The sequence below is a fragment of the Puma concolor genome, chromosome A2, assembly GCF_028749965.1.
Source record: "Puma concolor isolate L17-30 chromosome A2, mPumCon1.1.hap2, whole genome shotgun sequence".
Classification (NCBI taxonomy): Eukaryota; Metazoa; Chordata; class Mammalia; order Carnivora; family Felidae; genus Puma; species Puma concolor.
Window position 1 is genome coordinate 90,012,844 of NC_141668.1, and position 1,130,511 is coordinate 91,143,354.

Below are 1,130,511 nucleotides of genomic sequence, written 5' to 3' on the forward strand. Positions count from 1 at the left end.
ATACTTGAATAAAGAGGTTGCCGGGGCACTTGGGTGGCTCGGTCAGTTGGACATCCAACTCTTAATTTTGACTCAGGTCATGACCCCAGGATTGTGATATCGAACCTCATGTCAGGCTCTGTGCTGAGTGTGGAACCTGCTTAAGATTCTTTCTCTCTATCTCTCTCTCTCTCTCTCCCTCTGTCCCTTCACTCATTCTCTCTCTCTAAAAACAAAAGAAAAATTTTAAAAAAGAAAAGAAAGAAGAGGTTGCCATCAGTGACTTCTCAAGGACTTGATTTATTGAAACTATGTGTCAATTGTTAGCAAAGAAAGACTATTTCCCTCCCAAAACACCAGTAATCAACATTTTAATGAATTTCTTTTTGTTTATGTATTATTTTCTTCTGACTTTTTTTTTTAAATCAGAATGTGTGTCATTTAGGAATCACTTCAACTGTATATAACAACTAAACCAAATCAGCAACATATCTACTTTTTAAAAATCCATAAAAGTAGTTTAAACAAGTTAGGAGTATTTATCTTTGTACTTCCTTCTCTCATAAAGGAAGTCTGAAGGTAAGACCAGGGTTGGTATGGTAGCTTCTGGGTTGTCAGCCATCTTGGCTTTTTCTGTTTTGCCACTGTATTACACTTAGTGTGCTACTTCACAGTCCGGGATAGCTGTCGAAGTTCCAGCTATTATAAATGCACTTCAAGGAGCAGGAAGAAAGAAGGGAGACAGAAAGAAAGATCCCCCTATCTTTTAAGGATACTTGGTAAAGTTCTGTAGATAATTCAGCTTAGGTCTCATTGCCAGAACTAAGTCTCAAAACGTGTCAAGGGAGGCTGGGAAATGTAGTCTTTCAGCAAGCTGACAATGTGTCAAACAAAAAATTGATCTTATTAGTAAGAAGAAAGGGTGAGTGGATATTTGGAGGCAAGCAGCAGTATCTGTCACAGATTGCCAACCCACCCGGACTTGAACACGGAGTTCCTGAGGACAACATCTACTACCACATCTCCTACTGCCTCAGAGTGGCAGCCTAACAGAGCAAGGCCAAAGGAGTAAAACTTACATGAAAAGTGGGTATTGTGTAAAATAAGTTTGGGAAAATCTGTGTTACAAAGGTAGACAGATTTCCTTATTGTAAGTTTTGTCAGAATCCTTTATTTGCTAATGTCCATTACAAATTTGTAAAAGATCCCAGGAGTCTATGACAAATTTCCCATGTGTATTTAACAAGTAAGTAATTTATTAAAAAGTCTTTTTTTCCCCAAGAGATTTTAATGGGCTTAGAGTTCCACTGAACATATTTTGAGAAATGCTGATCTAGTGAAAAGACGATGGGCTTTGCAACCAAACTAAGATATATTAATCCCTGCTTTTACTTACTAGTAGTGTATCTCTTGCATTTTCTATTCCAGGGTCCAACCCAGAATGCAAAATTACATTTAGTTATCATGTCTCCTTAGGCTTCTGTCAGCTATGACAGTTTCTCCTTTCTTTTTTAAAAATGTTTATTTATTTATTTATTTTGAGAGACAGAGAGCAGGGGAAAGGCAGAGAGAGGGGGAGAGAGACGGGGAAAGAGAATCCCAAGCAGATTCTGCACCAACATCTCAAGAGTTCAACACAGGGCTCAACCCCATGAACTGTGGGATCATGACCTGAGCCAAAACCAAGAGTCAGATGGTTAACCAACTGAGCCACCCAGGTGCCCCAGCTCTGACAGTTTCTAAGATGTCTTCGTAAAAACACTGAGTTTTGAGGAGTTCTAGTCAGGTATATTATAGGATACCCTGCTATTGGATTTGGTCTAATATTTTTCTCATGATTAAACAAGAGTTATGGGGGTTTTTTTTCTTAATTTTTTTATTATTCATTTTTAAGAGAGAGAGAGAGAGAGAGCATATGCAGGGGAGGAACAAAGAGAAGGAGACAGAGAATCTGAAGCAGTCTCCATGCTGACAGCAGAGAGCCCAGTGGGGCTTAAACCCACGAATCATGAGATTATGACCTGAGATGAAGTTGGACACCCAACCAACTGAACCACCCAGGCACCCCTAAGCCAGAGTTATGAGTTTTAAGAGGAAGATCACAGAGGTAAAATTCCATTTTCATCATACCATATGAAGGGTACATACTCTCATGATTTGTGACTATTAATATTGACCCTGACTGTCTGACTGAAGTAGTGTTTGTCAGGTTTCTCCATTGCAGTTACCCTTTCCTTCCACTTTCCATACTTTAGCTTTTAGAAGGAATGTCACTACATGAGCCCACACTTAAAGAGGGGAATTATGCTCCCCCTCCTTTACCGTGAAGTATCTACAAAACTGATTTGGACTTATTCTGATTCGGAGATTTGTCTTTTCTCACCAATTTGTTAATTTATTCAATCATTTGTCTATATCGGTGGGGATGCATGGATACCTATTTAAATTTGGGGTTATAATCCAATACTACTTTATTTTGCTGCTTAGATTGGTCCTGCCTTGGTCATTGGGAGCTCTTTTAGTTGGATCCCATGTCCCTTTGACATAACCCCATTGATGTGGGTTGTTTTGTTTTGCTTTGAGTGTTTCCTTCCTTTCTGGCACTATGAGATGCTCCAGCCTCCTTTTATATATTTCCTTCCCCAGTCCTAGAATCAGCCATTTCTTCTAAGATCCCTGTTCTTTTTTATTGGAAAATGGTTCTAGAAACCTATACTACATGCTAGGTGTGCATGTTCATTGCTATTGGAGTGTCATTTTGTAAAGGCTCTGTCGGCTTTTGCTCTGACAGATCTAAGAAATATGTACGTGTCTACTAACCTATGTGTACGCACATATCTGTAATTATTTCTATATGTAAACGTCTTATCTATATGAAGTTAAACATGAGTTCTTACTGATTTTTCCAACTCTAATGCTTTACCACAAAGATCCTTCTAGCTTTCTCTCCTTGCTGATCTGTCAATTTCCACTCCAACAGTAAGATATCTGGCTCCCACCATCAAGCATCTATTTAACATATAGAGCAACCTCTGAATTGCTAACCACACTCCTGTGACAAACAACTTTATAGAATAGAGTACATTATTTATGTTCCATTCCTTTTGCCTTTCATGTAACATTCATTTCCAGAGTTACTTAGGTCATTGCCTTTTCCCCACCGCCTTCAGGGAGGTTGTTTCATACATGTGTAATACAATTAGATTCTCTTTTCACAGATTGCATTTTTCCTGGGATCTACAAACCTCCTGAATGATTTTTTTAAATATGTTTACACCAAGTCACTCTTTGTGTTGTAGAATTCTATGGGTTTTGAGTAATGTATAATGTCATGTATCTACCATTACAGGACTATACAGAATAGTTTCACCTATTTGTTCCTTTTGCTCTCCCATGACCTCTGGCAACTACTAATCTTTTTTTTTTTTTTTTTTTTTTTGAGAGAGAGAGAGTGCATGAGCAAGGGAGAGGAGCAGAGGGAGAGACAGAGCATCTTAAGCAGGCTCCGTGCTCAGTGTGGAGTCTATGCAGGGTATGATCTCACAACTGTGAGATCATGACTTGAGCCACAATCAAGAGTCAGATGATTAACCGACTGAGTCACCCAGGTGCTCCCAACCATGAATTTTTTTGTTGTCTCTATACTTTTACCTTTTCCAGTATATTATATAATTAGAATATAATTCCAGAATATCATATAATTGGAATCATACACTGTTTCCAGATTGACTTCTTTCACTTGGCAATATGCATTTAAAGTTCCTCCATATCTTTCTATGACTTGATAGCCCATTCATTTTTATTGTTGAATAATATTATATTGTATGGATATACCACAGTTTGCTTATTCATTGCCTATTGAAAGGCGTATGAATTGCTTCCAGGCTTTGGCAATTATCAATAAAGCTGCTATAAACATTCTTGAGCAGGTCTTTGTATAGACATATTTTCAACTTAATTGGGTAAATTACCTAGGAGCACAATTGCTGAATCATATGCCAGGTCTGTGTTTAGCTTTGTAAGAAACTGCCAAACTGTCTTCCAGAACTGTTATACCGTTTTGCATTCCCACCGACAATGAATGAATATTCTGTTGCCTCACATCTGGGCCAGGTTAGTGTCTGTTGTTTAATATCATTTATACATTTTTGTTTTTGTTTTTGTTTTTTGTATTTTAGCCATTGTAGTAGAGGTGTAGTGGTATCTCATTATTGTTTGAATTTGCAATTCCCTAATGACAAATGGTGTTGAGCATTTTTTCATTTAATTATGTGCCATCTGTATATACTCTTAGGCAAAGTGTTCACATCTTTTGCCCAATTTTTTCTTGGGTTGTTGGTTTTCTTATTGTTGAGTTTTAAGAGTCTTAAAACTTTTTGGCTTGAATTTTTTAAGTTTTTATTTAAATTCCAGTTAGTTAACATACAGTGTAATGTTAATTTTAGGTGTACAATTTAGTGATTCAACACTTCCATACAACCTGGTGCTCATCACAAGTGCCCTCCTTAATTCCCATCCCCCATTTAACCCATCCTGCCACCCACCTCCCCTCTGGTAGCCACCAGTTTTTTTCTCTATTGTTAAGAGTCTATTTCTTGGTTTGCCTCCCTTACTCTCTCTTTTTTTCCCTATGCTCATTTGTTTCTTAAATTCCACATATGAGTGAAATCATTTGGTATTTGGACAAAAAGAATATAGTAATAGTTGGGATATATTATTTTTATATACAGCAATACTGTAAAGAGTTTTCCCTAAATATTATTGACTAGGTCTTATTCAAGGAGATAGTACATAGCCATTGATTTTATTTTATTCTGAAACTTACTTGATTTTCCAGACTTTTTCTGATTAATTTATTTTACCCACTCAAGTTGTTTCTTAAAATTTTTCTTCCTTTAGAACAACTAGAAAATAATCTGTTTTATGGGTACAGATAAGGACTAGCTGAAATTGTATGAGTAGTAGAAGGGTAAAATCAGACTACCAACTCCAAAATAATCTACTTCTACAATATTCATTCAAAAACAGAAAGATAGAATTAGAGTAATCCAAAAGATTTTTAAAAGACATTTTAAAATATTGCTTTGCACAGATAATAATAAGTAGATTTCATTATAGAGCCTTCACCGTAAAGCCAAAGGAATAGAAAATAAATGGTAGCAGTCCAGGAACAGTTGATAGTGGCAATTAATATTCATAACAGCCATCATATAGCTATAAAATATTACTGATTGTTATAGCTAGTATATAAAATCCAATTGACTTTCTCAGGATTAGCACAGTAATGTCATTATAGTCTGAAATCATGTTATAAAACTGTAATCATGCTGGCCTAAATAAAATGAGAGTTTGCACCCGAAAAAAATTAATCCATTTACTTACATTTTGTATTTGACTTAACTCAAATGCCTCATATCTAAATTGTACATCACATAGTCCTATTAGAATTGTACAAACTTAGTAGAAAATGAAAGCACTAACCAAGGTGCCATCTACAGGGTATCATAGAAAATGCAAAGGTTATCTACTGCTGGAATATCTAGTTAACAGGAAACAAACCTATAGGCTACTGTCTGGGATGGAGGACATGTAGGAGCAAAGTCTCAAAAGGCAAAGCAAAATATAGAATCAAAGGAGCTAATTAATTACTACGTTTGAGTTCAATGAATAGAGTATACTTCAAGTTCCTGCCCTCATTTGTACATGGCTTTATAGTTTTCTATGCACCAAATCAATGAAGAAAAAGTTTGCAAGAAGTTCTTTCCCTATGTCTAAATTGTCTAGGGAGGCAATTGATGAAACCAAAACTCAAAAAAAAAAAAAAAAAAAAAATTAAGAGAACTGGTTCAGTTGCCACTTACCAGTTGTGAAATCTTGGATTATAATGTTGAAAAGTGTGGGCGCTGGACGCTGGCTTCTGAATTTGAATCTTCACCACTTCCTCCTCCCCCATTTCTCCCTTCCTCACGATCTCCTACTATCTTTCCGGCTTCTTTCCCCAACATGTTCTTAACTTCTTCCCTCTCCTTCCTACTTCTCTCTTCCATTTCTTCCCTCTGGGTTTCCTCCTTTTATTTCCCCTAGTCATTGTTCTCCTGTGTCTTTCCCCTTCTATTTCTGAAAGATGCAAAACTTGCTCTTTTTAACCATTCACCTAATGTTCATAAAATAGCCAAGTATACACAGTGTCAGGTCTTTTCATTAATGTTATTTTGTTTTCATTTTTGTGATGGGTCTGTCATGTGTTCTGACTGCCCAAGGTATATATATTTTTATAAATAAATGTTTATTCATTTTTGAGAGAGAGGGGGACAGAAGATTTGAAGCAGGCTCTACACTGACAGCAGTGAACTGATATGGGGCTCAAAGTCATGAACCGTGAGATCATGACCTGGGCTGAAGTCTGATGCTCGACTGATTGAGCCCCTCAGGTGCTCATGCCTAAGATATCTTTTAACACCCTTGTTGCATTTGAGGAGTTAGCAACTTATGAATTCAGTGCCTCCCTTGCCAGGCTTCTTTGCAGCTAAAGCACAGGCATATAACTTAGTTAGATTCCACCTCCAACTATAGGGGGCATCATTGATCATGGGCCCCAGCTGCTGCCCTCTGAAAGCCATTACAACATTTGCATTGAGTTCACTCTTTCCACATGGCTGCTCATTGAGGAACACAGAAACAGGAAGGCCCGTTCCTGTCTTCTGATGACCAACTTCAGTTGGAGGACTCCCTGAAGGACCTTCTAGAAACCTCCGTAGACTGCAGCAGTCTGGCACACACTTCTGTACTCACCTTCCCTCCCTTTTCCCTTCACTCAGGTTCAGACTTGGTTGGAGATGTGATAGCTCTCCCCTTCTATTCTAAAACCCTTCCATTTTCTCTCACGTAGGTATTTCCCCTAATAAAACCCTTGCATGTTTAATTCTGTTTTGCTGTCTGTCTCTAGGAGGACCTGGAGTAACAAAAAGGGCTTTTAGCTTGGAGGGAAGGCAGCGGCTGCATGGTTGAGTTCCTGGCACTGAAGTAACAATGGTTGCAGAATAAAGTCCCGGTGCCCGTCCTTGATGAGGGGTATGATGGATGTTTCCTTAACAGTGCAGTTCTAAAGGATGTTTTGAGGCAACTTTCCCTTCAAGATTAGCCTCAAACCTCATTCTCTAGCTATCTCTGCAATTCCATGAGCTTCTTAATATTCTAAGTTTATGCTTAATCAGCCAAAGTGACTTTTTTTCCTTACAATTAAGAACTCACACTACAGAAATCAATTCCAAAAGTGGCTACAGGCAGTAGAACCTCAGAGAAATGGAGAAAATCTGGAATGGGTGATCTAACCTCATTGGGCCTGGTGGCTCCTAATATCCAGCTAATGATAAGAGACCATAGCATTGCATGACACGCACCATGGCAAAAGAGGTGATGAAGTCAGGTAATACAGATAACACCTACAGCCTCATGGAATGAAGTGCCCATTGAAGGCAAGACTTTGAGTGACCAAGTGGCTGCTTCCTGTTTTTGCCATAAAAAACAGGGAAGTTGTGAGGAACTTAAGGGCTATAGGATAAAGTGGTCACTTCTACTTGAATTGGATAGCTTAAAGAAAGAGAATAAGGGCGCCTGCGTGACTCAGTTAGGTAAGCGTCCAACTCTTGGTTTCGGCTCAGGTCATGATCTCACAGTTTCGTGGGTTCAAGCCTCGTATCAGGCTCCATGCTGGCAGAACAGAGCCTGCTTGGGATTCTCTCTTTCCCTCTCTCTCAGCCCCTCCCCCACTTGTGCTGTCTCTGTCCATCTCAAAATAAATAAATAAACTTAAAAAGAGAGAATAAAAGTCTCAACCTATTAAATTCTCACCTCACAGAAAACCATGCAATGTCTATGATTAAGATATAAGAACCTTTTACAAAAAGTGGTTGCAGGAAAACATAACAGAAAATCAAACTCAAAATTTGATTCTCTGGGTTGTTTCATCATATCAGTTGAATTCACAGCCAAGCCTATTCTCTTGTAAGAAAGTTAAGGGAGAAAAAATGAAACAGCTCAGAGCCTGCTTGGGATTCTCTCCCTCTCTCTCTCTCTCTCTCTGCCTCTCCCCTGTTCACGGTCTGTCTCTGTCTCTGTCTCTCTCTCTCAAAAATAAATAACCATTAAAAAAATGTTTTTAAGAGAAAAAAAATAAAATGTTGAATTTAAATGCTACAGATTTCCCTACCACTCACTTTTTAAAATTGCTTGTTCTGATGATTAATTGTTAGAATAGGAGGGCACCGGTCTATCGTGCTTTCTCTCAATTCTTTTTTCTCAGTCAATATGCTTTATTCAGAGAGTCCACTCAAGCAAACTTGGTATTCATGGCACATCTCTAAATAGAAACCTGTGAAAGATAATGGGTAAACATTAAGACTCCAAAGTTCTGATCCATGGGGTCATCAAGCTATTGATCTTGCTTATGTTTGTCTTGCCAGTGGAAATCCTAAGATATGTCTCCTTAATGTGCATTATAGACAGTAACAGCAAAATCACAAGCTAGATCATCCACTCCAGTGAAGGAGAGGCAAACAGATAAAAATGATTGAGATTTAGAGAACATTTTTTCCCCTAGACAAATGGAGACTTAACATTGAAAGCATATTCTTTTTATTTAATTCAGTCAAGGTTACTTTTTCATGATGTTAGGGTGATAGAGGCCCTACAGATAATATTCTCGTAAGAATTTCTCTGCCAAATATATGCACTCAAATGAGAGATATGAAAAGAATCAGTGAATTTTTCTGTTGAAAGCAACTTTTTAAATAATAAAATCTGCATAAAAAGATGAATTAACTTTATGCATTATGATATAATTATTTGACCTCCCTTGAACTGAGAACGTCAAGGACTCTGAGAGCCAGACAAAAAGCTATTGAGTCTCACTGAAGTCTATATAAGTCTCCCCCTTTAAACCACGTTTGGATTCAAAGTTCAAACTGATGATTACTTAGTGACTCACAGCAGGATTCTTGGCCACTAACAGAAGTGGTACGTTGAACACACTTGTTTCACATCGGGCTTCCCTTGTCAGAACCCACAAGTGCTCTCCAATACCGTCTCTGAACAAGCCTGACTGTTCTCAAAAGTGTCATAGCAGTGCATAAAAAAACTTACCATTCACAGTATAACACTTAAGAAGAATGATGACCAGAGGCGCCTGGGTGGCTCAGTTGAGCGTCAGACTTCGGTTCAGGTCATGAACTCACAGTTCATGAGTTCGAGCCTTGCACTGGGCTCTGTGCTGACAGCTCAGGGTCTATGCTGACAGATTCTGTGTCTCCTCTCTCTCTCTCTCTCTGCCCCACCCCGACTCACGCTCTGTCTCTCTCTCTCAAAACTAAATAAACATTAAAAAAAAAAGTAACAATTATTATTTCAAATCATCTTCAACAGTTTAGTGCTATAGCTGGGTATGACATGGTAAAATATTTTCTTATGTCTCAGTTCATAAAATGCCTATGCAATTTGTGGCTATTGCAGTAGATGGCAGTGTTTTAAAACTTCCTCCATTTGCAATCAGGACGATTGGATGATTATCTTTAATCAGACTATTTATGTTTTATATAGATGAGTCCATACAAAACAATCATGGTTTGATTCTCACATTTATTACCTCTTGGACAAATGCTAAACAGCAATAAAACTTGAATTAACAAACGTTATGGGGCACCTGGGTGACTCAGTTGGTTAAGTGTCAGGCTCTTGGCTTCCGCTTAGGTCATGATCTCACAGTACGTGAGTTCAAGGCCCACATTGGGCTCTGCACTGGCAGTGAGGAACCTGCTTAGGATTCTTTCTCTCTCCCTCTCTCTCTGCTTCTCCCGCTTTCACACACACACACTCAAATAAGTAACCTTAAAACAAAGGTTTTTCTCAAAATAAATAACCTTAAAAACAAAACAAAACGAAAAAACACATCATCTGTGTACTTGAGAGTTTCCAGGTGTTACTTGGGGAGTACATGGATTTCCTGAGCCCTGGGAGCAGGAAAAGTCAGGGTTAAATTGTGCTAATGATGGTCATCAGCAGAGACTAATAGAGCCCAGACAACATTAAAATGTGTTTTTAAAAGAACCATTACTGAAATAGGGGTTTGCATTTTATATAATGGGCATTTAGTAACCCAGGAGAGGTGAAATTATTTTCTCCATTGAAAAATATTCTGACACTCAGATTTGCATTGGAAATCTTTAGAAAATGCTTTTGGCTGAGTATTGTGCAGCATTAGAAATAGGTTATTTATTTTCACTGGCTATTATAGACCTGTATGTCCGGCTTCACCAACTTCACCTAGAAGTAGTTATTTAAGTTTTGCTTTGTGATGGGTGGGTAGGGGGCAATGCGTGTCACTGTGTCTTTTTACCATATGGCTACAAAGAAAATAATTTTTTTTTTCATTATCCCTGGAAACAGGTAGTTGTTCCTGTAATTGGAGGAAAATAATTTCTGGAAAGCCAGTAGTCAACCAACATAGCTCCTGATTAATTAAGCATTTTGTGGAATCCACTCTTTTCCACCCTGACACTTTATTTTCTTCCAACACTTTGTGAATGCAGAATATTAAACACTTCAATAACCAATTATGAGTAATGATTCTGGAAACTCTGCTTCATATGCACCCAGCACATGTTCTTCCTATTTTAGATCAATCCCCAGGTCATACTCTTGGTCCCACTTCCTACTGCTTCCTTTGTAGTTTTGTTCCACTGATTGTCCATCCTGTCTATTGTCTCCCCAATTTTTCCTTTTTCATTGACTTCTTCCTCTTAGCCCAGAAATGTGCTCAATTTTGTCCATCCTAAAAACATTAAAAGCCATTTCCTTGATCCAGAACTTTATTTTGATTATTGTCTATATTAGTCAGCTCAGGCTACCATGACAAAATACCATGACTTAAGCAGCTTAAACAATAGAAATTGATTTTCTCCCAGTTAGGAGGCTGGAAGTCTAAGATCAGGGTGCCTGCACAGTCATGTTCTGGTGAGAGCTCTTTTCCTGGCTTGCAGATGTGTCTTCACATGGCAGAGAGAGGCGTCTCTCTCTCTTCCTCCTCTTATGAGGACACTAATCCCAGCATGACAGGCCTGTCGTGATCTTATCTAAGCCCAATTACCTCCATCTCCCCATCTCCAAATATTATCACATTATCAGTTAGGGCTTCAACGTGTGAATCTGACAGGGAGGAACACCAACAGGCAATCCATAACTTTCACCCCATTTTCCTTCCTCAGGAGCTTCTCAGATGTCACTTGGGAAAGCGTAGGTCTCCCTCCCTGCTCCTCTACCTCACCTCTCCTTTTCCTACAACTTTCCCCACTTTGGCTTCTCTCCTCATGACATGACTGGCATCACTCAGATAACCAGCAACCTTTTGTTTGTGAAGTTCAAAGACTGCTTTTCACTTCTTGACTAACTTGATCTCTCTTCCTTGATTGTCCAATGCTGTTGGCCATTTTGTTTATTTGTGGCTTCCTCCTCTGCCTTCCAAGAAATGATACTGTTTTCTGCCTCCTCCTGGCTCTGGCGTTTCTCATTCTCAATATCTTTTGCCTTGCCTTCCTCAGAGACCCCAGTATCAGGGTTCCATCCTTGGTGCCCTTCTCTTTGTAATCTATATCCTTTCCTTCTCCTTACTCCCATGTCTACCTGTCCTCTGTGCTGTGGTAGATGTCCCATGGGCCTCTCTGTCCACAATGCAAAGGGAGCTTCCTGCCACACCAGGCTATCTGTTTCTCTGTCCTAGTTATTTAAATAAGTATTTTCTCGGGGGTGCCTTTGTGGCTCAGTCAGTTAAGTCTCCCACTTCAGCTCAGGTCATGATCTCACCTCCATCAGTTTGACCCCCGTGTTGGGCTCTGTGCTGACAGCTCAGAGCCTGGAGCCTGCTTCAGATTCTGTGTCTCCTTCTCTCTCTGCCCCTCTCCTACTCATGCTCCATCTCTCTCTGTCTCTCAAAAAATGAATAAACATTAAAAAAAAATTAAATAAGTATTTTCTCAGATAGAATCTGCCTCCTCACTGACTATGGTTTTTTTCCTTTGTGGCAATATAAAACAAATTTATCCCCTCTCTTCTGTAGCAAAGCTCTTAAAGTTTATATTTTAAAATATTTATTATTGACTTTCTTTAAGTAGCTGGTTACCTTCCATTTCTCCTCACTAGGTATGGTCTCGAGGCTAATCCAATCACCTTTGGATACTTCACTATTTCTCAATGTTTTTCTTAAAATGTGCCATGAAGAAAATCACATACAATACTCCAAAAGTGAAAGAATTATTAGTTTCAAGATGTGAACTCTATTTTTTTTAAGATAAAATGATATTATGTTCCCAATCCACACTTCCAAAGCACATTTGGGTTTTTTTGAACTGAAAAACACATGAGTTATAGTTTATTTTTATTAAATTTCACTCTCCAGATTTAAAAAAAAAAATTTTAACGTTTATTTATTATTGAGAGACAGAGAGAGACAGAGCATGAGCAGGGGAGGGGCCAAGAGATGGGGAAACACAGAATGTGAAGTAGGCTCCAGGCTCTGAGCTGTCAGCACAGAGCCTGACGTGGGGCTCAAACTCACGGACGGTGAGATCATGACACGAGCTGAAGTCAGACGCTTAACCGACTGAGCCACCCAGGTGCCCCTCACTCTCCAGATTTTTAATCCAGTATTCTAGCTCATAGAAATAATAAATTCTAATCATGTAATCTATTGTATAGTTTCATTCTACTGAATAAATCATTATTCTTAATTTTATCTTCTGAAATTTGGATAATCTTGTTTTCTGGGATTTTATCCAAGTTACAGATATTATTAAACAGGATGCAATCAAGGAAGAGCCTGTAACACTTTTTTTTAATTTTTTTAATGTTTTTATTTATTTTTGAGATAGAGAGAGACAGAGCATGAGCAGGGGAGGGACAGAGAGAGGGGAAGACACAGAATCTGAAGCGGTCTCCAGGCTCTGAGCTGTCAGCACAGAGCCCGACACGAGGCTTGAACTCACGGAGTTTGAGATCATGACCTGAGCTGAAGTCAGACGCTCAACTGACTGAGACACCCAGACACGCCCCCCTTTTTTTTGTAACACTTGTTTGAAGACACCGTTTCACCCAGGATTTGCTCTGGAAGTTGGCTGACCCACACAATATCATTCATTAGTATCAACTCATTAATGATAATGTCATGTCAACAACCTATCCATAAGGCTGTCATGGAAGTCTTCATCAAATAGTTATTAAATATCAGAATGTATAAAATGTCTGTGATGTTCCCCTGTTCCACCAAACCCTAAGTCTTACCCCAAAAGGAAAAGATTAGTTTAATATGCTGTTCTTACTGAATGCACTTTTGGAGGCAATGGAGTACTACACTTTCCATTAATTACTCTGTTTTATCACATGTCCAAAACTTTTCAATTTATCTTGATTTTTATTTCAGTTTTCATACAAATTATAGTTTGCCTTTATCTTTCCTTTCTTATTTGCCTTTCTCAAGGCAAGATATTTAGTCCACGTACTGGCCACAGAGAACTCTTTGTTTAGAATTGTTTCCCTGTTCTAGGACGTTTTGCTGACACATTTCTGCAGTATGGTTTGTTACAGTGATGAGAAACTCTATAACCTAAATAATATGAATTCCCCCTTTTGAGTAAGTCTTCCCATTGTGTCACACCCGAGTCCCCCCAAATATAAAAACAATGCTTTTATTGTCCCTTATGGGAGTCAGGGTTCCATCCTTGAAAGTCAGAGACTCCCCCATATGTCAGGAGATTCAAAGTGGGCTTTTTCTTCAGTATTTTAAAACATAAGTATAATTCAGCAAACTCTGATTGTTCATATCATGGATTCATTTCACACTCTGTTACAAACATTCCAAACATTCCAAACACTTTGATTGGAGTATAAATTCTTAGACTCAAGATTCTTGCACATTCCAAAATATTGCTTCAAAAATTATGGTTTAGGATCCTTTCTTCCCATTTTCACAACTTTCCAGAAACATCTTGGCCAAGCACATACCCAAGTATAAATGCCACCACCTTTCCGTTTTGCCTCTTCTAGACTTCCTCTGATCTATTTGTCCATTTATCATTAGAGAGGTGCCCAATAGCACATAATAACTGTAGCTCTGTCAGCCTCCCGAGCACCTATTGCCAGGCCACATTTCCCCCTGGAACCTGTCTTTTACTGTCTCTTTTCCATCACTGACAACCCCCAATCCTCTCAGTTATTGGTCCATCTTTTATCTTTTCAAGCCTCTACAATCAACCCCCATTAGCAGCATTTGCAGTTAGATGGAATCTCATCTACACTGAAGCTTAATTCTTCCAGGTGTTTGCCCTTGATTTGTAGCTGTGAAATGAGACACTTTGATTCCTGTGAAAAGAATTTCAGGCCACAGCCAGCAGGTAGAAGAAAGTTCTGCTTTCGGTGGGGGAGTTATTTTCTTCTTGCTCCTGAACCAGATATACCTGAGGCTGGCTCTGAAAGGAAAGCTCCCTTAGTTGTTTACTTAAGGTGCCTGAGGTAAAGGGAAACTTGGTCAGAATGGGCAGTGAATAGTCTGGACCAGTCCATTAAGACAACTGTTTCAAGAAAACTATAGGGCAAAAGTTTGGGGAAGAAAAAGAAACATATTATCCCTCCTCCCCAAATTTGGTCATATGTAGCCATTAATTTGACTAAGTATGTAATTCTTAAATCGATAGTTACCCTAATACAGAGAGATGTCCAACACAAGGAATCATAAAAGATCTCTAGGGCAGAGTAAAAACTAAGGTTACCATTTAACCTCTAGAATAACCAAAAGGGAATCAAACAATAGAAAACTCGTTCATAATTTTCAAGCCTGTAATTAAGTCTTTTAAGAATTCAAGAACTACAGTTGAATTGTATTTTTGTTTCCCAAACCCCATGGGCTATAATGAGTTATTGAATAGCAGAGTGAGAAGCTCTTGACTAAAGTTGATTTCATGTGTCTGTTGAAAGAACAAGTCCCACATGAGATCAACTGTAATTTCTGATAAAAGTGATTAAGTCATGGTTCTGAGAACCTCTGACAAGTACCATGTTGGAGAACAAAAGATGGCTTTTCCAACCAAAAATTAGGTTCTACTAATTTAGCAGTCTACAAAATGACAAACCATTGGTGATTCCCCATAAATGACCGATCTTATCGAGAAAAGAGAAAGCCCAGGAAATATGAAAGTAATCTTTCTTTCATAAAAAAAATAAAAAATTAGTCGGCCCCTCAAGTTGACTCAAGTCATGAAAGAGGCAGTATTTCATCTGGAAAAACCAAATTTGAACTTCTAATATTCGACATTTTGAAGAAGTGGTACATCAGTAAGGCTGACATTAGTGGAAGCAGAATTAGTTGGTTGCTCAGATATAAACACTTTATATTTAAATCTATACTAATAAAGTATAAAGTATTAGTATAGATTTTTACAGGCACAGTGAGGATCCACAGTTATTACATATAATGTACGAGGAAGGCTAGCAACTTGAAATACACTACACTCTCATGATACAGAAATAACTTGGAACTTTATATTTGTTTGGTTGATTCATTTTTGGAAAATGAAATAAAACCTAGATTGCTGAAATTTCTGTGAAACGCCCCAAATTTTTCTGCTTAGACATTCTGAGCAAATATTTTTGGAAAAAGCCTTCCCCAGAATGGTACAGAGGAACTGCATACATAGATATATTTATCTTCATTCATTTATATTGGCATATATTCAAGGAAATGCAATCAGACAAAGGTATGAAATCCATTATGTAAATACATGAGCCCAGTTTCAGTGAAATTGGTATTATTTCAGAAGATCAGAAATTGTCTACTGACCAAATGTGAGTAAATGAATGACTTGATGGTATATCTAATTCCACTTACACAAAGCAGACAGTCATCTCTGATCCCTCACTATTCCTGTCACCTTCCTCCTTCCTGACTATGATTAACATCCTTCGATTTAAAAAGATGGTGGCCTTAAACAGTTTCTGTTGCTCTACAATGAGCTTTTGCACTTTCTCTCTCTCTCTTTTTTTTTTAACATGGCTCATAGAAACCAGTCAGAAATCAATCCAGCTTCAGGAATGGTTTATCTATTCTCATAAGGGTGAATAGGTGTAGCCAAGTAGAGAGTCACAAGTGTCCTATGCAACATTGAAGAACTCTCTACCAACAAAAGCAAGTGGTCTAGGAGTTGGACTCTGGAAGTTCTTTAGTCCTAAACCTCATGAGAACTTCTGGGTAAGTGGCTGCATGTTTGGCATCTCCAGAACAGCACCAAGATCAGATACTGCTGGGGGCACCTGGCTGGCTCAGTCGGAGGTGTGTGCAACTCTAAATCTCAGGGTTGTAAGTTTGAGCCCCACATTGGATATAGGGATTACTTTAAAATAAAATTAAAAAAAAAAAAGAAAAGAAAAAGGCTGATCACAAATAAACATTCCAGCCTTGCACTCTGGAAGTAGCAACAGCAGAAGCAGAAGGGGCAGCAGTGGTATGAAGGTGTAGATTTGGATGGTGGTAGTATGTTACTTAAACTTGCTGAAGGAATACGTCTCCAGTTGTGTGTGAAGTTTGTTCATTTAAGAAAGTGACATTACAGGAGTATTTTATCTCTCAATAATCTGTGTTCTCCTCTGATTTAAAAATAATCCGGCATTCTCAGTAAAGACCTGTGTTTGCATGAGAAAAAGCCAAATTTGCATTGGGAGAGTTAAAATATGGAATTGCACAGAAGGTGAATGAGCAAAAGAATAGACTGAGTTGATCCATAATTCCCAAAGGAAATCAACATTTTCACCACTTAAAAGGATAAAAGGAAAAGGAAAAAAAATATATTCAGTAATGTCCTGGCATTTGCCATTAATTGTAACATAACCCAGTTGCATATTGAAGAGCAGTTACAGTCCTTCAAGATTTATGTAACACTTATAACAGTATGATTTATTTACAAAGAGTTGCTTTGATGTGCTCTTTGAGGCAGCCCAGCAAAGTGATATCTCTTCCATCCAAATAATGTTTGATTTGAATTCCAAATTCAGTCCTAGAAAGGAATGCAGGCAGTCAAGTGCATTTGCTTTGGACATGAGCCATGTGAGGATCCCAGGCCTCTCAGAATCCATGCCAGCTACTCTGTTCCCTCTGGGCCCAGTAAGGTCTCCTGGGGCTGCCTTCTTTATCAACACAGTACCCTGAAGACATGGATGCTGGACACTGAATTTTCCCCTGAGCAGTGTCTGATCCCTATTTTGTCATTGTGTCCCAGGTTTTCTTGGGAGAATTAGCCCTTCCTCCTTCACTGGATATAGACTTGATGGGTGTAACCATCAAAATGTCCTACCATCCCCTGGTCAGGGAGTAAGAATATGACCCAAGGTAGGTCAAGTAAAGGATTTCTTCTGGGAATTTGACTCTTTTTATTTTTAATATTTACTTATTTTGAAAGAAAGAGAGTGTGAGCAGGGGAGAGACAGAGAGAGAGGGGAAGAGAAAATCCCAAGCAGGCTCTGTGCTGTCTGCACAAAGCCTGAATGTGGGGTTTGATCATAACCTGAGGTGAGATCATAACCTGAGGTGAAATAATAGTTGGATGCTCAACCAACTGAGCTGCCCCGTGTCTTGAACTGAGTCTGATACAAGGAGCTGGCCCATTCCAATAATGGCACTATGACATGAGATTGTCCACTGGTTTTTGTTATCGATGTCTCAGGCTGCTCTGGACATTGTCCTTACTGCACACTTGCTGCTTTGAGCTTGTAAGTAACTTCAATGACACTCTTTCTTTCTGCCACTTTTTTGTTTGTTTGCTTAAATTAGCTATTTTTTCTCTTGCTTGCATAGAATCTTAACCACTGAGTTATGCCTCTCAGCCTGTAAAACCTCTCTGTCTGGAATACCTGTCCCCAAGGCCAATCTTCTGCATTCACTCCTCTCTCCTCAAAATCCCTAATTGATTCTTGGTGAGTGGCCTGAGGACTGCTATGTTGAGATTCTTCAAGAGAATATAGTAATGATAGGAAAAGAAATGAATAAGGATTTTAGTAACAAATATTTAGTGTTTTGGATGTAAGATGTCTTTTTTTCCCTAAGATTGGAGGTACTTCCTTATACATCTGAACCCCTGATCTACCAAAACTGGCTCCTACTTCATCAGCAATTCAAATAAAGATGTTCATCAATTATCAGCAATTCAAATAAGTTCCTGGCACACTGCCAGAGAACTCTGCACATCCTACTCTTGTCAGGAATGCCTCTTGTTCGTTTCTCTCTAGTAAAATTGTATACCAGGCAGGCTTAGGTGGGAGATTTCCCTTCAGGGATTTCCTGGAAACCACCTTGGTGAGAGCCAACTGTGTCCCCTCAGAACTTTCTTTTTTCCCACTTTTTCTCCTGTAATTTCTTGTCCTTCAGAGCCTTCCAGCTGCAATTCCATATTCACTTTCCTTAACATCTAGACTTCTGGTATGAAGTACAGAGGGCTGATATAAGGCTCTTTATACAGACACATTATTTTTCATTAATTTCTTTTTTTTTAATTTTTTAATGTTTATTTATTTTTGAGACAGAGAGAGACAGAGCATGAATGGGGGAGGATCAGAGAGAGGGAGACACAGAATCTGAAGCAGGCTCCAGGCTTCGAGATGTCAGCACAGAGCCTGACGTGGGGCTCGAACTCACGGACTGTGAGATCATGACCTGAGCCGAAGTTGGATGCTTAACCGACTGAGCCACCCAGGTGCCCCTTGTTTTTCATTAATTTCTAAGTACACTTCTTCTTCTCTGTCTTTCTCATCAGCCTCTGACATTCTAATAGGTTTTCCAATAGTAGTAGAACAAAGTAAGACTTCTCCATCATACTGAAAAAACAGAATGTAGAAGTCCTCATTACAAATCCTAAAGCAATGTTCTTCAAACTATGGATCAAAACTCATTTGTAGATTGTGAAGTCAATTTAGCAGATTGTGTCCAGGATTTTTTAAAAATAAAATTGCAATAGAACAGAGAACTGAATAGAAAATATTGGAGTACCTCACTCAGAAACTTAAACATTTTTTGAACAAATTTTTGTCAATGTGATATGTAATTCATAGTCTGGACTCTTTGGACTGCTTTAGCACCCGACTGGGATGCCTGATTCATACAGTCTCCTTTTCCACCCTTTAAGAAGGGCAGTGGCAGGGGGCACCTGGGTGGTTCAGTCGGTTGAGCATTTGACTTTGGCTCAGGTCAGGATCTCACAGTTTGTGAGCTTGAGCCCCACATCGGGCTCTGTGCTGACAGCTTGGAGCCGGGAGCCTGCTTCGGATTCTGTGTCTCCCTCTCTCTCTGCCCCTCCCCCACTTGTGCTCTGTCTCTCTCTATCAAAAACAAATTTTAAAAAAATAAAAAAAAAAGGGCAGTGGCTCTGAACATCCTCTACTTTGCCTTCTGAACTACTTGGAAGATGTAGTATGTCACTTACAAGGTAGTGTGACACTACCAACTTTGTCCTCCAAGCTCAGTAGTACATTTGCCAAAGTGGGGAATGAGGGGATTAGGAAATCCCCTTTTAAGATGAAAATCTGCTTAGCAAAATTATTGTCTTGTTGCCTGATCCCATTTTGCATGTCAGAAGCTGTATCTCGCAATGTTACCTTGTTTTCACTCTGCATCTCCTCTGTAAAGTTCTTAATTCCTAAGAGAGACTACTCTTTCACTCTTGCTCAGTGGAGTTCCCAGGAAAGCAAAAGAGAAAAACACACTCACTTAAGAACTATTTTTAGACTGTACATATAAATGATTCATGCAGTACCAAGCTCTCTGTTAAGTGTCACCATGCTTCTCTGAATGAGAGTTTTGACTTGATGGCCTCTAAATTCTTGTTCAACTCAACATTCCATCATTCTAAAAACATCTGTACCATTTCCTTTTTGAAATCCCTACCTATCACCCTCTCCACCTTCCTAAGGGCCCTTTGGTGTTTCTATTGAGGTTTCTTTCTTTGGCCAATGTCCCACCTGCTGTTCTCTGGATTTTTCCTCTTCCCCAAGAAAATTGTTCTAAGTCAATTTCCCCCTGAACATTGATCTCTGCTTACAAAGGTTCCACTACTGAACACACACTGGTGCAGCTGCTCTGGAAAACAGTATGGAGGTTCCTCAAAAAATTAAAAATAGAACTACCCTGTGACCCAGCAATTGCACTACTAGGTATTTATTCAAAGGATATAAAAATGCTGATTCGGGGCGCCTGGGCGGCTCAGTCGGTTAAGCGTCCGACTTCAGCTCAGGTCATGATCTCGCAGTCCGTGAGTTCGAGCCCCGCATCGGGCTCTGGGCTGACAGCTCAGAGCCTGGAGCCTGTTTCCGATTCTGTGTCTCTCTGACCCTCCCCCGTTCATACTCTGTCTCTGTCTCAAAAATAAATAAACGTTAAAAAAAATTTTTAAAAAAATGCTGATTTGAAGGGGCCCATCCACACCCCAATGTTTATGGCAGCACTATCAACAATAGCCAAAGTATGGAAAGAGCCCAAATGTCCATCAACTGATGAATGGATGAAGATGATGTGACATAAGATAAATAGAGATAGGGATAGAGATAGAGACAGAGATAGAGATAGAGAGAGAGAGAGAGAGAGATACATACATACAATGGAATACTACTCTGTGATGACAAGGAATGAAATCTTGCTATTTGCAACAAATTGGATAGAACTAGAGTGTATTATGCTAATTGAAATAAGTCAGTGAGAGAAAGATAGATATTGTATGATTTCACTCATATGTGGAATTTGAGAAACACAACAGATAGCATAGCGGAAGGAAAGGAAAAATAAGATAAAAACAGAGAGGGAGGCAAACCATAAGACACTCTTAAATACAAAGAACAAAGTGAAGGCTGATGGAGAAGGGAGGAGGTTGGGGGGATGGGCTAAACAGGTGATGGGCATTGAGGAGGGCACTTGTTGGGATGAGCACTGGGTGTTCTATAGAAGAGATAAATCACTGGGTTCTACTGCTGAAGCCAAAACTACACTGTATGTTAACTAACTGGAATTTAAATAAAAATAAATAAATAAAAATTAAAATAAATTTTTTTATTTTTTTTATTTTTTTTTTAATTTTTATTTATTTTTGAGACAGGGAGAGACAGCATGAATGGGGGAGGGTCAGAGAGAGAGGGAGACACAGAATCTGAAACAGGCTCCAGGCTCTGAGCTGTCAGCACAGAGCCCGACGCGGGGCTGGAACTCACGGACCGCGAGATCATGACCTGAGCCGAAGTCGGACGCTTAACCGACTGAGCCACCCAGGCGCCCCTAAAATAAAATTTTTTAAAAAGGTACACATTAGAGAAAAAAAAAGGCCCCACTACCTAATGCGATACACTAATCTATGCTAAAATCACCTTAGTTTTCTTGCTTTGTTGATTCCCCTTAGCTATCTTCTTCACTCTCTTTACCTACCTCTAACTCAACCTCCAATTACGCTAAATTCATCAGACTGCCTTTCATCCTACTGCGGCAAGGTCCCTGTCTTTCACCTCAAAACAATGAAAATAGCCAAGGAATTTCTGGCTCCTTCTGCCTCTCTACTCCCTAAAGGCTGAGCCCTCTACCTGCACTCAGCCTCCTGCTCCCATTCTCTTCTGCATGTTCACACTCTTCCTCTCTAATCATGTCCTTCTCTCTCTGCAGACATACTAATAGTGACTCTCCCAGGAAACTCTTCTGCAACTACCCTCTTACTCCGCTTCCAAATTTCTTGGCATTCTACAGTATATGCTTTCTTCTCCATCAATTCCTCCTAGATTTATCTATCTTTAATTTTAAATAAAAATTGTATATATTTAAGGTGTACAACATGACTATTTGATGTACAAATACATAATGAAAGGATTAGTACAGTTGAGCTGATTAACATACAATTTCCTCATACAGTTACCATTTTTATGAGAGCACTTGAAATCTACTCTCTTAATAAATTCCCAGTATTCAATATAGTATTATTAACAATAGTCATTATGTTATACATCAGATTCCTAGACTTATTCATCCTGCATAACTGCAACTTTGTACCCTTTGATAAATATCTCCCATTTCCCCCACCAACCACCCTTAGCAACCACTGGTGTACTCTTTGCTTCTATATATTTGATTATTTTTGATTCCACATATTTTTTCTTTCTGTGTATGGTTTATTTCACTTAGCATAATGTCCTCCAGTTTCATCCATGGTATTGCAAATGGCAGGACCTCCTCTTTTAAGGCCAAATAATATTCCATTCTGTGTGCCACAATTTATCCACTTATCTGTCATTGGATACTTTGGTCGTTTCCGTATCTTGACTTTTGTGAATCATGGATTTCTGGATTATAGGGTAGTTTTGTTTTTAGTTGTTGTTTTTTTTAAGTTCTTTCATACTGTTTTCCATTTAGAATATAACCCGCTGAAATATGAACCCTGTATTCTGAAAGGTCTCAAATGACTTTTCAATTAGTGACCTTTTCAGTTCTCATTCTACCTGGTAGCCTCTTAGAGCATTTGATGCTGTTGACTAATCTTTCTTCAAACCTCCTTGTTCTCTATTATGTTAATTACCATTTATTTACTCAGTGAGTTTATTGAGCACCTACCAATGTGCCAGGCACTGTCCCAGAAGCTGAGACAAATATCAGTGAAATATGGCAACAACAAAAATCTCTGCCCTCCCAGAACCTAATTCTTAGCGGTGGGGGAAATTTTTGTGTTCTCTTGGCTTCCTGTGCAAGTCTCCTCCAAGTTTGATGACAGTTCCTCAGACTTTTTCAGCTTCACACTCTCTGCTCATTCTTTAAGTATTTATGCTCTCCCATGGTTCCTCCAAAGGGCCTCCTCTCTTAGCACTTTATCTGCTCTCCCAGAGTAATTTTGCCCGATCTTGTGACTTCAACTTCCACCTACATAACATTAACACTCGTGTTAATACCTCTACCCTGAGCATTAGGTCAAACTTCTACTCATCTACTGGATATGGTTACTCTTATGTCCCACAAGCTCATTAAATTCTATTATGTAAAGTAAGATTAATAATCCTTGCCTCTCAAACATTTTTACTTTCTTAAAGTGATTAGCAGCAGCGCCATTTACGTATATACCCATTAATTAAAAATCTCAAGTCACCTTTAATTTATATAAGTCAAAAATTTCTACTGAATTTCATTAATGAGTGTCCCTTTTCCATCTCTACTTTCACTGTCTAGGTTTTGGGTCTTGAAACTTGTCAACTGTCCTATTGCAACATTTTCCTAACTGACCTCCTTGTCACTCTTATATCCAATTTTCCCACTGACACCAGTTATTTTGAGACAGAAATCTGTTCGTGGTGTTCTTCTGCTTACAAATGGCTGATGGCTCCTGACTTCCTCTAGGATAAAACACAAACTCCTTGCAGAACACTTAACCCCTTTCAGAATCTGTATAAACCTTGTCTCTAACTGTATTCTTTCTACCCTTTTTCTATCAGAACCAAACCAAATTTCTGTCTCTCACATTAATCAACCTTTGCAAATGTTACTCTCTCTGCCTGAGAAAGGAGAGGGTGACCAGTTACCATTGAATGTCTACTACGTACCAGGCCATTGTGCTATCCATTCCTCCACCAATACTTCTAGAAGTTAGTTCTTTGTACCATTTTGAAAAGGAGGGGGAAAAATCATGCTTAGAAAAATTTAAAAACCTTACTCAAATTCACAGAATGATAAAGGACTAAAGCTAGGATTCCAACTTTAGTCTTCTTGATTCTAAGGCTCAGGTACTTTTCAGAAAATCAGACTGTGCTCTGAAACTCATCCTTTCTTTGTCCTTCAAGACCCAGTCTAACATGCCACGTCCTCCATAAAACTTTTTCTGACTACCAAGGCAGAATTAATTACTCCCTCCCTCCAGTGCTGGTGCCACAGTGCACACCTCTCTGTGGTAGTTCTTGTCACATTGTATTGTAGTTAGTTACGTGTCTGTATTCCCCACAGCATGTGGGACAAAGGCCACATCTAATTCATCAGCAAGAAGGCCAGATGGGGAGGTGGAAACAGCAACAGCTTGCCAAGAGTTGAATCCCCTTTCTAGTATTTATGAACCACACAACCCTGGCCAATTTACTGAACTTCAGGACATTTCCTCACCTGCCCAATATGGATGATACCATAGGCAAGTTTTCTAGTACCTAGAAGGCTCTCAGTATATGTTGAAAGAAAAACTTGCAAGACTATCCCACAGTTTTGTAGTCCTTTCAAGACATAAATTTGCATTTCAAGGGATCTTACACAGAACTATAACAGTAGGATTTTTTTTAGGTTTATTTATTTATTTTTGCAAGACAGAGTGTGGGTGAGCAGGGGAGGGGCAGGGAGAAAGAGAGAGAGAAGGAGAAGGAGAAGAAGAAGGAGAATCCCAAGCAGGCTCCATTCTCAGGGCAGAGTCCGACTCAGGGCTTAATCCCACAAACCATGAAATCATGATCTGAGCCGAAATCAAGAGTCAGATGCTTAACCGACTAAGCAACCCAGGCACTCCAATAGTGGGATTTTTGATATTTGTGAGAGAATGGAGGGAGGGGTGATTTGAGGCAGGCAGAAAATCCAGTACTCTCTCCACCCACAGTATTTGTGTATTCCCCAATGCTTGGCTTAGTGGGATAGGCCAGACCTCTAGAAGAAAAAACTTATTCTTAGATCTGTTCAGCACCTCTTTACAAGAGTCAAAGCCCAGCTCTGTGCTAGGCAGGTGTGGGGAACATGCTCACTGATTCACTGATTTGCTACTTGAAAACTCTTAGCTTTGTAAAGAAAAATGATACGCATTTTATTGTACATTTATGGAAAACACTCAGTAATGGACTTTGTTTCACAAAATATATTTTTAAGAAAATTGTACCCCCAAAATATCTTTTATAAAGCTAATCATTGTGTTTTAATATTTATGTGAATCTTTCCACTTAAATAGACTCAAAAGCATTTTGCCAACAGATTTATTACCTATGTAGTGTGTTCAAGTCAATTAAAGTAAAATTCAATTAAAATGCAACCACCTCCGAAGTGGGGCGCAGCAGATGTTCAACAGCTCACAGTGACACCTCACAGCGGTGCCACTTAAACAGCAGTTGACGAACAAAAATGAAGAATTCCATTTTCTATTTAAGCTACGGGAGCAACAGAGAGAAGCAGAATGTAATTATCCAAATTAGAAATTTTCTGTGACACTGAGGTCACCATCTCTGCTATTCACAGAAGGGCCAAGGGATATTTATTGATCACACGCAGCCAAGAACACTGCTTTATGTCTCTGCGGATGGACAGCCCCTCAGGCACACGGGCTCCAAGCACTCCAGCAATGAAAATTTATGGCAGAATCAGGAATGCTGATCAGCACCTCAGAAAGGCCGGCCCTTCTCCTCATTCTTCTACCCCTGGGCTGAAAACGAGGTTGACCACGAGACTGTCTACTGAGGGACACAAGTAGAATACAATGTGAGACAGCCACAGTGTCTCTTTTTGCCCAGTGCAGTAGGGATGTTACTGGTATTCAGCTCGGTCCTGGGTCTGGATAGAGTGGAAAACGTTCTGACAATTTCATTCTGTGACTTCCACGTTCACTGCTGCTGAAGACTAAGGGATACTGAGGTACGTTGGGGTTTCGTCTCCATGTAGAGATACGATTTGAAGAAAGTCACTGCACAATATCAGAGCAACCTTACACAGAATTTTAAAAATCAACCGCTATATGAAAAATACCTAGATGGAGAACTGGATGTGTGTCCCCTTCTTCTGGAAGTGAGCTCTTCTACACCTATAAGCCAGCTTGATCATCCTGTACTTATCAACCATATGCCCATTGTGGTATATTTAACTTAAATGCTGGATAGAATAGGCTTCCAGATAGAAAGAGAACAGCCTCTTGTCTTCAGTTTATGTTGAACTGAATGATAATTTGACTCAGTTTTGCTTTCATCTGATAGAATTCTGAAATTAGAAGCAAGCAGAAACATGTTAATGATTTGTCTCTGGGTCAAATTTCTACATCAACTCACCGTCGTAATGCTATTATTTAATTAACTCATTTTGGTAATGGCCACTTGCAAACAACTTACTGATACATATAGAATTAACAATTATTCTGTCCCTGCATGCTGAGGAAAGGACATCTCCACAGTGTGAAGGAGAGGGAGGCCAGCAGTTTCTGTTAGGGGCACTATTTACTACTAAATCACAGTCAATATAGATGTTGTCACGACAGTTTTACCTAATAAGAGATACGACAAAGGCTGCTTAGACAGTATGATATGACCTCACCTCTAGCTTATGAATTGCAGGGATTAAATACCGAGGTAGATATTTTCCTCTCATGCAAGAAAAATGGAAGTCTTCCTTAAGAGGTTCATACAGTCTTAATTCTCTCAGGATCAAGGCAGATGCAAATAAACATATTTATCACACATACACTGTGTGTATAAAGTTGTGCTGAGTGCTAGGCAGATATAAAGATGAACACAACGATCTCTTGAATCCTTACAATATTTCAGGGATCTAAGGAGATAAGGAACAAAAACTAAGAAACAAGGACCACACAGAACGTTTGTGGTAGAGCCAAAAATCTTATTAGAACTTTTTTTTTTTTTTTTGTACTCTGGGGCTGCCCTTCAGAAGCAGAATTTTGAATTAGGCCTTAGAGATTTCAAATGGTTTTCAAGAGCATACATAAAAGGTAATGGAACCAAGCAGGTCACCTTCAAGAGAGCAGAGGAAGAATCACTCCTGGTCACACAGAGAGGAGACTAAATTTGGAGACCAAGGTGGAGGTTGTCATTTCTTTCCAGATTGAGATTTCTCCTGTCATCTGAAAAATGTTATCCCATCAGTAATTTTCCTTTCCTGGATCTGCCACACCTCTCTCTGACCACTGTACCTCTCAGAGCAGAATTTGATAAACTCCTGGGACACCTGAGTGGCTCATTCAGTTAAGCATCCTACTCTTGGTTTTGGCTCAGGTCATGATCTCACAGTTATCATGAGTTCATGCCCCGCGGCAGGCTTTGGGGTTCTCTCTCTCAATGCCCCTTCTCCATTTTGCTGTCTCTGTGTCTCTCAAAATAAAGAAATAAACTTAAAAAAAAGAATTTGATAAACTCCCTTATGTCTAAACCAATTATATAAACAAGCAAAATCTTACCTAAACCCTGAGTACCCTCTACATGTCTCTTGGTTTTTCTCCTTCCATCCACAGCCAGACTCAGGAAAGGAGGAGTTATCTGCAACTATGGCCCCTGCTAATTTATCTAAATCTCACCCTAGGCACCAGCAATGGGACACCACACTATGGAGATTGCTCTCCTGCGATCACTAGCAACCACTTTGCTGCTGTTCATCTTAGAGCAGTAATGATCCTGCTGAGAGTTTTTCCATATTGAATCTCTCCCTTACTGTTGCCTTTATGATACCACCCCTTCCAATCCCTCCTCTCATTCAGACTCCTCTTGCCTCAGTCACCTCTTCAATTCTTGGTCCTCTCCCTTTGTCAATCTCCCAGAGCACCATGGAAAGTGGAAGTAACACGGTTCTTAAAAATGTTGGTTGGAATGTTGATTCTTCTACTTGTTGGCTATGTGATTTTGAGCAAATTATTGACCCTTATGAACCTGTTTCCTTGTTCTCAGTAAGATGGGGCTAATTGTGCATGTCACCAGGTCCCTGTAAGAAATAAACATGAAACTATAAGGGTCACAGAGATGATCTTGGGTCTGCCACATGGTATGTGCTCATTAAATGTTCGTTCTCTGGGAATGCAAGCTGGTGCAGCCACTCTGGAAAACAGTATGTAGTTTCCTCAAAAAACTAAAAATAGAACTACCCCATGACCCAGCAATTGCACTACTAGGTATTTATCCAAGGGATACAGGTGTGCTGTTTTGAAGGGACATATGCACCCCAATGTTTATAGCAGCACTATCAGCAATAGCCAAAGTATGGAAAGAGCCCAAATGTCTATCGATGGGTGAATGGATAAAGATGTGGGGGGATACACACACACACACACACACACACACACACACACACACTGCAATATACAATATACTATATATACACAATATATATACAATATATATATTTATATACAATGGAGTATGTCCATCAATGGATGAATGGATAAAGAAGATGTGGTGTGTGTGTGTGTGTGTGTGTGTGTGTGTATATACACACACAATGCAATATACAATATATATAATATATATACAATATATGTAGACAATATATATGCTATACACACACACACACACACAATGGAGTATTACTCGGCAATCAAAAGGAATGAAATCTTGCCATTTGCAACTACGTGGATAGAACTGGAGGGTATTATGCTAAGTGAAATTAGTCAGAGAAAGACAAATATCATATAACTTCACTTGTATGAGAACTTTAAAAGACAAAACAGATGAACATAAGGGAAGGGAACCAAAAATAATATAAAAACAGGGAGGGGGACAAAACATAAGAGACTCATAAATATGGAGAACAAACTGAGGGTTATTAGAGGGGTTGTGGGAGGGGGGATGGGCTAAATGGGTGAGGGGCACTAAGGAATCTACTCCTGAAATCATTGTTGCACTATCTGCTAACTAATTTGGATGTAAATTATTTAAAAAATTAAAATAAAAGAAAAAGATTAAATTAAATTTTAAAAAATGTTTGTTCTCCTTCACTGACCATCTCTGTGTTAATAATGCCTTAACTGATTTCTCTAGTTTAGACCTTACCCTCTCACAGTGAAGGAATAACATCAAATCAGGGCCTATAAGTCACCTTAGATTCTCTACCTCATTCTCACAGAATTCCATATTCCACAGAATATTTAATACAGCAACCCTCTAACTATCCATTATCCTGTCATTTTCCTACTTCGACTCATGTCTCACTTTGGGGTATCTTCATCCTCTACCTGGACTGTTGGAGTAGTCTTAGTTGGTCTCCCTCTAGTCATTCCCACTACCATTCCCATCTCTTCACCCTCCATAACTCCCATGTAAGGCATGTTCTCTACTTGAAAGTCTTCACTGGCTCTCCATCGCCAAGAGAACAAAGTTTACATCCTTTGCATGGCAAGCAAAGCCTCTCCACCTTATTATAACTCTCCACCTTTATCTGCAGCACAGATATCTTTATCCTTTGCACAGCGGTCCTGTCCTCCATTCTGACCAACCTACTGGTAAGCTTCCTAACGGACATGTCCTTACTTTCTCTCTGCCTCTTACATCCTGATTCCTCTATTAAAAGGGAAATATGAAGTGTCCTAACACTATATGGTGTGATGTGTGTGTTTTTGTAAGTGTAAACTCCTAACACTTTGTTCCCTATGGTGGGATAAAATGACCCGAGATGGAGAATGAGAAAGAAAGAACACCACAAGCCAAGAAGGAAAGGGAAAAATAGACTCTTGGAATCTTGAATAATGTTTTACCAAAGAAATTAATAAAATAAGAAACATTTCCAATGTAGACCATTTAGATAAATTTCTCCAAACTGAACCCACATGTTAGGAATTTAAACTACTAAGTATGTTAGAAGCATTACCGCTAGGTTAAAATACAGGTGGTTTTTTGAGTTGATATCTTAGTATATTAATAGCTCCCAATTTTCAGGGACCACTTCTTTTCGGAAAATCACAAATATGGGAAGCTTATTCACTTTAACCACCAGGCTGCCTAAAAACTACTGGTTTTCTTAAACTGCCATTAATAGCAATTGTAGACAAGAACTGTGACACATTCCATTCTGCTACCCAACCTGGAATGGCAAAGTGACTTCCGGTTTGCCATGCATTTATTTACTTAGTGCAAGCCACCTTCAATTCAATTGAACTGAAAATCGGGAATCACTTATTTAAAGATAAAAGAATAACTCTCATTATTTATAAAGGACATGATCACAGGCTCATGTTGCTTCTTACACTTTTCTTTCTCTGATTTTATTACTCAAAAAGAGAAAGCATTAGTTAACCAATTTAAATTTGGTGGTGGTGGAATTGGGAATGACATTGAATGAAAGCTAGAAACATGTATTATTTATGACAAAACAAAGTTGATCTCTGAGCACAGACATCGAAGGAAATCAGTTTGGTTATTTTCGTACTTTCCTAGTGGGGTACATTCCAACTTGGGGTAGAGATTACAGGTTTGCTACTCCTAGTCACAAAGGAGGGTCCTTTTCATTTCACCTGGGAAACACTTCCTACAGGACATAAAATTTCTGAATAATAAGGAGGAAAGTAGTCAGCATATTTCCATGCCAAGGTGTAAAGCTAGGGCACTGGAACCTGACTGCCTGGCAGCAAATCCAGATGTGCTACTTGCTGATTATCTTCATTGCATCTGTTCCCTTCTCTGTAAAGTGGGGGCAACAATAGTAATAATAATAGAACATGTGTCATAGGATCATGATGGGTTTTAAACTCATTGATTAATATAAAGTACCCAGAGGGTACCTGGGTGGCTCAGTTAAGCATCCAACTCTTGATCTCAGCTCAGGTCTTGATCGCAGGGTTGTGAGTTCAAGCCCCAAGTCAGGCTCTGCACTGGGCATGAAGCCTACTTAAAAATACATACATACATACATACATACATACATACATACATACAGTACCTAGAAGAAGTCCTGATCTGCAGTAGGCTTGTAATAAATGTTAGCCCTTATGATGATCTGTGGCTACTCTGAATGATATAGTGATTACTTACAGAACATCTGTATGATTTATTTCATCAAATCATGGAATGTTTGTGGTAGAAAGGAAAATCTTAAAAATCACCTGGTTTTATTTAATTAATTAGTTAATTAATTTTTAAATTTACATCCAAGTTAGTTAGCATATAGTGCAGCAATGATTTCAGGAGTAGATTCCTTAATGCCCCTTACCCTTTTAGCCCATCCCTCCTCCCACAATCCCTCCAGTAACCCTCTGTTTGTTCTCTATATTTAAGAGTGTCTTATGTTTTGTCCCCCTAAAAAATCACCCGGTTTTAAATTAAGCAGAGACTGCTTCTCCCCTTCAAGCCCTGTCCCCTCTCTCCAATCATTTTTTTCACACAGTAGTCAGAGTGATCTCTCTAAAAAGCAGATGCAGGTTAATGGGGGGTGGGAGGGAGTGGAGGGGAGGGGAGGTGATGGGTATTGAAGAGGGCATCTTTTGGGATGAGCACTGAGTGTTGTATGGAAACCAATTTGACAATAAATTTCATATATTAAAAAAATAAATAAATAAAATTTTAATAAAAATAAATAAAAATAAACATAAAAAGCAGATGCAATCAATGACTCACCATCCTCAACACAAAGACCAAACCATTTCACCTGGTACTAATACTCTAGCTGCTTCCTCCCCCATCACGTATCAAATACAGCAAAACCTAGGCTTGGGAGCATAATTCGTTCTGGAAACATGCTTGTATTCCAAAGCACTTGTATATCAAAGCAAATTTCAAGAACCATTGGCTCAGCTGTGATCATGTGACATTTGGCCTCATGTACTACTCTTTTTGTAAGACCTTGCTCTTTTAGCAAGTTAAAATTTACTAAAATGTTTGCTCGTCCTGTGGAACACTTGCAGAACAAGTTACTCACAATCCACGGTTTCACCGTATTTAATTCTGTTTTGCCGAGATATCCCCTACATTCTCAGGAGGTGTTGCTCCTGCCTCATACCCCCTTCTACTCATCTTACCATCTAATTCCTATTTACCTTAAGGTAGGACCCCTCCTGTGTGCTTACGGAGAACTCTGGTGCTTTCTCCGATAGCACTCATCACGCTGAATTATAGTTACCTCTTTGTTTGTATCTGGCTACATACCCCCAGCTCTATGAAGGGACAGAGCGTGTCCATCTCCTCCATAGTTTTATGTTCAAGACTAAGTTCAGTGGCTGGAGCACAGTAGGTGCAAAACAAATATTTGTTTTGTGAATGAATCAATACATCAATGATTTTTCCCCCAGGTTGTTCAGGGCACAGATTGGCTTAGAATTAAGGTCTTTCCTCCATAAGTATTTGATCAGTTCTTTGGACAGAAAGGAAAGGCTTTGTTCAACAGTCACTGAAGTTGTCAGAAGAAATGTTTTTCCAAATAACGAATGTAAACACTTTTATGGAAGAAAGCTCTAGGATTATATTTTGAATTTACTCCTTATTTTTTCCTAGGTCTATTCCTCACCTCAGCTTCTTATAAATAGGAACATATTTTCGTTTCTTAATGATTTTATTATTTGCACTTGGCAGATAACCATTTTTTCATTTGTGCATGTATGTTTAATGGAGCTGAGATTAACATGGATATTTTTGCTTGACAACTTCAATTTTTGAAATTTCTTCTTATAACCAAACATCTTTAATTTGATGCTATATCAGCAATTAGAAAAGTAATGGTTTTTGTGATGAGGAGTAAATGTCTCAGTTACTGATTGTTGTAGTTATGAGAAAGAATAAAATCATTCACCTGATCTCATAAATGTGCTGCAAGCTTTAATTTAAGCAAACACTGCTTCTCCCCTGTGCAGAATTGAAGAAAGAGCTTCCAAGTGTCTACTGCTCAATAGAAGCCACTCCATCCCAGCCTTCAGATCAGGTGGGAGGAAACGGGACCCCAATGCTCTGTATTCCTGCCCACGCCCTCACCTTTCCTCCCCACCCACAGGCATACGCTCTCAGACCTGCTCTGCTCTGACAACCCCAGGGCTAATTTCATTCTGTTCTTTACCTCTGCTTACTTTAGTTACAGGAGAAGTCCAGGATGTCAGGTGGTCTTCTCTCCCAACTGCTCCCCAAGCAATTCGGCATATCCTCCTTTTAGATTTCATCTCACTCCTCTTTCCACTGGTTCTCTGAAACTCATGCACCATCATGGGGAAATCTCAATCTCCTCTGAACATTTCTCTCACCAAAAAGTGGTGCTCCCTTTGGGACTCTGCTTCTACTTTGGTGCTTTCCAATGAAGCTGGTTTCTCGCCCACAATCTGCACAGCTAGGCTTTCAGGTGGTTCTTGCTTCCCGTTGCCCCTTGTAGACAATTCTTTCTCTTTCCTCCCTCCCACAAAACATCAGCTCAGAACTTTGAGTTGTCAGTATCTGCTGCCCTGAACCTCTCTGGTGCTATTACCTGCTGACTCTCCCTCCTTATTTGAGGATTTTACCTTAGGCTTTATCTTAGGTGTGGGTCCCCATGAAACAGACTCTGGAATGTTTGCACTCAGGAGGTTTATTGCAAAGTGCACTATGAAACAACACTTGTGAGGCAGTGAAGGAAGAAGGGTTAGACTGAGGAGAAATTGATCAGAGATGAACCTGCAAGAGAGGCCTCAGCTCACTCCACAGGTAGCAGTGGAGTTGAGCTGTTTCTTCAGAGTCATCCCCAGTTTAATGGAAGGGAGCCAAAACTTTGTACTTTATCATCAAACTCTTACTCTCTGGAGTGTGTATGTTTTTTTGTTGTTGTTGTTTTGTTTTATTTGTTTGTTTTGGAGTGTGTACATCTTACAAGGCCTCCAGTATACTTACCATTTCTTGCTCAGCCAGTCTAACATGATCTCACTGCTATAGTGGACCAATGTGATATTCTGCAGAATGTCCAGATGCTCTGTGTCCTTCAGACTATAACAGAGAATAAGAGAGTTAATATAACCCTGGACATAAATGTGTACCGTGGTCCATGCCACATTAGTGTAAGCTACTCCTGATAGTGATGAAGAAAAATAAATGCACTTACCAGATCAAGGACTGCATACCACATCCTTAGGCTGCATTAATTTGCTCTGGGAAAAACACCACATTTGACCTGCAGCTCTTCCTTGGTTGAGTTTGCAGTGGTCCATATCCATCCATCTGATTTTGTAGGTCCCGAACTGCTAAATGGCATAAAAATATAGTAGGAACCACCAGCCCTGCATCCTTTATGTATTTCAAGGTGGGAGTAATCTTTGCCATTCCCTCTGGGAGGGGATAGTGTTTTTTATTTATTCTCTCGTCTTGAATAGGGGGACTCTTGACAGCACAGTGCTACAGTATTTGATACTTGCACCCCTGGAATACTCACACCTGGTCTCTGTGTGGAAGACTCACTGACAAATCTCTGTCTCAGAGAAGCAGGCACCCTGCTGCAGTGTCAGGAGTTGTAGTCCCAGATCAATAACAAACCATCTGCATCATCACCTCCAGAAATGACCATGGTAGGTATTGGTAATGGGTAGGTCACAGCTTGGCTGATAGCAGATTTATGGCTTTAGAGAGCATAGAGACGTGAAAGAGCCAACTTATGGAAGACTTGGAGGCAACACAGAGGAGTTTGGAATTGATCCAACTCACAGCGGGGAATTTCTTAAGCAGAACAATGAGCTGGCAAAAGTAGGGCTTAATGATTTTAATATCCTGGCCAAAGAATAGATGGAACATGGCAATCAACTCAGCCAAGTATGATAGAAAATATTAGAGTGATGTAGGCACGAGGTGATAGGGTCATGAACTAAGGTGGTAGCTATACGAATTGGAAAAATGGGGTAGGAATAAGGCACATCTTAAAGAACAAGGAGTCTTGGGGCATGTGGATGGCTCTGTCTGGTAAGCATCTGGCTCAGGTCATGACCTTACAGTTTGTAAGTTCAAGCCCTGCATTGGGCTCTGCACTGGTGGCATGGATCCTGCTTTGGATTTTCTCTCTCCCTTTCTCTCTGCCCTTCCCTTACTCATGCTGTCTCTCTCTCTCTCAAAATAAATAAATAAACTTAAAAAAAAAATAGATCTGGATAATGCAATAGAATCGGCAGATGAAGGACTGATATTTATCAAAAGTGATTCTACCTTTTCACCCTAGAGTGATGGCAGATGGCTATTTTCTTTAAGATAATTCAGAAATGAAGGAGGAGGTGGAGAAGAAAAGGAGGACATTGAAAATGGAGGATGATGAATTTTCTTTGGAAATGTGAAGTGTGAATTGATGGCAGAATAGCGTGTAGAAATTGTCCCTTAACAATTGTAAAAGTGAAATTATAGACTTGGATAAACATTTGGCAAAACTGTAAAATATAAACCTATAAGGAACCCTTTTATATATAACTTTTTTTAAGATTTTATTTTTAGTGATCTCTACACTCAACATAGGGCTCGAACCCACAACACTGAGATCAAGTGTCATATGCTGTACCGACTGAGCCAGCCAGTTGCCCCAAAGGAACCCTTTAAAAGAGACCAATTAGAATTCATTCAGGTGCTTCTGTGGAGGATGATGGTGGTTTTTAAGAAATTGTAGAATGTTTATGAAGTATATGCCTGGGTAATATTTGGAAACATTAATTCATATTCTGCATACTTCCCCAGCCTTTTCCATTCATTGTCTTCCATTAATTCAGTAGTAGACTCTATGCTTTATTGACTAAGGGAGAGTAAGGGGAATGCAGAAATTCCAAAAGTAGTCTATAGGACCTAGCGTCTCTAAAAGTATAAATCCATTGGAAAAGGCTTAAGCATGACACGGTGGACTGAACAAAGTAGAAAGGAGAGAAAGTTTTCCTCAGCTTAAAAAATACCTTCTTGGGATGAAGAAGAACCAAGAGTTCTACTGGATCCTGAGACAGTTCAACCATAATTGCACATCAGGTCTTACGGAAAGAATGTTTGTTTTTTTATTTCTTTCTTTTTGGTTTTTTTTTTCTTGTTTGTTTTTTGTTTTTTAATAACAATATCCAACTTAATCTCCAAAGATTCTGATTTAAATATTCTGGTTTGGGCCCAGGAATAGGGACTTTTGAGAAGTTCTCCAGGTGATTTATATGAGTAGTCAGATTCATTGGTCTAGGGCAGAATTTCTCACTCTCATTACTATTAATATTTTTGGTGGATAATTCTTTGGTGGCTGAGGAGGTTGTGCTATCCTTGCATTGTAGGATATTTAGCAGCATCTCTGGCCTTTACTCACTAGATTCCAGTAGCACCCAACCACTCCAAGTTGTGACAATCAAAAATGTTTCCAGATATTGCCAAATGTTCCTAGGGACAAAATTGCCCCTGTTGGGAACCATTGGTCTAGGACATCCATAAAATTTGAGGTTCTCAGCCTCATCCATGAGTTACATGACAGCTACTGGGAGCTTGCAAACCTGGAGGAAACACTGGAAAACTCAGAGGAGATATCTGGAGACTATAACCTGCATAAAGCAATGGCTGATGATCAGAGTATCCTCCCCACTCCCCTCCACTTCTCACATCTAGTGCTGTTCACTGTGAAAGTGTTCAAGGTCTTGGCATAACTTGAAGACGAGAGCAAAGGATGGGGAACTGAGAGGAGAGCTCCCAAGTAACTAAGGTGGAATTTCCTGCTGCCCTAGTGGAATGGGGGCTTAGAGTTAAAAATGAAATATTAAAGAGGGGCACCTGGGTGGCTCAGTTGGTTAAGTGTCCAACTCTTGATTTTGGCTCAGGTTATAACCTCACATTTTGTGAGAATGAGCCCTGTGACAGGCTCTGCGCTGACAGTGCAGAGCCTGCTTGGGGCTCTCTCTCTCCTCTCTCTGCTCCTCCTCTGCTCATGCTCTCTCTCTCTTCCTCAAAATAAATAAATTTAAAAATGAAATATGAAAGAGAAAAAAATGGAAGAGTGATATTTCTTGAATACCTGGTTTGTGGCCCAATTTCCATGCATTATACAAATTCATGTCATATTGCCCTGTTAGTTATCAGAAATACATCACACAAAGCTCTGCTATGCATGCATGTCCATGACAATTCTGCAGTAGACTGGAGGGCCAAAAAAGTTGACTAAAACGGAAGCAGAGCTGCTACAGTGATAGGCTAAAAAGTCTTTAAGAGACATCTGAGCTTATCCAGGCAGTAAATGAAATAGCATTGAAAAGAAAGTGCTATAAAGCAGACTTTTGGGGGTCTCTTCAGCAGCTAAAGCAACCTACCATGTCTTACCCTCCAAGCTTCCCTGATATCTGGGAGCTCAGATATATCTGGTGGACAGCTGGGAACTCAGGTAGACAACTGAATGAGGAGGGAGGACATCTTTGCCCTAGGGGAATTCATATCTCCAAACTAAAATGCCCACCACAAATGACAAATGTCCATCCATTCACTTCTTGAATTTATAAGTAGGTTTGTCATCCCAAATGCATTGAGAACCAACACATTCTTAATACCTTTCAGTTGAATCCCACCATCCAAGAAATAAGAATCCTGAAGTCCATAGGTACTAAATGCTACTCACCTAAGGTTTTACACCTACTAAGTAACAGCACCAGGACTAGAGCTTGGGTCTGAGGACAACCAGACTGGTAAGTTTTTCACTCATCAGGATGTCTCAAAATACAGATTTTCAAAAGATGTGTCTAATTACACTAGAGAGTAACAGAAAAGGAAAGGCAATATAATGTAAATGCATAGAGATTCTTAATTGTGGTGTTATTTCAGGCAGTGGCCCAGATTCCAATAAGTCCTCAGCAATAAGGACAAGGAGATAGCTCATATATTTCAGCAAGATGGTAAATACCAGAAGTTTGCCATGGCAGCTTTGGCTTATGATAGATTATGAAGAAGGAAAGTTTGTCTTTGCTCCCAGCATAGTTGTGGTCTATGTGCAAAAGAGTTGGCTCTCAGGTTTATATATATTCCCCACAAAAAGTTACTGTTATCATCTTATATCCCTCTTTGCTCTACATTACCATTTTCCTCAAAGGCTCATGGGAAGGACCTCCAGAAAGGGTTTGAGACTAATGGTCATGTTCCTCACTTTCAGAGTAAAATACATTCAAAAGGAAGTGGTGATGGGGCTCTAAGGAAATTTCTGAGGGAGGAGGGGGCCTCAATAATGCAAGAAATTAATCTGACCCAGATAGCCTGTGCTTTCCTTCAAAATACATAGTGGTTACCAGGATGGTCTACTATACCCATGGCACCAGGTGATGACTCTTCAAGTAGTATTGCCTGAATCCCTTCAAGCACCTACTTCTTTTGTAGTGAATTGTCTTAGGTTCAAAGGCTGGGTGCCCTCCTGGTTTCCAGAGGCTAATGAACCATGCTGCACTAGAGATGGAAGGTGTGCTGCTGGTTGGCAGCGCTGGGACTGGAGAAGACATGGAACCAGAAGTAGGGTCGGCAGGTGGTATCAGAGACTAAAGGTATGTTGCAGTTGAAACTGACATGATGTATGTAGGTCATGGGAGAGCAGCAACACCTACTGCTTCTGCCCATAGAAGTTGGAGCTGGTGCAGCATGTGACTAAGAGTCATTTCCATGGTCTGACTTCCTTACTAGGGCCACAGCTTTATATCTTTCTTCACCTTTGTCCGATCCGTCCTATCTAGCTCAGTTCTGGAACATAGCAGGGACACAATGAACTCAAATGAATTGATCAGGTATTCAAAGAGTCTACCCCTCCTCCCAAGCACATTTGCATTTAAAGAGGACTCTTTATGGAATTAAACATTTATTCAGATACCTTCCTCAGACTTGAAAACAAATAAAAATGCAGACCTGAAAACAAATAAAACACAAATTAAGAATATTAAAAGTGTACCTTTAAACATTGTAGAACTGACACAATCATGGGGAACTGTCAGACAAATTCTAATTTGTCTAATCCCAAAGAGGCAAAGGAAGTCATTGAGCCCCAATGCTGACTGAGAGCATCTGCCAATGGTAGGAAACACACCAGGAAACCTAATCTTGCATTTATCAACCTCATGGGTAGGAAGACAGAAATCAAGTCCTTTACCAACAAATTCTACCAAATATTCAACAATGAAGTATCTCAGTGATGAAATCGATCTGGTATAAATTCTTACAGGGAAGAGAAAGAAGGAACATTTCCCAACTCCTTTTTTTTTTGAGGTTAGCGTATCCTATATTCCAAAACTCAATAAGAATAGTATGCAAAAAGAAACATAAGCTAATTTCAACATATGAATGGTGAATGTGAGACTCAACAAGAATGTGAGATTGGATTAATGTTAAAAATCGATCAATTAATTCATCACAATAAAAGATTGAACTAGAAAGATCATAGGATCAACTCAAAAGATGAAGAAAATATAGCCCAAATGTTTGTCACCAATAGTGTACAATGGAATACTATACACCTGTGATGAGACAGAGCAGGGACTGGACTTTGGTCCCCTCAATCCTAACCACCAAGTTCAACATTCCTTGATAGCTAAAACTCCATGCCCTCGGGTAGCATATCTTGCAGGAATGGAGGCAGGATGATTACTGAAAGGAGGGACTCAACTATAAAGACTGGCAAGGATCAGACCAAACCATTCTGCACCAAGATGGACCCCAGTGTTGAACTTTCACCGACTTTCTCCCTCATTAAAGTACTAACAATCATGTCCAGGGATCGAGACTGAACATGTTAATTAGACACTCGATGTATGAAGAAGCGTGACTTTTACGTGCATAGATGCTAATAAATCCCTACCTCTACATGCTTAGATGTTATCCTTTTCCCACCTAAGTTTTTTAAGAAACTCTCCCTGACCTCTCCTTGCAAAGTCAGCCTGAGGATTCTTTCTTTTGTGCTGTCTTTCTTATGCTTGAGCATAAACCCCAATAAAGCCCTGCCTGAAACTCCAGTTTGGCCTTTTGTCAATTTCTGTTGCTTAGAGAGCCCAAAGGCCCTGGGAACAATGGTTGTGAGTTAACTGTAGCTAAATGCCACAACCCAATGAATCTTATATATGATCTTAGGAAAAGAAACAAGACATTAAAGAATGCATATAGCATAATTCCAGTTATATAGTTTTTAGAAATAGGCAAAATGTAATTACACTCTTTAGGAATGCATACATAAAGGGTAAGAGTATAAAGAAAAGAAATTATTCCTGTAAATATAAGAAAAGCATTACCTCTAGGAAAGAACAAAGGGCTATGAATTAATGGGATGCATGGAGGGCTTATGGGAGTGCTGTCAATATTTTATACTTTGATGTAAGTGGTGGTTACTCAGGTGTGTTCATTTAATAATTACTGTAATCATTAAACTTCATTTATGGTTTATGCACTTCTAAATATGTATCTTATCTTTCACACCAAAAAAATCTTTTTTTTTTAATGAGAGAGAGAGAGAGTTTGTGAGTGAGGGATAAGGGCAGAGGGAGAGAGAGAGAATCTTAAGCAGGCTCCACACTCAGCGCAGAGCTCTACTTGTGGCTTGACCCACAATCCTGGGATCATGACCTGAGCCAAAATTAAGAGTCGGACACTCAACCGACTAAACCACCAGGTGCCCCCCAAAAAAATCTTTTTTAAGCAATCCTTTTGAGACTCACAGAAATAAAGCTCCAATGGTGGCATTTCAGGCACCATGTCTGACAAGTAACAGGAAAGATGTTTTTGGGTAAGGTGGGCCAACCCACAGTCCTTTCGGGCACATTACATACCCCACAGTTTACTCTGCTACTCACATAGACAACCTCCCTCTCTACAGTCCAGCTCACTAGACTGTAAAGACTGGTTCTGTCATTTATGCAATGGTCTATTGATTATGCCATAATCTTTCAGAACCAACCAAACCAACATTATGTTTACTTCAACCATAACACATCTTAAATTTAAATTGAAAGCACAATAATTATTTTATGTTTTTTTTTAGAATTTTTGAATTACACAAACTGATGAACGTGATCCCCAAGCAACTAAGATGATTATCCATGGTTTATAGTCTGTCTGGTCATGGGTCATAAGAAATAAGAAATAAAACATACTGAAGAAGTCAATGATACAAAATAAAAATGCAAAACTTAGTATTTTTTTGAATGATAACAACAGCTCATCAGAGAGGAGCCTAGAAGTTGTCATGGCAACAGTAATACAGGGAAAGTAAGCCTCATGCCTCTGAGTCTCCTTTTTCTCTCTTTCCTAGTACTAACACTAAATAGTAAAGAATGGTCCCAGATGATGTGTAAAACCCATAATGTTTATAAATTAGTCTCAGTTAACTCATACAACAACCTTGAGTTTCTAAACAAATAACATGCTGATGAATGTTAAGAGAGTTGAGACATCTTTGATGAATGTACAATGCATCTAGGTCCTATAAAATAAAATAATATGGCATATGGTGGGGTTTACTGATGGTCTGTCCATATCAAACCTGATTAGCATCATGTGTAGTTTGAATTTTGCTCCATCTTTATAAAACTTTACTATAACACTCATTTCAGCCCTCACATCTAGGCTCTCATCCCTGATCTCCAATCAGTATATGCTTATCTATTGTACAATAAATAGGTAGTAGGGTATAGTGGTTAAGATAGTGAAGTTTGGAGGGACATGGTTATAAATAAATGGTATTTTAAATATTTATTTTTATTTTATTTTTGAGAGAGAGAGAGAGAGAGAGAGCACAAGCAGGGGAGGGACAGAGAGAGAGGGAGACATAGAGTCTGAAGCAGGCTCCAGGCTCTGAGCTGTCAGTGCAGAACCCAACACAGGGTTCGAACCCACGAACTGTGAGCTCATGACCGAGCTGAAGTCAGATGCTTAACTGACTGAGCCACCCAGGCACCCCAATAAACGGTATTTTAAATCTCTCTCTCTCTCTCTCTCTCTCTCTCTCTCTCTCACACACACACACACACACACACACACACAAAGATAGTGAGGTTTGAGACCAGAGAGACCTAAGTTCAAATTCAAACACTGCCATGTATTTGCCGGGCAATCTTGGGTGAATTACTTAATATTTCCAAATTTCAAATTCCTAATCTGTAAAATGCAAATAAGTATAATTAGGATGGCTATGAATGTTAAAGGAGATCATATATAAAGCACTTAGCAGAGCACCAGGCACATACTAAATTTTCCAAATATTAATTTACTATAATTATACATAAAATATTATCCATGGCCTATACTTAATATATACTTCAAGCAATATTTGAAAGTCATAGAAATTGTAATTCTCAGCCACTTTATTCTACTTCTGTTTCCATCCCCGATTTGGGTGTTTTTTTCTCAGTTAATGCTTGGAAGCACTATTCAGAAATCACTCTGCCAGCCTTTCCCTGTATCTTTCATTGCCTTGTTATGTTTCTGTTTGATTCCCGGTCTCAATCACAATTAAGAGTGGCAAGTTCTAGGCTCAGTCACTTGAGTCTCTGACTTTTGATTTTGGCTCAGGTCATGATCCCAAGATAATGAGATCGAGCCCTGCAGCAGGCTCTGAGCTGAATGTGGAGCCTGCTTGAGATTGTCTCTCTCCCTCTGTCCCTCCCCTGCTCATGATGGTGATATGCCCCGATTCGAGAGACCCCCTGAAAACAAACCACCAGAGTCCAGAGTCAAAGCCAAGCGCAAGGATCGTTTATTGCAGGTTCGAACCCGGTCCTCCGCGCACTCGTTGCCGGTGACGCTAAGAGGCCCCGAGCAAGGATCTTACAGCTTCTTTTATAGACAGGCACAAACAAGTTAGGGATTTTTTGAGGTTACAGAGCTGTTATTGGTTGACATTTAAATTTGAACGCTCAGCAGAACTTGTTTGGTTCCCGCCTTTATTTCAAACCACTCAGCAGAACTTGATGGGTTCCCGCCTTTAGGTCAGACCACAACCGGGCGCGCCCTGGCTGGTTTCAGGAACAGCGGGGGGAGGGGAAAGAGATTTTGTTTGCAGTTGTGAGTACACCTGGTAATTTTTCTCTTAGTCTCTCAAAAAAAGGGGGGAGCTGGGTGTGGTACCTTCTGGGGAGCTCTTGGCTGGTTCCATGGGTAGAACATGCAACTTTTGATCTTGGGGTTGTGAGTTGGGCATAGAGCTTACTTAAAAATAAATACATAGGGGCATCTGGGTAGCTGAGTTGGTTAAGCCTCAGACAGCCTCTTGATTTCAGCTCAGGTCATGATCTCACAGTTGCTAGTTCGAGCCCCATGTCAGGCTCCACCATGACAGTGCAGAGCCTGCTTGAGATTCTTAATATTCTCTCCTCCCTCTCTCTCTCTCTCTCTGCCCTTTCCCTGCTTGTGTGCACACTCTCTCTCTCAAAATAAATAAACACACACACACACACACACACATAAATATGAGGATATTAAAAAGAGTGACAAATTCTAAAAGACAAGGCTCAGTTTAATTCCTATTTTGACTATAGTTTGATAAGTGAGATAGAGTATAAATATGTCATGCCTACGAGTATAAAAAAATGGGAGTTTGGACGACTTGTAAATCTATTTTATTTACCATCAGCTAACAGCTATGATTCAAGAGCATATGAATCAAGTATGAATGAAGTATGAATCAAGACTTGAGCCAGACTCCTTGCCCTTTTTTTCCCATTGATGTATAACATACATACAGAAGTACAAATATTTTGTGTACAGCTTGATGAATTTCTACACTCGTGTGCCCATTACCCAGATAAAGAAATAGAACATTATCAGCACGATAGAAGCCTTCCTTAGGCCCCTTCCCAGTCATTACTGCCTTCTAGGATAGCCACTTTTCTATCACTGTCAATTAGTTTTGCCTATATTTTAATTCTGTATATAGAATCATACAATATATACTCCTGTGTTTGGTTTCCTTTCATTAACAATATTCTTGTGAGGCTGATACTGTGGTTTCTAATAAGAAATATGTATTTGGTCTTTGATGCCATTCCTGGGACAGAACTCCTAAAACCCTTGGAATTTCCTGTGATCAGAGTGGTAAATGTGTCTCTTGTTATGTTAATGAGGAGACTTTTGGAGAGCCTTTAGGTAACCTAACAATGGAGGCTCGTTGTTGGGGACCCATTCACTTGATTACAGGGTCAGAACTTTCGATCCCATCCCCCCAACCTAGGGAAGAAGTAAGAGGGGCTGGAGGTTAAATCAATCACCAAAGACCAATGCTTTAATCAACTGTGGCTGTAATGAAGCTTCCAGAAAAACCCGAAAAGGACAGGGTTCAGAGAACTTTCTATTGGAGATCATGTGAAGATTCAGGGACATTGTTGCACCTGGAGAAGGCATGGAACTTCTTTCCATCCACATTTCTTCTACCTGGCTGTTCCTGAGCTATATCTGATGAGGAGAACAAAGGCAAAAGAAATGTAGATAAAATTAAATTTCTTACTATTTGCAGCCCATTGATAAATACCTGATACTGGCAGAGTATGACATTCCTTTAGGAGTTCACAACTCCCTTAATGCTAATGCTTTGCTAGAGGAAAAAAGCAACCTTAGCTTGACAGTAGCCAGACCTCCAGGATCCTGTAAATCCTTTCTTTAACATATGAAAATCCTTTTGAAACTTCCTTTATCTCTACCCTCCCCCACCCCCCCCCCACCCCCCGCACCCCAACTTGGAAGTATATACTCAATTGCTCCTCACAGTCCTAGTGCAACTCTTCCTGCCCATGGGCCCTGTCCATGTGCTTTAATAAAAACACCTTTTTGCACTGAAAACATCTCAAGAATTCTTTCCTGACACATCATATCATGCCCATTTATAATAAACTGGTGATCTAGTAAGTAAAATGTTTCTCTGATTTCTGTAAGCTGCTTTTGCAAATTAATTGAACCCAAGGAAGGGGTTGTTGGAACTTCCAATCTTTACCTGCTCAGTCAGAGTGCAGGTGACAATCTGGATTTGCAACTGGCAGTCCGGTAGGACTGAACTCATAACCTGTGGGAGTTGACACTGTCTCGGGATAGATAGTGTCAGAATTGAATGAAATTATAGGATACCCAGCTGATGTTGAAGAATTTCTTATTAGTATGAGAAACACAATCCTTGCCCCCATCCCCGCACCTTCCTGCCCACACACATAGATGTGCACATGCACACACACACACACACACACACACACACACACATTGGTATTAGTAATTGATGTGGGAAGCAAAGACAGAAGGAAATGGTAGATAAAATTAAATACCTTTGCAACCTGCAGCCCATTGACAAATACTTGAGGCAAACAGCATACAGTAAAATCTTGATTGTAACTTGTTCCGCAAGTGTTCTGCAAGACGAGCAAACATCTCTAATAAATTTTAATTTGATAAATGAGTGATATCTTGCAATATGAGTCGTACATGATGCCCAATGTCACATGATCACAACTAAGCCGATGGTTCTCCTTCTCTCTCTCTGTTTCTGTCACTGTGGGATTATGGGTGATCATCTCCATGCTCCAATGCTTGGCCTCAGGTCATGGTGTTTGGCAGAAATCAATGATTTTTCGGAACATTGGGAGGTGCCCACAATTGGTACTAGTGTATTTTTTGTCACTTCAAAGCACCTATGGACAGTCCTTTGCTTTTCCGTACAGGAGTAAGCTTAGGAATGCTTTGCTTCATTCTAGGTCAGGCTGCCTGCAGATACAGAACATGTCTTCTGCTGTCTTATTGCCAGTTACATTAAATAGAGTATATGACAAGAGTTTATTAATACCGTACTGTAGTCAACATCCGTACAAGTGTATACAATGCCCCCATGCAGAAAAAGATTCCATGGAGCAACAGATAGCAGTGATTCCATTAGTGATAGTGAAAATCATCCTACACAGTAACCCTCCTCTCTCTTATTTCCCTCACACCAGCCACGGAGGTTTTCAAAGGTAAGTGCAAGTTACTTTGTTTATTTTTCTTTATATTTTGTACTTTCCTTATTATTCTGTATTATATTACAGTGTTGTAATCATTTTTATATGAATATTTTTAGGTTGTGAACAAATCACCTGAGTTTCCATTACTTCTTACGGGGAAATTCGCTTTGATATACAATTGCTTTGGATTACAAGCATGTTTTCAGAACGAATTATGCTCACAAACCAAGGTTTTCCTGTATAACATTTCTCCAGGAAATCCCAACTGTTTTAATGTTAATGCCTTGCTAGAGGGAAAAACAATCTTAGCTTGACATTAGGTAGGCCTGCAGGATCCTATGAGTCTTCTTTAGCATATGAAAGTCCTTTCGGAAACTTCCCCTGTCTTTACCTCCCCCAATTACTCTTCACAATCCCAGGGCAGCTCTTTCTGCCCAGGGGTCCTGCCTGTCCCCACACTTTAATATAACCACCTTTTTGCACCTAAGACTTCTGGAGAATTCTTTCTTGGCCATTGGCTCTGAACCCCAACATTTCCCACCTCAGTAACCAGAGGCTTTAGATGCTCACACATGTTGAACGGGGTTGTGGTTTGTTTATTCTCATCACTAGATAGTATTCCATTGTATAAATATGACAGAATTTTAAAAATCCACTTACTGTTGATGGATATTTGGATTGTTTACATTTTGGGAGTTTTACAAATGGTGGTACAATAAACTTTCTCGTACCTGTCCTTTGGTATACATTTATACAGAATCCCCTGCACTTCTGTTAGGGACAAGAGTGAAAATGCTGGATCATAGAGTAGGCAAATGTTTAGCTCTACTAGATCCTGGTTTGTCCCTCCACCAAAGTGGTTTTGCCAAAGTGCACTCTTACCAGCAGTATAGGAAACTTCCAGATGCTTCTCATTTTCACTGACACTTGGTATGTCTGTTTTTTTTTTTAATGTTTATTTATTTTGGAGGGGCGTAGGGGCAGAGAGAGAGGGAGACAGAGGATCTGAAGCAGCCTCTAGGCTGTCAGCTCAGAGCACAATGCAGGGCTCAGACTCATGAACTGTGAGATCATGCCCTGAGCTGAACTGAAGTCAGAGGCTTAACTGACTGAGCCACCCAGGCACCCCAGTATGTCTGTCTTTTTAACTTTTGCCTTACTGGTGGGTATGAAGAGGTATCTTACTATGGTTTGGATTCTCGTTTTCTTCAGGAATACTAAGGTTGAGCATATTTTCATATGTCTGCTGACTGGTTACCCTCTCTTATGAAGTGCCTTCGCCAAAGCTTTTGCATATTTTAATTTCTATTTATTTATTTATTTTCAAGTTTTTATTTAAATTCCAGTTAGTTAACATGTAGTGTAATATTAGTTTCAGTAAAACTTATTGATTTATCACTTACATACAACAGCCAGTTGCACATTTTTCAATTGTATTAGCTCTTTCTTATTGGTTGGTAAGAATTACACACACACACACACACAAACACACACACACACACACACACAAACACACACACAAACACACACAAATTATTCTGGATATGATTCCTTAGGTATAAATACTGCAAATCATTTCTCTCAAAAGTTTATTTTTCTTTTTACTTTCTTACAAATGTCTTTTGAAGGATAGAAATTCTTGAATTTAATGCATTCCAGCTTATCCAACACATAGTGGTTAAGAAAAGCTCCGAAGTTGGAGATACATATATTAAAATCCTACTTTTGCAAATCGTTTCACTTCTCTAAGCTTGAGTTTTCTCATCTATAAAATGGGAAGAGTAATCTCATCTCCCACAAGGTAGTTCCATGAAGATTTAACAGGACCATTTGCGTGAAGCATCTAGAATAGTACTATGTATGCAGACTTTATTATACCCTACTCATTATCAATGTAATACTCATTATTTTGTTCCCATGTTAAAATATACACATAGTATAGCAAAACCACAATTTTAATAAGTTCACATCATGGGTAAACATAATTAATTTGTTCATGTTAACTTTAATACACACACATATATATGCACACACACATATAAACATATATATATATATATACATATATATACATATACATATATATGTGTGTGTATATATATATACATATATATATATATATATATATATATATATATATATAATTTTCTGACACTTATATTGTATTGCAAGTCTGGATCAGGCAGTGGAGTTGAAGAGAATTTCCTCCTTGTCTAGACTCTATTTGATTTGCCAGCATAGTTGATTTTGAGCCTTTAGTTGTCTTAATCTGTTTTTATATTTTAGCATATGAGTTATGCTTTAATATAGTGAAATTCCACAGCACTATGTAGATAAAGCCTTTGAAAAAAGAAACATACTGCATTATCCTTCCTTTAACCTCACTGGGAAAACATTCTTATGATAACATTTAAACACTTATTCATCTAGATTTACTTGGAACTTTATTAAACAATTCCCTGGAAGTAATGTAGGCATTTCTGGGAATTTGCTGAAAACACTATAGTATCATTCAGGGTACTGTGGTCTTAATTTTATAAATGATATTCTGGTTCCCCAAGTTACTAGAGCAAACTGAGAGCCAGGGTTGCTCTTTGCCTGGTGAAGTTGAAATACATTTGCAACAAATGTGAAGATAATGATTTGATATGATGGGAGGTAGTCTTAAAAATTGTAAACTGACTCCTTTCTAAAGGTCACGTAGAGACTGGCCGGCTAGAATGAAACTGGAAGCAATGAGTCATGATAGATACAATGTAAGAGTTGATATTTCCTGAGCACTTTTTATGGCCAGGCATCTCCTCAGTGCTTCATGCTGATTATTTCTTTTAAACCCTCTTGGCAATCCTACGGAAGGGGTACCATTTTTTATCCATTGTACAGCTAAAGAAACTGAGCCTTGGAAAGAATAAGTAACATAGTTAACAATTAACAAATGATAAGCCAGGAGTCAAACCCAGGCAGCTAGATTCAAGATCTGGCATTCTTTACTCACAGTTACACCATGCTTTTTTTGCATCCTGTGAGTAGACACTTAACTTTTTGGGGAAGACCAGAGCAGCACTTCTCAAGGTGTACTCCAGAGAGAGATTAGTTATACATCCCCCATCACAACCATGATAACCTTACCAGCTTAATCAGCAGCAATCTTGCAGTGGACCCACAAGATCCAATTTGTACATATCCAGTAAGACACATGCCACAAAAAATACAAAAGTAAAATGAAGAACCTAAACCATTCCAGACACTCTTGTTCAGAAGAGATATCAATGAAAATTCCTTTGATAGAGTATTTCCATTATTCTTATAATAGCCTTTTACACTGCTTTTTTATCAATCCCCAAATTATCATCTGCTTGAACCCTGTATCACAAAGATGAGAATAGGGTGATTTAGTAGTTTTGAATGGTGTAAAAATAAGAAATGAAGATAGGAAATGAGAGACTAAAGAATAATAATGGAGTAGACAGAAACAAAGTGTATGGTTGGGATCTAGACTGGGTGAAAGGCATAAACCTTTTATATTAATGTGATTTCTTTGTGACTCTTTGATATGTTGTGTTGATGGTTGCTTCTGTTCTTTCAATTATTAAAATGGTTGATTGCATAGCATTTTGAGAGTGACCAAATATCCAAGATTTATTTCGTGATCTTGACAACCTAATCTGGGTATTTTGCCAATTACATACATATCTTTTTCTATATATTCCAGTTATCTCTTGCTGTGTAACAAACCATCTCAACTTCGTGGCTTAAAACAGTAGCAATAGTCTGTGGACAGGGCTTTGCAGAGGTGGTTTACCCCTGCTCTACATTGTGCTAGTGGGGCAGCTCAACCGGGGGCTGGAGGATCCATTTTCAAGATGGCTTACACACATTGCTGCAAGATGGTGCTGGCTGTCAGCTGGGAGTTCAGCCAGGGCTGAGGAATGGGGGGCTCAGTTCTTCATCTTGTGGGCTTTCTCCATAGACTGTTTGCACTTTCTCATGGGTTGGTAGCTGAGTTCCAAGAACAAAAGTCTCAGAAGAACTGGGCACAAGGTATTGCCTTTAATGGCCCAATGTCAGAAGTCATAAATCATCACTTCTGCTATAATCACAGCCTGCCTAGACTCAAGAAGAGGGAACATAGTTCCCCCTCTCAGCAGGACGTGCCTGAAGCCACCACACATTAGAAAGCTTGTGGGATGTCAGATACTGTGGCCATTTTTGGAAAGCGCAACCTGTCACACCATATGTGTTCATTCATTCATTCATTCATTCATCCAATAAATATTTATTGAGCACTGAATTAGGAGCTGTTTTCAGTAGTAAGGAAAAATATGCACTTACTCTGTGGTGAGAGAAATAGGCCTTATTCAAACAGTCACATAAATAGATAGATATATGAATATATAATGGTGATAAGTGGTACAAAGAGATAATGAGGGAGTGTAAGGACATCAAAGACATCAGTAAAGGCTTCTTTACAGAAAAAGAAATGTGAGTTGAACTGAGATTTTAAGGCTGAGGAAGAGTGAATTTCTCAAACTACATTCCATGCGCAGGGAACACCATGCATGGAATAGCATGGGAAAGGCCATACACCAGAAGGGAAGAACATAGTGAGAACAAGGACACAAATAAGGCCTGTGTGGCTGGATAAGGGAGTGGAGAAAAAATAGAAGAAGTTGAGGCTGGAGAGGCTGGTAGAAGAGTCCAGGCCAGGCGGGGACATGCTAAGGCATTTTGCCTTTAGTCTCAAAGCAGTGAGAAGCTATTAAAGTGTTTGAAGCAGAGGCAATGGCATAATCAGATTTGCATTTCAAAAAGTACACTGTCCTCAGTGTGAAGGATAGATAGGAGAGGGTAAAAGCAAGGAGAACATTGATGTGGCTATTGTCGTCATAGTTCAGGCAAGAGGTGATTAATAACGGAGACTAGCCTGTTGGTAGAGATGATGAAAATTGAAGAGATTTGAGAAATGGATAGGAGGTCCTGCATTTATTTGGATCTCTCCTCAACCACTGGATTCTGGTTCTCTAGAGCAATAGGGGCTAAATCTTAATAATGTTTGAATCTATACCACTTAGTCCAGCCTCTGGAATGTGAGATATAATTAATGAGCATTTGTTAGATGGATGGATGAATGGATGGATGGATGGATGGGTGGATGGATGGAATTCCAAGCTCCCAAGTTCTCTCTTGCCATCGTACTTTTACTCAGATTGCTCTCTTCTTGCAACATCTGCCCTCTTATTCTCATTTCTCTCCATCCCCTGGTCAACCCATTCTTCATCAAGGGAGCATTCTTGGATCTTGAGCTAGTCTAATGTTTCTCCACTGTCCTTCAGAAGGCATCTCTATCACATATTAGAACTAACCACACTGCATCAAGATACTCAATTTATCTCTTTAAATTTTTTTTTCAACGTTTATTTATTTTTGGGACAGAGAGAGACAGAGCATGAACGGGCGAGGGGCAGAGAGAGAGGGAGACACAGAATTGGAAACAGGCTCCAGGCTCTGAGCCATCAGCCCAGAGCCCAATGCGGGGCTCGAACTCACGGACCGTGAGATCGTGACCTGGCTGAAGTCGGATGGTTAACCGACTGCGCCACCCAGGCGCCCCTCAATTTATCTCTTTTACCTGATTGTGTGAGCTCCCTCATGCAAGGACTATGCCTTGTTCACATCTGTAACCCCAGCACCTAGTACAGCGCACAACCTACAGTAGACACTAGTTAGTATTTGCTTATATCAAGGAATGGAGGACATGAATTCTATGTGTGTAAGACCCCAGATACAAAGGTGTCAGAGCTGACATTCTGTGGGGGGAAATTGGGAGTCTTCTCAAGGTAGTCTTCTTTCCCAAAGGGTTGCCATTGCCATTACCTGGGATAAGTCCAGAAAATTGCTGGTGAACTCTCTTTATGGAAGTAAAGTTAATTTCTTATTTTGTGACTATGTTACTATCATTTAAAAATGTACAGTGTGTCAGGGGTGCCTGGGTGGCCTAGTTGGCTAAGTGTCTGACTCTTGGTTTCCATTTAGGTCATGGGTTGAAGCCCTGCATTAGGCTCTGAGCTGACAGCTCAGATTCTTAGGATTCTCTCTCTCTCCCTCTCTCTCTGACCCTGCCCTGCTTGTGCTCACTTTCTCTCTCTTGCTCTCTCTCTTAAAATAAATAAATAAACTTTAAACATGAATGTTTAAACATGGTTTCCTTTTATTCTCATTTTTATGTATTTATTTACTTTTATTGAAAGAGAGAGTGCAAGTGGGAGAGGGGCAGAGGGAGACAGAGAGAGAGAGAGAGAGAGAGAGAGAGAGGATCTCAAGCAGACTCCACACTTAGTGAGGAGCCCAACTCGGGGCTCATCCCACAACCCTGGATTCATGACCTGAGCTGAAATCAAGAGTCACTCAACTGAGTGAGCCACCCGGGCACCCCACCTCTCATTTTAAACATTATTTTAAATAGCTGCTTTGAAGTTTTTTTGTCTGCTAAAACCAACATCGGGGGCCACTCAATGTTGGTTTCCACTGACTAATTTTTTTCCTGTGTAAGGATTAGACTTCCTATTTCTTTACATGTCTCAATTATTTTGCTTTGAAAACTGAACATTTTAGATAATAAGTAACAGCAACTTTAGATTCTGATTTTTCCCTCCTGAGGAATTTTTTTCAGGAACTTGCATGAACTTAACTTATAGGATCTATCTCCCTTATAGTCTGCAACTGCTGATATCTCCGCTCAGGTTAAAAAAAAATCTGTATTTAGTTTTTAGTCTGATTTCCTAGAGGTTTCCCCTGAGTCTTCATAGCTTAGTGGGCAGGCGATGATTTCAGTAGAGGTTATGCTCAAATTCATCAAACCTGTAAAACTTCTATCTTCTAACAACTGATTCAGGCATTTATTTCTCAAGTCTTCCTCGGCATTTTTTTTAAAGAATTTAAAATTTTTTTTAATGTTTATTTTAATGTTTATTTTTTATTTTTGAGAGAGAGAGTGAGCGAACACGCATGAGCTGGGGTGGGCAGAGAGAGGGAGACAGAGGATCCAAAGTGGGCTCTGTGCTGACAGCAGCGAGCCCAATGTGGGGCTCGAACTCACAAACTGAGAAAGCATGACCTGAGCTGAACTTGGACACTTAACTGACTAAGCTACACAGCTCCCCCCACCTTTTTAAGTAGGCTCCAGGCCCAACAGGGGGTTTGAACTCACTACCCTGAGATTGAGTCACATGCTCTACTGACTGAGCCAGCCAGGCATGCCCCAAGTCTTCCTCAAGCTTTTACTTTCACCAAATTGTCTTTTGTCTCCCCTGAATGTGTATGCCATTCTTCAGTTGTCCAGGAATATGTGGAAAGCTTATGTAGTTTGTCTATGGCTCTCTTATTTCCAGACTGTCTGCATTGTTTCTGACTGCTTGCCCCAAGAGGGACCTCAGGCTAGTAGAGCCATGAGTTTTCCACACTCATTGCCTACTGAGCTTGCTAAATTTAGTAATAATGTTGTCTGGCATGGACTTTTGTCCTCCTCTCCAAATGAAGTCTTCTCCTTCTGGCAGAAGATGATGGTGTTCATTGCCAGCCCTGTACTGCTAAAATAATATGTTGATTGAATCAGGGGGTAAGTAGGAAGAAAGATACCTCAGGCAAAAAGACCACAGACTCACAATTTTCTTACTATATTTCTTACTAGGGGCAGCTGGGTGGCTCAGTTGGTTGGGCGTCCGACTTCGGCTCAGGTCATGATCTCACAGTCCGTGAGTTCAAGCCCCACGTCAGGCTCTGTGCTGACAGCTCAGAGCCTGGAGCCGGTTTCAGATTCTGTGTCTCCCTCTCTCTCTGCCCCTGCCCTGCTTGTGTTCTGTCTCTCTCTGTCTCAAAAATAAATAAAAACATTAAAAAAATTGTTTTTAAATCTTAAAAAAATAAATTTCTTACTAAATTTTCTTACTAAAATTCATCATGAATAAACACTTCTCAGTTTGCTTTTGCGTTTGGTCAACCTTCAGAGCCTTAAAATGGCTGTTTTGACACTTTCATTCTGTTTTATGTTTGCTTTTGGGGAGAGGATGCACTGCCTTCTTCATGCTGCTATGATTGAAAGTTAATTAAGGTTTATGCTTTTAATATTAACTCTGTACGTTTAAGTAACATTATTATAATAATTATAAGTCATTCCTGGGGGTGTACCTTTTTTTTATTGGTGTTGTTTTAATTTTTTTAAAGGATTTATACAGTTTGGAGAACACTGTAGACTTGTGAGAATTCACAATGCACATGTTTTTTTTTTCCCACTTTGAAACTAAATGCCATTTCTGAGCAAACACACCTCAACAGGCAGAATCACATATTGTATCTGAATATTGTAAAGTGAAGAAATTCATTATGAATTTAACTTCTCATGAGATTATTTTCAGTTTATTAAGTTTCCATGAAATAAAAAGTAGTGGAGGATTCTTGAAGAAAAAAAAAAAAGAGTTAATGAGATGAAGTGTTTATCTAAAATGAAATACTCTATAACTTTCAAGCAAAAATCATATGCACATATAGTCTTTCCAGGAAACATTTGAAAAGTAAGTTGGATTAAAGTCCTATCAGAGGTTGAATGTGGTACATTTGATTAAATGCCTTTTCACTCATTTGTTTCCTGCAAGAGCATTTTATATCCCTAGCATATTGACTTTTGGTTTCTGCATATGATATGCTTTGGCCAATGGAATATGTGGTGACATGCTATATGCCAAAGTTGAGCAGAAGTTTTAGATACAGTTTTACAATTTGATGTATCCTTTTATACTTCTGTCCTTATGCCAACAACATATCCCAGATAAGGGCTGCTCCTTCAACTTGGATCTCAGAATGAGAATACAAGCAGACCTGCAGTTATGTCCACTGCCTGGAGCAGAACCTGAGCCAACCAGTAACCATCATGTGGTCTGGGTTAGAAGTAAATGTTTGTGGTTATAAGCCTGTGAGTCTGGATTGCTTCTGCAGCAAAAGCTGACTAATGTAGGCATAAAAAAGTGTCTCTTCAACAAAAGCACTGAATTATCAAAAGTAATATTTTTGTATTACTGTAGCGGTAAAAGGAAGTTGCCTTTACAGTTAGAGGGGTATTTGGGGCTATAGACTTTAAATATATGCTGTGTGGGTTGGGGAGATTCTCAGAAAGACCTAAACTGAGGTTTGAGAGACTCAAGTGATTGCCAAATGGGAGAGACAAGCTTTGTGAATAAAGATGTGTTCAGCAGAGAATCCAAGCAGTGGTTCCAAATATGAGCCCTATATTGAAAGTACAAGGGTAGGTATTCCAAATGGAGGTATTGATTTTCAAACAAGGTGCACGTTGGGTGGGAAACTCCATGAAGCAGTTTCAGAATTACCAGTAGATAGACTTATTTTTTTAAAAAAAATTAGGAAGATCCAATGAGTGCTACATTGAAAGAGAATAGAACGTATATACTGAACCAAAAACTTTAATATAATAATTTCTCCATTACAAACTTAAAAAAAATCATACCTCAAATGACGATTATGCTTCTATGGTATTTTATTCAATATAGGTCACTACTTACCCTCAGAAAGAATTGTTCTGAAAACATCAAGGGTTCACAAAGGTTCACAGAGAGATGGTTCTTCTAGCACAGGGTGTAGAGCACAGCCTATGAGAAAACAACTTATATTCTAAGCTGGGTTCTGGCAAAGTGAAAAGAATTTATAAAAGGAGTGATTCTTACACAGAATCCAATTCAAAGTAGCGGAAAAAGGGGGAGGGGTTGGGGTGGGAAAAAGGAAAAAGGGAAAGTAGGAGAATGACTGATGTTCCTGTTTCCCATTGCTTTCCTTATGTGGAGCTCACATCTCTTTACAACTGTGTGGACTAAGGTGCGACGAAATCAGAGCCTTGTGATCAATGTGATCTTGATTTGCAGGGGGCATTGAAACACTCAATGCATTTGATTGCCACGGCAGACCTGGTGACTAAGAGGTGTTTCCTGATGTTTGAAAAGCCCTAAAAGAGAACTAAGGGGGGCAGGGGCAGAGGGAAATCCTTGGTCATTGAAAAGAGATTCATTACTAGAATCTTTATATTCTGGAGTGGGATCTGATACTGACCTTGGTAATAGCCCTAGAATGTGATTAAATAACAGATTTTAGAAATCATCGCTTTCTCCATTTTCCAAGGTCGTAGCAATGACTTACCTGAAAACACTAAGTACCGATTACCTGAAAAAATTATAACAGTTGGATTTCAGAAGGGATTTTCAATTTCAAATAAAATATCTCCATCATGAATCTGATATCTCTTGTTAGGTCTTGCCTCATTTTTTTCTGCAAGTACTAGGTTTTATCTTTTTTTGCAAAGTCATCCTAGAATAGTCTTTGTAGAACAGAATAGAATTCTACTGTAGAAAGGGACTTTGGAATTCATCTTATATCCTCCCTCCCTCATCATAATTTTAGAGATGAGAAAATGAGGCCCCAAAAGCCTCAGGCTCTCCCAGGTAGGCAGAGGTGGTACTGCCTCTGGAACCTGTCTTTTGCCCCCCAAGGCGTTTACACTTTCTCAAGTCATCACAGATAAATTTGGGATCAAAACAGTTCATCCTTTAACTTACCCAGGATCCTTTTAGTTGTATTACACAGTCTAACTATTCTTCTTTTGTTGTTTTCTCTTTTCTGGTCCTAACATTCATTAAGACACATTTGGGAAAAGAGTGGGTCTCACTACTGACTCTTTGTGGCAGTAAGAGAAAAACATTTTTAACAATGAAGTTTGAGATTGTTCAGTATGTCTAATTTGAAGCTGTCAGTGACACTGACTTCTACTAGTTATTTAGCACAAATGAATCATGTTATAGTTTCAAAATAGTCTTCTATCAATAGTAACTTCTTAGCATGAATCAGGCTAGTTTTATTATTTCCTCTTCCCCCAAACAGCTTTCCTGGTCACATCCTATTTGATGAATGTAATGAGCTGCCCAGGTGCTTAGCTGTCTGAACTCTAAAGTCTGCATGGTGTCAGACAAAAGTTTAGATTCAGCTTCGGGACAATCTTACATCTGGGGTTTCTGGTTGCAAAGGGCAAGAGCCAGGTTGGGATGAGCAATGGAAGGATTTAGGAAGATGTAGAAGAATAATCTGAATTCACTGATGGCAACTAAGGTGTTTACAGCAGTTCTAGTTCATCCCTAGTTCTGAGAGTCTTGGGAGACCCTGCTCATCCTGGAAATCTGCTGTGGTGCAGGGCAGGATAAAGGTAGGGGAAGGGCCATTGGCAGCATTCGGTTCATCCCTGACTGACCCCTCACCTCAAGGAGCAACAAGTCAGGTTCTCAGGGGAATCCATGGGAGCACTTTAATTCTGCAATACACCAACACCCGTCTCTTCCTAGTTGCTGTTGACAAAGTGGACACCTTGAGTGTGCTTTTTTGGTGTAGTGATTCTGAGCACGAACCTAGAGGCAATTCCAAACCTGGAATAAGAATAGGGCTCTCCTTGGGTATGACTCAAATAGAAAAGCTCTTTGAATCACAACATTTGAATCTGAGTCACTCGCCAGTCTTTTCTCTGTCCTATAAAGGCAATTTAAACACAGGTCTAAACCAGGCTTTTTGATTCTCAGACTTTTCCCTCTCAGCAACCTTCCATCTCAACTACCCCATGGGAGCAGTAAGATCTCTTTTAGGCATTGATTTTAAAGAAAGACCACTTCATACAAGCAGGTTTAGGGGGATTTGAGGGCTTGGGAGAATCACTAGAAATTACTGTCAGTTCATGCTGTAAAGCTATCTCTGCCTCTGGGACACATGGCCTGCCAGATGGCCCCATAAATCTGATTACCCTCACCTTCCCTCTTCTTCTTCCATGCTAAAACTCTTCTGATTTTCTGATTTACCAGCAACTTCAGGGGTGTTAAGACAAATGAAACCTAACAGAAGTTCTGACCCTCCACTGCCACCAATGCACTGATGATGCATCATCATGAATTATATTTTTAGAGGCTTGCAAGTGTTATATTGGGCTGGCTCATATTTAGGTCATCGTCCCCACCTCCCCCAAATGCCTCTGATTTCTTAAAGACCTTCTGAGAATCTACAATCATCCTTGCAAAAAATTCTTAGTCACCTAAACCTACTTGCCTTATACTCCTGTTTTAATTCTGACTGCTTGATTTCCAAAGATCTGTCTAAAGGACCTGGAACTGTAACACTGGAATTTCATGCTTATAGGACAAATTGAATGTAACATTCCAACACTAACCCTTTAGATTCTTTCCCAGTTTCTTTTTTTTTTTTTAATGTTTATTTATTTTTGAGACAGAGAGAGACAGAGCATGAACAGGGGAGGGGCAGAGAGAGAGGGAGACACAGAATCTGAAACGGGCTCCAGGCTCTGAGCTGTCAGCACAGAGCCCGACGCGGGGCTCGAACTCACGCACCATGAGATCATGACCTGAGCTGAAGTCGGCCGCTTAACCGACTGAGCCACCCAGGCGCCCCTTTCCCAGTTTCAACAATAGCCCCTTCATCATCTTGTGGATCTTGTATTCCTATTTCTACTCTCTCCCTCTCTCTCTCCACACAATTTCCAATCTTCGGGTTATCAGATGATGGGAATGGTTGGTCTTCATCACTTAGGGTCTGATGTGAATCCTCTTCCAAGTCATAGGTATTTATGTAGCAGAATGCCTTTTGGAGCTTTTCTTCCTTCCTCCCCAACACCCTCTGCCCCCAGTGAACCATTCTAAACTTTCCTATACATTCCTGGTAGTTTTGTATTCCACCTGGTACCCCGTTTCTCATGTTCTTGTAAGGTGGGGATTTTGAGCATAATGGCAAGATACTATCAAGGAGCCTCTATGTTTTTCATCATGGTTAAGTGTGGAAGTGAGTGTAGACTTAAGGGTCAAATTCTAACAGAATTCTCTTCTTTCTGCGCAGAGAATTCAATGGTCACATGGGCCAAAATGGTTTATTACCAATATTGTCAGCTGCTATTGAGCATTCTGGTTTCGTTGCTTTGAGGGGGGTGGGGTGGTGGTGGTGTTTACATGTTTCTTTACATCAGAATCAGCAGAAACCAAGAGTGGCCAATGGAAAAGAAGGAAATGGAGATTGAAAGGCAGGGACTGTTAAAAGAGCAACGGAACGACTGTAAAGGGAAAAAATTAAACTAAGGAAACAGTACAAAGTACAGTTTGTAAAACAGCAATGCTACATGAAAATGTAAGGAATTACACAGTGGATAGTTCACAGGAAAATTACTCTGAAAACAACTCTCTGGCTAGCTGGAGCTTTGGGTTGTGAGAGATACCTGGACAATGAAAACAATCGTCCGCTGTCTTCACTGTATCCTTAGCACTCAGCGCAGTGCCTAGACACAGAAGAGTTGCCAACGAATATTTGCCTAAGAAATACAACACTAGCCAAAGAACCCAGTGTTTTCAGACAATCTACACGTTTCTGTGACCCAGTCACTTCCATGCCCCGCAGGCTCCATCGATGGCAGGATTTGTGGGGAAAATGACCTGACTTAATGACCTGACTTAAAGGAAAGTACAGGGCATCCACTGGCTACAGTTCGGTTGGCTGCATGCTGGGGGGTAACGCGAAGAGGAAACAAGCTCAGTAGAGCAGCTATGAGACCACCCCTGAATTGTGCCTTTTACATGATTGTCTGCGAGACTCCTGTCCAACTTCTGTCTCCACCTCGTGGAACACCTGGCAACGGAGGAGTTAGCCAGGGGGCAGTTCTGTGGTTGTAACAGAGAGGCTCTGGGGGGCAGTACGTCTCCTCTTCCTGGCGTCTCTTGCCTGCACCTGCCGCGCGGCCCCTCGCGCCTCCGCAAAGATGCAGAGGTCGAAGCACGTTGCTGTGCGGTGCAGAAATGCTCCCAGAATCAGCCTCCCACGCCCGCTCCCTAACACCAACCGGGATCCTGGGATCGCCTCTAGGATCCCTATGGGTGCTCCCGCTGGCTCCTTAGATTCTCACCCCACGCCCCCCAACTCCAGTCCCGCTTCTGTGGCACACGCCCACCACTCGAGGGGCGTCCTAGAGTGGTGGCGGTCCTCCGCGCCCCGGGGCGGCCGGCGGGGGGAGGGGGCATGGGGCGGAAGGCGGGAAGCGGAGTGGGGGGCGCCCGAGCTCGCGCGCCACACTGCCCCGCGCGGGATTTGCCGCCTTCAGCTGCAGCAGCTGCAGCGGCGGCGGCGGGTAGAGGGGTGGAGGGCGGTGAGGAGGGCTGGAGCCCGGGCCAGGAGGGAGGGAGGGAGGGGGGCCGGGAGGCTGTGCCAGGCGAGCCGGAGGGGTGCTCAGCGCTCCCCCGCCCTCCTTCCGGGAGCGAGGATGCAGACTCTGAAACTGGCGCTGCTGGGCTGAGGCAGAGGCAGGGGAGTTGCAGCGCGCGCGGCTCGGTGAGTGTGTCTCCTGAGCGCGGAGAGGCGGGGGGAGGCGGAGGACGAGGAGGAGGAGGAGGAGGAGGAGGAGGAGGGGGAGAATGCCCGGAGCCGCCGTCGCTGCCGCCGCCGCCGCCGCGATGCTCCCGGCTCAGGAGGCTGCCAAGCTGTACCACACCAACTATGTGCGGAACTCGCGGGCCATCGGCGTGCTGTGGGCCATCTTCACCATCTGCTTTGCCATCGTCAACGTGGTGTGCTTCATCCAGCCCTACTGGATTGGCGACGGCGTGGACACCCCGCAAGCCGGCTATTTCGGGCTCTTCCACTACTGCATCGGCAACGGCTTCTCCCGGGAGCTGACCTGCAGGGGCAGCTTCACGGACTTCTCCACGCTGCCCTCGGGCGCCTTCAAAGCCGCCTCCTTCTTCATCGGCCTCTCCATGATGCTCATCATCGCCTGCATCGTTTGCTTCACCCTCTTCTTCTTCTGCAACACGGCTACGGTGTACAAGATCTGTGCCTGGATGCAGCTCACCTCCGGTGAGTGCGCGCTCACCTCCGCGGAGGCGGGGGGTACCGCGGGGCGCCCGAGCCCAGAGGGGCGGGAGTAGGAGGGGCGGGGGCCGTGCGCGCCGCGGGGTTCCGAGCAACTTAATCCGCCAGGGCGTGGGGGGTGGGGTGAGGGCGGGAGCCCTGGGCGGCCGGAACCCCCGGGGTTCCCCAGCCCGGCACCCGCGCGTTGTCCCGGGCTTTCCAGAACCTCCCCAGCGCGGGGGACGCCGCCCAGGGGGACGCGCCGGAGGAAGGGCGGTTGCTGGGCCGAGTCCGCTCGTAAATGGAGGTGGGGAGAAGGGGCCGGCCGCTTAGGGCGCGAGCTGAGGGACTAAGGAGGGGACTGACCCAGCCTGGCGAAAAGCGGATTTGGAGAGGTTGTAGTGGAAGGAGAGTCAGCCTGCCCTGTCCCTCTGTGGGACTGTTTCTGTCATTGCTTCAGGAGGGGGTGGTGCTGGAGTGAAACTGTTTCACTCTGTCCCGGGCAGTTACAAAAATTTTATCATCCATCTGGAAATGAGTAGATGCTAATCCTGTTGTGGTTTTCAGCCTTTTAAGAAAAATGTAGCTTAGCATGCTCCTTTTAGCAATTCCCCAAATGTTAATGTCAAGTCTTCCGTTTGCTTCCTTGTTGGCAAAGGTCCTTACGTTAAATCCTTAAGCAGAGATCTTGAGGGAATCAAGATTTCTCGAGATCTCATTTTGGGGAAGTGGCTTTAGGGAGATGGGCTGAGAGGAAAACCTGTTCCATTATTATTTCTGATCGCTTTTGCCTGTGGTTGATAGAATGTTTCTAGCTAGAAGACATGGAAGTACTTTTTCTGGGCATTAAAGTTACTTTTAACCCAGAAAGGATAGGGGTGCGTTTCCCGGTGGCTTTGGAGAATCGTGAAACAAAACTGACTCCTTTCTCTCCTTCCTGTAATGCGGATTCCCACTCTGGTAGCCACCTTGGATGCCCTGCCTTATAAAGGCAGCCTCCAACACTTGACACCCTCCTGTTCCAACATGGTTGGGTCCTTTTAATTTTATGGGTGATCTGGTTGTGCAAGCATATAGGATATTTCAGGCAGTCAAATGGTTTCATTTGTTTGGTCTTATTGTTTTCATTCTTTAAGGCTCATGTTACCTTTAGGATTTTGTACTTACTCTTACGTTTGGGGAGGTTTTTTGGGGAGTAGGGGCTTGATCCCCGAGTTTACCAGGATGATGAAGCCCTTAGAGGTGCTGGACAAGAACATGAAGGTTCATGACCTTGTATTGCTGGTTGGCATAAGAGAAACTTGTGGGAGCCTAAACTTGTGTTATGGAAGTATTTGCTATGTATGAAGTGCGTGTCTCAGCTGATTTTGATTTGCCACGTTATGGGAACATGTGCAGGTGAAAGGCAAGAAAAGAGCCTTGGGAGGGAACCACCGCCCCCAAACCACTATCCTCCTGAAATGCTCCAAGCACCCCACAGACGCTCTCTGTTTTTATATATAATGTTAACTTTTGTGGCCATTTCAAGAGCAGACTAACTTTGAGATTTGGAATAAAGTCATGTATTATAGTTGTTCTTGACATTTGGCTCTGGTTTGACTTTGACGACAAGAGGACACTGAGGATGCAGCTGTTTTTTAGAAAAGGAATTGACCCTGCACAGCTAATTTTAATTTTTCTAAGTTAAATGACCTATTTAGACTGGTGATTCAAAGTAGATTGTTTTTCGAAGGTCTCAAAGTAATTTGCGGGTGATTTCTCAGCAACGTATTCTTAAATATTTTATTTTTATGAGTTTCCATACTCTGAACCCAAGCTGTTCTGTTTTTGTCTTATTTTAAAAAGGAAAGAAAACATCTTTGGGAAAGAATTGCCAGCTTTGAAGTTAATACGACTGCAACTATTATGGTGTTTTTTTTCTTTCCTTTTCCTGGAATAGAGCAGAGAGGAATCATTCTGGAGTAGTAAAATATGATGTCATGTTTTCAGAAATTTGACATAAATACACGATCCTGTTTCCAATACTTCACCATAAAATGTGATGATGGCCTTTGTGCTAATGAAGATATTTGGGCATTTACTTCATTTTTGAAGGAGTCCAGGACTTTAGCTTGTAGGCATACTTTTTAAAACCTTTCTTCGCAATTTATTTGGTATTCCTAGATAAACCACAGAAAGACGTAATTTTGTTTATTAATGAAATATATTAATTAAGGGAGAATGGATTATGACGATGGGGTAGTTAAGAATAAAAGTCAATTATGTTCACAAATTTTTAAGGAGTGGGATATAGAAGATACTTTTGAAGAATGTCACATTTAGGAGCCCCTGACTGGCTCAGTCGGTAGAGCATGCAGCTCTTGACCTCTGGGGTGTGAGTTCGAGCCCTACGTTGGGCGTAGAGCCTACTTAATAATTAATTAAAGAAGCATTTTAAAAAAGATGTCACATGTAGTGGTTTTCTTTTTTGAAGTCTCACGACACTAACAAGAAATTTAGCATAACGTAAGTTTGCTAAAGTTTAGGTTCTAACCTTTAGACCATTCCCCTCTCATGTTCCGCCTTCTCATGCTTATAATTTAACTGTACCTAGGCTAATCTCAAGTGTAATTTGCAAGCTATGACAGATGAGACTTAATGTGCTATTTGCTTATTAGAGACTGTTTAACCCTCATTGGAAGTCAAGTGACTAACTTGTGTTTTCAGGTATCTAAGCATTTTCACGTAGTAACACCATAAATCAGAGCCAAGTAGAACATAAAATCCCATATGAAATGATAAGAAGATGAGGAAGCAGGAGACTTTCTTGGGGGCAATACAACATCAAGAGTTATCCTTATTATGATTCTGAGCAAGGAACTAGAAAAAGTACTTAATTTATTGGACCTGAAAATGATGTTGGTCTTCTATCTAGATATGCGAAGCACATATAATTAATGGTGCTATTATGAACTCCTTGCTCTGTCCCTCTTGCTCTCCCCTGTAAATCATTATTAACCTCAGTAGAGTGAAGTTGCCGAATTAGGAGCTAGTTATGTCACACTACTTCTGGATGTAATCCTATACTTATGGACTATGTCTAATATAAAGACTGAAGACATAAAAATAATACATAGAATAAGTAACAGCAATCAGAGATGCAACGTTTTCCTAATTTACAGAGAGACAACTTCTTGGGAAGAAAAGAGACTTTTATTCTTTCTGTATGATTTCTCTCACACTAACTGGTCAAGTAGGTAATAAAGTCCAGATTTTTTTTTTTTTTTAATCAGGATGGAAAGAGAATTTTGTTGCTCTGGGAACTTGATTCTCTGCTTCCATGTTCTTGCTCTTTAAAATCAGTGTGTCTGTCTGTTTCCAAGTCTATTAATAGCCAAGTCTCATAAGGGTGTTGTTTTGTTTATTTGTTTTATTGACTGTAAGCCATGTCTGGAATTGTTTCCAGAAGCCCAAGTGTTAACTGTTATAGGCCAAAGAAATCTTTTCTTTTTCTAATAAGCTAAAGCGTTAAGGGGTGCCTGGCTGGCTTAGTCAGTTGAGCACATGCCTCTTGATCTTGAGGTTGTAAGTTCAAGTCCCACATTGGATGTAGAAATTAGTTAAAAATAAAAAATAAGCTAGGGGTGCCTGGGTGGTTCAGCTGGTTGAGGGTCAGACTTTGGCTCAGGTCATGATCTCACGGTTTGTGAGTTTAAGCCCCACATCAGGCTCTGTGCTGACAATGTGGAGCCTGTTTGGGATTCTCTCCCTCTCCTCTCTCTCTCTGCCCCTTCCCGGCTTGTGCTTTCTCTCTCTCTCTCTCTCAAAACAAATGAATAAACTTAAAAAAATATGCTAAAGCATTAAAGTAAAATTTATGGTTTTTTAGACATCCACCATGGACTTCTCGGGGACAAGCAGCAGATGAAGGGAATTGCTTTCATCTATGAAGTAGGGCCCCAGCTCCAGGTTGGATTTCTTTATTCAGGAGAGATCAGTTTGGGAGAAGGGATCGCATTTGCCACATCCTCACCTCTTGTCGTTTGGAGTGTACCAACAAGAAGCGCCACCAAGATGGCGAGGCTGTATGGCAAGGGTTACGGGCTGAATTGCTTAGTCACTTTCCCCTGCTTCCCTGCCTTAGTTTTTCTCAGCTCTTTTTAGCCAACTTCCTTTCTTAAATTTTATAACTTTGTTGTTTAGGTGAGAAGAGAATCATCAGAGGTAATCACTGCATTTCTTAGCCTGTAAGAAGAGCTTTTGCAATATTGTATGGTACTGTCTCAGGGCACCTTGCTCTTATCTATCTTATCAACATTTGAGATGATAGAGGTGTTTGTGCATTTGTTTAACGTCTGTCTTCTCCAGTACATGGAAATTTCCATAAAGCCGCGTCTGTTTTTCTTCATATTGCATAAAGGTCAAGATCTGGACACTGGAGTGAAAAGATGTGGGTTTCAAACCTGGCTCTGACACTCACTGACTGTATGACCGAGGGAATGAATTTCTCTGTATTTCAGTTGCTCATCTGCAAAGTGGGCATGTACTTGTGCTTACCTCAGGCGATTGGTGCAAGGATTAAAGAGCTAATGTGTACCCTGGGAACAGTGCCTGGTGCACAGGATGCAAGTGCTCTATGAGTGTTAGGTATGGTTACTGTTCTTGTGTTCTTACTGCTGTGCCTTGACACACAGTAGTATGTGCATGTCATGTGCTGAATAGTAGATATTCAATAAATTGTTCGTGAATAGAAAAATGAATGATTAATGGGGTAAAGAATGAAAAGGGGAGATTTAAAATTTCCCACATGCCCTGTTGAGAAGCGAATGTCATATATTCTTTGAAGCCACGATGCTCATCTTTCTCATTGGTTTGTAGCAGTAATTGCACTAAGGGATCTCTTCCGCCATTCTTTGACAGCAGTGATTATGACTTGCAGCCTAATTCATGATGAACTTACGCCCAAATGGGGGTCTTTTCTGATGCAAGGGTCATGATCTTTATTACAACCATAGGACATCGTCAATTATATCTTAGGGTTCAGCAAGTTTTTCCTTTTCGTCATTTGATTTCTCATGGAAAAAATCATTCAAAAGGAGGTTCTATGGAAGAATCACAAGATCAGGCTTTCATAGGAGCAGGGACCCTGTTCTATATTGAATTTGCTTCCATACCTTCAGGAGCAATCCAGACAGGAGAGGATGTGTCTTTGCAGACTTTCCCTTTATCTGTCTGGGCATCATTGCAGATGTGTTCTTGGACCTGCCAGGGATCCTGCCAGATCTGCTCAGACGGGTGGCAGAGCTGTGATGCAGGTCTTGGAAGAGGAGACAAGGCTAGGACTGACAGGCCCTCAGGACCTTCACCAATTCTTACCCTTGGGCTGGTGCTGGGCCTATGAGGAAGTGACGTCCTGCCTCAAAGAGCTGTTAATCCATCCTAAGTTCAGAGTTACGGAATGACCTAAAGAGGGGTTTTTCTTCTTCCAGGGCATTCCACACACTTGCTCAGATGCAGAGGGAAGGGGGTGTACAACTGGTGACGGCAGTTTTCATTTTCTAACACTATGCTCCACCTATAAGAATTTTCTATTTGCCAAGTCACACTTATAAGAAAGTGATTTAAAATGAGAATTCAGAAACTGTTTTCTTTCTTTCTTTCTTTTTTTTTTTTTGCTTTTATGCAGCATGACAAGGGATGTGACAGTTGAAGAGATGTTGAAAAATATATTAATGTGAATGTCAAAACAAATGATTTTTATAACAGTGGGATTTTAAGTGAACATCTGTGAAAAATAACAGACCCCATATAGCCCATGCAGTATATTGTTAGGTGTTTTTTGTCTTGGTGCAAGGCTGCACATTTAACAGCTTTTTTTTTTCCATTGTAAAAATGCTAACAAGGTGCTTATATACTTCTATTCAGCAATCGATAAATAAATATATACTTAACCAGAATGTGGTATCAGATGCTTACCCATGAAAACAATTATTTAGTGATAAGTGCTTATGTTTGGTATGATATTGTGATAAGAGAATCCAGATGGCCAGGCCGGTATATTGCATTTTATGTACATACCTTAGGAATCTTTCAAAGTGAATAAAATTTTAAATGAGGAAAAGCAGAGGAGCGCCTGGATCGTTCAGTCGGTTAACCATCCAAGTTCGGCTCAGGTCATGATCTCACTGTTCACGAGTTCGAGCCCCACTTTGGGCTCTGGTGACAGCTCGGAGCCTGGAGCCTGCTTCGGATTCTGTGTCTCCCTCTCTCTCTGCCCCTCCCCCGCTCACACTCTGTGTCTCTCTTTCTCTCTCAAAAATAAATAAACATTAAAAGAATTAAGAAAAGAAGCGAGCAGAACACATAACTGTAGGTGGAGTGTGTGGCTCAGTGCACCTCTGTGTATGGTGTGAGGCTATAGGGTGAGGAGGAGACAGAACCTCAGGTCACACTGGCGAGAAGCAAAGAGCAGACTCCCTGAGAGAATTCTAATTTGGGGGGCTTAATGACATGACAACTGGGAGAGTTTTAAAGTGTAATTTCCAGGGGCGCCTGGGTGGCGCAGTCGGTTAAGCGTCCGACTTCAGCCAGGTCACGATCTCGCGGTCCGGGAGTTCGAGCCCCGCGTCAGGCTCTGGGCTGATGGCTCAGAGCCTGGAGCCTGTTTCCGATTCTGTGTCTCCCTCTCTCTCTGCCCCTCCCCCGTTCATGCTCTGTCTCTCTCTGTCCCAAAAATAAATAAACGTTGAAAAAAAAAAAATTTTAAAGTGTAATTTCCATAATGTAGTTGAACTTTGGGGGTCAGCACCAGCTTTAATTAATGTGATTTTTTCTTATAATGAGTCAACTGGAATTTTTATTTGATATGAGGAAAGACCAAGGAGCTGACCTTTATTCTTAATAATAACAAGAAGATATTAATAATGACAGAAAGTAAGAGGCTGGTTCATATAGCCAGTAGTAGGTAAGTTATTTGATGGCTTAAACATAAAACTGTTATGAAAAGTCATTGGGGCATTTCAAAAAAGAAATAAAATGACCTCTGCCAGCATTCTTAATGTCCACATAATTGATATTATGCATCTCTCAAATGATGGTTATGATTCTATGATGTGCTTATTGCACAGGGTCAGAGTGTCATTTCTTAGTTTACCCTGTCCTAACTGTAATCTTGAACACATTTCTCATGTCCTCTGCGAAAATGAAACAGACAAATGAGTGGTTTGCAAGAGAAAGATCATTTTTTGACCACCATAGACGTGAACCCTACCTAACTACTACTGGACAGAATGAACGAAGAAAGTAACCCTTTCTGAAATAGTGTTGCTGACACGAGATCGCCATAATGGGTCTCGCATACCGGGATTCTGACATCTTTCCAACACTCATGCAACCAGATGTGCAGTGCGGCAGGGGCTGTGTCTGCTGAATAGGTGAAAGGATCCTAAGTGATAGGCTGAGTGAAATTAGTCTAACTGCATGAAATTTTGAGATTATGACTCATCAATGGAAGGGCTAGTGGCAGAGTAGTGAAAGTTAGTGAAAGGAGTGGTAAGTGATTGCAGATCAGAAAAGAGGCCTTAGCTCAGAAATGGACAGACAGAACTTAACTAATCGAAGAGAGTTGTCCTCATTCTTTGTCCGATTAGAAAACAATGGCACACAGGAGTGTGAAGGGAACTCAGCCCTAGCTTTGGTATGGCATGCATCATAGACCCATTTCCTTAAGTGTCTGGAGACACGTTGTGGAAATAGTCTCGGGGGCAGGGTGCTCTACACCTCCCCTCCATTTTTAATGTTTATTTATTTTGAGACAGAAGGAGAATGCATGCGTGTGTGGGTGCACACATGCAAGTAGGGGAGGGGCAGAGAGACAGGAGAGAGAATTCCAAGCAGTTTCTGCGTGGTTGGTGCAGAGCCTGCCATGGGGTTCAGTCCCCCAAACTGTGAGATCATGACTGGAACTGAAATCAAGAACTGGATGCTTACGTGTCTGAGCCACCCGGTTGCCCCCATTTTTTGGTTTTAATGAAGATCAAGAGTGAGATTGCAAAAAATCAAAATGAGAAGTATTATCCTTGACAGAAGGCTCAGTATTTTAAAAAATAGGCAAATAGATCCAGCTGTGGAGAATGACAGGGACATTGAAGAGTGACACCGATAAATGAAATATGAATAGAAAAGACGAGAAGAAATTCAAGGTTGCAAAGCCTGTGGAATTTCAGAACATCAAAAGCCTGTTGGAGTTGATATCATCAATGCTTAAAAATATATTGGCATAGGAAGAGCAGAAGGCTGGAATATGCATTACCTTGCAAAGCTGTGTGCCAATCTCAGTTCCCAAGAAGGAAAGATTAAGGCTCTGTTGTACACCCCCCTACTACTCAGGGGTTATAATAGATTCTAATATCAATCTATTCAAAGAGAGAGATGATCAAACTTCCTGTATGGCAGATGAAAATATAGAGGACTAAAATAAGCCAACCAAAGAAAGAAAAAGTCATTGTGAAATTTGATAAATAGAATTCCTGTAGTTTCTCTTTGAAAATCTAGTTACAGATTGTGAAGCTAAACTGATTTCTATAATGTTTTTTTTTAATTTTTAATTTTTTTTAACGTTTAATCATTTTTTGATAGAGAGAGACAGTGTGAGTGGGGAGGGTCAGAGAGAAAGGGAGACAGAAAATCTGAAGCAGGCTCCAGGCTCTGAACTGACAGCACAAAGCCTGACACGGGGCTCGAACTCATGGACCGTGAGATGATGACCTGAGCCGAAGTCGGACACTTAACCGACTGAGCCACCCAGGCGCCCCGACTTTTTATTTAAAAAATTTTTAACGTATGCTCCACACCCAGCGTGGAGCCAGTGTGGGGCTTGAACTCATGTCCCTGATATCAAGACCTGAGCTGAGATCAAAAGTCAGAAGCTTAACTGACTGAGCCACCCAGGTGCCCCTCTATAATGCCTTTCATAGGGAAAGGGAACCTATCCTAACTATGGAGTATTTAGGATAAATATATTTACAGAACACATTAGGAATGGGTAGTTAGTGCACGCTAGATTAATTAAATTTAAGATACAGATGATTAAAAACCATCAATATTGTAGATCTATGATGCCAAATATTAGTTAACTGAATATCTACCTTTTAACCAGTTACCTGGAAAAGATGTAGCACTGAATAGTTGGCATTTCTTAGAAACCTTCATAGAGAAAGGCTGTACTGTAGTGTTTTACAAACTATGGTTGGTGACCCTTTGATGGGTCATGACATCAATTGAGCAGATCATGATCAGCATTAAAGCTTGGATTAAAACCACAGGAAATATGAATATAATGCAGATAGTAAGGGTTTCATGAAACCTTTATTTCTTAAAATATTTATATATGTATATGTGGACTAGATTACAACATATAATGTATTGCTTACTGTGGGGTGTACTCACTATTCTAGAGAAAAGATGAAAGTGTGAATTTAGAAAAAAGAATTACCTCTTCTTTGGAAAATTGTGAAAGTTTTGTGCCAATTCATAGGTAATTTTGTATTACAGTAGATGTAGATTTGATAAAACATACTTATCCTAAGTATATTTGAGACTTTTATTTCTTTCTTTCTTCCATTAATGACTTTGATCGCTAATGTCTCCTTATTAACTTGTGGGTGGATTGAAAATAAGAATTATTTTTCCAGCTGTGATTTGATCTCATTCATGCGATGCAAAATGACATGGTCCACCTCTGAGCAACAATCTCTCTAAGCAAACATTTAAACAAATGTACTTAACCCAGGGCCAAATGGATATAGACTCAAAGGCTTTTAACAGTTGGAAGGATATTAATAACTATTTAGCAGTCTCTTCATTTTCTAGGTAAAGAAACAGTAATGGAAAACACTAAACTATTGAGCAGCTACCATTTTCAAAAATCTTCAGTGTATAGTTCACAGCAATTCTACAAGGTTAGTGGTATTATACCCATTTTGCGGATGAAGAAATTGAGGCTTAAAAAGTTGTTCGAGGTCTCATGCCAGTAAGTGGTTTGAGCCAAAAATCAGACTTTCCCCCTTCCCTGAAGAATGTTGCCTCTGAGTCTGAGAGAAATTAAGAGTCTTCCCAAAATTACACGGTGGTGGAATTGAGAGTAACACATATGATTCCCAGGGCAGTTCTGTTTCTACTTTCTCTTGCCTCCCAACTTGATGTGCATTTGCTTCAGTGTGCATTTTCACCATGCTGTATCAAGGGAAGGAGCTGGTATTTACAAGGAAAATCATTGCCAAATGTTTACCAGACTTCTCCCTTCAAGCCTGCTTAGGAGTGGGAGGTATTCCTCATTCCGTCCTTTTTGTTTCCCTAACCTAGAGCTGGGGTGGTCCTTTGCCGGTTGTACCTCTGATCTCATTGCTACTATTCTTAGACTGAATTCCTATAGTCCAAGGGCAAATGCTACCTCTAAAATGTTTCTGTTATATGATGTTACTAAAGATCAAGAATATTCGATGTTGCTTTTGATAACTGTGAAGAGAAAATAATTTGAGTAATATCTGATAATATTTCCCTATCATCTGAGAAGAACTTAATAAGAATGCCTAAGTACTTTGGTCTTGACATAATCCAAAGGTTGTCTGGTCCACATTGCCTTCAAAACATAGCTGCTGCTTCTTCTTTTTTCTTTTTTTATAAGTTTGTAAGTGATTGAACAGTTCAAAATTATCTCCAAAATACATTTTTGTTACTTTGAGTCATCACTCTAGACAAATAAAATGGAAGAGCTACACCCTGTTAAAACGAACTTAAACTCTTTTTTTTTAAGAATCTTTTTTTAATATTTATTTATTTATTTTGAGAGAGAGACACACACACACACACACACACTTGTGTGTGCAAGTGAGTTGAGGAGGATCAGAGAGAGAATCCCAGGCAGGCTCCACACTATCAGTGCAGAACCCGATGTGGGGCTTGAACTCAGGAACCACGAGATCATAACCTGAGCCAAAATTGAGTCGGATGCTCAACCAACTGAGCCACCCTGGTGCCCCAGTCACCTTGTATTTCTTTAGCTCTCCTGAAAAAGGTAAGAAAAACAAACTCAACATGGCCTCGTTAATATTTTCATTTCAGGTGTAAAGTCATTAGCTTATTGTAAAAGGAGAATATCAGTTTGTTAAGGCTACGTCTATGACTATAACCCAAACCACTGAACGGATTAATGAACACATGAACATTCTCTGCCTACATCCCTTTTGGAGTAAATATCCAGAGTTGAGGTGGACTGAAGAACTTGGTAAATAGGGATGCTCGGTCAGACTCCGCTTTTAGACTCGCTGGTAAAGAGATGCTTGGTGAGCACTGCCAGGCAGTGTCCCAGCTGTGTCCTGGAGGTCAGAGTGGTTAGCTCTGCTCTTCTTGACCTCTCAGTCTGCTGGAAAGGGCTCCCCGGCAAGATGAACTCAGATGGGGAAATGGGCCAGGATCTCCCTAGCCCCACTTCACTTTACTGAGACCCCTCCATCGAGTGCAGGATGGGCTCTAGAGGGAGCTCCAGCCCTGTCATCTTGTGTTTGTCAGGACTTTCCCTTTTGTAAGGTCAGGTCCACAGTCCTTTTCCCCCTGACACTACTTGCAAGATAACACGTTAGAGGGTAGAGAGTGAAGGGTTAAATATGAAGGGTGAAAAAGAATAAGAAAAGGGATTTGTTCAGAATATGTGCAGTAGAGGGGAAACCTCCTTTATCTACAAGGAAAAAGCCAACTCCTCCTGGACTTCTCTGAAGTCCTTTGTCTTTATATAAATTCTTTGAAATGACTCTTTATAACTTATTTGACCTTTTAAGAAGCAGATTGTGACGCTCCAGTGGACTACTTCTGCAGAGGACTCATTGGGATGGTCTTTCCCCATCGGAACATTTTGGCTGTTTTTTTCTTAGCCTGCAGAGGCACACTTTGGAATAACTTGGACATCACTGGAGAATCAGCAGGTCCCTGGAGACCTGGTATAGTAGTTACTAGAGAATTCAAAAGAAGTAGAGGAATTCAGCACTGCGGAATTTGAAATGGCTCTTTGATCTTGGTGGTCATGAACTATGCATTATGGTTGCATCTCTGCAGCAGCCTGAGCAATGAAAAAAAGTAGAATTGGAAATTACCTTCCTTGGGAAACTTTAGGAGCTTTCCAGAATTTAAAAATAATGTTTACAGTAACTCAGAACATGGACCCCAGCCATAGGCAAATAATGCTTCTATGTTCAGAATGAAAAACTGGACACCTGATTTCATAACTAGCTCCACCTACATATCCTAGTCTCTATTTCCTTAAATACAAGATAAAAAGAGAAGGAGTGAATGCCTGCTAGACTCACACATAGTTTTCTCCCCTGGAAGCCACTCAAAGAACACACAAGTTCCTTTCTTCTTTTCTTTTACTTTTTATTTTTTTCTAAGTGGGACCTGAACTCAATCTATTTTATTTTATCTCGTTTCTATTTTATCTCTTTGGGAACCTGAAGTGCAGAAAGTTCTTTAGAGGAAAATTCAAAAACCACACTCCCCTTCAACATCAAGCCTTTTTTTTTACCCCCATCTCATACTCAAAAAGAATTTTTTAGGGGCGCCTGGGTGATGCAGTCTGTTAAGTGTCCGACGTTGGCTCAGGTCATGATCTCACGGTTCTGAGTTCAAGTCCTGCATCAGGCTGTCTTATGTCATCATCGTGGAGTCTGCTTCAGATCCTCTGTTTGCCTGGAGCTCTGCCCCTCCCTCACTCATGCTTGCTTTCTCTCCCTCTCTCAAAAATGAATAAACATTAAAACAAAACTAAACAAAAAACAATTTTAAGAGAAGAATTTTTAAAAATTCTCTTTGGTATTCTCCCTCATTAGCCCCTATGCTTCCCCTCTGGCCGGCCCCCGTGTCCACTAAGGTTTCTGCCTGAACAGGCCAAGCAGAAAATCTGGAACGGTACTGGTACCCCAGTTCAGTAGAGCACACTGGCATTGCTGTGGGACTTCGTTAGAATTGGGGGGCTGAGTTTGATGTGCGTAGAGCAAAGAGGAAAAGTTCTGCAATCAATAGGAGTTCATTTGACGAGGGCTGTTCCCCTCCACTGTGTACTATTAAAGAATTGATTTTTTTTTTTTTTTACAAAAGGTTTCTAAAAAAACCCAGCCTAATGATTGTGAGAGGTGGTCCCTAAACACTAAAGTTTTAATTGTTATAGATTTATTTAGGACATAGTATGAGTCCAGCATACAGCTCTTCCACATTAAGTCTCCTGGGGACACGAACAATTTATTTGGAATTTATTTCCAAATGTGTTAAAGCACTATCTGAGTTTAGTATAGAAATATGGCTTATATGAAGGCAAGCTTGAACTTGTCCAATGAAAGAGAAGGTGATTTAAATTTCTGTTGTAGTTACGATGTTACTTAGCCTCGCCATCATGCTGGCTTTGCTTAACGTTGGCAGAATGAATCATTGTTTCAGTTCGTCTGTGAACACACTATGAATAATGTATTTTACATTTGTGTGTGCAGTGGCTGTGTGTGTTCGTGTGTACAGTTTAAAAAATAATAATAAAATGACCACTTGTGTAGCCACTACCCACTTTGCTGATAATATCTGCCCAGAGGTAGCCACTTCCTTGAGTTTTGTGTTATTACCCTATATTTCTTATGGTTTTATCACTAATGTACATATTCTCGAGTAACACATTAGTTTTTTTTACTGTTTCTGTTTTTAAAGGAGATGTTTTCAATATTTTACTGTTTAGTATGACATGCTGTAGATGCAAGTACTATTTATTAGGTTAAGAAAGTTCACTTATATTCCTATATTGGTAAGAAGTTTTTAGATTTTGAATGTATGTTGAATTTTATTTTTTTCTTTTGATTTATTTGTTTTTAAAAACATCTTGGTTTTAAGGATGCCACTTTTTTTTTTCTTTAAAGTTTATTTATTTTGAGAGAGAGAGTGCATGCATGCATGTAGGGGAGAGGCAGAAAGAGAGGGGGAGGGAGAGAATACCAAGCAGGCTCTGAGCTGTCAGCCTGGAGCCCATGAGATCAAGACCTGAGCTGAAATCAAGGGTTGGATGCTTAACCAGCTGAGCCATGTAGGTGCCCCATGTTGAATTTTATCAAATGCATTTTCTGCATCTACTGAAATGATCAAATGACTTTACTGCATTAATCTGTATTGATGAAGTGAGTTATAAAACTGGATTTTCTACTGTTGACACATTTTAAAAACAAAGCCAACTTTTATATATATTGTGAGACTCAGTCTCTAATATTTTATTTATTACTTTTTAAAATAATTTCATGAGTAAGTTTGGTCTTTATTTATTTATTTTTTTTGCATTGTCATATGTCTTTATCTAGTTTAGGTATCAGGGTTTTGTAAGATCTATAAAAGTAGTTGAGAAATCTCTTTTTCTATTCTTTGAAAGAATTTGTGTACAATTGGAATTATCTGGTCCTCGAATGTTTAATAGAATTATCTTATAAAACTGTCTGGGCCTGGTATTTCTCTGTAGGAAAGTTTGAAACTATTGATTATATTTCTTTGTGTTAGAATCAGTCAGGTTTTTATTTTATCTTCAGTCAGTTTATAAAGATGTATTTCCTAAGAGTTTCATCTACATTGTCAAATATATTGACATAAAGCTGTTGATACTATTATAATTGTATAAGAGCTATTTGTTTGTGTTTCTGTTTTCTTTAGATTGATTTTGCCAAAAGTTTGTTCAATTTATTAGTTTTTTAAAAAAAAAATTTTTTTTTCAACATTTATTTATTTTTGCGACAGAGAGAGACAGAGCATGAACGGGGGAGGGGCAGAGAGAGAGGGAGACACAGAATCGGAAACAGGCTCCAGGCTCTGAGCCATCAGCCCAGAGCCTGACGCAGGGCTCGAACTCACGGACTGCGAGATCGTGACCTGGTTGAAGTCGGATGCTTAACCGACTGTGCCACCCAGGCGCCCCTTATTAGTTTTTTTAAAAAAGAACCAGTTTATCTTTGTTGTTCTTTTGCATTGCATTTTTCTGTTCAATAGCAATAATTTTTGCTTTTATTTTTTACTTTTTTTCCCGTCCTATTTTTTTTTTTTTAACGCTTATTTATTTTTGAGACAGAGACAGAGCATGAATGGGGGAGGGTTGGAGAGAGGGAGACACGGAATCTGAAACAGGCTCCAGGCTCTGAGCTGTCAGCACAGAGCCCGACGCGGGGTTGGAACTCATGGACTGCAAGATCATGACCTGAGCCAAAGTCGGCCACTTAACTGACTGAGCCACCCTGGCGCCCCTTCCCTCCTATTTTCTTTGGGTTTATTTTCTTGTTCTTTTTCTAACTTCTTGATTGATTACCAAGCTCATTAATTTTTTTTAAAATTTTTTTTTATGTTTATTTTTGAGACAGAGAGAGACAGAGCATGAACGAGGGAGGGTCAGAGAGAGGGAGATACAGAATCCGAAGCAGGCTCCAGGCTCTGAGCTGTCAGCACAGAGCCCGATGCGGGGCTCGAACTCACAGACCGCGAGATCATGACCTGAGCCGAAGCCGGCGGCTTAACCGACTGAGCCACCCAGGCGCCCCATCATTAATTTTTATCTGCTACAAACTTATGGAAAAAACTGCTTATCTATAGTGAGACTTAAAAAAAATTTTTTTTTAACATTTACTCATTTTTGAAAGTGAGAGAGACAGAGCATGAGTTGGGGAGAGGCAGAGAGAGAGGGAGACACAGAACCTGAAGCAGGCTTCAGGCTCCGAGCTGTCAGCACAGGGCCCAAAGTGGGGCTTGAACTCATGGACTGCAGGATCATGACCTGAGCTGAAGTTGGACGCTTAACCAACTGAACCACCCAGGCGCCCCTATGGTGAGACTTTTGAAGAGACCATCATTAAACATTTTGATTAGGAGGGGCGTCTGGGTGGCTCAGTCAGTTAAGCGGCCAACCTCTGCTCAGGTCATGATCTCGCCGTTAGTGGGCTTGAGCCCCCGCATCAGGCTCTGTGCTGACAGCTCAGAGCCTGGAGACTTCTTCAGATTCTGTGTCTCCCTCTCTCTCTCCCCCTCCCCTGCTTGCTCTGTCTCTCTCTCTCAAAATTAAATAAACATTAACAATTAAAAAAACAAAAACAAACACATTTTGATCAGGAATTGCATGTAGCCATCTTAGGCATGACACAAAATGAAAAATATATATGTTCTTCATGAAAGAAAACTCAAATTATGTAATTATATTTAATATTGGATATATATTCAATATATTTGATATTTACTACTTTAGTTTCTGTCTTATATGAAATAAACATGAGTGTTTCTGCAAAATCACATATAGATGCTTCCATTTATTCTAGCAATTGCTATTGTAATATCATTTTCCATGTGTATCATGAGATGAAAAAGATGAGGGGGCACCTGGGTGGGTCATTCGGTTGAGCGTCCGACTTCGGCTCAGGTCATGATCTCACAGTCTGTAAGTTCCAGCCTTGCGTCGGGCTCTGTGCTGACAGCTCAGCCTGGAGCCTGCTTTGGCTTCTGTGTCTCCCTCCCTCTCTGCCCCTCCCCCACGCATGCTCTGTCTCTCTCTCTGAAAAATAAATAAACATTAAAAAAAATTAAAACAAAAAAAGAAAAAGATGAGAAAAAATCAAGATCTATAATGATCAGTTGATGCCACCAAGATCATTATCGGCTTAAAATTATTTTTTTTACATTAATTTATTTTTGAGAGACAGAGTGAAATAGCACACGAGTGGGGGAGGGCAGAGAGTGAAGGAAACACAGAATCCAAAGCAGGCTTCAGGCTCTGAGCTGTCAGCACAGAGCCTGATGCAGGACTGGAACCCACGAACCATGAGATCATGACCGAAGCCGAGGTCGGACACTCAACCAACTGACAGAGCCCCCCAGGCACTCCATGGTCATTATCAGCTTTACTATTCAGTTTTTCCTCTGGATTTCTGCTTTGTCTTTTTTCTTATTCCTAAGGATTTGTCTTACTGTACTGTTGCTCAGCCATGCATGTTAAAAAAAGTTTTGAATTTTTATCCAGCATTTTTAGGTATTCTGTTGGGGAGTGTTGTTTGGGTCATCTAAGTTGCCATGTTGCCCAAAAGGTAGATCCTATGGATAATATGCATTTGGCTTTGCTTAGTTCTATGGCTACATGGACTCTAAACTTAAAAGTACCAATTTATGCCATTGCTGAAAAGGGGACAGGATGGGGGAGTGTGGATTGATGCGTAGAAACTAATTATACTTTCTGAATCTATTACTCAAAGCTCTTGAATGTCCCATAGGGAGTTAGTGTCATATTTTTCTAAGATGAACTACGTATTAGGAGCAAAAGAGCAAAGGTTGCCACTTCCAATGACATATGCATTTAATGTAGATTCCCCTTAGTTTTAATATAAAAATACCAAATTAAATGACAAAAATATTGCCATTGGGTTCTCAGTCCTTTTATTCTTTCATTCATTCATTTACCTTTTCCTATTGCATGCCTATTATGTGTATTAGAGAAAGTATCAAGCCTAAAACACTTCTAATATTAAAGATCTCTTCATGATTGGTTTTCTTCTTAAGTTTTGAAAGAATTTTGAATTCCTAAGAAAAATTTGGAGGCAGCTATAACATACCAGAGAAGTGCATAAACTCTGAAACCAAAACACCTGGGTTTGTGTGGTGCCTGCTTCATTTCCAAGGTCATTGTATGACCTTGGACCAGTTCCTTAGCCTATGTATGCCTCAGTTTCCTCATCTGTAAGGTGAGGATAAATGTAGAACCTATCTCATGTCTGGAACACAGAAGACACTCATAAATGTGAGGAATGAGTATCATCACCATCATCATCATTGCTAGAAAGACAGTGCTGGAAGGAACAAAAAGAAGTATAAAGCACATTGCTATTCTACAAAAAAAAAAAATATGACCTCAAATTATCTCTCTTTTTAAATTTTTTTTAATGTTTATTTTTATTTTTTGAGAGACAGAGGGCAAGTGGGGGAGGGGGAGACTGAGAGAGTGAGAGAGAGAGAGAGAGACACACACACACACACACACACAAAATCAGAAGTAGGCTTCATGCTCTGAGCTATCAGCACAGAGCCTGACGCGGGGCTCGAACCCATGAACGTGAACTGAGCTGAAGTCAGACACTCAACCAAGTGAACCACCCAGGCACCCCTCAGATTATTTCTCTTTTAATCTAGAAAAGAAATCATGTACATTTTCAAGGTGTAAATTCATTGCAATTCCATTTTGTTGGGTGAGGTTAGCCCTTAACATTCTCGGCCTTCATGGGGATTTTATAACAGTGAGAGAACAAAGGAAGGCTATGGATCTTTGCTGAAGTGGATGCCCTTTCAGCCCTCCTTTTGGGTTGGAGATTAGGGATCTGAAGAAAGATAATCACTAGAGCTCAGAGAAGTGTAGTAGTTAGTGATTGCTGGTCCTTTTGCCCTGCCTGCTGGAAGCTTCCTGAGGGCAGAGATCATGGCAGTTTATTTACCATTGTATGTTTATTGCTTTGGATGCTTTTGCAATTTGCCTAATCTTCCAATGCCTTAAAGTGATACCACAACTCAAAGCTCTATCCTAGGAACTGATATAAAGACAATTTCTCAAGTCTTTTTCGAGAAGGAGTTAACAGTGATTTTCCCACAGGGTCAGAACAACTGGAGATCGTATCATTTCTTTTTTTAAAAATTTATTTATTTATTTATTTATTTATTTATTTATTTATTTATTTATTTTTTAATTTTTTTTTCAACGTTTTTTTATTTATTTTTGGGACAGAGAGAGACAGAGCATGAACGGGGGAGGGGCAGAGAGAGAGGGAGACACAGAATCGGAAACAGGCTCCAGGCTCGGAGCCATCAGCCCAGAGCCCGACACGGGGCTTGAACTCACGGACCGCGAGATCGTGACCTGGCTGAAGTCGGACGCTTAACCGACTGCGCCACCCAGGCGCCCCTAAAAATTTATTTAAATTCAAGTTAGTTAACATGCAGTGTAGTATTGGTTTCAGGAGTAGAACCCAGTGATTCATCACTGACATATAACACCCAGTGCTCATCCCAACAAGTGCCCTCCTTAATGCCCATCGCCCATTTAGCCCATCCCCCCACCCCCAACCCCTCCAGCAACCCTCAGTTTGTTCTCTGTATTTAAGAGTCTCCTATGGTTCTCTTTCCTCTCTGTTTCTATCTTAATTTTCCTTTCCTTTTCTTCCCCTGTATTCATCTGTTGTGTTTCTTAAATTCCACATGAGTGAAATCCTGATATTTGTTTTTCTCTGACTGATTTCATTTAGCATGATATACTCTAGTTCCATCTTTGTTGTTGCAAATGGCAAGATTTCATTTTTTTGATTGCTGAATAATATTCCATCTTCTTTATCCATTCATCAGTCAATGGACATTTGGGCTTTTTCCATAATTTGGCTGTTGTTGATAGCACTGCTATAAACATGGAGGTGCATGTGCCCCTTTGAATCAGAATTTTTGTATCCTTTGGATAAATACCTAGTAGTGCAATTGCTGGGTTGTAGGGAGTTCTATTTTTAATTTTTTGAGGAACCTTCATATGGTTTTCCAGAGTGGCGGCACCAGTTTGCATTCCCACCAACAATGTAGAAGGGTTCCTCTTTCTCTGCATCCTTGCCAACATCTGTTGTTTCCTGAGTTGTTAATCTTAGCCATTCTGACAGGTGAGGTGGTATCTCATTGTGATTTTGATTTGTATTTCTCTGATGATGAGTGATGTTGAGCATCTTTTCATGTGTCTGTTAGCCATCTGGATGTCTTGTTTGGAAAAATGTCTATTCATGTCTTCTGCTCGTTTATTCACTGGATTATTTGTTTTTTGGGTGTTGAGTTTGATAAGTTCTTTACAGATTTTGGATACTAACCCTTTATCTGATGCCATTTGCAAATGTCTTCTCCCATTCTAACCGACAGAATGAGATTTTATCATTTCTGTACGATTTGAGCTCTACTTAAGAAAACAGGTCCTGGGGCACCTGGGTGGGTCAGTTGGTTAGCGTCTGACTCTTGGTTTCTGCTCAGGTCATGATCTTGGGGTACATGGGTTCAAGCTGCACTGACAGAGCCTGCCAACACAGAGCCTGCTTGGGATCCTCTCTCTCCCTTTGTCGCTGCCCCTCTTCCCCCAGCTTGTGCTCTCTCTCTCTGTCTCTCTCTCTCTCTCTTAAAATAAGTAAACATTAAAAAAAAAAAAAAGAAAACAGTCCCATATTTTAAATGTTTATTTATTTTTGAAGGAGAGAGACAGAGTGTGAACAGGGGAGGGGAACAGAGAGAGGGAGACACAGAATCCGAAGCAGGCTCCATGCTCTGAGCTGTCAGCACAGAACCCAATGCAGGGCTCAAACTCATGAGCCATGAGATCACGACCTGAGCTGAAATCAGACACTTAACTGACTGAGCCACCCAGGTGCCCACCCCCCAAAAGAAAACAGTCCTATTTTTATTTCAAATTTCAAAATCCTGAACCACTAACCAAACTTGATTATCCTTTAATACCTTATGTATATGAATATGGAATGATACATTCTAGACGGCTCACCTTGACTAAAGAAATCTGGCTTTGAAAAGCAGATGTTTTGTTAAAACCAGATAAGTGGGTCCTATGGTTTATAATTTCCCACCCTAACACAAAGAATAAAAAATATTATAGAACCAAAGAAACACTGAGACATTTGAATATAAACCTTGTTTTTAGACATTATTTTTCAAAATGAGTTCTTTTAGTTCTCTACCTTCAATGGGACTACCATAAAATCTGAAAGTTGAGCAAGGTGGAAAGATTGAGAGAACAGACGAAAAAGGCAAAAAGACACAGAGCAATGCAGGCCACTGCATTGGGGCCACTGTTAGGGTCCTCACTTCGGGTTGGCCTAGCTCTAGGAGATACCTACTGAAAGACAATTATTTATGAATGTGATGTAAGTATGTTAGATGGCAAAGATGTGCTAGGCACTCTATATGTGTGACATGATTTTTTCTAATAGTTTTGTACAGTATATGTTATATCATAAAACTAAGAAAGGTAACTTGCTCAGCTCCACATAGACAGTAAATGACAACAGTATGATCCTCAACGCTGTCACTTTTCGTTGAACCATGCTAAACTAACAAGGATTTTCAGAACTTTTAGCCACAAAGCTGATGCTGGGGCTCGTACTGGCTACTGTAACAAAATACCACAGACTGAGTTGCTTATAATCAACTGTAATTTATTACTCACAGTTCTGGACTCTGGAAATCTGAAATCAGGATGCCAGCATGTTTGGGTGGGAGCTCTCTTTGGGGTCACAGACTTCTCCTTGTGTCGTCACATGGAAGAATGGGCAAGCAAGCTCTCTGGGGCCTCTTTCACAAAGACACTAATCCTATACATGAGGGTTCCTTATGACTTAAGTTCCTTGCAAAGGCTCCACCTCCTAATATCATCACCTTTGTGGATTAGGATTTCAACATATGAATTTTAGGGGGGTGAAAATGTTCAGACCATAGCAGCTAGTCACCAGGATACAGCCTGTAGGGTTTTTTTTATTTTTATTTAAAAAAAATTTTTTTTAACATCTATTTATTTTTGAGACAGAGAGAGACAGAGCATGAACGGGGGAGGGAGACACAGAATCTGAAACAGGTTCCAGGCTCGGAGCTGTCAGCACAGAGCCCGACTCGGGGCTCGAACTCACAGACTGTGAGATCATGACCTGAGCTGAAGTCGGCCGCTTAACCGACTGAGCCACCCAGGCGCCCCGGGCAATTACAGTTTTAAAGGAGAGAGGGCAATCGAAGGTAGTTTCCTGATAAGATCTGGGCAATGGCAAGTAATTCACTTAAAGAGCCTCTGGTCTCTTAGAAAACACAGCTGTAGGGGCGCCTGGGTGGCGCAGTCAGTTAAGCGTCCGACTTCAGCCAGGTCACGATCTCGCGGTCCGTGGGTTCGAGCCCCGCGTCAGGCTCTGGGCTGATGGCTCAGAACCTGGAGCCTGTTTCCGATTCTGTGTCTCCCTCTCTCTCTGCCCCTCCCCCGTTCATGCTCTGTCTCTCTCTGTCCCAAAAATAAATAATAAACGTTGAAAAAAAAAAAAAGAAAACACAGCTGAAGCATAACCCCCCATCAGAGCCTTTGTTCCCACATATCATGTTCCATAGTTAACCTTCTCTTCTGTGCTTGCTGTACACCTGCCTGTATGTCTGTGCTCACACTTGTCATACTGTATTGTGCCTGGCACAGAACCTGGTATACAGTGACATCTTAATCAGTGCTGATTGAATTAATCAGGTAAAGGCATCCAGGCACATCTCAGTGAATGGGACAACCAGAGGGAGACTGGACAGGTGAAGTGGGAGACCAAGGATGAGCTAATTGGACTTGATGACGAACTGCCCTTGACTGTGTTTGCCTGAGAATGGATCACCTGACACCTGAAATAAATACGGCAACAGACATGGTGATAAAGTCAGGAGTTCTAGTCCTTGTATTTTCAGCTTCAGGGAGGTTGATTCCACAGCAGATTGTTTTTAAGTAAGTGCTTTCTCTTTGTGTGTGTGTGTGTGTGTGTGTGTGTGCTCATGCATTCACATGCATTCTTGCCCAAGATGAAAACAAAGAAAGAATGCGGAGAAGGATTCAAGGGAGAGTGGAAATGGAGAGATCAACTGCTGTGAAGACACAAAACCCCATTTTGGCCTCCAAGCTAAGGGTTGGGAAACTCTAACCTCTAGACCAAGTCCCTCTTGCTGTCTGTTTTTATAGTCCTACAGAAACCAAACTCAGAATGATTTTTTATATTTTTAGTGGTTGAAAAAAATCAAAAGAAGACTATTTCGTGATGTGCGAAAATTACCTGAAATTCAAACGTCCGTGTTCGTCAGTCAAGTTTTATTGGAACCCAGTGACACCCATTCATTTGTGTATTATTTATGGCTGCTTGTGTGCTACAACAGCAGAGCTGAGTACTTGCAACAGAGACCATATGGCCCACAAAAAGCCTAAAATATTTACTGTCTGCTTCTTTGCAGAAGTTTGCCAACCTCTGCTGTAAACCGTAGTAGTGTCCTCCGTGTTGAAGGCCGGTGGGAAAACAGAATAACATTGTTTCCATTGTTTCCAGAGCCTTCCAGAGGAGCTAATTGATTTTATTTATAGATTTCTATCGATTTTTGGTGTTACTTTAATCTGTGCTGGCACAAAGGGCCTGGAATAATTGTTGTGCGTGGTGAAGGTACGTTCTAAATTGCATCTGGAAAATCTCTCATGATTGATTTTGGTGAAGAAGTTTTAATTTTTAAATTGCTTTTGAACCATTCCATCTGAAAGTGGGCGCTGAAGGGGAAGGGTGGGATGAAAGTGGCAGCTCCTGGCCCCGCGCCCCCTCACGGCTGCCGTGAGGATTAATGAGATAATGTATAGGCAGCATTTTGCGCTTCCTGAGGAGAGGTGCTACGTAGGACATTACTATTAATAACACACAGAGGACATGGAGGTAATGATCTTCATCTCTGCTTACAGAATAATAGATTTCTACTAACAGTTTGGATTTGATAATTAAGCGCAAGTTTGTAACGGGGCGAAGTAGCAAGGGCATCTTGGAGCAGTGAGAGAGGCCATTGTGATTGCAAGATGTATAAATCTGTCCTGAGATTTTAAAATGTTTATTTCTGAGAAAGAGAGAGAGAGAGAGAGAGAGAGGAATGGGGGAGGGTCAGAGAGAGGGAGACACAGAATCCGAAACAGGCTTCAGGCTCTGAGCTGTCAGCACAGAGCCCGATTCAGGGCTCCAACTCACAAACCGTGAGATCATGACCTGAGCTGAAGTCAGATGCTTAACCCACTGAGCCACCCAGGTGCCCCAGTCCCAGTTTTTAAAAAGGCAATTTTGGGGACGTGCTCCTGAGAAATAAAAGGGAGGAGGGAGAGAGGAGAAGGAAGAGGAAAAGCCAGTAGAGGGTGTATTCATTGGATGGTTAACTTATGGGCAAACTAAGGCTCCATCGATGAGGACACTCTGAGCCACTGTGCAAAATAACCCTCCAACTGTCCTTTCTAAGGAGGCTGGGACTAGTCAACTTATTATATAAGAAAAATGACCATTGCCAGGTTTTGAGGTCATACATTGTGCCAAGAGCTTTGTCTAAGTCGTTTTAATTCTGGAAAAAAATCTGGAAAGGCATCTTTAGTCACCTTTCACAATGAGAACCTGAGGAGTTAGTATAAATTACATAAAGTCACTTAGCTAGGTAGTGTCAGGGCTGGGATACAGACCCAGGTATGCCTAACTGCCCTGCTCTTGCTCTTTCCTCTACATTATGTAAGAATGTAATTGCCTCCTACTAGAATTTATGTTGTTTCTAATTTGTAATGTTGGGAGGATGGGTGTATGTTGGGGGGTTATGCTGCAGTAACAGATAACTCCCAAATCTCAGTGATTTAACCACGACTTATTTCTCCTACTATATATCCATGTGTGTGGCAGGGTGGCTAAATATGGATAACATCTTCAGTTGAGGATCCAGACTGATGGGATGGCCACTGTCTGGAGGTGATGGCCCTAGGGTGGGACAGGAGAGGCACCCCCTGCATTCATGCTCAGGGTCATGCAATTCATGCTGCATTCACAAGACCTTGGGAAAGAGTGCCTCCTAAAGTTTGCACCATACGTGCCTTGCTTCCTTTACCCTAGTCCAGTCCATGTGGTGGAGGGAAGAGGGCCTGGTGAAACACGTGTAGCCTCCTAAAACTTTCACCTAGGGTGACATGCTGTTTCGGTTCCCATTTCATTGAAAAAGCAGGAAGGACACTGGATATTGGTGAACAATAATAGAGTCCCCCTGAGTAGGTTTCATTTTATTCATTTTTATAAGCCTTCTCCTTTTCTTGCTAATAGGTTAACAGGTTTAAGATATTAAGCAGATCATCATGACTCAGAACATATTTAATTCAAATGTTGAGTTTCCTATGTAGTCTCATGAAAATTCAGAGTACCAAGTCTGGAGCTGAGACTTTTTGTATTTGAGTATTGGAAATAGAGTAACAAGGAGGGTGCTGTAAAAGTTTCTACTTCCAAAATAGCAATCGAAAGCTTATTTTGGGATTTAGCCATTTCCTAGAGGCCTAGGAGGTAGAGGAGACAGACAGGCAATTATTATGCAAAGATTTTGTCTTTAAAAAAAAATTTTTTTTGTTTATTTATTTTTGACAGAGAGAGAGACAGAGCATGAGTCCGGGAGGGGCAGAGAGAGAGAGGGAAACACAGAATCTGAAGCAGGCTCCAGGCTCTGAGCTGTCAGCATAGGGCCCGACGTGGGGCTTGAATTCACGAACTTCGGGATCATGACCTGAGCCGAAGTCAGGTGCTTAACCAACTGAGCCACCCAGGCGCCCCTCAAAGGTTTTGTCTTGAACGTGTAATAACAGCCTTTGGCAGTAGCAGTACTTTGGTAATACAGCTCTTGATAGAGGTGGGGGCTCATTAAAAAGTTGTCCTTTTCAGCATGTGGTCCAGCAACTTCTTTTGTTGTGGGCTGCATTTTCTCTGTGAGCTGGACACACAGCCAGTGTAAATGTAGAAGGAACGTTAACCACACACACACACACACACACACACACACACACACACACACACGGGCATTTCAAAGAGGTATTGCAATGAGAAAGAATGAAATCTGGCCATTTGTAGCAATGTGGATGGAACTGGAGAGTGTTATGCTAAGTGAAATAAATTAGGCAGAGAAAGACAGATACCATATGTTTTCACTCATATGTGGATCCTAAGAAGCTTAACAGAAGAGCAGGGGGGAGGGGAGGGGGGAAAAAGTTACAGAGAAGGAAGGAGGCAAACCATAAGAGACTCTTAAATACTGAGAACAAACTGAGGGTTGATGGGGGTGGAGAAGAGGGGAAAGTGGGTGATGGGCATTGAGGAGGGCACCTGTTGGGATGAGCACTGGGTGTTGTATGGAACCAATTTGACAATAAATGATATAAAAAAATAAAAAAACCATTGATAATAAAAAAAGGTATTGCAAGAATAAAAATGGCTTTGAAGAAATAATAGTAAAGCCGATAATAGGTATTAGATTTTTATGTTTGCTCCTCTCTATTCAAAAGTCCAGATCTTCTACCAAAATTCTACTCTTTTCTTGGGGGCAAGTTCTGGTGGTAGAAAATGGTGTGGTTCAGTCAGGATTAGAATTTAGGTGGTGGCCATAACCCAAATAATCTGATTAAAAATGAGCAGAGGACCCGAATAGACATTTTTTCAAAAAAGACATACAAATGGCCAACAGACATATGAAAAGATGCTCAACATCACTAATCAGGAGAGAAATACAAATCAAAATCCAATGAGATATCACCTTACACCAGTCAGGTATGACTGGTATCAAAAAGACATGAACAGGGGTATTTGGGTTGCTTAGTTGGTTAAGCGTCCGGCTTATGCTCAGGTTGTGATCTCACAGCTCATGAGTTCCAGCTCCGCGTCAGGCTCTGTGCTGACAGCTCGGAGCCTGAAGTCTGATTCAGATTCTGTGTCTTCCTCTCTCTCTGCCCTTCCCAGCCCTTGCTCTGTCTCTCTCAAAAATCAATAAACATTTAAAAAGACAAGGAGTAACAAGTTTTGGCAAATATTTGGAGAAAAAGGAACCTTTGTGCACTGTTGGTGGGAATGCAAGCTGGTGCAGCCATTGTGGAAAACAGTATGGAGTCTCCTCAAGAAATTAAAAATGGAACTATCATATGATTCAGTAATTGCACTACCGGGTATTTGCCCAAAGAAAATGAAAACACTAATACGAAAAGATATATGTACCTCTGTGTTAATAGCAGCATTGTTTACAATAGTCAAGATACAGAAGCAACCCAAGTACCCATTGATAGATGAATGGATAAAGAATATGTGTTTTATTTATGTATATGTGTGTATATGTTAAATGCACATATGTATATGTATATGTATATACATACAATGGAATATTCCCTAGCTAAAAAAGAATGAAATCTTGCCGTTTGTGACAAAATGGATGGACCTAGAGGGTGTTAGGGTAAGTAAAATGAGTCAGAAAAAGACAAATACCATATGACATCACTTATATGTGGAATCCCAAAAGCAAAACAAATGAACAAAACCCCCACAGAAACAGAGTTATAAATACAGATAATAAACTAGTGATTGCCAGAGGAAAGGGGGTTTGGAGGTGGGCAAAATAAGTGAAGGGGATTAAGAGGTACAAACTCCCAGTTATAAAATAAATAAGTCATGGGGAAGAAAAGTAAAGTGTAGGGAATACAGTCAATAATATTGCAGTAACATTGTATGATGGCAGATGGTGACTACACTTATCATGGTGAACATGGTGTAATGTATAGAATTGTTGAATCATTATATTGTACACCTGAAACTAATATAACATGTCAACTATACTTCAATTAAAAAAATAACTTAGATGTTGAGGGAGAGGGCAGGGTGTTAGGAGGAAGGGAATCATACCATGGTGAAAAAGTTTTGCACCCTTGCATTTTTGTTCACTCTTGCATGCATACTTGTGTAACCGTGGGCGAGCCTTTCTCGCCCTTGCAATGAAACTGGAGGAGAAGACTGTAGCTCTGAATTTGGTGATAAAAACAAAGGAAGAGGTTGTCAGTTTAGAAGGATGGCAGGACTGATAAATTTCTTTATTATTATTATTTTTTTGTTTATTTATTTATTTTGAGAGAGAGAGAGAGCATGAGCGGGGGGGCAGAGAGAGAGGGAGAGGGAGAAAATCCCAAGCAGGCTCTGCACTGTCAGCTTGGAGCCCGATGTGTGGCTCGAACTCACAAACTGAGAGATTATGACCTGAGTTGAAGTCAGATGCTCAAGCAACAGCCACCGAGGTGCCCCTAGAAATTTCTTTCTTAGGTTAGAGGAGATTTTAGTAAGTTTGTAGAAAGGCTGAGTGAAGGTGTTGGTTGAGAGAGTTTCTGAAGGTGCAGGGAAGGAAAATTTCTTCTGTAGTGAGGTTGAAGGAGGCGGGAGAGAGGGTTGCATCAGGAGACCGGCATGGAAGATTCCTGAATGGTGGGGATGCTCCTCCTTCTAAGACAGGCTGGAGTGAGGACACAGTGAGTGGGGATACGGGTGGTGAAGAAGACTAGGTAGCATCAGTGAGATAAGAAGCCTCATGCCAGCCTAGTCATCTGCCTAGGATGTGTTGGGAGGGAGGAGAGAGGGACATATTAAGGAGTAAAGAAAAAGTTTGGAGCAACTGTGTAGAGAGTGACTGAGACAGTTACTAAGAGGGGAATAGAAATACTGGGGAACACAGCAAGGTCTCAAATAGGAATTGTGGTGGACCTGGTTGCCTTATTTTTCATAATTTCACCCACCAGGACAAGGGGTGGGGGAGTCAAGACAGGGACGCCTTGGAATGAGTGCCCTTGGCAACTTGACTTGGGAGGAAAACAAGAGTCTGGGGTTTACTGTGGTCTGTCTGAGGGAGTAGAGAAGGCTCAGTAGGCACAAGAGTGTGGGCAAGATGGAAGGAAAGAACGTACAGGTGACACTGGATGCAAAATAATACTCCGCAAATAGGTACTAAGACCTGTGAGTGATGGTAATGGAGTGGGAATTACATTCTCGTTTTGAGAAGGTTGAGGAAGAGGGGGGCTGTGAGGCTTTGAGCCCAACAAGGCCAGGGCCAAAGAAACCTTTATTTAGGCATCCCAGCCCTTAGCATATCATCAGGCGCATGGTGGATGCTCAGTCAATCTTTGCAGAAGTAAATTAAGCTAAATGTTATCCAGGGTGATGGCAAAAGATGCAGTCAGGGAGAAAGTTCTGCAGTGACAGGGCTGTAGACAAGGTTGGCATGTGTGGGTTTCGTCTCTTTCAGAGGAGGTGACCTAGTTTCTCTTGTCAAGCACCCCATCGAGGGTTTTCCTTAACAATTGTAATTGACCCACAATCAGTTCTTTAACCATGCCATATTCCTGCGAACACAAAATTATATCCTCCTGTTTGCCTGGATGAGTACATTTTATGGTCATGGCTGTGACGATATTCTTTATTTGTGAAGGTTCCATAAATATAGTACCAGGAAGATGAAACAAAAATGAGAACCCAGCTAATTTTTTTTTTAATTTATATCCAAGTTAGTTAGCAGATGGTGCAACAATGATTTCAGGAGTAGATTCCTTAATGCCCCTTACCCACTTAGCCCATCCCCCCTCCCACAATCCCTCCAGTAACTGTTCTCCATATTTAAATCTCTCTTATGTTTTGTCCCCCTCCCTGTTTTTATATTATTTTTGGTTCCCTTCCCTTATGTTCATCTGTTCTGTGTCTTAAAGTCCTCATATGAGTGAAGTCACATGTTATTTTTCTTTCTCTGACTAATTTCGCTTAGCATAATACCCTCTACTTGCATCCATGTAGTTGCAAATGGCAAGATTTCATTCTTTTTGATTGCCAAGCAATACGCCATTGCATATATATACCATGAGATGGAGAATTTTTTTAAGTTTACTAATTTATTTTGAGAGAGTGGGGGGAGGGTGGGGCAGAGAGAGAGACAGAGAGAGAGAGAGAGAGAGAGAATCCCCCTCACTGATAATGTGGAGCCCGACATGAGATCATGACCTGAGCCAAAACCAAGAGTCAGATGCTTAACTGACTGAGCCACCCAGGTGCCTCTGATGAAGGAATTTTGAAGTGAGGATGGTTGCTTACATTTGGAGTTCATATCCACAGAAGCCTAAATGAGATATAGAATTAAAGCAGCCAGTATCAAGTGAGGACTGGTTTGACAAATCAAGGTGATATGTGACTCTTTGTTGGGTGACAAGGCCAGAAAACCATTTGAGTCTAACAAATGATTTAGGGCCTTGTCATCTATTTTTAATTTTTATTTTTGTTAATGTTTTTATGTATTTTTGAGACACAGAGAGACAGAGCATGAGCGGGGAAGGAGCAGAGAGAGAGGGAGACACAGAATCCGAAGCAGGCTCCAGGCTCTGAGTTGTCAGCACAGAGCCCAAGGCGGGGCTTGAACTCACAGATCATGAAATCATGACCTGAGCCGAAGTGGGACCCCTAACCGACTGAGCCACCCAGGCGCCCCAGGGCCTTGTCATCTATTACTTTGTATTGTTCAAGATTATTCTGTCTATTGTTAGGCTTGTCCCTACAACAGTCAGGCTTCTTTAAGATTCTGAGTGTCTCTGGGGAAATTCTGAGCTAGAATAGATTTGGGGTAGATTTTTCATCAGTTTATGGAGGGCAGCTGAAGTTCTGACCATGGATGAAATCCTGCAGAGAGGAACGGTGAAAAGAAAGGAAGACCAAGGTAGACACCAGAGAAATTTGGGTCATGGATGCCAGTGAGAATGTCACCCAGAAGAAGTATAAACTCTGTAAAGATTGAAAAGCGGTGAAGGGCAGATGACGGTGACTTGCAGGGTACATCCCAGACAAAGGACCCCATTGATGTGCCTTCCTGAGACACCCATGAATGCTGCTTCTGATGGCTCTTTCCTCCTAGGCAACACGCCTGGTGGTGGCTTCCCTCACTCCACACAGGGGTACAGAGCATGTGGGTCAGGCACCGTGCTGGGTCTGGAGAAGCAGCAGCAAATAAGACAGACTCAGACTCAGACGAGGCTCGCACGGCAGCAGGAAGGAGGGCTGCTGGATGGGCAATACTGGTGAACTGACCGGGGATGGCCTGGGACTTGTTGACCGCACATGAAGTCTGTGAGAGCCTGCAGGCAGTGCTGAGGGAGGGGGGGGGGGGGGTCCCAGCCCCTCTTTGGGAAGCAGCCTGCTCCCTAGCACCACTGCCTCTGCCCAGGCAATAGGGAAATAATTCTGGGTTTGTCACTGTATTAAATACAAACTTTCCTCCTCAAGTGTAGACTTTCCTTAAACAATGTCTTCCTCCCTTTGGGCCAAACCCTGACCTCAGTGGTAGTAGGGTGGGACGTAACCTCCGACGCTGTGGAGACATTTGAAAGGACCTGGAAGGTTATATTAGCAGACACACCTTGTTGCTGAAAGGGCATTGAGGGATTTCAAAGGAGTATTCCTTTTTTTTTTTTTTAAATATATGAAATTTATTGTCAAATTGGTTTCCGTACAACACCCAGTGCTCATCCCAAAAGATGCCCTCTTCAATACCCATCACCTACCCACCCCCCTCCCACCCCCCATCAACCCTCAGTTTGTTCTCAGTTTTGTTTTTTTTTTTAATTTTTTTTCAACGTTTTTATTTATTTTTGGGACAGAGAGAGACAGAGCATGAACGGGGGAGGGGCAGAAAGAGAGGGAGACACAGAATCGGAAACAGGCTCCAGGCTCTGAGCCATCAGCCCAGAGCCTGACGCGGGGCTCGAACTCCCGGACCGCGAGATCGTGACCTGGCTGAAGTCGGACGCTTAACCGACTGCGCCACCCAGGCGCCCCTGTTCTCAGTTTTTAAGAGTCTCTTATGCTTTGACTCTCTCCCACTCTAACCTCTTTTTTTTTCCCTCCCCTCCCCCATGGGTTCCTGTTAAGTTTCTCAGGATCCACATAAGAGTGAAAACATATGGTATCTGTCTTTCTTTGTATGGCTTATTTCACTTAGCATCACACTCTCCAGTTCCATCCACATTGCTACAAAGGGCCATATTTCATTCTTTCTCATTGCCACGTAGTACTCCATTGTGTATATAAACCACAATTTCTTTATCCATTCATCAGTTGATGGACATTTAGGCTCTTTCCATAATTTGGCTATTGTTGAGAGTGCTGCTATAAACATTGGGGTACAAGTGCCCCTATGCATCAGTACTCCTGTATCCCTTGGGTATATTCCTAGCAGTGCTATTGCTGGGTCATAGGGTAGGTCTATTTTTAATTTTTTGAGGAACCTCCACACTGTTTTCCAGAGTGACTGCACCAGTTTGCATTCCCACCAACAGTGCAAGAGGGTTCTGTTTCTCCACATCCTCTCCAGCATCTATAGTCTCCTGATTTGTTCATTTTGGCCACTCTGACTGGCGTGAGGTGATATCTGAGTGTGGTTTTGATTTGTATTTCCCTGATGAGGAGCGACGTTGAGCATCTTTTCATGTGCCTGTTGGCCATCCGGGTGTCTTCTTTAGAGAAGTGTCTATTCATGTTTTCTGCCCATTTCTTCACTGGATTATTTGTTTTTCGGGTGTGGAGTTTGGTGAGCTCTTTATAGATTTTGGATACTAGTCAAAGGAGTATTCCTTAAGGCTGCCCAGGTGCTCACCTGCCCTGGAGGGAGAGGCCCCTGACAGCTGAAGAGCAGACAGGATGTATGAGTTTCCCATTGTGGCTCTAACAAATCACCACAAATGTAGGAGCTTAAAACAGCACAGATCTACAGTTCTGGAGGTAAGAAGTCCAAAATGGGTCTCACTGGGCTCCAGTTTATGTGTTGGCCAGCATGAGATCCTCCTGGAAAGTCTTGGAGAGAATTTGTTTCCTTGCCTTTTACAGGTTCTAGAAGCCACCTGCATTCATTCCTTACTCTGCCGCCTTCCTTTGTCTTCAGAGCTGGTGGCGTGGCATCTTCAAATCCCTCCCTGACTCTGACCTCCTCTTTGGTCATCTCCTTCTCCTTCTCCTGCCTGCCCGATCCCTCAGGAGAACCTTTGTGATCATGTTGGGCTCACCCAGATAATCCAGGACAGTTTCCCCATCTCAAGTTTCGTAACGATATCTGCAAAGGCGCATCGGCCATGTAAGGCAGCATATACACAGGTTTTGGTAAACAGGATGTGGACATCTTTGGAGGGTTATTATGCCTCTCACACAAGGACTCTCACCTTTGTTAAGGGAGAAAAGGAGCTAGATTCCTATACACAGATGTTCATCACATACCCACCTGGGCTTGGTGCTGAGCGGGGTATACACAAGGAGGGAGATCCCAGCCTTGCCTGCTCAGAGGTCCATGTAGCAAGGGGGACAGGACCAGGATGCACACCCCATGTCATGTCCTGACCAACGAAAGTGCTGAGGGGTTTGGGAGAAGGGAGGGTTCAACATTGACTCAGAGGCTCAGGGGAGGCCTCCTTCCACCTGGCTGGGGTAAGTGCGGGGATAGAGGTGCACAGGGCAGAGGAGTGGGGAGGCGATTGATCCAGTTGGACAAACTGGAGACCGTTCGGTGTGTAGGGACAGCACATGGGGGAGGCACCAGCATGTGGCCTGGGCATTGAAAAATGGGTAAGATTTTAAGGGGAGAACGTGGAAGCCAAGCCTGGAAGCAAGGAATGCTTTCTTCTTCAAAAAGACTGGGGGAGAGGTCTGGTTGACAGGGGAGCCTCACCTAACAGGGATGACACTATTCTTGGTTAATAAACAATTGTTGTGAGATGCTTTTGACCACTGCTTTGAAGATATGGTACCATGTCTTTTTTAAAATGTTATATTCATTTTTTTTTTGAGAGAGAGGGAGAGAAGAGCACAAGAGGGGGTGGGCAGAGAGGGGGACACAGAATTTGAAGTAGACTCCAGGTTCTGAGCTGTCAGCACAGAGGCTGACATGGGGCTCGAACTCACAAACTGTGAGATCATGACCTGAGCTGAAGTTCAATGCTTAACCTAGTGAGCCATCCAGGTGCCCCTACGATATCATTTCTTTTATTTTTTATTTTTTGCTTTTATTTTAATTTCATTTATTTTTAAAAAATTTACATCCATATTAGTTAGCATATACTGCAACAATGATTTCAGGAGTAGATTTCTTAGTGCCCCTTACCCATTTAGCCCATCCCCCCTCTCACAACCCTTCCAGTAACCTTCATTTTGTTCTCCATATTTATGAATCTCTTCTGTTTTGTCCCCCTCCCTGTTTTTATATCATTTTTGTTTCCCTTCCCTCATGTTCATCTGTTTTGTCTCTTAAAGTCCTCATATGAGTGAGGTCGTATGATATTTGTCTTTCTCTGACTGTTTTCACTTAGCATAATACCCTCCAGTTCCATCCATGTAGTTGCAAATGGCAAGATTTCATTCTTTTTGATTGCCAAGTAATACCTTATTGTATATATATATACCACATCTTTATCCATCAATAGACGTTTGGGCTCTTTCCATACTTTGGCTATTGTTGATAGTGCAGCTATAAACATTGGGGTGCATGTGTCCCTTCGAAACAGCACACCTGTATCCCTTGGATAAATACCTAGTAGTGCAATTGCTGGGTCATAGGGTACTTCTATTTTTAGTTTTTTTGAGGAACCTCCATACTGTTTTCCAGAGTGGCAGCACCAGTTTGCATTCCCACCAGCGGTGCAAAAGAGTTCCCCTTTTTTCACATCCTTGCCAACATCTGTTGTTGCCTGTGTTGTTAATTTTAGTCATTCTGACCTGTGTGAGGTGGTATCTCATTGTGGTTTTGATTTGTATTTCCCTGATTATCAGTAATGTTGAACATTTTTTCATGTGCGTGTTAGCGATGTGGATGTCTTCTTTGGAGAAGTGTCCATTAATGTCTTTTGCCCATTTCTTAACTGGATTATTTGTTCTTTGATAAGTTCTTTGATAAGTTTGATAACTTCTTTATAGATTTTGGATACTAACCCTTTATCTGATATGTCGTTTGCAAATATATTCTCCCTTTCTGTCGGTTGCCTTTTAGTTTTGCTGATTGTTTCCTTCGCTGCGCAGAAGCTTTTTATTTTGATGAGGTCCCAGTAGTTTATTTTTGCTTTTTGTTTCCCTTGTGTCCGGAGACGTGTTGAGTAAGAAGTTCCTGCAGCCAAGATCAAAGAGTTTTTTGCCTGCTTTCTTCCCTGAGGATTTTGATGGCTTCCTGTCTTACATTGAGGTCTTTCATCCATTTTGAGTTTATTTTTGTGTCTGGTGTAAGAAAGTGGTTCAGGTTCATTCTTCTGCATGTCGCTGTCCAGTTTTCCCAGCACCACTTGCTGAAGAGACTATCTTCATTCCATTGGATATTCTTTCCTGCTTGTCAAAGATTAGTTGGCCATACGTTTGTGGGCCCATTTCTGGGTTCTCTGTTCTGTTCCATTGATCTGAATGTCTGTTCTTGTGCCAGTACCATACTGTCTTGATGATTACAACTTTGTAGTATAGCTTGAAGTCCGGGATTGTGATGCCTCCTGCTTTGGTTTTCTTTTGCAAAATTGCTTTGGCTATTTGGGGTCTTTTCTGGTTCCATACAAATTTTAGGATTATGTGTTCTAGCTCTGCGAAGAATGCTGGTATTATTTTGATAGGGATTGCATTGAATATGTAGATTTCTTTGGGTAGTATCGACATTTTAACAATATTTGTTCTTCATATCCAGGAGCATGGAATCTTTTTCCATTTTTTTTCTTCTTAAATTTCTTTCATAAGCTTTCTGTAGATTTCAGTGTATAGATTTTTCACCTCTTTGGTTAGATTTATTCCTAGGTATCTTATGGTTTTTGGTGCAATTGTAAATGGGATCGATTCCTTGATTTCTCTTTTTGTTGGTTCATTGTTGGTGAATAGGAATGCAACCGATTTTTGCGCATTGATTTTATATCCTGCAACTTTGCTGAGTTCATGAATAAGTTCTAGCAGTTTTTTTGAGGAATCTCTTGGCTTTTCCATATAGAGTATCATGTCATCTATGAAGAGTGAAAGTTTGACCTCCTCCTGGCTGATTTGGATGACTTTTGTCTTTGCGTTGTCTGATTGCAGAGGCTAAGACTTCCAATACTATGTTGAATAACAGTGGTGAGAGTGGAGGTCCCTGTCTTGTTCCTGACCTTAGGGGGAAAGCTCTCAGTTTTTCCCCATTGAGGATGAAATTAGCGTTGGGTCGTTCATATATGGCTTTTATGATCTTGAGGTACGATCCTTCTATCCCTACTTTCTTGAGGGTTTTTATCAAGAAAGGATGCTGTATTTTCTCTGCATCTATTGAGAGGATCGTATGGTTCTTGTCCTTTCTTTTATTGGTGTGATGAATCACATGAATTGTTTTGTCAATATTGAACCAGCCCTGCATTCCAGGTATAATCCCACTTACTTGTGGTGAATAATTTTTTCATGTATTGTTGGATCCGGTTGGCTAATATCTTGTTGAGGATTTCTGCATCCATGTTCATCAGGGAAACTGGTCTGTAGTTCTCCGTTTTAGTGGGGTCTCTGTCTGGTTTTGGAATCAAGGTAATGCTGGCCTCATAGAAAGAGTTTGGAAGTTTTCCTTCCATTTCTATTTTTTGGGACAGTTTCAAGAGAATAGGTGTTAACTCTTCCTTAAATGTTTGGTACAGTTCCTCTGGAAAGCCATATGGCCCTGGACTGTTGTTTTTTGGGAGATTTTTGATTACTAATTCGATTTCCTTACTGGTTATGGGTCTGTTCAAATTTTCTATTTCTTCCTGTTTCAGTTTTTGTAGTGTATATGTTTCTAGGAATTTGTCCATTTCTTCCATATTGCCCATTTTATTGTCATATAATTGCTCATAATATTCTCTTATTATTGTTTTTATTTCAGCTGTGTTGGTTGTGATCTCTCCTCTTTCATTCTTGATTTTATTTATTTGGGTCCTTTCCTTTTTCTTTTTGATCAAACAGGCTAGTGGTTTATCAATTTTATTAATTCTTTCAAAGAACAGCTTCTGGTTTCATTGATCTGTTCTGGTTTTTTTTTTTTTTTCAATAGCATTAATTTCTGCTCTAATCTTTATTATTTCCTGTCTTCTGCTGGTTTTGGGTTTTATTTCCTGTTCTTTTTCCAGCTCCTTAAGGTGTAAGGTTAGGTTGTGTATCTGAGATCTTTCTTCCTTCTTTAGGAATGCCTGGATTGCTATATACTTTCCTCTTATGACTGCCTTTGCCACGTCCCAGAGGTTTTGCGTTGTAATGTTATCATTTTCACTGGCTTCCATATACTTTTTAATCTCCTCTGTAACTTCTTGGTTAGCCCATTCATTTTTTAGTAGGATTTTCTTTAGTCTCCAAGTATTTGTTACCTTTCCAAATTTTTTCTTGTGGTTGATTTCGAGTTTCATAGCATTGTGGTCTGAAAATATGCACAGTATGATCTCGATCTTTTTGTACTTGCTGAGGGCTGATTTGTGTCCCAGTATGTGGTCTATGTGTAGAACATTCCATGTGCAGTGGAGGAGAATGTATATTCCGCTGCTTTAGGATGAAATGTTCTGAATATATCTATCTGTTAAGTCCATCTGGTCCAGTGTGTCATTCAAAGCCATTGTTTCCTTGTTGATTTTTTGATTAGATGATCTGTCCATTGCTGTGAGTGGGATGTTGAAGTCTCCTAGTATTATGGTATTACTATCAATGAGTTTCTTTATGTTCGTGATTAATTGATTTATATATTTGGGTGCCCTCACATTTGGCGCCATAAATGTTTACAATTGTTAGGTCTTCTTGGTGGATAGACCCCTTGATTATGATATATTGCCCTTCTGCATCTCTTGATACAGTCTTTATTTTAATGTCTGGATTGTCAGATAGAAGTGTGGTATTCCGGCTTTCTTTTGCTGACCATTAGCATGATAGATGGTTCTCCATCCCCTTACTTTCAATCTGAAGGTCTTTAGGTCTAAAATGGATCTCTTGAAACAGCATATAGATGGATCTTGTTTTCTTATCCATTCTGTTACCCTGTGTCTTTTGATTGGAGCATTTAGTCCATTAATGTTTACAGTGACTACTGAAAGATATGAATTTATTGCCATTATGTTGCTTGTAACGTTGAAGTTTCTGGTGGTGTTCTCTGGTCCTTTCTAATCTTTGTTGCTTTTGGTATGTATGTATGTATGTATGTATGCATGTATGTATGCATTTATTTATTTATTTATTTATTTATTTATTTATTTATTTATATTTTCATCTTTTCTCCCCTCAGAGAATTCCCCTTAAAATTTCTTGCAGGGCTGGTTTGGTGGTCACAAACTCCTTTAATTTTTGTTTATCTGGAAAACTTTTTATCTATCCTTCTATTTTGAATGACAGCCTTGCATGATAAAGAATTCTTGGCTGCATATTTTTCTGATTCAGCACATTGAATATACCCTTCCACTCCTTTCTGGCCTGCCAAGTTTCTGTAGATTGATCTGCTGCAAACATGATTTGTTTTCCCTTGTAGGTTAAGGACTTTTTTCCCTTTGCTGCTTTCATGATTCTCTCGTTGCCTGACTATTTTGTGAATTTGACTATGATATGCCTAGTTGATGGTCAGATTTTGTTGAATCTAAGGTGAGTCCTCTGTGCTTCCTGGATTTTGAAATCTGTGTCTTTCCCCAGTTTAAGAAAGTTTTTTGCTATGATTTGCTCACATAACCCTTCTGCCCCTATTTCTCTCTCTTCCTCTTCTGAGACCCCTATGAGTCTGATGTTGTTCCTTTTTAATGAGTCACTGATTTCTCTAATTCTTAAATCGTGCTGTTTTGTCTTAATCTCCCTCTTTTTTTCTGCTTCATTATTCTCCATAAGTTTTTCCTCTATATCGCTGATTCTCTGTTCTGCCTCATCCATCCTTGCTGCTGCAGCATCCGTTCGAGATTGCAGCTCAGGTATAGTATTTTTTATTTCATCCTGACTAGCTTTTACTTCTTGTATCTCCACAGAAAGGGATTCTAATCCTTTTCCGACTCCAGCTAGTATTCTTATTATCATGATTTTAAATTCTGTTTCAGTCATCCTGCTTGTATCTCTCTTGGTTAGGTCCCTGGCTATGGTTTCTTCCTGCTCTTTCTTTTGGGGTGAATTCCTTTGTTTCGTCATTTTGAATGGAAAAAAGGAATTAATAAGGTAAAAAATTTAAATTAAAAAATGTTAAAGTTAAAAAATGAAACACACACACACACACACACAAAATCAAATAAATGATGCTAGATCTTAGGTGTGTTTTGGTCCAGGTGTTGAAAGTGGCTTGATAGGTTAGAGAAAAAAGGGGAAGGAAAAAAAACGAAAAAAAAAGGAAATCGTTTGAAAAAATGAATACACTGAAGTAGACTAAAATGAAATGATGGAAGTAAAATAGAATTTGAAAAAATTCACACAAAAGAAAAAATATCGTAGAAAAAATGAAAGAAAACTATTTTTTTTTTAATTTTTTTTTTCAACATTTATTTATTTTTGGGACAGAGAGAGACAGAGCATGAACGGGGGAGGGGCAGAGAGGGAGGGAGACACAGAATCAGAAACAGGCTCCAGGCTCCGAGCCATCAGCCCAGAGCCTGACGCGGGGCTCGAACTCACAGACCGCGAGATCGTGACCTGGCTGAAGTCGGACGCTTAACCGACTGCGCCACCCAGGCGCCCCAGAAACTATTTTTAATAAAAGTTGAAAATAAAAATGATTTTTTCTCTTTCTGTATTCAAGAAAAAGAAAAGAAATGAAAAAGAGAGAAGAGAAAAAAAAGAAAGAGAATTGAATAGATGTGGCAGCTAACAGACTGAAATACGACTGAAATTACTTCGTTTTACCCTAGAAGTATGAAGCACTCTAGAGTCCATTAAACTAACAGGTGGTGAGACTTGTGTTCTTGAAGAGTGAGGTTAGCCCAGTTGGGCAGGGCTTAGGTTGACGGCTCTGTTCTGCACTAGATGGCGCTGCTAGCCCACTGGGGTGGATTGTTGTGGTGCTCTTTGGTGCATATGCACATGCCCTGGGGTGGTGATAATAGCACCACCCAGCTACCCAGTCTCTAGAATTGGAACTCTGTTCTCCCTGATCAGCAATTGCGTACCCACCATTTGTCTTTGGCTTCTGTCCACTCCCCGCTTTTACACTGCTCATGACCAAGCCCCAGGCCGAACCTCCCTCCCGAGTTTTGTCTCAGATTCGGTGTTTTCCCCAGCCCCTTACTTCTGAGGGACTGTGGGTTTGACCCGTTCTGCCCCTCTGCATAGGGTCTCACCGAGCCATGGCTGCACCCAGGGATGTTTATGGGACTGCCCTGCTGCTGATGCCCAGAGACTGCGGCCAGGTGCCAGCCTGCACCAGAAAAAGTTCACGAGATAGTGTAGCAGCAGCATTTCAGGCATTATGGAAAATGACAACACACATGTGGCACCAGGCTTCACCCTAATGACCTTGTTCCAGCACCAGCGAATGTAGCCGTTCTCTGGGGTGTTCTGAGTCCACGTGGCCTCACAGCCTCTACCAAATACTCTTCTAACATTGGAACCTCTTTTCCCTGTGTGGCCCGAGAACCTCCCGGATCCCACTCTGCTCCTGGGGATTTGCCGTTCCCACCAGAGCGCAGCCAGGTATTGAGCTGCGGAGTTGCAGACTCTGCACTCCCCCTGTTTACAGTCTGAATGGAATTTAAACCCATCCTTTCTCCTTTCTCCTTTCTCCCTTTTTAGTTCATTCCCTGTGGCTGTTTCCAGTTTTCCACTTTCTCTCAGGCTGCTTTTGGGGAGGGGTGCTTTTCCCCTAACTCCCCCCCACCCCCCATCTCCGTCCTCTCTCAGCACACAAGAGCAGCTCCTTGCCCTCCTTGGCTTCTCTGTCCCCAAGTTCACCTCTCCACATCATGTACCTGCTGAGTTCTGTGGTTCAGGTTGTACAGATTGTTGTGTTAATCCTCAGATGAGGTTTCTAGGTGTGCAGGATGGTTTAGTGTTGGTCTGGCTGTATTTCATGGACACATGAGACACAAAAAACTTCCATGCTGTTCCACCATCTTGGTTCCTCCCCCCCACCCGAGCAGATTTGTGTTAGAGATGGGTGAGTCCATTTGTGGATTGCTGATTTTTGAAAAATAGCCAAGAAAGAGAAAACAAATAAACCAAACAGCACTGCCGAATGTAGGGCTTTTTTTTTTTTTCATTTATTTTGCTAAGTGTGGATGGCTGTTAATTACATATTTATGATAAGATTTCATAGCTTGGCTGTGAATGTCCTGAAGCATGTTTTCTTTTTCCTTTTTTAAATTGTTTTATTTTGAGGGAGAGAGAGTATGAGCACATGTGCACAGCAGGGGAGGGAGCACAGGGAGAGGGAGAGAGAGCATTTTAAGCAGGCTCCATCTCATGACTGTGACATCATGGCCTGAGCCGAAATCAAAAGTCGGGTGCTTAACTGAGTGAGCCACCCACATGTCCCTGAAGCATGTTTTCTAAACGTGATAAAGTCTGGACTGCATCGGCCCTCTTGCTCCATTATTCTGCTATTAAATTTGATCTTGGAAGTGGCTTAAGTTTTCTGTTGCCTTTGTGGATTAATTATATTGGGGTGGGGTTAGGTGGGATCTGATCAAACTAAAATACCAGAGAGACATTCTCAATTTTTGAGAAGTTCTATGAAGTTTCTACCTTTACCGCACAGGCATAATACATTTAATCATCAGAGAGAACTGTTTCAGTGTTGAGTTCTGAGGGCCTTATGGGCTATAAATGTACAGGCAACCCTTTTATTACCTGCTTGGCAAGGAAATGCCCTGTGTTTAACTCGTAATCTGAGTGAACATCTTTCTTATTCTCCTATTTCCAGATTAGAGAACTGATATGTTGTTATAGTCAAGCTTCTGTGTCTGAAGATGGGATTCAACTTTTACCCCTTCCTAGTATTGATGTTGGGCCAAGTACAGTGGGCTGCTAATGGCTTTGGGATATAGACTGTCAGATTGTAGGTAGGCAGAAGAAGGAGACTGCTGCTTTATTGATGACAGTAGCCCAAAGTAGTGGATTTGGCAATATCAGCATAATGGATGTGTGTGTATTTGGTTTATTTGTTTATTTTTGGTTTTGGCTGCCCAGACAAATAAAATGGCATTGTCGTGACTTGCAGATGAAAGTAGGTGCTGCTGGGAGAGTTCTAGGACTTGGGGTTGGGGACTATCCCACAGTAAACATACTTTTTTAATTTCATCCAAAGACGCAAGAGAAAGATTCTTTCTCTGTAACGGTCCATTTACTGTAAGAAGCTGTGTCACCAAGGCTTTCTTTCCTCTCATACTTCTGAACTTTGAGCCTTCAGCTCAGAAGCACTTAGAAATTTGTCATTGTAATTCTTTGGCTATCATTTCTTGCCTATGAGCCCAGCTTTCCTCTGTTGGGTATTCAGTGCTCTTGCTGGGTTGTCTATCCACTGAGAGCAGTACTGAGCAAGGCTGTCAGCTCATTAGTAGTGGGGTGTGGATTAAGGTGTAGTTGGAATTCAGGAGGGCTGAATTAGGAGGCCTTTCCAGGCAACCGTTGCTGTGGGTCCTGCACTTTATTTTCCCCAGCAGGACAATTTGGGTTTGAATAACATTTTCCTTGTGGTGAAAACCCCTATCCAGAATCTTTTGAAAGGAAGCATGAGGGAGAAAGGATGGAAGGTACCTGAATGATTCAAGTTTGGGACTTTTAAGACTAATTTTAGCTTAGCACGAAGCTTCAGGACGCTGGCCAAGACAAGATGCTTATAGACACCCCAACTACCTGAATGGGGTGGAGGAGGTGGGGACCCACGTGTCTGGCTTATTATCATCTGTTCCTTTATGCCCACCAGCACTTCCTGACTTTTATTTATTTCTTTGTTCCTACCTCTGCCTGAGGCTTTCCTTTTCTGTTCCTGATTCTCAGCTGCAGCATCTTTGTCCTTTTTCCAAACATGGTGTGTGTGTGTGTGTGTGCGCGCGCACGCGCGTGTGTGTTTGTGTGTGTTGTTTTGCTTTGTTTTGTTTTTCTTCACATAGCATTCCCACAGACCAACAGTTCTATCATTTCCAAAGGGATATCTCCTTTTGGATACCTCTGTACGGGCCTCCTGGAAGGGCATGGCCAGTTTGTTCGGCACTGATACTAATATTAATTAAGCACCTAGTATGTTCCAAGCATTGTGCCAAATGCTACCTACATAGAATATTAATTTGTGATAGACAAAGTAATAATAATGTAAGAGTTAAGATGTAACACTATGTGCCAGACACTTTTGTACACTCCTTCTGCGTATTTACTTGTTTTATATTCACAGCAATCCCATGAGAGTTATAGCAGTCAGATTGTCTCCAGGAGACAGAACCCACACCATTTTTAAAATAGGTTTATTGTGTATAATTTGTATACCATAAAATTTACCCATGGTAAGTGTGCACATCAATGAGTTTTAGTAAATCTGTAGGTTGTGAAATCATTACCATAAGCCAGTTTTAGAGCCTTTCCATCACTCTCTGGAAATCCCTTGAGCCTGTTTGCAGTCAGTACCTGCCCCCATTCCCAGCTTCATGAAACCACTGGTTTGTTTTAGATCTCTATTGATTTACCTTTCCTGGACATTTCATACAAATGGATCCTACAGTGTATAGTATTTTGTGTCTGGGCTCTTTCACTTGCGTAATGCTTTTGAACATTATACTTGTTGTGGGTATCAGACGTTTGTTCCTTTTCATAACTAAGCAGGATTTTATTGTATGGATACACCATATTTTGTTTATGAATCCCCAATTGATGGACATTTACATTTCTTCCAGTTCTGACTGTTATGAAAAAAATGTTTGGGCATATGCTTTCTTTTCTTTTGGATAGATTCCTAGGACTAGAATTACTTGGTTGTATGATAAGTTTAAAAGTTTATTTATTTATTTTGAGACAGAGACAGAGAGAGCAGGGGAGGGACAGAGGGAGAAGAAGAGAGAGAATACCATGCCAGCTCCATACTGTCAGCGCAGAGCTCGACGCGGGGCTTGAACCCACAAACTGTGAGATCATGATCTGAGCCAAAACCGAGAGTCGGAGGCTTAACCTACTGTACCACCCAGGCACCCCTGTATGATAAGTTTACGTACAAGTTTTTAAGAAACTAACAAGCTGTTTTTCCAGAGTGGATGTGACCTTTCACATTCTCATGAGCAGTGCATGAGAGTTCCAGTTTCTCCACATCCTTGCTCACTCTTGGTCTTTTCTGTCCTTTGGATGATAGCCATATGAATAGATGTCCAATGGTATTTCATTGTGGTTTTAATTTGCATTTCCTAAATGAATAATGATTTTGAGCACTGTTTTCATGCACCCGTTAGCCATTCATATGTCTTACTTGGTAAATTGTCCGTTGTTTGTTTTCTTATTTTCGAGTTGTAAGACTGCTCTGTCTCTCTCTAATATTCTGGATACAAATTTGTTATCACATATGTAGCTTTCAAATGTTTTCTCCCTACCTGTAGCTGTTTTTTCCCCCCACACACCAATTGTTTTGGTAGAGAGAATTGCGTATGAAGAATTATTAACCATGTGAACATACATGTCAACCATGTACTGAAGAACTGAAGAGGCAAAAGGAAACACAAAGTTTCATGGAGGCAACCACTGTAAGAGGCAGCTAACACCTCTAAGGATGGGAGGAATACAGGGAAGAGGTTGGAATGACGGGACTTGGGAGCGTGGAGAAGGAGCTGAAACTTAATCCTTTGAGGAGAGGATGCTGCCCGGGTTGGTGCTGGTGTCTTTGAGGGGTACGATGAGCTGGTTCTCGGGGTGCTGGGGAAACTGCAGACCAGAGTCAACAGGTGCCCCTGGAACTAACTGCCACTGATGGGAAGAACAGGGGGCAACTGTCTGGAAGGTCAGGAAGGCCCTTTTTTAAATGTTTATTTATTTTTTGAGAAAGAGAGAGAGTGAGCGAGCAAGTGCAAGTGGGGTAGGGGCAGAGAGAGATGGTGACACAGAATCTGAAGCAGGCTCTAGGCTCTGAGCTGTCAGCACAGAGCCCCATGCGGGGCTCGAACTCATGAACCGTGATATCGTGACCTGAGCTGAAGTCAGATGGCCAACCAATCGAGCCACCCAGTTGCCCCAAGAAGTCCCTTTTCCCCCTTCCAACCTCCCTGTCTCCATCCAGCACCCCCAATTGGCACATCCTAACAAGGAACAAGGTGGCAAAAGCAGAAATGTGGCTTGCAGAACCAGCATCAGGGCGTAGAGTACAGAAGGGTGGGATTGAAGTTGATAGATTGTAGCTTACTGACTGAGATGGGTAGGTGCTGCCATTATTCCTATTTTACACGTGAGAGCACTGAGGAAGAAAGAAATTGTATAACTTTCCCAACATATTCAAGCTGATAAATAATAGCTGGGATCTGAACTCATGTGTCTGGCTCCAGAGCTCCTTGTCTTGTCTGCTACTTAGTCTGCCTTTCTGATCCAGCCATAGGTTGTAATAAAAAAAATAGTTAGCAAACAGTGCACCTGCCTGTTGTGAATTCTTGGATTTTCTGTGGTCTTATTAGTTGAGAAAAGCCATAGTTCTTCTGGATTCTTGGAAGTGTAGGAGAGTTAGAGAGTTCTAGACCCTACTTAGACCCCAGACAGTGAGCCTCTACATGGTTTATGCCACTTCTCCTTTCATAACACAGTCTCCCACTTTCTTTTTATTAAAAAAATATTTTTTTATTCTTTATTTTTGAGAGAGAGACAGAGTGCAAGCAGGGGAGGAACGAGAGAGAGACAGAATTCGAAGCAGGATCCAGGCTCTGAGCTGTCAGCACAGAGTCCAACGCGGGGCTCGAGCTCACGAACCACGAGATCATGACCTGAGCCAAAGTTGGATGCTCAGCCGAAGTCTGAGCCACCCAGACACCTCAGTCTCCCACTTTCAGTTCTTTACTTTCTACAATATTTAAATGGTTTATTAACAAGGGCACATGGTTTTTCTCCCTAGTGTTACCTGTGGGGAGTGGGGATAATTGGCTTTAGACGATAATCATTTAGGGTACGGTTCTCTCTTAAGAGTCCAATTCATTTGACTCTGCCTTTCTCCAGTTGATGATACCTTTCTCTCCTATTTTTTAGTTGTTTTCTAGTTCTCTGAGTTTCAGAATATAGTTCACTGTTTTAACTTTGGACATGAACTTGATGCTTTCATTGATTAGCTTGCAAATTCTGGAATAGTGATACTACCGTGATTTCCCCCAACTGAGAAATTAAGCACATTTTCTTTTTTTCCAAATGAGTCACAATATGGATGTTACACATGTATAATCAGTTCCATAGGCTGTGTGGTACTCCTTTGCTTAGAATTTGAAAGTGATGTTTCAGATACTTGTATACGAGTACAGGCACATAATTTTCATTAGATAAATAATGTTGCAACAAAATAGAGTAAGCTGCCTGGGATACGCACATAACATATGAGTGTTTTCCCATTTTAAGGATATCCATGTAGGAAATATATATTTTCCCTTACAGATGTATCTAGACCAGAAGTCTGGACCACAATTATCTAAGTGCACATTGAGAACATCAGAGAAGATAACACATTTTTGTGGGTGGATTGTTTCAAACAGCCACTAAAAACAGTGTGAATTCATCCAGAGTGGTCAGGACTTACGCGCAACTTGAGTATTGTGGCTGGAGGCACTCGTGGGTCCACCCACAACATAAAAATCCAGCCTCTAATGGTCTGGGAGGTTGTAGGGAGGCTAATTTCTCACATATACTTTGTCTTTTAGGCTCTTGTTCTTTTCTGATCCCGGGGCCTGTGAAATGGAAATTCAAGGTCGCAGTTCTAAATGTATGATGTTGCTGTGGGACCAACAGGAACAGTAAATCTGATACTTGCATTTAAGTATTAGTATAGTTCTTGATTCATCTGTGACTTCAATGTTTCCAGGATGCTGTTTACATTGTTATTTCGAAGATCAGCTGTTTGTAATTCTATTATACATTATCCAGTGAGTGGTCGAATAATGAATTAATCAAAATAAAACACTCCGTGCCTGTCATTGATATACTTCTGAGTAAAGAAAAATGTCTATGATTTAAACATGCATTTCCCAAAGATTTCCCAAGAGATGCTTTAAAAAAAAAACAAACAGTTCCATGGTCAAATAAGTTTGTGAACTGCCGCACGCCCTAGTCATAAAGCATATTAACATGTTAAAGATTCTGAGAAGTCCCACAATAAACAATGCTGTTGAACTTCGTTAATCCATCATGTTCTGCTTACGTGACTACTAGTTCTTCTTTTCCATGTAACATCTAATGGAACAGTGTATCCATTTGGTATATACTGCTTTAAGTAAATGTTTCAAGACAAGGAGGTGCTCGAATTTTACCTGCAAGTAACACCAAGTGAAAAAGTCTTTCTGTACCTGTTTGTGCAATAGCAGCCCCATTTCAGGAAAAATTGTGAAATAAATGAAATGGACTTTTGATTGGATAAATCTAGGAAACGGTTCAGAAGTATTATATAAGTGTTTAATATTCGTGAAGATCTTTTTGCTTTCTAGCTATTGATGGTATGTTATAACCTGCCATCCCTTTACTCCCCATGCTGGAAGAAACATGTCTTGAATATTTGTTGGGTTGGAGGGTAATTCTCTTATCTGGGAATGGATATTAAAGTTTCTTTGCAGACTAGGGTTGGGGGAGTGAAAGACACATATTAAAAATGGACATTAAGACACAGCATGAGAAGTACTATGTGGGAGTTGCCTGGGATGTTAGAAACACACAGAGCCCTGTCTTCACCTAATGGGATGGTTTTGGTAACAAACTCCTGTGAACTGCATCACGGGCACTAATGTTATTGCAAATAATTGCAAACATATTGCAAATGTTATTGCAAATTGAATTTTACTTGGAAGTAACACCAAGTACTGGTGGACTTTATGTGTTTTTGTATTCTTAGGTCCTATGCACATGGTAAACATGAAATTATTTTTTTGAATCTTCAGTGAACTAGTAGAATTGGAAGCAGAATGTTTTGACCCCATATGTCACTCGGGTCATATTTCTTTGCCTTGCTACTGTTATTTGCATCAAGCGATAAATACAAACTATTAGTGTATTTTAAGTGTAATTCATAATAAATTTTATCTGTAGAAATGATAATGCAAAGTAAGAATGCAGATGATAAACACTGTGTATTGTAGTATTTCGTATGTTTGGAAGACTGGTTTTTTTTTTTAAACATTTATTTATTTTTGAGACAGAGAGCATGAACAGGGGAGGGTCAGAGAAAGAGGGAGACACAGAATCTGAAACAGGCTCCAGGCTCTGAGCTGTCAGCACAGGGCCCGACGCAAGGCTCGAACCCACGGACCGCGAGATCATGACCTGAGCCGAAGTCGGACGCTTAACCGACTGAGCCACCCAGGTGCCCCTGGAAGACTGGTTTTAAAACCAAATATGTTTAGGTAAAATAGAATCTGTAAAAATTGACCTGGGAAAAATTGGACTTGATCAAAAGTAATGAAAGTAATATGAAATGAACAAGACTCAAAATTATACATGGTTAAATTTATTATTGGCTAAGGGTTCATATGACAACATTTAGATTTGCAAGATTTGACCCCAGGAAAATAATTAAATTTGGTAGAAACAATGGGGGTAAAGTAAATCTCACAGACACTATCCTGGACCCTTCACTTCTTAATGGGTTTCTGGAGGCAAACCTGCAAAGGCTGGTATTTCTCTCGCCTTCTTTTCCAGGAATTGCAATATTGCAGTTCTCTAGTATCCTGCATTAACTTACCATTATTGTAGCTGCCACCTTCATTTTCTTTATTAAACCATTTGCCATCACCTTTTCCCTAGCTCTGTTCCTCAGGGTGCTTCAGCATCACTTGGAAAACCTGCTGAAAATCCAGATTGTTGGCTGCTCCCCCTAAACTACTAAATCGAACCTATAGACTTTGGCTTAGGACTCTGCTGCTGCTGCTGCTGCTGCTGCTGCTGCTTCTTCTTTAATGTTTATTTATTTTTGAGAGAGACAGAGAGACAGAGCACGGGCAGGGGAGGGGCTGAGAGAGAGGGAGACACAGAATCCGAAGCAGGCTCCAGGCTCTGAGCTGTCAGCACAGAGCCTGACGCAGGGCTCGAACCCATGAACTGCGAAATCATGACCTGAGCTGAAGTCGGATGCTCAACCGACTAAGCCACCCAGGTGCCCCAGGACTCTGCTTCTTTACAGCATATTGGGTGATCCTTGTGCAGATTAAAGTTTGGGAACTGCTGGTAAATATGTGGGATTCGTGATATTGGACGTGGGAAAGGACAGCAGCGGCACCATGGGCGGCAACAGGATGTGAGGACAACACAGAGTCATCCATTTATTGATTTACTCATTCAGTCATTCAGCACATAGTTGTAGACACTTTTATGTGGCAGGTTCTGTCCTAGGTTCCAGGGGTGTGGAAGATATTCTGTAAGATCAAGAACCTGCTCTCATTAAATTTACACTTTAGGGGCGTCTGGGTGGCTCAGTTGGTTGAGCGTCCGACTCCGGCTCAGGTCATGATCTCTCGGTTCGTGAGTTCGAGTCCCGCGTCAGGCTCTGTGCTGACAGCTCAGAGCCTGGAACCTGCTTCGAAGTCTGTGTCTCGCTCTCTCTCTGCCCCCCCCCCCATTCACTCTCTGTCTCTCTCAAAAATAAATAAACATTAAAAAATTTTAAAAAATTACATTTTGATGCGAAAGACTGTACACAAGTAAAAAGTATATATTTTCAGGTAGTTTTTATTGCAGTGAATGTGTAAGGAAGTTTTCATATAGAACTTTTCAGTGTCTCCTCAGGTGCCAGGAACCCCTAGCGAGGGAGATGGTGGGTGGGATCCCTGATGTCATTTATCTCCCCGACAGGGGCCAGGGTAACAATGGAAGTTTTCTCTTTTCCTTTCTCCTCCTAATATCTCTGCGACTTTGCTGGGAAGGTAGACTGTCATGGTGATTACATGGGGCTGAACTGGCAGGGGGTTGTGAAGAGTCACATCCTGAGAAAGAATTTCTGCCCTGCAAAAGCTTTTGTCAACATATACTTCTCAGTATCAAGAAGGTAATAAGGTTGGTGAAGCATCTGCTCTGGGCTGGCAAGGAAGCTGTGTGCCAGACTCCTCCTCCTCGTTGCTAGAATATATTGATAAATTGTGTCATTTTCGTCATTTTACCCGTGATATTTATACATCTACGATTCAGAAGATACTGGTTTTCCTTCAAAGTTCTAGGAGTCCTGCAAAGCCACTGAGCCCTGTTACTGGTATGTACTATACCTGGGTTATGCCTTTAAAATTTTGATATTTGATGCGGTGTAAAGTTTAATTTTCATGTTGGTGATTTTGCTTGGTAAGGACAAAAAGGAAACATCACACATTGGCTACATTTTCCCAAATATCTGGACGTTTTCCAGTTCCCCACTAACTCTATTAGGACTGCAGGAAGGTCAAAAATAGCCCAGTTGTGGGTGGCAGGGGACTGGATGCATTGTGACACCTTGTAAAGTTCCATGCCTTGTGAAATCACAGGATACGAGGAAAGAATTTGCTGACTCACCTGTCATCTTCACAGGTGCGTGATGTAAACCACCCCCGTGAAAGGTGACTGGGAGAGGGTTTGCTGGAGAACCTCTTTTATTTCCCTGCTTATTTGTTACTTGGAAGGAGACATAATTCCATTCCTTTCTTTCTTTTTAACGTATATTTATTTCTCAGAGAGGGAGCAAGCAGGAGAGGGGCAGAGAGAGAGAGAGAGAGAGAGAGGGAGACAGAGGATCCGAAGCAGGCTCTGTGCTGACAGCAGAGAGCCTGATGTCAGGCTCGAAATCATCAAGGAGCTCATGACCTAGGCTGAAGTCAAGAAGCTTAACTGACTGAGCCAGCCAGACTCAGGAAAAGGTGGAAAATCAGGAAAATCAGGTTTTGATGTCTCAAAAAGGCACACACAGGTAGAAAAAAGAAGGGTTTAAGGAAAGGGGGCACTTCAAACTCATTGCCTGGAAAAGAATCTTTTCATCATAATATTTTCTTATGCTTATTTTTTAAGACAGAGAGAGAGAGAGACAGAGTGTGAGTGGGGGAGGTACAGAGAGAGAGAGAGGGGGAGACACAGAATCTGAAGCAGGATCCAGGCTCTGAGTTGTCAGTGCAGAGCCGGAACCCGGGCTCGAACCCACAAACTGTGAGGTCATGACTTGAGCTGAAGTCAGGCACTTAACCGACTGAGCCACCCAGGCGCCCCTCTTCTTGCTCTTTAGATTCAGTTTTTAAAGAAATGACAGAAGCCTGATTGCTTCAAATACTTAAAACCATCTATTGACTTCTCTGAAGAATCAACTTGCACCTGTGAGGAACTGGGTCAATTAACATAAGTTGACTCTTTCACTGTTTTCAGTGACAGTTGGTAAAACAGAGACTGCTCCACATTTCACACCCATCCCCACCCCCAAATCATTGCAATGTCTTCTCATCACTCCATAACCTCTGGGAAGGACAAATCTGCGTATTAAAAAAGCTAATAATGCTTCCAATGTATCCCTGTGTCTTCTCAATAATAATAGATATATTTTTATTTGTCTTAAACTTAAAGACCTAGAGTTTACTTGCCTGTGGCTTCTTCAAATCTTGTAAAAATTCCATGTGGTGAAAATACAACGGATGCAGCATTGCACCAGAATCTTGAACTTTCCCAAATAAAATTTATCTTCAGCCTAATCTTTTTAAAAATACCAACTCTTTGGGGAGTATAATTTTCATATAACGAAGTATACTCACTGCACGTGTACAGTTGGGAGTTTTGACCAACTATACACCTAAGTAACACTATTAGGAGGTAGAACCCAGAACGTTCCTCCTGACCCTTTGCTGTCATTCCCTTCACCCTTGACCCAGGCAACCACTGATGTACTTTTTTGCCATTATTGATTAGTTGGCATTTTCTTTTCAGAGAGTTGGAGTATGCAATGTGGGGTTGTATGCTTCTTTTGCAGAGCATGTTTTTTCAGCTTCATCAAAATTGTTATTTATCATTAGTTCATTTCTTTTCATTGCTGAATAGTATTCTGTTATATGGATGTATTGTATTTGTTCCCCTGTCGACGAGAATTTATGTGTTTCCAGGCTTTAGCTGTTTTGAATGAAGCTTCTATTACATTCACCATTCAGGTATAAGTCTTCGTGTTGACACATGTTTTCTTGGGTAAATATGTAGGAATGGAATTTCTTGGACATAGGGTAAGTTCATGTTTAACTTCTAAGAAATTGCTGAACTATTTTCCATACTGGCTGTATCATTTTACATTCTTACCAGCAATGTACCAGAGTTCCACTTTCTCCATGTTTTTGTTCACATCACTATTGCCTGTCTTCTGATTGTAGCTATTCAGTGGATGTAATGGTGGCATCTCATTGTCTTAATTTGCATTTCTCTGATGACTAGTGATGATGTTAAGCATCTTCTCATGTGCTTATTCGCCGCTAGCATATCTTCTTCAGTGAAGGGTCGTTTCAAATCTTTTGTAAGATTTTGGTGTGAGAGTTCTTCATATATCCCTGATACTGGTCCTTTGATATATATGTAGATCTTGAATATTTCCCCCAGTCTGTGAGTTGCCTTTTCAGTTTCCTTGTGCCTTTTTTTAAAAGTAGGCTCCATGCCCAGCTGTGCAGCCCAGCATGGGGCTTGAACTCACAATACTGAAATCAAGATCTGAGCTGAGGATCAAGAGTTGGATGCTTAGGGGCGCCTGGGTGGCGCAGTCGGTTAAGCGTCCGACTTCAGCCAGGTCACGATCTCGCGGTCCGTGGGTTCGAGCCCCGCGTCAGGCTCTGGGCTGATGGCTCAGAGCCTGGAGCCTGTTTCCGATTCTGTGTCTCCCTCTCTCTCTGCCCCTCCCCCGTTCATGCTCTGTCTCTCTCTGTCCCAAAAATAAATAAAAAACGTTGAAAAAAAAAAAAAAAGAGTTGGATGCTTAACCGACTGAGCTACCCAGGTGCCCCCCCTTTTCATTTTTTTTAATAGAATCTTTCAAAGTGTTCAGTTTGTCAATAGTTTTCTTTATCCTTTGGGTTCTTTTTTTTTTTTTTTACTTTTCTTTGAAATGAAAAGACAAAGCTGAATTCATTGTTTTCTAGAGACATTACTGTGCTGTTTAGGCACAGGCTTTGAGCAGATCCGACTATTAATCTTGTATTGGATTTTGAGACGGTGGTGAGTTCAGGGATTGGCGAACTTTCAGACTTATAAGTGTGTTGACATCATCTAGAGAAGTGATAATGTGTGTGAGACTGTTACTGATTTGTTGGCACTCAGTGGTGTTTATTGAAGTGAATCTTTTCTTGGTTGGCTGATTTTCAGAATCAAGGGCTTGTCTTGATGGCTTAGCAAAAGCTCGTCCACTGGTTTGAGTTATCATTGATCCCCTGAACTTAAAACTGGCTCTGATTTCTAGTTATTACCATGGGAATGTGGGAACTTATATTTTTAAGTCTCCCAATACATCATACATTGTATTGCTCCTAAATCTGAAACCAGGAACCAATCATATCAGGGGAGAGTACTGACTTTTATTTTATAAACTTTGCACAGAAGTTTTGAAAGAAATGGTACCAGATGGCCTGGAGATACAGACCTTGCTGTTTCTTGCCTGTCTTCCTTCAGTCCATCCGGGTCCACTTCGAGGGCAAACTTGGAAATCTAGAATGATTGGCAGATCCCTGATGCCGCTCCAGGACTGAGCCAGGTCTCCAAATTGGTCTCTCAGGGAATTTGAAGTAATTTAAAGGAATAGTCCATACTTCCTGGGCATTCCTCAGTGCAGACTAGCTTGAATCAGACGAAACTAACTGCTGACATTGGGGAATTTCCCTGGTAAGTTTGTTAGCGTGCCTGTCCATTATTGATGCTTTCTTGAACATGAGAGTGGAGTTCCTTCCTTATTCCAAGAGGCTAGTAGTGGGGTTTTTTAAGGATCAGGAAGCATCTGAGAGAAGTACCATATATAAAATAATAAAGTGCTTGTTTTTTCAAATCTTGGATAAGTCAACTATTTTAATTTTCCAAGCTGGCACTAAGGAAGCAGGACATCTGAGGAAGAGGGTGGTATAACAAACACATTAAACTAATAGACTTTTCTGTAGGTGCACCAGTTAATGCTTCTAGGACATGATCTAATAGCGCAAAAGCTACCGAACTCTCTGGGAGGAAGTCACAAAGTTTCATGTAAATGTGTAGATCCATTTGGAACTTCAGGGGAAATAGAAATGGGGGAAAAGGGCTTCTTAGCATGGTTGCTGCTCTGCTTTGTAGAGGAAGCAATGGATGTGGGTGGAGCCATAGTCTGGGGTTCTCAGTCCTAGCGCTGTCCCAGATTTTACCAAATCTTAGGCTTGCCTTGATGGGAAATGCCATATTTGAGTATTTACTGGACTGGTTATATGAAAATTCTCTAACTAGAGCGGACAATTTGAATTCTGTCCATGGTATAGATTAAATGAGAAAAAATAAACTTCCTATTTGTTGGTATTATAAAGTCTTATCTGTTTCATTATGACACACAGCATATTCTTATTAGTAAGCCTGGTGGTTAAGAGCATAGCATCGAATGTCAGAATGATCGTCTTACTGTCACAATTCTGTCGCTTAACAGCTGTGTGACCTTGAATACATAATTGTATCTTCTCTGAGCCTGCAAAATGGGGATATAAAGAATCCATCATATAGAATTTTCTTTTTTTTTTTTTTTATTTTTTTTTAACGTTTATTTATTTTTGAGACAGAGAGAGACAGAGCATGAACGGGGGAGGGTCAGAGAGAGAGGGAGACACAGAATCTGAAACAGGCTCCAGGCTCTGGGCCATCAGCACAGAGCCCGACGCGGGGCTCGAACTCACAGACCGCGAGATCGTGACCTGAGCCGAAGTCGGCCGCTTAACCGACTGAGCCACCCAGGCGCCCCTCATATAGAATTTTCTTATGAAGTTTCATTCAGGTAATCCATGTGCTGGGCGCATGGTGAGTCCTTAATAAATACTATGATTTTATTTAAAATAACATACTTGCAGGGATATATATGTATATATATTGAGAGATGAAAATTAAGAGATGTTAGATGTTGAGATCAGAAACAATAATCCAGCACATGGTAATGGATGTTTCTAACAGAAGTTTCAAGAAGAAATGGAACATAAACAGAATTTTTAGTATAAGTAGAAGAAAACATTCCAGGGCTCAAGGAAGACCTGAATCTGCAGATTGAGTTTGCCATGTTTCAGGAAAAATTAATGAAAATAGCTGTAATTGAAACAAAATCTGTGTGGTATTTTTAAATTTCAAGAGTAAAGAAAAATTCTGACAAGCATTCAGTAAGGGACAAAGGTTTCCTACAATGGAATAAAAAGTCAAGTTAATCTTAGACATCTCCCTAAGATGAAGACCATGTGTCAACAGAATTTTAGGAGAAACATTTGTGACCGAGGAATTCTAAACCATATATGCCTGAAGGAATCAGAAAGACATTCTCAGATTTGGAAGGGCTTAGAAAATATGTCATTTATATATAACCTTGAAAATTTTACTTATAGGCATTCTCTAGCCAAGAAAGAATGAATAAAAACAAAGAAAGCCAGAAACTTGAGGAATTCATGTCATGAAAGGCATCATTGTGAACACTGAAATCGGTTGTGTAGATTTAATTCTTAATTATTGCAGATTTGTTTATTGAGTAGAATGTAACAATTATTATGAGAGAAAATAAATACTAGCTTAGAATTTATAAACTTGGTTAGAAAATCTTAAATTATTTTTTAAAATAGCAAGTGTTCTGAAAAAGTATGGAAAAATAGGGGCGCCTGGGTGGCTTAGTTGGTTAAGTGTCCGACTTCAGCTCAGGTCATGATCTACGGTCTGTGAGTTTGAGCCCCGTGTCTGCTGTGCCAACAGCTCGGAGCCTGGAGCCTGCTTTGGATTCTGTGTCTCCCTCTCTCACTGCCCTTACCCCACTTGCACTCTATCTCTCTCTCAAAAATAAATAAAAACATTAAAAAAGGTATGAAAAAATAAAATATAATCCATGTTGTAAATGATAGACTGCAAAGGAAGGAACAAGGTACTATGCAAACAAAAACAAAAACAAAACCAAAAAAAACAGCACAAACATGACAAGGTTAAAACATAGTGATCACCGATGACTACATTAAGTTATGACTGTAAGTTAAAGTGGGTGCTCCTCCTCTACGCATTAACCAAGATTTACAGATCAAGTCCATTAAGAAGAGAGTTCCATAGAATGTCGTATGCATGAGCAGATGTTAAATTGGGTGATTCCAAAAACTCTACTACAATTGAGCTTGTAGGATTTCTGCCTTATACTCTTAAAAGCTTATCTTTTCCATGTTTCCATGTGATGCCATTCAATACATAAAGATTGATGACTATTATCTCTTTATTGTCGACCTTACCCGCTTAACCCCCTTTGCCTTGCATTGTGTTATGGATGATTTCTTTCTCCCTCTTCGCTTCCTTCCCTCTTCACCTTTCTTCATCCCTTCCTTTGTTCAACATGCAGTTATTGAATGTTTACTAGATATCAGGCACTGCACTTATTCTTCTAAAGTTGCAAGTAAAACAGCTATGATCCCTGCTCTCATGGAACTTAAAACCTACTGACAAATTAGGATTGTGACTCCTGTTTCCATTATTGGCCTGTTGAAGCTGTGCTCCTCCATTTACCATAAAATATGAAAAATGAATAATGGGAAATGGATTTTGACTTAAAAATCTAAATCTCATTGCTTCAACTGGAACAGACACAGTGGAATGATGAAAGATGTTAATTTGATTAAAAATGCCAGACGGGCGCCTGGGTGGCTCAGTGGGCTCAGCGTCTGACTCTTCCTTTCAGTCCAGGTGATGATCCCTGGGTTGTGGGATCAAGCCCTGCATCCAGCTCTGTGCTGACCTTGGAGACTGATAAAGATTCTCTTTCTCTTCCTCTGCCCCTCTCCCCAGCTCACTCTCGTGCTCCATTGCTCTTTCAAATTAAAAAAGAAAAAAAAAGCCAAAGCTAGGCATAAAAATGCAAACGCTTGTTTATCATCTGAGCTAGCCTTTGGAAAGAAATTGTGAGGTACACAGAAGTATGTTTTGTTCCCCATTGCGTTTCCTGGTCTCCATTCTGGGATACTTTGCTTTCCTTATCTCTCCATATAGTTCCCTTCCTAAAACATTTTGGCTCCTCAGACTCCTCCAGGTGCCTGGATGCAGAAGGAATTCTTCATTGTCTAGGGCAGTGGATCTTCAAGGGTTTTCCCTGGACCAGCAACATGAGCATCACGGGGGAATTTTGTTAAAAATGCAAATTTTCAAGCCTTCTCCTATCCCTACTGAATTAATCAGAAACCCTGGGAGGTGGGGCTCAGAAGTTTGGATTTGAAAAAAAATTTTTAAGTTTATCTATTTTGAGGAGGGGGGGATGGGGTGGGGCAGAGACAGAGAAAAAGAAAATCCCAAGTAGGCTCTGCACTGTCAGTGCAGAGCCCAATGCAGGGCTTGAACTCACTAACCCTGAGATCCTGACCTGAGCTGAAACCAAGAATCCGACACTTAACCGATTGAGCCTCCAGAAATTTGTATTTAACAAATTCTCCAGGTGGTTCTGATCTGGCGGGCTTCAAGCTGGCTGCACGTTGAAATCACCTGGGCAGTTTTGCTAACTACTGGTGATTGAGTCCCACCTCCAAACATGTTGGATTTAATTGTTCTTGGATGTGGTCTGAGCATCCAGAGCTTTGAACTTGTACAGACAAGGTTGAGTACTGTTGGCCTTGATCTTTATAGACTGTCATTCTCTTTCTATCCCATTTCTGGTCACAGTTTGTGTATCTTATGTCCCACTTCCACAACAAAATCTGAAAAACAAAATAGCCAGTTTCATTAAGATCTTACTGTGGTGAGACGGTATGCAAAGTGCATGCCTGGGCATTGAGACAGATGGCCCTGATTACTGTTGAGGGCTCTGGCACTTACTTGCTATGACTGTCAGCAGGTTACCTCATTTCCTTATGGCTGCGTTTTCTCATCTGAAAACCACTAATCAAAATACCTGTTATATCCTTACCACGTGCCAGCCACTCTTAAAGGCAGCCCTATCTGCAGTAATCTGTTCAAAGCAGATCTTTGAGATAAGTACACCATTTGCTCCCTTTCACAGATGAAAAAACTGAGGCACAGTAAGGCACTAGTGCATAACAGAGTCAGGCTTCAAGTTAGTGAGTTTCATTCTACACCCGATGCTCCGTAGTGCCATGCCTTACGCCTCCATGGTCATGACTGTGACAATTAGACCTCGTGAGGTTTTTGTGAGGATCATATGTAGTAACAGATGTGGGGAGCCCTAATAGTACTGAAATATCTGTGCTTTTCCTCTCCTTCCTTTCCTCCTGTGAATAGTGCATGATTTGGTGTTAGTTCTTACGGAGGCTCCTGCCTAACACAGTGACAACGATGTCGGGGTTTCTGGTGCCAAGACAAATTGTAGGTGGGGTCTCGGGAAATGACTGTCATGTCAGTGCCTGTCACAAAGTAGAGGCTTCCTAATCTGTTTAGACAGAGGCTGGCCTTGTCAATCATCGTTAATGTTTTTAATGTACATGCTAATTGGCCCCTGTGAGTGTTCTTCCTTTAACCAGATATACAGATGAACCAGCATTTTAAGATCTTCTGTTTAACAGTTTTTGCCCTCAGATCTTAGCATTTCATTAGCATTTGCTGATTGAATACACAGCACCTGGCTTCTCTTTCAAAGTGTTGCTATAAAGGAACTGTTTCTTTTCTCCTAAGGAGCTACATTTTAACTTCATTTGATTTCTGGATGGAAAGATGTTGCTCTGGGTAAGCCTGGACCTTGTTGTGAGTTTGCTGCTCTTTTTGACAGTATTTAAAGGCTGAAGGTAAGATTATAGGAATTGCTCGTTTTGCTTAAAAAGAAAGCTTTGAACATGCAAGAAAAGGTGGTGGCACTTTTCTTTGTCTTGTTATCAGCGGGAGTTGAGGAGGTCTAATGGCTCTGCATTAAAGGCTAATTTTGAATCTTCAGTATCAGTAAGGCTTGTTTCTGTGGGCTTTGTAGAATTATTTTTAAGCACATCATCTGTTGTCTGACCTGTAGCAATAGCCATTCAGCTCTCAAAAGAACATTTTCCCCTTCTTCCGAGCTTGACTCCTCCTCGCAGGGCTGAACCTACCACAGAAAGGCGGAGGGTGGCCCCAAGAAGCATCAAGAAGGCATTTATTCCCACCCTTTCCTTCTCTAGGTAAGAGGAGCCTTAGATCCTCCATGGTGAAATGCTCTTTTCATTATTTCCAGTCTCCTAAAGCAACAGAAACAAGGCAGAAGTTAAGATTTTAATAGATTCTTAGGCCTCAGTAGCCCAATTATCATTACACACTTGAATTTTATAATATTTCTCATTGTCCTTTTCTCATTGTGCTAGCCTGACAGGCTACTCAAAAGGATCTGTGTTCCCATATAGATCCACGTACAGGGGGAAAAGGCACTAGACCAACTGATATTGTGGTCCCCATGGTATTTAGCGTTCTTACTGTAAATTAATACGTTAGCATTCCAATCTCACTGAGCTGGGTTAATGAGAAGCTGTCCGGGAGATGTGGCCCCACTTATGTGCTGACAGACTGGCTTTCAGCTGAGTCTGCAAAGCTGAAGGCCAGACTTGGCACCAGAGTAAAATCACCAAGATAATGATTGTCTCTCTAGAAGGCATTTTGGTAGGCAGCCAGCCTGCCTCTCCTGATGACACTTGAGGTCCCTGGGAGGATGGACATTCATCATTTACGCATGTGTTCAGTCCCTCATTCATTCTGCCACTCATGTACCAATTCACTTATTCATTCAAGAACATCGAGTGAGTTTTACTTTACTGCCAGGATGAGCTACTTCCTTACCTACGTTATAATACCATGAACTAGCAGTGCTTCTAAGGTGAAGATTAATGCATGCAATGTCACATTCTGTTCTTTTGTTCTTTTAGTGTAGAAGTAAGTTGGAAATACTTATTTTTAAAAGTTTGAGAGGAGGAAGCACTTCTGGAATGGACCTCTGAAAATTGCACTTCCATAAAAGCAATGAAAGCACTGATAAAAGTAATCAAAATCAACTTTTTCAGCACTCTGGAAATTAACCAAAGGCTCGCAAAAAATCTGAGAAGCATCTATTAAAAAAAAAAAAGTTGAGGGGCGCCTGGGTGGCGCAGTCGGTTAAGCGTCCGACTTCAGCCAGGTCACGATCTCGCGGTCCGTGAGTTCGAGCCCCGCGTCGGGCTCTGGGCTGATGGCTCGGAGCCTGGAGCCTGTTTCTGATTCTGTGTCTCCCTCTCTCTCTGCCCCTCCCCCGTTCATGCTCTGTCTCTCTCTGTCCCAAAAATAAATAAAAACGTTGAAAAAAAAATTAAAAAAAAAAAAAAGTTGAATCTCAGTAAAAACAGTGAGCTTTATTGCATTTTTACTTGTCCTATACCCATCATCCTGTCCCCAGCTCGTGGTGGCCTTGAATACTAGCAGCGTCACAAACACGATAGTTGTGAAAATCAGCAGCCTAGCAGTCACTGTAGTGGGCATGATAGGTTTCGAACTCTTCAAAAACTTGCATCTCCAGAGCATTGTCATTATTTGATCGGTCTTAAGGTTCCTTAGAAAAGCTTTATTCATAGGGCATTGTCATTATTTGACCTGATTTGGAGCTCATCCTGCAGGTAAGAAATAATCACTGGCAGTTGTTTAATGTCACAGCTTCCTGGGGTGCCTGGGTGGCTCAATTGGTTAAGTGACTTCGGCTCAGGTCATAATCTCAGGTTCTTGGGTTCTAGCCCCGTGTCGGGCTCTGTGCTGACAGCTCAGAACCTGGAGCCTGCTTCAGATTCTGTGTCTCCCTCTCTTTCTGCCCCTCCCCCACTCATGCTCTGTCTCTCTCTCAAAAATAAACAAATAGTGGGGTGCTGGGTGGCTCAGTCGGTTGAGCATCCGACTTCGGCTCAGGTCATGATCTCACAGTCCGTTGAGTTCCAGCCCCGTGTCGGGCTCTGTGCTGACAGCTCAGAGCCTGGAGCCTGTTTTGGATTGTGTGTCTCCCTCTCTCTCTGACCCTCCCCCGTTCATGCTCTGTCTCTCTCTGTCTCAAAAAAATAAATAAACGTTAAAAAAAATAAAAAAAATAAATAGTAAAAAAAATTTTTTTGAAAAATCACAGCTTCCTAAGGCTGCAATCCCAACTGGGGTAAATAAGAGCCTGGCCAAAAATTTAAAGGGAAGTTGTGAGGGGCGCCTGGGTGGCTCACTTGGTTGAGCATCTGACTTTTGATTTCTGCTCAGGTCATGATCTCACAGTTAATGAGTTCCAGCCCCACATTGGGCTGTGCGCAGAGAGCATGGAACCTGCTTGGGATTCTGTTCTGTCTCTCCCTCTGTCTCTGCCCTTCCCCAACTCTTTCTCTCTCCCCTCCCCCACTCTTTCTCTCTGCCTCTCCTGTCTCAAAAATAAACTTTAAAAAAAATTAAAAAAGAGGAAGATGTGAGAAGCAAGAGGCTTTTTTGGAAAAGTTCTGCCATAGTCAATGGGATCTAGTTGTCATGTCAAGAAAGACCAGAGAATCTCCTAATATCTAACATCCCGCTGACCCTGAGGCTCTGTACAAGCAGGAAGTGAAGGCACTAAGGCAGAGTTATAAACTTTCAGAGCATTATAAGTGTGCCCCAGTATACACCTAGAGCCCCTCGGCAAAGGCAGGGAGACTGTTGGTTCAAGGCAATTAAAATCTCTGTCCAATCCTTGGCTGACCATTAAGATCAAGAACAAGAGAAGAACATCCACTCCCACAACTGCTATTCAGCATCCTACTGGAATTTCTAGCCAGGGTAATTAGGCAAGAAAAAGAAATAAAAGGCATCAGGATCAGAAAAGAAGAGGTAAAACTATCTGTTTGCAGATGACATAATCTTGTATATAGAAAATCCTAAGGAATCCAACAACAACAAAAAGGATTAGAGCTAATAAATGAGTTGATCAAGGTTGCAGGATAAAAAGCTAATATACAATTAGTTGTATATTATTTGTGTTTCTGTACATTACCAATGAATAATATGAAAATTAAGAAATCAATTCCACTTATAATTGTATCAAAAAGAAACAATACTTTAGGAATAAATTTAACAAAAGAAATGTAAGTCTTGTATGCTGAAAACTACAACACATTGTGGAAAAAAGTTAAAAAGCTAAATAAAAGGAAAGACATCCTATAATTCATGGAGTAGAAGGCATAATATTATTAAGATGGCAATAGTCCCCAAATTAATCTACAGACTCAGTGCAACCCCTATTAAAATCTCAGTTTACTTCTTTGCAGAAATTAACACATTGCCTAAAATGCCTGTGGACGTGTAAGGGACCCAGAATAACAAAAAGTCTTGAAAATTAAGAACAGAGTTGGAGGACTCACATTTACCAGTTACAAAATTTAACTGCAAAGCTGTATTATTTAAAACAATGGGGGAGTGGGATAAGAATTGATAGACCAGCAAATAGGGCTGAGAATCCACAAATACACATTTTTAAATTAATTATCTTTAATTTTTTTTGTTAACTGCCTTTTATTTTCTTATTATCTTATTTTTTAAATTTTAATTCCAGTATAGTTAACATCCAGTGTTATATTAGTTTCAAGTGTACAATATAGTAACTCAACAATTCTATACATTACTCCATGCCCATCATGGTATTTGTACTCTTAATCCCCTTCACCTATTTCACCCCCCCCCCCCCCCCCAATCTGGTAACCTTCTGTTTCTTCTCTATAGTTAAGAGTCTGGGTTTTTTTGTTTGTCTCTCTTTTTTTCTTCACTCATTTTTGTTATTTAAATTCCACATGTGAGTGTAATCATGGTATTTGTCTTTCTCTGACTTATTTCACTTTGCATTATACCCTCTAGATTCATCCATATAGTTGCATATGGTCCACTGATTTTTTTTTTCAACGTTTATTTATTTTTGGGACAGAGAGAGACAGAGCATGAACGGGGGAGGGGCAGAGAGAGAGGGAGACACAGAATCGGAAACAGGCTCCAGGCTCTGAGCCATCAGCCCAGAGTCCAACGCGGGGCTCGAACTCCCGGACCGCGAGATCGTGACCTGGCTGAAGTCGGACGCTTAACCGACTGCGCCACCCAGGCGCCCCGGTCCACTGATTTTTTAACAAAGATGTTAAGACCATTCAGTGGGGGAAATAATCGTATTTTCAACAAATAGTAAAGGAATAATTGGATATCTACATGCAAAAGAATGAAATTGGGCCCCCTATCTCACACTATATACAATAATTAACTCACAATAGATATAGACCTAAATGTTAGAATTAAAACCATAAAGTTCTTAGAAGAAAATAGTGCTGTAAATCTTCCTGACTTGGGTAATGATTTCTTAGTTATGGCACCAAAAACACAAACAACAAGAGAAAAAATATAGATAAATTAGATTTCACCAAAGTTAAAACCTTTTGGGGGATGGCTGGGTGGCTCAGTCAGTTAAGCATCTGACTTCAGGTCATAACCTCACAGTTTGTGAGTTTGAGCCCCACATCAGGCTCTCTGCTGTCAGTGTGGAGCCTGCTTCATATCCTCTGTCTTCCTCTCTCTCTGCCCCTCCCATTTATGCGCACACTCTCTCTCAAATAAATAAACATTAAAAAAAAAGATTGTCTTAAAAAAAATGAAAGAAGAATTAAATGGGCTTCAAAGGACATCAATAAGAAAGTAAAAATACAACCTGCAGAATGAGCGAAAAACCTATCTGTTAATGGTCTAGTATGCAGGATATATAAAGAACTCTTATAACTCAGCAAAGAAAGGCAGCCCAATTTAAGAATAGGTGAAGAATCAGAAGAGACATTTCTCTAAGAAAGATATACAAATGGCCAATGAACAAATGAAAAGATACTCAGCATCATTAGCCATCAGTGACATGCAAATCAAATCCACAATGAGATACCACTTCACATCCAGTAGGATGACTAGAATCAAAGAGTCAGATAATAACAAGTGTTGTGGAGGAAATGAAGAAATGAAAACTCTCATATGCTGCTGGTGGGAATGTAAGATGGTGGCACCACTTGGAAAAAAAGTCTGGCAGGCCTTCAAACAATTAAACATAAAGTTATCGTATGACCCAGCAGTTCCATTCCTAGCTATGTACCAAAGAGAAATGAAAATACATGTCCACGGATGTCAAAATCAATCAATCAATCAATCTTTGCAGTTGCAAAAAAAACAACAACCCCAAAAAACCAAACAACAACAGAAAACATGTACATGGATGTCATAATAGCCAAAAGTGAAAAAATAAAGTTCATCAACTGATGAATGGATACACAAAATGTTGTATATGCATACAATGGAATATTATTTAGCCATAAGAGGAAATGAAGTACTGATAGATCTGAGATATGCTGCAGCATGATGAATATTGAAAACATTATGCTAAGTGAAAGAAGCCAGCCACAAAAGACCCCATTTGAGATGATTCCATTTATATAAAATTTCTAAAATAGGCAAATCCTAGAGACAGGAAATAGATTAATGGTTTCTGGGGACTTGAGGGAATCAGGAGTGAGCAGTGGCTCTCAATCGTTAGGCTGTTTGGGAGGAGGATGACAGTGTTCTAGAACCAGATAGTAGTGATGGTTATGCCACTCTCTGAATATACTAAAAACTGATCTGTGTACTTTAAATGAGTGAATTGTAGAGTATGTGAATTATATATCTCAATAAAACTGTTACAAAAAAATCTGGCTCAACATTTTGGCAAAGCAAAGTAAAAGTCTGCCTCAACTCAAGTGGTTCTCAACTAGAGTGTCTATCAGATAACCTAGAGGGTCTTATTAAAATGCATATTCTGGGGGCACCCGGGTGGCTCAGTCGGTTAAGTGTCCGACTTTGGCTCGGGTCATGATCTCACGGTTTGTGAGTTCGAGCCCCACGTCAGGCTCTGTGCTGACAGCTCAGAGCCTGGAGCCTGCTTCGGATTCTGTGTCTCCCTCTCTCTCTGCCCCTCCTCCACTTGTGCTCTGTCTCTCTAGGTCTCTCAAAAAATAAATAAATGTAAAAAAGTTAAAAAAAATGCATATTCTGATTCAGTAGAGCTGAGGTGGGGCCTGATAATCAACATATTTTTTAAGTTTATTTATTTATTTTGAGAGAGACAGAGTGTGAGTGGTGGGAGGGGCAGAGAGAGAGGGAGAATCTTAAGCAGGCTCTCTGTGGTCAATGCAGTCTCATGTGGGGCTTGAACTCATGAAACGGTGAGATCATGACCTGAGCTGAAATCAAGAGTTGGATGCTTAACCAACTGAGCCACACAGGTGCCTGCAGAGTCAACATTTCTAATGAGTTCCCAGGTAGCGTAGATACTTCTGGTCCTCAAACTAAAAGATTTGCAAAAAGAAAAAAAAAAAAGTCTGGAGGGAAAACTTCTGAGATATTATCAGTTAATGGGCATGGTGATATAGTTTCAGTCATTTTAGTTTTTTTTTAATGTTTATTTATTTTGAGAAGAAGAGAGAAAACACGAGTGGGAGAGGGGCATAGAGAGGGGGAGAGAGAGAATACCATGCAGGCTCTCTACTGTTGGTGCAGAGCAGATGGGGGCTATAATTCACGAACCATGAGGTCATGTCCTGAGCTGAAGTTGAATGCTTAACTGAATGAGCCAGCCAGGTGCTCCCCAAAATAAAGTCTTTAAAAAGAAAAATCAGAGGGGCGCCTGGCTGGCTCAGTCAGGAGAGCTTGCAACTCAATCTTGTGGTCATGAGTTCAAGCCCCATGTTGGGCAGAGAGCTTACTTAAAAAAATCAGAATAGCCATTTCTAACAAAGGAAAAGAAATCCTTTGCAAGCATGTTATATTTGTTGTAGGTTGTATTTTTTTTAGGTTAGGGTTAGTTTTCTATCCTACATTTCTGTTAGGAGACTTAATTTTGTAAAGCAATTACAGATGAAAATCTAAATATATACATTCATATTATTACTGATTTCATATACTTCCTTCTTAAACATTCTAGTTAGCTTTAGTAAGGCAATTGAGTTAGTTATAATTACTGCCATTATTTGCTAAGGATCATCATTGCCATATGCAATGGTTCTTGCCCAGAGAACTAAAAAATTAGTTAAAATCTGTCGCAGTTACCCAACATCTACTGTATGCCTCACTGCCATGAAAGACACCAAGGAGGAAGGGATTCTAAGGATTTGATTTATGAGAAACTTATTGTATTAACTACTGGATAACATATTAAATAACAAGGCTTATTTTAACATGATTAACAAACCTGGAGGTTTTTAGATTAAATCTAATTTGTCCTGAATGCGTGCATCCATAGTCCTTTAAAAAAAAAGCTGACCTATGGTTTGTCACTTCAGAGCAGTTCAGTCACTGCTGCAGTAGTTGAACCCTCCTGCCTGTTGCCGTGCGTGCATCCTTCTGGACGTTCTGTGACTTACCTGCGTGTTCCAGCCAGTCTGCCCCTTGTGTCACTTGTATCATTACAGGGAATAATCTGTTCTGGAACGGGAGGCCAATTTCTTTGCCACCTACTCTCAGACTTTCTCCTCTACTCTTACCCCAGAGACACTCTCCACAGTTTTAATTCGTGATCAGAAGGGCCCACTGACTGGCGGGAGAAGCAGTGGTCAGGAGAGGTGGGAGTAATTGTGTAACAGGTGGAAGAAACAAATTGTCTGCCATGGAGATACTGACTTTCTTCCGCATTTTTCTGTCTTAATTTCTGCTGGGTCCCAAGCATACTTTATGAGAATAGATTTCAGTACTTGATGAGAGTAGATTTCCTCGGCCTGAAGTTTTCTAGGATGCCTGGTTATTTCACATATTGGAATAAATCATGGTGACAATTTACTCTTTATTTCCTAATGTTTATGGTCTTCATCTAGCTTAAGATTTTATAATACCCTCAAAAATAAAACCTTGATTTTTATGGATCTGTGTTTACTAACAAAGGCTCTTTCCGGCTGAAAGTGCCAGAAATAGGCAAGTGAATCAAAAGCCCAGGTTGTCTTACTGGCTTCAAGACCAAGAAGGCAGGTGGGCCTATAGGAGGGACTTTTGGAAGACCACCAAGACTCCTCTTCCTCATTCTTCTCTGTCAGCACCTTTCCCCACACTTGGATCTACATGGTAGAAAACTTGGCCACTCCATCACCTCTGAATTTGTGTTCATAAGCCTATATGTTCAGCCACACCAAGAGGGACCAACTTTCTCTTGGACCTATTCCAGAATCTTAGGAAAAGGAATTGGGCCATTTGTTTTCAGTTGCCCACCTTATGTTAGGTTTGTACAAAATGGCGTCACCAAGCCCACTGCTATAGGGGGCCATGGAGGAGATCAAATGCAGGGAAATGGAGATGGCACAAAATGACATGAAATAGCATTGACCTAAGAGAAATAACAGCCCAGGAATGAAGGACTCCCAAGGAATGGATGTGCTAGGGTACCAGGGAAAGTTGATAAGAGATTGACAGACTGTGCAGCCAGCAATGGTCGAGTCATGGTGCTTTACTCTGAGTTCCTCAACAGGAGTGACAGGGCTGTAATACTCAATCTAGGGACATCAGGGCATCCTCTTTTCTCCAACCCATACTTTTCATTAGATCTCCTGTGTTTTTACTATGAAATATGGTATAACAACACAAATATGAAGAATTAAGAAAGGTAAAAGCAGGCAAAAAATGTGCAGAGATTTTCTTCACTCTTTAGCTGTAGTTTTTAGTTGCTTGGCTGGGTTGAAAAGCATCAGATTAATATATTAGAAGAGTCCTAATAAAAAGCTGATATCAGAGAAGACTGAAGATAAAATCAAACGTGATAACAATATTAGAGCATAAATAACATTCTTATAGCGTTCAGGATGCACTTAATTTAAAGTGATTAGTAACAAGTGAGTTTTCCAATAAAGTTATACAAATTCCTTTAAAGTAAAATTAGGGGCTATAATTTTACACCATTTAACATTCTAAGAAATACTCTGTAGCTGCAACACCAAGAGTGGAGAATCTTCTTGTTTTTTCAGTTTCATCACCCAACAGACCACTTCAGCAGGTTGATTTTGACTTTCATAGTTATTGAAAATTTATATGAATTGAGATTAAGTTGTACCTGATTTTTGACCTTCTCTGCCCACCACCTAAGAAAACCCAAGACCCTTGAGACATTCCTCGGAATTCTTGGGAGGTGGTGACCATGTTTGCAGTGGCAGCATGGGACAAAAATGAAACTATTGGTCAAGAAATTCTTCACCTACTTTCTCACACCTCCTCATTTTCCCCAAGTGATAGCACCTTCCTTTACCCCTTCTCTGGGAGCAGTCTGTTAAGTGTCCGACTTCGGCTCAGGTCATGATCTCACGGTTCATCACTTTGAGCCCCACGTTGGGCTTTGCGCTGACAGCTCAGAGCTGGAGCCTGCTTTGGATTCTGTGTCTCCCTCTCTCTCTGCCCCTCCCCCACTACCTCTCTCTCTCAAAAATAAACAAACATTAAAAATTTTGTTCTTCATGTTTTTTAATTTATTTTTGAGACAGAGAGAGACAGAGCATGAACAGGGGAGGAGCAGAGAGAGAGGGAGACACAGAATCTGAAATGGGCACCAGGCTCTGAGCTGTCAGCGCAGAGCCCGACGCGGAGCTTGAACTCATGGACCGTGAGATTATGACCTGAGCCAAAGTCGGACGTTTAACCGACTGAGCCACCCAGGCGCCCCTAAGAAATTTTTTTAAAAAGAAGGTAGATTTGGGCTTCAAAGGGAGGTGGGCATATGACAGTGAGCAGAGAAAAGGCGTTCTGTGTTAAGCAAACAGCACAAGTAAAGGCTTCTGTGGGTAAACAATTTATCTTGAGCTCCATGGAGATAGCAAACACCAGAACCACTTCAACATACGGTTCCTCGTAATAGAAAGGACGAACGTTTATTTTAAATTTATCTCTTTCAGGATGAGAAACCAACCCCTTTTAATTTTTAGCATGGGTACTATTTTCTATTCATTGAACTGGTTTTTGTTTTGTTTTGGTTTTGGGTTTTGGTAGGTCTCTTCAGCTTTTTTTTTTTTTAACATAAATATCACAACTACACGAGATCCTCCTGTGAAGGTCTTATCAGTCACTGGTTCCAGGATGAACCACATGAGTGAGTCGCCGCCAGTTTGTAAGAAGTTCACAGTATTCTTTCCACTTGTTCAGAGTTCATTCCATTCCCATGGGAAGTGACTGTATCATCTCTAATGTGAAAAGCATGAGGAAAGACAGAGCTTTGGGGATCACTCTCTGTGTTGGAATATTTCCTCAACAGAGGAAACACAGATACCGCACATGCAAAGGTAATTTTGGTCAGAGTTAGCAATCTATTGCTGTTCCACCTGGATCATTTTTTCGTATTATTTTCACATGTCTTTTTTCCTGTTTTGTGGCAAAATTAGGACAAAGTGAGGAGGCAGTGAAAAACTGTCCCAGTGAAAGCAGTAACTAACATTTTTGGTGCTTTTTGGTTTATGAAGCATTTCTGTAAATTTGCAGCTTACAAAGTATTACCTCATTTAATTCTCATAAGGCAACTTCTTAGTGTCTTCCAGCCCTTAGCAAGGAGTTCAAGCCCAGTCTTCCTGCCTTTCACACCTTATTATAGTCTAGTGGGCAGCTGCCACGTACCATTTTTCACTGTTACTCTTCTGTTCCTCACTGGCAAGCTTCTGTTTTCCCTCCTTCAGGACACTTTCTCTGACAAAAAGAGCGTCCCCTGTGTGCTGTCATAGAAGCTGCGTGTCCCTATATCACAGCTCCTATCACACTGTCTTACTATGATTTGTTTGCCAGGTTTTCTCCCTTGTTGGCCTTAGCATCTTGAGAGCAGGGAATAAGTCATACTGGTTTTGATATTCCTGACCTACCACACGGTTTGACATATAGTAGATACTTAAAAAGTGGTCAATTCCTTTCCTGTCGCCTGGATAACAGCCATGGTTGGAGCAAAAACACTGGTTTCCAGGCGCTTCTGTGTGCAGCTGAAAGGTGGCAAAGTTGGAAGCATAGATGTCGTTTCCTGTGGGGTTTTCGGAGGGACAGTTTCAGTGAGCTGGTCCAGTGCTGCTGCCCCCAAATCCTCTCCCTTCCTTGGACATCCGGAGTCCTCAGGATGCTAGAGTGAATATGTAGGCACTCAAATTGGTTGGTATTAGAGCAAATGCTGGTATTTTGTGCAATTTTACTTTTGCTGAGTAATTTAAGATGATTATTTATCATTTATTATTGCTCTGATGGTTTTTTCACATCTGTTCTATAACTTGGTGAAATCAGAGTCAATTGTCTGGGAATCCCATTATGTTCTTCTGTTCTTAAGGCAATTATGTTACCCTGGAGAGTGGTTTGGGGTACCCCAGGTATCCTAGGGAATGTATTCAGGGCTGTATAAAGACTCTATGAGAGAGTTGGAACTTGACCTGCCATGTGTTTTTTCAGATTAATATCTTTGAGCAGCCTTTCACAGGGTTGAGTTAGTTATTGAAGTTCAAAGAAGACATGCGTTTTCAGCTGTGATGATGAGACACAAGAAGTGTCTGAACCTGCTAATTAACTTGTTAGAAAGAATGGTTTGGCATGAATTAAACTGCAACTAAAGTTGTATTTGGGAGATTTTGTCCAATGTTTAATGGAGAATGTAATTTACCCTATCTGGTAGGTCCATTCTCTCAGCTACCTAGGGGCCTATTCTTAAAGTTACTCGCGGTAAGCCATTTGATTGCCATTTTAATAAAGAAAATGACATACTCGGGGCACCTGGGTGGATCAGTTGGTTGAGCGTCCAACTTGGGCTGAGGTCATGATCTCGCGGTCCGTGAGTTTGAGCCCCGCCTTGGGCTCTGTGCTGACAGCTCAGAGCCTGGAGCCTGTTTCAGATTCTGTGTCTCCCTCTCTCTGACCCTCCCCCGTTTATGCTCTCTCTCTTTCTCAAAAATAAACGTTAAAAAAAAATTAAAAAAAAAAAAGAAAAAGAAAATGACATACTCTACATAGATCCTTCTAAGGTTCTTCAGTTTATGAGTAATGCTTGTCCAGCAATGTCAGTCTTCTATTATCTGTCATCTGATTTTTACCACATTGCATAAGTAATAAATTAAAAACTCTAGAGATCTGACCCTGAAGACCATACCCTTTTCACTCAGCCAAACTAACAAACTTAAATACCCTTTAACACTATCTAAATGGTCCAGCCTCTGTACTTCCTGTGGAAAACGCAGGCATTTAAAAACGTTTCTCAATATTGTCATCTAAACATTTTCAACCTGCTTCTCCAAACCTTTCACAACAACTGTTTATGATTCTTCCATCATACATCATCTGGAGTTATTTTGTAAATACTCCCCAGTGGTGGGGACAGCCGCCATCTGTAAAGATTTATTGAGCTCTCAGTGTGCCTTATTACCTTGTTGGAATTTAGAGCTATGACTTTTATATATTGACATCTACACGGGACTCCTACAGAAGTACATTTTCTTGTTAAAGAGGAAGCTCCAGAACCAGTTTGAGTCTGGGCTGGTCTAGCCTAGTCCTGGGCTTGGCAGTTGGGTCACTTCACCTCTCCCCTGTCAGTAGCAAGGGTTCTCACTCCCTACATGGTAATCTGAAGTAGCACAACTAATGAATTATGTGTGGAGAAAATCAGTATTCTCAGCCATAGACTCTAAACACAATAGAAACTGGCTATTCTAGGCCCATTCCTAGTATTTACCCCAAATTGTTTTTTTTCTCCTTAGTTTGCTTGTTTGTTTGTTTATAGCATGCACATGCAAGTGGAGGAGGGGGAGAGAGAGAGAGAGAGAGAGAGAGAGAGAGAGAGAGAGAGAGAGAGAGGGAGAATCCTCAGCAGGCTCTGTGCCCAATGTGGTGGGGTGGGGGAGAGGGCATCAGTGGAGGGGGGGGGGGCCCTCTATCTCAGGAATCGTGAGATCATGACCTGAGCAGAAATCAAGAATCTCACACTTAACTGACTGAGACACCCAGGCTCTCCAGTTGGTTTATAAAAGTCCTTGAGATTCTTGGAGGAAAAGAAGACTATTTTTGTGAGCATAAGTAAATGTTTTTGTGCCTTTTTTCAAAGGCTGTAGGATGAAATTTTTAAAAAATGTGTTTGGCATAACATTTAAGCTAACATTTTAATTAAATAGAAACAGCCAAATCAATTTCAGCAGTGCTCAGAAGACCAGAAAATAATTTGTATTTACCAAACAGAAAAGGACAGAGACCAATGGAGAAGGAAAAAAAAAAAAAAAAAAGTGTAGCCTTTTGGATGACTTAGAATTAAAAAAAAAAAAAAGCAGCAGAAAGTCTAAACTCAAACGAATGTTATTTAAGGAAAAAGAAGATACTCACTACCAGATATTTTTTAGAAATTCCATTTGGGAAAGAGAATATTTAGAAAATGTAAGTCCAGGCAAACTAGATTTATAAAAACAGCCATAATTAAACTTACACATTCTCTGTTTTTGTTATTAATATAAGTGGCTCAGCTGTGGACCTTTCATTCGGAGAAAGATTTAGAAAATTAAAAACAGAATCCGGTGAGGAGAAAACAAACAATACAAATTATTAAGGGAACAATGGAATTAATTTACGAGGAAAGATTAAAGTAGCAAAGAATGTCTAGCTTTGTTTACAAGTGACTCAGGGGAGTGATAATAGCATTCTACAAACGTTTAAAAGGTGTAGAACACCAAGAAGAAAGAGGAATTATATAGCATGATGCCACATGAGTATAATAAAAAATAACAGGATAAACTCCAAAAGGTTATCAAAAGGCTTCCAACCAGTGAATACTTGGGGCGGCTAAATATTTACTCCCGCTGGAAATAGTGCTGGTTTTAAACGCCGGGCTTTCTGAGCAAAAAAAACATAAAAGACCTCTTTATTATTACTTATTAGTCTCCTCACTTACTCCAGGAACATTCCAGATCCAAATTCCAGGGAGGCGGATCCTGCAACCTAATTAAAGTCAATTTATAGAAACAAAAGTTTAAATTAGGAAACGGTGTTACGCTTACTTAGCCAAGGGCTTTTGCCAGTGGTCTTCACGCGTGCTGTTCTAGCTCACCTTAGCCGTCACACTCTACTCTTTCAGACTCAGTACAGATATTCTGGAGAAAACTTTGCCACCAGGCAAGGGTTGGGCATTTGAGCTGGGTCCTCCCAGGGCGGAATGAGGATGCCTGTACTCTAGGACAGCGCAGTGTGATGAAATCCCAACTTCTGTCTCTCCTGCTAGACTCTGGGCTCTGGTAGGGCAAGGATTGGGTCTTACTTATCTCTGCAGCCCCAGCACTTCTCAAGGCACTGTGCACAGAGCAGGCACTCTATAAAAGTCTCTTACACAAATGAATGAATAAATGGGAAAAAGATACAATTAATGATAGTGCTATTCTGTTCTCTTTTTGAATGCATTGCTTTGGTCTTTGGATAAATTTTGATTATCAGATTCTTCATCCCATTGCTTATTTTATTTTATTTTTCTAAAGTTTATTTATTTGAGAGAGAGAGAGAGAGGGAGCATGTGCACAAGCACGGCAGAGAGAGAGAGAGAGAGAGAGGGAGGGAGGGAGAGAGAGAGAGAATCCTAAGCAGGATCCACGCTGTCAGCATAGAGCCTGACACAGGGCTTGATCTCATGACCCGGGGCTCAATCTCATGAACAGTGAGATCATGACCCTAGCAGAAATCAATAGTCCCATGCTTAACAGACTGAGCCACCCAGGTGCCCCTATACCATTTTTTAAAATGTGGTTAAAGATAGCTTTGGAAGGGGTGGGGGGAGAGTATAAGGTGACCCTCCAGGATTTTGCTAGAATTTGTGGTTTTGGTGCCACTGGGGTCAAAGCATGTCCTCAGTGAGGCTTTCTCTCTTTCTGTGACAGACCTTCTAGAGTGGAGGTGCTATTCCTGTGCTACAGCAGGGATTGGGTAGAGCAAGAATTGGCTAGAGCAAGGATTGACTAGACCTGGGATTGGCTAGAACAGGCATTGGCTAGAGCAGGGATTGGCTAGAGCAGGGGTTGGGCCTGCCACCTGGTTTTATATGGCTTATTATCTAAGAATGATTTTCATATGAAAAAAAAATTTAACGCTTATTTATTTTTGAGAGAGAGAGAGAGAGAGAGACTGACTGACTTGGTGGCTCAGTCCGTTATGTGTCTGACTTTGACTCAGGTCATGATCTCATGGTCTGTAGGTTTGACCCCCATATCAGGCTCTGTGTTGACATCTCAGAGCCTGGAGCCTGCCTCAGATTCTGTGTCTCCCTGTCTCTCTGCCTCTCCCTCCCCCCCCCCCCCCCCCGCTCTCTCTCTCTCAAAAAATGAATAAACATTAAAATTTTTTTTTAATTAAAATAAGAATCTCTTTAATTTTTACTCTTAGCCAAGTGAAGCAAAGATTTTATTTAGTTAGTTATTAATTAAATGTTTAGTTTATTTTTGAGAGAGAGAGAGAGAGAGAGAGGAAGTGAGAAAGGGGGAGAGAGAGAGAGAGAGAGAGAGACACAGGGGATCCCAAGCAGGCTCCGTGCTGACAGCAGAGAGCCCGATGAGCGGCTCAAACTCATGAACCGTGAGATCATAACCTGAGCTGAAGTGGGACACTTAACTGCCTGAACCACCTACTTTTTAAAAAAATGCTTATGTGATTCATTAAAGATCAATAATGATTTGATCATAGGTCCATTTTTTACTGACATAAAACTGTTTGGGAAATGCCTGCTATACTTTGGAGACAGTGTTTTGAGAGACAAAGTCTGGCTTGAGAATCAAGGTTGCTGACTTTTGACTCTGGTTAGTAGCAATAAATCACAGTAGTCACTTCTCCTGTCATAAAAAGAATCCGAATTGAGCCATAAAAGTGCAAGACAAACTGTACTAGTTCAAACTAGCAGTTCTGTCTCCTTGATGATCCGCCTCTGCCTGTGTCTGAGAGGAGCCTTTTTAAAGAGGCAAAGTAGCTGAGCTCCATGGTTCTGACCTGAAAAACTCCAGTGAGTAGGTGGTACCTTTCTTGCCAGTAACAAGCTACCTAGGAACCCTAGTTAAATATTTACTGAACCTTTTTGTATTTTCATCCTATGCTACCTTGTAGGGACTATACATGCCTTGATTTCAGAGCTTGTTATCCAGGTAGTTTAAACAAAAATAATCAATGAAACGTCTGTGGAACTACCTAGATAAAGGACAAGCAAGTTAAGGTGCTCTCAAATTTATTGTGTCATCCTGGTATGTTGCTGATAGTTGGCAATTAACTGATCAGGTCCATACAACCTCCTGAACAAGGTGTTCCATCTACTTTAGTTATTTATGTTTTTCAGGAAGAGGTGTATGAGTGTGTGTGTGTGTGTGTGTGTGTGTGTGTGCACATGTGTATACATGCATATGTGTCTCAATGATTTGCTTCTAATAAATTCAAATGGGTAGTTTTCAAAATAGTATTGATTCTATTTGTGAGATATTGCTTTTTACTCACAAATAGAATCAATACTATTTTGAAAATCATGATGGGATTTGTCAGTCTGTTTTTCTAATGATTAGATTTTTGAGCCTAGAAAGACAGTTTCAGTCTGACAGAAATATAGACTGAAGGAAGAACTGACATTTGAGATACTATTTTCTCATAATTAATATTTTATGGTATAAAACTATTATTTCTCCTCTCTGTCTCCCTGTACTTTTACTTATCAATAATGTAGAATTGGCTGGGAATAAAATGTTTTTTTATCACTGATTTCAGTAGTACAATTAATACTTAATTTATCAGATGAAAAATAAAATTCAGACGTTCCCAGATAACGATAGCTGACATTTACTGGGGAATTGTTATGTGCCTGGCATCCTCTAAGTGTTTTTCGTGAGCATTTCTCTCTTCATCCCGTCAATAGTTGAATGAAGTAGGTGTTATGATTATCCTCATTCTATAAACTGGGGCAAAGAGAAGGTAAGTTGTTTAAAGTAACTCTGGATTCAGTATTCAAATTTAGACTGTTTGAATTAGAAGTCTGTGATTTTAACCACTTTGCTATATTGCCTCCCAATCATTATCTTTATGGCAACTTTTTTTTTTTTTTTTTAGTAAACTCTACCCCCAGCATGGGGCTCGAACTCACAACCTTGAGATCCAGGTTTGCATGCTGTACCGACTGAGCCAGCAAGCTGGCTTGTTCTTTTGAGCCCTCTCCTTGTACACGATGGTCTAGGAAAACCAGAAATTCCTTGCTTTACATGATTGGACCATCTGCTTGGCTTAACTAACCCAGAGACCTATTTGTGAGCCTTTTCTTACCCAATTTTGTTATCCAGTGGTTTGCAATGATTCAGACCATTATTTTGATATTTGAACCTTCTTTTCTGGCTGTAATGACATTTCTAATCTATATAAGAGCAGTGTGTTTGAAATATATGGTTTCTCGTTTCTGTCATTTTATGTATTTATTTACTTTATTTATTTAAAAATGTTTTTTATTTATTGTTGAGAGAGGGAGGCACAGAACCTGAAGCAGGTTCCAGGCTCCAAGCTATAAGCACAGAGCCTGACGCTGGCCTCAGACTGACGAATTGTGAGATCATGACCTGAGCTGAAGTCAGACGTTCACCTGACCTAGCTACCCAGGCGCCCCATCGTTTCTGTTATTTTAGATTCCTCCCTTTGTTAATCAATTTTAACCAATAACAAGGGTTAATTTTTGAGCTCCCTGGTTCTTGTGGAACAGTTTCCGCCAGATTGGATTTAACTTTCACATGTGAATTTGTAGTATTTATACATACCAGCTGGTAATTTGCTCACCAGATCTTAAATTATCTGGAATAAATTTGATGTAGTCTTCTGCATCTCTAAACTATTGATCAGTGTTGGGCAATATGATACAAGCCTGGAGTTCCACCATGGTGTCGTGTGAATTGAGCAGATTACTTCTATGAGCAGTATCTTTGGAGATAAGCCCTTAAACCAAAGAGGCTGCTATCTGGCAAAATTAATTTTATCACCTCAAATTAATATTGTTGATCAATAGAGTCGAGTCTGTCTCAGAAGTAGCAAAAAGGTTGCAATACAAATGCCAGTTCTGATCAACTGGGTAGGAGCTCTCTGCATGCTTGAGGCAGAATGTCTGAAACATGTCCAATGAATGAGTGATGATTGGGATGAGTGAAACGTTTCAATGAATGAGTGATGAGACAGACTGGTGATATCTGCCTTTCATGCTGTGAGGGTGGGGAGGGAGGAACAGAGAATGAGTGGCATCTCTGGTTGGGTAATCCTCTAGCCCTGTTGAAAGGGAGGAAAATACCTCCCAAACGCTACTGTTTGTTTGGAAAACCAGAAAAGTGGCCTTCCTGCATTTTGCTTTCATAAAATCTATCAAAAAGTTTGGAACCTACGTGTGTGTGTGTGTGGTGTGTGTGTGTGTGTCTGAAAGTTCCTGTCTTACACAAATGAAAGAATATTGGGTGAGACTTTGGCATTGATCTGATTCTCAGAGGATATGTTTCTGTTGAAGAATACAGTTTTTTTTTAATGGAAAATGCTGGAAAGCTAAGAAAAATTAAAAATCGTTCATAATTTCACTACCCAGGGATAAGCACTGTTGGCACATGTTATCCTGCGAGCAGACTGTGAACATTTTCTTGTTTTTCTCCCCCTGCTGTTCAGTAGTCTTGAAAATAAAATGAATGCATACAATTTCACTGTATTTAATTAGTTAAAACATTTAACTATCACCTTCTTTTTGGATGTCTAGGTGATTTTCAATTATTTGCTGTTGCAAATAATGCAACAAATATCTTTAAACATAAATCGTTGCTGGTATGCCTGACAATTTTCTTTGACTCCTAGAAATGGAATTAGTGGGTATTATAAATGAACAGGCTCTTATTACAAATCAACCGATTTATTTTTAGAAAGGTTGTATCAATTTGCTCTCTTGCCAAGTTCTTTAGGACTTACACTCTCAGAAAGCAATGCACTGCCTTTCTCTTGCCCATCCTCCCCCTTTCCTGGTTCCTATACTTTTCTGGGTGTAAGAATTCCAGAATGAATATAGAGGGGGAGGTACCCAAAGAGAAGATGGAGCCAACACTTGGTAACCATACACAGCAAGTACATGGCAGAGAGACAGTGCAGAAAGTTTGGAGTGGTGCACGTGCTGGATTATTGAAGCCAGGTGCCAAGGGGGTAATAGGGGCAGGAAGTGAGTGGTAGAGACATCTTTCTTGTCTTCTCAAAGTTGTTGGTATTATTTCAGTGGAGGTATATGATAGGCTCCATTTCAGATTCTGACTTAAATTCCAGTGGTCCTGTGGGGTGCCTGCCTCTGTCTTCCTCTCCCTCTCCCTCTCCCTCTCCCTTTCCTTCTCCCCACCCCCCCCATCTGTGTGTGTGTGTGTGTGTGTGTGTGTGTAGATATGTTAGAGGAATGCAGAAAGAGGCTCAGTCAGGGATTGATAACCAGATGTTGTTTCTTATTTTACTTATTTTTTAAAAAAATTTTTTAACGTTTATTTTTGAGACAGAGTCAGAGCACGAGCAGGGGAGGGGCAGAGAGAGAGGGAGACAGAATCAGAAGAAGCAGGCTCCAGGCTCTGAGCTGTCCGCATAGAGCCCGATGTGGTGCTTGAACCCATCCATGGACCAGGAGATCATGACTAGAGCCAAAGTCTGACTCTTAATTAATTGAGCTACCCAGGTGCCCCTTATTTTACTTATTTTTTTAGAGAGAGAGAGACAGTGCAAGCAGGAGAGGGGGCAGAGGGAGAGAATCTTAATCAGGCTCTATCCATATTCAGCACAGAGCCCCACTTGTGTCTCGAACCCACAGCTCTGGGATCATGACCTGAACTGAAATCAAAAGTCAGATAGATGCTCAACTGAGTCACCTAGGTGCCCTATATGCTGTTTTGAACAAAATATTGGTGTCTGCCTGCCTGCCTTCCTTCCTTCCTTCCTTCCCTCCCTCCCTCCTTCCTTTTTTACAGTGTTGAGGGGGAACATTGTTCCATGTAGAGGTACCTCTTTTTTTTTCCTTCCAATATCCATTTTCTTTAGTGACTATTCATTAAGTTTGATTCCCACCCCCATACCCAGCTTTACTGAGATATGATTGGCAAATAACATAGTGTAAGTTTAAGGTGTACACATGATGATACATTTATATATTTTGAACTGATTACCATAGTAAGGTCAGTTAACTCTTCCATAACATCACATAATTACCTTTTCTTTTTGTGGTGATAACACCTAAGAGCTACTATCTTAGCAAATATCAAGTAATATATATATGATGAAGTATTGTTAACTACAGTAACCATACTGTGCATTAGATCCCCAGAGTTGACTCATTTTGTAACTGGAAGTTTGTACTCTTCGGCCAACCTGTCTCCACTTCCTCCACCTCTCATCCCCTGACAACTGCCATTCTACTCCTTTAAAAAAATTTTTTTTTATATTAACGTTTATTTATTTATTATTTAAAAAAATTTTTTTTAACGTTTTTTATTTTATTTTTGAGACAGAGAGAGGCAGAGCATGAACGGGGGAAGGTCAGAGAGAGGGAGACACAGAATCTGAAACAGGCTCCAGGCTCTGAGCTGTCAGCACAGAGCCCGACGCGGGGCTCGAACTCACGGACCGCGAGATCATGACCTGAGCCGAAGTCGGCTGCTTAACTGACTGAGCCACCCAGGTGCCCCTAACGTTTATTTATTTTTGAGAAACAGAGCATGAGTGGGAGAGGGGCAGAGAGAGAGAGAGGAAGACACAGAATCTGAAGCAGGCTCCAGGCTCTGAGCTGTCAGCAGAGAGCCCATCATGGGGCTCAAACCCACAAACCATGAGATCAGGTGCTTAACCGACTGAGCCACCCAGGCGACCCTATTCCTTTTTTTTTTCTTTTTGAGTTTGGCTTTTTGGATTTCACATGAGTGGGATGGTGTAATATTTGCTTTTCTCTGACTTATTTCATTTAGCATTATGCATTCAAGGTCCATTCATGTTCTCCCAAATGGCAGGATTTCCTTCTCTTTTTTTTTATGGCTGATTAATATTCCATTGTGTCTATATACTACAACTTTTTTTTAAGTTTATTTTTTTATTTTGACAGAGAGCCAGAGAGTGAGCAGGGGAGGGGCAGAGAGAGGGAGAAAGCGAGAATCCCAAGCAGGCTCCACATTGTCAGCACAGAGCCCAACATGGGGCTCAATCTCACGAATCATGAGATCATGACCTGAGCCAAAATCAAGAGTCAAAATCAAACTTAACTGATGGAGCCACCCAGATGCTTCTTTATCTGTTTATCTGTCAATGAGCACTTAGATTGTTACCACGTCTTGACTATTATGAATAATGCTGCATAATGAATAAATAATAGGATGCAGATATCTCTTTGACATAATGATTTTATTTCATTTGGATTTATAAATCTACAAGTGGGATTGTTGGATGGTATGGGAGCTCTATTAATTTTTCGAGGGACCTCTGGACTGTTTTCCATAGTGGCTTCACCAATTTACATTTTCACCAACAGTACACGAGGGTTCCCTTTCATGTCCACCTCACCAGTACTTGTTATCTCTTGTCTTTTTGATAATAGCCATTCTAACAGATGTGAGGTGCTATGTCCTAATTTTTAGGAAGAGCATTTGGACCCAAACCAGGAGACCTGGTCTAGCTTGCTTCACTAACCAGCTGCATGCCTTGAACAAATTATGTAGCCTCTCTATGTGTCTGTATTATTCATTGAAAAACCTATCTTACTTATCCACAGGGTTGCTGTGAAAATCAATTGGATGCCGTAAAATAATGAATGTGAAAGCAAGTTAAAAGTTAACGTAAATATAGGTCTGTTGGTGACAAAAGGGAGTAATAATCCACAAACTGAAATATTTTACCATTAAACTGACCCACTAAGTCATTCATGGGTTATAACCGGTCTTGTTAAAGATTCAAACAAGGTCATGCAAAGGACATAAATCGTGCATTATTTTACAGGGAGGAAAATATTAAGATATGTTGATTAATACGGATCATACGAAGATAATCACCAAATGATCTTAATAACTCAATAAGGAAGCAGCTAAGAAGAATATTAGTAAACATGTAAATTAAAACACTTGAAATATGGATTGGCAAAGCAAATTGTCTAATGCCGATAAAGCTTGAGTGTCTCAATATGATTCTGAATGATTTTTCAGAAATGGGATTCATTTTTTCAACCATGCAGGCAAAATAGGACCCAAGCAGGAATTATTTTAATGGGAAATACCTCCTCCTGTGATTTAAACACTGCGGAAGAGAGAGGCATATTGAGCATGCCCTCGTAAAAGTAGATTCTTTCTAAGTGGATTAATTTCAGTGAGGGTATTTTAATTAAAAGGTAATATGGGCTTAGTTATGTGGAACATGTTATAACTGTGTTCTCATGCTTGCTGGCGATCAGTTGGTTTTGAATGTGTTAACCTTTTGGCTTACAACCTACAGGTTCAGTTCCAGGTGCCAGTAGTTTTCTCTTTTTTAATTGATAATAGTGTTAATTACTTACCTCTGTATGTGAGAGGATTAACAAGATGGCAGATAGCTTTGGTGCCAATGGCTGCTTTATGAACACCTTGAAGTCATTGCTCGGTATGGTTGCCCTGATATGTTTCTTGCAGTAGACCAAGCAGAAAGTATACTATTTTGACTAGAGATGGTAGGAGGGGAAAGATAGCTTCTACAGTTTGTGCATATTTTTGGAGTTCGGTAGTCTTCCTTCTTTGAGACATGCAGGGAACGTGTATGTCCTTCGAGGACCTTCCCTACTTTCCTCCTAAAATCACCCATCACAGATCTAATTGGGACTTAGAATAACAGTTTCAGAAAAGCAGAAATAAGCTACCCAGAAGTACTCAGACAACACAGTTTGCTCTTTCCAGCTCCTTTAATGGTTGTGGGTCTGTTCTAATGTCATTTGAGGCTATCAGAAATCAGTAGACCAAATAGCACACACATGAAAAGAAGTTCAGACAAGGGCAGTATTGAAAATAAACCAAAGGAATATTTGCCTTTTCAAAGTAATACTGCAAGACAGCACTTCAGCTGTTAAAAAGTAAAAAACCAAAACCATTTATTTAAACTGGTGGTAGTCAGTAGAACTGGATTTACTAACTCCAAAAAACACACACAAAGCAAGAAGCACTATTTTCAACTGTTTTCTTAAAATGTATTGCAGAAGATGTGGCTGAAGTTCTATATGCAAATCTCTTTCAGATTGTTCAGATCAGAATAAGGAGAACATTGGCAAAAACTTAAGACAAAGGAAACAAGATCTCTGTCATTTTACTGCCTCTCTCCCCTCTCTTACCTGCCAGCAAAAGGCACTGATCTAATATCCAGTAAGATCTCCCCATAATTTCAAAAAGAGATGTGATTTAGCCAGTGTTCACTATGGTTTTAAGCACTGTATTAAACTCTTTCAGTATACTTATTGTTCATTTAACCCGCACAGCAATTCCTGAGGGGGCATGCTTCTCCCCATTTGATAAATGAGAAAACTCAAGTGAAGACAGGTTAAATAACTTGCCCACAGCTTTGCAAACAGTAAGTGATGGTGTCACACCCAAGTCCCCGCTTTTTACCAGTCCTCTCACTCCCCTGCCTCCTGTGCAAAGAGTGTCACAGAGAGAGGGCAAATGACACTAGAATTGCTAATTATTCATTCAGAATAAGCATAGATAATGCAAAGCATCAGTTAGTGAGATCATACTCACACATTTTATTTATTTATTTTTTGCCTATTTAATGTTTATTTATTTATTTATTTTGAGAGAGAGAGAGAGAAAGAGAAGGGTGAAGAGAGAGGGAGAGAGATCTCATGAATCTTGAGATTATGACCTGAGCCGAAATCAAAAGTTGAACACCCAACCAGCTGAGCCACCCAGGTGCCCTTATTTTTTTTTCTTAGTTAAAAATGTTTGGGGAGCATTTGGGTGGCTCAGTTGGTTAAGCGTCTGACTTCAGCTCAGGTCACCATCTCATGGTTCGTGGGTTCAGGCCCCGCATCGGGCTCTGCACTGACAGCTCAGAACCTGGAGCCTGCTTTGGATTCTGTGTCTCCCTCTCTGTCTCTCTGCTCCTCCCCAACTTGTGCTCGCTCTCTCTCTCAAATATAAATAAATATTTTTAAAAAGTTTTTTTCGGGGCACCTGGGTGGCGCAGTCGGTTAAGCGTCCGACTTCAGCCAGGTCACAATCTCGCGGTCCGTGGGTTCGAGCCCCGTGTCAGGCTCTGGGCTGATGGCTCAGAGCCTGGAGCCTGTTTCCGATTCTGTGTCTCCTCTCTCTCTGCCCTTCCCCCGTTCATGCTCTGTCTCTCTCTGTCCCACAAATAAATAAACATTGAAAAAAAAATTAAAAAAAAAAAAAAGTTTTTTTCAAGTAATCTTTGTGCCCAAAGTGGGGCTTGAACTCATGACCCCAAGATCAAGAGTCTCATGCTCTACTGACTGAGCCAGCCAGGTGCCCCATACTCACACATTTTGAAGATCTTATCCAGTGACAAGCTTCACTAGTAATTTCAAGGATACATAATTGCAGGGCACAGGCAGAGTGGGGAGTGATGTAGGACTTCCAATGTGGTGCCCCAGGTCATTTCTTGCTACACCAGGACATATGCTGGGCCAGGATCAACACAAGAGGTGTATATGTGATATGTGAAGTTCATATCACTTACACAGGAGAAGGATCTCCATTTTATACTAGATGAGTTTCATAGCTTGTGTGGTATTTTCGGTTCCATGTCCCATAAATCTATAGATTGCAGGTAGTTGCTGGTCTCTTTTCAAAATCAACTGGCTTAGAAACATGCCAGCTTGGGGCGCCTGGGTGACTTGGTCGGTTAAGCATCCAACTTCGGCTCAGGTCATGATCTCATGGTCCGTGAGTTCGAGCCCCGCGTCGGGCTCTGTGCTGACAGCTCAGAGCCTGGAGCCTGTTTCGGATTCTGTGTCTCCCTCTCTCTCTGCTCCTCCCCTGCTCATGCTCTCTCTCTGTCTCAAAAAAATAAATAAACGTTAAAAAAAAAAAAAAAAAAAAAGAAACATGCCAGGCAAAGGGAAGGAAAGAGGGCCTGGTTTATTTCTACCAGCAGATTCCTTCCCCACCAGACCAGTCAGCTTGGTAGCCGACATCAGCCAACACAGTGAGACCCCAGGTGGTATTGACCTCCTTCTTCCCTCAAATGAAGTCAATATTGTTAAACCAACATTGACATAAATGTTATGATATATAGGTATCACCTTCCCACCTTGTTTGTCTCCGCCCAGTTTGTACCTGTTCCCCAGTGGGCCCTCATCCACTGACGTTTCTGTTTCTCTGAACGTCACCATCTACAAACACTTATACTGATTAAAACTTAGAATGTTACAGGGCACCTGGGTGCCTCAGTCAGTTAAGCGTCTGACTTCGGCTCAGGTCGATGATCTCACAGTTCGTGAGTTCTAGCCCCACATCAGGCTCTCTGCTGTCAGCACAGAGCCCACTTGAGATCCTCTGTCTGTCTCTCTCTGCACCTCCCCTGCTCATGCTCTTTCTCCTTCCAAAAAAAAAAAAAAAAAAAAAGACTTAGAAAGTTACTTATTTATCAGGTACTCTTCCAAGGTCTTTTTATATTAGCTCATTTAATCGTCAGATGCACTCTATCATGTCCGTTTTGTAGTTGAGGAAACTGAGGTACAAGCAGCCAAATAACTTGCTGAAGGTCACATAGCCTGCCAGAAGTAGAGTAGGAATGGGAACCCAGTTGATTTAGTTCCAGAGTCCATGCTTCTTGTCCAGTCCTCTTGACCACTAAGAGAACTCTGTCCCATGTCCCAGAGCTCCAATGAAACCTTCCTGGGATGCTTCAAACAATAGTGTGTTCTGGATGGCAGACTTCAGCGTGTACTCATAGAAATACCATCTCACATTGTTTTTAGTATCCCAAGGTCATTGTTTATGGCCCCTCTTGTACAGTCAAACACCAGGCAAAGCTTCCAGTATATGCGATCACCTATTTTTTTTTTTTTTTTTTTTTAGGAGCACGGTCTTTACTTTCCGTTTGATCCCCTGGGGAGATTCATTTCTTTTCTGCAGAAAAGTGATTTAAAATATAAGACTCTCTCATTCATTAGAAAAGGCAGGCTTTTAAAAGTATACTATTACAGTATAAATGAATACTTAAGTGAATTCTTTCATCTCTTCTAAATGTGGTACTATATTTCATTATTGCAGTGAAAAAGAACTGTATCACACAAACGTTTATATTTTCTTTAGAACCTGCTCATTGGCATTTAGTATGAATAGTAGATGGAGAATGAAAGTTATACCGAAAATGATTAACCATCAGTCACAGCGGCTTTTATATTTTATCCACGTAAAAAATATGTGCTTAATTAGAATTTTCCCTTTTGCTTTTTAAGAAAAATACAAGAGCTTCAGGAATAAGGAGAGGAAATTGCTGCTGATGAGTTTTTCAGGATCCCTGGCAGAGGAGTTTCTGTGTTGATTTTTAAAAGAGTCCTGCAGAAGGAGAACATTGTTAGGCATTTCATAGAGTTCTTGGGAGCCTCTATAGTCTGAGCAACATGTGATTGTGCCCAGATCTGAGGACAGGGAACTCTGAAAAATGAAACACAGCTGTCCTGATATTTTTAAGAAAATTGTAAGGGAGACACTATATGCAATCAATTAAATTGTTCTTTTCTCCTTTTCAGAAGACAGAAACAATTTGTAAATGCAGAGTTGCTGTTAAGACTGTAAATTGGCTAGAGTATCTGTTTATGCTGTTAGATTTATGCATAACCTGTAGATGGCACAAACAAGGTCTTATTGACCTTAGCAGCTAAGCAGTGATCCAGAACAGGCTCATCACATTCAATTTCATGCTACCAACCAGCAGTCTTAACTTCTCACCATTGAGGGTTGAATTCTCTTACTGATTTAAAAAGAACTTTGACAAATTCAGAAAATTTGTCAATTCGAAAAATTGTATCCACCATTTCAAATGGGTGTGTTGCCAGTATTTAATAATGGCATCACTTAGGATGTATTTGGATTTAATGATAGCATTCATTCATTGGTCATCCTGAGAAGAAAACAAATTGCCCCATATAGTTAGACTACCAGTAAATGTTAACTCTGGCTAACACATAATTGAGGCCATGCTGAAAAACAATAAATTCAGAAATTGACTTAAGAGCATAGCTTTTTAAAATTATCAATTAGTATCAGTGTGAGCTGAGCCAAGAAAATGCAAATAGGAACAGAGACATAGGAGAATAAATTCTTAATCCTACATCAAGGATGCTTGTTTACTCATGCATTGTCAATAATTGAACCATTTAGCAACAAATGTTTGTTGAGCGTGGTCCTGTTTGTGATGTCTGTACTAGGTGCTAACAACCAAATAGTTAAAATATAATCTTTGACTTGAGAGCATGGTTGAGTGGCTGTCATTCTGAACTATTCTGTGAATGATGTTTGATATTTTGTTTCTCAGTACTAAAGGTTTGGTGTTCCCTATCCCCAAACACAACTATGAAATTCCTACCAAGAAAATGATAAATTATAATATCAGATTGAAGGTTGACTTTGGGTCATTTGTTCTTCCCTTACTACCGCTTCTGGAATTTTTGAAAATTAAGAGAATCATATAATAATATGAAAGACAGTTGTGAAAAATTAATAAACCACAGCTATTCCCACCCCCCAACCCAATGCAATACGATATTTTTCTAATGTTACTTTCCTGTTCTTGGCTACCTAAGTACCTATTTTCACATGCCTACAACCTAGTCTGTCTTTTTCATGTAATGTGAATCATAAATACATTTTTAAATAGTGGATTTGGGGGGAACGGTTTTAGGTTTACAGAAGAACTGGACAGAAAATACAAGGAATTCCCATGTTACTCCCCAACCCCTGCATACGGTTTCCTCTAATAATATGCTGCATTGGCGTGACATGCTTGTTAGGATTGATGAGTCAATATAGACATGTTGGTATTAACTAAAGTTTACAGTACACATTGGGGCTCACTCTTTGTGGTGTACGTTTGTCCTTCAATAAATGAGTAAACTGTGGTACATCCTGATAATAGAGTGATATTCAATGATGAAAAGAAATGAGCTATCAAGCTGAGAAAAGACGTGGAGGAACCTTAAAGGCATATCGGTAAGTGAAAGAAGTCGGTCTGAAAAGGCTACATAGTGTGTATGATTCCAACTGTATGACATTCTGACAAAGGCAAAACTATGGAGACGGTATAAAAGGTCAGTGGTTACCAGGGGTTAGTGGGGAAGGAAAGATGAATAAGTGGAACACAGGGATTTTTAAGGAAGTGAAATCGCTCTTTATGGTACTGTAAGAATAGATACATATCATCATACAGTTGTCAAAACCCAAAGGTACCTAAGTACTTTTATACTTATGAATAGTTGTATAACATTCTTTTGTTGAAAGCCACAGAAATTTAGCCAATTCAAGTAGAAAAAGGTTTATAAAGGACACTAGATAGCTTCTAGAATTTCCAGGATGGCTATAATTTGGCTAGAGATTCCAAAACAATGTTCTAGTCAGGTTATGACCATTAGGAGTAAGGATGCCCACTACTGTCACTAAGCACTAGACATTACAGTTTGCACTAGAGACGCACTGGCGTGGGTCAGTAGATACCCCCTGGAGTTGCATTGTGTCCCCCTAAGAAGACAGGTTGACGTCCTAACCTCCAATACTTCAAATTTTTTAATGTTTTGTTTGTTTTTGAGAGAGAGAGACTGAACGCAAGTGGCGGAGGGGCAGAAAGAGAGGGAGACACAGAATCTGAAGCAGGCGTCAGGTTCTGAGCTGTCAGCACAGAGCCCGACATGGGGCTCGAACTCACGAACCATGAGATCACGACCTGAGTTGAAGTTGGACTCTTAACTGACAGAGCCACCCGGGCACCCCATAACCTCCAGTACTTCAGAGTGTGACCTCATTTGGACATAGTTGCGGATTTAACTGGTTAAGATGAAGTCACACTGGAGTAGTGCAGGTCCTTAATCCAACATGACCAGTATCCTTCTAAGAGGGGAAAGACACACAAGGAGGAGCTAGCCATGTGATACGGCTCCAAGCGAAGGAATGCCAACCACTGCCAGCAAACATCAGAAGCTAGAAGAGTCAAGGAATGATCCTCCCCTGAAGATTTCAGAGGGAGTGTGGCTCTGCTGACACTTTGATTTTGGACTTCTAGCCTCCAGAACCACAGGTTAATACATTTCTGTTGTTTTGAGCCACCTCGTTTGTGATACTTTGTTATAGCAGCCCTAGCAATCTACTAAATTACCCAGCACCATATCACCTACTCACTGCCCACCCTTTTACTCCCCTCAACCCCTGCAAGCTCCAGAGAGAAACCTTCCATGGTCCCTCTTTCTAGATCCTCCCCTCCCCTCTAAAGTACGGCAGGAGCATCTGAGCAGTGAATCCAGGGCATACACCCATGCCCTAGTTATGGGGAAGTCTAAATGAGGACCTGGCATTTTCTACTTCTTCAGCATTTCACTGAAACTCATAAGGTATGAAATTCCTTCAGCACAGAAGGGACTCAGATGCCAGGCAACCAAAAAGAGTGACAAATGTCCAATGTAATTGACTTTATTTATTTATTTTTTTTAATTTTTTTTTTTTAACGTTTATTTATTTTTGAGACAGAGAGAGACAGAGCATGAATGGGGAGGGGCAGAGAGGGAGACACAGAACCGGAAGCAGGCTCCAGGCTCTGAGCCATCAGCCCAGAGCCCGATGCGGGGCTCGAACTCACAGACTGCGAGATCGTGACCTGAGCTGAAGTCGGCGCTTAACCAACTGAGCCACCCAGGCGCCCCTGTAATTGACTTTATAGTTATGAATTTTAAGGGGCCACGTAATATTCCATTATGTTGATGCCATTACTAAAAAGCTTTTTCCATGTTAATTGGGAAGTTAGAGTAACTTTCAGATTGCTGTTTTTTTTACATGGTGACATTTGTGTATCTGTAAGTTTTTTGCTTCTATGGAGCCCTGTCTTGAGTGGAATATTATAGCCTCCTTGACTGCAACTACATATTCATAGATTTCTTTTCAAAAGCATTTTCTCAGTCTACAACTTCATAGATAGTATGCAGTGTGCCTGTTTCACCATAATTTCAGTATTAAGTAATTTTTAGTTTCTTTGTATGTAATTGGTCAAATAGGTATAAAGTGGTACTTTAATGTTGACTTCATTTACATTTAGTTGATCTTTAGAAACAATAAATATTTTTCCACATACAGTTTACACTTTGCCCTTATGCATAGCAGACCGTGCGCTAACTCTGCACGGCACATGCATTACCTGTTTCAATTCTGTAAGACAAATACTGGCGCGCCTGGGTGGCTCAGTTGGCTGGGTGTCCGACTTTGGCTCAGGTCATGATCTCACGGTCCGTGGGTTCGAGCACGTGGGTTGACAGCCCAGAGCCTGGAGCCTGCTTCGGATTCTGTGTCTCCCTCTCTCTCTGCCTCTCCCCCACTTGTGCTCTGTCTCTCTCTGTCTCAAAAATAAATAGAAAAATAAAAAAATGTTTATAAGACAAATACCGTTGTTGTTTTGGTTTTATTGATGAGAAAACTGTATCTCAGACAGGTTATGGAATTTACCCAAGGTCACACAGGCAGAAGTGGCAGCGTTTATATCTTGAATCCTCTGTTTTTCCGACTCTAGAGCCCAAGCTGTTTGAGGGACTTATCTGAGGAAATTGTCTCACACAGTAAAACTAGCAGATCCAATCTAGTTGCAGTTCAGAATGCAAGCTGGAAATGATGAGAGGCAGACCAGAAGGAGAGAGGTATATTGACGAAAAACTATGGAGGGTGCTTAAGGGTCTGGTGAAGAGTTGTGAACTTCATTTAGTAGTGACTAAAGTGCCCCTGGTTTCCTGAGCAGCACAATGAGAGACTCGAAGTGTTGTTCTGGAAGGATAGTCTGGTGACATTGTATAGGATTTATTGGAAAGAGAGGTAACTGGAGTTAAGGAGATCATTTAAAAATAAATAATCCTTGATTAGTAAGGTAACAAGAGCTTGGATATAGTCAAGAGATTAATGTAGGACAACTGTGAATTTGAAAGACATTCCTAAGATGAGTGAACAGCATTTAGTGACCCGTGGAAAATGGGGAAAAGGAAATAAAAAGAAGTCAGAGATGTATCTGTGTTTCATATCTGGGTCACTGGAGGATTATGATACCACTAAAAACACATATATAGATGTTAGAGGGAGAGTGGATTTTAGGGGGAAGAGTATAAACTTGACTTTAGACATATTGATTTTGAGGTAGATATCTTTATGAAAAAGTTCAAGAATTCAGAACTAGAACTTCGGGGAAGGACGAAGCCGACGCTGCAGATTTGGGGGTCCTCTGAGTAGAAATATTAGTTGACAGCAGTGGACATAAGCATTGGCTGAAGGTGAAGCAGAAGGGGATGAGATAGAGGCTGAAAGCTGGGAAATATACCGAATGGGAGGGAGGAAGAAAACAGGGCGGGGAGGCACACAGGGAAGAATACCTAAAAATACCCCAGTCATACCCTTGACAAGTTTACTCTCATCTTCAGACTCCAAGTGGAAAAAAACAAGCTCAGAAAAGGCAAAGGCAGAGGAGCTCTTGCTCGCAGAGGGCTTTGGCTCCAACCCCAGGAAGAATACCAGGGGCCCAGACTCGGCCATGCGGAGGACCCCATCTGCCTAGGCTGGATAAGCCTTAGGAGCCCTGAGGCAAAGCAGGACGGAAAGCACTTTTCCAGGCTTTCTTCCAGGAGTTACAGCCAGGCCTTCTCACTGCTTTTGCTACACAGAAGGGAGAAAACCAGAGGACCACACTAGTAGCCATCCCACTGGCACTGTGGTTGACCATGTGTCTGTGGCAGCTCTGGGCTTAGAACAGCTAAGACTACACTCTGCCTTATATTTAACAAAAGGACCAGACAGGTAGACGGGTGGGTAACCAAGAAGAATAGAGGAGCTGAGAGATGGAGAGGTGGTGTCAGATTCCACGTAAGGATGGAGGACCTTGAACGTTGAAGAAAGGTTACATTTAAGTTTTAGACGCTTACTGGGGGACTTCCAAAGGGTGGATGTAGTAGACTAGTAGATTTAAGTCAAATTTACAGAATTGAAGAATAGGCAGGTGGGAGGCATGGAAAAGAATCAATGTGAACTACACTTTGGGGTAATTTGAGTTGAAAGGAAGGAGATGAGCTTATGACCCCAGGGGATAGCCAGACTGAGACTTTGTAGTTGTTATTGTATATTGTTTAAAAGGCAAGGGAGGCTGGTAGTGAGAAGAAACACAGAGTAGAGTAAGGTTATGCAAAAGAGAAGTGCATACTTCATGACATAAGATCCTGGAAGACCCGAGAAAAGGTAGAATTAGAAAAGGGCTTAATGTTGAGATTTTTCAGAAAAGTAAAGTGCTTGGATTTAAAAATTTTTTTTTAACCTTTATTCATTTTTGAGACAGAGAGAGACAGATCATGAATGGGGGAAGGTCAGAGAGAGAGAGGGAGACACAGAATCCGAAGCAGGCTCCAGGCTCTGAGCTGTCAGCACAGAGCCCGACGCGGGGCCCGAACTCACGGACCGCGAGATCATGACCTGAGCTGAAGTCGGACGCCCAACCGACTGAGCCACCCAGACACCCCTGGATTTTTAAATTCAAGTGTAGTCTGTAAGGACTGGTGAGCAAGGGCCACCTTGCTCCTATAGATTTAGGTTAGAAGGACAAGACGTAGGCAGAATGAGGGTGAAGGTAGAGGAGAGAACGCATGGAAGTGAGTCCAGACCTTGTGGCAAGAGAAAAGGGGACAAGGTGCAAAGGTGCACCTGTTAGCAGCTGATTGTTATGGAAAAGACCTAAAGGAGCACAGTGGGGAGGTGGAAATGGGCTGAACCTGTCAGCTGCAGTAGAGGAACTTTGCATTTGATGGGGGAAAGTCACGTAAAAGTCTTCTTGGGGAGAGGCTATAAAGATGTTTTTTTTTTTTTTTTTCTTTTTTTTTCCTGGGCATCTTGAACTAGAGGAAATGAAGTCTTCACTGAGAGTTAAGTGGCTTGGTCAGGGAAGCCAGAGAGAAGATGATAGCTGTCAACACTGGAGAGAAGTTAAAGCACTAGAAGAGAAAAAAACTCTGCAGGAAAATAAACCTACGTTGCCAAGGCACAGAGGAGGAAGAAATGGATTTGGAAATTGTTCAGATGTGGAACGTAAAATTGCCATAGTCTTCCTAATGATGGTCTCTCTAATTTCCAGCTACCCCCAAAATAAATTAGGTTGGGTTATGTGGCTTCTCTTCAACTGACTTTTATTGCAAAATGGTTAAGCAAGAGTTCTAGAGTTGAACTGCCTGAGCTTGGATCCCACCTCCATGTTGTACTGTCTATGCCACTTGGGCAAGTTACTCTCTGTCTCTCTCTCTAAGTCTGTTTCCTCACCTATACAAAAGAGATCATAATATAATAGCTACCTCATGGGGAAGATTAAATATGGTGTGACACCAAAAAAGGGTCACAGAAATGGCAGCTAGTGCACATTTGTTATTATTCCCTATTACCATGATGATGGTGGTAGTAATGGTGATATAAACTACTCTGGGAATTCAGAGATGAATAAAACAGCCCGTGTCCTCCAGGACTCACAGGCTATTGAGAAATATCTTCAAAGCTCTGAGTGACCCAGCGATTCTAAGAAAATTAACTAATTCATCGAGCAAAGAGTTATTGAGCCCCTTAGAGTGTTCCAGGTGCTGGGGATATGTTGGTGAATGAAACCTACCAAGGTTCCCTGCCGTCATGGAATTTGGGTTCTAGTGAGGGGAGACAAGAAATAAACACTAGAGCAAATAAGTGCAGTGTATTAGGAGGTGATATGTATTAATTATAGTGGAAATGGAATGGCAATGGAAGCCAATGGTAATGGTAATCAGTATGGGGAGCAGTGGTGGGATTGCCAATGAAATGGTGCGGTGCAGGGGGTTGTGATGTACATTTATAATGAAGTCATCAAATGGGTTAGTGCTTATGGAGGTATAGAGGTGGGCCATCCAACTTGCCCTGGACAGGAGAGAAATGAAAGGCTTCCCATCTAGGGGATGTGTGAACTAGAAAGGGCCAGAGGCAATCAGAAAGGCTAAAAGAACCATGTATGACATGTATTAAAAATAGAGATACCGTATGATCTGATGACGTTTTTGGGGTGACAGTAGGGTTCTTGGGGTCTGGAGCCAACAACCAGGAAAGAATTCTTGAAGATGCCTTTGGTGCAAAAAGGTGATTTCATTAAAGTGAGGGGACAGGACCCGTGGCCGGAAGAGCTGCCTGGGGACCATGAGGAGATACTAGTTATATACTGTGGAGTTGGGGGAGGTAAAGTCCAGGGGAAGTTTCCAGTGAGATTTTCATATGCTAAATTAGACTCACAGGATCCTGGAGGCCTAGCTATTGTCAAGCTAAGGCTGTTTTTCCCTCTAGCAAATCATTAGCATTAAGGCAGTGGGGAGTTCCTGAAACGTTTTACTCTGACTGCCTCAAGTAGTTGTCAGTGGGCTGCAGGTTATAAGGAAATTGAATTCCAGCTGCCATTTCCTTCTGCCTTTGTTTCCCACCTCACTATGGAGGGGTGATGTTGGGGCTCCAGGAAACGGTCTGTAGGTTTCTGGAGATAAGGCTACTGATAAGATTGCCTTTTTCTTGTGATTTACTAAGATATTTGTCAATAGATGGAGACTCATGTCCTGCAGGACTATGAGCTCTGTCCGTTAACCCTTTGTTTTCCCAAACCTTTCCTTTGTTCTTGGGCAGCCAGGAGTGCCCAGGGATGTCACACATATCCCACCTGGGGGTGGGGGAGGGGTTTGCGACTGGCCTGTCTGCTTCCCTTATGCTCCCTTATCTTAATCCATCAATTCCACTTCTGGCTGTGTACCAAAAGGAATGAAGTCACTATCTCAGAGAGATATCCACACCCCAATGTTCATTGCAGCTTTGTTGTATTAGCCAAGACATGGAAAAACATACATGTATGTAGACAGATGCATGGATGAAGAGAATGTAGTGTATACACGCAACAGAGTATTATTCAGCCATAAAAAGAAGAAATCCTCTGTCATTTGCAGCATTGTGTTTGGACCTTGAAGACATTATGCTAAGTGAGGGAATTATGCTAAGTGAGGGAAGTCAGAGAAAGACAAATACCATATGATCTCACTTATGGGGCTCCTGGAGGTGTCTCAGTCTTTTGAGCATTCAACTCTTGATTTTGGCTCAGTTTGTGAGATCTAGCCCTGCATCAGGCTCTGCCCTAAGAGTGCAGAGCCTGCTTCAGATTTTCTCTCTTCCTCTCTGTCTGTGTCTCCTCCACTTTGTGCGTGCATTCTCTCTCTCAAAATAAATAAAGATTAAAAAAAGATATCTCACTTATATGTGGGACCTGAAAAAAGCAAACTCATACAAAAAGAGAATAGATTGTTGGTTGTCAGAAGTGGAGATGGGTGGGAAAAGATTGGTCCAAGGGTACAGATTTCTAGTTAGAAGACGAATAAGTTCTGGGGATCTAACATACAGCATGGTGACGGTAGTTAATGATTTCGTGTTATATGTTTGAAAGTTGCTAAGAGTAGATTTTAAAAGTTCTCAACCTACACACATATGCACACGCACACACACATATTGTAAATCTGTGAGGTGATAGATGTGTTAACAAAACTGATTGTAATGATCATTTTGCAATACATACATATATAAAATCACTTGTTTGTACACTTGAAACTTACATGGTGTTGTGTGTCAATTACATCTCAATAAATCTCGGGGTGAAAAAAAGAAAAGTCAGCAGAGAACTGTCCTGTGAAGAGGCAATGGCCTGGGAGGGCTTTAGTTTTGTTATTAAAGGAGGTAATATGATGCTCCCTAATGTGCTTTCCGAAAACAGAACATGGTAAAAAAAAAAAAAAATCACTCAACTAGTACTTTAGACAAGAAATGATCCTGTAAATGCTTCTCTCCCTTAGAAAAAAGGAGGGGGGTGGGTGGCTATAGTTTGTAGTGTTTTTCACACTAAGTTTCTTAAAACTATGACTACCTTACCAAGTGTGTGATTTACTGGTATTATTATAGAGAAATTGGTTTTGTGATTTAGCTCTCCTTGATAGGCACTTGCTGTACAAGAGGTGGCAGGGCCCCACTTGGCTTGAGGTACTTTTGCTGGGGAATCTGAGAACTGTCTGTTGTAATTCACAGACACGCTGCCGAATGAAGGCACTGAAAGAAGAAAGGCCTTCCACTGAGGCACAGAAGAGCTCTTACAGGATCTGCCCCAGGACTAGACAGCCTTTGAATTCACTTCAGAATGCTCCCAGTTGTCACTTACAGAGGTTATGTAAGGCCAAAGAAAGATACATAATAAAAGGCTAGACTAGCTGAATAAATACATTGTAGCCACCCCCCAACCAGCAAATCCAAGTATTGCTTAATCTGAAAGGTCAGTCAGCCAGGTCTAGAGACAGTTTTGGTTGTCACAACTGGCCAGGGGAGAAGGTGCTGACATTTGGTAGGTAGAGGCTAACCCTGGTGGGCAGAGGTCAGGGATGCTGCTGGACTTCCTGCAATGCACAGGGCAGCTCCCTACCACAAAGAATTGTCCCAGCCTCCAATGTCAGTACTACCAAGGTGGAGTAACCTTGGAATTTAAGCTGGGAAAGAGGTGACCAAGACGTGGAGTACACAAAGGGCAGTGGAAAGTGGGACAGTCACTAGGTTGTAGGGTCCAGTAAGGGGAGAGGTGTACTGGAATTGGGGTAGTGGAGAAGATGAGATGGGAAGCAGATATGGGGATGGAGAGTGGCAGTGCTTCAAATGGATTACAGACAGTGGTGTTCCAGTTACTGATACCGACAAAGGATGTTTATATGTCACATATACATAAGACATGAACTTGAACAGTGATTCCGACATGTAGTAAACTTTCTGATCTTTGTTAACTTCTCTGAGCCTGTTTTCTTATCTGCAAAAACTGGACATTTTCTTCTTTTGCCTCCTAGAAATATTGAGTGAGATAGTATATATAAGCTTTTTTATTTTGGGTCTAGGTGCTAAGTATCAGGTGTTTAAAGTGACTTTGACAGAGCACAAAGAAAGGAAAAGCATGGCAATCTTTTAGAGGCACTGATGCATTCTGACTCAGAGGTTTCTTTTTTTTTTATTTTTAAAAAAAAATTTTTTTTTTCAACGTTTATTTATTTTTGGGACAGAGAGAGACAGAGCATGAACGGGGGAGGGGCAGAGAGAGAGGGAGACAGAATCGGAAACAGGCTCCAGACTCTGAGCCATCAGCCCAGAGCCTGACGCGGGGCTCGAACTCACGGACCGCGAGATCGTGACCTGGCTGAAGTCAGACGCTTAACCGACTGCGCCACCCAGGCGCCCCATTCTGACTCAGAGGTTTCTACTCGTTGACACGTTAAGAATGCTGGAGCACTGTGGATCTCCCAGGCACTCACACACTTCTTAGATCCAGTTGGGTTTATTAAGTACAAGAGATGATGGCCATAAATGCGTGAAGGAGACAACCCTTTCAAACTGGCCTGCTCACCAGCATTAACTGTTTCTGCCAAACATGAGTTGTGCAAGCTGGGTTTCTTTTGTTTTACCACCTATATTTTTTGTGCAGCAGGGACAATATGGTGTTTACTGCTTGCAATTAAATTGCTTGTTGCATGAGACATAACATTCTTTGATAAAGAATACATGTATTGTGTGGTACCATACATTAGCAATTCACTTTATTTTTAAACATAGGATTAAGTTACCATGCTACATTTCTTTTAATTGAAGTATAATTGATAGACAATATCAATTGTTGATATTGTTAGTTTCATGCGTACAGCATAGTGATTCCACATTTGTATACATTGCAAACTGATAATTACAGTAATTCTAGTTACCATCTGTCACCATACAAAGCTAGTACAATATTATTGACTGTATTACCTGTGCTGTACATTACACTCCCATTACTTACTTATTGTATAACTGGAAGTTTGCACTTCCTGATCCCCTTTGCCCATTTCATGTCCCCCAAGCCCCTTCCCCTCTGGCAACCACCATTCGGTTCTCTGTATCTGTGAGTCTGAATTTTGTTGAGTTTTGTTTTTTGGATTCTACTTATAAGTGAAATCATGTGGTATTTGCCTTTCTCTGTCTGGCTTATTTCACTTAGCATTATACCCTCTGGACCCATCGATGTTATTGCAAGAGGCAAAAAAAATATCTTTTTTTTTTTATGACTGCATAGTATTCTATATGGATATAGATACCTCACATCTCCTTTATCCATTCATCTATTGATGGACTCTTAGCTTGTTTCCATATCTTGGCTGTTGTAAATAATGCTGCATATAGTGGTGCATGTATGTTTTCAAATTAGTGTTTCATTTTCTTTGGATAGATACTCAGAACTGGAATTGCTGGGTCATATATGGTTTTTGAGAAACCTCCATAATGTTTTCCATATTGGTTGTACCAATATACATTCCCACTAACAGTATATAGAGGTTCCCTTTTCTCTACATCCTCTCCAACACTTGTTATTTCTTGTCTTTTAGATAATAGCCATTCTGACACATGTGAGGGGATATCTCATTGTGGTTTTGATTTGCATTTCCCTAATGATTATTGTTGTTGAGCATATTTTCATTGTCCATCTGTATGTCTTCTCTGGAAAAATGTCTATTCAGTTCATCTGCCTATTTTATACTTGAACTGGTGGGGTTTTCTTGTTGTTATTAAGTTATATAAGTTCTTTATATATTTTGAATATTAACCCCTTATCAGATATATGATTTGCAAATATCTTTTCCCATTACATAGGTTGATTTTCATTTGTTGATGGTTTCCTTAACTGAGCAGAAGCCTTTTTAGTTTGAATGGGTACCTTTTGTTGCCCTTGCCTTTGCAGTCAGATTCAAAAACTTAGCTAAGACCTATGTCAAGGAGCTTACTGTCTGTATTTTCTTCTAGGAGTTTTATGGTTTCAGGTCTTACATTCAAATCTGTAAATCATTTTGCATTAATTTCTGTATATGGTAAAAGATAGTGGTCCAGTTTCATTCTTTTGCATGTAGCTGTCCATTTGTCCCAACACCATTTATTGGAGACTGCCCTTTCCCCATTGTATACTCTTGCCTCCTTTGTCATAAGTTAATTGACCTTATATGTGTAAGTTTATTTCTAGGCTTTCTATTCTATTCCATTGGTTTATATACTTGTTTTTATGTCAGTACCATACTGTTTTGATTACTATAGCTTTGTAATATACTTTGAAATCAGGGAATGTGATACCTCTGGCTTTGTTCTTCTTCCTCAAGATTGTTTTGGTTCTTTAGGGTGTTTTGTGGTTACATATACGTTTTGTGATTATTTGTTCTAGACCTGTGAAAAATGGTATTGGAATTGTGGTAGAGATTACATTGAATGTGTAGATTTTTTTTGGATACTATGGACATTTTAGAAATATTCATTCTTCTAATTCACAAGCATGGAATATATTTCCATTTATATGTACCATCTTCGATTTCTTTCATCAATGTCATACAGTTCTCAGTATGTGGTTCTTTCACCTTCTTGGTTAAATTTATTCCTAGATATTTTATTCTTTATGATGCATGTAAATGAGATTGTTTTCTTGGTTTCTCTGATAGTTATTAGTGTATAGAAATGCAGTGAATTTTTGTATATTAATTTTGTATCCTGCTACTTTACGGAATTCATTATTAGTTCCAACAGTTTTTTTCATGGGGTTTTTAGGATTTTCCATATAAAGGATCATGTCTTCTGTAAATCATGGTAGTTTCACTTCTTCCTTTCCAATTTGTATGCCTTTTATTTTTTTCTCTTGCCTAATTGCCCTGGCTAGGATTTCCAATACTATGTTGAATAAAGTGCCAAGAGTAGGCATCATTGTCCTGTGCCTGTTCTTAGAGGAAAAGCTTTCAGCTTTTTACCACTGAATATATTAGCTGTGAAGTTTTCATATATCACCTTTATTATGTCCCTCTGTATGCACTTATTGAGAGTTTTTTTTTATCATGAACAAATGTTGAATTTTATTTGATGCTTTTTCTTCATCTGTTGAGATGATCATATGATTTTTATTCTTCATTTTGTTAACGTGTTGTATCACATTGATTGATTTGCTGATGTTAAGCCATCCTTGCATCCCTGGAAGAAATCTTACTTGATCATGGTTGTATGGTCTTTTTAACGTTTTGTTGAATTTGACTTGGTAATATTTTGTTGAGGATTTTTGCATCTATATGCATCACAGATATTGGCCTATAATTTAATTTTCTTTTTTCTTTTCTTTAATTTTTTCTCTCTTTCTTTCTTTCTTTCTTTCTTTCTTTCTTTCTTTCTTTCTTTCTTTCTTTCTTTCTTTCGTGGTATTCTGTCTGGCTTTGGTATTAGGGTAATGCTAGCCTTATAAAATGACTTTAGAAGTGTTCCCTTTTTTCAATTTTTGGGAAGATTTTGAGAAGGATAGGTATTAAATCTTAGAATATTTAGTAGAATTCACCAGTGAAGGCATCTGGTCTTGCACTTTTGTTTGTTGGGTGGCTTTTGATTACTGATTAAATCTTCTTACTAGTATTGGTCTATTCAGATTTTCTGTTCATGAATAATCATGGAAGATTGTATGTTTCTTAGAATTTATTTCTTCTAGGTTGTCTAATTTGTTTGGTATATAATTGTTCATCATTGTCTTATATCCTTTATATTTCTGTGTTATGAGTTATAACTTCTCTTCCATTTCTGATTTTATTTATTTGGGTCCTCTCCCTTTCTTCTTCTTCTTCTTCTTCTTCTTCTTCTTCTTCTTCTTCTTCTTATTTTTTAAGTTATTTGAGAGAGAGTGAGAGCAAGAGAGAGAGAGAGAGAGCGCACACATGAGCAGGGGAGAGGGACAGAGGGGGAGAGAAAGAATCTTAAGCAGGCTCCATACTCAGTGCAGAGTCCAACTCAGGGCTTGATCCCACAACCCTGGGATCATGACCTGAGCCGAAATCAAGAATTGGCTGCCTAGCCAACTGAGCCACCCAGAGGCCCTTCCCTTTCCTCTTTGTTTTTTCTTTTTTTCGTTGCTTTCCAGCTAAAGTTTTGTCAATTTTATCTTCTCAAAGAACTGTTCTTAATTTCATTGGTCTTAATTTTCCATTGTATTTATTTATTTCTGTGCTCGTCTTTATTTTTTCCTTCCTTCTACTAACTTTGGGTTTCATTTGCTCTTCTTTTTACAGTTCCTTTGGGAGTAGAGTTAGATTTAGTTTATATTTTTCTTCTTTATTGAGGTAAGTGTATTTTGCAGTGGATTTCTCTCTTATAACTGCTTTTGCTGTATGCCATAGAGTTTGGCATGTTATATTTCTGTTTTCATTTGTCTCTACCTATTTTTTGATTTCTCCTTTGATTTGACGACTTACTGGTTGTTGAGTAGCATGTGTTTAATCTCCACATTTAAAAAATGTTTTTAAAGTTTTATTTTTGTAAGTGATTTCTAGTTTGATACTATTGTGGGCAGAAAAGATCCTTGATCTGATTTCAGCCTTGTTGGATTTATTCAGACTCGTTTTGTGGCCTGACATATCATCTGTCCTGGAGAATGTTCCATATGCACTTGAGAAGAATATGTACTCTGAAGCTTTTGGGTGAGATGTTCTGTTAGATATCTATTAAGCCCATTGGTCTATGTGTTGTTTAAGGCCGATATATCTTTATTGACTTTCTGTCTGGATGTAAATGGGGTGTAAGTAGGGTGTTAAAGTCCCCTACTATTAGGGTACTGTGCTGTGAATTTCTCCCTCCAGGTCTGTTATTATGGCTTTACATATTTTGGTGCTTCTATTTTGAGTGCATATATATTTATAATAACTGTTTATCATTAGGAAATGCCTTTGTCTTTTATTGCTCTTTGTTTTAAAGTGTTTTCTTGTCTGATATGAGTATAACCACATCAGCTTTTTTTTCATTACCATTTGCATAGATTATTTTTTTCTATCCCTTTACCTTCAGTCTGTGTATATCCGTACTTCTGGAGTGAACTTCTGGAGTTACACTCAAAGTAATTATTGTGGCTATTGCCATTTTTTTTAGTTGTTTTCTGGCTGTTTTGTAAGTTCTCTCATCCTGTTGTCTTCTCTTTCTCTCTTCTGGTTTGATGAATTTCTTTAGTGTTATATTTAGGTTCTTTTCTCATTTCCTTTGGTGTATTCCCTATAACTTTTTGCTTGTCATTACTGTGGGGTTCACATATATTGTCCTATGTATGTAACAGTCTATTTTAAGTAACTTGGCAACTTAAATTTGAACATATTCCAAATCTCTACGTTTTTACCTAACTTCCAGCACATTTTGTGTTTTTACATCTTTTTATTTTATATTTCCATTGACAAATTGTAATTTTTGTAATTTTATTACTTTTGTATTTTTGACCTTCATAGTAGCTTTATAAGTGGTTAATCCACTACTTTTACTATATATTTACCTTTTCCAGTGAGATTTTTATTTTCATATGTTCTCTGGTTATTAATGAGTGCCATTTCTTTTCAGCTTAATGAAGTCCCTTTAAGTTTTCTTGTAAGGCCAGTTTAGTGGTGATTAACTTCTTTAGCTTTTGCTTATCTTGAAAACTTTTTATTTCTCCTCTGTTCTAAGTGATAACCTTGCTGGGTAGGGTATTCTTGGTTGGAAGTTTTTCTTTTCAGCACTTTGAATATCTCTTGCCCCTCCCTTCTGAGTTGCAAAGTTTCTGTTGAAAAATTTGCTAATGGCTTTATGAGGTCTTCTTGTACATAACAAGTTGTTTTTCTCTTGCAGCTCTTGACATTCTCTCTTTAACTTTTTGACATTTTAATTATGTGTTTTGATATGGATCTCTTTGAATTCATTTTATTTGGAACTCTCTGTGCTTCTAGGACCTGGAAGTGTTTCCTTTCTCAGGTTAGGGAAATTTTCAGCCATTATTTCTCCTAAAACCTTCTCTACTTCTTTCTCTTTCTTCTCTTTCTTCTTCTTCTTCTTCTTCTTCTTCTTCTTCTTCTTCTTCTTCTTCCTCTTCCTCTTCCTCTTCTTCTTCTTCCTCTTCCTCTTCCTCTTCCTCTTCCTCTTCCTTTTCTTCTTCCTCTCCTCCTCCTCTCCCTGTAATACAGATATTATTTCACTTCATGTCCCATAGGCCTCTTCATGTATCTTCACTTTCAAAAAAAGTTTTTTCTTATTGCTGCTTTCTTTATCTTTATGAGTTCCATTGCTTTGTCTTCCAGCTCTCTGATCCATTATTTCTCTTTATCCAGTTTGCTATTGAAACCCTCTAGTGTATTTTTTTCAGTTCAAATACTGTATTCTTCAGTTCTGTGACTTCTATTTGGTACTTTCTTATATTTTCTATCTCTTTGTTCAAGTTCTCACCATGTTCATCCATTCTTCTCCTGAGTTTGCGACTGTTACTTTGAATTCTTTATCACATAGATTACTTATATCTATTTTATCAATGTCTTTCCTGAGGTTTTGTCTCGTTCTTTTGTTTGGAACGTATTTCTCACTCTTCTCATTTTGCCTGACTCTCTGTGTTTGATTTTATGTGTGAGGTGAAACAGCTATTTCTTCCAGTCTTAACGGAGTAGCTTTGTATAGGAGATGATTCATGAGGCCCAGAAGTACAGCCAGGTGCTCAGGGGGCATCCCTTCTGTGGGGTGCATTTGCTCACCAGCCAGCTGTGTCTCAGGGAGGTATGGAGCATTCATCCAGCAGCTATGGTGCAGGTGCAGCACAGGGTGGGGTGGGAGGGGTGTGGCCAGGTGCTAACCCTGTTGACTCTGATACAACTCTGGCATGGGGATGGAGGTGCTTGCTTGACTGGCTATGGTGTGGCTGGAGGATCAGTGTGGGGTATGCAGGTTAGAAGGAGATTGCCAAGATGGCGCCCAACCCCACTAGCATTAGCAGGTTAGAATGAGATCACAGAAACCGTGCCTGCCTGTGCTTCTGTCCTCGAGAGTGTCCCATCGAGTACCTTCCTGTCCCACAGCCACTTTAATTTTAATAAGTGCATCTTCTTGGGGTGCCTGGGTGGCTCAGTTGGTTGAGCATCCTACTCTTGATTGATTTCAGCTCAGGTCATGATACTAGGTTGTGGGATCAAACGTGCTGAGCATGGAGTCTGCTTAAGATTTTCTCTCTCTCTCTCTCTCTCTCTCTCTCTCTCTCTCTCTCTCCTCTCCTCCTCCTCCTCCTCCTCCTCCTCCTCCTCCTCCTCCTTTTGCATGCTCTCTCTAAAGTAAAATTTTAAAAAATTAAAAAAAAAAAATAAGTTCATGTCCTTCACGTATGGTGTAGGTGCTTTTCAAATTGCTGCTCTTGTGTTGGCCCCGGGGTGCATAAGTGAGTCTGCACACAAGGCCTTTAAAGGTAGATTCTCTATTCCCTATAGTTTTGGGTTCTCCTGAATGTACTCCCCATTAGTTTTCAAAGCCAAATATTTTGGGGGCTTGTCTCTGCAGTGCAGGACTCAAGCATTGGAGTACATGATATGGAGGTCAAACCCCTCACTCTTCAGGGAAAAATTCCATACTTTTGAGATCCCTCTGACTGTGGGTTGTCATGCCTCGGGCAAAGGTTTTGGCAAGAGCACTTCTCTGCTTCTCTTACCCAGTGCGGCCCTTTTATCCTTTGTTGTGGAGGCCACTACACATCTCATTTTCAGGACTTTTTCAGAGGATATTATTCCACATGTATTTGTAGATTCGTTGTGTCTGTGGGAGGGTGTAAGTTCAAGGATCCTCCTAAGAGGCCATCTTGAATCGCTTCCTATGTAAGCTCTTAATATAGTGCACATATTAGGTGCACCATGAATGTTATCACTATTATGATGATGGTTATGTCATTTGAGGGGAAAAGGAGGCACAAGAAATGAAAAAGGAAAAGAGTTTAGCTGAAATGCTTTTCTTGAAGATTCAGCTTCCCTCTTAGCTCTAATGTTACATCTGTAGGTGATTAATTATATTACTAATTTATATTTTTTGTGATGAAATTGTATTTATATTTTCACAGTTGGGAATGCCTGAGGGATTGTCTTAACTCTAGGAGAAAATTATTTGGTGAAATTATTTTCTACGAGGTTTTTTGGGAAGTTTTTTATGTAGAAGACCAAATTAAGTATTTCTTTCATTTTCTCATTTTTAACTTTTTAACCTACAAAATAGATAGACTCTTATCTTTTTCTGGCTCTCCTTAATATTGGGCTAAATACTCTAAAAGTAATTTATTATACATAGAAGATAAATTTCAGGGAAGCTTCTGTGTCCTTTGACTGTTGTTCTGTCAACAATGCCTATTACTTCTGTTCACAATGGCAAAATTGTAGCTGAATATCCATATCATAGTGTAAAATGTATCACTCTTCCCCAGGTGGTGCAGTGTGATATTAGAATATCTTCTAGTTTATTGATATGGCATTTTCTGCACTGTCCATTAAGCAATTTATTTGAGTGTATGTTGGGATTTAAATTTTATTTTATTTTATTTATTTATTTTGCTTGTTAAGGATTGGAATTTTTTACAGTGACTTATTCATGATATTTTTATTCCTGTGTTCTATACTATGTTTCAAAACGTACTGAAGGTCTTATAAAAATAAAGTCGGTGTTTATGAAATGAACCAAATTAAGACCAGATCAAAGAATTTAAAAATAGGTACACCTATTTTTAAACTGTACTTACAGTTTTTGCCTGATATATATTTTGTGAATAATTTTCTTTCCCCGAGACATCCTTTATTCTTTGTACCAACCTCATCGTTTCATTTACATTAGTGGTTAAAAAATACTTTTTGATGAATGTCTTAGCATTGAACTTCCTCAATGTTTATAATTATCTGCTATGGTCTTTTCTCTTTACTAATTGTGGTTCCTTGAGAGAGGAGAAATTGTGTATTATTCATTATTCTCACTGTTGTCCAGCTACCCCTAGCCCAATGCATGACACGTAATAAGCATTAAAAAATGTTTATTGAGGGGTGCCTGGGTGGCTCAGTCGGTTAAACGTCTGACTTCGGCTAGGTCATGATCTCACGGTCCGTGAGTTCGAGCCCCGCATCGGGCTCTGTGCTGACAGTTCAGAGCCTGCAGCCTGCTTCGGATTCTGGGTCTCCCTCTCTCTCTCTGCCCCTCCCCCACTCATGCTCTGTCTCTGTCTCTGTCTCTCTCTCTCTCTCTCTCTCTCTCAAAAATAAATAAACATTAAAAAAATGTTTGTTGAATAGAATTGAATTAATGATGAATAATTAGTAAACATTTATAGAGTAACTACTGTGTTCCAAGTAATTTGCTAAATTCTGTGGTTTCAAAGATATTATATCTTAAGATGTTCAGAATCTATCTAGTCAAATCCAAACTGTTGTTCATTGTGAATAGTCAGTGATGTTTATGGAGAGATGGAAGGCAATGTGGAAGAAGAGAAGACAAGGGGGAAAAACATACAGTGCCCTTGATATCTTCAAGGAGACCAGTTTAGTTCTCAGTTGAAACTTCTGTAAACTTGAAAAGCTGGGTCTGTGGATGAGTGAAATATCTTTATTCCTAAATCAATTCCAGCCTACACTAAACTAAGTAGAGGGTCTGCTTAAGAATTAATCACCGAAATCAATTAATTAATCACGTTGATTAGTTAATTAAGAAATTAACAGGTGAAGCAATGTAGAGTTTCTCTTCTACTTCCTACAAGAAGCAAATTAGTGTTTTTAATCTGTTAATTGTATAAAAACAGATGGTGCTAGTGTCAGATCATTCTTTAACACAGGCTTGGCAGGGTCTTTACTTGAAAATATTTTGTCAATCTGTAGTTGGAATTACTGTGTAAATTTGAAAGAAGTAAACCACATATCTGAAAAAATATTCTACATTCATGCTTCGTACTGACACCACCTGGGTTGTTGCCTGGCTGATTTGATCCACATTAGGGCACTCTTTGCTGTAAGTTGAAATGATTTGAGCTCTCTCTATCTGGGGTTATAAGCAGACCAGTGGTTTATGTGGAATCAGAAGTTCTGAACCCTATTTTAAATTCAAATCATCTAGTTCTTCAGGTACTTGACATTCTTATACTCAGGGTCATGAACAAAGTAGCTTGGATTGTTCAATTCAAGCAATCACAACTCGAAACACCTCATGCATCAGTTTTTGCTGTGATGAGCATCATGAATGAGAACTATCACCAGCAGTCATAACTGCTTCAAATATGAAAGGAGAGATTATATAGCACACACCAGGATAGAACTTGTCTAATTAAAATAGATGGAAACTGCTATACCAATAAAGCAGATAATACATCAGTGTCACAGTGCATCAGGTAGGTGATGGTAACATTTCACCTTGCTCAGGTAGTTTTTAAATGGTCATTTAATGAACAGACATTTCTCCAAAGAAGACATCCGATTGGCCAACAGACACATGAAAAGATGCTCATCATCACTTATCATCAAGGAAATGCAAATCAAAACTACAATGAGATATCACGTCAGAATGGCTAAAATCAACAACATAAGAGACAACAGGTGGGGCGCCTGGGTGGCTCAGTCACTTAAGTGTCCGACTTCGGCTCAGGTCACGATCTCGCGGTCTGTGAGTTCGAGCCCAGCGTCGGACTGTGTGCTGACAGCTCAGAGCCTGGAGCCTGTTTTGGATTCTGTGTCTCCCGCTCTCTCTGCCCCTCCCCTACTTGCGTGCTCTCTCTCTCTCTCTCTCAAAAATAAACATTAAAAAATTAAAAAAAAAGAAATAACAGGTATTGGTGTGGATGTGGAGAAAAAGGAACACTTGTATGCTGTTGATGGGAATGCAAACTGGTGCAGCCACTATGGAAAACAGTATGGAGGTTCCTCAAAGTTTAAAAATAGAAATACCTTTTGATCCAGCAAAGTCACTACTGGGTATTTACCAAAAGAATACAAGAACATAAATTCAAAGGGATATATGTATCCCTATGTTTATAGCAGCATTTTTTACTATAGCAAAGATATTGAAGCAGCCCATGTGTCCATTGATAGATGAATAGATAAAGTAGATGTGGTGTGTGTGTATATATATATGTGCATATATATACACATACACACATATACATATGTGTATACATATATATGTAAATATATATACATATATGTATATATATGGAGCTAGAGAGTATTATGCTAAGTGAAATCAGTCAGTCAGAGAAAGACAAATACCATATGATCTCACTCATGTGGAATTTAAGAAACAAAACAAACAAGTAAAGGGGGAAGAAAAGAGAGAGAAAGACAAACCAAGAAACAGACTCTTAGTTATAAAGAACAAACTTGATGGTTACTGGAGGAGAGATGGGTGGGGGGATGGGTTAGATAGGTGATGGAGATTAAGGAGTCCACTTGTGATGAGCACTGGGTGATGTATGAAAGCATTGAATTACTGTATTGTATATCTGAAACTAATATAATGCTATATCTTAACTGGACTAAAATTTAAAAAATCAAAGATGGTCATTTAGCCACTTAGACACTACAGTCATATTATACTGTCTTTGCCTAATAGCATCCTAAGTGACAGCCATTTTATAGATGTCTGTCTACAGTTATGTTAAAATCTACATATATAATGTGTTAGTGTGGTCCCATAATTCCAAGTTTTCCCCACTTAGGAAGAAATTATAAAACAATTCATGTATGTAAACAGGATCCTATACGATAGTAATTAATTGCTTCACCATATTCAAGCATGCATGATCTTGTCTAAGTAACTTCTCTTGCAGTTAATATCCTGCTTTTCAGAGATGAGAACAGTTGAATCTTTTTGGTGACTTAGGAGGTAACAAAAGAAGGCATTTTCTTTTCAGGTTGGACAATTTAGTACATTTTCTAATATCTGCCTCTGTGTAGTTACCACAAAAACCATTGCTATCCTGATTATATTGTCTGGTTAATGTTGAATCTAGAATTTTTACTTAATCAAATCTTCCCAGAGCTTCAGTAGTACTAAAATGTTTACCTCAAGCCCAAGCCCTGGCTTTCGCTTTGTTACCTATGACCTGTCTTTGTGGAACTATTGGAATCAACCACTTAGGATTTATAAAATAATTTTGCAACTCTAGAAACTTTCATTTTGTAATTCTTTTCATACTTCTGTTTTTTTCATTGTTTAGAAATGAATGCCAAAATACGTTTTCCCCATCCAAAAGACTAGCTTTAATATGATATCAATATGGTTGTCTGGGAGACTAATAGATTTTAATTTTAAACAACTCAGTTGTTAAGAAGGCATCTTTGGAAGCTTTCCTGTGTACATATACTGGCCTCTCAGAATTACATACTAGTGTCAGGGCTGGGTTCAGAATGTGACCAAAAATAAACAAAATCATGCTGACTTCCAAATGCTTGCACGAAAAGAAGAATCCCTCTGAGAAACTTAAAAACACAAAACAACAACATAAAAACAGATTCATAATAAAATCACTAATTGCCAGTGACATTATCTGTTGTTTTTCTCAGTCATAAGTATATCTCATTTTATGCAGAGATGTATGTTTTTGATGATGAAATTGCTGATGTACAAGGCATTTAAAAATTAACCCCCCAAAAGATAACTGGGGTCATTCATTGCTCTATTTAAGAACAGCAGCCTTGATTTTGTTTTATACAGGGGTATGTATTAAAATACTTCATGTTCCATCTTCCACAAGAGTGGGACAAGTTTTTACTTTCTCCTATAGAAATAGTTGTCAGCACCTGTTTATGTGCTCCTGGAGTCTTCCCTCAGCTTTCTGAAGGAAACAAGTCCCCTCTGAAACAGCCAAAGGATGAAAGTTTTCCCTGCATATCCTTGCTAGGCACTCTGAAATAGATGTACACTTCTAGCTTGAAGTTTATATGTAAATCACTTCTGATGTTACCTAAACCAAAAAACAAAACAAAACAAAACAAAAAACAAACCTAGACAAACAAACTAGCATAGAAAATACCAGAGCAGAGCAACAGCCATTTAAAGATTCAGGGATGGGGCGCCTGGGTGGCTCAGTCGGTTAAGCATCTGACTTCGGCTCAGGTCATGATCTCACAGTTCGTGGGTTTGAGCCCCGCATCAGGCTCTGTGCTGACAGCTCAGAGCCTGGAGCCTGCTTCTGATTCTGTCTCTCTCTGTCTCTGCCTCTCCCTTACTCACGCTCTGTCTCTGTCTCTCAAAAATAAATAAATGTAAACAAAAAAAATTTAAAAAAAATAAAAAATAAAGATTCAGGGAAGAGAGGCACCTAGGTGGCTCAGTTGGTTAAGCGTCCAACTCTTGGTTTCAGCTCAGGTCAGGTTCTCCGGGTTCGTGGGTTCAAACCCCATGTAGGGCTCTGTGCTAACAGTAAAGAACCTGCTTGGAATTCTCTCTCTCTCTCTGCCCCTCCTCTAGTGCACTCACTTTCTCTGTCTTCAAAATAAATAAATAAACATTAAAAAAACACAAAGATTTAGGGAAGGATCAAGGGACACACATTTATGGGTCTGTCTGTGACATTTTTAGATTCTTTTTTTATTATTTTTTTAAATCTTTATATTTGGGAGAGAGACAGAGAGACTGTGAGTGGGGGAGGAACAGAGAAAGAGGGAGACAGAATCTGAAGCAGGCTCTAGGCTCTGAGCTCTCAGCACAGAGCCCAACATGGGACTCAAACCCATGAACCGTTGAGTTCATGACCTGAGCCGAAGTCGGATACTGAACTGACTGAGCCACTCAGGCCCCCTTTAAATTATTTCTTTCATAAGAAAAGGTTGGAATCTCAGCACCACCACTTGGGCTACAAGCTGTGCAATTCAGACAAGTTACTTTGACTTTATTTTCCTTATCTATAAAGGTAGGGTAGTAATACATAACACAGTTGTTTGGAAGCCTAAATGAAATTATGTATTTACATGAATTTGAAACCCGACTGAGGCACATCAACAAAGAGCAGTGCAGGGAGACTTTGAAGTCTACCAATCCAGGAAAAGAAAGAAAAAGAGCGACTGAAGTGGACAAGTGGTTTATGAAAAGCAAGGTGTCTGTTGCTGTTTGAACTGTTCTTTCTTTCTTTAATGTTTTATTTATTTATTTGCTTTTGAGAGAAAGCGCATGTGGGGGACGGGTGGGTGGGTGGGTGGCATTGGACAGAGGGTCCCAAGCAGGCTCCAGTGAGAGCAGTGAGCCCGTTCTGGGGCTCAAACTCACAAACTTTGAGATCGTGCCCCGAGCTGAAGTCGGACGCTCAACCGACTGAGCCACCCAGGCGCCCTGAACTGTTCTTTCAAGACAAGTCACTTATTCTACTTGAGATACAGAAGGACAAAAGCCAAGAGAAATGGCTCAGTGGCTCCCCAGGCCGCTCTGGCCTTTACTCCTGGCAGGGCTTCAGGATCAACCGAATGTGGCAGTGAGAGTCATTTAGAAAAAACGAAGGAATAAATGAGACAATGGAAACAATGAAAAAAGCATTCTTTAAAAAAATCTGGTTTGCAGAAAACATCCATTCAATCTCTGTCCTGTCTGCTTTCAAGTTGGAGTAATTGATCCTTTATCCAGGAGACATCTGTTCTCTGTGGAAGATAATGAGGACATTAGAGTAGAAAGATGATGGACCAAGGCAAGGATTTAGCCAGCTCTCCAGAGCCTGTGGCAGCATCCTACGTGAATGCAGATCGCTGTTCTAGTTAAAATTTGATTTTTAAGCCAAGTGTTCTCCGTCTTTGAGTTGGCTTCTAGGAAGCCCAGCACCCGCCTCTGCCCCATCTTTGCAAGTGTATAACGTGTGCGTTTGGTGCATTGGTGGCTTGATTTTCCCCGTGTTCACTTCCCCTTTATCCTAACTTGCTCATCTGCTTTGGATGTATTTCAAAACCACCTCAGATTTATTTTATGATGATAAATAAAATGAATACAAATGGTAAATTCCTTCTTATCTGAGAAACTCTCCCACAACCTGGTATTTCACCTGTCTGGGGTTTCCCCTCTTTTCCTTTAGAGACCATTTAGAAGGATTTTTCTATAGTTGCTGTTTCTGTTTCTTTACCTCTCACTTCTAAATCCACAGCCGTCTGGCTTTAGTCCCCACTGCCTTTTTAAAATTGATTGTTGGGGCGCCTAGGTGGCTCAGTAGGTTAAGTGTCCGACTTCAGCTCAGGTCACGATCTCACGGTCCGTGAGTTCGAGCCCCGCGTCAGGCTCTGGGCTGATGGCTCAGAGCCTGGAGCCTGCTTCCGATTCTGTGTCTCCCTCTCTCTCTGCCCCTCCCCAGTTCATGCTCTGTCTCTCTCTGTCCCAAAAATAAATAAACGTTAAAAAAAATTTATAAAATTGATTGTTGTGATCGTTAAGAATGAGCCCCTTCGGTAGACACTTCTTAGGGCTTCTCTTGGTCTCTCTGCCATAACTGTGCCATCGTTATTTTATCCATTGTTATCAGATTCTTAATTTAGCATCATCTACATGTTTCCCCAATGATATCTCCCCATCCTTTTATCCCCACACCATCTTGCTCATTCCTATTTATTTGCAACGAATTTGTTGGGGCCCTATTTTTTCTTCAGTCCTTGCCTTTTTAGAGGATAGTACATTTTCCTAATTTATTTGATCATTCTTATTTCCTGTATCTCTGGCTGGATTCTCCTGAATTTATGTCTTGTATTAAAAAAATTTGTTTTTTTGGGGTGCTCAGTCGGTTGGGCGGCCGACTTCGGCTCAGGTCATGATCTCACGGTCTGTGAGTTTGAGCCCCGCGTCGGGCTCTGTGCTGACAGCTCAGAGTCTGGAGCCTGTTTCGGATTCTGTGTCTCCCTCTCTCTGACCCTCCCCCATTCATGCTCTGTCTCTCTGTCTCAAAAATAAATAAACGTTTAAAAAAAAATTTGTTTTTAAGTTTATTCATTCTGGGATGGAGAGAGCATGAACAGGGGAGGGACAGAGAGCGAGGGAGACAGAGTCCCAAGCAGGCTCTGCACTGACTGCATAGCCCTATGATGGGGGGCTCAAAGTCATGAACCCATGAGATCATGACCTGAGCTGAGATAAAAAATCAGACGCTAAACCAACTGAACCATTCAGGTGCCCCTAATTTTTGTATATTTTTAAGCATTTCTTCTAAGAATGTTTCCAAAGTGGGCTTTTGTGTGGCAAACTTTCTAAGACCTTATAAGTCTGAGAGTGTATTTATTTTACTATCACATGTATATAATAATTTGTTGGACATAAAGTTGTAGGTTCAAAAATTTTTTTTTCTTCAGCATTTTAAAATACTAATTTATTATATTTTGGCATCCAAGTTTTGTATTGAGATATAGGATTTCCTTCAAACTTGCATTCCTCTGGAGATGATAAGCACCTTTCGCCAAGGTTTTTAGAGTTTTCTCTTGTCTCATGTTTCGCTCTCCTGCTGGTCTCCTTGGCTTGTGGTCTTTTGGTCCTGGAAGTTTGGAGGGGAGGAGAGGTGAGGGAATAAATGTCCCGGGGGTCAGTCAGCCTCACTGGTATATTCTGGCCCCTTGCCCCACTGGGCTTTGGGCTGCCTGATCTGCACTATAGGAAAGGATACTGCTGCTGGTTTCTGGCATCTTTCATGGCTGTGCGTTGTGGAGACCAGAGCAGAATTTCCAAGCTCCCCCTGTCTTTTTCTCCCTTTGCACCAGGCTGTATTTGACCTTGCTGATTCACAACAGCCTTGGGCTTTACCCAGGATTTTCTCAGTTTTTATGTTGCTGGTACTTTCTGTCTCTCTTCTGTTGTTTCTCCAGGATGGATTCTGGGGAAGGAAGTCAGCATCCAGGTTTGGTTTGCCATCTTGTCAGGAAGTGGAAGACCACCCCCCTCAGTGTTTTTACATAGTTGACTCATGGCTTTTCCTAAACTACTATTGCCTTACCTTCCTGAGAGTGCATTTATGGGGGTACTTCTTTTTTGTTCTCCTAAGATTCCTTGTCTTCTGCCCATGCCCGTTCTCTTCCAAATCCTGTTTTCTTGTCACACTCCACATTCTCTGGAGATGATCTCATTTCCTTTAAAGACCTCAATTGCCACCTGCATTCTGAAGATACCTAAATGTCTGTTTCCAGCTTTAGATTCTGCTGTGCTGTGGTCTCATGCAACCAGCTCGCCGTTCATCATGACCAAGTAGATACAGAACTCGTCCACAGCTAAACTCGTTCTACTCCGCACAGCTCTCCCTGGGTTCCCTCTCTCTGTGAGGCCTCTAGTTAACTTTCAAAGCCAGAATCTGAGTGTCCTTCTTGACCTTTCCCTGATACCTCAAATCTAAAACATTACCAAATTCTGTTGACTCTACCTTCTCAACATATCTTAGACTCATTCCCTTTTCTCTACTTTTACGTTACGCTTTAAACCAGGCCGCCATCATCATTCACCTGTAACAAAAATGACTCTCTTCACTGTTCCAGCATTGCCCTCTCTCCCTCCCTGCTCCATGTAGCACCATTGAAGTGAAACCTTTAATTCAATGGTTCTCAAACTTTTTGGTCTCTGGCAACCTTTGCATTCTTTTTTTTTTTTTAATTTATTTTTGAGAGAGAGAAAGAGAGCCTGTGTGAGACAGGGGAGGGATAGAGAGAGATGGGACAGAGGATCTGAAGCAGGCTCTGCGCTGACAGCAGAGAGCCCGATGCAGGGTTTGAACTCACGAACCATGAGATCATGACCTGAGCCAAATATTTACTAACTGAGCTACCCAGACACCCCTCGACAACCTCTGCATTCTTAAAATTTGTTGAGGACCAAGAAGCTTCGTGTATGTGTTATACATAGATATACAAACACAGACATAGATATATTTATAGATCTAGACGTTGTAGCTACGTACATTTATTAGAAATTAAAGCAGGAGCACCTGGGTGGTCCAGTTGATTAAGTGTCTGACTTTTGGTTTTGGCTCAGGTCATGATCTCATGGTTCATGAGATCGAGCCCCACTGCACTGACAATGAGGAGCCTGCTTGGGATTCTCTCCCTCCCTCCCTCTATCTCTCTTTCCCGCCCCTGCTTGTGTGTGCGCTCACTCACTCTCTCTCAAAAATAAAATAGAGGAAATTAAAACAGAATTTAAAATATAAGAAAAACACCAACGCCTATTCTAAGAGGCATCAAAACAATTGTGTCATTTCTCAATATGTAGCCTCTGGAGACACTCTTCACAGAGTGAGAGTGAAAAAGGCAAACAACACCTTACTATTATTATGAAAATGTTTACAACCTCACGCACCTCCTGAAGGTTTGGGGAGCTCCCCACCCCCACCCAGAGCATTTTGGACCACACTTTGGGAACCACTGCTTAATTTGTCCATCTTACCCCTTTGCTTCCCAGTTTAAATCACTTAAAAAAAGTTGCATAAGTGGTTTGCATTATATTATTTATTATATAGAGTTATATAATATCAATTGTCATAATTATAATGTAATAATATAATGCAATATCATTGCACAATATTATTTTTTTTAATTTTTTAATGTTTATTTATTTTTGAGAGAGACACAGACAGAGTGTGAGCAGGGGAGGGACAGAGAGAGAGGGAGAACAGAATCTGAAGAAGGCTCCAGGCTCTGAGCTGTCAGAACAGAGCCTGATGCGAGGCTCGCACCCACAAACCATGAGATCATGACCTGAGCCAAAATCCGATGCTTAAAAGGACTGAGCCACCCAGGTGCCCCTCATTGGCACAGTATTATTATATAAAGTTACATAAGCAGCTAGCACGGGGGGTAGGCACTTTGTATGCATTTTAATTTCATTTAATCCTTGCAACAATCTTATGAGTCATGTTTCTTTACTATTCTCCTATTTCATAAAAACTGATAATCAGAGAGATTAAATAGCTATCCCAAGGTGATTCATGGTAAAGCCAGTACTCAAATGCAGTTTATGTTCTTACCCAGTAGTCTCTAGCCTTTCTGATAGCATACCTGTCAGTTCTTTTTTGCCACCAGTGGCAGCAATGCAATTGAATATGCTTCTTTATTTTTTAAAATGTTGGTTTCTTTGTGACAAAGCAATTTGGAGGTCCCATTCATTTTTTTGAATGCATGCATTTAATGATCTGATGGCTGAAATACATACCCTAGAACAATATGTGTATCATATAAGGAAAGGCCTCATTGACTGCATGTATTAAATCATGATAACCAGTCTTTTTATCCTCTCATTATTTATTCAAAGGCTTTTATTGAAATTCAGCTAGTAGATTTCTATTTTGCTGAATGTCATTAAGTTCTTGCAAACTAATTGCATGATGTTGCATTTTTATGTTATCAAATGGCTCCTGCTAAAACTCTTCGTTTGAAAGATTTTAAGCAGGCTTAAAATGATGGGAGACTTTTTTAGAGCCAATTTTTTTGAAGAATGAAATGGAAACATTTCCATATGTTTATCTTTAAAATTCCATATGTTTAAACATATCCATATGTTTATCTTTTAAATCTTTCTGTTCTTTTTTTAAAGATTTATTTTATTTTGAGAGAGAGAGAGAGAGAGAGAGAGAGCGCAAGTAGGGACAGGAAAAAAGAAAGGAAGATAAGCCTTTTTAGTTGCATGAACTGTGATTGCATTTTGACTGGATTAGAATGCTATGTACAGAGGTCAGGAGAGATCATCAATCCAGACACCTTCTGGTTACTTTAAGACATATGGACTATGGGACTCTCTTTCTAAGGAATTGTGTGATTGCATAGATTAACCATCAATCTTAAGGAAGACTCTAGATCTACTTGTAGGATATCTACATATACACTAATATCTGATTTGTGACCTCAGTCATGTGAGTGGTTTGTTTCAATTTTTTAAAAATTTTTTACACAGCTTTATTGAGTTTTCGTTGATATACAAAAAACTGCACATACTTAGATGAGTTTGTATGTACACAATACATATATATGTACATAATACATATATATACACATATATATATATGTGTATATATATATATATACACATATATATATGTGTGTGTATATATATATATATATATATATATATATATATGCAATCAGGGTAAGACGTATCCATCACCTACAAAAGTTGCTTTATGCCTCTCCTTCCTTCTCCTTTCCTTCCTTCCTTCCTCCTTCCCTCCTTCTTCCCTTCTCTTCTCTTTCTCTCTCTCTCTTTCCCCTCTCTCTTTCCTTTCTCTCCTCTCTTTGTGTGGCAAGAGCAATCAGTTTGAGATATACCCTCTTAACAAAATTTTTAAGTGCACAATCCAGTGCTAACTACAGGTACTGTGTTGTACATCAGATCTGTGCAAGTTATTCATCTTGCATAACTGAAACTTTATATCCATTGAACAACACCCCTCCATTTCCCCCTCCTCCAACCCTTGGGAACCACCATTCCATTCTTTGGTTCTATGCATTTGATATTAGAGACCTCATATAAGTGGAATCATGCAATATTTGTCCTTCATTGACTGGCTTATTTCACTTGACACAATGTCCTCCAGGTTCATCTAGGTAATCACATATGGCAGGATTTTCTTGTGTTGAAGGCTAAGTAATATTCCAATATATATGTATACCACATTTTCTTTATCCACTTGTCCTATGATGGACATTGAGGCTGTTTCCATATCTTGGCTTATGTGAGTAACACTGCAGTGAACATGGGAGTACCGACATCTCTTTGAGATCTTAGTTTCAGTTTTTTTGAATATATACCCAGAATTAGAATTGGTGGATCATATGGTATTTCTATTTTTAATTTTTTGAGGAACCTCCATACTGTTTTCCACAGTAGCTGCACCAGTTAGCATTCCCACTAGCAGTGCTCGAGGGTTACAATTTCTCCCCATTCTTGTTTTTTTTTTTTTAATTTTTTAAAGTTTATTTGTTTATTTTTGAGAGAGAGAGAGCATGAGCAGGGGAGGGGCAGAGAGAGACTCCAAAAGCAGGCTCCTCACTGTCAGCACGGAGCCCAATGCAGGGCTCAAACTCATGAATCATGAGATCGTGATCTGAGCTGAAATCAAGAGTCAGACGCTTAACTGACTGAGCCACCCAGGCGCCCCTCCACATTCTCAGCAACACTTAGGTTTTTTGTTTTTGTTTTTTTTATAATAGCTATGCTAACAGGTGTGAGAAAATACATCACTGAGGTTATGATTTGCATTTTTCTGATTAGTGATGTTGAAAATCTTTTTATACACCTACTGGTCATTTGTTTGTCTTCTTTGGAGAAATGTCTCCTCAAGCCCTTAGCCCATTTTTCAATAAGGTTATTTGTACTTTTTGCTATGGAGTTGTTGGAGTCCCTTAAATGTTTGGATATTAACCCTTTATCTGCTTCATTTCTTTTTACAAAATCCTATCCTTACTATAATTCTCCTCCATTTCCCAGCCTATGTATGTGGACATTGATATGAGTCTTTGATACAGGGATTCTTGCTTTTTAAAAGATAAAAGGAATGACCCATTATATACTGAATTGAAGTAAATGAGAAGCTTATGGAGGCTAAAGAAATAAAGCATACAAAATCTAGAAGAAAATATCTAAAAAAGCAGGTTGCTAAGCTTTTGTAATATCTTTTCATGAAGCAACTTATATCTAGGAACCTGGATTTGTGACCTACCAGGTAGAATCTGGGTTTTTAGGTTGATGATTCTCTGAATATTTCTTTAGCCAGATGGTTCTGCAGGCTGGGTGCCATCTGACCAGGCAGTGTTTAGTTAGATTATTTAATTGTGTGTTTATTACAGCTTGCTCTTTCTGGCAACATATTGTACCTTTTTAGTGTCTCCTTGGCAAACTGCTGAGTTTGGGGTGGTGATTGTTTTTTTTACATATATCACTGGGGCTGCCAGAGATCACTACTTGCTCTTCTATGCTCTAGAATGCCAAAGAACACGGCTTCCTTGCCTTTGGACTTCACTGTATTCCTGCAATCATCGCCTTTGATTTTTAAGCCTTAATTTTTCCAATATTCGGAGTTGTCCTTAGGAGTGACCATTATAGATGATCTGGTGATTGGTGATTGAACCCTGAATCCCCCTCATTGATTTGAGTTATCTTCTAGAGTACCAATAGTTGATGCCTGATAGTTGGTAATCATGTCAGGACCCCATTTTCAAAAAGTGTGGTTTCTTTATTTTAAAGAAATTGTGGTTTATATACACAATGGAATACTACTTGGCAATGAGAAAGAATGAAATATGGCTTTTTGTAGCAACGTGGATGGAACTGGAGAGTGTTATGCTAAGTGAAATAAGTCATACAGAGAAAGACAGATACCATGTTTTCACTCTTATGTGGATCCTGAGAAACTTAACAGAAGACCATGGGGGAATGGAAGGGGGAAAAAAAGTTACAGAGAGGGAAGGAGGCAAACCATGAGAAACTCTTAAAAACTGAGAATAAACTGAGGGTTGATGGGGGGTGGGAGGGAGGTGTGGGTGGGTAATGGGCATTGAGGGGGGCACCTGTTGGGGTGAGCACTGGGTGTTGTATGGAAACCAATTTGACAATAATTTTCATATTAAAAAATAAAATAAATTAAAAAAAGGAATAAAGGTAAAATAAAACCTTTTTAAAAAAGTGTGGTTGGGGTAACCTAAGAAGACAAAGATCAATGTGGCTGGTAGAAGCTTGAAAGATTTGATAGTGTGGTCCTTTGTAGCCACTGAGGATGGAAGACAGGTAAATGTAGCCCTAAGCCTGTCCCCAAAGTGAACAGCACAGTATCACACAGTACTAGCTTCCTCCAATCCCATGCACATACTAGTACAACACCCACACTGGATGGCACAGTTTGGGGTGAATGGATTATCAGAGGAGACAGGAGGAGTCCATGACCATTATCAGCCTGTACATCTGTGTTCTCCTATGAGTTCTGATCATTTTGTGACTGGTCGTTAGCACTGATGGATGCAAGCGCTTTTAGGTATCTTGGCATGAACCCCTCTACTCACCAGGTCCACCACTCAGAGATCAGGCATGTGGCTCAGAAATGTCTAAAATTTCAAGGGACACTTTATATCAGCCAAGAGAAGATTCAGGAAGATTCAAGACAAAAGGAATGGAGGCTGACCCCGGCTGTGGCTGTTTAACCAATAAAAGCATATAATTATAGAATTCCTTAATCCCAGAGCAGCTCTGACTCCTGATCCCCTGGTAAGTGGTTTAAGTGAGGAATCTGGAACCCCATCCCCATTTCAGACGAAGGTTGCCTTAACAGTATTCTGCTGATATTGGTGGCCTACATGAAAGTAATTACAGAGATGTTCTTCAGTGGTCAGGAAAAGTAGAATAGGTGTGTTTCTTTGGGCAGTGGAAAGAGAGTAATTGAGGAGCAGACAGAAAGCACAAGAGAAATTATAGTCATAAAAAGATGATTTATCAAAGTCTGGCATCTTGATGGATTTATTGAACTAAAATATAGATTCATGCAGTATTCATCCCTCAAAAGCCAACTCATCGTTACTGCATAATATGAGTTGTTGGCAAATTAACACAACCTTTGGGCATTATTTTATAGAGGGTAGGAAAACTGAAATTCCACATGTAGCTGAATACTTACTGTGAAACTGGAATCCTTTGGTGAATTTCCCTTCTCAGGCCTGGCTCAGTATAGAAAGAGAGAGACAGAGACCATCCAGGGCCTCTTGTGACCAGCAGGGCTTCAGGAAAGGAAATCCATGCATGGTGACTCTGGCCGGGTGCATATCCCTATAGAAAGCAAACAATAAAGAGCCCAGTGTGTGTACATGTGTGTGTGTGTGTGTGTGTGTGTGTGTGTGTGTGTGTGAACAAATATGTGTGTCAGCTCAACACTAGGTTGTGATTGCCCTGAAATCCCTTGAACTGAGTGTTAGTTTAATTGACACCTACTTTGTGCATGTGTTAGAAGCCACTCCTCTCACTATTTTTAGAGATTGGTTGTATATGGATTATGTTTAAAGGAATGTTCACACTCCACTGAAGGCTCTGGACACCTCTACTCTGTTGGTTATGGAATACCTTCTGTTAGCCTAACATGGATGATTGATTTTTTTAAATTAATTTAATGTTAATTATTGGTCCTTCTCCAACAATTCTTAACCATGATTTCTAAGTTGCAATCACCATGTTCATTGAATCATAAACATAGATTGGCAGGATCTAACTGCAAGGATCCTGATTTGGGTAGCTTGGTCATTTTTTTTTAATTTGTATTTATGTATTTTCAAATGTTTATTATTATATTTGAGAGAGAGAGAGAGAGAGAGAGAGAGAGAGAGAGAATGCGAGTGGGGGAGGGGCAGAGAGAGAGAGGAAGCCAGAGGAAACAGGCTTCCATATGTCTACAGCAAAGAGCCTGATGCACGGCTCGACCTCACAAACCACAAGATGATGACCTGAGCCGAAATCAAGAGCTGGACATTTAACCAACTGTGCCACCCAGGCAACCAGTTCTTTCTTTCTTCCTTCCTTTCTTCCTTTCTTTCTTTTCTTTTTTCTTTCTTTCTTTCTTTCTTTCTTTCTTTCTTTCTTTCTTTCTTTCTTTCTTAAAGGAATGTTATAGATGTGGGAACCTTTCTGGTTCTTAATTTGTTTTTTTTTTAAGTTTATTTATTTTGAGAGAGAGAGAGAACACAAGCAGGGGAGGGGCAGAGACAGAGAGGTAGAGAGAGAAGCCCAAGCAGGTTCAGTACTGTCAACACAGAGCCTGATGTGGGGCTCAAACTTATGAACCATGAGATCATGACATGAGCTGAAACTTAAGAGTCAGACACTTAACCCACCAAACCACCCAGGCACCCCTGACTCTATTTGTTAACTTGAACATGCTCTATAGTTGCTCTGAAGTTTTGTGTTGCCTGGGAAGTTTTTGTTTTGTTTGTTTATGGTAGCTGTTGTTTTTGTTTTTATACTATATTGGTCATCTGGCCAAGATGTGGTGGTTTTGTGTATCTGTTCTTAGCAAATCTTAAACACCTTACGTTATTAAAACACAGATTGATGTTTTATGGAACTGAAAAATCAATTTCACAAGCTTTACTGTATAGGGAAATAGTGTAACATAATGGTTAAGAGCATTGGTTCTTGAATCAGAGTTTTTGTGTTTAGCTCCTGCTTTTCCTCTTACCAGGTGTGTCTGTGGGCAAGCTACTTAATCTTTGTAATCTTTGGTTTCCTCATTGTTAAATGCGGCTGTTGAATACATACCTTATAGGGTTGTTGTAAGATTAAATGAAGCAATCCACTTAACACAGGGCCTGGCACAGAGTAAATGTTCAGTAGTTTTATCATCTCATCTGTTAACGTTCTCACGGTCTTGAGAAACGGCGCCTGCCCCTGGAGTTAATTCTTCCTTGCCTGCTTACTGCATTTATTTTAAGGAAGTGACACAAAATGGCCAGACTTCTAGCCCACTGCTCCTATTTTATATATATACTTCTTTTTCATCTATAACAATTAGACTTGTATCCAGGAGAAGACATAAGGAGATATAAGACTTAGAAAAAGTTAATTTCATTCTTTTGTACATAGTTTAAAAGAGGATTTTGCTCATTTTAAGAGTTCACCAATTTTTGGATCCCACCTCTCTTAATATCTCTCCTGCAGGTTAATAGTAGCAAAGCAAGGAGAGAACCAAGACCAATTTTCTGTCCTCTGATTTAATCAGAGCCTTGACCCTCATCCATAAAGCAGTATCTTTCATCTTCTACAGGAGCTACTAATGAAAGTCAAGTGTTATAAGACACTGTTCTCATCACCAGGAAGGCTTATTAGACAGTATCTTCACAGAGGTACATGGCATAATTGGACAAAGCTGGATATTTATTTGATAAAATGCCTCATAGGCCAGTTTCTATGATTTTTCCTCAAGAGTCCTGGGAATTGTCCCAAAAATGAATTAAAAAAAATCTTTGGACTTAAGAGATAATTTTCAGTAGAAATTGACTTAAGAGAAATTCAATTCTGTTTGTGTTTTCTGCTCTATGATCATTTGGAATGGCCTTCTGAGTTACAAGAGAGGAGGAGAGGTGGAAAAACAGCGATAAAAGCAATCACTGAAGATGTGGCCAACAGAAGACGAGGCCGAACTGTATATGTTTTTTTCTGTGTCTATAACGTTTTGGGTAGGATGTTTCTTCATCAGAGCTATTTAGAGGAAACAGTTTTATTTACCACTCTTATCACATCTAGATCTTAGCAATTTTAGAGTCTTTAAAAATTTTTTTTCAGGGGAGCCTAGGTGGCTCAGTCGGATAAGCATCCAACTCTTGATTTTGTCTCAGGGCTTGATCCCAGGGTCATGGGATTGAATTCTGCACCAGGCTTCACCCTGCACATGGAGCCTGCTCAAGATTCTCTCTCTCTCTCTCTCTCTCTCTCTCTCTCTCAAAAAATTTTTGTTTCAGATTTTATCACCTGTTTTTTCTTTTAATTATTAGTTACCAAATAATGCTTGCTCTGATTAACTCATGCTAATAGATAAGTAAATTCTTGTTTATTTAATCTTTTTTTATTTTAGAGAGAGAGCAAGTGAGAGTGGAGGAGAGGGGCAGAGAGAGAGAAAGAGAGAGAGAGAGGGAGAGAGAGAAAGAGACTCTCAAGCAGGCTCCTGACACTAGGCTTGATCCCACAACCCCGGGATTATGACCTGAGCCAAAATCAAGTCTGCTGCTCAACTGACTGAGCCACCCAGGTGCCCTGATAAGTAAATTCTTAATTTAGGAAAATTTTCACTTTCAGAAACACAGATAGGAAAACCCTGTCATGCTAGGGGCAGTATGGAAATCTGTAGTTGTTATTTTGCATTTAGGTCTTGACTGCAGTTTTCTAATGTATTTTGTCCTTATTGCAACTCTTTTTCTAGCATATCATATCTACCGTTGAGTATCAAATTGCATTGAACTGGGGTCTCAGACTGCAGAGTGTGGGACTTGCCCATATTGCTGGGGGCACACTAGGAAGAAGGTGGTTTCTTTCCCTAAAACCTCCAATGATAACTTTCATCTGCAGCAAAAGAAAGCTTGCAAATTTCCCTCCCTGGTGGTCTTTGGGATTCACTTTCTAAATCCAGAATTAAAAAAAAAAAACAATACTGTCTCTAATTGGGCAATCAAAGCACTTAATGGATGCAAACTTTCAAACTATGAGTGATTCAACGAATTGCAAGTTTCTTGCCTTCAATAAATTTCTCATCTACTGGTGGTCCAAGTCAAAAAGTCAGTCAGGTTCCTTGTAAATCAAGGCCACTAATGGTCTCTAAATGTTGATGTCCCCTGAGATTTTCTTAGTGCTGTTTTCTGTAGCTCCGGTAGCATTTAGTGCCAATGTCTGCCCCTCATTCTGGGAACCCTAGGCTGGTACTCTGCTTACCTTTTGACTTCTGTGTGCCCTAAATAGAGATTTCATCAAGGTTCAGATCGTAGGCATTTTCTCTTCTCTCTGAAACATTCTTTTTTATAAAAATGCTTTTAGAATATTACTTATATATATTTTTTACCTATCCGTTTAAATGAATGAAAAGATCCACTTACCTGAAAGTAAATGTTCAGGACTCATGTATAATATTAAGTTGGACCATATGAAATTACTAATTTCGTAGGTCAAAAATGGTCAAGTATTTTCCATTTCCTCTTTTCCTCTTCTATTTTATTTGCTTTCTCTACTATGTAGGAAATCCATCTTCTGCTTTATAAATTGAGATACGATTTACCTTTAGGCTTTCCAATATATTTTAATGAAAAAATTCTCATTTTCAACTAAATTGATTTATTTTGATGTTGTATTTTCCTCCTCAAGTCATGTGGGTAACTTCAACTATCATTAATATGGTACAAATAGTGCAAAGAAAAATGGCATCCTTGAGTTCTTTCTCAATAAAATAATTTATTGGACTCACAGATTTAACTAGTAGACTTTTTTTTTTTTTGGTCTTCTCCTGAGTAGTATTGAATGGTGAAAGAGACAGGGAGGCCTTTCCCTTCCTTTGCTTGTCTTCACTGTGTAGTTTATTCATTCTTGTCTGCAGTGCCAGGGTTAGAAATAACCATAGCCAAATTTCGAGGTCTCACCCCATAGCAGGTTCATCTCGTTCCTTGGCAGGCTCAGACGGTGCTTATATGATGACTCTGTAATTACCCAGTTTTGGTAAACACACATTATTTAGCCAATACAGCAAAATGGCTCCTTCAGAGCCATCACATTGCAGTTCATCAAGTAAATAGTGATTTAGCCATTTTCACAAAAAATGTGTGTTATTTTGTTGATAGCCTGTCAATCCACAGCATTCAGCTAATTCCCTATCACCCTTTATGAATATTTGGAACCTCTTTGTGAAACCATTACTGTACTATACGAAAACTGTACAATGCTCTATTTCAATGTGGAAATCACTTAGTGTGATTGATTTTATAGATATTTCTATTATGAACAGTCTCTCCGTGTTAGAGATAGCAGGACACAGCGCCCAGGCTATTAACGTGAATTGCTCTGGTAGAAAAGAAAACGGCTTGATTGCTTTTAAATAATGAAAAGAACTGATGTTATAGTGTTGGGGCCCTGGCAGAATTTTTACTTGATCATTTAAATCTGGAGTAATTTGGTGACAGAATGATCAAACCCATTTAGGAAAGTATGCTGAAGCGGCTATTGTCGCTGTCTCAGAACGTGGGCACTGGTGAGGCTATTAATGCTAATAGAGTCAGTTTAACAAAGATGCCTTTCAGATCAAAATTAAGATGATGTCTTTACATATCTTTTGAAAGGATTTCTTTCCTTCAGGATAAAATGATGATGTGGGATTTTTGGTATATCTTCCTGAGGGACAAACACCGACAAGTAGACTTCAGACCTCTAAGACGGAATTCTGTGGTAGCGAACCTGTGCTCATTTGTTTCTGTAGTGTTGCATCATTCAAGAGTTTCTAACAAAGCAATACATTAGGATGTAGACAGAGTTCCTACCCACTGTAATGATTTTTTTTTTCCTGAAAGACAAAAATAGCTGCTTTGCCACATGGTGCTGCTGGGCCTTGATGGAAAATGTCATGCTGTTTCTTCTTTCCCTGATGGCATGATACATATATTGAGTACAGGTGTGACAATCTAAGTATATTTAGCAAATGTCTGCGGGGCACAGAAGTGGGAAATTAGAATGGAATCACATAAAGATTTCGAATTGGAATACCACAAACCACATCAGGCTTTGCTGCATTCGATAATTCTATGAGGACAGGGCAAAGAATAAAATTTTGATTCCTCCTCACATATGAATTAGCAATGGTTTGTATTTCAATGTGTCCTTTTAGGCCTCGGTTCAAGAGTTTGCCTTAATCCATTTACGTTCCTGGGAAAAGTCTTTCAGTCCATCTTGCTAATCCATGCATGATTTAATCTGGGCAGAAAACTGAGTTTGAGGACAAAAGGCACTTCTTCTCCCTGGTGCTCTCCCATCATCCCCCGCGGGGTATACCTTCTCTCTCCAGCTAGCAACACTAGGCTGTCTTTCCTAAGAACGGCGAAATGGTAGTAACGATTTCCATCTTGTATGACCACTTGTTTGATAATCAGAAGTTTCTTCCTGTGTTCTCTTGGTTGGTGACACATGAGGAGGACTGTTCCTTCACACACCACCTGCTTCCCTCAGCTCATACAACTTTCTGGTTTTGTTTTTACATTTTCATCCCTCCTTTGAATGGATAGATTCAGGGAAAAGGGTTAAAAGAAAACCCCTTTATGATGGTTACTATATGGCAATTTGCTTTCTGGGTCCCTCCCCTCCCCCCCTGCTGAAACATCTGTGGTCTGTGAGTTTTCCTGAGGACTCTTCAGGAAGAAAAATCTCCTGAACCTATCAGAGAGGTCTAGTGAGGAAGGAAGGGGGTGGGGGGAGAAAAAAGAAAAGAAAAACTTCTCTATGGAGCTCTGCTTCCAAAGTGCCATCCTTTACATTAAAAGACCCTTCTCTCCTTACTTCTGAATTTTAAATAGTGCCATTTAAAAAGCGGTGTTGGGAGATGAAGTTACCCTTCTAAATAGGGACAAAAAAGATAAAGAATGGTGGTCTGTGCTCTGTGCCTGCCATCATGACTTGACCTTTGAATGTCCTTTTCCTATTCTTCCAGTGACCTGTATCTCTCTCTCTCTCTCTCTCTTTCTCTCTCTCTCCAAAAAGCCTTCACTGAAGAGAAAAAGCGGAGTGGAAATGAATGGATAAGGCACCTATAAACCCTTCTCTAATTCTTCCCTCTACTGTTCCATCCAGGGGGCTCCTCAGAGGTGAGAGGCTGAGAGATGGACCAGAGCCCTGAGCAAGGAGCTCATAGCTCTTTCCACAAATCCAGTGGGACTAGGGCCAGAGGGAACTGAAATTGGAATTGGAATGATGACCAAGATTTTGCTTTTCTGGATATCATATGCACGTAATGGCTAATTTGTTTTTTCATGGAGAGTGTTGACAGAAAAGGGGACACCCCTCATACAGATTGTTGCTTTTAAAATGTCTTCCTGGTGATAAGATGGCAAGGCTAGAAAGTGAACTTGGCTGCCATGCTCAAAGTTAAGACAACTGAAGGAATTGGAATCAGTAAGGCAAGCCAATCAATTATAAATTGATTAAGTGAATGTAAGCTGAAAACTAGTGGGGTATTAAGGAAGGAACAATGCCATGATGCTGATGATGCAGGGTTTTTTTTGTTTTTTGGTTTTTTTTTTTTTGCTGTTTGTTTTCTGGTGCAGTAGCTTTTTCTGATTTTATTTTTTTTTCAACGTTTTTTTTTTTTTAATTTATTTTTTTTGGGACAGAGAGAGACAGAGCATGAACGGGGGAGGGGCAGAGAGAGAGGGAGACACAGAATCCGAAACAGGCTCCAGGCTCTGAGCCATCAGCCCAGAGCCCGACGCGGGGCTCGAACTCACGGACCGCGAGATCGTGACCTGGCTGAAGTCGGACGCTCAACCGACTGCGCCACCCAGGCGCCCCATGATTTTAAAAGTAATATATATGAAAACAATACAGAAAAATTATGCAGAAAGTAAAAATTGTACATGTAGGTAATTAGCTGTCAACATTTTGGTCACAACATCTTCCTGGGCCTAAATATATATGATAAAATTGGTTTTAGAGTGTGTATTTTATGTTTAAACTATTTTTATTGTTTTGGTAAAAATGACACGTTCATTGTTTAATATTTTCAAATAATACAGTCAAGTAGGAAAAAAAAATCTCCCTCCAGATTATCACCTAGTAATAGCTACTGCAACATTTTGGTGTTCTTTCCTTAGAGTCATGTCTCTGTGCGTGCATAAGTGTACATGGATTTATGTGACTTTTATATGAAGGGCATCTGCTTATTTATTCAAAATATGGCATGGCTGCTTTTCAAATCAGACATCAATTTTAATGGCTACGTTGTATCTCGTCCTATGGATGAATTTTATCTTACCATTGTTTTATTGATGGACATTGAAGTTGTTTACAGTTTTCACACACTGGTACAGTGACATCCTTATAGGCTGAACTTTTGTTCACTTGTTCAAATTATTTCCTTAGTGTGAATTCCTAGAAGTGCAGTTTCTAGGTCAAAGGGTACACCTATTTTGAAGACATTTTGTAGCTGGGGCACCTGGGTGGCTCAGTCGGTCAAGCATCTGACTTTGGTTCAGGTCATGATTTCATGGCTCATGAGTTCAAGTCCCATATCAGGCTCTGTGCTGACAGCGTGCAGCCTGCTTCAGACCCTCTGTCTCCTTCTCTCTCTGCCCCTCCCCAGCTTATGCTGTCTTTCTCTCTCAGAAATAAACATTAAAAAAAATTAAAGACATTTCATAGCTAATGACAAACTGGTATTCTATAGTTTCAGGTTACATTTCTTTGTTTACTAGATGGACTTAACATTTTCATCTATTATCCATTTGCATGTTTTTCTTTTTTTATATTTTATTGATGTTTAGTTTATCCTTTTATTTGTATCTTTTTTGTGAATTGCCTTTGGTTTGTAAAAGATCTTTATATAGTAGATATTAATCCTGTGTATGTATTTCAAATACTTTTTCAGTTTGCAATCTGTCTTAAAACCTTACGTAATAATGCCTTTAGAATTGGCTGGTTCTTGATCTGAGACTTGCTTGTGTACCAGAAAAATGCCACTGGATTGGTTAGAGAGGCAAGGAAGCCTTTATTCAAGACTGTTGCAATAGGGCAGAGACTGAATTCACTAAAACAGAAGGTCGTGTTTTTAAGCGCTAGAATGAGCTAGTGGAAAAGTACTGGAGGACTTGTAGCCTGGGGGAGCTTAGTCAATGCAATTTAGGCTATCTGTGTGTGCTAATCAGTAATTATTGAAGTTAGGCTCCTACCCTCCCACAGAGAATGGGAGATAGGGGTGCTACTTTGAAATGATTACATTTCAAAGGGATGGCTCCCAAGTCCTTGAGAAAGACAGTAACAGAATCACAGAAGACTTAGATCTCAAATGGGCAGAGAAAGAATTTACAAGTTTTCTAAAGTAAATGTTCTAAGAAGAGGGAGGATTAAGGGCGTTTGGTCAGAAAGAAATCTGTCTATTCGGTCAAACTGAGGGGAATGTTAACACTGTCTTGCTCACTGGGGAATGGGAATATCCTTCTCAGGAACAGGGAAGGTAATCAAAAGAAGAGGTGGGGGAGGGATGAAGAGGTCCGACTTTTCCATGTACTAGTTGAAGTATTTCTCAGGTAGAAGCTAGGACTGGAATTCATGTCCTGTATGTGCAAAAAGTAAAAGGAAGTGGTGGGGGCATCAATCAGACCATAAGTGACTTCTTATAAGTCACTTATAATCACTATAAGTGATTTCTCTCTGAAATCCTCCCTCAAGGTCAAGTTGTGGTAACTTAAGCAGGCAGTCAAAATGCGTGTTGTAAGATTGGTCTTCACCTGTGAGAAATGGGAGTGATTACTGGGCACTCAGATCTGGGATTCTGCTGTTTCCTACTTGAAGTTACTGCATCCCCGTCTGCCACAGATTATAGTTGTAAAGGGTATCTTGAGGTCATGTCCATAGCCTAAGGAAGAGCAAGAGCAGAGCCTTTGGACATCCAGGCCTGAGTTCTAATCGCAGCTCTATTATTTACCGGTACCCTGTAGCAAGAAATTTAGCCTCTGTGAGGCTCGGTGTCCTTCCCTGTAAGATGAGGATAATAACTCTCTTCAAGGTCATTGGGATAGTATATTGAGATCACGTATGCAGAATACCTGGCCCACACCTTTCCCATAGAAGCTCAGTTCATTTTTGTTTCCTTTTCTACCGTATGGCCTCCCCAACCTGTAAATGCCACTCCCATTTTGATTAAAAGACACGAAGAACATAATTGCCTAACTGTCCGATTCTTTAATTCCTGTGTCGCCCATCTATAACCTTATAAACCACCTGGAAAGCCTATCCTTTGATTTCTTGGTCCAGTCTATAGCGTATGAATGCTGAGTGGGACACAAACGAGCTGTCACCTGCTTCTTCCGTGTTGTCTCATTAGCTGTGACCAGTTAGCTGATGTCCTCATCCTGTATCTGTCATTTTACCTCAGAGCCTCCTCAGTGTTTTTCCTTTGTAGTTTCGTTCAATCTTGATGTGCGAACTAGGTGTGGATTGCAACTTTTCACTTCATCACCAATATCAACATGGACTTACAAGCAGCCCGATTTGCCAAAAATGGATCTCGTGATTTTAAAATGCACATGAATTAGCATTTTGCATGTAATGAGTTTTTGGTGATGAGGCAAATTTATCTAGTCACAAAAAGCTTATCCCAGGTCTGGAATGTGCAAATTAGCTGATTCACAGCTAATTGAAAAATATCTGATCTTAAAATTTGGACAATGCGTGGCAAACACTTCAGAAGACAGAATTTAAAACTTGAATCATAAAAAAAAAAGAGAGGCTTAGACTTTGAATTCTATATATTTAACAGTTACTTCTCAAACTGCTTAAGACAAAAGTATATTCCTTATAAGATTGTACCAATATTTTATAAGAAAAATATTCAAAAAGTCAGAGCAATCTCCAGTTCCGTAAATCATTGCATGTGATTATCCAGTGGTAATTATTTTATATTCTAAGCCAATTTAGTTAGTTGATTATGAAGTTTTTGTTGTTTGTTTTTTTCCTGTTGTCTAACACAGCATGGAGCGCCTAAGTGCCAGGAAGACTCTTGTTATCTGTACTTATTAATCTGATCATGGAGTCGATTTTCAAGGAGTTGGCTACTAGACTTGTGCATTTATAGATGTAAAGTGTCTTTTGCAGTTTTACGTATTCCATGAATACGAAAAGAATAATACATATGCCTATGCATATACATTTCACTTCTAAAGTTTTATTTATACAGTCTGATGCTTTATGTTTTTGAAGCTCAAAAATTATGATGAAATACTTAACTCAAGATGGAGCTATTAAGAAGCTCTCAGAAGAGCTTTGATTTGCCTGAAGGATTGACAGGTGGACGGGGGAAATGCATAGGTAGAAGACTAATGTTGGACACCTTTAAAAAAATGATATTTAAGAAATTGAAACAATGAAGAGACATTACAAAAGTGTATTCAGACTGTAATTTCAAAAAAAAAAAAAAAATCCCAGTATGTAAAAACTAAGTTAGAAGATGTTGCCAGTGTAAGAAATGTACAGCGGTTTCACACTATGGCTTTGAATAGTTTAAAACTGTTACCAGCTTATGTCTCTAACTCAGTTTTGAAAGGGTCTCTCTTCTATTTTCTTTTTCAAGCCCTGTGCCCTGCTGTTGCCTGTTTGCCCTCAGCGGTCCTGTGCTCCTCTGGATCCCCATGCCCTTAGACTGTATTTCTCACATTCTGTTGTCAGTGGTCTTGTCACCCGAGTCTGCCGATCAAAGTCACTGGTTGGAGGAGGGGCGGGTCAGGAGATGGGAGCATTCTGGTTGTGGAGCATTTCCAGCAGTACAACAGGGGTGACAGCATTGTCGGCCCTGGCCCTGGTTTTAGGGGTGGGGTGGGGGTGGGGCGGGAGGGGCGGTGTGTGGGCAGCAGAAAGTTCACAAGCAGGTGCACACACTGGGCAGCGACAGACAGCCACGGCCTCACGTTTCTCTTCCTCCAGCCTCCAGTCACAGTGGTTTCCTACAGTTATTAATCTTTGAGTAACTTGACCTTGTTATCTTTGGCTTCTTAAATGCTTCCAATACCTCTGTAACCAATTCCTCTATTAAATTTCTCCTTTTTGGGGTATCTAGAACGGTTCCTGTTTTCCATTCAGTTCCAAAGGCACTGTGTTCAATCCTACCTTTAAGTACCACTTGTTACTTGTTAGTGTGTCCAAATCCTAGTGCTATAATGCACTCTGAGTTTTACCCGAAGTAACAGATTTAAATGGAAATGATTGGGCTGCAATCTGAGTATTCTTCAAAGAAGCCAATATAACAAGAGGGGGTGGACAGGAATATTGGTCTGAGGAGATGAAAATTCATGGTGCAAACTGCCAGCACTGACCACCCCAAAGAATACTTTATTTAATGTTTTCCTATGGGAAATGTGGAAGGCAGGAAGTTATAGGGACCCAAGTACTTTTACAGCTGTCTCTATACCCATTTTGTTCATAGCTGCATCACACCCGCTCCAACCTATAGCCTTGAAAACCGGCAGAAGGAGAAGGGTCTCATTTGTGACTGGTGCTGGAGAGGAAATAAGTAGGTAAGGGGCTATATACTTGCCTTTTGTTCCAGGATTGATAGTGAGATCTAACATTTGAGCAAGGTATCTCCCTTTTTCCATACGATTTTCCAGGAGAATGTTAACCTCAATTTAAAAAATCCATCTTTATCGCTTACACAGATTCACAGGAAAAAGACTGTCACCAACACTTTTACTCAGCAACAGTTTACATATCTGAAAATTTACATCTCTTTATTGCTATTAAGAGTGTGCAAAAAAACAGATAAAACCCTAATATTGTTGAAACATGTAGGTGTGTTTCTGATTGCAGTCTTCTAAAAGTGTGTGTTTTAAAATATTTGTTTATTTTAGGGTGAGTGTGTGTGTGTGAGTGGGGAAGGTGCAGAGGGAGAAAGAGAGAGAGATAGAGAGAGGGAGAAACTTCAGCAGTCTCCACGCTCAGCACAGAGCCCGATGGCGGGGGTCAGTCCCACGACCTTGGGATCATGACCTGAGCCAGAAATCAAGAGTCAGATGCTTAATCGACTGAGCCACCGAGACACCCCTAAAAATGTCATTTTTGAAGACCCGCTAGAGGTTGGGGAAATATTTGAGTTGATAGGATGAGCGGGGGAAGCTGACTACATACATGTGGTTTTAAGACCATACTTCACATCTTCGCCCCTCCCCAGTAGAGCAGAAAAATGCCAACATTGGAAACAAGAGAGATAGGTAGACTGTGTTACTATGCTTCAGACAGCTGTGTATATTGGAGTCCGTTCAGACTTTCATCACAACACACCATAGACTGGGTGGTTTGTAAAGAACAGGAATCCCTTCTCAGAGTTCTATCTTCTATCGCCAGGAAGACAAGACCAAGGCACTGGTAGAGTTTGAGTTTGGAGAGGACTGGCTTCCTGGTTCACAGATAACATCTTCTCATCTTCATATGGCAGAAGGTTTGGGGGAGCTCTATGGTGGCTTTTTTATAAGAGCGCTCATCCCATTCATGAGAGGTTAGCCTTCAGAATCCAATCACCTCCCCAAAGCCCCGCCTCCTAATACATCACGTTGGGGGTGAGAGTCTCCACATACCACTTATCCTATAGCATTATACTGATGCTACTACTAAAAATATCTAGGGAATTTGGGGATAATCTGCTTTTCCACTGCTAAAATGTGACCTTTTTTTCCTCAATTTCATCATATCTGGTGAAGTCCTCATGTTGTTGTCAGTCCTTCACACAGGACTCTGCCGGTATTTTTTATCAGTTCTCCCTGGCTGAAGCAAACTAGCTTTAAGTCCATTGTTTTTTGCTGGGCCAAGACTTTATGGAAAAGTGGAACTGTGTGGTTGACCGAGCTGTAATCCCTGTCGATGGATTAAAAGGGATTTTAACTGGAATTAAAATCTGGTGACAGACGATACCATGTTGTTGGACCCCACAGCACAGCCTATGCCTGGAATCAGCAACTGAGTTTGATTCCTGTTTCCTTTTTTTTTTTTTTTTTTTAACTTTATTCATTTTGAGAGAGACAGAGACAGAGAGAGTGTGTGAGCAGGGGAGGGACAGAGAGAAAGGGAGAGAGAGAATCCCAAGCAGGCTCTGTGCCAACAGCCCTACGTGGGGCTCGAACTCTCCAACCACAAGATCATGACCTGAGCTGAGATGAGGAGTCAGACAGTTAACTGACTGAGCCACCCAGGCACCCCCGGTTCTTGCTTTCATTGTTTCCTTTCTCGAGAACCATATTTCTGATGCTTTCCTTTAATTCTTTCTCCCTCCCTCTAAAGTGCTCATCACTACTAGGAATAAACTCATCGTAATGATTTTCTAGTGTCAGCTCCTTTGTTAATATCAGTTTCCTCTCTGGCTTGACCTTGGTGCTCTTTTCCCCCCGAATTCTCTCTAGAACAAATGATTTTTAATTTTGTCTTTGTGTCTGTGAAGTCCAGTAGTGCCTAAAGTTAAGGCAAGGGCCATGACTTTGAGCTTATTATTCTTTGATGATGTCCTACGATTCATGGCAGAAGTGGGAGATGAGGTGTTCTTTGCCCTACTCTGTCATGTGGCTGGTGTGGCAGTCAGACAAGAGTCATAGGGTGTGTATGTGGGGGAGTGTGGGTAACAAGAAGGACCTAGGACTGGGGGAGGGGCAGAAAACTGCAGCTTAACTCACATCTCTGCAATTTAGTCACATAGGGTCTTCTTGGGTATCAGTCTTTTTACACTGTAAAACAGGACTAATAATAATTCCTACCTGCCCATTTCATGAAAGTGTGTCAGGAGCAAATGAGATACAATTTGTAAATATAGCTTGTACACTATAAAGTGCAAGAGTGTAGGTTATACAGGCTTATCTCTGTTTAAGAAGAAAGTGGCAAATTGACTATGGGGGATTAATCTGTTTCATTATCCCTGCATTAGATAGTGCTGCATGACAAACAGGCTGTCTTCTGTGATTTGGCAAACTGTGTGTAGATGCATAGCCAATTTAATAACATTTCTTGGGTTGGTTTCTCCTCACCCAATCAAGAAATTAGATACGTTTGGATAAGACCATATTTGAGAAGGGAAAGATTGAAAATATGAATTTGCTTTGAGCAAATTATCAATTTGAACATCAAGTCATTAGGTTTTTTTTCTTTATTCCTCCCCCTCATTCTGCTCTGCCTTCTTTTCCTCCTTTTTTCTCTCTTTCTCCCTCTCTCCTTCTCTCGCTCTCCCTCCCCTCCCCCACCTCTCTTCTCCATATTGTTTACTATGTCTTTTACCTATAGGCTGATTTTCCTTACTGCTCAGTGTTTTTCCTTCCCATAACATTAGCAGTAGGGGCAGGTCTTTCTCTAATTCTCACCCTGGAGAGATGGACCTGCCAGCTTTCAGTGCACTCAAGGTATTTTAAACCAAAAGATTTGATAGAATTAGATGTTCCGAAATTATTGAAAGGGCTGGAGGAGCAGAAATCATCTGGACTATTGATGTCAAGGTTAAACTACCATAACGGCAACCCATGGGTCAAGAAGCTGCTAGTGTCCTCCCTTCCCCCCTGCCCCCGCCGACCTTGACCTTAATTGGCTTGTACCTTTGCAGTTGGTGACTGGACACTGGAATATGGAATCCAGCTATTGAGGTCGTAACTACCTATCTTGCCAGCCAAAACTCACATGACGACATCTCATTGGCAGAATGTGTATTACCTCCAGAACCCCAGCTGCTGTGGAATCTAGAAATGAAGTTTTTGAGTTCTACAAGAACGGGGTGAGAATGAAAACTACTGCCAATAGCTTCAGCTTGAGAAACTGGCTGGCTTACATCTCCAGGTCATCCTAAAGTTTTCAGGAACAAAACTTTCAGAAACAAATAATGGCTTTGAGTTATAGAAAACCAATAAAATGGATGTATCGTTTGCCCCTGTGTAAGAGCAAAGACATGGGGATCTGCCATCAGACTACGTCATATATGCATGTTTCAGCATGGAACAGTTTCTACAGAGAATGACAAATTCCCCAAAGTAGGAAGGACTTGAGATAACCTCTCCTACCTTTAACCATCGAGGTGCTTCCCAGGGAAGAGAACTTTGATTCACTCACCTCTCGTGTGATTCATTCTGTGGGGACTCCCAATTTAACAAGCTCACATCAAACCTTTGCCCTGTGGACATATGGATAGTTTGATCCAGTCTCTGGTCACTGGAATAAATAAAGTGAGTGCCAACAGTTTTTGAGCTGATGGATTTACTTCTGAAATGTCTGTGTGGATCATTACAAGCCTGGTCTAGAAAGAGAAGCATTGTCATGCAGGGTTAAAAGCAGACGTCCATTCTTTTCCCAGCTCATCAGCGGTGTGTTTCATGGCAGTAGGAAAAGGGCAGGGTCTTTTTAAACCCCTGCCAACCTTTTGTGGCAGGACCCAGTGATCAGCATATCTGATGGTGGAGACCTGTGCAGTGGTACTCATTTCGTGAATACTTCCTGGGAAGCATTAATTGGGAGTGGTGCCAGACTGGATTTGATTTGTGTCTGTTTTTCCTTAGTGAAAGTTTCCTTCTCAAATAAATAGCCTATTAATTATCCTTTATATTATTTACCAGGTTTAGCTAACTCCTAAAACTTGGCATAAATCTTCTCCAAAGAATGGCCCTATGACTGAGATAGCTAATAAATGAAAATTTGCATCCCATCAGTCTTCCTGCCTACCCTAATTGAACTTGGCTCTTGGAGATCTCCAGGATTACACGATGGTTCCCCCTTCTAAATTACCTTTAACAATGGTAGAACTCTGTTCCTTAAAAGTAAACATTAAGTGTTGTTTCTTGTTTCCTAGCAGTCTATGAAAAATGGTTATTATCAGAGAAACTTTAATCAACTTGAATCAAAGTAGCATTTTGTTGTTGTTGGTTAGACAAGGTGACATTTCTTAACTTTCACAGCATGAATGAAATACAGTTACCATTCTAAATGTGAGACAAATTATGCATTAATATCTATCCCTATTCCACCATTCCCTCTGAGCATAATTATAGCATAATTGTAGAAAAGTGTAGGGAAGTAGGTGGCTGTATTTAAAATGCCACATTCTGAGAATGCCCGGATCCCAGGTGTGGGTGCCGTGTGGTGTTCAGATGTTAGATTAGAACATGCATTACCTTGTGCTTCCTTCTCAGGAAAGAGCAGTAATGAGAGGTTGAAGAATGAACCAGCTGGGTGGTTTTGGGAGAAGAAAATGAATATTGTTTGGAATTTTCCCCCTCTGTTCTTAGTACCTGGCCCCATATTTTCAAAAGCAAGAAAAGGAAAAATAATGATTTCGGCGGCTTTAGCCAGAATTGTCTTTTATTGATAATTCCATTTCACTTCTCTCTTATGGGATAATTCTGAATTTGAGGCAATGAACTATTTCACAAACAGGGGTTAATCCGTAGTCATCCTCATATTTTTAAATAACTACTCATCTTTGTGAACCTCTGTTTCCCACACGGTCCCATACAGGTAACAAAGTATGTATGAGGCGGGATTTTAAGGCCTTTGTAATGTCTCAGCTGAAACTAACCTTGGCTCAGATAGAGCAGTTCATCTTTGTGGGCACCTTCACACCTGCCCAGGAAAAGGACCAGGGGGGCTATACGTATCCAGCACTTTCTGTGGTTGCTCTGTGTAACCACGGACGGCTCTACAAATATGAACTCTCTGAACTCTCATGACAACCCTATTGTTTCCTGCTGTACAGGTGAGGAAAATGAGGGCCAGAGAGGATAAGGGAACTGGCCAAGGTCACGTAGCTAGTGAGTCCTAAAGCGAAAGCTGCACCCAGGTCCACTGGCCCCAGAGCCTGTGTTCTGAACCAGCCTGCCTCTGCGACACAATCACACGTACAAACGCTTGTACATGGAGGCTTTCTCTTCACAGCAACTCCTCTGGCCTTTCCCACCTCTTCCCTCTCACTCCAACTGTCATTTCCATCATCTTGTTTCTGGTGGGATCTTTTCTGTGCAGCTTACATGTTCCATCCAGGCCACTGCCTTCCCAGCAGTTTCCAGCACAGCTCACAATGTAGGTATTTGTACCCTTTGGCTTGCTGACACTTCCTTAGATCCCAGTGAATCCAAGAGAACTCAGCTTTTCTCCAAAGACATCCCTGAGCAATAAGAAGACAATTTCTCTTTATAAACATGGAATTCCCATCATTTTCTCGTTCATCATATTCCTGATGCATGATCGTTATGCTGTATACAGTAGGCAATTAAATATTTTCCATAAGGTGTGTTTATTTGCTTTTGGTAGATTTTCTGTGTGTTTGTATTAATGGTCTCTGAGGCTCTAGAAGTCAGGAATGGTACTTGTAATTCAGTTCAAAGCATCCCATGGAGTGTTCTTAATATATTTGATGGCAGTGGTAATAATTATTGACAATGGCAATACTTGGTTGCCACATGGGAAGATGATGTTTTGATGTCACTGTTGCAACCAAGGGAGGTGGCCTCTTTGGTGTCTTCTCTTCCTCCCCCTCCTCCATCATTGTGATCATGTGCTTACAGTGTGCCAGCCACCGTTCTGATACACTTACTTCATCTAAGCCTTATCACCAGTACAAGGTGGATATCCTTACTCTTAGGTTGCACTTGAGGAAACAGATTTAGGTAACGTGGCCTAATTCATAAATGGCAATGCCAGGAATGAAAACCAAGACAATGACTGCAAAATCTGTGGTCTTGATAACTACTGTTTATAGCTTATGGAAGCCTTGATGAGCCTCAGATACAAGGTTCTCTACTGTGTGACTTGGGGGAAATTACATAACCACTCTGTGCCCCATTTTTCCTGGATACATTTTATTTTAAGTAGTGGAATCAGAAAGCTGCCTAATGCAATTTCACACTCAGTACTTTCCATTTGGATTCATCCCTTGAAACTGAAATCTTACACTGAAGTTGGATCATTTATGCTTGGATCAAATGTTTTACTCCATGTAAAATTTTCATTACTCAAGGTTAGTGAATGTATGCTCTAAGTTAGTCACTATAATTGAGCAAAACACTCATGAACACTGATGAATTTTATATGCTTTTAGGAAGGAAAGATAGGAAGTGGAGAGAAGAAGCCGCATTTTTAAGAAGCTGGCCTCACTTTCCATCAGATGGGTCATATGAAGTCCTGCCATCAAAAGTTCTTCTATTTTTAAATTTTACATTTAAGGTAGTTAACATACAGCGTAGTATTGATTTCAGGAGTAGAGCCCAGTGATTGATCACTTACATGTAACACCCAGTGCTCATCCCAACAAGAGCCCTCCTTAATGCCCATCCCCCATTTAGCCCATCCCCCCACCGAACACCCTGCCAGCAACCCTCAGTTTGTTCTCTGTATTTAAGAGTCTCTTATGGTTTGCCTCCCACTCTGTTTTTTTCTCATTTTTCCTTCCAGTCCCCTATGTTCATCTATTTTGTTTCTTAAATCCCACATGTGAGTGAAATCATATATTTGTCTTTTTCTGGCTGACTTACTTCATTCAGCAAAATACCCTCTAGTTCCATCCACATTGTTGCAAATGGCAAGATTTCATTCTTTTTGATCGCTGAATGATATTCCATATTTCTTTATCCATTCATCAGTCAATGGACATTTGGGCCCTTTTCATAATTTGGCTATTGTTGATAGTGCTGCTGTAAACATTAGGGTGCATGTGCCCCTTTGAATCAGCATTTTTATTAATAATCTTTAAATACTACTTGTGCTTTATAGAGTATTAGAAAATACAGGCAAGCAAAACAGTAAGTCATAAGAATAAAATAAGTCATTAGGTTCTTACTACTCAAGAGATCATGACTGTAGCATTCTGTGGATATCTTTCCATATGCCTTGTGTGCATATATGGATATGCATATTTGTGAATATGCATTTCTAATTAATCAAAATGTTATACTGTTATACCCACTATCATGTAATCTGTTTTTTTTCAACCAACGATTTCCTTTCCATTTAGGTAAAATTTCATGTCATCTGAATCAAGTTCATATTCATATTTCCCCAAATGACCCAGGACTTTTCTGTACATTTGGTTTTTTCAAACCAGTATCAATTATATTTGGTTATTATCCCTTAAGTCTATTTTAATTTAACACAGTCCCTTTTTTATGACACTGGCTTGTTAAAAAATGCAATTTCATTTTAAAATGTCACAATCCAATCCTTGATTGAGGATTTCAAACTGATCAAAATAAAATTTTGATGAAGCATTACAGGAACTTCTTTTGTTAGGCCCTCTGGAAGACTGATAACAAATATTAATGATATTAATAAAAGATATTCCTAATTTCAAACAGCTATAATTTTAATGAAATTAAGATTTTATTCTTTGTGGAACTAGAGGCAATGAAATGGAAAACTATTTTCAAACAAATGATTCCGAATTATATTCACATATTTATATGAATGAAATATATACTATAAAATTGTGGAATATAAATCCTACTAACATATTGTCTATGGTGAGAACAACTGCCAGAACTCTGTAGGGAATAGATGCTTCTGTCAGACCTCAGTTTTACCGCCTGGTAAAATGTTTCCCTGTGCATTTTGTGATTGGCCTTTCTATAGTTTTCTCTTAATGACAATAAAGATTTTCTTTGTGTAGATTCTTCCCAGTTGGACTTCTCTGGGGAACACCTGTATACCCTACATTTTTTTTTCACTTCTCTCCACTACACAATGAATAGCAAATGACAGGAAAGTCAACTAACATCATCAAGGCTTTAATACAATTATACTTAGTTCTTATAATCTTCCTATATCATCAGTTGCTTCCGCCATTTGCCAAGAAAACAGCTCTTTATTTGAATGCTGACTTTATTGAATGCTATCTATCCACGTACTGTGGTGGCGAAATTGAGTTTTGGAGTCAGAACATCCTGTTTCTAAATCCGTTCTCTACAGGATAACCTTGGGCAAATTACATAACCACTTTGTACCTAATTTTTCCTGATTGTAAAATTAGAATAAAATATTCTGTATCTCATGGGGTTGTTGTGGGGATTAGGTGAGATACCCATGTCAACCATGTAGAATAGTGCCTAGCACATAGCAAGCACTAAATAAATCTTAGACTAAATTTGTTTTAAAAATTGAGTTTGACCGATAGCATCTGAAAGCATTGCACTGAAAAACGTTCCTTGATGTTCACCCTTGACTAAGAGAAAACAGAAAAGTAAAACATTTATTTTTGGGAAAAGTATTTATATAAGCTGGATGATGCATATATTCTCCTTATACCACTTACACACACACACACACACACACACACACACACACACACACACACGTACGTGTCCTTTTTGCCCACAGCTCACCATTCTGCCCTCAAACCTACCACTATCAGGGAACAGGAAAACGACCCAAGCCAGGAGGCACATGTGAATTACTTAGCAGAGAGTCAGGTAAAATAAATCCAAAGACCTTTCACTTCTTCCAAATTCACCACAGTACAAGAAAATCATTCCAGGCCAGTTTAGCTTATCCCATGCCTTCTGGAAGGTGCAGATATAAGTCTTCCTTAAACAATTAGAATTTGGTCTGCTTCTAAAGGACTTTTTTTTGACAGTCTGTTTTGAGATTCAGTTCAATTCAGTTGAATGTTTATTATGAAAAGACACCTTGCTAGGTCTAAGGTGGATGGAATAAATTAAGAAAGTATCCTTGACCTCAAAGATCCTGGGGTGTAGAATAGGGATGCAGATAGCAGACATATATGCTGAAAAGACACAATGCCCATCCCCCATTTAGGTTTTATTTTCTGGTGCAGAGAGAGAAGGTGGGTTCTTAGTGGAAAGCATGGAGGAAGCACATTCCAAGATAAAATCATAAAGGAGATAAAGGCACAGGAGTTGAAAAATAGCATACAGTGTGTGTGTGTTGGGGGGGGGGGTGGATAATGGTATATCTGTAGCACTGGGTATTGAGAAAAAGACTAGAAATATAAACTGGGACCAAATCATAAAAGGTACAGTATCCTTTCAAAGAAACCCGAACTTTTTGTTTTAGACCATGAGAGCCACCATAGGTTAAGATGAGAAGTGTCATGATATTATCAACTTAACTATTCAGGCATACCTACCTCAGAGATGTTGCAGGTTCGGTTCAAGACCCCCACAATAGAGAAATATCACAATAAAGTGAGTCAAGTGAAGTTTTTGGTTTCTAGTGTATATAAAAGTTATATTGACACTGTACTGTGACCTATTAAATGTGCAATAGCATTATGTCTAAAATCATGTATATGCCTTAATTAAAAGATAATACTAAAAAGTGCTATCATCTGAGGTTTCGTCGAGTTTCATCGAGGTTTCATCTTTTTGCTGGTGGAGGGTCTTGCCTCAATGTTGATGGCTGCTGACTCATCAGGGCTGTTGAAGGTCAGAGTGGTTGTGACAATTACTTAAAATAAGATAACAGTGACATTTGCCATATTGATTGACTCTTCACAAAAGATGTCTCTGTAGCATGCGATGCTGTTTGATAGCACTTTACATATTCCATATATTTTGGATTTTATATATTTTAATAACTATATATTATGTATTTTGTACATTAACCCCTTATTGGATATATTCTTTGTAAACATTTTCTCCCATTCCCTTTTTGCTTTTTTTTATGGTCTCCTTCACTGTGCAAAAGCTTTAGTTTGATGTAGTCCCAGTTATTGATTTTTGCTTTTGTTTCTCTTGCCTGAGGAGACAGATCCAAAAAAATATTGCTGAGAACAATGTCCAAGAGTTTACTGCCCATATTTTCTACCAGGAGTTTTATGGTTTCAGGTCTTACAGTTAGCTTTTTAATCCATTTTGATTTTTTTTTTTTTTTTTTTTGTAAAAAAGTGATCCAATTCCATTCTTTTGTATATAGCTGTTTTCCCAATACTATTTATTGGAGAGACCCTCTTTTCCCCATTGTATATTCTTGCCTCCTTTGTCATAGATTAATTGACCATATAAGCATTGGTTTATTTCTGGGCTCTCTATTCTGTTCCATTGATCTGTGTGTCTGTTTTTGTGCCAGTATCATACTGTTTTAATGACTATAGCTTTGTAATAGAGTTTGAAATCTGGGATTGTAATACCTCCAGTTTTGTTCTTCTTTTTCAAGATTATTTCAGGGTCTTTAATGATTCCATACACATTTTACGGTTATTTGTTTTAGTTCTGTGCAAAATGCTGCTGGTATTTTGATAGGGATTACATTAAATCTGTAGATTGCTTTGGATAGCATGGAAAATTTCACAATATCAGTTCTTCCAGTCCATAAGCATGGCATATCTTTCAATATATTTGTGTCAACTTCTATTTCTTTTATCAATGTCTTACAGATTTCAGAATACAGGTCTTTTACCTCCTTAGTTAAATTTATACTTAGGTGTTTTATTCTTTTTGATGCACTGTGATTGGAAATGGGATTGTTTTCTGAATTTCTCTTTCTGTTAGTTTGTTACTTTTGTATATTAACACAATGGATTTTTGTATATAGATTTTGTTTCCTGCAAATTTACTGAATTTATTTACTAGTTGTAATAGTTTTTTGGTGGAGTCTTTAGGGTTTTTCCATATATAGTATCATGTCATCTAAAAGTAGTCAGTTATACTTTTTTCTTAACCAATTTGGATGCCTTTAATTCTCTTTCTTGTCTGATTACTATGGCTAGGACTTCTAGTACTATATTGAATAAAAGTGGAGAGTGTGGGCATCCTTGTCTTATTCCTGATCTTAGAGGGAAAGTTTTCAGCTTTTTACTATTGAGTATGATATTAACTGGCAGTTTGTCATATATGGCCTTTATTATGTTGAGATATGCTTCCTCTGTACCCACTTTGTTAGAAGTTCTTATCATGAATGGATGAAAAATTTTGTCCAATGCTTTTGAACTACACACTTCAAAATGTTTAAGATGGTAAATCTTATGCTATATGTTTTTAACCCAATTAAAATTTTTTAATTAAAAAAAAATTTATAGAAAGGACTCTGGTCAGATATGCTTTTGAAACATGCATACTTATGATTTCATTTTGGTGACTTAACTGTTCACAAAAACTCTGAGAAGTCTTGCAGTAAAGGAACCCATTTAATTTTGTTTAGAGGTAAATTTCTAAACATAGTACCACAGACTAGTTTTTCTCAGAACAATCTTTGGAAATGCTTGTCTAGACTATGTGACTAGAAAATGGTGGATAATTTGTCTTCTACTTCTTTTTTTTATTTAAAAAAATTTTTTTTAACATTTATTTATTTTTGAGACAGAGAGAGACAGAGCATGAACAGGGGAGGGGCAGAGAGAGAGGGAGACACAGAATCTGAAACAGGCTCCAGGCTCTGAGCGGTCAGCACAGAGCCCGACGTGGGGCTCAAACTCACGGACCGTGAGATCATGACCTGAGCCGAAGTTGGACACTTAACCGACCGAGCCACCCAGGCACCCCTGTCTTCTACTTCTTAATGGAATAACATGAAATTCATAAAACGATGGTTTTTTGGTATAAATTTTTAGCCTCTTGTTTTTGACAAAAACCTTTAACAGGTACTGTCACTGATGTTAGTGTATTTCGGAAGTAATTCTTCTTTTTGCCTGAGTGTAGCATGTCCGGAACCTATGCTAACTGAGTTTACAGAAATTGGAGTGATAACACATGTTTATTTTTTTTAACACATGTTTATTAAAAACACTTACTACATGGTCTTCCAAGCATTTTTATTAACAAATGTCTAGCTGCTTTCATCTAAAATGGGTATGCCTAAGGGAGCCTCTTTGTCAATGATTATCATAGAAAAATTAAACAAATGCACAATCCCTTCAAAGATTTTGCAACTTGCAGATATCACACAAGAGATGTAAAAATAGCAACATAATGTGACAGATCTGTCCAGGTGAAAGGATTGGGAAACTAGATTTCAGATGATGTCGACTGTTGATACCATTCCCAATTTTTGTCATCTACCAGGTATTAGAAGACCTAAATGTTGGAGTAAATGGGAATATGACTTCTCCTGAAAGCCTGATGTGACTCCTTAGCCTCCTTGTTCTTTTGGTGTTTGCTTTTTTGGTCCTTTCTCCTCCTTTCTCCACTGATCCACTCCCTTGGACCCAGAAGGTCTTAATGAGGCATGGAGTCCTCCAGAGGGAAAATAGCAGCAGGGTGGAGGTGGGGAACAGTCAAGGCACTTCTGCTCATCTTGATCCATTGCTGGCCAGTGGTTTACCTTTTCCCTTGTTTTTTTTTTTAAATTAAATAGTTTTTTAAATATTTATTTGAGAGAGAGAGCAAGAGAGGGAGAGAGAGAATCCCAAGCAGGTTCTGTGCTGTGAGCACAGAGCCCAACTCAGAGCTCAATCTCATGAACCATGAAATCACGACCTGAACAGAAATCCAGAGTTGGATGCTAACCCGACTAAGCCACCCAAGCACCGCCCCCCCCCCCCCATTTCCTTGTTCTTGTATCATGCATGTCCCTGGTGTGAGACTCCCATGCAACAGGGATATATGGTGTCTTCTGTTTACTATTGACAAGTGTGTCTGTCCATGAGTTCTGTCTCTGCATCTTAAATCTCTCTCTTAAGAAAACTCGGATAAATACTTAAAGGCTACTAGTAAAAGAGCCTTACCAAGTTTCAGGCACCCCTTGGTGTGTTGCTGCAGTCAGTTCTCACCTATCAGTTTTACCTCTAATGAATAAATAAAGTGCCCCCTGGGTGTAGTAAGAATGTCCTGTGGAGATAGTGAGTGCTAACTGAAGGCAGGTAGTAACAGAACATCACTGTTCCAGAACCAAATTAGGGGGCAATAATCTGGCCAAGATAGCCTATTGAGAGCTGTGCAGAGCAACCGGTGAAGCCACATGCTGGTGCCGTAATGGGAAATTCCCTTCACTGTGGAGGAGAACCACTCCCAAGGAAAGCTGCCTGGCCTAGAGTCTGCAGTGTGCTGGGGTTGGTGAGGCTGGGGTTGGCTGTTGGGTCCAGCTCACAAGGTGAAAGGACTTCATGCTTGAAGAAATCCCAAACCCATAGGATCCTTATATGAAAGTGAAGAAAAGACTGAGGTTTATTTTTTATTTTTTTTTTAATTTTTTTTTTTCAACGTTTATTTATTTTTGGGACAGAGAGAGACAGAGCATGAACGGGGGAGGGGCAGAGAGAGAGGGAGACACAGAATCGGAAACAGGCTCCAGGCTCTGAGCCGTCAGCCCAGAGCCTGATGCGGGGCTCGAACTCACGGACCGCGAGATCGTGACCTGTCTGAAGTCGGACGCTTAACCGACTGCGCCACCCAGGCGCCCCTATTTTTTATTTTTTTATTTAAAAAATTTTTAGTGTTTATTTTGGAGGGAGGCAGGCAGGGAGGGAGGGAGAGAGAGAGAGAGAGAGAGAGATGGAGGAGGGGCAGAGAGATATGCAGGAGAGGGGCAGAGAGAGAGAAGGATACATACACAAAATCCGAAGCAGGCTCCAGGCTCTGAGCTGTCAGCACAAAGCCTGACGCGGGGCTCAAAAGCCATAAACTGCAAGATCATGACCTAAGCTGAAGTTGGACACTTAACTGACTGAGCCACCCAGGCTCCCCTAGTGGGCTTTCTTTACCTAAGTCTAGTCACTGTGTGTCCTTCACAGTAAGCACTAACATATAAGCACTAACAGTTTTCATTAAGGAATTATTATTTTCCTCAGGCACTTAACTCTCTCTAATGGCCACTCTGAGAATCCTGTAGGGATTCTTAGGTCTGCTAGTTCTACAGCACCCTAGAACTACCAGGAGATGTTGAGGGGACACACAGGGCACTTCTTCCACTTATACCAACATTAAACAGCCCCAAGAAGGAAATGTGTTCAGTTCCCAGACTGCTGTGTCTTCCAAACCTGCAAGATTTTTGAGCTCTCTGCCCCAGCATCTGTTTTCTACCCCAAACCCCACAGTCGTGCCTATTATACACCACACATATAATAATACTTTCTGTTTTTGTAGCAGTTTATTATTTTCTAGAACTTTCTTGTTGATCATCTCATTTGTTCCTCATGGTTAATCTGTAAGGTTGGGGAAATAGGTTTCATAGTCTTCACATGCAGAACAGAAAATGGACACTTTAGGATGAAGTTTATTGTTTACTGGTATTCAGTTATCACAGTTTTACACCAAACAACATCTTGAAACATTCTGTCATGGATACAAGTATGGAGAGAAGAAAGCATTACTTTGTAGGTGCATCTAGGTCCTTGAAGAGGACAGACCCCAATGTGAGTTGCGGGGCCGATCATTTAACCTCTCTCCATAACTATAAAATGGGAATAATGATTCCACCTCACATAATTGTTGTGAAGATTTAAATGAAATCACACATGCAAGCCATTTAGTTCAGTACCTGACGCATAGCAGGTGCTCAACAAATGTCACCCTCCCCGCCCCCCCCCCCCCCCCCCCGCCTCCTGATTACCAAAAGGCACACAGTGGAACCTTACTCAGATTAACACCTTACTGTGAGTAGCCTACTGGTGAGACAGGCCTGCCAGCTGCAGATGAAAAAATCACAAAGAAAATGCCATTCCATGACATGGAAAATATATTTGGAATAGAAAGGAAAAGAAAGAAATTTGCTTGGACAGTTGGAGAGGACTGCTCTCAGAATATTTCAAGGATGTGTGATTTTAAGGCTTGGACATTAGTTATTTATGCTCACTTGCCACGTTGAGAGTTGCCTCTTTGTATAGCTTTCCATAGTAAGCTGTTTTTAAACACTTCATTAGAAAGTTAAGTGTCTGAAAAAAAAATTATGGAACATATCCTACTGTTGTTCTGCACGTAGAGCATTCCAGAGCTGAAATTATGGCCAGAACAAGGCCATGCATGAAGCAAGTATTCGGTATGCAGATAAGCCAACAGGAATGAAATCTTGAATAACCTGTGGACAAAATCAGGAATTTATATAGGGAGGTATTCATGCTGTCATTTAAAGTAGAGTGGCTGAGGGTCGGGTGGTCAGAATTCTTTTTTATTTAGAGAAGTGTGAGACTTAATACAGCACCGCGTCTGGCCTTTTAAGGAACCACTTGTTGGAGAATGCTGGATGAAGCAGGGAAACCATCTTCTAATCTCATTTCTGCCACTGGTCAGTCACGTCACTTAGTCTTACTGGGTAACATGATTCTCATCTCTTAAATGCTGGTTTATGCTAGCACAAACATTCTGCATGTCCACGAATAAGGCCTTGAATAAGGACGTACAAGGCTATCCATGATCAGGCTCTCTACTTTTCATTCCTGCCTCACCTCCTACTTTCCCTCACGTAGGCTCTGGCCACACAAAATTACCTGCAGGGCCTCAACACACCTGGATCCATAAAAATGGCAATTTGGAATCCTGAAACAAAATTCAGTTAATTTTGTAGAGATCACTGGTATAGAAAGGAGAATCCTTGTTCTCTGTGGGAGAAGTTCTGACTGGTCACTTGTGCTTTCTTTTGTAAAGCATAGATGCCGTCAGTCTGGAGCAAGTGGAGACAGGACCTGAGAAGTCTTTTTAAAAATTTTTTAATGTTTATTTATGTGTGTGTGTGTGTGTGTGAGAGAGAGAGAGAGAGAGAGAGAGGATCCCAAGTAGACTCCATACTCAGTGTGGAGCCTGTCACGGGGCTCAATCCCATCACCCTGGGATCACGACTTTTGCAGAAATCAAGAGTCTGATGCTCAACCTACTGAGCCAACCAGGCGCCCTGGGAAGTTGAAATTTTTAAATGTTTCCTAAATACAAGAAATATGGCACCCAACTTCAGGCATTTGTTTAGTATAATAAGAGCCATTGCTTATGAATATATATATAGCTCTTTTAGAAAGGAAATAGGCTTAATCACTAAGTGGTTGCATCTTGTAGTCTAGGCTACACCACTGTGTCATAGCAGCTGTTATGCCCTGTCCACAGGTGCCACGGTGCACCCACCTACCCCTCCCACTCCATGAACATGGGCTGCTGCGGGCTTACACGTGTACCTTTCACTGGACCACCGCCCTTATTAGAGGGTCATTGTCCTGTCTGAAGTTACACACTTCCCTCCCTCCAGAGATGGCCTGCAACCGATGAGTTGTACCTAGAGTACAAAAGCCCTGCTTCTTTTCCTCAAGGTGAATGAATTCTGTTGTGCATGCTGTTTTCACTCTAGAGCCCTCCAGGGGATCACACTGAGGTTGGATTTCAAGAGAAGCATATCCTTGCTTTATCCTTCCCCTGGCATCTCCCTCTTCCCTCACTTCCTGACATGTTTGTCTCTTGAGAGCACTGCCTCATAAATCATTTGCAAGATTACTTGGCTCGGACTCTGCTTCCAGGGATCTAGTCTAAGCTACATTGGTGGTCTAGAGTCCTATCATGGAGCCAGATTGTCCTGATTAAGGGGTTCCTGAGGGTTGCTGCAAATCGTGTATTTGCCCAGATGGAGCCTTTTTCAAGCCACTCTTCTCTCCCTGCATAGATGTCCCATCATTGGGATAGTTAGCAAAACTCTTTGTTAAGTTGGGTCTGTGCATTTAGATTCTCATGTGTTTACACACCTGTGACTCTCTTCCTCCTTTACTGTGCGTAGTAGGCATAGTGAGTCAGTCATTTGACGTATACGGGCCTAAAAGAAGATATTGCCTTTCTGAGATTTGCTTTTCTTTTTGTCCCTTCTCCCTGCCACCTCCTTGAACCCTAAAACAGCAATTGCTTGCATCCCATGAACATTCAACAGATCATAAACCCAGTAGGCACATGGCAGTCCAGGTGTTCTCCCTCTTGACTGGCAGCTCAGAGGCTGGCTGTGGTCCAGTCTGAAGAGGATATCTGGGAAAATACACTCAGCATAATTCTTTAAAAGCCAAGTCTCCATCTGGATTTTAGTTCTTTGGATGGTGTTTCGTGTCTACCCATATGGAAATGAACGCGGGATTACAGGAGCATGTTGGATGTACTTTGTGCCCTGATGATATGGACACATATGGAACCACATGGATGCCCTCAACCTTGGTTTTGTAGAGAGTTGGGAGTGATTGCAGAATTGAGGTATAGACTCCAAAATAGGTGGAAGTCATTAAATTCTGGAAAAATATGCCCACTGTGATCACAACAAAAGTTTGGGACCACTCTACTAACGGATCAAAGGACAGGAACAAGTCATTTTGTTCTCAGTCTTACTCCTGATTTGTTTTGCAAGATTGATTCTATTCCCATAGATGCCCTTCTTGTCCTAAAGTAGGATAGAAAACAATCTCCGGGTAGTGGTGATGCTTAATTAGGTCTTGATAAACTGGTTTTGGGTGCTGAGATTGAACAGGGAAGATATAAATCACTATGACTACCAGTGTAATTTACCATTTTATAAATTTCATGTTGAGTTGTGATTTCCTTTCTTTGCTTTAACCAAAGATCAAGGTTTTAAAATTGATAGTCCAGAGACTTTTAAAATTACACAGTAATTTTACTGTTTGTCTCAAGAAAAAAAAGGTATATTATGCAAAGGAGAAGTGAAAGTAAACGTGGGTGAGAGACTCTTGCCACATTTTGAAATACTTGTAATTCTTCCAAGTAACTTAATAAAAATCTTTCTTAAACTTGTATTTTAGATGTGGAGTCATCTTATATAAGATATTGATTTAAGTAAATGAGCAGTGTTGGCTTATGTCACAACTGATAGGTTTTTATAGTATCCTTGAGGTTTTCAATTCTTAATAATCAGACTAGTCCTAGAGATTAGAATTTTTAATACCTTTTCCTTCCTTTTCTTCACCGCTTTGGGGCTCTTTAAGCTCTTATGTACCTTCTCTAAGAAGATAATTCATCTGGCCGTGCTGTGGCCATGTTCCGCTTCTTCCTCAGCAGATTTAAATGGTACCTCTGACTCTGAAAGACTGAAGGAAGTGGGACTGAGTGGACACGTACTGAGTGGACAGGCACACCCCAGCCCACAGGAAGCCTCAAAGCACACTCCCTACCTTACTTACTCTGCCTTCACATAGAAACACCTTCCATCTCCTTCCCTCCTTCACTGTATCTCTCAGAGCATGGAAATTCCTTGACCAATGTGCTGGGGATGAAGTGTCATGGGGAGAGGGGCAGGGAGGAAGACTAAAAACTCTAAGGCCCAAAGGGAGGGAGTCCTATTGATCTCATTGGCTTCTTGATTTTTTTTTTTAACTAACTTTTTGAAGTCTCTCCCCACTCTGGAGGCAGGGGAGGCAAAGGATTTAAGGTACCTTGCGCATAGTAGGAGGGGTTCTCCACAGATGAAAATGAGGTGATGGGCTAAGGAATGAAGGCCTGATGAGGTCTTTCCTTTCTAATGTATTATTCATAGTTTTTAATAGGTTATTTATTCATGTGATTTGCACATCATGAAATACATAAGAAATACACAGTGAAAAGTCTTTCTTCCATATTTGGTTCTCATTGTCTCAGTTCCTAGGCATGATGTTGATGTTTGCACTAAGGAAAATATATTTTAGCATGCAAAGGCAGTTGGGTGTCTCAGTCATTTAAACGTCTGACTCTTGATTTCAAAGGCTCAGGTCATGATCTCACAGTTTATGAGTTTGAGCCCTGCATTGGGCTCTCCGCTGATAGTGTGGAGCCTGCTTGGGATTCTCTCTCTCCCTCTCCTTCTGCCCCTCCCCCAGTCATTCCCTCTCTCCCTCTCTCTTTCTCTCGCTCTCTCTCTCTCTCTCTCTCAAAAAATAAACTTAAAAAAAGGCAGTATCTCTTAATTCTCATTTTATGGTGTATTCTTCAAAAAAATTTTTTTAATGGTGATGATCATATGTTTTTATTTTCTTAGAACTACTGGTAGTGTATTATATTAATATGATTCTAAATATTGGACCATCCCTTTGGTCATTATTCCTTAATGTAGTGTCGGATTCCACTTATTAGTATTTTTTTTTGGATTTTTACATTGATACCCATGAGTGATATTGACCTGTAGTTTGGGATTTTTTGTGTGTGTGTGCACTCTATACCATCTTTTTGTATTAATATTATGATTACATAAAAAGAATTTGTACATGTTTCTTTTAATTGTTTTTATCCCTGGAACAGTTTAAAATAACAACACAATGATATTCCTTTTTAAAGACTTGATGAAATTTCCCTGTGGAAGTAATGCTTTTTAAGATTTGGGGAGATCCCTTGTATTTCCTGTATTTTGTTTCTGGAAATTAGACGCTTTAGATTTTCTATCACTTTTTGTCTTTAATTGAAGGCAGGAAGGGGCAGGGGTAATGTTGCATGCAGCTGGGATTCCCAAACCTGAGACTCACTTCTTTTTGGCTGCCATCAAGACAGGCTGCTTCCTGCAAATATGGCTTGTCTTTGTGATTCATCATGTAATTCATTCTCCTTTGCTTCTCTGGACCGAACCAGGTCATCAGACCCCCACTTCCATCCCCACTGTTGCAGGCAAGGCCCCCTTGGAATGGATCTCTTGACTTCAGAGAGTGTATTATTGCCATTACTGTCTGAGACCTCCCACAGCTGTTCTTGCCATAGAAATCTCTGTTGGCTCCTCTCCAGTATTCTCCATGCAGCTCCTGAGTGAACTTGATTGCTTTTGGCAACCCTTAACAAATACTTTAGAGTTTCTTCTAGTTTTGCCAAAAATTGAGTGTGGTTTTGGATGATTTTCAAGAGGAGAAAGAGAGAATGCTGAATTATGCAGCTATGCACTACCAAAATTCCTTGTTGATCTTCTTAAAGAAAATTTTTTTAAATGTTTATTTTTGAGAAAGAGACAGAGCATGTTTATGCAGGGAGTGAGGGAGACATAGAACCTGAAGCAGGCTCCAGGCTCTGAGCTCTCAGCACAGAGCCCAACATGGTGCTTGAACTCATGAACCACGAGATCATGACCCGAGCTGAAGTCAGACACTTAACTGACTGAGCTACCCAGGTGCTCCCCTTGTTGGTCTTTAGGGAGCAAAGCTCTTCCCTCTGGCTCATTCTTCCTTGGAGAGTGGTAAGATCTTTGATATAAAAGGGCCAGGAAAGCAGTCACACTGCTTTTCATCTGGTCCACTGAGTTTGGGATCCTGGGACATTTCTTCTCACCATAGGCTTATGACTTCACAATCTCTCTCTCATACTTTCAGAGCCAGACTAAGAATTTGGAAGGTCCAGGATCTGAATTTCACCTAAACTTTCAGCCCCTGAGGGGGATGTCAGATGGTCAAGGGGTAAGAGGAAGTCCAGCTGACTGTAAATGGAGGTCCAGTTGATCAGGCAACATAGGGCATCTAGACATATGGCAATGAACTGCAGGCATATTTCAGGTAGAGATGTGATGTCACAAACCCCCGCTGCAATGACACAGCGTGTTGAGAGTCCACAGTCTAGGCAGTCAGCAAAGTCTGTCAGCACTTCGTAGGATCCGCCACTGAGAATGAGTGGAAAGTGGTAAATGGCAGGTTCCAAGTTCTTGGGAGTCTGGAGTTTTAGGCAAAGAAATCAAGGTTGTGTAACCACGACTGGCTTCGTGAGCATGCAACTGATGGCAGTCACACAGTGTTGCCTGCTCAGAAGGGACCCCTGTGTGACTTACTGCTCTACTGCCCCTGTCCTGAAATTCTTAATGCTATTTGAACAAGGACCTAAGGATTTTATGCCAATTCTATAGCGGGTGTTCTGTGTAAGTCAGGATAGAGCCCAGGGAATTCCTGTTTATTCTTTACATTTCAGCTCAAACACTCAAATATTATCCTCTCTTACCCTTGGGTCCTCTGACTTGTCATCTAGTGTGCCTCTGTAAATATTTAATTAGTGTAATGGTCACCAAATTGGGAGCCCAAGGTCCAAATAATTGACCTTGAGGTCTTTTAGTTCCCCTTTGTCAGGAATAAGATGGAACTCAGAACCTAAGGTGGGAATAAAAGCACAGGTTATTTCAACTCCAAGCATGGGGAAGTGTGCAGATTGGGAGCTGGGCCACTGAAGACTCTAGGTGGGTGATGTAGTGTAGTAGTGTGTATGTGGTACCATAGTACCATGACTGCGCCCCTCCCACCTCAATATTCAAGTAGGTATGACCTTGCAGTTCACTGGAATAATTTAGAGACAAGAATTTTTGTGGAGGGTCAGTTCACTGTTATATACTTTGTGGCTGGGTGCAAACAGCTGTGCACTTTGCAACCTCCTTAGTGCTGTCACCCTAGGCTTTTTGGGTTCCTCCCACCCGTCCCACTGTGGTCCACTGCAGGCTTACTATGTGCTTATCAGGAGAGTCCTTTGTACATGCCAGCTACCCCGCAGGCAGGCGTAGGGACTGAAGAGGGGCTTGCACCAGGAGCTGTGTGTCTACCTCATCATCAAGCCATTTTGTGGCTAATTTTCAGACAGTTTGTATAGTTTTATCATCAGTCCTGCTTTTAACCTTCCTAGAGTTCACATTTTTTCTTTAGAAACTAGACTTTCTGGATTTAACCCTCTTTACCTAATTACCTTACTAAGTGAGATGAAAAGAATCCACAGATGAGTGACCAGCATTCCCTCATCCTTCTACGTCCTTCCCTCTTGTTCCTATACTACCAAGTGACTTTTACATAGAAGCAGCCCATACCACTCCCTGGTAGAGTGATATCTTTTCCTCATTCATAGGAGATGTACACATGGATAATGTTCCCTTTCCAGAGAAATCAGAGGGTGTAGCAAACACATGGGACATTAATTCTTCTTGACCTGTGGGATAATATCTGAAAGCCAACCTCTGGGCACTTAGATCCAAGAGCTGGTCACATTAGGCAGCCGTAAGGAAAGCACACACACACACACACACACACACACACACACACACACACACATACCCATATACATACACACTGAGCTCTCCACTCTCCACTGGGTACACAGAAAACCACAAAAGGCTCTAAAGGTCTAAGCCTACTAAAAAAAATAAGACCCTTAAATCCCCATATGTTTAAGACATAATAATAAGGACTAGAAAAATGAGCAGAAAAAGATGGATTTGTTTTGCCAAAACTCTCACTCTAATTCTTTTTCCAGATAGAACAGTGTATAATATAAAAACTGAGCCTCCTCTATCTAAATAGTACTTTCTGGAATTCACTCCTTTCTCCTCCCATGCTTTCTTTTCGGGTGCCACCTCCTATTTTTTAGGACCTTTTTATGGAGCTGCATTTAAAATAGCCACAGCCCCCCACACTTAGTTTTCTTCCTGCCTTGTCATAGGACTAGGTGTTGATGACCCCTCCAGGGTCTCTGTGGCATTTACATAAGAGTTCATTTACATATTAAGTTCAATTGAAACTCAGTGAAAGTTTGTATAAGGATTGATCACTAGATTCCGGAAGCCCAGGATTTACCCTTAGAAATGTTCACATCCAGAAGAGCAGATCCCATAGAACAGGAGCCCACAGCTCAGAGCCTGGATCCTGCTTCAGATTCTGTCTTATTCTCTCTCTCTGCCCCTCTCTTGCTCCCACTCTGTTTCTCTCTCTCTTAAAAATAAATAAACATTAAAAAAATGATTTCTACTGTAGTGGGTGTTTAAATCATCCAAAGTAAATATTATCATGTATCACAAAATAAAGTTTTCCCGTCCAAATTAAAATGACCAATAGAGAACACAAAGTACAAATGTTCTAATCAGAAACTTCTTTATACTTACTAATTTACAATCCTCAATTTCATTCCCCTCACATTTTTTAAATGTTTATTTATTTTTCAGAGAGAGAGAGAGAGACAGACAGACAGACAGGGGGCAGAAGAGGGAGACAGAGGATCCGACATGGGCTCTATGCTGAGAGCAGAGAGCTTGATGTTGGGCTTGAACTCATGAATCTTGAGATCATGACCTGAGCTGAAGTCAGGCGCTTAACTGACAGCCACCTAGGGGCCCCTCCGCTCACATTTTTAACAGACATATTCTCATTCAAAAATCACACATAGGTCTATGTTCTAAGGAAACATGTATGTGTGTGTGTGTACTATTGTTGGAGTATTTGTGGGGAAATGTTAATTGGGTTTGAATGTTTCTTTGTTTTAGTATGTGCTGACTCACCAGGAGTTAACTTATTTTAAAATTGTTAAAGAGGGGCGCCTGGGTGGCGCAGTCGGTTAAGCGTCCGACTTCAGCAGGTCACGATCTCGCGGTCCGTGAGTTCGAGCCCCGCGTCGGGCTCTGGGCTGATGGCTCAGAGCCTGGAGCCTGTTTCCGATTCTGTGTCTCCCTCTCTCTCTGCCCCTCCCCCGTTCATGCTCTGTCTCTCTCTGTCCCAAATATAAATAAACGTTGAAAAAAAAAATTAAAAAAAAAAATAAATAAAAAAAATAAAATTGTTAAAGATTTTTTTCTGTTCTACCATACATTCTCAACCAGTAGATTAAAAACTACAGAATTGTTTGGGGTGCCTGGATGGCTTAGTCGGTTGCGCGTCTGACTCTAGCCCAGGTCATGATCTCGTGGTTTACCGATTCAAGCCCCACGTTGGGCTTTGTGCTGACAGCTCAGAACCTGGAGTCTGCTTTGGATCCTGTGTCTCCCTCTGTTTCTGTCCCTCCCACCCTTGCACTCTGTCTCTCTCAAAAATAAACATCTTTAAAAAAAAAACTACAGGATTGTTTGAATAACAATGCTATTATGAATTGGATTTTATTTTAAATGTTGGTTTTGCATTTTATGTTTCATTAAATGATTATTCCCCTTTTCTTATTTACAAGTAGTCAACAGGAAACCGAATTAAAATTTCTGTAATTGAAACAGGATAGTAATGCTTTTGAAACACTTGCTCTTCCAGGCAGAGAAGAGATTGATTTGTTCCAAATTGCTCATATTAGGAAGAATGTTTCAAACTGGGTGTCTCTGAGATGGATCCATTTAGAGCATGCCTGACACTAGGGTCAGACCCTAGATCGTACTGAATTCACCAAAGAAGGCTACCTGGAGAGACGCATTGGGCAATAGCTCTGTATTCAGGCTTTGCCTGGTACATTCTGTTTTGTTGGCTGTGTTTTGGAACCGTGAACAGTAAGCCCAGAAGAGCTTAATAAATATTGTATATTTATAAATATTCAAGACATATGTTTCTGATTCTTATGTAAATTGTATGAAAATCTATTCTGCTCACATTCATTTATAACTACTATGTCCACTAATTTGAAAGATACTTGACTTATGAGAGTCTCAAATTCCTCGCTTTCCAATTTAAAATGCGTACTTTACTTCACCCTCCGTCCTTTCCTTTCTGGCTTAGGGGAGGATGTGGGTGCTCACCTTGTTCCCTCATGCCTCCTTGGGAGGGGGCTTCATCCATCTATCATCACTCCCTACTTTCAGCCCTCTTTCCCACCAGCCCCTTCTCCCGAGTCTGTCAACAGGGACAAGTCTCACTGATCTGGAAGACAACACATCAAAAACTTCACTTTCTCCTTCAAGCAGTTCTCCTTTATTTCTCATTTATTTATCCTTCAAGTTTGTTTGTTTGTTTGTTTAATGTTTTATTGTTATTTTTGAGAGAGAGAGACAGAGCATGAGCAGGGGAGGGGGAGAGAGAGAGGTGGACACAGAATCTGAAGCAGGCTCCAGGCTCCCAGCTGTCAGCACAGAGCCCGATGCAGGGCCAGAACAAATTTATTAAAATAAAAATATTTGCACTGTTCCCCTTCATTTTCTACATGTTCTTTTTTTTAATTTTTTTTTAAACGTTTATTCATTTTTGAGACAGAGAGACAGAGCATGAATGGGGGAAGGTCAGAGAGAGAGGGAGACACAGAATCTGAAACAGGCTCCAGGCTCTGAGCTGTCAGCACAGAGCCCGACACGGGGCTTGAACTCACGGACCGCGAGATCATGACCTGAGCCGAAGTCGGACACCCAACCGACTGAGCCACCCAGGCGCCCCATTTTCTACATGTTCTTTAGCTCCATGTAATTAGCTACTGTTCCCACTGTGCCCCCAATCTGGAAGGTTTGCAACAGTCATATCATTAAAACTCCTCTGAGGTGCTCATCTTCCTCACCGTCTGTGCAGAACCTGACCCCTTCTTTTCTTGAAGTGCCCGTCACCTTACATATAGAGCTTTCCCAGTTCTCCTGTGACATTTTTGATTACTCCTTCTCCACCTCCTCTTCCTCTCCCTCTGCTCCCCCTTCACATGTAGGTGGGATTTTTAGTCTTTGGGTCCTTTCTCCCTCCCCTGAAGCTCCCCACCTCTGAGAGGTCACCCAGAATCAGAGTTTCAGGGTCTCCTTTGTGTGATGACCTCCTGATCCAACTTTCAGTGCCCAGCCTCTCTCTAGACCCCTTGTATCTCGAGAGCCTGCTGAACTTTTTCACTGACCTGTCCTCCAGACACATTCAAAAGGGAACCCGCCAACTGACTCCCCTTGCAAGCCAGCGGACCTGTTGGGTTCCTGGTCCTGCTGATGCCCCAACCATCCCAGGCTTGGAGTCACTAGGATCAACGTTGGCTCCTCCCTTTCCCTTGACCCCATCGTCAAGGTGATTTGCAGGTGCTCTTTTATTTCGGCAGCCAATTCTTGCAGCTGCCCTTTCCGTTGTCGGCTCGTCTCGTTCTCCCCACCGTTGTGCAAATCCAGGCCCTCATTACTCCTGAGCTCCTACAGTCCCCTCCTGACCACTCTCCTCTCCTGGTCTCTTACTTCTCTACACCATCCGAGAGGCCATGCTACCAGTAGCGAACCACTGGTCACAAGTGCTGTTGAGCCCTTGAAATGTGGGGAGTCCCAAATGAGATATTCAGGAGGTATGAAACCCATACCTGATATTGAGTATCTAATCCTGAAAGAATAGTGTGAACTCTCTCCTTAATAATTTTTATTGATTATGTGTTGAAATGGTAATATATTTATAGTAATTAGTAATTATACATAATTAAATATATAATATATAAATATATTAATGTCTTAAAATTAATTTCTTTTTTTGGTGGGTGACTAGAAAATACTAAATTTCCTGTATGGCTTTAAATCTATTAGGTAGCATCACCATAGCACATAGCAAAGTTAGTGTTGTTTTTTCCCCTCAACAACTTCTAGCAGGTTCTCATTACCATGAAATAATATTGGTAGTAGGAGGAACATATTATTTTACAAAATGCTTTCACATAAGTGTCTACTTTAGCATCTCAAAAAAAATTTTAAATTTGCTTATTTATTTTGAGAGACAGAGAGAGAGTATGTGAGCAGGGAGCAGCAGCAGAGAGAGAGAGAGAGAGAGAGAGAGAGAGAGAGAATCCCAGGCAGGCTCTGCACTGTTAGCACAGATTCCAACACAGAGCTCAAACCCACAAACTGTGAGATCATGACCTGAGCCGAAGCCAAGAGTCAGATGCTCAACCAACTGAGCCACCCAGGTGCCCCATGTCTCCTTTGGTATCTAATCCCAATCTTTTAGTTCAACCACTGCATGCCCTGAACCATCTGGTCCCAAACTATACTTCCCATTCATTCATTTATTCATTCACTCATTCATCCACTCATGCAACAGATATGCATTAGCCCCACTATTCTTTGTTTGCACCCTCCCTGGTCAGTCAGCACCTTGTCTGCCAAACGCTTCCCATCCGTGTCCCTTGCATTCCTAGCCCTCTTTGCTTATAATGTTTCCTTTGCCTTAGAACTTTCTTCTCATTTTCACATGTCTGTATCCTCACTTCCTTTGCTATCAGTAATAAAATCTTCTCTGCCAGAAGAATATTCCCCACCACGCCCACCACCTCCTTTCACACTCTCTGGAGTATGTACAAGTTGCTCCATAATCCTGACAAAGATCACACTTGCTTGATCCCCTTTCTCTTTTATTTTTTTATAATTTTTTTTAACATTTATTTATTTTTGAGACAGAGACAGAGCATGAATGGGGGAGGGGCAGAGAGAGAGGGAGACACAGAATCGGAAGCAGGCTCCAGGCTCTGAGCCATCAGCCCAGAGCCCGACGCGGGGCTTGAACTCACCGGGCTGCGAGATCATGACCTGAGCCGAAGTCGGACGCTTAACCGACTGAGCCACCCAGGCGCCTCCCCCTTTCTCTTCTAAAATCCATAGTAAGAGGTGGAAGCCAGTATTACAGTTAGTCCCCCAATGCGTCACCCTGTTTCCTGTATACTTTTAGCTAATCCTAAGGCATTTCTGTGGTTCACACATCTTCTCAGGGAAGACTCAACCCCTTCCTCACCAGCCAGACAGGCACTACCTTCTTTGGATTTTCACGGCACCTTTATTTGAGCAGTGTTTCATTTCACTGTGTCATCACTACACGCCAGACACTCTGTGTACATTATCTCTTTTAATCCTCATCTATTACTTCACCCTGAGACAGTAAGGGAATGGTCTGAAATTGCATGGCTAGTAAACAGAGGAACCAGGATTTTTAACAAAGTCTCACCGGTTCCAAAGTCTCTATTTGGCCATTAACCTGTACTACTTCAGCTTAAATGTAATTGAATCCATGCCCTTGAATATGTATCTCGTCATCACTGCTAGATGCTAAGCCCACCGAGGGCAGAGCAGTGCTCATTCTCTGTGCCCTCATCCTCTGTGCCCTGAGTAGCACGGTGCAGGTAAGATGTGAGTACAAAACATTCCTGAAAAGGGATGGAGGGGAAACTTAGAAAGATTGTAGCATAAGTTCTTATAAACTTGTCAGTTCTTATGAGCTTTTCCAAATCATTTCCCAGATGTCATTTCTACCTCTTTATAATATAAAATTCAAGGCTTACATGAAGAACAAGGTCTCTTTTGCCCAATCTATCATTCCTGCCCTAAACATCTCCTGGTCTCCCTAGAACCAGATGAAATCATCCCTCAGCCTATTTTGTGGTTAGAGACCCTGGTTGTTAGAGGTGATTTACTGGGGAGCTGAGGTGCCAGGAGAGAGAGTGGAAGAGACTGGGTTATCTGATTACCACTATTATGGTCAAGTATGATTGACAAAGCCAACGACAAAAGCATTTTTCCCAGAGCATGTTTTATGCATTTACAGTGTTTATTTATGTGTCAGAACAAAGCATTGCTAATTGACTAGATAAAGAATGTTCTTCGGTTTCAAACCCCAACAGTAAAATTTCTTGTTGAATATTATTAATTAAAAAAATATATACACACATAATATGAGGGTGTCTATATTTAAAAAGCTTTGCTCGTTTATCTGATAAAAAAGATTCTTAATTTTTAACCTCAGAAAGTAAAATTTCCTTTTGAACATTATTAAAAAAACACACACACATAAATAATGTGAAGATACATATATTAAAGGTGGAATGATATTAAAGCCAACTGGAAGTCACATTAGAAGCCTTTGTCTTCATCTGTAAGAGCTGGCAGATATACTACATTCAGTAAATAGCCTAGGATATGCATTTTTGGGGTGAAATCTCATTTCTCTTACTCTGTTACTATGGTTACCATCCTACAGAATCCCTGCGCAAGCCAATAAAAAAGGGAGGAAAAGGAAGCACAAACATATATCTCAATATTGACATCCTTCCTTAACTATGCAAAACTGGATACAGGATATGCTGGGGGCATGGAAAGAGCTGGCCATTCCTCCCTCCAGAGGAACCCTCTGCTTGGGAACCTTCCTGGAGCCTGGTCAGAGATCCCTTGGCACAGATGTCCCAATGTTGTCCACCGATCCCATCTCCAGTGCCACTTTGGAAGGCAGTGGACATCTCAAGGGGTGGTGGGGCTGAGCCAGAGCCCTGCGTGGATAATAGAAGCTGGACACTTAAGTCACAGAGTCCTAACCTGTCCTAGCCTGGCACAGATGACATGAGAGAAGCCAGAATCCAAAGACCTGGGTGTTACAGAAGTCAGAAAAACTAGGCATGGGCGTGGCCAAGGCACAGATGCCTGAGACCTGAATGATTTTTGTTGTTGTTGTTGTTAAGTCGGATTTATCTTTGATCCTCCCTTTCCTAATAATCTCTAACATCAGGACAAAAACAAGTTACTGTGAAGATTAAATGAGCTAACCTCAGCAGATGTATTTTTTGAACTCATAGCGCTGGAAAATGCCGTATTTAAACATTGTGGTCATGGTTATTACTATGATGACACAATCAACCATGACCACCATGACTGAAAAAAAAAAATCCCTGTGCATTCTGTCAAACCATCTGAGGCTTTGATGGAAAAGCCTGAGGTTTCCCTTGTCACTCACTCCTGCCCTGTTCTCTAGATGTCTTCCCTTTGCACGAGAAGACAGTTGGGCCAAGAGCTTTTCCTCTGAAATGAATTTTCATCTTCATTTGTTGCATTCCCTGTGCTTCAACTGTCCGTACAAGGAAAACATTTTTAATAAAATTTTCTTTTCCCTTGGCAATAAGAACATTTGCAATCCCTTGGCAATAAGAATATGCCAGCTGTTAGGATGAAAATGGGTCCACAATCAATTCTATGCTAAAAATAGGACATTTAAGTAAATTTTTAAATGGAAAGATGCATTCATCTGTTTCTCCTTTGAGCAACAATTCCAAAAATGTTCAGTGAATTTCCTTCCATGATGACAGGGGGTCTAAGGTTTGGACATGGACATTTCCGGGCACAGTAACTCATGGAAGCTTAAACTGAGTGAAGCATGATTGAAAGTAATTTTTACTCCAAAAGTGATGGCAGAGGACATGGTTTTAGTAAGGCTTTTTACCCCCTTTACTCCAGAGGGAAGTAGTGTCATTTTAACTACTTTGTGAGGAAAAGGAGAACATGGGGATAAGAATCAGGAGCCATGGCACCCAGTCTCCACTTTGCCATCAACATGATGGGTGATCTTAGCAAAACCATTTAACCCTTTGTGTACCTGTTTTCTCTTTTGCAAAATGAATCGCACCTCCTCTCCTCGTCTTAGCAGAGTTCTTACTGTAAGAGGAAGTGATTGGTGTCAATGGGCTTTGAAAAAAACTTTTTTTTAGTGCTAGCCCAAACTTGCATTGCTTACATTTTTGTTAGTATTTGCTCTGAAGGGAAGAAAACTGTAAAGGTTACAATGAAGCACGACTCCGTTCTCATCCTGTAAGTGACTACCTTAGTATTATGTTGTACAGGCCCTATTGGAAAGTTACACCCCCAGCCAGTCTGGTTGGCTCCCATGCCTTTGGAGAAAGGCCTTCATGAAATTGAGGGAATTCTTTGTGTCAGCTTTCGGTGCACCAGTATTATATCATTAACTACAGAGGGTTTTCCCTCCCCAAAGAGTCCTGGTGACTAGTAATAAGATAAATTTGCTCAATCTGTTACGTTAATTTCTTTTTATTGGGAGGTTTAAATCATTAAACTAATGATCTCATCCATATCTTGAAGCAAGATAATAAAACACATGCAGTTATAATTACATTTAACCCCGAAAGTGTACTGAATTTGGTAAATTGCTTTAAAAGTTTCCATTATATTTTTAATAATGCTTTCTTAACAGTAGAAGCAAAAATATTGCCAGAAATAAAATAACAAAATGAACCAACAGATTAGAAAGATGTTTTACAACTTATTTTTCCAAATGCAGTAAATGTGTTATTCTCTGGAAGAATTCTTAAACAGAATAATACATTTAAACAGATTATTAGTCCTTTTAACAGAGGATTGAATCATAAAGATGAGTATGGTACTTGGCTGGGTAAATAATTATATTGGTTATGCATCATCCCTGATTGGGTGGATGTTTCCAGGACTGATTTTTAGTCCAAGAGGTGGGGAATATAGGTGAATATTGGTGTCTCAGAGCTTCTACAGGCAATCATATACCTCTAGTTTTAATGGTGATATAGTTCTTTTGAGATTTGTTCTTCTCAGAGTTGGGTGAGGGGGTTAGACAGCTTCTAGAAATCTATTTCAGCAGCCTGCTGGTTTTATCAGTATCTTTGTGACCCTCCTAATCAACTGGGGGTCCATGGTAAATATTTTGAAAAACAAAATAGAACTTGCTATAGCCTAGTCTGTGATTTCACAAAGTATTGCTTACTGAATTTTGCTTTGCAAGGTTGAAAATATGTTAACGTTTCAACTTCATGAAGATAAAATATATATAATCTCCAAAATTTCATTATTGAGCATTTTGTGTGTTGACAAAGGATAAGGTCTCTGTGGTTTTTGTGCTGTCTCCTAAATCCACCCTCTGTGTCTCTTTCCTCATTACTTTCGGGCCTCTTGAGACTCATCCTGTCTCTCCTGGACCATTGTAAATGAACCCCTTTGGTCCTCCTGCCGTGTATCTTTCCTTCTTCCACACTCTTTTCTCCTCACAGAAGATTGTGAACCTTCTTTATATATATATATATATATATATATATATATATATATATACACACACACACACACACACACACACACACACACACATATACATGTGGGGAGGGGCAGAGAGGGAGGGAGACACACAATCCAAAGCAGGCTCCAGGCTCTGAGCTGTCAGCACAGAGCCCAATGCGGGGCTCGAACCCACCAACTATGAGATTATGACCTGAGCCGAAGTCGGATACTTAACCAACTGAGCCACCCAGGCACCCCAAGACTGTGAATTTTCTAAACACAAATCAGATTATTCACCAGCCTGAAATTCCTGTGCAAATCCCTGCCCATAGAACAAAATGTCTCTTCTGTTCCTTTGTGACTGTGTGGGGTTCCTTGAATGCTCCATGTTCCTTCATGTCTTCCAGCCTCCTCTCCCAGGAATATCCCTACTAACTTTTAAATGTGCTGTCGTCCTTCAAGTGTCATAGGTCCCCAAGATGCCTTCTCAGACCTGCCCCATCTTTCCTATGCTTCCAGGCAGCTTTACGCATTAGCTTACCTGGCGTGTAGTTATCTTGGTATGTACCCTCATCGTTTTGTATTGCAACTCTGTGTTTACCTCTTGCCTCCTCATCTTTCTCATTAACACATCCCCAAGGTTTATCACAGTGTCTGGTGGAAATAGTCAATAAATGGTTATTGATTAAAGGAGGAAAAGAATGAAAAAGGAAGGAATAAACAACTTTCGAATTCCAAATACCATTCCTTGCTTAATCGGAAGTATATTTTCAGGCTCTTTATGACATAATAAGCCAATACTGTTTACCAGTTTAATGCTGCTTTTCTTTCAACAATATTCATTCCATTAATTTACAAGCTATTATGCAAGATGAAGCCTTCAAAACCAGTCAACTAAACAGCTCCAGTCAGTTGGGATCGGTTAGTGCTCCATACAATTGCTAATGTGATTTAAACAGAAGGCAACAGTTTTAGATTGGAAGTAAGAGCAAATAAGATGTTTATGAAATTTGGACTCCATCTAAATAGAATATTTTGCATGTGGTTTTCTTGTGAACTGTAGACCCAAGATTACTCCTGTCCCCTAAATGTAATGGTGAATCATATCGACAAGGCACTTACCCTTCTCTTCTGGGACTTGGGGACTATGGGACCATTTCCCAGGCCCTGCTCTTCTTTGGTGTCCAACGTAAAGTACCCTGAGTTCAGAGGTTCTGGACCAGTTGACCTGATGATGCCTAAGGCTCAGGTATTTTAAGAGAAATGAAAGGGAGTTCTAGAAATAAGTTTCCATTTGAAATACGAGAAAAAGAGAATGTTGTAACTCAAGAAAAATCTCAAAGAAAACCAAATATACTCTGCAGCTGTCTAGACTTGCTATTGAATTAGCTGCAGCATAGTTGATTTGATGGTTATTGTCCTTTTTCTTTTCTTTTTCTTTTTCTGGCTCTAATAACTGGATTTCTGAACAGTAAATTAGATCAATTGTACTGTGCTAGGAATCAGATTAACTGAATGGAATTTCAAAATAATCAGATTGTGGTGTACTTATTGTAAATGCATTTGATCAAAGGAGCAGAAATTAGATTCCTAAAGATACCTATAAGGAAAATGATTCAGTGAAAATGGACATGAATGATCAAACCTTCATGTGTTGTTATTGAAATTTTATGGATATTGAAACAGTTAATTCAGAATGGTCCATGTCCACAAGGATTGTAGACCTGGTATCCTAACTGTATAGCACGTCACTTTCTGTGTTATACATGAAACATAATAGTGCAAAACACAATTTATTTGCTAACATTTGACCTAGTTAAAATTTGTTGTCTTTGTCTCATGGTTTGGAATTTGAAAATACATTCCACTTTTACCTTAAGAGTATGAAAGAAGTCACTATTTAGTGCTTCAGTTCTTAAAAGATATAATAATGCTTATCACCAAATTCAGAAAAGAATAGTTTTATACTCTTCTTTAAAAAAATTTTTTTTAAATGTATTTATTTTTGAGACAGAGAGAGACAGAGCATGAGCAGGGGAGAGGGAGACACAGAATCTGAAGCAGGCTCCAGGCTCTGAGCTGTCAGCACGGAGCCCGACACGGGGCTCGAACTCACAAGCTGTGAGATCATGACCTGAGCCAAAGTCGAACACTTAACTGGCTGAGCCACCCAGGCGCCCCAAAATTTCATACTCTTCTTATTTAGAGTCAAAAATATATGCAGGAAAAGACCACAAAAAAGAGTATCCACCTGTTGACTAAGCCATCTAGCTTAGTCATCTAGCCAGTAGGTACCTACAGAGCTCTTGACTCTGGCAGCATGAATTAGTACTGCTCCACATTAGATTACAGAAGATTATACCTGTTGTCCGGGGTAGATCTAGGATACTATGTTCTGCCTGCCCCATTAGACACATCACCTCCTGAGGAATTTGGGCATCCTATTTGTAAAGAAGGTGAAATGCACTCATGTAGTGTGACTTGCCCAAAGTGCTTTTCCAGTCCTTACAGCCCAAAGGGTTTCTAATAACATTTGTTTTTCCAATGTCAGTATTGTTGGGCCATAAATAGTATTTATTGTTTATTCAACTCTGTTACCTTCTAACTGAGTTATGGGATGGTTCTTGTCAGGTCTAGCTTTAAAATGCTGTCTTGTGTTCATTATGTTTTAAAATGGTTATACTCGATTATATCTGAGTCCTTAGAAAAGGGCATTCTCTTGCACTGCCAGTGATAGTATAAATCGTTTCAAGTTTTCTCGAACATAATTAAGAAACAGTTACTGATAGTTTAGAATTCTGCAAGCCCTTGATCCAATGATTTGCTTCTAGAAATTTATAGTAAAAATATAATTTTTAAGTTTAATGAAATAAATGTGCATCACATGTTTGTAAAAAGAAAAACTAGAAACAGTTTAAATACCCCAGATAAGGAATTGGTTAAATAAATTAAGCTTTATAGGACAGTAGAATACCATGAAGTTATGACAACATGATCACATGTAATTTTAAGTGGAAAGATCAGGTTAAAAAATAGAATGAACAAAGCTATCCCATTTTGGTAAAATAAACACATATATGCACGCACACATTTGTGTGAAGAAAAGACCAGAAGAACTTAGCTCTTTCTGGCTTGTGGAGTCATAGGTGCTTTGCATATTCTTCTCTTTGCTCACGCATTAGTTCCTAGATTTTTATAATGAATGTTTGTCTTATTAGGAACAATAAAATCATTTTTATGTGCTCAAAGCAATGATTTCCAAGTTGCTTTCAAGTATTCTACTTAATAGTGTGATAGTGTCCATATTTAAGGCCTTTTTTTCCTAAGTCCAGCCAACCTTTCCCTAGCATTCCTTAGGCTGTTGTTTTCCAGGCTTTGTTTTGTTTTGAGTTGACTGATAAATGGAGAATAACGGTTCCGCATACTTGACTACCCATCCTGTACTTGAAGATAGCAATCAAGTCACCTGCTACTCATCTCTCTCCCCAGGCCTGCAGAGTCTCTGTTCCTTTCACTTTCCTTCATGAACGAATTTTCTATTCCTTTAATCTATATCTGTTGTTCATCTCTGAACCTTCTCTACTTTGCTCATGTAGAATTTAAAATGCAGTGACCAAACTAGAGACAATCACAGAAAAATGTAGCTAAGGCAGACTAGACTGGAAGGGGTTGTTCTTAACCCTTCGCTATTCAAGAACAGGATATGGGTTTTTTTCTGCATAGTCATAGTTAATTGGGTATTCACTTTACACTCATTAATGGTTAATATTTCCCAAGGTTTTTAAAAAATTTTTTTGCTATATTTTTATCTTAGTGTACTTTATTCCAGTTTTTAATTTCTGCCGGCTTAAGTGCCTTCTCATTTATATGTTTACCCTAAGGCATTAAGTTGCATTCTTTTGATACTGAAATATCTCAAAAATGTCAAGGTCATTTTGAATGCTGTCAGTGGTGTTAAGAGCAATAACAACCCTTCTGATTGAGGATTCTCCACAGATCTGATAAATGCATTCCTGATTCTGGGCCATGAATATTGAATACAAATACAGTGGCCTCAGGGCTGATTCCAATACACGCCACATCACCTTTTCCTCTGGGTTGCATCCTTGATCCAACCATCTACCCATGTTACAACAACTTCCCATGTGGGAAGTAATATCTACCCATATTACTTCCTGCCATGTTGATGAGACATGGTGTACAATGGTGTTAAAGCCTTTGCCGTATTTCGAGATAAACTGCTTGAGTCCCTATCCCTTTGTTTCTGCTGTGTGGCAATATCATAAAAAGAAATAACGACTCATTCAGCATGCTTTGTTCTCCATAGAGTGACTGTGACAGTTTTTGGCAGCTGATCATTAGCAATGGAAGAGTTAGTCTGATGAAATGTTCCTAGTCTTCAAGGATTGCAAAGTCACACTGCTTATATGTAGGAGGTAGTGCATCAAAGCAAATCTCAACATTTGCAGCTGTATCAGAGTGGCACTGGCTCCCAAAATCAATATTCAGAAAGGTGAGCATTAAAGAAAATATATATTACTTTTCTGTCCTGTGGGACATAAATCATATGACCAATGGGATTTTTTTGTCTTCTAACTCCATGATTACATTCAATCGTGAATAGGAGAAAACACTTTACCTGGGCTGCGTTTATTTTTAAAGCCATCATGTTGAAATGAGATATGGAAATGAAAAGCTTTCACACCGCTGATGTTGAAGAGCGAATTAGAAGCAAATGATGATAATTACAAAGCACAACCTTGTGTTCTCCTGGATATGCCTAAAGGTAATGAGGAAGCAGAGGGTACAAAGTTGGAGCTGGTAAAGGTGGAGAATGGTGAGCTGTCAGTGAGTTCCAGATGAAAAAAGCAGAACAACGTTGATCTTGATGGATGTCAAGGGGAAAACTGCTGAGCATGGATGACTGAGTTATTTTGTTGGAGAGGAAAAAACTTAAACTCTTTGGGAATATGGCAATTGGTTAATTATCATATATATAAAATATATTTATCTATCAAAAAAAGAGATAAGCACAAGGTGATGAATGTATGACTCTAGGAGAAGAATCCAATCAAGTATTCAAATATGAATAAATGCAATTAATGGAATTAGTCACCGTTACAATTATCAGAGCATGTCATTGTAATATAAAAACTCATCTCTCTCAAGTAGATTAATGACAAGTCTTCAAAAAGCTACTCTTCTCCATTTTCAAAGATCACAGTTCTAGACCAGAAGTTACATAGTGAAAAGACATCTTGTACAGGTCTCTTTCTCCAACTGAAAATGGACTTGATTACATATAATATGTACATATTTCCTTGAAATTGAGCTTCACTTTCAATTCACTGGAAAAGCATGAAGATTGAAAATATTTTTATACGGAAAATAGGCTTTTTTCTCCTAATACCTCATGCAGAGCGCATCTCATACCTTTCCACCGGTAGTGAACTCCTATTCATACCTCAGGACTCAGCCTAGATGTATCTCCTCTGGGAAGCCTTGCCTGAACCCTCAAGGCTCCTAAATATTCCCATGGCAGTTGCTGTGCATATCATATTCCTTCCCACTTCCCCTATGCACGTTCACTTCCCTCTGTCTCTTTTTTTTTAATTTTTTAATGTTCATTTTTGAGAGAGAGACAGAGACAGAGTGTGAGCAGGGGAGGGGCAGAGAGAGAGGGAGACACAGAATCCGAAGCAGGCTCCAGGCTCTGAGCTGTCAGCACAGAGCCCAACGTGGGGCTCCAACTCACAAACTGTGAGAGAGATCATGACCTGAGCTGGAGTCGGACGTTCAACCGACTGAGCCACCCAGGCGCCCCTACTTCTCTATCTCCTATGTGTCAAACCCATGGGGCTGTATTATACTCACTGTATGTATATCCTACCATAAAGTCTGACATGAATTGGTACTCATTAAATACATACAGTATCATTTGGGCCTCAATTTGGCCCTAAAAGGTAGAAGTCAGGAGTATAATCCCCATTTCACAATGAAGAAAATGACTCTAAGAGCTTCTGTGATTTGTACAAGCTCATACAGACAGTTAGTGAAAGAGCTGGGATTCAAACATTTGGCCATAGGAACCTAGGAAGATAGGTTCCTAACAGGAGTGCCCCAACAGTTAGATGCAGCAGACCTTTGGATTTCAATAGTGTGGGGTAACGTAATCTTTGAGAGCAGTCTCAGCAGAAGCCCAAGGAATGGAAGCACAAATGCAGGAAATTGAGAGAAAACAAGCTGTAATAAAAGGGAAGTAATAGAAATAGCTGGCTAATTCCCAGAGTTTTTCATTGAAGTCCACCAAAACGTGGCAGTCACTAAGACGGTGTATTAAGAAAACTCTTTTTCAGAAGGAGAGACCTGATGCACATTTAAAGCATGGAGCCAAGTTCCAGCTCTGGGAAAATGGAGTAGATGAACTTTCCTCTATTCTTCCTGCTAGGTACAACTAAAATCTTTGGACATTATGGACAAGACAAACATAAGGAGACTCTGAACAGTGCAGAGAAGAAGGCAGATGGGCTGGGGACCCTCAGGCCTCAAAGAATATGGAAGTGAGTTCCCTGGGTTTTCCTAGACTTGGAACTGAAGAAACCAGGGACACATACATGCCAGTGGGCTCTGACGAAAAAGAAGTCCTAAGAAGAGCCTGCCTTTTCTAGCCAAATCACTAGGAAAGGGGCAGCCTAGCAAAGTAGTAAACCCTTAGATTATAACCAGTCTACTCCAACCAAATATTATAGATGAAAATGTGGCCCCACCAACATTCATGCCAACAACTGCCAAATGAGGAGCTTAGACCTCCACTTTCTGCCACTCTCTCCATGCTGTAATGAGTTCCTCCCCTCCACCTTCTTTGTGTCAGTGGCAACCACATGGGAAGCCCAGACTTCCATTTTCACCTGGAAGGAACCAGATGCTCCTCCCTTCCCCACTGGGTTAGTGTCAGAAGAGGTGTAGTGTAGAGTCAGGACTTCCTTCGTCATCCAGTAACAATGAGACCACCCCCACTACAGTGTCACTGGGGGCTACACAGGGACCAGAACTTACATTCCCCACCCAGGAGTAACAAAAAGCCCACACCCTTGGGTGTCAACAGATCCCACATACGGAACATGGAGTTCTACCTGCACCTAGAAGTAATAACACAGTCTACCTCCCCCTTCCTCTACCAGAGTGATGTCAGAGAAAACCAGCTAAAACAGGAAGTTTTAAAATAATACTCGGAGTCTCATAACATACCATGAAAATGTTTAGGTTTCAGTCAAAAATCACTTGGTGTACCAAGAACCAGGAAGATCTCAAGCCAAAGAAAAAAAGATAGTCAATAGATGCCAATACCAAGATGAAACAGATGTTAGAATTATCTGACAAGGGTTTTAAAGCAACTATGATAAAATACTTCAGTGAGTAAGCACGAATAAGCTTGAAACAAATGAAATAAAACAGCTTCAGGAAAGACATACAAAGTCCCAGCAAATCAGTAGAGAATATAGAGAAAAAAACACATGGAAATTTAGAACTGAAAAAGACACTGAAATTAAAAACTCAGTGGATGGGGTCAATAGCAAATGTAGAAGTTAGGGGAATCAGTGAGCTGAGAGAGAACAATAGAAATTACTGAATCTAAGAAATAGAAAGAGGCAGAAAAAAAGTGAATAGAACCTCAGGAACCTATGGAACTAAAACAAAAGATCTAGCCTTCGTGTTATCACAGCTTCAGAAGAAGAGGAGAAAGAGGATGGGGCTGAAAAAGTACTTGAAAAAATATTGGCTAAAACCTTCTCGAATCTGGGAAGAGACCTAAATCTACTGCTCCAGGAAGCTGAGCAGAATAAACAGGGCAAACCCAATGATATCCACACCAAGACTTTTCATAATTAAACTTCTGAAAACAGACCCCCCCCAAAAAAAATCTCTAAAGGAGTCAGAATAAAATGGCAAGTTACCTCTACAGGAAAAAAAATTCACATGATGTTGGATTTCCCATGAGAAGCCATGGAGGAAAAGAGGAAGTGGGACACTAGTTTTCAAGTGCTGCAATAAAAGACTGTCCACTCCAAATTCTATACCCTGCAAAAAAATTTTTCAGGAATGAGAAAGAAATCAAGGCCTCAGGTAATGGGAAACTAAGGAATTTGTTACCATTAGTCTTATTCTGAAAGAATGATGGAAGGAAATTCTCAGAACAGAAAGGAAACAATGAGAAAAGAAACATTGGAATATTAAGAAGGAAGAAAGAAGGTGCCTGGGTGGCACAGTTGGTTAATGATCCAACTTCAGCTCAGGTCATGATCTCACTGTTTATGAGCTTGAGCCCCTCATCAGGTGAGCTGGAGCCCTGCTTCTCTCTCCCTTTCACTCTTTTTGTCTCTCTCTCTGTCCCTCACTCACTCATGCTCTCTCTCTCTCCCCAAAAAAAAAAATTGTTAAAAAAAAAAAGAAGGAAGGCAATAAGGAAAAATATGGGTAAATACAATAAGCTTTCTTTCTTCTCTTGAGTTTTCTAAATTATGTTTGTTGAAGCAAAAATTACCGCATGGAATTCATTCTAAATAAATACAGAGGAATTATATTTAATATTATTATGTAAATATTTAATATTTAAATCAAATTAAATATTTAATATTTAAATCAAACATTAAATATTTAATATTCTTTCCCTATAAATAAGGGAGAGAAAAGGGATGAGAAGGAAGAAAAGTCTCTATAGTTAAATTGGTTAAGTCATGACCCTGATAGACTGTTGTAAGTTACGTATAAATAATAGACTACCTGGAGCAGCCACCAAAAAAGTCTATACTAAAAGATACACTATAAAACACAACAGATAAATCAAAATGGAATTATAAAGAGATGTTCAAGTAACCATGGATGGCAGGATAAAGAAAACAGAGAAACAAAAACAAAAGAACAAATGAAACAAAAAATTAAAATGACAGACTTAAGCTCTAACATATTAATAATTACTTTAAATGTAAATGGTCTAGGGGCGCCTGGGTGGCTCAGTCGGTTAAGCATCTGACTTCATCTCAGGTCCTGATCTGGCAGTCCGTGAGTTCGAGCCCCACGTCGGGCTCTGTGCTGACAGCTCAGAGCCTGGAGCCTGCTTCAGATTCTGTGTCTCCCTTTCTCTCTGTCCCTTCCTCGCTCCCACTCTGTCTCTCTCTCAAACAACAACAACAACAACAACAACAACAACAAAACATTAAACACATTTTTAATATAAATGGTCTAAACACAGCAAATAAAAGACAGACTGGCAGAGTGGTATTAGCAGGGACACATAGATCAGCGGGACAAAGTTAGGAACCGCCAAATGGGCAAAGGTGCAAAAACATTTCAATGAAGGAAAGACAGCCTTTTCAACAAATGGTGCTGGAGCAATTGGCCATCCATAGGTGTAAAAATGAATCTTGACCTAAGTCTCACACCTTATACAGAAATTATTTCAAAACAGTTTATGGGTTTAAATGTCAAACTATAAAACCTTTAGAGAAAAACCATAGAAAATGTTTGTGAGCTAAGGCTAAGGATGCTTGACATCAAAATGCAATCCACAAAAGGAAAAATTGACAAATTGGATTTTGTTAAAATGTAAAGAAAGTGAAAGCGTGAGCTATAGAATGGGAAAACACATTTTGCAAGCCACGTATTTGACTAGTATATACAGAATGTGAAGAACTCGCAAGATTCAGCAGGAAAAATACAGCAGTCCAATTAGAAAACAGATAAAAGACATGAAAAGACATTCCATTGAAGAGGGTATACAAATGGCCAATAAACACCTGAGAAGATAGTCTACATCATTAGCCATTAACGAGGAATGGTGCAGTAAAAAAAAATAGTGACACCACCAAATTCTGACAAGGATGTGGACAAAATGGATCACTCATACATCACTCATACATTTCCCATTGGTGGGAACATAACCTGGTGCAACCACTCTGAATAGAGTTGGGCAATTTCTAAGAAAACTAACTGTGTAACTACCATAAGACCCAACACTCATGCTCCTGGACATTTATCCCAGAGAAATGAAGACCAGCGTTCACAAGAAAGCTGTACCCAAGTATTCATAGCAGCGTCATTTATAACAGCCAATAATTGTAAACAACTCAGGTGTCCTTTAATAGATGAATGGTTTAGGGGCACCTGGGTGGGTCAGTCAGTTAAGTGTCTGACTCTTGGTTTCTGCTCAGGCCATGATCTCATGGTTTTGTGCGTTTGAGCCCCATGTCGGGCTCTGTGCTGACAGTGTGGAGCCTGCCTGGGATTCTCTCTCCCTCTCTCTCTGCCCCTCCCCCACTCTCGCTGTCTCTGTCTCTCTCAAAAATAAATAAATAAACTTAAAAAACAATGGATGGTTCAAACAAATAGTGGTACATTCATACCAGGGAATACTGTTCAGCAGTTAAGAGGAACAAACTATTGACACATGAATCAACCTGGTTGAATCTCTGGGAAATTATGCTGAGTGAAAAATGCCAGTGCCGGGAAGTTATATACTTTCTGGTATGGTCTTATTTACATAACATTTACGTAACATTTAAGTATGGTCTTATTTACATAACATTCTTTTTTTTTTAATGTTTATTTATTTTGAGAGAGATAGAGTGGGGGGAAGGGGCAGAGAGAGAGAGAGAGGGAGAGAGAGAATCCCGAGCAGGCTTCATGCTGTTGGTGCAGAGCCCAACTCAGGGCTCGATTTCACGAACCATGAAATCATGACCTGAGCTGAAATCACAAGTCAGATGCTTAACGGACTGAGCCACCCAGGCACGCCTACATAACCTTATTTAAATGACAAAATTGTAGAAATAAAGAACAGATTAATGGTTGCCAGGGTAAAAAAGTACGTGAGGGTGTGGGAGGGACTGTCGCTTTAAAGGACAGAATGAGGGAACCTTGTCATGATAAGTCATGTTCTGTCACTTGAATGTATCAATGTCAATATCCTGGTTGTAATATCATACTGTAGTTTTGCAAGATGTTACCTTTGGGGGAAATTGCATAAACAGTATATATTTCTTACAACTGCATGGAAATCTACAGTGATGTCAAAATTTTTTTAAACAATATGCACATAACCAGTAGAAAAGAAAAGATTGAAGATGAGAAGAGAGAATGTGAAGAAGAAATGGGAAGGGGGAGCTTTACTTTTCATTTAGGAGCTCTCCCTGGTGTTCCTGTAGTTTTAATTCCAATCCAGCTGTTTATTAAGAAGTTATAACACAGAGGAGATCTCCATTACATGGTGAGTCCTAATGTGTTGAGTGGAGGCAATAACTAAAGATGGGAAGTGGCAAATACAAACACAATTTATCTCTTTCCTCCTTGTAGTCTCCCCGATCACATCTTCAATCTAGAGCAGTGGTTCTTAGTCTTGGCTGCATAGTGAGGTCATCAAGGGAGCTTTAAAAAAAAATTCCAATGCCTGGATTCCCTCCCCCCACCACCACTCCAGATATTCTGATTAAATTATCTAAAGTATCTCTTGAGCATTAGCATTTTTAAAGGTCTCAAAACGATTGCAAAGTGTAGCCAGGGTTGAGAACCACTGGCCAAGTGGAAGTCCATAGCCCGGTTGAATCTTCTAGGTACACGTTATGTGTTTGTTTTATTTTTTGAAGTTTTATTTACTTAATCTCTGCACCTCACATGGGGCTCGAGCTCACGACCCAAGATCAAGAGTCACATGTTCTTCTGACTGAACCAGCCAGGTACCTCCATGTGTTTGTTTTAAATTGAACGTGAAGGTTCAGGGTTGTGATGTGTATAAATTGTTTCATTGTGCCTGTAGTGACAAGGTTAAGTACATATATTAAGGTAGAGGTTATATTTATAAACGATATAAATTAACATGGCTATTAGCTCCCCCACAACTTCACTGCGTGCCTCATTGGCCCTCTTTCAGCTCCTAGGACATTCCATATTTTCTTTTGCTACCGGTATTCAAAAATACAATTGTCCTACCCAGATCAAGAATTTGCTTCCTCTTTCTCTCTCTTACATAATCCCATTCTTCTTTCCTTCCTTTGCCTAATTAATCTCCTTCAGCTCCCATTTCCTTTTTTTTTTTTTTTTTAGGTTTATTTATTTTTTTAGTCATCTGTACACCCAACATGGGGCTCGAACTTACAATCCTGAGATCAGGGGTCGCATGCCCTTCTAACTGAGCTTGCCAGATGCCCCAGTTCTCGCTCACTTTTTACGTCCACAGAGAAGTCAGCCTCATATGCTACCATGAACCTCTCCTTCCCAGCACTCATCACAGTTACAATTTTCAATTATTTTATAATTATTCCATTAATGTCTGTCTCTCCCACTAGACTGGAACCTCTTTGAGGGCAGAAATCTCACCTTCAGAAAGCTCACTATTTTCTCCCCAGCCACCAGCCTAGTGCCTGATACAGCATAGATGTTCTATAAATAATTTGTTGCCTGAGTGAACCAACCAGTCTCTATTTAGAAACCTGGAAGTATTCACCAGAGATAAGGATGTCTTAAAAGCAGTTAGCTAGTAATGGTTCAGCTGAAAACTAGTTAACATGACCTTGAACAGGTGACTAATTCTCCCTGGGGCTCAGTGTACGTATTTGTGAAATAGGGATGGTTCTGGAACTTAGCTGCACTTGTTAAAACCATTGGGTAAACTTAAAATACCAATGTCTGGGACTCAACACAGATGTTCTTGTTTCACTGGTTTGAGGTAGAGCCCAGTTATTGGACATTTATAAAGGCTCCAGAGTGATGGAATATGTAGTCAAAGTTGAGAACCACTAGCTGGGCTTAATGATGTCTAAAATCTGGCACAATTAAAAATTTTTAAGGTCACATAAAACAACTCACCTCCTTTCGAAATGACCTTCCTTTTCTGTTGAGATAATCTGCATTGAAGTAAACCAAGCCCAAACTCAGGGACAGACAAAAGTGAAAGGTGTCTGTTACCTACCACCTTAATTTTTTTCTTGCTTCTTTTATTTTCAATCATGGTGTTGATTTCCATAGACTTGGCCTGCTGGCACCCTATGAAGTGAGATTGTGGAGTGGTGCTGTATGAGGCACAAGGAAATTGGGAATTAATTATTGACATAAAAACAGAGCAAATGAAAATTTGCTCCTTTGATTGTTAACTTTCTGATTTTCAAAATAGCAGTTTAAAAACATGTCTTTCCATCTAAATGCCCAGAGGGATTAATCTGCATTGAAGATTAATTCCCTGAGATGTTTCACTCCTTAACAGTCTCCTGGTTTGGTTTTTAATATTTGGCACTAAAAATAAAGTCTGATGCCAAATTTCATTTGTTGTCACTCTTTAGCTGTAATTGACTCTAAGATCTAAAAGGACTCATCGGGTTCCATGACTTTTATCCATAACAGAGCAGTGCCCTTGTTCAAAGAACTGGGATCACAAAATGCAAATAGGGAGAGAGCTTGTTACCCAGGCGTCCGAGAGGCTGCTCCAGAAATAAACAGCCAGGGTTGCATCCTCCAGCTTTCTCCAGGTTTTTTTTTTTTTTTTTTTTTTTTGCTGTTGTTTACTGGAGTCGTGACATAAACCTTAGCTGCTTAGTAGAATGACTGGAAGTCGAAAGACATCGTGCTTTGAAGTAGTATGATTGTGTTCTAATTAGAAAAATTCATGGGTGTAAGAAAAGCGATATGGAGAGGAAGAATTATTTACATCTCTTCCCAACCCTTGAGATGTGGTGCACTTCTGTGGTGGTCCATCCACAGGATATGTGAGAGCCATGTGTGGAAAACACCAGGACTGTTTAAGATGTTGGGTGACAATCTGAAAGAAATGCCCTCTTCATCCTTGAGCAGTGTAGACAAATATACCTCCTTCTCGGCCTGAGTCACTCTGATACTCAGGCAAGTGTGCCTGGGAAGCCTGTTCACTTTGGGAAACCAGAGAGGTGCTACTTGGGCCCATTCTTTAGTGGTTCAGTTACATATATGGTGCCCCCCTGAGTACATAACGTACCACTAAAAGAAAGAGGCCTAAATGGACTTGCAGTGGGTTGGGCATAGAAAGACCTTTTATCTGAGGAGTTGGGGGAGGCAAACAAAATGGCTGACTTTGTATTTTTCTGTACTGGGGACAGGAGAGTAAAAGAGAGAAACTCCCCTTTCTTTACATCCACCCCTCAAACAAAATGGCTCTGGCTGTAATCCAATAACTCCTCTTTTAGAGTGGAGGCAATCTGAGGAAGAATTAAGTCTTTTGACCAGTCACACCTTAGTATGAATTATATAAATTAGAAAATCAGGTCACTTTCATCCTCAGGAGATGAGTGAGGTTAATTTCAGAGCATAAGGAAAGAAGGTTTGACTGGGGCCCCGGGGCAGGGGATTTTGTATGGTTCGAAGCAATCTGAGACCTCCTGATATCTGAGCATAGAAATGAGGTCCCAGGAGTCAGAAGTGTCACAGACAGGGCAGACTAGAGGCTATTTAAAATAAGGTTTTTCTACTTTTTATATTTGCCTAAATTTAGCAATTAAACTATGTAGCAGCGAAAAATTAACTTCCTGTTACATCAGGTGTGTACATTGCTGTAGACAAATAAAAGATTTGGTTCTCTTAACCTAAAAATTAGGAAGTCTGACCTCCTTAGGAGAACTTGCACAGTTGGCCAGAGGGTAGCCAGTTGCCTTCGTAATCTCTCCACCTGGAGACTCAGACACTGAAGATAGCTCTGCCTCCCACCCTCCCCTTGGTTCTTGAAGGCCAGAGAACTGTGCAGTCGGGTTCAAGTGCTCCCGGACTCACAGAGAGTGTCTTGGGAGGCATGCACCGAGAGTAGAATGGGAATCCATTTCTAGATCCTCTGTGCATATGGACTCTTTCCTAAAACTGATGTGTCACAGATGGTACTTGCAGTCAAGATGTTGGGATTCAGCTCCTTCCCACCTCCTGTTCATGCTCACCCTCTTCTTGCTTTTCAAAAGGTCTCTTTCACCCTTCCACATTCTTACTACAGTAACCTCCAGAATGTCAAACAGAGGGACAACTGGAGATACTGAAGCTGGGTAAGCAGCCCTTAATCTTAGGCAAGCCATGCGTCTTCCCTGTCTTAGATACATTTCTGTTACAGGTCAAACATGGTCCTAAAGAGCAAGTAGGCTGGTCCTTATTGAGATATTCCTAAGTCTCATAGCGACGGCAATTTTTCTTTAACGACCTCATTTTTCCCATTCCCCAACTATTTATCAAAGAATGCGTCACTCCTGAGGGAGAGTTTTCTGAGAGTGAAGCAAACAGACCATAAAAAGAAATATTGAAGATGACAGCAGTTTATCTGATCCTTGCAACAAACTCTTGGCAGAACTTCATGCCCTATCTACTTTTCTATTTGAGAATTAAAACTCCAAAGTAAGGTAGCTGTCCTGAAGATGCGTATTAACACATTGGTTAGAAGGCAAACAGGAAGCCAAACTCTTTCTCATGAAATGTGAGGTTGTCAAGCCAATCGTTTGACAAGAAGGATTTGCTTTGCCAATTACATTTCATCAAAGAGATCTTCCATAGATTGAACGAGCTAGATCTATAAGCTCCAAAGCTTTGGCAAAAATTTGTCATGTTATAAAAAAGTTTGTTTTGGCAAATGAGTATTGAAATTAACAATATTTTTATTTCTCCAACTATTTCTGAGTACATGGAATTAAGTAAGATGCTTTAAGTGAAAGAAAAACTGTTATAATGGATAGTCATTTGGAAAATGTTCATGAAATCTTTTTGGTACACTTCCCAGACCTGATAAAGTTAATGACTCTAATGAATAAGTATCAAATGCTTTTGCTAGACAGGTTTGTATTTTCCAAAATGAATTAAAAGTTGCCAGAGGTGGGGGGTTGGGAGGTGGGCAAAATGGGTGAAGGGCGTCAAAAGGTACAAACTTCCAGCTATAAAACAAATAAATCATGAGGCTATGATGTACAGCATGACAGTTATGGTAAATAATACTGTATTACATATTTGAAAGTTCCTAAGAGAGTAGATCTTACAAGTTCTCATCACAAGAAAAAAATTTTTTATAACTGTATGGTGATGGATGTTAACTAGGCTTACTATGGTGATTATTTTGCAATATGGAATTACTGTGTTCTACACCTGACACATATATGTCAATATATGTCAATTATACCTCAGTTTAAAAAAATGATTTAAAAGATCTAAACATTAAACTTAACTTCCATAATTATATTACTGTAATAAAACTTTGACAAAATAACTGTAAGTGAGTTAAATGTTATTTATTAAATTATTTTCTAATTTTTATAATAGATTACCCTGCCATTTTTGGCACATAACTCAAAATTTATTTCAGTCATTTGTCGGCATTATTATTAAAAATGGAAAATAGGAATCAAATTGATTATGAGCCCTGTTTCATCCCAATAAATAATTAATCTAGGAATAGATGAACTAGATTAACAATAACAACAAACCATTAAGAGCTTCATTTTCAGTAACATTTTACTTTTTTTTTTTTAATTTGAGACAGAGAGAGAGCACAAGTGTGAGCAGGGGGAGGGGCAGAGAGAGAGAGGAGAGAGAGAGAGAGAGAAAATCCCAAGCAAGCTCCACGCTCAGCACCGAGCCTGACGTGGGCTCTATCCCATGACCCCTAGGATCATGACCTGAGCCAAAAGCAAGAGTTGGACGCCCAACCAACTGAGCCACCCAGGCACAATATTTTGATAACTTATCAAAATTTATAATTTACATACATTGTTTTGGTCACTTGTACAACCACTAATATTTATGTTACTAATAATGATCGATGCTTCATCTGAAAGAAAAATGTTAAACTGTTTGCAACCTATGGTAAAAGGGCATGTTTTAAAAACTCTATGTACTTCTTTGTGTCAGATAACTAGGATAGGATGATCCATGAAAGATTTTCAAGGATGAAAATATATCATGTTGAATAATAATTAGTGGTGAAAGTGGAAGGCAAATACAAATTAAAGGAGCAAAGAATGGTATAAAAATTCCTGCTAAGAAGAGCTTAGGCCTTCTTGGTTTTTTAAAATGAATGATGATGGGTATCTGATCTCCATGGTTTTAAATTCCATTAGATATGTTTAAAAGAGTAACATAAGAGTTTTACTTTAGAATATTGGTATACTTCCTTCATAATGCCTTAATTTTACAATAAAGAATTCTAGATGTTAACTCAAAAAATGTACCAAGGCGGTACATAGTTTCTCCAAATTTAAGTGGGGACTGAAATATATGAACAGAAGTGTTTTGGGGACCCTTGTCTTAGAGCTTTTCCTTCTCTTGCAACAAAACACTCCTCCTCTTTCCCTCAGGACCCTCACTGAACCCTTCCAATGGGCATGCTAATGCTCACTTTGGTGTGGGTGACTGTTCATCACTTTTTCTTCTCAAAAGGTGTGTGTGTTGTACAAACTTTGTCTAGAAACAGTAATGCAACTGTATCCATCTTGTAAAAGATGAATGTTAGAACAAGACTTTTCAGCCAGAGACAAAGGCATATGAGGGAAGGGGAAAGGTTCCCAGAACTCACATGGGTGTTTTGGGATTTGCTGGACCTTCTCTGATTTGAGGTAATTCTGTATCATCAGGAGCAGTGGCATTGACAACTTCATGGCTCAAGGAGAATTTAGGGGTGAAGCTCATGACTAAGAAAATTAAACTCACTAGATATGTATTGCTTTTTGTATTTTAATGATTTAGTGTTGATATTTCTCACATTTCCCACTCCAACATTTTGAAAAAGCTGATGACTTGCATTCTTGGGTTTGGCTTCTTTTTTTTTTTTTTTTTTATGTTACATTGACTCAGTTTTCTCCCAATACAGTTCTGTGTCAAGAAAACTTCTTTGATTTTTTTTTCCTTTACAAAAACTCTGCTAAGTGGGCCAAGGTCATGGCTTTGATGACTGTGTTGACTATTTTATGTTGCCCAGGAGCCATAGACAATAATTGATACGGGGAACACAAGCCCGCTGTGCACAAATACCTCCATGGGAAACCAACAGTAGCTATCGTACTGGGGGATGGTCAGGAGCATCATTTTTACAAATGAACAATTATAAGTTATAAAATGGACTTCCCTTAGGGCTAGTGGGATTCATCCTGCCTATTTATTTGGACTTCTACAACTCTCAGGGTCTTGCTGAATGTTAAGCTCAGTGAAAAAAAAAATTAGTGAGTGCCAACTGTAGATACAGATAGGTATATGTGAGCTTACTTTCTAATTGTTCACTCACAACTTTGTATAAAATATGCTTAGAGTGATCCTTGTTGATAGCACCTTCCTGAGTAATAGTAATCCACTACTTCTGAGCCCCTAGAATGTGCCAGACACTGCAGTGGACCCTTTGAGTAAATATGTTATTACTAAATTGAATAATTTCATGTGGCAAATTTGTCTCTGGCCTATATGAAACACACAAACACTGGAAAATCTAAAAATAGTATTTTCCCCAGCTTGTGTCTATTGATGGATGAATGGATAAAGAAGTTGTTACACACACACACACACACACACACACACACACACACACACACAGTGGAATGTTACTCAGACATCAAGAGAATGAGGTACTACCATTTGTGATAACTTGGATGAACCTTGAAGGCATTATGATAAATGAAATAAGTCAGACAAAGACAAATACTGTATGATCTCACTTGCATATGGAATTTAATTTTAAAAAACCAACTTACCAAACTCATAGAAAAAGGGATAAGATTTGTGGTTACTAGAGGCAGAGGGTGGGGTGAGGGAGAAGTGGAGGAAGGTGGTTAAATGGTACAAACTTCCAGTTATAAAATAAATAAGAACTAGGGATATAGTGTGACATAGCATGATGACTATAGTTCTCATTGCTGTACAGTATGTAAAAGTTGTTAAGAGAGGAGATCCTATAGTTCTCATCACAAGGAGAAATGTTTTCCTTTTCTTTTTACTGTATCTCTACGAGAAGATAGATATTAGCTAAACCTATTGGGGTCATCATTTCACAATGTATGTAAATCACACCATCATGCTGTATGCCTTAAATTTACACAGTGATGTGTGTCAATTATTTCTCAATAAAAGTGGAAAAAAGGAAATAAATTAAAAGTATTTTCCAACCCTTTTTACAATGAAATAAGACATTTTCTAGGACTAGGGAGGAAAAGTTAGTGATTTGGCTTTCCCTTACATGTGCATCGTTTGTGTTAATAGTGGGACGTGTATGAAGTGAAGTACAATTTCCCTCACGACTGACCCATTAACCAAATCTGATCAGGAAACACCTAGATGTTCCCTCTGATTCCTTCTCCTTCCTTATCCATACTCCAGGCATCTTTGCTGTCTTCCCCATAGAGTTCCTTTCTAATGAATATTCAGCATACACATGGCCTCTTAGATATGTGATGCACGCACATGCTTCACCAGCCACGTTGGCATACGTGCAAGCTTGGACATAGATGATCGTTCTCCAGTGAATAACTGCAACCACAACACAAGTCCAAGGAGTTCCAGGACCTTGCTGTCTGCCTTCCGGTTTGGCAATAAAGTAACAGAGCCTCTGAAGTAGTAATCCTCCACCCTGGCCACTCTCCCAGTGAGAGTTTGAAACATTCAGATTCATGGTTCTCATCTAGAACTTGTTAAGGAAGAGTCTTCCAGATCCATCTCAAGAATTAATGACTTAAATTATTTTTTTTCAAATGATTCCATCACAGTCAGTCAAGCCACAGATAAGTGCTTAGGAACCATTACTGTCCATGAATATAACAGAATGCTGATGAACTTAACAGGACTGCTTTTCTCCTTTGCCTTACACTCCAGTGGTATCATGTTTGTCTTTAGTTAAATGACAGTTATAGAATATGTAGTAATCAAGTCCAGCCAGATTATAGCACAGAGCTAGAGGATAGGAAAACCAGAGGAGGAGGACAAGGCAGGTTGGATCATAAGTCAAGAAGCAGGATTTATGGCAAAGAAAGAGGCAGGGAGACTTACTATGCAGATAGACCTTGGAGCTGAGTCACGAGGAGTCAAGTTTACAGGAGGATGGCTAAGGAAGTCCAGGCAAAAGACCCAGAGTAAGGGAGGTCTTGATCTCAAGAACCTGAGGCTTATACCCTGTACCTCATAGGAAGCCAGTTTCCTTACTGATTTTATGGGAGGCCAGCAAGTGGCCCTCTGGTCCTAACATCAATGAGATGATCTGCATATGACTCTGTCTTCCACCTTTCTATCCTCAGGCCTGGCCCAGTGCTTGTCAGTTTATTGATCTGAATTAAACTCAGTCAACAACTCCTGATAGACTCAGACCCTCAGGATTGCTCAAGAATCTTATAAAATCTTATCCCCGAGGAAGAAAGTATGTTTTAATTTTGGAACACTAATTATAATGCTCCTTTGAATAAAGACTGAGGGTAATGGGGACACTTTAATACGAGTTGTATTTGGCCCATAATCCTTCTTCCAAAATTTGTAAGATCTGGGCCTCCCATAAAGTATTCTTTCAACCCCTGTTCATCTCAATCTGTTTGTTCGTTTTAACTCTCAGCAGTTTGCTTGAAAAAACAAAACAAAACACAAGGTTTTCATTCATCTATACATGGTTTGTCTTCTGCAGTGCCTCAACCACTGACAAATTACATACACCTAGTTTTTCTGCTGTAATGTTGGCTTCCTAGAGAAGCAGAATGTGCTGTGGCCATGTGTATCGTAGTGGAAATATGAGAAGGTGGTGCTGATTTAACAGCTCCTTCAGCTTCTGTTGGAGTAACAGTTCCCCTTAAAGTAGGAGTGGGTGTGTTTATTTCCTATTCAAGAGTTGAGCTCCTCGGTATGCATCACACGTCTTAAATCTCAATATGCTGCTCCCTGTTTTAGCTCCAAAACCACCAAATTCAGATCGTCCCAAGAGAAGCAACTCCCCTCCTGTTCAAATGGCTCACGTCACCACTTCTATATGTACTTATTCCACTCATAATGGAACATACCAACATCAACATTGGAACTCTGAAGACGAACAACATTAGTTTAAACATAGATGATAAATATCGAAGGAGCCTTCTAGAGCATGATTTTCATGGGCATTATTTTACTCTAGGGTAAGGAGGATACTTTGAGAAGTGACAGAAATCCAAGTCAGTGAATTTAAGCAAAAGGAGAAAATGTTGGCTCATGCAGCAGAGAAAGCTGCTCAGGTAGTTCACAAGATTGAAAGAATTGCTTAGGGAGTGAGGTCTTAGGGATGAGTTCAGAGGAATTGCCTTCAGATCTCTGTCTTCATCTCCTCTTGACTCTGCTTGTCTCTCCTTGGTTTGAGGATTGGTCCTACATGAGTCCTACTCCTACCCCTTTGATCAGGGTTTCTCAACTTTTGAATATTCAGGTTCCTATATACCACCAGCAGATGTCAATTCACTAGTTAGGAAAACCTCATGAAATGGGGAAGAGGTGCTTTTCCAAAGCAAAGGGACATTAGCCAAATAAAAACATACATCCATAAAAGAGCTTCATTTAGGATTTGTGATTCCATGAAAGTGTCCACAAGCATCTGTGGGGTACAACAGTGATGCCATGGAAACACAGAGGTGGGCAAAAAAGATTTAGCCTTTTGTATGAAAATAGAGCAGTCCCAGCCCTCCAGTTACAAATGACAAGTTCATAGCTACTTACTTAATATAAGTAAATAATGGCCAGTGTCAACTTGAAAATGTGGCACGCCCCCTTAGTGATGTTAGTTAAGTATTTCCTTAAAATACTATGTGCTATCTTCTGAATATTTTTGTGTCCCCCCCCCCCCCCCCGGCACCAGCCAAATTCATATGTTGATGTATGACTTGATGGTATTAGGGGCTGATACTTTTGGGAGGTGCTTAGGTCACAAGTGTGGAGCTCTCATGAATGGGATTAGTGCCTTTATGGAAGAGACACCATAGAGTTACCTTGCCCTTTGCCACCATGTGAGGACACAGCAAAAAGGCACTAGCCATGAACCAGAAAGAGGGCATTCACCTGACTGTGCTAGTACCTTGATCTGGACTTCCCAGCCTCAGAATTATAAGAAGTAAGCTACCCAATGTAAGACACTAATAAGTGAGGCTGTTGACCCACTTGAGAAATGTTATTCAGACTTTTGTTGACATTGCGATTAAGATTTTTTGGTGCAATGACAGCAGAGCCCAGGAAGCAATTTTAGGATTTAGAAATTACTTCTGCTTCTGTGGACCCAGTATTAATAACATGCAATTCTTATCAGGAAAGACAAAGAAACACTCATTCAGTGGTTGTATTGAATACCTCTTGAGTGAAAGGTGCTATTCCAGTGAAGAGGAAGACTCAAAATTCCTATCCTCATGGAGCTTACACTCGATTGGGAAGACAGTAACTAAATACACTCTAAGTAATAAAATTCCAAATAGTGATAAGTGTGATGAGGAAAAATAAAGCTGGGTATAAAGTGTAGCAGGGGGTCAGGGAGACTACCTTAGCTGACAGGTCAGGGCAGATGACATTGAAATGAAGTGAGAGTACCAGGCATGTGTCGATCTAGGGGAAAGGCACAAAGACTAAAGTCTTGAGGTGAGCATAAACTTGGTGTGTTCGCACCAGTGCAGCTAGAGCAGCTAGTGGGGGGAATGAGATTGGACAGGTGGGCAGGGAGCAGATATGGTAGGGCCTTGTAGTCCATGTCAAGGAGTTGCGCTTATAGTCCAAATGTGGTGGGGATCCACTGGAGGATTCAGGGGGTGGCAGTGGTCAGATCCAGTGTTTGTTTAATAAGATCTTCTTGATTTCTGTGTTGGACATAGATTGAATGGCCAAAGTAGAATCTGAATGATTGGGTAGGAGTTCATGAAAACTTGTCCCCCAGTGGTAGCAGTGGAGATGGTGTGAGACACGGATTTAGGATATATTTTGAAGGGTAATGCACTGGAGACCTAGGGGAAGAGAGTTTCAGTAAGAAGAGGATAGGAACTAATGTTAAGAATGCCCCCCAAATAGGGAGAGTGATGGCTAAGGAAAAGGCCTTGAATTGGACAATAGGCCAGTTATTATTTTTAAGTAGAAAGAAGGATATTAGGGGAGTGCCTGGGTGGCTCAGTCAGCTGAACATCCAACTTTTCATTTTAGCCCAGATCATGATCCTAGGGTCATGGGTTCAAGCCCCACATTGGGCTCTGCACTGAGCATGGAGCCTTCTTGGTATTCTCTTTCTCTCTCTCTCTCTCTCTCTCTCTCTCTCTCTCCCCCTCCCTCCCCCCCTCTCGCCCCCCCCGCCTCCACTCATTTGCTCTCTCTCTCTTTAAAATAAAAATAAAAATAAAATAAAATAAAATAAAATAATAAAATAGAAGGATATTAGCAGTGATTTTTGAGAGGTGCAGGCAGAGTATTGGCGAGGAAGCTGGACAGCAGAGGAGTAAGGGTGGGAGTGGATGATGAGAAAGGTCAGGCAACGGTCCCACAATGTCCCCTTTGAAAGTCTGGCCTCCCTATGGCCATGCAGCTCACTTCACTCTCATTTATAGGTCTGATTATAGAAGGAAAATCACTTCTCTATTTCTGAACTCTTTAGGCAATGTCCATTTACCTGTGCCTCTCCACCTGACACAGGACAGCCTGGAACTCAAAAAGCTGTGAAAAGGGTAGAACCTGTGCTTTTAATATTCAAAGCTGGTGATCATGTTTATTTAAATGTAAATCACCAATCAAAGTTTATACGTGGTTATCTTTGGGGACATTGATCTCTATCCTTCTCCATCTCTTGGAAATGTCTGTTCCAAATTAATTAAACTCTCGAGAGAGCAGAGGATTCATGTAGAAGGCTGATAATTAAATTAAAGCTCTTTAGACCTTGTGATACATTTTTCACAAAGGAAACCGAAATAAGTTGCTTTTACATCAGGAACTCTGTTGGTTTGATAATTTCAAAGGGATTGGTGTTTTCCTTTGGGATTTGGCAGCCACCAGGGGATTGATCAACATATTTCAAAGCAATTGGGTGAGTTGCTGTGATTGGTAGAAACATACACAGGAGCAAGAGGACTTTGCAGCTATGTAAATAGAGTTATTTAGCTTCCTCTTGGAGAATAAGTGACATTGTAACATGGGGACTGAAGCTAAATTTGGTGAGAAACGTTCACAGTCTCCAGTAAAAGGATTTTGCCTTCCTTTTCTCATTCTTTTTACTCCAGGAATATAAGCAATTTAAAAACGCCTACTGAATGTTCAGGACTATGTGGTTCACATAGAATCACAGCCCCTGGCATCAGAAAGGGAAGAGAAAGTGAATAGACGAACACATAAGAATCAATGATAAACAATCTAAGGTAATGTATAATTGAAGGGCTAAACCATGGCAACAAAATAATGTTAAAGAATGTTCCAATCCCATAGAGTTATTTATTGTTGCTTGAGAATACCAGGCTGTTTTCAGGATTATGGAAGGCCAATTATGATTCTCATATTCATGAAGATAGTCATAATTAATGTAGATTCCATGCCCTCATACCCTATCTTTTCATGTTCTACAGAATTAAGTACAGATACTTTGGTGTGGCATCTGAGATGTACAGCTGAAGTTTTTTAGGGGTGTAAGGGATAGGAAAACCAAGTCAAATTGGCTCTGGCAGAAAAGGAAATTCACCAGCTCATATAAGCAGTCTAGAGGTGGGTTTATTTTCATGCATGGTTGATCTAGGAGCTCAGTACTGCTTTCCATCCACACATGCTCCTGTGCTTGTTTTCATCCTCTTGGTCTAAATGGTCCTTACAGCTCCTGCTGGAATGTAAAAAGTAGTGTAACCTCAGAAGGGAGACAGATACACAGAAAGGAAAGGTAATACGATTGAATAATCATCTTTATGACTGCAACTCAGAGTTTGAGACTTGGCCCTTAGTTGTAGATCTAAGCCATTTTTACATCCCACAGGAATGAAAACAAGTTAATTCCCATAGACTTGCAGAAGATGAGATAGTGGTTCTATTTTCCGGTGACTCAAATATAGCCCAAATTAGTTTTCATTGGAGGCCATGTGGCTCTTTATGACCACAAACAGCAAGCATATGGCCCAGAAAGTGCTTCTTTCCCCAACCCCCAAGCAGTTACATTTCCAGCACACCCAGGCCTCAGTGCAGCCACAGGTGAAATCGGCACACAGCTACGGCTGGTTGTTTGCTTGTCCTTGTAAAACTGAGCATGACAAGCCAATGAGGGGTGGAGCCTTGCCTGTTGTAAACACATTGAAAATTCAAGAAAAGCCAAGTTGTAGATTTGAGAGTTTGATTTGTGAAGCTCATAACTATTCATTCATTTCTTAACCATAGTTCGTTAAATTTAACAGTTGTGTGACTCTGAATTCACAGATGACAACCGCAACATATTTGGGGCAATAAATTACTAGCTGCTTTAAGAAATGGGACTGATTGAACAGCGTACTGTGGAGCAGTAATAGAAGCACTAAAATCTATCTTTCTACCTCGGAGGGGTTTGTTTTAAAGGTTTCGATTGCAACAATAAACATTCTTTTAATCCTGCGCCAAGCAAGCAAGTCCACTTGCAGAGGCAAATCATTTACTCGTCTTGTAATAAAAAGTAATTTATGATACACGATATTGATGTACATTTATACTTTCTCTCTATGGCAGGGGCATAAGGCTGCCGGCTGGCTCCGGTGGAAAGTGCTTTACAATTATCTAATGTGTGAAACAAAAACACTGCCTGTATTTACAAACTAAATAAAGGTTCTGAAAGTGGGAGCAGGGCCTGAATGGGTCTGAGTTGGAAAGCTTAAACTGCACCGAAGGATACGCACTTAACGTTTGCTTTATGTGCGAAATCACTGATGTACGATTTTTATGACAATTATTGCATCTTTTCATTTGATTTTATTTCTGTCAGCATTGAGTACTCTTTTCTTTCCCTCTACAGCCTTTTCCTCTCCCCAGAGGTGTCCAGACAGATCAGCTCACCTTGTCAGTTAAGAACTTCAAAGAGCTGTAGGGCTCCAGTGAAGATAGCGGTTACCGCAAGCTAACAACCACAACATCTGTTAACCACTAGATAAATTAAGAGTTGGCAAGGGCCACTGGGTCTGAATGGATTATTTTCCTAGTAGGAGGGTTATACTTCCGCTTATTAACACCCTCACAACCCCAATTAACTTCGGGCATGGGGTTTACAGAATTATGTCACTGGCCTTGAATTGAGAATCTTACTTGCAGAGATGCCTCCAAGTCAGTTGTTTTACTTTTCCCTGGAACCTGAGACCCTCACAAAGACAGCCTGGCCCACCTGTTGTCTGCAAACAACAGGATCCTCCCAAGGATCATATCCAGGTGTGTAATGAAGAGATCTATATGGGAAATCATTTATGTTGTGGGTATGAATGAGAAGGACACAAACTCTCAAGAGTCCAGGAAATACCGTATTTCTTTATTTCTCAGTTAACAATTTCATTCTAACTTTGGGGCACATCATATCTTGGCTGGGCTATAACCTCAGCTCTCTGTGGGGCTCTCCCAACTGTGGTTTTGCTAAGGTTCTAGGAGTCATGATTCCCCCTAGTCATCAGGCATCTGTCCCTACATTATTCCAGCCTGTGTTGTGTCATCAGTACATTGACCAGTGGCTTTGTTTTGACACTGGGCACACAAGAGGCTGTCAAGGCTGTGAATCATGGGTCTTGACTTTTCCTAGGTTTTGCTACTTGCTCTTGGAAGTGCCAGGGACTAACATGTAGATTCTAATGCCTGAGGAACCACACACCCCTCTCCTCCCTCCAGCCTAGATAATTTGTTTTTGGCTTTGGAAAAGTTTCCCTTTCTCCCTATTTCCATCAAAAGCATACACAGAGTCTTCTCTTTCCTCTTTCTTTGACCCTGGGGAATCTATTTTTATCCTGGGAAATCCTCTCTTTTCATGTTTTCCCCACAAATGGGCTTTTGCTTCTGGAAACAGAAGTCAAGAAGGGAGGTTTCTATAGGTAGTCTGTGTTTCTTTCCCTGAAAAAGAAAAGAACATGGAGAAATATATGGTGAAAATTATAAATTACTATTACAAGAAATTACCCTAGCATCGACACATGCATGCATTCTCAAAAGCAGATGCCTGTTTGATTCATTTTTGCCCTGGAAACATACAAAAACAAAAACACCTAGACAAAAGGACCTGCACATCTTAGGTACTGAGTAACTTATGAAGTTGTCAACAGTTTCCACGGTGGAAGTGTGACTGAATTTAGTTTAATATGTCAATGAGGAGAGAGTGAAGAGTAGGTCAGCTTCCCAGAACACCCCCATCTGAATGTTCCATAGCACCACAAACTCAACATTTCCGAAGCAGAATGCCTCAACTTCTATCCCACTAACCTGTATCCTCTTTATGGTTCTCCTTATTATCCACAGTTGGAATTTCCTCCCTGCTCCCAAGTCTTGACCAGCCCACCCAGGCACACAAAATCAGTAGCTAAGCTGAGTGGTTGTTACAGCTGCTCCAGATTTATTGCCAGACTCCTTGTTATTGCTCTCATCTAGCTGGACTTGGGACTTCAGGCTTGATGTCACTCTGCTTGACCCTGCCAGTTTGGTCATCTTTAGCCTTCCTTTTGGCTTCTTGGACTTCAACTTGCCTTTTAATACTTGACTGTTCTTTTTTTTATTTATTCATTTTAATGTTTATTTTTGAGAGAGAGACAGAGAGACAGAGTGCGAGCAGGTTAGGGGCGGAGAGAGAGGGAGACAGAATCTGAAGCAGGCTCCAGGCTCCGTGCTGACAGCCCGAACTCATGAACCGCAAGATCATGACCTGAGCCAAAGTCGGATGCCTAATGGACTGAGCCACCCAGGTGCCCCAATACTGGACTGTTCTGTCTCTTTAATGCTGGACTTCTCTTGTCCCATGCAATCTTGGAAGAAAACTCCCTCAACCAGTTAGGCTAACTTTCTAAGCTGCCCTCCCCTGATGAAGGATGAGCCAGACTTCTGGCTTTCAGGCTCTGCTTGAGTCCTCGATTTTCTTCACCTCTTTACGTTGAGTTAACCTCTAAGCCCTCGTCGAACCTGTTGTACACTCTCCTCTACCCTGCAGACACTGCTTTAATTTAAGCCCTCATCCACTTTTCCCTGGAATAGTCAAACAACTTCCACATTGTCTCCTGTTTTGTTCCCCGAATGGCAGCCAGAATGATTTTTCTAAAATGCAGTACTGATCATTCCTTTGCTTAAGACTCATCAGCAAATATTTGCAATCCCGGTATCTCATCAGAAAAAAATTCATGAAACATTTCAAATGTATTGATTTTGGCTTCAACACCAGAGAGGATAATTCAGGGGATCTCAGCTAGGGCTATGGCCTCAGTGTGCTGCAAGAGCTCCTTGAGTAACTTTGACGTGCAACGTCTTAGCATGGCCCTGCTAAGGCCGCCATCGCCTGCCTCTACCCACATTTCTATCCTGCCTCCTGCTCTGGGATTGCTGGTGGGTACCTCTTACCTTTCTCTCTCCCGGGGTCTATTGCAATCTTGATGTTCATTGACATTACCTGGACCACTGCAAGATGCCAGCAAGTATTATCAAAGAGCAAGAGCTGTTTTTTTTTTATTTATTTTTATTTTTTTAAGGTCATTAAGGACCCTGGAGCTACAGTTTAAATAATTCTTTTGCAATTGTTCACACTCTATTCAATGTATTCCTTTTCTAATTCCACCCTCAGTGCTATTTCTGTAGAGTACTAGACGAAATAATTCCTCACCCTAGTTGGTATTTACACCTTTAAAGTATTTATAGACTGCTTTTATGTCCCCACTTAGTCATCACTAAGCCATACGCATTTTGCTTCCACACTATTAATTTAGAAATCTATTCCTCTGTAAGGTGATAACTTTTCCTGAATTATTCCATTCTCTTATGTGGTTCTTAAATTGTGGTTTTTCTCCTTTGAATAACTAAAGTGTAAGCCCCTTGAGGATAGCGATTATGACTTACAATTATGACTTCAGCCTCATTGACATCTCTCATGCTTGACCCAGAACTGGACATACGATATAGGGAAGAGACAAAAGGGTGGATTTATCATGACTGTTTAGGCACAGTAAGTTCTGATTCCCCTTTCAGTCATCTTTTGTCATGTTAAGATGCTCCTACCGTTGGGTGTTTTAGACATCAGTGTTTCTCTGATTGGACTGCGAATAAGCCTATTCAAGATCGATTATTCTTTGGTATGAATGAAAACCTAGGAGAAAATGGAATACTTTGCATTGTTTTTATCTCTGGAAAAGGATTGATCACATCTTATAACTTGATGAGAATTTGCCAAAAATCCAAATGATGCTTCTATCAAGCAGTGCAAATTGTCATTCTGGATCTGTGTTACAAGAAGTTGTATTTGGCTATAATCCAATGAAATGTACCAAAATGCAATTTCCAAGGCATTCATTCAGCACTATACCCTTCCTTTGATTCTGTGCATGTCCATGTAGTAGCTGGAAAATATTCATTAAGTTTCCGTTACTGAGTGAAATAAGTCAGGGCAGACTTCGATACAGTTTTGCTAATTGATAGACGTTCACCCTACTGACATCCCCCCACAAGCATCCAGTTCTGTTCTAATGACAGGTGTAAATGGAAAAGCAGAGGGGTAACCCTTGAGCCCAGCAACAGTGAAAGCCACAAACACCTAAATTTAGAAAGAGAACACGGTGATTAGTTGTTAGGCATATAATAAAGGAAAAAGTCCTGTCCCAGCGGAGGAGTGCATCAAGACTAGGCTACAGTTTGAGAGCTAAGGAACATGGGTGAAGCATGGGCATCCAAAGAAATAAGAAAGAAGGAATGCAGAGAGAAGAGCATGTTAAAGAATGGTAAAAGCAGCAGGGATAACAAGCTGTGGAAATCATAAGCCTGTTATAGATGCTGAGATATAAGCCATGGAAAGACAGGAAAGAGAATATGTCATTGGAAAGTGGGAAGCAAACTAGCATCAACACTACCTTAGTGACCCTCAGAGCCAGCTGTGTGTGCTCATTAGCACAGTTAGTGTAGCTCTGCCATCTGGAGGGGCCATCACTGTGTCTATGGGATCATTGTAACAAGCTACCTCATCTTCCTGTAGCCCACACCATTTTTGCCTTTATCTGTAGCCATAGCTGCATGGAGTGCAGAGTAAATAGTTTATAATCATAAAGAGGACCCAAACTCAAATCCAGATAAAATGGCCATTTCATTTTCTCTATTTAGAAAGCCATAGTTGTATAGAGCACATTTTTAGAGTTTTATCTATCTATCTATCTATCTATCTATCTATCTATCTATCTATTTATTTATTTTGAGGGAGAGCAAGCAAGAGTGGGGGAGGGACAGAAAGAGAGAAGGAGAGGGGGAGAGGATCCCAAGCAGGCTCCAATCTGTCAGTGCAGAGCCCCACGTGGGGCTCGAACTCACAAACTGTGAGATCATGATCTGAGCCAAAATCAAGAGCCAGATGTTCAACCGACTGAACCACCCAAGCTCCCCTAGAGTACATTTTTAAAGATTTTTAATTTAAAAATAGTTAGTATGGACTCTCAAACACGGAACACAAAATAGAAAAGTACAACATCTCTAATGAAGCCAGGAGATACCTGCAACCCCAGGCTGCAATAAATGAAGATGAGAGGCAGAGGGATGTAAAAGGACAGGGAAGTTAAATTTTGACCAGTTCCCACCTCATTTCATGGTTAACACAGCCCTTGTGCCTGGGAATACTTGGGATTTCATCTGCAGGCCAATTTGAAAATTTTTTCCCCACGTAAAATTTCCCAGACCATTATATCAAGTCTTCTCCTAAAGTAGGAATAAATAATTGGCCCTTTCTCAATATCAATTAAAGTCGTTTTGTCAGAGGAACTATTGATCCAAACTTCTGTGATCTGATTCAGCTCAGGAAACATCACTTCTGACTTCTGGCTTCTCACATGTTTCCCTTTGAGTGTCAGCCTTAAGTTTTCTATTTAATTTAATCCTTTTGCACTGCTGATGAGATGCCCCTATCATTTACTTCCCCTATACAGCTTGTACCATTTACTTAAGAATGGTAACAGATTAAGCTTGCATTGACACGAAAGCTCTTCTGCTGTCTCCTTTCAAGTCAACACATGGGTAATAGAACACATCGAAAAGTACCAAAGAACGTCAATGATGGGCAATAGCAATAGCATTAATGGCTTAAGTGACCATTAATTTCACCCTTTTTCTTCTGTATTCTTTCCTGTAGTCCTTGGTATCAGTATTTTGGGCTATTTAATCCCCCTACTCCAGATAGCCTTTTTTTTTTTAGGGTGCAAAAGATACTTATGCCACTCAACATGTGAGGCAAAAAGGAATTTTAACTGTTGAACTCTTGCAGCTTCTTTAATGAGCCTGGCTGATCTTTAACCCAAGAAATTGGTGGTCCATCTGTTCAAGAGGAGCTTGACTACTGTAATTGTTTGGCTCACATCACAGAAGGCGTTTTAGCACACAGCCTCCATCTGGTCACTGCTGCTTGCTAATCTAAAAAGAGACTTGGGGATGTGGGGGAGAGTGACATTTCCAGTTAATAGTAATTATATCTAAAAGCTCTCAGCTTCTTTTCACGTTTCCTCCTCCTCTGAATGCTTCCATTTCCCACAGAGGACTTTTAGAAAATGAGGTTATCAGTAGAATATAAGAAAGAAATTCTTGCGCTACATGTCCTCAGTTGGGCAGCCTTGGTTTTGTGTTTTGGTTGGTTGTTTGTTCCCCTCCTGCTCAGTTGGTGTGGGTTCCAACCCTGATTGTTTGATTTTCCGAGGTACATTGCCCATATCTGAAGCCTGTGTGAGGAAGCAGGGTGATCTCACTAAATGTGCACCTGAACCATCACCAACCATCATATATAGATCCATATATAGATGGATTGTCATAAATGACACGCCTTTTGCTAACCTAAATCCAGACAGCGCTCTCAAAATGTGGTATATGTTTATAATGGAATATTATTCTTCCTTAAAAAAGGACACCCCACTGTTTACAAAAACATGGATGAACCTGGAGGACCTTATGCTAAGTGAAATAAGCTGAACACAGAAGACAAATACTGCATGATCTCACTTACACATGCAATCTAAACCAGTCAGACTCCTAGAGGCAGAGAGTAGAGAGTGGTGGTTGCCAGGGACTGAGGTGGGGGGAGGGGGGGAATGGAGAGGTATTGGTCAAAGAGTGTAAAGTTTCATTTATGCAAGAAGAATAAGTTCTGGAGATCTAATGTACATAGCTAACAATACCGTATTATGTACTTGAAATCACTAAGAAGGTAGATCTTAAGTTCTTACACACACACACACACACACACACACACACACACTACAGAAAGAAAACGGTAGCTATGTGATGTGATGGATATGTTAACTAGTTTAATTGTGCTGATCATTTCATAGTGTATACATGTATCAAAACATCAAACTGTACACCTTAAATCTATGCAATTTCCATTTGTAAATTATACCTCAGTAGAGCTGAACAAAAAAGAAAGCGCATTCTTTCCCTGTTGGTCTCTAATGCAAATGGATGCAGGAGGTTGAACAGAGCTATCTAGGATAACTTATATACAGTCTTGTGCATAAGCAGATTTCTTTAGATTCCTTACCACCAAGGTCTTCCTTGGGTAGGCAAGGGCTGTTCTGAAGCCAGAGGCAGTTTTGGGCATTGTCAAAGCACCTCAACAGATGGTAGGTCATAGTGAATAGAAATCAAGGCAAGGTTTCTTCTGCAAGGAAGTATCTCCTGAGCCCTCCTAGGGAAAATAAAACTGAACTCTGGGTTTCATTTCAGTGGTAATTAGTGATGAATTCTGCCACAAAGACCTTACTTACCATGCACTATTATATTAATTAAGACTTGAAGTGCCCAAGCTGTGAATCACCACTGCATAATCAATGCTAAGTTTTAAAATAAAAATAGTCCTTTCTACCCTACAAAGGCCTTGCAAATTTGAACAATGTGACAGATAAAGGGGTGCTTGAGAGAAATGTGTTCTTAGATCAAAGCTCAGGAAGCCTAACTGTGTAAGGCTAAAAATATCCTGACACCTAGGAATGAGTGTCGCCTGACCGCACAGAGCCGAGTTACAAAAGCTGGAGCCCAATTTAGAAGATTATCTTTCAGATGTCTTGTGTGGCCATGAACGTTTGTCTTTGAACACAAAACCGTACATATACTAAGTATTGGAGGAAAGCATCAGTGCATTTTCAAATGCCATCTTAAAGATGTCTCAGAAGAAAACATTTTCATGGCCTCATCATCCACTGCACATGGCAGCCATCTACTACATTGGACAGATGTTTTGCAATTTCTATATCACAAAGGCATTGGAAGGAGTTTGTATCCAGCATAGACTGGGGTTCAAATCCTGATTTTGTCATTTTTTTAAAATGTTTATCTATTTTGAGAGAGAGAACATGTATGCGCAAGAGAGCAGGGGAGAGGCAGAGAGGGAGGGAGAAAGAGAATCCCCAGCAGCCTCCATGCTGTTAGCTCGGATCCTGTCACGGGGCTCAATCTCACAAACCATGAGATCATGACCTGACCCGAAACCGAGAGTCAGAAGCTCAACCGACTGAGCCATCCAGGTGCCCCTGTCATTTGTTATTTTTGTGATATTGAGTAAGTTTCTGACCATGAATGAAGAGTAAGGAATGTGGATTGATAAAGTAAAGTGAGAGTTGGTGTGTTAGGCAGTATAATGGCCCCAAAGGTATCCATAGCCTAATCCTCAGAATCTGCGATTATGTTAGTATATGCACATATGATTAAAATAAGGACCTGGAGATGGAGAGATTATCTTGGAGTATCCAAGTGGGCTTATTCTTATCCCGTGGGCCTCAAAATCAGAGAAGCTGTTCTGACTCAGGTCAGAGAGAGTCAGAGAGAAATGTGACAATGGGAGTATGGTCAGAGAGATGCAACATTGCTGGCTTTGTAGGTGGAGGAAATGGGCTTTGAGCCAAGAAAATCAGGTGGCCTGGACAAGCTGGAAACAGAATCTCCCTTAGAGCCTCCAAAAAGGAATGTAACGCTGCCTGGTGAGACTTGGATCAGACTTCTGACCTATAGAACTGGAAGATTGTAAATTTGTATTGTTTTCAACTAGTGCATTTGTAATAATTTGTTTTGGCAGCATAACAATAGGTATTCCTGGTGGAGGGGATGGACTTAATACAGCATGCACTTATTGGGTGCCTACTATTTACTTGCAAGGCCCTTTTCCACAAAATTGAGGAAATGCTGCTGGTTGTGACTTCTGTAAAGACAACTCTAGTAGGTAGAATACAGGAAGTACCTCTCAAGAAGTAAGCTAAGCAAGGAGAAAGACTGCCTCTGGTTTGGGGTACAGCTTAATGTTTGAATGCTAATTTTGAAGAAGGAGTAGATTTCCAGGAGTAGAAGGTTTCCAGGCTGGAAGAGTGTATTGAAATGGGGGCATACCCAAGCCCATAGGCCAAGAGGTTCAGGTCAATAAAGAACCTGGCCAGTGGTTTGCAAATGCTGGTCCATGATGAAATCTGCACCAGTGTTTTCTCAGAAATGAGGAAAACAAAAAATGTAGTGAGTTCTTTCATAAAGCTTAATTCGTTCCATTTAAGTTCCTTTCTTTAACCCTGAGTTTATGTTCCTATCTATCTTTTTGGTATTAACATTTCCTTTAACAAAAGGATGGTGGGTGGTTGTTGCTATTATTGTTGTTGAAATTCTCTTATCTGGAAAAATTAAAAATTGGCAAGCCTACTGTTGGTTTTCTTTATGAGGGTGTGTTGGGGTGGAGAGGGGTCTCTGGTCCAGAAAACACAGAAGTCTGAAAGCCATCCTTTGTTAGGGCAAAGGATGGATTGAGGTGAATAAAAGGAGATGAGACTCAGCTGTAGAGATGAGGGGGCTGTATTTCTGTAGTGTTGACTGCCATACTAGGAGTTTGGGCTTTAATCTCTTAATAATAGAGAGCTAATGAATATATCATTCAGTGACAGTCAATGCAGTATTTTAGGCACTGTTTAAGGTGTAGGAAAATTACATGGTGTGAGATGAGAGTGAGATTGTAACATTTCTTACCTGGCTGGAGTGGTAGTCCATGCAAGAAAGCAATCAAAAAGCTGTATTTTTGAAGATAGGAGGTGGAATTGAAATTATAGTTGGCAGGGGATCAGAAAGTTCTAAAGCAATAGTTCTAAACCATTTCTGATTTTCCTTCCAGGTTACAGGGATGTTGGGCAATGTCTGGAGATACGTTTGATGCCTCCTGCTTTGGTTTTCTTATTCAATATTATTGTGGCTCTTCGGGGTCTTTTGTGGTTCCATACAAATTTTAAGATTGTTTGTTCTAGCTTCAAGAACAACGCTGATTCAATTTTGATTGGGATTGCATTGAATGTGTAGATTGCTTTGGGTAGTATAGACATTTTAACAATATTTATTCTTCCAATCCATGAGCATGGAATGTTTTTCCATTTCTTTGTGTCTTCTTCAGTTTCCTTCATAAGCTTTCTATAGTTTTTGGCAGACAGATCTTTTACATCTTTGGTTAGGTTTATTTCTAGGTATTTTATGGTTCTTGGTGCAATTGTGAATGGGATCAGTTTCTTTTTTTTTAATTTTTTAAAATGTTTTTTATTTATTTTTGAGACAGGGAGAGACAGACCATGAGCAGGGGAGGGGCAGAGAGAGAGGGAGACACAGAATCCAAAGCAGGCTCCAGGCTCTGAGCTGTCAGTACAGAGCCCAACACAGGACTCAAACTCGTAGACCGTGAGATCATGACCTGAGCTGAAGTTGAATGCTCAACTAACTGAGCCACCCAGGTGCCCCGGGATCAGTTTCTTTATTTCTCTTTCTGTTGCTTCATTATTGGTGTATAAATGTGCAACTGATTTCTGTACATTGATTTTGCACCCTGCGACTTTGCTGAATTCATGTATCAGTTTTAGCGACTTTTGGTGGAGTCTGTAGGGTTTTCCATGTAGAGTATCGTGTCATCTGCAAAAAAGTGAAAGTTTGACTTCATCTTTACCACACCAGACAGAGACCCAGCAAAAAAAAAGAGAACTACAGGCCAATATCCCTGATGAATATGGAGGCAAAAATTCTCAACAGGATACTAGCAAATCAAATTTAACAGCATATAAAAAGAATTATTTACCATGATCAAGTGGGATTCATTCCTGGGCCGCAGGTCTGGTCCAATATTTGCAAATCAATCAATGTGATACATCACATTAATATAAGAAAAGATAAGAACCATATGATCCTGTCAATAGATGCAGAAAAAGCATTTGACCAAACACAGCGTCCTTTCTTAATAAAAGCCCTCAAGAAAGTCAGGATAGAAGGAACATACTTAAACATCATAAGAGACACTTTTGATCGTCATCACTGGGGTTAGGGTACTACTGGCATCTAGTGGGGAGAGGCCACAATGCACAGGACAGCCCTCCACTCCACCCACAAAGAATTATCGGTCCCCAGATGTCAATAGTGCCAGGGCTGAGAAACACTGCTCTATAGGAAGTTAGTTTCAATGTGATGAAATAACAGGGAACTGCTGTGCATTCTGGGGTAGGGTATTACAAAGTGGGATCAATACAATGTTTGAGGAAGGAAAGAAAGGAAAATGTATTGACAACTTTGTGTAAATCCTGTTTTACCATCAGAGTGATCCTGGGTGTTAGTTATTATTCTCTCCCTCTTACAAATGAAGAAACTGCAGCTAGGGAGTGTAGTGATCGGCCTGCAGTCAGTTTAATGACCAAGATCAGATTTGACCTGAACCTGTCCAGTTTAATCCCTCACCAAGGCCAGTCGGTTATTGATTATTCCACTTCTGTCCATCCTCACTGCCACTGTCTTAGTTCAAAGCTACCATTGTCTGTTGCCTGGGTTACCGAATGCAGCAAACCCCAACCAGCTTTCCTCATCCCTCCTCCTGACTATAGTCAGAGGGAGCTTTCTAAAGGGTGCTTCTGATCCTATCACTTTGTTTAAAACTCTGTAGCGAGGAGGCAGTGGCAATTTCTCTACCTCGCTATGCTTGGGCTTCTTTCCCTCATATCCACATCCTCTCCACAACACACACACACACACACACACACACACACACACACACACACACACCTCTACACCTCTGGCTAGCTCTTGCTCCAGTTCCTTCAGGACTCACTTTCAGAAGGAGAGCTTCTCTGATCCCCGAGACTGAGGAAGGTGCTCTCAGAGTACCTGTGCATATACCATCATTGCCTTTGCCACCGTTTGTGTTAGTGGTGCACCTGTCTGTCTCTTCCGCTAACGTGTGAACAGCTTGAGAACAAGGACAGTGTAATTCCAATATATACTGCCAGCACTAGGCACATAGTAGACACCAAACAATAGGTATTGAATGAAGGACCTCCGTCATCACTGTGTATGAATATTGAGTTGGCTTCAGTATTCTCCACAGAGGAAGACCAGATAAAAGACTTTCTCCCCCTAGACACAAGGCATTAAGGATATTGAATAAGGTTTGACTGTGGGGAAGGAAAGGAAAGATGTGAAATACACCAAGGAAACAAGTCTGTAAGACTTGTTGACAGATGGGTAGTGTGGGAGGTTGGAGGGAGATCACTGAAACGGAAGGATTCTTAAGTGAACAAGTGTGTAGGACTGGGATGGTAAGGTTGTCATAAATGATAACATAGAAGCGTGCTCCTCTATTGCAAATTCTCAGTAAATGTTGAGAAAAGAAACTTCACTTCTTTAAATTTGAGAACCATCTAAATAAAGCCTGGGTGGTATTTAAAGCCTCAGGAATAAATGGGATCCCCTAGGGGGAAAGCCTAGCAAGGAAGAAAAGGAGTCTAAGACAAAGCCTAGGGAATACCAAAAAGTATAGAACTCTAAAGGAGGAGCCTGGGAAGAGAATGAAAAAGCAGATGCCAAAAGTAGCAGGAAACCAGAAGAGTGAGAGTTTGCTGTGAGAGCCAGGAGAGTGAGGAAAGAAGTGGTCATCTGAGAGCCGTGCTCCTGCGAGACGGGAAGGGGCCATTTTCCAGAGCTTTCCTCCCTGGTAGTGCAAGTCCAGCAGTGCTAGCAGACACTGAGTGGAGCACGGATGACTGCTAAAGGGGACGGCAGCTTGGTTTTTTGAGGCCCCCTTCCAGAACGTGGTCATTGGAGAACTGGTCTAGAAGTATTTTCATTCCTTATATGACTTTGTTTTCCCCAACAAGATAAGACAGTTCAACTAATGAAGATGAAAGCCCTCCACTAGTGTGAGAGGCCCTACGGAGCCACTGCACAGCTTATTTGATAACTGTAATGGCTGAGCCCATGAGCAGTGGCCCCCTTTTTAATGGACTGCCATTAAAAACCTGAGACCTGCTCGCAGACCTGAGCTGCTCTTTGAGACTTCCCAAATTCGTCCTGTACAGAACATGCTCTGATACCCCATTCTGTTGCTCTACCTTCCCTGAAATGGAATCTCAGCCAAGACAAATAAGGCATTACTCTCTCCTCCTTTCCAGGCACACCTGTCCCAGGTGGGAAATGGCTGGGTTCAGCCCTCTCATGGTGGGCTGAAGAGAGCATTGATGCTGCTTCCTTTTTCATCGACTTTCCTCAGCACAAGAACTCCTTAAAAATACCTACTATTAGGAGTTTTCATTTCATTCAACCCATAAAAGTGGGTGAGGAAGAACAGAATTGTTGGATTTTAATTTTTCTAGGTAATCTGGGATGTCTAGGTGCCATCCAGAGCAAATGGGACTAATTAGCACATTATAATTCAAAATGCTGTTGGTCATAAAACATCGCTAATAACTTTCCAGCGAATTCTATGATTCCATTTTTAGAGAAATGAAAGTAACTCCAACAGTAAAACTCAAATTCACATTTGTGGGTTTGGAGGGGAAATTTGTGTGGCTCCAAGGTCATCTCAGGGTACAAGCTAACCACGTACACAAGTCACTTTGTGTAGCTAGTGGCGATTAGGCAAGCAACCACAAGATTATAATTTGCCCTCACAAAGACAAAAATTTGGAGCATTATAGGTCAGATGCATTTTGATGGGACATCTGTTGTCCTCTCCCTCAGAAATATAACATTTTCTTTTCCCATTAACCCCAAGCCCTGAAGTCATTTCTCTCTCGGCTCTTTCTAGGACAAGCAGGAGTTTTAGCTGAGAAACGATGGAGTGACAGCAGTTCAGCCTCAGAGAGGAGGGCTCTTGACAAAGACAAAAATAGCTCACCCCTCAGATCATTTCCCCTCCACTCCACCCTTCATACTGCATCGCTACTTATCTGCAAGCATGATTTCTGAAGAAAAGAGGTGTGTTTTCATGTGCTAAGTGGGAAATGATTTGGGGGAGAGGAGTATGCAATTGTGGAATGCTTTGAAATGACACGTCCTCTTCCTGCCCCTCGCCAAAAGTGGAGCTGTTTTCACAAAGCAGCCTCTGGAGAATCAGAGAAGTATTTTGGGCCTTTTGAAAAAGGTATCTGGCTTAATTGAGGGCAGCATCAGTTAAGCCTTAAGTTTAGGGTTTCTGGATTAGGTACTTTACATAAACTCTGAAGGTTTGTCCTTTGAGGTTTACACCAACATGGACACTGCCTCGTCTCGTCTTGAATTCAAGGCTCTGTGTCCTTCCCCCACCTCCTCACTAGGCTCTCAAATCATCATTACCTTTGAAAATTGTCCAATTTCTTCCTTTTTTTAGGGCCAACTGAACAAGAAAATCATTCCCACTTACACCATTCCTCTTAAAAATACATGCTTCTCCCCATATTTATCCTCATCTTTCCATCGCTTTGTTATATGTCGCTGAAGATTGACTACCACACAAGTCTCCCCAAATGGCATCAGAACAGCTCTAGGCTTTTTACCTCTGAATGGCCTGCCCCGGTCTCCTCTCTATTTTTAACCCTTGCCAATTCCCATCACCTCCTAGATTCTTGTACTTCTGTAGTACTGACCTTTGGAGAATCTCCAGATCTGTCACCAGTCAACTCATTTTTGTCTTCTCATTTTGAGTAGAGTGTGAGGAGAGGTTCTGATCTTTTAAAAGCTTTCCTTAGAGTGAGTTTGATCTGGTTGGCTCTGGTAGAATAGTATATGAGCCACCACCTCCCCTCCAATGGTAGGGATGGCCCTAAGAGATGCTCCTGTTCCAAGGGGACTTCGTTTAGCCATTGGCATCCTTCCACCCGTGCTCCTTCCTGTCAGCTTGGAAAGTCTGAGAGCAAGGAAATGACTCTGTCAGTCTTTCTGGGTCAGCCTCCTGCCTCCACCAGGCCTATTTCCAATGGAGCACTGCAAACTGGAGTGTGCACAGCAGCCCAGCACCTCTGTTCCACCTGGAACAGGCAGGCATTTTCTGCTCTTTCTCCACTTCTGTGAAAACCTCCAGACATTTAATATTTAAAGGATTGTTGGCTGCTTATGAGCCCACGGTGAGCTAAAAATCTTACAAAGGATAGTTGACACACACATACACACACACACACACACACACACACACACACACAAATCACAAAGGAGAAAATGTTGGCCTGGTATTACCAAACTAAATTTTTGTTTCCAGGACTGGTTCTGAGCTGCTGAGGCATGTTTTGTTATGACATAAGTGTTTTCACTAACTTTCTGAACCAGAATGTACTTAATGGGTCTTTAGTGGGTGCATGCTGTTTGCAGCCTGCCTTTGAAAGAAATATCCCAGGGAAAGGACCATGGAATTTGATTTAACACCTCATTTGTAGTTTCTATTTAATTGTATGTTTCTAGTGGAAATACATGAACCCACAACAAAATATTTAATTTCGCACCTTTCGATCAGTAAACTAATTTATCTTTGAAATTCTCTTGATGTGTAGCCAAGACTCATTGCCAACTATTATTATTCACACATTGTATATGTGAAGATTCATGAGGCACTAGATAATGTAGTTTCGGGGGAAGAAAAGACAAAAAAGTTAAATAATGAAACTAGTAATTGACTTAAAGACTGCTCTCTTAATGAATAATGTGTCAATGTAGATTTCTTTCATTATAGTACAAATTTTTACTATAGCCAATGTTCTTAATACCACGTTGAATTAAAGATTCACTATAGCGGTGCCTGGGTGGCTTAGTCAGTTATGTGTCCGACTTCAGCTCAGATCATGATCTCGTGGTTCGTGGGCTCGAGCCCCGCATCAGGCTCTGTACTGACAGTGTGGAGCCAGCTTGGGATTCTCTCTCTCACCCTCTGTCTCTCTGCTTCTCCCCGACTTATGCTTTCTCTCTCTCAGAATAAATAAATAAACCTAAAAATATGTATAAAGATTCACTGTAGCTATAGAGGATCACATAGAGAGCTACTCACCTACAATAAATTCTTGGATCCTCCAGAGGCAGCACAACCAAGTTATGAACACTCTTGCTTTGGATTTCGAGACCTGGGTTCAGGTTCTGACTCCACAGCCTGCTCTCAGAAAACTATGTAACCTTGGTTATTACTCTGAGTCTCAATATTCTCTTCTGGACAATGAGGGTCATAATCTGTACCTACCTCACAGTGTTGTTAAGAGGATTAAAGGAGAAAATGTAAGGTTTCTGGCACATATGTTAGAGCTCAGCAAATGGTGGCTTTAAATAAATATAATTTATGTCAGTACATTTCCCCTGCTTCCAGGTGGAACTAATGTATTCACCTGTCAGTGTAGATGGTCCCATTGGTTACTTCAATTGGCCTTCATGCAGTTCGTTTCCAATAGTATATTCCAAGGGTTGGAGTCTGGGCCGGGGAGTGTGAGAACTAGAACAGGTGTGAATAATCCATAGTGATGTGGATCTGGGGTGATCCTTCAAGGTTGCCCCTGAATATAAACACAGTTTGTGTGCTTACATATCCTACATAAGTTAGTCACGATTCCTTATGACAGTCAGTGTAGACAGGGTTCTGCAGCTGCCTGGGGGCCAGTATCCACGTGGTATTTAGGAAACTTCCAGACAGCACATTGACTACCAGTTCACTGGCCTTTCTCATAGCATAGGACATGAGGGAAGTTAGGATTTACACCCTTCCAAGTTCTGGGGGCCAGGAAAGCTTGCAGAAGGAATATTTGGGCCATTCGTTTTCAATTGTCATTTATATCAAATGCATCTAATGAAAGTTAATATAACAACCAGCTGGAGTTACAAAATTTTAGAAAATAATCTTTTCATTTGCTCTTACAGTAAACATCAGCAAATACAAGTTAAATCCCAGCTATTCCAAGTCTGGGAAAAAATAGTATAATATAACATGATTTTTCAGAAATATAAAATACATCTAGGCAACTATGACAATGTACAAATAAGTAATTATTACTTACAGTGGGAAACTCACTACCTCTTTAGAGTGTTATTTTATCTAAGTAGTATTTTTATACTGTGTTTTAAGTTAAAGAAGAACCAGAATGTTGAAACTCCTATTCCTTTATAAAATTCTTTTTTTTTTTAATAATTAATGACATTTTCCTCTCAGACTTGATTGCTTGTTTTGTTTTGCTTAAACATTTGTTTTCCAGTTGCATGTGTGTGTGTGTGTGTGTGTGTGTGAACACAAAAATAGTTCTGTGGTCAATAAAATGAAGGAAGGGGAAGAAAAAGAGCAAATGGAGTGCTCAAGGAGCACCTGAATCACTCAGTTGGTTAAGCCTTTGACTCTTGATTTCAGCTCAGGTCATGATCTCCTGGTTTGTGGGATAGAGCCCTGCATCTAGCTCTGCAGTGACAGCGCAGAGCCTGCTTAGGATTTTCTCTCTCCCTCTCTCCTCTGCCCCTCCCCTGCTCATGTCCTCTCTCTCTCTCTCTCTCTCTCTCTCTCTCTCTCTCTCAATATAAGTAAAAAAATTTCAAAAGAAATGGAGAGCTCAAGTAAATATAAACATGTATAATCTACCTACATCCCCAAGCTGCTTTTAAAAAAACTGGTGATTTTTAAAAATTAAGCTTTCTATTTGTAACTGCTGGAGAAAAATCCCTATTTATGTGCTCCAGAAGGAATCTCTGCCAAGGAGAGACATGGCTTGGCCAAGCTGGAACTGGTTAGCCACCCCAGGGAAGTGGTAGGAAGAATGAGGTGCCCACACCCCTTTTCTGTGCCTTCCTGTGAGAGAGAGACAAAACAGCCATTGGTTCTCTGCCAGTTAGCACCCGAGAACTACCAGCAGACTGTGAGCCAGCCCCTGGAGGACTTGAGGCAGCCGCCATTGTTCTTGCCTTCTAGGACCCTGCAGTCTAGTTGCCTACACAAAACAGCGAGACAGTAGCTCAGTACATTTATTTTAAGTGTTTGATACAGTTGTACAGTCCTTAAGGGATTCTTAAAGCAGAATTTTAGAGTCAGGAAATGTTCAGAAGAACTGGACTTCACATAACTATAAAGGAACCAATAGTTGGACTTGTGGAAAAAAGAAACCTTTGTAAGTTGAAATGGGAGCTAATAAGATCTGTGCAAGGAGAAATGGGAGAACCTGGTGCATCGGTAGAGAAAGAAGTGAATAGCAAAGACGATTTTTAAAGTTACGTGAAAGTCCAGACTTGATGTAGTAATTAAGATGAGCTGCTGAAGATTCTGGATTAAGAATTTTACACATATATATAATTTAACCTTTGCCAGCAAACCCTATGAAGTGGATGTTGTTAATCTGCAATTAACAGATACTGACATTCAGGCACTAAGAGGTTAAGTAACCACCATAGGTTCACAGCCAACCTTTCATGGAGTTAGGATTTGAGCCCAGGCAGTCAGTTCCAGACAGTACTTTGAATCACTACCTTATAGTGCTCTTGAAGGGAAGTGCTGGAAGAACATTACCTGTGATTTTCTGTCATTGAGCTCAGCTTAGTGTAAGGGAAGAAGAAAGAAATTGGTTCGGGAGACCTGAAGAGTCTTGGTAAATTCAAATGAGGTCTCTGTCTCCTGCCGTGTAAAATGAACATAGAATTGTTTTAACATTCTTTAATGCTAGATACATGGTAACTACCATTGCTTGGCACAGATAATCAAAATTGATTAAAAGAGAGCTAGAGGAGTGAGTAGCTTAGTACTTTTTCAAGGTACACTCTTTTTGGCACCACACACACACACACACACACACACACACACACACACACACACATTTGGTATGCACTACCTCTACCCAAATGTGTGTTGGGGGTGGTGGGAAATCACAAAGGACATTGCATTTGGGTTTTGCTTTTATAATTGGCAGATAATGAGGAGTAAGAGATGAATTAGAAAAGAAAAATTATAATCTGAGGATGTCTTTATACAACGGAGAAAAATTTGCTTGAATTCTGTATTTCTGTACCTCTCTGGAGACCTTGATTATTTGTAATTCAGCTTATTATGTACCAGCCACTGTGCTACATGGGCACTGCCTTCCTGGAATTTACAGCCAAGGGGTGGACAGAGATATTAACTAATAAATATAATAAACATGCTGGTGTTGTATCATAGGCTTGTAAAACATACAAAGGAGGCCAAAGAGAAGAGACCATCATTTTTACCCTGGGGGAGAGGGATAGAGGGTGGGACAGGGCAGTCAGGCAGTGGTGTGGTGAGGAAGAGCCTGCAGACAATGAGGGAAAGGACATTCCGTCCAAAGGCAAACAGTTACATCATGGGTCATTTGAAGGACCCCAGAATGAGTGGGAGGAATATAGTGTAAGAGGCAGCTGGGAATGTAGTTATTGGCCAGAAAACCAAAGCCTTGATTGCATGGCAAAAGGTTTTTGGACTTTCTCCCATAGGCCATGAGGAGTCATTGGGGTTTTAAGCAGCAAACTATCTCTACCAGCTGTGTGTCTTAGGAAGGTCACATTGACCTCTTCTCTCACAAAAGCAGGAAGATTACCAGCTCTATTTAAACCTGTGAAAATTATTTAAGTTTCTTAGAGAAAGATAGACTAGAGGAACAAAGCATTATTTTTATGATTTTTAAACAGTGAAAAAATTATTCTAGATTTCTCTTTAAAGCTATTTGTATAAGAAGTTACATTCGTCCTTGATACCTCTTTTTTTCAATCACACACTTCATAAAAAGAATGAAATCCTTTAAAAAAAAAAGTGTTCTTATCTTCCAAACAGTATGAAAGCCTCTCAAAATTTTCCAGAGCTCTCCTAGCTCTCTCTCACCAGGTTATATTTAGCTCAGCTATAGACCTTGACCTTTTGAATAGACTGCACAACACCATGCACTAATCGGAACATTTCTTAATAGACTAGAATGAAGTTAGTGGCCACAACCCCAGCCTTGTCCACACGCACACACACACGCACACGCACGCACACATTCATGTTTTAGAGTATTTTGGAAAGCAACTACCAAGTTGGTCCAGGGGAAGACACATGTTTTGTAATTTTGCTAACAATATAGGTTTTAAATAGGCTTTTTTTTTTGAGCTTAAGGAAAGCATAGAGTTGTATGTCTTCCTTTCTTAGGAAATTTTTCTTTCTGTTTAGATAATGTTGGCATGTCTTCAGTGGCTATAAATCTCACCTTGACTAGCTCTCCCTTGGTTTCTATTTCTCAGGTAGGGTTTGATTTGCAGGCAGGAGCTGTATGCAAATACTGACCTGTAGGGGGTAGTGGTTTACCTGGGAGCATAACCATCCTCTTCTCTCTGCTGCACCCCACCCCTCCCCCAAACCTTACTGGCCTTGTTCTTATGGATTGATTTTGCTCAGGGAGCCCTCTGTCGTGGTATCCAGATATTTTACTGCAGAATCAAGTGTGTTCACAAATGCCTCCACTATATTATTTATTATTGTAGTATTGATAATAATACTAGTTATAGTGTTGACGACAAAATGGGAAACCAAGCTTGCTCTCCTGACCCTTTGTCCACACAACTACTCAAAAATTAACCTAAACTTGGCAATCCTATTTAAAATAAAGGTATTCTCAGAAATAAAAATAGAGGAAAATGAAATAAGCAGGGGAAATGCTGGATAGTTCTCCCATGGAGAATGTGAGAACAGGAAGAGTGTTTTTGAAGCACATCAGTCTCCAAGAGGAGATTTTTTTTCTCTATGGCAACTTCACCAGCTGGTCATTTGTTCATTTCATGGTGTGCCGTGCTCATCAGCCACCTTCTCCTCTCCAGGACTCTCAGTTTCATGGCCTGTCACCTCCGGCCTGCTTCTGTGGAGTACTACTTTAAACCATATTGGCCTTTATTCAGGGAAGTTGTTGTATGTGGAGGTTAAGGGGGTGGTTTCTGGCACTGGCTTGGCTGGGTTTGAATCCCAGCTTCACTAATTATTAGCTACATGCTTTAGGCAGGTTACTTAACCTTCTTGTGCCTCTGTTTCCTAGTCTGTAAAACGCTGCCTAGATAGACCACAGGGCTTAAAGTAGTCTACAGCAACGTGAGAGAGGTCTTAGACAGCAACCAAAGGAGCAAGACATGAACCAGGTAATCAAGATAAGGGGGAATAAAAACCCTGGCAAAACCATGGCCCGGCAGTCAGGTTCAGAGATCAGCACCACTGACAGCTCCACAGAAGCCAGACAGTGTCCTTTCCAATTAGGAACACTTACTGCTATAGCAGTTCCCTCCTAACTGATTAGGCCTCACTGGATTTTAAAGAGGACCAGAGTGTCACCCTGTCCATGGTTAGGCTATTTGAGATCTTCTAACCTAACAGAGATACCACTGGGAGTCTTCTGTGAGGAGAATTTTAGGTTTCCTAGGGGTGGAATAGGAATCAGAAGACATCTTTCTCCCCTTAGAAGAATTATCTTTGGGACTCACTGTTGCTTTTGAGTTAAGCAACAGAGGCATGAATTAGGGTTGGAGCCTTAAAAGGAGCAAATTCAGTTTGTGGCCATTTCTAAGAAGGTGCATATATTACCTGTAATCTGTTATGAAATTTATATATATGTAGATTTTATAATTGGAATATCTTTAAATGTGGCAGGTTTTTAAGCTTGCTGATTATAATCTAATGAATTCAATGAAGAAAATTGCTCTCTCCTAATTTTCCTCTTTTATTAGTCTACATTTTTATCATCTGGAAATATGAAGTAGGAATTAAGTTCATGAGTTCAGATCCTGGTTCTGTCTTTTATTAGCTACATGCCCTGGCATGTGCTACTTAGCTTTTTTATTTTTCGGTTTTCCCTGTTTAAGTGAAGATATGAGTGGTACATATTTTGTGTGCTATTTTGATGATTGAGTGGGTTAATACCCATAAATATATCCATAAATATCCGCATAGACTGATGCCTTATTACATGTTACTCTGTGTTATGATTGTGGCTATTTATATATTAGATTTCTTAATTGTCAAATACCTTTCCATACCTCCAGCTCAGTGTGCAGCTTTCTACCATGTGATTTCAATCCTGAGTCTCAAATAAGAATCCAGGTCTTGTTTTATAGATGTTTTGCAATATCCTTGCCCAAAGAAACAACATTTCACGTTCTTAGAGTTCACACCTTTTGAATTGGAGCTAGAGTTTGGTCTTCAGATTAATAACTCGGGGCAGAAGACAGCCCACAGAAATCGTGCTGTAAGACACAAAAATATGCTCTCCTCTGCTGCTTTGCCACCTTTCTGTTTATTTTGATAATAGGTTATAAAGGAACCAGCATCCTCAACCTAGATAGACTTAGGCCCTTTTCTTGTTCCTAACATGGGGGAAAGGATGATTTGAGACCACTTGCCACTTCCCTTACCTCTGAGCATGTTCCAGAAAAAAAAATTTTTTTTTATGTTTATTTACTATTTCTGAGAGAGGGAGAGAGAGAGAGAGAAAGAGAAAGAACATAAGCAGGGAGGGTCAGAGAGAGAAGGAAACACGGAATGTGAGGCAGGCTCCAGGCTCTGAGCTGTCAGCACAGAGCCCTCACGGGGCCCAAATGAACTGCAAGATCATGACCTGAGCGGATGCTTAACCAACTGAGCCACCCAGTCGTCCCAACATTCCAGGAAATTTTTAACCCTAACTGTCCTGATTGGCGATGAAACTGCCTCTAGGCCCAGTAAATTTAGGAATATGAATCTAAAATGCAAGTGATTTAAAGTCACCTTCTTCCCAGATCTCTTTTCAGTTTAACTTTTCTTTTGCCATGCCTTACTGCTCTGCATCACACTCCTTTCGAGCCTTAAGGCAATTTACAAATTAAAACCACAGAATATTGAGATCATTTCATACCTTACAAATTAGCAAGTCCCTTCTGTTACCATATTCACATCCCAGTTGTTATTGACATTTCATGCTGAGAAGTAAACACTGGAACTTAATCAGTCCAAGCCTGAAGGAATCTTCCTTTTCCAATAAGTAGTGTCTGGCCAGACTAAAGGCTCAGCTGTTGACTAAGTGAATGTGAATTATTATGAATTGTGGATTCATTCTGATTTATTCTGTCTGCAAGTATTTGCTCACGATGTCTCTGTCCAGTCCTTTCCATATGACACTCAAGATTCTTCATGATTGTGACTTTCTGGCTGATGACAATTCATCAGTAAGGAATCTCTGATGGGGTGGTGGTCCAAGATGGCAGCATAGAAAGATCCCGAACTCAGCTATTCCCAGGAACACACCAAATCTACAACTATATCTGGAGCAACTCCTTCTGGAAAAAACCTGGAAACTAATTAAACTGCTCCTCCACAACAAAAGATAAAAGAACTACATTGAGCAGATAGGAGAGGCAGGGGCAGGGTCACCAAAAACTCCACCCCAGCCTGGTGAGACACAATAGGGAGGGATCTCACAGGTCCAGGGTTTCCACCAAAAGAGTGAGTGATTTATGCTTTTACCCCAACCCATGGGACCTGCACTGGAGAGATGTGCCCCCAAAATATCTGGCTTAGAAAACCAAAAGGGCTTATATCCAAGGAATCCAAAGGACTGTATGGAACTGCAACAATCCTTTTAAAGGACTCACTTGCAGGCTCACTCATCCTGGGACCCAAAATAAAAGCAGCAGTTTGTAAAGTATCCAGACTGTATGTGAAGGAGATTTATTTGCTAATCTTAAAGCTTCTGCTGGAGGGACAGGGAGCAACTGGGACTTTCTCCAGATACAGAGGCACTGGTGAGCACCATTTTTGCAGTCTTCCTGTACCCTGTTCTTTCAGGTAGGCATGCATAGATGCTGCATTCTTCCACTGTCTTTTAAGGCTGGTGGGCATGTGTGGTTACACCATACTCCCACTGCCTTGCTGGAGCTGGTGGGCATGAACAGACCCAGCACATTCCTGCTGTGTCACTGAACCTGGCAGGTGTATACAGCCAAGGCACCTCCCCCACACTCTCCAGCTGCATCATTAAAGCCAGAGGGTGCACTCAGTCCACACTGGGGGCACCCTTTGATAACCTGATCCTGGTGGACAGGGGGACTCAATCCTGGGCTGCACACGACTGAAACAATTAGAAAGATAGTTCTTGGCAGACTGCCACCCTCGGGCCACTGCACAGATAGTAGATTGGCACACTCCCAGTCTTCCTATGAAAAAGGCCTATTTATTTGTCCTGGAGCTTCAGCCAGTGGAATAGGCTTCAGGTTTGCCACACATCTAGATACTAGTGTATCTAGTGTAGGTGTAGGCAGGGAGACACCATCCTCATACTCTTTCCTGGCCTCACTAGAGCTTACTGATATACCCATCTGGAGCTGATGGGGCTAACACACCCATCTGCATCCCAATTTTTGCAACTGTTGCCCAGGGACACCTTAAGATCTCCTGGTCTAGAGGCCAGCAGGGTTTATAATTAAGACCACACAGGACTGTATGTATTTGCATACTTTAAAGATTGCTTCCTGAAGGTCTGGCTTCAAATCTGCTGAAAACGAGGTGCTGCTATCCTTTACCTTGGAACAGTGATGAGTATTGGCACAACTTCAACAACTGGGACCTGTCGAGAATAAATCAGTCTGCTTATACAATCTCAAAGGTTCAAGAGACAACCAGGAGTTAGGACAAGGTCGAAGGATAGGGTTTATCACCTACACAAGGCAACTTCTTCAAGACTAGGAGAGATAGCTGTTTTATTTAATACATAGAAACAAACACAGAGGGGCACCTGGGTGGCTCGGTCAGTTAGGCATCCGACTCTTGATTTCAGCTCAGGTCTTGATCTCATGGTTGTGAAATCCAGTCCTACACTGGGCTTGTGCTGGGGATGGAGCCTGCTTGGTATTCTTTCTCTCCCTCTCTTCCCCTCCTCCCCCTTGGAAAAAAAAAAGAAAAAAGAAAAGAAAGAAAAAAGTAACACAGAGAGTCAAGCAAAATGAGGAAACAGAGGAATATGTTCCAATGAAGAACAAGATAAAACCACAGAAAAGACTTTAATGAAATAAAGATAAGTAAACTACCTAATAAAGAAGATGCTCACTGAACCTAGAAAAAGAATTCATGCATACAATGATAACTTCAATAAAGAGATAAAAGAAGAGAAAACCAAACGGAAAACCAGCTTCAGAAAGCTGAAGAATACAATAACTGAACTGGAAAATACACTAGAGGGTTCAACCACAGGCTGAAGCAGAAAAATGGATCAGTGAGCTGGAGGACAAAGCAACAGAACCAATTCATACAGAGCAGCACAAAGAGAAAATATTTTAAAAAGTGAAGATACCTTAAAAGACCTATAGGATAATATCAAGCAGAATAACATCTACATTATAGGAGTCCTAGAAGGAGAAGAGAAAGAAAGAAGCAGAAAGTTATTTGAAGTAATAATAGCTGAAAACTTCCCTAACCTGGGGGAGTAAACAAACATCCAGGCCCAGGAAGTGCAGAGAGTTCCAAATAAGATGAACCCAAATAGATCTATACCAAGACACGTTATAATTAAAATGTCAAAAGTTAAATATAAGGAAAGATCTTAAAAGCAACAAGAGAAAAACAACTTTTTACATACAGGCAGCCCTCATAAGGGTATCAGCAAATTTTCAGCAGAAACATTGCAGGCCAGAAGAGAGTGAAATTATATATTCAAAGTGCTAAAAGGAAAGAAACTTCCAACCAAAAGTACTCTACCTGACAGGTAATCATTCAAAATAGGAGATAGGAAGAGATTTTCACATAAGCAAAAGTAAAGTTGATCACCACTATACTAGCCTTACAAGAAATGTTGAAGAGACTTCTTTAAGCTGAAAAGAAAAGGCACTAATAGTAACAAAAAAAGCATGTAAAAGTAGAAATCTCAATGGTAAAGGTAAATGTATAGTAAAGGTAGTGAATTAATTACTTATAAAGGTAACATAAATATGAAAAGACGGAAGTAGTAAAATTAACTGTAATTGTGATAATTCATTCAGAGATACACAAGATTAAAACATGTAAAGTGAGACATCAGAAACATAAAATGTGGGGGTGGGAGGGAGTAAAAAGGTAGAATTTTAGAATGCATTCAAACTCAAGTTGCTATCAACTTAAAAGAGACGTGTGTGTGTGTGTGTGTGTGTGTGTGTGTGTGTGTGTGTGTGTGTCTAATAGTAGGGGAGTTTACAATGATAGTAGGGGATTTTAACACCCCATCCAGACAGAAAATCAATAAGGAAACATAAGCATTAAATGATACATTAGACCAGAACGATTTAATAGATACACACAGAACACCCACCCAAAAGCAGCAGAATGCACATTCTTCTCAAGTGCACATAAAATGTTGAAATGCTCTCCAGGACAGATCACATATGAAGCCACAAAACAAGTCTCAATAAATTTAAGAAGAGTGAGATCATATCAAGCATCTTTTCCAACCATAGTGATATGGAACTAGAAATCAAGTACAAGAAGGAAACTGGAAAAAAAATCACAAAAATGTGGAGATTAAACAACATGCTACTGAATAACTATTGTATCAATGAATAAATCAAGGAGATACTTGAAAAATAACTTGAGAAAAATGAAAATATAAATACAACATTTCCAAATCTATGAGATGCAGGAAAGGTGTTCTAACAGGGAAGTACATAGTGATATAGTCTTTCCTGAAGAAACAAGAAAATTGCAAATAAAAAATCTAACTTTATAACTAAAGGAACTTGAAAAAAAAAGAACAAATGAAGCCCAAAGATAATAGAATGAAGGAAATATAAAGATCAGAGCAGAAATAAATGAGATCAACACTTAAAAAAAAAAAAATAGAAAAGATCAATGAAACTGAAAGTTGGTTCTTTGAAAAGATTAACAAAATTGACAAATCTTTAGCTAGACTGGCCAAGTAAAAAAGAGAGAAGACTCAAATAAAATCTGAAATGAAAGAGAAGTTACAAATGATACCACAGAAATACAAAGGAATCATAGGGGACTACTGTGAACAATTATACTCCAACAAATTGGACAACCTAGAAGAAATGGATAAAGTCTTAGAGACATGCAATCATCTAAGAGTGAATCATGAAGAAATAAAAAAACTGAACATACCAATTACTAGTAAGGAGTTTGAATCAGTAATCAAAAACCTCCCAACAAAGAAAAGCCTAGGACCAGATGGCTTCTCTGATAAATTCAAACATTCAAAGAGTTAATACCTATTTTTCTATAAATTCTTCCAAAAAATTGAAGAGGAGGGAACATTTTACAAACTTATTTTACAAAGCCAGCATTACTCTGATACCAAGACTGGACAAGGACATCACAAGAAAAGAAAATTACAGGCCAATATCCCTGATAAACATAGATACAGCAACAACAAAAATTAGCAAACTGATTCAACAATAAATTAAAAGCATCACACACCATGATCAAGTGGGATCTGTTTCAGGGATGCAAGGATTGTTCAATATCTGCAAATCAATATGATACACCATATTAACAAAATGAAGGTTAAAAATCACATGATCATCTTAGTAGATGCACATAGAACATTTAACAAAATTCAACATCCATTTATGGTAATACCTCTCAAGAAACTAGGTATAGAGGAATTGTGCCTCAACATAATAAACCATATACAGTATACCCACAGCTATTATTATACTCAGTGGTGAAAAACTGAAAGCTTTCCCTCTAAGATCAGGAACATGACAAGAATGGCTACTTGCGTAACTTTCATTCAACATAATATTGGAAGTGTGAGCCAAAGCAATAAGTCAAGGGAAAGAGAAGATATCCCTTGGAAGGATATGGGAAGTGGGGAAGAAGTAAACTGTCAGTATTTGTGAATGACATGATTTTATATATAGAAAACCCTAAAAATTCCACAAAAAAACCTTTTAGAACTAATAAATGAATTCAATAAAATTCAATTCAGTTGCATTTTTACACACTAACAAAGAGCTGTCAGAAAGAGAAATTAAGAAAACAATCCCAGTGGCTCCTGGGTGACTCAGTTGGTAGAGTATCTGACTCTAAATTTCAGCTGAGGCCATGATCATATGGTTTGTGAGTTTGAGCCCTACATTGGGCTCTAGTGCAGATCCTGCTTGGGATTCTCTCTCTCTCTCTCTCTCTCTCTCTCTCTCTCTCTCTCTCTGTGTGTGTGTGTGTGTGTGTGTGTGTGTGTGTGTGTGTGTGTCTGTCTCTCTGCCCCTCTCTGCTAGTGCTCACTTGCTCTCTCTCAAAATAAATAAACTTGAATAAAAGAAAACAATCCCATTTACAATAGCATCAAAAAGAATAAAATCATTTAGGAATATATTTAAGGAGGTGAAAGACTTGTACACCCAAAACTATAAGTCATTGATGTAAGAGACTGAAGAAGACACAAAGAAATGGAAGATACTTTGTGTTCATGTATTGGAAGAATTAATATTATTAAAATGTTCATATTACTCAAAGAAATCTGCAGATCCAATGTAATTCCTATCTAAATTCCAATAGCATTTTTCACAGAAGTATAACAAACCTAAGTTTTTTATGGAATCACAAAAGACTCTGACCAGTCAAAGCAATCTTGAGAAAGAAGAACAAATCTGGGGACATCACATGTCCTGATTTTAAACAATATTACAAAGCTTATAGTAATCAAACAGTGTAATATTAGCATAAAAACAGACACACAGATCAGTGGAACAGAATAGAAAGCCCAGAAATAAATTCAGCCATATACAAAGAAGACAAAAATATACAATGGGAAAAGGACAGTCTGTTTAATAAATGGTATTGGGAAAACTGTGTCCAGTTTTCTTTTACATGTGCAAAAGAATGAAACTAGACCTCTGTCTTACAACATACACAAAAATGAACTCAAAATGGATTAAACACTTAAATATAGGACCTGAAATAAAACCTAGAATAAAACCTAGGTGGTATGCTATTTGACATTAGTCTTGGTGATAAATTTTTAGATGTGACTCAAAAAACAAAGACAACAAAAACAAAAACAAGTGGGACTACATCAAACTGGAAAACTTCCACACAGCAAAGGAAACCGTCAGCAAAATGAATAGACAACTATTGAATGAGAAAAGCCACTTGCAAATCATACATCAAATAAGAGTTAATATTTAAGATGTATAAAAAACCCATGCAATTCAGTAGTAAAAACAAACAATCCAATTTAAAAATTGGCCAGATGATCTGAATAGACATTTTCCCAAAGAAGACATGCAGATGGCCAACAGACACATGAAAAAACACTCAACTTCACTGATCATCAGGGAAATGCAAATCAAAACCACAACGAGATATCACCTCACACCTGTTAGAATGGCTAGTGTCAAAAAGACAAGAAATAACAAGTGTTGATATGGATGAGGAGAAAATGGAACCCGCACGTACTGTTGATGGGAATCTGAATTGGTGCAGTTACTATGGAAAACAGTAGAGGTTCCTCAAAAAATTACAAATAAAACTCAGGTAATGTTGTCAACTATACTTCAATTAAAAAAAAAATCCAAATAGGGGTGCCTGGGTGGCTCAGTCGGTTGGGCGGCCAACTTCAGCTCAGGTCATGATCTCACCATCCGTGAGTTCAAGCCCCGCATCGGGCTCTGTGCTGACAGCTTGGAGCCTGGACCCTGCTTCAGATTCTGTTTCCCTCTCTCTCTGTCCGCCCCCCCACCCCCGACTCATGCTCTGTCTCAAAAATAAATAAAAACATTTTAAAAAATCCAAATAAAACTACCATATTCTCCAGCAATTCCACTTCTGGATATTTATCTGAAGAAAACAAAAGCACTAATTTGAAAAGATATCCCCATGTTCATCACAGTATTATTTACAATAGCCAAGCTATGGAAACAACATAAGTGTCCATGGATGGATAAATGTATAAAGAAGAAGTGGTATATATATGCAGTGGAAAATTACTCAGCCATTTGTGACAATATGGGTGGACTTTGAGGGAATTATGCTAAGTGAAATAAGTCAGACAGGAAGAAGTATCATACGATTTCACATATGTGTGGAATCTAGAACAAAACAGACAAACTGAAACAAAACTCAAAAGTACAGAGAAGAGATTGGTGGTTGCCAGAGGGGAGAAGGTTTTGGGGGTGGGCGAAATGACTGAAGGCAGTTAATAAGTACAAACTCCAGAAGCTCCTGGGTGGCTTCTGGGTGGCTCAGTTGGTTAAGGGTCTGAATTCAGCTCCAGTCATGATCTCCCCATTCATGGGTTCGAGCCCCGCATCAGGCTCTGTGCTGACACCTCAGAGCCTGGATGGAGCCTGCTTCAGATTCTGTGTCTCCCTCTGTCTCTGCCTCTCTTCTACTCGCACTTGGTCTCTCTTTCTCTCTCAAAAATAAATTAACATTAAAAATATTTTTAAAAAAAAGTACAAACTTCAAGTTAAAAAATAAGTCACAGGATGTAATATACAACATGGTGACTGTGTCAACAATTTTGTAATGCATACTTGAAAGTTACCAAGAGACTAAATCCAAAAGGTTAACTTTGGGGATGGATGGTAACTAGATTTGTTGTGGTGACCACTTCATAATGTATATCAATATTGAATTATTATTATGGTGTACACTTGAAATCAATATAGTTATCTGTCAATTATACCTCATAAAGTTTTTTTTTTAAAAGGAAACCTTAAAAAAGAAGAATCTCTGATCTTTTGTACCATGCTTTATATTGTCCATCAATCTTACAGTGGTCATTCTTATTTATTTCACTGTGATAAACAGCTCAATATTTTTGGTGGCAAGTATGGTTTCTGGTTTTGTTTTTGTTTTTAAGTTTATTTTTTTTAGTAATCTCTACACCTAGTATGAGGCTCGAACCCATAACCCTGAAGTCAAGAGTCACATGCTCAGGGACATCTGGGTGGCTCAGTCAGTTAAGTGTCGAACTCTTGGTTTCATGTTTCCTGATCTCATGTTTCATGGGTTTGAGCCCCACTTCAGGCTCTGCACTGACGGTGTGGAGCCTGGTTGAGATTTTCTCTCTTTTCTTTGTTCTTTGCTCTTCCCCTGCTCATGCTCTCTCTCTCTCTCTCTCTCTCTCTCTCTCTCTCTCTCTCTCTCTCTTAAAATAAATAAATAAGCATAAAAAACAAAAGAGTCCCACGCTCCTCTGACCATGCTAGTGAGGCTCCTCCTGTTTTTGTTTTTCTTGTTTTTCTAATACTCTTGCCAATCTTAATTGATTTAGCTTTCTTATCTTCATCTAGGGAAAGGGTTATAATAATATATTTTCATTAATATTAATTTTTCTTATGCATTCCAGATGATTTACAAATCTTGTCACCAAGTTCCACATCTTGCAGGGCAGCTAACCAAACTGCAAAGCCACAACCTGGTTGGAAGACCATTGGGATATGTTTTATCCTTTTCAAGTAACTCAACAAATATAAATTAAGAAATCAGCTGACTAGGCAGAAATATTAAAATTGTCATTCAACAAAGGACTTAATGACTTGAGTGTTAGGTAAATGGAATTGTGATATTTGATCCTCCTGCTATAGAAAATTTCTAGTAACAATAGTAATAGCTACCATTTATAATCTATAATTTACTATTAATAAGCATTGTGTGCTTGTTATGTGTGAGGCCTTATGCTAAACACTTCACATGTAATAATCCACTTGATTCTTGCAACAGTCCTATGGTGTGGCTACTGTAATTTCATACAAAAGAAAATAGAGAGATGAAGTAACCTGACCAAAGTTACACACCAGATAGAGTTAGGATTTACACCTATGTTTGTCTGACTTGTGTCCATAACCTCTATGTGATTGCCTCTACTTTTACAGATTGATGTTCAGAGGTCTGAGGTATAGTCACGGCTTCCCTTGTCATATCCAAGACTCTGTGGTTCTTTTTTTTTTTTAAGTTTATTTATTTATTTTGAGAGAGCAAGAAAGCACAAGTGAGGGAAGGACAGAGATAAAGGGAGTGAGAGAATCCCAAGCCGGCACCACACTGTCAGTGTAGAGCCTGATGCCAGGCTCAAACTCACGAACTGTGAGACCATGACCTGAGCGGAAATCAAGAGTCAGATGCTTAACTGACTGAGTCACCCAGGTGCCCCCAAGACTCGGTAATTCTTGATGTAGTGATACCACTTTCAGAAAAATTTTGCCCCTCATTTTAAAATACATCTCTAAGATAGGTAAAACAGCCAGCAGTAGGAAGTGATGACATTCAGTTCTGTTTCATCCAATCCACATATTTACTGAGGGCCTGTAGTGTGTCAGATATAGAACTGGTTATTGAAAGGATACAAGTATATTTGAACAATACAAGGAACTCATCTAGATACCTCATAGAATCGGGTCATCTAAATAAAAATTACGTTTGAGTGCCTGTGTGGCTCAGTTGGTTAAGCATCCAACTTGGGCTCAGGTCATGATCTCAACGGTTCCTGAGTTTTGAGCCCTGTATCAGGCTCTCTGCTGTCATCATGGAGCTCGCTTCAGATTCTCTGTCTCCCTCTCCCTCTGACCCTCCCCTGCTTACTCGCTCTCCCTCTCTCTCTCTCAAAAAATAATTAAATAAATAAGTAAAATAAAAATTACGTTTTCACGTGAGAAGCAAAACAGACAAAATTGGACATAAAAAAACCATTTTCTCCTGAAAGCCTCATCTATAGGCTTTCGAGAATGCCTTACCCAGGCAATCAGTAAGTGTGCACCTAGTCCAGTTCAGAGGCTTTGGGAAGGTTGGCCTTGAAATCACACATTGCTGGGCTCTCTAGTCCTGAAGCCTGTAAAGGGCTACCCCATGACACCCATCTTGTCTCTGTGTAGGAGGAAAGTGTGCCTGGGTTCCCAGGGCGTATAGAAGACTGGGGAAGAAAGTGCCATCCTTTTTTCAGTGCTGGTGTAAAGGTTCAGAATCTGGCTGTGTGAACATGAATTACTCTTGCTCATTGCTCCCATGACAGCAACTCTCCACTGGTGATAATGAAATATAAGCTGATGGACATCAGTGATGGAATCTTGTGAACCTGGGAAATTAAATAACAATGTGTGGCCGGTATTGATCTGGAAAGTCATTTTGCAAATGGCTTAATTTATAATCAATTGAAAATACTAGTAATTAGAGATAAAATTATAGATGACCAGTAGTCTTTAGAAAAGTACAAATAAGTCTTGGAAATTACCTAAGCATTCAAACATAAGAGTCAGATTTACTGAAATCCGTGAAGTCCTATGGAGATAACCTTATTCAGTGTTGTGGCTCATAGATATTTTGAAAGAAACGAAAGCCCTTCAGAAAATTATAAATTTAAGTCTACCTCCTGTTCAGAAAGCTCTGTGCTTTAAATAATATGTTTAATAGGCTAAAGCATAAGAAGAAATGTTGCTATTTACTGTGAACACTCTTTAAAAAGCTGCATTAAGAATTGCGACTCAGGGCGTGTGGGTGGCTCAGTCAAGTGTCTCACTTCGTCTCAGGTCATGATCTCACGGTTTGTGGGTTAAAGCCCCGTGTCGGGCTCTGTGCTGACAGCTCAGAGCCTGGAGCCTGCTTCGGATTCTGTGTCTCATTCTCTTTCTGCCCCTCCCCCACTTATGCTCCATCTTTTTCTGTCTCTCAAAAATAAATCAATGTAAAAAACTATTTTTTTAATTAAAAAAAAAAGAAGAATCGGGACTAAACTGGCCTGTTGGTTAAATTGATCCAGTTTATCTGAAGCAGGTTTGTTCAGTAGATATGGGGAGAAGTTCTGTTGAGGAAGGAGAGAAGAGAAAGGATTGAAAGGAAATGGAAGAGGAGAGATGAAGGCCATCTGAATGTTTATGTCCAGGGAAAAGAGTAATTTAAAATACAGATCACTTGGGGTGCCTGGGTGGCTCAGTCGGTTGAGTGTCCCATTTCGGCTCAGGTCATGATCTCATGGTTCATGGGTTCAATCCCCACATCGGGCTCTGTGCTGACAGCTCAGAGCCTGGAGCCTGCTTCAGATTCTGTGTCTCCCTTTCTCTCTGCCTCTCCCTGTCTCTTTCTGTCTCTCAAAAATGAATACAAACGTTTAAAAAGTTTATAAAATATTGGGGCGCCTGGGTGGCGCAGTCGGTTGGGCGTCCGACTTCAGCCAGGTCACGATCTTGCGGTCCGGGAGTTCGAGCCCCGCATCGGGCTCTGGGCTGATGGCTCAGAGCCTGGAGCCTATTTCCGATTCTGTGTCTCCCTCTCTCTCTGCCCCTCCCCCGTTCATGCTCTGTCTCTCTCTGTCCCAAAAATAAATAAATGTTGAAAAAAAAAAATTAAAAAAAAAAAAAGTTTATAAAATATGATCACTTACTGCTTGGCACTTTAATGAGTGTCATTGAGCAAATACACGCACTTCATCTGCTTGGATAACAGTTATTTTCCTTGCATTAATGGCACCGTGGTTTATCTTCCTGGCTATCTATAATTCCTAATCATCTTGCCAGATGACGTGTCTCTCCAAAGGATCATTTCTGGGGCAAGTGTAGTTATGGATATGTCTCAGGTTGTATCCTGATTTATTGGAAAATATGATAATAAGTGGCTTCTATACAAAAACTGGATCTGTGAAGGTACAGACTACTTTTTGTTAATCCTTCCCTTTTATAGCCTTTATATTATCAGTGAACAGATAGTCTGGGATCCCTTTCTGGGGCAACTACTGATGAGTGATGACTGTTTGTGACCCTATGTGACATGGCCAGCAAGCATTGTACACTGTTAATGCCCATAACCATGCATTCATCAAAGGGAAATGGCATTTCAACTAGAAGAGCCAAACAGAGACAGGCATTAGGGGGTAAGCTCTAATCACTTTTGTGGCTCCGAACCCACCTATTCCCTACACTTATTGGCTACCCTCAGCTTCTACATCTGGAATAAAATATCCTGACTTTTCATGAGGAGACTTTCGATGCACATGTAGAAATTGAGTTGTAAATAATAAATATTTATATAAGGACTTTCAATGTTTCTTTTCAATATTACAGAGGAAAAATGATGGGGTTTTGAGTAAGATCCCAAGATTGCTCATATTTTTAAAACAGAGAGAAATATTAAAAGGAGTATATGATCTCTTACCCACTAGTCAATCCACAACCCTGGAACTCTTGCCTTTCTTCCCCAGTGATGACACCATGGCAGTTGTGCACCCTGTTTGGTGAGAATTAAGTAGTATTTTTTAACATGAAAAGTTTTAAGGACGTCCCCTCTGTGCTGTTTATTTGTTTACCTAGACACCAAAGGAAAGCATTTTTTATTTCTTAAATGCAATTCTTCACTTCATGACTACATTGCATAAGGTACGTCCTAAGGAGAAAATGTTGGAATCTTTCAAACAAAACAAAAAATTCTCCTTCTATCCCTCACACTCTTTCGTGCCAGAATTCCCTAATGACTGTTGTCATTTCAGGCAAGTTTGGTTTTATTTGCATAGCCTTTTCCCAGACAGCTTTATATTTTACATGTGTTATATATAAAATAGAATCAGCTTTATATCATACTAAGTTTTTAGGTGATACAGTCTTTGCATTCAAGCGGTATTTTCCAAAGTGATTTCTAGTGATTGAGATTACATGCATGTTTTAGAAGATTGTATTTCCTTTACTAGTGAGTTCAATTGCCTTCCCAAAACTTACATCCAAAGGAACACATGTGCAATGGAGCAGTGTTTCATCGGAGCAACGTTTTGGGCCCACTAAATAAATCAGTCATTCTCAGACAATGCCACTGATTTGATGAGCCTCCTTCAGCAGGAGCCAGTGCAGTTCTCATTCGCCTTGGTTATACCCCCACCATGTCAGGAGACGTGGGCATTTTGTATTTTTCTCATTGAATGTTCTGGCATCCCCAAAGCTGGTGTGTCAGTCCATCTGTGGCATCAGATGAAAACCTGCATGAGATTTAGGGTCCAGACAACTAGGACAAAAGTCTTCCTCCAGGCACAAAGGTATGTTTGTTTATTCATCTTTGTTGGGAGGTTCTAGTATTTTCTTTTTAGACAGTATAAGAAAGCTGTTTTGTTAGAGACCAGCCCATGATGAAGAAAGTGAGTGGAGCTGGCGGCAAAGTGAGCAGGCTTCTTTACTTTTGGGAATGAAGATAGCCCAAGGGACCCAGTGCAGCTTTCCACATGCTGCATGGGTCTCCACCTCCTGTTATAGAGGATACACCTTCAGTACAGACAGACAAACCCTGCTGTTGAACTAATGGTCATGCCAGCTGCACTGTCCTGTGGACCCTCAAACCTCTTCCAGACCTGAGATGCTTTTCCTCCCATCTCCCTGAGCCCTGGTCCCAGATCCGTGTCTGCTGCCCTCTCAGTCAGGTCTCTGGGTACCAACAATGGCTCCCCCAGGAGCTGTGCTTTGCTGTTCTGTAGGTTCAAAAATGTCAGGATGGAAGGAGCCTGAATCTAAAACCCTTACTTAAATTACCCTCCTTTTTAGTCCCCTACCACCACCAACACCATTGGCCTTCAAGGAGCCCTGGAGACAAAGAGATTCTAGTAAAATCCTTAATGTATATACCTGAGATACACCTGGGGAGAATTTTCAAATTTAGACCACTGACAGCAACAGACTTGCTAGATGCAGGGACCTCCCAAAGTGATTCTGCTATGTAGCCCTAGTTAAGCATCTAATACTATGCGGCAATCTTTTTCTTGGGCTAAAGGTACTTTTGTTTTACCCATCTGCCTCAAGCTGTGAGCTCCTTAAAGACAGGGATCAGGTCCTATTCTTTGAATCTTACTACCTATCTTAGGGTAGGTACCTAATATTTGTAGAAGCGGTGGGAAGTTCTTTAGCTCGGAAAGCCAAGGCTGGCGAATGTTAAATGAATTAGCCAAGGTGACATAATGAATTTGTTGCACGGATCATCTCACTTCATTGTTCTTTCTATTATTCCAGTACTCTCGTCTGAACTTTACCCTCTAACTTTATAATATCTACACATCCTCTCTCTGGTGGGACCTAACCCCTGATTGCAGCTGATACGATGTGCTAAAAACCATACTGCCCATCTGACAGCTTTCCTTTTCTCTTCTCGTTGTCTCTGGCTTCTTATCACCCATGACATAGTGTAGATTCTTATCTCCCAAGAAACACACTGGTGGTGCCCTCCCAGAGGTTAGGGGAACCAGAATTGGTCTCCTAAATCATTATAAATCAATAACTAAACTTTACAATCGGCTCCTCAGATTCCTGTTAAACTTCCCATGATTCTGTTCCTTGGGATGTAAAGCAGCATAATGTTACCAAAAATCTAGTGGGCTCTCTTTGAGTTATGTCAATTAATCAGAAAAAAAACTGTGTTGACTGAATATTGACACATGTACTGAGTATATGTGAAAGTGAAAGGCTAACAAATGTATTTTAACAACAACAACAACAAAAGATCTCCCTAAGAATCAGTAGATTTGGTGATTAGTCTTCATTAGAGGATTCACAGCCTCTAATGCCATATTTTTATTAAATTAGGCTTTTCGACTCATTAAATTTTTTTAATGTTTATTTTTGAGAGAGAGAGAGGAGAGGGAGAACAGGTGGGGGAGGGGCAGAGAGAGACAGAGAATCTGAAGTGGGGTCTGCACTGACAGCAAACTCACGAACCATGAGAGCATGACCTGAGACAAAGTCAGATGCCTAACCAAATGAGCCACCCACATGCCCCAACTCATTTTTTATACTGCAGCCCTGGATAGATGATCAACTATAGACAATATAGTGATGGAAGTACAGAGAATCTGAGAATGAAGTCTTCATGTGTCCTTAGTTTCCCTCCTTGGGCCATTGTATCTCTTCTATTTATTTCTAGCGTAGCACCCATGACATCGTACTACAAGTATTTGTTTTTGTGATCATTTTCTCTCCTAGATTCCAGGCAACGTAAGGGCAGAGAAATGCCTTGTCCGTCTTTGTATCACCAGCATATACTCAATAAACACATTTAAATGAATGGATAACATTTGACTCGCAAAGTAAAGATAAATATTCTTACTTACATGGTGAAGGTGGAGAGAATTGCGCATGACTATCCACACTATCATACAGTGATCTCTTAATAGCAACAATTATAAATACAGTATTCATAATGATGGCTAACATTTATTGAGAGTTTATTATGTGCTGAGTACAATACTTAGCTCTGAGTATTAGGTCATCTAATTCTGACAACAAGCCCTATAAGGTAGATTCTATTGTTTCCCCTGTGTGTACGAGATACAAAATAGATTTAGAAAAGTTGAGTAACTTGCCCCAAGTCACATAATCTGTAAGTAATGGAAATAAGATTTAAACCCAACTCTGTTTGACATTAGAAACTATCTTCTCAACCACTGTACTATACTGCCTTCCCTGCCCTGCTGTTGCCCAATTTCCTGATTGTATTCAAGGATAATCTTAAGACAAACTCATGAGAACCATAAATATTTGCTCTGGCAAAGTCAGGACTCATTATGTTTTGGAGCATCAGAGTCTTATATGAAAATGTTAATTTCTCCAAAATATGTTTGCTCTTAAATGTTTAAAGTGCTGACTTACATTACATTGCTTCTGTGTTATGAAAGCTGTACTTTCCACCGGGCATTGGAAAATTGTGAGATGGATGGAATTTATCATTACAGAGCAAATACCAAATCAATTTTGACTGATTGATTGAAGCCTTCCCATTTCCACCTTTTGCCTGCCCTTGTCAGTTCTCATATCTCAGCACTGTTTATATGCCTCATGATGGCACCATGTGTCAGCTAAGAAGGGCTCATGCATCACACTTTCCTGGTGACTTATGAGAATGCTTTACCCAAAAGAACGGCTTTTTGCAGTGGAATTTCAGGAGCTCAGCTAGCTATGCCTTTAGTGACCCCACTGTTTAGTCAGCCAGTGTGTTAGGTAGACCAGGATTCAAATCAGAACTTGGCCCTAATGGTATGACTTTGCACTTTTTATTATGTCACAAGCCAAGACTTGGAGCAATTTTCTTGAACTTCAGTCTCCTTGATAAATGGACCGGTGCTCTATCAGAAGGAAACTTCTTTCCAGTGTCTGTCCCTGTTTATCTTAGAATGGATGCCTCACAACTATGTTGTCTCTATTATCATGTTTTTCCAAACAGTAAAGGTGTTCCTACCAAACTGTGTGCTGCTTTCTGATGGGCTCATATACGTCAATATACACCCTATCTAAATAATGCTGCTTTTCCTTCTAATAATCATTCCTGAAGATTGACTGTTCTGATCTTGTAAATAATCAGACAGTTTTACATTATTCAGACATCCTGCCCCTAGAGCTTACCTGTAAACAGAGCTCTTTTGAAGAATCCAGCAAATATTAATAAGAGTAGCATCTGAACTAAAATGTTAATTTGGTTATATTTCACATTCTGTTTAAATTCATCTTGCCTCAGTGTTAAAAACCTCACCTAAACTCCTTCAGCAACTTCACCTTAAATGGTTTGTCAGTAATTCATCCTTCTCACTTTTACTTGATGCCCTGAAGTGACCATTTCAGACTAATGGAAAGCCCATGAAAAAGTTAGGAATTTATCATTACAATCAGTCAAAAGACCATAAATGATTCTCCATTAAATCAGACTCTCCTTTGTTTTGTTTTTTCTTTCAGTCTTCAGTCAATGGCAAAAGATGAGGTACAGAATGAAGAAGTTCTGTGTTTCAGCATAAATCAGGGAATCTTTCACTTGGAAGGAGCCTCGAAGTTTCTCCATTCTCTACCCTTTGCTTCCTTCCAGGGTGGCCATCCTGTCTCTGAAGTTCCTGGCAAGTGGTTCCCAAGCCTTTTCTTGAACACAGTTAGTGAAAAGGAGCTTACTCCTTTGAAGGAAGCCAAATCCAATGATGGGTGGCTCGGGTTATAAGAAAAATGCTCCTTGAATAGAAAGAAAAATCTACTTCCCTATTATTTCTACCAATTAATCCGAATCCTGCCTTCGGAAGAAACCCTGCATAGATTTCATTCCTCCCCCGCCCGGGGAACCCTGAAGGTATTTTCAGATAACCAGGTTTTCTCACACTCCCTCCCTCCCTCAGAGGCCTGGTGTTCAGTATATTTATCATCCTGAGGATTCTCTAGATGCACTCTATTTTGGTAAAAAAAAAAAAAATCTTTTTTAGAATTATACTTTTTCTTAGTTTTAAAAAATCTGAAATTATGCAATGCACAAGGTAGGTTATAAAAACCTAAAATCTTAACATCTCCTCCCCTCCCCAAGGGGTAACCATTCTGAGCAATTTGTTGTGTATTCCTCTGGCTGTCAATCTGTCTTATAATACAGATTTAACTGAGTAATTCTGTTCCCTTCATAAGATGTACCACAAATTCGTCGAATCAAAAAAATCAAGTATTTTCCTCACAGATTTGAATCTATATTTTATTATTTTTAAAAAGTGTTTAAGGGGCGCCTGGGTGGCTCGGTCGGTTAAGCGTCCGACTTCAGCCAGGTCACGATCTCACGGTCCGTGAGTTCGAGCCCCGTGTCGGGCTCTGTGCTGCCAGCTCAGAGCCTGGAGCCTGTTTCAGATTCTGTGTCTCCCTCTCTCTCTGCTCCTCCCCTGTTCATGCTCTGTCTCTCTCTGTCTCAAAAATAAATAAACGTTAAAAAAAGGTGCTTAAAATAACATACAACTGTAATTTTGGCTCATCTTTGCCTTTTGGAGATGTGGCTTTGGAAGCAAGAAAGAAATGTGGGTTTCCACTTGGCAGATGATTAAATCTGTTTATACAAATCATACATGTGATAAGGGATCAATATCCAAAACATATAAAGAACATGACTTAATACTAAATAAAATCTGAGAAAAAATTGGCAGAGGACTTGAGTAGACATTTTTTTAATTATTTGGGTTTTTTTAATGTTTATTTATTTTTGAGAGAGAGAGAGAAACAGAGTGTGAGTGCGGGGGGCAGGGGGCAGAGGGAGGCACAGAATCCGAAGCAGGCTCCAGGCTCCCAGCTGTCAGCACAGAGCCCAATGCGTGACCCAAAGTCACAAACCATGAGATCATGATCTGAGCTGAAGTCCTACGCTCAACCAACTGAGCCACCAAGGTTCCCGAATAGACATTTTTTCAAAGACATGTAGATGGCCATTAGACACATGAGAAGTTGCTTAACATCACTAATCATTAGGGAAATGCAAATCAAAACTGCAATGTGCTGTCACCTCACACAGGTCAGGTTGGCTATTATCAAAAAGTTGAAAATAACACAAGTATTAGAATGTGGAGAAAAGGGAGCCCTCATACACTGTTGGTGGGAATATAAATTGGCACAACTACTGTGGAAAATAGTATGGAAGTTCCTCAAAAAATTAAAAATAGAAACACCATTTGGTCAAGCAATTCCACTTCTGGTATTTATTCAAAGAAAACAAAAACAACAATTTGAAGAGATATATGTACCCTTATGTTTATTGCAGCGTTATTTACAATAGCCAAGGTATGGAAGCAACTTAAGTGTCTATCGATAGATGAATGGATACAGAAGATGTGGTTTGCTGTAAACACAATGGAATATTACTCAGCCGTAAAAAAAAAAAAGGAATAGGATCATGCTATTTGCAAATCATAGTGGGCCTAGAGGGTATTATGCTAAGTGAAATAAGTCACATAGAGAAAGGCAAATAGCATATGGTTTGACATATATATATATATATATATATATATATATATATATGGAATCTAACAAACAAAACAAACAAAACAAAATAGAAACAGACTTATAGATACAAGAAACAAACTATTAATTACCAGAGTGGGAAGAAGATGGGGCGGGGCGGGGCGGGGCAGGGGGTAGTGAAATAGGTAAAGATAATTAAGAGGTACTAACTTCCAGTTATAAAATAAATAATTCTTGGGGATATAAAGTACAGCATAGAGAATTTAGTCAGTAATATTGTAATAACTTTGTATGGTAACAGATGGTAACCAGACTTATGGGGATCATTTTGTAATGTAAAGCAGTATCAAGTCACTATATTGCACACCTGAAACTAATAAGATACTGTGTGTCAATTATACTTCAATTAAAAAAAAAGAATATTCTTCTTGAGAAGAGGACGAATTTTGTAGCTTCATGGACTTCAAGCCTTTTGCAGAGATTCATTTTTCTTCAAACACTGGGAACATTCATAATGATGTCCAACAACTTTTTTATAAACCAACCATAGAATTATGGTTTTTCTCTTTGAAAAATGTGGTCTACCATGTTGTACTTCTGCTTGGTAATTTTACAAAAGAGCGAAAAGGTTCTTACTACTTCATAATAGCGCATATGTCCTAATAGAGCTCTGTTTCTTAGGTTAATCTTGTATAGGGATTAAAGTAGGTCAGTGTTTTCCTAAGTGTGGAACTTCTTCACTGGTATTACAGCAGATGATTTTTAGGCATTTTAGGGATCATAGTGAATACCTTGAATCATAAGTGAGAAAAGGATTTCTTCAATTATCTTTCAATTTTGTTAATTAAAAGAAGAACACAATCACATGTTGGTTTCTTTTTTTTTTTTTTTTTTTTTTTTCAACGTTTATTTATTTTTGGGACAGAGAGAGACAGAGCATGAATGGGGGAGGGGCAGAGAGAGAGGGAGACACGGAATCGGAAACAGGCTCCAGGCTCCGAGCCATCAGCCCAGAGCCTGGCGCGGGGCTCGAACTCACAGACCGCGAGATCGTGACCTGGCTGAAGTCGGACGCTTAACCGACTGCGCCACCCAGGCGCCCCTGTTGGTTTCTAACATTAACCAGTTTCCTTTTAAGTAGAAAGAGCAGGTCTTTGTGGGCACAGTCTTTGGCTGACCGCAAGATTTAGCTAGAATTAGAATTGTTTTATTTTCACTTTATTTACATTAACAATTACCTTATATTTATGGAGATTGATATTGGTTTTCTATTAAATCTAGTATAGGAAGTTGCCTTTAAATCAATTCATTTAGGAAGAAAAATATGTTGCTTGAAGAAAAATAATAAATAATGTACAGGTGGTGTTTGGCTATTAAACCACATATGGATGAATTTAGGAAACCAAGATGTAAATGATATACAACGTAGTACGAGATCATATTCTCATTTAGGTGTTGGCTCCATTTGGATTTTTTTTCCTCTCTCTCCTGGTCTCAGTTACAGTCACACACCAGTCACTGAATGAATGACCCCTACTTCCTAACAGTGAGAATCCTGGGTGTAGGGTGGGGAAATCCTGTAACTGTTTTGGTCTTCCTTCAACAAGCTCATCTCAGTGGCCCTTCCTGGTAGAAAGGTGATTCCTGGAGGACATCCTCCTTCTCTTTCAATACTGTCACTGTTGTAGCCACTGCACTTTGCACTGCACAGGTGTGTGTCGCGTGTTCCTCTCCCCCCGAGAGTGCCCCATCTAAGCTTTCTCCTTTGTCTTCGTTACAAAAGAGTAGTATTCTACTTTAATTTTGGTGTCACTGAGAATGACATCCATCCACAAAAGAACTTGAATTGGAAGAGGCAGAGAATGGAATGATGGACATTTGTAATAAAAGATTGTCGTGTCCCTGCTTAAAAATATTTACTAATTCCAATCTCATGATTGGCCAAATCAATACAAGTGGACTCAAAAATAGGTAACTATTTAAAAAAACCTATTAAAAAACTATTTAAAAAATTAAGAAACTGTAGACGTTCTCAAAGTGTCGTATCAGGATGGTTTAATTGTCTAGTCAGTACACCATTGCCTCAGCTGAAAAGAAACGTACCACATCGGTTCACCAGCATGCATTCTCATGCATGGAGTTCCATTAAAGGACAGGGACAATCTGTCCTGGATAAGGAACATAAGAGTCCTACAATATGATTAATGAATTAGTAATTCTTAGAGAATTAGAGTAAAATACACTTAACATAAAATTTTAATGAAAACGTAACTAGCACCTTTTTATTCAGAAAATCCCTTAAAGGACTTCACATTTTTAAAGGACATTTTGGTAAATGCTAAATCTATGAAAGATTGCTCAAAGCAAATAATAGATCACAGAGTTCCCAATTCTATTGGAGCCTTTTTTTTAAGGGGGAGTAACTAGCAAGATGCCTTCTAGAAATAAAATTTTAATAATGCCATAAGAATTTGGTGGTGGTAAACATAGATGTTGTCAAAAATCCACCTATTTTTAAGTTTCCTTGACCAATAGAAACCTACCTACCTACTCTGAGTGATAGATGATAACAGATCTTTTCTGATTTTGTGAAGCTTACTTTATTTGTTTATTTAGGATTTTTCCCCAGTCTTGCCCACTTTTAGGGTTTTGCCACTAGTAATGTTTTGTATATGTTGCTGTTTTGTAAAAGAGAAGACAGTATGGGAGCTGAGAGGGAGGAGCAGTAGGATGACAGATGGAAACTATGACGTTTTGTGCATGTAGGTCCTGAGAAAAGGGTGAGAAAGGGTGCCCTGTATATTTTAACCACAAGATAATCGAGGAGAAGATGGCCACTGCTTTCGATGAATAAATATTAACTCTTTAAGCATCATTAATGTTTAACGGAAGTAACAAATTACTTACACATTTTTTTCTGAGGGAAAGGAAATGGAACACATAAATGGAAGACTTCTTTTTAAAAGAGGATAAGGTTATTTTGCATTTTACTCATTCTTTAAAATTGAGCATGGGGAGTAGTCTTAGAGAGAATCCAGTTTCCCCAGTTTGGCAAATCGGAAAACTGAAGCCCAGGGAAACTGTACCTGACTCAATCAACCACCAAACCAGAGCTAGATATGAAGACTCCTGCTTCTCAAACTATCCCTCCTTTCCAGGGCAACATTATCCTTCTCTTTTGCTTTTAAGAATTCTCTTTAAAGGGTGCCTGGGTGACTCAGTCAGTTGAGTGTCTGACTCTTAATTCTGGCTGAGGTCAGTATTTCAGGGTCATGGGATCGAGCCCCTTGTCAGGCTCTGTGTGAGCACGGAGCTGCTTAAGATTCATCCTCTCTCTCTTCCATCCTGCCCCCTCCATTCTTTCTCTTTCTCTCTCCTAAAAAAAAAAAGCTCTTTAAGGGTTTGCATGAAATCTATGATATGCCCCTAATTACTCAGAAAAGGATCAACCTTGAGAAGAAATTTGGAGGTTAGTTTATTTAAAGACTTTAACAATAGAAAGTAAGTATGACTGAAATTCACTGACTGTAAAATTGATGAAAAAAAATATACATATATATATCCAACTGGAAGTATTATGTGTGTTTTTAATATATTATTGACAAATAAACATCCAAGTTAGTTAGCATATAGCACAATAATGATCTCAGGAGTAGAATCCAGTGATTCATCCCCTATGTATAACACCCAGTGCTCATCCCAACAAGTGTCTTCCTTAATGCCCCTTGCCCATTTAGCTCATCTCCCCACCCTCAACCCCTCCAACAACCCTCAGTTTGTTCTCTATATTTAAGAGTCTCTTATGTTCTGTCCCCCTCCCTGTTTTTATTTTTGCTTCCTTCCCTTATGTTCATCTGTTTGATATCTTAAATTCCACATATGAGTGAAGTCAAATGGTATTTGTCTTTCTCTGACTAACTAATTTCACTTAGCATAATACACTCTGGTTCCATCCACATTGTTGCAGATGGCAAGATTTCATCCTTTTTGATTGCTGAGTAATACTCCATTGTGTGTGTGTGTGTGTGTGTGTGTGTGTGTGTGTGTGTGTGTGCGCACGCACGTGTGTACACACACCACATCTTCTTTATCCATTCATCTGTCAGTGGACTTTTGGCTCTTTCCATACTTTGACTATTGTCAATAGTGCGGCTATAAACATTGGGGTACATGTGCCCCTTCAAAACAGCATACCTGTACCCTTGGATAAATACCTAATAGTGCAATTGCTGGGTCATAGGGTAGTTTTATTTTTAGTCTTTTGAGGAACCTCCATACTGTTTTCCGGAATGGCTGCACCTGTTTTCATTCCCACTATCAGTCCAAAAGGGTTCCTCTTTCTCTGCATCCTTGCTAACATCTGTTGTTGCCTGAGTTGTTAATTTTAGCCATTCTGACTGTTGCGAGGTGGTATCTCATTGTGGTTTTGATTTGTATTTCCCTGATGATAAGTGATGTTCAGCATATTTTCATGTGTCTGTGCACCATCTAGATGTCTTCTTTGGAAAAGTGTTTATCCATGTCTTTTGCCCATTTCTTCACTGGAGTATTTGTTTTTGGGTGTTGAGTTTGATAAGTTCTTTATAGGTTTTGAATACTAACCCTTTATTTGATATGTCGTTTACAAATATCTTCTCCCATTCTATCGGTTGCCTTTTAGTTTTGCTGATTGTTTCCTGTGACAAATAAGCCTATTTTTAACATGCAGGAAGTGGGTGAGAAAACAGCAGATAGTACCCTTAAGAGCAAAACAGAAGCAAGCAACCTGCCAGAAAGTCCTCATCATAGGCAGTTGGCTTCTTCACTTTACCCTTAAAAATGAAGAGGAAACCTGCTTCCCCCTACTCTGAACCAGTGATCTTAAAAGCAGTGTCTCTAGAACTTGCATATAGAAAGGATTTAAAAGAGGCAATCTTTTTGGAATGGGTGGCTAAGGAATTTGTATTGTAGCCATGATTGCAAACATGGTATTTATATTTAGGCTGTCTGTTTGCTTTGAGTAGTTTGGGGAAGGGAATTAATGGAAATTATAGATAGGCTCAAGTGCCCCCAATATCTCTCCAATGCAAGGCATTGCTGTAAGTACTAGACTGCTTTCCTGTCTAAACAAAGGATAGATTTGCCTACCCCACTACCATAGTGAACATAGGTCTTCCTCCAAGGGCAGACCTACTGATTCTCTGTTTTGTTGGAGAGAGTTGTTCTGTTCTGTTGGAGAGTTTGCCATGACACACAGTGTTTCATGGACCATTCGCCCCCAGGGCTCTTCAGTCAGCAGTGTTATACCTTGACCTCCAGTTCCCTCCAGAAATAAGTTGGCTATAATCACATCATTTCTAAGGCTTAAACAGGAGAATGATTAGTGCCAAATTTCCGAAAGCCATCAGTCTCGTCTGCCATCACTTCCTGAGATCTTCACTGCGTGTAAGTACTAATTTCTCTGACAGTCTCTCGTTGGATCCTTCTCTACAATGAATCTTTCTCCAAAGTTCTTTTCTTACCTTCCTTGGGCCCTGGGCTCTAGCTCAATCCTCTCTTTAATTGGTTACCTTCTGATGACTCTTACCCTCATGAAGCAACTCAAAACCAGCATTCCTATATTCCTGAAAAGGGTCCAGCATTTCATCCATTTATTCATTTAGTACACATTTACTGAACATCAAACATGAATCAGAAACTATAATTCTAAAGATATAAGCACTCAGTTCTTATGCCTGGGTGGCTCAGTCAGTTGAGTACCTCACTCTTGGTTTCTGCTCAGGTTATGATCTCATGGTTATGGGATTAAGCCCCACTTTGGGCTCTGCACTGAGTGTGGAGCCTGTTTGGGATTCTCTCTCTCCCTCTCTCTTGTCCCCTCCCCTTCTCTCAAAATAAATAAACATTAAAAAGTAAATAAACACTCATCCCTTGCTCAGAGGACATATATTGAGGGCCAGACATGTTAAATAAATAATCAAAGACAGTGTGCTTTAGGAGAAGCTATGGGAGTGTGTAGAGAAGCAGGTGGGAGCATACAGATGTCAGGGAGAGCTTCCTGGAAGAAGTCACCCCTAACTTGAATCTTAAAGGATAAGTAGGCATGAAATAATGATTAGAGAGAGAAAGGTATCCAGGCAGAAAGAACAGCATGAACAAAGGCCTGGAAATAAGAATCAGCACAGGGAATATGGAGAATTTCAAATAGCTCAGTATTGAGGAACATAAAGTATCAGGAAGAAGTGAGTGGCAAGGTAGTCACTGGAGAGTTTTAAGCATGGGAGTAATGTCAAACTTACAGTCTAGAAAGATTGCTCTCACTAAAGAATAGAGAACTAATTGAGATGTGCAAAGCTGAAAGTAGAGACATAAGTGAGGGAACTATGGCTATAATCCAAAGAAAAAAGTATAAGGGCCTAACCTAGACCAGGGAGCAGACAAATGTGAGAGCTATATAAGAATCAAAATAAGAAAGACTATTTTATTCTTGAGAAAAAAGCAACAAATTAGGGCCCAGCTCCTAGCTTAAGGATTGGATAGATGGTGACCTCTCCATTTGTCTGTGGGACAGAAATAAAGGGGAAAAGCCAATTTAGAAAACTTGGTTTTGACTATGTGGGTTTGAGGGGACCATCAGACATTCAAATATGGAAGTTTAGCACACAATTAGCAATATAGCAACAATAAATACTAGGTAGAAACATTTAGGTAGATGAGACCACCCAGGGAGATTCTGTAGAATGATTGGAAGAGTAAGATGAAAGTGGAACTCTGGAAAAATGCACATTTCAAGAGCAAGCAGAGGAAGAAAATCAAGGAAAAAAGATACAGCAAAAAAAATGGTTAGAAGAAAATGAGGAGAATCAGGAGACCATGATATCACCAAAGCCAAGAAAGTAGAGACTTTCAGAAAGGAAAATATCATCACTGGTTTGAGGTTCAGCAGGGACTTATTTTAAGGATGGAAGAGTGCCCATTCAATTTTGCAAGCTAATGCAGGAGAATTTTTAGTAGGGTGGGGAGGAGGGCAATGAAAGCCGGATTGCAATGGGTGTTTATATGAATGGGTGGGAAGAAGTAAGGGTATCTTTGGGAGTTTGGATGAGAAGGGAAGAGAAAGCTGAGTCAGTAACTACAGGGATATCATCAATGGAAAAAAGTCATCAGAAGAATGATAGTAATTGAAGATATGGGGATGAGATGAGGGATTGGTGAATACATATGGTTCTAGAGTTCACTGGAGAAGTTGTGGTCAAGAGCATAGACAGAGTATTGGACTTGCCGGAGTCACCTTCTGAAGTTTGGGTATGCTTCTGAAGATGGATTGGATATAGGTAAATTTGGGGGAATATTAGGGGAGCCTGAAACAGGAAGTTGCATGAGGTCATACCCAATAACCTCTTGTGGGACCAGTCTAAGATTCCATTGGAGAGGAAAGGGAGAAGGACAAGGATCCAATTGGAGACTGTCAGAGAAATTAGTACTTACACACAGTAAAGACCCTCAGGAAATGATGGCAGACAAGACTGATGGCTTTTGGAAATTTGGCACTAATCGCTCTCCTCTTTAAGCCTTAGAAATTATGTGATTATAGCCAACTTGTTTTTGGAGGGAACTGGAGGTCAAGGTATAAGACTGTTGACTGAAGACATAAAGAGATTGATGGGAGACACTTCTCTGGGCATTTCTGGGCACTTGGGAGGCCCTGGCATTGATGCTGGGCCCAATTAGCAAATAAAGGGCCTGAGTGGTTGTCTTAGTTTCAACCCCATCCCAGTAGGTGGTGGTAGCAGAAAGCCATGATGGGGGCAGGGAGGTGGGGGTTGTTGCTGGGATGTAAAAGAGAGAATCACTCTCCCTCTTCTCTGAAAGTACTAATGTTTCAGGAGAGGATAATTTAGTTGAAACTGACAGTGGGCAAATCAGACCAATTTGCATTGTGATGTTTCAGAGACTTGCTTTCCATGGTCAGTGGGGTGTGTGTGTGTATGTGTGGTCTGTATTCATGAAGAGCCAACAGTTTAATGTTGTAGCCTTCTTGTTCTCCTCTGTTATTCTGACCCTTCTCTCTCCTGGATCTAAATTTGTTCTGTGATTCTTAATTCCCAGCAATGGGAAAGTAAGAGCTTAAACCTTTTTTTGTTCTAGCACCAACTGTATTTTAACTGATGTCAGAGAAAAGTATTTGATGTCAAAGAAGGTGTTTGAACTCTGACAGTTAAAATTCAGGCATCGACTTCAGATGGCTGCTGACTTGGAGCGGCACAGGATTTTTGCCTCATCTGTGAACTGGCCCATCCTTCACCATGGAATAGCTAGCGTATCAGAGACCCTTCTACTTAGTGGGTCAGATTCCATCACAGAGAGAACACTGAGACTGTTTGACTTAAACAGTTATCCCTTCTGAGAATATTTGAAAAATCTGGAATCATGAGTCCTGTTAATTATGTATTAGTCGGGATCCAAGATCAGGGGTAACCATCATGGTAGAGAAGGTTTACTCAAGTCAGAGCTAAAATGTTTTTACCAGCCATCTTTGCTCATATTGAAAATTTCTGGGAATAAGAAAAATGAGTAGGGATTTCATCCAAGTTTTTGGGAGAGTGTTGCCCCTTTGGGAATCATGATCTGGAAAATTTGCACACATTTAGACTGTATTTCTTTTGGTTAATTAGCTCAACTTCTTGAAACGTCCTGTTTGAAAAATGTATTGGTTCCATTTAGGAACCATTTAGGAATGTTTCTAACATTCCTAACATTCCTAAATGTTAACATTTAGGAACACCTAGCATGTGCCAGGCTGCTCTGGGTGCAAGGGATACAAATGTGAGACATACAGCATGTCTTCATGGAGACAAAGAGGTGCCTCCCTCATTGTCACTATGATATCACAGCCATGACAGCAGGACATGACGGTGCCAGGTTTCTGTTTTAGAAAGTTCATTCTTGCTTGGGGATTTAAATGGTCTAGAGCCAAGACTCATAAGCACTTGGCTGATGTGGTCAGCAGTCCAGAAAGAGAGTAATGAAAAATTAAGGAAAATCCAATGAAATGAAATGAGGAAAAAGTAAAGAAATGAAGAAGTGAGGAAAAATTCAAGATTCCAAGACCCCCTTGCCATTTAATGAGAGAACTGCTTATATGAGCTAGATTTTCTCTGACTATGTCACCTGATGGGATACCTGCAGAACAGGAAATTAGAGCTAAATCTTATCATCAGCACACCACTGACTGAAGCTTTCAGATCAATCCTATAATCTCCCCCTATGTGCCTCAGTTTCTCTATCATGTAAACCTGAAGCAGCAGTAGGACTTCTGTTCTCATGTCTCACAAAATCCTCTCCTGTCCTTCTCTTCCGTGGCATTGGGTTACACGTGACCAGCCTATCCATGAGAAACTCCCTTAATCGTGTCTCATAATTCAGTTGCCTGTGTTAATCACTTATTGCTGCCATTCTTTGAATTCATGCCAAGTTTTTTACCTCCTTTGACATTGAAAGTTCTGTATTCTTTTCTTTTTGCTTTTTAAAAATTTTGTTAGAGAGAGAGAGCGTGTGACAGCAGGAGAGTGGGGGAGAGGGGGAGAGAGAGAGAGAGAGAGAGAGAGAGAGAGAGAGAGAGAGAGAGAATCTCAAGCAGGTTACATACTCAGCACAGAGCCCAACATGGAGCTTAATCCCAGAAACCATGAGATCATGACCTTAGCCAAAATCAAGAGCCAAACGCTCAACCAGCTGAGCCACCAAGGCACCCCAAAAGCTCTGTATTCTTAGAATTCTCTTGCCATATGTAAGGGGAAAAAAATCGCATCCTTCTACTGTGTACTGTAACTTTTGTGTTTCCAGAGTCTTAAACTTTTCGTCACTGTGTTTCATTATAGGACCACCTATAATTTCTTTTCTATCAATGCTCTCAAATACTTCAACCCTTTCTAAGGTTTTTCTTCCTGTTCAGTGACTGCAATTTGAATTATCTAGTCCCTCCTACTTTATAAGCTAGTACTTTCTGAGTGTCATTTAGCTCCTATTGGATGATAAACTATCAACAATTTAAATTAAGGGGTTTTGTTCCCTTTTGGCTGTGTCAGAAAAATTTATTTTTGCATTCCTAAACTACATTGTCTTATTAGTGTGAATCTACTCTCCACGCTTACTAGACTGTGACTAGTAATAGGCAATTAAGGTATTTTCCACGTGAATGTATCCTTATGAAGTGCTTAAAAGAGTGGAAAAATAGGCTGTCATAGCTGAGCAATAACAGATTTCCTTCCTACAAAGTACTCAAGGGCCCCATTAGGGAGAGATTTAGTGATCTGAGGTGTGGTTATGTAACACTATCAGTTAAATTATCTTCTGGCTTCAACTCAGTCCTTGTTATTAGCTATGTAGTATTCACTCAAAATCAGTACTGTTGATGTTTTATTTGGTAGACCCATTTTCAAGGGAGCTATGATTATTACCATAGGCAGAGTATTTAATAAAAGGCTATTCCATGAATGTTAATGAGAAAAAGCATGCTTGAAGGACATGCAGATCTGTTCTTGGAGTTTCATTGAAGGGCCAAAGGATCAGGCTTGCATGGCACTTGGTGAGGGATCTCCTCGTGACGTCATTTATGTTAGTTTTTAAAAAATCAATGTCAGGAGCGGAAGGGGCCTAGAAGCTAACTTAGTTCAGTTTCCTTCCTTTTATAGATGAGGATCCTAAGCTGTAGCTGTCAGCCCAGGTCACAAGGCCATCTGGCTCTCAGCCTAGACCAGAATGTGGTCTGAATTCCTTACTGTCTTCGCTAGTCTTGCAAAACATCGCCCACATGGCACTGTGATACCGTATGGGGGTATAAGAATCAAGACCACAGAATCATCTGAGTGCGCTGTGGTATTTTGTCTATTTCTACTCTACCACTTGACATTTCAAATTTCTATTTCATGATAACTTTAGAAAGATCTAGTTAATTTTGTTTACTTATTCAGCAAATACTCACTGAAGACCTGCTCTGGGTCAGGCATTGTATTTAGTGCCATATTTACTCTCATTAGATAATATCAAAACATACCTCACATTTTAAAAAATATTTTATTTATTTCTGAGAGAGAGACAGACAGTCAGACAGACACTGAGAGCAGGCGAGGGGCAGAGAGAGAGAGGGAGACAGAGAATCTGAAGTAGTCTCCAGGATCTGAGCTGTCAGCATAGAGCCTGACATGGGGCTCGAACTCGCGAACCGTGAAATCATGACCTGAGCAGAAGTATGACACTGAACTGACTGAGGCATGCAGGAGCCCCAAACATACTCACATTTAATCGATGGTTTTATTATAAACATGTCACCTGCCTCCAAACAGGATTTGAGAAGCAAACAATACAAGACAGATACCATATGTTGTCATTCTAAAAATGTGCATGTTTTCTCATTTATATCTCTCTGAATCAGTTATGCATCATAAAATGAGCAGACTGTAGCATTGTTTCATATGTTAATGGGCAGTGTTTTTTTTTTCTGAGTTCTTCATAGAATAACGGTTTATATCTTAGATTGGATTAAATAAGGTACATTTGGATAATTATAATAAAGATTTTTAAAAAGCAGGTGCAAAATAATTAAAAGTGAAAAGGATGTCAATTATAACTCAATAAAAACAATTTTTTTAATTTAAAAAAGTAAAAAAAAAATTTTTTAAACCTAGCCTAGAGCTACCTGTCACAGTGGAATGATAAACTGAATTCCAAATTTTCTAAAAACATTGGCAGGATACCAGTTTTTTTTTAAATTTTTAAATATTTTTATTTATTTTTGAGAGAGAGAGAGAGACAGAGCACAAGCAGGGGAGGGGAAAAAGAGAGGGAGACACAGAATCCAAAGCAGGCTCCAGGCTCTGAGCTGTCAGCACTGAGCCTGACGTACGGCTCGAACTCGTGAACCAGGAGATCATGACCTCAGCCGAAGTCAGACACTTAACCAACTGAGCCACACAGGAGCCCCAAAGTTGGTTTTCTTTCTTTCTTTCTTTCTTTCTTTCTTTCTTTCTTTCTTTCTTTCTTTCTTTCTTTCTTAAAACTCAACATTTCTGTACTTTATTTTTTTTAATATGAAATTTATTGTCTAATTGGTTTCCATACAACACCCAGTGCTCATCCCAACAGGTGCTCTCCTCAATACCCATCACCCACCCTCCCCTCCCTCCTGCCCCCCATCAACCCTCAGTGGCTCCCTCCCTCTCTAACCTTTTTTTTTCCTTCCCCTCCCCCATGGTCTTCTGTTAAGTTTCTCAGGATCCACATAAGAGTGAAAACATATGGTATCTGTCTTTCTCTGTATGACTTAATTTCACTTAGCATAATACTCTCCAGTTCCATCCACATTGCTACAAAGGCCATATTTCATTCTTTCTCATTGCCACATAGTATTCCATTGTGTATATAAACCACAATTTCTTTCTTCATTCATCAGTTGATGGACATTTAGGCTCTTTCCATAATTTGGCTATTGTTGAGAGTGCTGCTATAAACATTGGCGTACAAGTGCCCCTATGCATCAGTACTCCTGTATCCCTTGGGTAAATTCCTAGCAGTGCTATTGCTGGGTCATAGGGTAGATCTATTTTTAATTTTTTGAGGAACCTCCACACTGTTTTCCAGAGCAGCTGCACCAGTTTGCATTCCCACCAACAGTGCAAGAGCGTTCCCGTTTCTCCACATCCTCTCCAGCATCTATAGTCTCCTGATTTGTTCATTTTGGCCACTGTGACTGGCGTGAGGTGATATCTGAGTGTGGTTTTGATTTGTATTTCCCTGATGAGGAGCGACGCTGAGCATCTTTTCATGTGCCTGTTGGCCATCTGGATGTCTTCTTTAGAGAAGTGTCTATTCATGTTTTCTGCCCATTTCTTCGCTGGGTTATTTGTTTTTCGGGTGTGGAGTTTGGTGAGCTTTTTACAGATTTTGTATACTAGCCCTTTGTCCGATATGTCATTTGCAAATATCTTTTCCCATTCCGTTGGTTGCCTTTTAGTTTTGTTGATTGTTTCCTTTGCTGTGCAGAAGCTTTTTATCTTCATGAGGTCCCAATAGTTCATTTTTGCTTTTAATTCCCTTGCCTTTGGGGATGTGTCAAGTAAGAAATTGCTGCAGCTGAGGTCAGAGAGGTCTTTTCCTTCTTTCTCCTCTAGTGTTTTGATGGTTTCCTGTCTCACATTCAGGTCCTTTATCCATTTGGAGTTTATTTTTGTGAATGGTGTAAGAAAGTGGTCTAGTTTCATTCTTCTACATGTTGCTTTCCAGTTCTCCCAGCACCATTTGTTAAAGAGACTGTCTTTTTTCCATTGGATATTCTTTCCTGCTTTGTCAAATATTAGTTGGCCATACTTTTGTGGGTCTAGTTCTGGGGTTTCTATTCTATTCCATTGGTCTATGTGTCTGTTTTTGTGCCAATACCACACTGTCTTGATGATTACAGCTTTGTAGTAGAGGCTAAATAAAGTCTGGGACTGTGATGCCTCCTGCTTTGTTCTTCTTCTTCTTTAAAATTACTTTGGCTATTCGGGGTCTTTTGTGGTTCCATACAAATTTTAGGATTGCTTGTTCTAGCTTTGAGAAGAATGCTGGTGCAAGTTTGATTGGGATTGCATTGAATGTGTAGATAGCTTTGGGTAGTATTTTAACATTTTAACAATATTTATTCTTCCAATCCTTGAGCAAAGAATGTTTTTCCATTTCTTTATATCTTCTTCAAAAATTCTCAAGAAGATACTAGCAAATCGAATGAAACAGCATATAAAAAGAATTATTCACCATGATCAAGTGGGATTCATTCCTGGGCTGCAGGGCTGGTTCAACATTTGCAAATCCATCAATGTGATACATCACATTAATAAAAGAAAAGATAAGAACCATGTGATCCTGTCAATCGATGCAGAAAAAACATTTGACAAAATTCAGCATCCTTTCTTAATAAAAACCCTCGAGAAAGTCGGGATGGAAGGTACATACTTAAACATCATAAAAGCCATTTATATAAAGCCCACAGCTAATATCATCCTCAATGGAGAAAAACTGAGAGCTTTCCCCCTGAGATAAGGAACATGACAGGGATGTCTACTCTCACCGCTGTTGTTTAACATAGTGTTGGAAATGCTAGCATCAGCAATCAGACAACAAAAGGAAATCAAAGGCATCCAAATTGGCATAGATGAAGTCAAGCTTTCACTTTTTGCAGATGACATGATGTTACACATGGCAAACCCAATAGACTCCACGAAAAGTCTTCTAGAACTGATACATGAATTCAGCAAAGTCGCAGGATACAAAATTCAATGTACAGAAATCAGTTGCATTCTTATACACTAATAATGAAGCAACAGAAAGACAAATAAAGAAACCGATCCCATTCACAGTTGCACCAAGAAGCATAAAATACCTAGGAATAAACCTAACCAAAGATGTAAGAGATCTATACGCTGAAAACTATAGAAAGCTTATGAAGGAAATTGAAGAAGACCCAAGATTTTATTTAAATTGGAATAGTTTTACAAATCTAATCAATTATACTTTCTATTTTTTTTTATTTTTTTTTAATGTTTATTTATTTTTGAGACAGAGAGAGACAGAGCACGAGTGAGGGAGGGGCATAGAGAGAAAGAGACACAGAATCTGAAACAGGCTCCAGGCTCTGAGCTGTCAGCACAGAGCCCGATGCGGTGCTTGAACCCACTAACTGTGAGATCATGACTTGAGCCGAAGTCAGATACTCAACAGACTGAGCCACCCAGGTGTCCCTATACTTCCCATTTTAAAACCTAGAATGTTCCATGCTTGGGAAGATGAGCTAAGTGGGTTAGGTTCGAGCAGTATATAAATATAAATATAGATACAGATATAGGTATATGAGTATAACCATATATATAGCTTGTATTTTTATTTTTTATTTTATTTTAAAGTTTATTGATTTATTTTGAGAGAGACAGAGACAGTGTGAGCAAGGGAGGAGTAGAGAAAGGGAGAGAGAGAGAGAGAGAGAGAGAGAGAGAGAATCCCAAGCAGGCTCTGAGCTGTCAGGGCAGAGCCTGATGTGGGGCTCAAACTCACAAAACTGTGAGATCATGACCTGAGCTGAAACATAACCAGATGTTTAACCGACTGAGCCACCCAGATGCCCCTATAGTTTGTATGTTTATAAATGTATGTGTGTGTGTGTGTGTGTGTGTGTGTGTGTGTGTGTATTTCCCTTGTACAAAATGAATTCTTATTTCATGTAAAGGTTTTTAAACCTACAGGTGGTTTCCCCCAATGTCCTGATATTCAGTGTTGCCAGAAGTGCTCCTCTGGTTTCATGAACTACACCTTGTTTAAATGTTAACAGCTAAGCAGGAGATAGCGTTTATTCTCTATAATGTGAAGCATATTGTACTGTGGTTTCTGTGAGTGGTCAGTCTCATTATCATCTTGTATCTTCTAGAAGACCATCACTGTGCCCATTCTGTCCCAAGGCTCCTAATGCATCCTGACATCTTTAAGAAATGCTTAAACCATTCCCATGTAATACAGATTCTTTTTTTCCCCTAAACCATGGGGAGGTGAGAAAAATACATTTGAGTCTGTTTCTCTACAGAAGAACAAACAAACAAAAAATTGGTTAATTATTTTTATTGAGGCATTTGTAGGTATCCCCTGCTTTCTGAAAGTTTGCTTTTACAAAAGACCTACATGAGTACCAGTTTTCCTTTACTGAAAGAAATCGGAGGGTATTTTTGCTTTTATGAGAAAAAGGTGAAAAGAGAAAGTTCAGCATTTGTTTTTCAGTGAGACTCTAAAAGCCGCAGGCATCCAGAGTGGTGAGAGTGGCTTCGTTAAGTTCCTTCCAGGAAACTGTACTCGGCATCTCAGCATCCAGCCGCCATGGCTTTGAGCTGTGTCTGTGGGCATCCTGTGCTCTCTCTCTCTTTATTTTGTGCATCCATTAGTAAGATGTGCCCAGGAGGTTATTTTGAGGTCTGGGAATACTCAAAAAATTTTTCCCATATAAATTAACGGTAATTGCTTCTTTGCTTTATGCCATTTCGGCTTATGAAAGTTTTCATGGGAATGCTCTACTATCAGGTTATCAAGCGAAAGCTGTACAGAATATAAGGGGGGAGGGTGCCTCAGATAAAGAAATGCAGTAGAGGGGCGCCTGGCTGGCTCAGCTGGTTAAGCTTCTGACTTCAGCTCAGATCATGAGCTCGAGGATGTAGAGTTCGAGCCCCGCATCGGGTTCTGTGCTGTCAGTGCAGAGCCTGCTTCAGATCCTCTGTCTCCTCTCCCTCTCTCTCGGCCCCTCCCTTGCTCCCTCTCTCTCAAGAATAAATAAACACTAAAAAAAAGAAATACAGAAGACAATTATTTAAGGCATTTCTCTAAGTCACTTAATATTGGTTGTGTGTCCCACGTGTCAAGAAAAAGTTACAGCCTGCTTTTCTAGGAAAGAGGTTTCAGAAAGAGTCATTGTGATTTTTGTCTTAAGATTCACAACATTATAGACTTATCCTAGAAAAGCTTCCTCCTGGTGTGGGGAGGTTCTGGTGAGCCCTCCTGCCAAGAAGTCCCCGTGGCATTGCCAGTGATTACAGTCCTTATCACTTTCCATCCCACTTCCTGAGACGTTTGAACACTGGGTTCCCTTTCATGGTAGACAGATTCTGCCTTTGGCTGCTACATCCACACTCTCCCTCTCCAGCCAGGGGCACCTCCTGCCTTCACCTGTGGGTCCTAAGCCTCAGGCAGCCGGACAATAATGTCCTGTGGATCAAGTAAAATATCTGAGGATATTTCAAAGCTTTACAATGTTTGATATTATATCACATTATATCATATTATATCAAGTCATACTATATTATAATGTCCTGTTTTACACTACAAACCTTGCTTCCATGGTTCTCCTGTCCAGTCCTTAGCGTATATTCTTGGGGCCTGCCCACCTGTGCCCCACCCTAGGGCATGATGGGGGCCACTTGAGAGTGCCCATCCACCAGTACAGACCACTCTCTACCTTATCTTTCTCACTCTACATTTAGGTGCAGCCCTAAATAGATGGACAGATTAGCAGATAAAGTCAAAGTCAACTGAGATACAACCAAGAGTGGGCAGTGAAGACCATGTTTGGGTATTTCTGAGCTTAAAGTAGAATTCTATTTGAAGTCTCCTAATTTGATGTTAGCCTCTTGCCCACCAGTTTCCCGGTGGGTCCTCATTATTTGACTGTTTGAAGATTTTTATAATGGATTTTGGAAGCATTCAAGAGGTCAACTAGGCTGAACTACATTGCCTGATCTTAGCTTATGCTTATCTCTTCCCCATTGTCTAAAGGCCCAGGTAAATGAGCCATTGAGTCAACATTGGCTGTTGTCATTGTCATTAGTATGGACCACTAACTTTGTATTTTGTAGATACCTAAATTACTCCATTCAGAGGTAAACGACACAAACTGGATTAGATCTCTAGTGAGGAACCTCAACCTGTAAAATTACCCTGCTGTTGAATGTAATAAATATTTATAGTATTAGATGAATACTATATATTAAATTGAGCATCTACCAATATGTTAGCATTGAGGACACAGTAGTGGGGCAAGACAGAGTTTCCACCCTCCTGGAGGCTACTATGTGGCTAAGCTAGAACTGGGGCTTGCTTACAGGGTGCATTGTAGCTCTTGGCCGGGGTTGAAAGTTAAGTCTCTTTAACTAGTTAACTGCAAGATTTACACCTCAAAAACCAGCTTTTTGCAATGAGGCACTTACTTAAATTCTTAACTACTGATGGTAGATTCTGTGCAATAAATACAAGACCTTTGAGTGTTCAGACCTAAGCTAGAAAGGTGAGATACCCAGCAATGTACTTGCAAAGACCCTCAGGAGATGTATAGAAATGAAAACACTCATCTTGGAATAAGTTCTGAGAATGTGTTTATGCTTAAACTCTTTTCAGCCGACCAGTCAGGTTCCCTCTGAAATGCTGATATATGCAAATTATTGGTTACAATTTGGGAAGGCCCAGTACAGTTTGTCCCAGATGATAGGTGCAGTACATGTTATTTTTTTCCTTTTACCAAAAGTGTTATGAAGAAAATGTTCAAACATAGGAAAATGTGAAAGAATAGTGCAGTGATCACCCATCTACCTGCCACCTAGATTCTAGAACTAACAAGTTTTTGCTTTATCATGTATCTTTTTCATCCACCCTTCCATTAATCTAGCTTACTTTTTATATATTTCAGAGTGAGCCGCAGACCCCAGTGACCTTAACACTTAAGCACTTTATTTTTTTAATGTTTATTTATGTATTTATTTTAAGAGAGAGAGAGAGAGAGAGAGAGAGCATGAGTGGGAGAGAGGCAGAGAGAGGAAGAGAGAGAAAGAATCTGAAGCAGGTTCTGTGCTGGCAGCACAGAACCCGATGCAGGGCTCAATCTCAAGAACTTTGAGATCATGACCTGAGCTGAAACACGACTTAGACACTTAACTCACTGAGCCACCCAGGTGCCCCAATACCTAAGCACTTTAGCACGCGTATGGTTAACTGGAGTTCAATATTTCATTACAGTGTAATGTATCAATCTTGCATACCATTCAGTGAATTTTGGCAAACGCATACACCCCAATAACTCAAATGCCTATAAAGATAGGACATTCCCATCACCCCAGAAAGTTCACTCCCATCTTTCCCAATTAATCCCACTCCTACCCTTAGAGACAACCACTCTTCTGGTTTATTCCACCAAAGAGTAATTTTCCCTATTCTAAAACTTCATATAAATTGAATGAACTCTTAGGAAAGCCTTCTTTCACTTAGCGTATGTTTTTGGGATCCATTCATGCTGTTGCATCTATCCTAGCTCTTTTTATCCATGAGTGGTATTCCAGTATATGAATGTACCCAGTTTGTTTATTCACTCTCCTGCTGATGGACATTTAGGTTATTTTCATTTATGGATATTATGAATAAAACTGCAATGATCATTCTTTTATAACTCTTTTTGTGGGTATGTTTCATTTCCCTAAGTAGGAAGGAAGCTAAGGTAGGAAGGTAAGAATGGAATTGCTGGATCATAGGTAGGTATATGTTTAGTTTTATAAGAAACTGGCAGAAACATTTTCCAAAGTGGTTGAGCCATTACACATTTGCATCAGCAAAGTATAAGAACTCCAATTGTTCCACATCTGCATCCCAACATTTTCTGTTGTCAGTCTTTTTAGTCTTAGCCATCCTTTTTTGTTTGTTTGTAATGTTTATTTTTACTTATTTTGAAAGAGTGCACACATGTGTGCACATGAGCCAGGGAGGGGTAGAGAAAGAGGGAGAGAGAGAATCCCTAGCAGGCTCTGCGATGTCAGCACAGAGCCCCATGTGGGGCTCGATCTCACAAATTGTGCGATCATTACCTGAGCCGAAATCAAGAGTCGGAACTTAACAGGCAGAACCACCCAGGCGCTCCTACTTTATCTTTATTAATACAGTTTGGACATGATTTAATTCTGTTGCCTGGCAGTTAACTAAAATACCATCTAAATGTAAACCAGCTGTCAAACCATTAGCCAGTAGTAGCATTCAGGTGTTATATATCAGATTAGATTAACCAAGCTAAGAAAGGCAGACTGAGTCCTTAGTAAGGAATCCTGATTATTTAGACAGAATGCTTTTTTTTTAAGGAAGTGTGCTTACATCACCACTTGAAGGAAATGGTAAAACGCAGAGCCATCACAATACGAGAGATTCATAAATAGTAGTTCTGAAGAGGAACAAACAAATAAACAAACAAACCTCACTGGTCTTATTGGTCTGCGGAATAAGCAAGTCAGCACAATACTTCAGTGAACTCAACTAACCTAAATCAACTAAGAAGTATTTGACTTAGGCTTACCAGTATAGATGGCATCTATAGGACTTCTTGTTTTGTTTGGTTTTGGTTTTGGTTTTATGTTTTCACGTTTTACATTTACAAACAAAGCCTCTTACACATACATGAAGGAGGGCCATCTGTCACACTGCAGTCCCTCAGAGGCACCTGAGCCTCACAGCTCTCTGCCATGATTGGCACTTTTCCCTCTCTCTCATCCTCTCTCCTTCTCCCTATTTTCAGCACTTTTATGTAGTATTCTACTCGTCCTCCCTGTCCTTTTACCATCTGCCCTCTGTCTTCCCTGTGCCATGGACTTGTTATAGTGTCTTGTTATAGTGTCTGGTGACTCCTACAGGGGCTACTGCTGTGCCTTGAGGAGAGGGTGTGTGGCTAAGGCAATTTGCCTGAGGAGATGCCTGAGACTAAAAGGATTCTACCCAAGAAAACCTTGTAACCAACTCTGTTCCTCTAAAGGAAGATGTTGACATTTACCATGAACAAGTATTACTTTTGTCAGATCTGTAAGGGGCTCTTCAGCATTTCCCATCATCGCCCACACCATTTTAATAACAGCCACTTCATTTGCATATGATACAGCCAGTGGTGGAAGTGGAGTAACGCACTGGGGAACACACACACGCACGCACGCACACACATACACACACACACGGCTTTGTCCCTGATGAATATTGAAGAGAGTAGAAGCCTTTCTAAGGTGAAGGTTTGGGCAGGCTACATTGTTCTACAATTTAGCAGTTGATAACTTTTGCTGCCTCCAAGTCATTGTGTTTTCCCAAGTGAAGAACCTTTGGCTGAGCCCTAGAAATACACACGCTCCACAGAAATGAAAAGTTATTAAACCAAGACTGCAGGGGAATGCGGAGGAATGCTCTGTTTGTAATTCTGGGGGAAACAATTTGGAACACACTTTTGAAGGCTTAACAAAATTACTGAAAAATCTCCCAGGGAAACAAGCAGCCTTGTTTTTATCTGGTCTCTGAGGATTTCGTTTATCTTTTAGATCTACTTGCTGCAAAATAGTGATAATGCACAAATTCTGTGAGGTGTTAAATCTGCACCTACCCGTGGCTTGCCAAATTAATCAAATTACCTTAAAGTTAATGCAGTCGGTGAGAAGAGTTTAATGATATTCAAAACCTTCATGGTAATAATTACAGATGAAGAGGGTCAGTCAGTTGAGAATTAATGTGAAAAGTGAATAGAATGAAAATCCGAATTAGGATATCAGAACGTGCATAAATTGTGGGGAAGGTGAACCATGAAAATAAAATTTATTTATGTTCATTCAGAAGGAGGAAATGAAAGAAAGTGTGTTGGAATTTGAACCTGGGGAAATTTTATGGATTGGACTGCTTTAATGGCGAAAGAGAAAGAGGAGTTAAGGATGGTTGGGTAAGCAACATTATTTCTTTTTACGCCTTCTTCTTTCTTTTTTTAAATTTTTTTTAATGTTTATTTTATTTTTGAGACAGAGAGAGATAGAGCATGAACGGGGGAGGGGCAGAGAGAGAGGGAGACACAGAATCCGAAGCAGGCTCCAGGCTCTGAGCTGTCAGCAAAGAGCCCGACGCGGGGCTCGAACCCACGAACCATGAGATCATGACCTGAGTCGAAGTTGAACACTCAACCGACTGAGCCACCCAGGCACCCCTCTTTCATTTTTTAGGGTGCTGAAAACAGCTATTATAATTCATCTACCCCTTCTACCCACGAATTTCTTTTCCTTGATGTCCTCTGTACACACATCTTTTATTTCTCCCCTGTATTTTTTTAAGTTTTTATTTTAATTCCAGTATAGCTAACATACAGTGTTATATTAGTTTCAGGTGTACAATATAGTGATTATTTCTCTGCAGTTTTAAAATGAAGAGATAAATTATCCTTCCTGCTAAAAAAAAAAAAAAGATAATAATTGCACAAAGCATTCCAAAGTAAACAGTTGAGATGATTTAAAGTAAAACACCTTTTACTTTAATTATCTTACCTTACCCAGATCCCCCTTTTTAAAAGTTGTAAGTATACGGGGTTTTTTGAAGGAATTTAACTATGAATACCCTTTTAAGATTTCCAACGAGTAAGACATCTTACGTATTTTAGAGTTAGTGTTGTCTACCCCCTACACTTTTCTAGAAGTGTACCACATCAACAACAGATGATGTGGTAACTTTAAAAAGTAATTGAAGGGGTGCCTGGGTGGCTCAGTTGGTTAAGCATCTGACTTCAGTTCAGGTCATGCTCTTACAGTTCATGGGTTCGAGCCCCACATCAGGCTCTGTGCTGACAGCTCAGAGCCTGGAGCCTACTCCGGATTCTGTGTCTCCCTCTCTCTCTGCCGTTACCGCACTTGTGCTCTCTCATTCTCTCTTTTTCAAAGATAAATGCATGTTAAAAAAAAATTTTTAAAGTGATTGAAAATGTGTGGCTAAGCCTTTGCACTCTTTATTAAAGTGTCTAATGAGCTCCAAATGTATATCTTTTTATGGGTCCATCCTCCCCAAGTGACCATGAGTTCACTGAGGGAGTTAGTGATCCTGCCTTGTGTATCCATTTTATCCCCAGCAGCAGTCCCAATGTCTAACCCATATCTGAGTGCTGAATAAATGTTTGTTTGAACTACAGAAGCTATCTCTTCTGTTCTTTCCCACTGAAAGCAGCTGTAATCATCAGCCCTCCAGATAAATTCATGCTGTATCTGTTTCTAAGTCACATAGCTGTAGCATGATAAATGGATGTATACGATGTCACAGCAATAATACTTTGCCTAATGGGAATAACATCCTTTTATGAATTGTGTATATAGCATGCTAAGGCATTTCTCTCCATTGAAAGTTCTTTTTGGACAGTTGTTCTTTCTTTTTATCTTTTGAATACTACTTCATTCATTTGAGTCATTCTTTTTGTGAATATTCAATAGAGCTGGCTTTAGACTTAACTACAAAAAAAAAGTTTCTGTATCTACTCGTTACGTTTCAAGCTTCCATGCAACTGAATCATTAAGCACTTTAGCTAAGACTCACAGATGCATCTTTAAATTGATCCCCCTTGATTAAAGCTAGTTTGCAGGCTTCTGATAATACAGTCATACCAGAAGGAATTAAATGCTTATTATTCTCATTAGATTGTTCAAGTCTACTCCACTATATAAATAGACAAGTAGAGCCTGTCTCTATTGAGATACGTGGTTTTAAAAAAATGTGGTTACTTACTTGCATTAATTCAGAGGAAAACTAATCTTAAGTAATTAAAGTCTGAAATAGACTGTATTTTTAAGGAACTAGAATTATCTTTGCCAAAATTCTGCCTAGAATTATCCTCTTTCAATCAATATATAAAACTTTGTATATTGACGATACTGGCTTCTGCTAGCATTGTGATTACCCTTTTTGCATGTATATGAATGCTTCCAAGGAATCTGAAAGCTGTGCTTTTCTTTTTTCTTAACGTTTATTTATTATTGAGAGACAGAGACACACAGAGCAGGAGCAGGGTAGGTGCCGAGAGACGGGGAGACACAGAATCCAAAGCAGGCTCCAGGCTCTGAGCTGTCAGCACAGAGCAGACACGGGGCTCGAACCTACAAACCGTGAGATCATGACCTGAGCCGAAGTTGGCCGCTTAACCAACTGAGCCACTCAGGTGCCCCCGTGCTTTTCTTTTCTCTCTCTCTCACCTTCCCTCCCTCCCTCTCTCTCTCTTTGGGTTGGACATTGTGCCCTGTGCTTTTTCTTAAACAATTTATTGAAACTGAAAAAAATTTTTTTAAGTAGGTAAATATTCTCCTGTTATTTTTACAGATAATAGGAAACTTTGGCTTCCATCTGAATGATCACAAGAGAGAATTAGTGATCCAGTAAATGAGAGTTATTCCCATAGATTTCTACTAGTTTGTGTACTGTTTAAGTCCATACATGTAGAATAACTATTATTTCCAATGATATTGTTTCTATCATAGAAGTGTTTTATATTTATTTTCTTTTTTTTTTAAATATAATTTATTGTCAAGTTAGCTAACATAGAGTATACACAGTGTGCTCTTGTTTCGGGGGTAGATTCCCATGATTCATTGCTTACATACAACACCCCATGTTCATCCCAACAAGTGCCCTCCTCCCTGCCCATCACCTATTTTTCCCTCTCCCCTGCCCCCGCATCAACCCTCAGTTTTTTCTCTGTATTTAAGAGTGTCATTTTCATTGGAATTAAACTTGCTCTCAAGTTCCATTTTGGAAATAAATTTTTCTGGTGAGCATAATTGAGTTTCTTTCACTGGTGTAACAGAGGTAGAAGTAATAGAACAGCGTTAATTACGTTAGATGACCCTTAATTGGTCGACTTACCCTCTGTCCTCTCAGGTAGAGCAGCATTAGGCTTTTAGAGCAAAAGAACACATCATTCACTTCATCTATCCCCTTCCTTGTTCATTCAACCAGCCTAGCACGTTTTGTCTGCCAGGGACCATGGACAGCATGGGGGAATATGAGGATAAAGCAAGTACTTATGCTGCCGATTGAGGGAGACTTCAGAAATTTAACTCTTTTTTAAAAATTTTTTTAAATGTTTATTTATTTTGGAGAGAGAGAGTTCAAGTGGGGAGGGGCAGACAGAGACACACACACACACACACACACACACACACAGAATCCAAAGCAGACTCCAGTCTCTGAGCTGACAGCACAGCCCCTGACGCGGGGCTCAAGCTCAGGAACCATGAGATCATGACCTGGGCTGAAGTTGGACACTTAACTGACTGAGCCACCCAGGTGCCCCAGAAATTTAACTCTTAAAATACAATGAAGAAGCTCTGTGATGTAGATCCGCAACAGGTGTTAGGGAAACATCACAGGGGGGCATAAAGAGGGACCTAAACCAGGCTGCTGTTAATAGCAGTGGTGAGGAAGGTCTCTCTCATTTTCCCATCCAGTCGGCCAGCTAAACATCAGCAATGGCCAGTGTGAGGCCATTTGACAACCAAGGTTTGGCTAGGCAGGCAATCCTGAGTTGCACTAACTTTAAACTTTGTAAAAGCCCTACATCTCTTAAACCCAGACACCACTCATAGCCTCCCTGGCTCTTAGGCTTCAGCCCCAACCAGACTTGTAGAATTCCCATCCTAGCCAGAAGCCTCAGATAAGGACTTACGCCTCTTTGCCCTGGCCCTGATGTCTGTGTATGGTAATGCACCTGGCCTTCTTTGCCACTCTTTTGTGTTTAACCCTTGGACCTGTAACCTGGGGTGCTCCTGGCCCACTGACTCATAGGAAATGTTGGGAAGTGGGGGACAGAGAAGGTATCTTAACTCATAGTATGAGGTAGTTAAGTAGATTTTCTCATCGTAGCATTGTTTCACTATTGAATACTTACTGGGCTGGCTACTTTGGAGAATTAATCCTTCCTTTTTTCCATTCAACAAATATTTATTGACATACAGAGCTCTGTTCTGTGGAAAATAGAAACCCTCCGGAGCATAAGGAACTACCATTAATTGTATATCACCAAGCTGATCTATGACTGAAAAGTTATTGTCATGTAGGTTCTAATAGGACCTTTAGTGTTCAATGGAGTTGTCACCAGAGCCATTGGAACTGTCATTCAGATGTTGATGATAGTAATGACAAAAAGCTCATGTTTCATAATGCTTTTCACTTTCACAAAACATTTTCTAAACTGTTATCTCATTTTATCCTCAGAGTGAAAAAGTAGATAATGAGATAAAATCCTCTTTACTGATAAAGATATAGAGGCACCAAAGACTGATTTAGTCGCTTAGTTCATGGTGATGCCCGGAATAGAGTCTCATGCTTGAACCACACTCTGAAGTTATTAAGTGGCTGTCCTGGGTTATCTCGTTCATTCTTCATAGTGTCCTGTTAGATGGAGTTACACTCTTTTATAGGTAAGGAAACTGAGGTGCATAGAGGCCATGTAGCTACCCAAGGTCATGCCTGTTCACATCCAGCTAAGAGGTATTTAGTGGCTTCTTTGGAACAGGCACTGTGCTGAGTATATGATTCACATATAGTGTTTTTTCTAATCTCATGGCAATCTGTCAGGTAGGTACTGTTACCGGTATTTGATGGAAGAGTAAACCAGTTAATTATGCACGTCTCCATTAACCAGCGGTGGAGTCAATTCTTAAACTTCTTCCTAATGTTCTTTTCATTAAGCTAGAGGTTCTCAGCCTTTTTCCCATCTCCAATCCATTGATAACCAGAGTGCATGTTCATTGATGAATCTCCTACCACAGTAATTTCTCATAAGGGGTTTAGTCCCCTGGGAGGTATATCAGAATCTGCTGGGACAGGAAGAGGGTAAGGAGAGGGGCATTCAGGAGAGAGGGTAGTTTAAATAGGCACTCTTCCCCACCCCTATTAGTGTCTAAACTGTATTTCTTCATTCTTAGAATAGTCTTTTTTTAAGATGCAACTTTATCTCTATTTTATCCTTTCAACAAATGTTTCTTGAGTATTTATGTGTGCCAAGTGTGTTCTAGGTGCTGAAGATACAGGAGTGAACAAAATCTGTGAGGCCCCTACTGTCATGAAGCCTGTATTCCAGTACTGACGAGTTCTTGGAATGAAATTAAACAGAACGGTGAGGCATAGGGGAGAGTGGCTGCTGAATGAAGTTTTCAGGGAAGTCCTCTCTGAGGCGTGACATTCAGGCCAGGACTGAAAGGCAGAAAAGCAGCCAGTGGTTCAGAGAGCTGGAATCAGATCTTGGCTATTTTCTTGTCCACTGCTGGTCCCCTCTCTGCTCTCCCTCATCCCACAAAGGCACTTCAAGCGCGAACTCAAGCCCACCAGACTCCCAGCTTGAGCCTGACCTCTGAAAGCACCAGCCAGGTCTTCTTTTCATGGAAGCCTGGAGCTGGCTCTGGTTTCCATGAGCTGGAATCGCTCTTTGTCTGACAGCACCCCAGATCCGTATGAGTACTCGTTCTGTCTTCAGCAAGGGTGAGGACGCACACAGAGAAAGCCTTCCTCCCCCGACTTACATGATGGTTGACTTTCAAAACATCAGTTCTTTCAAAGCTGAAAAACATTTACATTAGGGGCTTATTTTGCTATAAACAAGTTGTCTTTGTTAAGGATTCAGATTCTTTTCTTTCCCTGTCCTCTGAATGGAACTTAACATGCAAGCAGGAAACAAGGCAACTAGTGGAGTAGGAACTAGATTCTGAAAGCAGCTTGGCTCATGATTCATTGTTTGACATGTTTATATCCCATGTCCTGTGACTTTTACATATAAGGTGATGAGCAACTAGGTTTCTATTCTGTATTGATTACAGAGGGAGGCTAAATGGTAAAATTCCCTATAATTAAAACTCAAGGACATAGAATCAATGGTTTTCAGTCTTCTATCAGTAGAAGTTTCATACAAAGCAGTCACTGAAATAGAGCAGGTGAGGACTTACAGTGAAAGAGAACCAAGCTTATGTATTAAAGTGAAAAATAAATTTGAAACCCTAGCCTGAAAGATCAGCGATGGGAGTAAAGGAGGCATATGATCCTGGGGAGAATTTTCAAATTAACATTCCTCTCTGTAAAAAAAAAATAGGACACATACGCTACAGATATGACCCCCTTAACAATAGTCATTATACTCAGCTCTGCTACTCTTGGTCTGTGTTGGAGCTGAAAAAAAAATGCTAGAACCTACTGGAAGAAAGTTTTCCACAAAGCTTGCCTTTAAAGTATAACTTGTAGAGCCTATCTGTCCCAGGTCAGGGTTTGCACAGTTGATGACAGTTGATGACCCCAAGTTGGAATTCACACACTCCCACCCTTTCCCAATACTTGGTGTGTCTGTGATCACATCTCTGTGTTGAATTGCACTAACCTGTAATTTGTGTTTGCTTTCCCATCTCCGTGTGAACAGACAGATGTCTTTCACCTTCATAACCCCATGGTGTCTTGTATGTAGACGCTGAATAGTTGCTGAATAAAACTTGTTATAGTCAGACCCTCAGACATTTCCCAATTTTCTTCATTGATGCATTTGGACAAAATTCTGAACTTTTAAAGATGAGCTTCTCAAGTAGGACTTGGTTTATCCATTCCTTCAGCAAGTATTCATCAGCATATACTATGCTGATCAGCCTACCTCTCATAGATTTTTAAATATACACCTAAAAATTACAGTTACTGGGGTGCCTGGGTTAAGCGTCAGACTCTTCATTTTGACTCAGGCCATGATCTCACAGTTTGTGGGTTTGAGCCCCACGTTGGGTTCTGCACTTACAGCTGTGGAGCGTGCTTGGGATTCTCTCTCTCTGCCCCTCCCCTGCTCTCTTTCTCTTTCTCTCTGCCCCTCCCCCACTCGCTCTCTCTCTCAAAATAAACATTAAAAAAAAGTTACCATTTTTGAAATCTGTACAAGTCCTAATGATTAATTTGGAGGTTTTTATGACTTAGAGTACTTAAATATCTCATTTGAATCTAAGTCAGTCGGCAGAAACTCTGAAATAAGCTTCTCCAGAATAAACTGTGTCTGTCACTATGATATGATTTTTTTTTTAACCTTTGGGGAAGCAAATAGCAGGAGGATCAAATTTCTCCAATAATAGATTTTTCCACTCAATTGTTCAGCCGACGAAGGTGCTGGGCCATGCCAAACTGGTTTCAAGACTGCTTCACCACCAGATGAAGCTATCAGGATTATCAGTCTCCAGGGAGCCTGAGAATTATTTCAAAATGGTCACAAAGGACCATCGGAATTAAATGTACCTTACTGGAGGAAAATAGTTATTTTCCTACTGGGATTTAGCAACCATTTCCTTCATCCTGCAAGGTTCTGAAATGTCTTTCAATAAACACAATTCTGTTATTTTCAAATATCTATACAATGTATCTGTAACGAAATACTCAAATAACCTAGATTTGGGCCGTGAAAACACAGAAAGGACCTTTTCTCCCCCCTAATCTGCAAGAAAAAATCTACACTATCAAATAAGGTTCTTAAACTTCTGACAGCTCTCAATCAAAATAGTGGCTTTCACTTTTTTTCATAAGGACCATTCTTTCACCACCCTCTTTTTTTCTAAGGAGAGAGAGGTAAAAGGATCCCTTGTGCACTGTTGGTGGGAATGCAAACTGGTACAGCCACTGTGGAAAATGGTATGGAGGTTCCTCAAATAGTTAAAAATAGAACTACTCTACGATCCAGTAATCGCACTATTGGGTATTTACACAAAGAATACAAGAACACTAACTCGAATAGATACATGCACCCCTATGTGCAGCATTATTTACAATAGCCAATATGTGGAAGCAGCCCAAGTGTCCATTGATTGATGAATAGATGGATATAATGGAATATTACTCAGTAATAAAAAAAGAATAAATCTTTGCCATTTATGATGACAAGGGTGGAGCTAGAGAGTACATTGCTACGTGGAAAAAGTCAGAGAAAGACCTACGGTATAATTTCACTCATATGTCTAATTTAAGAAACAAAACAAGGGGGAAAAATGAGACAAACCAAAAACAGACCCTTAACTATACAGAACACTCTGATGGTTTAATAGAGGGGAGGTGGTTGGGAGGGATGGGTGAAATAGGTCAAGGGGATTAAGAGTGCACTTGATCTTGATGAGCCCTGAGTAATGTATGGAACTGTTGAGTCACTGTATTGTACACCTGAAACTAACATAACAATGCATGTTAGTTACACTGGAATTAAAATAAAAATTAGGGGCGCCTGGGTGGCTCAGTCAATTAAGCGACCAACTCTTGCTTTCAGCTCAGATCATGATCTCACAGTTTGTGGGATGGAGCCCCACATTGGACTTCACACTGGCATTGCGGGCCTGCTTGGTATTCTTTCTCTCTCCCTCTCTCTCTGCCCCTCCCCTGCCTGCACACACTTTCTCTCTCTCAAAAATAAATAAACTTTCCCAAAAAATTATTTAAAAAAATGATAAAAAAGTTTTTAAAATTTGAATTTCCAAAGAATTACCTTCTTATTAATGGAATAAAAAAAAAATGAACAATTTTCTCCTGTTAAACCAAGTGAGGAAAATGGTCAATTCTTGTGATTTCCAGTAACAGTGATAGGCATGTTTATTAATTTTGTTAGTGGCTATGCTATCTGTCTTTGGTTAAGTCTCTTTCAAAATCATGCTCACTCATTATAAGTGCTGCAGTTGTACAAACCTATAACTTAAGAATGCTGGCTACAGAGTAATGTGTAAGAAATATTTTATCAGTATATATTTACAAATTGCACTCTCTCTCTCTCTTACACATACACATAAATTCCAAGGTGTACTGTGGTTATGATAAACCCAACTGTAAAGTTATAAACTCACAAACATAGGTATGTGATATTTCTTATAAAAAAAATCTTCCCTTTAAGAGGCTGGAATCACATTCTTGGTATTTAGTTTACAGATAACTTTCAAGAACATCCCTGTTGCATAAAGCAATGTTTACCACTGTTGTACAACTACAGAAAAAATACCAGACTTCCTGTCATATTAAGAGTGCAGAAAATTCAAGTCCCTTTTGAAGCTAGTCAGAATCAAAAGAACAGTTTCAAAAAATAAACATCTCTAAAAGTATTGAAAGGCTACCACAGATTTTGACAAGCTCTCATTATTATATGTGAAGGTTTGGTTAGAGCCAAACCAAGAAGACATGTTTAGATGATGGAACTTGGGAGCTTATGGGGACTGGAAACCTGTGATATCAACCACACCCCTGTCCTCATCATCCACCTTTATTGATTGGGTCACTTCACTGTGCCTGGCTCTTGACCAGACAGTAGTGAACAATATTTGCAAATAGAAAACTGAGCTCCTGGAAGGCACCATTGCTTTTGTCTTTTTTGTCGTTACGAACTTATCTTTTGGCCAAGTCTATAGACAGCCAGCTTTGTTGTTTTGAACAGACTGACAGGTGTCTAGGGCGGAATAGCTTTGACTCTGTATTTGAAGTGCTCCATCTTTTGTGAGTGGGCAAATCACTTACCTTCTTTGAAAACTCAGGTTTCCGTAAAAATGTAAAAAGTAGAGATAACGATAACATAGTTCCTGCCTGCCTCAAAAGAATGGGAGGAAGGTCAAATGAGATACTCTACAAGAAGGGTCTTTGAAAACCACAGAGCCCCGCACAAATGTATGGTTTCGTTCTGATGGTCTCAGAAGAGTTGTCTGCCTGAAACACATCAAGCAATCGTGAAACCTTAACTACATGCAGAACCATGTGTTCAGATCAGGGTTGCTTGCCTGTCTGCCAAAGGTTTTGCGAAACTCCATGTGTGATGTTCCCTCTATAAACCATCACCATGGCTACATCCAACAAGACTGAAGATTTTCAAGGCTCATTGGGAGGGTCAGTCAGTCTCAGCGAAGCCCGAGACCAAAGGCACCACTCTGATGTTTAGGAATACACCCACGTTTCCTTGAATGGGGATCAGGAGTAAAAGATACCCTGTTTCAGACTTTGTGTCTGTCCTGTAGGAAGAGTTAGGACCACTGTGGCAGAAATCTACCCTTTTCAGCAATCCCGCTCAAATCTAGGTGTGGTGATTAAGTCAGTCCAGTACAGAATTTAAAAAAGTGAGTTCTGCTAGATTCACCTAAACTTTGGGTACATTACATAGCCTCTCTGGGCCTGGGTCTTATCATCTGTAAAATGGAGGTAGCAATAATGCCTGTGCAAAGGGATTGTTGAAAGGATTAAATGAGATAATAAAGCACTGAGAACAGTGCCTGCAGCATAGTAAGGTCTCAATAAATGTTAGTTACAATCAGTTTTATTTTTTATTATCTTAACTGGGATTTAAACTCCTACATCTCTGTTTGTTCATCTATAATATAAATGTAAGCAACTACGCATTTCCTGGAAGTAGAGACTTCTTTTTTTCAGTAATTGAGATATGTCTTGAGATACATAAGTAGATTTTTTTTTTTTTTTACTTTGAAGTAAATACTGTTCAAGAGTAATACTGTCTTTGGTTTAAGAGGTTGGATGTAATAAGGGGTCTCAGCTTAAATGAGCAGGAAGAGGCATAGAATTATCAGTAATGGAAATAGTGCAGAGTGTAAAAACCCAGGAGAACAGTAAAGAACATTTAAAGTGACAATATTGGTATTACACAGTGCCCGTAAAACAGTTAAACATGCAGTTCCTGCCAAACTTGTTTGCCATCACTTCCTAAATTTGGCTGGTAAGCAAGAAAGACATCTGGAAAAAATAGTTAAAACAAAACAGTGCCTAATTAGTTTTAAAATATTTTAGTTAAAAAGTACAGTAATTAAATAATGTAAATCTGAGGCGATAAAAGGAAGAAACTATACTGGGAAGACGCAGTATTGTGTTCTCAACGTTGCCAGTGGAGACATTTGGGGCTTGTGAGGGAAGCAGAATTACTTTTTTAGTTTTTCTTAATGAAATTATTCAAACTAACAAAAGTAGCAAAAATAATATCAGATACTTTTCTCTTACCAACTGAGATTAAATAGATGTCAAGATTGTGCCTTAATTCCCTCACAGAGTTATTGCCAAAACCAAAACTATATCCAATTATTGCGTTAGCTGATCCCCATTCTAGTACTGATTTCACATGGCTGTATAACTGTTTTCTGTGACTAGAGATCCAATACAATGAATTACAACATAGGAGTAAATGTTAGATTCTGAGATGTAAAAAAAAAATCCTCTGTAACCTGAATCTTCTAAGAGACTCACTAAGTATCAGTGTATTTTTGATTGAATTAGTCAGTTGTGTGTGTTTTTTTTAATTGACGGAAGCAAGGCCAACCCTCTACATTAGGTGGTATGATTTAAAGCACCTCGGAGATTCTACTTAATAATATTTTCCCCATCAACTTGTCACTTGCCCTATTGGTCCACTGGAATTCTAATCACAACTCATTCCAATGGTGTCTGTGTTTGGGTTCTCCAGAGAAAAAGAACCAATTGGATATACATGTGCATATGATGCCTGCATATCATATAAAGCCATCTCTAAACCAGGCCCCAGTCTTCTCTTCCTCAGTCAACTGATCACAGGGAACTCCCCAGGAGATCATAACTGCATGCTGGAAGAGAGATAGCAGTGCAGCAGGTGTGGGGACCATGGGCATTTGGGCCAGTTATTCACGTAACTCATTTGTGCTTTCAGGGCCTGCTCGAACCCGATCACATACATTCCACTTGCATTTCATGATGGAGTGTTGCTGTGCATGCCCAACTTTATGGCTTGGTGGGCCAGGTAACATCAAGTTCATGATGGGCAGCTCAGGTCACATGGTAACTTGGTGGCCCGTGATTCAGCCTCTACTAAGTCATGGTAGCCAGCCAGCAGCCATTGCTGAAAAAGAGAATAGTTGTTTTGCTCTAAATTTCTAAGGGCCCGCTCTGCAATTCACTTATTGGGGCCTGCTGAAAGCTCCAAACAGCATCCTTATCTCCCACTAACACTCTAAGCACCACTGGATCTGCTAGATCATGTGACCCCAGTGGCTGCTTGCACAGCAGCCTGGATCTGTTCTCAGCCCCACTCAAAACTCGAAGCTTTTTGGTTCACTCAGTAAATGGACAAGGGTAACAGAGCCAAATGAAGAATTTGTTGCCCTGGTTGGGGAAGAGACTAGATGCAACAAATATCCTTCACTTTAAAAGGCGAGGTAGCATCCCAGCATGCCCCTCACCACTGTACCCCTAGAAATTTCACTAAGTTAGAAGCCCACTGTATTTCTGTCAGGTTTCCCACCCTCTGACACACAAGTATCTTAATAAGTCTAGAATTGTTTCTATTTCTTGTTCACTGTGTCCAAGCAGCATAATTTCATCAGTGTAGTGGACCAGTGTGATATCTTATGGAAGGAAAAGGCAATTTAGATATCTTCTGGTGGTCTTTACTAATAGGTATTTAGAAAAGAGCATTTGCCAGATCAGTAACTGCATTCCAGGTCCCAGGGGATGTGTTAATTTACTCAAGCAATGAAACCATATCTGGTGCAGCAGCTGTGATTGGGGTCACCACCTGGTTAAGCTCATAATCCAGTGTCATTCTCCAAGATCCATCTGTCTTCTGCATAGGCCAGATAGGTGAGATGAATGGGAATACGATGGGAATCACCACCCCTGCATCCTTGAAATCACTGATGCAGAGCTGATCTCTGAATTCCTCCAGGAATTTGATTTATTGTTTTCCTTGGTAGAAGCAAGGAAGGCTAAAGGCTTCCACTTGGCTTTTTACACCATAATATCCCTCATTCCACAGGTCAGGAAATCAATGTAGGGATTCTGCCAGCTGAGTATATCTATCCAATTACGCATACTGGAACTGGGGAAGAAACACAAGATGGGTTTGGGGACCCACTGGGGCCACTGCGAGACAAACCTGAGCTAAAAATTCATTGATCACCTGACCTCCATAAGCCCCTACTCTGACTGGTGGACCACAGTGACATTTTGGATCTTTTAGAATTTGTGTCAGTTCAGAATCAGCGTCCAGTGGTCCCCAAAGTCTGATTATTTCCTTTTTCTCAGTGTACATTTACCTTGGTTAAAGGCCATTGATCCCTTTGAGGATGGCTGGAAGAAAGATTAATAGTACAAATTTGGGGCAGTATGTCAAGGCGGCCACACTCCCCTGCATTCAAGGAATTCTTGGTCTGTAAACTAGCTAACATCTGGAAATTGGTTGAGGTGCCATGATTCTGTTTTTATGATTCAGATTGGATTTTTGAATACTTGACTTAGAACTTTTCTGCTTATATAGATCAAGAATTTAGTAGGCTTCCTATCTATTTCACTTCCATGAACACCATGAACAACTTGTCAACACCATAGATTTGCAGGAGTCAGATTGTTCTGATTGCTTCTTTGACTCTGTTGTCCATTATGGTAACCACACCCACTTGCCGCTTGGCAGTTGAATCCTGTCACTTGGCACCTACCATCCTGGAATGTAATTACTCCCATTACGTTTAGGTTACTGAATTCAGTGACCACAGTCCCTACTGTAAGTTCTGGTCTGCGTAGAAGAGCAATCACGGAACTCTACCAGGAACTCTACAAATCCTCTCACAGATTTAGTTCTCAGAGTAGTGGTATAAGATGTCTTCTGGACCCTCTCAGGGTAGGTGAGTAGGTATTAAATTTCAAATCCACTCTAACATTCCAATCTCCCTGAGCTTTTGAATCCCTTCCTGTACATTAAATTAAAGCATGGCCAGCGTTTCTAGTTTGCTCACTGTGGGCCACCTCCTGGTTCATGTTTCAGCAAACCAGTTGAACTATGTATGGCATTGCTTCCTTTTTAAAAATTTTTTAGTTTCTTAAATTTGAACATAGTTGGCACACAGTGCTACATTAGTTTCAGGGATACAACATAGTGATTCAACTTTTCTATATGTTATGCTATGCTCATCACAAGTGTAGCTACCATCTGCCACCATACAAAACATTACAATATCATTGACTGCATTCCCTATGCTATGCCTTTTAGTCCTGTGACTTACTTATTCCATAACTGAAAGCCTATGTCTCCCACGTCCCTTCACTCATTTTCCCCATTCCCCCACCCTCTTTCCATCCAGCAGCCTTCATTTCTTCTCTGTAGTTCTAGGTCTGATTCTGTGATAACCCTTTCTAACTATCTAAGCTGTAACATTAAATGCAGAATTTCTGCTTAATGAGCTCGTATTAATCAATAAATTACATTCCTTTCACCATTACCCTATATGCCCTCAATATTTGTTCCCACATATGTTCTCTGGATTTCTGCCAATATGAATTAGAAAACTTAAGTAGTTCTTTTGGAATGTAGCACACCTCCACGTGGGTCATACTTCATACCCCACCTTTAGGTGCCTGCTGGGACTTGAATCTTGTTATAGGTCTAGAAGCAAAGAATAGTGGTATGAGTCCTAAAGAGAATCAACATTATCTTGCGGTCATTACAGTTCCTTCAGGAAATTTATGGTTAATCCCCTCAGAGAGCCATGGAAACGCTGCTACCACTGGAGGTAGGGAGGCTGTTCCACTGGAGGTAGAGAGACCTTTTCAACTAGCAAAGAAGATACATCAGAATTTAGGGGCACAGTGTCCCCATATTCATCAGGGTCTTCCCACACATCTCCTTTCCAACTTACAGGATCCCATTTTTTCCCAATCAATGCCCTCACTTTAACAGTAGACTGGGAGTTCAACTTGCATTGTAATTTAGCCAATTGCAGAATGAAATTCTGCCTTTGATGTTCAGCAGTCTCAGCCCTAGGGCAACAGGCAGTATGGGTCTCCTTCGGGGCACACAGAAGATTTCAGTCATTTATGTGGCACTTGAGCTGGGAATTTGAATTCCTGAGCTCATCCTTTTTTTCACCACTTTGTCAAGAGACATTAGGAGCAACTAGCCAACATCTTATTCATTAGAGTTCCAAAAATGTTCAGAGGTATCATATACAGAGCCACTTAGCTTCTTACTTCTTTTAAGTGGTTTTATCAGGGGTACCCAACAGAGATATTTTGCATGGCTCTGTTGTCAGATCATGCCAGGGACTGTCAGTATTACTGGGAATAGTCATTAGCATCTTTAAATTTAATCAGATTGGAAAGCCAATTCCAGAAACCTCAGAATGAATTCAGAAAACTCATCCTTACAATTCTGTTCCTCTAGAACCACTCTCAGTCCCCAAATGTGCATTAGTCCAGGTTCTCCAGAAGAACAGAGCCAACAGTGTATGCATATATACACATATGATTTATTATAAGGAATTGGCTCACACAGTTATAGAACTGAGAAGTATAAGATCTGAAGTTGGCAAGCTGGAGACCCAAAGAGTCCATGATGTAATTCCTGTCCAAGGCTGAGGACCTGAAAACCTGAGAACCAGGGAAGATAATGATGTAAGTTCCAGCTGAGTGAGTCTGAGTTCCAAGGCAGGAAAAGGCTGATGTCTCACGTTGAAGACAGGCAGCTCAAGAAAGAATTCTTTCTAACTTAATCTTTTATTTTACATAGGCCTTCAGTTGATTAGATGCAACTCACTCACATTGGAGAGGATGACAATGTGCTTTATGTTGTCTACCAGTCCAGATGTTAATGTCATCCAGAGACATCCTCAGAAGGAATGTTTAACCAAATATCTGGACACCACATGACTCAGTCAATTCGACACATAAAATTACCCATCACTTGGTGGATGTGGAAAAGAAGAGCGGCTGTCTTTATTAAACATACACTCATTTTAAATACCCGGCTCCTGGTTGTCTGGAACAACCTTCTAATTGTCTTTTCAGTTGAACAGCAGCATGAATCACTGGAGTCCTATAAAGCAGGGAGATGCTGGACTGGTGATTTTTAAATGCAGTGAGACAAGAAGGATGAGAAAACAATCCTGAGATGTCTGGATCAGGAGAGGTGGACATAGGCTCATAAAGGTGTTGGGTTAGACCCTAGGATGGTGATGTTAAGTGCTGGGTAGTGGTAATGGTGGTGGTGGAGATGATGATAGGTAAAGTTTATTAAATGATTGTATTGAGTTAGGCAGGTATTACGATAACTCTAACTTCCTTTAATCATATGAGGCATGTACTATTATTGTCTCCAGTTTACAGATAAGAAAACTGAGACTTCTAAAGGTTAGATCCAAAGTCACAGGGTATCGGTCATTTTCCCAGTTGAATTCAGCCTACTATGTGTTATTGCTGGAAGGCGATACGAATACCAAGCAATGCAGGCTGCTTGGGGAGGGGTACCGGTAGGAAATACACCAAGGCACACATCATGCACTGCACAGTTTTGCTTTAGCTAATTAGAGGAAGGGTGTGTTTGTTAGAACACTTGAAAGTGTCTGAACCAAAAGGCAAACAAGGAAGGCTAGTCTCGTGTTTAGCTCAACTTAGAGAAGTTGGCAGTAAGGATAGTTGATGCAGCAAGTGAAGAAAAGAGAAAGGGCGAAAGAGAAACAGAATCATCCTTGCTTAATCTTCCCATTCCCAAGGTTGAAATTAATTTTAGAGGAGATAAAGAGAAACATGGTGTCAAAAATAGGGTGGCAGAAAATATTGGGGCACCTGAGTGGCTCAGTCTGTTAAGCAGCCGACTCTCGATTTCAGCTCAGGTCATGATCTTGTGGTTCATGAGATAGAGCCCCACATCGGGCTGTGTTCTGACAGTGCAGATCCTGCTTGGGATTCTCTCTTTCCCTCTCTCTCTCTTTCTCTCTCTCTTTCTCTCTATCTCTCTCTGCCCTCCCCTGCTTGAGTGCTCACTCTTTCTCAAAATAAATAAATTAAATAAAAGGCAGAAACTATTAACAGAAAAGAAATTCAGATGGGTTTCTATGCAGGGATACCAGTAATAGAATGAGACTAGTTGCAAGGGTATGAATTAAATCCTAATTTAGGTCATTTGAAAGAAAGAAGATCACACAGAGGTGATGTGCTTTGTATAATAGATAATGCAATCCGGGACTGCCTTGTACACTTCATGCTGACATGTAGACTCTTGGGAGTATGTCAACCATTTCTGACATCCAGCTTCTGATATAGCAATTTGTCTACAATAAGTACTCAATAAAATATTGTCATTCTCCAAAACTGAATTGGATGATTATCACAACAACTACTTTTCCATTATTAGGCAACAGTCTAATTTTTTCTCCTTTTAAAGTAACATGGTATATAAATCATTAGGGGGATTAGTTACTTAAGAATGTTTGGAGGGGCACCTGGGTGGCTTAGTCAGTTGAGCATCCAACTCTTGATTTCAGCTCAGGTCATGATCCCAGAGTTGTGGGATCAAGTCCTGTGTCCAGCTCCCCACTGAGCATGGAACCTGCTTGGGATTCATTCTCTCTCTTTCAGTCTCACTCTTGCTCTCTCTCAAAAACAAAAACAAACAAACAAACAAACAAACAAACAAAAAGAAAAACAAATGAAGAATGTTTGGAAATTCAAGACCAAAGATTCAGAATGTAGACTTTGTAATCAAACCAGGTTTTTAACCCCTCTGAGCCTTATTTCCACGTTTGTAAGCTGCTGCTGACTCTAGCTACCTTCCAGGTTGTTGAGAATTGAAAAAAATGAATTCTCTTGATGCCTCCGTAGTGATAATGGATGGGTTGGATGGATGGATGGATGACCAAGAAGCAAAACAAAACAATTCAGTGAATGCCTCAAAAAGAAATGAGTAGACTTATGAACACTTGAAGTGTGATATAAAGAGAAGTCCTAAGAAGTTTTGGGACCTAATAGCTATCCATAGTTTTAGAAGTATTTGCAGGCCTGAGTGATTTCTTTGGGCTTCTAAAATTTGACTATGAATTAAAAAGCTTAAAAAGAGTTCTTGAGGAAAGCTCCACGGGCACCTGTGTGGAGATCTAAACCTTCACACCTCTCAGCTGATTAATCATGTAATTGTGGGTCTGTACAAGGAAGTAGAGTACTGTGAAGGATGTTGATATTGACACTGCTTTGCCTAGAGAGATTGACGTTGCATTTTCCTAACTGCCTTGCTAAATGATTCTCTTCCTCCTCCTCCATAGGCTATCTTTGAAAATCCATATGTTGTGAATTAGCCTGTAGCATTCATCATACCTTCCTTGTTCCAGAATTTTCATATCAGTGTTTTCCCCTGCTACACTCAGCTCTCTTTTTATGATTGAGAGGTGGAATTGGAGTAATTCATTTGGAAACAAATATGCAAAGAAATGTATTTAACAATCACAGCGCTTGTAAGGAAAGTTCCTCACTTATATATGGAGTGAATCTTAAAAAGTCAAACTTGTAACAGGGAATAGAGGGGTGGTTACCAGGGACTGGGGAGTGAGGAGAATGGGGAGATGTGGGTCAAAGGGTTCAAACTTTTAGATAGTAGATGAGTAAGTTCTGGAGACTTAATGTACAGCATGGTGACTACAGTTAATAATAACGTATTATATACTTGTGAGAAGTAAATGAGATGATTCATTTTCAGAAATACCAAATAAAAGCCGTGCTGTCTAGTTACCAATAGGTTTACAACCTATTGGAAATATGTACAACCCTCACCCTGCCACCAATGGAGTCCCAACCCCTTAGACACTTCACTTCCTGATTCTTCTTCCCCTCTCCATTTCATTGACTTATTTTTTCACGGGCTTTTCACGAGCTTTGCAATGAGGATGCGTCAAAGAACTGAAGTCCCTGCCTCAGCTCAAGGAATGTACATTTGTTCCAATCAGACTACTTTTTGCCTTACGTGGACATAGGCGATTTCCAGGTAAGGCTGTAGCCTCTGTAACACTCAACTAATGAGGAATCAGCGGGCAGGAGAGGGAGCCGGGGGGACTTCACACTAGGAGATAAATTACCTGCTGTAACTGCCCTGCTGTCCATCAGATACATGCTCTGGCAAGAAGTTGATTAAAGCCTTGCTTCACTGTGCTCCTAGTCCCCCTCCTTTGATTGGGACAGTGGGCTTATTTCTCACAATACTTAAAATTTGCAAGTGTTCTCACCACACACACACATACAAAATAACTGTATGAGGTGGTGCATGTCTTAATTAGCTTGATTGTGATCATCATTGCACAATATATATGTATACCCAAACATCATGCTCTACACCTTAAATATATACAATTATTTTTTTAAAAAATTTTAATGTTTTTATTTATTTTTGAGAGACAGAGAGTGAGCAGGAGAGGGGCAGAGAGAGAGAGAGAGAGAGCGAGATGGAGACACAGAATCTGAAGCAGGCTCCAGGCTCTGAGCTGTCAGCACAGAGCCCAACGTGGGGCTCGAACTCAGAAGCCATGAGATCATGACCTGAGCTGAAGTCGGAGGCTTAACCAACTGAGCCACCCAGGCGCCCCTTAAATATATACAATTCTTATTTGTGAATAATAAAGCTGGGGGCAGGGAGAGAAAAGTCAGTCAGTACTAAATGATGTCAGAACCCCAGAACTTTTTAAAAGCTGAAGACCCAGGTGAAAACAGGTCAGCTTAGGGAATATCTAGTTTAAAAACAACTGAGCTATTTAAGGAGAATTTTAAGAACAAGAACTCTATTGCCTTGAATCTTATAATTTCTTTCCTATGTAGTTGCAAATGACCCTCAATGCCTTTTAATTGCTGCTATCAAAGAAAAAAGATCTAAGGATTAGAAAATGATCATGTTTTTGAAATTACCTCTTCAGAACCAGTAGGAAGGTTAAAAGTGGCCAATTGTTGATGAAAAGTGGTGTTAGAGAACAGATTATCCCTCCTTGCCTTGCATACCCACCCTATTCCCAACAACAACCCACCTACCTTTCATTTGTCCCCATTCAGTGATTGCCTAGATGACTCCAACTTTCAGACCTTGGCTTAATTATCACTTCCTCCATGAAGTGTCCCCAATCACTCTGTCACTGAATCTAGATTAGGGATGTCAAAGAAAAATTCCACCTTATTCAAGACTTTATTCAAGAAAGACTTTATTCAAGACTTTATGCAAGAAAGACCTTATTCAAGACTATGGCAATAGGGGAGAGAAATTGAAACTCAACTATGTCGAAAGAAAAGGAGGGAGAGTTTTTAAGTGCTGTGGTGAGCTAGTGGGAAAGTACTAGAGAACATTAGAGGTGAGGTTGGTCAATGTGATTAGGCCATCTGTATTTGCTCATTGGCACTTAACTTAGGCTCCCAAGCCGCCTCCACCCCCTAGACTAAAGGATGGAGGTGCTATTTTTCTTACTGATTACACTTCAGAGGGACGGTTCCCAGGTCTTTGAGAAAGACATCTTGGGTTGTAAAACCAGCAAGAGGCTAGGAGAAGACTTACATCTCAAAGGGGCAGAAAAAGAATGTACAAGTTTTCTAATATAAATACTCTAAGAAAAGGGAGATCAGGGACCTCTAGTCAGGAAGCGACCTGTCTAAAGTTCAGTCAAATTGAGGAGAACATTCAGGACAATTTGGTCAGGATCTGCCTGTTATATGCTTTCATGGCTCTTACATAATAGTTGCTAATAGTTCCATACTTATTTGTTTGGGTTTCTAAAAGTTTACTGTGAATATACAATCTTAAGAAGAGCTCTTGATGAGAGCCTCAAAGGTGCCTATATTGACTGTAACTGATTTGTTTAATGTCTGTCCATTTGTTCAGGGACAAAGTGCCTATTTTGTTTACACCACAACCTTTGTACAGAGAACCTGGCACATTGTAGACTCTCATCAAATGTTTGTGGGAAAAGGAGAGAGTTCTGTAAGAACCCAATTTCTTCAGAATTCCTCCCTGTTCTTTCTCTGGTATCACATGGTTAAAGATTCGTTTGAATACTGGGTAAATGGAGAAGGAATTCATTCATTAATTTATAAATATTTACTACCATGACCACAGCACTGTCCTGTCCAAATAGCATGTATTTTACCTGATTTCCCCTTGATAAGTCAAGTGAAAACAACATACCCAAAGTCTACACACAGGATGCACAAAATATTCTTGTGCATATATGAGCTGGCTCAAAGAGATTAGCTCTAATAAATGTGAAAAAATGTTGCATAACCTCTTCAAATTTTACGAAGATGCTTTAAACAAGATAAGTGGTACATGTTCCTTTAAAAATTATTTGGAAACATTTATACTAATGTCATTTTTCTTCTCTTGAAAATACTTCCCCATGGCAAGTAAAAGCCTTTCCAATCACCCACTGATCATTCTTTTTAAGAAATAGTCACTGTAGTTTTATAGACATTTTAAATCATCACTCAAGCCTAGCGTTGGACCAGAAGATTAAGTTCTACCAGAGGAATTAAAGTATTTACAGAACTTGGAACACAAGCTTTTCAATAAGGATAGTTCCCTTAAATGCAGTGATTCAGCCACCTTTTAAATAAATAAAGATGATGGTTAACTGAATGTGAAATCCCATGAAACAGACTTTATTGACAGTAAATCTAGAAATTTGAAAACTTCTAGCCACCAAGAATCACTTGTGGTTTGTATGCATAATATGGAATAGCATTCTTAAAACACAAAATAAAGGCTTTCGTTTCCTCCAGACCATTCTGTGGTAGCACTATTAAGGAAACAAAAGCTAATTTTTTCCTTGCATATTTAATTGGTCCCTTCCAAAGTTTTAGAGTTGGAAGAGCTTAAATAATGGCATCTAACATTTTTTTGTTTTTCCTAGATAGAATTCATGTTGATGTAATGCTAAAACATCTGGATACAAAGAGAAGACTCTAATTAAAAACCTTCCAGTTTGTTCTAGATAATATCTAATATCCAAATGTTTCCAGATGCCTGAATCACAGAGACACATATTTGTTGATTGTTAAAATAAAAACCAAATGGAGACCAGCCTTGAAAACTTCCTATGCAGACAAAATTAGTTGAGTCATACAAACAAAGTTTCAATTAGCTTATTTTGCAGGGCTAACTTGACCCTAGTCAGCTCTTGCTTATGCTTCTGGAAGTCATAGGCAAAACTTGAGCTGTTTCCCAAGGTTGATACAAGGTAACCACTGACCAATTCCCTTATTATTCAGTAAAATTCTAATATTATAACCGGTAACTGTGAAGAGTAAACAACCACTGCTTTCTCACTTTATATTTATTTATAACAATTTATATTTATTTTTTTAATTAAAAAAATTTTGTAATGTTCATTTTTGAGAGAGAGAGATGAGTGCAAGCGGGGGAGGGACAGAGAGAGAGAGAGAGAGAGAGAGAGAGAACCTGGAGCACGCTTCAGGCTCTGAGCCGTCAGCACAGAGCCCTACGTGGGGCTCGAGCTCCTGAACTGTGAGATCATGACCTGAGCCAAAGTCGGAAGCTCAACAGACTGAGCCACCCAGGCGCTCCTATAACAATTTATATTTAATTATAACAGTATGCCCCTGAGCTTCATTCCATGTCTTGGTTTGAGTGCTCCTGGTTTGCAAACTTGCCTTTTTGGTATATGCACGATACGATACACTAGTACTAATTACTGCTTTGGTGATTCATTGGTTTTACTTCTGTTATTTCCGGGCTTTTTTGTTTGTTTGTTTCTGAACTTTTGGCACGATAAATAATTAGGTGGAAGGTATGCCTTTCATCCAAATGTTCTAATGTCAAGTAGCCCCAAAGCTCACTACTCTATGCCTTCAATAATGACTTAAAGCTGAAACTCTAGATTTTTAGGGTTTCCTTTGACAGATTCATGACAACAGTAATTCCATAGTTTGTTGAAGACACAATGGAGCCAGTGTCTGTGTATCTAGAGGAAATTTGCAATCTGTGCATGTTGTATCAATTACAATGTTTGCAGCTGCCAAGCAGCAGAAAACAAACTCAAAATACCTGAGGCCTTAAGCTTCAACAATAAGGAATCGAATTACTTTACTGAAAAGAACCCATGGGTGAGGTTGTTCCACACTAGTTGAATCTCCAGGTTAACAGTGTCATCACTATCCATTGTCTCTGTTCTGCAGTGTTCCAGGTGTCTTCCTTGTCCTCAGGACCAAAATTTAACTGCCCCAGAGTGTGTTGAAGACAAGGGGCACTTTTATCTCTACATACGTCTTTCTACCAGCCAAGGAAATTTCCCAGCTATCTTTCACGGTGCATTGTATGAATCTATCATATCCATGGGCCCAACCCAGTCACTTGCAAGAAGAATGAGACCATCACGAAGGACAGAATAATCAGAATTTCCCCTAATAGGATGCCCAAATGGAGCCAGCTACTGCCAGCAAGGAAGGAGGGAGGGAAAGGTTTTGAGCAGGTAACCCCCACAGGATTCTGAAATCCGTAGAGCTCTGGGAGCCATTTATTCATATGCAACTGTTTAAGTGCCTACTTTAGACCCTCAGGATAGAGCAGTGAGCAAAACAGATTAAGCCCTACCCACATAAAGTGTATAGTCTAGGCAAGAGATACTTAGAAATAAAAACAAAAGCCAGGGCAACCGGGTGGCTCAGTTAAGCATCCAACTTCAGCTCAGGTCATAATCTCACAGTTGGTGGGTTTGAGCCCCGCATTAGGCTGTGTGCTGACAGCTCAGAACCTGGAGCCTGCTTTGGATTCTGTGTCTCCATCTCTCTCTCTACCCCTCTCCCATTCATGCTCTGTCTCTCTCAAAAATAAATAACATGAAAAAGATTAAAAAAAAAAGAAATAAAAACTAAAACCAAATAGACAAGGATATAAGTGCTATGGAGGGGGAGAAGGAAGGTGAAGGGCTAGGGAGTTTCTCGTTCTGAGGGCAGTGTGTGCACATGTGTTTACTGGGGGTGAGGGATGTTCCTATATTATGTGGGGCATTTAGGGAAGACCTCACTGATAAGGTGTCACTTGAGCAGAGATTTGGGACGTAGTTCTGAGTGAAGTGAGAAGATATCGGTGGGTTTGAACAGAGGAATGATGTGATCAGACTTCTATTTTTTTAGAATAGACTCTGGGTGGGCACAAGCTGACATAGGAGCACCCTGAGGAGACCATTGCCACATTCTGTGTAAGAGACGATGAAGGCCCTTGACTCATAGTATCAGTGGAGGGGTGAGGAGTGAGGGCATTCTGGATATGTTTTAAGAGAGAGCAAAGAGGGCTGATGGAAGATCAGACGTGGTGTGTGAGAGATAGAGTCAGGGTGACTGCAGAGACTTTGAGCAGGCCAGGCAGGAGGACAGAGTCCCCATTGACTCAGATGAGGGACGCTGGCCAGGCTCAGCCTCAGGGGAATAGGGGAGGTCTGGATACTGACCACTGGATTTAGCAACATGGAGAACACTGGGGCCCTCGACAAGGCCTTTTTTGGTGAAATGGCAGACACGGACTTCTAATTGGAGCACCTGCCTGCTCTTAAGGAATGGGGCTGTGAGAATGGCAACTTTTATATTTTGAAAACTGAAGTAGTGAAAACACAAGCCCCTTAGCAAACACCATGCCCAGAACTGTGTGTAGATAAAAATCATGGTCTGTCCTGTCAGAATACTTGATGCAGAAAAGAGCGACACATAAAGGATAACCACAGTAGTGCCTGAGTGCTTCAGTTGGTTGAGCATCCAACTCTTGATTTCAGGTTAGGTTATGCTTTCATGGTTGTGAGCTCAGGCTCTGCCCAGTGCGTGAAGCCTGCTAGGGATTCTCTGTCTGCCTCTCCCTCTTCCCCTCCCCCCACATGCATGCATTCTATCTCTAAAAAAAAAAAAAAAAGAAAAAGAAAGTAAGAAAGAGAAGAGAAGAGAAAAGAGAAACATATCCTGAGACTGACAGCAGCAAGTTTGTGCCACTGTTCAGTGGTTTGTCAATGGAGGTAACTGCTGTTTTCAGAAAGGTTCTGTTTTCCCAACACCTCTTCCCAACATCATGAACAGTTCTGAAAGTCATTGTTTTCGTATATGCCGCCTATTTTAGTCACCATTGTAATCCAGCAGTTAGAAGAGTGCCTGGCACAGAGAAGGATTTTAATATGTATTTGTTTATTGAATGCATGCTTATTTCACAACGGTACGACTCCCAGGTAGGACTGATAAAAAGGATTATGTTTATGCTTGGGTTTTTTCCCCATAATTTCTTTCCACACTAGTTCCTTAAAACAGCTGTTCCTTTTTTTCTTAATAGCTAGAGACTTTCACTTTGGCTGCTTACTGTAATATTTGCCCATTACTATACTTTAGATACACTGTACTTTAAAGGGTGTGTTTTATAACCGTGAAAAAAAAAGTAAAAATAAATTCCCTAGGAGGAAAGAATATCGTAGGTGCTGTAATGAACATGCGCTTGATTCACAATCACCACCACCTTACACAGGGCTTACCATAGGCTTTACAACACCTGCTCATGTAGTCCTCAGCACAGCTCTCTGAGGAAAGTGTTAGAGGATCTCTCCCAGTTTACAGATGAAAAGATTGCTAAAGAGGGTAAAACATCTTTCCCCAAGCTTCATGGCCGGCAAGTGCCAGGACCAGGATGCAAAGGGTTCTTAACACCCCGCTCTGTTGCCTCTATTTGCCTCATTTTGAAGACCCCACCTCTTCCAAATCATTGTATGCTGTTTGATCATCTTAGCTTTACATATCATCCCATTTCTCAATGAAAAACTTACATGGGTTTTCTTTAACATACGTTAAAGACCCCCTAGGTCACAGACCTAAATAACCTAAGGAAACATATTAGTTAAACAACAACAACAACAACAACAGTTCTTGTTTTCAGGGAGAAAAACTCTATACTGCGATTCTGAAAGGGAAAAGTAATATAAAAATCACTAGATTCAGATTATTTAGTCCACATGGGAAACTGTAGGATCCAGAAAGGCCAAATGATTTAGCCAAAGTCCCATAGCCCGTTAATGGTAGAGCTGGGACTCATATCCACATATCTTGCCAGCTACCTCACTGAGTTTGGGAATATCTTAATTAAATTGAAAATGACGTGTAACTAACAGGGTAGATCCCTGGCATGCAAGACAGCTGAAAAAAACAGGTTGCTCAGTGGCTTCTCAGTTTCCCCTCCACCTAGTAATTTTTCATTCACCGATCAAATAAGACTATTCGTTGTAGTTGTATCAGGAGTGCTGCTCTGGCTTCACACCCTCCCTCTGGACTCCTCGAGAAATGAGACAGCATGCCGGGAGTGGGAAAACTCTCCAGGAGTTTTGGAGAGTGGGAAACTCTCCAGGCTTAAGACTATAAAAATTGATTTTTTTAGATAGAAATGATTTTGGTAAGAATAATACCATTTCATATATTCCATATAGTCACAACATGTAGTCTCCTTTGTCTCTAATAATGTTTATTTCTGATGCTATTTTTAGACCACAGTGTGAAAAATATGTTATCATTAATTCTGTTTTCGTTATCCTTTCTCTGTACTTCTGTTGGTTTTTTGTATGTTCGTTTTACCATGACTTTTTAAAAAAATTTCTAATATAATGCCACTGGTATTTTAATGTTACATATCAGCTTATAATTATAGTCCCTTTTTTAAAGTTTATTTTATTTTATTTTGAGATAGAGAACCAAGAGGAAAGGGGCAGGACGGGGGACAGAGAATCCAAAGTGGGCTCTTCACTGACAGCAGAGAGCCCAGTGTGGGCCTCAAACTCCCAATCCGTGAGATCATGACCTGAGCCGACGTTGGACGCTCAACTGACTGAGCCATCCAGGTGCCCCTATACTCCCTTTTTCTTATCTTAGAATTTTTTTGCCAGTGCTCATCATATTTCCTTTACATAATTCAATTAGAGTTTTTATTAATTCATAATGATTTGGATGAGAGATTCTGGTTAACAGAATAATACATATTCCAGTTACTAGGATACCATGTATTTATTAAACCAATATGCTAAACCAATATTTATTAAACCAGTTTATTAAACTCAAATTAAGCATACCTGGCTACTTAATGCTCATTCATTTATTGTTTAAATCAGAAATCATTTATTATGTGGATCAAGCAGTGTTCTAGCTACTGGGAAAATAATAATGTCATAACTTTGCTCCTCAATTTCATGGTCTACTTGGAGTGCTAGACAAGTATCCTACAATATGGCAAGTGTCATGTGATTCAGGGTAAGAACATAGCATTTAGGGTGCCTTTAGACAAGCATATAACCCAGCCTTGGGGAATCAGGGATGCAGGCAAATCCTGTTAAATATAATTTCATCTTGAATGAATCAGAGGTCACACTGGGGCCTAATGATACTTTAGATTTGTTATTAGGAACAGTTATCACTCTACTATAGATTTATAAAGGTGTTGGTCAAGAGCTTTAGGTGGAACAGTGATGCATATACCCTTTTGAGTATATAGATTGTGTTACATACTTTCTGCTTCTACCTCACCTTTTGCTTCATTGTCAAACTGTGCAACTTCCTCTTCCATTTTGACCACTTATCACTGTATGACAGTCTTTACTTTCTTCCTTCAAGTCTATGATTCTTTGAATCCTTTCATTAATCAACATCCATTTCGTTTCTACAGGTACTGCTTATCAGTTTTAACCCCTGTCTAAGCCTCTGACTTGTTCCTTTGTTACACACAGCAACTCTGGCCAAGTAGAAATACTTTTTATCTTTACTGAGTGCTTTTCCCCCAGTGATTTTCCATTTCTAAGTACATAATGGCCCAGAGCTCTCTAACTCATCATTGAGGATCTTGGAATGGCAATAATTGCTGTGTGTAGGTGCCCCACTTGGGGGTTTATGATTAACAAGAAGGCTAAATGAAGCACCCAGCTACAATTTTGGTAGCCAGAGTGCTAATGCAGATAAAGATGTCCAGAGGTCATGACTGAGGCAGGTCTTCAATGCCATGTGGCTGGGGAAACTGTCTCATTTCATTTCTCACAGAGAAAGCCTTTTCCTCCATGCTTTACAGTATGAATCTCCATCCCCCTTAGGAAAGTCCTTATCCCCTCTCACCAAGTTGACTCTGTTCAGGCATTTTTATACATTTCCTCTTACACAGGCAATCCATGGAGCAAAATGAGGGCTTGGATTCTTCACTTTCTTTAATTGCCAAATCTGTGGACCCATCCCTAGATCCCCTAATTTTCAGTCTTCAACCCACCCATAATCCCATGTTGCCTCTGCCACCCATCTAAAACACGAATGGAATCCGGAACTGAAAATTAATTTGGTGGCTCTTGAGGTTTACTGAAATTGGCTTGTTTTCTCTCTCTCTTGATGGATTAGTGGAAAGCTCTAATGTTCTATGAGAGAGGTTTCACTGAAAGAGTTTTCCACTCCAGAAACAAGCATGCTTATGTTTTTGTTGGCCTTTCCTAAAAGCACAATACCAATATGTGATTTCCCAGAGTTAACATATTTGCAAACTGAATTACTGCCCACTCCAGCAGACTCATACTGAAAGAAGCAGATGCGGCTGGAATGAAGGAGAAAGACCATTGGAGAGTGAGCTGAGCATGAGGGAGAGCCCCAAACTTCCAAACAGAAGTGCTGCCATTGACACCTTTCCCTCCACGGAGCTGGCAGATCACTTAAGCTTACTGCCATCTGTGAAGATGACATACTAGGGACATGTTATCTCTCTCACAGGGGAGTTGTAACTGGCTTTTTAGCTATATCTTGTTGTGTCTGTAACTAGGAACAGAGATGGCTTGTACACTCCAACTTCAGTTCTCTTGTCTTACTGCAGAATTGTTGAAAGAAAAGAGGGCAAGCGCAGAGGACCTCTCCCCTGATAAGTAGAGGTTACAAAACTTTAACTTCATAGCAGCTTTGAGCTCTAAGTTCCCAAAAATTAAAGAAAGAGAGAGAGAGAGAAGGGAGGGAGAGAGGGAGGGAAGGAGGCAGGGAGGGAGAGAGGAAGGAAGGAAGGAAGGAAGGAAGGAAGGAAGGAAGGAAGGAAGGAAGGAAGCAATTTAAAAAAATAGGCCTCTCCTGCCTGCCCAGTCTTCTTCTGTTCTTTTAACAACCTGTACTGACACAAAACATATCATCTTCCAGCCACCAAAAAATATTCTTCCCACCCCAGAAAATACAGCGAATGTACTTATAATTGATTAATCCCTTTGATTTCGAATTATTGTGGCATAAACACTGTGAATCTCTGAGGGTGGTAGGTTGTGTTTCCAAACTGGCTAGAGCAATATCCCCCGTCCCACCAGCAGCTTTGTTGAGACATAATTCACATACCATAAAATTTACTTATTTAATGTGTATAATACAGTAATTCTTAGTATATTCACAAGTTATGCAATCATCAACCACAATTGATTTTAGAACATTTTTATTACCCCCCTCAAAGCTGCTTACCCATTAATAATCACCCTCCCCTTCCCCTCTACCCTTATACTTCACAGTCCTACATAACCACCTCCATTAGGAAAGCCCTCATCCCCTGCTCACAAAGTTGGCTCTGTTCAAGCATTTTTATACATTTCCTATTACATAGGCAATCCACAGAGCAAAATTTCTGTCTCTATAGATTTCCCTATTCTGGACAGTTCATATATATGGAATCATATAATCCATGTTCTTAGCTACTGACCTTTTTCACTTAACATGTTTTAAACGTCATCCCTGTTGTGGCATGCATCAATACTTCATCCCTTTTTATTGCTGAATAATATTCCACTGAATGGATATACTACATTTTATTTATCCACTCATCAGCTAATGGACATTAGGGTTGATTCCACTCTTTTTGCTGTTTGGAATAATGCGACTCTGAACGTTCATGTGTAAGTTTTTGTGTGGACATATGTCTTTATTTCTCCTTGTTGTATATCTAGGAGCAGAATTGCTGGGATATGTGGTAACTCTTATATTTAACTATTGGAGGAACTACCAGACTGCTTTCCAAAGTGGCTACACTATTTTACTTTCCCACCAGCAGTGCATGAGGATTTCAGTTTCTCCACATCCTCCCCGACACTTTTTATTATCTGTCTTTTTCATTGTAACCATCCTACTGGGTGAGATGTTCTTTCACTGTGGTTTTCATTTGTGTCTCCTTGAGGGTTAATGATGCTGAGCTGCTTTTCATGCGTTTTTTGGCCATTTATATGTCTTCTTTGGGGAAATGCCTATTTAAGTACTTTGCCCATTTTTTAATTGGGTTATTTGGGTTTTATTACTGAGTTATAAGTTTCCTTATATATTCTAGATATGGATCATATAATTAGCAAATATCTTCTCCTTCCACATGTTCTTTTGCAATGTTATTTTGACATTTCTCTTCCAGGGTGGGCTGACTCTTTGGCCCACTTGACCAAGCAAATGTGGTAGAAGTGACTCTGAGTAACTTCTGAGTCTGTATCTTATGGGATCTGTAGATTATGCCTTCAAAATCTGAAGAACTTCTTGAAACCTTGCTTCCATGCTGTGAGAGAGACTAGGAGCCAGGTATAGAGGAGGAGGTCCAAGGTTCCTGGCAGATAGCTCTGAGTGAGCTCTTGGCCAAAGCCAAAATGACTACCAGCCATGTGAGTGAGGCCATTTGGAGCCTTCTGCATACTCAAGCGCCCCAGTCAATGCAACATGAAGCAGGAGAACCAAACAAAGGAGCCCTGCCCAAATTCCTGACTCAGAATAATGGGAAAATAAAATAGTGTTGTTTGTTTCCTAAAAATGGATAACTAAAACACTGAGAAAGTGACCAGTTGTGTCTGGTTCGGAAATAACAAGTTATATTTACCGAAGAAACATGTTATAGAAGAGATGATGTTCTTTGATCTTGAGTCTTGAATTTGGAGATTGGGATCCTAAGTCTTGAATATTGGAATCCTAAATCTTGCATATTGTGGATGTGAAGTTTTTCAGGCATTTAGGCAGTAGTGACCTCTCAACTTTTCTATCACTTCAAATTTAAACCAAATATCCTGAGACTTTTACACACATCTAAAAGTGAAACACCCACCTCCAAAAAGAAATCAGGGTGCAGTTTGTAGAGCTATGGCTATGCTCAGCAACCCACCTACTACCTAAGTAGCCAAATTGAGAATCAGAGTCTCCCTCTCATTAGCTCTTGTGGTTTGTAGATAAAGGGGGAACCTACCAAAAATCAGGAACGTCTATGGAATTTCAACTATTCTGATAGTCACTCAGGGACAAGTCACTTCATCTCCTTGGAACTTATCTTTCTCCTGAGCTGCCCAGAGTCCCAAAGGGTGTGTGGAGGTGCTTCCCACCCAGGGAAGAAGTGGTGAGAAAGGAGGACGAGGCCATGGGTGGGCCTCCCTATTGCCACCATCCCTTAAGGCAAAGCAGCTCTGTTTATTCCTGACTTAAATATTGGAATAAAGAAAGGAGTCATTATTTCAAATTATTATTATTGTGCTTTAAAAAGATAGAGTGGGATGGATGGGTTGATAAATGAGTGGATGTATGGGTGGATGGAAGGAGGAAGAATAATATCCTTTGAGAGACCATTTAATGGTATCCCTTCAACTCAGAAAAATTGAGTGTTACAAAAAGTGGCAAGTCGAGATTTATGAAGGGTGTATTTTTCTTCTTTTTTTTTCTGGTAGAAAAAGCTGGATGGATGAGTCTTTGGTTTATCATATATGAGAGATGTTTGTCTCCAGAGAATTCATTAAATAACAAGTGGAGAATAAATCTGGGTTCAGGTATAAAAAGAACTTTCTGATCATGTGGGATATTAATCATTGAGATGGTTTGTAGATAATAAGCATTGTGTTTTCACCTCCTTAAAGATTATGAAGAATTAAGTATTTATCTTCCCACAATGGTTTAGATGACATCTGCCTGAAGATTACATGTAGAGGGGCCTTTCCTACTTCTAATTTATTAAAACATCTTAGAAAATCATATATAGTCCGATGAACTCTTCACCAAGATGGTCCTTGCATTAAGTCTCCATCTGGATAGTGTTAAGTATTGTGTAATTATTTAGAAGATACCAATTACATTGAATATGAGTCCTCCTTCACCAAGAAAAATGTGTGAAAAGAAGGTGGCCATTCTGAATTAATTATGACATTTGAAAACAATGACTGTAATTACCTTTGTCATTTTGGGGCCTATAATAGAAAACAGCCAACTTCAACAGCAAACTTACAATTTTGCCTTTTTGTTTTATGAGGAAAATGCTGTCCATCTCATTTCCATAGTATTGGAGACCAGAATCCTGCCATTTGTGAACAAAAGCCCAGAAGTAGTAATAAGCACTCCAGCAGAGAAATTTGTATCTTCAAAGTGTCTACCACACCTCCCTTGTTGCTGTACCTCTATATCTTATGCATAAAGGAAAGAGAAGATTATGTTATCCTTTTTGTCATTGATCTTTCTGTTGAGACTAACATCTCAACACCAGGCTCCCTTGCTCATAGGCTGTCCTTCGCTTCCAAACTATAATTTTCAGTTACTATCTGATCAATGGCTTTGTACATTCAAGAGAAAACTTTACCAATTTGTGAACTCTTCCCTGGGGTCTTTGATGCACTGGATATGACTTCACCAAACAAATACAATCAAGGTTATCCACACTAAGATGGCAGGGTTGTTTTTTTTAATTTGAGTATAGTTGACACACAAGGTCACATTTTCATTTCATAGTGATTCATCTTCTCTATATGTTACTCTATGCTTACCACAAATCTACCTTGTCACCATACAATGTTATTATAATATCATTGACTATTTTCCCTATGCTGTGCCTTTTATTCCCATGACTTATTCATTCTGTAACTGGAAGTCTGTATCTCCCACCCCACTTCAGCCATTTTGCCCATCTCCCTCTCCCCAGGAACCATCTGGTTTGTTCTCTGTATTTATAGGTCTCATTCTGCTTTTTGTTTGTTTTGTTCTGTTTTTATATTCCACATATGAGCAAAATCATATGGTATTTGTCTTTCTCTGTCTTACTTATTTCACTTAGCGTAATACCCTCTAGGTCCATCCATTTGTGGCAAATGGCAAAAATCTCATGCTTGTATGGCTGCGTAGTACTCCATTATATATATGTTATATATATCACATCTTTGTCCATTCATCTATCAGTGGACACCTGAGTTGCTTCCATATCTTGGCTGCTGTAAATAATGTGATAAACGTAGGGGTGCATATATCTTTTTAAATTAGTTGTTTCATTTTCTTGGGATAAATACCCAGTAGTGGAATTATTGGATCATATAGTAGTTCCATTTTTAATTTTTTGAGGAACTGCTATACTATTTTCCATAGTGGCGGAACCAGCTTGCATTTCCACCAACAGTACACAAAGATTTCTTTTTCTCTGCACCCTCACCAACACTTGTTATTTCTTGTCTTTTTGAGTCTAGCCTTTCTGACAGGTGTGAGATGACATCTCATTGTGGTTTTGATTTCATTTCCCTGATGGTTAGCGGTGTTGAGCATCTTTTATTATTAAGTTTTTAATTTTAATTACAATATACTTAACATAGATATATTAGTTTCAGGTGCACAGTTTCAGGTGTGTTGTGATTGAATAATTCCATACATTATTCAGTGCTTATCATGACAAGTGCACTCTTTAATCCCCATCACCTATTTCATTCATCCTCTCTGGTACCCATCAGTTTGTTCTCTGTAGTTAAGAATCTGTCTCTTGGTTTGTCTATCTTTTTTTTCCCTTTGTTTGTTTTGTTTCTTAATTCCACATATGGGTGAAATCATATGGTATTTATCTTTCCCTTCTTATTTCACTTAGCATTATACTTTGTAGCTTCATCTATGATGTTGCAAATGGCAAGATTTCATTCTTTTTTATGGCTGAATAATATTATATAGGGCACCCCTATGCAAGGGCTAGCTGGGAGTGAAGGCTCCAGAACCTTCAGTATGAGAAGCTGTATACAATCTTGACTTCTCAGGTCTCCCAGGTGCTATCAGCACAGCTGGTGTCCAGTTTCCAGATATTTTTCTCCACTAGCAGCCACTCTTATGACTGCAAATGCCCCATTGTTACAAATTCAGTTTGGGGGTCCTCTGGAGCTCTTCTGTTCCCCATGAGCATAGGGGTGCACGTATCCATTTGAATTAGTGTTTTTGTATTCTTTGGGTGAATACCCAGTAGTATTATTACTAGACCATAAGGTAGTTCCATTTTTAACTTTCTGAGGAAACTCCATACTGTTTTCCACAGTGACTACACCAGTTTGCATATCCACCAGATGTTGAGCATCTTTACATGTGTCTGTTGGAAGATGGTGATGTTTAAAATGTTCTCATGACACTCTCATCATGAAACTTCTTCAAAGTTTCTGAAATAACACCCCAGCCAGCCAGCCAGCTGTCATCTTTCCTCCTGTAGCCCTGCCAGAAGCAGTTTGCCTGACAGGCCTTAATAAGCTCCGCTCTCATGCTTGGCATATATACTCAGTAAGAATAAACAACACAATGTACTGTAGTTATTATTTTTATATAAATAAGACAATAATATTATGAGAAAAACATCCTCCAAGCCCATGTAATTTTTTCACTTTAATCAGAATATGTACTAGCTCCAGAGCTGAACATTTTAGACACAAATGTCTGCTCCTTATGAGATTGCTTTTCAGAGAGGGTGATGTGTGTGACTCATTATCAACCCCAAAGACTTCATGGCAGGGCTCTGAGCATCACACTTTCTGTCTCTAGAGTCCAGCTGTTCACAGTTACAAGTGTGAATATCAGAGGCAGAAAGTTTCAAACTTTCATTCTATTTTTTCAGTTTCCCAAATAGGAATCTATGATAAGCTGGATTGCTCTGGTTTGCATAATATCCTTTCTTGGTTCTCTCATTTAAGCACTTTAGAATACTTAATCCACCCCCTCCATCTTTCACTTTTATGGACCTCTTTGTAGTGACCCAGAGTACCCAGTCTAATACACGAATCTGTATAATTCAGAATTTTTGACATATGGATGCTGGACATTATGAGGACATGAGGAGTTTAGATATTATGAAGTGCCGGTATGTCTTTATTGGGAATATCCAAAGCCAAAATAAACTATCATTAGATAATGATGAAGCACACTTCCTGCTGCTTTTATAACCAAATTATGGGGTATGTGTTGTTATGATGGTGGAAGGGACATCTTCAGGAATACCTAGAAGATATTGCACTATTGGACAGAGTTGAGGTGAGCAGGCTTATCCACAAAATTAGGTGGCTTACTGGGCTGTTTTTCCAATGCAAAGACCTTCCTTCTTTTTGCTAGGCCCTCGTGAAGATACCATCTCTTTCATTACTTGTACGGAATCCTCTCAGGGACAAACTAGGAAGAGTTTCAGCACCCGGGACAGTTCCTTGCCTGCTCTAGCTGCTCTGTGTTGAGAATTCAAAATTAGAACTCTGAATTTCTTGAGTCTCACCTTATGAAAGCATCAGAAAACTCATAAAGGTGAGACATACTGTAAATGTGATAATGTGTAAATGTCATGGGTCTTAGAATGCTTTCAGTGATAAATCATATCTTTAAGAACATCAGAGAACTCAGGGGGGAGAAAGTATAAAGATGTATGTAGGGAAAGTGTCAGCCCCATGTCAAGGCTACGAAAAGAAAGCAGAACTCGAGAAGGGGCTAAAACCTATTAAGCTAATGAACATGGATGTTCCTTAGGATGTTCCCCACTATTCATAAGTCCGTTCAGACTGCTGTAAGAAAACTATCTGAGACTGGATTTCATAGACAGCAAGGATTTATTACTCTTAATTCTGGAAACTAGAAAGTCCAAGATCAAAGGCTGGCAGATTTCGTTGTCTGGTGAGGATCCACTTCCTGATTCATAGATGGCCATCTTGTTTTGTCCTCACATGGAGTCAGGGTCAAAGGAGCTTTTTGGGATCTCTTTTGTTAGGACACTACTAAGGGCTCTACTCTCCTGACAATCACCTCCCAAAGGCCTCCACTTCCAGATACCAACAGACTAGGGACTGGGTTTGAACATAAGAGTTTTGGAATAACATATACATTCAGTCCAGAGCAATTTAGTCTAGAGTCCTCCTTCACTGGAAAGAGATTCTTGAAATGTAGATAGACAGCTTTTCAGCCACTAAGAATAATTGTAGACCTTATTGGACATCAGGAATTCTCTGAGGGAAGGAATCACTGAAGGTAATGAATATAGGAAACACTGTGTATAAATTCAACCCTCAGTAAAATTCCATTGTGGAGAAGCACAGAAAGTAATAATAATGTGTAAGTTTTTTTGTCAAAAGACTGAATCTCACTAAGTAGAGAATGAAGAAAATCTAGAAAGTAATGAGTGGGTGATAACTTCAGCCAAAAGCCACCCTTCTCTGGACAACAGAAAATGCATTGAGTGGTAGAGACCTCAAAGTACATCAACCAGATGAAAAATCTTATGAAGGTAATGGATTTGGGAAATTCCAACAGAAGTCAATCTACAATAAATTCTATGTAGTAGAATGTGGGTGTAGGTGTTAAAATAAGTCTCATGAAAGACATTTTCATCCTTTGTATTCTCCGCTGTCCCCTATGTCTATAATGGAGATGGAAGAGTACCACCACATGGAAGGAGTTGGGCTCAAGAATTACTGTGCAGAAAATTGCCTCCTCTAGCAGGCTGACTTTTGTGAGGAAAAAAACACTTATTCTGTGCTGAGCTATTACATGGTTGGGTCTACTTGTAACTCACATATCCTAGACATCCAGCTAACACAAGCTATGACTATGACCCTTTGAAAAGTGCCAAGTTGATATGTATCAGAAAAGCCACATGGAGGGACTGACAATATCCTGAATGACCATTAGCTATCAACCATACTCTATTTTATTATTAGTCAAGTAAGTAATAGGATTTGTTTCATGTTTCTTTATTATTGCATTAGGTACCTTTTGTAGTAATACAAGTGTTTAGGATATCTCAGTACTTCATTCTAGGAATCATGCGCTGTGAATTAGTCCCACCAATAGTGATATTAAATTGGATAATATGATTAAAAAAGAAAAGAACTCTGAATTTCTAAAATTTGACCCATGATCAAACTTCCAGGTTATACTGCCTCCAAGGCAGAATCCAAAGAAAGCACTTTTGCCTCATTATGTGGTATTATAGGCAGAGAGTTACTACTGAAAAATCAAACATTCTCATTCTGCAGTTGTCTGCTACTCTTGCAATAAAGGAAATAAGGAAATAAGTGTGACATGAATTATCCAAACCAGATGTCCACAATCCATTAGAGGTAGTAAATGTATGACCTCTTTCATCCTGAATCATCAGAGTGGGCAGGGTTTCTAACACTGCTCTGGGTCAGGGAAGCTGTGCCGGCGGGTAACTCTTGAATGCCTTGAATGGAAAAGCTTGGAGTGCAGGCAGCGGAAAAGCACAAAGCTGTATGGACAGTGAGAGCTGTTCTCTTCTCCTCTGAAAATCAGATACACATGGCGCACTCCTGTTCTCCATCAATGCTGGTAATTGTGCAGGGGAATAGAGTCTTATTGTAGGTGATGTTGTATTAGGTACATTACCAAGCAAGCTTTAAATAAAACGGTATTTTATTGCTGCAGCTACTACCCTAGACAAAACCTTCCATAAATCACTTCCATATTCAGCTAAGATAAAGCACCAGAAATCAAAATGCAGCACTGCCTTGGGATATATAATCCTCAGATACTGGCATTAAATCAAGCTGTAGAATTTGACAAGCAACAAAAATCAAATGCTCAATGATTTTTTTTTTATCTGATGATGTACCAAGAATCCCTTTATATTTACAAAATATTTCTTGGGGAGATATCAGTGATGATGTAAACAATATTTACTTTGAGCCTGTGTTGTTGGAATACTAAATTTAGTTAATAAATCTTCCCTTGTGGTCCCATCAGGTAAAAGTTGCCAATGATCTCACTGCATGTGCAGAATTGCTAAATTATTACCATGAGTAGCGGTGTTTTTTGATCATTGGAAAAAAGTGGCAATGTGTGATGTGTATTGGGGGTGGAGGGAGGGTGGAGGGGCAGGAGGGAGAGAAGGAGGGTGGGAGAGAGAGAGAGAGAAATTTTCATATTACTGAGATGTCCTAAAGCTAAATTCTTATTTCTTTCAATTAAAATAATAGGTTTCATTTTCATAGGATTTTTCTATGTAATCTTAACTAAAGGTTAGTTACTTACAAAGAAATTAAGAATTGACCCCAATTCTACTCTCATTGATTAGTAAGGTGCCTTTGGACATTTAGGCCATAATTTGGAGAGGCTATACCTTAAAGAGGAATGTTTCTTGATATCAGATATGATGCAAGCTTCTCAAATCCAGAGGATCAATGACTGTCCTCAGCACTGGTCATATCAACTTTGACTTAAGATATTTTGGCAATATTCTTTGCCTAAGTGTCTGGGAATATTGCAAAACAAAATACCATCTTGCCTTCTGTCAAATAAGTTTTGTTTGGGTTTTATTCCTTTAGTGTAATTGTGATAATGCCATTTAAGCAACTAAAAATATAGGTATTACCAGCTGACCAGAAAAGTCCATCTCCCCTTTAGAGGGTCAATGTTCTCCCTTACTTCTTCTGACACATTAGACCTGTCTCACTCACTGCCCTTTGTATTCATAGCAGAATGCTGTTGAATTCACTGATACTCATGTGCCTTCACATAGTGCTAAAGACACCATGATAAGGGTTCAGCAGCTCCCTACTCATTGCATCTATGCATATCTTCTGGAAAGTTAGCTGCTGGCTTGGTCGCTATTCACAGTTCTGCTTCTTTACTCTCCAGAAGTTGTGGTCCCACAGTTCAAAATTATTTCCTTTGCTCTCAGGGCCACAACCCAGGTGGAATACCTTGCTGCTTTAGCAGTATTTATAGTGTAGGTAGTAGCACCTTAGGTCTTCCTCAAGAAGTCTTCATCTGCCCTTCCCATCTCCACACAGGAGCTGGTTAGCATGCCTTCTGCTATCTGTCACTTGTACATTTCCAACCCTGCAAGGCTCATTCTACTCCAAGCTTGGCTTCAGTACTGATGGAGTGGCTGTGTTCCAGCTCACCACTCGTGACTTAGACTTGCCAATTGATGCATAAAAGGTGTTGAGAAAACTATTTAAGAAGCTACTTACAGTAGCCAAAGCCAGTCTGTATCCCAGCCATATTGGCCCTTAAACATGGCCCCTCCTCTATAATCATTAGATGACTCTTCATCTTAATGCAGTGTTGATGCCATATTGGATGGGGTCACTTCTGACCATTACTCTTAAGTAGGAAATGTATAAAATGGACCATGTACATTTTTTTAATGTCACAAGTGCCTCCTGAGTATGGATACTTCTTTGTGCATTTTTTTCTCCTGCAGCCATTGTCAATACATCATGTTGTTTTGACATCAGGTGTCAAAGAATTGACAAAGAACTGAAGGTTCCAAGTGTCCCTGGTCATTCAGTTAGCTCTGACCAAGAAAGAAGCCTCCAGTGAGCATAGAACCAGGTCCTCAAGAAGACATACAAGAGAAATAAAAGACAAAGTCCTTGCTTTGGAGGAGTTTCTGATTTACTGTCAGAGTCTCAACAGACTTATAAAGAAGATTCCAAATATTTGAAATGCATACTTTATATTGCACTAGTAAACCAGGGCCACAGAACTGCCAAGGGCAATTGCCGGACAAATGAGCAAGTCACATGTGTTAAGGTTCATCCAGAAAGATTTTTTTAGAGAAAATGAATAGTAATAAAGATTTATAAGGTGTTAGGACTGATTCAGAGGAGGAAAATAAGCATTCGAGAAGGAGATAATCACACACAAAAAAGGCATGGATGGTTATGAGAATATAGGTCACCTTGTGGGGAGCAGCACGCAGATTTGGCTGAAGTAAAGAATGCTGTCAGGAGAAAAATGAAAACTAAGATATCTGAGATGGTAGAGTGAGAGATATACCATCAGTTGGAGGCTTGGAACACCATGTGCAGGAGTTGAATCCAGTAACTCAGCACCAGACGATTCAAGGCAAGGGGACAGTGCCATTGCTTTGTGTGCATTTGCCAGGTGTTGTGGAGATACTGACTTACCTGATCTTTTCAAGTTGGAGCTAGTTCTTTCTCAAGGTCCTTGTATAACACTCATGGTCCTATTAGGAGAGAGAAAAATAGTAACTCGACTAGGACAATTGAATATAAAGAATTATTATTTATGGCAGGAGGTTGGAACAAAAGATTCACTATAGTAGAGAGCTCTAAAGAAGATAAGATTATAAGGAGCAGTCATTACCCTTAGAGCTTAGACAAAGTATCCAAGGAAGAGCCTTCCCACCTCCCAACTTCAGGATTAAAATTCAGACCTTGTTGGAGAGGGCAAAACTGTGACTCACTAAATGTCAGAGAAGTCACTGTGGGGTAGTGATGGTAGTACCTGCTGGAATCTGCCCTTGGGTGCCAGGCAAAGCTATTCACTAGGAGGTGTCTCATCTCCCATGATATCTCTGCAACACCCTTTACTGACCACACTTAACCTCATACTAGCTGACAAAGGAAAGTATTTAAAATGTCCATCTCAATTTTTGCAGAGCAGGCAGTGAAGAATGAATTTGCAGCAGAGTTAATAAATTGACAACTGGAACACCTTGACTTCTCATTTTCTGAAAATTTACAAATGTCCTCTCATATTTCAAAGATACAGCCATTTTGGATATCCTTTTTAAACTTGCCACTTCTGTCCCACTGGTTGGGCCAACTCCACCTCCTCCAGAGATGCTGATTGGTCCTTGGAAGGAGCATGACCCATAATTAAGAATCAATGACCTCAATTAACATGCTTACATTTAGTAGGACTGTTGGTCAGCTGTACATGCAAGGGATAGAGGAAGATGGGCTTATCAGTTTTGGGGGGGAAAACCTTGAGGGGAGGAAGTTAGTTTGCTGTAAGTACATTATGGGCCTATAATTTGATATGATCCCTACAAAAAAACAAATGCAACCGTAGGATGCACTAATGGGTTCAGAGCAAGAGATATATTGGCCTAGTTTTAATCTACAGAGCTTTTGCTATGACATTATTGCATTCAATTCTAGGGACCTCATCTTAAAGAAAGACATTGAAGAATCCCAGCACTTCCAAAACAATATGATGAAGAACCAGAGAAGAGTGACGGGGCCTGGGGACATAAGCCTTAGAAAAATAAAGCACCGACAAGACATGGTTGCAACTTTTATAAGTGCTTTAACATTGGAAGATAATTTCAGACAGAAAAGGAACCATCAGGCATAAGTTATGGGAAGGAACCCAAGGTCAAATCTAAGAAGGACTTTCTCCACATCAGCGGTGCTGAGAAAGGTTGGGGACTGCTTTAGGAGGTGATGAGTCACCTGTCTTTGGATATAGGTGGCACACATTTCTTTGGGCTTCCTTCTTTCTCTTCTTTCTCCTTTATGAGCTTCTGTGAACAGGCTAAGGTAACCCTGTTTAACCCAATTTTCCATCAAAGAGACAGGGCTCAAACCTCATATTTAACTTATCCTCCAAGTTATTTGTGCCTGATGAGGTCACATCTCTTTTAGGAAGAAAACAATGAAAAGAATTTTTCATATACAGATGGCAGTAGAACTTGCAATCATTACAGTCCTAAAGACCAAAATAATTAAATTGCAGCACATAATTAACTTGTGTAGGACCATTAATAACACCACTATTTGAATGTGCTCTTCAGGATGTAGACATCATTATAATAATAAAAGGAAAGGATTTGATGGTTCGTTTGAAAGTGTTCTGTGAATTCTTAGCCTAAAGATTATTACAGCCCCATAATGTGAAGCAATTTCTAATATATAACTATTATGAAATAACCTGATTGCATTTAAAAGGTGAACAACAGCTATTTTATAAATGTTTTCCAAGAAACTTGATGCAGTCTCTCTAGTTTTTGATACAGATAACCCTTTTAAATTAAGTCAAATTTATATCCCATTCAAGTCACCAAGTTAGATGTTAAATGATAAGGGTATAAAATTGGAACCTGGATGTTATGCAAGGAGTCATATAGTCTCAAGAATGCTTTGAGCACATCAGAATAGGTGTTTTTTTCAGTAAATACAAAGAATGATTATAATGATGACAATGATGATAATGAAGTCTAAAGACAATTTTTAGTGTTGTGAGAGGCTTCTGAAGCCTTCCTAACCCTGGGTAAGTTTTTTGTTTTGTTTGTCTGCAAGTTATTCGATTTCTCTACTCTCTGGAAAACATCAATCAATCTGAGTGCTAAAAATTTGGAAGCATAATTTAGTGATTTGTTTTCTATTCTGAGTTCCTAGATTATATTCAACAAATAGAACTACCTAGAGAAAAACAGTCCTTCATTCCACAACCGATAACTGAGCACCTACCTTGTGACAGGCATTTTGTTTGTCTGTTTCTATTCAAGTGGCTGGAAAAAAAAACACTGGCTAAACACCTCTCTGTATTCACCTGCACAATTCAGTGATTCTAATACAGCACTGGCTAAGTACCACCATTATCCTAAACTCTTATAAGAGTATGCAACAAATATCTTCGTTTCCTTACTGACATCGTCTTCATTTTCTGCAGTAAATGTAAAGTCCAATAGCTGATTTACACTTTTTTGTAAAATATATGGTCACTATGTATGTTAGTCACCTCAAGCTGCCATAACAAATACCATGAACTGGATGGTCTAGATAACAGAAATGTATTTTCTCAGTTCAGGAGGCTGGAAGCCTAAGATCGGGATGCCCCGCGTGGTCAGCTTTGACTCCTGCTGAGAGTATTCTGCCTGGCTTGTAGATAGCCTCTTCCCACTGTGTCCTCACCTGTTGGAGACAGAGAGCTCTGGTGTCTTCTCTCTTCTTAGAGGGGTACCAGCCCTACTGGATTAGGGCCCTATCCTTATGATCTCCTTTAACCTTAATCACCTCCTCATAGGCCCTGTCTTCAAATGTAGTCACACTGGGGGATAGGGCTTCAACAAAGGAGGTTGGGGACGGGGGAATCCAGTCCATAGGATTATGTCTTCAGGATTCCTAACTTAACCTAACCTAAACTATTAGCTGCAGAGTGCCAGGCATTATGCTAAAAACTTTACCATATATTCACTTAATCCTTACTTGGACTTAAAATTTAGTAATAATGTAGGTAATTTAAGGTCTAAGAGGTTAAGTAAATTTCCCAAGATGAGAAAGCTAGAAAACTCAGAGCTCATATTATTTAAAGTTTATTTATTTATTGAGAGGTAGGAGAGAGGGGCAGAGAGAAAGGGAGAGAGAGAATTCTAAGAAGGCTCCATGCTGTCAGCACAGAACTCAGTGTGGGGCTTGATCCCACGAACTGCGAGATCATGACCTGAACTGAAACCAAGGTTTGGACACTTAACCAACTGAGCTCAGGTTTTTTTTTTTTTTTTTTTTTTCAGCATTGCAGTATAAAGACTTTAATTCTGACTCAATATTGCAGTGGTTGTCTCTATTTTAGATAGCATATTTTTTTTTATTTATATATGAAATTTATTGTCAAATTGGTTTCCATACAACACCCAGTGCTCATCCCAAAAGGTGCCCTCCTCAGTACCCATCACCCACCCTCTCCTCCCTCCCACCCCCCATCAACCCTTAGTTTGTTCTGGGTTCTCAACAGCCTCTTATGCTTTGGCTCTCTCCCACTCTAACCTCTTTTTTTTTTTTTTTTGTTCCCCTCCCCCATGGGTTTCTCTTAAGTTTCTCAGGATCCACATAAGAGTGAAACCATATGGTATCTGTCTTTCTCTGTATGGCTTATTTCACTTAGCATCACACTCTCCAGTTCCATCCACGTTGCTACAAAAGGCCATATTTCATTTTTTCTCATTGCCACGTAGTACTCCATTGTGTATATAAACCACAATTTCTTTATCCATTCATCCGTTGATGGACATTTAGGCTCTTTCCATAATTTGGCTATTGTTGAGAGTGCTGCTATGAACATTGGGGTACAAGTGCCCCTATGCATCAGTACTCCTGTGTCCCTTGGATAAATTCCTAGCAGTGCTATTGCTGGGTCATAGGGTAGGTCTATTTTTAATTTTCTGAGGAACCTCCACACTGCTTTCCAGAGCGGCTGCACCAATTTGCATTCCCACCAACAGTGCAAGAGGGTTCCCGTTTCTCCACATCCTCTCCAGCATCTATAGTCTCCTGATTTGTTCATTTTGGCCACTCTGACTGGCGTGAGGTGATACCTGAGTGTGGTTTTGATTTGTATTTCCCTGATAAGGAGCGACGCTGAACATCTTTTCATGTGCCTGTTGGCCATCCGGATGTCTTCTTTAGAGAAGTGTCTATTCATGTTTTCTGCCCATTTCTTCACTGGGTTATTTGCTTTTCGGGTGTGGAGTTTGGTGAGCTCTTTATAGATTTTGGATACTAGCCCTTTGTCCGATATGTCATTTGCAAATATCTTTTCCCATTCCGTTGGTTGCCTTTTAGTTTTCTTGGTTGTTTCCTTTGCTGTGCAGAAGCTTTTTATCTTCATAAGGTCCCAGGAATTCACTTTTGCTTTTAATTCCCTTGCCTTTGGGGATGTGTCGAGTAAGAGATTGCTACGGCTGAGGTCAGAGAGGTCTTTTCCTGCTTTCTCCTCTAAGGTTTTGATGGTTTCCTGTCTCACATTCAGGTCCTTTATCCATTTTGAGTTTATTTTTGTGAATGGTGTGAGAAAGTGGTCTAGTTTCAACCTTCTGCATGTTGCCGTCCAGTTCTCCCAGCACCATTTGTTAAAGAGACTGTCTTTTTTCCATTGGATGTTCTTTCCTGCTTTGTCAAAGATGAGTTGGCCGTACGTTTGTGGGTCTAGTTCTGGGGTTTCTATTCTATTCCATTGGTCTATGTGTCTGTTTTTGTGCCAATACCATGCTGTCTTGATGATGACAGCTTTGTAGTAGAGGCTAAAGTCTGGGATTGTGATGCCTCCTGCTTTGGTCTTCTTCTTCAAAATTACTTTGGCTATTCGGGGCCTTTTGTGGTTCCATATGAATTTTAGGATTGCTTGTTCTAGTTTCGAGAAGAATGCTGGTGCAATTTTGATTGGGATTGCATTGAATGTGTAGATAGCTTTGGGTAGTATTGACATTTTGATAATATTTATTCTTCCAATCCATGAGCAGGGAATGTCTTTCCATTTCTTTATATCTTCTTCAATTACCTTCATAAGCTTTCTATAGTTTTCAGCATACAGATCCTTTACATCTTTGGTTAGATTGATTCCTAGGTATTTTATGCTTCTTGGTGCAATTGTGAATGGGATCAGTTTCTTTATTTGTCTTTCTGTTGCTTCATTGTTAGTGTATAAGAATGCAACTGATTTCTGTACATTGATTTTGTATCCTGCAACTTTGCTGAATTCATGTATCAGTTCTAGCAGACTTTTGGTGGAGTCTATCGGATTTTCCATGTATAATATCATGTCATCTGCAAAGAGCGAAAGCTTGACTTCATCTTTGCCAATTTTGACGCCTTTGATTTCCTTTTGTTGTCTGATTGCTGATGCTAGAACTTCCAGCACTATGTTAAACACCAGCGGTGAGAGTGGGCATCCCTGTCGTGTTCCTGATCTCAGGGAAAAAGCTCTCAGTTTTTCCCCGTTGAGGATGATGTTAGCTGTGGGCTTTTCATAAATGGCTTTTATGATCTTTAAGTATGTTCCTTCTATCCCGACTTTCTCAAGAGTTTTTATTAAGAAAGGGTGCTGGATTTTGTCAAAGGCCTTTTCTGCATCGATTGACAGGATCATATGGTTTTTCTCTTTTTTTTTGTTAATGTGATGTATCACATTGATTGATTTGCGAATGTTGAACCAGCCCTGCATCCCAGGAATGAATCCCACTTGATCATGGTGAATAATTCTTTTTATATGCCGTTGAATTCGATTTGCTAGTATCTTATTGAGAATTTTTGCATCCATGTTCATCAGGGATATTGGCCTGTAGTTCTCTTTTTTTACTGGGTCTCTGTCTGGTTTAGGAATCAAAGTAATACTGGCTTCATAGAATGAGTCTGGAAGTTTTCCTTCCCTTTCTATTTCTTGGAATAGCTTGAGAAGGATAGGTATTATCTCTGCTTTAAACGTCTGGTAGAACTCCCCTGGGAAGCCATCTGGTCCTGGACTCTTATTTGTTGGGAGATTTTTGATAACCGATTCAATTTCTTCGCTGGTGATGGGTCTGTTCAAGCTTTCTATTTCCTCCTGATTGAGTTTTGGAAGAGTGTGGGTGTTCAGGAATTTGTCCATTTCTTCCAGGTTGTCCAATTTGTTGGCGTATAATTTTTCATAGTATTCCCTGATAATTGTTTGTATCTCTGAGGGATTGGTTGTAATCATTCCATTTTCATTCATGATTTTATCTATTTGGGTCATCTCCCTTTTCTTTTTGAGAAGCCTGGCTAGAGGTTTGTCAATTTTGTTTATTTTTTCAAAAAACCAACTCTTGGTTTCGTTGATCTGCTCTACAGTTTTTTTAGATTCTATATTGTTTATTTCTGCTCTGATCTTTATTATTTCTCTTCTTCTGCTGGGTTTGGGCTGCCTTTGCTGTTCTGCTTCTAGTTCCTTTAGGTGTGCTGTTAGATTTTGTATTTGGGATTTTTCTTGTTTCTTGAGATAGGCCTGGATTGCAATGTATTTTCCTCTCAGGACTGCCTTCGCTGCGTCCCAAAGCGTTTGGATTGTTGTATTTTCATTTTCGTTTGTTTCCATATATTTTTTAATTTCTTCTCTAATTGCCTGGTTGACCCACTCATTCGTTAGTAGGGTGTTCTTTAACCTCCATGCTTTTGGAGGTTTTCCAGACTTTTTTCTGTGGTTGATTTCAAGCTTCATAGCATTGTGGTCTGAAAGTATGCATGGTATGATTTCAATTCTTGTAAACTTATGAAGGGCTGTTTTGTGACCCAGTATATGATCTATCTTGAAGAATGTTCCATGTGCACTCGAGAAGAAAGTATATTCTGTTGCTTTGGGATGCAGAGTTCTAAATATATCTGTCAAGTCCATCTGATCCAATGTCTCATTCAGGGCCCTTGTTTCTTTATTGACCGTGTGTCTAGATGATCTATCCATTTCTGTAAGTGGGGTGTTAAAGTCCCCTGCAGTTACCACATTCTTATCAATAAGGTTGCTTATGTTTATGAGTAATTGTTTTATATATTTGGGTGCTCCGGTATTCGGCGCATAGACATTTATAATTGTTAGCTCTTCCTGATGGATAGACCCTGTCACTATTATATAATGTCCTTCTTCATCTCTTGTTACAGCCTTTAATTTAAAGTCTAGTTTGTCTGATATAAGGATGGCTACTCCAGCTTTCTTTTGGCTTCCAGTAGCATGATAAATAGATCTCCATCCCCTCACTCTCAATCTAAAGGTGTCCTCAGGTCTAAAATGAGTCTCTTGTAGACAGCAAATAGATGGGTCTTGTTTTTTTATCCATTCTGATACCCTATGTCTTTTGGTTGGCGCATTTAATCCATTTACATTCAGTGTTATTATAGAAAGATATGGGTTTAGAGTCATTGTGATGTCTGTATGTTTTATGCTTGTAGTGATGTCTCTGGTACTTTGTCTCACAGGGTCCCCCTTAGGATCTCTTGGAGGGCTGGTTTAGTGGTGACAAATTCCTTCAGTTTTTGTTTGTTTGGGAAGACCTTTATCTCTCCTTCTATTCTAAATGACAGACTTGCTGGATAAAGGATTCTCGGCTGCATATTTTTTCTGTCTAGCACACTGAAAATCTCGTGCCAATTCTTTCTGGCCTGCCAAGTTTCAAAAGAGAGATCAGTCACGAGTCTTATAGGTCTCCCTTTATATGTGAGGGCACGTTTACCCCTTGCTGCTTTCAGAATTTTCTCTTTATCCTTGTATTTTGCCAGTTTCACTATGATATGTCGTGCAGAAGATCGATTCAAGTTACGTCTGAAGGGAGTTCTCTGTGCCTCTTGGATTTCAATGCCTTTTTCCTTCCCCAGTTCAGGGAAGTTCTCAGCTATTATTTCTTCAAGTACCCCTTCAGCACCTTTCCCTCTCTCTTCCTCCTCTGGGATACCAATTATGCGTATATTATTTCTTTTTAGTGTATCACTTAGTTCTCTAATTTTCCCCTCATATTCCTGGATTTTTTTATCTCTCTTTTTCTCAGCTTCCTCTTTTTCCATAACTTTATTTTCTAGTTCACCTATTCTCTCCTCTGCCTCTTCAATCCGAGCCGTGGTGGTTTCCATTTTGTTATGCATTTCGTTTAAAGCGTTTTTCAGCTCCTCGTGACTGTTCCTTAGTCCCTTGATCTCTGTAGCAAGAGATTCTCTGCTGTCAGCTATACTGTTTTCAAGCCCAGCGATTAATTTTATGACTATTATTCTAAATTCACTTTCTGTTATATTATTTAAATCCTTTTTGATCAGCTCATTAGCTGTTGTTATTTCCTGGAGATTCTTCTGAGGGGAATTCTTCCGCTTGGTCATTTTGGGTAGTCCCTGGCGTGGTGAGGACCTGCAGGGCACTTCCCCTGTGCTGTGGTGTATAACTGGAGTTGGTGGGCGGAGCCGCAGTCAGACCTGATGTCTGCCCCGAGCCCACCGCTGGGGCCACAGTCAGACTGGTGCGTGCCTTCTCTTCCCCTCTCCTAGGGGCGGGATTCACTGTGGGGTGGGGTGGTCTGTCTGGGCTACTTGCACACTGCCAGGCTTGTGATGCTGGGGATCTGGCGTCTTAGCTGGGGTGGGTAGGCAAGGTGCACAGGGGCAGGAGGGGCAGGCTTAGCTTGCTTCTCCTTAGGTGATCCACTTCAGGAGGGGCCCTGTGGCAGCAGGAGGGAGTCAGATCCGCTGCCGGAGGTTTGGCTCCGCAGAAGCGCAGAGTTGGGTGTTTGCGCGGAGCGAGCAAGTTCCCTGGCAGGAACTGGTTCTCTTTGGGATTTTGGCTGGGGGATGGGCGGGGAAGATGGCGCTGGCGAGCGCCTTTGTTCCCCACCAAACTGAGCTCTGTCATCCAGGGGCTCAGCAGCTCTCCTTCCCTTTGTCCTCCAGCCTTCCCGCTTTCTGAGCAGAGCTGTTAGCTTATGACCTCCCAGACGCTAAGTCGCGCTTGCTGTCGGAACACAGTCCGTCAGGCCCCTCCGCTTTTTGCAAGCCAGACTCGGGGGCTCTGCTTGGCCGGCGAGCCGCCCCTCCGCCCCGGCTCCCTCCCGCCAGTCCGTGGAGCGCGCACCGCCTCGCCGCCCTTCCTACCCTCTTCCGTGGGCCTCTCATCTGCGCTTGGCTCCGGCGACTCCGTTCTGCTAATCCTCTGGTGGTTTTCTGGGTTATTTAGGCAGGTGTAGGTGGAATCTAAGTGATCAGCAGGATGCGCGGTGAGCCCAGCGTCCTCCTACGCCGCCATCTTCCCTACAACCAGCTGAGCTCAGGTTTAAGCTCAGCTCCTTCCAACCCCAGAGCTTGTGTCCTTTCCAGTTATACCATATTGGATTGTCTGTATATTATGGGCAAACAACTTGTTAGATTAACATTTTATTCAATAAGTTGAATAGCTATTTTGACACATGGATACAGGTTATTTGAAGAATTGTGCCCTTGTCTTTTTAATCCTGTAGACTGTGACCCTTCTCTCAAAACACATGCATACACACTAAGACAACAGAGAGAACAAAAGCAGAAGTAAAAACTTTATCTTGAATTAAACAGACAAATACCATCCTGAATCATCAAAATATAAAAGATAAAGCAAATAGAAGAATGGTAAATGAGTTATCCAAGAAGAGTAGAGTTGATCCTCTGTACCACACACAAGGGGAGGAAGGAAGATGACAAACAAACCAAGGGTCTCTTCTGTGGGAGTCTTGAAAGGTCTTAGAAATGAGAGACAGTGAGCACCACAGGAGGAGGAAGGCTGTGGCTGAAAAGAGGGGAAGGCATTTAAAAGTCTATATAAGGAGCAGATAGACTACCTCAGAATTTGACCTCCACCCCATGTGAATAAGATACAAATCTTCCCCAACCTCCATAGAAAGTAGAGGTTTATGCCCTGAAAAAAAAGAATCTGATAAGTTCTGGATCAAAGACATCAGGCACCAAGGAGAAAAGAGTTTGGGACTTAAAAGGGGGGAATAAGGTCAGTCTCATAGTGAACAGTGAGACTCATAAACAGTCTTCTTTCCTGCCCCTAGCTCTAGCATGCTGACATCCAGAATTGCATCTCCTAAGCAGAAGATTGTAGGATCCTTCTCTGAAGACATTGAACCACACCAATAACTACAGATACTGAAATGTGGGCATTTGCTGGCCATCCTATTGCCCTATAGTAAATCTCTTTAGTATACCAGCCCTACCTATACCCAGAGAACTTCCAAGAATCTTTTTTGGTTCCTCACTCTTAAATATAAATGGACACAAAAGGACTATGTGCCATTTGAATAAAGTCTCCAACCTGAAATACAGAAACCAAAACAAATGCACAGAAAAACAGAGCACAGGGGAAACAGAGACAGTATCAAACAGAACAGAATCAAATGTCCAAGAAACTATAATTAAAATGCTCAGAAAGCTAAGGGAAGAAATACAAAACAAGAATGAGATACTCTGGAGGAAAAAGGACAATTAAAGACTAAGGAAAAACACTTGGAAATTTAAAATCGAGTAGCCAAACTATATTTTTAATGGAAGGATTTCCCAGAATATAGAATAAAAGAGACAGTAGAGAGGGAGAAAAGGTAAGAAAGAGAGAAAAAGACAGTGAGGAAGAAATTTTGAAAGAAATGGAACATAATTTCCTAAGATGATATTGATTTCTAGTTTGACAAGGCTACCAAGTACTCATACAATGAATGAAACAGAGATATACTCTCAGGTGCATCATAATGAAATTTCATAACACTAGGGAGAAAGAGAGGATGCCCAAAATCTCCCAGAGAGAACAAATGCACAAAATGTAAAGGAATAAAATGGTATTGGACCACTCAACAGAAACACTGAAAACTGGAAGACAGTAGAGCGATGCCTTCAAGACACTGAAAGAAAATGATCCACAACTGAGAATTCTATATCCAGCCAGACTATCACATAAATGGGAAGGTAGAAAGGACATTTTCAGGCATGCAAGCACACAGAAAATTTCTCTCTGCACCATTACTCAAGAAGTTACTGAAGAATGTGGTGCACAAAACCAAAGGGAGTGAACCAAGAAAGAGGAAGGCAAGTGGAGATCCAAAAGGAAAGAGATGAAGGAGACCTCCAGTATGAGAGTCAAAGGAAGCCCCAGTATGACAGCTCTGTTCCAGGCCAGAACACAGCTAGTCAAATGGGAAACTAGGAGACTCCAGAAGGTATGCCTCCAGGGGAGAAACAGAACAATAAATTGAATGGCAAGTTTGACCATGTAGAAAATCCTACTAAGAGACACTTTATAAAGCTGTTGGAGGTTGTGAAAAGACAACCATATGTTCCCCCCAAAAAATGAGTAAATAACAATTATTACCTCTAGGAACAATAAAATGTAATTCAAGAGAGGAAATGAAGTCATATTAACTTTCTGGTTCAACAGTGAATAATTTGTCCATAATCATTATAATGAAAATGCTGAATATGTATGGACCTAACCAAAGCTGAAGTATAGTTATACTGGGAACAGGGGAAGAATATTCACCTATCATAAAGGAGATTCAGCCCTTTTTCAGTAGTCACTATCTAAAGCAGACATGTTAAGAGGTAGTAGTATATGTATATTACTCAGAAATATGGAAGTTAATGGCAGAAGAAACAGCTCAGAGTTGAAAGGGGTTACCTCTGAGGGAAGAGGAAAAGTTAAGATAGGATATAAGAGATTGATATATTTTAAATTTTTTTTAAGTTTATTTTGAGAGAGAGAGAGTGTGTGTGTGGGGGGGGGGGGGGGGGAAGGGTAGAGCGAGAGGGAGAGAGGGAATCCCAAACAGGCTCCTTGCTATCCGTGCAGAGCCCAACATGGGGCCTGATCTCACGAACGGCAAGATCATTACCCAAGCAGAAATCAAGAGTGAGACACTCAACTGACTGAGCTACCCAGGCTCCCGGAGACTGATATTTTTTATTATAAGACTTGTAGCACTGTTTGACTTTTAAACTATTTGTATGTGTAATATTTTTATTAAAGTAGTATTTTATTTATTTTTTTTTTTGAAAAGTGGATAAAAATCCTTACTTTGTACACAGGGCAGTGTTTTGAAGTAGAAGGGAAGGTTTTAAAAGCAATGCAGTGAAAACTATCATTTGGCTCTTGGAAGGAAACCAAAAGCTTTACACATCAGGGATTAATATTTACTTATCTATATGCCAGATTCATGTGGGTTGATATATAAATCCACTGACATCAAATAATTACTCAACTATACATTTGGAAATGTACTTGAATTTTCAGAACTCCTTAATTATTCTGTGACCTTTTTGCAGTTTTAAGGTGTTGGGGAAAATATTTTAGATTACAGATTGACTGAGGGCCAAATGAACCTCATTTAGAGTATCCAGTACCAGCATTGGTTACACAGAGTCTGTCCTCTCCCCTCTCTAGGATAGCTGGAAAACCTGCCATCCATACATGACATAGGGCTTTCTATAGAACCAAAGGTCTTGAAAAATGTGCATTTTTAGGAGCGGTATACATGAACTCCGAAGAAAAGTATGTCCTTTTTCCCCAAATAAGGAAACTTTGAGCAATGAGGCACATAATAATTAACTCTTGATTGATTCTGGTAATGGAGGGAGTTGCACAGATCATCTACAACACTGAATGAAAATTATTTATGTTTGGTTTTCGACCATATGCCATTGTTTTAGAAGCATATTTCCCCCTTACATCATGCTTCTGTAGGCTGACTCATATTAAAGACAGGTATGCTTCTCCCAATTGAACACATGCCTTGGGTCGGGGAGCAAGAAGAAGGCAAGCTAGGTTGAAAGCACGGCAGGACATAAGGAGGCGTATATTGACTGTGTTTTGGTATCACTTTATTTCCTAGACAGTCTATCTCACTTCCCAGTGGGATGCCAAGCAACTTGAGAAGAATCCAAAGTAATAAAAGTTTGAATGTCAAAATACACCAGGCATTCCTTCTGATCACCAGCAGCGTCCAAGGCAGAGAGCTGGCACTATCAGACTTTAGATCATCAGACCGGGACTGAAATCAGAGTCAGGAGTAGCATCACTTGAATAGGACCATGCTACTCCCTCCCACACGCATGGAGAGTTATCAGATACTTAGTAAATTACGTAGAGAGGATACCTGCATGAGCTACTTGTGTCATCAGAGGATCTGGCCTATCACAGATTAATTACCTCCCAGCCTTCATTTGTTCCATTTTCATTTGAAATAAACTTGCAAGTCAGAACTGAGCTCTTCTGGGGAGAGGGTAGTATCCACATAGATACTTCTCATTGTTCCCAGTTTTCTTAAAGTAAAATATGACCAGGTTTCTCTGGTGGCTAATCACTCTTTTTTGCTGCTGGGCTTTTGCCTGTGGTTTCAGTGACAAATTTCTTCTTCTTTTTTTCTTTTTTGGTGAAATTCACTTTTTATTTATTTTTTAAAATATAATTTATTGTCAAGTTAGCTAACATACAGTGTACATGTATGTATAGTGTGCTCTTGGCTTCGGGAGTATGTTCGCATGATTCATCACTTCCAGTGCCCATCCCGACAAGAGCCCTCCTCAGTGCCCATCACCCATTTTCTCCTCCCCCCGTTGCCCTGCCATCAACCCTCAGTTTGTTCTTGTATTTAAGAGTCTCTTATGGTTTGCCTCCCTCTCTGTTCATAACGATTTTCCCCCTTCCTTTCCCCCATGGTCTTCTGTTAAGTTTCTCACAGTCCATGTATGAGAGAAAGTGCTAAATTCCTTCTTAGAGTGAATGAGGAAAGCTTTATACAAAAAGACAAATAAATTAGAGAGATTATAAAATTCCATGTTAAAATATTTACAAGACTACTCATCCACATCCTCAGAAGATTTGGTTCTTTCAGACCTTTTGTTTTTAATATTGCACTTCTGTTTTTGTTGAGATATATTTGGCATATAATCCTACGTATATCAGAACTTTCTTTTATTATTTACATAGAAAAAGACTTCCTTGTGAATGTGATAGGTATCGGTTGTCTATACCTCAGTATATTATCCATTGTTTTTGAAGTAATATATGAATGATGAAAAACAACCCAAGTTTTATAACCAGACATAACAAAATGGATATTAATACTTTTTTTTTTCAACGTTTATTTATTTTTGGGACAGAGAGAGACAGAGCATGAACGGGGGAGGGGCAGAGAGAGAGGGAGACACAGAATCGGAAACAGGCTCCAGGCTCCGAGCCATCAGCCCAGAGCCTGACGCGGGGCTCGAACTCACGGACCGCGAGATCGTGACCTGGCTGAAGTCGGACGCTTAACCGACTGCGCCACCCAGGCGCCCCAAAAGATTTATTACTTTTAATATCCATTTTGTGGGGCGCCTGGGTGGCACAGTCGGTTAAGCGTCCGACTTCAGCCAGGTCACGATCTCGCGGTCCGTGAGTTCGAGCCCCGCGTCAGGCTCTGGGCTGATGGCTCGGAGCCTGGAGCCTGTTTCCGATTCTGTGTCTCCCTCTCTCTCTGCCCCTCCCCCGTTCATGCTCTGTCTCTCTCTGTCCCAAAAATAAATAAAAAACGTTGAAAAAAAATTAAAAAAAAAAAAGTAATAAATCTTTTGGTTACTGCACTTAAATTCCTCAGGAGCACTAGTTGAAATGCTTCAAACTGAGATTTTCTTTGGGCCCATAACTAGCGAGTTTCACAAATTGGTTTATTTACCATTCCTCCCCTCGAGTAATCTGGTTGTTCTAGAATAAGTATGGTAGAGGATAAACATAAGTAAGAATGTTTCCAACTGAACATTTTTCATTGACTCCCCTTTCAATTTTAAGAGCCTTGTACATCTGACGTTTACAGAATGAAGCCTGTCACTTGGAAAGTTTCTTTCTCCTTGCTAGCCACAGGTGGAGGGTGTTTTTACCCCTTCCCTATGGAAATAAAGCCACTTTTAATCCCTGTCCCACATTCTTTCCCACAACCTGGCCCCACGGCATGCGCAGGGCATGAGGAGAGGCTTGGAGGACATCATGCTCCCGTCACACTCCAGAGCTGATCGTAAGACTTCTGGTCCAAGTATCAGCTCTGAAGATTTGCCCTTCACCAGCTGGCATTTGGAATGTTTGAAGATGATCAGACTATAACCCTCTGCCTCTGGAGCTGTTGTTGTTAAAATCTTTTTAATATACACTGAATTTTCTCCTTAGCTTTCTTTGGTTTTTTTGATGTTCAAAGTTGACTCCCTCTTTAGTCTGACTTCGGGGATATTTAGCCAACGGTTTTTTTTTTTTTTTTAACGTTTATTTATTTTTGAGACAGAGAGAGACAGAGCATGAACGGGGGAGGGGCAGAGAGAGAGGGAGACACAGAATCGGAAGCAGGCTCCAGGCTCTGAGCCATCAACCCAGAGCCCGGTGCGGGGCTCGAACCCACAGACCACGAGATCGTGACCTGAGCTAAAGTCGGACGCTTAACCGACTGAGCCACCCAGGCGCCCCAAGCCAATGGTTTTTAAAGTTTATTTACATATTATCTCTTTTGTTTTAGATATTTGTCAAATAAATTCAATGTAGTCTCTATTTCTTTTCTTTTTTTTTTTTTTCAACGTTTATTTATTTTTGGGACAGAGAGAGACAGAGCATGAACGGGGGAGGGGCAGAGAGAGAGGGAGACACAGAATCGGAAACAGGCTCCAGGCTCTGAGCCATCAGCCCAGAGCCCGACGCGGGGCTCGAACTCACGGACCGCGAGATCGTGACCTGGCTGAAGTCGGACGCTTAACCGACTGCGCCACCCAGGCACCCCTGTAGTCTCTATTTCTGCAGAGTGGGGCATGAATACCTGTCAGAATCTGAAGTCTAAACTTGGGATAAAATTGGCTCATCGGGGATGCATTTCTCCTGCATCTCTTGTGTTGGGGGAGTCTTGACTTTTTCGCCTGGCTGTCTGCAGAAAGGCAGCTCCCATGGCCTCATTTACTTCTGACCCCTTCTCTACCCAGTTCCCCATACAGGAAATTAAAAGGGAAGATGGGAAATAAAGCCTTTGGAGCCTTCCCGTAAGACCCCTGCAGACTTCGTAAGTCTCAGATTTCTTGTTTTTAAAATGGAGGCAACAATAGTACCTAACTCACATAGTTTTTCTTACAGTTGAGATAATCCATAAGGTATTGTTGTTCGAAGGGCACCTGGGTGGCTCAGTCAGTTAAGCATCCAACTTCGGATCAGGTCATGATCTCGCAGGTCATGGGTTCGAGTCCCGCCCGAGTCAGCTCAGAGCCTGGAGCCTGCTTCGGTTTCTGTGTTTCCCTCTCTCTCTGTCTCTCCCCCGCTCGTCTCTGTCTCTCTCTCAAAAATAAATAAAATATTTTAAAAACTGTTTTAAAAAGGTTATTGTTCTTAACTCTTAACGACTACTGCAGGATCTGTTATATGTATGATCATATACAGTCTGTACACCATACACATTATGATTCTTTCCTATGGATTTCCTTGAAAGATTTCTAGAACTGTTTACATTTATCTTGCATTCTCCAGGGCAAAGCTAGAACAGTAGGAGAAATCAAGTGCCCTATGGAGATGTATAGGTCAGTAGCATTTACACCTGGTTGCATACTGGAATCACCTGGAGAGCTTTACAGATTATTGATGCCTGGAAACCTCTCCCCCTCCCTGCAGAGTTATTAAATTATTTGGTTTGGGATGCAGCCTGGCATTTTAAAAGCTCCCCAGATGAGTTCAGCAGGCAACCGAGGCTCAACATGACTGTTGTTTAAATTTAGATTCAAGCCCCCTGAGCAAAATCTAGCGCAGGGCTCTATCTTCAGTGCACAGCTTCTAGAACTGCCAGCACATAGCCCATTCACAAAGGAACTCCACCTTTTTTGGTAAGAATTGCAGAATTTCCTTGGGTGGCTATTGAACCGCGATCTTACCCACGAGAGACACTGAGAAATCTATTAGTGAACTCGTATAAGCTAACATAGTTCGAATCCGAGCATCATTAAGGGATATCAACCACTAGTTCTTTGCTGAGTGTTACCTGTACTCAAGACTGCAGCCACTGATACAACATCTCCCGTTTTTTAATTTGACAGTAGTCAAAATAATTTGTCATTAAATCCACAGATTAGTCAAAATACTAATTATCAAGTTTTTCCTTTATCGCCAGACAAATATTTCACTGACATAGTCATAAATTACAATTGCAGTTTCTGAGTCTTTTCATTTGACTCGAGACCTTGTATCGGTAAGAATGATCAGTCCCATGGCTGCAGGTGCAGATTTCACGCATCTTCCACAGTCTCTCACCCAGGGCCTTTGTTCAGGCACTAACCCAACCCGAGTGCAACCTTCCAGCACCGTGAGCATTCTTTACTGACTTTCTTGAGCCCAACAGCCCCCAGAAACCTCTTTTTTGCACACTGCCTGTAACACAGCCACAAAAATAGTATTGGGTGATTATAAGCAAGCTGACACATGCAAAAAAAAAAGGGGGGGGACGGTGAATTAGCAGCACCCATGTCTGCTCTTGGGAAAGCAACATCTACAATTGGTGGTAACCAAATGGGTTAGTAGCATTTTCTTGGTAGGAAGACAACTTGATATCAGGCAGTGTTGTGTGACATCCAGCAGGAGTCATGGCTTTGCCCTCAGCCATTAGAGCTCTGCTCGGAGCTGTAAGCAAGGCCATGGGGCAGACTCGCCTCCCCTACCTGTGCCTGCCACTTCCCCTGGAAACATTCTTTATCCCCCTTTCCTGCCTTCTTTGTGTCTATCATCTATCACAGTGGTTTTCCAGCCTGGGCTGAACCTGAGAATCACCTGGAGCAACTTCTAAATTCTAAGAGGCCCGATCTGCGTGCCAGACCAATTGGGAGGAAAAAAAAACCAAACCTCTGGCCATTGGTGTTTCTTAAAAGCTCCCACATGGTTTTGGTACATAGTGAGAGTTTGAAACCGCTGACCCGGATCTCACCCCACCACCTCTCCACGGTTCTCAGACCTTGTCTCTGCCCTGATCTCTGTATAAAAATGCTCCCACAGTAACAAAGAGGCAACCACCCAGGTTTTTCAGTTGACTCTAGATTATCTAGATTCTCCCTATTGCTTTCCCCATTTGGGACCAGCCTATGCTTTGCTTCTTCAACACCTGCGAAGAAGCCTCAAACACTTTTATACTTGGGGGGAGGAAGGGGCTGGGTCGCTTCTAATGAGGCTGCCAGCAGAAACGGCTCTCTATCACGATGCATTTGTCCAACCCTTGTTTTTTAAAAACTGTGCTTTAACTTGATTTGCGATGATGAATTGTGCCCAGCAGTCAAGCTCTTGGTTAGCCGGCTGTTCATTATTCTTTTCGAAAAGGACAGCAGGGCACAAAAATGAATTAGAAGCAAAACTGGAACAAGAGTGGAAGATGTGCATATAATCCAGACCTTAGTGAACATTTGAAACAAGAGCAGCAGCACAGAAACATCCCTCGACCCCTGGGTATTTGGCGGAGGCAAAGTGTCCAAGAGTAGAAGTGCCGAAGGTAAGGAAAAGGCTTCTTTTCCAAAATGTTTCTTTTAAAAAAGCTCATTAATTTTTTTTTTATTTTAGAGAGAGAGTGAAAATGAGAGGGGCAGAGGGAAAGAGAGAGAGAATCTTAGGCGGACTCCACACTCAGCACAGAACCCGTCATGGGGCTCCATCCCACAACCCAGGGATCATGACCTGAGCCGAAATCAAGAGTCAGATGCTCAACCAACTGAGCCACCAGGCGCCCCTACAAAATTTATTTTTTAACATGTTTTGTGAATTAATTCCATGTTGTTTGAAGGTAAATGTTGTGTCCACACCTGAAAAATAGAATGAGACATTTATTTGAATGGAGGATAAACTCCAAAAGGCTCTCCTAATATGAAACAGTGTGCCCGTGGCATAATTTCTGTGTTTAATTAAAATTCGGTAGTTGGAAACCGTTCTTCTTCATATGGCTCCTCTTCTCAAGATTTCAGTCAATTCCTAATAAGCAGTTCTCTGGGAGAATGTGCTAGCTGGTGTCAGGGTTCAGAGCACATTTCCATCTGGGGCCTTGTCATCAGCCCAAGGGGAAGAAATAGACCCTCCCACAGGTGCCACGTCTCTTGGGCACCTGCTAGTTCCCCCAGGGCACCTCTTCCATCCTCAACTCCTCCATCAGAGAACCGCCCTGGTAGGCGTGGCAGCCCCAGCCAAGGAAAGCCTGGGCCAGCTTCGAGGATGGGTTGGCTTCAACTTCCCCACTGCTTCTTGTAAGGCCAAGTCTGTGTTTGAGGCAGCATAGCTCACAAGGGATCCCTCTGGCACTGGGTTTAAATCATGACTTTCTCAGAACTGGGAGCAGGCCATTTACTGAACGTACCTGTGTGCCTGTGTCCACATTGATCAAATAGGATCGGCTTGTTGTGGGGATTGAATGAGAGAGTAAGCTTGGTAAGCATGCATTTTTTGTTTTTAATTGCTACTGTTGCTATCGTTTATAAATGCTATTGAGCATTTTTAAATTTGGAAGTTTTAAAAAGTTTTTCCCCATATAATTATGGAATGAATATGAATCATTTTATACAGCAGCAATTGACTGCCTGTATTAACATATTTTTGGTTGCAAAAAACAAAACCAACTCCAGCTTGCTTAAGCAGCCTGAATTATTACGAGGATACAAAGATGTTAATAGAATTCAAGGATAGGAATGCAACATGGAAAGGACCAGAGCCAGGGACTGCTCTGTGATTCTTGCCTTTGCTTTCATCGAATTCTCTGTGCACCTGCTTCCTCCTTCTTTGCTAGACCAGCTTTATCTCCTTAAGAGATAATTTGACAAAACCTAGCTGCCAGCAGGTGCAGCCACCACAGCCACTAAAAGAAACAAAGTTGGTCTCTCTCAATTCGAACCCTGAATTTCTAGATACAGGTTTCAGATTTCCAGTCCAGTCACTGAGGTCAGGGCAAAGCAGTGTTTTATAAATGGCTGCTGAGAGCCTACCATTGTGTGTGGGCCCCGGGCAAGGAGAGAGCTACAAAGAAAGAGTTGAGGAGAATCTTTAAGTAACTTGGAAGACACTGCTAATTTGCAGTTTAAATGATCATGGTTCATGTTGTGAGCCAACTATATTATAAGGAGAAAATATTTCCATCTTACATACAACCCCTTAGAACTTGAATTTCTGCAAAGAAGGTTGCATACCTCCAGGGATGATCCAGAAATGTGGCTTATAGAAATCTCCCTGGAAGCACAGTTTTGCTAAATGATTAGATTGGTGGGGGCTGGGTGGCTCAGTAGGTTAAGCATCCAAATTCAGCTCAGGTCATGATCTTGCAGTTTGTGGGTTCGAGCCCCACATCAGGCTCTGTGCTGACAGCTCAGATCCTGGAGCCTGCTTTGGATTCTGTGTGTGTGTGTGTGTCTCTCTCTCTCTCTGCCCCTCCCCTGCTCGCACTCTGTCTCTCTCCCTCTCTCAAAATAAATAAACATTAAAAAAAATTTTTTTAAATGTTTGGAGATGGGGAAGAATTTTATGTACTATTAAAATAAACATAATTGTGCAAATGACCGAGTTGTAGATGGGAGCTCTCAAACGTAATAAAGATGTCAACTCTCCCTAAGTCAATATGTGAATTTAGCTCAATCATAATCAATAAAGGTAGTGAGAGCCCCTCTCCCTTTTTTTAAGTAGTTAAGGTTGTTAGGTTGAAAATGAAAAACAGCAAACAAGAATAGTTAGGGAAACTCTGAGAATGATCAGTGATTGGGAACTAGCCTCAACTAGATTTTGTAACATTATAAAGCCTTAGCAAGTAGAATGATGTGGTACTGGTGGGTAAATAATCAATTAGACCAATGTAACTGAGTAGAAAGTTCAGAAATGGACCTCAGTACAGATGTGTGTGTGTGTGTGTGCCATACTTCAGTGAAATATTACATTAGTTTCAGGTGTACAACATAGTATTTCTACAACTTTATATTACTCTGTGCTCACCACAAGGTAGCTACCACCTGTCACCACCCAATGCTATTACAATACTATTGACCATATTTTCTGTGCTGAATGAATGACCTTTCATTCCCATGACTTACACATTCTGTACCAGAAGCCTACACCTCCCACTGCCCTTAACCCATTTTGCCCATACTCCTAACCCCTCCTCTCTGACAACCATCAGCTCTCTATATTCATGGGTCTGTTTCTGCTTTTTCGCTCATTTATTTTGTTTTTTAGATTCCGCATATAAATGAATCCTATAGTATTTGTCTTTCTCTGTATTTCACTTAGCATTATACCCTCTAGATCTATCCATGTTGGTACAAATGCAATTTCTCATTTCATTGTGTGTATATATATATATACATGTTCTTAATTTTTTTAATGTTTTATTTATTTTTGAGAGAGAGAGAGAGAGAGAGAGAGAGGGACAGAGTGGGGGAAGGGAAGAGAGAGAGGGAGGCACAGAATCTGAAGCAGACTCCAAGCCAGAGCCTGACATGGGGCTCAAACCCACAAACCATGAAATCATGACCTGAGCCGAAGTTGGATGCTTCACCAACTGAGCCACTCAGGTGCCCCTATATACATGGTCTTTATACAGTCATCTGTGGATGGACATTTGGGTTGCATTCATATCTTGGCTATTATAAATAATGCTGCAAAAAACATAGACGTGCATATATCTTTTTGAGTTAGTGTTTTCATTTTCTTTGGATAAATCCCAGTAGTAGAATTATTGGATTGTGTGGTATTCCCATTTTTAATTTTTTAGGAAACCTCCATACTGTTTTCCACAGTAGCTGTTCCAATTTACATGGCCACCATGTAAACATGTTGCACATGCAACAGTGCATGAGGGTTCCTTTCTTCCACATCCTTGCTGATACTGCTTATTTCTTGTGTTTTTTTATCCTAGCCATTCTCACTGTATGAGGTAATATCTTACTGCACTTTTGATGTGCATTTCCCGGATGATGTAATGTAGAGCATGTTTTCATGTATCTGTTGGCAATCTGTATATCTTTGGAAAAAATGTCTGTTCAGGTCTTCTGCCCATTTTTCAATCAGATTCTTTGTTTCTTTAGGTGTTGAGTTGTATAAGTTGTTTATATAGTTTGTATATTAACCCCTCATTAGATCATTTGCAAGTATCTTCTCCCATTCAGTAGGTTGCCTTTTTGTTTTGTTGATGATTACTTTCACTGTGCGAAAGTTTTATTTTGTTTTAGTCCCAATAGTTTATTTTTTGCCTTTGTTTTCGTTGCCTGAGGAGATATCTAGAAAAATGTTGCTAAGGCTGATGTCAAAAAGGGTACTGCCTATGTTTTCTTCCAGGAGTTGTATGTTTTCAGGTCTCACGTTTAGGTCTTTAATCCATTTTGAGTTTATTGTTGTGGATGGTTTAAGGAAGTGGTCCAGTTTCATTCTTTTGCAGATAGTTGTCCAGTTTCCTTAGCACCATTTGTTGAAGAGGTGTCTTTTCCCCATTGTGTATTCTTGCCTCATTTGTCATAGATTAATTGACCACATAACCATGGGTTTATGTCTGGGCTCTCTCTTCTGTTCCATTGATCTATGTGTCTGTTTTTGTGCCACTACCATACTGTTTTGATTACTATAGTTTTGTGATACAGTTTGAAATCTGGGATGTGATACTTCCAGCCTTGTTCTTCCTCAAGACTGCTTTGGCTCTTCAGGGTCTTTTGTAGTTTCATATGGATTTTAGGCTTATTTGTTCCAGTTCTGTGAAAAATATTATTGGTATTTTGGTAGGGATTGCATTGAATCTGTAGATTTGGGGGGATAGTGTGGACATTTTAACAATGTTAATTCTTCCAAACCATGGGCATGGAATATCTTTCCATTTGTTCGTGTCACCTTCAATTTATTTCATCATTGTTTTATAGTTTTCAGAATATAGGTCTTTAGCACCTTGGTTAAGTTTATTCCGAGGTATTTTACTCTTTTTGGTGCAGTTGTAAATGGGATTGTTTTCTTAATTTCTCTTTCTGCTACTTTGTTATTAGTGTATAGAAATGCGATAGATTTCTGTATATTAATTTTGTATCCTGCAACATTACTGAATTCATTTATTACTCCTAATAGTTTTTGGTGAACTCTTTAGGATTTTTTATGTATAGTATCATGTCATCTGCATATAGTGCCAATTTTACTTCATTCTTACTCTTTTGGATGCTTTTTATTTCCTTTTATGGTCTGATTGCTATGGCTAGGACTTCCAGTACTATGTTGAATAAAAGGGGCAAGAATGGATATCCTTGTCATGTTTGTGATCTTAGAGAAAAGTCTCTCGGTTTTTCACAATTGAGTATGATGTTGGTTGTGGGTTTATCATTTATAGACCTTATTATGTTGATGTTTCTTTTCTCTAAACCACTTTGTTGAGAGTTTTTTTATTACCAATTCAATTGTGTTACTAATAATCAGTCTGTTCAGATTTTCTTCCTGATTCAGTTTTAAAAGATTGTGTGTTTCTAAGAATGTATTCATTTTTTTCTAAGTGGTCCAATTTGTTGCCATGTAATTTTTTGTAGTAGTCTCTTGTAATGCTTTATATTTCTGCAGTGTTGGTTGTTACTCCTCCCCTTTCATTTCTGATTTTAATTATTTGTGTCCTCTTTTTTTTCTGGATGAGTCTGCCTAAAGGTTTATCAATTATATCTTTTTGAAGAACCAGCTCTTGGTTTTATTGATATATTTTTTTAATCTCTATTTCATTCATTTCCACTCTGATCATTGCTATTTCCTTCCATCTACTAACTTTGGGCTTCATCTGTTCTTTTTTCTAGTGTCTTTATATGGGAAGTTAGATTGTTATATTTGAGATTTTTTCTTGTTTCTTGAGGTAGGCCTGTATCGTTATAAACTTCCCCCCCCAGAACTGTTTTCACTTTGTCCCAAAGACTTGGGACTGTTGTGTTTTCATTTTCATTTGTCTCCATTTTTTAATTTCCTTTTTGATCTCTTCCTTGACCCATTGATTGTTTAGTAGCATTTGTTTTGTCTCCATGTGTTAGTGTTACAGGTTTTTTTCTTGTAATTGGTTTCTAGTTCCATACCATTGTGGTTGGAAAATATGCTTGATATGATTTCCATCTACTTAAATTTATTGAGACTTTTTTGTGGCCTAACGTGATCTATTCTGGGCAGTGTTCCATGTGCACTTGAAAAGAATGTGTACCGACTTCAGCCAGGTCACGATCTCGCGGTCCGTGAGTTCAAGCCCCGCGTCAGGCTCTGGGCTGATGGCTCAGAGCCTGGAGCCTGTTTCCGATTCTGTGTCTCCCTCTCTCTCTGCCCCTCCCCCGTTCATGCTCTGTCTCTTTCTGTCCCAAAAATAAATAAACGTTGAAAAAAAAAATTTTTTTTAAAAAAAGAAAAGAATGTGTATTCTGTTGTTTTTGGATGAAATGTTCTGTAAATATCTTAAATCCTGGACAGAATTTTTGTATATGACCAAGGTAGTAGTGCATATCAGCGGGGGTGGTCTACTCAATAAATGGTGTTAGAACAACTGAGTTCAATTGGGAAACAAAAACAAAATTTAACTCACATGTCACACCATACATAGCAATAAATTAGAAATTAAAGAATGAGGCCATGAAAGTTCGATAAAACACTAAAAGAATTTTTATATAATGTCAGAGTAAAAAAGGCCTTCCCAACTATGACTTAAAATCAAAGAGCAATAAAATAAAAAATGGATGTTTTCAAATACATGAAATTCAAAAAACACAGTGGCAAATAAACACCTCAGGCAACATCAAAAATTGAAAAGCAAACTGGGGAAAATATTTGTAACTCATATCACAAAGAGCTAAGTGTATTTTTTACATAAAAGATCTCATGGAAATCAATAAAGAAAAAAGGAAACAAAAAGAGGTTAGAGTGGAAGAGAGCCAAAGCATAAGAGACTCTTACAAACTGAGAACAAACTGAGGGTTGATGGGGGGTGGGAGGGAGGGGAGGGTCGGTGATGGGTATTGAGGAGGGCACCTTTTGGGATGAGCACTGGGTGTTGTATGGAAACCAATTTGACAATAAACTTCATATATTGGAAAAAAAATCAAGTTAATTTATATTCACTAAAAAGAAAGAAAAAAGGAAACAAAGGGAAAACAGGCAAAAGATATGAAAAAAGTCACACACAAAAGAATTACAAGTGGCTTGGCTTAAGTGAAAGTTGTTCAGCGCCACTCATAATAAGAGAAATGGAAATTCAAATTGCATAGAGACATGTTTCACCTATCAATTAGCGAAACTTCAAAAGATTGATGTCCCATGTGTTTGTGAGATGATGGAGAGATCAACTTTCATATGTAGCTCATGGAGAGTAATTGGCTCAATTCCAAAAAATGAGATATGGCCTTATCTATAAATTATAAATGCACACATCATTTGACCCAGAAATTGAAGTTCTGAGAATTGATCTTACAGATAGGCTTGGAAGCGTACAAAAGGTAAGTACAGGGTTATTCAGTGCACCAAAAATTAGAAATGTCCATCAAATGGAGGCCAGTTGAGTAAATGATGGTATACATATACAATAGAATGCAAAGCAACTGTGGGGGGAAAAGTAAGATGCAGAATAAAGTATATTTTCTGCTTATACATATTTTTCAAGGGGTTAAAGAATACATGTGTGTGTACATGCACTTGTATTTACTTGGTTATGCTCTAAACATCTCTGAAAGGTTAGACAAGTGAGTAAAACTTGCTGTGATCTCTTTAGCAGGGGGAAAGCAAATGGAAAGGTGGGCATAGAGATTTCATGTTAACCTGTCTAGACTTTTTATGTCTGAGCTCTGTGCTGTATTATAATCTAGTGAAAATTTTCAGTAACTACATCTTAAAAGATAAACATATGTTGGCATAAAATATAAAATTTGCTTCAGTTTTAAAAATAAAGCAGGAGTCTTCTTTTTTTTTTAATTTAGTAGTTGCCTCAACCCCTATGGGCTGTCCAAACACTTCTCAACCTCAGTCCTTTTTGGAATCTTTCAAAACAGATTCATCCTTTACGTGATCATATTTAGAAGTAAGAAATTAGACTGAATGATACCTGGTATTATCACCCAGAATATAATTGCCCAGTGAAAAGAAATTTTTAGAAACTCCTTGGTGAATATTGTTTTCTCAGAATATCTCATAATAATCGTGTTCCTGACAAAAAGAGAATGTGAGGTGATTCTGTGAAAGAAATTCTAAATACAGAAAAATGTTTCTAAAGAAACCATATCTAAGTCCTCTTGTGATGTGATGTGAGGCTTTTCTTATCTTCGGGGGTAGACTATCCATACTGCTGCTCTTCAGGACCAGGATCACCCCCAGAAAGCAGAGTGATGCCTCACGGAGAGGCCCCACCACCACTCTCCAGGTGCTGTGGCCTCAGGAAACATAAGGCTCTACTCTCAGACAAATCTGGGTTTAACTCTAGGCACTACCTCTTCCCAACTAGGTAACCACAAATAAGATACTTAAATCTGTCTGAGCCTCCTTTTCCACAGTTACGTAAGAAAGGAATAATAATGCTGCTGGGAAGTACAAACTTTTTCTCCCCTCTTTTAGGTTCTGTCAGTGGGAGCCTATGAATTTAACAAACAAAAGACAGATTAGCAGGAGAAAAGGGATTTAATGTATTAATATTTTTACATGCATGGGAATTCCCAGAAAAGAAGGGAAACTCAAAGAAGTGGTTAGCCTTGGGAGCTTATATACCCTTCTTAGCAAAGGAAGGAAGGTTTTGGCTTCAGGTGATGATAAATTGTAGAGAAGTGACTAGGAAATAGATGAAGGAATTCATGGAAGATAAGGGGTATTTTAGTAAGATTCATTTATGCAGACTCATGTTGGTGCTGGCTCTCCATCTCCAGTGATCGCCTCATCTAGTATGGGAGAGGGGGGAAATACATGCCTTGTTTTCAGGCAGATTTGGGGAAGGCAGAGAACTCTTTCTATATCTGTTGATTCTTAATCCCTCCAGTTTAAAATGATCCTTATATCCAAGGGAAGATTTGGGGATGGCATATCCTGACCTCCTTTGATACTGATGTGATGTAAGTAAATTACGTACAGCAAAAAGCCCAGTGCCAGGTGTATTTTAAGTGGTCAATAAATTAGTTCTGTTTGCGGGGTGCCTGGGTGGCTCAGTCAGTTAAGTGGCCGACTTCGGCTCAGGTCATGATCTCACGGTCCGTGAGTTCGAGCCCCGCGTCAGGCTCTGTGCTGACAGCTCAGAGTCTGGAGCCTGTTTCAGATTCTGTGTCTCCCTCTCTCTGACCCTCCCCTGTTCATGCTCTGTCTCTCTCTGTCTCAAAAATAAATAAACGTTAAACAAAATTAAAAAAAAAATTAGTTCTGTTTGCAAACGTGGGTTTTAAAGAATTTGTTCACTTCCACTTGGGTTGCTAGTTGCGCACCAATTTTCATTTTCTGCAACACACTCTGTGTGCTATTAACATTTTTTAAATTATCATCAACATCATTGTAAGTGAAGAAAAATAGTGCGATATGTGTGTACAATGAGGAATTATGATTCACAGTTTTATTTCTGTGAAATAGAATATAAAAATTGGCAAACAGAAAAAAAGATCTGAAAACTTTTTGGCTGCATTATCTGGTTTCCATTGGGAAAATAGATTCTAAACTCAATAAGAAAATTGTTTCAACTGGGAAGACTCTACAAGTCTACCTCTAATGTGTATTGTACTAAAACAAATTAAATGGGCAGGCACAAATTGTAGCTGTCCTAATCAAACATAAATATAATTATAAGACACTGTGCTATTGAATGTTTGTATAACCTAAATCATTAGTCCCTAAGTTGATTTTCTGCAAGTGCAATACTCTTAGAATATAGCAATGAGATTTGAATTATCAACTCACTGTTAATAGAAGCTATTTCATTTATTCAAAATTCAGCCAACTTCTATTCAGTACCAGACTCTGTGCTAAGTGCTAGAATACAAAGATGAATAAGCACAGTGCTTCCCCCAAACATTACCCCCAGGAGCTGTTTGCATGAATATCTCAATTCAGTCTGCTGAGCACTTTGGTGCCATTAGGAACGGGCATTCATTATCTTGGAGTCAAAGATCCTATCCTATGCCTAGTGAAGATCCCAGAACAGTCTGGAAGTCTCAGGGAAGCCTTAATTATTTACTTCTTTTCATTCAGCCTAATGAAAACACGAGTCTCTCTATTTTTTACTATCTGTAATATAGTTGTTGAAATGTATGAGTTGTGAACCTGAGTTTTTCAGGAAGAGAGAATTCCTCTGCCTGGGCCAGCTCTGGAAAACTTCCTCCTTAGTTCCTAAAGGCTCATGTTTCCTAGCACCCCCAAGTAAAATGGCCTGAACTAGTGGCCTGATAATACCCAGCCTATCAGGGTAGCTCTGGACCTCTGGTAGCTAGATTTGGCTTGAGCTGGGATTCCTGCCTAAGGAAAGTATTCATTCAGCCTCCAAAGAAATGAATTAGGGCTAGAATTATGTATTTGAGTTCTATAGACATCTAGGAAGGGTACTGAATAACGTGTCAAGTTTGTCCTCCTGTTGTTTAATTGGTTCTTAGTGCCCGTTTGTAGGGTTTTGCCAGCTGAAATACTCATGTAAAAGGTGTCGTACTGTATAAATTAGAAGTGCTTTCAGCTCAGGTAACAGCACACTCAACCACAGTAACTTAAAGAATTCAGTTTTCTCATGTAAAATTGCTGGGATTTGTTTCAACAGATCTATAAGGCCAGTGTAGAAATCTCCTTGATTCTCTTGGCCTTGTCCTCACAATCATGGATGGCTGCTGCAGTTCCTGCCATCTTTTCTATGTTCCTTTAGGAAGAAGGAAGAAGAGGAAGGGGCAGCATTTGTATCAGGGATGCAAACGTTTCTCAGGGAGCCTATAGCAGGCTTCTACTGACAATTTATTGGACCAGAAAGGATAAGGGAGTTGGGAAGGGGATGAGCCAGCCAACCACAAAAGTCTGTTCTTCACCCCTCTCATGGATGCAGTGGATGATATTGAAATAAACGGATAATTGGCCTCACATGTCTGCTGATTAAAACAAATTGACTTTTATTGCCAGTGATATCTGATTTCTGAGGAAGGCTTCTAACGAACTGTTTGGACAGTGAAACATGTCCTATTTCTGTTAGATATTTAGATGTGTGTCCTCCACTTTTTTTGCTGAATAGGCTGGGTCATTTCCATCTGATGGATTAAAGCCTCAATAATTTTCCCTGAACCTCTCCTACATAGGAAGCCAGTGGCAGAGACATGAGTCCTGAAGCACATGCTGTTAAAATTCATGGCCTGCTTGTATTCATAAGAGTGAAAGTGACAACTCTGTAATGAGTGATTACCCATGGCCAAGCCCTGTGTTCACACAGAAGTAAGCCTATCAGGGATGGTCTCTCTGGGCCCTCCAATCAGTCATATTACCTCAATTCAAAGACAAAGCTCTCAGATGATGTCTACCATGGATAGTTGTTGTTGTTTTTTTAAAGAAGTTTATTTATTTTGAGAAAGAGAGTATGAGTGGGGAAGGGCAGAAAGACAGGAAGAGAGAGATCCCAAGCAGGCTCTGCATTGTTAGTGCAGAGCCCGACACAGGGCTCCAACTCATGAACTGCGAGATCATGACGTTCGCCAAGATCAAGAGTCAGACATTTAAGTGACTGAGCCACCCAGGTGGCTAACTTGGATAGTTTCTTTCTCCAGACCCTTACCAAGAGGAAAGCTATCCTTAAATCAATGAAGTAGCATTGGTGGCATCACAGAATCCAAGAACTATGGTACTATTCCCATTTGAGCACACAAAAGCTCGTAAAGGTAAGGTAGGCTTCGGTAACTGCCCCAGTGCTCACCCCCAGCTGGAGACCAAGCTTGTGTGATCGAGCCCTGCACCGTTTTATCATATTCTCCTCAGACCGACAACACGGTGGTGTGTGATACAGTAACAGACGTGTCCAGAGTGCTCACTTTGTGCCAGGCACTGAGCTAAGTGCTGGTCACAGATCAGCCCATTTTGTCCTCACCGCAGCTGCCCAGTGAGCACTGGTACTGGTGAGCATGAGTCCCATAAGGCAAACAGATTCTAACAGTAAAGTTGCTTGCTTAGATTCCAGCCAGCTTCTCTGTTAGGTGCCATGCTCTTGACCACAATGTGGTACCAGCTCGCGGAGGAACACGTGCAAATGTTTAATTCTCCTGTATTTGACCTGACTTGTCAACCCTCCAGCCCAAACCCTAGGGACCTCTGTGGATGCATCCTGGCCGTCAGTCCTTTTATGTGCCTTCCCTTCAAGTTTTCTTCACTCCTGTACTCCAGTAGGGTGGGTAGGTCAGCTAGCAGAATTCATTTTATTATCGCATTAACTTGAAGAGCAGGGAAAGGCACTGAGATCCATGCTGGGAATGACGAGACACTTGGCAGGCCCCTAAAGAATGCAGTATCTGGAGGATGCCTTTCTGGGAGAGAGCTAGGCAAGGAACACACAGATCTATCCTAGAAGCTGTAGGGGTACACGGTACAAGCCACCCTGCCTAGGAAAATCCAGGAGCACTTCCTAGAGGCGGTGGCATGGGCCTGTTACCACACTCAACAGCAGAGAAGGGAAGAGGGGACAGCCAAAGGCACCGTGTGTGCAAGAGCCCTAAGGACTCAAAGAGCTTAGATGGTCTGTAGGGTGGCAGCGACATGACCTTGCCTGGAGCAAGCCCTCAGCCAGTGCTCACACAGTGATTATGGTGGGCATGGGGACAGGAGACTAGCCCCGAAAAATAGGGGCCAAACCATGATGTTTGCTGCATTTGGGTTTTGACCAACTAAAAGCGAACTCTTGTTGAGAGGGCACAAGACTGCCAAAGGCCCTGAGGTCCAGGGAGAAGGATGGATTTGGGTATGACTAGCAGAGAAGTGTGACGTGATGGGGAGACACAGGATGGAGGAAAGTACCTGTAACATCCCAATAGGAATGTCGGCCTTGTTGGGAGGGGGGCAGGGAGGGGGATCCTCTAAGAGACTGTCATAGTGTCACTGTGTGGTAAGTGGTTCACATGGGCAGTACCTAGGGGCTTGTTAAAATCTCAGGGGGACCTGGGTGATTCAGTCAGTAAAACATATGACTCTTGATTTTGACTCAGGTCATGATCTCACGGTTTGTGGGTTTGAGCCCTGTGTTGGGCTCTGTGCTGACAGCATGGAGCCTGCTTGGGATTCTCTCTCTCTGCCCCTCCAGCACTCGCTCGTTCTCTCTCAAAATAAATAAATAAACGTAAAAAAAAGAAATGCAGAAGCTAAGCATCCAACTCTTGATCTCAGCTCAGGTCTTGATCTCGGGGTCGTTGAGCTCTGTGCTGGGCATGAAGCCTGCTTAAAACAAGAACGAAAACTTTAAAGAGAGAGAGAGAGGAAATGCAGGATCGCAAGCCCCACCAAAGAGGCTGACACGTCTGCAATTTTAATTAGATGCTCAGATGACTCACCTGCCTGTTGACGTTTAGCAGCATGGCTCTCGTACGCAGGGGCAAGCGAGAGAACTCTGTGGAGGATCTGTTGTAAATCCCGTCCAAGCAGTGAGTCCCAGCAGAAGGCTTCACAAGAGGGAAGACCGCAACTAAGCATGAACACCAACCGTTGCCCAAGGAAGAGCAGAAGGGAGTCTCACATGCTGGATAGGGCCACATGCCGTGGTCAGGGAATTGGAGGAGTCACGTGTAGGGAGAGGCTGCCACTTGTTCATAAATGTGACTGTGCGGCTTCTCCCCGATCTGACTGAGCCATCCTCTGGCGCCAGTGCACACATCCCCAGCAGCCTCAGAAGATGCTGGAAACCCACAAGGTGGAGCAGGGAAGAGCCACTTTGGCAGAGAAGACCCCGGGAATAGGATGACAGTGGAAAACCTTGTCCTCAATGTCTCTTCCTCCTGAGCAAACAGCCCCTTGCTAGTTAGTGAGGGCCTGTTAAATGTCTTGAGTTAATGAATGTGGAATATTAGAGAAACATTTCGTAGAAGGCTAATGATAACAGTGCATAGCTACATGTAAGCAAAATTAAATGATTCCATCCAGATTGGTGAATTCCTTGCTGAAAGCATTATTTTTATTACACTTGAGTACTGCTGCTAGAGTTTGTAACCTTCAAAATGCTTTTACAGCCCAAAGAAAGTGAGCATTTTAGTGCTACAAGCTGCTGATTACCTTTTCTCGTGTCAACACAAACACACTGTGGGTGTGTAGAAAATCCACAGTGTAGAGGGAGGGCTGTCCTTGATGCTGGAGAGATGCAAAAGAATTCAGTGTCAAGAAAAAGGGACACGATTTGTAAAAGATGACAATCACTTAGGCGACTCAAATTTCTATGTAGCATCACAATTACAGTGGCACTTCTGATGCATGATCCGTGTTGCCAAAGAGAGTCTGGTTAAAAAAAAAAAAAAAATGAGACTCAACGGTGACTTGTTTCCATGAGAGTCTGTCTTCATCTCAAAGGACTTCTAAGACTCTAACTAACTGTCTTCGTGTGACAGGGTCACCTCTGAGTAACAGCGGGGTGACGACGCAGCCACCATAAGAGTAAGTCAGACTGCATAACACTGCATGGGGTAGGGAACAAGGGTGAGTTTGAACCAAGCCACTCAGGGAAGTTGGTCAGATCTTTGAATGACTGAGAAACAGGCTACCGTTTAAATGGGCCACACTGAGATGCACTCTCCCTGGTGATGTGCTTTCTCTTCCATGAGCTAAAAAATCAAACCTCCTCAAGCTCCACACTGGTAGAAATGTGAACAAAGACTCGATGGTCTAGGATACTTATTGCCGGTGTGCTGAAATAAAGATTTTAAACCCTTGGCTAGGAGGCTGGAAGGCACCGTGATCTGCATGAACCCAAGGTACAGGAAAGATTGAGGATCTCTGGAGAAGCATGTCTGTGCAACTCCGAGCCCCGGGGCCTTGGCACCTGCTCCAAGGTGCCTCTGTGCCTGGCAGAGGATCAAATGCTCACCGTGGCACATGCCCTCAGCAGTACGGCTTGCAAAGTGAAGGAAAGCAGGGCGCCTGTCATCGTTTTTCACACAGACAGGGCTGAATTAGATAGAAGAGATCCGGCATCGTGATTTTTTCATCGGAGCATACAAAAGAAACAAAAGCGACTTGAGACAGGTGTTCTGTCTCTAAGCCTGTGTACAGCGATACATTTCTGATTCTACCCTCGGTGCCTCCAGTGTCCAACACCACTTGGGGCTTGCCCACATGTCAGCATGCATTCTAGAATCACTGTGGCTCTTACTATCAGCGAGACCTAGACGAGGTGGTAACCTCTCTGAGCCTCCATTTCCCAATTTGTAAATGGTGATAATACCTCCAGGCTCACAGGTAGTTGTGAGGATTACATGACATCACATATATGGGGTGTCTCACATGGTTTTCTGACCCATAGTAGGTGTTCAGTAAATGCTAGTTACCTTCTCTACGTTTGCCATATGATGTAGAGGTTTGGTGATAAGATTTGGGAAAGGTTGCTAGAGAGAGAGGTCTGAGTTCCTAAGCTTGGCAACTAGGTTCCGGGAGTTGCTTTTAACTGAGAAAGGAAATGTCTGGGGACTGAGTGGCAGACAGGAAACAGCTTGGAGGTGGTGAGTGAAAGGTCACACTAAGGCAGGACCAGAGTTGGGGGTGGTTCAAAGAGAGGAAGCTGGACACTAGTTAAAGGCAGGAAAATCTGATTCGACTCCATAAGCACTGCAATAGGAAAGAGAGTCCAATGTAAACTGAGGACTGCCAAGGTGCCCGTAGTTCTGGGGCAGAAGAAGGGAGTGAGCAGGGAGAGAGATCATGGGCTCTGGCAGTGTCTGTCAGGGAAGCAGAAAATTACCAAGTGTGGGTAAAGGTGTAGGTCAGTGCGATAAGGCCATCTGGGTGTGCTCACTGATGCCAGTCGGAGTTAGGCTCCCAGCATCCCACAGGAACTGGGAGATAGAGGTCTTATCTTCAAGAGTTGCTTGGAACAAACGGTAAATTCTTTTGGCAGCCTTGAGTTTTCCCAGGCATGAACACAAGCAGGGGTGGGATCCACCCAGAGACACAGCCTTGGAAACACGCTAGAGTTTGCTCAAGCCTCCTAGTGGGATTGAGGGTAGACAGAATCTTGTGTGCTTAAGTGTCTGCACCCCTGATAGATCAAGGCTAACACCTAGTTGAGAAGTGGGCGGATGGGAGCCTGAGTTTGGTCAAGGAGAGAGTCTTTGTCAGAGGAGGCAGGGTCATGAAAACATAAAGATATGTTTTTTTTAATGTTTATTTATTTTGAGAGGGAGGGAGGGAGAGAGAGCATGATTGGGCAGAGGGAGGTGGGGGGTGGGGGGAGAGAATCCCAACCAGGTTCTGCGCTGACAGTGCAGAGCCTGACTCGGGCTCGAATTCATGAGCCGTGAGATCATGACCTGAGCCGAAATCAGGAGTCAGACACTTAACCGACTGAGCCACCCAGGTGCCTCAGTGGAAAGATATTTTTAAGCTGAGTGGAAGGATCCAGCTGAGAGGAAGGATAGAACCAGAAATTGAGGATGGGCTAAACAGCACAAGTGACCAAATACACAGGGTGGAACTAGGAGGCATGAAGGGACCCTTAAGTCTCACAGTGGCAAGGTTCAAACCCAGAGCTGCCAAACTTTCTCTCTTAAAAGGCCAGATAGTAAATATTTTAGGCTTTGCAAGCCATATATGGTCCCTGTAGAAACTCCTCTTTTTAACCCTTTAAAAATGCAAAAATCTGGGGCGCCTGGGTGGCTCAGCCTGTTAAACGTGCTGCCTTTGGTTTGCCTCCAGTCCTGATCTCACAGTTTTGTGAGTTCAAGCCCCATGGCAGCCTTTGCACTGACAGGCAGAGCCTGCTTGGGATTCTCTTTCTCCCTCTCTCTGCCTCTTCCCTGCTTGTGTACGCAGTGCTCTCTGTCTCTCTCTCTCAAAATAAATAAACTTAAAAAAAATTTTAATGCAAAAATCATCCTGGCCATACCAAATCAGGCTGCAGGCTGGGTTTCACCAGCTCTCACTTGCTGACCCCTCTTCCAAGCTCTGGTTTGATCCCACGTGTGTGTGGAGGTCACCCTTTCCACACCTCGTATGTACACAGAACACTTTGATGTTCCACTTGCCGGTGGGGCTTTCTCAGACTGTTCACCTGCAAGATTTCATCCCCTCCTCCCCGCCAAGAAAAATAAATTACAACCTCATCTACTAGGTGCAGAACTAATTTGCTGCTTGGCATTGCCCCAAATCCTCAGGCCGGATTCATTCCATTAAGCCGCACGCCGGCAGCCTCCATTCAGAGCCAGGTGACATTGTCTCCTTGGAGACAGCACTTTTTTTTGCCCACTACTTAAGCTTGATTGGGAGCAACTTCCTGCATGACAACACTCACGTTAAAAATATCTTAGGATGACACCTAAGCTCTGCCCCATTCATTGTGTGCCAAGAAATTCCTGACTTACTTCCAGAAAGAAACCACCAGTAGGCAGTTCCGGGTCCCATTGGATCGCAACTCCACATGTGATTTAATTAATGGGTTTCTTAGTTGCATTATCTAAGAACAGAGACAGGAAAGCAGATGTGCTGTCTGTCCATGGCATTGTGCTAGTACTTCAGCTCTGTGTCACTGGCAGAAAACCCAAGGGCTGGCCAAAGGAATCTGCTCCTGCCAGCTACTGATGTCTGAGAATGTTATTTGTTTGTTTTAAACATTCTGACATGTTAGGACACCTGGGTGGCTCAGCCGGTTGAGCGTCCGACTTCGGCTCATCATCTTGCGGTTTTGGGAGTTCGAGCCCCTCAGAGGGCTCTCTGTTTCCAGCCTGTTAGCACAGAGCCTGCTTCTGATCCTCTGTCTCCTGCTCTCTGCCCCTCCTCCGCTTGTACTGTCCTTAAAATAAATAAGTAAAAATAAATATTCTGACATGTTTCTAGGACTACAGGGTTTAGGGGACCCCCACGAATACATGATTTCCCGAATCGCGTGCTCTCTGAAGTACACCTCTCGGAAAACCAGCATGTTCTCGTGGGAGTGTTCCAATTTGGGAATCAGACTTGGAGCTGAATCCCAGATTCAAATACCTCTGTCCCCTTGAGTAAGTTACCTAACTTTTCTGAACCACAGACTTCTCATATGTGAAATGAGGGTAGTCGTGTGTTATCTTGCAGGATTATCATGAGGATTAGACATGATACTTGTAACCTTCCAAATGAGGCATCCGGCACCCAGAAAACACTCAGTAAATGGTTGTAGTAATAATATTAGGGAGGTCATAGAGTCTCATTTCAGAAGATATAAAAAGAAACCAGGCGCCATTTATGCCCAGTGGTGTGGATATTCATCTGCCTGAAGATGCATGGCTGAGCAGTGTGGCATTTATTTCCCAAGTCTCTTTCAGTTCTAGTTCCATAAACTCCAGATTCCTGATCATGTGTTTCTTCACCCTACCAGCCTCTTTTTCTTTTTTCACCTGAGTATAAGTAGTTTCAGGTGTACAATACAGTGATTCGACAATGCTGTTACAGTCCCTTGCTCATGTTCCCTATGCTGCTCCTTTCAGCCCTGAGACACACTCATTCCATGGCTGGAAGTCTGTATCTCCCTCTCCCCTGTACCCATTTTGCCCACCCTCCCATCCGCTCCTCTCTGGCAACCATCCGTTTGTTCTCTGCATTTGTAGGTCTGAGTGAGCCTACCTTTCGTTTGTGTATTTATTCATTTGGCTTTTAGATTCCATGTATAAGCAAGATCATATGGTATTTGTCTTTCTCTGTGTGACTTATTGCACTTAACACAGTGCCTTCTCTGGTCCATCCATGTTGTCTCAGATGGCAAAATCTTATCCTTTTTATGGCTGAATAATATTCCAGTGTGTGTGTGTGTGTGTGCGCGCGCGCATACATGTGTATATAGTGTGTGTGTGTAAAAAACATTTATCTATTCATCTATGAATAGACATTTAGGTTGCTTCCATATCATAGCTACTGTAAATAATGCTGCAGTAAACACAGGAAAGCATATATCTTTTTAGTTGGTGTCTTCATTTTCTTTGGGTAAATAGCCAGTAGTGAAATTACTGGATTGTAGGATATTTCCATTTTTTATTTTTTGAGGAATCTCCATACTGTTTTCCACAGTGGCTGCACCAATTTATATGGCCACCAACCATGCATGAGGGTTCCTTTTTCTCCACATCCTCACTGGCACTTTTTATTTCTGTCTTTTTTAGCCTAGCCATTCTACGTGTGAGGTGAGATCTCATTGTGGTTGTGATTTGCATTTTCATGATGATTCACAATGTGGAGCATCTTTTCATATGTCTGTTGGCATCTTTTCATATGTCTGTATGCCTTCTTTAGAAAAATGTCTATTCCGTCTTCTGCCCATTTTTTAATTGGATTGTTTGCTTTTTGGTGTTGAGTTGTATCAGTTCTTTATTTATTTGGATGCTAACCCTGTATCAGGTATATCATTTGTAAATATCTTTTCCAATTCAGTTGCCTTTTTGGTTTTTTTAAATTTTTAATGTTTATTTTTGAGACAGAGAGAGACAGAGCATGAACAGGGGAGGGTCTGAGAGAGAGGGAGACACAGAATCTGAAGCAGGCTCCAGGCTCTGAGCTGTCAACACAGACCTCAACGTGGGGCTCGAACCCACGAACCGTGAGATCATGACCTGAGCCGAAGTCAGACGCTTAACCGACTGAGCCACCCAGGCACCTCTGCCTTTTTGGTTTTTTGATGCTGTCTTTCCATCAGCCCCTTCTTATCATGCATTTATACTCCCATGTACAAGCTAAGCAAACCTTGCACGCGTGCGCACACACACACGCACACAGGCACACTCCCTTAACACCAAGTATGAACTGTTCTGTCCTACCTATGAGTATTGACACCTGATGCATTCCCTCCCTCAGGAGCTTCCTCTGGTTCTTTCCATCTCTGCCTCCTTGTCTGCTTCCTCCAGCTAATCCAGGAAGCCAACCCTGAGTGATGACAATCCTTCCGCTCACTCCGTCTGACTCCATTTCTCCCACACATGCATACAGCGCTTTGTAGCCAGCTTTGGTACAGTACAGGTTTTATGTTTTCTCTGGCTGTATTTCCAGTTGCATGTCTTTTATTTTTTCATTCCATATGTTTGTTCTGTCTCTGACGTTGTCTGTTCCCTGGCCTGGGGTTCTACATCTTGTTTCTTCTATCTTTTCCTCTCAGTGCCTGGCTGGCATCCTGTGAATGTGTTTGGTGGTTAAAAATTGAGAGAGATGATTGTGTGGGCAGGTATCTGGGTGTGCCTCATGGATAGGTGTGATAGCATATCCAGGAATGATAACTTGGCAATCACAGCAGGAAACAAATATTTTGGCAGGAAATAGAACTTTGGGGCCATGGCCCTTGAGGGCAAAACTGGGGACACCTGGAAGGCTGCAGGCAAAATGAAACACGAAATGGGTTTTATTCTAAAACACAATGCTGCCGGGAGCTAAGGCCGAAACTAGGTGTTCCTTCTGTTGAATTGTTTGTAGCAGGGAATTTTGTTATAGGAAATCAGCAACATGCAAATAGAGATGTTATTTACAGGATACTTTAGCATGGTGCATCTTTTCTGGCAGTGGGATTTAACCTACAGTTGCATTATCTTCCTCCCGCCCCTTCTTATCTTTCTTTGAAAGAGTTCCAGGGACACCCAACCATTCATTGTTAGTTTCCTTGGTTACCAATGACTTTCAGTTTTTCATTTGTGTGTTTCTGGTGTTAAACAAAAATCTCTCTGCTTTTATGCTACATTGACAAAGGTTAGAACTAGTGATTGTGCTTTTATCTCCAGAAAAGCATTGCATTTTGTTTTTTCGATAAAATTACTATACTAACAAAAGAACAGAAAATGACTCATGGAGGTTTTCTTTACTGGAAAGGTTTTATTTCTCTTGTCACAGATTTCAGAATTTTGACATTTGATTTAAAACTCTATATAATCAATCTGGTTGTACAAAAAATAATTTGAGTTTCTCCACCTAAATATAATCAACAAGATTACTGCTCCTATCTTTTTTTCTTTTTATTTGAGTCCCTCCAACATCTCTGAATTGGCTAAATGTGTTTTATATGATTCTGGGAGAAAATAGATGAAATGGGTATTAGGGAGTGCATGTGAAAAGCCCTTTCCAAAAAATAAACATATTTTTTGCTTGATTACTAAGTACTGTTGTATGCAACAATGAGTTCACATAAGCTTAACCCAGTTGGATCCATTAGTCAGATGAGGCCTGGTGGAGACCATAGAGAAGGTAAAATGAGCTGGAGTAGGTCTTGCTGGGAAGTCAGCATCTGTGAGCAAACCTTGTGGCTGCTTTCAGGGGTAAGACCCTGCTGACTCCTTACTCACAGCCCTGCTTCTCAATTTCCCTCCTTGCTGCCTGGAGCCCAGCGACCAGGTTTCCTGGCAGAGGCTGATCTACAGTCTTGAGTTGGCAATGACATGCATGGGCATCATCCCCCTTCGTGCTTCCTGAAATGGGTGGCCTTTTGGACATTGCTCAGCCCGAGAAGGGGCTGACAAAAGCTACTCCGCTCTCCACACAGCATTCTCCCCAAACTTCTCCAGAACTCCGCGAGCTGAGGGACCATGGACCTGTCAGGCCAAATATCTGCTGATTGTAAGACCATTTGCAAATTAAATTTGCAGTTTCTTTTCTTTTAAGACACCCTGTGGATATTCTAATTCCCCATAGGAGCATCCTTCACATTCAACTACCCTTTTCAAAAAAGGTTATGGGTGTCTACCACGTTCTTTTGGAACCCATGTTATTTATATTTTCTGAACTTGTGGTTGTCCACAAGTCCACACCTGAGGCAAAAACAAGCCCTGGCCTCACATTTACCTTTTTTTAAAGGTTATGATTAAGAGTTTGGCTGATTGTGATGATTCAGTTTCTCCACATACCCCTTTTCATTTTATCCTTTTTCAATCATGCATAATCTCACAGAGGATAATACATGCTGAGCAGTCTTATGTGCATACTAATTGATGTTATGAATCCCTCTCCAGGTGGCTCTTAGGCATCAGAATATTCCAGCACTAACATGTTTTCCAACTCTGTATTTCTAAAACGAGTAGCTGTTTGTATAACCTCATCTTTAAAGAATTCAGTTTTTTTTTCAGTTTATTTATTTTGAGAGAGAGAGAGAGCACGAGCAGAGGAGGGGCAGAGAGAAAGTGAGAGAGAATCCAAAGCAGACTCTGTGCTCTCAGCACAGAGCCCAATGTGGGGCTCAAACCCATGAACCATGAGATCATGACTTGAATCATGACCAAGAATCAGACGCTTAACCAACTGAGCCACCCAGGCGCCCATCTTTAAAGAATTCAGACTCAGTGCTGCTAAAGAAATTTTATCTTCCAAAGGCATGCCCTGCCTGCTAAGCCTACCTATCAATAGTTTCAACTGTTCTAAGCCATGTGTAGCTGATGACTTTGGAGAAGCAAAGTTTAAGTGTGACTCTACAGGCAGCAAATCGTTGGTTGAAATTCATTCTGAGAATTAAAAATAAGATCTAGGGTTTTTTAAAGAGTCTATTGGATATACCAGTATCTCATTTTAATAGTTAGCACTTACATGATGTCCAATGGCTGCAGTTATTGAATCCACCTCGCTCTCAGCCCTGCAACAGAGACAGTAATATCCCCACTGTACTGAAGAAATGGACACCTACATTGCTAATTACTTTGCCAGATACATAAAGGTGCCTGTGAGTACAGGTCTGGTTCCAATTCCCACACCCTTTCCAATGCAGTCATCTCTCTCTGTGTGCATTTCATTCCCACCAACCCTTCTGTCTTGCCATCTTCCTTCTCTGGAGCTTCCTTCCTGGCCTCCCATAGACGTCTCCTTCCCCAAGAGAGGTCATGTCTTTAAACTATCTCTCCTCCATTGTTTTAAAATCTTCCACAATCGCATTCAATTTGAACTGCTCTAATGATAGTAAATCCAGAGACTTGACAGTTGAATCATGTCCCATTCCATTTGGTTACTAACTTTCCAGTGGAAAACAATTACAGTGATATGTGGGCCCACTTAATTGAGTATTTTCCTATAGATGCTAGTTCAGTTATTTTCAATGCTAAGCCTTTGGCAGAAAAAAATACAGCCATAATATTAAATCATAAAGTGTTCATTAGAAGAAAATAATACATGATTTCAAGTAAAACTGGAGAGCTTTCAAATTTCTTGCTGCCTTGCAGTTAGAATTGCTTGGTATTTAGTGCTGACTTGGGCAAATATACATATAGCATTTTATGTACCATTCAATATGTCTATATATATTCTTGCAAGTTCTCAATTTTGACTTCTTTTAAGTATGAAGTGCGTTTCTAGGTAGATCAAAAAGAAAGACTCAGGAATACGTTTTCCCAGTACGTGTACACATACATCTTTCTCTATCCTCTTTCACTCCATTCCAGCTTTGAAAACACACTGACCTAGTCCTTGACCGACACAGTGAGTCTGTGAAATCAGATTAGTTCACCTCTGAGTTGCTCAGAATCCCTATAGACAGCATCAGTGGCTTAGCACCTGGAGTACTTACTTAAAAATCCTCTGAATCTGCACCCCAGAGTCAAATCCACAATGTCTGGGTTGGGGCCAAGGAATCTGAATTTTTGACAGGTACCCCAGATGGTTCTGATACAGGTGATCCCCAAACCCTACTCTGAGAAAAGCGAAAAAGGAGCTAGCATAGCAAACATTTCCTTATTTGATTCTCAAGACAGGCCTGTGAGATCAGAATTTACCAATGGAAAATCTGACGTTCAGAGAGGTCCCACTCCCTGTTCCATCTGGTTCCCTGAAGACACCATGTGCCTTTACATGTGACCTTCCCGTGTCTGGAACCCCCTTTGCTTCCTCTCTGCTTGATGAATCCCCTCTTGTACTTCAGGGCCCAGCTCTGGGTAAGCAGAACTCATCATCCTCTCCTTGCTTCTAGAGCCCTTGGCTTGCTCTGATGGTTTGCTATCTGTCACATGGAAGATGACTGGCTCTATACTTGTCTGTGCCCCCACAGACTCCGTTCCTCCATCGCAGACTTCTTCCCGGACACCCAATGCCTTTCCCTGTTCCTAGAATGTGGGAGGTGCCTCTTAAATATGACACCCAGAAAAAAAATACATATATGTATGTATGTGTATATATATATATATATATATATACACACACACACACACACACACACACACACACACATACATACATGACATGCAGGTTGTAGAGCCAAGATCCAGACCACCATCTTCTGTCAACCACTCGGTGTTCTTTCCTTCTCACCAGAAAATTCCAGACTACTCCAGCAGGTCATAAACTTTTAGATGCCTTCCAGAAGTGCTCCATAATACACAATATAGCCACAGGCTTTTTCTGACCGCTATTTGTGACCTAAATCCACAGTGGTAGAGGAATTCTTAGTAAGATTAAGGGAATGATGTAAGACCTTGAAATAGATGAAAAGGACTATCTTTCAACACAAAAATTGAAATCACCAACCTGGGTACTCTAGTGCAATGTTCTAAATAAACAACTGAACTGACTCCTGGGAGGACTTCACACTGACCTCAAAACTTCAGACGCAAAACCCTGGGGAGGATGCTAGGCCTCTACCATAGAAAACTATCTTGCTTTGGTCTGGCTTAGCCGCAGACACTATTTCTGAGCCCTGTAGCACCAATATTAGAGAGAAAGGGTTACTTAGAAGTGATCCCCTGGTATGCAGTGCTGGCCCACTTCCCTCACCCCAGAGAAGGACCTCATAATCTCTTTCTAATCATTATGTGATATTTCAAATTGATTCCTTTCTGGCCCTCAAGTTGCTCACAACTATACTTCTTATTTAGTTGAACCTGCTACACACACATGATCAGTGTACCGTCTGCTTGGTCAACATAACCATCCTTGCCCCGCCCAGACTGAGATCCAATCAACTGTGGCTTGGACAAAACATGGATTTTTTTTTCTTTCAGTCAGTGTGGGGGAGAATGTTAGTCATAGCATGATGCCTATTTGTACTATGTCAGGTTGTCTATTTCTGTCAACTAGGTACAAATTTAGCAAAAGGTACATGATTTGCATGTCACAGTGGGTTAGAAAGTTGCTATATAAACAACCCAACGTGAACTTCCTAGTCACCTTCTGTTGCATATGGAGGTGGAAAGAAATAGATTACTCTCTAGTCAATGTCAATTAAATCATCCTTGAAGACTTTCCTCTTTGCCTTGAAGGTTATATTAATAGTCATACTTGCATAGCTCTTTCCTTCTTCAAAAACTTCCACATTTGGCCTCACAACAGCCCTTTGGGCATCAATATTCATCTCATCTTGCATAATACACAGAAGTCAAATGGTTTTCACAAAGTCACAAACTCCATTGTACATCATTGTGTCTGGTCTTCTTTTCATTACACTAGAGAACTTCCCCTAAAACTAGATGCCACATATCTTCATATTATACCTACAAATGTAAACTCATGGGGGCCTGGGTGGCTCAGTTGGTTGAGCATCAGACTCTTGATTTCACTGAGGTCATGATTCCAGGGTTGTGGGATCAAGCCCTGCATTGGGCTCCCTGCCAAGCGTGGAGGCTGCTTAAGATTTTCTCTCCCTCTGCCCCCTCTGTCACTCACACTCTCTCTCTCTAAAATAAAAATAGGGGTGTCTGGGTGACTCAGTCAGTTAAGCATCCGACTCTTGATTTCAGCTCAGGTCATGATCTCATACAAATTTGAGCCCCTCATCGGGCTCTGTGCTGACAGTGTGGAGCCTGCTTGAGATTCTTTCTCTCCTCTCTGCCCCTCCTCCTCTCTCTCTCTCTCTCTCTCTCTCTCTCTCTCTCTCTCTGTCGTTCTCTTTCTCTCAAATATAAAACAAAATAAAAGTAACCTCAGATGGGCTTAAATCTTAAAACTGGTGCTACTGCTGGCTGGCAGTGTGGTCACGGAGGCATCACATTTCCATTGGTAGTACAACTCACTTTCTTCAAGAGATGAATGCTTCCATATTGAGGTCATGTGAGCACTGATATCAGGCAGGCTTAGGAATGGTGCAGATGGTCCATGAAGTTGCTGGACTCAGAGCATAGTGAGCTTAATTATGATGGTGTTGGGGCACCTGGGTGGCTCAGTCAGTTGAGCATCTGACTCTTGATTTCAGCTTATATCACGATCTGTCAGGTGTGAGATTGAGCCCCACATTTGGGTGTGGAGCCTGCTTAAGATTCTCTCTCTCCCTCTTCATTGCCCCTCCCTCCCTGCTCATGTTTTCACTCTCTCTCTCTCAAAAAAAAAAAAAAAAAAAGATGATGTTGAAGGAAATTCAGGGTCCCATGATATGCCAATGGCAGTTGAGTATGTAGATATAAACTACACAACAGAAAGCTTGGTCTCCTGAAGTGTCACTCTGCTGATTGAGGAGTGGGAAGGCGGCTGTCCTACCCATTTCACCCAGGAACCCTCTTCCCTGGAGTTTTTTTCCCCAAATAGTTACAACATGCATGGACATATAATACTAACTGAGCTGGGCCATTTTAGACCACCATTTGAAAAAGCAGGCCATCTGAACTGCCCTTCTCTGAACTATCGGCAAGTAAATCAGGAAGTGAAAATGCCTATGCCCTGACTCGTATTTTAGTTTACTTGGTGAAAGGAGAAAAAGATATTTTTATGCTATGTTGGGATGGAGACCAGGAGAAGTATTGGTAAATCCAAACTGTGTTTTTTTGCTCATAATACATAGGCATCAGGATATAGCTGGTGATATTTTAGATATTTTATTGCTTAGTTTTGGTGATATGTTTGAACTGAACCATCATATAGATAAGTATTCTAGCAGAAGTATGTTATTACTTGGCATTTGCCTTCACTGCTCCAGGAATTTTTCATAAATTATCTCATTTAATCTTCTCAAAGACCCAGTGATGTAGGTACTGTTATTTCCATTTTGCAGATGAAAACAGAGCATGGTGGCCTTTAATGGCTTGCCCAAGGTACACAGCTAATAAATGGCAGTGGCTGAATTCAGATTCAGTTAGGTTAGCTCTGGAGCCAACTCTCTTTCTAACTGTGTGACCCATGGGATGTGGTAGACAATACTCAGCTTCCAGAGCAACGAGGATGCTTTACAGGAACTTAATGAATGCTTGTTGGATAAATGATACAAACAAATGAGTAATATTCATCCAGCTTGCAAAGAAAAATAAGGCATATTTGGGGTACTTCCTGTTGATGGAATCTAACTTCCCAAATATTGAATCAAGATAATTTAATAAAAGCAAAGCTCTGTATGATTACCATTAGGTCATCAATTTTTAAATTTTTTTCTTTTTTTTTTAACATTTATTAATTTTTGAGAGACAGAGAGAGACAGAGCATGAGTGAGGGAGGGGCAGAGAGAGAGGGAGACACAGAATCTGAAGCAGGCTCCAGGCTCCGAGCTGTCAGCACAGAGCCTGCCATAGGGCTCAAACTCACGAACTGTGAGATCATGACCTGCACTGAAGTTGGACGCTTAACTGATTGAGCCACTGAGGCGCCCTTAGGTCATCAATTTTTAAATTTTTATTTATTTTTTAGAGAGAGAGAGAGAGAGAGAGAGAGAGAGAGAGAGAGAGAGAAGCAGAGCTCACTCGAAGCAGAGTTTGTGCTCACCTGAAATGGGGCCCGAGCTCACCTGAAGAAGGGCTCAAGCTCACCCAGTGTGGGCTTGAATTCACAAACCGAGATCATGACCTGAGCCAAAGTCAGATTCTTTGGCTCCAGTGACTGAGCCACCTAGGCACCCAGTTGTTTTAAATTTTAAATACAAATGTGTGATTTACCAGACACACTCTTTAGACATTTTAAACTGATTCTCTCGCAGTTATCTCAAATAAGTCATGCCCATCAGTATTTAAAAATACTTTGGTTGCTTGGCCAGCTCAGTTGGTGGAGAATATGACTCTAGATCTCAGGGTCATGAGTTCGAGCCCCATGTTGCACATGGAGCCTACTTAAAATAAAAATAAAAACAATAAGAAGACTTTCCCTTTCACCTTGGTTTAGGTCTCAATTCCTCATGTAGCCTCTCTTCTCAAATCCAACCATGTTTGACTCTGAAAAACTGTTTATTGGAATGCCTATTCTTCCTATGTTAACTTCAGTGTATAATATAAAATAATAACCTTGATCACAAACCCAAGAACTTATAGGTTTTCTTGTTCAACCTCTTGAGTTTATAGTCATTCTTGTTTACAGTGCTTGTGAATGTGAATCTGAAATGCTTTATGGATTTTAATTTTTTTATTTGTATTTTTAAGATTTTATTTTTTGAGCATTCTCTATACCCAACGTGGAGCTCCAACTCACAACCCCAAGATCAAGAGTCACATGCTCCACTGAAGGAGGCAGCCCAGTGGCTGGATTTTTAAAACAAATTATTTTAACTGCATGCTACAAGACCATCCCTTAAAGAGAATCTGTGTGGATTTCTCCTTTTTTCTCGACATCTTTGGGTGGCCCGTGTTAGCATTCCCATCTAGAAAGATTTGAACTAGTATCTGGAGGGCTTTTGCTAAAGAACACCATGCATCAGTTCTGGCTGGAACTCCCCATCTGCAGAAGAAGCCAAGGTTCATTCATCCTTCACTGAACATAGAGCCAGGCTGCTGATTACGAAGGAACCATGGCTACACCATCTAGCTGGAGAATTCATATACAACATGCAGAGCTATAGTCCTTTACCTACGACCAGCCTTACTGTCATGGGGAAACCAAGGAGAGTTTGCACATGTGCCAAAATTTCCCAGGTGTTAGGAGAATAAGTTTGGGAAACTCCATATTTTATGCTGAAAGAGAACAGCCAAGAAAACTAAAAGAGCTGGGACTTCAATGGCATATTACAAAGACAAATTTATACTTATATTTTTTATCACAGAAGCCAATAAAGGATCCTCATCAAGAACCTAGACTCTTTCCATAATCTGTCTCCAATATCCCCTATGGCAAAAGTCAGTAAACTTTTTTCTTTAAAGGGTCAGATAGTAAATATTTTAGGCTTTGTGGGCCATGCTGTCACTTGGAGTTCCTCAGCTCTGTAGTTGTAGCAGAGAAAGCAGCCATAGACAACTAAACATAGCTGTGTTCCAATAAAACTTTATTTATAAACACAAGTGGCAGGCTAAATTTGATCCACGGGCTGTATTTTGCTGACCCTTGCCTTTAAGTCTCAGAATCTTCTCAGAAAAGGTGAATAACACACACTCTTCACTGAGTCACCTTGCCCTGGAAGTGTCACACATCACTTCCATGGGTGAGAACTAGTCTCCTGGCTTCATCTAGATGCAAGGGTGCCTGGGAAAATGTAGTTCCTGTCTGGGAAGACACTTTTCTCTACATCATGGAAGAGAAACATGAATCCTTCACAGACATTTAGCCATCTCAGGCATAGGCATATCACACATGCAACTATTATACAACTATTCAGGCATACACATATCACACAACAACTATTCTGCTGGTCCTATAAAAGGAATGCATGTTGAATTTCAGATTTCTTAAAAGCAATACTATTCATAGAAATGAATTTTAGCATGTAATCACTAATTTACTGGTTATGAATTTCTTGGCCCAGTCTGCTCTTATAAAACTAGTTTTTAAAAGAGGTAACTCATTCTGTATTAGAAATAATAGATTGTATTTTTATTGAAACACTGTTTTCTGCAAACATAGCATCTAATGGAAAGTGGTCATTTGTGTATCTATTATTACATGTTGGCTTTTCTGTATTGGTTTCATCAGAATAATCAGCAGGTGGGTCCATCCATGAAGACATTGAATTGTTTCCATAGTTGAAGTGCTTTCTTCAGAAGGTGAGGAAAATAATGGTTCAGGGATTAAAAAGCCAGGAGTACATTCAATGAAAAAAATACAACCATAAAAATTTTTTAAATTTTAAGATAAAATTCCAGGAATTTCTTTCTTTTTTTTCTTAATGTTTATTTTTGAGACAAAGGGAGAGAGAGACAGAGTGTGAGCAGGGGAGCAGCAGAGAGAGAGAGAGAGACAGGCTCACAGAATTTGAAACAGGCTCCAGGCTCCAAGCCCTCAGCACAGAGCCTGATGTGGGGCTCCAACGCACTAGTGGTGAGATCATGACCTGAGCCAAAGTCAGACGCTTAACCACTGAGCCACCCAGGAGCCCCAGGATTTTCTAAACTGTAGTTTCCACGGTAACTTTCACTCTTGTATGTCCATAAACTGTTTTGTGTAGCTACGAAGATATTCTATCAAGACTGCCTTGTGTCCAAGGCAGCAAGAGCCACAATTATAGACACCACAGTTCACATGTATCCCTTTTTCATAACTTGTCTGAAAGAAAATGTGATATTTTTCAGCTAAGCTTTACATATGTTTTATCCCTGTTCAAAAGTGAGTTATTTCAGATGCATGAGGAAAGAATGACCTATCTCTGATGGACTTGTGGATAAAGAAAGAATTGATCCTCTGCTTTGTTTTCGACTTTTTCCAGTGCCTAGATTGACAGGTGTCTTCATAATCTCCTAACTATCAGAAAAGACTAACTCAGACAGTGTGAGTAGTGAGTTCTCCTGCTGCTCATCAGTTCTGTCCCCTTCTTTAAGTTTTCCCTCTGGGTACAAAGCTATAAACCGCCAACTCATTGCAGGTATACCTTGATTTACCTTTATAAATACTATGTAAAATATTCTATTACAATTTCTAAGTAATTTTTGGTGAAACCTTTTTAAACACGAAAATTCCCAATGCAAATATCCCCTCCTACAATTGTCCATTTGTGTGTGTGTGTAGGGGGGAGTCCTTAACTGGCTTGCACAGCACTGGTACAAATGAGCACATAAAGGTGTTTTATGTGGCTATGCTCACATCCTTGTAATCACAAATCACTTTCATGCTCCCTGCCTGTATTAAGCATCACAGGCTATGGGCCATTGCTGTCACTTTATAGATTTGACTTTTCAAGGCTCACAACCCAAGCGCCTGCGTTCATCCTCCTGGGTGCCTATGCCTGTAATTTAAATTAGCTGCCCCAGCAGGATCAATGTCATCTGGGTGATGAACTTGTGGTCAGCTTAGCCAGTCTTCCTGTGAAGCCTTGTATTGGATCAAATACCAGAATAACTAATGTTAGTTATTCCTTTAGTGTACAACATTGAATTTGTCAAAATAGCTAAGAGTAAGTAGTAACTAAGGTTAACACACAATTATATGTGCAATTTACAACTTAGAGGAGTAATTAAATACAAGGAAAAATTATGAACTTTCCACTATCTGGTTATATAGTGATACTGAATTTTGCTTCAACACTAACAGTTATGTGAACTTGAACAAATTCTTTTAAATTTAACTTCTTTCAGTCTTCATTTCCTCATCTGTTAAAAAGGCATTAATAGTCCCCATCTATTTAGGACCCTCTACATGCTAAGCACTGAAGTAGTTGTTTTACATTTATTATTTAATTTATTAGTAATAACAACAAGCAGTGTCTTCTTATATCCATTTTATAATTTGTTAGAAATTGATGTGTGGGTTTCTTTTTTCTCTATCAACGTCCCAGTTTCTTTTGAAAGAATTAGACCTTTTGACTACTACTTTTATAGATGATGATGACGGGACTAAGGAGCTGTTGATACAAACCAGTGGAAGTGTTTTATTTTTTCCTTTCTAAATTTCCAAGTACATCCTTTGTTGTTATTGCCAGTATAACAGTAGTTATGATGCAAACCTCTTGGGGGGGGGGGGCGGGGGACACCTAGGTCAAACATGCAGCCAGCAGGCCCAGGAATGGCCAAACTGGTGGGTCAGTGGGTTGGTTTTCTCTGGCTGTATCCCTTCTGACTCACCAGTCCCACGTTAACAAGATGCTAAATGTTTTTAATATCGTCCCATGATAAATGATCTGGGCTTACAGAGCCTCTCCCTCCTATTTGCACTAACCATCGCATCTGCTAAGTTCATGTTTCCCCTTCTGGACTGAGGACTTCTGGAGGTCAGAGTCCATGTCCTCATTTATCTTTGCGTGGTTGGCGTGGTGAATGTGACCGGTACATGTTTGGATGAATGGATGAGTGACTACAAAGTAAATGATATGAAACCAACACTCAAATGAAATCTGCAAGGTCGATGGCTAGAAAGTGGCAGCACCAGCTGTGTCTCTTCTCCCCGCCTCTTACACAGTTGAGGAGGGAGTTGCCATCCTAAGACCATGGATGTGGCTAGCACTTAGTAGGAACTCAAAATGTTTGTTTCTTTCCCTTCTCCAGCGAAGTATTGTTCAGTGTCTCAGTCCTCCACCCTTATTTTGTATTCACAACTTAATCTAGTCTTGGCTTTTGTGCTTTCACAAAAAGTGCACCCTTTCAGTTCATCCTGAACCCTCAAAGAGTTCCTGGGTTTTTTCTTCATCTTTCTTCCTCCTCCGCCATTTTGGTTGATTCCTGGAGTAGCTTTATATTCTGCCCTCCTCTTTAGAGCAAACAAACCCTCAGGATTCCTGCATCTTTTTCTCTCCCCAATCAGTAAGGGAAAATATATGGTCATTTCTGTGCGTGACTCTCTCCAGGCCGTTCTTTATTTCTAATCTGGGTGAAATAATTCTCCTGCTTTCATTTAACCTTAAATGTTTATCCTTGGTAGCTATTGCTCACTTACTGATTGATTTTCATTTACGTACAAATCCATTATGACATCCAGCAGACCCCCTGCAAGTTCACAGCTTGCCCTCTATACATACTTTGAAAAGTCTGGGAATTACCTGGAATCCAAACTAAATTAGAATTTAATTTTTTAAAACACTCGAGCAAAAAGTTTATACATAGATTCAAGGCAACTTAGCCACATAAGTATAAAGTTTTGGAGAAACACTAAATTAGCATTATTTTGTTGGCCTGCCTTAAGAAGTTCTAAAATAGGATATTAAGTATAAAATTATTTGCTTTTTATCTATGCTACATGTTCTTACCTAACACTTTTGGAGGGTCACTGGTTTTATGTAATCTTCTGATTAAAATGGCTTATGTGCGATCAGAGATCTTTATAATCAAAGGCAACACACAGGGAACCTTCTGGCTGGTAGTTACTACTCATCTTTGCCCCTTTGCTGCATGCACTGCATGAAATTTTAGCTCAAATGAAGCTAGATGTAATGCTTTTTGATGTTTTCCAAAAGAAGTGTGCGTTAGATTGAAAAAAAAAAACCACTTTGTTTCTCTTTGGGGAAATAAAACATTCAGGTATGGAACAATGAGACAACAGTACAGAAGAGAGAATCTGGTGGAGTCAAGACTGCCTGCTAGAGATTCTGAGTGCCGTGTGAGTTTAGAGACATTGCCCATAGGAAGTGTGGAACTGATGGTCTGAAGTCAGAGTATCCATCCTCATTTAGTGGCAGGAGCTCAAAACTGAATGACAACAGTAAAGGCAGATATCTCTTTGTTTTGAAGCTAGAGCCTCAATTAGACCTGAGAATGGAATTGAAAGCATAGCACCTTTAACCACTCTGTTAGAACTGTATCTACATGATTCTTCTTGCCCATCTGTACACTCCATCAAACAGTATTGCTTCACCCATTTGAAAAGGGAAGAAAGTGGATTGCTAAAGAGGATTTCTGCAGGACCATTCAGACCCCTGCTGGGGAGAGACCAGCGGGACATGCACAGTCTTTCAACCGGACCTTCATGGCTTTTCCAGGATCAGTTAAGAGGGAAGAAATTTCAGTACCCCAGACAGAAGCATCTTCCTGATGAGGAAAACCTCCAAATACATGGTTGTAATCTCAGAACCAACCATGTGCTCTAGAAGCTCTGATGTCTTCATTCTGCTCTGGTCAGTTCTCACATACTCAGTCTTACTGTCAGTCACAACATTCAGCAAAGGAGATCAGAAACAGAGTGAAAAGTTCAACGTCTTAAAAACACTCCACAAGGAAATATGTGTGATTATTTTATTAAATTTGAAACGGGCAAAGGACTTTGTATGGCATAAAAGCAGTGGAATAAACTGTGGGACAAAAATATTGATACACATGACGACATACAATTTAAATATTTTTTATGTTTCAGAGGATATTGTAAATAAAATTTCAATGCAAATCAAAATTAGGAGAAAATGTCTCCAGTGAAGGGTAATTGTATCCAAAATATAAATCAGTCTTTTAAACTAATAAGAGAAACACTAAAAACTTGAAAGAGAAAGGAATCAAAGATCTGAGCAATTCATAAGGGAAGAAATGCAAATATACTCATTAAACAAACACCAAATGTGTAGCAAGGTTCCATACTAGGTGGTGTAATGCAGCACGAAGAAAAGACCAAGTTCCTGCCCTCGAGGAAAAAAAATATTCTGGTGTGGAAAGACCATCAATAAGCAAATTTTAAAAGTAAGTAAGTAAGTAAAGGGGCACCTGAATGACTCAGTTGGTTAAGTGTCCAACTTGATTTCAGCTCAGGTCATGATCTCACGAATCATGGGATCTCACATCGGGCTCTGTGCTGACAGCGTGGAGCCTGCTTGGGATTCTCTCTCTCCCTCTCTCCCTCTCTCTCTCTCTCTCTCTCTCTCTCTGCCCCTTCCCCACTCGTGTGTCTGTGCTGTCTCTCTGTCTCTCTCAAAATAAATAGGTAAACATTTTTTTTAAAAGTAAGTAAATATATGTGTGATGGTGATAAGTACTTTGGAGAAAAAGCAGAGGAGGGTAATAACAGATTCCAGGGGTTGTAGGCTTGTATACCTTTCTAAGGAGGTGAGTTTTGAGCAGAGGGAAGAGAGGGCACTCCCAATTAGATATCTAAAAGAAGAGCATTCTAGAACAGAATTGCAGGTGCAAATGCCCTGGGGCAGAGAGTACTTCATGTCTTCAAAATAAGAGCCACTAATGTGACTAGGCATAGTCGGCAGAAAGGAGAGCAATGGGCAATGAGATCAGAAAGGCAGCAGGTAGGGCACCTGCGTGGCTCAGTTGGTTAAGGGTTGGACCCCAGCTGAGTCTGACTTCAGCTCAGGTCGTGATCTCATGGTTCGTGAGTCCGAGCCCTGTGTCAGGCTCTGTGCTGACAGCTCAGAGCCGGGAGCCTGCTTCAGATTCTGTGCCTCCCTCTTTCTCTGCCCCTTCCCCATTTGCCCTCTGTCTCTCTCAAAAATAAATATTTTAAAAGATTAATGAAGGAAGGAAGGAAGGAAGGAAGGAAGGAAGGAAGGAAGGAAGGAAGGAAGGAAGGGAGAGAGAGAGAGAAAAGAGAGAGAAAGAAAGAAAGAAGAAAGAAAGAAAAAAGAAAGAAAAGAAAAAGAGAAAAAAAGAAAAAGAAAGGCAGCAGGTAGGAGCAGGCCATGCAGGGTCTTGTCTGCTACTCCCTGCCTTTGCTCTGAGTGAGATGTGAAGCCCTTTGAAATTTTGAGCAGAATGGTGACATAATGTAGCTTAAGATTTAAGAGACCATTGTTCTGCTTGCTATGTGGGAAACCTGTGGAGAGGACAAAGTCTGAAGCAGAGGGAGAAGTTAAGAGTTGCTGTAACAATCCAGGTAGGACATGAAGGTAATTTGGGCTAGGATGGTAACAGGAGGGGTGGTGAGAAACCATTTTTGGATATATTTTGGATCTATTTTAAAGGCAGGGTCAATAGGTGTTGCTGAAGGATCCAATGTGGTGTGTGAGGGAGAAGAGTCTCGAAGGACACCTGGGTTTTTTGACCTGAGCAATAAAAGTGATTTGCAGCATGGGGGGATCCGTGGGGGCAACAGGTTTGAGAGGAACACCCAGGAGTTCCCTTTTAGACAGACTACATTTGAGTTGTCCCTCCAGAGCTGATGGATGCATGAGTTTCCAGTTCAGAGGAGAAAGGATGCACCATGGATAGATACTGGGAGTCATCAGCATAAGAATGTTTTTTAAAGCCTGAAACCAGGTGGGATGATGTTTGGCTAGGTGCCGAAGAGGTAGAGAGGAGAAAATTTGTCTAGGACTGAGCTGGGACACCACAACATTTAGAGCTCAATTGATGGGAGGAGCCAGTAAAAGAACCCTGGAAAGCATAGAGGAGTAGCCAGTTATGTCGAATTTTTGTTTCATGGTTTCCTCCATTGCTTTTATGCTCACCGAGTCATTTGATGCTTATAAAGTGTTCTCCACTTCTGAGGACATTGCACATGAAATCTAATAGCAAAAACCAAGACTGGGGGAGGTCTTTGAACAAAGGGTTAATAACCCTGGTATGTATAAAACTCAAAAGTCTCTAAGAGAAACACTAACGCTTCAGTGGAGAAAAGACTTACACATATGAATAAGTGTGAAGTCAGGAAGTCATAAGCTTGATGTTTATCATCGTTTTCTTTAAAAAAAATTCATCTTAAAAAAATTTCATCTTAGGCTTCCAAAGGAGTGCAAAACATAATATTTTAAGTACATAATGTAATTTAAATGCAAAGATACAATAATACAAAGTCTCATCAAGAAACTTTCCATATCATGTGTTTATGATGCACATATTCTTTTTTGGTAGAAAATATTTCATCAAGCATATCTGGTATTTTTTATTCCCCTTTATTTTTTTTAAGTGTTTGTTTATTTTTGAGAAAGAGACAGAGTGCAAGTAGGGAGGGGCAGAGAGAGAGGGAGACACAGAGTCTGAAGCAGGCTCCACGCTCTGAGCTGTCAGCACAGAGCCCAATGCGGAGCTCGAACTCATGCTCGAACCGCATGATCATGACCTGAGCCAAAGTCCCACACTTAACCGACTGAGCCACCCAGGGGCCCCTCACTTTTTAAATTGAAATATAATTAACATAGAGTGTTATGTTAGTTTCAGGTGTACAATATAATGATTCAAAAATTCTAAACATCACCCGTTGCTCATCACAAGTGCACTGCTTAATCCCCATCACCTATTTCACCCAACCCCCACCCGTTTCCTCTGGTAACCATCAGTTCTCTGCAGTTAAGTATCTGGGTTTTTGTTTTTGTTTTTTGTCTCTTTTTTCTTTGGCTTGTTTCTTAAATGCCACATATGAGTTAAATCATATGGTACTTATCTCTCTAACTTATTTCACTTAGTATTATACTCTCTAGGTCCATCTATGTTGTGGCAAATGGCCAGATTTTATTCTTTTTTTGTGGCTGAGTAATATTCCATAGTATATATACCACATCGTCTTTATCCATTCATCTATGGATGGATGCTTGCTTCCATATCTGAGCTATAGCACATAATGCTGCAATAAACATAGGGGCACATGTATCTTTTCAAATTAACATTTTCATTTACTTTGGGTAAACACCCAGTAGTGGAATTACTGAATCATATGATAATTTTGTTTTTAATTTTTTGAGGAACCTCTATATTATTTTCCACAGGGACTGCACCAGTTTGCATTCCCACCAACCATGCGTGAGGGTTCCTTTTCCTCCACATCATCATCAACACTTTTTATATCTTGTCTTTTTTATCCTAGTCATTCCACCTGGAGTGAGGCAATATCTCATTGTGGTGTTGATTTACATTTCCCTCAAGGTTAGTGATACTGAGCATCTTTTCATGTGTCCACTGGTCATCTCTATGTCTTCTTTGGAAAAATGTTTATTTGGATCCTGTGCCCATCTTTTAATTGGACTATTTGTGGGGGATTTTGTTGCTGAGTTGTATAAGCTCTTTATATATTTTAGATATTAATGCCTTTTGGGTTAATGGATATACCATTTGCAAATATCTTCTCCCATTCAGTGGGCTATCTGTTTTGTTCCTGGTTTCCTTCACTGTGCAAAAGCCTTTTTTTAATGTAGTCTCCATAGTTTCATTTTGCTTTTGTTTTCCTTGCCCTAGGAGACCTATCTAGAAAAATATTTCTATGGCCAGTGTCAAAGAAATTATTGCCTATACTCTCTTCTAGATTTTTATGGTTTCAGGTCTCCCATTTAGGTCTTTAATCCATTTTGAGTTTATTTTTGTGTATTATGTAAAAAAAATGGTCCAGTTTCATTCTTTTGCATGTAGCTGTTCAGTTTCCCCAGCACTAGTTATGAAGAGACTGTCTTTTTCCCACTGTATATTCATTTTATTTGGGGGCCAGTATCTCTTATGAACATAGATGCAACAGTTCTCAACAAATTATTAGCAATGTGAATCTAACAAATACATTTAAAAAAATCATTCACCACAGTCAAGTGGGATTTATTCCAAGGATACTAGGGTGGTTCAATATGCACAAATCATTTAATGTGATACATTAACAAGAGAAAGCATGAAAACCATATGATCTTCTTAATATATGCAGAAGAAGCATCTGACAAAGTACAATGTCTACTCATCAAACTCGCAACAAAGTAGGTTTAGTGTGAACATACCTCAACGTAATAAAGGCCATGTATGAAAAACCCACAGAGAACATCATACTCAATGGTAAAAAAAACTGAGAGCTTTTCCTCTAAGATCAGGAACAAGACAAGGTCTACTCTTATAACTTTTATTCAACATAGTACTGGAAGTCCTGGCCACAGCTATCAGACAACAAAAAGGAATAAAAGGCATCCAAATTGGTAAAGAAGAGGTAAAATTTTCACTATTTGCAGATGACATGGTACTATATATAGAAAACCTGAAAGACTCCACCAAAAAACTGCTAGAACTGAAAAATGAATTCAGTAAAAGTCAAAGGATACAAAATTAATACACAGAAATCGGTTGCATTTCTATACACTAATAATAAAGTAGCAGAAAGAGAAATTAAGAAAACAACCCCTTTTACAACTGCACCAAAAAGAATAAAATACGTAGGAATAAATTTTTGTAATTTTTTTAATGTTTATTTTTGAGAGAGAGAGAGACAGAGACAGAGACAGAGACAGAGTGCGAGCAGGGGAGGGGCAGAGAGAGGAGACACAGAATCTGAAGCAGGCTCCAGGCTCCAAGCTGTCAGCACAGAGCCTGACATGGGACTCAAACCCACGAACTGTGAGATCATGACCTGTGCCAAAGTCAGACGCTCAATCAACTGAGCTACCCAGGCACCCCAACCTAGGAATAAATTTAACCAAGTGAAATGCCTGTATTCCAAAAACTATAAAACATTGCTGAAAGAAATTGAAGAACACACAAAGAAATGGAAAAACTTTCCATGCTCATGGATTGGAAGAACCAATATTGTTAAAATGTCCATACTACCCAAAGAAATCTACAGATTTAATGCAATCTCCTCAAAATACCAACACCATCTTTCACAGAACTAGATATCCTAAAATTTGTATGGAATCATAAGCGATCACAAATAGCCAAAGCAATCTTGATAAATAAGAACAAAGCTGGAGGTACCACAATCTCAGATTTCAAGGTATACTACAAAGTTGTAGTAATCAAAACAGTATGGTACTGGCACAGAAATAGACAGACACATGAATCAGTGGAACAGGATAGAGTCCAGAAATAAGGCAATGCGTATACGGTTAATTACTCTATGACAAAGAAGGCCAGCATACCTGGTATTTTTAAAAAATCATCTCAGAGCCACATTACATGAAGCAAACCATCTTAGAAATTCCCTTGGTAAAGACTTGGAGATGTTTAGCCTCAGTAACAAATAAATACATATGAATGAAATATAACTTTGCCCTTACCAAAATGGCGAAGAATACAAAATAGAAAAAAATCCCAGAGTTGGCTAGGAGATATAAAAATGGTCTTTCTGAAGTAGAGCTGTGGGGTGTGTATTTTGGTACTGCATATATTTTCTGGTGTTGGTTTGTATCAAAAGCCTGAAAACTTGGCATTGTCTTTGACTCAGCAGTCCCAGCCTTAGAAGTTCTGATTCTTTAAATATACAACGGAAACAATAATTGATAAGGGCAAAGATTTAACCACAAGAAGGTCCACAGCATCCATAACAGAGGTGGTAAAAATTTGGGAACCATAAACAATACAGAAATATCTATATGACCATATACTATGGAACAATTAAAAATGATGTCATAGGAGCACTGGGTGTTGTATAAAAGTCATGAATCACTGATTTCTACTCCTGAAACCAATATTGCACTGTATGTTAACTAACTAGAATTTAAATTTAAAAACTGTTGTCATAAAAGTAATGACATAGAAAAATGTTTCTAATATAGTGAAATTGTACGACCTATTTCTGTTTATGTATGCCTAGAAAATAGACGGAAAGAAAATACACCAAACTGTCATGTTCATCTCTTAGTAGTATGAGACAAATGATTTTAATTTTATTAGAGTTGCCTGTTTCAAGTTTTCTACCATAAATATGTTAGTTACATTGGCACATGGCGCAATTACAAAAGAAAAGGCTAGGAATTTTTCACAAAAATAACACAGAAGCAACATTCTAGGGCAGCACATCCATTTGAATTTGCTACGATGCAGGACCCCTGGCTGGCTCAGTCGAGTAAGCATCTGACTGTTGATCTTGCCTCAGGTCATCATCACATGGGTCTTGGGTTCCAGCCCTGGATCAGGCTCCATGCTGAAAGCATGGGATCTGCTCGGAATTCTGTCTCTCCCTGTCTCTGCCCCTTCCCACTTGCACTCTCTCTCTCTCTCAAATAAATAAACAAACTAAAAAAAAAAAAAAAAAAAAAAGAACTTGCTACGATGCTAGAAATGTTCCATATCTGTATTGTGGAATGCCATAGCCACATGTGGCTGCTGGGTACTTGAAATGCAGTTAGTTCACCTGAGAAACTGATTTTTCATCTTAATTAAGTAAAATTTACAGAACCACATGCAAATAATAGCTACTGTATTGGACGATGGGATTCTATGGCAGATTGGCACGGCACAGAGAAAAGATCAGCAGACCTGGTTCAGTGTGGGAAGAGCTCTGGATTAGACCAGATCTGAGATGATCAGCCCCCATTGGAATTAGTAGAATGCCCATCAGTTTACTAGGAGACATTGGAAGCTTATTTCCAACCCCAGTGAATAAAGTCACATGTGTATAATTTAGGTGTAAGTTAACTGTATGGTAAATGATAGAGCATTCTCATTCCATAATGTAGGCTTTTTCTTAATTGATACATTTGGTTGGCTTTATCTTACTTTATATATTTGGTGGTTGTCACAAAATTTGTAATTAAAGTACTCTTCCAGATCCTGGAAAAGACAGAATTCTGGACAGAGTGAATGCTATCCTAATATTTTAGGCACTATGCTGATATCTAGGAGCAGTAAACAGCACTCCTTATCAAAAGTTGCTTTTTTTTTTTTTATATATGAAATTTATTGTCAAATTGGTTTCCATACAACACCCAGTGCTCATCCCAAAAGGTGCCCTCCTCAATAAAAAGTTGCTTTTTAAATAGGCTTATACTGGGGCGCCTGGGTGGCGCAGTCGGTTAAGCGTCCGACTTCAGCCAGGTCACGATCTCGCGGTCCGGGAGTTCGAGCCCCGCGTCAGGCTCTGGGCTGATGGCTCAGAGCCTGGAGCCTGTTTCTGATTCTGTGTCTCCCTCTCTCTCTGCCCCTCCCCCGCTCATGCTCTGTCTCTCTCTGTCCCAAAAATAAATAAAAAACGTTGAAAAAAAAAATTTAAATAGGCTTATACTACTCTCTGCATGTGTGACATTTCAATTTAAGAGTTGCACATGAAGAAGTATATCCTATGATGACCTCCTAAAAGGCGAAGGGAGAAGACTCTCTCTTTTCTCATATTTTGTTTTGTGGCTTATGTTTTAAGAGCTATTCTCTTGGAGTTAATGTGCTTAAAAGCTTCCAAAAAATTTACAGTCTGTTTTTATCTAGGAAAAAAGGCACAGCTCCTAATTCCTCTTAACCAGGATTATTAAATTTTACAGCACTTAAGGTAATGTAACGATTATACTCTGATGGGAGAATAATGTTTTAAAAATAATGAAATTATGGCAGAAGCATTTCGATATAATTATAGAGCCATAATAAAAATTTCAATTAGCCTTTCATCACATTGCAATTAACTGCATTTAACGTTAGTGCGGCCATAGGTTTCACTTGTTTCTTCCTTTTAAAAAATAACATATGATTATTTTTTGTTTTGTTTTGTTTTCACATTAGTCTGAGAGGTCTCCTAGAAAATTAAATTAAAATCCAACCGAGTTTTCTAAAAAATAAGCAAAAAGTGGAAGAAGATATACTTCAAATGATCGTAATTCTAATTTAGATTATATCAGTTATCGATTGCTGTGTGACAAGTTAACGCAAAACTTTGCCACTTGAAACATGTGTGAGTCACAGTTTCTGAAGGTGAGGAATCCGAGAAAGGCTTAGCTGCGTAGTTCTAGAGCAGGGGTCTCATGAGGTGGCAGTCAAGCTGTCCGCCAGAGCTCCGGCGATCCGAAGCCTTAACTTGAGCCTCCAGGTGGAGGATCCACGTCAATATGGCTGTTGGCAAGAAGCCTTAGTTCCTTACTGGGTTTTGACAGAAATGGAGGCCTCAACACGAGGATCTTGCCACGGGGCTGCTTGAGTGTCCTTTTTACATGGCAGTTGACTTCCTCTAGAGTTAGTAATCCAAAAGAGAAAGCCTGAAGCCTCAAGGTCTTTTATGGCCCAACCTTGAAGTCACGTAGCCGTACCTCTGCCTTATTCTGTTCATGAGAAGAGTCACTAAGACCCACCCATATTCAAGAGGGCAGTAACGAAGCCATAGAAACGTGTGTACTCGCTTTAAATCGAAACATCCATGAAATGCAAACAGGAGAAGGCAAAGCCGTACATAGAACCCGAATAGAACTTACGTGCGAGGAGGTCCACAGCCAAATGTCAGATTTGCCTATACTTTTCTCCCCTTGTTTCTTGGAGTTCTGCTAGGCAGTACTTGCAATTTTGTGCCTGACACATTTTTCCCACGAAGAACGTACCTTTGTGAGATCAACAGTAAAAAAAAAAAATTCACGCTACCCTCTGTTTTTTAAGAATTCTAAGAGGCTCACTGTGAAAGAAGAGCTCAAAGAAAACTCAGGTGGTCTCTCAACTCGGAAGGAAGAGGGAGGACCTTGGTGGGTGCTCTGCAGCTTTGGTTTCCCAGATAGAGACTTTCTGTTTGCAGTAACCCCTTGCCCTCTGCGCTCCCCTCCCTGCATTCTTTCCCTGGTGATCTCGTGCAGTTCGGCACAGTTCACAGTTTTATCGTCAGCCTGACTTCTCTGTGATCTTCAGACTTGTACATCCAGCCGTTCAACATCTCTGCTGCTTTGACTAATTGGCTTCTCAAACCTACCCTGTCCAAAGCAGGATGTTTCCTTCAGAGTCGCGGGGCAGAAGAAAAGCAGGGAGATAAGCGTGCGGCGCCCTGAGGCCTGAGATAACCGTGCTCCCCCTTGGCAGCGGGCCCCGTTTCTGCTCCTACGGTGCCGTGACTACTCAGTCAGCCCGCGTCCGCCGTTGGCTGTGCCGCTGCCTGTGGGTCGGTGGAGCTACATCCCACTCCTTTGGCAGCAAGAGTAAGTTCCTAATTGGGCTCCACGCTGAAAACAGATTTGCCCTATTTGGATGTCGTAGCACTTCCTATGTGACAGCGTTCATCATCCCGTCATCCCTCACGGTGGCAGGAATGCTTGCCAGCACCGGGGACTGCTTGTTCATCATTTATGCCCAGGAGTTTGTACGTGACACGAGCAAGGTATTCTGATTGTGTGGTTTGAGGGTACTTGAAGTCCTTTTACACACCCCCAAATACCTCCTTTTATCCCCCACATACTTCCTTCTACCCTCCCCACCCCCTATACCTCCTTCTATCAAGTCCTACCATGAATCAGTCATGCCTCAAGGGCCTTAAAAGTAACTCCCCCTGCACGACCTAACACTACTGGAGTCCTTCCAGAGAAGTTGGACCAGAGACCTGTTGTAGGTTTTGGTCCATAGTTTTTTGTTGTTGTTTTTTTTAACGTTTTATTTTTTATTTTTGAGACAGAGAGATAGAGCATGAATGGGGTGGGTCAGAGAGAGAGGGAGACACAGAATCTGAAGCAGGCTCCAGGCTCTGAGCTGTCAGCACAGAGCCCGATGCGGGGCTCGAACCCACATACCGCAAGATCGTGACCTGAGCCGAAGTCGGATGCTTAACCGACTGAGCCACCCAGGCGCCCCGACTATTCTTATTGTATAATCATTTCTCACTATATACTGTTAAATAACAAAAATCTGAGTAAATTGTAAAGATCTAATTGGCTTTATTAATCTACTCATGAATCAGACAGCATCCCACCTAGCAAATAGAGGGGAGCTTCAGGGGGCTACAGAAAAGGAAAGGTTTTTAAAAGTAGAAAGAGAATAGATAAAAGGAAAGTATTAGCAAAGAATCCATTGTTTTAGGCAAGGTCGACCTCCTAAGGGGAAGAGAATGGGTCTGTCAGTCAATTTCCTAGTGCTGACTAGGAAATTTCCATGGTGACTGGTGAAAGGTTACATTTTTGGGGTGTTGGAACTGCAGTTAGGCTAGGTATTAAGTCTTAGTTTACAGACTAGGGGCCTTAACCTAAGTGACACCATTTTGGGTCTGTGGTTTTCTTTTTAACAATATGTGTATCAAATCATTTCGTTACACACCTTAAACTTACACAATGTTCTATGTCAATTATATCTTAATAAAGCTGGGGAAAAAATGATGAAGGAAGCAAAACAAGGAAGGAGGGAAGAAGGGAAGGAAAGAAGGAAGCAAGGAAGGGAGGGGGGAGGGAGGAAACATAATCACATTTAATCCCCACAGGGTCTCGTTTACCCTCTTTTACAAATAAGGATATTGAGGCTTATAGAGGTTAAACCACATAGCTAACAAAGGCTTTGATTCCCACATGTATTCATTCAACAACTGTCATTCTTCTAACCTTAAAAAAAAAAACAATATTTGGTCACATATAGACCAGATCCCACATACATGGTCCTGGTTTAGATTCTCATACACCTCTGTATAACTTGTGCACAATACTTAAATACCTCAAGGTAAATCCCAATTCAAGTGAAATCCCATAAAGGATTTGGAGATACTGTGTACAATTAGCTGGGTAAGGATGATAATAGTTGCCACTCTTCAAGATAAATTAGTGGATTAGCAAATTAATAGTTACAAAAATAAACAAAAACAAAAACGTGAAAATATAATGAACTACATAATTGCCAAGCATTGTTATTAGCAGCTTAACTAGCTATGGGAAATAATTCAGTAGGCTAATGTTTTTTATGTGTCTGCTTTTTACATGCATTTTAAAACAGCCAGCAAAGTAGAAAGGTACTGTCCTGTCCATTTTTGTATTAGCTATGTGACTTCAGACCAGAGACACCCCTCTGTAAACTCTTTTATTTTTAATTTTTTTTAATGTTTATTTATTTTTGAGAGTGAGAGTGAGACAGAGCATGAGTGGGGGAGGGCCAGAGAGAGGGAGACACAGAATCGGAAGCAGTCTCCAGGATCTGAGCTGTCAGCACAGAGCCTGACACAGGGCTCTAACAACGAACCGTGAGAACATGACCTGAGCCAAAGTCGGACGCCCAGCCGACTGAGCCACCCAGGGGCCCCTGTAAACTCTTGACCCTCAAAGTGGCATCCACAGATCCCAGCACAGTCTTCACCTGGGATTTTGTTCCAATGCAGAGTCTGGGTCTCACCCCAGACCCACTGAACCAGAATATGCATTTTAAGATCCCCAGGTGACTCCAGATATACATTGAATTTGGGAAAGCACAGCTCCGGGTCTCAGTGACCTCACCTAGTAAAGTGTGAGACTTCACGTGCCCAACAGAGTACCTGACAGTGCTCAGTAGAATTTTGTTTTTTATGCCTGAAGTTCCTATGATAACAGTAACCTTGAAACCTCGGGGAAGACCAAGTATTCTGGCACTACAGGATCAAGGTGAGGGTCTGGTTTTACGGGGTCCTGGATTACCAACTGGAAAAACGATTTTGGGGATAAGTATGCCCCTTCTTCTGCTCAAATATGTATTTGCAAGTTTATTTTTATCTGCTGAACTGCTGAGCCATTGTTAGGATTTGATTGTGTCATGTGCTTTGACATTGATTTTAATATATAGCAGTTTGAATTCAAGGTCCTATTCAGATGGGGATTTTTTTTCTTCTGATGGTGCTCATTTACGTCTAAGTATAAAAGTAATACATGCTTATTGTAGTTAAGTTAGAAAACACAAACCACTGCTGCAGACAGGTGTGTGTTTCTTACCAGTCTTATGTCAAGTAAAGGCAGGATTGTACTGATGAATTTTGTGACCTGATTTTTCTACTTGTCCTGAACACTTTCCCACATTATGTTATTTGAAGATAATTAGATGGATCTCTATTATTTAATTTTGTGACTGTATCAAAATTTAACCACCTCTAATTGAAAAGATATATAATTTCTAACTTTGTTTACTATTTAAATTATGTTATGATGAACAATCTTATTTGTAGTTAATGATTGATGATTTCTTACTGTTGGGCCCACCTAAAATTTACTGAGTCAAAGGGTGTTTGATACCCTTACTTTGATATATATATATATCAGTTCATGGTCCCAAAAGCAGTTTAAGTACTAATCTAAATACAAAGTCAACTAAATCTAGAGTTAGTGCACGTTTTTAAGTTTCTGCTAATTGAGGGCAATATAATGATAGGTAATTATTTTGATTTGTATTCTTTGTTCCTTAACTTCAATATCATCACCAAGTTACAAACAACAAAAACAACTATCAAAATTCCACATCTCCTTTATATGGTCAATTAATCTATGACAAAGGAGGCAAGGATATACAATGGGGAAAAGACAGTCCCTTAAATAAGTGGGAAAACTGGACAGCAACATGTAAAACAATGATACTGGACCACTTTCTAACACCATACTCAAAAATAAACTCAAAGTGGATTAAAGATCTGGAGTGCCAGGGTGGCTCAGTCAGTTAAGCGTCTGACTCTTGATTTGGGCTCAGGTCATGATATCACAGTTTGTGAGTTCAAGCCCCACAGTGGATTCTGTGCTGACAGTGTGGAGCCTGCGTGGGATTCTCTCTCTTCCTGTTTCTCAAAATAAACTTTAAAAACGGGATTGATGACCTAAATATGAGACCTGAAACTGTAAAAATCCTAGAAGAGGACACAGGCAGTAATTTCTCTGACATCGGCTATAGCAACATTTTCCTCGATCTGTGTACTTAAGGCAAGGGAAACAAAAGCAAAAAGAAACTATTGGGACTCTATCAAAATAAAAAGCTTTTGCACAGCAAATGAAACTATCAGCAAAACAAGCTACTGAATGGGAGAAGATATTTGCAAACTATACATTCAGCAAGGGGTTAATACCCAAAATATGTAAGAACTTCTACAACTCAACACCAAATAAAACAATCCAACTAAAAACTGGGCAGAGAACTGAATAGATATTTTTCCAAAGAAGACATATAGATGGCAAACAGACATATGAAAAGATGCTCCAAGTTGCTAATCATCAGGGAAATGTAAATCTAAATCACAATGAGATATCACCACCTCCCACCAGTTAGAATGCCTGAATAAAAAAGACAAGAAATAACAAGTATTGGTGAGGATGTGGAGAAAAAGGAACACTCGTGCATTGTTGGTGAGAATGTAAATTGCTATAGCCACTATAGAAAACAATTCCTCAAAAAGTTAAAAATGGAAATACCATACTCTCCAATAATTCCACCATTGATTATTTACTCAAAGAAAAGGAAAACACTAATTCAAAAAGAAACAGGCACCCCTATGTTTATTGTAGCATTATTTACAATGGCCAAGATATGGAAGCAAACCAAGTGTCCGTCAATATAGGAATGAATAAGGAAAATGTGTGTGTTTATGTGTGTGTGTATCATATGTATATGATAGAATACTACACACCCATAAAAAGGATGAGGTCATGCCATTTGAGACAACATGGATGGACCATGTTTGGAGGGTATTATGCTAGGTGAAATAAGTTAGAGAAAAAAATATATAAGTGGAATCTAAAACAAATGAATAAACAAAAAGCAGAATCAGACCTGTAAATGCAGAGAACAAATTTGTGGTTACCACAAGGGAGGGCTGTAGGGGATTGGCAAAATGGGTGAAGGGAAAAGGGAGATATAGGCTCCAGTAACGGAAGGAATAAGTCATGGGAAGTCAAAGGCACAGCATAAGGAATATAGGCAATAATACTGTCATAGCGATGTAAAGGAAGGATGGTAACCACACTCGTGGTGAACATAGCATAATGTGTAAACTTGTCAAATCACTAAGTTGTACACCTGAAACAAAGGGAACATTGTGTGTCAACTATATTGAAACTTAAAAAATGCTTTTTAAAAAAAGCCTTTATAAACAAACAAAAATTCTACAGCTCTTTATTTCAATGTGGGAAGAATTGACATTTACTCAATAGTCTGATTAGCCAGGATCTTGACATTCCTATTTATTCAAATTAAATACTTCATCAGTTTTTTTGGTTGTTTAGTATATGCTCCTGTTGTTAACAGAACTAATTCTCTCTCTAATGTTTGTGAAAATGCATATCTACATTTAGGGGTAGAATTTAGCCCTGTTTGCCCTATAATAAAAAAAAATGCCAAGATTATTTTTTAAACTTTAGTTTCTGGAACATAGCATTAGCTGCCAGCTTAAGTCATGGCTCTGGATTTAAGTTTTGCTTCCTATCAATTTCATTTCCCATATTGTTGTAGTACTAAAATTAATTCATGTTAAAGAATTTTTTCTTACTTAAGTGACATTCAAGCTGAATCACCCAATCCTCCTATAAATAATGAGATTAATACAGTTCAGAGTTTTTCAGAGCTGAGTCCCAGAACCCCCTCTCCCAAGGGACTTTCTCAGGTGAAGATGAAGAGGTAGGATTTGGGATGTCCCTTCCCCTGACCTAACCTCCGATCTCCCCGTCAACTAGCTCAGCTCAGAGCTCAACACAGCTCAGCTTTTTAATTATTTTTCATACCATGCACCTGATTCAGATTTCCTTTGAACAAAAGATAGTGTAGCTAAAATAAATAAACAGAGGGGAATGGAATGGGATGGGATGGGATGGGATGGGATGGGATGGGATGGGATGGGATGGGATAGCATAGGATAGGATAGGATAGGATAGGATAGGATAGGATAGGATAGGATAGGATAGGATAGGATAGGATAGGATAGGATAGGACAACAGAATAGAATAGAATAGAATAGAATAGAATAGAATAGAATAGAATAGAATAGAATAGAATAGAATAGAATAGAATAGAATAGAATAGAATGCCACTGGTCCTTCCATGTAAAAGAATTGGATTCTTGCTCTTTGAAACATCTTTAATATTCCTCTGAGGGATAGATTTGACAAAGACACATTTTCAGGGGAACTTTTTAATTTATCTTATAGCCAAATACTAACAAAGATCTTCCACCTTACAACTAAAGAGTATAACATGAGTGGAACATTTCTGTTTTTAGAGCTTGCAGCTTTCCTGATTGGTTGAGATTATATAATGCTCCACCCCACCCAGAGATGGCATTTATTTTTTTTCAACGTTTTTTTTTTTTTTTTTTTTTTTATTTATTTTTGGGACAGAGAGAGACAGAGCATGAACGGGGGAGGGGCAGAGAGAGAGGGAGACACAGAATCAGAAACAGGCTCCAGGCTCCGAGCCATCAGCCCAGAGCCTGACGCGGGGCTCAAACTCACGGACCGCGAGATCGTGACCTGGCTGAAGTCGGACGCTTAACCGACTGCGCCACCCAGGCGCCCCGAGATGGCATTTAAATACAAGAATACTAACAAAGAAGGCACTCTAAACCAAGTTCCCAATTCAATAGAACTTCTTAATCTTTTCTGCAAACAATTGCATACCAGGTGGAAGTCTTACCGTGCAACACTGATATAATAAATGTCACATTTATGTTCTCTCTCTAAATCTAATGTGGTCTACCATGAACCCCAACAGGTAGGAAATTTTACCTCCGTTGTTCTGGGTTTCTCTCACCAGAGGTAAACGAACGTCCCAAAGGTTCTTACAAGGTACAGAACTGTGGCTCTAAGGGCTTTCTAATCAAGGGGTCAGCTTCTTCTGTAAAGGGCCAGATAGTAAATATTTTAGGCTTTACAGGCCAAACTGGTGTGCACCTGCTGTGACCTTTTAGAAACCAGCCATCGACGAGAAGCACATGAACAAATTAATTTAGTTGCGCCCCAATAAAACTTCACTTATGGACACTGAAATTAGAACTTCCTGTGACTTTCATGTGTAACTGTGTCGGAGAAACCTTAGTCCTCCTCCTGTGTGTCTCCTTTACACATGACTACCACACTGACAACAGTTCTGATACCAGACGTGTGGGGGTTTCCCCACACCAAGCAATTCTGTGACACCAGCTGGGTGTCCTACAGTGTAACTCACATCTGAGGCTGTGCATCAGATTCCACACATTAAGGGCTCAGTCCCTGATCACACTGTCCCTCACCTCAGATGCCAATCACAGGTCACATTGTCACCTGTGCTTCTGACTGGCTATAAATCAGAGGTTCTCATGACCCCCTCTTCAGGTTCAAGTAACTTGCTAGAGTGATTCACAGGACTCAGGGAAACAGTTTATTTACTCTTTACCAGTTTATTATAAAAAGATGTGGTAAAGGATACAGATGAACATCCAGGTGGAACCGCTGGGTAGGGCACAGTTTGGGGCGGGACTTGGAGCTTCCACGCCCCCTCCGTGGGCCACTCCCCCGATGCCTCCGCGTGTTCTACAACCTGCAAGCCTTCTGAACCCTTGTACTTTTTGGATTTTTGTGGAGGCTTCATTTCTGGAGGCATGATCCATTTCCAGCCTCTCTCCTCCTTAGAGAATGGGGGCTGAAAATTCCACACGTGGAGTCATGGTTTGATCTTTCTGGTGACCAGCCCCCATCCGGGAGCCCACCAAGAGTCACCTCATTAGAGCAAAAGACACTCGTATCACCTGGGAAATTCCAAGGGATTTAGGAACTCAGGGACTCCGTGTCAGGAGCTGGGGTCAAAAACCAAATAACTATGGGGCGCCTGGGTGGCTCAGTTGGTTGAGCATCTGACTTCAGCTCAGGTCATGATCTCACACTTCGTGGGTTCGAGCCCCACATGGGGCTCTGTGCTGACAGAGCCGGGAGCCTGCTTCGGAATCTGTGTTTCCCTTCTCTGCCCCTCCCCCACTCACGCTCCGTCTCTGCGTCACTCTCTCTCTCAAAAATAAATAAACATTAAAAAAAAACAACCAAATAACTAGAACAAAAGATACTCCCAGTGCTCTTATTACTTAGGAAATTACAAGGGTTTTAAGAGGTCTGTGCCAGGAACAGGGGGCAGAGACCAATATGAATTTTTTCTATTATCTTGCAGTCATAAGATACTATTATTCTTTTGATTTCTTTTCAATCATTTGTAAATATAAAATCCATTCTTTGCTCCCCAGGCTGTAGACAAATAGGTGGCAAGCCATACGATTTTCTGACTCCCACTGTGGTCTTCTGTCTACACTAGATGCCACTGATATCTGTTCAGAGGAAAACTAGGACCAGCAGGGGGAAGCTGACCCAGCTTAGACCTCTCTGGCTCCTACTCCTTAGACAATTTGCATCCTTTTTTGAAAACTCGGGAGTTAAGAATATTCCTGATCTACGCCACTCATGGCCCTATTTGCCCATTTTTGGTGAGAGGGAAAATGGTAGTCATTACGTTTCTTTGACAGCAGTAAAAACAAAATATGAATTGATCATCTGAAATTATCCTGCCTCTGTGGGTGCTTTTACAAGCAAAATAGGTTATCCTTCACAAAGAGAAACTCCTTTATTATTGTGACTGCTGAGTAAAGAATTAGATACAGGATTTTAGAGGGGCGCCTGGGTGGCACAGTCGGTTAAGTATACGACTTCGGCTCAGGTCATGATCACACTGTCCATGAGTTCAAGCCCCGTGTCGGGCTCTGTGCTGACAGCTCAGAGCCTGGAGCCTGCTTTGGATTCTGTGTCTCCCTCTCTCTCTGCCCGTTCCCTGCTTATGCTCTCTTTCTCTCAAAAATAAATAAGCGTTAAAAAAAATTTTTTAGAAGGATGCAACTCTAGTTCAGCTATTCCTTTTCTCAGGTAAAGCCTGGCCCAGAAAGATTCAGTGACTCATAAAAACAAATCACTCAGAAACAGTAGCACGTCCCAAACCCAGACCCTCTTTGTTCTCTTCCACACCATCTCCTCCGTGATGCATTTCCCTTGCCTTCCTCAACTGACTAGATTTTTAAGTCAGAGGGTGAGAGCACCCAGGAGTCAGCCCTATAGGTGCTCATCATGGGATGCCTCCAAAAGATGGAACCAGGTACCTGTAGCCACAAGAGATCAACCAAGCATCAAAACTGTCTCTGCCGCCCTCTGCCGCCAAGATTCTGTTCATTCAGTGAGAGACGTTCCATAGTGTTGAAACCCCAGAGCCTATGATAGACACGTTATGCATGGTCAGTTCTCAGACCTGCCCAGTGAAGTTGCACATGTCCCCCCACGAAGATCAGTTTCTCCATGAGGCTCACTGTTTACATGTCTCTGAACACTTAGGTGAGGAGGAATCGAGAAAATGGATAGCAAATCCAAGCAAGACTGGTGGCGACACTGCAGCCAGATGATTCCATTTTAGCTTGATAAATAGAAACACCATTTAAGTAACCATGGTGTTGCAGAGGGAAATGAGACCTCCAGTGTGCTTTTTTTTTTAAAATTTTTTAATGTTTGTTTTTTGAGAGACAGAGTATGAGCAGGGGAGGGGCAGAGGGAGAGGGAGACACAGAATCAGAAGCAGGCTCCAGCCTCTGAGCTGTCAGCACAGAGCCCAGTGTGGGGCTTGAATTCATGAACCTTGAGATCATGACCTGAGCTGGAGCTGGATGCTTAAATGACTGAGCCACCCAGACTCCCCAGGTGTGCTTTTCAGCCAGAGGGGAAAAGAAAAGGAAGAGAATAGAAGGGGATCCCGTCTTTATTCAAAATTAGAAGGGTCCTTTCTAAAAGGACTTTCTATTAGATGGGTACTTTCTGAAATTTCTGGTCAAGAGAATTAATGTTTACTTGAACTCCCTGCACGGCATGCTGGCTAGGGCCTTGTCCCTCTTCTCCAAAGAGAAGTAAAGTGAAGTTCCATACACTCAATAGAGTGTATGGAAAGTTCTGTTTAATCTTCGAGGCCAGGCTCAGAATAAATTTCTCCGTGAAACTGGTGTGGTCAGAATTCACCAGGCAGTAACTGTGAGTGGACATCACCATGCTCTTAGCCTCAGCGTTGATATTTCAAGCTCCCCAACTACTGGGTCCACAAAAGGTCTGCTCCTTCCTAGGTTGCCCTCTCCAACTATTTCTAAGAACCATCAGGTACAGATTGGACAGAGTCAGTCTTTTGCCATCATCTTGGGCCCCAGGCTCATTTGGTCTCTGCTTCCAGGGCCTTGATTCTAAGTTGAGAGTCCAAATAACACAGCAGGTTCTCAGAAAGAAGATTCTCAAGCGGCTTATGCATTTAAGATACAAATGGGCACGGCTTACCAGATTCCCTGAAGGTTACCTTTGATTCTTAAGTGGGGAGAGCATGGCTTGCCCTATTGAAACAAGAGTCATGGTGATTAGGAATCTGGTAAGCATGGAAACTGTATCAAAAAAAGTTAGGAAGTAGTCCTTTATACAGAAGCACATGAGAAATAAGTACCCAAGGATTGGTGAGATTCTATTTGAGAATGCTTATTTATGTTTTCCCCTCTTATATTTTATATACCCTTCCTCTTTTTATATTTGGGAAAGTCAAATTCTTGGCTCTAGAGTTTCAAAAGCCTAATTCCTAGGGCATCTGGCTGGCTTAGGCAGAGGAACTTGTGACTCTTGATCTCGCGGTCATGAGTTCAAGGCCCACATGGGGTGTAAAGATTATTTACTTACTTGGATACATACATACACTTAAAAAAAAAAAAAAAAAAAAGCCTAATTCCTAGCATAAGACCAAAGATTTGGAAACCGTGTGTTATGAGAATAAGGTGCTCCCAGGGTATGAGGAGAGTTTAGGGGAGCAAAGGTGGTCCCTAAAGAGAAGTCCTGTTCCCCCACCCCCAGGGCCACGTCTCTGGCAGGACTGTGTCAAAATCTCAAAGGGCCCACAACCAGCATAAGGAACAGCTGGGTATCTGGGCAGACAGGCCCCAGACAGCCTCCAGGGTTCCCTACACCATCCTATATGACCTGGTGCCTGGCAGGAGTAGAGAAGTAAAACTCACTGTGACACCATGGTATGGGAGAGTTGTGTGATTCCCAGGCACCAAGAGCAGGGTAGCCCAGGACAGAGAGCTGGCCAACCTGAAGGGCTTTGCCATTGGATACAGGGTGTATATAACAGTGCCCCACCTGAACCAGCACACCAACATTGACAGGAAACTCAGGACCAAAGCTCTGTAAGCCTACCTGGAATTTAAACAAAACCCAAGAGTAAGGAGGGCTCTCCCAACAGAATGGGAGATAGAAATTGAATTCCATTAGAGAGAAATACAGGAAGCTGTGTTTCTTACATACCTGAATTTGTGATCTGAGATTCTTAATAGCCACACACATAATTAGGAATTAGTTTATGTTCTACAGAAACTAGCAGGTAGGTAGTTCTGCTCATAATGGGAGGAGTGTTTGCCTCTCTCTCTGTGTTCTGAAAGAGCAAGGGCCATAAAAAGTGTTTTAGAATTTTTTAACATTTAACTGAAGTGTCATAGAATTTACATTGGTGGTCTACGCATGCATGCTCAGTGGGGGCAATATCAATTTACAGTCATAAATGGATTGTAGTCCCTCTCTCAAAGGCTACAGTACATAACATATTAAAAAGTTTTAGGAGGCCAATTAGGAAAAAATATCTAAAAATGCTCCTTGGAGGAGAATAATGAAAAAACAAAGGTTGAAAAACACTGGTCTTCTGTAATATGGAAGCCTTAAGAGCCAAATTTAATGGTCTCAGCCTAAGTACATCTAAAAAACACTTATTAAAGGCACTATGGCAATTACAATGAGTTAAAGTGGTTAATTCGCTTATTCAATAAAAACCTAAATCCCTCCTTCTTTTTATTTCTTTCTCTGAAAGTGGAAGTGGTGGTGATAAAAATCTAAATAATGGTTTGTGGACACGACGTCAATGAAGAATTAAAAATTTAGAGTTCTGTGGATGTCTGCCACCACCACCCCTCCCAAGAAAGGAAAAGAAAGTTGTTTGGCAGGTTTTTAATCAAACGAGTGAATGAATTAACTATGCTGATACAATATCACTGCCCTGGATGAGCCATCCCTATTTAAGCAGAACTACAAGTGTTACAATAAAAGATGCAAAGCAACAAAGAAGCAAGAAGACAGATGTTAACCTAAAAAGGTAGAACCTTATCTTGGGTCTCCTAACTTTTTGAATCCTCAGTATTGTGGTAAGAGCTACTAGCTGGTGAGAAATGCCAGCGAACAGGAGCAAATATCCCAATTTGTAAACAGGGCCAAAGAAGCTCCCGAGACGAGGAAATTCAAGGGCTTTGCATCTGGGTGTTTCTTATCTGGAAGACTGACACATTGTCTCTGCTGGGTGAGGTCCACGCCGGTGCAGTAAAGTGACAGGTGGAATGACAAGTGTCCAGAGGAAATTTACCACCTTCCCAAGGGACCTACAAGCAGTAGCAATCCGGCCTCTATCTAGCCTAGAAACACAAGGACAACAAGCAAATAAGTGGACAGGCTGGAAGATGTGCAGAAAGTCAGGTACAAAGGCAGCAGGCTATAGCAAAAAGAAAAAGCAGATTTGAGTCGACGTCCTTGCTCCCCGACTTTGTACATGTGCATGCCTTTACCAAAGGATGTCGATTCTGAGCTTCAAGCCTCTCATTTGTAAACCAAAACTAATCCCTACTTGCAAGATTGTTTTGAGGATCAAATGAGCATACACTGCAAAGAAGCAGTGTCTAATAAGTACGCTCGGTAAATGGGAGCTTAAATAAAGAGATGGGTGAAAGTTTAGAAGGATGAAGGGGAAAAAGAGAAAATGTCACTAAGCCCAGTGTGTGTGTGGGGGGCGGGGGGGGGGGTATGTGTGTATTTACTTTGTAAAATTCATCAAAGTCCATCTTGTAAAGGGTGTTGAGAGTATGGGCTCACTTGGCTAAGGGAGTGGAGAGGAAAAGTCTTGGAAGAGAAGGGATAAACCAGTGCAAGTCCCACTCCACCATCACTAAAGAAGAAGGCTGTTGCAGCAAGAACGGAAAAATTCAAGGTCATGCCACAAAAGATGAAAGACATTGATGGCTCTGAGGAATTTTGAGCACTGATGACATGGGAGTCCGTGCAGAGTTCTAAACCAGGAATTTGTTGTGGAGTCGGCGTTTCAGCTTTATGAAAAATAAATGCATAGCAGCAGACAGACTCATTGGAGAGGGGTTTCCCAGCAGAGGAATGAACTTGCAAACGCGGCACTAATTAAGAATGGATGAATAGCAACCATAAAGAGAGATAAATGTGGTCTAAGCCATATCAGCTGGTGAAGGTAAAATGAAGTCACCCATCATTTTATCCCTTTGTGAGAAACAGTTCCTATCAGTAGGCCAGAGGAGAGAGTAGAAATTAGTCATTCAGGGTAGGATCTCTACCTAGAAAGTCAAGGAGACCTTCGATGACAAGGAAATCGTTGTCAGGAAAATATCACCTCCCAAAACAAAGGCAAGCATTGCCATTTAATAAGAGAGAAGCTCTGAGCAAAAGGCTTATTTAGCAAACAGCTCAAGTGTTTTAGACAATCTATATGATAACTGACAATTTACTTCAAATTGGCAGATATATGAGGAGGGTCACGTAATTTATAAGTTGCAAGAATCCCCAAGGAAAGATTGAGCAAATATACTGCCTGAGAGAATTAATAGCACATATTTTAAAAATAAATAAAATAGAGAGCAATGTTTCCTGCCAAAAGGAGATTTAGAGCTTTCTTAGAAGCACCAACAGAACAGAAATCAGATTTGCTGCATATTAGGTCAAAGAATATAAGCATAATAATTCATTGGCCTTTTCAAAAATAATAAGTAGTGTACTTTGGCGATTGGGACAGTTTCTCCACGTGCGACTTCAGAAGGATAACAAAACTATAGAGCCAAGCTTTTATTTTGAGCATTTCATCTAACTTGTCTTCATAATTGAGTTCTACTCTGGTGCTGATGCAATATTTATGTTTTTAAATACGAAGGGGGAAAAGCCAGTTTGTCAGTTCTTTAACATGAGCCCACAGAACATCGGCAACAGACAGAATACTCGATTAATGAATTTGTGTCCTCAGGATCTTGTGGGAAGGCAACAGATGTGACAGCGTATTGATTCCTTCTGAAATCCTGTTTTGCCTTTTATAAGTTCCATTTAAATTCCCATCTTTACCATGGTTGTATTATGGGTTTCTTAATCCCTGGGTGATGGTTTTTGTGTTCTTGAAAAGGAGAAACAAACTACCCTAAATAAGGTGTAAATCCTCACCCAATATCATGGGGCCTTTGTGTGTAAGTCTCAAAATACCAACTGATGCGCTTGCCGTCCAGGCCCCATTATAGGCAAGTTCTTGATATAAAACAGTGTTCTGTGAAAGTTTTCATGGGGCTATTGTGGCATTTTGCTTCTGAATTTTCTGCCACCCTTTTGAGTAAGGGCCAAAATGTATACACTAAAATTCAGATGTGTAAAAACAATAAAAGAATAGCTTTCATTTTCTGCAACTGGCTGTATCTTGCTTCTATTCCCACTTAAGTGGCAAAAGACAAAAACAACAACAAAAATGTCATAAAGTTACCAATTAAAGTTAATCATACCTCTTTCAGTTTATTAAGCTTTGCAGGAGTTGACTTAGACTCTTTTGGATTCAGTCAATTCAAAATTTAAAACCCAATAAGGACCAAGAGCATAAGTAACAACAGAAAAAATTGGTACATTGAACTTTATGAAAATTAAAACTTCTATGCATTAAAAGACACTATCAACAGGTAATCCACAAAATGGGAGAAAATCTTTGCAAATCATGTATCTGATAAGAAATTGATATCCAGAATATATAATGAACTCCTGCAACTCAACAACAAAAAAAGCAAACAACCCAATTTAAAGATGGGCAAAGGCATTGAATCTCCAAAGAAAATATACAAGTGACCAATAAGCACATGAAAATATGCTCAACCTCACTAGTCATTAGGGAAATGCAAATTAAAGCCACGATATCACCTCATACCCATTGGGATGGCTACTATCAAATAAATCCAGGGGGCACCTGGGTGGCTCAGTTGGTTAAGCGTCCAGCTCTTGATTTCAGCTCAGGTCAAGATCTCAAGGTTTGTGAGACCGAGCCCCACACCAGGCTCTGCACTGACAGCAAGGAGTCTGCTTGGGATTCTCATTCCCCTCTCTCTGCCCCTCCCCCGCTCATTCATGTGTGCATTCTCTCTCTCTCTCTCTCTCTCAAAATAAATAAACATTTTAAAAAAAGAAAGCCTGGGGTGCTAAATATGCTAATACCATATGATTTCACTCATATTTGGCATCTAAAAAACAAAACGAATGAGTAACAAACAACCAAAAAAGCAGAATCAGACCTATAAGTACAGAGAACAGACTAGTGATTGCTAGAGGGGAAGGGGTTGTGGAATGGGTAAAATGGGCAAAGGAGAGTGGGAGACACAGGCTTCCAGCTATGGAAGGAATAAGTCACAGGAATAAAAGGCACAGCATGAGGGAATATAGCCAGTGATATATCCTCAAAAAGATTTTTTAAATATAAATAAAAGGCAGGATTGGAAAAAAGAACAACTATATAGAAATTAAATAAGATTTTGATTTTAAAGCATTTAATTTTGTTAAATTTACCTATGTGGCAGAAAATTATGAAACACTGCATTTAAGAAATTTGGGTTAGAACATTTGAATAAAAGATTCTCTTCGGAGAAAAAAACAATTCACAGTTTTCAGCTTTGGGAAATTCTGTATTTCTGAGAACTCCTTTTTGTTTTGACTCCTTGTATAGCATCCCATTCTTTTTTTTTTTTAATGTGTATTTATTTTTGAGCGTGAGACAGAGCCTAAGCAGGGGAAGGGCAGAGAGAGAGGGAGACACAGAATCCAAAGCAGGCTCCAGGCTCTGAGCCATCAGCACAGAGCCTGATGTGGGGCTCAAACTCACAGAACCGTGAGATCATGACCTGAGCCAAAGTCGGACGCTTAACCAACTGAGCCGCCCAGGCGTCCCTATAGCATCCCATTCTTACTCTTTAGAGGATATTATTTAGAAATTTCTGTGTGGGGACGCCTGGGTGGCTCAGTTAGTTAAGCATCTGACTCTTTTGATTTCAGCTCAGGTCATGATCTCACGGTTCGTGGGTTCCAGCCATGTGTCAGGTTGTGTGCTGACATTGAGGAGCCTGCTTGGGATTCTCTCCCTCCCCTTCTCTCTCTGCCCCTCTCCCATTTGGACATGCTCTCTCTGCCTCTCAAAATAAGTAAATAAACATTTTTTAAAATGTAATGTTTATTCATTTTTGAGGTGGGGGACAGACAGAGAGAGAGGGAGACACAGAATCTGAAGCAGGCTCCAGGCTCTGAACTGTCAGCACAGAGCCTGATGCGGAGCTCGAACTCACAACCCATGAGATCATGACCTGAGCCAAAGTCGGACACTTAACTGACTGAACCACCCATGTGTCCCTAACTAAACATTATTTAAAGAAAAGAAACAAAAACACCAAAACAGGATACTCTTCTCTTAAAGTTGCCTCAGTTCTTCCCAATTAGTTCAATTTCTTTAGAGAAAATTCTCCAATTTTTTTGCCCGGGACATAAACTCCTGGTGGGTATTATTCACCTAGGAAGGGAATGGCCAACATTTCCAGAAAATTAACTCCTATTTTCTTCTTCATATCCCATCCTTGTTCTACCTGGCTTTTCTAGCATCCTGCTAGGGTCGCATATTCGAAGCTATGGCCGCCTCCAACTTGTTTAATCATTCACTTCTCCATCTGCTCCATGTTTCTGTATAATTCTGGAAAGTCTCAGCTGCCAGTAACAACCCTCCCCTTCATCTACTCTCGTTTGTTTTGGGATTATCTTTTTTCCTGTATTGTCAATTTAATTAGAGTCCCAGAACAATGAAATAAACATGTGTCATCACTCTGCTGTGTTGAAAGGAAAAGCTTAGTCCTATAGGTTTTGATATAAAGACTTCTTTCCATTTGTTCTAGATCTTTTTTTTTTTTTTTAATTCTAGTATCTATTTAATTTCCAAGTTGTTTTTTGGGTCATCTCTTTATTGTTGATTTCTGGTCTTTTCAAATCAAGATGTAGCTTTTAAAATCCCAACTTTGATGAATTTCTTTAGGCTCTTTATCACCAAATTGATGTTTGTAAGTATTCTATGGACGACTCAGATTATCTATTCTGTTTGTAGGGTAAAAATTCTCTAAATGTCAATTAACTTGACCTTGCTGATTCTGTTATTCAAATTCTTTAGTTTGTTTATTTTTAGATGATTTTATCTGTCAAATTCTGAAGGGGTTTTATTAATTTTATTCTTTTCCCTACATTATTTTTTATTAAAATCCCCCCCATAATTTTATCATTTTTTCATCAAGTTTTTACCAAATTTTGCCTTATATATTGTCTCTTGTGTTTGTGCATAACTTGGTTATAGCTTATTTTTCTCATGGATGTCATCTTTTGGTGGTATATAAACTTCTTTGTCCCATTAAATGCCTTTGACTTTGCATTCTGTTACTCCTGCTTACTGTGTTTGAATTAACTAGGTTTATCTTTGTCCATACCCTTATTTTGTATCTTTCGTTGTCACTTTAACTGTGATTCTTGTTAACATACAGTTGAATTTTGTCTAAGTGAATATGATAATGTATTCTGATAGGGAAAGTAAGAATTTTCACCTTTATTTTGATAACTGATATTCTTTGTGTTATTCCATTTAATATTTAACATTCTTTTTTATTAAGTTTATTTATTTATTTTTGAGAGAGAGAGGGAGAGAGAGAGCGTGCACACAAGTTGGCGGAGAGGCAGAGAATGAGGGAGAGAGAGAATCCCAAGCAAGCTGTCATCGCTGAGCCCAACGCAGGGCTTGATCCCACAACCCTAAGATCATGACTTGAGCCAGAATCCAGACTCAGACACTCAACAGACTGAGCCACCCAGGCACCCCTCACACACTTTATTTTTTATTTTCCCCTCCACTTACTTTTCTTTACAAGTGCTTCTCAGTTTTTCCCTGCTTAGGTGGGACAGGATGGCTAGCAGGGGCTGCATTTGGGCATTTCCCTTCTCCCAGGTTCATTAGGTTTTCACAAAATCCCAGTAGGTTAGCCTCTGGTGAAATAGTTTCCCTTGAGGTCAGGCCTTGTGAAGAAGAACAGAATGCTCTGGTATATTCAAAATGGTCCCTTTTTCCCTCCCCCTTCTGGAAACAGGAGGAGATTTTTCTCCCATCTTTTCTCACATCTCTCTGAGGACCTAGCAGAGCTCCAGGAGATAAAACTCACGGCCAAGTGGAGGCCACACTATTAGTAGGTCCCCTGGAGTTTTTAACTCTCAGACTCGTCCACACAGAGCCTCCAGCAATTCATCAGTTACAGGTCAGCTACTCCTGCCCCAGCGCTGCTTCCCAAGGAGGTCTCTGCTCCAGTAAGTTGTGTCTGCCTGTCTCTCCAATTTGGAGGCCAGCGGTTTGCCCTGTGACCTCACCTCCCCGACAGATCTGAGAAGTTGTTGATTTTTAGTTTGTTTAGCTTTTTACTTATATTTGAGATAGAAAGGTGACTTTCAAGCTCCTTCCATGATGGACAGGAAACTGGAAGTCCCTATCCTTACTTTTTTGACTTGGTCAGTTTCTTCACTGCATTTTCTGCCCTGTTAATTTGAAAGCACCTGTACTAATGAATTGTTTTCAATTCTGCCAAAAGGCTTACCTACTCCCTCAAACAGCTGTAGTCACGCTTGTATTTCTCTATTAACAGATCAGAATTAAAAGTGTCCTATTTTCTTTGCCTACCCACCCCACATTACACAAAGATGGAATTTGGGGTCTGTTATGACTTCTTCCTATCGACATTACCCCTCTTGACTGTGGTGTCCTAAAACCGGTTCCTACCAACTCTTCTCTGAGACATCACCTTGATAGCTTGAAATTGGCCACAAAGGGAGTATTTATACCATGAAAATTGGCAAGCACTCCATAACAGGGCTTTAGTTCTTGTTTATCTTTTTTCCATAGAGTGAGCCATTAATCATTTCCCAGTACACGACTGCATTTCTGCTTCCACTCAAGTGTGTGGGTTTTGCTGGGCTTCAAAATCTTAGTTCGGGGATATTATCTATCCTTTCGGTATAGGTTTTGTTTCAAAACTCCATAACACACAGTAACTATTGCTTTAATTAATCTGTTTAATTAATCTGTCATTGTTGTTGTCACTTTCTGTGTGGGAACCTGTAAGATTTTTTTTTTTTTAATTTTTTTTTTCAACGTTTATTTATTTTTGGGACAGAGAGAGACAGAGCATGAACGGGGGAGGGGCAGAGAGAGAGGGAGACACAGAATCGGAAACAGGCTCCAGGCTCTGAGCCATCAGCCCAGAGCCCGACGCGGGGCTCGAACTCACGGACCGCGAGATCGTGACCTGGCTGAAGTCGGACGCTTAACCGACTGCACCACCCAGGCGCCCCTGTAAGATTTTTTTTTTATCTGAGGAATTTATAAAGTTCACCAAGATAGAGCTAGGTACATAATTATTTTTTCATTAGTCTCACCTGAGTCTTGGCAACCGTTATGAATCTAAAATCTTGTCTTTCTCCAGAGAATTGCCCTCTTTTTTAAAAATTTATTTCTCCATATAGTCCTTTTTTTCTTTTCCTGGAGCTCTTCATACAGCAGCCCCCCTTATCCATAGTTTCACTGCTGGGTGACTTCGGCTACTCACAGCCAACCACGGTCTGTAAGCAGATGATCTTCCAATGAATCATCAATAGGTCAATTATAGGCTAACGCTGTGTCACAATGCCTATGCCATTCACCTCACCACAGAGACATTTTATCACCTCACATCATCACAAGAAGAAAGGTGAATACAGGATGAAAAATTATTTTGAGAGAGAAACCCTATTCACATTACTTTCCTTACAGTATATTATTATAATTGTCCTATATTTATTATTAATTATTGTTAATCATTTACTGCACCTAATTTATACGTTAAACTTTATCACAGGTGCGTAAGTATAGGAAAACACAGTGTACGTGGGGCTCAGTGCTATCTTCAGTGTCAGGCATCCACTGAGGGTCTGGAACGTATCCCCTGTGGATACAGGGAGAAAAGGCAGGGACCACTGTATTTACATATTAAGTCTCTGACCTCCAAATCTCCTGTCTTTTCCCTCAGATCCTTGGGATTTTGTTCTTTTGTGCCCTCTGAAACCATTATTTCAGTTCTCAACCACAACCATCTTTAGTTGGTTGGGCTTTTTTGTTTTAATTGAGGATGTCTTGTACATTCTAGCTGCATTTCCTCGAGGAGCCCCAATACTGTGCAGTGTTCTCTTCCAGGTTTGGTTTTTTTTTTTTTTTTGTCAGTTCTATGACAACAGGAGTCCCCAGGTCCAGTTCAACTCTGCCTTCTTCCCTTGTGTCTCTGACTGTTCCTAAAGAAATCGTTATTCCTTTGCCTCCTCATGGTTCATTGACCTTCAGCACTCAGGACTTTGAGGCTTCCCAGGCCATGATGTTGGGCATGAAAACTTCTGCTTTTGTCAATTGATAGGCATTTGAGCCGGCTGTCCCTACACTGAGGCAAGAGGGAACAGGCAGCAGTCTCTGCCCACCAGAGCATCTCTCCTCCAGGCCGTGAGGTCTGGCAGCTTCTTTGAGGAGCATATTCAGCACATGCAAACTGGCCTCTGCTTGTCCAGCCCTCTGAAGGAGCAGGAAATATAGGGCCTTCACACCACAGTTCTGTGCTGTCTCCTCGACAGCACAGGGAGCAAAGACCTTCACTCTCAGGATGGCACAGGGCTCCCAGGCTCGACTGGCAGCCTCATTTTGCTCATTGTGTTTTCAGAGGAGGAATGAGTCAGGGATGCGTTCTCAGGCCTCTATCTCCCAGTACATTTTTTTGGTGGCAAAGCAACTGACTGTGTTATAGGCCTATAGTCTGACCCTATTTCAAGGTTATAGTAGCCCTTACACATGATCAGACCAAAGCAATGACCGGCATGGTACTTGTCATTACCTAAAACATTCTAGGCCATCAACCGCTGCCAGCCAATGATACCACCAGCAGATGAACCAGACAGGGACATCACTCACAAGGAGGGCTTGATAAGAACCCTGCTATGTAGTATGTAGCCCTGGTCTGTGACTCAGCATCCAAGGAGATCACTGGATAGGAGAATCACCAGCACCTCTGTATGTTGTCAGAGCTGGACAGGTCAGGCCAGATGGGCAGTATACCCAGTTTCCTGACCAACAAGGTCTCACATGCAAGATATCATGCATCCATGATGTAGCTCTTTCTCCAGGTTGAGGCAAAGCTAAAATTTAAATTCAGCAATGATCGTGTTCCATTACCATATTGTTTGAGGATATATGAACTGACTGTGTTATGGTGGTAAAAATGTAGGTATTAACTGCTCACTGGAAGTCAGTTTTCAGGTTAGTAGAGTGTATCTGAGAACCCTATGTGGCCTCCTCCCTTCAAACAGGAGAAAGGTCATCATTGGTCAGATGTATGGGTGATGTATGTCTTGGCAATAAAATTTCAGTGGTCAGCATTGATGTTAATATTATTCCAGACTGAGTGGCCCAGCCGCGATTCTCATTCTTGGCTACATCTGTTTTAAAAAAAAAATTAAAACCAGTAAACATGAGTAGTGGCAATTGTCCAAGGGGTGGATGATGAGGGATGATAGCTAGAAGCTCTGAAGCACAGCTACACTGATGTGTACGATGCTGAGCAATATATCCTGGTTTCTTGGTGAATGATAAGGAGAAAACAAAAAGAAGCTTTTGATCTTCATTCTCAGTTTGACACCAAACCTTCAGTACCCCGGGTGAGCCAGAGGAATGGCTGCATCATCACTCAAGCACATCCAAAGCACCACCTCCAGTCAAACCCAATATCTGAATGTGCCTGACAACAGATGGATGGAGACCTATGTTCATGCTCCATTAGCTTTAATTCACTCTAGACCACACCACTTCCCAGAGTACGTAGGGTTCAATCAGGGAAGAGCCGGAGGCTTCAGTTTCCTATCCAGCTGCTCAGTGAAAAATATATTCTGTCAAATTTAGAATTGACTCAGCCAGAGATGAATAAAATAAACACTACCTCCCTGCCAGGTGTGCAAATGTCCTGGTCACGTTTGATGTGCATAATTGGAACCATGTGGGAACCATGAGGATGCACTAGCCACCAACCAGATGAGAGTAAGCTGTAATACTGCAGCAAGTGAGGTCACAGGAAGACCAGTCTGTAATGGCCACATGTCAACTGGAACCTCAAGGAACCTCAGTTGACTTAAGGAATTAACCTTCCCTGATAGAAGTCCTGCTGGACCACAAAGTGGGTGTTCCTCCTCTCCCTCAGATACATGAAGAGTTGTAAGTATAGAGCTGTGCCTTTTCCATTTTCTCTAGGACCTCTTTTTGTTTAGATTTTTCTAACTGGCTCCATTCTGGCTTCTAAAGGACATGCCGAGTTCTCCACTAATTTTGTCTGCATGACTGAAAAAACCGCGTGCAGAATTGAAGGAACCAATGTGATCTCCTACCCAGTGCAGGAAGGGGATGCCTAAAAGGAGAAGAGGTGAGGTTTAGGGGAATATATTTGGCCATGACACTACCAGCCAAGCCAATCTAAACCAAGCAAGAGTAGTCTAAAACCATGAAATGGTGCTTAATTCCGGAAAATACTAAGAGGGAAGTCCAGAGGGACATCAGAAAGGCCAAAAACGTGGGGTATGTCAGAAATAAAAGGGGAGAGGACAACAGGGGTGTGAGTACCTAGGACTCTTTCCCCTCACTTTCAAGGGCCAGCTTGGAGTGCTGGTAGAAACAACCAAACACCCATCATAATACAGAAAAGCCCAAGAGCGAGATTCTTGCCAGCTTTTGTAGTCCACAGATCACTTCAGGTTTCTAGGTGGCATTCTTGGATCTGGCACTGAAGAAGATATGAGGTGCCCTCATCCAAGATATGGGAATAGTAAGTCATTTTCCCTGATTCCTTGGACTCTTCAAAGAAACATAACTTTTACTCTGGAAACATCTAATGTTGTTATCTACGGTACTTCAGTAGAAGAAAGGAATGCCACACCACACTACTGATGATAAAGGGAGCTTGAGTTTGAATCTTACTGTAACATAACAGAGAGAGCCCCAGACCTCCTTCAGCTTGAGGCTAAACCAAGTTCACATTTCTTTTTCTAGAGTTATTACCTTTTTAAAAATCTCTTTTGTCTCCCTGGTAATTGTAAGTTCTACTGCATATTTCTATTTTGATACCAGTTACCTTCCTATTCTTAGCAGTTATATTTATACCTATATTTGAATATTTATATACTGCAATTAAATAGGCATGCCCCCCTCACAAATTACTTCCCTCCTCCAAATCACAATCCTCTGTGCCCAGTCCTCTTTCGAATCTTAGATCTGGTTGAAAGAATAATGGTCTGAAACAAAAGAATCTTAAATTTTCCTTTTCAGTAATTTTGAGATTCCAAAGCACAAGTCGGAGGTTCAAAATTATAAGTTCATTTACATTCGGTAGCCTGTGTCTCCCTTTGTCCTCACTTGGTTGCTCATTACAGCAGTTAGACTGGGTCCCTTTTTCAATTACAAGTCCCTTGACAAAAGGGAATTAGATTTATCTTAATCACCAGTATGCCCAGACGCGGGACATAAATAATAGTTACCTGACTGAAGAGGCTTTTTGCCAAGGATATGTAAAATTGCTTTAGGTCTGGCCATTCAAAAAATGGCACCTCTTAAGACTCTCATCAGCCACTGACAAGAACTCCCTTATCTGAGAATACATTGCTCTAAAGTTCAACAACAACAAAAATCAATGAACTTCCTACATTTAGTTGACCGGGATTTTGCTGCCAGTTATTTCCAGGGATGTCATTTTGACAATTCAGAATGCCAATACTTTGAGGTAAGTTGGTCCATTTCTCAATGTTCATGGGAACTCTAATATTGTTCTACCATAAGATAATTTCTCAGTAAAAGCCTTCCAGCCATGTACTGCAATACACATATTTGTTGGCGAGTCCAAATTTTGCATTTCTTCCAACCTGTTTTGACCTTACTTGTTGACTGTATTTAATGAAGCCACAGACTAGCCTTTGCCAGATTATCTACATCAGTCTTACCAGTTCTTAGGCGAATCTACTTCTTTTTTAGTATTCCAATTTTACTGTCAGAGGAAAGCTCTATATGTTCCTGAAATCATAAAAAAATCATAAAAAATCATAAAAAATGAAATAAATCAAAGAAATGAAACTCTATAACTGAATAATGGTTAAGAGATGGAACAGCAGTCAGACTCTAAGGTGTCAATCCTGGCACCTTACTTACTACCTGTGACATTTTTCAAGTTACTTAAGATCTCCCTTCTTGTTTCATTTTTTATAAAATGGGGGTAATAATAGTACCTATTTCATAGTGGGGTAATGAAGTTTAAATGAGTTGATTCATATAAGAGAGTGCCTGGTACAAGTATTCAATATGGTTTGCTATTATTTTTACATTCTCAGAATACTTTAGGAAAATGAAGGCACTACAGGCTTTTGCTCCAATTTCCCTGACAAATCCTTTTATTTTCTTCAAAATTGCTCCAACTGCTCATTTCAGTGGGGATTCTGAACTCTCAGAAGCCTAGATGATGACTCTGGCTTTATAGAAAAATAGTATCATTAGTGTCCAGAGATCAGCACTGATCACGTGGGATAATGGGTAAGAAATGAGATACAGAGCTCATCCTGCACATAGACCTATAACTAACTCCATGCAGTTACCTCTGGGCCTCCAATATGTTGCCTGTCTTTGTGAACACACTTCAGAGGTGTGTGGGCCACACCTGAGTTGAGTGCATTAGTACCTAGAGATAAAGGGACAGAATGAATAGGCACTCTTATTCAAACTTCCTAATGTATCATGTGGCAAAAGTTTCAGGAAACTTTTATTTAGCTCTGTCTGCAGACATCAGAGTTTTGCAGGTTGATCACTCACATTTTAAGAAAGAATGGAGACAGTGCAGTCTTTGATGACAGCCTCTGCAGGACTGAAGCTGTGGAGATGGCCTTGTTGGCTGCAGTTTAGATGGGTTTACTCAGAGAGCATGCTGTAACCCCAACAGGAAGCCAGTGCTGAAAGGGAGAAAATTGGGACAAGCAGAACTGATCTTACACTGAACCACCACTGGGAATAGCCAGTGGCTCAAAGGATTCCAAACTTAGGCTTGATTCAAGCTGGGGGTAATATCCAAGGCAGATGGTGGGCAAGCAGTGGGTTGGGTCCTGCAGCAAGAAAGCCCCCAAATTCAGGCCTTTCTAAACATTGCTTGCTTTGGTCAAGGTGATCTACCTTCTTGTGACATAACTCAGGCTTGCTTTAAGGGCTTAAGAAAAACAATTTACACAGCCAGAGCCAAGCAAAATATCAGAACTCCAGACAAGCAGACTCAAAATAAGATCCGGGGCACCTGGGTGGCTTAGTCTGTTAAGCATCTGACTCTTGGTTTCCACTCAGGTCATGATCTGTCAGTTACGTGGTTCCAGCCCTGCATCAGGCTCTGCGCTGGCAGCATGGTGCTTGCTTAGTATTCTCTCTCTCTCTTTTTCTCTGCCCCTCCCTCACTCATGCTGTCTCTCTCTCTCTCAAATAAATAAATAAACTTAATTTTTTTTATGTGTTATTTATTTTTGAGACAGAGAGAGACTGAGCATGAGCAGGGGAGGGGCAGAGAGAGAGGGAGACACAGAATCTGAAACAGGCTCCAGGCTCTGAGCTGTCGGCACAGAGCCCAATGCGGGCTCGAACCCAGAACTATGAGATCATGACCTGAGCCAAAAGTCGGATGCTTGGCTCAGTCAGACGACTGAGCCACCCAGGTGCCCCTCAAATAAATAAATAAACTTAAAAAAAAAAAGATCAAATGTTGGTCCCAACAAGAAACAATAAAGCTAATCGGGAAACCAGACAGAACCATGTCATACACTGAGAAAAACCATCAGTGACCCATGGAAGGCCAGGCTTGGGAGGCACAGGTGCTCAGGGTTTATCCCATACACTAGATCTACGATGGACTTTCTGTGCCTCGATGTGGACCCCAGTAACTACAGATCAGAAAACAGAAACAAGATTATAACACACTAACTGTGTATAACATTAGGTAGGTAGGTAGAACAATGTCTACCAAAGATGTCCACACACTAGCCCCCGGAACCTGTGAATATGTTAGGTTATATGGAAATGGGGAATTAAGGTTATGGACACAGTTAAGTTTGCTGATCAGCTGACCTTCTGATGGGGAGACTATCCAGGTTGGCCTAATCTAATCACATGGATTCTTTTTTCACTTTTTTTTTTTTTTTTTTTTGAAAGAGAAGGAGAGCGAGCAGGGGAGGGGAAGAGAGAGAGGGAGAAGGAGGATTTGAAGCAGGTTCTGTGCTGACAGCAGAGAGCCCGATATGGGGCTTGAACTCATGAATCGTGAGATCATGACCCGAGCCCAAGTCGAACACTTAACCAACTGAGCCATCCAGGTGCCCCCCACATGAATTCTTAAAACTGGAAGCAGAAGAAGCAAATGAGAGGATCAAAGAGATGGTACGTGAAAGGGACTCAATTTGTTATTGCTGACCTTGAAGATGGAAAGACGCCATAAACCAAGGCATGCCGGCAGTCTCTTGAAGCTGGAAGAGAGGAAATTGTCCCCTAGAGCCTCCAGAATCAAATGCAGCCCTACAACACCTTGACTTTAGCCCAGTCAGACCATGTCAGAATTCTGATCTACCGTATTATAATACATTTGTGTTGTTTTAAGCCACTAAGTCTGCGGTGGTGATTTGTTGCAGTAAAAATAGAAAATAAATAAACATTATGGATAAGGGAACGTTTAGATTGCAATTGACTCTAGAATCAACAAAACCATAATTTGTCCCAAAGGATATTTATTTTATATATAAAAATCGACTTCTCTTTGAAGAATACAAATAATACCTTGAAGAAGGGAAGCAGGCAATGTTGCAGGGTGGGAAATGTGTATTCATCTTCTCTTTACTCACTAGGGCTGAGCACAAATAAAGATAGGGACCAGACCCAAACCCTGGATCATGGCCATTTTAGACTGTTCTCAATTTCCATTCACAAATTGTAAGCTAGGGAGCCTAGGTGGCTCAGTCGGTTGAGTCCGACTTCACCTCACGTCTGATCTCGCGGTTTGTGAGTCTGATCCCCACATCAGAATCTCTGCTGTCAGCTCGGAGCCTGCTTTAGATCCTGTCTCCCTCTCTCGCTGCCCTCCCCCACCCTGCTTGTGCTCTCTCTCAAAGGTAAAATAGACATTAAAAAAAGAAGAAGAAGAAATTATAAGTTCTGCCCAAGGTCACATACTTGTCTCCAACGAGAACTAATATCTCCTACTCTGTCTGGGCAAACAGGTAACTGGTATTCTAGATTCAGATAGTGGTAAAAAAAATACATAAATAAAAGAAGAACAAGGAAACTCTTTAGTGAAACATACTGGAACAAGTGTACCATCCTATCACTATTGAAAGTTTCTAACTAGCAGAGTCTATCAGTAATTCACATGGCCATCATCCCAGAAAGTAAAATGTTGTAGATCATCACAGTACTATAATGCCATCGGCAAACCCCAGCCTCAATTATGAGAGTAGCAAATGAATCACAGCAGAACCACAGATTTTTTTTTTTTTTTTTTTTTAATGCCAAGAAGGAAACTGGAGCCTGTGGATAAACGGTGCAAGTACAGAGCCCTGAAGGGAGGAAAGATCCCCAAGGGCAAAAGCCAAAAGCCCACACTCCTGCTCAGGTTCTAGAAGTTATATTCAGCCCTGCCTGGGGCCACTCTGTAGCACCCAAGTTCAAAGCACAAAACTACCTTCTGGGCATTTCACTGACAGGTGAGGACTGGGTTAAATTTCATTTTAGTCAAGGGAAGTCATTGTTCTGATTCAAGCATTGTTCAAATGTCATACTGGTCAAGGTTTTATCTATAAACTTTTGGCTACTGCTTTCAGAATTTGAAGTTGAAAGATGTGTGAAAATCTTTTGACAAAACATTTAACACCCTGACTTCTTTTCCCCTCTTTTGACCTGGTTTTTGTCCTACACTTTTTTTGATACCTACTGCCAATTCCAATTCCATCTCTCTGGGAAGTTTCTTGTTCTGAAGTAGCAGCATTCTCTATAAATACATAAATTACCAGAAGACTTTGCCATAGATCAGTTGAAGCCTAGCATATCTCCATTTTTTTCTTTTCCATAGTCTGAATAAATTATTTGGAAGGAGTAGCAAAGAGGATGGAAGCCTAAAAACAGATGTGAAGGAAAATCTGATGGGGAAAGGGAGCACGAAATAAAGAGGGGGAAAAAAAGGGAATTCAAACAATTTGCCACAGTTGTCTTTTTCATTAGATTTTTTGTGTGTTTGTTTTAGATGTCATAAATCAGTCCTTCTGAGTCCACATAACCTTTATCTTAAGCATCTGAGGGGCTAGGGGATGGGAGGGCAGAAGTGACACTAAAGAGGAGCAGAATAGATGTAAGGAACAGTCAGCTTGAAGATTTTGTCATCCAGAGCCCCATCATGCTGTTCTGCCCTTATTTTTCTTTATCTCTCTTTTTTTCTCTTTATTTTTTAAAATTTAAATCTAAGGTAACATATAGTGTAATAATGATTTCAGGAATAGAATTTAGTGGTTCATCACTTACATAACACTCAGTGCTCATCCTGACAAGTGCCCTCCTTAATGCCCATCACCCACTTAGCCCATCCCCCCACCCAACACCCCGCCAGCAACCCTGTTTGTTCTCTGTATTTAAGAGTCTTACGGTTTGTCTCCCTCTCTGTTTTTATATTATTTTACTTCCTTTCCCTTATGGTCATCTATTTTGTATCTTAAATTCCACATATGAATGAAAGTATATGGTATTTGTCTTTCTCTGACTTATTTCATTTAGCATAATACACTCTAGTTCCATCCACATTTTCGCAAATGGGAACATTTCATTCTTTTTTTATTGCTCAGTAATATTCCATTGTGTATATATACTACATCTTCTTTATCCATTCATCAGTGAATGGACATTTTGGCTCTTTCAATACTTTGGCTATTGTTGATAGTGCTGCTGTAAACATTGGGGTTCATGTGCCCCTTCGAATCAGCACTTGTGTATCCTTTGGATAAATACCTAGTCGTGCAATTCCTGGATCATAGGGTAGTTCTATTTTTAATTTCTTGAGGAACCTCCACAATGTTTTCTAGAGTTGCTGCACCAGTTTGCATTCCCACCAGCAGTGCAAAAGGGTTCATCTTTCTCTGCATCTTCGCCAATATCTGTTGTTGCCTGAGTTGTTAATTTTAGCCTTTCTGACAGGTGTGAGGTGGTATCTCATTGTGGTTTTGATTTGTATTTCCCTGATATGAGTGATGTTGAGCATCTTTTCATGTGTCCAATAGCCATTTGGATGTCTTCTTTGGAAAAGTGTCTATTCATGTCTTTTGCCCACTTCTTCACTGGATTATTTGTTTTTTTGGATGTTGAGTTTGGTAACTTCTCTATAGATTTTGGATACTAACCCTTTATCCCATATGTTGTTTGCTAATCTCTCCTCCCAGTCCATCGGTTGTCTTTAGTTTGGTTGATTGTTTGCCTCACTGTGCAGAGCTTTTATTTTGATGAGGTCCCAGTAGTTCATTTTTGTTTTTGTTTCCCTCGCCTTCAGAGACATGTGAAGTAAGAAGTTGCCGTGGCCAAAGTCAGAGAGGTTGTTGCTTGTCTTCTGCTCTAGGATTTTGATGGCATCCTGTCTTATGTTTAGGTCTTTCATCCATTTTGAGTGTATTTTTGTGTATGGTGTAAGAAACTGGTCCAGGTTCATTCTTCTGCATGTCGCTGTCCAGTTTTCCCAACACCATTTGCTGAAGAGACTGTGTTTCTTCCATTGGATATTCTTTCCTGCTTTGTCAAAGATTAGTTGGTCATTTTTGCAGGTCCATTTCTGGGTTCTCTATTCTATTCCATTGACCTATGTGTCTGTTCTTGTACTAGTAATATACTGTTGTGATTACAGCTTTGTAATACAGCTTGAAGTCCAGAATTGTGATGCCTCCAGCTTTGGTTTTCTTTTTCAGAATTGCTTTGGCTATTCGGAGTCTTTTCTGGTTCCATACAAATCTTAGGAGTGTTTGTTCTAGCTCTCTGAAGAATGCTAGTGTTATTTTGATAGGGATTGCTTTATATATGTAGATTACTTTGAGTAGTATCAACATTTCAACAATATTTATTCTTCCAATCCATGAGCATGGAATGTTTTTCCATTTTTTGTGTGTCTTCTTCAATTTCTTTCATAAGCTTTCTATAGCTTTCAGCGTATAGATTTTTCATCTCTTTGGTGAGGTTTATTCCCAAGTATTTTATGGGTTTTGGTGCAATTGTAAATGGGATTGATTCCTTGATTTCTCTTTCTGCTGCTTCACTTTTGGTGTATAGAAATGCAACTGATTGCTGTACATTGATTTTATATCCTGCAACTTTGCTGACTTCATGGATCAGTTCCAGAAGTTTTGTGGTGGAGTCTTTTGGGTTTTCCTCATGTAGTATCATGTCATCTGCAAAGAGCAATAGTTTGACTTCCCCCTTGGAGGCTTTTTTTTTTTTTTTTTGGATTCGTGTTGTCTGATTGTTGAGGCTAGGACTTTCAGCACTATGTTGAATAACACAGTGGTGAGAGTAGACACCCCTGTCATGTTTCTAACCTTAGGGGGAAGCTCTCAGTTTTTCCCCATTGAGGATGATATTAGCGGTGGTTCTTTCATATGTGGCCTTTATGATCATCAGGTATGATCCTTCTATCCCTACTTTCTTAAGGGTTTTTCTCAAGAAAGGATGCTGTCCTTCTTTTTTTGCATTTTGTCTATTTTTACATTTTGTCAAATACTTTTTCGGCATCTATTGAGAGGATCATGTGGTTCTTATCTTCTCTTTTATTAATGTGATGTATCACATTGATTGATTTGCAGATATTAAACCAGCCCTGCATCCCAGGAATAAATCCCACTTGGTCATGGTGAATAATTCTTTTAATGTATTGTTAGATCTGGTTGGCTAGTATCTTGTTGAGAAATGTTGGATCCGTGTTCAGCAGGGAAATTGGTCTGTAATTCTTTTTAGTGGGGTCTTTGGTGTTGGATTCAAGGTAATGCTGACCCCATAGAATGAGTTTGGAAGTTTTCCTTCCATCTCTATTTTTTGGAACAGCTTCAAAAGAATAGGTGTTAATTCTTCTTTAAATGTTTGGTAGAAATCCCCTGGAAAGCCATCTGGCCCTGAATTCTTGTTTCTTGGGAGATTTTTGATTACTGATTCAATTTCTTTACTGGTTATGGGTCTGTTCAAAATTTCTATTTCTTCCTGTTTCAGTTTTGGTAGTTCATACGTTTCTAGGAATTTGTCCATTTCTTCCAGATTACCCATTTTATTGGCATATAATTGCTCATAATATTCTCTTATTATTGTTTTTATTTCTGTTGTATTATTGGTTGTGATCTCTTTCATTCATGATTTTATTTATTTGGGTCCTTTCCTTTTTCTTTTTGATTAATCTGGCTAGAGGTTTATCAACTTTGTTAATTCTTTCAAAGAACCAGCTCCTGGTTTCATTGATTAGTTCTACTGGTTTTTTTTTTTCCCGATATCATTGATTTCTGCATAAGCTTTACTATTTCCCTTCTTCTGCTGGTTTTGGGCTTTATTTGCTGTTCTTTTTCCAGATCTTTTGGTGTTAGGTTAGGTTGGGTATTTGAGACCTTTCTTCCTTCTTTAGGGAGACCTGGATTGGTATATACTTCCCTCTTATGACCATCTTTGCTGCATCCCAGAGGTGTTTCAGCTGGCATGTTTTTATTTTCATTGGCTTCCATGTACTTTTCATTTCCTCTTTAATTTCTTCGTTAACTATTCATTCTTTAGTAGGATGTTCTTTAATCTCCAAGTGTTGATAGTCTTTCCAAATTTTTTTCTTTTGGTTGATTTAGAGTCTCATAGCATTGTGGTCTGAAAATATGCAAGGTATGTCTCAATCTTTTTCTATTTATTGAGGGCTGATTTGTGACCCAGTATACGATCTATTCTGGAGAATGTTCTATGTGCACTCAAGAAGGTGTATTCTGCCGCTTTAGGATGAAAGGTTCTGAATATATATGTTAAGTCCATCTGGTCCAGTGTATCATTCAAAGCCGTTGTTTCCTTGTTGATTTTCTGCTTAGATGATCTGTGCATTGCTGTAAGTGGGGTGTTGAAGTGCCCTACTATTATGGTATTATTATCAATGAGTTTCTTTATGTTTGTGATTTACCGATTTATATATTTGGGTGTTATATGGGGCATAAATATTCACAATTGTTAGCTCTTCTTGGTGGATAGACCCCTTAATTATGATATAATGCCCCTCATCTGTTGTTATAGTCTTTATTTTAAAATGTAGTTTGTCTGATATAAGTATGGCTACTTCAGCTTTCTTTTGACCACCATTAGCATGATAGATGGTTCTCTATCCCCTTACTTTCAATCTGCAGGTGTCTTTAGGTATAAAATTTAGCAGTATATACATATGTGGGTCTTGTTTTCTTATCCATTCTGATACCGTATATCTTTGGATTGGCATGTTTAGTCCATTGACATTTAGAGTGAGTACTGAAAGATATGAACTTAGTGCCATCGTGTTGCCTGTAGAATTGGTGTTTCTGGTGCTTTCTTCTGGTCCTTTCTTGTCTTTGTTGCTTTTGGTCTTTTTAGTTTTGTTTGGTCTTTTCTCCACTCAAAGAGTCCCCCTTAAAATTTCTTACAGGGCTGGTTTAGTGGTCACGACCTCCTTTAGTTGTTGTCTGGGAAACTCTTTATCTCTCCTCTATTTTAAATGACAGCCTTGTTGGATAAAGAATTCTTGACTGTGTATTTTTCTGATTCAGCATGTTGAGTTCAGTTCCTAGTCTAGATCATGTCTGTCCTGAATGATATTATGAGTCCTTTTTCTGGAAAGACACTGACAGCACTCTATAGCTTTATACAGCTGTTCTTTAACTGTTTAAGGACCAGTACTGGTGCAGAGGGATATATATAGAGATAAAGGTAGGTAGATGTTAGATAGATAGATAGACAGAGAGATAGATAGATAGATAATGGATAGTTGAGCAACTAAACTATGAAAAAGCATAGGCTGGGAGCCTGTTAGACATGTGCAAATGTGCACATCTTATCCCCGCCCCGCCTTGGAAGTAAGATCCTTCCATACGAAGGATGGTTGGAGTGGCATTCATCTTTCTTGAGCTTGGTTCCACTTCCGACATTTTTAGTATGCAATATTTAGTTCTTCCACGCGTTTCCTTTGAACAATTAATTTTTGCCATTTGTAGTTTTTAAAGCATTAAATTGTTACTTCAGGAGAATAAAAGTGAGCAAATTCATAAATACAAAGAACAAACTGGTGGTTGCCAGAGTGGAGGTGGGTGAGGGGGATGGGTGAAATGGGAAAAGGGGACTAAGATATACAAACTTTTGGTTATAAAATAAATGAGTCATGGGAATATAAAGTACAGCATAGGAAATATAGTCAGTAATACTGAATATCTGTGTATGGTGACAGATGGTAATTACACTTATCAAGGTGAGCATTTTATAATATACATTAATGTCAAATCGCTATGTTGTACACCTGAGACTAATATTATATGCCAACTGTACTAAAATTGAAAAAAACGTAAACATAAAAAAGTGAGCAAGCTGTGTAGAAGAAAAGCTCGCCACCATAAAGCTGGACTGGTGCCAAATTCTCCTACAAGAAAGTGTGTAGAAACGGGCACTCCAGGAGGTTTTGAGGAGGTCCAGCAGGGTTAGGAGAGCTCATCCTCGTTGAGAAGGAATTTAGTTGCTTCTAAAGTTACCCCTTGTACTGAGAAATGAAATACCAGTAGCCAGTTGGCATAAGACACCTGACCTTGTCCAATTCTAGCCAACAGCGACTTTCTGTAAGCTCCGTGATGAATCAGGGTGGAGAGCTAGGGTGCCCCTTCCTTCCACCTGCTACGCAGGAAGACGTTGGGTCAGTTGGTAAAGCATTTCTACAAGCCCATTATTTCCCATAATATATATAGGTATCGAGCATCAAATGAGTACAAATTTAGTCCTATATATGAATAATATAAGGTAAGTAGCAGGAAACGTTCAGTGATCTAGACTGGGCTCCTTGTTTTATAGATAAAATAGCCATGGCACAACGAGCCACAAGGAAAACTGCTGGCTGGGTAGTTACTAGTCTGTGTTGCCTTGTTTGGGGAGTTATCCTAGCTCAAGCGGATTTTGTTGGGAGGTTGGTGATAGGTGTACCACAAAGGGCTCTCTGTTCATAGGGCCATGGAGAAAGATAATCTTGTCTTCAGACCCTGTGTCTGAAATGCAGTGTAGATTTTAGCACATGAAAATGTTGCCTGAGGGGCGCCTGGGTGGCGCAGTCGGTTAGGCGTCCGACTTCAGCCAGGTCACGATCTCGCGGTCCGTGAGTTCGAGCCCCGCGTCAGGCTCTGGGCTGATGGCTCAGAGCCTGGAGCCTGTTTCCGATTCTGTGTCTCCCTCTCTCTCTGCCCCTCCCCTGTTCATGCTCTGTCTTTCCCTGTCCCAAAAATAAATAAAAACGTTGAAAAAAAAAAAAAAAAAAAAGAAAATGTTGCCTGAGTCAAGGGCTCTCCTGCAAACAAAGAAACAAAAACAATTTCAGACCTGTTTGTGACCTACCAGCACTATCAGTTTTGTTTATTGAAATGTTCCTTAAAACAGCCCCTATCGAGGGGCTCCTGGGTGGCTCAGTCAGTTGAACATCCAACTCTTGATTTCAGCTCAGGTCATGGGATTGAGCCATGTGTTGGCTCAGTGTGGAGCCTGCCTGGGATTCTCTCTCTCTCTCTCTCTCTCTCTCTCTCTGCCCCTTCCCCACTTGTGTTCTCTCTTTCTCTCTCAAAATAAATAAGTAAACTTTTTTTAAAAAATGTGTCCACTGAAATCCAAAGAAGCTACACAAAAACTTAAAAAGAACCTAATTGAATTATACCTTTATTTTTTTCTCAAAGCAGATATTATCTTACATATAAGTAACCATGTATAAATTAAAAAGGTACATATATATTCATAGTCATATATGTGTATGTATATATATATATATATATATAAAATCTCAAAAGGAATATAAGCACTTAAAGAACATATAAAAATGTTTGGCTGACACATAGCCAACTTAAAATATCAAGCCAAAAACTAAGGGCAGATTTTCTTGTGAAATGTGTATAAATCCAGATATATGTGTATTTGTGCAGTAAAACCACATTCATTCCCATTCCACGCATTTAGATTTTATAATTACTCTAATGATCTTGGCACTACATAGCAGATGAAGTACTGATTAGGTGAAAAAGTAGTGTAAACAACAGAAATATCTATACATATAAAAGCTCACAGTTTCTAAGCATCCTTTTGGTAGTGGCTCTTGTCCTCAAAGAATAAATGTCTAATTATAAACACCATGTTAAGCACTGCCAAGATTCTCTAAGTATTCTTAGCACCAAAACCAATATTCTAAAGTGATTTCATGTGCATCACTGTTGTTGACAAGTAAAAGGTAATAGTATAGTTGGGATTAAAAGCATAAATTCCAAAGCTAGACTGTCTGATTCAAATCTGGTTGTCCCACTCATGGGCTTTGTATGACCTTCAGCAAGCTGTTTGAAATTTATGTGCCTCCACTTCCTCATATATAAAAAATAAATAAACAAATAATGTTGGGGTTGACAGATAAGCATTGCATGAAAGCCCTCTGACCCCCCCTCTGCAATGGACTGGATTTTTTTTGACGTTTATTTATTTTGAGAGAGCATGCATGGGGGAGGGGCAGAGAGAGGGAGAGAGAGAATCCCAAGCAGGCTCTGTGCTGTCCACAGAACCCAACATGGGGCTCAGTTTCACAAACCATGAGATCATGACCTGAGCCACCATCAAGAGTCCACCGCTTAACCAGCTGAACCACCCAGATGCCCCTGGACTGGATTTGTATGTTTTCCCAAGATTCAGAGGCTGAAAACCTAATCCTACTGTGATAGTATTAAGAGGTGGGGCCTTTAAGGAGGTGATTAGGTCATGAGTGTGGAACCCTCATGGATAATTAGTGCCTGTATAAGAAGGGGCAGAGAGCAGGCTAGGTTTCTTTCCATGCTGTGAGGACACGAGCGTCCTCACCACAACCCAGCCATGCTTGTCCTCTAATCAAGGCTTCCAGTCTCTGAACTGGGAGGCCCTCCTAAGCTCTGAACCCCCTGAGAGAGAGAATTGGCAGCAGGAAACCAAAATATCTCCTTTATCATGAGAAAGATTGGGTTGAAGAGATGGCTCTGGGTGTCTTAACCAAAAGGACTTTCTATGTTGCTTCCCCAAAATGAGGCCTTCTTACCTTCCTACTCCGAGACAGCAGTGGAGAATCAGGCCCGCCCTGTGTGAAATCGCCAGCACAGAGGAGTGGAACACAGGCCTCATGTAGGCCAGCAGCTCCTAAGGTAAGGTCAGGAAGGGGCTGGGCCACTATGCCCAGGTTCCCTCGGGGAAATCCCTCCATCTCCATAGAGAGGAATGAGAAGTGGGATAAGTGGCCAAGGGCTTTTCGAGAAAAATCCCTCTTTGTGGAAACTGGAAAAGCCAGGAATATGTGCTCTCCTGTTTCTCTTGGCTTTGAGAATTGAAATGATGAAATGATATGCTGTGTACCCCACTCAAGGGGAGTGTCAAGAATTATTAGCTATTGTTATGAGATGTAGTATTATTAACTGTGTCACTATCAGGAGTTTAAGAAATTTGATTGGATCCAAGATCTGTATCAAAAGCTGTCTAGGGACACCTGGGTGGCTCAGTCAGTTAAGCATCCGACTTCAGCTCAGGTCATGATCTCACTGTTTGTGAGTTCAAGCCCTGCGTCGGGCTCTGTGCTGACAGCTCGGAGCCTGGAGCCTTCTTCGGATTCTGTGTCTCCTTCTCTTTCTCTGCCCCTCCCCCACTCGTGCTCTGTCTCTGTCTCTCAAAAATAAATAAATGTAAAAAACATAAAAGAAAACTGCCTAGCAAACGTTCTAGAGATCAGAACAGCATTGTATTTTTACGTTCTAAATTCTGATTTGCATTATACTTCGCTATTAAGCCTCAACATTTGGGTAAATTAGCAAGTGATGTTGTACCATTTAAGTGTGTTTCCTCTTGTATCATATTCCATGAAAGTTGTTTCTCCGCTGTGTTGCTCCTAAGAGCCGGTGTGGGCAGACTCCTGATTATCCCCTTTCAGCTACGCTCGGGGCTCACAGCTGATTCAGCACAAAGTACCGAGAGATGTGTGGCTCTTTACTCAGGCAATTAGGGCTGAGCGTCGAGGCAGAGCACAGGATCTTTTATCATCCTCACACATCACTGTCTGACCCTTCTGAGAGCCCAGAGTTTGTTTACACCTGCTCTCCCCCCCCTTCACCCCCCCCCCCCCCCCCCGCTCTCTAGGGGATGTTGCACCTTTCGTGCTATGACCTCAAGTGAAATGCTCGTAAAATTACACTGGATTTAGAACCAGAATTTATCGGGAGACCATTTGTTCTCCACCAGACTGTCAACCGCAGTATTTCATGTCCCGGATTACCTAGCAACTCCGTTTTCCAGAGGTAGACTGAGGTGTAGGCATCACAGCTTTTCCAGATGTGTAAATAGGGTAGTTCCGGTTTGCGGGCTGTGTGCTAATGAAGATGCTGGGGATGCGTGCCTCTTCTTTACCAGGTGTTTAGAGTGACAGTCAGGTGAACGCTCCCCTTGCAGAGCGCGGCGCGGCAGCTCTCTGGCGTCAATCCCTTCCCTTACTGCGTGCCTGAATAATTGATAGAGTTAAGTGGATGCAGGTTTGTTTTTCACCACGTTCCCCGTGAGTGCTTCAGCAACATGAGGCAATTTATCATGCTTTTTGTGCAACAGTGCATAGACTTTTTAGAGAATGAATTTAGTCTTCCTCTTACTGTCCAAAAAAATAGCCGTTCTCAGGTTCGCAGCATTCAGTGTCCTGACCGGGACAGTTGGCCCAGCAGCATCAGCCTGTACACATGACCCAAATCATAGACAACCTCCCTCTTACCCACCCACCCCCCCGTTGCTTTTTTCATCTTGCTTCGTTTTCCTTTGGAGAAAGACCCAATTAAAAACATTGGTAGATTCTTCTAAGGACGTTTCCTTCACAGAGGTTACATTCAACTCTTTGGCCAGAAAATTGCCAGAGCAATTAGTGGCTCTAGGGAACCACTGGCTGTTTGTGTACTATTTCAGAGGAACCCACTGTGGGGCATCAGCTTCTAGACCGAGGGGCCTTTTAGAATGTGAATGCTTCCTAACCATTTGGAACATGCTTAAAATGGAAATCAACGGGCCTGTCCTCACAAGGATGCCTTTATTATATGTTGTAAGTTGGAAGGTGTCATGCCGGCATGCAGAGAGCATCCTTCTCTGCTCACCTCCAGCTTGTGAGCTCTCATTTCTAACACTCAAAAATGTTCCCTGATAGTCTTCCAGAAAACCCACTGCTGAAGTGAAGGAATAGATAGCTGCGAGTCAGCTAGGCATTTCCTAGGTGACTTTCTACCAAGAAACCCATTTGGGGATAATAGCCCAATTGGAACTAATTCTCCACTATCCCTTGTGGTCAGGAAATAGCATGTCCAAATTAATCAAATGTTCTGGTGATTTATGTTCTCTACTGTTGAGTATAGTGATGCTGCTTCATCTTATAGGATGATCAATTTGTAAAGAATTAGAAATAATTACAAAACCAAGAGGAATAGTGTTTAATCGTTCGTTGACTGAGACATTAGCCTAGGCTCTTACGGATACTGCTTAGTTTGGATTAGGAACAGCTGTTGGTTTCTGCTGGCTATCCACATCATGCAGGTGAATAGGGTTCTGATTAATAGGATGCCAGGAAACAGAATTTATTATAGCACACACTCATTAATGCAAAACACAGTAATGCCTTTCCAAAGAAACTAACAGAGCCTAAACTATTTTAATGGCTCCATTTAATCCTAAACACACTATAACTTTGGGGAGACTTCACATTTCAAAAATAGCCAAATAGGGGAAATTTGGATAGGGGCAGAAGAAAATGTATATTTTGATAATACATTGTCAGAAAGTACAATTTTTATCGTGTAATGACCATCTAGAAGCACAGCTTTCAAAGGGATAGGATTTCTTTATTTAAAAATTGGATTTGGGGCGCCTGGGTGGCTCAGTCCGTTGAGTGTCTGACTTTGGCTCGGGTCATGATCTCACGGTCCATGGGTTTGAGCCCCGCATCGGGCTCTGTGCTGGCAGCTCAGAGCCTGGAGCCTGCTATGGATTCTGTGTCTCCCTCTCTCTCTTTCCTTCCCCTGCTCATGCTCTGTCTCTCTCTCAAAAATAAATAAGCATTAAAAATTTTTTTAGGGGCGCCTGGGTGGCACAGTCGGTTAAGCGTCCAACTTCAGCCAGGTCACGATCTCACGGTCCGTGAGTTCGAGCCCCGCGTCAGGCTCTGGGCTGATGGCTCAGAGCCTGGAGCCTGTTTCCGATTCTGTGTCTCCCTCTCTCTCTGCCCCTCCCCCGTTCATGCTCTGTCTCTCTCTGTCCCAAAAATAAATAAACGTTGAAAAAAAATAAAAAAAAATTTTTTAATTGGATTTTAGGGGCACCTGGGGTGGCTGAGTCGATTGAGCATCTGACTCTTGATTTTTGGCTCAGGTCATGATCTCACAGTTCGTGAGATTGAGCCCTGCATTGGGCTCCACACTGACAGCATGGAGCCTGCTTGGGATTCTCTCTGTCTCCTTCTCTCTTTGCCCCTGCCATGCGCATGCGTGTGCGCACTCTCTCTCTCTCCCTTTCTCTCAAAATAAACTTTAAAATCCAAATTTTACTTATTTTTTATCTCAAGTTTCACTTACAAAGATTTAAAAACTTTTAAATGCAGTTGATCTCATTTTTACTATTATACAACCATTCAGATTTTTAAAAACCCATCAATTAGAAAAAGATCAAATGTTTAAGAGAAGTCCAGCGAGAAGTGGTTGAGGCAACCAGTACATCTCCCAATGCCTTGTGGCCTGCAGGATACCTGGAGTACCCTTGCTGGGGGGACCTAAACATTTTCTGTAGGAGGCCAGAGCCCAACCCTGTTAGCCTGGTTTTGTCTTAAGATTTCTCTGAACAGTCACTCCCTTAGACTATCGAAAATAAGAATTGTATTTCAAAAATTCTATTTTTGTAACTTGGAGCAAAATAGCCATTGCATAAGATGAAACACAATTGCGTATCCTCTCTCTTCTCAGATTTCTCTCAACATTGCGTTAAGGAAATCCTATGCTTTGAAGATAGGGAGCGATGTATTGCCACTCATACTCTCATGTGGTTTTAGTTTCTGGTTAATTCTGCCTCTATTGTTTTTATCCTCATTTGTAACTCAGTTTCCAGATATGGAAACTTTTAAGTGTAGAAAGACTTTGAGAAAAGATGTCTTTGTTGATGTCACTATTCCACAAATACCCCGTTGTGGAGAACTTGTCCTATAATATCTAATAACCTTCCCAAACTTGTGTCACTTGGTGATTTCTATTAAGTTTTGCTAGAGCTTTAAGTAGTATAATAGAGTGTCCTTCTCTAAGTGATTGCCATTCATAAAGGAAAAATATTTGGTTTTCATTTTTTCTGTATAAGAAAGTAATTTACTCCTACATAAACATTATTTAATGTGTAAGAAAAAAATTGAGAATATCTTTAAAATCTTCCATGTAACATAGCATTTTTAGAGATTTTTCTCAACTGTGGTTTGGATTCAAACCACTGTGTGTCTTCCCAAGTAAAGTTAATTTTTGCTAATGGAAACCACATCTTTTTAAAAAATACACAGATCATTATTGCTAGAAATACCTCGGAGAGCATGTTGGAATGGAATGCTAGGAGTTCCAGAAGAAGTGGGAATTTGAATTTTGAAATAGTCAACTTTTTTCAAATTGTTCTCCTGAGTACTTGGAATCTGTTGTCTAATCATAACAAAAGTGTCTCTGTTGAATGTCACCTTTCAAAGATGAGTCTTAAACTAGATTTGTGACATTGGGTGGTAATGATATTGAATTCTATAAACTATATATTTTTTAAACCTTTCTGTTTTCTAATGTGTATTTATTTTTGAGAGAGAGGGCACAAGTGGAGGAGGGGCAGACAGAGAGGGGGACAGAGGATCCAAAGCAGGCTCTGTGCTGATGGCAGAGAGCCCTATGCAGGGCTCGAACCCACTAACCATGAAATCATGACCTGAGCCTAAGTCAGACACTTAACCGACTAAGCCACCCAGGCGCCCCTATAAACTGTATTTTAGAGTATACTGTCTAGGTGTGATAATTGATTTATTCATTCGTTTTACTTTCCCATTCAAAAATATTTTAGTGCTAGAGGTCTACAAGGCACTGTTTTAGGTGCTATGAATATGGTGACTTAACCAAAGATTCCTTCCTCAGAAAGCTTACACTCTGTTAATTGAAATAATACTTGTAAATAAGTAACAAATGTAAAAAGCTACAAGGACTCTGATAGGTACAGTCAACAGCTTCGGGCGTTCCAAGAAGGGCAGTACCATAGGTCAAGAAGAATTTGAGATGGCTTGCTTTGTGGAAGGTATTGCATTTGACTTGACCGATGAAAGATACTGAAGAGTGGAACATTTAAGGACAGTGGTAGCAAATACTCCATGTAGAAGAAGAAAGAGAAGGGTCCAAAAACTTGGTGCATGGACAGGAAGTCGGCTGTCATTCAACCCAAGTGAAATGGAGATTATGAAGGGAAGAGGGGCTGGGAAAGTAAGTGGGGGCTGGATCATGGAGCCTTTGGGTACCTGAGATGTTTGAGTGTTCTTCAGTACCAGTGGGAAGCCACCATAGGTTTTGAGCATGATGGGCTCAGCGGTCTCATGTGATCTGGATTGGAGTGAGGGTGAACCGAAATCGGAAGGAAGTTAGTTTCCTTCTGTGACATATGAGGCTTAAAGTATGGAAGTGTTGATGACACCTATGCAGAGATAGTGCCTACGTGGATGAGAGAAGCATGGCAACATTTGGGACAGGGGGGGCAAAGAAAAGAGGAATCAAGTGTGACCCAAAGTTTTGAAATCTTGTTCTGTAAAAGAAAAAGGAACCCTAAATCAAAGTTCTCCCAGGTGGTCTCCCTGTGTGTCATCCCTTTGGGTTCTGTGTCCTCCACACCTGCCTTGTAGAGTCATGCTCCTATTAAAAACATAGGAAATTAGGTGTCCACTGCTGGTTTGTTCAAGAAGTAGCAGCTTTGACAGTTGCACGAAGTGTTTGGCCTTGACCATCACACAACTCTAAGTTGGTAATGCCATCAGTCTTTTTAAGTGACATGCCCTAGAAACAGTAACCTTTCTGGATGCATAATCCTGCCTCCCTTGCAGCCTCAACATGATCACGTTCTCCATCCCAGTGGCTGATCTCCTGTTTGCTCCTCAAATACCCCAGGCCTCTTTCCAACCCTGAGGCCTTTGCACATGCTGTTGCCTGGAACATTATTCCCATCAATTGCACAGGTCTAGTGTCTTGTCTGTTTTTGGTCCCAGCTTAAATATCCCCACTTCTCCAAGAGATGTACCATTATTCTTTAACTGAGTCCTTTGTTTCTTTCCTACCCAGTACTTAGGACTATGTACTTAGTACTATAATTACCGACTACTTTATTTGCATGTTACTCTTTTTTTTGCCTCTTTCCCTGATAAAACATAAGCCATGTATCTTTTCCTAATTGCTATATCTCTAAGCACCAAGAACTGTGTCTGGCACTCCATCATAAAAAATCAATAAGTACTTTTTGAATTAGTGAGTGAACGAATACATTCGTGAAGTAATGAATGAATACACCTGTTGAGAAAGCTCTGTATAGGGGGGCCTGGTGGCTCAGTCGGTTAAACATCTGACTTCAGCTCAGGTTGTGATCTCACAGTTCTTGAGTTTGAGCCCCACATTGGGGGCTGTGCTGACAACTCAGAGTGTGGAGCCTGCTTTGGATTCTGTGGTTCCCTCTCTCTCTGCCATTCCCCTGCTTGTGGTCTGTCTCCCTCTCAAAAATAAACATTAAAAAATATATATTTTAAAGGAAAGCTAGGGGCGCCTGGGTGTCTTAGTCTGTTAAGTATCCGACTTCAGCTCAGGTCATGATCTCACAGCTTGTGGGTTCAAGCCCTGTATCGGGCTCTGTGCCGACAACTCAGAGCCTGGAGCCTGTTTCAGATTCTGTGTCTCCCTCTCTCTCTGTACCTCCCTGCTTGTTCCCTGTCAAAAATGAATAAACATTAAAAAAAATTTTTTAAGAAAGCTTTGTATAATCTAAAACTATCCTCACTTACCCCTAAATAATCCAATTAAATATAAAGAGTGGCAACAAATAGCTACTAATCTTCTTTAATCTGCAAAGTAACATACTCTATAAAAAGCATTCATATGATTCCCACAGTGATATTTGGAAAATAAAATATAAGTATTCTCCTTAAGTTCCTGAATTTCCATAAAATCTCTGGTACCACACCATGCTGCAACATTTTTCAGCCTTTTAAAAAATGAAATAGAACAGAAGCTAGAAAATACCATGGTGTGCTGAATCTACTAGGCATGGTTTCAAGAAACTTCAGAGTGTGTGTGTGTGTGTGTGTGTGTGCGCGCGCGCACGCACACGTGGGTGTGTAGGAGGATGCAATAGAAAATTATTTTTTTACTGTGACTCAGTCAATATACACTCTGGTATTTTCCATGTTATCCTAATCCCTCATCTGGCTGCTGTCCTAGCTCTTCAAAGCCAGTGTTGAATTGTCATTCTGCTGTGTTCTGATTCCTTACAGCTTATTCGCAATGGAAGCCTTCCCACAGATGCAACCAAAATTCAAGTTTTTTAGTATTTTCTTATAGATCAACAAACCTTGACCTCTCTCAGAATGCTCAGGCTTGCTGTAAATAGTGTTCACGTACCTTTCACTGCAATACTAGGCTGTTTTTAAGTAAACCAGGAAAAAAACACACACATACAACCATTCAGGGTAGGACAGTGGTAAGATTTGCTAGTTTTTAAATCAAGAATTTAAAGCAATGTTTTGACACCCAGTAGCAATATTTGCTAAAATAACATCTATGTTAACTGCTTTTTTTTTCCCTCTCTTTTTCTCTCTTCATCAAGCTGCCTGCCTTGTGCTTGGCTGTATGATTTTCCCTGATGGCTGGGATTCAGATGAAGTCAAACGGATGTGTGGAGAAAAGACAGACAAGTACACTCTTGGGGCGTGTTCAGTCCGCTGGGCATACATCCTGGCCATTATTGGGATTTTGGATGCCCTGATCCTCTCGTTTCTGGCATTTGTGCTTGGTAACCGACAAGACAGCTTGATGGCAGAGGAACTGAAGGCAGAAAACAAAGGTAAGATTGCTTTGGGGAACTCTTATCAGGACACTTCAAGCACATCAAATACCAGTGCTTCCCATGTGGGTCTAATTTCGTGCATCTTTTAATGCTGTCTAGTTCATAGACTTTCTCCTAGACTCAACTCCAGAAGTTTATGCAATTGAACTACAGGATTTTCATACTTACCTTTCTAAGACTCTGAGTCCATTATTATTTAAATGCATTTTTCCAGTTTCTTTTTCCCTCTCTCTGAAAGTTCATGACTAAGGTAATTTTTTTTTTTTGTCTACTTGGTTAAATGGAGAGTACATCCTTTCCATGTATTCAGCTATTTTCCAGGCTGAAATAAATGTCCGGGGAATCTCCTAAAATCATCTACAAAGGTCTTTATTAAACTGTTCACAATCATTGTATTTGAATTCAGACTCCTCCTCTCAGAGAGAAGGCATGATACTGGCCCTAACAAGTTGCAGTTAGGGATTTCAACAGTTACCTAATTAACTGAATTTGAAATGTGTTATCTGGGTAGTGAAAAAGCTCTTCTATTTCTTTTCAAAAAGAAAATGTCTTCTGAAACACAAAGAGACTAGAATAAAAAAAATAGAGCACTGGCTGGTGAATGACACATAAATGTTCAAATGATAGAGTGCCAATAAAAAGTAGCAAGTCATTATTCAAGAGGAATATTAATTTTCCTTCCAGATTTTTAAACCAGTTGTTGGGGCATAGAATTTTACTACCTCTGTTCATTGCAGACTTAGATTTATTTCGCTGTTTTATCTTTAGGTAACTTTTAATTTTAAGACTTTGGACTTACATTGGCACCTTCAATTGGGTGGCTGCTGTTTGTAGTTCCCATTTCTGATTGGAAACTAAATCCATCCTTGAATTAGGAAATGTAGCTTACTGTTTCATGTAGTGGCTCTTGAGTGCTTCAGCGGGCCTCAAATCGAGGTATAGATTCGTATCTACAGGATACTACAGGAGGTAATGACAGTGTAGCAAGCTTTATATTTAGACCATCACTGGTGATGCTTGTAAACTATGAACTATACAGAAAGAAAATCAAGCGGTCTGGGGAAGCAGTCATCCTTGAGTTCTTTATCTCCCTGATTTATGGGCAGAACACGCACTAGTTTATTTGGTGTTAGCAAAAATGTTCTAAACACAAAAATCTTGCACAAGGGAGCAGTGCTTTCTAAAAACACAGTTATTCCCTCTCACGGTTGTCCTTTCTAGATTTGAAGGATGATGTACCTCATAATGCATGTTACAGATTTAAAGTGCTTTCACATGTGCTTATTGATTTGGAGTCCTTGTCCCGTTGTTGTCTTTGTGATTTGGTGCATGTATACAGGTCTCTGTCCAGTTAGCTTCACCTCAAAGCGAATAATAAGGATAGCTCAATGTCAGAATAAGTTGCCTTTCCCTAAAGGGTGACTTAAAGAAAACATCATTTTGTTCTGCAAATGCTTGATTTCTACCACCACGTAATAATGGACTGAGTGCTATTTATTCACTGTACAATTTAAAGTTATACTGAGGGGCGCCTGGGTGACTCAATCGGTTGAGCATCTGACTTGGGCTCAGGCCATGATTTCATGGTTTGTGAGTTGGAGCCCCGCATCAGGCTCACTACCATCAACACAGCCCATTTCCGATTCTCTGTCTCCTCTCTGCCCGTCCCATGCTAGTGCTCTTTCAAAAAAATAAATAAATAAATATTTAAAGTTATACCAAGAACCTTTAAACTTTTCAGACATCTGTTGACCCCAAATAAGGAAATCAAGAAAAATAAAAAAAAAAAAAAATCAGGAAGATTTTTCACTTGGCAATGGAGAACTGTCAGTTCTATCCACACAAATGAGTGACAATTCTGAATTCATGCTTCGGAAGGTAACAGCTAGGATTAAAGGGTTTTCAAAGTGGGTCTTTTCTTTCACTGGAATTGGTTCCATGTTGATATCTGATCCCTTCTGTCTAGGTTTTCATTTTTAAAAGGCATCTTTTCCACTCCAATGCCTTGATAAGTGTTGATGGAGAAGGAAGTCAAAAGAGGCCAGTATAAGGTTTAGGGAGTCTCTGTGCATGATTGTTCTGTGTGCATTATCTTCATTTGCTTGTATCACATTTACCTGTGTCCATAGTTCCTTCCATCTGGTTCTGAAGGACCCAGATCAGTAGCAGTTCCTCTGCATCAAATCCGATCCAGTAAAGTAGCCGAGAGCATCGGGCCATACTGAGGAACGTGTCAGTTGTACCACATTCTTATACACAATCAGAATTCTTTTATCTGAATCCTGAGAATGTATCAACAGCTCTACTGTGTAGACATTTCAGATTCTCATACGATAGGATCTGTATAAAATCAAACTCAGATTACAGGAAATGTAATCAGACCTGCATGTTTCTTAGAAATGGTAAAAGATAGGGGCGCCTGGGTGGCGCAGTCGGTTAAGCGTCCGACTTCATCCAGGTCACGATCTCGTGGTCCGTGGGTTCGAGCCCCGCGTCAGGCTCTGGGCTGATGGCTCAGAACCTGGAGCCTGTTTCCGATTCTGTGTCTCCCTCTCTCTCTGCCCCTCCCCCGTTCATGCTCTGTCTCTCTCTGTCCCACAAATAAAAAATAAAAACGTTGGAAAAAAAAAAAAAAGAAATGGTAAAAGATTTATGGTTGCTGTGCAAAATAGCTTTTATTGTTTGGTATTATTTAAACACTTATTCAGTGTTGAAACTTGCAGACTTGGGGAGACCAGCCGATGATTGTGTATGTGTGCATGTAAACAATTTCACTAAACAGGAGTTTACTTGCTTTCTAGTGTATGCAATAAGCAAAACTAAATACCATCAGTGTTACTTTCTATAAATCTTAATGGAGGAGAGATCTGATGAGAATAATTTGTAAATATGAAATTATATTTGAATAAGTGCTTTTACAATTTGCATGGCTACATTAATATACCTTTTCACTTACTAAAACTATGTTTTCACTATTCTTCCTCTGTCCTTTGGTAGTTGAGTCCTCCTTTGGATTCCAGGGCAATGCAAAGAGACAGAGGCCAGTCGAGCTCACGGAATTTTAGAAGAATTTACTAATTCCCTAATGGCTTGTGGTATCCTAAAAGCAGACAATACCATATCTCAAGTCTTGGCTCAAAAGAATAAAGCATTCATATGTTCTGATATACATTATATTACTCTACAGACCAATACATTTTACAGTCTTCTTCCAGTTTCATGGTCTGCTGATCATCCTAACAACCTACATCCTATAATAAGTAGCAAGAGTACTATACAGAGGATAAACCTACAAGAGGAGCATATGCCCCCATTTTAAACAAGTTTGTCCTGAGCAGTCTCATGATAGGATCATCTTCTTTTTGTGGCTTTTATAATGAATGTAGCAACACGCTTCTGTGTTTATCTGGAAAAGCCACAAAAGGGGTCCAGGTTTTCCATGTATTGCTACAGTAAGGATATTGCTTAGATCCATGAATCCTTCCTAACAACCTCCCCAATGGATAAAACAAGAATCACTGTTATGTAAATTGTAGACTATATCAAAAAAGGGAAGAGAACTCCATTCTAATTGTTGAACTGTGTTCCATTCACAGATTCCTTAAGGGAATATAGGACACTACTGAGCCATAAATTAACCATCACAAAGTACTGTTCAAAGGGAAAACAAGGGGAAGATATATAGGTGAGCTTTCTACCTCGATAAACCACCGCCTCCTAAAATACATGTCCAGGAGTGCCTGGGTGGCTTGGGCAGTTGAGTGTCCTACTCTTGATTTCACCTCAGGTCCTGATCCCAGGGTCATGGGATTGAGCCCCGCATCAGGCTCTGCACTAAGTGTGGAACCTGCTTAAGATTCTCTCTCATCTTCTCCTCTCCCCTGCTCCTGCTTGCTCTCTCTCTAATTAATTAACTTTCCTGGGAATTCACCCCAATCCCATTAGAGTGTATGTCACCCTTCAGTACCACCTACAAATATTTAAGCCTTTTCCAGGAATGCAACAATAATTTGAAAGTGGTCTCAGCTGAAGTTTGCCACAAATTGTAAAATGGCAAGATTGGAATAAGGGAGTTTCCACGGAATTTCAACCAGCAACTTTGAAGAATCCAAGGGTTACCTCAGCAGGAGCTTCTCTGAGAGAGAAAGTGAATCATCTATGTTGCATCATCACAGTCCCACAATATTTTCTCATGGAAAAAAAATCAAAAAAACAAAAAACTCCACTGAAAAACAGAAGCAAAAACTATTTTAAATACGTGACTAACTTCTGCAGGAGTTAGCACTTACAAGAAAATTCGACTGTGAATTTGAGAAGCCAGCCCCGCAGGCTGTATGCCATCCCCGGCTCTGGGGATAAGAGCAGGTGGGCAGGTGTTCGTTGTTGTTTGGGAGCTCGACAGCATGATTTCTAAATGAGCCAACAACAGGAGGCATTTCACCTTGATATGCCGCCTAATTGTGTATTTTAACACACTGAACTGTGAAGTCAATTTAATTATGTAAAATTAAAGTTTCATCCAGATAAAAAGGATTTGAAATGAAAGCTTCATTTCCAATTTCTTTCATTAATTGTGAAAGGATAAATAATTACATTTTCCAGAACTCCCGTGCCACAAATAGCTTGTTCCTTGTGAGATGCCGTTCATAAAAAGCCATGTTTCAGAGTTTGTGTGTATGGTCTTTGGAATTGCTTATCAGATAATTGAGTCCTCTCATGAACAGTTTTAAAGTCATTCTGTCTTCTAGCACTTACACTGCAAATGAGAAAATATGATTATCCATTAAGAGGTGACTCTAGCTACCATTTATTAAGTGGCTTAAGCTCTTTTTAATGCTATAATAGGTGAAGTTAAATTCATTTTACTCAAGTAACTAATTGAGAAGCCCTTCGGTATTTTGATTTAAGGTGCCATGGCATGCCATGCCACAGCCCCACTGTGAGTGGCAGCGTGGGGGAGTGAGGAGAGCGAGCACTGCCTGGAGCCAGTGTGGGCTCTCATGTTACCTGAGCGCCCTGCCCCCAGATCTTGATAGTTGCAGAATTAAACTTCCTCATCTATGCAGTGAGGGCTTGTCTAAATGGCACCGGAGGTTTCTTCCAGCTCTAATTCTGGAGACACTTTCAGAAATGTTCCTTGAAGTTGCTCTAAGGGCAGTAAGAGCTCGTGCCCTCAGAGCAGTGAAGACACTAATGGCTCTTAGGAACTTGTTAACAACAGAAGAGTAAGAGAAGGGAAAGATGAGGTCAACAGGAAGGAGCTCTAGGCTGCCCTGAACAGCACTGTCATGGCCCCATCATTCACACCACCAAGTGGAAGGGGTCAGGTTTAGAAATTCTGGTCCGGGGCACAGGAGCCTGCTGGCCTCACTAATTACCACGTTATGTGGCGTCCATGTGGACACCTCGACAGTGGACAGAGCCCTGGATCAGAGAGGAAAACTTTGTTTCTGGTCTCAACTCCGGCACACAAGAGTCATTATGGCTTTAAGGAAGTCCCTAACATCCCAGAGCCTCAGTTTCCCCTTTTCTAAAATGAGAAGGATACTACCCAGGTCTGCCTCCTGCATAGGGTTGAGAGAGTCCAATGAAAGCATGTGTATGAAAGCAGTTTATAATCAATATCTAGATAAGCTTTACTAGTTACTAATCATTTTTCCCATATGATATTTGATCTTTGCAGTAATGCTGTGAGAAAGCTATCATCATTCTACTTCTACACATCAGACACTGCGGCTCAGAAAAGTTAAACATTTTGTCTAAATTTTCATGGCTGTGAAGGAATGAATCCAGGGCTCAAACACAGTCGTTTTACTCAAACTTTCAAGTTTTTTCTACCATACAAGATGTTGGGATAATTTCTTAAAATATGCCGATTCTGTTGCTTTCAACTTGACCAATGAGCCCTGTACAACTAAAGAGTTTAGTCTTATTTTCACTTGGTAGCTTTTAGATGATGTCACTTAATCAAGAATCTATTATACTTGAGAATAGACTATTCCTGTATTCCCATTTTCATTGTTGTAAGGTATTTTTTTCATTCCTCTTTTGATTTCTTCTTTGACCCACTGATTGTTGGGTAGCCTGTTGTTTAGTTGCAAAAATGAGAAGTAGTCTTTGAAACTGATCCTCTTGGGGCACCTGGGTGGCTCAGCCGGTTGAGTGTCCGACTTTTGATTTCAGCTCAGGTCATGACCCCGAGGTTGTGGGATCAAGCCCCACATCAGGTTCTGTGCTGACAGCGTGAGGCCTGCTTGGGATTCTCCCTCTCTGTGCCTGTTTATTGCTCAGGTTGTGTGTGCTCTCTTTCTCAAAAAAAAAAAAAAAAAAGTACATATCTCTAAAACTGATCCTCTTACTTGATTGTGTAACTTTATGAAAACCCAGAGAGGAAGATCAGGAAGCCGTGGCAAAAAGCACCGAGTGCTTTGAATTAAATCTTTAATAAGGTCACAGTGAACGATCTCTTTCCCAGTGGGGTTAGTGTTGAACAAACACAGTCATTAAAGCATTTCAGAATATGTCTCTAAAACTGCCTGTATGCTGGCACTTTTGCAGAGGGGCTCGTTAATCTGACAGTTGGTGCAGACCTCGGAGGCCCTCCCAGAGTTGTTCTAAGTCCTTGCTGCTCCTGTTTCCTCCCGCTCTCTCATAAACTCACTCCATTCAGGTTTTCACCCCCAGCATTTTCCTGCCACTGTCTTATGAAGGTCACTCCCAGGTGCTAAATTTCACAGTCCGTTTTCAATTCTTACATTGCCTTTTCACAGTTGACTGCAGTGAGCCATCCTGGAACTCCTTCATTGGCTCCCAGGAGCTGCCCTTGTCCAGATTCCCTTCTCCCTCTCTGGGCTCTTTCTGTGGAGCCTCCTATGCTGCCTCCTCCCTATCTCTGCCTTTCCACCTGCACTTGTTTTGTAGATTATCTCCTTGGGCACCATGGCTTTCAGAAACCTCTGCACACTAATGACACCCCAAGTTTAAATACCTCCACCTCTCCAATGAAGTCTGGTCTCCTATGCCCTGTTGCCTACTTGATACCCTTTCTCAATATCTAATTAGCACCACAAAGTTTGAAACTGATCCTCGTGGGGCGCCTGGGTGGCTCAGTAGGTTGAGTGTCCGAGTCTTGATTTCAGCTCAGGTCATGACCCCAGGGTTGTGGGATCGAGCCCCACGTTGGGCTCTGCGCTGACAGCGTGGGGCCTGCTGAGCTCCTGACATTTCTTTCCCACAAAGCTGCCACTTCACACAGTCCTCCTCATCTCAGTTAATGGCAGCTTTATCCTTCCATCTGCTCAGGCCAAAACTTCGATCATTCTGGACCCCTTTCTTTCTCTCACAACTGCCGTTTAGCCCATCCAAAACTCATGTCTGCTTTACCTGCAAAATATAGCGAGAGTCCACCGACTTCTCAGCCTCCTAGTGGCTGCCATCCAGGTTCAGGCCATCATTGCAAGACACCCCTACACGGTTTCACTGATACCAGCTGTGCCCCCTTTCGGTCTGATCTCAGCAGAGCACCCATGTGATCCTGTTAAAGGGTAAGTCCGACCATGCCATTCCTCAGCTGCACACCCTCCAGTGACTACATGACCTGACTCAGAGTGAAAGCCAGAGTCCTTGAGTACCGTCTACAAGACCATGCACAGCTGCCTCCGTCTTTGCGCTCTGACCTCCTCCCTGTTTTTTTCCCTCATTTCCTCTGCTCTGGACGCACTGGCTTCCTTACTATTTCTCAAACACACCAGGGGCAGTCCCATCTCAGGGCCTCTTGTGTTTGGTGTCCTGTCTGCCTGAGATGTTCTCCCTCCAAACCATACAGTTTGCTTCCTCATCTCCTCCAGGTTTTACCCAAATATCACCTTCTCCCTGGCCAACCTCTCTAGAGTTTCACATACCCGTGTACTTCAGCTAACCCGCTAAGTAGTTTACCTCTTTTTTTGTTGTTGTTAATCATCCTCCTCCAGAAAAGTTCCACCAGAGCTTTTTGTCTCTTTCGTTCACAGCTGTAACCCTGGTACCTAGAATAATGCCTGGCATATGTGGGCACTCAATAATTATGCATTGCATGAGTAAATGATTGAATGAAAGAATGAGTCTATTCTGATCTTTCTCTTTCATGAGAAGGTCATTCCATTGTTGCACAGATCTTAACCTCAGAGAGTTTTGGTTTTGGTTAGGTTGAAATACACCCCCTTGTAATGTCTACCCATTGGTATTCCCTCTTATACTTTAAGCTACTGACTTCTTTAGAGTTAACATGTCTGTAATGGCTAAAGTTACACATTTGCCAAAGGGCATAGTTCCCCATGTCTTGTTGGGCATCTGGAGATGCCTGTGTTGTCACTTCTGTCCACTACCCACCCAGGGCCCCAGGGCAGAGGGCCACCCCCGGTGGGAAGAAGAGAGAGAAGACATCCGGAAGTGTGGTGGAAGGAAGAGACTTCTACAGGAGTCACTCATGGATATGTTGCTGGAGATTGTCTCCTTCGGTTTACCCTCCATGCCTGGTGGTAACTTGGAGAACATCTGAGCTTATGAGATTGACTCTAGTCCATTCAACAAGTACACACTGAGGTCATAAATGCACCATGGTGTGCTCGAAGAGGGAGCTCTCTCTTTGATCAGTACCTAACCTCAGATGATACCCTCAAAATCAGCATCTTCCTCCCAGCCTTCCCCAATTAGTGGACTTGTAAGCAGAATTAGTTTATGAATTGGAGGCCACGGGTAATGCTGACTTTGAATGGCAGTCACATGCTCCATTATTATCCACTATACTCGAATAACCAAAATAATTGTAATGTTATAATGATCTTTTCAGTCCCTGAGAAAGGATCTCTGGGTAAATATTAGAATATTAGGTGGTAGGGGGAGGAATAGAAAAAAATATACAATAGAAAATGACTCTGTTATATAATAGAGCCATGGTGTCCAAGATTTAACCTTCCCAATAAATTTTCAATGTTCTGGCAGAACTTTAAATGAAGTCATAATTAAGTCAAAACTTATCAGCTTCACCCTCCCACCCCTTACCTCCTCCCTTTTAACAGTAACATTATGAGAGTTGAAAACACAGAGAATCGTGACCTTCAGAGACATAGCCCAGGTTTAAGGATCGTATTTTTTTTTCTAAATTACAGATCTGTGGCCAATTTCTTTTTCTTTTATAAGACTGGGTCTAATTTCAGATCTATATACTCTGGATAGGTTCAATAGGCACCTCAGCATTTGAAGTTAATTAGTGATCAATTATCTCTATCTAAATCTGGTTTTATATTAACATGTAATACAGACTTTTTAAAGTAAACTGGTTTTATTTCCGGGCAAATCTGTTGTGGTTTTTTTTTTTTTTTTTTTTTTTTTTTGAGTATCTATTTTGATAGTGAGTGAGTGAGAGCATGAGCAGGGGAGGGGAGAAGAGGGAGAGAATCCCAAGCAGGCTCTGCACCATCAGCGCAGAGCCCAATGTGAGGCTGGAACTCACAAACTGTGAAATCATGAACTGAGCGGAAATCAAGAGTTGCTCACTGAACTGAGCCATCCAGGCTCCCCGCAAATCTGTTGTTTAGAATCTGTTGATCTATACTTGTAAACCACAAATATACTTCTGAAAATTTTTTCTCCAGCATAAATATACCAAAAGTAGTTTATCTTCTTCTTGTTTTTGTTTTTTTGTAGTTTCCCAACCTTGAACCCCTCTATTCCTATCCATCCTGAAGCATCTGGTTCTTTTCCATATGCCCTACCGGAGAAGAACAGGTACCAAGTGAAACGTTAGTGGTCTTGACATAATTCTAGTTGAATTTCCTTGGGCCTCAGCCTCCCTACTCAGATTTGGTTTTTTTTGTTTTTGTTTTTTTTTTTAATTTTTTTTTTCAACGTTTTTATTTATTTTTGGGACAGAGAGAGACAGAGCATGAACGGGGGAGGGGCAGAGAGAGAGGGAGACACAGAATCGGAAGCAGGCTCCAGGCTCCGAGCCATCAGCCCAGAGCCTGACGCGGGGCTCGAACTCACGGACCGCGAGATCGTGACCTGGCTGAAGTCGGACGCTTAACCGACTGCGCCACCCAGGTGCCCCCAGATTTGTTTTTTAAGGTACATAACAATTTTTTAGCAGAGTGGACATTTATATTCTTGCTACATGTTCAGTGATGCCATTGTAAGGTCAAAGAACACAGTGAAAATGTAACCTGTCACTTGTCCCTCATAAAGGAGAAACATAGTTGTTCTTAACATCCGGTGGAGTGAGTAAGAACACGGCACCAAGCAAAACTCTGCTGAGGTAAATACGTGTTGAGACTACTTGCAGAATAGATGTTGCCTCTGTAATGCTCCACTAAATATAACTGCCCAAACCATACAAATTTCATTTTTTTAATTCTAAGTCTTAAGAACAAGGGCTATGTCTTATTTATCTGTTATCTCTGGTATCCGAGATCCTGGGACATAGTAAGTGCTTAATTTCAGTGCTTCTTATTTTCATTGATTCAGTTTAATGACAAAATGTGTAAATGTTTAAGAATGCCCCCAACTTGGGCACCTGGGTGGCTCAGTCAGTTAAGTGTCCGACCTCAGCTCAGGTCATGATCTCGCAGTTCCTGAGTTCGAGCCCTGCATGGGGCTCTGTGCTGACCGTGCAGAACCTGCTTGGGATTCTCACTCTCTGCGCCTCCCCCACTTGCGTGCACTCGTTCAAAATAAATAAATAAACTTCAGAAGTCCCCACTTCACATATCTTCTGTACTTGAAGGAATCTGTCCCTTCATTGACTGCAAAAGAAATAAATTTGTCTACACACTATACACAGATACCTATTTTAAAAGAAACAAGGAGTAGCAGTATGTTAGAATGACATAACTGCCGCTTCAGGCAAATTACTGCACCTCTTTCAGCCTTATTTCAACAGCCACAAAAACGCCCTGTGCATTTACTGTGTGCCAAGTCATGGCCAAAACTACGGCATTCAACTCACTATGGCACGTATGGCGTGCCTCATGCACGTCAAGCTAAGTGATGGACACCGGGAGCTCAGAAATGAGTGGCAGAGGCTTTGCCCTAAGTCTCTTTGAGGAGGACACTTAGTGTTAGGTACGAGGTTATGTTTCTGAGGCCCAATCCGTTCTGATATCCATGGCTTCGCGTTGTCGGTGCCACCTGTGCAGAAATGAGCGCGAGCCCCTGCCTGACAGCCGACTCACTCCGGCACCAGTGAGAGCTGATGCGGTAATAAGCAGAAACCGTTTCCCAAGGACGATTTGACATACAAGGCTTCATCCACGGAGAGGCTTAGAAAACTCAGCTGTGGAAAACATCAGCGAGGCTATTAGTATTAAACAAAGGAGGACAACTTTGAAGAGATGAACAACTTTGAAGAAATGAAAACAACTATGAAGAAATGAACAACTATGAAGAAATGAAAAATGTGATCGAGGTGAAGCAGGGACAAGAAAGATGGGAGAGATCTCTTCTCGCTAAAGCATAAATTTTAGAGCAGCCTATTTAAAATCTAAACTCCAGAAATGGCTTTGGGGGAAAGGTCACTCATAACGGCTAACATCATCACTCTTGAACTACGTCTTTACAGTCTGTCAGCCAGCTGGTCCTCGGCAAGTGCTGTATTTATGCATTTCACTGACGTTTTCTTCCTGCTTGGCTGCACACGTAATCTGGGCCTCACATTTAACGGGAAGAAAATCAGTTTGGCCCGAGAAGATATCATCTCCCTAACTCAACTTGACCATGTCACCTTTGATGATGCACCTGGAATAATCAGGAGGTGAAATGGGAATTCTGGCAGCTCCCCAGTAATGCTGTCTGCAAGTTCATATGCTGTCAAAGTCCACAAGATGAGAGTAACAATGTTGTCAAGAGATCTGGAGGGCAGAATTCAACCAGGGAGAAAAGCTGTGGTGGTGTTAGTGTTAGCCACCCCGACATGTTCTGACAGAGCCACCTGACAGGCTGGCGAAAAGCACAGGCAAGGGCAGCTGGAGACTGCCCATCATGGTGGCAGGTGAGTCTGCAACACTCACTGAAGGAGAGCCCTCATAAGGGGCAGCTTCTCCGGAGGGAATCTAAAAGAGCTCTCCCTTGTCCCAGAGAAGGTGACAAGCCCAGAAGTCACATGAGCCAGCTCCATCTGTTGGCGTGATAGTTCTTCCCCAGAGGCTGGTTATTTGGTGCCAATGTGTACAATGAACCAGATGTTCTCTGATGGTTCAGGTAGTAGAAATGCAATGGTTTGGGAGCTCCCCGGGAGCTTTGTTTCTAATTCACCCACACAGAAGAAAAGGAAAAAAAACCTTTCCTGCTCTCGGCAGGGGAGCCCCAAAGATCAGGTGTAGGTCGATGAAGTTGTCTTAAAGTCCCCTTTTTTAGGAAAATCTTCTAAAACCATAAGCAACTGGGTTTTTTTTTTCCTGTTTCTGGCTATTGTTATTCTTATGAATTTTTTAATAGTATTTATCCATTTTGCGAGAGAGAACACAAGCAGGGGAAGGGCAGAGAGAGAGGGAGAGAATCTCAAGCAGGCTCTGCATGGTCAGCACAGAGCCAAATGTGGGGCTCGAACTCATGAATCATGAGATGATGACCTGAGCTGAAACCAAGAGTCAGATGTTTAATCAACTGAACCACCCAGGTGCCCCTCTTATGAATTTTTTTTAATTTGAGTACAGTTGACACACAATGTCATGTTAGTTTCAGGTGTACAGCATAGTGACTTGACATGTCCATACATTATGCTATGCTCACCACAAGTGTAATGACTGTCACTGCATATGCCATTGACTATACCATTGCCTATATTCCCAATGCTGTGCCTTTTATGCCCGTGACATTAATCCCATGACCAGAAGCGACTGTTTTGATGTTTTATTTTTGTTTTGTCAGTTTAATGGTAGACTTCATCACTCTTCAGATGTTGGGTGATAATGACCTGTTGGAGATATCTGTTGGGGATCAAGTTAAAGGAACATTGAACGACAATCACAGAGTGAGGACAATTAGAGCCAGAAATCTGGTTCTGTACGATCATCTAGTGAGATTTGAAGAATTCACAAGTGCTGGGTCCCACCCCAGAAATTCTAGTTCATTTGGCATGAGGTGGGTCCAGGTGTGAAAACTGCTTAGGAAGTTCTAACACGCAGCTGAGGTTAAGGACCAATGGGTTCACCCAACACCCAGCTTTTACAGATAAAGAAGCAAGGCCCAGAAAGGGAAGGTAAAGTTTGAATTATTATCATTAGAAATCAGCAGGTAACCCAAGACAGTAATCCAGTCCCATTCTGTAATAGGCTAAATCATCATCTGATTTAGTTCCACTGCTGCCTGTTTTGGAGATAGAGCCCTCTTCTAGCCCTGAGAAATTGATTTGTGCCGCCTACGAGCTCTGTGAACTTGGGCAAACCTCTAAGCCTCGGTGTCCCCACTGTAAAGACATTAATAGCAACTGCCTTGTAGAGATTTTGTGAAAATAAGATAATGTGTGTAAACTGTCACAATCTCTGACACATGTCAACTGTGGTGGTTTTTAGAGCTTTGAGTTTACTTGACAAACATATATAGTGCGTATTCTATCCCATGTTCATGCAGTGAAAGCACGTGCCCTAACCACCTTTCCCTGCCCTTTGTTCCTGCAACTCAGTGTTGGCATAATCAAGGCCTTGTTAAGGCCTAGATCTAGAGATTGCTTCCTCCATGTGCCAAAATTTGAATTTTTCATCTGATAGCTTTGTGAATGCTTTTAATAAGACTGATGAGGGTTAATCAGTGGGTTGGTTGGGGCTTTGGTTTGTTTGTAACCTTCCTACATATGCCTCTATCTTGGGATGAGTTGGGTGGGGAGCTTATTCCCTAATATTTGCTGCCCAGAGAGCTCACACTGTAGAGCTGGCTGTATAAATTCAGTGACAGTCACCAGTGAGAGCCCGTGGCTCCCTGATGGAAATGTCACTTGCTCCTTACAATGTTACCTATTTTCAACCTGGCTAAGAATTATTCCATGGCTACATTGCTGGACAGTTGAAGGACAAACCCAATGCCTTCAACATGTCTGTGAGAGGTGTTTTTCAGAAGTGATGGAGGGAAGGGATCCCACCCTGGCAGAAGAAGCAATAAAGACAATCCCCTGAATGTAGGAGAATGTGATCACTTTAGTTCTTTCACAGAGCTATGAATATTTAGTGCCACTGGGTTAGCAGGCCCCTGTGTTTGGGTCAGAACTCATCTTTATTTCCCTCATCATAAACATGGCAAATAATATCCACATATAAAACAAGCATAAGCAATAAACTTTTTATTTGAAGTTAAAATAAATTGTGAGGGACTCTTTCCTCATTATTCAAAAACCCATTTCTCCCTGGCTGTGTCTCCTGCCCTCTGTGAGGTGACCCCTTCCGTCACCAGCTCATTCACACATATTAGGTAACACCTATAGCAAGCTCTATCATTGTTATTATAATTCAAATAATAATAATTCTCAGATAGTAGCTGTCAGACTTCAATGAGTACAATATTTACCTGGGATGCTTATTTTAAATTTTGTTTAATGTTTATTTATTTTTGAGATATAGACAGCGTGCAAGTGAGGGAGGGGCAGAAAGAGAGGGAGACAGAATCCAAAGCAGGCTCCGAGCTATCCGCCCAGAGCCTGACCTGGGGCTCAAACTCACAAACTGTGAGATCATGACCTGAGGCAAAGTCAGATGCTTAACCAACTGATCCACCCAGGTACCCCTGGGATGCTTATTTTAAATGAAATGAAATTCTGGTATCTGGAATCTTTTATTAATTAACTTTTAAAAAACCCCACAGTTTTAGGTTTATAGCAAAATTGAGAGAAAGTACAGAGTTCTCACATACCCTACCCCATACACACAGCCTCCCCTGCCAACAACCTCCCACAACATTGTGGTCCATTTGTTACAATTGATGAACCAACATTGACACCAAAGTCCATAGTTTAGTGTTCACTCTTTGTGTTGTACACTCTCTGGGCTTTGACAGTTGGAATCTTTACTTTTAATAGATACATTCAAGTACATATGATGCAGTTGATATGAGGACCACACTTTACGCAATGCTGCTCTAAGTCATTTATAATCATACTAACACGTATTATAATGCAATGAAACAGAGGCCAATGACCATAGCCAGACCAGCATCCTTGCTTTAGAGTCCCTTTTCATATATATCCTGGCAATCTTCCATGTGTAAATAGGCTCTATTCCAAAAGTTTACTTCTAGATTGGTGTTTTGGAACTCAGATCACATATTTTTTCACAGAAAGAATTGATGTACACAACAATCAAATTCTTGGACCTGCCCTTCAAAGCTTATTTCATTCATAGGTATGACTGAGGTTATTTTAACCATCACATTTTAAAAGGAAGCAAGGGAAATGTAAACCCATAAAGTGAATCTTTTTTAAAAAATCTTTGAGGGGTGTCTGGGTGGTTCAGTTGGTTAAGCATCCGACTCTTGATTTGAGCCCAGGTCTTGATCACACAGTTTGTGGGATTGAACCCCATGTTGGGCTCTGTGTGGGTGTAGAGCCTGCTTAAGATTCTCTCTCTCCTCTGCCATCCCCCCATATGCATGTATAAGAGCTCTTTCTCAAGCGTGCTCTCTTTCAAAAAATTAAAATAAAATAAAAATAAAAGTCTTTGAGAGCTGGACGTGTGGTAGGATTTTCAAATAAAACTTCAAAGGCACAAACCATAAGGCAAAAAATATATGTATTAATTGAATTACATCAGAATAGGACTACTGTTCATGAAGGACAACAAGGACAAAGACTAAGTGACAGATTGGGAGAAGTTGTCTGGAATGTTTCAAGCAGACAAGTATCTAGAATAAGCAAGGAAGTCCTCCAAATTAATAGGAAAAAAATTAAAATCATTTACAAAATGAGCAAAGATAATGAATAGACAGCTTGTAGAAGAGGAAACTCAAAAACAGAACTAGCATTTGAAGAATGTCCCAAATCATTGGTAATTAGAAAAATGTAAATTAAAACAGCAATGAGTTGTCAACTTACACCTTGTAGGCTCACGGAATTTAGACAAGATAACGGGGGGATTTGCCTCTGTGCATTGCTAGCGGGAGCGTAGACTGAATCAATTGTTCTAAAGAGCAGTCTAGTCCAATTTTTAAGCATATCCTGTGACCTAATAGTTATGCTCAGGAATTTATATCCAGGAATTTGTCACTAGAGCTTTAGGGACTGTGCATGAGGATGCTTACTAAACTATTATTCATGGTGGGGAGTTGCAGAAAATCTGAGTGATCGTTATAGAGGCTGAATAAATAATTTCAGGGGCACCTGGATGGCTCAGTCGGTTGAGTGTCCAACTCTTCATTTCAGCTCAGACCATGATCTCACAGTTTGTGGGGTTGAGGCCCATGTGGGGCTCTGCACTGGACAGGGAGCCTGCTTGGAATTCTCACTCTCTCTCCTTCTGCCCTCTTCCTCTGCTTGCATGAACACTTTCTCTCTCGGAAATAAGAAAGAAAAATTTTAAATAATTTGGGGTGAGTGAAAACCTTACTATTATGTGGCAGGTCAGAGACAACAGATTAGACTGAACACATAGCAACATGGGTGGATCTTAAAAACAGGATGCCTGGTGAAAAAAAAAGGGAACAGAATAAGATAGGTAATAAATTATCATTAATGTAGGTTAAAATTAGTGCAAACCAAACAGCCATCTGCATTGTGCAAAAACGTATTTGAATAAAAATGTATACGTTAGTGGCACCTGGCTGGCTCAGTTGGTAGAGCATGTGACTCCTGATCTCAAGTTTGTGAGTTCACGCCCCACACTGGGTGCAGAGCTTACTTTAAAAAAAAAAAAGTTGGGTGCCTGGGTGGCTCAGTTGGTTAAGTAAGCATCTGACTTTGGCTCAGGTCATGAGCCCATGGTTGGTAGGTTCGAGCCCCACATCGAGTTCTGTGCTGACAGCTCAGTGCCTGGAGCCTGCTTTGGATTCTGTGTCTCCCTCTCTCTCTGCCCCTCCCCCGCTCATGCTCACTCGCTCACTGGCGCGCGCTCTCTCTCTCTCTCTCTCTCTCCCCCTCTCCCCCTCCCTCCCCTTCCCCCCCCTCTCTGCCCCTCCCTGCTGGCACTCTGTCTCTCTCTGTCTCTCAAAAATCAATAAACGTTAAAAAAAAAATTTTTTTTAAGACAATATATATTAATGGTTGCCTGTGGATGGGGAAGCAGGATGACAGTGGGAAATGGGGATGAGGAGATTTCACCGAGAAGAGGCAGTGGTGCAGAGGTAGAGAATGTGGGCTGCCAGGGTGATAATCTCAGCTCCACCACTTACTAGCTGTGGCTCTTGGGCAAATCATTTGATTCTCTTAAGCTTCTTCTGTGTAAGATGTAGATCATATTATCTATCTTACAGCAGGTCTCCAAGATGTAATCCAAGTAATGTACTTAGCTCAGTGCTTAATATATATAGTGAGTACTCAATAAATGTTAGCAATAATTATAGTAGAACTCCAGCCTTTTTGCAAGGACTGGTTGTGGGAACATAAAAAATTAAGGGCAGGAAATAGGGCTTGGGAGAGAAAGGAGATGGGAGAATTGAGGCAGGAGCAGGATGGGCATGGTGACGTTTAAGTTTTCCATCTTTCCCCCTGGGAAAGTAAGTCATCCTGGGTGTGGAGTTATACCTCACCCACAGGAGGAAGACACAGCCAAATTATAAGACAGAGAGCAGAGAAGGGTGAAGAATTGGAGCCACTGATGCAATCCACACAGGGAGCCATGTTATTGTGAGTGACGAGAGAGAGAACACAGCCTAGCTGGGAAAGCAGGAAAACTGAAAACTGTTCAGCTAGTGTAAAAGTGGACCTGAGAATGTCTATCTCAGTCACCAGGAGATACCCATCCACATTCTAGCAGAAGTAGTGACTAGCGTACTCTGACCCCAGGAAATACACACATTCTGGCAGAAGCCCTAGTGACCAGTGTAGTATTCATTTTAATGCAGTCAGTTAGTAACTAAAGATGGATAGGTCTTACTATGGACCAGGAAGTGGGAGGTGCGGGGTGGGGGTGGGGGTGGAGATCTGTCCTTAAAGAAGCAGGCAAGTGGATCAACAGGGCTATTTGGGGATTTTTTTTTTTCTCTAGCAGGAGAGGGGCAGAGAGAGGGGAAGAGGGAGAATCTTCAGCAGCCCTGTGCTCAGCTCAAGCCTGATGTAGGGCTCAATCTCACAATTGTGGGATCATGACCTGAGCCGAAATTAAGAGTCGGATGTTTAACCTACTGAGACACCCAAGTGCCCTGGGATATTTTTAGAAAGGGAAAACTTCCCTGAATCCAGAGCAATGGTAGAGATGTTTAAGAACTGAGGTTAAATTGCAAGTTTGTATAAAGTTTGTTCCTAACCTTTAAGTAACAGTGTATTGCCCTGATTGTGTGATAGACTTACTATCATAGCCTAATGTTATTGTTCATACTAATATCAACAGCTACCGTCTGGTGTATATAAAATCTCAGTTTTTTTTAACATTTTATTTATTTTTGAAAGACAGAGGGCAAGTGGGGGAAGGGCAGAGAGAGAAGGAGACACAGAATCCAAAGCAGGCTTCAGGCTCTGAGCTGTCAGCACAAAGTCCAATGCAATGGTGTATATAAAATCTAAATACAAAACTATCAGTTTCTAATGAAACAGGATTATCCACAAGTGTCTTTTAAGAGAAAAATAAACCCTTGGTCCCAGAAATGTATATTCATACTACATTATAAACACAATAGTTTTACCTTTAAAGAAGCATTTATACCAAAGACAGATTCTAAAGGCTTTTTGCTCTGTGTAGAATATCCCTTTCTCTGCTGTCAAAATTAAATTTAAATGTGCCTTAAAAAATAGGATGTTGTGCCAAGTGCCTGGTGCCCCCTGCAAGCAAGAAAAAAAAGAAAGCAAAGAGCCCAATACATGAAAATCAATAAAATAATAGTCATGGATGTGTAGAGGGGTTATCATTTATTTCTGTTTTAGTCCAAGCTGCCACTGGGACCGTGTTTCTCTCAGTTCTGCACTCTCAGTGCCTGGCATCAGCAGGTACTCAATACTTATTTGAACTTAACTAGGAACTTTCTGCACCCCACTAAAATGAAAAATCTGAAATGAAAGAGTGATCAGATATTACACGAATTACATGTGCAATTTTACAGGCGTAGATTCGTTTGTCTGTACCGCCTCGCCCCCTGCACCTGTCATTGTTTGCTTTTCATGGGGAAATATCACCCAAACAAGCTATAAAACAGGCACACATAATCTGTCCTAGGTACTCACACCGATGGCTTCTTCCTGTTATTAGAATGTTCTCTCAGTATCCTGTAAGAGTTGGGGTCTCAAAATAAGACTAAACATGTAAAACCCAGAGTGCCAAGTTTCCTTAATCCTCCTGTCTTTTTCAAAGATTAGAGCAGGCTTATGTCGTCTTGAATAATTTAAGAGGTGCAAATACGAAATTGTCATTTGAAACATCTCAACTCAGGTAATTCCGTGAATGTTTCTCTCTGTAATATACTTGATTGACAGATGGTTTCCTGAGCTGATTTTTAAATGGAACCAAAGACAAGTAGACATCCGAGGGAATTGCCTTCCGTTGTCTTTTGTTAAGCAAGGGAGGATAGAGTGGGCTGATGCTCAAGAAACTCTCATCTCATGAAAACTGACGCTTTAAAAATGTCTGAAGGGTTAAACGAGTGTCCAAATTCTGCCTGTAAGAAAACGTGGTGGGATGGGGGAGGGGTGATGTTAGAAGCGACGGGGCCACTCGGTGAACTTACCTTGGGCGTGGGCGTTATTAACAAGCCCAAGTTACTTGAGCTAGCTCTGTCTACACTTGCACTGTAGGCCAGCCTCTGCTTTGTAGTTCTCCTGTCCCCACTTTGGGAGAGTGTGCGTCTGCGGGGGGAGGGAGGCTCCACTGGCCTTTGAATGATGATCATTATAAAGAGTCTCATAATTTCGCAGTGACCTGCCTCCCAGGCTGTGTCACAAGGAATAGCTGATAAAAAAAATTTACGGAATCCTCTACAGCTACGAAATGCTGCACAGATGATAATGAGGAAAAATTTCACAGAGATCAGAAGTTTGGTAGCCAAGAAGCTAACGAGCAGGTTTTATCAGAAGGCTCTTCCCTCGTTCCCTGGGTCTGGTGTGAGGACAGTGCAGGCCCCTGGGGGTGCCTAGACCAGCGCTGCACAACAGAAATGTCATGGGAAACACATATTTACATCTTCTTGTAGCCGCATTTTTTTCCAGTGACAATAATACTGTGTTGCATACTTGAGGCGCGCCTGGGTGGCTCAGTTGGTTAAGCATCTGACTTCAACTCGGGTCGTGATCTCACAGTCCATAGGTTCGAGCCCCACGTCCGGCTCTGTGCTGACAGCTCAGAGCCTAGAGTCCATTTTGGATTCTGTGTCTCCCTCTCTCTCTGCCCCTCCCCTGTTCATTTGCTTGCCCACTCACTCTCAAAAATAAACATTAAAAAAAAAAATTTAAAAAAATATTGTGTTGTTTACTTGAAATTTGCGAGGCTACAAATCTTGCCATTCGTAGCCACGTTTTAACTTTTTAAAAGGTAAAGTTAATTTTATCAATTTTATGACTATATTTATCTATCTGGACTTTCAATTTAACATGGAATCAATATAAAAAATTATACATTTTTATATTTTGGTTTTTTTCATACCAAGTCTTAAAAATCTAATGTATATTTTATACCTGCAGCTCATCGCAACTCAGATGAGCCACATGTCAAGTGCTCAGTGACCACACATGGCCAGTGGCTCCTGTAGAGGATAGCCCAGGCCTCAGCGGCAGACAGCCCACTTAATACAAGACATCTGACTTGCCCTGAGGAACATCCATTTGAAAATCCTCTTAATTTTCCACAAATATTGATGAACCTTACTTGCTAGATTTCCCAGCAGGAACCCAGCTTCAGGCAGAGAAGTGGAAAAGCATCCTTGTTTTCTAAACTACAGTACAAATAAGGAGTCAGGTCACTTTGTTTGCTCCACAGCAGGTCTGTGAGGAGAGGAAAATGGTCCTCATTTCGTAGAAGAGAACATCGATATTCAGGGAGGCCAAGGACTTGCCAAGGTCACACAGCAAATGCTGGCAGAGTGGGGCAGGAACTCGGGCTTGGCTCTGAGCCCTAGCACTACCTACAACTCTGTCACATTCCCTCCCAGGCATCACCGGGTAGCAGGTGCCTTTCGAACCAGTGAGCTTCCAAATCACCTGGAGGTCTTTTCAAAACATTGGTTGCCGGGCCCCACCCCCCCAAGTTTTAGATTCAGCAAGTCAGGGTGGGGCCTCCAAGTTCTTAGAAGATGCTGATGCTGCTGGTCTAGGAATGACACTTTCAGAACCTCCGTCGTGGAGACTGGATTTGATGCCGTTAACAGAGGTCTGTCTTAAACTAATAATGACGCTTCCCTGTCCTACCAGAAACCAAACGTTGCTATTCCCTTAGACAGCTGAAGTTCACTACCACATACTACAGACAGGAATAGATCCCCTCATTCTGAACATTTTTATTCATTTATAATTAACCATTGAACATAAGTTCTTTGTTGCAAGTGGGGAAGCAAATACCTCTTCACTCAGTTCCTGCAGAGAAGAGGAAATTATACATGTGGATGTCTGATACCATGTAAACATTGGGTAGAGTCTTCCCTAAAGTACACACACTTCTAAGTCATCACTACTTCCTTTTGAAAAATTCATACAGTATCTTTCATTGAAGATGTAGTTACATTATCAAGTATTTTCCCAGTGGCATTTTTAGAAGGCAACTGATTATCACTGTGCATTTGCCACAGCTTAGAAAAATCCTATCTGAGGGGGCGCCTGGGTAGCTCAGTCAGTTAAGTGTCCGACTCTTGATTTCGGCACAGGTCATGTTCTCACGGTTCCTGGGCTCGAGCCCCTCGTTGGGCTCCGTGCTGGCAGCATGGAGCCTGCTTGGAATTCTCTCTCTCCCTATCTCTGCCCCTCCTCTGTTCATGTGCACTCTCCTTCTCTCTCTCAAAATAAATAAGTAAACTTAAAGAAAATCCTATCTGCGTCTGAAATTTAACGACTCTATTTTAACCACCACTGCTGTGCTCAAAAAGCAAGAAATTAGTTACCTCTTTCCCCAACCTCTTGCTATGCTAAGTGGCTTAGGAGTGCTTTCAATCTTTCTAGCCATTGACCTCTAGCCCTTTCCATTCTTGCAACAGAGGACCTTTTCCATACCTCTCATTTATTTTTAATGACTTTTAAGCCCTCTCTTCTACCCCAGCTCCCCAACCCTGCCATATCGCCTTCTGTGTATCATGGGGTCCATCATTTTCACAAGACGACAGCAGTCCCGGGTGTGCTGATTGGACAGGCCCAGGTCACAGTGATACCCATGCTGAGAATGGAAGAGTTCCCTTCACTAGAAGCTGCATCTGAAATCTGAGTAACGTCTGTGTGTTCCAAACAGCAAAGGGCACCAGGCCATGTTTCCTCCTGTCATCAGATGGGAATGTAGATGAAAGGGAGGCAGCGTGGGGCAGGTAGGCTGGAGGGGTCATGAGGTCTCTCCACTTTACTTACAAATGCTTTAATTTAAACCTGTTTCCTTATCTGAATATAGATAGAGTGACTGGGTTTTTAGTTTTAAATTTAGCATAGTTCACCCTTCCAGCACTGGCAGCTTTTAAGGAGAAAAAAGGGTGGGGTGTTGGTGTATCTGAATAAGTGAAAAAGAGTAAACATTCTAATACCCCCAATATCACAAAGACATACTATGATCAAAAACATTAGGAGGAAGGGCCACTGGTTCGGTCATGTCACCGAAAATACCTGCAGTTTCTCAAAGCTTCCCCCCCCCCCCAACTGTTTCCCCCATGACCGCTGGGCTCTGCTCTGTGCTTGGGGGCTGGTTCCAGGACAACTGGAGCAAAGAAGGTAGATTTGGGAAAGGCTGGGGTATAGTTCATAAGTGCAGGATACCTTCATTGGATTTGGGTCAGAAGCAAGTAGAAGTGCCTTAGAGTGAATTTTCTCAAATAAATAGCCTACTAGGGTTGTCATTGAACTGCATCTTCTCTCAAGCATGGACTTCATCCTTCAACCATTCCTGGGAGGAAGAGACATAGAATTCCATACTGCAGTCCTTTCCTTTAGGAAACAGCGTTTTGTTTCTAGAACATCACAAGGAAGAAGGTTAATAGATTTTGCCAGGTACCACCAAAAGATTTTCTAACCTAGCCATCTTTCCTTGCTATAGTTCAGTGCTTCTCAAGCTCTCCTGTGCCTGTGAGTCAACTAGGGATCTTGTTAAAACACAGATTCTGGTTCTGAAGAAACTTCAGATGATGCCATTGCATCACACTTGGAGTAGCAAGAACCTAGAAGGCTCTATTTTATTTATGAAAACACTGCCTGGCATAACAGGGTTAAGATCCAGGACCTGAGAGTAGATCATTCACTGGAGCAGGAGGGGAAGAGAAGAAACACGGGTAACAAGGGGGGAAAGTAAGCGCCCACCTACAAGAGTCCAGAGAAAGGCAGATGGAACTTGGCATCCAGAGAGTAACGTGACAAACAGCAGGTGGTGGTATCTAGGCAAGCAGTGGTGGTCCAGGATATGAAGATCATCGAAAGGGTAACGTATGCAGTGAGGAATCTCAAAAATATCAGGTATCTGTGCAAGCAGGCAGCTGAGTCACAGATATCCAACCATAGAACTAAATACGGAAGAGGAGACAAAGGGTTGAGGGAGAAGAGGGAGAGGGTGATACAAGTCTCAGCAAGATCAAGAAGATGGTGGGGAATTGAGACATAGAGTCAAGTCAAGGACCTCAAGACAAGGATCCATTTACCAAAAGCATAGCTTCAAAAACGTGGTTCAGCCTACAGGTATAAAGACTCTTTCCTAAAGAAGCTAGTATGTAATATGCATGGTCTGTGTGCCAGAAACTGCTGCAAAGGGCTTTGTACTATCTCCTGTAATTCTCACAAATATCTTTGGCAGGCATCAATACTCCATTTTGGACAAGGATCTGAGGTTTAAAGGGATTCTATACTTTGCCTAAGGTCCCTTACTAATAATTGGTTAACCAGACAACTCACATTCTATGCTCTTTGTGACCTCGTGCTGGCCTCCCAAACCACTGATGAGGTAACCTGATGCTAACCTAGCGTTCCTGCAGTCTATCTCGATCCAAGGAAGGAAGTGGGCCTTCAGTGTGGTGGGTGGTCTGACTAAAGATGGAAGAAGGAGGAAAGGGTGAGGTGCCAGGCGCTGGGGAACATCTTGAAGACGTGCTGTTTACTAAGACCACAATCCACGGATGTGATTATGCCAAGAATAGTCTCTTTGTTAACACCTCTGCGGTTATCTAATTTCCTATAGGAAGTACCTTTATGTTAAGCTCAGGGCTTGTCAACAATAATTCAGCACAAAAAGTAACACTATACAGCCCCGGTGTCCCAATCTTAGCCAGACCTTGTCCTTATTTCTCTATGTTGGTCTCTGAAGTGGCCATCCCTGAACATCTTGTTGAAAGGAATCTATGGCTCCACTGCAGCATATTCAAGATGTCAGTCACGTGAGTGTGTTGATGAGCACTCTTTAGCTGAAATGAACAGAAATTGACTGGACCTACTTTGAGAAGAAAGAAAGCAAAGTAGATATGGGGGGCATATACAGATTCACTCACTGGATCACGTTTTATCCCATGCATGGTTTGCTCCACATGCTGGAACAGTAGAAACTGCATTGCTCTGACGCCTTAGAGCACAATCCTGCACATCGCCTGGCTTCCACCAAGCAGAGTCTACCTCCAAAGCTGCAGTTGTGCCCCACAGAGTGGATGTGTGTTGGTGGAGGGTGAGAGTGGTAGCAGGTATCTCTGTGGTTAGGTCTTGGCTTCACGGGTGTCAAGAATCTTCCTGCCGTGGATCTTAGCAGTTTGGTTGTAAAGCCAGTGGCTATGGGAACAATTTCTTTGCCAGCTTTCTGGAACTCCCTCCATAGGCCACTTCTGTGAGGTTGTTTGGGGGAGTTGTCTTGAAAGCTTAGCCTAAAGCCTGTCTCCTTTCTAGCAATGTTGTAAATGCCCAATTCCCACATTAAATCCCTTTCTACTTAAACCGCTAGAATGGATTCCCTTATCTGCAACTGAGCCTTGACTAATCCAGAAGGAATTTACAATACGGGTATTTGGGGATGTCACCTAGAAATGGAATAGTAAAGAAACCAGGGAGTAGTCTTTTGCTGTCTATGTGTGTATCTCTCTCTCACCTACTTCATCCTTCCTTCTCGGTACACCTATTTCCTCTACTAATCATCCCTTCACACAACGCATGTTGAGTTCTCCTGCTCTGACATCCTTGTTCAGAAATAACGGACAGTCCTTTAATTCTAATCCCAAATTCCCAAGGGAGAAAAACTGAGTGGCATAGTTTAGATCTCTACCACCAGTTCATTTGGCTATTGTTTCAGTTTCAAAACCCTATGAAGCTTTTTGGTAGTTCAATAAATCACATTTACAATGAAGACAACTGGGTCTTATGTGTCTTGCCCCAAATCACACAACAGTTAAGCAGAAGACTCAGGATATACACCCCTGTCTCCTGACCTCAAATTTGATGCTCATTCCACTGTACCATCACTGCCTCTCTAGTGTTCATAATTATATCTCTGGAGCATCTAACAATTTACAGTGTGTTTTTATATCCCCTAACTCATCTGATACTTCCAACAGTCCCATTATTGTTGTTATCCCCATTTTATACACAAGAAAATTGATGCTACAGACATTAGGTGACTTGTCATCCATTTCATGAAAGCTAGTGCCAAGACTGATCCCTCCATCTTCTGGTTCTCAGAGGAATTCATGTTGGAATGGGGCTCAGTCTCAGAGGATATCGGATCTGATACTTCAAAGCTATTTCTTATAACGGGTTGTAAGACAAGCAACCAGAAGATGACACTTTGGTTTTTGTTTGTTCTGTTTTTGATGAGGTGACTGGTGGAAATTCTGTGGGTCCCCAAATCCGATAAACCTAAATAAATGGCAACTTTAAGGGAAGGACTCAGCTACCTAAAAGGAAGAGTCTCCCCCACTTCCTCCTCAGCACAACAGGAAACGTTATGACCTTAGTTGATTCCTGAGGAGTTGATGAAACTCAAAAGAATTTACAGATTCTCTTCACAGCTTAAAGATCAGCATGGACTCCAGAGTGCTGTTGAGCTCAGTATTTGGCCAAAGACCTAGCTATAGTGTCTTGCTGTACTTCAAAGAGATACCTAGATGACCTTGCAGTTTTCATACACCTAGCAAAGTATCTCTATTGTCAAGGGACAGGATTAGCATGAAGGACTCATCCTTGCTTCTTGCCATCACTTTGAAGAGTAGGTTTTTTTTTAACCTAACTTTTGCAAAGAAAGACATTTCCCAAGAGAAATTACAAAGGCACTTCCCGCACCATCTTTAATAGTTACTGAGCTGCTGTCATGCACAAAGTGCAATGGAGGGCATGCAAAAGACCAAATACTTCTAGGTTTTTGCAGACTGCTCCATTATTTCTTCCATGATGACCTTGTGGCTGCAGAGCAGAGCCCCGTGATAGAAAGCTCAATTATTGTAATTCTCTCTCAACAGAGCTTTCAGCAGGCATTTCCACTCCTACTGTTTATGTGCAATGCAGATGTTTGATTACTTTGTGGCACCATCATGGAAGTCTAGGCTCCAGTCTCTTGTGCAGAAATCCTGCCCTTCATCTGGAAAAGTTCTGGCAGCCCCTTCATGGTCACCATCAGGCTCAATCCAACCCACTTCACTTCTGACCAGTACCAAAGAACTGTTTTAAAACTCCAGCATGTTCTTCCCTGTTTTGTAGTCAGCTGTCGTAGTTCTCTAAATCCTGCTCTGTGGCCTGCTTCAGTCTCTTTTCTGCTAGATCATCATTGGATAACAAAATTCTTTGTTCCTGAACTGGCAAAGAAATCCATAACGATTATCTGGAATGACCCTAAAATAATTTCTGTGAATGGTAAAGCTGAGCTCTGTTGTCATCCTGGTTTTCTAGAGAACAAAAGAAACTTAGGAGATATGGGAGACAGTCTGAAGCCTGAGGAGTGGGATGATCCAAAGCTAAGCTGTATTTCCTTGGGAGTCTGAATGCTACAGGACCAAAGCTTTGGCAGAGGCCAATATGAGAGTGCCCTTTGTCAAGGCCCTGAATTTAGAAAGCTCAACAGTTAGGGGCATGAACCAATAACAAGAAGAGAGTCTTTCACTTGGCTCTCTTGTGATCTTTGCTGATTTTCTCCATCTTGTTCATTTTATTTTTATTTTTTATTTTTTTACTGTTTGTTTATTTTTGAGAGAGAGAGACAGAGTGTGAGCATGGGAGGGGCAGAGAGAGAGGAAGACACAGATTCTGAAGCAGGCTCCAGGCTCTGCTCTGGGCTGTCAGCACAGAGCCCGGCATGGGGGTTGAACTCACAAACTGCGAGATGACCTGAGACGAAGTTGGACGCTTAACCAACCGAGTGACCCAGGCACCCCCATCTTGCTCATTTTATGATGACTCTAATTTTAAAAACTAAAGTGCTTAAATGGGCCTAGAAAGCTATAGTTGGTCTTCCCTTTAGGATTCCATCTAACTGTCAAGTCCACAAAAGAGTTGGGGAAAAGGATCCGGAGCCTTACTCTCCTTCCTCATCTGTGAGGCAGCCCCTGAAAAAAAAAACCTCTGGGATTCCTTGATACATGATTTGAAAATCACTACCATACTTCCACACTTGTGTATGATCCTGTAATTCTGGGCCCCTCAGATGCATGTCAGAAGTTTGACATCAGAGAAGGAGAAAGAGAGCAAACATTCCTTCTTTCATTCTTCAATTTCCCACTCCGAATTTTTCCTCCTAATTTCCTTCTTAATTTTTCTCCTCTGTCACTCTGCCAATCTATGGCAAAGTTCAAACTGTGGGCTCAAAAAGCCATACCAAATGTCCCAGAAAACCATACTCAAAACACATAGAATCATGTTTTCAGAAGAAAAACCCACTTCAGGGGTTTCTAGTCGATATCTCTGAATGGCACCAAATCCAAAGTGGCTTAGTCTTGGTTTGCATACCAAGTTTGTACTTTTAGTTGTCATTATTATTTGTATTTAGCAGAGCTTACAATTATGGGAAGCATTTTAATTGCTTGTCTTTATCTTAAGAAACTTGCATTTTCTTTTTTAAAAGTTAAAAACAAGGGCATCTGGGTGGCTCATGCAGTTAAGTGTCTGACTCTTGGTTTCAGCTGAGGGTATGATCTCCTAGTTCATGAGTTGGGCCCTGCATGGGGCTCTGCAAAGCTCAGAACCTGCTTAAGATTCTCTGTCTCCTCCTCTCTCTGCCCCTCCCCTCCCACTCACTCACACAGTCTCTCTTTCTCTCAAAATAAATACTTTTTAAAAAGTTAAAAATAAAAATAAACTGAATCTCTCCAAATTGTAAATGATGAAGTTATAATCAGAACCAATGCCAAACCAATAAAAAAAAAAGATTAAAGATCAGATGGAATAAGCTGGTTGATATTTGTCAACATAACCATCATGTACAGGCCCTGCAGTCTTCTAGTTTAGTGTCCTCAGCAAGGAGACTCGTAGTGATCCGAGGGATACTGTCAGGCCTAGAGCAGCTGGGGGTTAGTTGGAGCTGAGACAGGCTATATGGCCCAGCAGTTAGGGAATGAGCTCTGGAAGGTGGAGTCTGAATGCTGGAGGAGCTGTAAACCCAGAGGTGCCTCTGACAGATGGCTTCCACCCTGGAGAGGACTTAGAGAGAGGTCTGAAAATTCAGATAATCCCCAGAGGGACAGGATTAACAGAATCACCCAGTTTCTGGTCCAATGAGGGATGTGGAAGCTGATCTGATTCTCTCCAGCTGGTGTATACGCAGTCTCTTGTAAAGTTTGCATTTAGGCACCCCCAAAATGGGTGTTGGGTGCTGTGTACACTTTTCCTTCCTAAGGTGTCCTTAGCTTACTTTGTTATGCCATGTTGCATTTCTAAGCTTCTTCCATTGAGCCCCTCAAAGTACTAACCTTAATTAAACCAACCTTGCAGCTTCCACATGAGGCAGGAAGTGAGTTTGTTGACAAAAATCACGGAAGTCAAGTGGATTGGCCAAAGTATATTATGGGGATAGTAAAAGTATATTATAAATCCATGGGTTGGCTTGAGAATAAAAACCCAGAGTTCAGTCACTTCTGACTCCCTCTGGTGACAATCATACTCTCCATATTTGGGGTCTTTCCCCACTTATAAGATAATTTTTATTTATATTATTTGCATATGACATAACTTTTAAGGAAACGGTAAAGCAAAGCAGAGAGATAGAACAGGGGGTTTTATCTCTGCCTCAGCAAATACTCTAACCTCTCATCCCTACCACATGGCATCCCCAGTTTTCTCATCCCTAAATCTCTGAGATAAGGACCCTTTCAGGAAAGAAAAAGCAGCTACTGACGACTTCTGCATCAGCCTCCAAGCGAAGCAGGAAAGACTGAAGAAGACATCCAAACACTCTTGTGATTCTTTCCTTGAAAAGAAAAAAAAAGACAGAAACATTGTCTTTTTCTTCCTTCCTCATACTGGAAATGTCTCAGTTCTCTAGTATTGATCTTCATGTTCTAGATATTTTTTAAGTACAGCAGCCTGGTGAGTTGGTGAAGGGAATCTGAGAATTTGCTAAGAACACTTTTCTTGGCTCAGTGAGACAAAGTTGGCCCCACAGGGCAATATCTCCCTGGCCTCTTGTGAACTGACTTCACACTCCTATCTCTGGGGACTGAAGACCACTCTCAGTGTTGTCTTTTTTGTTTTTAAGTTTATTGATTTATTGTGAGAGAGAGAGAGAGAGAGAGAGAGAGAGAGAGAGAGAATCCCAAGCAAGCTATGCATTCCCAACATGTAGCCCATTGTGGGACCAATCCCATGAACTGTGAGATCATGGCCTGAGCCAAAGTCAAGAGCCAGACACTTTAACTGACTGAGACACCCAGGTGCCCTGGTGTTGTCATTTTTATTAGTGAAATCAGCAGAGTTGGGCTTGAGCCTACTCCTTCACCCACAGTCACCAGGTACATGTGTGACTAAATGGTATGAGATGGCAGTGCAGGGAACTAAAGTCTCTTAGTGTCCCTTTTATTTTTTTAATGTTTATTTATTTTTGAGAGAGCGAGACAGAGAGCATGGGAGGGGCAGAGATAGGGAGACAGAGGATCCAAAGCAGGCTTCGTGCTGATAGCAGAAAACCTGACGTGGGGCTCAAACTCACCACCCGTGAGATCATGACCTGAGCCGAAGTTGGACGCTGAACCAACTGAGCCACCCAGGTGCCCCAGCCTTTGTTATCTTTAGATGGTCCCCTTCCCAGAAGCAGAGTCCCTGTTAATTAGCTAACTGGTTGCATTACTTCCATGACTGACAGTTTTCAGATAATGAGAAACAGGCCCGGTGAACAAAGCCCCTTTTATTTCCAGGAACAGAACTGTATTCCCAGCATCCCCCCCTTTTAGAAGAGGGTTTGGTGCTACCTTCTATCAAATGGAAACAGCCCTCTCTCCATCTAGGCTATTCTGTTACTCTCTTGCATTACTCCACAATCCTTCCTACAAATGTGAAAACACTCAGGTCCTCCTCTTCCACACCACACCCATGTGCATACACAGCCAGCCACAGGACTGCACAAGTGAAGTGGAAAGGGATGCTCAGACAAAACTCTGAACACCAGCTTTGGCTTCCTGGAAGAACCTTCCATCAGATTAAAGACAAATGCTATTCAGTAGTTAATTGAGAAACTAGATTGCCCTCAGACTTTCAAAAAGCAAATAGAAGTATGGATATCATTTTAAACATCCCAAGAGTTTCTCGTGAAATGCTTCTTTTCTCCATTGAAACAGTGAATGCTACAGGGGACAAGTTGCCTTCTGGCTTTATGTCATGTCTAAAAGCCAAGCTGAGGGGCGCCTGGGTGGCGCAGTCGGTTAAGCGTCCGACTTCAGCCAGGTCACGATCTCGCGGTCCGTGAGTTCGAGCCCCGCGTCAGGCTCTGGGCTGATGGCTCGGAGCCTGGAGCCTGTTTCCGATTCTGTGTCTCCCTCTCTCTCTGCCCCTCCCCCGTTCATGCTCTGTCTCTCTCTGTCCCAAAAATAAATAAAAAACGTTGAAAAAAAAAAATTAAAAAAAAAAAAATAAAATAAAATAAAAGCCAAGCTGAAGAGTATCCAGCTCTTCAAGTTTGGAAAGAAAAGCCTTCACACAGCTTCTGTTACTATCTTTAAGGAGGCAACAGGAAGAATGGGCTTTGAAAGCAGAGACATGTTTTAACAAAATATTGTTTGTTTCCCTTTGCCTTTGTAAGTATAAGGCAATCTCCACAAAACATCTTAAAGCCCGTGGGGGGCCTGGTGGCTCAGTTGGTTGAGTGTCTGACTCTCTATTTCAGCTCAGGTCATGATCCCAGGCTCATGACATTGAGCCCTGCATCAGGCTTCACAGTTAGCGTGGAGCCTACTTAAGATTCTCTCTCTCTTTCTCTCCCCCCACCCCAGTCTCTCTCTCTTTCCCTCAGCCCCTCTCCCCAGCTCATGCTCTCTAATAAAAAAAAATTAAAAACTAAAACATCCTATGTGTAGAAACGAGAACCCTCTTGCACTGTTGGTGGGAATGCAAACTGGTGCAGCCGCTCTGGAAAACAGTGTGGAGGTTTCTCAAAAAATTAAAAATAGAACTACCCTACGACCCAGCAATAAAACTACTAGGAATTTATCCAAAGGATACAGGAGTGCTGATTCATAGGAGCACATGTACCCCAATGTGTATAGCAACACTTTCAACAATAGCCAAATCATGGAAAGAACCCAGATGTTCATCAACTGACGAATAGATAAAGAGGATGTGGGGGCGCCTGGGTGGCGCAGTCGGTTAAGCGTCCGACTTCAGCCAGGTCACGATCTCACAGTCCGTGAGTTCGAGCCCCACGTCGGGCTCTGGGCGGATGGCTCAGAGCCTGGAGCCTGTTTCTGATTCTGTGTCTCCCTCTCTCTCTGCCCCTCCCCCGTTCATGCTCTGTCTCTCTCTGTCCCAAAAATAAATAAAAACGTTGAAAAAAAAATTAAAAAAAAAAAATAAAGAGGATGTGGTTTATATATACAATGGAATACTACTTGGCAATGAGAACAAATGAAATCCTGCCATTTGCAGCAACGTGGTTGGAACTGGAGGGTATTATACTAAGTGAAATTAGAGAAAGGCAGATATCATATGTTTTCACTTCTATGTGGAACTTGAGAAACTTAACAGAAGATCATGGGGGAAGGGAAGGGGAAAAAAATAGTTTCAAACAGAGGGAGGCAAACCATAGGAGACTCTTAAATACAGACAAACTGAGGGTTGATGGGAATGGGAGGCAGGGGAGAGGGGAAAATGGGTGCTGGGCATTGAGGAGGGCACTTGTTGGGATGAGCACTGGGTGTTATATACAAGCGATGAATCATGGGAATCTACCCCCACAATCAAGAGTACACTGTATACACTGTATGTTAGCCAACTTGACAATGAATTATATTTTTTTTTTTAATTTTTTTTTTCAACGTTTATTTCTTTTTGGGACAGAGAGAGACAGAGCATGAACGGGGGAGGGGCAGAGAGAGAGGGAGACACAGAATCGGAAACAGGCTCCAGGCTCTGAGCCGTCAGCCCAGAGCCCGACGCGGGGCTCGAACTCCCGGACCGCGAGATCGTGACCTGGCTGAAGTCGGACGCTCAACCGACTGCGCCACCCAGGCGCCCCATGAATTATATTTTTAAAATAAAAATTAAAGGGGCGCCTGGGTGGCGCAGTCGGTTAAGCGTCCGACTTCGGCCAGGTCACGATCTCGCGGTCCGGGAGTTCGAGCCCCGCGTCGGGCTCTGGGCTGACGGCTCAGAGCCTGGAGCCTGTTTCCGATTCTGTGTCTCCCTCTCTCTCTGCCCCTGCCCCGTTCATGCTCTGTCTCTCTCTGTCCCAAAAAGAAATAAACGTTAAAAAAAATTTTTTTTTTTTAAATAAAAATTTAAAAAAAAACCACCCTAAAGCCCATATACTCAAGATTAGGATTGTTAAAAAAGGTTTAAAAATATTTGATTGAGCCATAGGATATTGCTGACAGTCAACCGTCTGACCAAAAATACAATTTCCTACAGTTCAACCTAAGAGAAGAAACATTAACAATTTGCTTTTGACATACAAAATAAAGTTTGCACTAAGAAGATAGCTTAAAAGCAACACAGCCTCAACAGAGAAAGGATGTGCTAAGTTTGTTTATTTGACTTATCAAAGGCCAAGTAATAGGGTTTCCTTCCATCTACCTTTAAGGCCCAGTCAGAAAGCTGGAGTCATCCTCGTATGAGACATTCTAGAACCTCACCACACTGTAAGATATATGAGGGGAGAAATGAATCACCAGGGGACAGTATGGTTTCCTCAGGAGACAAAGAAGTAGATCTTTCTCCTTCTAAAATACTGTGAGGAGGATGAATTAGATAACTCCAAACAGAAGACAAATAGCGAAAAATAAAAATAGATAATAAGGAACTAAAAATTCTGAGAATCTAAGAGACTGAACCTCACTTTGAGTTGGGGTCCAGGAAGTAAAGAAGTGGAACCACAAACAGACGCGTTCTACGAAACGTAGCTGAGTTACGTGACTACTTGTGGTCTTGATGTAGAAGAGAGAAAGGACTGGGGAAGTAGACCAGTAACACTTCCATTTATGTAGAAGAGCCTTTCTCTGAGAATATTCAAGTAATTTTCCATGTGCACATAAATGCTAGACTCAATAATACTTACTTATCGAACTTCGTAACTGTCTCAGGAGAGTGGAATGGCGCAGACCATAATGGCACAGGGTGTAATCCAGCCATGTGGGACCCCTCTCGGAATGGCAAATCTCTGGCACACACGTGGCAGTTCTCCCTTCCCACACCATTACAGACACTATTTACTGATCCTGCCCAGACGTTTCTACCTGAGCCAGAAGGAAGCCTCAGGGTCCTTCTCAACACAGACTCCGGCAGCCACTACCAAGTAATCCAAAGTAGAGCCAGAAATGAAGCTTCTTTTCCCTTCCTGTGTTCCTCTTCTGTGTCTTTGTTAACACCACTATCTCCTCCCATATGGTGACTCCTCGCCCTGACAACCTGCTTCACCTAGCTCCCACCTTCTTCCATTAGAATGTAAATTCTTAAAGTGCTGGCCTCTTCTTTCTGTTTGTTTATGAATGCTGAAGACCCTTGGATAGTGCTTGGTACAGGGGTGGAGCCCCACAAGATATTGATGGAATGACTCTGCTTGGTCACACTCATTTCAGGGGCAGCTCACACATGACCTCTGTAACAAGCCCTTCTCAGTCCTTCCTGCCTGAAGCCACCCCTTTCTCCTCTTGATTCACAGACCCACACAGGATGAGTAACTTCTTGACCAAACTTACCACATTTGGCCTGTAGCCCCTCAATCAATGGTTATTTAATTGAATTACGAGAAGAACAGAGACCTGACCAAATGATTAAAATAATGGCACTTCTCAGGTATATGGTACTTGCACATTTTCAGATACGTATTTCATTTTATTCAACCCTATGAGTTGAATAGGACAGGAATTATCTCCTGTGGGAACACAGGCACAGAGGTGGTTTTCTCATGATTTGTTCATCTCAGAGGTAGCACCTGTCTGCTCAGTGCTGTTTCCACAAGGATGCTGCCATTTTTTGTATCATTTGCATGAGTGAGTCTATATCCACACTCTCCATTTCTACAGCTTTGCAAATATATACTAGTTATATAGTTGCAGTTAGGATACATTTTGAGTATTTAGCTAGATTTTTAAAAAGAAAAATGAATTTTTAAGCCTAATGAATATTGATATTGTAGCTCTGTTTTGTAGTCCCTAATTCGTACTGCTCATAACCCTGAGTAAATTGCTTATTCTACTCCTTTTCTTACTCTCTAAAGAAAAGAGGAGACTTTGTATTCCCCTCCCCCAGCCTCAGAATTTACCCTTAGTTTTATTTATTAATTCAGATGTAATTGACACATAACACTGAATTCGTTTCAGGCATACAGTGTAATGATTTGATATTTGTACATATTGCAAAATGATCACCAGAGTGAGTCTAGTTAATATCCACCACCATTCATAGGTACAAAAATTTTTTTTCTTATGATGACAACTTTTGAGATCTGTTCTCTTAACAACTTTCAAATATGCCATATGGTATTATTAGCTAAAGTCATCGTGCTATACATTAAATCCCATGACTTATTTTATAACTGGAAATTTGTATTTCAGGGGCCCCTGCAACTATTTCCCTCACCTCCTACCCCCTCCCAATTACCATTCTGTTTTCTGTATCTATGAGCTTGTGTTTTTATTTTGTTTTAGATTCCCTATGCAAGTGAGGTCACACAGTATTTGTCTTTCTCTGTCTGACCTATTTCACTTAGCATAATGCCCTCAAGGTCCATTCATATTGTCACAAATGGCAAGATTTCCTTCTTTTTATGGCTAAATAATGTTCCCTTGTATACATAGACCACATCTTTTTTATCCACTTATCCATCAGTAGATACGTCTCTTGTTTCCATGTCTTGGCTATTAGGTGATGCTGCAATGACATGGGAGTGCATTTATCTTTTTGAATTAGTGTTTTCATTTTCTTTGTATAAACACCCACAAGTGGAATTACTGGATGATATGGTATTTCTCTTTTTTAATTTTTTGAGCAACTTCTCTACTGTTTTTCCATAGTGCACCAATTTATGTTCCCACCAACAGTGCACAATGGTTCCTTTTTCTCCACATCTCACCAACATTTGTTATTTCTTGTCTCTTTGATAAAAGCCCTTCTAACCAGTGTAAGGTGGTATTTCATTTGGGTTTGGTTTTTGCATTTTCCTGATGACTAGTGATGTTGAGCATCTTTTGTCGTGTCTGTTGGCCCTCTGTATGTCTATGCATAGCCCATTTTTTGGTCAGATTGTTTTTTTGCTATTGAGTTGTATGAGCTCTTTATGTATTTTGGATATTAAGCCCTTATCTGTGATTTGTAAGTATGTTCTTCTATTCGGTAGGTTGCCATCTCATTTTGTTGATGGTTTCCTTTGCTGTGCAGAAGCTTTTTAGTTTTATGTAGTCCCATTTGTTTAGTTTTACTTTTTTGCCTTTGCTTTTCATGTCAAATCCAAAAAAAACCATCACCAAGATTGATGTCAAGGAGCTTACCTCCTATGATTTCTTTCAGGAGTTCTACAGTTTCAGGTCTTACATTCAAGTCTTTAATTCATTGTGAGTTAATTTTTGTGTATGGTGTAAGATAGCGGTCCAATTTCATGGACCACTGTTCTGTTTTCCCAGCACCATTTATTGAAGAGACTGTCCTTTCCCCATTTTATATTCTTAGCTAAACTGTCATAAATGATTTGACCATATCTGCATGGGTTTATTTCTGGACTCTATTTTGTTCCATTGATCTGTGTGTCTGTTTTTATGCCGGTACCATATTGTTTTGATTACTGTAGCTTTACAATATGGTTTGAAGTAGGGAGCATGATGCTTCCAGCTTTGTTCTTCTTTCTCAAGATTGCTTTGGCTATCCAGTGTCTTCTGTGGTTCCATATAAATTTTAGGGTTGTTTGTTCTATTTCTGTGAAAAATGCCATTGAAGTTTTGATAGAGATTGGATTGAATCTGTAGATTGCTTTGGATAGTGTGGAAATTTAAAAAATATTCTTCCAATTCCACTTATTTGTGTCTTTTTTCAATTTCTTTATTAATGTCTTAGAGTTTTCGGTGTACAAGTTTCTCGCCCCCTTGGTTAAATTTATCCCTTGGTATTTTATTCTTTCTGATGCAGATGTAAATGGGATTGTTTTCTTAATTTCTCTTTCTGATACTTCATTATTAATGAATAGAAATGCAACAGAATTTGTACATTGATTTTCTATCCTGCAACTTTACCAAATTCATTTATTACTTCCAACAGTTTTTTGATGCAGTCTTTAGGGTTTTCTATATATAATGTCATGTCATCTGCAAATAGTGACAGTTTTACTTCTCCCTTTCCAATTTATATGTGTTTTAGTTCTTTTTCTTGCCTAGTTGCTCTGGCTAGGACTTCTAATACTATGTTGAATAAAGGTGAGGATAGTGGACAGCCTTGTCTTCTACCTGATCTTAGAGGAAAAGCTTTCAGCTTTTCACTGTTGAGTATGATGTTACCTGGGGCTTGTCATGTATGACCTCCTGTACTCTCTTTGTTGAGAGTTTTTATCATAAATGGATGTTGAATTTTGTCATATGCTTTTCCTGCATCTATTGAGATGACCATGCGATCTTATCCTTCATTTTGTTAATGTGTGTATCACATTGATTTGTGGTTGTCGAAGCACCCTGGCATCCCTGGAAAGAGTCCCACTTGATCATGGTGTATGATCCTTTTAATGCATTGTTGAATTTGGTTTGCTTATATTTTGTTGAGGATTTTTGCATCTATACTCATCATAGATATTAGCCTCTAATTTTTTTGTGTAGCATCCTTGTCTGGTTTTGGTATCAGGGTAATGCTGGCTTTGTGAAGTAAGTTTGGAAGGAAGGGTTCCCTTCTCTTCTCTTCTCTTCTTTGGGAGAGTTTGAGGAGGATTGGTATTAATTCTTCTTTGAACATTTGGTAGAATTCACCAGTGAAACTATCACATCCTGAACTTTTGTTTGTTGGGAGTTTCCTTAGTTTTATTTTTGATTTCTATCAGTTTCTGTTTTTTCTTGTTTTTTTTTTTTTAACACCCTAAAATGGCAACTTCCCTGTTGACCAATCATTTAAGGCTAATGATCGGTATTATATTCATGATACATCTGTGTCTATCATTCTTTTTATTCTCTCACCCTAGAGGAACAGAGTGAGTTTTTTACCATCATTTGACAGATGAGAAAAATGAGGCATAAGGAAGGGAACTGACTTGCCAAAAATCATTCAATTAGTTAATGACACAGAGACTATTAAAACTCAATTCTTTTGACCCCAGGTCCTGCACTCTTTCTGCTCACACCTAATGGCCTTTGTGTGAGCTGTCTTGCAACCATGCAGTCCCAGGGTGTGCTGACAGAAGAGCTCAGACAGTAGCTCAGACTGCCTCCTCGTGCCAACCCTACAAGGACACTGAAACTCACAAAGCAATTCCCTTGCCCGTTCTGATGCCACCTCGGCTCACTCTTCACAGGAAAGGGCAGACTGTGCTAACCGGCACTGCTGCCCTGCGAAGTGAACGGAAACATCATGCAGAGATAAAGTAGAAAGCAGAAACCTCATTCCCTTGCTGCCTTGAAGCAGAGAATACAGCATCTTTGGAGGTCCTCCTTCCGAGAGTAGGTTCGCCTTCAGAATATAAATGGCAGCCTCCTTCCCGTGACGCTTCCTACTCTCCAGGCAGGCACACCACATGTGCAGCAGATACGACACACGACTTGGGCTTCAATCCTGCGATCATATATATTTTTAATTCAAGTTCCACGCAATTTGGTGACTATTACCTTTATTGGGTAATTACCTTATTCAGAGTGCTCTTAACAGCCCTGTCGACAGGAATGTCCGCTCACTACAAGAGATGGGCTTGCTGAAAGCAACACAAAAAGAAGCTGAGGCAGGTTTTTCTTTCAACTTGTTTGTTAAAATTTTATGAGTAAGTCATTTTCTCCCTTGTGGGCTTTCCCTTCTAGTTTATGTGGGATCACAGCTGCCTGAATGTAAATGCGGCTGCCCGGTCTCCCTGTCATCCACAGCAGCTGTCTCAGATCCAGAGAGGCTCCCTTGGGTGGGGTGGAGGGGGGTTCCTCACCCACCCAGGAACTGATGGGGCCATGAGGGGCTGCTGGCTTCGCTGCACCCATCATCTTGGTGAGCTAACCACAGACAGGCAGGGTGCTGCTGCAGGAGAGTCAGGGTAGGCCGTGCCCTGAGATGGAGGGAGGACTTTCTGTGCGCGGTTCCCATCAGCCCTGACTGTCCATATTCATGACAGAAAAATAACAGCCCCATCAACATTGCCCAGAAGGCCGTCACGATTAGCACCAGTCTGTCATGATTCTCCACCACATATCAAAAGCGCTCTCCGGTTAGATAAGTTTGAGAAATACCACATAGACTTCACGGCTCTCCTGGAGAATCACGGCACATAGCAACACCCAGAAGACTCTGAAAACTGTCTCTTGGTGTTAGGGGTTGAATTGTGTTCCCCCCTCCCCCAGTATTCACATGTTAAAGCCCTAACCCCCAGTACCTCAGAATGTGAACTTATCTGGAAAGAGACTTATTGCAGATATAATTAGTTACTATGAGGTCACATTGGAGTCCGGTGGGCCTCTAATCTCATCCTTACGAAAAGGGGAAATCTGGACACAGACACCCATACTGAGAGAACAACATGGGACCATGATGGCGGAGAGCAGTTTGATGCTTCCACAAGCCAAGGAATACCAAAGACGGCCAGCAAACCACCAGCAGCTAGGTGAGCGACACAGAACAGATTCTCCCTCACAGCCTCACAAGGAGCTAACCAGACCAACACCTTGATTCAGACTCACAGCCTCCAGAACCGTGAGACGATACATTTCTGTTATTCTAAACCACCTAGATTGTGGTCCTTCCTTACAGCAGGCCTAACGCACTAATACAGAAGGGAAGAAAACTCGCCTGCAGTCACGCAGCTAGTTAGTGGTAAAGCCAGGAAAGGAATTCCCCCTCCTGACCTTTGGAAAAGCATCATGTGTACCACACAACACCAGAGATGCTCAACGTTCATTCCTCGGCTTCTGATCCCTCTTGGAATGTGGCAAAGACATAGAAATGGGAAGGGAGATGGGAGGAAAGGTAAAGGAAAACAGGCAGGAAAACAGTGGCGCTTCCTCTCCTCTTCCTGTTCTTACAGGGCCCTCTTTCATCGAAATTAAAGTGGGGGCACGTGGGTGGCTCAGTTGGTTAAGTGTCTGACTTTTTTTTTTTTTTTTATAAATTTTTTTTTTCAACGTTTGTTTATTTTTGGGACAGAGAGAGACAGAGCATGAACGGCGGAGGGGCAGAGAGAGAGGGAGACACAGAATCGGAAACAGGCTCCAGGCTCTGAGCCATCAGCCCAGAGCCCGACGCGGGGCTCAAACTCACGGACCGCAAGATCGTGACCTGGCTGAAGTCGGACGCTTAACCGACTGCGCCACCCAGGCGCCCCAAGTGTCTGACTCTTGATCTCAGCTCAGGTCATGATCTCACGGTTTGTGGGTTTGAGCCCTGCGTCGGGCTCTGTGCTGATGGTGTGGAGCCTGCTTGGGATTCTGTCTTTCCTTCTCTCTGACCCTCTCCTGCTTGTGCACACACGGGCACTCTCTCTCTCTCTCTCCCTCAAAAATAATTTTTTAAAAAAAATTAACATGATATTGGTAGTAATAGCTAAATTTCATGAGCACTTACTATGTGCCAGGCATGGTTCTAAGATGTTACGTACATTACCTAACCCTAACAACGAGCCCGATACTGCTATTATCCCCATTGTACAGACAAAGAAGCTAAAGCAAGGATTTTTAGATGACTTGTCCGATGTCACACAGCTAATCAGTGACAGAGCCAGAATCTGGTTCTAGGCAGCCAGTCTCCAGAACCCAATTCTAACTACTTTGCTATCCCCTTCAATACCTTCAGATCATGTAGAGAGAAAGTGTCTTTGCAACCTGCAGTCAGGCAAAGGCTTTAGTTTTTCCAAAGCTGAAACCCCAGTAAAGCCTCTAAGTGAATGTTAAAAAAAAAAATTTTTTTTTAATGTTCATCAATGTGTCCCAGTGTTTTTCCAGAACTTAAGCTTTATAGAAAAAGAATGTTTTGATTACTTCTATTCTGGGCATCAAGATACGGTCAGTTTTATTCAAGTACTTTGTATATTCAGTTCTATCTGATCGTGTTCCTTTTATAGAATTTTTCTCTGAGGATCTCTGTTTCCTGTACAAGGAGCATGCTGGATTAAAGGCCTCAGTCAGGAGGCAAAATATATGAGTCTTGGCATCTTTCTACATTACAGCAGAACCATACTGTGAAATTTCCACTTGCCCTGCCTCTTTGACTCAAGGCAAATGCTGAGCCGTCAGCACTGGTGTCACAGTTAAAACAAACTGCTGGCTTTTTCTAGGGCGGGTTTGATTTCAAGGGTCATTGTCAATGCACCTGCCAAAGGTTGAATCACACTAAGGCTCAAAAGTAGGATAACCATAGTATGCTTCATTTTAGGCAATTAAATACAGCTATACATTTTTCATAGGTTACTAACCAAACTATTTCCATGGAAGCTTCAGTTTTCTTTTTTTTTTTTTAATTTTTTTAATGTTTTATTATTTTTGAGACAGAGAGAGACAGAGCATGAACGGGGGAGGGTCAGAGAGAGAGGGAGACACAGAATCCGAAGCAGGCTCCAGGCTCTGAGCTGTCGGCACAGAGCCCGACGCGGGGCTCGAACTCACGGACTGTGAGATCATGACCTGAGCCGAAGTCGGACACCTAACCGACTGAGCCACCCAGGCGCCCCGCTTCAGTTTTCTTAATATTACCCATTTGTGCCTGAGTACAAACATTGGTTTCATTTTCCTGCTAGGTACATGAGTATTTGGGACGAGGTAGAGAAAAGTTACAGAGATTAAAGAAATAGTCTGCAAGAATTTACAATACCCTCTCCTGAAGACTGAAGAATGTGATTTAAAACCTCAAAGGTTTTTTGCTTGCCCTGAAGCAAGCAGCCACTGTCATAATTTAACTGGAACCTTTTATTATATTAGTCATTAACTTTAAAAATGCAAATCTGAATATACCCAACAACTAACAATCTTTCTTCTTGGCTAAAAGGCTTATTTCTAGACTCTCTGAACTTTCTCTTCCGTATTTTTTTCTTAGCTTATCAGAACATAAAAATGAATGCTCACATTTTTCTTAAATCGTGATTTTCCACATATGCCCCAAAATGCATCCTATTTGTATCAGAATCTCAGAATGCATTGTTTGGAAGAAAAGAAGGAAAATGGAATTCCAAAAATAGCCTTTGTCCGTATTTTCTAGTTTGGGTTTAAGGTGTGAACTGGCTGGTACCAGACCAAAGCCAAAGAGGGATGTAGATCCAGTGGACATAAATCTAAATGTATTCCTAACAACATCAAAGCTTCATTGTGGTGAACATCATAGACACGAAGGACTAGGAAGTAAGTCACCTCTGTGAGTCCAAAGTCACCCAGGCTACAACTGAAACGCATGCGCACACTAATAAGAAATTATTTGGAGATATGGCACTTTAGCCTATTGCCATGACTATAATGCCAAACAGAGCAAATTTTTTAAACCATGCCCCAAACCTGTGCTACCAAGGTACCTACGGGTCTCCCCACCCCCACTGCCAGTTCCATCCTCTTCCTCAGGCCCTCCTCCCAACCTCTGGCAAAGCCATCCTGTGTCTGAAATACCCCGAGGTCCTAGTCCAGGCACAAGACCCCCCCCCCCCCCCCGACTGCTCCCTCTTTTACTCAGGTCAGCGTAAACCCGTGGTTCCCGCCAAGCAATGTGCTTCAGAATCACCTTCCAAGCCTCCCCCTCTCCTGGGCCCCACCCCTAGGATTTCTGATACCTAGGGTAGGAGAGGAGGTGCCAAGAAGGTGAATTTCTTTTTTTTTTTTTTTTTAATTTTTTTTTTTCAACGTTTATTTATTTTTGGGACAGAGAGAGACAGAGCATGAACAGGGGAGGGGCAGAGAGAGAGGGAGACACAGAATCGGAAACAGGCTCCAGGCTCTGAGCCATCAGCCCAGAGCCTGACGCGGTGCTCGAACTCCCGGACTGCGAGATCATGACCTGACTGAAGTCGGACGCTTAACCGACTGCGCCACCCAGGCGCCCCAAGAAGGTGAATTTCTAACAAGCTCTGGGGTGATAGGAATCTGCTGGCTCCAGGACCACACGTGGAGACTCTCTGCTCTTAAACAAGAAAGTGCCGCTATCATGTCCCAGATATTTATACTGACATTTAAATGGGTTTTTGTTTCATTGTCTATTTCCCCTGTGCCTGGTCTCCTACTTTACAGCACAGGGACTGTAAGGATCACATTGGGTGGTTGGGCTGTTAGACGGGAGGGTAACTAATTTCACGTTGTACAAAACAGTGACAGGCTTTTACAGCAAGGGGAACAAACACAGCTACTTAAGTCTGGGCACCCCTCACTCAGGATTCAACTGTGAAAAGCCCCACTGAGAAATAAACAAGTGCTCAATTTAGGGAGCTCTGACCATCTTCCTGGGAAGGACCGTTCTGTTCCAGTGTCTTCCAGAGGGCACAGTGCTATGTGGTTCTGCGTGTCGTGACCCCCTAGGAGTGTCAGGTTGTCTCGGCCACAGAAAAGAGTCCCAGGGAGTTCAGCTGTAGCCCCTTAGATGACAGCGTGGCCTTGAGAGAAAGAGGCTGCCTCTCGTCGTCCTTTTCTGCCATGAAAGGATGGTGTTCCATGTATCCGTTTTAATGGATCTTTGTACATTCTTTGATATTTTTGGAGATGAGCGCTCAGGCCTGAGCAGTTGGTATTTTCCTTTCTGGTGCTCCTGGAAAATAGGGATCAAGAGGTGAGCCGGGGAATAGTACTCACATAAGCTCTGCACCCCTTTGGCGGAAGCCCCCATAAGTCCTGATTCTGTTGCTGCAGGCACAGAGTCTGATGGGAATAAGGAGCCATGAGGCTTTTCCCGAGGATATCCTCCATTTGCTATGTCTGCAGTTTCTCACTCCCTTTGCAGCTAATTATTCCCTTGTCCTGATCCAAACTCCCAAAGGCAACCTTCCCAGAAATCCCCAGTACCTCATCACCAGCACTTCAGAGAAAACGGCTTGTCTTACTTAATTACACCACAGAAAACTGGGGACGTCCCCAGCTCACCATCCCCTGGCTGCTGGTATTTGGCTCAGTTGCTGTGGATTAACCTGTTGTTTTCTCTCCATCCCAATCTGAGTGACGGACCTGGAGGCAAACTTGGAATGGAAACAGCAGAAATCGTGTTCTTTTGAGAAATTCCTCCAAGTGAAAGGAAAGGGGAAGACGGGGATCCCTTGTAATTTAAGTAAATCATTCTGGCAGTCTTACTTCACCAGCTGCTTTGTTGGGCTGTGCAGGATTTGATGTCTAGGAGAGAATCTGGGATGTACTTAATCTTTTCTCCTTCCCCAAACAGTGCTTCCCCAAGCTCCTTCCATGACAACCTGGGCTTAACTTCTTGGGGCGAGAACCCTGCTTTAGAGGAAGGAGAAGGACTGAGAAGGAATAGACCCAGGTCCTATCAAGATGGTGGAGGCCCAGGCACCATGGTTGAGATACCCCCAGTCCTACATACTTCTCATAATATCCTCCACATGCTGCTGAAACCACAAGACTGAGTGTGGTTTAGATTTGTCATTGTTGGGGGCTCTCAATGGTCCCCACCTCCTTGAATCATCTAAAGCCCAACCCTACTGTGAATCAGCCCATTCTCCCTCCACCTTGGGCAGAGGTGGTGACCACACTGCCTTAGGCCCTAGTGCCTTGATGAGCTGTTGCATCACTATGCCAGAATCAGTTGACTGTTGCTGAGCAGTGTGGAATCTGGCACAGGGGGAGGGGAGGCAGGAACCTATCACCACAGACTTCACCACTCCACAAATTTACCCAAAAGGCAGCCTGAGCTCTATATGCTCACATGGAAGGAAGGTTTATCCCTATTCCCCATTGGAATTAAATCCCTTGCTCTGTTTCTCCAGTTTTCCAGCCGTTACGTACACTCCTGCAGGAGCTCCCTAAGTCCTAACATCCACTGATTTCCCACACACACCTCCTCCTGCCTTGGCCAACACACTCCACTCTGTCCCGAGGCCCCCTTTCCCCTCCCGGCATCCCCCTGGAGCTCCTGGGCTGTGGTTGAGTACCCTGGTCTGGCACCAGACTGCCTCAGTTAAAATCCAGGCTCCAACATGTGAGAGCTAGTGCTGAGTCACTTTGTGTTTCAGTGCCTTCTTCTCTAAAATGGGATGGTGTAACAAATCGAATTCAACAGCATATAAAAAGAATTATTCACCATGATCAAGTGGGATTCATTCCTGGGCTGCAGGGCTGGTTCAACATTCGCAAATCAATCAATGTGATACATCACATTACTAAAAGAAAAGATAAGAACCATATGATCCTGTCAATCGATGCAGAAAAAGCATTTGACAAAATTCACCATCCTTTCTTAATAAAAACCCTCGAGAAAGTCAGGATAGAAGGAACATACTTAAATATCATAAAAAGCCATTTATGAAAAGCCCACAGCTAATATCATCCTCAATGGGGAAAAACTGAGAGCTTTCTCCCTGAGATCAGGAACACGACAGGGATGTCGACTCTCACCGCTGTCGTTTAACATAGTGTTGGAAGTTCTAGCATCAGCAATCAGACAACAAAAGGAAATCAAAGGCATCCAAATTGGCAAAGATGAAGGCAAGATTTCACTTTTTGCAGATGACATGATATTATACATGGAAAACCCAACAGACTCCACAAAACGTCTGCTAGAACTGATACATGAATTCAGCAAAGTCGCAAATTTCTGTACAAAATCAATGTACAGAAATCAGTTGCATTCTTAAACGCCAATAATGAAGTAACAGAAAGACAAATAAAGAAACTGATCCCATTCACAATTGCACCAAGAAGCATAAAATACCTAGGAATAAACCTAACCAAAGATGTAAAAGGTCTGTATGCTGAAAACTATAAAAAGCTTATGAAGGAAATTGAAGAAGATATAAAGAAATGGAAAAACATTCCATGCTCATGGATTGGAAGAATAAATATTGTTAAAAATGTCAAGACTACCCAAAGCTATCTATATATTCAATGCAATCCCAATCAAAATTGCACCAGCATTCTTCTCAAAGCTAGAATAAGCAATCCTAAAATTGTATGGAACCACAAAAGACCCCAAAAAGCCAAAGTAATTTTGAAGAAGACCAAAGCGGGAAGCATCACAATCCCAGACTTTAGCCTCTACTACAAAGCTGTACTCATCAAGACAGCATGGTATTGGCACAAAAACAAACACACAGACCAATGGAATAGAATAGAAACCCCAGAATTAGACCCACAAAAGTATGGCCAACTCATCTTTGACAAAGCAGGAAAGACCATCCAATGGAAAAAAGACAGTCTCTTTAACAAATGGTGCTGGGAGAACTGGAAAGCAACATGCAGAAGAATGAAACTAGAACACTTTCTTACACCATTCACAAAAATAAACTCCAAATGGATAAAGGACCTGAATGTGAGACAGGAAACCATCAAAACCCTAGAGGAGAAAGCAGGAAAAAACCTCTCTGACCTCAGCCGCAGCAATTTCTTACTTGACACATCCCCAAAGGCAAGGGAATTAAAAGCAAAAATGAACTGGGGCGCCTGGGTGGCTCAGTCGGTTGGGCGTCCGACTTCAGCTCAGGTCACGATCTCGCGGTCCGTGGGTTTGAGCCCCGCATCGGGCTCTGGGCTGATGGCTCAGAGCCTGGAGCCTGTTTCCGATTCTGTGTCTCCCTCTATCTCTGACCCTCCCCTGTTCATGCTCTGTCTCTCTCTGTCTCAAAAATAAATTAAAAAATTTAAAAAAAAAGCAAAAATGAACTATTGGGACCTCATGAAGATAAAAAGCTTCTGCACTGCAAAGGAAACAATCAACAAAACTAAAAGGCAACCAACGGAATGGGAAAAGATATTTGCAAATGACATATCGGACAAAGGGCTAGTATCCAAAATCTATAAAGAGCTCACCAAACTCCACACCCGAAAAACAAATAATCCAGTGAAGAAATGGGCAGAAAACATGATAGACACTTCTCTAAAGAAGACATCCAGATGGCCAACAGGCACATGAAAAGATGCTCAACATCGCTCCTCATCAGGGAAATACAAATCAAAACCACACTGATACCACCTCACACTGGTCAGAGTGGCTGAAATAAACAAATCAGCATACAGCATACAGCATACTGAACTTAAGAGTATTTGTTTTTTAAGGCCCTTCTCTCTCCCTCCATGAGACTATAGGTGCTGGTGAGGATGTGGAGAAACGGGAACCCTCTTGCACTGTTGGTGGGAATGCAAACTGGTGCAGCCGCTCTGGAAAACAGTGTGGAGGTTCCTCAAAAAATTAAAAATAGATCTACCCTATGACTCACCAATAGCACTTCTAGGAATTTACCCAAGGGATACAGGAGTGCTGATGCATAGGGGCACTTGTACCCCAATGTATAGCAGCACTTTCAACAATAGCCAAATTATGGAAAGAGCCTAAATGTCCATCAACTGATGAATGGATAAAGAAATTGTGGTTTATATACACAATGGAATACTACTTGGCAAAGAGAAACAATGAAATATGGCGTTTTGTAGCAATGTGGATGGAACTGGAGAGTGTTATGCTAAGTGAAATAAGTCATACAGAGAAAGACAGATACCATATGTTTTCACTCTTATGTGGATCCTGAGAAACTTAACAGAAGACCAAGGGGGGAGGGGAAGGAAAAAAAAAAAAAAAGGTTAGAGAGGGAGGAAGCCAAAACATAAGAGACCCTTAAAAACTGAGAACAAACTGAGAGTTGATGGGGGGGTGGGAAGGAGGGGGGGTGGGTGATGGGTATTGAGGGCACCTGTTGGGATGAGCACTGGGCATTGTATGGAAACCTATTTGACAATAAATTTAATATTTTAAAAAAATTAAAAATAATAAAATCTCGAATAAAAAATGAAATGAAATAAGATAAAATAAAATAAAATGGGGTGGTAATAGCCCAGCCCACCACAGAGGGATGTCAGGAGAGTTCAATTCAGGGGAACCATTTCATGCACATTACTTGCCATAATGCCCGGCCAAATAAACATGAACTATTATTATTCTTCAAGATCCAGCTGGAATGCCACATGTGTCTTCTGGGAACCTACCCTTTCCTCCTTTGCCCCCTACACATGAGCCTTCTATAGCTATTCTGTCATATAATGTGAGTACAAATGGCTTCATATTGTAGAGCACAAACTCTGCAGCCTGACCGCCTGGGTCAAAAGGCCTGGTTCCACCACCCAATAGCTATTGGGTGTGATCTCCACACCTCACTTTCTTCTTCTGCAGAATGGGGATAATAATTGAACCTCCCAGGCCTGTACACTTTCTGAACACTTTGACAGTTGCCCCCCAGTCTTCCTTCACCCTCAAGCCCTGCCACCTTCCGAGACCTCATCAGTGATCATCTACATAAATGTAAACTCTCAGTTCCTTTACTTTCTCTACATTCTTGCACTTTGATTGCTGTGCACACTATTAGCCACCAATAGACCCTGGACTCTGCCATTACCTAGAACCTCTGGGAAACCAAACCAGGTATCCATTCTGTCCTTCAAGCTGATCAAAACCTTGATCCCTCAGACTTGACTTTCTCTGTCATTACTTGCTTACTGACCACTGCACCCTCACTCCAGTCCTTTCTTTGCCAGCATCCTGAAATCCTTTGCCATGTGTCATTAAACAAGTCCACCAAGTTTTCAACCCTGCGTTCACCCAACTGCCTGCCTTCCTTGATTCTACCCCTGGACCATTCAGTAGTACCAAAGGAAAAAAAAAATCACACAAGTGTAGAAGGAGGTGCCGCTACCACAGATGAAATCCTTCCATGTTTCTCTGCTTGGTCCCCTGCTATCCCCCACAGTGGCTATTCTGAGTCTTCCCCGTTTGAATAAAAGTCTTATCTCCCCAAGCCCCCATGTGTCTAAACCCGCAGCCTTGTCTCCTACCTCACAGGAGAAAGAGGTGCCATCAGATGGAGTATCACCTTACAGCTGCTACACATTTCCACATTTATCTTCCTCTTCATCCTCATTTTCCCCGGTCTCTCCTGTCACAGAAGTGGGGCCCGCCTTCCATCCTAAGCAAATCCCTCTGCATGTATGTGGACCACAGCCACACTGCATGCTACAGAACCTTCCAGTATCCATTTGCCCCACTACCTCTCCTCACCCTCTCCCAGCACACTTCCCATCAGCACTGAAATGTGCTCAAGTCTGATAACGTGAAAATAAAAACCTTTTCTTAACCCTACAAACCCCCAGGTCTACCCCCTTTCTTCACCAGGAAGCTTCTGGCCAGTTACTTGCAGGTTCTGTCTCCTCAACTGTGGGTTGTCTTCTGGCTTATTACACTTTCACCAGTGTCACCACCAAGGGACCTCTGTGCCATTAAATATAAAGAACACTGTTTGGTCCGTAGCCTTTTCTCCTTCTCTGCAGGACTTGACACCAATAACCACTCCTTCCTGCCTAAAGCACTGTCTTCTTTTGGCTTCCATGATACCATATTCTTCTTCTTCTCCTTCCTGAAAGTTTATTCTGCTTTGAGGGACTCTCTTTCCCTGCCTGCCCCTTAAATGTTGATGTTCTTTGTGTTTCAATTACTGAAACTGTTTTAGTGATCTATTATTACAGAACAAACTACCCAAAATTTAGCAGCATAGAGCAACCATTCTATGACGTTCATAATATTGTGGGTCAGGAATTCGAGCAGGGCCTTGCAGGGCAATTCTTCTGCTCCATGTGGCATCTACTGGGGTCACTCCGTGATAGTCAGCTAGTGACTGGGCTGGAAGTTCTAAGATGTGTTCCCCACATGCCTGGCACTTGGCCGGGATAACCAGCAAGCTGGCATGCCCTCCGTCCTCAGGTAGTCTTGGACTTCTCCACGGGGTCTCTCCAGCAAGACTGTTGGTCATCTTGCAAGGCAGGTCAGTGATCCAGTAACAAGTGGTCTAAGATATAGGAAGAGAAAGCTGCCAGTTTCTCAGAACCTGAGCCTAGAATCTGGCACAGCATTACTTTTGCCTTGTTCTATTGGGCAGCTAGTCATAAGCCCACCCAAATTCAAGGGGAGGACATATAAACCTCACCTCTCAATGGGAAGAGAGATCCAAGACTTTGGGGTCATCTTCAATCCACTGCAGCCCCCTCCTCGACAAAGCAGTCTCTGCACAGCCATCATCTTTCTTCTGACTTACTGTAATGCCTTTCTAACTGGTCTCCCTGCTCCTGTGTTGCCCTTTCCATCCCATCATCCACAATGTAGCCAGAGAGACCTTTCCATAATGCATATCACATCACATCACTGTCCTGAGCAAACCACTTTAGCAGCTTCCCACTGCCATAACTAAACTCCTTAGCATAGCATGGCCAATTGGTCCTTTGTGATTTGTCACTCGTGACACTGTCACCTTCACTTCTCGCCACTTCTTACACTCTCAGCCCTACATTATCGATGTCCCCAAGCCTGTCATGCTCTCTTTTATCTTCATGCCTCTATACATTCTTTCCCTTTGGAATACCCTTTGACCCAGCACTCGTCATGCCCCACATCCCATGAGTGAGCGCAAGCACATGCGTGCGCACACACACACATTTTCCACTCTCAGTCTCCTTCAGATCTTGGCTTTAGACAAGTGATTCTCACAGCGTGGTCCCAGAGAAAGCAGCAACAGCATCAACTGGGAACTTGTTAGAAATAAACCTTCTCGGGGCGCCTGGGTGGCTCAGTCGGTTGAGCAGCCTACTTCAGCTCAAGTCATGATCTTGCGGTTTGTGGGTTTAAGCCCCACGTCGCGCTCTGTGCTGACAGCTCAGAGCCTGGAGCTTGCTTGGGATTCTGTGTCTCCTTCTCTCTCTGCTCCTCCTCCCCCCCCCCACACACACACTCTGTCTCTCTCTCAAAAATAAACATAATAAATAAATAAATAAATGCACATTCTCAGGCCCAAGACCTACTGAATCAAAAATTCTAGAGATTCCAGAAATCTGTATTTTGACAGTCTCCTGATTCAGTCAACTGATTCTGGTGCATGCTAAAGTCTGAGAGGCACTAGTTTAGACATTTTCCCCAGGCAGCTTTCCCTGACCTAACTCTCTACCCAACTACTGGGATAGGAATCACTCCTGTGTATTTCCACAGTACCCCCTCCCCCGATTACATCCCTGTCACGGGGTACTATAATTGCCTACTTACTTGCCTAACCCCAATGGCCCCTCTCTGTGTCCACATGAGCAGGGACTGTATCTTACGTGTTACTGTATCCTTAGCACCTGCATAACGCCTGCTGTGGCAGTAGCTCAATAAGTAATAGTGAAGCCTGTATGCATCCCACTCTTCTATCAATGTAGACTATAAACACCAAACACAAGAGATCTAATGCATTGAGGATACTGGTAATCAGCAGCTGGTATCAGGCCTCAAGTAAATGCTTTGATCCTTACGTAACAGAGAGGAGACACTTGAGTAGATAACAGTGCCTGCAAAAGATTTTAGTAAAACCCCAGAAGGGAAAGATGTGCACTGTTGAATCAACCTAAAAACCCTGAAAATGGACCATCTGACTGTAGTCCTGAAGTCAGATAAACCAAGCTCATCATCTTCCCATTTCTGCATGGCCAGTTCCTTCCTTGTTTGCATTTTAATACACTATCTGTGTTTCACTGGAGTTTTTAAAATGCCACTGCATCTTTGGAAATTTGGCAGAAAAGAAGAATCTGGGTCGCACAACTGTGAAATCTGAATAAGGTATAATTAATATGTCCATCAACTTACACAGAAGTGATGCTAGTTTGCAAACTATTCATTAATTCCGAACAATAACAGCAACTGGTTACAATGCAGACACCAAGCTGAGGAAGAGAGGTTCAGTGTGGTGTTGACCTGGAGAGCTATTGGTGGTGCGTAGGAATGACCCGCTTCTACTTGTTCATGGAGAGATGTGACTATTTAAGAATTCGGGGTCAGAATTATGAGAGTGGAAGTATAATTACTCCAGTCCTTTTAAATCCTACCTTGTGAGGGACGCCGAGGTGGCTCAGTTGGTTGAGTGTCTGACTCTTGATTTTGACCCTGATCTCAGCACCAAGCCTGCTTGGGATTCTCTCTCTCCCTCTCCTCTCCCCTCTCTCTCTCACATGCACGTGTTCTTGCTCTCTCTCAAAATAAATAAATAAAAAACTTTAAAGAATTAAATATTACCTGACTCATGAAAAATATGTCACAGATCGCTAGGGAACTTGGGAAAATGAGCCCTTTTCTTCGGAAATAAAACGTCACAATGGCTACATCTGAAAATCAGGAGAGACCTGATTTCGATTCCCACATCCTAACTAGCTCCTTGGCCTATTTAACGTTTCTGTACCTCATCTGCAAAATGTGCTAATAATACCTCTTTAGAATATTGTTTTGAGGATTAAATAAGATAATGCACATTTCTGCTCAACAGGCAGGTAACATGCCAAATAGCTATCATTTCTATTCTATCTCGTCAGAATTAGTGATATCAAAAACCAAGTGGACTGCCTTTCCGTGCTACCCAGAGAGGGGTCCATACAGCATTGTTCTGCATTCCTGTCACAACTTAAAGGGAAACTTTCATGATGTCCGGAGCCCTTGATGTCCTACAAATGCAAGGAGGAGGATGTCCTTAAATTCCCCGCAGCGGGAACCCACCTAGGTGGCATCAACCTTGACTTCCAAATGGAACAGTACATATACAAGAGGAAAAGTGGTGGCAGCTACATGGTAAATCTGAAGAGAATCTGGGAGAAGCTTCTGCTGGCAGCTCGTGCCATTGCTGCCATTGAAACCCCAGCTGATGTCAGTGTCACATCATCTAGGAGTACTGGCCAGTGAGCTGTGCTGAGGTTTGCTGCTGCTGCTGCTGCTGCTGGAGCCACTCCTATTGTTGGCCACTTCACTTCTGGAACCTTCTTCACTAACCCAGATCCAGGCAGCCTTCCGGGAGCCGAGACTTCTGGTGGTAACCGATCCCAGGGCTGACCGCCAGCCTCTCACGGAGGCGTCTTCCGTTCACCTGCGTCCCATCGCTCTGTGTCACAGACTCGCCTCTGCCCTCTGTGGGCGCTGCCAGCCGTTGCAACAACGGGGGAGCTCGTTCGGTGGGTCCGACGTGGCTGCTGGCCCGGGAAGTTCTGCGCGCGCGGCTCCCTTTCCGTGAACACCCACGGGAGGTCCTGCCAGATCTCTGCTTCTACAGAGATCCTGAAGCATCGAAAAGGAAGAGCAGGCCGCTGCTGAAAAGGCTGTGACCAAGGAGGAATTTCAGGGTGAATGGACTGCTCCCGCTCCTGAGTTCAGGGCTACTCAACCCCAAGTCTCAGACTGGTCTGCAGGCGTGCGGGGCCCTCAGGGCCCAATTCAGCAGTTCCCCCACTGAAGACCTGAGCGCTCATCCTGCCCCTGAAGACTGGTGTGCGGCTCCCACTGCTCAGGCCACTGAACGGGCAGGAGCAACCACTGAGTCATCTTCAGCCGCTCTGGCACAAAGGCAAACAAAATGGAAATGAGATTGACCGGAAATAAACCGTTTCTAAAATAAAACCACAACAACCAAGTGGACTGTGGAAAACAGCATGTGGCTCCTCAAGAAGTTAAAAATGAAACTATCATATACTCTAACTACCCTACTGCTAGGGGTATATCCAGTAGAATTGAAAGCAGGGTTTTTTTGTTTTTGTTTTTTTTAAAGAAAAACGGAGTTTATTATAAATGCGATATACTGAAAGCGCTAAGGGAGTTACACAGACTGAGTTACAGAACTATAAAAATCCAATAAAGGGAACCAATTGGATCACGGCCCCAAGGCCACAGTCATTTGCCCTCCATTCAGACCCTCAAAGGAAATTCTGCAACTTTCATCAGTTCCAAGAGGAGCCAGGGCTACCTCCTCTGAAGAGCCTTCTCTGAATCCCTCCTCTTCACAAATTACTCTTCCTAAACCTCTTTCTCTGAATTTTCATATATTTTCAGATTTGTCCTGCACCTCATTACAACCAAATTCCTGTTTCTGTCTTATGCCCCGCCCCCCGAGACAATGGTGTCTTTTCAGGGAAGCACATGTACCTAATCTGTGTTTATATCTACAAGTGTGCTATTAAAAAATGGTGAATCTCAGCTTCCTCATCAATAAAATGGGGATAATATCTACTCACACTGCTTCACAGGTGTATGCGAGGGATTCCATGAGATAACGACGTAAAGTCCACTGTACAGGGCTATGCAAATAGATGACAGGTGCAGTCAGGCAATATTTACTCAATGAGAGATTCTATCATGTCCCTTGAGCTAGGATTCTGTTATTTATTGCTGAAATTAACAATTCAGGGCACTGAATAGTAGGAATATACCAGAACAGTGGTTCTCCATCTCGGCTGCATATCAGAATCACCTGGGGAGCTTTTAAAATCCAGTGCCCAGGCCATACTCCAAGTCAATGAAGTCATAATATCTGGAGATGGGGTCCAGGCATCAGCATCTTTATAGAAACTTCTCGGTGGTTCAATGAAGCTGCAATGGTTGAAGAGCCCTACACTACAGAACAGTTGCTCAGGAGCAGTGGTTCCCAAAACTGTTCCCCAAACCAAAGCCTCATTGTGGTGGGTTTTGTGAACCAAATGATTCCCAGGCCTTTCCTCAGACCTACTGAATCAGAATCTCCGAGGAGGTAGGACTCCAGGTTTTTGTTACTGTTTTTGTTTTTATGATTTATTGTCAAGTTAGCTATCAACTTGGTCTTGGGGGTAGATTCCCGTGATTCATTGGAAAGCAGGGTCTTAAAGAGGTATTTGCACACTTATGTCATAACAGTATTATTCACAAAAGCAAAGAGGTGGAAGCAGCCTGGGTGTTTATTAATGGATGAATAGATAAGATATGGTATATACATACGATGGAATTTTACCCCTAAAAAGGAAGGGTATCCTGTCACATGCTACAGTGTGAGTGCACCTGGAGAACATTACACTAAGAGAATGAGCCAGTCACAAAAAGATAAATACTTCACGATCCCATTTACATGACACTGCTGAAGTCATCAAATTCATAGAAGCGGAAAGTAGAATGTTGGCTTCCAGGACTGGGTGGCGGGAGAAATGGGGAGTTGTTGTTTCATAGATATGGAACTTCAATTTTGCAAGATGAAAATGTTGTGAAAATCTGTCGCACAGCAATGTGAATATACTTAACACTATTGAATGGTATACTTAAAAATGGTTAAGATGGTGGACACCTGGATGGCTCCGTGGGTTAAGTGTCAGCTCTTGATTTCAGCTCAGGTCGTGATCTCACGGTTTGTGAGATCGAGCCCCACATCAGGCTCTGTGCTGAGTGTGGAGTCTGCTTGGGATTCTCTCTCTCCCTCTCTCTCTTTCTCTCTGCCTCACTCTCTCTCAAAATAAATAAATAAACATTAAACAAGAAAATTTAAAAAATCATTAGAATTGTAAATTTTAGGTTGTTTTTACCACATTTTATAAGTATTTAAAAAAATTTTTTTTTGATGTTTATTTTTGAGAGAGACAGAGACAGAGCACAAGCATGGGAGGGGCAGAGAGAGAGGGAGATACAGAATCCTAAGCAGCCTCCAGGCTCTGAGCTCTCAGCACAGAGTCCTACACAGGGCTCAAACTCATGAACCTCAAGATCATGACCTGAGCCAGAGTCAGAAGCTCAGCTGACTGAGCCACCCAGATGCCCAACACATTTAAAAAATTTTTAATAAACATGATGAGCCCTATTCCCTTCCTTTGTTCCCACTAATGCCATGTACTCCTGCCCTTCTCACCACTCTGTCTCAATCCCCTTTGCTTCCTCCTCCCCCTACTTCCCTACCTGCCTTTAGGTGTCCAGATTCCTTAGGGTTCTGTCCTCAGCTGTCCTCTCTTCCTGTTCTCACACTGCCAAGGATTTCAGCCACTCCTCCAGCTTTACCAGCCACTTACATGTTGATGGCTCTTCACTGCTCTATCCCAAGTCTCTGAAACAGGACTGGAGCTTAGTAGGCATTCAATAAATACATGTAAGTAAACGAATATCTAGATCTCTAGCCCCTACCCAGCTTCATCTACTGTCTGAACACCTCCAGCTAACTGTCCTACATTTCTTTCAAGTTCAACATACCCAACATTTAATTTATTGAACCTCTTCCAGGGAGAACAAAGAATTTTCTCCCTGTGATCTTGCTTAATATCGTCCTCAAGGGGCACCTGGGTGGCTCAGTTGGTTAAGCGTCCAACTCCTAGTTTTGGCTCAGGTCATGACCTCATGGTTGGTGAGTTCAAGCCCAGCATCAGGCTATCCACTGACGGCATGGAGCCTGCTTGGTATTCTCTCTCTATCCCTGTCTGTACTCCCTGCTCATGTGTGTGCATGCTCATGCTCTCTCAAAATAAATAAACTTAAAATTAAATATATATTTTTTAATTTATATATGCATACACACACACGCGCGCACACACACACACACACACACCCCTCAAGTCTCCTAGCCTGCTTTTACTAAATATCAAAATCCTGCTGATCTTAAACTGGAAATGTCTAGAGAATCTGGCCACTTCTGTCCTTCCCCAGGGCCTCATCTTCTTTCAACTGGACCATTGTAGCTTTCTCCTTGTCTGCGTTTGCTCCTCCAAGAAGTTCTCCATGCTAGTGCTAGTTTTTTGTTTTTCTTTTTTTCTAAAAGACAAATCTCATTATGTAGTGTATGTTGCTTAAGCTTTAACCCCACTGGCATGTCCATAGATTCCCATCTCCTACAGACTTAATTCCACAAGCATTGGTTGGCCAACAATGCCTCTGTGTTCTGGCCCCCACCTGCTCTGACAGTCTTTCCTCTCTGACCCCAAATCCCCCCACTCACAGACACACTTCCCCTCACGTACTGGGCCTCTATAACTCTGTGTCTGTGTCCATGCCAGACCCTCTCTGTGGACCCTCTCCTCACCTTCCCTACCTTCACCTTCTCTTCTTGGAAACAACTCATGCTCCATAGGTGTTCAGTGAACAGTCAGCAAGGAGCAATATAGTTGGATGGAAACAATTTCACTTTGAAAATTTTCCCACCTCAGCTCAATGGTCCATATCCAGCTTAGCTACTGGTTATAGACTAAAATGTTTATATAAAATTCACCTATCCACAGAGAAAGATATAAGGGCAGGGAGTGGAAGCTTTCTTTAACTGGCAGTATTTAGAATGAAAATAGTCAATTTTAGGGGCACCCGGGTGGCTCAGTTGGTTAAGCTCAGATTGTGATCTCATCGTTCATGGGTTTGAGCCCCATCTGCTGACAGCTCAGAGCCTGGAGCCTTCTTTGGATTCTGTGTCTCCTTTTCTCTCTGCCCTTCTCTGCTCATGTTCTGTCTCTGTCTGTCTGTCTGTCTGTATGTCTCTCTCTCTCTCTCAGAAATAAACATTAAAAATATATAAAAATAGCCAATTTTATCAAAGTCAAAGTAGCATAATGGCTAGGAGCTGAACTTTGCAATTATCCATAGCTGGGTTGCTGTCTGTTCAGCCTCCTTACCTGTCAAATAAGCATAACATTTACCTCATACTGTTATCAAATTTTGGATGAGATGATATATAAAATGATTGCCCTAATACCTTGTATAATGTAATACTTAATAAATGCAGCTATTATTATCATAGAATCAACTTTCTCAATCTGCTACTGAGGCATGGGTTATCCCTAACATGCCTCATTAATATCTCTAGTGCCACCGTATAATTCCTTGTAGGCAGGGGAGTAAGAGGGATTGAAATAATAGGTGCCATCCTGAACAACATAAGATGACAGTTCCCAGTCTTGGGGGGTAAGACTACTCTGTGTATGGGGTGGGATGGGAGTGGGAGAGTTCCATACAAACCTTGAAGAAAAGATTTATGTACCTAATAATGTTGTTACATATGGTTAATGCAATCTAATTCTGCTCATTTGTTCTAATTATACAATTAAGTTTAATTACCCAGATCATACGAATGCATTTGTATTATTAGAAAATAACTTTTAAAGAGACACTGTAATATATTTACCGAAAGCCCAGCTTTGTTCAGAATCAATAAGACAGTCCTAGAAAATTTCTTACCGGGCACCTGGGTGGCTCAGTCAGTTGAGTGTCCAACTCTTGGTCTCAGCTTAGGTCTTGATCTCAGGGTTATGAGTTCAAGCCCCGTGGTAGACTCTGTGCTGGGCATGAAGCCTACTTAAAAAAACAAAAACAAGGGCGCCTGGGTGGCGCAGTCGGTTAAGCGTCCGGCTTCAGCCAGGTCACGATCTCGCGGTCCGTGAGTTCGAGCCCCGCGTCAGGCTCTGGGCTGATGGCTCGGAGCCTGGAGCCTGTTTCCGATTCTGTGTCTCCCTCTCTCTTTGCCCCTCCCCCGTTCATGCTCTGTCTCTCTCTGTCCCAAAAATAAATAAAAAAGTTGAAAAAAAATTTAAAAAAAAACAAAAAAACATTCTCTTATCGTGCCCCGTGTATGACTAGGCTCAGTTACAATCTTTAATTATTCTGCTGCAGCCTGCTATTGCAAGCCACTGACCTTCATGCTTTGTTTGGTTGTCTCTTAAAAATTTTTTTAACGTTTATTTATTATTGAAAGAGAGACGCAAAGCATGAGCAGGGGAGGGGCAGAGAGAGGGGGAGACACAGAATGTGAAGCAAGCTCCGGGCTCTGAGCTGTCAGCACAGAGCCCGACGTAGGGCTTGAACCTACAAACCGAAAGATCATGACGTGAGCTGAAGTCAGACGCTTAACTGAGCCACCCAGGTGCCCCTGTTTTGTTGTCCTTTAAATGTTTTCATCCCCGGACAGTGAGACAGAAGTCCTTCCACTTCTCAAATGAGCTTGTTCTCACAGTTGCGTTGGGAACCACTGAGAAACACTCCTAGCATCATCCCGAGGCCTCGTGTTATCCAGACAATGCTCTCAGCCCTTCAGGTACAGGAAAGTCTTGCGAATGCTTTCAGTGTATTTTGGGCGACTTGTTGAAACACAGCAGCTGTGAGGCCCCAAATTAATGTTAGCTCGTTCCCAGTGTAGCCACGTGTTCTGAAACAATAGAAAGCATAGGAACAATAGATTGGAGATGCTCATCATCCTTACGGTCTTTCTCGTTGAATTTTTTAAACCCTGCACCATGCAGCCTATCCCTAGTAATGCTTTTATAAATCATGTGTAGTACCATAGGCAGAGTAGGAATCGTATCTCTTTATTCACACGTGGAAGAAAACGTAATTCCTCCATGAAGAGTGTTCCCAGCAGATTTCCTGGTTCTGTTCTTATAGTCTCTGACACATGATGTGGGCCAACTAATTTATAGTCTGATAAGCAGAACAGAATCACCTACAGCCCAACTTTTAGAGAGCTCAGCATGTATCAAGGGATATGAACAGACTATTCAAGACCGTGTTCTCCAGAAGGCATCGACACCCTCCATCCCGAATCCTGTGAGCTACAGCTCTTCAGACTGATTCCTCCGTTAACTTAGCTCATCCTCTTCACACACCATTTCACATCTTATCCTTTCAATCTATTGTAGGGCTTCATCCAAGGGGACTATAAAAACCTTTTTCTGTTACGTTTGCTCTCTCACTATTGAGAAAGTGTGCAGTGGTCTATTTTGTGCCTAAATTATACATGTAAGAAGACAGACTGAATCCAGTTTTCAAAGTCTAAAGCTTTCTCACTGGCTAAGGCTGGTCAATACCTTGACTTTCTTGTTTTTTTTTTTAACAAGAGGGCAAGGCTGTCTTCTCCCTGCCTTCCTCCTGTGAATGCCCTGAGAATTGCTGAAGCCAGAGAGAAAGATGCTACTGGAACATTTGCAGCATATGACCATTCATGGACAAGGACATGGGTTCCTGAGGTGTTGGTTATAGTGTCCTTTAAGTCACACTTGCTGCTCCCACTGTCTTTCTCTTCACCTTCATTCATTCTCTGTCTCATCCTTCCACAAGATTGTAGGAGTTGTGGTTAAAGTCAGAGGCAGGGAAAAAATTAGGTATAGCCATGGGGCACCTTGAGGGGCTCAGTTGGTTAACCCTCTAACTTTGGCTCAGGTCATGATCTCACGGTTTCTAAGCTCAAGCCCCGCATCGGGCTCCCTGCTGTCATCATGGAGCTCATGGGATCCTCTGTCTCTCTCTCTCTCTCTCTCTCTCTCTCTCTCAAAAATAAACATTAAAAAATATTTATTAAAAAAATTATGTATAGGGGCGCCTGGGTGGCGCAGTCGGTTAAGCGTCCGACTTCAGCCAGGTCACGATCTTGCCGTCCGCGAGTTCGAGCCCCGCGTCGGGCTCTGGGCTGATGGCTCAGAGCCTGGAGCCTGTTTCCGATTCTGTGTCTCCCTCTCTCTCTGCCCCTCCCCCGTTCATGCTCTGTCTCTCTCTGTCGCAAAAATAAATAAACGTTGAAAAAAAAAAAAAAAATTTTGTATAGTCAGAATTGTCCTTGAAAATCCCTTTAGGAAAGCACCACATTTCTCTATGTCCAACATATCAACTTTTCATTCCACCATTGTGGTAAACAATTGTTGATTCTTGGTTGAGCACCATTCTTGCATTTATGGACTATGTCTTTAAAAAAAATAATACCTTGAAGGGCGCTTGGGTGGTTCAATCGGTTAAGCATCTGACTCTTGATTTCGGTTGAAGTCATGATCTCACAATTCATTAGTTTGGCCCGAGTCTGTCCCCATGCTGATAGTGCAGAGCCTGCTTGGATTCTCTCCCTCTCTGCCCCTCCCCTGCTTGCACTCTCTCTCTCCCTCTCTCAAAAATAAATAAACTTGGGGCGCCTGGCTGGCTCAGTCGGTTAAGCATCTGACTTCAACTCAGGTCATGATCTCACAGTTCATGGGTTCAAGCCTCGAATCGGGCTGTGCTGATAGCTCAGAGCCTGGAGCCTGCTTCAGATTCTGTGTCTCCCTCTCTGTCTCTGCCCCTTCCCCACTTGTGCTCTGTCTGTCTCTGTCTCAAAAATAAACATTTAAAAAATTAAATAAACTAAAAAAATAATGCCTTTAAACTCTAGAACACACAACATGGCAAGATGCTTACAGAATGGAAAGTAAAGGGAAATTGAGAAGGTCCAAATGAAGATAAATTCACAGCCCCTATCACATGCCCACTGACAGCTTGCCTCCCCTAACTGTAATGGAGGTCATTAATCAACCTGCACTCCTTAAATTCTCTCTCTCTCCCTCTTTTACATACACACTCTCTCCCTCCCTCACTCACTCACTCTCTCTCTCATACTACAGCTAATGAGTACATGGTGTACTTGGTATATGTATAGAGAGAACCTAGGTCAGTCCTGAAGACAGAGGTAAGGGAATAAGTCAGTTTTAAGGCTTGAATAAGTCAGTAAAGTCCAATGGATCCCTGGAGTTGAGAGAAATGCTAATGGTGAATTTTTTAACTTCATTGGGTTTCTGGGGTTTTCCATGTTCCAACCAACCTTCAACTCTGCACAGGAAGCCACCATGAGGAAAAGAAAATTAACAGAGCAACCTAGATTCAAGGTGCATATCCCACTACCCAACCTACCAGAAGAAACTTTGGTTCCTATCAGGCATCAATCATTCTTTCCCCATATGGATTTTCTGCTAAATCCATATGTACTTTAAAAATTGTTTGGACACCTTAAAGAGTAGTAGGAAAACAGAAGAATTACCTGGTGTAGCCATCCACCCATAAGCTTTGTTCCTCTCCATTAGTATCAGCCCTGTGGCTAACCTAGATGTTTTTGAGAGAATTCCTCTCCGTAGGCATCTTAATGGAGGAGTGAAGTCTTTAATAAGAGTCTTTGTCAACATTCATATTGGTTGTAGGCCCTAACTTTTTCTAGGAGTTTTTCTAGAAGAGAGATTTCCTAGATAATGGGGGCACTACACTAACACTATATAGTATAGAATTTGCCAGCCAACCAAATCTGTCTCTGGGTTTCTGAATGTTCTGATTTATCCTATTTTTCTATATTCAAAACTGCCTTACAGGACAAGAAGAAAGCTGGTGACAACATTGCTGAGTAGCATAAACCAAACGGACCCATGTGTTTGCAGGGCTCTGTGCTCTAGCCTGACTGCCTGGTCGCTTCCAAAAGCAATTTCTGAAGCTTTAATTGTGGGTCCTCATAGCCTGGCCTGTTCACCACCCAAGACAATTCTCCCCACAATTTCCCAGATCTTCTTGTATGTAACTAAAATCAGGATGTCTCGTGAGTAGCCTTTTGGCTCCCTGTGAACAGATTCACACATCCCACTGTTGTCCCCACAGGCAGAGACTGCTTCCATACAATGCTCAGTCCATCTCGATCCTGCCTCCTATCTGAAAACCTTCCCAGCATTGCCTGGCCTGGCACTGAATGTCCCCTTTCTGGAATTTGCTGATGCTTTTTTTTTTTTGGTACCATCAGTGTCCTGTTTAGTCCTGGTATAAGGACCACTCTCCCCAACCAGATTATAAAGCACCTGTGAACAAAATCAGATCATTTCTTCCTTTTGAAGCCCGTGGTGCCTAAAAGAGGCTATTGTAATCTCAGTTATTATCTGATTATGTCAGGATGCCCAGCCCATCTTCTATAACTTACCCTCCTGAAATATGTTAAATAGGACATTCTAATGCACTGAAATTCACACTTTATCGGTTGCTAGACGACCAGATTTCTAGTCATTTGTGACTTTGAACCAGTCACATAACCTTTTGGAGCTTCATTTCTGTGTGTACAAAATGAATATATTATGTAACTCTCTACTTGCCAGATTCAAACGAGAAAGGGTAAGCAAAAGCAATTCATATCTAAAAATACTATTTAGATGTGTGGTTCTATTATCAAGCTGTTTGATCTTTCTATATGTCGTTGACATAAATGAAAAGCGTGAATAGAACATCTTGAACTTTCTGGAAGACATTCCATAAATTTTAGACTTTCTCATCGTTTTTCGGTGATTAATATTCTGTGATTACCTCCACAACTGCCCCCTTTTTTCTTCATAATTATTGTTGGTGTAACTGGAACTGTCTTTCTGAGCTGATTCCTTTCCAGTAACCAAGCTGTCACCACTATAATCTGATCTGAGGAAGGGGAGGGGTCATTGGCTTAGACTTCCATGGTTTCAGGAAACTTTCTGTTTGTTCACAAAACAAACACAGAAGTACAAAGGAAATTTCAAAACGCTGGGAACGAAGCCTGTAGGCAACATTTTATTGACAGGGCTAATTCTGGCACAATTAAAAAAAGAGTTTAATTAAGTCAGAGATAGAGCATTTTCCCCTCAGTGTTATCCCTGCCCTCTTTCCCTCCCTCCACAGGCAGGGGCTTGCTGCCTCCAGCCATCCAAAGGGTAGAGAGATACACAGGTAGACACCCCAGGAAGGAGAATGGATAGAATGCTTTGGAAAGTGTGCCCCCAGCCTCGTCATTAGCTAGCATGCTGGCAAACTATGTTTTGGGGGGATTCTTCAGTGTTTTTTTTTTTAATCTGAGATACCTCTTTATGACCAGCTTCTTCCCTGGAAGCCACAACATGTCGCTCTCCCATCTGAATCCAAAAATTGCTAGAATTCTCTGAGTCCAAACTCTATTTCAGATGACTTCATCACCTCCGTCACGGGTACTTATTTCAGTTCACTTGACATGGTACTATCCATGACTAAATAGCTTTTTCACTTTTGGCTCTTACCGTTCTTCTAGACTCCAATATCAAAAGAATTCTGCTGCCTCTGGGGAAGAAGGCACATGGCTGTATAAAATGCCCTCTGGAGAGCAAACCCAAGCACTTTGTTCTGTACCTTGTTTTTACTACCGTAACTTTACCCCTTCATTTACTAGACAAGGAAGATCTATTCTGTTTTTCCCATATTCCGTAACTTATAGAGCAGAAAAATAAGGTGATCCATATATACGCTGCAAGAGTATGGACAGCTGGTAGGCCCAATTCTGCAGCCACTTATATTTAAGGACATAAACTGCTTTGGAAAGCATCTGACTGTGCAAAGAGGGACATGTGACCAAAAGATGCAGATCTCCCAGCTATCCTGTGAGCTGACCATTCGCCTGTATCAGATCCTGCTATTTGCTGGCAGTTATAAGACGCAGTCAGCTACACAACTGGATAGTAAATGAAGCATGTAGATTTACATTACCGCTCGGAAAAAAGGGAGAAAACAGAGGAAAGAGAGGGAAATGTCTGTCATAGAAAACTAAGTATTTCAACCAAAATGAAAATAAACAAATAGACTAGCGTTGGGAGCGCCTGGAGGCTCACTAGGTTAAGCGACTGACTCTTGATTTCAGCTCAGGTCCGTAATCTCACGGTTTGTGAGATTGAGCCCCGCATTGGCACAGAGCCCGCTGATTCTCTCTCTCTCCCTCTCTCTCTCTGCCCCTCCCATACTTGTACTCTCTCTCAAAATAAATAAACTTTTTTTAAAAAAGACTAACGTTGTTATAGGAAAGGAGATGTAGAAAGTTGGTTATTCATTGTGAAGAAATTTAGTAAGCACTCAGATGATATTCCTTTCTCTAGATCTACGAAGAAGTTGGTGTTGAAAAAGCAATATTATCAAGGATAGTAATATATCAGGATGAAAATCAATAGCAGCCACAAAAACGGTCATAAATTTTTCAAAATAATGATTGGAACTCACACTTACAGAATTATAACTGTCACCAGAGTGGCCAAGAACCAACTAGGTGGCCCTGCATCTTCACTGACTGGACAGGAGTGGAGTTAGGCTTGTTTTGGTTTTTTAACACATTGTCTCCAACGAAGTGACCTTGTCCCTACCTGTGAAAGATGACAGAGCTGCCAACTTTTCTTTTTTAAATGTTGATTTATTTATTTTGAGAGAGGGAGAGAGAGAATCCCACACAGGCTCCACACTGTCAGGGCAGAGCCCATTATGGGGCTCGATCTCACAACCATGGGATCATGACGTGAGCTAAAAATCCAGTCGGACACTCAACTGAATGAGCCACCCAGGTGCCCCTACAGAGCTACCAACTTGAATATGATAGAAATCTGACCTCATAAAAGCATTTGATTCTCCTAAACTGTTTATGTTATCTCCTTTAGGAGAATGTGAAATCCAAAGAAACTGGTGGTGGAGAGAGTGCTGATTTATAGGCTTTTAGATCCATTAATATAAAATCAAAATTAGCCTAAGGCATTAGAAGTCAATGTGGGGTCTAAGATGTCTGGCACAGTTGGGAAGGAACCATAAAGGGACCGATTCTGTTTTGTGAGTTGGGTGTTGTCCACACAGGTGCTCCCACATTGTGAATTCACTGAACTCACACGTGTGGTATGCATACTTTTCTCTATATACTGCAAAAATAGAATACACGTATTTCAGTAAAGCATTTATTTTAAAAAGCCTTTGCATTCTCTCGCCAGATCCACTCTAAATAGCCAACAGACTTGGGGGAGGTCAATTGAACCCTGGTTTCTTCTGCAAAATGAGAAGGTGGCCCAGATGATCCCGGCCCTGAAGCTTCTCAGTGCCGTCATCGTTGGCACATGATGAATGCATAGCATTGATATTCTGGCTATTAGTGACTTGAATAATAATCAGAACATGAGCAAAGTTTCCATAGGCCTTCCCAGAAAAGGCAGTGAACTGAAAGGCTCTGTAAATTTGCTGTGTGGGGAATGATGTAGAATAATTGGAACTGTAGGACTCATGTCAATAGCAAAGAAGTAGAACTAGGATGGCTGTCCATGTGGGCCCCTATTTTAAAAGCAGATGTTCATCACACAGCTAGTGATGTGTGTGGTCACATCAAATTCAAGAGCCAATGTTTCTGTAATAGTTTCTTCTCCATAGTAGCTGCTGGAAATTATGATTCTGCTAAAATATGCTCCGAGAACGTCCAACCAATCCTGCAGTTCGGTGTGCCAAGCCATTCCTTTCCTTCCTTATTTAATATAAAGTGAATTTAAAGGTGATCTGTACAGTGGTTGATTGGCAGCTGGGGAGAGTCAGCATCTCTGTCATCAGTGAGAAGTTGCCAATCACATCATATGTTAGACGAGGAAAGTCCAGGGCCTAGGCTAGAGGGCATTTGCTGGACTGATAGGAGAAATTACTGTGACTTCCATTTGATGAGAAAATAGCTATACCTAAATTCCTGTGGGCTTTTCCTACAATTTGAGTTTCTCGGAAGGCAAAATATATTCAGCAGAACAGAGAAGGGAAAAATAAATAACTTTGATAGTCCACTGCACAATCAAACTAGGTAGTCAGCACCTGGATAATAGAGCCACGGGGAAATTCCTAAAATCTTATGATCCTTTTCTAAAGTCTTTAATGTCCATTAGAGACTGATCACCTGATTCTACAAAGCCACCTGCCTTCATTCCCCTGAAAACCATTCTGGAAAACCAGGCCAGACATGCTCTCTGATGGCCATTCCTCTTCTGAAGCCCAAGAATAATCCTTTGGTACAAACATAGAAGCGTATTATTTAGTCTTCCAGGAAACATGAAGGGAACCAATGAAATGAAGGAAATGCAAATCATGAGCTGTCACATAAGATCCTAATTACCATAATTTGACCCGCCTCCTTCCCCCTGCCGGAAAGTCAGCCTTCTGGATGAGAGGGAGCCAAACCAGCTAGATAACAGCCTTCTGTTCTCTCTCCCCAACCCTCCCCTGCTTGCTTTCTTCCTCTCTTCCTTAAATGATGTTCATTAAGACAGCAATTCTTCTAACAGTTTGTAAGCCTCAATTGTATTCGTGAAAGCTTTGCATGACTTGATAAAATGAGTTAAAGAAAAGGAATAGGAGTTGCAGTGGGGGGGGGGGGGGCGGGGGGACGGGGGTGGTAAGCAGATACATGCTGTCTCTTTATTCCCCAAAGCAACTGTCAGTCTCAGAATATTTTCCTAGAACCTGCCAGAAATCTCTCTGGACTCATCCCTGTTCAATACAAGGGCAGTAAATTTAAAAGGTCCAGGTCTTCCTTAGTATGGTTTTAGAAAGTATTAATAATTCAGAAAAGGGCCAATTCAGATCCTGCGTGTCTACTCACATCAGTAACACCATGCCTCCCACCCCCACACAGCTCCTAAAATATTCCTGTTTCTTAGATTGCTTGCAGCGTTGCTTTGTCCCTGACTTCTAAACTATTTGAGGTAAGTCAACGTGGCGTCGCTACTTATATTTATGGTAGTAAATGAGCCAGGCTGGGAGACATGCAAAAGATGTTAACTTCATGCCTATTAGAATTCACCTAAAGCATGCCCATTAAAATCTGGATCTAAAAAGCACACCCCTGCCCACATTGGTGCTGAGCTTTCTGCTTTTTGCTGTGACAAGTGCTGCGGAACTGGGCCTACTGTCACCCTTCAGTTCATGTATGGGATGTGATGGCATGTTTCAATGACAGCTTTAAATCCACTTGCCGAGGCTTCAATAGTGCGGCCCCAATTTAGGACTCAAGCCCATTATTAAATCACAAAGCACACAGCTCTGTGATACTATGTGCCCCTGACAGAGTGGAGGGACAATTCCACTGACCTTTTGTATTTTATAGCATTTGACCACATGGGCTGCTGTAGTTTCAACCAGTGTAGAGGTAAGATATAATTTAATAAAACAACTCACATGCTTTAAAGGAGCAAAAATGTCTTGGAGAAGCTGGCCCCCTTCTTAGTATTGGTGTGGGGGCTGCTCATCAAGGAAGGCCAGGAATACTCCAAGCCATTGGAGATAGAGAGTAAAAGATCAGCAGGCCACGTGGGAAGGTCATGAAGTCAGTAAGCAAAGGGAGGAATTCATATGATATTGGGAGTTAGAGGCAAATCTATATTCTATATTCAGGTGAATTGTGACAAGAGGGAGAAGCAGCTAGTCGAGTGAGAATAAGGAGGCCAAGCTGGAGTCAGGGACTACAAATCAGCAGGCAGGACATGGTGGGAAACATAGATAAGCAGATAGATCACTTTGGGTGCTTCGGCAGCGAGTACCAGAAACTTCAACTCAAGGTGGCTTAAACAATAAGGGCATTTTTTGGCAAGGATAACTGGAAGTCCAAAGGTAGGAGAAGCTTCAGGTTTGACTGACCACCCTCCCCCCCCCCACCCTGCCCTGGCCATTTATTTCATCAAGGACTGAGCTTTTGTCCAACTCTCAGCTCAAATGACAACCATGGTGGGTTACCCAATGGCTGCAAGTAGCATTTGGGCTTACATGCTTTCCTCCTCACATCCAGGGAAAGTGAAGGAGTGAGTCTTAGAAGCTGTCCTTGAAGAATGAGAAGAAACCTTCCCCAAAGCCCCTGCAAACCTCTCATAACCTCTCATTGGCCTGAATTATGTCTTATCTCCCTTCCTGAACCATTTACAACCAGGTTAAGATTGTTTTGATTGGCAAAAGTCCATTCCGGGAACAAGAAAATAGGGTCAGGTTTGCCTAACTTAATGGGTATCATGGAGGAGAGATAGCTAGGTAATCAAAGTCAACTTCTTCCTGAGAAAGAGAAAAACGATGTGCACACTGTGTGAATAGCTATAATAATCATTCATGCCGTTCACCAAGTATTTCTGGCTTCCCACCTTCCTGGCACATGATGGGATCTTACTTCCCTGAGACCATGAGACTCGTTTCAGTCATCGGGTAGTGAGCAGAAGTGACACCTGTCACTGCCCAGCCAGACACTTTAATGGCCAATGTGAAGCCTTCAGACCCGTCTTTAATTCTGCTTGGGAGACCCGTGATTGCTCAGGATGGCATTGTTGCTTCAGTATATATCCCAAACGAGGAGACCTGAAGTAGAGCCCCACAGAGCAGAACCCATGATGGAGATGAACAAGAAGTAAACCTTTGTTGGTAAAACCCACTAAGATTTTTTTTTTTTTACCCCAGTGTATCTTAGTCTATCCTTGATGCCATGAACGGCACACAGAGCAACAGCTGAGGTTAGAGTTACAGGATGTTTTACCTCAGTACTTGGAGTTCTTTGTCTCGCCGCTTTGAAGAATGAAGAGGTGGACACGAAATGAGCGGCAAGCAAAAGTTTATTAGAGTATAAGATCAGAAAGGAGGAATAGTAGGAAAGCTCTCTTTAGAGAGAAGGGACATTCGAGAGTGAATGCCGGCAGCTATAGGCAAGGGTCCTTGTTTTATAAGGTTCTGGCCGCCCCCCCTTCCTTGCCCTCCCTCCTTGTTTCTTCTCAGGTTCTACCCTTATTAGCTGGATAGCTCTAGGTGCTGGGTTGTCCATTCCTCACTGGCTCACTTCCATTGTATGAGGGGTGGTATGTGACCATACCATTCTTTGTGGATCAGAGGTTGTATGGTCTACTACTTACTTTTAGTTAGGTCTTTTGTCAAATTCCTGAGGGAAACCTGAGGGGGAGTAGGTGGTATCTGTTATATTCTTAAGAGGGACCTTACACTCGAGAGGGTTTCCTATCGTCAGACCTTCCCAGCATTATTCCAAAATATGTCTTTCCCCACCCAGGGACCTCAGGTCCTAATCCTTTCTCTCTCTGCCTATTTTATCCTATATTTTTCCTATCATCTTAGCACTTGACATCTTGTCCTAGGTAGGGAGGCCAGGTAAGGTGGACCGCAGTCACCTCACACAGGACCCCAGTCACATATCAGGTAGAGGTGGCCTGGTCAGAAGGAGCAAGTATATACTCAAGCCAGAAAAAAGAAAAGTTTTCCTGAGAATCCCCTCCTATCCACAGAGCTGCCACTATGGTTCTTGTCCTCAAGAGAAAAGAAAAAAATTATTCCTAATTTGTCCTTTTAAAGAATCTAATGATCTTTAAAAAAAAAGAGTCTAATGATGTTAAGGGCAAAAATACATGCCTTGCATATAACAAATAAAAAGGAAACTACTTTCTATTGAATTTTTTTTATTTTTTTTATGTTTATTTTTGAGAGATAAAGCACGTGAGGGGGGAGGGGGCAGAGAGGGAGACAGGATCCAAAGCAGGCTCCGTGATGATAGCAGAGAGCCCAATGCGGGGCTTGAACTGATGAACTGTGAGATCATGACCTGAGCCGAAGTCAGATGCTCAACCAACTGAGCCACCCAGGTGCCTCTACTGAATTTTTAAAATTAATTAGTCCATAATTTGGAAAAAAGAGTTACCCAGATCAAGGAAATCTGAATTCTTGTAAACAATTATTTAAGATCAGAACTGTATTTATGGAAAAAATAACCTACAAAGGAAATAAAAATGTTAAGTCTCACACTCATTGAAATAAATTTTAGTTTTTGAAATGCATTTGAAATATGAAGGTTATCACTAATTGGTATGTATCTATAACTACACATAGGCAATGTTTATTGCTCTGATGTATAGTCTTCCAAAACATTATAGTTCAGTACAATTTCATTTTACAATTGGCTTTTTTATTCAGATATGATTGACATAATATTGTGTAAATTTAAGGTATACAGTGTGTTGATTTGATACATTTCTCTATTGTAACATGACCACCACTGTAGTGTTAGTGAATATTTCTATCATGCCATATAATTATCATTTCATTTTTGTGGTAGGAACATTTGAGATCTAGTCTCTTGGCAATATAATATTATTGTCTATAATCACATGCTGTGCCTTATATCTCCAGGACTATGTACTGGTTGTAAATTTATACCCTTAAAATCTCCCCAATTCCCCCATCTACCCAGTCCCTGCTAACCATCTTTCTACTCTTAACTGCCTTTTTTCTACAATGACAGCATTTTCTAAAGTATAAACAAGTAGCCATAATATAAATTATCCTAGAACCAAGAATGATCAGTGCTGCTAAGTCTCTGAATATTTTGAGTTTTTACATCCCAGTTCTCAAATGAAAATGAAACAGAAAAAGTCTCATTTTTTTTAGTGATTAATAGTTAAAATACCTCTCCCATATATTCACCCGTATTTTCTTTCTCAAAAAATCTTTAAAAGCCAACTTCTGTCTTTGCTACTGCTTTTGGGGGATTGGCTCTGACCTGGGTATATGGTAAAAATTTTCTAACAACCTCCACAAAAACACACTGTAGGGAATTCCTTGGTATAATCTGAAAATGATTTGGAGGAAGTTGTGTTTTTTTTTTTTTTCCTCCCTGAGAGTAACATTGAAGATTCAGTAGGGTTTTTCCCCTGTAGATAATTTTTATTACTGCATTCAAAAACATCCTGTGTGGTTGTCGAGAGTTTGCAGAGCAGAATGCCGGGTAATTTTGATTAGGTCATAATCTTCAAAATAGGGTACAATTGCCTAGGGACAGGATGCTCGTTTTTCAATTTTTTTTTTTTGCCCCTGTTTTAAAATGCAGTCATAATTCCCTGTGTGAGAGCTATTTTTACTATCCTCCTTTCAGAGATGAAAACACAAAGGCACAGAAATTGTTCTCAGGTTGTGTGCTGGCTTTTGCCAGGGCACTGGTCCAGGAACCAGAAGGTCTGGGCTCTGGGCTTGGGTCCTGGCTGGCTCACGGTCAAGCCAGCAAAGTCTGGATGGGAGTGAGTCTCAGACACTTACTGACGGCAAAGGTGTGCGGCACATTTACATTTGGGTAGCCATGCCAGCCTCACCTGGAGAAGAGACTCCCTTTCCTCTGATAAATGACCCTTCCAGGTCTGGCTGCTCCCCATGGACTGGTGAAGTGCAAGCACTGCCCATGCCCCACCCAGTGCAGAGAAGAAAACATGCCAAAGCCCCCAGGCCCTGGCCTCCCTCTTCCATGGCACAGTGGGGGAGGAGTGGGCTCTTCTAGGACTGCCCTTGGCACTGATGATCTGGGCATTTAGACCCCACCGCCCCACCCCAGGAGCTGCAAGCAGACACTCTGACAAAAGAGCCTGCTGTGCAAGGGAGGCGTGGGCATCTCTCCTAATGATTTCCCTCATGCTGTCCTTCCCACACACTCTGCCCTGAAGCACCTCGCTCTCCTTTTGCTTTTACCTTGATTAACGCCCCTCATAAGTTTGCCTTCCCACGACTCACCCCACAGCTGCTGCCCCGGCATGCATGCGCTGTCTTGATCTTCCGGAGTTGTTTTCTATCTTCTTTCTTGGCAATCGCGTTGGCATCCTTCTTCCTCCTGACCCAAAGCCAGTAGGGGCCGGAGTCTCCTGTTCTGCTCTTCAGGTGACCTTCCTTCTTGCCAGACTCCAGCTCTAGCTTTTGTCCTTTATTGCTGTTCCCTTTGAAAACCTACCTCATTGATAATTGAGCTTACGTTTCAGCTTGCCTAATATACTTCTCTTTATTTGAAAGGCAAAAAGGCAAAATGGACTTTAAGTATGACTGTTGAAGGGAGTTTCTGTGAGCTTCCCAAGAGGCCTCAAGGTCTCTGGGATTTGTATGTGTGATGGGCTCAGGCTTCATTCCCTCCTCCTGCCTATCCAACCACTCCTTGCCAGGGTCCTTCCAGGCTCCTCATCCTCAAGCCTCTCCTACCCTCCCTCTCTTTCTTCTGCCTTCCTTAACTTCATCTATTCCTATTGTTTTTAATGTTTGTTTATTTTTGAGAGAGAGAGAGAGCACAAGTGATGGTGGGGAAGGGAGGAGGAAGGAAGAGGGGGAGGGGAGAGGGGCAGAGAGAAAGGGGGACAGAGGATCGGGGCTCGAACTCATGAACTGGGAAATCATCACCTGAAGTCGAAGTGGGACACTTAACCGACTGAGCCACCCAGGCGCCCCTCCACTCCTTCCCTTTTAACCACTCTTAACCAGCAACACTGACCACAGCTACTGTTTTTATTTTTCATTGTGAAATAATTTTTTTTCTGATGATAATATGGTCTCTTCTCATCTGAGAAATACATTCTCTTTTGTTAGAATGATATCGAGCCTATGACTTGCAAAGTAATAACCCTGGCATTATTGGGTTCACAGAAGAATGTAAGCTCTGTGAGGGCAAGGATTTTTGTTGTTTAACTGCTTTATCTGGAGCCTAAGGAACAGGCCCTGACATGTAGCAGGCATTCAATTCCTGTTTTTTGAATGATTGAGTGAATAAGTAAATACAATATATCCTTCTTTCTGGGGCTCCTTTTTCTTACAAAGGACCCCCGCATTGGCCACAACCATTCTTGTCTCCAAACCCTATTTCCAACTGCCAAATGCAGGATGCCTTAGAACAACACAGACACCTCAAATTCACCCTGTCTATAATGAACAAATTGTCCCTTTATCTCCCCACACCTTTGCCCCGCCACTATCATCAGCCTACCCACCCAAACACCTCTTGGAATACTCCTCAATGATCAAGTTCCTTTCCTTGCTAACCAGGGAGACAGCATGGGAAGGAGGAGCTGGGGCAAGGGGTAAGTGTTGAGATGATAGAGTTTCTATACACAGCCCCAACTCTGTTACCAAAACCAGGGAGTAGACAGGAAGCAAGAGTGTAATAGAAGCTCCAGATAGGTTCTGAAGGACCCAGAGCAGACAAAACCCTGGCTTAGCTTCCCTTTATGAGACTACCAGCCTCACACAGAAATCCACATAATCCAGCACCTGAGCCACAGGTTAGAAAAAACTGAGGGAGGTGACCAGGCAGATGAGCCTAAAAAGGTCTCTGGTTTCCCAAGAGCTGCTCCAGGGGCCTCGGAAGTTCCTGCTAGTCCCAGAGGGGACCAGAGAGGTTCTGAAAAAAACAGCGTCCAGGCAGAGCCTTGGGATCTGGACAAAGAGGCCACAAAAGTGTGAGGACTTGGAATTGGAAGGATATAGCTGAAATAGTGAATGCAAGCAGCTGGTGACCCAGTCGCCAAACATGACTGGGTACACTGCAGGAACACCAGTACAAAGCACCCAGGCCCCAGGACCAGTGCAGCCCAGCTAGGGCCCTCACAACGGGGACCAGCCCAGACCCAGTAAGGCCTCTCCCATCACCATGAGAACAGATCGGCTTTCCTCTACAGAAGGGTTTCAACTTACGATGGTGTGGCTTACCGTGTTTTGGCTTTACAATGATGCGAGAGTGATATTCATTCAGGAGAAACTGTACTTCAAATTTTGATCTTTTCCCAAGGCTTGTGACATGTGGGACAATCCTCTCTCCTGCTGCTAGGTGGGGCAGCGAACTGTAGCTCCCAGTCAGCTATGGGACCACGAGGATGAATAACCGGTACACTTACACAACCCTTCTGTTTTTCACTTTCAGTGCAATATTCAGTAAATTACACGGGATATTCACCAGTTTATTATAAAATAGGCTGTGTTAGATGATTAGGCCCAACTGTAGGCTAATGTAAGTGTTCTGAGCATGTGTCAGTTTGGCTAAGCTGAGCTGTGATGTTTGGTAGGTTAGGTGTGTTAAATGTACTTTCAACTTTTCATGTTTTCTACTTAAAATGCATTTATCAGGGCGTAACCCCACTGTAAGTCAAGGACAATCTGTAGACTCATAAAACAAGAGGTTAGAGAGCAGGGTACAGAGGAAAGACCCTGAAAGTCTGCGTCTAACCAGAAGAGGTAGAGTTAGCCTGACAGGATGTATGGAAGAGTGGAATTTCTTTAGTTGGTACTAAGGTGTTTCTTTCACATGTATTTTTTTCTCCCTTACCATTGGCTGAGAGCTATCAAAAATGAACAACTGATTATAGACAATTAAAAAAGCTGTGATTTTTTTTTTTTGAAATTTGAGTTGTAGTAGTACATTTTTGACACTGCTATACAAAAATCATCACTATTAATCTCACCCCCAGTCCGGCCCTTTGCCACCATCTAGAAGTAGACTAGAACGTGCAGACTACAGTTGGCCCTCAAACAACATGGGTTTGAACTGTGCGGGTCCACTTATACACGCATTTTTTCCCCAAAATACAGTACTATAAATGTATTTTCTCTTCCTCATGATTTTCTTAATAACTTTTTTTAGTTTTATTGCAAGAATACAGTATATAATACATACAACATACAAAATATGCTAATCAAGTATTTATGTTATCAGTAAGGTTTCTTGTCAATAGGAGGCTATTAGTAGTTAAGTTTTAGGGGAGTCAAAATTTATACAGATTTTCAGCTGTGCAGGGGGTGAGCACCCTAAACCCCTACGTTGCTCAAGCATCAGCTTATATCTCCAAAACCGTCTCACATGGATGTCCCATTCTTCCATCCCCAGTGTCAATGCTGAGATTCACTTTGGCCATCTCTTACCTAGATGGTGTGACAGAACTCTGTCTCCCCTCTTTCCAACCCATCCTCATTCACATGGCTCCCCAGCTTTGAAATCTATGATGGTGCCCCATGACTAATGGGTGATGTTCAAACTCCATGTTCAATCTTGTCCTAGAAGCCCCTTCCTAATCTAGTCCTAGTCTAGCCTGCCCTACTACAGTACCCCCTCTTTCACACATTGCAAGTTCAAGCAACAACTATTTACCATTCCTAGAATAGACCAAGTGCTTTCCCTCCACTAATTTCTGCACTTGCTATTTCCCCCACTCAGGGTGACCTTTCTTCGTTTGTGGATCACATTCCTAAACTTACAGTTCCAAGGCCATGGCCATATGTGCCAACATCATTATTAGCCTTTATTACATTGTATCATGATCTTCAGTTTGCATATCTAACCCCACACTTGAATTAAACTCCTAAAGGTCAGGAACCATACGTGGATTAATCTTTATAGCCACACGTTTCTACCATGCTCACTCCTTCCACCCTACTTACCTTAACAGAGGGACAGCTGACCTATTCACAAATCAGAACTCCTGCTCCCTCCCCTCATCCATAGTAGATCGACTTCCACACCAGCTTAAAGGACTGACAAATAGAAGGAATGTTGGTTTCAGTTCCCACTTACCCCGTTGGCTAGATGTCTTCGTGCAGGGCACAAACCACCCATCTGTATGCAATAGCCCTACATGTAAGGTGTAATAAGAGCAAAATAAATCTTTGTTGATGAATGAACTTATATAGAAAATAGCCCCTCTACCTTTGTCCTTTGTATGTTACATGAATTGTGTTTCTGTCATTTATATAGTTTCTATATCACACTATATCCAATAATCAAACATTCTTCAGCATGCCATTGATAAACTAATGTCAGGCTTACCCACAGAAACTTGTGCTATGATATTTGCACCATCATTGAAAAATTAATTATTTACCAACATTTTGTTATGTGCTCAGCACAGGTACTCAGTAAATGCTTATTAAATAAAACTGACATTAATATTTGAAACTGTATTGCAGTTCCTTTAATGGGTACAGTATAACCATTATCCCCATCTTGTCTCTGAAAAAAAGTGAACTGTATTCAGAGACTGGATTTTAGGTACCAATTAACTGCACCATAAAAATAACAGCAACCTGAACATTAGTGGGATATCGGTGGCTTATCAAACTATAGGTGTGTTTGTCTCTTACTAATGGCTCTAACACCCCACCAGTTGGTGTGTGGCCCCACACCCCACACAGCCTAGTCACAAATTCAATGCCCAAACTAACCTAGAGTCCAGGCAAAGCCAACCAAAAACTCTGGTGCAAGTTGAGGTAAAATGAAATGTTAACACATATCCCTTCATTTCTGGAGTAAGGATAGAGAAGGGAGTAAGAGAATTTTAGATCTACAAAGGCCACAGTGCATGTCACTAAAGACATTGTGCTATAACATACTTTGATTTTTTTAATAAGGTATATTAGCCATAAATCTGCTCTAGAAGACACTACAAATTCCTATGCAGGATATATAAGCATCTCGGAACTCTTATGATTCTCTAGGCTGCTAAAAATACCACAGAGACAAAGATGAAAGTAAAGTGATACCACCTCCTTTATCTCTAATCTTATATACCTCACATTAAGACAATTCACTATGGGCTACATATTTTAGGTGAAGTATTTATCACTATAGGTAAAATAATTTGCCAACTCCAAATAAAACTGTGGAGGATTCAAAAGTTCCCTTCAAATAAGCTATGGAATGTTAATGACCCTAAAATGTGTCAAATGAATGTTAGTTTCTTCCTCTGTGTCAGTCAGGACCTTTTCAGTTACAAATCACAGAAAACTTGACCCAAACTGGATTTAGCACACTAGAAATAACTCACTTAAGGCACAGCTGACTCAAGGCGCATTCAGCAATAATGTCAGGACTCATCTCTTGTTCTCCTTCTGCTATGTTACCTTCAGTCTTGGGCTTTATGTCATAGCAGATGGAATAGCAACTCCAGGCCCTAGGTCCTCTCTAGCTTTAAATCATTCTGAAAAATAGGGCATATCTTTCCAGGATTCCCAAGAAAGTTTTGTTGTTTTTCATTGACTCTTGTTGGATCATATTTCCAAGTCTCAGCCAGTCACTATCACTCAGCATGTGACATTCTGATTGACCACACTTGAATGTGTCCACCTCTAGAGCTGAGAGTGCCAGAATTACTTTAGAAATGATGGAAAGAGCTTTCCCTCAAGGGAAAATCTAGATATAATTACCAGAGGAAAGACAAATAGATAGAAAGGCGGGGGGGGGGGGGGGGGGGGGGACAGATGTCTGCCACGCCTCTTTCTTCCCTGTGGTAGCCTCCCCCACTGATCCCCAACTTTTGGCTTTCTGCCCTTTTATAATGCCTTCTCCTTAAGTGTTGATGGGACCTATGCCTTGTTCCTAATCAATAGACTATGGAAATGGTGATGGAATGTCACTACCACGATTAAGGTGTAAGACTATGACTTCCATCTTACTAGTAGACTCTCTCTATGACCTTTGTGGCTTTGATGCTTTGATGAAGCAAGCGGCCATATTGAAGAGGCCCACATGGGACAAAACTGAAGATGGCTTCTGGATTAGAACTGAAGCCTTCAGTCCTATAGCCCTCAAAGCACTGTATTCTGACAACCACATGAGTTTGGAAGTGTATCCTTCCCCAGGCAGGCTTTCAGATGAGACTTCAGCTCTTGCCAACACTTTGATTGCAGTTTTGTGAGAGATACTGAGACAGAGGACACAGAAATTAGATAATAAATGTGTCCTATATTAAGCCACTACGTTTGTGGTACTGTTGTTATGCAGCAATAAACAACTAATGCCTTCCTTTTTCTTCCCACATGTCTTTCAGAATCTCTCCCAGATCTGCTTGCTCCTCCCATCCAGAATGCAATGCCAATCTTGAACAGTGGAAGCTTATATACCCTGGGAAAGGCCTAGTATTCTCTGCTTCCCTTTCACTCCTCTCTTTTTTTTTCTAATTTTTAAATTTTATTTAAATCCAAGTTAGTTAACATATAGTGAAATAATGATTTCAGGAGTAGAATTTAGTGATTCATCACTTGCCTATAACACCCAGTGCTCATCCCAACAAGTGCCCTCCTTAATGCTCATCATGCATTTAGCCCACCTCCCACCCAACATGCTTCCAGCAACCCTCAGTTCTCTGTATTTAAGAGTCTCCCATGCACTCTCCTCTTTCAACTGGGCCCTCACCTCATTTTTAGGTTCAGAGAAAGCATCTGAGCCAATTTTCACAGATTCCTCAGGTTTTAACCCAAAGGAAAGGACTTTTAGTGATATTTTTCACTGATAATATCTGGGTCTCTTCGGGCATCCCTTAAGTTCTTCTGTACAGAAGTCAGCTCCACACATAAGCGCAGAGCTGAAGGGTCAGGAAGCATTTTGGACCCCAAAATAACTCCTCCTTGAGAGAGAGAGATGACTCAAAATGTCATTCTCGCTAATGGCAAGTCATGACTGCCTGTGATGATGTGAACAATTGTCACCTGTTACTGTCTTTGAAGTCCTCTCCTATCTGGAGTCACCATGAATGGCCAGAGTTGACCTACGTGGCCTCACCCCAGCCTTCTTTCTGTCTTCAGTTCCTTCCTCTTCTTCTCTGTAACGCTTTTCAGGATGCACAGCTGCAGCCTCACAGAGCCCAGACCACAGTTGCACTGAAGGAGGATTCACAGTGCTGCACAAAAGCTTCCGGCCACCAAAGCACAAAGCCTTTCCTTCAGTCGGGGTCCAGGGTCTCTCAGTTCTTCAGAGAACCATAATCTTCCATGGAGAGTCATATTTCCTCTTCCCTATGGGGCCTTTGAGACTGACCCCAAGTCGCCTTTCTGCTCACACCCGTCTCCTCTTTGCCCAATCCGTACTTTTTAGACTGGATCCCTTACCCTTCAGGGACCAGGTTGACCCTAGCCACATTGCTTCATCTGAAAGCTGAGCTTTATTCTTCTGTGGACTCTGATTCTGCAACTCCGTATAGTATTTGAATCTCCTTGCAGAGTAACCCATGCAGAATACATTTCATGATTAAGCACTAAAGAGGCAACAGGTGGCGCATTTGCGGGTAATTAAAGCTGCCGTAGGCTATGTTATAAAGCATGAGACCGACAGTGCAGGAATTACAGCAATCCTGGGTGAAGAAACTGTTCTGCCTGTCATGTGGCTGTTGCTACATGCGAGCTTTCAGACAAAGAACAGAATCGGGGGAAGCTCACTACTTTTTTTCTAATTAATGTTTGGGTCATTTGGCTAATAACCGCTTGAAGATGCTAGGCATTTGTTTCACTTGGCATTTTTTCCTAGAGTTCTGCTGCCATATGTTACAAAGCATAATGATTCACTCATACTTAAGTTTCAGTTTGTACAGGACCGAGCTATTCATAGACTGTTTAGAGACGCGTTACATCTTTTGAATTATTAATTCAAGATAAAACCCATTCTGTTAGGGGGAATTTTTTTGCCACCGTTTATCCCAAGAATCCACAAACGGCTCTTGACCTCTGAAGTTTTTCCTAAACCAATAAAGGGATTGCGTGGATCCCAAAGTTGTTTTTGATAAAAATACACATTCTGGATTCAGGGAACCAAAGTATCAAAAATTTCTTTCCAGTACTGGTTCGTGTTCTCTCCGTGACTGTGAACATTTTCTCTGGAGTGTGTACTAAAACAAAGAACACTTAGGATCTTTTTTGGATGTTTGTTGTGTTCTTTGATCTGAACATCATCTGAACGTTTTCAACATGAAAAACAAACCAAAATGATTAAATTCTCTTGACACCTTCTAGAATGAAAATTAATTATTTGTTACTGCAAGGGGTTCTTTTGCCTTCATTCAGTTGCAAACGAAATATTTATCAAGCCCCTGTAGGGCTGGGCCCTGGAATGAGGAAAGGGTCCCCAACAAACTCGTGCCACAGGCCATGCCCGAGATCAACTATCTGCCCTCACCCTCATAACTGCCAAAGCCAGTGGCCTCATTTTATTCGCAATGCCTCTCAGGCATTAAACACTACCTTTGCAAGTTCTCTTCTTTTCTCAGTCCTCTCCTCCTTCTACATGTTCTTCCTAATAACTTCATTTATTTCTGTGACCACGTTGTAAGGTGAACTGTGCCCCCCCCCCCCCGCCAAAAAAGACATGTTGGAGTCCTAACCCCCACTACCTTAGAATGTGACCATGTTTTTTTTTTTTTTTTTTTTTTTGAGAGAGAGAGCGAGAGCGTGCACAACTGGTAGAGGGGCAGAGAGAGAGAGAGAGAGAGGGAGACACAGAATCCAAAGCAGACTCCAGGCTCTGAGCTGTCAGCGCAGAGCCCGATTTGGGGCTTGAACTCACAAACCGTGAGATCATGATCTGAGCTGAAGTTGGATGCTTAACCAACTGAGCCACCCAGGCCAAAAGTACAGTCTTTACAAAGGTAATAAGGTTAAAATACAGTCACAGATTAGCTCCTAATCCAATATGACTGTGTCCTTATAAAAAGGGAAATTTGGGGCGCCTGGGTGGCGCAGTCGGTTAAGCGTCCGACTTCAGCCAGGTCACGATCTCGCAGTCCGTGAGTTCGAGCCCCGCGTCAGGCTCTGGGCTGATGGCTCAGAGCCTGGAGCCTGTTTCCGATTCTGTGTCTCCCTCTCTCTCTGCCCCTCCCCCGTTCATGCTCTGTCTCTCTCCCAAAAATAAATAAACGTTGAAAAAAAATTTTTTTTTAAAAAAAGGGAAATTTGGACACATGACAGACATACAGGGAGAAGGCCATATAAAGGCAATGGCAGAGATTGGGGTAATGCTTCTACAAGCTGAGGAACACCAGAGATGGCCAGCACGCCTCCAGAGGAAAGAATCTTGGGACACATCCTTCCTCATGACCCTCTGAAGGAAACAGCCCTGCCAAACACCTTGATCCCAGACTTTTAACCTCCAGAACTCTGAGACCTTAAGCCACTCAGTCAGTGCTACTTTGTTATGGCAGCCCTAGAAAATAGATACAGATCTCAATTCCTAAATTTTTATTTCCACCTCAAAACCTTCTACAAAACTGCCTAATTGGCAAGGGAGACACAGGCTTCTCAAACTTATGTGAAGGACTTATTTAGCCCAATGCTTATTCCAGAACAAGTTCTCAGTGAAAGGTAATGGTGTTCCTCTCACTGCTGCTGCTGAAGATAAGCATGATGATGTTGGTGAGGCAACAGAGGAAGAAGGCGGAGAAGCAGGAGAAAAAGCAGGAGAAAAAAGAGCATGAATCCACTGAGTCTGGCACCTCTTTGTGAAATAAAAGGTTGTAAACAATCTCAGCAAGATGTTTATCTTTTCTATCTTTGTACTTCCCCCACCCCCACTCCCATCCCACCCAAAGAGTATAAAGCAGGCTCATGACTGAATCTTCTGAATGTCTGTTCTCGCTGAACACATTGGCGGGCACTGGTATTTGATCACTAATGGATAGATACCCTTGAGAGGAAATCCCACCCAGTTCCTGGTCCCCTTGTTCATTCACCAGATGTATTTATTTGTGGTCAGGTAGTCTGGAACTCTGCCTCATTCACCAGCACTAGCCTCCATCCAAGTAGAAGAGGGAAAAAGTGATATGATATGTGCACACAAGGGTTGCGTCTGTGATTTAAGTGCTCTCTCTGACTACTCTTCTCCCCCGTCAGCCACATTCTTTCTCGGACAGAGATTAGGAGCATAAGACAGCAAACTCTGCCCTTCTCCTGCAGGAACCAGAGTTCCCAGGTTATGGTAAATGGTACCATTTATCAAGCACTGCTAGATATTCGAAACATGGTCAGATGCCTACTTTGTATTCATTATTCCAATTGATCCCACCAACCCCTGCTTCCAGCATGGAAGCAACGTTATTCCCATTTTTGAAAATGCCGCCCCCCTCACAAGTGTCTGAATGGCCCAAGATCATCCAGCTAGGAAATGGCAGAGCTGAGATTTGAACCTATGTCTCTGTGACTGCCCTACTTAGGACCCTGGAATGGTGACTGGTGCATAATAGGTGCTCATAATAAGTATTTTGTGGCCTAAATGACTCCAAAGCCTATACTCTTTCCACAACATGGTAAAATTCTCTAGAACTAGAGCAGAAGAGCTGGAGAAGACAGAAATTCAAGGCTAAAGTTCTGGGTAACAGAAGTCTGGGTATGGAGAGATAAATACTCTTTTTGTTCTTCTAATGGCTGATTTAACGAACTTGTAGCGATTACACACACAGGAAGGCAATATTTATTAGATACCTTAAGGCCAGCGAGTCTTAAAAACGGGTGTGAGCAGAATATATACACACACACACACACATACACACACACACATAAATACACAAGAATGAAATCTTGCCATTTGCAACTATGTCGATGGAACTAGAGGGTATTATGCTAAGCAAAGTTGGTCACTCGGAGAAAGACATCTACCATATGACTTCACTCATATGAGGACTTTATGACACTGAACAGATGAACACGGGGAAGGGAAGCAAAAATAATATAAAAACAGGGAGACAAAACATAAGAGACTCTTAAATAGGAAGAACAAACAGAGGGTTGCTGGAGGAGTTGTGGGAGTGGGGGATGGGCTAAATGGGTAAGGGGCATTAAGGAATGTACTCCTGAAATCGTTGCGCTATATGCTAACTAACCTGGATGTAAATTAAAAAATTAATTTAATTTAATTTAATTTAATTTAATTTAATTTAAAAAAATAAAATGTAGGTCTTGGAGAAAGATGAAAATATCATTTATATGTGGAATCTAAAAAAGGTAAACTCATAGAAACAGAGTAGAATGGCAGTTGCCAGAGGCTGGGGGTGGGAGAATGAGAGATGTTGATCAGAGGGTACAAATTCCCAGTTATATGACAAATAAGTTCTGGGGATACAACGTACAGCTTGATGGTCATAGTTAATAATATTGTGTTATACTTGAAATACTTGCATACTTAAATTTTGTCAAGAGAGTAGATCTTAAATATTCTCACCACAGAAAAGAAATGATAATTAGGTGATGTGACAGAGAAGTTAACTAACCTAAGGTGGTAATCATTTTGCAATATATAAGTATATCAAATCAGCACACTGTACACCTTAAACTTGCACAGTGTTATATGTCAGTTATGTCTCAACAAAGCTGTGGGGGGGGGGGATTAAAAAATAAAAAGTAAAGTGCAGGTCCCTCAGCCTAGGGCTCTCCAGAAGTTTATAAATCTTTTAACATCTTTTTCCTAAATGTCAGTTTCCATAGACAGGCAGGAGAGGTACATATGCCTTCAGATTCTTTTCTTAAGGCGTGTGCTGAAAAGAGTGAACAAAATGTGAGTTCTTTCCAATTTCCACTTAGGAGAGCAGACAAGTGAATGTTGCCGTGGGTACCAGAGAAACCATCCGCATCTGCCTTTGAGGGGCTGAGCTTAGACACAAGGACAGGTTTTCTATTAGGAAATATCCCAAAGTCCTTGATCCAAGGTCAACTGTGTTCTCTAGTTCTTGATACAATTCTTCTTAAAATATATTGCTTTTAATTTTGGGTTACTGATAAATAGTATTTCCTATAAATAATCTTATGTCCTATAACATACAAGTCCTATTTTATACACATGTACATACACTTATACATACACACACATATACGTATACATATGCATATACATAGTACCAAATCAATAGCTTAAGGAGCTCACTATGAAAGGTAAGAGAAGAAGAGTCTGACCCAAACAGCACAGAGGAAGTTCATTCTCCTGTGGCTCAGACACCCTGGATTTGAACGTTAGTCATTTCACTGAGGACTCTTCTGAGCACAACAATGTGCTGTGTGCACTGAGCCAGGCGCTGGGGATGCAATGATGAGCAGGATGAACATAGTTCTGAGCCACTCAGAGCCCCTCAGAGTCTAAAAGAAAGCAATTAGAATAAATTGTGGTAAGTGCTCCACTAGGAAAGATGTAGGCTATACCTGGAATGAATCTAGTTTAGAAGGGCCAGAGAAGGCTTCTTGGAGGAAGCAACAACCAGGTGAAGAGAAGGAGCATCACAGACCAAAAGTGTATATGCAGGGACCAGAGGGACAGTGGGCATGGAGCTGAGGTCCTGAATGCCTGGAGGGTAAAGGGTAATATGTGGAATGCCAAAAGGAGCAGCCAGGGGTTTAGCTATGGTGAGCCCTGTGAGCCATAGACTTCATCCAAGGCCAATGAGAAGTCATTGCAGAGATTTACACAAAGTGTGACGTGATCCCACTTATGGTTCAAAGGGTGGAAATCAAGTTGTAGAGAAGCAAGACTAAAGGTAGGAGGGCCAGTGAGAAAGCTTCATGGAATAGCCCAGGCAAGAGATGATGACATATGGGCAAGTACAGTGGAGGGAAAATGGAGAAGTACTTTTGGAGGAGGTTTCACAAGACTTGGTGAGAGAGGGTCATTCTTGTACTCCACTTTGAACCACAGGAAGAATGATCGTGCCTATAACTGAGAAAGGGAACATCAGTAGAATAGTGGAGTAGTCAGGTGGAGACATGGGAGGAAGTTGGAGAAGGAAGAACATGAGTTGTTTTTGCTAGGATGACCACATCATTTATCGTCCAGACAGACATACATTTGAAAATAGAAGGAGGCGTGAAGGGTGCTATTGGGACAACAACATAAACTGAGGCTATACCTGGCAAACCAGACTCTTGGTCATTCTAGTTTGGGGACATATTGAGGTTGGAGTTAGCGATAATATATCCAAGTGAAGATATCAAGCAGGCAGTAGACATATGTGTCTAACCTTGAGGTGAAATTCTTGACCAAAGACTTTTCCCAACAGGGAAACACATTTTAGGAGGTTGGTTTTTTTCCAATTGCTTTATGGTATTTAATTAAGACACATTTTATGACTATTTTCACTGTACATGCCAAAATAAACTGGCAGCTAAGGATCCTTGCTCTATCCTTTCCTTCCAGTGTATCTCATATCAGGTAGGCCCAGGGGAAATGTCTCCAGCTTGAAGTCAGAGTCAGGATGAATGTGATCGAGGCACCTTGCCTAAGGTTAGACTTTAGCGGAGGTCAGTTAAGAGAGTAAGAATGGATGAGCACATGTGTATCCCCAAACCTCAGGGGGATAAAGCTCAAAAAACATAGTCTACTGACTTTGGATTCACGGCATCATTTTATATCTGGGTGACAGCATGTTGTTGCTGTGGTTGTTATAATCATTAGCAATTATCATTATTATTATGACAGATGCCACACTGATGCTAAGCATTAGTCTTTGTCAACGCTAGCATAAATGAATGCATATATTAAAGTTCTTTCCACTTTTAGTTCATTCTCATTTTGAAGCCTCACCCTGAAATAACATGAAGACATTTATTGCTGTCACCTACTCACTGATTGTATCATCATAAGAGAAAACTTTTCTAGGGCGCCTGGGTGGCTCAGTTGGTTAAGCGTCTGACTCTTGATTTTGGCTCAGGTGATGATCTCACAGTTTGTGAGACTGAGCCCTGCATGGGGCTCTGCGCTGATAGTGTGGAGCCTGCTTGGGATTCTGTCTCTCCCTCTCTCTCTGCCCCTCCCCTACTCGCGCGTTTTCTCTCTCTCAAAATAAATAAATAAACATTTATTTAAAAAGAGAGAAAACTATTCTAGAGAAGGTACACAACAATGAAGAATTTGGCTGGTTAAGTCTGCAGAATTAAAATATGCCACAAACAATAAAGGTTTAGGTTATTATTTGACAATTTGTTAACTTAAATGCAATAATTATTTCTCTAATGATAATAAAATTGCAGCAAGTTAAAATTCAAGAGTGGCCAGTATGGAGACTCAGGCTTCTCCCAGTGTCTGAACCACCATGAACCCTTTTGTCATATTTGCTGTCTTACTTGGAAAGTGGTCGATAACACTTTTCTTCATGACAATCTAGAAACTCTCTGTCAGAACTTCAGTTATTTTTTGGGCATAACCACTGCTGACAGAGAGCCCAGCAGCTTCTGAGAAAGCAGTGATCACAAAAAAGAAAGGGCAATAACCCAGATGGCCCTCCCTGGTATAATGGATGAATAAATTGGTATATTCATGCAATGGAATACTATACAGCAATGGAAATTTCAAAACCACAGCTACCCACATCAACATGGATAAGCCTTAAAATGTACAATGTTGAGTAAAAGAAGGAAAATATGAAAGAATGTATACAGTATTATTCTAGGATTGGAAATTGGCCTCAGGGTGGGGGGGGGGTACCTGGGTGGCTCAGTCAGTTAAGCGTCTGACTTCGGCTCAGGTCATGATCTCGTGGTTCATGAGTTCGAGCCCCGCATAGGTCTCTGTGCTGACAGCTCAGAGCCTGGAGCCTGCTTCAGATTCTGTGTCTCCCTCTCTCTCTGCACCTCCCCCACTCATGCTCTGTCTCTCTCTGCCAAAAATAAATAAACATTAAAAGCATTTTTTTTAATTAAAAAAATTGGACTCGGAATATTGTTGAGATGTGTACCTACCTGATAACCCAATAAAGAAAAGTAAGGAAGTGATCATCACCAATGTCAGAATAGTGTTACTCCCAGGGAAAGGAGTTGGCATGTGACTGGGGAGAAACACATGGGGGGTTTCCAGGATTCTGTCAATGTCCTGTTTCTTGACCTCGGTGCTGGTTACATGAGTGTTCATTTTATAATGGTTAGACCGCATTTGTATTTTCTGCACTTGTCTGAATGTGTGCTCTACTTCACCAAAAAAACATTAAGAGCTAATGTTAAATAAGCTAAAGAGACTACTTGAGTAGTAGATGTGGGAAGACCGAAATCTGTACATTTTAAAATGCTAATTATAATAATGTATCCAAAGGAAACAGGAATTCTTCCAGTTCTACCTTTCCTCCCTCTGTTCAGAGTGCTTCCCCGATGCCGCCCCATCTCAGACCGGCCTTTCTCATAGTTCCACTCAACTCTGTCCCCCAGCCCCACCCACAGGGTCTCACACCCTGGACTCTCTCTTGGTTTGTGACACAAGGAGAGATCACCTCTTGGCAGACTGCAGTTATGATGACTGGGGGATGTAGGAAAAGTGCCACACTACCTCATAGCACTACTGAGAAAAAGAGGCTCATCAGTAAGAATGGCCTCCTGCCAAACTTACAGTATGGGCAGTGTATCCCCCTCTTTGAAGAATGATGGATTTATGCATGGAACTGCTCTGCTCATTCAGAATGGAGAGGCCAAACCCCTCCTCATAGCTGATCATAATATTCTATATAGGCCAGTACCCCCTTTCCAATGAGGGGAATTAGCCCCATGGCGTACTTTCTGTTACCTGTTCTGGGCCATTCTTCTTTAATGTTTATTTATTTATTTTGTGAAAGAGAGCACGCATGTGTGGAAGTGAGCAGGGGTGAGGGAGAGACAGAATCCCAAGCAGGCTCTGTACTGTCAGCACAAAGCCAGATGCAGGGTTCGATCTCACAACCGTGAGATCATAACCTGAGCTGAAATCAGAGTAAGACGTTTAACCCACTGAGCCACTCAGACACCCCACCTGTTCTGGGACGTTCTATAATAGTCTTGACCCTTCTTGAGTAGGAGATAGATCCCTGCCTAAAAGAACAACTTGAAGAACTGAGCGCTGTAGGAACATCTTTATTCTTAAGTGTTCCTGGAAAAATCGTTTGTACAAAAACCATCTTTGCTAGTATACTCCAAGCTTTTCCCCAACTAGGCCCACCATGGACCACAAGAATCCGCAGCTTGGGTAAGAATTGTGTCTAAAATTCTCATACCTGTTACAAACCTACTTTCCTTTCAGCCTAGCAGGATCCCATCCTGCTACCCAGCATTTCAGGGTCTGTATGAAGGTTCAGAGCTGTGTGAATCACTATGCTGTCTCCTGAGGTTGCTTCATAAAAGGATGCATTTGCCAAAGATAATCAGATAGTCTATACAAAGCATAAATGTGAGCTCTAGCTTGAACCTATTCTATTTCCTTGGATTTGAAATCATCACCTTTGATCTTAATTTTAGTCCTCTGTGGTAACCATGGTTTCAGAATCCTTCTTTCAATTACTCCGAGCTGTTGCATAAAAGGGATGTTGGGTTTAATCTCTTAAGCCCCCTCTGAAATTTCTGCACTGGGCTGGGTGGCAACTCACTTATAAAATGAACTTCAGATGTTGCTTTCAAAGGCAGACAGAGGCTGTCAGAGCTGAGTGTATCATTTTCAGGACCCTCAACATGGCAGAACGCTCAGGCCTAGACAGCCTTTGCCCCATGTGGAAACATCCCATCTTGTTCCAGTTATCACCTCTACCTGGAGCCTCCCAGTCTTTAGCTTGCTTAACACCACTATACTTTTTTAATAAAATGCTCTTTCCACGCCTGCCTCGTTAACTCTCCATCTTCTGGCCTTCCAGAGTCCTCTATCTGGGTCAAGAACACACCTCGGGCAATGACCACCTTAACTTCTGAGCAGCTAGCTCACCCAATCTTTCTGTGGTTCCCCTCCAACTTCTTCTTCTCCTCTCTCATCCACTTTCCACCCAGTCCGACTGTGGCCTGGCTACCCCAAGCCTCAGGGGCTTCTCCCTGCTCTGAAGTTAGGAGCTCCCCCACTCTGCCTCCCAATGCTCTCCACATAGTATTGCTTTGTACTGCTGTTTATCTCTGTTTAGGGCTGGATTGCTTGTCTTTCTTATAATTTCCCTGAGGGAAGAACCCTGTCCAATAACTTGTGTGCACAACTGACACTCTGCTGTGCCGTGTATTCAATACTGATGTGCTGAGTAAAGGCTCTGATTTTTTAGCCTTCCGTCATAACCTTCACATGCCTCCCCTTTTCCTCTTCACCTGATTCACCAGGTCTAACCTTTGTCTTGACCCAGCTCAACCCCAAGTCAGAAAGAGCACGGCTTTCCTCCTCCCTAGGAAGTTTGCTCACTAAATGCTACCTTTTTTTTTTTTTTTTTTTTAAACAACCCTACTTTCCAACACAGTCTCTGGAATCCATCCTTTGCCCAGTCTCTTGAGATACTTATTTGCTGGTGGTTAGGTCAGTTCTTGGCTCTTGTACCTCTCTCTCCATTAGACTGGAAACAAAACTGAGTACCAAAACTATGCCTATGCTTTATTACACAGCCCCAATGGCTTCACATCCTACAGAAACTCTGAGGCCTTTCCTGATTGGCTGATTGACAGTTTTAGGTATAGAAGCTTCGTCTCCAGACAGCACCTTAGCTCATCCTCATCCCATACGAACCCCCTCATCCACACCATTACTCCCTCCTGCTCCAAACAGCCCCTCCATCAGCCGTCCTTTGAAATCCTCCCATCATTGACTTTATATCATAAAGTCTTTAATTGAAATGCTATTCCAAATACCAAGCACTTAGACCATGCTGGCTATGTAAATTGAGGGTGATCAAAATTCATTTCCTCAGTTGTACTAGCTACAGCTCAAATGATGAATCGTGGCCGTATTGGACATCGTATTGGACAGCACAGGTCTAGAACATTTCCAGCATCACAGAAAGTTCTCTAAGAAACTTAGAGAAGCAGAATTGAGGAGAAGGGAGGGCGTCTTAAGCCAGCAGGGGGTCGTCTGGCTCATTTCACAGCTTTTCGGGATGAGTGTGCCTGAACTCCCCGAGGAATATGATGGTTCATTTTCCCGTTCTGTTTTATCTTCTGTCGATTTCAAGGCGAGTCTTTCCACCACCCCCTGGGCAATCTGTCAAACCTGTCACAACCGACAGGGCCAGGAAGTTCTCCCTAATGTTTTGCCTTGCTTGTGGAACTCCTTGCCTGCCTAAAGCCGCTGACCTGGGCAACCCAGTAGCATTGCATCTTTAAATATCTGCCTTCTTGATTTTTTTTAAATCCCAGGCATTGCACTTGCAGCTTTATGCTTTACTCTACTGAGATTCTTTTGTACCTGACCCTGGGGTGAGCATAGCATTATGGATTCAAGTTTATGAGTAAAATAATCAATAACTTGAATTTCAGATGTTCACAAGAACTCAGAGAGTGAAACCTGGAGCAAAGCCAGCAGAGCAGAAGACATTTCACTTTTCCTATAACGTGCTTATTTTACGTGGATTGGGTTTGGGAATCTGTTGTCTTAGTAGATTTTTCCTCCTCTCTCTCTCTCTCAAGTACTCTCTCTCTTTTTCCTTCAAAAGAAGGCATTTCTATGCAAACTCAAGATCTTTGTGAGTTCATCTAAGTGCTCATTTTTAAAGCTTCTTCACCTTTTTAAATCTGGTAATGCCATCCCCAACCATGAGATTCTCTTCTCTCATCATATGTCTGCTACATGGAAGAAATTTCTATACAATTCATAGCTACGTAGGACTTTATGAGAAAATAGATCATGGCCCCCTGTTGGTATTCACAACGTTTATGTTACGTGCCTTCAAGCATTAGGCAAAGCCCAAACCATTCCCAGTGTTGCTAACTAGATTTAATACCAGCTTAATTTGATCCCTGTAAATGCAGCTGAAATTTTTTTTCTTCTTGATTCTGCTAAGAAAGTAGTAAATCACATGAATGATAGGGAATGTGCTTGCATTTCTAATAATAATTCTAAAACAGATGGTCCCTATTTACAACCATCACAATTAACATATCACCACTAGGACTCTACCATGGCTCTCACCACAGTTCAGTTTTATGCTAACATCTTTGGTGCCCTTTATCTGTCTCCAAAAGAATATATTCTTCTTGGGGCGCCTGGGTGGCTCAATCGGTTGAGCGGCCGACTTCGGCTCAGGTCATGATCTCACGGTCTGTGAGTTCAAGCCCCGCGTCGGGCTCTGTGCTGACAGCTCGGAGCCTGGAGCCTGTTTCGGATTCTGTGTCTCCCTCGCTCTGACCCTCCCCCGTTCATGCTCTGTCTCACTCTGTCTCAAAAATAAATAAACATTAAAAAAAAAATTAAAAAAAAAAAAGAATATATTCTTCTTATCCATTTGGATCTGGGAGTGAGGAGGGAAACAACCCTGCTCTCTCAACTACTTACATTCATCCTTGCATAGGAGCTTCCAATGTGATTACACACAAAAAACTCTGACCCTTGCTTCTGAATGATTTCTCAATATCCCAGCAGGAAAAAAAAATTTGCAGTAGGAAGCCTGTGCCTTTTTCTTCTTCTCTCATAAAAAGCAGTGGTTATATTACTTCTGTAATATAAAGTATATGTCCTTCAGCACTAATACCCCATGTATTAGTACCCCACAGCAGCCAAATTAATCACTTTAAACGCTGTTCACAGGAAGGTCCTTTGCTCGAAAGTAATCATGACCACTCAGGATTCCAGTCCTTTTATACTAGAGCTCGTTGATATTAGCCTACTTTAATAGAGATGCCACACCATCTTTACAAATCCACTACCGCAGCCTGTATTTTTAAAGGCACATGGGGGGCGCCTGGGTGGCGCAGTGGGTTAAGCGTCCGACTTCAGCCAGGTCACGATCTCGCGGTCCGTGGGTTCGAGCCCTGCGTCGGGCTCTGGGCTGATGGCTCAGAGCCTGGAGCCTGTTTCCGATTCTGTCTCCCTCTCTCTCTGCCCCTCCCCCGTTCATGCTCTGTCTCTCTCTGTCCCAAAAATAAATAAACATTAAAAATAAATAAATAAATAAAATAAAGGCACATGGACAATTTGTCAAGGGACAATCAGTTTCAAAAATTACATCGAGACAGACATGACTGTAGGGAAGTGTCAGTGGCCACAGTGGTCCCCACTGTCGCCAGGCCTCTGACAGAAGAAGAACTAGGATCAAAGCAATGTGCAAAATGAGCTGATTGTCACATTTTTTAGAGAGAAAGAAAGCTTTCTCTGTTCCATTTCCTTGTGTGCTTAACAATTTGGGCCCCATATTTATAACATTGCCAAGTTCTCTCCAGGAAAATTGGGTTTATTGGGACATTTGCACCTTCTCCATCATACACATCTGGACATGTTATATCTTGAAAATTGGAAAATGCAAGTGCATCCAGAGACCATGCAAAAAATGAGAGCGGGAAACTCCGAGCCCATTTATCATTCCCAGTGAAAAAACTGTACAGGCGGCTTTTTCTGCAAGAGAAGCAAATGAATGAAAGGGTGAGGAGAGTGCTAATAACGTACCACGGCTGCGGATTAAAGTGTCAGTGCTTCTGCTCAGCATCTGAGAAGCTGAAATGCTTCTCTGGGTTTTGATTAGGAAAAGGAAGATACTCAAAGAAATGTGAGCTGCTCAGGATACACTTTCATAAGCCAGCCATCCTAGCACATCAGTAGGGAGAGAACGCTGGCAGGGGTTCCAAGCCAGGCCGAGGTCCTTGACAAAATCATGAGGCAGATGACTTGGTGTTTCCAGGGATCTTTGCCGAGGCTCCCACACAGGCCATGCAGCAACAGTGTGCTCCCGGAACCTATTTCTCCCTCTGGTGTGCCAGTGCACCTGACTCTGGATCACCTCACTGAGCACCAACTTAGGCAAACACCTTAACTCACTGTTAGGCAAAAAGAGCAGAGACCCAGCTACACCCTCTCCGGAGGAAAAGGAAATGCCTCCCATTGCTTTGCAATGTGCCCACTGCCAACCCAGTTAGCTTCTCAACCAGTTTGTCCTGACATTGATTTTAAGCATTTTCAGGATTTGATCTTAAACAGGAGCCTAGAGAGTCACCCCAGGGTTTCTCCACTCTATCTTGACTGCATTTCTCCTGCAAATACCTCCCAGGTGCCTTCTTCTCAACAATAGCCTCTGTAGTGCTGAGTTACAAAATGGGGCCTTCAAAGCATCACCTCAATAAGATTAATCTTTATCCAATTTTCCCCCGTTTTATTGAGATATAATTGACATATAACACTGTATAAGTTTAAGGTGTACAATGTGATGGTTTGATACACGTATCTATTGTAAAATGATTACCAACAGAAGTTTAGTTAACACTTCTATCACTTCACATAGTTATCTCTGGTGGGGGGAGAGTGAGAACGTTTATTTTCTATTCTCTTAGCAACTTTCAAGTGTATAATACAGGACTGTTAACTATTGTTACCATGCTTTACATTGGATCTCCAGAATTTATTCATCTTATTTTTTTTTAAGTTTATTTATTTATTTTGAGAGAGAGTGCATGAGCAGGGGAGGGGCAGAGAGAGGGAGAGAGAGAATCCCAAGCGCTGCCAGCACAGAGCCCAACGTGGGCTCAAACCCATGAACTGTGAGATCGTGACCTGAGATGAAATCAAGACTCAGACGCTTAACCGACTGAGCCACCCAGGAGCCCCTAGACTTATTCATCTTAAAACAGAAGTTTGACGAACATCTGTCCATTTCTCCCACCACTCAGTCTCTGGAACAATCATTCTATTCTCTGTGTCTATGAATTCAGCTTTTTGGCTTTTTAAGATTTCATATATAATAAGTGAGATTTATCTCACATTATCCATTTATCCACACATGGACACTTAGGTTTTTTTCACACCTTGGCTATTGTGAATAATTCTGCCATGAACATGGGCTGCAGATATCTCTTCAAGATACGGATTTCATTTCCTTTGGATATATACCCAGAGGTGGGATTGATGAATCATATGGTAGATCCATTTTCAGTTTTTTAAGGAACATCCATACTGTTTTCCATAGGGATTGCACCAACTTACATTACCACTAACAGTGCACAAGGATTCCTTTTCATTTACATCCTCACCAATGCTTATAGTCCCTTGAATTTTGATGATAGCCATTCAAACAGGTATCAGGTGATATGTCCTTGTGGTTTTGTTTGCATTTCCTTGATGGTTAGTAATGTTGACCATCTCTGCATGTACCTATTGGCCTTTTTAATGTCTTTTTGAGAAAATGTCTGTTCAAGTTCTCTGCCCATTTTTTATCAAACTATTTGGTTTGGGAGAGTGTGTTTGCTTTTGTTTTGCTATTGAGTTATAGGAGTTCCTTACATATTTTGGACATTAAGATATTATCAGATAATGGTTTGCGAATATTTCCTCCTATTCCATAGGTTGACTTTTTATTCTGTTGATTGCTTCTCTTGCTGCACAGAAGGATGTGATTCTACTTGTTGATTTTTGTTCTTGTTGCTTGTGCTTTTGGTGTTATATCCGAAAAAATCATTGCCAAGACCAATGTCAAAGGTCTTGTTCCCCAATGTCAAGTCTTGTGCTCAAATCTTTAATTCATTTTGAGTTAATTTTGTGAGTAATGTAACGTAGAGTTACAGTTTAATTCTTCTGCATGTGATTGCCCAGTTCTCTCATCACCATTTGTTGAGGAGACTATTATTTTCCCATTGAGTATTCTTGGCTCCCTTGTCAAATATCAGTTGCCAAAATGCAAGGGTTTATTTCTGGGCTGTTGATTCTGTTCCATTACTCTATGTGGCTATTTTTATCCCCGTACCACATTGCTTTGATTACTATAGCTTTGTAAGATAGTTTGAAATCAGTGAGTGTGATGCCTCCAGCTTTGTTTCTGTTTCTCAGGATTGCTTTGGCTATCTGGGATCTTTTGTGATTCCATAAAAATTTTCTGTTTCTGTGAAAAATGCCACCAAAAATGGAATTTTGATGGAGATTGCACTGAACCTATTGATCATTTGGGGTAGTATGGACATTTTTTAAATATTAATTCTTCTAATCCGTGAGCACAGGATATATTTATGTTTATATGCTGCTGCTTCAATTTCTGTCCTCAATGTCAGGGTTTTCAGTATATAGATTTTCAGCTCCTTGGATAGATTTATTCCTAGGTGTTATTTTTGATGCAGTTGTAAACAGCATTTCTTAATTTCTCTTTCTGATAGTTCATTGTTAGCATATAGAAATGCAAGTGAGTTCTATATATTGATTCTATATCCTGCAACTTTACTGAATTAATTTATTAATTTATTAGCTCTGACAGTTTTTTGATGGAGTCTTGAGGATTTTCTGTATGTAAGATCGTATCATTTGCAAAAAGATGTGGTTTTACCTCCTCCTTTCTAATTTAGATGCCTTTTATTTCTTTTTCTTGCCTCATTGCTAAGGTTAGGACCTCCAGTACTATACTGAATAGCAGGAACAACAGTTCTTGTTCCTGATCTTAGAGGGAAAGCTTTCAAACTGCCACCACTGGGTATGATGTTAGCTGTGGATTTGTCATATATGGCCTTTACTATGTTGAGACACATGCCTTCTGTGTCTCATTTGTTGAACATTTTATCATGAAATAATGTTGTATTTTGTCAAATGCTTTTTCTGCATCTGCTGTGATGATCATATGATTTTTATCTTACGTTTTATTAATGTGGAATTAATTTGCTTACGTTAAACTATCCTTGCTTCCCAAAGAGAAATCCCCCTTGGTCATGGCATGTGAGCCCTTTACTATGCTATTGAATCAGTTTGCTGACATTCTTTGAGGATTGTTACATCTATATTCATCAGGGGTATTGGCCTATAGTTTTCTTTTCTTATCTGGTTTTGGTATCAGAGTAATGCCAGCCTCATAAAAGGAATTTGGAAATGTTCCCTTTTCTTCAATTTTTAGAAGAGTTTGAGAGGGATTGGCATTACTTTAAATGCTTGGTAGAATTCACCATGGAAACCATATGGTAGTGGACTTTTATTTGTTGGGAAGTTTTTGATTATGAATTCAATCTCCTTACTATTGATCTGTTCTATTTCTTCACAATCCAGTCTTTGAAGGTTGTATGGTTCTAGGAATTTATTCTAGGTTATCCAATTTGTTGGTATATAGTTTTTCATAGTAGTCTTATAACCCTTTGTATTTATGTGATATCAGCTATAATGTCTTCTCTTTCATTTCCGATTTTATCTGTTTGAATCTTTTCTCTCTTTTTCTTAGTGTAGCTAAAGTATTGTCAATTTCATCTTTTAAAAAAAAGCTCTTAGTTTCATTGATCTTTCCTATTGTCCTTCTAGCCTTTAATGCATTTATTTCTACTCTGATCTTTGCTTTTTCCTTTCTTCTACTAATATTGGCTTAGTTCTTCTTTTTCTAGTTCTTTGAGGTGTAAGGTTAGGTTGTTTGAGGTCTGTCTTTTTCTTGATGTAGGCATTTATCCCTATATATTTCCCTCTGATACCTGCCTTTGATGTGTCCCATAAGTTTTTGTATGTTGTGTTTCCAATTTAATTTGTCTGAAGATACTTTTTATTTTCCTTTTTTTTTATGTTTATTTCTTTTTGAGAGGCGGGGAGGAGCAGAGAGAGAGGAGGACAGAGGATCCAAAGTGGGCTCTATGCTGACAACAGAGAGCCTGACACAGAGGAGCTCGAACTCATGAACTATGAGATCATGACCCAAGCCAATGTCAGACACTCAACCGACTGAGTCACCCAGGCACACCTTTTTTACTTTCCTTTTGATTTCTTGTTTGACCCTTTGATTGTTCAGGAGTGTATTGTTTAATTTTCACATGTTTGTGAGTTTTCCAGTTTTTCTCCTATTATTGATTCATACTTGGAAAAAATACCTGGTATTATTTCTATCTTAAATTGCTAAGACTTGTTTTGTGACCTAACATAGGTTCTACTATGATGAATATTCTGTGTGTGCTTGAGAAGAATGTGTATTCTGCTTTTAGATAAAATGTTCTATATATGTCTGTTAGGTCCATCGGTCTAAAAAATTCAAGTCCAATGTTTTCTTACTGATTTTCTGTCTGGATGGTCTCTCCATTGTTTTAAGGTGGGGTAGTCAAGCCCCCTACAATTATTGTATTGTCTGTTTTTCTCTTCAAATCTGTTAGTATTTACTTATATTTGGGTGCTCTGATGTTGGGTGCATATATATTATAATCATTGTAGCCTCTTGATAAATTGACTCCTTTATCATTATATAATGGCCTTATATTTATTTATTCATTTATTTATTTAAATTCCAGTATAATTAACATGCAGTGTTATGTTAGTTTCAGGTATACAATATAGTAATTCAACAATTCTATACATTACTAAGTGCTCATCACAATAAGTGTACTCTTAATCTCCTTTACTTATTTCACCCATCCCCCTACCCACCTGTCCTCTGGTAACCATGAGCTTGTTCTCTATAGTTAAGAATCTGGTTTTTTTGTTTGTCTTTTTCTTTGTTCATTTGTTTCTTAAGTTCCACATATGAGTGAAATCATATGGTGTTTGTTTTTCCCTGCCTTATTTCACTTAGCATTATACACTCTAGTTCTATCCATGTTGTTGCAAATGGCAAGATTTCATTCTTTTTGATGGCTGAGTAATATTCCATTGCATGTATGTGTGTATATACATACATATGTACATACACACACAGACACACACACACACACACATACCACATCTTTATAATGGCTTCCTTTATCTCTTGTTACAGATTTTGAGTTGAAATCAATTTTTTAGAAGTTCCACTGGATGAAATATTTTTTTCCATTCCTTCACTTTCAATTTATGTGTATTCTTGAAGCTGAAGTGTCTCTTGTAGGCATCATGTGACTGGGTTTGTTTTATATCCACTCATTCATTCTATGTCTTTTGATTGGAGAATATAATCTATTTACCTTCAGCATAAGTATTGATAGGTAAGGACTAATGTCATCACAGTGATTGTTTTCAGGCTGTTTTGTAGTTCCTGTGTTTCTTTCTTCCTCTCTTGATGTCTGCCTTTGTGACATGATGACTTTCTGTGGTAGTATGCTTTGATTCCCTTCTCCTTATCTTTTGTGTGGGTTTTGCTTTGTGGTTGCCATGAAATTTGCATAAAGCACCTTAAAGATATAACGGGCTATTTTATACTGATAACAACTTAACATAAATCACATACAAAAACTTTACTGTTTTAGTCCCCCCATTTTATACTTTTGGTGTCACAACTTAGTACTTTTTATATTATGTATTCATTAAAAAGTTATTGTAGCTATAGTTATTTTTTCATATTTTTGTCCTTTTAACCTTTATAATAGAGTTGTTAACCCCCTACCATATTAGAATATTCTGAATTTGACTATATATATATATGTGTGTGTGTATATATATGTGTGTGTGTGTGTGTGTGTGTGTGTGTGTGTGTGTGTGTGTGTGTATGTAATACCTTGACCAGCATGGTGCATATTTTCACATTTTCATGTTACTAATTAGCGTCCTTTTATTTCAGCTTAAAGAACTCTTTTCAGTATTTCTTTTAAGGCATGTCTAGTGGTGATGAACTTTCTCAGCTTTTGTTTGGGAAATTCTTATCTCTCCTTCATTTCTGAAAGACGCCTTTGCTGTTTAGAGTATTCTTTGTTGGCAGTTTTTAAATTTCAGCACTTTGAATATATCATCCCACTCTCTCCTGGACTATATGGTTTCTGCTGAGAAATTCACTGTTGGCTTTATTGGGATTTTCTTATAAGTTACAAGTTTCTTTTCTCCCCCTACTTTTAAGATTCTCTCTTTAACAGTTTTATTATACGGTATTCTCCCCTTACCTATGGTTTTGCTTTCCACAGTTTCACTTATTCACAGTCAACTGTGGTCCAGAAGCACATGATCCTTCTTCTGACATAGCCTCAGAAAGTCAGTAGCATCCTAACACTATGTCAGAAATCTGTGTCCTTCACCTCACCTCATCTCATCATGTAGGCATTTTATCATCTCACATCATCACAATAAGAAGGGTGAGTATAAAATATTTTGAACAAGAGAGACCACATTCCATAATTTTTATTATAGTATATTATTATACTTGTTTTATCATTAGTTATTAATCTTTGTGCTTAATTTATAAATTAAGCTTTATCATAGGTACGCATATATTGCAAAAAACATGGTCTATACATAGGGTTAGGTAGTATCCATAGTTTCAGGCATCCACTGGGGGTCTTAGAAAGTGTCCCCTGAAGGTAAGGGGGAACTACTGCAATGTGCCTTGGAGAATACCTCTTTAAGTTGAGTTTGGGGACCTATGAGCTTTATGAACTTAGATGCCCAAATCTCTCCCTACATTTGGGAAGTTCTCTGCCATTATTTCTTTAAAAAGCTTTCTGTCCTCTTCTCCCTCTCTTCTCCTTCTGGATCTCTAGTAATTCAGATTGTTTGTTCTCATGGTTTCCAGTAGACTCCCTGATGTGGCTAGTAGGATCCATGTCACCTTGATATGTTTTGGCCCATAGTTGTGCAGCTCATGATTCATCAAGAAAGAAGTGAGTGTCTTTGGCAGTGCCTCATGCAACTAGAGAAGCTGAGCTCTCACATTCTCACTTTCTTCCATGGGTAGAAATTACAGGCCTAGAAGGGCTCCCTGAGCCCTGAACTTTGCCACCTTGGGGGTAGGGTGATGCAGGTAAAGTCAACTGTTCCTCTTACTCTCTTCAGTGTTTCCAATATCAAATTTTTTTTTGCTCCACCCATGTGCTGGAACTTCTCTTCTGGGCTCCTAGATTTCCACAAATGCTCTTTCAACCCTGGGTGATGGTCTAAGACAGTGTTCTCCCGGGGTTCCTGGACCACGGCCAAGAGTGACTAGAGTTGGTTCATGGGGCACTTTAAGGTCCACAGCCAGGACTAAGGTCTGTATGCCTATTACTTTACTTGATACACAGGTGAATGAGACTCCACTTAGATCCCTTGGCATATGGTGCTGGTGATAGAACCAAAGCCAGATGGGCCTGTAGCCTACCTCTCAATGGTATGGAGTTGTTTCTGGGTCTGTGGTTGGGACCATGGTTGGTGACTCAGCTTCCTGGATGCAGTCCTGTCTCCTAAAACAGTTTTCCTCCTTCTTGAACTACACCAGAGTATCACAGTCTTCTACCTGGATCCTAAAGCTCCGACAAAGACACTTTTAGTGGATGTGGTAGATTCCAAATAGTTGTTGTTGAGGAGGGGATACAAGTGACAAACGTCTGATTCTGCCATCTTGCTGGCATCACTTCTTCTGAATACCTAGACTAATCGCTATTGCCTGTTTTCTGCCCTTAAAAAAAAGAAATGATGCGGTGTTGAATTTTTTAATAAGTGTGCCAGGAGTGCTTGCCAAAGAAAGTCCATTCCGTGAGTTTTAGCAAGTGTCCATGAGGACAGTGGAAACAGAGTCTGAGCAGGCTGCCCCACTTCCTTCTTCAAGGTTCTGTGGACCATTCGTCAACAGCACAGGCTTCTGCTGACAGCATCCATCCCACAGCATGGCAGGGCTGCCTCTACACGTGGAAAAGAGGCAAGGAAGTATGAGTTCCGATGCAGAAGCACTCACAGCTGTGGGCAAGAGGCAGTTTAAAGCAGATTCACTCTGAAGTGAGGGCTGAGGTGGGGAATATTCTGAAATGGAATACTGAATTATCCCCTAAATACATTTACCTGTCCCTGTTCCTTAGAACCAAATCTTGAAGTTCTAGGAGATAAAACTGTGTGGGCCAAAAAGTTCTGGAAGACAAAGGCTGGACCTCTTAAAGGTCCATGTGATGTGTATTCCATGTGATGTGAATGAGGTGAGACACTGAATTCAGGATATCTGATTTAACCTACAGCGTGACCACCTCAATACACTGCTTTGTAACCTCATTTGGCCATTTCTTAAATATTAATCTATTCTTGAGAGAAAGAGAGCATGAGCAGGGGAGGGGGGGAGAGAGAGGGAGACACAAAATCCGAAGCAGGCTCCAGGCTCTGAGCTGTCAGTGCAGAGCCCAAAGTGGGGCTTGAACCCACGAACCGTAAGATCACAACCTGAGCCCAAGTCGGACTCTTAACCTACTGAGCCACCCAGGTGCCCCCTCGTTTTGCCCTTTTTAAAGGCTAAAGCAGCAGAGCTTCTAGAGCTGCAAAAGCAGGAGTTCCCACAGAAATGAATAAAATCACCAGTTCAACCAGCTCCAAGTGAAACTCATTTAGATACAATAAATTGCACAAATAAGGATATAGGTGAAGTACTTTGCAAACACAGATTAAGTACTGTAATCAAAGGTTGGTAAATTTACCAAGAGTTTTAGAGAGGTACTTAGCTCCCCTGAATTGTAGGGTGGAGATGATAACAGGCTGCATATATTAAGAGGGCATCAACACCGGGGAGAGAAGGAGCTTATTTAGGAAAGCATGAGGGACTGTAACGTAGAGCTTGGTGACAGTCTCACATAGAGAGGAAAGTCAGGGAAGGTGTTTCAATGATTCATACCTAATGACCATAAATGGAGCTTTATCGCTTAAGAAGGTTTCCATGAGACTAGGTCTAGGGTTTCAGTAACCCAGGGATCAGGCCGTGTTCCAGAAGTGATCTTTGTCTGAAGGGTCTTTATCAAAGGTGGAAAACATAGAGCCTAAATGCAACTCTAGTGCAGTCACAATGTTTCTAAATTCAAATGTCCAGAAGTATTCAGTCGTGGTCCAAGTAGGTATTTGATGCAGGAAATGCTAAATGCTTAGTTGAACACATTTATCAGGTAAAAAAGAAGTCTCTAAATCATCCTGTCTAATTTTGAAAGTTTTCCTTCTGCTACACAGTTTCTCATTGTCACCACAATTAGTATTCTGTACCAGCTGGTTCTCTGGGGGGAAGGGGAGTCTTCCTGTATAGGTGTTTAGCGGCATCCTCGACCCCTACCCACTATATGCCAGTAACACCCCTCAGTTGTAAGAATCTAAAATATATCCAGCCATTGTCAGATGTCCTCTAGGATCCAAAATTTCCCCTCGCTGAGAACCACCAGCCTAGAGGAAGGAGTTACTTTTTCTAATTGACACAAAGACATCCTGTGGGCTGACAGTGGCCCGTTAGCAAAGCAGTCTGTATCCACCCCTAAGACCAAATGAGCCATTTCAGCTTGGGGGAATCCTGGATGAAACAGAGGTTCAAATGGCTGTGATCTTCAGCAAAAGGCTAACACAGAGAGAAAGGAGATGGTGGGAAGGAAAAAGTCAAGATAGAATTCGAAAGGAGAGTGGGCTGATACCCAGAGACTGCTTTGTTTTCATTGTTCATTCTAACCAAGAAGTGCTTGTGGAGTGTCTACTCCAGTGTGACTGGCGTGGGGCTGTGCCCTGCAAAGGATACAAAACCAAAGTAACATGGAGTCCCAGGCCTGCAGAACTTTATAATCTGCATGAGGAGGTGAGCAGAGACGTGTCCAACAGGATTACAGACAGTAGCAATATGAGACACAAAAACGGTGATACGTGATGGTATATGCTGTTGGATACAGTCTTGCAGCACAGTATGCGGAGAATATTACTGATAGCTCCTGAGATTGATAAATAATTTCAGAGAAGGAAGATGAATTCATTCCAAAAAAAAAGTCTATTGCCCAAATATTCTGTGAGTATCTTTTCTCTGAATGAAGAGTTTGGAAGGCCCAGGTTGGAGGCCTGGTCCCATCGTAACCAGCAATGTGACCCCTGACAGCCCCTTAACTGCTCTAGGTCTCAGTTTCCCCAACTCTAAAATGACAGGGCTGGATTGGGTAGTTCTTCAGTCCCTTCCAGCTCTAACATTCCCTGACTTGGAGCCCTTTTGGATAATTGCCTCCCGGTGATTGTACTTATTAAGCAGTTTTGGGCTTCTCCGTTCTGAGCCTCGTTTCTCCTCCTAGGGCGTATTTCATCCCAGAATGTGTTATATAAAAAATTGTATTTCCAAGTGTGCAATAGCTTTAGCTTGAAATATATATTATGCCGTAAAAATCACTATAGATTTGTAAAGCAAAACTTAGAAACATTAAATTAGCCCATAAGAGCTTTAAAATTAATTTGATCTTGAATGTGTCTGTGAATGAATGGGCTCGACATAAGCCTTTCAATTTTTCGCTCCACTTCAGAGAGTGCACAAAGGACAAACTGTAAATCAACCTCCACGTTTGCTGATATGGCCACTAAGCTGGGAGAAAAAAAAGAGATGGCTAATAAACTATTCAAACAAGATTTAAGAGCTTGGAAAGCACAGGGCCCCAGTTGTGACTTGCCTTCTTTGAATTATGTGCATGTGACTCAGGTGATGTCTAGACACACAGAGTGGACACTGAGGGCAGAGGGTGTAGTAATTCAAGACGGAACAGGACTTAGCTTTGATTATCCATTTCTAGCAGGCACATGTAAGAAAGAGAAAGAGAGTATGTTTGAAGGTAGGAGAGTGATAGAACCGGGACTGAGGTCAGAAGGATACAAGCGTTCCCTTCACTTCTCCACTCAGTCGGCATGGGTGAAGTGTACCAACAGTCAGCCTGATGGACTGGTGCACGTGTCGACAGCAAGAGTAGTCCACATCCAACGTATTGGCACAGAATTCGCCATCACACATTAGCTACTCTGTGAAGAGAGAAGCAGTATGGAAATATGAGGGACTTGGGGTCAGATTGACGCAGGAAATCTTAACTCTGCCACTGTCTAGCTGTGTGACCTTGGGCAAGTCATTTAACTTCTGGGAGCCTCCATTTCCCTACCTATAAAATGGATGTGATAAGTAAGACCCATCATTCGAATTCTTGTGAGGGTTAAATGAAATAATGTGTGTTTTAGGATTAAGTCAGCTGCATAGAACAGAAAACCCAAATAAAAATGCATTAAACCCAATAGAGGTTGGCTTTTCTTTGTATAATATGAAGTCTAACGGTAGCAGTTTAGGGTAGACAAGAAGGTTCCATAACATCAAGAATGTCCCCGTTTCTTTCTTTTCTGTGCTGTATTGTCTTTAGTATGTGGCTTTTATCCTTAAGATTACCTTGTGGTCATAAGATGGTTGCTGCTGCTCCACCCATCGCATTTGCCTTTCAAACTGGAAGAAGGAAGAAGAGGGAAGGACAAAAAAGCCTGCCTCCCAGCTGAGTTTTTAACCCCAACAAGTTTTATTTATAATTCACCCAACTATTTATAATTCATTGGCCAACCCCATCTTCAAGGGAGATTGGAAAAGTTGGGATTTTAGCTGGAAATATTAGCACCCCCAACAATATAGGGGATTACGGCAAAAGGGGAGAGTAGATAGTAGGTAATTAATTAGCAGGCTCTCTCCTCTTATGTAAAGCACCTAGCAAATGGAAGATATTCAATGAATAATAGCTATTTTATTTGATTTATTCTTAAAGCTATTTTGGAAATGTTTGGCCCATCTCACCATACTGGCTCCCTCAGAAGGCATTTCCCATCTTTGGGTGAAGGCCCATCTCTCAGGGGCCTCCACTACCCTCTGGGGACCTCACAGAGGAAGTTAGATCCTCTTCCAGACCACAGCCCTTTGCATATTTGAAGGCATCTGTCCCGTGCCCATCAAGCCATCTCAGCTCCACACTGTCCACCCCCAGGCCCTTCTAGTCAAACAGTACTGTCGAAATCCTGCACATTCTTCTCTGAACTAGCTTTCTCTTCAGCTGTGGCTCCCACGGCAGAACTTAATGATCCAGGTATGGGCAACCCAAGAGGAAGCAGAAATGGGCCATCAGTTCCCTAGTTGTAAACTCTCTCCTTGCGGCTCATTCCTGCCATGCCTAACTCATAAATCAGCCCTGGAGACCTCATTCGCCAGAGGCTCTGACACAGCCCCAGGCCTTTTCCTATGGGATGTTCTCAGAAACATAGCCAAGCTCCCTGGGCTCTGTGCCCTCAGAGCAGAGATGCAGGGCCCCTGGGTATCTATCCTCAGCCCCCCTCAAAGCACAGGCAGGCGGGAGGGTGCTGCTGCTCACTGAATTCGCAGGAAAAAGGTCAAGGGAATAGCCTCACAAGATAGGGAGGGGAGAGACCCTGCCCCAGGAAACAGAGAGCTCAGCAACTCACATCTGGCCCCCTCCTCTGTCCTCTTGTCTGAAGCCAATGGACCTAGCTACTCAGACTTCTTCCCATAAAGGAGTGGTGTCCCAAGGGTGCAAGACATATGCTCAGGAGATACTGGCCTGACAGTCCTTCTCAGGGAGTGAGGCAACTAGGGTTCTGGAGAATACAGTCATCTGGACATCCCACAGGGGTGTTGGGTAAAGTCTCCCCAGGCTAGAGCAGCTAAAGAGATCAGACAAATGGAATAAGTAAGAAGGTGAGAGGAAAAAATTGTCCCCAAACATACCAACCCTCAAAGCCCGAAGCCTCATAAAGCTCCAGGCTGCAGTCTGGCCCACGGGTCTCAGGACCTGGACGCAGACCTCACTCCCCAGAGGAGACACAGCACCCCCATGAAGGCCTCCCAGGGGGCTCGACTGTCACCAAGGGTCTGCAGCCTGGTCTGTCCACCATCAAAGGCAAGCAGAAGTGGGTAAAAATAAAGGAAGAGAGTAGGAAAAAAAATAAAAGGACTTATCCCTGCAGTGGGGAATGTTAGAGGTCACAGGTGCCTTTTAAATCATGGATTGCTGGACTGCTCATGGAATATATGAAAGAAGAAAGAGTCGCTTCCCTTTGCGTTGCATGAGTATCCATCCTGGCTTCCCCAGGAGTCCCAGTTTATGCCTGCTGAACTGATATAATTACTAAGGGCACTCAGTGTCATTCTCAAGAGTGACCTGATTGGACAACAAATGACATGGCTCAACTTTGGGGAGGCACTAGAAAGAATAAAAAAATTATTCTGTTGGTAACTTTTCCCCTGTAACTCATAGTATATGGATACCTAGAAATTGACCATTTCACCATGGGATCATGTTCAGCTTTACAAGTTAAGAATTTTGATGAATGGATAAAGAAGATGCAGTGTATATATGCAGTGGAATATTACTCAGCCATCAAAAATGAAATCTTGCCATTTGCAACGGCATGGGTGGAGCTAGAGTGTATTATGCTAAGCAAAATAAGTCAAATACCATATGATTTCACTCATGTGGAATTTAAGAAGCAAAACAGATGAACATAGGGAAAGGGAAAAAAATAGAGGGAAGCCAAACATAAGAGACTCTTAGCTGTAGAGAACAAACTGAGTGTTGATGAAGGGAGGTGGGTGGGGGAATGGGGTAAATTGGTGATGGAGATTAAGGAGTGTACTTGTCATGATGAGCACTGGTGCTATGTGCAAGTGATGAATCGCTGAATTCTACTCCTGATACCAATATTACATTATATATTAACTAACTAGAATTTAAAAAAAATAATAAAATAAAAATAAAAATTTTATTCATATCCAAGCTAAGTTAGCTTAATCAAGTTGCACTTTTTTAAAAATTTTTTAATGTTTCTTTATTTTGAGAGAAAGAGAGAGAGAGACAGAGTTCAAGCAGGGGAGGGGCAGAGAGAGAGAGGGAGACACAGAATCCGAAGCAGGCTCCAGGCTCTGAGCTGTCAGCACAGAGCCTGACGCAGGGCTCGAACCCGTGAACCATGAGATCATGACCTGAGCCGAAGCGTGATGCTTAACCAACTGAGCCACCCAGGCATCCCAATCAAGTTGCATTTTTATTCTAAATAAAAAAAAAAAAAATACTGGGGTGCCTCGGTGGCTCAAGTCGGTTTGAGTGCCCCAACTCTTGATTTTGGCTTAGGTTATGATCCCAGGGTGGTGGGATTGAGCCCCTGCATCAGGCTCTGTGCTGAGTGTGGAGCCTGCTTAAGATTCCCTCTCTCTCCCTCTGCCCCCTCCCCATTTGCATGTGTGTTCTCACTCACTTTCTCTCTCTCTAAAGTTACGTATATGTATATACTGTGCATACTGTATGTACAATATATATGTGTGTGTGTAATATGTGTGTGTATTTGTGTGTGTGTACATATATATATGTATACACACACACAAATACACACACACACATACACTGTACATGTATAACAATAGTTAAAATAACCAGAGAGTTTTGACAAAAGTGCAGTCTATACAGTTTTTCATCCCTTGATTGCTAGAAAATTCAGTTCAGGCAGTTCCAACTTAGGTAAAGAGAGCTTTGAAGGGAAACTAGTCATGCTCCCACAACTTTTCTATTCTTACAAGTATTTTTTCTTTAAGAAAAACTGGGTTTGTTTTCTTTTGAAGGAAAAACAAATTATAAAAAAAAAAAAAACAAGAAGCAACATTCAGAGCCTGGAGTTATATGCCAGCCTATGTGTAACCATGACCTGTATCAGAGAAAATCTAGGACAGTGCACTGCCACGATGAGAAAGTAACCTGCAGCCCCCCTTCCTGCAGCGTGCCCTCACCGTGCTCCTTCCGCTCGCAGTCCCCACATGGACCCTAACTACTCCCAAACCCCCAGATACCCCAACAAGACTGCCAGGTTCTCCAGGAGCTACCATGCAGCACCATTGTCTCATTTGAAAAATAAGAGGCAGTGGGATTCTCCTGCTTCATGAAAAGATGGTGAGGATTAATGAAGCAGTGTCACAAAGGACATCTTAATACATCAGAAAAAGAGGTTCCAAATGCTCCATGATGCAGGTGGGATACTAAATAGTCTTCAGAGCAGCTAAACATGAATTTGAATCCTCACCAAACCTGCACTATTGCTCACCACTTAGGTGACTCTGGATAAGGGACTAAAGCATCACTGTCCTCATCTGTAGAAGGAGGGTTGGGAACACCTGCCCAGGATGTCATGCAGATGGACTAAGACAGCATAAGGAAATGCCTGTCATACAGTAGACTCTCTCAGTCCCTCTCACCGATTAGCCCTTCAGGTATCTGGGGGCTAATGACTTGTGTATAATGTAAATTTTTCCATCACTGTTGCTTCTCCCATTTCTCTGTCTTTTGCTGTTCCAGCATATATTTGTGAAAGCCAAGCTGGAGCAGTAAGAAAACTTTGAAATGGAGGGAAGCTCCTAGAAATCAAAGCATTGCCCTTTGTTATTTTCTGCTTTTATTGAAAGAGCTTGGCACAGAAGACAGACTTGATTATTTGGAGTATTTGAGGGTGTAGGTGCACCAGATGATTTTCCCTGGCCCCTTGTGGTGGAAAATCTAAAGTCAGTTGTATTGTCCATCACTCTATCAGGCACTATTAATACCCATAGCATCACATCCTCCGTTGAGCATAAAGCACATAAAGGGTAACTATGAAGGACCAAATTTTGCTCCCAGCTGCACATTCAGGGACTTTAATTCAAAGGGCTTGAGTGCATACATCTGAGGAGAGAATTTTCTTCACAGCCCATGTTCATTCTCTCTAAATGTATCACAGAGTAATACTTCTGTAAAGCATATTTAACCTAGCAAATTGAGTCTTAAAGCATCTCTTTTGCTCTGTTATTTCTCATTTAGAGTACTCTTTCATCCACCTCAAGAAACTCTTTCCCTGTCATGGCTCGCTACCTTGTCTTGGGATCATTCTGTTTAGTATTTCTACTTGATGCAAAGGTCAGACCAGATGGTTAGAATAACTAAATCCTCAGGAGGACTTTCCCATCTCTGGATTCCATTAGGGAGTCAGGCTCCTCCCGAAACTTCACCTCTGTCTCCCTCTTCTGTTTCTCCTGGATGTACTTGGATATCGCCAATGCCTTTGCCTCCTGACTGTAAATACTCTGTAGTTGGGGCGCCTGGGTGGCGCAGTCGGTTAAGCGTCCGACTTCAGCCAGGTCACGATCTCGCGGTCCGTGAGTTCGAGCCCCGCGTCGGGCTCTGGGCTGATGGCTCAGAGCCTGGAGCCTGTTTCCGATTCTGTGTCTCCCTCTCTCTCTGCCCCTCCCCCGTTCATGCTCTGTCTCTCTCTGTCCCAAAAATAAATAAACGTTGAAAAAAAAAATTTTTTTTTAAATAAAAAAAATAAATAAATAAAAAATTAAAAAAAATAATAAAATAAAATAAAAATAAATAAATAAAAAAAATAAAATAAAATAAAAAAAATAAAAATAAAAAATAAAAATAAAAATAAAAATAAAAAAAATAAATAAAAAAAATAAAAAAAAAAATAAAAAAAAATACAAAAAAAAAATACTCTGTAGTATCATTCACCTCCTGGAATCACTTGTTGAGACCTATTAGACATCAGTGGGGTCTGGCTGGGTGAGAGGGACCAAGATGGCAAGCCCAGATGCCAGATAAGATGCGACAGTTGCCATTGTCCAGTAGAGACAAACACTTGCACAGTGGGAAGTAGACAGAAGGAAGAGCTAGGGCCAAAAGCCAGCTGACACGCTTCCAGTGTTCCATTGACTAGCTAATCAACATGCATGTGCACGGTCTACTCGGTGTGGCCTGCTCAGGTCCTGGGGGGCAGAGATGGCAGCTTCAGATTTGTGATGGTTTGGATAAAAGATGTCCAAGGAGTTCCTTTGTTAGATCTCTATAGGGCTGAAAATCTTGTTTATCTCAACAGAGATGAGCAATTGATGTTCTTAGATCACCAAAGGCCATTGTAGCTTTGGAAAGGTAGAAATACCTTTTATTTTGATGCAGGTAGGACACAATTGTCAGCCAGATTTGTAGTCATTAAACACATACATTCATACTCTGTAGCATTTTCTTTCTATTTTAGGCAGAGTGCATGCAAGTAGGGGAGAGGAGACAAAATAACCCCACAGCCCAGAGGGAGGGAGGGGGGGAGAGAGAGAGAGGGAGGGAGGGAGAGAGAGAGAGAGAGAGAGAGAGAGAGAATCTTAAGCAGGCTCCATGCTCAATGTGGACTCTGACTCAGGGCTCAATCCCACAAACCTGGGATCATGACTGAACTGAAACCAAGAGCCAGATGCTCAACTGACTAAGCCACCAAGCACCCTTCTAACATTTTCTTTTTGCCATTCATTCGTTCCTTGCATGGAAGGGACCCCTTGTATGGGTTCCATTGTGAATTTTCTCTGACAGTTTGCAGTGTGGCCACTAGAGTCCGATGCCCTGGGTTCAAATCTTGACCCTTCAGTTTACCATCTGTATGGTCGTGGGTGATACATTTAACCATTAGGGCCTCAGTTTACTGATCCTAACTAATGAAAATGAGAATAGAGCCTGCCAGATTGATTTATTGAGATTAATTGAGTTAATCCTCATAATGACCCTAGTATTAGACACAGAGTAAGTACTCATGAAATACTGTTCAGTCAACCAACATTTGCTGCGTGTTTTCCTAGTAAGAGTGATTTTTAGATTTGCTCTCCATGGTGCTGCACACTTTCCATCTAGGTAGGGCAACATCCAGAGCCTATGAGATTCCCTGCAGGCACGAATAGCACTAGCAAGAAGGTAAGCTTAGATGAGATATGACCCTGCAGTGGCCACCACTTGTTCATCCATTCATTCATTCACAAAATACTTTTTGAGCACCTACTATGTGCTAAGCACAGTTCTAGAAGGTGGAGATACAGTAGTGAATCAAGGAAACAAAATCCCACGTCTCCTAGAGTTTGTTTTCTGATGGGGAGAAATGGGCAATAAATAAATTTAAAAGGCAAGAAAATATCAAAGTGGAAAGCGCTATGCAGAGAATTTAAACCAAGTAATATGATAGACCATGACCAAGTAGCTCCCCAGGTTGTTTGTTCAGGGAGAGCCTTAGCATTTAAGCCAAAATCTGGAGACTGATGCAACAACAGCCAGTAAGAAAGAATTTCATGCAGTGGGAAGAGCGAGTGCAAAGATCCAAAGATGGGATTGAAAAGCAGTTTGGCTGGATGGTAGTGAGAGGGAGGATGGTGTGAAATGAAGCTAGAAGGTAGGCATGGGCCAGATCCCATGGGAAAGGTGTTTGGATTTCATTCCGACTGTGACGGGAACCATTGGATGGCTGTGAACAGGGAGTGATATAATTTGACTTAAAATTGTAAAGGTGTCTCCTGACTGTCTCCTCTCGTTACTGTCCCTGGGCATGGCTGGCCCTGTATGCTAAGGTATTTATTGTCCGTGGAATAAGCTATCCTATACAACTGCCACACAGAAAGAAGTGCTCAGAAGACCAAGAGGCCACCATGTCCTAATCAGAAAAGCCCACACTTCTTGCACCCTTTGTGCTTTTAGGAGGTGACAAGATAAAAGCAAAGATTAAGCAAGAAGTTGGCCACATGCCCTGAGAATTGAAAACCAAGAAAGATAGTATCAGGGCTGTGGTGAGCATAAAGCTGGGTCCCTACCTTCCAGCAACCTGTTTTTCAAGAGTCCACTGTGTTCTCCTAGCCGTTCCCATATTCCAGAAAGAATTGAAGGTTTACCCTGCCTGAGCAGTGATATGCTAGGTTAACTTTTGGGATGTACCACAAACTAGATCTCAAGAACTCTTGGTTCTTAGAGATTGTGAGTCTGCAGTAGAGTCCCTTCTAGGAGCTGTGTCTCATAGGATATCAATTTATCTCTGAGGGCAAAATGAAAATTACACCCAGTATGGTTTTTGGGTCCTGAAGTTAAAGCAGTATGTTTCAAAATAACCCCACAGCCCAGTGATAGTAAGACCAGCATCTTTCCTAGTATTTCATGGTGATGAAGATTTCTGTTCCATTTGGAGGCTATTGTTGTGTATACAACACTTGGCAAGGAATCCGAAACCCTAGGTTCTGACCTCAGTTCTGCCACCAAAGCGTTGTGTTTAAATTTGGGGAAAGTACTTTGAAACTTAGTCTGCTCCTCTCTGAAGGAAGGAACTTGAACTGACTCCATCTTGGATCATTCTTAGCTCTCCCATTTGATCATCTGTATACTACCATCCTGATTATTCAGTGACCCACGTTTGCAAGATGGCAGGGCTAAAGTCAGGGGCATCTGATCTACCCTACAGCTGATCAGATGTTATAGGGATCACATCCCCACCTCAGACTTCTTTAGGACCATTTCATTGTCAGCTGAACCCGCCATTCGTGCAGTCAGGAGGAGTACAGATTTTCAGTGAGTTTATCTTCCTCGCCAAACTACATGCTCTGATAATAACATAGTCACTAGATTCTAGTGAGTGTTCCCCTTATGTCATTCAATCTTCAGAGTAACGCCATGAAGTAAGCATCATCCCCAATTTAATGCAGGAAACGGAATCTTGGAGAAGTTAACTAATTTGCCTAAGGACACACGTAGAGTATACCAGACTTCAACTCAGGCTGACTCCAAGGCCCATGCAGCAATTGAACTGCCACACTCTGGCGCCATTACTTACTTGTCTTACCATACTCTACAATATGTACTAAGGCATTTGGCAGATATTGCTAAATGCTCAATAAGTCATTCTTGAATGAAAAAGTATTTAATGCTCTGCTAACTTGCCTTCAGCATTTACCCATGCACTTTGGACAAGCAGTATAACCTTGCTAACCAGAAGGCTTACCCACTCTACTTAGACTTCGTGCACAATTGCCCATGAGACCAGCCCTGTAATCATAACCTAACCAATGTGAGGGTTAATTTTATGAATCAAGTTGAATGGGCTAAGGGATGCCCAGATAGCTAGTAAGACATTGTTTCTGGGCGTATCTGTGAGAGTATTTCCAAAATAGAACAGATTGAGTAAAAAAGATCACCCACACCAAGGCAAGTGGGTGTTCTACTGAGTGTCTGAATAGAACAAAAAGTCAGGGGGAGGTTGAATTTGCTCTCTTACTTAAGACGGGACATCACACCTCCCTCAGGTTTGCCATTAGCCCTCCTGGTTCTCATACCTTCAGACTCAGACTGAAACTTACACCATCAGAACCCCTGGTTCTCAGGCATTTGGACTTGGACCAAATTATACCAATGGCTTTCCTGGTTCTCCGGGAAAAATACATATATTTCCAATATATCCTATTGGCTCTGCTTCTCTGGAGAACTCTAATATAAGCTCTATAGGATTTATGTGCTTAAATTACATGAATGGTCCTTGGTGTTCTGCAATTAGGCACATCTCCCCAACAGTTTAGCTATTTGGGGAAGCATCGGTTCCCAGCTAGAGGGATGAGATGGAGAGAATACACAAGAACCACTTGAGGAGCTTTTTCAAACCCCAGAAGTTCCACCTACAGCACCTTCCCTCACCCCAAAAACTCCTAGTCTTCTCTGGGTCAGGGAGAAAATGTCTAGGTTGACACAAGTTCCCAGTGCATAACATCCATCCATTACCCATCCTTGTGTACACACTTCCATTTAGGGAAAGTCAGTTCTGTCTTTTCATTTACATAAAGGCTGGTCTTAGAATCTAAATTAAATGACGAGGCTTCATGTGACTGACTTGAACATAAAAGACACCCAGACTTCCAACTGTATTGTTTATTAAAAAATTCTCCTCCGTACTTTACAGATGGGTTTTGACTGAAACTGTCTTACATATTTATGTTTCATAGTACACATCTTGCATTCAAATTTTATTAATGCATAATAAATGTTATAGAACAGCACTCTGCCAAAGAACAGGGATGGAAATGTTCTCTTTTGCTCTGTCCGATACAGTGCCCTAGACACATGTGGCTTTTGAGCCCTTGAAATGTGGTTGATGAGACTGAGGAACTAAATTTTTAACTGAATTTCATTTTAATTAAATTTAAACAGTCACACGTGTCTGGTGACTACTGTATTGGAACGTGCAAGTATAGAGAAACATCCTTCCAGTTTTTTTAACCAAAATAATGCAGAACCGAGACCCATTCCATTTTTTTTTAAACCACCTTCCATAAAATCCAAAACAAAAACAATAACTGTAAAAGGTGAGAAGAAATTCCAGCATGCTTACATTGCCACTGGGGAATGAATTCTTAATGAAGAAGAGAATTCTGACCCAGGAGTACATGAAGGCAGGTAGGCAGGAAGAGACATTCCCAAGGGGAGGTCCTTGGCAAATTCCTAGTCTTCTGTGAGACATGGAGTAGAGAGAGCCTGTCAAGGAGAGAGTAATTCCCCCTCAGAGGAAAATCTAAATGTGTTTTTAGCCACCTGTCACCCCAGAGGGAGGACAGGATGGCGATGTTAAATTGGCAAGATTGTAAAACACGGAACTTAACTGCTGTACAAGGCCAGCCGAGATGTTTAAAGTGCATTTTAGCTGATGGAATTTCATTCCTGAAATCCAGACGGTGGCTGATGCCGGCTGGACGGCCGACTGGAGACTTCTATCTCTTTCTTTCTACAAAACTAGCATTTTCAATAAAAATACCATTCCATGAAGACAGGATTGTGCTGGATTTTCATCTAAAGCAAATATTAAGGAAATCACAAAGGACCCAGAATTCAGAGAGAGAGAGATCAGGTGACAAGATAGCGGGACCTACGGGGTCCATTGCAAAATTGTGAACTAGGAAAATCCATTCTGTGCAAAAGGTAGCTGCCATAGGGGCAAAGGTGGAAAGGAACATAAACTGAAGAAAAAGTTCATTAACGGGACCAGAGAAGACAGCAGAGACAAATTTTGAGCTAGGACAGTGTTTCTCAAATTGAATTTCAGGGACATATTCTTGCAAGGAGGTGGGCGTCATTGGGTTTAGTAAGGATGTTTAAGTTTTATGCTTTCATTTTACCAAATATAACCTGTCTTTTTTCAGACAGTACTCAATTGAAAATCGTGTTCAAAGAATGAGATTTTAGCTTTTTTTTTTAAGAAAATGTTTCTCAGGGCACCTGGTTGGCTCAGTCAGTTAAGCATCTGACTTCGGCTCAGGTTATGAGCTCACAGTTCATGAGACCGAGCCCCACATAGGGCGGTCTACTGTCAGCACAAAGCCTATTTCAGATCCTCTGTCCCCCGCCCCCATTTCTCTCTCTGCCCCTCCCCTACTCGTGCTCTCAATCTCTGAATCTCTCAAAAATAAGCATTTTTTAAAAATTGATTTTAAAAAAAATGTTTCTCAAATGCCGGCTAAGGAAGTATATCATAGGTCTTAGAGGAGTGTTTTGCTTTAAAGGGGTCCATAGTAGATTCACATTTGGGGATCAGTGTGACCTACAGTCAGACCACACACACACACCATTTGATTTTTATCTTTTTGGGGTCATTAAAGCAATTTCCTAATTTAGCCCTTAGCTTATGAAGAGATTAAACCTTTCTAAACTCAGAGGGCAGTCTGGGCATAGTGTTCATATTTTACTCCCTAATGGACATCAGTGCTTAGAAAATTATGTTCTTCTCTTGCAATTGGGGAGGAGCACGGTGCGGGAGTCCTGGACCACGACGCGGGGGGTCTCCCACTAACCCTGCCTCTCCAGCAGGCTGGGACGCTGGCCCTCTCAGAGCCTTGATTTCCTTATCTGTAACACAAAGCGGCAGACAGGGTCATTAATTACTAAGGTCATGTCCAGCGTAGGTATCTGATTCCAACAATAAACTAGTGCCATCTTGCATTTCTCCTGTGAAAGGCCTCTCAACTAAAAATCATTTTCACTAGGACTCTATTTCCTGTTCTTTTCATTGCTACCCTCCACCACAGAGCACCAAAGGCCCAGGAGGGGTGCATTTGAAGGAAAATCCATCAACACTCAGGGTTCCACCTATTATCTGCTACCACCTAGGAAGTGGGAAATTAAACCATTGAACCCAGACTCCTAGGGCTTAGTGCAAATCACCCAGGTATGAAAGCAATACTTACTCAGAGGGACATTTTTGGATTTTTACAAAGTTTCTAATGAATGAAACAGCTCTTCATTCGAGGGTGAGTAAATCAAATGGAAACATAAAAGCCAGGTCTGTTTTTTGTGTTTTGGGTATTGTAGATAAGATTATTTAATGAGCAGAGTCTCAGGCTGTTAGTTGATCTACCACTGTAAGAGTGACTGATGTCTTGAGTGAGCCCTCCGAACAGTCACTGGTGTCCAGTAGGAACATGATGATACAGGGTGTGTGTGTAGCAGAGAAAAGCATGCCGCACACACGTGTGCTTGGAACCACAAAGCCGCAGCCACCCTTTGGGAGGTGTAATGCTAGACCTTTCCTCCGAGGAACCCTCTCCGATGCTATAGAAAGATGTACGTGAAGTATGTCCCCCTGCCTCAGCCTTGATTGGAATATGATACCTATGGTCTGGGGGACAATTCTCAGGGGCCAGAGAGATCCAGAGGAGGTCTACCTTGAGATAAGGAGAGCAGAAAACATCAGAATACTCCAAAAATGACTCCAGCATCAGCCCCTAATGCAGTGGTAGAACCGATTCTTTTGGCCTTCTTCCTACATGGGCTACCCACTGAAACTTGGCCTGACAACATACACCTGGGTATATCTGTACGGCCTTGGGGAGGATGAGACCCTGGGACACAGAGTAGAGCTTAGAAGCCTGTGGCCTGATGGCCTCCTCGACCCTCCTGGAGACACGACATGCTTGTCCCATCAGCCAGAAAAACATGACTGCCTCTCTCTCTTCTGCTAAAATAATGACCTTCAGACAGTTTAGAATGAAAGCCCTCCAGTGCAAGAGAATGGCTTGTTTGAAATGATCGCCTTTGAGACCATCTCATGTTTCCCATCCTAGTTATAATTTGGCTAATTGCTTAATAATTCTGTTTAAATGTCTCCATTTCTGCAAACATCAGTTCATTAGGTCTCCTTTTCCTGGTTGGAAATCTCTTTGCTTCTCTAAATATCTTTGGCCCCTTTCTCCCATTTGTACTTTTGCCTGAGCAACATTCTGATGACGTACATAGCATCCCTTCAAAAAGGTGTCGAACAGATCAGGGTGCCTCTCAGTATTCCAAAGCCCAAACACTGTACTCTGTTGTCCTTGAAATAGTACCTATGATTGGGAAAGATCTCACACTGTGTCTTTAAAAAGCCAAGTTCCCTGCCAAACGAAGTTGCTCTCAGTGGCAACCCTAACCCACTCCTGGGGCAGGAGGCATGGTGTACTTGACAAAGTGAGAGGCTGCCTGAAATGAGAAAACCCAGGTCCAGCCTTCAGGAACCTGCACCCCAACTAGCAGCCAGAGAATTCAACTCTGGAGAACATTTGCACATAAGAATATTATCCAGGTTAAAACTCTGCTAGGGGCGCCTGGGTGGCACAGTCGGTTAAGCGTCCGACTTCAGCCAGGTCACGATCTCGCGGTCCGTGAGTTCGAGCCCCGCGTCAGGCTCTGGGCTGATTGCTCAGAGCCTGGAGCCTGTTTCTGATTCTGTGTCTCCCTCTCTCTCTGCCCCTCCCCCGCTCATGCTCTGTCTCTCTCTGTCCCAAAAATAAATAAAAAACGTTGAAAAAAATTAAAAAAAAAAAACTCTGCCTAAAGCAGGAGCCTTCTCGGAGCACAACCATCTGTGGCTGGGCACCACAGACACACACACACACACACACACACACACACACACACACACACCCTGCACCTAGCTGAAAGCCAAACACCATTGTAGTGTCTGTGCTTCAGGGGGTGAGCATGCTGCCTAAGGGGGCAGCCTGTGACTTACGCTTTCCGGCAAAGGCCAGTTAGGCTAAACGGATGCTGCCATGTTCCCGATCGTTCTTTCCTTCTGTATTCGACCAGCTAAAGACTCCCGATGTTGCCTTTTAGTTTTGCCTTTGAAAAATTTAGCGCCCACCTTTCCAACTGTAATAAGCAAATCGCTTCATCTAGACACTCACGTAGCAAAGAGAGGCCATACAATTCTCCACGCCTTTGAGAAAATGGGAAAACTTGGAGTGACAGAGGAGAAACCGAAAGCTTCCATCTGGGAAACTTCCTCGGGCCAGTGATGAATAAGAAGTGACATAGGTAACAAGCAACAGAACGAAACAAGAAGAGTGCCAGAGTGCCATCTTTCCTGCTGGACCGTATATCCTGCCAAATGAGCTCAGAACTGACCGAAGGGTTCTGGGAAGGAGCAGAGGAAAGAAGTCTGTTCTTCTGTATGACTTAGTACTACTTATCCTTGCCCTGGTGACTTACAGCAATTCTCTGCATGAGACACCGGTGGAAACAAGTTAGAAAATATGAGATGCCGCAGTCCAGAGAGTAATCCCTGATGATGTGTACGTAGCCTTGAACTGTCCAACATGAACCAGGCCTCAGGGTTCTAATTGATCTGTGTGTATGCGATTGATTTTTATTTATGTTTCTTTAAAAGCTACTCTGAATTGCTTTGGAATTTGAAATAAATGCCCTCAAAGAATTATAACAACACATGAAACCGTTGCCCACCCCGTGCATTTCTAACTTTGTCTGTTTATCTTGAATGCTTTGATTTGTTTCTTATTGAGCATCTGAAATTCTCTGAGAGTCCTTGGCTTTCCGTAAACAGTTGATCATCTACTCTGGGTGGTGTCGCCTGAGGGAGCCAAAGGTAAAAATGATGACAACAACAATGATGTCCACTACTTAGATAATGCTTTGTGGTAAATAGGGCTCTTCCTGCTATCTCACATGTATTAATTCGTTCCGTCCTCACCACGATCTTATGAGGTAAGTGCTCCTGTTAGACCCATTTTACAGATGAGGAAACTGAGGTACAGAAAGATAGGACACTTGCCGGGGTCACGCAGCTGGCAAGCGGCAGAAACAAGATGTGAGACCACAGTCCGGCTCTCAGAACTGTGCCCTTCATCCCTATGACTCACCACGCGTGTCTTTCTGCACGCGATGACTGGGATGGCCAGGAATGACGTTGTGATTTTTAACCATTAAAAATACAGTGCAAGCTCTTAATTTATTTAACCGTTCTGTTTTTCCCTCCCAAACTCTCAGACGACGGAAATGCTTAAAGCAAACTAAGGTAGTGTGAGACCACACCATGTAAGTGTGAGCATGGCTCCTTGTGGGTCCAGCTGTGTTTTGTGCGCTTCTGCCTACTGTCCCCGCATGTTTTCTCCGCTGCTGTCCTCCGATTCCCGCTTCCGCCGCTTGGCGCTTGGGCCGCATGAACCGTCACTTTAAAGCCATAGATCTTCTGTCTTGCTCCTGGTTTCATATTTGTGCTTCTCTCTCCCACAATCCCCGGCACCTGGGTAAGGGCCAGAGCACGTGCAGCTGTGAGCCTGGCACCTCTCCACGAAGGAGCTGGAGACTCCTATGGTTATTGTTCTCTGACAATGAGCCCTCAGATTGTCAGCTTTTAGGATTCTAGGCATGTGTCCGCGCTCTTGCAGTGACATACTGCTTCCCAGGCTGGAAAGATGTCTGTGGGCTTCTCCATGCCGGTCGCGGTCACCGACGGCACACCTTTGCTCTGCAGTGGTCTTCCGCGGCCACCAGCCTAGACAGATCACTGCTCTGTGAGTCCTTGTAGGTGTGGAGGCTGTGTGAAAATAAATTCCATCGTGCCATGTGACGGGGCTAAAATGAGCCGTGGAGAGAAGTGGTAATCTTCTCGTTTATTATTTCTCTCTGTACAGATGTATGTGATAGGCACACATATGTATATGAAGCCTGTGATTACGAAGGAGATGGGATCATGGTTTTTAAGCCAAAGAATGGGCTCTATTGGCCCTTCATTGTCCACACATACACACACTCGCTTTTGGTGTCCCTTGAATCTACATAAACTATGTTTCCACTTTGAGTGAATTTAATGTGATAAACTCGGGGCACCTGGCTGGCTCAATCTGTGGAGCGTGCAACTCTTGATCTTGGGGTTGTGAGTCTGAGCCCCACATTGGGCATAGGGATTACTTAATATGAAATATATATGTGGTAAACTAGACTTCCAGAATAAATAAATTGGGGAGGAGGAATTTGTGCCTGACAAAGAGAATATCTGGAGCATTTAAAATATCCTATCTTAAGTGCACAGCCATCCCCACCTGCCAGTGATTTCAGGGCTGGATCTGCCTTTGTGCTCAGGCTCACCAAAGTTTCCAGTATGTGTTCGATGGGAATTAGTTAGGAGGAAACGTTCCAAGTTGTCAGAAATGATAAGAACTTAAAATTAGAGGGGCTCTTCATGAGATGTGTCCCCTCAGTGTTAAGAGGCCAACCCACCATTTAGACATGCACAGAATTCTGCAGCTGATGAGTCCTTAGAGATGGGTCCTTCATTCCAAACCCCTGAATTCCCAAAGGGAAAGTAACTTGCCTGGGAGGGGGCAGAGGCTGGATGAAAACCCAGTCCTCCTCTTTCCATCCAAGCGTCTTATCAATGTATTGTCCCAGCTCATTTTTCTCTGGGAGAGAACCCCCTACACAGCCAGAATATATTTTCTTTTCTTTTTTTAATGTTTGTTTATTTTTGAGAGAGAGAGTGCAAGTGGGGGAAGGGCGTGAGGGTGGTAACAGAGGATCTCAAGCAGGCTCTGCACTGACAGCAGAGAGCCCGACGTGGGGCTCAAACTCACAAATCGAAAGATCGTAACCTGAGCTGAAGTCAGGATCCTGACGCCTAACCTACTGAGTCACCCAGGTGCCCTGAACTTTTATTTTTAAAAGTGAGTGAAAGTAAAGGAGACTACATCCTATGGAAAGACTCGGGTCCCAGTCCTGGCTCTGCCCTAAATATCTGGGCGAGCTTGGGAAAGTTACTATGCTCCTCTGGACCTCGGGCTCCTCACCTGCAAAGTGAGTGTGGGAACAGCCAAGTTGAGTAACTACCTGATGCTAACTTTGCTCACGAATTTCCAGCTGCTTTCATGTGGCGTCCTCTCAGTGATTTCCCACTACAGGATGATGAAAAAAGTGATAGTCGGGCTGTGCAAATAGGAGCAAGAGCCCTATGAGTCTGTTAAGAACTGAAGGGGGACAAGGGAAGGAGGGAGAAGGTGCAGGTGAGAAGTGAGTAGCCTGCCCTCCTCACGCTGTCCTGTGAAACTGAGGAAGACATGGCAAACCCTAGACTTGGTCATCTCCAATTTCTGCATTTTGGGGGCTATCTACCAAGACACCAGACCCAGTATGTGAACAAGGTTACATTTTCTCTCTTTTTATTAAGTTTATTTACCTTTGAGAGAGAGAGGGAGCGTGAATGGGAGAGGGGCAGAGGAGACAGAGAATCCCAAGCAGACTCCGCACTGTTAGCGCAGAGCCCAATGTGGAGCTTGAACTCACAAACTGTGAGATCAACCTGAGTCAAAGTCAAGAGTTGGACGCTTAACCGACTGAGCCACCCAGGTGCCCCTACATTTTCTCTTTTCAATGTATTGCTTTCTGAGTTAACAGGGCCAGGGAAGTCTCTGAGGCAATCCAACAATCATTTAAAAGCAAATAAGGTGAGAGTAGAGGCCCACACATGCCGGCTTCCAGCAAAGTTTTGAGATATACCCCTTGCTTACACAAAATTATGGAAATACAGATATTAACTAAATATGCAATGTCGTTTTTACAGGGCTTTCTTTTTCCATAGTAAGTCCATGGCATTTTTATGATGAATCTTTTTTATGAAGCAAAGAATCCTCACCTGGTTTAACAATTTGGCCCATTTTGGTTCCATATATCAGGTTTAGCTTCAGTGCATCTTTTCGAAGCAGCCCATTTAGTCTGCAGCCATCTTCCTTGGATATGCCACTGATTCAGATTTGATGGGAAGGGGCAGGTCAGGATATGGCAGGGAGGGGAAAATCACGGAGATGGATAATTACCTATGCACTTCCTAGGTTCTAATGCTGCTGGACAAAAATGTAGCGCCGCGGAAATGTGTGACCTCAGAAAGCATCACTGGGATAGAATTTCAGCTCCAGGATTTGGGTGGCGTGGGGACTTTAGGAGTTGTGCCGGAGGACTCTTAAAGCCATGTTTGCGTGGTAGTTCATACTGGATTGAAGAGTGTCAATCCACTATGTCCTTTGGAGGGAGAAGCTGTTGAAAATTATGGTAATGGCCTGCAGGCCCCTTCTAGGCAATCACCATTGTCATAGTATCACCATCCCTTCTCCAGTGACAACCATTAGCACAGTTTGAAGAGGAAAATGGCCCCCAGAGCAGCCCTGCAAGACTGGGTTGTCACATTGAAGATACTGGACAGGCAGACAGAGGTCGTGAGTTCCTCACATTACTTTTGCCTTTGCTGGACAAGACAGAGGGCTGTGGGGGAGGCCCTTTCCCAGCTTTTTCCAGGTCCTTCCTGGCCCCTTCCTAGGATAATCATTGTCCTGCCGAGACCTCTAGTGGCCATATTGGTAACTGCCGGTATCTAAGAAAAGCAGGGACCAAACAGCCTGTGGGCTGCATGCATGTCCATGGTGGTCTGTGGAGGGCTCAGCCTGACGCACGTTCAAGATGGTGCATCTTGCTCCATAGATGGAGCATCTGTGGCCTGAGACCCTTGAAATACCAGCCCGGAGGCCTGGTGGCCTGTCACCATGTGAACATGTCCAGAGGGCTGTTAGCCATGTGATGAGGACTTAGGTTTCTTTTGTGCCGGGGTTATTCCAGCTTAGATCTGGGACCGACTGGAAGTGCTAGCCTTGGCTGATCCTTCCTGTCCTGCCCTAGAACAGACTGGTAGCTCCATTTTCACCTGAAACTAAACTGACCTCCCTAGAGTCTGAAAAGCCAGCCACCAGAAGCCTGATAAACACACCAACCCACATTTGCTCTCTGAGGGCCTAGTGTAGACTGGCCTGGCTTGGGGGCCTCCCCAGGCATTCACCTCCCAGAGGGACAGGGAACAAGCCCTCCACCACCACTGCCTCCCACACTGTGATCCTCAGGGCTTCCCAAGAACGGTAAGTAGGTTACCCCTGACAGACGCAAGGCTAAATTGTTTTAATTGTTCTAACCCAGTGGTGTTCTCGAGGTGTGGTCCCCAGACCGGCAGCATCAGCATCACTCCAGAACTTAGAAGTGCAGCTTCTCAGGCCCTGCCCCAGACCTGCCGAATCAGAAACTCTGTGAAGGGGGCCCAGCCATCTTGGTTTTACAAGGCCTCCGGGTGATCCTGAGGCCTCCTCAGATTTGAAAACCACCACTTCAAGCATTGATTCATAACTGTCGATTTATACGTGGTTACAAACTCTCAGCTTATGTAAAATGTAGATTCTGACCCCTTACCCACAGAGTTTTATTTCGTCGTTCTGCAGTGGGGATGCAGACCTCTGGTTTTATACCATCATTCCACGTAATCCTGACGTGGATGGTCCACCGACCACCATTTTGAGAAATTCTCCAGAAAGAGCAAGGCCATCTTTCACTAGCACAGATTCGCTTCCTCCTTTGAGATAAATATTGTCTTCACATCTCACTGAAAGGGATCTCAGTAAGTAGATCAGCGTACTCCAGGTCTTTTGTTCCCCTGACGAATTAATTTTTGCTCCTATGGTGAGCAATCTGTATCATAATCCAAAAGTGAAATCTGTCTCTGGAACATCATGTTAATTACTGAGAAAACAATAAGAACAGGAAGACTGTGGCTGCTTACGAGTCCGGGGTGGCATGCCCAGGCCCACCAAGAAGCCGTGCGTCACCTCTAGGCCGTGAACCTATCAGATAGCAAGTCGCCTTTCTTCTCACTTCTTGAGTGAGACATTTAATGGTGCTACGAGGCTAGTTCATTATACTACTGTCAGGAAGAAAGAGTTTTCAAAACTTGAGGTTATGAATACACTTGGCTCATGTGGCCTCTGTGCTGATCACCCTGGAAGCATAGGGTTAATTTCTGTGAAGTTTCTCCTGAATGAAATCAGGAGATTTCAGCTCTCCTCAACACAACTCTGAGCCCTACTGGGAACTCCAGAAAAGGATTTGCCATTGTTTGCTGTCCCATTTCACTTCCCAGCCCAGTTCTTTCCAGAGCACGCACACTTTTTCAGGGAGCACTAATTCTTTGGGATGTGCCCTGAGAAGACTAATATGCAGAGTCATATTTTCAAGGATATGCTGAGCAGAGCAGGAGACTTGGAGAAGACACTCTTTGTCACCGTCTAGGATTCATAGTCATTGTCTCCAGATATTGTCTGCTAGGGGGCAGTAGGTTAATCAGGTCAAGCTTCTATTTCCAAAACGTTGGGGCCAAGCGCTGATTCCCTTCCTTCCCTCCATCCTTCCATCTTCTTCCCCTTATCCATTCTCCATGCTCCCTTTCCCATATTTTCTATGCTTCTGTGACTTTCTGTAGCTTTTCCCCTCCCTTTCTCTCCCTTCTTCTTGCTGGGCCTCCCTTAATCCTGGAAAGCAGGCACCCACCCTATCCAGGAGCTCAAGGGCCACACCAACATTGACTGTTGGAGCCACATGCATTCTGCCTGGCAGGGACTTCCCCCTTAATTTACTGTAGAGCATAATTAAAAGACAGATTTCCCATCTCCCCTCACTCAGAGAGAAGAAGAGAGAGAGAGAGAAAGAAGCAAGAAAGAGAAGAGCAGCAAAGGAAAACCCAAAAAGAAGCCACAAGTGATGTTGAATTTTAAACTTACTTTGTGTCCAGAAGGAGAGCAGCCCACACCTCCAGCAGCAGGGGTCGGGTCAAAGCACTAAACTTAGAATCCTGAGTGGGCAGGGAAGAAATAAGGGCACTATTAAGAGAAGAGAAGACTTTGCCTGAGGAACAAATCCTCTCTTCACAGAGCTGTCCTTCGGTTAGGGGGGATCCTGTTGGGCTCAAGGAATGGGCTGGCCTTGCTGACACAGGTTCTGACTCTCCTCTGGCTTGCTTGCTCTTTGCTCCTGCACCCAGCTTTTTGCCAGCAACAAGAGTGCATGACCGGTGTGGTCCTACAGGGTCCCAAGCTCCGAAGGGCCCGGTGCTTGGGGTTTAATGCTGTGCAGCCACAGTCTTGAAACTGTGTTTTGTAAGTGAAATCTGATGGGACAGTGGAGACTTGGAGCATGCAAGGGGGTGGGGAGCTTGGAGACTGCTTATGGTGCCTTGCTTCCTGCTGCCTTCCCCCAGTACCTCTCCCACCCCCATCACATGTCCCCAGCTGGTGGGGGAGGGAAGCAGGAGGTTTCTCAGCCCACTTTTCTATCCCCTGGAACCTGGGCCCTGCCCAGCCTCCCCTCCTTGTGCCTTCCCAGTGACCACTGCCTTGTGCCTTCCCAGTGCCACCTTCTGCCCCAGGAAGGGCCAGTGCATGGGTGGGGAAAGTCCTGGTTGGGTGTGCACCTGTCCTGTGGCACTTTGGGGCAGGGCATAGTAGTGGCCACCTGGCCCAGGGTGGCAGTGTTGCAACGTGTCTGGGGGATATTGGGCAGGAGGCCACAACTCAGTAAGGGACGATCCTATCGCTGACTCGTGATCCTGTTACCTAGCACAGAGGTGGCAATACCCTGGGGGGGGGGGGGGGTAACCTATCCACCATTGGTTGGGGATACCACTCGTCAAAAGGGGAGAGTCCCCAAGGCCTGCTTCAAGCCAGGGAACAATGTGTCGGCACATCAGCTGGTGGGAGGGATAATCCCAGCAGGCATCAGGCCTAAGTGGGCACACAGGGCAAGGGCCCCTAAGCACCTGTGAGATGCTCCCAGCCGGCTTTCTCGAGCCCACTCTGTGCCTGGGGGGAACCAGCTCTTGTTTCCCAACCTTTCTGAAACTGTTAGCATTTTCCGGCCAGTTCAAGGCATCCTCCTGGAGCAAGATACAAATTGTGTGATTTCAGTGATCACACAAACAAGTTAAATGCTCTGACATTGGCATTTACAACTAGCACTGCACAATGTAATAATGGATGATAAAATGCATGCTAATAATGAGAAACTAACTTTATTTACCTAGAGTGACATTACATAGCAAAAAAAAAAGACCCCATGACTAGTGGTTGCACGTCAGTATGAATGTATTTAATACAACCAACCTGTATACTTCGAACGATACAAAATGTGGGGTGCCTGGGTGGCTCGGCCGGTTAAGCGTCTGGCTCTTGGCTTCAGGTCAGGTCAGGAACTCATGGATTCGTGAGTTCGAACCCCATGTTGGGCTCTGCTCTGGCAGTGTGGAGCCTGCTTGGGATTCTCTTTCTCCCTCTCTCTCTGCCCCTCCCCCACTTGCATTATCTCTGTTTCTTTTTCTTTTTTTTTTTTAATGTTTTATTTATGTTTGAGACAGAGACAGAGCGTGAGTGGGAAAGAGGCAGAGAGAAAGGGAGACACAGAATCCGAAGCAGGCTCCAGGCTCTGAGCTGTCAGCACAGAACCCAATGCAGTGCTCGAACCGATGAACTGTGAGATCATGACCTGAGCTGAAGTCAGATGATTACTGAGCCACCCAGGCACCCCCTCTGTCTGTCTTAAAAAAAAGAAATAAACTTTTTTAAAATGTACAAAATGTACCTGTAATGCATAAATACAAAAAAGGTTAAGAGGGCAAATTTTATGTTTTACACATTTTACAGTAAGAAAAAGTAAACGCAAGCAAAAACCATGACAAGGCAAGAGAAAGACCACAAGAAAAAAGGAAAAAGCTTTGTATTGTAATGCCTTTAATGGTACTTTTTCCCCGCTTTCTGAACAATTTTCATCTAGCCCTGGGCCTGTAAGTTGTGCAACTGGTTGCCCGTACTTCACCGTCTCCCCTGACCGGGAGATAATCAGATTCTTACACAGCGTTACAGGTGAAATTCTACGCCTGTGGGGAGAAAACGTTTCCAATCTATGACTGAAGGTAATTTCCACCTTAGTATCCATTCATCTACAGGAGAAAAAAAAAAGGAGGAAATGTAAAAGTTAAAAAAAAAACACAAAGATTCTTATGTTTGGATGAGTACCCATCACCTGTCTAGGTGATCCATCCATACCCAGGGCAGTGTGAGGTTCCGTGGTGAGGTCAATTCATTCATCATGAGTGACCCTCTTCAAGAGCGTGGTTTCTCACACTCAGTACAATGGTCTGCACTTCCAGAATATTGCAAATGACTTAAGTAATTTATCACCATCCTGTCTGAAGTCTGGCACCTCATAAGATAATTGGTAAGCTTGTGGCTTCTCATAGCTTTAATGTGAAAAAGAAGAATAAAGCAGATTTAAGTGCAGAAAATATCATTTCTGAAGCACCTTTTGTCTAAGTAAAATTTCTGGGGCTACTTTTTAAATGAAATTAAAAAAAAAAAAAAAGGGCGCCCGGATGACTCAGTCAGTTAAGCGTCCAACTGGGGCTCAGATCATGATCTTTTGTTTACGGGTTCAAGCCCTGCGTCAGCCTCTGTGCTGACAGCTCAGAGCCTAGAGCCTGCTTCAGATTCTGTCTCCCTCCCTCTCTCTCTCTCTGCCCCTCCCTATCTCTCTCTCTCTGTCAAAAATAAACATTTTTTTTTTAATTTTAAGAGATTTTAAAAAGAGAGAGTATAGCAACGTGACCCTTCCTTGCAAGTTAAGAAAACTTTATCTAAACTGAGGTTGCTATGGCTTATAAATTCCCCATGATTACTCTCCATTGACTGGTAACGTATCCACCTAAACACACCTTTCTTTGCACTCTTGTGAACCTCAGTAAGCTCTTTAGGCAGGCGTGGGAAGCTTAATGTATTTCCTGTGAAATCGTACCATTCTCCTTGATCAGCTTATCCCAGCTTTGTAAATTGAAAAAATTTCATTCCTGGCATCAACAGCCTGTTAAATTGGTTCTGATTAATAATTGAATCTTAAGACCCTTTCAAGGCAACATTCACAACAACAGATTAGTAAGGGGGAGGGGGTGATGCCAGGTGGCACCGTGTGGCGATGGAACAGACTGATGACCTCAGATGGAGGTTAAATGCAAAGTCCAGATTCTGGGGGAGTTTAATTCCTTAGAAAAATCATGGAAATGCACAGAAACTTCTCCCCTGCCAACTGATGGGCCTAGCATTTATTTCCTAGTAGTAGACTTTTAATGCTGATCTGGATGCATTCTTCTTGGATTTGGAGTATGCTGTGGTCCACATTATGCTCTCTTAGATTTTGAATTATTTATATTGGCAGCGCAGAATATTTCTTCCTTAATCCTGAAGGCGAAAATACAGTCCTCCTGAAATGTCAGACTGAGAAACAGATAGGCTCCTACCTTAACAATCTGAAAGTAGAACCCTTCTGGATGATTTCCAGGCATACAGTGGGTCCAGAGGACTCTAGATCTGTATGCCAAATCCTTTAACGTGTCTATTCTTGCTCAACACCATATTCTCCCAGCCCCATCTATGAACTGAAGGTAATTTCAATCCTACTATTCTTTTGCCCATTGGAGAAAAAAGAAGGAACCATAAACGTAAAAGACCACGCAAATTCTTGCTTCTAGATGAGCAGCCGTCACATTTTTAAGCAACATTTTTAAGAGCTTCTCAACAGAGGCCTTCAGACTGCCCTGAAGTGTTGCATCAGAACTACCTGGGAGACTGCTTAAAATGCCAGAGGGGCGGGGCACCTGGGCTACTCAGTCGGTTAAGCGGCTAAGGGTTTACCTTTGGCTCAGGTCATGATCTCAGGGCTGGTGGGTTCAAGCCCCGCATGGGGCTCTGTGTTGACAGCATGGAGACCACTTGGGATTCTCTCTCCTCTCTCTGCCCCTACCCTGCTTATGCTCGCTCGCTCTCATTCTCTCTCTCTCTCAGAATAGGCAAATAAACTTAAAAATAATTTTAAAAAATAATAATAAAATGCCAAACGGGCACCTGAGTGGCTCAGTCACTTAAGCATCCAACTCTTGATTTTGGCTCAGGTCATGATCTTAGGGTTCATGAGTTCGGGCCCTGCCTCAGGCTCCGTGCTGACCATGCAGAGTCTGCTTAGATTGTCTCTCTCTCCCTCTCTGCCCATCCCAAGCTTGTTCCCTCTCTCTCTGTCTCTCAAAATAAATAAATTAAAACTATAGAATAAAATAAAATAAAAATAAAATGCTGAAGACAACCCTCTTCCCAGATCTTCAGATTCTGACTCTGAGAATTTTCAAGTTAACCCAGGAACTCTTATGTGGTAAAATTTGAGAACTACAGACCTCCAGACACTTTGATTAATTTCAGTGAATTATTGTGGTTCCGAAACTGAAGGGTCCAACAATTCTATTGCATACATGGAAACCTGTAAATACTTGCTTCGTAAGACTAGTTTGTGTGTTTTGCAATTCCCAGAGGGTAAGAGCAAATTTCTTTCAACATTCACTCTTTGTCTAAGCATGTGTTGAGGAGGTACTATGACATGGGCACTGCACTAGGTTCTAGAAATTCCCTGACCCTCACAGCTTCTCTATGAGCAGTAACACTCTGCATGTTTGGTATGTTTAGGAAGACCCCAGGCTGCAAGAGAGGGATGAGAAGTGAATCCTAAGATTAGGCAAAAAGATGGCGCCTGGGTGACTCAGTTGGTTACGTGTCTGACTTTGGCTCAGGTCATGATCTCACAGTTCATGAGTTCATGACCAGCTCTCTGCTGTCAGTACAGAGCCCACTTCGGGCCCTCTGTCCCCCTCTCTTTCTGTTCCTCCCCTACTCTCGCTCTCTCTCTCTCTCTCTGTCAAAAATAAACATTAAAAAAAGATTAAGCCTAAAGGTAGTGTTGACAGCAGAGTGATTCCCAGCTCCCTTACATTACTGTGATTTTGCTGTGTGCCGGGGGCTTTGCCTATATTGTTTCATTTCATCCTCACCGTGATCTGTGAAGCAGGTACGAATATATCGAATATATCGTCCCCGTTTTACAGACGACAATAGGATAGCTCAGTGAGGCTATTCAACTAGAAAGCAGCGGAACAGGGATTCCCTGCCAGCAGTCTGCTTCTAGAACGCAGCCTCTTATTTAACACTGTTCCAGCCCTCGGAGTAGTTTTCCTTTCCCTAAGAAGGTGGAAACCAGGAGGTGATACTATCAGATGTGAATATTATACTACCATGTGGCCACCTAATTTCAAATCCACTGGTGATTCCTTCTATATTAAATCCCTGAAGCGTGTGTGTATGCCAGGCTCTGGGGATACAAGACAAATAGATGTGTGCTTCAAGAGACGCCCGATTACCAGGTCATTCAGTCGGTTAGAAAGTCTAGAATTACAACTGAGAACCCCCAACTTCCTTGAGCAATCTTAAGGCCACTTAGCTGCCTGGCCTGCCTTTCTAAAATTCTCCTAGGAAAAGGAGCCCCACCTCCCACTGCATTATTGTGATGTCAGAATAACTCTGCCAGTTTGGCTGGTCTTACTCCAGCGAAACCACTCCTGGGGGGCAGTAAATTTGGAACCGAATCCTCTTTGTCATGCCATCTGGAGAATTAGCATGTTTTAACACCTTTCAACATGTTAAACTCAGTCTTTTTCTTCTTTCTGAATGCTGGTAAAAATTTCCTGGGCTCCCAAGACTGTCCCCTTCTGTGTAATCCCCAATAATAAAGAGCAAAGCTGTGCACTAGAACAGCAGAGCGGTTTCTAGCTGAAGGTTCTGCAGGAGAGAAATAGGGCATGTGGTTTGCAGTCATTACTATGTAGAGGCTTCTGTGGCAGTTGAAGTCATGTTGAAATAAGTTGGTAAATTCTAGCTGTGTCCCAGGCTACTTCCTGCTGTGAAGGCCGAATACAATCCAGAATATCTTACTGTCAGTCTGAAACTGCCTAAAAATATCTTGAAGACCCCATGGACTTGCCCTGAAAGCTAACATTGCAGACATCTTTCACCCAAACCAATCAATCTGGAAGAATGTTCCTCAGCCCCTTTTACATTACGGACATTACAGGGGCTCCACTCCTGCAGGAGACTTGCTTAGGGGCTCCGTTACAGGCTCATATCTTACAGCAAACACAACTCACAGGCCTCCCAGCCCCTCACAATTTGGTCCTCAAAAGCAAAGCTATCTCCAGAGACCCCCTCCCAAATATAAATATGGACAGAGAATGTGTCTTGCTCTGCCCTGCTCAGATTTTGTCAGCACCCCAAACTGCTTCCCCTCACTTCAAGAACATTCGATCCAGGTTTCTCCATTCCTAGGTAGCTGAGCATTGCTGGAGAAAGACTCCACACCTGGTGATGCATCTTCTGCACGTCCATACGACTCACCTCTGCTGAGCATTCCTGGCCAGATGCTGCCTCCTTCATTCATTCCTAGCTCGCCCTTCATGCCTCCCTCCCACACGTGGTTCCAAACCTCCTCCTCTTTGCTCAACTCTGCGACACACCTCCACCCTCTGTGGACCCCACCGGCCCCTCCGCAGAGATGAAGCTCATCCAGTGTCAACTTCAAATTCTTTCTTGTCCACCCCAAATCTTTTCTTTATCGTCACCCTATTTTTATTCAATCATCTCTGTCTCTTTCCTTTTTATGTCCCAGAGACTACTTTCCATCCCCCTACTCAGCCCGGGGAACCACTATTCTGCTTTCTGTCTCTATGATTTTTTTTAATCATTTAATTTTATTTCGTTGTGTTTTTCATCATGATAAGAATACTCTTTAATCCTCATCCCTCATTTCCTCCATCCCCTCTCCACCACCTCCTCTTTGGTAACCAACAGTTCTCTATAGTTAAGAATCTGCTTCTTGGTTTGTCTCTCTCTCTCTCTCTCTCTTTTTTTTTTTTTTCCTTTGCTCATTTGTTTTGATTCTTAAATTCCACATATGAGTGAAGTCATACGGTATTTGTCTTTCTCTGACTTATTTCACTCAGCATTATACTCTCTAGTGCTATCCATGTTGTTGCAAATAGAAAGATTTCATTCTTTTTTATAGCTAAATAATATTCCAGTGTGTGGGGGTGCACACACTCACACACACATACATCTTCTTTATCCATTCATCTTTCAATGAACATTTGGGTTGCCTCCATAGTTTGCCTATTGTAAATAATACTGCAGTAAACATAGGGTTGCATGTATCCCTTTAAATTGGTGTTTTTATTTTTGGAGGAGAGGGGGTAAACATCCAAACTGTGATTCCTGGATCATAGGTAGTTCTATTTTTAACGTTCTGAGGAAACTCCATACTGTTTTCCACAGTGGCTGCACCAATTTGCATTCCCACCAACAGCATATGAGGGTTCCTTTTTCTCCATGTCCTATCAGCACTTGTTGTTTCTTGTGTTTTTTATTTTAGCCATTCTGACAGTGTGAGGTGATATCTCATGGTAGTTTCAATTTGCATTTCCCTGATGATGAGTGATCTTTTCATGTGTGTGTTGGCCATCTGTATGTCTTCTTTGGAGAAATATCTGTTCATGTCTTCCTTTTAATTGGGTTGTTTGTTTTTTGAGTATTGTATCAGTTGTATCAGTTCTTTATGTATTTCAAATACTAACCCTTTACTGGCTATGCCATTTGCAAATATCCTCTCCCATTCCATAGGTTGCCTTTTAGTTTTGTTATTTCCCTTGCTGTGCAAAAATGCTTTATTTTGATGTAGTCCCAATAGTTTATTTTTGCTTTTATTTCCCTTGCCTCAGGAGACATATCCAGAAAAATGTTATTATTGCCAATATCAGAGAGATTACTGCCTGTGCTCTCTTCAAGGATTTCTATGGTTTCGGATCTCATATTTAGATCATTGATCCATTTTGAGTTTATTTTTTTATATGGTGAAAGAAAGTGGTCCAGTTTCATTCTTTGGCATGTCCAGTTGTCCCAACACCATTTGTTGAATAGACTATCTTTTCCCCATTGTATATTCATTACTCCTTTGTCAAAGATTAATTGACCATATAATTGTGGGTTTATTTCTGGGTTTTCTGTTCTATTCCATTTATCTAAGTGGTTTTTTTTTTTTCATGCCAGTACCATACTGTTTTAATTACTATTGCTTTGTAATATAGCTTGAAATCTGGAATTGTGATACCTCCAGTTTTGTTGTTCTTTTTCAGGATTGCTTTGGCTATTCTGGGTCTTTTGTGATTCCATACAAATTTTAGGATTGTTTGTTCTAGTTCTATGAAAATGCTATTGGTATTTTGATAGAGATTGCATTAAATCTGTAGATTGCTTTGGGGAGTATGGACATTTTCACAATATTCTTTCAATCCATAACATGGAATGTCCCTTTCTTTGTGTCACCTTGAATTTCTTTCATCAATGTCTTACAGTTTTCAGAGTATAGGTCTTACCTTGTTGGTTAAGTTTATTCCTAGATATCTTATTATTTTTGGTACAATTATAAATGGGATTATGTTTTTAATTTCACTTTCTGCTACTTCATTATTAGTGTACAGGGATACAATACGTTTCTGTGCATTGATTTTTTTTATCCTGAAACTTTACTAAATTTATCAGTTCTAGTAAACTTTTGGTGGAGTCTATGGTTTTCTATATATCGTATCATGTTATCTGCAAATAGAGTTTAACTTCCTCCTTACCAATTTGAATGCCTTTTATTTCTTTATTTTGTCTGGTTGCTGTGGGTAGAACTTCCAGTACTATGTGGAATAAAAGTGGTAAGAGTGGACATCCTTGTTCTCTTCCTGACCATAGGGGAAAAGCTCTTAGTTTTTCCGCATTAAGTATAATGTTTGCTGTGTGGTTTTCTTTTCTTTTTTTTTTTTTTTTTTTAGTGTTAATTTATGTATTAGGGGGTGGGGGGTGGGAACATAAGCAGGGAAGGGGAAAGCACAGAGAGGAAGAGAGAATCCTAAGCAGGCTCCACGCTGTCAGCACAGAGCCTGATGCAGGGCTCAATCCCATGAACCATGAGATCATGACCTGAGCCAAAATCAAATGTCAGACACTTAACTGACTGAGCCACCCAGGTGCCCCTGCTGTGTGGTTTTCATATAAGGTCTTTATTATGTTGAGATATGTTCCCTCTAGACCTATTTTGCAGAGGGTTTTTATCATGAAAGGATATCGTACTTTATGAAATGCTTTTTCTGCATCTATCGAAATGATCATATCAGTTTTTATCCTTTCTCTTATTGGTATGACATATCATGTTGATTGTTTTATGACTGTTAGCCCACCCTTACATCCGAGGAATAAATCCCACTTAACAGTGGTGAGTGATTTTTTAATATATTATTGGAATCAGTTTGTTCATCTTTTTTTGAGGACTTTTACATCTATATTCAAATGAATATATGAAAGATATTGGCCTGTAGTTCTCTTTTTTGTGGTGTCTTTATCTGGTTTTGGTACCAAGGTGATATTGGCCTCATAGAATGAATTTGGAAGTTTTCCTTTCTCTTGTATTTTTTGGAATTGTTTAAGAAGAATGAGTATTAACTTTTCTTTGAGTGTTTGGTAGAATTCAACTGTGAAGCCGTCTAGTCCTGCACTTTTTTTGTGGGGGGAACTTTTTGATTAGTCATTCGATTTCATTGTTGGTGATTGGTCTGCTCAAATTGGTAGGTTATATGTTTCTAGGAATTTATCCATTTCTTCTAAGTTGTCCAATTTGTTGGCATATAGTTTTCATAATATTCTGTTAAAATTGCTTGTATTTCTTTGGTGTTTGTTGTTATTTCTCCTTTTTTATTAGTAATTTGGCTTGTGTCCTCTCTCTCTTTTTAAATGAGTCTTTCTACAGTTTATCAATTTTGCTGATCTTTTCAAAGAACCAGTTTCATTGATCTGTTCTGTTGTTTGTTTTTTAGTTTCTTTACCATTTATTTCCACTCTAATCTTTATTATTTCCTTTCTTTTCCTGGATTTGGACTTATATTCTTTTTTCTAGCTCCTTTAGGTGTAAGGTTAGGTTGTTTGAGTTTTTTCTTGCTTCTTGAGGTAGAACTGTGTGGCTCTGTCTCTATGATTTTGACTGTGTCTCATATAAGTGGGATGGAGTCTCAAATAAGTGGATACAGTATTTATCTTCTTGTGACTGGTTTATTTCTCTTAGCATAGCAACTTTAAGGTCCATCCATGTTTTTTTTTAATGTTTATTTATTTTTGAGAGAGAGAGACAGAGTGTGAGCAGGGGAGGGGCAGAGAGAAAGGGAGACACAGAATCGAAGTAGGGTCCAGGCTCTGAGCTGTCAGCACAGAGCCCAACATGGGGCTCGAACCCATGAACTGTGAGATCATGACCCGAGCCGAAGTCGGACGCTCAACCGACGAGCCACCCAGGCACCCTGAGGTCCATCCACGTTGTAGCGTGTGTCAGGATTTCCTTTTTTAAAGCTGAATAATATTTCATCATATCTATGCCACATTTTGCTTATCCATTCATCCACTGATAGACACTTGAGTTGCTTCCAGATTTTAAGTATTGTTCTTCCTGAGTCCTTAATCACCTCTCCTTTTACTACTCTGGAGTTTAGTCTATCAGTTACTTTCTTTTTCCCCCACAGTGAAACCCTTTTTTCTCCATTGGCATCTTCCCTTCAACTCTAAGTGCGCTCAAGACCATGACTTACACCTTCTACATCATGAGCTTTTACTCTTTCTCTTGCCCTTTCATCGCTACCATTTCATTTTTAAAACTAATCTGTTCCTGGCGCTTCTACTTCCACACTATTATTGCGAATACTTCCTACGTTCAAAAACTTATAAATAATCGTGTGACAGACACCTATTTACTTACCATTTCACTTGGAAAAAAGCATTACCAATAGACCCCCTTCAGAGTTGGACTAGGATTTAATCTTGTGCCTAATGTTCCACCACCATCCCCCCAAGGCACCCCTCAACACACAAACACACACACACAACCTGTTTTCTCAAACCTTCTCTGAACCTTACTTGGCCCTTCTCCTTGGAACTATAGCCTTCCTTGCCTACCATGACATCATTCCTAATTGTGAACCATTAGACGTCCTTCCTTGAAAATCAGGAACAAGAAAAGATGCCTCCACCACCACTGCCATTAAAACATTATGTTGAAGGTCCTAGCTAGAGGGATAAGGCAAGAAAATAAATAAGAGATGTAAGAATTTCACAAGAAGTAACAAAATTTCATTACTCACAGAAGGTATGATTATCTTTACATAAAATTTAAGAAAATCTATTGACAAACTACTAGAACCAATAAAATGGTGCAGCAATATTTCTTGAACATATAATCAATATGCAAAAATTAATAGTGTGCTTGTCTACCAACAACAATCATTCAAAACCTGGGCGCCTGGGTGGCTCAGTCAGTTAAACATACAGCTTAAGCTCAGGTCATGATCTCACAGTTTGTGAGTTCGAGCCCCGCATCGGGCTCTGTGCTGACAGCTCGAAGCCTGGAGCCTGTTTCAGGTTCTGTGTCTCCCTCTCTCTCTGCCCCTCCCTTGCTCTCTTGCTCTCTTGCTCTCTCTCAAAAATAAATATTAAAATTTTTGTTTAAAATCAATCAACATATAGATGTTTTAGGGGTGCCTGGGTGACTCACTCAGTAGATTCAAAGTCTGACTCCTGATTTCAGCTCAGGTCATGATCTTACAGTTTTGTGAGTTTGAGCCCCTCATCAGGCTCTACACTGACAACAGGGATCCTGCTTGGGATTCTCTTTCTCCCTCTCTTTCTCTCTGCCCTTTTCCTACTTCCATGTGTGCGCTTTCTCTACTCTTCTCTCTCTCTCTCTCTCTCTCTCTCAAAATAAACATTAAAAAAAATTAAAGCTCAAATTTCTGGGGCACCTGGCTGACTCAGTCAGTAGAACATGGGACTCTTAATCTTGGAGTTGTGACTTTAAGCCCCAGGTTGGGCATGGGGCTTACAAAAAGAAAGAGAGAGAAAGAGAGAGGGAGGGAGGGAGGGAGGGAGGGAGGGAGGGAGGGAGGGAGGGAGGGAAAGAAAGAAAGAAAGAAAGAAAGAAAGAAAGAAAGAAAGAAAGAAAGAAAGAAGAAAAGAAAGATTAAACTTCTATGTAAATAAAAAATGAAGAGGATATTCACAGAAGAGGAAATGTCATAGCCAATAAAGATACTCAAACTAGGTTTTCAGGACACCTAAGATTTTGCCTAATGCAGGGAGGGTTGATTATTAAATAATCCACTGCTGAATAATGGACTCTGTGTGGTGTGGTTATTCACAGCATTGCATTTGTTATAGCTGAGTACCAACTAATCATTTGCTGTCTTTGTTTGTCCAAGGCAAATCAAGCATTTTACCACTAATGAAGGAAGCACATAACATCTTGGGGGTTCATTGTATGTGCACAGGCTAAAAGACATCTAGGTTTCCAGGGCTACCCCCCAGAGGCAACGCTGGGAATGGACCTGAAGGGTCTAACCCCCCATCTTCTTGCAGTCTCTTCACAAAATCATCTGGGTTTTCCCACTACCCAATCCAAGAGGGAACAATAAGGGCCCACTCTACCTTAAATGGCAGCTAGATGTAATGGGTTAAGAGTATTAGGGTGTATATTTTATCTCCTGGAATGTAAATTATATAAGAAATTCCAAGATCTCCCAGTGAATGCCTCTCTTTTAGTACCTCTCTTTGCTTCTGCTAACAACTAGAAAAATCAAATCAAATATTCAGATAAACTGATGTCTCCTGTCTCCAGATTGGATAGGACACATAAAGTATATACTAAGAATCCAGCCTGAAGTAGACAGGAAAATTTAATCTTCTTTATTTTGATTTTTTTTTTCCTGGAATGTTTCTATTAGTACAATTACCAGAGGCAGTATCATCCTGGACTTCCCCTGACAATCTTATGCTTTCCACTGTCACATGCAATTAGGTGCTATTTATCATTTAAAAAAAAAAAAAAGTAGGGGCGCCTGGGTGGCGCAGTCGGTTAAGCGTCCGACTTCAGCCAGGTCACGATCTCGCGGTCCGTGAGTTCGAGCCCCGCGTCGGGCTCTGGACTGATGGCTCAGAGCCTGGAGCCTGTTTCCGATTCTGTGTCTCCCTCTCTCTCTGCCCCTCCCCCGTTCATGCTCTGTCTCTCTCTGTCCCAAAAATAAATAAATGTTGAAAAAAAAATTTTTAAAAAAAAAGTAAAGCAAAGAAGATGATAGGATACAGTAAGTGAATTCTCCATCTCAGCATTGATAAAGGTTTTATCTCAATATAACATAAACCAGATATTTGTAAATTTATACTCATTGCTTTGGATTGTGTTTTCATGTGGAGGGACGAGAAAGAGGGTGAACAAATATAGTATCAAAAACATTTTACCCACCTAAGAGAACGTGGGACAGATAGAAAGGGCATAAGACAGATCTGAGTTTGATACCTATAGCTTAGAATTTATATGACTTTGGGAGATTTATTTAACCATATCCTTTTCTCCTCTGTAAAATGAGCAGTCATGTCTACCTCAAGGAGGTTGTGTGAGGGTTGAGCCTTAGGGGTTGGGGGACACAACCAGACCCCAGCAGGAAACACACGGCACCTTCCAAGAGGGTAACTTAGGAATGTTTAATGAAGCAACTGTTAGGGAGCCAGAGGGAGCCATTACCTGCGGGAGTGGTGACCAAAAGCTGGAGAGAAGTGTAACTTGCCCTCTCTCAGCACCGGCTGTGGGAGGGGACCCCCAGCTTGCAGCCCCAAGCAAGGAAGGCACTCGACCTCTTTCTGCTTCCATTCCCTCCCCCCCCCCACCCCCTGCTGTTTGTTCCTGTGGCTGAAGCCTGAAGGCAAAATAGCCCAGCTGTTGCAGTCTAGACAGAGCCGGGTGGAGGAGGGTGGGGAATGGTGCTGGAGGGGCAAGCAGAGTGTTTCACAGATTTGTCTCCTTCCTGGCTCCCACCAGGTGCATTTTGCTCATCAAGCGATGCTGCTGCTTTGTAAATCGGAGATGTTTTAGGCACTCTTAGACCTTCTCAAAAAGGCTCCATTCACAGGGCATTCATTTTTTTTATTTGGTCCCCGTAGCACTTTATTAGGTAAATGGGGCAGGTGGTATTATACTGAAGCTTGAGATTAATGTCTTTTCAAAGACCACAGTAGGTCCAAGGCTATAGCCCAGATTCATGAGATTTGCGGGAAGCTGCAGAGACACAGACGCTGACGGAGGTTGTTTGACCATGAACGCTTTGAGTGAACTACTGGATCCTAAACGTGACCGGCAGTCAGCTACTTCCACTGGGGAGAAAGTCCTACCTCCAGAAAAAGGTGTAAAATAAAGTATAGATGGGCGTGTGTAACATATATGCATTTATCTATCTACATTTGACTTATAAGGAAGGATATACATACAACAAAAGATACATACATTGGGAGTTTTTTTTAAGATTTTATTTTTAAGTAATCTCCACACCGAATGTGGGGCTTGAACCCCAAGATCAAGAGTTGCCTGTTCTATTGACTGAGCTAGTCAGGTGCCCCCAGAGCGTAACATTTAAAGTATACGTCAGTGAAGGTGATTCTGGAAGAGGAGAAGCTGAGGTAATGTCCCAGCATAAAGCTTCCTGGTGTTCTAATGTGGTCCACAGTGACCTCAGGGAATCTAAGGGAAGAGGGGAGAGAGTTCCTACCAAGACCAACCTTCCTGCTTAGTATTTCTACCAGGCAGGCTTTTGATTGGCACAGAATCTGGAGGTTGTTCTCTCCATCAAGGTCTGCAATGAATGCCAGGGTCCAACAGGACTGATGGAGGGAACTCCTGGGCTTTGAGGAACAGAGCAGGTGGTAGAGCTGTGGACAGTCTACAGCATTGTAACTTCTCACTCCTGGAGATGGCAGGTTCTGCAGGCAGCAGGTTAGAACTGGCTCGGGCCAGTGACGCCTCAGTGCCTGCCTTCCCCCATCTTTCAGCACTTTGTTTTCAACTCTCAAGGGAAAAGGAGACAAACTGACTTGGGGATAAAAAATACCCTCTGTGTTTCACCTCCTTTGAATATAAACTTCAAATACACCTTCCCGGAAATGGCATACAGTGCACCTGCTAGCAGAATCAACCTCTCGCTTTTGCTGGGAGTTACAGACCAGGGTTAGTTAGAGTCCTCTATCCCCTGCATTTTAAAAAAATTTTTTTTCAACGTTTTTTATTTATTTTTGGGACAGAGAGAAACAGAGCATGAACGGGGGAGGGGCAGAGAGAGAGGGAGACACAGCATCGGAAACAGGCTCCAGGCTCCGAGCCATCAGCCCAGAGCCTGACGCGGGGCTCGAACTCCCGGACCGCGAGATCGTGACCTGGCTGAAGTCGGACGCTTAACCGACTGCGCCACCCAGGCGCCCCTATCCCCTGCATTTTAATGCAGGTGAAAGGAGAATGAACTTCAGGGGTGAACTGGAAAGGAATTAATGTAGGAGCTGTCACATATTACCACCTCCAAGCACCAAACACTTTAAAACATTACCTCTGGTCATCCTATCTACCCTTTGGGTAGATGGAATGACCTCCATTTTATTTTTCAGATAAGAAAATGAGGTTCTGAGATGATAAGCAGTCGTCCAGGGTCACACACAGAGAGAGCTGCATTCCGTCCAGCTTTCTCTGACCCGAAACGGGCTCACACTGCCAGTCCACTCCAGGCAGCGGAAGGCTTGATGCATGGCCTCTGTGATTTGGAGAAGGGCAGGTCTGGGCTCCCTGGCTGCCTGTGAGGTCTTGCCTGGGTCCCCTGCCCTGACTGGGTCCCAGACCCAGTTGCCCCTCACCCTGCAAAGCTCAAAGCTAGACACACATTCGGACCTGCCACACCCTGTGGGGTCAGCTTTTCAGGGAGCTTTAGCCACACCTCCTATTGGCCCTTACAACAACCCAGAAGTAGGAAAAGCCTGATATATAATACTCATTACGGGAGAATCAAAGAGGACAGCTGCCACACACACACACACACACACACCCCTACCTGCCCATGTCAGAGCTGGAAGGAGAGTCCAGCTGCTTGGACTGGCCAGTCCTAGGAAAATATGTCTGGGAAGATGTGCAGCCGAGAAACTGTCTCTAAGCATCCCTACGCTATCTCAGATGTGGACAGCACAGCCCAATCACACTGAGCTGGAGTCATGCTCTGTTAATTGCCCTTCTTCATACTTGGCATACTGGATTCTCCTAACGAGAGCCCTGACCTGCCCCAAAAAGAAATTAAGAATAGCAATGGCTTTGTGCTATTGATTCCAGGTCATAGTTTTTGTTGTTTTCCCTGACCTCCATTTGACTTAATCTCCCTCATCTCCAAATCCTATAAGGTGAACAATGCAAAAATGATGGGTGAGGAGCTGGATCTTCTGGTTGGAGGCATTCTGATTTATTCCCACGGGTGTGCTGAACTGCATTCTGGCCAAACAAAATTGACTCTCTCGCCTGCATTTTTAACGAGCGTCTGCCAACACCTTGTGGTCACTGACCGATCACAAATCAAGCAGCATTTCTAAAACCTTGGTGTTTGTTTCAGTGACATCAAAGGCACCAAAACACAAGTGCTGTGTTTTTAGGGTCCTTTCTCTTATACTGGCTCCTCTCCGGCTGGCATCTGCGTGGCAAAAACCCCAGGCTGCCTCGGTGGCAGCTCATGGTCAAGATGGCAGGGTGCAGCTGAAAAGGCAGCTGACGTTTACTGAATCCCCACTGCACACCAGGCACTGTCCTTCAGTTGTCACCCTTTAGTTGTCACATAACCCCACCGGGCAGGAGTTACTGTCCTCATCGTACGGGTGACAACACACACTCAGAGACATCAGGTAACTGACTCAGGCTCGCACGGTGAGTCCCTGGCTAGCCCAGGATTTGAAGCCAGTTCTCTCTGATCACAAAGCCCATTTTCTCTTCCTTCTGCCATCCTCACCACTCCATTTCACCCCTGGAAGAATCAGGCACCGAAGTCCATAAACTTGGAAGCAGCCATTCACCATGGGCAAGCAGCCCTGGAGAAGAGGTATCTCGTATTGTGCTGATCAGGTCTCATCCTGATGCAGACAGATGGATTTCTAAGGTTGGGGTGGGGGGGATCTCCATATTTTTTTAAAGAATTTTTTTAATGTTCATTTATTTTTGAGAGAGAGAGAGAGAAAGACAGAGTGTGAGCAGGGGAGAGGCAGAGAGAGAGGGAGACACAGAATCCGAAGCAGGCTCCAGGCTCTGAGCTGTCAGCACAGAGCCCGACGTGGAGCTCGAACTCACAAACCGTGAGATCATGACCTGAGCCGAAGTCAGACACTCAACCAACTGAGCCACTCAGGTGCCCCCCAAATCTCCATTTTTAACTTAGTGCTATTCTTAGTCTTGGCCCTACTGTTCTTTTTCCCACAACCCCGTCCTCATCTGCCCCCTCAGCCTCTATCATTCTTCTTCTCGTTTCCAAAATCCTCTCTCAACCTCCTTTTTTTCCCTCTTCACTGATTTTTTGCCCAGTCGAGAAATGGGTGGATGGAGTTGCATTTAGCTTATTACCTAACATGTATTCAATCACCTACTCCCTTCCAAGGAGAGACAGACAAGAAAGCCAAGAAGAAAGTGACTTCATGGAGTTTTTCAGCCAGGTGGGGAAGCCAAAGTGGAAAACTCTACCACCCCTAAAGTGCGATGGCCTGTGACAGCAGCAACTTCACCAAAGACTGAAGACCCCATTTATATATGGAGGAAAGAAGCTCTGGGCGGTTTTTCCATGGACTCTGACTTCTTCCGAGAAGCTCACCCTGAGGCAGATCCGAACTGGATTGCAGGATCTGGGTATCTAGAAGATTCCCCCATCTCCAAACCCACCAGTGTGAAAGATGCACAGTAGCCTCAAAAAAAGATCCTGAAGGAAGGGCAGGATCCCACTGTGACCTCTTTTTCTCACCACAGTGAGAGCGGGGGAGGCCCCATATAGACAGTGCAGATGTACCCAGTGCCGAGAGGTCCCTGGGACTAGTTCAGTGTGGACTGGAGCAAGTGACAGCACCTGACTGAGGGGCAGGCTAATGGGCCTCATTTCCCAAGCCACCCAGATACTTGGCAAGGTGCCTTAGTCCTCTTTCCAGCCAATGCAGGTGGAAGCCCTGGGCTGCTTTAACTTGTCAAAAGAAGACAAAGTAGGCGTGTGTGTCTATATGAGTATTTCCGTCAGGTTTATTTGGTCTTCAGCTCATCTTCCAGAAAGGAGTATGTGTCAAGTAAATATGTTAGGAAGATTCTTCTAAAAGAAAAACAGTGGCAGATGATCCTATTGAGAGGGGAAAAAAAAAAACCACCTGAAACCAGCATGTTAATTTTTCAAATTCTGATTTTTAACAATATTTGAGTGTGCTCATACACTCTCACACACACATTTTCTTTATTATCCCACATTTCTGGAGGGATTTGAGGTACTAACAGCACACTGCCTTCGCACGCTGGCTTCACAGACTGGGAAGATCCCTGAATGGCGTAAGGGCCCTACAAGGCTTGCGGTTGTGGCCACTTATAAGGCTGGTCTCCGCAGCCCTCAGAAGGTCGCGGGAAGGTCTGACAACGCTTGCATGGGAACATGGCGGGCGGGGGTGAGTAGGTGAACAAGCATTAGGAGATCCCTGATGAAAACTGACCTGTGGGGCCCTCCCTCACTGACAGAGGCATGCTGGTGCGACCACAGGGTGAGCCCAGAAATGTGACAGGACTCCCAAGACAGGTCATCTGGATATAGCTTGCGGCTGCTCGAATCTTATTCCTCTCTCACTATCACTAAAGTGTTCAAAATATTAACCTCACTCTGGATATTGAATTCATTTGGACAAATCACAATTGATGCCAATTAACTGTACTGAAGAGCATTTTCTTTTAATACTACAACTCACAATTGCACATAATTGCCATCTAATTTATTTGCTTTAAGTAATATTTGATTTCTATAAAAAGAGATGGGAGAGATTTCTCAAGAGTGTCTTTCTGCTGACAGTGTTTTGGGGCCTAAAAGGGAGGCTTTTTACAGTAAGGTCATTCTTTCTTATGTTCAAATGAGTTGGGTTTCAGGAGGCTCTGAGCGTCACAGCACATACGTGTTAATTCGGGCTCATCCATCACCCTTAATTCCGTGACATCAAAATCCTGTAGTTTGATGGTTCTTGCAGGGAACACTTTTATATGAATTTTTCTCTCTTTTCATAAGAGAGGCATAAAAAAAAGGTAGGCCCTCGCACAAGTGTATACCCAAAATTTGTTTTGGGGGCTGTTCATGTTCCTTTCTCTTTAACTTTTTTTTTTTTTTAGAGTGAGTACGCACACATGTGTGCACATGAGTGGGGGAGGGCAAAGGGAGCCCAATGCAGGGCTTGATCTCATGACCATAATATCATGACCTGAGCCAAGATCAAGAGTCAGACACTCAACAATTAAGCCACCCAGGCACCCCTCATGTTCTTTACTTTGACCTTCTCAGTACCTCCCTGCACCCACCCCAATCACACCTCCTGCCATGCTCCCTCCAGCCCACCAGATGTAAGCCAGCTCCACAGTTGGGAAAATGTACTAGTCCTGAGTTCTGGCAGGTCATTAGAGCCCATCTAGATGAATTAATTCAGAGTAAAATGTTACCTGACTGATAATAGCTCCCAGATAATCCCAGATAATATGGCTATATTTTAACCAAGATCTTCAAAGCTTTAAGTATATTTAATGGTGATGGAAATGTTACTTGCTAGGGGCAGACAGAGGAGATTTTTCAGACCTTAACAAGCCTTTTAGAATTCCTTTTTTTATATAATTTATTTTAACATTTATTCATTTGTGAGAGGCGGGGAAGCAGAGAGAGAGGCAGACAGAATCCAAAGCAGACTCCAGGCTCTGAGATACCAGCACAGAGCTCAGTGCGAGGCTCGAACTCCCAGACCACAAGATCATGACCTGAGCTGAAGTCGGACGCTCAACCAACTGAGCCACCCAGGCACTCCTAGAATTCTTTAAATTACGTGACAAACAAAAACATCACAACTCCACACACACAATAAAGAGAGGCAGGAGGATTTCCACTTTAGGAAGCTACTGATTCAATCTTTAGTTCAAATATTTATTGATCCCCACTGTGTATCCTACATAGCACCAAAGGCTAGAGATAAATGAAGAGGCACTCTAAATTTATGAAAATTTTCCCTCCCCAGTCTCCCTAAAACCATTTGTTTGCATGCTTCTCTCTCCTGCACCAGACTGTGAGCTCCTCCTGGCAGTTCCTTTCCATCCTGGGAGCCCCAATGCCTGGCACAGAGTTTAAACTCAATACTGAATAGATGACTGAAATGAAGAACTCTACAGTCTAATAACATTTGGGGAACACTGGGTTAAAAAGTTTCTTAGACAACTCACAGAATGGGAAAATCATTTGTAAATTATGCATCTATGAAGGCACTTATATCCAAAATATATAAAGAATTCTGGGGGTGCCTGGGTGGTTCAGTCAATTGAGCATTTGACTCTTGATTTCAGCTCAGGTCACGATCCCCCCAGCTGTGGCATCGAGTCCCACATCCCACGTCTGTGCTGAATGTGGGGTCTGCTTGAGATTGTCTCACCTCTGTCCCCCCTGCTTGCTCTCTCCCTCTCTCTCAAAAATAATAATAATAATAATAATAATAATAATAATAATAATAAAAGAAATTACCAAAATATATAAAGAATTCTTAAAACTCAATAAAAGGGCAAGCAACCTGGTTAAAAAGTGGACAAAGAATTTCAATAGACATTTCTCCAAATGATAGACACAAGATATATGATGGCAAATAAGCATATGAGAAACTACTCAACATCATTAATCATGAGAGTAATACGGATTAACCCACAGTGGAGGACCACTTCCAACCCACCATGATAGCTGTGTTCGAAAAGAGAGACAATAACAAGTGGAGAGATTGAAACCATCCTATGTTGTTGATGGGAATGTAAACTGGTACACACACTTTGGAAAATAGTTTGGAAATTCCTCAAAAAGTTAACCAGTTGCAGTAGAAGCCAGCAATTCTACTCCTAGGTATATACCCAAGAGAAACGAAAACATAGGTACACACAAAAACTCCTACAAGAATGTTTAGAGCCTTTAAAAATTTTTTTAGTATTTTTTAAATTTATTTTTGAGAGACAGTACTAGTGAGGGAGGGGCAGAGAGAGGGAGACACAGAATCCCAAGCAGGCTCCAGGCTCCAAGCTGTCAGCACAGAGCCCAACACAGGGCTTGAACTTGTGAACCTCAAGATCATGACCTGAGCCGAAGTTGGATGCTCAACCAACTGAGCCAACCAGGCGCCCCTAAAATTTTTTTTAATGTTTATTTTTGAGAGAGAGAGAGACAGAGCACAAGCAGGGGAGGGGCAGAGAGAGGGAGACACAGAATCCCAAGCAGAGCAGGCTCCAGGCTCTGAGCTGTCAGCAGAGAGTCCGACAAAACTCACAAACCATGAGATCATGACCTGAGCTGAAGTCAGATGCTCAACCAACTGAACCACCCAGGCACCTCAAAATGTCTAGAACATTTAATAGAGCATTATTCATAATAGCCAAAAGGTGGAAACAACCCAAGTAACTATCAGCTAAAGAATTAATAAGCAAAATGAGCTATATTCATACAAAGGAACTTTTTGGCAATAAAAAAAAAAAAAAGAATGAGGCACTGAGTCATGTTACAGCATAGATGAACCTTGAAAATGTCCTGCTAATGAAAAGAAACCAGCCCTAAAGGACCACATATTACATGACTTCGTTTGTATGAAATGTCCAGAACAGGCAAATCCAGCGAGACAGAAAGTAGATTAGTGTTTCCATGGGCTGGAGAGAGGGGAGAATGGGGAGGTATGGGGTGTTTGTGGTGATGAAAATATTCTACAATTAGTAGTGCTGGTTGCACAACTCTATGAATATACTAAAAAGCAATGAATTGTGTCCTTGAAGAGGTAATTTATGGTATGTGAATTGCATCTCAGTGAAGCTGTTATAAAAAGAAAAGTTTTTTTTCTCCCATAGGACTTCTCAGTGGGTGATAAATCCTCAAGATGGGGGTATGATTTGTGTCATATTTAGGGTTCTCTGCCTGGGACTGAGGGTGTTCCCGAACAGACAACTTTCAGGGCTAAAACCAGGAAAGTCTTAGGCAAACCATGCAATATTGAGGTATGTCGCAAATACTAAAAACCTTTCAGTATTTACCTTAAATTTAATTAGGAATCCTGTATTTGCTAAATCTGGCAACCTTGTAAAACCTTAGTTTTACAAGATGATACAGTTCATATAGATCAAGTTGAAGCAGAGGTCTAGAATTAAAATTGATTAAAAATCAAGAAGTGGGGTGGGGGGGGCGCCCCCTGGGTGGTTCAGTCAGTTAAGCATCTGACTCTTGGTTTCACCTCAGGTCATGATCTCATGGTTTCTTGAGTTCAAGCCCCGCATGGGGCTCTGTGCTGACAGTGCAGAGCCTTCTTGGGATTCTCTCTCCCTCTCTCTCTGTTGCTCCCCTGCTCACACTGTCTCTATCTCTCTCAAAAACAAACTTTATTAAAAAAAAATTGAGGAGGGTGCCTGGGTGGCTCAGCAGGTATAGCCCGCTTAAGATATTATCTCTCTCTCTCTCTCTCTCCCTCTCTCCCCACCCCCTGTTCCCCACTCCCCTGCTCTAAGAAATTTTTAAAAATTAAAAAATAAAATTGAGGAGGCACCAAAGGAGTTTAAAGTTAAGGAAAAGAGCTCCCAAAGCATTTTATAACCTTGGCCAGCACTATAGCAAAATAGTTTTGTGGGAACCTCTTTCAAACCTGACTAAAGTTCTCTACATTTCTAAGATCTATAGCAAAGCGTTCATGTCAAGGACTCCTAAAAAAAAAATGACATTAATAAATAGTTACATGAAATAATGTGTTTCTTAAAGGTATTTCACCTTAGATGAAGTTTAAATTAAGCTTCCTCCTGGCAGCTGAGTACACGATGAATTGTATTATAAGTAAGTCTATTTTTAGCCCACCAGTGCTTTGGCAGACATTCGGTTAAAAATAGAAGGAGACCTAATAGAGTAGAGAAGCTGGGGAGCTTTTCCACACTGATTAATGAAAATGAAGCCAGTTCTCTGAGCCTAATGGTTGGAGGGAAGGTGTGTGCATCTGTGATCAGGTTAAAAGGCTGTGGCTTGTAATTTGGAAATTAGGGTGTCATGTGTCACTGAGGCAGAGGATGGGAACATAGCTCTAACTCAAGCTCCCTGGAAATGCTTAGATGCTGGGAGTAGAGGGTTGACGTGTGTGATAAGGTGAGAGGCTGGTATTTTAAGAATCATTTATGTATCTGTCCTGTAGACCTCCCGTTTCCCTCTGTTATGACTTGGCTCAGAGGCAGTTTAGTCAAAGTTCTCCCTGAATTTCTCAGCACACCAGGTTAGGGACCACTAGGGGGCGCCAAAGCTGCCAGAGGAGAGCGTGCGAGTCACTGAGCCTTTGCTGCTCACTCCTGAGCCCGTAGGTAATCATGACAGCCTTCCCTCTGAGCTTCCATGCCCCGACTGCACACTTCAACAGTGCAACACAGTGCTCAAGCGCGTGGACCAGCAGTCACCTGGGACACAGGTGATTCCAGACAGAGCTGGCTCTCCCACTTAAAACTTTTGCGACCTCTTTAATCCGTGCACAGGGATTATAAAGTATTTCCCTCAGATGAAGGTGGTAAGAATTCAATGAGATCATGCCTGGAAAGTGTTCATTTTTTTTTGTTTTGTTTTGTTTTAAGTAATCTATACCCCCAACGTGGGGCTCGAACTCAGGACCCTGAGATCAGGAGTCACACACTCTTCCAGCTGAGCCAGCCAGGCGCCCTGGAAAGTTGTCAAAACTCAATCTTGTACCTGATGCGTTTTAAGTGTTCACTTCCTCAGTACATCCTGGAAGTCATAGGGTGGGGTCAGGTGCTCACATTGGAGAGAAGACATCAGCTTCCTTCTATTCCCTTCCTACTGAGGTCTCTTTCCCCTTCCTCTGTCCTTCCAGAGGGACACCCTAAGACCTACTTCATTCTGTCAGTTCAAAGGTCTTCATTCTGGCAGCTTGCCAAAAATACCCTGTGCCCCTCACAGTTGATTCACTCTTCTGTGTTCCAGGATTTCCCAGTGTGGCTTACAAGCCACCTGCACCAGAATCATCCGGACATACAAAGCTGGAGTTTCTCCAGATGGAACCTAGGACTGTGCGTTTTAGTATTTCCTAACTGAATCTTATGCACCATATTCTTAGTGAGTTTTTTTTTTAAATAGAGTTAAAGTGCAGATTGATCTCAACCAGCTGTTAGGAGGGAAATTAGCTGATTATCTGATTAAAGTAATTCACACTGAACTGTGAAGAACAAATAAACACCCCTTTCAGGAGAATTTGCATTCTGACATTTTGCAAACCTTAACAAATTTCCAATTAGCAAACCAAGTGGGATGGATGTTTAAAGAAAACTGAGGGGCGCCTGGGTGGCTCAGCTGGTTACGTATCGGACTCTTGATTTCGGCTCAGGTCACAGTCTCACAGTCTTACGGTCATGAGTTCAAGCCCCACGTCAGGCTCTGCACTGACAGCGCACACCCTGCTTAGGATTCTCTCTCTCCCTCTCCCTCTGCCTCTCCCTCTGTTTCTCTCTCAAAATAAATAAACTTTAAAAAAAAGCTACCACGGGGTACCTGGGTGTATCAGTTGTTTAGGCAACTGACTTCAGCTCAGGTCATTGATCTCACAGATCCTGAGTTCAAGCCCCACATCTGGCTCTGTGCTGACAGCTCAGAGCCTGGAGCCTGCTTGAGATTCTGTGTCTCCCCCTCTCTCTACCCCTCCCCTGCTCATGCTCTATGTCTCTCTGTCTCTCAATAATAAATAAACGTTACAAAAAATTAAAAAAAAAAAAGTGACCTTACCTGTGACCCACTTCCTCAGGGGAAGCCTTCACATGCACACGGAAAGGAAGGGTGTGTGACTGGGGAGTGCCCTCCTCCTGCCCAGGTGGAGCCTCCTCCACCTGGAGTTCAGTGCCTGGCTTGTTGGCTGCTGGAGAGGAGGGAAAAGAGGAGGAAGAGAAGTGGAAGGCAAAGGAAGAAGAATGGGAAATTGAGGAAGGTTTGGGAGGGGAGTGGGGCCAGGGGAAGGGGAGAGGGAACAGGAAGAACCCTCTCAAATATCTCCCCTCCACAGCATTCAGTGCTCCAGTCTCACGGAAGGGCAGAACGCACTGATGGAAAAAGGCCCCAGCTGCTGTCCCTTCCACTCTGTTCCAGAGACAGTCACGACTGAGACTTCAATTTTATTTGCTGTTCAGTTTAATTTTTTAATATGAAGCTGCAACAGAGCAGTAGTGCCCTTGTTCCTCTCTGTGCTCCCAGACCACTCCTCCTCCCTCTAAAGGTGGGTCTGGCATCCACCCCTGCCCTTGGGCTTCCCCCCTCCCTCTCACAGCTCCTGAGTGAAGTCTAAATGGTTTTAAATATGAATCTCCAGATGGGCCTGTTAGCTCAGTGGGTTAGAGCATGGTATCTCCAGTCCTCACCTCTGCTTTGCATTCTAGATCCTTCTCATTGCAGATTCTTATCTCCACCTAGATGTCTCATAGCGGCTCACACTTTGAACAAGTACGGAACTACACTCCTGGCTTTTCTCCAAAATAATGTTTCCCCCAGTGTTCCCCATCTCTATAAATAGCACCCCACTCACCCAAATGGATCAAAAGCTTTGGAGTCATCCATCCATCAATCAATATCTCTCTGCCTTTCTGCCTCTCTCTCTCTCTGTCTCTCTCACTCACTCACTCACACTTCAGCCTATCAGCAAATCCTGCTTTTCTACCTTAAGAATGCATCTTAGCCCCGTGTGGGGCTCTGCACTGGCAACACAGAGCCTGCTTAGGATTCTCTCTCTCTCCCGACCTCTCTCTCTGCCCCTCCCCCCACAAAATAAATAAACTTAAAAAAAAAAAAGAATGCATCTTTATTCCCACCCCTTTCTCACCACCTCCACCACTAAATACCAGCCTGCCCGCCAGCATCGCCTTTCCCCCAGAACACTTCATTGCTTCCTGTCCTCCTAGGCTCCACTTGTACCCCTACGGTCTGGTTGCCACACAAAGCCACAGTTGAACGTCTTATAGCATAATTCTCATCACCACCCTCCCTTTTCCCAACCGTCCAATGACTTCGGATCACATGAAAAATAAAATCAAACTACCTTACCGTGGTCGTAGAGTCCTACAGGACTTGCCCCATCCACATTGTAGACCCATCTCTAGCCACCCTGGCTTCCCTCTTTTCCTCCTGCTCTTGCCTTTGCTGACAGCTCCACCTGGAAGGCGGAGATCCCTCAAATATCTTGTTCTCTCCCTTCGCACAGAGAACCCTTCCCTGACCACCTGCCCCCAAAGAGCAACTCTCTTCTTACCCCGGTTTCTTTTTCTTCGTAGCACTTAAAACTACTCGATATATTATAGTATACATGTAGTCGCTTGTTGTTTATCTCCTCGTTTGAATGTAAGCTCAATGAGACTGGGACTTAGGCTCTTTCGCCTGCCACCTGGTGCCTAGAACAGTGTCTGATACATCAACTGGGTTCAGTGAATATTTGTTAAATGAATGAAGCAAAACTACACATGTAAGGATGGGTGCTGACAGGGCTTTCAGGCTACATTGAAGGTCCTATTTATTCGGAGAGTTTGGAGGAAAGAATGGGGTTACTAGCCCCTCTCTTCCTCTCACCCTTGGGTTATTTTATGGTGGCTACTCGAAGATAAGGCATGCCCCACTTTCATTCCCTATTTCTTTTTTTTTAATTATTATTATTATTATTATTATTATTATTATTTTAATGTTTATTTTTGAGAGAGAAAGACAGAGCATGAGTGGGTGGGGGGCAGAGAGAAATGGAAACACAGAACCCAAAGCAGGCTTCAGGCTCCGAGCTGTCAGCACAGAGCCCGACACGGGGCTCAAACTCACGGACCGCGGGATCATGACCTGAGCCAATCGGACTCTAAACCGCCTGAGCCACCCAGGCGCCCCTCATTCCCTATTTCAATAAGTGGTCATTTCTGGAGTTCTGGACCTCCTTTTTGCACACATGAAAAGCTCTTCTTTATTCTGCTAAGCACTCAAAAATTATGTATTCACAATTACCAAGTCACAAACTCAGCTTTTACCACTTACTGTACATAAAACAGAGTTAATGAGATTAGGCAATAGGAAGCTTTTCTACTGCGACATTACATTAATGGGATTCTCCTAGGGGCTCAGCTGCTCCCGCTCTTAAAGTTAAGCACATTCCAGAAATCACATTAAAACCCTTTCAGGCCTCCCTGGGTCTCAGGGGGTCAAGGGAAGGGAAGCCTTCCCCTGCCCTGCTTGTGAGGGCAGCCTCACAAAGCAGCTTACTACTCTCAACATTTAACTGTGGATGGGAGAATCAGCTTTGTGGATTTCTTCCTGTGTCTTAAAGAAATTTGTAGTATTTTCTCTTTTCACGCAAAGCTTGCTAGGCCGGCAGCCATTTCCCATAAATGGTGGCCACAAAGATGGGCGTCACCGCCACCGGCGGCAACATCAGTAGGTGCTCCGTAGAGCAAAGCAAAAAGCAAAAATGATTCCTTTGTAGGAGGTAGCTGAATTGAAGGGAGGTGACCATCTTACTTATTCCATAAGAATGTTATCTCAGAGGCCCTGAGTGGCTCAGTTAAACATCCGACTTCAGCTCAGGTCATGATCTCACGGTTCGTGAGTTCGAGCCCCGGGTCGAGCCCTGTGTCAGGCTCTCTGCTGACAGCTCAGAGCCTGGAGCCTGCTTCAGCTTCTGTGTCTCCTGCTCTTTCTGCCCCTCCCCCGCTTACACTGTGTCTCTCTCATTCTCTCTACAAAATAAATAAGCAATAAAAAATATTTTTTAAGAAACATGATTAAGTATTTTGAAAGATATTATTGGTTTGCTGCAATGATTCATGAATCAGGCAACATCCCATCTTGGAGACAGAAAGGAGCTCTGAAGAGCTATACAATATGAAAGACTTTTATAGGGAGAAGGAGGCAGAATAAGGAGGTTCCTAGCAACAAGTAGATTGTTTCTGGCAAGGTCACCATTCTTTAGGGGCCAAAAAGGGTCTGTCAGGCAGATTACCTCACCAGTACTGACCAGTTAATTCCAGATTGGCAGGTTTAAGATTCCACTCCTAGAAGAGGCCAAAACTGAAATGAAGTTAGGGATCATGTCTTTGGTGACTTGGGCTTAGCACAAGTGGCTCCATTTTGGACTGTCTCTTTTTTTAAATACATGATAGCTTCACCTCAAATGGAGACGACTTGAATCTGACTAAAGTCAGAAACAGAACAAGAAAAACAGGCAAAAGTATACATATTATTTAAACTCATAAAGGCAGCCCACTAAAAATTGGGAGAGAAAAGAGGTGAGGAGGAATGGAGCCAAATTCTCACTTTTCTAGAAGAGACTCGATAGATATTGTCTAAACATGACAAATTAATAAATAGGGGGATATTAGCATATTATTTCGACTTTTGAAGTAGCTATGTGCTAAAACTGGAAGCTATGAAAACAGAGTGTCTCCTTGAGGGGGTAAGAGTAGAGAAGGGGTAAGGTGAGGCAGTTCTTCTCATCACAGGACCATCCACATGGTTTGATTTTTTCTAACAAGATGCACATAGCGCCTTGAAAAAATAGAAATTTAAAAATTCAAGCTGCTACACACTTCCTGGTTTATTGCACCCACCTCAAAGCTACGTAAGTTCAATCAGTTTTTCTTAGGAAGGCGCAGTCCTAATTGTATTTCCAAAAGGTGTTCTTGCCTTCTCCCTTCTCTCCTCATTCAGTCCTTGGGCTCTGGAAACATCTAAAAGGAATATTTCACAGCTCAGCAGAATAGTGCCAAAAGCATCCCTTTGCCCTACCCCTGCAGAGCTGAACAGGGACCCTAAGGAAGGCTCTAAGTAGTCACGGGCCATTAGACCTACTTCTTAATCTGGGTCCCCTCCACTTCCTTCCCTGCATTACAACCTCCTTAGAGTTCAGGGGTAAATGTTCAATTGCTGCCTCCAGAGTAGTCCCGGCCCACTGCTCCTGGCTTGAGGCTTACACATAGGGGCTGAAACGATACCCCTAAATTGGCTGTGTTGGTCCCTTTAGAACTGACAGTCGGTGCCTCCCCACTCGCTCAGTGCGTTCTGAACACTTGCCTGGTGAGAACCTCACTGCCCAGAGCGGAGATATATTGCTAGCAGGAAGGAAGAGATTTCAAGCCAGAGGCCACAGAAGGACCAGCCAGAACCCTACTCTGCCCACACTGCCTCATCAGCCAACCAGGTTGAGGCGGGAATGAGTGCCTTTGTACTTTGTTCCATTGTTTACCTGAAATCGAGGTTGAACGTGGTTCCCAGGAAGGCCTGTAGGGGGTGCTGCTCTTGCTCTCCTGCCTCTGGCTGGTGAGGACAGGATGAGGCGCCCGGAAGCTCACCACCAGCTCAATGCCTCAGATCAGAGTAGGTGGTCATTGGATGCTGATTTAAGTTTTTTTAATGTCCCATGGTAGATCATTTCTGTCTACCACGGTTGCTAAAGCACCTGGTGCAGCCATAAAGACAAATCTGTCGATCCTTTCTGCTGATCGGGTGCTGTGCCTGCTTGTACCCCAACTTTCCTCTCCTATCAGAGACCTCCAACTGCCAAAGTAAGAGTCTGGAGGAGTTTTGGGTTTGTTTTCTTTTGTTTGTTTTTAAGAGTCTGTTTTGCACGATCCCTGGATTGGCATTCTGTTGTCCTGGCCAAGAGCCATTCCCCTGAATCACAAATAAAATCATCATAGCCTGGTTGGAGGTTGGGAAGCCTTTCTAAGAGCCAGAAACCTGTTCTCTATCTGTGGAAGAATAATGTCCTATTACAGTGAACAAGCAACGGACAAAGGAGAAATGGCATATTCTGTGGGGAGCATTATTCAGCCCTCCTATCTCTGACAGCCACCAAAGGCAACAATAATGAAGAAAAGAGATATAGTGTGGACAGGTTGTTGGGAAATGTCTGCCAAGGGTGGGGCGGGGGCAGGGGGGTGCAGCTCTCCCAGTGACTTCAATTCCTGCCCTGCTTTGCCTTGATTCTGAGATCCATCTGCTAGACTCGTATTAGCAATACAAGCTAATCCTGCTACCAGGAATCTGAGAAAAAGAAAGGGGAAGTTTTTCTTTCCCATTGTTAGGACTTCTTCCAGTCCTTCTGAGAGTGTTCTTCTTTTTGCGATACTTTGTGTATCGATCACAGATTTTCTTTTCAATGCATGTTCATTTAACAGGAATGTATTAAGCGATAAATTGAGGAATGCATTGAGGATATGTGGAGGTGCTAAAAGGCATGCTTACAAACACACGCATGGCTATCCCTTCTTTGTACTCACTTTTCAGACCATCTCCTAATCACCCTCTTCAAGAAACAACACAAATCCATGGAGACATTGAAGACGGCAGAATGTTTAGTTTCCTTTTCTTTCCAAGGCATTTAATTTTCAAAATGATAATAGTGCTTTTTTTCCTAATTACAAAAATAACGCATGCTCAGCTCACTGTGGGGAAAAAAAGAAAAATCAGACAATACAGAAAGTGAAAAACATCCTAAATCTATCATTCAGAACTTAATTAGCATATCATGGGGTAGATGCATGTTTTCTTCTATGTGTACATAAACATTTCATTTTCAAAAATAGGATCACACTATTAATAACCTGTTTTCATTTAATATGTTATGGATGTCACTTATAACCTGTTTTCATTTAATATGTTATGGATGTTATTTAGTATAGATCTACATTCAATTTATTTAATTTTGTTAAAAGATTTTATTTTGGGGGGCACCTGGGTGGCTCAGTCGGTTAAGCATCCAACGTCGGCTCAGATAATGATCTCACAGTTCGTGAGTTCGAGTCCCAAGTCAGGCTCTGTGCTGACAGCACAGAGCCTGGAGCCTGCTTCAGATTCTACGGTCTCCCTCTCTCTCTGCCCCTCCCCCGCTCACACTCTGTCTCTCTTTCTCTCTCAAAAATAAAAATTAAAAAAAATAAAAAATAAAGATTTTATTTTTATTTTTTTAAAAAATTTTTTTTTCAACGTTTATTTATTTTTTGGGACAGAGAGAGACAGAGCATGAACGGGGGAGGGGCAGAGAGAGAGGGAGACACAGAATCGGAAACAGCCTCCAGGCTCTGAGCCATCAGCCCAGAGCCTGACGCGGGGCTCGAACTCATGGACCGTGAGATCGTGACCTGGCTGAAGTCGGACGCTTAACCGACTGCGCCACCCAGGCGCCCCAAGATTTTATTTTTACAGTAATCTCTACACCCAATGCGGGGCCAAAGTCATAACCACAAGACCAAGAGCCACACGCTCCACCAACTGAGCCAGCCAGGTACCCCTACATTCATTTTTTGCTCTATGAAAGTACCACAACTTATTTATCCAAGCTTGTATTTGTGGCATTAAGGTTATTTGCGATTTTTTGGTATGATAAATAATTTTATGTGTACAACTTTATCCTATTTTTATCATAGTATATTCAGAGCATATTTTACAGATGCTCATTAAATGCCATTTATTGGGCTTCAAGCTCACAACCTGGTATTATTTGAGACCCTTGTCTCATCTGTATAAGGCAGAGAAAGGAACGGAGCTACAGGCAAGACTATCTCTAGACTCAGACTTGTCTAGGCAAGTAATATCAAAGTAGGATGCTCATGAAAACATCAGAGCAGGATCCTGTTTGCCTTTGCTATTTGTTATCCTTACAATACTACCCAGAGTCAGAACCCTTGAATTAGTTTTCTTATTGGCAAAATGGAATTCATGAGATTACCTGCCAGTTGTGGGTACTTGTGCAGATTGAACACCATAATGTGCATAAAGTACTTAGCACAGTGCCTGACCTACAGTTGGTGCTCAGTAAAGGTAACTGTTATCATCATAGAGAAACCTTAAAATCCCAGCCAATACTCTTACAGGAAAACAAGGATCACAGTTGATTTCTAGGCTTGTCAGGAAGATGTCCTTACTGGGGACATGATTTGACTCAGATTATGATCACATCCATTAAACAGTAAACAGTCCTCCCCTGGGCTTAAATCTGTTGGGCATTCCCTCCTCCCCCAAGCCAAAGACTTTCCCCAAAATGGAGTTGTATTTCCAGCACTTGGAGATCATCCTTAGTGCCCATAAAACCCTCAAGAGTTAAAGTGCTTAATTCCAAATAAGCGCTTAGAAACTATTTGGACTTCTTAGAACTAAGATCTTTTTCAGTTGAGTGTTCAATGCTGAACTTGATTTCTCAAACACCACCATAAAATACGTACAATGTCCATTTCACAAATGAGCCAAAGCTACGGCAAGTAAAATTTCTTGGCTACGTCTAGGAAGTGGCTGACCCAGGATTCCAACTTTTTGAAGATTCCAAAGCCCAGGTGCTAACAACCTTAAACTTGAATGTAAACAAGAATCACCTGGGGATTAAGACAAGCCAAGATCCTGGAACCTACATGTTCACAAATACCCAAGTGATTGAGATCCAAGAAGATCCAGAGGCCACATCTGGAGAAGCAGTGCCCTTGGCCATACACCATTTACAGAAGTCCAGGTCTGAGGCAGGGCTCTCTAAGGCCATAGGACTTTTTTTCTCCCAATAATCACCAAAGCAGCTTTACTGAAACCTAGACCATGGATCCTAGACCATGGTTGGGACACACCTGGTTTCTGGATGATTCTATATTCTCTGTTGCAGTTGTCTTTATCATCTCCCTAGGTTAGAGTCAAATCAATTGCAGTGGTCTTTCCTTCTCTGGAACCGTAATCATCACTCTCTGTGCCATCTGACCTTGTCCCCTGCTGACCCAGGCGGCTTTGCTACTTCACATCAGGTTTTTAATGCTTTATGTCCATGTGAGAGAACATGGTGAATTGGGAAGGTTTATGATTTTGTATATGTAATTGAGGCAGCATGGGGGTACAGCAATAGTTTTCAAACTCAATTCCATGAATCCTTAGAGAGCTGCTGAGGTACAATACAGAGGAGGGCGGGGAAGTAGGGGAAAACCTGGGAAGGGTGGCTTCTGAGCCCTAGGCGGAGGCGGCTGACCTCAATTCTGTTTCATATTTAGAACTGGAATTCCTAAAAGAGTAACTTGAAAAAAGTTTTGCTCTGGAAAAAACAGAAAACCTAGTGGAGAAAGAACACTAGTGTAACCCAGAATTCATTTTCTCTTTCTTTCTCTCTTTCTTTTTCTTTCTCTTTCTTTCTTTCTTTCTTTCTTTCTTTCTTTCTTTCTTTCCTTCTTTCTTTCCTTCTTTCCTTCTTTCCTTCTTTCTTTCCTTCTTTCCTTCTTTCTCTCTTTCTTTCTCTCTTTCTTTCTCTCTTTCTTTCTTTCTAGAGACAGACAAATGAGCAGAAAAGGGGCGGGGTGGGGGTAGGGTAGAGGATCTGAAACAGGCTCCACACTGACAGCAGCAAGCTGGGTTCGGTGCTCCAACTCAGGAACCGCAAGATCAAGACCTGAGCCCACATAGGATGCTTAACCAACTTAACTGACTAAGCCACCCCAGCGCCCCTAGCCCAGAATTCTAATCCAGGTCTTCAGCTAACTAGCTGGATGACTTTGGGCAAATTTTATCTCCTTGGTCCTCAGAGTGCTTACCTGCCAACAAAGAAAAACAAAAGGATGGATTTGTGGATACCTGTCTTAGCTTGGGCTGCCATAACAAAGTACCACAGAGTGGGTGGCTTAGACAACAGCAATTTTCTCACAGCCCTGGAGCCTGGAAGTCCAAGATCAAAGGTGCAAGCAGGTTTGATTTCTCCTGAATCCTCTCTCTTTGGCTCGCAGATGGCCATCTTCTTGTTATGTCCTCACATGGCCTTTGTTCTTTTTTTTTCTTTTATGTTTATGTATTTATTTTGAGAGAGAGAGCACACACAAGTGGAGGGCAGAGAGAGAGGGAAAGAGAGAATCCCAACCAGGCTCGGCACTGTCAGCATAGAGCCCAATGTGGGCTCGATCTCACGAACCATGAGATCACGACCTGAGCCAAAACCAAGAGTTGGACGCTCGACTGACTGAGTCACCCAGGTGCCCTACATGACCTTGTTCTATGCAGTTCATGCCCCTGGTGCCACTTTCTTTTCTTAAAAGGACACCATTCCTATTGGATCAGAGCCCCATCTTTGTGACCCCATGTAACCCTAATTACCTGCTTAAAGGCCCTATCCAAATATAGTCACATTTGGAAGTTAAGGCTTCACCATGTGAACTTTGGGGGACACGATTCGTTCCATAACTATGCGTAAGGCTCTTTTCTAGAAGCACCAGAGGTTTGGAGTGCCTGAGTGGCTCAGTGGGTTGAGTGTCCATCTCCTGACTTCAGCTCAGGTAATGATCCCAAGGTCATGGTATCGAGCCCCCTGTCAAGCTCTGCATTGAATGTGGAACCTGCTTAAGACTCTCTCTGTCTCTCTTTCTCTCTCTCTCTCTCTCTCTCTCTCTCTAAGAGGAAGGGAAGGAGAGAGGGAGGAAGGGAGGGAAAGAGGGAGGAGAGAAACGAAAGAGGGAAGGAAAAGATAAAGAAGCACCAGAAGTTTGCTGAGCATCTATTATATGCTGAACCCTGCTTGGGTGTTTGGGACACAGGCTCACCAGCAGTGGCCTTTGCACTCACAGTGCCCACTGTATTGAAGGACTAGGCTCTGATATGGGATGATTGGGGTACCCTGTGGGCCTTCCAGGGAAGTGACTTGAAATGAGGTTTGAAATATGAGAGGGTGTTCAGCAGCTTGAAAATGGAGGGAGGGCATTTCCAGCAGAAGGGGTGAAAGACAGGAGGATCCATTCCGAGACCTGCAGGTCACATTAAGTGAGGGGAGCACAGTCTGAGGTGAGGAACCAGTGAGGGGAGGTTGGAGCTGTGAAGAAAGGCCATGGAAGGCCTCGTGGGTGATGTTGAGCTACAAGATCCATTCCATTAGCAAAGAGTCTCCCCTGAAAAGTTTTAAACAGAGCACGACCTATTCAGTTCTGCATTATAGAAAGCCCTAAAACTCTGCACTCCAACTGATCTGTGGCTCTCCCTTACCATTCTGTCATTCATGGCTAACCGATGTCAGCCAATCAGTGATGGATCACATATTTACTAAATGCGTTCATTCTTGGCTACTTCTCTAAAGGGGACGGTGAATGTGTGTGTGTGTGTGTGTGTATGCATGTGCACATGTTTGATTAGACCTTGATTGCCTTCTAGACTCCATAGCCTACTTCCCTTTGGTCTAGAGAGGAAGCTTACATCATACTTGAATGTCTTACTTCAGTACAGCAAAAACCCACATAGATAATTAGGATCAGGGCTATTATTTGTGGTAATAATGGCAATGTAAAGCCTTGTGATCCTGAACTCTCTGCCTGCTAAAGTCTCACTCAAGCCCATAGGTCCATATCCTGAAGAACAAGCGAGAGGTGTTGAAGAGTGGTGCCTTACCATAATTTCACAGAAGCCTGTAGATTAGTATGAAAGAAGACAAGAGAGCATCAGTTGGGTTCTGTTAGGTAATAATTAGCAAATCCCTTCCGATAACACTGATTTTAGCACTCTCTAAGAATATTTATTTGTTTATTTATTTAAATGTTTTATTTATTTTCAGAGAGAGACAGAGTGTGTGAACGGAGGAGGGACAGAGAGAGAGACACAGAATCCGAAACAGGGTTCAGGCTCCAAGCCATCAGCACAGAGCCCAATGTGGTGCTTGAACCCACGAGCCGTGAGATCGTGACCTGAGCTAAAGTTATTCAACCGACTGGGCCACCCAGGCGCCCCTAAGAATTTTTTTTAAATAGTCCCCTCCTCTGACTTCAGCTCAGGTCATGATCTCACAGTTTGTGAGTTCGAGCCCTGCATTGGGGTCTCTGCTGGCAGCACAGAGCCCACTTAGGATCCTCTGTCTCCCTTTCTCTCTGGCCCTCCCCTGCTCACGTTCTCGCTCTCAAAAATAAATAAAACATTTAAAATAGTCCCTTTCCTCTTATAAATTCTGTGCTAAAAGAGTACAGGCATTAAATAAAGCAATCTGATGCCCAAATATGGACATATCAATATATGTCATTCAGGTAATATATTTAAAAACAAAATCTTCCCCCAACCCAGAAAATTTCTCCATAACAGTAGTAGAAAAAGAAAAGGGTTTTACTACTGAATAAGCATTAAACCGGAATGTGACACACAGCACATGTAGCCTGCTAAGAGGTTGCGAAGACAGAGTGAAATTTCACCTTTTTATGTAGCCACGCAGATACAACCCATTACATGCATGGTGTCAGGATAAATGGTAACTAGTCCTCAAGACCATTGATTATAGATGGTTCACCCTAGATTGAGCAGTTAATTGAGGGTGACCATCTGTATTAACTGGTTTTATGCACAGGAAAAACAAGCTCCCCTTTATGACAGAGGTAGTTCTGCAACGTAGAGCAGGTGCTGCTGAGGTAGGCCCCCTACCCCCACAGAAACCGGAAGACAGGACAGTGCTCGCCCTTGCTGTTTACATTTCAGAGACATGGCTCCCATCCTTGAGAAAGACATTCCTGAGTCCTAAAGCTGTCAAGAGCCTTATTTAGTTTCTAAAAAGATTTACACACGTTTCAGACACAGAGAAAATTTGCAATTGCAAGATTTCAAAATCCTCTAAGAAAAGTAGAGTGAGGGGCTAGGTGGGGACCCAGTAAAACTCCACTTCGCAGCAATAACAATTGCAATAACAACTAACAGTGCAAATACTTAACATGGTACTCACCATGTGGTAACTTATTTCATGCCCACAACAGCTCTGTATGCAAGGCTTGTCTACCTTCATTGTACACATGAGGAAATGAAGCCAGATCCTGTGCTCAAGGTCACAGAGCCAATAGGTAGTGAAGTTGTAGTCCACACCCAGACAGTCTGTGGCCATCGTCCCCAGTCTGAACCCTGGGGCCATCTTGTTTCAGGGAAAAGTAAGTGCTTACATGATTTACTGTTGGTGTGTGTGTGTGTGTGTGTGTGTGTGTGTGTGTGTGTGTGTAGTATTTCTGGAATGACAGAGTGCTACTTATACTATTGTGCATTTTTTTTAATGTTTATTTTTGAGAGAGGGGGAAGGGCAGAGAGAGAGGGAGACAGAGGATCCAAAGCAGGCTCTGTGCTAACAGAGCCCAATGTGGGCTCGAATCCATGAACCATAAGATCATGACCTGAGCCAAAGTCAGACACTTATACCGACTGAGCCACCCAGGTGCCCCAACTATTGTGCATTAAAAAAAAAAAAAAAAAAAAAAAAAAAAAAACCTGCCAACATTTACTGAGCTCTTTCTGTTTGCACGGTTTGCCCATTAAGTCATAAAAACCTTATAAGCATCATCTTGGTCAGTCTTCAGGACAGCCTTCAAATGAAGTACAGAAGGACTAAGGAACTTCTCTAAAATTACCAAACCAGGAGATGGTGGAATTAGAATTCAAAGCTAGAGAAAATGACTTCAGAACACATACATTTAATCAATAAACGATATGCCTCCAAGAAAATGAGGAAATTTATATTATCAAGGAAGGCCAGTTGACTCTCAAGATAGTGTTTGGAGAAGAGAACACCTGTGAATTTGACCTTGAGAGAGAGAGCGAGCACACCTCAGGGAAGAGAAGTATGGACAGAAGCAAAGAACAGGAAAATGATGCAAATTATCAATCTTTCCCTGAACAGGAAGGAGAAGCAGCTTAGAGGAAAGTGTATGAGGCTGAATATTCAACGTCAACAGAGACAAATTTATTATTTTGTGAAGCCAACACATAGTTGGGTTGCATGATTTGCAGTTTCATGTGTGGTAATACTCGATTTGGTTTTGCTTTTATTTATTTATTTACTTTTTAAGTTTATTTATTCTGAGAGAGACAGAGACAGCGTGAGCAGGGGAGGGGCAGAGAGAGAGGGAGAATCCCAAGCAGGCTCCACACTGTCAGAGCAGAGCCCAATGTGGGGCTCAAACTCACAAAACTGTGAGCTCATGACCTGAACCAAAATCAAGAGTCAGATGTTCAACTGACTGAGCCACCAGGCACCCTGCTTTTGTTTATATTTTTAAAGGATGTCATGACCACATAGTGAAGTGTGAGTCATGAGCTAGGTCATAAAATGGAAAGGCTAACCAATCATGAAAAATTTCAGAAGATCGCATAGAAGTCGCTAAACTGGGGATGGCACATTAATATTGATTGACACCAGGTTATGGGGCGCCTGGGTGGCTCAGTCGGTTAAGCATCCGACTTCAGCTCAGGTCATGATCTCACGGTTTGTGGGTTTGAGCCCCATGTCGGGCTCTGTGCTGACAGCCCAGAGCCTGAAGCCTGCTTCAGATTCTGTGTCTCCCTCTCTCTCTGCCCCACCCCTGCTCATGCTCTGTCTCTCTCTCTCTCTCAAAAGTAAATAAACATTAAAAAACATTTTTTAAAGATTTTTTAAAAATTGACACCAGGTGTATTCTTGTGAAGTGCATTGAGAATTCAGGATGCTTCACTCTTACTCTGCCAGGCATATTTTTGGGGGGCTTCATTAGTAAAAGCCTTTCAGCCTGTATACAATATGGAATGGCTTCATGTTAAAACTGTACGGTGAATATTATTGGGATTAATACATCAACACAAGCATTCTATCGTCAACACATCTACCGAGGAATTGTGCCTGTTTTCTTGGTGTGTAATAGAATCTACGGTATTTCTTTATGGGGCCAAGAAGAGGAAAAAAAGAAATGTTCGTGAATTAACAATCAAAATTCCTTCTCATGAATTAGTTCCTAGAAAAGGTCACACAGGAAAGCCTCATGCCTGATATCAAAGTCCAATTGTCTGCTGCCTACAAGAATAGCACAGAATTATCAGCACCTGATCCTTATGTCACTTTCTGCCCCTCCTCAGCCAAGAAGATCTTGGCCAGGAGAACAGTTTTAGCAAATATCTTTCCTGTGTTAAAATCAATATGTCGTATCGAAAAGGAGGTAGGAAATTAAAAAAAGAGATAGCAAGAAAGTCGGAGAATATAAAAGTGTTTTGTTTTAAGAATCTAGAGGAAGAAAGGAACGAAATGTGGTAGGATTGTCTCAGATTGTACATTTTTGATTTCCCAGATACCTCTTTACACACATAAATGTATATTTACAGCTGAGTTTTAAAATCTCTATCTTGTGGGCTCAGGGCCCAGGAGGAGAGGGCCCCTCCCACACCTCTGCTCCTTCATGGTGCCGGAAGGAATGGAAAGCCTCTAAAAGTCCACACTGAGCTTGCAGGTCACTGAGTACCTCTGCCAGTCGCTAAAGATTTGTTTGGCCAGGTTTTTCATAGATTCCTATGCCTGGTCTGGTTTTATTCATTTCTTTAACAAACAGTGTTTGAGCACCTATGGTTTACCGAGCGCCTCATTAAGCTGGGAATACAGAGATGAAGGGGACATAGTTTCTGACTCAGGGGGTCACTTGGCATCACCTGGGAGATAGTTGGACATGCAGAGTCTCAGGCTTTATACACCCCAGTTGTACTGAATCAAAACCTGCATTTTTAGCAAGGTCACCAGGTGATTCTTAGCCATATTGAAGTTTGAGAAGCACTGACTTGGATTATTAGCAGGGACAGAGGAGTCCTTTTCTATTTCTTAACTTCTCCATTGTGTCGACCGAGAAAGAATTCCCTGAAGATTTAAGCCAACAGGCATTTATGTGGGCATTAGAATTGCAATTCAGGAGACACAGACTCGGGTGGAAACCTGACTCTTGTTCTGAGGTAGACAACAGAAGGGGCAGAATTGTAAAGCCTGAAGGTCATAGGTCCAGTTCTCATTCAGGTCTTCTATACAAAACAGAGATTGAAAGTAGGTTAACTAGGATTGGTTGGGATAATATGCAAATGAAGGATGGAAACCAGTCGATTGGTTGGTCCCTTTTGGAAGAATGCTCAGGATTCAGGTCTCATGGTGAGGAGGGAGTTAAGTCCAGGCTGAGGGCTTGCGGCTGGCAAGAAGTTCATGGTTCCTGCAATTCATGGTTCCTGCAATGCACAAATTCCTTCTCCCTTTTGGCCTCCCGAAGGCTTGCTGGCTGCATTTTGAAATCTCCCTTCATAATTGGCTCAGAAGTATCACCTGTCATAGATCAGGCTCTGAGTTAAGAGCTACAGGTACACTGGTGAGCAAGACAGAGGAGGTCCTGAGAGCCTGGGCTCACATTCTAATATGGGGGGAGGGGAGAAGAATAGAAAACAAGAAAATAGGTGGATAGTTAGATTGTGAGCAGTTCTGTGAAGCAAATAAACTATCAATATAACATAAAGAAACCAGAATGAACTCTAACAGGGAGAGTGGTAACTTCAGGAGTAAGTTATTTCCATTTTGTATCTTGCTTTCTGTTCTACAAAGGTAAACAGTCAGTGGTCCTACCTGAAAAGAGCCAAAGATTATAATTTAGTAGTCCCCCCCACACACCCTTCTCTGCAGAGGTTATGTTCCAAGACCCCCAGTGGATGCCTGAAACCACAGAACCACAGATAGTATCAAACCCTCAAATACATATATATGTTTTTTCCTAATTTTGTATATCTGTGATAAAGTTTATAAATAAGGCACAGTAAGAGATTAACAACAGTAACTAATAAAATAGAATAATTATAACAATACACATCATAAAAGTTACGTGAATGTGGTCTCTCTCAGAGTATCGTGTTGTCCTGTACTCATCCTCCTTGTGATGATGAAAACTGGTAAAATGCCCACATGATGAGATGAAGTGACATGAGTAACACAGCCATTGTGACCCAGTGTTAGGCCATGATTGACCTCCTGACCCTATGTCAGAGGGCAATCATCTGCTTCCAAAGAAATGGAAGCCACAGAAAGTGAAACCACGGATGAGGGGCAACTCCTGTACCTTTTCCTTCTTTCCTTTCTCCCGGCTCCCCATCCCTCTGCCTCAGCAGCGATCACTAAAACTACAGATGCCTCCAGGCAGACACAGCCACATGCACTAGCTCAATCTCCAAATAAAAATTTGGATGCAAAGTAAATTATAGCACCCAGAAAGAAGGACTGGTGTTGCCTGTCCGGTTAGAGTAAGAAGACATTAGAGAGCATGGATAGACTGGTAACTGGCAGGTGGCTTCCTATCCAGCTGTGTTCCTGCAGCACTGCAGTCAGGGTTAGGGACTGTCCTGGTAGAGGCTGATGAGTGGGAGGGTGGCATGCAAGTAAAGATGAATTAGACCCTGGTTTTCATCAACCCACTGGTCAATTACACAGCAAACAATTCTAACAAACTCAAACCCTCTAATCACTTACAAAGTTAGTGGTAATCAAACTGCAACCAAAATCAGTATTAGATTTTTTTCTGAATTCAGCCCCAGAGTATGTTGTGAGCATGCATTTACCTTCAGCACAGATTCAAACCCCCTGCAGTTAGACCAGTTGAGGGACAAACTAATGATTGCCCAAAGAGAGACTATGGATAGAACAATAAACTGGAGGTTGGGGTTCGAGGTATTGCTTCTCTAGAAATAGTGTCAGGAAGGAAAAAACAAGTCAAAGATGGCAGGACTCTCTCTGACCTGTGAGTATTGTGCCTGCCGTCCAGCCACACATGTCATTTACAGCATACTTAATACAGCAAATCTAAACCACAACTGGAGAAAGGGCTTTGCCCGCTGTTCCAGTTATGTATTGCTGTGTTAACAAACTCTCCCAAAACTTAGCGGCTTAAAACTTTGTCAAAGTTTCGTTGGAAAGGAGCACCTGGGTGGCCCAGTCGGTTAAGCATCCGACTTCACCTCGGGTCATGATCTCACGGTTGGTGGGTTCAAGCCCCCCCACCACCACCACCCTGTCAGGCTCTGTGCTGACAGCACGGAGCCTGCTTGGGATTCTCTCTCTCTCTCCCTCTCTTTCTGCCCCTTCCCCACTTGATAAACATTAAAAAACAAAAAAAAAAAAAAAAAAAAAACCTGCCAGTACTCAGAAGATGCTCAACATCACTAATGCTCAGAAAACTGCAAATCAAAACCATAATGAGATATCATCTCACACCCATTAGGATGGCTACTGTTGAATTACAAAAATTCAACTGAGTAAATTTTAAAGATCTAATTGTCTGTATTAATCGATTCATGAGTTGGGCAGCATCTCATCTAGCAAGTAGAGGAGAACTCCAAAGCGTACACAAAAGAAAATGTTTTTAAAGAGAGAGAGCAGGAAAAAGGAAATTATTAGCAAAGAATCCATTGTTTTAGGCAAGGTCACCTTCCTAACCGGAACAGAAGGGGTTTATCAGTAAATTCCCTTCTGCTGACAGGCAATTCCCATGTTGACTGATTAAAGGTTAAAGTTGCAGTTAGGTTGGGGCTTCTGGCTGGCTCAATTGGTGGAGTGTGCAACTCTTGATCTGAGGGTTGTGGGTTCAAGCCCCATGTTGGGTATAGATATTACTTAAAAATAAAATCTATTTTTTTAATGTTTATTTATTTTGAGAAAGTGGGGGAGGGATAGAGAGAGGGGTAGAGAGAATACCAAGCAGGCTCCATGCTGTCAGCATACAGCCCATCCCAGGGCTTGTGAACCCATGAACCATAAGATTATGACCAGAGACAAAATCAAGAGTCAGACACTCAGCCAACTGAGCCACCCAGGTGCTCCCCCAAAAATAAAATCTTTAATGAAAAAAAAAACTGCAATTAGATGAAGTATTAATTCTTGGTTTACTGACTTGGGGCCTTAACCTAACTGATGCCAGGGCACCTGGGTGGCTCAGTCAGTTGAGCATCGGACTTCAGCTCAGGTCATGATCTCATGGGTTCCTGAGCTCAAGCCTCACATCAGGGTCTCTGCTGTTGGTGCAGAGCCTGATTTGGATCCTCTGTCCATTCCCCTCTCCATACCTCCCCCGCCCATGCTCTCTCTCTCTCTCAAAAATAAATAAACATTTAAAAAAAACTAACTGGGGGCGCCTGGGTGGCGCAGTCGGTTAAGCGTCCGACTTCAGCCAGGTCACGATCTCGCGGTCCGTGAGTTCAAGCCCCGCGTCGGGCTCTGGGCTGATGGCTCAGAGCCTGGAGCCTGTTTCCGATTCTGTGTCTCCCTCTCTCTCTGCCCCTCCCCCGTTCATGCTCTGTCTCTCTCTGTCCCAAAAATAAATAAATGTTGAAAAAAAAAAATTTTTTTTTTTAAATAAAAAAAAATTAAAAAAATAAAAAAAACTAACTGATGCCATTTTGGGCCTGTGGTTTTATTTTTAACACGGCTGTCCAAAAAAAAAAAAAAAATAGAAAATAAGTGTCAGAGAAACATGAGGAGATTGAAACTTTTATGCACTCTGTAGGATTGTAAGATAGCTCAACAGTATGGAAGTTCCTCAAAGAGTTAAAAATAGAACTACCCTATGATCCAGAAATCCCACTTCTGGGTATATATTCAAAAGAATTGAGAGCAGGGTCTTGAAGAGGTATTTGTACATCCATATTTATAGCACTATACCCCAAAACTGGTGTCGCTTTTTGGTAGGTGTTGAGCCAAAGGACACAACCAAAGCCAAAGAGGAGAAAAGGAAGGGTTGTACTTGCAACAAGTAAGAACACCAGGGATATTTCCCAAAGTAGTATCTCCCTGAACAACAAAATTGGAGACGTTTTAAGCCAAGGGTATGTGCATGGAAGGGCTTCGCAAAGGAGTGGTCCATATGGAATTGGGTCAAAAGTTACCCTAGGTTAACAGAGTCCAAGTCCCAGGTGATTGAAATCGCAAGGCCAGCAAGGGTCCGCATCATTAATTCTCTGACTGGAATTAGTCCAGTGTTCCAAGTCCTCAAAGGGTTTAAATACTGCAAAAAAACAACTCAGGAATGTGTGTTAGGTTAATTTTTTTAGGTTCTCTCCTGGCCTGGTAGTGGCTGTTTGTTTTTACATTCTTTTGTTCCCTTAAAATCATCACCTACTAAAGTCTATTTTTCTACAATTTTAACATAACCCAGAAAGTTCTGCAAGAATGCTTGGGCAGGTAGTGCTGGTCAAGCATAGATCACTAAATAGTTAGGGGTCTAAAATGACTTTTCTTATGTCAAGAAAGTGTCAGGAGCAAGAATTCCTGTCCCCTCAAAGGTCATTCTAGCTGGACCAAAAATCAAGTTGACATGAGACAAATTAACAGGAGAAAATCAAATTTAATAGGTGTATGCAGGGAATCCACATCAACAAAATCAAATTTCATAGATGTATCCTCAGGGATCCACAGAGACATGGAAATCCCAAAGACAGTCAGGCATAATGGGGTGTGTGTCATTCTGAACTAAGGAAAAGGGGGTAGGGGCCTGGAATATCCGAGGAATATGCATACAGGGCAATAAGAAGGAGCAGATGTTTGGTAATTAGATGTTTGCCTTAAGTGACCATACAGATGGGTCACTCAGATAAAATTGATCTATGTTAAAAACGCTTATTCTGGGGCGCCTGGGTGGCGCAGTCGGTTAAGCGTCCGGCTTCAGCTCAGGTCACGATCTCGCGGTCTGTGAGTTCGAGCCCCGCATCGGGCTCTGGGCTGATGGCTCGGAGCCTGGAGGCTGCTTCTGATTCTGTGTCTCCCTCTCTCTCTGCCCCTCCCCCATTCATGCTTTGTCTCTCTCTGTCTCAAAAATAAATAAGCGTTAAAAAATTAAAAAAAAAAAAAAAACGCTTATTCTGGGAAAGACCCCCAATTTAGATTCTGAGTGGTTAAGGAAGGGACAAAATGTTCTCTTGAGCCTACAGAGTCTCAAGTGTCTTCAGCTCAAAATAATCCCCATGCCAAAGTGGCACATTCACAAAGTGGGGGGGCGGCTATCTTGAACCCCTTCAAAAGCTAGGTCTCATCTTCCTTTTTCCGGAGACCCCTAATTCTTTCTGCTTACAGCAGCACAAATTCACAGTAGCCAAAAGATGAAACAACCCAGATATCCATCAACAAGTGAGTAGATAGATAAAATGTGGCATATACATACAATGAAATATTACTCGGTCTTTAAAAACAAAGGAAATCCTGCCACATGCCACAACATGGATGAACCTTAAGGACCTTAGACTAGTGAGATAAACCCGTCACAAGACAAATACTGTATGATTCCACTCGTAGGAGCTATCTAAAGTGGTCCAGTTCATAGAAGAAGAAGAAAATGGCAGTTACTGAGGGATAGGGCAAGGGAGAAAAGAAGAGCTGTTGTCTAATGGGTGTCAAGTTTCAGATTTGCAAGATGGAAACGTTCTGGAGATCTGTTTCACAACAATGTGAAGGTACTCCACACTCCCAAACTGTATACTTCAAAGCGATTGAGATGGGGAGTTTTATTTTATGTGTTTTTTGCCACTACAACAAAAAATAAACCGCCAGTACTCTTAAAGCCCAGATTCAAAGGGAGGGGAACATAGAGGCCACCTCTCAATGAGAAGAAAGGTAAAGAATCTGCAGCCATCTTTAAGGTGCCCACCATGGAGGACATCACGTGGAGAGCACCTGCGGACACAGATAGTGACATATTATGTCCAGGGGGCTGTTTCAGCCTCCCAGAGAGGAAGGATGTTGGAAGGCTCTCTTAGAGGTGGGTGCAGTTTGAAACAATGGAGCGGGAAGAAATGGCAAAGCTTCTATAGCCAATGAGAAAAAATGGCCTGGAATGCCTCCCTTCCTCATTTTCACAACAAAGATTCAGCAAGCCGTTCTACTAAAGCCTGACCGCTCCCACCAAGCGTTTTTCTCATTCAGACAGGCTGCCCCCCAGCTCTCCTGATGGTGGGGGCTCCGGGCCCTAATTGAATAGGTTGATAGGAACAATCAGCAGAAGCGGACCACAGGAGACCTTTCAAAGCCCGCAAACACATAGAAAATTCAACAACGCAGCATTTAGATAGTCTGGACAATGTGGCCATTATAAATGCCGCTCTCATGAGCAGCGATTCAAATGACAGCTTCGAAAAGGATTTGCAAAGAGCCCTTTAGAAATGGAACATGGGCAACTCAGAACCCATGACGTGTTACAAGGACAAACCCGACTGAACAAAGATCCAAAGCAGCGTTGAATGGCTTATTTATTCAGTCCTGTTCTGTACGAACCTGGGAGAATATGACATCTTTTAAATTGCCTCCCTGAGCTATGCAATAGCCATGGTGCATGGGAAATGTTAGCAAAATTCCGGAAAAAAAGGGGGGAAAACCGATGTTTTACAAAGCAAAGATCACAGTGTAACCACACTAGTGCTCCCACGGAATTCTGCAGACTACCCCGGTATCTCATAGTCGTTGGTCTGAACGAGTAATGGCCACATCCAGAGAGGAAAAAACCCTGCCTTTTATCCTCTTCCGCCTGCTGGTTTCCCCAAATCTGTCTGGAGGGCCAACCCTTTCCCAGCCTTCAGGTGGGAGATTCTTCACTGTGCATCCTAGTTAAGTCATTATGGTGGCATTCTAATTTTACCACTCCCAGCAAAGTGTTTTCCTGATATGGTGTGGGGAGTGTTTATATTCCAGTCACCACCAGAAGGAATATGCTGGTTATTTTTAGCCTTGCAGTCTGCAGAATTCTCAAGTGCCCTGGGGTTCCTGTTGCATGGTGGTGTCGTGCACTAGGAAGAAAAAATACACAGCATTAGTAATGTCCAAGTAACTCAGACTCCAAGCACATATTCCCAGGACGCCTCATGATCAGCAGCCCGCACAAGGAGAAGGCAAATGAGGCATCTCGTGTGCAAAATGTCAGGAGGCGCTCGGTCATAAATCTTCTACCCTATGAGCCTCACTGGCCTCCTCCTAGTCCAGCCTGGCTCTGTGGCTTCTCTCCTTTCCCGTTCACTCCTCAGCTCCCTGCCCAGCGTTGACACTGCTGGTGGGGAGTGAGTTCCAGTGCTAACAATAGTCAACAAAGAAGAGAGCTTTCAGAAGGAAATGTTGAACAATCAATGGTAAGGCTAGTGAGGGATCCAATGAGGGATTTGGTCACAATGGAGGATATGGGAGACCCAAGATCACAGCAGATCCAAGAAGGGTTGGTGATGAATGACTCATCTTGGCCGGCCCCTAGACAGGTTAGACCCCAAATGGCAAGGTGTAGACAGGAACCTTGTGAGATTGGCTCCAGATGTTCCTTCTTACAAGAAGGCTCAGGATCTTCCCAGGGAGATGCCTATCCTACAGGAAGCGTCCTTCTCCTCCTCAGGCTTGGGTATCGGTGCTCTGGGGGCTGATTAAAGCCTTTGCCCACCCCCACCCCCAGCCCCAGCCCACCTCCGTGGTCTGCTCTCTTCCCAGCCCACTGTGATGTCATAAAGCCAATTTAGACAGCTTAGAGCCAGGGAAAGGAAGAATCACTGGTTCCTGGATGCCAAGAAATAGTTCACACCAAAGCAGGCTTTCTGTCATGAAATCAGGGATATATTTATTTGCAAACATCAAGAAAATGAGGACAACCCTTTGCCTCCTTCCCCTGCATCACACATATATGGCCCTGTCACTTCCATATCCTACTGATGGGATTTTAGAGTGATGAGAGGGTCTGGAGCCGACAGCCAAGAAAGAATTCTTGAGGTGCCTGTGGTGCAAAAGGGAATTTTATTAAAGCACGGGGATAGGACCTATGGGCAGAAAGAGCTGCACTGGGGTTGTGAAGAGTGACTGATTATACACTTTGGACTTGGGGGAGGTAAGGGCAAAAGGGAGGCCTCCAAAGGGACTTTCATATGCTAAAGAGGGCTCAGAAGACACTGGAGGCCTTGCTATTGTCAGGCTAAGGTTGTTTTCCCTCTAGTAAGGCATTAACATTAAGATGGTAGGGAGTTCCTGGAGAAATGTTATACTCCGAATTTGCCTCAAGTATTTGCAGATTATAAAGAAATTTGATTTTACCTACCATTTCCTTCTTACTTTTGTTCCCCACATGAGGGGAGAGTGATGTTGGGATTCCAGGAAACTGAGTCTACAGGTTTCTGGAGATTTGGCGATTGATAAGATGGCCTTTTTCTTGTAATTTACTAAGACATTTGTAAACTGATGGAGACTCACATCCTGTATGACTGTGATCTCTATCAGTTAACTATTTGTTTTCTTTCCTCTCCTTTGTTCTTGGACAGTCAGAAGTGACTGAGGAATATCACACATATCTCACTGTGGTTGGGGGGCGGGGAGTTAGCTTGTGCTTTGTCCTCAGCCTGCCTTATGCTCCCTCATCACTACCTTCTCTTCCATATGCATAGCCACTTCGCACAACCCATTACCCTGTTCTCGTTCATGTATTTACAACTCACACCCATTCCTTCCTCTCCCGCATCCCAGCTAGCACCTTTCATAGATCTTACTGGAAACCCCAGGCATTGAGCTTTGTGAATTTTACATAGAAAAATATTCAGAGTGAAGAATGCTAGAGAAGTGGAATTATGGACCGACACACCTGACTTGGAATTCTATCAAACAAGACCATCTCCAGGGCAGCAAGCAGAGACCACTCAAGGCTCAGAAGCACCTATAGCTGTGTGTGAAACCCATGGATTGCTTATGCTGCTTTTAATAATATCAAAGGAAAGCATTCCCTTCCATAGGGCTTCTACTAGCATGATGCAATCTCAGAGAATCATTACAGATTAATCATCGTTACGACGGGATCATATTTCAGTTGTCCCCTGTGTCGTCTGGGTTCATTAAAGTAACTGAGTTCTCAAGGAGAGAAGTTCATTAAAATCATAATGTGTACTAGATATTTTAAGGTATTTTAAAGCGTACTGGAAAACTATAAGCATTTATCCGAGAAAAAACAGAATCTTCCAGAGGTTTCACTAGCACTCATTCAGAAACTATAATCTTGTGATGTGGAATGAGGACTATCACGGAATAATGGACCAGTTGTTTTACTGTTTGTGTTTCCAAGTGCTCTGTGATGCAAACCCAGCAGGCTGTTTCCTTTCAGCCCAAATCTGGCCTGTTGGTACATTTGCCCATCTTCACAGGTTCTAAGGGACTCTTACACCCTGGTTAACAGTGCCCAAGTCTGTGGAGATCATCCAAAGAAAGGAGGTGGTTGTACTATTTGTAGTCTAGTTGTATCAGTACAGGCATAGTCCCTAATACCATGCTGGAGAAGAGGAAAAGCAGTGTATCCCCTGAGAATTTGTCCTAAAGAAAGAATTTTAAAGAACAAATAGAACTTTATATGCAAAAATATTTACTCTTGATAACAAAAAACTGAGAAACCTTGGGACACCCACGTGGTTCAATTGGTTGAGCGTCCGACTTCGGTTCAGGTCATGATCTCTCAGTTGGTGAGTTCGAGCCCCGCGTTGGGCTCTCTGCTGTCAGCACAGAGCCTGCTTCGAATCCATTGTTTCCCCCCTCTCTCTCTGCCCCTACCTGGCTCGTGTGCACGTGCACACTTCCTCTCAAAAATAAACATTTTTTTAAAAATGGGAAACCTGGGGCGCCTGGGTGGCGCAGTCGGTTAAGCGTCCGACTTCAGCCAGGTCACGATCTCGCGGTCCGTGAGTTCGAGCCCCGCGTCGGGCTCTGGGCTGATGGCTCGGAGCCTGGAGCCTGTTTCCGATTCTGTGTCTCCCTCTCTCTCTCTGCCCCTCCCCCGTTCATGCTCTGTCTCTCTCTGTCCCAAAAATAAATAAACGTTGAAAAAAAAAAAATTAAAAATGGGAAACCTATGGGGCGCCTGGCTGGCTCAGTAGGGTAAGCGTCCAGCTTCAGCTCAGGTCATGATCTCACAGCTTGTGAGTTCAAGCCCTGCATCAGGCTTTGTGCTGACAGCTCAGAGTCTGGAGCCTGCTTCTGATTCGGCGTCTTCCTCTCTCTCTGCCCCTCCCCTGCTCATGCTCTGTCTCTCTCTCTCTCAAAAATAAATAAACATTTTCAAAAAAAAATTTTTTAATGGGAAACCTACCTACAATCTGACAACTGTCAAACAATCAAGATGGGATACTGAGCACGGGGTGAAAGAAATGAGAATGGAATGGAATATTCTGGAGCTATTAGAAATTAGATGCTGATGCTGCAGAGTGGAAATGTAGAAAGCTGTTTTTCATATAATGTTAAAAATGTCATCTGTACTGTGATTCCAACTGTATAAAATAAGGGCGCATTTAGATAAAGAATGGAAAGACACATGGGAATAAAACGGTGTCTCATTTCTTTTGCAGCTGTTATAATGTTGATTGTAAAATAAATAACACTTGGAAGGAAAAGGAAAACGCTCCAGTGAGACATTTTCTGTGCCAGGCAGAAAAATCAGTGATGTTTGGGATCATTTCGCATCCTTCCTTGCTCCTTCAAAGCAGCCTGTAATCTTCACCCAAATGTGGGGAGTACATATTTCTGGGTTATGGGAGGCCCCTTGCCAGAAGACCATGCTATTTGTTTATGGAACAAGAGCCTCAAACTTTTCAGTCTTCTTTGTTAACAAACCTAAAGTGCATCTGAACCATTTGCTGGTGTGGTTTTTCTGTGACAACCCTGCATAAAAATCTTGCCGACAGAAAATGATGCATTTTCTTCTTTCTCTCTTTTTCTTTCTCTTCCCCTGCCCCCCTACCCCTTTCTGCAGTTCTGCTAAGCCAATATTCTCTAGAATGAGCACAAAACAAATCAAGTAACAGCTAAACAAATCGAATAAGAGCTTTTGTACATCAACATCAAGAAGGAAGACTCTTGGGAGAAATCAGAGTACAGAGACGGATCTGGACAAGAGTGAACCATCTACTTGTCAAAGCACTTTCTAAATCTGGACTGGCAGAGATGGGAGTGATTTTCTGGAAGGAGATGTGATAATGGATTAAACACCAGCTCATTGGAAACTATCACCGAATAAGATCAGACCGCATTCATGAGAAATCACATTCAGGAAATATTTTAAGGAAGAGGAGTATAAATGTGCTAGAATTAACATGTAAAATATATATGTACCGAGGTTTGTAAACTGTCCTTTTTTAATCCAATGGAAAACAAAAAGCTTTAATCTTTCAACCTTATTTGAAAAAAGGCAGTCAATCCTAAATTATTCCTATCTCAATAGCCAAGAGGCTTATCAAGCATCATTCATGGAGGAAGCATCTTAGAAAATGCCTCTGCGTGTTTTCACATGATCTTTGGTTCCCCATCTCTGCCGTGTGTTTCTTTCACTGTGTAATTAGTTACAACTACTCAGTTAAGAGATGTAACACTTCAAGCTTTTTACAGAGTCTGTGTTCAGTTTAATCTGTCTGTACAAGTTATTAATGAGAAAGTGTTTTTGACATATACTATAACTCCATCGAGATGTATATTACAGGAAGTACATCTTAACATCATAAGTTCCCAAGCAACATAGATATCCCTATCTTCCAGGAAACAGTATCAAGGAACTCTGAAAAATATAGAAAGCTCATTTTCACCTTGGATGCTCACATGTAATATATAGGCTGCTATCAAATAAATACTTTTTTCTAATTCTCCCTAGTACATGCATAGGAATTGAATATACTTCATAAGAAGGCATCTAAAATCCCTCCTTTTTTTTCTATTTCTTTGCCAAATGTCATCAGAAATCCATATCCTTTTTACCCTTACTAATAGGTACTTGTTTTTGTTTAAAAAAAAAAATCATTCCATTAAACCTATTTCTAAATTATAGTAAGTGGTACTAACAAAATAAATAATAATTTAATAGCCTTAGAAATAAATGAATATATACTTATACAGGTCAAGAAACTTGGTAGGAGTAAGTTGCCTATTTGTTTACTAATGTTGGTTTTTTTTAAGAATACTCAGATTTCTTTTTGTCGGTTGACATTTGGAAATAGTTACAACTGGTCACTTGTCTTCAGCAATCTTTTGCTCCCGGGCTTCCCCCACTATCACCCTCATCACAAATCCTGCCAATATGCAACAACAGAAAAATATGTAATATTGACCTGGCCAACTGCTTGAGAATGAACACGAGCTAAAATGTATATGCAGGGGGTAATTGGTGTGAACTAAACCACGTTCTGTACGTGAGCAGAAAACATGGACGTGTAGAATGCCTTCATCTTTAGACTCAACATTAAGATCAAATTAGCATCCATCACTGGAATACCAGATGGAGGGTAAGACAAGAAGTGATACAGATCAGAGTCGATGTCTCGTACCCTGTCTCTATTAAGACAACACTCTCATTCTTGCCAAATGTTTCTAGTAGTAGCTATCTTTGCACCATGAAGGAGATTATGTTCTAAATGGCCAAGAGTATATTACAAGTATGCTCAAATGAGTGAGCCCCAAATCACGAAGCTATGGATTTTCTAAAGAACCAAATTAAGGGAATACTTATTATCTCTAAAGTGTTAGTCATTCTGGGAGTTACTTGTTGCATTAAATAGAAGCTCTCGCACTGCATTCAAAGCACCCTACTTACTAAATTTAATTACACACAACTTTTCAAGAATTCATCTTTTAGTTAAAGGGAGGTACCTCTCTATCTACAATAAAATTAGAAGGTGTTGGTTTTCTCTAATCCATGTAAATTACAGATTCCATTGGGAGTCCTGCATCACTAGAAGTGGTGTTTATGAAAATGCAAAAGTGCTTCCTATCCACACACAAATGTTTTTCAAAAATTTTTTTCCATGAAACCTAAGTGTAATTTAGCATACCACAGTGCTCTGGAGATGGGTCATTGATGATGTACCATTTGTACATAGGTAATACACATGTAAATCACTAAGTGTTAGGTATAAGAAGTATGTTTTTATCTTTTTTTTAAAAAAAAAAAGTGACTCCCTTTCTCATTCTGTTCCGTTGTATTGCGTCCAAAAAGTTGTGTGTAATTTTTTTAAGGTCCAGGAAATGTAAAGAAATTTGTTGGAATATCTGAATTTCTGTAAAAAATAAAAATAAGATTTTGTTATTTAGAAGATGGCTTGGTGATGTGGCACACGCTCAGTCCACTCAGTGTCTTTGTCCAGCGATCCAGCAGCAAGTTAGGATTTGACCAAAATCGGTATCCTCAGGAAATCTCCTTTCTGTCAGATTCCATAATATTCACCAACAGCAGACATTTATTAGGTATCCAGGCCTCTCGTGTAGAAGGCATGATTAACATCTCCAAACCTCTTCCAGCCAATATGGACATAGATCAAGCTAAATCTTCATATACTCAGTGGAGTGAAATCAGTAAGTAAATAGCCAGACTATTCAAGTAAAACGTGACCTGAAATATCCAATTAATTGCTCAGTCTCCACTTTGCAAATTGATTTCTCAGACATGAGCAACCCTTTTGCAACTGTTCATATTGAGTGTGTGCTGTCTAGGTGAGTTCCAATGCCAGATCTTTCACTTACTATATGGTTCTGAACACCTCTAAGCCTTAGTGACCTTATCTATAAAATATGGGGACAGAAATATGGGGCGCCTGGGTGGCTCGGTTGAGTCTCTGACTCTTGATTTCAGCTCAGGTCATGATCTCACAGTTCATGGGATCCAGCCCAGAGTCAGGCTCCGTGCTGACAGCATGGAGCCTGCTTGGGATTCTCTCTCTTCCTCTCTCTCTCTTTCTCTCTCTCTCTTTAATAAGCATTAAAAAAAAAAAAAAAAAAAAAAGACCCAGGGGCCCCTGGGTGGCTCAGTCGGTTAAGTTTCTGACTTCGGCTCAGGTTACAATCTCACAATTCATGAGTTCGAGCCCCGTGTTGGGCTCTGTGCGGGCGGCTCAGAGCCTGGAGCCTGCTTCGGATTCTGTGTCTCCCTTTCTCTCTGCCTCTCCCCTGCTCACGCTCTCTCTTTCTCAAAAATAAACATTAAAAAAAACTTTTAAAAAAGTGGACCCAATAATACCTGGCCCCATAGTGTTGTGAGGACATAAATCATAGTGTTATTATGCTTGACAGGTAAGAGATATTCAATGAATGTTAATTCCTTGCCCTCCTACCACATGCAAGACATCGAAGGATGAAATGAAACATAAAATACAGCCTCTTTCAGAATGCTGAAGATAATTAGAGTAACATTTATGAGCAGGGATTGAAAGTTCAGATGCCTACAGGGACCAGGTAGATAAATAAGCTGACAGAGCAAAGCAAGCTGGGTTAGGGAGATAATAGGAGGTAATGGGGCACTAGAAAACCCAGGTCCCGTCTAAAGAGAATAAACAGCCAATACTCAGTTCTAGTCCTTCACCAAATATGTAGTGAATCCCTACTATGTGCCAGGAACTGTTCTAAAGCCTGAGGCGATAGTGGTAAACCAGACAAAAAAGGTCCCTGCTCTCATAACAGGTCTTCTGTTCTAGTAAGAAAAGAGACCATAAGCAGGAAAATACAGCTAAGAATCGATGCCCTTGAGAGTATTAAAATGTGGTGATGTGGGGGAGAAATGGGGAGGTTGACCAAGGAAGGCAGCATTTAAAGTGAGATCTGAATAAGAACCAGACAGCCATGTGAAGGAAGGGGGAAGATCACATGCCACACAGGGGGAGCCACAGTGTAAAGGCTCTAGGGCAGGAATAAGGTCACCGTGCTTGAGGAGGAGTGAGGCAGCAGAGGCCAGTGACGTGAGCTCAGCCAAGGATGAGGTGGGCCAGGATGGTTGATACTGTTTTTAAGTGTGAGGAAAAGCCATTTGAGGGTCTTCAGGGAGGCTGATGCAAGCTATTTTATTATTTTAAGGATTACTCGGCTTCTGCTTCTAGCAGTATAAACTAGATACTCTGAAACGCCTTACTTACACGATACTCCCAGGTCTTGGATAAATTACAATAAGCTTATTTTTAATACACAGCTTAGCTTGCAAGAAAGTAAGAGAAATCCCAAAGGCATTAAAGAAGAAGAATAAACTGAAAACGGAGCATGAAGTGTAAGCAAATGCAGAAACTGGGGATTGCTTGAAGGCAAATGCATTTATCAGAAGACAGAGTAGGAGGCTGAGCCTTGGGCCACTGAAAGTGGATGAGTTAAATTTGAGAGTCCCACCCTAAAGCAGGACGCTTGAAAATGGCCGCAACCTTCAACCTTCTACAAGGGTGGTCCAGGAAAAATGTTCATGCTCGCAAACAAAAGAAGCCTTGTCAAGAATTCTGTCTCCACATTCAATCTAGATGGAGTTGGTGGGAGACGTCAGGGGGAGAAAGAAAAAGAGGCATCATTACCCTCTGAAAATTTTAAGCCATGGATATGCCCCCACCCCCAAGTCTGGAATTCAATCTTACACTCTTTGTATGGTCAAAGAAACATCAAACCAAGAAATTAAAGAGCTTGCCAGAGCCCAGGTAGCTGGCAGATTCAAATACACATCTTTTCTGAAGGAAAGCATCTTTATTAACGTAGATCTCACCAATTAAGCTCAACAAACTATGTGTTCACAGTCTTTTAATTACTAAACATAAAAATAAGTGATGAGAGAGAATCCTCAGAAATCATTAAGAATACATTTATTGCCCCACAAATTTTAGATATTGCAATTACTACATATGGAATATAAAATCATGTTTTATATGTAAAACATATAAAAGAAATAATGATGGTATCTAAAACATGAACAATATGGAGAAGCCAGTAGATATAATCAACCAGGTATACTTGAAGAAAAAAAATTTTCTTAGAATTGAAAAAGGTAATCATTGAAATCTGGCACCTGGGTGGCTCAGTTGGTTGAGTGACTGACTCTTGATTTCGGCTCAGGTCATGATCTCATGGTTCATAAGTTCACGCCCCACATCAGGCTCTGTGCTGACAGTGCTTGGGATTCTCTGTCTCTCCCTCTCTCTATACCCCTCCCCTGCTTGCTCTCTCTCTCTTTCTCTCTCAAAATAAATAAACATTTTTTTAAAAATCATTGAAATTTAAAATATGTGTCATTTAAATATACATTAGGTATAACTAAAGAGAGAGGTTGTCAACTAGAAGATAGATCTAAAGAAATTACCCAGAATGAAATACAGGAAGCCAAGAGATTGGAAAATGAAAAGAAGTTCAGCTATAGAGAAGATATATATGTCTAATCAGAGTTCCAGTAGGAGAAATAGAATAAGGGAAAGACAGTATTTGAATAGAAATTGGCTAAAATTTTCCACAAACAATGAAGGGTATAAATCCACACATATAGGAAGCACAATAGATAACAAGCAAGACAAATAAACAGTATATTCAAATATGACAGTAAAGTGTAGACCAAAGAAAGAGGGCCTACCATGAAAGTAACTAGAGAGAAATGACATACCACCCACAAAGGAATGATTTCTAGCCTGATAATAAATAGAAGAGACCTTAGCACATGTATCCAAAGGGCCAAAGTAAAATAACTACCAGTCTAAACTTGTGTTTCAGGGGTGCCTGGGTGGCTCAGTTGGTTAAGCATCCAACTTGTGGTCTCAGCTCAGGTCTTGCGAGTTCAAGCCCTGCGTTGGGCTGTGCACTGGGTGTAGAGCCTACTTAAAAAAATAATTTAAGGGGCGCCTGGGTGGCGCAGTCGGTTAAGCGTCCGACTTCAGCCAGGTCACGATCTTGCCGTCCGCGAGTTCGAGCCCCGCGTCAGGCTCTGGGCTGATGGCTCAGAGCCCGGAGCCTGTTTCCGATTCTGTGTCTCCCTCTCTCTCTGCCCCTCCCCCGTTCATGCTCTGTCTCTCTCTGTCGCAAAAATAAATAAACGTTGAAAAAAAAAAAATTTAAAAAAAAAAAATAATAATAATTTAAAACTAAAAACAGAATAAAATTGTGTTTCAGCAAAAGTCTTTATTAAGACCAAAAGTGAAATACAGTCATTTTGAGATGAACAAAACTAAGGGGATTACCAGCAAGAAACCTACACAGAAAGAATTTCTGAAAATGAGCCAAGAAGTAAGGTTTGAGATGCAAAAAAGACTAAAGAGTAGAGAATTTGGTACACATGTTGGTATAGCTAAACAAACATTGTACAAACATCTAATGTGTGGAATTAAAATAAGACAGCTAATATTCTGTCTCTCCCTCTCTCTGCCCTTCCCTGGTTATGCAAGTGCTCACTCCCTCTCAAAATAAATTAATAATAAATTAATAAAAAGTAATAAAGTAGTTGTCTTATTTTATGGATATGCATAACAATACCATGTCAATTGCAATGAGATGACCAGAGTTTAAGGAATTTATGTTAATTGGGAACAGAATTAAGATATAGATTAATGATAGTAATAACTAGCAATTGATTATTTATAATGGGCCAGGTATATGTAACAACTCATTTAATCTTCACAACAGCCTTATGAGTGAGATACTGTTGTTATCCTCAGTTTACAGATGAAGAGACTATGGCACAGAGAGTTTTAAATAATTTACCCAAGGTCATACAGTTAGTAGCAAAGGGCTGGGTTCAAACCCAGATAACATGATTCTACAATTAATCTATTTTACTACCCTCTCTGTTGCTTTAAAAAGTTCAATATAAGGGCGCCTGGAAGGCCTAGTCAATTAAAGGTCCAACTTCGGCTCAGGTCATGATCTCACGGTTCATGGGTTGGAGCCCTGTGTTGGGTTCTGTACTGACAGCTTGGAGCCTGGAGCCTGCTTCAGATTCCATGTCTCCCTCTCTCTCTGCCCCTCCCCTGCTTGTGTTCTCTCTCTCTCTCTCTCTCTCTCAAAAATAAATAAGTAAACATTTCTTTTTAAGTTCAAAAAATAAGTTCAATATAGGAGCGCCTGGATAGCTCAGTCAGTTGAGCATTCCAACTCTTACTGGCTCAGGTCATGATCCCAAGGTTGTGGGATCAAGCCCCATGTCAGGCTACGTGGTGAGCGTGGACTTGCTTAAGATTCTCTCAATCTCTCCCTCTGCCCTTCTCCCCTACTCACTCTCTCTCTCTCTCTCTCTCTCTCTCTCTAAAATACTAAAAATATAATAGTAATAAAATTTTCAAAGTTCAACATAAATGATAAATTTTAAAGTGAACAATAGAAGATATAGTTTCAAAACAATGAGGGGAAGTGGAATAAGAAAACAAAGGGGGCGGGGCGCCTGGGTGGCTCAGTCGGTTGAGCATCCAATTCTTGATTTTGGCTCAAGTCATGATCTCAGGGTTGTGGGATCAAGCCCCGTGTCAGGTTCTGCACCGACAACATGGAGCCTGCTTGGGATTCTCTCTCACCCTCTCTCTCTGCCCCTCCCCTGCTCGCTCGTGTGCACTCTCTCTCTCTCAAAATAAATAAATAAGCATTTTAAAAATAAAAAGAAATCAGGGGGTGGTGGCCATGTCACTGTCTGGTAGAGGCATGGAATTGGCAGCTGCTGTCTTTGGGGTGGATGAAACACATTCTCCATGGAGGCTGGGGAACTGAGCCAAAGCTACGGCCAATACAGTGGTAACAGACTGACCATTGCTGCTGCAAGATTTGCAGGCTATTATGTTTTGCAACCCATGAAACATGGAGCCTCAGTAAAACAAATTTTTCAAAGTCCTCCAAAATCTGCCTTCGGTGGTGGCTATTATAGGGGTTTGGGCTTTGGACCCCAAATGCCAAAGTGAGAGGCAGCACTAATACTAGCCATAAGCCCTACTGCCATAAAGGAAAAACCAGAGATGCTCCTCAATAAATTATGCTTTTAAATAACCCAGACAAGGGAGGATCTCCTTATATAGCCGCCCAAATCAATAAAGCTAAAGATTTACTAGAAAGTCATGCTAAAAATGAAGTAAATGTGTGGTGAATTTTAAGTTCTTGTTAGTTTATGTATACGAGTGCCAGCTTGTTATGATCAAATGCCTCAAAGCTAAAAAAAAAAAAAAAAAAAAAAAAAAAAAAAGAATGAGAGAGAGAGAGAGAAAAGTGTAGGAAAAGGAGAACAAATAAAAGGCCCAATGTAAGACAGAAGAAATAAAACCAAATCAGAAAACAAAATAAATAAAAATAGATTAAATTTGTCAAGGAGATTGTGAGATCGGATTTTTAAAAACCCATGAGGACACAGAAAAATTGAAAATAAAAGAATAGAAAAATATATCCTAGGCAAATATTAGCCAAAAAAAAAGCTATATTAATAGCAGACCAAATATAAACAATAAAAAATATTTTCAACAATCCAAACAATCCCCACATGATAATGAAAGTTTCAATTCACCCACAAAATATTAAAATTCTAAGGTTGTGGGGCACTTGGGTGGCTCAATTGGTTAAGTGTCCGACTCTTGTTTTCAGCTCAGGTCATGCATGATCTCATGGTTCATGAGCTCAAGCCCCACATCAGGCTCTGGATTCTCTCTCTCTCTCTCTCTCTTTCTCTGGCTCTCCCCCACTCATGGGTGTGCTCACTCTCTCTCTCTCTCAAATAAATAAACTTTCAAAAAAGTTAAAGAAGGAAAGAAAGAAAAAGGAACAGTAAGGCCAACTGAATCCTGATACAAACATCATTCTGAAATACATTCAAGCAAAAGTCACCACATTAAGAGGCTAAAAGATAAAAGCCGTACGATTGCCTGATAAATACAAAAAAAAAATCATTTGATAAAACTTAAAGTCATCTACAATAACAAGAACTGTTTACAAACTAGGAATAAGGACAATATTCCTAAGAAACAATTTCTACCACACAATATATTTTTATTTATAATTGTGTCATATTAAAAGTAGTCCCTTTAAAATGAAGGACAAGACAAATAAGCCCCCCATCAGTAAATCTGTCCACATTACTGAAGGCAACACAGTAAAACAACAGAAAGAAATAAAAGATCAAGAATTTGAAGAGAAAAAACTGTCACCATTTTAAGATTGTAATTACCCTTATACTAAACTGATAAGAACAGATACTACACTTGATAGTGCTAAAGGCCAAGAAGTGATATATAATTGCCCTCATAAAAAACAAACAAACCAAAGCTACAAATAAAAATTATTAGAATCTGTAACAAAGTAACAAGATGGCTAGATTTAAAACCAATGTATTAAAGTTGCATTTCTCTAGCATAGCAGCAAGCAATTAGAAAACATAATTTCAAAAAATATCTAACGATAGCAACAAAAAATCATGATACCTAGAAATACCTCTAGCAAAATGTGAATAGAATCTAAAGGGAGAAAATTAGAAAACCTCATTGAAAGCCTTTAACGATTGGGGCACCTGGGTGGCTCAGTCAGTTGAGCGTCGACTCAAGCTAGGGTCATCTCACAGCTCTTGAGTTTGAGACCCGTGTTGGGCTTGTGCTGACAGTTCAGAGCCTGGCTCCTGTTTCGGATTCTGTGTGTCTCTCTCTCTGCCCCTCCCCTACTCACACTCTGTCTCCCTCTCTGTCAAAATAAATAAACATTTAAAAAAAATTTTTAAGACTTTAAAGATCTTTAAAAATATAGAAATACACTATATTCACTGATAGGAAAATTCAGTATCATTAAGATCTGATTCTCCTCAAATTGTACAATCAAGAAATGCCCACCAAAATTCCATCAGAGCTGAGGAATTTGGCTGATTCCCAATTTTTGTGGAGGCCTGAGGTACATGGCTGACTCAACCAGTAGAGCATGCAACTCTTGGTCTCAGGGTCGTGAGTTCAAGCCCCACATTGGACATGCAGCCTACTTAAAATAAGCATATATATGTAGATGATAGATGATAGATAGATAGATAGATAGATAGATAGATAGATAGATGATAGATACATACATACATACATACATACATACATACATACATACAGATATAGATATAAATTTTTGTGGACGTACCAGATGCCAAAAATAGCCATGATGCTTCTGAAAAAGAACAAGGTGGAAAGGCTTGCTCAATCAGATATTTATTTATTATAAAACTATAATAATTAAGATAGACACATCAATGAAGCAAAATACAAAGCCTAGAAGTATATGAATGTATTTTTTGGAAAATTAATATCAGAAGAGATAGCACAATAACTTGGTTGGAAAAGTATATATTAGGGAGTAAATGGTGCTAGAACATTTGGTTGTTGTTGGGAGATGATTCTACTTGAGACTCATGTTTCTGCACGTCTTGTGAGCAGAGACACTAACTGCCTTTATTCCAGGCTGTCTTTTCAAGATTCTTAGTATAGCAAACAGCCTGGGAAGACAGAGATAAGGCCTCCTCCAGAACAAAAGGTAGATTTGTTTATTGTTCCTTAATAAAGATAGTATCTCCCTGTAAGGCAAAGTCAGGTTTGCCTGACTATAAATAAATTTATAATTTATTGCCCAATTATAAAAGATTCAGGTTCTCTAAGGCTCAGGGTTCCTCTCCTGCAATGCAGGTATCATCCAGCCCTCTTCTCATAGCCCTCTGGGAATGGGACAAAGGGAACCAATGCCGACACGCTGCTTGCCGGGGCTGTGGGTGATGAAGTCCTTTGTCTCTGACCAGGAGTCTCATGTGTTCTGCCGGCATCCATAGACCATGGCAGTCCAGCTTCTTAGTTTGCAAATAGGGTTACGGTCGCAGTGCTTCAGTTATCCACCTGAAAAAAAAAAGGAAATTAGGGGTGCCTGGGTGGCTCAGTAAGTTAAGCGTCTGACTTGATTTCAACTCGAGTCACGATCTCACCATTCATGGGATCGAGCCCCACATCGGACTCTGCACTGACAGTGTAGAGCCTGCCCGGGATTCTCTCTCTTCCCCTCTCTCAAAATAAATAAACATTAAAAAAAAAAGAAAAAAAAAAAGGAAATTACACATCTGATTCACACTGTACGCAAAAATCTCCAGATGAATTAAGGACTTAACAGTGAAAGGCAAAATTTTAACTTTTAGGAGAAAATATGGATGATCTCAGAAATGGGAAGGATTTATTGAACAAAACACAAGAAAACATAAAGGAAATCATTGATAAACTCCACTAGACTGAAATAAAAGGCTTCTGTTCAACAAAATATTCCACAGAGAAAACTAAAAGCCATGAATTGGGAGAAGATGTTTGTTAAATATATTACTGGTAAAGGTTAACAATACAGAATGCATAGAGAAATCTTAAAAATCAATTTCCTAAAAGCCAAAACAAAAATAATGAGCAAAAGATATGTATAGGAATTTAACAAAAAAGAAAACACAGGGGTCCTGGATGACTCAGTTGGTGGAGCATGACTCTTAACCCCAGGGTTGTGAGTTTCAGCCCCATGGTGGGTGTACAGATTACTTGAAAATAAAATCTTCAGGGGCGCCTGGGTGGCTCAGTTGAGCGTCCGACTTCAGCTCAGGTCATGATCTCACAGTCTGTGAGTTCGAGCCCCGCGTTGAGCTCTGTGCTGACAGCTCAGAGCCTGGAGCCCGCTTCAGATTGTGTCTCCCTCTCTCTCTCTACCCCTCCCCTGCTCATGCTCTGTCTTTCTCTCTCTCTCTCAAAACACACACACAAATGGCAAGCATGACAAGATATTCAGTAGTAGTCAAAAAATGTAAATTAATTGCAAATGATAATGCTCATTTTATTGGCATAAATCACAAGTCTGACAGAACTGTTAGCCTGGCTGTGCAGCAGTGAGAGTTCTTGTACTATTGGTGAGAGTAAAATCTGGTATAATCACTTTGAAAAACAACTTGGCGTTTTCTTGTAAAACTGGACATTTGTATATACTAAACTCATTCATTCTCTTCCTAGCTATATATGCTGGAGAAAATATTGCACATAAGCAAAAACAAACAAGCAAACAAACAAACAAAACAGGTACTAAAATGCAAAACACAAATATTCATCAACAGAGAATAGATAAAGAGTGAATTATTCAAAATTTATTTTTCAGTTAATTGATTAATTTACTATTACTATAAACAGGGAAATGAATAAACCTAATTCATAAACATCTATGTGAATGATTAGATTAGATTAGATTAGATTAGATTAGATTAGATTAGATTAGATATGTAATGTTGAAAGGGGAAAAAACAAGTTGCAGCACACACACTGTGGCTCCATTTTTATAAATATAAAAACGAGCAACACTAAACTATATATTATTTAGAAATAAATACCTATATGGTAGAACTATAAAGGTATAAGCATAGGAATAATAAAAACAAGTCACAGTATTGTGGTTACTTGGCTCACCTGGCTGGCTCAGTTGGTAGAGCATGCGACTCTTGATCTGGGGTGGTGAGTTCAAGCCCCATGTTGAGCATAGAGCTTACTTAAAAAAAAAGAAAAAAGATTGTGGTTACTTGTGGAGAATAGGGAAGGATTATAATCAAGGAAAGGCAGACAGGCAGCTTTAACAGATCCAGATCTTAATGGAGTGAAGGGTTCATAGGTTCATTTTCCTCATGGTTTCCTAAATTATGTATATGTCATATTTTTGTATCAAATATTATCTAATGAAATAAAATAAAAGGCATTGAATATTTTAAGATAACTGACAATTGTGAGGAAAAGGGAGGGTCAGGAAGGTCAGGAGCAGGGGTGCCTGGCTAGCTCAGTCTATAAAGCATGGGACTCTTGATCTCCGGGTTGTGAGTTCAAGCCCCACGTTGGGTGTAGAGATTATTAAAAACAAAAAAAGGTCGAGAGCAGAGGCAGGGAGATAGGAGGGAGGCTGTTGAGGGAAGGTGCTGGCTGAAACCAGAACAGAGTGGAGACAGAAGGAGGTGAATAAATCGAGGATGGTGCTGTAGATTGGGTTTCCTGGGAAGCCAACCGGGAAAGAACGGGGTGAAAGAAGTGTATTGTGCAGGGTTCTCAAGATCAGCACCTGTGAAAGGGAGGCAGCAGCAGGTGGGCACGAGAAGGCGAGCTGGGATGAGGCAAGCAGGCTCACGGAGGCCGCGGCTGACCCACAGGGAGTGCAGATGCTGGGATGGCTTTTCAGGGTTGTCCTGCGTTACATGGAGTCCGGGCCTCAAACATCGGTCACTGTATGTGGGTGCTTGCCCCCAGAAGGCGGTGTAACCTTGGGTGTGGTGGGTCTCTTCAGCTGAGGGCAGTTTCCAGAGAGGGCAGAGGGCTGTGAGGTGGCAACCCATCCAGCAGCTGTGGGAATAAGGCCTAGTTCTGAAGAGGGGGCCCTGGGAGCATCTCATAGTATCTACTGCAGACAGGTGTTTGGGGGATATAAGACTTGTTGGATTGAATGTGGAAGATGAAGAGAGCTACACTGAAAAGGGAAGTTGGTTCCTGAGACAGGAATAAGAGGAGGACGAGGAGGATGAGGAGGAGGTTAGAGAGATGGAAAACCAAAATTATTATTAGAAGGGTGTTGAGGGGGTTGAGGTGACAATGAGGTTGGGTGGGCTGATGTGGTAACAGCAATAATAGCCAATGTTTGGATAGCACCATATAGCTTACAAGTGCTTTCACGTCCATTGTCTCATTTGCCTTCACAACACCCCTCTAAGGTATTATCATGCCCATTTAACAAAGGAGGGATGTGAGGCTCAGAGAGGCTAAATGATTTGCCCATAAGACCACAGAGGATAGGGGAGCCTGGCTGGCTCAGTCAGAGGAGGCTGTGACTCTTGATTTCAGGGTAATGAGTTCAAGCCCCATGCTGAGTGCAGAGATTACTTAAAATAAAAAAATAATTTAGGGGTGCCTGAGTGGCTCAGTCGGTTAAGCGTCCAACTTTGGTTCAGGTCATGATCTCATGGTTCGTGGGTTCAAGCTCCACATGGGTCTCTGTGCTGACAGCTCAGAGCCAGGAGCCTGCTTCAGATTCTGTGTCTCCCTCTCTCTCTGCCCCTTCCCTGCTCACACTCTGTTCTCTCTCTCTAAAAATTAAATAAATGTCGGGGCGCCTGGGTGGCGCAGTCGGTTAAGCGTCCGACTTCAGCCAGGTCACGATCTCGCGGTCCGTGAGTTCGAGCCCCGCGTCAGGCTCTGAGCTGATGGCTCGGAGCCTGGAGCCTGTTTCTGATTCTGTGTCTCCCTCTCTCTCTGCCCCTCCCCCGTTCATGCTCTGTCTCTCTCTGTCCCAAAAATAAATAAAAACGTTGAAAAAAAATTTTTTAATAAAAAAATAAAAATTAAATAAATGTTTAAAAGAAAAAAAGATCACAGAGGATGGTCTTCACCACAGATGTCCTCACTCCTTATTTTGACAATGGCTTTCAGATACACTTTGGCTCTTGGTGATCTGTGGGCAGGAGTCAGCCTGCATTTGCCTTTCAAAAGTAATGTCCTGAAACTTCAGTTTATTGGAGGGATTAGCTGGATTTCATTTCTTCAGTGCTAGTTCCCTGTGATCCTTCTAGAAGAGACTAATAGTTTGCATATGATAGCTAAAAAGAAAAAAAAGAAAATGCATTTCTAAGTCAGTCTTTCATTTTGAGAACATTTAGCATCAAGGCACAAATGTACTGCCTTCTCTGAAATAAAACATTAATTCTCTCTCCAATGTAGTATACCAGTTAGATCATTAAAATTGATCCTATGATAGCCAATCCTTGGTACATTGAGATGAAGAAATGGGTTTACCTTACTTCCTGCCACTCGCTCTCTTAAAAAGCTGGGGGTGCCTTGGTGGCTCAGTCAGCTAAGTGTCCGGCTCTTGATCTCAGCTCAGGTCTTGATCTCAGGGTCGTGAGTTCAAGCTCAACATTGGGCTCTGCGCTGGGTGTGAAGCCTACAATGAATGAATGAATGAATGAATGAATGAATGGGAATTCCCTTCTACTGGGTGATATCTGTTTCATTATTTCAACCACAAGTCAACAGGCCCCAGGGCTCAGATGTCAGACCAACCTGTGGTTCAATCCTAGTTTCCAGAATTACTTAAATACTATCCTTTCCTCTGGCGTTAACTGAAAGGAACTTTTCCTAAGGACCAATTTGGCAAATATGTTTGCAGTTATGGACTAAAGGCTGATCTTTGGCCAAGCCATGATGGCGAACGGTAAGGTTCCTGGAAGTATGTGAATGTGACATTATATTGCCAACAGTTTCTGGAGTCAAAACGTTTACTTAAAACTTTAGCTTCCTCCAAAGCAGGAATTTCTAAAATTTTAGAAGCAGCTTTCCTTATCAAAGCCTTTACACTTTTCAGGTCTTTTGATTTTAAAAAGCTTGTGAATTCTCTTCTAGGTGATTAAAACCCATTTGGAATTAAATACAGTTGCCCTGATCATGTCAAAAATGATGAAGTTGCTTTCCTAGAGCTTAATTTACTGTACAGACTTAGCAAGCATTTGGATTTTTTTTAATTGATTTGTACTGCCATCTTGTGGTATACTTCATTGCAAATTTCAACACCCTTTAGTGCATTATTTGTAGGTCCACTGGGTTACCTTAAAAACGTCGTAAAATCAAGGATTTATGCTTGCAAAAATAGAACTACTTCCTCTGTGCCATATACAAGTCCCCTTATATACCTTATAGGCTAAGAAAAAATTAACGTAAATATGGAAGGGAGAGCCCAACAGAGATCCTCTTAAACCACTGAGGCACCTAATGTTAGTTTTGTTTTTTACTTATCTTTAATTTTCACCATGATTATCCCACATAAGCTGCTGCTTTCTCCTAGATAAATACATACAATCCTTGTTGACTGATTTAATGGCCACTCTATTTGGAGAGGCAGAAATGTGTAAAGGTTGAACACAGGAGATCTCACACAATACTATCTGGGTTCATTCTTTTTTTTTTTACTTTATTTATTTATTTTGAGAGAAAGAGAGCAAGTGGGGGAGGGGCAGAGAGAGAGGGAGAGAGAGAATCCCAAGTAGGCTCCACACTGTCAGCCCAGAGCCCCATGCTGAGCTCAATCCCAGAACAGTGAGATCATGACCTTAGTTATCAAGAGTTAGACACTAATTGAGAGTTAGATACTTAACTCTGAGTTAAGTGACTGAGCCACCCAGCTGTGCTGATGCTGCCTGGGTTCAAATCCTAGCCCAGAACTTGCAATCCCGTGTACCTTTGGACTAATTATAAAACATCTCCATGCCTCAGTTTCATAATCTGTAAAACAGTGATAATAATCAAATCTACCTCATAGAGTAGTACAAGAGACACTATGCTCAGCCCAGAAACTCGCACAAAGTAAATGCCCAATGGGAACCAATGGGAACAAGGTGCCATCACATCAGTAGATCACTGGGAGCCTAATTTGCATAGCCCCTCAGGATGCCGAGATAATAGAAGAGCCCCCTGTTGTATTCCATTAGCAAATAGATCTTTAGACACAACAGGACCCATGGTCAGGTCTCTGGACCCTAGAATTATCATACGATCCAGCAATTCTAGATAAATACCTAAAAGAATTGAAAACAGAGACTCAAACAGGTATTTTTACTCCAAACATCACCACAGTATTATTCACAATAACTTACACCCCAGATGTCCATCAGCAGATGAATGGATAAATAAAATGAGATCTATACCTACATGGGAATATTATTCAGCCTTAAAAAGGAATGAAATTTTGATATACGCTACTGTGTGGATGAAACTTGGAAACATTATGCTAAGTGAAATAAGTCAGACACAAAAGAATAAAGTCTGATTCCACAATATGGGGAATATTCCCATTCACGGACACAAGAAGTAGAATAGTGATTACCAGGGGCTGGAGGAAGAGAGGAATGTGGAGTTATTATTCAGTGAAGAAAGTTTTAATTGGGGATGATGAAAAAGTTCTGTAGAAAAAATAGTGGAGACAGCTGCACAACAGTGTGAAGGTGTTTAATCCCACTGAAATTGTACACTTAAAAATGGTTAAAATGGTAGGGCACCTGGGTGGCTCAGTCGGTTAAGCTTCTGACTTCGGCTCAGGTCATGATATTGCCGTTCCGAGTTTGAGCCCCACGTGGGGCTCTGTGCCAACAACTCAGAGCCTGGAGCCTGCTTCGGATTCTGTGTGTCCCTCTCTCTCTGCCCCTCCCTTGTTCACACTCTATCTCTCTTTCAAAAACAAACATTTAAAAAAATGGTTAAAATGATAACTTTTTTTAAAATTTTCATTTATTTTGAGAGAGACAGAAACAGTGCAAGTGGGGGAGAGGCAGAGAGAGCGAGAAAGAATCCCAAGCAGGCTTCAAGCTGCCAGTGCAGATCCTGACGCGTGTCTCCAGCTCACAAAACAGTGAGATCATGACCTGAGGCCAAAACCAAGAGTCGGACGCTTAACCGACTGATCCACACAGGCGCCCCTAAAATGGGAACTTTTATGTTGTGTATATTTTATTTTACCACAATAAAACAAAATAGGCAGGGCCAGAAACCTGGCCACACAAAGTTCCTCTTCCCCAGTCTTTACTACTACATACAAGCACTGGGCTCAGCACCCTGGGACACCATCACAGGACAGGAATCCAAGACAGGGTGCACCAGGACCTCAAAGGAGGCCCCACAGCCTTCTGACTGACTACTCCACCTCCACACACACACACATGCACGCACACGTGCACACACACGCATTTACACACACAGGCACACAGGCACGCAGATATTTTTCTGTGTTACCTTCTGACTCTTGGAGGGAGGACAAAGAGGCAGCACTCTGGAATCTGGAAAGCTGCCAGGGTTTGTGGGACAGTGGCTCTTTAACCTGGGCCCTCCTTCTCCCCTGAGGCTACCTCGGCCTGGTAAATTGAGGTTAGGCTTTTAAAAGTACAAAAATATCCCCAAAAAAGTGCATATGATTCTAACTTTCATTTGTAGGCAGAGCAAAGAGTAAATGTGGACGATCTCAATGCCTATTGATTAATGCTGAGAAAGAGCTTAAATGAACCAGCGAACCAAAAGATAAGCCAGATCCAGAAACAGCTGTGGCTCTAACCCCCAGCACAGGACTGGAAGTTCATGAGACAGCTCAGCAGATGGAGAGCTAAAAACCTGCTCTTATATGCTTCATACTCCGAGTTAAGTAAATGTGTATATGAAAGGAGCCAGGGAAAAACAAAATCAAAAGTCCCTTCCTCCAAACCCTATTAAGACACAGTCTGCTTGGAAAAAAACAAAAAACAAAAAACAAAACAAAACAAAAAAACATTTTGGCCCAGCATTTTGAAAATATCTTATAATGAGGCACACATGTTTTTTTAATGTATAACCCAGAATTCACTGGGTTAATGTATAACCCAGAATTCATTGGGTGTCATTTTTCAGACACTGTATTGGGAGGATTATTATATCTATTACCTATTGCCACATAACAAATTACTCCAAAATTTTGTGGCTTAGAACAATAATTACATATTATCTGTCACATTTCCTGTGGGCCAGGAATTCAAAGAGGGCACTGCACCTGTTTAGGGATGGCTCCTCTCCGCTCCAGACCGTGGGATGTCAGCTGGAAGCTTGTAGGCTGGAGGCTGGGATCACCTGAAGAGCTGCTCATTCACATGTCTGACGGTGGATGCTGACTACTGGCTGAGAGCCAGCCAGAACACCCACATGTGGCCTCCTTATGTGACCTGGGCTTCCTCCCAACGTGGTGGCGGGGATCAAAGGGCAAGCAACCCAAGAGAGAAAAACAGTGAAAACTTCATGCCTGTTATGAACTGGCCCTGGAAATCACATAGCCTCACGTTGGCCTCATTCCATCGATTGGTGCAGTCTACAAGAGGTGGGAACTAGACCCCACGTCCCCTAGCACAGCGTAAGAAGAGCACTGTAGGGGTGCCTGGGTGGCTCAGTCAGTTAATCATCCGACTTAGGCTCGGATCATGATCTTAGGTTTGTGGGTTCAAGTCCCACATCGGGCTCTCTGCTGTCAATGCAGAGCCCACTTCAGATCCTCTGTCTGTCTCTCTCTCTCTCTCAAAAATAAACATTTAAAAAGAACAGCACTATGGATGTTATATGTATCCATACATATTGGAGTCACCATCTTTAGAAAATACAACTTGCCACATTGTGCTTTATCTCAGTTAATCCTAACCACTCCTACCATACACACATTAAAAAAAAAAAAAAAAAAAAAAAAAACTATCAACTACATATTATTAGCCCCATTTTACAGTACAAGAAACTAAGGCTCAGAGAAGAAACTTTCTAATGTCAGATACCTAGTAAGGGGTAGCGTAAGGACCCTGACCCCGGTGTCCAAGCCCTTAGCCCCAAAACTTCCCCTTCCTGCTAGAGGTTATATTGCCGTATCTACAAGTATATGCTGGAAGTTCAAGTTTCAGGTCTCTGTATGAATATGTACAAGTTCTTTGAAAAAAAATGTTTTTTAGTGTTTATTCATTTTTTAGAAAGAGTGTGAACAAGGAAGGGACGGGGGCGGGGGGGGACAGAGCATCTGAAGCAGGCTCTGTACTGACAACAGTGAGCCCAATGTGGGGCTCAAACTCACAAACCATGAGGTCATGAACTGAGCTGAAATCAGACTCTCAACCAACTAAGCCATCCAGGCACCTCCCCCCAATTTTTTTTTTTTTTTTTTTTTTTTTTTGTTACAGGAATATTAGGTTCTCTGCTCCTATGCTCAAGGTTGGAGGTTCAGGGCAGGCTGGGTAGGAATATTATATGGCTACATGCAGCCCAAAGGAGACATGAAGGGCTTTATGTGCCTTCAAAGAATAAACCCAAGAATCCCCACAAAACAGCCAGTGCCCTTGGCGTAGGAATTTGCCACCACTAGGACCTTGTCCACTTGACCCCCAAAATTAGTCCAATTATTTCTGGTAGCCAACCTGTAAGACGGCCCCCAATGAACCCTGCCTCCTGGTATCCACAGCCTGGCATAATCTCCTCCCATATTCTACCAGAGTTGGTCTAAGTGACCAACAGCACACAGCAAAAGTGATGATATGTCACTTCCAATACTTGGTTTTAAAATACTGTGACTGGGTTGCATGGGTGGCTCAGTCGGCTAAGCGTCTGACTCTTGATTTTGGCTCAGATCATGATCTCACAGTTTGTGGATTGAGCCCCCTGGGGGACTCTGCACCAACAGCGAAGAGCCTACTTGGGATTTTCTCTCTCCCTCTCTCTCTGCCCCTCTCCTGTCTCTCAAAATAAATAAATAAGCTTTAGAAAATTATAAATCAGGGGTGCCTGGGTAGCTCAGTTGATTAAGTGTCCGTCTTCAGCTCAGGTCATGATCTCATGGTTCTGAGTTCAAGCCCTGCGTCGGGCTCTGTGCTGACAGCTCAGAGCCTTGAGCTTGCTTTGGATTCTGTGTCTCCCTCTCTCTCTGCCCCTCCCCCACTCGTGCTCTGCCTCTGTCTCTCAAAAATAAATAAAAATGTTTTTTAAAATTGTAAATAATAATAATAAATCAAATTAAATTAAATTAAAACAAAATAAAAATTAAATTACATTAAAATACTATGACTTCTGGGGCACCTGGATGGCTCAGTTGGTCAGGTGTCCAACTTGGGTTCAAGCATGATCTCACAGCTCATGAGTTCGAGCCCCACATCGGGCTCTCTACTGTCCGCATAGAGCCCACATCAGATCCTCTGTCCTCCTCTTTCTCTGCCTCTCCCCCACTCATTCTCTCTCTCTCTCTCTCTCTCTCTCTCTCTCTCTCAAATACATAAACATTTTTTTAAAAATAAAATACCATGACTTCTGTCTTAAGCTCTCTTATCACTCATAGAAGAAGCAGGCACGATGTTTTGTGGACATTCAGGAAGGCTATGGAAAGCCTACACGTTAAGGAACCAAGACCTCTAGCCAACAGCCAGCAAGGGACTGTAGCCCCACTGAACAGCTTGGCTGCAACCCCATCTACGCATTCCTGGGCTCTTGACTCTCAGAAACCTGATACAGAAAGAATATTATTCCATTTCCAACATATGGGTTACAGGGAATTAAGAACAAAGCAATAAACCAGGCTGGAATATGGAATGTGCTGGGAGTTACAGAGAAAGTGGTTCTTGATTTGGCCTTAAGACCAAACCAGGTTTAAATGATCAGGGAGGAGATGCACCTGGCTGGCTCAGTTACAGCAGTGTATGACTCTTGATCTTGGGGGTTGTGAGTTCGAGCCCCACGTTAGATGTAGAGATTACTAAACTATAAATAAACTTTAAAAAATAAAATAAATGATCTGGGAGGAGGGAGCGGGGGATGGGGGGTGAGGTAGGAGAACCCAGCATGTTCTGAGCATGTGGGGGAACTGGAAGGACAGTCTTGACATCTCCCTGCCACAAAGATACTGCCACCAATAATGATTCCACTCTTTAATAAGGAATAATAGAACAAATCATCATAATGGCTAACTTTATGTCGTGCTAAAGACTCTGTGTTTATTAGCCTTCTTAGTCCTCACAACAGTGCTATGAGGTAGCAATATGGTTACCAACCCATTCTACAGAGAGGAAACTGAAGCCCAGAGCTGAAGTAGTGGGCCCACGATCTTGTAGTTACTAAGCGGCAAAGCTGGGCCTGAACCCCCACCCCTCCGTCCTGCACCCCACCCCCACCCCCCCACCCCACCCCCACCCTCCGACTTGCTGCAAACCCTGCTCTCCTAACTGCTGGGTTCAGCATTCCCTGGTTAATCAGTGACACATTTTTCACCCTACTTAACATTTTCCCACCACCTAGCCAAATCCCAAGACAACTGACCAGAAATCTCTTAGGAAAGGTAAAGTAATTTTAAATTAGCTCTCAAGTTAATATTAAGCCAACAAAACATTATCTCAATTTGTCCCGAAGTGATGACTCTTAACCTTTAGGAGTTGGGGACCCCTCTGAAAATCTTAACACTTAAAGTCCCCCTTCCTGGAAAGATGTGCATATATACACAAATATAAAGTGTGCACAGAATTTCAGGGATTTCCCTGAAGCCCAGGGAGGAAACTTGAGTTAACACCTCTTGACCTCACAGTTTCCAGAGGAGATCAAGCCCCTCCCGAATAGTGGTGGTGGCGGCTATGTGGGGAGTGTCACATCCGGGTCCCAATGTCCTCATTAGGAGAGATCATCAACCGTGCTGGGGCAGGAAGCGGCTCTGCCTTCATACATATTCAAATTACAAACTTTCTCTTCAAGCACATACATTTTATTGAATGAGCATTTGAGTTCTTGGCAGGCCTCCTGGCGTGGGACTGTTGTTGCCTTTGTTCTGCCAGTACGATGGGGGCTGGCTGTGGGTCGAGCCTTCTGGAGGGAGCCTGTGTGACCAGATGGTGTTGCTGCTGCTGCACACACGGTCAGGTGCCATTGGCAGCTGGAGTGGGGAGAAACCACTTCCAGCCAAAGGACCGGGAAAAAGCCAGAATGAACCCACCTCCAGTCCCATCCTCAAACAGTTCAGCCCCCTGTGCATTGGGCAGGTCAAAAGCATAATAAATGGTTTCTCTCCCCTAACTCTGAGTTTAGCAGCAGTGTCTTTCTCCTAATTTTCTTCTGTGCAAGGAACAAAACTCAGAAAACTTTAAACACTAAAGAATGAGTTCAGGGGTGCCTGGGTGATTCAGTGGGTTAAGCGTCCCACCCTTGATTTCGGCTACTGTCATGATGTCACAAACCACGTGGGACTCCTCAATGTCAGTGTGGAGCCTGCTTGGGGTCCTCTCTCTCCCTCTCTCTCTCTGTGCTTCCCCACCCCCCACCCCACTCACACACTCTCTCTCTGTCTCTCAAAATAAATAAACATTAAAAAAAAAAAAAAAAAGAATGAGTTTAGGGGCAGACGTAGGTTCAAATCCTAACTTTACCACGTACTCTTGGAACTTAGCTTAGCATCTTGGAACCTCTGATTTCTAGCCCAGAAAATGTGGACACTAATGTTTATATTCCAGAATTCTTCAGAGGATTAAATAATAATACACTTAAGTTCCTGACACATAATAAACACTTAATGAGCAGACACTAAAATCGGACCTCATGGAACTTCTGGCTATCAAATTTCCACTGAGATTAGTAACCCCCCTTAGATGGGTGTATTTAAATCCTTGAAAATCAAGAGCTGTTGTAATCTCAAGGAACTATAAATGATCCATAAATCCTAAACCCTATAGGTCAGAGGCCATAACTGCTTCCTTCGAGTTTTCACCATTCCTGGCACAGAGCTTGGTGGACAATTAAACGTTGGCAAGTACACGTGGACCAGAAGGTACTCTCAGAGAGCCAGGATCGCCGTAGGAAATTAACAAGTGGAGCAGATTTCCTGTTCACTGTCAGAAGACCTGGTCAGTGTTAAATCACGACAACACTGAAGAGAGCTGTGGCCAGAGGAGAGGATTGGTCCTCTGAGGCTTTTTCCAGTCCTTTGGTTCCCTGAAAGCACCTTTGGGTGAGGTCTTCATCTCTGAGCTTGGAGGTAAAGGAAAGGCCTTGAGGAAATCAGTTAGATTTATTTATATCCTATATGTTTTGGGTTTTTTTTTTAATTTTTTTTTTCAACATTTATTTATTTTTGGGACAGAGAGAGACAGAGCATGAACGGGGGAGGGGCAGAGAGAGAGGGAGACACAGAATCGGAAACAGGCTCCAGGCTCTGAGCCATCAGCCCAGAGCCTGACGCGGGGCTCGAACTCACGGACCGCGAGATCGTGACCTGGTTGAAGTCGGACGCTTAACCGACTGCGCCACCCAGGCGCCCCATATTTATATCCTATATGTTTAAAGCAAACAAGCAAAAAAGAATTTGAGGGCACCTGACTGGCTCGGTCGGAAAAGCCTTGGAATCTTGATCTCAGAGTCGTGAGTTCGAGCCCCACACTGGGTATAGAGATTACTTTAAAAAATTAATAAACTTAGGGGCTCCTGGGTGGCTCAGTCAGTTAAGCTTCCAACTCTTGATTTCTGCTCAGGTCATGATCTCACAGTGGGTGGGTTCAAACCCTGCATCAGGCTCTGCACTGACAGTGTGGAGTCATGCCAGTTCCTGTCCTCAACAACTGCTTTACAGTAAATAAGTGGTTTTCATGTGGCTACTTATCATAATGACCTGAAATAAAACACCTCAAGGGAGATGATCAGTGAACACCAGGATTTGGGACATTCTAATGTAGCTTCATGACTTCAAAAAGTCAATGATCATGAAAATAAAAGGTGGGGAACATGCTCAAGATTAAAAGATACAAGACCCTGAAGAAACATAACCATTTTCTTTTTTAAAATGTTTATTTACTTGTTTTTGAGAGAGAGAGGAAGAGCACACAGTGAGGGAGGGGCAGAGAGAGAGGGAGAGAGAGAGAATCCCAAGCAGGCTCCACACTGTCAGCACGGAGACCAACTCGGGCGGGACTCAATCGATCTCACAAACCATGAGATCATGACATGAGCCCAAATCAAGAGCTGGACACTTAACCAAATGAGCCACCCATGCGCCCCAGAGACATAACCATTTTCAATGCGTATATCTTGGTTGGTGAAGAAATTTGAATACGGGCTTTTATTAGGTGATAACAGGGAACTGTTGCTTGGTATGATAATGGCAGAGTAGCTACGTAAATAAATGCCCTTTTTCCCTTCATTTATTTTTGGAAATGTATCCTGAAGTATTCAGAAGCAACTTTGAAATGGTTCCAAAAATAGGTACCTACAAATGAATGATACCTGACAAAATGATAACCAATGTTTCACAATCAGAAGTGAGAAAAAGGAGACTCAGGGGAAGATCTCAGAGGTGCATGTACCCTACACGTACCAGAGAGGAAAGCCTGTAGATTCCTCTGGGCACACCAGACCAGGAAGAATGAAATTGTTATAAGACTGACTTATGCCTGCCCCCCCAAATTCGTATGTTGAAGTCTGAAGCCCCAGTATCTCAGAATGTAACCATATTTGCAGATAGAGTCTAAAATGAGATTAGTAGGCTGGATCCTAATCTCATGTGTCTAGTATCCTTGCAAGAAGAGGAATTTTGGACACAGACACATTCAGGGAATGATGTGAAGACACAGGGAGAAGACAGCCATGGACAAACCAAGGAGAGAGGCTGGAACAGATCCATCCCTTCTGGCCTTCCAAAGGAATCAGCCCTCCCTGCTGACACCTTGATCTCAAACTTCCAGAACTGGAAGAAAATACATTTCTGTTGTTTAAGCCAGCCCCAGCAAACTAATACAGAGCTCCTTGATTCGTCACCAAAGCCCAGGGTCTTTTCCCATATGCCCACCCAGCCCTGTCCCCCTGATGCTACAGTCTGGTAACTACAGTGCATGACAGTGATGCCCTGTCGACCTGGCAAACGGAGATCTGGCTCGTCAGAAAGCGGTTGTCCTGAGTGGTATATACATACACTCCGGGTCCCAGAGCTGCACATCTGAACAGGTGCAGTCCCCAAATCTGACACCTGTTGTTCCCCTCCCTTTCCTAAGTGCTTTCTGGTCTTTCTGTCTTAAAAATTAAGAAATGTACATGTGTGTGTGCATTGGAGAAGAGGAGACATAGCTTTAAAAGCCCTGTAGCTAACATTTCTTTATACTATTTTTTTTTAATGTTTATTTATTTTTGAGAATGAGAGAGAGACAGAGCATGAGTGGGGGAGGGGCAGAGAGAGAGAGGGAGACACAGAACTCGAAGCAGGCTCCAGACTCCGAGCTGTCAGCACAGAGCCCAACTCGGGGCTCGAACCCACAAACTGTGAGATCATGACCTGAACCGAAGTCAGTTGCTTAACTGACTGAGCCACCCAGGTGTGCACCCCTAACATTTCTTTATACTAATTAATAATTGATATTTAGCACTTAGAATTACAATTGATAATTCGGGAGCTAAGCTGCCATAATTAGATTGTTAAAATATTTGTGTAACTTCACACTGGCTGATAAACAGCATTACCCTTCTCATCACCCCACCCCAGTCCCTCTCTGGAAATTCCCCACAGTCCAGTAGCTAGCCAGTCAATGCCTGGCACAGAAAGGTCCTCCAGAACCTATTCCAACAGTCTTACCCTCTAGTCTGGCGAGAAGGACGCTGTCTTTGCCCTTGCTAGTTGTGACATGCTTTTCAAGTTCATCCCCGCTTAGTGTGCTCCCAGCACTGTCTTCTAAAATCTTTAGGATGCATTATTCCACAACAACTCCCAAGTATCTTCTGTTCCTATTTCCTTTGGCATGTGAAGAATCTGAAGCTCCGAGAAATTAAGCAATTAGCCCAAGTCACAGGCAGAGCTCGAAAGCACTGCTCCGTATTTTCTGACTGTACGTCCTGGAACTGGTATGTCAGAATTATTTTATCCTTACAAGAAAAAGCAAGCAGCCAAGAAGAGTTCAGAGGCTGCAGCCCCAGGTCCTGGGGAGTCTGGGTGTCCTCTGGGCTCCCCTTTTCTCCAGATAAGATCTCCCCCTCTGAAAATACTGATAGAGGGGCGCCTGGGTGGCTCACTCAATACATTAAGTCTGACTCCTGATTTCAGCTCAGGTCATGATCTCACAGTTTGTGAATTTGGGCCCTGCATCAGGCTCCACAATGATAGCGTGAGGTCCACTTGGGATTCTCTCTTCCTCTCTCTCTCTCTGCCTCTCTCCTGCTTGTGCTCACACGCTTTCTCTCTCTCTCTCTCCATCTCAAAATACATAAATAAATAAACAAACAAACATTAAGGCAAAAAAAGAGGGGCGCCTGGGTGGCTCAGTCCATTAAGTGTCCGACTTCGGCTCAGGTCATGATCTCACAATTTGTAGGTTCAAGCCCCACATCAGGCTCTGTGCTGACAGCTCGGAGCCTGGAGCCTGCTTCGCATTCTGTGTCTCCCTCTCTCTCTCTCTGCTCCTCCCCGGCTCACACTCTGTCTTTCTCTCTCAAAAACAAATAGACATCTTTAAAAAATCTTTAAAAGAATAAAAAAAGAAAACACAGAGATGGTAGCTCATGGTAAAAACTCACAAAGAGCATGCAGTCCTGCAACCAAATAGCTTTCTAAACCTTTGCAAGGGAAACTGCTGGAACTCCAGAGGAACCCGTCACCTGCAGTTGTGCTATCCCTTGGAGGGCAAGGCAGGAAGGAGCAGGTGGGGATGACTCATTTAGCCTTTCAAAGCAGCTGCAAAAGTCTGCACACCTGTCTGAGGAACGCCCAGACCTGCTGGTGGCCCTGAAAGTGTTGCTGCCGGGACCCTCTCTGCTCAAGTCCCTAACCGCACCCTGTCTACCCCCTGGACCCTCCTCCCACCCCGGCAATGCGGGGAGGCCCTGGTCCTTCCCCTTTGCCCCCGGAGACCTTCTAACTTTACTTTTGCCTTTCTCATGGCACTTAACCCCTGTGTGACCTGAAGACTGTCCCCCTAAAAACCAGTCCTGCTCACCAGCTGGCCCGGGTACAATAGCACTTGGAAGGCAGAGTCACGGGACTGAAACCAGAAGAAAACTTATTCATGAGAGGAGCAGCTGGCTGCTGGAAAACAGAAGGAGAGAGAAAGGAAAGCCAATTCTTAACCCCCTACGGGACCCGATTAACTGGGGATTTCGGAGCAAGAGTCACTAGACCTGCCTAAGAGCCCTCCCTCTCCTACTAAAGGCAGTGGTGCTTAACACAGCCCTCCCCCCACGCCTCCCCCACCCGGTCGGTTGTTCCCAGCAGGGCTCCGAGTAGCTTTGAGATGGAAAGTGGTGGGGGTGGGGAGCAGGGCTGACTCTGGCTGTCAGGAGAAGCCTGACGTCTAATTCTGCTCTCCAACACCAAAGAAATATTCCTGAGGGCACGTGTTATTTGCTAAATAATGTTATTCGTTTTTAAATTTCACAAGTAGTATATTTTCATTGAAGAAGAAAATGGTTGAAAAAAGAAGAAAAATGACTTCAAAATTAAAAAATAAAGAGAGAAAAGTCGCCCATAATTCAATCAGGACATAGCCACTTCCAACATTTAATACATATACGCTCTTCACATGAAAAACTAGATGCTACTTTATGTATCCTCAGGAGCAGATCGAGAACATTTTTCCAGGTCAGGATAGCTGCTCCTGACACTTCCCTTCTGGGGGCCACTGTGTGTTTCTTTTTTATTTTTTATTCAAGATTTTATTTTTAAGTAATCTCTACAGCCCCACATGGGGCTTGAACTCACATCCCTGAGATCAAGAGTCATATGCTCCGTCACATGCTCCACCGCCTGAGCCAGCCAGGCGCCCCTGACCGTGTGATTTCTTTATATGGATAAAGGATAAAGGTTTAAGCCAATCCCCTACTGTTGTGCATTTGGATCGTTACTGGTTGGGATTTACATTCTTTTGTAGAATAGCAGACACTGACACTAGAGGGGGTGATGTCCTGGGCTCTTCAAGCTCAGGCCCCGTCATCCACACCACTCACTGTCCCACTGCAACCTCACTACTCTGCATTTTGTACGTTGTGTTCCTTTACAATCCACCTCAGATCCTTTCCTGGGTAGCCCTGTCCAGGAACACGTGTCATAGAGGCTATGGCATCATTTCTCACTTTGGCTTTCCCCTCTTCACCCTTGGAGATAATAGGTCATAAAAAAAGGCGTTTCAGCTAGATCCTGCTTCCAGAATATTGTATTTTATTAGTGGGCAGTGACTTCCAGATTACACTGTTGGCATCTGTCTGCCCACATTAAAGTTTCTGGCCCATCAGACAAGGGGTCCTGGAACTGGCTAGGGAGGGGTAAAAATGCTCCTGCAAGGAGAGAGGGCTGAGACAGGGTAGGGAGGAAGAGATGCCAAGTAGGGAGCGCACATGCGCGCACGCACACACACACACACACACACGCACAAATACACATGCAGGCATGCACACAGAGGTGCACACACAAACACAAGCACACACACATACAGCACACATAACACACATACACAAGCACACACACTGGCACACACATACACACACAGGTACACAGAGAGGCACACACAGGTGCACACACAGGCACACACATACACATACATACAGGCACACATGCACATGGACACAGAGGTGCACACAGGCACACGCACACTCATATAGGTGCGCACACACATAAGCACACACACATACACACAAGTGCACACATATAGGCACACATAAGCACACGCACACAGGTGTGCTCACACAAGGGACACTCCAGACCCTTTGCAATAGGAGATGAGAAGCTTTCATATGGAGACAAAAGTTGTATCTTACGCATTTCAGAGGGAGAAAAGCCAGGACCCAGAGACTGAATGCAAGCATCCATCTTGCCGCCAAAGAAGGGATGCCCGTGTGGGAGACATCCTTCGGGTGCTGAGCCAGCTTAGGGCTGAGATTGTGTTGTCGGATACACATGTCACACCAGTGCCATCTCTGCGTTTTTTCTAGTCTCCACAATAGTGCTTTAGGGTCTCTCCCTTCTCATTTCCTCCTTGTGACATTTACACCCTCGAGACACCCGTGTGCCTTTAAATGACTAAGATACAGCCTGTGAGGTTAAAAAAAAAGGGGGGGGGTGGTGCTAGGGTACGAGTCAGGGGAGGCCACTCCTGTTTTTGCTTTAACTGGCAGGGAGGGCCACCCCTCCCCGCAGGCGAGGCGCTCTGGCGGCAGTGCGGAGCGGGGCGGAACAGCCACACCCTTCACCTCCCAGTTTCCTTCTCCTAATGGTACCCACCCTCTCCAAATCGCCCAGACTTGACAAGCCGAAGCCCCCCTGTCTTCTCCTCCTTTTTCTCCCACACCTAAGCATCCGCTCTTGTCGACTTCTGTGGGTTCTTTCTTCCCACTTCTACGCTCCCATTGCTGCCTTTGCGTTTCCATAGCAACCGCCCTAGCTCAGGCCTTTCCGCTCCGTTGGAACAACTACCCAGCCTCCTGTTGGTCCCCTCTGTTCCTGCTCCACCTCATTAACTCCTCCTAACCCAAGGGCGCCTGGGTGGCTCCGTGGGTTAAGCGGCTGACTCTTGGTTTCAGGCTCCAGTCATGATCTCACTGTTCGTGGGTTCAAGCCCCAAGTGCGGCTCTGTAGTGGAGCCTTGCTTGGGATCCGTTCTCTCTCTCCCTCTATCTCTGCCCCTCCCCTGCTCTTGCTCTCATTCTCTCTCAAAGATAAATAAACATTAAAAACAAAATTTGGGGTGCCTGTGTGGCTCAGTCCGTTGAGCTTCCGACCTTGGCTCAGGTCATGATCTTGCAGTTTGTGAGTTCGAGCCCCGCTTCAGGCTCTGTGCTGACAGCCTGGAGCCTGCTTCAGATTCTGTGTCTCCCTCTGTCTCTGCCCCTCCCGTGTGCGCTCTCTCTCCCCCCCAGTAATAAATAAACATTTAAAAAATGTAAATAAAAAATGAAATAAATAAAAAACAAAATTTAACTCCTCCTGGCCCATTCTCATGGCCAGGCTAAACTCCCTAATTACACGTTATGTTGTCCTCCTGCTAGAAAACTCTCAGTGGGTCCCCATGGCCTGGGAGGAAGAGCCCACTGCAACTGGCTTTGCTCTGCCCTCACACCCTTTTCTCCCCTAGCTGCTTCCATCCATCTCCCAAACATGCCAAGCCATCTGGTCTTCCCTGGGATGTCCATCTTTCCCTGGAATTCTACCCCTCACCTTTGTCATCTTTACCTTTGGAATCAGAATGACTCTTCAAAGCAAATCTCCGTGAATCTTTCACTTATCTCTCAACCACAAGAAAGCACTCCCTCCTCTATTGCTTTATTCTTTGTACCTTTCACTGCCCTGTATTTTATTATATGGTTAATGTCTTATCTCTCCTATTGGATTACATTTCCGGAAGGGTGGAGGCTGAGTTTTGTTGGTCACAGTATTGCCTGCAGCCCCAGGAAATTGTGAGTTTCTGGGAGCTGGCTTGGTAATTACCGGCAATTACCCTGTGTCAGATACACCACACACTTGAAGACATGGCTACTGATCCTGGAAGGCTCAGAGGCTCACCCACCTCCTGGATTCCCAAGCATGGGAGCAGATGCCTACACTTGCCAAAGGAGCTTAGGCTACTGTTATGGAGCTTAGGCTGATGTGTACCATCACCACCCCCATCCATATGTTGAAGTTCTAACCCTCAATATGACCTTATATGGAGATAGAGTCTTTACCAAGGCAATCAAATTAAATGAGATCATTAGGGTGGACCCTAATCCAAGTTGACTGGGGTCCTTACAAAAAGAAGACTTGTGGACCCAGAGACTGACTTGCATAGAGCAAAATTAACATGAAGATCCAGGAAGAGTATCCTTTACAAGTCAAAGAACTCCGGAGGCTGTCAGAAGCTAGGAAAGAGGCCTGGAATAGATCCTTCCTCACTGCTCTTAGAAGGAACCAACGGTATGGACACCTTGCTATCCAACTTCTAGTTCCCAGACTGTGAGACGTTGTACTAAGCCACCCAGTGTGTGGTGCTGGGTTAGAGCAGCCCCGGCAAACTATTGCAGCTGGATTCCTGAGAAACACAGGGAGGGCAAAGCCAAGTCTGTGAGATCTTCTGGGCAGTAATTAGCCCATGCCACAGCTGAGCAGCAGTGGTCTGCCTCCAAGGGCAAGGCCAGCAGCTGGCCCGCCCGACACAGCTCTTTGAAGGAGTGTTTTGCTTCTGCATTTGGACAGGGAAGGGTGGCAGTAGGGATGGGGGCAGGAAACCCCACTTAAGGGCAGATCCTCCTTCCAGGCTCTAAGGGCTTCCAGACAAACTCTTTTGAAATGAAAAAAGATAAAAAATAAAAAAATAAAAAGGAGGGACGACGTCTTAAATTCTGCAGAGATGCCTGGCTCTGCTCTGGGAACTCCTCCCTAATTACCACCTTCCACTCTGTCTCCCGGTGCCTCCCTCCTCCTCAACAGGGGGCCAGGGATGTGGAAATGCCTTTCCCCCAGACTCTAAGGGACTATTTCCTGAACCCCAAATATGTCCTCCCACCACTGGGGAGCCCCAACAGACACGCTAATTATACTAAGATGGATTCCATATAATTAGGTTAGCGAAGTGTAAGCGCTTCCCGTTAACAGACAGGAAAACGAAGGCTCAGCGGGCCTCACATTACAGAAGCCAGAGTTCCTGCCCCCTGGAGTCAGTCCCAGGACCTCTCCTAGCGAAGGCAGGAGGCAGGGGAAAGCGAGAGCAAGGCCTGAGGGTGCGAACAATGAGCAATGAACAATGAATTCAGGAGGAACCGCCTGCCTGGCGTTCGGGCCCTGAACAACCAGCCTAAGAGCAAATGCTTAGGCTCCATGCCTTGCTAGAGCACTCTGAACCAGTACCCCAGCCCCTGGCCGCGTGTGATACTAGACACTTAAAACCAAGACATGTAGTAAGTGTAAAATGTACACTGGCCTTTAAGACTTCGTATGAAAAAAGGAATATAAAATATCTCACCAGTATTTTCAAAACATTGCTTACATGTTAAATGGATGCTATTTTATGTGTTGTGTTAAATCGATTATACTACTAAAATGAATTTCACTTCTTTTTGCCTTTTTAATATGGTGACTGATGAGGTTTTGGGGTGATGGTGGGGTGGTTCAGAGCCGACGGCCAGGAAAGAATTCTTGAAGACATCTTTGGTGCAAAAGGGTGATTTTATTAAAGCACGGGGACAGGACCCATGGGCAGCAAATGCTGCACTGGGGTTGTGACGGGTAACTCATTATATACCCTCAGATTGGGAGCGGGGGTTAGGGACAGTGTGAGTCTCTAAGGAATTTTGGAAGCGAGGTTTCTAGGACCTTGAGGGACTAGCTGTTGCTAGAGAAATGCCATTTATTATCGGTTAGTAAAACCTCAGTCATGAGACCCTTCAGATGTATATGAGGGGGCCATAAGCTTGGACTATGATTGCTAGCATATATCTTGGGGGAGTTGAGATAAAGGAAGTTTCTAAAGGAATTTTTATATGTTAAAGTAGACTTACAGGTTCCTGGAGGGGGGTGGGGAGTGGCTGTCAGGATAATGTGAAGCGAAGATTCTCTTTTGCCCCAAGCAAAGCGTCATCATCTCATCATCGAGGCAGCTGAGCTCCTAGAAGGAGGTCACTGCCTGTTTCAAGGACTTGTCAATGGGTTGTAGGCAGTAAGGGAAGTTGTTTTCGCTTGCCTTGGTTTCCCACATTACCATGGCACTTAAACCGTCTTTCTTTGTTCTTAGGTAGCCAGGAGTGTCTGAGGAATATCACACATGGTGCACAGGGGCGGAGTGGGGGGGAAGGGGGTGCTGTTAGCCTGTACTTTGCCCCCAGCTTGCCCCACGCTCCCTCATCAGTGACTAGATAGTTTTAAATGGCTTGTGAGTAGAGCACTTGTATTTCTCTTGGAAGGCACTGCTCTCCGGCTGCTCTAAGCACAGCATGATTGCCAAATCCTTAGCAAGAGCCTGTGAGGTGGTGCTATTCTTTTCATTTTGCAGAGATAACACTCAGGCCCTGAGAGGTTAAGAAATTTGCCTAAGGACACACAGTAGTAAGAAGAGAAAAAAATGCAAGGGAGCACAAGAGTAGCAGCTGAGAGATCTTCAGGAGGTGAGCTGTGAGAATGGGCTTACGCTAGGATGGCGGCGAGGAGATGGAGAAAAATGGGCAGATTTGAGATCTATTCTTAGATACAAGTACTCGGAATAAGCTGTATGTGAGGAGGAGGAGGAAAGGATGACTCCAGGCACCTGAGGCACAGGAGCATTTGGGGTCACGGGGCTGAGTGACACAGGAAAAGGGCATGGATGTAATGCTCAAGTCCTAACTTTTCCATTTACTGACTGTGCTATCCGGAAGTTATATCACCGCTCAGGGCTCAATTTCCTCAGCTAGACAATGGGAAAAACAGAACCTCTCCTAACAGAGCTGTCATAAAAAAGAAATAAGATGATGTATATAAAAGTGCTGCATCGATATTTTGTTTAAAAAGAGAGAAAGGGGCGCCTGGGTGGCTCAGTTGGTTGAGCTTTTGACTCTTGATTTCAGCTGAGGTCATGATCCCAGGGCTGAGGACAAAGCCCTGCGTCGGGCTCCACACTGAGCCTGGAGCCTGCTTAAGATTCTCTCTTTCTCTCCCTCTGCCCCTCTCTCCTGCTTGTGTGCTCTCTCTCTCAAAAATTAAAAAGAGGGAGGGGCGCCTGGGTGGCTCAGTCGGCTAAGCGTCCGACTTCAGCTCAGGTCACGATCTCACAGTTCGTGGGTTCGAGCCCCGCGTCGGGCTCTGTGCTGACAGCTCAGAGCCTGGAGCCTGTTTCAGATTCTGTGTCTCCCTCTCTCTCTGACCCTCCCCCATTCATGCTCTATCTCTCTCTGTCTCAAAAATGAATAAACGTTAAAAAAAAAAAATTAAAAAGAGGGGAATTTTTTTTTTTTGTAAGTAAAAAGAGAGGTTGCAGGATCCAGAAACATTCCTGGCTTTCCCTCTCTTGTCAGTTCCCAGGCTTCTACATCAATGATTAGCTCCTGGGACACCTTCCCGGGAGGCACATCAAAGGCAGCACACGTGGAATGGCTTATCTCTCCCAGGGAGGCAGCCTCACTGGGGTCACAGCCCATTGCTCACCAGAGGACTTGGGCCAGGGCCACAATGCCAAGCAACTTCCCACAATGTCAGGCCAAGGCTGGGCAGAGATCCAAGAGGCGGGGTCCATCTGGGCTCCTCTCCCCCCCACCCCAAGGGACAGGATTCCTTGTGCAAGGTCCCCACATGCACAGACATATATTTTAAGGGAAAAACTCACCTACCCTCTTAGAGACTGTCTTTACTGGGCAGGACAGAACCCTCCCAAATCTGCCCAGTGCCATGAGGCATACATTGTATTCTGAAAATGATGCCCTCTGGAGTTGTGTGGCGAGAGCTCCATGAATCAAAGCCAATTGCTGGCTACCTCCTCTGGCCCTGCATAGCCCAGGCAAATCAGAGCAACAGGAGATTTTTCTCGTCCCATTCTACGCTCCTGTCTTATATCCCAGGCAGGAGCTCCCCCTGAGTCCTGCTCTTCCTCAGTTGCAATCCCAGCTAGAAGGGGCTCTGACTGGGGGGCTCTTCCACCATCCTGCCCTGGCCTCTAGCCTAACCTTAGTACATGAACTTGACATTTCTGTCATCAGACTGGGCAGGATAGATCCTACTCTTGTCTGGTGTGGTCCTCAGTAAATGTTTATTGAATGAATGAATGAATGAATGAATGAATGACATAAGTTAGTCTCTGCTAAGAGCTCTGCTGATAATGGTTTCTGCAGGGATGGTTGCATTTCAGTGGAAGGTTCTATTTAGAACCAAGATAACTTCAAGAGACAGAGGATTGACCACTCTGCTGAAAGCATGCCTGCCATGACTCTTAGGGAAAAGGAGCCTTTCCAGTTTTTCTCAGACTGGAAAGACTGGGCAACCGCCCACTGCTAACGCTTGCCCCAGCCTCCCTGTGGAAAACTGCAGGTGGGCTGGACTGGGGCTCTTGGAGGCAGCTTTCCAGCTGCATTCCCTGGCAGAACTGTTAGGTGTCTGGAGCCTGTGACAAAGCTGACTTTTCTCACATCTCTGCCCAAGTGCGGTATCTAGGCCTGGATAATCTGGGCCACACTGGACCCTCGTCTCCTGATTGATCACCATGGGGCTTTTTCAATGTCTCCTGTTTCTGAGTGTTTGTGAACAACACCATTTCTGACCAGGGATTAGACTAGGGTGAGGCCAGTGGGACCCTCACCTCTGTGCAAAATTTAAGGGGGGGCAGGGCGTGCCAAAAAACTCCATTATCAAGATAAACAATATTTAGGGGCGCCTGGGTGGCTCAGTCGGTTGGGCATCCGACTTCGGCTCAGGTCACAATCTCGCGGTCCGTGAGTTCGAGCCCCACGTCGGGCTCTGGGCTGATGGCTCAGAGCCTGGAGCCTGCTTCTGATTCTGTGTCTCCCTCTCTCTCTGCTCCTCCCCCGTTCATTCTCTGTCTCAAAAATAAATAAAACGTTAAAAAAATTTTTTTAAAAAGATAAACAATATTTAGATGTAATAATTTCAAAAAACTGAAATTAACGCAAAATAATCCACAGTGAACAAAGTGTCAAAAATTTTAAGGATTACAGGGGCACCTGGGTGGCTCAGTAGGTTGAGTGTCAGACTTGGACTCAGGTCACGATCTCATGGTTCATGAATTCAGGTCCCACATTGGGCTCACTGCTGTCAATGCAGAGCTGGCTCCAGATCTTCTGTCCCCCTCTCTCTCTGCCCCTCCCCTACTCACAGTCGCTCTCTCAAAAATAAACATTAAAAAATTTATTTTAATATTAGGATTACATTAAAATATCATTTATTTTGGAGGCGCCTGGATGGCTCAGTCAGTTGAGCATCCAACACTTGATTTCCACTCAGGTCATGATCTCACTGTTTGTGAGTTTGAGTCCCGAGTCAGGATCTGGGCTGACAGCACAGAGCCTGCTTGGGATTCTCTCCCCCCGCCATCTCTGGCCCTCCCCTGCTTGTGCTGTCTCTCTCTCTCTCAAAATAAGTAAATAAGCATTAAAAAAAAGAAAAAGAAAAACTATATTTTGATGACTGAGTTTTTTGGCACCTTCTTAAATTCTGTGCTGGAGTAAGTACCTTACTCACCTCATCCTAAGTCTGTCTCCCCAAGGTCCAGTTGGGGTCTCTAACTGGTGTTGGCCTTAGCGCTGACTTTAATTGTTGAGAGCCACTTCAAGCAGGTTGGTAGGATGGTCATTGGTCTAGGGACCCATTTACCTCTTTCATAAAGTCATGCAAACAGATAGGCAGGGGGCCAAGTCTATTGTTCCAAAGCTTCCACAGACCTTGAACAGCACTTGGGCTCTGAAGTCTGCTGATCAGAGATGCAAAGTTTTCTGAACAATCCAAGGCCTTTGATATGGTTGCCAACATCCACATTTTCCATTCTGGGAACAATGCCATTGAGGGCCACAGCCACCCTCCCCCACCTAAGTGAGGAAGTGTCTGCTGGTTGCCGGTGGGGACAGGTCCTGTGAGGGCAAGGGTCAGAAGGCCAGAGGACTCTTTCACATTCTGGCCGCCTGCCCTTTTCCCTCTGGTACACACTGACATCTCCACCCTTTTTGCACTTCCAAAACCTGTGCTTGTCTTACACCTTGTGTCCTCCCTGCCAAAGCAATTTCTTTTTCCAGAAAATGCAAAAAAAGAGTGAGCTACCTCGTTATGCAGGCAGGGAGATACAACCTCCAGTTCCCCTACTGAACCCTCTTCTGAAAATCAGGAGCATCAAATTCGTCGACAAAGGCCTTTTGGGGGACGCCCCATCTGGGGATACACCCCAGAAAGGCAGGTATCTGGGCTAATTTGACTGCTGTTTGGAAGGGATGCAGGTGAACAAAAGGTGGTTTCCAAGGAGGCAAAATGTTTTTTCCACTTCCTGTTCTTTGCTAGTTTGCTTTGTTCCGGCGTTAAACCGCTTGAGTTTCGGAATCAGATGAAACTTATCAGAAGTCAAGGCCTGCCACAAGATCTCCATCGACCCCGTGCCGTGGTAACTAAACCAAAGGGCAGGCTTTTGTAATGGCAGAAGACTCGCTGTTCTGAATCCGGCTTTTATGCGAATGAGCCTGGATTTCGTGAGATTTTTGTTATTCTTCCTTAGGCTGACCTGGCGGACAGGTGCGTTTTTTTCTGGAAAAGCCCGCGCGTGGTTTCACTCCCGTCTGCACCACCCCGCAGGAATGGCCCGGGGGGCGGCAGTGGGAGAGGACACTGTCCCTGTAGTCGGGCCCCTGCGAGGCCGCTGGGGGGCGCTGCAGAGCCGGGACCCCGGAGAGCCGCCGCAGCGCAGCCCCTCCCGGCGGCTTGCGTCACTCCCTCGGAAACGGAAGTGTGGGCGCCTGTTTTGTTGCTAGGGCAACAAAGGCCAGGGAGCAGCGGAGCACAGAGGGCCCGGCCCTATTAAACAAGGGGGAGTTTCAAGCACCCCGTGTCCTCCGGGACTGGGCCTCGCTCAGGCAGGGGAGAAGTTAGCCTCCGAAAATCCGCAGTGACGCAGAGGAAGGCAGGGGAGAGACAGTCGGTGGCTGGTCATCATTGACTCACGGCCGCAGAACTCAGAGCAGGAAGGAGCTGCGGGGAGCAGCCGGTCGGACCCCACGCTTTACCGGTAAAGGAACCGGTAACCGGACGGAGGTCGGAAAGCACTCGTTCAGGGTCCGTCTGCCGCGGAGGGAGTGGCGGCGAAGCCGGATCCGCAGCCCCGGGGCCGTGTGCCTGTTTGCCGACTCTCGCGTGCTCTCATTTCACCCGATGCTGAACTGAGAGCAAATACGCATCCTTGAGTTTCCTCATCTGGGTGAAGGGTAGTCTTCTCATGAATTCTTGTTAGGATTAAACGTTTAGGGAATCGTTTGGGGATTCAAGAGGATATAATAAAGTAAAGAGGATCCCTTAAAAAGCTCTGAGTCATTAAGAGATGGGCAAGAAGAAATCAAACCTACGGGATCAAGAATATTAACGTTATCACTGATACATTTTATACTGGAGCCAGTGGTTTGTATTTGTAGGGAAGTGAGCGGAATTAGGCAGGTACCCACACAGGCGGGCCTCCAGACTGGGAACTGTCCCTGTAAACCCTGGAGCACAGAGCCTGTTCCGAAGGAGGCCAGCTGCCAAGGAGAAGGGAGGGGTGCATCTGAGGTTCCTTCCCCCATGCTCACCCCTTAGAAGTTGCTGTTCCCCACTCCTAGGGAGGAGTGACTCAAAGAGTAGAGGAGAGGTCAGAAGCCGTAGGCTAGAAGAGCTTCCTCTGTGGAAAGGAACATTAGGGCAGAGGAGGACATTGGTTTGTTGTTGTTGTTGTTGTTTTAAATTTTTTCTAATGTTTATTTTTGAGAGAGAGAGAGAGACAGAGCATGAGCGGGGGAGGGGCAGAGAGAGAGGGAGACAGAATCCAAAGCAGGCTCCAGGCTCTGAGCTGTCAGCACAGAGCCCCACGCGGCGCTTGAACTCAGACCTGAGATCATGACCCGAGCCGAAGTCAGACGCTCAACCGACTGAGCCACCCAGGCACCCCGAGGAGGAAATTGTTTTGACCCTAATAAATAAGCACTAGTACTTGGTATAATAGTAAGTGTTCAATAAAAGTTAGGTGTTACTACTATTATTCTGGCTGTTACCTATGAGTCATACCAGAGACTCTCTACCTTCACCAGTGTGATTTCTGTGCGTCTGTTATTAGATGTGTGAGCTCAGGCATGTTATTAATCTTCCTAAGCCTGTGTCCTCCTCTGAAATAATACTGGAAGACTACATGACTTAAGTGTAAAGAACTTAGCACAACACCTGGAGCATAGTAAGTATTCAATGACTTGTGACGGTTGCTGTTATAAAAAGAACTGGGGAGTCCAAAGCAAAAGAAATGCAAAATTAAGACGGAGACATGATTGATTTTGAAGAGGCATGTGGGGGGCGCCTGGGTGGCTCAGTGGGTTAAGCATCGGGCTTCAGCTCAGGTCATGATCTCACTGTTAGTTCAAGCCCCATGCCAGGCTCTGTGCTGACAGCTCAGAGGCTGGAGCCTGCTCCGGATTCTGTGTCTCCCTAGCTCCCTGCCCCTCCCCCACTCGTGCTCTGTCTCTCTCTGTCTCTCAAAAATAAATAAATGTTAAAAGAAAAAAATTAGGGGCGCCTGGGTGGCTCAGTCGGTTAAGCGGCCGACTTCGGCTCAGGTCATGATCTCGTGGTCCATGAGTTCGAGCCCCGCATCGGGCTCTGTGCTGACAGCTCAGAGCCTGGAGCCTGTTTCAGATTCTTTGTCTCCCTCTCTCTGATCCTCCCCTGTTCATGCTCTGTCTCTCACTGTCTCAAAAATAAATAAAATGTTAAAAAAAAAAATAAACATTTAAGAAAGAAAAAATATTAAAAAAAAAAAAGAAATTCCCAAAAATTGAAAGCAAAAGAAACAAATGAATCGAATTGTGTATTGAATTAGTCACTTAACTACACAGAGAGGAATTCTTTTTTTTTTTCTCAAAGATTTTATTTTTAAGTAATTTCTAACCCAATGTGAGGCCCGAACTCCCAACCCGGGGATCAAGAATCACATGCGCCACTGACTGAGTCAGCCAGGCACCCTGAGGGGAATTGTTTCTAATAATTTTAATATATAGTTAACTGACTGTATCCCTACTATGATACATTCTGAGGCTAAAAACTGTGTATCCATTTGCCAGTGCTGCTGTAACATGATGCCACAGACTGGGTGGCTCCCACAAAGGAAATTTATTGTCTCACAGTTGTGGAAGCTGCAAGTCCACGATCAAGGAGTTGGCAAGGGCTGGTTTCTTCTGAGGCCTCTCTCCTTGACATGGAGATGGCTGTCTTCTCCCCCCATCTTCGCATGGTTTCCCTCTGTGCATCTATGCGTTTGAGTTTTACCCCTAGCTAAGGCCCCAGATACCACAAAGCAGAGACAAGCCATACCTGTTTCCCTTTCCAAATTCCTGACCTGTAAAATCCTGAACAAAATTTTTTAAGAAATGTAAGCTGCTGAGTCTGGGGATAATTTGTTATGCCATGATACTAACCAGAACGGAAGTATTTTGTATCCACCCACCTCCAAATGGGGTTGGGGGGGGGGGCTGGATCTTACCAAGCCTATAGGTATAATTCCACCTACCAGTTTGCAGGATTAAGGAACATGTAGAGGAACATGACACCACAGAAATACAGTCCGAAAAGTCCAGAATGTAGAAATCTCTGTGGGACGATGATCTGGCTATTTCAACAAAAAAAGTTGCAAGAAGAGGAAAAGAGAAGGGGAATTTGTAGGTAAAAATGCTTGAAAGACAGATCAACCAGGCGTGGTTTGACATGTGGGCTGTTTGGATACTGACAAACTGAAACAAAAATGTTGTTTATGATACAATTGGGAAAATTTGGATACTAACTGAATAGTTGATGGTATTAAAATTATGGCCCATCTTTTTAAGTTTGATGTTATTGTGGTTATATTTTGTTTAGTTTAAAAGTCTTTATCTCAGAGATAGATGCTGAAGGAAATGGATGAAATGATGTCATGTATGGGGGTTTTGCCAAAGTAATCATGCCATGAGTGTTGTGGGAGTTGGGGGGAGGGGCGGTGAGTGAAAATGGGGGTGGGTGGGAGAGGGGGGCAAGGGGATAGGGTGTGTAGGGATCTAGATGAAATATGATTGGTCCTGGGCTGGGTGATGAGTACGTGAGACTTTATTTTACTGTTTTCTCTAATTTTGTACATTTGAAAATGTCCATAATAAAAAAGGTGTGTTTTTTTTTAAAGATTTTATTTTTTTAACGTTTGTTCATTTTTGAGAGACAGAGAGAGACAGGGTGTGAGCCGGGAGAATCTGTAGCAGGCACCAGGCTCTAAGCTGTCAGCATAGAGCCTGACGTGGGGCTTGAACCCATGAACCTCTAGATCATGACCTGAGCCAAAGTCAGACACTTAACCGACTGAGCCACCCAGGAACCCTTTAAAGATTTTATTTTTTAAGTAATCTCTACACCCAACATGGGGCTCCAATTCATAGCCCTGAGATCAAGAGTCACATGCTCCACTAAGCCAGCTGGGTGCCTCAAGGATTTTTTTTTTTTTTTTTTTGAGCAGCAAACTTTATTCTTCAAAATATTTGAAGGTTTAATTCACGTAATAAGCATTTCAGGGGTGCCTGGCTGGTTCAGTCAGGAGAGCATGTGACTCTTGATCTTGGGATTGTGAGTTTGAGCCCCACATTGGGCGTGGAGCCTACTTAAACAAACAAACAAAAAACAAATAAGCATTTCATTCAACATTTATTGAGCACTTACGTATGCCAAGTACTGAACTAAACTCTGAGGCCACCAAAATGGATCAGTCAAGACACTGCCTCCTTGAATCTCATGGTCTAGTGGCAAAGAAAACCTGTACACAGGGGCGCCTGGGTGGCTCAGTTGGTTAAGTGTCCAACTTCAGCTCAGGTCATGACCTCACGGCATGTGAGTTCAAGCCCCTCATAGGGCTCTGTGCTGACAGCTCAGAGCCTGGAGCCTGCTTCAGATTCTGTGTCTCCCTCACTCTGCCCCTCCCCTGCTCACACTGTCTCTCTCTTTCTCTCTCTCTCTCTCAAAAATAAATAAAAATTGGGAAAAAAAAAACTGCACTCAAATGAAGTATAAGGAGAAAAGCCTGCTATTAGCCGCAGAAAGTAATAAGCTGTCTGTCTAGGACAGTTTTGGGGAAGAGTATATCTTCGTGGAATCCAGTCCCACACAATGACTGAGAACTTTACCCAGCATCTACACCCAAGTGTCCCAGAACCTGACCTAATACAGGTTTGAACTTGTGTGGAAAATATGACCTGAAACTATCTGAAAAAGTCTCTGTGTCCTGGTGGCTACAGCTTTCCCGACATGACAGAGGCGGTCAGCTTCGTGTATCTACTTCAGAGTTGTCTTAGTCAGCTCCCGTCGTCATAACAAAATGCCACAGACAGGGTGGTGTAAACAACAGACATTTATTGCTTCTAGTTCTGGAGGCTGGGAAGTCCAAGATCAAGGTGTCATCCATTTCGGTTCCTGATGACAGCCCTCTTCGTTGCTCGCAGACAGCAGCCACCAGCTGTGTTCTCACTTGTGGAGAGAGAGCGGCCCCCGTGTCTTTCTCTAATCCCACCATGAAGGCCCCTTCCTCAGGGTCTCACTTAAACCTAATTTCCTAAAGGTGGTATCTCCAAATATTATCACACTGGGAGTAGGGCTTCCGTGGGTCTTCAAGATGTGACCCACAGACCCAATGATATCAGAATCCCCTGCTTTTTAAAAAATACTCAGTATCAGGGCACCTGGGTGTCTCAGTTGGTTAAGCATCTGATTCTTTTTTTTTTTTAATCATGAACATTGGTTTTTATTTTTGATGAACTATTCCGTAAAACGTTTTTGATTAAACTCATCATAAATTTAAATAGTTGCAAAAGTTCCAACATTTTATCAACACTGACATTTAAAAATGAAAATTTATATACGCTTGTAAATACATCAGATGGCATTTGAATTGCCATATGATTTTTTTCTTTTTTTAATTTAATTTTTTATTTTTTTTAATTTACATCCAAATTAGTTAGCATATAGTGCAACAATGATTTCAGGAGTAGATTCCTTAGTGCCCCTCACCCATTTAGCCCATCCCCCCTCCCACAACCCCTCCCTTAACCCTCAGTTTGTTCTCCATATTTATGAGTCTCTTCTGTTTTGTCCCCCTCCCTGTTTTTATATTATTTTTGTTTCCCTTCCCTTATGTTCATCTGTTTTGTCTCTTAAAGTCCTCATATGAGTGAAGTCATATGATTTTTGTCCTTCTCTGACTGACTCATTTCACTTAGCATAATACCCTCCAGTTCCATCCACGTAGTTGCAAATGGCAAGATTTCATTCTTTTTGACTGCCGAGTAATACTCCATTATATATATATATATATATATATATATATATATATATATATATATATATATATATACACACACACCACATCTTCTTTATCCATTCATCCATCAAGGGACATTTGGTCTCTTTCCATACTTTGGCTATTGTTGATAGTGCTGCTATAAACATGGGGGTGCATGTGTCCCTTCGAAACAGCACACGTGTATCCCTTGGATAAATGCCTAGTAGTGCAATTGCTGAGTCGTAGGGTAGTTCCATTTTCAGTTTTTTGAGGAACCTCCATACTGTTTTCCAGAGTGGCTGCACCAGCTTGCATTCCTAAAGCATCTGATTCTTGATTTCACCTTAGGTTATGATCTCACAGTTCATGGGTTTGAGCCCCTCATCGGGCTCAGCACTGGCAGTGAGGAGCCTGCCTCAGATTCTCTTTCTCCCTCGCTCTCTCTGCCACCTGCCCCCCCCCCAGCTTGCACATGCTCGCTCCCTCTCTCTCAAAATAAATAAACTTAAAAAAAATTTTTTTTAAATACTCAATATCAAAAACTTTGCCCCAGATTCAATAGGGCCAAGTTGGGCCCTGGCATCTATTTTAATAGCTTCCTGATCATTTTCTTGGACCTCCTTGATGAGCCACTGACTGAAAACTGGCCAGGCTATTAGGGGCACCCATGCCTGGGGAAGGAGCAACTTAAACATTAAATTTCCTAAGGTCAGTATTTCCATGCCCCAATTTCTTTTTATTTTTAATTAAAATTTTCATTAAGTTTTAAATTTTAATTCTAGTATAGTTAATTCTAGTAGAGTTCTATTAGCTTCAAGTGTACAATACAGTGATGCAACAGTTCTATACATGAGTCAGTGCTCATCATGATACGTGTACTCTTAAGCCCCTTCACCTATTTCACCCAACTTCCCCACCTCCATGCCCCAATTTCTATTTTCTAGTTTTTTTTTTTTTAAATGTATTTATTTTGAGAGAGACAGAGAATGCGAGAGACAGCAGGGGAGGGGCAGAGAGAGAGGGGGAGAGAGGATCCCAAGCAGGCTCTGCATTGCCAGTACAGAGCTCAAACTCACAAACCCTGAGATCATGACCTGAGCCAAAATTCAGAGTCAGATGCTTAACCAACTGAGTCACCCAGGCACCCCTGTTTTCTAGTTTTGATTTTAGATGTATCTCACATTTTTTTTTTTGCTTTCATAGTTCAAGGACTGATGACCAACAAACCTCCTGACGCTGGGTCCTAGCACCCAACCTTCTCTCCTGGGCAGATACTAATTTTTCCATGTGTCATAATCACCCACATCTGAACATGCTCACTGTTTTGTACTCATCTGAGTTAATCCAACTTAGGCTTATGTTGTTTTCTTTGGCTGAAGACTTTGGAAGGCAGCATGAAGTTTGGGGATTTTTCTTTTCTTTCCAGAAGGAGAAAACTCTTCGTCAACAGAGGCCTTTAGTATTTTAATTCCTGGTCTTTCGACTTTATTTAACATCTTTGCACCCACTCAAGAAAAAGGAAATTTTCTAGACTGTTTCAAGGAATTACACACATGATTTATTAGAATGTAAATTTGTCCTAAAACTGTGACGTTGCTTTAGTTCACTGAAATGTGCAGTGCATTTCACAGGATTCATTTCTATTTTTTTTTTTATGTTTATTTTTGAGAGAGAGAGAGAGAGAGAGAGAGAGAGCACAAAGCCGGGGAGGGGCAGAGTGAGAGGGAGACACAGAATCCAAAGCAGGCTCCATGCTCTGAGCTGTCAGCACAGAGCCTGATGCGGGGCTTGAACTCATGGACCACAAGATCATGACCCGAGCCGAAGTCAGATGCTTAACCGACTGAGCCCCCCAGGTGCCCCGGGATTCATTTCTAAAACACTTTTAGGTCTTGGAATGGGTTTCAAGCTGATTTTTAGGTTTGTTGGAATTTTTGCTCCTTCCCTCTCATCTTGCCATTGCCTGCCTGTGTGTGGCTTCCCTGCTTCAAATCACCAGCCTAAAATGAGCGTCTTGTCCTCTGTGTGCCAGGCACATTGAATGACAGCATAAAAGGCAAAAGCACATTCCCTACCTTTAGGATTAAAATGCAGATGGGGAGATAAGGTGATCACAAGAGATTATAAAACAGTATAAAGCAGTATATATAGGAATGACCGTGTTCCAAGCTGTGCCCTTATTAGTCTGCCGGTTTCATTGACTAGCTAGACTGAGCGGTTAGTTTTCTTCAGCCCTCTCTGACCAAGCATGTGAGCTATCAGAGAAAGCAATCTGGCACTTTCTCAGGGGGGCTGTGAAACCACCTGAGCTATGTATGAACCTGCAGGAAAAAGAAGGGAGCAGTCATGGCCTTTTTGTCGCCAGAACTTGTGCACAAACCTTAGGCGTCACTGGAATACTTTACTGAGAGGGAATCTGACTTCCAAGCAGTGCTTGGAAAAAGCCACAGCCAGGGCCACTCTGCACCCTCCTCCCCTTCTCTCTCACCTCGATCATGGCTGTTATGTCAGCTGGGTCACTCTTTCCCTTCCAGCTCAAGTCCACTCATCTGGGAGTACCTTTCCCCAGTGGGCCAGCCTTCAGTGACCTCCACACTGTAAAGTCTTCAGTCAGCTTTGTCACTAATGTGGGCCCTTGAAACACATCACGTACTGCCCAAAACATCCTTAGCTCTCATGTACATTTATTTTTAAGCAACATTTAATGCCCGGGGCACCTGGGTGGCTCAGTTAGTTAAGCATCAGACGTCGGCTCAGGTCATGATCTCATGGTTCATGAGTTTGATCCCTGTGTCAGGATCTGTGCTGACAGCTCAGAGCCTGGAGCCTGCTTCAGATTCTGTGTCTCCCTCTCTCTCTGCCCCTTCTCTGCTCATGTTCTGTCTGCCTGTCTCTCTCTCTCTCTCAAAAATAAACATTAAAAAATTTTAAGCACCATTTAATAATTCCCAAAGTCTGAGAAAGCAAAACCACACCCCAAGGCCCAGAGAGAGTCTGAGAACTGGCCAATTCATCTTCTCTTTGTTTTATTTTTATTTTTTTAAAGTTTATTTATTTATTTTGAGAAAGAGAGAGAGAGCGCATGCAAGCAGGGGAGGGGTGTAGAGAGAGAATCCCAAGCAGGCTCCAAACTGTCAGCCAGGAGCCCGATTCAGGGCTCGAACTCACAAACAGGTCAGATCATGACTTGAGTGGAAACCAAGAGTCTGACACTTAACTGACTGAGCCACCCAAGAGCCCCTTCTCTTTGTTTTAAAAAGCTAGCTTGTTACACCATTTCAAAGTGCTGGCTTTCATTCTTGGCATTTTCTGGCTTATAACCCGCCAAATGCACAGCACTGCAAGACAGCACTTCTGGATCCTTGGTCCTGGGCTTAGACTCCGATGCTATGACCCCCACCCCCCAACCCTCCGCCTTCACCAAAGTGCACGTTTGACGCTGTACCCTCTGTGTCTTTCTCTTATTCAACCAAGACATAGAAATAAAATAAAATGCCTGTTTGGGGTGGCTGGGTGGCTCCGTCAGTTGGATGCCCAACTCTTAATTTCGTTGGTTTCGGCTCAGCTCATGATCTCGTGGTTCGTGGGTTCAAGCCCGGGTCAGGCTGTGTGCTGACAGCGCGGAGCCGGCTTGGGATTCTCTCTCTCTCTCGAAAATAAAAAATAAACACTTTAAAAAAAAATGCCTGTCTGATACTCACTTGATTCCCCTTGGGAAGACAGCTGCGAGTGGTAAGGGAGAAACTTTCCCAAGAGACACATCTTAAAGGTGCAGCGGGACTCCAGGAAATTTGCCTCCTGGCCTTCCAGACTGTTGAATGCGCTCTTGTGCCTCCTCCACTAAAAGCCTCTTGGGAATTCTTTGAATTGTAAGTCAAATTTACATAGAATCCAGAATTTCTACATGCTTGGTGTTGCTAAAATCCAGGCTTTCTGTCTTTCTTACTGCATAGATGCTTTTTCCACCGAATTCACTAAGCTGAGCAGTGTGACCAATATCCCTTGGAAGTGAATGCTTCGTCTGGTTATCTTGTTGTCATGACAACATCTAAGCTTATTTTACCTTTATAAAAATGAGTCAGAAGCACATGTTTTATGACTCCATTTATATGAAGTGTCCGGAATACGTAAATGTGGACAGAAGACAGAAAGTAGATTAGTGATTGGCTAGGGTCTGGGGAGTTTGGGGTGGGGAATTTAGAGTGGTTTTTTATGGATATGGTGTTTCTTTCGGGAGTGATCGAATGCTCTAAAATTGTTTGTGGTGATGGTTACACAACTCTATGAATATACTAAAAACCATTGAGTCATACATTTTAAATGTGTGAATTGTATACAATGTGGATTTTATCTCAATAAAGAGGCTATTTTTAAATGCACAGGCAACACTGAGCTGGGTGTGTACTTGAATTTGTTCCAGTGAAGGAGACAAACCACCTTCTGTCACTAAAGGAGAAGAGTCTAGGCTCTTATCCTGTCTACCCTTACTGTATACACAGTTTCTATTTGGAGCCTTTTTATAGTTGTATTACAGTTAGTGAGCAACAGTTAAGTCAAAAACCACAAAGGCCTTGGTTACAGCTTACCCTTGTTTTTGATCAACAATAACATGACTGATGTCACTATGGCTCAACTCAACCACAAACATGGATTCAGGAAGTTCTGGAGATGTGCTGGGGGCTAGTGGAGATGACCAGCTGGAGATTCGGCTCCTTGGAGAGACAGTGGTTGGCTAGACCTGAGCTCCAGAGGAAGGTGTTGGTACAGGCTGGAAAAAATGTATTCTCCTGACCTGGAGGTGGAATGTTACTATGGAAGGAATCCTGAGGGAAAAAAGAGTTCTCTTGCTTGGCCTGGACATACAGACTGGGGATTCTTGAGAAGAGCTCATTTTGAGCCCAGCATTTCTCTAACTAACTTCCAGCCCAGCACCCCTCTTCCACTTCACTGCCCCATCCCTGATCCCCAAGGGAAACCATACCAGATTGGGAGGATGGCGATGCTGGTGGGGGAGGGTGGGGCATCTGTAGTGAAGTGACTGTAGAGCACGAGAACATGAGACAATTCTCCCATCACTTAGTAACAAGGCCTTCTGTTGGTTACATTTTATGTGTCAGTTTGGAGAGGCCACAGTGCCTGGAGAGTTGGTTAAGTCTTTTCTGGATGTTTCTGTGAGGGTGTTTTTGGATGAGATTTACATTAAATCAGTGGGCTGTGAATAAAGCAGATTGCCTTCCATAATGTGGGTGGGCCTCATCCAAGCAGTTGAAGGCCTGAATAGAATAAAAGGCTGACCCTCCTCTGAGTAAGAGGGAATTCTGCCAGGAGACTGCCTTCATTTGCAACATTGGCTCTTCCTGGCTTGCTGGCAGAACCTTTACACTCCAACTGCAACTGTTTCCTGAGTCTCCAACCTGCCAGCTTCCCCCTTCAGATTTTGGACTTGCCAAGCCTCCACAATGGCATGAGCATACTCCTGAAAATAGATTTCTTTATATATATGTATACCCTATTCTGTTTTCTGGAGAACCTTGACTAATACAGGCCCATATTTCTCTGGCTTCAGGAGGGACACTTGGAACAAAAAGGAAATATTGCTCTGATCTCACCAAAAGGAGACTGAAACACCGCCAACCAGGGACAGGAGCTTCCTGAGTAGGAGCTGAGGCCTCTGTGAGGCAATTTAGTGAGAGCATAGCCGGTGAGAGAACCTGTGAAAAACACGTGAGTCTCCAGCTAGAAAAGGGGATTAGGAGACCCGTGTCTGTAGATGTACCCATGGCTTATGGAGCTTGGAGAAACGTGGGCTTACTAACATCCTAAAGCAAGCCCTGCCTGCCAAGTCTTCATATAGAAAGTGCTGCTTCTAGGGACGGTCAGTCCCAGGTTGGCTCTTCAGGCTTGGACAGGTTTGCTTCAAATTTCTGTTCTTTGTGGACATAGGTCATCAACTTCTTGTTGGGCAAAGACAACAACAGACGTGTCTAAGTTCAGCCTCAGGAACCACCTTGGATGGCAGAAGCTGGCCCTCGAAGCTTCCCTAACAAATAACAGCAATTCTCAAGAGTCCTCATGCACACAAGATAATGCTTTAGCAGTCAACAGGGGCTCTCAACTCTGGAATAAATGACGTCCACTTGGTCACTCTTCCTACAAACTATACACTTCTTTGAAACATACAGACACAAGCATACTCTGAAGCAAGATTCATGCTGGTAAAAAAAGAAAAAAAAGGAGAAAGGGGCTTGATATTTAGGACAAAGGGGTGGGAGCTCCCTGTGAACGACATTACACAAGAGAAGGTATGGAGGAGGAAATGGGGCAGCAGAGAGCAAGGCAATGACAGAGGCCAAGTGAAACAGGAACATCAGCCAGGAAGCATGTGGCTCGGTCTTGGAGACATTTCCTTCAAGTTCCCTCTTGCCCGAAAGCCTAACCAGTGTTGGGATGGCGAGTGCTGTCACCTCTGAGCATTGGAGACATGCATTGTCCACACTGCTCCTTTGGCACATGGCATGATTTTCTGGAATCATAAGCATTTCTGTTCAACGGTCCTGACTCTTCAGTTAAATGCAAAGGCAGACTTTTTCTTTCTTTTTAGGAATGGTATGTTCTTAGTTTAAGAAAAGGTTCTAGGGGTGCCTGGGTGGCTCAGTCGGTTGAGCATCCGACTTCGGCTCAGGTCATGATCTCGCAGTCTGTGAGTTCGAGCCCCACGTCAGGCTCTGTGCTGACAGCTCAGAGCCTGGAGCCTGCTTCCGATTCTGTCTCTCTCTCTCTCTCTCTCTCTCTCTCTCTCTCTCTCTCTCTTTCTGCTCCTCCCCCGCTCACACTGTCTCTCTCTCCTTCAAAAATAAATAAACATTAAAAAAAAAAAAAAAGAACAGGTTCTAACTTGGGGCACCTGGGTAGCTTCATTAGTTAAATGGCCGACTCTTGATTTTGGCTCAGGTCTTGATCTCCCAGTTTGTGGGTTTGAGCCACACATTGGGGTCTGCGCTGACAGCATGGAGCATGTTTGGGATTCTCTGTACTGCTCTCTGCCCCTGCCCTGCTTTCTCAATAAATAAACTTTAAAAAAAAAATTGGTTGTAAGCACAAGGGAAATTAATACAGGAAAGTTGATGCTTATGAAACAGTTGGAAATACTGAAGGAACAGTCATCTAGCCTGAGGCCTTCTGGAATGCCCACCTGAAAACCAAAGAATTGACTCGTACCCCCTCTTCCCCAGGAGCTACGGCCTCTACCCACATTAGGAGGGTGAAGGATCCGGAGGCTGCTGCTGGAACTACTGAGCCCATGAATACACTGCAGTTGCTGTACTCAGGCAGTGTGGAAGCTGGAATCAGGAAACGTGACCAGCAGGCCAACAAAAGATAGCCCATGGCCTCTGCCTACTTCTCTCTTCTGAGACTTGCACAATCAGGAAGTTGCACATCCACAAATACAAAGGAGTCTGGGAAATGGGGTTTTAAGCTTTCCAGCCTCTGAAACACAGAAAGGCACCCCAGGAAGAGGTAGGAATGGATACTCAATGCCAATGGATTTCCAACACAAGTGGTGATTTTCACTGAGGTGTTACGCTTGCCCTGGCTCGGGAGCAAACTTGTGCTCCTTCCGTTCCCTCGCCCTCAAGATCAAATGCAAGGCTTACTCTCTCTCCACTACCTCCCGTGCCACCCCCTGCTCAAAGGCTGATGAACATTCAAGCATGTTGCAAGGAGGGCTTATGCATATGGAATTGAGAGGACAGAAACCCAACAATTTCTCATGCCCGTCAGGCAATGGAGAAAGACTGGTTGCTGTCAAGGGGAAGTCCTCACCAGACACCTGCCAGAAGGCAAGTGGCATAGCTCCGTGGCAAAAAGTATAGGGCTTATTCAGATTCAGTTCTGTCCTCATGGCCCACCCCACCTCTCTCTCATCACCTACCTCCCTTCCATCTCCCTCAGTCTGGGGAATACTTTGCTAATCTAGGTGAGGAGTTTTGCTTTTACTCTTGATGTTATCTCCTACGTCTGCTGCCTGTCGGTGCACTTCAGTCCACCAAAGGCCAAGACCAAGATGGTTTTCAAAGGTTGCCTGCACCCAGATCACCTGAGGGCTTGTTAGGACACAGACTGCTGGGTCTGGGTGGGGCCCAAGAATTTGCCGTTCTAACAAGGACACCCGGGTGACTCCGATGTTGCACTGGTAGAACCACTGGCTCAGGCTTTGAAATTCCACCATTCTGTACTTTCTGTTTTCAATTCCCATCCCTAAAGGCAAGAGGAAGGAATGGCTGAACTCTTCAGATCGGGGAGATGGGGCAATGGGAATGAAAAATTGGGGAGAGGAAAAAATGTTTCCAAAGTCAAAACATTGCCATCGCTCAGTAATAATAATATATAACTCCTTGGCTATGCTTTTAATGCTTGAAAGGGTGGTGCTTAATTTAAAGGCAGACTTTGGGGCTGGGAAGGGTAGTATATCCTTTGTGCAAGAAATAAAATCCAGACTAGGTTTTAAGCACAAAAGAAATTAATATAGGGAAATTGGTGCTTCCGGAACAGTTGAGTCCTTTCTCCCTGGTTTTCCTCCTTCTTCCCTTCCTCTCCCTCACGGACCCTCCAGGCTCTCTTAACCACCCTGCTCAGCCCTCGGTCTTGCTTCTTTCCTCTCTGCTCCTGACAGTCATTGGCTCGATCCAGTCTTCTCCCATGTGGAAGGGCCTAAGCTACTACTTCCAGACACAGTGCTGAGCAGTATACACACATCTCCTGTAGCCCTCCTGCCAATCAGGCCAGAGGGGATTTTAGTGCTCAGTTCACAGATGAGGACAGGAGGACTCAGAGAGGTCACACCACTAGCAGTTGGGGAGTCTAGGACTGGATCCCAGCTTTGTTTGCCTTCTGGTTCTGGGCCCTTCCCCCATCTTCATGATCTGGTGTCATTTTGCATCCCAGACTGGGGGACAGAGACCTTTAGCAGGAGACCTGCAATCACTGTGTGAGCACCGGTCCTGGTAGGTGTTAGTCTCTGGGCCAGAGCTTTATGGGATGTGTCACTCATGGTGGGGACAGCAGGACCAGTTTTCCATCCAAGAGGCTCATTCCCTGTACATTTGTTCATTTCTGGGACATTCTTTTTGAAAATGAACTTGGTGGGAACTTAGGTTTTATTCCAAAAAAAAAAAAAAAAAAAATCCCACAAAATTCCCAGCAAACCCCAAATTGTGTAGATTGGAGGGAGGAGGCATGTTATTTTTTGGCAGAAAAAGTCTGGCAATAAACTTCTAAAAACATAATAAAAGTGATTTTTAACATCCTGTTTTTCCTCCTTTTGTTGATTTTTGAACATTTCTTCCCAAGCAAAGAGTTACGCAACAAGACCTGAAAATTGCCAAACCCTTATTTTATTGGTAGTTTTATTTGATTCCTTCTCTGTTTCTGTGCACCTTATCTGCTCTGAACCTTCACCTAGGAAATGAAGGGACTTTATAGCACTCTGAGAGTGGCCCAGAAGCCACATGGGGCTAGATGACAGTTTCCTAACAGTGAAAAAAGCAAAGCCAAGTGAAGAGCTCTGAAAAGCTAACTGTAGGCTATCACGCTCATACATGATCTGTCCGTGGGCAGGTAAACCTTGAACCTAGGAATATGGATATCTGTGATAACTGGTTCCTGCTCTTCATCCTGAACCAAAAAATTCAAATCTCCGTGTCTTTCTGAGTATTTTCAAAAACTTCCATTCTCCATATCCCATGAAAGCCAGTCTCGTGCAGGGGTTAGGAGTGCAGATACTAGAAGTAGACCAAATATATATTTCTCCAGATCTTAGTTCTGCCTCTTCCTAGCTGTGTGATCTTGAGCAAGTTACCTGACCTCTCTGTGGCTCAGCCTCCTTACCTGTAAAATGAGGCTGATAAGGTTAGGGTTGATAGGGTGGATAAGGTGGATTGAATTAGTTAATACATATAAAATGCCTACTTTAGGGGCGCCTGGGTGGCGCAGTCGGGTAAGCGTCCGGCTTCAGCCAGGTCACGATCTCGCGGTCCGGGAGTTCGAGCCCCGCGTCAGGCTCTGGGCTGATGGCTCGGAGCCTGGAGCCTGTTTCCGATTCTGTGTCTCCCTCTCTCTCTGCCCCTCCCCCGTTCATGCTCTGTCTCTCTCTGTCCCAAAAATAAATAAAAACGTTGAAAAAAAAAATTAAAAAAAAAATGCCTACTTTAGAGCAGTCGCTGGTGTGTAGTAAATGCTCAATTAAACTTGCTATTCTTATTGGTCTTGTGGCATAAATTAGATCACAATGTGTGAATACTTCTATGAATACCTTTCTGGTTTCCAGAGTGGTAATGGAATCACAATGTCCTGGTCCTTGCCAATGATGAGTCATAGCAACAATTCCTGCAGAACAATTTGCTCCTTGTAAGCAACATTTGTCATCCTTTTATTTATTTTTTATTTTAAAAAAATGTTTACTTATTTCTAAGAGAAAGAAGGAGAGAGAATGGGGGAGGGGCAGAGAGAGAGAGAGAGAGAGAGAGAGAGAGAGAGAATCCCAAGTAGGATCTGCACTGTCAGCACAGAGCTGGGTGTGGGGCTCGAACTCAAGAACCATGAGATCATGGCCTGAGCCCAAATCAAGAGTCAGATGTTAACCGACTGAGCCCCCCAGGTGCCCCATCATCCTTTTAGTTAGGTCTCCTTTGCTACTCCACGTCAGAGATTAAGACACAGAGGCGAAAGTCACACATTCAAGCCGTCTACCTTGCCATCAGAAGGTCTACTGTGAAATGGGACTCTTTCCTTGTTTCCAACCCAAGCCATGACACCTCAGTCCTGGCCCAGCCATTAACTAGCTGCGTGATGTGGGATATGTTGCTTCACTTCTCTAAGCTTCCGTTATAAACAGGGAAATTAAAGGCTTGGGCCAGAACCCTAAGATATGGGGCTTCCTAGATCCCAGGGAAACCTGCATAGGCTCCGTGCTGATGGGTGATGCACTCAGGTGTAAAGTTCAGTCATCACCAATAAGCCTTGTCTACTGGCAGGAGCCAGCTGGAGTAGTGGAAGCATGGATATGAGAGGCAGAGCAACAATCTGCCCTTTCCATTCTATGCTGGGAGGCAGCAGAGTTGAGATTTAGCACAGCCCCAGAGACCTCCCCCCCACCCCAAACATACAGTGTCTGGGAACGACGTGGAGGCAAAGTGAATATTGACAACACTTGGCCCATGTTTAAGAGTACCTAGCTGGTGGGGGGCACCTGGGTGGCTCAGTTGGTTGAGAATCCAATTTCCGCTTAGGTCATGATCTCAGGGTTCGTGAGTTCAAGCCCCATGTTGGGTTCTGTGCTGACAGAGCCTAGAGCCTGGTTCAGAATCTGTGTCTGTCTCTGTGCCCTTCCCCCACCCGTGCACACTCTTTCTCTCTCTCTAATTAAAAAGATAAAAAAATTGTCACATTAAAAAAAAAAAAAAGAGTACCTAGCTGGTGGGATACTGCAATTCACAGTAAGAAATATATTTGGTCTTTGGCCCCATTCCTGATGCAGCGCTCCAAATCCCCCTGGAATTTCCTAAGCAGTAAGATCTAGAAGGGTGTCTTGTTATATTAACATGGAGACTTTGGGATCCCTACCTAAGATGAGGTTTGGTTGCCAGAACCCACCAAGCGATTAGAAAGCTGGAACTTTCAGTCCCACCCACCTTGATTTAAGGGGTGGGGACAGGGGCTGGAGATTGAGTTCAATCACCAGTGGCTAATGATGTAATCAATCATGTTTAAGTAATGAAGCCTCCATAAAAACCCAAAAGGATGGGGTTCAGAGAGCTTCTGGCTAAGCAGGAGGAGTTTTGAGGGGAGTGGTGCTCGGAGAGGGCATGGATGGTCTGCATCTTTTCCCCCTACTTGCCCTGTGTCTCTTCCATCCAGCTGTTCCTGAGTTACATAATAAGTCAAAATCTGGTAAGTAAAATGTTTTTTTGAGTTGTGTGAGCCACTAGCAAACTAATGGAACACAAGGAGGGGGTAGTTGGAACTTCCAATCTATATATAGTTCGTCAGAAGCACAAGTGACAACCTATACTTGCTTGTGATTGTCATCTAAATGTGGCAGGGCAGGGGGAGGGGAGGAGAGCATTCTCGCAGGACTGAATCCTTAACCTGTGGGATATGATGCTATTTCCAGGTAGACTGTGTCAGAATTGAGTTGGATTGTAGGACATCTAGCTGGTGGCTGACAATTGCTTGGTGTGGAGGAAAAGCCCATACATTAGGATTGGGAACAGAAATATACCTGGTATCAGAAGGATCTAGGTTCAAATTCTAGCTGTGTTATTTCCTCTATGGGTGATCTTGAATGAATCACTTAACCTCTCCCAGCATCCATTTTTCCAAGTATTCTAGTCAGTACTAAATAAATTTAAGTACATTAAGCACCTAGGACAGTTTGAGATAGACTAAGCTCCTAACATTAATTACTGTTATCATCAGCATTTTAACAGTGTCAGCTGGTGGGAAGAGGGAGGCAGGGGAACTGGCTTGCCTAGGCTGGTTCTGGAAAAGATAATCAGGTGGGTTCACTAGACAAGGCAAGCTAGGATCAGGTTCAGGCAATTCTCAGTACCTTCAGGGGGCAAAGGAAGCAGGGAATAATTGTATCTAGATGGTGGAACAAAGTCATGGCTCTTGAGCATTTGACTTACTCCAGCAGAGTCCCACCGTCCAGGGGAAGGGTGGAGAGAAAAGCTGGCAAACAGCAAGACAGGGTAATTACACCCCAGCTAAGGGGCAGGTCTTCAGTCCTAATGAGGGAAACTGAGGCACAAGGTGGCTGTGGAGTAAAGGAAGGAAGGGGAGAAAAAGTTGTGATGTGGGAGACCTTGTGAGCTCTCAGAGCCCTGCTGTAGCTCAGGAGCTCATTACCAGCCCAACCAGTCCTGGCCACCAGTGACTCCAGCACTCTGAGCACAGCTTCTAGCAATGTGGTCATCGGATGGCCAGGGAGACCAGCTGTCAGTGCACAACCATTTGAGGGAGAAAGGAGCAAGAATATTCGTCAACAGTGATAAGGGCTTGAGCTTGGGATAAAAAGACTTTTCCTAAAGAAAAACATTTATCTCTGATCAAACCTGGTATGCTCTTGGAAAAGAGAGCTCCTGCCTCTTTCTCAGTGGTCTACACCACTTTTTAACAACTTCTGGAGAAAAACGAAATGGAAAGGCTTGAATGTAAGAAGTAAAATTACTTGGCCTGCAGATTTCGTGGAATTTCCCCAAATCATTCACCAAGTTTAAAATGTTTCAGGCTCAAACTGGGACTTGTTTGTTTCTTTTAATTTAGAAGCAACCCTGAATACTTGAACCCTGTTATAAACTGTGTTGCCATAAGCCTGTAAGCTTACGCTGCAAATTTCCTGTCATTTGTTTCCTGCTCACTTGTGTGTAGGCATGCTCTACTCACAGGGAGGGGGTGGGGATCAACATCTGGGATAGGTGACAGTTTTTCTAAACTGGTTTTCTACTTGCTCCTAAGATTTTCATTGAACATCTCTTTATGGTACAGTTCCAAATATCTATTGCTCCTGTACAAATCCCTGCGTGATTTTGGCCTCTGCTTTGAGCTTAGTAAGCTTGTTGTTTCTGCTGCCTTTGGACAAGTGTCCATATAAGGCTTCCTTAACTTCAGTTGTGTGTCACAGGATTTCATCCAGGCTTTAAATCTGAAATGAGTTCTCTAAAGGAATGAGCTCTCTTTGCTGATGCAATTAACAGTAGCCACAACCATTTCTTTTTATGATTTTAAAATGTTTACTTATTTTGGGAGAGATGGGGAGGGGCAGGGAGAGAGGGAGAGAGAATCCCCAGCATTCTCCCTACGGTCAGTGCAGAACCTGACATGGAGCTCCATCCTACAAACTGTGACATCATGACCTGGGCCAAAATCAAGAGTTGGATGCTTAACCAACTGAGCCATCCAGCACCCCTCTTTTTATTTCTTTCTAAAAGGAAAGCCTTCAAAGAAGTCTGAGGTTTGAAAAATTGGAGAAAGTGGCTCATATTTTCTGGATTAAAAATACTTCTAGATTATTCCTTTCAGTGTGGATTATAGACTTGGCTTTTTTAAGTTGACTTCATGGTCATCTGGTGATTAAGAAAATAATTTATCATACTTCTTTTGTAAAATTAAATTTTAAGAGGGGGGTAGAGGCAGAGGGAGAGGAAGAATCTTACGCAGGCTCCACCCCTTGTGTGGAGCCCCACTTGGGGCTCGATCTCATGACCCTGAGATCATGACCTGAGCCCGAATCAAGAGTCAGAGATTTAACCCACTGAGACACCCAGGCACTCCTATCATACTTCTTATATCTGAAATAGCATCCAACTCCCTCTGGCACCAAAATTTCAGTGTAGGTACAAGATCAGAGAAGATGGTTTGGGAACAAATGGGTAAAGATGATTACTTAGTGAATTTCGTCAAAGCCTATTTTAAAAATGTGCCGTTGGGGCACTTGGCTGGTTCAGTTGGTGGAGTGTGTGACTCTTGATCTTGGGGTTTTAGGTTTGAGCCTCATGTTGGGAGTAGAGATTATTTAAAACAAAAGATCTTAAAATAAAAAATACTGTTTTTTGGAGTGACAGTTATGTGGGTCTAAAGTTTTATATGAATAAGTAATTAAAAATTTCACTCAGCATTTGCATAGATTTAATTTGATTATCTATTAACAGAATATAAAACATTCTCAGGAGTAATTTTGGCTTTACACTGGCTATGTTTATGAGCTTTATTAGATTGAACTGGCCTAAAACCAGCTAGAAAAGATTCTGTTGCAGCTCTGATTTATTGGTTTCACATTCACTGAGTCAGAAGCTTTTATAAAGGCCTATTTTGTAGGTAAATCATATTGTGGGCTCAACACTTTTATGAGTACAACCTTTCATTATAAAAACATTCCCTTTTGGTTGGTTCTGTTAACGAACAATTTTGGTTAGAAAATAAATATTGTTGATTTATTCTTGGTTATTGAGTATGAAGTGAATGAGCAAGAAATGTGTGTGTGGTTTTATTAATGGACTAGAGTAAATGTAAATTTTTTCCTTGAGTTATAAAAACATGTTTATAATCGCATTTCCAGACCAATGATAAGAGTTGGGTCATAAACCAGAGACGATTATTGATTTTCATTCTGTGTTCCTGAGGTCTAATTTATTTTTAATTTTTTAAAATTTTTTTTGGGGGGGGAGACTGTGGGGGTGGGGGTAGGGAGGGGAGCAGAGAGCGAGAGAGAGCGAGAGAGAGCGAGAGAGAGCGAGAGAGAGCGAGAGAGAGCGAGAGAGAGAGCGAGAGAGCGAGAGAGCGAGAGAGAGAGAGAGAGAGAGAGAGAGCGAGAGAGAGAGCGAGAGAGAGCGAGAGAGAGCGAGAGAGAGCGAGAGAGAGCGAGAGAGAGCGAGAGCGAGAGAGAGCGAGAGAGAGCGAGAGCGAGAGAGAGCGAGAGAGAGAAATATCTCAAGCAGGCTCCATGCTGTCAGGCTGTCAGCACAGAGCCGAGGTAAGCCCAATCCTATGAACCATGAGATTATGACCTGAGCCGAAACTGAGAGTTGGACGTCTAACCGACTAAGCCACCCAGGTGTCCCTTTATTTTTGTATTTTTAAAGATTTTATGTTTAAGTAATCTCTACACCCAACATATTCACAACCCCTAAATCAAGAGTTGCGTGCTTCGCTGACTGAGCTAGCCACATCCCCCTCCTGAGATCTATTTTAAAAATAGCATATACACACAATGTAAAGGAGGGAACCCTAAATCATGTGTGTACAGTGTGTGTATTTTCATGTGTACGTATCAGTCATGAAGCGATATTTAAGTTCACTCACCTGAGGAATTCTAGTCGAGATGCCAAAGAGAAGGAAAGGAAGAGAAAAAAGTGAACCAAGAAAACCTGGCAGCATTATTTCTTCCTGTTCAGTGTTGTTGGTAAAATGGTAACCAGAGGTTTTTATTACATACAACTAAAAAGGACCAATTAAAGTGTGGGAAATGTTTCCTTTGCAGAGTCCAATGCTAGGCAGGGAAATACAGCCTCACCAGAAATTGCCATAGCAAGTTTCAGTAGAGGATTGTAGAACAATGGGGCCTTGTTAATCCCATACTGTTTTATTCAAATAGTGTGTAATTGAAAGCAATTGCTGCTCCCCAGGCAGGAATTTACAATTGCTACATTGGAAGGGAGGATGATGTGTCATTCCAAGGCAAAATCAGGTCTGGAAAGGGCCTCGTGGTTGGAGAACCGCCTAAGTCCCAAAACAGCTCCCAATCAGGCCAAGTAAAACAAATGGGTGGAGAACCACCCTGTGAAGTCAGTCTACCCACCCCCCACCCCCCCAAACTGAGCTGTATTTCCCTTGCTTCTTTCCTGCCTTTCTGGTGGATTGCAGAAGGTCCCCAGAGCAAGGAGCAAGGGGGAGAAGGCAAAGAAATTCAAATCCTGGATATGCTGTCACTTAACTTCTTGCCCCCCTGGCAAGGGCATACAAGTTCATTCATGAGCATGCATGCATGTGTGTGTGATTTGTAAGTATATATGATCGATAATGATGGTGAATACAGAGCATCCTCCTTTGGCATAAAAACAATGGACAAGAATCAGACATGAGTCAACAGCAAGAGTAGGCTTGACTCTTAATACATTTTGAACAATTTGGTCAATAGTCTTTCAGAGAACAGTCTTCCAGCTTTATGTTGCCATTTTCATGGAATCTGAATAGTTTAAAATTCCATGATTTTTAAAAACTCCGCTTTGGGGCGCCTGGGTGGCGCAGTCGGTTAAGCGCCCGACTTCAGCCAGGTCACGATCTCGCGGTCCGTGAGTTCGAGCCCCGCGTCGGGCTCTGGGCTGATGGCTCAGAGCCTGGAGCTTGTTTCCGATTCTGTGTCTCCCTCTCTCTCTGCCCCTCCCCCGTTCATGCTCTGTCTCTCTCTGTCCCAAAAATAAATAAATGTTGAAAAAAAAAAATTAAAAAAAAAAAAAAACTCCGCTTTGATTCCAGTGACTGACCAGGGACACCAAGCTATGTCAGTTTCCCAACAACACTATGAGGCTAGCTAATTAGGTAAATAAAAAAATGGGAGTGGTGTGGGGGGGGGGTGGGGGGGGAGTGTGAGGGTGTCAAGCGGGTTGAAGTAAAACCCTTATGTAGAACTCACCTTAAATGGGGCAGGTTGTTTTTGACCTGAGAGCTGCCTGTTAGACACTCAGGAAGTTATTAAGAAGATGTTTAGATGAGACATTTCAGCAGATTTGGACTCACATGTTCTTTTTCATGGTCTGGGATTCTGAGCTGCCATTACATGTTGTAGCATGCACTTGGCTTTAAAGTGCTGCTAGGGCAGAGGCATTTATTGTTCAGCAATATCTTTGTATTTTTCCATCAATCCCAGACCCTCCAGACTTTGTTCTGTCCAGCCACTGAGACAGGAGTGACACAGGTCACTTCCAGGCTGAAGCACAGAAGAGCATGTATGAATTCCCCATGCCTTGTCTTTTTCTATTGCCAGGATGCTGGAGACCTAAGACTCCAGTGATACAGCTCCAAATGTCAGAGCCTCTATCAGCCAGAGTTCTTGAGCAGGATCCCACGGTCTCCACCACCAACGCACATCCATCATGTACTGAAAGCAAGAATGCATTTTACTGTGTTGAGCGAAGATTCTGGACTTAATTTGTTAATTGCAGCACAGGCTAGGCTAATAAAGCTGCTCTTCTAGATCTTTTTTGTAGAAAAGGAAACTCCATCTGGAGAGAAGATGAGCAATCTGAGCTATGCAGTTCTTGAACAAGCCCCTGAGGCTTTGCCAGACTGCCTTTGCGTCATGTACTCCCCAAAGTCATTCTGCGCCATTGTTGGGTCACTGTTTTTCAGGGACTGGTGAAAGAGGAAGTGAGGAGGAGCTCTAGTCAGTGGGGGGTTGACATCTGACAGTTCCCTTCTGGTAGTTTCTCTTCTTATTCACAACCTTCTCTTGGGATTTTAGGCTTGCTTAACATACGGTACAAATCAGTGAAATTATTCATTGTGGTTTCCATTTGAGTGAGCTAGTTTCCGCTCCTAAGACGGGTCTTAACAAAACAGGAAGTTTTTCTTGGATCTAGAAATGGAACTCTGCCTTCTGACATTAGTTTTTACCAACTTCTGTAAATCTCTATTTTCCTACTTCCCTGTCAGAAGGTGGAGCACAGAGAAGAGTAGGTGTAACTAAAAAATGCTGATTAGTAGGATATTTGGTTTGGTGGTTTGGTCTGGAGGAGAGGTAGAGAAGAAAATGACAGCCTGCCCAGGCCAGACCACATCCTCCCATCTGACAGCTTTATCTCCTACCTCTTCCTCCACTTTAGCCTTGGCGAGAGGTGTGAAGGGCCAAGGAACACTATGATGGTTAGTAGGCACTCCTGGATAGCAATCCTTGACGTTTCCCAGCTCATAGTCCTCAAAAGATTTTGCTATGCGTCACCCATTAGATTCCACTCCAGGGGAGGGGTCAGGGAACATGTCTGTCTTATTCTCAACATCTGTTATGCAGAGGGCACCCAAGAGTATTTGAAGGAATGCAGCAAGACCTGATGTTTAGAACTATCTTGTAATGAGGATTGAGAAAATATTTAAATTTCCATTGTATGGATGGGGAAATGGAAACATTATGAATTTGTTACTTGCTCAGGGTCACAAAGGGGTCAACTAAGAGGTAGAACTAAAACCCAAGCTTCTCAATTTCTATTCTCTTTCAATTGTAGGGCAGGTTAGATTTAAAGTCTTCTCCCCACCCCAGCCCACACAGTAACATAGACCATGTATCATTCCCACCATCATGTAATGTAAGTTCCCACCCTGAGATTCAACATCTACATTTGTACCAGACAAGTCTATCAGGAAAGGCCTCAGAATCCGGACATCCTTATCACCAGAGGATAGAGTCTAAGGATGCTCATTCTTTTTTTCCATCAAGTTTTTTTTTTTTTTTTTAACATTTATTTTTGAAGGAGAGAGAGACAGAGCATGAGTGGGGGAGAGGCAGAGAATGAGGGAGATGCAGAATCCGAAGCAGGCTCCAGGCTCTGAGCCATCAGCACAGAGCCCGATGCGGGGCCTGAACTCACCAACTGTGGGATCATGACCTGGGCCGAAGTCAGACACGTAACTGACTGAGCCACCCAGGCGCCCCATCCATCAAGTTTTTATTTAAATTCCAGTTAACATGCAGTGTAGTATTAGTTTCAGGTGTACAGTATAGTGCTTCATAAGGATGCTAATTCTTAAAACTCTTGCTGATTTGTATTTTCTATTCCACCCTCCCCAAGAATAAACATGTGTTACCTATGCGATCTAAAAATAAGAGAGTAAAATTGCCTCTAGTTTCAATGTCTTTTACAAATAAGGAATTCAATGGGCTTCTAGCTCAATGCTTGGACTGATTAATCAAGTAGGTTCGGGGCAGAAAACCATAGGAAGGGAATCGTCGAAACTGCTAGATGTTCTCTACTCTGTACTTTTCTTACATAATAACAGAATTTGTAGCCAGATACATGATCACCCCCAGTTTTCCAGCTTCCCTTGCAGCTTGATATGGCCTAAGTTGCAAGTAGAAGTTGATATATACAACATCCACATTGTTGGAATCTGTGTTCTAACTTTCTGGCCTGAAAACAAATGTGTTGTTTGGAAAGAACACATAACTGAGTTAGTCAAGTTTTTTGTGTTTATGGGTGTAAGTGTCCAATTTTACTTCAGTGATCAAGAGTGAGTCCTTAATCCAGTTAAGACATGCTTATAAGGATGATGAAAAAGCTGTGGAAATTCATCTAGCATTTTCAGCAGACCACGGATACTTGGGCTCTCCCCCTACCCAGTTCAGAATTTGTGCACATGGTGCCAAAGGTTTTTGTAGGAGGGGCTGCCTCAACAAATCATCTTGCCGTAAGCCTCTCCAGCAGTATGGTAAATTCCTCTCCTGGGAGCACAAAATAGGCTTCCCTTCTGAATGGAGTTGCTCAGGGGCTGGATTCCAGCCACAGACTCAAGTCTATGACCTTCCTGGGTCATGCTGAGCCCCTTAATAATCTATATCGAAAATGTCATAACTTAGAGGGTTGATGAAGCTCTCCTAAACCCAAATTAATTAGCAGCTCCAGTCTGCTCATGAAATGCTAGATGTGTCTGAGAATTCCCTCACAACTTCCAAGGTTATTCTCTAATGCCATCTGTGGTCAAGGCACTTGGTATTTCATTTCTCCTGGTGTTCAAAAAAAGGAATCTAAAACTCACACAGCAGCATCAGGATTTAAGCCTTCCTCTGAGACAAAACCCAATTTGTTTGCAGCCCTCAAGAAGCAGAGTTGGTCCAGAGGTTGAAAAAGTCATTGGACAGTATTCCAGCCCTGTCAGCATCTTCACTGAGTAGCTTTGTTATTTGCTGTAAACAATTGTAAATTTCTAGAACCGCAGACACACTCATATAAAAACAACAACTATCAAAATGCCTGGTAAAACCAAATGTAAATGAACCAAATGTACATTTGGAAATCTGGCTAAATGTACATTTACCAAATGTAAATTGAAGTCTCATTGGAATTCTGTCTAGGGATACCCTTCCCCAGCATGGATCATGGTGAACTGACAGGATTTAATTTTTCTTAAATTACAGTCAGATCTTTCGAATCTGACCCCTTCTGTCATTTCGTGAAATTTCTGAGTTACCAAGAAAATGATGGTTGATGATATGCTTCAGCTGCCTTTCCAATAGGAAACCTATATTTCTGTGGGAGAAACTGATGCTTGTTTAGTCAAACTTCTTTAGGCTCCCAGTTTTGTTGAAACTCTTGCAGAGAACACACACATGAACACACATAGTGCTTCTGCTTTCTAAAAGTTCCAGAAACTGGGGCGCCTGGGTGGCGCAGTCGGTTAAGCGTCCGACTTCAGCCAGGTCACGATCTCGCGGTCCGTGAGTTCGAGCCCCGCGTTGGGCTCTGGGCTGATGGCTCAGAGCCTGGAGCCTGTTTCTGATTCTGTGTCTCCCTCTCTCTCTGCCCCTCGCCCGTTCATGCTCTGTCTCTCTCTGTCCCAAAAATAAATAAACGTTGAAAAAAAAAATTAAAAAAAATAAATAAAAGTTCCAGAAACCATAGATTCTGGTGAAGTGCCCTGCTGGGAACAGCAGGCTTTAGAAAAACAACAAAAATTCCACTGGGATGAAAGAGGCTCATTTGTTTCCAAGTTGTGGCCCTTGAATCCTCTGGGGACCGCCCCCCCCCCCGTGTCTGCGTCTTTGATTTATAATCTTCCACCCACGCAAGCCTTGGCATTCACTGGGATCCTATAATGAGGTTAAGGTGTGAACCTGGAAAATCATTTAAGGACAAGGGTGAGGTGGGGGAAGGGCTGGGGGGGGGGGTTGGTTAAAGAGAGTAAAAGCAATTAGGAGACCACATGCTTGGCATACGTGAATGAGCCCAAGTGGTGGAAGGCCTGCCTGATGCAGGGCTGCTGAATGTGATTTTGGCGTCCAAAACCTTGTCTTTGCCTCCACAGCACAACCTCTGGTGGGAAGAACTCCTTGCCCAATGCGCTATGACCAGGAAGGCCAGTGTGTGAACACCCCTCCCCCTCTTTGTCAAGATTCCTTTTATATGCTTGCAAAGCCAGATTTCCGTATTCCCAGCTGTAAGGTTTGGGATTTGCAGCATCTTCCCTGGGGGATGGGGTAAATAATAGCAGATGCAATCTTTGGCCAGAAAAGAACTCGCTGCCCCAGCTTGGAGGTTTAGTGCATGATGAATGCAAAAGGTTTTCTGGAAGAGACAATGAGAGACCCCATGGATCAACCTTGGAAAACTGCAAGTTGCCAAGCCTATGCGAGCCATCCTGGTTCTAATAATTATTACAGCAGGGCTAGATAGGTGGGCATTGTTGAAAAGGAGGAAGTCTCATAACTGATGTCTTAGTGCCTGAAGGGAGTTGCAAGATTCTCCTTGCACATTTGAAGGTTGCGTAACTCGCAGTTCTCCTTTTTTGGAAAGTGCTTCCGATGTGATGTTGAGGCCATGGGCTCTAGAAGCTGACTCAGGTTGGAAGTCTGACTCTTAACACTTATCTGGTGACCTAGTGTGATCTTCTCTGGAAAATAGGAGTAATACCCTCTACTGGATTGAGGTTGTGGGAGTTAGAAGTAACGTATGTCAAGTACTCCTCAAAGTGTCCAAGCTTATAATAGAGGCTCCATAATGGTTAGGTAGTTCATGAGAAAATTCATCTGGTGTAGCACTTAGGCAGTGGAAGGGAAGGAGAAACAATACTGACTTGTCCAGTAGACACAGAGGAAAAATAGCATCGTGACATTTATTAAAAAAAATTGTTTTTAATATTTATTTTTGAGAGTGAGAAAGAGAAAGAGCAGGGGAGGGGCAGAGAGGAACAAAATCCGAAGCAGGCTCCAGGCTGTCAGCACAAAGCCCGACACCAGGCTCGAAACTCACTAACCATGAGATCATGACCTGAGCCGAACGGGGACGCTCAACCAATTAGCCATCAGGCACTCCAGCATGGTGACATTTATTATAGGCAAGACCAAACAAAAGTTCCAGAGGGGCTTGACTAGGGGAGTCAGAAGCACCCAATGCTTTTTCTTCAGGTAACTGGGCTCTTAGGGGAACTCAGGAGGTAGATGTTAAGCATCAAAATCCATGTCTGTCAATGCAGGCAAAGAAATACAGGTAGTCTCGTACAATGTCTGGAAAGAGAAACTATTTCTCGGACTGTGTCAGAAAATAGTTTTTTTAATTCAATTTTTTTCCCCCCGGTAATCTCTATACCCAGTGTGGGGTTCAAACTCCTGACCCAGAGATCAGGAATTGCATGCTCGGAACTGAGGCAGCCAGGTGCCTTGGAGGAAATAAATTTTAGCAGTATAACCTAAGCAAAGCTGGAATTAAATGAGAATGGATGAGCATTCTGGAACCTACTATTCTCATTGATTTGTAAATCCTGATTCACATGGGTTAATTAGCATCAATTATTCTCTCAGACTTGTACACAGATCATACAAATATTGTCCACAGCTTGTTCAGAAACTAATCCAGAAAAAGGAATTTGGAGCTTCCAGCTTAAAGTTTGAATCCACATCTCCAAATTTTTAGACTGTTATTTCTCTCTCCATCTTACATTTTCTAAGATTTGCCATAAAACCATTTACCTTCAACATTAAAACAACAAATATTTTTAAGGGTGTGTAATTATAGGCACCATGAAGAATGTGAAAAATGTTTCCAGACTTGAGAACTGGCATGAACTGACTCAGTAAGATGGGGCCAGAGATTAGACTCATACCTAGGCTTTTATTCTTTATTTTCACACTGCTCTTTAACATTCTTCACATTCCCAAATTAGTAGATTGTAACACATGAGTCAAGATTGAATACTCTCTCCAAGCATGGTTAGTATTGGCTGAATCTATTTATATATTTTCAAAAGCTAGCAATTATTGAGGTCCTCCTATGTACAGGGCATCCACATGACATGTAATGGCTCACTTAGACCTCAGGGAAACGGTATACAGTTCTTGTGATTGTCATCCTTACTTTACAGATGAGGAAATTGAAGTCTGGAGATTAAGCAACTGGTGCAAGGTCACAGGCTAGCTAGTGTCATGACTAAGAAATAACGTGTAGGTTCAAGGAGCTGTAAATCTCTTAGGATGTCATGAAAAGCAAGATCAATCACACTGGAATGCAATTTATTTTATTTCTACTTATTTTTAAAGTAGTCTCTATGCCCCTCGTGGGGCTCAAATCCACAACCCCAAGCCCAAGAACTGCATGCTCTACTGACTAAGCCAGCCACAGGTGCCGCAGGGAGAACGGAAAATCACATTTTATCTTCCAGCTAACAGCTCAGCAAGGATAAGCTGGCTTTTGTCACTTAAAATGATGCACTAGAGGGCGCCAAACACAAAAACTGACTTTCAAACTGTTTTAGTAATGCAGTTCCCACAGTGCTTCAAGATCTATAATCAGTAGTGGACTCAGGCCAAAAGACCATCCCAAAAAGAGTATGACGTACTTCATGATAAATAAGAAGCTGTGTTTTCATTCCCTCAAAAAAAAAAAAAAACAAAAAAAAAACAACACTCATGCTTTATGTTAAGCAATTCATAATGTGTTTCTACTTGGTATTGTTATTCAAAGTACCTTTCAGCTAGTTGTTTAATTTGTTTGCTGACTGCTGGGTGGTGAAGCAGAGAGTAAGCTTGGAAAGAACAGATTGATCAAGATGAACATAAATCTTAAAATATACATCAGTGTAATTTTTAATCTTTTAAAATTTCGTGGAGTAAAACATGCATATATTTTTAAAAGAAAAAAAATCCATATCCAAGAGCTTAAAATGAAAAGGAATAAGACACCATTTTCAACCTCAAACTTGAGAGGCAACGTCTTTTAGAGGTAACTCCAGATTTTTAAATGTTTATATTTTTGTTTTATCAAAATGACATTATGCTTTTTGAAAATTGAGGCGATAGCTAACAGAATAGACATCTAAGTCATAGTTTACAAAATAACTTCCATATCCTTAAGTAGTCTTCCATTTTGGTTTTTGTTATTGTAGTTTAACTTACATACAAATTAAATGTTCTAAAGTATAAGGAGCTTCCAACTGTTCAACTGAGTTGGGATCAGATAATTTCACTCCACAGTGGGTATTGTGGTGTTGGAAGGTATTACTCAGTTTGAGTTATGGGCTGCTTAGAGTTCGAAGGGGCAAAAACTTGAGTCCTGCAAGGACAACAGACACTAACCAGAAAATTAAGTTAGAGCTCTTCCCTTCCGGGATCACCAATGAGTCTGCCACCAGTTTGTGAAGTCTCTCCATTTTGTGTAGGGATAATATCTTTGGTATGTTTAATTCTTTTATTCCCTTATAAATTATCACCAAAATTATCTAGCATCTCTCATTCTTTTTTTAAGACCTGAACCTTCCCCATCCCGTCCCGTGGCCACTCTATACTTGGTTCCAAATAGTAAGGGATCAAATGTAGGGAAGCATTATGGCCTGCTGTCAGGCAGCGGCCTAAAATACCTGGGAAGAGGCTAGTCTACCTTTTCATCCATATGACGCTACAATCAAACCAATGCTTGTCCACCATCCCTACAAAATACTCATCCAGTACAAAGAGCTGCAACAACAGGCAGGTCAAGTAAAAGCAGAAACTTTCTTAGGAACTAGAAGCATGAAGGGCTGCGTGGGAGATACAAGCAAACTCAGGAGCTATCAAACATCCTCTCTTTCAGGCGCTGTAAGGCCATTCCTGTGGGGATGAAGAATCAAAAGCACTCTACATATCTAACACAACTAACATGCCTTGAGGAAACAGGTGCTCAATAAACCCTCACAGCTTTTCCTTATTTTTAGTTTTATGCCAGATACTACTCTATGCCCCATACTGTCCCTAAGGGTTTTGTATGCATTACCTCATTTGATCAACCAACAAAGGCTCAGAGATTAAGTCCTTTTAAACTTGGGACACAACAGGTTAAGGAGTGTGGGGAGGTGAGAACTCAAATACATGTCAGTCCCACCGCAGGGCTACTGTTACTCCAGCCTCCCCCCCCAGCAGAGCATCAGCAATACGGACAGTCCCCTCTTCTGGGCACACAGGACAATGGCCGCCCTGGCCGCCACTAGCATTTCTCCGGAAGATGGCGGCTGCTCCCAGCTCACGGCCTGAGCTAGTGCGTCACCGCCGGCCAGGGGAAGCCGGAAGTGACACTATACCGTTTTTTGTAGAAAACGACGGGCAGAGAGGATAGAAGGGAGAAAGGAAATCCAATAAGGTCCCCAATACCGAAAAAGCTAAAGCCCTGGATCCCAGGTGCCGCAGAAAGCGCTGGGCGGAAGCGGTCCTGGCACAGGCAATCTAACACCGCCCGGGCGCTCGGCCGCGGCGGAAGTGCGTTTCTGGCGCTCCTCCGAGATGGCGTGGGCAGGAAAGCAGCGGCGCTTCTTCGCCGACCCTTTTCGCTCCTCGGTCCTCGCAGTACTAGAGGCCGTAGGCCGGCTGGGCCCTCGGGACTTCTAGCCCCGGAGAGAAAGAACCGGTTACCGGGAGACCCCAGGGTGAGGCGCCGACAGACACGGCGCGCCGGACCCTCCCTCGCCGGGAGGGCGGTGCCCCGTGACGCAGCAAGCTGTCGGGGATACGCCCTTTAGAGCGCGGGCCAGCACGCTGCCGCGACACAAACGCCGGGTCCGGACTCGCTTGGGCCAGCGGCCAAGCCACGAGTGTGCATCTACTGGCAGCCACCCACAACTCGCTCTTCCAGACGCGAGGCAAATGTCTGGACGGCTTGGTAGAATTCACGAGAGCAAAAAAAACCACCCCACCGAGAGCGCGAGAGAGGTCTCAAGAGTTCTCAAGTGTAAAGTGGGTGGTGGGCCCTTAAGAGGATCTTAGGTGTGTCCGTAGTCATGGTAAGCCAGTTACCTATTGTGTATAGAACTAGAGACTACTACCACAAAAGGTCAAAACTGGGTTGCGGAACCCCTCTCTCCTCTAGACTGTTCAGAATGTTTGAACTGCACTTAAGTTTTTTCTTAGTGTTTCTTACTAAAGAAAAATTCCTTACTTCTCACCATAACCACTTTTAAAGTGTGCTTGTTTCTCCGTTGAGAAGGGATCCTCCAGCCAGAAACATGGAATGACAGTGTACCCCCAACCTGAACAGGGTGCTCAAATAACACTGGTTACAGTCTTCATTAACTGAGTTTACACTCAGAATTTTAATACTGGGCAAAGAACTGCTAACTAGATGTCCGTAGGTTGAGTTGTGTGTGCGGTATGTAATACTCATTTAAAACATACCTGAGAAAGGATGTACAGGTTTTAAGGGGCCAAAGGCCCATGGCACAGAACTAAAGAATCGGTGTAGTTCGTGGCAAGTGAAGCAATCTCTGGGACTAACTCATGTAAAGGTCATTTCTGGGAGCTTCAACCAAACAAATGAAGCTTACAATGTTAGCCATTAGGGGCTAACACATAGCCTCTAAAGCTTTATTCTGTAAGGTACAAAGAACCTGATTTTTGTTCCCGGATTACCCTGGACTATTTTTGAGTTATGGTTGGGTTCACAAGGTAGTAATGTAACTTCTAAAAACATTTTTTTAAGCCTGTCAACACATGGCCTCTTGAATTACAGAATAAATTTATGTCGAACCTACTATATAAATAGGTAACTTTTTACAAAAAAATTGTCTTGACTGTTAATCCCTTTATTTTAATTCATTTGGTCAAGCAAATCCCCTCCCCTGACAATCAATGTTAGAGTGTTATTTTATTATTCTTTCTTCTCCTACAATTAAATATTTTTATATCAAGTTACCTTTAATCACAGTTTTCCTGTTTAACAGGAATAGAGAGGGGAGAGACTATCAAATCTCGGATATGATGGAATTCTTCTGTGTGAAGCTCAATACAGCATTTTCTCCCCCTTTTCCCTGTAGAATTCCATTGTAAATTCAAAGCTCCCTAAAAAATATCCATGATTGCTCAAAATACATTCCACTTTACAATTGTTTATGTAATGCTATATATATATATATATATATATATATATATTTTTTTTTTTCCCCCTTCCTAAAGGCTTGTTAAAATATTGACCTGGGTTTCATAAAACATCCCGTTAATATGGTATTGTTCCTCATTTATTTTAAAAGAGGAGACCAGCTCTGCATTGCAGTTTCAGGATCTCAAAAAAGAAGCATTTCTTTTCATGATAGTTACCTTTTCAAAATACAGAAATGATCTGATTTTGATGTGGTAGGTTTGTCAGGAATCTGAACTCTATAAACAGGCATCACAGATAATTCTGATGCAGGGTTGACGCAGGATCTATATTTTAAGAACCACTGGCTTAGAGGCAAATAGATCATGCTTGCTTGGAATTATTTCTGTGGTTGGTCCCCAAATTCTGGCAACTTGTAGATTTTGTAGAATCAGATGGAAAATATCTACAGAGGTAGCCAGAAAACCAAATAACCTATAAAAATGCAAACAGTTTTTGAAATTCTTTAGGTTGTACTGTATTATAAAGGAACACAGCCAAATGAAATGTGCTAGATGGAAACTGTGGCCTTCCCATAGAAAAACCTGTTTCACAAAGGCTTTGTGTTATTTATTCAAGATGTTCAGGCTCAGATATTATATATTCCAAATTTATTAAACTAGTCTAATTCTATATCCATTTGTGGCTAAAATTTACAATTCTTTATTACCTTGGTTAATGCTAAGTAAGGGTCTACAGGTTGAGGGAAAGTGCTGGAGTTAGGAAATTGACACTTTGAGGCACAGGACTTGAATCAAAATGCCATATACCTGGCAAAATTCACTGGCCTAACCCAGTAAGACATTCCCCAAAGATGTTAGACATTGTACTTTCTCTCTAGCGGTGTCTCTGACAAGCAACTACAGGGTTCTTTTTTTCATTTGAGAGAGAGAAAGTGCACGTGCGAGAGAGCCAGCACAGGTGGGGGAGGGGCAGAGAGCCAGGGGGAGAGAGAATCCCAAGTAGGCTTTGTGCTAACAAAGAAGTGGGGTCAATTCTCAGGTTCGTGAGATCATGACCTAAGCTGAAATCAAGAGTGGGATGCTCAACCAACAGAGCCACTCAGGCGCCCTGCAACTACAGGACTCTTGAGTGAGACCTTGCATTAAGGATCAGAGCTACATGGCAGAACATAAAATCTGACTGTATCTGGTACATCCTAAGCAAGAAAATACTTGCTAGATTTCTATAGTGTCTACAACTGCTAAACGGTTCTGTGTAAGACTTAAAGGAGGAAACTTTAGCAAGACTAGGCAGCTGTGAGAAACAAAAGCTGGAGAAATACTGTACAGTGCACTTTAAAATCTAAGAGGGTAGCACTCACGTGTTTCACTGCAATTAAAAAAATACAAAACAGAAGTATATGAGATTTTATGGACAACCCAGGGTATACTGCAATTTAGACTCCTACTCAGTCTATCTTGTGAAATCATCAGTAAAATAAACATTGCTTATTTATGCCTCATGAAGTAAAGTCTTTTTGGGAAATGTGATTAAGTTTACCAACCCTGTTTTACATTTTGGCATGAGTCAAAGGCTGCCCATGGAGGGCAGCTATATTTAGGGTGTTTCATGCATGGATGACCAATTTTTAAGTCCAATACAGTCTTGGTAATTGCTTTATAAAATGCTTACATCTCACTGAAGAGTCCCATCATCTTAAAAGAAAATCTTGACAATGTTTATTATGTCATATTAACTTCACTGGTAGTGTTAAATAATAATAATAAAAAAGCATAGTAATTTGTGATTCCACTGTAGTAAAAACTTACTTAGTAGTGCCGTATTTTGAAGGTTAGGTTTTTCCAGCAAGGAGGCAAATCTCCTTCCATTAATTAATGTCACTTCTATCAGTTTATTCTGTTTGAATACTGAGTACAATACAGGCCTGGGCTCACAATTTACTTATTAGCCTAGTAGTTTCCAAAATAGGGTACTGCCAACATGATACTTGAGAGAAATACTGTTGTATAACCAACTACTTAACTCTCGATAGGTAAGAGTGAGATTAACCCTCCTAGAGAAGTATGCATTAAATCAAAGTTGGTATGTCTGTATTTGCTATATGTGGTGATGGATCTTCTATAATTATGTTTTCTTCCTAGATGTCTCTAACATAATTGGGTATAAAGCCCTATCCTAATAGTTTAAACATACCAAAACAATTTTTACATGTTCTTATAAATTCATTTTAATGATGACATATTACTCCATGTATTGGCTGTGACAGGATATATATAATTATTTACCTATTCATTAGCTAGCTCTTACATTATTTGTATTCTGATCTGGTTAAGCTGGTTTCCCTTTTTTCTATGTACCACCTGATCCCTCCATCAACAGCAGGCTCTCTGGTAAACTAGTTGCCATTTCAGCATTATTTGGTTTTAGCAATTTTATGTTCAAAATATTTCCTTTCCTTTAACTGCTCTAGTCCAGGATTCCACTTTGTTGTCTGGGACCACCCAGAAAATATTCTAGCCTTTTCAGGCCACAGTCTTCAGTCACATGGGGGCCCCCTCAACCATTCCATAATTTTATATAAAACTCTAACTCCCAGGCTATAAAAACCCAGCCTGTGCTTGCTGTGTGTCGTATGTCCATTTCTACCCTAGTCCTTTTTGGGGGAAAAAAGGGTACATCTCAATTGCATGCATGTATGATCATAGTAACTTAAAAAGTTCCTGGCTAGAGATTTAATTCAATTTGGTCTTCCCATAATGCTTTATGGCATCTCACATTGTCACTGAGTACTTCTGCTTGGCCAAATAAAACAGCAAGTATTAAAATACATGCATACTATACCCTGGGGATAGAGAAACTTCATGACTAAAGTAAGAAATCATCGAAACAAAGATTTAAGTTTACTGCAACAATGGTACAATCATATACTTAAATGTATAGTTTTAGTGTTACATGTTTCCATCTTACATCTCAAATAGCTCCTAAAACTTGCCACTGTAATTCTAGTAGCTAACATAAGGAAAGTTAGTGTTATTTTATCTATCTAAAGGTGCAATAAATTGCCCCAACATCATAGTGGTTATTTAAACAAATCAATTACTTTTTAGGCAAACTAATGTTTGCATGATGAGGGAGATGAAGTAACTAACATTGGATACCTCAGATGTTTTTATATTAATCCCAAATTCTATAAGTCTCCACTAATATTTGTTAAGTTTATGCTGAATGGAGCAAGACTGACCATTTTGATAGCCCAAAGATACACCTGGCTCTTTTAAGATATACAATATGTGTACCTGTGTGTGTGTGTGTGTGTGTGTGTGTGTGTGTGTTTAAAGTAGGCTTCATGCCCAGCATGGAGCCCAACAATTCATGACCCTGAGAAAAGACCTGAGCTGAGATCAAGAGCCAGATACTTAACTGACCGAGCCACCTAGGCACCTCAAAATACACATATGCTTAAGGAGCACCTAGCTGGTTCAGTTGGTGGATGGCTATCAGTGAAGAGTAAGACTCTTGATCTCGGGATTGAGTTTGAGCCCCATGTTGGGGGTAGAGATTATTTAAAAATAAAGTCTTAAAAAAAAAAGATATGCAATATTCGGAAGGAATTTTAATGAGGCATTCTCTTGTTCATATATTTGGCACTTGTTGTAAACTCTGGTTCAAGGAATAGTGATACCTTAGATGACACTCTAGGGGCAACAGAGACGGTCAAATGATAGACAACAAAGAATGAAGGCCAAGGGGCGTCTGGATGGCTCAGTTGGCTGAGCATCTGGCTTAGGCTCTGGTCATGATCTCACGGTTTCTGAGTTCAAGCCCTACATCGGGCTTGCTGCAGTCAGGACAGGGCCTGCTTTGGATCCTTTGTCTCCCCCTCACCTTCACCCTCCCTCATTGTCTCTTCCCAAAATAAATAAAATATTAAAAAAAAAAAGAATGGCCAAATTCTTCTCTTTGACAACTATAACTCCATTCTTATCTCCACCCTTGAGTGCTTATATAGCACACTATTTTTAACTGCAGCCACTCAAATTACTCAATACCTCTTCGAACAGGAAGAACGATTTACACAATGGAATGTTGGAAGGACTAAATTCCACACCTCATTTATCCTTTCAGCCATGAATTTATTGGGTAGAATAAATTAAAATACAGTCCTGTTAAAAATATTTTTTCCTGGGGTGTCTGGGTGGCTCAGTTGGTTGAGCACTTTGCACTAACGGCAGCGTGGAGCCTGCTTTGGATTCTGTCTCCCTCTCTCTGCCCCTCCCCCATTCGTATGCTCTCAAAAATAAACATTGAAAAATTTCTTTCCCACATAATTGCTTATTTTATTCATTTACTTTTTTAAAAAATGTCAGTATTAAAAAACTTTTTAACTTTCACTTATTTTTGAGAGAGAGAGAAAGAGAGAGCATGAATGGGGGAGGAGTAGAGAGGGAGACACAGAATCCGAAGCAGGCTCCAGGCTCTGAGCTGTCAGCACACAGCCCAACGCAGGGCTCGAACCCACGAACTGTGAGATCATGACCTAAGCTGAAGTTGGACGCTTAACCCACTGAGCCACCCAGGCGCCCCTAAAAAACTTTTTATTTTAGAGCATGGGCATGAGATGGGGAGGGAGGGGGAGAGGGACAGGGAGGGAGAGAGAGAGAGACCGAATCCCAAGCAGGCTCCAAGCTCAGCACAAAGCCCAACCTGGGCGGGGCTCGATCCCATGACCCTGGGATCATGACCAGAGCCCAAATTGAGTTGGATGCTAAATCAACTGATCCACCCAGGTGCCCCTATTCATTTACTCTTAAATGCAACTCTGTTGTCTTTTAATTTTCACGTTAAAAAATCCCATAGCTAGTGATGTGGACTACTACGTTTTCTAATTTGGAGAAACCCAATGCTTTAACTTGAAAAAAAATACCCAAGTCCTCCAAATTAGTAAGTGATTTCTGCCCAGTGCTCTGAATGTCAAAGTGAAGAAATTCAGTGAAGTGAGGGAGGGTATCAGGGAGTAAGTATAATTCTCAGGGTAGCCAAATACCTCATCATGTAAATAATGATGCCTATGAATAGAGGAACAAGATCCCCAATATTCCTACCTAGTATTCAGAGAAATGCAACCAAGGAACTAGCTTGGCAGAATCAGAAGGGAAAGGCCTGGCTGAATTTAACTTTGATCTAAGGGAAATTAAATTTTATTTTTTCTTCCTGGTTAATCTTCTGAATATAGTGACCATGGTGGAAGTTACTCCAAACTAAAGGACATGTTCAGAAACAATCTCTCACACAATGTTTATTGCCAGCTTGATGAAAGACATTTTTGTATTTACTCTATTTTTTCATATGTATCTCCGTATGCTCTGGCTGTATTATTGACTTTCTGAAGCAATTTGTACTTCTTTGTATTAACTTTTAAAAATGTTAAGTTCAAAACAATGCTTATTTACCAATCTAAGGTGGGGACCTCAAACATACAGCTCAAGACACCAGACTTAAGCAAACTGATGTCTCTCAGGCTGAAGGCATACTAACCAAGAGACAGGTGTGTTTGAAAAAGAAAAGTAATTTATCAGTTTATGAAGAAAAGAAACTTAAACCTCCTGGTCAGTATATTACCTCCATGACTCTACAGAAAGTCTAATTATACTCATAAAGTTACTTGGTGAACAGGATACCCAAATATGGAACTATGCAATGAGAATATTTACTGGTATTAAGACTGATTTTTTTTTTTTGAGCGAGAGAGAGGGCGGCGGGGAGGGGGGAAGGGGGGCAGGCAGCAAAAGGAAGAGAATCTTAAGCAGGCTCCATATATCCAATTCAGTATCACAACGTTGAGATCTGACCTGAGCAGAAATCAAGTCAGATGCTTAACCAACTAAGCTACCCAGGTGCCTCTGGACTGAATTTTTTATATTGAAGTGCATCCTGAAAAGTCCTAGCTCATGACTTCTACACTTAAGATCCACTACTCTTAAATTACTAGTATTAAATGAGGCAATGCTTCTTTCTACTCTGAGTTGTACTTCTAGGATTTAAAATTACTGGTTTGAGCTTTAAGGGAAAACATTAACCTTAGTTAAAAGATCACACTGTCTAAACATCTCAGAATGATTCCTTGTAAAAGTAGGATGAAATGTCACTGTTTAACAGTTGATAGCTTCCCCCCCCTTTTTAAAATGTTTATTTTTGAGAGAGAGCACATGTGAATGAGTGGGGCAAGGGCAAAGAGAGCGGAGACAGAGTATCTAAAGCAGGCTCTGTAACAGCGCAGAGCCCTATATGGAGCTCGAACTCAGGAACCTTGAGTTCATGACCTGACCTAAAGTCAGACGCTTAACCTACTGAGCCACCCAGGCATCCCTCTCCCCCTTAAATTTATTTTATTTTATTATTTTTCAGGTACAACCCCAAGATCAAGAGTCCCTTGCTCTAGCAACTGACCCAGACAGGTTCCCCAAAGTTCCTCCCCTTTTAAGATGTTCATATATATTAAAGGTGGGGAGTTCAGAAATAAGGCACTAAACCTAACCACCCTTAAAAACAAAAAACTAAAAAGCACACAGACTGGTTTGCAGCCTAACAATATTTGGCTCTTACTTACTAGAGAAAAAAGTTCACTCCATCAGAATACTCTACATTTCTTTGAAAACAAATTGTTGCTGCTGTTACTGATGAAGTCTTGAAGAAGAAATGTAAGAAATGGTTCATGACGATAGCACTTCCAAGCTTCTTAGGTTGGAGAGATCTAATGTCAGCAACACTTTCCAAAAAAGTGAAAAAAATATTGTTTTTGCACGGTAGCTTTACATAGGCATTTTAGTGAAACACTTTTCATATATCTATATTTATTAAATAGACATTTGCATGAAAAAGTACTGGAGGTTTATCAAAAATGCAGATTCCTGGGTGACAGTAGTTCAGCATATGGTTAATCAGGAATTGCTACATCCTACGAAAATTATGAATGAGGATACCTAACATCTTGTTCTGGGGGAAGTTTGGGTGTGGAGCTCAGGAATGTATAATTTAATAAGCTTCCCAGATAATTATGGTGATCAAACTGGCTTGGGAACACTGACTTGTAGCATTTTAACATTCCAGTATTAGGGAAACTAACTTTAAAAAGTGGATTTTTTTACAAAGGCTTGGTAGTCATGACCTAAAACCCTGGGCATAAGAATTTGCCTTTACCAGGGGGCGCCTAGGTGGCTTGGTTGGTTAAGCAGACTGATTATCAGCTCAGGTCATGATTTCGAGCCCTGTGGTGAGCAAGGAACCTGCTTGGGATTCTCTTTCTGTCTCTCGCTCTCTGCCCCTCCCAGGCTCTCAAAATAAATTTTAAAAAACTTGCCTTTAATGAAAAATGGATTATTAGAAATGGACGACCAATTAAGTTTTACTTTGAGAATTAATTGCTTTATGTTTCTATTAGTTCTTTATGTAGTTATCTACAATTAACAATTTGGAAAATAAATTTGATGGTATGTAACAACATAGCATTCTATATTTAATATTACAAATCTTAGAAATGATTTTTAAATTAGTGCCACACCTTCCCAAAGAATATAAAATTGCTTGTGTTCCAGGAGATTCGTTAGCACGTTGATGATTCAAGTTTATAAAAATGAGAACTAACAGGGCACCTGGCTGGCTCAGTTGGTGGAGTGAGTGACTCTCGATCATGGGGTTGCTGAGTAGAGAGTACTTAGCTGACTGAACCACACAGGCACTCCTACAAATAATTTTTTTTAAGGGAATGACAGTAATCTGTTGATTGTAAACCATTCAGAATGTAGGCTAAATAACTTTCCAGCAGAGATAAACATATCTTTTCACCAATGCCACTGTGGGATATTGTGCATACTGGTAAGCATTTGTGGATCTCCCATCTGTATTTCTGGGTCCACAGCCATTCTTTTGAAAAAAGATGCCAGAATCTAGGCACTTCCATCCTGTTAAGAGGAGGTTGTTGAACTGTTCAATAAAGTTAGCGATGGAAAAGTTCTCTTCTTTAATTAAAGTACCTTTACAGTTATTTTTCTTTTTTATGCACTGGAAAGGGAGATTAAATGTGAAAAATAAGAATTTATAATCAAACACCAGAGGAAAGACAGGAATTTTCAATATGCCTAACACAACTTAACACTCTTTTCAGAGGCTTTTATCTGCAAATGATAGAAGTACCAGGATGTCTGACCTGGGAGAATTAATCTCTGGAGATAATTAATTGCACCTGAAGAAACCTAAGAGGAATAGATAATTTTAAGGATAAGGATGACTTTGCCCTTGGGCACAGATTATTTGCAATTGTTTTTCCTAACTTTTAACTACAAAAATTCATCTCTAATCCTCCTTCCTTCTCTTCACAGTCAAGAGATATTTTGCAGATTTATACTTATAACAGAGAGAAGATACCTAATTAAGCCAAGTGTACACAACCTAAACATTGTTTAATTCTTGGGGAAAGCATGATGGCAAGGTTTGCCCTAGGTATTAATGCAAGCACTATGCATTTATCTCAGGGAGACAATGAAAGTGAAAGTGCCTTCAAGGACTCACATTCTAACAGAGTGAGGAGATTCTAAATAATTGTAACAAACTACAGTAAGTGCTATAATAGAGCTGGATAAAAGGTACATGGAATTTGAAAGAACAAAGGACTGCTTGGAAAAAACACTAGAGAAAGCTTCCTAGAGGAAAAACACTTGAACTGAAGGGTGCATTCAGAGGGAGGAGAGAGGGAGGGAGCACTTCAGGAAGAGATGATCATACAAAAGGTGGTCTGAGAAAATAAAGTATGTTTGGGGAACTGAAAGCAGTAGTAATATGAGTGGAAGCAAAAGAAGGAGCAACTGAATCTTTGGAAAAAAGGGAGCCAGATCACAGAGGCCTTGTTTGCCATCCTAAGGAACAAGTACTCCATTAAGGCATTTCTACTAATATCAGATTCACATTTTAGTAAAATCACTTTGTAGGATGACAGATGAATTTGAAGGGACACGACTATAGCCAGGATAAGCAAGGAGGCCACTACATGGTTATAAAATAATTAATTTCTTTGGCAAATATTCAGGGTGACCGTCTATTCAATGCCGGGCCTGAAGTAGTGGCAGTGGTGACAGGAGACCAGGGCAGGCAGACCAAGAAATAAAGTGGACATTAAAGTAGACATTACTTAGGAACATAATGGACATATGGTGTTAAAGGACTGAGGATGGTTCCTAGGTTTCTGACAAGCTAAGACCATAACTGGCTTTAGTTTGTATCTCACTTTTTAGTTAATATACAAGCATTTTCTGATACTACAAACTAGAATATCTAAAATACCACCTTCTGGTAGTACATGCCTGTTGCAGAAAATCCATCCGTAAGCCTACAACCCAGAAAGACTCAGTGAAACTATTCTACTTTACCTATTTCTAGAATACTTACAATGTACAAAAGTCCCACAAAATCATAACCCTATTTTTGTTACCATTTCTTTGTAGTATGTAATACTTCAAAATGATTGTTTGAAAATAATTTTAATTGCTGTTATTTATGTACTTACCCTAATTAGGTAAGCCTTTTACACATTTGTTTACTATTAAGAATGACTTGTCACAAAATGAGAGTTGAGATACCGGAGTGATTCCTAAATAATCCAAAATGAATTCTGAACAATTTTCCATTATTCCACAGCAAAACAAAAAGAACAATGTGACAAGTTTTTCAAAAAGACATTAATTTTATTTTTTAAAGTTTGAGAGTGTGTGTGCAAGTGCGCAGGGGAGGGATGGAGACAGGGAGACAGACAGGCTCCCACGCAGGCTCTGCAGGCTCAGAGTCCAGCATGGGGCTTGAACTCATGAACCCGGAGATCATGACCTGAGCCAAAGCCAGAGTCAGAGGTATAACCGAGTGAGCCACCCAAGTGCCCTACGACAAATTAATTTTTAAAACCATATGTCCTTATTTGCTGTTAATAACTATTTTAAAAACAGGTGCTGACCACACTATTTTAAGAACTAAAACTGGCAACTATGACCACACTGTCACTATTTTAAGAACTAAAACTGGCAACTATGTTGATTTCCATTTTCCCTTATTATTTGATTCATTCAAGAAATCCCAAAATCTGGGAACCAATGGATTTGATTAGCTTGAAAACCCTGCCAACTCTTTCGTCTGTCTTATAAAAGAGATTGATACATTCTACCAAAAGAAACACAAGAGTTTCCTAACTGCTTTGTTGATTCATATCCTAGAGATCTAGATAACACACATTGTTTGATAGGTCCTAAATCTTTGAAGTTATCCTGTTTTCAAACAGCGGCTCTATAGTCAAGGGATAGAGAATGTGAACCTTTTCCATGTTAACCATTCTAAGCTCATGTGAAACACAAGACCTACATTATGAAGTTAGTGGTTTAGAGGGAACAAATCTAACCTGCTTGTTGAGAAGCTAGATCTAGTCACTGACAGATTCTAATACACAAGGGAGTTACCCAGGCACCTTGACAAAGACTGTTTATTATGATTAATAATTATAACTCTGTTCTTACAAGCACTTTTTTCTCAAGTAGCTCAAAGCCTTCTGGTATACAATGCCTCCTTGATGAACAGTAACAACTGAATGAGCAAGAAAATAAGGCCTGCCAAGTAAGAGGGAGAGGCTACAAAGAGCATGAATAACCAAACTCTAAATAATGAAACTACTTTCAGATTCATAGATTTTTCAAAATTTTTATTTAAGTTCATATGTAATTAACATACAGCATTATAGTAGCTTCAGGTGTACAAAAATCCATAGCTTTAAGTCTAAACAGTTTGTGATGTCAAAACTTTTCCTACTCCTCTCTCAATCCAGAGAGCCAATACCCTACACATTTACCTTCATCTGGTCATTATAACAGAGCCCTAAGTTTTAAAAAAAAGTTCAATGGTCTGACTGTACTTACTGAGTTCTAAAATACCAAATTTTATAATAGTTACAAAGATATCCTTTCCACTGCAAATTATTTTCCAGAGTATTAAATTCAAACTCCATGCACAAATGCTTAACTGTCTTCTTCCCATCTCCCCAAGCCTTGTTCCATGACTTGATTTTTACAACCTGGTTCCTTCATTTTACTTTGCTAATTCATACTTAGAATGATTATATTTTAATTTACAAATTATAGTTATTTCATAAAAATGCATGGCACAGAAAAACTCTTTCAGTTTATTTACCAATGTAAAATTAATTCCAGGGAATATATGACTTGTTTTAGAAATGGAAAACATAATCTAAGTATTGTCTAATTTTCGGGGGAAAGCATGATGGCAAGGTTTGGTAAGGGAGGGAAGAAGTTTATGCATAGAAAACCAATCAGCTGCACAGACAACTTAACTATGAGTTTATAGAGGTCAATCTTAAAAACAAAACTATAACTTTATTCTAGTCCTCCAATTAAACTACTCTTGAGTTTAGTCCTAATCCTTGACCATAATTTGTTTTGCCATTTAGCTGATAGAAAAAAGGCAGAGATTACACAGAAACGATTGTAAGTCATAGATAGCTATTAAGATCTAATGATAGGGGCTCCTGGGTGGCTCAGTCAGTTAAGCATCCAACTTCGGCTCAGGTCACGATCTCACGGATCCAGAGTTTGAGCCCAGCATTGGGCTCTGTGCTGACAGCTCAGAGCCTAGAGCCTGCTTTTCATTCTGTATCTCCCTCTCTCTCTGCTCCTCCCCAGTTCATGCTCTCTCTCAAAAATAAATAAATGTTAAAAAAAAAAATCTAATGATAATTTTGATTTTTATGACCTAAACCTCACTCGTATGATTTTAGTGTTTGTTTTTAGTTTCTGAGACAGCTATTTGGGCCTAAAGGTATGAATTAGGAAGTACTCTGCTACCTACATGCAACTTAAGAGGTCAGTTTACTTTGTAGCTTAATACGAGAAAAGTATGAGTCTTGATTTCCTTCTCAATTTAAGTAAGCTAACTCCTGGTCATCTTTATAGAGGCTGAGCACTTCTATAATACAAAACTTTGATGTGTTATTATAAATAAAATTCATTCTTGCCTCCAGAAGCAAGGATAACAAACTTGGAACACCGATACATGTGTACTTACAGAAGAGTATACACTGTTATATTAACTACTGAAATTGTGTAGTTGTTAAGAGGGAAGCCGGTAGAGTACAGAGATAGAAAAAATGGAGAGGGCAGTAAAAATAGGAACTCAAAATTAAGGTGCTCACTTTATGTTAATGATCACCCAAGAGATCAAGACAGAGAATACAGAAGTATTGAAAACAAAAATCGGGGTGCCTCGGTTAAGTGTCCGACCTTGGCTCAGGTCATGAACTCAGTTTCCAAGTTCAGGCCTATGCTATCAGCTCAGAGCCTGGAGCCTGATCTGGATTCTGTCTCCCTCTCTCTCTGCCCCTCCCCTACACCACTCTATCTCTCTTAAAAAAAATTTTTTTTTTTAAAAACCCAGAAAGGACTTATTTAACATAAGCATTAAATGACTAGATTCATATAAAAAATGAAGGTAAAGTAGGATCCAATTTGAAAATACCTAGGAAAATAAATTACTGAAACCTGAGTTATTTTGATGGGTATCAATTTCTTCATTTGTAAGAAGGGCTAAATCAGGGGCGCCTGGGTGGCTCAGTCGGTTAAGCGTCCGACTTCAGCTCAGGTCACAATCTCGCAGTCCGTGAGTTCGAGCCCTGCGTCGGGCTCTGGGCTGATGGCTCAGAGCCTGGAGCCTGCTTCCGATTCTGTGTCTCCCTCTCTCTCTGCCCCTCCCCCGTTCATGCTCTGTCTCTGTCTCAAAAATAAATCAACGTTAAAAAAAAAAAAAATTTTTTTTAAAAAAAGAAGGGCTAAATCAAAAATCCATCTCTTCTATCCCTAAAAACAAACTGCTGTAAGATATACCATAAAACCAAAGATAATGCAAGTTCAGCTGAAATAAAGTATAAATGGTATTCATTCTTAGCTAGTTCTGACATTTAGTTATATGTAAACATTTAGAAAATAAGAATTTGGTATCTAATATAGCTGTCCCCCACCCCAAATGTTTTGAACTACACCAATATGACTACATATAAATATAAAACACACACACACAAACGAGACACTGGATATAAACGGCCTATAAATCAAACTTTGTTTTTCGAAATGTTTAACTGCTGGAGCCAAGGAACCTTCAGAAAAAAGGAATAAGCTATAGTAATATACAGCTCATCCAGGAAACCATTATTTGGTGACATCTTACATGATGAAACAAGGACTTAGATGTATCTTTATTTAAAAAAAATGTCTTTTAATGTTTGTTTATTTTTGAGAGAGAGACAGTGTGAGTGGGGAAGAAGAGAAAGGGAGACACAGGATCAGAAGCAAGCTCAGGCTCTGAGCTGTCAGCACAGAGCTCGACACAGGGCTTGATCTCACAAACTGTGAGATCATGACCCGAGCCAAAGTTGGATGTTCAACCGACTGAGCCACCCAGGTGCTCCTACATATTTAAAAAAAAAAAAAATTCACACAGGGGTGCCTGGGTGGCTCAGTCCTTTAAGTGTCTGCCTTCAGCTCAGGTTCATGAGTTTGAGTCCTGCATCGGGCTCACTGTTGTCAGCACAGAGCCCACTTCAGATCCTCTGTCCCACCCTTTCTCTCAAAAGTAAATAAAAACTACAACAAAAAACAAAAAACAAAAAAATCCCGCTAATGATACCACAGTTTTTCCTCTTCCAAGTCAATGTCCTAACTTAACTGGGTATTAGTATATAAGTTGCTTCTGCTTTCTAATGGGTGTGCTCCAAGATGCATAAATGGGTAAGTTCTTCTGAAATATACACTGTAAAATGGTGAGAACATGGAAGTCACCTGGAAAATATGAGAAATGTCTACATAGGACTATATTCAAGTCACAATCACAAGTTTGTTACAGCAGTTTTATATGGCCAGATAATGTAATGTTTAACAATAACCTCTTGTTCATACAAGGATAGCATTTATACATTACAACAATTTGACTGTTAGGATTTCTGCCAATTGCCAAATGTATATATTTTGTTCTAAAGCCAATTAAAAAACATACTTGGCATGGACGTAATAATTCAAGATATACAAACCTGAAATCTGGAGCCTCTTAATAAAGGTTTTTGGGCTAGAATTTTAATAAGGAAAGCAGGGGTCAAGAATTATTTCCTTATGCAGCAGCAAAATTACAAATTCTGGCTTTTGCTATATAGGTAGACACAGGTTGCCTGTGCTACATGTATTTTCAGCATAAAATTTAAAATGCCAGAACTCTACTAAATCCATGTTATTAACGGTGGCTATCAATTATTTACTATCTAATGCTGTCAGGAACTAAGTTACACATTTGCCAATTGTAGCTTGTAGGGGCGCCTGGCTGATTCAGTTGGTAGAGCGTGCAACCCTTGATCTTGGGGTTGTGAGTTTAGCCCCCACCTTGGGTGCAGAGATTACTTAAAAATATAATCTTAAAAAAAAAAAAATCAAAAAAAGAACATATGTTTTAACAGGTGAGCATAACTGGGAAAGGAAAGTCATCAGACTTGCTCATACTTGCTCTCTCATTCCCTCTTTTTTCACGTCCAACCAGGAAGAAAAAAAATGCAGGAAGAAAAACAACACGGTAAGAAATCAAATACTTTCTCTAACCCTAATTCCACTGAAAACTGAGATAAGGAAGATTAGAAATGAGATCAATAATCTAATACATGACAGACTTTTTACTAATGGCCCAATTTTCCATTTGGAATTAGTTGGCACTATCTGGGTTCCAGGCCTATCCTAAGACTTATACCAATCATTTCCCTCTTTAAGAATATTTTCTCAAAACAGAAAAGGAAAAAAAAATAAGAAAGGCTTGGGTACTGGCAAAGGACTCTAAATTAAAAAAAAAAAAAGAGAGAGAGAGAAAAAAATTATTTGGTCACAATCCACCCTCTTTTCTCATTTTCTCTCTCAATGTACTGCATACAAGCTTAGTCAAATTGGTTTCCTATATTTTAAACACATGTTCTCTATTCCTGTTCTATGCCTTCACACGTAAAGCTATGCCAACTACAAATATGTTGTGCTTCACTGCCCTTAACCTGTCACTATTGAAATCCACAAATATTTTGCCTTCTAGTCCAAAAATTTGATTTCCTTTGACAAACACATTACCTGTGGACGGGGGTTCTGCCTGAATGTTTATAGTACATACCCATATGGCTTAATCCTAAACTACATTATGAACCATTAGAGTAAGGGCCCAGTCCTACATTGCACAATGACAGATACACAGAAACCAGATTTGAGAGCTAACAGCACTGGCAAAATAAGTCAAAAGTGGAGGGAAAAAAGATCTCAGTTTTTAACATGATGGTATAGAATAAATCAGAGCATGCTGCATCTAATTTATTTTACTGACTTGCTATTTTACAGTAAACATAAAGTATGGCAAAATTTTCAAGCACCTGGCATCAAAGGAGATTATCTGTTATTTGTGCAACAAAACTAAGTGCCTATTACATGCCAGGGACTTTGCACTTTAGCTACAAAAATGAATGAGACACTGCCTATCACTACCTCCTACATGAACAGAAGAGGAACATAAACCTGACAGTGTGATAGGTACAGAAACAAGAAGAGGGAAGATATCTGGAGATAAAAAAAAAAAATAATTGACAGTTTATAACAAGTCAATAATTGCCCCTGAGCTCTCACTTCTCATTTAATCCCTATTACTAGTATGATAAAGTAGTTACTATTTTACCCACTCTATGGATTATGAAACTAAGGAGAGCAAACCACCTAGTTTCACTGAAGTGGAATATCAGATACTAAAACTTCGGTCATTTTAACTTAGTGATGTTCATGATCATGATCCTCAATCTTTGGTGAACTAATTGGAGTGCTGTAAGCAAAACAGATTTACTTTGGAAAAATATTTGATTATATGAATTACACTAAAAGGGTAAAAGAGAATCATTATCAAGAAAAAAAACTCAAGAAGGAAAGGTGACAGAAATAGTTCAGTTTTGAATTTGTTTAGTTTCAATTCTGGATTCCTCAATAGGTAAAGATGTGGGAACTGATTACCACAATTGGTGAAAAGGTGGCTGGGCCATAGTACTGGGAAAATACCAACAGTTAAGAAGCAGAAAAAGAAACTCATTAAAACAGAAAAGACAGAAGTAGCAACTAGCAGAGAGTATTTAGCATATCAACTAGAGAGTTTCAACAATGTATATTCTAAGGAATAGAAGACCACCCACATCTGGAGCACATAATACAGAACTTTCACAAAATGTTACAAATGCAGAGAATTGCATCTTAGTCTTATTCCCTAGGAGTAAGAATATTTACATAGAAAACTGAGTCAGCAAAGGGAGCCAGTTAACTTTTAGACATTTAAAAAACCCACAGGTGCCTGGGTGGCTCAGTTTAAGTGACCAACTCTTGATTTTGGTTCGGGTTATGATTTCACAGTTTTGTGGGTTTGAGCCCCTCTTTGGACTGTGCTGACGGCACAGGGCCTACTTGGGCTTCTCCCTCTCTCCCTCTGCCCCTCCCCGATACTCCCTTCCCCCACCAAATAAACGAATAAACTTAAAAAAAAAAAAAAAAACCCAAAGGTGGCACAATGAACCCTGAGTTCTGATGTTATTACAAGATCTCCTCTCTCAGTAATTTAGTTTTTAAAGGACTCTTCAATCATCCATTTGATGTATCCTCATATTTTTACTCCCATTTGCCCTTTAACTGGCCATAAGTGAGAACATGCAAACAAAGAGAGTAGCCACAGAATATCTTGCACAGATGTGGTCAGGAAAGTTGTGTTTGGGACAGAGGAGAGATGCCTACACTACCATACTATTATTGTTATCATATGAACTTGAGAACAGTGAATATTTTTTGCTGCCTTTTCATTCTGTAGGTTTCATCTACAGAATGAAAAAAAAGGGGGGGGCATCTCTTGCTATCTAAAAGAAGTTTCTTCAGAAAGCAGTCGGCACCTTAGCATAGCCTTCCTTCATAGAAAATGTAAATACTAGGGACAAAACTAAACTAGAGGAATAGGTTCCCCCTTTATCTAAAAACATTGTTTATCAGAAAGACAATAGGAACCAGGCACTGGGCATAAGGTATATGTGAGAGAGGTGCAAATAGGCCAGAGTGGATTCATTTTTAACATGTAAAAAGGTTTATGAATTCTTACAAGATTAGTTAAGTTCTGACATGCCTATAGTAAGAATTGAAGTGTCTAACAAATCAATATCAATTTCCCCTAGTCCAGAATTGGATATATTGCTAAACCAACTTGTGCTCACCAAACATGTGTGTTACTTTACCCGTCAGGCATCAAGTCACTGGTGGTGGAAGCAACATGGTTTGAAAAGGTTAATTAAGCAGTGCGTGGTTTTCAGTTATCAGAACTAATTTGTACTCTTTTACTAAGGAAAGAGAGAACCTAAATTAAGTGAAGAAAAGCCGAAAACTTCAAGTTTAAAAACAAACTAAAATCCTAACCTAAGACAACTAGACTCAAAAAAATTTCCACTCAGGGTGCCTGGGTGGCTCAGTAGGTTAAATGTCCAGACTCTGCACTGACAGCGTGGAGCCTGCTTGGGATTCTCTCTTTCTCGCTCTAAAATAAACATTAAAAAAAAAAAAAGTACTTTAAAAGGCTACCATTTTTGTGCGTTATGGAATAATCCAACAGTAAAAAGTATCCTTAGGGTAGTTACAAATAAAATACATTTTGTGGGATGCCTGGGTGGCTCTGTCAGTTGGGCATCCAACTTCTGCTCAGGTCATGATCTCACAGCTTGTGGTTTTCAGCCCCACGTAGGGGCTCTGTGCTGACAGCTCAGAGCCTGGAGCCTGCTTCAGATTTTGTCTCCATCTCTCTCTGCCCCTCCTCCCACTCATGCTGTATATCTCTCTCTCTTTCTCAAAATATAAACATTAAAAAAAAGGACACTGTTATTATCCTTACTATGACCAACAAGACTCAGGTACTAAGTATGTACTGGCATATAATTTATTTATTCATTTTATTTTTTCCTAACTTTGTTTCTTAAAATTTTAAGCGTAGTTGGCATACAATGTTACATTAGTTTCAGTATACCACATAGTGATTTGATAAATTTATACATTATGGCACAAATGTAGCCTATTGTCTCCATGCAAGACTATTACAGTATCATTAACTATATTACTTACACTGTATCTTCCATATAATTTTGCCGTCATGGAATCTGTTCCCTCTCTTAAGTCTAAAATGTGGACGTGTCCACTTCCTACCATATCTATTAAGACTGAATACATTCAGCTTTGACACTCATCTTTTCAAAATGATTTTTCTTGAAAAAGTTTTTCCACTCCAAATCCAAGCAACACGCATGGATGTTTTTGTAATGTGTTACATATCTCCTCCTTATATTCCATTACTCCTACTCTCATTCAGGATCTTACTCCATCTACATTAAGGGCTCTTTAAGAATTAGTCCCTTCCTCTAAGGTTGAAAGTAGGTGAGATTTAAAACAAGTCCCAATATACTTCACTGTCCTGTGTCTTGGCTTAAAACGAAGTCTTCATTCAGACAGTGTAACTAGGACAAGGAATATAAACTTTGGTAAAGTCAGAGAGGTGTTGAAATCACTGCTCCACCAACCTCAGGTAAGATTAGCAGGTAACTGAGACAAAGTATATGTAACAGTATCAAATATGTTTCTGGGCATTCCTTTTTTGGGGGCAGGGGACTCACTAGCAGTTAAAGATTTCTAGTGCTTAAATTAAGCTTTCCCAACATTTCCTCTCCAATTCCACTAGTATCAATGACCTAGTGTGGCTTACTTTGCTAACTTAAGATTTTATTTCATTTTTTAAGTAATCTCCACGCGCATCGTGGGGCTTGAACCCACAACTCCAAGATCAAGAGTCCATGTGCTCCACTGTCTGAGCCAGCCAGGCGCCCCTTACTTTGTTAATTTAAAACAAAAACTCTTGTTATTCCTAAATCCTTAATTCTTTGTTATTCCCACACTTAGTAACCAATGATCTTTCCTTCCTTTGATGATAACTGTTAGCAACAAACCAACCTATACACAAAGAAATGGAAGTGGCTTTAAAACTTCATTTAATTTAAAAAGGTAGAATAAAGGCTGGGAGAAACTAGCAGGTAAATATTTTGACTGATATAAATGCTTCAAAAGTTGTAATTACAAAGTAGTTTATCTTGCCAACCTAAATAAAAATGTAAAGCCTAGGAATGTTTTGTAGGTCTTAAATACAGTAGGAATGCAAATTATTTTGTTCATATTAGAGCTGGAGTTCCTATCTGTCCCAGGAACAAAAGCAATCAGAGGGGAAAAACAGATTATAGCTTTAAATCTGAGACACAAGCATCAATATACTTTTGGAGGGCGCTTTAAAAATACTTTAGAGGATAAAGAATATTAAAGTGATATAAATCTCCTGGAATAAATTCATGTGTAATTTAAACTCCATTTAAGTTTGTTGTAAGAAATATCATTTATTCTAGGTTGATAACCAATTTATTAGGACCAGTTCTATAGAAGAGATAGTTAGTTGTTCAGCGAAGGTATACCCTGTACCTCAAAAGGACGATGCTGACCCATACTGCTGTTTCGTGGTATGCTTACAACAAAGGAGCAAACAAAAAACAACCCCAAATCCAATTTTCTTTTATAAAAAATACAAATGCAAGGTAAACTCTGCATACTTCAATGGTTATGGCAAACAGAGCCAATGAAGGGGAAATACCAGTATAAAATAGTTTAAGAAAGCAAAACATAATCACAAGCTCTAAATAGGACATAGCTGGCAAACTAGATGCATTCAGAAATTTTGTTGTTTAAACTACCATTCACTTCGAGCAAAGAAAGGACCTCCAACAGATTTTTCAGCTCTTCGCCACTGGCTCCATTTTTACATTTGATGCTGAAATTTCCAGTTCACACAGAATATTAAAAGCTCTTTTTACTATATCTACTGTTAAATCATTCCAGAGAACAGAATGGTGGGCTCTATAATCTTTTGCTAGCCTTCTGTTTGCTTCATTCAGGTAGAAGCAGAATAGTTTCTCTACTTTCCAATTCCAGCTCCACTTAAAGATGTTTCAAACCTGAACTGAACAATCAACAGGGAGATTAGAGGCCTGATCTTTTTGAATAGCAGAGGGCAGGTAGCTTTCAAAATGTTTTCTTCCTTTTTTAAAAATTTATTTATTTTTGAGAGAGAAAGGGAGAGAGCGAGCACACAAGCAGGGAAGGGGCAAAGAGTGAGACACAGAGGGAGGGACGGAGACACAGAATTCCAAGCAGGCTCCAGGCTTTGAGCTGTCAGCACAGAGCCCGATGCTGGGCTCAAACTCAAGAACTGTGAGATCATGACCTGAGCCGAAGCTGGATGCTTAACAGACGGAGCCACCCAGGCACCCCTGAAAATATTTGCTGAATGCTCAAGAATAAACTTAATTTCCTCTTTCAAGACAAGCAATCAAGTTCAAGGTATCCACAACCCTGGAAGGTTTTTTGAGCACTGTTTGCAAATACAGATTTCAGGTTTAGTATCAACACAACACCTTGCACAGAAAGGGATAGCATTATATTCATTTTTTAGAAGTGAAACTAATCAGGTGATACATATTTACCCCTAACATTTTAAGGTATATATTTAATGGTTCAAGTTCAAGTCTGAAACATAAACTTTTTCATTCTAAAAGGACACTGAAGTCAGAGGTGGGGCAGAAAAAAATTCCATATAAAAACAAAATCCAGGGGCAACTGGGTGGCTCAGTCAGTTAAGTGTCCGACTTCAGCTCAGGTCATGATCTCACCGCTGGTGAGTGCCAGCCCTGAATCAGGCTCTGTACTGACACTGTACTGACAGCTGAGAGTCTGGAGCCTGCTTCAGATCGTGTCTCCCTCTCTCTCTGCCCCTACCCGGCTCACGCTCTCTCTCTCTCAAAAAAAAAAAAAAAAAAAAAAAAAAAAAAAAAAAAAAAAAATTAAAAACAGGTTAAAGAAAACAAAAAACAAAATACAGTGAAAGTCTATTTTCTTACTTTGAACTCAAATTTCAAAAGACAGATAAGGACTACTCAAAAATACCCCAAAAGGCTTTAATAGCAGACAAAAACATCACCAACGTTTACGTTTATAAAGCCCAAATCTGATTCCTAGAATTTTTATTGCGGAGCTTCATTTTTTATGCAATTTAATAACTCCTGTTATTGGAATGCCAACCTCACAATACATACATGTAGCTACTAGAGGCTGGCAAATGGGACACTTAACAACAGCAAGAAAAATAACAAAACCTAAACTCAAGAGCAAAACAAATTGGGTCCTATAGTATCAGAGCAAGCAGTAATACATACTTTGATAAGCCCCAACCACATCAAGGAATTATAAACCCAATCAATCAGTTCATACATTGTTGAAGTTTGTAGGTTAAAATGTCCTCTAGAGTTGAGAAATATGGATGTTAAAAAAATAAGGTCAGTTTTTTCTTCCCAACTTTCTGGAGGTAGAACTATCCCATCAGGAGCATCTGCCCTGACATAAGCAAAAGGAGAGGAAACCTGCTTGTGAGCCTCCCTAAACCTTGATCTCCTCTCCAAACCCTGGTGGTCAAGGGCATTTTTGAAAAAGTGGGAAAGCTACATTTTACAGTTTGGATTATACACTCTATTAGTGGAGTGTTATCTTCCTCAGAAAAAAACAAAAAACTTGTACACCTGAATGCCAACTAAGTGTCAAGCACTGGGCTGGGTTATCAATGTCAAGAATTGGCTCATTTCACTTGGGATTAAGGATTTGGAAGAGTTTTGGGAGGCAAGGTTCAAGTTAACCAGGAGTGGGAAGAAGTACTTCAGGTAGTGTGGACAAAGACACAGAAGTATGAAATAGCACAGCACTCGGGAGGTACTTTAGCCCACTAGGGTTGGTCTGCCATCTGAAGCCAGTGATAAAAGCTATTCCCATTGTAAAAGAGATGAGAATGTGAACAAAAATAGATAAAGGAAGGTTGGGGCATGGTTTACTCAAATAATGAAACATAGGAAGAGAAGCAAAAATTTTTTGAGGGAATGGGTGAAGAAAATTCTTAGGAGTCTAGTACAAGCTCAGTATTTTTATGGGAGTTCAGGAAGCCTGTGGTCCCCCTCCCTAAAAACCTTAACTTTGCATCTACAGCTGAGATGAAAATTTAGGCTGTAGTGGAGAATAACAGGCATGAATAAAATTGCCCAAAGAGAACATGTAACACAAAAAGGTAGTCAAAGTAACTGCAAGTAGTACTTAAAATGCCACAGAAATGAAAAGAAAAACTAAAGCTCAAGATTTAGCAATTAGGAACAATGAGGACACATGTTGATGAAAAACTCAAAACACAGATGTGTTTCTATTAGTTTAAAAATGGCTTCTCTTCCTTATTAAGGCAGAGTGAAGCTAGGAAGACCATGAAACCTTACAATCTGACTTCATATTCCGTCCCTCTTTCCTAAGTCAAAATAAAAATTGCTATGACAGTAAGGGAGATAGATATAACTTACACATGACAAGTAAATCCTCGAAGATATTCAGTTCTTATAGACAGAAGGCCCATTTTATATTCACAATGGACATAAAACACACTTTGAACTCTAAAATCTTTCTTCTTCTATATTAACAGTTTAATTACAGAGTTTTTAGTTCATTCATATTGGTAATTCACTGAAAAAGAAAACCACAGAAACTAGTAAGGGTTTAAGTATAAACAAATGAATTAAAAATTCAATCTTGTTTTCAAACTATCAAGTCCACAACTAACACTAAAGGAAGTAACATAACCTGGACCCCAGGTTAAAACCCATCTTTTCAGGTTCAGCAAATATTTCCTCTTAGCACCAGATGTGTTCTGTCAAAAAAAAGCAAGCCAAGTGTCAGTGCAAATGTCTTGTTGTGTAACTCCCAGCTCAACACCACCCAAGGGGAGAAGCCTTTTAAATCTTGACTAGTTTAGTCGATGGCTACTATGCTTGTTTGGCCAACTGGGAAGTATCAAAAACAAAAATACTCTTTCTTACTGAATCTACCAATACAGACCTTAAGAACTCTTGAACTAAAGATCTTCAACCAACAAGGTTTCGGAAACTAAAGTTCATACTTCCAGAAAAGTGATTAAAGATGTAGGCTTCATAACGGTGCAGGCTTCTTAATGAGTAACATTTACCGAAAGTGAATTCATGTTTTACTTTTAAAAACCATAGTTAAGAGGGCGACAGAAAGACGAAAGTACTGAAAACATCCTTACAACTTCATACAGATCACAACACTATCGCTTTTATTGTTATTACTGATCACGCCTAAATTTAGAAAGAAAAGCAAATCCGCTAAAATTACACATTCTTGTAGAATACACAGATAAGGAGGATACGAGAACAAAGTACATAGGAAAGGAACAGAAAGCCTGAAAAAGGTCCTCAAAATTCAGATGGCAAATTCCCTGTAACTTCGGAGATTTTAAGTGTTCCTGGGTGTTTACACCTTTTACCTTTGCTTCCAAATTTAGGAAACATTTTTCTACTAGGATCTGAGAAATTTTACGTCTTCTCAAAAAATAACTGATACCGCTCGTCGTCGTGGGCCAGGAGCTAGTCTCTCCCCTCTTTACTCAGTCCAGAGGCCCTCAGGAACTCATAGTAGATTCCCACATTAGGAACCTGCCACCTTACGTAAGTACTTTGCAAGGAGAAAGGTAGATAAGAAAATAGGGCACCAAACCTTCTCCTCCACCAACAGCCGTCACACCCAAAAGGAGTGTCCCTCCAGGGGCTTTCCCCTGGGAGCCGCAACCGTAAGCTGTATGGGGGAGGGGAAGCGCTCTCAAACAGTCATCTCTTCCTCTTCAGGCCGCCAACGCCGACCGCACCACAGTCTCCTCCGCCCAAGCCCTTTCCCCTCCCCCGCCCCAGCCTGGGTCGGAGCCAAACCCCACAGGAATGCAGCCCGGTCACATGCGCTGCGGCGGCGGTGGACGTGCCTCTCCCCCCGCGCCCCAAGGAGACCCAGCGCCATCTTGCCCTGACGCAGTTACAAAAGTCATGAGAGAAATGGTGTCTCCTCGTCCGCGCCAGCGCCCCAAGGTTTCGCAGGGGCCGAGCCGGGGCCCTCACCTCGCGCAAGGACAGGAGAAAATACTCAGGGAAGAGCCTTGAGATTCTCTTCGCCACTGCTTGGGTTCCATATCGGCCGCGGCAGCAACCATCACCATCGTCACTTCTCCCTCTCTGCCTTTGCAACAGCCTCCCCCGACGGCTCTGGCCCCACCCGCTGCTGCAGCATGAGGTCATCGCTAGCCAATCACTACTAGCCCGACAGGACACACCAGGCACTGATTGGCCGCATGGACCGCCTCTGCCTCTCCCCACTCCGCTTACCAAGCGCTCCGGGTCTCTGTGGAGCAAGAAGACGGAAACCGCCATTTCGGGGAAAGACCCCGAAAACAAGAACCGGAATCACAATGTTATTTTAGTGGGGAAACCCTTGTTTTATTCTTTGGCATCCCCCTTTTTTCTTCGAGATAACCGTCTCTCTGTCCCTCCCTCGTTTAATCACCGCCACATAAAGGTTAACTCCTGCTCCCCACCCCGCACATTGTCCCGCCGGCGGGGAAATCCTTCCCCGGGGCCAAGATAAGTAGGAGGCAGCGACGGCAACTGCACCGACGGCAACGGCAGCTTTTTACCCCGATACACGGTGGCAGGGAAGCGGCGCTGACGGTGGCTGTATTTTTCCTGCTGCTTCTCCCCCCGACCTCTTCCGTTTCTCGCTCCTCCATCGAGACGGCGCTGGACGCTCCAGCTCCGCTTTTATCCGGTGCCCGGAGTCTGCGCACTGGAGCCTCCTCAGCCCCTAGTGGGCGTCGAGTGACACCCAAAACGAGTTCACCCAGCGCTGGAGGCCAGACTGGGGAGGGGGAGGGGAAGACGGAGACTGAGGTTGTTTGGGGAGTGGGAGAAAGTGCATCGCTTTCGGAGGGTGATGGGCGGGGGGGGGGGGGGGGGGGGGAGTCGTTCCCAGGGCCTACAGTCTTAATCCTTCCACCCAGTAGTGGCGTGCCCATGCTCGCCGATATCCAGACTTGAGGGCTACTCAGGGTAAAGGGATAAAGAACCAATCCCATCAAATATCGAAACTATCCCAAACCTTCTGTAAATTGTTGAATGCATCTGTTCTGAAAAAAGACGGAGACTCTGCCCACCTCTCTGCCTCCAGTTGCCTGTCTTCAAGCCTCTGTGCCAAGAGGCAGCAGCGGGCGGCAGCCCACAAGCAAAATGGCGGCAGGCAGCTTCGTCCCCTCCCCCTCTGCCCCTGCGGAGCGGGGCGGGCGGGCCCCGTGCACTTGCCGCCGCCGCCGCCGCCGCCGTCGCCGCCGCCGCGGCCGCCGCCGCCGTCGCCGCCATTTTCCCAGAGCGAGAGGCAGTGACACTGAGCGGGCGCAGGGGGCCGAGTCGGAGACCGTGCCTGAGTTCGGGAGCGGCAACAGAGGGGGCATAGACACTCTGAGCAGCCTTGCCGTCGCCTCTGCGTTCCTGTTGACTATCTGGGTGCCCCCTCCCCTACTCCTTGATTGCTGGTGAAGAGGCTGCGCGCTGCTGTTTGGGGAGGGGGTGTGTGGAGCCGGGTCCTGTGTCCGCAGTGGCTGCTGTCGGGGGTTCGTCTGTTCGCGGAGGTGTGGAGAGACTCCTTGGGGGTCGAGCAGATAACGGGGTTCGGGTGTCTGTTGTGTGAACATCGCAGGTCAGTGCTTGTCGTCTCCTTGGGAGTTCTTGGGGTTTGCGGGGTGGAGGGACGCGTGTTTCAAGAGGGAGGGGGCTTTCTCATTTTTATCCTTCCGGGGGTGTTGGGGGGAGTCGACGCTGCCTCTCAGGTGTCTGGGCTGGGGCAAGACGTTGCTTGGTTGAATCGAATTTATCCTTTCTCTTCCCTGTCCCTGGAAAGGGAGCATTATGGCGGGTTTTAGGGTTGGGGAAAGGGGAAACTGGCAGTTAAACCCCCTTGAGAGTGGGAGTTAGGGAGGGGGCGCACTCCTCATTGGCAGCGGGTTAAGGCCGCTTGGGTGAGGAGGGAGGCTTGTGACTGTTAGCAGGGTTTGTGTCGAAGTGGTCCCAGGAGCTGCCAGCTCTCCGTTTCCTCGACCGCATCTTGTTCAGGTGCTCAGAAGCCGTATAGGCCCCATTTTCGTCTCCCATTTCTTGGCTGGCAGTCTCTGGTATAATTTTCAGGTAAATACGAAGGGGGTTAAAAGGACGCTCTGGGTCTCTATCTCCCTTTGTGGGAGAACGAGACAGCTCCTCATCCTCTCCGGGAGAGGGTAAACCCGCCCCTGAGGTGGTCACCCCAGTACCCAGCCTTCTCAGTCTCCTCCCCCACTCCGCTTGCATTATCGCCGTCCTTTACTGTACCGGAGGCTTAGAATCCACAATATGGCACATTTCAGAAAAGCTTATTTTGACCAAGGGATTGGCACAAACACTGTGGCAGCAGATACAGAAGAGAAACAAACGGCTCACTGTGCTAAACGGGGGAGGGGGAGAGAAAAAACAATCCGGAGTGCTCTCTTCCACTGGCCTCAGTTCCGTAGAGATCCGTTCTTGCTAAAGTCTGTCTTAAGAATGATAATTTAAAGTCGAAGAGAAATCGCTAGAGTTCGCTTTGGAGTAAATCCCGGGTTGGTTTCTTTCTTTCTTTCTTTTTTTTTTTTTTTTTGCCTATTTCCCCCCCCTTTTAGAGATGTGAATAACGTAAGGTGTTGGAGTTCTGGAGACCTTGGAGAGAATTAAGTGAGGTGCATTCAACTCTAGGCTGGAGACATCAATACCTAATTGGAAAATAGTCCCGTTTTTTCCCTTATTTTCCGAGATGGGAAGTAAAAAGTGAAATTTCCCTCTTTTGTCCTTTACAGATTCTAAAAATGGCGGCCCCAGGCTGATGTTGTGGTAATCTAATCAGCTCGGGTCCTCCACACCCCATGCAGTGCGTTTGTCTGCAGCATATTACAGGCTTATTATGTTTACATGAAAAGACTGTGCTGCTTTTCTTTCCCGAATAGTTTACAAAAATGTGTTGATTTTACTGCAAATTACAACGCTGTGTTTTAGTTGATTAATTTTGTTGGTTTTTCCTGAGAGGCAAATGAAATGACACCACTTCCAAAAAAAATAATAAAAAACACTCAGGTAGCCTTAGAAATTTGAGTAGTGAGGATGGGTGCACTTAAATATTCAAAAAAAATTACTTGGGACAAATATTAGTTTTCTGCTCGTTTAATCCGAGTGTCTTTTATTCACTGTGCTAAAGTCAGTTAAATGTTGAATAAGTGTATAAGTGCAACATTTTGTGTGAGTAGATGTTTTAATTTAGAGTGTAATGTTTCCCATCCAACACTTGACCAATTTTATGAATTTTGGTTTTTGTACTCTTTCAGATTAATTTTTAGGGAGCTGTACAAACAAGCCTAAACCTGTTACTTCACTGGGTGTGGAGATGCTTGTTCTTCTCACTATTATATATTGCATCCATGTTTCTCATATATTTAAGCATTCCTTATGCATTTTCTAAGTTTGTATATTTCATGAAGTGAAGCTCCATGCTTTGCTGCCTTTTAAAATTGTTTTATAGCATGCAATCATAATTATGTAAGTAAAAAAGTAAGGCTTTAGTTCTTGATACCCCGCCCTGTACCCATTTACCTATTATGGGATGTGGAACTTAGTCTGTTTTAATAGACTAAATAAAAGCCATACCATAATATAGAGTCTTGAATCCATTTTATGCTAATTTCAGTATCTTATAGATGGAGGCAGAAAATTAAATGGTGTTACTTAACAATATTTTTAAAAGTGGGAATGATTAGAATTTATTTTTGGAGTGGAAGGGTGATCTTTTTGGCCTGGACTCAGCAGCGAGATATCAGTGGGCCATTAATGGCATTTAATGACCATTCTGATGTGGAATAACTGAAAGATGAGTAGTTATTGAAATCTAGTAGTTCTTGAAAAGGTTGGAGAGTACACACCCTTTCATGATTCTTTTATTCCACAGTAAATTCTGCTCCAATATTTACAACGGAATAAGGGAATCATGAAGTTCGTATATGAACTAGTTGTCTGTTGTACAAAATAATTGTAGCAATCACTGCCTTAGTTTCTTCATGGAAGACAGTGTACAACTGTACTTAGAATCTTTGGAATATTTTAGTATGAAATGAAATGTTGGTGGGTAGTGGGAGAGTTTATGTAGGGATTTGGGGTCAGTACTCATTTGTATGTGCTCTGATCGTATAAGTCTAGATCCATAACTGCTGGGTAAGGATTGTGCATTTATTTTATGGACTACGTAGTTACAATCTGTGGTTCAGAAGGTTGGTACTTTAAACTTGCTATCTATGGTAGGAAATCAGTATACTCTTAGGAAAATTTATTTTATGTAGCCATGGAAAGGAACGCTGTATACAACCATTGTTTTTTCTTGATAGTGACCTTGATCAGCTCTAGACACACAAAGCATTTGGACTTATTTGGCTTCAAATAAACAATACCAAGTTAGAAATTATAAGAAAAGCTGCCTTGACTCTATTAGCTTTCTTCATACTAGCCTGCTTCATTGCTTTGTATTTTGTTTGTTTCTTTTGATATATTTTTTGAATGTATTGTACTCTTTTAAATGGTTACTTTATAAATAACATGGCTGTGTTTGGTTTTTGTTAATGTGTATGTACCCCATTGACCATCTGTGTTTTAAATAAGAAATTGTAGGGGCAATTTTTTTTTAAAAAGGTTAAGTATAATTTTTTCTGAGTGAGTTTTGAAACATTCAGTCTCTTGGGGGAAAACTAGTCAAATAGTCTTTGTTCTTAGGGTAGCTAAGGTTGAGGGATTAGGTGTTTGTCTGTTTAAGTGGATTTGTAGAAAATCATAATGTAATTGGTGAGCAAATTTTATTTTTAGAGACTGTAGTTTGATCATACTTCCCTTTTGTTGTCAGTGTAAGTTATAGGATCCCTTTGATCTCAGTTTAAGTTAGAACCTTTACAGGGCTCCTGTATTTCCCTTCAACTCTTAAGATTTCTGATAACTCCCTCACAATTTTGCCTTGTTTGTCTTAGAGCTTCCAGCTGGAGAATTTTTCCATGTATATACTAAAGCAAGCTCTAGGACTTCTTGGATCTAAAATGAGGAAGTGAGGGGAAAAGCCAATTAATAAGTTAGGAGAAATTCTTCCTTTAACACATAACCTTAGTGGTCTTAGTGAAAGTCTAACTTCTTAAATTGGTTTTTTATTTCTAAGAATAATGTACCCATTTCATGCATCAAACTCTTAAACGTATAGTTTTATTTTTAAAAGTGTGTTATGTAAATCCTAACAGCTCTGCTTAGTTCTGGAAGTTACTACTAGGACTTTAATGTGTACTGTCATTGTGTGTTTAAAATGGAGAAAACCAAAAGGACTTTGAAGAGTTACCACAAACTGCTAAAGAAATGTTAGTATGTAATTTTTACAAAAGATGCTGTTTATTTTTTTTTTAAATATTTTAGTAATGTGTAATTAGCTTTTATTTCCAAAGGATTTATTCACAATAGAGAGTAGGTGCTCAATTATTTTTTGAGTTTAAAGCTTTCATTTGAGCAAACACATCTCAAATATTCAGGGTAATCAGGGACTTTTCTTTGTTACATGTTAGGAAAAGCATTTAATACTTGTATTCAGGGAGACTTGTTAATATTGACTATAGAATTATTTTTATTTTGTGGTAAAATTTTTTTTTATATTGGCTGGCAAAATAAGGTTACTATTTTAGGTGCTGCTGTATAAATGTTAGCTTTTAGGCTGGTTTGAAATTGGAGTGGCTCACAATTTTTTACTGTCTCTTGTAATGTACAAATGTTGGGAAGAGCTTTATTTTTTTTTAATATTAAAAGGATAGTATAGGGGCGCCTGGGTGGCGCAGTCGGTTAAGCGTCCGACTTCAGCCAGGTCACGATCTCGCGGTCCGTGAGTTCGAGCCCCGCGTCGGGCTCTGGGCTGATGGCTCGGAGCCTGGAGCCTGTTTCCGATTCTGTGTCTCCCTCTCTCTCTGCCCCTCCCCCGTTCATGCTCTGTCTCTCTCTGTCCCAAAAATAAATAAACGTTGAAAAAAAATTAAAAAAAAAAAAAGGATAGTATATATTACCTAAAAACTTATTTAATGTGGAAGAGCAATATTTATGGTTGAAAATAGTTTTTTAGTGCACCAAATTTGAAGTAACCATATTTAACTAAAAATCTTGCTATTGCCATTAAACAGTATTTTACAGACAGGTAGGAATTAACCAAAAGAATTTTTTTGTTGTTATTGTGAGCATTTGTGATCAGTTCTACATAAAAAGTCAAAATGATGATGACTCAGGTTAACTTAATTAAATGTTATTTGTATCTTTAAGACTATGAGAAGTATTTATTAACCGTTAGTAAATAGGATGCTTTTTACTTAAGTGAGAGTCAAGAAAATAGGTGGGTCTTATATTTCACTTGATAAATATTTTCACTTAATATGAAATCAGTTTTTTTTTTCCTCAGAGGGGTCATAAATCAAATTTTATTTTTAAGACAGTTTGGGAAAGCTATTTTTATATTGTTAGGTGAATTTTACAACTTTATTGCAAAATCTGATTTGATTATTTACAAAAACTAGTTGAGCTGTTTGGGATCTTGAACTTTTCAATGCAACAGGTCAGTCAGAATTCTTTTTTGATGTGTTCAATTAAGATGCCATTGAAAACAGACATTATGACTTTTAATGCATAAATAGTATGTAATAATTCAATGAGTAATCAAGTCCACATCTATTATGTTTAGTTAAAATATTTATTTTTGCCTTTTAAAATTATTTCAAATGTGAAATTTGGATTTAAGACAGGACCTGAGAAACAAAATGATTTATGCAGCTTTCTTTGTTCTAGTTTTACAGTTGGAGAAGACAGGGAATTTTCTAGCAACTCTTAGATGTTTGCTTAGAGTTAATCCAAAGGAATAAACATCTTGGTCCTGAAGTTTATTATTGAGAAAGAACATTAAGTAATCACACCTGTGTTATAGCTAACTTGGTTGCATTTAAGGTCTGAGCCCGTGGCATAAAATTAAATAATAGAACAATGGGATTGAGGTAGTTTTGGTTTGTGGTACTGGTAACATAAAGTTCAAGTTCACATACTTATATTATGTAACATTTTATCTGAGACAAGAAAATTTTTATTAATTTTTAAATCTATTTTGGCTTTTGTTTTCAAAAGGTATTTAAAACATAATTTTTATTTAAAGACTTTTAACTGAATTTACCATAAATTATTTTAAACTTATTTGAGTTAAGTAAGTTTTTAGCTTTGCACAGTGGCAGTATTGTAGCCAGTGAGGTTTATCTGAGGCATGATTATTGCTAATTGAGTTAAGTAAATTTAAAGATTAAATCTTTTCCCATTTGTCTCACTGGTCTAACAATCATGTAAAGCCTAGTATCAGTGGTTTTTAGCAAAAAGTGAGGAATGTGGTGAAAAGAATGAACTATTATCACTTAGGATGTTGTCAGAAAATAGTTTTGTTTTTTCAAAAGTTTACATATTGGGACACTGTATATGAGAAAGATACACTTTCCTAATATTTTTTCTTATTTCACCGACTAATAATGAAAGATAATAGTTTCTAATTTTGATTTCACAGAGAGACCTCTTAAATTCCTCTTGTCCTGCTTTATATGTCATTCAAAGAAAGACAAGTTTCAGGAATTTGAAAACCCATTTTCTCTTTAACGATGTTGCAAAGGATGGGAAGATTCTTGATGTGACTGATTTGAATGGTTGGGACTCTGCTTCATTAGCTATAAATTGATGGGGGGGGTCTGAGGTTGGTCTGATACATAGTAGCTCTTCTTGAGAAAATAAGATTGTTCCTTTTGAATTATTTGCTTTTCTGCTGCCTCTCTTTAAGTGAATCTGTGTAATTGGCTGAATTGACAGCCTTATTACATCTTTACCATTAAGCCCCCAGCAAAACCATATTTTTCAAGCACAGACAAAAGATGAATTTAAGTAGCTGCTATTTCCCTTGTACTGTTTATTTCTACTCCTTAAAAGCCTGCTGTTTCAGGGTTTGTTTGGATACAGGGTACGGAAATCATATCCAACCAGCTTAAGTAAAAGATTTGTTATAAGACTATAGGGAAATCTTAGAGAACTTTTTTGAAGAAAAGTACCGTTGGACCTCACAGGAATTGGCAAGGTGTCAGTGAGCCACTGTGCTCCATCTTGAGCCCTTTAATTAGCTGTGACTAGTTAAGGAGATGGTGGTAGGGTGGGTATTTGTGGTGTGAGGGAATTTGCTTGGATGGAGAGTAAGAGACGGACATTTAATTCATCGTGGAACAATTGCCTTTTTTCAGGGATGTTCAAATGTACTCGAGAGGGCCTCTACAACTAAATAATTAGTATCAAATTGATGATTCCACTTTTTAATTTAATTTATTTTAAATGTATTTTTTTTTAATGTTTATTTTTGAGAGAGAGAGAGAGAGAAGGGGGAGGGCCAGAGAGAGGGAGACAGAGGATCCGAAGTGGCTCCGTGCTGACAGCAGAGAGCCCAGTGCGAGGCTTGAACTCACTAGCTGTGAGAGCACGGCCTGAGCCGAAGTTGGACGCTCACCTGTCTGAGCCACTCAGGCACCCCCTCCACTTTTTAATTTTAAAAATACAAGTATTATATATAAATATATGCATGTGTTTTGAGGAATACTCCCAAAATACCAGTTTTTTTGTTTTAATTTTTTATTTTATTAAAACAATTCCTTAATATTTAATTTAATTGAGAGCGAGAGAGCAGGGGAGGGCAGAGAGAGAGGGAGACACAGAATCTAAAGCAGGCTCCAGGCTCTGATCTGTCAGCACAGAGCCCAAAATGCGGCTTGAACTCAGAACCATGAGATCGTGACCTGAGCTGAAGTCGGACGCCTAACCGACTGAGCCACCCAGGCGCCCCTTAATTTTTTATTTTAAAGTAATTTCAGGCTTACAGAAGTTACATGAATACTACAAAACTTCTTATACCCTTTATTCACATCCCCTGATTTTTAACATTTTGTCACCTTTGCTTTATTATTCTCTCTATGCATGTAAAAAAAAAATTCTTAACTAGAGTAGATTGCATATAAGATGCTGTCTTATACTTAAATATGCATTTTTAAAGATCAAGAATCTTTTCTTAGGTAACCAGAGTGGTTAAACTTAGGAAGTTTGGCATTGATGTAATTCTTTTTATCTAGTCTGTTGTCCATATTCCGTTTTCATCAGTTGTCCCAATTATGTCCTTTATTAGCACTTTTTTTTCTGGTGCAGTCGCCAATTCAGGATCACGGATTGCATTTAGTTCTCTGATCTCTTTGTCTTTCATGACATTGGCAAGCTAGCTATTTATACAGTGCCCCTCAATTGGGTTTAAGGTTTCTTCATGATTAGATTCAGGTTTTGCATTTTTGGCTGGAATACTAGATAAGCAGTATGTGGGCTTTTTTTTTTTAATCATTTTTGTTTGCCCCTTACCAGTATGTTCATTTTGATTGCTGGGTTAAGGTGTTTAGTAGTTTTTCCATTGTATAGTTACTGTTTCTCATTTTGCCTTTATTAAGTAATTTGTGGAAAGATATTTTGAGATTGTGTAAATATTCTGGTCCCTGTCATACTTTCTTAGATTTAGTGTCTATAGGTGATTCTTGCTTAAATAAGTTTTTACTTTGCGTCTGTATATACACCGAAGTTCTTAGCAGTGATTTGTGTCTGAGTAATTGGAATTGTGGGGGTTTTCTTTTCTCTTCTGATTTTTCTGAGACATATGGATAACTTTTGTAATCAAAAACAGATGAAAAAAATTGAAGGAAAGTGTAGATAATTTGGATAGTATCAGATATTATTCTTGCACAGTTTTCTACATAAATGTGGGTTTAAAATAGCTTTCTGAATGCTGATCTAATTTGAAATTCAGAATATAGAAAATAAGTGCTTAGGTTGTTAAATTATTTTTAAAAAATTATGACGTTCCAATTCCTTATTTAGCTTTTAGAATTATTGCTAAATGAGCTTTGAATTACAGTTATGTTTAGGTTTATGATTTGCTACTAATGCTAGCACTTTGATTTCTAAGACAAGACTGAAAATACATATTTTAATTATGGTGTTACTCCCCTTCCTCCATTAAAAAAAAATCCTTGAAGTAATTCTTTTGAAGAAAAGTATTTTTTTTCTGAAATTGAGATAAGTTCTTTTTGTTTTAACATACATGCAAGTTTGATGTTTTATTTATTTATTTTTAAATATTTATTTTTGAAAGAGAGAATGCACACCTGCGTGAGCCGGGGAGGGCCAGAGAGAGAGGGACAGAGGATCCCAAGCGGCTCTGTGCTGACAGTGCAGAGCCTGATTCACGGCTCTAACTCAGGAACCTTGAGATCATGACTTGAGCCAAAGTTGGACACTCAACCGGCTGAGCCACCCAGGCGTCCCCAAGTTTGCTCTTTAAAAAAGGTTAGTGAGATGGTACACTTAACAAAGCAGAGCTTTAAACATCTATAACTCTTAGGACAAAGTGGTACGTGATTTTGGAATAAATACAATACTCATTCTAGAAAAGTTCAGAAGGACAAGAAGGGACAAGAAACAGGAAAAACACTGATTCAAACTTTAATTACATTATAGTGATACTTTTATCAGTTTTGTATAGTGATAGCAAGATATTCATAGTGAATTTGGATGATAATTTGAATATTTTACTGATGTGAATGAAAATTACTAATTTGATTGGAAATTTTCAGAGAGAATGGGAGAAGAAAATTTGAGACTTGTGAATACTTGTAGAGTGGAGATTATATCTTTTAAAACTTAAAATTTCAAGGCACATGGGTGACTTCGTCAGTTAAGTGTCCAACTTTGGCTCAGGTCATGATCTCACAGTCTGTGAGTTTGAGCCCCACGTCAGGCTCTGTGCCAACAGCTCAGAGCCTGGAACCTGCTTCAGATTCTGTGTCTCCCTCTCTCTCTGTCCCTACCCCACTCCCACTCTGTCTCTCTCAAGAATAAAATAAAAACAAAAAAAATTTTCCTTGGGAGAAAATTAAGGTAATCATATTTCAAATAAGGAGGATTAATAAGATGATATAGTTGATTCTTAGTATTTTGCAGGTGCTTAATTAATTTAAAACTCATTTGAATCAACTGTATCTATCTGTGTCTTAAGAGAATGAAAGTTCAGTTTGTAAAACTACCAAATCTTACCCATTATCTTAAAAAAGTACAGGGTGAAAGGTGCAAAAGCAAATCCTATGATAAACAGGATTTTCTTTTAGGCCACAACCCCCATCCTGGACATGTAAAATAGCACCCTATTAAAGTTAAAATGTTTTCTTTTTCTTAGAGTTTATTCACTTATTTTTGACAGAGGGAGAGAGAATCCCAAACAGGCTTAAATGCCAGGCTTGAACCCACAAATCATGAAATAATGACCTGAGCTAAAATCAAGAGTCAGACACTTAACTGACTGAGCTACCCAGGCGTACCCTATTGACTGAAGTTAAGAAACCAGAGTTAGAATTGATTGGTGAGATCTTTTAGTGAGCTATTTTTCATTGTGGCCCAGGGACCCCATGTGTTATTTATGTAGAGTGCTTATTAAACATTCTTGGGCCCAATTCCAGACCTACTTAATTACATCTAGTGGAGCCATGAATTTGCATTTTAGTTACTAGTCTCAGAAATTTTTATACTGTTCTAGTTCTTTCCTTTTATTTTACAACTAGACCAAATCCCAGGGAGGTTAAATAATTTTCTCTAGGTCATATAGTTAGATAGTGGTTGATCAAGGATTGAAATTTAGGTCATGATTCTTGATGCTTTAAACTTTTCCAAGAAACCATGCTGACTGCCCTCTTGAGAAGCCAGGCCACTATTTTTAGATTCTCTGAATGAGGGAATACTTTGTGCAATGTCATGTGACAGACTCTATATGTTTAGTGTTTCTGTACATCCTAATTCAAGATGATCTGTTGGTTTCCAGAACCCGCGAGTTATTTGGATAAGAGTCTTGGATTGGAATTGTAGCAGTACAAATTGTGATCAAGTTATGGTGAGCCTTGAATGCCATGATAAAAGATTATGGCCTTTATGGGGAAGTTGCTGAAAAATTTGCTTTGGGGAGTGACATACTGGGACATGCTTATTTATCCCCTCCAATTCTTAAGATCATGCAAGTGTTATATGCTTATTAAAAGAGCTCAAACAATACTTCTTTAGCGGCAATATTGCACAGGGCTTAAGAGTAGATACTAGAACTACAATCAAACCAGGTTGTATTGCCTAGTGACCTGGGCAAGTTAGTTATCTTTTAGTGCGTTAGTTTGTTGATCTGCAACATTGAGGTAACAATAGAGCTTATCTTATACAGTCGTTTTGAGAATTCAGTGTTAATATGTGTACAATTCTTAGTAGGCTCTCCAGCTGTTTGTGTTGTAGTTGTTTCTTGAAAAAACAGAACCATCCCTAGTGTCTCTTATATGCTGAGGTGATCACTATTTATAGCTTCTATATTTTTCCTAAAGTGTTTTACATAGATACATTAGAAGATTCTTACCTTCATTTAAGATATATTTTTTAAAAAATTAATGTTTTATTTATGTATTTATTTATTTTTGAGAGAAAAAGAGGCAGAGAGAGAGATACAGAATCCAAAGCAGGCTTCAGGCTCTGAGCTGTCAGTACAGAGCCCGATGCGGGGCTCAAACTCACAAACTGTGAAATCGTGGCCTGAGTCAAAGTTGGATGTGTAACCCACTGAGCCACCCAAGTGCCCTTCATTTAAAAAATATTAATGCTGGGGGTGCCTGGGTGGCTCAGTCAGTTACATGTCCGACTTCAGCTCAGGTCTTGTGATTCATGAGTTCCAGCCCTGCATTGGGCTCTGTGCTGATAGCTCAGAGCATGGAGCCTGCTACCAATTCTGTGTGTCTCTCTCTCTCTGGCCCTCTCCCTTGCTTGCACTCTGTCTCTCTCTCTCCCAAAGATAAGTAAACATTAAAAAAATACTTAAAAAATATTAATGCCAATTGAATGTTGAATGATGTAAACTTTGTGCTGCCTCCATTTGTTGAGTTCAATGCTCATAAAAGTCCTATGTTTGTTTCCAAATTGGCTAATCCCATTGTACTTGTATTGTGTTTATATTATTAGGTATAATTAAACCATTGATAAATGAATGTGAAAAGAGGGTTGTATTTTTTTTTTAAGTTTATTTATTTTGAGAGAGCGAGATCGAGAGCGCGCCTGCATGCGTGATCAGAGAGGGGCAAAGAGAAAGGAGAGAGAATCCCAGGCAGGCTCCCTTTATCACGAAGCCTGACAGAGGCTCAGTTCCACAAACCTTGAGATCTTGACCTCAGCTGATATCAAGAGTCTGAACCTTAACTGACTGAGCCACCCAGGCATCCCTGAGAATTGACACAAACTAAGTTAATTACTTTGGAAAACTTGTTAAACATACATTAATTGTCAAAGAAAGTTGTTAGGTATGGGTAAGGTAACTAAAATAATACAAATCCAAATCGAGAAGGAGATCTGCATTCTCATTGCTCCACAGGTGTCTAAGTAATTTGTTACCTTGAAATAATCTAAAACCAAAAATTATAGACAATGCATTATAGATAGGGTTTATACAATAATGAGAACCCAAAATTCCAATTAGCAGAGCCATGTTCAAAGAGAACATTTGGGCTTAACATTAAAATATTGATGAATTAGGGGCGCCTGGGTGGCGCAGTCGGTTAAGCGTCCGACTTCAGCCAGGTCACGATCTCGCGGTCCGTGAGTTCGAGCCCCGCGCCAGGCTCTGGGCTGATGGCTCAGAGCCTGGAGCCTGTTTCCGATTCTGTGTCTCCCTCTCTCTCTGCCCCTCCCCCGTTCATGCTCTGTCTCTCTCTGTCCCAAAAATAAATAAACGTTGAAAAAAAATTTTTTTTTTTTAAAATATTGATGAATTATATTTTAAATGAAAAAGTTTATAAGGTATACGTAACTTTTAAATGGTTCTCCAGGTTAATTGACTTTGATGAACTAACCAATTTTGAGTTACTGTTTTTTATATATATAAATCCAGATTTTTTTTTCAGTCCAAAAGGAGATGAATCTTACTGTATTCTCTAGCATTTTTTTTTTTCCATTTAGTATCTTAGAAATATAAAAATGCTCTTTCATGCTGACATCTTGGCCTCTAGAATTGTTTGTGGTCATGTGTTGTGGCATCCTTAGGAAACTAATACTGCCCTCAATTCCAGTTACTCTCAGTGAAGCCCACTGCTAGACAACACACACACACACCACGCACACACATACATACAAAAGAAAAAGAATTAAAATGCTGTTTCAGAGTCTGATTGTGCTTTGTCTACTTGGGTTTATAGGATTCTGCCTAGATGAAATGACAGATTTCGCATGTCCATGGAATTGAATAGATTCATTGATGTATCAAGATCCAGTAACCTTTATTATCTTGTGAGATTTAAATTCTACTCTTCTTTAGGACTCTTCTAACTGTTAATATTGTAAACTAGATTCCTTCAGTAGTAAATAGTTGAATGCCCTCTATGTGAAAGCATTAGGGTGCTACTGATTTTGGCTTGCTGATCTTGCACATATTTCCTAAGGGAAGTAACTGATTGTGTTGGCTAATAACTCTGGGATCAGTTTGTGTGGTTTTCAAATTTTAGCTTGCAATAGTTTGGTATATTGTAATGTGGTTGCTGTATGTTAGTAATAACTTATTAATTATACACTAATGTAATAACTTTTTGATTTTTGAATTCCAAGTTAAAACTGGCAGATCTTATGGACACAGTATTGTGCCAAAAGACACAAGTTCTTTTATTGTGTAATTACTTTGAGAATATCTGAGAAACTAATATTTATCATTTAAATTTAATCTAGAGTGATGGTGGATTTTTAAAAAGAGATTCTGCTGGTATAGCCTGTAAGTTCACTTATAGGAAGTTTAAAGTTTATGCTTCTTGCCTCCTAAATTTAATGGCTCATTAAGGATTTGGAGAAAAGTATTTCTAGTTCAGTCCACAACTTCACACAGCAATTTCTTTATATACAAATGACTTTTATAAGGGTGGCCAATCAGCTCAGTACATGTTAATTATTATTATTTTTTTTTTACCTATGTGTATACATAATGTTTTCTATCTGTAAAGACGGAAAGGTCTTTAAAAGTAATTTGGAAAGGGAACGTGGATGTAGCCTGTCTCATAGCAAATGTACTGGTTAGTAATAGTACCTGCATCTACCAACTTCATTCTTGACATTTTATTTTTCCCTTTATTGTACAATTTTTCAGTGATTATATGCCTGTTCAAGACAAGCTACTTTAAAAGATCGTCTTGAACAAGACGTATAATAGGTTAATGAAGTTTGTACATCTGAGTAATTTTCCTAATGGAGGCTTAGATCTACTAATTCTGTATTTTATTCTTGAGAGTAAGATGCTTTTTCCCTAAGCTTCAACTCTCTACTTGTTATGCACTTGTCCTTTCATTTCCAGTTTTTTGTTTTCATTTTTCTATTTACATTAATGTATGAAGAGGAAGAACTTGATCGTTGAATTCTGTAAGTCTTGGGATTAAAAGGACTCTGTCTGGCAAATGCTGCAGAAATAAGTGGTTTAAACATGGAAAGTATTTTTTCTTACTCGTTTTGCTAGTCTTTTGCAGATTTATAGGCTAATACTTAGAAATTAAAGTGCTCTTGTTTTAGACTTAAGGTTTTTATAGTAAATATTTTAAACGTGGAATAGAAGATATCTTTTCAGGTATTTACAATAGTAGAGCTGTTTTTTCACTATTTTAGTGGCCTTAGTGGTCAACAGTTTTATGACTGGGGTTGATTAAATTATCATTGGATTGAGTAGTATGAACTTCATGCTTTTAATTCTAAAGAGGGAAGGCACGAACATACCAACTCTGCAAGGTAGAATTTTACCCATTTTTCATGAGAGGCCTAGAGAGACTGACGGTCACGTAAGCTAAAGAGGGACTGATCAAGAATTTGAATTCAGATCATTTGAAAAAAATCATCATAGCATTCTATTGATCCTTATAAAGGAGTAATTTTTGGCTCAGTAATGAGAATACACAAATCGTTATCAAAGGCAGTTATTTAAAACTACTCTAAGATACCTTTGATTATATTAATTGCCTTAGCTCGATAAAAGGACCTTAAGGGCAGGGATGCCTGGGTGGCTCAGTGGGTTAAGTGTCTGACTTTGGCTCAGGTCATGATCTCACAGTTCATGAGTTTGAGCCCCACATTGTGCTCTGTGCTGAAAGCTTGGAGCCTGGAGCCTGCCTCCCTCTCTCTGTGTCCCTCCCCTGCTCACACTCTGTCTCTCTCTCTCCCTCAAAATAAATAAACATTAAAAAAAGGGGGGGGTGCTTAAGGCCAACTTAATTTTGTTCACTGCTCATTCCCTAGCACATAGAGCAGTATCCAGAACATAGTATATGCTCAATAAATATGTTGAGTGGATGAATTTGAGTTTATTACATTTAAAATGACAGAATAGTCCTAATCTGGGGGATAAGTGCTTAAAAATACACAAGATTTCTTCCATTGTTTGGAGACAAGAAATTCAGAACTTGATACGCTGGAAGGGTTGTTGATTATTGGAACTTATTCAGATGATGGAGACGATGGTAGGGGCCTTGGAAACTGAGGAAGAATGAATCTGAAACACTGAGGAGACACAAAAGGCAAGGTGAGCAGATATAATAGGAGACTAGAAAAAAGAAGGATTAAATAGGGAGCTGGGAAAATGGGGTACTGACAAGAAATGGAATGGAAAGCGTGTGGAAAAGATTCAGTTTGAAAGTTTAATTTTTGCAATGATGGCAGATATTTAAATGGGTACACATCCTATAGGTGGCTGGGAGTAGGAAATCAAACAGGAATGAATGGTAAAATCTGAGATTGATGGAGATGAATAATGGAGAGGGTTGAGCCTTTAGGGACAGCCACATTTTAAAAATAATAACAGAAAGAAGCAGTTATTAAAAATAAAGTTTCAGAAGAAAATCAATAATGTTCTTCTGTGGCACATTTTTTGTTTTGTTTTAAGATGTGTTCCTGTTCATCTAAAAGGGGAGAAGGGGATTAAGTGTGTTAGGGTGAGGAAAATTTGATATAATCAGGAATAATTTAGGTGGTGTTGTCACCACATTCTAGGCTTTGAGAGCTAAAATATAAATATCTCATTTCTTGGTATGGGGTAAAGTAGATGATCCAGTTTTGGAAACTAAATGTCTAATAGCTATTTCAAAATAATAGGTCGAAATGTAAACCAGTACTTTAAAAAAGTTAAGTAATACGGGGGCACCTGGGTGGCTCAGTTGGTTGGGCATCCAACTTCGGACCAGGTCATGATCTCGCGGTCCGTGGGTTCGAGCCCTGCGTTGGTCTCTGTGCTGACAGCTCAGAGCCTGGAGCCTGCTTTGAATTCTGTGTCTCCCTCTCTCTCTGCCCCTTCCCTACTCACGCTCTGTCTCTCTCTGTCTCTCACAAATAAACATTGAAAAAAAATTTTTTTTAAAAAGCAAGTAATGCGTTCTTTGGGAGGTTTACAAGGGAAGAGATTAGCATGGGACAAATTTTATGGCTCAAATAGTTTTTTGAGTTCAGCTAGTTAAATTTTTGTTTATTGAGAAAATAGTCCTCAGGAGGTTGATCTGCTAGAGACCTCAAAGCTAGTTTTGTATCACAGAAGTCTAAGTTGTGAAGTTGAGAATGCTTCAAGGAAGCATTAATGCTTAAATGATCCCTGAAGGTTTAATCAGATTTTTGTTGGGTGGAATGGTTATATGTAAAGGAAAATTACTTTAGAAATTTTGAAGGGGAATGAGCAAAGATAACGCCAGCAATAGAAAAAGACTGGCATAATCAGAGGATTTATATATTGGAATATTAGTGTGGAACAAGGTAACCTGATAATGTCAAGATTAGGAATTTAATTGGAGTTACTGTGAGCTACTATTCTTTTTTTGAAGAGGGCAAGACTAGGAGACTTGTGGGCTTTGAAGTATAATCTGTTCAGAGTTTAAGCAGTTGTTCTAGAATAAAGGGCTGGAGCAAATGCCTTTTTAAAAAATAAGACATCTAGGCCACATCTTAGACCTATTAAATCAGAATCTCTGGGGGTAAGGCCTAGGAATCCATAATTTTCAACTACTAACCCCAAGTATATGAAAAGTAGCAGTTTGTGATTTTATGTTTGAGAACGATTGGTTTAAAGGTCAAGTTAGAATAGGGAGAGAGAGAGACCACTTAGAAAATTATTCTGACAGCCCAAGTCTGAGATAATAAAATGTAGACAGTAGAGACAGAAAGATTTGTTTGAATCCTATTAATTAGCTTTGCTACACATTGTGTTTAGATAGGGGAAGAAGAGAGGGCTCACGTTCTCTAGTCTGAAATGATTCAAAATAGTGATAGAAAGAATAATTCATTCTGGAGGGGACGTTGTTTTACTTGAGACTAGAATGAAGAATGAGAGAATAAAATTATTGCCAACTTTGATTGTTTCAGTCAAAAATTATGCCCTTACCTAATGGCATACTTATTTCAAGGCTGAAAAAGCAAGAATGAACCAGCCCAATAGTCTGTACGGGTTGACTAAAAGATAAATGCAGGGTTTTTTGTTGTTTTTGTTTGATTTTTTAATTATAACAGACTCTAACACTACTTTTTGGGAGCATATTTTTCCTTTTCTGCTTTAGGCAGATAGAGTGTACCAATCAAATAAGTTTTTCATGTCACATGAAGAGTCTGTAAGTATTTTCTTTTAGCCAGTGATTTTTGAACTATTCTCCAGGAAGCCTTAGGCTTGTCATGTGGTAGGTGGGAGGATGTTCAGGCAGGGCCATTTCCGTGCCACCCTCTTTAACTATAGACATAGCAAATATGAGGTACAAATGCCTACTATATCTTTTAGCAGACATTACTGATTACTTGAGGCCTTCTCCTGTTATATTTGGCTGTGGCCTCCTTAACACAGTACTTCAAGTTGATATCAGCAATCGGAGAAAGCATAGTAGATTAAAGCTAATTTTCATCTTGGAATTAAAATACATGCTTAGATTATGGTTTAAGAGTTCATTTGTGGGGCGCCAGGGTGACTCAGTGGGTTGAGTGTCAGACTCTTGATTTCAGCTCAGGTCATGATCCCGGGGTCGTGGGATCAAGCCCTGCTTCAGGTTCCGTGCTAAGCATGGAGCCTGCTTAGGGTTCTCTCTCTGTCTGTCTCTCTCTCCCCCCACACCTCTTTCTCTTCCTCTCTTTGCCCCCCTCCCATGCGTGTGCTCACCCTTTCACTCTCTCTAAAAAAAAATAAAGATTTCATTCATAAGAAAATTTCTGTCAATACTCAAACAGGTTTGAAGGCCACAATTTTAATGTCATTTTTTCAAATTAAATTTTAAGTTTTGAAGTAAGATTTACATGCATTTCTAAGAAATAATAGAGAAATTTTTTCCTTTATCCAGTTTCCCTTAATTGTAACATCTTGTAAAACTGTAGTACAGTGTCACAACCAGAATATTGACATTGATACAATCTATCCATTTTGTCCAGCTTTCCCTAGTTCTACTCCTGTGTGTGTGTGTGTGTGTGTGTTTAGTTTTCTGTATTTTTATTACATTTGTAAGGTTCCTGTATCTACTACCAGAGTTAAGATATAGAGCATTTCCATCTCCACAAGTTTCCCTGGACCTTACAACCACACTGATCTGTTCTCTATTTCTATAATATGTCATTCAAGACTCTTACATAAATGTAATTATACAGTATGTGATCTTTTTGGAATTGGATTTTTTATTTCACTCAACATAATGTCCTTAATATTCATTGGAGTTGTTGCATCTATCAGTAGTTCTTTAGGGGTGCCTGGGTGGTTCATTCGGTTAAGCATCTGACTCTTGCTTTCGGCTCACATCATGATCTCAGTGTCATGAGATTGAGCCCTACGTTGGGCTCCATGGTAAGTATGGAGCTTGCTTGGGATTCTCTTTCTCCTTGTCTCTCTGACCCTCCCCTGCTTGCGCTCTCTCTCTCTCTCTCAAAATAAGTAAACATTTTAATAAAAAAAAATAGTTCCTTTCAAAATAAGTAAACATTTGAATAAAATAATTCCTTTATATTGCTAAGTAGTGTTCCATTTAATGTCATTTTCCCGTTTGGTAGCTACCACATAGAACATGCCACTTCAGGGACACCTGGGTGACTCAGTCAGTTAAGTGTCCGACTTTGGCTCAGGTCATGATCTCATGCTTTGTGGGTTTGAGGCCTGCATCGGGCTCTCTGCTGTCAGCCCGGAGCCTGCTTTGGATCCTCTCTCTTTCTTTCTCTGTGTCCCTACCCTGGTTGCTCTTGCTCTCTCAAAAGTAAAACTTAAAAAAAAAACAAAAAAAAAAACAGGCAGCTTCTGAGTTTAACTTTTAAATTTGTAGAACATGTTGTCTTTCATTGTCTTTTGTGAACTTCCCTGATTCTGTTTTCTCCTAATATCTCACTCCTCAACTCCATTGAGGACTACTGGGAGCACAGTTTAAAAATTACTAATGTAGATAGCAATTTTTTTTTTTTTAACAGAAGGAAGTTTTAGAATCCATGAGTATGTGGTATTATGCTTTACAGGTATTATGCTTCACACATGTGATATTTTACATTCACACATGTGATATTACTGCTTTTGTACTTAAAAGTAAGCTTTTGAGGAATTTAGGAAGATGTGATTATTAGGTTTGAAGATTCTTTGTCTTCTGTGCTTGTATATTGAGCAGTATATTCTAAGGTACGTAGTTGTGGGCCATATGGCAAATAGAAAGTGGAAATAGGTAACTATTTTAGAAGGAAGTTGCTTTTATTCTATTCTCAGATGTGAATAAAGACTAACCTCATTCTAAGAATAGGTTTGTATGTATAGGAAACAGAAATTGTGTGTTTATGCCCAGAGACTCTAGTCTACCCTGTCAACTCTATTATCGGTCACTGAATTGCTATTTTATTTATTTTTTTAATTTGCAAACCCCATACCTTTTTTTTTTTAACTTTTTATTTATTTTGAGAGAGAGAGAGAGAGAGAGAGCCAGGGGAAGGGCAGAGAGAGAGAATCTCAAGCAGGCTCAATCCCACAAACCGTTGAAATCATGACCTGAGCTGAAATCAAGAGTTGGACGCTTCACCAATTGAGCCATCGAGGCACCCCCTGAATTGCTATTTTAAAACACCACACTTGGAGCACCCGTGTCTTAGTTAGTTAAGTGTTTGACTTCAGCTGACGTCATGATCTTGGGGTTCATGGGTTCGAGCCCCACATTGGGCTCTGCACTGACAGTGTAGAGCCTGCTTGGGATTCTCTCTGTCTCTGTCTCTGTCTCTGTCTCTCTCTCTCTGCCCCTACTCCACTCACACTTTTCTCTCTCTCTCAAAGTAAGGAAAGTTAAAAAAAGCCACATTTTACTAGATTTTATACTGTAGTTTGGTGATCTCCAACACTTCAGGGAATGACAAATACTATTCAAAAATGCATGGTGCATTAAAAAACTGATAGTATAGAAATTAATTCTTTTAACTTGTGGATGCTTTGGCATGGTAAAGGAGATTGAATGTACCAATACTTCTGTTGGTTGCAGAATTGATGTTTAAAAGTTTTCCCAAAACCCTGGTAGAAGGAAAGTTATCCCATTATATAATGCCAGACAATTCACTATATTCATACATGTATTTTTAAATTTAATGGACTTCATCTTTTAGAGAAATTTCAGGTTCACTTCAAAGATGAAAGGAATGTATGGATTTCCCACATGCCTCCTCCCCACACAAGCACAACCTTCATCATCATCAGTGTTCCTCATTATTATGGTACATTTATAACATTCAATGAACCAGCATTGAAACATCATTATCCGGGCACCTGAGTGACTCAGTTAGTTAAACGTCTGACTCTTCCGCTCAGGTCATGATCTTATGATTCAATGGTTCAAGCCCCTGCATTGGGCTCTGCACTGGCAGTGCAGAGCCTGCTTGGGATTCTCTCTCTACCTCTCCCTGATTCATGCTCTCTCTCTCTCTCTCTCTCAAAATAAATAAATGAACTTATTAAAAAAACAGAAAAGAAACATCATTATCATCCAAAGTGTATAGTTTACATTGGGGTTCACTCTGTCTTCATGTATTTTTTTAAAAAGGTTATTCTTGGCACTTTAATACTTTGATTCCAATGTCACATTACTAGTGAGCTAAAAGATAACGTAAACTGAGTTGTAAGCTAGTATGAAGTTCCAAAAAATACTGGCAGATTTGGGAAAGTACCTTATTCTTGACCCTGAAGGGATGAGGTGGTGCTCATTGGATAATATCACAAGGATTGCCATTCATTTGTTAAAGTCTTTTATTCAGAGCCAATTTCTGTTGTGACAAAAATTCTGTAAAAAGAATTTCAGGTCCAGATTACCTATTTTCACCATTACTGTGCACACAGATTTTTAGTTTAAGAAAATAATTGAAACTGTGTTTGGAGTTTATAATAAAGAGGTTTGTTGTTTTTTTGTTTTTTGTTTTTTTTTTAAGTGAAACTACTTCTGTCAGATTCTCTGAAATTGAAGTCCAATACAGAAGTATCCTCTCACCTTTCTTGGCAAGAATGGATTTTGGAAAAGATCACAGATTCTATTTTTTTTTTTTTTTCATTCAGATCGTATTTATTGAGCACCTACAGTGCATGACAAAAGTGCATTTTATTTCAGGGGCGCCTGGGTGGCGCAGTCGGTTAAGCGTCCGACTTCAGCCAGGTCACGATCTCGCGGTCCGTGAGTTCGAGCCCTGCGTCAGGCTCTGGGCTGATGGCTCAGAGCCTGGAGCCTGTTTCCAATTCTGTGTCTCCCTCTCTCTCTGCCCCTACCCCGTTCATGCTCTGTCTCTCTCTGTCCCAAAAATAAATAAACGTTGAAAAAAAAAATTTAAAAGTGCATTTTATTTTTTAATTTTTTTCTAGTAAACTCTCCCTCCAATCTGGAGCTCAAAGTGTGAAATTAAGAATCTCATGTTTCACTGACTGAGCCAGGCAGGCACCCAGATCAGAAATTCTTTAAAAAAAAATTTTTTTTTAACATTTATTTATTTTTGAGACACAGAGAGAGCATGAACAGGGGAGGGTCAGAGAAAGAGGGAGACACAGAATCTGAAACAGGCTCCAGGCTCTGAGCTGTCAGCACAGAGCCCGACACGGGGCTTGAACCCATGGACTGTGAGATCATGACCTGAGCTGAAGTCGGACGCTTAACTGACTGAGCCACCCAGGCGCCCCAGAAATTCTTTTTTTTTTTTTTCTTAAAGTTTATTTATTTTTGAGAGAGAGAAAAAGAGGGAGAGCATGAGCAGGGGAGGGGCAGAGAGAGAGGGAGAGAGAGAATCCCAAGCAGGCTCTGCACTGTCAGCACAGAACCCAATGGGGGGGTTCAGTCTCACCAACCTGTGAGATCATGACCTGAGCCAAGATCAAGCGTTGGACATGTTTAAGCAACTGAGCCACCCAAGCTCCCCCCAATCAAAAATTCTTAAATTACTTGGACTGTACAAGTATATAGTTGAGAGTTGTTCTCCAGTACTGATCTTTTAGGGACTTTTTATCTGGTCACCATAGCTAACACTAACTGAGTGCCACACACAATTCCTTGAAACAATTCAGGAAAACATGTTCTGTGATTATTCTTTTTTACAGATGAGGAGCTAAGGCTTCAAGAGAATAAGTAACCATTATTAGTTAAGTGGCAGAATGTGAAATCTGAAGCACTGTTACTTTGATGCTGAATTTAGTTGTAACAGTTAGTTGGAATTGTACTCAACAGGATCCAGTGAAACTCTATGAAACTCTTACAGAACCAGAAAAGACATTTCTCGAAATATAGGTTTCCATTTTTCAAACATTTCCATGAACTGACTCTGACTACAAGAATACAGATTTTTCTAAATAGAGATTTTATTTGCTATAAAAGTACTATAATGTAGGTTGGTGTAATTCTTTGTTTTTAGGAACCAAATGGTCATTAAAGAGAGACTCAAGTTAAAATTTAACTGATTAAATACGTGGTCTCAATTAACAAATAGTTTTGTACATGGAATTGAATATCCTTGTGCAAATTAGTAATCTCAGATTTGGAGCATGGTTCCTTTAACTTCAGTGTATTAGTGAAGTGTACTGGTGAAGCATGTACTGAAAATAATAGAGTTTGAATATTCTTTGATAATGTGCTTTGCACCATCCCTGAAGTATTTTAAACCCAAATTTTAGACTTTGAGCCCATTCTTCTCTACTTCTGTAGTGTTCTAATGCATTTTTGTGGAATGGATGTGAATTCATTAAGTAGATCAGGTTTGGGGGAGGAGCAAAGTGGGTTTCATTATTCTTTAAGTGTGCTAGAATAAATGGCATCCAGATAAATGAGACATTTATGTATTTATCTAATTTCTTCTCTTTTTGAGCAAGGCAGTTGTATTTTCCTCTTAACTGTAAATTGTAGGTTACCAATTATCTAGCAAATTTTAATTTCACTCAAACTAATGGGTAGGTGCTGGAATCAGACTGTTAGAATTCAAATTGGTTTTTTTTCCCCAAAAATGTTTGTTTATTTTGAGAGAGTGTGTGAGCACTTGAGCAGAGGAAGGGCAGAGAGGAAGAGATAGAATCCCAGGCAGTCTCCACAGTGTCAGCACAGAGCCAGATACAGAGCTCGATTCCATGACCCTGAATCGTGACCTGAACTGAGATCTAGAGTCGGACGCTTAATTGACTGAGCCACCTTGGTGCCCCTAGGGTTCAATTATTGAGTCTGTGATTTATTAGCTATGGAACTTTGGACAAGTTTAATCTATCTTCTCTGTAAAATGGGGATAATAAAGGTACCTACACCATAGGTTCATTGTGAGGATTAAGCATTGTAAGCACTCAGTATTTGTTATCACTGTTATAACTTCTGTTTGGGGAGGCTTGAGTATCAGGTAAGTGCTTGTAGAGCACTGTCTGATACTAATATTAACCCAATTGGAAAAAAATCATTCTGTTGTCAGAGTTATTTTTTGTTGTTTTTTGGAATCTGATATTTATTCTGTTCTTTCGATTATCAGGAGTACTTGGTTAATATACTCGTGATTATAAGGTGTAAACTATAATATCAAAAACCTAACCTTCCTGTTTATAGTTGAAGTCCACAGAGCAGTGAAATGACTTGTCCTAAGTTTCATAGGTAATAAGTTGGTAGTAGATCTTGATCAACCAGTATTTTTTAAATTATACCTCAGTCAACTGCTGTAGAGAAAGGAAATCTTAAGTGCATAATGAGGGCAGTTTAATTTCTTTTTTTTATTTTTTATTTTTTTTTAATTTTTTTTTTTTCAACGTTTATTTATTTTTTTTGGGACAGAGAGAGACAGAGCATGAACGGGGGAGGGGCAGAGAGAGAGGGAGACACAGAATCGGAAACAGGCTCCAGGCTCTGAGCCATCAGCCCAGAGCCTGACGCGGGGCTCGAACTCACGGACTGCGAGATCGTGACCTGGCTGAAGTCGGACGCTTAACCGACTGCGCCACCCAGGCGCCCCTTAATTTCTAATTTATAAAGAAATGTTAGGTATGTAGTCCCTCACAGTTTCTTTGAAGTTGCTTTATTTCCGCTAGTAATGTAGCTCAAAATTCACCTGCTTATTAGTGATACGTATCTAAAACATAAAAGTGTTGATTTAATTTTAGTATTTATTGAATTCTGTGTAAGGTAGTTCCGAAAGACAGAAAGATAACAAATGACCCTTTCTTCAGAGAGATTATGTCAGGAGCACCTGGGTGGCACTGAGAGTGCAGAGCCTGCTTGGGATTCTCTCCCTCTTTCTCTGCCCCTCCCGTATTCACATGGGCTTGCTCCCTCACTCTCTCAAAAAACAAAAACACACATACGTTTTTAAAAAATATTATTTTAGGGGCGCCTGGGTGGCGCAGTCGGTTAAGCGTCCGACTTCAGCCAGGTCACGATCTCGCGGTCCGTGAGTTCGAGCCCCGCGTCGGGCTCTGGGCTGATGGCTCAGAGCCTGGAGCCTGTTTCCGATTCTGTGTCTCCCTCTCTCTCTGCCCCTCCCCTGTTCATGCTCTGTCTCTCTCTGTCCCAAAAATAAATAAACATTGAAAAAAAAAATTCTAAAAAATATTATTTTAGAATACACTTTTATTTGTAATATTAGAAACAAATTTTCCTCCTGTTTCCATCCTTCTGCTTTTTGGGTATGGTATTCATCTTCTCAGTGGTATTTTTTGCTTCCTGAACTTTTTAACATGGTCTTAAAAGCAGCCTCAGTCTTAAACTGATAGACTATTTTGTAATTGCTTTTCCTAGCCTTTTATCTTGTTTTTCCTTCTTTAGGGTTTTATGTGTTTTCGTTTTGGGATTGTTGCCTTTGCTTTGCCAAATCTGTTTTTAATACTGTATTTTCTCAGTTTCTCCTCAGTTTGATTTGATACTTAGCTTTAATCGTTGCCTTTACTGTGTTTACATTTATTTGCATACAGAAGCGAAGAATAAATTTATTTTTTTAAGAATTAGCTGCTGTCTTTGTGTGAGCCCCTTTGGTTTTTTAGGTGCCATGTTAGGTGCCAAGCATCGATAATTTTATGCCATTTAAAAACAGCTCAATACTCCTATGTTCACTTGGTTTCTAGGTCTATTCTGGATAGCAGGTTTTGTGAAGACATTTGTTCTTTCTTGGACCTCAGATTTACCAGACATCTCATGGTATTTCCTTTTATATTATTTCTTTAATGGCTGCCATTTGTTCTCAATGTACTTTGTATATATTTTACTTGCCAGTTGGATAACCAGTTTCTTATTCACATATAAGATGTGAAGCTTTGTGTAATTGTTTGGATTGTGTTGAATTGTTTTTTCTCCAGTTATGCCTGTGTTATAAGCTCACACCTTTTCTGCCTACTGCATTGGCTTTCCCTTTCGTTTCTTCTTAATTTTCAAGACACAGCAATTTGACCCCAACGAATTTATGATGTTATTAAGTATCAACTGAATTTTTAAACAGTGTGAGTTTTCTGGTGATAGAGTTTTTGATATTAATGAATATAGTAAAATATTTGCCATTTTATGGTCTCAATAGATAGGACCTCTTGCCTTCTGGCCTCCTGTGAATAAATTCCTGAGATCCTCTTCCCTGTTGAATCAAATACAGAGTTTGTGGTTCTGTTTCAGATGTGATGATGTGTCTATCTTGGGGAATGAAGTTCTGTGTTCTTAGAGCGATGCATTTGTGCAGTGGGTGTCATGAAGTTGCTGTTATAGCACTTGATTGTATAGGTTGACCACTCATTTGGCTAATGAGGCCAGGGCTGCAGTTTCATTCTAGGTGCTCTGATTCATTCACCAGTCCCTTATAGAGTGCTCCAGGCACTGTGCAGGGTTTGAGAGACAGGCAGTAATCATACAAACACAGGCCATTGTCTGAAGTAGGTTAATGGCAAGCTCTTCACTGCTACTTAAAAATAGCTCAAATGTAGTGTTTATTGAAGATTGTATATTTACATAAAAATGGAGCACACTATTAGATACGTACTCAAATAGATTCTTTTAGGTTGGAACTATTAATCAGTTAACTAAAAGAACACATAATGATTTGATTTCTGCTTTCTAGTTACCGGTCTGGTTAAAACAAAAAAATGCACTACTAAATATTTAACAACATATGTCTAAAATTTAAGACTTATGTGAGTCGAATGTAAAGATATGCTGAGCTAAAGAAAACATCTCCCAAGTAGATGCTACCAACAAGGAAGACGGTTTTTCTTCTTAAGTTTTAATTGTTATCTGTTGTTATATCTGTATCTTCAGTGTTTTAAAGAAATATAGAATATTGTCACATTTGAATGGAACAAACTTATAGTTTTGTATATCGGTTGTGTTTAGTCATTTGGAAATTTTATAATTTTATAGCTTTGTGTGGGTTAATGCAGCTTGTATGAAGCAACTCTAATATGGTCACAGGGGCAGCAAAGAAGGTAGGGCAATCTTTCCTTTTTCTCACTCTGCTTTAATTTTTAGAGGATGATTTTAATTTGATGAGCACAGTATAAAAACATGGCAAGTTGAAAACCATAATTATTTTAAAAAACTATTAGAAGAATCACTTTAAATGAGGTCTAGACAGCTTTTCCATGAAGTAAGAGCAACTCTTCTTATGTGACTGCCACTTACTGATTGCTAAAAATGTGCGGTGCTGTGTATGAAAATGCTTTACATTCATTCATTTTCCTCATGGAAACCCTATGAGGATAAAATCTCATTTTATAAGCAAGGAACCTGAAGCTTAGGTTAAATAACTTGCCTAGCTCATATATCTGGTGAGCATTAGAGATAGGCTCCGGAGCCTATGTTTTGAACTTTTAGGCACAAATGCCTATTATTGTATATTTTTATTATAATATCTTATAATCTAGTAGCTCCCCAAGTTATACATGGTTTAAAAGTAGAGGCTAGTTTTCTTGGAGAATTCAAACAACTGTTACCACTTTACTTCCCTATTTTGGTATTTGCTCCCATAAGGTATGAAGTCACAATCTTTATTACCTGTGAAATAGAAATTAACCTGAGTAGTTATTCTCAAGGTTACTTGTAAAGATTAAAGATAAATATAAGAATTGCCATTTGAAGAAACCCTGCTCTTCAGTATTTCAGGTATAACACGGGTAAAACAATTTTGACTGTTGCCCTTTTCTGTTTATGGTATTATCTGTTTTGTTCCTAAGTTGTACTGTATTATTACTGAAAAGAGCACCCAAGTGGGGATGGGGGAGAGGGAGTGAGGGAGGCAGAGAGAGAGAGAGAGAGAGAGAGAGAGAGAGAATCCTGAGCATGGTCCACACTGCCAGCACAGAGCCTGATGTGGGGCTCGAACTCATGCACTGCACAATCATGACCTGAGCTGAAGTCAGACATTTAACTGATTCAGCCACCCAGGCACCCCTTACTACTGAAAAGATTTTGAGTAGATATTTCACAAAGAGTATCATATGCAAGTGTCATACAGTGAATTAGATTAGAAACATTGATGTTGAAGCTGAATATATTTTGTTATTTGGTAAATTTGTTTAAAAAACACTTCAAGTGTATTAGTTTTCTCTACTAATTACCTGTGTTAGGAAACATTAGTTCTGGGGAGTTAATACTAACTGAAGAAATAAGACAACTCCCTCAATATACGTGTACTTATGTGGTATGGAAAATGACAGCCACTTTAAAACATTGGATTTTATTACAAATAAAATAGTTTTCCTTTTATAATACATAAATAACAGAGTAGAATTGGTTCAAATCCTGGTTTTAGTTTTTAAAAATGTTTAATTTTTGAGAGAGAGAAAGAGGCAGGAGTCGGGGAGAGGCTGAGAGCAAGGGGAACAGAGGATCCAGAGTAGGCTCCACCCTGAAGTAGAGAGCCCCATGCTGGGCTTTAGCCATGAGATCATGACCTGAGCCAAAGTTGGACGCTCAACCCACTGAGCCACCCAGGTGCCTCTCCTGGTTTTATCTCTTAAACTGAGCAACCTTGGTTAAGTTATTTAACCTTTCTTGCTTTTGTTATCCTCAGTGGTAAAAGGGAGAGCCCTGTTTCAGAGTTGTAAGGATTAAATAGATCATCCATGTAAAAGCATAGTAAGTACTTGATATTTGTTAGATCACTTACTGAATCAAGAAGGCTTATTTTGGATACCAGTGCTGTAAGAAATTCCATTTTATCTTTGAAAATGAGTAATATTTGTTGGTTCTTCACTAAGCAAGACAGCTTAGTTCATCTTTCTTTTTGGCATTTTATATTCTTTCTCTAAGTAAGGTTATGATTCAGAAACTTCTTTTAATCACAATCCCATAACTTAATTCCAAAATAAAATAAAATAAAATAAACGAAGTGGAGACTCCCTTGAGCAAATTCCACTTTATATGGATATTTTAATGAAGAATGCTTTTTCTTCATGTATTTTACTTACTGTCTTTATAGTATGAATGTGTTAGGAATATGAAATTATTTTTAATTTTTTGTTCCCTTTTCTTTTAAACAGGGTTTGTGGATGCACTTAGATGTTTGCAATGAGCACTGTGGCTGGCATGCCCCAGTGTTTTGGATACCAATGCATAGGACTCCATAGTAATCGAATTTACCAGAGGCGAACGTCATGAGCATAGTGATCCCTTTGGGGGTTGATACAGCAGAAACATCATACTTGGAAATGGCTGCAGGCTCAGAGTAAGTATTTAAATTAAAAGTGTTTGGGATAGGAAAGGAAAAATATTTTATATAGTTATTTTAGCATAACCAAGCAGTGCTTGGTTTGGATTTATATTTTTTCTCATTTAGGATTCTTGTTGAAAATAAAACATGAGAAGATTAAAGACAAAAATTCCTTTAAAATTACTTTTTCAAACAACTTTTGAGCCAAAATGCTGTATCTTTTCCCACTTCTTTTTGTCTTTTCCATCTGCTAATTGTTGACCTCAAGTTAATAATTTTTTTTTAATTGTAAGATTTGTCACGTCTTATTGAAAAAGTAATTTGATTTTAAATTTGATCTTAATTTTAAAAATATTCTAATAAGATCCATTTAAATGTGGGATTTGCTTTTTTTTTTAATTTTTTTATTTGTATTTTTTAAACATTTACTTATTTTGAGAGAGGGAGAGAGTATGTAAGCAGAGGAGGGGCAGAGAGAGAGGATCCCAAGCAGGCCCCGCTCTGTCAGTGCAGAGCCTCACACAGGGCTCCATCTCACAGATCCTGAGATCATGACCTGAGTTGAAACCAAGAGTTGGTTGCTCAACTGGCTGAGCTACCCAGGTGCTCTTGGTTTATTTTTTTTTTAAGTTGAGTTGAAATAATTCAAGCCACTTTTAAATAAGAGAAAGGGATTATTTTCTGCTGGATGATTATTTTGATAACTTTTGCTTTTATGAGTGCCATTTCTGATGGATTCAGTAAAACGTTCTTACCTTGCCTCTGGACTATTTGGTCTAGGCAATTGTGTGGATAGATTTCATTATATTTTGTTTTTGAATGACCAGTCACTTTTAACACTAGGTTAGTGCTGTGACGATTGATTATTTGTTTTTGGAAATTTGCAAGGGATTCAAGTGGCAGTGTTGGAAGCTGAACGATGGAAAGATGCAACTGTTTATTCTTCCATTCGGTATATAGATATATTGGGCCTAGTGGGACTCTAATTGACCAGAAAGCTGAACTTACTAGAATAGAAATTTGAAAAAAGGAAATTTATTTTAGGCCTCTGAAACTGATACATGGAGAGGACAAAAATGCTGTTTATTATTCTCTTTTTGCTGGCATTTCAGGTGGTCTGAAATGTTTTCACCACTTCTGTTTGTGCCATTGGGAAAAACCCAGAAATGCTTTCTAATGTTTCAGATTAATATACGGTCTGTTTAACTGTATGATTATTGTGATGCTGTTTTTAAAAGCCATTATGTTTTTTGCACTATGTATAAGTTATTTTTGTTGTAAAATAACAGATTCCTAACAAGGTACTCTTGAGACAGTTAATCAACTGTCTGCCCACTCATTCTGCCCAAATAGGGACACTACTGTGGAAGGAAAGAACCTGGAAGTAGTGCTTGGGAGACAAAGGGTTCCTAGGCTAAAGTACTAGTTTTTCTTAATGTAAGGCATCTGGTAGGTGCAAATCCATTTCTGATAATAGTTGTAGGCATTTGTTGGTAAAGATTCTTTGCTTCCTAAAAATAATCACCTCCTTGGTTCTTTTTTAAAAAAATCAGTCTTTTAAGCAGTTAATACAAGATGTAATTTTTGAAATTTATATACTAGATAGGAATTTGTCTACCAAATGGCATGAGATAACATCTGTGCTTTGTCATATCTAGTATTTGTGCTATGAAGTAATTCACAGAATGGAAGATAGAGGGGCACCTGCGTGGCTCAGTCGGTTGAGCGTCTGACTTCGGCTCAGGTCATGATCTCACGGTTTGTGAGTTCGAGCCCTGTGTCGGGCTCTGTGCTAACAGCTCAGAGCCTGGGGCCTGCTTCTGATTTGGTGTCTTCCTCTCCCTCTGCCCCTCCCCCACTCATGCTCTGTCTCTATCTCAGAAATAAATAGAAACATTAAAACAAAACAAAAAAAGAATGGAAGATACATTATTATACAGTCAAAAGGGAATGAATAATATTGAAAGAGGGTAGTATGGGGATAACCTATTTTCTTTATTAAATGCATTTATTTTTTTATTTTTTTTTTTTTTAATTTTTTTTTTTCAACATTTATTTATTTTTGGGACAGAGAGAGACAGAGCATGAATGGGGGAGGGGCAGAGAGAGAGGGAGACACAGAATCGGAAACAGGCTCCAGGCTCTGAGCCATCAGCCCAGAGCCTGACGCGGGGCTCGAACTCACGGACCGCGAGATCGTGACCTGGCTGAAGTCGGACGCTTAACCGACTGCGCCACCCAGGCGCCCCTTAAATGCATTTATTAGAGTACTTATAGAATAAGAATGATTTATATTATGGAGCCAAATCTTTTTGGGTACATGTATGGCATTTTTATTATGCAAAAATGATCAATTTATAGGTAATTACAAAATGACTATCTTTCTTTTTAGGAAATTATTTTTTTCTATTCCATGTACAGGTATGTGTCACTTGGGCATACCTTCCCCTATGCAGTAGACATAGAAAGTATAGCTGGTGCCAATTTTTATTATGGGACAGCCATCAGAATTTTTGTGGCTTAATTTTCAAACTTTTAAATTCTCTTTTAAAATATAAAACCTGGAAGCTTAAAAAGACCATTAAATAACATTTTCCCCCCTTCCCTCAGAAACAAAACTTTTAGAGTTGCTTTTATAAGAAACTTTAATGTAATTAATATGATGCTTCCTTTTTATTACAAATACATAATCAAAAGTTGTGTAAGACACAGGATTCTGGGAGAAGGGTGCATGGGACTTCACTATTTCTTTGTTTACCTCCTGTGAAGCTACATAATTATTTCAAACTAAATTGTTTTTAATGGAATTACATTTTATTGTATTCATGTGGCTATACAATTCTAATTATACATGAGTTTTTTTTTTAAAAAAAGATTGTACTGTTACAGTACAGTCTATCATTAATGAATTATTTTAAAATTTAGGAGATACTGAGTGATTGTTTATTCAGTGTGTTAGTGTATTGGACCAAATTTATGTTGACTTCTAAGTCTATAAAAGAGAGTTTATTGGACTACTTGTTCTTCTAAACTATCTGTAGCATTTTATAGATAGGAAATTGCAGTTGAATATCCAGCTCAGGATCTGTGAAGAATGGGTTTGCAAAGCTCTAGTCCGTTATTTTCATACTTGGTAGCATTTGCTTCTGGATTATTGGGTCTCTAAAATAAAACTCCTTTTTCTCACCAGCTCCAGCTTCTTTATTGTATATTTGTGCTCTTCTCATCACTAAGTTTTAAAAAACCTTGGGTTTGTTTTGCCTTTCCTTCAGAGTTAAGGATCTTGTATTTTACTTCTTTCTGTTACCTATTGCCTTGGCAAGAGTTGGCCCTCTACCTAAATGTTTGAACTAAAAAGAATAATTGTAAAATATTTTAGAAGTAACCGAGTAGTGAAGATTGATAGACTATGGTTTAGGGATAATAAGAACAAAATTTTGTTTCATTAGCCTATGTATTTTTTTAAGAAGTTGTAGACATTCCACAGTCAAATTTAACTGAAGATGTTTTATTTAAAAATAATTTTTTACTCTGCATAGTATTAATAAAACAAATACATAGATCTTGGTGAATAGAAGTGGAATTGAAGCCAACTGCTACAGGGGAGACTCAAGATACCTTAAAAAATTGCCTGTTAACTACTTAGATCTTAGCAGTAAATTTTTACCTGCATTGTGTTTGTCCTTTTATTTTAAAAAATACCCATTACAGCACACAGGTTAACATAACGACTGATTTTCTCACTAGTGCCTGGAAGGATCTGGGTACAATAAAAAATGTGGAAATGTAATAATATATTTAAAGGGAATATTGAGCAGAGTGTAAAAACAATTTTTAAAAACTTGATTAGCAAAATGACCATAACTGGAATAATCAGGAGACTGCTTTTCTTACCAGGAAGTTCTGTCTGTAAAATTTTTTTGATTAGCTGTGTGTCTGTAAATGTAGGCTAATAATAGAAATAGATTTCTGGCTTTTAGCATAACTTCATAGGGTAAGACTGGTAGTCCAAGAGAAAGCACATTTTGGATCATCACTTATAAGCATCAACTGTTTGGGGAGTGTTTTACTAGAGGCTCAGGTTATAAACGTAAGGTGTAACCTTTTACCCCTACTCTTAAGGAAAGTATAATCAGTGGGGAAATCAGAACTCTAAATCAGAGCTGTCCAATTAAAAAAGTACACAAAAGCATGTCATGTGTACTTTAAAATTTTCTAGTGTCCATATTAAAAAAGTTTTTTAAAAAGGTTAATTTTGTTATGTATTTTTTAACTGAGTATGTCCAGAGTATTACCATTTTAATATATAATCACTATAAAAATATGAATGAGATATTTCATGTCTTTTTTTTCCCCACACTAAAAATATTTAAAATCTGGTATGTATTTTATACTTTCAGTACCTATTAATTGAAACTAGCCACATTTCAAGTGCTCAGTGTATGTCCAGTGGCTACTGTGTTGGATAAAGAAGCTCTAGACTAACAAAGTGGTAGGACCTCAGAGAAGAAGAAAATGGGGAAACTTAGGCTATAGGCTAGTTGTGAAAGTTATAAAAGTGAGATCTGAGAATCTCTTTCTGAATAAGGAAGATAAAGATATAAGGCACATACTGTTATTCTTAATTTATAGGTGAGGAAACTGAAGTCACAGAGCAGAAAAGTGGCAGAGGCAGAACTTAATAATGTGTTCATTTTAGGCCTTTTTGGTATTATAGCTCTTTTACTAATATTACAGAGAATGATTTATGTAACATAACTGTGTTGACACATGGTTCATGTAAGTAGTAGCTTTAGTTCTAGCAGTAGTAAATTCAGTATAATAAATGACTACATATAACAAAGATATTCACAGGTCTTTGCTCAAGGATAAGGAATGTTGAAGAAAACCTAGACTCCTTTATCATTAGACAGGAAAGTTGACCCAGAAGTCAGCTGTATTAGAATTGTATGTTTTTTATTCTAATAGGTAGAACGTATCTCCTTACTTTCTTTTTACCTCTTCTACCTCTGGCATTCCAGCGATCTGAATTCCTAAATTGGTTAAATAAAAAAAAAGACAGGAAACCCTTCTGGAGCTAGAAAGTGGGAAGACATATAAATGGGGAATGGTTAAATTAAAAAAATTTTTTTTTTAACATTTATTTTTGAGAGAGAGAGAGAGCACAAGCAGAGCACAAGAGAGGGGCAGAGAGAGGGAGACACAGAATCCAAAGCAGGCTCCAGGCTCTAGGCTCTGAGCTGTCAGCACAGAGCCCGACGCTGGCTTGAACTCACGAGCTGTGAGATCATGACCTGAGCCGAAGTCGGACACAACCGACTGAGCCATCCAGGTGCCCCTAAATGGGGAATGTTAAATTTTGTCTTTCATAGCCTTTTTAAAAAAGAAATGCCAAGCTACTTTTCTCTCTCAGAGACTGGGAACAAGATTGCAAACGTTGTATTCCTTTTAATGTTACTATTAGTACCTTGGTACCATTAGAAATCATTAATGTGAGCTTTTTATATAATTATGTGTTACTTTTGAGTGAGGTGGACAAATGAGTAAATGTGACATGTGTAAATTAGAGGTGAATTATTTTGGAGGAGGACTCCCAGTACTATGCCTGGCAACATAGTAAATGCTCATTTGTTGACTGAGAGTAGTAAAAAAGAGATATAGAGGTTATCAATTTTGTTCTACCACTAACATACTAGTGAGCCCTTCAATATGACAATCATTGTAGACTTTGGTTATCTTAATTTGAAAAAGAGGGCTTGGATTGAGGTATTAACGTGACTCTTTTGAGTTCAAATTTCTGAGAGTCAGTACATTTTTACCTCTTGTATTTTGCCAGTGTCTGATATTAAGTTATTTCAGTGTCACTAGAGCCACCTGCTGACAGAGTTCATTACTTGTTAAGTGTTTGGGTGCTTTTAGTCTGAATTTGTATGATTGAAGATGCTAAAATGTTTTGTGTATAATGAAATGTTTTCAGTAGCATATTACTTGTTCATTTTCTCTGATGCTTAACATTTTCACTTACGGTTTCTTTACACATAATCTATCAAGAAACTAATACTTTCTATTGCTCTCAAAGAGTTGATTTGCTTATCCTAATTTGGAAGTGCTTTCATTTAAAAGTGGTTTTGTTTTAGTATTTAAAAGCCTATTTTACAGTACTGTGCTAGCAGTATTTAGAAGTGTTCTTCACATGATGCTGAATTTCTCATTTGTTTCATACTTAATCATAAACAATTTTTTTTCTAACTTTATTTCCACTTGTAATACTGAATGCAAAGCTCAGTACATCCATACAACTGTCTATAACGTAGTGTTTAATATCTCTTAATCATCCCAGCAGAAAGGCCAGTATTATTCCCATTTTGCAAAAAGTGGAGTTATGTTTGAACCCAGGGTTGCTTAGCTCCCGATCCATACTGCCACATAGGTCAGAAGAGCCAGATTTTGTTAATGGATGTGGATGAGTTAAATGAAGTAAAATGCCACATGAAATAAACTGAGGATAGTTGTCATACCAAACCTTTCCATTTTCAAAAGTTTCTTGTATATTATTATAATGTGTGTAATTTTCATATGTTATCTTTGGAAAATAATAGGTTATAACAAGGATGAAAGAAATTTACAAGTTTTGATCACAAATCTGAAGGAATATATTGAGAACTCATGGAGATCTTTTACACCCATTACTGTAATAATTAGGGAGTCAGTCTGTCCATGTGTCATTACTGATACCTAAGTGTGTCTTACTGAATATGTTAACATTAAAAGGAAAACTAGAGGTTTTACCTAAAGCACTGATACAAACTTCTCATTAAAATCAAATGGAATTTTGAAGGTGTAAACAGGGAAGAAATTAAATTTTTGTTGAAGAAGAAGAAGGAAATCATAAAAGTCCTATTTCTGAGGAATCAGAGTTTGTTTTTTTTTTTTTTAAGGTTTATTTATTTTTGAGAGAGAGAGCGAGCGCACACAAGTGGGGAAGGGGCAGTGAGAGAGGGGCGACAGAGGATCCTAACCGGGCTCTGTGTTGACAGCAGGGAGCCTGATAGCAGGGCTGGAACTCATGAAATGCGAGATCATAACCTGAGCCAAGGTCAGACACTGAACTGATTGAACTACTCAGGCGCCCCAGAATTAGAGCTTATTTATTCACTTATTCTAAGCTGTTCTTTTTCTCCCTTATTCATAAATAATTTCATGATTGGTACTTTCACTTTTTAGATCTTCAGTTCACCTAACTCAATTAAATGTCTGCAGTAAGAATGCATAATGTGCCTTGGATGGTAATTTATGATGCCTTTTTAAAGAATAAGGATATTTTGGTATAAATAAGATTTTTAATTTGTAAAGTTCCACAAACCACTTTTCATTTTTACAAATGGAAATACTACATAAAGGAATAATTTTACTTTTAATAAACAAAAATATCCTGCATATTTATGAAGTCTGAAGTAATGAAAATTAAACTGGCATAGATTCTGGATTTCTAGAACTCAGGCTTTGTGTAACTCTATGAAATGACACATACTGCCATTGTGTAATATAAAAACGAGGTAAAGCTGTTTATCCCATTAAGTCACTAATCCACAGGCATAACTAGCACGCTAGTAAATTTCATAGGCAGAGTGAGTACAGTGGTGTTTGGTGGGAAAAGTGCTAGACCAACTTAAGAGATCTGGACTTTAGTATTTTCTTTCTATTATAACACCACATGACTTGGAGTTAAGAGTTCATTTTACAGATGTAGAAACTAAGACCCAAAGTGGTTATGTGACGTGTCCCAAGGATACACAGTGACTTTGTGGTAGAGTTGGTGCTTCAGTCTAGAGTTTTTGAAACTAGGATCAGTCATCGGGTCTGTAAAGCTGGAGGTTGGACCATGTGATCTTCAGAATACCTTCTGGGACAGTGTCTGAATATCACTTTGGAGCAGCAGAGAGTTTTTCTCTGAACAGTTGCTGTCCTGTTGTACCCTGTCCCTAAGTAGGAACTCACAAGTAGGACTCAGCAACTGATCCTCCACCCCTGGCTTCATTATAACATTGTCTGAGGGTCCAGAAACTGCCGTTTACACTAAACCTGTCTAGACTGACCAGGAGGTCTACCTGCAGGTCCAGGCCAGAACAAATCTGCTTGTAGTCTGAGGGAAAGGAAACCAGACCTGAACACTCCTTTGGGGCCAGATGCAAAGCAGGCCTACCACATCTTTGTTCTGTCTGCTCTACTTACCAGGTCTTAGCAACAGTATTTCATTTTTCTCCAGGCCACCAACATCACCGCAAGGAGTCAGAAGGAGGTCCTGAGAGTAGCTAATTCGGATTAAATTTTGACCCTTTCTAAAGTGTTATCTGTGGCTCTCACTTTGGTAATTCCTTGGGCATTTCTAAATTGTAGGTCCATTCATATGTTTGGATCCTTGCACTGTTCTCCCTTTTATTAATTCTTCCACCTGCTGTATACAATTTGGCTTTTACTTTGACCATGCTACTGTGACATTGAGGCTAATGGGTTGTTTTCAGGCCTTCTATTGCTTGCTCTCTCAGGATTTGATACTATGATTCTCAGTACCTTTGTTTTTAGTTTTTAGTGAACCAACTTTTTTGTAGTTTGGATTTTTTTTGTAACAAAGTATAAATAACATAAAATTTATAACTTTAGCCATTTTTAAGTGTGCAATTCAGTGACATTAAGTACATTCACAGTGCTGTGCAGTCATCTCACATCTGTTTCCAAACTTTTTCATCATCCCCAAAAGAAACTTTGTACTTATCTAAACCTCTTTAATCCCCTCCAGGCCCCAGCGCCTGGTGACCTCTATTTTACTGTCTCTCTCTACCTGCTTCTTCTAGATACCTTATATAAATAGAATCATAAAATATTTATCCGTCTTTGTCTGCCTTCTTTTACTTAGAGTAATGTTTTCAAAGTTCATACACGTTGTAGCAGGTATCAGAATTCCATTCTTCTTTATGGTTGAATAATACTCCGTTGTATGGATGTACTACATTTTGTTTATCCTTTCATCTGTTGACGGACACTTGGGATGTTTCCACCTTTTGGCTATTGTGAATAATGCTGCTGTGAACATTGGTGTAAAGTATCTATTTGAGTCTTTGATTTCAGTTTTTTGGGGGGATATATACTTAGGAGTGGAATTACTAGGTCATAAGTTAATTCTTTGTTTAACATTATAAGAAACCACCAAACTATTCTCCATCTGGTTTTCTTTTTATACGTTAATCTTTTTTTTTTTTTTAATGTTTCTTCTCCTAAGTGTTAAGTATTTATGCTTTCTAGTAAAGTGTCCTGGAGGTTTTATCCACTTCTGTAGCTTTTCACCATTTCCTACATGCTCATGAGTTCCAAATCTTCCTCAACCTAATTCTGTCTCATGAGCTCTACCCATAACTGTATGGGACTACCCCTGCATTACTAGACCTCTTAGGTATTTCGTGACTATAAAATAGAGATGTGTGTCTCTACAATGTGTATTGTAGAGAATCCTTCTTCACTTTACAGATTATTTTTGAATTTAAAATTAAATTAAATTTAGAGCTGTAGTCCACAGACTTTTTCTCGAAAGGGCCAAAGAGTAAATATTTAAGATTTGGAACAATATGGTTTCTGTTGAAACTACTCAGCTCTGTTATAGGTGGAAAGCCAGATAGTATATATGAATGAATGGGCATAACTGAGTTCTAATAAAACTTTATTTCCAAAATCAGGCATTGTGCTGGCTTTGGTTCAGGGATCATAGTTTGCTGACTTCTTGTTTACAGAAAGTGAATCTTGAGTACTCTTTCAGGTAAAGAGTTCCATTCTTCTCTGATTTCTTTGGCTTAAGCAAGCACTGTTCAGTGGTATGACTTTATTTTAAAATGTAAAAACAACTTGATAGGAATTTCTTATTAATATATACTTATTTAAGGGCTTATATTTCTACCATCCACTGTTTTAGATGCTGGGGACACAGCTCCACATCTAAAATCTTACATTCAAATTTTGTTTTTCTTCTTATAAAATGGAAAAATGTCACTTTTAATAGAGCATTGTTCTTTCACTTGCTCTCTGGATCTCATCCCCCCTCATCTTTCAGGATCTTTACACTTGACTCTCACCTGCCAGGTATCCAGTATTTCCTGCATCTTCAAATTTCTTTCTAATTAGATCATTCCCATCTCAGACAAATATCTTAAAACTGCTGCCCCTTTTTATTAATCCATTTTTCTGTTCCTCTTTATAGCAAACTCCTTGGAAGAGTTTGCACTCAGCATTAAGCCACACAACACCACTATAAATATCTATATTGTCAAGCTAATTAGTAGTTTCCTATAATTTATATAGATTTATCAACATTTGATATAAGTAATCATTTCCTCCTACTAGAAAGATTTAACTCTGTTGGCTTTGTGATTACCACACTTAACTGGCTACTTTTTTTCATTTTTCACTTGATTTTCTTCCTCCAAATATGTTTCCCTCTGTTCCAGTCTCATCTTTTTCTTCAAATAACTCCCATCTCTATCCACTTGCTTAAGCCAAAGCCCGAAGGTGTCATTCTTGGTCACCCACCACATCTGATTCATTGGTTAATCCTTTGTCTCCCTCCAAAATACATTGAGAATCAGTACACTTCTCTCCATTTCTACGTTGTCCTAGTCTAAGTCCTGTTCATCTTGCACCTGGATACTACAGTAATCTCCGTATTTGTCTTTTGCTGTCTACAATTCATTCTCTTTATGGAACGTAATATGATTCTTCTGAAGCATAAACCAAATCTTAAATCTCTCCCACTTGAAAACCTTCCAGTGATTCTTTTGTTTTGTTTTGATTTGCTTAAAATCCTAACTTCTTTTGGCACCATAGACCCCACTTTATTAGTCTCTACTCAATATTCTCTCCTTAGCCTACTGTTGTTCCCATATGGATATTATTTTCCTTGTTATTTTAAACAGTCTAAACTTGTTACTGTCCCAGGGCCTTTGTACTTGTTCCAACTACCTGCAGCATTCTTTTTTTGCTCTTAGCATAGTCTTAGCTGAGCTCAAATATAACTTTTCAGTGAGGCCTTTCCTCTGCACACTGTCTAAAATAGTATCTGAGAATCCCTCTGAAACAGTCTTTTCTTTCATTATTTTGTCCTTTTTACTGAAATACAAGCTTCATGAGTTACAAACATCTGCTTTATTATACATCACTCGATGTGCAGCACCTCCCACAGGGCCTGGCATATAAGGATTGGGTCATGAATGCTGTTGTTTGAAGGTAGGTCTCTTGGTTAACCCTGAAGCTTATTACGTAGAAATGATTGTTGAATATTCATATCTTAGCCGATTTTATTTCAGTTGTTTAGGAGAGACCAAACTAAAGCTGGAAATATTTTATAGCCTCTCCTTTGTAGAAAGATGTAAGGGGTTATAGAATTGAACAAAGTGTCTCTTGTATGTAAAAAAATCTTATGCAATTGGTGTGCTTTCAGTGAGGTGAATGCTATAGTTCTTTAAAGTAGCTGTTCTGGATAGTACCTATTTCAGGAAGCTGGGAAATAAAGGCATTAGGAAGCTAGCAGAAATAAAACAACTATGATATACTATGTAGATCACCCAAGTGATTGTATATGACTGTAATAGAGTATGTTAGGACAGAATGTAGAAGCAGGAGGGATATAAAATTCTCCAGTATTAGAATTTTAACAAGTGATAGGATTTAAGTGATAGTATTTTGACTGGGAAATTTTAAATCACATTTTCTTTAACTAATGACAGATTAAATGATGAAATTTCCCAGAGTGTGAAGTTAAAAGTAGGAGTTTAAAATATAATTTTGTGGTACTTGGGTGGCTCTATTGGTTGAGCGTTAGACTTCTGCTCAGGTCATGATCTTATGGGTTCCTGAGTTCGAACCCTGCATCAGGCTCACTGCTGTCAGTGCAGAGCCCGCTTTGGATCCCCTGTCCCCCTCTTTCTCTGCCCCTTCCCTGCTTGCACTCTCTCTCAAAAATAAATAAACATTAAAATATATATATAATTTCATTTTCCTGACTCTAGAGTCTGTGTAAAGATCCCTTTTTGGAAGCTTGGTAGTAATATGCTGTACATCAAAGATGGGCACTTGAATCTGATTTAAGCTTTGTGTGGCTGATTAGCCAAATAAAAGATGCTCTTGTAAATAAAACAAACAAAAAGCTTCTTTCAGAATTCAGAACAATCTGTTAAAGGGAAGGGAAGACAAAAAGAAGTTTGGCATGTCATGTAATAATTAGAAGTTAAGTGGATGAGGGGCACCTGGGTGGCTCAGTCGGTTAAGCATCCAACTCTTGGTTTTGGCTCAGGTCATGATCTCATGGTTCATGGGTTCGACCCCCATGTCACTCTGTGTGGTGGCAGCATGGAGCCTGTTTGGGATTTTCTCTGTCTCTGTTTTGCCCTTTCCCTGCTTGTGTTCTCTCTCTCAAAATAAATAAATAAACATTTAAAAAGCAAAGAAATTAAGTGGATGAAAAGATATTCTAAAACGTATTTGGCAAATGAGTGCCAACTTTGTTAAGATTTCAAAAGCAAGGAAGGCTGCTAGAGAATTAATAGGAACTTCTTGTTGATAGTGTAATTGAAGTGTAATTGACAAATTAAGAGATTACTAAGAGGTAAGTCGTCTTTATGTAATGAAATATTTGTGAAAGTTTTATTCAACATGTCATTGAAAGTAACTAAATACCACATGAATCTAACAGTGGTTAATGTGCTGTGTTCTGTACATAATAAAAATTAATGTAGGGGCACCTGGGTGGCTCAATTGGTTGTCTGACTTAATCTCACCTCAGGTCTTGATCTCAGGGTTGTGAGTTCAAGCCCCACATTGGGCTCTGAGCTGGACCTGAAGCCTACTTAAAAAAAAAAATTAATGTAGGGTAAATCACCATGGTGAGTTGGTCCCGTACTTGAGAATTGAAGGAACTCAATTGCAGAAATTATTAGTTGAAATAGCAAGTTGCACATTTTAATATCTCTTTCTTAAATAAAAAAGTTACTAATTTGGACCCTGGGTGCCATTTGCTCATGTGAATTACTTTGAAACTAGACAGAGTACTAAGTATTTTTGAGTGAAGAAAACTAAGTAAAGGTAACTTATTTGTAAGTAGGGATGGGGAAGGAGTCTTGGAGAGGAAGCACTCTTTACATCCTCTGATCAGGCTCAGATCTTTTCTTGAACCTACTGAATCTGGGAGAAGTATATACAGATTATTCAACCTCACCTCACATTTGAAGCCCTCAGCTTTATCTTGAAATGCTGCTTCTGTGATCACATTGTAACCTTGCTTGGTGGAGAAACAGCTATTAGTGGCTTAGCTAGATACCTAGGGTACTTTTTGAACTGGTCCTTGGCTGACTTACCTGCCTTCATCTCTGGCCCCTTCTCCATACCTTTAACTCTGTCTGCTCTGAATTTTACAAATTCTTTTCTCTCTCTCTTTTTATTGAAGTATAATTAACATACAGTGTTATATTAATTTCAGGTGTACAGTATAGTGATTCAGCAGTTTTATACATTGCTCAGTGCTCATCATGATAAGTGCACACTTAATCTCTTTTATATATTTCACCCATCCCTCCTGTCTGGCAATCACCAGTTCTCTGTGTGTAAGAGTTTATTTTTGTCTCTTCTTTTTCTTTGTTCATTTGTTTTGTTTCTTAAATTCCACGAGTGAAATTGTATTTGTCTTTTTCTCTTACTTAGCATTATACCTTCTGTGTCCATTCATGTTGTTACAAATAGCAAAATCTCATTCATTTTTATGGCTGAGTAATATTCCTGTGTGTGTGTGTGTGTGTGTGTGTGTGTGTGTGTGTGTGTGTACATATGTGTATGTATATGTACACACATACCACGTCTTCATCCATTCATTTGCTGATGGACACCTGGGTTGGTTCCATAACTTGGCTATTGTAAATAATGCTGCAGTAAACACAGGCATGCATATATCTTTTCAAATCAGTATTTTCATTTTCTTTGGGCATCTAGTAGTAGAATTACTGGATCATATGGTAATTCTATTTTTAATTTTTTGAGGATCCGCCATACTATTTTCCAGAGTGCCTGCCCCAGTTTACATTCCCACCAACAGTGCATGAGCATTCCTTTTTCTCCACATCCATACCAATACTTATTTGTTGACTTTTTCATTCTGGCCATTCTGACCGGTGTAAGGTGATACCCTCATTGTGGTTTTTATTTGCATTTCCCTCATGATTAGTGATGGTGAACATCTTTCTGGGTGTCTGTTGGCCATCTGTATCTTCTTTGGAAAAATGTCTATTCAGGTCCTCTGCCCATTTTTAAACTGGATTATTTGGAATTTTGTGGTGTTGAGGTATACAACCAATTCTTAATCTGTGCTTCCTAAACTTCAGTGAACATAAAGTTGAAAGTGCTTATTAAAATGCAGATTTCTGAGCCTGATCTTTAAAATGTTTTATTCATTCGGTTAAGGAGAGTGTAAAACAATTATAACATGCATTACAGGTGATTGTGATGCTGGTGTTCTGGTCAGTCTTGTGTAGAGAAACATGCTTAAACATGTCTTGATGTTTATACCTCTGACTGCATGTGTACTTTCTGTCTGGAATACCCTCTCCATTTCTTCCACCTCTCTTAGTTCTCAGGCTTGTTAACTTTTCATTCTTTAAAATTTGGTGAATGTGATTACTATTATGAAGAACCCCTACGCACACACCTCTGATGACACTACTATAATCACTGATATACTTGTCTTCCCCATACATCACTTTCTTGAGAAGGACCACTTTACCTTCTTTATTTTTTAATTTCCAGCATCTCAATGTCTTCTACTTAATGTGTACCAAAATGTTTATTGAATGACTAAAACTATATTATTCTAAGTTCCTTGAAGATAGGGACAGTGTCTTGTTATTTTGTCTTTCATAGTCCCTGGCAAACACAAGGCCCTCAATGTTTAATCTGTGTTAGTTATATTGAGATCTATGGATGTAATCCCCATGGTGCTCAATGAGCCTTATGAAGCTTTAATTTTTTGTTATTTTAATTTCGAGCTAGGTAGAGAATTTATGTTTAGAGTGATCCTGGATGACCACCACTTTATACTGAATACTACCATGAGATTTCAGTGCAAGTGTTTGTGTTGATGCCGTTGGTACACAGATGACCTAAAGACCTAGTTTAATGGAGTGTTTCTCTAAATCTAAATCTTACAAAGAAAAATGCCCCTCCATTGCAGGGTTTTGTGTGTTACGTAATTTTGACAAACAGCTAACTAAACAAACACTATTCTGAAGTCTAACTGACCTCTCTGTACTCCTTGAAGACTCCCCGTGCCATTTTTTTCCTCTTTTTGCATATGCATGGGATATTGTCTTTCTCTGCCATTACTGCTTTTTATTATTTTTTAAAAGATTTTATTTTTAAGTAATCTCTACACCAGCATGGGGCTTGAACTCATGACTCCAAGATCAAGAATCATATGCCCTACCAACTGAGCCAGCCAGGTGCCTCCCTTATTGCTTTTAAAAAATATATTTTTTTTCAATAGAAGAAATACTTGGTATTTCTTCATTTCTTCAACATTTCTTCAAATGTTCAAAGTCCTCTATAACTTTCAGAAGTAGTCTCACCTTTAGTGAAACCTCATGATGTTATTCCTTATCCTCCCTGTTACTCAAGTAGATACGTTTTTCTCTTGAATCCCCTTAAATCTGGAAACTTGTACTTTGAACTTCTGCAGCTTCTACAAGGAGGTCATGTTAGATTCAGCTAAACATACAGACTCACAAGACTGTCACAGGCCATACTTGACACTAGTCTCATGGTATACAGGACAGGAGCCACACTTTATCAGAAGTTAGCATCAGGTGTTCGTGTCTGAGAGCATATAGGAAGGAGTACAGTCAACCATCCAGGAGTTATTTTCTTTGGCTTCTCAGGTGGTGGTCATGTACCAAGAGTTGAGGTCCACCTTGGATGGTGTGAGAGTCTCCTGATTTAGAAGCCTTATATCCCTCAGAAGGCGGTATTTGTTGTTAACAAGCACAGGCAGAGTTTCCAGGTTCCGTGAGGGACATGTCAGTTAGAAGAGTCACTGCATCTTTAGGAAGTTCAAATCTATGGCATCCTCATCAAGTATTTATAGTTTTCTCAATCCAGACACAATTTACTTACCAATCAAGGGTCATTTTAATTTGCTTAGCAATATAGCAAATTAGCTTATCAGGCTTTAGGGTAACAGGTAGAAAGTTAGCTAAAGAGCAGAGCCTCACACAGGAGGAAAGAGTTTGGTTAAGCATTTGCCCATACTTCTCTTATGGCATTATCCTGTTTTGCCTTTATAGTGGTTTTTGTGTACTTGTCTCTTTTTTGTTAACCCTGCTTTTCCAAAACTCTTTGCGTGATAGTATGTTTTATATATTTTTATCCTATCTTGAATCTAGCAAGGTACCTTAAATACACATAATGAACACCATCATAGAACTACTTGTTGAATTATAGTTTGTATGCTCCTTTGACTGGAAGGTTAATCCACAAAAAAAACTTAGAAAAATTTTTATGACTGGGTTTCATCATAGATGGAAGTGGTGTAGGAATAAATTTTCTGGATGAAGTGGTATGAACAACAGGGTCCTCCTGCATTACTAAGGTTGCTCTTATTTTAATGTCTATAAGACTGCTTTGGAATAGGGGCTGCATAATGGTGTCTTCAGATTCATTCTTTTATATACTGAAAGCATATATTAGTGGTGATAAGATACAAATTTGAGAATACTGTGAGTCGGAAAATGGCAAATGTTTCACTATGGGCAAGGACAGAAATACTAAGATGATTTTTTAACTTGGTATAGTAAACCATGTCAAAAGAATCCAGAAAATGATTGTCATGAGATCATCATCACTCTCTACAGAGTATATTATGCTCATGTCTGGAGTACCCTGCTTTTCTGTCTGCCACATCTTATTGAAGAAATAAATGGATCTGAAGAAAGATGAAGATCACTAGGGCTTAAGGGGCTGTGTTAAAAAGATGATTAATAAGGAGTGCCTGGCTGGCTCAGTTGGTGGAGCATGTGACTCGATCTCAGGGACACAAGTTTGAGCCTCACGTTGAGTGTAGAGAAAAAAAAAAAGATAATAAGATTGAGATCTATGTATCAAGAAACAGGATAGTTCAGTGGACCCATCTATATGGACAGGTACTTAGATAATCACTTAACATTAAAATGTAGAAATTGGAGAGCACCTTGAGACTTTTAAAGAGAGACAATAAATTATTCCTTTGCAAAGGTTTTGAATAAAAGTTCTCTCCAAGGAGCTCACATATAGCTTCTTGGTTTAACGTGTTGGATATTAGGTTGGGTGAACAATGAATCTAATGTATTGTGTCAGATGTTGTTAATATACATTAACCTTACATGTGTATATTAAGTATTCCACAAAATCATGTTGGTTTTTTCATTGACATGCTTAAGCCGAACATACCTATGTATAGCCTCTTAAGAAACTTTCCAACCAGAAACTTTTTAAAGTTATTAATTTAAAAACAAACATTTCAAAAATCCCTGTTGCAATAGAGATTTCCTTGCTTACTTAGCTCTTGTGTCAAAATTATGAATGACTAGAACTAAAATTAAAACATTAATCCCATTCTGTTGTTATATCATTTCCTATTTCTTATTTTGTGGATAGTAAATAACCTTTGTTACAGTAATAGGTCCTGGCCTCCTGGAGCTTAGCATGTTTAAAAAATACAAGGAAGGTAAGTATAGAAAAGGGATATATGTATATTGGTGTGTTAGATTAGTGATGTGTGTGTATGTGTGTGTATATATATATATATATATATATATATATATATATATAGTAGCAGTAAAATGTATTTTGTTTCACTGAATAATGCTCTGAATCCCTGACCTAGAATTTTAAAACCTTATATTTTTTAAAAAACTTATTTTTTAAAAAGCTTATTTATTTTTTGAGAGAGCAAGTGAGCATGAGCAGAGGACGGGGGGCGGGGGGGTGGAGAGAGAGAGCGCGCGCGAGAGAGAATATGAATGAGAATGAGAATATCCCAAGCAGGCTCTGTGCTCACAGTGTAGAACCTGATGCAGGGCTCCATCCCATGAACCTGAGCTTAACTAAGCCACCCAGAAGCCCCTTCAGACCTTATTATATCAATTTTACAGACTCATGATTATACAGATTGCATTTTTTGATATAAAGTTTAGTCTTTTACTCTGTGAAGACGTTAAGAAAATATATTTTAAAAATCTGCTTTATAGAAAGATTACCAAGGAACCATTGTATTTTAAGGCACTTATTTCATTTCTTCTGACTCTGTGTCTCCCTCTGTCTCTGCCCCTCCCCTACTCATGCTCTGTCTCCCTAACATTAAAAACAAAACAAAACATGAAAAGGGGTGCCTGGTTGGCTCAGTCGGTTGAGCATCTGACTTTGGCTCAGGCCATGATCTCACAGTTTGTGAGTCTGAGCCCTGCGTCAGGCTCTGTGCTGACAGCTCGGAGCCTGGAGCCTGCTTCTGATTCTCTGTCTCCCTCTCTTTCTGCCCCTCCCCAGCTCATGCTCTGTCTCCCTCACTCTTTCAAAAATAAATAGGGATTAAAAAAAAAATTTAGAACGCACATATTTCAATATAATTTTAAGACTTAGGGGAGTATACTTTTAGAAGAATAAACTTTGTAGGGACTTTAACATATATTTAGTGCTCAATATTTACTAAATGATTTAAATATCAACAATGTTTTGATACCTTGCAAATTTAGTGATATATTTAAAACAGGTGTAGCTACTAGACCTTGTACTTAAAATCACTGTTGGAAGTTTGAATTATTGTGGAGTTAAGGTTTGAAAATAAAGTTGAAAAGCAACTTAAGACTGAATATTTAGTTACACTTGAGAGACATTTCTGAAGAAATAAGTATTGTTACACATGTGTATAATGCATTATAGTTGAAAAAATGCATTTTCATATCCTATCATTTGAGTTTTATCCATATTGCTAGGAAGAAGGTGAAACAGGCATATTTACCCCACATTACAAATAAAAAGCACAGTTTTAAAAAGGTGACTACTGAACTGTACCCATTGAATGGCCAGCCTTAGACATGTAAGTCCCAACTCCATTTTTAAAATTTTTTTTTAGTTTATTTAAGTAATCTCTGCACCCCATGTGGAGCTCAAACTCACAACTCCAAGATTAAGAGTCTCGTGCTCTTTCTGACTAAGCTATCCAGGCATCCTCCATGTTCTTTTTAATAGAGAAGTCTCCCTGTTAATTTTGCTGTAATTTGGGAGAAAAAAATAATAAATGCATGTAAATAATATGGTTGATAGCATACAAAAGTATTACATGAAAAGTAATAAATTAACGGTATGGTAAATAAGTAGTAATAGGGATCCATAGGATTTATAAAAATTGTGATGAGTTGAAGCAGTTAGGAAAGTGCTCCTTGAGCATTTGAAGTAATAAGCCTTGAGAAATGTGTTGAAATCAAGAAGTAAGGGTTGAGATTCCACAGAAGAGGCTTAGAAATAGAATTGCCTAGGTCTATGCCCATTCCACCTTGAACGTGCCTGATCTCGCCTGATCTTGGAAGCTAAGCAGGGTTGGGTCTGGTTAGTACTTGGATGGGAGAAATCAAAATGTCCAGGATATCTTCCTGAGTTGGGAGGAAAGGAGATAGTGTATCATTCTTACAGGTATCTATTGTGTAAAGGATATTCAATGTAAAATAAGAAGCTTGGGAGCTTAAAAAAATTTTTTAATAAGGAAATAGAAAAATATATACAACAGTAGGGAGAACAGTATAATAATCCCAAGTGGCCATTAGGCCATTACTCAGCTTCATCAGTATTTAGCATTTTGCCAGTCTTATTTCATCTGTCTTACAGTATTACTTAAGTATTTTAAAGCAAATTCTCCCATCATTTTACCTATATATTCTTCAGTATAATCACTTTACAGATAAAGATTTTTTTAACCACAATACTGTTATCGCATATGACAAAATTAATTTTTTTTTTTTTTTTTTTGAGAGAAAGAGTGTGAGTTTGGGAGGGGCAGAGACTCTTAAGCGGGCTCCACACTCAGTGTGGGATCTGACACAGAGCTCAGTCTCACAACCCTGAGATCATACTTGAGCTAAAATCAAGAGTGAGATGCCCCAACACTTTTTTAATATAAAATACCCAATTTATCTTCAAATTTCCCTTACTTGTCTCAAAAATGTCTTTTTGTGATTGGTGTGTTCAAATTGGCATCCAGACAAGATCCACACATTGTTTTTGATTGAAGTATCTTTGAATCTCTTTTTCAAGGTTCTGAGGCAACCTTTAAAATTTTTTTGCCCTCATACCATATACTATTGAAGAAACTGAGTCATTCGGTATATAGAAGTTTGAACATTATGAATTTGGCCTATTGTTTCTTTTTTTGCTGTCATGTATTATTCTACTTAACCCCATATTTTTTTTTCTATTTTTTTTTTTTTTTCATTTTTATTTTTGAGGAGACAGTGTGAGCAGGGGAGGGGTAGAGAGAGAGGGAGACACAGAATCTGCAGCAGACTCCAGGCTCTGAGCTGTCAGCACAGAGCCCAATGCAGGGCTTGAACTCATGAACGGTGAGATTATGACCTAAGCTGAAGTCGGACACATAACTGACTGAGCCATCCAGGTGTCCCTAACCCCGTATTTCTATAAACAGTATTTAGATCTAGAGATGTGATTAGCTTCAGATTTTTTTTTCCCCATTCTCATTTTCCTTCTGTTTTCTTTTCAGCATGATCCTTCATATGTGAGACTTTGTACTTTCTGTTGCATTTTATTAGGCACATAAAACTTGGTTGTCTAACTTTCAGTAATGATAAAAAGGATCAACAGGTTCAGGTATTGTTAGCCTTACCTGTTCATCAGGTTCCAACCTTTCAAGGTTTTAGCATCCATGGGTATCTGTTGCCTAAATTCATTATCTCTAGAGGGTTGAAAATTCATGGTTTTTCTAATTCGATCATTCCTTCTGCATTCATTAGCTATTAGGGAACTTTCAAAAGAAGCAGTTAGTAATCTGAGTATTGGCTTAGTTAACAAGAGAGCATATTTCTTAATTCAGTGTTAGAGCCAAGTTGTATATTAGAAACTCTTTATGCATTTCACATCCTCAATTTGTGGGAAACAGAATTCAGAGTTTTGAAAAAGTGAGTTCATCTGCAAATTCTGTTTTGATCATTTGACCATACCTTACTGCTCATATATTATGAATACTTTAATTACATGTTGTTTTTTAACATTTTGAATTATCAGGCTAGACGATGATTATCTTTTGGGAAGTTTCCCATGGATAGAGATTATCTTTTTGACAATGGTCATTGTTTCAGTGATTTAAGAACATACACAAAAACCACGTCTGAATGAGTACAAATAATTTTCATACTTTTTAAAAAGTGACATCAAAATTATGTAAGTGAAATCTCATCTGTTTGTGGGATAAACACAGCACCATGGTTTATGTTTGGATATGTAATTATTTATAGAAAATACTGTGCTAATGTAGTTTCTTTATGATAAATGTTATACCTTTACTTTGGTATTTGTGTGTGTGTGTGTGTGGGAGAGACACACACACACAAATTTGTTATTGTGTTTATTATCCCTTTAGCCCTGCCATTAAAAGTTTATTAAGGCTTTATGATAATGTTCCAGAAGATTTTGAGGAAAACTCCTATGACTTCAGTGTAGTGATTTTTGTTACTATGAGTTCCTGCCAAGGTGCTCTCCATATGTAAATACAGTAGATTTGCATGGATTTAATCTTTTTTTTTTTAAGTAGGCTGCATGCCCAGCGTGGGGCTTGAACTCATGACCCTGAGATCAAGAGTCAGATGCTCTTCTGAGTCAGCCAGGCTCCTCTAATTAATCATTTTGTGATTGGATATTTAAATGACTTCTCCTCTTATATATAGCTTTATGAATAGTATTACAGTAAATATCTCAAATCTACAAGTCTTAGTGGGAATTTCTTTCTTAGGATAAATTCCCCAAAATGGGTTTACTGGATCAAAGGATGCTTGACTTTTGGTATTTGTCACAAAGTTGTTTTCATGTTTACTATGTTGTGGAAATGCAGAGCTTTGAGGATATTTAGCACCATGGTACTTTTAAGGAATATTTCTAAGTATATATGTTGTGTTTTTTTTTTTTTTTAATGTTCTCTTATAGTTCAGGAAAATCCTTAAAATAGGTCAACCAAATTTTTTATTTATTTTTATTATTTTATTTTTTTTAACGTTTATTTTTGAGACAGAGAGAGACAAAGTATGAACGGGGGAGGGTCAGAGAGAGGGAGACACAGAATCTGAAACAGGCTCCAGGCTCTGAGCTGTCAGCACAGAGCCCGACGCAGGGCTTGAACTCACGGACCACGAGATCATGACCTGAGCCGAAGTTGGCCGCTTAACCAACTGAGCCACGCAGGCGCCCCCAAATTTTTTAAAAAGTAACTGTTAGCTTCTTTTTAAAATTACTTTTAGTATAAGCAGCATTAGAAATGAGGATCTTGATGAAGAATTTCTGCTTTCTATCAAAAAGAATGAAATCTTGCCATTTGCAACCACTTGAATGGAACAAGAGGGTATTATGCTAAGCAAAAGTAGAGAAAGATAAATATATGAATTCACCCATATGAGGATTTTAAGATACAAAACAGGTGAACATAAGGGAAGGGAAGCAAAAGTAATATAAAAACAGGGAGGGGGACAAAACAGAAGAGACTCTTAAATATGGAGAACCAACAGAGGGTTGCTGGAGGGGTGGTGGGAGAGGGGGATGGGCTACAAGGGTAAGGGCATTAAGGAATCCACGCCTGAAATCATTGTTGCACCATATGGTAACTAATTTGGATGTAAATTAAAAAATAATTATTAATACAAAAATTGCCAAATGATCATTGCCAGTAATCACTGCTGCAGCTTCAATTTGAATCCTGAAATTATGCATTTGTGACTTGCTTACATGCTTGAACTTACCTGCTTTTGTGCTGAAAGTTTTTTTTTTTATGCTTAACCATTAACTGCTCCAAAATAGCAAAGTTTTTACTATGCTCTTTAGCAGTATGGTCAGAGTTTACTCTAAATCTTTAAGTGGGAGTCTTTCTATTTTGGCCACAATATGTGCATATTACCTTAATAACAGTATTATAGATCAGGAGTTGCCAAAACTCCACTTTTTCCTTTCATGTAAGTTTTAAAGATTTTTTAAAGCAATTGATTTTGTAGAGCAGTCGAAGGCAGTTTGCTAATATCTATCCATTTTACATGCATTTACCCTTTTGTTGAGCATTTCTGTCTCCAGGTATGCATGCTGTAAATACTACCATGTATTTAGAGAGGATATATTGAAGGGTGTACAAGTGCAGTGATACCTTTAACAGTGAAAAATAGAAATAAATGTCCCCTGGGGCGCCTGGGTAGCTCAATCAGTTGAGCATCTTGATTTTGGCTCAGGTTATGATCCCAGGGTCTTGGATTGAACCCCATGTCAGGCTCCCCACTGAGCGTGGAGCCTGCTTAAGGTATTCTCTCTCTCTCTCTCTCTCTCTCTCTCTCTCTCTGCCCTTCTCTCTCTCTCTCTCTCTCTAAAATAAAAAATAAGTTTAAAAAAACCCCAAATATCCACAAATAGGGAAATTGTTAAATAAACCATATACATTTATATAATGAAGTAAGCAGTTATTACCAAAAATAGGGTAGATACACATTGACACTGAAAGATGGACAAAGCAAATTGTGAAAAAACAAACAGTATATTAGAAACAATTTAGAGGGAGATACATGGCATCCTAAGGTTTGTGTTTGAGGTTTTAAGTTTGAAGGTTTGAGGTTCGAAGACATGGTCTTTCACTTTCTTATGTACTTATATATTTAAGTTTTATGCAATGAGAATGTGTTGATTTTAAATTTAAAAGACGTTTCTTTTTTAAAAGAAGGAGGAAATTTTTAAAATAACACCATAGACATTAGATGAGTATTGATTTTCAAAGTATTCGGAACATTTTGGAGGCTCTTCTTCTGTAATTTCCTCCAGAACCGTGGAACAACCTCAGTTTGTGCCTCCTTCTCTACAGTTCTAGAATCCTGGATCTCACAGCAGCAGCCACTTAGAGCTAAATTGAGACTTTGTGCAGGGGAGTGAGTTGGGGGTGGGTGGGAAGAGTATGTCAAGAAGCTGTCAACTATAGAAATAAGACAACTAGAGTGTAACTGCATTAAGAAGTCTTTAAACCATGAAGAGTGCAAACAGTACTAACTGCTAAGGGCAAGTTTTGGATAAGAGGTAGGATAAGGGGTATCATGAAAAAATCATCTCAAATGGTGGCCACGGTAAGAATAAAGGCACAGAAACAAATCATGTTTTGTGTGTGCCAGGGAGAAATTAATTTCATTGTGAATTAGCCTCAGGAGTAGTTTCACTGCTACATTGATCAATAAATAGGTATTACCAGGAATAAGGTTCAGGAGGATTGATATGAGTAAAGAAGTTGGCAAAGTGATATATGTAAAATGCTAGGCCAGAGAGCTCACAGGTCAATCACAGTGCGTGAGTTGTTAGTCTCAGTTGTATCAGTTGTTGGTCAGGTTATCGTCACTTAACCATTATGGACCAGAACTGCTGATCTTACTCTACCACAGGTTGCTGCTTCTATTTTTTCATAAGTAAATCTTGGTTCATTGTGAGGTTTCTTATTTCTTAACTTTACTGATACTTTCCAAGGCTTCATTACATCTTGGCACACTAACACATACATACAGTTTTGAACATTGAAATGTATCTTTCACATTCACATTCGGGGCCACATGGATTCATTGTGTTCTTGGTTCTGTTTAAATTATTTCTGCTACTTTTCTCCACCCCTGTGCCTAGTGTCCCTGGTGCCATTGAGTATTCAAATAATGTTTACTCTCTGATAACCTTTTTAATTTTTGTTTATTTTTGAGAGAGAGAGAGAGAGAGACAGAGTGAGAACGGGGGAGGGGCAGAGAGAGAGGGAGACACAGAATTTGAAGCAGGCTCCAGGCTATGAGCTGTCAGCACAGAGCCCAATGTGGGGCTCAAACCCACGAACTGTGAGATCATGACCCAAGCCAAAGTGGGATCCTTAACCACCTGAGCCACCCAGGTGCCCCTCTGATAATTTTTTTTTTTTTTTTAATGATAGGGAAACTATTTGAATTTGGGAGGTGAGACATTTATGTATTTATGTATTTAGGATTATTTAAAAAATTTTTTTAATGTTTATTTATTTTTGGAGAGAGAGAGAGCATGAGCAGGGGAGGGACAGAGAGAGAGGGAGACACAGAATCTGAAGCAGGCTCCAGGCTCTGAGCTGTCAGCACAGAGCCAGACGCGGGGCTCAACCTCACAGACATAGAGATCATGACCTGAGCCGAAGTCAGACGCTCAACCAACTGAGCCACTCAGGCGCCCGGAGACATTGATTTTTTTAAAAAGTCTGGTTAAGATACAGAACCTAGATAGGATATATCTTATCCACAGGTGTCTGCCTACTATAAAAAGACATTTGTATAGCAATAAAATAAATGCTTATAATTTTAAATTGATTGAACAGAACAAAAATGAATGGAATTCTCTTTGATGCAACTTTTCCCCCACCAGACCAGAATCCGTAGAAGCTAGCCCTGTGGTAGTTGAGAAATCCAACAGTTATCCCCACCAGTTGTATACCAGCAGCTCGCATCATTCACACAGTTACATCGGTTTGCCCTATGCGGTAAGTGTCAAATGTTTCTCTGGAAGGGTATTTTTTATACCTAGAGACTGAAAGTAGATGTTTGTAGTAATTGTGCCTAAAAAGAAAACATTTAAAAATCCGTACTTATATTATCTAAATAATTAGGTATATAATTTATAGTTTAATTTTTTATTGCTCTAACTATATTTATTCAAAGGATTAAAATTCTATCAGAGGTATTCCCTAGAAGTTTTGCTATTACTATTATTATTATTATTTTGTATTTTATACTATTAATAGTGTGGTATTCTAATTCTTTACCTCCTCTATAAAAAAGCCAGAGATAGAACTGTATTGTATTACCTACTGTTGGTTCTAACTTATATAATAATTTTATTGTAAATTATATAATTACCATTTTTTGAGCACTTATGTGCCAGGCTTTGTGCTAAACTTTTTTTTTTTTTTTTTTTTTTTGCATGCTCATAGTGAGGGAGGGACAGAGAGAGAAAGGGAGGGAGAGAATCCCAAGCAGGCTCTGCACTGTCAGCACAGAACCATGAGATTATGACCTGAGTTGAGATCAAGAGTCAGATGCTTGAACGACTGAGCCACCCAGGTCCCCCTGTGCTAAACATTTTTACATATATTATCTCATTTGATCTTCAAAACCAACCTCATGAGATGGGCATAATTTTCATCCCCATTTCATAGCTGAGAAAATGAGGCTTACCTAAAGTAACTTGTTCAGTGTTGCATAGCTAATAAGAGGCAGAGGTTACATTGAAACATTTGAAGAACTGGACATATTCGTGATATTATCCAGATACAATTGTGAGGGATTTTTGCCACTGGGACCAGCATAAAAACCAATTCCTAAAAAATCTTCTGTTATATACTTAATAATGATAATAAGTCTTTTGTGGTTGTTTTTGTTATTCTTGAGCCTCCACATTCCACATTCCTGAGGTTTTTTTTTTTTTTTTTTTTTACCCTTCACGTTGTGTGCCTGCCTCTATCTTGAAGGTGGAGCTCTATGTCCATAGGACTGTGAGGATGTCTTTTGATTAGGGAGGTGAGGGCATGGAGTTTAAGGGAAGTCATTGTGCAGGTGACTGAGGTAGACTGACATTTTCACTTACTAGTATGGTTTAATTTATAGCTTTACCAAGTTGTTATTTTAAAGGTATTAAGGAAGAAATAGGCCAACTTCATATTTCTTGAATATTCAAATTAAGGACGGAATTTTATTTTAGTTACTTAGTTTATATTGTTGCTGAAATTATATATATTGTGCTGTATTTGTGTTCATTTATCCAGGACCATAATTATGGTGCTCGTCCTCCTCCAACACCTCCGGCTTCCCCTCCTCCATCAGTTCTTATTAGCAAAAATGAAGTAGGCATATTTACCACTCCTAACTTTGATGAAACTTCCAGTGCTACTACAATCAGCACATCTGAGGATGGAAGTTATGGTACTGATGTAACCAGGTGCATATGTGGTTTTACACATGATGATGGATACATGATCTGTTGTGACAAATGCAGGTAAAATATTTTACACCATTAGTTTACTTTTCTTGAATGCTGCTAACCTTTGATTGTTAACCGTGGAAAAGATAAAGTCACTTTTGAAGGAATTAATGAATGTGGTTTTTAAGTGAGACTTCTGCTGTTATCAGTGCAGTTTATTTTGTTCCTAGAAAAAGCCCCTATGGGAAAGAAGCTCTCTTAGAGTTTATCAGAAATCATTGTTAATTGCATAATAGGCATTCAGTTCTGAACTTTATTCATGTAGGATCACATCTCTGTTTTTGCTCATTCAGTAATAATACAACTACATACAGTGGTAGACAAGATAGAAAAATGAGCCCTGCGAATTTCCTTTGGAGTTATTTGTGCTGTGTAGTCACTGTGATTTTCCAGTTTGGGGGAATTATACATTTTGATTGATGTTTGTTTGACTTGACTCTCTCACCTCCTTTTGACTTGAACCTTGCAGCACTCTGGAGTCTCCTTGAACCAGAACCACAGTCTCCCCTCCCCCAACCCTGGTTCAACCACCAAGAAAGGCCTCCTCCCCTAGAGAAGGTGTGATTGGGACAGAAAGTGGGGTTTTATTTTTGTTTTTGTTTTTTTGGGGGGTGAGGGAGTTGGGGAGGATGGAGAGGGAATAGGATTTCAGCCTGAAAGTTACTGAGTCCGTCCCCTGCACAGAGTGGGAAGCAGAGTATTTAAGCAGTGCACTGTAGTGGGTAAGAAAGTTTGGTAGCTTTACACAATTTCCTGGGTCATATCTTTATGGCATAGCTTCATTATTTGATTTGAAATAGTATAGTGTATACCCATATTTGAACGTGAGTGTAAAAATACATCTTAGAGCCAAATATAAATTACTTTGCATTATTTGTAATATTGTTCTCATTTATTAGGTGGTTAGGAGTTGGATGTTATTGATATAAACATGCATGTAGGGTTATATTTTAAAAAGATGATTTACCTTTGCCAAAAGGGGGGAAGATTAGTCTTAATTTGGAAGGTGAAATTTGATATTTTTATGTAAAAATGTGAAGTTTTGAGTAAATTTTTATAAAAATATATTGTGATATCTTTTCACATTTAAAAATAAATACTCATTATCTGTGACATATCATTACTATGAACAATCACTTCAGTAAATTTACTCAGGAGGTAAATTAAAAAAACTAAAAAAATATCTTCAGTGATAAATTCTTTTCTTTATTATTTTTTAAATAACTACCTGATAGAAAATCTCAGTTCATATTTTAACTGATCACATAATATAGCTTTCTCTTAGCTGATCTTGTCTAATGTGATAAATTACATACATTTGGCAGCGTTTCCATTTTAATGCATAATATGAATATTGTTTTCTTTCTATTTAATTACAGTGATCTAGATATAATACAGAATTATCTCTGTTAGAAAATAGTGAAATAGTCCTTAGGATTTATACTATCTACAAATTCTTAAAGGACCAGTTCACAGTTTTTGGATTGTTCAAAGTGTTTGCTTCTCAGCAACTGCTGTTATGAATCTATTTTTTGTGGTTTTATTTTTCTACTGCTTAATCTGTAAAATATTGTACAACTTAATGTTTTTTCCTTTCTTCTTGTTCTGTATTGCCTCTGTGTATTTCCATGTACCTACTGCCTATAATCTCCTCTTTCAAGTTTGGCATCTAGATCCCTGATCATTTATTCATTTTCTAGTTTGGTTTCTTCTGTTTTCTGCATGACATTACTACTTACCACCCAAATTTAATTTAGTTTGTTATTCTAGCCCTCCTGTCTGGTGTTCTGCTTTTCTCACTTTTCTTCCCACATCTTTGATATATATTCCATTACCTTCCACTTTCTACCACTTCTTTTCCCAACATCCTCAGTTAAGTGAAGAACAATACAATAGCAGGTAAATCAGTAGGGATATATTAGAAGTTGCTGAATATTATGTAAAAAGTAATTAAGACTATTTTTAGGAACAGGTGTGTGTGTGTGTGTGTGTGTGTGTGTGTACATGCACACATATATATATATCTGGACCAATTAAAATCTTGGCAACAAAATAATAGTAATAAATTGAAAAGTTGCCTCATGCTGGTCCATGTATTCCATAAGAATAATTTGAGGACAGGATAGGTTTAATCCCTACCCTCATAGAATATATCTTGGATTCTTTATATCTTCCCTGCCACGTTCTAGTTCTGTCCTTTAACGCAAGTTTGGAATGTTGGAAAACCCTCTTAATTGTTTTTTCTACTTTCATTTTCTTCTTTGAATTCAGACACTTTATATCATCAAAACACATCTAGTTTTACATGTTGCTAGTTGGAGGAAATCTACACATATCCTGATGTTCCAACGCCTATATAATCTGACTGTATCATACTAACCCAATTCTACCTCCTCTGTATTTCTCAAAATGAAAATTCCCCTTCATATAGTTTAACTGTCTTCTGTCCATTGCTCGTCATATCTGTCTACTTGAGAAAAAACTGCTATGATGGTATCTTTTCTTCCTAACTCTCAAATGAGGTTTTATTCAAGTCCATCATTCTCCAGGGTGCTTTTCCCCATTAACTTCAAGGAGTGTGGACATCTTTACTTTGTGACTTTTGATAATATTTGTAATGTATACCTTTCACATTTTAAAGTTACATTTGCTTCAGAAATATCTATATATCTATATTTTGTCCTCTTTGCATCTCAAAGTTTTATCTCCCCAAGGACATATTTCTGTGAATTCCTCACAGCACCTTTTACAGTGTTAAACACAAAGTGGACACTTACTAAGTGATAGTCAAATAAAATATCAGGTCTTAATTTATGGATGATTCTATGAATATTTTATATTTTGCTTTTTTTTTTTTAAGCGTTTGGCAACATATTGACTGCATGGGGATTGACAGGCAGCATATTCCTGATACATACTTATGTGAACGTTGTCAGCCTAGGTAAGTTGTACATACTTATAAGATTGCCAGTAAATACACTGAAATAATCTTTAGTTATTAGAAGTTTATGTATGAATTCTGGATTAAACAATTAATGGATTACTATGTTTCATCAATTCTAAGATATACTTTTAATTTTCATATTTATTTTATTTTATTTTTTTGTATTTTGACATCTCTAAAATCAGGAAGAATGTTTTCATTGATAATATGTCATGGTTTACTTTGTAGCATTTTTATTTTACTTTATCAATAATGCATAAGATAATAGCACATCTTTTAAGTGATGGCATTTTTTTTCACTGAAATGCACTATGTTCAACAGTTACTAGAAGAACATTTCCTTAGCTTATAAAGAATTTTGTAGGTCTATACAATCATTCCATCACCCTGCTTCAACAATTTTCAACAATCTTTTTCATTTATACTGTCATGTGTTTCTTTTCTCCTTCACATATTTTAATGCAAATCCCAGATATATTTCATTCATATATATCTGTGTGTATTTCAGTATACAGTACACTAAAACCTTGGATTGCAAGTAACTTGTTATGTGAGTATTGTGCAAGACAAGTGAACATTTATTTCTAATAAATTTTAACTGGATAAACGAGTGATGTCTTGCAATGTGAGTAGTACATGATGTTGTATGTCACATGATCACAACTGAGCCAGTGGTTCTTGAAATTCCTTTTGATATACAAGATCTCTGGATTACAAGCATGTTTCCAGAACGAATTGTGCTCACAAACCAAGGTTTTACTATATATGTATATGTATTTATTTATTTTTTTTTATTTTTTTTTTTCAACGTTTATTTATTTTTGGGACAGAGAGAGACAGAGCATGAACGGGCGAGGGGCAGAGAGAGAGGGAGACACAGAATCTGAAACAGGCTCCAGGCTCTGAGCCATCAGCCCAGAGCCCAACGCGGGGCTCGAACTCACGGACCGCGAGATCGTGACCTGGCTGAAGTCGGACGCTTAACCGACTGCGCCACCCAGGCGCCCCTATGTATATGTATTTAAACATGCATATACATGTATAAATATATACACATTTAAATACATATATAATTATGTATATTTATTAAATATATGTATAATTTGTAAAAGAATTAAAAAAAACCAAAACCATTATTGTATATGCAACAAAATGTATTATCATCCAGTCGCTGTTAGAATATTGATTGGTTAATATACATCTATTCAGTCTCTAGTCATCTAAACCTCCTTTCATTATTCCCCTAACTTTGGCCTCTCCTTTGCAGTGTGTTTCTTTAAGGAACTGAATTGATTATCCCGATTTGTTTGCTAATTGCATTATCATGCTATAACAAGTTACTCTGTCCTTTGTATTTCTGTAAGTAAGTGTGTGATCAGATTATAGGTTCAGTTTTTGTTGTTAAAGTTTATTTATTTTGAGAGAGATAGCAAGCGCCCAGAAAGAGCATGAGCAGGGGTGGGGAATTGGGGGTAGGGGGCAGAGAGAGAAGAAGAGAGAATCCCAAACAGGCTCCATGCTGACAGTGTAGGGCTTTGAAACTATGATGTGGAGCTTGAACCCATGAATCATGAGATCATGACCTAAGCTGAAATCAAGAATTGGATGCTTAACTGACTTAGCCACCTAGGCACTGGTCAATTTTTTTTTTTTTGGTAAGAATATTGTAAGAATATTTCATAGACTGCTTCATCAGGTGACACATCATATCTGGTTGTCTCTACGATAGGACCTATTGGTAGTCATTATTTAGACCCATTAATTTATTAGGGGTTGCAAGTTAGGGCCATGTTAATATATTTTTTTTTAATGCTTTTTTAATTTTTGGAAGAGCGTGCGTGAGTGGGGGAACGACAGAGAGAGAGTGAGAAACAGACTCCAAAGCAGGCTCTAGGCTCTGAGCTGTCAGCACAGAGCCCAATGCAGGGCTCGAACTCATGAACTCCATGTGAGATCATGATCTGAGCCGAAGTCAGATGCTTAACTGACTGAGCCACCTAAGTGCCCCAATGCTATGTTAATCTTATTGCTTATGACTTATTAGCTCAAATATGTCTATAGAAACAAACTTTCCCATATTAACTGTTTAGTTCTTTTAAGGTATACAGTTGACCCTTGAACAGCGTAGTTATGGTCTGTGCAAGTCCACTTATATTTGGGTTTTTTTGATATAGTACTGTAAGTTTATTTTTTATGACTTTGTTTTTTTATTTTTTCAAAATGTTTACTTTTGAGAGAGAAAGAGAAAGAGAGAGAGCACAAGTGGGGAAGGGGCAGAGAGAGAGGGAGACATGAAATCCGAAGTAGGCTCCAGGCTCTGCACTGTCAGCACAGAGCCTGACGCGGGGCTCAGAGTCATGAACCATGAGATCATAACCTGAGCCAAAGTTAGATGCTTAACTGACTAAGTCACCTAGATGCTCCTTTTTATGACTTTCTTAATTATGTTTTTCTGTGGCTCACTAATACATATGCTCACTAACACATAATACATATGCATACATGTATTCACTAATACGTATGGATACCAAATATGTGTTAATCAACTGTTTATGTTATCAGTAGGCTTACAGTTTTAATTTTTTGGAAAGTCAAAAGTTATATGTGAATTTTTGGCTGCAAGTGTCATTATGAACTCAAGTATTTAAACATAATGGATGTCAGTCTGCTGCAGTTATTATTCGTATTGATATTTAAATTTTGTCTAGTTTTCGTCGGTGGAAACTTGACAGCTTGACTCTTGAGCCCTTTTGACAGTATCCTAGTGGTACTTGATAAGTGTTCGTGCTGTCTGGCATAACAAGATGTCTCGAGTTTGTATTATACTTCTGTGCCCCTGAGGATTGGTTTTCAGGACTAGAATCTGAGCTAGCATGCTCTTTCTACTGGATTGGTTACTGTTCCTAGGTCTTTTTGGCAGACAAAGCTAGGAAATATGTTTTGTGTGTTTATTTTTAAGATAAAATACATGAGTTTATGCAGATAATTGCAGTTTAAATTTAGGAATACAAGGTTTTCATCTAGTCTTTTCTATATACTGTTTATATCTCCTTTGATCTTCATTCTCAACAACAGACAGTAACATAATTAGAATTTTACCAGTTTACTCAGTTGCTTTATTTCATAGAAAAATGCAAGAATCTCAGAGTAACAATACCAACGACTAGCACCAACAATATGATTATGTAAAGGTTTATTTTTATTTATTTATTAAAAAAATTTTTTTAATGTTTTTATTTATTTTTGAGACAGAAGGAGACAGAACATGAGCAGGAGGTGGGCAGAGAGAGAGGGAGACACAGAATCTGAAGCAGGCTCCAGGCTCTGAGCAGTCAGCTCAGAGCCTGACACGGGGCTCAGACTCACAGACCGTGAGATCATGACCTGAGCCGAAGTCGGACGCCCAACTGACTGAGCCGCCCAGGCGCCCCTATTTATTTATTTTTAAAGTAATTTCTACACCCAACTTAGGGCTTGGACTCATGACCCTGAGATGAAGAGTCGCATGCTCTACTGACCGAGCCAGACAGGTACCCCTATGTAAAACAGGTTAGAACTTTTTTTCCCCTTAAGATATGTTCCACAAGGAACGTATGGTTGTGTTTAAAGTCCCTTAAAAGAATTTCACTGTGTGGTTAAAACACCATCTGGATGCACACTTACACACTTACGTTGATGAGGTTCTTTTATTTTTGATTTTTTTTTTAATATTTATTTTTGAGAGAGAGAGAGCAAGCTTGCAGGGGAAGGGCAGAGAGAGAGGGAGAGGGAGACGGAGAATCTCAAGGCTCTGTGCTGACAAGAGTCGTGGGACTCAAACTTAGGAATTGCAAGATCATGACCTAAGCCAAAATCAAGAGTCAGACATTTCACTGACTGAGCCATCCAGGTACCCCTTATTTTTTAAAATTAAACTTTTAATTTTGAGTTAGAGTGTCACATAAATAGTTAGGAAATAATAAAGATTCTGTGTATCTTTTACCCAGTTCCCCCCAGTGGTAACATGTTGCAAAACTATTAATGCAGTATTATAGCTAGAATATTTAGTTGGTCTAGTCAAGATACAAAACATTTCTATGGCCAGTATCCATCACATTGCTTTTTCAGCTGCATCCACCTCCCACCTTTTCCACCTCTCCCATCTCCCCCATTCCTGGCCTTTGGCAGCTCTGTTGCTATAATCTGTACTCCATGACTATAATTTTCTCCTTTCAAGAATGTTATATAAATGGAATCATACAGTATGTGACCTTGGGGTGGGCTTTTTTTTACTCAGCATGATTCTCTGGAGAGCCAGCCAGTTTTTGCATATATCAGTCTTCCTTCCTTCCTTCCTTCCTTCCTTCCTTCCTTCCTTCCTTCCTTCCTTCCTCCCTTCCTCCCTCCCTCCCTCCCTCCCTCCCTCCCTCCCTCCATTCCCCTTTCCCTCCCTTCTTTCTTTCTATGCTTGTTTATTTTGAGAGAGAGAGAGAGTGGGGGAGGGGCAGAGAGAGGGGGACAGAGGACCCCAAGTGGGCTCTGTTCTGACAGCAGACAGTCCAAATTGGGGCTTGAACTCACAAACTGAGATCATGACCTGAACGGAAGTTAGACGCCTAACCGACTGAGCTACCCGGGTGCCCCGATATTTCATTCTTTCTTTTTGCTATGTAGTATTCTATGATATATATGTATCACAGTTTATTTAACCATTCACTTGTTGGACATTTTTTTGGCTATTACAGGAAAGTTGCTATGAACATCTGTGTACAGGTTTTGGTATGAATGTAAGTTTATTTTCTTTGGGATAAATGCCCAAGAGTGCAATTGCTCAGTCACATGGTAGTTGTGTTTAGTTTTTTAAAAAAATTATCCAGCTATATTGCAGAGCAGTTGTACCATTTTATATTCCTACCAGAAATGTAGGAGGAATCTAGTTATTTTTAGGATTGCTTTTTATACTTTGTTTTTATAATTATATACTTACATGATTATGTAAGAAGTAGTCCCATTATTTTGAAGTTAAATTTTAAAACAAAGTGTATTCAGATAAGTTGAACTTTCTATCCCTGAAGTAACATAAAAAATAGATTATTCTTTCCATTGTTTCCTTATTAGAAACAGGTGTGTATATACATCTTTGTATTCCTTTCTTATTTAGGTAAGCGATAGTATATTACAGAGTTTTGCCACATTTCCTTTTTTCTCTTAAAAATATCTGCTAAAGGGGCGCCTGGGTGGCGCAGTCGGTTGAGCGTCTGACTTCAGCCAGGTCACGATCTCGCGGTCCGTGAGTTCGAGCCCCGCGTCGGGCTCTGGGCTGATGGCTCACAGCCTGGAGCCTGCTTCCGATTCTGTGTCTCCCTCTGTCTCTGCCCCTCCCCCGTTCATGCTCTGTCTCTCTCTGTCTCAAAAATAAATAAAAAACGTTAAAAAAAAATTAAAAAAAAAATCTGCTAAAGATCACTTCATAGAAGTATATAGAAATTGGCTCATTTTTTTCTGTTGCTTCAAGGTGCTTCATCTTTTTCATGGAATAGTGTATTCAACCAGTCTCATTAGAGTGGACATTGTTTCCAGTCTTTTGTAATTGCAAATAGAAGTAGGCGTGTTCAGTAAAAGGGTAAATGTATAATATATGCATAAAATTTTTGTCCGATATTGCTGAATTCTCCTCCAATACGAGCTGTACAGTTTTGAATTCCTACCAGTGATGGATAAGCATGCCTGTTTTCCCAGGGCTTACAATAGTGTCTGACAGACTTGGATTTTTCCCAGTTTAACTAGATTCAAAATGGTAATCGCAATGTTACACTTTGCATTGCTTTTTTATGAGTGAGGTTTTACTATGTGATTTTGTTTTACTTTATGATAGTTACTAGCCTTTTGCCAAATAGTTTTTGCTGGGGTAAATATCTATTGATAAATTCAGTTAAGAACTGGTTTAAAACTGGTCATTAGGGAGGGTAGTTTATTGAGTGATACCTACTTATTATTCTGTGATAATCAGTAATGTTAGTTATAGTTATATGTCCTAGTAGACATTAAGACAAGTCTGTTACTGAATTGTAGATATTTTAGTCTAGAGCCCTTATTCTCTCATCTAAGAAAAATATCTAGTCTTATTTGACCTATAGGCTAATAGGTTTCGACAGTGAAAATGTTGGTGGGAAATATAAAACAGTTCCTATGGATGATGCAGTTCATGTGTGGGGAGTTAATGAAATATTTTACTTTTTTCTTTAAGTTTTTATTTAAATTCCAGTTAAGATCCAGTGTTCTGTTCATTTCAGATATATTATGTGTTTAACATGTCCATACAACACACAGTGCTAGCACATCACAAGTGCACTTTTTAATCCCCATCCCCCCACACACACCTCCCCTCTAGTGTATTTTTAATTGTTAAAAGTTCAGTGTGTATTATTATTTCAAAAGTGGAAATAATTTTAGGCTGGTAATAATGCAAATAGATCCTAAATCAGTGGTGTGCTTTTAAGAAATTTATTTTGGTTATTGTAAACATTCTTTTTTTTTTTTTCAGACTTTTTGCTCTAAAATTTTTAAATTTTTGATTTATTTTTGAGAGAGAGAGAGATACTGAGCATGAGTTGGGGAGGGGCAGAGAGTGAGGGAGACACAGAATCCGAAGCAGGCTCTGGGCTCTGAGCTGTCAGTATAGAGCCCAGCGCGAGGCTTGAACTCACAAGCTGTGAGATCATAATTTGAGCCCAAGTCCACTTATCCGACTGAGCCATCCAGGTGCCCCCAGACATTTTGCTTTAAACATTCAATTTGGAAGAAAAAAAAAAAGGTACTAGCTTCCTAAGTAAAAAGTTATTTATTTATTTATTTTTTTTTTTAAAGCAAGTTTCTGTCACTTATTGACCTGACACGATATCCGTGTTTGTATGTGAACTTCTGCATTTGCGTGTGTTGGGGGTGTGAGTTTTCTTGAGTATTTTCTTTTTTTTTTTTTTTTTTTTAACATTTCAACGTTTATTTATTTTTGGGACAGAGAGAGACAGAGCATGAACGGGGGAGGGGCAGAGAGAGAGGGAGACAAAGAATCAGAAACAGGCTCCAGGCTCTGAGCCATCGGGCCAGAGCCTGACGCGGGGCTCGAACTCCCGGACCGCGAGATCGTGACCTGGCTGAAGTCGGACGCTTAACCGACTACGCCACCCAGGCGCCCCAAAAAGTTATTTTCTTTTTTTTTAATTTTTTTTTTTTAACGTTTATTTATTTTTGAGACAGAGAGAGAGCATGAACGGGGGAGGGGCAGAGAGAGAGGGAGACACAGAATCGGAAGCAGGCTCCAGGCTCCGAGCCATCAGCCCAGAGCCTGACGTGGGGCTCGAACTCACGGGCTGTGAGATCGTGACCTGAGCCGAAGTTGGACGCTCAGCCAACTGAGCCACCCAGGCGCCCCAAAAAGTTATTTTCTTAAAAGCACAACAGTGTCACTTACCTGGCATCTACTGCTAATTATGCTAGATCAAATCTAAAGCAAGGGAAAAAATACACATATTTTATACTGTTTGTTTTTCAGTAAGAACATTAGAGAAATTGTAAAGTTTATCACATTTAAAATCAATATGCTTTATATCTAAATTTATGAAAGTTTGATGAATAATCATGTTAATATTTTAATGCAGGAGTTTGGATAAAGAGAGGGCAGTGCTACTACAGCGCCGGAAAAGGGAAAATATGTCAGGTGGGTGAAGAGGATCTATGCTAAATTAAAATTAGTGTGATTGAGAAAATGAGTGGTCTGCATGTTTCAGTTGGATATAAACACCTTACCAGTCAATGTTGGTTGTACATACAACTTACAATCTCAGGTATAGATTTTAAGTAGTTTTTTTTACAGATTATAGAATGTACTTATTTTAGAAAATGTGGAAATTAGAGGAAAATAAAAATTTTAAATCCTCATTTTTGTACAAAGGTAACAGCTTTAAAGAAGTATTAAAATATGTTTGCTTTTCAGAGAGATGGTGATCCATTAATCATATGGAATAGTATTTCATTTTGAGGAATAGATTTTAGCAGTATAACTGTGCTACAACTTTTATTTTGGCTTACGACAACACCAGTACAACTGGTTTTGAATAATCATAGTTTACTGAACTGTTTGATGGACATTTAGGTTGTTTCTAGTGTTTTTTGTTTTGTTTCGTTTCATTTTTGTTACTACAAATAGTACTGTCAATGAAACCCTCCCAGACAAGTTTTTTTTTTGTTTTTTTTTTTGGTGGCCTTTTTTTTGTGTGTGTGTATTTTTGTTCATTTTATCTTTGGACACACACCTAGAAAAAGTTTATTAGGTGAAAGAGTAAGTATATATAGAATTTTGTTAGATATGGTTAAATTTCCCTTCATAGGGAATTTTGAATTACCACTGGCTATTTATGCAAGTGCCCTTTTCCCATAGTCACACTACCTCAGTGTGTTGTCAGACTTTTGTATCCTTTCTAATTTAATGTATGAGAAAAGGTATTTGTAGTATGCATTTAAATGTATCTTACTATGAGTGAACTGAGGAAGTAGAAAAAAGTGTATTCTTCAGAATGATGGGAGATACGGCAGCTTGTCTTGTAGAATGCTGTTTGATTTTTCATTTTGTTCAAGATAGTGTTACAAGTATAGTAATTTTTATTTTGCCTTGGAAGATGGTGATACCAGTGCAACTGAGAGTGGTGATGAGGTTCCTGTGGAATTATATACTGCATTTCAGCATACCCCAACATCGATTACTTTAACTGCTTCAAGAGTTTCCAAGGTTAATGATAAAAGAAGGAAAAAAAGTGGGGAGAAAGAACAAAACATTTCAAAGTGTAAAAAAGTAAGTTTTTCCTTTTTTTAGTTATGTAGACAGGAAGTGATGGGAACTGTGTTTTACAGGAAAGGCAGGTGAGTAATGGATGGTAGCTAGAAAAGGTTGCAGAATCTAAGTTTTTTAAAACTCATTTTACAATTTTAATATGTTTTAAAGATTGAAGTGTAATAGATAAATGTTGGCATACTGATTTGAAATCACTAATGAGACTAGTCATAGAAAGGCAAAAGCTAAAATAAAATAGAAAAAAATTGCTGTTTTAGACAAAAAATAACAATCCTAAATTTTTAATAGCTTATGAACAAGGTAAAAGAGCATATGATAATTGTGAATAATTGTTTATAGTTGTTCTTCTCTGAATCGTATGTAATTTTAATAAACCTCCATATTTAATGAATTTCTTATCATGTAGACTTCTTTTACTTAAGTCTTATGTGATGAATTATCCCAAGGATTTAATGGCACAAAACCATTTCTAAGCCACTTTTTCACTAAATTTATTATTATTGGTCCTGAAGATTTTTCTCTTACAAGGTAAAAAAAAATACTTTTCACGAGAACTATATTGCTATTATAGAGTGAAATTATTCCTAGATATAAAATCAGGTTTTTCCAAAGAAAGCATTTTTTTTTCCTTGAGTAATTCTTCAAGATATTATTTGGTTATTTAATAGGCAGCAGGTACTTTTCAGTTTCTCATTTCACCACCATTTAAGCTTGACTGTAGCAGTCTTCACAGACGAGGTGCCTCTCCAGTTCTGCTACACTTTTTCCTGTATATTATCCATTCTTATAACCAAATTCTACCTGCACTTTCTGGGTGGTTTTTGTTTATTTATTTTTTTAAAGTAAGCTCTGTATCCAACATGGGGTTTGAACTCATGACCCTGAGATCAAAAGTCATATGCCCTACCCACTGAGCCTGCCAGGTGTCCCACCAGGTGTCATCTTTGGTTATGCTGTTCTCTTCACCATTTAGGATATTCTCATCTCTGTCTTTTAAACCCTTATTATACTCTCAAGTACTGCTTCCTCCATGAAACTTGCTTTTCTCCTATCAAATATGATCATCTTTCTTTGCATCTCATTATGTCACTTGAACCTTTTATTATAGCACTTGTAACAACATTTTGTCTTCTTTCATTGTTATGTCCCTTATTTCAGATTGTATTTTACACAAAGAGAGAGAGAGATTGTCTATGAAATGCCTTTTATAATTTAGGAATTCACATATTATAGGTATTGACATACCTTTTTCATATCATGCTTTCAAATTAGGCTTTCCTGTTTATTGTTACTTGGAAATTGTATCCTTGCATATTTGTTTTAGGTCATTTGGTTTAAAAAATCTATTTTTTGAATAAAGCATAGATTTTGCACTTTTTCTGGGGGGAATTACTTGTCCCTATTTAAAATGAATCAGTCCTGGGTCTTGGAGTGTGACATACTTGTTTCAGAATATTGCTGTGTATTTAAAAAGAGATTTTTGTCTTATGTTGTTAGTAAAAATTGACAAGAATTAGAAAAAAAAATCAAGGAACTGGGTATAAAAGATCTGGTTTTCCCACTTAGATCTTGCCCACTGTTAAGGTTTTACTATTATTTGAGGGGTGACATGTAGTATATATATAAAACAAAAGAATATATACAGTTTTGCTTTTTTTTTTTTTTCAGCCTATTGTTATGGCTAATTGTTAAAAATTTGAAAGGAGTTTACAATAGATGTTCTGGATAGAGGACAGTTTTTATTTTATTTTTATTTTTATTTTATTTGTTTATTTTTGAGAGAGAAGGCGTGAGCAGGGGAGGGGCAGAGAGAGAGGGAGACACAGAATCCGAAACAGATTCCAGGCTCTGAGCTGTCAGCACAGAGCCCGACGTTGGGCTCAAACCCACGAACCGTGAGATCTTGACCCGAGCTGGAGTTGGATGCTTGCTTAACTGACTGAGCCACCCAGGCACTCCAGATTTTTTTTTTTTTTTTTTTTTTTTAAGTAATCTCTATACCCAGTGTGGGGCTCAAACCCACAACCCCGAGATCAAGAGTTGCATGCTCCACCGACTGAGCCAGCCAGGTGTCTCTTTCATGTTTCTTTAGTACCAGGATTGTATTCCTTTCAGTTGTTCATCTGTCTGGGTACATTACTTCTCCAAAGTCCACCTAGCTCTTTGCCCATGTTTTATGTGATGTTTCACTGCCTTGTTTTTGCTGTTAGTAAATCTTGCTGACTTCCAACATATAGTCTACATACAAACTTAACACATATATTTGGGTCTATGTTGCTTACTCTTGGTTTATGTTTGTTAGTCTCCCTGGAGACTTTTTGGGTGAAGTGGTGAGGAAGATAGGAATTAAATGTTAAATACCACTTTGGGACCTGGCAGAGTAGTGGGCTGTCACTAAATTATTTATTAAATAAATACAACTCTATTGGCCACAGTGCTTATTACTCAAATGCTCCTCTGTGCTCAAATATCACTTACTAGTTGACTACGAGAATTAAAGTAAATAACTTTATCACTCCCCAGACTTGTCTCATGACTTAAATAAAATTACTGTAATATTGTTAATACCCTTCCAATTTTAATCAGATATTTTCCCATGGTTGTAATAATTGAGCACACAAAAAATTTGAGATTTTTTCTAGCAGTATCATATACATATTCTCTTGTTCTTACATAGCCTGCATTATGGTTTTTGTTGTTATTGTTGTTGTTAATTTGACTATAGTTGACATACATTGTTACTTTGGTTTTAGATATACAAAGTCTGCATTCTATTTTTAATAGTAAAATAGTATGCTAGTAGGTGACTTTCCTTACTTAAACATTCACCCGGTTCTGGCTATATTTGCCAAGTTTTTTATTATTATGAGACTTCAATAAAATGCTTTACTGAACTGATTGATTATATCCAGTTTAAAAGAAAACTAACTCAGAATTTCATGTTATTTTAGGCCTTTCGTGAAGGATCTCGGAAGTCATCAAGAGTTAAGGTAAACAGGGGCACCTGGGTGGCTCAGTTAAGCATCTGACTCTTGATTTTGGCTCAGGTCATGATCTCACAGTCATGAGATTGAGCCCTGTGTGGAGCTCTGTGCTAAGCATGGAGCCTACTTGGGATTCTTTCTCCCTCCTTCTCTCTCTCTCTCTCTCTCTCTCTCCCCGTACCTCCCTGCTTTCTCTCTCTCTCTCTCAAAATAAATAAACATTAAAAAAAAATTCTTTTAAGAGTTAAGGTAAATTCATTAATTTTTTTTTAAATACATTAAATTTAAGTCCTTGTTCCAACTATCAGTTTTTCAGGAGCTTACTAAGTGGTTGCTTGTCCAAAACTTTTACTTTATGTTCTCTTCATTGCGTATCATCTCATTGCTTATTATCTTTACCAGAAGTGACACCATAGAGAATCCTAATTGGATTACTATGCCTCTCTTGGAGTTTATTAACACTGTTAAATCATTAAGTAAAAGGAGGTATATAAGTAATTCCTATTATCAAAATTTTGGATAATCTGAATTTCAGTAGATTATTGCATTCCATGTCTCCATACCACTTTGTATACTGGATATATGAATGCAAAATCACATTTAGAATTTGAAATTTTTCTTTTTTTTTTGCATAGTTGGGGTTCTAGTAATTTAGTCAAGTCAGTTGTTATACTATAAAATCACCATAGAGGTATACAGAGTAGTCACTTGTACCTTGAATTAGCCTGTATCCTCAATTTTGTAGATGCCCTGATTTCTGAGAGTGGCAAGGCTCCTCAGCTCTGCCTCCCACTAAAAGATAGGTATTGGATCACAGAGGTCAGCTGTATAGACTTACTATACAGCTTTCTAGGCTGTGTGGTTAAACGCTAATGGGTTTCTTAAGTTGTCAGATATTAAAATAGTATGTGGGGAGCATGTTACAGTGTATCTTTTGTGCATGACAATTATTCATTATTTCACATTCTTGGAAAACAAATAAACACTGTCCAGTGATGATTACTGCATACGTTTGTAGTTCTTTCTCAAGAAAATATATGGTGTCACTCAACACACAGCAAGCCCAAAGTTTCATAAAATGTTCCTTATATGTTAAAGTTGGGGATTATATACTTACTATATATTAAACTTGAATTTATGGGACATTATCTGACACAGTACAATCTGAAAAAGGTTTTGGATTAAGCTGGTGGAAACTGTTGATACTCTAAAGTTTTCCTTTCTTCCTTATTTATCCAGTCATTCCAATAGTAAGTTTAATTAAGAAGGAACATCTTTTACTTAAGTGAAATATTTTCATTTATTTTGTAAAGAGATGAGGAAGTAAAATTTTAAAAATGCTTTGTGCATCTTTAAAGATATCTTTCCCTTAACTGAAAGATACCTCTTTAAGATTGTAACAGTTTCAGTTAGTAATTCAATAGTATTTATAGGTTAAAGAGATATGGAAGAACTATCAAATATATACCAGATCAGTAGAGGGCTTGGGTGGAGGAGGACAGAAAAGACAAATTTTTAAAAATGGATTTCTTTAATAAATCTGAGGAAAGCCTTAATATGTAGTATTTCATATTTGTATAAAAATTTATTATCTCATGGTCATTATAATGTGAAATATTTAAGTACAGAAAATACCAGTTAATACAAATAAACCTACTCCTATCAAGTAGTTGAACAACTTACTACAGTTTGTTTCATTGTAGAAAAGAATGATATTTTTTGTAATAAAAATTAATTATATGGCAGGTGGACAGATGGTAAATTTTAGTGTTACTGTACATGTATACATGTCTAACAGGATATATAAGGATCTTTATGAATTCTATATGTGATTTTCAAATTTTAGTTAGGTTATACATATAGAAATAATCTGTTTTCTCACCAAGGTATTCAGTGTTGTAGAAACTGGTGAATAGCATTTACAACAAATTGAAATGTCATGTGTTAAAACGAATTATAAACCTGAATTATGCTAATGAAACATGTTTTTGTTATCTGCATTACTTGATTTTCATCCTAAGATTGCAAATAAGAATTGTTGTGGGTGTCCACATTTAATACATTTTTAAAATGTGTGGTCATTGTGCCTATCTGTAAATTGCATTCCAGCGAGAAAAGTGTTCCTTTTTTGTTCTGTAACAGATTGAGAGAGGCTGTAACTTTTTGTACTTGGCACTTAGCGTTCTTATCTTACAGGTTTTTAATAGGAGGTATGGATGACGAGCAAGCATTTAAGTTTATAAGTTCTTGCTGTCATTATGATCCTTGAATTTAGGCTATGGATCATTTTGGGTCATTTCACATCCTATTAGACATTTTGTTCTCATGTCATATTTATCATGTGGACAATTGATTATAGATCTTGGAATTATACTAAATTAAGATGTCAAAGTGTGTTTCTTAATAAAACATGTTAAAATTGTATTCTATCAGAACTGAGTATAAAGTAGATACTGGCAGTCTGTAAAATAAAAACATTTTCATATGCTATCTTTTTTTAATCATTAGTTGACAGTAACTCCGAAGTTTTGGGTGTTTGCAGTTTTGTCAGTGGCCTTAATTTGGCTATAGTGGTGTCAGTGAAGCTTGAATTTATGCTGTTCAACATAACTTGGCCTCTTTAGTTTTCTAACTCTTTATCTGGCATGCAGTATAAAAATGTAGTATGCTGATCATTTATGGTCTGTTTTTTCCTAGGACCAACTTAGAAAGCCGAACATTATTGCTACTTTATGTTCTTTTATATAGATTACTGTGTGTGTGTGTAAATACTTACAAGTCCAGATATTAATGCTTAGTTTGCTATGATTTTAGGGTTCAGCTCCAGAGATTGATCCTTCATCTGATGGTTCAAATTTTGGATGGGAGACAAAAATCAAAGCGTGGATGGATCGATACGAAGAGGCAAATAGTAACCAATATAGTGAGGGTGTTCAGAGGGAGGCACAAAGAATAGCTCTGAGATTAGGCAATGGAAATGACAAAAAAGATATAAATAAATCAGATTTGAATACCAACAATTTGCTCTTCAAACCTCCTGTAGAGGTAAATATATCATTTGCCTAAAAATTATGAAACAAAGACCTTTTTCTAATGTATGTCTTAACTGGTTAGACTGAAAGCAGTTAGGTTTAACTAATCTGAACATTTCTCTTATTTTAGAGCCATATACAAAAAAATAAGAAAATTCTGAAATCTGCAAAAGATTTGCCTCCTGATGCACTTATCATTGAGTACAGAGGGAAGTTTATGCTAAGAGAACAGTTTGAAGCAAATGGATATTTCTTTAAGAGGTATATTCATTTATTTTACTAGTTACCTGTTGTTAAGTATTGATTTTTTGGCTGTTTACCAAGATGCTGTGTGTTCATAAGCCTTTTGTTTTTCTAAGTTATCATTTTAATACTTTTAAAACTATGGTACAGTTGAACAGTGACTAATGATAACTTTTGAACTATAATAAAATATGACAAAAAGTAGATGTATTTCTGTCTCTTACCCATCTCTCTTACTGACATTCTTGCAACAGTTTACTTCAAAGATAAACAGCAGTATATAGGTGGACATTAATTTGAAACTATGATTACATAAGATTATAAGGAGTGAAGCCCTTTTGCATCCAGGACCTTACCTAGTTCCTTATAACATAATTGCTAGAACCTGAAAACACCATTGGTGGGTGATCACAGGCAAAACCCCTTCCTCTTTATAACAGATGTTGGATTTGGTCTTACATTATTGCTACTTTCACCTCCTCCTTTCTTGGTACTAGAATGGCACTGGAGCCCTCTTCTATATATTTTTTGGGGGCATTTGATATGACCCCTTGCTTCCCGGAGGTCAGGAAATATGTTTGTATCTTTAGGGAGATAAGTCTATATGGTTATTAAAAGTATTTGTTGTTTATAACTTGAATTTTAAGATTTGAAAGATATACAAATCTTTTACATAGCAAATTTGATCTGAAACAGTGCTAGAAATCAAAACTTAAATGTACTAGGCGATTAGGATTTTAAAGGTATCCAATTATGAATTCTCCTGTAAAGGCAGTAGTCATTCCCTTTTTATCTCATAAATTTGAATTTCTACCTTCAATTAATTACCTTTAATTTAGGTAAGATTACTGGAGCAGGTAAAAATCTCATTAGCATGAACTAGCCCTTAACGAATGGGTTCTGGTATTAGACTGCCTGTGTTCAAGTCTTGGCTTCACTATTTACTTTGAATCTTTTAGAAGTTTCTTAACATGTTAATGGTTTATAATGCATTTCTTTCTTTGTAGACCATATCCTTTTGTTTTATTTTATTCTAAATTTCACGGGCTAGAAATGTGTGTTGATGCAAGGACTTTTGGGAATGAGGCTCGGTTCATTAGGCGTTCTTGTACACCCAATGCAGAGGTAAGCTTCTAAAAATCTTTTCAGGAGGCAAGGGTTTCAGGGGATGCATGAAATTGAGTATTAAACACAAGTCTGGTAGCCCTAAACTTTTTAACCATTGATGTGTTTTATATTCCTCAGCGTGTTTTCATTGCAAAAAATTAGGTGGTAATGGGCTGTGAGGTCTTAAAAATTGCTTTGCACACTGAAGAAATTGTGATGTTCTTTGTAAGAAGAAATATTAGATTTTTGTTTATTTCTGAAGCTCTACTTATGGGTCAAATATAAGATCTGATTGGATCAAGGTAGATGACAAAACTGAAAGCTAAAGTAGATTTTATATGTGCTACTACAAAATTTTTTATAAAACTGTGTTTTAATTTGGAGCATACATTTTGGAGCATATTTCTGGGTTTTTTTTACATGCCAAAGTAAACATTTTTAATTTATAGCTATGTTATAGTTGAGTTTAGGTTTTGAAGCCAGACTTAATAGATTCATGTCTTCTTTTTGACTTACTAGCTTTGTAACCTGGCCTGTGTTCTATAAAAAGTGGTTATGAGGACTCAATGGAGTAAATACATATGAAGTACCTAGAACAGTGTCTGTCATAGAAAAGTGTGGTGTTAACTGTTCCATTACTGATTATTGTATTTCATCAAATCGAGGGTGTCATCATTTACAAAACTCCCAATTTCAGAGATACTCAGGGGTAAAAAAAAAATAGGCATTGTAGAATTGATGAAGTGTCATGTTTTTTCTTCTTTTTTTAGTATTTGCTTTTTAATGCTACATGGTGGGCCATAGAATTTGCATCACTATGCTTCCGTCCAGTTGAAAACCACCGATTTATAGTTACAAGTCTTGAACTGCATATTTTCCATGTTGTACTTAGGAATTACTTTGAAAATTTTTCAAAATTGCAGGATGGGATACTTCTAAAAGTAGAAAAAATTTATAAAAATATAAAATTATTTTTTTAACTAACAGGTGAGGCATGAAATTGAAGATGGAACCATACATCTTTACATTTATTCTATACAGACTATTCCAAAAGGAACTGAAATTACTATTGCCTTTGATTTTGACTATGGGAATTGGTAAGTTCAAGTCTGTGTATATGTTAATCTGTTTTGCAGTAGTTCCTTAATGTCCTCCTAAAAATTTATGTATTTGCATTACTTTCATAGCTTTTCATTTGTATTTATCATGAGGCAATTAAAAAATCATAGCCCTAATTCAGCCATGCAACACTGACCTTGTTTATGTGAGAATTTTCTCTTTCTGGTATTTTAGGGGGTACAGTGTTAGTGATATAATTAATTTGGCTGATCAGTGTGAATGGGTAATTGAACGTTTTGCCCCTCAAAACAAAGAAATTCAGGGTACATGGGTGGCTCTAACAGTTAAGCATCCAACTCTTGATTTGGGCTCAGGTCATGATCTCACAGTTCTGTTCTTGAGAGTGAGCCCCGCGTTGGGCTCTGCGCTGACAGTGCTGAGCCTGCTTGGGACTTCCTCTTTCTCTCTCAAAACAAATAAACTTAAAAAAAACAAAAAACAAAAGCAACAGAAATTGTGCCAAGTTTTCTTGCAGTAAAAGTGTTTGTTGGAGTACTGTAAGGAAGTTCTGAGAACTGCTGTTCTGAAACACTAGGGAAGAAAGTTAAAGTTAATTCTAATATAAAAGCTTCCATTTAAATTTTATGTATTTATACATAATATACAAAATTATACAAATATAATACAAATATACAAAATTATAATCTGTATTATTTTGCATTCATCTTCTCTCATTCATTACTTTGAGATTTAGTTCTGTTGTTAGGTGTGGCTCTAGTTCATTTATTTTCACTGTTGATGGCATTTATCCATTCCACTATTGGTGGACCTTTAGATTTACCAAAAGTGCTCCTGTGGCTTTTTGAACACGTCTTTGTGGGTACATGTTCTCTCTGTGGTACGGAATTAGGGGTGTACTCGCTGGGTTGTAGAGTGTGCACAGCCTCAGTTTTCACCAGACATGGGTTAATTTTTAATTTGAGTATAATTGACATATAATGTTATATTAGAAAACACTAATTCTAAAAGATATGTGCACCCCTATGTTTATTGCAGTATTATTTACAATAACCAAGATATGAATAATGACCAGTTTCTATTCTTGCAGCTTTACTTCCTTGCTCCATCTTGTTATGACTTTAAAAATTGATGCTAATCCATGTGAAATGGTATCTTTTTATATTTTTAATTACCATTTTCTTTGGTTATTTTTTGACCGAAGGATCTTTTTATATATTAATTTGTCATTTGGGTTTCCGCTCTGATGAATTGGTTAATCATCTTCCATTTTGCTCCTGGGCAGTCTTTTTCATACTGATTTTTGGGGGAATGGGGGATGGTTCCTTTTGTATCTTGTAGTGTATTCGGTTATAAGCATTTCAGTTCATTTCCTCCTATTCTGTATTTTATCTTTAAATTTTTCTATGGTAACCTATTTAAATACCTAAGTTTTAAATATCCATTATGTTTTCTGTCAGTGAATTTCCTCTTCCTGCCCTGTGCATCTCTACTTAATTGTTGGCAGTCAGATTTATTATAACTTCAGCATTTCCTTGTTAGCCCTTTCTCCCCCCAGAAGGTGGAAAATTTAGCATAATGGCTCTTTGCCCATTGCTTTGAAAGACTGTATCCCATAAGTGGTTAAGAATATAAGCTTTTTATAATCTGGTTTCAAATCCTAGCTTGGTTGCTTATTATTAGCTATATAACCTTCTTATCCCTTAGTGCTTTGTTACAGCACAAGTAATATGAGAATAATAATACTCACCAAATAGGAATGTTTTGAAAATTCAGTGAGTTTAAGATACGTAAAGTGTTCAGGGATGTCTGGGTGGCTCAATTGGTTGAGCATCTGACTCTTGATTTCAGCTCAGGTCTTGATCTCAGGGTCATGAGATTGAGCCCCAGGTCTGGCTCTGCACTGGGTGTGAAGCCTGCTTAAGATTCTCTCTCTCCCTGTCTCTCACTCTTTCCCTCCCCCCCACCTCTGCCCTTTCCCCACTCGAGCTCCTGTGTGTGCACACATTCTCAAAAAAAAAAAAAAAAAAAAAGATATGTAAAGTGTTTAAAACAATTCCTGGCACAAAATAAGTGCTTGGTAAACATGAGCTATTAGCCATCATTATTTGGAGTTCTATTATCCTGAAATCAAAACATCTAGAAAGTTTCAACCTAGTTTCTAGCAATACCTGATTTGGGGAGATGGGGGAGTAGATCATAAATTTTTGAGTTCTATCCCTGATTCACAGATTTAGCAAGTTTGACTTATACTAGTCTTGAAAGTGAGCAAGTAGGAGTATTAGAAACTTTTTTATTGTGAACAAACACTAAACTAATTAAAACATGTAAAGTGGGAGGCTTCTACTGTTTAACTCCGATTTTGGCATGCTGCCTGTATCCTAGAGAGAAATTGAACGTTGGTGGTAGAGATACGGAGGGCAGAGTTAAGAAATATTGAAGAGATGAAAAGTGTGAGCTTTGGACTCCCCTAAACCTGTACCTGAATGCTGTCCCAACCATTTAGCTAGCATGTGACGTTGGACAAAATGCTGCCTCTCTCTGCCCATTAATCTTGTCTGTATGGTGGGAGTAATATATATCACTGCAGTGAAGATGAGAGTGCAATTATTTTTCAAGCTTCCGTTTGAAAGAGAGAACATGTAAGGAGGGGCAAAAAGAAGCGTAACTTTACCTTTTTTCAAAGACACTTGGTTATTGAAGTCATTCCTTAAAGTAAAATACAAACTAGTTAGGGCTTGGGACCACTGAAGTAAATACTGTTTTTGCCTTAATGTAAGCCACAGTATCATTTTACTTAAAAAGGCTCAGTTTTAATTTGAGTTGCTTCTCTAAACCATAACTGGTTATCCTTTTGATTGAAGGCCCAATCTCTGGTCAGAAATCAACTTCAAATGATTATGTTTTTTAAGTGAGGAAATAAAATCTCTTTTGTGATAGTTACCATAGGAATGCAAATTAGTGAAAAGGATTGCTCATAAATAGTAGTAGCATAGAATTTACAGAGTTGCAGCTTAAAGTGGATAAGAAGATTTTAAAGTTTGCATCCTGAATAAATATTTAACCGGTTATCTTTCCAGTAAGTACAAGGTGGACTGCGCATGCCTCAAAGAAAATCCAGAGTGCCCTGTTCTAAAACGCAGTTCTGAATCCACGGAAAACATCAATAGCGGTTATGAGACCAGAAGGAAAAAAGGAAAAAAAGAAAAGGATATTTCAAAAGAAAAAGATACACAAAATCAGAATATTACTCTGGATTGTGAAGGAACAACCAACAAAATGAAGAGCCCAGAAACTAAACAAAGAAAGCTTTCTCCCCTGAGACTATCAGTATCAAATAATCAGGTACTGAACTATGCTCTTCTGATTGTCAGCCGAAGTCAACAAAAGAAAATAACTTGTCATATTTTAACCTCTTTTTTGCTTTATGTAAAATGGTTTAAATTTTTTAAGTTAAACCTGTTATTTAATGAAGTACTTAGAAACATAAAACACAGGTTCTACTAGAATTTGTGCATTGTTAGTAAATAACTCAGCCAGCATATCCTTGCAGAATTGAATGCAAGATATTTCTATAACTGGGTAATTAAAAACTTCTTCCAGATGGTATTGTCCTTATGTTAATAAAATTCTTATATAAAGTCTTAATTTCCTTTTTTAAATATTTGAGGCATAATTCTATAAGGATGAGAGATAAGATTGTTCAGAGAAAATTCTCTTAACGTGTACGGTAATTTGGAGGAATGAGTTTGCCCTCTATGTCTGCTTTGCCAGGGAATAGTTTGTTATCTGCCCTCTACACAAATGAAAGTTAGGAGGGACCATTTAAATGTGAAAATTAAGTACAGTTTTACTCATCTCCAGTACCCCATCTTCCTTAATTTAACAGTAGTTTAATCAATTTAATAATTTCCCTTAAGTTTCAAATTGAACAAACATTTATTGGGCACTTGGTGTTTGTAGGCACTGGGTCTCATGAAGTAATTTTGTATGTTCATGTTTTGGGAAGACTATAAACAGAATGCTGTGCTACCATATTTGACGTTGTGGGCTCTATTGATAACACTGACTCTAACTTTAAAAAGCAAAATTATTTGCATAATTTTGAAAGTGTTGAATTAAAACCAGTTTTAAAATTCTGAAATGTATTTAAGTAGGCTTATAATTTTCCTACGTTGAATTTGTTAGTTGTGGTTGAAAGGCATTTATAATAGTGCAGTGTCCCTAGTTTGTAGATGGAATAGTAGTATCTATAAAAGCAGTCATTTCCATCTTTCAGGAACCAGATTTTATTGATGATATAGAAGAAAAAACTCCCATTAGCAATGAAGTAGAAATGGAATCAGAGGAGCAGATTGCAGAAAGGAAAAGGAAGATGGTAAGTTGGGAAGCCAGTAGCTGCTTCATGCTGTCACTTGTGCTTATGACAGCTGCTCTTCCCATAGTCATTGTCGCTGCCTTTAGGAGGCCTGTTGTTTGTTTCAAGTTAGCAAACAGGATGTGCCGCTGAGCATTTCTGTTTGGCTTTGTTGTTACCATTCAAATAACTTGCACTAATCTTTTATGTATTTACTGTGTGTTCATTAGACATTTTAGAATGTGACATTTAAGAAATTTTGAACATTTTTGAAGCTGAGAACTATCAATAAATTTTAATGCCAGAATCACTGTTCAAAATGTCTTTCATTAGCTAAATGTACCTTTCACTTCGTAATTTAATGTAAAGCAAAAATGGAATTTTAAAGCTTATAATAGCACCAAATAAATGGCTTATGCAAAAAAAAAAAAAAAAAAAAACCCACTGTTTGGTAGCTACTATTTCTGTATCTCATACTGGTATCACAAGATTTTCATTAAAATACGTTTAGAATTTATATTCCTTGTTCCGCTTTTTATACATATATTTGCAAATAAATAATACAAGATATTTTCATAGAAGTCCATGGTAATTTGGCAGTGGATATAATATTTAGGCGAGTTAAGAAAGTTTTGTGATATAGTTTGACCAAAGATTTGAAGATGATTTTACACACCAACTAATGATCTTACTATGGGTTTTCCCCACTCCCTTTTATTTTGTTTCATGTCTGTGATTTTCATGCTGAATTCCATGGAATTGCAGGTGTCATGTGCTTAGGGAAGGGTAGGATCTTTGGAATTTGGTCATTGTAGGCCTACTTAATTTGTCTTTTTTATTGCCTGGATAGTCATTCCTCCAACATGGTTTTATTGTTGATGTTCAGAATTGTGAAAGCAAAGCCCAACTTTTGCAGTCTGCAGGTTTCACAAACACTGCTGTGAGGGGACAGGGTAATGTTAGAGATCAGAGAGAAGAAAAACAACTAGGAGAAAATACTGGATGTGGTTGGTTATAAAGAAAGGAGGAGGGTTTTTTTTCCTATACCTAAAGGAATTATCTTGAACCCTTTTCAAGATGTGGTTACATCTGAATTATCTGTACCTACCCAAATCACCTGTGGCCCTTTCTTGAGGAGATTTTCAGTATTGGCCTGTTCATTCCACAGTTGCCACAGCAGCATATTTGTGCTAATCTGCAAAACCAATTTGGAGTATCACTGGTTTTGGATGATGCATGTGTATGATAAGGAGGAACCTCTTTCATAAGTTAAGGGCTACAACAATCACTTTGAAAAATCATGAAATTTTTAAAAAACAGGTTATATGCCCTTAAAATAATTTTACTCAGGTTGCATTTTGTTTAAAAGTTTTTATGACTGTGGGGCTACTTTTAAAATTTATCTATTAATGCTGAGAAAATCCATGAACTTTAGAACATCCTCATTTTCAGATCCCAGAAAATAGAAATACCCTTTGGCTGATCGAACTTTGGACAAACAAAAAGGCTTACTTGGGAATCCATTTTTGGTCAGGATTTTACCTGTTAGTATGCTATATTAATATAGGCAAATGCTTTAAATTTTATATCCATTTTAGCATATTCATTTTAATATCTGCCTCTAAGGTAGCTGCTGTGCCGCTAGAATTTGGTATTTTGAAGGGATATGAAATAAATATTTAAAAATCTTCGGCTCCTTGACCCTCAAAATCATTGCAATGTTATTTCCAATTGGTACATTTGCTTTGATATTTTAATTACAGAATTTTTGGGTATGGTCAAATAAGCAGAATGTAAAAGCACTGTTGGGATTCTTAAGCCAGTTGGCATGGTCTCTCCCCACCCCTTGCCACATACTGGTATTTTTGAGGACCAAAATATTTGGCTTTGAAAAGTTTAAATATTAATCAGCCTTTAGTGTCTGCCTTTTGTATTGGGTAGGTTAACAGTAGTAGTTAGAAACATTAAGGTCAGCTCCTGAGAAACTGACTGAAATTTCCTCCTGTGAGAGGAAAGACTTTAAATCATTATTGGGTACTAGTTCTCTTGTAGATTTACAAGATTGGGATACAAAAGGAGTTAGTCCTACTCTCCTCCCAGATAAATACCATGTAATGTCCAAATTCAAATATACTTTAGCCTATCCTTTTGTAGTGTAGCTTGAGCCATATGAAATTGTTGATTTGACAGTGTTTACCTACACAAATGGAAGTTTCATACATGACCTAATATTTAGCATTTTGCTCAGTCTCCAAAAATTGCACTGGTGGAAGTATGTATTTTGGTTGCTTGTCTTTTTTTTTTTTTTTTTTTTTTTTTTTTTTTTGGTGAGAATGGAAGACCAATGTCTCTGCCTTCCAGGGCATTTATAGAAACTATTATGGTGCAGCAAGAAATGTGGTAAAGGAGCTATAAATATGATAGGTAACTTACAGCTGTGGTTGGAGGTAGGGTCAAAGACCATTTCATGAAGTAGGTACTATTTAGGATGGACCTTAGGGGTGGGGTTTAAACAAGTACAGATTACCTTGTAACTAAATTGTATGGAGTACAATGTATGGAGTTACATGGAGTACAGAAATAGCCCTCCAGGGGAAAGAGCCTGGAGGTAATTATAAAAGTGATAAATCATATTTGGCTGGGATTATATAGGTGGTTTTTTGGGGTGGGGGAACAGGGAGATAAGGTTGGTTGATAGCAGATCACATGAAGTGTTGAATGATAAAGATTTCATGGAAGAATGTTTATTCAAATTACTATGTGGCCAGATAGAAAGCTATTCTTGTATTAAAAAATTTCTTTTTCCCTCTATTATTTTTCCCCCTTAAAAAGTTGTTACCTACTTACGAAAGCACACCTGTGTCTAAATGGTATAGAACTGAATAAATAGATGGTTTCCTTTTAGCTAGTAAGAGATACCTCTTTGGCGGTGGTTGGAACTGACTTTGGAGAATCTTAAAATCAACCCCGTTAAGCAATGGCAGTTGAAATGCAAGTAGGCTGTTTATACTCACCTGATTCCAAAACCAGGGCACTACTGAGTGGATTCCCCCAGGTGCACGGGAGGTGAAGTAAGGGGAGGTGAGGTGGCCATATAACCTTGTCAGAGGTAAAGAAAGTATGCAGAAAGGGGTTAGATTTTGGGAAGCTCATCGTATTTTGTTGAACTAACGTGATCAATTAAAGTATAAAGCTTTTGAAAATTTTAAATGAAAATCAGGCTTGCCCCACCCAGTGTATAATGACATGAAAAGACCCTCCTGAAGTATCTGCTGATACTAAGAATTGAAGATCACTAGAATATAAACTACATAAGGGTGAGAATTTATAATTTTATAAATTGTTACAGCCCCAGTTCCTGTGGAAAAAAATTCCAGGTGTTTATAAAGTACATAAATGAGCCTACTAAATATTTGTGGCAGCCATTTAAGTAGAGATACAGGTAGGCCCATGAATGTGAATTAAGTGAAGCTTCCTTATAGCCCAGGTAGTGCCCTGGAGGCCTTGCCAGGATGCAGGATTCGCCATAATTTTCTTATCCCTCATCCTTCACATCAGAAATTATTCCACAGAACACTAATATGTTTTGTGGGGTAGGGGGCGGGGGAAGCTCTGGGGCCAGTTGAGTTTAGTAAACAGTGCTTTAGATCCCCAACTTTGAGTTCTTCAGTATATACGTAGTGGTGTGTTTAAAAATTTGAAAAATTCTGTTTATGAAGGCATTTTGTAAATTTTGACACCCTTCCAACTTGTTTGTGGTGATACCTTTGACATCCCACAGATTTTTATCTGATGGAACAAGCATCCTGTGGGAAAACACTACTGTTAATTCCTCTAAGGAAGTAACTTGACTTAGAAGATAGCTTTAGAAAATGCCGAAGAAATTTTAATAGTAAGATATCAGGATAAATGCCTTGCCAGGAAAGCCATCTGATGACATGTGAAATATATCCCCCATCTCACTTTTCTCTCCTTATAACATGATTAAGTTGATGTCGGTTACCAATTCTGATTTTCTTAGGTCCCATGTTCTCATCACAGAGTTTAGGAATTGTGTTTCTAAAGACGAGTAATTAATGACATTATTGTATTGAACAGCAAATGGGAACCCATTTATTTTTATTAGGGTTCTATTCAAACAAAATGAGGATATTCAGCTTTAGCTGCTTTGTAATAAATTCAAGATTTCCCAAATCTCACTTAAATACTTCACTCATGCTTTCATATAACAGTGACATATGCTTTATATAATGTATATACAGTTCTTATTCATTTAACAAAAATGAGTGTTTGCTACACACTGAGCACCATTGAAAGTACTGGGTGAAACAGAAGGCAAGGTTCTGGAGAAGCTTTCATGGAACACAAGTGCATGGAGTAAGAAACAAATATCAAAGAGGAAACAGTACTGTGCAGAGAAACTGAATCATTGTGTGGTAGAGAAGAAATGGGGATACTCCACAAGCCATACTGACTGTTTGCAATTATTTTATTGGTAATCAATAATCTTAACCATTTTTTAAAAGATTAATAAATTAATCTCTAACTCTTGTTCGAGAGGATAAGCAAAGTCATTTGAGTAAGGAATCCCTTTTACTTTCTGTTTCAAGGCTATGGATGGGGTAATTTAGCAGACTGGCCCTCCAGGTTCCCTTTCCTTTAAAAGGCAAGTTTTTAAAGAAGAACTTCTTCTTATCTGTTAGCAAGGGAAAAAAGGAAACCTTGAGTCTCTAGATGTCTTCATTTTGTTTCCTTCTCAATTCTTTAGCTCTACTACTAAGCACATTTCCCTTTAAAGCTAGTGTGGGGCACAGTTCATCAGCTTATTTTCACTCAGTTACAAAGTACCAGTTATTGCTAATTGGGATGAATTATAACAATTTACTCAGTGGGGTTTATTTTTTCAGTTGCAATATTGTATCAAACTTTAAGCCGTGTTCTTTAGTATGTACCCCTACAACTATATTGGACTTTACCTTTTCCCCATTTGTTGAATAGGAGTCTTAGACAAGTTCTCCATAGTCTCTTCCAAGCGTATCAAGTTAGAGGATTTCAAGTCAGGTTTGTGTTCCAGTGTTTACATACGGAAGCACAAAATTAGAATAAAAATTTTCAAAATACCCACTCCTCAAGTGATAAAATGCCTTTAAGGGATAGTAAGCAGACTTTATTCTGCTTACAGGAATTACAGCACTATATATTTGCTGCTGTAAAACCATAAACTAAGATACAGGTCATAAAAGCAATTTGTTGATCTCATCAGAGAGCATTCATAGTTTCAGCTTAGCTCCCAATACTCCAGCGTTAACAATGTGTCACTTTCATTCCTGAAAGGCAAACCTGTTTAACTGCAATTCTCGATCAGCATCAATAATTGCCCAGCTCACAGATAATACAGTGATCCTGAGGTCTGCTCATGGGCTTGGAATGAGTCCTGGTTATGGAACATGTCTTATGTGACAAGTATAATCTCAACTACATCAAGCACAGATGTTAGGGTCTGCTGAGGTTAATTAGGACTCCTGATTTCACTGATCCCCTACACAGGCTGTCACTACCCTAAGCCATATATAAAACTGGTTATTTTTCAGGTAGGTCTGTGAAATTGGTGCTAAGTTTTCAGTCATTAACTAGATACTATACATATGGTTATGTGTCAAAGAATGTATTGGATGCATTGGTGAAAATGCTGAATGACCTGGGAACCTTCAGGAATTTAAAATAAAATTAGATCAGTGTGCTAATGATTTTTTTCATGTAGAAAATCAAAGGCATGCTTACATTTCCAACATTTGTGTGTTTTTAAGATGAAGTTGGGTTAAAGGTATTAGGATATCTCTTTAGTGCTTTGGCTGACAGTTGTTGTAAATGTGAGAGGAGTTATGCTTTATTTTGCTTATGTAGTGTCACTGGTGGTTAAATGGAGAGAGTAAATTAGGAACCAGGAACCTTGGATAAGAATTACGGCTCTGCCTTTGAGTGAGTCACTTAATACACATGGGCTTTGGTTTCTTCAGCACAGGACTAGACTTTTTTTTCCCCTAAGATCTTGACTAGCTCAAAAAGATGGAGTCATCTCTAAAGGATTTTCCTTTAGAAAAATTTTTAAATGAATGAGTTTGGTCCTTGTATTAATCTCTGACTCTCATTCTGACCATCTAAAATCAGTGAATACTGGACTATGTCAAACTTATTTTGTCATAAATTCATATTTACCTTAAATACTGGTAAGTTTTTTACACATAAAATCATTCTTGCCAAGTTTGTTTCTTCTGGAAAAATGTACTTTTCTCAGATCTATTTTAAAATTTTTTGAAGAGATAAAATAACCACAGTAATTAGCCCCTTCTCCTCTCTCCACACCCGCTCCCCTGTTCAACAGGTGAAGCAGTTATGAAAATTATTTTTTATTTATTTTTGAGAGAAAGAGAACATGAGCGGTGGAGGGGCAGAGAGAGAGGAGGACAGAGGAGGATCAGGAGAAGGCTCTGTGCTGACAGCAGCGAGCCTGATGTGGGGCATGAACCCACGAACCACGAGATAGTGACCTGAACTGAAGCTGGACTGAGCCACCCAGGTGCCCCCCAAATTATTTTCTAATTACTCCAGATTTCTAAATTTAGGATTTTAGAAAAGCCCTAATATAGAGACAGGGTTTTAATAGAGAGCCATAAGATGCAAGGAGGTTGAGTAAAGTGATTAAAAGACCAGAGATAGAAATTAACTAAGGAAAGAATTCAGCTTTAAAACTTCCAGTTCCAGTGAAAAGACTACTTTCACCTCTGCCGTTTTTTAGTGCCAGTTACCCACCCCAGAGCAAGAGAAGGAAGATGCAGACATGTAACAAGCAATCTTACCTCCGTGGACCTCAGTTTTCTTACCTGTAATATAAAGAGACTGAGGATAACTTGTTTTGAAAACTGATTAATTAGAAAGTCACTATTGTCAGAGGAGTTCTGTTGACAGATGATTTTTGTCCCCTTATTGAGTGTAAAAAATGAAAAAAAAAAAATACAGGCAAGAGTAGTAAGCCAAAGTTTCCAGAGTATAGGTGTCTTAATGCTTGAAACTGTGCTAGTAATTACTGGAACTAAAGCTCCAAGTTGGAGAAGACTATGCATGCATCCCGACCTTGAGTTTCGAACCCTTCTCCCCCATGTCACTGACAGACACAAGAGGAAAGCCAAACGGATCTGAGACTCAGGACTTGGTTCTTTTCATTTGGAGAACTGGACAGGTGATGAAAGTGCTTCTTCCTGTTTCTGGTTGAAAACTGAAGCATTTGCCAGGCCCACAGGCCAAGGCTCTGGGTCTTGCTTTTAATATTTTCTCTCCAAAGAGAACTGAAGATCAGAGGAACTCTTGTTGTTCCAGTCCCTGCCTTGAACTGTCAGCGGAAGACAGGTCAGAGGAAGAAGGATGCCTTAGAAGAATTGTAATTGAGGGCAAGAAAGCTAAAGTACAAATAATAATCGACACCTAGGGGATGCCCACCATTTCCCAAGTGCTGTTGGCAAGCTGCACAGATACCTTCTATTTGAACTCAGTGAAGTGCATTTTGTAAAAAGCTCAAAAAGGTTAACTAGGTTGTGAAGTTGCCTAGGGTCACAAAGATAGCAAATGACTGGTAGAATCATAATTTGAACGCAGCACTTCAGCCTGTAATATCCTGGTACCACAATGTCAATAATATATTCGCTCCCTAAGTTCCTATGAATGTAATCTTTTCAACATTTGTTAACGTAGGAACTTTTCGAATCTTATTTGAAAAAATGGCTTCTATGAAGAAAGAGATTTTCAGTTTGGTAAAGCAAGGTAGTTTTTGATGCTTTTGTTGTTGTTGTTGTTTTGCTTTATCTGTATCGTGAACAGTGATCCAACAAGTATTCATTCCTTTCATGAAATATATTTGTAATGACAGGGTTTCTGGAGAGGTTTTGGACTCTGAGGCTCTCCAGTGTATATGTTCACCCTCACTCCCCAAGTACCATCAATAGGAGGTTTTGCTAACAACATCCCAGAATTTATTTTTTACATTTGCCATGAACATTTGCAATTCTGAGTTGTACTTCAGAGCAATGACATTTATTATGCCACTTGAAATTTAAATTTTGTAGACAAGAGAAGAAAGGAAAATGGAAGCAATTCTGCAAGCTTTTGCCAGACTTGAAAAAAGAGAGAAAAGAAGAGAACAAGCTTTGGAAAGAATCAGCACAGCCAAAACCGAAGTTAAAACAGAGTGTAAAGACGCGCAGGCTGTCAGTGACGCCGAAGCTACTCAGGTTTAGTTTTGTTTTCACCCCTTAAGCACTTTCCAGTGAGACTGTCACACCTGGTTTAGTTGCATCTGTAAGGAATTCTGTCTAATGCTGCTCAGTGGCATTTTTCAAATGCTAGGAGATTTTAGACTTGAGATACAAGATCCTATTTGCTTTGTTTTTCAATAATAAAAATGTAATTTAGTATATATCAGAATTCAGAAAAACATTTAAGGAAATTAGCTCCTGAAATGAATTAATGCTTTTAGATTTCAGCTTCTCACTTACATAAACACAGTATCAAAAGTTCCACTCTGTTGTATTTTGAATTAGGAACAAGCAAAAGAAGAAACTGCTAGCAAGCCTGCCCCTGCCAAAGTGAATAGGACGAAACAGAGAAAAAGCTTTTCTCGGAGCAGGACTCACATTGGGCAGCAGCGGCGCAGACACAGAACTGTCAGCATGTGCTCAGATATCCAGCCGTCTTCTCCTGATCTAGAAGTTACTTCACAACAAAATGATATTGAAAATACTGTACTTGCAATAGAACCAGAAACTGAAACTGCACTAGCAGAAATAATTACTGAAACTGAAGTTCCAGCACTTAATAAATGTCCTACAAAGTACCCTAAAACAAAGAAGGTATGATTCTTAATGTAGGAACTGTTTTTAAAAACAGTGTCTTATGATGTGAAATAGATTTGTGTTTTTAAGATACATTCTGTAAAACCTCATTAGGAAACAGAGTAACACAGGTATAGTTTTTACACCTAGCAAACTTTTATTGTGTTTTTTTTTTTTTAATTTTTTTTTTTAAACGTTTATTTATTTTTGAGACAGAGACAGAGCATGAACAGGGGAGGGGCAGAGAGAGAGGGAGACACAGAATCTGAAATGGGCTCCAGGCTCTGAGCTGTCAGCACAGACGCGGGGCTCGAACTCACGGACCTTGAGATCATGACCTGAGCCGAAGTCGGACGCTTAACTGACTGAGCCACCCAGGCGCCCCTATTTTTTTTTTTTTTTTAATTTATTTATTATGAGAGAGACAGCGCGAGTGGGGGAGGGGCAGAGAGAGCTGGAGAGAGAGAATCCTAAGCAGGCTCTGCACTGTCAGTGCAGAGCCTGATGCAGGGCTCAGACTCACAAAACCATGAGATCATGACCTGAGCCAAAACCAAGAGTGGGATACATAACTGAGTAAGCCACCTGGGCAGCCCCACCTGACAAATTTTTTTAAACCAAGAATGAGAATCACAGAACTATAAAAATCAGTTAATAAAAATGCTTGCGTTATTGTTAATAAAAAGTTATATATTCAGTATATCAAGACGGCCTTTTTGTATTGTAAATCATAATGTAGTGATTTTAAGAATTTATCAAAATTGCTATTTTTGCATGCCCTATGTACTAAGTTTACACTTCTCAGAAACAACTGGTTTTACATGTTATCCTTTATTTTTTTTGTATTTCTTACAAATTTCACAGCATAGGTAAATAATAAAAATTAAATGTGAAGGAATTACTGATTGCCGTAAGGGAAGGGCAGGTTTAGATCAATTTGTTCATCTTTGAAAAACTGTCAGATTGAATGAGGCACTTATGAAACTATTCACCAAGGTAAATCAACCTGAGCTTTACAGCTCAGAAATAACAGAACATCCATATGAAGCCCCCACCCCCAGTGTAGAGTATGGTAGATTGGAGCAGAGATACCAAAGTGGTAATCCTTAGACTCTTTGGGAGGGGTTAGATCATAAATAGTAATTCTCGCACACTTTTATAACAAAATATTTTGAGACTTAATTTATCTTGTCTTTGTTCTTACCAAGTTCAGCACAGTTTGTAGGTAGTGTGAAGCCAGGAGAAATATATCAGTAAACAACCAGGATGAGCCCAGGAATGTACTTTCACAGTGAATCAGAGGGTTAGTTAGAGCTAAGATCTAAATACAGTTCTAATTGGAAGTCTGTACTCTTCCTTACAGCCCTTCAGATCTTGAACAAGCCAACACTTGCCTTATTAATGAGCAGTTAAATGTATGCTAATTATACTGGAATTAAAAAAACAAAACCAAACAATTAAGTTATTCTCGCCCACTTTGGAAGGACAAAAAATAACTGCACCTTTTCTTTGTAATTTGGATTAGTGAAAAGAAAAACTCATGGTTAAAAGAGAAGATACAAATAGGACATAATTCCTGCCTTTTAATTTTTAAGTGACTAAATTATTGTGGTGTTATCAATTTACTTAAATTCCTGACCTGAGATGTAGACTCTTATATCATATTTGATTCTCTAAAAAAGCCTCTCTTGCCACAGGTTTTGTTGATGGTATTCCCTTATTTAAAAAAAAAAATTTTAGCATTTATAATTTTGGAGAGAGAGTGGGAGTAGGAGAGGGGCAGAGAGAGGGAAACACAGAATCTGAAGCAGGCTCTAGGCTCTGAGCTGTCAGCACACAGCCCAGTGTGGTGCCCAAACTTGCAAACCACGAAATCATGACCTGAGCCTAAGTCTGATGCTTAACTGATTGAGCCACCCACCAGGTGCCCCTTCCCTTCTTCTTTTAAACAGTATACTGTTTGAGTACCGAATTATCATGATTTCTCCTAATGTAAAGGCCTCATTGAATTTAATAATACATAGTACTTATTCTGTGCCAGATACTGTTTGAAGAACTTTATGTTACTTAGCTCTTTTAATCCTTGCAATAACCCTGTTTGTAGAGCTAGTTTCTATTTTGACCCTTCTTTGACAGATAAGGATTGAGATGTGGAAAGATTGCATAACTTGACCTATGGAAAGGTCACGGTGTAAGTGGCAAAGCCAGGATGCATAATCCAGGCATCTGGGTGCAGATTCCATGTGCTTTTCTGGTTTTTGTTCTGGACATAACCAATTGTATAGACACTGAGGAAAAAAAAAGATACTAGAATGCTTATAATGATTATCTCTGGAAGACAGGATGTGGGTAAATCATTCTTTTAATGTGTGTTTATCTGTATGTGTAAGAATGTATTAACTACTTTTAGTACTTTTTTTTTTTTTAACAAATTACACTTCCAGTAAAAATAAAAAGGATACATTTGATACCCACATAGAAAAGATCGGCGCCCACACAGCAGACAAAATGTGCTTGTGCTGATAAATGTAATCCTTATTTCCATGCCCATTACAATCAAACTTTATTAGATAACTAAAACTAGCCTACAAGAAAAGTGAGTAATCGTTCTACTTTAGGGATCAGGCATATTCATGTTACCAGTAAAGTCTGAACTGCATGCACTGTCAATTAAAAAAATCAACAGAATTTTAAAAAGGATTATGTAAAATTTTAAATATTGTCAATGCCAACACCTCCCCCCTCCCTTTTTTTTTTAATGTATATACATTGGTCTCATCATCTCCTGGGGATTCTGATAGTCAATCAGGGTAGAAAAGCACTGCATAAAATCAGATTTTTCTAACAAACAGGTCATAGAAGCAGTAGCAAATCTAAATTCAGTGTTTTTGTGTGTTTATAAGATGGTACTGAATCTCTTAGACTTGACTCTTTTATAGAAGGTACCATTATGTGATTTCTTCCTGCAAAGTACTATTGTATAAAAAATTTTAGGAGTAAGACGAGGTACCCAAGGAAATGTAGAATGATGGATTGATTTTTTAGACATATGAATGGTTTAAATTAATATTTCATTTTGGATAATATATTTTCAGATTTGGGGTCAGAGTGTTCTATAGGAGCATCTGTATAACTGTAATTACATGTAGAATGATCCGGATTTCTCTTTTCTCTAGCACTTGGTCAGTGAATGGTTAAGTGAGAAGAATGAGAAGACTGGAAAACCTTCTGACAGCCTTTCAGAAAGGCCTCTGCGCATAACTACAGATCCTGAAGTGTTAGCCACACAGCTCAATTCTTTACCCGGCCTCACTTACAGCCCCCACGTATACTCTACTCCTAAGCACTATATCAGATTTACTTCACCATTCCTTTCAGAAAAAAGGAGAAGAAAAGAACCTACTGAAAACATTTCTGGCTCATGCAAGAAGGTAAACTGTTCTTTGGCTGTATAAATCTAGGATGAGCCAAGGCCAGTCTCCTTCCTTGCTGTCATTCCTGGCAGTGAAATGCTTTTAGCATCAGCTTTACATTTACAGGCTGTATGAACAGCTACAAACTGACTTCTATTCCTTTATTATGTATTTCAGCGATGGTTGAAACAAGCTTTAGAAGAGGAAAACTCAGCAATTTTACATAGATTTAATTCACCCTGTCAAGAAAGATCCAGAAGTCCTACAGTCAATGGTGAAAGTAAAAGTCCACTGCTATTAAATGATAGCTGTTCTCTTCCAGGTAGAATTTCTTTTCAGTACTGTTTTAGTGTGAAGAATGTGGCAGGATGTAAATGGTTTTTACAGCAAACATATTCTAGTTATTATGTACTTTATAAAAGCAGCATTTTTTTCGAGAGAGAGCGAATAAGCATGTGCAGGCAGGGGGGGGAGAGGGGGAGGGGGGGAAATCCCAAGCAGGCTCCATGTTACAACCCTGAGACCATGACCTGGGCCAAAATCAAGAGAGTCAGACGCTTAACTGACTGAGCCACCCAGGGGCCCCAAGAAGCATATTGTTAACTTTTTTCTGTCCTCTAACCTTTTAGATGAAGATAAACATGAAAACCTTCATTTGTAGTACTATGTATGTTGGGGTTTAGGGGTGAAGTTACGGGCTGCTTCTCAGATTCAATAGAACTCTTAGAATAAATCGATTAAATTAACATCTGTACTTGTAAGACTTCTTAGAAACTCCTAGGCCTGTAAGTCATTTGGCAAGATAATGCATGTTGTAATAGTAAAATTAACGCAGGGAGGGGTGGGGAGAGATTGCTTCATGTTAGTAGTATCTTTAAAAACCCTGAAATTGAGTTTGGGGGTGAAAGTCATCATAATTACTATTGTTGATGTTTTGATCTTTCCCAGAATATATTACAGATTGTAGCACATACCAGCAATATAATGTCTGTGAATTATTATTGCATCAACAGATTTAACTACACCACTAAAAAAACGAAGACTTTATCAGTTGCTAGATTCTGCTTACTCAGAAACCTCCACACCTACTCCCTCACCATATGCTACACCAACCCACACAGATATTACTCCCACGGACCCATCATTTGCCACTCCTCCACGGATAAAATCAGATGATGAAGCTTGTAGAAATGGTTATAAGCCCATATATTCGCCAGTTACCCCAGTAACTCCTGGCACACCAGGAAATACCATGCACTTTGAGGTGAGAAATTTAAATAGGGGGGGGGGAACCCTGTGGGATTGGTATTTAATAGCAACCCCCAGTGTACTGAGAGTAGAAAAAAGTTTTTAACAAACCAAATAAGCAGATATGGAACATTCACTTATGTGAATTTAAACTTTTACATTTTTATTTTTTTTTTTATTATTTTTTTTTTAAACTTTTTTTTTCAACGTTTTTATTTATTTATGGGACAGAGACAGAGCATGAACGGGGGAGGGGCAGAGAGAGAGGGAGACACAGAATCGGAAACAGGCTCCGAGCCATCAGCCCAGAGCCTGACGCGGGGCTCGAACTCACGGACCGTGAGATCGTGACCTGGCTGAAGTCGGACGCTTAACCGACTGCGCCACCCAGGCGCCCCTACATTTTTATTAAAATGAGCATAATGTTCATCTTATTTTGATACTCGGCATCAGACTGAATGGCTGTGTATATCAAATTGAGGCAGGTATCTTATGTGGGGAATGGAAATAAAACAAAAGAAAGTTTAAAACCAAAGTCCGTGTAATAGTTTGTTGTCATTTCTATAAATATCATGGATTTAATTTTTATATTTTAACTTCCAATTTTTTCTTTTATATAGAATATTTCTTCCCCAGAAAGTTCTCCAGAAATTAAGAGACGCACTTATAATCAAGAGGTAAGGAGTTATTCAATAAGGTTATTGACATTAGTGACCTTTGCCTATTATTATTTTGTTTAAATTATGAGGAGTTTTTAAAATAAGTAGTCTCAAGGTGTGCTTATTTGTGTAATTTTTTTTGTTTTAATTCTGTAAACAGGGATATGACAGATCTTCGACCATGTTAACACTGGGGCCTTTTAGAAATTCTAATTTAACTGACCTGGGTCTGCAAGAAATAAAGACTATCGGTTATACCAGCCCCAGGAGTAGGACTGAGGTCAATAGGCAGTGCCCTGGAGAAAAGGATTCTGTGTCAGACCTTCAACTGGGACTCGATTCAATCGAGCAGACTGCCTTACTTAAAACCATGGAACCACCTACACATGACAGGACTGATGCTACCAGCCAACTGGAATCTACTCACTCTGGACGGGGCACAATGTATTCTTCCTGGGTAAAGAGTCCTGACAGAACAGGAGTTAACTTCTCTGTAAACTCTAACTTGAGGGACCTGACACCCTCACATCAGTTGGAGGTTGGAGGAGGCTTCCGAATAAGTGAGTCAAAGTGCCTGATGCAGGATGATACTAGAGGCATATTTATGGAAACACCTGTGTTTTGTACTTCAGAAGATGGGCTTGTTTCTGGTTTCGGACGGACTGTTAATGACAATTTGATCGACGGAAGTTGCACACCCCAGAATCCACCACAAAAGAAAAAGGTTACAAATTTAACGATTTTAGTCCTTTTAATAGTGTCTTTTTCATACTACTTCTGAGGGTTATTATAGTTATGGGAGGCATTCATACTTAGTTATTCAAGTTCAATTTTTGATGTGTACATTTTAAACCTTTTCTAAATGCTCAATTAGAAAATGTTTACAGACAAGTAAAACATTCTAGTGAGCTGTGGGACATTCTTTAAGCATGGTTTCAGAGATTGAAACCTCTAGATGATTTATTTCACTGAAAGAATAACCACTTCCCAGCCAGAGAAGCAGAGTTGAATAATATTTGTGCTATTATCCTTATTTTACATGTTAGCAGGCAGCCCTGCTTCTTTCCTAATCCATAATATCAATAGTATTTAGACCACGGATATGAATATTTGTAAAGTATTCTATAGACACTACTTGAAGTTCCCTGATTTACCACCATTTGGTTGGCAGACATACTGAGACTGTTAAGAATGCCTTATCTCAGAGGAATGGGATGGACTACAACACGTATTTTCTTTGTTAATAGGCTTATTGCTTTGCAAGTCAAAAGAATTTTAGTGATGTGTGCTTTTAATTTTTATAACAGAGTCCAGTTGGCAACTTTGTGGGAAGCAATGTAGTATAGTGGAAAGAGCACGGGCTTTCAAGTAAGACCTAGGTTCGAATCCCGGCTCCAACACTCACCAGCTGTGTGACCTTGAGTGAGTGAGTTACTCAATTTCCTCATCTGTAAAATGGGGATGATAATATACCTATTTCATAGGGTTGTTGTGAGGATTAAATGAGATAATGTATGTAAATCATCTAAATACAATGCCTGGCAATATAATAGCCATTGGTAATTGTTAATTATTATTATTTGTTCAAAAATTATTTTACATAATTTTCCTAATGTAAATACAGTAATTCTCTTTAGAAAAAAAGAATAGATTGACTCTGACATATAAAACAAGAAAAAAAGATTTGCTTTTCCTTTTCTTGCTTCAGGTCTCCCTGCTAGAATACCGTAAAAGACAGCGTGAAGCTAGGAAAAGCGGCTCCAAGGCAGACCACTTTCCCCTGGTTAGTGTGTCCCCTCATGCAAGTGGCAACTCGAGCAGCAGCGGTGACAGCTGTGGCGGCAGGACCGAGAGCGGGGAGCAGGCAGAGAGCACCACGGGCCTGCCGTTACCGGCGCCGCCTACGGTTTACAGCGCTGCTTCAGAAGACACCAGCAATAACTGTCCCGTTAAGGAAGCTTCCGCCAGCGAGAAGAATGAACCAGAAGTTCAGTGGTAAGCCTGTTTCAAAAAACCTAACTGGTAACTTTAGAACTCTGGGTAGTATGCATGCCTATATAATTAAAGTAGTCGGTGTTCTTTATCCTCCAGTCAGGACCCCTTACATAGCTGGTTTTGAACGCTGCCGTGTTTGTAAAGACTTGAAGTCTGCTGTTCTGAAAAGCACACGCTTTTGTTAAGGAACTCTCTTCCTGTCTGTCATCGTTCCCCCAGTGCTAAGGAGATAGACGTCTGTGGTCCTACGTCAGAGAGATCCTCTTTGCTGATAGGGTTTTAAACCAGCTATGCATCTGCCTGTTTAAGGGTCCACTGTGCTTCCTCTTTGATAATTTTCACGTTTTTCATACAAATACTCATCTCCAAAGAACTTGTATCATAGTCAACATCCTGCAGTTTCCTTATACACCCTTGTTACCAGTTACAGAAAAGAAGAACCAACTTTAGGACTTCTTCAGTAGGAATAGAGGCCAGATATAGGTGGGTCTTGGCAAAGGGCAGAAGGGCTCATTCACGTTGTTCCTCAGTCCCCTTACCCTGAGAGCTTCCTGCTGTCAGACACAGGGTAATTTATAAAGGGTATGGGTCCCTGCAGTGACATTCTGGATGCTGGTATGTCACCCTTCAACCCCCTGCTCCCTTCCACCAAGGAGTTGCCTTAAGACAAAGGAATGGAGTCTGACTGAGCTCTTTAAATATATGAGGATAAAGAAAAGACAGGCTGTTTTCAAAGCTTTACACCTAAGTATTCTCCCAGCAGAGCAAAAGCCTTGGTCTGAGAGGACATGTTGACCATCCAGGACAAAGAATAATCTAGCTGGCAGTACCTTCCTTGAATTGACGGTATGATTTTATGTTCAAGGACCGCTTCAACCTCAGTGGAGCAGGTGAGAGAAAGGAGTTATCAGCGAGCGCTACTCCTCAGCGATCACCGAAAAGACAGAGATAGTGGTAAGTGAGCCTGTGCCTCTGCCCAAAAGTGGAGCCAGCTGACCACGATGTACCCTCGTTCTTTGCGGTTCTAATGTTGTCTTTGGGTCTGCTTCACCTCCAGGGGCAGAGTCGCCATGTGTCCCATGCTCACCGGGTCATGTTCCGTCTTCACCTCCATCTCATTCAAATCACATTCCCCAGTTGCAGCCCCAGGGCCCAGTCCCTCCTTTCAGTGAACTTATGGAAGGTCAGTAAGCAGAGGACCCATCATGATTATTGTTTTAAGAACCTTTTTAAATCAGAAGGGAGAGCGCCTTTATAAAAAGTTGGTTTGAATAGAATTGACATTGCTTTGTACAAAGTGTTAGTTGTAAGACAATACTGTCGCGCAATCTTACGTTTACTGTATAGGTTTCTTCTGCTTTACAGATCCTGACCCTGAAAATCCAGAATCCGTGACTACAAATGAATGTCCATCCCCAGACACTTCTCAAAATACTTGTAAAAGCCCTTCAAAAATGAGCAAGGTAATAAAATTGACCTTTGAACAAGGCTGTTCAGAAAAGTGGATGGTAATATGCATACGGAGATTTTTCTGCTGTATCAAGTATCCGGTTGTGACTTTTGGATACTTTTTGACCAAATGGTCTAATGTGCTCACTGTGCATCAGTAATTTACATTTTCTCCTAGAATTCCACCTCCCTACCCCAGGAAATTCAGTCTTTTCGTAGAATATCTGACCACTCAGTGAATGCCCAAAAAACAAAAGGTCAGGTGACACTCATTGAAAAGAAATGCTATTACCACCCTGAATCATGACATGGGGGGTGGTCTGACGTGGCAGTATCTTTGGAAACTAAAGATGAGGGATAGGAGATTGATTTTCTTTTTCCTCATACGTGACATCATACATATTTAAAACAGTTTGGGTTTATCATTAGGGTATAGGAATTTCAGTTTATGGAATTGAAGGTTATCAGAAATCTTTCAAAATAAGTCTCAAAAGCAGGTTTCATCGCTTAAGAAAAAAACGCAAATTAAATGTAAGGACCATTATTTCCTTAACGTGGTCTTAATAAAAATTAATCCAGGGAATTCAGGTTAACCTTAGTTATCAGAACTTGTTGTAGCCTCTGAAAAAGCTGGCTTTTCAATATCCCAAGCCTCTGTGATGGACTTCTCGACTCTATCTTCATTTATAAATGAACATGTAAATAACATTAAATACCACCGATAACAAACCTCAATGTACATAAAATATTTCTTACATGACTTGTTTCCTTTTCATAGCCTGGTTCACCGGGACCTGTACTTCCTGTCCAAGCACATGGGAAAATACTCACAAAAGCAGAGTCCCATTGGGAGGCCACAGTTACTGTGTCAGAAGCTGAGAACGGTGTTCACCTGAAAACAGAGCTCCAACAGAAACAGCTATTAAATAACACCCAAGCGCTTTCGAAGAATCCTCCTCCTCAGCCACTCGTTCGAAGCTCATCCGAGCAACTTCCACAAAAGCTGCCTTCTGCGCCAGTGAAGTTGCACTGTCCTCCGTCCCCTCACGTAGAAAATCCTCCCAAATCATCGACACCTCACCCGCCGGTACAGCACGGTTATCTCTCACCAAAGCCCCCCGCCCAGCAGTTAGGGTCTCCCTACAGGCCTCATCACGCACAGTCACCTCAGGTGGGAACCCCTCAGCGAGAGCCTCAGAGAAATTTCTACCCCGCAGCACAGACCCTGCAAGCCAGCACTCAGCAGGCGACCTCCGGAGCGTTATTTACACAGACCCCCTCGGGACAATCTTCGGCCACCTACACCCAGTTCAACCAACCGAGTCTGAACAGCGCGGCTCCGCCCCCTCCACCCCCTCCGCCCCCTTCTTCCTCATCTTACTATCAAAACCAGCAGCCCTCTGCAAACTTTCAGAATTATAATCAGCTTAAAGGTGGGCTTTCCCAACAGACTGTGTTTGCGTCGGGACCAAATCAAGCACTTCCTGGCACCGCGAGCCAGCAAACCGTCCCAGGACACCATGTTACTCCAGGGCATTTCTTGCCTTCTCAGAACCCCCCAATCCACCATCAGACTGCTGCCACCGTGGTCCCCCCACCGCCCCCCCCCACCCCCTGCCCCAGGACCGCACCTCGTCCAGCAGCCGAGCTCCCATCAGCAACACTCAGTGGCTCACGTGGTGGGGCCCGTTCACGCCGTCACCCCCGGGTCGCACATTCATTCGCAAACCGCGGGCCACCATTTGCCACCCCCCCCTCCGCCTCCCGGTCCCGCCCCTCATCACCACCCACCGCCCCATCCTTCCACAGGACTCCAAGGTCTGCCAGCACAACACCAGCATGTTGTCAACTCGGCGCCGCCTCCGCCACCGCCACCGCCACCTTCCAGTGTTTTGGCTTCTGGGCACCACACCACGTCCGCTCAGGCCTTACACCACCCGCCTCATCAAGGACCTCCACTGTTTCCTTCAAGTGCTCATCCAGCCGTACCACCGTATCCCTCCCAAGCCACACACCACACCACTCTGGGGCCCGGACCCCAACACCAGCCTTCTGGAACAGGGCCGCATTGTCCGTTACCAGTCGCAGGTCCTCATCTCCAGCCCCAAGGACCAAACAGTATTCCAACGCCTACTGCTTCAGGGTTCTGTCCTCATCCTGGCTCTGTGGCCCTGCCACACGGGGTTCAAGGACCCCAGCAGGCATCTCCAGTGCCTGGACAAATCCCAATTCACAGAGCGCAGGTGCCACCGACATTTCAGAACAATTACCACGGTTCAGGGTGGCATTAAAACGGACCCCAAAAACATTTTTTAAAATGTTCTGTAAGATAAACTGTATATTTCATATGTACCTGTTAAGGTACTTTTTAAAGCTTGTACATGAAACTTTGTATAAAAAAAAAAAAACACCAGTGCTCTTTCATTGTATTTTTCCCGTTTTTGCTTTTTAAAATTCCTTAAAAGATGTGCTGTTAAGCCAGTATTAGGTATCTTTATTTTGTAAGTGAACATTCCAGCTGTTTTTCTGGCAGTAGATTTGATGCTACATGATCTTTCAATTTTATTGTTGCAGTTAAATTCATTTAGTGAATGTTTTCTATATTATTTCATACATATGCATTTAAGTACACAGCTAAGAAATGGCACTATGAGGATTTTCATTTTTCTTCCTGTCAGCAGTTCTGTGAGTGCATCTTAGGTATAAAAAAAAAAAATGCAATACAGATTTTTATAGTTTGGTGTGGACATGGCTCATTTTGTTTTATCGGTTATTTGCGAGCAAAATGTAATTTAATGTATAGATGATTTTTAACGTCTCCCAACACACTGTAAATACTGCATTTCCTTTGCGTATATAACTGCTTACAGCTTTTCTCATTGGATATATAGCGTTGTACATATGACAGGTCTTTGCAAAACTGTGTGATCTTTGTGAGAGTAGTACAGTATATGGCCTTTAATTTCTTTTTTATTTTAAATATACTGTCACATTGAAGCACTGGTTGGGCATTTTAATTCATGTTAATAAATCACAATTATGTCAGTTTTACCAGATTGTCCTGTACAGCTTCTGAGATTGGAGTCTGTTCAAACAAGGGTCTTTTACAAAAAGTTAGTTTTTCAGATGTAGTTTGTAAGGAGCCTTCCATTTTCTTTAGCGACCACCACCTCAGCAGTCATCAGGAAGCAGTAAGGGGTTGTTCCTATGATGTCCCTACTTGTCACTGTTGCAGGAGCCAACTCACAGGAATCTGCTCTGCTGTGGAGATGCTGTGCACATTTACTTCTATCTGACATCGTACAATGTGAGCCCGTATCATTAAAGCATCACACGTGATACAGTTAGAGCCTGTAAAATATGGAGTAGTTGACCTAAAAAACACAAATATCTAACTTGTACACTTTAGAACACGCGTGACTGCAATGTCCTGATTAATCAAAATTATCTCTAAACCTTAAATTAACATTATCTAGCTCTATAATATTCAGGGGAAAAAAAATACGAGTTTTTAAAAGTTTGTTTTGGGTGTACAAAAGGAAAAGGAAGAAGGCGTTACCCTTAGAGTTCTCAAGTGAAATGAAAACAGCCTAACGAACATTTTGCTGAAATAGGAAATGCTAGTTATTTTGGAAAAATAAATTCTGTCTTCTGCCTCTGAGGAGCATTAGTTAGTAATGACACGAACGCATTTTTCCAGTTTTCCCTAGTTGGCATAATTTGGCACAGCACAAAAATTCTGTGTGCTAGAGAAACAAGTGAACAGACTAAAAATGACTGGATAATATCTGGCAGTAATGAAAGTCACATTGTACACTTTTAACTCCCATTTCTTTTTGAAAATCAGCTAATAAGGGCACACAGAGAGCCATGTTTAGGGCTCAATTCTAATCAACTTCAAGTTTTAAAAGAACTTAGGTCAACTTTGCCCTCCTTGACTTTAGCAAACAAAATTGTACTTCCCGTATTCACTAAAAAAACACTTGTCCAAGAAAAACATGGCTCTACATCACCCAGCCCAACGGTTTCCAAGAACAAAGGTTAACTATTAGCATAGCGAACAGTATTATTCAAACTCTTTAAAGGACTGTCCTCCTAAGGATTTAGGATTCCTCAGTTATAAATTGGCCTACTACACAAATCATGTATAGAGAAACTTTTCTATGAACTGCAGGATCTTGCATAATTCCTCGACTCCTCGATGAAGGACACACGGACTCCCAAATGCTGTCCTCTACCAAAATTTCATTGAAGTCATAAAAAAAAAAAAAATGGACAATTTAAAAGCGGAATTTAAGGAATAATCCCAGCTGTGGATACAAACTGAAGTTATCTGCCCAAGGACAGTGGTTTCTCCTGTTAACTGTTACGTATGATCCAGGCACAGGAAGAAGTCAGTCAGTAAATTGCTTTTCACCTAAAAAGTCTAGGCTTTTCTGAAGCTCCTGTATCTGTTGTTTTTTTTTAAGCCTTTGGGCAGTTCTAATTTCCAGCCAGACAGCCTCTCATCTGCTATCACCATGTATGTGGTCCACTGCTTGTCCTTCTCCATGAAGGCCTGATGTGGACCAGAGGGGAAAAGCAGGACGTTCACTAGAACGTCCGAGCCGGCTGCAGTGTTCCGTATAACCAGCGCTTCTCGCTCGGCTTGTATGTATTCTTTAAACTCAAGCCACCAGGTTCCCGCCAAAAAAAACATACTATACCTAATACAAACATATATTCCTTCTAGAACATTTTTTTTTTTTTTAACATTGTACACCAGTTAGCCTCTTATTAGGGACAGGTCTTTACAAAATTCATAACAATCTAGTTTATTTTCTAACATGAGCTGCAATTGCATTAGACACATTTCATTCCAGTGTGCTATAACCCTGATACAAATTCTTCAGTTAGGGGAAGATGAAGACATATACTTTGTGGTTCTTGTAAGAACGGATCCTACGGAAACTGTGTCTGCAGCAACCATCCGTCGTAGAACCTACGTGGTAACCTACAGCCTCCTCGGAAAACCTCAGCATGCACGTTTCGTAAGTGGTTCTGTTGCACCTCACAGCGGTATGTGATTACCATGCTAACTCCTAAAGGACTGTGTCTTGTTCCCTCACAGTGAAAACTGGTAAAAAGAGAGAAGAAAATCTGCAATGCTCAAACACTATGTCACTAGTATGGATTTCATGGAACACAAAGAGGAATCACTGAAATTCTAGGCAGTGAATCTGTACTACAGCAGCTCTTCGAAAGCCATATTCTACTCTTACAACACAATGAACGATTTCCGTGTACTAAGTAAGCCTTAATGCGTGTTGTGCGACTACATTTCCTGCAAGAGGAATGTTGATACTTCCTTTAGTTTGGGTCACACTGCACTAAAAGGAGAGCACATGTTTGTTGATTCTATCACTTCAAATATAGGCCAATGACCAAGGCAATGTCTGGAAAAAAAAAAAACCAAAACACTTTAATTTTTAAGACAACCGCAAGCACCTCAAACAATGGATTATTATTACAACACTTGTTATCTTTTCACAATCTAGTTATTGCAAAGGCATATGGATAAATGTTAATGGACAAAGTCAAGAAAAACGAGGCACCTTAATGAATGTAAAATTTTTAAAAAACCTGACATTCAACCCACTGACTTCTAAAAGAGGCTAAATACACCTCTGTAGATTACATTCTAAAATCGTATTGCCTACTATGGTTTGTGTCCTGGATTCTAAAACTTTAAGGAAATGCATAAACAAAATTGTGTGCAACCTGCAAAGGGAAAATCATTTTCTCAACTTCAATACATGGGAAGACAATGAAAAAGCTCAGAAAATTGTTACAGCCACGCATATAACTGCCTATGGAATGAACGTGATCCCTGTTACCTCCGAGATGTTAGGGTCGTGCCCACTGCACCGCTAACTGTACATATCACACCTTGGTTTTGGAGAAACACAAGTAAGCTTTTCCAAAAAAGAAAAACTATATATATATACATACGTGTGTGTGTGTGTGTGTGTGTATACGTATGTATATACCTACGTGTGTGTGTGTGTGTGTGTATATTTCTAATTCCACACACTGCACATGGTTTTTGTTGTCCGATTTAATCTATGTAGAGTTTAACTTACAGTGTTTGGAGGAGGCAACACCACATGGTACCAGGCCATCACATTTTTAAAGGGAAATTGCTCTTTTTCCTTAAAAGTACTTTTAAAAATACGCAAAAATATGAATGAGAGTGCTAAAACTATAGTACGTATTTTCGAATGAAAGCAGGTCTTTTCTTGCTTTAAAGTGCCATATAGGGAATGACATAACTCAGAGCCACTTTGTTTAAAATCCAATGTAAAAGGGCTGTTATGGAATGAAAAGTCTGCATAGCTCCTGGGAGCAGTTCAAGTCCGCTACATGCAACTCAGGCTACAAAGCACTCAAGACTTGGTAGCTTTTCTGAAATTTGAGTCCCCATCCCATATTTAATGGAAATTAACATTTACAGGGTGCATTTACATACACTATAATACAGGAATGATGTCCCTTTGCCAGAAGATAAAATTGTACATTTCCTTGCTATTTCTTGGTTCCAACTTGATAATTTCTTAAGATTGTAAATTATATAGTACTCAGCTAAAATATTTCTTCATAAATAGTTACAAAACCTGCCAAAACACAAGGGGGAAAGTATTTTTCGCTCAAAAAAAAAGACTGACATTTGAATGTCACACGAGAAACAATGCTTAGAGACATGTTATTGTTTCCAGAAGAAAGTGGGTCAGTAAACTACTAAGCTGAAGACAAAGACTACCTTTCCCCAGGATCACAGTGCACAAAAAGCAGAATGTCAAACAACAGTACCTCAAAGCAAAATAAAGGTCTGAGGATGAAGCCAGCTCGCTTGTAATCCCGTTAGAGAATGAGAGTCACCGTTTAGGTCCAATGTACTGGAAAACATTTGCTAGCTCAGAATGCTCTACTGGTAGGATCTGCTAAGAATTCAACCAAGGATGCCGAAGGCATTCGCCAGCCGAGGCTCGTTTTTCTGGAACCATTTCTAACATTGGGATCAGGAAATCTGTAAACTGTGCAGCATCTTCGTGGGGCCAGCCATACTTTTCCACAAGGACATCAAAGAGGCTCCAGGGCTTCAGCTTGGTGATATGCCGCAGTTCTCCTACGGGGAAGAAACAGGCAGTGTCAAGGAAGCTCCACACGCGCATTTCCCGTTGGCGGTCCGGCCAGGTTTTCAGTGAAGCGGACACCTACCTGCCCAACACTAGGCAACACCAAAGGCCGGCTTCCCCCCAAGCAGTGACCATGAAAGGTCTTTGTGGCCGTGTTATTTTGCGTAAGCTTGACGAATGCAAACAAGGGGTTCACTGAAAGGGGAACAGTTCGTTCTAATCAGTTCCAGGTTTTTTTTAAGTAAGTAGAGGTGCTGAGTCCCCCAGGATGGTTTTTTTTTTTTAAGTTTATTATTATTGAGTAAGCTCTATAACCCAACGTGGGGATCGAACTCAGGACCCTGATATCAAGAGTCACAGACTCCACCGGCTGAGCCAGCAGGGCACCACACCCGGAATGTTTTCATTTGCAAAGACTGACAAAGGCACTCTCCCTCCAATGTGGGATCTTCTGCAATTTGTAAATTTGCTTAGAAAAAGCTGTAAGAAACACACTACATAAACTCCTTGGACCATTATTTCTGCATGTGACCATGCAAAGAAAAAGGGAGTCCTTCCGTCTAGAAATGTGCTGTCGAAGAGAAGTTTCTTGGATGGCACAGGTGTACTTTAGCTCACTAATCCAATATGGCAGCTGCTAGCTAGATGTGACTACTGAGCCCTGGAAATGTTACCAGTGTGACTGAGGAACTGAAGTTTTAATTTGTTTAAACAGCCACAATTAGCCACTGGCTCCTATACCAGACAACACAGCTCTAGAGGCCAAGGTGAACCAAACACCACTCAATTCCACACGCTGGCTGTAAAATCTAAGAGATCAGGACATCAAATCTTGAACATGTGCTAGTTGCACCACAGAAACCGTAGGTTACGAGGAGCCCCAACCAACACAACAGAACAACCAACGATCTAGTAAATGGTCTGAAAACTAGGACAGCCTTTTTCATAATAGGAAAAAAAGCTGATTTAAATCAAACTGCCAAAAGGTCAGGATACATTTCATTAGGATTAATTCCTTTTCTCTTCCCGTTAGAAATGTTGACAGGACGCGCCTCCCCTGTAGGCAGAGAGGCCTCCCCTGCGGGTCGCAGAGACAAGGAAGGGCTGCCCGGGGCCCGCTCCCCGCTCCCCCTGCACAGGCACAGCTCTGGGCTCAGAGCGCTGGCCGGTCCTGCTGAGGCAGGCACCCCACATGTAGCCCCACGCGAGGGCCAGGTGTGCTCTCCTCTTCCACTTGCTCTGTCCACCCACCAAGCCAGGCGTCTCACGGTGTGTATTAAGAGATGCTTCCTTACTAGGTCTTCTCAGGAGGCCTGGTCTGTTTCACGCATTTACGCATCTCAATTTAGACCATTCTCCTCTTTCTTTAATCACAAAGAAAATAAAAGAACGTTACAGAAAAGTACAAAAACAGAAGGAGGAATGACCTGTAATCCCACCCACTAGGATTTTTTTCTCTCGGCCTCCACTCTCTCTTAATTACATTCCTGTGAACCGGTATGTCTACGGAGTTGCAATCGTCACGCGCACCAGATCTGAGATAAACAGAACTTTACGGAATGTTTCTTGTTGGAGGGATGTTGTGCAAAGTAAACGGAGGACGGAGTTCGGCATGGCTTACAGACTGTAGGTCAGCTCTGTTTTGGGGAGGGGAGTAGAGAAAGGGCCATCTGAGAGGAGAAAGTGTTCCCTCCTGTAGAAGAAGACTGTGTCCATGAGAACAGAGTCTGAGCAATGGCTCAAAGCTCATCCCCTTTAATCTGGAAATTCCAGCTCTGGAAATCCAGCCTAAGAAAATAAACCCTGGCACCACCCTCCCAATCCCCCCAGCCCCCACCCACCCACCCAGTACGCATACTTGCAAAATCACAGGTGCTCAGTGACAGGATAACCGTGGTTACAGAAACAAACCATGATACATCCACCTGATGAATACTATTTCATATTACTTGGGAACATGAAGGGAAATTATATGGCCCAGCGTCTGGTACTAAAAGAAGAATAGAAGAGAATGATCACAAGAGTAACCTTCAAAGCGCCCTTCAAGATGGAAAGCAGGTACCCCCCCCCCCCCCAAACAGCAGCTTTGTTAGAAGGTGGCTTCTCTCTCTGCATCTTCCGTAATACAGCTCTCCTGGGCTTACAGAGACCGTGGAGCTCACCAGAGCAAGGTTTGCAGGAAGCTAAGAAAGTTCACATGGAACATTCCAAAACGTGTCCTCTGGAAGGGGGAGAGAACTTCACGGACCTTCATCTCTTCTGACCTGGAACGAACACTCCCCGAGGTTGCAAATGAATGTAACAGCTGAGAAGCACAGTCCTATCAGAACATTGAGGGATCTATTTCGGAGGGAGCCAGTTTAAAATCCATCAACAGGCATGAAATTAGGTTCAATCTTCCATGAAAAGAGAGAAGCGTTACCACAACAGCCGCCTTAAAATCTGCATAGTAACAGTGATGAGAACAACACAAGCTGAAAGGCCCCGAAAATCTATTTATTCAGACCTAACTAGCTATAAACTGATAAAAACATTTGCAAAGAACTGACTGGAACACCTAACACACTTTGACCAGGTAATCAATTCCACACACAAAAAAACCTGTGGGCGAAGACGCTGTCTGTAACGCGAGCATATGCACCAGGCACAGTAACCCTCAGGTCCGATCGGTACACGTGCCCGACACCGCTACCGTGACAACCCCGAAGTGCCACCTCGAAGAAAAAGCATGTGCCTTATGGAGACAGGTGGAAAAACTGATGCCAAGAAAAAACACAGGAAATAAACTTGCCTAGGCCCTATGATTCCATATACAAACTCTTAGGCTCAATTCAATAAGAAACAAGTCTCACAAATGGTTGCTAAAGGCTCTTTAATAACAAGCCCTCAACTCCCAAACGTGCACATCCACCGCTAGGACAGGCTCGTCCCATGAGCAGGGACCCCGTCCCCTCCCCAGCTCCAGCCTCGTGAACGGCCACCTCTGCTACCACAACTCAGAATACAAAATGAAATAAGAAAACGCTTGAGAGACTGTTTTTCGCTATCTGCTCCTATTGTACAAGTGGCTCCTGGACAAGTTAACAAATTTTTACCTTGACAACTTCTCTCTCAGGCAAGTATACCAAGATATGTTCCACTACAACACATTCTGCAAAAAACCAGACACTTAATAGTGAAAGACTTTACCGTTTAAACCGTCTCCTTCCTTTCCTTCCTAAAGAACGCTGAGTACCACTTTGTCTTTCCTCGGGAGCCCAGCCCAAGGCCAGATGGACGACCCTGCCCTCAGCAGCCCCTCGTGCTCCTAATCCCCCCTGGGGGCAGAATCACCTTGACAGAGCCCAGGAAAACGGACAGAAACAGGCCCCAAGGGAGGGCTCCTTCGCCTGCCAAGTCAAGGCTTTGGGACCTGCTACTGTATTTGCCAGGCCCAGATTATCAGAGTGCTTTTTAAGGAAAAAAGTTAAGTACTTCCATCAGACTTCTCCTGAATATCATTTTAAGTGATCTGTGAGAAGGGAAATACTTTATTTTGTTCATTGAAATTGTAATATTCCAGAATTAAGCATATAAGCATATAGGAGACTATGAGGGAAATCCTTGTACTGTATTTCAGGGAATACTGGTAACTAGAAAATAAACCATGATACAAAATAGATTCAGATAAATTTCACGGCATATATAGATAGGAAACCTGTCCACAAATACTGGTATAAGCAAGACACAAAACTAGAAATTTGAAGAAATTCCTACAAATTTGTAGGTCAATATCTGAGTTCAGTATCTGTATAAGCCTTACCCCCAACAAATACAAAAATTAACTCAAAATGGATCACAGCCCAAAGCCTAAGAACTAAAACTATAAATTCTTAGTAGAAAACAGAATAATCTCTGGGACTTAGAAGCAGGAAATGGTTTCTTAGATGTGACATCAAAAGCACAAATAACAAAAACAAGTAACAAAGGAAAAAGTAGAAGACTGGACTTCATCAAAATTTAAGTTTTATACTTCAACTATCACACGTGATTTAAGAGAAGTTAAAACAGGGGCACCTGGATGGCTCAGTCAGTTAAGTGTCCAGCTCTTATTTTCGGCTCAGGTCATGATCTCACAGGTTGGTGAGACTGAACCCCCCACTGGGCTCTGTGCTGACAGTGCAGAGCCTGCCTGGGACTCTCTCTCCCTCTCTCTGCCCCTCCCCCACGCAGGCTCCCCCCGCCCCTCTCTTTTTTCCTCTCAAAATAAATAAATCGATAAATAAAGTTTTAAAAAAGAGAGAGAAGTAAAAACAGGTCCATCCACAAGTTTGTACAATAGTCACAGTAGCGTTATTCATATGAGCCAAAAAGCAGACACCCACATATCCATCAACTGGTGAGCGAAGCAACCAAACACGGTCTCTCCACACATCAAAAGCAGAGTACAGACACAGGCACCCACGAGCATGAGCCCTGAAACACTGGAACACATGGAAGAAACCATCACAAAGTCCACACACCGTAGGATTCCATCTACATGGAATGTCCAGAACAGAGAAACCCAGAGAGAGAGAAGACCAGCAGCTGCCAGGGGTCAGGGGGAAAGAAACCAGAATGAGTGCTAATGGGCAAAGGATTGGTTTCTTGTCGAGAATAAAAATATTCTGAAATCAGACAGTGGTGACGGCTACATAATTCAGGAACATTCTAAAAACTACTCGATTGTACGCTTTAAAAGGGTGAATTGTACGGTATGTAGATTACATCTGAATAAAGCTGGAACAAAAGCTTAAAAAACTGGAACAAACCTTAAAACAAAGTAATAGCTTTAAAAGAACCCCAACACTGTGTTAATGCACGCAGTAAAAATACACACTAATCATGATAAACGACAGGAATGTGTGGGATGAACTAACTAGAAGTGAACACCTGAGAGCAATAATTTCATTACTTTTTCTGCATCATATGCTCAAATTCAAAGTGAAATGATTAAAACGCTAGTTTCAGACTTATGATCAGCTGTGGCCTGTGGTCTGTTATTTTCCAAAATGCCTCTGGGGTGTGCCCACTGTCCCTCCAGTCTGCCTCCAGGGCACCGCACCATCCCTACCGTACCCTCCCGTCTTGCACCCCGACCCTAGCAGGGGAGGGCCTTAGACCACGCAAGCCTTCAAACAGGGCCATGTGTGCGGGCGTGCGGGTGCCATGAGGGCCATCCTGGGCCAAGGGGGACACAGTGTCACCTGCTTCTCGCTCTCCAGAAAGGAGGACTCAACACAGGTTCATGTTTCTAGTCTGAGGTTGTTTTCTGTGACTACTGGGCACCGGGCTGTGGGGAATCCCGCACCAAACAAGACAGACCGGGGTCCTGATCTCACAGAGAGTGCTCACAACTCAGAAGTGATGCTTAAAGTGAAACTGTATTAAAACGTGTATTAAAGTACACGTTTTAAAAGTTTTAGACTCACTAGTGTGAAGAACCTTTTCTAGTCATTTGCACAGGGCCCGGCTCATGGGGAGATCAGCCCCACGCATCCCCAAGGTGGCCTCGTGCCCAAGCCTGGCACCTGCCACCTGCCTGTGCAGTCAGCAAACCGCGGTGACCAACGGGTTTCGCCACCTGAGGCCTAGATGATGAACGGGACAGCGCCAGCCTACACGGGCCCAAAGCCTACGGCGGGCTTCGCTCTTCACACAAGTAAGAGAATCTGTTGATGTGGGGGATTCTGGAGGGGAGTTGAAATCGTTCTAACAAGTTTCATCTCAAACACTAAAAACGAAGACTGCAGAACAAAGCCCTATCACAGGGGGCGTGTCGGCATTGCACTGCAAATGCTCTGCACGGGCTTTCTTGTTTTCTTTTTTTTTTTTTTTTAAGTTTATTTATTTTGAGAGAGAGAGAGAGAGCATGAGCAGGGGAAGGGCAGAGAGAAGGAGAGAAACCCAAGTAGGCTCATCAGTGTGGGGCTCGATCCCACAAACTGTGAGACCATGACCTGAGCTGAAACCTGGAGTTGGATGCTTCACTGACTGAGCCACCCGGGTGCCCTGTCTGCACAGGCTTCTTGCATGCTTTGAACTGCACTTAAGGTCTCTGGTCCAACACACAACAGATCACTCTCACACGTTCCAGCCCACGTGATGCCCTTCCCTAGAATCAAACCGTTTTTTTTTTTTTAAAATTAACTACTCTGATATTTCCAACAGTATGTTTTACTAAAACGATGGCCACTCATGTGTCGACAGAACGTCTGTTCAGCAGTGTGGGACGGTGCACTCCTGCCTGCACTGTTTCTGCTACATCACCTGACAAGCACTGGGACACTTCCTGGGGACAAGTTGCACTCCATCCCGGTTGCTATCACAAAATACAACCAAAATGAGTGGCTTATAAATAAGAATGAATTTATTCCCCACAGTCGTGGAGGCTGGCAGTCTGAGATCCGGCTGCCAGCAGGGCTGGGTCCCAACGAGGGCCCCCTTCCGGGTCACAGACCCTCTGCATGGGGTAAGGGAGTGGTCTGGGATCTGTTCTGTAAGGGCACTAATCCCAACCAGGAGGGCTCTACCCTCACGGCCTTATGTTCTCTCCAAAGGCCCCCACCTCCTAATACTAACACTTTTAGGGGTTAGGATTCCCACACATGAATTTGGGGGGGCCGGGGGACACACACACCTCAGACCCTAACAGGACAGAAGCAGGGGCAGAATGCACAGAGGTGCTTACTTCTAGTGGGGCACATCTTCATACACTGGTGAAGAGGATTTTTGTGAAAGACATTTGGTGGCTAATGTCCACACCCAGAGGAGTTAACCTGCTGGTTATCAAACTGTAACAGGATGAGAACAGTAACTACCTTCCTTTGCCAAAACATCCAGCTCGCGTGGAAAATTCCCAGCTAAGGAATGACTGTTCAGACTAGTAACAATCATTTTACCCAGAGTTGTACATTAAGAAAAGGTCACTTAGCTGCGCTTGGTGTTTAGCTTTAACACACAGACCCCATGCTCTTCCTCACAGGCATCAGGGTGAAGATGTGGCCTGGGTCTCCCGCAGGAGGACAAAGAGCAGGGTAGGGTGCTGCTCACTCCCTCTCAATCGTTGGCTATTTTCCAAGGGGATGCAAGCAAATTAACAACAGCTTCTGATTTTGCTTTTCTCTTTGTCAGTTCTGGCATGCAGGCACTTAAAAAATGTTAACGGATACATTTAAGATCTCCTTACTTCCAAACTGTATATCCACACACATTCCTTAGGGGGGGCATGCCAAAACCCATCTTTTATGTAACAAATCATTCCTCTCATCCTGGGGGACATGGTAAAATCTATTTTCATGACACACCCTCATTCATCAAAATATTATTTCTGTGACTTCTGTAAAAGCCCTAAATCCCTTCTGATCTCCACTTATTATAAATAAACAATGATCAGGAAAGGACTTGGGTCCCAATTCCCAATCACTTGCCTAGTCAAAAATTCTCCCTCATATCCAAATGAAGGGGAAAGGACCCTAGTTACCACAGTAACACTGAATCACAATGCGTCTGGTCTGTCTTTACTAAGGAGGCCAAATGTATTTCGACCCTGGTCACCTTCCAACAAGCTCCCTGGCGGAGCCCGTGCATGCAGGCCCTAAAGCGCATGTGCAGGGGCGCCTGGGTGGCGCAGTCGGTTAAGCATCCGACTTCAGCCAGGTCACGATCTCGCGGTCCGTGAGTTCGAGCCCCGCGTCGGGCTCTGGGCTGATGGCTCGGAGCCTGGAGCCTGTTTCCGATTCTGTGTCTCCCTCTCTCTCTGCCCCTCCCCCGTTCATGCTCTGTCTCTCTCTCTGTCCCAAAAATAAATAAAACGTTGAAAAAAAAAAATTTTTTAAAGCGCATATGCAGTAATAATGGGACGCTGCGGCAGCACAGTCCCAGGTAAGCACTCCGTACCCCCGTCGGGGAGCAGGCAGTGGTCACGCACAGACTCCGAGTGGCCCCAGGAGCAGGGCTGCTGACAGGAAGGCTGACAGGAACGCCGCCTTCCGGCCTGAAGGGCTACGCGCAGGGAGCTCTGAGCAGAGCCACCTGCTATGCGACATCAGTTCACCAGCATCGCTGGTCAGCCCACCCCTCCTCCCCCCCCCCCCCCCCCCCGCCCCGCTCAAAGACAGCACCTGCCGATGGGGTGAGGAGGGGCTTCGGGGCTGGTACCCAGCAGGTGCCATCCCTGGGAGCCACGCCCAACTGGCGCCAAGAGCCTCAGAGCACTGCCTCTGGGAACGAACCTGATCCCAGGCCACTGGACAAGCAGGACTTCACCTCCTCAGCATTCGGGTCCCCTCCTGCAGTGTGTGTCCCTCTTCCTCCCCGCTGTGCATAGATAGTAAGCGGTTCCCAACCCACAGACGCTGCGCCGGGAAAACTGCAGAGCCCAGGCCTTCTGAGAAGCTCCTCGCTGCAGAGGAAAAACTCCGTGTGGCTTTACTGGCTGTTGGTCCTCTGTGCCTGATGCGGTAACCTGTCCGTCGGCCTGTGGCGGATTCTCTGTTTGGCTGACAGAGCAGGTGCTGAGTAAGGTCCAGCGCCCTCCAGTGCCCGTCCCCTCCCTAGAGCATCAGCAGGTCAGCCATGTCCCCTACTTCATGACAGACTAGGCTGCTAGCTCTTGGCCACCCTCCCCTCCAAGCCTCCACCTGACAGTGGTGATGGCTGCGGCTGGGGGGTTCACTGCAAGTCCAGCCAAGTCCTCCCAGGGGCCAGGCCGTCTCTCACAGGCTGTGAAAACACTCTGAAATGTGGAAGAAGGGCTCTGCCTTGATTAAAACAGAGTTCCTCAAGTCACGCTGAATCCCAAGCCACAGTAATCCAGAGCCTTCCCTTGCTTCAGCCCTTCAACCATTTTTAAGAAGTTTCCTACGGAAACTTAGCCCGCTCTCTCAGCAATACTGCCGTCTAGAAGTCCGTCGTGTTTAGAGCAGTTCCTTTCCTGTTTACAACTCTGCCTCAGCAAACGTGACATGAGCTACTAGGGTGCCACGTGCTGCGTAGGAAATGGAAGGTGCAGAGATGACATGACAGGACGTGCCCAGCCTCACACCATGCTGTCACAGAACAGAACTCAGTAGCAAAGCCATTCTATTAGCCTCAAGCCTACTTGGGCCCATGTGTGAGGGGAACCATAACCTTGCTCATGAGACCCAGACTCAAAGTCCAGGTGGGTCTTCAGAACCAAAATCGACACAGGTTGTCTGAAGAGCAGTTTTTCCTGACCATCTTTTTTCCCTGTGATAAGCCTCTAAAAGGTAGTAAGAAAATAACTGCATCTAGCTACACATTTCAGAGGTTGCCCATGGGGTGGTCCTAGGAAAGCCGGGAGCAGTGGTCGCTGTGCTCAGAGTAAGTGGAACAGGAAACTGCTGGCTTCGGCACAGCACGTTCTCGAGTCTTGCGCATTTAACGGGGATGCGTAATTTAAAGGAGGGAACAAGGACTGGGTGGCTGGACATCACCAAAGGGTATAATAAGGATTTATGACTCTAGAAGAATACCTTATCTCATAGGAAAATAAAAAGTCAAAGCCAGTTCTCCAAATCTGACTAAAGCAGAAAGCGATAGAGCATGTTGGACTTTCAGAAATTTCTAGAAACTCCACATCCTACTCAAACCAACTTTAAAATTCTTTATTAAAGGGGGTGCAACTGCTCCCTCTCACTGCCAAAAAAAATTCAAGCTGGAAAAACATAATTAAGAGGTCCAACATGCTCACACAAAACAATATGGCGCCGGGAAGGGGTTCTTTAAAAATAAATTCCTGGCGCCTTTTTACTAAAGTAAATCAGCTATTAACACAATGTGAATAGTGCAGGGGAGAAGAGAACGTCATTTCTCAGAGCAGGGGGCACAGGGTCTCAGCAGCCCGCGCCCACGTCATAAGGAGCTCAGACACACCCAGCAGGACACAGAGGGACGCTCACAAAGTCCTGTCCCCAGGCTGCCTCTACTCCACGGCAAAAACATTCAGGCTCCACGAACAACATGAGAAATGGAAAGAGAAGTCTAGCTGGTTTCTAAAAACCACTTAAACTCCTTTTCACAAATCTGTGAATACACAGACTGGGCTTAGATTAGGAGAGGAGAGGGCGGGGAGGAGACCGAGGGTTCCGGGAAGTGGTACTCTTACAAAATCCGTACTCCACAGATGGGAGATGGTTCAAGCTTATTTCTCGAGAGCTTTCTTCAGCAGAATCCCCCAGCTGTAACAAGGTCCAGGTCTTTCTCCACTGCCCAAACGTGAATGCACAATTTCTCCTTTTGGGAGAGGATTATGCTGAAAATTAGTGTTGCATAAATACCGTTACCTTTTCTGGTGAAAAACTCCTTGGAATATTTTCCCAACATAGCGTATTTTCGAGGGACTTTCCCCAGCAGTTCAATGATCAATGCTATGTGATCTGCATTGGGAAACATTGCCAGCAAAACAGAAACACACGACAGTTTAATCAGTACACTGCATGCAGACACTGCTACCGCCCGCGCAGACAGAAACAGAGCGCGACCTGTATGATCCAAGCACAGGCTCTGCCGGTGCCGCCGGATGCACAGGGGGACCGTGGCAAGGTCAAGTGCAGTCTTCCCTGTCAACTTTTAAATCAGCACAGGAATTTCGCTAGGTTGCCTTTCGAATTTAGGAGAAATGTCTGCCATCATTCGCGCTACAATCAGTAGTGCTATCCCGTTTCTGTCTGCATCGTGGCGCTTTTCAAAAAGAAGAGGTACTACCTCTGCGATTGAAGAATTCCCGAGAATATTTTCCAGATAGAGCAAAGTGCCTTGGGATACTGCCTAGCAGCTCTATGATGTGGGCTATGTGGTCTATGGAGGAGAGAAAAACAGGACATGGGAATGGGAGGGGCAAAGGGAAGGATGGGATAAAAGAAGAGGGAAAAAAATTGAAATTAGTAAAAAATCAGAAATAGATTCAAATCAACAATGTCTGCAGCACATCCATGCAGAGGCTTCTGGGGCTGGCAGGCCTCAGGCACCATCTGGAACATCGGACGGTGACTGATGCCAGCTCACCCCTGGCCACCCCAGCACTGTAAGCAAATAAGCATGGAGATGGTCAGCTTTACAGATGGAATTCAGGCCAGAATTCCCAGGTTTTCAACTCCGCTCCCCGACAGGACAGTGAAATGGGCAGATCGGTGGACAAAAGGACCACAGAGAAGCCTCGGGGGTCGCACAGCCTGTCCTTCCCTGGCTGCTGAGCGCCAGGCCGAGGCCAGCAGGAAGGAGAGGTGGCCCCAGGCCAAGGGCAGAGCTGCCTGTCCACTGTGCCTGAGGGGGCTTCAAGCTCAGGGGAAAGCATCTCGACTGGGCGTTTGAAAACCAAAACACAGCTCTATTTCGGTAGGGAAACACAATACTCTCCAGAAGCTAAGGCCTCTCAGGAGGCCCAGCCTGAGGTATTTGGCAGGCGGCAATACTCACCTTCATCCCTGGAATAGTCTTCCCCAGAATGCGGTTCAAACAAATAATCTCCCGTTGCCAGCTCAAATGCCTAGGACACAACAGATGACATGCTAAGCACTTCAAAGACACTGGCCCCCGAGGCAGCAACTTTCTCTCCTTATACAAGAGACCCACGTTTTCCGAGGACCTGATCAAACCCAAGAGCCTTCTAAAAGAGCTCAACACCAACTTTTTTCTTTCAACTCTGAACTTCCTAAAAGTTCAAAGAAGCTTCAGAAACTTTCCTATATTCCCTTTACTGGAGGACGTAAAGGCTGTGTCCTCTCCTCATTTTGTGAGAAGCACAGCGACAAGCAGCTGTGTGCAGGCCCGGGGGGAGGGGAACGTGCTCCAGCTCTGGACGGTGGGACAGGGACTCAGGCCTGCCCTCCCCCACGCAGGCTCATCGGGTCCCGGGAAAGCGGGCACTGCCGCTCTCTTGAAGCAAAGACCCTCGTGCCTTGGTAACCAGGAGCTATTTTCAGCATCTCATCAATTCTGCCACTTCTGACTCAAGCAAAGGAAAACCTCGAGCCAAACAGAAGGCTCTGAGCCCTGGGCCAGGAGGAGCCAGGTGAGGAGGGCAAGGAGGGCCGGCCTGCCTCTAGGGCTACCACTACCCCCAGCATGCCCTTTGTTTCCATTTCTGCCACACACTCTTCTCCCCTTGTTCTAAAAAAAAAAAAAAAAAGAACAAAAAAAAGCTCAGGACCACGGGTTTAATTTGCTAATGTTATAGAAAGATGGCAACTGCTATTGCTCTGCTGATGGAATACCACGTTTAAAAAATTTTTTTTGTTGTTTTTTAAAGGAAAAGGCTAAATCCTATTTTTGGTTTTTCTATACTTACTTCTATTTTGTATTGGATCTTGTGGTTCTGAAAGGTGCTCAGGGGCCTAGACCTCTGTCACAGATGCCTGCGGATCAGGGCCCTCCTCACTCCCACCCCTGATGAACCATCACCGCATCCACCCATTTCCTCTTTCTGTTCATGACCAGAGTGGGTCAGGAGGGGGTCTCCTAGCACTGTCTTTAACAAACCGAAGGTGGACGCACTCAGGCCAGGACCACATCTCTTCACCATTTTTTTGGTTTGTTTGTTTGTTTATTTAAAGAAAGGAGGGCAGTGGGGTGACAAGATGGTTGTCAGCAGCCCCATGACAGCATCGGTGCATGAACTCAGGATCCCGCAGGACACGGACATGCCCATCCCAGCCCGTCCCAGCACCGAGTAAGCTGGTCACGCAGGCGCTGCAGGGCCAGGGAAAGTCCTTACCGGGGGCCTCTCCTCTCCACACAACCCCACATCTGGCCACAAATCCAAGGGGAAAATTGAACAGCCAGAAGGGTCTTCCCCGCCCAGGACACAACTAAGCAGCCTACAAGCCATGAGGAAAGGGTGAAACCCTAATGGAGAAGAAGCCACTGCGAATGCTCCGTGGAGAGGGCCACGGCTGCTCCTTAACCCTCCCCTGAGAACTCTCTCTCCTCACACATTTTCAAACACATTTCAATCAGGTTGAATTTATTTCTTACAGCCTAACACTAAGGTAGGTCAACTGAGTGTTCTTTGAAAGACGACTGTTTCGATTAGCACCCACGTGTTTCCAATGAAACACTCAAGTCAAAGAAGCCTACAAAGAAATGGTTTAAAAGAGAAAAGGAAGATGTGAGGGAAGATGGGGGCTCACGTGTGTGTCATCTGGTCCCAGTTCTCTGGGGAGTGACAAGACTTCCTTAACAGGAAGGCCACATGTGACAGAGCTGATGCAGAAATTCCGATGGAAATGTGGGCCCTCATGCTTCACGACCTGCCTTCACGCCGGTTAAAGATTACCGCCTTCAACTCCGTAGGTTACTCCTGATATAATCTCTATTGTTACTGTTTTCATGCTTGGGAATCTTGGATTCCTTCGTCTGTACTTGACCAGACCCCCTTGGGAGACGTTCCCCTGGAGCAAACTCTGTTCTCAGGTCCTGGGGAGACCAGACACCTCTTTCTTGAAATGCCCTCCCCCCCACACCAAGTACCCGATTCTGAATAAATAAGGTCACCTATTCTTTCTGTGATGGGACCAGTGCTGAACAAGTGAACTTTGCCAGTCTGCCTTTTCTTATTTCTAGGGCACTGACTATGGCTCACCGCGGAGCCTGTAGACGTTACCTGCTCTGGGCCTGTGACACACAAGTGCATAGCAATCGATGCCTCGGCCCACGCAGAATTTTTAGATCACATACACTTATGTTGGGAGGGGCCCCAAGACTCAAGAAAAGGAAAAGAGGTTCAACGGGACACATATCTCAGTTTCTCTGCCTCATTCTGGTGCTCTCCTCCGGCTCTAAGAGCCCTCCTCCATGATGAGAGCAAAGACACCAGCTGACACGCAGGAGCTCGCGACCCCAGTAGGGCCTCTGCAAGTCTTCATGCCATTTATGCCATCAAAGGACTCCAGGCCTCACCACCAAGAACAACTAGAGCTTTAGTATACACTGGAATTATGAATTTAATATAATATTATGTTTCTAAACTTCGACAAAAGGACAGGAGTGGAGAAACACCGCCTCATGTTTACCAGGTTGTCTGAGAAGAACAGAAGGGGACCTCTCAGCCTTGGCCTTCAGGGATGGGAGGTGGGGGTGGGGAATGATGGCTTGCCCCCCATCCAGAACAATCACGCTTCCAACATCTGCCTCATTAAAACAACAACAACCCGTAAGCGGCCTTTGAGGCACCGAGGGAGCTTATGCTTCGTCTGAGGGGAGCAGGAGGCAGGAGAAAGGAGATGGACTCTAGCACTGTTCACAGCAGCAGGAGTGGCCAGGGTGTGAAGACTGTGTGGAGGGGCGAGTCCTAATCTAATGGAAGGCAAGACAGACAACCTGGTATAAAATCGCACTGAGCTCCACCATTATTCTCCTGCCTCTGTGATCTTGTCCTATTTTTCCGGTTATATCACCAAAATTTAACACCCCAAATTAGAAGCACAGGATTTCAGAGTTGAAAGAGCTCTTGGAGTCTAATTCAGGGCCCCTCCTGTGTTGCTGGGGACAAGTAAGGCCTGACCTCACCACATCCTGGAATGGAACATTTCTCCCCCGAAGCTCCAATTTTTGAAAGTGCTCCCTTCCTACTGACCTAACCTCTGCTTCCCACCGCGTCCGGGCCCTCCGCCCCCTCCTGCCCTCTGGACCTCACTCCTCTCTGCACAGCAGCCTCCAAATTCAAAGCAACCATCACATGCCCACCAATCTTTTTAACTGTTCTTTTCCATGTCTCACACAGCAAAGACTGAAGTTTTTGATACTCACTGAAAAACTTAATTTTAAAAATTATCTGGTATTATTTGTCAGAGCAACGTGGGACCAGAAAGGCACGATGTTTCCAATCTGTTTGGCCACATCTGTTGCCTCAGATCTTGATAATTTTACACAAACAACTACTATTTTTCCATATTGTCCAGCACCATGCTTCTTGCTGTAGCACCAGGGGGCATATGATACAGCAAACTCAGAAGAATTGTTAATCTTTGAATAACAGACAATTACATATATTGCCTGTTGCTCTTTTTAGTGAGAAGAAAAGTGCCAAGCTTTACACATACAGTCTTTCATTTTAAATATATCAGAGAATTTGGGGGGGGGGGATGGAATAAGAAAAACATGAAATAGCACCCCCTTTTCCATATACACACACACACACACACACACACCCTTCCAGCACGGGACCACAAAGCACAACCCACTTAGAGGAAGGTGCTGAACTGGCTAGGAAATAGGGCCAAGAAAGAGAAACTGAAATCGGCTTATGGAAGAGGGCCCACCGGTGCTCATCAATTCACAGGTCGGCAGCAAGTGAGAAAATGATGCGCTGGTGAGGGCCGGGGGAGGGTCTAGACACAAGTAAACCCGCGATGCAGCCCAAACCAGTATGATACACAGCGGGGAGAGGCGTCCTGAGACCCCGAGAGAAAACATCTCCGTCTTCTCTATGGGAACAGACTCCATCAAAGGGACGATGGGCGGCTACTGGTGTCTCAGAAATCAGTGGACAGCCCACAGCAACAAGCCAGAATATTCTCTAGATTTGGCCTTATATATAAAGGAGGAGAGATTAAACACTGGTGTGTGGGGAAATCCTTTTCCTTGTCAGTAAGGATAGAAGGTCTGTCAGAGGTCACTGAGAAGGGCTCCCGCCTTTCGACCTCAGACAATCTTTCCTGAAGACACTGCTGTCTCATCCTCCTCCACGGCACGAGGGAAGGGTACAGCCCGCAATCTTTCAGAAACCAGACAGAATTACTTGAAGCCATTTTGCCACCACAGAGGAGGCTGTGATTCCTGGGGGTGGTGGGCTGAAGAGGGCCTTGAGTAGAGGTCGTCTGTCACAAGACCAAAGCAGGCTAAACCCTAGAACACGTCTGAGAAGAATTCTTCCAACTCTCAAGGCGCTCAAGACAGCAACCTTGCCCTCACTCATCCCACAGCAGACGTACTCCGCAGTCGGGAAAACTCAGACCACATGTACTGGTGAGACTGTCCCATGATAAGCGCTGCGGGATGGGCCTTTACATTGAAGGAAATGGCCAAGGCCGTTCTTACCATGCATGCTGTGCTCCAAATGTCAGCAGGTGTGCTGTAACCTGCCCCTATTAAAACCTCTATGGATCTATACTGACGCGTCTGGATGTCTTCTGTGAAGTGTTTATGCTGGAAGGGAACAACACTGTATTAGTACAGAGGAAAACAGACATGCAAAAAGAAAAAAAAAAAAGCGTCTTCTAATCCATGATCATGACCAAAACGCTCTAGAAAGAAAACTTTACTTACCACCCAACAAGCATTTCCCAGGTCGGCAATTTTAACTCTAATTTTATCTGCGTTCCGTGGATCCAGGGGGTTCACCAACAAGTCGGCCGCCCGGGTTTTTGCTGGCATGAGCAAAGAGCGAGACAGTTAGTACTTGGGAGGGGTGGCTTGCGTCTGTGCACACAGTGTCTGCCGGGCACAGTCTCCTTTTCTTTTTTTTTTTTTTTTTTTTAAATTTTTTTTTTTTCAACGTTTATTTATTTTTGGGACAGAGAGAGACAGAGCATGAACGGGGGAGGGGCAGAGAGAGGGAGACACAGAATCGGAAACAGGCTCCAGGCTCTGAGCCATCAGCCCAGAGCCTGACGCGGGGCTCGAACTCACGGACCGCGAGATCGTGACCTGGCTGAAGTCGGACGCTTAACCGACTGCACCACCCAGGCGCCCCCACAGTCTCCTTTTCTAGGGAAGTGATGGGAGGATCATTTAGGCCTGGAGCCCTGCAAGTTGAACTCAAGAGAATTTGAAATTCTTGGTCTCCATCCCCGGAAGATATTTCACAAGAGAGAGCACACTGGGCTGCCCAGAGACCTCACCGGCTCCGCCTTGCCCTTTCTCCTTATATTGCTGATTCCGCCACCTCTAGGATGACCCTACTCTGCTCCCTTCTGCAACTTTCCAGCTGCTCCTCATTGCATCAGAGCCCATAGAGAACCACATCTATCTTGGTGCGTTACTACATGAAACACTAAAGTAGAGACAACATGTTCCCAGATGGCCAATCCCTTTCTAGGTGACACACACTTCACCTGGTAGCCACATCTCCTACCTCTCCTGCTTGGGCTGAGCACAGAGACCTCAAAGGTTAGATGATGGCTGGTTAACAAATACAGATTACAGGCCAGGACTAATCAGTTTGGATTTAGCTTTGGACAAGTAACGCTCCACAACAAAGGTCTCCTGAGGCCACCTGGGCCACAGGGCAAACCACTGAGGTCCCTCCCAAACTTACCAAATACTCAGGCCACTCTTAAGCCCAGTGACCCCAAAAGAATCTCAACAGTGGACACAGGGCTAGACTTCTCAGGGTTCCTGGGGCCAGAAGAGCTTTATGGACAAGCCTACATCATGCCCATATTGGGCAGGGTTAACCAGGGGGCAAGTGACAAAGAAAACTAACTTGGAGAGGCCCAGACAGGAAATCCTGAAGTGACTGAGCATCTTCCTCAAACCTTAAAATGACTTATAAGCTCCAATTTCTGGAAGGGATGAGATGTAACCATGGTTCTTACTAATGGAGAAGTAATTCTGAGATGGTATTTACAGACTAAACAGAAAAGTCCACTCAATGCAGAACATCAAATACCCTTTCATCTGCTCAGAGCTGGGCACTGCTAAAACAAACCAAACCTCCTTTTGGGTACACCCACACCGTGGAGCCACAGTGCTCAGGGGGCTCTGATTTCTGGGCATCCCTCCCAGGAGCGGGGGCACCTACAGAACTCCCCAGGAGGGGCCAGAGGATGCAGAGAGAGCTCTGGCCAACATCTTAGCCCCAAGCCCCACTCCTCTGGCTTGTGGGTTAATGTGGGTGGGCCAGCCTCACATGTCCCCTTTTGCCATCTGCCCTATGACCACATTCCTCTTTTTAAGGATGCCGATCCACTGTGGACTTTGCCAAAGGCAGTCTGAGCTGGCAGAACAAACACAGGAACTCGGAAACGACGAGAAGGAAAGAAGCACAGAGACCCACACGAGGAGGCAAACTGGATACAGTGATTGAAGGATGGGAAGAAACAGAGCTTCAGGAGAAACAAAAACACTGACCCAGTGGACAGACAGGCAGCACCAGAAACGGCCAGATGAATCCCTCACGTCACTCAATCAAGGAGACTCAGCAGGCAAGAAAATGGAATTCGAGGTTTACAGAACCGGATTCAAGTGGACGTTTCAATACCAACAAAGTTGTGAGACTCTGGAAAGTGACCTAACTCCATGAGGCTCAGTGCTCAAGAAAGAAGCGGAAGGGGCCATGCCACACCCCCCTCCAAACTGACCAGCCAACCCAGTGGCCTGGGAGAGCGGGGGCTCCACCGGTGCTGGGACCAGCCAGACTACACTCCCCGCCCCAGGCTGGGGCTGCCTCTGGCCAGAATCAAAGCTCTACCAGCAGAGAGCAGGCAGAGGGGGAGGGGAGGCCAAACACTTGAGATCAAAGGTCTAAGGAAGAAGAGGGTGAGCCTCCAGTTCTGACTGACTGAGAGTAAGCGGTGCCCAGTGCCTGAGGGTGCGAGTGTAGGGAGGCATCTGGAAGTGCCACCAGTGTCCTAAAGACATTCCCCGGGAGCTGAAGCCAGAGGAGATCTGGCCTGAAAAGACGCATCATCACACATGTTTAATACGGTTTCTTTGTATTTAACACCCCTCATTTTTGATCACTAAACAAAGTCTCTTTGGTGACAGGCTGTTACCCTCCTGGTTCAGGTCTGTAAACGGTGACCCCGCTCACAGTGCATCCCAAATGATACCAGGGTGTTCATCTCAGAACTTGAACTGTACAGGAACACAAACGAGGTAAAAGACAATCTACTTGGTATATCCGACTTCCTTTACTCAGTGTGATAATCACCTGACCGCAACCCTCAAAACAGCCCATTTCAACAAGAGGCACTTGCCAGGGACTAACACCAACTCTGCTTTGCCTGGGACTCAAATCATCTCGGCTCGCTGAGTCATTATTATGGTCACCTCTCACAGCTCTTCCTAATGCTCTGCTCTTCCAACGAGGGAATGAAAAGTGGGGATGTGTCACTTCACGAAGGACAGGGCTCTCAGCTCGTCTCCGGTGGCCCGCGGTCCGAGCGACACTACTCATTCCATGTGAAGCTATCCTAGAAACTAGTAAGATAGCTGCGGGTGGTGCCTCCAAGGGACGAGACCGCCATCATCACTTACGTGCAAGGCACTGTGCTAGGCTCGTGCAGACTCTCTATGGTTTGAGGCGTCCCTCCAATAAACACACGAATACCTTCTCTGCACCCAGAGGTTCAACACCAGGCCCCGGGAGATCTAATACCTGAGCCTGGCCCGTTCATTCACTGAGTATTTACAGAGTCCCTTCTGTGTGCTGTCTCGGCACTGGGACCAGCATGAACAAGGCATGCAGGGTCCCCCCTCCACAGCCCAAGTTAGGAAACTCATGCACTGGGGGGGGCGGTGGGGAGATGGGGAATATGGATAATAAAGTAAAAATGAGGGAGTCACACACCATGTCAGGTGGCTCTAAATGCAAAGAAGAAAAACAAAGCAAAGAAAGGAGGTGGACAATGATGAGGGTGTTCAGGGGAGGTCTTTTCTCAGAAGGTGACTCTGAGGAGAGGCCTGAACTAAGGGAGGCGTGGAGAGAGAGGGGCCCTCAACAGAGGAGACAGCAAGTGCAAATGCAAAGTGCAAAGAGGGAGAAACAAACTTGCGCTTTTGAGAAACTTAAGGAAGAAGCCAGCAAGGAGGTACAGAATCAGCAAGGTGGGGGGGGGGGGGGGCGGGGAGACAAGGCCAGAGAGAGCTGCCAGGAAATGGCCTGCAGAGAGCTTGCAGGCTTTAGAGTGACGCCCCGCACTGTTATTCTGAGTGGAAATGCACTGCAGGTCCTTCTGGAGGGAAAGGGAGGGAAGAGGACAGGGTGTGCCCTAAGGAGGACAGGCTAGGCAGCAAGAGTCACAGCGAGGGCAGCGTGGGGCCCATATTACAGCAGCTGGCACAAGGTCTGGCAGTGATCTGGGTCCCCACCAAGTGGCAGTGAGTACCTTGCAGGTAAAGCCAGCAAGACCAGATGGGATGGGCCAAGATACATGCTATGGCTCCAAAGCTAATAATCCCAGAGGAATCCCGCCTCCTCAGCCTTTAGTGGCTCCCCAGTCACTCCAGGGAATAGTCTGCATCCTTCAGCCTGGAGGGTGAGTTCTTCTGGCCTGACTTTTCCTTCTGCTACTTCCTAATGTGTGTGCCCTGGTCTAACGACAAGGATCTACACCAGCTCTGAACATGGCTCGTTTCTCTTGCCTTGTGTTCACGCAGTGGTAGATGGCCAACTACGAGCCTCTGGGCCCCACTCCTTCCACGCAGGAAATGAACCCCTCCCGTCCAGGAGGCGGCCCACCGTTACCAAACGACCAAGCTAGAAACCAAAACTGAGTGCCTCCAAACAAATGAGTGGGTAAGGAGATCCTGACCCTGCTGCGTACCTAGAATTTCACAATACTGAAAAGGTCTGCTTGGTGAGAGACTTGGGTCAAAGTGAAAAAGAGACCTGCTATTTCTCCCCAATGCGAGATGTTCGTACAAGAGAACTGGTGCTGGGACTGAATACAGTTTTGATGGTGAATGGAGACAGGTGGCACAAAGGTAAGAGGAGAAGGAAAAATACCCAGATTATCACTGATTTGATTGCTTGTTACTCAATAAATGTTTATCACAGCACTGAGTTACATGCAAAGGATACAAGGATAAAAGCACACAGCGCTCCCAATGATTTTACATCATGGCGAGGAAAAGATGATGGAAACAGTGAGCATGCAGTTAAGTAAAGCATGACCGGTAGGTAAAGGGGGGAAGGGAACAGGACCGCGTGGGAAGCGATGCAGGGTTAGCGTTTGTACCAGCCGGCAAAAGAATAAAAGTTGGCCGAGAGAATGGGCAGTGTAGAAAGGGAAAGAGACACTCCCAGCAGGAAGAAAGGCAGACGCAAAGGTACAGAAGTAAGAGCGAACATGCCATTTACACACAGAAGCTCTTCGTCAGGTCTTGAAAATAAACCGGGAAGTAGCTACGCTATACTTAACGACTGCAAAACCTTTTCATGGTTTACTCCTTCAATAAAAAGTGTCTGAACGTTCATCTCAGTAGACACCTATTCATCAGTGGCACATATCTCTGTTCCTACATTACATACATGACAAAAGGTAAACAAAAACTAATAACAGAAACTCCCGGAAGACATGGTTGACTCCAGCCTGGGGCAGGGAAGGTATGAACTCGGGACGTGGTTCCAGAAAGAGAGGAAGCAGCAAAGAGCAATGGGATTGTGATAAAAGGACAGAAGAGACCATTCGAAGAGGCTCATGTGGACCAAACTGAGGACAATTCCAGCATCAGGAAACAAGAAGCTGTGAATGATTACAAGACATAACCCAAAGCGGTAATTAAGAGCAAAGGAACCCATGAATGCACGATGTGAAGGCACGTGTGAGAGACTGTGGGGCAGGCGGCGTGCCAGGGAGGAGCACCAAAGCCCGCCTTCTGGAAGCATCTTCTCTATCTGGCCGCTCCGGAGTTCTCTATCCATTTATAATAAACCAGTGATCCTGCCAGAAAAAGAGTTTCCTGTGTTCTGTGAGCTGCTGGAACAAATTAACTGAACCTGAGGAGGGGGTCGTGGGAACCTCGGATTCATGGCTGATGGGTCAGAAGCACAGGTGACAATGTGGACTTGCCACTGGTGTATGAAGGGGGGCGGGGGTGTCTGGTGGGATTGAGCCCTTAACCTGTAGGATCTGGTTCTGTCTCCATAGAGTGTCAGAAATGAGTTAAATCGCAGGACACCCAGCTGGTGTCAGAGAAGCTTTTGGGGCAGGGAAAACCCCCTACACACACATTTGGTCACCAAAGGTGTCAGAAGTAGCGTGAAGGAGACAGACACAGGTGAGTTTTCCCTATGCGAACCTACCTTCCATGTGAAGGTATCTTATAAGCACCTTCAAAGAGTCCTTGATCGGGGTAAAAGTAAAAAGGAACAGAGTATGTTTACCCAAGTAAGATAAAGAAAGCACAAAATAGAACCCACATCCTTAAGGTGATTAGTTAGAGCTACTTGAGGGGATTCTGAGAGCTACTTGCAGGGCTGGGTCATCAATGGACTCATCGTGTGTTAAACACTCTTGCCAGCAGAGGGAGCAGAGGAGGATTCTGAGCTGCTCTTCCGCAGGCTAGAATGGAAACCATGAGTGATGCCCCGGGTTTGCTTACTGGAGTCCCTGAGCAGGTCACAGGCAGAGACAGGCTGTGGGGCACTCACTCTCAAAATACTTGATATAAGTCATCACATAAAATTCCATGCCACTTGCTTTAAATTGGCTTTGACATTTCAAGAGCTGAGTCCTACAACCAGAAACAACTATCAGAATAAAATCAGAGACTTCTTCCTTAACACAGACTAAGAGGAGGTATGTGTTTTCCTTGAATAGAAACAAGACAAAACAAAAACCAAAAGTAAGACTGTCAGATGGAAGTACAAATATTAAACTATATATTCTGTAAAAGCCACAGGTGTAAGCTGCTGGATATGGAAGGTTTCTACAAATGCAGATGTCACTAACTAAACACAGAAAGAATGAGAAAAGCTCAGAAATGGAATCTGATAGTCAGAGAGCCAGAGAAAGCCCTGCTGGGACAGAAGACAATTTAAATCACATTACTTATTCAGGAGGACAAAAGGAATAAAGCGACAATGGGGAATTCATACATACATGACATGCCCACCTCTGGCCCATTCCCTTCACAGCATTTGTCAAGGCTCGGATACTCGGGCCACTGAAAGGACACACTTGGTGGGGAGGGACACTTACTTTTTGGCAAATCTCCAGTGCTGGAGGCTGAAACCGTCCGGCTTCTGTCATGGGATGGACTGCTTTCCTCAGGCTCGGTAAGCGGGGATCCCTCGGAAAGTGCAGAACCACAAGCCACAGGTTCTAGAGGCCCAGAGAACAAGGATGTGGAAAACTCTGGAAACTGTGACTCGGGAATTTTATGTCGTCCATTTGGCAATTCACCATTGAATTGTTCATAGGAGCTGCTATATGTGTAATCACTTTCTGCATTTGGCTCATCAAGGTTATATTCCTCAGGATTGGGACAATCTTCTTCATCGTCATCTTCATCATCCAGCTGCTGCTCCAGTAAGAACGGGCCATTCTCAATATGGCCGTTGGTTCTGGGGGACTCTATCCATGCAGGGTCTGTGCTCGTCAGTTCTGGTTCCACATCATCTCCATCTTTCTCAGTGTTTTCTTTCTCAGTGTCTTCTTTCTCTTCCTGGTCCTCAGCCTCACCTTAAAAAGTTGATGGGTTGAGAATCAGAACATGTTACTCTTCTCAACACAGTGGCACTAGGTACATATTTCCTCCAACAAGAGACTATTTTGAATGTGTTTAGGTTTTTGTTCCCCCGTTGAGTAAGCTCTACACCCACCGTGGGGCTCAAACTTGTGACCCTGAGGATCAAGAGTCGCATGCTCTGGGCACCTGGGTGGCTCAGTTGGTTGAGCGTCTGACTTGAGCTCAGGTCATGATCTCACGGTTCATGAGTTCAAGCCCCACGTCAGGCTCTGTGCTAACAGCTCAGAGCCTGGGGCCTGCTTTGGATTCTGTGTCTCCCTCTCTCTGCCCCTTCCCCACTCACATTCCGTCTTTCTCTGAAAAATAGATAAAACATTAAAAGAAAAAAAAAAAGAGTCACATGCTCTGCCGACCCAGCCAGCCAGGCACCCCTGAATGTGCTTAATTTACATACTACACAGCAAAACACCTCTTGGCTCTCAAGGTAAAATCTTAGGTTTTCTCAATCTTATTTTTCATTTAGTAAATAACTGGCTTACTCTTATTAGAAGAAGTTAGATTTGGGGGCGGGAAAAGGGACTATTTCCACTTCTACCCTCACTTCTACAATCTTTAGAAAATGTGGGTACATTACTGTTAGGGTAAAAGTTAATTACAAAATAAAGAACATTCATTAGCATGCTCGAGATGTGGTGTCAGGTAGACATTTTCCATTTTTAAAAAAGTGTTTTGAAATACTAACGTATTTCTGGCATTCATTTTACAAATGAAGTGGCAGACAGATTCCCGTGTTCCCCAATCCTCACATATGAAGCAGTGACACCAAGCCCACCAGGGTGGGGACCTGGTGGGTGCCCACTAATGAAGTGCCAGGACCCCATGCAGACTGACCCTTGTCATTCACAGGCTCGCCCTCGGCTGCGTCCTCTAAGCCAGCAGTTTTGAGCTTCCCCTCTGGGCGGTACTCCTCGTCTTGTTCATTGGAAGGTACAGCGGATGAGATGTTTTCTTCTATGATTTTCCTTTCCGCTTCTCGCTCTAATTCTTCTATTTCCTGCAGGCGCTTTTCCAGCAACTCAGCCTGCCTTTTCTGCTTCTTTTTCAGTTTTTTCTTTTTGTTCTTAGATATTTTTCCTATCTACAACATGTTAAGAAAACACCACAGGTCAGTTTGCTTCTTTTTAAAGCACTACACAAGAGTGCAAGTGTGAGTGGCGTGGCAAGCCCCAACCAATCCTGTTTTCCAGGCCTGAGTTATTTATTACAACCAAATATGCCCACAGAGGAGATCGATCTCGTGTGTAGGATCGCAGTAAAACTGGAAAAAAGAAACCAGCGCTGCCTACCATCATGGAAGGGGACTGCCAGCAGGCCCTGACCTCAGAGGACACGGCTCCAATCCAGGAAGGCTGTTTCATTTAAACGCTGAGCACAGAAGAATACGCTGAGGTACTCTGGCCTTTCGACAAGTAGCACCCCTTCCAAGTTTTACTGGCTGCTGCCCGTATACAAGCTAACAACATCCCCTGTCCTTCCGGTCTCGCCCAACTCTCAGCCATGAAAGAAGACCTTGCCAAAACAAGTGGGTTTCAGTCACTGTTGGTCAACAGCTCTGTTTGTGTTTGGGTCTCACACACGGAGCTGTTGTTATCAACAGCCGAGATGGCAGAAACTGTCAAAAACGAGCGTACGAAGTAAAGGGAAAAAAAGAAAAAGCCACAGTTTCAGTCTGCCTGCGATCAGGGCCACATGACTTGGAAAGTGCTGGCAACGACAGCCTCCAGTCTCTCCACGGAGTCAATAATCGAAACAAGCTGCTCGAGCCACAGGAGGGCTGCAGGCAGGGACCGGGCCGTGCAGCGAGCCAGGTGGCATCATCACTATAGTTCCCGCCTGCACTGGGACTTCCATTCCCAAGTGAGGGCTCCTGGCAGCGCATTTCCTTTCAAGTGCTTCTGGTTCGTAAAGTGCTTTCAAGACTTGCACATGACTCATCAACTCAAGACATATACACTCTATCCTCTACTGGAACTAAGCGGGTTTAGGGACAATGGGGTAAGACTGAATTCCAAGCACCTCGTTTCATTTGAATGGACCACAAAATACACAGTACTCTTTTATACATAACTACCAGCTGGAAAACACATTAGAGTACAAGCTTCAGAAAAACAGGGATCTTGGAGGCAAATCAGAAGTAATGTTAAGTGTTTCTGTAATAATCACACTTCAAGCCTGATCTCGACCGCGTCACCCCTTTCACCAGACTCTGCCAACGGACCCCAGAAAGTGCTCAGGGAAAATAAAGATCAAACGTGGAAGGGCTCTAACTATCCCAACTCTAAAAAATCCCTTCGACTTGTCAAAGCGGTACGTCTCTAACTATCCCAACTCTAAAAAATCCCTTCGACTTGTCAAAGCGGTACGTCTCTAACTATCCCAACTCTAAAAAATCCCTTCGACTTGTCAAAGCGGTACGTCTCATCTATTCAAGGATACACAGCATTTGTGAACATGCCCGCCCTTTACATTAACACGTATTAAACACCTACAGTTGAGAAGGGAACAAAGAAAGGTACGATCCGATTCTCAAACAACCTTAAATGAAAAAATCGTTGCAAAAAGCAGCAGAAACTAATGTTACAACTTGAAAAGCTCAATAAGGAACAGCTGCTTTTAACAAGAAGGTGAGTAGAAGTGTGTGTGGAATAAAGTACTTACAGGTTTTTGCTGTGGAGCCGTACTCACTAAAACAAAATGAAACAAAATGAATGTTTAGAGGAAAACAGACATATATCTTTAGGTAGGTTATATGAATTGTAAAACGAAAAGTAATTATTGTCTTTTAATTGCTATCCAGCTGGAAAACTGTTTAACCTCAGTGCTTCTTAATCATACAGATCTAAAGGAAGTTTTTCCAACTCAAATGAATGACTGGCTCTTAAAAGGCACAGCAGTCATTGTTCATATGGAGCCATTTTTCTTATTTGTCTAAAATTAAATACCCATTTATTTAAAATCCAAAGCACTGATACGAAAATGGAGAAGAGTTCACAAATGTCACACCATCATCTAAATTTGTTCTACAGACAATGAAATGAACAATTTAGATAAGAGGATGTACATCTGTGTTTGACAACTATTTGGCAAGTGTATACAGCTGAAATAAATCAAAAACTGCAGCAAGTATTCCAGAAATCGCATGACCAGCCTCTGCGAGCAGCCACAGCTTGACAGACTATGGTTCTATGATCTCAAAAAACAGTAAAAAACAAGAGTAGGAGGTGGTGCATCTCCCAGAGCCCCGGGAGCTGCAGGACTTTAGCCCCTCAGCCAGCACGCTTGCCTGACAACACACTAGGGCGCAGACAATGTGCAGACATGGTCAAAGTAGTCAACACTTTGCTGCAGCCACTATACCCTGTAAAAACCCGATGTGAAACTCTACAGACCAATAAAGACATTTGGTCTTCTCCCACCCTAGGGTCTTTTGTAACGCACTCCAAAGCTACCAGCTGGACTCAGGTTGATGTAGACTAACTGGAGACTGGGAAGCGTTCTAACAAACCTGAAACTAGAAAAAAAATCTGATGACTACAGGCCGGCTACAAGTAACCCGTTACTATATACGCCTCTGCAGAGAAGCCTGCAGCGTAAGAAAACGTTCAAGCATAGGTGAAGCAGCATGTAAGATTTCATATGATCTTTTAAGGGAAGACGAAGTTAGGTGTATGACAGCATAATAACTGGGGCACCTTCCTTTTCAAGAAAAAGGTCTCATCATTTCTAGCAATCAGGCTCTTATGAAAGTCCCTAATGTACGTGCTTGACTCAACTACCTTCAGTGTGCAACTCTGCAGGCTCTCAGTGCCTGCAAACAAAATGAAACAAAGCTGCTTCAGCTCCCTCACCTGCAGACCCCGAAGGAGGAGGAGCACCTGCTTTCTGCCACTCGGTGGCCTCAGCTGCCATTCTTCGCACATATGCATCATCCACACACATCAGGATGTTCTCCGGCTTTATGTCCGTATGAATGATCTTGCACTTACTGTGTAGATAATCTAACCCCTGAAGGACCTGGTCAGAGTAAAATCAAGAGAAGAGATGGGTTATTAATACCTTTCAACATTACTATTTAACAGTAACGTTCAACATTTCCTTGTAAATTATGTAACATAATCACAAGGCACAAAGGGTATTTAGTAAAAATCTCCCTCCTGCTCCCCCAAAGGAGCCCAGAGCCCTCCCATAAGCAACCAACGTGTATCATTCTGGAGGTAAATTTATGCTCATGGAAGCAAATGCATCTATAAATATACTTTTGTATAACAACTTTACTGAGATGTAATTTACATACAATTCACCCTTTTAGGTGGACAATTCAATGGTTTGCAGATGTGCAACCATCACCACATGTTAATTAGAACATTTTTATCACGGAAAAAAGAAACACCATACCCACTGGCACTCATTCTCCATGTCTTCCAGCTCCTCCAGCCTTAGGCAACCACTAGTCTACTTTCTATCGCCATACATTTGCTGGTTCTGGACATTTTACATAAATGGAATCATACAAAATGGTCTTGTGTAACTGCATCATGTTTTGAGAGTCCATCCGTGTGTAGCATGTATTAAGTACTTCCTTTAATTGCCAAATAATGTTCTGCTGGTTATGCTATCCTTTGTTTAGCCATTCACCTGATGGATATTTGGGTTGTCTCCACTTTTTGGCTATTATAAATAATATTGCTATGAACATTCAGGCATGAGTTTCTGTGTGGACACATTTTCATTTTTCTTGGATATATACCTGGGAGTGCAATTGTTAGGTTATATGGTGACTCTTCTGACAAACTGCTTGCTGTTTTATTCAGTGGTCACACCATTTCACATTCCCACTAGCAGTGTATAAGGGTTCCAACTCCCTTGTCATGGCCTACACTTTGCTGTCTTTTTAATTTTAGTCACCCTGCTGGGTATAAAGTGTATATCTCACTGATAGGCACTTCCATGATGTCTAATGATGTGTATACATTTTTAATATTGCAAAAAAAGAGGATTAAATAGCCTCAGTATCCACTAAAACTGCTGAAACAAAGTATCAACAAAAACAAGCCCCACAAAACTTAAAGTGCAGTGACCTAAATACAAAGCCAGTTTTTCTCAAATTATTTCCAGAGAGGAATTCTTTCAATTCTTTCCATAAGCAAAAATATTTTTTTAAAATATCCCCATTGTGTTCCTATACATTAGAAATTCTACCACTCAATAAATATTAGCATTTAATAAATACCATACACTTAAAAATTTTTTTTTCAACATTTATTGAGAGACAGAGAGAGACAAAGCACAAGCAGGGGATGGGCAGAGAGAGAGGGAGACAAAGAATCCAAAGCAGGCTCCAGGTTCTGAGCTGTCAGCATAGAGCCCAACACAGGGCTTGAACCCACAAACCGTGAGATCATGACCTGAGCTGAAATCAGACACAACCAGAGCCACCCAGGAGCCCCAATGTCATCATACACTTTAAATCATTTAGGGTATTTGTTCACAACAGAAGTGGGGAAAAAGACGAGAAGATACATGGTATTATCCAATTCTAGTAAGTTCTCAGCAAGAGTCCAATGCTTCTACTGTATCTGGCTAAACAACCTTAACAGATGACAGTATTAGGATATGAGGGGACAGAGGTTTCAAAAGGAAAATGAAAAAAGGAAGACCCATCTCTTAAACAGGATGAAAATCCCTATACTCATCGAAAGTAACTTTCCCTAGGAAGGATTCTTACATGACTTCGCTGACCAAGCGTCAGTCAAATTCCTGGAATAGGTCATGTACCTGGTTTGAAGTGTCTGACAACAGCAATAAAGAAAGCCCCCTGTCTCCAAGGGGCTTACAGTCAGAGGGCTTACTGTCTCATGCCTGAAGGGAGAGGGACCAGCCAAGAAGAAACCAAGATGAACCATGGCTACAGCAAACAAAGTTTAATGAGCTCTTGACAAGTGCCTAGTAAGTACCCAAACAGTAAACCAGATAAAACTAGAGTAAGAGAAGGAAAGACACTTGTCTTACCTTAAAAATAATATTTAATGTTTGCAATTATACTGTAATTAGAACATTTAAATGATGTTTGAAATATCAAAGGACCAGTAAGAAAGACTCTTTAAAAAGAGTCTTTCCATAAAGAATAAGGTTATAATCCAGACAGGAGCACAATCCAATGGGCCTATATGCTCTTCACCGACATCCATGCATCTTCTTTGTTCAAACTGAAATAATACAGGGAATTTTAATATCTGAATAATGAGAGATTCTGAGAAGTATAAGAAATTAATGGACAGGAACAGTGATGATTTCTAACCTATGGAGGGCAAACGGACAAGATTTTTTGAGAAAATTTAAACAGTTTAAAATTATCCCAACTGAAACTGCATTTCCATTATCAAATATAAACTCCAAGTAAAAATGTCCCCATCTCTCCACCTCCATTCCATGCTCAAGGCTCTCCTATTTCTCCACCTGAGCTCCTTCACGGAGATCAGGCTGTTTCACTGTGTGGGAGGCCACACAAGTAAGAGTTAACGCGATCTGGTATTCAAATGTGTTCCTAGGGGTTGCCAGTGACCAGGAAGCACTTGAGATGAACAAAGTGTTCCCAGCAAGAACTTAAGGTACCAGATTTTTTAAATATCTGCAGTTACACTCCATTAGGTTATCCTTCCTTAAGAAACTGAGCTTATAATGTCTGACAATGAACACAGTGAAAGACTTGACTCCTAGGACAAATTAAGATAATGCAAATCTTCAAGAAAATAATTAAGGGACACAGTAAGTATGGTGTTAAAACATGACCTTGGGATTCACACCAGTCCTACACTGCTGCCAGATCATTCTCTCACTGGACAAAGTACTTAACCAGAACATTCTCTCACTGGGCAAAGTACTGTCTGAGCTTCCACTTCCATATTCATAAAAGGGGGGGGAGGTGTGTGTATATATCTACTAAATAGAAACATGGTAGGAATTAGAAATAACCTATGGAAAACCTACAAAAAAACAAGGTTTAGCTCATAGGAAGCTCCAAATAAAGGACAGAACTGAACTAAGTCACAACACTTGTACTGGTATTGACTAAGTAACTATAACTTCGTTAAGTCACTTAATAAACTTCTCTGGGTCTCACTTCTCCCACTCGGAACGTGAATGGGCTATACCTGATACGTTCTGTGCTACATCCCAGCAATGAAATTGTGGTTTAGTAATTTCCTTTAGTTCTGGACTACATATTTTAAAAAAGCCTTTAGCTATAGACTAAAAAGAATGGTGTTATTTTTAAAGATAGCATTTCTTTTCTTAATGAAGTTTTAAGCAATAAAGAGCCCCAGAATCACTAAAGTAATGATGGGCAATCTCCTAACCATTTAAGCAGAGCATCTATGATGATGCACAAAAAAGAGAAAAGCAGTGAATAAGCTACATGCCCATGGGTAGATCTTCTCTTGCAAAACCTGAAAAAAAAAAAAAAAGCTCAGAAAAGGCTTTAGCAATTTCCCGAGTTTTCCTTCACTTGCCAGGCACAGTTTATTTGCCTTTCTTGCCTAAAAAGAAAAACACATACTTCGCCTCATCAGCAGGAGGCAGCAGAGGCTGCAGAGACACCCTCCAACTGCCATCTGTGAAAATCTACAGCCGCCATGAGAGCAGAGATAATCCAAGCACAGACGGGCCAGGGACTGGGCAGGACCTCACACTCGGAGGAGCCAGATCACACCGCCCAGGAGCAGGGCCAGTTCTCTCCTTGTGAAGCCAGACCCGCAGGTTAGCGGCAGCACAGCCGTGAAGCAGAGACCAGGGCTGGGAGCCAGGAGCCCCCAGTTCCGGTTCAGAAACAGATTAGCTATGGCTTAGAGCGAGTCCCCTTCCCTGACCTCAGATTCATCCGTAAAATAAGACGCTTGTCAAGACCGTCTCCAGGGCTTCTTTCTCTACACCTGTGAGGATGGTGAGATCATCTATTACTGGCGTGAATGACACAAACCTACTCCTCCCTACCATGGCTTGCTACAATGGGTCCCGTAATCGTGCAGATTCAAGAGGAGGAGTAGGTCAAGAGGAATGTGGGAACTTCTCTCAGGGCTGTGTCCCTCACTCTGCTCACCACCCAGAAAGCACAGTTTCCCCCCAAATCCTAAATTGTGAAGACAAACAGAATGAGAGCAACTTCCCAAATTATTTTCTGACTCTGGTTACCACATGGGGACTTCCTTCCTCCCCCACCTGAACAAAGGACATGGGGCCAGGAGACTCGGCCTGCCTGCCCCTAATTCTGTGAGTAAGGCCTTGCTAATGCAGCACGGAGGGAAGCCCAAATGGTAGCCAGAGGGGCTGGCCCATGCAGGAGGAGCCTTTCACCAAGACAGTAACCCCTTGTGGTGTGCACAGAAACACCAGAAAGGCTCTCCTCAAGCCTAGAAACTTTCCCACTAGAAAAGCTAAGGTTCCCACTAGATTTCTCTTCCTCATTCAACAGATACGAGGTAAACCCTACAACCTGCTTCTGACAACTGTGGTGTTCAACTGAATGGAGGACTGTGGGAATCCCAGCTCAACAGAGGGGGCAAGAACTGGATGCACATGCAGACAAAAGTCTCAGTGGGCACTGTCCTTGTTTGCTTTGTCCCGAACCAGCATTCTGCTCCGTGTTCTAACTCGCACTATTGAGAATTCATGAGAAAACCCTGCCGTGATGCCTCCAAACGTAGTTGGGACTAAAGAGCAAGCCAACGTGCCTAGCACGGAGACCACACGGCACAGAGCGAGCTGGGCACGAGGCTCACCGCTCTTCAAAGGGAGCGACTGCACCACCTTCCTGAGTTGACGACCCAACATTCTGAGGAGGAGAGTCCCAAGTTAGGTCAGAATATGTATCACCATGAAGAATAAACCCAAGAACATGAAAGTGTTTACCAACTTAAAATTAGTCTTCTGTTTTATAATTGAAAACTGGCACAGTGATAATGAATTCGCTGATCACTAGGAGCAGCAGAATAAATGAAATGGCAAATAGATACTAAGTGTAGACCAAAGCAGTGATAAGAGGTGAGTCAGCTGGCCCAGGTAGGGCCAGGCTCTTCCTATGCTCCCAGGGCTCCTGCCCCACGGGGGGGGGGGGGGGCGTTGGAAAAGCCCCTCAGCTTACACATGCCATGCCGATTACCAATTACTTTGTAAATAAAATCCAATGGTTCTACTTTTTAACAATCTGCCAGCTCTCCTATTAAGGCAAAGAGAACCATTTACCACAAACAGAGACGTGAATGCACACTTTTCACAAAGACATGCTACAATTTAAAAGCTCCCAGACCTTTCTACATAGACACTTCAGAGCACCCTGCAGTTGAGAGAATGGGTTCTGGAATTACACCACCTGAATTCAAATCTTGCCCCCCACCGCACGCCAGTAACTGTGGGGCTTAGGGAAGATTTTTACCCTCTCTGTAAAGTGCCCTCTTAGAGTGGAGGTGGTGACCTCTCTGGCCTCATCAGGGTGTGGTGGAGACTGGGCAGCATAATACAACACAGCGCTTCAAACAGTGGGCGTCTTGGGGCACCTGGGTGGCGCAGTCGGTTAAGCGTCCGACTTCAGCCAGGTCACGATCTCGCGGTCCGTGAGTTCGAGCCCCGCGTCGGGCTCTGGGCTGATGGCTCAGAGCCTGGAGCCTGCTTCCGATTCTGTGTCTCCCTCTCTCTCTGCCCCTCCCCCGTTCATGCTCTGTCTCTCTCTGTCCCAAAAATAAATAAAAAACGTTGAAAAAAAAAATTAAAAAAATAAAAAAAAATAAAGAGCACAGGAACTGCCTGTGACCATCATGGCTACAGAAAAGAGTAAAATAATAGTTTAAAAATCCAGAGCTACAACCTGTAACTGCTAATTTTTTCAGTACTATAGCAAAGTCACCAAAAACCAGGGCCTTGACCTTACCAAGAAGCCACTTCTTAACAGGGCTCCTGTAAAGGACAATGAATTAAACCATAAAGTTTACAAAAGTAGAACATCAGCTACCTTTTCAATATAGAAGAGAATCAAAGCCACATTCAAAGAGGAGCAACAGTTGGGCGCCTGGGTGGCTCAGTGAGTTCAGATCAGGTCACGATCTTGAGGTTTGTGAGTTCAAGCCCCACGTTGGGCTCTGTACTCACAGCTGGAGCCTGGAGCCTGCTTTGGGTTCTGTGTCTCCCTCTCTCTCTGCCCCTCCCCTGCTTGTGCCCTGTTTCTCTCAAAAATAAAATAAAAAATAAACATTTAAAGAAGAGCAACAGCATTTGAAGAAGCCACATCACCTGCAGTAGACCTTTAATGCACCACAAATAAACACGGCCAACACTAGCATCCTTTTTCTTCTTCTGGATTCAGAAATAAAAGCGACACATGAAATAGACCTCAATAAAGCTGATTTAAAAAGAAGAAAGAAATGAAAGCTGGGGGGTGAACAGACACCCACAAGAGTCTACAACTGAGCCGGTGCAGCAGCCTGGGGGAAGGCAGGGGCTGCCCACGGCATCCCAGAAGCCACCAGCACGGCCCTTCTCCGACCCAGAACCAGGTCACCAGGGCTACCTGAGGACGGCTAAGAACTGGCCAAAGGACTGGTAACAGTGTATCAGAAGCCCTGAAAAAGCAGATGATTCAACTATGTCATTAGTTTTAAAATGATCAACAGGTGGTAGTGTTGTCGACAAGCCCATCAAATCACAGCAAGTGAGCCATTTTGTAGAGTAAAAAGAGAAACGGACACTTCTTCCTTCATTTAAGGAAAGACAACCAGTCACAAACATCCTTTGACCACCTACTGCATGAAGAAGCAGCAAAGAGAACTCACACATGATGCGTCACTCTGAGAGCTCACACGGCAGGTGGGAAGACACAGTGGCTACTATGCGCCGGTCGCCCCGTCGGATGCTTTATCAGCAGTCCCTCCATAATAATCTCCACAATAAAGCCACAAGTTACGAACTATCATCCCAATTTTACAAATGCGAAGACAGGCTCACAGAGGCTACGTGGTCCGATCAGGGTCACAAAACAGTAAGTGCCCAAGTTATTATTTGAAGTGAAGTCTATTGGCAAGGCGTGTATCCACTGCACTTTCCCCTGTTCCAGGTTCTCAACAGGAGGGAATTCTGCCTCCTCGGGGACATGTGACAAAGCTGAGAGATGCTTTCAATGGTCACAGGTGCGGCGATGGCAGCTGATACAGGCATCTAGTCGGCTGGCAACACCCTACAATGCACAAGGCAGGTCCCCATGACAAAGAATTACCCAGTCCAAATGTCTTGTGCCAGGCCTGTCGAACTGTGGCTCGTGCTGTAAGACTCCACAATCATTAGGGAAGGACCCAATGCAGGCCGCAGGCATACTGAGGAGGGCACAAATAGCATTTTGAACTGGGGAAGACTTTGTCACAGAAGCAAAATTTTGGTTGAGTTTTTAAAAACATGGGCAGAGGGGCGCCTGGGTGGCGCAGTCGGTTAAGCGTCCGACTTCAGCCAGGTCACGATCTCGCGGTCCGTGAGTTCAAGCCCCGCGTCGGGCTCTGGGCTGATGGCTCAGAGCCTGGAGCCTGTTTCCGATTCTGTGTCTCCCTCTCTCTCTGCCCCTCCCCCGTTCATGCTCTGTCTCTCTCTGTCCCAAAAATAAATAAAACGTTGAAAAAAATAAAAAAATAAAAAAAAAATAAAAAAAAAATAAAAACATGGGCAGAAAAGAAGAGATGGTATTTTCAAGAACCTAAGACAAAGGAAGTGATCAAAGATGTGCAGCTAAAAAAAAACGGGCAAGGTGAATAACTTTGTCTAAAATACCTACAAAATGAAACTGGTAACCATTTATGAATAAAAATTCCGGTAAATCAACATGTATTTACAAACACCTGGGCATTTTTGAATATTCATAAGAGATTGGTAACTTGGTTGGCTCTAGGAGAGAAACTGGGTATCTGAAGGACATACATTTTAGAACACTCACATGTATTACCTATTTTCTTTAAAAGATTACTTAATGGGAAAAAAAAAAATCACCTGCTAGGAGACAAAAGCTGAATCAGGGTTTGCAAGGGGAAATACGGGTCGATACCAGATGGCAGAAACCCATAAATAGGTTCATTGGAAGAACAGTGATTTAAATGTTATCGGACATTAGGCCAAATACAATTCCAATGGTGTATATGCTGCTGGGCAAAATGCTAAACACAAGATCTCCAGAGCCAGACCACCTGGGTATGAATTCCGGTTCCACAGCTTACTACTTTTTAAGTTAATTCCTAACTAGGAGTGAGTTACTTAACCTCTCAATGCCTCAGTTCCTCTCCCATAAAATCAGAAGGGTAAAAATACTTATTTTGCAGAGTTACTATGAATACTCAATGAATGAAAAATTGCAAAGTACTTACAACTATGCCTGGCACATACTAAGCCCTGAATAAAAATTTGTAATAATCAGGCCTTCTGGGTGGCTCAGCTGGGTAAGCATCTGACTCTTGGTTTTGGTTCAGGTCATAATCTCACCATCTGTGGGTTCGAGCCCCACATCAGGCTTGCACAGACAGCTTGGAGCCTGCTTGGGATAATCTCTCTCCCTCGCTTCCTGCCCCTCTCCACTCATGCTCTCTCTCACTCTCTCCAGCACGCTCTCGGCATAAGTAAATAAACTTCAAAAAAATTTGTAATAATCAATAGTAGTATCCCTTTACGTTGTAACAATAATCTAGCAAGGAAGGTACCATTATTATTCTCACTTCATTCACGATGCAATTGTGGCGTAAGGAGGCTAAGGAACTAAGCTGAGGTCCCTTAGCATTGAGAAGGACACATCTGACACCAAAACCCAAGCTCTTTATCACCCCACATGTTGCTTCCTGAGAGTGAACAACGAGCAGTTAGGCTTTAGTCAACAGGCAATGGAGAGGTACTAGAGGTTTCTAAATGCAAAGTGCGAATTACTGAAGCAAAGTCTCATTTTGGAAGGTAACTGCCAATGGAACGGAGAAAAACCTGGGACAGGGAAGCGGAACAGCCTCTGGGAGAGGAGAGAGAAGGAGAGGACTGGCTGGAGGTGATAAGGGCCTGACTAAGGATGGTGGCGCTGGAAGCAGAAAGATTGGGAGTCAAAGACCCGATGCCTAGGTGACAACTGAAGCACGGCAAATGACAATTGACAGGGGTGAGTCACACAGGGTTAGCCTGACTGAAGGCAAAGGAGGCCACACAGTGGAAGGGTATTAGAAAGCTGGTGTACCTAGTCTGGTTCTGGGAAGCAATGTAACTGTGAGGTCTATTAATAAAGGATTAAAATACTGAATCCACAGACTGAATCAAAGGGAATGAAGGGAAACTCAGATATATAGATTATTAACTGGGATATATATCAATTTACTGCTTTGAAAGTTACAAATTTAGGGGAAAAAATCCAGATTCCGTATTCTTCTTAAAAAAAAAAAATATATATATATATATATACACACACACATACACACACATATACACAAAACTTCTAATACTGCGTACAATAACTAAGTACAGAAAATGAAAACTGCATCTTGAAATTTTAGACCAGTGGAACACTCGAGTTCTCAGCCTGCAAAGCACGGTGTATGTGAATTACACTGAGGATAACACAGTCATTAAAATCATTTGTTCATTCAGCAAGCACCCACTAAAATTCCATTAAACCCCAAGAATTTCATCTTTAGATTTACAGACTCTTTCATTTGCTATGAAAGGCTACATTTTGTTTCCCTTTTCTGGAACACAAAATAAATACGAATGGTTCCTCTGGGAAGTCACCTTCCTTCACTGCCCAGCCTGAGTTGTGACATGGTCAGTCGCTGTGGCAACTGCATATATCTTTCAAAGTACGGGGCTCAAGGGAAAGACAGACCCTACATGAAATATATGCAAGGCGGTATTTCTCAAATTATTTACTTTTTCTTAGAATAAGTAAATCTTAATATTTTCAGGGTTTATCAGAGATAATTAAGAAATTTTTTCAGAGTTTTAACAAGATGATTTTTTTCAGAGTTTAGAGTTGCCACTGATAGTTATAAACACTGAAGTGTTATTTAGGGATTGAAAAACTCCAACTGACATTAATCACAACCCACCCCCCCCCCCCCACCATGTTAAAGGGAAATTGTTTTTTTATTTGAGCTATTAACCATGTTAAAATACTAAAGTGCTACTATCTAAAGTCTAAAGGGGAACAGATATTATTAAACAAAATCTGGCCACAAGTCTGTATACCTAAGATAATACTATGTACAAGTATAGCATTCCACTGTATAAGCCAAGGCAAAGAGCCCCTCTCCCTCCAGCCTCTCTTCCTGTGTAACATATATAATGTTAGAAGACAAGCTGCCAATTTGCACTGCAAAGAGACAAACATAAATGGTGAACACTCAGGCTGACTCAACAATGCTACCTATACACAATTTCAAAAGTTAAAAACCTACTTATATGCATATGTGCAAATACTATCTATACTACAATTGTAAGGAAGGTTCTTTTGTAGGCTTCTCTTGAATTCACAATTCTTAATTGTAAATCATTCCCTGATTCTTTACCTATGTAAGAATTCTGAACTGAGGCCTGTATTTCAGGTCTGGAAACCCCTGAGCAGGCCTTGCTCAAGCTCTGGGCCCTGGGGACAAGAGAAGGGCACCAAATCACCTAATCCTCTTCTCAAGAAAACCAAGCAACAACCCCCGCCCCCTCCACCCCCGCCCCCCAATATTACTTCCTTTGCAACACTATCCTCAGCAATTATCCATGATGTCAGAACAGGTAATTCAGAATAAGTCATATCTCCAACTTTCCTAATTTAGGCTAGCAAGGCAATGAGGAGCACAGACTGATATATCCCATACAGAAAACTGAATCTGGTAAACATTTCTCATTACCAGATCTCTGATATGTGTATATTTTCATTCTAGAAATATTTGCAGGAACATCATAACCGAACCAGACCCCAGCTAGAGGTTTTCTTTTGTCAAGGCAATTGAACAAAATACAAATCTAATACAATACTCCCTATACAACTTTTATTTTAAAAAATTTTTTAATGTTTTTATTTATTTTGACAGAGAGAGAGAGAGAGACAGAGCATGAGCGGGGGAGGGGCAGAGAGAGAGGGAGACACAGAATCCGAAGCAGGCTCCAGGCTCTGAGCTGTCAGCACAGAGCCTGATGTCAGGCTCAAACTCACAGACCAAAAGATCATGCCCTGAGCCGAAGTCGGACGCTTAATCAACTAAGCCACCCAAGAGCCCCCTCCCTATACAACTTAAACATGCCTTGTATTATCTTTCATCTAGACTCTATCCAAAGATATGCAGAAATAGTAAACAAACACAAATTATCTATTTCTTCTGAACTATTTTCTAAGGAACTAAGTGGGACATTTTGTAGTAATGACATTAGATAAAACAATCTCTCAGTATACCATACCATTTACTTTAAATAAAAGATCAATACACCAAAAGAAATGCATGCCTGACATTTACAAATTTCTCTCTTTACAAGACAGGATGGCATATCATTAAATAAATATAAAATTGACATAACAAGTTCAAAATGTTATGCACTGTAATATACATGTATATATGTAAAATAAAAATTATATATATTTATATGTGTGTGAGTGTGTGTGTGTGTGTGCACATGTGTATGCTAAGCATATTTTTAAGAACAGGAATCCGTGTTGAAAGGCTAGCCAGTTAGGTAATGCAGGGTGGGGGCTGTTCTCATGTCCTCACCTGTCGAATGATACTCTTCACACAACGTACTGGGAGGCCTTGGTAGTTGGACTTGATGATCCACTTGAGGAGATGGTGGCCAAGCACTTCGAAGACCATGCAGACATCTGGGACACGGTTAAGGACCATCTGCAGATACATTTCCTGGAGTGATGCAATTACTCAAAGCAGCCATCGCTGTAGCACTTGGCATTTCTTTCTTTATGAAATGCAACATCACTAGTATCAATAATACCACAAGTGGTCACCTGCTGTTTCTCACCTGAATGAAGAGATCTAACACTAAGTACTCATATCCTATATGTTACTCAGTGCGTGCTCGTCACGTTCAAACAATGTGCTCACCACCATACACAGAAGTGACCACAGCGAACCCAGGAGCTGGAAGTGCTCTTTGGCATCACACGGTTCCGGATGGACCACGACCCAACCCCACACCTCCCTGTGCTCTCGATCATTTCAACACCCTCCTTCCTGATAATCAGCCTTAATGAAAAGTGAACCAGGCTGAAACCTCATAAAAACTGATGAGAGGAAAACAACAACAACAACAACAACAAAAGCGTCTTAGGTATCCTCCCTGACTGTCTAAATTTCCATCCCACAGGCGCCTGGGTGGCTCAGTCAGTTAAGCGTCTGACTTTGGCTCAGGTCATGATCTCGCGGTCCGTGAGTTCGAGCCCCGCATCGGGCTCTGTGCTGACAGCTCAGAGCCTGGAGCCTGCTTTGGATTCTGTGTCTCCCTCTCTCTCTGACCCTCCCCCATTCATGCTCTCTCTCTGTCTCAAAAATAAACGTTAAAAAAATAAAAAAATAAATTTCCATTCCATAGAACACTTTACAAAATAGAAATTTAAAAAACATAATGAAGACATTTAATCTTTTCCTTCAATACTATCTTTCACTGCAGAACTAGATCAACTTTAACACTATAGGCAGCTTTCAATAACACAAGATGACAATATAAGACATGGCACTAAGACCCACCTAAAATAATGAAATCTCAGGAATCTGGGTGTTTTTTTCCCCCAATAGAAATTCTAGTCAGTCACGGACTCTCCAGAACTATGATCCATCAGAGTCCATCATACGAATATATTCATATCATTCATACAGGAAAACTTCAACTGGCTCTGAAAGCCTTTGAGAATATACTGTTCATCCCTGCAAGCCGACAGACAGGTTATTAAAACAGGTTGGTTGATTTAATATTTTCTACAATACCTGGATCTACCACTCACATTACCACAATATTTGTCACTTTAAGCATTTTTTTTAATAAAATATTTCTACAGTGTTCGAGAACATTACAGATTCATGCACAGATAATCTAAAGCCAGAAGTTTTATTTCCCAACTCATTATAAAAAATGGCAAACTAAGGACTAAAGTTAGTAAAAGACACAGAGCCAAAGGCCAATAGTTCTAAGCACTGACCAAATGGGACCATAATGGTTTCTGAGCAATTTATTTAAAGGTAAGAATAGCCACTGGAATGTATACTTGCCCATAAATCAGGTGGTTTCTCCAAAGAGACCCTGTCAGCTATCCCAGCAAACTGCCTTGCAGAACTGATACAGGAGGAGGGGCTGCCACGCCTGCTCACAGACAGGCTCACCTGGGGACAGAGCAGAGGACCAGCTCTATCTTCCTATCTACCAAGGGGGGAAATGCACTCAGCAGCTAGCAGAAATGATCTTGAGGCAAAGGGCAAGGTGACAGCAGCAGGCAGTGGCACTTACTAGTACCCTCGAGTCCAGTCTCTAGAAGAAATACAGAATCTCCTTCAAACATATGCAGGAGTGCTTCCCTAGAAGATTAAGGCTTAGGAGATGCAGAAACAGGATGTCGATCTGGGCTGGGGGATGGCTTTGTCCTCAGGTTTCTGGAGCCTGAGCAGGTCAAATATCAAGATCTGTTCCAAACATGGTATCAAGGAGGGAGCAAAAGATCAGTCAAGGGAAGACTCTGGCTCTTGACACACCCGATCTTTTGCTCCTTGTAATATGTAAAGATGACTGCGGCTAATCTTTCTCTGCTCTCTACTTACACATATGTAAGGCACTCCCCAGCTTGATACTGAAGGTAGAGCCCAGTGCTTGGACAAGAAGAATGTCAAAGAGCTAGCAGCATGTACAAGAAGGATGCTGAGTAATTGTACGGCCCCAGAGAGATTACCCAAGACACCGAAACAGATTGGCAGGAATTGGGGAATATTTTGGCATACCATTTTACAACACTCGGTGATCATACTAGAGGCATTATATGGACAGTGATGGAGCACAGGAAACAGAAGTTTAAATGAGTTTGAAATACTGCCATGTTTTAAAAGTAAAAAGAAAAGCTACATTATAATTTAGCCATTAGGAAGCAGAAGAACTGTCAATAAGGATACGTATTCCATTCATGCCTGAAATCTTGAAGTCATCAATTAACTGTACTACCATGTCTTTATTTGGGTCAGTGGGATCACTTTCTCGAACCTATGGAAAGAAAAATGAATTCAAGAACAGGAAGCATTTAAGACTGAAAGTCATTTCCATTATACCAATCAAAAATGTCTTAGTAAAAGTAATGTTTTTAAAAATAAATGATTCAGTATTTGAATTTATAAAAAATAAATTCAATTTTAATTAAGTAAAACCTAAAAAAATTCCTCTATAAAATTTTAAGTCATTAATTTTTCTTACATTATTCACATTTTTGCAGTACTTACACATTTGAGCAATTTTATTTCATCCAAGGCTGTCTCTGTATAATGCTGGGCACTTTTTACAACTTTCATTGCAACAAATCTTTTCCCCCTTTAAAAAAAAAATGCATATTTTTTATATTATCAGAAGTGATCATTATAATAAGATCTATTCAATAAACAGAAACATTTAATAACCTTTCCTTTAAAACAGTACTTTTCAAACTGTGTGGCCATAATTAAGCAACAGGTTCATGGATCAAAATAATCTCTTTTTTGTTGTGTGTTTGTTTTTTCCTAATAAGAATAAGGTAGACTGGGAAAATGTCAGAGTTCATCATGTAGAGTCAGTATTACTCTGTTAACATTTCTGTTTTAGTACGTATGTATATGTACACTGGGCAGCGGTGCAGTTTTATACTATGGGCTCATGACTTTTTTAAAAAGGTCAGAAACCACTGATTTAAAGGCCTATACATTATTATTTTACATTTGAATATTTTTCTGCTACGCATGAATTACTAGAAGAACAGTACGTCCCATGTCATGCAGTATCACTGAATAAGCTGCAGATACATAAGCAGAAGGAAGTTAATACATTAAGATAACCGACAAGAGAACTTCAGACTGGGGGGGGAATGTCTAGCTGGGTGGAGCAGGCCTGTGCTATGTCCTCTCAGGCCACCACACAAACACCTCTGCTCCTCAGCCACCCTGTCTTATAAAGGTTGAACTAGACCAGAAATGAAATGCACAAATGACAAAGAACACTTACTGCATATCCCAGCACAGCCAGACAGTTGAGAAGTGTCCCCATCCTAGCTTCCTAATGACATGGTAGCGGCCATTGAAGAGGTCTCCAATTTTCACCGGATGGTAGCCACCTTTTATTAAAAAAAAATTTTTTTTAATTTCAGAGAAACAGTAATAAATTCTCTTCCTTTGTCAGTTTTTCTTCTTTTTTTTAAAGATTTTATTATTATCTTTTAAATGTTTATTTATATTTGAAAGAGAGAGACAGAGGGGCGCCTGGGTGGCGCAGTCGGTTGAGCGTCCGACTTCAGCCAGGTCACGATCTCGCGGTCCGGGAGTTCGAGCCCCGCGTCAGGCTCTGGGCTGATGGCTCAGAGCCTGGAGCCTGTTTCTGATTCTGTGTCTCCCTCTCTCTCTGCCCCTCCCTCGTTCATGCTCTGTCTCTCTCTGTCCCAAAAGTAAATAAACGTTGAAAAAAAATTTAAAAAAAAAAAAAAAAAAGAAAGAGAGAGACAGAGACAGAGCATGAGTAGGGCAGGGGCAGAGAGACAGAATCAGAAGCAGGCGCCAGGTTCCTGCTGCAAGCTGTCAGCACAGAGGCCACCGTGGGGCTCGAACTCACAAACCAGAGATCATGACCTGAGCAGAAGTCAGACACTCAACCGACTGTGCCACCCAGGCGCCCCAAGACTTCATTTCTTTTTAAGTAATCTCTACACTTTGTGGGGCTTGAACTTAAAACCCTGAGATCAAGAGTCACATGTTCTACCAACTGAGCTTAATCCAAGCTCCCTCTTTTGTCAGTTCTTGATACCATGCAATCAAGCTCTAATAAAATCAGATCAAAATATGTTTAATAATCTAACATTTTTCTTAAAAATATCTTTCATCAAGAGAAAAATGTCCTTTGCCATTCTTCTTGGCTTTTTGTTTGGATTTAACTTAGAAAGTAAACAAACCATCCAGTACTCCATTACAAGAATTTCAGATTTTTTTTTTTATTTAAAAATTTTTTAAAGTTTATTTTTGAGAGGGAGAGGGAAACAGGGAGAGAGGAAGAGAGGAAGAGGGGGAGACAAGGGGAGAGGGGGAGGGGGGAGGGAAGGCGGGAGGAGGAAAGAAGGGGGAAGGGGGGGGGAGCGGGAGGGGAGGGAGAGGGAGACAGAATCCAAAGCAGGCTCCAGACTCTGAGTTGTCAGCAGAGCCCAACGTGGGGCTCAAACTCACGAACTGTGAGATCATGATCTGAGCTGAAATCGGATGCTCAAATGACTGAGCCACCAGGTGCCCAAAGAATTTCAGATTTATTATTAATTCTAGGTGTACAAAATATGCCCATGCCAGCTTTTGATCTTTCCAAACAACCTTTTCTTCTTCTTCTAAGCAATAAATTCAATGCAAATCTTTTTGGGTCAGTATAACATAACTCAGCGAAATAAAGGATGCGTACTCTGCCTAATTCTGCATACACCAATAGTTTACACACAGCCAATAAGGAATCACATAAGGTACAACAGTTTATCCTCCAAGACAGCTTGCTCCTCTCCTCACTCTTCTTCCAACCTCCAACTTCTGCTGAGAAACAGGCTGGAGAGTGAGAGAGGGCACGCTGTTAAGGCAGATACTCGGGAAAGATAAGGGTGCTTTCACAGATATCTGGCGTAAAAAGCCCTTTACTTCGCATGTGCAAGTAAAATAAGCCGGCTACAAAGCAGCGTGTATAAACATGGTACTATTTTTGTGGACTACACAAGAAAAAAATCTAGGAGGGTAAGATGTTAGCAACAAATATCTCTGGGCATAAAATTACTTTTATTCTTTTTATCTATCTTCATTTCTTACTAAAACAACAAAATACTCTCCTACTGTTTATTCTTTTAACATCTGCTTTTTTACTGCAAAGTTGTTACTTCTCACTTCTTAAATCTACAGAATTCTTACAAGTCACTCAAGAAAGACATGCATGGTTTCCACCTAGTGTTCAGAGGCTCAAAGTAGGTGCAGGAAGTATCTACGCCACATCTTTCACTACACCTAAGTATCTTTCAGAGTGCTAGGAGCAAACTTCCAAGAAATACTATGAATGTTTATGAATATTTAAGATGTTACTTAAATGAACTAGTGAAGCAGGAATTTAACCAGACACTGCGCTGCAAGATTCTTACTCTCCTACCAGTACACTGCATTTCTCGTATTTTAACATCAAAGTCTTTAACAACATTTTGGGTAAAAGATATGAACTAAAAGATAATAAATGAAGAATAAAATATAGCAAATTATTAAATGGATGGATGGGTGCTGACTAAACTCGCTGTGGTAATCATTTCACAATATACACATATATCAAGTCATTGTGCTGTACACCTTAAGTTTATACAGTGCTTATACAGTATTTATATATGATTAAATACATCTCAAAAAAAAACCTGGAAGAACAAAATGGCTGATTACTTACTGAGAAGGTTAGACTAAAATTGAAGTGGGCTCTGAGTTTACAATTCAGTTTTGAACCATTAACATTAACACTGAAAAGAAGGAGGAAAAAACCTATAATTTACCCAGTACAAATTAGGGACATTGTACTAGGCACTTTATTTTCAAAACCACGTTCCATGAAAAGAAACATAAACTACAATATGTTCCATAACGTTCCATGGCAGGGGTGGGGAGAAGAAGAGAGGAAAAGTCTGTTTGGGAAATGCAAAGTTCAACGAAGCAGAGAGGATTCTTGACCAAAGGGGTTCCAAAAGCCCAAAGTTTTCACACATGAAGGAACCTCAAAGAGAAGGGAGCCTGCTGCAAATTCCAGACATATTTGCACAGGAAATGATTCCTTCAAAAAAACAAGTCACATTTCACAACACGAAGTATTTTTTTTAATTTTTTTAAATTGTGTTTTTAATGTTTATTTATTTTTGAGAAAGAGAGTGACAGAGACAAAGCATGAGCAGGGGAAGGGCAGAGAGAGGGGGAAACAGAATCCGAAGCAGGCTCCAGGTTCTGAACTGTCAGGACGGAGCCCAATGTGGAGCTCGAACCCACGAACCGTGAAATCACAACCTGAGCCGAAGTCGGACGCTTAACCGACTGAGCCACCCAGGCACCCCTCACAACACAAAGTATTTAGGAAACGCCAGTGTCTCTGAAATTTCTTACAACCACCCCACCAAGCAGATGGTGCGGTTTCTCCACTGCTGAAGCGGACACAAGTCTCAGACACAGTGCTTAGTAGGTTCAGGGCTGGAAACTGGGTCTGACTCCAAAGTCCACACTGTGTCCACCAGGAAGAAATGAGCTTCATTTTCAACAACTGTAGGACTATTTCCTGGACTTAGTATACAGGGAACACTTGATAGCTTAATTAAAAGCTCCTGACTACTTAATTGCATATTAGTGCCAACATTAAAGTCGCTAAGTTTAAAAATAATTTAATTATGCATAAAGAGAAGAAATTGGTATCACTATGCTGTTTCAGATTTGAATTCTCAAACAGCCCAGAGTGCGTCCACGTGGGCAAGAACAGAAGAGCGCGGTTTCCAATGTAATCACAGCAGAAGCCAGCTGCTCCTTTTCTCAATGGGACTTTGAAAGTTGAAGAAAGGAAATTACTAGTTTAGTCCATTTATCTCAGGAGCCCAGAGACGAGCTAAGAATAATGTACCTAGCAGAGGATAAAAAAAAGAAGAAGAAGAAAAAGAAAGAATAACATACCTAAAAACAGGCCAACCAAACAAGAGAGGCAGAGAAGCAATTTTTGAATACAATAAAAGTGCTAAAACATCTATCCTTTTATTTTGGACATTTGACATAAATTTGACAATTTCAAGTCTATATTCTACATATTCTCCTACCCTAACTCCCAGATTGCTACAGAAAACAAGTCTCTTCAGACCATTTCTCAATCTCTTTGTCACAGAAGGGTAACTAATACTCATGCTGCCAGAAAGGTTGAGCATGACTCCCCAGAGCAGAGCAACCACATCAACCTAACGAACACCCACCGAATTAGAGAAAATGGACCCTTCAGGAACTCTGCCAAAAAAAATTCTCCAGTTCCCTGAGATCAGCTAAAGCATGCACCCATAATGACCATTAGCGATGGCCACTCCATGGCTCAGAACACCACCTAGCACACAAGGAATCTCACGACCAGTCACAGACTACACAAGAGCCTCTCCTATTGCTGCTGTACCACAGGCAGTACGGGAGTAGACCCTGCTCGTGGCATTGGGCAGAGTACCAGAAAGACTCAAGCACTAGACAACTACCATGGCTTTGCGGTTTGGCTGACATATTTGTATTTCACTATGTGTATTATTTAGTGTAAAGGTCATGCACTTAGCACTGAGAAGTTTTCCTCTGATTTTTAAATAAAGTTAGAACAAAAATATTAGATTTGATTACAAATACAAGAGAATAAAAATGGATTAAGTAATTACATTCATTCACTGATTTCTTCTCTGACTCCTAGTCCTCCAGCACATTCACGAAAAGTGTAACTCAAGTTCTACTTGTACTATTAAGGATCCAAAGAAGACAATCCTAAAACGATGTTTCTGAGCTGTTCTGGAATTATTGGTCAAAGATAAAGAGGGCTCCCTTTTCCCTGTTGAGCCCAAATTAATCAATTTGACTGAATCAAAAGTTCAGAATTCTGTCATATACAATAGTCTGGAAGGATTTGCAGCAAAGTCTTTATTTTACACTGAAGGTGTATTATTACTTTTTTTTTTTTTTTTATAGACACTAGTTTCTCAGTACTGTGATGGGGAGGTTTCTCTCACTAACCAATGAAGGCTTTCAAAAGTCATAGAAAATACTTGAGAATCACTTCCAACACAGTCTTAAAAAAGGAAGGGACGCTAAAAAGAAATCTGTTCACAGAACGATAATACAGACATATCTGGGGAATCACTGAAGATTTCTATGTTCCTTTCCTCAAAAGGTAATAGAACAAGTAGACAGAAAAGCACTAAGAATATGGAAGATTTGAATATACCATCAACCAACTTGATGTAATTGACATTTAGAGAACACTCAACAGCAAATATATATTTTTTAATACATGGAACACATATCAACATTAACCAAATACTGGGCATAAAACAAGTTTCAACATCAATTAAAAGATGCATAAAGCATGCTCTCAGACCACAATAGAATTAAATTAGAAATGAGTAACAGAAAATACCACAAAATTGAGAAACTAACCCATTTCAAAATAACTGATGGGTTAAAGAAGAAATCAAAAGGAAATTATAAAGTATTCTACACTAAATGAAAGTGAAAACTTAAGACCAGAATCTGTGATGGGGCGCCTGGGTGGCTCAGTCGGTTAAGTGTTCAACTTCGGCTCAGATCATGATCTCATAGTTCGTGAGTTTGAGTCCCGCATCAGGCTCTGTGCTGACAGATCAGAGCCTGGAGCCTGTTTCCGATTCTGTGTCTCCCTCTCTCTCTGCCCTTCCCCCACGCACGCTCTCTGTCTCTCAAAAATAAATAAATGCTAGGGGCGCCTGGGTGGCGCAGTCGGTTAAGCGTCCGACTTCAGCCAGGTCACGATCTCGCGGTCCGTGAGTTCGAGCCCCGCGTCAGGCTCTGGGCTGATGGCTCAGAGCCTGGAGCCTGTTTCCGATTCTGTGTCTCCCTCTCTCTCTGCTCCTCCCCCGTTCATGCTCTGTCTCTCTCTGTCCCAAAAATAAAATAAAAACGTTGAAAAAAAAAATTAAAAAAATAAAACATGTTGCTTTTAAAAAAATAAATAAAAAATAAATAAATAAATGCTAAAAAAAATCAGAATATGTGAAATATTGCTAGAAACATTAACACTTAAGAGGGATATTTAGAGCTCTAAATGTCTACATCAGAAAAGAAAAAAGATCTCAAATCAATAAGCTGTTTCCAGACTAAGAAAATAGAAACAGAACAAATGTAACCCAACGTAAGCAGAAGGAAAAAAGAATAAAAATAATAGCAAAATCTGTGAAATAAGAAGCATAAAAAATAGAAAAACAAATCAGTGAAACCAAAAGCTGGCTCTATGAGAAAATGAAAATCATAAACTGGCTAAGTTGACCATGGACAAAAGTAAGAAAACACGAATTAGCAACATGAGTGAGGTGACACCACTACATACTTTTACAGCTATTAGAAGAATAATAAGAGAGTATTACAAACAATTTTATGCCTATAAATATGAAAACATAGATGAAATGGACACATACCGTGAAAGACACAAAATACCCAACCTCTAATCAAGAAATATATACCTAAATAACTTTATATTGGTCTTCTAAAAATCAGTTTGTAGTTTATTTTCCCATAAAAAAATGAATTGGTGAATAATCTCACACATTTACAGGAAAAATACTAACAATTCTACACACTTCCTGAAAACGGAAAAGGAGGAAACACTCCCAATCCCATTCTATGAAGCCAGCATTACTTTCATTCCAAATGCTGGCAAAGGGTAAGAAACCTACAGACCAATTTTCCCCATGATGGCGATATAAAAACCGAAATGAAATTTTATCAAATCTAATTAAACAACATATAAAACAGATAATACTCCATGACCAACTGGGGTTTATTCCAGGAATAAAAACTTAGAAACCATATGATCAGCTAGATAAACACAGAAAAAAAACATTTCCTGATGTCCAACATGAATTCCTGATCAAAATTCTTGACAAAGCAAGAACAGAAAAGCCTCTGTGAAAAACATACAGGCAGCATCAGACTTAAAGTTTCCAGGGAACTACAAGAAGAGGGGGCTCATTCCTAGATTAAAAGGACTGAAAAGGGGGTGCCTGGGTGCCTTGGTTAAGCATCTGACTTCTGCTCAGGTCATGATCTCACGGTTTTTGAGTTCGAGCCCACATCGGGCTCCTTGCTGACAGGACAGAGCCTGCTTGGGATTCTCTTTCTGCCCCTTCCCCTCTCTCAAAATAAATAAATAAACTGAAAAAAAAAACCTCATGAATATAATCTCTGTCATTATACCAAATAGTCTCTGTAACACTAATGAATGGGAGAGAACGCTACAGGGAAACTCAGAGCAAAGGAAAATCCTTCAAAAGAGGGTTCCTATTTACCTATGACCAAAAGAAGTAACAACAAAACTCACTTGAACATAAAACAAGATAAATGCAGAAACAATTTTTGCAGTAGAGCCAGAGATTTAAGTATAACACATAGATTGAGAGGCACTGAATATATGAAATGTTAATATAAAGTCCAACAAATAATTTTAAGCTCTTGCCTACTACCAATTACTCATTCAGGTATGTGTTTCAAAAAGGATTATGATTTGAATCACACCAGCATTTACTAGCTAGTAACACTGAGCAAATTGCTCTTTTTCTCTGGGTTACTCTTGCCCCTGTGGTCACTCGCTCAGAACCACACATGGGGACACATTAAGTGCCACCTAAGTGTTTACTGTTGTTCTGCCATTATCCAAACCCACTACGACTAATGACACAGATTAATGAGTCAGCAGGCCAGGATTCAGGGTAGTGTCTAGAGCTACTTAAGATGGTAAAACTAACTGACCCAACGTGTAATTGAATTCATTAACGTAGCCCAATCAGCAAAAGGTTTGTGACACTCCAGATATGATGATTTATAGCTGTCAAATGTCATAAATAAGTTATCTTTTTTTAAGGTTTTTATTTTAATTCCAGTAGAGTTAACATACAGTGCTATATTAGTTTCAGGTATAAAATACAGTGATTCAGGCGCCTGGGTGGCTCAGTCGATTAAGCGTCCGACTTTGGCTCAGGTCATGATCTCACGGTTCATGGGTTCGAGCCTCGCATCAGGCTCTGTGCTGACAGCTCAGAGCCTGGAGCCTGTTTCAGATTCTGTCTCCCTCTCTCTCTGCCCCTCCCCCACTCACGCTCTGTCTCCGTTTCAAAAATAATAAAAAAAAAAAATTTAAATATAGTGATTCAACAATTCTATACATTACCCAATGCTCATCATAATAAGTGTATTCCTTAATCCCCATCACCTATTTCACTCCCCACCCCACACATACCCTACCTTCATTCCAGAAACCAGAACGGTTAAGAGTCTGTTTCTAGTTTGGCCTTCTCTTTTTCCTTTGCTCAACTGTATCTTAAATTCCACAAATGAATGATATCATACGGTATTTGTTTTTCTCTGATTTATTCTTCTTTGCATTATACTCTCTATCCACATAGCTGCAAATGGCAAGATTTCATTCTTTTTATGGCTAGGTAATGTTCCATTGTACATATGCACATCTTGTTTACCTATTCAGCTACTGATGGACACTTGGGCTGCTTCCAGTTTGTCTATGGTAAATAACCTTGCAAAAAACATAAGGGTGCGTGTATCCATTTCAATTAGCGTTTTCGTTTGGGGTAAATACCTAATAGTGCAATTACTGGATTGGAGGGTAGTTCTGTTTTTTGAGGAACCTCCATACTGTTTTCCACAGTGGCTGTACTAGCCTGCATTCCCGCCAAGAGTGCAAGAAGGTTTCTTTTTTCTCTACATCCTACCCAACACATGTTGTTTCTTGTGTTTTTGATTTTAGCCATTCTGACAAGTGTGATGTGATATCTCATTGTGGTTTTGATTTGCATTGCCCTGAGGATGAGTGATGCTGAGCACCTTTTCATGTGTCTGTTGGCCAGGTAGATGCCTTCTTTGGAGAAATGTCTGTTCATGTCTTCTGCCCATTTTTTAATTGGATTATTTGTTTTTTGGATGTTGTATCAGTTCTTCATATATTTTGGATACTAACCCTTCATCAGTTATGTCATTTGCAAATATCTTCAGGAGATTGTCTTTTGGTTTTGATTGTTTCCTTTGCTCTGTAGAAGCTCTTTATTTTGATGTAGTCCCAACAGTTTATTTTTGCTTTTATGTCCCTTGCCTCAGGAGGCATATCTAGAAAAATACTGCTATAGCCAATGTTAGAGAAATTACGGCCTGTGCTCTCTTCAAGGACTTTTATGGGTTCAGGTCTCAATTTAGGTCTCTAATCCATTTTAAGTTTTTGTGTATGGTGTAACAAAGTGGTCCAGTTTCATTTTTCTGCATGTGGCTGTCCAGCCTTCCCAACACCATTTGTTGAAGAGACGTTTTCCTATTACATATTCTTTCCTGCTCTATTGGAAATTGACCATATAATTATGGGTTTATTCCTGGGTTTTCTACTCTGTTCCAGTGATCTATGTGTCTATTTTTGTGCCAGTACCATACTGTTTTGATTACTACAGCTTTGTAACATGACTTGAAGTCTGGAATTGTATACCTCCAGCTTTGCTTTGCTTTTTAAAGACTGCTTTGGCCATTTGGGGGGTTTTGCGGTTCCATACAAATTTTAGGACTGTTTGTTCTAGTTCTATGAAAAACACTGTTGGTATTTTGATAGGGACTGCTTTAAACCTATGCTTTGGTTAGTATAGACATTTTAACAGTGTTTTTCTTCTAACCCATAGCATGGAATATCGTTCCATTTCTTTCATCAGTGTTTGTAGTTTTCAGAGTACAGGTCTTTCACCAGTTTGGTTAAATTCATTCCTAGGTATTTTATTATTTTTGGTGCAACTGTAAATGGGACTGTTTTCTCAATTTCTCTTTCTGCTGCTTCATTATCGATGTACAGAAATGCAACGGATTTGTGTATATGACTTTGTATCCCACAACTTTAGTGAAATCACTTATCAGTTCTAGCAGGTTTTTTTGGTGGAATCTTTTGGGTCTTCTACATGTGGTATCAGGTCATCTTCAAATAGTCAAAGCTTTACTTCTTCCTTACTGATCTGGATGCCTATTATTTCTTCTTGTTGTCGACTGCTGTTGCTAGGACTTCCAGGATGAAAAAAAGTGGTGTGAGTGGATATCCCTGTCTTGTTCCTGACCTTAGAGGAAAAGCTCTCAATTTTTCCCTGTTGAATATGATGTTCACTGGGTTTTTTTTTCATATATGGCCTTTATTATGCCAAGGTACGTTCCCTCTAACTTACTTTGTTGAGGGTTTTTACCATGAATTAATGTTGTACTTTATCAAATGCTTTTTCTGCATCTATTGAAATGATCACATGCTTTTTATCCTTTCTTTTATTGACGTGATATATCAAGTTGATTGTAGAAACTTATCTTTTTATTAATGGTTTATCCAAACATTAAAATATAAAACTACCAAGATTTCCAAAATTCAAGTTAAATGTAATTTCCCAAGAGATACCAGTGTCAAAAAAAAAAAGAGTGGGGCTTATCATCGTCTTATTAAAACGCTGGCTTCTATCATGGGTGCTCTCTCTCCCCTCTCTCTGCTAAACTAGCTGCTTGTTGAGAGCAGCCCTGTAGAGAGGCTCATGTGGCAAGTAACTGAAGCCTCTAGTCAAACAGCATGAGGAATTCAGACCTTCCAACAGCCAGTGAAATGATGAGAGAAGGAGATCATTTGGGCCAGTCAAGCCTTCAGATTACTGCAGCCTCAGCATGACTGTAACACCTCATGAGAAAATCCTGTCCAGAACCAACCAGATTATCTGAACATCTTTTGAACAGAGACATTGGTAGCCTTTGTTCCAGACTACCTTTCAAGGTTTTCCAAAGTGAGTAACTTTGGAAAACAGACATACCATCTCCTTCTGGAGAAGAGGGCGCAGTGGTTTCTGCCCAGTATGATAAGTATGTCCCCTCAGGAACAAAGGCGGGGAGGTGTGGCTGCATGCCCATAAAAGATTAGAGCTTCCTAAGCTTGGTGCTCCATGGTGTGCAGAGCGTCCACCTGGGCCTGCCTCCACATGGCCCTTGTGGGATTTGGAGGGTAAGGGGAACCAGTATGAACATGAGTACATGCTGCTTGTGGTGCTGTAAGTAATAAAATCCTTTGTTTCTGACTCGGGAGTCTCATGTCTTATGTAAGCACTATGAAAATGGCTGGCTAACTTGTTAGCTTGCAAGAAGAATAAAATCTCAGAAATGTCTTGGTTCTTGTTACATTTATCTTCAGCACCAAGAAGTTTAGAGTGACTAGTTTACTTTCCTCTTATGAAAACTGTCAGTCTCATAACCACTGCATTTCCTTCCTTGCTCTGATGACCAAGAAACAGAGGAAAATGTGCAACATTTTTAAATTGTACATATATCTATTAATAAACCTTTATGTATCAACCTTAATGTAACTAATTATTTTTATTCTAGAATTTCATCTATTTGTCTATTGTATTCTATGTATTTTATGTGTAAAATGTCTCCACTATGTGAAAGTGTTTGGATACAATCAACAGCTACTTATCTTTCAGGATAAGCTCAAACAAGGTCCTCTCCTAGAAAGTATTTCCTGATTTTCCTGGCTGAGGAGAAGTTCCTGTCCTGTGCTTGTCTTATGTGCCTCCATAATGCCTCATCATGTTCTGTTACAGAACACAATATTTTAATTATTCTTTTTTTCATGTCTTCCTGGAAGATTTTAAACACTACCAGGGCAAGAGATAGTATCCTCACCACACAGTACCTGGATCGCAACAGGCAAATTAATAAACACATGAGAGAGAGAGAGAGAGCACAGAACACAAGAGACATGGATGGTTCTCTGTTCCTTGGTATGATGTGAGGGAAAAATGCGCAAGGCTTTACCAGTTTAAGATGTGGGTTAAATTTAAATTCTGGGTTAATATTACACAGAAAAACAGAGGAAGGCCCAGAAGGAATAAGAGATAGCATGAGGAAAATTACAACAGCAGGAAGGCATGCTCATGGTAAAATAAATACTTGTGTTTGATGCTAAGAAAGCAAGCAAGAAAAGCACACTGGCATCAGACTGTGAAGAGCCTTGAGAGTTGTTCAAGGGTAGACTTTCATTATTAATTGTGAACAAAATTTAGTAACACAGTATATCCTTAGAAGATTTCCCTTTATTTGTCTTCTGATCAGATAAGGGAAATAGGAAACTAACAATTTAAATATATCCCAAGTAATATCATATAAAAACACCACTAAGAGAATTGTATAGAGGAAAACTTGTATTTTTTATACTGCAAAATTAAAATGTATAGTACTCAAAACAAACTGGTAAAATGGAAATCGAGTTGTGATAGGATTTCTAAGATCCTGAACACAGCCATAATGGGATCTACAAACATTTAAGGGTTAAAGTCTGCTAACAGCTCCCAATGTTTACAAAATTAGAATGTGATTCTAAACAAAAATCAAATACAGTAAGGATTTTATCTGCTTTTATGATCAATAACTAGGTTTCCTGTCATTTTAGTGCTATAATTTTGTAGCTACAGCAAAATTTTTCTAAACTATAGTGATGTTGACACTTTCACTTTGCTAGAAAAGACCCTCAAGAATGACAGAGCCCACAGTGGACATGCAAATTGCATATTGGGGCAAGCCAGACTCTAAAAGCCTAATCTCTACATTCTGTAGTCTAGAACATTCTGAACCATCCAGCAAGAATGGTTTAGAACTCAGCATTCTAGGGATGCCTGGGTGGCTCATTTGGTTGAGCATCTGACTTCGACTTTGGCTCAGGTCATGATCTCACGGTTGTTGAGTTCGAGCCCTGCATTGGGCTCGCTGCTGTCAGTGCAGAGCCAGCTTGGGATCCTCTATCCTCCCCTCTCTCTCTGTCCATCCCCGGCTTGCGCACTCACTCTCTCTCAAAAATGAACAACCATTAAAAAAAACAACAACAGGGGCGCCTGGGTGGCTCAGTCGGTTGAGCATCTGACTTCAGCTCAGGTTGCGATCTCGTGATCTCGCGATCTCGTGGTCCGTGAGTTCGAGCCCCACGTCGGGCTCTGGGCTGATGGCTCAGAGCCTGGAGCCTGCTTCCGATTCTGTGTCTCCCTCTCTCTCTGCTCCTCCCCCGTTCATGCTCTGTCTCTCTCTCTGTCTCAAAAATAAATAAACGTTAAAAAAAAAAAAATTTAAAAAAACAACAGTGTTTTTTTTTTTAATTTTTAAAAATGTTTTATTTATTTTTGAGACAGAGACGGAGTACGAGAGGGGAAGAGGCAGAGAGAGCAGGAGACATAATCCACAAAGCAGGCTCCAGGCTCTGAGCTGTCAGCACAGAGCCCTACATGGGGCTCGAACCCATGAACCACGAGATCATGACCTGAGCCCAAGTTGGACGCTCAACCGACTGAGCCACCCAGGCTCCCCAAAACACACAGTATTCTATAAATGCACCTTGGAGGTTGTTGGTAGTCCTTAAAAATGCATAGGAGTAAACATCAGATCATAAATGGCTAATGGCTGTTTTTAAGAGACCAAGGACAAAGATTTACTTGACTCTGTAATTTGGGTCACAAGCTTTTTTTCTCATACATACACATAGAACTAAGTGTGCAATTTCACTGAAAATATATTGAGCATACTAATAGCCTACCAATCTCAGAATTCACAGTTAAAGAGAGTTAAAAGACACATTTTATATTCATTACCAACAAGTTCTATTGTTTCTTAAATACACTATGCCAGGCATAGCCATTGGTCTCTTCATGTATCTTTGATAGGAGAATCTAAACCATTCCTCTACGAAATACATTGTTATAAAATTTGCCCTTATATTGAAAAACACAGTCAACAGAAACTAAATACAGATTCTTTAAAGTCCATTTGAGAATCTAGTTAATACATCTACTTAATAGGGGCATCTGGGTGGTTCAGTCGGTTGAGCGTCCTACTTAGGCTCAGGTCATGATCTCACAGTTAATGGGTTCAAGCCCTGCGTCAGGCTCTGTGCTGACAGCATAGAGCCTAGAGCCTGCTTCGAATTCTGTGTCTCCCTCTCTCTCTGCTCCTCCCCCGTTCATGCTCTGTCTCTGTCTCTGTCTCTCTTTCTCTCTCCTTCAAAAAAAAAAAAAATCTACTTAACAGTATGCTGTAAGATAAATACTCCAGAGGACTGATAGAGGTGTTAATTTTTCAGGTGTTAGTTTTGTCATTTAATGAAATAAGTCTTTATGTCCATGCTTCTGCATTAATTTTGATTGTCTGCAGTTTTGAGGGGTTTTTTTGTAAACCAATTTCTCAGAGAAAAATATGCCCCCAGAATTTGCATGTAACCTAACAATTTATGTGGGTCCTCTATGAATGAAGGTCTATCTGACTGGATACAAAATCTTTGGCTCACCATTTCTTTTCTTGAGTATGTCAAATGCATTACTCTATTTTCTTTTGGCCTAAAGCGTTAATGTACAGAAGTGCGATGACAATCTGACATCCCCCCCACCATGACATGTGGTCTTTCTGCCTAAAAATTTTATCACTACATCAAGCAGGCAAAAGCTGTAATATTGATTGGGATTTTATGATTTTTATGGATTTTACATCTTATTTCTTCTTCTTAGCCTTTTCCTTATTTGTGTTGTGGGCAAAAGAAGAGTAAATAGATACTGTCTCAAATTCTAAAAGGATACACTTTCTCTTTTTAGTAAACACGGGCTTTAGTACAGGAACCTGGACATTGTTCATATATACTCAAAGATTCTGGGCTCACTTCTTGGTTATTAATTATGTTCTGGATAAGTTAAAATACAATATATTAAAATATGAACTGGGGGGAGGTGTTGCCTGGGTGGCTCAGCTGGTTAAGCATCCAAGTCCTGATTTCAGCTCAGGTCATAATCTCACAGTCGTGATATAGAGTCCCGCATCAGGCTCCACACTGATCATGGAGCCTGCTTAAGATTGTCCCTCTCTCTCTGCCCCTCCACCGCTCATGCACCCCACCCCACCCCACCCCACAAGAACAAAAAATACGAACTAGGGAAACAACTGATTTTAGAATGAGAAAGTCTTAGGTAAAAGCAGAGTTCAGAAATCAGAAGACAGGTGAAAAGTACGGAGACTTCTTTCAGTAACTAAGACACTTTTAAAGTAAAAGAACCCTGAGAGCAGTTGCCTGGCTATTTAAAACCAAAGGCCATAATTATATGCACTCAGATATCAATATATAACTGAAAGATTAAGTTCCTTCAAGACGTCAAGGCCTATTGTCATTTTTGGCTCCTACTGACCATAAAAGCGCAAGGATGTATGAAAACGCATGGCAGTATCTGACTCAACCACACACCCGCAGGCATTTTCCCATCTATCTCTTGTAAAAAATGAAGAATAACATATTGTGAATAACCCAAATGCTCAACCAAAGAAAATATAAAAACGGGAAAAAGAACATAGGTTTTAGATTCAAAGGACTACAAATGTATAAGTCAAAGGTCTTTAACAAATATATGGAAAACAGAACTTATTTTTGAGGGGCACTTGGGTGGCTCAGTTGGTAAAGTGTCCAGCTCTTGATTTTGGCTCAGGTCACAATCTCGTAATTTGTGAGATGGAACCCTGCATCGGGCTCTGTGCTGACAGCATGGAGCCTGCTTGGGATTCTTTCTCCCTCTCTCTCTGCGCCTCTCCTGCTCGCTCATGCTCTCTCTCTCTCCCTCTCAAAATAAATAAATATTTAAAAAAAATAACTTATTTTTGAGTCTCAATCTAAAGTCCCATCTAGTTTTATAATCCAAGAGCAATTCGTGCTTTCTAGCTTAATCATCATGAGAAAGCCTAACTCATGTACCAACTTGTACATTACTCCTATGTTAGGTACCCAACACAGCATTTACATATAGTTAGGACTTTAGGCTTGTGGCTTTAGATTTATGGCTTATAATCTATGCCAGACAAAAAGAGTATTAAATGAATTTATGCTCCAGGAAAAGCAGTTAAATGATTACACCCAAAACAGATACAGCTAAACATACTTGGGGAGTCAGCAATGTCCTTTAATTAATTTCTTGTGACATTCTTCTGACAAACTGTATTCTCTAAAAAAGGATGCCAACAGTATCTTCCACACCACTTGCTCTTCTAGACCCCTGATGTTCTATTATCAAGAAAAGGAACTCTCTACTTCTCTTCTTTACAGGTCTGACTGGCTTCTGAGATACTTCCAAACAAAAGAACGTAGTACAAGTGACTGGGTGATTTCTGAGGCTAGGCTGTACAAGGCGATGAAACTGTCACTTTGTAAGGTAGGTGTCTGCTTTTGGAACTCTGGCACCAAGTAAGAAGTCTGACTACTCTGAAGCCGTCATGCTATGAGGAAGCCAAGCCACATGGAGGTGTTCCAGCTGGCAGTTCTAATGGTCCAATCCTTCTGGTCCAGGGGCCAGATATGAGAGTAAGCTTTCAGATAATTCTAGGGCCCAACTATCAAGTCACTTCAAGCCTTTGAGATGTCTCAGCTGAAGCCACAGATATCATGAGGCAGAGACAAACCATCCTAGCTTTGCCCTTTCTAAATTCCTGATCCATAAAATCATGAGCAAAATTAAAAGTTGGCATAAGGCTGCAAGTTCTGGGATAATTCGTTACACAACAATAATAGCCAGAAGAGTCATTACTCTGCTCGCCACAACAGCTATGTTAAAAGCTCCTCTATTCTGCAAGAAAGAGGTAACCTCAATCTTTCCAAGACTACTATCCCCCCAAATCACTCATTTAATTCTTTCCTTGCTGGTCCTTCAACCTCTCTTCAGACTGCTTCTCTTCTGCCTAGAAATATGCTCAAGGTATCCTGTCCCAAAATCAACTTTCCCTGGTTCATATCCGACCTCACCCCCCAACAAGCTATAAAATGTTCTCTTCATTTGACGGCTAAGTTTCATGCAAGAACCTGCTATGGTCTCTCCAGTATGCCTGGACATCTCCATGACCCATCACTGGCCCCAGTCATTGGTGTCAGTGGGAACTCTCCCTGCAGGTAATTCTCACTGGCCTTGTCTTAGCTTTCACCCTCCTCAAAATGTGGCTCAACTGAATGCTGCTATTTATTATATCCTGCTGTCTTGAAAACTCCTACTTTTATGCCTCAGACCTAACAGTCTTAGAGGGAACACTACCATCTCAGTTGTATTACTAATATAGGAAAAATGAGTATTCTCCTGGGAAGAATTTGGGTCTGGAAGTCTGATGAGAGATTCAAGTTTGAACGTTCACGCTGAATAGGAGTGACATAGTGAAAAGAGCTGAGTAGGCTGAAAGGATCAATAAAAGTTGCAGAAAGAGGTAACGTGATTTTAATTAGCATATAAAAGGACAAAAGAGTAAAGCATAATCAAGATATGATGAAGAAATTATAGTCTAAGAGTTAAATCTTCTTTAAAAAATAAACACAGGGGCACCTGGGTGCCTCAGTCCAACTTCACCTCATAGTTCATGAGTTCAAGCCCCACGTCGAGTCCTGCACTGACAGTGTGGAGCCTGCTTCAGAGTCTGTGTCTCCCTCTCTCTCTGCCCCTCCCCCGTTCATGCTCTGCCTCTCTCTGTCTCAAAAATAAATAAACGTTAAAAAAAAAATTTTTTTTAAAAAAACAAGGTTTAGGGGCGCCTGGGTGGCGCAGTCGGTTAAGCGTCCGACTTCAGCCAGGTCACGATCTCGCGGTCCGTGAGTTCGAGCCCCGCGTCAGGCTCTGGGCTGATGGCTCAGAGCCTGGAGCCTGTTTCCGATTCTGTGTCTCCCTCTCTCTCTGCCCCTCCCCCGTTCATGCTCTGTCTCTCTCTGTCCCAAAAATAAATAAAACGTTGAAAAAAAAAATTTAAAAAAAAAACCAAAAAAACAAACAAGGTTTAAAAATAAAGTAAAATAAACACAACGTCACATGACACAAAAAGAATAAAATAAAAATATGGACATTATTAATATTAGAAATAAATAAAAACAAAGAGACTATTGGTAACACCATGTAGTTAGTGGTGCCATGTGGAACCATACTCATGTACTTCCAACATATGTATAAATCAGTATAATCTTTTTGGAGGGCAACTGGTGACATTTTTTTTTTTAAGATTTTATTCTTACGTAATCTCTACACCTAATGTGGGGTTCGAACTCACGACCAGGAGATCAAGAGTCACATGCTCCAGTGCCTGAGCCATCCAAGCTCCACAACTGTTGACATGTTAAAATCAAAATATGCTGTGCTTAAAACTAGCTAATCCTCTCTACATATTTATGCTCAAAACAAATGCATAAGATGAATATACAAGCAGCTCCCAGCAGCATTATTTACAATAGTGAAAACTGAAAACCTTTAAATATCTGATCAATACACAGTTAGAGTAAGTAAATAAGAACACAACATTATACAGAAAACAATGATGCAGAACTATATTTAGATTCATGGAACTGATTCCATACATGTTGCTGGGAAAAAAATAGCATTATATGGATTATGCACAGATCAATTTCATTTATGGAAGTTATACACATATGGATGGATGTGCATATATACGTATTAATTTCTGGATAAACCCTTTCAATTCACCTTGGAGAAATGGGACTGTGGAAAAGCGTTGGAAGTAAAAGTGAGAATTTTAAGTTTTTGCTTACTTCCTACTTTGTTTGAATTTTTAACATTAAGCATATAAAACTTTCATAATAATTTTTTGAACTAGCAAATAAGAAGTAAACATATATTCCACAATATAAAGAGCTATACTGGGGTGCTTGGGTGGCTCAGTTGGTTAAGCGTCCAACTTCAGCTTAGGTCATGATCTCACAGTTTGTGAGTCAGAGCCCTGTGTTGGGCTCTGTGATGACAGCGCAGAGCCTGGAGCCTGCTTCGGATTCTGGGTCTCCCTCTTTCTCTGCCCCTCCACTGCTCATGCTCTATCTCTGTCTCTCAAAAATAAATAAACATTAAACAAATTTTTAATAATAAATATGGGGCGCCTGGGTGGCGCAGTCGGTTAAGCGTCCGACTTCAGCCAGGTCACGATCTCGCGGTCCGTGAGTTCGAGTCCCGCGTCGGGCTCTGGGCTGATGGCTCAGAGCCTGGAGCCTGTTTCCAATTCTGTGTCTCCCTCTCTCTCTCTGCCCCTCCCCCGTTCATGCTCTGTCTCTCTCTGTCCCAAAAATAAATAAAAAACGTTGAAAAAAAAATTTCTTTTTAAATTTTTAATAATAAATAAATAAAGAGCTATAGGAATATGCATTTTTGGTCACTTTCCACCATGGGTGTGAACCTCAAGTTCTAACATCAAAAGCCGATAAGGAAATGGGGGCATCACAACAGTGTTAAAACCGTTAATAATAAATCAGGACATCTGGAGTAGCAGTATACTTTCCCATGTACTGAGAGTGGAGGAAAATTCTCATGGACTCTCTAATGAAAACAACGTGTGTTACTATGAACCATGGCCTCAGCACATTCATGTGAGTACATATGCAGGCACACACAAATAGAAACTCCAAAGAAGATATGTAAATGGCCAATAAGCATATGAAAGGATGGTCAATATCAATAGTCTTTTAAAAAATGAAAATCAAAATCACAATGAGATACCACTTCCACAAGAACAGAATGGCCAAAACAAAAGTAAGTATTGGCAAGGATACAGAGAAATTATAATCCTCATACACTGCTGGTAGGGATATACAGTGACATGTGGCTGCTTCACAAATCCAGTCTGACAATCCCTCAAGATATTTAAACAAGGAGTTACAATATGACCCAACAATTCCACGCCTAGGGTTACCCAAGAAAAAGAAAACATGCCCACTTAAAAACTCATATACTATGTGTATGTATGTGTATATATAGTAGCATATTTTTGATAGCCAAAAAGGAGAAACAACCAAATGTATACCAAATGATAAATGGGTAAACAAAATATAATATATCTCGACCACAGAATATTATTCAGTATAAAAAGGGAGAAGGTACTAATACATGCGACATCATGGACCAAAGTTAAAATGATGCTGAGCCAGCCACAACAGGCTACACACTATAGTGCTCTCTTTACACCAAATGTCCAGAATAAACAAACTCATACACAAAGCAGATCAGTGGTTGCCAAGGACTGGGAAGAACAGGGAAGAACAGGGAAGAGGACTGACCGCTAACAAACGTGATTCTTGTTTAGGGTGATGAAATGTTCTGGAATTAGACAGTGCTAACAGCTGCCCAGTCTGTAAATACACTGAAAACCAATAAATCGCAGCCTTTAAAGTGGGAAATTTTATGTACAGTACTCCTGTCTTCCTAGCAATTTCAATTAGCCATGGTCAACTGCAGTCTGGAAGCAGGTGACCCTCCTTCTGGCATATCACCAGGGGATCAACAGTAGCCTAATGCTAGGTCACAGTGCCTACGTCATTCCCCTCCTATCACCAGGAGATCAACAGTAGCCGAACACTAGGTCTGTCATTCCCTCACTTCATGTCATCTAGCAGGCATTTTATCATCTCACATCACCACTACCACATGGGTGAGTACAAACAGTAAGACATTTTGAGAGAGAGAGAGAGACCGACCACATTTACACAATAACTTTTATTATAGTATACTGTAATAACTGTTCTATTTTATTATTGTTGTTATCTCTTATTGTGCCTGATCTGTTTACAATTTAAACTTCATCACAAGCATGTACGTATAGGAAAAAACATAGTATATATAGGGCTTGCTACTACCTGAAGCTTCAGGCATTCACTGGAGGGTCCTGGAAAATAACCCCCATGGATTAGGGTTTGGGGGAAGTATTGTAATCAATACAGAAAACTGCAGGAGGAAAAAAATAGCAGTTTTCAAGTACTGCTAGTCAATATAAAATAGGAAAAAGAAAAAAACAACAACAACAAAATCTAAAACTCTTTTACTTCATTTCAATATTCTCAATTCTAAGCTGACTCAGGATCCAATACAGACAAATAGGAAAATCATCATGATTCTGCCTAATCCAGAACATCAGTGCTAAGGAGGAGAGGGACCTGGATATGGAACTCTTAAGAATACAGTTCTTTTTATCTACTAGCCTCAAGTGGGAAATAAGAACTACAGGCAACTCTATTATAAACTTTAAAGTTGCTAAGAGACTAGACTGTAATCATTCCCACCAAAAAAGGGAAATGATAATTACGTGACACGATGGAAATGTTATCTAGCACTAAGGAGGGTAACCATGGTACAATATATAAATGTACCAAATCAACACCTTAACTCAGAAGACATACACCCTACACTTACATAATGTTGTGTGTCTATTGTATCTCAGTAAAAATAAATTAAAAAAAAGGGAGAAGATAAATTATTCCAAAACCTGTCCCATTACTAGGTTCTGTTTATAAAAAAGTGTTTTCACAATCCTTAGACCCCACATAAGAATCAAACATGCTTGGGCCCACCAAGATAATCGGTGGATGGTCCTGAGGAGCCACCATAGTGAAAGAAATGACGTGCAAGAGTGCTTCGGGTTTTGGCCAAAGAAGGAAGGTAAAGGAATTTATGTTCCAGTGAGTCTGTAAGGGGACTGGGAGAGGATGGGGCAGGAAAGCGAGCCATCACTGAGTGCACTCTTTCTGAAGCAGACTCCCGAGCCCAGCAGCGCAGGCCAGCAGAGAGAGGGCTGCGGGGTGGCTGCAGGAACCGTATCCGCAAAGGGCACGTGGAGGTGCACAGGTGCAGTGGCACAGGTGGTGCTGTGCACACTCCTGCTGGACTAAGTGGAGACAGAGGCGGCATCTGGACTGGGCTCTGTCATTGCTGCTGCACCACCCAGTCCCGCTCTGGCACCGAGCATGGCGGGGAAAGCCCCGGCAGCATGGCCAAAAGCATTCTCACAGTGGGTGCTGGCAGCGCCCGGAGCAGCGAGGAAGTCCATGACAGATGTCACAGTGGCTCCGGCCCAGGTCCCATGCCACCCACCTCTGGGGACATGCAGATCCCAAAGTGCCAACCGTGCAGGGAGCTAACAGGTAGGGACAAGAACCACTGACATTTAGAATGCAAGTAAGACCCCTCTATACCCAAAAACTGGAAAATTCCACTCACACAACTGAATATGTATAGGGATTTTTCACGGAGACGAACAGAGCTGCTGTGTGCTCAGTTCCCCAATCTGTTCCATGTCAAGCGGAACCCCCAGTCTCTGGCTGCTCTCCTACCTCCCTGGCTGCTCTGTTTCTTTCAACTCGTTCTTTCTCCTCCTAGATTCCACCGAATCTCTCAAAGCCCTGTCCCTGAACAGCCTTTCTGCATCTTTTTTATTCACTTAACACCTCCTGCATGATTTATTTTCCTACCAAACCTGCAGTACTTGTGTAAGGCTGGGGAGGAGGCCACTAGACCACGTCAACTTCGCACGGAACTGCGGGGCTCTCTTGGCTGACACCAGCTGCGAGTCTGCAGGTTGGCTGTAATAGTTAATCATCTGTAAGAAGGGCTCGCAAAACTCCCTGAAGGGTGCTACACTCGCGGTCACCTCTTACTACAACATAAGGGCCACAGATTAAAATCAATCAAGGGAAGAGATGTAGGGGGCAGAATCTAGGAGGGTCCCAAACACACAGCACGTAGGTGTCCCCTGCCAGCGGAGTTCTAGACAGAGCCGATTCCTCTGGGTAATGACTGGTGACCACACACAGAGTACTGCCAACCACAGAAGCTCATCTAGCCCTGGAGCCCAGAGTCTTTATTGGGGCTCTGCCAGTGCATGGCCTGAGGCCCCCAGGTAAACAGACACTTACGAGGCTGGACACTCCAAGAGCTTAGACATTATCACACAGAACTTAGGGAAAAGGCCAGACCTCTCTTTGGGCAATGTTAAATTCTTTACTACACCATTTGCTAGCTGCTCTTCCGAGCCCCAGACTCCTACTGCTAGTTGTCTTTTTGATATCTACACCAGCTTCTTTGAACTAAAATGAATAAAGTCAAACTCAACAAAATTTCCCCAGACCAACTATGATTTCACTGTTCGTGTTAACAGTGCCAAATCTACTTTCCAAGAAGGAACTGAGGCAGTTTGTAAAACCACAATACGAGATACAAAATTAGAAGGAAATTGGGGCAAAGAAAAAAACAGCCCAGAAAAAAATCAAATAGAATAATGCTGCGGTGGAGTCAGGACACAGAACGCAGTGCTGGAAATTCCTGCTCACTTGGTAGGGCAAGGCTGCATGTTTATTTGGCTGGAAGTTTTTTTTTTTTAATAGCCAAATAATATCCAATACCAAGAAGAATTAACAAGCAGATTCAAAATTCACAGGGTCCTTAAAAAAAAAAAATGATGCCCAGAAGGCACTGCTCTCCTTCCAGTCACATCAAGGTTCAAGACTTGGAATGTTTTCGTTGCTGTCCTCCATATTCAGTTGTTTGTCAAATGATCAAGATGCTTCCTCTGTGGTGCTGTTTGCTTTTCGACCTCGCCTTTCTATGTATCTTCTCTCTCTAGTCATTCAAGATTCACAGATTAATCTTTTTTTAAATATAGCAATTCCCTGTGCAAAATCTACAATGGTTCCTACTCACTGCTGTATTTTTCTTTTTAAAAACATTTTTTTCCTACTTACAAAGAAATACATGCTCAATACAGAAAACCAAGAAAAACAAGCAAAGAGGTAACACACACACACACACACACACACACACACACACACACACACACACACACACATCCTATAATCCACACGTAAGTAGGTATGGCAACCTTTACTTAGCAATTCTTTTTTTTAATGTTTATTTATTTTTGAGAAAGAGAGAGACAGACCACGAGTGGGGGAAGGCTAAGAGAGAGGGAGACACAGAATCCGAACCAGGCTCCAGGCTCTAAGCTGTCAGCACAGAGCCCGACACAAGGCCCAAACTCACAAACTACAAGATCATAACCTGAGCCGAAGTCATACGTTCAACAGACTGAGCTCAAAGGACTGAGCCACCCAGCTGTCCCTACCTTCTTTTAAATAGAGATAAAATTTACATGCAATGGAAATCAAATGTCTTATGCACACAATTCCCTGATTATTTGACAAATGTTTACGCCCTAATCAACATGAAGAATATTTCTCCAAAACCACAAGACTTCCTATGTTCTGTCTCCCAGTCATGTTCTTTGTCAGCTATCTATGTAGCCAATATTTCTCCTAGTCTGAGGCTAGTCTTTTCTTTCTTTCTTTTTCTTTTTTTTTCTTTTTTTAATGTTTATTTATTTTTGAGACAGAGAGAGACAGAGCATGAACGGGGGAGGGACAGAGAGAGAGGGAGACACAGAATCGGAAGCAGGCTCCAGGCTCTGAGCCATCAGCCCAGAGCCCGACACGGGGCTCAAACTCACGGACCGTGAGATCGTGACCTGAGCTGAAGTCAGACGCTTAACCGACTGAGCCACCCAGGCGCCCCTGGTCTTTTCATTTTTAAAAATGCCTTTTAATCTGCAAGTATTTTTTATTTTGATGAAATCCAATTTATTAATTCTTATTCTGTAGTTAATATGTCTTGCATATTCTCTAAGAAATCTTCCCTTACTCCAAGGCTGTGAAGATATCCTCCTACTTTTTTCTTTTTATAAGCTTTATACTTTTAGCTTTACATTTCAATCTATGATCCATCACAACCTGTAAAGAGACCTAAAAAATACCTACACATTTAACTGTAAAATCAGACACACTTAACAATGTCCACTCTTACCACTTCTATTCAACCTTATGCAGGAAGAAAGAGAAATAAAATCATAAAGAATGTTAACAGGGGGCGGGGGGGGGGTGTATCTGCAGTGAAAGGATAAATGACTGTATGTGCAGAAAATCCCAAGAAATTGACATAAACACACATGAACTGTTCTGTGTTCAACTTTGTATTTTTCACTATATATTCCTAACTGATGTTTTAATTTACTTCATGTACAAATTTCTTACCTTCATCTTCGTCCTCTACATCATGCTTCCAAACACCTCTTCAACCTAACCTACACATCAGCTTTTAGCTTGCTATTTGCTGGAAAACAAGGTCACTTAGAGCTTTCCAGAGAACCTCCCCAGCCTGCAGGTGGGGTCAGAGAAGTGCCCTATGCTATCAACAAAGTCTAATAAATCCCAAGTGGCAAGGCCCCCTTTACATTTTCTATGAAGTCTTTTACCTCTAACCAAACAAACTTATTCCTCTAAAGGCAATCACAAATCTTTCATCTTTTTTTCATCTTACAATTAACTACACAATAAAGATGAAAAGGGGTATTTAAAAAGTTTCTTGATCTGCTCTCTTCGGTCACTATTTAGCAAGCCACAGATTATTCTACTAGGTCCAGGGACAGACTGCGAACGCAAGACCAGCAGAGGTTCTGTCACTGACTAGTTTATATTCTAGCCCATGAAGTCTTAGAGAGTGGGGGCTGGTTTCTCACTCACCTTTATATTCCCTGTAGTAAAACACAACACTGTACACATAGTAAGCCTCAAAGAATTCAACTGTCATGCTAACTAAGGCTTAGGGATCAATACCCTGGTCAGCAGCAATTCACAGCACCAGGGTCTATCAGGCATCAGAATCTCCTCAGGCCCCATGAAAGAAATGTTAAGAAGGCCTATGTAATCAGTTCAAGAGCATCTATTATTCTGTTCATAGAAATAAAGAGAATTTCTTTTTAAGGCCTCAAGTAAGCCAAATTAAGCCAACTAATTTTAAAAACATAGACAACCATGGTGGGATTAAATATGTGCACAGCTTTAGTGATTTTAAGGAAAATAACTGTGAATGAATAAAGGTTATCATATATATTTATATGATATATATTTCTATATTTCTTTCTCTCTCTATATATATATAGAGAGAGAGAGACTAAAGACTACACTTCTATAAAACACCAGCTGTATGATATCGGTTTCTAAGGCAACCCTATGTAAGGTATATTCCTTGCTTTCTTTAAAAGAAGCTAAAGCTATAAGTCATAAGTCACATACTCTGAGAAAGACAAGGCTGATGAGAACGCAAAACCGCCATTAAACTTTGAGAGTTATTAAAATTCAGCCAGTCTAAACTTTTTACAAGTCATCTGACATTTTTCTAGTGTGTGAATATTTACATATTTATGCTACGTTTTGAAGAAGATATTCCTAAGCCGCAAAAGAAACAAACTGAATGTCACTCAAATGTGTATAATAAAGACCTCTGGAGCATTACGGATAATTTTAAGATCCAGGGAGGAAATGCAAGATGTGCATTCCGACTTGTGCATCCTTCACGGTGCATTGACCTCCTCACTCCTGACACGCCTTCTGAGACACAGGTAGCATCAGTACTGTCTGTCCCTTAGCTGGAGCCTAACACTAGAGACAATTCCTTCATCCAACCAAAAATATTTATTGCACTGTGGACAGTATACATGCAGTGGGGCTGACAAAATACACAGCCCTTGCCCACAGGCAATCTTCCAGACTGAGGAGAAGGAGATCACAGATGCATGCAAAAATACATGTGCAATTCTACACCATGACGACTACTGGGGGGTGGCAGGTTGTGACAGACACCATTGTGAGGGACACAGGGAGGGGCCTAATTAAGATGTGATTCAGGGTTCGATGAAGGCCTAAGGAAATGACACATGCTTACCAAGTCAGCCCATCAAAGTGCTGAAATCAGTATCTGCAGAAACAATACAGGTGATGAAACTGTACAAGGTGCCAACTTCCTGAAGGATGATTTAAGAGAGCCCAAACACAGGAGCTCCAAGGAGTCCATCAGTGCAGGCAGCAGGATGTTAACACAGCAAGGTGCCTAGGTCACCACGGACCAGTCCTTGTAGCAAATACATGCTGAGGGCCAGAAACATTTTGAAACATAAGGTAGGTCAAAGCAGTTAATTCCCCTTACACAGCAGGAAGTGAACGGAAGCCACTTCTTCGTGGTAGCCGTGGTGCTCTGGAGGCATGGCACATACCTTGGAGGAGCCTGCTGAGCCCGTGAAACACGTGCAGTGCGGGGCGTACTCCCAGGGGTCCCGACTCTGGATGTACAGTCCAGCCCAGGACCACGTACCAGGTGCCCCTAGCGGTTCCGATGCAGGTGGTACAAAGGTCACACTCTGAAAAGCCACTTTACACGGCAATCCCCCCAGAGCAGGGGGCTCTACCCCGTCCGTCCGAGAGACACTCACCAAATGAGCAGGATTGCACAAGGGCCTCCCGGAAGTGTCTGTTTATTGGCTCACCCCGTGCCTGATCCGTGTTATCTCCTGGGCTTGGAAGTAAGAATCCAAACAAACTGCCCAGAAGCGACATCAAAACAAGATAGGAAGAGAGAAACCATGCTAACACAGCTCTCTCTCCAGAGGCCAGGGAAACAGGCCTAGCAGAGGGAGGCAGTGAGGCCACAAGGAGACCAGCACGAACACACACGCGGGAACAGTCCTGAGGGGAGAATGAATAAATGAAGACAGAGCAGAGGAAACTAAAATTCACATTTCCTAAGCACCTTCCCTGTACCAGGCAGTATGGCACATACTTCATGTATTTGTCTCATTTTTATCCTCATAAAATCTTGAGTGGTACGATGTGGTTATATGTTACATTACGCGGAGAGAGGATATTATATCACAGATGAAGAAGCTGAAGCCTGGATGGAAAGGAGCTTGTCTGAGGACATAGGACTGGGAAGCCAGATTTTGAACCCAGGACTCTCAGACACCGAGGCCATAATCCTCCTGAGTTTGGCGGGAGAGCAAAAACTGAGATGAGTGGGCACAGGCTGGCTATGCAGAAAGAGAACGCACAGGCAAGCAGAAAGGAGCAAAGAAGAATGCTTTATCAATATGAGAACTTTACACAGTGGCCTTTGTGCTCAAGTGACTGAGGTTTCCTGTGTGTTGAGTGGGGAAAGACCCGTAAAGAGGTAAAAAGAAGGTAGAATGTTGAGATGCAATTTGGTTGGTGATGAATGATCCAGAAGGGCAGACACCCAGTTGCTTACCGCAGCTACTGCAGGGTGCGGAGATGGTGGGGGACTTTCCACCCTCCACCCCCAACATAACCTTTTTCCTAAGGTGAACAAATAGTTCTTTTGTGAAGAGATAAAACAGGGTAGTGTGGTTTGTTTTTGATGATGTTTTCTTTCTAAAAAGTGGCTGGCAGATTTATTCTCCAGGAATGAAGTCAAAGAAAACAGAAGTGACCAGAAGACAGAAAAGACACCACACCAGACTAAGGGAATCATATTCCTGAACTGCCAAAGCCACCCCTGCCCTTCCCCTTCCTCAACAATTCAGTCCACAGTCATCACTAGATAGGGCCAAGCAGCGAAGATATCTGAGCACAGGCTAAGTAAGGCCGGAAGGGGACAGATGCCCAAAACAGCAGTGAGGATGACTGGTGATTCATCACATACAAGGAAATTAATCAAACAATTAAACGTAACAAGGATAATGAGAACCTAGCCTCTTATTTGTCGAAGAAAGAAACCCGGAAGTACAGAAAGGGAGAAAATTGGGCTGAATTCCCTGGTATTACAGTGGAATTAGAGATATCTGATTAACTTATGTGTTTTAATATATACATAAGTAAAAATAGAAACAAATATAAATATAGAAATAGATATAAACATAAAGGAAGAGTGTATGGGTGTCCCTAGCTCTAGGCTAAGGTATCTGGAAGCACTGTTGCCTCAACAGCAATAACCACATCTGATGCCTAGATCTTGTTTCCTAAGCACTATTCTCCACTAAAAGGAATGAGGGCTCCTTGTAGAAAGAGTGGATTCCAGGGCTGGAGTAGGGAAAATACGAGACAAGCCTGGAACAGTGTACTATACTTGAAAGTTGGAAAGAATGACAGGGACGTCTCAAAAGGATACAGAATCAACCTGAAAGAGCTCCTTATGGCCAAATTTGGGCCATCAAAATAAATAAGGAGAATAACTAATTAGAACTCACTGAACAAAAGGGAACTCCATGAATGAGCCCATCTGAGGTAACTAGAAAGAATGACCAGACACAGAGATGGATGGAAGGGACAGGTGGAGACAGGAAGAGGAAGGAAGAAGAGGGAGAAGGAAGCAAGTTAGTTGGCAGGGGGATATTTACAGTCTCAAAGTAACTCACAACAACATACAGTACTAACTAATTACCAGGAGGAAAGAGTAACTTCACAGGACAGATATCTGGCACACGCCATCTTAAACAAAATAACCAACACCAACTGTAATGGTGCAAACCAAACTCGCATACTACCTGACAAAACGCAGTAAGAACACTTCTCATACAACAACACTGTTTTGATATTCCAAATTAAGAAACCTGGGAGTGCCTGGCTGGCTGGTAGAGCATGCTACTCTTATTCTTGGGGTTGTGAGTTCGGGCCCCATCTTGGGCACAGAGATAACTTAAAAAAAAAAACAAAAAAAAAACAACAAAAACAGCTACAAAATAAAGAAACAGTTTACCAAATTAAGAAGCCTTATACAAAATAATTGGCCTACAATCTTCAAAAATGTCAAAGTCAAGAAAAGACTAAGGAATTGTTCCAGATTAAAGAAACAAGTGTTAATAAAGAGAAAAAACAAACAAACAAACAAAAAACAAGTGCAAACTGGAATCATCCCCACCCCCCAACACAACAGCAAACCAAGACTTAATTCTAGTTTAAACCTAGCCCAGGAATGTGACCTTTTAAAAGTCAACCAGAAGTTTCCTGATAAGCACAAATGAGGTAATCTGCATGATAAAAATCCTGCTGCTCTCTACCCTCACCCCGCCCCAAAGGAAGATATTCTGGCAAGAAACAGTCCTTTCTTTTCTTCAGCTAGTAACTCCATGACTCACCCTCAAAGTTCTCATTCTGTACAACTCCGGGAGCATCTCCACTTGCTAGATACAGGCGGGTGCTGCCCGGTTCATGAACTGCTTAATAAGGCCAGTTAGATCAGCTGCATTTTGTTTTTTAACCCAAGAAAACAAAATGTAGTATGAGTCTGGGAAGGACTGGTTTCATATAAAGGACGATATTGGCAACTGGCAAAACCTGAATGTTGTTTGAGGAATGAATAGTAGAGCTATAAACAATGTTAATGTCTTTTTTTTTTTTTTTCATTTATTTATTTATTTATTTATTTTTAGAGAGACAGAGCGTGAGCAGGGGAGGGGCACAGAGAGAGAGGGACACACAGAATCCGAAGCAGGCTGCAGGCTCTGAACTGTCAGCACAGAGCCCGATGTGGGGCTCAAACCCACAAACTCTGAGATCATGACCCGAGCCAAAACCAAGAGTCAGCTGCCCAACGGACTGAGCCACCCAGGGGCCCCACAAAGGTCACTTCTTGATTTTGATGGTTGTATTACAGTTACAAAGAATAATGTACCTGACTGTAGGCAAAATTTACTAAATAACTCAGATGTGAATAATTAGCAAGTTGGAAACTTAAACTCTATTTGTGGCTGGGGGCGGGGGGTGGGGGATGGGGCACAGTTCTTGCCCCAGACATTCCCAATCAGTTCCACTGACCCCTTGAATGCATGTGCGTCCATTATCTTAGACAAAATGTTCCGATCTAGATCACAAAATTCACAGAGCAAGGCGTCTACTACATGTAATGCTGACTGGAAGCAGAAGTTACTTGCCAGAGTCAGGAATGAGACAGAGAGACAGAGAAGCTTACATCTCTCACATGTTTCAGTGAGGCTGACTTTAGTACTGGTTCGAGTTCAGCAAATGTTACCTAAAATCAGCCCTGACCGTGAAATCCTTCATTCACAGCCCTGTATTTCGGTCTGAGGTGTCTGTCCCCTCTGCTGCTCTACAGAGATGGTACAGGGATAAATGAGAGTACTGGTTACATCTCCTGACCCACACACTCAAGTGCCAGATGTGAGAACAAGAGCTCCCATTCCCGCATGGTAGAGCCCATGTGCTAAAAGAACTGTTCCTGCAGACCAAACTAACAACACGGCCTAAGCAGTGAGATCAAAGACAACTGTCCAAATCTCCTCTTCAAACAACTTCATTTGTGAACCAAGAAATGCAGATTTAGAGGGAGGATGTAAAACCTCTATCTTTTCACCTTTCCACAGGCTCTGTTATGTTCCATACCGGATGGCTTAGACCTTTGAGGTCATAATCACTACTCCTCCAAATGCTAAAGATCTACATTCTTTTTTCTAAGGAAAACATTGATTCCATGTGTAGAAACCCACACCTATGGTGTGGAAACCCACTCTATGGTTAGAGTAGAAGATGAGTTCTTAAACTTTTACAACAGAACATAATTTTCTCTTCCTCTTAATGGAGACTTAAAAGTTTCTAATGGTACTCCATAACCAACACCCAGACGGCCTGCAATCACTAGCTAAATTCATACAAGACACCATGGAGTCAGGGATTCATTAATGCTCTATGGCCTGACCAGGTATCCATCTCCTGCCATCTATTACTTTTCTGTATAGAATGTGATCTACTTTGGGTGCCTCAGTGGCACAATCAGTTGAGTGTCTGACTCTTGGTCTCAGCTCAGGTCATGATCTCACGGTTTGTGGGTTTGAGCCCTGCATCAATCCCAAGCCCTGCTTGGGATTCTGTCTCCCTGTCTGTCTCTCAAAATAACTAATAAAGGGGCGCCTGGGTGGCTCAGTCGGTTGAGCGTCCGACTTCGGCTCAGGTCATGACCTCACAGTTTGTGAGTTCGAGCCCCGCATCAGGCTCTGTGCTAACTGCTTGCTTAGAGCCTGGAGCCTGCTTCAGATTCTGTGTCTCCTCCTCTCTCTGCCCCTCCCCTGCTCACGCTTTGTCTGTTTCTCAAAAATAAATCAATGTAAAAAAATTTTTTTTAAAAATCTTTAAAAATAACTAATAAAAATAAAATTCTTTAAAAAAAAAAAAAAAGGGAATCTGATTACATTGAACTTAATGAGTAGCAAGTCAGTGTCTCATCAATTGTTCAGAAGCTCAGAATTCCAGACTGTGATAATCTACTAAAGAGAATGAAAGTCCAAAAAAGAGAGAGAGAGAATATGAAAGTCCAAATGAGTAAATTAAGTAACAAAGAGGTGGTCAAATGGACACATCAACCTCCCTTTCTCCTACATTCTCAGAGTCCAGTCTACACAAAGCATACAGTCTGGATCACACTGTCCTCAATATTCATCACACAACATGCTTGCCTTTTAGGAGTTTAACTATATGCTCTTGATCTTTACAAAGCAATACAAGAACACTTCACCTGAGTAATTTCTATGTCTTCTGTGAAATCACAGCTAAAAACACAATCCACTGTGTCACACAATGACAAAGCCCACAGAATGTCTTTTTCACTGAGTACAATGCCAGGAAAAAGTCTGTCTCTGTAAACAAATGAGCAGGCCTTCTTTCCACAGACAATGAATACTATGTAATTCAATGTTATACAGAGAAAAGGACTGGTTCCTTGTTACTCTTAGTCTGAAAACTTAAAGTCAATTGCCTTGCACAACCGTTACACTGGCTCCCCTCAGGAGCCTGGTACCTTCTAGTCTATGCTCTTCTTAGATAGCTGCTGCTGTTTTTATCCTTAACTGTCCTACTTACAGTATCTTTAATTCTATTAGATTAAAATCCTCTTGAAAGTATGTATGTACATATGTATATACTGTATATCTCTTACAGTTTTCCTTCTGCTATCTCTTACCTTTTCTGGTACCACTCTATACTTAATGATCTAGAAATTAAAAATGAGGGGCGCCTGGGTTGGTTACACATCTAACTCTTGGCTTTGGACCAGGTCACGATCTCACAGTTCATGTGACTGAGCCCCAGGTCGGGCTCCACACTGACAGCACGGAGCCTGCTTGGAATTCTCTCTCTGCCCCTCCCCCGCTCACGCTCTCCCTCTCTCAAATAAACAAACATTAAAAAAAAAAAAAAAAAAAAAGGTGTTGACACCAAGAGGTGAATTTAACATAGACCACACTGTCTGCATCAGTGACAAGCAGGCACGATCACCTTTGCAGTAGTCGGCGGGGTCCTCCTGCTCTTCATCATCTGATCCCAGGATCTCCTCCTCTGGCTCCGGGGGCGTGGGGTCTGGCAGAGGCGGTGGCGGTGGTGGAGGCGGCGGTGGCGGAACTAAGGGAGCTTTCTGCTGAGGCTCCGGCCTGAAACGGGAGAAGGAGAATTCCTATTTACTCAGAAGCCAATCTTGCATTATGGACACACATGAGAGTTTCTTAACACAAGAAAAAAATAAACCTGTCACACACTAGCTAGAAATGCTGGTTAATGCACCGCGTCCATTTTAGCTAAATTCAAGTAAGGTTTCAACATACAGGTCCAGAGGGAAAAAAAAAAAAATTACACTTTACAGGCACATTTTCACTCAGAGCTTCAAAATTTTCTAAGTCCTGACAATATTATGAAATAAAGGGGAAACAGAAAGAGAACCCCCCCCCACCCATGCTATATAGCCTTATTAAGTTAGAACACATCCCACAGAGATTATAAAAAGACAGATGAAAGCAGCTCTGAGCTTATAAAAGGACTTATTTTCCATTGTTTAAAATCAGAATTCCTTTTCCCATAGAAACAGTACAATGTGGTTAGGTTTCCGGGATAACTCGTAAAAGCTAATACATGCTATTAACTGATGTACAGTTATTTTCATTAAGGAATTCAGCCATCTATCTCCCTTGCTTATCAAGAATACTACCCCAAACTGGAAATTAAACAATGAAAACACCCACTGTCAGTCAAATACAAAAGCAGCACATACATTAATGCAAGGTTTCCAAGGTTTGCAAAATGCTAATTTCCAAATGTCACAAAAAGGCTAAATAATGGTTAGTCTGCTCTTTTATAAAAGATAAGAAAACCCACAATATAAAAAAAATGTTTCTAAGCTTGAGAGATTACAGATGAGAGCCTTCTTTCAGGTATCTAGAGAAACTCGAGGAGAAACTCTTCCTGAGCCAGCACACAGAGTGCACGAACAGGCAAGGGAAATCGGGCTGACAGAGGTGTTCTCCAGAGAGGTTCACAGGGTAAGGACGGGGTCTCTAGTCTGGGGAGCAAGGGGAACCCCATAAGCACTGATGTGTGCACAACTGCTCTTCTTTTTGGACTGCCAGTAGTCGTGCCCCCCTTCAAAAAGCACCTTTTGAGACTGCTCCTCCCTACACAAGGGAAGGCTGGTTCTGATCCGCTTTCTTCACTGTCGTACCGCTCAGGGCACAGACGGCTGAAGCTGACTCTACAGGCCTGGAACCTTCAGGCCGGCTGTCACGGGCAGCAAGCTCATCTGCAGTTGCCAGCAGAGGCAGGGCCAGCAGTGCCAAATGACCCCGGCCCCTCTCTAAGCCAGACCTCTAAATTCTTCCCAATCTGACAGCCCCCAAAGAGCATTTACTGTATTGCTCTTAGCCTAAATTGGCTAAAGGTCACTTATGTGGTTTGCCACCAAAACTCAAAGTGCCACAAGCAACAAAGGGGGGTAGGGTGGAAGGCAGCAGAAACCCAGCAGTCACAAGGAAGGGGTGGGGACTGTGCCGCACAGGTAACCTGAAAGGCAAGCACTGGCAAGTTGAGTATCTTTGGCAGAGTGACTAAGGAACGCTTATGAGCTGAAAACGACCTGTATTGATTGCTATTTGCCACAATTTATGGAGACTCAAAGTTACAGCTCCCTGGGTGACAAACATTAGGAACAGGGTGGTGATCACATCCTGAGTTAACCACTGCTCAAGATGGAGCCCTGGAAGGGGATAATCACAACCAAACACCCACATCACTGCCAGAATACATCCAAAAATACATCTAACAGACCTTATGGAAGTGTACTAATCTTTCTGGCAGCCTTGCAAATGCTCCTTTCCTTTTTAACATACATGTTCTTACTGAAAGTAGAATGGCAATGCACAAGAGAGAGGCTGGAAGAAGGGGAGGCAGGAGAGGGCTGCACCAGAGGGAAGGGGAGGTGAGCAAGATGAATGGTCTCACAAGAACCATTCATTCATTCTTCAGGGCTGTGAGCAGAAACTACTGAGCTGACCAATGTGCTCAATCAGAAACGCTTAGAAATTTTACACGAAAAAATGAGGAGAGTCTCCAAATTTAAAAGAAAACATGTTATATTCCCTATAGAAACTATTTAACAATTAATGAAAAGAACAGAACTAGAGAATCTTCTACCTGTGCTCCTCACTACAGACCCTTGGGCCAAGTAATTAATTCACTGTAGTGGGGACTGTTTTGTACACTGTAGAATGTTATAAGCATCCCTGGCCTCAAGACATTAATGTCAGTAACATCCACACCCACCGCCAGTTGTGACCATCAAAAACTATGTCCAGAAATTAACAAATTCCCTGGGGACAAAATCATACCCATTTGAGAACCACTGCTCTAACAAGTGTTTTCTGTACTTAGCTTTATTCCTACAGAGTAGACTGTATCTGTAATAAGGGAAAACAAATTCTCATTTTCATGGGCCCATTTTCTCTCATTTGAGAGGCTCATCATAATGTGTTTCTCTTAATTATTGTCCCCCCATTTGCTCAGCCGTCCACATCACTTAACAAAATTGTCAGACCCTCTGGTCTCAATGAGCAGGCAGGCACCTCTTCTCCCTCCAGTGAGGGCCACACTGAACAGGCAGGCAGAAAGTGCCCCCAAGGCCACTTATTTCTCTCAAGTTAAAGGAAGGAGTCAGGGTACTTTGAAGTAGAAAGGAAGTTGAGTAATGTTGAAGTAATATTTCAACTATCACATCCTAACACCTAGGGCTATGCTGTCTAATCAGTGGGCACTGGCCACATGCCTGTACTGAGCACTGGAAATGGGACGAGAGTACAAATCAAGACATGCTACGTGCATAAAATACATACTGGATTTCTGAGATTTCATACAAAAAATATAAAATATTTTATTAATAAGTTTACATTTATTATATGTTAAAACAATAATATTTGGGATAGAATGCAATATATTATTAAAATTAAACTCGCCTGATTCTACTTTTTTTAATGTGGCTACTAGAACACTTCGAATTACAAATGAGACTCACATTATAGTTCTACTGGACAGCACCACCCTAGGCTCTTCAGATAAAAACCAGAGGAGTACTTGGCCTAAAAAGTCAGAGATTCCTGGTCATACCAATGATGGTGAATTTTTCTAAGGCTTCTCCTAGTAACATGCCTCACATCAATGATCACCAACTATCAAATCACTTAAATCGTCATAGTAAGGTTCAGAACACCCTAACTGCCAAATGTTATGGTGCTGATCACGACTCTTCTTCATCTCATTCATCCTTGTTACTGCCTACCACATAGGAGAAACACAAGTAAATATGTCTTAGGGCAGGTATAGGCACAAGAGAAGGAGGCCACACCATCTTGAAGGCTGGCTTCTTCAAAGTGGATTCTTGTGGCTTCCACAGTATTACTTTAATTAAGCCTGGTTAAATCTCAACTATTTAAAAGATCCAGAGGTAGCAGGCAGTTTATATTACCAAGTACATACTTAAAAAATATATCAACAGATTTTAAAAGTACCTTTTCATCAATCCTAATGAGAACCATCAAAAAGTTATTTCACAGAATAATTACTAGAAGCACTGGGGAGGAATCAAGATGGCGGAGCAGCATGGAAACCTGAGCTTGTCTCCTCCCTGAAATGCAGCTACCTCAGCACCAAATCATTTTGAACACCTAGGAAATTGATCTGAGGATTAACGCAACAATCTTCGTAACTTGAGCCGCAGAACTTGGCACATACGCACTGCAGGCAGGTGAACCGAGGGAGACAGAGAAGCCGTGGAGGGTGGTGAGCTATTTTGGCAGAGAGAGAAAGAGAAAGGCAGAGAAAGCAGTGCATCGGGATCGTACAAGAAAAGCACTCCCCACCAAAGTAGCTGGAGAGAAAGAGAGAAAGGGAGAAAGAGTAAAAACCCTCGCAGGGGACTGAACAAGAAACCTGTTCCCCAAAACCACTGCCAGGGAGAAAGAAGAGGATTCAATACCACCAGGATTCTATAAACAGTGGAGCATAGACTCTGAAGTTCCCGAGCTCAGTGCCTGGCAGTGCTCTGGTGAGGAAGTAGGGCGAATCCCCAAGAGCAGGCTGCAGGGTCTGAGGGGTCTGTGTGCTACACAGGGAGAAGTGGTTGCCCTGCTTGGAGTGTATTTGGTAGAGGCCATATGGCCTCCCCTGGGGCAAAGGTCCCAGTGGACCCTGGAGAGCAGCACATATGCTGGTATAGGGACTCAAACTCCAGAGTGCCATGAAACCTGGCACTGGCTGGGTGTTGTGATTTGCCATAATCTCTGAATCACTGCCGCGGTGATTGCATGAACGTTTTTCTGGCGTAGGGTGGCACTCGGCCATCACTCAGTAAGACCCTCCCCAGAGAGTCAGCTTAGGTCCAAGCCACCGAGGACTCTGAAGCATGGAATTCTGAAATAAAACCCCATCTAAGATAAAACTCTAGAGGGAGGTGCCACCTGGCAGTGGACAGCTTGAACATGGACAGGGTAGAGACAGGGAGTAGACAGAGGGCTGACAAAGGAGGGGCTTGATCGCGGGTCAGTGAGAACTCAAAGTTCCTGTGCTAGATACTAGGGAGCTGGGTGAAGCCATTTCCACCTCCCCTGTGCACACACAGCACACAGGCACATGGATCCACCCCAGTAGGCTAAGCAGAGCCACCTAGTGGAGAATGGAGCAATTACATCAAGCTCCACCCATCTGCACCCTCCAAGCACAGGCACCAGAAGACCAACATAAATCACTCCAACAAGCTTAGTGTATGGACTATAGAATCCTTCGTAGTTTCAGTTCTAAGGGACACTGGATGTAACTTCATTCAGGTTTCATTCTTTTGCTGGTTCCTTTATGTGTTCATTTTCTTTGCTTCAGTTTTTGCTTAAAATGTTCTTTTTTTCTTTGTTTTCTTTCTCTTGCTTAGATACAGAAAGAAAAACTTGTTTTTTACTTCATTTATTTTTTTTTTATTTTTTTTTAAATTTTTTTTTTTCAATGTTTATTTATTTTTGGGACAGAGAGAGACAGAGCATGAACGGGGGAGGGGCAGAGAGAGAGGGAGACACAGAATCGGAAACAGGCTCCAGGCTCCGAGCCATCAGCCCAGAGCCTGACGCGGGGCTCGAACTCCCGGACCGCGAGATCGTGACCTGGCTGAAGTCGGATGCTTAACCGACTGCGCCACCCAGGCGCCCCAGTTACTTCATTTATTTTTAAAAATTTTTTATTCTATTTCATTTTATTTTAATTCTATTTTATTATATATGAGTTTTTTAATTTTCAAAGTTCTTCTTACCTTTTTTTCCCCTTTCCTTTCCCTTTTTCCTGTATTCCATAAAACTTCTTTCAACAAGTAGAACAAAACTCACCTAGGATCTAGCTTCCTTTTTTTTTGATATTTTGTTTTGTTTTTAATTTTTATTTTATTTTTTTTTCTTCCAAAATGACAAAATGAATGAATTCACCCCAAAAGAAAGAACAGGAAGAAATGAAAGCCAGGAACTAAATCAACATAGGTATAAGATGTGTGAACTAGAATTAGAACCATGATAATAAGAATACTAGTTGGGGTGAAAAAAGCATAGGAGACATAAAAGAATCCCTTTCTGCAGAGACAAAAGAAATAAAATCTGGGGTGCCTGGGTGGCTCAGTCAGTTAAGCATCCAACTTTGACTCAGGTCATGATCTCGTAGTCTGTCAGATTGAATCCCACATTGGGCTCTGTGCTGATAGCTCAGAGCTTGGAGCACGCTTTGGATTCTGTCTCTCTCTCTCCCCGTCTCTCTCTGCCCCTCTCCTGCGCATATTTTGTCTCTCTCAAAAATACATAAACATTAAAAAAAATTTTTTTTAAAGAAAGCTATAAAATACAGTAAGGCTGAAATTTAAAATGGTACAACTAAGATACAATCTCAAATAGATGGATGCCACAACACCAAGAATGGATCAAGCATTGAATTAGCATTACAGAGAATAATGAAGCAGGAAAAAAAAAGAGGGATACAAAGGCAAAAGATCATGATACAAGACTTAAAGAACTCAAGTGACTCATTAAAAGGTAGTAACATCCAAATCATAGGAATCTCAGAAGATGAAGAGAGAGAAAAAGGGACAAAAGGTTTATGTGAGCAAATTATAGCAGAAAACTTTCCTTATCTGGGGAAGGACACAGACATCAAAAAACAAGAAGCACAGGGAACCATCATTAGGTTCAACCAAAACCAACCATCACCAAGGCATATCATAGTCAAATTAGCAACGTATACAGGCAGGAAAGAATTAGGAAAGCAGCAAGGGGGAAAAAAAGTCCTTAACCTATAAGGGAAGACAGATAAGTTCACAGCAGACCTATCCACAGTAACTTGGCAGGCTAGAAAGGAATGGCAGGATATATTCTGAATCAGAAAAATATGCGGTCAAGAATTCTTTATCCAGCAAGGCTGTCATTCAAAACAGAAGGCGAGATTAAAAGTTTCCCAGACAAACAAAATCTAAAGGAGTTCATGATCACTAAACCAGCCCTGCAAGAAATTTTAAGGGGGTACTCTGGAGAAACAACAAAACAAAACAAAACAAAACCTCAAAAGGAACAAAGACTAGAAAGGATCAGAACATCACCAGAAACACCAACTCTACAGGCAATCCAATGACACTAAATTCCTTTCAGTACTCACTCTAAATGTAAATAAACTAAATGCTTCAATCAAAAGACACAGGGTATCAGAATGGATAGGAAAACAAGACCCATCTGTATGCTGCTTACAAGAGACTCATTTTAGACCTAAAGACACCTGCAAATTGAAAGTAAGGGGATGGAGAATCATCTATCATACCAATGGTCATCAAAAGAAAGCTGGAATAGCCATACTTACATCAGACAAACTAGATTCTAGAATAAAGACTGTAACAAGAGATGAAGAAGGGCACTATATCATAATTCAAGGGTCTATCCACCAAGAAGATCTAACAATTGTGAATATATATGCACCCAATGTGAATGCACCCAAATATATAAATCAAGAAACTCATTTATTATAATACCATAATAGTAGAGGACTTCAACACCCCACTTACAACAATGGACAGATCTTCTAAGCAGAAAATCAACAAGGAAACAATGGCTCTGAATAACACACTGGACTGGATGAACTTAACAGATATATTCAGAACACTTCATCCTAAAAAGGAATACACATTCCTCTTGAGTGCACTGGAACATTCTCCAGAATAGATCCTATACTGGGTCACAAATTGGCTCTCAACAAGTAGAAGATCACACCTTATATATTTTCAGATCACAATGCTATAAAACTTGAAATCAACCACAAGAAAAAATTTAGAAACACCATGAATACTTGGACACTAAAGAACATCCTACTAAAGAATGAATGGGTTCACCAAGAAATTAAACAGGAAATTAACAAGTACATGGAAGCCAATGAAAATAACAACACGACAGTCTAAAACTTCTGGGATGCAGCAAACGCAGTCAGAAGAGGGCAGTATATAGCAATCCAGGCCTTCATAAAGAAGGAAGAAAGGTCTCAAATACCCAACCTACCCTTCCTTACACCTAAAAGAGCTCAAAAAAGAACAGCAAATAAAGCCCAAAACCAGCAGAAGAAGGGAAATAAAGAGCAGAAATCAATGATATCAAAGGAAAAAAAAAAAAAAAAAACCAACCAAAAAAACAGATCAATGAAACCAGGAGCTGGTTCTTTGAAAGAATTAACAAAACTGATCACCTCCTAGCCAGATTGATCAAGAAGAAAAAGGAAAGGTCCCAAATAAGTAAAATCACGAATGAGAGAGGAGGGATCACAACTAACACTGCAGAAATATGAACAATAATAACAGAATATTATGACCAATTATGTCAACAAATGGGGCAATCTGGAAGAGATGGACAAATTCCTAGAGACATAAACAACCAAAACTGAAACAGGAAGAAATAGAAAATTTGAACAGACCCATAACCAGTAAAGAAATTGAATCACTAATCAAAAATCTCCCAACAAGTAAGAATCCAGGGCCAGATGGCTTTCCAGGGGAATTCTACCAAACATTTAAAGAACAGTTAACATGTATTCTTTTGAAGCTGTTCCAAGAAAAAGAAATGGAAGGAAAACTTCCAACCTCATTCTACGAAGCCAACATTACCTTGATTCAAACACCAAAGATCCCACTAAAAAGGAGAACTACAGACCAATTTCCCTAATGAACAGGGATGCAAAAATCATCAACAAGATACTAGCAAAATGGATCCAACAATACATTAAAAGAATTATTCACCACAATAAAGCAGGATTTACTTCTGGGATGCAGGGCTGGTTCAATATCCACAAATCAATGTGATACATCACATTAATAAAAGAGAAGATAAGAACCACATGAGCCTCTCAATATATGCAGAAAAAGCATCTGACAAAATACAGCATCCTTTCTTGATAAAAACCCTCAAGAAAGTAGGGATAAAAGGATCATACCTCAAGATCATAAAGGCCACATATGAAAGACCCATCGCTAATATCATCCTCAATGGGGAAAAACTGAGCTTTCCCCATAGGGTCAGGAACATGACAGGGATGTCCACTCTCACCACTGTTGCTCAACATAGTGTTGGAAGTCCTAGGCTCAGCAATCAGACAACAGAAAGAAACAAAAGGCACCCAAATCAGCAAGGAGGAAGTAAAACTTTCATTCTCTGCAGACGACATGATACTCTATGTGGAAAACCCAAAAGATTCCACCAAAAACTGCTAGAACTGATACATGAATTCAACAAAGTTGCAGTACATAAAATCAATGTACAGGAATAAGTTGCATTTCTATACACCAATAATGAAGCAGCAGAAAGAAATATCAAGGAATTGATCCTGTTTTCAATTGCACAAAAACCCATAAAACACCTAGGAATAAACCTAACAAAAACAGTGAAAAACATATATGCTGAGAACTATAGAAGGCTTATGAAAGGGATTGAAGACACAAAGAAATGGAAAAACATTCCAGGCTCATGGATTAGAAGAACAAACAGTGTCAAAATGTCGATACTACCCAAAGTAATCAACATACTCAATGCAATCCCTATCAAAAAAACACCAGTATTCTTCACAGACCTAGAACAATTGTAAAATTTGTATGGAACCAGAAAAGACTCCAAATAGCCAAAGTAATGTTGAAAAAGAAATTCAAAGCTGGAGGCATCACAATTCTGGACTTCAAGCTGTATTACAAAGCTGTACTCATCAAGACAGTATGGTGGCAGCACAGAAACAGACACATAGATCAATGGAACAGAACAGAGAACCCAGAAATGGACCCACAAATGTATGGCCAACTAATCTTTGCCAAAACAAGAAAGAATACCCAATGGAAAAAAGATGGTCTCTTCAGCAAATGGTGTTGGGAAAACTGGACAGCCACATGCAGAAGAATGAACCTGGACCACTTTCTTACACCATACACAAAAATAAACTCAAAATCAGTGAAAGACCTAAACGTACGACAGGAAGCATCAAAATCCTAGAAGAGAGAACAGGCCCTTCGCCACAGCAACTTCTTACTTGACATGTCTCTGGAGGCAAGGGAAACAAAAGCAAAAACCAACTATTGGGACCTCGTCAAGATAAAACAATCAGCAAAACTAAAAGGCAACCCATGGAATGGGAGAAAGTATTTGCAAATGACATTATCAGACAAAGGGCTAGTATCCAAAATACAAAGAACTTACCAAACTCAACACCCAAAAAACAAATAATCCTGTGAAGAAATGGGCAAATGACATGAATAGACACTTTTCCAAAGACATCCAGGTGGCTAAGAGACACATGAAAAAATGCTCATCACCCATCATCAAGGAAATACAAACCATAACCACAATGAGATAGATACCACCTCACCCCTGTCAGAATGGCTAAAATCAACAACTCAAACAACAACAAGATGTTGGTAAGGATGCAGAAAAAGAGGAACCCTTTTGTACTGTTGGTGGGAATGCAAACTGGTGCAGCCACTCTGGAAAACAGTATGGAGGTTCCTCAAAAAATTAAAAATAGAACTACCCAAACCCAGCAGTTGCACTACTAGGTATTTAACTAAAGGATATAAAAATTCTGATTCAAAGGGGCACATGCACCCCAATGTTTATAGCCACACTATCAACAATAGCCAAAGTATGAAAACAGCAAAATGTCCATCAACTGACAAATGGATAAAGAAGATGTGGTTTATATATACAATGGAATATTTATTACTCAGTGACCAAAAAGAATGAATTCTTGCCATTTCCAACAACATGGATGGAACTAGAGTGTATTAGGCTAAGCGAAGTCAGTCAGAGAAAAAGAAGTATCATATGATATCACTCATATGTGGAATTTAAGAAACAAAACAGATGAATATAGGGGAAGGGAAGCAAAAGTAAGATAAAAACAGAGAGGGATTTAAAAAAAAAATTTTACACAGGCAGGGGGGCGTGCCTGGGTGGCTCAGTTCATTAAGCATCCAACTTGGGCTCAGTTCATGATCTTGCAGTTCATGAGTTCAAGCACTGCATCACGCTCTGAATGGAGCCTGCTTCGGCTTCTGTGTCTCCCTCTCTCTGTCCCTCTCCTGCTCATGCCACCCCCCTCAAAAATAAAAATAAACAGGGGCGCCTGGGTGGCGCAGTCGGTTAAGCGTCCGACTTCAGCCAGGTCACGATCTCGCGGTCCGTGAGTTCGAGCCCCGCATCGGGCTCTGGGCTGATGGCTCAGAGCCTGGAGCCTGTTTCCGATTCTGACCTCCTCTCTCTCTGACCCTCCCCCGTTCATGCTCTGTCTCTCTCTGTCCCAAAAATAAATAAACGTTGAAAAAAAAAATAAATAAAAAAAAATAAAAATAAAAATAAACATTAAAAGAAAATTTAAAAACAGAGAGGAAGACAAACCATAAGAGACTCTTAAATACAGAGAACAAACAGAGGGTTGCTGGCGGGTGTTGGATGGGGGGATGGGCTAAATGGGTGATGGGCTTTAAGGAGGGCACTTGTCGGGATAAGCACTTGGTGTTACATGTAAGTGATGAATCACTAAACTCTACTGCTGAAATTGTTATGTTAACCAACTGGGATTTAAATTAAAAAATAATAATTAAAAAAGAGTTGTTAGAAGCCCTTAGCAAGCCATGCAGGGAACCCATAAATATTTTCAACAAGGGTGCCAACACAATTAAATGGTGAACGAATGGTCTTTCCAACAAATGGTACTGGGACAAATGGTTATCTGCATGCAATAAAATGAAGTCATAACCCTACCTCACACACACATAAAGATTAATTCAAAATGGATCAAAGACTTAAATAAAGGAGCTAAAACTCCAAAACTCACAGGAAAAAAATACAAGTAAATCTTCACGATCTTGGGCTCAACAATGTTTCTTAGATTTGACACTAAAAGCATATGCAAGTGGACTTGATCAAAATTAAGAGCTTTTGTGTTTCAAAGGGCACCACCAGAAAGTAAAGTCATCATGTAATGATAGAAGAAAGTATCTGGAAACCATACAAGATAAGGGTCTTGTATCTAGAATGTAAAAAGAACTCTTGCATAACTTGACAAAAAAAAATTTAATAGGGAAAAGATTAAAATAGACATTTCTCCAAAGATGACCTGTAAATGACCAATAAATATATGAAAAAATGTTCAGCATCATTAGTCCTTTGGGAAATGGAAATCAAAACCACAATGACAAGTACTGTCGAGAATGAAGAAAGTAGAACCCTGAATTGTAACAGTAGTGTTCCATGGCCCAGCTGCTTTGCAAGCTGGCAGTTCCTAAAAACGTTGAATTCAGCGTTATCATATAACCCAGCAATTCCACTTCCGGGTATAATACCCAAAAGAAATGAAAACATATGTCCCCAAAAAATCTTGTGCGAAAATATTCATAGGACATTATTCGTAGCAGACCAAAAATGTGCATCGAGTGATAAATGAATAAATAAATAAAATGTGGTTAAATAAAATGGTAACATTATTCAGCAATAAAAAGGAATGAAAGTACTGTCACACGCTACAACATGGGTGACCCTTGAAAACATTATGCTAAATGAAAAATGCTAGGCAGAAGAGACCACATGTTATAGGGTTCCATTTTATATAAAAATGTCCACACTAGGCAAATGTATAGAGAACTGAGTAAATTAGTAGTTGCTGAGGGCTGAGGGTAGGGGAAATAAAGAAGAAGGGGAATGGGGATTGACTGTTAACAGGTACAAAGCACCTGCAAAAAGCTGTTTTTTAAAAAAACAAAAGGTTACACAACTATATACTATCTTTTTAAGAGAGAGAGAGAGAGCATGTCTTGCAAGTGAGAGAGGGGCAGAAGGCAAGGGAGAGAGAGAATCTTAGGCAAGCTCCAAACCCAGCGTGGAGTCCAATAGGGGGCTCAATCTCACGATCTCATGAACTGTGAGATCATGACCTGAGCAGAAATCAAGAGTTGGGTGCTTAACCGACTGAGCCACCCAGGCACCCCTGTATACTATCTTTTAATGTCCACTCTCCAAGAAAAATTAGAAATAACTATCTTTAGATTTAGAAAACCTGCTACATATGGTCTCCTTCACAACTTCCCAGCCACGTTTACAGTGAAAGGTAATACATACTTTTGTAAAAACCAGACTGAGAGTCTACCTAAATGTCCAAGTTTACACGAGGCACGAATTTAAAGAACATGCTCTCATATGACATCAACAATGTACCACCCTTAGCAACTAGAGTAAAAAATTTAGAACTAGTCATTTAGGTTTTTCACAAAGAATTACATTTATTTTGCCCTACATTAAACACAAGTAAATATTCCCGTTACTCCAAACATAAAAAATGCAGTTTAAGAAAAAACACAGAATATTTTCTTCAAATATTACAATACTAAGATGATTTTATCATGTTTATCTACTGCGTACTGTATTTCTCAAGTACGTTTGCTCTACCACAAAGGGGAGGAAAACCGAACCCTAGCAAAATGCATGCACGATCAGCTCTAAATTGCCATGGCAACCAGATGGGAGTTCCCACTTCCTTCCAGCTGCTATTTCTTTCGAGCAGAGAAAAGGACAAGTAAACTTCACATTTGGCAGAAAAAGAAGTCCTTTCCTTTATTATCAACCTAAATGGCAACTGACACAATTCAAGAAATTCATTCATTCAGTTTTAACCAAAATATAAAGAAAAAGAAGTTCCAAATGAATTTCTCCTAGGAACATTCACACAAAGGCAATTTTTTTTTCTTTCCTATGTCCACCACCTAATCTACAACTCACTCTCTTCCTCCCTCCCTCCTTCTTACTTTCCCATTCTTGATGGTAAATTGTTAGCCAGAGAAATATGCAATCTGCCATTTCTGCTTAAGGGTAGAATCAATCAATACATACTTTCTCTCAAAACAGCTTATCCAAAAAGGCTTTCTGTAACACTGGGTAAAGCTGCACAGCTAAGGAGAAAAACCCAGACTAGTTTTATGTGTTCCTCTATAATGAAAATGATTCTAAACTTTATGTAACTTGAACCTGAATGTTAAGTGTAGGCTGTGGTAGGCCAACTTCTGAAAATGAGTCCCAATGACCCTCATCCTTGTAGAATTCCCAACTCCTCTGAATGCAGGTAGATCCTGTGAATAAGACATCACTCTCATCTTTATATTATGTTACATGGCAACTGGGCAGTGATGTTGGGTGGGTTTGACCTAATTACATGAGCCTTCTACAAGTAGAGTTTTTTCTCGCTGGTCTTAGAAGTCAAAGAGACGTGCTCTGGCTGGCTGAGAAGAAAGCAAATATCCACGGTGTGAACTGCCCATTAGGGCCACAGAGCAAGGAATTTCAAGTGACCTCTCAGAGTGAGCACGGTCCCCAGCCAACAGCTAGAAGGACTAACAAGGACTTCAATGCAAGGAAGTGAGTTCTGCCAATGACCAGTGATCTTGGAAGAGTGCTCTGAGTCCCAACAGAGAACTTTAGTCTTGGCCAACAGCTTGATTTCAGTACAGTGAGAATCCAGCCATGCTGCGCGGCCCTAATTTCTGACCTACAGGACTGTGAGCTAACACATGCATATTGTTTTAAGCTGCTAAGTGTGTGGTAATTTGTTACACAGCAATAGAAAATGAATACAGCTGCCAAGTTAGTTCTCAGTAAGTAACAGAGCAGTTCATATTAATTTATCAGATTTTGGCCTCAACAGTGAGGCCTGGGCTTTTTTTTTTTTTTTTAATTAAAATGGCCAAAGGAATTAAGAAGCTGGGTATTCAAGAATGGGAGCCAATTCTTTTATGGGAAAAGACAGGTTAAAAAAAAAAAGTATGTCCCCCCAATGTTGTTAATGTTTATGTATTTATTTGCAGAGGGAGAGGAAGAGAGAATCTTAAGCAGCCTCTAAGCTCAGCGTGGAGTGTGACCCAGAGATCTACCCCACCACTGTGGGATCGTGACCTGAGGCAAAATCAAGAGTCGGGAACTTAACCAACTCAGCCACCCAGGTGCCCCAGTATGCCCCAGATACTAATGGAAACAATCATAATTCCAAGCCAGAAAGTTTAGACCTTCTTATTTTCTAAGACTACGTTGTTTTTTAGAATATGGAACACAGCCAACTAATAGTTGATGAAGATGTAAGTAAACAAACCTGCTTCCCAACTAATCAACATTTTAGACCACAAAGAAGTTGACTGATCACCTAACAATATATATATGACAGGGCTACATAATTCATAGGCCATTGAAACTGTTAATATCTTACAGAACATTTGTGGGACCTGGGAAAAACAGTGCTACTGAAGTGGAATAAAGACTGTCAGAAAAGTTTAAATCAGAGTTCAAAGGCATGTAAAAAAGACATCCTTTGATTCTACAAATAGAATAGTGTGTGCCACATTCCAGGAAGTTTCCTGGGAGCCCATCACTGAGGGATACACAGTCTACAGGGTGGGAGAAATGCCATGTCACATGAACACGTGAACATAAATCGAATGCTCCCAGGTACTGTTATGGAAAAGGAGATGACAGAAGGCTGAGCCAGAAACATCTACATCCTGAGATCTTAAGATACTGACCAGAATGAGGTGTGGAGGGTAGGGGTGGGAGGTAGGGTGGAGGCCCAAGGCCCAAGAAACAGGGTGACCAGAGGCACAAAGGCCTAAAACACCCTCTGGAGTGGTGTGGCTGGAGATAAGCAAGAGTTTCTGCAGCAATCAGCTCACAGAGGAATGACTCAGAGTTCTAAGGAGTTTGGGCTCTATCCTTTTATTATTATTGTTTTTTTAATGTTTTTATTTATTTTTAAAATATTTTTTAAATGTTTATTTTTGAGAGAGAGAGTGAGAGTGGGCGAGGGGCAGAGAGACAGGGAGACACAGAATCCGAAGCAGGCTGCAGGCTCCAAGAGCTGTCAACACAGAGCCCGATGCAGGGCTAGAACTCACGAGCTGTGAAATCATGACCTGAGTTGAAGCTGGATGCTTAACCAACTGAGCCATCCAGGCACCCCTGGGCTCTATCCTTAAAGCAAGTAGGAGACACTGAAATGTAATTTTAGGTCAAGATTTGCTTTCTGCAAAGAACATAAGGAACTGGTACGTAGAATGGGTAGAAAGGATAAAAGCCAGAAGCAAGGAAACTGGTGAGGAGTCCAGAGAGGAGATGATAAAAAACATAGCTCAGAACTTGGTCATTCCATTGCTGGAGGTGGGTCTTTGCTTCCTCAATTTCTGGTAGTAAGACAGCACTGAGAACAGAGACAGGAGAAGGAGGAAGGGTTTTCAGAGAAAACCTACTTCTGTTTTAAGTTCATTTCAGTTTGAGAGGCATATGGGATGCCCAGCAGTGTAGGAATACAGTGGATTGCTTGGTATATAGAATCCACAGTAAGAAATGAAGGTCTGGGCTGTAAACAGAAGTAGATGTCTGAGCAAACAGCTGGCAGCTGAAGCCTTTCCAAGCAGGTCAGAGTGCCAAGGATAAATGATGAATGAGAGGGTGAAGGGCAGAGCCTAGTTCACAAAGTACAATGTTATGAAGGCACCAACAGATTTTTGACTTCCCAGCTCATCATCCACAGCAATGACCCATACTATAATCACCAATATAAATTCATAGATTTCAATACAGATTTTAAAGAATACACATGCATAAAAACCTCATGGAAGCCTACCTTTTACATTAGGAGGAGATACACGCTAAAAAAAGAAAAAAAGAACTAGCAAACCTAGGACCTGCATGGGCTTCTATCTAAGAGCTCTGTTTGCAGGCAGTATGAAGTCAAATGGGTGTAGGGAGAACTGCTACAAATAAAGAACTGTTTACTGAGACCTGTATGTTGATGAAACTTACCATAACCACTCACGATTGCCTCACGCGGCTCCGGAAATAACGCAACCTGTACCACTCTGGACGAGGCTTCTGCAAACTTCCCCAAGTTTTAAACCTAAAAGCAACTGTAATTATACAATTCAATAGCCACTAGCCAAATTAATTACAACTTAATAAAATGTAAAATTCATGTCTTTAGTGACTCTAGCCTCATTTCAAGTGCTCGACAGCCATGTACTGCTGGTGGCTATGGTATTAGGCAGTACAGATCCAGAACATTTCCATCAGCACAGAAGGCTCTATGAGACAACACTGCTATAGGCAATATTCTAGCAGCATGAACTTCTTCTAGCATACTATTATTTTAATAAGTAAATAAGATCAACTACAAGAGTTTGGAACATTTTTCTATACAGCCCAATACTGGAAGTTTGAAAAATAAGCTGTAAAATTATAAACAAAAAGGGTATATTCATTTTGAATTTGACTGGTGAGTCCAAAATCTGAATACCCTTTGGCTCAGCACACCTTACCAGAATTCATCTTACTGATACACTCACGGTTACAATGTCTGCAAACAGCAATGTACTGGAACCTAAATGTGCATCAAGAGAGGCCTTATTAATAACATCTGATCAATCATGGTATGTGTATACAACACAACTCTGCTAAAAAGCACGAGGCAAATGAGACTAAGAAAATTCCATTCACAATAGCATCAAACAGAATAAAGTGCTTAGGAATAAATTTAACAAAATAGTGTCTAAACTTATACTATGAAAACCAAACAACATTATTGGAAGAATTTAAAGAAGGCCTAAATAAGAAGAAACACATCCCATGCTCATGGACAGTAGACTTAATACTGTTAAGATGACAATATGTCCCCAACTGATCTATACATGCAATTCAATCCCTACTGAAATAACAGCTGCCTTAGTGGCAGAAATTGACAAGCCATTCCTAAAATTCATATGGAAATGCAAAGGCCCGAAATAGCCAAAACAAACTTGAAAAAGAACAAAATTGGAAGACTCACACTTCTTGACTTCGAAACTCCCTACAAAGGTACAGTAATCAACACAGTGTGGTACCAACACACATAGATCAACAGGAATTGAAGTTCTAGAAATAAACGCTCATATCACAGTCAACAGATTTTTCAACAAATGGTGATGGGACAATTGAATATCCACATGGAAAGGAAAAGTGGATTCCTAACTCACATCATACACAAAAAAAATAACTCCTAATATCTCAAAGACCTAAATGTTAAGAGCTAAAACTATATAAATCTCCTAAAAAAGATGTTCATCATCAGCCATCAAAAAAATGAAAATCAAAACCACAATAATGCCACTTCACAACTATTAGGATAATAATCAAAAATCAGTAATAATCAACAGGACAGGTAATACCAAGTGATGACAAGGATGTGCTAAAAGTAGAACTCTCACACACTGCTTATGAGAAAGGAAAATGGTGCAGTCATCTGAAAAACAGGAGGCAACTTCTCAAAAAGTTCAACAGAGTTACCATAAGACACAGCAATTCCACCAGCAGGTATGTAACAAAGAGAAACTAAAACACGCATCGAAACAAAAACTCACAGGTCAATGTTCACAGCATCATCACTAATAATGGCCAAGAGGCGAAACGAGCCAAATGTCCATTAACAACAATAAAACAGTCATTAGGAATGAAGTACTGATAGATGCTACCATGTGGGTTATGGTAAGTCAAAGAAGCCAGAGTCACTACAGATCATACTGGATGATTCCGTTTATATGCAATTCCCAGAACCATGGGACAGAAGATCGGTAGCTGCTTATGGCGGAAGGGGGGATGGGGATGACTACTCAAGCCTAAGAACTTCTTTTTAGGGTGATGAAAATGTTCTAAAACTAGGTGGTTGGTTGGTGGTGGCTGCACAACTCTTTATACTGGAAACCCTTGTACAGTTTTCGCTTGCTACATAAATGACTTTTACTGGCTTAAATTTTACATATTTTGAGTATTGTTTATTAAAAACCAAGGAGGGGCGCCTGGGTGGCTCAGTCGGTTAAGCGGCCGACTTCGGCTCAGGTCGTGATCTCGCGGTCCGTGAGTTCAAGCCCCGTGTCAGGCTCTGTGCTGACAGCTCAGAGCCTGGAGCCTGTTTTGGATTCTGTGTCTCCCTCTCTCTCTCTGACCCTCCCCCGTTCATCCTCTGTCTCTGTCTCAAAAATAAATAAACGTTAAAAAAAAAATTAAAAAAACAAACAAGGATTTATTTCAAGTTTTAAAATGTGCTATGAAGTATGAGGCTGTACTAGTATATGAGAACATGTCGATATACAATTATATTTTCTTGGAATGTTCTCTATACATACTTGATAGCAATCCAGCCCATCACCAGATGTGCATGGCCACCTAGACCTGTTCTCACAGAGCCTTTCCTGGCAAGGCGCAAAAGACCTTTTATTTTTCTTTTCTTTAAAAAAAAAAAAATGTTTTTTAACACTTATTTATTTTTGAGAGAGAGACAGAGTGTGGGTGGGGGAGGGGCAGAGAGAGAGAGGGAGACACAGAATCCGAAGCAGGCTCCAGGCTCCGAGCTGTCAGCACAGAGCCCGACACAGGGCTCGAACCCACAAACCGTGCAGATCATGACCTGAGCCAAAGTCGGACGCTTAACCAGGCGTCCCAGACCTTTTATTTTTCAAAATGAAACTCCCACCAATGAAAATGCTGGGGCTCATGGCCAATCCCAGACCAATGTCAAAGTCGTATTTTCGATGCCCCTGGATCATTTTGTTTGTTACTGAAGTTCTTGTGAATCACGCTGATCACAAAACAGAGAAACTGCTGGTGCTGGAGGCAGGATTCTGCAGTCTTCAAATATCTAAGTTTAATACAGTCTCTCTTATGAAAAAAGGCTGGAAGAGGTTAGAGATGACTTATTCCCCCCTCTCATTTCCTTGTAAATAATACTCCTTATTCTCATTTTAAAGTTTCAAACCCTAGCAGAGTAGCTCCAGCCCCAAGTGGAGGCCAGCCAGGCAGCCTCCCGTCCACCCTCTGGTCCAGTCACCTCCACTCACACAGCCACACAGGCCACACACAGGCGCCTTGGTCACCACACAGTAGGAGGAGAGAGTGTCTGGGGCTGCAGCCCCACTCGCTGCCTGCTCCACCTGCTCCGTGGGGGAGCGCCAAGGGGAACCTGCCCGGGACGACCTGCAACCTCCCCTGCCGCCTGGACCGAGGCCTGTGCTGAATCGTTCATCTTAAATGGATGAATTCTATTGTACGTCAATTCTCTCCCAATAATGTTGCTACACAAAAATACTACGGCAGTTCAATATTTACCAACAGGGAGGATATGCCAGTGATGAACACAAAGGTGCAGAGCGTCTGTATAGGGGATGCATCATGTTTCAGAGACGGGAAGCATGTGCCTCGGCTTAATCTCTCTCTGGATGCAGCAATAAGACACTGGCAGTAACAGCTTTCTGCAGGGAAAGGAACTCAGTGGCTGGTGATCAGAGAGAGCAATTAACTTTTTCAAAATTCCCCACACTCCTTTCCTACTTTTTCAATTTGATACCATGTGCATGCCTACTGAAGTAATTTTTTTCTTTCTTTTCTTTTCTTCTTTTAAGCAGACTCCACGCCCAGCACAGAGCCCAACCCAGGGCTTGAAGTCACCACCCTGAGATCAAGACCTGAGTGCAGATCAAGAGTCAGACACTCAACAGATGAAGCCACCCCAGAGGCCCCTAAATTATTAACTTAAAGAGACAGGAAAGGGAAAACAGATGCTGGGAAAGGGGTTCCTATCTGTGATACCCCTGTCCCTCCAGCACCTAGGGAGAATCTACTAAAGAACAACAAAGTAAATGTGTCTAAGGCACACCTTACTCTACTTTAGAACTAGAGAGTTAGGATAAAGTCAAAGTTCAAATGCCATGCAGCTTTCTGGTAGAAAGGCTGTGGGTTAGGTTTGAATACTAGTTCTATCATTTAAAAATCCAGACAACTCAAGCCAGTGACAAGTTCTCTGGGCCCCTAAGGAAAGTCAGAGGGTCATGATAATTAAAAGAGATGATACCTAAGTCACCTGGTATGTTAACTGTGCATGTGGTGGTAGGAAATCCTCTCCTCCCCACCCTCCTAGGCTGTGGGGGCTGTGATCATAGGTACACCAGGACACATCTCACCTAATATTGTGAGCTGACCTCTGGCCTTCTCTGTTCACCTGTGACTGTCCTAATGCACAGGCCAGCATCAGTCCCACCTCTTAACCCTTCTGTTTCTAAACGCATCTATTTTGTAGTCAAGATTAGCTAAAAGATTTAAGAAAGTTTCAACAAGGATCTCTCCTGTTAATTATTACATATTTCCACAAGGCAATAAGACAAATGACTACTGCTATTGTAATCATCTTAGAAGAGAGAGATGTCTAACATGAATTTTTAAATATAACGAGTAAGCAAATTGATTCATAAAGCTTCTCCATTAACACATGACTTGTTCTAACTAGGTCTTTTTTGACAAGTACAAAGTTAAGCCCAGTCCTCGAAGACCTTGTGAACTACGGTTCCACACAATGACCTTTACGTATCAAACTGTTCCCATATTAAACTGTTTCCATGTTAAACTGTTCCCTAAAGGGGAAGAAATTCAGAACTGCTGGCACAGAAATTAAATCACCTGAAGATTTATTAGTGCTCTCCAATACATTCTACCTCTGAAACTTTAAAATTTCATTCATCCATATTCTTAAATATATGTTTTCAGATAAATAGCTTTATTTCTGAAGGCAGTTGTTTCAATTAGCACTAATGCCAACCTACTGTAGGAACTGTGTATATAGTTCTTCAAAGATGTTAAAGCACATAAATGTTATTCTTTAGGAGTGGCCATTCTCAGAGATTGATGGGTATCTGACGAAGCCATCAGAAAAACATTTTCCAAGAAAACAAGACCTACTGCAAGCACCAAATCCATTCCCAGAGGGCTCCAGAATAAAGGAAGAGTCGGTTAGGATTCCAACAAAGTGACCTGGGATCCAAGGACAGCTTTAGGAGGAAATAAGACCAGAGAAGCGAAACAATGCACCTAGGGTCAGCCAGTGAGATGTATGTGGGAGGCCATATAGCGTACTTCTCCAGATTCCAGTGGAAGGGGAAATCCTCCCTAAGAATCTGTGATCTCAAGCTTCCCCGCATGCATGGTGAGCATATGAATTTATTATAATACCTACCCAGTCCTGGAAACCTCCCAAGCCAAGAAATTTAGAGTGCTTCTGGGTCACTGCCCTCCCGGGGCTCCTGGAAGAAGTAGAAACAAATCCTCTTGCAAGAAATGAACCCTCAATCGGGCCTCCTTGGGATTCCAAGTAACTAAGATTGTGGAAATGTAATTTAATAATTTTTTTTTCAAATCATCAAATAAACAAGGAAACAATACTCTATGAGCAAGACAAAGAAATAATCAACAAAAATAGATTTCGGATACTAGTATTGTGGAATACAGAATATGAAATAAGTATGTCCATAGTGTTGACAGAAATAAAGGAAGGAAATTAAAGCATAAGCAGGAAAAAAAAAAAAAGACTTAAAATTTGTTAAATTGATTAGGCCACAAACAAACTGGAAGGCAGATCTGAAGAAATCACCTAGAATGTATCACAGAAAGACAAAGACACTGAAAATACAAAAGAAAGGTTAAGACCTCAAGTAGAGACTGAGAAGGTCTAATTTACCTAATATTTGGGGTTCTTAAAAAGGAAGAAAATGGAGGAAAGGCACTATTAGAAGAAATAACAGCTGAGAATTGTCCATCCAGAACTGATTTAAAAAAATGTAAATTCTTGGATTCAGAAAGCACAAAGTGTGCTGAATAAAAATAAATCACAACAGAGTAAAACCAAAGAACACCAAAACAAAGAGAAAAATGTAGGGGGACAAACAGCCAGATTTCCTACAGAGAATGACCATTACACGGTCACCAAGCATCTCAAAAGAAAAACTCCAAGTCAAACAAGTAGTGTGAAATCATTAAAGTGTTAAAGACCCAATAACTGCATTCTTTTGTATAAAATATATATATATACATATACATATATATGGAGCAAAGATATTTTCAGGTCAACAAAAATTGAGTATACCATTCACAGACCCTATTGTAAAGAAACTGCTAAAAAATGTATTTCAGAAAGGCAGAAAATAATTAGGAAAGAAGGTCTAAATTACAAGAAAAAAATGGTGATTCTTAGCAAACTGGTACATATGTGAGTAAACCAAAATAAACACTTGAATGAGTATCTCCAGGTTGGAACAAATGCATGGCTTAAAATATTTTTAAGGGGCCCCTGGGTGGCTCAGTCGACTAAGTGTCCGACTCTCGGTTTCAGCTCAGGTCATGATCTCACACTTCACGGGTTGAAGCCCCGCATCAGGCTCTGCGCCTAACAGCAGGGAGCCTGCTCGGGATTCTTTGTCTCCCTCTCTCCCTGCCCCTCTCCTGCTCTCACTCTCTCACTCAAAATAAACAGACTTAAAGAAAATAAATAAATAAAATAAAGTATTTTTAAAAGCAAACTCTTAAACAACAGCACTATTCTGGAGCACTTCACTCAAATTAACTCACTTAATCCTTGAGCAACTCTGTAAGTACTACTTAGCCACCCCATTTTCACAAATGAGGATAATTAGGCACAGAGAGTAAATAAGGTATTCAAAGTCACAAAGCTTGGTGAGTAGAGAGCCAGAAATGGAGCTTGCCCCACTAGATCCCAACTGGAAGCAGTGACAGGTTTCTAGACCCAACTTTCTAGTGGGACTAAAGATCTCCTACAGCACCAGAAGACTCCATGGAGGGAAGGGTAGGTGGGTAGCGGCTGCCACTGGAGAGGAGTCTAAACAGGAAACATCCGAGCAGACACCTACTGGGATGAGTCCTCTCTAGTGCCGATGCCCACTTACCACATTCAGACTTCTCCAAGCACAGAGCGTGACTCATAAGATGGAGATGAGGCCCAGGAATGTGCATGTTTGGTAAGAACCCCAGAAGACTGATGCAGTAGTTCAAGGGCCATACTTTAAGAAACACCACTCCAAGCACATGTAACCACTATAAACGTTACATACAAGTCCGTTGGTCTCATTTTCTGTTTTACTTTAATGACCTTTTTAACAAGAAAAACCATGTTCATGTGCATTTTAGATACAGGCGTCAAGTAAATCCTTAGACAAATACTGTGCCAGTTTCACGCTCTCCCAAAAGATGATGGCAGAAAAGATAAACTGCGGCTGAACAATGGAATAACTACTCAGTAATAAGAAAACAATAAGTACAAAAACATGGAGTCAAAAGCATGTGCTAAGTGAAAAAAGTGCTAAGTGACAAAGCCAAACACATGACTACATAGTATGACTCCGTTTTATTTGTTTTTAGTTCATCTGTTCATTTTTGAGAGAGAAAGAGAAAGCACAGGAGCTAGGGAGAGGCGGTGGAGGGGAGGGAGAGAGAGAGAGACAGAGAGGGAGGGAGGGAGGTAGAGAGAGGGATGGAGGGAGAAAGAGAGACAGAAAGAGAGAGAAAGAGAGGGAGACTTCCAAGCAGGCTCTGTGGGCAACGCAGAGCCCAATGTGGAGTTCGATCTCATGAACCGTGGAGATCAAGACCTGACCCGAAGTTGGATGATTAACCCACTGAGCCACCCAGGCACCCCATGACTCCATTTTAAAAAGCAAACCAGAGGCACCTGGGTAGCTCAGTCAGTTAAGCGTCCAACTTCAATTCAGGTCATGATCTCACTATCAGTAGGTTCGAGCCCGGCATCGGGCTCTGTGCGGACAGCTCAGAGCCCGGAGCCTGCTTCAGAGTCTGTGTCTCTGTCTCTCTCTGCCCTCCCTCACTCATGCTCTCTCTCTCTCTCTCAAAAATGAATAAACATTAAAAAAAAATTTTTTTTTAAGGCAAAGCTACAATGATGGAAAGCAGATCAATGACTGTGAGGCGCTGGGGATGGGGGAAGGGCTGCCTCCAAAAGGGTGCAAGGGAAACTTTTGATGCCAATGAATATTACATCATGATTGTGATCCTAATGACACCATGTATGTGTGCACTGGTCACAACTCACTGAATTGTACACCTCAAATTGGTCAATTCTGACTTCATGTAAATTACACATTAATAAAGCTGACTGAAAAAAAGACCATCATTGCTGCCAGTGAATTCTCCCTAGTGAAACATTCTTACCAGAAGCCCCCATCATACTCCAGCTGGTTAAGGTCCAGGGCTTTTCACAACCAAATGTAAAATACTGCAAACGCTTCAGTCATGGACATGAACACACAGGGCACTCAGTCCCGACCTTCGCCACCTAGTTGGAGACTACTCTCTTCCTTGCAAGGGCAGTTACTTAACAGGGAAGAAAACAAAAGCTTCAGAGCCGAGCGCAATAAAAGCCCTACCTAAGGTGGAACAGATTCAAAACATAAAGCCATCATAGCAAATACTGCCGATGACTCTCCTGCAGTCACAGACGCCACAGTGTGAACCTACCTGACGGCTGAAGACGGTCCCGAAAAACATCAAACCCATAGCTCAGACGGGGCAGGGACTAAAGTACTCTACCAGCACAAGCATCTTACGAAGTCAGATGAAAGAGAACACAGGCCCTGGGATACTCTCTCCCCTTCCCTGGGTCATAAACTGCGCGACTGCACCCGCAGTGCCACGTTCGGCTGGATCCCCGCGTACTGCGAACATCCCTCATTTACGTGTTCGAGAAATTTTTACTCAACTCTCTTCAGTAACTCTCTTCCATGAATCTTCATTCATGGAACGAAGAGTCTAACACTGTAGTAGACAGGTACATAAATAATATAAAACAAGGCAATCACTGGTGTGAAAAGGTTATTTCCTTTATTAACTCAAAACATATTCAAGTTACACAGTTTCCAATACTGTTATAAGGTCCAGCAGATACAATGACAAGAACGAAGTACATAGAAAGACAACAATGTTCTCTCTGGCCAGGTGAGTCCCACAGAATGCTTAGAGAAAGAAAGGAGAGACAACTGAGGCTGACCTGTGAGGAAGAAAAAGTGGTAGCTAGGAAAGGACTTTCAGGGCAAGAGGACACGAATGGGCATTATACGGCAGCAGGAAAGGGCTCATCCAGTCATGCTGATATACAAGCTACGGGAGAATACTGGCAGATATCCTGTTTTATTTATAATTTTTTTTGAAAGAGAGAGAGGGTGCAAGTGAGTGAGGGGCAAAAAGAGAGAGACAGAGAGACAGAGAGAGAATCCTAAGAGGGGCAAAGGGAGAGAGAGACAGAGGAAGAGAGAGAGAAAGGGAGAAAGGAAGAGAGACAGAAAGGGAGACAGAAAAGAAGAGGGGGAAAGAGAGAGAGAGGGAGAGAGAGAGGGAAAGAGAGAGAGAGAGAGAGAGAGAGAGAGAGAGAGAGAAGGAAAGAGGGAAAGAGAGAGACAGAGAGAGAGAGAAGCAGGGCTCACCCAAAGCAGGACTCATGCTTACCTGATGAGGGGTCCACTTGATGCGGGACACGAGCTCACCCGAAGCGGGGCTTGAGCTCACCTGTTATGGGACTGGAACTGACCTGGAACCTGACCTGAGCCAAAGTCAGGTGCTTAATGACTGAGCCATCCAGGCGTCCCAGAAATTCTATAAAGAAAGTTTGGGACCAGATTTTGACACCCTTGAATGAAGAATTTGGAGTTTATTTCTGGTAGGATATAAATGCCATGCAAAATTTAATCTACTTTTATTTTAGAAGCTGTAATAGTTCTTAAAAAGGACTATACATCTAAATCATGGGAAGCTTTTTCAAAAAACAAAAGCCTAGAACCAGGAGACTGTGACGCAGTAGGTCTGGAATGTATCCTGGACACAAGTCACTAGGAGATTGGTACACACCCATGGTTAGGAATCACTGCTGTGAGGAGTCATTACCACCTCTAACAGATGTCTACCAGTAATGCACTCAAGGGTGCTTGTGATTCAAACACAGCTGAGCCCTGAACAATGTGGGGGTTAGGGGCACCAACCTCCATGCAGTCAAAAATCTGCATGTAATTTCTGACTCCCCAAAAACTTAATTACTGATAGCTTACTAATGACCAGAATGTCTTACTTACAACATAAACAGTCAATGAGCACAGATTTTCTATGTTATATGCATTATAGACCATATTCTTACAATATAGAAAGCTCGGACAAAAATATTTTTAAAATCATAAGGAGGGGCGCCTGGGTGGCGCAGTCGGTTAAGCGTCCGACTTCAGCCAGGTCACGATCTCGCGGTCCGTGAGTTCGAGCCCCGCGTCAGGCTCTGGGCTGATGGCTCAGAGCCTGGAGCCTGTTTCCGATTCTGTGTCTTCCTCTCTCTCTGCCCCTCCCCTGTTCATGCTCTGTCTCTCTCTGTCCCAAAAATAAATAAACGTTGAAAAAAAAATTTTTTTTAAATCATAAGGAAAATACATTTACAGTACTTTACTGTATCTATTTAACAAATCTGTGTAAGCGGATCTGTGCAATTCAAACCTGTGCTGTTCAAGGGTCAACTCTACAAGCAAACACACAAACAGACATAGATACAAATAAGAATTTCTAATGCTCCTGAAGACTTCAGGAAATGGACCTCCACTTTAATAGACACATATTTCTTAAAAGATACTCCCCTAATCCCAGTCTGTTTTCAATCATCTACTTCAAGTAAAATCAACTTTTAGTTAATTCCATTAAAATATAAATAATTATACTCTTATGTATTAGAGTTTCATCAGAAAAGCACAGCTAAAGAACATCTAATTTATAGGTTTTTTTTTTAATGTTCATTTTTGAGAGAGAGAGAGAGAGACAGAGAGAGAGTGCGCACACATGAGCGGGGAAGGGGCAGAGGGAGGGGGAGACACAGAATCAGAAGCAGGCTCCAGGCTCCGAGCTGTCGACTCAGAAGTCAAACCCATGAACCCTGAGATCATGACCTGAGTCGAAGTCGGATGCTTAATCGACTGAGCCACCCAGGTACCCCAAGAATGTCTAATTTAAACATGACTGATTAGGGGCGCCTGGGTGGCGCAGTCGGTTAAGCATCCGACTTCAGCCAGGTCACGATCTCGTGGTCCGTGAGTTCGAGCCCCGCATCGGGCTCTGGGCTGATGACTCGGAGCCTGGAGCCTGTTTCCGATTCTGTGTCTCCTTCTCTCTCTGCCCCTCCCCCGTTCATGCTCTGTCTCTCTCTGTCCCAAAAATAAATTAAAGAAGTTGAAAAAAAAAAATTAAAAAAAAAAATAATAAAATAAACATGACTGATTAACAGCACACGTTTTTCTTCTGTTTTTCAAATAATAATAATAGTAAAGAAAACCCACGAGAACAAAGACAATAGGAAAATAAAAACTGAGGAACAAGAAATTCAACGTTTTTAGAAAACAAAGTGAATGGAGGACATAACCACCAGGAAGAACATAAGCAGATACAACCAATAGTCACTGCAGAAACAGATGCTGACCAGCAACTCATCCATCCTGGAACCCCGAGAGCCTCAGCACTATGACCAGGGTGTGGGAAGAGGTCGGGGCAGGGGGAGAGTGTGCCGAAGACACAGAGCTCAGCTGGATAAAGCCATGGCTCCCTCTCCACACACCCGCTCACCCTCAGAGTAGGCAGATTACAACAGATCCTGGTAAAGACCAGACATTTTGGAAACATCAGGCACAGAGGATGTGGTAAGGTACTGGGATAAGAAACAGTTCTGATGGTGAGCAGCGAGACTCTCAGACCCCTTACTCCACCCTGCTCCCAAAACACAAGCCCAGCTCCTCCCTCTTTCCCTGGGCAGGGGTTCTGAGAATTCTTTATTGAAGAAACTGCATAGTCCCACCCAGGCCAGAGCCATATATAATTCCAATAAAATTTTTTTCTTCTGGTCATCCTTCTCTTAATACTTTCCCTGTGATGTGTAAGAGCATTTAGGTGTCACCACTGGATGCTCCCCAGATGAAGACCAATCAGCTCCTCTACCCAGGTTCCTGTGAGGCTTTCCAGTGCTGGGTGTCGGTCACTCTTCACTAGGTATCATGTTGGATTGATGACCAAGGACAAGAGCTATGCCTTGGTGCCTACATACCTCACACAGGTGCTTTACTAGGACAGACATTAAATAATACATGCTGAATGAAAAATCGAAATGGAAAGGTTTATGAGGGGTGCCTGGGTGGCTCAGTCAGTTGAGCGTCCGACTTCAGCTCAGGTTGTGATATCCTGGTTTGTGAGTTCAAGCCCCAAGTTGGGCTCTCTCTTCTGTCAGCACAGAGCCCACTTCAGACCTTCTGTCCTCTCTCTCTACCCCTCCCTTGCTGGTTTTCTCTCTTTCTCTCAAAATAAATAAACTTAAAAAAAAAAAAGTGTATGTATACCCACTATTTTCTAAATCATTAAGCCTATAATACTCTGATGTCCTTATGTTACACTGGTTCTCAACCTCAACGGAGTAACAGAAGTTTTCCGAAAAAAAAAAAAATGTATTTCCTAGTCCTTTCTTTCCCCCAAAGCAATAAATAATGAGGTTCCATCTGAAAGTATAAGAAATCCTGTTGAGAGGCTCCTGGGTGGGTCAGTCAGTTGAGCATCCGACTCTTGATTTCAGCTCAGGTCATGATGATCCCAGGGTCGTGGAATGGAGTTCCAGACTGGGCTCTGCGCTGAGTATGGAGCCCGCTTAAGATTCTCTCTCTCTTTGCAAACGACATATCAGATAAAGGGTTAGTATCCAAAATCTATAAAGAACTTATCAAACTCAACATCCAAAAAACAAATAATCCAGTGAAGAAATGGGCAAAAGACATGAATAGACACTTCTCCAAGGAAGACATCAAGATGGCCAAACCGACACATGAAAAAATGCTCAACCTCACTCATCCTCAGGGAAATACCAATCAAAACCACAATGAGATACCACCTCACACCTGTCAGAATGGCTAACATCAACAACTCAGGCAACAACAGATGTTGGCGAGGATGTGGAGAAAGGATCTCTTTTGCACTGCTGGTGGGAATGCAAGCTGGTGCAGCTATTCTGGAAAACAGTATGGAGGTTCCTCAAAAAATTAAAAATAGAGCTACCCTACTATCCAGCAATTGCACTACTAGGTATTTGTCCAAGGGATATAGATGTGCTGTTTCGAAGGGACACATGCACCCCCATGTTTATAGCAGCACTATCAACAACAGCCAAAGTATGGAAAGGGCCCAAATGTCCATCGATGGATGAATGGATACAGAAGATGTGGTATATACATATACAATGGAGTATTCCTCAGCAATCAAAAAGAATAAAATCTTGCCGTTTGCAACTATGTGGATGGAACTAGAGGGTATTATGCTAAGTGAAATTAGTCAGAGAAAGACAAATATCCTATGACTTCACTCATATGAGGACTTTAAGACACAGAACAGATGAACACAAGGGAAGGGAAGCAAAAATAATGTAAAAACAGGGAGGGGAACAAAACAGAAGAGACTTGTAAATATGGAGAACAAACAGAGGGTTACTGGAGGGGTTGTGGGAGGGAGGGATGGGCTAAATGGGAAAGGGGCATTAAGGAATCTACTCCTGAAATCACTGTTGCACTATATGCTAACTAATTTGGATGTAAATTTTAAAAATTAAATTAAAAAAAAAAAAAAGATTCTCTCCCTCTGCCCCTCTCCCTAACTCACAAACGTTCTCTCCAAAATAAAAACATTAAAAAAAAAAAAAAGAAATTCTATTGAATAGATAATATTTCAATATATTAGGAATTCATGAGTAAATAATCTTCCTAATAACTCAGTCACAAACCAGTGGCAAGAACAGGCCAAACTTTCCAACTAGTGTGCACTTGACCTAGAAGCATACATGCTAAATAGTCTATTCATTACTACTTGTTAGGGAGAATTTTAGGAACTCAACATATGATTTAAATCGTGAAAAATGAAGCAAGATTTCATTTAAATGATTAATGTTGTCAAATCAGCAGACAAAAAACTAAATACACCCCTCCCCAAAAGATGGAGTCTAAATGTGACAATAAAATTAATATTTTAGGGGCACGTGGGTGACTCAGTTGGCTGAGTGTCTGAATCTTGACTTTGGCTCAGTTCATGAGACTGAGCTCGGTGTCCTTCACACTGAACATGGAGCCTGCTTAAGATTCTCTCTCTCTCCCTGCCCCTCCTCCCCTGCAGGTGCACATGTTCTCTGAAATAAATAAATAAATAAATAAATAAATAAATAAATAAATAAATAAATAAAATAATAATAATAATGTTTTGTATTCTAAATGCTTTAAGTGATCCTGTTTCTGCTAAATTCTTGGATCCATTTATATTGTTGACAGTGTGGCTTGTGATACCTAGCTAAAATAATAGCACTGTCAATAGTTTGTTAGTGTATAAAACACCTCACTGAAAGAATCCAAAACTAGCATATCTATATTCTAGTAGAATTTTAATACACTGTTTTCACTACAATTCACCTTAACCACTTGTGTCTATCAAGACACCCAGATTCCTAGCCCTAATTTTGTCATCCCAGGTTGTGGCTAATTCATTTCAAAGGGTATCCTGAATTGTTTAAAAGGTTTTTTTTATTGATTGATTGATTGATTGATTGATTTATGGGACAGAGAGAGACAGAGCATGAACGGGGGAGGGGCAGAGAGAGAGGGAGACACAGAATCGGAAACAGGCTCCAGGCTCCGAGCCATCAGCCCAGAGCCCGACGTGGGGCTCGAACTCACGGACCGCGAGATCGTGACCTGGCTGAAGTGGGACGCTTAACCGACTGCACCACCCAGGCGCCCCGAGCCCTAAAAGGTTTTAAAAGAGCACTGAAGAAGAAACAACAGCCACAACAAGTGCCAAATAATAACCTTTTGAAATATAAAGAGGAAAAAATAAAGAGTAGAAATTGGTACAATTTTAAATGATTAATTTAAAAATATTTGCAATATTGAGTTGAAAGAGTCAGAAATTGAATTTTACATGAGTGAATTAGTCTAAGAGGCTTACTAATCCCGCTCACCACTTTTTGACCCCCCCCCCAAGACACACACAAATCTCTAAACCAGATTATATTGTTGCCTTTATAAATATGTCTTTACAAACTAAATTGGTATTTTACTCCTTTCAATAAAAGTTTAAAAGTACAAAGTGGTGGTTAAAAGCACAGTCTGGAAAGTTCACAGACCTCATTTAAGATGAGCTCTGTGGCCTTGAACAGGCAACGTCACCTTCTCCGATCCGTACCTTTCTCACCACCATATTCATTCCCCCAGCTGCATCAGCCGTCATGTCCACCCTGGATCCAGACAAGCATCTCCACTAGCCTGCTGAACCAGTGTGCAAAACACCGTACGTCTCCTCTAGGATCTCAAACCAGTATCATATCATTGCCCACTTTCACCCCAACCACAGCTGTTTGCCAGGGTCAACACCTCAAAGCATTCTTTGAGTGCTCTCTTGAATCTCAATGCTGTTGCTCCTGTGGCGTATCCCTTATTCATCCCTCTGCCTTAAACAACAGTCTTCACCACCTTCTCTGATGCCCGGGCTCCTCCCCACTCAACCCACCTTCCTTCACCAGAGCTACCTGGCCAAGTTAGAGACATGACCTGTGTCTCCTTCTCAAAAAGTACTATTTATTTGTCTTCAGATTAACAACAACAAAAAATTCTTTTTCATTATGAGAAATGTGTAAAATCACAGAATTCTAAAGAAACTATTTATAGTCCTAGTGTACAGAAATAAACCATAATATCTCCATATATGTCCTCCCAATTTTTACCCATATATATCTTACATAATATGAGGTCATTCTTTTCATGAGCATTTTCTCCTGTTATTAAAAACTCTCGTGGGGCGCCTGGGTGGCGCAGTCGGTTAAGCGTCCGACTTCAGCCAGGTCATGATCTCGCGGTCCGTGAGTTCGAGCCCCGCGTCAGGCTCTGGGCTGATGGCTCGGAGCCTGGAGCCTGTTTCCGATTCTGTGTCTCCCTCTCTCTCTGCCCCTCCCCCGTTCATGCTCTGTCTCTCTCTGTCCCAAAAATAAATAAACGTTTAAAAAAAAAAAAAAAACTCTCGAAATGTCATTTTAAAAAAAAATTTTTTTTTAACGTTTATTTATTTTTGAGACAGAGACAGAGCATGAATGGGGGAGGGTCAGAGAGAAAGGGAGACACAGAATCGGAAGCAGGCTCCAGGCTCTGAACCATCAGCCCAGAGCCCGACGCGGGGCTCGAACTCACGGACCGTGAGATCGTGACCTGAGCCGAAGTCGGACGCTCAACCGACTGAGCCACCCAGGCGCCCCTCGAAATGTCGTTTTAATAGGCATAGACTACTTCATGACACCTATCTACCAAAATTACTTAACCATTCCTTTGTTTCCAGTCTAGGGAGACTGCATGTATACAATAATGTTAACATCTTTGGTTAAACACCTTTGCCTATATCTTATATATTATTTTCTTGAGACATAGTCTCAGAAGTACACAGACTGATAAAAAATTATAGACATCTAAAAACCAAACATACTGCCAAACTGCTATACACATTTCACTCTCATCATCAGGAAGCATCTTTTTTGGTAGCTTAGCTGCATAGGACGGGCCCCTGCACCCTCTCTAGTACAGACATCCCAGCAACAAGGCGGTTTCCTTACAGTGGTTCCTGACTCCAATAGTAACATTCCAGGCTATATAAAGACAATAAAGATACTATAATCAACAAAGTTTGAAACTCAATATTTGAAGTAATATCTAATCTAACAATAACTGAAGATAATATTCTAACAATTTAATAAGCAGAAAACAGTTTTTCTTAACTGCAAAATCACTGTTAAGTTTTAAAACCATCTTTTTTTTTAAAAGCCTACTTCAATATCTATTCGGAGTATTGCTAACTATTTAAATACTATTCCCCCACATTCCCTATATGTTTTTCATCATTAATTACATTTTTGAGAAAGAGCATTCTGGTGTAAATACAGAAGCTGAATCTATAATAGCATGAGTTTTAAAACACATTTCTGGAAGACTTTCACTTATATGAACTATAACCACACTAGCAATTTATTACATAGATCTGTGTTTGTTTCATCATGAGCAAGATTGATATGGCCCCTGACCTCCTGGAGTATTTTGCTGGGATTACACTGGAATCAGAACAAGAAAGTTTGTATTTCTAATTTTAATGGTGTAAAAAGCCAGCTAAACTCTAGTTACTACTGTGAGACAGGCATTATCTAAATGCTTTCACGTTTATTCAAATACATTTTTTTTTCAACTTTTTTTTTTTTTTTTTTTTTTATTTTTGGGACAGAGAGAGACAGAGCATGAACGGGGGAGGGGCAGAGCGAGAGGGAGACACAGAATCGGAAACAGGCTCCAGGCTCTGAGCCATCAGCCCAGAGCCCGACGCGGGGCTCGAACTCACGGACCGCGAGATCGTGACCTGGCTGAAGTCGGACGCTCAACCGACTGCGCCACCCAGGCGCCCCTCAAATACATTTTTTTAAAGACTAATTTCGTCAAAAGCACAAACAGCACAGAAGAAACTTACTGCCCTTCGTGCAAAATGACCCAGGTGTAAGACCAAGTGGTTCAGTCTGCCACTAAATGCACACAGACACCCCGGAAGACCTGTCGCCTCAGCCCATGGCCTCTCAGCCCAGAAAAGGCATGAGACCGTGACACCTCACAACCTTAACTCCACTTGCCCAGAATGGGCTCAATCAAGGGCAGTAATTCCAAAAAGAGCTCTGTTCCTCTTCAGCTTAAAAACAAACAAATTGCAACAACTATTCTTTACCACTGCTTTCGATTCTTCCCCCAACATCACAAAAGTGAAAAAGTGTCTTCAGAAGAGGTTCCTTCTGGGGGCGCCTGGGTGGCGCAGTCGGTTGAGCGTCCGACTTCAGCCAGGTCACGATCTCGCAGTCTGTGAGTTCGAGCCCCGCGTCAGGCTCTGGGCTGATGGCTCAGAGTCTGGAGCCTGTTTCCGATTCTGTGTCTCCCTCTCTCTCTGCCCCTCCCCGTTCATGCTCTGTCTCTCTCTGTCCCAAAAATAAATAAACGTTGAAAAAAAAAATTTAAAAAAAAAATAAAAAAAAGAAGAGGTTCCTTCTGTGCTGACCACTCACAGACTCTCCACGTTTCAGGAATCCAGGCACAAGATGGAACTAAAGGCCCTTCCTTTGCAATTCATCCTGCTACACGTCTGCACCAGAATACCAAAAGCGTAAGTATCTCCCACCTCTGTGCAACCTTCTGCCATTTTTCCTCACTCTTCTGTTGACAAATTATACTCTTCCTCCAACCATCAAGTCCGATTTGATCAACTCCCTGTGAAACTTGTATCCCCCGCAGATGTGAGGACAGTGCTTCCTGCCTCCCGCTGGCGTGTTAATTAAGTGCACACACATCCTGCTCTCCCACTTGCCACCTGCAGGTTTAAGTACCACCTCCGACCACTCTGTTCCTGGTTCCGTGCCCTGCACATTTTCAAAACTCTGCATTCTTACTCTCACCTGTGTTTTAGATGGTTGAGATGGAGAACACAAGAACCCTGGATAACGAGTCCTTGCTACATGGGAGTTCAGTAGACAGTAAATGTTCAAAAATTTAACATTCTCTTCAACTTACAAACATGAAATTATTTCCTTGTTTTTTAAAGTATTCACTAAACCCTTTTCTACCCTTAATTTTCAAAAATATATCGAGGGGCACCTTGATCGCTCAGTTAGTTATGCATCCGACTCTTGAATTTGGCTCAGGTCATGATCTTAGAGTTGGTAACTTCAAGCTGCATGGCATGTCAGCAGAGTCTGCTTGAGATTCTCTCTCTCCCGCTCTCTGCCCCCCCCCCCACAAGCACTCATGCTCGCTCTCTCTCCTAAATAAATTTAAAAATAAACCTTATAAAAAACAAATCAAATGTCCAAGCATGATAAGATTATTACCTTATAATTCTGGATAATCCATATGGGAATTTAAACAAACAAAAAGTTTTACCTGGAAATCACATCAAAGCTTTATTAAACCACCTGACCAGTGAATGGTTCAACACCAACAGGGCATACTACCAAAATTATTTTAAGGGAGCATTCCAAACCACTTAACTTAATCCTGCTTACTGAGAACCATTATTTGTTGTTGTTGTTTTTTCAAATTTCTTAAAGTTTACTTATTTTGATAGAGAGACAGCATGGGGGAGGGGCAGAGACAGCATCCCAAGCAGGTTCCGCGATTTCATTGCCGAGCTTGACGCAGGGCTCGAACTCACAAACCATGAGGTCATGACCTAAGCACAGATCAAGAGTCTGATGCTTAACGGACTGAGCCACGCAGGCGCCCCCATTATCTGTGTTCTTATTTGAAATTACGCTTTCAGAAGTGATATTTTATCTTCACAAAGTAGTAAGTCAACTTCAAAAGACATTAAAAACTGTAAAAGATTCAAATCCTCATTATACCATGTTGGCCATGGTATACTTTCATTCAACAAGTATTCATTAAAGACCAACGATGGGCCACACACCGCAGCAGGCACAATACTGATTTACAAACAACAGGAGAGAACCATGGATGATGACAAGCACAAGCTCCGCATCTGTCTGCACCGTCAGTGACTACTAACATGTCAGCTTTGAAGACTCTTAAGTAACAGCTCCAACTTATAAAGACAGATGCAGAGAAGCAAAGTGGGTTTCCATTCCACTAGCAGGTGCACCTCTAGCATGTTCCTACAGAAAAACGGTTTATAAGCAAGGTGTCGGTTGCAACTGTCAACTTTGGATTTTATCAAACTTCTTTCATGTGTAAAGGAGGACAATAAAGTAATAAAAGAATAAATGCAAAGCTGGCTTCTAGAAGCCAACTGCGACCAAAACAGAAGCTAAAATTATAGATGAAAGAAGGGCACCTTGGTGGCTCAGTCAGTTAAGCGTCCAACTCCTGGTTTCGGCTCAGGTCATGATCTCAAGGTGTCCTGAGTTCGAGCCCCGCATCAGGCTCTGTGCCATCAGCACAGAGCCTGGTTGAGATTCTCTCTCCCCACCCTCCTCTCTCTCTCTCTGCCCCTCCCCTGCTCACGCTGTCTCTGTCAAAAGTAAACTTGAATAAAAAAAATTATAGACCAAAGTCAGTGAATAACTAAAAATTCTTAAAATGTTTGAGAAAGCTAATTAATAAAACCAAAACAACCCAACAAATTAGCCCGATACCTAGTGGTCCATCTAAAAGTTCTGCAAAGATGTGTAAACTGTATCATGAGGCAAAACCAATTCTCTATTATCATCATTTAAAGTATCTCTATTACTATTCAAACAGGTACCTTGTTAGATAACAGTACCTTTCGTTTTTCCATCTTTCATGTGAAAATCACCTTTTTAGTCAAAACCAAACTAAAAAGAAATACTCTGTAAACATAAAAACATTAATTATAAAATTTTAGTTTTAGTTTTTTGGAAATGAGATCAAGCAGAAATGATGAACACAATCATCTCCCCATAGGAAGCCTGACTTCTCATTTAGTTCTCTGCATTTGCCACTTACAACCTAATCCATCCCTTGTGTCTCCCCATGCGCAAAGAGCACCACCACTCGTGCACCTCGGTGGTCAACAGGGAAGCCTGGAGTTACCCTCAGCTTGTCTGTGTCTCATCAGACACCTGCCGCTGTGTCTCATCAGACACCAACACGCTGCCTGCCTCCTCCAGGTCTCCAGGCACTCCCCTTCCGACTCCCTCACTGCCCTACTCTGTCCAAGCCACACACATCCCTCAACTGAATCATTACCACGCTTCCCTCAACCTCTGTTTGTCCCACACGGTAATGAACGTGATCCTTCAAAAACACAAATCTGGTCTCATCATTCTTTTCTTAAATCCTTCTGCCCTCGAGATAGAGCAAAATATGCTTAACATGATGAATACAGTTCTGACGGTCTGCGTCCTGCTTACTAATCTAGCCTCACTTCCACACCTTCGCTCCTTTTTTCTCTGCCTCTTATTATATTCCATTATTTCAAAGGTACAGAACATGTGACCCGCCTACAAAGTTAACAAATTGTAACATTTAGTCACATTTGCTTCATATGTTTTTAGATTAAGGACTAACTTACTATAGACAGACTTGAAGACCCTCAGTTCCTTTCCCCTCCTTCCACAGGTTGGCAGTCATCCCCAAATGAAGAGTCATCATTCCTATCCACGTTTTCACTTTGTGCTCATGGACAAATCATTTTACATTGTTACAAACATGCTAAAATGTCCATGCACAAGAGTTTCTCAAAGGCAGCCCCTGTCAAGCTACACTGGGTGACTCATGAAATCAATGTATTGGGCCATGGTAGTATTTTATTAAAAATGGAATAATGTAATAAAAAAAAGTGTGTTTCATTTAGTAGGAGTATTGCTTCTTTAAATAAATTTCAGTTATACATGGAAAGATCTGTGTACACAGTGGGTCACAGAAGAATAAAATGTGGAAGCCACTCCTTGAGAGTACATACCTAGAAGTAAAAACTCCACAATCAACAGACGAGACACATCTTCAACTGTGACACACTGGTGATTTAGAGAATTATCTACCTGGGAATTAAAGTGTGAGGTAGAGCTCTGGATTTAGTTTCTCACATATGGATAACCAATTGTACCAGCAGAATTTACAGACTAATAACTTCCACACAATATTAAATCACCCTGCCCTCTCTCTTCATTTTACATTCCAGTGCCTTTGTTTTTTTTTTTTTTTTTAAGTTTATTTTTCAAAGAGAGAAAACACAAGCAGGCTTGGAGGTGCAGAGAGAGGGAGGGGTGGAATCCGAAGCAGATTCCAGGCTCTGAGCTGTCAGTGCAGAGGCCGACATGGGGCTCAAACCCATGAACCATGAGATCATGACTTGAGCCAAAGGCAGATGCTTAACCGACTGAGCCACCCAGGCGCCCCAACATTAGAGTGCTTTTATGTCCTCCATAATGTTCTGACATATTCTCCAAAAAGGCCACGCATAGCTTTTTTTTTTTTTTAGAGTTATTTCTAGTAATTCACAATTACTATCCTTTCCTAAAAAAAAAAAAAAAAAAAAAAAAGACCTTAACCCGTTCTAACTACTCCATGAATACACCCCTCACTTGTCGGTCATTCAGTCAAGGCTGGCTCAAGTTTCAGCTTGCCGCCATCTTCCATTTTGGAACATTCAGAATTCTAAATCAAACTGCAAACTGCCAGTTAAAATGTATCTTGCCATTATCCCTGCCGTATTTCACGAATTTGGTATGTTAAGCTACTATTTAAAGTGAACTGGAGCACTTGGGTGCCTCAGTTAAGCATCTGGTTCAGGTCATGATTTCATGGTTCTTGAGACTGAGCCCCAAGTTGGGATCTGCACTGGCAGCATGGAGCCTTCTTGGGATTCTCTCTTTCTCTCTCTCTCTCTCTCTCTCTCTCTGCCCCTCCCCCATGCTCTCCCTCTTTCTCTCTCTCTCAAAATAAATAAACTTATAAACAAAGTGAAATAAATATCCTCCCTGGCCTGAAAAATTTTCAAATGTTTTTCTTTTTTTTTAATGTATTTTTGAGACAGAGACTGCTGAGCTACCCAGGCACCCCTTAAATGTTTACTTGCTAACTCAAAGTTAAATGTTTCATGAGGGAAAAAAAAACTAATCTCAAGACACACATCAGCTTAAATGTAAGAAGGGTGTTAAGGTATCAAATCAAGTGATACCCTTTCCTTTCTGAAGCTTTCACAATCATGTTAATAAGGTTGAATTTACCTAGAACGCTGCCACCATCCAAAAAGTGCCAATGCAATTTGGCTCGCTTTTCTACCTGCAACGACAGTGGATAATTAATTTAAGACCAGCAGCTAGCCCTTCTCCATTTGCAATGGGGACTCAGTGCCACTGTCACTGGAGCAGGCCACAGAGACATGCCAACCAGCAGTGCGGGTCATCTGCCCCGGAAGCTTTCTGTGTAAGATTCATACTTAGAACACGAGCTGTTCCCATCTATCCCACGTTCTGGGTGAAAGGTGGCAAGGAGGGCCTCCCAGGGTCAGTCAGTCTCTCATAGGTAACAGCCACCATACTGCCCAAAGCCACTCTCTAGCATGACACACAGCCTATATTTTCACTCAGAACATCTCAAATCTTCCAAATTTGGTGAAAATTTATCCAGCCATTTATCACATTTTAATTACAGATACAAACACAGAAATTTAATTTTATTTATAAAGTTCAAAAGGCCCCATGTAGAAAACTAGGACTGGAGAAAATAGGGGCACCTGGGTGGCTCGGTCCATTAAATGTCTGACTTCGTCAGGTCATGATCTCAGTTCATGGGTTCTAGCCCCACATCAGGCTCTGTGCTGACAGCTCAGAGCCTGGAGCCTGCTACGGATTCTGTGCTCCCTCTCTCTCTGCCCCTCCCCCGCTTTTTGCTCTGTGACTCTCTCAAAAATAAACAAACATTAAAAAAAAAACTATAAATAAAAAACACTGGAGAAAATAGAAAATAAATTCAGTAAAAATATTTGCCAAAAATATATTGTACTTATTTCTTACAACTCAACTCCTCCTTCTAAACCATGTAATAGATTAGTAAGGTTCTACAGTTGTGCTGTCTAGAACTTATGCAAGGTAGCCACTAGCCACATGTGGCTATTGAAATTTTAGTTTTGGGGCATCTGGTTGGCTCAGTCGGTTAAGCATCCGACTTCGGCCCAGGTCATGGTCTCACGGCTCATGAGTTTGAGCCCTGCGTCAGGCTCTGTGCTACAGTTCAGAGCCTGGAGCCTGCTTCAGATTCTGTCTCCATCTCTCTATGCCCCTCCCCTGCTTGCACAGTCTCTCTCTCTCTCTTTCAAATATAAACACTGAAAGAAATTTTATATAAATAATTTAAAAATTAATTAAATTTTAGTTTTAATACTTTAAAATAAATGAACCTAAAGACTCAGCAGTCTTTTACCAGCCGTATTTCAAGTGCTGTCACATGTAGGGCTGCTTTACCACACTGGGCAGTGTTTCCACCACAGACTCCTACCAGGCAGGCAATGTTGCCACAATGTTGCCACAATGTTGCCTACCAGGCAGGCAATGTTGTTCACAATGTTAAAATTTGTGAACTGTGCTAATCAAGTTAACTTTAAAATATAGTTTTACTACCACATACAAATTTCTGTTGAGTCTCAGAATCTAAAGATCTCTAAAATATGTTAATAACTATGTCAAAATATTATATCTGTCTATTTATTTATTTATTTATTTATTTTAGTAATCTTTACATCTAACATAGGACTCGAACTTACCACCCCGAAATCAAGAGTCACATGCTTTTTTTATCGAGCCAGCTTGGTGACCCTAAATCTACTTTAAAGAAATACAAAATCATATTTGCCTGAAAGCATTTAATGACTTTATTTATATATTTCCCAGGATACAAAGTAAGAGAAATATTTTTTGCTTGTTTAAAAAAAAAAGAAAACACATTGTGTATGTGTTCAAGGAAGAAGCAAAATTCATTCTCTAAAAAGAATTCCACGTCACAAGTGGCAAAGACAGATCTCCTCCTCAAGTTTTGGGTTAAATCAAATTTGATTTCCTTCCAAGTTTGGGTTAAATCAAAAGAATATACTGACTGGGATATAAGGATAAGAGAGCAGAGACTGCTTTCACCTGCACCAGGAGCAAATCCCCTATCCTCTCTCACTTCCTCTCCGTTTCTGTGGAGACACCTTGGTGGTGAGAGGGGAGAGCTGGGACTATTAACTGCCTAGAATCAAAGGCACCGTAACAACTCCCAAACTCAATAACTGAAAGCAAATAAAGAAGTCTCACAACTCAGTAATAAAAAAGATAGATGACTCAATTTTAAATTGAGTAAAGGATCTCAACAGACATTTCTCCAAAGACGATAAACAAATGGCCAATAAGCACATGATGATAAGTAATGATCCTCAACATCATTAGCCATCAGGGACGTAAATATAAAAACCACAGTGAGATGCCATTTCACACCCAATGGGATGGCTATAATAACAATTAAATAAAAGCTAATAACAAGTGTTGGCAAAGATGTGGAAAAATTGGAAATCTCTTCCATTACAGGCAGAATCTAAATAAGTACAGCAGTGGGCGCCTGGGTGGCTCAGTTGGTCGAGCGTCTGACTTCGGCTCAGGTCGTGATCTCGTGGTCTGTGGGTTCGAGCCCCACATCAGGCTCTGTGCAGATAGCTCGGAGCCTGGAGCCTGCTTCAGATTCTGTGTCTCCCTCTCTCTCTGCCCCTCCCCCGTTCATGCTCTGTCTCTCTCTCTCTCTCTCTGTCAAAAATAAATAAACATTAAGTAAGTCCAGCAGCTTTGGTAAACAGTCTGGCAGTTACTACAAAAACTTACACATAAGCATTACCATATGACCTAGCAATTTCACTTCTAAGTATACCCAATAGAAGAAAAACAAATACATGTCCACTCAAAAATTTGCAGAGGAATGTTCACAACAGCATTAGTCAAGAGTCAAAAAGTAGAAACTTAAATGTCCATCAACCGATGAAGGGATAAGCAAAATGTAGTATATACATATACAACAGAGTATTATTTAGCAATAAAAAGGAATGAAGAACAAATATACGTTACAATATGGATGCACCTTGAAGCATTATGGTAAGAATGCTTCAAGAAGCCATTGACTAAAGACAACATATAGTATGGTTCTATTTGTACAAAATGCCCAAAATATGCAAGTTCATTGAGAAAAAAAAGCAGATCGATGATTGACTAGGGCTGGGGGGATGATGGGAAATGGGGCATGACTGCTAAAGGGTACAGGATGCTTTTGGGGGGTGATGAAAATGTTCTAAAACTTATTGTGATGGTTACACAACTCTGTGAATATACCCAAACTACTGGCTTTACTCTTTAAATGGGTGAACTATATGCTGTGTGAATTATAGCCTGATGTTTGTATATGTGTTTTTACGTAAAATTAAATACATAGCTTATAGGGCACTTGGGTGGCTCAGCTGGTTAAGTGTCTGACTCTGGATCTCAGCTCAAGTCTTAATCTCAGGGTCATGAGTTCAAGTCCCATGTTGGGCTCCACGCTGGGCATGAAGTCTGCTGAATGAATGAATGAATGAATGAATGGGAAAATAAATGCATAGCTTATCACTTCCCTATTAAGCTTGAGTTGAGTAGGCTTTATAAGGGGAGAGATGAGGCTACCAGCCCAATGAAATCAGTCACACAGTGAGCCAGGGAGCCTGACAAAAATCAGAGGACGAATGTGAGCCCAGAATTTGAATGGGCATTATCCTAAGGCTTTACCAGGGGATGAGGTTTATGACTCCCAAAATCTATGTCCCTGAGTTTGAAGACAATCCCCCAGCAATTCTCCCCTATACAGCCCCCATAGGAAAGCACCTGTTACTTTAAAACCTCATCCAGGGAAATTTCAAGGTACAAGGCATCAAGTCTACAAAGACTAAAGCACTGGTACACAATCAGTAATCAGAATGTAAGTCTGAGAGTTTCACTGGATGAATGGACATTAGAAACATACAGTCCTTTGATCTTTTCTATGTTTCCTCCCTTGGGTTCCAAGTTCATACTCTGGCTTCAAAGACAAAAAAGGTTTTCAGAAATACCTCATTACAGATTTGGAAGAATTCAACTCACTCTCAGATTCCTCAATACCCCCCAAAGATCCTAAGGTCCCCTTTCAAAGTTTAAAAATTCTCTTTCAACAATGCAACTACTCCTAGCCTTAGAACTTCAGAAGCCACATTATGCCTCAAACCCAGAATTTTTCACAACTCAGAACCTATTACACATCACAGATATTCTCCACTTCCCATCCAAATTCACCTCACTGCAGTCTTGAAATTCTCAAGACATTTATGTTTTTATCTACTAGTCAATTCCTAGGCATCTGCCAGAAAACCAAATAAAACACGTTCCCCAATGTCTCCACTTCCTGTTCTAGGCAGTTCCCAGAATGAACATGAACTCCTGTGGCCAAGCCACCAGTATAAAAAAATCTAACAAAAGTATTATATGGAATAACTACTGAGATCAAATGACTGTTAAGTATCATCCTAAGCTCTCAACATATGTTTACTCACTCAACCCCCTTACAACACTCTTCGTGGATATGACTATTATTCTCCACTTTACAGAACAAAGAGCAATTTGATCTAAGCCTGGTAACTGGGGGACCCAGAATCATATGAAGGTTAATAATGGAGGAAAAGTCCAACAAGAGCATTTAACAAGCCTTAAACTATAATTAATTCTACCTACCCCACCCTCCTATAGCCACCTCTCCTTTGAATTCATTATCATACCCGTCTTTACCTCATCTGCTGCCAAACACATATGCCACAGACCACAAGAAATCCCTTGAAAGGAAAACTTCTTCCTAGATCCTTTATTGGCATTAACTGAACCAGTAATTCTCAACAGTGTTTCTTAAGTACAGAATATATTATTAAGGAAAACCATTTTAGATTTTAATGTATTTACTTTGCCACAGGTAAATGACTAAAGGCACCAAAAATATAGTAATGCACAACCCTCTTCCAGATTGTGCACTGAGTTGGGGGACAGGAGGTAAAAATTGAGTAGCTATAGCATACTTCATTTTACTTCATTATATAGAAAATGCAATGTCCTGTACTAATACAAAGCAGTTGAAGACAAAGAAGTACATTTTCTTTTCTCTTTCATTTTAAAAAATATTATTTAAAAACGCACAGTAAACATCTCACAACCTACCCTGATCCTCAGAGAAGTGAGGAAGGGGGAAATAATTGATACAGGCAAATCTCCATCCCTTCAAGCTATTTTTACTATTTTTCATCTACCATTTTTAAAAAGGAAGTATTTTGTATTTCATCTACTATTTTTTTTTTTTTTTAATTTTTTTTTTCAACGTTTATTTATTTTTGGGACAGAGAGAGACAGAGCATGAACAGGGGAGGGGCAGAGAGAGAGGGAGACACAGAATCGGAAACAGGCTCCAGGCTCCGAGCCATCAGCCCAGAGCCTGACGCGGGGCTCGAACTCACGGACTGCGAGATCGTGACCTGGCTGAAGTCGGACGCTTAACCGACTGCGCCACCCAGGCGCCCCATCATCTACTATTTTTAAAAAGGAAGTATTTTGGGGGCACCTGGGCTCAGTCTGGTGAGCGTCCAACTCTGTGGCTCAGGTTATGATCTCCCGGTTTGTGAGTTTGCACTCCGCGTTGGGCTCTGCGCTGTCCGTGCAGAGCCTGCTTGGGATTCTCTCTCTGCCCTTTCCCCACTTGCATGTGTGTATGCGCATTCTTTCTCTCTCTCTCAGAATAAACTTCATAAAAATAACAATGAAATTAAAAATTAAGAAAGGATGGGAACGCAAGCTGGTGCAGCCACTCTGGAAAACAGTATGGAGGTTCCTCAAAAAATTAAAAATAGAACTACCCTACGACCCAGCAACTCACTACTAGGCATTTATCCAAGGGATACAGGTGTGCTGTTTCGAAGGGACACATGCACCCCCATGTTTATAGCAGCACTATCAACAAGAGCCAAAGTATGGAAAGAGCCCAAATGTCCATCAATGGATGAATGGATACAGAAGATGTGGTGTGTGTGTGTGTGTGTGTGTGTGTGTGTGTATATATATATATATATATATTATGGAGTATTACTCGGTAATCCAAAAGAATGAAATCTTGCCATTTGCAACTACGTGGATGGAACTGGAGGGTATTATGCTAAATGAAATGAGTCAGTCAGAGAAAGACAAAAATCATATGACTTCACTCATATGAGGACTTTAAGAGAACAGATGAACATAAGGGAAGGGAAACAAAAATAATATAAAAACAGGGAGGGGAGCAAAACAGAAGAGACTCATAAATACGGAGAACAAACTGAGGGTTACTGGAGGGCTTGTGGGAGGGGGGATGGGCTAAATGGGTAAGGGGCACTCTGAGGAATCTACTCCTGAAATCATTGTTGCACCATATGCTAACTAATGTGGATGTAAATTAAAAAAAATAAAATTTAAGAAAAAATTAAAAAAGGAAGTTTTTAATAACAAAAATGTAAATGATGGCCAAAACCACCATCCTAAGCTGGTATGGGAGAAGTGATACAAGGAATGGATAAAGCTCACTGTATGTGGAAAATTAACTTGCTAGGAGAACAGTACGGTGCCTGGATTTAGATCTTTTGATTAACACTTAGAAAATTTACATTTGAAGCTGCAAAGCGCGTCAACTCTCTGAAAATATCTCTCTTCAAAAATGTTTAAAACAGAAATTTGTGACACTCCAGTATCTGGGTACTAAAGGGAATAAGAAAGATGCAATACGAGTTCTTTAGAAAGGATAAGCAGCCCATAGAAAAGATACTCAAAGAGGATACCAAAACATCTTTTAATGTGCTTCCTTTCGAGTAAATTAATATATACAGTCATTTATCACTTTTATATAGAAACGTTTTGAGTATTAAGCAGAACTACTGCTAGCAGAACCAACAGTGTCCTTGCTGCCTTTTTACTGTGGACTTGAAGCTGAATGACACTGGCCAGCCAACAGTTATTTAAAGATGTGGGTGCCCACGAGAGCAAGAAAACTGCAGCGAAGCAAGAAAACTCAACCAAGCAAGCATGTAAAACCACATCTGATTCGCTCTCTTCCAGAGACTCTGCCCTCTCATGCTCTCTTGTTCTCAAAACAAACAAAAAACAAAAAACTAAATAAATAAATGCACATTTAAAGATAACAGTAATATGGGGCGCCTGGGTGGCACAGTCGGTTAAGCGTCCGACTTCAGCCAGGTCACGATCTCATGGTCTGTGAGTTCGAGCCCCACGTCAGGCTCTGGGCTGATGGCTCAGAGCCTGGAGCCTGTTTCCGATTCTGTGTCTCCCTCTCTCTCTGCCCCTCCCCCGTTCATGCTCTGTCTCTCTCTGTTCCAAAAATAAATAAACGTTGAAAAAAAAATTAAAAAAAAAAATAAATAAAGATAACAGTAATAAAAAGTAAAGCCACCCTAAAATGCTGCTGCTTTAAAGGGCCTTCCTTTCTGCTCTAACCTGTAAGAAAATCCAGGCATCTAGTTATCTCACTTTCTTAACATCAAACACACAGCCTTGAGCTTTGCAAAGACAGAGATGATTCTCTCTTCCCCACTTATCCCACACTCTGCCCTGCAGATGGAGAGGGAGTGCAGGAATAAAATTCTAGAGTCAAGATCCAGGATCACAGAATAGGAACAGATCTTGGTTAAATGAATGTATGGCACTGAGGCCATGAGGTGATAAACAGAAACAACCACACAGAAACCAAAAGGTTCAGGTTTACTATCAAGAGTCGAAACGGAAGCAGCCAAGCAGAGTCACTGTCACAGGAATCTAGCCCAGGAGCCGAGGCGAAAACAGTTTTTAATTTAAGAACTAAACAGTACTGATGAACATCATAAGGACTTAGCGATCCAGGAAGGTTTCAAGGGGATGTGGAAGTGAACTAGGTCCTGACATACAGGTAGAATCCAGGCAGGGGCAGGGAGGGCATCTTCTAACAGGAGACAGCCCCTCTTCCAGAGCACGAGCAGAGTCTGGCTGCAGGACAATGCAGTGCTCAGTCTGAGCAAAGAGTACCTGAGGATGAAAGAGACCAAAACCACAGAACCCTTTAATGGAAGAGAAAGGTACTCCTTCAACAAAGGTTGAAGATACTTAAGATGGGACTTGAAGGATGTGTAAGACGGACAGAGAGGGGAACTGGAGAGTGACTAGAGTCAAGCAAACGCGGCACTCCAACTGAGCATCAGCACCGAGTCCATGGGACAGAACTCAGCGATAAGGTTGGTGGAGACACAGGCGAGAGACCACCACTGCCGGGCTCTAAAGTCGGTGGAAAAGCAAGTAAGCAGAAAATGGAGAAGAGGAAAATGACAAAAGCATGTGTGCCTTAGAACGGTTAAAGTGACATACTTCAGCGGGATGAATGGAGGGACACAGGATGCTAACAAGATTCACCCAGAGACGGGTCTCCCTTGCCTAGAGAAGGTCATATACCAATGAGATACCCTTGATTTACCTTTCACATCTGTTCCAAGTTTTTAAAAACAACCGTACACACAGATAAATGTATACTGACATCAGCACTCACAAGCTGATCAACATAAACTGCTAAAATAACTAGCAATATGTATCGGAAAACTTTAAATGGTCCTATCTTGTGATTTTTCCTTAGGAATTTGTCCACGGAAAACAATCCAGATGCTTTTCGGTTAAAAAACGTAAGGGCGCCTGGGTGGCGGAGTTGCTTAACCATCCTACTCTTGATTTCGGCTCAGGTCCTAATCCCACGATTGTGGGATGGGGCCCCACGTCAGGGTCTGTGCTGGCAGCAGAGCCTGACTCCCCCTCTGCCCAATTACCCCACTCATGCACTTTCCCTCTAAACTAAAAAAATAAAAGAAAAATTCAAAAGAATTTTAAATGTATACAATGACTGTTTATAGTAGCAAACATATTATTGATCCCTATATATCCAATATTCTTGAATTTATTAAAAATAAGATTTATTTTTATTTTTTAAATCTTTTTGTTGTTATTGTTTATTTATTTATTTTGAGGGGGTGCGGGAGAGAAAGAGAGAGAGCATGAGCAGGGAAGGGGCACAGAGAGTAAGACAGAGAGACAATCCCAAGTAGATTCCGCACCATCAGCAACAGAGTCCAATGAGGGGCTCAAAGCCACAAACCCTTGAGATCATGACCTGAGCCAACATCCAGAGTTGGACACTTTTATGACTGAGCCACCCAAGTGTCCCAAAAATAAAATTTATGTTTAAAATGAAGTTTAAAAAGAGTCTGTAGTACATTAAAGCAAAAACAGCAATATAAAAAATTGTTTTTAGAAAACTATGCAAGCACTTGTAATCTGTCTCAGAAGTAATGAGGTTGCAAAAGGAAAAAAAACACAAAATATTCATGAGTAAACTGAGAATTCATAAAATTATGATCAAATCAAGTATCTCTCCATACTTTAAATAATAAAAAAAAAAAAGACCTAGATCTGTTTAATGGAGGTCCAGATAAATTAGTCATTTGACAACAGACTGTGGATACAATTCAATAACAGCAGAAATCTCAAAAATATGGAAGATTTCATGGTGACAATAATAGATGTTGATATTAATAAGAGGCCAAGCTCCCGACAAAAGAAACTGGCAGACCGAGTAACAACTGGGGGACAAGACCAACAAAGAGAATGAATTCATTAATAGTCTCTTCAAAACAATGTGAGCATAAAAGTATTAGGAGAGAGACTACCAGAAAAAGATCAAGTTCTCAACTACTCCCACCAAACAAGGTCCCTTCAATAATTCCTGCAAAGTTCAATTATGAAGTGAAAAATAAAGTGAGGGGTGGGGTGGGGGGATATTATACCAGAAACAACACCTAAGTCATCCTTTGTTCATTCAGTGAACTAGCTTACAGATGAAACAAAGCGAAATTTTTATTATGTGTAAGATAAAATTGATTTAATTTTAAGAATCTGTAATTATGATTCTATCAAAATAAGGCCCAGTTAAACCTCTTTCACAATTTACATGAAATTTAGGTCCCTATTAAAATTAGGTGCACATTAAGCAGACTTCTCCTATTCCAGTTTTAATCAAATAAGTGAGATTATATTTTAGTAAACTCAGTTATGTAAAAAGAAAAAACAGAAAAAGACCATAGATGTGTTAAGACTAGTTGCCACTGGAATGTGAGATTATGGGTGATTTTTTTTTTTTAAGGGATAGAATTAAACAAATACCATTTGAAGCAATGCAAACATGTTAGTCAGTAAATAAGATTTTGAAATATATGCTAATATTTCACGTATGGCTTTTTGATCTCTCCAGAGATAACTGGGGATAAATTAGATAGAACTCCTCTAACTCACTTAAGAAAAGATACCTTGGGTCCCTATGACACACTGAAGACAAAATTGATTAATAAGCATTACTGATGCTTAACTATGTGCTACTTCATTTAATCCTCAGCGTAACTCAACAAACTAATTATTATCTTCAATGTCTGGAGACTGAGAAAGACTAAGTAACTTGTGCCAGGTAGTAAGCCTAAACAGTAGCTGAGCCATCGTTCAAACCAAGCATGTCTACAAAACCCATGCTCATTACACTTAGTTATGAATTACCCCAAAAAGAAAGCCTTCAAATTAATAGAAAAAATGACGAAGCAACCAGAGAGCATTAGGGCAATGAAGACAGGTGCACAGACACACGGTATGCACCGGCTGCCACAGGAGGCAGAGAAAAGGTACGTACTCTTAGCCTCGACGGTGGGAAAGAAAAAATGTACAGTAAACATGGGGAGAAAATGGGAACAGACTTTCAAAGAGTGCAAGAAGCCCATGAAGAGAAAGGGGTGGTAGAGAGGGCAATGGAGGGTTTTTTGAAATTATAAATATTATTTGGCAATTACTCCCCCAAAATTTTTGGTAAATTTGTAGGTATAGAGGTGAAGCAAATGTGCACTTACAACATTTAATTTTTAATTTAAGCACATATAGTTAAATGTACATGTTACAGAACATTGTTTAGAACATTTTTCTTACTTTCATGAAGCAAGTTTATTCAGATGTTTCATATGCATTTTTGTCATCACTATTTCCAGCAGTAAGGCCAATTCTTTTTTTTTTTTTTTTCCAGTTCATTTATTTATTTTGAAAGAGAGAGACAGAGTGGGGAGGGGAAGAGAGAGGGAGAGAGAACCCCAAGCAGGCTCCATGCTAACTGGAGCTCATCGCGAGGCTCGAACCCACCAACCATGAGATCATGATCTAAGCCGAAACCAAGAGTTGAACGCTTCTCCAACTGAGCCACCCAGGTGCCCTTAAAGCCAATTCTTTAGTCTAAAGCCGGTTTTCAAATGATAGCATCTTTATTTCCAAGCCTTGTGAGATAGATTTTGGTTCTTTTTTTTATTTTAATGGAGATGATACTGCCTCTAGAACTGTTATCCCAAGTCAGAAATAACCATTCATTTTTCCATTTTACACACACACACACACACACACACAATCTCCACATAACAATCACTTATTGTTTTGCTTTTTGTGTCATCTTTAAAAGGCATCAGAAAGACAGTCAACACTTGCAACTGTGAGGAATTTTACAAAATCGGTGTTAAAAAAGCCTTTGCCTTTTTTACTACTTCCACTAGCGAATCTAAAAATATCTGAAACTAAGCATTGATTGAAATCATTTTGATTTATAGTATGTCATCACAAAGAATTCTTTGCTATTCAAAATTAACTCCTTGAGACAGCCTGCCCTAACATGAGAGCTGTCTGCAGTGCTCTTCTCTGGGGGATAATTTCTTGGGAAGGGGAGTACTCACCTTACCCCCAAGCAGTCCCAGTACTTCTACATTATTTTTTTTTTTATTTTTTATTTTTTTTCAACGTTTTTTATTTATTTTTCGGACAGAGAGAGACAGAACATGAACGGCGGAGGGGCAGAGAGAGAGGGAGACACAGAATCGGAAACAGGCTCCAGGCTCTGAGCCATCAGCCCAGAGCCCGACGCGGGGCTCGAACTCACGGACCGCGAGATCGTGACCTGGCTGAAGTCGGACGCTTAACCGACTGCGCCACCCAGGCACCCCCCAGTACTTCTACATTAAATTAAACGCACATAAAAAGAAGGGGGGGGGGGGAGAAACTTATTAAAGTAGGTTTGACCTAGATCGAAGTTCTGACACTTTCGCATATACCAGAATCCCCCAAAGAACTTGTTAAAAAGCTCTTGGATCTACCCCCAAGTTTCTTACTCCACAGGAATGGGAAAGGGTCCGAGAAGTCCCAGTTCTAAAAAGTTCCCAGGTGTTGCTGATGCTGTGGGGCACCACACTCGAATCCAGATTACACTGGCCCTTTTCCATGACATTAAGGGTTTGGACTGTGTCTTTAGGTTATGGAGAATCATTGAGAAATTTCAAGCAGGGAAATGACATTGTAAGACTTGTGGTTTTTAAAATATCACTCTGACAGCAATATGAAGAATGGAGCTGTCTCATATAATACATTTCACTTATTTTAACATGTACGTTTTTCACACTTATAATTTCCGATAGCAGAATGCATTTTGCCATCAGCGCGGTGATTTTTCTTTCTTAGTGGCATGTAAAATAATGATGTGTATTATAATTTACAGGTGGCTGGTTCACTGCAAAATAGTATCTCTTCAGATACGGTGATGCTGTAAGAGGGAAAAACAGGTTTTGTTCCCATTTTACAGATCAGGAAACAGACTTTAGGGCAATCTAAGAAACACATTTCAGATCACAGAGCTAGTAAACGATAGGGCCAAGATTAGAAAACCCCAAAATCTTGACAACATCTTGCCTCTAATATAGTACTGGGGACAACAGTGACCTATACTTGCCAGAGAAGTGGAAAAGCAATGAAGTCAAGCCAACACAGCACAACATATCCACAAGGGGCACCAAGTGGGAAATACCAAATTAAAGCAATTAGGACGAACTGCCTCAAGATTTTTATTAAGAAACTATTTTTAAAAAATGAAAACAGCCAAATCAACCACCCCCACGAATGTAGAGATCGAATCAGAACACCAGTTTGGGAACCGCTCCCCAAAGGGCTGCGTGATGCAGCACAAGACATCATGTCCTGAGGAGACAGACAATGGTCTGAGGATTCACTTTAATTTACAGCAGGTGAGACCATCAAATCAGGTGTGTGCTAAGACAGGCCTGAGGGCTAGAAGCCCGCCAGGACGCCGTCCACCATCAGCTTCCTGAGGCTACCAGACAGAAACCCTAGACATGTCACAGCAACACACAGAACCAACTCTCAAACACAAAACAAAACAAAACAAAACAAAACAAAACAGAACACCACAAGTTGTATGCTTTTGATCAAACTTGGTTTGAAAAGGTGACTTTCTGAAATACCGTTCTGTCGGCTGCCAAAATGATAAATTCTAAAACTTAAAGGAAAAAATAAGACTAGAAAAGCTAACAAATACTATTTGTCATAACATTCTGCATACTCCCAACTCCCTACCGCAAGTCTACTACTAGAAGATCCACTAAACTATGCAAACTACTCAGCACATTCTCAAAACACACTTACACCTTTACCTGGATCGATTAAATGTTGTAACTCCCAGGAGAAGAATGTGCAAATATTCTGGTTCATCAAACAAATCTTCCTTACTAAGACAACTACAAGTTCAGAGGGGCAAATCGTCTAAGCGGATAATTCCTCTGGGGCCCAAATATTTTTCACCCCTGGAAGGAACTCTAAACACTACTTAAATCTCACATTCAATTTCTGATTAGAAAAATGTAAATCAGGCTTAACTCTGAGGCCACAAAGTTTTTGCTCTAATTACCGTGTATGTTTAAATACCATGACTCAGGGGGCACCTGGGTGGCTCAGTCGGTTAAGCATCCAACTTCAGCTCAGGTCATGATCTCACGGTCTGTGAGTTCGAGCCCCGCGTCGGGCTCTGTGCTGACAGCTCAGAGCCTGGTGCCCATTTCAGATTCTGTGTCTCCCTCTTTCTCTGCCCCTCCCCTGTTCATGCTCTGTCTCTCTCTGTATTAAAAATAAATAAACGTTAAAAAAAAATTAAAAAATAAATATCGTGACTCAGGTAAGTCAAGTTCTTTCTCACACATGTGGCTCCTGCCACCAGACATGAAGCACGTGGCTGCTCTACTGAGGCCATAAACCAAACCTTAAGAACCTAAGAAAGCATATCCAGAGCAATTAACACAACAGAACTCTTATTTTTTCCTGCTTGGTTTTAAGTTCATTTTACACACACACACACACACACACACACACACACACACACACACACACACGTGTCTTGGACTGATTTCGGGGAAAGCATTTAAATGTTTATAAACAGCCAATAACACCAGCAGTATACTCTGACAATTAAGGCACTAAAAAAGCTACAGTATTATTACGATTGAAACAACTCATGAGCAAAATAACCCAGAACTAAAGGCAAAGCATAGATCTAAATCAACCCCTCTGTCAAAATAACTATTCCATACTCCCCCAACCAGGCAAATGACAAGAGGTTCTAAGTAAGGGCTGAGTCATGCGGAGAAAACAACAGCCAAGGAACATGAGTCGGGACTTTCAACAAGTGGTAATTAATCATCATTTTCAAACCAAAGCAGATTTCTTTTAAAGACGCTGCATGCCTCCTTCAAATTCCTAATAGATGGGATATCAAGAAAACTAAACCATTATTACTACTATTGTTCTTAGTCTCATCTCTTGGGTGTAAATAGATGATAAGAAAAGCTCATGCAGGAGTCACCATGAAACTCTGCCTCCCACTCCTGGAGTAGAAGACGAGATGTGTCCCTGCTCCTTGAAGGCCAAAGCACAGGCCCGTGGCCCAGGAAGCAAAATGACAGCACAAGGCGTCCAGCTACAGTGGTGCCAGCAGCCATCATGACCCAAGACTGCCCCAGCACCGTGGCAGTGGCTGCTGTCTCTCCACCAGTCCCTCAGCTTTTCTGTTGTTCCATCACCTACACCTGACCCTTCAACAACACAGGTTTGAACTGTGCAAGTCCACTTATATAGGGATTTTTTTTTTTTTTTTTTTTTTTAAATTTTTTTTCAACGTTTTTTATTTATTTTTGGGACAGAGAGAGACAGAGCATGAACGGGGGAGGGGCAGAGAGAGAGGGAGACACAGAATCGGAAACAGGCTCCAGGCTCTGAGCCATCAGCCCAGAGCCGGACGCGGGGCTCGAACTCACGGACCGCGAGATCGTGACCTGGCTGAAGTCGGACGCTTAACCGACTGCGCCACCCAGGCGCCCCTAGGGATTTTTTTTCAATAAACACATTGAAAAGTTTTTTGGAGATTTTTGACAATTTGAATAAACTCACAAACTACATGGCCTAGAAATGTAAAAAAAAATTTTAAGAAAAAATTAGGTATGTCACGAATGCATAAAATATATGTAGGTACTACACTATTTTATCACTTACTACCATAAAATATACATGAATCTATTATAAAAAGTTAAAATTTATCAAAACTTATACACTTACAAACTGTACATGGTGCCATGTGTAGTCAAGAGAAGGATTCATTAAACCATAACTGCATAAAATTAACTGTAATACACACTGCACTCCTGTAAACATTTCATAGCCACCTCCTGTTGCTACTGCGGAGAGCTCAAGTGGTGAGAGTGCGCACTTCAAGTGCAAGGTGACCCCAATCACTGAACGCGCAGTTTGCATCTCCAGTAAACTCTGTATCTCAGTAAAGGCGACCTCTCACAACTCTTGTGTATTTCTCATTGTGTTTCGTGCAATACTGGTAACCCTGAATCACACCAGGGGACCCATAAGAAGTGCCACTAGTGAGGCTGGAAGTGCTCCCAAGAAGCGTGACCTTACAAGAAAAAGTTAAATGGCGTGGCATGTACATGGATTGAGGTCTGCAGCTGCAGTTGTCCGCCATTTCAAGATAAATGAATCCAGCGCAAGGACCACTGTAGAAATAAGAAAAGGAAGTTAATGAATCTGTCACTGCTGCTATGCCAGCAGGCACAGAAACCTTGGACTTTTTGCAAAATACATTTTTACCCCATATTGAAAATGCAGCTTTAATGTGGGTGCGGATTGCTAAAAGAAAGGCATATCTCTAAAGACTGGTACGATTTGAGAAACAGCGAAGTCATTATATGACAACTTCAAGTAAAAGGAAAGTGAACGATCTAAAGCTGGAAAATGTAATGCCAGCAAAGGATGGTTCGGTAATTTTAGAAAGAGATTTCGCTTAAAAAAAAAAGTTAAGATAACAGGAGAGGCCGCTTCTGCCAACCAGGAGATAGCAGATGACTTCCCAGACGCCATTAAGGACATTACTGAAGAGAAAGGATATTTGCTTGAACAGGTTTTTAATGCAGACGAAAGTGCCCTGTTCGGGGAAAAAAGTGCCACAAAGGACATTGATAAAAAAGGAAGAGAAGTGAGCACCAGGACTTAGGGCAGGAAGGAATAGTCTATCTCTACTGTTTCATGCAAATGCAGTCCGGTTTATGATGAGAACTGCCCTTGTCTGTAAAGCTGCTAACCTCCTAGCCTGGAAGGGCAAAGATAAACATCAGCTGCCAGTGCTTGGTTGCACAGCAAGTAGGCCTGGACAGTGAGAATCCTTTTTCTGGATGGGTTCCCTCAAGCTTTGTCCCTGATCAGCAAGTGCCTTGGGGGCCGCCTTTTCAAGTTCTTTTAAGGGGTGCCAGTGTGGCTCAGTCGGTTGAGCATCCAACTTCAGTTCAGGTCGTGATCTCACAGTTCGAAGGTTCGAGACCCGCACTGGGCTCTATGAGCCTGGAGTCTGCTTTGGATTCTGTATCTCCATCTCTCTCTCTGTCTCCACCACCCACCCACCCCCCCCCCCCGCCCCCACTTCTCTCTCTCTCAAAAAATAATAAACATTAAAAAGAATTTTTTTTTAATTTTTTAATTTTTTTTTTCAACGTTTTTTATTTATTTTTGGGACAGAGAGAGACAGAGCATGAACGGGGGAGGGGCAGAGAGAGAGGGAGACACAGAATCGGAAACAGGCTCCAGGCTCTGAGCCATCAGCCCAGAGCCTGATGCGGGGCTCGAACTCACGGACTGCGAGATCGTGACCTGGCTGAAGTCGGACGCTTAACCGACTGCGCCACCCAGGCGCCCCTAAAAAGAATTTTTTTAATAAAGTTCTTTTAATACTGGACAATGCCCTTGGCCAACCAGAATCCCATGAGTTCAACACCAAAGGTATCAAAATAGTCTACTTGCCCCCAAACACAATGACTCTGACTCAGCCTCTAGATCAGGGGGTCATAAGGAACTTTAAGGCTCGTTACACACAGTGATGTCTGGAAAGCATTGTGAACACTACGGAAGAGAACCTTGATAGCACATCATGAGAGTATGGAAGGCTTACACCATTGAAGATGCCACTGTTCTAGAAAAAGCCATGAAAGCCATCAAGACTGAAAGAATATTCCTGCTGGAGAAAACTGTGTCCAGATGTTATGCATGACTTCACAGGATTTACGAAAGAGCCAATCAAGGAAATCATGAAAGAGACTGCTGATGTGGCAGAAATGGGTGGGTGAAGGGTTTCAAGGCATGGATCTTAGAAACATTTTTAGAGAACTGAAAAAGCAAAAAAAAAAAAAAAAAAAAAAAGTCAGAAATTATGAGGTATCCCCGTAAGGTTACATGTACCAGAGTGCCTGCTCCGCCCCCAGCCTCCCCTTCTGCCTCTGCCACTCCTAAGACAGTAAGACCAACCCCTCCTCTTCTGTTTCTTCCCCCTCATACTACACAACCCAAAGATGACAAGACTTTGTGATGATCGATGTCCACTCAGTGAAGAGTAAACACTCATCATGCCATACAGTTAATAAACTTAACTGTTGTGAGGGGCACCTGGCTGGCTCAGTTGGTTAAGCAACCGATTTTGACTCAGGCCATGATCTCGTGGTTTGTGAGTTTGACCCCCACGTTAGGCTCTGTGCTGACAGCTCGGAGCCCGGAGCCCGCTTCAGATTGATTGATTGATTGATTCATTCATTCATATTTTATCTCTCTCTCTCTCTCTGCCCCTCCCCCACTCACACTCTGTGTCTATCAAAAATAAACATTAAAAAAATTCTTTTAAATAAACTTAACTGTTGTGTATGTGTGTGTCTTTGTGTTAGTATCTAATAACTGCATGCATGACAAGCAATGTATGGGATATTTCTGTGTCATCACCATCATCGCCTACATATTCACCACAAGGAACACTGTGTCTAAGACTTGCATGGAAATGGACAGCCCATCCTTATGTAGGCATAAGGTGAGTGAGAGTTAATATAAAATACTGTTAATTTTCTGTTTTATAACTGTGCTTTCAAAGAATTACATTACTGTACACTATGCCTCCCTCTCTCATAACTGGAGGAACTGCCTATCACCCTATCATCACAGATAAGTAATTTTTTAATGCAACAATGTTTCCAATACTTTATTATGAATAGGACTGTAATACTGTAAAGCACAAAAGTTTTATAACGATTCATTCACTGGTATAGAAGCTAGGCTCCCGTGAAGCAATCATATCGATTATAGTAGGCTACCATAAAACAACCATATTGTTGCTACTTCATTATCACTGCATGACTCATACCCTATAAATAAACATACATTTCTTTTTCACATTTTCTTTTGGTTACTCTTTTGTTTTTTGTTTGCTTTCATTCAAAAAAATTTTTTAACATTTATTTATTTTTGAGGGGTGGAGAGAACAAGTCGGGGAGAGGCAGAGAGAGAGAGGGAAATATAGAACCCAAAGCTCCAGGCTCCAGGGCTCCAGACTGTCAGCACAGAGCCTGAAGCAGGGCTCGAACTCATGACCCATGAGATCATGACCTGAGCCGAAGTCGGACACTTAACCGACTGAGCCACTCAGGCACCCCAAGTTTGTTTTCATTTCTGATGTCTAGTGTTAGAAATATGTGTAACAGCTATAGTGTTTGGTATCAGGTAAGACATTAATGCAGGTACTGATAGACAATTCGTCTTGTAAACAGATGACATAAACTGATGGTACTGACAAATACAGTACAATACTACAAATGTATTTTCTCTGCCTTATGATTTTTATAACATTTTCCTTTGTCTAGCTTACTTCATTGTAACAATATAGTCTATAATACATGTAACATACAAAATACGTGCTGATCAATATCAGTAAGGGTTCCAGTCAACAGTAGGCTATTAGTAGTTATGTTTTCAGGAGTCAAAAGTTACATACAGGATTGTTTTAATAACCTCCTCATTGTTTGAGAGTCAACTATACTTCAGTCATTCCAATAAACTGTGTTACTAGTTAAAATACACAAAATCAACTTGTACTGCTTGGAATGCAAAAGCCTGATTGACAGGCTTCACCATTACACAGTCTCCATTTTATATTTGTTAAGCATAAACAATTTCTGAAATACAGTTCTTTTGGTTTTAATAACAAAATTATTTTGTTTAGTAGAAAGCTGGAAACTAGAGCAAGCTCACTGAAAAATGTAACATCATTTATAATCCCACTAACTAGACAGACACAACCACAATCATTTTGAAACACACCTTTCCAAGTTTTCTGCCCAAATGGACATTTTGACCCCCGAGAAGAAAGTGTGGACACATTAACCACACTAGAGACCTATGGAGACATGAAGCAAGGATGACCACATAATTCATCGTTCCGTAAGGGCTTCTTTCTTTCCTTCCCTTATTAATAATCCAAGAAAACATCCTTAAATTGGGGCTATCCTTGGCAAACCCAGCTGTAGGGTTGCCCTACATACCTGAATAGCTCAGCCTACTGATTAGAAACCTCCACTTTAGAAATAGTACCATTCATCAGAAGAGGCTACGAATTATAAATTATCCTTCCCTAGCACAATTTATTTTTACCAAAGGCAAACAGGGGAACAAGAAGATAAATCTAAGTCCTAACAAATCCAAAATTTTAATGAAAGACGTTTTTTAAAAACTGCAATAGAATTAGCATCAGAAGATGCAAAATATAGATACCACCCCTTCCTTCTTAGGTCAGAAAAAATGTTGACCCAATTTGTCCTTGCACAGGAAGTCATTCAATAAAAAACAGAGAGAACAAAGGACTTTTTCCTGAATTATCAAGGCATCAATGAAACAGTACGCCCAGTTCTCCACACCCAAAATAGTGTATCATTTGGGGTTTTCTTCCCCCCTTTAAGTAGGTCAGAGCCCTTAAGAAGGCTGGAGGGGAAAATCAAAAGACATGGTTTCGAATATACTCCTAGAAGCTGACATGATGAGGTGGGATGAGAGCAAAATAAATAAATAAATATAACTTAATTAACAGACTCTTAATTCGACAGACCCAGATATAGGAACAGTGCTCTAGAATACAAAGCAACGACAGAAAAACCAACTAGGGGGAAATCAGAGCATAGATTCAAAAAGAGCGATACGTAATTGATAACAGTAAGAAAGCCAGAATCCCTTGAGCTTATTTCTTTCCTCCTCTTTTTAAACAAGATCTTGCTTTGTAGCAGCTTTCGCTTTTGGTTTTCTGCCTTGTCAGCAACCGTTCCTTACCTACAGTCTATTTCCTTTCCTCCCTCCGAGTACTCTTTTCTGAAGATGAATTCTGCTCACATTCCCCACCTCTACTGATGATATTTTACCTACAGGAGAGGGAAGTCAGTTTCCAAATCACATACGCTGGGCTCAGCCTAAAAGGTCATAGGTAATTTTTTTTATAAACGTACTTTTATCCTTTCACGGAGTGATAGTGAAATAATTTTATCTGGAAGCAGGGGAGAACAAACACATTTTAAAACATTTCTTTAAACAGAGTCCCAAGAATACAGAAAGGGTATAAAAAAATCACATGAGGCATTACATATTATGTCTGGTTTGTAAAGTTCTCTACATATAAATCCCAGACAGAAATTACAAACAGGCCAGGATGAAGGGAGAGGGAGAGAGGGAGGGGAAAAAGGAACAAAAACCTTCTTAACGTTAACAGCCTCAACACAGATTGTAGTTTCAGAGAAGCACAGGGTGAACTAACAGCTGACCTTTGAACCTCATTTGTCTCTAAAAATGGCAAGATCGATGAAGAAAGAGGAAGCATACTGCCTTGAAACATTTTGTAAAGTGTTTTTTCTCATATGTTGTATTTTCAACATGCTCTTGATTTATTGGAGGGCTTTATTTGCCACACATAAAAATATTTACCGGATATTTACCCAGATGTTTATCAATATTTTTACCAGATATATATATATATATAATATTTTTAAAAACAAATTTTTTTTCCAACGTTTATTTATTTTTGGGACAGAGAGAGACAGAGCATGAACGGGGGAGGGGCAGAGAGAGAGGGAGACACAGAATCGGAAACAGGCTCCAGGCTCCCAGCCATCAGCCCAGAGCCTGACGCGGGGCTCGAACTCACGGACCACGAGATCGTGACCTGGCTGAAGTCGGACGCTTAACCGACTGCGCCACCCAGGCGCCCCTATATATATATAATATTTAATGAATATTTGCTAGTTTAAGATGCTTAATTTAAGTAATCTTTGGCAGCACAATTCCAGTGCACAATCTGCAATGCTTTATTATTTTGTTTAATAGTTTGGCAGATAATCTTTTGCCCTTTTTTTTTTTTTTTTTTTTTTTTTCCTAAAGAGAGAGTGAGAGAGCATCTTAAGCCGACTCCACGCTGGCACAGAGCCTGGAACAGGGCTTGATTCCACGACCTGAGCTGAAACCAAGAGTGAGACATGTAACCAGCTGAGTCACCCAGGAACCCCTGCAATGCTTTATTTTTATTATTGTTTTGTTTGTTTGCCTTTTAAAGAATGATCAAGAACCATTTTACCAAACTGATGGAAAGAATATAGAGGCAAAAAGATACAAGGACTCCAAGTGAAAACACTGAAATGGTGTCAGAATACAAAATAACTTTTTAAAAAGAGACTATATGGTAGGGAAAGAATGTAAACTTCTTTTTGAAATTCTGCTTCTAAAGAACTCTAACTCTAGGGGCACCTGGGTGGCTCAGTAGTTTAAGTGTCCAACTCCTTGATTTCGGCTCAGGGCATGATCTCACAGTTTGTGAGTTCAAGCCCCACGTCAGGCTCTGCACTGACAATGCGGAACCTGCTTGGATTCTCTCTCCCTCTCTCTCTGCCCCTCCTCCACTTGCACATCCTCTCTCTCAAAATAAATAAACTTTTAAAAACTCTAATTCTGACACCAAAATTAGATGGTAACAACCTAAGGTACAGAACAGGACCATCAAGCTAAATTTAGACATTCCCTCTCTGTGGCATCTAAGCCATTTATTGAATGGTTAAATTCATAATTTCCCAACTGGTATGCATTATTATATTTGCTTTATACACATACAGAAACTGAGGCCCAGAGAAGGTTACCTACTTGCCCAAGATAAACAAAGCAATCTGGTGTCTGAGCGCATTAGAAAATCTGGCCTGATTCCAGAGCATGTGATCAGAAAACAATACCACCCACTACCTCTTAAACATCCGTTTTATAAACATTATCTCTTTAAATCCTCACAATTCCATGTGAGGTGGGCATTATCATCTTTATTTTGAAGATCAAGAAAACCTAAGACATAAGTTAGGTAGCTTGCCAAGATTTAGTTTCTCATCCGTGGCTCCAAAGCCCATACTCTCTCTTCCAATGTATCATGCTGCTTTCGGTACTAATATTCTATAAATCTATCACCACAAAGTGTTCCCTTCCCTTACAGGAAAGGATGATTCCATGCAGGATGGAGATGAAGTAGGACTTGATCTTTTGTTGCCACAGCCTCTCCTGTTCCCCCCTTCTCACACCCCTATTGCCTCTCCCAGTGAAGTACTGAGACAATTCTCAAGGACTTACATTACGATCAGTAACTCCCTCTATGACCACCCACCACCCTTCTCAAACAGACAACTGGAAAAGCTTAAAGCTATTAGAAGGAAATCTTCTCCGGAGAAAAGGTCACCAGGGCAAGGCCACTGTCAAGAGTCTGCCATTCTCTGCATGATAACCTTACTCCAAGTCCAAAGACCAAATCATAAACTGATACGTATTTTTCAATTAAAAAATCAAATATTTCCCCCTGCTGCCATTTCTATCTTGTGCGATTATCATCTGATTCATGATGGGCAACATTTCTAGGTCTGCTACCTCATCTATAACGTGAGCAACACCATCTCAAATGCCCCTGTCGTTTCAGAGCTCTAAGTTATCTGATAGGATCCCTCTTCCTCTGCCTGTTCATGAGGAAGAGGCTGATAGTTTATGGGGGGTGGCGGGGGGGGGGGGGTGGGCTGTAGACAAAGCCCCACAGTAAGTACAGCAGAGTATTATCAGGTTCTACTGTATACACAAAGATCCACTCACAAGCACACACACAAAGTCCAGTCTGAAACAAGCAACGAAAACCACCCAGAGCCTGGGCTTTGCCAACCCAAAATGAATCCTCTATTTTTAGCTCACATCCACACAAGACAGGGCCTAGCCTGGCCTGCGGCAGCCAAATGAGCGGCCAGCTGGGCTCACCAATGAATCTTAAGGCAAGCCGGATCTCTAATCCTTAGGAGTAACCTTTGGCTTGACTACAGCCAAAACCTGAATATAAGGACAGAAAGCTACAAAGGCTCAAAGCCTACCAAGGAAGCAGTATCTCAAATATGTAAGGCTACTTCCTGTATTTTATTTATTCTGGTAGACGGCGTGGACAAAGTTCAAAAAGCCTGGACATCTTTACATTGTAATCTCAATTTTCCAAGTCTGTATGTCATTTTACAGTTGAAGAACATGAGAAGGAGCAGAGGTGACCAAGATTAAATTCAAAATCCCAAAGTCACTTGCCAAACAACCTTAAATAGTAACTAGTGAGTTTAGTAAGGGCTGTGAACCAAGTTGAGAATTTTAATAAACTCTGAATTTGAGAAGAAGTACAGAATTTTAAATTTCAGTTATCCAGATTATAATATCCATAAATCAGAGTGGACTGATACACAGCGGCAGTTCAGCCAAACACCTAAGATTTATTTTATTTATTTTTTTTTTTTATAAATTTTTTTTTCAACGTTTTTTATTTATTTTTGGGACAGAGAGAGACAGAGCATGAACGGGGGAGGGGCAGAGAGAGAGGGAGACACAGAATCGGAAACAGGCTCCAGGCTCCGAGCCATCAGTCCAGAGCCTGACGCGGGGCTCGAACTCACGGACCGCGAGATCGTGACCTGGCTGAAGTCGGACGCTTAACCGACTGCGCCACCCAGGCGCCCCTCTAAGATTTAAATGTGAAAAACGGCATCAACAAAACTTCCCCAGTCCAATCTAGGGAGTTGCGCCTAGTGTCCTCGCTGCTGGCATCAGACAGATGCAAGGGAAAGAGCACTAGACAGGAAGCAGTTAAGCTCCGGTCCCAATTCTGCCATTAATTAACTGGTATGCCTCCAAGGCTCCTGGCGCACGGGCAATTCAAACATCAGGTAAGTGTTTCCGGGAGAAAAGAGTTCTAGCAGAAAGATGCCACTGGAGTCCCCACAGAAGATAGTGGGAGTCCTTTAAGGTTTCCGAGCACAGGGAGGTTGGGTGAAACAGCTACAGAAACAAACATCTAACAGAGCTTTTCAGGAGAGAGCAAATTAAGAGAATATTGCCCAACAATACTGTCTGATTAAAAAGAAAAAATTTTTTTCTCAGTGTAAACCTCCTTACTAATTGGGAAAGAAATTAAAAATCTTTTATGCAAATAAAATTTGTGTCTACTATATGAGCTACAAGATGTGCCAGGAACGCCACCAAGATGGATGAAACTCTCTCACCATCTAATGGGGTGACGGGCAGCTTCTCAGATGTATCAACGGCTTTCTGGGAGACACAAACAGAGAAGGACCCTCTGAAGGGGCACAGGAGGGGCCATTCAAAGTGGGGACAGCGTCTGAACGGTGAGGTCTATGCAGAGGGAAGAGCACTTATGAAGAAGGCGAGGAGTGAAGAGCCAAGGGCAGCAGGAACTGCAGGTGGGGGGCACCCAACAGTGAAAAGACCTTCTCAAGCCTGACCAGGAAGTCTCTCGTAGGAATGAGATCCTGGAGGTGACACAATGGGCAAAGGGGAGGGGCTGGTGACAGGCAGCAAAGAGACTGAGCAGCACTGGAGGCCAGAGGCAGGAAGGCTGAATAAAAGCAGTGCACGAAGGTCACAGAGAAGCACAGGGTTTGGGAAGGATGCTTGCAAGGGAATTAACAGGACCCAGTGACCAACCAGATGTAGACTCTGAGGAAAAATGAGGAGGTCACATAATGCTGGGGATTTTGAATCTATACAAAGCTATAAATATTCACTCTTTAAATTCAAATGAGCAGTGTGACAAAATTTTAGAGATAGAAGGACCATTCCTGGTCACAGAGGCCCCACACTGTGCTTGACAGTTAAGAAGTAACATAAGCGGGGCACCTGGGTGGCTCCACGGGTTAAGCATCCGACTCTTGATTTCAGCTCAGATCATGATCCCAGGGTTGTGGGATCGAGCCCCGAGTTGGGCTCCACACTGAACGTGGGGCTTGCTTGAGATTCTTTCCCTCTCTCCCCTCTACTCGTACTCTTTCTCTGAAGGAGAAGGCGGAGGAGGAGAAGTCGTCACATGAGCAAGAAGTCTGGCAGAGAGATGACAGCGGCTCCAGTAGCTGGTACAAAGAAAACCTTGAAAGTTACATACACAGGTAACCTCTGAACAATCTGAGGGTTAGGGGCACTGACCACTATACAGTGGAAAAGCCACATACATATAACTTCAGACTCCCAAAAAGCTTAACTACTAACAGCCTACTGTTGACAGGAACCCTTACTGATACCATAATGAACACATATTTTGTATATTATATACTGTATTCGTACAATAAGGTAAAAGGAGAGAAAAGAAAATGTTAAGAAAATGATAAGGAAAAAAATTCACTTATAGAAGTGTAAAAACAAACAAACAAAAATAAGTGGGTGGGGGACGCCTGGATGGCTCAGCTGGTTGAACCTCTGACTTCGGCTCAGGTCACGATCTCACGGCTCATGAGTTTGAGCTTCCTATTGGGCTCTGTGCTGACAGTTCAGAGCCTAAAGCCTGCTTCTGAATCTGTATCTCCCTCTCTCTCTGCCTTCCCCCTCTCGCATTGTCTCTCTCTCTCAAAAATAAATAAACATTAAAAAATTAATTAAAAAAAAGAAATGTAAAAAAAAAAAAAAAATAGCTGTGTATAAGTGGGACCCACACAGTTCAAACTCATGTTGTTCAAAGGTCAACCGTCCACATCAGCAAAAATCCTCACTATTTGCTGGGCCAAGATTAGGGAACTTCTTTCTATCCTTTTATAGACCTTATAAAATTTCCTGTTGCCTTCTGCTTTCTTTCAAAGCTATTTATAATGTTCATTTAAACCCACAGAGGCAGAGTAAAACTTTAACATTTAAACATACAGGGTAATTTTTGTCCTTGATCCTAGAGCCCCTGAGGGCAGCCATATAGCAAAAGAATTATTTAGTCCCTCTCCTCCCCCTACAAGTACATTTTATGAGACAGAAAAGTGAAGCACAGAGTGGCCATGTAACCTGTCTATCAGCAGAGTCAAGAAGGATTAAACAAGATAAAGAGTTTGATTCATGGCCAGTTACATTTTAGGTTTCAAAAGGCATTTAGGTAGTGATGTAAAGTAGGCAGGTGGATATATATGTCTGCAGCTCAGAATGGAGAGCTGAGATATAAATTTGGGAGTCATCAGCACACAGATGGTACTCAACACCATGGAAACAGATGAGATCATCTTCAGAGGGAATGCAGGCAAGAGCAACAGGCCTAGGACAGAGACCCTGTGGAAGGGCCAACGTTTGGATAAGGGAAACCAAAGAAACTGAGGAGGATGGCTTGTAGTTCATCTTCTACCCCAACTTCTTTACAAACCAACAACAGAAACCTTTTGTGTTAAGCGTATCTGTGTATTTCAGTGCCAGATATTTTAAATACCGAAGACTACCACAAATTTTACCAATTTCAGTTAGTAACAGTAATCTAGAACTGTCGGGAGAAGAGGGACTGTACGAGTTAAATCTGCTGATGAGTGGTATTTCCAGATAAAGGAAGATTTCTCTTTATGTGACTAGTTCATGGCTTAAATGTCTGCAAGAATCAGGTAGGTGAAGGGGCCTGGCTGGCTCAGTCAATAGAGCATGCAACTCTTGATCTCCGGGTTCTAAGTACGAGCCCCACGTGGGGTGTAGGGATTAATTAAAAAATAAAACCGTAAAAAAAAAAAAATTCAGGTAGGTGAGTATGAAGCACTAAGAAACACAACGGTAAATGGTGGGTCCTGTGCTACTGGCAGGGGCTGGGCCTCTCCTACTGGCATTCAAATTTGGTGGATTACAGAGAAAAATGGAGGGTCCTGGTCCTTACAGTACCATGTGAACTGGGAATCAAAACCATGTCTCTATGGGTTCACAATTACAGCACAAGGCTGCATGTTAACAGAAGTCTTTCCTCCTGCCATTAACCGTTTTTCTCTAGAGGTGAAGTGTGAATACATTCAGTGTTGTAAAATGGAAGCACTTCTTAAAACTCATCAGCTCTGTGACTCTGGGTGTTATCTACAATCCATCTGTGAAACAGAGATAATAATGCTATGAGGACTAACTGAAAGCATGTCTGGAAGAAGTCCCTAACTCGATGACCATTAGGCATTAATAAATGAGGAAGAGCAGGAGGAGAATGGGATGGACTAAATGATGATGAGCTTTCCAAACTATTATCACTCATCATCAAAGTGCAATAATACCTGTGCAGCTATTAAAAATCACTCGAGTACTTGGGGCACCTGGGTGGCTCAGGCAGTTGTTAAGCATGTGACTTTGGCTCAGGTCCTGATCTCCCGGTTCACGGGTTCGAGCCCTGCATCGGGCTCTGTGCGGACAGCTCAGAGCCTGGAGCCTGCGTCAGATTCTGTGTCTCCCTCTCTCTCTGCACCTCTGCTGCTCACGCCGTCTCTCAACAATAAATAAATGTAAAAAAATAATTTTTTTTTTTAAATCACTTAAGTACCATATATATCCCCCTCCCCCCCAAAAGGAGCTACACCTTTTACAGGGTTCTCATTTTATTGTTTGAAGTTTTTAACCATTAACTGAACAAAATATGACAATTTTTAAAAAAAAATTTTTAATGTTTATTTTTGAGAGGGGGGAGGGAGGGTAGGGAGAGAGGGAGAGAGGGAGGGAGGGAGGGAGGGAGGGAGAGAGCATGAACAGGGGAGGAGCACAGAGTGAAGGAGACACAGAATCTGAAGCAGGCTCCAGGCTCTGAGCTGTCAGTACAGAGCTTGATGCAGGGCTCGGACTCACAAACCATGAGACCATGACCTGAGCAGAAGACAGACGCTTAACCGACTGAGCCACCCAAGTGCCCCAAAATATGACAATTAAATGGTGCCTAACAAAATGTATTAGACAGTAGCTAAAATGAAGGGTTATTTTTTTAATTTAAAAAAAAATGTTTTAATGTTTTATTTTTGAGAGAGAGAGAGAGCGCGAGCAGGGGAGGGGCAGAGAGAGAGGGAAACACAGAATCCGAAGCAGGTTCCAGGCTCTGAGCTATGAGCACAGAGCCTAACAGCTGGCCTCCAACTCAAGAACCGTGAAATCCTGACCTGAGCCAAAATTGGACGCTCAACCAACTGAGCCACTCAGGTACCCCCTAAAATGAAGTTTAATTCTGTATGAAAATTGATTGTATTGATGATCTTTTTTACCTTCCCCTTAAAAGGCTGTCACTACTTAAAGGAGGCAGATCCTATGATTCCAGAAGGTCAGAGTCACTGCTCCTCTTGCCTAAGAAATTGCATAATTCTCTTCACATAGAACAGATTTGGGGTTAAAGACTTCTACGTAAAGCCAGGATGGGAAATAAGGAGAAGAGGATAGCAAAAACGTGAATTCTGTCCAGGTGTGCCAGTCATCTTTGCTTTGTTTCACGGCCAAGATTGGCACCCCTAGTCTCTCTGCCTTCTTGGTGCTTAGACACTCAAGTTGCTGGAGAAGGACCTGAGGTGTGCATATTCTTATTAAACGCATGCAACCTGACTCAGGACACCTCGTACATAGAAACACTGGAAATCTTTGTCAGTCGGTTGTACCCCTGAGGTGCAGAGGTTGGAACCGCGAGGTGACACTGTGAAATCATAAACACACTGGTTTTCTTACCTAGGAAGTGAAGAGAGACCCATCCACACTATACATCTACAAGAACTGTTGAAAGAATTAAATTAACAGTGAACAGGAGAATGCACTGTAAGGCACTGAGGTTATTACTCTCTTCTCCAGCTAGAGCAGAGAATTATAGAATTCAAATTCTACCAACACTAGTATAATTTAGCATAACCAATCTCGGTTTTCTTAAAGAAAAAGTAAACTGGTCAATTTCTTTGTACAATGTTCCAAGACTCTAAATTCCTACACTTTAAGTACTGAAAGTAACTGGTTACAAGAGTCCAATGTGGAACCTGAGATGAATCACTTCACCATTTTGGGCATCAGTTTTCCTCATGCAGAAAACAAGCGTGGAGGACGAGCAGGATCTCCAAGCTCTTTTTTGGCTAGGACTTTTTTGTTCCCCCATTATATTCATCTGTACGTGTCTGGTCACAAGAACTAGTGAAATGCTTTTGATTAGTTAATAAAAACGAGTCATTCCAACTGAGTTACATCATTCATAAGTGAACTTTTACATTCCACCATCCCGACTGTATTAAAGTTAGAGGGAAAATGACAATTTTCATAGTGTGGTGATCACTCCCAGCATGAAGGACAGGAAACATGAAGTGTAAGTCTGCTATTTCTTCGCATGAGCCCTTGTTGCCCACATGCCTCTCAAAGCACAACTGTTGCTCTCAAAGCAACAAACAGTGCAAAGGGACACTGATGTGTTGCCCCAGTGGAGAAAAGGCTGGCTGTGCCAGACTGAGGCGGGACACACCATCATTTCACATTCAGAAACACACAGAATTCACTTTATGCACATGCAGGGTGTGACGGCACTGAACTCTTAGCGGGAATTCTCAAGTTCAAAACTACAAAAAGTATCAAATCATATGAGGTAACTAGACAGAGCCTCAACTTTAGAAAAAGTTAACTTTAGGGTGCCTGGGTGGCTCAGTGAGTTGAGCATCTGACTTTGGTTCGGGTCATGATCTCATGGTTCATGAGTTCAAGCCCAACATCGGGCTTTGCACCTACTTGGTTCCACACTGTCAGTGCAAAGTCTGATTGGGATATTCTCTCTCTCTCTCTCTCTCTCTCTCAGAATGAGTAAATAAACTTAAAAAAAAATGTTTTTAAGTAAACTTCAGTAGATCTACTTTAAAACATTAGATTGAAAGAAATTTCTTGGGAAATGCCTCACTTGAGTTTATTTAAACTATCACTACAGGGGCACCTGGGTGGCTCAGTCAGGTAAGTGTCTGACTTCAGCTCAGGTCATGATCTCACTGTCAGTGAGTTCAAGCTGCATCGGGCTCTGTGCTGACAGCTCAGAGCCTGGAGCCTGCTTTGGATTCTGTGTCTCCCTCTCTCTCTGCCCCTCCCCCGTCCTCCCTCCCTCTCGCGCGCGCTCTCGCTCTCTCTCTCTCTCTCACACACACACAAATGAACATTAAAATTTTTTTGAGCTATCACTACAAACAGATCCATCATAACATCTAGTCCTAAGAATCAGAAGGCCTGTCATATTCTCCATAAAATGTGTGATTCCATCCAGCTACCAGAAGGGTGAACCACAGATAAGCAGTTCATTTTTGTCGCTGGCTGTTAAATATTTTACAGCACCTCTAAGAGAAGCAGGGGTAATAACTGTCTTCTTTTTCTCCAGGAGCCAGGTGGACTGCCATGCCAAGCCCAAGCTACCGCTGAGAACATGACTGGCCTTAGGGCAGCGAGAGCAGCAGGAGCTACTCAGGAGTGATGGCAGTGGAGGGACAACATGACGATGGGCCGGACACTGCACAGCTCATTACACCCAAACACGATTTCTGGATTTGCTCACTTTGCAATGAATACTTGCATCGACGCTGAAACAGAAAGCACCACAGCAATAAATCCATCATCGATGCAATCTCAATGCAATCTTGCTTCAACTACAAAAGCTCAGGAAAAAAAGGTGTCAATTTATTAACCACAAAAATCCTGTAATCATGACTAACCATACATAACACAGGAAAAAAATACTTAAGGTTTGACAGGCCGACCGACCACCTGTCTTTAGGACATCTCCATCCATCCAAAAAAATAAGGAACCATCCTCTTTATAAAATCTTGGAGAGGAATACACTTCATAGCCTCTCTTGGTAATCCATTTCAGTGCTTAACACTCAAGGCATCAAGGCATTCATCCACCCTCTGTCATTCAAATGGTAAATTCTGCCATAATGTTTCCACCCTTTTCCAGAGCAAATGAATAACATTTTGCCATCAACTCTGCAACGTATCTTGCAACCTTTGTTTCTATTTTACAGGGGAAAACGGGTTTCTTAAGACTTTCCTAAAAGACCTTTATGCTCGCAGGAGTGTGTGCATGTTCTAAACATGGGCAGAACGTCTCCCTTGCTAAATCCTGTCAATCAATGACTCTTGTTAAACTTCAGCATTAAAATTCAAAAGGCTTACCACTGCACAGAAGAATCCTCTCCCCTCTTTTCCCACCCTTTCCTTCACCTCTTTCCCAGCCTTACATTATCATCTCAAGTTCCCACGTGGCACCACCATGTTTCGCTTCACTCTGATTTCTCACATGCTATTTCCCCAGCGTGCAACGCTAACCTGAGGACTGGGACTTCACATTCCGTCCTCCCGCTCTACAAAGTACACACACCCCTACCCCCCCACCCTCCACCCCCCAAAAAACACAAATTCTAGCGAGAAAAATGCAGTTGGCCAAAAAGAAGATCTTGCCTAAAAAGGTGATTCAGTTTTACAACAGAGTCAGTGAATGCTTACCGAACAACCACAAGGCCCTAGTTTGACAAGGAGGGTTAGAGAATCTTAATTCCTGTACATCTTTTTAAAAATAAAAAAGGGTGCTCGCTTCGGCAGCAAATATACTAAAATTGGAACGATACGGAGAAGATTAGCATGGCCCCTGCACAAGGATGACACGTAAATTCGTGAAGCGTTCCATATTTTTTGGGTGATGGGTATTGAGGAAGGCACCTTTTGGGATGAGCACTGGGTGTTGTATGGAAACCAATTTGACAATAAATTTCATATATTGAGAAAATAAAAATAAAAAAGGAAAGTCTGCCATGTTTTGTCATCTGTCTGGGGTGAGAAGCTTCTACGATACAACTTCTTGAAATCCCTTACAAAATTAAAAGTCATTAACAAAGGCACTAAGTATACCTTAAGCATTTCGTGAATGCTTGACTGAATAAAGAATCTACTGCCTCAGAGTTTGTTAAAGTTGACTGTATGGACTTGGCTTTCATTTATGCACACCCAGCGGAATGCTGAAGGTGTCACAGTAACAGGTGGCTTTACAAGAGAGAAGAGCTAACAAGCAGAGGGGACTGCTGTCAACAGTGTCTAGTATACTGTCAACCATCATCTATAGAACACTCGAAAAGAAACAACTGAGACTCCAAAATGAGAGTGTAAGCAAAAAGGTCCTTTACACGCTGCCCATAAGAGTGTAAAGCTCCAGCTTTGCAGAGGCAATTTAACACTCCCGACCGAGAGCCTTACAAGCTGGCTTTTCTAAGTGATTCCATTTCTAAGACCAAGACTCAATAAAAAGAATTATGGTATACCTATCCATATCATGGACTCAGTCCTATGCAGCCTTTAAAAATGATACCATAAAAAAATGCCCACAGAAGATTACTTAATAACCTAAGAAAGACCGCATATGATAACGTAAAAAGCCAATTCCAGAGTAATGTGCCAGTGTGATGTTGGGTTTTCTTGTTGATGATGGTAATGCTGTGAAAGTATGTCTGCTTGATTTTTATAGATCTACTGATGCTAAAACATAATATTAAACTTAAAAAATTAATACTAGAGACTGACCTTTTATGATGAAAGTATGGTGCTTTTTGTGTTCTCCTTTTTATCTGAATTTTCAAAAACGAAATAACATATCTTCTGAAAAGGATTATGTTAAATAATACGTAACATAATTAAGTTAGAGAAAAGGTTTACTTCTTCTGTAGGAACTAGTAGATTTTCTCCTTATAGAGAGTAAGCAACACTATTTTTTTCCTTAGTTTGGCTGCCAGGAGACTCAAAGCCAAATTTGCCGGTCACCATCAGCAGGCGCACAGCAAATGCCACATAACTGGCGGCGTGTGCTTCTGACTATCCGCCATCGTAACCTTCTAGTCTGACCTGCATTTTCTCTGGCCCTTTTTCTACTGCATTGTAGATCTTCTTCTCACTAGCCTCCAAATCCTTTTGTGGAGGGAGTGTGGGTGGAGGGGGGAAAAGAAAGACGGAAAAAGAAGGAAAAGGGGAAAGGAGAAAAAGGATGAGGTGGCATTTGCAGCAGCAGGATATTGTTCTAGCTCTGTAATTTTCAGGTTAATTTATTGAAGGTTAGGTCCCAGCACAGTGGGTACTGTACTACGTGTAGAATGAATGAATGGACAGAACACCTTCCCAGCTTGAGAAATGCATGTCTCTCAGGGGCCCTTCCTACTCCAAACAGTTGAAATCTTCTTGAATTCTGGTACCTTAGCATATGGTTATTAGAACAATGCTCACCAGTATTTGTGCAGATTTGAAACATCAGAAAAACCCAGAGATACAGTTCTTAGTACAACAGTTTGATGTGCACGCCTTCAATCTACAGATAATGAATGCTTATAGTACTCAGAGGACTTAAAAATCCTTTCCTATAAATCTGCACAGGTCTGTGGCTCACAGATTGTAAATCAATGTGCTATACAGCACAGAAGAAAACTGTTTACCATGAGCTGAATTTAGATGGCAGACATTCTTTTCTTTTGAGGCTGGCACGAGTTTTTGTTTTGTTTTTTAATTTGTGCCATCATTTAAAAGGAGAGATCTGGGGCTCCCGGCTGGCTCGGTCAGTGGGGGAAACAACTCTTGATCTCAGGGTTGTGAGTTCAAGCCCCACGGGTAGAGATTACTTCTAAGTAAAAATCTTTAACTAACTAACTAACTAAGACTAAAATGAGAGCTCTGACAGAAAAAAGTAGTCAACTTCTCACAAAAATCACAAAGGCTGGCAAAATTTGGCCTGGATTTCCACATGGCAGTAGCCAGCAAGAGCTGATCCACAACCACCTCTTTATTTACTTATTTATTTTGGAGGAACACGGGTTCTTTACAAACATGTGATCTCAAAAACACAGCATGCCATTATAAAAACTGTACCACATACCTACAAGCAAAAGGACAGATGTGTAACCGTACCAGGCATCATAGCTTCATGCGGTGTGTCTTTGCAAACCATGTTATTTGTGTGCACAGGCTCTTTTTACACGTACACACATACACACACAGCCTCACACACGCTGGGCTTACAGAAGTGGGAACACCTTTAGTAGTTTTTTATCGCCTGTTTTTCACCTTTCTTGTTTTTTTTTCTACAATGCCTTTTAATAACACTGTTATTAAATCTTCTACATCATGTTTTAATCTCTGTAGCATATTCCTTACACTGGATAAACTATAACAAATTTAATACTCTCATACTGCAAACCATTTATTTCCAATAGCTTTGCTACCATAAATGTGCAGAGTAATTTACAAAGACAATTTTGTTTTATTTTTAATGTCTGTATTTGAGAGAGACGGCGGGGGAGGGGGGCGGGGGGTGCTGCAGAGAGAGAGAGGGAGGCACAGAATCTGAAGCTGGCTCCAGGCTCTGAGCTGTCAGCACAGAGCCCAACGCAGGCCTCGAACCCATGAACCTTGAGATCATGACCTGAGCTGAAGTCTGACGCTTAACCGACTGAGCTACCCAGGTACCTGTGTTTTATTTTAGACTTTGAAGAAGAATATGAAAGGATGGGAGTTCTCTGGCCTCCTCCTCCCCAGTTTTCAGTCTCTTTTCCCCTCGTTTTAATTCAGTATAGCAGCAGCTAGCTCTTTACATGGGTTTGTGGTCTCTAGCGTTCTAGAGTCTGCATCTGGCCCTTGGTCCTAACTCGTCTCAAAGGCATCACTATTTGCCTTTGGCAAATGTCTGTAACCCTTACACTGTATACAGCTCTAGCCTCAATGTAAGTTCACCCAAAATGCTATTATTGGTTATTTGTAATTCTTTCAACAAATGCCAAGAGCTTCCTGCTGGTGTGGTCCATGACTAGATGCCCACGAAACTGCCCAAGTTAGGTGAGGGGAGGCCACCCACCAAAGCCTCTTCTACACAGGGCCTAGGCTTCTGTGCTGCCTTTGCTGGCCCCTGATTTCCCAATCACTGAGTGGGCAGTGCACAGCCGCTGCTGATAAATGCTGGATGGACGCACAGAAGATGGATGGATGACAAATGTAAGCTACACCAAAATCAGTCTTTAATTTCTTCCAGCTATTGGCACATAAGGAATTCTGCTCCAAAGGGAATCTGCGATATGACGGTTAGAAGGAGAGTTATTTTTTATTGTTGTCATTGTTATTCTTACAAGAGCAGTGCACATTTGTTCAAAACTTCCCTGATCTACCATGGGGGGTGGGGGGAGGGGCAGATCCCACAGGGAAGAGGAAGTGCTGCTGCTGGGGTACAAACCCACGTTAGGTAATACGGTACCTGGGACTTGGGACTGAATTACAACAAACCGCACACTGAGAAAGTGACGCTTTTCCCAACTTCTTTCAGTCTGTCTGAGTATATCAAACAGCATGTCTCACTTTGGTGCTAACACATACACTTAAGCTCCTTTATGACACTTGCCAATTTAATTTCCCTTGTAAACAGAGGGAGCATATGGCACAGGCCTAAGCCTTTATCAGACAACAGAATCTGGACAGGATTTAACAGTAATTGTTTTTAAAGGTTCTGGTAGGGATACAGAGATTTCCTTTTAAAGAAAATTAACTTTTAAAAAGCATTATACAAATTTTATGTTATGTGCATCTTGCCACAACTAAACACAAACAAAGAACATGATATTAAGTAACAGTAAAGGATGGAGTACAACCACGACAAAGAGCACTGAGGTGATACACACAATACTGACATTTGGGAGATGAAGGGCTCTGGTTTGATGTTACCAGTTTGGCAAAGAGATGGGAAGCGTTCAGATTTACTTTAATGTCCATTTTACATTGTAACAAACGTAAAAAATATATATGTAATAACAAACTGTGCATTTTTATGGTGATAGAAAAACCTAAGATTTGTAACCTTGACACTTCAAGTTAAATTAGCTTATGACTACAATTGACAACATAGGATTATATATAACTATGACCACGTACAGCTATACTTTATTAATCTAAAACAATACCATAAAAATAAATGACTCCCTCTATACCAAAAAAGGTCTTCCCATAAGGTTCCTAATTTGCAAGCTGCAAATGATGATATAAAAATATTCTCTAATGAAAACACTTCTATATTTAAGATCGTAAGTCAGGGCTAATAGTACACCAGTAAGTAGACCAAATGTCATTGATACTCCCCTCTGTCAAACAGCAGCTGTGACAAATGCTACAAAGGAGAGGTACATGGTTCTGGAAGGGCTTATAACAAGTGTAATTTGACCTAGGCAGGGCTTCCTTGAGATGGGAAGGATAGGAGCAGCGAAAGAGCAAAGCAAGAGAGACAGGACTGGAGTCAGAGGAGTCTGCGGTTGGGATGGAGAATGTGGGTGCTCAGTGACCCAGATACAGAGTTTTCCTTTATGCCAAGAACAGTGGGAAGAGGGCTGAAGGGTATGTAAAGTGGAGAGTGACCTGGCCTGAGCAGACTGGTGTTCTGAAAGGTCTGTGCAGGCTGTGATGTGGCAACCCTCCAAAGAAGTGTCAGAATCAAAGTTTAAGTTGGTAACAAACAAAATAACCTAGAAATTACTGCATCTAGACCACATAAGTAATGACCAACAGGAAGGAAGCTCAGCTAATTGTCCAGGTTTGTTTTGTTTTCCTAACAGAAATTAAAAGACACTAGTACAATTTTATTCAGACATACGATACTGAAATCTTAGAGACTATGAACAATATGAAATGTAACACTCTACAAATTTAACACTATAAAAAGTTGATATAAGATTGGAACATATAGGGGTGCCTGGGTTGGCTCAGTTAAGCATTCGACCTTGGTTCAGGTCATGATCTCACTGTTCGAGAGTTCGTTCAAGCGCCACATCGGGCTCTGTGCTGACAGCTCAGAGCCTGGAGCCTGCTTCAGATTCTGGGTCTCCCTCTCTCTAGGCCCCTCCCCTGCTCGCACTCTGTCTCCTCTCTCTCTCTCAAAAATAAACAAACATTAAAAAAAAATTTATTTTTGATTGGGACATATCAAAAATGTCATAATTTCCTGGTCAGACCCAAGGTGGTCCACCTGAAGGGTTTAAGAAGACTGGAGGTCGACGGAAGGGCTCTCAAGGATGGGATGGCTGAGCACCAAAACTGAGGCCCAGATTACTTCCCTGGTTCTCACCCCAAGCTTTTCTTTTCTGTTTTGCATGACAGGCTTCTAATAAGGCTTAAATAAAGAAATAATTTTGGTATTCAAACCAAGTCTGGAAACTAATGGTAACAGCTGTGGCCTCTCGGATCCAGTTCCGAATCAGTCAGTGGGAGGGCAGTACCTCAGATGACTGACTACACTTCGTGGCTGGTTCCCATTTGGTCTCAACTTTTAACTCTGATCTCCTTCATGAAAGCTGGTACTCAGAAACAGTCCCTTATCTGCATCTACTTCTCCTCAAAAATTCTGCCCTTATCTGCATCTAATTCTGCCTGTTCACACTGGCACACTTATCAGAATTCTTCTTTTTTAAGTTTATTGTATTTATTTTCAGAGACAGAGAGGGGAGGGGAGGGGCAGAGAGAGAAGGAGAGAATCCCAAGCAGGCTCTGTGGAGCTGCGTTTGATGCGGGGCTTGAACTCACAAACTGTGAGATCATGACCTGTGCCGAAATCCAGAGTCAAATGCTTAACTGACTGAGCCACCCAGGCCCCTGACCCATCAGTATTCTAACAGAGAGAAAGAAAAGGGGAAGGGAAAAGACAAGGGAAGGCAGAGGTAAAGGATATGCGCCGTACCAAGCGAACAAGGACCTGGGGCAGGCTGGTGTGAGTGCAGACTAGCACATTCACTTTGGAAAATTGGCAGTGTCCGCTAACACTTAGCAACTGTGCTCCCAGGTACACACAGGGCAGAAGTGCACGCATAGATCCACTCCCCAGAAGACAGGTGTACAAATGCTCACAGGAGCGGCAATCCTAACAAACTGCAGACGTCCCGCATGCCCATCAGTAGTAGAATGGATACATAAAGCGAGGCACATTCAAGTGAATACCGCACAGCAAGGAGACGGAACTAACTGCCGCTGCTGCACACAAACATGAGCGTAGCGCAACGTAACGCATGTACGGAGGGTTTCTATTTGCACGTAATGCTCAAGGGCAGATATAACTGAACAGTCAGATGTGGAAATAACCTCATCTTTATCTTAATACTAAGTAAGACCCAAGATAGGGTGACCCAAGCCTGGGTGGCTCAGTCGGTTAAGCACCCGATTTGGGCCTCAGGTCATGAACTCACGGTTCACGAGTTCAAGCCCCGCATCGGACTGTGTGCTGACAGTGCAGAGCCTGTTTGGGATCCTCTCTCTCTCTCTCTCTCTCTCTTTCTCTGCCCCTCTCCCGTTCAAGTGTGCACACACACTCTCTCTAAATAAACAAATAAAATTTAAAAAGACCCAAAATGAATCAAAGTCTTAAAATATTAAAAGTCAAAAACTTTTTTTAGGTAAGCCTAGCAGAAAATCATAGTGACCTTGGGCTTAGCAAGGGTTTCTTAGATACAACACATAAAACATAAACAACAAAAGAGAAAAAATAATTGGATTTCTTAATGATCTATCATCTGTGCACTTTCCCATATATATCTTCAATAAACACATTACTAAAAATTAAATGAAAACAGCAGAAAGCATAAGGACTGAGCGGAGGGAGAAAACACAACCAGCCACGGTCATCTCTTCTAACCCCTCAGAGAAAGTGGTTCTCAAGTACACCCGCAAACACAGACAGAGGCGGAGGTGAGCATGAGCAAGGGAGAAGCCGTCACCACTAACTACCTCTGCCTCTTCACTACAATGAAGAGGAATTTTTTTTTTTTTTTAAGATTTATTTGTTTATTTTTAAGTAATCTCTACACCCAACAATGGAGCTCAAACTTACAACCCTGAGATCAAAGTCGCATCTCGACCTACTGAGTGAGCCAGCCAGGCGCCCCAGAAGAGGGAATTTTTAATAAAATTTGGCTATCCTCCATGACTGTTCTTAGTTCACACCATAGAGACATGGAGGAAAATACGTTCAACATAAGAGCAAATAAAAGACGCCTTGGTCCTGGATCCTTTTCCACCAAATATCCTACACTTACTTCTTTCTCCAGGTGGTCCCATCCTGATGTTTTTGTCTTCCTTCCCATTCCCCTTATTCTTCCAGGCTTCTCTTTTTGCTTTCTGCCACCACGCATCATTATCATATGCCCTTTTTTCTTTCACTTAAGAGGCTCCAAAATAAGAAAAGAATTAAAATACACACACAAAAACAGCACAGGTTCTTTATGTGTTTCAAATGCCCCTCTTGTACTGGGGTAGGGGCAACAATCTCTAACCTTTCTTACCAATCCTGTTTACACAGCATTGGCAGGATATAGGCCAGAGCATAAATATTTTTAAAGCTCTTTTTTTTTTTTTTTTTTTTCAACATTTATCTATCCCTGGGACAGAGAGAGACAGAGCATGAACGGGGGAGGGGCAGAGAGAGAGGGAGACACAGAATCGGAAACAGGCTCCAGGCTCTGAGCCATCAGCCCAGAGCCTGACGCGGGGCTCGAACTCCCGGACCGCGAGATCGTGACCTGGCTGAAGTCGGATGCTTAACCGACTGCGCCACCCAGGCGCCCCAATATTTTTATGATACTTTCTCCCTCTTCCTTTCTCTCTCCTCCTGAAAAAAAGGCAGCTAGCAATTTCTAAGTTCAAGTGGGATGCTAATGATCCAGGCTTGCACTTCCTATCTCTTCCAGGATAAAGACCCCTTTAATCACCAAAATATCTCTTTCTCTCTCAACCTCTCTCCCTCTCTCTCTCTCTCTCATGCAAGTGCGAAATTATCCTTTTATTATCTGTTACCTGAGAAAATACAATAGTAGGCACTGCTACTTAGTTAACTTTTGACTGACTGTGAACTTTATTAATTACAACAACTTTTGACTGACTGTGAACTTTATTAATTACAACAACATTTACATTTCACAAGAGCAAATGTGGCCAAAGCTTTGTGTGAACATAGGTTCCCCAGCTTCTCGAGACCTTCCTTCCCCTCACAAACTCCACAGGCCTCCCTGGAGTCAGCCCGGAAACACTGGGAATCCTCTCTCTGAGCACTCTGGGCTCAACTCTTCTCACTGATAAAAGAATTGTCCAATTTTGTTCATGAGTTCACTGAAGAAGTAGCAACACAGTTTGTCCAAAATTTTAATAGAGCAAAGAGCCTTCTGCTCACTCAGGATCTTTTGAGGTTGATTTGCCAGAGTCTTCCCCACAGCAGGCAGGCAGGCAGGCAGGCAGGCAGACACACACACACACACACACACACACACACACACACACACACACACTCACTCACTCTCTCTCCTCACTTAAAACTTGCATGTGGAAATGTTTAAGAAATGATTATCTTTTTTCTAGATATTATCATGATTACTACTCCTTTTCCTCCTCTTTCCCACCTACTCCACTCCGTAAATTTCCAAATCCCAGAAGTGTTATGGTTAAGTCAAGAAGAAACAAAAACTTGAAAACCTAGTTTTTATATCAAATAAATGTTCACAGCTTTCTTTTTTTCATTAAATGGGGGTAGGTGAGGAAGTAAAACTGTGCCTGGCCCTGTCACTACCATGTTTAAGATGAATACATTCATTCATTCAACAGGCAGCAATTAAAAAGCAAATACTCATAGTAGGATACGCTCCTAAAATCTGCAGAAGGGGGCTCTCTTGCAACGGATACGTGTTCCTCTTAGCTGGTAATAACATACAAATCAGGCATCATTTGTTTTTGTCTTTTTAATTCATTTAATAATATTCTCTGTCCTTAATTTAATAATTGAGTAAGTTGACATTTTCCCCTTTCTCTGAAATATAAAACCAAAAAATAGAATTATAACTTTCTGTCACCCCACTGGACTTTGTCCCCTGAGTCAGCCATTCTGAACAGTACTCCCCACCTCCCCTACAAAAGAACATTTAGATGGATCTCCACTCTTCTTTTAAAGGTAAAAATACAATCTTAAATCTCAAGGTGGTATTGAGATCCATTAAGAAAACATATTTTCTAATTTAGGTTCCAAAACAATTTTCAAAATTCCATATACTGCTTCAAATCGTATTCGTATTTTTCAATGAAGAACCCTAAGTCTACAGAAATAAATTTATTTTTTGTTTTGTTTCTCCCGTTTTACAAAACTGTCTGAGCAAGAATTAATTCAACCAATACTAGCTGTCACACAGGACTAGCAATTCTCACTAAATGGGTTAAAAATAGGAGATGGAAGAATTATTAGGAACATCACACTGCTGTTTACAGTTATATTTTTACTTATAAAAATGTTGCATTTCCACTCCACTCAGTGGTCTGAAATATCAAAAGATCATTCTATCCTGCAGACAGTGAATGAAATCATTTGTGCCAAATGGTAAGTTTTGGTTTCTTGCAAAGCAACTTCTCCCCTCTTTTAAAGAAGCAGGGTTTCTTCATCATTCCTACCCAAAAAACCATGTGGAATACTGACCATATGTAAATCCCAAATAGCTGAATTCAGGCCTTGACTCTAACAGCTAAATTAAAAAAAAAAAAAAAAAAAAAAAAAGTCGAAGACTTTTAAAATTAAGTAACCTGTGAACAAGGAATTGAATGAAAAATGTGATGGTAATGTTACATGATACGATAGAAATGCGTGAGCAGGATATAGCACTACTAGGCTATGAATTTTTTTTAACTTTACATTCTTGCTTTTCAAATTCTTTGAAACACATTGAAAAGACAAATCATTTGACTACTCGTCACTGTATGCCTTTTACAAAGAGAAGAAAAAAGAAGTAACTTCTATTTTTAATGTATTTACATTAATGAAACAACTTCTATGTTTGCAAAGTGTTGGCTGACCCATAAATTAGATTTATCACCCATTAAGTCAGCATATCACAACTGCCATATATATGTCTAAGCACCCCCAAAAGAATAACAAACAAAGCAAGCAAGCTCTGGTAAAACTGTATAAAGCTGTCACAAGCATAGTGGCTGGTTTCTGAACTTTAAAACCATGACCACATGCATCCTCTGTTTGCATCAAATTTAACTACAGGATCTTAGGTATAAAGATTTAAAAAATAATAAATTATTATTGTTATAATAATAATAAGTAAATGTAATCACCAAAATATTTTAGAATCTTTCCTTTAACTAGAGAAACCTCATCCATTCCTAACTTGTTTCTAATATTCTTCCATACTGTTCAACATCCAATTTATCAATAGAGAATTCATGCTACTCAAAAAAGCTAACATAATCATTGCTGCCATCCCATTGAGAATGCTCTTCCCTGGTAACAGAACTCCAACATCACAGTTGGCGCCCGGACCGCTCACTATTTACACCACCACCCTCTCCCCTTCCCAACACCACCATTTTACTGGCTGAACATTCACAAGGCTGAAGATTGTTTTTCATCTCAGCAAACAGAATGTTTAAAAACTCGGATGGCTAGCCACAAACCAGGAGTTAGAAGCTACGTGAAAATAAACACAAATGTGAAGAAATTTTTCTATTTTCAATTTCTAAAGAAAGCAGTTAACATCTTATTTGTAATGCCCTAAATTATAACCAGAAGTCTTTCCCCTAATTACACTAATAAATCGATTTAATGTCATCATTTTGCCATCAGATCATGTCCTCCATACACTAGTGTACTTTAATTAAATCCATTTTACCATGGTAGGCTGTTCACCTCATTTTTTCCCCCAGTGCTTTTCCTCTATCTTCCTCAAGTACTAAATCATGTATCCATAATATTTTCCTAAATATTAAATCTATGAAAAAGATAACCTCAAAACTAACCACGGACGAGACAAATCAACACACCTTCAATATAAAATATCAACATAAAATATGAACTATTAGGTAACCAAGAGAAGGGTAAGCATCAACTATATGCCCAAGAACCTCCATTTAAAACATTATGTAGTATACACAATTTTGGCAAAGAGAAGTGAACACAGTATTTACATACCAATATAGGCAACTATATTATTAGCCTCATTTCTGGCTTGAGATAAAAATACCTTTATTCCACTTATTAAGTAAAATAGCCATTTTAAGGAAATATCTCCTTACAGGTATAATCATTTGATTGACAGACAAAATAATTGCTTTAAAAATACTTCTGAGTCATTTTGTCCTTACCTGCAGGCATGAACCATTACTGCATGCAGTGACTGTTCCATTTCCTAGCACAGACTTGAAGAAGCATCATATCTCTCTTTCAGAATGTGACTAATCTGTGGGTTTGCAATTCCTAAGCTATTTACAAATGGCACTCCCTTTCCATATAAGAAAATATTTATTACACCAAAAGCCAAGTATTTTTAACCTAGATCTTACAAACAATGTGATTTTGTGTAGCAACCATCTCCAAACATAGGAAGAAAATCTAATACTAATATTTCCTTAAAGAAAGCAAGATTTTTGTTTTGTAGCGAAGTAAATTATTTTTTAAAGGCTTCAACAGCTGTCACACATGAACTAGCGCTCTGCTGTGCGATGGTGTGCATGCTGCAGCTGATTAAGCTTCACTATTTTTTAAAAAATCAATTACCCTTTGTAAAAGCAGAACAGCCTGCCCAAATACACATCTTCGACACAGCACAATGACCGGCATGCAGTACGATACGTTATACAGCAAACTTGACAAGAAAAAAATACGTCCTGCTTGTTTCTTAGCAATGCTACACCATTAATTGTTCATGCAAGAGATGTAGCTGTACCTTTCTGAAGAGGACGACTTCTCAGAGTTAACTGACATCAGCAGCTCAATCTTCTGCTTGATTTCTGGAAAAATCAGAAAATATTCACAACCAAGATTGCCTGCTCTTGCTTTCAAGCTTTATATCAACAGATTTTTCGTCTCTGATCCCTTTTGTTCAAAAAGAGGCCACAAGATTCGCAGTACTTCTGTTAGGACTGGGATTCGATGGTGCTATAAAGGGAAAAGCTCCAGAGGCACCAGGCCTTGCTAAACTATGCACATGACTGTTTATGAAAGCAGGAAGTACCATTTCTTTTAAGCGGAGGGGTGTTTTCTTTTTTAAGGTAGAACCAGCATGGCCCTGCAAGAAGATTTCAAATGCAGCAAATTAAAATACAAACAAGAAATGCTCACAACTGGACTGGATACACTGGATAATCTGAGAAGCCTGGATAATAAAGTTACAGGCTGTAAAGAACAGATGTGCAACCCTGGGCTACTTCTATTTCACCAGCCCTGAAAAATATGGCTCAGTGAATCATTTTTGTCACTTAAGAATGAAATATTAAACCAGAACCCCAATTTATAGATCAAAATTTTTTTAACCTTTCTTAGAATTTCTTGACCGTCTTTAAAGAATGTGTTTAACATCTTGTCCTTAACTCCTTCAGAAAAAGACTTGTATTTTACACCTTAATGCTCCCCTCCTCCTTCGCAGTACAGCACAAGTGAACAGCAACACCCAGTTACCGAGCAGATAATATACTTGTCCTTTTAGGAAAGGACTGACAATGCCATCTGCAACAGAAATGTAAGCGCCAATTCAATTTAATTAAAAGATAATTGCTGATACTGATTTGGAGGAAAAGAAAAAAAAAGAGACAGAGATAACAGACCAAAAGCAAAGGAGAGGTAAAAATAAAAGGGAGAAGGAAAAGAGAAGGAAAATAAAACCTAACACATTTCCTTTAAAAATACTAATGACTGACCGAAAAGCACGTAATTTTACGTGAATAAAACTAACATGATCCCATTACCCAAACTATTTCACACGCAAAGCTGTCTTCCCACTCCTATTCCCATGCATAATAAAAAGTTCACATACCAAAAATAAAACACCTGGCCACTGACATACTGCTATAGGCAGTCTCAGGATATCAAAGTAGAGCTAACAGTTTCAGGGTATTTTTTTTCTTAGGGGTAAAACACATTTTAATTTCTAAGAATCTTGACTACAGAAATCAAAGGAATAGGAAAAGGGAATAAAAATTAGTTGCATAAGATACAATGGACCTGTTCAGAAATATCTTTTTCAATGTTGTTAAAATAAGGGATTTCCGAATTGTTTAAGCTTACAACTTCATCCAATGGGCACTATAAAGCTGGCATGAACGTCCGTTTAGAGAACAGAATCTACCACAGCTCTGGCCAAACTACCTAACCACTGGGGAGAGCACATAGCACAGTGGTTAAGACGAGATGATGATACTGAAACTTACCTCGAGGATTCTTACGTGGATTACAGAGTCTGGCACCGGGTGCCACAGAGCATGCTCAGTAATGCCCCTCCCGCCGGTTTAAAAAGAGCAGTGTTTAAGAAGAGCTCAGCCTTGGCCACCAGCAGCCTTGGATCTGAAGGCAGGCTCCTCCAGCATTTTTAACAGCCCTATGACCTTGGGGAAATTAATGAGACTCTCTAAAAGCCTCTATCTCCTCTCCTATAAAATGGGGATAGCAACTGCTCATAAAGGGCTGTTGTGAGCGGTATGAAATACGGTAATCCATGAAAGTCATGTAGATGTAGTGTTGTGCCTGCCATATAGTAAGCCCTGTGTCTGCTGCTAAGTAGTGCCTAGCAAAGGACAGTAATCCTAAATAAATATTTGTTGAAGGAGTTAATGAGGTATACTAGGTCTGTCCTATTTTAAAGAGCTTGTCCACAGTTTTGATCTACTTTCTCCTTACTATCAACATCAACATGCAGCTTTTTATCACTATAGTTTGATTTTATGTGGAAATTTAACTTTAATCTGTATCTCAGTCTCCCCGTGTAATTCTCAGTTTATCAACTAGCCATGTCAGAAATGAGGTTACACTTGAATCCTTCTTCATCATGGTAATTGTTCATTCCAAAAAGACAAAAGATTCACCCTTCAGTGTGCAGATCATCTGTGCACATAAGCTGAAAGACACCCAATTTAAACCACACAGTTCTCAGGAAGTGTATGCCCATCTTACAAACATTAGAAAGAAAAGTTAAAGCTTTGAGAGCTCCAAGCCAAAAGGGTTTCCAGTAATACATGGACAGGTTTCTAACATGTTTTTCACATTTTCTTCAAACCTTCAGATATGTTTCTAGTTCCTGAAGGACTAAAACATTCAGGAATGTTTACAAATACTACATGAATATTGTATCCTCTGAGGCCCATACGGTCCATTTCTTTTTTCTTTTTTTTTTTTTTTTTAATGTTTATTTTTGAGAGAGAGAGAGACAGACAGACAGACGGAGTGCAAGTGGGGGAGGAGCAGAGAGAGGGAGACACAGAATCTGAAGCAGGCTCCAGGCTCCGGGCTGTCAGCACAGAGCCTGATGCGGGGCTCAAACTCACAAACCATGAGATCATGACCTGAGCTGAAGTCGGAAGCTCAACCAACTGAGCCACCCAGGCGCCCCCCAAAAGGTCCATTTCTAGTCTACTACCTACTCCTCCTTACCAATACCATCCGTGGTCTAATTATTCCCCGCATCCATTGAGAACCCCAGAAGCCATGTCATTGAGTCTTACTCCACCACAATACCTGCCATAGTACCGGGGGGCTTTGATGTTCACGTTCGTAGGACTTCCACAAACCCTTGGCTAAGGACCTCAGCCTTCTGAACCTCTGATCACTTGCGTCATCTACCGTGACCACACTCTCTTACACACACTACAAACATTCCCCCAAAATTAGTTTGTGTTTTATTCACAGTATCTATGACCCTATCCTTCACATTTTTTTGCAATTAAGTCCACCGGTCTTTCTCTTTATGAATGATGGTCTTCCTGTCACATTTAGACTTTCCCCACACCGGTTTTTTTAAATCGTCCCATTTTCCACAAATAACGCTTTATAATTCACTTTGCATGTAAATCTTGGACCCTTCTAGAACATATTTCAGTCTATGAACGGATGTAGAGATCCAGTCTGCTTTCATAGTTACACTTTAAAATGCTACACCCCCATCAACCCCCACCAATTCTAAATTACTCTCTTCACTACCACTCCTCAGGTTCTTCCGAAGCGGCCATCGTAACAACCCCATAAATACATATTTATTCACCCATCTAGGGTCTCCCCTTTATTCATTCAGGCCAGTGAGTATTAAGGCCACACTTCTTTATTTCACAAAGAAAATAAACGAGTGGCACTTGTGTAGTTTGAATAAGCATATTTAAAATTATGGTTGATTTTTTTTTTGTCATCATGTTCTTTTAATTTCTAAATAACATTATGGGACAATGTTAAGTTTTTCTTTGTTTTTCTAATGTTTTTGTGTTCTGATTCTCCTCCTAACTCTAGGTTCTTTGCTGGATCATCTTTTTTCACCCAGACCTTAAATGTAGGAGATACTTATCTCACGTGACCCTCTTTTCACTCACCGACTCTTCCAATCTGCTCCCCTGACATCCACAACCAAAGGACACTGATGGTGACCAAACCTGAACTTCGAGCCCAATACTCTCTCCTGCAACTCAGCACTGTGCATCCTTCCACCCTTCCTAGACATCTTCACCTACATGGTCCCTAGATGCCTTGAACCCACCATCTAAACCTAAACTCTTCAACTTCCCGGTCTAAGATCTCCTATGTAGAACCTTCACATCTCCCCAAACAGCAGCAGCACTGCCCTTCTGAGTCTGGAATGTTTGAAGGATTCCAGACTAGCACCCCTATCTCATTTGGGGTATCATTACCACGACTCTCCCCTTCCAACCTATTTTATGTTCCAGGACTGCTGAGTGCTACTCTGGGATTCCCTAAACACACCATGCTTTCTCACACCACCAAGTGTTTTCTTAGAACGCAGTTTCCCTCCCTGGGATGCCACTGCCCAGTGTGCTTCCCTTGCACACCCAACTCACTTTTCTAATCTCAGCCCACGTGCCACCTCCCCTCTGACTGCACCCCAGACAGAACACAGCTCACCTCCGCTGTCCTTCTATATATCACATACACCGGCAGGACAAAATTACTGAAATATATACGCTACTTGTCTGACTCCCCGAGACCAGGGCTTCTTTAGGAATGGAGACCTGAAGTTTCATTTCAATTTACACTTACTTGTTGATTCTTTCATGGTCCTCTTAGCCTATCCTAGTCAACGTTACAATCTAGCTAACTTCGTGTCCTTATTCTTAAATATACATTTCCAGACACAATTTCTCAATCGGAGATTCAAACAACTACAGAGATAGAAGAGTCCTCAGAGGTCATCACTTAGCTGAACCACATTAATCTATGAAGAAGAAATTTGAGGGCTAAAAAGATAAACAACTGGTGGCAATAACACTTTTCACCTTTGCCCAGACTACCATTTCTGAGACCTACAGCTAAATTTCCAAGGACCTAGCAACCCAAGCAGAACATTCAGCATCCTTTAAAACCTGCTTCTTGGGGCGCCTGGCTGGCGCAGTCGGTTGAGCGTCCGACTTCAGCCAGGTCACGATCTCGCGGTCCGTGAGTTCGAGCCCCGCGTCAGGCTCTGGGCTGATGGCTCAGAGCCTGGAGCCTGTTTCCGATTCTGTGTCTCCCTCTCTCTCTGCCCCTCCCCCGTTCATGCTCTGTCTCTCTCTGTCACAAAAATAAATAAACGTTGAAAAAAAAAATTTTTTAAAAAAACCTGCTTCTAGGGGCACCTGGGTGGCTCAGACGGTTAAGCATCAAACTCTCAGTTTCAGCTCAGGTCATGATCTCGCATTCATGAGTTCAAGCCCCGCACTGGGCTCTGTGTTCACACTTTGGGGCCTGCTTGAGATTCTCACTCCCTCTCTGCCCCTCCCCTGCTCATGCTAGCTCTCAAAATAAATAAGTACACTTAAAAAATTTTTTTTAAACCAGCTTCTAAATCTATTTACTCATATTTCCAATCAATTAAAATCATCACTATTAGTCAGCTTTCTTGATTAAAACAACTGGTCATGGGGCGCCTGGGTGGCGCAGTCGGTTAAGCGTCCGACTTCAGCCAGGTCACGATCTCGCGGTCCGTGAGTTCGAGCCCCGCATCAGGCTCTGGGCTGATGGCTCAGAGCCTGGAGCCTGTTTCCCATTCTGTGTCTCCCTCTCTCTCTGCCCCTCCCCTGTTCATGCTCTGTCTCTCTCTGTCCCAAAAATAAATAAACGTTGAAAAAAAAAAAATTTATAAAACAACTGGTCAGTCTTGGGGCACCTGGGTGGCCCTGTCAGTTAAGAGTCCAACTTCTGCTCAGGTCATGATCTCACGGTTCATGAGTTCAAGCCCCACATCAGGTTCTATGCTGACAGCTCACAGCCTGAGAGCCTCCTTCGGATTCTATGTCTCCCTCTCTCTCTGCTCCTCCCCTGTTCATGCTCTGTCTCTGTCTCTGTCTCTCTCTCTCTCAAAAATAAACAAACATTAAAATTTAAAAACCAACTGGTCTGTGACATCATACTCTTCCTATTCATCACATTATACACCAAAAAGGAAAAACCAATTCACCAGGATCTCCCACTCATTCTCTTTCATCCAACCTACAGATCCAGAATAAAATGAAAACCTTTTATTCTGATTGTACCCACACTTTAAAAGATACTCAAATCCCTCGCAAAGATGAACACTTTTAGCTCTTCGGTTAATGGCCTACTATGTCTAATATTTAGTTTTCTACTCAATAACGTGATTTTGAAGACTCATGGAACACTTAGGGCTATGAGTCCAGAGCTGAGACCATCCCTGAGAACCCAGACCAGGAAGAGTGGTTATTCTCTCTTTCTCTCTGCCCCTCCCCTGTTCACATGTGCATTCTCATTCTGTCTCTCAAAATAAATAAACAAACAATTTAAAAAACAACCAAGTCCAATAAAGGATATGCTTCAAAGATCAGACAGTGTGGGAGAAAAGGTGCACAGCCCTGAATCCACCTGGATCCTAAGAGCAACAGTAGTGTGAGACTCACACAGGATGCTGTGGAGAGGACATGTTCCCATGTCCTTTACATCACTACCTGCCCAACACAAGCTCACATGGGACCCTTCCTTTTAAGACATGGAAATTAAGATATAATAAGTGGGCAGACAGTTCTACCTAAATTCTTAAACCTACCATGGGTGCTATTCCAACAGATTTACTAAACTTAATTTCTCTTACCAAATTGCTTTTTTTTTTTAATGTTTATTTTTATTTCTGAGAGAGAGATAGAGTGCTAGCGAGGGAGGGGCAGAGAGACAGACAGACAGACACGGAATCCAAAGCAGGCTCCAGGCTCTGAGCTGCCAGCACAGAGTCCGACGCAACGCCCAAACCCATGGACCACAAGAGCCAAAGTCAGACACTCAACCAACTGAACCACCCCAAGCACTCCTCTCTTGTCAAATTCTTTACATGACCATTCACAAAGCTGATTTTATTTCAGGTATGAAGAGGATTTTTTTTTTTTTTAATGTTTATTTTTGAGAGACAAAGAAAAACAGAGTGCGAGTAGGGGAGGGGCAGAGAGAGAGGGAGACACAGAATCTGAAGCAGGCTCCCAGGCTGCGAGCCCTCAGCACAGAGCCGGATGTGAGGCTCGAACTCACGAACCGTGAGATCATGACCTAAGCCAGAGTCAGACCTTAACCGACTGAGCCACCCAGGCGCCCTGAAAGAGGATATTTTAAATTAATGCTTTATCTGTATATTTGGAGCCATTTCAGGCTGCAAGGAACAGGTATGTGCTCAGTTTACCTCAGGGGATAAGACAGTACTGCCAGAAAACATCTAAAAGTTAAGAACAGAACAAGATTCTGGCTGTGAGGCCTGTGGAGGCATTTATCTGTTCTTAACAGCTCTTGATACTCAGTTCATGTTACCAAGTGTTCAGAGGGATTGCTCTCCACCTTAATGCTTCACCATTCTGGGGACTCAACACCTCTCTGACCCTAATTCCATTTCTCCTGTCACTACCAATTAACTGCTTCTCTCTGTTTCTCATGTTCACAGATCCTACTGCCTCAACCATGCATGCTTACGGCCTTCTCTCTTGGTGTCTCCAACTTAAGCCTGCAAGTATCTCTACGGGGCTCCCATGTAAATGCAAACCAGGGGCTGCAGCAGCTTTTCTGGCCCAAGTGTCAATCCCTGATAATACCCTCTGGGACCAAGTATTGAGTTCCTGACCCAAAATTCAAGAGACGGGCACATAAGAGACCCTTCATAAAGGAGCAGGAGTAAAGCAAGCACTCTGAGACGTCTAGGAAGGTCAGTGATGAACTGACCAACACCATGAAGGCAGTCGGGTGTAAAAATGAGTCCTTGCCGTCCCAGCATTCATTATTCAAGCCTTCTGTTAGAAGAACACAGAGAAAAGCAAAAACTGTGCAAACAAAAGCAATCATTAACGAAATGGCCATTCAAACAACTGTCCCTGGTTATTCCCAGTCTCCATCTCCATCCATCAAACCCCTTCTTTCTCTCTTTCACACTGATGGTCATACAGTCCAACAACAATTCAAATAAGATGTAAACCCAAAACAAAGTGAAAACTGAAAATACGTTCCAAAACATGCAACATTTGACAAGGCTGGCTGAAGACACTCACGAAATGTTAGAATCCCAAATGAGGCTACAGAAGGAGTCAGGAAGGTCAGTAATTGATGAGAAAAATCAACAAGGACAATAATATGCTAAGTGTCTCAAGAATGGCAATTATTGGGGCGCCTGGGTGGTGCAGTTGGTTAAGCGTCCGACTTCAGCCAGGTCACGATCTCGCGGTCCGTGAGTTCGAGCCCCGCGTCGGGCTCTGGGCTGATGGCTCAGAGCCTGGAGCCTGTTTCCGATTCTGTGTCTCCCTCTCTCTCTGCCCCTCCCCCGTTCATGCTCTGTCTCTCTCTGTCCCAAAAATAAATAAAAACGTTGGAAAAAAAAATTAAAAAAAAGAATGATTATCAGTGACTAACGGGGAAGATAATAAAACTCTTGAAGAGTCTGCAAAAATGTCCTTCGTTATAATTGCATTATAAATTATAAGATATCCAATCAAGTTATTACACAAAATTTAGTACAAAAATATATGCCAAAACAATCAACACTTGATGCATTCTTTGTTCATTCTAATATTCAGTACTTATTTTTCATTAGAATTCAAATTTTGATAAATAAAATAAGCTTACTTTCAGAATCATTTTATTTTTCAAGATAAAAGTCCCAATTTCACCCCTTCCTTAAAAGGAGACTTTTTCCAGTATCCTGCCTTCTGAACAGGGTGATGGGCCAGCGGACTACACTGTGTTCACTCCAAACTCCACAAAGGGGTGGGGGTGGGAGGGGGCGGGGACAAGGAGGGGAAGGAGGTGGTCTCCAGCTGGCTAGGTTTCGATTTGAACTTTCAAGGTAGCTGCTGCTGCCACTAATCAGAAATTTCATTTACTAGAGGCAATACTTTTCCTTCTGTTACTTCTTAAACTAATTACCCTGAGTGCAACTGATAACGCAAAAGGAACATTAGTTTAAAAGGAAAAGTTTGTTCCCGATTTTCAAGTTCTAGAAAGAAAAGCAGGTCAATCCCCTCAAACTGGGATTCCCATCCTCACTTACCCCCATAAGCCTGCAACTGCAAGCAAGAGGCAGGGAGAAGAGGAACCAGGTGCCCTGGCTGTGTCTGCAGCACCAGCCTAGACCCCAGACCACCCAACTGGACATGGCAGGGGTGTGCTCAGACTTCACAGGCCTCCAGACAGTATCTGTTACCAGTGCTTTTGTATTTTGATATTGAGGAATTCCAGGACAACTTAATACAAAAATGTATTAAAATACGAAAAGATGAATGTTTAAATAAATTCTTAATTTTATTACCATCACCATCATTGTCTTCTATCAGCAAGGAAATGTAATGAAACTAATTCCTGAAAACTGTCTACAGGTTTCTCACCACAGCACAGTATCATTAATAGTTAATCCAGGCTGCTAAACAGAACAAAGACACTCTTACCCTGACTCTGTTGGGGAGACCTAAGAAGTAACACAAGTTCTTAGATAACTGAACTGTTACACTCAGGGTGAGATCCAACCTCCCCCTTCACCATGAGATCAAGTTTAAAGCTTTCTCTGTTTTACGCTTATAAAATAAATACCATTTGTACAATTTTCTGATACATGAATTTTAGAATTTACAACACAGAATACTACTCGGAAAAAGAAGTATTTTTATAATCCTAACTAAAAGACAGTTTTTCATACTAGATATTAATATACAAGTGAAACTACTCGGTTCTCTAATATTGTGGCTTACAATGTCATAAATTAAGACATTTTAATTTCATTTACAATTTTGGCACATAAAGGACTGTGAGTTCACCAAGGCAATAAATGCTTGCTTTTATTGACTCCTGTAGTAAACCAAGGCCGTTCAACCATCTTCAAAAGTAATTTCACTATGTTAAGAGGAGGTAAAATTATTGTACAAGGCTTATTTACATGTATAAGAAAACAAGCCATATCAAAATATGAGGTATAAGGAGGAATTAGAGTCCCTAACTCCCAATCCACATTAACTTTCAAACTTTAGAACTGCAATTCTGAAATCGATGTGATGCAGTCCAATCTGTCCACCCTTCCACATTCCCTCATCACCAACAGGTGCTGCACTAGATGCCACACGAGCAGAGGGAGGAAGAACGTCTCAAAAATACGCAGGGCAGGGGCACCAGAGTGGCTCAGTCAGTTAAGCATCAGACTTTTGCTCAGGTCATAATCTCACAGTTTGTGAGTTCAAGCCCTGCATCAAGCTGTCTGCTGTCAGTGCAAAGCCTGCTTCAGATCCTTTATCCTCCTACCTCTCTGCCCCTCCCCTCCCAAAAATAAACACCTAAACTTAAAAAAAATATATATATATATACACGTATGGCAGGGGCACCTGGGTGGCTCAGTTGGTTAACTGTCCAACTTCAGCTCAGGTCATGATCTCATGGTTTGTAAGTCTGAAGCCCCGCATTAGAATCTGTGCTGACAGCGCCTCTCTGTCTCCCTCCCTCTCTCTCTCTCTCCCTCTCTCTCTCTCTCTCAAAAATAAACATTTAAAAATTATTTTAAAAATAAGAAAAATTATAAGAAATAAAAATAAAAAAATATGTAGGGCAAAACTCCTCCCTTCAGGGAGTTCACAGCCTAATATTTAGCATTTAGCTTGAACCATCTGGCCTACCTGAGCCCTTTACATGAATGAACTCACAACAACTGGAGAGGTAGGCACTTAACATAATTTCCATTTTACATGCATGGAAACTGAAGGTTTGGACGTTTATAAATTTCCAAAACAGAGTGTCTGGGTGGCTCGGTCAGTTGTTCATCCAACCCTTGATTTTGGCTCATGATCTCACAGTTCATGGGATAGAGTCCCATGTCAGGCTCTGCACTGACAGCACAGAGCCTATTTGGGATTCTCTCTTTCTCTGCCCCTCCCCTGCGGGTGCGTGCGTGTGTGCATGCTGTCTCTCTCTCCTCTCTCAAAATAAATAAACATTAAAAAAATAGTAATATAAAAAATTTTTCTAAAACCTCCAGACCTAAACAATTCCATTTACAATAGCATCAAAAAGTATGCAATACTTAGGAATAAATTTAACAAAGGAAATCAGAGACTTGTGCACTGAAAAACACAAAACATTGTTGATAGAAATTAAAGACTTAAATGAGAAGGCATCCTGTGTTCGTGAGTTGGCAGACTTATTATTATTAAAATGACGGTATTCCCCCAAATTGATCTACAGATTCACACAATTCCTATAAAAATTCTCAATACCTTTTTTTTCCAGAAATGGGCAAACTGACCCTTAAATTCATTTAGACATTCAAGGGACCCTGAATAGCCAAAACAATCTTGAAAAAAGAAGAACAAAGTTGGAGGACTCACACATCTTGATTTCAAAACTTCTTATGAAGCTATAGTAATCAAAACAGTGTGATTAAGGAGAACCCAGGTGTCTCAGTCAATTAAGTGTCCAACTTGGGCTCAAGGTCATGATCTCATGGCATGTGGGTTTGAGCCCCAAGTCAGGCTCTGTGCTGACAGCTAGGAGCTGGAAGCCTGCTTCGGATTCAGACTCCCTCTCTTTCTGCCCCTCCCCCCACTCTTGCTCGCTTGTGCACTCTCTCAAAAATACACTAACATTTAAAAAATTAAATTTAGGGGCACCTGGGTGGCTCAGTCGGTTAAGCGGCCGACTTCGGCTCAGGTCATGATCTCGCGGTCCGTGGGTTCAAGCCACGCATCAGGCTCTGTGCTGACTGCTCAGAGCCTGGAGCCTGTTTCGGATTCTGTGTCTCCCTCTCTCTCTGACCCCCCCCCCCCCATTCATGCTCTGTCTCTCTCTGTCTCAAAAATAAATGTTAAAAAAAATTTTTTTTAATTAAATTTTAAAAGAACACTGTGAAACTGGCATAAAGATAAGACATATAGATCAATGGAATAGAATCAGAGTCCAGAAATAAACCCTCACATGACAGCCAACTGATTTCCAACAGTGCCAAGGCCACTAGGCGAGAAAAGAATGGCCTCCAAAACATGGTCCAGACAACTGGATGTCTATATGCAAAAGAATAATATTGGACTCCTAACTCACAGTACATACAAAAGTTAGCCCTAAATGGATCAAAAATCTAAATATAAAGGCTAAAACTTGACTCTTAAAAGGAAATACAGATGTGTATCTTCATTATTTTGGATTAGGCTCGTTTCTTAAATATGACACAGAAAGTACAAAAAAACAGAAGAACATCATAAGAATTAAAAACTTTGGTGAATCAAGAAACACTTATTGAGAAAAAAAGATAATCCACAGAATGGGAGTAAATATTTGCACATCACATACCGATAAAGAACCAGAAACCAGAATATATAAAGAACTCTTAAAAGTCAGCAATTTAAAAAAAAAAAACAACACCCAATTTAAAAAATGGGCAAAGGATCTAATAGACATTTCTCCAAAGAAAACACACAAATGGCCAAGAAGCACATGAGAAACTGCTCAACATCATCTGTCATCAGGGAAACACAAATTACAACAAAAATGAAATATCATTTTATACCCACACCAGGATGGCTGTAATCAGAAAGACGGCAACAAGGATTGACAAGGATGTGGAGAATTTGGGAACTTCACATACCGTTGGTGGGAATGTTAAATGGCAGAGCTACTTTGGAAAACAATCTGGCAATTCTTCAAAAAGTTCAACAAAGGGTTACCATATGACCCAACAATTCCACTCCTCAGTATATACCCAAGAGAACTGAAAACATACGTTCATACTGTTCACAAAAAAACCTGCACACAAGTGGTATTTGTAATATCCCCAAAGTAACAACCCATATATCTATCAGCTGATGAATAAACAAAATGTGATATATCCATACATAAGAAAAATGGAGTAATGATACATGCTAACACATGGATAAATCCTGAAAACATTATGGACAGTGAAACAAGTCAGAGACAAAAACACATATTGTATCATTTCATTTACATGAAATGTCCAGAACAGGGACATCTAGAGAGACAGAAAGTAGATCTAGGGGCTAGGGAAGGAGGGAAAATGGGGAGTGTCTGCTAACGCACAAAGACTTTCTTTTTAGAATGATAAAAATGGTCTGGAATTGGGAAATGGCGAGGTCTTTACAACAGTATAAATATGCTAAAAGCCACTGACTTGTAAACTTTAAACTGGTGAAAAGGGGAATGTGAATTTTATTTTAATTAAAAAAAAAAAAAAAAAAAAAAAAAGATTCCAGAGCTAGTAGGTCACTGAGCCAGGATGAGAACCTGGCGGCCTAGCTCTGTAGTCTAGATCCCCAGGTGCGTGCTGCGCTGCACAGCCTCCAGGAAGGAAATGATCAGTGTGGGGAAAGGGAACGGCCAAAGAAGGCATCTGTCACTAGCGTTAGGAGGACTTTGCCAGGTGAAGAGAAGCCCACTCCCAACAGGAAAATGGCACAAACAAAGCTACGGAGACTCCTGTCGTGTGGGCCATCCAAGTTGTTTTGGTGGCTGGCAGGAGCCAAGTAGAGACTGGTAGGAAATAAAGAGAGATACTGGCGGGGTCTGTCCCTAGAGCATCTTACACGCCATACAAAGAAGTCCGTCTTACATAGGGTAGAATATAACCAACTATACAGTGAAAAACTAAAATAAGAGATTCAACAGGTGGGTTAGAATTAAGAGCAAATTTTTAAAATCTTATGTCATGCCAGGGAGAAAGTATTTGACTTCATGGAACTATGTATGAGACTTGTCAATTCTCCACAATTCATCCTGTGTCTGTACACCCACACAGTGCCCCCCAGGAACTCTGCCAATTATCACCTCTCTCATTTGTAAATCCTAAAATTCTCACCTCAAGCCTCAATAGTGCCTTATTTCTATAAAAATCTTTAACAGCAGCAAGCAATAGTAAAGTCTACTTCCAAGGCTTTGTTGCTTTACACAATGTTCTAAAGTACGATAAACACTGTAGCAAATCAAACACAGGCTACTTCATTCTTGTCTTGCTGTCTGTGGGATTTCCCACCAATTACATAAACAGAAAACCTCAATTAGTTCTCCATTTTAATACGCAAAAATCAATAAACAGGGCCTTAAACGTATCAAGGACACAGAACACTTTAACTCTGTTTTATCAAAATGACGCTGAATCAGTATTCCAGAGTACAAGTTCTTCATCCTTATCATCTCTGGCCACGTATTGATTGCGTTGCTGGTTTCTAGTCACGTGGAAAAATATTTTAAGCATGCAATAATGCCTAAATATAAAGACACCAGGATTCATAATTATATTTGTAACAAAGAGCAGCAACAATACCAACAGTAACATCTAACATTTCATACCAATTACAATGCCAGGAACTCTTCTACCTGCTTTATATAGTGACTCTCTGAAAACTCTCATATCCCTGTAAGATAAACATTATCATTATCCTCATTTTACAGACAGGGAAATGGAGGTACAGAAAGGCTCAGTAACTTGCTGCCATTTACAGGGCTAGTGTAGTAGAGGGGACTCAGAGCCCCAGCAGCCTCTGTACAGGCTCTGGGCCCTCAACCACCATACATTACATGTGGCCGATTTAGAATGCGCTCACATTTTTCCATAGTAAAAAACCTAAACATTCACTTATGTTCACAATACTTATGAAAGTTACAACACAATCCTATAAATTCAGTCCTATTCAGACTTCATGTTTATAATCTTGCTGTCCCCTCCCCCTTAAAAAAATCTGTCAGCCTTAAAACAATCATTTATTACACCTACAACTATGGTAAGTGTTTGTGGGGGTAACGTTACTAACTCGCATTAAGAGTTTAAAGAAAATCAAATTTTAGGGCCATATTTTGACTGCATTTTATGGATGAGCTAGGTACTGAACTAGTACTGGGAATTGAGGCACTCTGTATCTCTTGCATTTAAGTTTCCTCTTCATGCCAAGGGCCATTCGTACTGATCTGCAGACCTACTAAATCACTCTCTTGGGGCGATGATGCCGAAAAAGTCTTAAGAGGTAATTCTGAGGCGCGGCCAGTGTTGAGAATCACTGGCTTTACACTTGGCGCCTGTCCTCCTTATCTAACTGACACGACAGTGTTACAAACACAATTCATTTCACAAACACAATTAGCCAATCATGCCAAACAATATTCTATTTATTGGGACTTCAACATAGGGAATGCTAGATAGTGACAACCCAGCAATTCCACTTCTTCCAAATCCAAGCTACGAGAACACTCACGCGTGTCCTCGGAGGGTCACACAAAGATGCTCCTCATAATGCTGTGTGCCACAGCAAGTAATGGAGAACAACCCGACTGTTAACTGAACTCTGCTACATTCATCATACACAGCCTTTGAAAAGAGTGAGGTGGCCCTGCAGGTACTGAATGATCTACAAAACTGACACTAAGCGTGCAGAATACGCAGTATACTACTTTTGTTATAAATGCGTGTTTTCACAGATGTGTATGTGCGTGCGTATATGTACATGTAAATGAAAAGTAAAGTTGAGGAAGAGTATACTCCAAACTGATTAGGAGAAGGTCTTCCTTGCTTTTGCAGACAAAATGAGGAGGGTGCCTGCGTGGCTCAGTCAGCTGGGTGTCTGACTTCAGCTCAGGTCATGATCTCGCGGTCTGTGAGTTCAAGCCCTGTGTCGGGCTCTTGTGCTGACAGCTCAGAGCCTGGAGCTTGCTTCGGATTCTGTGTCTCCCTCCCTCTTTCTGTCTCCCCCTCACTCACATTCTCTCTCTCTCTCTCTCAAAAGTAAATGAAACATTAAAAAAAAAAAAAGGAATGAGGGAATGGTCATCAGAGAATTTCACCTTTACGGCACTTAAATATTTTATAGATGTTATTTGTGTAATTAAAAATAATTTTCTCAAATAATGTTGAGTGTTGCCAAAGGATACCCCATTTAAAATAAACCCCTTTTGTGCTTACCCAGCTTTCAAACGGACAGTCTGCAAAAAGATTGCCATCACACCATTATAAATAGCATCCAAATGCCAATTTTCACTTTCAAATAAAATTCACAGTTTAATCAAGATCAAAGCAATGTTCCGTTGGAATCCTGAGAGTGTTATACTGAATGGGGGGGAAAACCAGCTCAATTCTTCAGACACTGTTCTATCATAAGAAAGGGAGTCTTGTGGAGGTTGTAAAAATGGCATTTAAAACTAGCTTTAAAAACTAAATTCGGTCTGTTCCAATTCTATCATGAGCAGGCTCTTATAATGAAATAAAATTGCTGAAACAAATTGGTCAACTAAAAAAAAGTATTTAAAAATACAGGTATTAATTTAGCAGTCCAAAAGTGACCAAGTCTCAACTAATGGGGTGTGCCTATGAAAGGTATACTACTGCACAGAAGAAACACAGAGAATCCCACAGACGAAAGTTAAGATAAAAACTAAATTTTGTACCTAGAGCCATGAATATTTGGGTTCTTTGTTAGATGGTGCAGAGGAGAAAGAAAGGCATGTGCTTGAGAAACCAGAGTCAATTGCCAGGGCAGTTACGTAGCAAGAAACACTTCCCACAAAAGAAGCAATGCAATAAAAAGTATAAAATGGCTCAAGACCAGAACTTCAAGAAATTCCAATGTTGCTTTTTTAAAAAAAATATAACTTTCTTCCAGTCATATCATCTACTTTAATAACAAAATGGTTCCTCAATTTATACTGAAATATACCGGCCAATGTATTATAAGACATTTGAGGTACCCAGCTTTTTCCTTTTTCTAAAGCCTAATAACTCTCTGAAATCTGGACCAACTACAAAGATAGGAGGAAGGGGGAAAATATTTCTATTTCTTGAGTTTGGCGAGGGGGGTATTCAGGTGCCTATCTCATTTTTCAAACTTACATTCACATTTCAGGTTTTATATGCATGAAACATTGCATAATTTTAAAATATGTTTTTTGGAGTATCTGAGTGGCTCAGTCCGTTAACCGTCCAACTCTTGATTTCGGCTCAGGTCGTGATCTCATGTTCGAGGAGTTTGAACCCCACAGTGGGCTCTGTGCTGACAGCGCAGAGCCTGCTTAAGATGCGCTCTCTCTGCCCCTCCTCCCGCCTGCTTGCAACAGGTGTGCACGCATGTGTGCGCGGCTCTCTCTCTCTCTCTCTCAGAATAAACATTTTAAAAATTTCTTATTAAAATATGATTTTAATTTTTCACCAGTGTTTAACCAGTTTCCACTGCTTTCTCAGCATGGTCTCTTCCTTATCTCCTCCTCTGAACATAGGTATACCCCAGCTACCAGGCCTCCAAGGAATGCGTGAATTCTGGACAGCCACGTGTTCTTGACAGCTGAAAGATTATCTATCTTATTTAAGCCGCTCTGGACTGAAACATTCACCTATGCCTAATATAAAGTTTCTTGGCTGCCTCAGAGTTTCTGTCATGAGCAGGACTCCCACACCCTCGGGGCCTCTGGAAGGAGGCTGAAGGTCTGCTTCCACTCCAAGAGCTCCAGGTTAGGGCAGTGGATTCAGCTTGTTACTATTTTCTTTTTGTCCCTTCCAGTGACCACATATGTGCCCTTCCAACTGGCCCATTCCAACCTGCTGAGTAAAGTATAAATAGATAGTTTCCCACAGCATACGTGAAGTTTTCTTCACAACGTCGGTAACACTCCTAGGTTGAGGAGTGCTACAAATCCAAGGCTCACATAAAAACAGCTATGGCCCCTCTCTCTTTTGGGATCCCACTGCCACAGTACATCTGCTTCTCTTTAAGCATCCCTTTCATTCTCTCCCAAGTGGTCAGCTCTATAAATGCAGCTTGCACACGGCATATAAAAGTATGCCAGGCTCCTCTATATTACGATGGCAACAATAACTCTTGTTTTGTATGACGGTGACAAGGATAACTCTTGAGTTTGTCAAGGATTACAGATACTTATCTTCATAAAAATACTAGGAGGCATACACAATCACCATCTCTATTGTGTAGATGAGGGAGGGAAGGAGGGAGTGGAGGAGGGAAGGTAACATGTCTAAAGTCACTCAGTCACTGGGGCAGCTAGGTGGCTCAGTCAGTTGAGCATCTGCCTCTTGATTTCAGTTCAGGTCATGATCCCAGGGTCGTTGGATCAAGCCCTGCTTCAGGCTCCATGCTGAATGTGGAGCCTGCTTAAGATTCTCATATTCTCTCTCTCTCTCTCTCCCCCTCTCTCTCTGAAATAAACAAGCAAATAATGATAATGAAGTCATCCAGCCATTAAGTGACAGACACAGAACTTGGCCCCAGGTCAATCAAACTCTGAAGTCAATGCTACTACCATCTACAATGATGCACTGGCAGGATCAAGGTGGCCTAAGCTCTCCACTTCAGAAATCCAAATTCCTGAGGCAGAGACTGCATTATTCCAATTCACTTTTTCCAGCCAGGCTACCATGCGCACAAGACGCCAGCTGCCATGTGGCCTGTCCGTGCCGGAGCCGTGCTGCACACCCAACCCAGTCCCTCTGGAGGAGCTGGCACACAGCAGAGCCACACGGGAGGGGCCGCCACGGGACACCTCCGGTCTACACCCCTACCTAGGTACTCCTAGTGCTGAAACCCACACTTAAGTGTGCCTGACGTAAATCAGGTATAATCCCCACAGTTCGAGGTATGGGAATGGAAAGGAAAAATTCCAGAGTTTGGACAAGAGCTTTTCATCAAGCCTCACAGCAGCCACTGCAAATTTCTGTTCCACCTTTACTCCATATTCACATTTTTCTACTTAAAATATGAATTGCCTATGGTTTACCAGCACTGTAGTTAGGACAGTGTGAATCAAAAACCCTGTCTGGGGTTCCTTATGCCTTCTCATCAGAGGTTCTGGCAAAAAGAAATTCAGTAAATACTTCTTCCCCTAAGGGCTCCTATCCCTTGTGAAGTCTGGAGCAAAGGAAAAACTATGCCTGGGTCTTTGTCATTTTTTAAGTTTATTTATCTATTTTGAGAGGGAGGGGGAGAAAGAGAGAGACAGAGACAGAGAGAATATCCCAAGCAGACTCCACGCTGTCAGCACAGAGCCTGATGCAGGGCTCGAACTCATGAACCATGAGATCACGACCTGAACCAAAATCAAGAGTCAGACGTTTAACCAACTGAGCCACCCAGGTGCCCCTTTTTGTCATTTTATAAGTCCTTTTTTCTATAGTTGAAGACTACAATCTTCTCTAATGTCTTTCAGCAAATATTTCTCTTCTTTAAAAAGTTTGTGCTGCTTAATAATTTTAAGTAATCATTCCCTTATTCTAGGTCTACACTGTCCAATACAGAAATCACTTGCCACATGGGCCTACTGCACACCCGAAAGATGGCTACTCTGAACAGAGACATGCTTAGCACACAAACAGAATGAAAAATATTCCGTTACTATTTTTATACAGATTACACCTTGATATGTTACACCGTTTTGGAGACACTGGGTTAAATGTATTATTTAATTAATTATTGGTTTCGTAGAATAATATTCAGCTGTAAAAAAAAGAATGAAATTCTGACATGTGCTACGACACAGATGAATCGTGAAAACATGCTAAGTGAAATAAGCCAGACACAAAAGGACAGATATAATCTTAGTTTTACACAGAAAAACACTGCATGAGAAAAAGTACAAAAGGTATACCTCTATAGATGCACACAGTGCCTTGAAGAAGGCTTTAATAAGTAGAAGTATGATAGAATATAGAATCGAAAGGAATTTATAATCAGGATATATATTTTTTTACAGTCAAGTAGTAATTTTGTATCTGGCTTATTTCACTTAGCATGTTTTCACGATTCATCTGTGTCGTAGCACGTGTCAGAATTTCATTCTTTTTTTCACAGCTGAATATTATTCTACAAAACCAATAATTAAATAATACATTTAACCCACTTACACGAAGCATCCAGAATAAGCAAATTAATAGAGAAAATAAAACAGGCTCAGGGGCTGAGAAGGGGATATGGGACGTCGTGGGTCAGGCCGCGAAAGTCGCGTCAGACCCTCAGTACAGAGGATGGACTCACTGTCAGCAACCCAGCGGGTGGCTTGAGTACCTCTAAGGAATACTGTCCAATTTAACCCCACAAGAAGAAAAGTCCTGTAAATTGGTTTGCTACCATCACGCTTAAAAGACAAATTTTGTTTTCTTCCTACAAAGAATGGACCTGAGGAGGGCAAGAACACTCTGAAACCAGAGCCATTTCCACAAACCATTCCACCAGTGCCCTTTAACGAGCGCCTTCAAAACACTCTGACAAACACAATCAGCTTTGTGCTGAGAGCACCTCTCCGTATAAAAGACACAATTTTACAAAATTAACATACTACACAAGGAAGCAAACAAGTTGTTCTTTTGATTTATAGCATTCAGTCCTCTAAATTTACCAGGTTTCCAAATCTCAATTTATAACCGCATTCCCTAGCTCCCCATTTAAGAGATACATTTAGTTCTGTCTCTTATTTCTTAAGGCAATGAATCTTTAGAAGACAGATTTGAAATGTAACATACGTACTAAAAATCAAATATGCAATGTTCAGAGAAAGGAGAGGGAAAAAAAGCGGGCCTAAGTCCACTGGCTTTATAAGAACTAAAGAAATCCAGTGTCAGGAAGCCAAAGGAGAAATGGCATCATTGCCATTCTTGTATTTAAACATTTAAGGAAGGCTTATGAGGCTATTCGTGGACAGAAGAATAACAATAACCAACAGCAGCAGCTAAAAGTGATACTGAGCTCTAGGTTACCTGTTTGGGGGGCTTCCCATTTATTACTTCAGTTAATCTACACAACCCCTCCACAGAGCTGGTCTTGTAATTTTCACCCTCTTCTCACTTACTGATGAGGAAACAGAGGCATAGAGAAATTATAAATACTTGTGCCCAAGGTCACATAGCTAATAAATGGGAGAGCTGGAGACAGACCCAGGTAACCTGGCTCCAGAAGCCACTACTACAAAGTGCCTCTCACAATCTTTATGGCAGGTTCGTGATAACATTTACAGTGGGGTTCAAGAGTCATAAACTAACAAAAAGAACGTACAGAGTAAGAACACTTACTGAACCCCGTCACACACTCACCCGACAATACTCTGGGGAATCTTCAGGAACAGTAACTCACAGCTGTGATAAAATTGTCAAAATGAAATGTTATTTTAGAAATAAAAATGAAAACCAATGGACTGTTCAAAATAGCAAACCAATTGCCAATCACAGATCTTTAGTTTTACGTGGAGTTCAATGATGTACTGACAGAATGAAGCAACAAAGACCTGTGCTCCTTAAACCACAAGAGTCACAACTGCTGAATGCAAGGCAGGACACAGCACATCCATTCTGTCTTGCCACATTGTCCTTTACCAACTACACTTAACATTGTCTTGTTCAACATTTGCAAATGTTTCAAACCACACTGGCTTTCCCTGATAAAAGAGCCGTCTCATCCGTAACATGTGGCCTCCTTGGTTGTGCACTTGGACAAAAGATCAGGAATACAGAGGTCCTCACTACCATCACCTGAAAGGCCTTCGGAGATGATCACATTTGGGCAAATTGTTTCCCCCAAACCTGCCAAGTTTTATCAAGCTTTAACAGAGTTAACAAAACCTTTGGTAATCACCGTATCAATCACTTTTGTTTTGTTTTCATTTTTTATTACAGTATAATTCACACTGCAAAATCCACCCTCCAGTGCTCAGTTCTGTAAGTGTTCTGTATGTAACAAACACAGACCGTTGTTACTCGCAGCCTTTAGCACCACCGCTCTGTTCTCTGTCCCTATCCTCTTACCTTTTCCCATACAAATGGAATTGTGCAGTCTACGTGCTTTGGAGTCTGACTTCTTTCAGGAAGTGTAACATCTTCAGATTTCATTCATTTGCTGCAATGGTATCAATAGTTCACTTCTTTCTATTGCTGAACAGTATTCCATTGTACTGATATATCACCATTTGGCGCCTGGGTGGCTCAGTGGGTTAAGCGTCTAATTCCTGATTTTGGCTCAGGTCATGATCTCGTGATTTGTGAGTTCAAGCCCCACCTCGGGCTCTGTGCTGACAGTTCTCAGAGCCTGCTTGGGATTCTCTCTCTCCCCTTCTCTCTACCCCTCCCCACCCCCCACTCATGAGTGTGCACGTGCTCGTTCGCTCTCTCTCTCAGATCTCCCTCTCAAAAATAAATAAACTTAAAAAAAAAAAGAATGTCTTTCAAGAAGGGTAAGACTTTGATATAAGTCCAATTTATTTTTTTAATGGATCAGGTTTTTGGTTTATTTAAGAAATCTTTGCCTAATTCAAGTCACAAAGATTTTTCTCGAATGTTTTCTTCTACTAGTTTGTAGCTTTAGATTTAAGCCAATAATCCATTCTGAGTTAATTTTTGTATGTTGTGCAAGGTATCAATTACTTTTTTTAATTTTTACTGCTTGATCCAAAGTTCTGGTCCTTATCACAGTATTTATTTGACAAATGTTTTCTGGGCACCTATATTTGGCCTAGGGATGTAAGAGTAATAAATAAGAGGGCACAGACTAACACAGGCAACAACATGATCAACTCACTAAATCCAAGGTGAGCAGTGTGGACACAGACCAAGTCCAAATATGATAGCAGCAGGCACTCAGGAGCTTCCAGGAGGGCTAGTCTGATGCTGAGCAAACAGGGCAGGCAGAGAGTAACATTCCAGGAAGGGGAAATATCGCAAGCAATATACAAAGATTGAAAGAGCAAGGTTTGTTTAGGAAATAGCTGGGGGGGATTCTTCTCAACCACTTTGTATTCATGGCAGGCACTTACTTCTGCATGCTAGCATTTCTGGCAAGCCATTTTAGGGGACTCAAAAACTAAAAAACCCCACTAAACAAGCAAGCAACAAAATTCAATCACAACTATAGTATAATAGTATTTCTGTGTCTATAAAAAGCAAACAAAATTATCAAATAAAGAGGCCTTCAGGATAGTGTGGCTCAGTATAAGCTGCCAACGCCCAGCCTAGAACACCTTGCCCTTGGCCTTCCCCCAAGAGTGACCGTGATTGCACAGCGGACCCAGCAGGGGGCACAGGAGGAGTCCCACCCCCAACAGAGCTTGCCCCCCAGGAGGCTTTCGCTTGGCCTTCAATCCCATCGCTCTTATCACCACCCAGAGAACCAGCAACAGCACCCATTCAGCTTGACCAGCTGACCCACCTTCCCAGATGCCGCTTGGTTCCGTCAGCCCAAGTGACCCACATCACCAGCATCACTGATGTGCTCCGATTTCCCCCCACTCCCCCCACTGCCCACTGGAAGCATCAGCAAATCTCCACAACCTCTACCCCAGATGTAAGAGGACTGCTTGCCCTAACCCAACTGAGGACCGGACTTGTCCAGCAGGCCCGGGAACAGAGGCCCTTGTTTCTCCCAAGTCCCCATCCGCAGGGCCTGGTGGGGGCAGGGCTGCCATTGTCACCACAGTCTCTTTCCCACTCTTCAGGTGGAGAGCCTCCAACTCCCTACAATCCTTTCAACTAAGGCCTTTTCCCATCTCAACATTGTCAACAGCCTTTTTTCCATCTACATAATTTTTTAAATGAAATATTTTTCAGATAGCCCATAGACAGGATGAACAATAGACCTTCTGTTCTGAAATTTTCACATTTTATTAACCTTTCTGAAAAAGATATCAGTGAACTAACTTTTCAAAAATTAAGACTAAAGAATAACAATGAACCCTGTAAAGATAAGGCCAAATGCTGTCTGGATAAAACCGTATCATACTCAGAACAGTAAAGCCTTACATTTGTTAATCTGCAGAACAAGTTAACTCTTTCTTTTGTTTTTAAATTAATTTTATTTATTTATTTATTTTTGAGAGAGAGAGAGAGAGAGAGAAAGAGAGAGAATGAGAATGAGAATGAATATGAATGAATGAATGAATGAATGAATGAATGAATGATTGAATCTCAAGCAGGCTCCATGGGGTTCCATCTCAGGACCCTGAGATGGTGACCTGAGCCAAAATCAAGAGTCTGATGTTTAACCAACTCAGTCTACCCAGGCGCCCCAACACTTTCTTTAACTGGAACACTAACACCTCCTTCCATCCTATCCCTAAATTTGAGTAAAACCTCACCATCCTACATGGCTCACACTCCAAAACCCACCAGCAGAGTTTCTACCAGTGGGCAGGAGGGGGCGGGGGGGGGGGTTCACCCAGTGACTGGCTTCCTAAAGGATCAGAAATTCCTGGAGTTGAAGGAGACCTCCTCAGAGGCCACCTGATCAAGTCTATCACTTCTCACGTTTGCAAAAGGCTCATTTTCCCTTACCCTTCATCATGGCCACAAGCCCTTGATGGCAACGGTCTCCCTGTCTCAACTCCTAAGTCAAACACAACACCTTTGATACCCTTGACAGAGCAAGCATTCAACAAAAGTTGCTAATACAAAATTAACAGGTAATTCTCAGTTGTCGTTCTTCCCAGTGTGTGCTGCCTGACAAGGAGCACACCCTCCCACAACCAGCACGGCCCTTGGGAGTAAGACCTGGGTCAGTCCCAGCCCTAATTCACTCTGTAAACTGTGGAAAGACTTAGCTGAAAACATGTTGGTCCTCAACATTCACATCTTTAAAATTCACATCTACATACAAAATGTCTAAAAACACACACAACCTCCTGGAGGGTGAGAGGTAGAAGGCCTCCTCACTTCCTAGTTCATATCGAGTATGTGGAGAAGTTCAGGGCTACCATCTTCTCTCAAGGTCTCTTCTGGACCCTAAATTTCATGAGTTTTCTTTGTTTGAATTGGATAACCCCTATTTTCCCCTCAATCTCAGTTTTTCTTCTGTCTTGATACTCTAAACATTGTTATTTGCCTATAGTTAGGTACTATATGAGATTTGGTACTATCATATTCCGTAATTTTTTCAATTTAATTAAATCACTATCAATGCTTCTTTTGATAATTATCTTCTCTTTTTTTTTTTTTTTAACAATTAGGGGTTTTTTTTAACTATTTATTTTGAGAGATAGAGCACTTATGCAGGGGAGGAGGAGGAGGAAGAGGAGGGGGAGGGGGAGAGAGAGAAAAGGAGGGAGGGAGGGAAGAAGGGAGGGAGGGAATCCCAAGCGGGCTCCACGCTGTCAGCACAGAGCCCGATGTGGGGCAAGAATTCACAAACTATGAGATCATGACCTGAGCCGAAAACAAGAGTTGGATGCTGAACCAACTGAGCCACCCAGGCACCCCTAAGTGTGACTTTTATAAATCATAACTAAGACAAACTAATGTTTCGATGCAACACTAAAATGTAATGATTTTCTGGCATGATTTATGGAAATAAACAGGCACAGGAGGGATGTACTGTAATTTTTTCATATGCAACAACTATTTCCAAGGCCAAAATACAGTCTGTTGAGGTAAATGCATGTGCAGGCTTCATGTTGATATACAATGAAAAATGACCTCATGGAGAAAAAAATTAACATTTAATTTTGTATGACATTAAATCCACAAGTGAAATATATGGGAATAAAAGGAGAAACCTCTTAATTTTCATACTATTAAAAATTAAAGAAAATATGACCTGATTCCATCATGACAGCATTAAGTACTGAAACAATCCTCAATTAGAGTCAGAAAACTGGGATTTAAAATTTTTCTCTTCAAGCATCTCTGATTCCTAATTTAAAAGTAAGTTTCAGGGGCGCCTGGGTGGCTCAGTCGGTTGAGCGTCCGACTTCAGCTCAGGTCACGATCTCGCGATCTCACGGTCCGTGAGTTTGAGCCCCGCGTCGGGCTCTGGGCGGATGGCTCAGAGCCTGGAGCCTGTTTCCGATTCTGTGTCTCCCTCTCTCTCTGCCCCTCCCCCGTTCATGCTCTGTCTCTCTCTGTCCCAAAAATAAATAAACGTTGAAAAAAAATTTTTAAAAAATAAAAAAAATAAAAAAAATAAAAATAAATAAATAAATAAATAAATAAATAAAAGTAAGTTTCATCTTCCCGAAGTCTTTTTCTTCATCTACAAGATGCTATCCAAGTAGTACCTTAATTCATCCAATTAAATGATTAGACAGAAAAATCAGAACACAAGAAAATTTGTTGGTTTGGGGAGAGGGATGAGTCAGGGTGGCCAATAAATAATGAGAAGTTGGGTGGAAAATGTTCCAAACATTTTCACTAAGTGATAAAAAGCAGCTAGAAACCTATTCTTTGTTTTGGATCTTTCATCAACAGCTAAAGAAAACAACATTTTGAGAAAACTAGTAGAGCTAATGATAAAAGGGTTTCATAGTAACTTGAAAACATAAAATTTACAATGGAAAACTCTGTTGCAGTCCAACGAAACTCCAAAATACTCAACATCAAAATCACAAGTGAGAACAATGCTAACTCGTCTGTTTGATCCCCAGTGCGGCTGCTGCAGGAACAGCCCACAGAGACCAAGAGTCAATCGGACCCATTGTTCAAGTCTGCTGAAGTAACAAGGAGTTAACTGTGGCTCCGAAACTGGTTTCATCATCCTGCAAACGTTCTGGCTCATAGTCTGTGAGTCAAAAACAGTAAGCCAAAAACTCTAACAACCCAGCACTGCCTATCCAAGTTATTGACCAGACTTGGCACTCGGTGATTTTTTGGCCAATGCCAAAAATGGATTCTTACATCAAAGGACAAAGACTTGGGACCAGCGAACACAATCAAATCCTAAAGGTGAAACAAGACCTTGAGATACAATGGCAGCATTGTTGGAGTGAGTACACGGCATTTGGAAGCCAGATTCATTTCAGCTTGAGCCTGGTAAGTGCGTTTATAAATAAGTCTTACTCAGACCATAAAAACTGCCGAGAAGTGCCACCTTACATCCTTTTTGGAACAAGGCAGAACAGGCACATATGCATACTAAGGTCAACAGAAATGTCCTGCCCAAAGACTAGACACGGAGTTTTGCCTTAACCCTTTGTTTCCCATCAGGTAACATCCTACGCCTTAATTAGATGACTAATGGTAAGAAAAACTGAGAGAAAGGGGCGCCTGGGTGGCGCAGTCGGTTAAGCGTCCGGCTTCAGCCAGGTCGCGATCTCGCGGTCCGTGAGTTCGAGCCCCGCGTCAGGCTCTGGGCTGATGGCTCGGAGCCTGGAGCCTGTTTCTGATTCTGTGTCTCCCTCTCTCTCTGCCCCTCCCCCGTTCATGCTCTGTCTCTCTCTGTCCCAAAAATAAATAAAAACGTTGAAAAAAAAATTTTTTTTTAAATAAAAAAAAAAAAGAAAAACTGAGAGAAAAACCAAACTATTTGATCCATCTTTTCATTTCAGTATTCATTTATTATTGTCTCCAGAGACTAATGATACACAGAGAGCAAACCACTCTGGGTGCCTCAGCACTGCCCTGGCCCCAGCCTGCTATCAGTAACTGCTACACAATGCCTACAGACCCCTTCAGACAAGGGACATCTCCTTGCAAAAGAAAAACTAAAAGCCTCCCTAGACTAGAGATAAATCAAAAAGTATATGGTTTTAAAATCAAACTACCATATAGTTAAAGAAGATTCCTGATCTAATTGAAAAACATACACCATCACTCTAGAAACATCCAGACCATGCCAATAAATATTGCTCAAAATGCTTTATATCAAGTACCTATTTTTAAAACTTTTATTAATGTTTATTTATCTTTGAGAGAGAGAGAACGCAAGCAGGGGAGGGGCAAAGAGAGAGAGACAAAGAATCCAAAGCAGGCTCCAGGCTCTGAGCTGTCAGCACAGAGCCCGACGCAGGGCTTGAACCCACGGATGGTGAGATCATAACCTGAGCCAAAATCAGACGCTTAAGTGACTGAGCCACCCAACTCCCCTCAAGTACCTATTTTAATGGGTTTCTGTGTTCTCTGGATTCTAAAGCTCCGGATGGAGAGAATAAAGGATGTTTACTTAAAAATCCTGCTTTATCACAGCAGTATACAAAAAAGGAACGAATACTTATTCTAGAGTAATAACTTAAAAAAACAAAAAGCTTCCACCAGATACACTCTGCCCTCTTCCTCTCTTCCAGTATTATTCTGATTGCCTTTGGTACAATTTGGGGGAGAGTTAGAGCTGCATTGCCCAAAAGGAAGCCATGTAGAGGGGGTGAAAAAACTCCACTATCCTCCGAGGATCACCAACAAATCAAAGTGATTAAAGACAAATTAACAGGAGGAAAGAAACTCGCTTATTTACACATTTAAAGCTCATGCACACAGGAAAACTCTATGATGAGCAACTCAAAGGATGGATGGAATGCAGGACTTAACAAACGGTGCTGGAAGGAAAAGGTTGGGAGCAGCTGTGAGAAGGGGACAAAGGTAAGTGCTGTAAGACAGGGCTGTCAGTAAGACTGGTACACAGAGAAGATTCTCCCACTCCTGGTGTGGGAAAGGGGAACACTTTTACAAATGGAAACTTATATCCTGCTTTTATTTATTTTTTTTTTAATTTTTTTTTTTCAACGTTTATTTATTTTTGGGACAGAGAGAGACAGAGCATGAACGGGGGAGGGGCAGAGAGAGAGGGAGACACAGAATCAGAAACAGGCTCCAGGCTCTGAGCCATCAGCCCAGAGCCCGACGCGGGGCTCAAACTCACGGACCGCGAGATCGTGACCTGGCTGAAGTCGGCCGCTTAACCGACTGCGCCACCCAGGCGCCCCTATATCCTGCTTTTAGATAGAAAGTAAGAGGGCAGAGAGAGCTGTCTGCGGTTCAAAACAATCTTTTTGCCAAAGTGGCATGTTTTGAGGTGGCAAACTTTGTTCCCCCTTTAGCATGTTTGGGGAATACCACCAAAAAAATAAATGAATAAAAGAATTTTTTTTCTTTAATATTGATATTTTATGTACTTCAACTACAGGTAACAATGGGAATTCTTTAGTTTGCATTTTGGTATTGCCTTTCTTCATTTTACAGGGAGAGAAAGTGGCACAGTGCTTTAGGCTTTTAAAGGACTCAATCGGGCCCTGGAGGGTCATCGATCATTGTACTCACTTCATGCCTTTCAATATATTTACCAAAAAAAAAACCCAAACAAACCATAGTTTCATAACATTAATGAAAGTCACAATAACTATGAATTGTTATTGCAAAGGACAGATCCCAAGAACCAAACCATAAAGTAGAAATATTTCAACTTAAGAGACCACACCACTGTCAACTTCTAGTCAACCCTTTTAAACCAGGCAAACAACATTCTTTTCAAATCCCATAAAGAGGAGAGGAGTCTTCTGCCATTAAAGTAGCAGGATGTTACTCTGCCTGAACAAAGAAAAAAAAGTCATGTAGAAAGATGTGTTGGCTAACTACCGCCCTCTCGCTGGCAAGAGGCCACCTTCGGTTGGAAAAGCGTTTAACCAAAACATTCATTTACAAATGTCTTTATTAGCAACCACTTTAATGTTGTATACACCTCTAACTTAAGTAGAGAATAAATTCTAATGGAAAACAAAAGGCATAAATTTCTCAGAATTAGAATTAAAACACTACCACAGGAACATTTACATAAAAGAAAATGATCCCAGGAAAGAGAGGAAAAGGACTCTAACACCGAAAAAAGACATGTTCGAACACAAACTTACAACCTCATTATGGAAATACAAATTCACATTTAGGGCCGGGCATCAAATCATCATGCTGCCCAGTCCTGAAAAGGGCAAACAGTCCTTGCCTCTTATTTCACAGTTCTGCCTAGTGGAGGAAGGCACTGAGTATCAGGCAGGTGCAAGTGAACACGGCCTGAAACACAAAGGCCTTCAGCTCGTAAAGAGCTTTTAGCTGAAGGGTCAGAGTTTATCATGCAAAACCAAGGCTTCCCCAACAGGGATGGGGGAGAGGGCGAGTGTCAATCAAAGTAATTCACTTTTAGTGCTATTTTAGGCGGTCTTACTACTAAAAAATTTAGAAGTACAAATGCTGTTCCATCTGCTGTGGTGAATACAAAGGGGCTTTTCTTCACATAAGAAAGGCTTACTGTTACAATAAGAATTCCTCCATCTTTTAAAAACGATAAACAAATGATAAAACCAAAAGAGGACATACAGAATCAAATAATTTCCAACATGTACTAAGTAGGTGTTTTAGTCCAGAACGGAGTCTGTGAAGTTGGTGACCTAGAATTCTGTTGAAGAGCAAAGAAGACAGGCAGGTGAGAGAAGCTTCCTACCCTCTTCACCGCGCCCTAGCAGGTTGTCCATTTGGTCATTGACATATGCTGATTTCTTATTCTCTCCTGTTACTTCCCAGTATTATCTAAATCTTACTTTTACAGGGGCACCTGGGTGGCTCAGTCGGTTGAGTGTCCGACTTCGGCTCAGGTCAGGATCTCACGGTTCGTGAGTTCGAGCCCCGCATCGGGCTCTGTGCTGACAGCTCAGAGCCTGGAGCCTGTTTCAGATTCTGTGTCTCCCTCTCTCTGCCCCTTCCCCTCTCATGCTCTCTCAAAAATGAATAAACGTTAAAAAAAATTTTTTTTAATCTTAGTTTTACACAGAAAAAAAATGCATGAGAAAAAGTACAAAAGGTATACCTCTATAGATGCACACAGTGCCTTGAAGAAGCCTTTAATAAGTAGAAGTATGATAGAATATAGAATCAAAAGGAATTTATAATCAGGATATGTATTTTTTTACAGTCAAGTAGTATTTTTACAATTAGGTGGGACATACCATGATGTCTTTGAGTATGGGCTCTGGCTGACTCCTTAGTCATGCAAGACAGCTCCTAAAATTCCAATGATCTACGTCCCTGACCATCAACCACAAAAATAAGAATTTTATAAAAATATCTGTGTCATGGGACTGCACTGAGGATGACACGGGATGTGCAGACGTACTTAGCAAAATGGGAGGACTTCATAAATATTACGGCTTCACTACTACAGTTGTGGGCTCATTACCCGAGTATGTCCAAAGTTAGAAGTTTGGGGTGAGAGCTTTTGTGGCTCCACCCGGAGGCCTAACAGTTCATGATACTGCTTCCATAAAAAATCAGGTCTGCACCATGGAGAATAAAAAAAAAAAACCACAGGAAACAAACCCTGTCCCCCTTTTGCCAACAACCTATCTTGCAGCAGACTGAGATAGCACCTGAGCATTTCTTTTGCTTCCCCCCTTCTCCCATCTCACCTCCCAAGCACTGGCAGGATTATGTTTTCGGGGAGCTCTAGAAAATGCCAGGTGCATGCTGTTTTTAACGTGTAAAAATGTTCATACAGCTTACACAGAAAGAACTGCATACTAGGATTTCTCTTTAGGACAAGAAGCAGAACAGGAGGTCACCTTAAGGAATGGTGGACACGTATGGACTTTCACTCACTTGTACGTACTTTAATTTAGTCTTCGTTCTGATGATCACCTAGAAGGCTATAAGGCAAAGTTCTTACTGTGGTTTGGAGCCAAACAGTATTGTTTTTGATATTTTCTACTATAATCTCTCTACTTTGAATAATTATACAAAATGTAATAGAAATTTCACTCCAAAGAGTTCTTATTTGTGGATCTATCCATTAATAAAAATAGTAACAGCAACGGTAGGAGCAATATGTTCTAAGTGCTTATTAATACATGACACTATTGTAAACATCTGACACATAATAATTTATTTACTCTTTGCAACACCACTGGGAGGTAAGTAAACACCTGCAGGGCCCCAGGGGACAGCTGAGGACACCCAAGCACACAAAGTGGAAGTGGTATATCTCATGACTGAAAAGCAGACAACAGCTCTTGCTTTTAACCAGCAGGCAGTACGTCCAGTGGCTGGTGTGGCTTCTTCTATGGGCAGGCCCGCTGCTTCATAGTGCCTGAAGCACCTGACCCCTCTATATGGAACGTACTGGAGAACAGAAAGGAATAATTGTGAGTTTCTGCTCACCCACCTAAAAGATTCTTTTCCCCCAGAGAGCCATGAGACTCTTTCTCCTTTCCCAATCAGCGTAATAGCCTGAAAAGAGGATACTGTGGACTACAGTATTCTCAGGATTCATTCACTCTTACCTGAAAGGAGTTTCATAATTAACCCAAGTACTTAGATAATATAACTTCCCCCCAAATAATCAGAATTTATCCCTCCCTCATCATTTATTCTAATCGGAGCCCTCACCATCTCTGCTCCAGGATCTCCACACTTCTCTAGCCCATGGCCCACAGTGAAGTGGAGTCAAGTTTCAAAAACAGAAAACTGATCGCGTTACTGCCCTGCCTCCAGCCCTTCCAGGCTGCCCCATTTCCTAAGACTGCAGCACTTTGCTTGGGCTTGGGATCAGCCCCCTGTGAATTTATGCACCATGGTCCCCCCCCCCCCCAAAAAAAAGTGAACATGAAGTTTGCATACAGCCACACCAAGAACACAATTTACGTAATGCCTTCAAATTCCAAACATAAGTAACAAAACTCAACCTTTAATTTCATAAAGGAATTAAAGATTTCTCTAGGCAAGTTCATACATATTTGCTGAAGGTAAGAGATGTTTATTTTAACCAAAAACCATACATCGACATACAAATTACACGTCAAAAACTCCAAAAAGGAATTTAGGAACTTCAGAATGATAAACTTTCAGGGTGCCTGGGTGGCTCAGTCGGTTGAGCGTCCGACTTCTGCTCAGGTCATGATCTCACGGTTCATGGATTCGAGCCCCACATAGGGCTCACTGCTGTCAGTGCAGAGCTCACTTCGGGTCTTCTGTCTCCCTTTCTCTCTGTCCTTTCCCTGCTTGCGCTCTCTCTCTAAAATAAATAAATCTTTAAGGAAAAAAATAAAAAAGAATGATAGACTTTCCCATAACTAAACATGTCATTTGATTTGAACTTGTGTTATTAGGACAGTCACTCTGCTAATGTCTTTGGAAAGTCAACTCACTAGCACTTTGTGTATGTATACACGAAAGTTTAAAGCTCTGTCCTTAACCACCCTCACATAAAGACAGAACTGCAGAAATACACCAGAAACCAAAACCTCTGCCTGCTGCCCACCTTCTCCCAAAAGACCGACAGGAGACAGACAGATCTGGTTATAAGGCATGCAATCCATCCTTCCTCTGGATTCCACCTAATCCCAAGTGTCTCAAAGGGACAGCAGGTGACATGAGTAGAGCAGGTCTCCTGTGAGATGAAGGGGATGGAAGGGGCCACAACCACAACCGGGGTTAGTGAACAGCCAAGGCAGAGGGATGCTGATGCAGGGGGCCAGATACTCTCGTATTTTCAGAACACGGAGGTAGGGATTTTTATGTGAAATATCCTGTTTCCAAGCACGGGGAGGTACACAAACACAGCCACATGTATGATCCAGGCCACATCCACCAGTTTGCACTCATGATAGCAAAAACCTGATTTATTAATTTAATAGCCAGGTGTTGGGCCACCTCTGCACCATACACTCTGCTAGGCATGGGGACAAACACCGAAGAAGTCTATGACCTCATCCAGGGGAGGATAAAAGCGCACAGACACAGTGCCATAAACACAGTGGTGAGCATGACAGAGCCAGGTAGAGGCCACCCAAGAGTGAGAGAAGGATCCCAAGTCAGCACAGAAAGAGTGCAAGAAGTCAGGGGAATCCCTGGCCCTGCATCCACCCCCATCCCAGCGCGGGGGGCGGGGGGGGGGGCTCATCTGGGATGAGTGCCGGTAGCAATGAGCCCTGAGCCGAACAGAAAGGAAAAGGCAGAGAGAGAAACCATGCAAAGTGTGCAGCTGGGGAGCCCAGGCTGGAAGGTGCCCTTCTGGGTCCCAGACCCAGACAGGATGGGGGGCGGTGCACACTGGGCAGCAGGAGCACCTGAAATTCAGGGAAGAAGGACAGGTTGAACACAAGTGCCATAGCAGATAAAACCGTGAGAATGGATGATGTATCAGTGTGGATAAAGCAGCAACTCTGACAGATGCGTTCAGAATTTTAATACTCTAGTAAAATCTTCTCCTTACTAAAGCAATATATGTTAGATGTTAAAAAAAATGAAGTCATATACAAAGAAGAAAATATTGTATCACCCATAATCCTATACCAACTGCTATACATTTCCTCTCCATCTAGCAATGTCCAATGATGTTCTCCCCAGTCTAGTTAATTTTCCTTTGATTCTAATTTTTCTCTTTTACTTAGACTTCTGCATTTTAGCACATCTACCATGAAACCTTCTCAAACCTTAGTGAAATGAAATGGAGCATAAAAAACTAAGTTAAGTCTCTGTTTAAAAAGCCAAATCTACCTTTCCACAATACACATTATTTATGCCAACCACTTCAGCCTTTTCACACAGCACAGGTCAGAGAGACAGAGAGATTCTTTACTCTTTTTCATCATAGAACCCACACTCTAGGAGGGGCTTGGCTCTGCACATGGTTATGACCCTGCTTAACTGCTGCAGTGAACCAAAAGCTTAAACAGAAATTTTTCCAAAGATATAAAAATGACCACCAGGCACATGAAAATCTGTTTAACATCATTAGTTACTGGAGAATGCAAATAAAGGTCACAAGACATTCCTTCACATCCATTAGGCTGGGTCATCCAAAACATGAAAAGCGTTATAAAGAATATAGAGAAACTGGAACGCTGTGTATTGCTGGTGGGAATGTAAAATGGTTTAGTCACTGTGAAAAACAGCTTGGCAGTTCCCCAAAAAGTTACAAAGGGAACTGCCCCATGACCCAGAAACTCCACTCCTAGGTATACAGCCCAAAGAACTGAAAACAGGTACTTAAATCTGAGTGCATGAATGTTCAGAGTAGCACTATTCACCGTAGCCAAAAAGGAGAACCAAGCTAAATGTGCATCAGTGGGTGAATAAACTGTGGTATGTATGTGCAATGGAATATTATTCAGCCATAAAAAGGAATGAAGTCTGACACACACTTCAACACGGAACCTGGAAGACATTATGCTAAGTGAAATAAGCCAGTCACAAAAAGACAAACACTGTCGGGCTTCACCTCTATCAGGTATCTGGAGCAGTCAAATTCATAAAGACCGAAGGCAGAGTGGTGGTTGCCAGGGTCTGCAGAGAGAAGGGAATGAGTGAACTTTATGGTGTGTGAATGACAGCTCAATAAAATTATTCTGAGTAAGAAGCTGCTGGTTTAGAGCTATAGCGTCACATAAAACAATGAAACCAAAGCTGTACTGGGTCAAATGATACTTTCCCATATCTCCACCTTTGTAAGCTACCTAGAGATACCAGTTTACTTCTCTCCACCCTTTTCCAGAGGAAAAACAGCAAGGGGCAGGTCGGTGTGGGAGTCGCTGGCTTGCGTGTGCACCCTGGTGCTCCCTCAACTACTGAGAGGCACACACACGTTCGCTCGCTCATCTCTCCTGGGCCCTACACCCCCCACCCCACCCATAGTGGGCACACAGCTGCCCCACCATCTCTTCAATGGCCACAGACTTACCTCACTGCTTCTACTTATCAACTTTCTGTTTTTCTCCTCTGCTGTCAAGTTTCCTCTTCGTTCTGCTGGTAACTACTACGCTGCAGCTGGGGCGAACCTGAAACTGTGCCCTAACTACAATATGTCCCAAGTACAACCTCTGCCTTTTTGATTTCCCTTGGTTATTGACAAGTTTTATGAGCTCTGGTATTAGAAGAGGGGGTTAAAAAAAAACAAAAGGGAAAAACTGCTCTGAAGGCAAGGGAGGTAGAGGAAGAAGAAACTGTTTTAAGTCACCACAAAAAAAGAATCAAAAGCCCAAAGATTAGGGGAGACTCTATTCAGCCAGCCAAGTCAGAGGAAGAGTATTCTAACTGACTAAGGAATATAAAAGGCCGGGCTATAGGGTATGAGAGTCAAGAAGCTCAAAGAGGAGCATCAAGTAACAGAAAAAGGGGGAGAAGTGAAAAAAGGCCCAGGAAAAGGCAAACGCTAAGGAAGCAAGTCCTCAGGGTCACAACAATTCCTCCCAGCGCCCACATCCCACATTCTAGTTACAGTGACAGAGCAGCAGAGGTGGAATATCACCAAGGCCCAGCAGGAGTCATGAAGAAAATTCTCAAGCAAGAGAGAGGCACACAAGGTATTTGAGAGGGTTTCCAATCACTAAAAATGTCATAGTCTGATGTTCCAGTTAGGACTACTTGTGTTACTGTGGGTAAGTCAAAGTCTTTATATTATCACTGTGATAACGCCTTACATTTATACAGTTCTTTACATTCTACAAAGTACATCTAATTTCAGCCTCACCATTATCCCAGGCAAATGAGCGTATCCACCTTCAATGTGCAAATGGCATGTCTTCTGACTTTACTAATCTCTCCACAACATAATACTGCGTGACTCCTCCTCTGACTGATGTCAAGAGAAACATACACAGAAAGTCCATATATTATGAAGAAATAGAGGAAAAACTGGAGTTAAAAGCAGGCGAAGCAAGTGAGAAATGAACATGGAGAATATAAACAGAGATTATTCTCTAGAAAAGACATAGTATCTGCTATATACACAAAAGAATATGTGTAGCATATATATACAAGTTAAACCAGCACAATTAGAAAGCAAATAGTAGACCCATCACCCAATATAAGAACAATGAAGAAAAACAATGAAAGGAAGCAGAATAAGGCCAGAAGGAAAGGAAGACTCGTGGGTTTTGTGTTCCATTTATTTATTTATTTAATTTATTTATTTATTTATTTATTTATTTATAAGAAATCTTTTTTTTTAAATAATCTCTACACCTAAAGTGGGGCTTCAACTTACAATCCTGAGATCAAGAGTCGCATGCTCTGAGCCAGCCAGGCACCCCTGTTTTCCTTTTAAATGGGGCAAAACAGGAAAAATGCCAGTGAAAAGAGAAAGGCTGTAGTGAACTTCAACTGTGAACTTCACTGTGAAATGTGAACTTCAACATCCACTTAGGCAAAGTTAAAGTAATTGCATAAGGATTGTTGCTGAGCCCTGGCCCATTCAGCCAGGTACTGTCCAATGTACTGATAATGATCTTGCAACAACTCTCTAACCTTGAAGAGTTGAAATCCTTATAGAAGTGGCATGGACCTGGGGTGCCTGGGTGGCTCAGTCGGTTAAGCGGCCGACTTCGGCTCGGGTCATGATCTCACGGTCCGGGAGTTCGAGCCCCGCGTCGGGCTCTGTGCTGACTGCTCAGAGCCTGGAGCCTGTTTCAGATTCTGTGTCTCCCTCTCTCCGACCCTCCCCCATTCATGCTCTGTCTGTCTCAAAAATAAATAAACGTTAAAAAAAAAAAAAAAAGTGGCACGGACCCAAGTTCCATGCCGTGAATTTCAGCGTGGATTTTAAAAGCTGAGTGACACTTCCATTAAAACGGTGACATGCCGAAATTTGTAAAAGACATATTTTTCTTTTCCAAAGGAGGTGCCACCGAGCTCCTCTCCCTGCCGTCTGTAAATTCTAACAGCCATCACCCCCAGAAAGAAAGCCAGGGGGGTTACTTCTTCAAAGAGCACAAACCCCTGAGACTGAAAATGCCTTGAGATTTCTTTCTGGCAGGCTGCACTGTTGCACAGGTGGCCATTTTAGAATTATCAGAATTATTTTCAGCTGTCTGTCGCTCCTCCCCTACTCATACTGCCCCCCCCCAATCAAAAATAAATAAACTTCAAAGAAAAAAAAAAAAAGAGTCTCAGGGCCCCTGGGTGTCTCAGTCAGTTGAGCATCCAACTTCGGGTCAGGTCATGATCTCACAGCTCGTGAGTTCAAGCCCCGCATTGGGCTCTGTGCTGACAGCTCAGAGCCTGGAGCCTGCTTCGGATTCTGTGTCTCCCTCTCTCTATGACCTTTCCCCACTTGCACTTCGTCCCTCTCTCTCAAATAAACATAATAATAAAAAAAATTTTTTAAATAAGAGTCTCTCATGATTTTTGTTTCCTTCTCTCTCCCCCCCCCCATATGTTCCTGTTTTGTGTCTTAAATTCTACATATGAATGAATATGGTATTTGTCTTTCTCTGCATGACTTATCTCACTTAGCATAATACACTCTAGCTTCATTCACATCCTTGCAAATGGCAAGATTTCATTCTTTTTGATGGCTGAGTAATATTCCAGTGTGTGTGTGTGTGTGTGTGTGTGTGTGTGTGTGTGTACACAAGCACATGTGCACATCTTCTTTATCCATTTATCAGTCGATGGACATTTTCCATAGCTTGGCTATTGTTGATAATCCTGCTATAAACATTGGAGTGCACGTACCCCCTTAAATCTGTATTTTTGTAGCTTCTGGGTAAATACCTAATAGCACAATTGCTGGATTGGAGGGTAGTTCTATTTTTAACTTTCTGAGGAATCTCCATTCTGCTTTCCAAACTGGTTGTATCAGTTTGCATTCCCACCAACAGTGCAAGAAGGTTCTCCTTTCTCTGCATCCTCACCAAAACTTGTTGTTTCTTGTATTTGGTAACTTTAGCCATTCTGACAGGAGTGAGGTGGTACCTCGCTGTGGTTTTAATTTGTATTTCCCTGATGATGAGTGATGTTGAGCATCTTTTCATGTGTCTGTTAGCCATCTGAATGTCTTCTTTGGAAAACCGTCTATGCATGTGTTCTGCCCATTCCTTAACTGGATTATTTGTTTTCTGGGTACCGAATTTGATGATACTAACTAACCCTTTATCAGATGTGTCATTTGCAAATATCTTCTCCCATTCCATAGGCTGCCTTTTAGTTTTGTTGACTGTTCCCTTAGTTGTGCAGAAGCTTTGTATCTTGATGAAATCCCTTTTTGCTTTTGTTTCCCTTGCTTCTGACAACGTATCTAGTAAGAAGTTGCTACTGTCAAGGTCAAAGAGGTTGTTGCCTGCATTCTCCTCGAGGATTTTGATGTTTATCCGTATCACATTTAAGTCTTCCATCCGTTTTGGATTTATTTTTGTGAATGGTGTAAGAAAGTTGTCCAGTTTCATTCTTCTGCATGTTGCTGTCCAATCTTCCCAACATCGTCTGTGAAGAGACTGTCCTTTTTCCACTGGATATTCTTTCCTGTTTTGTCACAAATGAGTTGACCATATAGTTGTGGGTCCATTTCTGGGTTTTCTATTCTGTTCTGTTGATCTATGTGGCTGTTTCTGTGCCACTACCATACTGTTTTGATGACTACAGCTTTGTGGTATAGCTTGAAGTCCAGAATTGTGATGCTTCCAGCTTTGCTTTGCTTTTCCAGGATTGCTCTGGCTACTCAGGGTCTTTTGTGATTTATACAAATTGTAAGATTGTTTGTTCTAGCTCTGTGAAAAATGCTGGCAGTATTTTGATAGGGATTGTATTAAATGTGTAGACACTTTGAGTATTAGATATTTTAACAATGTTTGTTCTTCCAAAGCCATTAGTGTGGAATGTTTTTCCATTTCTTTGTGCCTTCCTCAATTTTTTTCATAAGCTTTCTATAGGTTTTAGTGTGCAGATTTTTTACCTTTTCAGTTAGGTTTATTCCTAGGTGTCTTATGGTTTTTGGTGCAACTGTAAATGGGATCCATTCCTTGATTTCCTTTTCTGGTGCTTTATTATTGGTGTATAGAAATGCAACAAATTTCTGTACACTGATTTTATATACTGCAATTTTGCTGAATTCAGGTATTCTAGCAATTTTTTGGTGGAGCCTTTTGGGTTTTCTACATAGGGTATATCGTGTTGTCTGCAAATAGTGAAGATCTGACTTCTTCCTTGCCAATATGGATGCCTTTTTTTTTTTAATGTCTATTCATTTATTATGAGAGAGAGGGAGACAGAATTCCAAGACAGAGAATCTCTGTGCTGTGTGCACAGAGCCCAACTCAGGGCTTGATCCCACAAACCAAGAGCTTACATCCTGAGCTAAAACCAAGAGTCAGATGCTTAACCAACTGAGCCACCCAGGCATGTCCTGATAGATGCATTTTCTTTCTTTTTGTTGTATGATTGCTGAGGCTCAGACTTCCAGTACTACGTTAAATAGTAATAGTGAGAGCAGACATCCTTGTTTTGTTCCTGACCATAGAGGAAAAGCTCTCAAATATTCTCCACTGGGGATAATATTAGCTGTGGGTCTTTCATATATGGCCTTTATGATGTGGAGGTATGTTCCATCCATCCCTACTTTCTTGAGGATTTTTATCCAGAATGAATGCTGCATTTTTTTTTAAGTTTATTTCTTTTGTGAGAGAAAGTGAGGCAGAGAGAGACTCCCAAGCAGGCTCCAGGCCCCAAGCTGTCAGCACAGAACCCGACACAGGGCTCAAACCCACGAACTATAAGATCATGACCTGAGCTGAAGTCAGACACTTAACCAACTGAGTCAACCCAGGTGCCCATTTTTTATTATTTTAGAGAGAGAAAGAGCACAAGCAGGGGAGAGAGGGGGAGGGGGAGGGGGAAGGGGAAGGGGAGGGGGAGGGAGAGAGAGAGAGAGTGAGTGAGTGAGTGTGTCTTACGCAGGCTTCACATATGGTTCAGAGCTAGACACACAGGGCTCAATCCCACAACTCTGGGATCATGACCTGAGTCAATATCAAGAGTCTGAGTCTCAGCCAACTGATCCACCCAGGCGCCCCTCTTTTCTTTTATCAATGTGGTATATTATGTTAATTGATTTGCAAATACTCAACCACCCCTGCAGCCCAGGAATAAATTCCATGATCATGGTGAATAATTATTTTAATGTACTGTTGGATGTTATTTGCTAATATCCTGTTGAGAATTTTTGCCTCCATTTAACTCTTATTTTTTACTTTTTAAATTTTTTTAAATTGAAAGCAAATCAGGTTTCCCTTTATTTTTTTGAAGTTTGAGAGAGAGCGTGCGCACAAGCACGTGGGGGAGGGGCAGAGAAAGAGAGAAGCCCAGGCAGGCAGAGCTCAATGTGGGGCTCGAACTCAGGAACCTCGAGATCATGACCTAAGTTGAAGTCAGACGCTTATTAACCAACTGAGCCACCCAAGTGCCCCAAACTCTTATTTTTTAAAAAGAGAAAAAACATCCAAATAGAAAAGCTGGCAAAGTAAAAAAAAACAAAAAACAAAAAAAAAAAAAACTAGAAATTTACAAATGAAACACTAGAAACACCTAATAAATATAAAGGGTTGAAAGCTTAACCTCATTTATAATCAACTGCAAATTAAAACAATGACTTATCCATTTGTTTTAGCTGCACTGTTGAGAACTCACAAGAGTTTAATTACATGACTGTAAAAGCATAAATTGGCAAAAACCTTCCAAAGATCAGTTAGGAAATATGCATCAAAACATATATATGTTTTTTTAAGTTTATTTATTGGGCGGGGGCAAGAAAGAAAGAGAGCGAGGGATGGAGGGACAGAAAGGGGGAGAGAGAATCCCAAGCAGGCTCCACACTGTCAGCACAGAGCAGATGCAGGGCTCAATCTCACAAATGTGAGATAGTGACCTGAGCCAAAATAAAGTTTCCTACTTAACTGACTGAACCACCCAAGTGCCCCCAAAATATATTTTTAAGATCTACTAATTTGAAATCTATAAGCTCATGTTCCAGAAATTTTATGCTCATTAAATGTTTCTTACAGCATTAAATACAACAGAAAAAAGAAAAACCCTGCAAACATCATAAATGTCCAACAATGGGAAACATTAAATAAACTGTTCAATTTAATAAAATTTCATTAAATAATCATTCTCATAAAGAACTTTCAGGGAAAAAGGAACATGCTTTAGAATGTATTATTAACCTTAAGACTCCTAATGAAATGGTATGGTACATATATCAATTTTCCAATAAATATTTAAGAAGGCTACAAAGATCGGCACCAAAATCTGATCAATCCATAATTAGTGAAGCTAAGTGTTCTTTCCCTTTTGCTCTTTTCTGAAAGCAAAAATTTTGGCCATGAACATATATGACTTTTCGTATCTGGAATAATAACACACCACATACACACACCATTTGCTAAACTGACTGAAGAATTTCAGTAACACTAACTCTACAAAAAACCCTGGGCAACTCATGTGAGCTAGTAAGCTCTCTGGGCCTGCTTCTTCAGAGATAAACTCACAAGCTGAACTAGATGAGTGGCTTTCAAACCGTGAAATCATGCATGTAAAGTGCTTTAGTATCTGGCCCAGAATGAACACTTGATACATGTTAATGTTGTTTATTACTATTAACCAAAGGCTCCCAGCAGTGGCAAACAGAACCTGCCAAGAAGCATAAGGATTCCAGACTCACGACTCTCCTTTCAACCATTTGCCTTTTATGCTTTAAATACTGGACTGCTGGGAGCGCCTGGGTGTCTGAGTCAGTTGGGCGTCCGACTTAGGCTCAGGTCATGATCTCACGGTCTGTGGGTTCAGGCCCCGCGTAGAGCTCTGTGCTGACAGCTCGGAGCCTGGAGCCTGCTTCTCTCTCTGCCTCTCTCTCTGTCCCTTCCCTGCTCGTGCTCTGTCTCTCGCTCAAAAATAAACAAACATTAAAAAGAACTTTAAAAAATAAATAAATACTGGACTCCTGGACACGATTTGAAATAAAGAAAAAGTTCCACCATTTTAAAGTTCTAAAACCACTTAAGTAGATAATCTGTAAAGTCCCTTGGAGTATTATTATTCGTTCTAAATCTTACATACACATCTATATTCTCATCCCTTTGGCAAATCTGGAAATATTCTTGGTGAAGAAAATTCCAGCTTAAATATATTTGGCATGATTCTAATATACTGCAAAATAACTTTTTGTTATTCTGAGGGTCTATGATAGTATTCCTCCTAATGCATATTCATATTAAAGACATCAGTTACTAAAAATTTTCTGAAATTGCTTCTTAGTTGATACCATGAAACTCCCAGCATTCTTACACAACACAAAATGGTGTATTAATGAAAAAGGTATCTTTCAGGTAATCTTAAAAGTGCGCCTCTTGACTTGAAGAGAAGAATCCTTTAAGCAGTGGAAACTACCTCTCAAATGACTGGAAAGCACTGGAAAGCAACATTAACTTCTGTTGTCTGCCCGCTACTCCATGAAGACATACTCAAAGACTAGCTAAAGCACGGTACTCTATGCACTTGGACGACACTCCCTCCGTGTTAAGTCAGTGCTTCACAGCAAACCGGTACAAATAATTCTAAAAATCAGAGAAAGAAGAAAGACCACCAGATTAACTACATTCCCTTCTAGCTTGACAATATTTTATTCCTTGACCTTATTCCAATTTTACAAATGAGATCAAAGATCAAGTAAATATGAGTGGTTTCCATAAGCATCTTTCTAATCAGGATTCCTAGGATTCTAAATGAAAAAGGTTAATGACAAGATAAGGAGAAAATGGCTGCAACGACACAGGCGCTTCAAGGATAGGGCACCAGTCCTTCGAATGAGACTCTCCTAAATCCAGGATCCGTTACATCTACCTACAGGCACGTGTGGACATGTCGTCTTTGATTTCACCCCATTTTAGTTCCAGCCCACGAGCCCCCGTTTACTACTTCTGTGACCTTAGTTAAGTTAGGCAAGGTATGCTGCCTCTCAGGGTGTTTACCTCATCTGCAAGTTCAATACCTAGTCTACTGGGCAGGTCAGAGGCTTACATAAGAATGACAAACAGGAAAATGAGAAATATTATTGACACCTCCTCCCCTCCATTATACCTGAAAATTAGACTCTGGTTTGATTCTGTATTTTTCTTGAAGGGAGGAAGAGCTGCCACAGTAATTCATGGTACAGGTGCAAATCCCCCAACAACCCTCAAAAGTAGTTCACAAATCCCAAGAAGTCCACACGATCCAAGCTATTTCCATAATGGTAACAAGATGCCATCTGCCCTTTTCCCTGTGCTGACATGTACTGACACGTGAATCAACGGTAACAGGGCAAGCACCTCACATTCACCGGCTCCAAACTGCACCCGTCAGCAATCACTGCACTCTTCACTTAACTTGCACTTAAGATCATGTCCATCTCATTTAAGAGTGTTTTTCACCAAGGAGTAAAACATATTATTACATCTCAACCCTGAGCACACGTCAGTCCAATGAAGCAGGAAGCAATTCTGCTGCATACATTTGTCTCAGGGAAAACACCTGTGGGAGTATGCTGGTTGCAAAGAAAAGTGGTCTCTTTTCCCAGGGGACACCTTTCTCACCTGGCTAACAGAGGAGCCATGGTTATTCAAACTGGGGAACCTGGCAGACACAGTCTTAAAAATTGATGAAATTGGGGCGCCTGGGTGGCTCAGTCGGTTGGGCGTCTGACTTCGGCTCAGGTCATGATCTCACAGCTCGTGACTTCGAGCCCCGCGTCGGGCTCTGTGCTGACAGCTCGGAGCCTGGAGACTGTTTCAGATTCTGTGTCTCCCTCTCTCTCTCTGACCCTCCCCCGTTCATCCTCGGTCTCTCTCTGTCTCAAAAGTAAATAAACGTTAAAAAAAAAAAAATTTTTTTTAATTGATGAAATGAAGTTCCTGCTTTAATACAAACAGCTGATGCCAAGGACAGAGGATGAATTTAAGGATTTTTTTTCATATATTTCAGTCAAAATAACATTCTGTGACAGACTGAAGGCAGAAGCATATATATACATACATATATATATACATACATGCATTTATATATATATAAATTTATATATATACATACATAAATTTATATATATATATATATAAATTTATATATCTATATCTATATCTATATATAGATATAAATAAAAGAATCTAGCTTCAGGGAGCCTGGGTGGCCCAGTCAGTTGAGCGTCTGACTTGATTTCGGCTCAGGTCATGATCTCACAATTCATGGGATGTAGTCCCGCATCGGGCTCTGTGCTGACAGTGCAGAGCCTGCTTATAATTTTCTCTCTCCCTCTCTCTCTACCTCTTCCCTGCTTGCACATGTGCACACATCTGCACTCTATCAAAATAAATAAACTCTGAAAAACAACAGAGTCTAGATTTTATTAAGCCAGACATTAATGAGATTGACAAAAATGTAGAACAATGTAATTCTTCAAATGTTTTATTTTTTTAAATTTTTTCATTTAAAATTTTTTCATTTAAAAATATGCTATTTTATGTTAATACTCAATGGTTTACTACTGTTCTTTTAACTTTCAAAATTTCTCAATTTTAATTTCTAACAGTATTAATCAATATAAACCACATTTTAAAAAGCTCTTTAGTCTCCTCAATAATTTTTAAGAGTCTAAAAGAGTCCTGAGAGTAAAACATTTAAGAATCACTGTCTACACAAGTATCAAGTTCCTTCATTCATGCTATTTGAATAATCAGAAATGTCACTCAGCACCTGAGCCTTTTATGTTCTTTCTGTCACATCCTTAATATCAAAGAACTTTACTAATCTTATTTTTAGTTTACCCTTCAGCTACCAATATGCTACCTTAATTAACCTTTTAACTTCTTTTTTAACTTTTTTTTTAAGACATGCTTCTCCCACCTCCTTTGAGAATGTGAGTAAAAGCTCTAACTCTCTAGAAAACAGAATTCAAGCACTACAGAATGCATGCAACTTCTGGGTCCAAGCACAGGGTCCTGCCGTCTGAGCCACTAAACACCAGTACAGAACCCTGGCACTGGAGGGCAGTGAGGAGTCGGTATTTCACACACCCAGCGTTCCATTACTGTACCCCCAAGACAGTCACAAATCAAATGATCACAAGCCAACTTATAAAACAGGAATTTACATGCATGAGTAAAATTCATGTTTTAAAACAAAACCTAGGCAATATTTTCAAATAAACCAGTCACATCTTTTTTTCCTTTTTTTTTTTTTTTTCTTAATACAGAGAGTGCACGCATGCATGAGCTAGGGAGGGGGGCAGAGGGAGAGAGAGAGAATCTTAAGCAGGCTCCACATTGAGCCCCGAGCCCAAGGCAGTGCTTGATCCCATAACCCTGGTATCATGACCTGAGCCAAAATCAAGACACTCAACAGAGCCACCCAGGCACCCCCAAGGAGTCATATCTTAAAACTAAAATAAACACAAATCCAAGGGAGTAAAGATTAAATCTATCATATATTTAAAAACAACTTCATTTACTCAATATTTCAAAACTGACTGGAAGTCACAGTTAAGAAAACGTTATGTTCACAAAGCACCCTTTTACCCTTTAGAAATCTCTAAGTTCTGTGAAAATGTAACTCAATACTATTTTAAAATTCTATACATATTAATTGAAGACTCAAAATTGTTCACACTGCAAATGTCTTTTTCAACATAGCTAAGAGTTACAATCAAAATAGGATTATCTACTATTGAACATTATCACTCAATATAGAATATAGGGGTTTAAGTACAACAGCCTCCAGGTATTTATGGTTTCATGAACTTTTTTAAACATTCATTTGTAGTATTATTAAGGCTTAAAATTATCTTCTTCTCTCTTCTACATTCTTGAACTTTTTTTTTTTTTTTTTGGAGAAAGACAGAGAACAAGCAGGGGAGAGGCAGAGAGAAGGGGGAGACACAGAATCCAAAGCAGGGTCCAGGCTCTGAGCTGTCACCACAGAGCCTGATGCAGGGGCTCAAAGTTGCAAACCATGAGATCATGACCTGAGCCGAAGTCAGACACTTAACCAACTGAGCCACCCAGAGGCACCTCTTCCACATTCTTAAATGCTTATTCAAGAAACACATTAATGATTAACTTTAACAAGCTTTAGTTTTTACTGTCAACATCCGAAGCAGACTCCAGGCTCCAAACTGTCAGCACAGAGCCTGACACGGGGGCTCAAACTCGTGAACTGCGAGATCATGACCTGAGCCGAAGTCGGATGCTGAACGGACTGAGCCACCCAGGTGCCCCTCTTCCACATTCTTAAACACTTTTTCAAGAAACACATTAATGATTAACTTTAACAAACTTTAGTTTTTATTGTCAACATCCACCATTAAATTTAACCCAGGAAGAGGAAAAAATTACATAATCAGCTTTTTAAATTTTTTGCAAATACTCAAGTGGTTTTTTCCTAGTAATCCAGGTCATCAAATCTTTAAATAGTTACCATTTTTTAGTTACAGTGTTGTCCTTATGTTGGTTTTTGCTATATATTTAAGACAAGATTCAAAGAAGCAAAGCAACATCTATGCTTTAAAACACACACAAGGGACACCTGGGTGGCTCAGTTGGTTGAGCATTCGACTCTCCATTTCAGCTCAGGTCTTGATCTCACTCATGGTCTTTGAGATCGAGCTCCCTCTCGGGCTGCATGACAGTGGGTAGCCTGCTTGGGATTCTCTCTCCCTTTCCCTCTGCCCCTCCCCAACTTGCACTCTCTCCCCCTCTCTAAAATAATTTTTTTTTTTAATCTAAAACACCCACACGTATGAAAACATAGTCCCTACACACTGCCACATCCACTCCCTCAAAAGACAGAGGGATGAAATGGAAGCTAACGTTCCTCGCTGGCTCAGCACCTCTCATCTTCAGTCTCTTAATGTGTCTACTGCAAAACTGCTACCAATTTAATCATGTGGAAGAGGGGAAAAGAGGAGCTGCATATGCAAAATGTTTACATTAAACAAACTTAAAGTTTATCAGTATAATTTCTTTAGAGAATTATTTTTTTCATCTTTTTTTTAATGTTTGTTTTTGAGACAGAGCACCAGCAGGGGAGAGGCAGAGAGAAGGGGCAGAGAGGCTCTGTCAGCACAGAGCCTGATGCAGGGCTTGGAACCCACGAACCATGAGATCATGACCTGAGCCAGAGACGAATGCTTAACCAACTGAGCCACCCAGGCACCCCATCATTTTCTTTTAATGTTTATTCATTTTCAGAGACAGAGAGAGAGAGAGAGAGAGAGAACGAACACGAGTGGGGATGGACAGAAAGACAGGGAAAGAGAGAATCCCAACTAGGCTCCTTGCTGCCAGCACAGAGCCCATGTGGGGCTCAATCTCACAAACCTCAAGATCATGACCTGAGCCAAAATGAAGAGTCAGATGCCCAAATGAGCCACCCTCATGCCCCTAGAGATTCTCATTTTATTTTATTATTATTATTATTTTTTTTTGAGATTCTCATTTTAAAATGAGGACACCTAGCTGGCTCAGTCAGTATAGTATGCAACTCCTGATCTTGAGATCATGAATTTGAGCCCATGATGGGCACAGAGATTACTTTAAAAAAATTTAATTGAAAAAATAAAAAATACATTAATAATTACCTTGAGAATAAATTGCAAAACAAACTATAAGTTTTCAGAAAGGAAACCAGTAAGCCCACTTCGCAGTACTGAACTACAATAGGCAAACTAAATAGATCCTATAAGGGGACTCAAAAGCCAAAATAAAATCAGCCCTAATTTAATCATTTGGTCATCAGGTCATGATATCGCTGTTTGTGAGTTCAAGCCCCACATCAGGCTCACTGTTGTAAGCATGAAGGCTGCTTCAGATCCTCTGTGCCCCTCTCCCTCTCTCTGCCCCTTCCCCTCTGGCACTGTCTCTCAAAATTAATTAAAATTCTTTTTAAATAATAAAATAAAGTTATACTTATAAAGCTAATTTTGCATTCAAGTGACAAATCCCTATTTACCACCACAGCCAGACTGTGGCCCCCAAAGACCCTCCCATACAAAGCTCCTCCTCACAGCACAAAAACAGACACTCAGATCAATAGAACAGAGAACCCAGAAATGGACCCACAAATGTATGGCCAACTAATCTTTGACAAAGCAGGAAAGAATATCCAATGGAATAAAGACAGTCTCTTCAGCAAGTGGTGCTGGGAAAACTGGACCGCGACATGCAGAAGAATGAACCTGGACCACTTTCTTACACCACACACAACATAAATGCAAAATGGATGAAAGACCTCAATGTAAGACAGGAAACCATCAAAATCCTCAAGGAGAAAGCAGGCAAAAACCTCTTTGATCTTGGCCGCAGCAACTTCTTACTCAACACGTCTCCGGAGGCAAGGGAAACAAACGCAAAAATGAACTACTGGGACCTCGTCAAAATAAAAGCTTCTGCACAGTGAAGGAAACAATCAGCAAAACTAAAAGGCAACCGACAGAATGGAAGAAGATATTTGCAAATGACATATCCGGTAAAGGGTTAGTATCCAAAATCTATATAGAACTTATCAAACTCAACACCTAAAAAACAAATAATCCAGTGAAAAAATGGGTGAAAGACATGAATAGACACTTCCCCAAGGAAGACATCCAGATGGCCAACACATGAAAAAATGCTCATCACCACTCATCATCAGGGAAATATAAATCAAAACCACAATGGGATATCACCTCACATGTGTCAGAATGGCTAACATTAACAACTCAGGCAATAACAGGTGTGGGCGAGGATGCAGAGAAAGACTATCTCTTTTGCACCGTTGGTAGGAATGCAAACTGGTGCAGCCATTCTAGAAAACAGTATGGAGATTCCTCAAAAACTTAAAAATACAACTACCCTTCGCCCAGGAATTGCACTACTAGGTATTTATCCAAACGATACAGATGTGCTGTTTCGAAGGGGCACATGTACCCCAATGTTTATAGCAGCTCTATCAACAATAACCAAAGTATGGAAAGAGCCCAAATGTCCATCGATGGATGAATGGATAAAGAAGATGTGGTATATATATACACATACATACATACAATGGAGTAGTACTCAGCAATCAAAAAGAATGCAAGCTTGCCATTTGCAACTACATGGATGGAATTAGAGGATATTATGCTAAGCAAAATTAGAGAAAGACAAATATCATAGGACTTCACTCATATGAGGACTTTAAGATACAAAACAGATGAACATAAGGGAAGGGAAGCAAAAATAATATAAAAACAGGGAGGAGGACAAAACCTAAGAGACCCTTAAATATGGAGAACAAACAGCGTTAATGGAGGGGTAGTGGGAGAGAGGATGGGCTAAATGGGTAAGGGGCATTAAGGAATCTACTCCTGAAATCACTGTTGCACTATATGATAACTAAACTTGAATGTAAATTAAAAAAAATAAATAACTAATAAAAAAAAAAAACAAAGCTCTTCCTCAGAAATAAATTCTAGATAGACCCATATACTTATAAACAGAAGTAAAAGTTCTGTTTTAAGACCCATTCAGTGGAGAAAGAATGGTCTCATTGGTAAATGGTGCTGGCACAAATGGAGATCGACAATCCAAAGAACTTAAGTTGGACTCCTACTTCCCACTACATACAAAAGTTAACTCCAAATGGATCAACAGCCTAAATATAAGAGCTAAAACCATAAAACTCTTAAAAGAAAACACAGGAATAAAGATTCAGGACCTTGAGTCTGGCAATAGATTCCTAGATTATACAAACAGAAGCATGTGCAACAAAAGAAAAAATAGATCCATTGGACTATCAAAATTAAAAACCCTTTTGCATCAAAAGGCATTATCGGGGCGCCTGGGTGGCGCAGTCGGTTAAGTGTCCGACTTCAACCAGGTCACGATCTCACGGTCCGTGAGTTCGAGCTCCGCGTCGGGCTCTGGGCTGATGGCTCAGAGCCTGGAGCCTGTTTCAGATTCTGTGTCTCCCTCTCTCTCTGTCCCTCCCCCGTTCATGCTCTGTCTCTCTCTGTCCCAAAAATAAATAAACGTTGGAAAAAAAAAAAAAAAGGCATTATCAAGAAAGCAAAAAATTGGGGCACTTGACTGGCTCAGTCAGTAGATCATACAACTCTTAATCTCAGAGTCATCAGTTCAAGTCCCACGTGGGGCATAGAGCCTAAACAAAATTTAAAAAAGAAGAAAGCAAAAGACAACCTACAGAAGAGAGAATATTAACAAATCATACATCCAATAAAGGTCTAGTACCTAAAATAAATAACAAGCACAACTCAATAACAACAACAACAAAAATGTCAACAGACATTTCTCCAAAGATCTACAAGTCACCAACAAGTACGTGAAAAGATACTCAATGTCATCAATCATTTAGAGAATGCAAAAACCACAATGAAAGACCACTTCGAACCAAAAAGGATGGCTATAATTTAAAAAGGATGGCTCGGGACACCTAGGTAGTACTCAGTTGGTTAAGTGTCCCAACACTTGCTTTTGGCTCAGGTCATGATTGTGAGATCAAACCCTTCACTGGGCTCCATGCTGGGCATGAAGCCTACTTAAGATTCTCTCTTTTCCTCTTCTTCCCCCACTTGCACTTGCACACACACTCTCTCCCCCAATAAAAAAATAAGAAAAATAAGAAAAAGGATGGCTATAATTTAGAAAGGAAGGTAGGAAAGAAGGAAGGAGGAAGGAAGCAAGAAAGGAGAAACTAACAAATGTTAGCAAAGATGTGGAGAAACCCTTATACATTGCTGGAGGGAATATCAAGAAGTGGAACCTCTAGAGGAAAGAGTGGTGATAAACATAGAATTATAATACAACCACCTAGCAGTCCCCTCCCTAAGTATATAACCAAAAGAAGTGAAAACTGGTACTCAAATACACACATACACACATTCATCCATCAGTGATGAATGGATAAACTGTGGCATTTCCATGTAATGGAATATTATTTGGCCGTAAAATGGAATGAAATACTGATTCACGCTACAACTGGATGAACCTCAGACGCATTATATGAAATGAAAGCAGCCAGATACAAAAAGGTACATACTGCATGATTCCACTATATAAAATACTCAGAACAGGTCAATCCAAAGGGACAAAGTGCAGACTGGTAGTGGCTAGGAGCTGGCAGAAGGAGCAGTGGGGTATAAGTGTTTAAAGGGCACAGGTTTCTTTTTTCAGGAGATGAAACATTTTGGAACTGGTGGCTGCAACATTGTGAATATCCTAAGTGCCACTGAACTGTTCACTTTAGAATGGTTAATTTTATGCTGTGTGAATTTCACCTCAATTTTTTAAGTTTGTGTAGATATCTCATTTGCTAGTCTATACATCTCCACCTCAGCCAGGAATGCTCTCCCCAGCTCAGTGTTCCCCTCTCAATACCTTAGGTCTCCCTGGTACACGGCCCAGATGCAGCTGGAGAGAAAACACTGGGTCAAAAATGATCTGTGAAAACAAACTTTAAGAACGTATATTTACATAAAGACTGAAACTGTATGCTGGGGGAAAAAAGCACTAGAGAAATGTATACACTAAAACTTCCTTAACAAAATCCAAACACAAATGGAAGGTGAGGCCTTCCATGAACACAGACAGTGACCAACACTCAAGTCTGCATTACCACCACCAATGTTTGAAAATGTCAGGCAGCAACTTCCTCCTAAGTTTCAAACTTCAAACCACAAGGCAGAACAGCACAGAAATTTCTCTGCAACACCTACCCGTATTTCATGTTTGAGACACTGCAGGCAGTCTAGCACTTTCTCAAGAGCTGATTCTTAAAGCAAATAAGATTATAATACTGGCACTGTTCAGAAATGTTAGGAACAATAAAGTCTTTCTTCTCAATTACTTACTATGTAACTTACTCAGCACCAAAGTGTACAAGATACTACATAGTAACAAAGAACACAGGGAAACAGTGTTTGGTGCTTTAGAGTTATTTTAAGGATAAAGTGGGAATAGTACATTAATTTCTAAGAAGTGAAAAAAATATCTCTATTGTGTATTATATCATATATATATGTATGTATGTATGTATGTATGTGTGTGTATGTATGTGTGTGTGTGTGTGTGTGTGTGTGTGTGTGTGTGTGTGTGTGTGTGTGTATATATCTTTAACACTATAGCAATGATCTGGGGACATATCACTCACACTTTTCCCTTAGCAGAGCCAAGCAAACCGGCTGAAAACTTCACCTACGGAAGCTTTTTTCAAGGTAAGAAATACCACCTCAAGTATGCACAGGACAAACAAATTTTTGGAAGGATTCAAACTGTCTTTCCTTAAAAGTACTCTGACCAAATGATTCATAACCAAAAAGTTAACAAACATGAAGCATGGATAAGTAAGGCTTGTACACCCTTTGACTAATAAGGAATGCTACTGACATCTACAGGGTACGTCCAGCATGCCTGGGGTTTTCCATCTATTATCATTTAATGCCCAATAATCCTGTCATTCCTATTCAAAATCCATGTATGCACACTGAAGTAGGTACATGATGAAGTTAACTGAAGCTGTTCATCAGTAATTATCATGGTGGTTTCATTCAACCAAGACTTTTATGATTCCCAGCTATAACCCCCCAAAAAGGTGCTCTCAACATCCCTACCTATATACTAATTTGATAAGCATGTAATTCAAGCCATCCAAGGCACTGATAAAAACATTTAGCAAAACAGGATCAAAGACAAAGTATTTCATCTCACCATTTAATGAACTCTTTGAAAGTAAAGTTAGTGATTAAATCATTAATACTTTCGGAGAGCAGGTGTTAAACTATCAAGGTGTGCAATTATATAAACTGCATTTCTCCAGCCCTTCAACAAAGTATCACGAGAGATTACCACATGCCTTGCTGAAATGAAGACCGGGTTTAGCTTAGGCGTGGCTTGTTTGGTCCTACTACAGTAGATTCTACACCATTCTGTCCGCATGAATAAACCAAGAGCCAAAAATGTCAAGGCAAGTTCACACACCATCTCCGTGGGTGAGCTAAGACTGGAAACCAGGTCTTTTGACAACTATTTTTTCTTTAAACTCAATTTTCAGAAAATGAATTCATGGCATTATTTAATGACATCATCTTTCCCCAGTTCCTGAAGCCTTAAAAAACCAAGAGGCTATCCTTGACTCTTGTCTTCTCTCACACTCACCAGTAAATCCAATCAGCTCTCACTTCAAATTAAGTCCCCAATCTGACCATTCTCACCTCCTCCACTAAGACCACCTACTCACACCACGAGCACAACCCACCCAGACTAGTGGCCGCTGCAGCCTCCTGCCTGAGATCCTGCCACTCTACAATTCATTATCATACAGTGGCCACAGTGACACTGTTGGTTTTTCTTTTTCAGTTTTGAAACAACAAACTTGTAGAAAAGCACAATACAAAGACTTTCTTCCCCAAACCACCTGAGAGTGAGCTGCCAACCTGAGGCTCCAACATCCTCAAAAGCAAAAAACAAGGATGGTCTGCAAACTACAACAAAATCATCAAGATCAGGAAATGAAGACTGCTACATTACTATGCTTTAATCCTCAAAGCCTGCTCCAGGCCACCCCTTACACATGGTGGGGACAGCATGGGCCCTGACTCTCCGTGCAGTCTACTCTCCCCTCTGGACACTCTCCCCACCCTGATCAAGCCCTAGCATCCCACACTAGATGACCCCATCAGAAAGACCCTGTCTTCACCCTACTTAGGCTCTGACTCTGGTGACATCCGCCATGCCCTCCCAACATGGATCCTCTGTCCCAGGCCACCATCCCCATCCCACGAGGGCCAACATGCTGCTTTGTGCCACAACAGCTCCACACACCCCTCCTCAAATGGTATGTGCCTACCTTGCACTGTCCCACCTAATGGTTTCAGGACAGAACTGTTCAGAAAAAAGAAAGGGAGAGTGATCACTTCTCACTCTTTGGCTCAAAACCCTCCAATCGCTTTTTCATCTTTCCCAGAATAAAATCCAAACTCTTTCCCATGGTCCAACAGGTCCTATAAATCTTTCCCCTACCTCTCTACATCTATGCAGTAAAAAAAGCACTCTATATTTACTGGCCTTTATTCAAACATACTAAAAACTCTTTTTTGGGCATCTGAGTGGCTCAGTCAGTTAAGCGTCTGACTTCAGCTCAGGTCATGAACTCATGGTTTGTGGGTTCGAGCCCCGTGTTGGGCTCTGTGCTGACAGCTCAGAGCCTGGAGCCTGCTTCAGATTCTGTCTCTCTCTCTCTCTGCCCCTCCCCTCATGCTCTCTCTCAAAAATGAATAAATGTTAAAAAAAATTTTTTTTTAAATCTTTCTTACCTCAGGGCCTTTATATTGTGTTCTCTGTCTCTCTGAAAGCTCTCCCGCCTCTCCAAACCTTAGTAAGTTCAAACCTGATTTCCTAAGAGGCTTTCCCCAGTTTGTTCCCCATGCACCATTCCCAGACCTCCATCTACCCCCTTACCTTTATTTTCTTTATAGTACTTATGACTACCTCACAGTATAATACATGCTTATTTATATCCCACAAGAACAGAACAATTTCTTCTTTACTGTTGTATCCCCATATTTGGAATGTCCTTAATATACAGTAGACACATGAATGTCTGCATGATGGCTGAATTCCCCAAGAATCCATCTTGGTGACAAAAACTAAGCAAACATGATGCCATTTTACATCTATAGGATGTATGTAAAGATGCTAGAAATGGCGGTGTAACTTAAAATATTAGTACTGACACTTACGTGGTGCTTTAAAGTATACTATTACCCGCAATAATTCCGAGCAGTATCTGTACTGAGTTCACTTTCTCTTCTTCACAGATAGACAAAGCTCAGAAAAGTGCCATGATGTGCATAGGCAGTAACTGACAAGTTCATGACTGGAACTTGGGCCTAGATTCTAAGTACTATTAATGACACCATGCAAGTCCCTCTGTATGTGCACCACTAGTCAATCACTCTCTTAATTCCCAACAGCCTTCCCTTTAACTTCCAGAATTACTGGAATGTTTCAAAAGAACAGCTAGAGGTGCGGAAATACTGTAATTTTCAACCCTACCTATATATTTATGTCTTACTGAAAGCATAATGCACGCTCTGACTACAGGTCTATTGCATGATAGCTCTGTTTTTATAAAGAGTTCAGGCAAAAGACCCTTGATAATGGGCGTTTTATTTTAGCGCCATATTCCAGGAGTCAGCAAACTATAGCTCACCACCTGTTTCTGTAACAACGTGTAAGGTAAAAAACGGTTTTTACATTTTTAAATGGTTGGGGGGAAAATAATCAAAATAATATTTCATGACAGCTGAAAATTTTAAGGTAATTCTGAGTTCACTGTCCATAAGTAAAGTCTGACTGAGACACCCTCACATTCATGTGTTTATTGATTTCCCACAGCTGCTTCTGCACTACGGTGGCAAGTTAGGGAGCTACGACAGATATGTGGCCTGAAAAGCAATCCTTTCCAGATCCTTTGTCAACCACTCCCACAGTCTCCTGGTTTTGCACCCCTCCCCAACATAGTGACCCCCAAAAAACATCCCCTGACCTCCTCCCTGCCAAGATTGGCTAAGGTTTTTCTGTGGCACCGGATTTTTCTCCCATCACTTCACATCCATGCGACATGTGTACTGTCTGTATACAGCTGCCTCCCCAACTAGATTACAACATGGGAGACCCACATCAGCTTGTTCATTATTAGATCCCACTGCCCAGCAATACTGTCCACAGTAGGCACCCAATACCTGCTGAATGAATGAAAGGGCAGAAGATACTATATTCAGATGAGCTGATCTAAAACACCTTCAAATTTACAAGAAATTTCTGCCAGAAGATACCAGAAATACATTTTATCAGGGTTACAAAGGAGTCATATGAATGATTCTAACCCCTGCTTCATTCTACTCATAAACCCCAACAATGCACAAAATGGATCAGGGCAGGACAGGGAAGGGGGGCGCGGGGGGGCGGGGGGGGGGCGGGTAGTGGGGAGAGGTTAAACTAAAATGCAGCCCAGTAGTAAAAGGTATTAACAACAACAAAAACAGGAACAACCCAAGTTTGCAGGCTCAGATGTGAGTCCGCAAAACTCATATATAGCAGAGGCTGCTTTGCTCCTCAGTTTCAACCACAACCTCCAAAAAAATCTTCCTCCCACATTGCCTTTACATATTTCACCATGTCACACTGCCTATTAGTCATCTAATTTATTCACTCACCTTACAAGAAATCTCTTTTTTAAGAGATTTTTTTAAAACACAAACAGATCTAAAAAGCTAAAGAAACAAATAGCTAAAGAAACCTAAATAACAAAAATTTTCATGCATTAACATGGACCACACAAAGCAGTTTTGATCATGAGACAGGAGGGGGGAAAAAAAAGTAGGTAGTTTAAGGAAATGAAGCCCTCATGGGCTGCGGCATGAGGTTCTAAGCCCGGAAGCTTCGGGAAAACTGAAACCAGGAGAAAACAGACCCAAAGGGCAAAACTGATGGAAAAGGTACAGAAAAGGAAATGGGAGGTGTCTAATATAAAGACACTTACTTCAATTTTCCCTAGGTCAGACAAGCATCTATCAGAAAAAGGGAAAAGAGGGCTCATCTCTACAATGTGGTTTAAGAACTCTGTTGGAGTAGGAAAATGTCTTCTCTTCAAAGGAATGACAACTAATCAACGAAAAAGATACTAAGAGAATTAGACAATTCTCATTTGCAACCCACAGTTGCAAAACACTGATTCAGGCAAGAAACACCAAGGGATGTTAAAACCACTGCATAATTATAAGAACAGATACTCACACAGTCTGAAAATATCTTATTTAAAAAGGGAAAAGAAATCTCCACAATCAAAAAACCTGGAAGACACATTTTAACCAAATGATACTTAACATTAGCAATAATGATGTGTCTCATGTGATAATAAGGACGCACTGAGAAGGGGACACCATGACCTATGATGTATTCCTGTCAAAAGTATTTAATCTGATTCTTAATCATGACAAATCAGACAAATCCAAATTAAGAGACTCATCTATAAAACAACTGGTCTGGGCTCTTTAAAACTCTCATGGCCATTAAAAAAATAAATTAGCCTGGGGGAACCATTCCAGATCAGCGTTACTTAATTCTCAGATCACTAAAAGCCCTCAAAATGTTTGCTATTGATCCATGATAAGAGAAGTACACAAGTTAGAGTTCAGAAATTTTTATAGCAACTTGATCATAGAATCTAATTTTTAAATGAGCCTTAATTTTATGTCTTCATTTCTTCCATTTTACTTTCCTAGTAATTTATTATCATTGTATTTTAAAAAATTATTGGTCCACAGCAGAATGGAAATGAAAGAAAAAAAAAATGATCCTTCTCCAATAGAGTTTCAGAAGGAGAACTAAGAGACATGACATCTAAATGTAATGTGTGCTCCTGGATTTAAATTATATATGTGTAGTGTGTGTGTGTGTGTGTGTGTGTGTGTGTGTGTGTGTGTGTTTGTATACATATATATAATTTAACATATAGTCACACAATATTCTACCAATGTTAAATTTATGCACACACACACACAACATTCTATCAATGTTAAATTCCCTACGAGTGATAATAACACTGTGGTTGTATTGTAGGAAAACATCCCTTTTCTTAAGAGACATGCTTAATTATTCAGGGGTGAAGTTAATATGTCAGCAGCTCTCAATGTCTACTCCCAAATGACTTAGCAAAGAATAAGTTGTAGGACTGATGGGATGGGGTAGTGTGGATGGTAGGATAAAATATAAATCATTTAGTTTAAAAATTACGAAACCTATCCAAGTATAAATATGACAGTAATATAAATTTAGAGATTAAGTGAAATACCAACTAGAAACCACACAAAATATTTTCTATAACCTGGTCCTTTGATAGTAAAATTCACATGGGTTTGACAAAAATTAAATAATTTAAGTGATAATTATATATTCATGGGTACCATAAATAATTTAAATTAAAATTATATTTTCATGGGGACCAGGTTTTCAAAATATAATAGTTTAAAACTAAAAGAAGGCATTAATCAATGGACTAAAACATAAAACAGTATTTCTACAGACATTTTTAAATTTTTAACTATAAATAACAAATGACTCAATATATGAGAATGCAGTTCAAAACAAAAGGAATTACTTTGAATATACCACACACCACTATATTCTACAATAAATTTCAGATGTGTCAAAGAGTTAAATATAAAGAATAACCCATAAAAACAAATACTGATCCTAAAAGCATATCTTACCTTTGGAGAAGAGAAAATTCATCACTAAAGAATGAACAGAGAGACAAGAGATGAAGAGAGAAAAGTTAAATGAGTTCTGACACGTAAACCATAAATCCTTAAAGTTCATTCGTTCAGCAATTCATTTGACTTACTACAAGTTCATAGAACATTCCAAGCGTGGATGTAAGCCCTGAATTTTCAGAGTTTGAGTAAAATACACATGGCCCCTGACCTCACAGAGCTTAAGTCTAGTAGGAACTGAGCAAACAGCACAAAAAGCAATGGGATGTTCTGGTAAGCACCACAGAGGAAAAGACAGACTGCTCCAAGTAAAGACCTACTGAGGAGGCACTGTACACAGGATGGTCACGAAAGAATTCTCTAAGAAACAACATCAAAGCTGATACCAGAAGAAAGAACAAGAAACCAGCAAAGCGAAGAGGGAAAACAGCAGCTCAAAAAGGCCAGAGGCAGGAAAGGGCCCAAGAGATCATGAACAACACCAGTGGACAAGGGCAAGTGATAAAGATGACATTCTAAAGTACCAAGAAAAACACAAGTTCCAACACAACACATCACTGCAAGGGAAGTGTGTACATTCCTGATAGCCACCTGCATTTATCCACCTAACAAAGCTGAATGAAATACAATGACAAAAGTTGGAGAGGATGAGGAAAGAGACAGAACTGTATGCTAGAGTGTTATTTAACCTAAAGACAATCCAGGAGCCAACACTGACACACCTACTCTCATGACATCTTGGTGGCGAGAGGCTGGACCCAGCTACATCCCATACTCCCAGATCTGTGCAAAAGCAGTGAGAGATGTGCTAAGACAGAATTCAAAGCAAACGCTGAGAAGACTTCTGGCAGCACGGTAAAAAGTGTGAAAGTGAAAAAGGGGTAATCTACCCTGACTAAAGCTTGAAATGCTACATTTTCAAGGTGAAGAAGATGTGTGGGTACATGTTACGGCAGAATGAAAACTATCTCACTTCATGGGGAAAAATGCCTGGCTTGTTCTAGACTGACATTGTCGATAAAGTATGGCTCAAAAAATTAAGAAAAATACAGAAAATCTAAAAATAAATGACAGAAACTATAACACTGCTCATATCTTTGGATTTCACATAAGCTTCTATTTCCCAAAAATATTACTCTTCCTCCCCCTAAAACCAAGTGCACAAAATATAGTCACAAGAAATGATCCTTCCAAAATAAAAAAGAAACCACCAAAAAGCCTAAATGTGTGAAAGTACGTAAATTGTAATGGGTTAATTTAAATTAGAAATGTACATGAGCGTAGATTAAAAAGTACCCAAAATACATCAAGTAGTAAATAATGACATTTAGTTTGTATATATGGACAAAACATAAAATGTTTATAACTTTTTAAATGTTTGTATTTGAAGAGACAAATAACATTTTGTAACCATGGACTGCTCTGCTCAAGACTATGTTCAGTTGTATCTTTTTTAAATCAACAGATTAAAGAATTAAAGTATTACAATGACACTCCTATTCCCACTCTTTAGAATTAACAACTGCTAACATTATTTTAAAATAGCTTTTTTTTTTTTTTTTTCAAGCTAAGCTAACCCTTTAAAATAAACCCTGAGTCCTAACCTCTTCTCCTGGCTCCTAGTGGCAGTTACGTTCTGATGGAAGCCCAAGTGTCCACCTCTGGATACTTTTATGAGAGACAGAGAATCCAAGGGACAGCGCACAGAGAAGCGAATACAGACACACAACCATCAACAATACACGGTACTGGAAACCTTTTATAATTTTTTTTTTTTTAACGTTTATTTATTTTTGGGACAGAGAGAGACAGAGCATGAACGGGGGAGGGGCAGAGAGAGAGGGAGACACAGAATCGGAAACAGGCTCCAGGCTCTGAGCCATCAGCCCAGAGCCCGACGCGGGGCTCGAACTCACGGACTGCGAGATCGTGACCTGGCTGAAGTCGGACGCTTAACCGACTGCGCCACCCAGGCGCCCCTGGAAACCTTTTATAAATGGCATTATACTTTTCTATCATTTGTCAAACTTGATGCAAGTTTTTCTACAAATAAATATTTTGTACTTATGTCCTTTATACATGCTTTTTAATTCGAAAAATAGGTGTATTTTTCTAGCTGATGTAAGTAACGATAGATCTAATGCATTTACAACATTACAACATATGAATACAGTCCCCACTGATTTTTCCCAAGTGTTCTATCACACGGCGTTATAAAATTTCCGGGGTTTTTGTGGGTTTTTAATTTTAATAGAAGCTTATTTTTAGCAAATTAAACAATACTACTTATTAACCAGATTAAGTTTCGAATTAAGCAAAGCAAAAACAAAAATATAACTCAAATCATGATTATCTGTATCCACCAGGTAATAAATCAAATACCTTCATTATCAGTTGTTAAGTACAACTATAAATTAATCATCCAACTATTAAAAACCAATCACAGCTTTAAAAAGAACTATGTGTATCATACAAAAATAAAATCTGTACATTTTTTTCAAATTAAAAAGCATGTATAAAGGACATAAGTACAAAATATTTATTTGTAAAAAAATATCAAATGTGCCTTATTTATGACTTATACTGTTTTTTCTGAAATTTTCTTAAAAATAAATTCAGATCTTGATTTGTTGCCACCTACTGGTTAAATTCATACTTGAATAATATCATTGCACATTAAAAATTCACTATAGTTAGTATAAAACACTATGTCAAAAATATCATAGTAATGATCTTTATAAAATTTTACTAAGCTGATCTGATAAATTTAGCTTTGGAGACGCTGGTTTTTTTGGAGGGGAGAAGTTTTTAAAGCTACACCATGAGTTAATAATACCTTGACTTTTAAAAATATTCTAACAAAATTTTCATTAGTGTGTTGGGAATGTTTAAAAGTTAAAATACTATCATAATTTGTGAAAAATATAAATCCTTATTTAATTAAAATACTTTCAGAATGTTATTTTATTTACAACGCAAATGTTTATGTGCGTCAGTTTTCCAGAATATTGGAATTATAGAACTTAAGACACTGTCATCTTTTTTACAGTTAATATGTCAGAATCAGGACCCCCTTCCAAAAAAAAAAGCCCACATGTTACATTTGTTCATTTTGCATTTTAAATATCTTTTCCTCTAGAGCAGTCCTTCACCCTCCTTTTTTTTTTTTTTTTTTAAGTACAACCACTGGATGAAAAATCAGTGGTCCCACTGCACTGTTTTTTAAAACCACTCTTTTACTTAACCATATTTAAAAAGCATAACAAACAGAACACATGGAGTTATTTTTGGATCCCAATTCTAAAAAATCAACTGTAAGAAGTAATTGTGGAAATGTGAATACAAGACTGGGTTTAGATGACCACAATCTAAAGGGGCAGACAGAGAGGGAGACAATCCCGAGCAGGTTCCATGTTGTCAACACCAGTAAGACACTCACCCACCTGAGCCACCCAGGTACCCCAGTGTCTCTTCTTATAAGGGCACTAATCCGATCCTAAGGGCTTCACCCTTATGACCTTATCTAAATCTAACTACTTGCCAAAGGCCCCATCTCCAAACACCATCACTTTGGGGGTTAGGGCTTCAATATCGGAACTTGGGGGGACACAAATCAGTCCACAGCAGTCACTAAAAGATTTGTACATTTTCTTACATAGTCACAAATCATTAGCATATCTAACAAAGTAACAAAACTGAATTTAAGTGACAGGTACTTGCATTTAATATGCTATTAACTCAACTTCTAAGTTTGAAATTTCTCATAATTAAAAAAAAGCTTTAAAAAAGAATGTATGAAACTACTTTTCAATGTAATTCCTATAACCAAAACCGGAATTAAAATGTCTTAAGATAAACAAAGTACTAATCTTAAATTATTACAAGGCAAAAAAAGAAGCTGACTTGAAAATTTGTCTTTGAATAAATTTGGTAAGAACTGTTACAGGATTTTTAAAATAATTTGTCTCACCTAAGAGTGTCAAGCTAAAAATGCTGACCTTACATACTCAATGTTCTAGTTAATTTGTCCAAATTATTTATCTACTTAAATGTCCTCAATTATGAAAAAGATATTATTTTTGGATCCTACTGTAAAGAGAGTATCTTTCCATTATATATCCAATAGGTTATTACTGAAATATTTTTAAATTATTTTTTGTTTGGAATACTTCACTTGCCTTAACTCTTCTTAATTATAATTTTCACAATAGTCTCTGATCTTTCAAATAGACTTTATCATCTGAAAATAATAAGCTTCACTTCTAGTTTGTGTATGTATGTTTTTCTTGTATGACTGCACTGACATTTCTTTTATTTTTAAAAAAAATTTTTTTTAACATTTATTTATTTTTGAGACAGAGAGAGACAGAGCATGAACAGGGGAGGGGCAGAGAGAGAGAGGGAGACACAGAATCTGAAACAGCCTCCAGGCTCTGAGCTGTCAGCACAGAGCCTGACGCGGGGCTCGAACTCATGGACCGTGAGATCATGACCTGAGCCGAAGTTGGACGCTTAACCGACCAAGCCACCCAGGCGCCCCTACACTGACATTTCTAAAATAACACTAAGCAGGATGCCTGGGTGGCTCAGTCGGCTAAGCATCCGACTCTTGATCTCAGCTCAGGTCATGATCTCACAGTTCATGAGTTCAAGCCCGGCCTCGGGCTCTGTGACAGCACAGAGCCTGCTTGAGATTCTATCTGCCCCTCCCCCACTCACATACTTGCATGTGCACACGCACACTCTCTCTCTCTTTCAAATAAACTTTAAATGTTTATTCATTTATTTTTGAGAGAGAGAGAGAGTCTGTAAACGGAGAGGTGCCGAGGGACAGGGGATCCGAAGCAAGCTCTGTGCTGACAGCAGAGAGCCCGATGTGGGGCTCACACTCACAAACCATGAGATCATGACCTGAGCCAAAGTCAGATGTTCAACTGACTGAGCCACCCAGGAGCTCCGAGAATAAGCTTTAAAAAAAAAAAAAAAAAAAAAAGTATCTACTTAAAATTCTGTGTGACAAAGTGGGAAATGTGCATAAAGAACTGGTACACACCAAAATACGACGGCTATCTCAAGAAAAAGCACTTGGGTAACCGAATTGTAGGCGGAATTAGCCACTTTCTTTCACAGAACATCATCTTTACTTGAAAAAACACCACAAACTATGCTTATTCAGACTTGGCTACATGAAAGACCTTTCTATAAAAAAATAAATAAATAAGCAAGCCTAGCATTTAAAGAAAAACAAATGAAAGAGTATTTGTTGCCAGTGATAAAATTCAAGCTTTCAAGACAACAGTCTGTAAAACTTCCGTGTGCCACCAGAAGCAGGACAGGTCTCAACGCTTAAAACTCTTCTGATCAGATATTAATGAGCATTACTTTGGGATACAGTTTAACGACATGTGTCAACATCTGAAGTACTGCATGCCTCATTTTCCAGAAGACTGACGCATGATGTTACAAAACCATGTATGGGGCAAAGAGTCATGTAAAGTACGAGAAAATCAATGGATTTTAATGTGACAGTATGAAAAGCTCATCAATATGGGTTTAGATTCCACAACACCACCTTTCTTCCAACACCTGCCCACTTGCCAAGTGTCAGTGTAGTCACAATGAATACCTATGATTATCTAAAAAGTCTATTAAAACACTCTTCCAACTACCTATCTGTCCACGGCCACATCTTCTTCATATGCTTACTTCAAATATATCACAACAGACTGAATGAAGAAGTATACGTGAGAATCCGTCTTCTACTAAGTCAGACGTTAAAGGCCACTTCTCTCAATGTTTTGAAAGTTAGTTTTCATTTTTTAAAAAATGTTATTTATGTGACCATTTTTTATTTTTGTTTTTTTAATGCTTATTTATTTACTTTGAGAGAGTGAGAGACAGAGGGAAGGGCAGAAAGAGAGGGGGAGAGAGAACCCAAGCAGGCTCCACACTGTCCGCAGAGCCTGACGCAAGTGTCCATCTCCGGGAACCACAAGTTTGCGCGATCTGAGCCGAAATTAAAAGTCAAAAGCTCAACTAGACACCCAGGCATCCCTGTTTGTTTGTTTGTTTGTTTGTTTAATGGTGAATGTTTCACTTCCTACTCTGTGGCCTATCAGTGTTAAAATTACTTTACTCCGTCAATCACAGACATGTACAACAACAAATACAAAATGAGAGAACTTCCACAAAAAGGATGGCCATTCTCCAACGAGATTTTTTAGATTTCTACTCACAAAACAGTCCTCCGCTGGAAAGAAAATCGTATCATCAGGAGAAATACATTAAAACCAGACAAAATAATATGTAAGAAAAGTACATATGTTCACATATCGATTTTCAAAGCAATTCTGGACCCTTCACACATTTTACCTCAGCTGTATGGGAGAAAGGTTAAGCATCAATTTGTCACAGACAACTCCATTCGGAAACAGAGGGGGAGGTTTGTGAGACAGTCACAGGGGTGCACACAGGGCCAAAGGGAAGGCCAACGGTGCAGAGAAGGGTCGGGATGGAGACAGCCCTGGATGATCTTGACCACATCGTCTGGGTCCTACTCCAAAAGGGCAGGATCTCCAGTCACTGGGCACAGGGTTCAAATTCTAGGAAGGAAGCTCCAGGTCTGGATCAAGTCAGGTGCCTGCGGGAGGACAGAGGATACGCTCCACCCCTCTACCCGCACTTCTCCCAGCACTCTCAATACTGAATGATCCAGCAAAATGAAAAAAGGGTGTCCTTTTCACAAGGTGATGAAATGACCAACAGCAAAGAAACAACACATGCCCGCCAGGCAAGGTGAAGTTACTGTGGTTTTGAAACACGCTTGAGTTTTGTCATTGACATTCTAGAAATCCACTACATTTGACATAAACATAAAACCACACGAGAAGATGAGACACAAGAAAATAGATAGCAGTCCAGTTTCTTACTAATCCTCCACATCCTCATTTCTTCCTGGTCACCACAAAGATATGTAATTACATACACCTCCTCCAACTAGTATAATAAAGCACCCATACTCAATTACTTACCAAATGTTCCCTGGACTCTAAGACATAATTAAATGATTTCCTTCCAAAGACTACCCTCCCTGAGCTTATACTTAAGAGTAAACAAAGTAACTTAAAGTGCCAAAACAACTGAAGAACATACGATACACTATCGACCAATTTGTCTTCCATAGACAAGTACTGCAAGTAAGTTCTTCCCATGCAATCAAATTAACCCTCACAGCAATCTCACAAAGCAAAAACAATGGCTCTCGCTCAGGAGTGATTTTGATATGCCCCCCACGCAATGCCCAGAGACCTCCGGCAACGACTGGAGACCTTTTCCATCATCAGGCTGATTAGCTGCGACGAGCATCTGCAGTGCCAAGGCTGAAAAATGCTGTCGGTAATCATTCTCCATTTCACTGACAAAACAGGTTCAGAAAAAGTGATTTTTTTTGCCCAATCCATGACACCCAAGAAGTAGTAAAGCTGCAGTTTAAACCTAGGTCTAATTCCAGAATCCACAATCATAACCATGATTTATGTAGGCTCAAATTATAATAAAATAAAAAGCTGAAATTAAAAAATATATACTAATAACAACATCAAAAAATATTAAATACTTAGGAATAAATCTGACCAAAGATGTGTAACACCTGTACACTGAAAACTAGAAAATATTACTGAAAAGAATTAAAGACAACCTAAATAAAGGTAGAAACATATGTTCATGGACCACAGATTCAGTACTGCTAAGATGTTACTTCTCCCCCAAATTTATCTATAGATTCAATGCAACCCCAATCTAAATAAGCACTTTTTGGTAGAAACTGACAAGCTGATCCTACAACTCATGGAGAAATACAAAGGATCTAGAATAACCAAAAAAAAAACTTTGAAAAACAACAAATATGGAGGACTTAAACCACCGGACTTCAAGAATTATTATAAAAGCTACAGTAATCAAGACAGTAAAATATCAATAGAGATGAAAAGGTCTATAATCAATAGGACAGATTCAAGTCCGGAAAGAGAACACACATATGTGGTCAATTAATGTTCAACAAAAAAAACAAAGGCAATTCAGGGAAGAAAGAATAGTCTTTTCTACAAAAAGTGCTGGAGGGGCACCTAACTGGCTAGGTCAGTACAGCACGGAACCCTTGATCTCAAGGTTGTGGGTTCAAGCCCCACACTGGGTATAGAGATTAATTAAAAATAAAATCTTCACCCACATTTGTACTTAAAAAAAAAAAATTTGCTTATCTAGCTTCTGACTTAAAATACTGAAAGTAAGGGTGCCTGGGTGGCTCAGTCAGTTAAACATCCAACTCTTGGTGTCAGCTCAGGTAACAATCTCACCATCTGTAAGTCTGAGCCCCGCGTCAGGCTCCACACTGACAGTGCAGAGCTGGCTTGGGATTCTCTCGATATCCCTCTCTCTCTCTGTCCCTCCCCCACTAGCTTTCTCTTTCTCTCTCTCTCTCTCAAAATAAACATTTTTTTAAATCATAAAAATGAATAAAATACTGAAAAGAAGAGGAGGGGATTTTAAGTAATTGTACAAAGGGAACAAAGAACAATGACAGCTCTTACACTGATGTGCAGTGTTCAGAGTCCGTTAGGATGAATCTCAATTCAGTCAAGTTTCTCTCCTACAGATTCAAAAACTAAAAACTAAACAGTAGTTTTCAGGTTGGTGAGATAATCCAAATTCATTTGCACATTTTAAAGAAATGCACAAGACCAGACTAGAGAAATGAATAATATGACCAAATATACCACAGGAAATCAAAAAATACTATATTAAAAAGAAGGAAAAGACGTTATGTAACAATTAGAAGTTACAAAAGAGAATAAGGTTAAAAAAAACACAACTGAAACACCATATCATCTGAAGAACAAAAACTTTTCATTTATTCATTCATAAATATTTATTTTATACACGAAGAAATGTGTTTGGAATATAAAGCTGGGCAAGAAACAAGCGTCCAAAATGGACATGGCCAATGACCACAAAGGCATATGTTCTATATCTGCTCTGACCAATATCATAGCCACTAGCCACATGTGACTAGTTAAATTTAAACTAACTTACGTTAGGTGCACCTGGGTGGCTCAGTCGGTTAAGTATCCAACTTCGGCTCCAGTCATGATCTCACAGTTCATGAGTTTGAGCCCATCAGGCTCTGTGCTGACAGCTCAGAGCTTGGAACCTGCTTCAGGTTCTGTGTCTCCCTCTCTCTCTGCCCCTCCCCCACTAGCACTCTGTCTGTGTGTGTGTGTGTGTGTCTCTCTCTCTCAAAAATAAACCTTAAAAAAAATGTAAACTAATTTACGTTAAATAAAATTAGAACTTCAGTCCCTCAGTCACAACAGCCGTACTTCAAGTGATCTAGAACACGCTCCAGGCTGCCATATTGGGCAGCACAGATACAGAACATCTCCATCATCACACAAAGATCTGTTGGACAGCACTGGTTTAAAATATTGTTATACACTTCCCTGTCTCTGTTGACTCAACAAAAAAATGGAATCTTAACTTCTTCCCTTCTTCAAAAGGAAAGTGTAAAATGTTAACCACCTGTCTCCTGGAAAGTACCATGTAACAGTTTTCCTACAGGTGTATTTACTGTATTAAAAGCTGAAAAAAGTCTTCCTAGGTTAACTCATACAGGAAAATAATCATTTTGAATGCTTTCACCATGGCTTTAAAATCTTTACAACATTTATCATTTGAGTATTTCAGGGGCACCTGGGTGGTTCAGTCAGTTAAGCATCTGACTCTTGGTTTCAGCTCAGATCATAATCTCACGGTTCTTGAGTTCAAGCCCTGCATCGGGCTCTGTGCTGACAGTTCAGAGTCTGGAGCCTGCTTCGGATTCTGTGTCTCCCTCTCTCTCTGTCCCTTCCCAGCTCGTGCTCTGTCTCTCTCTCTCTCAAAAAATAAATGACATTAAAAATTTTTTTTAAATAAAAATAAAATATTTTAAAAAGAGACAAACAAAGGAAATGGTGGTCGCCAGGGGTCAGGTAAGGGGGAAGAAGGAAGGCGTTGTTTGATGGGTCCAAGAATTGTGGTTCTTTAAGACAGTCTTAGTGTTGTGTTACACAACAGTGGGTACATATGCCGCTGTACTGGACACAAAATTGTTAAGATGGTAAATTTTATGTTGTGGGTTTTTTACAATAAGAGAAATGAATATGCATATATTATTTCTTATAAATGACAAAAAAAACTGGCTCTAATGCAAACCTGATATGAACTTTTCTAAAGAAAACTTAAGCTGTTACATAATAAATTATTTATATTGATCTCCAAAGGCGTATCCATAATAAGTGGCTGCCTTTAAAATGTTCTTTTCAATATTTTAGTAAATAGGCTATCTGGGAAGCTTCACAAAGATATTTACCATAAATGTATTTTAATGATACTGTATGTAGGAAGTGTCCATTTGTATTTCTCTACTGTAGCAAACAGCAGTGCAATAAATCTCCTGTCAGTCTTTTAAAAATAAAAGTAAATGAAAATAAGGGCACCTGGGTGCTTAGTTGGTTAAGCACCTGGCTTTCAATTTCAGCTCAGGTCGTGATCTTGTGGTTCGTGAGTTCAAGCCCCACGTCAAGCTCTGAACTCACAATGTGGAGCCTGCTTGGGATTCTCTCTGTCCTTCCCTCCCTCCCTCTCTGCTCCTCTCCCACTGGTGCTTTCACTCTCCTAAAATGAATAAATAAACTTAAAAAGGAAAAGAAAAAAAATCAAATGTTTTTCATAAATAGTACCCAGTGAAAACAAGTTTAATGAAACCCTGGTTTCTTTTTTTTTCTTTTTTTTTCTTTTTTTTTCTTAAGTAGGCTTCACACATAGCACAAGCCCAATGTGGGGCTTGAACTCACAACCTTGAGATCAAGACCTGAGCTAAGATAAAGAGTCAGATGCTTAACCGACTGAGCCACCCATGTGCCCCTAAAGATTTTAAGTTATTTCTACAGCCAATGCAGGGCTCAAACCTACAACCCTGAGATCAGGAGTCACGTGCTCCACCAACTAAGCCAGCCAGGTGCCCTTAAAACTCTGGTCTCTAATACATACAGAGTGTCTGAATATGGGATGATGAAAACAGTCCAGAGATGGACATGTGGTGATGGCTGCAAGACCATGTAAACATACTTAACGCCACTGAACTGTATGTATACTTACAAAACATTAAAATGATGAATTTTATGTTATGTATATTTTACCATAATAAAAACAAACTCTGAGCTTCAATAAGAATTAGAAACTTTTATGTGAGTCATTTGCAATAATTTATGAACCATTAAGTCATATGTGGTCTTTTGCACAATTCTCAACTACCACTAAGATATCTCAAGGGCCCTAGTTATTCATAAAATGATTATATCACAATTGGAAACTTTCCTTGAAAACAGAAGTTTAGAAAAACAAAACATTTTCAAACTGATCCACAAATTACTTATATTAATATTAATGACACTGTAACTGCTTGGCAAACTTAATGAGTCACTATTTGGTACAGAAAAGTGAAATATTTTCTAACCAAACTAGTTCAGTACAATCAAGTAGTATGTTTTTAAAAATAAAATGTTTTATTTAAAGAAACATTTGACCTTGGATCAAGGATCCTTCATAAGTACCCATGTGAAAGTCCTGGGGCCAAGTACTGGCTGAAGCCCAAGAAAGAGATACTAGAATGGAAACCAGCAGAAAGAAGAGAGTCTTCGAGTTACTGCTTATTCAGTAACACCTGGCCCTAACATGTGCAGGCATTATGCTAAATATGTCCTATGAACTCTTATTCAATCTTCACAGTAACCCCATGAGATGGACACCGGAATTAATCCTGACTCACACACGAGGAAACTGAGGCGCAAGAGAGGTCACACGACATGCTCCAGATTACACAGCACAGGACTGGAACAAGCAGTCACGTCCGTCAGCAAAGCCCGTTCCGCTGTAAGGGGGAGATGGGGGGGTTCCAGAGCCCCTCACAAGTGTTATCTCTTTGCTGTCAACTTTATGACTCACTGTGAAGTGGCCCACACTTTTATGACCCCTATTTTCAAAGAGGAAACAAGGTTCGGGAAGGATAAACCACATCCTCCAGAGCCTCAGGGAGCAGGCTGCAGAGCTGGGTCTGAAACCCCAGTCTTCTGACTCCTCCCCCGGGAGCCCTTCCTCCTCGCTGTGCCTGACCCGGGCGCTGGCTTTAAAAATATGTTCACCAAGTATTTAGTATGCCTCTCTTCAAAGGGGGGAGACAGCCTCCACTGTCCCCCCAGTAGCTCACTTCTAACCAGTAAAATGTGGCAGAGGTGACAGGTGTGAGACTTCCCAGAGCAGGTCATGAAAAGCACTGTGGCTTCCTCCTTGCTCTCTCGGATCATCACTCTGGGCAAAGCCAGCTGACGTGTCGTGAGGACGCTCAAGGAGAGGTCCACATGGCAAGGAACTGAGGTCTCCTGCCAAGAGCCATGTCAGTAAGCCAGCTTGGAAGGAGCTCCTCCAGCCCCAGCCAAGCCTTCCAATGTCTGCAACCCAGCGCCAGAACCGCCCAGCTGCACGGCTCCCGAATTCCTAACCTCGGGAACTATGCAGTGATAAATGCCTGTTGTATGAAGCCACTGTGGTTTTTGTCCGAGTTTACTGATGCATAACTGACGTTTTGTAAGTGATTAAGTCACTATGTTTTAAGATAATCTGTTACAAAGTGATAAGCAACTAATACAACTGGGAAAAAAAACACACACATCTCACATGTGACCAACACCCTACAATCCAGAGCACAGGCTCCACAGGTCATGTCTTAAAAGCAGCTGTACGTATGACCTGGACTAAGGGGCCGTTCCTCAGAATCAGTTTTGCCATGTGTACTAGGACAGATACAAACCTCATTTTAAATACCCTCTTCATTTTACAATCATCTTTCCATTTTCTGTACCTCTCAGTCACCACGAGGACTACACGGAAGAACATGGCCAGCACTCGGCATGGTGCATACACTGAAGGTTTACAAATGTTCACTGTTACTAATCTTACTTCCTTACTCTCCCTTCACTGGCAGCCACCCCAGTCTTATAACCATGCTTTAAATATTCCCAATTCTCGGAGCGCCTGGGTGGCTCAGTCGGTTGAGCACCCGACTTCGGCTCAGGTCATGATCTCACGGTTCATGAGTTCAAGCCTCACATTGGGCTCTGTGCTGACAGCTCAGAGCCTGGAGCCTGCTTCAGATTCTGTCTCTTTCTCTCTGCCCCCCCCCCTCAAAAAATGAATAACCATTTTTTAAAAAACATTTAAAAAAATTCCCAATTCTCAACAGGGAGCACCTCCTTTGGCCACCAAAACAGCCCATTAGCCATTTTTACTGGTCTTCATTTACTAACTCTGATGCACAGGACGCTCATTCAAATGGTGCCCATCCCTTGGCCTCCAGAGAATAAACTACTACCACTAACACAGTCCTCTTCAGGCCTCTGCTACTGCTGTTACTCCCCATCCTGCCCCTTCAAAATGTAGGTTATCTTCAACATTCTCTTAAGTCTTACACAGCCTCAATTATGACCTTTTTGGGAATGACCCTCTGACTCCTAGATATATTACAGCCTCTCTCTCTTATCTGAGTAGATGAGATCCCAATTCATCCAGCTCAACAGCCACATATGAATGTCTCGTATCTCAAACTCCAACAAAATCTCAATCTTTTGCCTCCACCTCAATCCTCATATTTTTCCCCTTCATCCCCAGGCCCAACCCTGTTCTTCCCCCTGTGTTCATTAACGGACCAAAATCTTCCAAGTCAGAAGATGACATATCCGAAGTCACATCAAAATCCTCCCCCTTCTGCAAAAGGTGCCAGGCACTGCGCTGGGCACCAGGGAAACACGGCAGGCGGGACCCAGCTGCCCCGAGAAGCTCACCATCTAGCGGCTTCCAGTCTGCTGCCAAGTCCTAATGATTCCACCTGTGCAGACACACATTCCATCCCTCCGTCCCACTCCTCCCACCACCACCCAGCCTCACACCTGGATCACTGCGAGAACGTGCAAAAGTGTCTCTCCAGATCTTCAGTCTCTGCCACGGGCCTCAGCCCTCCTCCACGTAGCTGCCCATCCGTTATCTTAAGCAGGTGAGCATGCTATTCCTCAAAAATCCGCCATTGCTTCCACACAAACTCAGAATTTCCTACTCCCACCTTCTGCATCCTGCTGTGACCCCATGTATGCGCTGAGATGCTCAGGACCTCTCACTCTCTCCTTCACACTCACCCTGTTTGTCACCTATTCCCTCAGAATGTCACGGCCTGAGTGAAAATTCATTTGGGCAGTCAGTCATCAGAACTCTGAGCCCTCCCTTAATTCTACAAAGCACAATGTACCTCTATTTGCTCTCCACCCCTTCCACTTTTGATCACTGCTTACTTGTTTACTTGCCTGCCTCTCTGAGTAGGTCACAAATCCCTGGCTGCCACTAATTAACTTGGCAATCTCGAGTAAGTCACTGCATTATGTGAGGTTCAATTTTCTCATCAGTAAAATGAAGGAGTTAGATTAAGTAATTGCTAAGGAACTCCCGACTCCACAAAGTTCCATAAGGATCAGTCTTATGAAAAAAGGCAGCACAGTACAACAGTAAGCTTGGACACGGTGTCAGATAAGTGGCCTGAACCCCAGCTCTCCAAGCCCCCAGCACTCAACAATGATGGGCCAGATGCTCACCATCTCTGTGCCCCAGCTCCTCATCTGTAAAATGAGAATAATAACAGTGTAATCCAGGAGCACCTGGGTGGCTCAGTAGGTTAAGCATCCAACTCTTGATTTTGGCTTAGGGCATGATCTCACGGTTTGTGAGTTCAAGTCCCACATCAGGACACTCTCTCTCTCTCCCTCTCTCTCTCTCTCTTTCTGCCCACTCACACATGCACACTCTCTCTCAAAAAATAAATAATTTTTTTAAAAAATAGTAATTTAGAATTCTTTCAGTGTTTTTCTTTTGGTAGTATCTTTCAGTTTTTGGTTGTTTTTCTTTTAATAATAGCTTTAGTCAGATACAATTCACGTATCATACAATTCATGCATTTAAAGTATAGAATTCCATGACTTTTAGTATATTCAAAGTTGTAAAAGCATCACCATAATTAATTTTGTTATATCTTCATCACCCCCAAAAGAAACTCATACTATCAACAATAGCTCCCCATTCCCCGCCACCCCCCCACCCCGCCCCGAGCCTTAAGCAACCACTTCTTTATTTTCCATCTCCAGGGATCTGCATGTTCTAAAATCTCATGTCAATATAATATCTGGTCACTCATGACTGGCTTCCTTCATTTAACATACTGATTTCAAGGTACACCTACGATGTAGTAATTGACAGTAATCCGTTGTCTTATTGCCAAATGAAATTCCACCGTGGATATACTACAATTTCTTTATCCATTCATCAGTTGATGCACATTTGGGTTATTCCCACCTGCCATTATGAATAACACTGCTCTTTGAGTGTAAGTAATGGAAACCCCAACTCAACCTGGCTTACGTAACTGGAAATCCATCAGGTAGCCCCTGTTTCAGACAGAGTTTCAATATCATTTTCAGGACTGAGTCTCTCCCCACCTCTCGGGTAGGCTCAGTTCTCTGTTTGCAGGGTCTGTCTGGTGACAAAATGGCACCATAACTTCATTTCACAACCTCTCACAGTCAAGCCAAACAAAGCAAAAGCCCCTTCCAGATCCTCCAACAAAAGCCCTGTGATGAGCTCTAGGTGGACTCTAACTGTGGCCAGTGAGCAGAAAACACTGACTGAAACAGGACACACACTATCCCTGGAGTGTGAGAAGAAACGGGAAGAGACTGAATTACCTGAACCAAAAATAGATAAGGCCTAATCCCCACACAAAAACTGAGGCCTCTTTTCAGGAGGATAAATGGATTCTGAACAGCTGAAAATTTAAAGAGCCCAATTCCAGGTTGTTAGAATTAAACATGAGAGAAGTACACACTGAGCATTTAGTAGGATGCCCAAGACACAAGAGCTTAATAAATAGAAGCTGCTGTATTAGCTATTTATGTATATGAGATGAACCACAAGGGAGCTGATAGAATCTGACATTTAGGGAAAACAAGCCAATTTCATATAGCTCAATGTCATATATACTCAGCTTAAAATTAAGGCATGTTCAACCACATCTGCTTTTTCACAGTGACATGCAAGACTACATCTTTATCAAAAAAAAAAAAAAAAAAGAACAAGGCTTATTTTCAAAATCTTTAAAACCTTCAGGTTACAGAGTTAAGAATCTCTACTTTAGGAGGGATTTCTCTGGTCTTGTGGAAAAAACGAGTCAAAGCTCGGGAAAGCAAAGTCTCCGAGATGGGTGGTACCACAAAGTAGTTCCTACCCAACAGTAACACCCAGTTCAGGCCTGATGTCCACCTGAACCCCTGTCAGTCAGAGTTCTCAACTCTATTAAGAATTCTTTTCATGGGAAAACATCACTTGATGCCTCAATACTAGCTAACAAGAAACTAGAATTCCCTTTACAAAAAAACGGTTTTTTCAATCTTACCCAAAGTACACTTACCACACGTAACAAGGGATGGGATAACAAATGTTTATTTCCCTCTTAGATTCTGCCTGAACATAATTTAAAAATAAAAAATAGATCTAAAAATGACTACAAGGACCACCCATTCCTTTTATCACATGCCTTTGTCTCCTCCTCCCCATCCCCATATTCTAGTTTCAAATTACAGACCTAGACTATCTCTTTCATGATTTCTAGATCTAACTTCATGAGGACCTGTACTTCAACATTATGTCTCCTATAAATAAGTTATAGGGGCTGGTATAGAAAGATTTAAGCTGGCCAACAGGTACATGAAAAGATGCTCAACATCACCAGCCATCAGAGGAAATGTAAATCAAAACCACAATGAGGTACCACCTTACACCTGTCAGAATGGCTAACCTCAAAAAGACAAAGGGGCCCCTGGCTGGCTCAGTCTATAAAGTATTTGACTCTTAATCTCAGGGTCCCAGATTCTCATGAGTTCAAGCCCCACGTTGGGGGTGGAGTTTACTTAAAAAACAAAACAAAACAAAACAAACACCTGGTTTTGGGTCAATTCAAGAGCAGGAGACTTTTGATCTCAAGGTTGTGAGTTTGAGCCCCATGTCAAGTGTAGAGATTACTAACAAAAATATAATGAAAACTTTTTAAAAAATGAAAAAAGCAGTAACAAGTGTTGGTGGGGATATGGAGAAAAATAAACCCTCATGCACTATTGGTAAGAATGTAAATTGGTGCAGACACTATGGAAAACAATATGAAGGTTCCTCAAAAAATTAAAAATATAAATACTGTATGATTAACTAATTCCACTAATGGGTATTTACCCAAAGAAAACAAACACACCATTTCAAACAGATATATGCACTCCTATGCTGTCAGCAGCATTATTTTTTTTAATGTTTATTTATTTATTTTGAGACAAAGAGCGTGTGATGGGGGAGGGGCAGGGAGGGAGGAAGACAGAGAATCTGAAGCAGGCTCCACACTGGCAGCGCAGAGCCCAATGTGGGGCTCAATCTCACAAACCATGAGATGATGACCTTAGCCAAGTTCAAGAGTCAGACGCTTAATCAACTGAGCCACCCAGGCACCCTGTAGCATTATTCACAATAGCCAAGATATGGAAGCAACCCAAGTCAAGGGTCCATCAGTGGATAAAGAGATCAAAAAGATATGGTGTACACACACACACACACACACACAATGGAGTATCACTCAGCCATAAAAAAAGAATGAGATCTTGCCATTTGTGACAACATGGATGGACCTACAGGGTGTTATGCTAAGGGAAGACAGAGAAAGACATATACCACATGACTTCACTTATACATGGAATCTAAAAAACAAAACATATGAACAAACAAAAAGCAGAAACAGACTCATAAATACAGAAAATAAGGCTGCCAGTGGAGAGGGAGAATAGGGACAAGGGACAAACTGAGTGAAGGGGAGAGGGAGGCACAGGCTTCAGGTTATGGAATGAGTAAGTCACGAGGATGAGAGAACAGCATACAGAATATAACCAATGGTATTGTAATAGAGCTGTTCAATCACTATACCGTACACCTGAAACTAATGTAACATTGTGTGTCAACTACACTGCAATTTTAAAAAATGTGAGAGAGCTAAAATAAAGGCATCTGCATGTTTAGCTACTTAAGAAAATTTTATCACAATTCCATAGCTTGTCTTTTCCCCCTGTTATAAAAACCTCTAAAACACAAACGAAACAACATAAAACTAATACCTTCCACTTACTGAACATTTAGTATGCACCACACAGAATAAGAGCGTGTGTGTGTGTAGATCCCATTTAATCCTCACATTTACTCTCTGAGAGCTCTACTTTAGGATGAATAAATTGAGCTTCAGAAAAACTGAATAACTCATCTACCACTGAGAAAAGTGATGCCTTCAAAACTCGAACCCTGGTCAGCTACCTCTGATAGCAAGATCAACCTGAGTCAAGAATATTCAAAGAAAAATCGGATTTTGGGGAAGTGGGAAACCATCACATCTTCTAGGTAATTGGGGAAGTGAGACAGCCTTTGCCTTACACAAGGTAAGGGGACTCCAACTTTAAGAGCATGAAGTTACAAAGCCCAGGATCCCCCCAAAGTACACTTTTATCTCCAAGTGTCTCTTGATCGCAATGACGACACTGCAGGTAGGAGGCAGGAGTGGAGCCAAGGGACACAGAACAGCTCTGCTACTGTTATGCCTACAGGACACTGGTTGCTATAGAAATACTGAAAACCTCAGCCCTGTAGCTACTAAAAAACAAAACAAAAAACAAGTTTTCAAAGCTAAGACAGCAAACAAAATTACACCTTTTTTAAAAAAAAAAAATCTTACTGTACACCAAAGTTTTCTACCTAAAGTAACTTCCATCCCACTCCTGTATGCATGTGACAGAACAGCCCAGCACCATGTGGCATGTTAACAGTCCTTTCCATTCAGGAAAAGAGAATATACGTTTTTTTGTTGGTTTGTTTTTTTTTTTTTGACAGTAAAAGGAAGAATTAAAAAATACAGTTCATGCAGTGCACCTGGCTGACTCAATAGGTACAGTGTGCAACTCTTGATGTTGGGGTTGTGGGTTCTAGCCCCACATTGTGTAGAGATTTTTTTTTAAATAAATAAAAATAAAAATAAAATAAAAAAATAATAAAAAAATAATTTAAAAAAATAAAAAAATAAAAAATATATAAATAAAAAATAAAAAAAAAAATAAAAGCTATAAAAAAAAAGGTCCTTACAATAATCTCTTTTCAGGGGGTTAGAAACTTTATCTTCTGTATCAGGCCCAGAACTGCTTTGTCTTTCTGCAGATCAGATGGTGGTTTCAAAGACTCACTGTATAGAGTCCAGGGCTCTAGGTCTACACTCAAACTGGCTCAGCCACTAAACAGGGTAAGTGACTTTAATCAAGTAACTTCTGTTCTTTAGGCCCTCGTGTCTCCTTCACTGAAGAAAAGAAGGAGACATGCAGGCCTAGGAAATATGAAACTCTGTCCACAAAACTGGCTTGGGGAGCATCCTAGGGGATGAGGGAGAAGGCCAGATAAGCAGGACCCCTCACATGTCAACCTGCCTAGAACTTCTTCCACTTTACATAATAGAATTTTCCATAAAATTTTACTTATTTTTTTTTAATGTTTATCTATTCTTGAGAGACAGAGACAGAGCATGAGTAGGAGAGGGGCAGAGAGACAGGGAAACCTAGAATCCAAAGCAGGCTCCAGGATCTGAGCTGTCAGCCCAGAGCCCAACAAGGGCTCGAACCCACAGATCGTGAGATTATGACCTGAGCCGAAGTCGGCACCTCGCCGTAAAACTTTATTTAAAAAGCATTCTGCTACTACAAAGTAAGGGCGAAAAACACTTGTCCAGGTGCTTTCTCTAAAGTCCTGCCCCTTGCTGCATCCACTGCCTTATGCAATGGGTTTCATCTGTGACAGAGTCAATGCCACATGAATGCTGCAATTAACATTCAGTTACATCCTATTTTGGGGTAAAACACATCATGCCTCCCCCTCAAAAAAAATCTTTCAGTGACATACTCTAGAAATAAAAAATAATCTGGGGCGCCTGGGTGGCTCAGTTGGTTAAGCGTCTGACTTCGGCTCAGGTCATGATCTCGCAGTTGACCAGTTCAAGCCCCACTCATGGTATCTCTCTCTCTCTCTCTCTCAAGAATAAACATTAAAATTTTTTTTAATTTTAAAAAATAAACAAACAGTAGGATAAGATTCCCTGTAGAAGCAGCAGCAGTAGCCAGCTGGCAGCCGAAGCGGCAGAGGTGACCTCTGTTCCCCAGATGCCAGAAAAACGGCACACCTGGGGACCGATGCAAGCACCCAACACTGAACTCCCCTGAGCCAGGATTCCCACATCTAAATGGATTGTCCATCTTAACTCTTCTACAACTTCAGCTTCGGTCATAAGGTACCCCTGGGTTGAATTATTTCTTTACTCCTTCCGCACCCTACTAGTTAACCTGCACCTTTCACACAGTCCAGCCAAGGGCACATCTACAAAATGTCAGTGCTACAGGGGATATGGGCACCCACACTTAGTGCCCAACTAGAGTAACGGTCATGTGTCACAACATTTCAAAGTGTAAAGCATCCAACAACCTCATCCAGATGATTCCTCTCGTCCCTATCTTTTTAGGCGCCACATTTTAAGACCCTGACTTTACAATTATAATGTCTAAAAATATTTACATTAATAATTGTCCAAGAGCTGAAATAAATACACCATGGAATTGATGTATCAATCATTAATTTGATTGTTAGCAAAGCAGTCTGACTACAAAGACATTCAATGTAGAACTGAATTCAAATATCAGGGGCAAAACATTACCTAATACGTTTTGCAGGACTTAATCTACTAAGGCTCAGAACTTGGCATCAAGTATCATATGTGTCCATATATATAAAACATGATCTTTTCCCAAAAATCATCCCTCAAAAAAGGAGACAGTTTCCTTACACTCCAGTCCTTACAAATCCTTTATTACTTCTCCTATCTTTAACATAATAAGAGGAAAAATCTTCAAGACAAGAGGAAATGAACAATCAGGATTACAGTAATGCTAAGCTTGATGGCAGGGGATAGAAGATCATTCCCAGAGGAGCTGGTCAGACAGGATGGGGGAGGAGGGGTAAAAGCTGCTCTTCACTGACCTAGAACCTTCTGGGGGAAATGGCTGAAATCACTGTAATCAATACTAATTTGGGAGGCTTAGAGACTTCAGCCCAAAAAAAATCAATTTAAAAGGGAGCAAGTAAATTCAACACATTTTTAGAATTATTCCTTAAACTATATAACCTTATTAATGCTGTACACGAGCCTATTTTTAAAAATTGTTTTAAAAAGCAAGTAAATCATTACATTGTGATAACAGATGTAATTACATAAAACAAATGAGGAAAAACTAAACAAATGTCTCACTGTTCAGCAAACAGTTACAACCTGGATTAAGTATCTGCTGTGAATGAACTGATAAATATGAACTGACAGTTCAGGTACAGATTCAAGAATGACACAGCTCAGTCTAGACGGAGATAAATATCACGGGCTCTCCCTGTCCTATCTTCACAGCTTGTCCATAAACTTAAGAGTTGCTCTAAAAAATAAAGTTTTGGGGGCGCCTGGGTGGCTCAGTCGGTTAAGCATCCAACTCTTCTTGACTTTGGCTCAGGTCATGATCTCACAGTTCTTGAGACAGAGCCCCTCGCTGGGCTCTGAGCTGACAGCATGGAGCCTGCTTGGGATTCATTCTCATTCTCTCTCTCTGTCCCCCCCTCTCCCCCGCCAACATAAATAAACTTAAAAAAATTATTAAAAGAAAGATTTTTAAAGAGAGAGGACTTGTGGTTACTAGACGCAGGGGGTGGAGGAAGGGAGAAGTAGAGGGAGGTGGTCAAATGTACAAACTTCCAGTTATAAAATGAGTAAGTCCCGGGGATATAACATGGTGTAGCAGGATGACTGTTCAGTACACAGGAACATTAATTAGTTTTCAGCGAAGGAGAAATTACTGATTTTCTTTTCTTTCTCATGGTATCTACACAAGAAGATGGATGTTAGCTGAGCCTCTTTTGGTCATATTTCACAACATATGTAAATCACACCATCATGCTGTATGCCTTAAACTTACACAGTGATGTGTGTCGATTATTTCTCAGTAAGACCAGGGAAGAAATTCAGTTTTTAAAAATACAGATCATGTGCTCTGGAAAACTACTATCAGATTCAAAAAGCATTTTTTAACATGTTTTAAAACCTTTTTTTGTAAACAGACAAAATGAAGGAGATACTAATAAATCCCCAAAAGCAAGTTCTCGAATACGGCAATTTCAAGATTCTTATAACTTTTTTTTAACAGCTTTATTGTGGTGTAACTGACAAATAAAATTGTATATATTTGAAGCATATATCATGATGATCTGACATACATATTTTTGTAAAATAATTACCACAATCAGGTTAATTAACACATCCTTCACCTTACATATTTACCATTTTTGTGTGTGTGGTCAATCAAAAAGTTTTTTTTTTTTTTTTTTTAAAGCTTATTTATTTTGAGAGAGAGAAAGTGTGAGCAGGGGAGGGGCAAAGAGAGAGAGAGACACACAGAGAGAGAGGGAGACAAGGAAGCAGGCTCCAGGCTCTGTGCTCACAGCTCAGACAGGGGCTCCACTCACAGACCGTGAGATCATGACCTGAGCTGAAGTCAGATGCTTAACCGACTGAGCCACCCCAATAAAAGGTGTTTCTAATCCAAAACTTGTCAGGTCTCTCTAAATTAATCTACAGAGTCAATTACCTTAAACAAAACAGCAAACACAAACTGAAGGAGGGACTTGGAAATATGATCTTAATGAATAAATACGCAAGAATTGCCAAAATAATTCTGAAAATGTGAGTAATGAGGTGTTTATGGGAGAAGTAGGAGGGCTTCTGGCCTACCAAAAAGCTGTAAAATGTATTCAAAACTACAGCAATTAAAACAACATGGGACTACATCAGAAACAGAGAAGTCAACACACTTGTGTGGAAATGCAAGAGAACAAGTGCATTCGTCATTGAGGAAAAATTAAACCAGCAACACCAGAAGTCTCATGGCAGCCAACCTTTACTGCACTTACCAAAGGTCCACAACCCTTGGGGCCACATACTACCGCATTCCAGTTTTTTTGATTTTCCAAAGATAATATGGCACTTATATCATGTATTACATAACATTCCAGCAAGGTCTGGGAACATGTTTTTTTAAAACATGCAGTCTAGGGGTGCCTGGGTGGCTCAGTCAGTTGAGTGTTTGGTTCAGGTCATGATCTCATGGTTCCTGAGTTCAAGGCCCTCGTCAGGCTCTGTACTGACAGCTTGGAGCCTGCTTGGGATCCTTTCTCTCCCTCACTCTTTCTTTCTCTCTCCCTCTCTCTAAATAAACTTTAAAAAAACAAAACATAATATGCAACCTACAGCCTTCCTCATATCAGAGAAAGCCACCGACTTCTGTCCAAAGCAAACCTGCGCTCTGATCCCACCCCCTTCTGTCAACTCAGGGCTTTTGCACCAAAATCCCCCTTGCCAGTATTTTCAACCTCTACACTTCTACTACCTCCTTGCTATACCCTTCCATGGGGTGAGGGGAAGATGACCCACTTCTCAAGAACCTCCCTCTCCACCTTCTCTCTTTTACACAAAGAAAGCTTACTCAGAGAGTAATCTTTTAAAAAGAAAAAAAAGGACTCTGCTGTCATGTCATCTCATTCACTCATGCAAATTTGCTCCTCTGAAAGCATTGGTCTCTAAGGACTCCCTATGTGCCAAAATCAAAGGCCAAGGACTGGGGCTCATCTGACTTGAACTTTTTTGCGGACTGTGATTCTGTTGATGATTCCCTCAGGCTCTGGGAATCACTGTCCGCTGGTTCTCCCCTCTGGCTCCTCCTTTACCACCTGTGGCTTTCCTCTGTTCACACGCAGCACCTTCAACCAATAGCCACCAACAGCTATTCCCAACAACTTCCAGTTCACATCCCCTAACCAGAGCTCTTCCCAGTGCTCTAGCTGCAAACACTGACCAGTATCTCTAACTGGACTCACCCAGACACCCCTAACGGCCTCACCAGAGCCATCATCAGCTTTTCCCAAACCCGCTCTGCATTCCCTATCTTGAGGAATGACAACACCATCCACAAATTTTGCTAATTCAGAAATCTGGGATTCATCCTAAACCCCTCCCAGCCTGCTCCCACATTAAATTGGACACTAAATCCAATGAATTCTAATTCCTTAATACTCATCAGTCTCCTAAGTCTCCTCCAATAGCCTCCTAATGGATCTCCTAGTCCACACAGCAGTTAGGGTAATCTTTCTAAAAATCTCAACCTGTGCCTTTTAACAGCTCCCCAGTCCCTTGTTAACTTCCTCAAGACACGTGAGCCCCATTCCTAGCTCACAACAGCCTGCACCCTAACCTTTCCTACCTGCTTCGCATTCCCGAAATACAAGCATACCATTTACACCTCCGCAGGTTTCTACCAACGGCAATGCTGCTTCTACCTGGAAGGTCCTCACCCCGCCCCCTCTTAGCTTCTGCCTGGAAGGTCCTCACCCCACCCCCTCTTACCAACTTGGCAAATTACTATTGGCTCTTCAAGATCCAGTTTAACATAACTCTGTGAACCTACTAAAAACTACTGAATTGTACACTTTACGTAGACAAATTGTAAAGAATGTAAATTACATCTCAAGAAAAGTTTCTTAATTTTCTGTAAGAAAAAGAACTCTTTTTTTTTAAAGGGCAAAAAACAACAAAGGCACTTCACAAAATAGGAAATTCAAATGACCAATAAGCATGTGAAGAGATGTTCAACACCATCACTCGGAAAAACACAAAAGAGAACCACAGTGAGATATCAATATATACCCATAATAGCCAAAATTAAAAAGAATGACTCTATCAAGTGTACCAAAGATGTAGAGCAACCGAAACTGTCACACAGTGGGAGAGGAAAGCAGTTCAATCCAACCTATTTCATAAAAGGGGAACCTGGGTGGCTCAGTCAGTTGAGCATCCGACTTCAGCTCAGGTCATGATCTCACGGTGAGTTTGAGCCCTGGCTCAGGCTCACTGCTGTCAGCAGAGCCTGCTTCGGGTTCTCTGTCCCTCTCTCTCTGCCCCTCCCCACTCATGCTCCCTCTCGCTAGTGCTCTACCTCTCAAAAATGAATAAACATTAAAAAAAAAAAAAAAAGATCTCATAATAAAGCTGGGGGGAAATATTTTTGCCATTACTACAAACACTAAGCATATAGCTATTGTGTAACCTAGCAATCCCACTGCTAGGGTCTATCTCCAGGAGGAATGAATGCAAATGTCCACAAAAGGACATGTGCAAGAATGTTTATAGCTGCTTTATTCATAATGACTAAAAACTGAACAAACAACACTCATCAACAGAATAGACAAGTTACTCGTGGAATATACATCCAAAGGAACACTTCAGAACAGTAACAGTGAACCACTGGTACCTGCAACAACATGGACAAATCTCACAGATGTGTTAAGTGAAAATAAGCCAGACACAAGAGAATATTCTATATGATTTCATTTCAAGAATATATTCTATATGAAGTTCAAGAACAGGCAACTAATCAATAAAGATAGAGATCAGCAAAGTGGTTATCTGTGGGTGGCAGGGTATAGACTGGGGAGAGGCTTGAGAAACGTTATGAGGTAAGTATTGGAAGGGTCTGTATCTTGATCTGGGTGGTGGTTATTAGGAACAAAAATACATGTAAAACACATATAAAAATACATGTAAATCAAGCTGTACACTTGGGACTAGTGCACTTTACTACACACACACACACATACATGTTATAATTCAATTTTTTTAACTAATAAAAAATGCACAAGTAGACTATAATAGTACTGTATTACATACTTGGAAGAGACTAGAGCATGAATGTTATTGCAACAAAAAAAAATTTCACAATTTTCCATGTACCAAATATTCATGCACCTTAAATTTACAGGCTATATGGCAAGAATATCTCAATAATATTGGTGGAAAAGTATGCATAAGTAAAAAGATAATACAGCAACATAATTGGTGGATATACAATTCATGTTTATTTCTTTAAATTCTTCTATACTGTCTTAATTTTCCACCAAGACCATATTACTACTTACTTTTAATCATTTAAAAAAAAAAAAAAAGCTATTTCAGGGCACCTGGGTGGCTCAGTTAGTTAAGCATCCGACTCAATTTTGGCTCAGGTCATGATCTCACGGTTCATGATGTGAGATCAAGCAGAGCCTGCTTGAGATTCTCTCTCTCCCTCTCTCTGCCCTTTCCCTGCTCACGTACTTTCTCTCAAAAATAAATTATTTTTTTAAGAAAGCTCTTTCATTAGAATAACAGTAATGCTAAAAGTAAACAAGATTTCTTCTTAATGCCTTCCTTTACCAATCAATCAAAGCACCAGCACCTACTGGTTATCTGTCCCACAACAGCCTACTGACCATGAGACACAGACATCTCTCCTACTTGCCAGTAAGAATGGGGCTTTATTTATCTTACTCTTCCTAGCATACAACACACTGCCCAGCTCTAGGAATCTGCTTCTTATATGTTTGTTACGCTGAAGTGTATTGTGGTAAGCAGAAATATTTGCTGAATAAACAATGGGTAACAAAACAAGAACTCAAAAATAAGTGATCACCTTCCCTAGGAGGTATTCCAAGGTCATGGGCTTGTGAGCTCGCATTTATAACACAGGGAAGAGTTGAGGCTTACCTAAGAAAGATATCAACTTGTATGACAGCATTCCTGAATTGTCTCACCTGTGATTTGCTGACCCAGGGCCACCAATCCCATGCCTATCATTTTCGGTGGCAGCCAGAACCCTTACTACGGAGAACAGACAAGCAATAACCGACAGAATTCACCCACCAACAGAAAATCAAAAGCCTAAAAGATACAGTGCAGAATCCCACCACCAACAGCACACACACAGATCACAGACATGGTGCAGAGGAAAAAAAGACAGACAGAGGGAAAGATATACACAGAGAGAGGGAGAGACCAAGCTGCTAACCTGCTAGAAAGTCCAAGTACAACAGTAAGTTCTCCAGCAATCATTCTCTTAGGTATTTACCCTATAGAAATGGACACACGTTCACATAAAAACCTATGCATGAATGTTCGGCAGCTTTACTTTTAAGAATCAAAAACTAAAACTATCCAAACATCCTTAACAGAAGAATGGATAAACTGGTACATTCATGCCATGAAATACTACTAAGCATTAAAAAAGAATGAGCTAGTGATACACGCAACAACATGGATGAGTATCAAGGGCACCATGCCAAGTGAGTAAAGTGAATCTCAAACAGTTACGTACTATATAATCCCACCTATACAACAATCTCAAAGTGGCAAAACTCTTGCCAGGGGTTAGGGCTAAGGGCAGGGAACAGGAGGGAGTTTCCTTGTGGTAATAAAACACTTCTGCATCCTAATCCTGATGATGACTACACTAATCCACCCAAGTGATCCATCTGAGAGAACAACACACAGAGAATACAAGTAAAAACTGGTGAAATCTTACTTCAGTTAATAGCACTGTGGCAATGTCAAGTCCCTGGGTTTGACAATGTTCTATGATCATGTAAGATATCACCACCAGGGGGAAGCTGGATGAAGGGTACACAGGGAACTCTGCACTATTTCTGCAACTTCCTGGGAGTCTTAGGATTTCAAAATGAAAAATTTTAATTAAAAAAGAAGGAGTCAAGGGGTGCCTGGCTGGCTTAGTTGGTAAAGCATGTGACTCATGATCTCAGGGATGTAAGTTCAAGCTCCATCCACACTGGGTACAGAGATTAAAAAAAACAAAATAAATGAAATGAAGTGAAATGAAATGAAAAATAAATAAAAATAAAAATAAAAATAAAATAAAAATGTTTAAGGGAATTAAAAGATAATTTATAGCCAAAATGTGGAAAGAACCTGAATGTCCATCAACAGATGAAGGGATAAATAAAATGTGGTGTATCAATAGAATGAAACAGTATTTAGCAGTATAAAAATATGAAGTACCAATACATGCCTCAACATGGATGAACCTTGAAAACATTATGGTAAGTAAAAAAAAAAAAAAAAATCAGACACAAGACTGATATATTGTATGACTCCATTTATATGAAATATCTAGAATAGGTAAGTTCAGAGAGACAGAAAACAAAGTAGGAGCAGGGAAGAATGAATTGTGACTGCTAAATAAAGTAAGGGGTTTATTTGGGGGGTGGGGCGGTGCAAATGTTCTGGAATTAATCATTGTGACCACTGCACAACCTTGTGAATATAATAAAAAGCACCAAATTATATATTTTGAAAGATAAACCTTATAGTATGTGAATTATGTATCAATGAAAAAGTTACATGCTTGGGGCACCTGGGTGGCTCAGTAGGTTAAGCTTCTGACTCTTGATTTCAGCTCAGGTAATGATCTTGGGGTTGGTAAGTTCAAGACCCACGTTGGGCTCTGTGCTGACAGTGTGAAGCCTGCCTGGGATTCTCTCTCTCTCCCCCTCTCTCTGCACCCCCTACCCCTCAAAAATAAGCATTAAAAAAAAAAAGTTACATGCAGGAAAAAAAAATACATCCTTAAAAATTTTATACATTCATGCCCCAAAGCAACACTATCCCAAGCCACGTGATTTAGCTAATTCTTGAGATTCATGACTGAATGACACTATGATCCTTCCCTGCTGCCTGTTACTCACAAAGCAGCACAATTAATATTCCACAAACTAAACTCACTGGAACAATCTGACGAGATTAAAATCCTGACTCAGCTAAGTAGAGAAATCTTAATGGTATTCCTGACAACCACAAACTCCAGTTTACTAAAAAGTAGCCGATAGGAACTGGCTCAATTCATAAATGCTCACAGAATTAAACTGAATGAAAATGAATAAAAAGCCAGCTTACCTATACAGGGAGATAATAACAAAAGTAGATCATATTACATCAAGCCAGGCCCATACTGTCACATAATTTAGGTCTGCCAATCATTATATTTATACAGTTTGAAATTAGAGGGGCGCCTGGGTGGCGCAGTCGGTTAAGCGTCCGACTTCAGCCAGGTCACGATCTCGCGGTCCGTGAGTTCGAGCCCCGCGTCAGGCTCTGCGCTGATGGCTCAGAGCCTGGAGCCTGTTTCCGATTCTGTGTCTCCCTCTCTCTCTGCCCCTCCCCCGTTCATGCTCTGTCTCTCTCTGTCCCAAAAATAAATAAACGTTGAAAAAAAATTAAAAAAAAAAAAGAAATTAGACCTATTACTCCTTCTCCTCTGGAGAAGCAATCAAAAAGCAAAAACAGTGGGCATCAGGAGACCTGGATTGTGGTCCAAACTATGCTAATTGCAGGACTTTAACCTGTCAGGGCTGAATGTAACATGAGGAATTCTTCTCAGACCAGCAGCCTCCTACAGTTCCTTCCATCACTTCTCTCCAGCACCACTGGTGCCACCCTGAACCAAGTCACCCAGGTTTCCCAGCTGGACAGAAGGTCAGCTTCCAGTTTCTGCTTCTCCCTGACCCCTAACAATCCGTCCTCCAAACCGACAGCCAGTGCTTTATTTTAAAACAGGAACCAGATCTTGTCACTCCCATCTATAAGCCTCTCAATGGCCAACAGGACAAGGCCCTACCCACTCTCATCCCCCCTCCCCCCCACCAGCTACCATCTTCTTCCGTGGCACTCCGGTCACCCTGACCCTCAGGTTCCTCCAACATTCCTAGTCCATATATAGAACGGGCTCCCCCCACTCCCCCCCACTCCTCCTCATTCCACTTTCTGCTCAAATGTCGCCTCCTCAGAGACTGAAGTGTGGATTCTAGTCCCCGGCTGCCTGTATTCAACTTACCAACGGGGCATGATACTTGTTCATCTGTAAAATGGCAATTAATAACAAGCACCTACCGTATAGTGGCGTCACAAGGAAGAAAAGGCCATAAAGCTATCAGCACAGTGACTGGCACAGTGTTCAAATGTCATCTATCACTATTACTTGAGGCACCCTATCTTATTTGTGTCCCTATCTCTTAGCACTATCTGCAACTGTAATCTTGATTTGTTATCCTCTTTGGGGTTCTCCCCCAACGCCCACTGGTTGTGACCTTCAAGAGCAGTTTTGTCTTATTCAAAGCTCTACCACCATCTCCAAGGAAAGGCGTGCAAATACTTGCTGAACATATGAGTGAATAAATCATATCAAGCATTCTTTTAAAATAATGTCTGAATTCAAAGAATTAGGCCAAAAAAATGGCATTTCATTAATCAGTTATGTAATTGGGCTGGTCTCCTCTTGTTAATTACCTTGCAGACCAACCAATTCACTTAGCGATGCCTGGGGGCTTCTCCCTCAAATCTTATCACATCGACACAATGGACAATGGAAAGCGCTGGAAGATTAATTCGTGAGAGTAACAACTGAATACTGTGGCTATACACTAACTCTTTATAAACATATCACATAAATCCAAACTGCAGCACACCAAAAAAGGCTCTTGGCCATTAGGAAAGTCATACCCTGAAATATGAAAATATGAAACACATGTTGACTTACCTAAAACTGCTTTTCTACATGTATGCCCAAACATACACATGTATACATATGTACACACACACAGCCATTCCCAAAACTGGGGACATGATTTTTTCAATTCCTTTTTACCTTTCTAGACATAATGCACTCTGCGATAAATGCTTTAAATTTAAAGTTGGTTTTGGGGCGCCTGGGTGGCGCAGTCGGTTAAGCGTCCGACTTCAGCCAGGTCACGATCTCGCGGTCCGTGAGTTCGAGCCCCGCGTCGGGCTCTGGGCTGATGGCTCAGAGGCTGGAGCCTGTTTCCGATTCTGTGTCTCCCTCTCTCTCTGCCCCTCCCCCGTTCATGCTCTGTCTCTCTGTGTCCCAAAAATAAATAAACGTTGAAAAAAAAAATTTAAAAAAAAATAAATAAATAAATTTAAAGTTGGTTTTAAAACCCAATACTCAAGTTCCTAAATATTAGTTCTCCTTACTCATAGGCTAATCTTCTGTCATTCCAAGGAAATCGCAAATTTAAGGCCCTGACTTGAAAGCGAGCATTAATCTTTTTAAAGCATCTCGAAACTACCGTATCCACCCCAATTTAATATCTTAAGAATCTACTATCCGATTTAACCCACCAGTTTCTCAAGTCCTTAATAAGTACTTTTCCTGTCACTCTAGTTTTTTTTTTATTTGTGTGTGTGTGTGTGTGTGTGTGTGTGTGTGTGTGTGTTTTTACGAAAGGCATTATTATATCAAGATCCACATTTTGAGAAACCCTGAAAATACTTTTCAAGTTATATTCCATCTGGAGTGAACGAAAATCGTGTCCTGATATACCAACCACCGCGTTCGCAGCGCCTCAGGCAGTTTTTACAGATGCCACCAAAGGGTATGAAATTCACTAGGCTGAGACGCAGGCGGGGCGGGAAGAGGGGAGGCCCAAGAATGCTGCAAGGTAGTCCCCCAAAGGAAACAAAAACAAGAAATGTCTCGTGATGCTCAAGAAGGATCACGGTCTACCATTCCCTACAGTAGGGCAAAAATACCAGAGAGCCTTGCTTGCTCAAAAGGAAGAGTGAAGCCACAAATCTAGTAGTAAAGCTGTGGAACGCTGCTAGGTTCTGAGGATTAAGAAACGGGAAGGAGCGACGCGGCGGCGCTCTGCGGTCTCGGAGCAGCTCTCCAGGAAAGGCTCATCTCGGGGCGCCGGCCGCTCCCACTCCGGTCCGCGGCCGGTTGGAGGTGGCCGCCGGCTGGCACGTTTTAAATACCACCACCCCATTCATCAACGCCCCGGCACAATGAGGGCCGGGGAGCCGCGCCCGGGACCGCCCGCGCACACGCCCACCAGCCCCCGCGCAGCCCGCGACCCGGGCGCAGCCGCCGCGAAGCAAAGTGACGCTCGGCCCGAGCAGAAAGTTTCGAATAAAAAACCCGAGCGCCGAAACGCACAGGTCTCTGGGCTGAACTCGCGCCAGGAACACGCCCCAGGCAAACCACTTGACAACCAGCTCGGGTTTTCGGCAGAAAAGGCCGAGAGGCGGGGGCCGGGGAGGAAGAGAAGGCCGGCCACACACACACACACACACACACACACACACACACACACACACACGCACACGCACACTCACTTTCTCGCACACTCGGCTCCTCTTCCTCGTGGGCCGCCGCGTCCAGGTGCGAGCCACGCAGCAACCTCACGCCCGCACACGGCGCGGCAGGGCCAGGGAGGCGGACGCCAGCGCCCCTCCCGGGAAGCGCCCGCGACCCCCGGGCCAGCGCGGCGCGCAGGGAGGGTGCGCACGCTCACCGCTCCCCCCCACCCCACCCCGCCCACGGCCACCCCGGGCCCGGGGGTCCGGGGATGCTCGGCGGGCCGGCCGCGGGCTCGCACGCGCCCCTCCCCCGCCCGCCCGCCCCTCCCCCCGGGCCGCCCGCAGGGCGCGCAGGAGGCGAGCGCCGGCGTCCCGGGGGATCAGCCCTCGGCCCGGGGGGGATCCGGGCAACTTTCCCCTCGGTGGTCGCGGGCTGCCCTGGACCGTACGGGGGCAGGGGCCCCGGGTCTAGCGCGACGTGGACTCACTTTTTCGGATGTTTCTCTCTTTTCGGCCTCCGCTTTCGGGCCTGAATGGCCAGCACTGGGGAAAGAGAAGACACACATTAACGGTCGGGCCGGTCGGCCTGCGGGGCCGCGTGGCGGGGAGGAGGGGACGCCGCGGGCCACTCACCTTTCCGGGAGCTCATCCCGACGCGGCGGAAGGGGGGGCGGGGGGCTTCGCGGCGGCGGCGGCGACGCGGGAGCCGAGCAGAGCCGAGCCGGGCTGCAGCCTCCACTCGCTCCGCCAGCCGGGAGGAGGCGGGAACCGCGCCTGCGCCGCCGCCGCAGCCGCCGCTCCCGCGGGGGGCCCAGCGAGACCCGCCCCCGGCCGGCCCCGCCCCCGCCCCGCCCCCACCCGCCCGGTGGGGTCCGGACCCCCACGCCGAGCCCTCCTGCGCACCCCGCACCCACCCGCCTGCCCCACCTGTGCAGAAGTGACCCCCCCCCGGCGACCACCGCCACTCCCACCCACGGCGTCCCCCGCCCCAGCCTGCGGCCGGGGCCTCCGCCTCTTGAGCCCCCGCAGCCGGCCCAGGCCTCCCGCCTCTCTCCGGTACCCGGCCCGCGCGACCCTCCCTCTCCAGCCACAGCCTCTATCCTACGCACCCCGGCCGGTCGCGCCACCCGCCTCTCCATGCGCCCTTCCTTGGCCGGCGCCTCCGCGGGTCTCACACCACCTCTCTTCGCGCGGCCTCTTCTCCCCCTTTGCACCTCTACATCCTTGCATCCCCATGAGCGCCGCTTCCTCGTCTCTGGCGGGTGTGGAAAGGGCACAGGACCAAGAGCGGGGAGACCTGGGTCCTTCACCAGCTGTGTGACCTTGGAGAAGTCATCTTATCTCTCACCTTTACTTACCCCCCAGGATTGTTTGAGTTTAATGAGGGAAAAGATGCAAATTGCATAGAAAGTAGGACGAAGTTTTTGCACCTGAATTAAAGCCCAGCTCAGAAAACACCCAAGTGTCTAACAATTTAACACAACAATCCCACCAAACAGTTATTGTCTACATCTTACAACGAAGAAAATGACCCCTAAAGAAGTTGAACAGTTTGCCCAGCGATGATGATTCAAATGTAGGCCTAGCTGACTGCAAAGACTTTCCAAAGTCTTATTAGGGAGCTATCATGCTCCCTAATAAAGATCGCAATCAAGGTGATAGCAGGACAGAATGATAACTGCAGTGTTCCTTTGTTTGTTTATATAATTATAATGTTTTGGAAAGGTATCCATCCCAACCATTTACTCTCTTTGGTTGTCCAACTGTACTCGTAACTCATAAAAGGATCTAGTCTTATTCTGAAGATGGCAAACTCAACAGAACCCGGACAGCGCTGCTTAGACACCACGAACCTTTCACTTTCTCAGCTTTTTTTTGTTTTGTTTTTATTTTAATCACGTGGTGCTCATCGCCACAAGTGCACCTGTTAATCCTAACCCCCATCACCTACTTCAGCCATCCTCCCACCCACCTCCTTCTGCTGACCATCAGTTTGTCCTCTATAGATAAGTACTTTCTCAACTTTTATTTCTGAAACTATCAACCCTACAGAAAAGTTAAGAGAAAAATATAATGAACACCCATATTAACCCACATTCGCCAATTTTTAACACTTCATCACATTTGCGTTCCCTGTATGTGTGCATGTGTAGTTTTCTTTGTTTTGTTTTTGCGGAATCAAGTTTTCGCAAACAATGTTACCCTCTACCCTTGGAATTTCAATAAGTATTTACTAAGAACAAAGATACTTTACATCAATGAAATTCCATGATCTTAACAAGAAAATTTAATATTAATATAATACTAGTATCTGCAATATACAGAGGCCATATTCAAATTTTCAAAATGTCCCTTTTAGCAGGCTTTCTTCCAATGCAAGATACAATAAAAAATCATGCATTACATTTAATTGTCATGTCTTTTTAAACTCCTTTAGTCTAGAATAATCCCTGGTTGTTGGGTTGTTGTTGTTTTTTTTTTCTTTTATAGCATTGACTTTTTTTTTTTTAAGAATCCAATTCTACTTTTCTACAGGACATTTCTCTGTTTCCACTCTGTTCCCTATTAGATTCAAATGAAATAATTTTGTCAGGTACACTATATGGATGATATTGTGTCCATCCTCAGTATGTTGGAGCAGGAGGGAAATGATGTCAGTTTGTTCCATTATTAGTGATGTTACATGTAATCATTTTTCTATGGTAAAGGTAGCTTTTTTTCTTTTCTACCTAGAAAAGTAGTCTATGGGGGCACCTGGGCACCCAGTCAGTTGAGCATCAGTCTCAATTTTGGCTCAGGTCATGATCCTAGGTCTTGGGATCAAGCCCTGTGTCAGGCTTTGCACTGAGCAGAAAGCCTGCTTGGAATTCTCCTTCTCTCTCTCTCTCTCTCTCTACCTCTACCTCTACCTCTACCTCTATCTCTATCTCTTCCCCCCTGTCCCTCCCCCCCCTCAAAAATAAAAAAAAAAAGAAAGAAAAGCAGTCTATGTAAAAAATGCGTAAAGGACTTGAATATACGTTTCTCCAAAGATACACAAAATGGCCAACAAGTACATGAAAAGAAGCTCAACAACATTAGAGAAATGCAAAGCAAAGCCACAATAAGATACCACTTCGCACGTACTAGAATGACCATATTCCTTTTTTTTTTTTTCAAAAAAATTTTTTAACGTTTATTTATTTTTGAGACAGAGAGAGACAGAGCATGAACAGGGGAGGGTCAGAGAGAGAGGGAGACACAGAATCTGAAACAGGCTCCAGGCTCTGAGCAGTCAGCACAGAGCCTGACACGGGGCTTGAACTCACGGACCGTGAGATCATGACCTCAGCCGAAGTCGGACGCTTAACCGACTGAGCCACCCAGGTGCCCCCATATTCCTTTTTTAAATGGCACATAAATGTTGGCAAAGATATAGAGATACTGGAACGCTTGTACATTGCTGGTGGGAATGTAAAATGGTGCAGTCATTGTGGAAAACAGCCCCACAGTTCCTCAAAAAGCTAAATATAGAATTATCACCCCTAGGTAGACATCCAAAATAAATACAAACAGGTACTCCAATCCTTGTACACAAATGTACGTGGCAGTACTAATCACAGTAGCCAAAAGGTTAGAAACAACCCAAATACCCATCAGCATATGAATGGCTAAACCAATTGTGTTTCAGACATACAATGAAATATTTTTCAGCCCATTAAAAGAACCACGAAGAAAAAGAAGGAAAGAATGAAAACGAATGATACATGCTACAATGTAGATGAACCTCAAAACATTATGCAAGTGAAAGAAGCCAGACACAAATGGTCTGTTTCATATTGTATAATGCCATTTATATGAAAACATCCAGCATAAGCAAATCCAAAGAAAGCAGATTGGTGGTGGCTAGTGGCCGGGTGGAGGAGGGGAAATGAGGAACAACCAGCTACACGGGTACAGGTTTTCTTTTGTAGTGATGAAAACGTTTTGGAGCTGGAAAGAGGTGTATTGCACAATTACAATATTGTAAACATGCTAAATGAATTGTGCACTCTAAAATTGTTAAGATCGTGGGGCACCTGGATGGCTCAGTCAGTTAAGCATCCAGCTTTGGCTCAGGTCACGATCTCACTGTTCACGGGTTCGAGTCCTGCATCAGGGTCTGTGCTGACGGCTCAGAGCCTGGAGCCTGGAGCTCAGAGCCTTGGATTCTGTGTCTCCCTCTCTCTTTGCCTCTCCCCCACTCGTGCTCGCTCTCTCTCTCTCTCTCTCTCTCTCAAAAATAAATAAACATTAACAAGATTTAAAAACTTAAAAAATAAAATTGTTAACTTCATGCTATGTGAATTTCATCTCAATTAAAAAAAAAATTCTGTAGCACCTGGGTGGCTCAGTTGTTTAAGCATCTGACTTCAGCTCAGGTCACAGATTAGTGGGTTTGAGCCTCACTTTGGGCTCTGTGCTGACAGCTTGGAACCTGCTTCAGATTCTGTGTCTCCCTCTCTCTTTCTACCCCTCCCTCACTCATGCATGCACACGCTCTCTCTCTCTCTCAAAAATAAATAAAAATAAACATTAAAAACAAAATTCTGTGAGGGTAATGCTTTGAGACTGAGTGTCCTTCCCCAAGAATCTTTCACACTGTGGGTTAGCATCCAGTGATGATGCTTGCCTGGATCAATTATTATTATAGTGGTGGTAGAATATTGATATTATAATCCTAACATTCCATCTGTTCATCTATATTAACTAGGTGACAGTCTTCTCTAAGGAAGACCTTTCATTTCTCCTGCCACTCCTTTGTTCTCTGTTTTCAGCTTGTTCTCTTTGTTTTGTCAACTGACAGTTGACAGTAATTACTGTCACTTTGATTTTTGATCTTGAATTATTCCATATTTGACCACAAAAGACACTTCCAACTTGCAGTGTCCTTTGGACATGTCCCCATGGGTTTTTGAGCACCTCTTTACTTTCTGGCATGTTCCAGGAAACCTTGTCCTTTCCCTGACCTGATCTCAGAAACATCATGAGTCCAGTCTTAGCTCCTTCTAGAAGGTGATTAAAAGCTTTGAAGCCAAAGAAATGTGAGTTTGAAACCAGTTTCTTTTATTATTTTTCACAGCTTTATTGAGATATAATTCACATACCATACAATTCACCCACTTAAAGTGCAAAATTTAATAGTTTTTAATACATTCACATCCACAACTAATTTTAAACATTTAAAATTAACAATCTAATTTTAAAATATTTTTGTCACCCCTAAAAGAAACGCCATACCCATTAGCAGTCACTCCCCGTTTCCCCCAACCTTCCCCGCCCAAGCCTTGGACAAGCACTAATCTCCTTTCTCTCTCTATAGACTTGCCTGTTCCAAACAGATCATATAAATGAAATCATATAATATGTGTCCTTTTGTGACTGGCTTTTTTCACTTACCTCAATGTTGAAACCAATTTCAACATTCTGCATAACCTGGGACAAGTTACCTAATTACAACATCTGGAAAATGGTAATCATATTAATACCAATCCTCCGGGTCAATATGATAATCAACTAACATAGGTAACTATTCAGTACACAGTAATTATCATTAACATTACATGGGAGGCACATACCCAATCTCTTTGCTAGATCTTTTGCATTCATTTGTTCAACAAATAATTACCAAATACCTATTATGTAGCATTGTTCTAGGTACTGAATCTACAGCAGTGAACAAAGCACACAAAGATCTCCCTGCCCACATGGAGCTCACATTCTATTGCCAGAAGCAGAAAATAAACAAAATAAACATGGGAATTGTAGATTATGATTACTAGATGGCAATACCATCTATGAAAAGAAAAAAAAAACTGAAAAACAAACACCAACCTTTTGAGACTTAAGAAAAGTCTCACTGAAAAGCTAAGAATGAAAGGCCTCAAGGTGATCTTGTCAATCTTTTTACTTCTATAAATTAGGAGAGAAGTATATTTGCCACCTAGAGTATTTGTGAATTGCTTTGAATTTATTGAATTAAAATACACCAACCAAATTATCAATAAACATTTTACACATCCTATATTAGGTGCTTACAGAAAGAATGATAGATTATAAACCTAGTCTCTGCAAATTTAAAAATGAAACATTTCAGGGCGCATGGCTGGTGCAGTGCATACAGAGCATGTGAGAATCTCAGGGTCAGTGGCAAGTTCAAGCCCCACAGTGGGTACAGAGCCTACTGAAAAAAAAAATTAAAACAACTAAAAATTTATTTGATATGCATCATAGTTTCAAATAACATTTTATTTATTTTTTTTTAATTTTTTTTTTTCTCAACGTTTTTTATTTATTTTTGGGACAGAGAGAGACAGAGCATGAACGGGGGAGGGGCAGAGAGAGAGGGAGACACAGAATCGGAAACAGGCTCCAGGCTCTGAGCCATCAGCCCAGAGCCTGACGCGGGGCTCGAACTCACTGACCGCGAGATCGTGACCTGGCCGAAGTCGGACGCTCAACCGACTGGGCCACCCAGGCGCCCCTCAAATAACATTTTAAAGGAAATCAGGGGCACCTGGGTGGCGCAGTCGGTTGAGCGTCCGACTCTTGATTTTGGCTCAGGTCGTGATCCAAGGGTCATGGAATGGAGCCCCACATCAGGCTCCATGCCGAAGATTCTCTCTCACTCCCTCTGCCCCTCTCCCCTGCTCACTCTCTCCCCCAAAAATACAAAAAAAATTTTTTTAATTTAAAAATAAATAATTTTAAAGGAAAAAAAGAAACAAAGAGAATAAAAGTTTTTTTGTACATGTTTTATTCTTAGTTTTCCTTTTTTTTTTTTAATTTTTTAAGTGTTTATTATTTTTGAGAGAGAGAGACAGAGACAGAGCACAAGCAGGGGATGGGCAGAAAGTGAGGGAGATACAGAATCCGAAGCAGGCTCCAGGTTCTGAGCTGTCAGCACAGAGCCCAACACGGGGCTCGAACCCACGAAACGTGAGATCTTGACTTGAGCTGAAGTTGGACGATTAACTGACTGAGCCACGCAGGCGCCCCAGTTTTTTTTTTTTTTTTTCAAGTAAGATCATTGTGGGTCTCAAACTCACAATCCTGAGAGTATAAATTTAATTATTTTATTCTACCAATATTTATTGATAATAAAAATAATCATAAGGATATTATAATTAAGAAGGGGAAGTATTAGAACTGGATATATCTTAGGGGCACCAGGGTGGCTCCATTAGTTGAGCAACCTTTTTTTTTTTTTAACATTTTATTTATTTTTGAGACAGAGCATGAACGGGGGAGGGGCAGAGAGAGAGGGAGACACAGAATCGGAAACAGGCTCCAGGCTCTGAGCCATCAGCACAGAGCCTGAGGCGGGGCTCGAACTCACAGACCGCGAGATCGTTACCTGAGCTGAAGTTGGACGCTTAACCAACTGAGCCACCCCGGCGCCTCAAGAAACCAACTCTTAATTTCCACTAAGTTCATGATCCCAGGGTCATTGGATGAGACCCCATGTCCGGTTCTGCACTAGAAGTGGACCCTACTTAAGATTCTCCCTCTCCTGGGTGCCTGGGTGGCTCAGTCGGTTGGGCGGCCGACTTCAGCTCAGGTCATGATGTCACTGCTCGTGAATTCGAGCTCCGCTTCGGGCTCTGTGCTGACAGCTCAGAGCCTGGAAGCTGCTTCGGATTCTGTGTCTCCGATCTCTCTCTGCCCCTCCCCTGCTCAAAGCTCTGTCTCTCTCTGTCTCCCAAATATAAAAAATAAAAAACATTAAAAAATAAAATAAAATAGATTCTCCCTCCCCCTATGGGGTGCCTGGGTGGCTCAGTTAAGCGTCTGACTTCAGCTCAGGTCAAGATCTCAGCTTACGGGTTTGAGCCCTGCATCAGGCCCTGTGCTGACAGCTCGGAGCCTGGAGCCTGCTTCAGATTCTGTGTCTCCTTCTCTCTCTGCCCCTCCCCTTCTCGTGCTCTGTCTCTCTTAAAAATAAAGAAACATTTTTTTTTTTTAATTTTAAAAAAGATTCTCCCTCTCCCTCTCTCTGCCTCTGCCCTGCTAGCGTGCACACACACACATACACTCTCTCTCTCTCTCAAAGAGAAAAAGGAAAAAAAAAAAAAAAAAACAACTGGATATATTTTTTTCTCTGTGCTGTCCAAAAGTAGTGAAAAGGAAAATACATATGCATTTTTCCCCAGCCAAGTACAACAGAATTCAAGATGAACATATCATATTAATTTTTACTAAATATAAGAGAAAATTACAGAACGCTGTAAACCCAATTACACACTAATGTTTCCAAGTAGAGCTACTAAATCATACTGTATCTTAGAAGGTATATTTAGTATGTCATTGAATTAGAAACAGACTTGAGAGCTCATATAATCCACCTTCCTTCAGGCCTTTAGTAGATGAGAACCTAGCCTTTTTCCAAAGGCTTTCTAACGCTTTTACATTTCTAGGAATGTTTCCTTGTATCTAATTTATACTTTCTAGTATGAAGCTTAAGCATGTCTCTTTTTTTTATGTGTCCTTTTTTTTTAATTTTTTTTTAATTTTTGAGACAGAGAGAAACAGCATGCGTGGGGGAGGGGCAGAGACACAGAATCAGAAGCAGGCTCCAGGCTCTGAGCGGTCAGCACAAAGCCCGACATGGGGCTTGAACCCACGAACCGTGAGATCATGACCTGAGCTGAAGTTGGACACTTAACCAACTGAGCCACCCAGGCGCCCCAAGCCTGTCTCTTATTATTTCATTACAGCATATTTCTCAGTGACATTAGTACCACTAAAGCAGCAATTTCACCCAGAAGTTAGTGCAGAGTAATAGAGCCAGACTGGCACAGTTGAAACCCTAGTTTTATCATTCACTATCTTGGTAACGTTGGGCAAGTTACTCACATTCTCTGTGCCTCAGCTTCCTGATCCAAAAAATGGGGATAGTATTAACTACCTTATATATTTGTTGTGAGGATTCAATGAGTTATTTCACATAAAATGTTTAGAGAAGGATCTAATTGTTCAATAAATATTGGCTGTACTTATATATATGCACATTAAGACATGCATTGCTAATCTATTGCTGCATGACAAATTTCTCCCAAATTTAGCAACTGAAAACAACAAACGTTTATTATCTCACGATTTCTGTGGTCCAGGACTTTGGGAGCAGTTCAGCTGGAAAGTGAAGTTGTCACTGGAGGCCGCTGTCATCTGGAGGCTGGAGGAAGGCTGAGAGATCTGTTACCAAGATGGCTCACTCACATGGCTGTTAGCAGGGGGTCTCAGATCCTCACTGGCTGTTTCAGGGAGACCTCACTTCCTCCCCCTGATCTTTCCATAGGGCTGGCTTGAGTGTCTGGCTTCCCCTGGAGAGCAAGGAAGAAACTTGACTGCCTTTTGTGACCTACCCTCAGAAGTCACAATCCATCATTTTCACTACATTCTATTCCTGAGATGCAAGTACAGTACAAGCTTAGAGGAGGGGCCTGAGAGCATTTCTTGAAGGGAAGCCAAACGGACTATGTGGACATATTCTTTAAACCACCACCAGGGGTCATTCCGTCTTTCTTTTACTGCCTCTGATTTGCAAGTGAGCATCCTTATAGACCCCTCATTTGGCCATTGTCTGAAGAGTAGAAATGAAAGAGAATTCTCAGTCCAACACTCAGACTAAGGAAAAGGGAAGGTTGACTAGATTATCTACAGAACATCATCAATAGTAATAAATTTGTCATAAATGAAATGCCTACTGTATATAAGACTCTTACATAAGCCAGTGAAAAATGACGCTTGGGGGCGCCTGGGTGGCTCAGTCGGTTAAGCAACTGACTTCGGCTCAGGTCATGATCTCGCAGTCCGTGGGTTCGAGCCCAGTGTCGGGTTCTGTGCTGACAGCTCGGAGCCTGGAGCCTGCTTCAGATTCTGCATCTTCCTCTCTCTGTTCCTCCCCTGCTCATTCTCTGTCTCTCTCTGTCTCTCAAAAATAAACGTTAAAAAAAAAATTAAAAAAAAAAGAAAAATGACTCCTGAAGATCTGCCAGGGCTGTGTTAGTAGGGATTTAGAATATTGACCAATATGGGGGCGCCTGGGTGGCTCAGCTGGTTAAGCATCTGACTCTTGATTTCTGCTCAGGTCATGATCTCACGGTTCGTGAGACTGAGCCCTGTGTCTGACTCCAAGATGACAACACAGAGCCTACTTGGGATTCTCCCTCCCTCTCTCTCTGACCCTCCCCTGTTCACGCTCTGTCTCTCAAAAATAAATAAACATCAAAAAGAAAAAGAAAAAGAATATTGACCAATATGCCAGCACATATATAAACAGATTCAATGGTCTGGCCATAATAAACTATGCTGAACTCTCCCACCACGGGCTCCACTCCTTTCAAGCATTTGGACATGAATACAGCCATGATCGAATACTTGTTTGTCAAATACATGAACTCTCTGACTGTAAGAATTTTGTTTTCCATTTTATTGTAACTGATTTTAAAATCCAATATAAAATCTAATGTAAAAACAAATTGAACATAATTTTTCTCACAGTTCAACATGAATTCTGTTCTAGCATAATTCACATTCAGTTCTTCAAGAATGTGTGACTCTGAGTATGAGTACAGAGATAAAATACACTTTATCAATAAAAAACGGCTTTATAGTCAGTGCGCCTGGCTGACTCAGTCAGTGGAACATGTGACTCTTGATCTCTGGGTCAAGAGTTCAAGTTCCATGTTGGGAGGAGAGACTACTTAAAAATAAAATCTTTTTAAAAATCCCTTTAAAAAAAAATTATTTTGAGAGAGAGAAAGAGAAATGCAAGCAGGGGAGGGCCAGAGAGAGGGTTAGAGAGAGAAATCTAAGCAAGCTCTGCACTGTCAGGGCAGAGCCCAACATGGGGCTTGAACTCCCAAACTGTGAGATCATGACTGAGCGGAAATCAAGAGTCCAATGCTTAACTGACTGAGCCACCTAGGTGCCCCAAAAATAAAATCTTAAAAAAACAAACAAACAAACAAACAAACACAGCTTGATAGGTCTTCATGATTATAGTATTCAGTTGTATTTGTTTTTTAAACTTTCTATTGTTACATTATATACATGTAGAAATATGCATAAATCACAAGGGTACAATAAAAACACCTGTGTTTTAGGGGTGCCTGGGTGGCTCAGCTGGCTAAGCATCTGACTTTGGTTTAGGTCATGACGTTTTGGTTGGGGTTCGAGGTCTGCATTGGGCTCTCTGCTGTCGGCGTGGGGCCTGGCTCCCTCTCTCTCTGCCCCTCCCCCCACTCATGTTTTCTATCTGCCTCAAAAATACATAAAAACATCAAAAAAATTTTTTTAATGTTGAACATTCCCATTACCTCATGAAAGCTCCCCTCATTCCTCTTCAGTCACCACTCCCATCCAGGTAACCTCTATTCTAACTTCTAACATTGCCAATTAATGCTGCCTGGTTTTTAGGTTTATGGCAATAAAATCAGACACTAGGCCTTTGCATCTGGTTTCTTTTGCTTAGCATGATGTTTGTGAGACCGAGCTGTGTGTTGTATGTAATACTTTCATTGCTGTATAGTGTGCCATTGTGTGTATATACCACTTGTTTTTTTATATCCACTGGCACCATTATTTTTTTATTTTAACTTTTTTAATGTTTTATTTATTTTTGAGACAGAGACAGAGCATGAGAGAGGGCGGGGCAGAGAGACAGGGAGACACAGAATCCGAAACAGGCTCCAGGCTCTGAGCCATCAGTCAGCACAGACCCGCCTGACGCGGGGCTGGATCCCACAAGCTGTGAGACCATGACCTGTGCCGAAGTCGGACTCTTAACCAACTGAGCCACCCAGGCGTCCCGTTTTTTTAAAGATTTTATTTTTAAGTAATCTCTGCAGCCAACATGGGGCTTGAACTCACAACCTCAAGATCACAAGTCGCATGCTCTACGGACTGAGCCAGCCAGGCGCCCCCACTGGTGACATTTATTAAACTATGTGTCTTGGGGCGCCTTGGTGGTTCAGTTGGTTAAGCATCCAACTGTTGATTTCGGCTCAGGTCATGATCTCACTGTTTGTGGGTTCGAGCCCCATGTGGGGCTATTGAGCTGATGGCCCAGAGCCTCCTTGCGATTCTCTCTCCCTTCCTCTCTCTCTGCTCCTCCTCTTCGCATGTGCCCTCTTTCTCAAAATAAATAAACATTAAACAACAACAACAACAACAACAACAAAAACTACTGTGTCTTAACCCCAAACCTGCCCTTCTACCCTCAGGCGTGTAATGAGGCAGTTGTGACTCAGCCAAGGGGCTACAATTAGTTCTGCCTGTTGGGGGCACTAGAGGGAGGCTGGAGGACTTGCTCCTTCCTGTTGGCTGGCGGTCCGTCAGCATCACCTCTTCACAGCAGGAGTTGTTTCCAGTGTCAGGTTTTATGGTACTCCTCAGACCAGCCTGTCCTGGTAGAATGAACAACACCAGACAGTTCCCTCTCCTCAGACCTCTGGGTCCCAGCTCCCTCCTCTGAGTTTCTGAGGCACCCCAGCTTTGCACTGTGTTCCCTAACCGCCCCCCACCCCCGCCCGGGGAGATGGGGAACATGCATTATTACTGTTACCACCATGTCCCCTTTACCCTTTGTTATTCTCCAGCATCTGTTCAACCTAACAATGCCTTACATGTTTTTGTGAAAGTAACTCATCTAACTGCAATAAAAAAGTAATTTTCAGGGTGTCTGGGTCTGTTAAGCATCTGACTTTGGCTCAATTAGTGATCTCATGGTTTGTGAGTTCGCGCCCCACATCAGGCTCTGTGCTGACAGCAAGGAGCCTACTTGGGATTCTCTCTCTCTCCCTCTGTCTCTGCCCCTCCCCTGCCCATTCTTTCTCTCAAAATAAATAAGCTTAAAAAAAAAAAAAGGTAATTTTCTGTTTTTCCTCTAGACTCTAATGGACACATGATTCTACCAGTAACAGGTGTTTGGACTGTCTCCTGTTTGGGCTATTATGAGTAACACTACTATGAATGTCCTTGTCTCTGTCTGTTGGTAAATATGTCAAGATCTACGGAACTGCTAAGTCACAGGGAATGTGTGCACTCACTTTTAGCAGGTACTGCCCAAACATTTCCTAAAGTGCTTGTAGAAATGACTGCATTGATTCTAAGGCATTCCCTGGATCTCACAGCTGATTCTCAGAACTTTTAAAAGTCAATAAGCCCCACACCGTTGTAATTTAATCTCTACCTCAGGATTTTTATGTTGCAATGCTAAGCAAACTAGACTTCATGTTGCATAAAGATAGACTGTATGTCCTTAATTCCTCTGTGAGTGTCTGGCACATAGTACGTGATGTTGAATAAATAATACGAATAATAAAAGGAAGTTTAAATCTGCCCTTTCGTACAGTTGAACTAATGTGCAACAGTAACGTAAATTGAGGTCAGTTCTACCCTATCCTAAGACACACTCAGTAACCGGAGAACACATTGCACTGGGTAGCTGTAGATAAACAGGGCTTAATTTCCATGGGCTGGTTCTATTGCCCTGCGAGACCCATTTTGCTTCTCACGGTCTGCTTAAATGTTTGATACAGGAGCAGACACAATACAACAGTGACAGGGGGAACTGCTTTTGGGTTGGGGCAGCCTTGTCTGGAACATCAACCTCGTCGTCGTTTAAACCCTCTCACTGGACGCCTTGATGGCTCGGTCGGTTGAATGTCGGACTCTTGATTTCGGCTCAGGTCACGATCCCAGGGTCATGGGATCGAGTCCCGCGTTGAGCTCTGCAGTGAGCTTGGAACCTGCACTCAGCGAGATTCTCTCACTCACTTCCCCTGTCCCGCATAAAATAAGATATAAAATAAAATAAAGTAAAAAATTTTAAAAAAAGGCGTACCTGGTTGGCTCAGTCGGTTAAACGTCTGTCTGACTCTTGACTTCGGCTCAGGTCATGATCTCACGGTTCTTGAGTTCAAGCCCCACATTGGGTTATCTGCTGTCAGCACAGAGCCCACTTCAGATCCTCTGTGCCCTCTTCTCTCTGCCCTACTCACACTCTCTCAAAAATAAAAACATTAAAAAAAATAAAATAAGCTCTCTCTCAAGAACCTTTTTTTTAAGTAAGCTCTACACCCAAAATGGGGGCTTGAACTCACAACCCCAAGATCAAGAGTCACATATTCTACCAACTGAGCCACCTAGGCACTCCCTTTTTTCAATAATCTTTAATGGAAATCCCCAAATGAAAGGAATCCCTTAGGATTTATTCTCAGACTGACTCAGACTTCAGGGTGCTCCTCTCAAACCTCTGTGAGGTCTTTTTTTTTCCTTTTAAATATGTATATTTTGAAAAAGAGAGAGAGGGTAAGCAGAGGTGGAGCAGAGAGAAAGGGAGAGAGAATCCCAGGGAGCCTCCATGCTGCCACCACAGAGCTTAGGGCTCAAGCCCAAAAACTGTGAGATCGTGACCTGAACCAAAATCAAGAGTCAGGCATTTAACCGACTGAGCCACCCCCGCGCCTCTGCAAGGTCTTAAGAATCAACCTACACAAGCCCCAGGGCAAACAACCCACATCTGCTGACCCCACCTGGAATCCTTCACAAACCAAACTTTGAGGAAACAATGGGTTTCTAACACCTGCTGGTAACTCAGGGCTCCTGACTTCAGCTGACCATGGAGAAGTAGCAGCTTGCTAGAAGCTCCTAACATAGGAGGCTGACCACCACCTAGCACGTCAAACTGCTCAACAAAAATTAGGGCAGGGAAAGGAGGAGGAGGAGTGACGGTGACATATACATGTGTTTATAAAATAAATCTTTTTAAGTTTTATTTATTTAACTGATCACTACACCCCATGTAGGGGTCGAACTCACAACTCCAAGATCAAGACTCAGATGTTCCAACAACTGAGCCAGGCAGGCACCCCTATAGAATAATCTTTATGTGTTGTAGAACAACACAATTTCCAATTGCATATATCTGTTTTTATATAATGTAGGATTACCAGGGTGATATTTTCTGACTTTACAAGTAATGCAACCTCATTGAGGTTCCATTAATAATAGAGTCAAAACAATCCAGAAACTGGGGACTTTTTTTGTTTGACGAAATGGTGAGGAAGCAGATATACCTAACTCTGAATTAAAGACAACGGTATTTTTTTTTTTAATTTTTTTTTCAACGTTTATTTATTTTTGGGACAGAGAGAGATGGAGCATGAACGGGGGACGGGCAGAGAGAGAGGGAGACACAGAATCGGAAACAGGCTCCAGGCTCCGAGCCATCAGCCCAGAGCCTGACGCGGGGCTCGAACTCCCGGACCGCGAGATCGTGACCTGGCTGAAGTCGGACGCTCAACCGACTGCGCCACCCAGGCGCCCCGACAACGGTATTTTTTAATCGCTGGGTACGGAAGGCATGTTTTCGTAGCCTGTCACAGCCGGTGATGTACAGCAAACGGATGTCTCTTCTCATGCACTATTTGTCACCAGACAGGAAGTCAGCGTGTTCTGTTGTCGTAGTGCAAGGTGATATAAGAGCCTCCTGTTTTTGAGTCCTCAGACACTTCTTCAGTTCTCTCCCCTCCCCTTCTTGTCTAATGCTAGATTCACAGCCATGTAACACCTAAAGAACCTAGTCATCACAAGTTGGGTATTGCCTCATTTGTCTATTGCTGCATAGAAAGACAACCTAAAATTTGTAGCTTAAAACAACAATGATCTATTATTTCTCACAATGCTGTGGGTTCACTAGACAGTTATTCTGATCTCATCTGGGCTCACTCAGGCTATTGCATCCATCTGGTGGGTGAGCTAGACCCAGAGGGCCCAAGATGACCCCATCCCTATATCTGAGACAGTGAAGGGACTGGAAGGCTGGAATCTCTCTCTCTCTCCATGAAGTCTTTTGTCATTAGCTAGTCTATCTGAGCTTTTTACATGGCAAATCTCAAGAGAGTGAAGACACAAGCTGTGGAGGCTCCAGAAAACTCAGACGATGACACTTCCACAATATTCTATTGCTTTAAGCAAATCCTAAGGCCAGATTTATTGCAAGATGCAATGATACCAAGCGCGTGATTTTAGGGAGGTGTGATTCATCAGGGCCACTTTATAGCAATCTACCATAGGGTGTGTGTGTGTGTGTAAAATCCAGTTGGACTTGATTAGTAGCGTGCTTGCCAATGTACCTAAACCTCTGTAAGTTCAATCTGTCAACAGTTTTGTTTTGTTTTGTTTAGCAACCACAAGGAACAAAATAATAAGCTAGGAATATACATTTATGTTGCAATTTCTGGCTAAAAGAATGCTTTCAGATCAATTAAAAAAATTTTTTTTCAAATCTACCCTGTGAAATAGGTAATGTGCATGGGGTATAATAAGACATACACTTGGTATTTGATCTCAGTTCCTGGCACAGAGCTTTTAACACCTTTGAGACTTTCTCAGTATTAGAAAGGTCTTTATTTTTCCATGATGAGCCCCTTTTGGTCACACCTGGCCAACTTAGGGTAACGCTTCTGGTAAGCCTCAAGATGAGGCTGGTCACCAGAAAGACCAAGTGATGAAAGGATTGAAAGTTTCAGCCCTACCCCTGACCTCCTTTGAGGGAAGGATTGCTAAAGGATTTCGCAAAGATAAAAACTTTTTTAAAGTTTATTTAATTATTTTGAGAGGGAGAGAGAGAGAGTGCGGGCACACACATGCACATGAGTGGGGCAGGGGCAGAGAGGGAGGGAGAGAGAGAATCCCAAGCAGGCTCCGCACCATCAGCGCCGAGCCCAACTTGGGGCTCAAACCCACAAACCATGAGATCAGATCATGACCTGAGCCGAAACCAAGAGTCGAATACTCAACTGACTGAGCCACCCAGGTGCCCCGAAGATAAAAACTCTTGGATGACATTCGAACTTCCCAGCTGTTGAAGCATCAAAGTGCTGCAAGGGTGATGTGCCCCAAGAGGGTGTGGAAGCCCTGTGCACCCCGCCACCCAAACCTTGCCCTACACATCACCTCTGTTTGGCTGCTCCCGTGTAGCTTTTATAATAAACCAATAAAATGCCCTCCTGAGTTCTACGAGCCTTTCTAGCAAATTATCAATAACCTGAGTTATCGAACCTGATAATTTGTTGTGGCAATCCCTGCTTTTTTATCACCAGTCAGAATAAGCCTGGGTGGTCTCTCTGAGACTTGAAACTGGTCCTGAAGCAGGAAGGGAGGCAGCTTTGTAGGGTCCGTGCTAACTCCAGACAGTTATTGTCAGAACTGAAGTGAATTGTGTGTTTTTTGTTTGTTTTTAAATTAAAAAAAAATTTAATGTTTATTTATTTTTGAGAGAGAGCGAGAGAGAAACAGAGCACAAGCAGGGGAGGAGCAGAGAGAGAGGGAGACACAGGATCTGAAGCGGGCTCCAGGCTCTGACCTGTCAGCACAGAGCCCCACACAGGATTCAAACTCACAAGCTGTGAGATCATGACCTGAGCAGACGTCAGACGCTTAACGGACTGAGCCACCCAAGCGCCCCTAGAAATGAATTGTTGAATACCCAGTTGGTGTCCTGAGCATTAGAGAATTGGTTGTGGGCTTTGGAAAACATTCCAAAGGTCCCATTTTTGCAGTAGGTAGGAGAGCTAGGACACACACAACATTTTCACTCAACATACACTTTTTTCCCACATCGGTTCCTCCTCTTTATAAGTCAAAGATTATTTCACGGGCACCTGGGTGGCTCAGTCAGTTGGCCTCCAACTTCAGCTCAGGTCATGATCTCCAGGTTCATGAGTTCAAGCCCCACATCAGGGCTGCTGCTGTCAGTGCAGAGCCCACTGTGGATCCTCTGTCCCCTCTCTTTGCTCCTCCCCCACTTGCACTCCCTCAAAAATAAATTTTTGACATTTTGACATTAAAAAGAAATAAAAATAAGACATTATTTCATAAGCCATAAGACATTACCCAATACTCCCTCTGTATGTGTAAAAGACTAGAGACCATTACACCTAAAACCAAAAGAGAAAAAAATGAAGAGGAAAAGTTCTCTTAACTGAAAGTTCTGCCACACAATAGGCAGACTCTCCTGCTGCAGCCAAAATTTCCAGAAGGAATCAAAGCTCTTATAACCCAATCCAAAGTTCCAAGGAGAAAATTGAGCTGACAGTCATATATTGATATACATGTACATATAGCACCACTAGAAATGAGGTATCTAAGTTCTCTGAAAACAAATAAACTGAATACCATGAGAGCAAACTTATCTGCTAATAGTTCCTGGCAAGCATTAAAATAAATTTAGAGGAGCTAGTGATGCTGGACGTGTCCAGAAAATGAATTACACTGAGATATATAAAACAAAACAAAAGCTTACTATACGTTTTCAGTGGGATAAAGTCTGAAAAATCGGCCAGAATCTTCTGAAAAATAGAAATAGGTAGTTCTGTAATGACAAGCTACAGTTAGAATATCGTCCTGCATGTTAACCTCTAAAGGCAGTTTGAGAGCCCCTGTCACTGGCAGCACCTTGGACAGAGGATTCGGTGGTTTCATTAGCCTCAGTAGCCTTCTGGGGGCTCTTGTTTAGGAAGGATTCTATCTCCTGATCTATGAACATGCTCCACCTCTTCCTCTTGGAGTAAAACCATCTTCTAAATAGTTTTTCCCCTACATTGTTTTGTTCAATTACAATGAATTACAATGAATTGTTTTGTTCAATTACAATGAATTACAATTTTGTTCAATTACATAAAATTGTGGTATTTCAAATGTAAATGTGTAAACCAGGGAAAAAAGGTAAAAATATTTCCATACTTAAGGCACAAGATTACTACAGTATCTTTCACTAACTGGTCTGCTAGCATAGCCTTTCATGCTACAAATATCTTATGTTACTAACACTATAGCATCCCCTGCTTTCCCTCATCCCTTACTTCAGATTGGTCACTGCTAATCAGTCTTCTAGAAACTTCCTTCCCATAACCCAAAGGGAAGAAAAAGCTTACTTGTTCTTATTTCCCTTGAGCACACTTACACTTTCTCTCTTCTTTAGTCACATACCAGATCCAAACCATCTTCCTCAGGTAACAGTCATCATTGGACACCTACCCACTGGCAGAGCTCTATTTTTGTTTGTTTCTGTGTCCACCATCCTTCTGTTATTTGACTATATTTTGATTGATCTAAGCCAGTGGTTCTCAAACTTTTCGGTCTCAGGATCTCTTGACACTCTCAGAAATGATTGAGAACCTCCGAGAACTTTTATGTTATATATCACTACTTAACATAATAGAAATTAAAACCATAGGGTGCCTGGGTGGCTCAGTCGATTAAGTGTCAGACTTCAACTTAGGTCATGATCTCAAGGTTCGTGAGTTTAAATCCTGCGTCAGGCTCTGTGCTGACAGCTTAGAACCTGGAGACTCCTTCAGATTCTGTGTCTCCCTCTTTTTCTGCCCTTCTCCTGCTCATACTCTCTCTCTCAAAAATAAACATTAAAAAAAAAAAAACAGAAATTGAAACCAGGATTAAGAATTTATATTAAAGTAATAATATGCCTACAATGTTAATTTAAAAAACATATTTTAATGAAAAGTAACTATATTTTCCAAAATAAAATATTTAGTTAGAAGAGTGGCACTGTTTTACATTTTTGCAAATGTCTCTAATGTCTGGCTTAAGAGAAGACAGAATCTCATATCTGCATGTGCATTTAACTCACGGCCATCCCATGCCACACAGCCTCTAGGGGACTCCACTGTCCACTCCTGAGACAATACAAAGGAAAAGGGAAAAAATTTAAAACTATCAAAAAGGATCTCCCGTGCTTCCCAGACCACTGTTAGGAGTCACTGGTTTAAACAAATCATGGAGGTACCTTAGGGATGAGCATGTGACTCAGTTCTCCTCAATGAGGCATAGGACCCAGTTCTCAATGAGACAAGAAGGGGTGTCTTCTAGATGTTTTTGGGAAAGGTTTCTTTCCCCTTTAAAAAGAAAAAGAGGGGCGCCTGCCTGGCTCAGTTGGTGGAGCGCATGACTCTTGATCCCTGGGTTCAAGTCCCACAGTTGGGTGTAGAGATTACTTAAAAAATAAAATCTTTAGGGGCACCTGGGTTGCTCAGTCAGTTAAGCGTCCAACTCTTGGTTTTGGCACAGGTCATAATCTCGTGGTTTGTGGCTTTGTCAGCTCCATGCTGACAGTGCAGACCCTGCTTGGGATTCTCTCTCTCTCCTTCTCACTCTGCCCCTCCCCCGCTTATGCTCTCTCTTTCTCAAAATACATAAAAACTTAAAAAAATAATAAACATAAAAGAAAATATTTAAAGGAAAAAAAAAGAAAAAGGTGTTTATCAGCCAGTGATTGGTTTAAGAATAGAAAGGACTCTAAATACATCAAATAAAAAGGGATTTGATACAGGGAATAAGGTGATTAGAAAGTCATTGAAAGCCTGGAAAAGCAGACATCTGGAGGCTGCCCACGGGACTCTGGTTCAAGGTCACATCAATGTAGCTGCAATTCAAAGATTAAGAAACTGCTATAACTGGGGTGCCTGGGTGGCTCCATCCATTGAGCGTCAGATTCTTTTTGAGAAAGAGAGAGCACTCCGTGCACGAGTGGGAGAGGGGCAGAGAGAGACGGAGACAGAATCCCAAGAGGGCCCTGCACTGTGAGCACAGAGCCCGACTCGGGGCTTAAACTCCTGAAACCGGTGAGATCATAACCTGAGCCGCTATCAAGAGTCAGATGCTTAACTGACTGAGCCCCCAGGCACTCAAGCATCAGACTCTTGATTTCAGGTCATAATCCCAGGATTGTGAGATGGAGTCATGCTGGGTGTAGAGCCTGCTTGAGCCAGTCTCTCTCTCTCCCTCTCTCTCTATCTCCCTCCCTCCCACCCCCCCCCCCATCTGCTGGCACTCTCCTGCTCTCTCTCTCTCTCTCTCAAATAAAATAAAGTAAAATAAAATAAAATAAAATAAAATAAAATAAAATAAAATAAAATAAAATAAAATAAAATAAAAAGAAGCTGCTACAACTTCCTCCCACTCACGAAAGTGGCGACTGGACTCAGGAGTCCCCTGGAAGCAGTTGCCACCTCAGCCACAACAAAACCCATCTCATTTCCACCTTGTACCTCTCTCTCCTACATCCAGTTGGCAGAACCTGATTCATAGTCTGAATTCTAGCTGCCAAGGAACCTGGAAAATACTGTGTTTAGCTTTCTAGATTCTCAAAATAGATGACAAATAAAATGGATATTGAGAGAATCAGTCCTAAACTCCACCACAAGAGGGGAAAAAAGATCCCTTTCTTTCTGCAGGATGCCATGCTACCTGGTCACCAGGAGGGGAATTAAGAGGCAGTTCATGAAAAGAGGACGTGCTGAGGATGGCACAGAGGAAATGGGAAAGGATAACATGGTTGAACTACTGAATTAATCAACTTGAAACTGCTTACTTCTAGATTTCGTATTATATAAGATAATAAATCTCATTATTTAAGCCATTTAAGTTACATTTTAACCCAATCTCTTCTTTTTTCTCCTCCAGTCTTCTGCCTTCAAGTCCTTGCCTTCAGGTTCTCGTAATATATGAAATTAACAACCTCTCTTCTCCCCTTTCAGTCTCAGCTACAATCCATCTACAATATACTTTCTCTGAAGTACCCAACTTACTATCATATCCGTAGAGAGCTGAGTCAGTTACTTAAATGGTAAAAATGTAGAGGTCCACTAAAGGCTCCTAGTTCAAATATCTTCCCTTCAATTGCATACAGAGGCTTCACCATTAGAGAGTCATTTCCTTGAGGGATTCTTGGCATGTAATTCTTGATTTCAGGGTCATGAATTTGAGCCCCACATTGAGCATAGAGTTTACTTAAAAAAAAAAAAAAGTCATTTCTTTGAGTTTGAGCTTGGACTTTTTAATCTCAAAAAGTAATTTTTAGGGGCGCCTGGGTGGCTCAGTCGGTTGAGCGTCCACTTCAGCTCAGGTCATGATCTCGCAATCTGTGAGTTCAAGCCCCGCATTGGGCCCTGTGCTGACAGATCAGAGCCTAGAGCCTGTTTCAGATTCTGTGTCTCCCTCTCTCTCTGCCCCTTTCCCGCTCATGCTCTGTCTCTCTCACTCTCAAAAATGAATAAATGTTAAAAAAATTTTTTAAAGTAATTTTTAATTTCTGGATGAAATTATGTAATGTATAGAATTTGCTTAAAACTTATGTTAGTGATGGGCATGTGGAAAAGCAGACATATGGATAAAATCAACTTGACCAAGAGTGGTTAAGACTGTTGAAGCGTAAAGCTACCTAGGAGTAACAACAACCACAACAGTAACCACCACAACTTCTTCTGTACATGTCTAAAATTTGAAATTTCTCGTCTTCTTAGCCCACTTAAAGAAGTCATCTTGAAAATTATAAATACTCGGGGCGCCTGGGTGGCTCAGTCTGTTGAGCGTCCGACTTCGGCTCGGGTCATGATCTCATGGTTCACGAGTTCGAGCCCCGCGTTGGGCTCTGTACTAATAGCTCAGAGCCTGGAGCCTTCTTCTGCTTCTGTGTCTCCCTCTCTCTCTGCCCCTAACCCACTCGCATTCTGTCTCTGTCTCTCTCAAAAATAAATAAAAATTAAAAAAAATTTTTTTTTAAGAAAATTCTAGATACTCCACCTGAGGGTTATACAGTAAGAGATGATCAGATATTAAGACTTAAAGAGGCATTACATGCTCAAATTAAGCTGCAGTGCTACAACTAGGCTGGAGCCTATGGATGTGAGCTTCGTTGGAAGGAAAAAATGGATGAGGCAGATGTTGTACGTGGCAGCCCAATGACCATATCCAGCTATCGTATGTTTTGTTGGTTCACAAAGAGCGTAGTGAAGCATGGTTAAAATAATTTCACTACCTGCATTACCTATATTAAAAGATTTTATGTAAATGAATGCAAATTTTCTTATATTTTATTTTAGAGAGAGGGCACAAGTGAGCAAGTGGCAGAGAGAGAGAGAGAGAGAGACAGAGAGAGAGAGAGAGAAATGGGGCTCACCTGAAGCTGGGCTCAAACTCCCTGATGCGGGGCTCCAACTCACGAACCCTTTGACCATGACCTGAGCCCAAGTCAGATGCTTAACCGACTGAGCCACCCAGGCACCCTAGATTTTCATATTCTATTAAATGCATGAGATCTGTCCAAACTGGATCTTCATTCCCACAAGCAACATACATTCTTTGCTTTGCCAGAATCCTCACCAAGCCTGCTTCCCACGACATTCGTTATAGATAGCAGAGCCAGACTGCTCTGGGTTTGAATACTGGCCCCACTACTTTGTGCTCTTGGACAATAATTTATTCTCTCTGTGCCACTATTTCCTCAAGTTAAATGGGGATTATAATAGTATCTTTATCAGTGGGTTATTGAGAGGAATAAATGAGTCAAAATATATCAAGTGCTTAGAATAGTGCTGGGAACATAGTAAGAGCAAATAAGCATTTGTCATCAACACTGTCATCATTATCATTTTCTTAGCTCTATAAGCATTTGAGTTTACCATCCCCAGCTCCAATACTCAAACTTTAACATATATTAGAAACACATGGGGTTTGGCTTTAAATGCAACTTATCAGGGGTGCCTGTCTGGCTCCATCAGTAGAGCATGTGATCCTTGATCTCAAGGTCATAAGTTCAAAACCCACATTAGGCATGGAGCCTCATTAATTAAAAAATGATAATAATAAATACAACTTATCAGATTCCAATCTTGTTTACTACGTTCAATTTGGAGACCAAGGGATGTGCATTTTAACAAGCAGCCAGATGATCAAATGTTTTTTTGATATTGTACCCCATCAGTAGGGGCGCCTGGGTGGCGCAGTCGGTTAAGCGTCCGACTTCAGCCAGGTCACGATCTCGCGGTCCGTGAGTTCGAGCCCCGCGTCGGGCTCTGGGCTGATGGCTCAGAGCCTGGAGCCTGTTTCCGGTTCTGTGTCTCCCTCTCTCTCTGCCCCTCCCCCGTTCATGCTCTGTCTCTCTCTGTCCCAAAATTAATAAACGTTGAAAAAAAAAAAATGTACCCCATCAGTAAACATTTCAAGAAAGCACCCTCAATATGACATTTACTTATTTTTATGAATTACTATATCAGTCACAAAACGAACATATTACCTGCATTATAAAATTGTACAAAAACATTTTAGAAAGACAAAATAAAGATAACTAAAAATAATTCTATAATTTACAAAATCAAGACTTTTTGTTCTTACTAAAAATGTTGCCAGTACTAACTTTGTAGTGAGAGCAAAATGACTAATATGGTCCTTTCAAATTTTTTAAATCTTGGTTTGACACTTTGTGAGATAGCAATTCATAAAAACACTTCTAAGTTCAGTTTATTTTTGTACTTGATCTTAATGGCTATCAAAGCAAAGAAGATATTTCATAAAGGTTTGATATATAATAAACACTTAGGGCAAAGTTTATCAATAATGATAAGTGCCTGAGTGGCTTAGTCAGTTCAGCATCTTACTTGGGCTCAGGTCATGATCTTGTGGTTTGTGGGTTAGAGACCCATGCTGGGCTCACTGCTGTCAGCATGGAGCCCGCTTGGGATCCTCTGTCCCCCTCTTTCTCTGCCCCTCCCCCACTTGCGCACTCTCTCTCTCTCTCTCTCTCTCTCTCTCTCAAAAATAAATATTAAAAAAATGTTAAGGGATAGAAAATAATGATAAGAATAAAAATTTTTGTTTCAAGTAGTCCTCATAATTTTTTTTCTTTTCTTTCTTTCTTTCTTTCTTTCTTTCTTTCTTTCTTTCTTTCTTTCTTTCTTTTTCTTTCTTTCTTTCTTTTTCTTTCTTTAATTGGCTTTATGCCCAATGCAGATCCCAAGGCAGGGCTTGAATTCATGACCCTGAGATCAAGACCTGAGCTGAGATCAAGAGTTGGGGGTGCCTGGGTGGCTCAGTTGGTTAAGTGTCTGACTTCAGTCTGGTGATGATTTCACAGTTCATGGGTTCGAACCCCACATCGGGCTCTGTGCTGACAGCTTGGAGCCTGGAGCCTGCATTGGATTCTGTGTCTCCCTCTCTTTCTGACCCTCCCCTGCTCACGCTCTGTCTCTCTCTCTCAAAAAATAAATAAACATTAAAAAAGTGAAAGGGGCGCCTGGGTGGAGCAGTCGGTTAAGCGTCCGACTTCAGCCAGGTCACGATCTCACGGTCCGTGAGTTCGAGCCCCGCATCGGGCTCTGGGCTGATGGCTCAGAGCCTGGAGCCTGTTTCCGATTCTGTGTCTCCCTCTCTCTCTGCCCCTCCCCCGTTCATGCTCTGTCTCTCTCTGTCCCAAAAATAAATAAACGTTGAAAAAAAAAAAAAAAATTTAAAAAAAAAGTGAAAAAAAATTATAGAGCTCAAAGACATGTTTTTCTTTTTTTAATTTTTTAAAGTTTATTTTGAGAGACAGAGTGAACAGGGGAAGGGAAGAGAGAAGAGAGAGAGAATCCCAAGCAGGCCCTGTGCCGTCAGTGCTCAGCCCGACACGGGGCCGAACTCACCAACCATGAGATCATGACCTGAGCCGAAATCAAGAGTCAGACGCTTAACTGACAGAGTCACCCAGGTGCCCCTCAAAGAGATGTTTTTCGATGTGGTTATGTATCTGTTGATATTTATCATATTGGAAATTAAAACAGAAAAAATTTAAAAAACAAGAATCCCTAAGCGCACATTCCATTTGCAGCAGAATGATGATGGCATCCATGTCACGGAGCCTATAGAAAACCCCACTGCATACTTAGGAGAGTTTGAGAGTGGAAAAAGGCACAAACGTCTTAGTGCTATGTATTTGGGGCTCACAGAACTCCTGTGGGTCCCCAGACCTCACTTTGAGAATCAATGCTCTAGGGAACTTTTTTTAATTTTTTTTTTTAACGTTTATTTATTTTTGAGACAGAGAGAGACAGAGCATGAACGGGGGAGGGTCAGAGAGAGGGAGACACAGAATCTGAAACAGGCTCCAGGCTCCGAGCTGTCAGCACAGAGCCCGATGTGGGGCTCGAACTCACGGACCGCGAGATCATAACCTGAGCCGAAGTCGGCCGCTCAACCGACTGAGCCACCCAGGCGCCCCGGGAACTTTTTTTTTTTTTAAGTAGGCTCCACACCCAATGTGGGGCTTGATTTTACCACTCAGAGATCAAGTGTTGCATATTCCACGGACTGAGCCATCCAGGCACCCCTCCAGGGGAATCTTTTTAAAGCCATAGGTTAATTTTGTGAGGGTTGGTTTCATTAAACTAGATAATACAACCTACAAATCTAGTAACTGGGCTTGGGTAATCTGCAAATGGCCCCGTATTCTGGAGTGTGATGATGCCTCCATGTCAGGAACCCCCAGTCTTTCCTCAGAATAACATATTTGATATTGAGTGACTGATATATGAATGACAGGGTACTAGAGTGAAAAATCCACATACTAAATACTGATTGAGTTTAATTTCACATTTGCACAAAAATAAACACAAATGCAAGGTATAATACTTATTCCAACATTCCAAGTAGTCTACACCCCACTTTAGACCAGTCGGTGTAGTTATGCGGGGTATTGCCTAAAGAGAAGAGCTGAGGAGAGGACCCTAGCATAGGTTGAACTGTGTCCGCTAAAAAGAGATTTTGAAGTTTTAACACACCCACTCTTCACCACCATCCCTGTGAATGTAACCTTATTTAGAAATAGTCTTTGGAGATGTCATCAAGTTAAAAGGAGGTCACACTGGATTAGGGTGGGTCCTAATCCAATGACTGGTGACCTTGTAAGAATAGGGAAATTTGGATACAAAGATACAGAAGACACAGAGACAGAGGGAAGAAGGCCACGTGACCTCAGAGGCAGAGACTGAAGTAGTACATCTACAAGGCAAGGAATGCTGAGAGCATGGGCAGCTACCAAAAGCTAGGAAGAAACCAGGAAGCGTTCTTCCCTAGACCTGCACAGGGAGTATGGCCCTACCGAGGCCTGGATTTCAGACTCCCAGCTTCCAGCCATGAGGAGAGAAGACATTTCTGGATTTCTGTTTTGTTTTAAGTAATCTCTACACCCAATGAGGGGCTTGAACTCATGACCCCGAGGTCAAAAGTCACATGCTCTTCTGACTGAGCCAACCAGTTGCCCCAACATTTGTTACTTTAAGCCAGTTTGTTATAGCAACCCTAAGGAACTAATGAAGGGGCCCATGTTTGGAGAGGCTTTTTGGGTCTTTGAGAAAAAGGTCTGAGGGCAGGGCTGGGAAAACAAATTCTAGCTGCTGTTCTGCAGTTCTATCTTTCGATAATGTACTAGCATTTCTCCTAACTCTATCACATTCTGAGCTATTAATGATCTATTCTCTTTATCCTATTTATTATCTATTTACTGAGTAGATATTTCCTTTCTTTATCCTACTTCTATTTGTCAGCGCTTTGACAATCAAAGCAAAAATCTATTTAAAAAAAATTTTTTTTAACGTTCATTCATTCTTTAAATTTTTTTTTTTTTTTTTTTTTTTTGAGACAGGGAGAGACAGAGCATGAACGGGGGAGGGTCAGAGAGAGGGAGACACAGAATCTGAAACAGGCTCCAGGTTCTGAGCTGTCAGCACAGGGCCCGACGCGGGGCTCAAACTCACGGACTGAGAGATCATGACCTGAGCCGAAGTCGGCCACTTAACCGACTGAGCCACCCAGGCGCCCCACGTTCATTCATTCTTGAGACAGAGAGAGACAGAGCATGAGCGGGGGAGGGGCAGAGAGAGAGGGAGACATGGAATTAGAAGCAGGCTCCAGGCTCCAAGCTGTCAGCACAGAGCCCGATTCGGGGCTCGAACCCACGGACCACAAGACCATGACCTGAGCCGAAGTCGGACGCTCAGACCAACTGAGCCACCCAGGTGCACCCCCATTTTTATTTAAATAGGCTCCACACCCAATGTGGGGCTTGAGCTCATGACCCTGAGATCAAGAGTCATGTGCTCTACCAACTGAGCCAGCCAGATGCCCCAAAAGTCTATTTTTTGTTGTGTATTTCAATATGTTGGTTTGACTCTACAACTGGGAGGCCTCAGTAAATATGTTTACTAATGTAAGAGATAGGAAAGGTCTTCTAAAGGTTATGTGTTGTAGAGAGATTGAAATTTCTGCAACTTAGAATTCACTTATAAGAAGTTCTCTTTTATACTGAATATGTGCTATTTAATGTTTTTTACCTATAAATTTGAGTGGAAGCACTCTGTAGCTGATAATAACTTGTACCTATTCCTTTTTTTTTTTTTTTGCTTAGGGTATTTCAGAATCGCTGATGTGTTTAGATGACTTTGTTGTTTATATCTATCTGTCATTTTTTTAATGGCATAAAACATTTAAACACATTTTGTCAATATGACGCCAAAAATACAGACTTGTCCTTTTCCCCTACTTTCACGTGTGAGATTTGAAGACATTGTTTAACATGTCCACCAAAGTATTATTTAATTATCTAGGACCTAGGGGTCAGCAAACTTTTTCTGCAAAAAAAAAAAAGAATCAGTCAATTATTCAGGTTTTTGGATTTTACAATCCTTGAGAAACATAAAGGCCATTCTTAACTCATGGGCTGTGCCAAAACATCCACTGGCTACATTTGGCCTGCTGAGGACAGTTTGCTGATTCTAGAAGTCCCTTTGTTTGTTTCACTTGTTTGTTTCACTATTCACCATTGATTAAAAGTCTAGATCTTATGAATTCACATGTTAAGATGTATTTTTCTCCAGTAAGGGTAATATTAATCTGTCTGATAGAAATATAACATCAAAGGTTATGGGAAAAGAAGTTTATGGTTTATTATCAAAAGATATTAACTAACCAGTTTTGTATCTAACAGAGCAATTCCTTTTTTTTTTTTTTTAAGTTAAACTTTAGGGGCACCTGGGTGGCTCAGTTGGTTAAGTGTCCGACTCTTGATTTCGGCTCAAGTCATGATCTCCCAGTTTGTGAGTTTGAGTCCCAAGTTGAGCTCTGCACTGGTGGCGTGTGGACTGCTTGGGATTCTTTCTCTCTCTCCCTCTCTCTCTGCCCTTCCCCTTCTAGTGGACGCGTGTGCTCTCTCTCAAAACAAGTGAATAAACCTAAAAATAAATATATAAAAATTTAAAATTCAAGATTTTTGTAGATTTACTTTCAGTTGTAAGAGACAATACAGAGAGATGCTGTGTACTCTCTACCCAGTTTCCACAACAGGAACATCTTGCAGGACTATAGTACAGTATACAGTCAGGATACTGATGAATAGAGTCAAGACACAGAGCATTTCCATCACCTCAAGGATCCCTCACGTAGCCATTTTTTTTAAGTTTATTTATTTTGAGAGAGAGAGAGAGAGAGAGAGAGAGAGAGAGAGAGAGAGAGAAGAGGGAGAGAGGAGAGAGGAGAGAGGGAATCCCAAACAGGCTCCGCACTGTCAGTGAGGAGCCCAATGTAGGGCTCGATACCAGGAACCTTGAGATCATGACCTGAGCCAGAATCAAGACTTGGATGCTTGCTTTTCCATGCTACCCAGGGAGGGGTCCATACGGCATTGTCCTGTGTTCCTGTTATAACTTAAAGGGAAATTTTCACGATATCCCGAGCCCTTGATGTCCTACAAATGCAAGGAGGAGGATGTCCTTAAATTCCCCGCAGCAGGAACCCACCTAGGTGGCATCAACCTTGACTTCCAAATGGAACAGTTCATATACAAGAGGAAAAGTCGTGGCAGCTACATGATAAATCTGAAGAGAACCTGGGAGAAGCTTCTGCTGGCAGCTCGTGCCATTGCTGCCATTGAAACCCCAGCTGATGTCAATGTCACATCATCCAGGAGTACTGGCCAGTGAGCTGTGCTGAGGTTTGCTGCTGTGGCTGCTACTGCTGCTGCTGGAGCCACTCCTATTGTTGGCCACTTCACTTCTGGAACCTTCTTCACTAACCCGGATCCAGGCAGCCTTCTGGGAGCCGAGACTTCTGGTGGTAACCGATCCCAGGGCTGACCGCCAGCCTCTCACGGAGGCGTCTTTCGTTCACCTGCGTCCCATCACTCGGTGTCACAGACTCACCTCTGCCCTCTGTGGGCGCTGCCAGCCGTTGCAACAACGGGGGAGCTCGCTCGGTGGGTCCGACGTGGCTGCTGGCCCGGGACGTTCTGCGCACGCGCGCGCCCGGCTCCTTTTCCGTGAACACCCATGGGAGGTCCTGCCCGATCTCTGCTTCTACAGAGATCCTGAAGCATCGAAGAGGAAGAGCAGGCCGCTGCTGAAAAGGCCGTGACCAAGGAGGAATTTCAGGGTGAATGGACTGCTCCCGCTCCTGAGTTCACAGCTACTCAACCCCAAGTCGCAGACTGGTCTGCAGGCGTGCGGGGCCCTCGGGGCCCAATTCAGCAGTTCCCCCACTGAAGACAGGATGTACACAACTCACTGATGAGTTGAAAAAAACCTTCTCCGTGTGTTCCTTCTCTATTTGTATGAGTCATCTACATGCCATCAGTAAGTATATGTGTTGTCAAAGTACATTGTTATGTACAATGTTACATTAGTTTCAGGTGTACAACATAGTGATTCAGCAAGGACATTCTGCTGTGCTCACCACAAGTGTGGCTGCTGTCTGTCACCACACAACACTACGACAGCACCACTGACTATTTCCCTAGGCTGTATCTTTCATCCCCATGACTTACTCAGTCCATAACTAAGCCTGTGCCTCCCACTCCCTTGCACCCATTTTGCCCTCCTCCATCCCCCTAGTCCCCTCCGGGAACCACCAGTTTGTCTCTGTATTTATGGGTCTGCTTCTGCATGAGTCACATTTTAAACTTTTTGCAAATAATACTTTGATATAATTACTTATCCCATGCTTGCCCCCTAAAGAGAGTTTCCAGTTGGCTCAGTTTTTTTTTTTTTTTTTTAATTTAGAAAACTTGTATCTAGTCAGAAAAGCTCAGGTCACCTTTTCTCTCCTCCAGCCAGAATAAAAATATAATTTACTTTGAGTTTCAAAGTAATGAAACCTTCAGTGACAGGTTATTTCTGTGACATTTGGGGGTGAGTTAAGAAGAAAGAAATTTTAAAATAGCATTCTTATCCTATGCCACTGGCTCACTTTTCATTTTTTAAGCAATGATTCCAACAGCATATCAGTATAGGGATTTATGATTAATTGGTCAAAAAACCCCATGTGTCTTTCAGACTTCAATTTTTTGCTTCTAGTGAGAAGCAGATAGTTCATGATAGAGATTATTACTTAATAGAAAAGGTACGTTTTCTCAGATGAGAAGATTAGAGGCCACTTAGTCTACTCCACTGTTTCAGAGCATGACTAAAATAATAATTTTTTTTTTAAATTTTAAGTAGGCTTCACACCCTGCATGGAACCCAACGTGGGGCTCGAACTCATGACCCTGAGATCATGACCTGAGCTGAGATCAAGAGTCAGACCTGGGTGGTTCAGCTAGTTGAGTGTCTGATTCTCAACCTCAGCTCAGGTTGTGATCCCTGGGTCATAGGATCGAGCCCCACATTGGGCTCCATGCTGACCATGGAGCCTGCTTAAGATTCTCTCTCTCCCTCAGCCCCTGCTTCACTTGTCCCCACGCTCTCTCTCTTCCTGCCCCGCTGAAAAGTCAGACACTTAACTGAGCCACCTAAGCTACCCTAAAATGATCATTTTATAAAAAACCCAACAACAACAAAAACTTATTTTGGGAAATCTCAAAAAACACATAAGTAGAAAGAATAGTATAACAAACCTCTATGTGACCATTTTAAATTCAATATTAGTAATATTTGGCCAAATTTATTTCATCCATACCCATCATTTCCTCCAATTCAGTAAATCCCAGACATATAATCTCATCTATAAATACTACAGTATGTACCTGTAAGAGATAAGACACATTGTATTTATTCATTTATTTATTTTAAAATTTTATTTATTTATTTTGAGAGAGAGAGATAGAAATGAGAGAGAGCAGAGAATCCCAAGCAGGCTCCACATAGTCAGCACAGAGCCCTATGTGGAGCTTGAACTCACGAACCGTGAGATCATGACCTGAGCCAAGGTCAAGAGTCAGATGGTTAACCCACTGAGCCACCCAGGTGCCCCAATTTGATAACTTTTGACATATTATTTGCCTGAGAAATTATCACCACAATCAAGATGAATATAGCCATCATCCCAGGTTTCCTCATGCCCCTTGGTAATCTCTCCATCCCAATGTACCCGCATACTCCCATTCCTAAGTAACCACTGATCTACTTAGCATAGATTAGTTTGCATTTTCTAACATTTCTTAAAAATGGAACCACACAGGGGTGCCTGGGTGACTCAGCTGCTTAAATGTCCCACTTTGATTCAAGTCATGATCTCGAAGTTCACGAGTTCGAACCCACGTTGGGCTCTGTGCTGACAGCTCAGAACCTGAAGCCTGTTTCAGACTCTGTGTCTCCCTCTCTCTGCCCCTCTCCCACTGGTGCTCTCGCTCTCTCAAAAATAAATAAACATTAAAAAAAACCTGTTTTTAAATGCTAAGGGGCCAGTACTGTCCCTTTCAGAATCCAAGTATAGAGGAAAGAACACTGCATTAGGAGTCAGAGATGAGGAGGTGCTCATTCTGGCCCAAGTGGGTTTGCTGCTCTGGGTCCCATTTTCCTCATCTGAAAAATGGCCCGCATGCACGATCTCGAAGACCTGTTTGATGATTCCTTGTAGGCTGATAGCATCTTTCTTACTGCTAGTTGAAAAAGGCTATTTGCTAACAGCTGTACAGCCATGTCCCCCTCTGCTGGCTGATTAACATGTCATAAATGTCAATAAAAGATTTGGATCTTTCCAGTGTATCAAGTTTTTAAAAAAAAATTTTTTTTAAGTGTTTATTTATTTTGAGAGAGAGAGCATGGGGAAAGGGCAGAGAAGGAGACAGAAGATCCGATAACAGCAAGCCCAATGTGGGGCTTGAACTCATGAACCGTGAGATCATGACCCAGGCCAAAGTCAGATGCTTAACTGACTGAGCGACCTAGATGCCTCTGTCTCTCTCTTTTTAAAAAATGTTCTAAAGTTTTTTTTTTTATGTAAGTAATCTTTACACCCAATGTGGGGCTCGAACTCACAACCCTGAGATCAAGAGTCACATGCTCCTCTGACTGAGCCAGCCAGGATGCCTTTTAGAATTTATAAACCACACACAAAATGTTGACCAATTACAAAAGCCTGTGTTTCAAATCTTGGTTACCATGTTCATTTCTCCAGATCCCTTATTGGTATATCACAAGGAACTATCTGTGTTCTCATCATCTAAATTAAATTTAGAAAAGCAGTTCAGATTTCAAATGAAACTGACATAGTGTGTTGGTCAAGGACTTCTGGCTGGAATGATGTAGCTCATTCCCTCAGATCTCTCCAGTGGATCATTATCTCCAAACAGAGAATTTACTGTTGGAGTTAGAATTGTGAGAAATTTCAAGAAACATTCAATACAGCAAAGCCGTGAGAAATCTGTCACGTATACCTTAAATAATTAAAAAAAAATTTTTTTTACATGTACTTATTGTTGAGAGACAGAGAGAGACAGAGCACAAGCAGGGGAGGGGCAGAGAGAGAGGGAGACACAGAATCTGAAGCAGGCTCCAGGCTCCGAGCTATCAGCACAGACATTGAAGCAGGACTCAAACCCACGAACCATGAGATCATGACTTGAGCCGAAGTCAGATGCTTAACCACCTGAGCCACCCAGGCGCCCCTTAAATAATTTTTAAATACTAAATATCACCTTAGCTTCAAACTTCCTATAATGATTTTCCTTCCTTCTTGAATTCATCTCATTACAATTATTATTGTTTGCATGTTTGTAAGTTACTTTAAGTGCTTTTGGTACCAAAACAGTTTCTATATTATTTTAAAGCTATTTTTATTTTTTTAATGTCTATTTATTTTTGAGGGAGGGGGAGGGGCAGAGAGAGAGAGAGAGAGAGAGAGAGAGAGAGACAGAATCTGAAGCCGGATTCAGGCTCTCAGCTGTCAGCACAGAGCCTGACAAGGGGCTCAGACTCATGAACCTCAAGATTCTGACCTGAGCAGAAATCAGGTGTGTAACTTATTGAGCCCCCCATGTGCCCCTGAAGCTACTTTTAGAATATAGCTATGCAGGCAAAGTCAAAAGAACAGGCAGAAAGAACTAAAGTAGAACAGAAGGGGAGGAAATGAAAAAATGAAAGTGGCTCCTTCCTTATTCCCAGGTCCACATACACAGACAATTTCTGTTTACAGTTTCTCGTTTTCATTAGTTAGTTCATTATCCTTCTGACATGAAATAAAATCCTTTCATGTTTTTTCCTGACTTATCAACTTTAGGCTATATTTCCCACTTTCTGGTATATAAGTGACTTATATAACACTCTCATTTACTCGCAGTGGTTCCAGTTGGCTTTTATTCCTACTTCTCCTACTGGCTTGCTGTCTTTAAAAATATCATATAAAATCATCAACATCTTAAATTAGAAATGTCACATTATATCTACTGATTTCTCTCTATGAATATGAGCAAATTAACGCATTTATTCTTTTAATCTCTTCTCAATTTTTGCTAGTTACACTATCGTACTTTGTCAAGATGAATATTTATATACTGTTTATCTACTTAAATATGAACTTGAATTTCCTCTCTGCTGTAGCAAACCATGTGTTTCTGCCTCAGGGCCTTTGTATTTGCTCTTCATGGCTCACTCCCTCACTTGGTTCAGATTTCAGCTGAGATCTCAGCCACCTCCCCAAAGATGTGTCTCCCCAGTTCTGAGAAAATAAGTCTATGCAAAGAGTTGTGTCGTGTTCGCTGAATGTTCCCAGTGCCAGGAACAGTTCCTGGCTAATAGGTGCTCAATAAACATCTACTGAATGAATACATCCTAAAAGAGTAAGACCAAATAGTAGTGTCATAAAAGCTGTGAATGTGCAAGTACTATTAAAGAATGAAATCGTGTATTGGAACCCTCCCCACTCCCCATCCTCCCCCCCCCAAAAAAAGGAAGGGGAGCCTGAGTGGCTCAATTGGTTAGGCATCGGACTCTTGACTTTGGCTCAGGTCACAGTCTCTCAGTTGGTGAGTCGAGCTCTGAGCTCTGATAGCTCAGAGCCTGCTTGTGATTCTCTTTCCCTCCCTCTCTGCGCCTCCCCAGCTCATGCTTTCTCTCTCTCAAAATAAACAAACAAACAAAAAAGGAAAATGCAACCGTATGTCTTTGGCAATCAAAGGAGAATCTTGTGAATATTTGCCTTTCTATTTCTAATATTAACTGTGTTGTACTTTGGTCAATTTATGTTTGTTTATTTAAGCAATCTCTACACCCAACATGGGGCTTGAACTCACAACTTCAAGATCAAGAGCCACATGCTCCTTAGAGTGAGCCAGCCTGGTGCCCCTCTGTTTCAGTTTCTAACTGCTAGGACCACATCATTTTCCTATTTTTGGATTGATTGGTTATTACTATTTTTCAGTAATCTCTATACCCAATGTGGGTCTCAAACTCACATTCCTGAGATCAACAGTCGCATGCTCTATGGACTAAGCCAGACAGGCGCTCCCTTTTTTTTTTTTTTTTAATGTTTGTTTATTTTTGAAAGAGAGAGAGAGTGAGCGAGCAGGAGAAGGACAGATTGAGAGGAGAGAGAATCCTAAGCTGTCAGCGCAAAGCCTGATGGGGGCTTGAATCCACAAACTGTGAGATCATGAGCTGAGCTGAATTCAAGAGTCAGACACTGAACTGACTGAGCCACCCAGGTGCACTTTTTTTTTTTTTTTTTTTGCTGGAGAATATCTTCAAAAAATTCCTCACACAGGGTCTATCTTTACATGTGAAGGTATCTTATTTTGCCTTCACTTTTGATTGATGCCTCAGCTAAGTATAAAATTTTAGGTTCTAAGACTTTTATCTTCCATCTTTGAAGACATCACTCCAACATCCTCCAGCATTTGGTGAAGAGAAATCTGAAGTCAGTCTTATTTGGATATTCTGCAAGTGCCATGGCTTTTTACCCTGCTCTTGGGAAGATTTTTGGATTTCTGAAATCTCATCTGAATGTGTGGGCCTTTCCAATTAGTCCTGACACTTGGTGAGTGGCATTTTTCTATGATTTATTTCCCCACTCTGGTCTTTGTTCTCCATCTTTACCTCGACATAGCCTCCAAGTGCTATCTTTTTGATTTCTGTTCTGAGAGGCTTCCTCTACTTTGTCCTCCCAATTACGCAGCCTTCCACGAGTCCCCTTTATCATCCTTCCAATTCATTACGTTACTTCGGCAATCACTCTTCCAGTTGTCCAGTCAATCTCCCTTCCCTGAAGACTGTTTGTTTGATTGATGCACTACCCTCTGAGTATGCTAAATAGGACAATTTTAAATTCTCTTCTGTTTCTAGAGTTATTTGTGTCTCCTGTGGGGTCCGTTATTCAGTTTGTTTCTCTTGGTCCTTCTCTTCCATGCTGCTGCCACCTCTCTTCCTGTCTGGTGAACTCCGACATTCTTGGACCCACAGGTAGGAGCAAAGGCCTCCACTGGGTAGCCGAGGGTGCGGTGGGTGGGGTTCTTCAGTACTGATGTTCTCTGTTCTCCAGCCGGCCCCTCCTGAAGGGAAGACTGAGCTGCTTCTGAGTAAGTGGTACAGCCGGCCTTCCAGCATGCCTCACTGCAAGATGTGTGGGTGAGGAGCCAGCAGGCGGGCTGGGGAACCCCACAATCCCCAAATTAAAAAGGGCTGTACTTTAGATGGAACAGGTTGAGTGTGTTTTTCTCCTAGGCAGCACTGCCTTTCCCTGCTCCCCACCCACATCTGCTGTGGGGCTCTGAAGTCAGTTCAGGCACTGCTCTCCTTCGCCCAGGCTTGGAACACTACACTGGGTGCCCTCCTTGGGCTACCTGCCCACTTGCTTTAGAGAACAGTTCACTGGCTTTATCCCAAGGGCAAAGGCACTGGGAGCAGAGCCTAGTGCTTTACAAAGTGCCCAACAAATATTTGTGTAACAAATAAGTGAAAGAAGCTGAGAGGGGAGGGAACCGACTGTCCCCGTAATTCCAAGCATGCTTCTTTAATGAATTACTCTAAATATGGCTTCCAGGCCCAGCCCTGCTCTTTGTATTCCTTGACCTCAAGCTTTCCAATTGCCAGGATTCCTTCATTACATGCGGTGTGTTGGGCTAAGTGCAATTTCCTCTTCTTTTTCTCTACCCATGTGATCCCACCTGTTCACTCTCCTATAATTTCTTAATTGAGAAAGAGTAAGATGGGTATGTTCAATCTGCCATATTAAACCAGAAATATATCTGAAAGTATAGCTACTAAAAAAGTTGTAATTTTCCACATCCATTGAACCCTCACAGGATGGAAAGTGGAAAAAACTACGAGAGCTTTTTCAATTTATTATATATTGATATTTTATTTGGAGATTAGGGAAATAATACAAGTTAAGGGAATACCTGCACAAAAATTAGTGGGAAATGAGTTAAAAAGTTTTTGCCTAAAGGCACACCTGGGTGGCTCAGCCAGTTAAGTGTCTGACTTTGGCAGGTCATGATCTCACAGTCCGTGAGTTTGAGCCCCACGTTGGGCTCTGTGCTGACAGCTCAGAGCCTGGAGCCTGCTTTGGATTCTGTGTCTCCCTCTCTCTCTCTGCCCTTCCCCCACTCACACTCTGTCCCCTTTTCTCTCTCAAAAATAAACATTAAAAAAAAAGTTTTTGCCTCTGTTTTTAATAGAATTACAAAATATTTGTTTAAGTTTATTTTGAGAGAGAGACAGAAAGAGTGAGCCAGAGAGGGGCAGAGAGAAGGAAAGAGAATCCCAAACAGTCTCTGTGCTGTCAACATGGAGACTGATATGGGGCTTCAGCTCATGAACCGTGAGACCATGAGCCAAGATCAAGTTGGACTCTCAACCAACTGAGCCATCCAGGTGCCCCTAGAATTATAAAATTTTAACATAGCACCTACTTAATACATGTTTATACATAAAATGAGTGATAATAATAGGAAATTTCAGGAATAAGTGAAATTTCAGGAAAAATACAGTTTTGCCAGTCGAGTATAGACTTCATTTGAAATAAATTTAGCTTTGAAAGAAAAAGGAAGTGAAGTAAAGAATATTACATGGAGAAAGAAAGTTGCAGCATAGAGTATACACACATTCATGCACATTAGAAATGTGTATATATGGGGCACCTGGGTGACTCAGTTGGTTAAGTATCCAACTTGGGCTCAGGTCATGATCTCATGGTTCATGAATTTTTTTTTTAAATATTTATTTATTTTTGTAGTTCTATTTTTTAAAAAAAAAATTTAATGTTTTATTTTTGAGACAGAGAAAGACAGAGCATGAACGGGGGAGGGGCAGAGAGAGAGGGAGACACACAATCCAAAGCAGGCTCCAGGCTCCGAGCTGTCAGCAGAGCCCGATGCAGGGCTGGAACTCACAGACCGTGAGATCATGACCTGAGCCGAAGTCGGGGGCTCAGCCGACTGAGCCACCCAGGCGCCCCTGTAGTTCTATTTTTTTAAATATAATTTAATGTCAAATTGGTTTCCATACAACACCCAGTGCTCATCCCTACAAGTGCCCCCCTCAATGCCCATCATCCACCTTCCTCTCTCCCCCACCCCCATCAGCCCTCAGTTTATTCTCAGTATTTAAGAGTCTATTATGGTTTGCCTCCCTCCCTCTCTGTAATCCAGCCCCCCATATTTATTTATTTATTTATTTGTTTATTTATTTATTTATTTAAATGTTTATTTTTGGAAGAGAGATACAGACAGAGCATGAGCAGGGGAGGGGCAGACAGAGAAGAAGACACAGAATCTGAAGCAGTCTCCTGTCTGCACAGAGCCTGACGCGGGGCTCGAACTTACGAACCAGGAGATCATGACCTGAACCAAAGTCGGATGCTTGACTGGCTGAGCCAGCCAGGCGCGCCATCTTGGTTCATGAATTTGAGCACCCATTCTGGTGAGCTGGAGCCCTGCTACTAGTGCTCTCTCGCTTGGGGGATTCTCTCCCCTCCCCCCCCCCCGCCCCTCACTCACTTGTGCTCTCTCTCTCTCTCTCTCATAAAATAAAATAAAATAAAATAAAATAAAATAAAATAAAGTAAAATAAAATATGTATATACGTGTGTGTGTGTGTCTATCTCTGTGCACACACCATACATTTAGATCTGGATATACCCACCTGTATAAACACAGAGGAAATAATAAGAAATAACAGCAAACTGGGGCGCCTGGGTGGCGCAGTCGGTTAAGCGTCCGACTTCAGCCAGGTCACGATCTCGCGGTCCGTGAGTTCGAGCCCCGCATCAGGCTCTGGGCTGATGGCTCGGAGCCTGGAGCCTGTTTCCGATTCTGTGTCTCCCTCTCTCTCTGCCCCTCCCCCGTTCATGCTCTGTCTCTCTCTGTCCCCAAAATAAAAATAAAAAAAACGTTGAAAAAAAAAATTAAAAAAAAAAAAAAAAAAAAAAAAAAGAAAAAGAAATAACAGCAAACTGTTAACAACAGTCATTGTAGGAGGTTTAGGATTAATACAGTGGTGACTGAGAAGCACTAGAATCATGACATTTATTCCAAGTAAGAGGGACTCTTTATATACAGTAATAATGTAATATGTTTAACTTGAAAAAATACATACGGGTGGGCCTCCAGTTTGTTCTGATATATAAAGAGTTTGGAAGTTGTCACTCATGTTCTTGTAAGAAAAAACCTGAACAAAGTGAAAGTCAACGATTTGAATGAGTTTTCTTGGAGCCATCAGAGAATTAAGGCTGCAGGGCAAGTTGTCACCTCAGAATCTGGAGACAGGTAGGAAGTGTTAGGGGCTGGGTGTGGATTAGCAGGAAGCTCCTAGGGGCTGTGGTCTTAGAGAGGCCTCCACATTTCAGTAGATTTTACTTCCAGAAACCCCACTAGGTTTTCATTATGAAGAGCCACGCAGAAACACTTGGGTTTCTGGCGGGGGGGGGGGGGGGGGGGGAGGGGGGAAGAAACCATTTTGAAATCTGCCCAGAATGTTCCCCATAACAAAGGCCTCTTCAGCAGGTGATGTAGACTTTATCAGAGCCTTATCTGACTTTGGGGGAGGCAAATTACCCAAATTTAGCCCTCTCTAGCCTTCCGGTCTCACCTAAGGGGGAAGACTGCTGAGAGACACTAGTGAACATTACAGCCTCAGGACACTCCTACTGAAAGACTGAGGTTTAGTACAGCCTTCCAGAACACTTTCTCTCTCCCTTCCCAACAGGGCTACAGAATATTAACAGTGGATCACAGTTGAAAGAGCAGCAAAGGTGCAGATCCTGTTTAAGGGGGAGTTTCAGGGAATCACAGACACAACAGGAGAGACAAAAACAAGGACGTGAGAGGAAATGAAATCCCTTGACACCTACAGCTACAGCGAACGTGAACCACAGTCTAATTCCTAGCCAGATTAACATTAAACCGTATGCTGAACGCCTACTTATCTCAGTCCCTATTTCCCAATACATTATGTCTGGCTTTCAACAGAAATTTGTAAGGCACACTCAGTTTCAAAGCAAGAAAAAACATAGTCTGAAGAGGCAAAGCAAACATCAGAACCAGATTCAGCTAAGATTCAGACTTTTGAGTTTATTTTTTTAAATTTTTATTTATTTTTGAGAGAGACAGAGACAGAATGTGAGTGGGTTAGGGGCAGAGAGAGAGGGAGACACAGAAGCAGAAGCAGGCTCCAGGCTCTGAGCTGTCAGCACAGAGCCCGACGCGGGGCTTGAACTCACAGACTGTGAGATCATGACCCAAGCCGAAGTCGGACACTCATCTGAGCCACCCAGGTGCCCCCATTTCTTCTTTTTTTTTTTTAAGTATATATATTTTGAGAGACAGAGACAGAGAGAGGAGAAAACGAGTGAGGGAGGAGCAGAAAGTGAGGGAGAGAGAGAGAGAATCCCAAGCAGGCTCCATGATGTTAACACAGAGACCAATATGGGGCTCAAACTTACAAACTGCTATGTCATGACATTAGCAGAGAGCAATGCTTAACTGGAGTCAGATGCTTAACTGACGGAGCCACTCAGATGTCCCACTATTTTTTTTTTTAAGATTTTTTATTTGTAAGTAATCTCTACACCCAATGTGGGGCTCAAACTCACAATCTCAAGATCAAGAGTTGCATGCTCCACTGATTAAGCTAGCCAGGCACCCCTACATTTTTTATTCTTAAGCAAATAGATAACTCTGTCCAAAATAATAATAGTAACAGCGAATTGGGTGATTATAGCATATGGAAAAGTGAAATGAATAAAAGCAGTGTTATAAGGCACAGTACAAAGGAATTGGAGAAACTATTATATGGCACCTGTAATATCCACAAAGTACCTGTACTTTAAATCAGTATATTGAATCAATATGGTAGTGTTGAAAGTGGATCATATTACTTATAAATGTATATTGTAAATTTTAGGATAGTCACTAAAATTTTTTGAAAAGTAATAAATTGATACACTGAGAAGTGAGAAAATGGAATCATATACAATGCTCATTTAAAATCAGAGGAAGTAAAGAGGGGAGGAAAAAAAAGTACAAAGAATTAGTACAACAAACAGAAAACAGATATTAATCCTATTAGCTATCAATTTAAGTGTGAGTGATCCAAATATACCAATTAAACACCAGATAATGTCAGAGTGGATCAAAAAAAACCAAGACCCAAGTATACGTTGTCTACAAGAAGTGCACTTTAGGGGCGCCTGGGTGGCTCAGTCCATTAAGCATCCGACTCTTGATTTTGGCTCAGGTCACGCTCTCACGGTTTGAGAGATCAAGTCCCTTGTTGAGCTCTGTGCTGACAGCACAGAGCCTGCTTGGGATCTTTTCTCTCTCACTCTCTTTCTGTTTCTCCCCTGCTCACAGTTTCTTGCTTTAACATTTTATTTTGCCGTTAATATTTTATTGGACCACAAATGGATATTCTCTGGTTATTAATTTTTTTTTTTTCATTTTTTAAACTAAGCTGTATGCCCACTGTGGGGCTTGAACTCATGACCCCAAGATCAAGAACTGCATGCTCTAGCCACTAAGCCAGCCAGGAGGCCCTCTCTGGTTTTAGAAGTATAGCTGGTCAGCATAATTAATGTCTACATAATTTTTAAACTTGAGTGTTATTGACAATGTTACGATCGTTTCAGGTATACAACACAGTGGTTCTACTTCTCTGTATGTTATGCTACGCGCACAAGTGTTAGCTACCCTGTGTCACATACAACACTATTGCAACATCAGTTATGTCTTTATCTGTCTTTGCTGAGCCTGAAATTAGGAAATTACAGGTCTCAGAATATATCACTCATGTCTTAAGTGTTACGAACTCCTCAAAGTTTTGTGAAAAACAACTCTCTCCACTATCTTGACTATCCACTTAACAAAGCTCCCACTTTGTGATTTATTTTCCACAGTTTCATTATACTGCTGGGTTTTTCCCTTTCCCACCATACTTTTGGATTGTTTCTCTCTTAAAAAAATTCTTTTTAATGTTTATTTATTTTTGACAGAGAGACAGAGCACGAGCAGGGGAGGGGCAGAAAGAGAGGGAGACACAGAATCCCAAGCAGGCTCCAGGCCCCGAGCTGTCAGCATAGAGCCCAACGTGGGGCTCGAACCCACGAGTCATGAGATCACGCACGACCTGAGCTGAAGTTGGAGGCTTAACCAACTGAGCCAGCCCAGGCACCCCCGGAATGTTCTTCTCTTGACACTAATTGGTATATGCACATGAACTACTGGACACATGGACTCAGGAGCTCCTTCAAGGCAAGGTCTACTTAAAGACAGCAACACAGTGCTCATTTTTTTTTTTTTTTAAGTTTAGTTATTTTGAGAGACAGAGAGAGGGTGAGCAGGACAGAGAGGGAGGGGGAGTCACAGAATCCCAAGCAGATTCCACACTCAGAGTGGAGCCCGATGCGGGACTTGATCTTACCAGCAGGAGATCATGACCTGAGCTGAAATCAAGAGTTGGCCGCTTAACCAACGGAGCCACCCAGGCACCGCAACGCAGTGCTTTTCATATATTAGGGACGCAATAAACATTTGTGGAATGGATGCAGCATGTTTTTCTTACATAATAGCTCATTAGAGATCAATAAGCTGGGCATATAAGCAATAAGAGTGGGGGATGGGCAAAAGGGAAGAGGATTAAAAGGTACAAAATTCTAGTTATAAAATAAGTAAGACATGGGGATACAATGAACAGCATAGGGAAGCTATGTAACAACTTTGTATGGTGACAGATGGGAGCTAGACTTATCAATGTGATCACTTTGTAATATATATAAATATATATAAATGAATCACTGGTTTACACTTGAAACTAGTAATGCAGGTCAACTATACTTTGGTTAAAAAAAAATTAAACTATATCTAATTTTGGATTTTCACCTTTTGGAGTTATCCACATTATGACTTCCTCCTAATTAGTGCACAGAGACCCTGCCCTAAGTAGCCAGGAAACAGACCCAGTAAGGAAACAGACTTTTAACTCCACAAAGCTGTTACTACAAACAAAAACAAGGGGGAGTCAGAAGAGTGTGCAACTTGTGATCTCAGGGTCATGACTTTGAGCCCCATGTTGAGTGTAGAGATTACTTAAAAAAAAAACAAAAAACCAAGTTAGACAAAAATCTCAGCTCTGCCTGAACTGCCTTACTATTCCCACACATCCTGAGTTCTCAGTTAATGTTATCTAGTCACATAATCCTCATTCTCATCCCCAAAATCTCAATTTATATTCGACAGATTTGAAATTTAGGATGTAAATCGAGGCTGTACTAAGGATTAGCTTCCGCATGATTTAGAGAAAACTCTGGAGTGTCATTGGAACTGCTTAAGGAAAATTTCAAGCATTATGAAATATTTCAGAATCCATTAAGGAGCACAGATTTGTTATGTGCTCCCAAAGCAAAAATATTTACTCCAATCCTTATAAAACTTAATAATCAATTATGCATTTTAAAATCATATTTAACTGGCTTTCCCATAAAACTTAATAATCTATTAAGCGTTTCAAAATCACACTTAACTAGCCTCACTCCCAACCTACATACTCCAACTTTAACACTCAAAACAAATGTACCATTATACTGGTGACATGCAATAAAGGGGTCTTTCTAGAACTTCACTATCCAATAGGGTAGTCACTGTTCACACTGGGGCTAGTCCACATTGAGGCCTGTTGTAAGTGTCAAAGACACAAGTCTTCTGTACTAAAGACTTAGTACAAAAAGGAGAATATATGTAGCTTTAAGATTTTTAAGTAATCTCTATACCCAATGTGGTCTAGAACTCTCAGCCCTGAGATCAAGAGTCGTATACTCTACTGAGCCAGACAGGTCCCATGTATTTAGCTTTTATTTATTTATATTTTAAAGTTTATTTTAAAATTTTTTATATTGAGAGAGCGAGAGAGTGCACAAGTGGGGGAGGAAGAGAGGGAGGGAAAGAGAATCCGAAGCAGGCTCTGCACTGTCAGCACAGAGCCTTATGCAGGGCTCAAATCGTGAGATCATGACCTGAGCCAAAGTCGGACACTTAGCCAACTGAGCCACCCAGGCGATCCTAAAAAAATACATAGTTAAAGTTAACCTCCTTGTCTCTCTTAAAGTTAAAAAAAATTTTGGGGGGGAGGGAAACAAAAATAATATAAAAACAGGGAGGGGGACAAAACAGAAGAGACTCAAATATGGAGACCAAAAAGGGTTGCTGGAGAGGTTATGGGAGGGAGGATGGGTTAAATGCATAGGAGGCATTAAGGAATCTACTCCTGAAATCATTGTTTCACTATATGCTAACTAATTTGGATGTAAATTTTAAAAAATAAAAAATAAATTAAAAAAATAAATTGATACAACCACTTAAAAAAAATTTTTTTTTAAAGTAATCTCCACACCTAATGTAGGGCATGAACCCATGACCCTGAGATCAAGAGTTACATGCTCTACTGACTGAGCCAGCCAGGTGTCCCTCTTTTTACTTTTTAAAAATTATAGTACAGTTGACACACAATGTTACTTTAGTGTCAGGCGTACAACATAGTGAGTGAGTCAATACATTATGCTTTGCTCACAAGTGTAGCTACCGTGTTATCATACAATGCTATTATAGCATCACTGACTATATTTCCTAAGTTGTGCCTTTTATTCCCATGACTTACTCCTTCCCTAACACTGGAAACTTGTACCTCCCACACTCCTTCATTCCTTCTGCCCATCCCTCCTCCACTGGTAGCTGTCAGTTTATTCTCTGAATTTATGGATCTGCTTCTGCTTTTCAGATTCCACATGTAAGTGAAATCATATAGTATTTGTCTTCGTCTGACACATTTCACTTTAGCATAATACCCTCTAGGTCCATCCATGTTGTTATAAATGGCAAGATCTCATTCTAAAGCTGAGCAATACTCCATCGTATGTGTGTCTTTTTTTTTTTTAATGTTTATTAATTTATATTGAGAGAGAGAGAACGTAGGGGAGGGGCAGAGAGAGGGGGAGAGAATCCCAAGCAGGCTCCGCACTGTCTGTGCAGAGCCTGACATAGGGCTCAATCTTACCAACCGTGAGATTGTGAC

The 1,130,511-nt window shown here is 41.1% G+C and overlaps 4 protein-coding genes, 6 long non-coding RNA genes, 1 other non-coding gene and 4 pseudogenes across 27 annotated transcripts; 9 read left to right on the top strand and 6 right to left on the bottom strand.

Annotated features, from left to right (window-relative positions):
• Nucleotides 1-60,067: 60,067 nt before the first annotated feature.
• On the top strand, nt 60,068-635,460 carry LHFPL3 (LHFPL tetraspan subfamily member 3). Of its 3 annotated transcripts, none has more exons than XM_086696885.1 (4): nt 60,068-60,530; nt 457,845-458,081; nt 576,697-576,724; nt 633,115-635,460. In XM_086696885.1, exons 1-3 carry the CDS (start codon nt 60,089-60,091, stop codon nt 576,711-576,713), a joined length of 696 nt encoding a protein of 231 aa, XP_086553011.1. In that variant the 5' UTR covers nt 60,068-60,088; the 3' UTR covers nt 576,714-576,724; nt 633,115-635,460. The 3 variants fall into 3 exon arrangements, with proteins under 3 accessions (XP_086553011.1, XP_086553010.1, XP_025785591.2); XM_086696884.1 differs by having other exon boundaries at nt 60,069-60,530; nt 576,697-576,744; XM_025929806.2 differs by lacking the exon at nt 576,697-576,724 and having other exon boundaries at nt 60,070-60,530.
• On the top strand, nt 495,879-539,628 carry LOC147583299 (uncharacterized). The gene is made up of 2 exons (XR_015248072.1): nt 495,879-497,716; nt 539,050-539,628. It is a non-coding gene; the product is annotated as an uncharacterized LOC147583299 (long non-coding RNA).
• Nucleotides 510,664-512,158, top strand: LOC147583300 (small ribosomal subunit protein uS2 pseudogene; annotated as a pseudogene).
• LOC147583301 (uncharacterized) lies at nt 628,598-629,779 on the bottom strand. The gene is made up of 2 exons (XR_015243035.1): nt 629,643-629,779; nt 628,598-629,149 (listed from the first exon to the last, which is right to left on the bottom strand). It is a non-coding gene; the product is annotated as an uncharacterized LOC147583301 (long non-coding RNA).
• Nucleotides 635,461-643,261: 7,801 nt separating the features above from the next.
• On the bottom strand, nt 643,262-645,716 carry LOC147583302 (uncharacterized). Its single transcript, XR_015243036.1, has 2 exons — nt 645,533-645,716; nt 643,262-643,948 (listed from the first exon to the last, which is right to left on the bottom strand). It is a non-coding gene; the product is annotated as an uncharacterized LOC147583302 (long non-coding RNA).
• A 35,492-nt stretch (nt 645,717-681,208) lies between these two features.
• On the top strand, nt 681,209-682,719 carry LOC147583303 (uncharacterized). Its single transcript, XR_015248073.1, has 2 exons — nt 681,209-681,330; nt 682,142-682,719. It is a non-coding gene; the product is annotated as an uncharacterized LOC147583303 (long non-coding RNA).
• Nucleotides 682,720-685,948: 3,229 nt separating this feature from the next.
• On the bottom strand, nt 685,949-687,691 carry LOC147583304 (uncharacterized). Its single transcript, XR_015248074.1, has 2 exons — nt 686,779-687,691; nt 685,949-686,540 (listed from the first exon to the last, which is right to left on the bottom strand). It is a non-coding gene; the product is annotated as an uncharacterized LOC147583304 (long non-coding RNA).
• Nucleotides 687,692-728,715: 41,024 nt separating this feature from the next.
• LOC147583305 (uncharacterized) lies at nt 728,716-729,802 on the bottom strand. Its single transcript, XM_086696887.1, has 2 exons — nt 729,456-729,802; nt 728,716-729,160 (listed from the first exon to the last, which is right to left on the bottom strand). Exons 1-2 carry the CDS (start codon nt 729,655-729,657, stop codon nt 728,823-728,825), a joined length of 540 nt encoding a protein of 179 aa, XP_086553013.1. The 5' UTR covers nt 729,658-729,802; the 3' UTR covers nt 728,716-728,822.
• Nucleotides 729,801-830,608, top strand: KMT2E (lysine methyltransferase 2E (inactive)). Its single transcript, XM_086696886.1, is given in 28 exon segments — nt 729,801-729,994; nt 755,066-755,138; nt 758,462-758,646; nt 784,345-784,459; nt 785,741-785,970; nt 788,816-788,896; nt 796,537-796,595; nt 797,554-797,726; nt 800,678-800,716; nt 803,525-803,755; nt 803,873-804,003; nt 804,993-805,110; nt 806,080-806,189; nt 809,250-809,514; nt 810,449-810,547; nt 818,644-818,808; nt 819,118-819,426; nt 822,585-822,839; nt 822,999-823,143; nt 823,835-824,085; nt 824,690-824,746; nt 824,889-825,452; nt 826,437-826,723; nt 827,589-827,677; nt 827,781-827,906; nt 828,089-828,186; nt 828,951-829,772; nt 829,774-830,608. Coding segments are annotated over 26 exon segments (5,580 nt in total). The 5' UTR covers nt 729,801-729,994; nt 755,066-755,138; nt 758,462-758,575; the 3' UTR covers nt 830,464-830,608.
• On the top strand, nt 735,612-735,677 carry LOC112867129 (U4 spliceosomal RNA; annotated as a pseudogene).
• Nucleotides 830,609-833,606: 2,998 nt separating the features above from the next.
• On the bottom strand, nt 833,607-1,094,236 carry SRPK2 (SRSF protein kinase 2). 15 transcript variants are annotated; one of them, XM_086696900.1, is made up of 18 exons: nt 1,094,007-1,094,235; nt 1,085,380-1,085,434; nt 994,122-994,185; nt 910,735-910,886; nt 878,017-878,125; nt 877,266-877,353; nt 876,945-877,032; nt 874,551-874,657; nt 862,653-862,818; nt 861,463-861,488; nt 859,636-859,882; nt 858,255-858,737; nt 851,653-851,753; nt 851,425-851,532; nt 846,805-846,874; nt 846,094-846,186; nt 845,673-845,765; nt 833,607-835,337 (listed from the first exon to the last, which is right to left on the bottom strand). In XM_086696900.1, the coding sequence occupies exons 3-18, from the start codon at nt 994,157-994,159 to the stop codon at nt 835,153-835,155; spliced, it is 2,154 nt and encodes a 717-aa protein (XP_086553026.1). In that variant the 5' UTR covers nt 994,160-994,185; nt 1,085,380-1,085,434; nt 1,094,007-1,094,235; the 3' UTR covers nt 833,607-835,152. The 15 variants fall into 15 exon arrangements, with proteins under 15 accessions (XP_086553026.1, XP_086553016.1, XP_086553027.1 ...); XM_086696890.1 differs by lacking the exon at nt 1,094,007-1,094,235 and adding an exon at nt 1,086,001-1,086,045; XM_086696901.1 differs by lacking the exon at nt 1,094,007-1,094,235 and adding an exon at nt 1,085,525-1,085,587.
• Nucleotides 887,945-896,715, bottom strand: LOC147583306 (uncharacterized). Its single transcript, XR_015248075.1, has 2 exons — nt 895,608-896,715; nt 887,945-895,325 (listed from the first exon to the last, which is right to left on the bottom strand). It is a non-coding gene; the product is annotated as an uncharacterized LOC147583306 (long non-coding RNA).
• Nucleotides 981,951-982,057, top strand: LOC112867133 (U6 spliceosomal RNA). The gene has a single exon (XR_003224175.1). It is a non-coding gene; the product is annotated as a U6 spliceosomal RNA (small nuclear RNA).
• LOC147583307 (ATP synthase F(1) complex subunit epsilon, mitochondrial pseudogene) lies at nt 1,052,857-1,053,740 on the top strand (annotated as a pseudogene).
• Nucleotides 1,094,237-1,104,715: 10,479 nt separating the features above from the next.
• On the top strand, nt 1,104,716-1,115,365 carry LOC147583308 (small ribosomal subunit protein uS2 pseudogene; annotated as a pseudogene).
• The last annotated feature ends 15,146 nt before the right edge of the window (nt 1,115,366-1,130,511 follow it).

Coding starts and splice junctions, on each gene's coding strand:
- LHFPL3 (XM_025929806.2), top strand. CDS start 60,089: ATGCCCGGAGCCGCCGTCGCTGCCGCCGCCGCCGCCGCGATGCTCCCG. Junction 60,531..457,844: donor CTGGATGCAGCTCACCTCCG/GTGAGTGCGCGC, acceptor CTCTTCATCAAG/CTGCCTGCCTTGTGCTTGGC. Junction 458,082..633,114: donor ACTGAAGGCAGAAAACAAAG/GTAAGATTGCTT, acceptor CCCTTTCTGCAG/TTCTGCTAAGCCAATATTCT.
- SRPK2 (XM_086696888.1), bottom strand. CDS start 1,086,127: ATGGGGATGCAAGGATGTAGAGGTGCAAAGGGGGAGAAGAGGCCGCGC. Junction 851,754..858,254: donor CACTGGAGATTTGCCAAAAA/GTAAGTGTCCCT, acceptor TGCTCATGCCAG/CAAAAACCCGGGCGGCCGAC. Junction 851,533..851,652: donor TGGGAAATGCTTGTTGGGTG/GTAAGTAAAGTT, acceptor GTTCCCTTCCAG/CATAAACACTTCACAGAAGA.
- LOC147583305 (XM_086696887.1), bottom strand. CDS start 729,657: ATGGCGGCGACGGCGGCGGCGGCCGCGGCGGCGGCGACGGCGGCGGCG. Junction 729,161..729,455: donor AGGCAACTGGAGGCAGAGAG/GTGGGCAGAGTC, acceptor CCCCCTCCCCAG/TCTGGCCTCCAGCGCTGGGT.